The following is a 1,153,433-nucleotide window of genomic DNA, read 5'->3' on the forward strand; positions in this document are numbered from 1 at the left end:
TACTATTAATTTATCAGTGATGAGAAAATTACATTTGACTGTAAAGTGTCTATTTTTCAATGGAATAAGTGCTTGTAACGTCACTACCTTTGATTTGTTTCCAGTGGCCATCTGTATTCTACAATTCTGTAATGGAAACATGCGAATTTTACCTCTTTTCTTTAACTCTCGGAAAAATTCAGTTGACATTAAGTTAGTCTTTGCACCTGTGTCTAGAATTAAGTGTACTTCCATGTCAAATATCGTTGTCTTTATAACTGCCTGTCTGGTACTGCACGCCGCGGAGTTTGAATCCCCACCAGACGTCATGGACGTCGAAGACCCATAGGGGTCTCTGTACCACTGCGCCGTAAGCTGTGGTGGCGCGTGCCTCCTGGCCTGCATTTAGAGTGAGGGCACCACAGAGGAAAACATGGTTGCAGCGGCCAATAGCGGCATCCTCGATCACGTACTTAAGCGCCTGCCTGTTAATCAGCCTGCCAGTCTAACCTCGCGTGCGTCTCAGGACATATCGCCTCAGACAGCGTATTGACTTCCGTGTTTCTATACGAGTGGACATGGTTGTTTTGTTTGGTTCGTGACTCTGTTGTCTGTTCTTGTTGTGTCATAAGGTCCTCCGTTGGTCGCGTCCGTCCTCTCAAGTTGTGTTGTAGTTTGCAGGCCGCTCCACGAGTCCCGCCGCGTTTCTGTCACTACAACCCCGCGACCATTTCGGTCGCCTTTACAACAGCCTGTACCTGATCTAAATACAAGTTTTTCTGAACTTCCTCTTCATGTTGGTATAAATGATCTTTCATGTCACCTTGTTCATCATATCCCACAAAACATGCATTTATATGTGTATTGCCCCCACTCCTCACCTGGTTGGCAGTGTCAGGCCTCACTGCAACTGGTTAGAGTTTTCTGCCAGTGCAGGAGCATTGACCTTGGTGACCAGAGTAATTTCAATTTGTGTTTTGTGTTACGCCAATTCGTGTCACTGGCTGCATGTGACCCATCTTTGTACGAATTCGTGTTGCTGGTTGCAAAATTATAGTTCACACTATTATGTTGTCCAAAGGTTGGCTGCAGCACAGCATGTGGCATTTGATTGTTGCTGACCACTTGCTACTGCATCAGCTGGCTGTTACCACTTACGGATGGCGGATAACCTCTTACTGGCGGACCGTAGTTCGTTTGTTGTTGTAATTGTTTCTGTTGTTCTGATAACTTTGCTTAAATCTTTTGTTGTTCCCATTTCCATTACCACATCAATTCCCTTTTTTTTATGTACTGTATCGGATATGGTTGCCATGCTTTTTGTGTAGTAACATTAATATTTACATGTTGGTTTCCAAAGACTGGTTGAGGTGTTTGTTTATCTGCTGCTTTATGTTGCCGTAGTGCCTCTTCATAGATCAGGTCAATGGAATCCAAAACTGACAAAAAGTACTCAGTCTCATGTTCCAGTGTGGTTACTAATTTTTACCTTACTTGTGACGGAAGTCAGCTATTTAATATCTTCAATACATCCACCTGTGATATGAGATTGGTCCAATATCTGCTCTTATTTAAATACCTTTTGAAATAACCCCACAAGCTTTGTAATCTTACCCTCCCACACATCACTATTAAAATTCTCTGTCTTTGCACAAATTTTGAAGGCTTTGAGAGGTGTAAGATATACACAAGAAAAACTTTTTACTTATTTCCATTACCTTGTCATTGTTGTTGGCTCCAAGACTTGTCTGTGGGTGCATTCTTGCAGCTGAAATTTTGATTTAACATTCTGGGTTCCTGAAGATGAAATAACTGATGAAAGTTTGCCTGTTGCTATGAATATCTTTTTATTTTATCCCATTCTTCTAAATCACACCGACTTTTCAATTTTCACTTCTATCACACCGCAAATTACACTGCTGTTAACAAACTTAGAAAAATGTCTACTTCCATCTGAGGCATATGCACTACTAACTACATTCTGCCATACTCACAATATTCCAAAGAGTTTACAAAGCAAAAGAGTCTACAAACTTTCTTGATATAATATCATTATCTTATAAGTTAATCCAGAAATAAATTTAATACTTAGTGTTAGATTGTGCAATTAATAACATAAATTTGAAGTATGCCAGAAATTTCATAATTTGAAATATTTTTAAAAGAAGAGTGGTTTTAACTGTACATACATATCGATTGTAACACATTAATTTCTTTTTATGCATTTTAGCCTGAAGTATAATATGCTGTGTATGAACTCATATGAAGTTCATTCAGTTAGACAGCTGATATAATGTTCACCTATACAAGAATCGATAGTATACATGGTATAGGTTATTTTTATTAAAAAAATGAGATGTTAGAGTAAGGTGACCCATTATAATACCCCCTCACAAAATTTGGAAAGAGAATGTTTACAATATTTTGTGACAGGCTATAAGGTCTGCCAAACAATGTACAATATGATGCCCAGGATAGCAGATTGATGTATATAAGTATCTTATGCATAACACATATTACAGAGAACATAAGAAAAATATCTACTATACAAGTCATAATCTATGCATATATTAAGATTTGGCATTCAGATTTTCAGATCTGTGGAACTGCAGTTTGAATGTTTATCTAACAGTAGGTGGGTGATGATTGAAATGGTCACTGTAGCAAGTAGATATCTACTAATAACAATATTGCTGGCCCCTGCTTCGATCACAACAGAGGTAGTTTATTCCTACACATTGGTCAGAGGCCTGAAGATGGGATAATAAAGCACCAAAACTGGTTGCCTAATATAATCTCGTTGAAAATTAATGGCTGAAAGGAGTTTAGTTTGACATCCTAGTACTAAGATACTATTCCTAATTTTTACAGTGCAAATTGTGGTTATTGTCCCATTTCAAAACTGCAAAAGGATCCACTCATATAGTCTCACAGCATAATTGTAACAAATTCTAAAGTACATATCTGTCACAGAACACAAAATGGTTCAAATGGCTCTGAGCACTATGGGACTTAACATCTGTGGTCATCAGTCCCCTAGAACTTAGAACTACTTAAACCTAACTAACCTAAGGACATCACACACATCCATGCCCGAGGCAGGATTCGAACCTGCGACCGTAGCGGTCACATGGTTCCAGACTGAAGCACCTAGAATCGCACGGCCACACCGGCCAGCTACAGAACATAACTATATAGTGTATCACAGATTTTACTCTGTCAATAGATAAGACTAAACTTTAAAAATCACATCATCTTACATACTATATTCCAGAAAAACAAAACACAGTTATCTTGTCTTATACATACACAGATAGATTTAAATGCAGTCAATGGATAACACAGAACTCTAGAAACTACGTGTTCTTACATACTGCATTCATGGCAAATAAAACACAATTACATAGTCTTATAAATCTACAGACATAGTGAATATTTTCTTGTAGACTAGGTATCATTATGCATCCATTTTCACATGTCTTGTCCTCTATACTAAATATTAACAATACTTGGCATCTTACATACTTGCTTTGCTTACCAGTAACTCTTATCTTTATAAGTGCAATGGACATTTCCATAAAATTCTTACTATACTGGATCTCATTTCTAAATTGTTCGTATATGTCACAAGTTGGGCTACATGCATCAATCAAACAGTTCCCTTCCCACTGATCAATCTTAATTTTAATGTAAGGACACCCAAAATCTGAATCATCATCTCTGCTATTAGACACTTCATGTAAAAGATCATTTTCAATTTGATCAAATTCTACATCTACACTATTTTTGGAGGGTTCTATCAAATTTACTGGTATTGGTCACTCATGTTGTCAGGTAAACACACTGAATGGGTTCCATAGCACAACTAACATCAATTATTACGGGAGAAACACAAAATTAAATTTCCTACTTAGATCTTCTTTCACTTCATTCCACCAATTTGGATACAAATTTTGACTAACCATAGCTAACTTAGTCCAGAATTCACATTTATCTATGTTATATCAGTTTGGTCCAAAACAAATTTCAAAAAGTTTTCACCTTTATTCTCTAAGCTTACAGATAACTCATCTTCACTGTTTGGATCATTACTCTGCATGACATTAATGAAAAACTGCTTTGACTGGACTGGTATTCCATGACTCTTAGACTCTCACTTACATCATAACAAACATCACTTACCTTACCTGTATTCACAAATAACTCTGAAACTTCATTATTCTTAAAATCCACAAAATCCTGATACTCAACATCATCATCATTATCTTCATTATCATCCTCTTACAAAATTACTTCGTCAGTAACATTGTTAACAACACAATTCTCATCACTATCAAAGTCACACTCCTCACCTACATTCATTTGCAATAAGCTACCAGTCTCAGACTTACCAGCCTCAGTCATTTCACAGCTCTCACTCACATCCACATCAAAAATAGTAGCTAGTAGCTTTATTCATCCATAGATCTCTTTTACTAGGATATGGGACTTGTCAAAGTATTTACAATACACATACATTTACAGATTTCTAGTTAGAGACAATCATTAAATGTACTCGTGGTGTACAATACATTTTTTACAAATAACTTATTAAACAATGTAATGCCACACTGTTCACTCATATCTCACTATCAGTCACTGCACACACTACACACACAATGTTTCATAACACTTCACCCGCTACACACACACACACACACACTGGCGATCTCTGGGCCGTTTTCTGTACCACAACTTCCCATTTCCTATCCCGAAAAACTGAGTCAGCATCCCTCTATAATAAGTGAGATGTTGTGCTCAGAAAGAGGAAGACGTGTTAGTATTGAGCTATGCATAGCTTGGGGGTAAGTTGTTCTAGAAAAGGAAAAACATAGTGTGAAAGTGTGGTGTGAAATGTTGGATGTTTTATAATAATTACTATTACTTATTTGTATAACATTTTTTTTACCAAACCTCTACTATGTTTTATCTAAATAATCCTTCAATGTATAAAATGAATTGCTTAACAGGTACTTTTTAGCTGCCTTTTTAAATAAGTGTATTTTTGCAATTTCTTTAATCTATTTGGTAATTTATTTTGCAGCTTTATTCCTTGGTAGAAAATTCTGTTTTGAGTTTTATGTTTATTTTTTCTTGGTAAATGTAAATTGAGTCTAGCTCTTGTTCCATGGTCATGGACAGAGCTGTTTGTGCAGTAATTACGAATGTTATTTTTGATGTGTACAACTGGCTGGTAAATTATCCACACAGAGAAGTTAAAATCGCCAATGTTTTGAACAGATCCTTACAATGAGCTCAACAACTATTTTTGGTTATTATTTTATTTATTTATTTACACATCAAGTTCTGTAGGGCCAAATTGAGGAGCAAACATCCAAGGTCATGGAATGTGTCAGTACATGAAATTACAACATAAAAGTAATAACAGATAAAAATAAATGTTTATGAACCTGAAAAAAGTCAGGCCACAAGTTTAAGTAAATGCAGTCAACAATACAATAAGACTCAGCTTAATTTTTCAAGGAACTCCTCGACAGAATAGAAGGAGTGACGCATGAGGAAACACTTCAGTTTCGATCTGAAAGCACGTGGATTACTGCTAAGATTTTTGAATCCGAGTGGTAGCTTATTGAAAATGGATGCAGCAGTATACTGCACACCTTTCTGCACAAGAGTTAAGGAAGTCTGATCCAAATGCAGGTTTGATTTCTGCCGAGTATTAACCGAGTGAAAGCAACTTATTCTTGGAAATAAGGTAACATTGTTAACAAGAAATGACAGTAAGGAATATTAATGTTGTGAGGCCAATGTCAGAATACCCAGACCGATGAACAGGAATTGACAAGAGGTTCGTGAACTTACACCACTTATTGCTCGAATTACCCATTTCTGAGCCAAAAATATCCTTTTAGAATAGGAAGAGTTACTTCAGAATACAATACCATATGACATAAGCAAATGAAACAAAGCAAAGTAGACTAATTTTTGTGGCGAATGATCACTCGCTTCTGATACCATTTGAATAGTAAAAATGGCAGTATTAAGTCTTTGAACAAGATCCTGAATGTGAGCTTTCCATGACAGCTTACTATCTATCTGAACACCTAGAAATTTGAACTGTTCAGTTTCACTAATCATATGCCCGTTCTATGAAATTAATATGTCAGGTTTTATTGAATTGTGTGTTAGAAACCATAAAAACTGAGTCTTTCTGTGATTTAGTGTTAGTTTATGTTCTACAAGCCATGAACTTAGGTCATGTACTGCACTATTTGAAACCGAGCCAATGTTGCACACAGCATCCTTTACTACCAAGCTAGTGTCATCAGCAAACAGAAATATTTTAGAGGTACCCGTAATACTAGAGGGCATATCATTTATATAAATAAGGAATGGGAGTGGCCCCAACACTGATTCATGGGGCACCCCCCACTTGGCAGTACCCCACTCAGACCTCACATCACAGCTGTTAGCAACATTGTGAATAATGACCATTTGCTGCCTATTGCTAAAGTAAGAGGTGAACCAACTGACAGCTACCCCCCATATTCCATAATGGTCCAACTTCTGGAGCAATATTTTGTGATCAACACAATCAAATGCCTTAGTTGAATCAAAAAATATGCCAAGCATCTGAAACTTTTTGTTTAACCCATCCAGTACTCACAGAGAAAAGAGAATATACGATTTTAAGTTGTTAAATGACTTCTAAAGCCGAACTGTACATTTGATAGCAAATCATGTGATATAAAATGATCAATTATCCTTACATACACAGCCTTTTCAATAATTTTGCAAACACTGATGGCATACAAATAGGCCTAAAATTATCTACATTATCCCTTTCTCCCTTTTTATAAAGTGGCTTTACTACTGAGTACTTTAATAACTCAGGAAACTGACCATTCCTAAAGGAAAAATTACAAATATGGCTAAATACAAGGCTAACATGTGCAGCACAGTACTTTAATATTCTGATAGACACTCCATCATAACCATGAGAGTCCTTATTCTTCAGTGATTTAATTATTGACTCAATTTCCCTCTTGTCTGTATCACAGAGGAGTATTTCAGACATCAATCTCGGAAAGGCATTTGCCAAGAAATGTATATAATTTCCGGTAGAAACTAAATTTTTATTTAATTCACCAGCAGTGCTGATTGTTAAATACTGTACATATATCTGATTTATCAGTAACAGAAATATTTTTACTGTGAACTGACTTTATATTGTCAACCTTGTGCTGCTGACCAGACACTACCTTCACAACTGCCAATATGGTTTTAATTTTATCCTGTGAATTAGCTATTCTATTTGCATACCACATACTCTTTGCCTTCCTAATAACATTTTTAAGCACCTTACAGTACTGTTTGTAATGGGCTACTGTAGCTTGATTGTGACTACTTCTAACATTTTGATATAATTCCCACTTTGTTCTACATGATACCTTTATCCCTCTAGTCAGTCACCCAAGCTGCCTATTACTGCTAGTACCCCATTTAGAATGTTCTAATGGAAAGCAACTTTCAAAGAGTATGAGAAATGTGTTAAGGAAAGCATTATATTCGTCATCTATGTTATCGCCACTATAAACATTCTGCCACTCTTGTCCCTTGACAAGGTTTAAAAAACTCTCTGTTGCTGTTGGATTAACTATCCTACATAGTTTCTAATTAAATATGACACTTGTTTGAGTACAAAGGCCTTTTACTCTTAAAATTTGTGCATCATGGTCTGAAAGGCCATTCACACTTTTACTAGCAGAATGCCCAACTAGTAATGAAGAATGAATAAAAATATTGTCTAGGCTGTGCCACTGTTCCCCTGCACCCTAGTTGGAAAAAACACAGTCTGCATCAGATCATATGAACTAAATTCATGCCACATCCTTTTTCTTGCATCATCATATACAAAATTAATATTGAAGTCACCACATACAACTAATTTCTGGTACTTCCTACAAAGCGAATCAAGAGCCTCTCCAACTTGAGCAAAAATGCTCTGAAGTCAGAGTTAGGGGATCTATAAACAACAACAATTAGAAGTTTAGTTTCACTAAATTCAACTGCCTCTGGACAACATTCAAATATCTGTTAAGCGCAGTGCAGTGATACATCTATGGACTCAAGCGGAATACTGTTTTTTTACATACATAGCCACTCCCCCACCCCGCAAGGAACTCCTTGAGAAACAGCCAGCTAATTTGTATTGTGGTAAAGGAAGCCTCTGAATTGTCAAATTATTTAAGTGGTGCTCTGAAATACCAACAATTTCAGAGTCAACATCTATAAGCAGTTCACTAACTTTAATACCTCTTATATTTTGATGAAATATGCTAATTCCTTCTCTACTTGCAAACATTACATCCTCAGAAGGTGTGCCCTTAGTTAGAGGGACTTCCTTTAAGCAGGTATACCTATCAGCTGACTTCTGTCTAAAAACAGTGCAGCTCTAACACCAACTACTAAAGGAATTTTTCCATAAGTAACCCCACCACCACCCACTACACTGTCACCTATAAGCTTAGCCAGCCTCCCCTTCCCATACCTATTGAGGTGCAGGCCATGCCTAGTGAAACCTGATCTACTGATAGACCGGGGTATCTGAACCAGGCAACAATTTCGGGGGGAGGGGGCAAACTCATATTCTTGAGGAAAAAAACATTGTTTCAAAAAGCACCTAGCATCCAGTGCACGTCGGTCTATCGATTATTCATATGATTTTGAAACGCACCCCTGCTGGTTTTTGGACATTTTTTAACACATTCTAAGTTCATTTCTGAATGAATTATAAGTTGATTTTTGAATGTGTGCATAGTGTACGTGACATCTCTGCCAGTGGAATCCTCGTCGCATTTAGAAATTAACTTTCCTGCAGACAAAACAGGACGGGCTATACGAGCTGAGCAGAATAAAGCCAAACCGATGAATGCCTACTGCTGCTTGTTTATGTGTATGATTTGGTTTGCAAATGTTCAGTGTTGTTATAATTACTAGCAAAATCCATAGATTCAGACTACCAGAGTGGAAATAAAAGACTAACAGGAATAACAGGTAAGAAAGATTATGTATTATCTTCTTGGTGTATCCAAGAAAGTGAAATTCTGACAGAAAATTTTGGCCAGATCACTACACTAAACAGGGCCAGTTGTAGTTCCTGGTTAGCAGCCACTTAAGTTCCATTCTGGGAGCAGTGCAGAAAAAGCATTGTACAAACACGTAATAACATCTAGCCGGAGAATAATCGCTGGATAACTAAACCGATGGTTGTGGCAGGGTTAGTAAAGTTAACCGGAGAAGGAGTTTTGACAGTGGCAGGAATGGTTACAGAATTAGTGATGACAAGATTGTTTGTTAGAACAAGGAAGGAGAAGAAACGGGGACATCACACAAATTATGGATGAATATGACGATTCCAAATTTATACAGAAATTTCATTCTGCTACTTTTTGGTCTCGTGCATGAGAAACTGGAGCATCTGAATGAAATGTGAAACTATTTTCTAACACAAAGCTTTTTGATTGTAGTAGGCCAGATAGATATTTCATACTGGTACTTCGTGAATTACACTAGTGGCCATTAAAATTGCTACACCACAAAGATGACGTGCTACAGACGCAAAATTTAACCGACAGGAAGAAGATGCTGTGATATGCAAATGATTAGCTTTTCAGAGCATTCACACAAGGTTGACACTGGTGGTAACACCTACAACATGCTGACATGAGCAAAGTTTCCAACCGAATTCTCATACACAAACAGCAGTTAACCAGCATTGCCTGGTGAAACGTTGTTGTGATGCCTCGTGTAAGGAGGAGAAATGCGTACCGTCATGTTTCCGACTTTGATAAAGGTCGGATTGAGCCTATCGCAATTTATCGTATCGCGACATTGCTGCTCACGTTGTTCGAGATCCAATTACTGTTAGCAGAATACGGAATCGGTGGGTTCAGGAGGGTAATACAGAACGCCGTGCTGGATCCCAATGGCCTTGTATCACTAGTAGTTGAGATGACAGGCATCTTATCCACATGGCTGTAACGGATCATGCAGCCACGTCTCGATCCCTGAGTTAACAGATGGGGATGTTTGTAAGACAACAACCATCTGCACAAACAGTTCAATGACATTTGCAGCAGCATGGACTATCAACTTGAAGACCATGGCTTTGGTTACCCTTGACGCTAAAGCACAGACAGGAGCACCTGCGATGGTGTACTCAATGACGAACGTGGTTGCACGAATGGCAAAACGTCATTTTTTCGGATGAATTCAGGTTCTGTTTACAGCATCATGATGGTTGCATCTGTGTTTGGCGTCATCGCGGTGAACGCGCATTGAAAGCGTGTACTCACCATCGCCATACTGGCATATCACCCAGCGTGATGCTATGGGGTGCCATTGGTTACACGTCTCGGTCACCTCTTGTTCGCATTGACGACACTTTGAACAGTAGATGTTACATTTCAAATGTGTTACGACCCGTGGCTCTACCCTTCATTCGATCCCTGCGAAACCCTACATTTCAGCAGGATAGTGCATGACCGCATGTTGCAGGTCCTGTACGGGCCTTTCTGGATACAGAAAATGTTCGACTGCTGCCCTGACCAGCACATTCTCCAGATCTCTCAGCAATCAAAAATGTCTGGTCAATAGTGGCCGAGCAGCTGGCTCATCACAATACGCCATTCGCTACTCTTGATGAACTGTGGTATCATGTTGAAGCTGCATGGGAAGCTGTACCTGTACACGCCATCCAAGCTCTGTTTGACTCAATGCCCAGGCGTATCAAGGCCATTATTACAGCCAGAGGTGGTTTTTCTGGGTACTAATTTCTCATGATCTATGCGCCCAAGTCAGTTCTAGTATAATATATTTGTCCAATGAATACCCGTTTATCATCTGCATTTCTTCTTGGAGTAGCAATTTTAATGGCCAGTAGTGTATATTGTCGTACTATAAAAATGATCATTATTGCCAAAACAGTCTCGCTTACTTGGTGTGTGTTACAATTGCTGCAATATTAGAAAGGCCTATTTTGTTTTATCCAGCACAGTGACAAAATAGACGTAATCAGATCAAGAAACCACTCCAGTCTTAGGTACTATTTGTATTAATGGCTTTCTCAGTATTAGATGAAGACATTTCCATTTTTCATGTAGCAAAATGTTTGACGAACTTTGATGAGGTGATAGTTCTTTCGCAAAAAGGAAAGCACACCATGTAAAGCTGTAGCAAGATTAGAGAGAAAAATCGCTGGGACCTAAGGATTGAAGAAATGTGTACTGTCTTGCCTGTCTCTTGTCTTTACTGGTTTTAGGTACACTATATTTGATTTTATGTCACACAGAAAAGCAAGTTATTAGCCAATAGGCAATAAAGAGTCCAGATTTTCTGAAGAGTTCTTGTTCTCCCAGTTACAAATAATCCCATCCAGTTTTAATTGTGATTTTTTATTTATTTTTTAGAGGGCAGGATGCCAAACGGGCCAACTGGGAGCAGAAGAGGCACTACAGGACATTTTAATTTCCACTGTCCTGAAATAGTTTGATGGCATCCATTACAAAATATACACATTTCAGTTCCACAGAGTGAAATACAGTGACGAGCGGTATAAGACTGTTGTTTGAAGAGGTGTGGCAATGCAGTTCGGCACACTTTAAGACCAAATAAAATGTCTTACATCTCCTCGAAGATATATGTTTTATGTCTCAGACTCTTCAAAAAGGTGTGCACTACAAAATGAACTTTTTTTTTTATGCGCATTGCAGTCTGAGTTCCAGTGGGGGAGGGGGGGGGGGGAGGGCGGGGGGGGGGCGGGGGGGGGGGGTGTCTCCATGTGACCCATGTTTACATTCAGTGATTTTTCTGTTTCCACTTTGTTTATTGCTCTCACCTCAAATGAAAACAAGACAGATTTCTGTGAATTAAAATACATTCACATAATTACAGAAGGTTAAATTATGTTGCTAGTTTCAGACATTGTATTATTTCCACCTTTCTGACAGTCAAGTATTAATTGCCTTGCACAACAAAAAAGTTATTTTTGTCAGTTTGGTAAAGAAATTCTGCTTTTTTTAAAGCTTTCCTGCTGAGGCAGTAAATTTATTTGAAACGAAGTGTTTAATTCCACACTATTGGCTATTTTCAACTGTTCACTGCATTTCAAGTGCATGTTTTCATCTTCTAGAACGTATGGCATTATGCCACAAACATAAGATAATACAGTACTGGTACTCCAAGAAAATTTACGTCCCAAAAACCACACCGAAAGGCTTAAAATCAGGTCGAGGCATATGAATGTACGCTTTAAGGCAAATTATGCATTTTAGCATGGTTCATGAAATTCTGACACTCTTGGAGTATCCTCTGATGTATTATTCCTTTTATGACATAAAGTAAGTAAGATCCTTTAACGTTTTATATGTGCAAACATATGGGCTTCCTATGCCACCGTAGCTGTGCAATCATGGTGACGCCTCTTATCGTTCTCTGGCAACTCCTGAAATGAATCTATTTCTTACAGGTCGTGGGAAAATATTGCAAATTGTGGTTCAAAAAGCATTTTTTTCAAAGTAAATTTCCTTTTATGCAAGATGAACTATACGTGAGAATGTACGATGAATTTCTTAAATCACAGAGCATTTGCTCTCATTTAAAAATCAACTCTTTGATGACGAGCCATTTAGAAGAATTTAGAGCCCAGAAGATCAGAGATTTATGCCACTCCAACTTAAGGCCACGAGTGGCCTACCAGGACCATCTGACCGCCACGTCACCCTCAGTGGAGGATGCGCATAGGAGGGGCGTGGGGTCAGCACATGCTCTCCCGGTCGTTATGATGGTATTCTTGACCGAAGCCGCTACTAATCGGTCAAGTAGCTCCTCAATTGGTACCATGAGGCTGAGTGCACCCCGAAAAATGGCAACAGCGCATGGCAGCCTGGATGGTCACCCATCCAAGTGCCAACCACGCCCGACAGCGCTTTACTTCTGTGATCTCATGGGAACCGGTGTATCCACTGCGGCAAGGCCGTTCCAGAGATTTATGTCGGTATTAAAAATTTTACTGGCATATTTGTGTGATGTATCTTAAAGAGTAACATGCGCTAAACAGATGAACATTATATGTGAAAGCTTAGCTTCTTTTGTAGCTTATTAATCTTCGAGACAAATACTATATGTGAAAGCTTTGCTTTTCTTGTAGCAACACTATGTATATTAACTTAAACCATTAACTTTTCCTGTTGGTGGAATTCGAATTTATATTTTCATAATACCAAAACATGCAGCGTACATCTTGCTGCACATCAAAGATCTTACCAAAACGTGTTTTTTCCCCTGAGTTTCATTTCCTAAATTGTGGAGATAGGTCTGCGCTGGTGTATAAAACCATACCCATTCAAACAATTGATAAGTTTTACATTTACGACAGAAAGTATACTGTCAAAAAAAAAATGATTCAAATGGCTCTGAGCACTATGCAACTTAACTTCTGAGGTCATCAGTCGCCTAGAACTTAGAACTAATGAACCTAACTAACCTAAGGACATCATACACATCCATGCCTGAGGCAGGATTCGAACCTGCGACCGTAGCAGTCGCTCGGTTCCAGACTGTAGCGCCTAGAACTGCACGGCCTCTCTGCCCGGCCAGTATACTGTCACTTAACATGAAAAAAGTGTATTTTCACCCAGGAGAAAATGTATTTTTAGCCAGGAGAAAATGTATTTTTAACTGGGAGACCTGACAATAATCTGGGATTTTTTTTTCCTTGTCTGCGTATACACCCTGTAATAGATTTTTGTGGTTGACTGTATCAAAGGCCTTAGAAAGATCCAAAATATGCCTGTGACACACTCATCTTTGTCAAGAGCGTCAAGTACAACTTTTGTAAATTCTACTATGCCCGATGCCGTATTTTTGCCACTTCAGAAACTGAACTGTGATTTGCTTAAAAGATTGTATTTATTCAGGTAATTCATTACTCTGTCTTTCATAATTGCTTTTACACACATCACCTCGGTTCCAAGAGTTCCAGAACCTATTCAGGAAATTGGAATAGAGATAAACATAAACATCGTTTCCGCCCTTTTTATTGCTCATGAAAACCACACATTGCATGTTGTACCACCATACAGCGAGACCTTCAGAGGTGGTGGTCCAGATTGCTGTACATACCGGTACCTCTAATACCCAGTAACATGTCCACTTGCATTGATGCATGCCTGTATTTGTCATGGCATACTATCCACAAGTTCATCAAGGCACTGTTGGTCCAGATTGTCCACTCCTCAACAGCGGTTCAGCATAGATCCCTCAGTGTGGTTGGTAGGTCACGTCATCCATAATCAGCCCTTTTCAATCTATCCCAGGCATGTTTGATAGGGTTCATATGTCTGGAGAACATGCTGGCCATTCTAGTCGAGCGATGTCATTATCCTGAAGGAAGCCATTTACAAGATGTGCACAATTGTGGTGCGAATTGTCGTCTATGAAGACAAATGCTGCCAATGTGTTTGTACTATCGGTCGGAGGATGGCATTCACATATTGTACAGCCGTTACGGCGCCTTCCATGGCCACCAGCAGCATATGTCGGCCTCACATAATGCCACCCCAAAGCAGCAGGGAACCTCCACCTTGGTGCACTCTCTGGACAGTGTGTCTAAGGCATTCAGCCTGACCGGGTTGCCTCCAAACACGACTCCCATGATTGTCTGACTGAAGGCATATGCGACATTCATCAGTGAAGAGAACATGACGCCAATCCTGAGCGGTCCATTCGGCAAGTTATTGGGCTCATTTGTACCGCACTGTATGGTGTCATGTTTGCAAAGATGGACCTCACCATGGACGTTGGGAGTGAAGTTGCACATCATGCAGTCTGTGGGCACAGTTGGAGTCATAACACAACATCCTGTGGATTCACAAAAAGCATTATTCAACATGGTGGTGTTGCTGTCAGCTTTCCTCTGGGCCATAATCCATAGATAATGATCATCCACTCCAGTAGTAGCCCTTGGGCAGCCTGAGTGATGCATGTCATAGACAGTTCCTGTCTCTCTGTATCTCCTCCATGTCCGAACAACATCACATTGGTTAACTCCGAGACGCCTGGACGCTTCCCTTCTTGAGAGCCCTTCCTGACACAAAGTATCAATGTGGACATGATAAAACCATGGTATTGACTGTCTGGGCATGGTTGAACTACAGACAACACGAGCCATGTACCTCCTTCCTGATGGAATGGCTGGAATTGATTGGCTGTCGGAACCCTCCGTCTAATAGGCGCTGCTCATGTATGGTTGTTTACATCTTTGGGTGGCTTTAGTGACATTTCTGAACGGCCAAAGGGACTGTGTCTGTGATACAATCTCCACAGTCAATGTCTACCTTCAGGGGTTCTGGGAACTGGGATGATGCAAAACTTTTTTTGATGTGTGTGTTATTTTTGAGAATGGTGACAGCAGGGAAATGGGTTGGTAATTTTCTGTGTCCTCCCCGTTACCTTTCATACCCATTTTAACTGCCCTGGAAATGTCCCTGATGTGAAGGATTCATTTATTATATTTGCTAAGGGGCCTTCTATAATCTCTATGAATTGTTCCAGTACACATAGTGGTACTTCATCTAAGCATACTGACTTTTTATTTTTTAGTTTTTGAGCAGTCTTATTGACTTCATTCTCTGCAATTGGAAGTAATGTCATTGTATTTAGTGCAACATTATTTACAGGTACTGTATTTGTTTTGGGGAATTTTTGCTGCATCTTCACTGCAATACTTGAAGAATGCTCGCTTACATAGTGTGCTAACTGTTGTGGATCAGATCAGATACAGTCAGTACCTGTTTTGCATGCATCAGTAACATTGTTTTCTGGCCAAGAGAAGAAATCATTAGTGCACACTACATCAAAATTCTCATACTCTTACATTCTGGTTTGTGATTAGTACCTACATCATTACAATTAAATATAGTATTCCAAAATTTTTGATCAAAACATAAATGAGAAATCTGATGTTCTTTCTCTCCAGCTTCAGATACCTGTGCCACATTATTAATACTGTTATTATTGTCTAAATGCAAGTGTTAATTGGGGGTCCTGTTCTTGTTGTATTTCCTCGACCCAAAACTGTGGACCTTCATTGAGGTGAGCTGATGTTTCTGAATAGTTGCCTCTATGAATGTTTTCCCTGTTATACTGTCCATATTTATCCCCATTGTTCCTATTCTGCTGATGTTCAAAGTTTCTGTCTCTGTCCTGATTGATGTTACCACTACTTCTGTTTCTGTAGTTGTTACCATCTTGATCTCTATCATTTTGGTTATTATGGTACATGTTTCTTTCTACTGCCCTACCTAGACTGTCTACATATCGTAAAATTTGTTCTAGACAATCATCAGGTTCATATACTAAATCCCACTGCAACCTTTCTAGTAATCTCCTTTTCTCCTTTTTAGTGCATCAATTATTGTCATTTCATCAAATGGTCTGTCAAGGTGTGCTAATTTCTTAAGTTGATTCTTACAAAATTCTTTCAGTTTACTGTCCCTGTTCTCATAATTTGGACCATTCAGAAATTCACTTTTAATTCTCCCTTGTTCAGTTTCTGACCAAAATTTATTTAAAAAACTTTTTCAAAACTTTGGTAAGGTTCCCACTGACTTAAATTTAGATTTACCCATGACAGAGCTTCATGTTGAAGATTAACAAATTTAATCTTTTGGTCATCACTCATGCCTGACACAAACTATCTCTACAGTGGTGTAGAAGATCCACTGGATGTAAATTGTCTGATGGAAAACATTTGAGAGGAATGTTGGACCACACGATACCAATGTTTGAATAAAGATTTTTGTGAATTCAATTTTCCTGAACTACTGAAAGTTTGTGATATAAAGTATTTACATTAGTTAGCATTCTGTTTTCAACATTTAAAATTTTTTGATCTAAACTACTGTAGTTCTGTTCCATTCTTTCTGCTATGGCTTTCTGTTCAACCCTGATGTCATCAAAATTCTTCACTTGATGTGCAGATTGGGCCATGAACTCATTTTCCAAAACAATAAATTTATTTTCTAATGCATCAACTTTTCCATTTATACTTTTTAATCCCTCTGACATCCCATTTTTTAGTTCCAAAACCTGATTACTAAGTTGGTCTATTTGGTATTGTATCCTTTCCATTTCATCATTGTTTTCAGACTGTTCTGTTTTTATTTCTGTTAACTGATCATTGGCTGCACTGAATTTGCTATTGTTGTTCATGTTCATTTCCTCTAATTTTAATAAAGTCAACTGCAAAATATCGGTTTTCATTGTTTCTTTGCTTTCTACACTTTCACTTGGTTTAAACATGTCTAGGCTACGTCCTACAGCTTTCACTTCATCAATACTACCCTCATCTCTGTTCATTTTACTAGCAATCACAAGAGCCCACCAAGAAAAATTAATTTCACAAATGGTTTGTACTTATCTTTTCTGATGTCTTTCATATAGTTGTAAAGTTCTGTTTCAATTCATCTGGTCCGTCATTGTTGATATTATCTCGATACTGTTCATACTACTTTGTAGGGCAGTTCTTGGGTCTTCTTTCTTCGAATGATTGGAGTTTTATAGCTGTAATTGACATACATTACTGTTCTTTCTTCTTCTGCAACAAACGAGATTTCATTATCAGTTAACAGACCCCAGCTGAGCCCCCACTTGTAATCTTACCCTCCCACACATCACTATTAAAATTCTCTGTCTTTGCACAAAGTTTGAAAGCTTTGAGAGGTGTAAGGTATACAAAAGAAAAACTTTTTACTTATCTTCATTGTCTTGTCATTGTTGTTGGCTCCAAGTCTTGTCTAGGGGTGCATTCTTGCAGCTGAAATTTTGATTTAACTTTCTGGTTTCCTGAAAACGAAAGAACTGATAAAGCTTTGCCTGTTGCTATGAATATCTTTTTATTTTATCCCATTCTTCTAAATCACATAGACTTTATAATTTTCACTCTATACAGCTGATATAATGTTCACTTATACAAGAATCGATAGTATACATGGTATTGATTATTTCTACAAAAAGAAAGTCATGTTAGAGGAGGGTGATCCATTATAGCTTCCAGGCATGCTATTAAATGGAGGCCGGTTAAAGACTTCACCTCTTAATCTCTCTTGAATGGCTTCCAACCAGTACTTGTCTAAGAAAGCACATTCTAATTGCTCGTAAGAGTCACAATGTTCGCCATTTCAGTGGCCCACAAAAGAATGTCACCTTGGGTGTAACCAACAATAAATCTTATCTTTTGAGCCTCTGTCCAGTTACGAAGTAGTATGTTGTGGAATGCACTGATAGAAACTATCGGGTTCATCCACTTCTCCTCTGTCAAATACGTGGGAAACTGCCTATGTCTAAGCAACTATTCATCAGTGAAGATGGACGTTAAACATGCTGCATTATCTGACATCGTTGTGTTGTTACAAGTGTGCAGAGCACTGTGTGGCAATTGTGTATGTGTTGCAGGTACTGTTGCAGGTAAATTACGAATTTTGCAATCTTCATTTGCACTCACTATTGGGTTTGTGCCAAGATTTGGATAACAACTATGTGCATCTGTCTTGAGCACAGGTAGTTGAATATTAGCAACCTGACCAACTTCATTTGATGATTCAGTTTCCCTTTTCTTTATGACCTCTTCTACCTTGTCTATATATATTTTGCATTCAGATACTACCTTCTGCACTAATTTACTACTTTGATCTAAGGTATCTGCTTCTGCTCTTGTGGTTATATTGTCTAACTTTTTTTTCCAGTCTGATTTCTTTATCTTTTGCCAAATTCAGACTCTAATTCCAAGTTTTCTTCTCTACTGCCAATGGTAAACCTTCATAGTCCTCATGTAACTTGTTGACAACAGTGGTCACTTTCTTTATAGTATTACACATTTGGTTTTTATTTGCTCTTATACTGTTGTTCATGTCTGTGATTTTCTTTAATTCACTTTATACGTGTCCTTGATTATCACTAATTGAACCTACCTTTTTGTTCAAAACGTCAATACTTTCTTTCACATCAGAAATAACCCCATGTTTTAATCATTGTTTCATTTCTTTTAAATTTTCAGATACCTCTGTGTGTAGATTTTCTGTCAGTTCATTGAATTTTTGTGTGGCACTGTTCTGGAAATCTTCCAACACCTGTTTTTGTTCTGTTTTGAAATCTAAAAACCCTTGTGATAAATCATTACATTTTGTGTTCAACTTACTAAGTTGTTGTGTTACTGTACTGAATTTTGTGTTCATGTCATGGAATTTAGTGTTCACAGTTGTCAGTAATAGCTGTAACAGTGCATTGGTGGTACTATTATCGTTGCTATCAGCTGTACTTTCCATGTTAATATTCAGATTCGCGATAACAATTAGTGTCTGTCCTATGTTGTCAAAAAACATTGCTGTTTCATGTCCCTCTGTTTCATTCAGCAGTGATATATTGCTTCGGGAGATCCGTGAAACAGTCTCATCGATAGTCATCATGGTATCATCATAGTTTGTCTGAGTATCTATGCCGTCATTTCTTACATCAGTGATACCTATTCTGATTTATGTCAGCTTTCTGCTAGCTGCGTGGTTGGCACTTTATTTTCATTTATCTGTTCATGCAAAATGGTTCAAATGGCTCTGAGCACTATGGGACTTAACATCTGTGGTCATCAGTCCCCTAGAACTTAGAACTACTTAAACCTAACTAACCTAAGGACATCACACACATCCATGCCCGAGGCAGCATTCGAACCTGCGACCGTAGCAGTCGCGCGGTTCCGGACTGTGCGCCTAGAACCGCTAGACCACCGCGGCCGGCTATCTGTTCATGCAAATGACCATCATCTTGGCCAATTACATCTTCTCTATTATGATCAACAATGGGTAATTTTTGGTCATCCATTTTGATCATGCAATCAGTTACCAAAAAATTAGTAAAAAAATTTATGTAAATAAATCTTGCACCTGAAACCTGCTATTTCCTGTGAAATTGCATTTCAATAAATTCCTGTCAATTTGTCAAAAAGTATTACAACACAAATGATTGATCTTTTTGAAATAATGGATGAGTCAAAGTTTGGTATTATTTTTGACTCCTTTCAGTTAGCAAATTTTCTACTACGGAAATGGTAAGGAGAAAGGAAAGAAAGCTAACTATGACACGAGAGGCACTACTAAGCATAATCATGCAAGGTATACGCAAATTTAATACCTTCTCTGTGTAGTCAAGCAGCTCACCTACATCTCCCGATGGTGGATAATTTGGTCTTTTTAATTCTCTGCTCCTTGTTTTTTATATTAAGCTCCTTGTTTTCATATAATATGGCTTTTCTTGCAATCATATTCATGTTGTTGTTGTTGTGGTCTTCAGTCCTGAGACTGGTTTGATGCAGCTCTCCATGCTACTCTATCCTGTGCAAGCTTCTTCATCTCCCAGTACGTACTGCAGCCTACATCCTTCTGAATCTGCTTAGTGTATTCATCTCTTGGTCTCCCTCTACGATTTTTACCCTCCACTCTGCCCTCCAATACTAAATTGGTGATCCCTTGATGCCTCAGAACATGTACTACCAACCGATCCCTTCTTCTAGTCAAGTTGTGCCACAAACCTCTCTTCTGCCCAATCCTATTCAATACCTCCTCATTATTTATGTGACCTATCCATCTAATCTTCAGCATTCTTCTGTAGCACCACATTTCAAAAGCTTCTATTCTCTTCTTGTCCAAACTATTTATCGTCCATGTTTCACTTCCGTACATGGCTACACTCTGTACAAATACTTTCAGAAACGACTTCCTGACACTTAAATCTATACTTGATGTTAACAAATTTCTCTTCTTCAGAAACGTTTTCCTTGCCATTGCCAGTCTCCATTTTATATCCTCTCTACTTCGACCATCATCAGTTATTTTGCTCCCCAAATAGCAAAACTCCTTTACTACTTTAAGTGTCTCATTTCCTAATCTAATTCCCTCAGCATCACCCAACTTAATTCAACTACATTCCATGATCCTCGTTTTGCTTTTGTTGATGCTCGTCTTATACCCTCCTTTCAAGACACTGTCCATTCCTTTCAACTGCTCTTCCAAGTCCTTTGCTGTCTCTGACAGAATTACAATGTCATCGGCGAACCTCAAAGTTTTTATTTCTTCTCCATGGATTTTAATACCTACTCCGAATTTTTCTTTTGTTTCTTTTACTGCATGCTCAATATACAGATTGAACAACATCGGGGAGAGACTAGAACCCTGTCTGACTCCCTTCCCAACCACTGCTTCCCTTTCATGTCCCTCTACTCTTATAACTGCCATCTGGTTTCTGTACAAATTGTAAATAGCCTTTGGCTCCCTGTATTTTACACCTGCCACCTTCAGAATTTGAAAGAGAGTATTCCAGTCAACATTGTCAAAAGCCTTCTCCAAGTCTACAAATGCTAGAAATGTAGGTTTGCCTTTTCTTAATCTAGCTTCTAAAATAAGTCGTAGGGTCAGTATTGCCTCACGTGTTCCCATATTTCTACGGAATCCAAACAGATCTTCCCCGAGGTCGGCTTCTACCAGATTTTCCATTCGTCTGTAAAGAATTCGCGTTAGTATTTTGCAGCTGTGACTTATTAAACTGATAGTTTGGCAATTTTCACATCTGTCAACGCCTGCTTTCTTTGGAATTGGAATTATTATATTCTTCTTGAAGTCTGAGGGTATTTCGCCTGTCTCATACATTTTGCTCAGCAGATGGTAGAGTTTTGTCAGGACTGGCTCTCCTAAGGCTGTCAGTAGTTCTAATGGAATGTTGTCTTCTCCCGGGGCCTTGTTTCGACTTAGGTCTTTCAGTGCTCTATCAAACTCTTCACGCAGTATGATATCTCCCATTTCATCTTCATCTACATCCTCTTCCATTTCTATAACATTGCCCTCAAGTACATCGCCCTTGTATAGACCCTCTATATACTCCTTCCACCTTTCTGCTTTCCCTTCATTGCTTAGAACTGGGTTTCCATCTGAACTCTTGATATTCATGCAAGTGGTTCTCCTTTCTCCAAAGGTCTCTTTAATTTTCCAGTAGGCAGTATCTATCTTACCCCTCGTTACATTTATCCTTTAGCCATCCCTGTTTAGCCATTTTGAACTTCCTGTCGATCTCATTTTTGAGACGTTTGTATTCCTTTTGGCCTGCTTCATTTACTGCATTTTTATATTTTCTCCTTTCGTCAATTAAATTCAATATTTCTTCTGTCACCCAAGGATTTCTACTACCCCTCGTCTTTTTACCTACTTGATCCTCTGCTGCCTTCACTACTTCATCCCTCAAAGCTAACCATTCTTCTTCTACTGTATTTCTTTCCCCCATTCTTGTCAATTGTTCCCTTATGCTCTCCCTGAAACTCTGTAAAACCTCTGGTTCTTTCAGTTTATCCAGGTCCCATCTCCTTAAATTCCCACCTTTTTGCAGTTTCTTCAGTTTCAATCTGCAGTTCATAACCAATAGATTGTGGTCAGAGTCCACATCTGCCCCTGGAAATGTCTTACAATTTAAAACCTGGTTCCTAAATATCTGTCTTACCATTATATAATCTATCTGAAACCTTTTAGTATCTCCAGGGTTCTTCCATATATACAACCTTCTTTCATGATTCTTGAACCAAGTGTTAGCTATGATTAAGTTGTGCTCTGTGCAAAATTCTATTAGGCGGCTTCCTCTTTCATTTCTTAGCCCCAATCCATGTTCACCTACTACGTTTCCTTCTCTTCCTTTTCCTACTGTCGAATTCCAGTCACCCATGACTATTAAATTTTGGTCTCCCTTCACTATCTGAATAATTTCTTTTATGTCATCATACATTTCTTCAATTTCTTCGTCATCTGCAGAGCTAGTTGACATATAAACTTGTACTACTGTCGTAGGCGTGGTCTTCGTGTCTATCTTGGCCACAATAATGCGTTCACTGTGCTTTTTGTAGTAGCTTACCCACACTCCTATTGCTTTATTCATTATTAAACCTACTCCTGCATTACCCCTATTTGATTTTGTATTTATAACCCTGTATTCACCTGACCAAAAGTCTTGTTCCTCCTGCCACCAAACTCCACTAATTCCCACTATATCCAACTTTAACCTATCCATTTCCCTTTTTAAATTTTCTAACCTACCTGCCCGATTAAGGGATCTGACATTCCACGCTCCGATCCGTAGAACGCCGGTTTTCTTTCTCCTGATAACGACGTCCTCTTGAGTAGTCCCCGCCCGGAGATCCGAATGGGGGACTATTTTACCTCTGGAATATTTTACCCAAGAGGACGCCATCATCATTTAGCCATACAGTAAAGCTGCATGCCCTCAGGAAAAAATTACGGCCGTAGTTTCCCCTTGCTTTCAGCCGTTCGCAGTACCAGCACAGCAAGGCCGTTTTGGTTAGTGTTACAAGTCCAGATCAGTCAATCATCCAGACTGCTGCCCCTGCAACTACTGAAAAGGCTGCTGCCCCTCTTCAGGAACCATACATTTGTCTGCCCTCTCAACAGATACCCCTCCGTTGTGGTTGCACCTACGGTACGGCTATCTGTGTCGCTGAGGCATGCAAGCCTCCCCACACAATAATGACAAAATTTTTGCGTATGTTCTTTTAACATTCACTAGAAAAAGCCTGTTCATCTTTAACTATGACTTCGTCCTGGAAAATTGGTCACCAATTGTGTTAGTCTGTTGGTCAGTTTTGGAATAACCATGCTGAGAGGCAGCCAACAGCTAATACAAAGAGTATGAACTGGTGTGAAATTTGCATAATGAGAGATCATTACTACTTGCAGCACTGGAATTAAAGCATGGATTCTTGTTTAAACTAAATTGATGCCATGAATAGTCTTCCTCATAGCATAAGAAAAACACAATAGAATGTACAAATACTGAAGTCACAAAAATGAATAATGCATATAAGATAATTTTTCTTACTGTGTCCATGGATATTTTTAGAATGTCTGATTTTGCACCAAATTTGGTGCTTAACAAAAAGTCAGTTGTTCGATTACACATATTTATTTAATAGAAGTCACTATTAGGTTGCACTGACATCAATAATTTACCTCTAATTTTCTGTGGTTGCCAATCACACAGTCCATCCACTAAATCTTGATGATTAGCACATATACACACATCAAAAAAAGCTTTCATCACCTCGGTTCTGAGAGTTCCGGAACCTGTACAGAAAATTGGAATAGATATCAACATAAACATCATTTCCACCCTTTTTATTGCTCGTGAAAACCATACACTGAATGTTGTACCACTGACCTTCAAAGGTGGTAGTCTAGATTGCTGTACACACCAGTACATCTAATACTCAGTAGCACATCCTCTTGCATTGATGCATGCCTGTATTCATCGTGGTGTACTATCCACAAGTTTATCAAGGTGCTGTTGGTCCAGATTGTCCCAATCCTCAACTTCAATTCAGCATAATCCCCTCAGAGTGGCTGGTGGGTCATGTCATCCATAAACAGCCCTTTTCAATCTATCCCAGGCATGTTCAGTAGTGTTCATGTCTGGAGAACATGCTGGCCACTCTAGTTGAGCAATGTCAATATCCCGAAGGAAGTCATTCGCAAGATGTGCATGATGGGGGCACGAACTGTCATCCATGAAGATGAATGCCTCGCCAATATGCTGCCGATATGGTTGCACTGCTGGTCAGAGGATGGCATTCACGTATTGCACAGCCAATATCGTGCCTTCCGTGACCATCAGCAGCATACGTTGGCCCCACATAATGCCACCCCAAAATAGCAGGGAACCTCCACCTTGCTGCACTTGCTGGACAGTGTGTCTAAATCATTCAGCCTGACCACATTTCTGAACTGTCAAAGCGACTGTGTCTGGGATATAATATCCACAGTCAATGTCTATCTTCAGGAGTTCTGGGAACCAGGGTGATGCAAAACTTTTTTTGATGTGTGTGTATTTTAAGATGTCTTCCAGTATGGAAGAAATTATTGCCTCTTCTTATAATTGCTGGCAAAAGTCATGCTTATGAACGAATCTTGGAATATTTTTGCATAATAAATAAAAATATTCTTGTGAGTATGATGAGTGTAAATATATGTATTTTCTTGCGCATTTTTATACATACATCACCCCTTACTACACACATTGTTGATGCACAAGTAAAAATTACGTGTCCTTTTTATGTGAGATCTTAAACATAAGTACTCTCAAGTGAGGCTAAAACAAAAGTTGTTAAAAATAATTGAATATTCTCCAGACATTGCTCTTCTGTTACAAAGATAATTTTAAAAGCCTATCTTTGCTGTCTTCTGCAGCAATGTGCAAATTTCTTGTTACTAATGAGGAAAAGAAAACATCATACAAATTAATAATGAGAAAAATAAAAAGGTATGTAACTGGGAGCTAGTTGTTTAGGTTTACACAGAAGCTGTCTCTGCATTGCAGCCACCTACACATTGTCCATGGAATCAGCAATGCTCTGTCCCCAAGGGGGGAAGTGTGTAATGACCCACATAGGCTCTATACCTGAGATCTGGGCACACAACTGTATGGCACGCCACAGAAATTGGCAGATGCTAGAATAGTCAAAGGCTGCCACACATCCTCTCCACAGTGCAGTCTACTGGGCAGCTGACAGCTTATAAAGCTGGGTCTGGCTGATAGAGCGCACTGCAGAGAGAATGTGGACGCACCAGTGAGTGGCAGCCTCTGACGGTTCTAGTATCTGCTTTCTTCTGTGTTGCGCTGTGCAACTGCGCAACTGAATTTCAGGTACAGGGTCTATGTGGGTTGCTGCACACGCTGTAGTTCTCTTGTAGTTACAAGAATTGGATATGATAACACAAATTTCAGATATGTACTTGGTGTGGAAGGGCATCTTAGGCATATTTCGTGAACAGGGGGAAGCAGACAGGAAGGAAAGCTATTACCTTAGTGAAGTTAAGTATGATATGATAAAATATTTGCAAAAAAAAGCAATAGTTTGGAGATTCAATTGTTTAGCCACTGTAGCTGAAACTTTTGTTACCTCTAATGAGAAAGCACTAATGTATAAATCATGAAATAGCTAATCAGTCTACCAAGTAGCTTTGTCGTATCTTATGAATATAGGAAAGAGTAAACAGAGATTAAGAGTGGATATAGAATTATTCTCAATAGAACTTGGGAAGCTACATTTGAAGCAAGTATTTGTCTACAGAAATGGAAAAAAAGTAGAATTCTCTTCAGTAAACACTTAGTACTGCATTTTTGCAAGATTTTTTATATGAGCAGAATGTGACCACTATGATAATAAAGAATAAAGATAAACTCTATAGTCTCATAGCACTGAATAGATCCCTGATGGACAGTCATTAACAACAAGTCTGTCTGGGAAGGTGAAGATTACTTGGAGAAGTGTGTAGAAATGTTATTAATAACATGTGGTTGAATATAGGAGAAATAACATTATAAGATGATTGTTAGATTATGTAATATATCCAAGCTTTGCTACTGAAAGAAACATAGGTAAAAAGGTGTAAAAGAAGGAGTCAGGACAAATAAGTTTGGGATAACTAAGTAAACTCAGTATCTTATAGGGAAAATTTGCCATTAGGATGTATAAAGATAGATGTCAAAGGCTGCGCACATTGGTGAATATTTAAGATGGGGTGCATCCAATTTTAGGTAAGTACTGGAGAGGGAGAAGGATAGGCAAACCAGGGAAGGGATGGTCTAATCCTTGGTCAGGTGAAACCATAGACAGAAAGATCTGAACCGTTTTGTAAAGGGGATTAAAAAAGGGACCCATTGAAAACATAAAAAGGTACTACATAGTATCTGCCCATAGGAGAAGGTGAGAGTGTAGCTCTTACAGAGGTAGGAATCTGTGTACTGAGGGTTAGTCACACTGTTGCAGTGTTCTACAAAATAGTCAAAGGATAATAGACTTACATGGCCACTGTTGATTCTTTGGATTTACATTTCTGCACATGTTTAACTTACCACAGATCTTAGTTTTGAAATTGTGGAGAGAGTTGTTGATTAAGCTGTCAACATGTAACTCCTTATGATAAAGATGAACCTAATGATTTTCTTTCTCAGTAAAGAGAGACTTATACTGATGTGATTAGTGACATGAAAGCAAAGTAAATGCCTTTACTTGTGAGTTAAAAGTAAGATAATAATGATATTGCTGGATCAAACAGTGAAAATATCTGTCATTTTCTTAGCAACAAAAAAGGAAATGATATACATATAAAACAGAGGGATTATAACATGGAGGGAAATCCCGTAAAAACAGAGTAATAAAATGTGAAATGGGGAAATAATTTACTAGATTATAGTATGCATACATACACCAGTATTTGGAGTGAGTGAGTTAAGTGTAAAAGCAGGCTATTAAAGAGACACTCCGTCTTTTATTTATGCAAGCTGAATTACAAGCTAGATATTTTCTAAAATGAAAATGCAAAAGTGAGAGCTAAGCTCTCGTAAATTTGATGGTGATTTTCTGTAATATTTACAGATGTGTAATTAAAGACAAGGTGGGTGATATGTGTAAAGTTGTCTTGGGAAACCAGTTATCCGTTAATTAAGAAAATGGGACTGAAAGAAAAGAAATATGTTTATATATGTTTTATTGCTTAAAGAAATAAAAGCAGGTCAGTCCTAAGTAACTTAAAATGCAGATGATGATAAGAATTGAATGAAAGTTAAAAATGTTGTTATTTGATGAACAACTTTAAATGTTATGAGATGTTTGCATTTAGTCAAGTAAGTTGAGCTTACACTACATTTCTTGCAACAGTACTGGCATCTGTGGTGTAACATGGCAATTCTGTGGAAGAACACTTAGGCTGATGAAAAATGTTAATGGAAACTGGAAATGTTGTTCAGGTAGTTGTTAACATCCCACTGTACATGCTCTGGTTTGCCATATGTGCAGATGGATATATAGGATGGCAGCTCAACACATTGACAAGGCATGAGAAGTAATTGTCTCTCCCTGCTGTGGAATCCATTTATGCATTGGCATCATGGCCTGGCAGTTCCTTGGAAGCCATGGAGCAAAGGGTGTGGGTGAAGATGTCAATGTCCGAACAACTGGAGATCAAAAATGAGAAATTGCATTCTGTTCTGAAAGGTCAAATCAGTACATCAACACATGGTGTGATTTGTTTGGAGCTAGTAGTTAAACCACAATTGTAATAGAAGTTGTACACAGAAACATAGTGTGTAAAATATAGAGAAGTTACCACAAAAAGGTTTACGTCATTTAGTAGCTGAATAGATTGGAACATCCTTACAGCACCTGTCCAACTGCAAAATGTGAAGAAGTAGCACATTGTGGTCCAGTGGCACTGCATAGCAGGTCCACTACAGAAAGTAACTACAAGAGCAGTGACCACAAGATAATGTAATGTAAAAGTTGTTTCATACATCAACAGATCATGCACGGAATAGAGCACAGCGTAACCTAAAGACACACTACCCATCGTAGTGCAGGATGCATATTAGAGATGCTAAAACAAGAGAGCTTTAATAATAATGAGAAGAATTTTTAGGAATTTTGAGGAAACTATTGGAAGAAGACATGATGTTGCCCAGACAACCCAAGATTTTAAGTGAGAGTGTATAAGCAGACACATTCAGTACTGTTTCTGAATTGATCTGAATATTCAAGAAAAAATAAGTTTAATTTAATTGAGGCTGGGGAAGTATTAATTATTACAAAAAGTTGAACAAAAGATGTTAGTTGATCACTGCAGTGGGGTCAACAGTGACTGATATTTGCTTGCTTAAGTAACCTTTGGTATGTGAGTAGAGAAGAATTTTTTCATTGTCATGAAAGAGTTCTGCACAATGATTCCAAGACTACAAGTGACTAGTGATCTCCAAAGCCATCCCTGTAACAGCTGGCCAGCATGACAGCAATGCAGCATCGATTTGCAGTGCAGCCAACAATGCAATGAGCTACAAAGCGGCCCATCACTACGTCACTTTGTTCAGGCATGGTGCATAGGTAGAACTGTGCAGCTATCAATACAATTGTTTAGGTTAAACAACAACAATCTGAATTTTATTTTAGTAATTTATTCTGTTAAGAGTTGTAAAGACACAGTTTGCTGGCTTTGAGTAGTTGAACAAAAGTCTAGCAACATTGTTCAAATATGAAAGAGGATACACTTATTGTCATTAAAGTTGTATGCCAAGGCAATCATTATTAAGTAGTACTGAAATTCAAGGATAAGCATTGTTAGATTTAAAAAGATGAGGGAAGGAGGTAGCTATAAAAGTTGATAAAATCTCTCCTATATAGAAGATCCCTTATTAAAGTTACCTAAGGAGTGGCAGCTTAAGATAAAAAAGTATGACTTAGTCAGAAAGGAAGTTCAAGAATAGTTTACAGAGGTAACGATAAGATACAACAAACAGAGGAATTTTGAAAGTATACAAAATCAAATCTCAGATATGTGAGCCCAAGTAGGGGCATTCGAACAAAGTAGAGAACATGATGAAATAATTTGTGCCTCAAAAATGTTGATGAGCCTTTTCAAGAGTTAGCTGAATAAAAATAATGAGACGAAGGTGAATCCACTAACACTACGACCAAATTCTTTGGGTGAGACTGTACACCACCATAAAGAATTTCAAAGGTTTGTGGGAAAAATGAAATTGGAATTACAAATATCAGAGCAATCTTAAGACATTGTGTCAGTTCAATGGAGCCTATTAAAAAGAATTTAGGTGTTTGAGTGAGCTTACTAAAGTTTATGATGAGTATAGGTACATAAGGAAAAGCCCCAACAAGCTATGACAAAAATTTAAAACCAATGATAATAATTATTAGTGCGGCCGCTGTAAGCGCTGACAAAGATATATTTTGCTGCGCCGGAAGGTGAATAACATATGTTAAAAAATTCATTCAATTTTTTTTGTTAATAGAGAGACTCTGTCTTTAGTTTTCGAGTGGAGAAGATGTATTTCTGTAAGATGTGTGTGGTAGCCATTTGTGTTGTCTGAATAATAATTATTATTTGTGCAAAACCACAAAAGTTTCCTTTCTTCCATGCATCATCTCGATGTCAGCAGCCTGCATTGGTAGAAGGATGAAATCAAACAAGCAATAATTACACTAGAGTATAGAACAGAATACAGAAAGACAATATACAACAAAAAGTTAAAATGAGTTACACATTTTTTTGAAGGGCAACGAGTCCTCTTGAGAACACATCCCAAATCGACAGAGATAGGTAAGTTGAACAAAAAATGACAATTACTACACTCAGGGCCCTATAATATTGCAAAAAATACCTTATCCTGGAGCTTATAGGTTGGTATATGAAAGAACAGGGAGAGACAAAGGTCTCCACCCTCACAAAGAAGACTTAAAAGCTTTTCACGAGTAGTGACACAATGTCACAGCAGTTTTCTTGTCATAAAATATATTTATAAGTAATGTCATAGTTTTATAAGTAAGAAATTTTATTATGTGTAGGCCTATTTTTAAATGAAATGTGTATAAACTCAAGTAATTGTCTTGTTTTGTAAGCAAGGACAAACATTTGTTTGGGAGGAAGTGAAAAAACACAGCTTCACGCGAAGCGAAATACAAACTGGAGCAGCGTACGACTCAGCTGTGCACCCTCAATGATGCATGTTTACGTCTGTACTAGGGAAGAGGAAAGCAGGTGTTGACAGATGTGAAAATTACAGAACTATCAGCTTAATAAGTCACAGCTGCAAAATACTAACGCGACTTCTTTACAGACGAATGGAAAAACTGGTAGAAGCTGACCTTAGGGAAGATCAGTTTGGATTCCGTAGAAATATGGGAACACGTGAGGCAATACTGACCCTACGACTTATTTTAGAAGCTAGATTAAGAAAAGGCAAACCTACGTTCCTAGCATTTGTAGACTCAGAGAAAGCTTTTGACAACGTTAACTGGAATACTCTCTTTCAAATTCTGAAGGTGGCAGGGGTAAAATACAGGGAGCGAAAGGCTATTTACAATTTGTACAGAAACCAGATGGCAGTTATAAGAGTCGAGGGGCATGAAAGGGAAGCAGTGGTTGGGAAAGGAGTGAGACAGGGTTGTAGCCTCTCCCCGATGTTATTCAATCTGTATATTGAGCAAGCAGTAAAGGAAACAAAAGAAAAATTTGGAGTAGGTATTAAAATCCATGGAGAAGAAATAAAAACTTTGAGATTCCCCAATGACATTGTAATTCTGCCAGAGACAGCAAAGGACTTGGAAGAGCAGTTGAACAGAATGGACAGTGTTTTGATAGGAGGATATAAGATGAACATCAACAAAAGCAAAATGAGGATAATGAAATCTAGTCATATTAAGTCGGGTGTTGCTGAGGGAATTAGATTAGGAAATGAGACACTTAAAGTAGTAAAGGAATTTTGCTATTTGCGGAGCAAAATAACTGATAATGGTCGAAATAGAGCGGATATAAAATGTGGACTGGCAATGGCAAGGAAAGCGTTTCTGAAGAAGAGAAATTTGTCAACATCGTTTCTGAAAGTATTCGTATGGAGTGTAGCCATGTATGGAAGTGAAACATGGACGATAAATAGTTTGGACAAGAAGAGAATAGAAGCTTTCGAAATGTGGTGCTACAGAAGAATGCTGAAGATTAGATGGGTAGATCACATAACTAATGAGGAGGTATTGAATAGAATTGGGGAGAAGTGGAGTTTGTGGCACAACTTGATAAGAAGAATGGATCAGTTGGTAGGACATGTTCTGAGGCATCAAGGGATCACAAATTTAGCACTGGAGAGCAGTGTGGAAGATGAAAATCGTAGAGGGAGACCAAGAGATGCATACACTAAGCAGATTCAGAAGGATGTAGATTGCAGTAAGTACTGGGAGATGAAGAAGCTTGCACAGAATAGAGTAGCATGGAGAGCTGCATCAAACCAGTCTCAGGACTGAAGATTAGAACAACAATAGGGAAGAGACATTGACCTTGCGTAAGCGCAACAGGCTAGCTCGCGGCACAACCAAATAGAAACGCTAAGCTGCACAAGTATTAAGACCAATTTCAAAATAAATAATAACACGTAACAACTATATTTACTGTCAGGGAATGAAGGAATATAATAATACATTTATATCAACATGCAAAGTTGCCTCAATACTAAAATATTTACATTGTATCTAGGATTAAAAGAAATCATTCCAGCAAAACATACAGGATGTGTTAGCTAACAAAAGGATAAGATACCATAGGAGATGTCAAAGTAACTTTCTTTGCTGGGGAAATGAATACAATGAATACAAATGCATGTAGATAAATATATAAACAAATAAGAATGAAATATGAAAAAGTCTGCAAACGAATGTGATGACCGAGTATATGCGTGGCCTATGAGCTACTAAACACAATTAGTTTTTAAGTTAGTTATAAATTTTTTTATATTGCAGTGACCAGTGCATCGACATGGCGTGGAAGAAGAGATTTACGACAGGTGTTATAGGTACCAAATGAAAAAACGGGCCACACCTCAAAGAAATGATCTAGTTATTAGTATGTCTATGTGTATATTTTGGTCATCAAGCAAATGAAGAATAAGAATATACATCGTCGCACTGCAACTACAAAACATTTACCCATACCTACTGACTACAAAGTGCACATAAACACGGAGGCATATGACCTCAAATGTGAAAAATCAGCCAGCCAGCTCACGGAAAGGCACAGTAACATCTTATTTCTAAAGTCACCAGTAAAATAGAAAAATATGAACTTTGTTCTTTTCATCAAAATGTGCAGTCACTAACCAGTAAAATAAGAGAAATCCAAGTCCTCTTAGAAAACAAATTAAAAACTGCCTCATTATTGTGTCTCACAGAACATTGGCTTGATGAGGACAAGTTACATATTGTGTCCCTGCCTAACTTTGTGCTAGGTGGTTATTTATGTGGAAAAATTCTTAAACATGATGCCAGTTGTGTATTTGTCAGGAATAATATAAACCTTGTAAATATAAAATTTCCTGTTGAAATAATGAAGGAAAAAGATATAGAGCTATCAGGAGTTGAGGTTGTGGACACTAAACGAGCCGTTATTTGTTTACACAGAGCTACAACTGGTGACATAAATACTTTGCCAAAAAGTGTAGAATATTCAATTAACAGGCTAACACAAGAAACAGGTAAGTTATTCTGTGTGGTGATTTTAATATTGACTTTGCAAAGGACACCGAAGAAAAAAAAATGAATTACTGAATCTCTTACAGACATTTAACATGAAATCCACTGTAGAAACAGCAACTCGTATTACAAAGACTTCATCTGCCACCATTGATCCGATATTTGTAAGTGCAGAAATGAAATGTAAAATAGAAACACTAAACACGGGCTTTGAGGATCACACTGCTCAAAAACTCTCTCTGAGTATAAAAACTGAACTGCAATTTAAACACTGCCTAACTACCACGAGTGGAAAATTCAGTAATGAAAATATAAATCACTTTCTCCGCTACTTAAGCAAAGAAAACTGGAAAGAGATGTATACCGGTAGCTGTGAACACATGGATGTAAAATATAATAACTTTTTCGGTAATTTTTCCTACTATTTTGAATGGTGCTTCCCTCCAACACAGAGGAAAATATTCACAAGGAAAACAAAAAATAAATGGATCACTTCTGGGTTTCTACTATCCTCAAACAAAAAAAGATTGCCCAAACAGCCCACATCACCAGAATTTGATACTTACTACAAAACCTATAAAAAACAAAACACACAAAACTAATGGTAAAAGACATACACACAAAAAAATCCACCAATATGATGAAAGCCATATGGAATATTGTAAGGAAGAAAACTGCAGGAGAACAGGCAGATATCTGTAATATTAACTGCCTAATGGCAAAGTCAGCTGTGATAACTGAGCCTACAAAATTTGCAAATAAAGTTAATTCCTACTTTACACAGATAGCTGAACACTTTAAAAATCACAATTTACAGTGTGCTCCCAGAAATCTATCCAGATGTTGTATAAATAATAAAACTATTTTTCTGTACCCCAGCAATGAAAAGGAAATACTTGTTATAATCAAAGAACTGAAGCCCAAATTATCTGTTGGTGCCGGGCGAAGTGGCCGTGCGGTTAAAGGCGCTGCAGTCTGGAACCGCACGACCGCTATGGTCGCAGGTTCGAATCCTGCCTCGGGCATGGATGTTTGTGATGTCCTTAGGTTAGTTAGGTTTAACTAGTTCTAAGTTCTAGGGGACTAATGACCTCAGCAGTTGAGTCCCATAGTGCTCAGAGCCATTTGAACCATTATCTGTTGGTACTGACAATATCCCTGATTACAACTTGAAGAAATGGGTTCTTTCATAGCCAGGCCACTTGCTGACATCTGTATCTGTTCTCTACCAGAAGGAGTGCTCCCAGAATAACTAAATACAGCAAAAGTTAAACCTCTGTTCAAGAAAGGAATAAAAACAGTGTATAGAAACAGATGAAAAAGCCCCAACAAGCTATGACAAAAATTTAAATGTCATCAATCTCATGTTTTGGCAGTAATGCCCATTCTTCCTGCAGAGCCATTCACAATCTTGGAGAGTTGATGTTGGATGCTGACTTGATGCAAGCTGTCTTTCTAGTGCATCTCAGACATTCTCTATGGGATTCAAAATGGGAGAGCGAGCAGGCCATGCCATGTGTGCAATATCTTCCGTTTCCAAGAAAAATTCAACCACCCATGCTCTACGAGGTCAAGCACTATGATCCATTAGTACAAAGTCTGGGCCCACAGCAACTCATAACAACAGCAAATGAGGTCCCAAGATCTCATCACGATACCTGACAGCAGTTAAACCTTGCCGATTCATGCTTACAATTTCATGAAGAGGGGTTCAAGCAGTAAACATAAGCGCTGCCCATGCTACTACGGATCCTCCTCGATAATCAGCCTCTTTCCACGATGTTTGAATCCTGAAATTGTGTTCCAAGTTCCCTCTAGATGCGAATCCACCAAGAATCTCTCCAGACTAAATCAGGGCTCATCTGTGAAATTAACATTGGCCTACTCTTCAACCGTTCAGGTGGCATATTGATGTCTCCACTCTAGACATTCCCTTCTTTGGAGATGTGTCAGAGATAGATATACAGCAGGTCTCTTGACAATAAAAGCCACTCTACCAAAGCCTTCTGCACCCGTCTGCCTCGATACAACATGTCCAGTGGATGCAAGGTCACATGGTAGTTGCCATGCAATGCTAAGGCAGTACTGTCATGCTTTTAGAGCCAAATAATGGTCCTCTCTTCTGAAGTCACATATGGTCAGCCCTGTCCTGGTCTTCAGGATACAGTTTCGGTCTCTATAAACTGTTGCCACATCTGAGAAACAAGAGAATGTTTCACACTAAGCCATCGGGCCAAATCAGTTCGTGACTGTCTGCTTTGTTTCTTTCTATGGCACTCCCCTGCAGAGAGTCTGGTTGGCATGTTCTCAGTGTCATACAGCACTGTCTGTGACTGTGTAGACAGCAATTGTGGTTGTTGGGCTACCCAGTAAACACTATCTCATTTCATAGGTGCCCTGACGTCACCGTTGGCGTGGTTGTCCGCTGACCGGAATGGCATCTTCCGTGCAGAACATAATTGTACGGACATCTGGTTGACAGCTTGTATGATTACATTGTGAATCAAACACAGGATGAGGAAATAGCAGTTTATTACCTTAATTTTGGACACCAGTGTATATGAGCAAAATCAAAGTTTCATCTCAGTTTAATTAAACAACAATAAAATAAACTTAGATTATATGAGCTAAATCACATTTCATTATATCACTCTGTTGTTACCATACAGTAAAGACCAACTTGAAGTGCTAAACAGTATATTTGCATTAGATACCTACAACTGCTTATTTGATTACTAATTATCTTGTAGATAATTGCCTCATTGTGAGACTGTGCTGCTAGCTCAGAATCTGGCTCATTTTCTGCATGAATTGTAGGTTTTTTCTTACCTAGCTTGCTGTTCACTAACTAGTGCTCAGTTGGATGTATGACAACACAACTTCTTACAGTGTTAAGCTGAAACAACAATGAAGGAATAGGTATGGACTCACAGTTGTAAAATAACAATGGAACAATACAAGACAATTTTATTTCTAAGTGATGCACTTTATACATAGGGGTGCGCGATTGAGGGATAATAAATAAAATGGTGACTGAGGTGGTTGCAACTGGTTTTGTTAAATAGCTTTTTGTATGCTTTTGTAGGTACATAAATCGTTGTTCATATTAGAGTGGAACACAATGCTTCTTTAACTCCAGCATTAATGAGCATTAGTTGGGATCATACATATGTGTACCCACTTTATTTACTGCTATTTTGGATGGACATTTTACTTGTCACATATTGGTTGATTTGAGAAAGGGTGTATCCCAAAACCAGTCACCAACAAAATAAACATCCACTTAAGTTGCAACACTAGCTGTCTCCTTTTGAATCACAATACATGTTATTAACCTGTGATCAGGCACAGAAACCCAACCACTGTGTCTTCCTCTACATATGGTCTTGTGTGTTAGAGAAACATGAGGTTAGCACACCCTTCTTCTAATCACTCATGTTGTCTTTTGAATTGGAACCATTACTTTTCATTCTAACAGCTCCTCAGTTGTTCTTCCCAATATAATTGCACACTATTCAAGGCCACCCATGAAGGAAAAGTTCATAATGTTAGTCAGAATCAAACCAGGATCTTCCATGTGGCAGTCATATGTGCTGATTTCTCAGTGCCGACATTGAACTGTACTTCCTTCATCCACGTTAACATGGCCTTAAAACAAGAGTGGGACCAGATTCAGAGAAAATGTGCCACTTTTGTAGAAAAACAGCACTAATGACTGGCTGCCAAAAGAGGAACAACTGGAGACTGGCTAATAATAAAATGGGGGAAACTTCTTGAACAGGTAGTGATTGCTGATGGGATAAAAAAAATAAAAAGAATGTGCTGCGTTATGACAGATAGGAAGGAAAAGGAAAGATACTAATGGCATATGGCAACAGCAAATATGTACTGGAGGATGAGTTCCTATATCTGAAGCCATAAACGGAACAACTTCTTTGTAATAAGAGGGTACAACAAACATCAATGCACATGAACCATACAAAGGAATTGGATACTGAGTATACATGTATTTTGCAAAAGCAAACTAGCGGTACCTGGGGGTGTGGAGGCAAGGGGAACTGTCTCAAGTACACCATTCTTGAGCATCAAATCCACTGTTTATTATGGGCTGTACCATGAATCTGACAACCAAAAAGTTCTCTGCACATCTCATTAGCAGCAGTGAAGTAGCACATACACTGTGTGCCACTCTTTTAAGACTGTCTGGGATGGAGGGGCTTCACAGTTGGCTTTTGCTACAAAACTTTATCAATCTTGAACACTGAATTTGTTCATTTCCATCTCTTTTAGTTTATTCAAACCTGACTGTGTATACCTCCATCCCATATTCTGCATCTCTTACTGAGCATTTTGGTGCTACTTAAATTCAGTTGTTCTAGTCACACTATGGGCATATGAAAATGCAAGTACAGTGGTGAATTTGGCAATATTTCATGGGGTACTGTGGTTACATGGTTTGAAATATTTATAAAAAAGATTTAGTATCATGTGAAAAAAAAATGTCTCTTAACCTTGGATAATGCACTAAATAAAGATATAGCCACAATTCTCTAGCAATGCTACTCATCAGACTGTCTCTTCTCAAGAAGAAGAAAAAGAAAGTGTTAGCATTTACTGATGCAATACTAATGCCTATAATAAATCCCCTCTAGCACTCTGAATACAGGGTATGATTGGAAAGTTTCAAGAATGGGCTTGTAATTGTACAATGGTGGTACTTACATGCTACTGTGGTGCATCTCCTTCGAAATAGTCCTGTTCTGACTGAACACATTGACTCCAATGGTGTTTCCACTCTTGGAAACATTCTTGGAAAGTTTTTTTCCTGAAGTGTGTTAAGGACGTTCTCTGTATTTGCCTGGATGTCATCAATTGACTCAAATCGCTTCCCTTTCAATGAAAATTTCAGTTTAGGAAACAGGCAGAAGTCCACAGGGGCCAAATCAGGGGAATATGGCACTTGTGAAAGCACAGGAATTTTGAATTTGGTCAAAAATTCAACAATGGAGAAGGCACGATGAGCCGAAGCATTGTCATGGTGTAGCACCCAACTCTTGTATTTCCACAATGCAGGCCTTTTCTTCCACACCTTTTTGTGCAAATGCTCGAGGACACATTTGTAGTATTCCTGGTTAATTGCCTGTCCTCCAGGGATAAATTCATGATGCACAATACCGGTAGAATTGAAAAAAAGTCACCAACATTATATTCACCTTCAACCAACTTTGCCATGCTTTTTTCGGCCGTGGTGAATCTGGCGTCTTCCACTGCGAAGACTGCACTTTGGTTTCAGGATCACATCCATATACCCACAACTCGTCACCTGTAATTACCCTATTTGACAAATCTGGGTCATTTTTAGTCCAGTTAATCAGTTCTTGGCACACTTCAAGTCAGTATTGTCTCCGGTCACTTGACAACATTTTTGGAATGAATTTTGCGGACACTCGACCCATGTTCAGATCTTCAGTTAAAATTGACTGAACTGCATAGAAACTTAAATTAAGTTCATCAGCCATCTCCCTAATTGTAAGTCTACGATGAGAGCGCACTAAGTCATGAACTTTCACAACATTTTCTTTTGTTTTTGAGGTGGAACAATGGCCGGAACAATGGTGGAACAATTCATCTTCAAATGATTCACGGCCATTTTTAAATCTGTTGAAACAAACAAAAACATTTGACTGGCTCATTCAATTATCTCCAAAAGCTGTTTTTAATAGTCCGTAAGTCTCAGTCTTGTGGCCAAGATAGACACAAAGCCCACATCTACCACATTTGTACAAGTTTATATGCCAACTAGCTCCACAGATGACGAAGAGATTGATGAAATGTGACGAGATAAAATAAATTATTCAGATAGTGAAGGGAGACGAAAATTTAATAGTCGTGGGTGACTGGAATTCGATAGTAGGAAAAGGAAGAGAAGTAAATGTAATAGATTAATATGGAATGGGGGTAAGAAATGAAAGAGGAAGTCGCCTTGTAGAATTTTGCACAGAGCCTAACTTAATCACAGCTAACTCTTGGTTCAAGAATCATGAAAGAAGGTTGTATACATGGAAGAGGCCTGGAGCTACTGGAAAGTTTCAGATAGATTACGTTTCAGATAGATTATATAATGGTAAGACACAGATTTTAAATTGTAAGACATTTCCAGGGGCAGATGTGGACTCTTGACAACAATCTATTGGTTATGAACTGTAGATTAAAACTGAATAAACTGCAAAAAGGTGGGAATTTAAGGAGATTGGACCTGGATAAACTGACAGAACCCGAGGTTGTAGAGTGTTTCAGGGAGAGCATTAGGGAAAGATTGACAAGAATGGGGGAAAGAAATACAGTAGAAGAAGAATGGGTAGCTTTGAGAGATGAAATAGTGAAGGCAGCAGAGGATCAAGTAGGTAAAAACACAAAGGACTGCTAGAATTTAATTGATGAAAGGAAAAATATAAAAATGTAGTAAATGAAGCGGGCATAAAGGAATACAAACATATCAAAAATGAGATCGACAGGAAGTGCAAAATGGCTAAGCAGGGATGGCTAGAGGACAAATGTAAGGATGTAGAGGCATATCTCACTAGGGATAAGATAGATACTGCCTACAGGAAAATTAAAGAGAATATCAAGAGCTCAGATAAAAACCAGTACTAAGCAAAGTAGGGAAAGCAGAAAGGTGTAAGGAGTATATAGATGGTCTATACAAGGGCGATGTACTCCAGAGAAATATTATGGAGATAGAAGAAATGGGAGATATGATACAGCGTGAAGAGTTTGACAGAGCACTGGAAGACCAAAGTCGAAACAAGGCCCTGAGAGTGGAGGACATTCCGCTAGAACTACTGATAGCCTTGGGAGAGCCAGCCCTGACAAAGCAATATGTATTGAGACAAGCTAAACACCCTCAGACTTCAAGAATAATATAATAATTCCAATCCCAAAGAAAGCAGGTGTTGACAGCTATGAAAATTGCCGACCTATCAGTTTAATAAGTCACGGCTGCCCAATACTAACACGAATTCTTTACAGATGAATGGAAAAACTTGTAGAAGCCGACCTTGGGGAAGATCAGTTTGGATTCCGTAGAAGTGTTGGAACATGTGAGGCACTACGACCCTACAACTTATCTTAGAAGATAGGTTAAGGAAAGGCAAACCTACATTTCTAGCATTGGTAGACTTAGAGAAAAGTTTTGACAATGTTGACTGGAATACGCTCTTTCAAATTATGAAGGTGGCAGTGGTAAAATACAGGGAGCAAAAGATTATTTACAATCTGTACAGAAACCAGACGGCAGTTATAAGAATCGAGGGGCACGAAAGGGAAGCAGTGGTTGGGAAGGGAGTGAGACAGGGTTGTAGCCTATCCCTGATGTTATTCAATCTGTATATTGAGCAAGCAGTAAAGGAAACAAAAGAAAAGTTCGGAGTAAGTATTAAAATCCATGGAGAAGAAATAAAAACTTTGAGGTTCTCCTATGAGATTGTAATTCTGTCAGAGACAGCAAGGGACTTGGAAGAGCAGTTGAAAGGAATGGACAGTGTCTTGAAAGGAGGGTATAAGATGAACATCAACAAAAGCAAAACGAGGATAGTGGAATGTAGTCGAATTAAGTCGGGTGATGCTGAGGGAATTAGATTAGAAAATGAGACACTTAAAAGTAGAAGATGAGTTTTGCTATTTTGGGAGAAAAATAACTAATGAAGGTCAAAGTAGAGAGGAGGTAAAATGTAGACTGGCAATGGCAAGGAAAGTATTTCTGAAGAAGAGAAATTTGTTAACATCGAGTATAGATGTAAAAGTCAGGAAGTCGTTTCTGGAAGTATTTGTATGGAGTGTAGCAATGTATAAAAGTGAAACATGGACGATAAATAGTTTGGACAAGAAGAGAATAGAAGCTTTTGAAATGTGGTGCTACAGAAGAATGCTGAAGATTAGATGGGTAGGTCACACAACTAATGAGGAGGTATTGAATAAAAATGGGGAGCAGAGAAATTTGTGGAACAACTTGACTAGAAGAATGGATCGGTTGGTAGGACATGTTCTGAGGCATCAAGGGATCACCAATTTAGTATTGGAGGGCAGCGTGGAGGGTAAAAATCGTAGAGGGAGACCAAGAGATGAATACACTAAGCAGATTCAGAAGGCTGTAGGTTGCAGTAGGTACTGGGAGATGAAGAAGCTTGCACAGGATAGAGTAGCATGGAGAGCTGCATCAAACTAGTCTCTGGACTGAAGACCACAACAACAACAAGTCTCAGAATCTGATTTCCCAGTTTTAAAACAAAATTTCACACAAACTCATTGCTCCGAGCATTTTCATGCAGACAGAATCCGGCAACAGGCCCTAACGGACCCGCAGTCAACCAGCTGCCACAATGAAATGAATATAGGAAACAGTTTCCTGTCAGAGTGCGTTCAAGGACAAGGCAATGACTGACTCCCCACCCTCTGTGTACCTGCCTGCCAAACCAGTAAGCAGTAGCAGAGCCATTCTTAAAAATTTCCAATCACACCTCATATATGCAAGAATGTGTATTAACACAGCAAGATTTCTGGAATCAATAAATCAATAGAAACTAAATCAAAATCAGAAACTACAGTCAAGCATAGTTCAGAATATCCATATATTTCTCATCAATTTACGTCAGCTGGGTAAAAGCATGGCAGATGTACTATCTGGTGCACTGTAAACTCAGATTTTAATACCCAGGAAACGCTATTTAATAATGACTACAAAACATGAATTCATACTTAAAAGCTCTTGAGTTGTTCCTGCATTTAAAGCAAAAGCTTCAAAACTCCATTTATTTGAGACAATTTATCTTGCTGAAACATGCTTCATGTATGCTTTCATACGTGCCCGAATCCTTATTAACACTGCTGTAGCGCAGTACTTATTCATCATATTCGATTCCATGGGAATGTTTGTGCACCACGACCGTGATGTAATTCATGACAGAAAGAAAGTCAGCATTGGATGTAATGTCATCCGCCTTTTTCACTGCACTGCAGATTTAGATATCAACGGACAGTGCAGCTATCATCAGTGCATTAAAAGTAGTCATGTAACCTGAATGTAATTATAATGACACATTTTCCAATGTAACTCATGCATGTGCAAGCATTAGTCCAACTAATGCTTGTACATGCCCGAGTTAGAGTGGAGAGTGTGTCATTATAATTATGTAAGCCTACACAACTATTTATAATGCACTGATGATAGTTGCACCATTAGCTGAATTTAAATGTGCAGAGCTGTCCTGCAGTACTTGTTAATAAAACTCTGATCAGATCCAGGGGCTCACCCACCATTGGTCAACCACTATGTTATCCTCTGCTTGTGTCACTTGACATCAGTGTGGGTGTTCAGACTGCAACATTCTCTCACTTAAAGCTGTGAAAAGTGATGTATTGACTTCGAAATTGCTTCAAAGATCCCTTCATTAGGTCACTTTGCCTACAACGGTGAAGCACATCACAACCAGGATTTTTGAAGCGTACATAGGAACTGCTAACTGCAGAAAGGGAACAAGTTTACTTCCACTCATTTTACAGGAGAGAGAAAAAACTGATTTATAGAAAAACTCTAAAGCAAAATTATTCTACATTTTCCTACAGACATGCAGCTGCAAGGTACTTTAGATTATCTAATTTTTATGCACCTTTGTGTTAGCAGCAGCGTAAAAAAATTGTTTTTTGGAACTGGACATGTTCCCTTGTTTACAGTTACCAATGTAAAATATAAATGAAAATCCTTGTATCTGTAGAATGCAAGTTTAGTTTAGATATTTTCCTCACCTTTAACATATTTCAGGCATTATTACATCAACATAAATACACCGACTTAAAAATTCTCCTAAATTTCATCTCTCTCTGTTGTTGGATATGTCAGAATTTCGTTCCAAAACTGCATCTTTTCTTCCAAAGTCCAAATTAATTTATTTTAAAATATAATCCATTTTTAAGATGTTTGTGCATAGTTTGGCTTTGTAGGCAGGTTCCTTGGGAAGTTCAAAGTTCATCCAAGTATTCCTCAAATAAAACTATCAGCTGGCTGGCTATTGATGTTCATCTTACACTGAGCTACCTGTGGTGTATCTTTGTTGAAACTAAATTCATGATACTTTAATAGGGCTAAATAAATTTTTTGCTCTTATGGAACACCTTTTCCATAAGAATCATTACTAAGGCAACTGTTTTCATAGAATTTTGGCCACCAAGTATTCTTTCTATTTTTATAAGAACACTAAATTTATCTTTCTTCTGTGAAGAATCCAATACAAGGTGTATTCAGTTTTCTCCTGATGGTGCCACGACATGTTTCCTGTTTGCAGTAAGCAGTGAATTATAGTTGTTGCTAGAGACACTTTAATGACTGTGGATGAGTTTCATATGTGCGGTAAATGACAGGCTTCCCAAGTTGGATTTCACAAGAAAATGAATTTTAAAAATTCTGGAGATGTTTACTTTCTGCTGTCAGCAACTCGTATACTAACCACAAGAGACAAAATATAAAGGAGACTGTAAAGTACATTTAGCACCTGCTGCCATCTGTTATATAAGAATATCCCATTTTTCCATAGTAGCATAACCAAAACCAGTGTCATCTAGAGTATATCTCTTTAATTGGTTGAGTATTTTTAAGTGGAATATTCTAAATGTACAACATATAAAATCTTTCATACCTCCTGCACTGACCAGCTACAAATTGCTGATCCACAATAAAACAGCATTGTTACAGTTTTAATCTCCACAGCACAAATATTAGTTTCTCCTGTGAGCAACATCACAATTGTTCCTAGACTGTTACAGTTTTGCAAGTTCATTTTGGCACCCAAGGTCTAATCAAATTATAAAAATGGTTAACTTTTAAGCAGTCAAGACTTTGACTTGAATTTAGTCTTTCAAGTGGCATAATACTACTACATTCATGTCATTATACATTCAGGACGTAAGTACGGGGGAGTTGCCTTTGTGAACATGTAACAGTGAAAACCAGGAAATACGAAGTGAGATGGGATGAAAGGCAATTAAATAATGAAGACTGATTATCAACTGTACAAAAGAGTCCACTTTATTTTTTCATAACTTTCTGTTTTGTTCTAGTTTTGCTGCCAAATACAAGTAAGGTGAAACACAAAAATAGTACAAACAGGTCTCTTACTTTCAGGGCTTGAAATAACAATTTATTTAAAGATACTAAGAGTGAAACAAAATAAAAACCCAAACCAAATAAAAAGCTGCAAATAAAGGAAGGACCCATAAAATATAACACAACACAATCTCACATGCAAAGTAAATAAAATCTGGTAGTACTAACATGCAAGTTCAACTCACAACACAAGAATCAAAAGTTTTAAGACACAAGAGTTACAACAAACTGATGCAGAATTGCATCCTGAAAATCTCTCATGTAGTCATACATGTGACATTGCACTAATACAAATGAAATGCCAATCTTTACTCAGTTTGGTTAGCTACAGCCCACAGGCTCAGAGAGAAAGTCATTTTATTCCAACTGAATACAAATGTATCACCATCAAGGAAACTGCTGTCAAATATTCAAACATATCACAACAATCATTTATATATGGCAACTTAGAAAATTAAAAACTGCTTTGTACAAAATGTGTTTAAAACACTTATTTTTCTAAGCTAAAATAAAATATAAACTATAAAAAAGCTCTCCATGTCTTAACTATAGTCACAGGATACTATGAAAAAGAATATTATTTTACAAAAAACACACTAAACAGAAGAAAATGAAGTTATCAATAGACTATCACATTATTACTCAATGCATTAAAATATTCTGTTCACTTCTACAGGGAATATTTAAAATATAACTGGTCAAGAGTGAAATTACTTTCAAATTAAATAATATCAGTAAGTTAAATTCTATTTCTAAAGTATCCATAAAACATACATTAATTAAGTTTAGAATTAATTTAATAAAAATTTACATAAAAGCTCTGCTTTTCACATTTCTGTTTCTTAATTACAGTCACATAAATGGCACAGATTATTTTTAAACTGCTGGTACGAGGCAGCAGGGTAAATTATTTGTCATGCACATATGATGAATTGTGTACAGCGTATAGAGATTTTTTGTACAGAAGCCAGGATCCTCAGAACTTATATTTTGCTGTTTTTCCACTATGAACAAATACTGAATTAAGCATTCTATTTTCATGTCATTTTGAACTTTGATCCCTAGTTCAGAAACCTGCAAACAATAGAAATCAATACAGGATACAACATGACGACTCCAACAAATCAGAAAACTCCTGACAAAATAATTGTGCCAAAATAAATCCTTGTAATATTTTGCAGAGAAAGCATTGGCATAGGTAAAATTCAGTCAACATGAAGAGTACAGAAAAGGCACTTACTCAAGTGCTACACCACAAAGGAATAACTAATCATAGAAATATCTTAATCTTTTTCACACTGTAAAAGTTTACCATTGTGGCATATAGCATATTCTTCTTATTATACATATATTTATCTCATTAAGTACAAACAAGAAACCTCTACTGTGATATGGCAGTTCCAGATATGGCCAAATCCTTCTGGAAATTCAGTGTTATAAATGTTTTAGCCAAACTGCTGAATAGTTGTTTAGTCTTCTCTTGGCACAAGGAAAACATAGAATTTACTCATCCATGTAAACCTATTTACAGCAATGACTTTTTTTTTTTTGCTTTCAATTGTATTAGTGAAAGAGTGCCCTACATCTTCACAGAAGATATTTTTAAAATATATATAAATATGTATGTATAGTATCCACATATATACATACATAGTGATGCTGATTTCATTAACAAGCACATGTTTAAATGCCAGATTGTAGTTAAATACATATAAAAGAAAATATTCTATCCACAGTATGTTCCACTTTCATTTTTAAGTAAACGCACAGCTGCCACCGTGTAAAATACTACATAATTTTACTTCTCACCACGAAAATATTTGACTAAAACAGAGATCAAAAATTGCCACTCGATTTAATTTTCATTTACTGTTTAACTTCATTAGACTTCTTTATATTTCAAATGGTGTAGATATTAACACTAGGGATGCCATGTCGATTGCAACTATATACTTGAGTATATAACTTTTCAATCTGAAAGTGTACACGCCAACTGACAAACTCCTTCCAATAACAAATTTAACTCTCATTTGATCACAATAAAAATATAATCTAGTGGTGTAATTCGAGCTTCAATACCAACTTAGTACTATCACAAACATTCTGTCATCTGGCATCCCTGGCACCGCTGACAAGAGTCCAGAACACTTACTGTGGAGGAGCTGTTTGCCCACCCACAAGGGTCACTTATAACAAAAATAATACTTGATGAAACATTAATGTACAGATGTCAGCGGTTCTAGGCACTGTTGGAAAGTGTTTCTTTCATTTATTCAGTCCTTCACCAGCCTATAGATATGGTGTTGAGCACCATGTTCAGAAGTTGACACCTCAAACACATAAGCTGTACACAGGAGAGTTTCTTGGGTTTCACGATTTGTGACCACCTGGAAAAGAAAAATAGCACATTGTATATATACTGAAAATCTGTAGCACTCATTCATGATAATTTTAATCTCTATCAGACAATTATATAACTTCTAATTTTTTTTTTTTTTTCAGAGTTTGCCTCTTTTAAGAGAAACGTACAATGGAGCAGTTACAATTAAGCTATGTACTCTCAATGTCTGTAGGTGGGACTTACCTGTAGGATAGTGAAATTCTCAAGTACACTGTTCATCATGTACTTTTCAGGCAAGTGTTTCAACTTGTGGATGAAGTTGATCATGTATTCACACATTGGTGAGCGATGAATACGGTACACAAACCGTCCATTTTCGAACCTTGCATATTCTGTTTCAACCTTTTCCACTACTTGTTTACCAAATGAACATACCTTTGTAGAACAAGTAATAGTCATATTTTCATTACTTTCATACCTGCAATAAAAAAATTTTTTCTTAGGAATAGCAATTCTTATTATAAATACAGATGAAGTAACAGTTATTGTCAAATATTTGTGATAGTCAAATACTTGTAGTTTTGTTCACATCATTAGTAAGTGTTGTAAAGAGCATAATAATGTTTTAGTTAGCATATATATGGGTTGCACAACAAAACTGAAACACCATGAAAAATGTATGCGTTAACAGAAATGCAGAGGCTAGCCAAATCTGTAGGTTCCACTGTTGTATTTGGTCACAAACAGCACATGCACAGCACAGTGTCTTCAACATGTTGTGAGGTGTGTAGGATCAAAGGAAGTTTTATTTTAGTTGTCATCCTGGTAGTTCTGTAGTCTTAACCTATTGGTGCAGTAGCTGAATTTACAATGATATCAGTTGAATATTCATAATTAATTATTGTAATACTACTTAACGTGTTTGTTAAAAAATGGTGGAGAGTACCAATGTAGAAATGATGAACTATATTCATGCTTTGAGTGGCAAGGATCATATCTACACTGCTGGTGGACAGCAGTAGCAGACAAAGATCTTACACTGGCAACAGCCAGGCACGAGAAAAAGAACCAAAGCCATATGAAATAATGACTCAATTGGTAAAAGTAACGGTATTGCTGTATTAATGGTTCAACTCTGCAAGTGTTCACAACTGAAATACTGTCTAGTGGTTTCCACTGTGAATCACTGGATGGCTAGTTAGGGAGATCTGGCTACATAATGGAAACAGGGGGCTTGATTAGTTTGTTGGATGATAAAAATATTTCATAGGGAGGGTTGTATGGGATCAAGGGGTGGTTGGAATGCTAAAAAGGTCAGGTAATTAGAGGAGAATGAAACAAGTCACTTAAGAGCTCAAAATGATGTGTTACATCAGGTAAAAAATTACATTTCTAATAAAGAGATAGGAAAACAGATAATTTCAGACACTGAAAATCTATTTACAAAAGTTTAATTCCCCTCTCCCCCTCCCTAATTTCTTAAATCTTGACTTTGCAGCTGCATCACACCACTTCTCTGCCCCATCACGCCACTTCTTCGCCTACAATTATCTCCATAGCTGTAGTGGCTGGTTGTTGTTTCAAATATTTGAGGTCAATGATCTCTCAGATTTTCTCAGCACAACTCATTTATACTGAGCTTCCTAGTGTTCAGCAGAGTCAGTGTTTCCATTTTCAGCACAATATTCAACAACCAGTGCATGCTCTGTAAAACAAAAGAACATCAAAAGCTGCAGAGGATGTTGGGAACTTATCTCTGCTTTAACTAAAGCTCAGCTACAACTAGAGGTGTGAGATCAACAATAGATCACAGTCCAGCTGGTGTCCAAGCAGCAAGTAAACAAATAGCAAAACTCAAAGCATCTGAAGAAGATGGCTAGGTCAGTCGTCAAAATATCATCCAGAAAATGGACACAACAACTCAGCTGATCACCCAGAAGCTCACTATTATTTGAGGGCTGCCTCAAACATATCCTTTGCTGCAGAGTGGCTGTTCTTTTCATCTTCTTCCCTTTCTTGATCATCATCAGACTCTTGCTCAACATTATACTGCTGCAACGCAGGATTGATCATCTGATCATGTTCTAGTTTTTCATTGGCAACAGCAGTAATATCACCTTCTGCTAGCCATTCCGCAATATCAGCAGGCTGGATACGATTTTAATGAGTTTTCAAATCAGTGACCCACAATGTCTGACTCATTATTTTATGGAAGTTCTTGCTCTTAATTTAGGCTAGGGCAAATTTACTTCGGTTTTCTGAAGTTCTCCCAGACTTGAGTAGTGGTGTAAATTATTATGCTGAATCTTTTTATTGCTTCCAAAAGATCACAACATTCTTCTGTTTTCTTGAACAAAGCACTGACGCATTTCCTCCTGTAATATCATTTTAACTGACACCCTGCTCCACTGGTTGGATTGCTGAAGTCATGTGGTGGTGGGGGGAGGGGGGGGGGCTTGTGGCGTTGTCTAGCAATACAACTGCATGGGAGGTAGTTTTTTTTAGTTCAAGTACTTTCACCATCCAAGCACTTTTTTACCATCATAAGAACGGGAAGTGTTGATGTGTGTGTTTTTGAAGGGTCTTGGGTTCTTGAATTTGCTGATTACAAACAACGGCAATTTGCAGTCACCCCTTGCATTGCTACAGGTTGGAATAGTCAGCCTATCCTTTGCTAGTCTTCTTCCTGGGACTGTTCCATTGTCAGAGGCAAGGTTTTTTTTTTTTTTTTTTTTGAAGCAGCATTTTCTAGTTTGGTTCTGTTTCATCCATGTTGTACAAGTGGCTAACTACCAGTTGACTTTCTGAGACTATATTTCAAAATTCCCCCCATGAACCATGGACCTTGCCGTTGGTGGGGAGGCTTGCGTGCCTCAGCGATACAGATGGCCGTACCGTAGGTGCAACCACAACGGAGGGGTATCTGTTGAGAGGCCAGACAAACATGTGGTTCCTGAAGAGGGGCAGCAGCCTTTCAGTAGTTGCAGGGGCAACAGTCTGGATGATTGACTGATATGGCCTTGTAACATTAACCAAAACGGCCTTGCTGTGCTGGTACTGCGAACGCCTGAAAGCAAGGGGAAACTACACCCATAATTTTTCCCGAGGACATGCAGCTTTACTGTATGATTAAATGATGATGGCGTCCTCTCGGGTAAAATATTCCAGAGGTAACATAGTCCCCCAGTCGGATCTCCGGGCGGGAACTACTCAAGAGGACGTCGTTATCAGGAGAAAGAAAACTGGCATTCTACGGATCGGAGCGTGGAATGTCAGATCCCTTAATCGGGCAGGTAGGTTAGAAAATTTAAAAAGGGAAATGGATAGGTTAAAGTTAGATATAGTGGGAATTAGTGAAGTTCGGTGGCAGGAGGAACAAGACTTTTGGTCAGGTGATTACAGGGTTATAAATACAAAATCAAATAGGGGTAATGCAGGAGTAGGTTTAATAATGAATAAAAAAATAGGAGTGCGGGTTAGCTACTACAAACAGCATAGTGAACGCATTATTGTGGCCAAGATAGACACAAGGCCCATGCCTACTACAGTAGTACAAGTTTACATGCCAACTAGCTCTGCAGATGATGAAGAAATTGATGAAATGTATGACGAGATAAAAGAAATTATTCAGGTAGTGAAGGGAGACGAAAATTTAATAGTCATGGGTGACTGGAATTCGTCAGTAGGAAAAGGGAGAGAAGGAAATATAGTAGGTGAATATGGATTGGGGGGAAGAAATGAAAGAGGAAGCCGCCTTGTAGAATTTTGCACAGAGCATAACTTAATCATAGCTAACACTTGGTTCAAGAATCATGAAAGAAGGTTGTATACCTGGAAGAATCCTGGAGATACTAAAAGGTATCAGATAGATTACATAATGGTAAGACAGAGATTTAGGAACCAGGTTTTAAATTGTAAGACATTTCCAGGGGCAGATGTGGATTCTGACCACAATCTAGTGGTTATGAACTGCAGATTGAAACTGAAGAAACTGCAAAAAGGCGGGAATTTAAGGAGATGGGACCTGGCTAAACTGAAAGAACCACAGGTTGTAGAGAGTTTCAGGGAGAGCATAAGGGAACAATTGACAGGAATGGGGGAAAGAAATACAGTAGAAGAAGAATGGGTAGCTCTGAGGGATGAAGTAGTGAAGGCAGCAGAGGATCAAGTAGGTAAAAAGACGAGGGCTAATAGAAATCCTTGGGTAACAGAAGAAATATTGAATTTAATTGATGAAAGGAGAAAATATAAAAATGCAGTAAATGAAGCAGGCAAAAAGAAATACAAACGTCTCAAAAATGAGATTGACAGGAAGTGCAAAATGGCTAAGCAGGGACGGCTAGAGTACAAATGTAAGGATGTAGAGGCTTGTCTCACTAGGGGTAAGATAGATACTGCCTATAGGAAAATTAAAGAGACCTTTGGAGAGAAGAGAACCACTTGTATGAATATCAAGAGCTCAGATGGCAACCCAGTTCGAAGCAAAGAAGGGAAGGCAGAAAGGTGGAAGGAGTATATAGAGGGTTTATACAAGGGCGATGTACTTGAGGACAATATTATGGAAATGGAAGAGGATGTAGATGAAGACGAAATGGGAGAAAAGATACTGCGTGAAGAGTTTGACAGAGCACTGAAAGACCTGAGTCCAAACAAGGCCCCAGGAGTAGACAACATTCCATTAGAACTACTGATGGCCTTGGGAGAGCCAGTCATGACAAAACTCTACCATCTGGTGCGCAAGATGTATGAGACAGGCGAAATACCCACAGACTTCAAGAAGAATATAATAATTCCAATCCCAAAGAAAGCAGGTGTTGACAGATGTGAAAATTACCGAACTATCAGTTTAATAAGTCACAGCTGCAAAATACTAACGCGAATTCTTTACAGACGAATGGAAAAACTGGTAGAAGCGGACCTCGGGGAGGAACAGTTTGGATTCCGTAGAAATGTTGGAACACGTGAGGCAATACTAACCCTACGACTTATCTTAGAAGAAAGATTAAGAAAAGGCAAACCTACGTTCCTAGCATTTGTAGACTCAGAGAAAGCTTTTGACAACGTTAACTGGAATACTCTCTTTCAAATTCTGAAGGTGGCAGGGGTAAAATACAGGGAGCGAAAGGCTATTTACAATTTGTACAGAAACCAGATGGCAGTTATAAGAGTCGAGGGGCATGAAAGGGAAGCAGTGGTTGGGAAAGGAGTGAGACAGGGTTGTAGCCTCTCCCCGATGTTATTCAATCTGTATATTGAGCAAGCAGTAAAGGAAACAAAAGAAAGGTTCGGAGTAGATATTAAAATCCATGGAGAAGAAATAAAAACTTTGAGGTTCGCCGATGACATTGTAATTCTGTCAGAGACAGCAAATTACTTGGAAGAGCAGTTGAACGGAATGGACAGTGTCTTGAAAGGAGGATATAAGATGAACATCAACAAAAGCAAAACGAGGATAATGGAATGTAGTCAAATTAAATCGGGTGATACTGAGGGGATTAGATTAGGAAATGAGACACTTAAAGTAGTAAAGGAGTTTTGCTATTTAGGGAGTAAAATAACTGATGACGGTCGAAGTAGAGAGGATATAAAATGTAGACTGGCAATGGCAAGGAAATCGTTTCTGAAGAAGAGAAATTTGTTAACATCGAGTATAGATTTAAGTGTCAGGAAGTCGTTTCTGAAAGTATTTGTGTGGAGTGTAGCCATGTATGGAAGTGAAACATGGGCGATAACCAGTTTGGACAAGAAGAGAATAGAAGCTTTCGAAATGTGGTGCTACAGAAGAATGCTGAAGATAAGGTGGGTAGATCACGTAACTAATGAGGAGGTATTGAATAGGATTGGGGAGAAGAGAAGTTTGTGGCACAACTTGACTAGAAGAAGGGATCGGTTGGTAGGACATGTTTTGAGGCATCAAGGGATCACAAATTTAGCATTGGAGGGCAGCGTGGAGGGTAAAAATCGTAGAGGGAGACCAAGAGATCAATACACTAAGCAGATTCAGAAGGATGTAGGTTGCAGTAGGTACTGGGAGATGAAGAAGCTTGCACAGGATAGAGTAGCATGGAGAGCTGCATCAAACCAGTCTCAGGACTGAAGACAACAACAACATTTCAAAATTTTCAACAAATTCCCTACTTGTCATCAGAAAATTTTTCACCTGAAATAGCAACTTGCCTAATGCTGTGACAATTTTTCCACAGGTGAAGCCAACTTTCACTTGCTTGGAATACGTCATCTTCGCCACCCAATTTTTGTTGCAACTGAATTGCTGTTTCTTTTATGATGGGGCCTGATAGTGGGATCCCCTTATATCCTTCCTGGCAAAACTGAGTCCCCACAGCATCTTACATGAGCTTGAGTTTTGATTTTTTCAATGCTTTTCTAGTTTTTAAGTTTTTGTACAGAAACCACATATTGATCATACAGTGCTGCCCATAAACTGTCAAGATCTTTCGTGTAACATTACGAAGTAGCCCACTGGAAACAATTATGCAAGTACATCATAGTATAATCATTACCTTAATTTTTTAATGACACAAGTGCCCATTAAATTAGTAAACCATAGTGAAATGTGATTTGCCAACATATTTTCCTGTGGATTTTTTTATCACTGTACTGGGGGATAGATAATTGCTGGCAATTGTTCACTGCCATTAAATTTAGACAGACACGAAAGAATAAAAGAAAGCTTCAGCACATCAACTAAAAATAAAGAAGTTTTGAAGATTAAACTTCCTGGCAGATTAAAACTGTGTGCCGGACCAAGACTCGAACTCGGTCTGGCACACAGTTTTAATCTGCCAGGAAGTTTCATGTCAGTGCACACTCCACTGTAGAGTGAAAATTTCATTCTAGTTTTGAATATTATTTACAAATTAGTAAATTCTCCCCAAAGGTAACTTGAGTCCCAATAAAAACAAAAGAAACCAGTGATGGAATTAATTTAAAGAGAGAAGACTTTTGGAAGTTTATAAAAGAGATTTAAATACAAAGATTTTGATGATATGCTACCAGTTACCAGGATGAAAGAAACAAAGTTCTGAGATGCAATAGTTTATCATTATGACTAGCTTGACAATATTTTCTGAGTAGACTTTCATACAAAATAAAAATAATTGAAGAAGGAAACATTATCCTTACAGGTGATTACCATCTAAAGATCCATTTCATTGCAAAATATCTGAGAAAATAAAATAAATAACAAAAAAATATTTATGTTATACTGAAACAAAAGAGAGAGAAATTGTGTCAATAAAAATTGCATCACTGACTTAGTGTTCAATTATCTCTCATTTGAAATGGTCAACATTAATTCACAATCTAAGGAAAAGCTGTGCCATTATGTATTATAGTGTATTGTAAGTAAAGGAAATTCCTTAAGCAGCAGGTCTGCTCAGGATTGATTAACTTTGAGAGATGGATTGTTATTGGACATTATATTTCATTAGAAAGATACCCAATTACATTTCATGAGATTGATCAAAGGCAAAGTTATAACTACTGTTGAATTAATTTTAATCATTTGTTATTTTAAATAAAGCACATAAGCTACAGGTTGTTTTTTGATGTTGAGTAAAACTAGTTTATGACATGCAGCCAATATATTGTGTCGTATCCTTGTATATCCATACAGATTGCTTACAGCTGTGTGTCATTTTGCAGAATACGAAAGCAGAGGTTGGACAGTACTACGCCGTTCAATAAAACATTTAACTGTAGCAAATGTTGTCTACTCATTATTGAAAAGTTAAACTGTGTACTTGCAACTGGCTAATGGCAGCTGGTACTAAGGCAGTTCATATTCAGTGTTACACATAACTGCTTGTATTCATATGAAATTTAAATAAATTATATAAAAAATAAACTTGTGCAGGATCAGAGTAATATCAAATTTATGAGCAGGCTATATATACATATTTATATTTCTCCATATATGTGCGCATGTCATAAGAGTTGTTTCCTGTAGAGGTTGTGAAGCATCATTCACTACCAATATATAATTCGTGTAAAACAGTACAAGAAGTGTTGACTGCAGCCAAGATTGTATAATTAACCACATTACAAGAAGTGGGGATCCGGAACTGCCAATTCATAAAGTAATGTTTGTTTGAGATGTAATTGCATAGGTACTCCTCCATCAGAAAAGGTCAAAACAATGTCCTGCAATGTTGAGAGAGCATTGTGTCAGATCTAAGCAGATTTGAATGTGGGAAAATTGTTGGTGCTCATATGGTGTGTGCTTCCATAAACATGGGAGTCAGAGTGTTTAATATGGTGCCTCTTGAAACACTATAGATGCATACCACATATAGGAAAGTGGAAAATCATCTGCTAAATCACAACATGAACGAAAGTGTGTCGAGTGATCACGATGGTCAGTCACTGAAGAATATTGTAATAAAAAACAAGAGGGCGACAGCTAGAAAAGTCACTGCAGAATGGAATGTCACACTCACATACTCCTGTAAACACAACAATAATACAAAGGGAGCTCCATAAGCATTGAATGGCAGGGTGAGCTGTAATTCTACACCAATCATCAGTGATGCAAATGCTCTTAGCAGGAAAACATGGTGCAGAAGCCATAAAACATGGACTAAGGAGCTCAGGAAGAACGTCATCTAGTCAGATGAGCCTCGTTTCACCATGTTTCCAATTTTAAACGAGTCTACATTCCAGCAGCGAAACATGGTGGGAGTTCGGTGATGATTTGGCTAGTCATATCGTGTATTTTTTTTGGCCCCACTGTTACTCTACAAGGTCATATAACTGCCAAGGATTATGTGACCATTTTGGCTGATCACATCCATCCCTTAGTACAAAGTCTGTTTTTCATAGTGGTGTTGCTGGGTTCCAAGATGATGGGGCCCCTGTTCACACAGCTTCCACAGTCCAGGACTAGTTGTGTGAGCACCGGGATGAACTGTTGCATTTCCTTTGCCCACCAGTGCCACCAAAACTCAATATTGTTGAGCCTTGTGGTTGTCTTTGGAGAGAAGTGTGTGGGATCACTATCCACCTTTGTTATTGATACCAGAACTTGCCACTGTTTTGCTGAACGAATGGTACAAGGTACCTTTGAACGCCCCTACAGGACCTGTGTTTATCCATTCAGAGACAAGTGTAAGATGTTTCAAATGCTAACCATTTTCTCCACACTGTATTAGGCATGATACAGTGTTGCTCTTGTGGTGTTTCAATTTTTTTGTCCATCCCCTGTATACGTCCAATAACTATTTCATATGGCTACAATATTTTTTTAACAGAAGTAAATCCATATTTTCAAAACTGCAATTGTAGATCTCAAAGGAATGTCCCTAAAAGGAAGCAGAACTCACTGGCTTGTAACTCCATAGAAGGCTCCAGCTTCGTCCTGGATGTTAGTGTTCAGATCTGCCCAGAATTTGACAAGGAAAAATGCATTCTGCGGTCCTTTGTCATAAAGCTCTTTCAAGCCACCTTTCTTCTCAGGAAACTTATCATAAATCTGCCGGACATCAACTGCCTGTGGAATCAAGAAGTATGATTAGTAAAGTAATAAAATATTAAATTAATAATTAAAAAAAGCTTTTGTCTTGGAACAAAATAATATGTCCTGCTATGCACTATGACAAAAATTTGTGTTTTTTATGTGAATATCAGGTATTTCTAATTCAAGAATTGGATCATCACATGAAGTCCTTCATCCTGCCCTGCCTCATTATTTATCACATTAGGAAGTACTAACAATATGGAAAGGATAGATTGCTACTCGCACACAGAGGCAACATCGAATCACAGACATGCACAAAGGAAAGGAAGGCTAGAAATGTTTAAGCTTCTGGACACAGTGTTTCCTCAGTTGTAGAACTCACACACAGTCACACAACAACAATTCTACATCTACATCTACATCTATACTCCGCGAGCCACCTTACGGTGTGTGGCGGAGGGTACTTATTGTACCACTATCTGATCCCCCCTTCCCTGTTCCATTCACGAATTGTGCGTGGGAAGAACGACTGCTTGTAAGTCTCCGTATTTGCTCTAATTTCTCGGATCTTTTCGTTGTGATCATTACGCGAGATATATGTGGGCGGTAGTAATATGTTGCCCATCTCTTCCCGGAATGTGCTCTCTCGTAATTTCGATAATAAACCTCTCCGTATTGCGTAACGCCTTTCTTGAAGTGCCCGCCACTGGAGCTTGTTCAGCATCTCCGTAACGCTCTCGCGCTGACTAAATGTCCCCATGACGAATCGCGCTGCTTTTCGCTGGATCATGTCTATCTCTTCTATTAATCCAACCTGGTAAGGGTCCCATACTGATGAGCAATACTCAAGAATCAGACGAACAAGCGTTTTGTAAGCTACTTCTTTCGTCGATGAGTCACATTTTCTTAGAATTCTTCCTATGAATCTCAACCTGGCGCCTGCTTTTCCCACTATTTGTTTTATGTGATCATTCCACTTCAGATCGCTCCGGATAGTAACTCCTAAGTATTTTACGGTCGTTACCGCTTCCAATGATTTACCACCTATGGCATAATCGTACTGGAATGGATTTCTGCCCCTATGTATGCGCATTATATTACACTTATCTACGTTTAGGGAAAGCTGCCAGCTGTCGCACCATGCATTAATCCTCTGCAGGTCCTCCTGGAGTACGTACGAGTCTTCTGATGTTGCTACTTTCTTGTAGACAACCGTGTCATCTGCAAATAGCCTCACGGAGCTACCGATGTTGTCAACTAAGTCATTTATGTATATTGTAAACAATAAAGGTCCTATCACGCTTCCCTGCGGTACTCCCGAAATTACCTCTACATCTGCAGATTTTGAACCGTTAAGAATGACATGTTGTGTTCTTTCTTCTAGGAAATCCTGAATCCAACCACAAACCTGGTCCGATATTCCGTAAGCTCGTATTTTTTTCACTAAACGTAAGTGCGGAACCGTATCAAATGCCTTCCTGAAGTCCAGGAATACGGCATCAATCTGCTCGCCAGTGTCTACGGCACTGTGAATTTCTTGGGCAAATAGGGCGAGCTGAGTTTCACATGATCTCTGTTTGCGGAATCCATGTTGGTTATGATGAAGGAGATTTGTATTATCTAAGAACGTCATAATACGAGAACACAAAACATGTTCCATTATTCTACAACAGATTGACGTAAGCGAAATAGGCCTATAATTATTCGCATCTGATTTATGACCCTTCTTGAAAATGGGAACGACCTGCGCTTTCTTCCAATCGCTAGGTACTTTACGTTCTTCCAGCGATCTACGATAAATTGCTGATAGAAAGGGGGCAAGTTCTTTAGCATAATCACTGTAGAATCTTAAGGGTATCTTGTCTGGTCCGGATGCTTTTCCGCTACTAAGTGATAGCAGTTGTTTTTCAATTCCGATATCGTTTATTTCAATATTTTCCATTTTGGCGTCCGTGCGAAGGCTGAAGTCAGGGACCGTGTTACGATTTTCCTCAGTGAAACAGTTTCGGAACACTGAATTCAGTATTTCTGCCTTTCTTCGGTCGTCCTCTGTTTCGGTGCCATCGTGGTCAACGAGTGACTGAATAGGGGATTTAGATCCGCTTACCGATTTTACATATGACCAAAACTTTTTAGGGTTCTTGTTTAGATTGTTTGCCAATGTTTTATGTTCGAATTCGTTGAATGCTTCTCTCATTGCTCTCTTTACGCTCTTTTTCGCTTCGTTCAGCTTTTCCTTATCAGCTATGATTCGACTACTCTTAAACCTATGATGAAGCTTTCTTTGTTTCCGTAGTACCTTTCGTACATGATTGTTATACCACGGTGGATCTTTCCCCTCGCTTTGGACCTTAGTCAGTACGAACTTATCTAAGGCGTACTGGACGATGTTTCTGAATTTTTTCCATTTTTGTTCCACATCCTCTTCCTCAGAAATGAACGTTTGATGGTGGTCACTCAGATATTCTGCGATTTGTGCCCTATCACTCTTGTTAAGCAAATATATTTTCCTTCCTTTCTTGGCATTTCTTATTACACTTGTAGTCATTGATGCAACCACTGACTTATGATCACTGATACCCTCTTCTACATTCACGGAGTCGAAAAGTTCCGGTCTATTTGTTGCTATGAGGTCTAAAACGTTAGCTTCACGAGTTGGTTCTCTATCTGCTCGAAGTAATTCTCGGACAAGGCAGTCAGGATAATGTCACAAGAGTCTCTGTCCCTGGCTCCAGTTCTGATTGTGTGACTATCCCATTCTATACCTGGTAGATTGAAGTCTCCCCCTATTACAATAGTATGATCACGAAACTTCTTCACGACGTTCTGCAGGTTCTCTCTGAGGCGCTCAACTACTACGGTTGCTGATGCAGGTGGTCTATAGAAGCATCCGACTATCATATCTGACCCACCTTTGATACTTAACTTAACCCAGATTATTTCACATTCGCATTCGCTAATAACTTCACTGGATATTATTGAATTCTTTACTGCTATAAATACTCCTCCACCATTGGCGTTTATCCTATCCTTGCGGTATATATTCCATTCTGTGTCTAGGATTTCGTTACTGTTCACTTCCGGTTTTAACCAACTTTCCGTTCCTAATACTATATGCGCACTATTTCCTTCAATAAGAGATACTAATTCAGGAACCTTGCCCTGGATACTCCTGCAGTTTACCAATATTACGTTAACTTTTCCTGTTTTTGGTCTCTGAGGACGGACGTTCTTTATCAACGATGATAATGTCCTCTCTGGTAAGCCGTCAGGTATTTTATCGTTTCGCCCAAGGTGGGGTCCCTCTAACCTAAAAAACCCCCGTGTGCACGCCACACGTACTCTGCTACCCTAGTAGCTGCTTCCGGTGTGTAGTGCACAAGCAAATGGCTACTGTCTTCTAAAGCACCTGGAGAGAATAGTGTGTGTGTGTGTGTGTGTGTGTGTGTGTGTTGTTGTTGTTGTTGTTGTTGTTGTTGTGTGAATGTGCGAGAGCTCTACTTCTGAGTAAAGACTTTGTACAAAAGCTTTAACATTTTTAGCATTCCTTTTCTTGGTGCCTGTGTGTGACTCAATGCCTCCTCTACGTAGTGAGTAGCAATCAATCCTCTCCACATTGTTGTTATTCCATCCTAGACTTTCCATTGTTTGATTAGTATGTCAGCACACACTATTTGGTTCAATTCTAGCGTCCGATTCCACTCGTCGGCTTTGAGCAATGACGTCATACCCAAGGCAGAGATGCTACATAGAGGCAACCTATGAAAGCAGCGGATCATACTCATAAACAAACAAATGTAGCATATGATAAAACTACAAACACAGTTCACGTGATTAATTACTTAGCCGCAAATTATACTGACAAGAATTAAAGGTAATGAAAATAAATAAGAACAGAAAAAAGAAGTATACATGTCTAAAATAAATTATTATTGTAATTTATGCAAGTAAGAAAAGCACAGAGCACCATTAAATCCAGTACAGTATAGCGCATAGTGAAGTCATAATATTATGAATCAGCATTAACTTTTAATACTAACTGCTAAATCTAATGGGATGAGTACACAAGTCACAAAAATTGACAAAAAGTGGGGTCTAACAAATACTGAAATCAGCAACTGGAACTGACCTATATAGATTAATTCCAGTTACCGATTCCAACCATTCCACAGTTAGTTTTTTAGATAGTTTTAACAACAAGGCTGTGCATTAAATTGTTTCAGGATTTCTACATATGGTATTACTATCTTCATTACTTACCATGAAAAAGAGGAAAATTTGGAAGCTATACCTACACTAGTTATTAATTTTTTGCAGTAGTTCTGAGATCAATAAGAAATTTAGAAATCCTAGAAAAACATAGTCCACAAATATACAGCAAAAATGTCCAAAATTATGAACCATCAAAAAGTTGGAATCGGGTTCCAGCCATTCAATGATTCATTATTTAGATAGTGTTTTCAGCACATGTGTGTAGTAAAATGTAGGTTAATATGATTTCTGCATTCCTAATGGCTATCTGAACTACTGCAAAACAGTTACTAATATTGGAATCGGTAACTAGAATTGACCTATATAGAAGGCCAGTTCTAGATACCGATTCCAATTTTTGTAATTCACCACAGTAGCTTTAGAGAGCAATTACAAATGTAGAAGTGGTATTACGTTTCTGTGCATATAACTGCAAAAATAATTTACATATGAATCATGGAGCGGTTGGAATCTGTAACTGGAATTTAACTACATAGGTTAATTCTAGCTATCCATTCCAATATTTTATTTTTTGCAGACATTCATTTGTCATGTACTGGCTTTTCTTTTAGAATTTAAAGTGTCAAGTTTCTCCACATTTTATGCTACTGTTTCATGTTTGTTGTCATTCATTTAATTTTCCCCTTTTTCTGATACATGCACCTCCACTTTCCTGCGCTTCTCCCATTAGATTCAATAATTAATGTAAAATTAATGCTTTTTCATAGCACATAACTTAACCCATGCACTTTACTTTTATTCAATCTAAAGGGTCTCTTTGCTTTTCTAGTCGCAGGAATTGCGAGAATACTTCTTACCAGACACGAAATTTTTTAAAAATTCTTGTTCTTATTTTCGTTATCTTCAGTTTGTTTCAGTATAATTCATAACTAAGTAAATAATTGCGTGAATGTGACTGTAATTTTATCATATGCTACATTCGTTTGTTTATGATTGTGATCTGTTGCTTTCATAGATTGCCTATACATAGCATCTTTGCCTTAGGTTTGACATCATTGCTCAAAGCCGATGAGTGGAATCGGATACAAGAATTTATCCCAGTATTTCCCATAGATAATGTTGAAATGAGTGAACCTCCTTGTGCTGATCAATCAGATCCATTAGAACTACTTGTTTCTTTGTCTGCTATGTGTTTAACATTGTGCAGCATTATGTTCAATGGCAGCCATATTGTTTCTACTAAGAATCACAAATCCAGTCATTTGTTTTGTTTTTTTTTTTTAATCACTTCACTTCACATAGATAATGAATGTTACATGTTATATTAGGTAATACTTATTTTGCAGCACCTGATAATTTCTCTGGTTCTCTCTTTCTCTTTTTATGGCCTTTTTTATGTTCATCACACACATGATTGCATGCTCAAGCATAATTTTTACCTGCAACCTGTAGTTAATATCCTGTACAAACAAAAAGACACGAAACCTTGTGCACTCTTAATTACTGTCATCTGCGGGCTTTTCATCCTTCCTTCTAATTGATGGTTCCCATTGGCCATCTTTTCCCCTATTTACACAGTTCTGACATTCATGGAACACACAGTACATCACCTGACTCCACAGCTTAATATGTTACATACAGCTTGTCTGTTGCAAGCAATTCTATGCACCAGTTCACTTGTTCTCATGCCCTTACAGCACTAAAAACTGGAGCCATCATAGAGATCCACACCAGAACCACTGCACATACATTAATCAACTGTCATTCTCTATTTACATCCTGGGGTCTAATTAACAGATCACCCTTTTGTCAACCAAGCAGCTACCTTCATTTCTTTATTTTCTCAAGTGGTTACCCATGAATTGCCTCCATTCTGAAAACTGATTATTGTTCAAGTAGCACAGCAGTTGCAGTTTGTTTTACTTTTTACCTTCCTTTGTTCATGATGTCATGATCTGCTTCTCACCACCTTTCTCTACTGCCTTTAAAATACACCTTTCCTATTTCATTGTCCAAATTTTTCTACACACACGCCCAAAAGAAATTTACATCAGAGATGCAATTTCTCATGGTTATCTGAGGAATGTAATGCAGCAGTGTATAATTTCTACAGTTTCTGTCAACAGTTGTTTTCAATACTTGCTAGGTATGAAAGATTAAATGCTGCATCAAATCTGAGCAGCAGTGGTACATCCTTTATACTGAAATTATTTTCAACTTCCAATATAAACAACTACAAAAATATTGCCAGTAATTTAGAATGGATGGGGAACACACGCACACACGCACACACACACACACACACACACACACACACACACACACACAGACCAGGTATTACCCGCCAAGGTTTCATACTCATCACATACGTAGAACAGAAATCAGTTTTTTCTCATATCAACATCTACTTACCTCTAACAGTGGCACAGAGTAGCTGGCTGATTCACCTATGTGCACAAACAAATGTTTGTGGTACTGAAACAAGAAAAAAAATATTTGTAAGTAAAATAACTCATTAAAGCTGCAGAAATAACAGTATATACAAATAGCTTGTTCTGTCAACAATTTTGCAGTACAAAATTTGTAGTTTGCAGTGCAGGAGCAGTGACAGTCATAAAAACAGTAATGCTAAAATAATACCAGAAGTAAAAGCCCATAAATACATAAACCACAAGATTTAAATAATTTAAGATGAGAAAATAACAACTCACTCAGCAGTAAAAGCACTTTGTCATCAAAAGGAACATAAACGAGATTGAAAACTTCACACTGCAGTCAGCCAGGACTACCGCATTCGCTCAAGTGCTCGTGTGTGTGTGTGTGTGTGTGTGTGTGTGTGTGTGTGTGTGTGTGTGTGCGTGTGTGGGTGGAGTGGGGGGGGGGGGGGGGGGGGGGGGGGGGGGGGGGGGGGGGGGGGGGGGGGGGAGGGGGGGCTATGGAACTTCTGAGGCTTGTGCAAGTGCACTTTAACTACTCAATGCTTCTACTATTCAGCAAGCTGTTACCTTTATCCTTAAATCATTTACATCCTCCTAAGTCTTTTCATTGACATATTTAAATCACAAAATACTCATAACTGCTACCAAGACTATAAAAAAGATTCTCCATTTAAAGACAGGACAAAAAACTTGATAGTAAATAAACTATGATAAAAGGTAAAGGCTGGGACACAAGACTGCTGATACAGCGCAACCCTTCTATCCACCGCGGCACTGGGAGACAGAGGGCTGGGACGTTCCTCAGCCCAACCACCCTTTACCCCTGGGAAAGATCCCAAGTACTCATATTGACATGAGGCTGAGTGGACCTTGAGCCAGTCTGGTGTGACTGGGAATGAGGAAAAATCCCTGCCCATTGCCCATACTTGGTTTGAACTCAGGATCTCCAGGGCCATAGTGCAGTGCTTTAGCCACAAGGCAATTATGGTTCCCAAATAAACTATGAGGAAGGAAAAGTAAGATAGGCATTTCCTTCTCATTCTCTTTGCACTAAAAGTAAATCAATCTATCAAATAATGTTTTATTATTAGTTTCTATATAACAGGGGAAAATCAGTAGCAACTAATCACTCAAGTTGAAGAAAGCTAAATTTATCTGTACATGAAATGTGTTTTTAATTATATGAAGTTTACTGCAACAGCAACTATGCCAAACATCTGTTCTAGAGGACTTAATCTCAGTTTCTAATCGCAGATATAGAGTAGAGAATTTAGGAGAACTTCAAAAAATAGTGTCGAACTCTGATGTCAGTCTGTCTTCAATCTTCACAGTTTAGGTAAGTAAAATCCCAAACACTGACAAAAATAACACCGGTATCTAATCACTTTTATTATATTTCCTGCTTTCCTATTTACTTTTGCCTTTTAAAAGTATTTGTGGTTCCACTGGGGCATGGGACGGAAGACCAAGCTGTTTGGTCCACCCCCCCCCCCCCCCCCCCCAAAAAAAAAAAGAAATAAATAAATCCACTGGCTAGTCCACTGAGGCAGAATATTACTTGAATAAAATTCTGTTAACTACTGTTGGTCAATTTAAACCTTGAGCTCATCACAAAGACAATAACACAGTAATGATAAGATGCATTTTTCTTGGGTACTTATTTACACTCACTTTCATTGGAAGACTGAGTAATTATGTGAATCTACAAGAACAAGTGCCACTTTCATCATTGATTAATTAAATAAATTGATTATGTATCTTTTATAAACAGACTACTGCTTAATGATTGCAGTAAGAACTACACGTGCAAAAACTTACAGTATCGGCATCTTGCTGCTGTTCCATGAAGGCAGAGAATTCAACGAGACGGAGCTTATGCGTTGCAATAGCACGACCTTCCCATGGAGGTGGTGGTGGGGCCTGCAGTGTCATGTCACTAGAGGACACAGCTGTTGCTGGCTTCCCACCATAAGGAGGTTGTGCAAAAGGCTTAACACTGAAAAACAAACAACAATCAGAGTAGTTATATATAGTTTTATTATGATAATAGAATAGTAGAAATGGTCTCTTTAACATAGAAGAGATTTGAACTGTGAATATTCACAATGCAAATTGTAATTAAAAAGAAACAGAAAAATTCTATTTACAGAGAGCAAGCAGATACAAGCTTACAGATAAATACAGGGTTATTATAAATGATTGAAGCGATTTCACAGCTCTACAATAACTTTATTATTTGAGATATTTTCACAATGCTTTGTACACACATACAAAAACTCAAAAAGGTTTTTTAGGCATTCACAAATGTTCGATATGTGCCCCTTTCGTGATTCGGCAGACATCAAGCCGATAATCAAGTTCCTCCCACACTCGGCGCAGCATGACCCCATCAATGAGTTCGAAAGCATCGTTGATGCGAGCTCGCAGTTCTGGCACGTTTCTTGGTAGAGGAAGTTTAAACACACAATCTTTCACGTAACCCCACAGAAAGAAATCGCATGGGGTTAAGTCGGGAGAGCGTGGAGGCCATGACATGAATTGCTGATCATGATCTCCACCATGACCGATCCATCGGTTTTCCAATCTCCTGTTTAAGAAATGCCGAACATCATGATGGAAGTGCGGTGGAGCACCATCCTGTTGAAAGATGAAGTCGGCGCTGTCGGTCTCCAGTTGTGGCATGAGCCAATTTTTCAGCATGTCCAGATACACGTGTCCTGTAACGTTTTTTTCACGGAAGAAAAAGGGGCCGTAAACTTTAAACCATGAGATTGCACAAAACACGTTAACTTTTGGTGAATTGCGAATTTGCTGCACGAATGCGTGAGGATTCTCTACCGCCCAGATTCGCACATTGTGTCTGTTCACTTCACCATTAAGAAAAAATGTTGCTTCATCACTGAAAACAAGTTTCGCACTGAACGCATCCTCTTCCATGAGCTGTTGCAACCGCGCCGAAAATTCAAAGCGTTGGACTTCATCATCGGGTGTCAGGGCTTGTAGCAATTGTAAATGGTAAGGCTTCTGCTTTAGCCTTTTCCGTAAGATTTTCCAAACTGTCGGCTGTGGTACGTTTAGCTCCCTGCTTGCTTTATTCGTCGACTTCCGCGGGCTACACGTGAAACTTGCCCGCACGCGTTCAACCGTTTCTTCGCTCACTGCAATCCGACCCGTTGATTTCCCCTTACAGAGGCATCCAGAAGCTTTAAACTGCGCATCCCATCACTGAATGGAGTTAGCAGTTCGTGGATCTTTGTTGAACTTTGTCCTGAAGTGTCGTTGCATTGTTATGACTGACTGATGTGAGTGCATTTCAAGCACGACATACGCTTTCTCGGCTCCTGCCGCCATTTTGTCTCACTGCGCTCTCGAGCGCTCTGGCGGCAGAAATCTGAAGTGCGGTTTCAGCCGAACAAAACTTTATGAGTTTTTCTACAAATCTGTAGTGTGTCGTGACCATATGTCAATGAATGGAGCTACAGTGAATTTATGAAATCGCTTCAATCTTTGTAATAGCCCTGTATTGAGCTAAAAAGAGTAAATGGTTGAAAGGATTCATATTATGGAGGCAGTCCTCAAGTTTTGGACTTTATCCAAATTTGATAAGGCAAGTTAAACAAGAATTTTTGCCCAAGATTATGGATTTAATTAAAAGAATTCTTACTTCACTCCAGGACAAAGGAGACACAGCCAGACAGACCAAGAGAGTATAACAGTTTGGTGAAAGACAGGAAAGAGATAGAAATGATGAGACTAAGCTAGGACTAATTGAAAAAGTATATCAACTTATACATATGTTCATATCAGCTAGATAACTAGAATTTTATTCCTGCCTATATTTGATTATAGTACTATAGTTTCCTACATATGAGGTGTGATCAAAAAGTAATAGGATCTATAAAACACATGAAATTAAAAAAAAAACCTGTTTTAATTTTTTTATCTTGTTGGTATACATGTTTCTCATATGTGTTTGCATTTTCAGCTGTTTTGAATATTTAGTTTATTGCTGACATTAAAAAATGTTACATGCGTTTTCAAGTGCTCGGCAAATTTTTTCTTTCAAAAAAGGTGGATTTAAGAATTTGCATTAAATTTTGCTAGCAAAATGGAACAAAGTGCAGCATCACATTCGAAATGTTGCCTGTGACTTTCAGCAAATCTGCTATGTGTAAGACAAGAGTTTATGATCGGTATAAAGATGCTGACTGCCCTGGACGCCATAGCACATAATTACTGACAACAGTGTGGAAGAACTGAAGAAAAATGGTTCTGCAAAATCACCATATCACCATCAGGGAGGTTGCTGATGATGGAATATCCTTTGGCTTGTACCAAGTAATTTTTTCAGCTGTTTTGAGCATGTAACGTGTAGTAGCAAAGTTGTTCCGAATTTTTGAATTTCAATGCATAGACATTGCTCAGGAATTGCTGAATGAATCAATAATGACCCAGAACTTCTAAAGAACGTGACAAAACGTGGATAATGGGTATGAATTTGAAACCAAGACCCAATTGTTCCAATGGAAACTGCCATAAGAGTCAAAACCAAAAAAAACTTCGACACGTCCCACGATATGTGAAGGTTTTTCTCATTGTTTCCTTCATTTACAATAGATTAGTGCAACATGAATTCCTACCTTATAGTTGTATGGTAAATAAGGAACACTACCGGGAAGTTATGCACTGTTTGCATGAAGCAACCAGAATTATGGCAAAACCACTCACAATAATGCACCCACCCACACATCAATGCTTGTTCACGATTTTTTGTCAAAAAACGGAACTGCTAAGTTGCCTCAGCCATGGATGCCTGTAACTTCTTTCTATTCTGGAGGCTGACAAAACTATGAAAAGGCATTGTTCTGACATCAATGATGAGATGAAAAAACAGAATTGCTGAAGGAGTTTAACACTGGAAAGTAAAATGAGTTCCAGAAATGCTTCCAAGATTGGGAAAAGCCTTAGCACAAGTGTGTCATACCTGAGGGTGAATTACTTTGAAGCTGACAAAGTTCATGTTGATGAATAAATGAAGATTCTTTGAGAAAACAAAAAATTCAATTACTTTTTGATCACACCTCATATACAGTATTAGTAGCATTACATAAAGTGGATTGGATAATGAAGGAGTTTATTAAATTATAAACAAGAAGGAAGGAAGAAGTAAGAAAACTATGTAAACCTGAAAAACTAAAGAAAGAATCCAAGACCTACATGCCACATATGTATAAGGGACATGTCGATTTCTGGAAGTCCAGGATTATAGGAAAAAAAATAGCTATATGAAATTACAAGTTCAATGAACATACCAGTTTCTGCTCACATTTTATTTTAATGGAACATTTTCTTTTCTTGTTCATATGAAATAATTTAAATTCTGTCTGTGAACTGTTCATCAGTTTTCATCTGCAGGATCATTTTGTATTTCTGAGGCACATATGCCACAAGGCCCAGAGTTCCTGGATAATCGTTACTATTTGTTTGAAAGTCACGGCCATGTAACTACATACAAAGACTTGAAATGTGTTAATTTATCTGAACATGTAACTTAGGTGCAAGAAATAGTTTGGGCAACATGATCTATTCCCTTCTTGGACATAAAAGAAAAACTTAATGGGTTTACAAACAAACTTACTCAACTATATGACAAATATGCTCCCCCAAAAACTGAAAAATTAAGAACGAAACCTGCACGTTGGCTTACTGAAGAACTAAAACAGCTCATAGACCTACATCTACATGTACATATATACTCCACTAGACACAAAGTAGTGTGTGGTGGAGGACATGGCTCACACCAAAGTCATATCCCCCCCCCCCCCTGTTCCACTCGCAGATCGCGCAGGAAAAACGACTGTCTGAACGCCTCAGCACGAGCTCTAATTTCCCTTCTCTTTGAATGGTGATCATTGTGCGATTTGAAAGTTGGTGGTAATAATATATGCTGTACATCCTCAGCAAAGATTGGATTTTGGAATTTAGCGAGCAGCCCCTTCCGTTTAGCATGTCATCTATCTGCAAGTGTTTCCAACTTCAAACTTTCTATGAGATTTGTAACACTCTCATGATGGTTAAATGCACCAGTCACGAATCTTGCCACTCTTGTTTGGACCTTCTCAATTTCTTGAATCAGACCCAACTGGTAAGGGTCCCATAAAGACAAACAATACTCTTAGATCTTGGAGACATTGCACATTCATGTTGACGTCCATCTCACTGGGCTTATTTCCACAACATAGTTCAAATAAAACTAATCAGTAAGTACACCTCCATTTCAACAGCTGTCATCCCTTACACATAAAAAGGTCCCTCCCTCACAGACATGGCATCCATGGCAAACATATCTGCTCCAACATCCATGTCAGTAACTTCAAATATTTCCTCTCCCACATATCTTGTCCACACACAAATCACTCTGGCAGTCTCCCTTCACCCAAAGAGCTACCAACTATTAGTGATCAAATGAAAAATAGGTAGAGTGCTTTGTCTAAGGTGTCTTGATGAGAGAGGGATGTGCACGACCACACAAAGGTGAAGTGAGTTTAAACAACAAAGATGATAGTCACAAAAGCAGTACTTTATAAATGACAAATGGTTCTATGATATGGTGATATGAAATAGGTTTTGAGTTGAAAATTATTATTTTTTTATTATACACTATTGTTGAATATCACTTAAATGAATACAGAGTTCCAAACATGCTACTCACTCTTGTGAAGTTCCTGGCTGAAGACCTGGTTGCCAAAACTGTAGTGGGAAAAAAATTAAGATCATGTTAGAATGAAATAACAAAAAAATAAAGGCAGGAAAAGTAATTGCTTGGTCCACAAGTGTAAATTTGTATGATTAATAACAGAATATAAAAGTACAAAATATAATACTTTCTCATCCATATAGTGTTACCTGAAAACTCCTGTCATGCAAGTGTGCGCGCACACACACACACACACACACACACAAAATCTCTCTCTAAAGATAAGAGTTGAAGACATGGTCTAAAGAAAGAAAAATAACAAGGTGAAAATTATTCCATTCCATCTTTGTGTGTTGGTACAGCAACCTTACTATTGCTACTGTTTAAAAAACACTAGTAGGTTGCACAATGTTCATCACTAACTCAAGAACAATGCGTTTCAGCCACACATGGCATCATCACGTTATGTGAAAATATAAGGGGAGTACTGCATTAATAAATTTGGTGTGGGCCTATCCTGGATTACTATAAAAGCAAAATAAGCCTCCAACACTGATCTAATAAAATTACATAGATAAACTTATTGTCACTCATCTTAAAAACTCAGAAATTTACTGCCAAAAAGCAGCCATCAAAGAAGGAGTTAAAAAAAGTATGCAACCTACAACTATTTTTTGAAATAGCAATAACAAGGTGGACACAAATAATTCAGTGTGGTTAACTGAAGCTACAAAGCATTTCATAACTGAAGGCATTGTATCTTGGTAAAATTCTGGCCACTTTGTAAATACAACAATCCAGATGTTTTCTGCAATTGAAGCATTTCATCATTCATTTGAAAGGGTGGACATTCAATTAACTTTTATTTCTTGTTTTAATTGGCATTTATTCCTTCCTTGTCTCAAGAGGGTGTGAAAGCTTGGTCAATTAATACATTTCCAGATGCCATTTTGTCAGTATTATTGGGAGGACAACAGATCCTGTGTCACATTAGTAAACCAAAACAGTGGATTATATCATTTCTTTTAATAATTTTTATCCATGTACATTCCCATTTTCTCTGCCATTTTCACGCATTTATGGTCAGATAGCACACCAATTTTGACAATGTCAACATAAATATTGAAGAGTAAAAGAGTCTACAAGTGACATATTACTCATACAAGTAATGAGAATAATTTTTTTAAGGTTAGGTTTGGTTGTAGATACTCCAAACCCAATTTTCCTGTATTATTAGCTACAACAAAGAAAACCACCCTGCAGGAAGAAACAGTGTCAAGAACTTCATCTGCCAATGCACATGAACTAAATATGTAATATGAGGGTGGTGAGAGAAGTGAGCAGTGTTTTGATATTACACAGGAATTTATTTGTGCATCTGCTGGCCAATTATATGTAGGATATGTTGTATTCCAAGTTTTTATGTTGCCCACAATTTCTATTATTGTATTAATATATTAAGAATGGTACTCACTGGTGCAGGATAAGACACTGGTGACCCGAGACCCAGGCTTGCCAAACCAGCAGCTGCTGCCTTGTTATGAATAGCTGTCGCTGACACAATTTGTGCACTGGACATGCTGGACATCGTCTGCAGAGCTTTCTCCTTTGCTGCATGGTCCTGTGTGGGAGACTGTAAGATGTCAGGTACTGCGACTGCACGGTTTATCATAAATAATTCCTCTATCCATGTAAAGGAGTTTTATGCACTTGTTTAGTTTTTAATTTATTGCAAGACTTGCCAATCTTACACGATGAAGAGGGATAAAGAATGGTAATACACGAATACAATAAAAATTAAATAATTTACAGACTTGTTATATAATTAAGAAATAAACCATTAATAGTCAACAAGATAAAGCAAATACAGTTGTCAAAAACACCTTTCCACTATCTGAGATATTTGCCCTGTTGCATGTATTCAAGAGGAAACTTAAAGGATTAACACTTTGTTTAAATGGACTTCATTATACCCCGAAGTGATGGAAGTCGTGGGATAGTGATCGCACGTATACAAATGGTGATAATATTGCATACACAAGGTATAAAAGGGCAAAAGGTTTACATTGGTGAAGCTGTCATTTGCACTCAACTGATTTATGTTAAAGGGTTTCTGATGTGATCATGGCTGCACGAAGGAGAGTAAGAGACTTCGAACATGGAATGATAGCTGGAGCTACAGACATGGGACATCATTTTCAGAAATCATTAGGGAATTCAGTATTCCAAGATACACAGTGTCAAGAGTATACCAGCATGCCAAATTTCAGTCATTACCTCTCACCATCAACAATGCACTTAATGACCAAGAGCAGCAGCATTTGTGTACAGTTGTCATTGCTAATAAACAAGCAACACTGTGCAAAATAAGTGCAATCAACATGGGACGTACAACAAACATATCCATTAGGACAGTGCAGCAAAATTTAGCATTCATGGGCTTTGGCAGCAGATGACAATATGAGTGCCTTTGCGAACAGCACAACAATGCTTGCAGTGCCTCTCCTGGGCTCGTGACCATATTGTTTGGACCCTAGACAACAGGAAAATCGTGGTCTGATCAGATGAGCCCCGATTTTAGTTGGTATGAGCTGATGAATGGGTTTGAGTATTGTGCAGACCCCACAAAGCCATGGAACCAAGTTGTCAACAAGGCACAGTGCAAGCTGGCAGTGGTTCTACAGTGGCGCGTGCTGTGTTTACATGGAATGGACTGAGTCTTCTGGTCTGACTGAACCAATCATTGACTGGAAATTGTTATGTACAGCTACTTGGAGACCATTTGCAGCAAACAATGGTGGAATTTTTATGGATGACAATTTACCCTGTCACTGGGGCACAGTTGTTCATGACTGGTTTGAAGAACAATTTGTACAATTCAAGTAAACGATCTGCCCATCCAGATTGCCCAACATGAATTCCACTGAACATTTATGGAACATAATCACAAGATCAGTTCATACACAGGATCCTGCGCCAGCAACACTTTCAAAGGATGGCTAAAGAGGCTGCATGGCTCAATATTTCAGTAGAGCACATCCAATGACTTGACGAGCCCATGCCACATCGAGTTGCTGCACTGTGCCGGGCAAAACGTCTGGTATGATTTTAGGAGGCATCCCATGAATTTTATCACCCCAGTGTAGATGCAGCACTATCAAAGTCTGAAAAGAAATCGGCTAAGGCCTTGTTAAGGAATCCATTTTAAGGTTTGCCTTGGGTAATTTAGAAAATCGACATATATATTTATACAGATTGTATTGATTGAGATTTGAGCCCTACTACTGTTACAGCATATCAGGCAGGAGATATACATTCACTGTGTGTTAAACAAGCCACAGGCAAGACTTAAGTAATTAGGTACAACGGTGTGGTAGTGGGCATGTCATGATTGCAGTTCTTCATGCATAATCAACCAGGGTGTAACAAACACCACCATAAACCTCAATTAATTATGGTTGATAACTCGTCTCATTACAATCTTACATCTGTACCACATAATATGCATTATATGTTTATCAAAATAAGCTAATTTATCTTTTCACTGATTGGTGTTAGTAAGCATACAAAGAATGTATAAACTTTTAACTGTTTAAAAACAGGAAATGTTTGGCAGTAATGTGCAATCCACCTCTGTACCAAAGCTGATGGCCAAAACCAATTCAGGTATATCTGATCATGCATTTATGTTCCCCTCCCAAGATATATCTATTAAAACAGGGTGGTAGCTAGCAAGAGCATGTTTTTATGTAGTATGCTTAATTTATTGGCATAATTTACAGTACTTACAACTTTTAGTTTTGCTTGAATTTCTCTGAGCTTTCTTCTTGCCAGCACTTGTATATGAGAGCTGACCTGCTTGCGAGTTCTTGTCTTGCCTGTCCGAAGTTTTATGTATCTGGCTATTAGCTCGTTGCGACCTGAAAACCAATAGTACGCACACATTAAAAACATAAAAAAAGAAACAGAAACAGGTGTTCAATTTTCAAATAAAAATGCCTTATCAGAAAACTCCACCACATTCACAATAAATGTCATTACCTGTACATCTGCAAAAGTTAAAAATAGAAAAAAAATACATAAAATGCAAGAGATGGGACAAAATAACTTTCCAAAAAAACAGATGTACAATTTACTTATCAGTATCATTAAATTCATTTGGGGCAATTAGTCCTGCAGTAAAGAACTGCTGGAAATTATGTATAAAACAGTGTAACTTCTGCAGCCCCATTTTCGCCCTTAATGACTACTTTTTTGTGCTTTTTACTGAGCTTTGGGTGTGTCAAAATTCTTGAAAATTGCAAGGAAATTTTACTTGGTTGGTTGCTGAAAGATACAAAATTAAAACAGATGGCAAATCAGATTCAGAGTTTCTAATAAAATAAAACTATAACGCCACCACTGTGTATCAAAAGAATGAAAGGCTATGATGAACAAAACGTTTCTCAAAGTCAACTGCTCTAGCAGAAAATAAGAAAAGAACACCTCTACATTTGTGCACTGTACGTGATACTTTCACTGAAGTTGGGTCGTAATTTTGTAGCAACATGTTAATAGCTTTTCTTTTGACCTGTCTGTACATTCACATAACAAAAACAAATCTAAAACGACTTGTACTAACACCAGAGAAATAAGACTCTTAGGAGATAATATGTGGTACACACTTAGTTCCCCTTGACAATCCAGGTGGTTAAGACAAACCTACATCACATGTAATGCATGACAACCTAATGTTGAGTACACTGTCACCTAACATACACGGAGATTATGGTCACAGCCTGGTACAGCAGAGTGAATCCCAGCAGATACAAGAAAAAGCTGTCATCAACCTGAAAATTGGTTTGACCATCCCAGTGATTTACTAAGCACAGTCCTATTGGTGGTGGTACATCACTGTCTCATTCTGACTTTTGAACTGAGTTAAACAGTCAGTTATAAAGGGATTTACCGTTTAATGTGGACTCTGGTCCACAGTGTAACTAGCCACCCATCAACAAACATTAACAGAAGTAAAAGAAATGATAAGTGACACACTAAAATCCTAGAAGTAATTGGGTATCCAAGCCGAGACTTCTAGATCCATCATGACTATCACCATCATGCTCACTGTTGAGTGTCATGACCACACAAATCAAGCGTCTTCATCCTGCATGGGTACCATCTTCTCTTTGAACCTGCTGAGAGTTAGACCAAAGATTATCTTGATTTGATCAATCCACCAGTTCGTTGCTCTTCCCCTCAGTCTCTTGGCCTCGATCTTCCATTCTGTGATTATTTTCTCTAGGTTTTCTCCATCTCTTCTCACAATATAGCCAAAGAACTGGAGAATTTTTTGATTGACACAAGAAGACAAAGGTGCATGGAGATCCTGAGTTGCTCAGTAATGGGCACATTTATTATTCTTTAAGTCCATTTTATGCACAGCATCTTGCACCAGCACCAAAGCTCAAATACATCAATGCACTGAAACTTCCCTGTCAGATTAAAACTGTGTGCCAGACCGAGACTCAAACTCAGGACCTTTGCCTTTCGCGGGCAAGTGCTCTACTGGCAGAAAGCACTTGCCCGCGAAAGGCAAAGGTCTTGAGTTCGAGTCTCGGTCTGGTACACAGTTTTAATCTGCCAGGGAAGTTTCGTATTAGCACACACTCTGCTGCAGAGTGAAAATCTCATTCTGGGGACATTGATGCACTGTTTGCCTCCATGTTTAAGGGACAAATGGCTGACCCCAAGGTAAGTGAAATAATTCAGGACATCTAGTTTCTTTAATCGACCTACGAGTTGAACCTGTACTGCTCAATCAATTATCATGAGTTTGGCCTTGCTGGGATCAAGGTCCAATCCATTAGATAGACTAATGTCCTTAGATCCGTAGTACGACACTTTACCACTGAGCTACACGGTACCGATTGGCATGTCTGAAGCAAGTCCCAGGACCAACCAGGAAGCAGGTCCCAAAACTTCGAATTTGTTGTCACTCCATAAAAACCCTCAACAAAAGCATATTCAGGATTTGAGCTGAAGAGGGGTGGAGGCTACTCACTTCAAGTTTTGCTGTGAAGGAGGAAATAGTTTTTAGATTTCATAACATAATGTTCTTGGTACACTTGGTAACAGTAAATATCAATTACATGTTATGGCTTTTTTCATACTGATACTGAGCTGACATGTTTGTCTACATGGGGGGGGGGGGGGGGGGGGGGGAGAGGATGTGATTTCAGATTGCAAAGATATTTTTTCTGGGGCGGGGGCTACTCTCCCGTACCCCTCACTCTCAACCCTCTCCTTGCGACTGACCTGTCACGTAGACATCGTAAGATCAAATAGGCAGCATTTGTGAAATACAGTCTTTTCCGAAAGAGTCTTGGCTTTATCGTGTCAAGACACGTTTGGTGGACCGCTCACATCTGATAACACCTCTGTAGGTACAGAAACGGTGGTCGACGAACAGTCGCTGCTGCTCCCAACAAACACAAAGGCTGTGTCGCCAAGCAGACATGTCTCGGAAAAAAAAAAAAAACAATTCCTGTGACTAGCGAGGCGAGCGGAAATTGTGTCGGGGTAGCCGGACTAAAAGGCGGATTTTGGCGGGAAGAAAACACTGGGCTCGTTGGTCCGTTGAAGGAAGGGTCTATTAGAAGACAAACGAGGCGCACACGTATGCGGCGACAGCCTTCTGGCGCTGTCCGCTGATGCATGCCGTCGCGAACCGCTCCCCCGATAGCCCGGAGGAAGCGCCAGCATCAGCTCCGACATACAGCAGCGCGACGGCAACTGGCTGAGTGGGAGAAGTTGGAGGACAAAGGCGGAGCGCGGCGACCAACTGGTGGGTGGGGGGGGGGGGGGGGGTTGAGCCTGCATTGACCGCTTGCACGGAAACGCTCGATTAGCGCCGCAAGCGCAAACCCAGCTGCAGAAATGCCGATAAGCGCCCCGTTGCCACCAACCTGACGGCTTACCAACCGATAGTCTCGGTCCGAGAAATTCTACAGGCGCGATCGGTCGTCCGAAACATAGCAGCGCCCTCTTGTTGAAGGCCACACACACGAGCGAAGTATCGTAGCGATCCGTCGCATGCTACATCGCCGGCAATCGGTCGCTCGGCTTGACACACCACGCACGAGCGATTTGCCAAGCAATTTCAATCAATAATATCAATGTCACTGTGTTGAGAAGTTCTCCTATGGAAAACGGACAGCTACGTTTAGAATCAGTTGCAGCTGATTCCCGTATCCTCACGGATACTTGCAAAATATAAAATTAAATCAAACGTATTTATAATTTTTGTTTTGAAACCCTTTCCTAGAGAACGGTTGGTTACTTTGTAGAATATATTGCGTTTTTCACTGCTGCCAAATAGACTGTGTACATATTTACAGTGTACCAATACTATTCGTTTTAAGCTTATTAGTCCTTAATATCTTTATTTTTCTTTTTAGTCTTATAGTTGAACAGCAGGCATTTACAAAATTTATTCGATGTATCTTTTCAGTAGCAGCACTACTGATCACCGCAACTTTTATTATAAATTGTATTATAGAGAGTTACATTATATGAAATGACAGGGGACTTAAGTATAATTGTATAATAAAGTTGCCATGAACATTTAAATTAAAACGTCCTTTCGACATTACAGTAGGTACGTACGTCATTCTATTTAGAAGTTAAAAACTTTAATAAAGCGTAAGACTTCATAAACAATCCAAAACCATAGGATGGAGCCCACTTTACTATGAACTTTCTATCAATTCTACTTCGAAGGCACAAGATCCAAAATGCTAATCACTGCAAAATCGGAAAAATCTGAATATTTCCGACACATTCTTCTGTTTGAGTTCAATAGAAGGGTGGCAGCAGCGTAGACCTTCACAAACATTTGCGCTGTACGTGAGAATAATGCCACTGGACAGAGCACCGCAAGAAAATGGTCTTCTCGTCATAAGGAGGATTGTTTTGACATTAGTGACTCTCCACGTTCAGGAAGCCATTCGGGATTTTATGAACATCTTTTAAACACATTAATCCACATCAGTGAACCCGAGAACTGGAAAATGTGATGAACTGTGACCATTCCAGATTCGACCATCGTGCGACATTTGCATGCAATGGGCAAGGTTCAAAAGTCGGGTGTATGGATACCGCATGCTCTAAGACAAAATCACAAAAATCAGCAGGTGGTCATATGTGCATCTCTGCTTGCTCGTCATCAACTGCCTCGTGAACAACACCGACCATTCCTATCCTGTAATGTTACTGGTGACGTGAAATGGTGTCTTTATGCTAACATAAGGAAAAGAAAGGAATGGAATGGCCGAGCCCAAAAAAATGCTGCAACTCACCGTACAAAGACCTGTGAGCATCCACAAAACATAATGTTATGAATCTGGCGGAACAGCGATGGTGTGGTGTATGTACTACGAATTGCTTCCCCGAACACTGCTGACATTCGTTGTCAACAACTTAGACGTCCTGCAGACGCAGTCCATAAACAACGACCAGGAAGACTGCGTAAAGTGATGCTACGACAACACTCGCCCGCGTTCTGCTACGCTGAGAAAAAAAACGCTGTACAAGAGTTGGGAAGTCATTCCGCAGCTACCTTATTCACCTAATATTGCTTACCCAGATTTTCACCTATTCCGCTTCAAGGAACTTGCTTTCCGGATGAAATTGCACTCCGAACATGGCTGACGAGTTCTTTGCCTCAAAACCACGTGATTTCTACAGTCGCGGAATCTAAGTTACCCCGGCGTTAGCAGACTGTTCTAAACAGTGAGGGAGAATGTATTATTGATGACTGACGTCTCTGTTTTGTGTATCTGTTGTTTATTAACCTTACGGAAAACTGCTACTAACTTAAGCACCAATCCAATGCAAAGAAATAATGTATTCGATCTATCAAAGTGAAAATTGGGGGCGGGGCGGGGGCACCAATCAAAAATACGAGAGTTGGAACTTAAATAGTGGTAACTATTTATTCACAACCGATACAAGAGAGTTACATGTTTGCACCTGTTACTGTCCTTCAAAGAAGTCACCAGCGTTTTGTAGAACCCGTTGCCAGCGATGGGGAAGGCGTAGTATACCGTTACACAGCCTGTTCTGTTGAAGGTGCGAATGGAGCGGTCTACTGCCTGTCGAATCTCTGGAACAGTTGTGAAGAGAATGCCACGAAGTGGTTCCTTCATCTTCGGAATCAAAACAAAGTCACAAGGACTTAAGTCCGGGCAGTATGGAGAATGGTACAGTACTTCCCAGTCCCATCGACCGAACAGAGCAGCCACAGCTTGCGCTGTATGCGCCCGCGCATTGTCGTGGGTTGCGCAGAAAGTGTCGCCGCTTCTTTCGCAAAGCTGGTCGCAGGTGATGCTCCAAAAACGAACAGTAATACTGTGCACTGACGGTCTGCCGTCGAGGAACGTAATGTGTTAGGATAACACCATCTCAGTCGTACACGAGAATCACCATAACTTTAGACCGCTGCATTCGCACCATCAACAGAACAGGCTCTGCTAACGGTATAATACGCCTTCCACATCGCCAACGGGTTCTACACAACCTTGGTGACTACTGTGAAGGGCAGTAACAGGTGCAAACATGTATAACTCTTTTATATCGCCTGTGAATAAATAGTTGCTACTATTTAAGTTCCAACCCTCGTATAAGGGTCGACCAAAAAGTTTCCGTTCGAAGGCCATATTGTCCAGAATTGGTTGTCATTCAGGCAAAATGACTGTGAACCTTGAGGCAAATCATCCCACGGTTGAAGATACGCGTTTGGTAAAACTCCATGTCCTGCTGCGTCAAGGAGCCCGTAGCTGGCTGCTGCACATCTTCGCACCATTCCACATTGGTGGTTTTCGGCAGGTATGCTGCCCCCGTACAATTCTTCATTATCCGATGGATTCTAGTCGTGTTTGTCCCTCGGCAGCTAAGAAAATAACAACAGCACGCTGCCCCTGTTTGGATGCTTTGGTAATAACGCAGCCTTAGTTCACGTTTCCGCATTTACCAAGCGCGTCGGAAAGACACGAGTGCAACACGAATCTCTTGCCTATATGTCAGTTTTTATACAGGTGATCAGAAACAGTCCGAGAAGTCTGCTAGGACGTTGGAGGGTAGGTAGTACTGAGAAATAACTGTTAAGAAAAAAATTCTATACGCTGCCCCGTTTCCGCTTTAACTAGCATTGAAGTTAGACCGTCAGGTCGTCGTGCGCGCAAATTCAAGCAGCCTACCGGAGACAGTGGCGCCAAATGTGTTCTTCGCCTGGTTTCCTCTAAACGAACATCAAAAAAACTTTTGCTCACCTAGCTTACATTTAACACTTCCGAAATAGGCACATTTTAACTGGTGACGTCCACTGAACAAGTGGTAACTCAAGGTCCCACAAACGTCCATGCATTACCGCATTTTAGCGCGTGCGAATGCTTTAATTTGCGCGCGCAACGATATGACTGGCTAACGTCAATTCTAATTAAATCGGAAACGGTGCAATGTATCCAACTTTTTTCCTTTAGAATTATTTCTTAGTCCAATCTACAGTGCAATACCCCTACAATATCTTCAGACTGTTTCTGACGACCCTGTATACCCGCATCGGAGTCGCGCAATGTTGCATAGACGCTGTAGCAACGCCCTCAAACGAAGTGATACGTGACGAGCGAAGCAGACTTATCTGCATCTACGTGATTACTCTGCTGCTCACAATTAGGCGCCTGGCAGAGGGTTCAACGAACCACCTTTAAGCTGTCTCTCTATCGTTCCACTTTCGAACGGTGAGCGGGAAAAACGAGCACTTAATATTTTTCTATGCGAGCCGTGATTTCTGTTATTGTATCGTGATGATCATTTCTCCCTATGTAGGCGAGCGCCAATGGAATGTTTTCGCAATCGGAGGAGAAAACTGGTGACTGAAATTTCATGAGAAGATCCCGTCGCAACGAAAAACGCCTTTGTTTTATGATTGCCACTCCAATTCACGTATCATGTCTGTGACACTATCTCTCCTATTTCGCGATAATACAAAACTAGCTGCCCTTCTTTGTACTTTTTCGATGTCATCCGTTAGTCCCACCTGATGCGGATCCCACACCTCACAGCAATACTCCACAATAGGGCGGACAAGCGTGGGGTAAGCAGTCTCTTAGAAGATCTGTTGCACCTTCAAAGTGTTCTGCCGATGAATCGCAATCTTTGGTTTGCTCTCCCCACAACATTATCTCAATGATCGTTCCAATTTAAGTTATTTGTAATTGTAATCCCTAAGTATTTAGTTGAATTTACAGCCCTCAAATTTGTGTGACTTGACGCGTAATCGAAATTTAGTGGATTTCTTTTAGTACTCATATGAATAACTTCACACTTTTCTATATTCAGGGTCAATTGCCACTTATCGCAGCATACAGATATCTCATCTAAATCATTTTGCAATTCGTTTCGGTCATCTGATGACTTTACAAGCCGGCAAATGACAGCATCATCTGCAAATGATCCAAGAGGGCTAATCAAGTAGTATAACCTCTACCCAAACTATTTCGCAGGAACTATCTAACTCAATTTCCCTACAAGGTAAACACCATCAACTGTATTTAATCTATCCTTTCTGACGCTGGTAGGTTGTTTGAAAAATTTCTGCTTAACTTATTCCCGGCTGTAGCCAGCTTTCCCTCCGTACAACTATTTGATCTTCGGTGCTTTCTATTAGGGCTTGGAGGTCTGGTTCTTTCCCAACACAGATACGACAATTTACAACCACAATACCGATCGTTTCTACAAATACCTTCCTGTGCTTTACCTGCCCCCTTTTAGACGGACGCCCTTTCAGTGATTTCCTGAGACCTAAAAAACCGCCCAGTGCCTTCCACACAGCCCCCGCTACCCGTGTAGCCGCTTCCTGTGTGTAGTGGACTCCTGACCTATTAAGTGGGACCCGGAAACCCACCACCCGATGGCGCAAGTCAAGGGATCTCCAGCCTACACGGTCACAGAACCTCCTGAGCCTCTGATTCAGACCCTCCACTCGGCTCTGCACCAAAGGACAATTCTCGGCTCGGTCGACGATGCTGCACATGGTGAGCTCTGCCTTAATCTCGCAAGCAAGACTGGCAGGCTTTACCATTTCCGCTAGCCGCCCGAACAAGAGAGAATCTCCTCTGATCCAAAGCGAAACACGCCACTGGCACCGACATGGGCCAGCACCTGCAGTTGGCTGCACCCTGTACTCTTCACGGCATCCGGAATGACTCCCCCCCCGTATAGACACGGAGTGCACACTGGATTCCTTCCCCTCCTTGGTAGCCATGTTCCTAAGGGGCCCCATTACGCACTTAACATCGGAGCTCCCAACTACCAGCAAACCCACCCTCTGTGAATGCCCAGACCTTGCAGGCCGAGAAGCTTCCTCTGGAACAGGGCGGACGACAGCATCCAGCTCAGAGACATCGTCAGCCACAGATAAAGCCAGTAACCTGTTCATCAAACGAGCCGGGGAGAACCTACGATCGGCCCCTCGGAAAGTCTTTCGCTGCCTGCCAGACTTTGGAATGATCTCCCACTCTACCATGGGTGGGAGTCAACCTCAGTGCAGGCAGTACCCGGGACGGCCACAGCAGTGGATCTACCGGGAGACACGTGGGTCGTGCTCGACGTCCCTCTCATCCCTGCGTACGTCCCCCCCCCCCCCCCCCCTCTTGGCAGCAGCCTCAAGCTGTGTGACGCAAGCCAACACTGCCTGGATGCCTGGAGCTGTGAGCGAAGGGTCACCAATACAGCTCGCATCTGTACACTTCAATCTCCTCAGCAACGGCGAATCTTCAATTTTCTACATAGCGCAGGGTACACCTACTAATATTATCGATTTTCGTTCCTTCTCCATTCGCATACTGAGCGAGGGAGAAAAAACTGTCTGCCCTAATTTCTCTTACCTTATTCTCACCACAACTACGCGAAATACTATATACAATGGTGGCACCATAATGTTCGCACAGTCTTCCTGGAATACAGTTTATCTAAATTTACCAAACAGGCGAGAGTACCCGCCTTTCTATGCAGAATCCCATTTAAACACCTCGAGCATTTATGTTATAGTTTCATAATGAAATCTTTCAATGTCTGTCATCACGTGTAGTTGATAAAGATTTTTTTTAAAATTAAAAAGATCTTCAAGAATTTTGTATGTTGTCTACCACATTTAAAGATATGAATTTCTGAGTTCAACTGTAATTAAAAAATTAAACCCTATGAATAAAACAGGAATTTAAAGTTCATCTTGACAGTTATTGTTTTTGTAAATTGCTTTTCGGACACGCAAGTATGTGAATTTAGGCAGCTTTCCGAATATTAAAAGGGACGGCAACAACCCAAACAGTTGTCTTTAGAACGTTAATTAAATTTGCTGCAGCATAAAAAGCGCGATGCATGTTCGACAGACAAAGGTGACAGTTCTGCCACTGGCCTGATGAAAACAAAAGTATCTAAATGAAGGCTCTTAACTGTACAGTTCGGCTGAATTAAAATCATTAGTTGTGTCGAGTAATTAACCTGGCTTTGTTATGTTTAGGAAAATTTGATACACGCAATAATTATCGTCGCAGTCCGGAACCTTTATTAAAAATCAGCAAGGCCAGTTATTTCCTTTCAAGCCAGATGGAAAATTCAAGCCCGAAATTAATCACAATGACTCGAAATTGACAAGCGATTCCGGGAACAATGTACTTGCGCAGTAAAACTACAATACTCGCAAGAATTAAGGAAACATGACGCTGTGCAGAACACCAACACCATATTGAAAATAGAGAATTGGAGAAATCGTCAAACGCGGAGCACAGCCTCACGAACAAACATAAAATACTGTTTGATGAAACAAAAATTTTGTCCCATTCCTCCACGTACTGGGATTCTATTTTTAAAGAGGCTCTTGAAATAAGAATGAGCGAGAAGAACTTTAACCGTGATAGCGTGTACTACTGAGCAGTGTATGCAAACGAGCGCTCGATGCAGAGAAGCAGCAGACACATTCCTTCCAAGGTTTACGTTCTAACCGAAGCGGTGATGATGATGATGATGATGATGATGATTGGTCTGTGCGGCGCTCAACTGCGCGGCTATCAGCGCCCGTACAAATTCCCAACCTTTGCTCAGTCCAACTCGCCACATTAATGAATGATGATGAAATGATAAGGACAACAGCGGCGCACACATTGACACCTCTGCGACAGCAGTACGTAATCGCCGACCAATCAGACGCCGTCCACGGGCTATAAAAGGCCACCACAGCAGCAGTGAAGACAAGTCAGTTGCTCTTGACGATGACGATGGAGACCATCGTCGAAAGCTTGAGATTTTATCCCGAACTGACGCGGCAAGAAAACCAAGAATGTTTTACATATGACTTTGGGGGTCTGCCATACTCCATTGAGCAATAATTTAGGACTGGGTATATTACCAAATTTTACCTTTTGTCTTTCACAGACTTAAGTACCCAAGAAAACGTCATTAAATAAAAAGAACTGAAATGTCGAAAACAAAGTAGGAACAATTATTCATCCCGTCATCATGGGTGGTTTTATAACATGTATGCCCTCCGCAAACGTTTATCTCTGCCTGACACCTTCGTGACATGCTCCGTGTAAGTCTAGGGAAGTCACCCTGTGATATCCTTTCCCACTCGAAACGAGAGCCCATAAGAGTTCTTGAAAAGTATGTGGTGGAACAAGAAGACCACGAACACGTCTGTCACGAATGTCCCACATATGCACGAACTTCCCACATCATAGAACCGTGGAAATCTATAGATTTCCTGGACAAAATCTGGCTGGTCTCCGCACAACACCAGCATGGCCATCACCTTCCGTCAGAGCATATCTGCACTCGTCTCGAATAATACGTTTCACCAATGACTAAGTTACCAGTTGGCATGGGAGCATCAGAACTGAAGGCGAGCTACAACATTTTGTCGTGTCAAGAGGGATACTCGAACAGGTCGTCTGGGTCGTAACGTTCTTTCTCGTAGGCCGTTCATTACAGTATAATCGGACACAGCGGTTCCAGTGCCCCTTCTGAGGTCGTCTTGCAGTGCTCTGGCGATATCTGTACGACACAGCAACGCAGAAATGGCGACCCTGTCCAAATCGCATTGTGTACTGACCTGCCTCACTGTAGCGTGTCGACGACCTATGGATGACACATGGACAGGCTTTGGCATCTGCAGCAACGCGACCGAAAGTCCATTCTTTTTGGAACAAACAGATCTTCCTTGCTACTTACACTATATTCAGATGTGCCACTGCTTGTGCTTGGTTGAATACTACAAATGGCAACTGCCAAGTCTGTACCCCACTAGAAAACACTGGGACACCCGTAGTCACTTCTTTCTGAGGTGCCGCCTGACACTGTAATGCATAACACAGCCAACAGATGGGAAATGATTTTAATTGTTGCCTACATTGAAAGCGAAGATCTCAAGTCATGCGATAAGACTACAAAAACTGCCTGTATCAAAATAGATCTAACATACCGGGCGTTGAAATAGTGTTCCCATAATTCTTCTGAACATCCTATTATTTATTGGAAAATTATATATGTAATTCCTAAATAGGTATGCTGACTTTAATACCATTAAGCCAGTATTACCACCACTTTCACCGAAATTAAATAAAACGTATGAATTTATTGAGTACACAGGAAATGCTATCTGTCGTCTGTGCTCCTTTTAAACGGATCATTTATTTCATGCGCTCGTCCGCATATAAAACCACTTTCATTCATTTTCTAAATGACAACATGGTTTCCTAAGTGACTATATTTGTAACCTTCATTTATGTTACTGCAGTTTCGGCTATTAAGCAATTTTTATACGCTTGAAGCCAATTTCCGTCAATGCACAGGTCTGTAAAATTACGAAGTCAGTATTATGTTGCTACCGGAAATGTCTTTGGAAAAAAAGTTACTTGATTACTCCTTGGAAAGTCATCGTTTCTCATAGTGACTGTGTTTTTGTTTTTATTCATTTATTTATTTTGACGTTGTTTAATTCGTACAAGCCTGTGTGTCAACGAAACAATAAACAAAAAGCACTATATTGCTTTTGTTCTCCAGAATTAATTTATTCAGGTTAACCGGTTTTCGGCTTACAAGTCTATCATAAGACTTCAATCCTGAATAAACTAATCCTGTAGAACATAAGCAATATAGTGCTTGCTTCTCATTTATTATTATGTTGTCCTATCAAGAAGCAACTGAAGAATCCGTTACCACGAAATTTGCTTCACTTCAAGCGCTTTAAACGGTCTATCAGCCGAAGCTGCAGGAACGCAAATTAAGGTTAGAAATTTAGCCAATCATCTGGATAACTGCGAAAATGGAACTTGGAAAAAAGAAGAAGAAAAGGAGACGTGTCACGATACAGAAAAAAAATCACAGATTAGCACTGGGAAACTGCGACTGTCAGTATTAGGGTCACCTGCAGACGGAATAGACAACAGGATCACAATGAAAATTCAGAACTTGGCCTTATCCACGAAAAAACCCCAACTGACTGCAAAGACTGCATTAATGAATAAATCATTCAAGATATAGCGAAATTTAGAACTCTGATTCACAAACGCGAATTTGCCGAGAAGCCTACACGACAAAATTCAGAATGGGCAGATGAACGTAAAAATAAACACAATGGGTGAATATATTGGGATGACAAGAAAAAAGGTGCTAAATAGTTTCAAACAATATGCTCCTAAGTTGGGCACATCGAATAAAAAAAAAAAAAATAAGAATGTGTATCATGGGGAAAGTGTCTTAGAAGATTAGTACTCTCTGGTACAAGCGTACGAACATTATTTTCTGAAAAAATTAGACTGCCCTTTTTGGTAGGTGCAAATTAAACAATTTTAACAGCAATTCTCCCGCGATGTGCTTTGTATCATTGTATTATCGAGTCCGACGATAGCAAAGGCTATTACAGTTACATGAATGAAAACGGCTCCTTTCGTACGTGATACTTCGCAATTGTAGACAGACAGACACGCTCCCAGTCACAGTTATTGTGCCGATTTTGGAAAATTAAAATGGCGAAATACATTTAGTTATCAAAACTATTAATACTACATGACCAACCGCTCCACCAAGTTTAATCATTTCAATTTAACATTGATTTACACAATTGGCTGAATAATTACACATGGCACGTTTGGACGCGGAGACCGCTGTGCTTTAAAAACGATGTGTTCCATTGTGTTAATTAACTAATGATAGCGGATAACTGGATAAAGGCGCGTTCCGGTTCGCTGTACGCCAACTGACATCTAACAAACAAAGTAATTACAAAAACGGATCGCATATCGAAATCTCACGCTTCGCTAATTCCAGGCCTCCCGCGGCCCTGAATTCGTTTCTGAAATTTAAACAAACTCTCGGTGTGGCGTAACAGTTACGTAAAAAACTAAAGTGACCAACAAACTGTCATCTATTATATGTTCAGGACTACAAGTAGGATTGCACTTGCTTATCTTTCTTTGTATAATTTGCTTAACGGTTGTACTCAAAAAGATTTCTGAACTCAGTGTCAAGCGGAAGAAACTTCGCAAGAAGACAGAAGTTTTAACGCGATCAACGTAACTCGTCTGTGAGAACAACACCACAAATGAAACTTCACATTTTATACTAAGACATCAGTTGGAGATAAACAGAAGCTATTTAATACAAGTGACGTAGAAGCAGCTTTTATCGAAGCAGTAAAGTGGTAGTTAATTGTTAATACACGGTACAGGTACACGTTCTAAGAGCACCTCACTCTTGTTAATGAATGCCTTTATTCGTTCCACCCACCTGAAAGTGTTTGCAGATGGGATCTGCACAACATAAATAATGACAGAATAAATACGTATAAACCCATTTCAATTCATTAGGCTGACTAGCAAGCATTGAGGCATTAATTCGCCAAGGGAGGTATTAATCCTCTTTGGTTTAGGTAAGACTTATGATTCTGGTCCTTAACTCTCCTTTCAATTCCAGGCACACGAACATTACTTTGCATTTCTTGGGTTTTGGATTATCTAGCGTTTACCGTCGGGAAAGACTACTGAAAAGAATAAAAAATGAAAAGAAGTTAACAGGAAGACCTGATGTCATTGAAATCCGAGAAATTACAATAAAAAAATAAGGCAAGGTCCATTGCTAGATGGTTGTGAAATGATTTAAATAAGCGCCACATTTACTTATTAAATGAAAATTGAAATTAGTGGTACGGTCTTATGGGACTAAACTGCCGAGGTCATCGGTCCCTAAGCTTACGCGCTACTTAATCTAACTTACGCTGAGGACAAAACACACACACACACACACACACACACACACACACACACACACACACACACACACAAAAAACCATCGTTCGAATGATCCTTTAATAATATTGCTTGTCAGTATGGAATCTGCACTGACAGGATTGATGGGAGAAACAGAGAAGATTCAACTAAGAGCAGCGCGTTTCGTTATAGTTCCACTTGCATATAGTAAGCACGAAAGCGTCGCAGAGATGATCCAAAAACTCGAATGACAGACGATGGAGGATAGTCGCGTTCTGCATCACTGGTTTACTGTTAATAGTTCCGAGAAAGTCAACATACCTACGCATACCTCGCGGAAATGTCATGAAGATAAAATCAGAGAGATCTGAGCCGACACGCAGGCTTACCGACAATCGTTCTTCCGTGAACCATTCGTGACTGGAACAGAAACGGGGAAAGTGATGGTGGTACACAAAGTACCCTCCGCTATACACCGCAACATAGCTTGCAGAGTATGGACGTAGATGTAGGCGACACATGATGACGACGACAACAACAATTAAGACGAATGTGGTGACGACGACTTGGAACTACCAAATTTGACGCAATTGGATCGTGGCACATAAACCCTTCAGGTAGGCGGAAAGGGACAGTGGTCTTCAAAGACCACAGTACGCATTCCATCCCCACGGGTTGTTATTCACGTATTAGTAGCAGTAACGAAATAATAGAAATAGAAGGAGAGTCACGTCTTGCACTTGACGTAAGAACATTCACTGATGGAGCCGCTGCATGTGCTACTTATGTTTTCCGCGTCTTATAGCATTCAGTGGCGATTACAGACGCCAGTTCACGGTTTCTGAGCTAGACGAAACAAAATTTATCGCGGTTATTCGAAAAGGTTTCACGCACGTTCCCGAGAGCAGTCCAAACAAGTTCGCAATCAGTGATAGTCGTTTCACGGGCATTGATTCATGTGTGGCTTGCACATTTCGGCAGATCGAAGAAAGCCGAACACCAATTAACGAGAAGACAATGGGAAACAGTGCGTCTGTAGCGTCTTCAGTAGACGAGATACCAGGACGTCCAACTTCTCAAGACTTATCAAAACATGAAACAAACTTTGATACTCAAAATAAATAATATCAGTATTTTGGGAATGCTTTCTTGGAAGTGATATTTTTCCATTTAATTGCGGTTTACTGACGCCAGGTAGAAATTTACTTCCAGAATTAAATGCTTAAGATTTAAAAAATGGCTCAAATGGCTCTGAGCACTATGGGACTCAACTGCTGAGGTCATTAGTCCCCTAGAACTTAGAACTAGTTAAACCTAACTAACCTAAGGACATCACAAACATCCATGCACGAGGCAGGATTCGAACCTGCGACCGTAGCGGTCTTGCGGCTGCAGATTGCAGCGCCTTTAACCGCACGGCCACTTCGGCCGGCTAAGATTTAAAGCAAGCATGCTCGAACTTTGGTGGCCCGCGGGCCTGAATCTTCTCCCGTTCTACCCTACGACGATATTATTGCAATTCGCCTCCCATGACCGTTATCGGAAACGCGCGGTGATATTACAATGAACAAAAACCACATCAATTTTTGGGACTGCCGTATACACCGTGGAAGTCTGAATGGCTTCAACGGCAAGTTTCCTGGCCGTTAGAGCAGCAGAGCACATTCTGGTCGGCTTCAGGCGCACAGGTGCAATAATATTGTGGTCAACTAATGCAGTACTTATTTAAGCTCGGAGGCCGCCTTGTTATGTGATGCGCCAACAGTGCTCCTAGCGGGGCAACGCGCACACAGAAATGGCATTCCTTTCCAAAATTATGCTTGGAAGTACATTCATTTTATGTTCACCCCATCTTCAAATGTTTACATTTACTTACTCGTCATGAACAGTTTCTTTACTTACGACGTTTTACGATAGGCGTCTTAAAAAATTTCCTTTGCAAATTCTGCAGCACCTCCTCCTCCTCTCACCCACGAATTTCTTCCACAAGGTGGACTTGAACCAATCGCGAGGCGGATCAGGCCCGCGGACCGCTGGTTGTCCACCCAGGTTGAAACTACTGTATGTCATAGAGCAGGCCCGACCGAACAGCGCTCCTGCCTAGTACTCTGAATAGTGAAGAGAATAATGAAGCTGCAGCCGACTAATAGGACGCCAAGCAGTTTGCTGAGAGTACTATTTGCATAAAATCAGATTTACGTTCTGCATTTGGAATACTATGGCGTTACATACTTATCGAAAAAAGGGAAAGTTGAAAAGCTGAACTGGAACTGCCTTACGTTTCGTATCATTTAAAGGCCGTGCAAAGCGGTTAATATGCTGCCGCACTATTATGAGCTGGAGAAACATTTATCGGAAAGTCACTACAACACCAGACACGAAGACGGTATGATGCACTTGTCTTCTGACAATCAACAGTAAAAGCTGACTGAGCTGAAGATGGCAGTTAAGGGAAAAAACTTAAGAGGAGAACGTGGCAAGAGCCATAGCCCAATTTTCTAGAAACTCTGCTCAATGGGACAGGGTCAAAATAAACGAAGGCGAGTCTCAGCTTATCCGTAGATACTCGATCGTTTCTGAGAAAATAAAGATTTCGAAGTACTTTACATGCCTTTTAGCGAGTAGCTAGTTCAAGTGGGTAGTGCCGCAGCTTCACACTTTTCGCGCTCCGTGCTAGAAACCCGACCATTTATTTTTTTTCTTTTATCTATGCCCGTGGAAGATTACAACACGAAAGTTGTCCAGTGTATATTCAAACAACGTTGTCGTTATTCGTCTACTAACTGTAAGTCTGGCGAATGAAAAAAAAGAAGCAATAAATAAATGGGAAAATTATTTGAAATTGTTTTTCGTGAAATTTCTTTAATGTTTCTCGATTCAAAATTAACAGCAAGCGCCAGTTTTCAGTTAAGTGATCCGTTACGCGTGTCTGCCGTGAAATTATTGCTAGCGTGAAATCTTCAGCAATGTTAAACATGCTTCTTTCCCGAGGGAGCTTCAACCGAAAAAATGTCACTGTGGCAAAGCTGCCTCCGCTCATGGTGTTCGGAAATCCCTCGTCAATAGCACTCAACACTTCATATGAGTAAAGGAGCTAGCTGTGTTTCACAAGAACGATGTTTTCTAAATCCGTGTTGACAGTGTGTCAATAGACCGTTTTCTTCGAGGTATTTCATAAGGTTCGGACACAATATATGTTCCAAAATCCTTCTGCATATTGACGTTAATTATAAGGGCCTGTAATTTAGTGGATTACTCCTACTACCTTTCTTTAATATTGGTGTGACCTGTGCAACTTTTCAGTCTCTGGGTACGGATCTTTCGTCGAACGGACGGTTGTATATGATTGTTAAGTATGGAACTAATGCATCAGCATACTCTAAATGGAACCTAATTGGTATAGTGTCTGGACCAGAAGACTTGCTTTTATTAAGTGATTCAGGTTGCTTCACTACTCCGAGGATATTTACTTCTACGTTAACTCATGTTGGTAGCAGTTCTTCATTCCAGTTCTGGAATATTTACCTCGTCTTCTTTTGTGAAGGCATTTCGGAAGGCTGTGTTTAGTAACTCTGCTTTGGCAGCACTGTCTTCGATAGTATCTCCATTGCTATCGCGCAGACAAGGCACTGATTGTTTCTTGCCGCTAACATACTTCACATAAGAGCAGAATCTCTTTGGATTTTCTGCCAGGTTTCGAGACAATGTTTCGTGGTGGAAACTGTTATAAGCATCTCGCATTGAAGTGCGCGCTAAATTTCGAACTTCTGTAAAAGATCGCCAAACTTGGGGATTTTGTCTGTTTAAATTTGGCGTGTTTGTTTCGTTGGTTCTGCGACAGTGTTCTGACCCGTTTTGTGTACCAAGGAGGATCAGCTCCGTCGTTTGTTAATTTACGAGTATTTGGTATAAATCTCTCAATTGCTGCCGATACTGTTTCTTTGAATTCAAACCACTTCTGGTCTAAACTTGTGTTATTAATTTGGAAGGAGTGGAGGTAGTCTCTCAGGGAGACGTCAAGAGAATTTTTATCTGCTTTTTTGAACAGGTATATTTTTCGTTTATTTTTGGAGAGTTTTGTAAAGAGTTGAAAGGGCGCTTCCACAAGGACGATGCTATTAATACTGTATTACTGAGATCGTAGACAGCTAACGTTATACCGAGAAATGTAGCCGTCTGCCTGGGTGCTGTTGCTAAACCATTCTTCCATGGGTAATTTTACACATTTCCTCTACTTTACAAACGAACAAAATCATGTTCCCAGAATGAGATTTTCACTCTGCAGCGGAGTGTGCGCTGATGTGAAACTTCCTGGCAGATCAAAACTGTGTGCCGGACCGAGACTGGCGGAAGTAAAGCTGTGAGGAGGGGGCGTGAGTCGTGCTTGGGTAGCTCAGTCGGTAGAGCACTTGCCCGCGGAAGGCAAGGTCCCGAGTTCGAGTCTCGGTCCGGCACACAGTTTTGATCTGCCAGGAAGTTTCAAAATCATGTTATTTGTCAGCTCCCAGATGCAGTGAAGTTTCGTGCCTCTGATTAAAAAAACCTGAATTTGTCGCTTTCTCTTTAGTTATCGTAAATAGTCATCCGAAAGAGGATGAATTTCAAAGAAACTTTCATTAACTTAAGAACAAATCTGAAACGTAAATCATATGGCCATAACTGCTGGAAACATAGAGGGGCAGGTTCAGCCATCTAATTGGATCTTTTTTCTGTTTTCATGCACATTGGTACCTTCCCTTCAAAATGTGCTAGAGCTGCGTCTTAAGCGCATTTGTGGGTGACTGTCCGCAGCTCGTGGTCTTGCGGTAGCGTTCTCGCTTTCCGCGCACGGAGTCCCGGGTTCGATTCCCGGCGGGGTCAGGGATTTTCTCTGCCTCGTGATGACTGGGTGTTGTGTGTTCTTCATCATCATTTCATCATCATTGACTCGCAAGTCGCCGAAGTGGCGTCAACTAAAAAGGACTTGCAATACGGCGGCCGGACTTCCTCGCATTGGTCCTCCCGGTCAACAATGCCATACGTTCATTACTACTGTAATAAAGCGTCGTGTTCCGTTGTTCAATGATGAGAAAAGAGATAGAGGGCAAAACCCAGCGCCGGCACATAGCCTACTCCCGTCGCATAGGGAGTCGCCGGTGCGAAGATGGACGGATCACCAAATGCAGCCACACCTCCTCATGCCATGAGACACTACGCAACGCTTAGGAATTTAAGAAACGACTTTGCCGCAAAGCGTGGTGGTCAGGTGCTTGACACCAAAAACCCTCCTCCTACCTCTCCTACTGCCCAAGCCAAACACTGGCGACAAAGATTTCTTCCTCTACCAGGATTTGGAGCCAATATCTCCGGGTCGATCGCCGTACGCCCCCTACCACAGGGAAGGTACTGAACAGGGTATAGTTTACATTCCGTACTTTCATATTAATTTATTTTTGATTCGCAATGTAACATTCTTTCGCCAAGAGCAGCAAGCAAAGCAGTGTTTATGTTTTTCTTATTTTCAATGTGAAAATGTCTACCTTTCGCCCAAGACATGGATCAGTAACTAGAGAAAACAAACATAGTCAGAAAGTGACACAATCCTGCTGGAAGAGTGTGTGTTAGCATCTGCGGTTGTTTACGTGCATTTTGAGAAATTACAAGAATGCCAATCTCTTTCATTCACCACTACGAAACAATATTAAGGTAGTGACTCAAAGTTACAAATATTGATGCACAGTGTGGACGGAGTTAACGAAAACGTACCTTTAGGCGAATATTCGCTCACTCTGATGAGACACGGACTGCAGACACGTTGCTAGAAAGGTGGTCCACTCTACTCGGGATCCAGCGAGATATGAAACAAGCCCCGTGTAACTAACGAGTTTCGTTTTGCCAGAGAACACCGACGTACAAGAAAAGACTTCACAGTCTCCTTCAAGCGACTAACGCAATTAAAAAACCGCTGGAAATCAAAATAATTTTTAGAAAATTGTGGTCTCACTGCTCCTTGTTGTACGTTTGAAAAAATTTCTCTGACAATATTAACGGAGTATGCGGAGGTTCGACGTTTGGTGCTGCGATTGATCAACAAGGGTAAATGGAACATAATGGGCATAATTAGGCGTAAAGACTTGTTACTGTTTGTTTACCTATGGGGCGTAAAATCACTGAAAACAGTCAGGTCGATTAAATATTTAACAGCATGCGTAAGGAGCGATTTAAAATCGAAAGATCACGTCAAACTAATTGTAACAAAGACAGATGCCAGACAGAGATTCTTTGGTAGACTTCTCACAAAGTATAGTTCACGCACGAAACAGATATATGAATATATATGTGTGGTGACTGTACTTTCAGACATGTTCGAAAGGACAGACACCATTTTTGATCCAGCAGAAATTATGAATACACAAAGGAATTACAACCCTTGGTTGCGAGCGGCCATTTATTGAGCTGAAAATTCGTGCCGGACCGGGATTCGAACCCGGGTCGTTTGCTTACTAGGCAGATGTTCCGACCACTGAGCCATTCAGACGCAGTGGTCATTGCAACTGCACGGACTACTCTCGCTCGCCTCCCGTCAGAACCAAATTCTCAAGTTAACCACGCTTTACAAATGTCAGAGCATCTGCGAAATGCCACGAATAATGAGGATAATGGGCAACGCGGACTCCATTTGTAGTGTGTGGATAAGCTGAGAATTTGGGTGTGACGAGAGGCGATCTAGGGTAGTCCGTGCAGTTGCAATGACTACTGTGTCTGGATGGATCTGTGGTCAGAGCATCTGCCTAGTAAGCAGGAGACCCGGGTTCGAATCGCGGTCTGGCACAATTTTTCAACTTTCCCCATTGATTTCAATCAGTTTCCGCTTGCAGCCAACGTCTGTAATTCATTTGGGTATTAGGTATATGAGCGTATACTTCCGCGGCCAGGGGCTCTTTCAATATTCTTGTGTGTATAAGACCGCGTCATGATATGAAAAAACTACCGTCTTTTCGGCTGCTATTACATTCAGCCTTTACCAATGTGACCGCCAGAAGAATCTTATTAATAAAGAGAACTTAGTTTGCAAAAACCTCTTTCGACCAATGCTTGTTTATCGTCCCCGAGTGTGGAACCCTTGCCGGATGCAATTGATAAAGCTTATAGAGAAGCTCCAAAGGAAAGCAGCGCGTTTCGTCACGTGTTCACTAAGCGCAAAGCGTCCAGAGATGTTCATCCAGCCCCAGTGGTAGACGCTACAGGTTGTGCACCGCGATGTAGTGTACTGTTAGAATTCCGAGAGCGTACGTTTCTGAAACAGTCAACCAACATCTTACACGCTGTACCCTCCACCACAAAATGTTAGGTGGTTTGCGGAATATGGACGTAGATACAATAAGAGGTACGTAAGCAAGAAGGTGCGCAGAGAAAAAACACGCCACAAGAAAAAGGAAGGACAGAAGCAAGACGCGCCTCGTCTCTCCGCGGAAGAACTGTAACGGGCAATAAAGACCTCACGGCACTGGATTATTGCCCGGGGAATGGGCCGAGGAAAGCGGTGAGGAAAAGGGAAGGGAGGAGGGGGCGAGCGAAATCCGACCAGACTCCCCTCACCGGCGCGGCTACCGGATACCTCGGGCGACTGGCACGCCTCTCCCAACAGTTCCAACGACCTGTCAGCGAGAGCAGCTCAGGAGGGACGGCGTATTAACCCTCCGCAACTGTTTACGTCGCAACTGCTTCAGGTGGTGCACTGCACCGGCCGCGGCGAAATATACAGCTGGAGGTTGGCGTGGTAAGCGACGGCGGGCGGCGGGCGAGAAGCTCTGGGCGGGGCGGGGCCTCCCTCAATTTCCGAGGGGAGAGCTGGATCCTCGCCTCGCCTCAGGCTCTGGCTCGGCTCGGCTCTCTTCTTTGTGTGCCGCCGCCACTGCAGTCCTTAGCTCTCCCCCTCCCGCCAGCCTCCACCTCCCCGCCCATCCTGCACCTCAGTAAAGGCCGACCCTCCTGCCCCGCTTCCTTCTTTCATTTTCTTCCGTGCGCTCACTAATTGCACATTCTTCGCATAGTTTCTGTTCAATGCGTATCACCCTGCCGCCGGCGCCAGGAGGGAGGGGTCGAGGTGGGGACGGAATGGCAGAGAGAGTGGGAGAAACTTGGGAGCGCGCGCGCCGAGGGGTAGGAGAAGCCCACGGGGCACGGGAGAGAGGGGGGGGGGAGGGGGGGGGGAAGCGCCACGCTAAGGCGAGGGAGCCCAGCTGCAGTATTAGCGGGACAAGGGGAAGGACGCAGACGGGGCCGTGGGCGTGGGCGTGCCAGCCAGCACGGACAGGACAGCGGAGGAGTGGCGAGGAGGGGGAGCGGTGGAGAGAGGGAACGGAGGCAAAGCGCGGCCAAGGATGGCGGTCGAATGGGGCACGGCGGCGTGGACGCGGCCGCCCTGTCCGTCGTCGCCGCCGACGCCGCCCCTGCAGCGCAGCAGGCGACTTATTTTCGCGAGATCGGACACGCGAGCGGAGAGAGGAAGCGCCGGCGAGTCGAGTCGAGGTGGTCGCTCGACCGGCAAAGTGGACGCCGCCGCCAATTTAAAGGCCGGCCGCCTAACTTCGCTCCGGTCCGATCTTGCTCGTCTGCCCATCCTTCCTTCGCTCTCCCTCTGTTACCGCCGCCGCGCAGCACCCGGCTGTCCGCTGGCCGCCAGTTACGCGAAGAACGGAAGGCCGGCCGACGCAAGCGCCGCCACACACACACACACACACACACACACACACACACACACGCACGGGGCAGGTGGGAGGCATGATGGAGGCGCCCACCCTGACAATATATGAGGTAATCTCGCCTATTTGATGGAATAATATTGAAGCAGAGGCGAGGGGAACGCGTCTCCCTTCTCCCGCCCCACTCCGTCGCCAGCGCAGGCAGTAAACTCGGCAGCTATACGGAATCAATGAAGCGGCAAAGCACCGGCGGGACCTCCTTTAATCCTGCTGGCGCGGCGCGGACCGGTGGAGCAAGCGAGGACGGCTACTACTTCTGCGCCTCCTCTTCTGGACGGGCAGCCAGTGCCAAGTGATGTCTGCAATTTATTCCCGCGTGCCGCCCTCGTACCAACGGCAGAACTACCTCGGCGAAATGGTCAGCGAGATATTTCGTTCTTCGTTTGCTGGAGCTGTGTTGCGGCTTGTTCTGTCCACAGATAAAACGATCCACGCGCGGATCCAACGGGGGTGGGTCATGACTCCCTCACCAAAGAACATTATACTTGCTACCACTCATATTGTACTACATACGACGGCTATTCGGAAAATAAGGAACGATCGGTCATGAAATGGAAACCACAGAGAAAATTCGATGGAGCTTTGCACAGACGGATTGGACAGTGTCTCTAGTACGCCTGTGATAGCGTCACGTCGCTCTTCCCATTTCCGAGCGCACAGTGAGGGCGTAAAATGCCTCCAAAATGTTGTCTCCCGCGAAAGAACGGGTGCCTGCGGTGAGATTTCGCCTGCTTTCATGCAACCCCACAAACTTCACTGTCATACATTTCCTTCGTGATAGTTCTCGGGTGTGCGTCGCAGGGACAATGAGAAGGCTCCTTCAGTGTTTTCGGTGGCAAGTGTTTCATCACCCACCATACTGCCCTGTCTTGGTTCCCTCTCATTTTCATCCCTCCTAAAATGAACTGCTGGCTATGAAGGTAACATTTTGGCACACACAAGGAGATCCAGAGGAGGCTGCCTGCTATGACAAGGGTATTGGGAAGTTACTACAACGCTATGACAGATGTCTTAGTCGGATCGGTGACTATGTCGAGAAGTAGCTGGAAGGTGTAGCTAACTGTTGCAAATAGAACAGTTTTATTTTCGCTGTGGTTCCACTTCGTTACTTTAAATTTTCTTTTGTTGCAAATTGGAGATGGAATGGAAGTGTTTAAGTCGCCTTCGATAGCAAGGAAAAACAATTCAGCAATGGTTTCAAAGGATGCTCCAAGTGGTGTAACTTTGTCGACTGCATGAGAAATGTCTGCGTACCGGGTCTGTGACCAATGGCTGTAAAGGAAACAGTGAACGTCCAAAAAGTGTTCCCACGGAAGACACCATCATAAATGTTCAAGACACAATGCTTAGGAGTCCTGGAAACTCAAGTACGAGATTAGTAATTGAAAACCGGAATCGGTGTCTTACGAATTTTCCACCTCAATGTGGGACAGAAGCCGTACCACATTCGAATACAGGCCCCCATCTGACGCTGATAAAATTGCTCGTGTACGAGCTAACGAAGTGTTATTAGAAATGACGCACCGACGCTAATGTTGAGTTCTTCATGTCGGATAAAACCGGATTTCACGTTAGCGGCAACTTGAATAGGCACAATGCTTTGTGAGCGCCGGCAATTCCCCGAAAACTAAGAGAGCGTAACTCGATCCTCTCCGAAAGTTAACGAATTGTGGGGTGTTTCGGAAGTTAGAGTACCTGATCCATGTATTTTTAATGATCAGACTGTTAGGGGAGATTCATACCTAGACACGTTCCAGAATTTTTTTGTGATAATCTTCCCTTCCGTATTGTAACATCAGGTTACTTCCAGCAAGATGGTGCACCACCACATTATTCCATTGCCTGTATGAAACATTTGCTACACGCTGGACTGGAAGAAGTGTATCTTTGGCGTGGCCACCACAGTAACCAGATTTGACGCCGTATGTTTCTGGCTGTGGGGAATGGTGAAAGAACTCGTATATGTTACAAGACCTGCTGACATTGATGACCTTATAGAACGCGTAACACAAGCTGCCCGCTCTATACCTAAGGAGTATTTGAACAAGCTACAGCTACCTTCATTTGGACTTGTATACATACTGTGCATTTTTATATCAAAGTAAATAAAACAACAAATAATAGTAAAATGAAAATCAATCCCGTGTAAGTGTAACACCTTTTTGGACAACCTGCACTACATACGTTTATATTTTTACATATATCAATTTTCAGGTTTTCCAGATAACATTCCAAAAATAAAAGTAGCATAAAACTAGATGTCTCGAAAACAGCAGAGAATTCTAGAAAATAATTAATAGGCTATATTTTAGCGCAAGTTACTTTTCAGCTGCTCGCCTGAGGCCTAGCCCACATGGATGCGCTTGCTGCAGAGCATTCCTGCGAGGAAAAACCGCCTAGGACGTGTGTGTGTGTGTGTGTGTGTGTGTGTGTGTGTGTGTGTGTGTGTGTTGTTCTTAGCATAAAAAAATGGTTCAAATGGCTCTGAGCACTATGGGACTTAACATCTGTGGTCATCAGTCCCCTAGAACTTAGAACTACTTAAACCTAACTAACCTAAGGACATCACACACATCCATGCCCGACGCAGGATTCGAACCTGCGACCGTAGCGGTCACGCGGTTCCAGACTGTAGCGCCTAGAACCGCACGTCCACACCGGCCGGCTTTCTTAGTATAAGTAAGTTTAAGTAGTGAGTGAGCCTAGGGGCCGATGACTTCAGCAGTTTGGTCCCTTAGGAATTCACACAAATTTGAACATTTGAAAAAGCGCCCGTTCACAAACTGATCTCACCTGCTGCCAATCACAAATCCGATTCTGTTCCTGAACCCACAGGTACAAACAACAAACACCAGAAAGTAAGACAGACAGAAAAGACACTTTCTTGAACGGAGGTGGAAAAGATTTAAAGAAACAGTAGTCACTCCAGTCACACGCTCACATAGCCATATTCTGCAGATTTGTGTTCAATATCTTAGCGCGAAGGGATACACTGAGAAGGTTGTGTGCACATTTCTATTTTACACGGTGTAAATTATGACGTCGCTTAATTTGTGTGACTTCGTTTTTAAATGAATTGCAAAACGCAAGAACTACTCGAATTTCCTAGAAAATGCTTTTAAAATGCTTCATTTTTATCAACTGCAATTTCTTCCAAAGTAATACAAAGCGGTTTACTATGCATTGACGCACACAGGTAGTTGTTCCATGGAAACTTTTTTATGTATTTCCTTGTTAGTAGTATTAAAATACTTTGCATACATAAAAGCAGTGACGGTGAGTTCACGACGTATCTTCCTAGTACTCCCGTGTTCATCGAACGTACCGCTAAAAAATCTAGCAGCACGTCTCTGAAATGCTTCAGTGCTTCCTTTACATCCCATCTGGTTGGGATTTCAAACACACTATTAGTACATAAGAACGGATCGCACTAATGTACTGTAAGCGGTCTCCTTCATGGATCAGCTACACATTCCTAGCCGGCTGCTGTGGCCGAGCGGTTCTAGGCGTTTCAGTCCGGAACCGCGCTGCTGCTACAGTCGCAGGTTCGAATCCTGTCTCGGGCATGGATTTGTGTGATGTCCTTACGTTAGTTACGTTTAAGTAGTTCTAAGTCTAGAGGACTGATGACCTCAGATGTTAAGTCCCATAGTGCTTAGAGCCATTTGAACCATTTTTACACATTCCTAGAATTCTAGAAGAAATAACGCCCAAATATTTAATTGCTGTGATTGTGTCACGCACCACATCACTAATACTGTATTTGAACATTATATGATTGTTTCTCCGATTCATCTGCATAACTTGCGTTTTTCTACATTTAGAGCGAGCTGCGATTCGTCACACCGAAGAGAAATCATGTGTACTCCTAAGGTCAGTAAATGGCGACGCTTTCCCTTAAACTACAGTGTCAGTCGAAGAGTGCTGCTCACTTTATCTGTTAGAACGTCATGTATACGGAGAACAACAGCGGTGCTGTCACAGTGTGAAAAACACGAAATCTGGTGCATACAAATCCTGTTTTCCGGTGGGGCATTTACACTGATAAGCCAAAACATTATGACCACTGCCCACCGCGATGTTGAGTGTCGCCAGGTGGCCTTTCGGGCACATGAATCGGCAACAGAAGTATATAAGCTGAGCAGACCACGGAAGGGGGATCACGCTAGCGAAGGTATGGGCTACAAATGGGGAAATTCACTGAGATAAGCGACTTTGAAAATGGGTAGATTATTATTACGCACAGACTTTGAATGTGTATCTCGAAAATGAATGTGTTCTCGAAAACGCGGAAACTGGTCGAGTGCTCACGTGCTACGGCCTCGAGCGTCGACGGAAAGGAGGAGGAGGACAGTAAAACTACCACTAGGCGCTAAATGGTTGGACGTCCACGACTCTTAACAGAATGTGGGGTTCGGAACTTTGTCTGCTCTGTAAAGCTGGTCGGTCAGTTGGCTGGTTGGTTGATTGATTTGGGGGGAAGGAACCAAACAGCGAGGTCATCGGTCCCATCGGATTAGGGATGGATGGGGAAGGAAGTCGGCCGTGCCCTTTGAAAGGAACCATCCCGGCATTTGCTTGAAGCGATTTAGGGAAATCACGGAAAACCTGAATCTGGATGGCTGGACGCGCGTCGTCCTCCCGAATGAGAGACCAGTGTGGTAACAACTGCGCCACCTCTGTCGGTGCTCTGTAAAGTAAGACAGATGGTAATGTGTGGCATCTCCACAATGCTTGATGTCTTCCCCGACGGTGAGGTCATCTTTCGGAAGTACAACTGTCCCTGTCTCGGAGCCAGAATCGTGCCACAGTGGTTTGAGGAGCATTACTGTGAACTCACGTTGATGTCTCGGCGGCTAAATTCGCCTGACGTAAATTCTATGGAAACCATCTGCGTCGCTATCCGGCGCCAATACCACGTACGCAAATTAGCGGCCCGTTATTTACGCGAATTACATGACTGCGTTGACATCTAATGCCACATACGTCCACAAACCTACCACCAAACTGTTGGATCCCTAATACGCGGAATCAGTTATGTATTCCGCTCCAAGGACGGACAAAAAAGCTGTTAAGCAGGTGGTCGTAATGTGTTGGATCATCAGTGTATTATGTAAAGTGAAGGTGGATTGGCGGGAAGGGAAGGGAAGGGAAGGGAAGAAATTAATTATGTCAGGTGCATCGGGAGTTTATGCGGAATCAGCGGTGACGAATGAAAATGTGAGCCGGACCGAGGTTCGAATCCTGTATCTCCCTACTTACTGGGCAGTTGCGGTAACCACTGCGCCTCCCGGGCTCACTGTTAACCGGGATTGCGTAGACTATCTCAATACGTTCACACCTAGCGCCACCCATTTGCACGAAATGGATTCATTGTCCATCGAGGCATATCAATTACATCGTGTGTGTTATGCAGCGGGAACCTAAAATTAGGAGCATGGAGGACATGGACGCAGACTGTGGACAGGTGGCGCGAGGTGAGGATGGGGGGCGGTTTGGGTGCGTTCCGAGATAACCGCAATTGCGCTGACTAACTCTTGTGTACCGTTGTCGCAGGTGTTAACAGAACTGCCTACTAAGCAGGAGATCCGGGTTCGAAACCCTATCCGGCACACATTTTCACTCGCCGCCGGTGGTTCCGCATAACGTCCCGATGCAGCTGACATTCCGTTTTTTTCTCCTCACTCCACTTTCACTTTACATATTATCATTACCTTTGGTGGTTTCGGCTCTCGAGGGAGCATGCGCTCCCATTCACTAACTGACACTGAGACTGTCCCCAGCAGATTCCAAGTCTCATTAAGGTGGAAGGTGGATACATCCCCATTAAAGTTAGTAACATACCTGCCAACTTTCAAAAACCAAAAGTCGGGAGAGTCAGTTTTAAATATTGGGAGGCATGAGTGACCGAAAACCGCGGCTCATTTTCGGTAAATATAACCTCGAGACAACTGATGTGTCTTTCCCTATTACGTCACAAAGCAGTTTAACGGCTCTAAAAACGCGAACTCTAGAACCACCCAAAACGTAATGGAACGGCAACTACTTACCTATACAGTAGCGAACTGGTGCTTGGTGCACAGAAACACGTAATAGAAAACGGTTACTCTAACATTTATTTTCATTGTAACACTTCGTCCATAAATTTATCATCATCTTATTTTCAACTTTAACTTGGTGCAACGGCCGTACTAAAACTCCCTGTTTTCGGGCGGCTGCCCCGTTTCGAACATTTCATTCCACTAATTTTTACATTTTCTCCACTACCCACTCATGCTGCTTAACTTGAATGGTTGGCTGTCACATGTGTTTATTTACAACCGCATTGCACGATCCCGCATGTTTCTTACTGTCGCACCTGTCAATTTCTGAGCGAACGTATCGATTTACGAGCGCTTCTATTATGTCCTATTTCTGTAAAAAAATTTGCTGAACTCCTTTACAACTTCCTACTACCTCTCTGTATAGTACCCACCATTTATTTCCTTTATAACACTTCGATCACAAGTTTTAATTTCTCACTCAACTTTTTTTACTTGGGCTGTTTTCTATTACGGGTTTCTGTGCGTCACGCTTTAGGTATTATTTTACATATATTTTCATCCATGAATTTCCATTATTGTTGTACAAAATGTTCATTCCATAACCCTTATCTCTAGTCTTTCATGGATTCACATAACAAAATAATAATAATACTCTTAACCAGTCACTCTAAGGATTTATAACGCTTCTAACAACGCCGAATAATAAGTGACTTCCCTTATAGCACAACGACAACACACAAATTTAAGTCCAAACATAGCACAACACTGAGCAATACGATTATACATTTTACAAAATGCGGGTACGAGGAAAAACAACAATCGATATAGATGTCACGCGCGACTTCTTGTTTTCTATGAACTTAGATATGTGTAATGACTGAAAACGACTACTGATTTTCACTCTGCCAGGTGGTTTCATAACAGCGCACACTCCGCTGCAGAGTGAAAATCTCATTCTGGAAACATCCCCCAGGCTGTGGCTAAGCTATGTCTCCGCAATATCCTTTCTATCAGGAGGGCTAGTTCTGCAAGGTTCGCAGAAGAGCTTCTGTAAAGTTTGGAAGGTAGGAGACGAGGTACTGGCAGAAGTAAAGCTGTGAGGACGGGACATGAGTCGTGCTTAGGTAGCTCAGTTGGTAGAGCACTTGCCCGCGAAAGGCAAAGGTCCGGAGTTCGAGTATCGGCCCGGCACACAGTTTTTAATCTGCCAGTAAGTTTCAATTCTATTCTTATACTTTTTCTCTGAGTATTAGTCAAATATAAAGTTTTTCAACTGTCTGTTAAAATAAAACGGGTGGTTGACGCTGTACTCTATATCCTTGTAATTGCGCTAATATTTCCATGTATGCAAGCTTGCTACAAACAGATCTCCAAGTTCTGTATTCAAGTCCTTCGGTACCATTGAAATTTTTCCTTGAAACTATTCCTTTTGTACAAAGTTAACCGTTCCTGGATGCCTTAGCACGACCCTGATTAATCTTTCCTTCTTTCACTTAATCGAGTTTCTTTTTGCACCAAGTTTCCTGTCCACCGAATGCACCACAGTGCAAGTTTTACTTCCAAAACTGCTGTACGTATGACGTTAATTTTCAGGAACGTGCGTTCTTTTTGTCCCTAATCTCTTCATATCACACTTGGATGGGCTCCAGTGCGTTGTATTCTTTCCTAAATACAATTCCATCTGTAACTGCGTATTCCTCAATTTTTATGTTCCCGACGTACGTCTACATGTGCAACCTGCATTTCAAACTTTAGTGTTTGGAAGAGGTTCACAGAACCACTTTCAGATAAGATTGAAGTCCAGTACGTTCGGAGTGCCTATGGTTATCGAGTAGTGAGTGAACTGGTTGTGCCAGTCCGGCTGGAAAATGACGTTCAAGTCTAATGAGCCACCGAGACGCGCTATTCGTCCACGAGACTCAAGAGGGCCATAGACACGAGTTCCCAGGCAGATGCCGTGTTTCTTGACTTCCGCAAGGCGTTTGATACAGTTCCCCACAGTCGTTTAATGAACATACATAAATGACCTTGTGGATGACATCGGAAGTTCACTGAGCTTTTTGCGGACGATGCTGTGGTATATCGAGAGGTTGTAACAATGGAAAATTGTACTGAAATGCAGGAGGATCTGCAGCGAATTGACGCATGGTGCAGGGAATGGCAATTTAATCTCAATGTAGACAAGTGTAATGTGCTGCGAATACATAGAAGGAAAGATCCCTTATCATTTAGCTACAATATAGCAGGTCAGCAACTGGAAGCAGTTAATTCCATAAATTATCTGGGAGTAGGCATTAGGAGTGATTTAAAATGGAATGATCATATAAAGTTGATCGTCGGTAAAGCAGATGCCAGACTGAGTTTCATTGGAAGAATCCTAAGGAAATGCAATCCGAAAACAAAGGAAGTAGGTTACAGCACGCTTGTTCGCCCACTACTTGAATACTGTTCAGCAGTGTGGGATCCGTACCGGAGAGGGTTGATAGAAGAAATAGAGAAGATCCAACGGAGAGCAGCGCGCTTCGTTATAGGATCACTTAGTCATCGCGAAAGCGTTACGGAGATGATAGATAAACTCCAGTGGAAGACTCTGCAGGAGAGGCGCTCAGTAGCTCCGTACGGGCTTTTATTGAAGTTTCGAGAACATACCTTCACCGAGGAGTCAAGCGGTATATTGCTCCCTCCTACGTATATCTCGCGAAGAGACCATGAGGATAAAATCAGAGAGATTAGAGCCCACACAGAGGGATACCGACAATCCTTCTTTCTACGAACAATACGAGACTGTAATAGAAGGGAGAACCGATAGAGGTACTCAAGGTACCCTCCGCCACACACCGTCAGGTGGCTTGCGGAGTATGGATGTAGATTCACCGAATTATTACTCACGAAACGTCAGTGTCGAACGTGTAGCGTCATTTAGCAGCAACAGCGCTCCTCCAAAACGCATCCGCAGCCGCGTTTCAGCAAGTACTCGGCGAGTATACGTGTACAAAAAGTCAGTGTCGCCAGTGGCGGGGACTGCTCGCAGGTGGCCCGGCGGGCGCCTTGTCCGGCGTCGCGGCAGAGCAGGGGCGGGGGACGAACGTGGCAAGGCGGCGGCCGCGAAGGACGGGACGCAGGAAGGAAGCGAGGAGCGTCGTCAATACGGCAGCCGCTGCGCCGCCTGCTGCCGGCCGCCGGCCAGGGTCCGGCTATCGACCGTGTCCGCCGGACCCTGCCCACCCCCGGCCCGCTCTGCCGGACATTCAGCGCCGGCAAGGCGCAAGGCGCCACCCAAGACACTGCGCCACGTGCGCCAGCGCGCCGATGTTCCACTACACCGGTGCCCAGCTGCCACCATTGTGTCTCGACAACTGCCTTCTGCCGTGGCTTAATTTTAGTGGTGAGCGATGGAGGGAGGGGAGGTGTTTCACTAAACCGGCGCCAGAACTATGATGGTAGTTTCATAGGCGCGCTGCACAGCCCCGACAGACATCACGCTAACAATGTGTAACATCGTCTTAATCCTTCATAATGACTTCAGTTCATCGAGGAAGTGTGTCCACAAGTTTCTTTGGCTTAGCCATTCATTGATGATTAGGCCCGTGTCCTGTAGACCTAATAAAGTGCTCTAGTGCGACCCTTACTTGAATACTGCTCGACTGTGTGGGCTCCGCACCAGGTCGGATTAAAAGGAGAGATCGAAGCAATGCCGAGGCGGTAGGTTCGATCAGCAAGCAGGTATTACTGAGGTCTTTATGCAGAATCAGTGACCAGTGAAAATGTGTGACGGATACGGACTCGAACCCAGGCTCTCTCCATTACTATAAGGTAGCGTTAACCACAGCGTCAACCAGGCACATTGTTTATCACAAATGTGCAGATTATCTCGACACGCTCCCTGGCCGATCCACACACTCACCTTGAGATTCATACTGGAGGTCAAATGTGAATATGCATCCGCACTAAAGGTTGTGGATTATTGCCCACAGAGGAGAATCAGTTATATGTCAATGCGTGTTGTCCGATCTTTCGGGCAGGTCCGAATGAACAGACACTTTGGATTCGTAAACGAGGTTCACTGCCTGAGGCCGCGTTGAAAAAATTTACAGAATCGGCGTTAGATGCTGACTGCAGAACGATTGTACCACAGCCAACGTACATTTCGTGTAACGACTACTAAGATGAGACAAATCAGAGCTCATACGGAAGCCTATAGACAGTAGTTTTTACCTCTCTCCATTTGTGAGCGGAATATGAAAGGAAACTACTAGTAGTGGTGCAAAGTGTCCTCCGCCATGTACCATGCGTTGAGTTGTGGAATATTTACTAGTATATGTGCAGATTTAGCTGTAGATGTAGAGGCTGAATGCTCCGTTTCCCCTGGCGTTGGAAAGATGCCCAGACATTTCATATGGGATTAAAATCGGAGTATGTAGCGGGACAGTCGAGCTGCGATGGGTTGCCCGAGTGTTCGATAAACCAGGCACGTGTGCGTGCAGCCACGTGAGCGCAGCCGGCCGCTGTGGCCGAGCGGTTCTAGGCGCTTCAGTCCGGAAACGCGCTACTGCTACGGTCGGAGGTTGGAATCCTGCCTCAGGCATGGAGGTGTGTGCTGTCCCTAGGTTAGTTAGGTTTAAGTAGTTCTAAGTCTAAGAGACTGATGACCTCAGATGTTAAGTCCCATAATATGCGCGGTCACTGCTGTCTTGAAAGCCGAAAGCGTCCACAGCACCCTCAGAAGAAAGGCCAGCTCCTGCTAACCGACAATGCTGAAATAAACGTCCTGGTTTATGAACACGCTAACCTGCGTGAGTGGACCCAAGTCAGGGCCACTTAAAACACCCCCGAAACGTCACAGAACATCATATGGGCTGAACTACGGGCCCCATCGCGACTGGTCATATCCACATTACACGCCTCCAGTCAGCTTGTGTCCAGTTTCTGACGACGTGCAGCCTTGTCTGCCGCTGTGACAAGTGGCCTTTTGCGAGGTACTCGGCTGCATATGTCCATTCTATGCAGTTCCCTTCACAATGTTAGCTCGGAGACTCGTTGCGATGGATCCATATTCACTGAAAGCAGCGTTTCCTATCAGGCTTGGAACTACTTGTCATTGAGGAGACGTCACATTCGTCTTCGTTGCCTCTCGGTTAGAATCTTTCCAACGACCACTGTTCTTTTGCCGTGTTACGTGAATCAAATTCCATGTAGACATGTTGAACAGTCGGTGATGATACATCAACAAATCGGATAACTTTATTAACGGTATGATTAAGGGCACGTCGAAACACGATAGCTCCTTCCCGTGCTTTAAGCCAAAACCAAAACACACAGAGGGGCCGGACGAAGGTATGATTTGAACAGATCCAAGGTGCGACATTCGGATCCTGCAGAAGAAAAATGGAAGAAGGCAGTTTCAACAATAAAACCATTCAGGACACCGAAATGTGGCAAATAACCGGAATTTGAAGCAAAAGTCTTTCCTAAGTGCAAAATAAGAGGAAAGATGAAAGCGTTGGAAATCGCTTGAGTCTCAAGCGTGTCACAGGAGGAATTCCTTGCAAGTATGCGCTGGTGTCGTCAGTTCATGGGTAGAAATGGCCTTGCTCTCCGATGAAGTACTACGCTGGCGCAATGCCAGAAGATTTCTACGAGAAACTTTTAATTTCTAGCGGTACGTCATACAGCTGCGACAGTGTCACTCATACCCTTTTCATCAGACTGGCAATGCTGAAGAAACGCCAGTATTTACTGACGTGGCAAACAATACGGCAGTAGACATAAAAGGGGCAAAAAGTATCTCATTAAGACGAACCAGGTGTGAAGAAAAAATACTAATATCTCTGATGTGAGCTGTCACAGACGATGGGGAAAAGTAAGTCCCTTATGTCATTCCGACGGGAAGAAACTATGCACAAAGAAAACTTTCCTAAGGGCTTAGCAATTCGCTGCCAAGAAAAGGGCTGGATAACAACGCAATAGATTGTTGTCTACTGCTTGTAATCGCAGACCTGTGGCTCTACTGACTAAGAAAGCTGTACTACTCGTTCTGGACGCTTTTAAGGGATATACAAAGGCTGAAGTAAAAGGTCAAATTGCTGCACCTAAGTCAGATGTCGCACTACGGAGGAATAACGTCAAAAGTACAGACCCCTGAAGGACAACCTCCGAAAAATATATTCCGATTGGCTCCCGGAAGAAGACCATACACTTTCAGCATCTGGTAAGATTAAGAAGCCATTAGTCACCCCTCTGTGCGTGTAGATTCCCGATTCTTTATTTTATCACAATCCATCATCACGGGGTTCTAGAAACGCTGCCTATCGAACACGCTGAACGGCAGCGCAGATCAAATACAGTGGGAACACAACGAAGAAAATGATGGCGTGAGAATGATGAAGTGTATATCGGTACTGATAATAATGAGAGCCAATAAGACAAAACATGGTACTGGTAAGTTAGATTCCAATGTGTTGTTTCATATGTTACTACAAAATGTTTACACTGCATACCTACGTCTTACATGTAAGTACAAGTAGACATCTTGTAATTTTTCTCTTCTTAATCAGTGAATGACTGATTTTAGCGCGAAACTGTCCCCCCCCCTCCCACTCCTTTCTCGAAATTAGGCTGCGGATTATATGCGGTGACTGCTTGTTATCGGGTCAGTGTGGTACATCCACTTGAATTTCCTAACAGTGATGATGATGATGATGATGATGATGATGATGATGATGAAGGTCCCACACTCCAAGGATCGTAAGAGACGATGCGGGAGACCCGCACTGCCGACTAGCCAAGGTCCTAGCGGTGGTGGTTTGCCATTGCCTCCCTCCGACCGTAATGAGGATGGATGATGATGATGATGATGATGATGATGATGATGACGCAACAACACCCAGTCATCTCAAGGCAGGAGAAATCCCTGACCCCGGGAATCGAACTAGGGACCCCGCGCGCGGGAAGCGAGAACGCTATCGCAACACCACGAGCAGTACGCAAGTTTTTAGAGGCCATATCCTGAGCTCAGGTCTCCTGGGGATCTACTACAGCAGATTTCACACTTTGCTTTAAAGTGTGTGGTGCTCTTGCGCTTTAATGCGTTCTTTCACTGTATAACTAGTTTTGCCTATATACCCTCTGACACAACCACGCGTTACGATCAAGAACGTTGCACGTCGAAGGTGGCCTCTATTCTCTACTGATTGGAAAAATCTAATCTTTCTGACAATTTTCTAAAAATCTGCACTAATTTGAATGTTTATTCCTATACAGGAGCTGCCAAACTTTTACTCCGACGGAACACTTTGAGAATCCTGGTTGTCTGATGCAACGGCTTTTTTATTTTGAAGGCTAATAAAACTTTAAAAATGAGAAAAACATGTTTTACTCAGTGATTTAAATTTTAAATCATAACTAGTAATACAACTTCGTTTAAGACCCTATCTATGGAAGTGCAATTGTGGACTATGGTCACCGTCTTCAATTCAAAGTTATTTCCACTACTGATATGGAAGGCCCAAGAAGGCAGACTGCTCAGCAATGTTTGCCTCTGAGCTCACGTCAGTGATGGAGCGAAGTCGTGTATAAATATATATTTATGTGCGAAGCTGCCCATATTTTTTCCCAGAATATTGTCAGGGCTTCTGTAGACCAACGAATAGGAATGGGAGACCGGCCCCTCTCTCTATCTCCAAGGTGAAATTGGTTTTCAGATGAAGTCATTTAAGAAATGGATCCTGTGAAGCTGCTCTTCACTGTGTGAATATATCACGAATGTGTCAGGACATGTCGACCAAAATGCTCCATCAAAGTGGCGACAAAGGGGAACCAAAAGCAAAACCTTCAGATTGTCCTTAAAATTCTCCTTTATTTTTAAAAAAGCTCATCGCAAACAAAATTCTATTAGGCCACATCTGGAGCAACGTTACTCACAATGATCTCCATATTATAGAAGTATGCTACCGGGATTTTTGTAAGTAAAGGTTTCGCGTCCAAGTTCATTAGACTGTCAGCCGTGAATATCTTTACCGTGTGTAATATTTCTAAAAACGGCCTTGAATCATACAGAAAAATGATCAGATTATCGACCGAATGCTTCAGTTTCTCAAGTAAATGACTTACTAAAAAGTACGTTGGAGAGTTAACCACGTTCACTTTGACCATTATTGGTTATCACACTGTCGAATCGCTAGTGACGGACTACTTGAAATAAAAACCAGACGCCGTTTTTTGCTACCGGTTAGTATGAAGAGAGTACACTGATGTGGCAAAAGTCATGGGACACCCCCTAATATCGTGTCGGATCTTCTTTTGCTCGGCGTTGTGCAGCAGTTGGACATGGCATGGGCTCAACAAGACGTTGGATGCCGCCTGCAGAAATATTGGACCATATTGCCCCTATAGCCCTACATAATTGCGAAAGTCTTGCCAGTCCAGGATTTGAGCACGAACTGCCTCTCGATTATGCCCCACAAATGTTCGGAGGGATTCATGTTGGCGATCTGGTTGGCCAAATCATTCGCTAGAATTCTCCAGACTGTTCTTCAAACCAATCGCTAACAATTTGGGCCCGATGATATGACATCGTTTTTTGGGAGCATGAAGTCCATGAATGGTTGCAAATGGCTTCCAAGTAGCCGAAAATCCAGAGGAACCCGTTCATTCCATGTAAACACAGCCCACACCATAATGGCGCCGCTATCGGCTTGCACAATGCCTTGATGACAACTTGAGTCCATTGCTTCGTGGGTTCTGCGCCACAATCAAACCCTAGCATCAGCTCTTATCAACTGAAATCGGGACTAATCTGACCAAGCCACGGTATTTATTTTCTAGGGTCCACCCTGCATAGTCACAAGCACAGGAGAGGCCTGTACTGCTGTTAGCCCATATTTCACCGCACTATCCTAAAGGATACGTTCGACGTACGTTCCACACTGATTTCTGCGCAGTTATTTCGTTGTTGCTTGTCTGTTAGCACTAAGAACTCTACTCAAACTCCACTGCTCTCGGTCGTTAAGTGAAACCCGTCGGCCACTGTGTTGTCCGTTGTGAAAGGGAACGCCTGAAATTTGGTATTTTCGACAAACTCTTGACACTGAGGATTTCTGAATATGGAATTCCCTAACAATTTCGGAAATGGAGTGCCCCAAGCATCTATCTTCGACTACTATTCCGCGTTCAGTGTCTGTTAATTCCCGACATGCGGCCGCAATCACGTCAGAAACATTTTTGCACGAATCACCAGAGTTCAAATGAAGGGCCGCCAATGCACCGCTGTTTTATACCTTGCGTACGCGATACTACCGCCATCCGTACACGTACATATCGCTATCCCATGTATTTTGTCACTTCGATGTACATGACTTGGTGGAAACGAGTCGACACAAAGCGTGACTGGAATGAACTTGCGCTGGCGGCTGGCATCGATTGTTTTGAGACCAGCGAGCACGTCGGCCTTGTAACGATGTGCCGTGGCTGGCCTCTCTAACTTGCCTCGTTAACTACCTCGCCTCGGCGCTGCTCTCCGCGCTGTCCCATTTTGTGAGAATGTTCTTTTCTCACTCCGAAATCGTTTCTTCCAGACGGTAAACGCGTTATGTTTGTTCCAGCGGCTTCAAATTCTTACCGGCGTTCTGTATTAACAGTGTCATCTTAGTATCTTTTATACTTCTCAGGCCTTTCAGAAGTTGGGTTGGGTTGTTTGGGAGAAGAGACCAAACAGCGAGGTCATCGGTCTCATTGGATTAGGGAAGGAAGTCGGCCGTGTCCTTTCAAAGGAACCATCCCTGCATTTGCCTCGAGCGATTTAGGGAAATCACGGAAAACCTAAATCAGGATGGCCGGATGCGGGGTTGAACCGTCGTCTTCCCGAATGCGAGTCCAGTGTGCTACCACTGCGCCACCTCGCTCGGTTTTTCGGAAGTAATCAATCGTACATTCACATACATTTGTTGAAGATCAAATTAGATGTGCATTTCTGCCTCCGACAACGAATAATTTTCTCGCACTTTTCGATGGTGACAGTCTATTCATTCATATAAGAGATTAACACTGCATGTTTCAAATTATTATCCTTTTTATTTTAAAAATCATCAGGCGCAATTGTGAAACACCCTAGTACCGGCTGCCAAACTGTATTGTATTCAATGCCTAATCGCTCTGCGCGTGCAGTTGTTGACTGCCTATTCTTCGTTAGGATCAGCACGAGGGTTGACTGAAAAGTAATGCTTCCACCTTCGTTGCTCTTCAACAGTCGGCAGCATTGGTATGCGGCAGGCACTGGCTTATTCTGTAGCCTCTTCTCTACAGCTCCAGTTGGCGGGAAGCCTTAGCACTGAACGGTTGTGTTGTTACAGTGTAAAGTATGGGACCCTGTGCAGACGGTCGGTCAATGCGATTTAAGCAACGTGCAGTCATTGAATTCTTGACAGCAGAAGGTGTCACCCCAAAGGAGATGCTTCAGAGAATGAAAGCAGTTTATAGTGATTATGTGGATGTGAGTACTGTGCGTCGTTGGGAGAGTAAGTTTAAAGATGTTGAGGCGGGAACATCTGACCTGCGTGACAAACAAAGAGTTGGACGTCCTGTGACAGCAACCACCGAGTTTCGAAAGTAAAATGTTGACAGATTGATTCAGGACGATCGTCGTATCACTCAGAGAGAAACTGCAAGCACAATCGGCATTTCACAAGAACGTGTGGGCCACATTATTGCTTTGCTTGGCTACGCTATCGGAAGATCTGTGCACGATGGGTACCCTGGATGCTGACTCCTGAAATGAAAGCGTGACGCATTTCTCCATTCAATTGTGTCAGGAGACGAAACGTGGGTACACCACTACTGGGTACACCACTACGACCGGGAGACGAAATGTCAGTCTATGGAATATCGACAAAGACTCGCCCCAGAAAAAGAAATTCAAGACGCAGCCCTCAGATGGAAAAATCATGGCCACAGTGTTCTGGGACGCATATGGTGTTATCCATGTTGATTTCCTTGATCGTGGAACAACAATAAACTCAGAGCGTTACATCACAACGCTGTGAATTCTGAAACGACGGCTAACAAGGGTCCGAAAGGAAAAGGGAAACGTTTTCCTGCAGCATGACAATGCCAAACGACACACTTCACGTGCCACCACAGCAGAACGTCAGAGACTGAATTTCACCACCGTACGGCATCCTCCCATACAGTCCAGATTTAGCACCGTCTGACTTCCATCTGTTCCCGATAATGAAAGATGATCTACGGGGACATCATTACGCTTCTGATGAAGACGCTGAGAGAACTGTGAGACTGTGGATGCGGAAACAGTGTCGACTTCTTCCGTGAAGGCTTCAGAAAACTTTTTCATCGTTGGCAGAAATGTATCCAATTGGCTGCCGATTATGTGGAAAAGTTAATATTGGTACTTAAAGATCACATTCAAAATAGTAGAGGCGTCTGCTGTGTTAGTACTTAACGAGTATTGATTTGGAATGGTTTTAGATATACTGTATTTTAGCAATTGTATTTCAGGAGGAAGTCGAGCAGGTACTACAACACAAAAATTATTAGTTGTTTATTAAAACTTTAACATGGCAAATACTTAGCTTTAGAAACAATGTCTGAATGAAATTGATGTTGTCTGTGACACTCATAACATCTAGCGCTTCATTACGTAATGGTAGTTTCACATCAGAGTCTAATTGCCTTTGACATGACATAATGTTAAGTATAAGTGTTCTAGTCAGACATATTATGACGATACTGTCGTCGTAAGCGATGAATAGAATTGATCGCTGACAGCACAAGGAAAAACTTGGGACATGTCTACGCCGACGTCTCCGATCTATTACTGCCTTTGGCAGCGACAGTCTTTACTTGTGGTGCGCTCTTGAGGTACCAATTTTTGCATGAGGCCTCGTTCTGCGTGCGACACAATAACTTGACAATTGGTAGTAAGAGAGAACAAATGGCACTGAGGCATCTTGTGCGCTCTTTGTATACTTGGTGACATCTTGCACTTTGCATTTGTTTTCTGAGCAAACCTTTTTACTGGTGGTCTGAACACGTTGTCAGCAGGAATGCAGAAGTATCCTTAAAGTATATGCTGAACACAAAGCCTCTGGGGGAAATGATGTTCATGTCGGAAGTGAAGGACTGTCATAAATGATTTATTCATTTCAGAATTCTATGTTCTGCAAAGTATTACATGTACAAATATGACTGATGAATGAATACATAAACTCACCGAATTTGCATTGTGCCCACGAGTTGGCGTTACGATTGCTGTGCCTTGACCAAATGGCGTTTTTGTGTGTTCGAATATCCAAGATGTTTATCGGTTACATCAGTGCAGTGTGAATTAGGAAGTAATCATGGAAAAGAAGCGCCATGTAAATAGAGAATTTTCCGTTTACACCGACAACTGAGGACGCTAGTTGTCTAGGTAAACAGAAAAGTTGGTACCGATCGACCATGTGTACCAGATGCAACCGTGAATAGGGTAAGAAGATTATGACGAGTACCTCTTACCTTGGTATGTTGCAATTGTAGTTGCTTCCACGATTTACTGCTGATTCCGAGGATTTCTGTGTTTAAAGATCGACATAACTTACAACCATCATAAAAATTTTACCCCTGTCAGACAGGTCGTCTGTCTTGTATGTGCATAGGATGCAAGTAATCTTTTTCTACTTCAGCGTATGCAAAGTGCTTCTTTGTTATCGACATAGGTACGCATACATTTATTGCTTCCTCTCTATATGAAATGGCACTGCTGAATGCTCGATTATCGGTCTCGCAGACAAATATTTCTGTGTAGCTCATGATATACAACTTGATGCCTTTTATCTAAATAGTTCAATGATGTTCAAGTAATCTTCGACTCAGTTCCATGAGTTTGCGACTCCAAGAGGTAAAGTTAGCAGCGACCTCTGGGAAGCTGAGCGAGTGAATTGGCGCGCAACTCGCTATTCGGACAGGCGACGTTTCTACAATCTGCAATCACCTCCTCGCTGGACGGTGGAAGCAGCGCGCTTGGTGCTTAACGACCCGTTACAGGACACGGAACACTTAACTGAGGAAGTGGCAGAATAAATGGACCGCATCCTACGATGACAATGAAATATACGTCCGCAATCATTTCCTGGAACTTCGGAATCACCACCTTCTCTCCTGTCTCACTAAGAACGAAGTTCTCAGATATTTGACGTGTTTCGACTTACCTTCCTTCAGGACAGCGTCAATGAGTTAAAACGACACTCTTGTCTTACAAATATCAGTTCTCTTAGATTAGTCTTTATGACAGCTGAAGACGATCTTGGAAAGGGAAGTCTACCGGAGGTCTCCTAAATAGGGAATCACTGCCGTTCCTCGGAGCCACGAGCACCTCCTGAATGACAAAGCGTCTTTTCACATACGAATGTTTACCTCCCGCCAAACATTTTTAATTGCACAATGTAAATTCTTCACCCTTCAACTCGACACCCATGTTCTTATTTACGAAAGAACAACGACATACACTACACACTGTGACCATCGACCTACTATCAATATAGACCAGTCCAGGCGATAACAGCGTCACCTGGCGAGGAAAGACTGCTACACACACACACACACACACACACACACACACACACACACACACACACGAAGCGAAATGGCCGCTAGGAGCGATATCGAGTGTGGTCTAATAACGGGAATCGCAAATTCACACAATGTGGGCCGATACTGGGCTTATACTTGTTTTTACGAGCTTGTTTTAGTGCAAGTGTTGGCCGTGTGTTTTTTGCCTCACTTGTCTTAATACTAGTACATAAGCACACCGAACAAAGAAATTGCCACACTTTGAGACTTCACGTTAATACCGTGGAACACCGCCCCTAGCCTTCATAATGGCTTCAGTTCAGCCAGGAAGGGAGTAACAAGTTTCTTCAGATATGCCGTATCCAGGCGAAGCGATTACCTGATGAACCAATCAGTCAAATTGAGCGGATGTTGACTCCTCCACTGTTCCAACTGGACCCCAATATTTTGTACAAGATTAATATCGGAAGATTTAACACGCTAATCAAGGTGCGATAGAATGTTTGCGTTACCTTCAAATCAGGAACTATGCAAACTGCCCTGTGAACACGGCTGTTTTCGTCTTTTGAAGACTGATACTCATGAAGGTTTAGAAGAAAAGTTAAAAATGGTTCGAATGGCTCTGAGCACTATGGGACTTAACATCTGTGGCCATCAGTCCCCTAGAACTTAGAACTACTTAAACCTAACTAACCTAAGGACATCACACACATCCATGCCCGAGGCAGGATTCGAACCTGCGACCGTAGCAGTCGCGCGGTTCCGGACTGAGCGCCGAGAGAGGAAAAGTAAGTTAACACTTGGTTGGAATAACTATTCTGGTCCATGAACATGGTGGCCTAGTGAGCAGACCAGACTCTTGGCACGAAAAACATCCCCAACATTCCAGAACCACATCCGGCATGAAATATGCCCTACAAACACTGTAGGTTAACAAGACAATCGGCTATCGGTGCACTCTACGCTTGCATGACATGGCTCGAATAGCGGAAAACGGGCGAGTGGTCGGACCACACTACACGCCTATACCGTCCATTTTGTGTGACGTTTGGTCCAATAAAGATGTGCGGCTTAGATGCAATGGCCGTTTATGGGGTACCCGACTCCAAATATCCATTGCATTCAGTTCCCTTCGCAGTGTTCGTATCGAAACGGGTTGAGAGGAACCTGCACTCACTGACAACAGCAGTTTGGTTTGAAAATAATTCTAATTTACACGGCCTGACACTCGTCTCCAGTCCCTATCGGTGAAGATCTTTTTATGGTCACCGTTCTGACACCGTCATACATGGCTGCAAACGGCAAGCTATTTAGGGTGTAAAAAGAACCACGTAAACACAACATTAGAGCATTAAGATGAGATAAAAAGAAACACTTTTTCTGTGACAAAAATTTTACAAGTGCGCCGTTTCCCCGCCAGAGGTCTATGAAGGTTTTTAACGATAGGGACGTACAGAGTCTGTGTTCAAACTGCCATTTTAGGGGTGTTGTTGAAAATGTCGTTCGTTAACGTTGATGCACGTCTGGCACCTCCGTAGTAATGATTGTCTTAACGCGCTCGAAAGAACCATGTGTTGCATGGGCAACCAGCTCGTGTGGAGTGGCTGTTATGAGGTGTTTACCCTATCGGTTAGGAACATTTTACAGCCACCGATCTGAAGCCGTGTTACACAGCTGCAAATGGTATACTATTCCGTGTAGTTACGTTAGACAGTACGCAGTGACACACCAGCAAATTGGGCAAGTTCAATCACGGTGTGGGCATGAGCGCATCATTCTGTCACGTCTTCGCATCGACCCATATTACTGTGCAACCGACTGTCACAAACACACCACTTCAGTGCAGTGACCTGAATCAGCGTCGACAGGGCACATGCCCGCCTAGGGCGAGTTCTACGCCTTCTACAGCACCACAGAGACCAGTGTGCTCTTTTAAAGGCGGATGACATTATGTAGGACGAGCTTATACTGTTCTTCTGTGTGTTCCTCATACAAAATAAATAAATCAGATATGGGTAAAAAGGATGACTGGGGCCAGAGAAGGCCTCTGACTACAAGCAAAATTTTAATACATACGGGGGGCGTTCAGGAAGCAAAGCAACACCTTTTTTTCTGAAAGCAGGTTGGTTTTATTCAGAGTTCCATCACACTATATTGTATATTACCCACTATTTTGGCTACATAACCCTATTTTTCAACATTATCTCCGTTCAATGCGTCGGCCATACGCCACTACTGGGAGAGCCTGTATACCCGCATGGTACCACGCTACCGGTCGACATCGGAGCCCACGTCTTGCTGCATCTGAAACTTGCTGGCAGATTAAAACTGTGTACCGGACCGAGACTCCAACTCGGGACCTTTGCCTTTCGCGGGCAAGTGCTCTACCAACTGAGCTACCGAAGCTCGACTCACGCCCCGTCCTCACAGCTTTACTTCCGCCAGTACCCCGTCTCCTACTTTCCAAACTTCATAGACGCTCTTTTGCGAACCTTTCAGAACTAGCACTCCCGGAAGAAAGGATATTGCGGAGACATGGCTTAGCCACAGCCTGGGGGATGTTTCCAGAATGAGATTTTCACCCTGCAGCGAAGTGTGCGCTGATGTGAAACTTCCTGGCAGATTAAAACTGTGTGCCAGACCGAGACTCGAACTCGGGACCTTTGCCTTTCGCGGGCAAGTGCTTCTGTGAAGTTTGGAAGGTGGGAGACGAGGTACTGGCAGAATTGAAGCTGTGAGGACGGGTCGTGAGTCGTGCTTGGGTAGTTCTGTTGGTAGAGCACTTGCCCGCGAAAGGCAAAGGTCCCGAGTTCGAATTTCGGTCCGGCACACAGTTTTAATCTGTCAGGAAATCAGCGCACACTCCGCTGCAGAGTGAAAATCTCATTCTGGATACGGTTAAATCGTTTCTTTAATTTCCTGAGTGTAGCACAACACACTTCAGAGCTGATCGTTGCAGCACGAGGGAGGACATCAAACAGAATAACCCGTCCAGAGTACCAGAAGACCGTCGCCATGACTATCAGCTGAAGGTGCGGCTTTGAACTTTTTCTTCGGAGGAGAGATGGTTTGGCAGTATTTCATGGATTGCCGTTTCGTTTTTGGTTCAATGTGATGAATCCATGTTTCACCGCCTGTGACTACGTTCGGCAAAAAATTGTCACGATCAGCATCGTAACGCGCAACCAATTCCGAAGAGACGGACCTTCGTTGCTGTATATGGTCTTCTGTTGGGCGGCGAGGAGCCCAATGCGCACACACGTTTGTGCACTTCAACAGGTGGACGAGTGTGTCACTGCTACCAACAAGACGTCCAGTTTAACAGTGAGATGTTTGATCACGATCCACCGGTCGCCTGGTATGAGAGTGTCCGCACGTTCCAGTATTGCAGGAGCCACAGCTGTGCGCGACCCTTTCTAGAAGATGGCAGACGAGTCGTCGAACGACTCACCATGGTGAACGTAGGCACTCTGCAAGGGCCTGCGAATGTCTGTGATGCTCTTGGTTTTCCGCCAAAAGAATGACAGCTCTCTGCTTGGAACGCACCTCCGTTATAGAAACCTTCTTAAAAGCTACAATAGCGCCGCCACCTATCAGATCTGAGCTGAAGCGGGAATACTGCACAATGTCCGACAACAAATTCCGTATTTTTTCACTCGAAAATGTGTCGCATTACTTATCGAACGGCTCTCGCACAAAGGGTTCGTCTAAAACGGTGGCACTATGGGCTGTAAGTTGCGGAAAATAATGACAAGTGATAGGAGGCAAGCAAAAGCAGGCAGTAGACTGCGACATACCGTACATCTTGCCCTCGTCGGAGAGGATGATTTTGCGGCGTCCGCAGGGCGGGTAGATGGCGAGCGCCTCCTGGAAGCTCTGCTCGATGTCGGGGCTCCAGACGCCCTCCGCGTCCGCCGCCGACAGGTCCTTGTCATCCTGCAACACCGGCAGCTCGTCATCCGCGGCGCACTGCTGCAACGCTTACAAGGACGCGCGTGCGCAGCATTTTGTACATATTGCCAACACTCACCGCAGTACCGACGTCGCAAAACAGCACACCAAGGAACTCTCCTCATCTTCGTGGCCATCAGCCTAATGCCACATGCAAGAAAATTGTTAATGAGTGTGCTGACCAGGAGAATATATGCAAAAAAGGTATCTTTACAGATGAACAATATGCTTTTAGAACAGGACCAAGAGACGCAAAGATTCAAAGCATTATTAAGATCAATATATCGAGAAGAGCAGAGAAGTCCAGGCGAAAGAGTGCTTGAGACATGTCAGGAGACAGGCTGGTGCGGGCAGTATGTGCTATGGGAGACATTTCACCTAGGCTTCCACGAGACCTGTGGTAGTAACTTTCTATGTTCGCCTAGAAAAAGCGTTCGATCGAGTACAATTTTGGTTCTAGGCGCTACAGTCCGGAACCGCGCGACCGCTACGGTCGCAGGTTCGAATACTGCCTCCGGCATAGATGTGTGTGATGTCCTTAGGTTAGTTAGGTTTAAGTAGTTCTAAGTTCTAGGGGACTGATGACCTGAGAAGGTAAGTCCCATAGTGCTCAGAGCCATTTGAGTACAATTTTAGCTAAAGAGAAAGAAGGCTAATTATGAATCTACACAAGAAGCACAGTGTCAAGGTATAAATTGCAAAAGAGATCATGAGTGAAAGCTCCCGGTAGCTGAGTGGTCAGTGCGACTGTCAATCCTAAGGGCCCGGGTTCGATTCCTGGCTGGGTCGGAGATTTTCTCCGCTCAGGGACTGGGTGTTGTGTTGTCCTAATCATCATCATATCATCCCCATCGACGCGCAAGTCGCCGAAGTGGCGTCAAATCGAAAGACTTGCACCAGGCGAGCGGTCTACCCGACGGGAGGCCCTCGTCACACGCCATTACTAATATTATTATCATTATTAGTGAAAGCATAGTAAGCGGATGAATCCTGTCTCTCTTATTTTGTTTAGTATAGGCTGATGAGCCATCGCATTATGTCGACCTATTTAATAGTGTGTTGGTCCACCAGTAGTACACCTGCGACTATGTGTGGCATCATTTCCACCAGTCATGCCGCCGGAGTGGCCGTGCGGTTCTAGGCGCTACAGTCTGGAACCGCGCTGCTGCTACGGTCCCAGGTTCGAATCCTGCCTCGGGCATGGATGTGTGTGATGTCCTTAGGTTAGTTAGGTTTAAGTAGATCTAAGTTCTAGGGGACTGATGACCTCAGAAGTTAAGTCCCATAGTGCTCAGAGTCAGAGCCATCAGTCATGAGTAGGTTTCCAGAGGTACGGTGGTACCAGCAGTCTAAGCACATCTTACGACGGAGCACAAAGTTAGTGAAAGCACAAGTGTTTCGGAGCACACTGTTGAACATGGGGCTACATAGCAGATGACCCCTAAGTGCTCCGATTTTGATCCGACGACATCGTCATTTACGACTGCATTGAGGGCGGGATCGGCCGGCCGTGGATGGCCGAGCGGTTCTAGGCGCTTCAGTCCGAAATCGCGCGACTGTTACGGTCGCAGGTTCGAATCCTGCCTCGGGCATGGGTGTGTGTGACGTCCTTAGGTTAGTTAGGTTTAACTAGTTCTAAGTTCTAGAGGACTAATGACCTCAGAAGTTAAGTCCCATGGTGCTCAGAACCACTTGAGGGCGGGATCATCGAGACTGGATCGTGGATCAATTGAAATGTGTTGCCTGGTGAGATGAAACACGATTCTTGTCACACCACTTCGATGGTCATGTGCGGATAGGTCATCGTCCAGGCGAAAGAGTGCTTGAGACATGTCAGGAGACAGGCTGGTGCGGGCAGTATGTGCTATGGGAGACATTTCACCTAGGCTTCCACGAGACCTGTGGTAGTAACTGAAGGTGATCAAGAACCTCACGTCACCACCTCTTTTCTCCTTGTCGGCCAAATACTGGCAGTCAAAAATTTCCACAGCCAGAATTCGAACAGGCTTGCCTTTCGAGCGCCACCGCACAGTCTCCGAACTTGCAAGCCTACTTAATTTATCAAAAACACTCCATGCCATTTTTACTCTTTTGTTTCTTTCGTTCGCCGTCCGTCGTGTTGGGTCTTCAACTGACATTAAAACTCGTCAACGGTTTCACTTCGTTGTCGATTTATACTATTTTCTTTCCGATATGTTGGCTATAAATTATTTCAGTCTTATTGTAATCGATTTTTAGCGCTACTCTCAAACTTCGTCTATCAAGTTCTTTGATCTATTGTTGAAGCTTTCTAAACACAAAACCAAATTGGTTCACCCAATAAACTGTACCTTTACTTTCTCCGGTACGACTATTGGAACAGATTGTGGGCAAACAAGTAATCGCAGTCGTGTCCAATTAAAGAGTTACGCCAAGCCTTTGAGCCACAATAAATTATTATTATTATTATTATTATTATTATTATTATTATTCTTTCTTTCTCTTCTCAGACGTTATGTCTGGTCAAAAATCGAAAGTGACGCAGATCTTGATCAAGCGTGACTTCCTTCTAACTGTACGGTATATGTTATATTGCATTTAGGAACTTTCGGGTAATTGAACATGTATCAATAATTACGGATTTCTGTAGTTGTATATATAAGTTTGGATGTAGCTGTATTGCATTGATGTACTGGTGGATATTGTGTGGTATGACTCCTGTAGTTGATAGTATAATTGGTATAATGTCAACTTTATCCTGATGCCACATGTCCTTCACTTTCTCAGCCAGTTGGACGTATTTTTCAATTTTTTCTCCTGTTTTCTTTTGTATATTTGTTGTATCGTGTATGGATATTTCGATTAGTTGTGTTAATTTCTTCTTTTTATTGGTGAGTATGATGTCAGGTTTGTTATGTGGTGTTGTTTTATCTGTTATAATGGTTCTGTTCCAGTATAATTTGTATTCATGATTCTCCAGTACATTTTGTGGTGCATACTTGTATGTGGGAATGTGTTGTTTTATAAGTTTATGTTGTAAGGCAAGCTGTTGATGTATTATTTTTGCTACATAGTCATGTCTTCTGGGGTATTCTGTATTTGCTAGTATTGTACACCCGCTTGTGATGTGATCTACTGTTTCTATTTGTTGTTTGCAAAGTCTGCGTTTATCTGTTGTGGTATTGGGATCTTTAATAATATCCTTGCCGTAATATCTGGTGTTTATTGTTTGATCCTGTATTGCAATCATGAATCCTTCCGTCTCACTGTATATATTGCCTTTTCTTAGCCATGTGTTGGATGCGTCTTGATCGATGTGCGGCTGTGTTAGATGATACGGGTGCTTACCATGTAGTGTTTTCTTTTTCCAATTTACTTTCTTCGTATCTGTTGATGTTATGTGATCTAAAGGGTTGTAGAAGTGGTTATGAAATTGCAGTGGTGTAGCCGATGTATTTATATGAGTGATTGCTTTGTGTATTTTGCTAGTTTCTGCTCGTTTTAGAAAGAATTTTCTTAAATTGTCTACCTGTCCATAATGTAGGTTTTTTATGTCGATGAATCCCCTTCCTCCTTCCTTTCTGCTTAATGTGAATCTTTCTGTTGCTGAATGTATATGATGTATTCTATATTTGTGGCATTGTGATCGTGTAAGTGTATTGAGTGCTTCTAGGTCTGTGTTACTCCATTTCACTACTCCAAATGAGTAGGTCAATATTGGTATAGCAAAAGTATTTATAGCTTTTGTCTCGTTTCTTGCTGTCAATTCTGTTTTCAGTATTTTTGTTAGTCGTTGTCTATATTTTTCTTTTAGTTCTTCTTTAATATTTGTATTATCTATTCCTATTTTTTGTCTGTATCCTAGATATTTATAGGCATCTGTTTTTTCCAGCGCTTCTATGCAGTCGTTGGGATTATCCAATATGTAATCTTCCTGTTTAGTGTGTTTCCCCTTGACTATGCTATTTTTCTTACATTTGTCTGTTCCAAAAGCCATATTTATATCACTGCTGAATACTTCTGTTATCTTTAATAATTGGTTGAGTTGTTGATTTGTTGCTGCCAGTAGTTTTAGATCATCCATGTATAGCAAATGTGTGATTTTGTGTGGGTATGTTCCAGTAATATTGTATCCATAATTTGTATTATTTAGCATGTTGGATAGTGGGTTCAGAGCAAGACAGAACCAGAAAGGACTTAATGAGTCTCCTTGGTATATTCCACGCTTAATCTGTATTGACTGTGATGTGATATTATTTGAATTTGTTTGGATATTAAGTGTGGTTTTCCAATTTTTCATTACTATGTTTAGGAACTGTATCAATTTAGGACCTACTTTGTATATTTCCAATATTTGTAGTAACCATTAGTGGGATACACTATCAAAAGATTTTTTGGTAATCAATGTATGCGTAGTGTAGCGACCTTTGTTTAGTTTTAGCTTGATATGTCAGCTCTGCATCTATTTTCAGTTGCTCTTTACATCCCCGTGCTCCTTTGCAACAGACTTTTTGTTCTTCATTTATAATTTTGTTCTGTGTTGTATGTGTCATTAATTATTATTATTATTATTATTATTATTATTATTATTTCCTTCACTTTCTCAGACGTTAAGTCCGGTTAAAAATGGAGTGACGCGGACCTTGATCAAGCGTCACTTCCTTTTAACTGTACGGTATGTGTTATATTGCATTTAGGAACTTTCGGGTAATTGAACATGTATCAATAATTACAGATTTCTGTAGTTGTATATATATATATATATATATATGTTTGGATGTAGCTGTATTGCATTGATGTACTGGTGGATGTTGTGTGGTATGACTCCTGTAGTTGATAGTATAATTGGTATGATGTCAACTTTATCCTGATGCCACATGTCTTTGACTTCCTCAGCCAGTTGGATGCATTTTTCAATTTTTTCTCCTGTTTTCTTTTGTATATTTGTTGTATTATTATTATTATTATTATTATTATTATGTTCCAATAAAACGTACTCCTCCTTCGCTGTCCAAGATTAAGATTCTGAAAACTGTCTGTAGAACTGTTAAGAAATACTTACTGATAATTATAACCAACTGGAGCCTATTCCATTTCCTCATTCCTGATTTCTAAATGAACCTCTCTAAACGTTCACATATTAAAGAATTACTTAACGCACGTCACTGCATCGTTACCGGCTGTACAAGCTGCCTTCAATGGTGAACACAGAATGTTCAAAATGTGTACCTGCCAAACTGATCACTACAACTGAAACGCGGTTAAGCATCCACGCCAAAGTCCGAGTAGAGGACGCAAAAATTATGGTATTCTTCCTCTTCTTTTGTGAGAACTGCGGTAGAGGAGGGGATTGCGGTACGCCTTTAAATGAATATCGGAGATTAAAAATCAATCTTCCATTAATTTAATGGAATTTCAGCTACTCAGGCTTCAAAAAGTGTACCATAAAAGAACACCGTACTCTGGGACAGTGTGAAGTTTCTAAACACTTCATCCAATACTTGCTGTACCTGTGGTGTCGATAGAGATTCTATAGAATTTCTTTTTTGTTTATTCGTTAACTGTTTTTAAAAATAAGTGAAGACTGAGAATTCCTTCAACAATTAGTTGATATCACGTATCTCACACGCAGGTCGTACAGATCTAGTAATTTATAGCACAAAATGCGCACTGTTTGGGACCGTTTTGTATCTAGAACCGAAGAGCAATCCCGTGAACTGCGATTGATCTTGCCTGTATCATGTGATTTCTTTTGCCGGCCGCGGTGGTCTAGCGGTTCTAGGCGCTCAGTCCGGAGCCGCGCGGCTGCTACGGTCGCAGGTTCGAATCCTGCCTCGGGCATGGATGAGTGTGATGTCCTTAGGTTAGTTAGGTTTAAGTAGTTCTAAGTTCTAGGGGACTGATGGCCACAGATGTTAAGTCCCATAGAGCTCAGAGCCATTTTTTGTGATTTCTTTACAATATGGGAAGCATCGGAAGAATTGCTTTTGGCAAACAATTTTGATACATAAAATGTCTGAGCATTAATAACAATATGTTCATCTTCCGAAAGATATGAGAATCTTCAAGACGCAATAATGTTCCCATTTTGTTTAAAAACAGGCACCAATACGAAGAATCAGTTTGACAATGATGGTGGTAAAGGACTTGGAGGATCAGTTAAGCCATCTTCACATGGGATGAGAAAACATTCGTGGACGAAGTAGTTGGTAGTTGTGTGGCTTCACAACATGGGTTTTCAGGTTCGGCAGCATTCTGTAGCGTGACAGACGGAATAACAGACGTCCAGTTTTTGCTTCATGGAGAGGAGTGTGGCAAATCAGATGGCTCCATTGCATGCACTTAAGTCGGTGAATGGCAGTTTTTATTGCGTATTTTTTAGTGTGTGTATACATTTGCTTATTAATGTATTTTGTTTCTTACTTAAAATATACGTTATACAATCAATACAATTAATTATAGACCACATTGGAATGCAGTATTTGTGACTTTTGGGCTATGCTCGAAAAGAACTATATACATTGAAAAAGACTATGGTGAAAATGATATTTTGTAACATTAACTCTTATTTTTAAAGTGCAATCAAAAAGACTAAAATCCCAATTTTCTCGATGGTTCAAATGGCTCTGAGCACTATGGGACTTAACATCTGAGGTCATCAGTCCCCTAGCACTTAGAACTACTTAAACCTAACTAACCTAAGGACATCACATGCATCCCTGCCCGAGACAGGATTCGAACCTGCGACCGTAGCGGTCGGGCGGTTCCAGACTGAAGCGCCTAGAACCGCTCGGCCAATTTCTTCGATGATTGCAATCAATTCTACATTGGAAAAACGCACAGAAACTCCAAAGTTAGGTTCAAACAACAACTCGAAATTATGAAAGTAATTGATCTAAATTTTTCATGCACCTACACAACCAAAAACTCGAAGCAGAAAGAAAAGAAAAAAACAGTCAAAATTTTACATCATCTATGCAAACTAAGGACATATCTATTAAAATCGATAAAGAGTATATTTTCACTTCCTACTCTTAACGCCATCACTGCCCCTATAACAAAGGAAGTTCGATATTGTACAAAGGAAACAATTTCACCAGTAGGTGTCATCAGTGAAAGTACAGCCTAGAACAACTGGCATAACCATTATATGAAAAATGCTTATTAAAACTCACGTATATTTATATTCTAAGGATCTTCATTATTAAAAAGCAGATATATTACAAAGATTCTAGAATTCGTTCGATGTCTGCTACCACGTCTACCCGATAGAGACTCGACACGTTGTAGCAATACACTAGAACCGTTGTGGGCAAAAAGCGACCCGCTAACGGTTTTTGTGCGGCCAGCCAAGACAGAATTTTTACGCAACAATTAATACCTTTTTTTAAATGCAAAACTAATTAATGCATGCAGTCATTTTAAAAGGTGCGGACCTCCGCTAACCTCTGCTTCCACAAAGTGGCCCCCGAACCAAATTATTACCCGCCATTGCTCTAGAATTTGTTGCACATGCCATGTCCTTTACGAGGTACACTGCACTCTCCCAGAACACTTCAGATAGTTACGCTAATTTTCACCTGTATTCCACGGCCACATGCAACTTTCTCATGAATATCCGAGATCATCCTTAGTAAATACAGGCTGAACGCGAACTGCGTCAACAAAATGTCGTAGAATGTTCTGGGATATTTTCTGAGTACTTTCCTACAGCACACCAGTGATCGCCGATAACTTGTTACTTGGTAATAACGTAATTATGATACTCGATTTGTTATCCCAATTAAATTCCGTTCCTCTAAAATACCTTCACATCAGTCAAAAAAACTGTATCACCACTAAAACATACACTACAAAACACAGAGAGTATTACAACACCGTCATCTGTAAAAGTACTGTGATTTGACTCCCTTCGCTTGCGGAAACAGCTCAGCATAGTGTCTCTTTCATTCCGTTCAGTGAACCTACCAATGAAGTGCATATCGGCCAATTCAATGGGAGGTTGAGGGCGAAGAGTAAGGTGGACATTACCAAGAGCGTACCTACGACCGGCAATGGGGAGGAAGAGGGACACTTATATTTTCTTCTAACTGATGCTGTACCGCTACATCTGCCAGTCTGGCAGGGCAGTATGACATCCTGGTTTGTGAAAATATTTTTTCTATCCTTTTTGTATGTCCATGGGGATTACCGTTGTTAACTCTTCCATTCGGACCCGTAACAGCTTTTACATATTTCCACAGTATCCACGAAAGCCTAATGGTTCCTACATGACACCATTGCGTTCTAGATCACTAAAAGGCAGCACCAACAGGTCCGTATGGACACATTAAAAAAAAGTTCCCTAATTAACAAAATATTTGAAGTCATGTTTAATGTGTTGCTAGAAGAAAGTAAAAAATAATATTGTTTTATAACGTAACATTTAGGCTGTAAAGGGTGAATAGCAAATGCTATGAGTGAACAGAACAAGTTTATTCCCAAACAAGGCACACAACGCATACCAACATTAGTACTGCTGTGCCGATATTTTCAGTGTAATACAGGTACAAAGATAAATGGGGACAAGAAATCAAATTAAATGCAGTTTCTTTGTACGAGCTGCTGGAGACTAGGGTGTCTTATACCAAAAACACAGTGTCGGAAAAAAATGCAACACCCTCAAACACCCTAAAGTAATGTTCGGTGACACCACGGTTTAATATGTGCATACTGAGAATTTATAGTGTTTGTGATTCATTTCTCACGGTCATCGGCGATGAGATAGCGCTCAGGACACCTGTCTGTGCACCCTCTGTTTAGACTCTGCACGCAGCAACTGTGCTGAGTTTGGAGGTGAACAGTTTTTGCAACATTCATTCTAGGTTACAACAGAACTAAGATTACTCGTTACTCTGGCCAGACTACCACTGACATCACATCTCTTGTCGTGAAAGAGTCGACTGCAGAGTGGAACGGCGCTCTCTTGTGTTCAGTTACGAGGGAACGTTCTCTCTGCATGCGAGTGATGGACGTACACGTCTACGCTGTAAACCTTGCGAGCGGCCTATTCCAGAATGCATTCGCCACGATACACAGGCTTCATGGCGTGGGGTGGCAATCAGTTCCAATGCGCGGTTACATTTAGTGTTTCGGCAGGGTAAAGTAACCGGTGCCCGCCACACTGTACAGGTTGTTATCCCTGTGCTACTGCCATTTCTACGACTGAAAGGTGAAATGATTTTTCTGCAGGACCTTTTCGTCCATATACTGCTGCTGCGACGGATCGAGCTCTTCACGGTGCACAACTGCTCTGACCAGCAAGATCACCAGATCTCTCGCCAACTGAAAACATGAGAGACGCGGTGAAGTACGAACTTACTCGTTCTCCAAGGCCGGCAAGAACAATTGCCGGAATGCAACAAAAGGCGCAAGATGCTCGGGACAGTGCATCGCAGGATGCTATTCGTCGCCTTTATGATCGTTTGCATGCGGGAACACACTGATGCGTTGCCGCCAGAACCTGTCACGATGCGACTGTTTGGGTAGTATTTCCTCTGACATGTGTGTTTCACTTAGTCTGAGATTGTTATCATATATTCCTACAGTGATGAGCTACCCGTCACATCACTTGTCAATAAAACGACTTTGTCTTTGGGGATGTCGCTTTTTTTCCGATGTACGGAATATCCCTGAACAAACTCCGAAATTCTGTCGGTGAAGTTGGGGTTCACACTGTACATAAACAGACTTGCAGCCGTACAGGGTAACGCACTTCTACAGCACGCGGCGCACAGCAGCTCGCAGGAATATCAAACGAGGCGCTTGAGAAGGCGCAGCATGAAACACGGCAGGTGACGGGGGGCCGAGCTGTGAGTCAGCGCTCACCTTGGGACGCATATAGCCGCTCGCGGCACACCGACATCACAATCAGTCTTGCGCAAAGTGCCGGAAGACGCTGTGCCGTCTAACATTAACCTGTGTTGCTCCCCGGAACCTACGCAGAGCGCTGCTCCACAGAATAAGTATCTAAAACTATCCTGTGACATGATCACCACCAAAACACGCAGGATAACAACGTAATGTCGAGCACCATCGCGAAAATCGTGTATTGGATGGTAGCTCTCTGTAAATGCGGATAAATGAAAGATAACGCTCACACAAAAGAAAAAGAACTCTATAGCATCTGACTGCAAGATTTGCAGTCAACACCATGATAACGTCACATCGTGTAAGTATACAGCGGTAATACTAAGAATCAATATTAAATGGAGCCAGAATGAGATTTTCACTCTACAGCGGAGTGTGCGCTGATATGAAACTTCCTGGGAGATTAAAACTGTGTGCCGGACCGAAACTCGAACCAGGGACCTTTGCCTTTTGCGGGCTAGTGCTCTACCAATTGAGCGACCCAAGCACGACTCACGACCCGTCCTCACAATTTTACTTCCGCGAGTACCTCGTCTCCTACCTTCCAAACTTCACAGAAGCTCTCCTGCGAACCTTGCAGGGCTAGCACTACTGGAAGAAAGGATATTGCGGAGATATGTCCTGCAAGGTTCGCAGGAGAACTTCTGTGAAGTTTGGAAGGTAGGAGAAGAGGTACTGGCGGAAGTAAAATTGTGAGGACGGGTCGTGCTTGGGTAGCTCAGTTGCTAGAGCACTTGCCCGCGAAAGGCAGAGGTACAGAGTTCGAGTCTCGGTCCGGCACACAGTTTTAATCTGCCGGGAAGTTTCAATATGAAATGGAACCATCACGTAAAATCACTGTTAGGAAGGCGTGTGGGAGCCTTTGACTTGCTAGAGGGGATCTGAGGAAGGACAGTTTACCTGGAAAGGATATCGCATAAGGGACCAGCGCGAACAACTCTACAGTAATTTGCCAGTGTTAAAGTCCTTACCAAGTCGGCATGACAACAAAGCATCGAACGAATTCGGAGATCCGCTGGTAGTATCGTAACAGGTCGGCAGAGCGCACACGGAAGTGTAGGAGAAATTCAGAAGGATCGTAAATTTGAATCTCCGGAAGAAAGGCGACGGTGTTCTCGCGAAACACTGTTAGGTAATTTTTGAGAAGCTGTATTCAAAGAAGACTCCGTGGTCATTTTATTGAAACCACCTATTTCGTGTAGGGATCATGAGGAGAAGAGAGCTTAGGACGCATAAACGGACATATAGGCTCAGTGCGTGAATGGAATAGCACAGGAAGTAATACTGATACGAAAGACTTTCGGATTATACCACGTGTCCCTCCTCAAGTGCACTTTCACCACGCGTAGGCAGATAATTGGAATTTCGTTTTAGCAATGTGTTGTTGAGTCCGCTCAAATAAATACGGCTCGTCACCTTTCTCATGCGAGGCTTAGCGTCGAAGAATAGCGTGGATTGCCGGCTAGAGTGGCCGAGCGGTCTTCAGTCTGGAACCGCGCGACCGCTACGGTCGCAGGTTCGAATCCTGCCTCGGGCATGGATGTGTGTTATGTCCTTAGGTTAGTTAGGTTTAAGTAGTTCTAAGCTCTAGGGGACTTATGACCTCAGATGTTAAGTCCCATAGTGCTCAGAGCCATTTGAACCATTTGAAATAGCGTTGATTTGTACCCCGTTACTAACAAAATTATTTTTAAAGGGGTATTTTACGTGTCCATTCGATAGAGCGGTCCCAAGTGAGCCTAGTGCGATATTAGCTTGACCGCTTTGTTTTAACTGGAACATCAGAACAGGATGAATAGCAGCGTCTCGGGCGCCGCCCTGACGGCTACTGCCTTGCAGCAGCGCTGCTCACTACTCAGCGAACTAAACACCTGGGTATCTTCCTCGTCGACGGGGAAAGGCAGCTGAAATTCCGAGCAACAGAAGACAAAAGGCGTTTCCCCCGTGTTACGTTACTCCTGCTGAGCGACAAACCATATTTTGCTCGGTGACTCAATAGGCACGTGCTAGCCTGCACATCCAGTCTGGGGTTTTGCCCTAGTCTTTACTAGCATATTTTCATCTTAGGGTATGATTTGCAAATGAGAAAAATTCCTAGTTGAGCAAAGTTCGAAGTTATGTTGCTGTAAGTCCCACTATTACTGGCTTAGTAAACCAACTCAAAAGTTGGAGGAAAGGCACGGCGTACCACCTCCAATAGGATCGAGCTTGGTAGACGAATGTGGAGTTCGAATAATCCTTCGGGTTTATGAAAGCTTCAGCTGCTGACAGAAAATAGAAAAAGGTAGACGGTTTTCGAATCCAGACGGACTACTTGAATAGCACCTGCTACCCTTCGTACCGGTTTCCGCAGCCGTATAATATACTCCGCAGAACACCTGGGGTGAGAAAGTGGGTCGCGGCTTCTGTGGGACGTAAAAGAATAACAGCAATGGCAATCAATCCTGCGTGTACTAGGAACAGCTAACAGAAGATTTCAAAAAACAAGTTTCCTTGTTTTTATTTGATTCAACGCCGTGAGTGAAGTACGGCTGACGTGAATTTTAAGATGCCGTATTTTTAGCTTAGCGCTGGAATTAGCATGGAGCTTGAGTGAAGTTTGCGCTGTCACTCTCGTATCCGCCGTATTAGAGGTGAAAGTAGACGCAGAACTCCAAGTCAGTTACATTCCACCTACCATTGTGGAAACTTACGATACTAGAGCATGCTTGACCTATTGCCAAATTGGTAGATTCTCGCGGAGTCACGCCGTTACAGCTGCACACACCCATGCCTGAGAATGTAAGAGTGCAGCCGCCTCAAAATAGCGTCCCCACTTCTCTGATTGGCATAATGCCTTCGTCTGAAGCGAACCAGTCGACCGCTGTCCACAGTATCGATGTCGTATGTCACATGGACAGTTTCATTTCTGTGAAGGTACACTGTCTGGTCCGTGGTTTACATCTTTCACAAATGAAAGAGGGAAGACGAACTCATTAACGACGGAACAAAAGCTCGGACGGGAGAAAGAAAGCGATTTACGGAAACTGCAGGAAACCTACATATAGACTTTATAAAATCGTTACAGAAAAGGAACCGCCGGCCAGTGTGGACGAGCGGTTCTAGGCGCTTCAGTGTGGAACCGCGCGACCGCTACGGTCGCAGGTTCGAATCCTGCCTCGGGCATGGATGTAGGTGTTGTCCTAAGGTTAGTTAGGTTTAAGTAGTTCTACGTTCTAAGGGAATGATGACCTCAGATGTCAAGTCCCATAGCGTTCAGAGCCATTTGAACCATTTTTGAACAAATGTAACCTTTAATTGTGTAAAAGGTAAATAACTTACAGAAATGAAATTTTCACTCTGCAGCGGAGTGTGCGCTGATATGAAACTTCCTGGCAGATTAAAACCGTGTGCCGGACAGAGACTCGAACTTCCGAGTTAGAGTCTCGGTCCAGCAACAGTTTTAATCTGAACAGGAAGTTTCAACTTACAGAAATGTTTGATACAGCACTGAAGGCAGTATATCTTCAAGTTTTATTTAAGATGTTCAATGTGGCTACCGTTTGTAAAACGACAAATATCCTACATGTAATCAGTTCCCTGTCAAATACTATGTAAAACAAGTCTTGATGATGGTGACAACTGCTTGTTCCTCCGTTGTAGCTGCTCCTAGACGTTTCCCAAAAGCGGAGGAACAAACTCTGTCTTTAATGTATCCCCATGCACAGAAGTCCACTGGGGTTAAGTAAGATGATTGTGGTGGACAAGATATTCTTCCACCAGGTCTAATTCAAGTCGGCACATTTCTTCGGACATACGCGACAACTTCACTATGATAATGCTGTTTGCTGGAAAATAAATTATGTACTCTTATCCCGGTGTGACGGTGGCATTACCATGTCCAGGTACGATGGGGCAGCTACAATTGACTCAGCAAAAAGAAAGGACTGACAACCTTGTTATAGCTTACAGCGCGAAAAGCGTTTACCTTAGGCGAGTCCCGCACACGTTCGTTACGTGACTTGCACATGTTCGTTACGTGAGCCTTCTGCTCAACCCATATCAGAACATTATGCCGATTCACTTTACCGCAGGTATGGAGGGTGGCTTTGTCACTGAACACAATTTCATTAAGAAAATGATCTTCAATCTGCATTTTTTTAAATATTTCCACGCATAACTCAGCTCGGTTTTCCTTGTCACTTTCTCTTAAAGTCTGCAACAGTTCCAATTTGTAGAGTTTGAATTACAGGTATTTTCGTAATACCTTCCACAATGTAACACCAGATATATTAAATTGTGTTTATTTATCCATTTATTTATTAACATTACAGAGTGATCCACGGTCTTGGTAACAATGATGGGTCGCTTGCTACTAAAAATTAGTAAGAAATTTCATAGACATACCCTTCAACCCTTTCTACAACATCTCTCAGACCTGTTTTCTTGTCTTTTACATAATTACATTGTTAAATAAAAACATGTGGTACATAAAACACTTATTGGAAATGGAAAACAAATTTTACTGCATTCAGTTCCAAGCTGGTATGTCTCGTTGAGTTACCCGGACTACGACTGTAAGACTGCCGAACTTGTTCAATTGTTGCGACAGAGACTGCTGGCCTACCGTGACCCCGGCGTCCCATGTGGTACACAGCCGGTTCGCTGAAACGATTGTACCAATTCCTAACAGTTTGTCTTTGAAGTGGTGGCTTGCGATATTTTGTCCTGATTGTCTGCGAACTGTAGTAGCGGATTTGGATTCATGAAACCATGAACAACACTGTGCCGCTCTGCAGAGTTATACAACTCCATGATGACTGTTGGAATAACTCATTCGCGCATGCAATCTAGTAGGGACGTCGGAAGCCAGTGTTAGGAGAGAATAAAACTTGCAAAACATAACGCGTTCAGTGCTGTATGAAACATTTCTGTAAGCTGTTTGCTCCTTTCACAACTAAAGGTTCCTTTCACATAACTAATTTATAAACACCCTGTATATCTGTATAGCCGGACGGAGATTTAAACCAGCGTCCTCCCCCATCAAAGGAAAGTGCTTCTATTTTTGCTTTGCTAGCAATAGTTTATCGAACAAAATTTCGGAGGCTACTCAGAGATATTTACCAAGTAAATATGGAATAAAGGGCCCCTGGCACCCGATGGTTCGTTCCAAGTAAGAACATTATTATGATTTAATCAGTTTGTTAGACAACTGCGAATGTTCTTGTGCGAAAATATCATCATGATAGGGAAAACGGCGTTAATATGCAATAACCAAACCACACACACCATAAAAAACAGAGTACTGCAAACGGAACCGACTGCATTACGTTCTTGATCAACTTTTTTTCTTTACTTCTTCAAGGCGAAAATCAAAAATTTTTTTCCGTTCCTTTTGTTCACAGTGCCTGAAATTTTAAAGGTAGTAATTTAATTTTCAACACATTCACGTATATTTACAAGGATGTGTTTAAGTTATTAAGTACAAAATATGGTTCAAATGGCTCTAAGCACTATGGGACTTGACTAACATCTGAGGTCATCAGTCGCCTAGACTTAGAACTACTTAAACCTAACTAACCTAAGGACATCACACACATCCATGCCCGAGGTAGGATTCGAACTTGCGACCGAAGCAGCAGCGCGGTTCCGGACTGAAGCGCCTAGAACCGCTCGGTCACAACGGCCGGCTATTAATTACAATATCAGTGTGCTGGTTTAATGGGTTTCAAAACAAAGTGTTAGAGAAAACAGTGCAGTTGATGTAACGATTTATCATCATTCCAAACACTTTCTAATCTAAAAGTGGCTTACATGTATTACAGAAGACTTTGTTGCGCAACAAGGGCTCGGCCGATGTGACAAATGTTGAGTGAGTTAGTATCCGTTTTCTCCTGTTAGCCGTTTTCCCCGGTGTAATACGGTCGCCCCAAGCAACCTTTAAAAACAGATGCAGCACGGCGTTCAAACACGCAGCCCATTATTACAGCAAACAAGATATTTCGCGTTTATTAACTATGAGTCGGATAAAAGTAAAAAGTAAAAAAAAGGTATATACAGCGGAAGAAAACGGATACTAGACTGCTCACAATATTTGTCACACCGGCCAAGTCCTTGTAACACATGTAAGCTTCTCTCTTTTGTGATGAGGAAGTACTCTGTTACATTCAAATGCCTACAGTCGCTTCAGCGCCTTGTCGGGTATAAACGCCATGGATATTAGCCTGACAGCTAATTATTAGGCGTTTCTGGACGTTGCCGCTTTCAGAAATGGTGTGTGTGTGTGTGTGTGTGTGTGTGTGAGAGAGAGAGAGAGAGAGAGAGAGAGAGAGAGAGAGAGCGCACGCTTGTGCGTTTTAGAAAGTTGTTCCACGGCTGCAGATAAAAATAGTCACAAACAAACACGCGGGCAATATACTGTTAACAACTTCGCCAATAAAAACCTGCGACTAATTACTTCCAAGTACAGGCGGCGCAGTTCTAAACCACTCGTACTCTTCATTTCTCACTAATGATCTGATAAATTCTTCGTGACATTTACGTAAACTGAAGACAATGCGAAGATAATTGTCCTCATTTCATCAAATGAGTCTTGTTTTATTGAAGCCACATTCCAAGTTATGTTTCGAACTACATGAGGATACTAATTTAAGCATTTACATTTGCTATTCATAGTCCACAATTATGTGGAGAATGAGACTAAACTCCAAGTTGCGGACAACTTTCTTTAAAAAATTTTCCTACTTTATATTGCACTGATGATAAATATATTGAAGTACATAAATTATATTATTATTATTATTATTTGCTTCAACTTGCCGCAACTCCGCCTTTTAAATTTTATAACAAAGTTACTTTTTTACTTGATAAATCACCATTACTGAAGAAAATATTTTCCTAGTAACACAGATAGAAAACTGGGCGGTAGATAAAAAAGGTTGACTACTCCTATTGTTGACGATAACAAAGACAACTAAACAGTGGAAAGGGAAGTCCGCTACAAAAGCTTTCTTCTGTGGGTTTTCAGATTTTGTAACGCTGTTTCCTGATACGATTTTTTGTGGACGAAGCTTTTTCCTAGATACGAGTCTGTTTTGTGAATTTGACGCAGCTTGAGATGTGCCCCGCTGGAAACATCGGAGGACGGTTGGCAGACGCGTGCAGCGCAGCATCGCTCGCTTCCTGGTCTCGCCATCGCTGCAGACATTAACCAGATCGCGCCCTCAAAACGAGCTGCAGCTGCCTATTAACAGTGTACTCGAACCCACACGTGGAGCCTGTTAGGCTGACAACAGACATCTCACCAATATGCATGCTATCGGACGTTGCTGTCAAAATTCCTACCACCGACGTTTTCCGAGTGTCGGTCAAGTATAGCCACCACCAGGAACCCATTAACACAAATCGCATATACTGCAACGTACTGGAAAAGTCTCTATAAGACCACCTTTACACGGGTGGTTGCGGTACCTCGTCTGTTCAGTATAACGTCAAATCAACACCTTCAGCCGTCTATATTTCCAATTATATTTTATTTTTGCTACCAGTTTTGGCGTTACATTAAGTCATCTTCAGGTCCCCTGACCGACATGTAGTAAGAAAATAATCCCACCTGTTGTACAATCAAAATAAGGGCCAGCATACCGTCACTGGTATCCGTAGACTCCGTTAAACAACGCAATGCCGTCGATCATCGCTGCAGCTCCGTAGATATGTCTGTCCGGAAGCCTGAAGATGGTGTAGTGTAACGACGGAACTGAAAGCAAATATAAAATAAACTTGGGAACATAGATGGCTGAAGGTGTTTTGATTTTGCATTTAAACTAGAGAAAGGCTGTAACATGACATCGGCCTTCCAATCTCCCTGAAAATAATGCAGGTCTGAGCAGTGACATGCTATTCTACAAGCGGAATCCAGAAAGTGAGCTATACGAAATTATGGGAGGCCAAGTAACTTTTTCTGAATGCTACACTACACTTCATAGTGACACACACACAGCACACTATTTCTCAACATACTCATGGAGTCACTGTAAACTACGGTCGGAATGCCCTACCAATCGTTGAATTTCTCGGCAACAGGAATTCGCTCCTTACTCAGGGGGCCATTCGAGAACCGCTGTGAAAACATCAACTCACCGAAGTCTGGAAATGGCATGGTGCAAGGTCTAGACTTTCTTATCAGCATCGCCCAACCTGTTCGGCCTTGTTCAAATTGTTGGTACCATTTCACTACAGGTGGTTACGACACTGCATTTAGTTCCTAAACCGCCACAATTTCACGGTAAATCTGTGTCCAATTTAGACGTTTTGCTCACAGGAATCGTACTTCTCCTCTGGAGTACGTTTCGAGTTGCCACACCATTTAAACAGCATACTATGATGCGCCCTATTATTCGTACCGCAACAGAACTGTGTCAGCAGGAAACCCTGAACAAGTGCCCTCTTCTGACAACGCGCCACTCTTGCTGCGCAATGGTCCTAGCGTATACCTTACTTTCTGAACTCTCTACGTAGCAATGTGAAATTATCTTAGCTAATAAAAACACTGTAGACATCACAATCTTTACTAAAAGTAAGCAAATTTTGCCTACACAAAGGAAATAAATAAATAAAAATAAAATGCCAGCGACACTGTCCGAACGTTCGAATTAATAAATTGAAGTTGAAAAAGAAAGTGTTAAACTGGTTATTAGTTTTATAGTAACTCAATAGGTGGCGCACTTGTTATCATACTAGCGAGCGTAAAAAAGTATTATTTATTCCTATAATGAGTTTTGGGTAGGTGATCAGCGTGGATTGTGATGTACACATTTATCCACAGTGACCGCAAGAAAATATAAAAGGATCTAATGATGGTGTTTCTCAAGACGCGAAAGTAGCAAAGGTTTATTTATCACGGCGACAATTGTTCTCGTGGAATATTGCCCGACAGAAGAATCCCGCCTCTGGAATTAAAGCTTTGAAATTCACGACTGTATTAATTTAAATTAAGATAGTTGGCAGAGTGTAATTCGTAAAGTTAATCAATAAATTTTATCACCAAGGGCTTCTTTACAATCCAATAAAGGGTTTACATAAAGTCTGGGAACACTTTCAATTATTTGTTGCACAAGAACCAAACGTCGTACAGATATCATACATATGTCATTTTGAAGAGAGTCCTGAAAGTTTTTTTTTTTTCTTCTCATGTATACCGCCACAGCATAGTTTGGTAATTTGCCGATGGTCAGCGCTAGTCGCAAACATGGAGAGTTCAGGTGCGGAGCGAACTTTCTGTGTGTTGGAGTTCGACAAAAACAGCTGTTCAACGGATGTTTACAACCAAGTACGGTAAGAAGCCGCCAACAAGGAAGGCCATTTACCACTGGCACAACAAATTCGTTAGGACGGGTTGCTTGTGCCCGACAAAGAGAAGCGGACGTCCCAGTGCGAGGGAAGTGAATGTGGAGCGCGTACGAGAGATATTCATAAGGAGTCCCAAGAGCCCGGTGCGTCGTGCATTCCGTGAGCTCGAAATGAGTCCAATGACAGTGTGGAAAGTCCTGCGACAGAAGCTGTCTATGAAACCACTGAAATTGGAGCTAGTGTAGAAGCTCAATGACGGCGACAAAAACAAGCGTTTGGAGTTTTGTTCGCAGTTGCGGTAATTGAATTAGGATGGGGATGGCATTGTTGATCGCTTAATTTTTAGCAACGAAGTCACGTTTCACACTAATGGGAAAGTGAACAGGCATAATTGTCAAATCTGGGGTGCAAAGCATCCACACGAATGTACTGAATTTGAGCGTGCTTCCCCAAAGGTAAATGTCCTTTGTGCCTAGTCACGTCGAAAACTGTACGGGCCATTCTTCTTCGCCGACAGTACTGTCACTTAAAATTCCTACTTGGACATGTTGCAGCAATGGCTGATACCTCAAATGCAATCGGACTCTCCGTTCATCTTTCAGCAGGATCGGGCTCCGCCCCATTTTCATCGTGAAGTTTGTGGGTACCTGAACACGGAGCTGCCGCATCGATGGATCGGCCGTACTAAAGAAGGCGACAGCTGTTTCATGAAATGGCCTCCCCGGACTGTTTTCTGTGGGGACACATTAAAGATCTGGTGTACGTACCGCCTCTACCACGTGATGTGGAAGAGCTCCGGGAGAGAATACGGGAAGCGACTGCCACAGTCGACGGTACCATGCTGGGACGGGTATGGCAAGAATTCCATTATCGTATTGACGTCTGCCGGGTCACTCATGTTTCGCATATCGAATGCTTGTAAGAAAAAAATACTTTCAGAGTTTCTCTCCAAAATGCAATATGTATGACATCTGTACAATCTTTAGTTCTTGTGTAATAAATAATTGAAAGTGTTATCGAACTTTATATGTGCACCCCGTATTTTAATGCCTAATAATTTCTTGGCGGAAAACCTGCTACAAAGGAAACAAAATACGTGCACCAATCTCTCTTTCCCAAAAAAATGGTTCAAATGGCTCTGAGCACTATGGGACTTAACATCTATTGTCATCAGTCCCCTAGAACTTAGAACTACTTAAACCTAACTAACCTAAGGACATCACACAACACCCAGCCATCACGAGGCAGAGAAAATCCCTGACCCCGCCGGGAATCGAACCCGGGAACCCGGGCGTGGGAAGCGAGAACGCTACCGCACGACCACGAGCTGCAGGCTCTCTTTCCCAATACCGCTTTCGGATTTCCAGTACCTAGCGACACTGTCGTTTTAGGTGCGTAAGGAAATATTGACCCTACTGATACCATCCGTCTGCCTCAACTCGTAATGTCATAAAAACGACTGACACAAACCACTCAACCAAAATCCTATATGCGTAAAACACAGACCATAACAAGAACTACCGTTATTGTTATAGCGTCACATTCGGTGAATAACTAAACTGACACCTAACCAACCAAAACTGGACCACGTGCTTTGCTACGGATCATCAGGTCCCCACAACTAAGATTCTGTCCTCATATTCGTTGGCTTCGGCGCCTTACAAATGACTAAATGGACACCTGCCCAACCTAACCTATACATGGTGCCCCAGGAGGAATGGTCAATATTCAGGGATATGACAGAAACGTCCACTGGAACCACAAAAGTCTATTATACAAGGGTTCTAAAACGCAACCTTAAGAGCTATGAGCACTACTTCATCTTCGATAGCGTAGAACAAAATTCTTCTATTGTAAGCTCTTTGATTTCCATATTTTGGGAAGAGGTAGTATGGGGAAAAACAAGAAAAAAAAAAGCCCGATAAAAATGGCTCTAAAATGCATACCTTAAGAACTAATGAGCACTTGTTCAATAGAAGAGATGTTTTCACAGTAGGGAAGCGGAACAAGTGATCGTGTCTCTTAAGGCATCTATTTCAGAACCCAAGTTAACTAGACTTTTGTTGCTTCGAATTATCGTTTCTGTCATATACCTCAATATTGACCGTTCCTCCTGGGACATCTTGTATATCGTTTACACTTTTATTTAAAAGTGAAGTGGCGCCATATTACGATACTGGACTCAAATCGGGAAGACGGCGGTTAAAATCTCCGTGCACCCAGATTTAGATTTTCTGTTGTTTCCTCAAATGACGAGACGCTTCACTGAAAACATGCAGCCGATTTCCTTCCTCAATTCCCATTTGGGCCCCGTTTCCAATGATCTCACAGTCGCCGAGACATTAAACGTAAATCTTCCTTCTTTTTCCAAAAATTAATACAGACGAGGAATGAATATTTCCAGTGTTCTGTTATCTCTCTGCGCCGGCGTATTATGTCACACGGCACAACACCATTACGTCACGCTGCAAATCCGAAGTTCGGCTTCGGAAGGTTCAATCGATCACACGCATGCGCAGTGAACGTAATCATTGCTGATGTAAAGAAATGCGTTCGAACGGAACTAACACGAAGACATTCAGGACGAATCCTCACGCGGTACCAGTGAACTGTGCCTACCTGTGACAGCGTGAGTTACGGGAAGGCAGAGTCGACCAAATTTCCATCTCGACAGTGGACGACTTAAACAGTTGCTAGTCAATTGCGGCTCGCGACCCAGCGGGCGAGTCCGCAGCGGCGGGAAGTGCTCGGCCGCGGCCGGCAGCACGCACCTTGCACAGGATGCTGTCGAAGACGTCGCCGAATTCGTCCAGGCTGAAGTCGTACATGGCGCGGCCGGGCGCCGAGTGGCGCAGCTCGCGGCGGACCGCAGCGGTGCCCGTGCGCGGCGATAACGCGCAAACGCGCCCGCAAATAAGATAACATTCTTGCGAGGGTCGCGGGGCTCCGCGAGGCCGCACCGCCTCCGCCGAAATCTCAAACATCGCGTTTACACGTGACGCAACCGGCCCGACAGCAAATTCCGACACACACATTTTCGCTATGTTTAGATGTCAGGCCTGAATCGAACTTGTTAGACCGATCGAATATCGATTTTCCGAGCGTCAGCTGTTTTGCACGAATGGAGCCTCTAAATCAGCTGTTGTCAGCCAGATGAAGCGAGGTTATCACAACCTTCGTAACTTTTTTCTAAATAAGTAAGGTACGATTTCAGATGTCAGCGAACTCGTGCAGAGAAAGAGAAAGAGGAGGAGGAGGAGGAGGAGGCAATCACACCACACGGTTCTATTTTGTGTTCCTGTGTCTGATATAGGTAAACGATCTTACACTTGCGTTGGCAGAAGGTGCAATTGTTGTCATTTTTGCAGATGATACAAGTACTAGGTATAGACATGTACTTTTGATTATCACACCGAAAAAAGGTTATGTACACTGCTGGCCATTAAAATTGCTACACCACGAAGATGACGTGCTACAGACGCGAAATTTAACCGAAAGGAAGAAGATGCTGTGATATGCAAATGATTAGCTTTTCAGAGCATTCGCACAAGGTTGGCGCCGGTGGTGACACCTACAACGTGCTGACATGAGGAAAGTTTCCAACCGATTTCTCGTACACAAATAACAGTTGACCGGCGTTGCCTGGTGAAACGTTGTTGTGATGCCTCGTGTAAGGAGGAGAAATGTGTACCATCAAGTTTCCGACGATGATAAAGGACGGATTGTAGCCTATAGCGATTGTGGTTTATCGTATCGCGACATTGCTGCTCGCGTTGGTCGAGATACAATGGCTGTTAGCAGAATATGGAATCGGTGGGTTCAGGAGGATAATACGGAACGCCCTGCTGCATCCCAACGGCCTCGTATCACTAGCAGTCTAGATGACAGGTATCTTATCCGCATGGCTGTAACAGATTGTGCAGCCACGTCTCGATCCCTGAGTCAGCAGATGGGGACGTTTGCAAGACAACAACCATCTGCACACAGTTCGACGACGTTTGCAGCAGCATGGACTATCAGCTCGGAGACCATGGCTGCGGTTACCCTTGACGCTGGATCACAGACAGGAGCGCCTGCGATGGTGTACTCAACGACGAACCTGGGTGCACGAATGGCAAAACTTATTTTTTTAGGAAGAATCTAGGTTCTATTTACAGCATCACGATAGTCGCGTCCGTGTTCGGCGACATCGCGGTGAACGCACATTGAAAGCGTGTATTCGTCATCGCCATACTGGCGTATCACCCGGCGTGATGGTATGGGGTGCCATTGGTTACACGTCTCGGTCATCTCTTGTTCGCATTGACGGCACTTTGAACAGTGGACGTTACATTTCAGATGCGTTACGACCCGTGGCTCTACCCTTCATTCGATCCCTGCGAAACCCTACATTTCAGCAGGATAATGCACGACCGGATGCTGCAGGTCCTGTACGGGCCTTTCTGGCCAGCACATTGTCCAGATCTCTCAACAATTGAAAACGTCTGGTCAATGGTGGTCGAGCAACTAGCTCGTCACAATACGCCAGTCACTACTCTTGAACTGTGGTATCGTGTTGAAGCTGCATGGGCAGCTGTACCTGTACACACCATCCAAGCTATGTTTGACTCAATGCCCAGGCGTATCAAGGCGGTTATTACGGCCAGAGGTGGATGTTCTGGGTACTGATTTCTCAGGATCAATCCACCCAAAATGCAGGAAAATTTAATCATATGTCAGTTCTAGTAAAATATACTTGTCCAATGAATACCTGTTAATCATCTGCATTTCTTCTTGGTGTAGCAATTTTAATGGTCAGTAGTGTCATTACTTTTTTCTTTGTGCGTGGACATATATCTGCAGCGCTGGTGCATACAGAAATTCCCACGTCAAAATGAAATGACGCAGGCGATTGTTATAGTTCAGTATCTTGAGGTAACGCATTTTCGGCGGCACCAGAAATCCTGCAACTGTATCCGCCCAATCTAGATGACTTGATCGGCAAGTTTACATTTGAAATACACTTCAAGACGCGAAAGAATTAAAGAAATTGCTGCCAGTGGGTACTGATTATATCAATGGGAGAAGCTGAAAATTTGTGGCGGCCGGGATTCAACCCTAGTCTCTTGGCTACTGGCAATTAATGTCTTCATTTACTTTGCGTCTTGATTACTAGTGACTACAGGATCAAAATGGTGTCTGTTCTTTCGGCCATCTCCGAAAGTACATACACCACATATATGAAGTACATTTATGCTAAGTAGGACAATACTTCATACTGTAGACAGTGGCACCACGTAAAAACATATTCGCAATTATCTCCCAAACAGATAGTTTGCTGACCCAAGTTTACTGGAACGTTTTTGTTTGTATTATCATATACACCTTTACCCCTGTGCCAGTGTTCACAATTACCTATGATGCACGCCGTAGGGTAGCAATAAAAGTACAAGTGGACACCAGTCAAAGAATAGGCCACAAGCCTGTTCCGACTCGCTGGCTGCTACCTAGAAATGGCTCCTTATGTGGCTTAACATGGCAGAGTTGACTCCGTTCTAGACCTAAGTACCTCAGGATAAATCTAAGCAGGTACCGAGAATCGAACCCGGGTCTTTCCACACCGAATATAGCGCGCCTAACCATTCGGTTACAGATGCAGCCTTTTCAGTAAATATACATTACTTTATCTATCTCCTTGCACTAAATAAACTAAGTTTCTACTCAGTCATACATCGGAAATGCAGAACTTCCTGGGCACCTCAACAATTCTGTATCCTCCTTCAGTCCACACAAAAGCACAATGTTTGTAGCAGTGTTCAAGAAAACGTAGATTTTGGAGGCCATACAAAGGTAGAGTCAGCCACACTACTACGAACTTTGACAGTCCAACGGGTAACTGCCAACTGTTAAAGAAAGTGAATGTTACTTCTCGCGTTACCTCAATTGCACAACTAATTACCTTTTGTACGAAACAACGCATCATGCCAGACTGTAACACACCATGGCTGTCCTCCTTCAGGCGTTGTGCCGATTTCTGCACTGTGTTTATAGTTTTATTTGTTTACCTTATTAATAACTGAGCAAGAACAGAAATACATTCTAGTGTGCGCGATGTACATTATAGTAATACAGTTCGAACTAATTTTCGCAACATATTTTAGCTTCCAAGCAATATCAACGAATGTGTGATGAAGAGTACAGTCTCCAAATTAATGTGAAACTCTAAAAGCTTTTTAAATAAAATAAACTTTATTAACATCCTATAACGTTATTCGTCGTATCTCTATATTTATTTCTCAACACAGTCATCCTGGCGACGAACACATTTCTCCCAACGAGAGACCAGTTTGTCGATACCGTTACTGTAGAATGTTTGACTTTGTTAACGGAGCCACAACCTCTCCTCTGGTCGAACCACTTCATCACTATCGAAGTGAGATCTTCGTAGATACTAAGTTTTGGAAAGAGATGAAAGTCGGATGGGGGCCAAGTTGGAACTTGTGGAGAATGATCGACGACAGTGAACCCAAGGCGTCTGATCGTTGCGGATGTCGCAGGGCTCATGTGTAGTCTGTAATTGGCATGCTGAAGGAGAGTGTGCTCCATGTGTCGACGAACTCTTCGAATTCGAACCTCGATTACAGCGCGTTGTTACTCAATCACCAAAAAAGTTGGGTTACACACCGACATGTCACACGCCACAGTTCGTAGTCTTCTAGCGGCAGAGGGCTCCAAATATGCAGACATGAAGAATAAAGATGTAGAATGTTAACGTCTCGTAAGTCTGTGGGCGTTGACAGGTATATACGAATTGTTCTCTCAAACTTCCTGGAAGATTAAAACTGTGTGCCGTACCGAGACTCGAACTCGGAAGCTTTGCCTTTCGCGGGCAAGTGCTCTACCAACTGAGCTACCCAAGCACGACTCACGCCCCGTCCTCACAGCCTCAAGTGATGCTGTGTCCGGCACACAGTTTTAATCTGCCAGAAGTTTCATATCAGCGCACACTCCGCTGCAGAGTGAAAATCTCATTCTGAATTGTTCTCTGTTCTTGAGATTAGTCACGCCAGTGGTAACTAATTTAAAACACCTGTATCTTCCACTGAATGATGGAGAGAACGCCTGTTTTCAAGAGGTTTCAAACCACAGATTTTCTGACGTACAGTACTAGTTTTATTTAATTAAGGAGCTTCTCGGTAAACTGCTTTTACTTTTTTTTCTCACTTTCCTGAAAAGCACAGTCATATTGGCAAAAGTAGCTGCTATTGGTCAAGGTGAAGAGTAACTAGAAGGCGCAGATGAAGTTTCCCCTTGTCTCACGCTACTACGCTACATATAGTTGAATGTGGGGCAATATGCCTAGGGCGTGAAAAAATACCATTTGCGTATGTCTTCCTCTGAACAGTGCTGTTGCCTGCCGAGAAGTGGTCACACTCTTTGTAATATACGCCATCATTAATGTCCGTCGGTCTGACAGAGCAAGCCTGTTCCGTCATTTTTCAATTAAAGCATTTCTGATTTTCTGCGCAATCAAAAACTGCTTTTGCTTAATCAAAAACTGTTAAGCAATATTTTAAGGATCATTTCAACGACAGCAGCGTCGAATATAGGGACAATTTCCCCCCCCCCCCAAACTCCCACGACTTCAGAATGGTACTGCACAAAACAACAGCGTAATATATAACTATTATTATGCCTCTAGTTAGCTATTTATATATCCAGCTATTTAATCAACACGGCGGAAAACGATATCCTGCAATCTAAATGATGTAAAATAAGACATACATAATATTCTTTTACCTCACATATACGTAGTGTAATACCTTTTTTTCCCAATGTTTCAATAACGTCTTTCGCCCTATAAATGTAGTTCCTTGTTGTTTCTTTTTTTGTGCACCACTGATGTCGACGTGGTGCCCTAACGGGAGAACTGGCCACGCTACTAGTCGGAAAAATTGGCCAACCTGTTTACCCCAATACAAATTTAGTTACTTCAAATATCACGCATAATACTGAAGATCAGGTTGACTTCCATACAGTTTATATGCAAAGCTAGACGGTCCAGTTACATTAATGTGGCCACCGCTTAAGTTCGACGTCGGCGTGCAATAACCACTCACAGACGGCAAATGGCAACACTAGCAGTGGAGGGTGTATAAAGCGTGTTGGGGGGGGGGGGGGGGGGAGCGGAAAACAGTACAGTCGTTATCGTAATGTGGGAAACGGAGCTATTTATCTGATTCCAAAACTGCAAGATCATTGGCTTTCGGGCCTCGGATGGAAGCATTTCCGAAAGGGCTACGTTTGTAAACCGTTCGTATGCCGCCATGGTTAAAGTATACCATCTATGACAAAATGGCGCTGGAGTCGGCATGGTTCTGTATCCCAGTCGATATTTTCCAGAATCTCATTGACTCTCTTTCTGAATGCCTTACGCTGCAGAAGATGGTTGTTCAGGCTTTTGACACGTGGTCATATTGATGTGACTGAAAGCCCCTTAGTCCAGAAGTTTCAACTGAAGCAAACAGTGGCCGTGAATGCCTACACTGTATTTGTAATAGTAATCTGTTCGATGTCTATGTGAGAGCAACGAACAATCATTTTCTTTTTGGCAAGCCACATAATGAAGACGACAAAATGTCAATTTTTCTTGGTGTCCAAGGGGTGGAGATCCGGCTCGTAAGCCCCTTACGTCTGGCTGGGGCATTCTGGCTGCAAGATGCTTTTTCGGAATTTCTTGCATATTAACGGCAGGTGGCGCGACTCGGCTGATAACACGCCAGTCGCGGAAGCCGCAGAGCTGCGTTGTGTAACGACGAACCTGCATTCCTGGGACGCTCTCCTCTTCTCAGAATCCTGAAACTAGTTTGCACTCCGCATTAGGTGCTGCATTTCACTGCGAAGGTTTGCCAACGTCACACATTCCACCTACGCGGCCCATGAAGACGTACATCGGATTCCCAAGAGTTTGCCCCTACGAGGTACTTGTAACCATGATTAAAAAATGGCGAGTAAATGAACTGTACTGCGACAGCACGAACGTCCGAGTAACTTGGGTATTGTCGACAAAAGAAAAACAAGCACACAAGCAGACCTCGCATAGTAACTGCATGAGAGCCCACATCAAGTTCTCAACTCTCGACAACCAAGAGCCCTAACCAAACTATATACTTTTCTAGGCCAGATTAGTTTAAAATTCATTCATCGACACGCTACCAAAAAGAAAAGAAAAAACCATAAATTTACGCTCACGTCTCTAGAATGACGTACCTGCACCACAGGTCACCCTAAGGAAGGTAACAGATCAAGGATATAATCTAGTTTGTCTAAACAGATGCTACTCTATAGTTTTAAAAAAGTGGTGATAGTTTTCAAGACTTTCGGAAGAGCATTTACCATCATCTTCGGAATGATTTTCAATCTGCAGTGGTAATTCCGCTGATTTGAAACTCCCTGGAAGATTCAAACTGTGCGTGGGGTATGAGACTCGAACCCAGAACCTGGAAACAATCCGTTGTGGTGTGGCTAAGCCATTTCTCTGCAAAACCTCTTCTGCCAAGTTTGGAAAGTAGGACCGTGGTACAAGAATAAGCAAAACTGTGAGAGCAGTTCAAAGGTCGTGGCTGGATAGCTCAGTCGGTAGAACATGTCCTCATGAAGGCAAAAGCTTCGGATTCTAGTCCCAGTGTGCCACACAGTTTCAATCTGCCAGGGTGTGTACTTCAATGTGATAATTTTTGTTCCTGCAACTGGGCGGTCATACCGCCGCATCTTCAACAGTTTCAAAGTGAAGTCGAACTACACCGAGCACCGAGCTGTAGAAAGTCACGGGATACTTCCTAATATTGTGTCTGCCCTCCTTTTAAACGGCGTTGTGCAGCAACTCGGCGTGGCATAGACTCAACAAATCGTTGGAAGTCCCCTGTACAAATACAGAGCCATGTTACCTCTACAGGTGCCCATAATAGCGAAATGTTGCCGGTGTAGGATTTTGTGCGCAAACTGAACTCTCGTCTATGTCACATACATGTTCACTGGATTTCACGTCGGGCATCTTGTGGACCTAATCATTCGCTTGAATTGTCCAGAATGTTGTTCTAATCAATCGCGAGCAATTGTGACCCAGTGACACGGCGCATTGTCATCCGTAAATTTCCATCTTTGCTTGGGAACATGAAGCACATGAGTGGCTGCAAACAGTCTCCAAGTAGACCAACATAACCGTTTCCAGTCAATGACCCAGTCCATTCCATGTAAACATGGACCACACCACCATGGAGCCACCACCAGCCTGCACAGTGCCTTGTTGACAATTTGGGTCAATGGCTTCATGGGATCTGGCGCCACACTTCAATCTTACCATCAGCTCTTACCGATGGAAATTGGAACTCACCTGACCAGGGCACCGTTTTCAAGTCGTCTAGGGTCCAGCTGACATTGTCACGAGCCCAGAAAAGGCGCTGCAGGCGATGTCGTGCTGTTAGCAAAGTCACTCGCGTCGCCCAACTGCCGCCACAGCCCAGTAATGGCAAATTTCGCCAGGCTGCCCAAACGGATACGTTCACCATACGCCTCACTCTGATTTCTGTGGTTATTTCAAGCAGTGCTGCTTTTCTGTTATCACTGATTACGCAAATGCCGCAGCTCTCGGTCGTTAAGTGAAGGCCATCGGCCACTGCGTTGTCCCTAGTGACAGATAAGGCCTGAAGTTTGGTATCTGCGTTCAGAGTCTGTTAACTCCCGTCGTGCGGCTATAATAACGTTGGAAACTCTTTCACATAATCACCCGAGTAGAAATAATAGCTCTGCTAATGCACTTCCCCTTGGTGCCTTGAGCATGTGATACTACCGTCATCAGCGTATGTGCATATCGCTTTCCCATGACTTTCGTCACGTGAGTGTTCAGTTAGCGTAATGAATTCACACGACAGGACTGCAGCAGCCTTTGGGTACGTGCCTCCTCTCAGTAAATAATCGTTTCTTGCTTACATCCACGACGCTGATGGACGCGAAACTGCCGATATAGCGGTGAAACTAAACAAAAGTGATTAATAGCCCTGCATTTCGATGCCACGGTAATAAGTAAGTGCGTCACGTAAGGCTGCGTTTGCGAGAAGAAAACTTGTCTTCACAAATCGGGCTGTTTGAGCAAAAACGTCGACAAAACACCTGACCAGTACACGATTCTCTGCTACTTCTTTGCTCAGTCAAAAACTGTTTAGGAATATTTTAGGATCATTTCAACGACAGCAGCATCAAATGTAGGAACAATTTTTTCCCCGACTCCCGCGACTTCAGAAGGGTACTGCACAAAACAATAGCGTAACATAAGTTACTATTATGCATCTACTTAGCTATTTATACATCCAGCTATATAATCAACAAGTCGGAAAACGAAATGCTGAACTCTAAATGAGCAGAATGAAAGACGAAAAATAAAAAAAATTGAAATTACATCTCGTGACAATTATTTTAATATCATGCTTCGGAAACAAGCTACTGAAAAAACTGCACATTATTTAAAAAGTTGCGAATAGATTGGTAGGAGGTGGACCACGACTCCATGACTTCTTTCTTCGTATGTAGCACGACTTCATGAAACCAAAGCAGTGACAGCACATCATTATCCCACGGTGACCAACCGTATAATTTACAATGAAGAACATATAACTTCCTGGTTCAGTCGGTTTTTCTCTTCATTAGTACTTCCCTTTGGGGTTTTTTTTTGCCTTTTTTTCTGTTTCCTTCCTTTTGTTACCCCTCTTTTCCTTACAGTTTCAATTTTTTCGGTAGAGTTTAACCACATGAATATGCATACATCAAAAAAAGTTCAGCATCACCTCGATTCCGAGAGTTCCGGAAACTGTACATAAAACTGGAATACAGATAAACATAATCATTTCCGCCCTTTTTGTTGCCCATCAAAACCACACACTGCATGTTGTGCCACCATACAGCGAGACCTTCAGAGGTGGTGGTCCAGATTGCTGTACACACCCATACCTCTAATACCCAGTAGCACACCCTCTTGCATTGATGCATACCTGTATTCGTCGTGGCATACTATTCACAAGTTTATCAAGGCACCGTTGGTCCAAATTGTCCCACTCCTCAACGGCGATTCGGCGTACATACCTCAGAGTAGTTGGTGGGTCACGTCGTCCATAAACAGCCGTTTTCAATCTATCCCAGGCATATTCGATAGGGTTCGTGTCTTGAGAACATGCTAGCCACTCACGTCGAGCGATGTCGTTATCCTGAAGGAAGTCATTCACAAGATGTGCCCGATGGGGGCGCGAATTGTCCATGAAGACGAATGCCTCGCCAATATGCTGCCGATATGGTTGTACTATTCGTCGGAGGATGGCATTCACGTATCGTACAGCCGTTACAGCGTCTTCCATGACCACCAGTGGCGTACGTCGGCCACACACAATGTCACCCCAAAGCAGCAGGGAACCTCCACCTTGCTGCACTCCCTGGAGAGTCTGTCTAAGGCGTTCAGCCTGACCGGCTGCCCTGACGATTCTCTGGTTGAAGCCATATGCGAAGAAGCCATATGCGGTGAAGAGAACGTGATGCCAATCTTGAGCGGTCCATTCGGCATGTTGTTGGCCCCATCTGCACCGCGCCGCATGGTGTCGTGGTTGCAAAGACGGACCTCGCCGCCATGGACGTCGGGAGTAAAGTAGCGCATATCATGCAGCCTATTGTGTACAGTTTGAGTCGTAACACAACGTCCACTGGCTGCATGAAAAGCGTTATTCAACATGGTGGCGTTTCTATCAGAGTTCCTCCGAGCCATAATCCGTAGGTGGCGGTCATCCACTGCAGCAGTAGCCCTTGGGCGGCCTGAGCGAGGCATGTGATTGACAGTTCCTGTCTCTCTGTATCTCCCCCATGGCCGAACAACATCGCTTTGGTTCACTCCGAGACGCCTGGATGCCTGCCTTGTTGAGAGCCCTTCCCGGCACAAAGTAACAATGCGGACGCGATCGAACCGCGGTATTGATCGTCTAGGCATTGTCGAACTACAGACAACACGAGCCGTGGACCTCCTTCCTGGTAGAATGACTGGAACTGATCGGCTGTCGGACCCCCTCCGTCCAACAGGCGCTGCTCATGCATGGTTGTTTACATCTTTGGGTCGGTTTAGTGACATTTCTGAACAGTCAAAGGAACTGTGCAGTGATACAATATCCATAGTCAACGTCTATCTTCAGGAGTTTTGGGAACCGGGGTGATTCAAAACTTTTTTTAATGTATGTAGTTGCCGCTTTCCTCTTCAAATTCATGGTTTTATCAATGGGAGGGACAGCTGGTATTTCTTCGAAACTTTTAGTCTCTCTTGGCTTAGGAGTCGCTTAGGAGTCGTCAGTTTGGAGATGGTGGGGCTAGACGTTACAACTTTGGTTGGACTGGAGTCCCAAGTTTTAATGGTGAAGTAATCTGACCTGTGCAGATAATTCTGCTGATGTGCCTGGAATCGGTAGGTTTTTTGACGTGCTCTGAAGTGGTGCGTTGGCCTGTGTGTGAGATTCTGCTCTTTCATTTCTTGGCACAGGCATATATTCCGCCAAATAAGCATAATCTGAGACTGCCTTTATCTTCATTGGGATTAGTCCATATACCTTGAAGCTACGTTTAATTGTGCTCCATTCCTTTCACATTAAAACAAGTGGTACATCTCTCCCGACCGTCTGGGAGAAATACACCAGTTGTCCATCTCTTCAGTGGTCCAACTCTACCGGAATTACCCTATATGAGTTGCAGTTCTCCTGTATATATGACTTACAGCAAACACGTTTCATCAGTGCAGTCTCAGATGATGTAAGTATTTTGCAGGTTTTCCACGCAGCTTTAAATGTAATCACAATACGGCAGTTCCAGGAATAAAATCTTGTAAGCGAATGGAGTAAAAAGGAAATGAAGCCATTATATTTCACTTGGAGTTGAAATATTCCTCACAGTCTTTGAAATATCGTATGAATGAAGTACACTAATGTCCTTATTCGAAAATTAAGTTTTATTTATCTGGTACGCTTGAATCAAAGAGTCGCTCAAATATCGTATGTCTTGTTAGGCCACATACTTTACACGTCCCAGTATACAAAAAGTGTCTCGCTCGTATTCAGGCTTCATAACCTGTATAAAAGAAATGGGAAGACTTATGTTAGTGCTCTCTCGAGTGTTTAGTGGCCACTAGCAGGAATTCTGTTCCACAGATGCTTACAAATTTCGAGAGCTGTTGCACGAACGTCGCAAGTCTTTAAGCCAGCAGCTGTGCCAGACCGATGCTATTAATTTGGTGCCCCGTTTTCTCCATCTGAAATAAAATCTTCCAAGAATAGCCGTCCGGCGCGGCGGAAGTGACGTAAGGAGGTCTCGAGTCGTGGGGTGTCAAGTTTCACCGCGACAGCCTCCACTCTCCTCCCTGCAGTATCAGCTCTCGTCGCTGGAGACGCTCTGTCTCCACTGAACGCGTCTCCTTACTTACTTACTTACTTGTACACCTGCAGCTAATGAGAAGCCAGTGCGCGAATAACCCCAGGACTCTGTTTCTCTTTTCCTCCCCTTCGTGGATTAGGTTTTTAAGCCGGTTCCGTCTTCACACATTTCTTCCACTTCTTTTTGCTCATCCGAATGTTTCTGTATGAACACAGAGGAAGCCTCTTACTGTCCGTGCTTTTGCATGTGTTCATATCAGTTATTTCAGTAGGGGAAAATGCCCGATTATCGACTATAGTTCTTAAATTGAAGATTAACAGTAAATTACGAGGGTAATCCCAAAAGTAAGGTGTCCTAATTTTTTATAAGTACATAGACCTGTTTATTTCTACAATGGTTTACATCAGTTTACAGCTTGAACAATTATCTATTTTTCGACATAATCACCATTTCTGTCGATGCAGTTTTGTAGACGCTGTGGCAGTTTTTGTATGCCCATGTCATACCAGCTTGCCGCTATGCTGTTCAGAAAGTTACGAGCCTCTTCTTTCACCTCGTCGTCGGAGCTGAATCGCTGGGACCACAATTAACGCTGACAGGTACTGTGAGACTCTGAAAAAACTCAAATGGCAATTCAGAACCGGAGAAAAGGAATGTTGAGCAAGGGCGTACACATTCTCCATGACAACGCTCGTCCACACATCGCTCGGCAAACCGTTGCTCTCCTGCAACAGTTTCAGAGGAACACAATCACCCACCCACCCACCCTATAGTTCAGACTTGGCGCCCAGTGACTATCACCTGTTCCCTAAGTTAAAAGAACATTTGGCCGGAAAGCGATTCAGCTCCGACGAAGCGATTCAGCTCCGACGACGAGGTGAAAGAAGAGGTTCATAACTTTCTGAACAGCATGGCGGCGAGCTGGTATGACATGGGCATACAAAAACTGCTACAGCGTCTAAAAAAATGCATCGACGGAAATGGTGATTATGTCGAAAAATAGTTAAATGTTCAAGCTGTAAAGTGATGTGAACCATTGTAGAAATAAACAGGTATATGTACTTATAAAAAAAATAGGAGAGCTTACTTTTGGGATTACCCTCGTAGCTACCTTTGAACCATGGAAAATGTGCTACTGGAGAATCTTTAAATACGTCCCTTGCAAAAACTCTTTCGAATATTTTCTCATTCTGTAACAGAAGGACAGTGAACTAAAACATGTAATTTTTATCTCCTGACAATTGGTTTCCTAATTAGGAGTTTAAATAAATGCTAAAGTGTGATGAATTACTAACATAGCCTTTATTCGTCCCACATGTTTGTTTCAGGGAGTGCTGCTTACCTGATTGTTACTCTGCCGACCTACCAGCCGTAGCAAGAAAAATGTTCAGTCTATGTGCTTTTTGATACGGAAGTCAGATTTAAAATCTTCCCAAGAGTGGGAGGAAGACTGGGTTTAACGTCTCGTCTACATGGAGGTCATTACAGACGGAGCGCAAGCTCAGATTGTGTCACGGATGCGGCTGAAATCGGCCCAGCTGTTTCAAAGGAACCATACCGGAATTTGTCTGGAGCTATTTAGGGAAAACCCAAATCTCGATGGCCGGACGCGGGATTGAACCGACGTTCTTCTGAAAGTGAGTCCAGTGTGATAATCACTGCGCCACCTCGCTCGGTAAAATCTTTCAGGTACCCTCGTAGACACCTGCACAATGTCGTAACACCAGCGAAAGCACCCAATGCACTTAATCCAGGTCTCTTTAGAGGTGTCTTTGGTATCTTTCCTGTAGTCCTCGTACTTGCTTCCTTCTTCCATTTAGCCAAGGACTGCTCCAAAGGCTTTTTTCAAGGAGATGACATCAATACTGCAGCTTTACCTGGTTTTGATGAGTAACTTACTTTCCGAAGTCCCTTCGTATTAAGACATCGTCTGCATATAGTGAAATATTTAAGTTTTTCATTCTGATATTTCGATATGTATGCGATTTAATTGCTTCAGTTGTGGATGACGACATTTATATAATGATGAAAAGAGTAAATGATCCTAGGCACCTTTAACATACAACTTTGTGTATTAAAATTTCATCTGTTTTTATTCTTCCTTGCTCTAAAATAAGATTTTCATTCGTTATCAGATATTTAATTTATCAAACCCCTACAATCCTTACCATTACGCATTAGGAACACTAAAGCATATAGTTAAACCACAGGGCTTTTAATTCGCCTCCACAGCAGAATCTAACTTCTGGTGACTGACACAGTGGTGCTCGATATGAGGGTAGTGGATTCGAATTCTAATACAGAAAGACACGGTCGTAATGAAAATTTGGAAGGAAGCCAGTATGACTAACCGTATGTACATAGCTTTGTCGAGAATCAGTAATAAACGTCTTTACGTTATAATGAAATGTACTGACAGATTTAAGCTGTACCGATTCAACAAACAGTTTCAATATGTGGATATATATAGCGTGCACTGTATTTCAAAGTGTAAGAAACATTACGTATGCTTACGATAGTCAAGCAAGGAATTACTACACCTTTCCTTTGAAACAAACAACTAGGCGGTCAACAAATGTTGAAGGTGAACTTTCGATCTGAGTAAGAGGACTGATGTACATGCCATTATTGCAATGTTTTGGAGATGGACAGCGTTGTTACCCGTGGCTTCATGATGTGAGGAGCCATCGGGTATAGCTTCAGGCCATGGTTGGTAGTGGCACAACGGTATGTCACCGACATCCTGCGCCCTCGTGGATTACCTCTTAGGCGAGAGTACCGCGGTGCCATTTTTCAACAGGAGAACCTCCGTCCGCGATAAAATCTTTGTGGGATCAGCTAGGTCGCCAACTCCGTCCCAGTACCAGTGTGCAGGATATCAAAGACCAGTTACAACAGTTGCGGGCCACTTGCATCGGGATAGAATACAACAGCTTTACGACACCCTTATCTGCATCTAGGTCAGCGGGGGGTGCGCTTGTTCTGCCAGAATCTTGGTAAACTTCATTTGATTTTGTTATTACTGAATTAAAATCACATATCCTCTCAATCGGCGAAGTTTCATGTCGTTTCCCTCTCCCCTTCTGAGCTCTTAAGGAGTAGTCAGGCATGTATGTAGAAGCAAACGATAACATCAAAAAGATTTATGTGAATTTGATAATATCTCAACAACAGCCAGGTAAGGCATTTTCTCCTAGTGTAAATATCCACTAAAAATAATAAAGATGATAGTACGGCCGCCGTCGCTAAAGAGAAAAGATGTGGATATTGCTAAACCGTACGCGGCAAAAAAAGAGAGATGGAAGTGTCACATCTTGTAACTTTTAATTATTAGATCTTGAATGTTTGAACAGCATTTGTTAAAGCATGAGCATGCAAGTCACTATATAATGGATCAGTTTATAAGACTATACTTACAATTTAGGGAATTACAACACAGTAATAAAATAACACGGGAATCACAACACAATAATAAAATAACACAATTTATTTATGTACGTAAGAGGGCACAATGTATGCATATATTCCATTTATTTCCAACAGCTCAACGGTCCCATAAACTGCAGTAGTTGCACCCTGTTCAAAATGTGACGAACCTGTAAATACCAATCATCTGAAAATGAGCCTCAGTGAGTCGGAAACTAATTAATGAAACAATAATTTAAAACAACGCAGGATAAAGCGACTGGTTACCGTATTAATTCAAAGCATCCACTAGGACGTGGTCTCTATTCTGTTACAGACGTCACTTTTGTACTTGACGCGATGGAAATCCATGAACTTCCCTCAAAAACTTCTTACATATTATCACAAACTTCCTACATATTTTTATCTATAGAGACTGTGCCCGGCATGCATTGCAAAGCCTCTATTTCCTTGTAAATAGGTAAACAGACACAAAGCAGATGTATATGTCACATACCTTTAACACATTTCACATATATCTGTACAAATGTTTCATCCGTATCTCTAACGAAATTCGTTCTGTAATTTTATCAGAATTCTGAGAAAATTTGTAATTCTGCCAGTAAATGATTGACGTTTTGAGGAGGAGGACAGTTGCTGGCAACTGTCCGATTCTCAGTTGTTTTACACCATGAGAGACTATAGGAGACGTTAAATTTATCTGTGCTATTGAGCCGTCTGGCATGATCTTTGGCCCCAGAACACGATGTAGTCGATGGACCGAACAACGCATATGAGAGACAGGTAGCACCATATAATTACAGAAAAGAAATACCAAAAGGTCGTTTCGTGCGTTTCTACATGCCACCACTTCTCACAATAACCCTTCACCCCTAGTGGTAGTAGGAGTATCATTCTCCCACAGTATTTCTATGCACATAATGTGTATGCAAAGTAGATTGAAATTTCCCCGGACATCAGTTAAGCTTCTGTGTCACTACTTTTTCACCAACCCCTACAGGTGATAGATGATTCTTACCCCCACGGAAACTTTCGCGGCCTTAAGCACAACTCATCAATGTTTTATCGTAATCGGATGAATGGTAAAGGAACGCATAGAAGACAAGCAAAACGAACACACAAATATTATTTTTTTATATTATCGATACAGCATTAAGTCTATTAACCCAGAGAAAGCGACTGAAATTTCCTAAGTCGCTCACGACAAAAGTCAACACTGGTCCTGCGACTAACGCCAATTTCTCTTCCTACCAACTTCTACAAATATCGCTATTTCTGTCGTATGTAAAACAATCTCGATGTTTCTATCGTATGTAAAACAACTTCGATGTTTCTATCGTATGTAAAAAAACTGGTAGACGGTCGTCTAACCAGAAAAAACCCACTTGAAACGCATGAGACTACGCCGATGGGTCAATGTCTAGTGCGACATGTACTGGATTATCTAAAAATGGCAGGCTGCTAGAATCCATCGCTTCGTTCACTCTGACAATGTACCGAAAGTAAAAGGTAGACCCGAACTACATGACTGGAATGCCCCCTGCTTTGATATATGTAGTCCTTGTAAGAGATAGTATGCGCTACCTTTGCTCCGACCTTTGAAATGAGTCAACAGTTTAATGTGAATTACGAACAAAAGTGTAACTTAGAATTACTCAGACGTACAATTCATTCCCAGAAGGGAAGAAGCGACACAGTGATTGCAAATTTGTGTGCATCATGATTTTTTTTTACCCGATATTACGATCGTACAATTTAAATTCCAACATCATCATCGCCGGTTGCTAACTACTATGTGTAGCTGACGTGTTCCTTGTAATAGAGCTGCTGCGTGCTTCGCCTGCACGGCCGACGCACCCGCATTACCGCTGCGTCGAGTGTTGAGGCTATGACGACGATAGGAAGGCGGTTTCCACTGTTCCGCGTCGACTAGTCAATAAGAGCAAAATTTGAGACTATTCCCGCACTTTGGGAACATAGTATTATCACAATACATCTCTTATATTCATTTTATCTGGCCAATCCTGTCGCTTTACTTCAATTCATGTTTTATGATGTACCTCTATCCTGTTCGTAACGCTGTGGCCGTCGCCTTTTAGACAGGTATTCTGAAACAGGTGGGAAAATACATCAACACTGTTATTCAATTTGCAAGGGCAGAGATAAGGCAATGTACAGTTTAGGATCATCAAAATGTACTAACGAAATGGATTAAATTTTAAACCTGTTCACTGGGTCTCGTGGAATGAGGATGTACAATTGTTTTCCGTCCGCCAAATGGGATATTAAACTCGGCGGCCTCCTAGGTGCTATTCGAGAGTAGTGGCCTATGTGCCGGCATCGGGTTTCACCCTCTCCCATCCCTTCATCGGCCCGCAGCTCGTGGTCTTGCGGTAGCCTTCTCGCTTGCTGCGCACGGGGTCCCCGGTTCGATTCCCTGCGGTGTCAGGGATTTTCCCTGTCTCGAGATGACTGGTGTCGTTGTGTTGTCTTCATCATCATTCATCTCCATTACGGTCGGAGTAATGCAACGGCAAACCACCTCCACTACGACCTTGCCTAGTCGGCGGTGCGGGTCTCCCGCATCATTCCCTACGTTCCTTCATTAATAGCGATAGAAACTTACTGGCCGTCATCCAGACCGTCACACAGATACACTTGACGCTTCGGTAACAGGCTGGTAGAAGGCAACAGCACACTACTTCCACTGTGATCTTGTCCAGGACGGCAATGCGCAATTAATGCAACTGACCACAACGTTCGTTTTGTGAGTAAGGCACCGATTTTCATTTAAATGCATAAATAATATACAGGTAGTCCACGAGGTTTCAGAATTTCAGTGGATGTCGTCGACATCTTGCCATATAGAGATGAGTTTTACGCAAGAGATTGCTGGTACACTTTACTGGCTTTATACCTAAAATTGGTGCACATATGCATGCGAACAGTGCTAGTGCACGCGCGCCCTCTGTCGAATTGTGAGACTGCAGTGTTAAAATTCAGTGACTATGATAATAGACTTAATTGTCTTTAGACCTGTCATTTGGGGTAAAATTTTTTGTCAGTGAAGATATTAGAGAAATCGCCAGGATCCACGCTTCGTCAAGTTGAAAGCCGTCATCATGACTAATAACATCTTCTGCCAAACTTACTTCCATGGTTGATTACGTCAGTTCCAGACGGATCTCGATATGGCCAAGATTTCCGTGGCAAAATAATCCAAACAAAGTCCTGTGGGGGTACAATGCTCAGCTATCGGTAACTTACCGGGGTGTGAAAGGTGAGCGTGACGATTATGTCCAGTGCACTTCTCATGACTGTACTGTGAATGTAGAATGTACAATGGACGCTTTGCCACACTGGCGAGCTATTCTGTATACACATAGTATTGAACAGGCATGTCTTTCTCTAACAGAAATAACAAGCTGTACACTGTAACAAGACACAGGAGAGAGGTTCAAATCGCCACACGGCAATCGAGGCTTAGGTTTTCTGTTGTTTCACTCAACTCATTTACCTAAATTTTGGAATGGTAGTTTCATGAAGACCATGGTTAACTTCTTTCCAATTTTTTGTCTGATCCGTAAAGTTGCATCATTTCTAATGACAACTCCAACTCCGAGAGAGTTGGCAGGTGACATCATTTCACCATTTGAAAGGCTGCCAATTGCCACGCCACGAACATAGATTGGTCCCGGCAGTCAGACCTCTTCTGACGAGAATGACCCTCTACCTGGACAAATGTAACATGACCCACGACATAGACAAATGTAACATACTGTGCACGAATAGGCGGATGGAGACGTTACCGTATAATCACATACTCACTGAAAGCAGTCAAATCAATTGAGTATCCTAGTATGTTTACGGAGTGGATCGAACACACAAAACGAATCGCAGGACAGACAGATATGTAGACCACTCATGAGAGAGGTAGTTTACAAAACCCTCACTCGACCGATACTTCAATATTTCTCGTTAGTCTGCCATTCGTACCAAATCGGATCTTATAGAAGGAATAGAGAAGGTCCAAGAAAAGCAGTGTGTTTCCTCACACCGTCATTTGGTAAGCGCGAAAGCGTCATGCAGATGCTCATCAAGCTCCAGTCGCAGACTGTACCAGAGGCGTTGTGCATCACGCTGTGGTTTACTCCTAAATATCCTGGAACGTACGTTGTTAGAAGAGTTAACCAATTCATTGCTTCGTATTACGTAAATCTCGCGAAAAGACCAAAAAATGTGCACTTCTCCTGGAGTGAATCTCGTAAATACACTGGTGAGCCAAAGAAACTGGTACACGCCCCCGCGAGCACGCAGAAGTGCCGCAACACGACGCTGAATGGACTCTACTCCAGGGCTGTCCATAAATCAGCAAGAGCACGAGGGTGTGGAAATCTCTTCTGAACAGCAAGTTGCAAGACATTCCAGTTCTGCTGAATAATGTTCATGTCTCAGGTGGTGGTAGCCACCGGAAGTGTTTAAACTCCGAAAAGCGTTGCTGGAGCCACTCTGCAGCTATTCTGCACGTTTGCGGTGTCGAATTGTCCTGTTGGAATTGCCCAAGTCCGTCGGAATGCACAATGGACATAAATGGATGCAGGTGATCAGACAGGATGCTTACGTACGTGTCATCAGTCAGAGTCGCATCTAGACGTATCAGGGGTCCCATATGACTCCAACTGCACACGCCCCACACCAGTACAGAGCCTCCATCAGCTTGAACAGTCCCCTGCTGACATGCAGGATCCATATCCGTACACGTCCGTCCGCTCGGTACAATTTGAAGCGAGACTCGTCTGACCAGGCAACGTGTTTACTGTCATCAACAGTCCAATGTCGATGTTGACGGGCCCAGGCGAGGCGTAAAGGTTTGTGTCGTCCTGTCATCAAGGGTACACGAGTGAACCTTCGGCTCCGAAAGCCCGTATCGATGTTGTTTCGTTGAATGGTTCGCACGTTGGCACTTGTTGATGGTCCAGCACTGAAATCTGCAGCAGTTTGCAGAAGGGTTGCACTTCTGTAACGCTGAACGAATCTCTTCAGTCGTCGTAGCTCCCGCTCTTGCAGGATTTTTTTCCGACCGCAGGGATGTCTGACATTTGATGTTTTACCGTATTCCTAATATTCGCGGCTCACTCGTGAAATGGTCGTATGGAAAAATTCCCACTTCATCGCTACATCGGAGATGCTGTGTCCCATCGCACGTGCGGCGTGTATAACTCATCGTTCAAACTCACTTAAATCTCGAAACCCGCCATTGTAGCAGCAGTAAGCGATTTTAACAATTTCGCCAGACACTTGTAGTCTTATACAGTCGTTGCCGACCGCAGAGCCGTAGTTTGCCTGTTTAAATATCGCTGTCTTTAAATACGCATGCCTGTACCAGTTTCTACCTGTGAAAGGTAGGTCTAACGCATGATGCGGTTTGGCAGCTTTTAGAACACAGAGCCCGCCGCGGTGGTCTAGCGGTTCTAGGCGCTCAGTCCGGAACCGTGCGACTGCTACAGTCGCAGGTTCGAATCCTGCCTCGGGCATGGATGTGTGTGGTGTCCTTAGGTTAGTTAGGTTTAAGTAGTTCTAAGTTCTAGGGGACTGATGACCACAGATTTTAAGTCCCATAGTGCTCAGAGCCATTTGAACCATTTAGAACACAGATGCCTACGCGAAAAACTCCAGGGATATTAGAAAAGTTAGTTTGGAGGCTTGCCGTGTTGGTGAGACACAAGCTACGGTGTAAATTGACGTGCGTTATGCACCTGCAAGCCAGACTGTTAGCACTGTCCAGGAGTGGGCAGTGAGGATGGGAAGCGCTCGGGCCGTCCGACATTCCAGCGGGGCGCTATCTGGAGCCAGCTGAGAGCCGGATAACGCGGAGAAACGCGGCAGTGAGGGATGCGGCGGCGGCGGCGGCGGCAGCTTCAGACGCTGCACCGGTACCCGCGCTAATGGGCCCGGTCCGGCCGGTCGGCTCCCTGTCCTGGCCTGCCCCGGCCAAAGCAAAAAAACAAAACAAAACCACGACACAGCACACATCCCGCCGCCGGCGGCTGCTGCTGCCGGAGCTACCTGCGGACACGCTGAGGTACCCACTGTCTGCCAGCCAAAAACACACGATGCTCACAGACCGCGATGCGCTACTTTGTTCTGATACACATTGTAATGGGCCTTGCCTCCTAGGAACTGGCGTATGTTAATCGAAATGTCCGATTCCGTATAAATTGGAGCCAGACCTGGGTTATTTTCGTAACTCAATTACATATTTCTCATCTGAAGGTATCTCTGAACGTATCTGATTACAAAAACTATTTTTCTGATAATATATTTGTATTATTCATATCGATCCATTTCGTAAAATCGATCTTGTACCACGAAAATTTGTAATCATGAGTCAAAACTCAAATGATACAGAAACAAATTCAAAGTAAATTTAATATTGTTAGGCAGCAGTTTTCATGCAGACAAAATTTCTGTTCATTTATAATTTTTCGAATTTCATCATCGATACTGAAATCGATTTTATAAAATAACAGGAAGCTTCTATTTCTCATATTGTCAAAATCTGTACCGCTTGTTATTAATCATTAGGGCAATGAATCTTCACGTAAATAATCCTTTTCAGAAAATAATATAAAAATTAAACCCGAAAAAAATTTCAATTAAGACAGTGAAGCTAATACTAATTGGGACTATATCCCGCTCTAGAAGGTACTAGAAGCTATGGAGTAAGCTCCGCGGAAAAAATACCAGTCATGCGTATCAGAAGCGCACCCTGGCCCTTTGAAGAGCTGTACGTGGCACAGAACTGATACCAGCCTGTCGTGTGCCTCTCCACCAGGAAATCATTGCAGCGAAGTACTGAATATGCGTAAGTTGCTAGCAAAACGCCACGTTTTTTTCCCCTTGGGGCACACTCCTAAATGTGATCTTTTTTCCTGGACGCAAAAAAGGAAACATATGAAGCACAAACAATACTTTTTTAACTTATGGAACGGCGATGGGAAACAGCTCTTGGGTAGGAACATCTGAACATAAACATAAGGCATGCAATAAGAGAAACGTGTCACTCTTAAGCGGGAACATAAAAATTTCGCGACACACCTGACATGTTTTCGCGACACACCAATGTGTAGCGACAAGGAGGCGTCGAGTGCACCGAAGGTCCAATGAGGCGTTTTCAAGCAAGACGTGGTTCTGTAACTTTTTGGAGGTGTTCTTCCTACTATGACCTGGGTCCACTCTTTAGGTTACCCTAAACACGAACCAGGAAGTTTATTTCGCCATTGCGAAATGGATTCACATTTTGTGAATCTGGATTTACGTCAATTTTCGCGACTTACGAAAATTCTACCTCGGAGCACGCCTCCAGGACCGATCCAAACTTCCACATGTCACGAAGTCTACGAACATTACGTTCGCACATTTCGTGATTCCTGCACAGAGAGAGAGAGAAATATTTTATCGTCATCTTCGAGTGTCGAGACATGGATACATCACTGATGGTTACAATGTTTCTGTCTGTATCTTCACATTACAATGCTCTTCGGACACACATACATGTACTGTGAAGATATAGGCAACGTATAAGTACACACATTGTAATCATTAATAATGTATCCATGCCTAGGGGAACTAAAATGACGATAACATATTCGTATCTGCCTCTGCAGGAATCTTGAAATGTGCAAGCGTAAGGATAATGGACTCTGTGACATATGGAGGTTTCGATCAGTCCAGGAGGCGTGCCCGGATAGCCGTAGTTATCAAGGGGAACGCTTGCGATAAGTCGGAAATCCGAGTTCTAGTCCCTGCGCGGCACAAATTTTCAGGTGTCGCAAACAGCTGGCACCAATCCAGATTCGCAAAACGCGAATCCATTTCATAATATTTACCACAGGTAAAAACGCCAGAACAGTGTTATATCAAGATACAAACAACGTATAAACACCGACACTGAAACCATCAATAACGTATTTCAACATCGTCGATGATCATGTGTTGCTCTTTCTTGTATATCTCTAAGATGAGTCCGCTGTGAATTCTCCTGTCTTCCAGAATTGTCGAGAACCATGCATATGTCGCTGCTTCGTGAAAGAAATATCGATATTCAAAACAAGATCAAACGAATCTGCATTTCTCTTTCTTCATCCTTATCGTATTCCAGTTACTGCTACCTTTCTAGGGTCCTGGTCGTCGATGGGACGTTAACGCCTCATCCTCCTTCCTTGAATAAGAACACGGGAGTAAAAATGTATATTCTGGTTTTAGAAGAAGAACTGCAACCCAGTAGAAAGACGGGTTCGGGAGCTGGGATGTAAAACAGCTGTGAGAACACGAAGACGCACGTTGTGGCGCAGCAACGAACGCGTATCTGTTACAGCGGAGCGGCGCTTCATCGCCACGGTCGGGCGGTGTCACCTGGTGAGGAGTGCCAGCTCGTGTCTGGCACGGAGCAGCTATCGACTGCCGGCCGCCGCATAGTGGCTGCGAATCGACCACACTGCCTCACCAAGTAGTATCGCGCAACGGAGAAGCCTCTCACAAATAAAAAAGCACGAAACAAACTTTTCTTCCCATATGCTGCGGCCAGCTAGCAGAGGATATTAACACACTGACGAGACAAAACACTGCTGCCTGCAGAACAGAGAAGAATATCAAATCATTCTATGATGATGAGAGCTTCAAATGGGGAAATCCGCTGACAAAGCGACTTATACAAAAGGCAGGTAGTTACGGCAAGCTGTCGGCAACGAGTGTCTCGGAATAGCGAAGATGGTCGGCTAGTAGCGTGTTTCGGACGAGAGCACCTACGGACAGTGGTTTAAGGACGGCGAATCCACGAGTAGCCAAAGCCGGCAGTGTGTTGGACGTCCACGGCTCATCACGAAATGTCTAGATCGGAGGCTTTCCCACTAGGTAAATCAGTTTAGGCGATGATTTTGGCAGATTTGAAGACAGAATACAATGCTGGTGCAGGCACGATTATTTCGGTGCACGTCCTTCAGCGCGCACACTGTCAAACATAGGGCTCCGGAGCAGACATATTCCCGTGTTGACCCAACAACATCGTTAATTACGATTCCAGTGGGCATAGGATCATCGAAATTTATCTGTGAATCAAAGGAAACGTATATTCTGCTCGTGTGAATGGGTTTACATGGGGGCCTGTGGTAGTAATCGAAGGCATAACTACCAGTTGTGGAACACTGTGCACATTACTGCGGACGACCTGTATCCCTTCATGCTTGACCCCCCACCCCTCAATAGTGATGGTATTCTCCAGTAGGATAACCGTCAGTGTCACAAGACCAGAATGAATTCATTCACGTTGAGAGCGGGACGGCCAAGAATTCGGCACTCTCGCCTGCCTGCAAAGTTCCCTCACCACGCCATGCCCAATGCGTGTGACGAAGGGAAAGATGGGGCAACGGTGAATATGCAGCATTTACGAGTGGCACTGTTCAGGACATGGTTTTCGTATTTCAGAATTATCAACAACACAGGGCACAAAACAAATTTTTAGTACTATTTAATTATTTTTGGTGTGCTGAAGACTTAATTTTTATCTTCTGCAACCTGTCGGCATACAGACAGAGGTAGACAATTTCACAGATTTTCGCACTTAGGTTGCCACGTAATCGTGACGTACACTGATAAGCCAGAGCATGATTATCACTGCCCACCGCCACGATGGATGCCGCCCAGTGGCCTTGTGGGCACATGACGCGGTAGCAAAAGTATGTAAGCGGAGCAGACACGGAAGGGGAACACCGTAGCGAAGACATGGGTTGCAAATGGGAAAATCCATTGAGATAAGCGACTTTGACAAAGGGTAGATCACTATTATTATTATTATTATTATTATTATTATTATTATTACGCACAGCCTATGAACTTGCCTCTCTAGAGTGGCGAAGATGGTCAAATTTTCAAGTGCAACTGTCGTGAGCATCTACGGAAAGACGTAGAAGGACAGTGAAACTACCACTAGGCGCTAAATTTTTGGACGTACACGACTCTTCACAGAGCGTGGTATTCGGGCGCTTGGCCGCTCTGTAAAGCAGGATAAACGTTGATCTGCGGGCATCTCTGCCTAAAGAGCACAACGCTGGTGCACGCACAACCGTTTCGTAGCACAACGTTCATCGTACATTGTTGAACATGGAGCTCATCCGCAGACCACACCTACTCGGTCATATGTTTGACCCAACGACATCGCCTTTTACGATTGCAGTGGGCACGGGACCATCGGAATTCGACTGTCGTTCAAGGGGAAAGTGACGGCTCTTCGGTGAGCCACATTTTGGCTACACAAGGTCATCGAAGTAAACGACGGCTCGAAACGTGAAGTGCGCCACGGACGCAGGCTGGTGGGAGCAGTATTATACTATGGGAGACATTCTCCTGCGCTTGCAAGGGACCTGTGGTAGTAATCGAAGACACTCCGACAGCTGTGAACCACCTGCATCCCTTCACGCTTGGTGTTTTCCCTGACGGCGATGTTATCTTTCGGCTGCATAATAGTCTGTCTCGGGGCCAGAATCATGCTACAGTTGTTTGAGGAATTCGCCTGATGTAAATCCAATGGAACTTATCTGGGTGGCTATCGGGCGCCATCGCAGCGTAGGCAAATCAGCGACCCATCTAATACCAAATGCATCCACAAACATACCAAAAAACTACCGAATCGCTGATACGCAGAATCATTGACGTATTTCGTCCCAAAGACAGACAAAGAAGCTAATAAACAGGTGGTCAGAATGTTTTGGCTCATTAGCGCATTTACCTTCACTAACAAAAAAAACAAAAGAGCCTTTCACATTTATATGTTGATCGAATATTTTATTCAGTTTGCTACCTCATTACGGAGACGTGGAAACACTTCTGGAGGAAAACAATGTAGACCTCCTGGACAGTATTAACTTAAAAGAACTTGTATTTGAAACGGAAATTTTATTGCAGATCAGACATTTTCAGCGCACTTGCACAGGGGCGCTTTCAACAGAAACGGCAAACGGTCTCGAAAACATATGTCGTCAGAACGCTTAGAAAACTATCCTTTTTATTCTTTCAAGGCCTCAGTTACTTCTTACATCCAACTTCGCGTTATCTTTAACGGTAGTTAGCTTAGGGACATGGATGGTGTTTTGTCAGCTTTGTCCCTTACACAATGCAAGTTTCTTTTTAAAGGCATCCCAAACAAATCAGAAATAAGTTGTTATCAACTTTGAAATGTCTCATTGTCAGCAGTATGCAATCAAGCCCATTTAAAATGCGACATGTGCAACCCATTGCAGATGTTCTAATTTTCATTCCTGCATTCGTTTTCCTTCATGTATTCCTACATCCGTCGGCCGCTGGTGGCCGAGCGCTTCTGGCGCTACAGTCTGGAACCGCGCGACCGCTACGGTCGCAGGTTCGAATCCTGCCTCGGGCATGGATGCGTGTGTTGTCCTTCAGTTAGTTAGGTTTAAGTAGTTCTAAGTTCTAGGGGACTTATGACCTCAGCAGTTGAGTCCCATAGTGCTCAGAGCCATTTGAACCTGCATCCGTTTTCCTTAATGAATTCGACAACATGGGATTTTAAATAGAAATTTCGTTCCAGGTATGCCCCTTGACTTAATCATTGTACACTCACGTTCAGAAAAAAAAGAAGACCTTGAACGACTGGAGATAGGACGTTCAGATTCACAGGTCATGTAAAGTAGTATGTTCTACGGAAATGATTAGCATTTCAGTCACCTCGGTTCAGCATGTGTCGTGTTGCCTAGAAGGCACAGGGTCCGTCAAAGGCCCTGACAACTTGTTCCATGCGTGATGGCATCGACGCCAATACGGCGCAAATTGCGTCCTGTAGTATAGCCATCCATGCTGCATTCTCCAGGTTAAAAGGTTCATCTGTCATGGTTGGTACAGTCACAGCGCTACATCCGTCGTTTCATCATATCCCACATCCCACACTGCATCCGCCGTTTTGCGACACCTGATAACCTGGCGGGCCAGGACAAAAGGCTGCCATCCTGTGACACCAAGAAGGCACGTGTTAGTGCAACACGATGTGGTCATGCAGTGTCTTGCTGAAAAATCGCGCCTGGGATGTTTTACAGAAAGGGTATGGCTACGGATTGCAGGATGTCATTCAGGTAGCATCTACTGTCATTTGTGGTTGTTTCCCAATAGCACCCCATGCCGCAAGGCGTTAATTTGGCACTGTATGTCTTGTGCGAATGCAGTCAGTGTGATGCCGCTCCCCCTGTCTGCGGCGAACCAAAATGAGGACATTACATTCAAACAAACGAAACCTGATTCGCCTGCAAACACTATCTGATGCCATTCCTGTCCCCAGTGACGACGTTCCATACACCATTGCCGCCTAGTACGTTTCTATAGATTCGTCAAAGGTAGGCGGAGAAATGGACGACGCGCACGTAACTCGTGCCGTAATAAACAGCGACGGACTGTCACCCCTGATAGTGTACGATGTGTTCCACTGTAGCGCCGGAGCCGAGGAGAACGCAGACCTTGCAATGCCACTTGGGTGAGGTGTCGATCTCCTTGGTGAAGGGAGATGGGGGGGGGGGGGGGGGGGAGGGGAGGGGGGAGGCAGGTCTGGGTGGTGCGACCTGACCCCATCTCGTCGTGTTCTACGGCCTTCCGTCAACCATTCTGCACACATCTGTTGCACTACCAAAACACTTCGTCCCACAAGAGCAGCAATTTCCCGGATGGATGCGTCACATACTCTCGAGCCAATAATGCGCCCCTTTCAAACTCACTGATTTGACGATACGGTTCGCGCGTGCGTCTGCTCAAGTCATACTATCCATTACCTTCTGTTTATAGCGGCAGCGATAGCCGCTGGCACATTTTACGGGTATGTGGTGTTGTGCCGCGATATCGATGTTCACCTTGAATCAGCGGGCCGATATCGTTCAAATGCAAAGCATTTCTGGAGAACATACTGATGTACATGCCCTGCGAATATGAAGGTCTGCCTCTACTCTGTTTTTCCTAAACATGAGTGTACTTTGCAGTAGATGTAAAGTCTCCACATACTTTGTACAGTTCCATCGACAACTGGGAACGGCCCTGCCGCAGTGGTTATACCGGATCCCGTGAGATCACCGAAGTTAAGCGCTGTCGGGGTGATGCCAATTGAGGAGCTACTCGACCGCATAGTAGCGGCTTCGGTCAAGAATATCATCATAACGACCGGGAGAGCGGTGTGCTGACCCCACGCCCGCCCTATCCGCATCCTCTACGGAGGATGACACGGCGGTCGGATGGTCCCGGTAGGCCACTCTTGGCCTGAAGACGGAGTGCATCGACAAGTGTTGCAAATGACAGTGCAATAATGCGTGTAACTTCAGAAAATTTACTATTATATCTTCATTTCATCATGTCCTCCATGTCTGCAAATTTAGCACAAAGCGCCTTGACAATTTTTTGCAATCTTTAAATTCTTTCTGCACGGTTTTGTGATATCGATCCTCAGCAAATTTGCGGTACTCGTCGATTATGCAACTTTGTGCAGCATAATATACAGGGTGTTACAAAAAGGTACGGCCAAACTTTCAGGAAACATTCCTCACACACAAAGAAAGAAAATAAGTTACGTGGACATGTGTCCGGAAACGCTTACTTTCCATGTTACAGCTCATTTTATTACTTCCCTTCAAATCACATTAATCATGGAATGGAAACACAGAGCAACAGAACATACCAGCGTGACTTCAAACACTTTGTTACAGGAAATGTTCAAAATGTCCTCCGTTACCGAGGATACATGCAACCACCCTCCGACGCATGGAATCCCTGATGCGCTGATGCAGCCCTGGAGAGTGGCGTATTGTATCACAACCGTCCACAATACGAGCACGAAGAGTCTCTACATTTGGTACCGGGGTTGCGTAGACAAGAGCTTTCAAATGCCCCCATAAATGAAAGTCAAGAGGGTTGAGGTCAGGAGAGCGTGGAGGCCATGGAATTGGTCCGCCTCTACCAATCCATCGGTCACCGAATCTGTTGTTGAGAAGCGTACGAACACTTCGACTGAAATGTGCAGGAGCTCCATCGTGCATGAACCACATGTTGTGTCGTACTTGTAAAGGCACATGTTCTAGCAGCACAGGTAGAGTATCCCGTGAGCGTAGGTGAAAGAACATGGGGCCCTATGAAGACATCACCAACAATGCCTGCCCAAACGTTCACAGAAAATCTGTGTTGATGACGTGTTTGCACAATTGCGTGCGGATTCTCGTCTGCCCACACATGTTGATTGCGAAAATTTACAATTTGATCACGTTGGAATGAAGCCTCATCCGTAAAGAGAACATTTGCACTGAAATGAGGATTGACACATTGTTGGATGAACCATTCGCAGAAGTGTACCCGTGGAGGCCAATCAGCTGCTGATAGCGCCTGCACACGCTGTACATGGTACGGAAACAACTGGTTCTCCCGTAGCACTCTCTATACAGTGACGTGGTCAACATTACCTTGTACAGCGGCAACTTCTCTGACGCTGACATTAGGGTTATCGGCAACTTCTCTGACGCTGACATTAGGGTTATCGTCAACTGCACGAAGAATTGCCTCGTCCATTGCAGGTGTCCTCGCCGTTCTAGGTCTTCCCCAGTCGCGAGTCATAGGCTGGAATGTCCCGTGCTCCCTAAGACGCCGATCAATTGCTTCGAACGTCTTCCTGTCGGGACACCTTCGTTCTGGAAATCTGTCTCGATACAAACCTACCGCGCCACGGCCATTGCCCCGTGCTAATCCATTCATCAAATGGGCATCTGCCAACTCCGCATTTGTAAACATTACACTGACTGCAAAACTACGTTCGCGATGAACACTAACCTGTTGATACTACGTACTGATGTGCTTGATGCTAGTACTGCAGAGCAATGAGTCGCTTGTCAACACAAGCACCGAAGTCAACATTACCTTCCTTCAATTGGGCCAACTGGCGGTGAATCGAGGAAGTGCAGTACATACTGACGAAACTAAAATGAGCTGTAACATGGAAATTAAGCGTTTCCGGACACATGTCCACATAACATCTTTTCTTTATTTGTGTGTGAGGAATGTTTCCTGAAAGTTTGGCCGCACCTTTTTGTAACACCCTGTATACTGAGAACTCCGTTCCCTCTGTTCTGCCATTCCCATTCATTTTTTAACGCTTGTGGCGATATATCGCTAGACACTCTCTTTTTGTGCAAGCAGCCACTGGACCTGCGAACTTCATTTACACCACGAACAAACAGCGAAGGGTAAAAAGCGCCAATGCCAAGGTTCTGCCGAACTCGTGAAAAGTCGTGCCGGCCGAAAAATGCCGCACCGCACTACTAAATGAAATGTGGACAAGTATCGAGTACTTTCGAGAAGTACCGAGACACGCCGACCCTCGACCCGCACATCCGGCTTGCGTGTTGTTTGGCACGCCATGGCCGTCCGTGTTGTAGAAAAACAACTGCAGTTATACTAGTCGAAGGACAAGAAAGGGAAGCAGCCGTTGAGAAGGATTTAGCCTATCCCTGATGAACAGGGTGATTATAATTAAAATTTCACTTCTTGAGACAGTATAAAGTGAAAAATATTTACTGTATGCGTTAGCGTCATGACTTGCCGTTAGGCGTCGGTACTGATACGGCGACGTAGCGTTGAAACACAAGCATCAGTGTGCGCACAGTCGACATCGGTCTGGAAAAGGTGAGCAGGCCTTTACTCGTAAGGCTGTTTTATCAAAACAATAGCAATAGTGCTCCTGCTCTTGGCAAGAATCGATGCCTTAAAGGAATACGGAGATGTTCTCTTGCCACACTGGGTTTGAAGAACATAATTGGGAAATTCAAATTAACAGGTTGATTTCGGAATTGCTCCTGGGAAAAGCCGACGGCCAATTGCGCCACAAATTGTTGAAGAAGTTACTGTTGCCATGGCTGAGAAAACGGACACAATGTGAGATCTTCCAACAGTTCACGAGCTGTGTCGACGATAGATGAACACGGCACGGTCCCCGTTGTTTCGTGCACCAGGTGGGCACTCTATAGTGCCGTCCCACGCTGTCGTGGAAATAGATGGTCGTCACACTGAGCAACATTTTTAACCTGTAACGTAAATACGGTACGCAATTAACATATGTTACCCCAATCACGGGGATATTAAAATATGTTTCTTTCAATGGTTTATTCATTAGTTCTCTTCTGCATGTTCTTCAAAATGTTTCCACAAAGTTTCATTGTTCTATGATCACTCCTTTTCAAAGGGGGCCCTCTGAAGTAGCGAAAATTTTGTTTTAAACACCTTGTAATTCGATCTGTATATTGAGAAGGCCTAAGTACAGAGGAATACAAAGCTGAATGCCAACAGCAATCAAAGGAATTAGGAACAACATGGACGATAAGCAGTTCAGACAAAAAAGAATAGAAGCTTTTGAAAGGGAGTGCTACAGAAGAATGCTTAGGATTAGATGGATGGATTGCAGCATGATTAATGCAGAGGTACCGAATCTAATTGAAGAGAAAAGAAATTTTTGGTACGGCTTAACTAAAAGAAGACATAGGGTGACAGGGCACGGTCTGAGGTATGAAGGAATCGTAAATTTGGTAATGGATGGAAGTGTGAGGGTAAGAATTACAGAGGGAGACCTTGGCGTGAATAAAGTAAACAGGTTCAAATGGAAGTAAATTGCAATAGTTATGCAGAAATGAAGAGGCTTGCACAGGACTGATTAGCGTAGAGAGCTGTATCAAGTCAATCTTCGAACTAAAGATTATAACAACATTGCGTCCATTTTTGTTTTCTTTGCTATGTATCAAGAATTACGACGTTACCAGATAATATGCTTGTATATTGGATTATGCATATTTCCACCTGATGATGAACGATACGAATACGCACTATAATGAGGGTAATAAATAACGCGATCTACGCAATTCTGTGTACAGCTGCCAGGAATTATAGTTATCCTCTTCAAAGACCTTTTATTATATGCAGTAATTACTTGATAGTTGGCGCTTCGCGTCTTCGAACTCTCAATCACTACAATCAACTTAAGACTGCCCGCTGTTGTCAAAGCGTCAGTTCAGTAGTGCAATGCGCACGGCATTCGTTATCTTCGTCAATGCACTTAACTGTTACCGGCCGCAACGGGCATAAAACGTGTTCTGTCCGTGTTAGCACCCGGTTCGCTGATGTCAGAGCCTTATCTGAGGCACAGCTGACAGCTAACGCGGCAACGCTGTATCTCGAAGTGACAAACCTCCTCAAGCAACAAGTATGTAGTTTTATTCACAATGTAGGAGCAGCGCCTTTCTCTCAGCTCCGCAGAAGTGCCGCTGTGGGCGAACAGTATGACATGCGAGCAGCAGGCGGCGGCGGCGGCGGCGGCGGCGCGCATGCGCAGAGCATCTGCGGGGAGAGCCGGTGGCGGGCAGTCATTACCTCGTCGCTTACCTCGTCGCCCACGTCGAGGTTCTTCGAGTCCGAGCCGGAGCCTGCAGTGTCGGCCGGCGGCCCGGAGCTCGTCGGTGTCCACGGCGACGAAATCTTGCCGGCTACCAGCGGACAACCTGCACATACAAATACACACGTCACCTACACAACTGCACCCCGTATCCTCAAGACTGCTGTACTAAGACTTTACTTTACCTTATAAGCACTCTACGAATGTGAGCATATAAATTAATAGTCACTATCACAAGCTGCGACACGGTCGCGAATTAAAATGGTAATCCAGGAAGTCCAGAATAAATTTATTTCCTTCAATGATCACAAAACTTTTTTTATGGCTACAGAAACAACAAACAAATAGAACGCAAGCGCACACTCGGCCAAGAAACAGTACAAATAAAAAAAATTAAAAAATGAAAACCGTTCCTATGCAATTTTATGGCAATACGAGCCAACAAACAGAGAATATGTTAGAACGTGTTATCATACCAGTATGCCTCTTCATATTTTAAGCGCATTTTTCTACATCCACGAAAGTAATAATTTTTCGTTATGGGATGTAGTATTGTTTTAAATGTTATCTGTCTACAAGTTGTATTTCATTTGCTATGTTTTGCTGCAGATCTGAAGATGGCCAATGCTGACTGAAACCGGTGTCTAAGGACCAAACGTTTTGTTTTCACTAAGAGTACATAAATTACAAACAAAAATCACAGTAAAAAGTAAAGTCTTATGGCATGGTTTGTCCGGGAGACCCGCGGGGAGGTTCAGCTGCCAAAGTCTTTTTTTCCATTTCTTCGTGCGTAACGACACCTTTCCTCAGCGAAGGACAAGAGTTCTATCTTCAGTGCATTTGTTGGGTGTAGCTGATTGTAATAGAAGTGTGTATAGTGTAGTATTATACTACTGCTGTAAATAAATACTGCCGTATATATGTATATACAAAAGCCTTTTAGGTGCTTCAAATTTGGTGTTTCTTCTACACGTATGCGAAGTTTCTAACAATTTAGACGGATGGCAGAGCGAGAGTTAACCATAAAAAATGCAAATACACAAGACACTCGTTACAAGCAACGCGCTGTAATTAAATTCTTCATTGTGCAAACCGTGGTGACCATCCATAAACGTTTGTGTGCAGTGTATGGCGTAAAGTGTGTAGTAATGGCGCAGTTGACCGAAGTACTATTGGACGATTTAAAGTGGCACGAAGTGTAGAAACTGAGCTCCATGATTGGCTATGTTTGAGACGTCCTCGCACAGCTACTCCTGATAGGTGAATCGCGCGGATGCTATTATTCGTGAGATCGGCGCATCACAACTCGAAAATTGGCTCCACAGCTACCGGCAAGTGCCTGGGCAATGTTGAGCGCTTGCATAGTCGGCAGTGTGCTCAAGGTGGGTTCCACGGATGATCAAAACAGACCACACGAAAAACCTTTCATCTGCACTGTTGGAGCAGTTTCAGGCTAATGGTGAGGCCTTTCTATCGCGGATCTTTGCAAGTATCGAAACCTGAGCCAGAAGCATAAACGCTACTACAGCAGTGGCACCACCCGCAGGCATCAAAGAAGAAGAAATTGAAGGCAGCTCCCTCTGCTGACAAAGTTATCATAATAGGCTTTTTCGACAGTGTTCGTGTCATTGTCGTGAATGTATTGACAAAAGGGTCAACCCTTAACGCTCTGAACAAACTCAACAACTGCTCTGGATGTGCTCGATTTGACAAGAATCCAAAACGACAAAGCACAGCCACACAGGTGTCTCAGAACCCACAAAAACATCGCTAAATTTAGTTGGACGTCAATGTCTCATCCACCCGATAGTCCACACCTGGTGCTCTCGGCCTTCCAAATGAGTGGGCCACTTAAGAAATCTCTACGTGAGACACGCTTTACAGATGATGAGAGTAATTCACGCCGTGAAAACATGGCTATGAAAACATGACAAACTTTTACCGAAACGGAATACGTGCTCTTATACAAGGCTGACGTAAGGCCATAGAAAGTGCTGGAGGATACATAGAAAAATAGTACATATAAAAGAAATATTGATTGATATTATAGTATCGTCCAGAGATCGGGATGCCACAGCGAAGTCGGCACGCTAATCGATACCACAAGGCATTAGTGAGGGCTCACTGCAATCCGTAACCACATATCGGAGGTACTCCTGAAGATTGCAGACCACACCTCTCTCTCTGCATAGCAGCGCCCTCACACTGAGGTCAATATAGTGTCGAGCATGCAAGAGCTCAGCCCACTTTGAGACCTCATCTTCAGCACTACACATCATCCACTAGGACAGTGTTCGTCGAAGTCTCAGTGGAACATGCAGATGTGTTAATGTTAAACACTGGACTTCAAAAGAACATTTTGTTGTTGTATACATTAAGTGACGCCTTTACATGACCAATGACTGTTTTCTACACTCTCCTGTGACAAAGAACAGTCTCACGTTAAGTACATCTTATTATCAAGTCAGGCTATTGTAGCTGAAAATGAAACATCACCCACAGCACTCCAAGAACCCACAGTTGCGGACAATTTTAGTTTCGTCTGGTCACAACAGGTTTTGTTACAAAATGTAACTCTTAAAAATAGATATGTTCTGAAAAAACACTGTGAATTCTTTAGTGGAAGACCCTTGTACAATGGAAGAACAATGAAGGTGAAACCTGGTATCAGGAGGTAGCCTGCTCCTTTTGCAAAGTATGAACAGTGCTGTCATGGTTATGTGGTTAATATCCCCATTTGACCAACTCATCGACAATAGACTGGCCATCAGAAACTGAATCCCACCATCCCTCCTCCCCTCGGAGGCCAAATGCTAGCAATAACCATTTTCCCCACCACCACGATTCCAACTGGTTACCTCAGAGTGCCATAATCATGCATTAGCAGCCTTGGCTACAGAAATGGATAAATTAATAATTGTACTGCGTCATTTACATTCCACGGGGTAGAATACACAGAGAGTCAGTCACATGACTGTAGGAAAATTACAACTATCGACAGAGTTTCAGCCTAAAGACTGAGCGAGGTGGCGCCATGGTTAGCCCAGTGGACTCCACCCTGATTTAGGTTTTCTGTGATTTCCCTATATCGCTTCAGGCAAATGCCAGGATGGTTCCCGTCAAAAGGCACGGCCAACTTACTTCCCCATCCTTCCCTAATCCGAAAGAACCAATGACCTCGCTGTTTGGACATCTTCCTCCAAATCAAACAACCGACCAACCAATCAGCCTTAAGGATGTCTCAGGCACCTAAATGTTGCCTGGCTGTAACAACTGTGTATACTTTCTCGGTTGCAAGCAGTGTGTATACAGTCGCAGTTACACTTAAAGTAGGTGAACAGTAACTGTACTTATCTGTGTTATCTCATAGTCGACAGCATAAGATTTGAGGTATTATATACGCCTAATTCTATGGATGCTGAGAGAAGCCTGGCACACTTGAGTGACATTAGGTGTTCGACGGCCCAGGTAACTGTACAAAAAGTAAATGTGCATTCAAAATTCATCTTGTAGACAAATTGTTGTTCTAATCTCTCTCATATATATATATATATATATATATATATATATATATATATATATATATATCTCCAGTGATTAATGAGGAGATGAACACACACACACACACACACACACACACACATATACACTCCTGGAAATGGAAAAAAGAACACATTGACACCGGTGTGTCAGACCCACCATACTTGCTCCGGACACTGCGAGAGGGCTGTACAAGCAATGATCACACGCACGGCACAGCGGACACACCAGGAACCGCGGTGTTGGCCGTCGAATGGCGCTAGCTGCGCAGCATTTGTGCACCGCCGCCGTCAGTGTCAGCCAGTTTGCCGTGGCATACGGAGCTCCATCGCAGTCTTTAACACTGGTAGCATGCCGCGACAGCGTGGACGTGAACCGTATGTGCAGTTGACGGACTTTGAGCGAGGGCGTATAGTGGGCATGCGGGAGGCCGGGTGGAAGTACCGCCGAATTGCTCAACACGTGGGGCGTGAGGTCTCCACAGTACATCGATGTTGTCGCCAGTGGTCGGCGGAAGGTGCACGTGCCCGTCGACCTGGGACCGGACCGCAGCGACGCACGGATGCACGCCAAGACCGTAGGATCCTACGCAGTGCCGTAGGGGACCGCACCGCCACTTCCCAGCAAATTAGGGACACTGTTGCTCCTGGGGTATCGGCGAGGACCATTCGCAACCGTCTCCATGAAGCTGGGCTACGGTCCCGCACACCGTTAGGCCGTCTTCCGCTCACGCCCCAACATCGTGCAGCCCGCCTCCAGTGGTGTCGCGACAGGCGTGAATGGAGGGACGAATGGAGACGTGTCGTCTTCAGCGATGAGAGTCGCTTCTGCCTTGGTGCCAATGATGGTCGTATGCGTGTTTGGCGCCGTGCAGGTGAGCGCCACAATCAGGACTGCATACGACCGAGGCACACAGGGCCAACACCCGGCATCATGGTGTGGGGAGCGATCTCCTACACTGGCCGTACACCACTGGTGATCGTTGAGGGGACGGTACATCCAAACCGTCATCGAACCCATCGTTCTACCATTCCTAGACCGGCAAGGGAACTTGCTGTTCCAACAGGACAATGCACGTCTGCATGTATCCCGTGCCACCCAACGTGCTCTAGAAGGTGTAAGTCAACTACCCTGGCCAGCAAGATCTCCGGATCTGTCCCCCATTGAGCATGTTTGGGACTGGGTGAAGCGTCGTCTCACGCGGTCTGCACGTCCAGCACGAACGCTGGTCCAACTGAGGCGCCAGGTAGAAATGGCATGGCAAGCCGTTCCACAGGACTACATCCAGCATCTCTACGATCGTTTCGATGGGAGAATAGCAGCCTGCATTGCTGCGAAAGGTGGATATACACTGTACTAGTGCCGACATTGTGCATGCTCTGTTGCCTGTGTCTATGTGCCTGTGGTTCTGTCAGTGTGATCATGTGATGTATGTGACCCCAGGAATGTGTCAATAAAGTTTCCCCTTCCTGGGACAATGAATTCACGGTGTTCTTATTTCAATTTCCAGGAGTATATATATATATATATATATATATATATATATATATATATATATATATATATATATATATATGTGTGTGTGTGTGTGTGTGTGTGTGTGTGTGTGTGTGTGTTCATCTCCTCATTAATCACTGGATTGATTTAAATCATATTTGCTACACATACTACTTATTGTCTGGAAAGAAGTATTGTAGAGATAAGAACCACCTAGCTCCCATGTGGATTGGGGCCGGGGAGTTAAAAGGGTTGGTAATGCCTGACAACTAGGCTGCTCTGTAAACTGGCATGTTGTGTAGGTAGTACTGGAATGCATTTCATGGGTACACCTGCAGATGGGCATGGATGAGCAGAGAGTCGGGAGAGGAGAAGATGACAGCGAGAAGGGTGAGGATGAGATGGACAAAGAAAAGAAACTGAGGAGTAAGAGATGGAGAAGGGAAGGAGGAGATGGACAGAGAGATGGAGGAACGAGGAGATGGGCACATAGGCAAAGGCAGGGGCAGGAGGAGATGGAAAGAGACAGGGGAAAGGAGGAAACCGACACAGAGAGACAGGAAAGGATAAACACCTGGGCAATGCCAGGGGTTCAGCTACTAGATAAGTATAATTTAGAATACTGGTTTACCTATTGTGGTTCAGCTTGGTATAGAACGGCGATGTCCTAGTGGTTCAATGCAAGAGTAAAACTCTTTAAAAGTGTAGCATGAAAATGTTAGCTGTGCATGTCCAGGTGCCCATAAGTCAGTGGTTCCCAACTTTGGGGTAATTACCCCCTGAGAGGTAAAATGAAATATTCTAAGGAGTGAAAAAAATAATTTGATTTTGTTACGAAACTAAGATTTTTTAAAGAGCATTATTATTATTATTATCACCACCACTATTTCGTAAGACTGTAACATTGATTACTAACTTCCCAGTTCTTACCTCTTTTTTTTCTTTTTTTCAAATACGGACATTAACCTGTGACACAATCTGGTTGAGATTAAAACTTACGAAACGAATGTATGATCATCATGTAACTCGTATAGCCATTTGCTGCACACAAACACTTTACTTTGCGCATGCATCTATGACACGAAAACTGGTAAATATGTATCATGTATGCTTTGATATCTCATCAAAACGCCTTTTCTGAGTAGTAAGACGTTCCCTCAATGGTCCACAAATTGCTTCATCGCTCACTTGGCGAAAGTTAATCCGTCTAATTGACGGCACAACTCAGTGTTGTTGTTATTAGTACTAGTGGTCAGACACAATGCACTGGCAGAATAATGTCTTCCAATTTCTACCAGTTCAGAAGTAAGGAGTCAAGCAATGAAGTAATTTAGGCGCTACAGGCTGGAGCCGAGGGACCGCTACGGTCGCAGGTTCGAATCCTGCCTTGAGCATGGATTTATGTGATGTCCTTAGGTTAGTTAGGTTCAATTAGTTCTAAGTTCTAGGCGACTGATGACCTCAGAAGTTAAGTCCCATAGTGCTCAGAGCCATTTTTGAAGTAATTTAAAAACGTGTAGCGCACTCATTTTAATCATATTACTTTTAAATGAGGGCGTAGAGAATGGCAGAAGCAAGAGTCGTTAGGGAGGGGAGTGGTGCAGAGGAGGCGTATTTTGTAACGATTGTCTACCCTCAATGAACAGTTAGCTTCCTTTTCTGAGGAGTTACATGCAGCGCTAGCGACGCACTCCTAAGCGCTTCATTATTCTATAGCGAAATGTTGTTCCAAATAAGCAGAACCATTAGCTCATTATATAATAGAAGACTTGCAGAAACCATCTTTCGTCATTCCAAAATTAAAGTGATCAAATAAATTTCCATTCTAAAAGCTAGTTATGCGCTAATGTTGACGACATTGGAGGTGGGGGGAAGTAGCTAATATGACTGCACTCAGAGGTGAGAGCCTCTGGAAGGTTGGGAGACCTGGACGTGGCAGGCGCGGTCGGTGGCGTGGCGAACGGTCGCGGAAGCCGCTTGGCGGGCGCGGGCGCGCGCGCAGAGCCGGCCGGGTCGGGGTGGGGCGCGGCGCGGCGCGGGCTCGCAGCTGATTCAGCGGCTGCGCGCCGTGGCGCCAGCAACAGGTCCTCCCCGCGCGAGCGCAGCATCGGGAAGAAAAAAAAAAACCACAGACCGCAGCGCCGTGGGGCGCCGCCTCTCACCTGATCTGTTACACAATACAAATGCACGCCTGCCGCCTCCTATCGCTTTCCGCGCCGTCGAAAGGCTCCAAGTCTTACACTGATCTCAGAGGAAAGTAGCGCAAGCATGCGGCGGTCAAGTCGCGCTCTAACTTCGTTAACCACAATAGGTTTGAGTAAGTCGCGACTGACGGAAATTCGAGTCAGGCCTACATCTGAACTCCGAAAGCCACTTCACTGTGTATGGCGGAGGTACTTTGTGCGCCACTGCCACTTGTCCCTTTTCCTATTGGTCACGACTGTTTCGCGGGAGACCAACTGTTTTGTTTGCGAGCCTCCTTGGGAGCTCTAAACCCACCACATTACCTTCACGGTTTTCGCGAGGTATGCTTGGGAAGAACGTATGTACTGGGTGACTCTTCAAGGAACAAACGCTCTCTGAATTTTAACCCGCTGCCCACAAGATGGAGTGGACAACCACCCGCCTGCCGTATTTCGCTTAATGCGCATGCGCCATGTAGCTCAAGTTTTACCGCAGCTAGTGTATCCTTCTGCCCGTCACGCTCATACTATTGGAGGTCGCTTGTTCCGTGGCACGTACTACCCAGGTGGGATTCGACCCAGTTTTGTTAACGTCACGTCACGTCCTTCCAATCCACCTTGTGAGCAGAGGGTTAGCAATAGACTACACACATCTACTATACCACTCTTGCAGCGTCTGCCACTGCACTTGGCTGGGCATATCTGTGACGCTATCACGCTTACTACATTAAGGAAGGAGGAAGAATAAGGTTTAACGTCCTGTAGACATTGAGGTCATTAGAGATGGAGCACGCATTCCGAATGTTTCATCTTTTCGAAGGAACAATCCCGACAATTGCCTAGAGCGATTTAGGGATATCACGGAAAACCTAAATCAAGATGGCCGAAAGCGGATTTGAACCGTCGTCATTCCAAATGCGACTCCGGTGTGCCAATCATTTTCTTTGTATCTCCTCTACTTCCGCTCTCAATTCTGTGTGGTAAGGACCTCAGACTAACGAGCAGTAGTTAAGTGTTGATCAAACAAGGCCTTTGTAAGCTATCACCTCGATTGGTGGGCTAAATTAAGGAAACGAATAGATTGGGGCAAATGTTTTAAACAACAGGACAAAGGCGCATATACAGGGTTTCAAAAAGGACTTTACAACTTTAAAAATTCATATATATTTATTGAAGGAAGATACAGAGCTGGGTATAGCGTTATTTTGTAGGGAAAAGCATCGTTTTTTTTACCTTCAACCAGGTGTCTCCAAACTACGGCCCTGGGGCCAAAGCCGGCCCGCGAGGGCCGGCGAACCGGTCCGCGTTAGCTGGCCGGACTTCCCCGGTATCCGGCCAGCCAAATATTTGAGGTGGTACCTACACTGCCAACAATTGAGTTTCGAGGCCTCTCGCGACCAATACACCGCGACATTGGCTCTGCTACTCGTTACAAGACAACATAACTGAACTTCTTGTTGCGCCGCTTGAAATAACAATGCGTTGACATACTCTACCTCTGTTACGTCTTGCAGTAACAGTGTTGCTAACAATGATTTTGAGATTTCGTTAACTTTGCAGGACGCTTCCGTGAAGAATGTGCAGTGACATACTTTTTTGTCGGTGAAATTCGCCAGAATAAAATACGCCAGAATTTCGGTCAGGTACGTCCACCAATCAAAATTATGTAATTAAATAAAAATCGTAGTTCGTTTCAGTGCTAGCTATTCCCACAACCTTAGATTTTTGCGATTTCGTTTTTCCTTTAGCCTTACATTAAGGTTATCATGGAGTGCTAGGGTGCTTTAATCCCACTAGGTAGATCTTGGCCCTTATGACTTCGTGGAGGAGTCAATGCGGCCCGCGGACTAAAAAGTTGGGAGACCCCTGCCTTAAACTAAAGATGTTTACATGGCTTCCGTTGGTTAGCCTGCAGATATTCCATCGGAAGTCAATTTCTTCCCAACTCGCAGTAGTATTGCATGTGTAACTTGCTCAGTGGCGGCGTAAATTCTTGCATTAACTTCAGGTAGAAAAGCTGGCACAGGAGCTACAAACAGAATTCCCTTGATGAATCCCCATAAAAAAAAAATATTGAGTGGTGTCAGGTCGTTGGGGGGAGGCTAGCAATTGGCGCCTCACGGCCAATCCATTGACCTGGAAAGCGGTCACTGAGAAAATTCCGGACGTCAACCAGGTAGTGGCGTGGTGCACCATGCTGCATGAAGTAAACATTTCGTTCTTGGTCATCCTTATCGATCTGTGGTATCAAAAAATGTTGTAAAATATCCAGGTAGACTATCCCGTTGACGTTCTCTCGCAGAAAAAAAAGGGGTCGTACACTTTGTTCTTTCTCAATGCACAAAAGTGTTCAGTTTAGGACTATTACGAACATGTTGCAATGGTTGCAATGTTTGATGTGGATTCTCACTGCCCCAAATCCTACATTTAAGAGTGTTAACCTTGTCACTTAAGTGAAAAGTCGACCCGTCAGAAAATATGATTTTGTCCAAGAAATGTTCATCCTCATGTAATCGATTTAACATATCCGCACAGAAGTGCTTGTGAGCAATTTTGTCACTGTCTTTTACTGCTTGTACAATCGTCAATCTGTACGTTTTCAAACGCAAACGGTTTCTCAACACACGCCGAACAGTTGTATGTGGGATTTGCAGTTCGCGAGATGCGTGCCCGTCTATTTCGTAGCGCGGTGGACAAAACGTGTCGTCTTACTTGCTCAACGACGACATCAGATGGGCTCTTGGACGACCTGATGATCTCTCATGCCTTACCGAGCACCCTGTTTCTACAAAAAATTTATGGCACTCATAAATTGTAGGCCTACTAGGAGGATATTTAGTGTTTTTGGTACGCAAATTACGCTGAACAGTTGTCCGACTTCGATTCTTCAAACAAAACACACAGCTAGCACGCTCGGGTCCAGTGAAGGTAGCCATGTTTAACGCAACTGCCGCTAGAGCTCCTAACAGTGCGATTCGGCACGCGAGACAAAAGTGGTTGTATTTCCCAACAAACTGACACTACAACCACCTCTGTAGGTACTATGAATCAATTTATATGAATTTTAAACACTGTAAAGTCCTTTTTGAAACACTCTGTAAATTGTTACTGGCAAAATGAATCAGTTTATTATCAGTAAAAATAAGACACGAGGGCAAATGTTAAGATACTGTAATATTAATTTCAAATAATCATGTTTTTCTCGCCATCAGTTATATTTGTTTGCCCTAGAGTGGGAAAAACAAATAGTCCACTCATCATCAAATAATATGACAAATGTAGTTCAAACAAAGTATCATAATAGAGCAAGTTAAAGCATGAAAAAAATGGCTCTGAGCACTATGGGAGTCAACATCTTAGGTCATAAGTCCCCTAGAACTTAGAACTACTTAAACCTAACTAACCTAAGGACATCACACACATCCATGCCCGAGGCAGGATTCGAACCTGCGACCGTAGCAGTTAAAGCATGAAATAAAGTGAAAACAATGCAGAGTTTCTTCCACTAAACACATCTTTGTTGAGAATACCATGATATAGCTTAGCTTCATAATTTATGTACTTAAGGTGTCATTTCTTTAATTCAAATCTCATAGGTTGCTGGCTTTGTCCGAGCGAAGCAACGGTGGCTCCGGAAATATATGTTTCTTTATTAAAGTATTTGTGGTAGAAGTTTATGATATTGTGTTTTGGTGCTTTCCTTGGCTGCCTATTATACATTAGATTCGTTGTGCAGTAGCAGCCGTTGTGGAGTCAAGATATGAGTGTCTGAAATGGTCGCTGCCACAAAGTGGTGGTTACCAGGACTTCTTCCGTCACTTTCCCATCAACATATACTAGCCTCTAATGTTCTCGAGCTTTTACCAACATTGCTGAATGTTGCCAAATGTTCTAAGAAGTTCCACAGCTTTCTTTTGCGGTCTCGAATATTTATGAATGTCTTGGAACACTCTCGGCGTTCTCAAAATTAAAAAAATGACACCGTGCTTTATTTCAAATTACAGTATTATTGAATACTTAAGTGGATTTAAGAGCACATAGTATTTTTGAGCATGAAATACTAACGTATCAAATACTGATGTACAACGTCATTTTTTTTTACGGCGTTCTCGTATGACTTCGAGTGGTCCGGAATGTTCTCAGAAAAGAAGTTAATATGAAGACTAAGCAAAGCGGGTCTTTTTGAGCCAATGAAAAACAAATTTAAAAGTATATTTTTTTTGTAAGTAATACGAAGAAAATAAGTGCCAATCAAAATTTCAGTCTGGCAAGGATGTGTGCTCAGACAGCCTAACAGTTAAGGCGTCTGCTTGTGACAATCAGAGTCCATTATGAATTTTCATTACTCACGACATATTTATTACATTGGAAATCGGAATTTCTGAGCGTTGCTTCAATGATACCACTTCCTGTAGTTCCATCTTCACTGATCTCGTCCCCATTACGTCAACTCATTTCACGCTATCGAAATTAATTCAAATGGTTCAAATGGCTCTGAGCACTATGGGACTTAACATCTATGGTCATCAGTCCCCTAGAACTTAGAACTACTTAAACCTAACTAACCTAAGGACATCACACAACACCCAGTCATCACGAGGCAGCGAAAATCCCTGACCCCGCCGGGAATCGAACACGGGAACCCGGGCGCGGGAAGCGAGAACGCTACCCCACGACCACGAGCTGAGGACGAAATGAATTCAGTTGAAAGTAATTTCGCTCTATAACTTTGCAGGAAGACGGAATACCGCTTGTACAAAAAGAAGAAAAATTATAAAGACCAGCTGCTATATTTCATGGAAATTTTCTTCGGTAAAAGGCAGATTAATACTCGACTTGATCTATTTGCAGTGGTGTTACGTGATGTACGATAACTGACAAGATGACGATATCTCGCTAGGGATCTTACTTGCAACAATAACACGATTCCTTTTCTATTGTTTTGCTGCCGATAAAACGATGTAACAACCGCCAAAATGGGATCCATAATGAGAATGGCGCCAACTAGAAGCCAGAACACGAAACGAGCCTCTGAGTTTCAAAGAGAAGTTACGTCGAATGGGATTGTTTCTTTAACACAGTTCAGTCCGAATCTCTTCAAGACTCTTTCATACGTGTACCTCCCCTTTCTATTTTAGCGCACTAGAGTCTATTCCAGTCTATTCACTACTACTTCCTCCTCCTCCTCCTCCTCCTCCTCCCACTCTCTGACCTTTCCTTTTCTTATTGCACCCCGTCTGCCCCTTCCTTTTCTTATTGCACCCCCTCTGCGCCTTCTTCCTTTTCCCTTCCCTCTTTTCCTTGCCTTCCTCCCTCAGTTCTGTTGATACTGCCCAATCTTAGTCCCATCCTTTTCCTTTTGTCCTTCCTCTGACCTATTCCTATTGCTCTGTCTCAATTCCTTTTGTTTTCCTTTTGCGCTCGCTCTGCGCCTTCTTTTCTCCTTTTCCACTCACTCTGTCTTTTCCCCCCCTCCACACACTGTCGCATTTCTACCATGCCCTTTCTCAGCCCCTTTTTTTGCCTACCTTTGTCCTTCCCATTTCCTCTCCCTCTACCCATTCTTTCTGCGCTCCCTCTGCCCCTTCCTCTTCCATTTGTCCTTCCTCTGTCGCTTCCTTTTCATTTCACACTCACATTCCCCCTCCTTCTTCCCTTAGTGCTCCCTCTGCCCCTACCTTTTCAATGTGCTCCTTCCTCTATCCCTATCCCCTATGCCCTATCTCAGTCCCCTTTTCTTTTGCCTTCCTCCTGTCATTTGCCCTTCTCTCTTGTCCTCCCTCTGTCGTGCTCTTACTATCATCCCCCTGTCCAGTTCCTATTCCCCTACGTCATTCCCACCCCTATTGCCCTCTCTCTGCCCCATTTCTTTTGCCCTCCCTGTGGCTATTCCTTTTTCCTTGACGCTCCAACGCACCTTTCCTTCTGTCTTCGCCCTGTCCCCTTCCTATTGCCCTTTCTATTTTCTATTTTCTGTTGTAGCAGGCCCCCCACTGAATCAGCGCCTGCGGCGCGATCACCAATTGCTATGTCTTACTTACGATACTGTATTTCTCCTGTGATTGTACGACTGCATCACCTCGGTTCACGGTAACATCCACATCCTACACGGTTCTGACTGCAGCAGTATCCCGAAGCTACAGTTCGCGGTACTGCACGAGTGGCTAGGTGCTAAGTTGGAGGAAGAGCTGTAGCAGCAGTGGAGAGAGGACGAGACGAGACATCGCCGGCGGCGGCGTGGCGCGAGGGTGCTGGCCGTGGGCGGCAGAACAATGGCCGCGCGCCGCCCACCATTGTCTGCCGGAAGGGCGGCCTGGGTCAAGGACTGGCGCAGCCGCAGCCCAGCCACCAGGCCCGCTAACGGGAGCCCAGCCACGCGCCTGCTGCCTACTAATGCGCTACGCCTACTGACCACCACCTCGCCTCGCACCATCCTACTCTTCCGCACTACGAGTAGGCAGATATTTACTACCGGCTGTAATTGAGAAGGTAGTTACGCAAGGGAACTCTCACTTCACGAAAAGTATCTTCTGTACAGTTGGTAGCTGTCTTCAAATCACTTAACTGGCATGAAGGAGGTATACGCACAAACGGGACAACAGATTAAATGCCTAATAATGCAGAGAATACGTAGACATTACGCTGCTTGATATTTTATTTTTGTATATAAGTTTATTTAGGCTTTATTGCCTTCGTCAGTACATCTGCAACCGATCGCATTTATTTAAATTTTACTTAATATACAATTTATAACGGTTTTTTCCCCTGGATATTATAATCACGTCCTGTTGTTGTAGACAGATATGTGTCAACTTTGAGTAAACTATTATTGCTGTTCTTAGTTGTTGTATGTAACATTTTTTCGGTAACATTTCAAAGTTGTTCGATGATTTGATGTTACAAGAATATAATAATACGTTTTCTTATTATTATGACAGTCATACTATATCGTGGGGATAATCCTAAGTGTGTATGTATATTTCAAATTCCTCCAAAATATTCATGACTAGACCTTTTGGGGTTTTGTGCAGAATTTTTAGTGCGTTCTCAATGTTGTCAACGTCGTGTTTTCATTTTTGAGGTGTGTAAAGTACACACATTCCTTGTTATTTGTTCCTCTCGTGTGTTCTCTGAATCTGACGATTGAAAATACTTCTGGACGTTAATACAAAACCCAATGTGTAAAAAAAAAAAAAAAAAAAAGAGAAAACTTTATAAATTACATATTATGTAAAATATAAATCAATGCGATTGCAAATGTACTGATGAAGGCAATACAGTCGAAATACGCTTATATGCAAAAATAAAATACTAAGCAGCCTACTATCTACTAATTCTCTGAATAATGTCCTACTGTGACATAAGATAACATAGTAAAGAAAAATAAATACAGAATATTTAAGTACAGAATATTTAAGTACAGAAATCTTTCGCTCAAGGAACGTGTGCTTCATCTCATTAACCCATGCTGGACCGCAGTTAAGGCAACTAAGGAGTGAATTCCGGCTAAAGTTTTCTCCCAGTTCAAGAAAACCTACAGAAGCGACCCAAACAACTCTCGAAGAATTAGCGTTGTTAACACAGGACATAAAAATCTACAACAGTCTCTTAAATAACAGACGGCGTCCTACCTCCGATACAATTTTATTAGAAGAACAAATAGTTTTTAGACAACGAGGATCCTGCATCGAAGGTATTTTAAGTATAAAACAACTACTAGACACGGGGAAAGAATTTAACTTAATAACGCACATGGTGTTTGCGGCTTATGAAAAGCCTTTGCCAAATTCAATAGACACCTAAAGTGGCAAGTTAAGGGGGGAAAGAGGCTTCCCATTATATCTCATTAACTCTTTATAAAGATGTAAAAATTATAACCGAATACGGAAAAAGATTGTCTATACAATTAATAACAATATGGAGAGTTGGACAAACTCTATTCGGCATCTACGTAGACAAACTAGACAGGGATTGGAAATAAAATAATACCTAGAGCGTAAAGATCCACAAAGAGAAATGTCATAATACTCTACTACAAGCAGATGATCAAATAATAAAGAAATTGAAAATAATCATGAAAGAGCCGTTTATTATATTACTTTGTTGGCTTCTAAATATAACAGGAACATCTCCACTAATAGCACAAAGATCACTGCATTCAAACGAAAATCGCCAATAAATTCTACACTCCTAATAAATAATGTAATACTGGAACACGTAACCCACTTTCAGTATCTCGGTAGTGAAGTATGACGACATTTCGACAGTGAAATTGGGAAATTGATAATGAGATCCTCTGTGGAATAACTGGAAATAGCTAAATAAAAGTTACGAAAGATACACAGATTAAGTTTTACGGAGTCATGGCGGTACCTACAGTACTCTATGGATGTAAAATAGGTGTAACAAGGGGAGATCGCTGCAGATATGAGGACGTTAATAATGAATTGAAAGTATTCATCCTCAAGAAAACAGACCTAACCAGAAACGGATGGTGGGAATCTGTAGATAGATTGCATGAAAATAGACTTCCAACACAAACTGCCGACTATAAACCTAGACGGACAGGGCAGAGAAAAAAATCCACAGAAGACGTGGCTGCACTTGTTGACTGGAACAGGTCAAATCACGAAGGGAGAAATAATGAATGGAGAAGGAGAAGTAGTACTTTAGCGAAGAACTAAGGAAGCGAAGTGTGACAGCAGGATCGCATATTACTTAGAGTAAAACCAACATAACGTACTATCAATATGCCAATAGGAGATAAGATTAAAGGTAAAGTTGTACAAAGACTTGACGATTTTGCGTACTAAACAAGTGGACACAAGCTCACAGAAATTGACAGCAGGGACAAAACTGGCTCCCAGTTAACATGAGAACTGAATGTTGTATTCAGAAGTAAATGCCTATGACCAGTATAAGGAAGGAAAACATTGTTTCAGTCCTCAAACAGTTCTCAAATAGAGGGTTGTCCCGCAAGTACTGGAAATCTGTAGGTTGGGTGTAACAAGAAAGCACGTAAATATAAATAAAAGGAAAGACGAAAGCTGGTGACTCTTACGAAAATACGATGGACCGGGTTTATACAGAGATAAAAATATTGGAAATGAACAAAGGACTTTGTGTGAAGGATTCGACGACGACCTAATGGGAGATGAATTGACGATGTAAGGAAACAATTAGGATAAATTTGGATGCGAAAATCTTAAAGTGTGGAGAATTTTGTAAGAAGCGCGTACGCAGCAGTGGATGACAAATGGTTGACGGTAAAGCGTAGTATATCGCCAAACCCTTCCAGGCGGAACCACTTTATTGGAAAACACTGAAAATATATCTGTCAATGCTACAGCTTCCAATACATTTCATCAGGATAGACACCGTATGAGTGGCAGGACAGCTACATAGGTACACTGTATCCATCGACAAAATCGTCCGCTTTATTCTGTATATACTGAATTAAACACATTTACACAGTCATTAGGCCTTTTTATCCTTGTCTGGAACATATTATTAATCAGCTATATCAAAAATAGATTCAATTCCATGTTTGGCTCTGAGCACTATGGGACTTAACTTCTAAGGTCATCAGTCCCCTAGAACTTAGAACTACTTAAACCTAACTAACCTAAGGACATCACACACATCCATGCCCGAGGCAGGATTCGAACCTGCGACCGTAGCGGTCGCGCGGTTCCAGACTGTAGCGGCTAGAACCGCTCGGCCACTCCGGCCGGCCAATTCCATGTTTGTTTGGCAAATATCGGAACTGAAAAAAATAACCAAGTACCACTCGAGAAAATTAGGACCTAAACTGCTTTAAATCTTCGATAATATCAGTAAAAACATAAGGTATACAACTTCAGACGGTCTACTGAAGATGCCTTTCACATAAAAACAAATCACGTGAGACTTTAAATACGAACGCTGTAGAAAGAAGAAAGCTGTTCTACATATTAAAAATGATATACACTGGTGGGCTAGAAGATTATGAGCACCTGCTTATAGCGTGTTGGTCAGTCTTAAGAATCCAATACAGCAGCGATTCTGCGCGAGATGGATTCGAAAGTACTTGGTAGGTTTCCGGAGATTTGTGGCACCAGATGTACGTATAGCTCCTCACCCAATAATTCCCCTAATTCGCAGCTCGGTGGTTTGCGGACGACAAGCTGGCACCCGACAGTGTTCCATCGGGTTCAAATCAGGTGAATTTGGTGATCAAGGCATCAATGTAAGTTCATTGTCATTCTTCTCGAACCATTGTAGCGCCATTCTGGCCTCGCGACATGGACAGTGAACCTGCTGGTAGGTCGACGTCGAGGAATACATCAAGCATTAAGGGTGTAGGTAAGGTACAGCTGTCATGATGCTTTCGATTACTACTGCATGATCCAGTGAACCCCAGGAACAGTAATGCGACTACCTGTCAAAAGCTGAATAACCATCTTTTGCAACGCGGACCGCTGCGACACGTGTAGGAAGAGAGTCATTGAGGTTCTGGAAGGTACCAACAGGGATATTGACACTTGGAGTCTCTATTGTCACGGCCAACTGCGCTTCGGTTCTCGATTGAGGAACCGTGGAGCGAATAGCCCGATCACCACTGCGAGCTGTGTGACACGTTGCATTGTCCTGCTGATAGACGCCATCGTGTCGAGGAAAAACAAACTGCATGCCAAATGTGGACATGGTCCCCAAGGATAGATGTATATTTGTTTTGATCCACTGTGCCTTTCAGAATGACGAGAGCACTCAAGGAATACATTGTAAACATTCTCAGACCGTAACGCTCCCTTCTCCGGCCTGGAAACTTCTGACGATTGTTGCAGGGTGTTTGCTTCCATACGTTTCATGCCGTACACGCCAACGGCCACCTGTCATCCGAAAAGGCAGCCTGTCGCCACTCAGTGGACGTCCGGTTGCGGTAGTGTCGTGCAAATTTCAGCCTTTGTTGCCGATGAACAGCAGTCAGCTTGGGAGCATGAAAATCGCGCCTGCTCCGAATGCCCATCGACAGCAGCATTCTCAGAAAAGTCCTTGAGGAGACTCCGTTGGTAGTCTCCGAGTTCATCAGAGCGGTCTGTTGCTGAACAATTGCACGTCTATTCGCCCGGACACATCTCCGCAGCCGTCGTCCCCCCTGTCATTTATAGCTCGTGCTGCACCACAGTTGCCTTTGCGCCGCTTTTGAATAGCGCAATTTTGTCATGTGCTGGTAGACTTCAACAACGGCGGCAAGCGAACATCTTACAAACTTATCCGTTTCGGAAATGCTTCCGTCCTTGGCCCGAAAACCACTGATCACTGGACTTCACATAAATATCTCAGTTTCCGCAATATGACAACGACTAAACTTTTTCCACTTCCCTATGACACTCTTTATGTATCCTTCAGTGCTAGTGCCGCCACCTACCGCCTGTGAATGGTTATTGCTCGCTGACGTCAAACACAGGCGGTGGTCACATTAATGTGACTGGATCGTGTACTACTCCCATCGGCCTGCATCAGCTTACTGCGTGGTGCCTGTTTCAAGCAGTCGTTCGCCTGTATGACGGGTTATCCGGACAAGACCATCGGACTGCTGTAGCAAGAAACTCGAGTCATGAGCACAGGCGACACATCTCCGTATATCTCGCGTTAAATCTCCATGATGCCGTGCCCATTCCAATCGAAATTGACCACGTCATTGGGCCATCGTGGAAACACGCAGGCGTCGTCTGCTGTCGAGCCCCATCTTCAACAATGTGCGTTGAACGGAGTGCCGTGAAAGACGGCCCACAACAGCACTGTACTCTGTTTTCAGATCTGACACCACTTGCGGCCTATCCCACTTTACGCAGTGGGCAAGCTTCCCTCCAAATTCTGTGCGAAGACATGCCTACTCGTGGGTTCAGTCACTTTTCGTAGATGTTCACGATTGTAGCAAACTCCGTTTCTGAGATGCTCAGATCTGCCCTCTGTCAAAGTCGCCATGTCAGTTGACTTCCCCACAGGAACCCGTATCGTCGCTAGAATGATTTCCCATTCGCCTCTGCTCTGTTTACACACTATCCTCGCTGCGCCACGTGACCGTACCGCCACCATCTGGCGTTCAGTCTCGCGGCGGATAGTGTTAATGTTTTAGCTCATCAGTGTATTTACAAACCCATATCAATAGACCTCTAAGCTATAGTTGCGTCCCCTTCGTAGCTGAGTGGGTTGGACGTCTAACTGCTGCGCGTTCAGTTCCAGATACTGCCACAGATATTTTCATAGTAAGGCAACTGGAACATTGTGTACTGGCATTCCCGATGACAGAGGAGAAGCTAAGGCGGCACAGCGATTCGAGTTTACAAAGCCGAAACTAACGTCCTAGAGAGAGCTACACTACCCAAACACTCATTCTTCATTGCCACTTAACGATGTCTTCGTTTGAATAGCTTATAGGCAACATTATCTAGGCTTCTGGGTATGATCGTGAAGTTATACCGAAATAAGCATAACAAGTAAACAGCCACTGAATTTGAAAAGGGGAGTGCAATATAATTGCAGTAGGCAACAGCTTACGATTCAGTGCTGATATTTCATACTTGACGAAAGCAATTTCCCATTTGTCGCAATGGGATTCGAACTTGGATTTCCTGCTTTACGCGAGAGGCCGCCTTAACCGTTTCGGTTATCCAGAACGTCTACCATCCAATCCAAATATTCATATGCCGCACATAACGTAGTAGTTCCTCTGTCCATTATTACTCTTCGCATGCAATCCAGCTGTATTCTCGCGACATTACTGAGCATCCCCACTGAGAAATCAATACGCCGTTAGGGGGCATATATTATATAGGTATAGTGTCTGTTCTTTCGGACGTGCACGACTGAAAGGACAAGCACCATTCCTATATGATACGTTCACTTCGAAGGATCGTAATAGCCATATCAGTTTACTGTGCAGTTTCATTGCTAGCTTTCCACAATACGCTGCGTAAAGTAAACATGTCGCACAGAGAACAAAAGCATGTAACAACAAATCAGAGCCGGCCGCTGTGGCCGAGCGGTTATAGGCGCTTCAGTCCGGAAACACGCGACCGTTACGTCGCAGGTTCGAATCATGCCTCGGGCATGGATGTATGTGATGTCCTTAGGTTAGTTGGGTTTAAGTAGTTCTAAGTTCTAGGGGACTGATGATCTCAGCCATTTGAATCAACAAATCAGAACTGTTACGGCGGGTGTTGTGTCGTCCGCAGCTGACTCTTAGAAGGCAACTGGGCACAGACCAATATGACAACAGAGAACAGCAAAGTATGCATGATCGACATCATTCTTTTTGTGTTGTTGTTACGGTAGCTGTACAGTAAACAAATATATGTCAATCACTATGTTATTCTCACCCAAGTATTTGTTACTTTTCTTTTAACGTTCTCTACGTAGTTTAATACTCCACTGACTACGGAACCTTCGTAGGCGTCGGACTCGTTCACATGAACTATCGACAAACAATTAACCTTAGCCGTAAGTAAGGTAGATATGTAGGATATCAGGCACGAGCTTCTCGTGCGAACAACACAATATCAGATCTGGATGACTGGTCAATGGATCGAGCCAAGGTCACCGCATTTCAAGTTACCGCCGACGAGCGGTTAGGTGACTGCGATATTGGCGTTCTCGACTCTCACGTGACAGTCTGAATGAAATCCGCTACCCGTCTGCTCTCGCGTCTGAGACGGTCGCTGAGGCTGATTCGGGAGGGCGGCAGACAGGCAGCGGCACTGCGGGAGATTAACTCGGCCGCTTCCCGGAATGACCGGGGTCAAGGGCTGCTCAGTCAAGTGGGCGACCAAGTTCCCTCCTTGCCCGCTGTCGTTGCTGGGCTGACGGGATTCACTCTCAGTCAACCGGAAAACTGTTTCCAGATTAAACTAGATGGTCTACGACAAACGGAGCTCTTTTCTGGACACTGCATTTGCGCCAAGGCCAGCTTAAAAGCGGAAACGTTGAATTCAATGTCCTGCCAATAGGGTATATTAAACGCACCAGAGATGGAGCACTAAACAATCCGGAGGAGGATTGGGGAGCATCAACAAATATACTCCGCAAGTCACTGTACAGTGCATGGCCGAGGGTAATACGTGTTAATATCGTCCATTTTCTGTCCCCTTCTAGAGTTATGCGAGGGAAGAATGACTGTCTGTATGCCGCTAAGCAAAATATCTAGTATTGTATTGTATTGTATTGTATGTTAACCGGGGGCCTAGAAACGACAGAGAGGCTCCGTCCCCGCCGCAGCCGCAGTGGTCCACAACCCCACGACGACTACCGCAGTCCACTTCACCCCTCTGCCGCCCCACACCGAACCCAGGGTTATTGTGCAGTTCGGCCTCCGGTGGACCCCCCAGGGAACGTCTCACACCAGACGAGTGTAACCCCTATGTTTGCGTGGTAGAGTAATGGTGGTGTACGCGTATGTGGAGAACTTGTTTGTGCAGCAATCGCCGACATAGTGTAGCTGAGGCGGAATAAGGGGAGCCAGCCCGCGTTCGCCTTGGCAGATGGAAAACCGCCTAAAAACCATCCACGGACTGGCCGGCTCACCAGACCCCGACGCAAGTCCGCCGGGCGGATTCATGCCGGGGACCAGGCGCTCCTTCCCGCCCGGAAAGCCGTGTGTTAGACCGCACGGCCAACCGGGCGGGCTTAAAATATATAGTGGTGACAGCATAAGCACCCTACAGTCATCTACAAATAAAGGTTCTCCAATTTACGGAAGAGGATTTTATGGGAACTACGTCGCCTTCCTCTAAGGACTCCCATTACACTAGGGTGACACGTCACGGGATAGCGATACGCACATATACAGATGGCGAAAGTATCGCGTACAAACGATATAAAAGGGCAGCACACTGGCGGAGCTGTCATTTGTACTCATGTGATTCGTGTGAAGTGGGTTTCTGACGTGATTATGGCGGCATAACGGGAATTAACAGACTTTGAACGCCGAATGGTAATTGGTGCTAGACGCATGGCATGTTCCATTTCGGAAATCGTTAGGGAATTCAACATTCCGAGATCCACAGTGTCAAGAGCGTGACGTGCTTACCAAACTACAAGCATTACCTCTCATCATGAACAAAGCAGTGGACGACGGCCTTCACTTAACGTCCGAGAGCAGCGGCAGCAGTGGCGTTTGCGTGGAGTTGTCGGTACTAACAGACAAGCAAAACCGTGAGAATTAACAGCAGAAATGAAGTGGGACATACGAAGAATGTATCCGTTTGGAAAGTGCGGCGAAATCTGGCGTTAATGGGCTATAGCAGCAGACGACCGACTGGAATGGCTTCACTATCGCCTGCAGCGTCTCCCCTGCGCTCGTGACCTCACCGGTTGGACCTAAGAACGACTGAGAAGCCGTGACCTGGTCAGATGAGTACCGATTTCAGTTGGTAAGAACTGATGGTAGGGTTCGAGCAGACCCCACAAAGCCATGGACCCATGTTGCCAACAAGGCACTCTGGAAGCTGACGGTGACTCCATAATGGTGTGGGCTGTGCTTACATGGAACCGAAACGATCATTGACTGGAAACGGTTATGTTCGGCTACTTGGAGACCGTTTAGCCATTCGTGAGCTTCATTTTCCAAACAACGATGGAATTTTTATGGATGACGATGCGCCGTAACACTGGGCCACGATTGTTCGCGATTGGTTTGAAGAACATCCTGGAAACTCGAGCGAATGATTTGGCCATCCAGATCGACCGACATGAACCCCCCATCGAACGTTTATAGTACATAATCAGGAAGTCAATTTACGCCCAAAACCTGTACCGGCAAGAATTTCGTAATTATGAATACAGGCGGCATGGCTCCGTATTTCTGCAAGGAACTTCTAAAGGCTTCTTGAGTCCATGCCGCGTCGATCTGCTGGATTATGCCGGACAAAAGGAGTTCCGACACGATATTGGGAAGTATCCCACGATTTTTGTCACCTCAGTGCAAGTTTCCCGAGAATTTCAGTAACTCTTTCGAATAGGGAATACCGACATGTTAGGATCTTAGCAGTGCGTGTCCGAATTCCTCCCATGCCTGTAGCTATGCCTACTTGATAAGGCTCCAAACAATGGAACCATCTTCTATACGTGGTGTCAATGACGTCTTGTATATGATTTCTTTAAAAGTTCACTGTGCCTTCCCCAAACCCTTCCAACAAATCTATGTCTTCCATTTGGCTTCCCTTCTACTAGTTTTACGGGATCGTCCCAGTTCAGACCGCTTCTTTGTATTACCCTAAACACTTACATCATCTGATGTGCCTCAGATGTTCTTTATTAATCTTCTAATTGGATACTATAGGGTTCTAAAGGTATTATCTTATATATATCCATCTTTAAAGAGAGCTGCCATTCATTTCACTCGGGTGGAAATCAACCGAGGAGTTTTGAATCAAACATCCCTACAAAATATGAAGACATTAAGGGAAACGACAGAAAACCATCACCAGGGTGGCATACTGCCTTGATCGTGGTGACCCGATAGAAATCATATTTAGACTCACATTTTCCTACAGCTATTCCCTTCAGCGCCGCAGCACTCTATCCCAAGCGGGCGTTACATCTGAACTAAGTAGCCTCTTTACATAGGATGACCACAGTATATTTACTAATCGGAGTATATAAGATCATTCCTATATGCTTAAGAAAGTATGGCGGGTCTACCGTCCAATTTAACCCACAGTGCTACTGATTATGCTGGTCTTAAGCCGTTCCATTTTTGATGGCGTCGATGGGACGTTAATCTCTAAAATATTCCATCTTTGCTCTTTCAGGGAGATGCCATTATTACATCGTAAAAGCATCTGAAAAGGTAAATGCAACAATTAAAATAATCCTCGTCAGACTAGTCTCTTATTTACTTCACATTCGGAGGCGCGTATTTGCTCCCGCCGTTAAGTACAAGGGGCAGAGAAACGGGCGGTCCGCATTTGGCTTGGTAAGAACACAGAGTGTAGGAATAATGCTCTGTGGTAAAATGGAAATGTCGTGTGGCTAGGGCCTCCCGTCGGGTAGACCGTTCGCCTGGTGCAGGTCTTTCGATTTGACGCCACTTCGGCGACCTGCGCGTCGATGGGGATGAAATGATGATGATGATTAGGACAACACAACACCCAGTCCCTGAGCGGAGAAAATCTCCGACCCAGCCGGGAATCGAACCCGGGCCCTTAGGATTGACAGTCTGTCACGCTGACCACTCAGCTACCGGGGCTCTGTGGTAAGACAGCGGATGCTGTTACTGATGACGCCTAAGCGACAGAGAAGCGGTCGACTCGAGGATGGTGAGAACGGGAGGGAGGTGGTCCGTCTCCCGTGAAAGCTTTTGGCTGCGGATGCGATCAGGTTCTAGAAACAGGACGAGCGCGAAGCCTGAACGGAAAACTGTTGATGTAGCTACTAATACTTATTATTAGCTGCCCTGCCCATCTTCCAAAGGATGGCCAAACGACTTGTGTGTAGGGATGGGGGTTATCGCTGAAACAACCGGTTTCGGTTACACCGGTTCTTTTCGTCTCCAGTTAAAACTGACTTTCAAAACCGCTCAAAATAACCGTTTTCTGAAATAAACGATTTTCGTGTTTGTTACTTCCAGTAATTAACGTAGACTTCGAACAAAGATTGAAAAGTTCTAATGAAGGTGAAGGAGTAGGAGATCAGGATCGATATCGGATTGAGGCTGAAGCAGGAATATGTCTCATTGACTCCAGCAAAGATTATGAAGGTCAAGGTTCAAATGGTTCAAATGGCTCTGAGCACTATGGGACTTAACTGCTGTGGTCATCAGTCCCCTACAACTTGGAACTACTTAAACCTAACTAACCTAAGGACATCACACACATCCATGCCCGAGGCAGGATTCGAACCTGCGACCGTAGCGGTCACGCGGTTCCAGACTGTAGCCCCTAGAACCGCACGGCCAGTCCGGCCGGCGAAGGTCAAGGAGACGGGCGTGGCAACAAACGAAGTTATATTCTCTTTCAAGGAACACTGTCGGTGTTTTTTCCTTATATGATGTCACAAGTTTGTTGTGCTTCCTCCCGTCTTTAATCTTTTAATGCAAATGGAGCATTGTACTTCACTGCCATCACACTTCATAAAATACTTCCACAAACGAGAGACGATACGATTCTGTAATATTACTGATGCCTGAAGGCGACAGCGAGAAAATACCGTATAGACCAGGTGCGGGAAAGTCTCACACAGTGCAAGTAAACGTGTACCGTCTAACAGATCACGTCACACAGCAATAGTTTCTATAGTAGGCCTTATTTATTGCCAAATTATAGACCTGTTACCTGATGTTTTAAAACATGCCGTACATCTTACAATTTTCGTGTTTCATCTTTTTTGCAGTTTTCTTTTATCTACAGCATTTTACAAAGAATAATACTTTTCAAAATAACATTAATTTAAGGTTGAAGTATAAATAAAATTTTTGTTTTTAGGCCTTATCCAAAATTTCGAATCAATGGGAATTTTACGAACAAACATTACACGCTGTTAAAAAAAAAATTTATTTAAGAACGGAAAATTTTAGCGCTGCTGCTATGGCAAATTGATAGCCCTTTTTTTAACCCAGTTATTAATAAAAATGAAAAAAACCTGTTATAACCGAGATCAAACAAATACCGAAAAATACCGGTTATTTAGAACTAACATGTTGGTTTTTCTCATCCCTACTTGTGTGGCGTAGCGTATTTTGTTTGCGGGTCTCTGCGTAGATCTATGAATAAATTTTAGAGAACAACGTTAGGTAACTGAATATCATCGCTTCCATATAACTTAACGCAATGAAAGCAGCACACGACAGGAAAGTTGACTGGCATTCGGAGTGGTAACTCACAACAATAATGGGAGAACATCTTGATGTAACAATAATTTTTACAGCCAATATGAACTTGCAATGAATTAAGAATGCGAACTGTTATGGCTAATCTGAGGGTAGCTGAACTTGGCAGTCGAAAATAATCTACATCTACATCCACATTTATACTCCGCAAGCCACTCAACGGTGTGTGGCGGAGGGCACTTTACGTGCCATTGTCATTACCTCCCTTTCCTGTTCTAGTCGCGTATGGTTCGTGGGAAGAACGACTGCCGGAAAGCCTTCGTGCGCGCTCTAATCTCTCTAATTTTACATTCGTGATCTCCTCGGGAGGTATAAGTAGGGGGAAGCAATATATTCGATACCTCATCCAGAAACGCACCCTCTTGAAACCTGGCAAGCAAGCTACACCGCGATGCAGAACGCCTCTCTTGCAGAGTCTGCCACTTGAGTTTGGTAAACATCTCCGTAACGCTATCATGGTTGCCAAATAACCCTGTGACGAAACGCGCCGCTCTTCTTTGAATCTTCTCTATCTCCTCCGTCAACCCGATCTGGTACGGATCCCACACTGATGAGCAATACTCAAGAATTGGTCGAACGAGTTTTTTGTAAGCCACCTCCTTTGTTGATCGACTACATTTTCTAAGGACTTTCTCAATGAATCTCAACCTGGTACCTGCCTTACCAACAATTAATTTTATATGATCATTCCACTTCAAATCGTTCCGCACGCATACTCCCAGATATTTTACAGAAGTAACTGCTACCAGTGTTTGTTCCGCTATCATATAATCATACAATAAAGAATCCTCCTTTCTATGTATTCGCAATACATTACATTTGTCTATGTTAAGGGTCAGTTGCCACTCCCTGCACCAAGTGCCTATCCGCTGCAGATCTTACTGCATTTCGCTGCAATTTTCGTATGCTGCAACTTCTCTGTATACTACAGCATCATCCGCGAAAAGCCGCATGGAACTTCCGACACTATCTACTAGGTCATTCATATGTATTGTGAAAAGCAATGGTCCCATAACACTCCCTTGTGGCACGCCAGAGGTTACTTTAACGTCTGTAGACGTCTCTCCATTGATAAGAACATGCTGTGTTCTGTTTGCTAAAAACTCTTCAATCCAGCCACACAGCTGGTCTGATATTCCGTAGGTTCTTACTTTGTTTATCAGGCGACAGTGCGGAACTGTATCGAACGCCTTCCGGAAGTCAAGGAAAATAGCATCTACCTGGGAGCCTGTACCTAATATTTTCTGGGTCTCATGAACAAATAAAGCGAGTTGGGTCTCACACGATCGCTGTTTCCGGAATCCATGTTGATTCCTACAGAGTAGATTCTGGGTTTCCAAAAACGACATGATACGCGAGCAAAAAACATGTTCTAAAATTCTACAACAGATCGACGTCAGAGATATAGGTCTATAGTTTTGCGCATCTGCTCGACGACCCTTCTTGAAGACTGGGACTACCTGTGCTCTTTCCCAATCATTTGGAACCTTCCGTTCCTCTAGAGACTTGCGGTACACGGCTGTTAGAAGGGGGCAAGTTCTTTCGCATACTCTGTGTAGAATCGAATTGGTATCCCGTCAGGTCCAGTGGACTTTCCTCTGTTGGTTAAAAGGCAGTGTGAAAAAACAGGACGCACCCGGGATTCGATATCACAACCTTTCGATTTTATGTTACACGTCCACAGTTAGACCACCAATACCAGACACGATTTAGATAACGCTTCCTACATTCTTTGGGCAGTGCTTCTGTCACGAGTTATGGCGGCTGTTCATTAGGTGGCAGTACCTTCGTTTTCACAACCTAAATTTAATTCATCATAACTCAATTTGTACGAAGTATTTGTTGATTATATACAAAAGCATTCCTCGGGGGATCAGTGTCCAAACTTAATCAAAATCTCTACAGCAGTTCTTGAGATTAGCCTTGCGCATACAAACGGTTGCAAGAGACTTATACAGAGAGAAAAGATAGAGAAGAAGGCAACATGATCGGAAAGCTAAATAAGTACAACGTAAAAATGAATTTTATAAAGTAAATAGCAGTTCATGTAGCCTCTGTAGCTGAGTCGATTGCCATGCGGGAAGGTCCGGGGTCTACTGCCGGTACTACCAGGACTTTCCCTTGGTGGGAGGACTGGAACTGGGCCCACTATGACTCGTGATGTCAACTGAGAAGCTACTTGACTGAACAGTGACGGCTCCAGGTCACTAAAATTGACAACGGTCGGTAAGAGCGGTGTGCTGACGCCACGCCCCTCCATACCGCATTCGATGACTACATTGGCCGAGGGTGACTCGGCGGTCGATCGTACCGATGGGCCCGCCACGGCCTGTGGTCGGATGTTACTTTTTACATTATAAGGCAAGTGCAACTGACATCCGTACATCACTTGCGCTGTAGGATGTAAAATGGCCTACTTCCAACGAAAATCACGCCGCACGGACGTAAATCAGCCGAATCTCTTGATATTAAGAACGCGACACGCGTATTGTTGCTCTGTTATCGTCACCTCAACTCTACGCACATCGGGTAATGAGCGAGCGGCAGAGCAGGCTAGTTATACCAGGGAAACAACAAAGAGAAACTCACAACTGGCACCAAGCTTGATGGTTAGGTTAAAATTTACCTGAAGTTCCAATCGTCATTCATGTAGAAGATACAGTCTTGTGAAATTGGATGAATCTTTTTGGAACACCCTTTCACTGAGTGTGCCACGTCATATTATGGATTCATTAAAAATAAATAAAAACATCTGAACTATTGGTATATAAAACTTCCTGGCACACGGGTTCGAGTCTCGGTCCGGCACACAGTTTTAATCTGCCAGGAAGTTTCATATCAGCGCACACTCCGCTGTAGGGTGAAAATCTCATTCTGGAAATATTGGTATATAATTTGTGTGGTTAAGACACTACTGTTCTCACTCAATCGAAAATATTTCTACGAATTGTCGGATTTCGTTTTACTGGTACATACAATCCCAGAATAAAACATTTTGGGAGAACGAATATATCCTCTATAAAAATCAACATGGATTCCACAAACAAAGATCTTTTGAAACTCAGGTCGATCTGTTTCTCCACGAGATTCCCAACGCTGTAGACGCCGACGCTCAGGTTGATGCCGTGTTCTTTCACTTCACGAAGGCATCTGACACACTCCAGTACAGCAGTTCAGTGAAATAAATAAGAGGTTTTCGAGAATCTGTAAGTATTTGCGACTGCATCAAGACATTCTTGAGGATAGGTTGCAATACGGCACTCTTAACGAACACAAATCTGACCGACGTAAAGATAGTTTCAGGAGTATTCCAAGGAAGTGTGGTAAGTCCGTTACTGTTTACAGTATATATTAGTGATCTAGCACATGACGTCGGAAGCTCCATATGGGTTTTCGCAGTTGGTGCAGTTGTCTACAAGGAGGAGGCAACGCCAGGAGGAGGCAATGCCAGAAGATTGCAACGATTTGCGGGAAGAACTGCAAAGGACTGATGAATGGTGAATGGACGCTGTACGTAAATAAGAGTAACGCAGACACACAGAAGGAGACATCCACTACAACTACATGACTAACTACTGGAAACAGTAACTACCGTAAAATATTTATGAGCAAGCATCCGGGGCGACGGTAAGTAGAATGATGACATAAAACAAATAGTAGGAAAAGCAGTTGTTCGATCGATTCTTTAGTATTGTTCATCAATCTGGGACCCTTATTAGGCAGGGCAGATAGGGTTTGTTGTTGTTGGTTTTGGGGAAGGAGACCAGACAGCGAGGTCATCGGTCTCATCGGATTAGGGAAGAACGGGGAAGGAAGTCGGCCGTGCCCTTTGAAAGGAACCATCCCGGCATTTGCCTGGAGCGATTTAGGGAAATCACGGAAAAGCTAAATCAGGATGGCCGGACGCGGGATTGAACCGTCTTCCTCCCGAATGCGAGTCCAGTGTCTATCACTGCGCCACCTCGCTCGGTGGCAGATAGGGGGAGAGGGAGGGGGAGAGGGACCCAACGAAGAGCGGTGCATCTCGCCGAGAAGCGTCGTACATTGGGGAGAGGTCTACAGTTACCGTCACGTGAATTCTGGATATAGATGTAGAAACAGAAAGTGTGTCTAGTGCCGCAGCTCGTCTTGTCACCTGCGAGTAACTTCGCCTCTGAGCAATGTCCTCTGCTCCCACACTACTAACTTACCACCGTTCGTTACAGTATTGAGTGTTAATTAACGCCACGCCTCTAAACGTGAAATAATATCGCCAGCAGCTCTTCGTTCGCTCACCCCACCCCCTCCTCCGCCAAATCGCACGGCGCTCTCTCTTCCACAACTCTCCCGAATTTTATTAGTTCCTCTCTCTTTCCGCTGGCCGCTGGGACTTCTCAAACTTCTGCTCGCATTAATCTGTCAGGCCAAAATTCCAGTTTCATAATACGTCGCCCCGGCACGGCGGAAAAAAAGAGGGGGCCGCACGAAAAGAAGCCGAACAGCTCGTTATTTAAATTAATTACACCATCGTGTCTTTTAGTGACATCACTTATGACACGGTAAAGGCCCTTATTAAACATCATTACGGCATAATGCCTTTGTAGATGAGCCGGCGCCGGGGTATTAGCGCATTCTTCACCGGCGGCCTCTGCGCGGCTGCAGGCCAAATTGCGAATTTCCCGGGCGCCACCAGCCACGCACGGCGAAGGGCCGGGGAAGAGAGACAAAAAACGAAAGGAAGGAGCGGAAGGAAGGGTGCGAAAAAAAGCGCCGCACTGATATTAAACTTCCACCACTCGCAATGCATATAGTGAAGTTCGTCGACGGAAACAGCTCCTCTTCGGGCAACCTTCTTACTCTGGTTCCGAATAATCGTCCGGAATCACAGCCTACGCAGGTCTTTTACATTTGCGAGCATAGTTGTGATATAACATCGCCTCTCTCGAACAAAACTGGGAGTGAGAGTGTCACTGTGGTATTGGGCCAAGAGTCTTTGTAGCACAAAGGCAAGACTGTACTGTGTCAACGGCTAGCTGACGCTTCAGTTTCCGAAGACTGTTTCATTCTATGATGTATCCCATAAATTATTTCATATGCTTCTTTACGTTTCTAATGCAGCAATACTTTCCGGAACTTCGCTCCAATGGCAGAGCGAGTGGGCGCGCGATTAGAGGTGCCATGTCAGGGATTGCGCAGCCCCTACTGCCGGAGGTTAGAGTCCTCACTCGGGTGTGTGTGTGTGTGGTGTGTGTGTGTGTGTGTTTTCTTAGCATAAATTAGATTAAGTATTGTGTAAGTCTAGGGGCTGATGACCTCAGCAGTTTGGTCCCTTAAGAATTCACACACATTGGAACATTTTTAAACTTCGCTTACGCTATCAGTTCACTAGGTGAAATTTGGAAAAGGAATTCAAGTTCTGAGGTTTACTGATGGCATTGCATTCTGTCAGAGATAACAAATGACTAAGAAAATCTGTTGGAAGGAATAGACCAGTGCTCTGAAAACAAGTTATAAGATGAGAAGATGAATAAAAGTGAGACAAGGGTGATGGATTGTAGTCGAATTAAATCAAATGATATTGGGGGCATTAGATTAGGAAACGAGCAATTGAATGTAGTAAAAGTGTTTTGGTATTTGGGATACGAAATAAATGCCGACGGCCGAAGTAGACAGTTTTGGCTACAGCAAGAAAAAGTTTCCGAAAAAGGATTTTTGAAATATATAATCCTCCGTCATGTTTTTCTGTCGACGTTATGGTTAATCTCAGGCATTATTGCAGAGATTTAGATACGGCTTTCACTAACAGACAGACCGCGCGAAATTAGTCGATTGTAAATTTAAATGTTAGGACGTCTTTTCTGAATGTGATATTAAGAATTGTACATGAAAAAACGAAACAAATATTCAAGCTATAAGTTTTATATTCTACATCTAAGAGAACAATACAACGCTCTGCTAACCCATTACGTACAACATTTAAGAAATAAACTTTTCAAGTTATAAAATGTAGTACACAAAGCCAGCTTGCTATCTAATTTCGTTATAGTATACTTAATTCTATGACTCTACGAACTTCATGATAATGTGCTTAATTCCGTAATAATTTTCTTTTGCATTTTTAAAGTTCAGTTCACGCTCTTTTCATTCATTTTAAGGATCGGTGTCACTGTAACTAACATTTGCACAAATATTACGCGCAAATACCGTAGCATTAGGTTAATCGATGGACTAACAAAAAAACTGAATCCAAGCACTTTTATTCTTTCACAGCTGCAGCTCTACAAGTGGTGCATACATCATTCCTTTTGTACTTTGAGTTTTGCTTCCCCTCAAACACTGATTTCACTGAGCTACAATGGTTAGTGGAGTATTCGATTAACGTTCACGCCGAACCCTATTTCCTGCAATTGCATTATGAAATTAACTACGCTTAATTTCTAGTTCACTCGTAATGCTAAACGGTCTACCGATTTCGCCAATGGTCACATTGTTATTACCATGACTGTGAGCTACGTAGTCTTTCACAGTACTCCATGGAATAGAGAACCGTTTAAGAAGCTTTGGATTATCGACTAGTTTTCTTCAGAAACCTTCTGAAGCGCTTCACGAAGGTCATCAGTTAATTAGTATTACCTTCTCTTGGTCACACAACCCATTTTAGCTTCTCTTTCTTCGCACATTTACGTAGAGATGGATCGTTTGTGTCTAAAATGGACGCAAAACTAAAGAATTCAATAGTAAAGCATTTATTTAAATACAACTATGATAACTAACATCATAAGTATGTTCCATGTTTAATACATTTCCATATAAGCCTCTGACTAATTACTTGAACAACTTACCTTAATGAACTTATATTACAGGATCTGCGCAGCAAACAATGTATTTCCCTGCTCACAACAAACAATGATCTACCTGAATGAGATTTTCACTCTGCAGCGGAGTGTGCGCTGATATGAAACTTCCTGGCAGATTAAAACTGTGTGCCCGACCGAGACTCGAACTCGGGACCTTTGCCTTTCCAGGCAAAGGTCCCGAGTTCGAGTCTCGGTCGGGCACACAGTTTTAATCTGCCAGGAAGTTTAATGATCTACCTGTTCCGCACGCAGCGTTTATTCCCGCCCATAATGTCTTTCCCGTGTTAAGACGTCAGTGCCATCCGTTAAGACGGTTGCAACAGTGTGTATAAGGCCTACCTTACTTAAGGACAAAGAGTAAGTCTTCTATCACACAAAATAAAGTATGGCACGGAGTTAGGTACGTTTACTCTATTTGTCCGGAATATAGTCGTGTACGGAAGTGAAACATGAACTGCAAACAGTTCAGAGAAGAGAATAGAAGCTTTTGAAATGCGGGGCTACAGTGAATTGCTGAATTTGAGAACGAATAACTGATGAAGAGGCACTGAATCGAACAATGGAAAAAATTCCTAGCGAAAAAAAGAAATTTTCGAAACAAATTGATTAAAAAGGAGGATCGTTTGAAAGGAAATATTCTGAAGCATCGAGGAATCCTCAAATTGATGCAACCATCGGCTACGTGTAGTTTATGGTATATTAGTAATGACTAAACACTGGAAATCGATACAACTAGGTATTTCAGAAGTTATGTGAGAATTGACTGGAATAAACTTCACTGCAAACAACGCTTTCAAAAACATGAACACGCGAGGGATGAAAGGAGAGAAGGGGGGGGGGGGGGGGAGAGGCGGGAGGAGAGAGAGAGAGAGAGAGAGAGAGAGAGAGAGAGAGAGAGAGAGAATACGGTAAAAGTGGGAGGACAAAGTGGCGGGGATAGAACTTCCCTCAGTTGGCAAGAGGCGTAAAAGCTATGCTATCATAATATATCCACAATGTTTTCAGTATTGAGGGTTCCTCAGAGTACGCCTGTGCCACAAAAACGTTTGAGCCTCCATCTACATTATCAACCCGTGCGAAGTTCGCCTGGCATCGCGCGGCCGAGCGCTTTGAACTGACGGCGCTTGTATATAGTTCCTGATCTGCTGCGAATACGCACCGGTGAAAAATGAGCGCGGGAACAGGTTTAGGGCTGAGCGAAGGCCGGCGCCTTGACATTTAGCGGTGCACGCGACTGGTTTCCCAACGCCGCGGGCGTCTTCCGCTCCCGGCTGCCCTTAATCCGGGACCGAGTTGTGCAACAAGTCCTACGGGAAAGGTCGCTGCTTCCAGCAGCTAGCCTAGAGCAGTCCGCGGCCGCAACTAGCACAGCGCGTATTACGGAAAGTTTACACAGGCTGCAATGGGCTGGGTGATCTGTATCTTTCAATAGTCTCGTATTTCAATAAGGGTCGCCTATATGCAGACGTAAATCTGTTGTAGAATGCTTCATCTCATTGATTATGTTGTTTTTCGAAAGCAAAAATCTCGAAACTTATTTGTAGGCTCAATAAAAACTACACTGGTTTGTTTGAAAGTTCTCGTGTATACTTTCTTCATTTCCAATTTCCTTAGGAAAAAACCTTTTCTCCTTTTTTCATGTTAAAGGTTAAGAAAATAGTAAATGAATGATCAAACATAGATGCTTCTCACTGTCATAACAAATCTGTTGTTAGAAATAAGTGGAAATTAAAAAAACAAAAACAAAAAAACCTACCGGTAGGGAGGTTCGATCCGAAGACTTCGCGCATGTGAAACTAAGTGCTTACTCACTCCGCTGCGGATTTCGTGAAAACTACTGCCCCTACAAACCTTACAGCAAAGGACGCCTGTATCTTCAAACTCGATTTTCTGAAACACTGTTAAAAATTTCGTCTTGCTGTGTACATCTAGTCGTGCCCTACATATCCTGCCAATGCGAATCAAACTGGCGAGGGGACGTTTGTACTGTCCCCTTATGAGTTATCCAGGCTCGCCTCCATGTCCCTCCCTCAATGCGTTATCACCTCCCCCCCCCCCCCCCCCACACACACACACCTCCTTTCTACTTGAAAACTACTTAGCTCAGATTCTTGAGCATTTGCCCGAGGAAGACAAAGATTTCGGATTCGAGTCCCTATCAAGCACACCGTGTTAGTGTGCCAGGAAGTTACAGACCCGTTCAAAAACCGCTGCAGAGTGAAAATTCATTCGGGTAACAAAAATCTCTTCAACAAACATCAACACTGACTTGACAAGCAGAGACCTTGCGAAACACGGATAGCTCTGTTCGTCCATGAAATTCAGAGCGCCGATGAGAAAGGCGCCCAGGTTGACGCCGTGTTCACTGACTTCCGGAAAGCATTCAGTAGATCAGCCCTGTCGTTTAGTGAACAAAATAAGAGATTATCGAGTGTCGGACCACATATGTGGTTGAATACAGCGCTTCCTAGCAGAGAGAACTTATAACGTTGCAATCAACAAGACGAAACTGACAGATGTAAACATAATTTCAGGCGTGCCCCAAGGAAGCGATATTGACCCATTACTGTTACAGTATTTATAAATGATCTAGTGGATAACATCAGAGGCGCAATGAGTCTATGAAATAAGAAGTAAGAACTTCTGTAGCCTAGATCGCTAATAATAATTTTGGGTTTCGGCAAATCTAAGTTGCCATCGTCGGACATATGAAACTACATCTCAATACAGTATTTGCATAAGATCTGATAATACTAGCGACCTTGGCTGCTTAAGTTTTTACTTCTGTATTTCACATTCCTCAATATCGCCCTCATACTTTAACGATGTCAAGCATATATCATTCGATGTGTCTGTTCACAGACGACGCTGTTCTCTACAGACTTTCTGTCTGTATTTCACTAAACTCCCTCTGCAATTAACCTGTGTGTGTGTGTGTGTGTGTGTGTGTGTGTGTGTGTGTGTGTGTGTGCGCGTGCGTCTTCTTAATGTTCTACCAGTATTGCAATAATTTCATATCCTGGACACACAAAATAAACAATATATCAGTCTGGAACCCCTACCACGTTGCATTTAGAGAAGTATTAGAGAAGATCGAACGACAAGTGGCACGTTTCGTCGTGTGGTCACTCAGTAAGCACAAGAGCGTTGCGGAGATGCTCAACAATATACAGTGGCAGAGAGGCGTTGTGTTCACTGAGAGGTTTTTTGTTGAAATACAGAGGGCGTGTGTTTCAAGAAGAGTCGGCCAACATATTACTGCCCCCACATACCGCATCCCGGCAAGAACAGTGACACAACTCAAATATGTACCTGAGTAAAAACCGGGTTAAAGAATTACATAACAACTTCTCTTGAAATAGTATAAGCTATCTTTTCACTTCAAGTAAGTATTTAAGACAGTTAATTTCATTTTATTCTATACAACAATAATATCGACATGTAGTTCTGTTCTCGTAGTCGATTTTTCTCAAGTATAGAATTTTTCAGTTGATTTACTAATCTTGCCGGGGTGCGATAATGTTTTGCTGCGTGACCAAAACAGAAAAATTGAGCTCATGCGAAGGTTTATCGATATTCGTTCTTCACATGCACCATTCGCAAATAGAACTGGGAAGGGGGAAATAGTACAGGAAAGGTTACACGTGAGTAAATGCTTGCGCCCACAGTCACAGACGATGCCGAAGAAGACTAAGTGGTATCAAATGCAAATCACGTTGAACCACACCAACTCTTGTGTTGTTGATTTTTAATCCCGTGGGGTATTTGCTCTCTCCTGTTCGTCACTGACGGCGTGCGTGTAAGCCAGTGTCAAATGTAATTGCTGCTGCGCATGCGTGTGACCAGTGTAGCAGTAGGGCCCGCGTTTGTTTTGGCGCCGCCGTCTGATGTAAGTTAGTACTGCCGCATTTCAAACGAGTCCGGCTGGACTACTCGTCTACTTTCCTCTGTTTGCATCGACTGCAACGATTACGGCGACAGAGCATTTTGCTCCCAGTAAGTGTCAATACTCGCATCGCACAGTAGTGGGCTGCAAACTTCGTTATTAGGAAACTTTCTTTATTGACGCAAAAATCATATTTCGGGACTTTTCTATTTCGTTCCGTGAAACCACGAAAGCTGTACTGTTAGCTGCAGCGACGAGATCTCGTTTTATCAGCAGATATTCTGCTCTCTTCAGTCAATTTTTTTATTGCAACTTTCTTGCCGAGGGATTTTTGTTGTACACGGTGTACAACAGTTATCAGACTATTATAGATTCGAACTAACTCATTTGCTTGAAATACTTTTAGTGTTTAGTCCATAGATTCATCCTTTGTGGTACCGTTTTGTGAGACAGCTTCTGTGCATGCTCTCGCGTACATGTATTTACGAGATACTCTACCAATTTTCCAATTATTCTGCAGACTGATGCCCATGGTGCACAGGAAATTGTTCACTGCATTTGCATCTTTGTAATGGTGGTCACCTGTAAATAGATATTTCAAGACGCGACACCAGATATTCTGAACGGCCATACTTTCAAGCATCCAACGTAAACTCAAATATAAACAGATTTAATTTTTGAGAAAAGTAATTCTCGATAAAGAGACAGCCGTGCATTCTCGTATATTATGTTACACAATGAAAAATGGGGAACGAGAGACACGTATAAAAAAAAGGAGATGGAACATATCCAAAGACCTCAGGGATTAGTTGATTCCACAATAAAGAGATTACAGCGCAATATTTGGAAAAAGTACTTGGCAGAGGAACTTCTTAACCGAGATCGCTATAAAAAACTTTACTGTAGATAACCGGTTTCGGTGAAACTAAGTTACCATCTTCAGATTTTCATGAAGGTTATTACAAACATCTTGTGCCAGCTACACACAAAATCTTTCCATTGAATTTCCAGATATGTAAACATAGAATGAGAGATACTTTGGTACGTCAACATTAAAATTAGATCACAATTCGCCAAACCATCGTTCCTTTTACGGAGTAAAGTCAAGCGCCGGCACACCAATCCGGAACGATAGAGCAGAGAAAGCTGTGAGAAGGGGTCAGCCAATCGCTCGCTGACCGACCTCCCCTCCAGGATGACGACGCGACAGCAGCGGCCCCTAGGTAAAGAAGACATAAATAAGCACCGCGCTCAACTGGTGGCGGCCCACTTGGATAGCAGCTTCGAGGTTAGCCACTACGATAGCAGTTCAGGAAAGACTTTTGTCGGTTAGAGATCAGGAGTCACTGCAAAGATTGATTATTTCATATGTCGCCCTTTGCTTGCGACACCTCTGTATCTATAATTTTCTTATTGTAATAAAACTCATTAATACGGGTTGGCCGGCCGGGGTGGCCGAGCGGTTCTAGGCGCTTCAGTCTGGAACCGCGCGACCGCTACGGTCGCAGGTTCGAATTCTGCCTCGAGCATGGATCGGGGGCACGTCCTTAGGTTAGTTAGGTTCAAGTAGTTCTGAGTTCTAGGGGACTGATGACCTCAGCAGTTAAGTCCCATAGTGCTCAGAGCCATTTGAATACGGGTTGTTGTTTGTTTGTCTAGCGAACCGAGTAGGCAGGATTCCTAGGCACAACAGTTCCCATAACATACCATGCCAACTTGGGCGCTATAAGACCATCAATAGCCAATGCATGAGACAGTTCGCTTAGGAAGGAGTTGAATATGCTGGCACACAAATCTTTTATCGTAAGTCCAATAATATGAAAAGTCTGACAGGTGGCATAAAACCCTAAAATCATTTCACATGGACAATTTCTTTTTTTCTATTCTGCAGGCGAAGTATTAATTAAAAACAGCTACGTAATATCTGTAGTTAAACAGTAATAAATTCGTTCTTAGTAGATGTAATTCTATGTTGAATTTAGTTTCACGTGATATTCTGACTTAATATTCAAGTGCCTTTATTTTTTTTTTTTTTTTTTTTTTTGCAGTTGTTAACCTTTGCAGAATAAGATCACAATTTAGCCTCAACGCCGCGTGCTGCTCCTCGGACTAGCCCAATTTTGCTCTAAGTATTGCACTGTGTTATTTTCTTTATAGGCACTATATTCAACACCTTATTCACTTTCCGTGCCATTAGTGTACACTTATCTTAATTGTTTTTACACCGTCAAGGGACCGTAGACCTTGTAAGTGACAAATTTCCAACTTGATACTTCTACCCGTTGCTGAGAAAAAAGAGGGTGCCGGCCGGAGTGGCCGAGCGGTTCTAGGCGCTACGGTCGCAGGTTCGAATCCTGCCTCGGGCATGGATGTGTGTGATGTCTTTAGGTTAGTTAGGTTTAAGTAGTTCTAAATTCTAGGGGACTGATGACCTCAGTAGTTAAGTCCCACAGCGCTCACAGCCATTTGAACCATTGAGAAAAAGGGTTCTTAACTGACGGACGAACGGACGGACGGACAGACAGACAGACAGACAGACGAGGATAAATTGATCTTATAAAGTTCTGTTTTCACTGACAGAAGTACGGAACAATAAAAAGTAACAAAATGAGCGTATCGAATGTCGTCCGATAATGAAGCCAATACGGAACATCATTATATTGGGCGAGCCAGTCATTGTCTCGGTAAGATTTAAAAGCGGTCCCAGTGGAACGCTATAATCCTGACAGACGAGCTACGGCCTTGAAATTAAGTGTAGGCTGCAAGCGGAAAAACCAGTGCCCGATAAGCCACTCCACTAGCGTCGCGCTGTGGCACGGATGAGTGAAGGGGCGAAGGGAGGTAGACAGGAGACTGGGAGTGTTTATTAGCGCGCGTGGCGCCGCGCCGCCAGTACAGTTTTAATGCGGCCGCCTTAATCAAGGGCCGCGGTGGCGACCCGCGCTGGGAAGGCTGCTGATTGCGTGCTTAATACCGGCGCCTAATCCTCCACCTGTTCCGCCGCGCCGTAATTAACGCACGCGCCTCGGGAGCGCGCTAGGGAGTCCTGCCGCGCTGCCTCGTTATTGCATCGCGTCTTCTGCGCAGATGAGCACAGTCCTTGAGGCTTCTCTAGAAGCAGCGTCTTAAAACAGGTCCTCACATTATGCTAACAGAAATACAAGGTGAACATTAATAAAACCGACAAACTGCAGGGACGGATTCCTGACTGGAAGTAGACAAGAGGTCCTATGAACATGTGTCCGGAAATGCACTGTTGCCACGTTAGACGGTGCTGACGAACGAAAGCTCATCTGACCCCTTGCTGTGTGTTGCAGGCTGTGACTGACGCACCCTCAATGGTCACGTGCCCGATATTCCGGTATCCATGTCGGAAACAAGACGAGATTGTGTTTGTGTACGGCCAAGCAGATGGAAAAAGTCGAGAGACAGCGCGGCCGTACCATAACAAGTTCTCTCTCTCTCTCTCTCTCTCTCTCTCTCTCTCTCTCTCTCTCTCTCTCTCACACACACACACACACACACACACACACACACACACACACACACACCGACCACATCACACAACACTGCAAGCCCTTTTCTGGCGTTTGTGTGAGTATGGATCCTTTCAGACAAACGAGCATGTAGAAAGGTGGCGGACTATACGTACACTAGATTTGGAGGATCAGATTCCACAGGATATTGAGACGAACCGTAGTACAAGTTGCAGACAAGTGGCCCGCCAACATGGTGTAAGCCAAACGACGATTACGTGTATCTGGCAAGACAACCTCTACTATTCCCATTACATACTACGAGTGCAAGGATAATCAGCAGTGGAATTCCCTCTACGGGAAGGATTTAGTCGATTTTTTTGTACCAGACTATTACAATTATGGGATTTCTGTCATTCTTCTTTACCGACGGAGCAACCTATATCAGAACTGAGATCAATCAGACATCCATGGGCTACAGATAATCCTCGGGGAATGGTTGGGGCGTCTCATCAGTATCGGTTCAGTATCAATGTGTGGGAGGTATTCTTGGCGACCACATACCCTAATAAGCCAAAACATTATGACCACTGCCCACCGTCACGTCGAATGCCGTCTTGTGGCCTTCCAGGCACGTGTCGCGGTAACAAAAGTATGTAAAGCGGAGCAGACACGCGCGGGGCATCACTCTAGCGAAGATATGGGCTGCAAATGAGGAAATCCACTGACATAAGCGACTTTGTCAAAGAGCAGATTATTATTACGCAGAGCCTGTGAACGAATATCTCAAAAACTACGAAGCTGGTCGAATGTTTACGTGCCACTGTTGTGAGAATCTGCAGAAAGAGGTAGAAGACAGTGGAACTATTGATAGGCGCCAAATGGTTGGACGACCACGACTCTTTACAGAATGTGGTGTTCGGAGAATTATCTGTTCTGTAAAGTAGGATAGATCCTGTTCTGTGGCGTCTCTGCCTAAAGAGCACATTGCTGGCGGACGCAGGAGTGTTTCGGAGCACACCGTTCATCGTACATCATTGAGCATGGAGCTCCGCCGCAGACCACCCCTATGTGATCCCATTTCGACCCAGTGATATCGTCAGTTACGAATGTAGTGGGCACGCGACCATCGGGATCCGACCGTCGATCAATGGGAACGTGTCGGCCCTCCGGGCGAATCACATTTTGGCTACACTAGGTTTATGGTCGTCTCCACAAATACCATTCAGCCAGATCGCTGGTCTATCATCAGCGATCGGCTTGTTATCTCTGGCGCGTCCCCGGGCATGAGCATCTTAGCGATTTCGGCTGGGGCGCGCGCGACGGCGAGAGACAGTGGTTGGGAGCGGCCGCTGAGACTGGCGGAGTTGTGGCTCGGGAGTAAGCGTATGCGTGATGTCTGTTACGCTGGGGCTGTTTGCTAATCGTGAAACTCCTGCGGCGGTTCCTGGTTGCCTGGAAGGCATTTCATATAAACTGTGCCAAGCCTCGCAGTGAGAGGGGAGTCCGGAGTTGGTGTTGGCCTAGATGTGTATACAAATTGAGATGCCTGTTTGAGAAGCACGGCGTGGGCCTGTCCGTTGCTTCGTCCTTCTAGCAGCCACCGCTAGCGGATGTTCGGCTGGAATGTCTACAATTTGTGGTGAGCATAGTGTGAACAAGTTCTCGTAGGATGTGCTCCCAGCCTGACTCTGAGCCTGTGTTATTTGTGGGTGCCGACCCCTTGTCTGTTACTGCTTCCGGGTGTCCTGCAAGATTTCACAGCAAAACTGTGTTTTTGTGGTATTCTGTGTTTCTGGCTCAGCCTCCGCCTCAAAGAAGGGGGCGGGGGGTTCGATTGGACATCTTTTGGAATTCCTTAATGCTGTAATTTAAACATATAAAAAAATTGGTCTTTTAGAATAAGCGCCTGTTTCTTTGGGACACTGCAGTTCAAACAGGAGCGGCGTAATGTTAAAGAGTATTTGTTATTCGTCAAATGTAGTGTATTTAATGTCATGCAGTTTTCTGGGGCACGCAGCTGTGTTATTGAGCTCATTTTGAAGTGTTCTGTCGGGTGAATGACTGCTCCCCACTTCAGTGTATTCTTTTGAGTAGTACTGTAGAGTTTCTTGGATATTTGTCAGTGGGGTGTATTGATTCATTTTTTCTCTTTCTTTTGAATTACGGAGAATTGTTTAGTTTATTTGGTTATTGGGTTAACTCGCTCTTCACGCACTAAATCAGCTGATATTGAAATTGTTTTTGTTTTTCTTTTTTTTTTAATTCCTGTTTAATGTCAGACAGATTCAAATGTAGCTTCATTTATGTTATTTGAAATAAATGTGTTGGATTGACCCTAATGAATTATGTGCAATCGAAGTAAGGGGCCCAGTCCTTCATTAGTGCTTAACAGTGGCGTGTGGTTCGGGTAGTGATCCCCGAGCTCGGACCAGCCGTCACCGAGGTAAACGGCGGCTCGAAGGGTGTACTCGCGCCACGGACGCAGGGAGCAGTACAGTGCTATGAGACACATTCTCCTGCGCTTGCATGGGACCTGTGGTAGATAATCGAAGATACGCTGACTTCTGTGAACCACCTGCACCACTTCTTGTTTGACGTCTTCCCCGACGGCGATGTCATCTTTCAGCAGTATAACTTTCCTTGTCCCGGAGCCAGAGCCGTTCTACAGTGATTCGAGGAGCTTTATGGTGAACGCACGCTGACGTCTCGGCAACCAAACTCGCCGATGTAAAAGCTATGGAACCCATCTGGGTAGCTATCGGGCGCCATAACCGCGTACGCAAATCAGTGGTCCGTTATTTACGCGAATTACATGACATCAGCATAGACATCTAATACCAGATACCTCCAGAAACGTACCAACGAATTATCGGATCCCTGGTACGCATATCAGTGATGTATTTCGTTCCAAAGACGGCCAAGAAGCTATTAAGCTGGTGGTCATAATGTTTTGGCCCATAAGTGTACTTGGATCAGTTATTATTCCTCAAAGCCTCAGCGGAGGTACGTACCTAGGCTTCCTGCGGAATATTCTGGCTGGGCTGCTTGAGACTGTGCCTTTGGTAATACGACAGGTAACGTGATTTCTGCGTGACAGAGCACCATTCCACTTCCACATTTCGGTTCGCCAACACCTCAACAACATCTTCCCTGGACGTGGAAGACCTGCAGCATACCCTGCTAGTTCATTGGACTTAAACCCCGTGGGTTTTACGTCTGGGGGCTTCTGAAAGGCATGGTGTGTGCTGAACCCGCTCCTGGTGTACAGACCCTTCAACAGCGTGTTCACGATACCTGTGACACAATCCCGAGAGGGCCGGAACGTGCGAAACAGGGCGGCAAACCATCTTGCGACGTGCGAACGCGTGCATTGCACCCCGTGGAGGCCACTTTGAACGTCATCATGATGTGGATGCGATGCAGCTCTGTACTTTGTTCCGATACGATTTGTTGTCGTTGCAAGCACACTTTCCATTTTCGGCCACGTGCTCATAGGATCTTTCTTCCTCTATTTCCAGTCGGGAATCCGTCTCTCCCTTTCGTCGGTTTTATAAATGTTCACCCTGTACACCGCACCAGAAGTGGGAAAATGAATGTTCGTGTAGAAAAACCAATCTGATACCATCTGTAGTTCTAAAAGGCTCTTCGCATACAGCGCAGCTTCATACAAGGATGTGGCGTCGTTAGAAATCTATTATAAAATGCAGATATACCTGATGATGATCAGCGCCTACTGAGAAGACTGGCAGCTGACTCTGGACATACATAAATATAACTGATGTAGTAACTGACGCTATGCCATTAAGTGTAACAGAAGTGATATCTGGGATTCGTTTAAGTTTTTAGTTTAGTTTTAGTTATGTCATGTTCCGGAGATAATTTTCCCGATTATTTTATCGATACGATGTGGAACAGGTCAGGTTACAAGACACACACACACACACACACTACTAGTGCTAATATTAATATTACTGAAATGGAGTAGAACGAGTTGTCCAAAAGAAATGATTTTAAGCTAGATTTAAAACTTGACCTGCCACCTGCCAGACACTTTATGTTGTTGGGCAAATGAACAAAGATTTTTGTTGCTGAATAATGCACTCCTTTTTGAGCAACTGACAGCTTCAGCTTCAATAACGGATAGGAAACGTAATTTTTCCCTCTGGTGTTGTACGTATGAACATCAGTGTTCTTCGCGAATCGAGATGGATTATTTGTAACAAATTTCACTAGCGAATATATGTACTCTGATGTTGCAGTTAAAATACCTAACTCCTTGAAAAGGCGCCTACATGACGTCCTTGTGCGAACACCACTAATTATTCTCACTGCTCTCTTTTGTGCAATCAATACTTCATGTCTAAGTGCCGAGTTACCCCAGAAAACTATTCCATAAGACATTATTGAGTGGAAATATGCAAAGTACGGTAAGAGGTTGATCTGTTTATTACCAAGACTAGCGATTATAGGAAGAGCGAAAGAAGCTGAACTTAGTTGTTTGAGAAGATCAGTAATATGCTTCTTCCAGTTCAAGTTGTCATCAATGTGAACACCAAAAAATTTGGAGCAATCTACCCTGTTAACTGAGCCCTGTTCATATGCTACATAAATTGTCGGTATGACTCTATTCGGTGTACAGAACTGGATATAGTGCGTTTTTTCAAAATTAAGGAAGAGTCCATTTTATGAAAACCACTCGTGTCATCTGCAAAAAGTACTCGTTCCGCTTGCTGAACGTTAAGTGGGAGGTCATTCACATGAATAAGGAACAGCAGAGGACCTAAAATTGAACCCTGTGGGACTCCCTTTGTGATAACTCACCGTTCACTAGAATTTACCACCCTTCCAACATGAAGTGTTACATGCCTTCTGCTTTTTCTAATTTATATAAACGATTTAGAGACAATCTGGGGTTGCAGGTAATACTGTCGTTTATTGTCTATTTAATTCATCAGAAGATCAAAACCAACTGCAAAATGATTTGTAGATAATTTCTGAACGGTTCAAACAGCAGCAAGATATCTCACAATTAGAATTACGAAGAACTTAAATTGGAACGATCACACAGATAATTTGTGGGGAAGACGAATCAAAGACTGCGTGTTATTAGCACAACACCTAGAAAATGCAAGAAATCTACTGAAGAGACTACCTAAATTAAGGATGTCCGTCCCCTTCTGGAGTGCTATTGCGCGGTATGGAATCCTTACCAGGTAGGATTGACGGAGGATATCGAAAAAAAAAACTGAAAGAAGGGCAGCTCGTTTTGTATTACCGCGAAATATGGGAGAAAGTGTAACGGACAAGATACGCAAGTTGTGATGACAGTCACTGAATGAAAGGTGTCTTTCGACGTGGCGAGAAGTTTTCAAGAAAATTCCATCGCAAACCACCTCCTCTGATGGCAAAAATATTTTGCTATCTCCTACGTACAAAGAGAGAATTGAGCATCGTAATAAAATAACACAAATCAGAGCTCGCACGGAGGAATTTAAACGTTCGTGCTATTAGAAACTATAACGGTAGAGAAATAGTTTGAAAGTGGTTAGATAAACAGTTAGACGTGTACTGCAGAATAATCACATAAATGCAAGTACACGAGAAGGTCCGGCATCGTTTGACTAGGCGAACGGTGCTCATTTACTACAATTACTAACGTCCAAAGAGCATCTACGAATTACCATCCTGTTCGATTTAAACAAACGATGACACAAATGTAACTGACACGAAGGCAGATGTTGGACTCATATGTACTGGAAAGATTGTGAAGAAATGTAATTTACGTACCAAAGAGTTCACTTAAAAGACTCTCCCTGACCAATTCTCGATTCGGAGTCGGAGCCCCTCGCTTCATCCCATTAGCGGGAGAAAGAGAGACTAGATTCAAGGCAGGTTTCGGAATTCGTCATGGGTTCTTTTGTTCATCATGAGAGGGTCACGAAAATGCTCAACAAACTGCCGTGGCGAACGATAACAAGAGAGGTGAGGTGCATCGCGGAGAACCTTGCTGACATAGCCGGCGCCCACATTCCAAAAAACAAGAAACACACATCATCCAACATACACCTCGCAGAATTAGCACCATTTTAGAATAATATAAATTCGGCGCATAGGGAGGGGTACCGACCGTCTTTCTTCCCGCGTGCTCTTCGCGAAAGGAACAGGAAGAGGGGAAGAAAAGAATACTGATACACTATGTTCCCCATCAACACACCACACTATCAGAATTCAGTACGCATACACGAGAAACATTAGCCACCAGGGTAGCTTCCTGGACTCTGGTAGGCGCGGCGGCCCCGGATCGAATCCGCCCGGCGGATTGACGACGAGAGCCGGTATGCCGGCCAGCCTGGATGAGGTTTTTAGGAGGTTTTCCACATCCCGCTAGGTGAATACCGGGCTGGTCCCAACGTTCCGCCTCAGTTACGCAGCTCGCAGACATGTGAACACATTCACACTATTTCCATGGATTTAACTCGACACAGACAGTTGGGGTACACTAATTCCGTCCTGGGGGGTACGGGGTGGCGGCAGGAAGGGCATCCGGCCATTCCTTAACATTAACTTGCCAAATCCGATTAACCATGGCCGACCCTGCGTAACCGCGGGACAAGGCGCAAGCGATAGACAAATACGAGAAACATTATTACGGCAGACCGAATAACTTTCGTTGAACGCTCAACTACACTTCAAAATGACACACACACACACACACACACACACACACACACACACACACACACACACACACACACACACAGAGAGAGAGAGAGAGAGAGAGAGAGAGAGAGAGAGAGAGAGAGAGAGACGACGCTATTTTCCTGCATTGTCACCAAGTCTCTGTAAACAATGGTCGGAAAGTTTTACGAATCGGTCAATTCCTCGACTATGGAAATCTGCGTCTTAGTAACGGAGTCATCCGACAACCGCCGGAAAATCTGCGAATCAGTTCCTCCATTGCCTGGAAATTATCGTCCGTGGTCGATGTCAATGGCCTTCCTTCCTGTCAGCACCTCCCACACTCACTCACATCTGTGCAACTTCGCTCTAACTGTTGCGCTCTTTTCACTAACGCTGGAAGCGACACTCCATTTGGTTCATACGTTACCATAATTTCACGGTGGATCCGCGTGAAATTTGTACATTTTGGTCACAAGAATCGAACTGTCCCGAGTACTTCAACTTTGGATAGTTGCCGCGCCACTTGACTCCCTCATCACGACGGCCATGTTAACCGCAGCACAACTGCCTCTGCAGGAAACCCAGAGCATGTATTCCCTTCTGACAATGCGCCACTCTTGTTGCGCAGTGGTCTTAGCGGTGGACTACATGTGTAGAGTCCTACCTCACTTTTTGAAATCCCCTCGCAGATACAAAATAAATAGCAAAAAGATATTTGCTACATCGTTTTGAGTGCCCCGATCGATTTCGAATCGTTTATTCACCGCCAGACGCACGATTTCTAGAAATGTTAAAAACAGTTTATTTTCCAACCTCACGTTATATAGCATCCACAACACGTTCTGTGTAGGTATGGTACGGTTCATAAACACCGTGGAGGCAGTTAACTATACTGTTTTGTAACGTATCTTCTGTCTTGCTAGGTAAGAACATGATTATTCCGGAATTTTGCGTACTTCCTATTTCCATGCAGCTGGTATGACAGCTTTCCCCACACAATGATTGGAACATTAATTGAACTCTCTCATCATAGTTTAGGAATAAATGTGTGTGCTACAGTATAAAAGATCCGAATATAATACGAGTGTAAAAGAGTCACATAAACTGTTTAAAGACATTTACTCGTATCTTCTGCACAGAAGACCGGTAAGCACATGTAGTATTAATGTTTATTGTTTTTTGCTTTTACTGTTAAATATATTTCATGGGTATTGTCTCAGTATTACCTGAGGTAGTTCTAAGAAGAGTAAGTATGATTAACTTTACTGACTGATAAACAATGAATGAAATAAAAATATTTACATCAAGTTATGTGGGATACCTAAGTTATGAATGCATTTTATCACTTGAATGTTAACTACGGCTATGGCTCTGGCCGTGGGAACTTTCACTAACGTCGAGCTACGGAAAAACTTGCTGTATAACTGTAACTAATTAGCACTAAACCGATAGTGGGGCTAACACTGAACCAGCCACCAGTTTACAATCGTACAGTCGTTGAATTTACCAGCCTATTCTAGCATGGACACAAGAACGTGAATATTATTGATATTTAAAGTTTTGTAACCCTGTAGTTAAAGTATTTATTCACTATTTTTTCGCAAAGCATATATCTAACATAAACCGCCCAGTAGTCTGGTCACGATTACTCGCCGACATGGGTAGTTATTTTGAGAGGGAAGTAGGTATGAGAACAATGATCCTGTTTATAGCGCAATCTCCGATGCCGGCTGTACAAATTCTAACATTTTGGATTTTCATGAACTCCATAACCTCTCCCCCCTCCCAACTATGCCGATGTTTTGGAGGTCGTCTATACTTAAATACACGTAATATTTCGAAAGCCTTTTACATTATTCTTTTTTAACTAAATTCTTATTCGTTTACCGACTAATTCTTTCAATGACACAATCTTCCTTACATATTAGAGATAATGGAAGCACGATTACAACGAGACATCTACGCGATATCTTATCGCCACATTACTCGTAATTTCATAAAGGGTCAGAATATTGTCTAATATTCGTATTTAATGATATCATTCCTACTGCGTGTAGACAAATCTTAATTTAATCATTCGATGATTTACTTTGTGTCGCCATAAAACCAAACGCTGTGCCCACAGCCAAATCTGTAAGACGCGTATTCTACATTCAAAGGGCACTACTGTCTCTCCACCGTTCCTCACTCACTGAGGCATCTAGTTAACCGTTCAGTATTCACCATGTGTGATCCTACGGAAAGCTCTCGACATACTGGAGTCGCTACTCTTGTTGTGTTGGTAACTTTCACTACTTCAAAGACTTTTTAAAAAGGATGCAAATATAGTATGCCAGTAAGCGACATCATTGGTTAGACTGATTAGTCTCAAATTTTTAGTTTTGTATAAAATAATATATTTTAATACTCGTTGTGCTGTAGACAGAAGTAGTATGTCCGAGAGCGGGGTGGCTGAGACGCACTAGTGCCACTTGGGTACCGCTGAGACGACGGTTCGCCTACTGTGGCTCCGGCGCCCAGTGGAGAACGTGTGTGAAGGACGACCAGTACCGACCTGCACTCTGCATGAGGCTCTACACAATCAGCATCCCATGTCTAGCTGCCTGCTGCCGAAACACACACACAGAGAGAGAGAAAGAGAGAGAACGAACACGTTGCGCTTGCAGCATTTTGTTCCGCCAGCAAGGAAGGGCTTCAAACGGATTAAACTGTTCGCAAAGTGACAAACCGATTAACTGGCCGTACGGCCGTACGAACCACTTTTGATTGTTTTGATGCGCCCCGCCATGTGGTACCTTTCCTCTAGCAATCACTTCACCTCAAGAGTAACATGTACATCCAACGTCACCGATTATTTTTGGGTATATTCCATCGCTCTCTCTTTCCGTACAGTTTTATTGTCTCCCTCAAATCCCTGTAGTACCGTAACAATTATTCCGTGATTTTTAACAAACGTCCCATCATCATTCATACAGCTTCCTCCCCTCTTGTTAGTGTTCTACATATATTTTCCTTTCCTTTCCCGATCTGCCGGAGAATCAACTCATTTCTTATCTTACCAGTCCGCTCAATTTTCAAAATCCTTCTTCAGATGTCAAACGCTTGCGGTTTTCATTGTCTTCCGCAGACTCATGCTATTTCTGTCCTTTCGCCTGTTATGGACAGTTTCCCATCCGAGAGCAAGAATCTCTATCCGCTTCTAAGCCCTTTTTTGACGCGGCAGGCGATGGTTTCTTCGAAAGAAACGGCCGATTTCCTTCCCCATCTTTGAAACTACCAACGTCGTGCTCCATCCCTAATGACCTCTCTGTCGACAGGACGTTAAACCCAAATCATCTTTCCTTCCTTGACACGGTCGTTGACAGTATAGAGTTGACTTCTTACACCGGAAATATTCGGCTGATTTTACTCAAAGTGGTTGAGATCGAACTCTGAATCTTTTGATTACTAGTCAAAGATACTTCTCCCTTCACAATTACAGGCTTTTGGAGAATGTTATTGGAGGATTAGGGTTCAACGTACCGTCGACGACGAACCACTAGCGACTGTGCACAGTCTCTCATTGGTGAAGTAAGTCGCCACTGTCCTATTCATAGATGGAGCCGGCACTTGCCTTAATCCGTTTAGGACATCACGTAAAACGTAAGTGTGGATGGCTGTATGGGAATCTGAACCGCCTTTGTCTCGCTTGTCCCCACTGTGCTGACCTCTGTACCACGTTGTCAAGTAAGGTAGACAGCGAACACGCAACACACTTCGTCCGCCTTTGATCCAAGTCTCATTTCCATTCCACATGATTAATACCTTGAGTTATTCATTTACTTTTTTATCGGAAGTTTATCTTTTTTAACAACTCAATATGACGATGTCGTTATTTTTCTTCATGTACAGGCTCAATTTTTTTTTTAACTTTCCAGCAACTATCATCATAGCCATCTGCTATTCAATATTTCCCACGTTAATTCAGTTTGTTCTTTTACTTACATATTATTAGTATTAAAATGTCCGGTTTATTACGCTACGATTAGAATTAGACGTATTTTTTTCGTATTTGTGATCTTCTAGCGCTCATTATTCGTCTCGGACAGATCCGTACCGTGTGTGTGTGTGTGTGTGTGTGTGTGTGTGTGTGTATGTGTTGGAAATGATATGTAACAGCAGTAGCCTATAAGATACAACGAAATCAGTCTGAGGGTGAAGGCATGGCTTGTTGAGAAACACATAGTGGTTGCAGAGAAAGTTAAACTGAGTGAATTATTATTTTTCCTATTTGTGCCTAATTAATCACTCGCAGTCCTGGAAAAGCAACCTTCGAAGTAGTAGAGGGAAGTGCCGTAGACCATGATTGTTACATTATACTTTGAGACTATTTTCTCTGATTTAATATCTTTTCTGATTTTCGTTAGTGTTAATTTGATTATTTTTGGGAGTACAATTATTTCAGTGCCTGCGAGGCACTGGGACGACTACAGGCGTTAGGAAATATGAAATGTGCCTTCACCCACACCGGGCAAGCAACTTTACATTACAATGCCTCTCATATACGGGAATATACAAAATGGGTGTACGAGTGCAGATCGTAGACAAGTGGTTGACGACGCATGAAAGATGGGGGTCTGGCCGTGGAGCGTGCACGGATAACCAAATCGTAGGGCGACCGCTCGCCAGCGGAAATCCGGGTTCGAGAGCAAGTCCGGCACAATTCTCACTGTCGCCATTCCATTGTGCAAGTGATGTTTGCCCACACTTGCAACTTCGAATACATTTCATGTCTTTTTGCGAGTCGTCCGATTTTTGTAACTTTTTTCAAACTCACTATGGTTGTTGAAAATAATTTTTTATAATACCTTTTAATCATAAGAGTAAAATCTACATGCCACATAACATTACAGAGTCAGAATTAGATCCTTTTTAAAATTTATTTTTTTATGTATTTTTTTAAAATTACGAATAGCAAGTAAAGCAACACATTTTTTTTCTGAAAGCAGGTTAGCCGGCCGGAGTGGCCGAGCGGTTCTAGGCGCTACAGTCTGGAACCGTGCGACCGTTACGGTCGCAGGTTCGAATCCTGCCTCGGGCATGGATGTGTGTGATGGTTGGTTGGTTGGTTGTTTCGGGGAAGGAGACCACACAGCAAGGTCATCGGTCTCATCGGATTAGGGAAGGACGGGGAAGGAAGTCGGCCGTGCCCTTTGAAAGGAACCATCCCGGCATTTGCCTGGAGCAATTTAGGGAAATCACGGAAAACCTAAATCAGGATGGCCGGACGCGGGATTGAACCGTCGTCTTCCCGAATGCGAGTCCAGTGTTGTGTGTGATGTCCTTAGGTTAGTTAGGTTTAAGTAGTTCTAAGTTCTAGGGGACTGATGACCTCAGATGTTAAGTCCCATAGTGCTCAGAGCCATTTGAACCATTTTTTTGAAAGCAGGTTACTTTTATTCTGCATTCCAGTACACCATATTATTCCCCATTCTTTTGGCTACAAAACCCTATTTTTCCAACATAATCTCCGTTTTGATTTCATCCATACTGGATGAGAGGTCGTGGTTGTGAATGTCAATGTTAAAAAATATATCTATAAAACACTAAGATTGACGCGTTTCGGAAGTCAAGCTTCCATCATCAGAATAATAAAAAGTAAAAGAACCTGTTAAAATTCGCTAAAATGGAACATGCACCAGGCACAATAAAATTGATAATAAAATTAAAACATCGTGGCTACTTCCCTCGTTGTAGCCGTGTCTTCCAAGGCGCATCTCCACATAGTCGTCAAAATATAAAAAAACTCTAAAATGGTGTCGCCTACGGTGTTCAACATCTAACCACATGGTCCTCTCCTCTATCGTCGTTTTAATTTTATTATCAATTTTATTGTGCCTGGTGCACGTTCCATTTTAGCGAGTTTTAATAGAATCTTTTACTTTTTATTATTCTGTTGATGGAAGCTTGACTTCCGAAACGCGTCAATCTTAGTGTTTTACACTATAAACAAGTGGTTGAGCCGATATATTTTTTAACATAATCTCCGTTCAATGAGACGGCCTTAGCCACCTTACCGAGAGGGCCTGCATGTCCGCGTACTAACACACTAGTGGTCGACGTCGGAGCCAACGTCTTGCTGCATCAATAACCTCCCCAACATCCACGTACTGCTTACCGCGGAGTGCGTCCATAACTTGGCCAGATGCAAGTCAGAAGGGGCGAGGTCCGGGGCTGTAGGGTGTATAGGGAGAACAGTTCAATGAAGCTTTGTGGGGAAGTGTGTCAGCACTACCGACAGAGACGTCCAGTTGAGCCGCAAGGTGTTTGTCTGTGATCAGTCGATCATCTGGAATGAGTATGTCCGCACGTTCCAAGTCTGCGGGGGTCACAGTTGTATGCGGGCGGTTGGCACTCGGGAGATCGGACAGATTTGTCCAACATTGCTGCGATGATGACTGACACCACGCCCCAACGATTCTCCGTGTTTCTGTTTTGTGCCTGGTCTCCGTAGACATTCTGCAAGCGCCTATGGATATCAATGATAGCTCTCTGCTTGGAACGCACCTCCGTTACAGACGCCATTTTGAAATCTACGTGTAGAGCAGCCACATATCGGAACTTCACGAAACTATGGGGGCTGAAGGGAGAATATTCCACCAAGTCCCACAACTAAGTCCGCATTTTTTCGGCCAAAATTGGCTCAGGAAAAAAGTGTGTAGCATAACTTACTGAACGCCCCTCGTATAAACAAAATGGGGATCCAGGTTTCAGATAAATTTCGCTAATAATACTTCATTGAGCGCGTAATGAGTGACCGCTAACACTGCTGAGATAAGTAAACATGTTAGTACGTGACGAATTACTACACGAGTTCTCAATTTCGAGGGAACAGGTGGTCCGCCTCTCAAGCAAGGAAGCTGTGGCGCTGTAAACTGGCGAGATGAGCGGAGTTACTGGCTGTAGCGGGTGCTTTACGCGCAGTCGTCAAAAATAACGACGCTGTACCCAAACAGAGCCCCTTGTGCCGTACGTCGCCTCATTTCCCCCTCTGCTGATGCGTTCCCGTGGGGAGAACCAGCAGCCTTCCACAAGAAGGTCCAACTGGTCACGTTGAATTAGCTGAATGCTTTCAACACATTATATGTTTACGTACGGTAGTTCCACGCTTTGATGAATGTGAATTATGGATCTTATATTCGTCCACTCTCACCATTCATTACATGATGTGACTCGTATTTTCTTTCTTCCAAACAAATCCTGTGCTCGCTGTTGATGAGCACAGTTAGCCGACTGTGGAAAGCATTGTTCGACCGATCCCACGATAAGGAATTCAAGTGAGGCGCATGCAACAACTGACGTGTTAAATAACGCTGAGAGATTAGGAGTTATGTTCATTTTGAGCACAAGATGTGATAGCCAAGGGAAATCTGTAAGCCAACCGCGAATTGTAATATGGACTATTAATTAGTGATGATATAAAGCAGTAATTGCCAATGTGTTGGACCGATTGTTCAGACCATTTAAAAGTGCAGTAAAGACGTTTCTTTATGAAAAAAGTGGACAGTGCTACGGTCAACCGAATATAGTCTATTGACTACCGGAGGCAGGCGATAGTACTCCGCTAGCTTTGCAGTGCGACGAAGTTTCAGTCTACTATGGACCATATTACAACTAAACAAGCCACGTGACAGGAAAGAAAACTACAAGCCAATAGCTCTTTTAAGCTTCTTTTACGAACCGCTGACCCACTGCTGTCACAACGATATCATTAGAGACTGGGTATAGCTTGCTTGTCGGGCGTATAAAGGAGGGAGCTGGAACCGATATTTGCCTGATAAAGAATTCTTTATTCCTATACAATAGCCAAAACATTGCTTCCTCTGACCCCGTGTAAAAGAAGACCAAGTGCGAGTAGGACTCGCGCATTGAGGGCTCCGTACAAAATATATATATATAGGGTGGTCCATTGATCGTGACCGGGCCAAGTATCTTACGAAATAAGCGTCAAACGAAAAAACTACAAAGAACGTAACTCGTCTAGCTTGAAGGGAGAAACCAGATGGCCCTATGGTTGGCCCGCTAGATGGCGCTGCCATAGGCCAAACGGACATCAACTGCGTTTTTTTTTTTTTTTAAATAGGAACCCCCATTTTTATTACATATTCGTGTAGTACGTAAAGAAATATGAATGTTTTAGTTGGACAGCTTTTTTCGCTTTGTGACAGATGGCGCTGTAAGTCACAAACAAATGGATCACAATTTTAGACGAAAAGTTGGTAACAGGTAGGTTTTTTAAATTAAAATACAGAAAGTAGGTACGTTTGAACGTTTTATTTCGGTTGTTCCAATGTGATACATTTACCTTTGTAAACTTATCATTTCTGAGAACGCCTGCTGTTACAACAGGATTACCTGTAAATACCACATTAATGCAATAATGCTCAAAATGATGTCCGTCAATCTCAATGCATTTGGCAATACGTGTAACGACATTCCTCTCAACAGCGAGTAGTTTGCCTTCCGTAATGCTCGCACATGCATTGACAATGCGCTGACGCATGTTGTCAGGCGTTGTCGGTGGATCACGATAGCAAATATCCTTCAACTTTCCCCACAGAAAGAAATCCGGGGAGTCAGATCCGGTGAACGTGCGGGCCATGGTATGGTGCTTCGACGACCAATCCACCTGTCATGAAATATACTATTCAGTACCGCTTCAACCGCACGCGAGCTATGTGCCGAATATCTATCATGTTGGAAGTACATCGCCATTCTGTCATGCAGTGAAACATCTTGCAGTAATATCGGTAGAACATTACGTAGGAAATCAGCATACACTGCACCATTTAGATTGCCATCGATAAAATGGGGGCCAATTATCCTTCCTCCCATAATGCAGCACCATACATTAACCCGCCAAGGTCGCTGATGTTCCACTTGTCGCAGCCTTCGTGGATTTTCCGTTGCCCTATGTGCATATTATGCCGGTTTACGTTACCGCTGTTGGTGATGACGCTTCGTCGCTAAATAGAACGCGTGCAAAAAATCTGTCATCGTCCCGTAATTTCTCTTGTGCATAGAAATATGGTACGGGTGCAATCGATGTTGATGTAGCATTCTCAACACCGATGTTTTTGAAATTCACGATTCTCGCGCAGTTTGTCTGCTACAGATGTGCGGATTCGCCGCGACAGCAGCTAAAACACCTACTTGGGCATCATCAATTGTTGCAGGTCGTGGTTGACGTTTCACATGTGGCTGAACGCTTCCTGTTTCCTTAAATAACGTAACTATCCGTCGAACGGTCCGGACACTTGGATGATGTCGTCCAGGATACCGAGCAGCATACATAGCACACGTCCGTTGGGCATTTTGATCACAATAACCATACATCAACACGATATCGACATTTTCCGCAATTGGTAAACGGTCCATTTTAACACGGGTAATGTAGCACGAAGCAAATACCGTCCGCACTGGCGGAATGTTACGTGATACCACGTACTTATACGTCTGTGACTATTACAGCGCCATCTACCACAAAGCGAAAAAAGTGATCCAACTAAAACATTCATATTTCTTTACGTACTACAAGAATATGTAATAAAAATGGTGATTGCTATTCAAAAAAACGCAGCTGATATCCGTTTGAACTATGGCAGCGCCATCTACTGGGCCGACCATAGCGCCATCTGGTTTCTCCCTTCAAGCTAGGCGAGTTTCGTTCTTTGTAGTTTTTTCGTTTGATGCTTATTTCGTGAGATATTTGGCCCGGTCATTATCAATGAACCACCCTGTATATAGTTCATCTTCCCTGGGAATCGAGAATCTCAACGATTTTTGCCTGTTATCGATATGCTCCCGGGAATTCCAAGGCCGTATCAAAATCTCTACAGTAGTTCCTCAGAGCAGCCCGGACGTACAAAAGGAAGCGTGCAGCGGACTTCAGTTTATGAATGTAGAGAGACAAGATTTAGTGAAACATTTTTATTTATTTTACTAAAATATAACTATAATGTACATTTTATGCATGCAATGTATCAAATGGTAAAAAGACGTTTTTTGTACGATATAATTACAATCAATTTTTTTACTTTACTTGCACTACAAAACTTCGCTTCCTGCCTAGTGTCAAACGGTTACAAGACAACCAGGAAAGTTTTTTAGTGTTATTTGATTAAAAATTACGAAGTCTGCGAAACCTTGGTTCTTGCCAAATTTCATGTTTCGAAGTCAACGGGAAGCACCCTATTGCTTTTAACGAATGAGTTTTCGAATATCGATATACGTGACATAAATGGTCGTATCTTTCGACTGACGTGACTTAGAATCCTATTATTTTTACACCGCCAAGGGACCATAGACCTTAGTATGTGACGTAAATTTGAACTTGATATTCCAAATTGTTCCAAAGAAAAACTGTTCTTAACAGTGGCAGTGGGACAGACAGACAGGCAGACAATAAAGTGAACCTATATTGTTTTCGCTCTTAGAGACCGAAGCACGGAATCCAAAAAACCCGTGCATCTAACATGGTAGATTCCCCTATAGGAAACTGGTACTCCTAAGGATATTGTTTTCACAATTACAATATGTCACTCAGTAAAATTTTAGATTGGCGAATTATTCTCGTTATCTACGACTCGAGAACGATGAAGTCTTTACACATGTGTCGGTCAAAATAAGACAAGACATTCTGAATGCATCCGGGAATCGATGCGTCAAAATCCTGAGTGAGTGTCAGTTTGTGCCACTGTCTGAAAATAAACTTTTCAGTTCAGTGATAGGTTTTAGAGGACTGTATCACGACTTTGATTCTCAGTACAAACCAAATTGAAGGAATAATATTAATATTACAAGCTGGCAATTTTAGCGCCAGAAGCCCCATTTAATTTTGTTTATAGCGCAACAGCCGATTCTGGCTGCCTTGCCTTTGAATTTCAGTATGTATCTCGGATATTTTTGCAGACGGTTTCAACACCAATGTTAACCTACATTGTAGCACTGGACTCGTATTTTCAAGAGCTTTCGATTGCCGTTAAAAAGTGCACGGCTCAATTTAAAGAAAACGTACATACTTCAGTATCCTAGTTGACAGAGGAGCTGAGAGCATTAACCATATCATAAAATTACGCGTCCGTCTACTATCAATTGCAGAAAACCTAGATCCGATATTACTGAGGCCTTTACTAACCATCAAATTGACCATCACTAGTTAGAAGAACTTCTGACATCGGCTGTTAAGCCGTTGGACGCTATTAGCAAACGCTTCCAGTGGAGAAGCGTCAAGCCCCCTTTGGATATTCGCAACGTCTGCGTGCTCAACTTTCTCGCGCAACACAAGATGACTGTTCTACAGCGCTCTTCTTACTCTCCAGACATGGTGCCAGCAAACTACTTTTTGTTACCCCGCCTTAAAGTTGTCCTAAAAGTTTACGCTTCCCAGATGTTTCGTGCGACTATTGTTCTTCGAGCGATTCTCCAAGACGTGTTTTCTGACAGTTTCCACAGCTCTACAGCCAAGGCCATAAGCGTGCTGTAGCTAATGCTGATTACTTTGGAAGTCAGTAAAGGTATTTTGTTTGCAACGCTTGTTTCCTTCACTGCCTGACATAATTCACCGACTTTTCAGACGAGCCATCTACGTAATTCGCAAACCACCACTTGGTTCAAGCGGGAGGGGGGGGGGGGGGGGGGGGTACTACACTGTACTACTGTCAGTCATCTCCCCTGCCATTCCACTCGCAAATGAAGCGTGCAAAGAACGCCTGTCTACATGTTTCCGTATGGGCCTTTATTTTCGAGGTCCTTACGCGAGATGTATGCTGGCGGAATTTGGATTGTTGTGCAGTCTGTCGCCAATGCCGGTTCTCCAAATTTTCTCACTGTACTTCGCAGAAAGAATGTCTTCTTCCCTATAGGGATTCCCATTTGGGTTCACGGAGCACTGATCCAACCTATCGGTCACAAATGTAGCAACGCGTTTCTGAATTGCTTCGATGTCTTTCTTTAATCCGATCCGGTGGGGATCCCAAACACTAGTGCAGTACTCAGGATAGGGTCACATAAATGTTCTGTATGGTGTCTCCTCTACAGAAGAGCTACACTTTCATAGAATTCTTCCAATAAACATAAGTTGATGATTCACCTTCCCTACAACCTTCCTTCCGTGTTCGCTCCATTTCATGTCGCTTGGCAGCGTTACGTCTAGTTGACGTGTCTGTCAAGGAGCGCACCAATAATGCTGTACTCTAACATTACCTGATTGTTTATCCTACTCATCTTCATTAACTTTCATTTTCTCACTTCTAGCGCAAACTTCCATTCATCGCATCACATAAAAATTCTATCCGAATTGTCCTGTATTCTCCTCAACAACGACACACTACCATACAGTATAGTGTTATCACTAAAGAGTAAACATGCTTGCCTAGGCTACTCCTGACGATACCTTTTTCTCTAATGAACACTCGCCATATAGGACAACGTACTGGGTTTCATTACTCTAAAAGTCTTTGAAACACATGCCTGAGAAGCGGCAAACCTACGTTTCTAGCATTTGTAGAGTTAGAGAAAGCTTTTGACAGTGTTGACTGGAATATTCTCTTTCAAATTCTGAAGGTGGCAGGGGTAAAATACAGGGACCGAAGGGCTTCTTACAAATGGTACAGAAACCAGATGGCAGTTATAAGAATCAAGGGGCATGAAAGGAAAGCAGTGGTTGGGAAGGGAGTGAGACAGGGTTGTAGCTTATCCCCAACGTTATTCAATCTATATATTCAGCAAGCAGTAAAGGAAACATAAGAAAAATTCGGAGTAGGTATTAAAACCCATGGAGAAGAAATAAAAACTTTGACGTTCGCCGATGACATTGTAATTCTGTGAGAGAGAGAGAGAGAGAGAGAGAGAGAGAGTGAGTAAAGGACCTGGAAGAAAAAAAAAAAAGGTTCAAATGGCTCTGAGCACTATGGGACTTAACTGCTGTGGTCATTAGTCCCCCAGAAGTTAGAACTACTTAAACCTAACTAACCTAAGGACATCACACACATCCATGCCCGAGGCAGGATTCGAACCTGCGACCGTAGCGGTCGCGCGGTTCCAGACTGTAGCGCCTAGAACCGCTCGACCACTTCGGCCGGCCGGACCTGGAAGAGAAACTGAACGGAATGGACAGTGTCTTGAAAGGAGGATATAAGATGAACATCAACAAAAGCAAAACAAGGATAATGGAATGTAGTCTAATTAAGTCGGGTGATGCTGAGGGAATTAGATTAGGAAATGGGACACTTAAAGTAGTACAGGAGTTTTGCTATTTGGGGAGCAAAATAACTGATGATGGTCGAAGTAGAGAGGATGTAAAATGTATACTGGCAATGGCAAGGAAAGCTTTTCTGAAGAAGAGGAATTTGTGAACATCGAGTATAGATTTAAGTGTCAGGAAGTCGTTTCTGAAAGTATTTGTATGGACTGTAGCCATGTATGGAAGTGAAACGTGGACGATAAATAGTTTAGACAGGAAGAGAATAGAAGCTTTCGAAATGTGGTGCTACAGAAGAATGCTGAAGATTAGATGGGTAGATCACATAACTAATGAGGAGGTATTGAATAGAATTGGAGAGAAGAGAAATGTGTGGCACAACTTGACTAGAAGAAGGAATCGGTTGGTAGGGCATATTCTGAGGCATCAAGGGATCACAAATTTACCATTGGAGGGCAGCGTGGAGGGTAAAAATCGTAGAGGGAGACCAAGAAATGAATACACGAAACAGATTCAGAAGGATGTAGGTTGCAGTAAGTACTGGGAGATGAAGAAGCTTGCACAGGATAGAGTAGCATGGAAAGCTGCATCAAACCAGTCTCTGGACTGGAGACCACAACAACAGCAAACCTGAGAAGCTACTCCGTATGCTAGTATAGAATTTGGTGTGGTCATCATCAAAGCAAAGTCGTTTGTCGTTGCGGCGGGATCTTCTCAGGAGACTTCGATCACCTTTTTGTCCTGCGAATGCGAAAATATTTTGTTGACGCCGACCTGCACTGGGAGAAACGATCATCATAATAATATAAGTGAAATCAGAGCTTGCACGGAAGGGTATAGGTGTTCGTTTTCTCCGCGGGCTGTTCGAGAGTGGAATAACGGAATTATTGGGAAATTTAGTTCGATGAAACCTCTGCCAGGCACTTGAGTGTGATTTGCAGAGCAGCCATATAGATGTAGATCATATAAGGAGATAAAGATCTACAGTGTTCCTTGGAAGAGAAGGCAAATTTGATTGATATACCTACACGGATACACATACATTTTTGTTGACATGCTGTAAACTACGGATAATTACTGAACCCTTAATTTTGCGTTGCTTCAGGGTGAAGAATTGATACCATCGAAAAGTGACGATGCAGGGACGTCATCATCTTGTGATCTTTCGCTCTCACTGTCAACGCGCCGGTCCGCTTCACATACGCCATCTTTCCTGGAGACACAGACCCCGATTTCTGCTACAGCCTCAACCACACATCGATCGTGATCTCGTACTCCTTCACCTTCATTAGAATTTTTCAATCTGTGTTCGAAGTCTACGTTTATTACTGGACAGTATAGTAGTAAAAAACCGAAAATGGTTTTTTCTCAAAATCCGCCTGTTTTGAGCGGTTTTATCGGCCACGTTAAACTGAGGACGAAATGACCCAGTGTAACTGAAAGCCGTCAGTTGCCACGATAACCGCAGTCCCTACACCAGCTCCTCGTCCACGCGCGTTTCACGTCCCGTGAGAGGACGCCTCTAGGTCACTTCCGCACGTGGGCATGCTCGCAGCTAAGTTCCGCGCAGCCTACACAGAGAGCGGGAGCGAGGCAGAAGCTGCAGCTGTGCGGCGTCTTCCACAAGGCACTGCTACCGGCGCGCGCGCGCGCGCACACACACACACACACACTAAAGCGAGCGCGTGCGAGCGCGCGCTCGCGGCCGGTGAAGTTTAATTGGCGCACGGCTGGGTGCTCGCAGGCGGCCGCAACTGGAGATCAACTGCTGCCGGCTGCGACTCGCGCGCCGCGCCAGATTTCAATTTCCGGAGCGCGGCTCACAAAGCGGCCAGCGCCCGCGGCCCGCGGCGCGCTGCCCGCCGCGCAAACGTTTCCACAGCAGCTTCCGCTCGCCTGCGCTCGTTATTAAGCCTTACTTCCCAAACTACACCCCGACCGCTCGCCGCTACTGCCGTCACTACTGTCTTCTGCTGCAAACCGGGGTCATTCGTATTTACTCCGGTAACCCCACACACCACCCGCGATTCGTTAAACAATCTAAGTCCCACGCAGGTATCTTTAGCAGGTTATGTAGACACAGTCTGCACAATGAGTAACGAACAGAGTGAGTAGTAGAGAAGTAATACATTAAAACGTCGTGCTTGCCGCTGGAGTTTTACCACTTGAAAAACCAACATTTAACCCTTTCGTGGTTGACAGAACAAGTATGTCCCACTGAAGTAATACGCAGTTTTGAGCGTTGGAATGTCTCTCTCCTATCAGTTTAATGCTACCACGTAGCGAGGTGCTTTCGGAACATTGAGAAAACTGCTACGCACCACTCGATGGGATATATAGAACATTTTGAGCGATCAAATGGGGAGCCGTATGTTTATAGGTAGGGAGTGCGCCTCTTTCAAGAAAATCTGGCCAGATCACCATGATCGCCATTCCAAGAATGGAATAACTAATTACTTTTCTTGTAAATCAGACATTGTTTTGAAACATTACTAAACACCTCCGTAATTCTGGTTGTTTGTACACAACACGGGTAACTTTATCGACTACAGAAAACACTGGTGAGTGGTACTTCAAACCCATTTTCCAATGTTATGTTCAAAATTTGTGTGCGATATTTCATTGTAAGGAAAAATGGCTCTGAGCACTATGCCTCTTAACATCTGAGGTCATCAGTCGTCTAGAACTTAGAACTACTTAAACCTAACTAACCTAAGGACATCACACACATCCATGCCCGAGGCAGGATCCGAACCTGCGACCGTAGCGACCGCTCGGCTCCAGACTGTAGCGCCTAGAACCGCACGGCCACTGCCGCCGGCTTTCATTGTTAGGAGAATAAATGTGTTTTGGTACTGATATGTAATACTTTTTTCTACAACTTCCATCTCGATTAAAAATTTTACTCTGAACATCATAGGTTCACATGAAAACATGAATTTAGTTAGTTTCGTGGGACACAGTGTCTCCCACTCCCACTTAACTGATTTTTAAAATTGGAAAACTTAAAAAAAAATTTTCCCCCTCATGAACCATGGACCTTCCCGTTGGTGGGGAGGCTTGCGTGCCTCAGCGATACAGATGGCCGTATCGTAGGTGCAATCTCAACGGTGGGGTATCTGTTGAGACGCCAGACAAACGTGTGGTTCCTGAAGAGGGGCAGCAGCCTTTTCAGTAGTTGCAGGGGCAACAGTCTGGATCATTGACTGATCTGGCCTTGTAACATTAACCAAAACGGCCTTGTTGTGCTGGTACTGCGAACGGCTGAAAGCAAGGGGAAACTACAGCCGTAATTTTTCCCGAGGGCATGCAGCTTTACTGTATGATTAAATGATGATAGCGTCCTCTTGGGTAAAATATTCCGGAGGTAAAATAGTCCCCCATTCGGATCTCCGGGCGGAGACTACTCAAGAGGACGTCGTTATCAGGAGAAAGAAAACTGGCGTTCTACGGATCGGAGCGTGGAAAGTCAGATCCCTTAATCGAGCAGGCAGGTTAGAAAATTTAAAAAGGGAAATGGATAGGTTAAAGTTAGATATAGTGGGAATTAGTGAAGTTCGGTGGCAGGAGGAACAAGACTTTTGGTCAGGTGAATACAGGGTTATAAATACAAAATCAAATAGGGGTAATGCAGGAGTAGGTTTAATAATGAATAAAAAAAATAGGAGTGCGGGTAAGCTACTACAAACAGCATAGTGAACGCATTATTGTGGCCAAGATAGACACGAAGCCCACGCCTACTACAGTAGTACAAGTTTATATGCCAACTAGCTCTGCAGATGATGAAGAAATTGATGAAATGTGTGATGAGATAAAAGAAATTATTCAGGTAGTGAAGGGAGACGAAAATTTAATAGTCATGAGTGACTGGAATTCGTCAGTAGGAAAAGGGAGAGAAGGAAGCATAGTAGGTGAATATGGATTGAGGGGAAGAAATGAAAGAGGGAGCCGTCTGGTAGAATTTTGCACAGAGCATAACTTAATCATAGCTAACACTTGGTTTAAGAATCATGAAAGAAGGTTGTATACATGGAAGAACCCTGGAGATACTAAAAGGTATCAGATAGATTATATAATGGTAAGACAGAGATTTAGGAACCAGGTTTTAAATTGTAAGACATTTCCAGGGGCAGATGTGGATTCTGACCACAATCTATTGGTTATGAACTGCAGATTGAAACTGAAGAAACTACAAAAAGGTGCTAATTTAAGGAGATGGGACCTGGATAAACTGAACGAACCAGAGGTTGTAGAGAGCTTCAGGGAGACCATCAGGGAACGATTGACAAGAATGGGGGAAACAAATACAGTAGAAGAAGAATGGGTAGCTCTGAGGGATGAAGTAGTGAAGGCAGCAGACGATCAAGTAGGTAAAAAGACGAGGGCTAATAGAAATCCTTGCGTAACAGAAGAAATATTGAAGTTAATTGATGAAAGGAGAAAATATAAAAATGCAGTAAATGAAGCAGGCAAAAAGGAATACAAACGTCTCAAAAATGAGATCGACAGGAAGTGCAAAATGGCTAAGCAGGGTTGGCTAGAGGACAAATGAAGGGCTGTAGAGGCTTATCTCACTAAGTGTAAGATAGATACTGCCTACAGGAAAATTAAAGAGACCTTTGGAGAGAAGAGAACCACTTGTATGAATATCAAGACCTCAAATGGAAACCCAGTTCTAAGCAAAGAAGGGAAGGCGGAAAGGTCGAAGGAGTATATAGAGGTTTTATACAAGGGCGATGTACTTGAGGACAATATTATGGAAATGGAAGAGGATGTAGATGAAGACGAAATGGGAGATAAGATACTGCGTGAAGAGTTTGACAGAGCACTGAAAGACCTGAGGCGAAACAAGGCCCCGGGAGTAGACAACATTCCATTAGAACTACTGACGGCCTTGGGAGAGCCAGTCATAACAAAACTCTACCATCCGGCGAGCAAGATGTATGAGACAGGCGAAATACCCTCAGACTTCAAGAAGAATATAATAATTCCAATCCCAAAGAAAGCAGGTGTTGACAGATGTGAAAATTACGGAACTATCAGCTTAATAAGCCGCAGCTGTAAAATACTAACGCGAATTCTTTACAGACGTATGGATAAACTGGTAGAAGCGGACCTCGGGGAAGATCAGTATGGATTCCGTAGAAATGTTGGAACACGTGAGGCAATACTTACCTTACGACTTATCTTAGAAGAAAGATTAAGAAAAGGCAAACCTACGTTTCTAGCATTTGTAGACTTAGAGAAAGCTTTTGACAATGTTTACTGGAATACTCTCCCTCAAATTCTGAAGGTTGCAGGGGTAAAATACAGGGAATGAAATGCTGTTTACAATTTGTACAGAAAGCAGTTGCCAATTATAAGAGTCGAGGGGTATGAAAGGGAAGCAGTGGTTGGGAAAGGAGTGAGACAGGGTTGTAGCCTCTCCCCGATGTTATTCAACCTGTATATTGAGCAACCAATAAAGGAAACAAAAGAAAAATTCGGAGTATGTCCATGGAGAAGAAATAAAAACTTTTAGGTTCGCCGATGACATTGTAATTCTGTCAGAGACAGCAAAGGACTTGGAAGAGCAGTTGAACCGAATGGATAGTGTCTTGAAAGGAGAATACAAGATGAACATCCACAAAAGCAAAACGGGGATAATGGAATGTAGTCGAATTAAGTCGGGTGATGCTGAGGGAATTAGATTAGGAAATGAGACACTTAAGGTAGTAAAGGAGTTTTGCTATTTAGGGAGTAAAATAACTGATATCAGGGATCACAAATTTAGCATTGGAGGGCGGCGTGGAGGGTAAAAACCGTAGAGGGAGACCAAGAGATGAATACACTAAGCAGATTCAGAAGGATGTAGGTTCCAGTAAATACTGGGAGATGAAGAAGCTTGCACAGGATAGAGTACCATGGAGAGCTGCATCAAACCAGTCTCAGGACTGAAGACCACAACAACAACAACAAAAATTTTTGTAATGGAAGTGTATTATTTATCACAAAAGAAGACAGTTTTTGACCTTCTGTTTTTCAAATACATGCAAAACAAATTTTAACTGTGAAAGGGTTAATAAGCGATACACTATTTTCCTTTCATTGTTTTGCCGGGCTGTAAACGAGAAAAAGTTTCAAAAAGGTTTGAAATTATGTGTAAAGTTTGTTGGAAGCCGCTAAGTGCTCTCGTTCTCAGATATTGGACGAATATACTCTGAATAATTTGCGCGCCTCGAGTTATGCTTCCTCGAAACATAATGCAATGTTTTCAAGTTCAATCAAAAAATGGTTCTGAGCACTATGGGACTTAACATCTATGGTCATCAGTCCCCTAGAACTTAGAACTACTTAAACCTAACTAACCTAAGGAAAGCACACAACACCCAGTCATCACGAAGCAGACAAATTCCCTGACCCCGCCGGGAATCGAACCCGGGAACCCGGGCGTGGGAAGCGAGAACGCTACCGCACGACCACGAGCTGCGGACCAACTTCAATCCTTGATTTCATTATTAAAATGTTAATGTAAGATTATGCCTCTTTAAATTTTTAATTGAGTCAATAATTGTATAAAATTATGAAAATAATATTTCTGTTCTTCCTGGATGATGATAAACAACAACCTGAAACTAGAACGGCTGACAGTTTTAGCAGATTAGTTCAAATAGCTCTGAGCACTATGGGACTTAACATCTCAGGTCATTAGTCCCCTAGACTTAGAACCACTTAAACCTAACTAACCTATGGACATCACACACATCCATGTCCGAGGCAGGAATCGAACCTGCGACCGTAGCAGCACACATATTCGACTAAGCTTAATCATTAGCCCGAACGGAAGGGAAAGCTGGCAAAGATAAACAAGAATGGGCAGGTCAAAGGACGCCCATGTTCGAACGAGTTCGAGATTTCTCGATGCGCCACAAAACTCGACACAGTATCAAGAGCTGATGGAACAATCACGCGATATTTGACTCGCGCCGCACATGCAAATGATATGCAAGGAAGTACGAACTAGAAACAAGGAGCAACAACTCTTCTAAAAATTTGACTGTTTCTTGACACACAAAAGGACATCACATTAAATCCGACCGCTGCACAAACTCGGCTGTATTTGAACAGTTTGCAATAAATTTTCTCGTACAATATACATTACCATAAGTATTTACGGCGATTTTAAGCAAAGTTATCAGTCTACTTTAAAACTGATGTAAAAAAAAAAAGTACATAGATCTCAACCCAGTATAATATTTTATTTGGCCATTACAGATTTTAACGACTGACCAAGTGGGTTGCAAATGACTATTTCTATCCCTGTTCACAGATAAGAATAACGGGTAAAATAGTTAACATTTTTAATCAGCATGAAAAAAGTAATATCATATATATGAGAAAAAGAAAGGAAATTAAATTCGAATCAAATGCTTAATAAAACAAATATATAAAATTAAAATAACTAATTAACTGCGATCGCGAAGGCAGTACCTTCACCCATCGCGGATATGTTATCAAGGAAAGTCAATACATCGTAGGAAAGCAGATGCTTGAAAATTGGACTGAATCGTAAGTCCGATTTTTTATGTATTCCTTTATTAGTCCCTGTTTTTACAAATGGCTTGGACTGTAGAAGATATCACAGTCAATGTTTGCCAGTTTTTTATCATTAAAATCCACAGTATATTAATTCCGCTAACACACGTCGTGAAGATATTACTAACAGAAGTTGTCAGATCTCGCGGCGATCGAAAGCTCGAGCAGAAGTGTTAGATTTCTCAAGTTGTGACGTAAACTGCTTGAGCAGTTCGAGTCGGGCGTAAGTACTGCACTAAAACAAGGGCTCAGGTGGGGTCTCTTCCACATTATTTTCGAATCGTCGCAGTTACACTGAGACACAGAATGATCTAAAGAGCGGGAGATAATGACGAAACTGAGTGAATAACACTTTGCACTGAATAACTAGGATACATTTCAGTAATTAGCTTCCGCCCCTCAATATCAGTCCATCTTCACAATTCACCAGAGTAAGCTAGTCGGGATTTGTTGGGATACTACTTCCTGAAAAATTTCAATAACTTTGATGTGTTGTAAGAAAGTACGAAGTGGTCTATGGTGTGTGATTGGTAATATGTAGCGATTTTGGAGGTAAGTAATGGGATACTTCCTAATATCACGTCGGATCATAATTTTCAGGGCATAGCGCAGGAACCGCACATGATTCGTTGGAAGTCCCTTGCAGAAATAATGGCCATGCTGTCTCTATAGCCGTCAATAACTGCGAAAGTGTTGCCGGTGTAGGATTTTGTGCACGACTGACCTCTCGATTACGTTCGATAAATATTCGATTGGATTCACATCGCGTGATCTTGGTGGCCAAATCCTTCGCTTGTGATGTCCAGAGGGCTCAAATGGCTCTGAGCACTAAGCGACTTAACTTCTGAGGTCATCAGTCCCCTAGAACTTAGAACTACTTAAACCCAACTAACCTAAGGACATCACACACATCCATGCCCGAGGCAGGATTCGAACCTGCGACCGTAGCGGTCACGCGGTTCCAGACTGAAGCGCCTAGAACCGCACGACCACACCGGCCGGCGGAGTCCAGAATGTTCTTCAATCCAGTCGCGAACAATTGTGGCCCGGTGACATGGTGCATTGTCACCTGCCTGTATAAGGTTTTAATCGTCACTTGTGATTTCTAAAATTCCTAGCCATTTCCGAAACTCTTGATTTCTCATGCTACTCCATTCTTTGTGAGTTAGCTGAAAAATCTAGGTAATGGTATACGTAAAAATAAAAACGCTCTCACGGACAAGATTTTTAATTTCGTTAGTTTTTTAGGGGTGTGCGGAGGGGGACGGTAGGATTGGAGGCGCGAGTTGCCCAAACCCCAACTCTTGAATATGGGCGTGAATGAAGGGATTGTATCCCTCATGATACATCTCACCTCGCTTCACTTCAATGGTTGTAGACTGGACTTTTCCTGTAGAAAGTTTCCCGTTTGTAGTAGAATCATTACGAAATGCATCTTCTTACATGTGATGGAATACTTGTTCATGTACGAGTACTTAGGACGTGCCGCTGTGCTCTCCCATGTTATGAAAATTTCTAAGTGCTTCTCGGCCACAGTTCCCGGCCGTTCCCTCTGGCAGCCTTCCAGGCAGGCCGTCAGGAGCTGGCGTGTGGAGGACCACCCGCGCAGACACGCACGATCGCCAGCGCCAACAAGAGCCAGGCGCACTCCAGTTCGTACGGACACGGCTGTAGCCTCTCTGCGGTCAATGGCCTCCTTCCGCAGCTGTCCATCTCTACAGATTCAGCACTATGTCACCCTCTAACGAACTACGATGCAAGCAACAGCCGCCGTAATCCTCCTGTATTTCTTCATTTCTCAAGCTTTGCCACAGTATACCTGCCAACCTTGAGAAGAGGCTATCAGGAATCACACGGAAAACGTGAATAAGGAGTGGGAGGGGGGAGGGCGTTCGTGTGCCCTTCCCTGAGAAATTTTAAAAATTACTGACTTACGCTAACACTTTAGTGTTTCACAATATTACCTTCTGTATTTGCTACAGAGTACTTAGGCCTAGTTTTGAAGTACTTACCGTCTTAATAAGGCAATTTTTCACTTTGATTTGTTAACAGTTTCCGAAGGAGAGAAAAAATGTAATTCCTTGCAGTTTTGACAAAACAACTAAAAAACTCCTTAGCCGCTGACTCTGTACATACAGTGTTTTTAATTCTAAACAGACGAATAAAACTACCGAACACAGGTAACGCGACAGGCATAACCTTCTAAAGAAGGGCACTAAGTCGGTCGAGGAATTAAATTTGTTTCATTCTGCTGGTTGCTTATTATTTCGTTACACTACAGTTGCTGAGTCGCGCGGAGTGGCCGCGCGGTTTGAGCCGCAATGTCACGAATTGCCATCCCCCTCCCGCTGGAGGTTCGAGTCCTCCCTCGGTCGTGTGTGTGTGTGTGTGTGTGTGTGTGTGTGTGTGTGTGTGTGTGTGTGTGTGTGCGCGCGTGTGTGTGTGCGTGTGCGTGTGTTCTTAGCATAAGTTAGTTTAAGTAGTATGTAAGTCTAGACACCGATGACCTCAGCAGTTTGGTCCCTTAGGAATGTACACACACGCACTACAATTGCTGAAGATGGACAGAATACTAAACAGACAATGTAACACAATTACCGAAAATTTCATAACGGTCTATAATTTACTCACGGCACAACTTTAAAAACATGTAAAGGACACGGTCACTACCATAGCAGCCTCATCGTAGTGTGTATTATTAAGTATGGATAAGTAGGTGAAATCCGCATCTTGTGGCTTCACCTGTTTAGAAAAACGACAACAGCTTACAGTTAAATGCGCTGACCTTCTGACGTCACATTTCGAAAGCAGTTTTAGTTCTATCCTTTAAATTCGATCGTACAGGAGGAAAAGTTTGCGTCGTAACTTAACATAATCTATCCTAGTAAGCATAGGTGACGAAGTCATTCGTATACAGGTTTACTGTGTAAGTAGGAAGAAAAGCACTATTTAGCAGTTTTCACAGGGGAGTCATCATCTTCAAATCTCGTTCTGTGGAAGATTTCCTTCAGTTTACCTCAGAGATGATAATCACAAGATAACAGATAAGGGCTTTAGGGTAAGCGTTTCAATGTTGTGCACCTAAGTTTTGTGATGTCGGTGATGGTTTCCTCACTCATAAGTGGCGCGGGATTGTTATGTAACAAGAGACATCGCGTTTTCGCAGATGTTGTCGAACGCGACACATTCGAGAACTATGTTTTTTAATGGTCTGTTCACTGTTATCCGCTTGTCAGCCACTTTTGTGAGCCAAAATCAAATAGTGAACAAGCTCCAAATTGTTAGGTGTCTGTGCAGTGCTTGGTCTGCCGCTGCGCAGGAGGTCCCTAGTATTGGCGAGCCGACTTCCAGTAGCTCATCTGCTTTTTGTGCTGCGATCAACAGTGTCACCTCCATACACATCCTTCTAACTCTGGAGATTGTTTTTCACTCTTTCTCAACACAGAGCAGATCGGAAGAACGATACGCGCAGCAGCTATCTCGACAGCGTGGCACAACAGCACGAGTTGCGAAAAAAGATTGAATTACATTTGAATACAAGAGGGAAAAATGTTTCTACGACCTCCGTGAATAGCAAAGCTATAGAACAGAAGGTGGAGTGATCCTCGTGGTAAGGATTAGAGATGTTAAGATTTGTCCACACGAAGCCTTTTCTGTAATCGACTTTCACATTTACAACAGTGCAAGAACGCATCACATTTGCACATGCGTAACTTACTCGTTATGAAGGTCGTGCGACGTAGCGCATTGCTAATTAATAGACGGGCAGCTGGCGTCCACATGTGTTACCTTGCTTCAAAACGATTTAAGTGCGATAACTGTTGACCCAGAGAATGCTCGTTGAAACAGATTACTACGGGCGAAGTAAAGCCTTATAGAGCTCCGCTTCTAAATGTTATCTGAATAAAAATTTTGAGATACCTCACTCTATGAACTTGTCTTGTAGTGTAGTAAAAATGGGAAAAAGTTTCCATCATATTACTGCAAAACTGAGGGAAGTCTCGAAGAAGGGAAACAGAGAAGCACCAGCTTAAAAATCTGAAATGTGCATGTGAAAACTGTTGACGAATCTTAATATTTTGGCTAATAATTGAAGAGACTGTCATCTGTCCCTTAAGTATTCCACAGTTTCAGGAATACCGGTAACCAGACTCACTTTCCTCTGAAAAGCGAAACAAATAGCTCAACTGGTATATGAGTTCCCCGTTGCCACGTATTGAAATGTTATTTCCTGTCTTATCACTGCAAAAATTGTATTACGAATAACGATCTCTTGCTTAGACATACAAGTTCTCAGTTACCCAAGCAGAACATCAAAATCTTGCTGTGACACTCGTCTGCATCGAACTGGCAGACGGAGGATCTCTTGGTACGAGAGGATGAACTGACCTGCCCGCTCCACCAACTAAGTCCCATCCAGCATGTATGGGATACGTTGGAGACCACCACCGACCATACAACAGTTCTCATCCGCACTGATGGAATAATGAAACGCCCTACCACAAGAATTCCTTACCAACCTTTTGCCCAGGATGGGGGCAGAGTATGAACTATCGACCGCGCTGATCAGATACCCTATTAAGAACCATGTTCCGCCTCTTGTAATGTCCACGCGACGATCGTAAATCGCGGTGACCCCTCTGTAATTACTGTCTTTGAATAAAAGTATCATTTCTCTTCGTCTCAGTGAGTACTTCTTTGTTACCATACGTACTACACAGTAGCAGTTCTTTCTACGCGTAGCCCACGTTTCATCGAGCTTTGTTACTTGACAGTTAAAAATCGTGTGAAAGTTCCTTTGGTCCTAGAATTTTACACACAAATGTTGTAATATAAAGCTGAAAAGTAGCTAAAGCTGTATATCACCAAGTAATAAAATTGTTTTAAAATTCATTTGTATTTGTTCGATAAAAAAGGTCCTTACTTAAATAACATGCCACATATGTATAAATCCCTTATGAACGTATTGAATCTAATTGTAGTCGCAGACAGTTTATTACGGAGACTTCCCAAAATCAAACTTCCGGGATGTATTTTGCTGACTGCAAGAACTGTCGGGAATTTCTTTTTATTGAAAGGACACAATGCCGAAAAGTAAGTGTCATTTTTAACACAGTCTTTCGCTTAAGCCGCGCTTTGTCACCGTGCCCTCATCGGAAACTAGTAGACTTCCAAACTTTGAAACAAATTACTTCAAAGTCTCCTATTTTCACCAGGATTTACGGTCACATCTACATTTACTATTCGTAAATACGCTTGAATTTTGGGTTCGCACATAGTTGCCTGTGAAGGTAAAATTCCACCTAGGCGGCATGTTGTCACTTGGCGCATACTACACGGCGGCTTGGATGCCAAGTTTCTGTGTAGGACATGAAACCTTTCTGTAAAGTAGTAGTTTGTCCACAAACATGTGTCCGCTGATGCCGCATGCCACAAGCTGCCTCGTTTGTGCTTTGCGCCTCAGTCACTTCTAGTGAGAAACATTAGAATAGCGTATAAGTGTTTGACGCAACAGAGGGAAAAGAAAAAAAAAGAAGAAAACAAAGATGGTACAGAAGACAATTATTTGTTGGACGTCAACAATCTCTCAAGGAATTTTTTAGAAAACTTTCGTGATTTTAGGTACTTATTGGATAAGACCTGGACAAGAACAGAAGGATATGATCTGGACAAGAACAGAAAAACAGACAGAAGCTAACGTGAGACAACAGTCGCTAATGTCAGATTGTTAGTGACTCTGTGATATTTAGGTACAGGTGATAGTTGTCCTTTTTAGATGTGGACGTTCTGGATTTCTGAACCACGTATCTCAAGATTTATCCCAGGTATACGCAGAGCTATACTAGTACCTGTTCAGGGTCTCCTAAAAATAATTAAGAAAATATTTACATTCCGAAATGTTGCAAGTATAGTGTAGGTCATATGAAAACCATTTTCCTCCTTTCTTAAGGGATGTAACACTTTTCTTTGACTGTTAAAAAGTTTTTTAAGAGCGTGATTGAATGCTATACATACATAATTGATTTCCTGATTTACTTCCAAAACATTAACAACGGTATGACTTGGCAAGCCGCCCTAACTTTCCGTTTCCTTATTGATCATACTGCGTTAAGCGAGAAAGGAATGTGGATTACAAGGGGTGTCAGTTTGAGAGCTAAACAGTCAGGAACGTTTTCACAGTGATATGTGTATCTCTGGATTAAGTCTATGAGGGAAATTATTTCATATAACAACATACTATACGTAAGTAAATCTTCCTCAAATATAGTTCCCTTTTACACAGACGGATGAAATGGCAAATTCATTTGGTTACAGACCCATTGATGGAACGAAGAGCTATTGAAAGGCAAAAATAATAAGTTATAAAATATAGTAGAATGTAATTGTTCTTGGATGAATTTATTGGTCATATTCGGTTAGTATATGTAAGTATCCTCTTCAACGAGATAGAAATCATAGTTTGGAGAGAGTATTTATTATTTAACACACGATTCTTGTTATTAGTATTCATGTGACCTGCTCTTGATCTGTTAACTTCTTTTCTCGTGAGCGCCGAGTTAAGAAAACCCAAGGTGACGTGGGATCTGCTGCTGAATCGCCTAACACCATGTTCCCTTGGTCTTACGGTCTATGCCCACTAGCATCGCCCATTCAGTTTTTGTTTGGTTGGCGAGCGTGTTATGAAAGCCACTCTATAGTCGGGGGTTTGTGGGTGAGAAGCGCGTGCTGCTATGTGTGGCCCTGTCGAATTGTCCCGTGTAGCACGCAACAACTGCAGGTTGGCGAGATAAATTCACGCCTTTAAAGCGAGTGCACGTTCGTTGCAGAAAACTGTAGCACGTACCAGATTTGAAAGAGAGAGAAAATGAAAGTAGGAAGCTCAAGCATCAGCGCTGGAAGTGGAGCGCCCCAGGAAGGGGGGGGGGGGGGTGCAGGGGTAAGTGTCAGCGGGTGTGTGGCGAGGCGTCGGCCACCGGACAAGCAGACGGGCTCGGCTGCGACTGCGGCCGTCCCGGGCTTAATTAGACGTCTCCCGGCACGACGGCCGCGCAGCGCCGGACACGTTCGGCTCCAATTTGCGGGGGCGGAGGCGTAGGCGGAGGAGCAGGCTGGCGCCAGTTACCTGTCACCCAGCAGCCCCCAACAACAGGACCGCCCTAATCACCAGCCCGCCTACTGCTCCTGCAACAACGACGACAGGTGCTCTGTGCGGGCCTCGCCTACCAACAGCCCTCTAAGCTCACGCCACTCCGCCGACAACAATGTGCTTACAGTAGCCTAACACGTCTCCCGTCAGCAGTACGACGCACTAGAAACACTTGGTCAACGTTACAAGTCGACCTGCTGGTGAAATAGTTTTTAGACAAAATATACAGGGTCAGTTAAAATACAACCGCGTGTGTGTGTGTGTGTGTGTGTGTGTGTGTGTGTGTGTGTGTGTGTGTGTGTGTTTCGTAATTTTTTTACCTCTAAGGTGCAGAAACGTTGGTCTTTATACTTACTTATATGTTATCGTTCATGATAAAGGAATCTGAATTTTAAATTACTTGGCTATTTGTAGAAAGGCAGCACGCTAAGTCTGAAGTGCCTGTATTCGTGTACCCAAACGTCAATGGGGAAAAAAATAAACAAAGAAAATAATTTTATCTGCTCTTAGATTCCATTCCTAGACGGTGAACTTTCTTTTAAAAAAGAAAAACATTACCCGACCACTTCACTGAAAACGTTTACATCGTTTAACATTCCTTCCCTTGGCTTGCTCTTTTTTTGGTTCAAATGGCTCTGAGCACAATGGGACTTAACATCTGAGGTCATCAGTTCCCTAGAACCTAGAACTACTTACACCTAACTAACCTATGGACATCACACACATCCATGCCCGAGGCAGGATTCGAACCTGCGACCGGAGCAGTCACGCGGTTCCCGATTGAAGCGCCTAGAACCGCTCGGCCACCGCGGCCGGCTGCTCTTTTTTGCCAATATCTTTTAATCTCCAGTAAATGACGTCGTGGTCAAGGCTGGTTAGTTGGTTAAAGGGACTAAACTGCAATGTTATCACTCCCTTTTTCCTTAGTCTCCGATTAAAACCATACCCCAAAAGAATCCTATCGCCTAAAACCCGGGGAAAGAACAAAATGTGTAAAAACTATGTGTGTAACCGCAGTGAAGACGAACACGCAAGTAGCAGGTCTGGAATTGAAAACATTAACTAAAAGGCTAAAGCGGTATAAGGTGTTAAAGCAACATAGCAGCGGGACTGAACTTGCTGATCGCAAGAATAAAGAAAGATGAACCAGCTACACACTAAAATCACCAGACCAAAAAACAAGGCAGCAAGAGACACACAGATGGTGAAAAGACGAACAAGTCGAACAGTCAGCACCACAGGGAGCGAGAAAGAGTTAAAATGCAAGTCGCGTGAGGACCTAGGTGCCCACCCTTAGATTGAGCGATAAAAGAAACCTCTCCATTAAAATTTAAAACTGAATCAGGCATTAAGACGTTGTCACCTAACACCATAGATACTGCCTCGGGAAGGTTAAAAGTCCGCCTCAGGGCGGCAAGATTGGGACTGTCCTACAAGATGTGGACCATTGTCAATAGATAACCGCAGCGACACTAGGGTGGGTTCTTGCGACGGAGGAGATGACCGTGAGTCAGCCAAGTAAGGCTACACATTTGTTGTCTTCTTTATAGTATGTATTTGTGGTAGTCGGAGTGTGTCATTCGGTATTCCAGATCCCGAAAACTTCACATCGTAATACCGATCGGAGATCAGTTTCCGGTGTGCCGATCTCCAGAGTCGGTTTACTGGTAGCCTGTTTGGCCATCATGTCAGCAATTTCATTTCCCTGGATTCCGTCATGACCTGAGGTCCAGATGAAGGCCACCAAACGTTAACGCTGTTGGAGGGCACAAACAGACTCCTAGATGGTCTGCGAAGGTAACACTGGTCGGAAAGTAACACTGGTTGGAAAGTAACACTGGTCGGAAAGTAACACTGGTCGGAAAGTAACACTGGTCGGAAAGTAACACTGGTCGGAAAGTAACACTGGTCGGAAAGTAACACTGGTCGGAAAGTAACACTGGTCGGAAAGTAACACTGGTCGGAAAGTAACACTGGTCGGAAAGTAACACTGGTCGGAAAGTAACACTGGTCGGAAAGTAACACTGGTCGAGAGCTTGTAGGCTGCTTAAGGAGTCTTGACAGACGAGGAAGGACTTGATCTGTAAGTGCAGACTATCTCTGAGCCCTGGAACTCGCCAAGAATAGAGAAAGGCTTCAGGATAAACTGATTCTTTTGGGCCTAACAGTAGGTCCAGAGCACGCTGTGGCCGAGGTATGGACCAAGGAGGTGTACGTAAGTGAACCTGGATGAAAGGTGGTAGAGGGAAAAACTAGAGTTCAGAAAGAAGGGACCGAAATCAGACTGCTGTCGTAATCCCTGGCCTGGGCGCCGTTGTGGGAGATGGATTACCTGGTTTGGGAAGAGCAGGTGGTGAACCACGAACGTGTGCAGCATAATTAAGAAATCGTGTCCAGCCTCCACTAGTCAACTTTTCACGGGGCTAGTTCGCAAGCCGAACTGCAAAGTGGTATATTGGGTCCGGTATCTGCAATGCAGGGCGATGTCGATTTATAAGCCAGACTCCCACAATCAACACGAGACTGTATCAGAACTTTATAGAGCTGTAGAAGAGTAGAGTGATCTGCGCACCATCTTTTGTTACTCACCCAGCGAAGAGTGTTAAGATGCTGCCGGAGCTGTTGCTTAAGTTGACGAATATGGGGAAGCCAAGTTAGCCAGGTGTCTACGATCAGTCCCAAAAAGCCGTAAGTCTCTACTATGTTAAGTAGTTGGACATCGAGCCAAAGTTCTGGATGTGGGTGGACAGTATGATGACTACAGAAGTGCATGATGCAAGCCTTGATGGCTGAAAACGGAAAGCTTTGGTGAGGGCCAATGAGTGCACCTTTTGTACGGCTCTCTGCAGCCGTCATTCAGTAATACCAATACCAGAGGGGCAAAGTGAATGCAAAAATCATCAGCATATAGGGAAGACGATATTGAGGAAGCCACAGCTGCTGCTAGACCATTAATGGCCAGTAAAAAGAGAGGAACACAATACAGAGCCCTGCTGGACCCCATTCACATGGATACAGGGTGAACTGCGGAAAGCACCGACCTGAACCCGGAAAGTATGGAGCGACAAAAACTTCTGTACGAAGTTTGGAAGCTGGCCCCAGAGACCCCGCTCGCGTCATGCAGAGAGGATGTGATGTCTCCATGTTGTGTCATAGGCCTTTTTTAAAGTCAAAAAAGACGGTAATATGGTGTGGACGTCGGGCACAGGCTGTACGGATGGCACACACTAGGCATAACAAATGATCAGTGGTGGAACAGCCTTGGCGTAAACCACCCTGGGATGGAGCCAAAAGGCCCCGAGACTCAAAAAGCCAACACAGCCGCCGGCTCACCATGCATTCGAGCAATTTACACAAAACGCTGGTGAGACTATTGGGGCATTAGCTGACCATCTCTAGGGGGTGCTTCCCAGATTCCAGCACTGGGACGATGACGCTTTCCCGCCACTGCGACTGGAACTCCTCTCGCTCCAGATGTAGTTGACGATGACAAACATGTGACGTTGGTAACCCACTGAGAGATGTTTATGCTTTTGACAATGAATACTGTCTGACCTGGGAACTGTAAGGGGACAATGGGCAAGAGCACAGAGGAATTCCCACTCTCTGAATTGAACAATGTATGGCTCCGGGCGGCGTGCAGTAAAAGTTACGTGCTTTCGCTCAACCCGATGTTTCAAGATACAAAAGGCAGGTTGATAATTCTGAGACGCATTAAGTTCGAGCATAAGGCGCAGCAAAATTTTCGGTGATTTAATCTGGGTCGGTATAGATGTCTCTATTTGTGGACATCCCAGGTACACCTGCAGGGGTCTGGAATCTGTAAAGGCGTTTGGTCAATGTCCAAAGCTGAGGACGTAAAATACATGATCCAATGGTTGAAACATACCATTCCCAGCAGTCCTGGTTCCACCTCTGTATTAGTTGGCGGGCCCGTACAACGAGCTGTTTAAAGGCATTGAGATGCTGCAGCGATGGGTGCCGCTTATGACGTTGGAGAGCTCACCTACGACCTCTTATGGCTTCGGCGATTTCTGGCGACCTCCACGGCACTGTCTTACGCTAGGGGAATCCTGAGCAACAGGGAATTTTAAAGCCAGCAGCAGAAACAATGGTCGCAGTTATGATTTAGACCACCACATCGATATTGCCTTGTGGTGGAGATCCAACAGTGGCAGCAGAAATGAAAAAAAAGCCATTCAGCCTTGTTAAGAGCCCATCTGATCTGGCAGCCAGTGGAGTGACGCTGGAGTAAAGACAGGAATATTGGAGAGTGACCACTAGCACACAGGTAGTCATGAACTCTTCAGTGAATAGATGGTAGAAGGCCAAGGCTGCAGACTGAAAGATCAGTGGCCGAGTAGGTGCCACGTGCTGCACTGAAATGCGTGGGAATACCCGTACTTAAAGATCGAGTTGTGTCAGCAGATTTTCGACACCTTTGCCACGGCCAGTGCTCATGGTAACACCCCACTGAGGGTTATGGACACTGAAATCACCCAGAATGAGAAAAGGTGGGAAGAGTTGAGAAATCACTCCAGCCAATACATTTTGAGGTACTTCACCATCTGGGGGAAGAGAGACATTACACACGGTAAGATCCTGCGTTAAGGACAGCCTCTAAACTCCTATGGAGAGGCACAAACTCGCTATATATAGCCATGGACGTTGATAGACACTCTAGACACTCCACATGACACTCTGTCATACTCAATATGGTTCTTGTAATATCCCTGATAGCCACGAAGGACGGGGATCCACAATGCTGGAAGCCAAGCTTCCTAAAGGGCAATGCAGAAATCAAGTGAAGTGCTTAACAGTTGCTGTAACTCAGCCAGGTGGTGAAAAAAAACTGCATTACCTCTGGGGGATTAAGCTTTCAATGTACTAGGGGACAGTGGGGGGGGGGGGGCGCCATGAAGGGACCGAGGAGGCATTTTATGCCCCAGGGTCGCCTGCTGCCGTAAGTTGAGTGCTTGTAGTGGTTAAGCCTGTTGGTTCTGCAGCTCCGGGGAGATCTAGGTCCTCAGGGGACACTAAGACCTACACATCATCCTCAGAATTGGAGCCTTCCGGAAGTAGTGACGTCAGGGCCAACAGCATCTCTTTCTTCCTTAGAGGCTTCTTTACTTTCTTCTCTCGCTTCTTCTTATGTTTTGCTGGCCAGGAAGGCTTCTCTTAGTTGGTCTCAGGAACCGATGATGATCGTGACCCCTGCGACCGGCAGCTTGTGGCACCTTCAGCCACTGGCTGGTGTCTGGCTTCACGTCAGCAGATACCTTCAGAAGGTAAAGTCCCGAGTAATCCCTTCCTGGCAAGAGAGGCCGGAGAAGGTTGGTTCTTCTCTGGCTGAGGGATGGGGACTGATAACCCGATGGCTGCTGGGGCATAGCTCCTGAAGTAAGTTGGAAAGGAGCAACAGGAGGAGGAGAGCCCCCAAACATCAAGGGGAAGGCGTAGTCTGGCGACCCTTGGGGCCCACTTTAAGAGGCATAGCTGACAGGGATGCTGTTTATAATAAAGGGCAACATCGTATTAGCCATAGGATAACGACGACGTCATGTGTACAGGGTTATCATGGTCGCATTTCTTTTTTGCCTCTGTGTAGGTCAGCCTATCCAGGGTCTCATATTCCTTTGTCTTCTCTCTTTCTGATAAATGGTGCACTCCAGCGAACAGGGGGAATGGTGCTCTCCACAGCCGACACAAGTGGGAGGAGGGGTACAAGGAATGGTCATCAGTGATGGACGTCCGAATTCCCGACATGTGGGTTTGGCGTAACATCGAGGCGACATGCGCCCAAATTTCAAGCATTTGAAACGCCGCATGGGGGGGGGGGGGAAAGGTTCAAATGGTTCAAATGGCTCTGAGCACTATGGGATTTAACTTCTGAGGTCATCAGTCCCCTACAACTTAGAACTACTTAAACCTAACTATCCTAAGGACATCACATCCATCCATCCATGCCCGAGGCAGGATTCGAACCTGCAACCGTAGCGGTCGCGCGGTTCCAGACTGTAGCGCCTAGAACCGCTCGGTCACCCCGGCCGGCTGGGGGGAGGAACATACGGTTTAACGTCACACCGGTATACCATCAACTTGAGCCTTTCAGGCAAAATATCACCCTCAAAGGCCTAGATCAGGGGTCTCCAAACTTAGGCTCGCGGGCCGAAACTGGCCCGCGTTAGCTGGCCGGCCATCCCCGGTATCCGGCCCGCCAAATATTTGAGGTGGTACCTATACTGCCAACAATTGAGTTTCGAGGCCGATCGCGACCAATACACCGCCACATTGTCGGACACAATCACGCAACAGAACTATCAAATACATGCTCTGGCTCTGCTACGGGCTACAAGACTACATAACTAAACTTATTGTTGCGCCGCTTAAAATAACAATGCGTTGACATTCTCTACCTCTTCGTCTTGCAGTAATAGCGTTGCTAAAAATGATTTTGAGATTTCGTTAACTTTGCAGGACGCTTTCGTGAAGAATGTGCACCGACATACTTTTTTGTCGGTGAAATTCGCCAGAATAAAATACGCCAGAATTTCGTTCAGGAACATCCACCAATCAAAATTATGTAATTAAATAAAAATCGTAGTTAGTTTCAGTGTTAGCTATTCACAGAACCTTAGATTTTTGCTATTTCATCTTTCCTTTAGCCTTACATTACGGTGATCATGGAGTGCTAGGGTGCTTTAATCCCACTAGGTAGATCTTGGCCCTTATGACTTCGTGGAGGAGTCAATGTGGCCCGCGGACTAAAAAGTTTGGAGACCCTGGCCTAGATGAAGGCACTGTAGCAACCCTGTTGTCCTTAGGCCCCCTACACTATTCCCGGCGAAGTGTACATCTCGTCGCTGAAGATTGGCACACAACTCGTCATCTAACTGCAAGAGGAGATCTCAAAGGAATATAAGCAATCCGCTGGACCATGTTTAAGATCTTACTGGGGCAGGGGTAGGGGCGGAGGAAAACGAGATATCACCCAGATTGACAGGCAAGCAATGTACAGAGCTGGGCAGGGAACGCTGTTTTTATCAATACTGACCCGTTTTCCATTTTGGACATTCCCTCCACTTCCACGAACTTGCCCTCTAAGTTATCGACAAAAATCAGAGGCTTGATTGTCAAAGGATTCCGTAGCTGTCCTTGCACAAACTAAATATTGCAGGAGAATACGCCTCTCCTTGATCTTTAACGGTATGTTCCTCCCATGGTGTAGATATTGCACCTTCCCTCTCGTAGAGACTGCTGGGGCCGTTCAACCACCAGCGTTGGACAACTTCATCCGCTTCACTGGGGGAGATCTGCCCAGATGCCACTCATTCCGATCAGGGGCTCTCCCCATGGGCGCCAACTGGCAGGACGGCCATTGCCAGGAGTCCCAGTGCCTCAGGTAGACGGACATCATCTACTTGGATATGTCGAGATTGTGTTGTGCAGTGCAGTGCTGTGCTGTGCGATTCCTGTGTTGTCCGTGGGCTACGACCAAAAGGGTACACGGTGACCCCCTCTTCCCCCACAACAGACTGGCTATCAAGCTGGATATTCGATGCAAACGAAGAATCCATTATTATCGTGGGTCAATAGATGACATGGCACAATAGACGTAAATTATGCACTCCGTAAGAGACCCATGCCAAAAATGTATTATGGGTGCAATTACATAATTACATTTCCATTACGATAATAAGTGCAGAAGGTCTCACTGCACAATGGATACACGATGCACCGCGTAAGGCGTCCTTCCCCAAACGGCCCACACTTCTTTAGAATTCTGAAAGGTGAAAGCCAAACCCTAAACTTGGACCAGGCTGAAAAGTACGAGACTCCTTTTAGTTGCCTCTTACGATAGGCGAGAGTACCTCGGGTCTAATGTAGTCCCCAAACCCGCAGGGGGGTGTGGCCAAGGAAAAAAGTAATTAACCGGTGTCTCTAAAATTTATATTCTAAGGTGAGTTACAGAAACAGTAATTGCGGAACATACTGTTTCACACAAGAAGTTGGAGAAAAATATGGAAACACCACAAACACAGCATATTGCCATGCCTAATATGGCGTGGGAAATCCGTCGCATTCAAAACAGCTTTCAGTCTTCTCGGAATGCATAAATAAAATTTAAGCGCTCGTTTTTCCCGCGCGCCGTTCGAGAGTGGAAGGGTAGAGAGACAGCTTGAAGGTGGTTCACTCAACCCTCTGCCAGGCACTTTATTGTGAATGGCAGAGTAATCACGTAGGTGTAGATGAAATACGGGTCCTGTGTCGTTTTCATGGGTAACTTGTAACATTCCTCCTGCAAAATAGTGGAAAGTTGAGGGTTTTTTTTTTTTTTTTTTTTTTTTTTTGTGGTTTTAGGGCGCACAACTTCAACGGTCATTAGCGCCCAGACTACGTGAGGAATGCACCGCGGGTCACAAGTTTAAAACAGCAACGAAACGGAAAACACGATGAAAGACAGACTGACAGGCATACGATTAAAAAAGGAAAACAGCAGAATCAAATGTCCTTTGAGAGGGTTGTCAAATTGATAAAATGAAGAACGCGAGCAGCAGCTCGTGGGTCATCCGCTAAAATGGCTTCTACAGTACACGGCAGGCCAAGATCAAGACGCAGAGTGTTAAAATCTGGACAGACCGTTAAAATATGGCAGACTGTCAGCAATTGCCCACAGGGGCAGAACGGCGCCGGCGCAGCAGTCAGCAGATGGCGATGGCTGAACCGGCAGTGGCCAATTCGTAACCGGGCCAAAATGACCTCCTCCCGCCGAGAAGGGCGTGAGGAGGACGTCCAAGCCACGGGAAGAGGTTTCAGGGCCCGAAGTTTGTTGTCGGTAAGTGCAGCCCAATCGGCATGCCACTGCGATAAAATGCGCCGACAAATTACTCTGCTGCAATCTGACGAAGGGGCACAACAAGATGCTGTCCGAGGCTGGAGGACCGCAGCCTTGGCCGCGGCATCTGCAGCTTCGTTCCCAGGGATACCGACATGGCCAGGAACCCACATAAAGCTAACCGGAGAACCGACGTCCACCAGCTGCTGAAGAGAGCGTTGGATCCGGTGCACGACAGGGTGAACCGGGTACGGATCACTGAGGCTCTGGATAGCGCTCAGGGAATCGGAGCAGATGACATATGCAGAATGTCGGTGGCGGTAGATGTAAAGGACAGCCTGGTAGAGGGCAAAGAGCTCAGCTGTGAAGACCGAACAAAGGCCATGGAGCCGGTATTTGAAACTTTGTGCCCCGACAATAAAGGAACACCCGACCCCGTCATTGGTCTTAGAGCCATCTGTATAAATGAAGGTCACATTCATGAACTTCGAACGAAGTTCGATAAAACGGGAGTGGTAGACTGAACCGGGGGTAACCTCCTTCGCGAGCGAGCAGAGGTCAAGGTGGACGCGAACCTGAGCCTGGAGCCAAGGTGGCGTGTGGCTCTCGCCCACTCGAAAGGTTGCAGGGAGTGAAAAATTAAGGTGTTGAAGGAGGCGACGAAAGCGAACTCCAGGGGGTAGCAGGGCAGAGACATACAACCCGTATTGACTGTCGAGAGAGTCATCAAAAAAGGAACGATAAGACGGGTGGTCGGGCATTGCCAGTAGCCGACAGGCATACCGACAAAGCAGTATATCGCGCCGGTAGGGGAGTGGCAACTCACCAGCGTCAGCATGAAGACTCTCGACGGGACTAGTATAAAACGCTCCGATCGCAAGTCGTAAACCCCGATGTTGTATGGAGCTGAGGCGGCGTAAGATGGATGGCCGTGCAGAGGAGTATACGAAGCTCCCATAATCCAGCTTGGAGCGGACGATCGACCGATATAGACGAAGCAGGACGGTTCGATCCGCTCCCCACGACATACCACTGAGAACACGGAGGACATTTAGAGAACGGGTACAACGGGCAGCCAAATATGACACATGTGGAGACCAACTAAGTTTCCTGTCAAATGTAAGACCTAAAAATTTTGTTGTCTCCACGAATGGGAGAGCAACGGGACCGAGTCGTAAGGACGGTGGGAGAAACTCTTTGTAGCGCCAGAAGTTAATACAGACCGTCTTCTCGGCAGAAAAACGGAAGCCATTGGCGACACTCCAGGAGTAAAGACGGTCAAGAGAACGCTGAAGACAGTGCTCCAGGAAACACGTACGCTGCGCGCTGCAATAGATGGTAAAATCGTCTACGAAAAGGGAGCCTGATACATCAGCTGAGAGGCAATCCATTATTGGAGTGATCGCTATGGCGAAGAGAGCGACGCTCAAAACTGAGCCCTGTGGCACCCCATTCTCCTGGTGAAAGGTGTCTGACAGGACAGAACCCACACGTACCCTGAACTGTCGATCCATTAAAAACGAACGAATAAAAAGAGGGAGGCGACCGCGAAGGCCCCATGTATGCATGGTGCGGAGAATGCCCGCCCTCCAACAGGTGTCGTAAGCCTTCTCCAAATCAAAGAACACAGCCGCGGTCGGGCGCTTCCGCAAGAAGTTATTCATAATGAAGGTCGACAAGGTAACCAGATGGTCGACAGCAGAGCGGCGCCTACGAAATCCACATTGTACATTGGTAAGTAGGCGTCGAGACTCGAGCAGCCAAACCAATCGAGAGTTAACCATTCGCTCCATCACTTTACAGACACAGCTGGTAAGCGAGATGGGTCGATAACTGGAAGGCAAGTGCTTGTCCTTCACCGGCTTAGGAATCGGGACAACAATAGACTCGCGCCAGCATGCGGGAACATGTCCCTCAATCCAGATGCGATTGTAAGTACGAAGAAGAAAACCTTTACCCGCAGGAGAAAGGTTCTTCAGCATCTGAATATGAATAGAATCAGGCCCTGGAGCGGAGGACCGTGATCGGCCAAGTGCGTTTTCGAGTTCCCGCATGGTGAATGGGGCATTATAACTTTCACGATTCGAGGAGCGGAAGTTAGGTGGCCTAGCCTCCTCTGCCTGTTTGCGGGGGAGGAAGGCAGGGTGGTAATGAGCGGAGCTCGAAACCTCGGCGAAAAAGCGCCCGAAGGCATTGGAAAGTTGAGGTAACGATGGTAGAGATGGATAGCTATCACATAGCCTTCACTCCAAAGTACAACACAAAGGCTAAATAATATTGAGATCTGGTGATAGAGGTGGCCAGGAAAGATGCGACAATTCGTGCTCACAAAACCAGGAATGAAGGATGCGAGATGTGTGAACAGGGCACTGCTCATGGAACACCACGGTATGGCTGCCCAATACATCACCGAATCCCAGCCGTTTTTCACTCCTGGAACGCAAACTCGGCCAGAAGTTCGAAACAGTGTGAAACAAAACTCATCCAACCAAATGACTATCTTCCAAATGGATGATTTGCGAATAGGGGGGTTATGGGAGAGGGGTGCCGCCTTGAGGCATGCGATAAGTTCAAAGTGGTTAAGGCAACCGCTTATGAGAGGTCAAGTCTCGGTCCGGCACAAATCTTCAACTTTCGTCATTCCATTTCCACAATGCCCTGTGTGGCTGGCAGTCAGGAATTCCCATCAGTCCCTTCCCTTTCTTTCCCCGTTCTCTGTTTCATATAAATGTATCCACCAGCCGCGTCATCACGAGTGGTGTCTGTTGTGTCGGATATGCCAGACAGGACAGAACCACTCAAATGTGTGTTTTCTGTACCGTCAGCGCCGAAGTGAAGAGGATGCCAACATCCGCCGATCGTTCGCTAAAAGATTAACAGCTAGTGGAACACGTGCGAACACAACACAAGCGAAGGCGGACCGAACAAGACTGAAAGCCGTTTGCTCAAGCAAGCCTAGCGTTTACACCAGAGAGCATACTCGTTCGCTGTTGCACGTTCTGTTCGATGAGAGGGGACGTGACAGCACCTGAAGAAAGCGACCAGTCGTCTAACGAAGAGAACACGGCTAGTGCCATAATCGCAGAAACTTCGCTCGGTGGAAGAGGAGTCAATATAAAGCGACCACTTGTCTCGACTTATCCGTAGATATTCGACAGTTTCTGAGAAAATTTTCGAGGTAGTTTATGTGCCATTTCAGCCGAAATGGTGTCACAAACTGTAGCGTCGCGGTCTCTCGGTTTTGCGCCGTGTGTTCGAAACCCAATTACTGTTTTTATTTTATTTCGTGTATCTACCCATGTCCACAAAAAGTTACTACACGAATGTTTCCTATCAAGCTATGGAATACATGGGCGTTATATTAATTGTAAAATTACAACTAGTTTCGTCAATTTATGTTATACATTTGTTATATAATATTTGTGTGTATTGTATTTTCAGGGTTACAATCTTTTTCCAGTCCTCATGTCCCTAAATTTCGTTCTTAGATCAATTATTATATTTTACTCTTGGGTTTATTCTTCAGAAAGATTTGGTGCATCCTTTGCATGATACCGATTGTAGAAACATTCGAAACACACTAATTTCGAACAGCACGAGCAACGTGCAAAGGCAGGGTTGCCACAGTGACATTTCTTCTTATTTCCCATAGGAAAGAACCGTCATTAACATTGTGAAGATTACACGCGCTGGCAATAATTTCGCGGCAAACCACGTGTAACCGATACTTTTCCAAAAAACAGGCACTTGCACCTGATTATGAGTCAAGATACACTACAGGAATTTGACCTAAAACAATTTCAAATAAATGCCTTTCTTTATTGATTCACCAGACATAAAATTAGTAGACGAATACGAAAAATATTATTTCAATATACAATGAAAAACATCCATGTACTGGTCTTTTACGGACTAGGGTAGATAAATGAAAAACAAAAGCTAACACTAAAATAATTGAGATTCGAACAAGGGACCCAAGACTGTGAAACTGCGACGCTAGCCATTGTGCTACCGCTTCGGTAGAACTACTTATTCGCTAAAACACACAAAGTACCTCAGAAACGGTCGAGTATCTACGGGTAAGCGCAGACAAGTGTTCCCTTACTTTGACGCCTCGTCTACTGAGCGAAGTTTCTGGGAAATCGGGTTACGGTATTTACTATGTTCTCTTCATAAGTAGTGTGTATGAAATGGAAAAAAACTACTAGGCTAACAACCGGAGGCAAACCATTCTTTTGGATACTCGATCTGACATTCACACGGCCCCGAGGCAAGTTCGCTATACCGCGCACCGGTAAAAGGTCGATAGTGGCACGTACTGTGATGGCGCACAGCACTAGGACGGTAACAGAGCGCGCCGTGTTTGTGGGAGTAAACAAAGGGCGTGTAGTGCGGGCCTGTGGGCCAGCGCCGAAGTGGACGCGGCGCGTCGTCAGCTGCAGACCGCCGTATTAGTGCGCGCTAGCCGCATTAATTAAACGCCGGGGACAATGAGTACAGCTCCCCAGCTCCCAGCCCGGCGCGCTCACTAACTACGCTGCAGCCGCCAGAATTTGCATGCGGCGTGAGCGAGGGGCCGCGCCCGTGCCTGCATACACGTGCGTGTGTGCGCGCACGTTCGTACCGGTGCGAGTGCGTTCGCCAGTCGCGGGACTAGGGTAGGGTGGGGGAGGGTAGGGGAAGGGGGTTGCGCGTGCACGCCAGTTACCGACGCGCCCCAGGCGTACAGTCCCCGTCTGAGGGGGCGATATTAAACGCCCGCATTCCAGCTGGGATGGCACAATCATTATACACCAAATTTACAGCTTATATAAAACCGTGGCTAAAGTGGGGAGGCGGTTCGCGAGAGGTCGGTAACGGCGCGTTGCCAGGGGAGCCCAGAGAGCAAGTTGCCGAAATAAATTTCCGCGCCGCACACACGCACCCCGCCAGCTCTCCTCTCCTCTCTCGCGGAGAGCGAAAGCCGCTTCGGCAATATAATCTGCCGCTTTGCGCGGCGACTAATCTGGTGACATTACGACCCATATTCCATAAAACAGCGCTTCGCGCACGCGCCTCTGCCGCGAGTTAAACAGACTATCGGGGGAGCGGCGGCGGCGGTGGAGGAGGCGCCGCCGCCCCTCCTCACGTCCGCCGCCCACGCCACCCCCGCCCCCGCGCGCTGTAATTTAATTTCTAATAACGCGAGCTGGGGCGCCGCGACGCCGCCGCCGCGCATTACGGCCACAGCGCCACGCCGACGCCCCACTTGTTGCGTGCGCTCACCCGTTCCCAGCCCCGAACGCGTCGCGTGGCAACTACGACAGTTCTCTTATCGCTTTCCCTAACAATACATGCGAGACGCACGACGGCATCTCAGATCCTTTGAGCACTTCCCTCGCAGTCAATCCGAGTTAAAATGCCACTGAAATTTCCCGACAGATTATAACTGTGCGGCGGACTGGGATTCGAACCCAGAGCCTTGCCTATAATGGTAGTGTCCTCATCGATTGAGCTGGCCAGTCTATTGTTTCGCTCGTATGCTACAAACTATCGTTTCAACCCTTATTATACTCGAAATTTTCGTTGTGGTGGCTAAACACCAATAGATAAAAAATAATGTTCTCTTCTGGTTTTGCTACAAGCCGATGTGCAATCACTAAAATCAAGTCTTTATATACTGGAAATTCTCTTACACTGAATATTCACGTTCGTAGCTACACTCATCATCGATTGGCATCGATTAGTTTTAAAATCGCGTAAACACGCGATTACTAAATGATAATCTGTGGAATGAATTTAATCTGGGGTCCATCTTCTTTTACAAAATTCTAGAAGGAAGGAAGATTGGGTTTAACGTCGTGTCGACATCGAGATCGTTAGAGACGGAGCAGAAGCTCGGATTAAGTCAAGGATGGGGAAGAAACTCGGCCGCGCCCTTTAAAAGGAACCATCCAGCATTTGCCTAGAGCGAATTACAGAAATCACGGAAAACCTAAATCTACCCGGACGCGAGTGTGAACCGACGCCTACCCGAATGCGAGTCGAGTGTCCTAATCACTACGCCACCTCACTCGGTTTCTACAAAAGTCTGCAGGTTCTCTTTAGAAATACTAAGAAAATGAAAACAGAGCAAAATGACGCTCAATAATGATTTTGTTAAAATTACGAATCGATTCTGTTTCTGAAAGTAGTGAACTGACAGGGAGAGTAACTTTAAATCATTAAGACGACAAACGTTTAAATAACTATTATTATTTCAATAATACTATCAGTTACACAAAGGATGACACCCAAAACAACACAAGAGTCTAAACGGCTCCACTGTCAGAATCAGGTGAAGCTCTAACACAGACAATGTTATCAGTTTTATAGACCAAAAACATAGCTCGTTTGTCGTGGTTTAGTTATATGTATTTTACTTTCTATTATCTCTCTGGGTGTCTTATACCGATTACTGTCTTATGACATTTATATTAGAAAAATGTAAGTTATATATATTTAAAAAATGGGACGCTAGACCAGGCATGCGACTCTCAGATTTTCTCGACGTAAATGATTAATGGCGTAGTGTCTAAAACGACGCGCTTCTTATAATAAATCAACTTTCTACCGCACTTCCAGCTAAATGTGAGATGGGACAAATATTCGATATATATATATATATATATATATATATCAACTTATTTAACGAAACTTAGAGAAAATAAATCTACATTTTTCCGTGTATAAACTTCAAAATTGCAATGATCACATAAAATAGCAATAGTAGTACATGAAATGTGAGGTTTTACTAAATACTGTATTATATGACATTCTTCCCTTACAAATAAACATATCGGGAACCCATTGGTATCAGAAATTACATACGTATTAGACCTGACCACATCTGAAGGTGCTACAGCTTGTGTTATGTGTACACGCTGCCTGGACTCCAACCAGATTGTGAAGTATCGTTGGTCCCGTGCCGCATAATCGTCTGTCTATATTCTTTTCCCTTCTATAATATATCTGTCTTATGAGAACTGGATTCTCTCCATCGTGTCCTATTCTCAGCATCTTCCTTCATGTTTCTGTATGTTCGTTCATTCCTAATGTGGTCCATCATTACAATTCTCTCCCTACCTCTTCCTCTCGTTCTGTGCAGTTTTACCTCTATGATTCTATGTTGCAGACGATTCCTACGCAGTACAAGTACAGGGTTATTACAAATGATTGAAGCGATTTCACAGCTCTACAATAACTTTATTATTTAAGATATTTTCACAATCCTTTGCACACACATACAAAAACTCAAAACGTTTTTTTAGGCATTCAAAAATGTTCGATATGTGTCCCTTTAGTGATTCGGCAGACATCAAGCCGATAACCAAGTTCCTCCCACACTCGGCGCAGCATGTCCCCATCAATGAGTTCGAAAGCATCGTTGATGCGAGCTCGCAGTTCTGGCACGTTTCTTGGTAGAGGAGGTTTAAACCCTGAATCTTTCACATAACCCCACAGAAAGAAATCGCATGGGGTTAAGTCGGGAGAGCGTGGAGGCCATGACATGAATTGCTGATCATGATCTCCACCACGACCGATCCACCGGTTTTCCAATCTCCTGTTTAAGAAATGCCGAACATCATGATGGAAGTGCGGTGGAGCACCATCCTGTTGAAAGATGAAGTCGGCGCTGTCGGTCTCCAGTTGTGGCATGAGCCAATTTTCCAGCATGTCCAGATACACGTGTCCTGTAACGTTTTTTTCGCAGAAGAAAAAGGGGCCGTAAACTTTAAACCGTGAGATTGCACAAAACACGTTAACTTTTAGTGAATTGCGAATTTGCTGCATGAATGCGTGAGGATTCTCTACCGCCCAGATTCGCACATTGTGTCCGTTCACTTCACCATTAAGAAAAAAATGTTGTTTCATCACTGAAAACAAGTTTCGCACTGAACGCATCCTCTTCCATGAGCTGTTGCAACCGCGCCGAAAATTCAAAGCGTTTGACATTGTCATCGGGTGTCTGAGCTTGTAGCAATTGTAAACGGTAAGGCTTCTGCTTTAGCCTTTTCCGTAAGATTTTCCAAACCGTCGGCTGTGGTATGTTTAGCTCCCCGCTTGCTTTATTCGTCGACTTCCGCGGGCTACGTGTGAAACTTGCCCGCACGCGTTCAACTGTTTCTTCGCTCACTGCAGGCCGACCCGTTGATTTCCCCTTACAGAGGCATCCAGAAGCTTTAAACTGCGCATACCATCGCCGAATGGAGTTAGCAGTTGGTGGATCTTTGTTGAACTTCGTCCTGAAGTGTCGTTGCACTGTTATGACTGACTGATGTGAGTGCATTTCAAGCACGACATACGCTTTCTCGGCTCCTGTCGCCATTTTGTCTCACTGCGCTCTCGAGCGCTCTGGCGGCAGAAACCTGAAGTGCGGCTTCAGCCGAACAAAACTTTATGAGTTTTTCTACGTATCTGTAGTGTGTCGTGGCCATATGTCAATGAATGGAGCTACAGTGAATTTATGAAATCGCTTCAATCATTTGTAATAGCCCTGTATACATTCCAGCTAATATTTTTTCCTCTTACTGGTCATTTTCAATAATCATTTTTCCTCTCACATTTTCTTCATTACTTATCCAGTCTCAAGTCTGTCAGTCAACATCACCTTAAGCGTTTTCTCCATGGCCACATTTCAATAGCTTGTAAGTATCTTTCGTCAGTCTACATGATTCAGTTCTGTATAACACTACTTACCACACAAAATGTAGCAAATCTTTTGCGCAGCTCTATCTTTATCTATTTATCTATCTATCTTGCCTGATTCCTGTGTGTATGATACGGGTAATACGAGGTGCGTCCAGAGATGGCATGAGTAGTCTGATAGGAATGAGCGTGCGCAGCATTACATCTACCTTACATCGATACTCTGCAAATCATACTTAAGTGCCTGGCAGAGGGTCCATCTGACCACCTTCACAGTAATTCTCTATCATTCCAGTCTCGAACAGTGCACGGAAAAAATTAACACCTATACCCTTCCGTGCGAGTTCAAACTTCCCTTATTTTATTATGATAATCGTTTCTTCCTATGTACGGTGGCGTCAACAAAATATTTTCGCATTCGCAGGAGAACGATAGTGATTGAAATTTCGTTAGAAGATCCCGCCGCAACGAAACGCCTTTGTTTTAATATATCCACGCCACATCCTGTATCACGTTCGTGACACACTCTCCCCTATTTCTCGATACTACAAAACGTGCTGCTCTTCCTCGGTGTACTCCGTTAATCGTACCTGGTAAGGATCCCAGACCGCGCAGTAGTACACCAAAACAGGACGGACAAGCGTAGTGTAGGCAGTCTCTTTAGTAGCTCAGTTGCACCTTCTAAGTGTTCAGCCAATTAAACAGTCTTTGGCTCGCCTTCCCCACAACATTTTCTATCAGTTCTCTCCAATACTATTTAGTTGAATTTACAGCCTTATATTTGATTGATTTATCGTGCAAGCGAAGTTTAACGGATTCCTTTTAGCACTCATGTTGATGACCTCAAACTTTTCATTAATTAGCGTTAATTGCCAATTTTCGCACCTTAGTGATAGTTTTACGAATCATTTTCCAATTTGTTTTGATCTTTTGATGACTTTACTAGACGATAAACGAGTGTATAATCTGCAAACAACTTAAGACGGCTGCTCAGATTGTCTCCTAAATAGTTTACAGCGGAGGGCCTACAACCTACCTTGAGAAACGGCAGAAATAGCTTCTGTTTGACTCAATGGCTTTCCGTCAATTGCTATGAACTGTGACCCATCTGACAGAAATTAAGTATCCAGTCGCATAACTGAGACGATATTCCAGAAGCACGCAATTTCACTACAAGCCGCTTGTGTGGTACAGTATCAAAAGGCTTCTGGAAATCTAGAAATACGGAATCAATTTGGAGTCCCTTGTCGACAGTACTGAACACTTGGTGTGAGTAAAGAGCTAGCTGTGTTTCGCAAGGCCGATGTTTTCTAAATCCGTGTTGACTGTGTGTCAATAGACCGTTCTCTTTGAGGTAATCAATAATTTTCGAGCGAAACATATGTTCTAAAACCCTGCTGCACATCGACGTTAATGAAATGAGCCTATAATTTAGTGGGCAACTCGTATTGCATTTCTTAGAGAAAAGATATGTGGAAAGAATGCAGCGCATTGACGGCAGTGGCCGGGATACAATGGTTGCTCTGGCCTGGGAGGTCACCGGACCTGACTGTATGTGATTATTTCTTGTGGGTGTTTATAAAAGACTCTGTTTATGTGCCTCCGTTACCAACAAAAATGAATGAACTGAGGCCGCTTAACAGCTGCTGTGGAAGCTGTAACTCAAGGCATGCTCGCTGCAGTGTGGGAACAATTTGAATACCGCATAGACATATGCCGTAAGTCTCAAGGTGGGGTATATTGCCCACCTACGAAAAGATATGAAAAAAATCTTTTTGAGTTCCCCGTTCACCATAAAACAAAATTCAATGTATATATTTATTAGGTTCAGAAATATAGAGGTGCCAAATCGGATGATCCTTTTTCATACACCCTGAACTATGGACAAAATCAGCTTCAAATTCGTGACGTGGAACATTTCCCGCAACTGACGGTAGTTATTTGTCGACCAGACATGACAGACTTCGTTTTAGTAATTGAAATATTTCATAACGAGTTCTCAAAGATATTCCAAGACATTGCACGAATGAAGACTAATTTCGATTCATCTGTCAGATCGTTCTCGCTTTTGAATCTATGTACCTCATTACTTCCAACTTGAGCTGATAGGTGTACCCAGTTCAACCACCTGTTTGTCCAACCCAGGGTCTTACGAGACTTTTATAAAACGATATCGCAAGAACAATAACCTCGACTGCAAAGACAGTTATTTCAGAATGTGATTCAACCCATGTGTGCGAATGTTCTTTCTCTTTTGTTATTCCTGGACTTCAGGAAGGCATTTGATACGGTTCCGCACTTACGTTTAGTGAAAAAAATACGAGCTTACGGAATATCGGACCAGGTTTGTGATTGGATTCAGGATTTCCTAGAACACAACATGTCATTCTTAACGGTTCAAAATCTGCAGATGTAGAGGTAATTTCGGGAGTACCGCAGGGAAGCGTGATAGGACCTTTATTGTTTACAATATACATAAATGACTTAGTTGACAACATCGGTAGCTCCGTGAGGCTATTTGCAGATGACACGGTTGTCTACAAGAAAGTAGCAACATCAGAAGACTCGTACGTACTCCAGGAGGACCTGCAGAGGATTAATGCATGGTGCGACAGCTGGCAGCTTTCCCTAACGTAGATAAATGTAATATAATGCGCATACATAGGGGCAGAAATCCATTCCAGTACGATTATGCCATAGGTGGTAAATCATTGGAAGCGGTAACGACCGTAAAATACTTAGGAGTTACTATCCGGAGCGATCTGAAGTGGAATGATCACATAAAACAAATAGTGGGAAAAGCAGGCGCCAGGTTGAGATTCATAGGAAGAATTCTAAGAAAATGTGACTCATCGACGAAAGAAGTAGCTTACAAAACGCTTGTTCGTCCGATTCTTGAGTATTGCTCATCAGTATGGGACCCTTACCAGGTTGGATTAATAGAAGAGATAGACATGATCCAGCGAAAAGCAGCGCGATTCGTCATGGGGACATTTAGTCAGCGCGAGAGCGTTACGGAGATGCTGAACAAGCTCCAGTGGCGGACACTTCAAGAAAGGCGTTACGCAATACGGAGAGGTTTATTATCGAAATTACGAGAGAGCACATTCCGGGAAGAGATGGGCAACATATTACTACCGCCCACATATATCTCGCGTAATGATCACAACGAAAAGATCCGAGAAATTAGAGCAAATACGGAGACTTACAAGCAGTCGTTCTTCCCACGCACAATTCGTGAATGGAACAGGGAAGGGGGGATCAGATAGTGGTACAATAAGTACCCTCCGCCACACACCGTAAGGTGGCTCGCGGAGTATAGATGTAGATGTAGAAATTGAGAAAATCCCACCGACGTCCGAATTTAACATATTTTAATCTGCATAACTCCTTGTGTTTGTATCACGAACTGCTGGACAAGACGTATTACCAATTTTAAAACCGAAACATACATAAATGTTTAAGCATCACAACTTAATGTTGAATGCCTGTATCTAAAAGTTATTTTGTAATTCTGCTCATCACATTAGCACTATCTAACGTACTTCTTTATTGAAGTAACGAAAGTCACTGCTTCTTAAAAAATAAAAATAAAAAAAGGTTGAAAACAAAGGCATATGATAAAACACTGCTTATAAAAGTCTGCTGCAGTATTCACCTCTAAAAAGAACTAGTTGCAAACACGTTTCCCATGCGTGCATCCCTTGGCATAGAGCCGCCTCACTCACACATCTACTAAAATAGCGCAGTAGTCGTGGAAGCCGGAGCGCTGAGATGAGTCGACTGCCCAAGAGTAGTACATTGCTCCCTTCTACGTATATCTCGCGAACAGACTATGAGGATAAAATCAGAGAGATTAGAGCACGAAGAAAGCAAATGTGGCGCCCATAGAGCACGTTTTTTTCTTTTTTAATTTTTCAGGTCAAGCAACTGTTTCTATCCACAAATTAAAAATATTAGTTTATTTCCTAAAATTTTGTGATGAACGACAACTTTAATGTCCCGAACACACAATTTCACCTTTTCAAGATTCTAACAGTGACACACACAACAATTTAGAGCAGTACGTGGGTTTAAGACATTTGAGCAAAAGTTGCCGAAAGTTGGGAGTATTTTGTCGGCTATGGCGGAAGCTCGAAAACTCAATCTGGAAACGCCCGCGTCGCCTGCAGCCCGACCAGCGACCGATCAAAGAGTCGCATTGCTGTAACATTTCTGTCTTTACAGCCATTATGTTCAACTATAAGAAGCTCTTCTTAGAGCAGTTGAGAAGGCAGCACCGGGAAAATGACGAAATGTGCTGTGAGGTACTAATGACGGATGCAGGATGTCAAATCAAACACCTTTCAGCAGTCTAGTTTCCAAACATTTTATCTGGATACCAGTTTCGGCGACTTACTACATCATCTCCAGGCCCCTGACCAACGTGTAGGAAGATTCCACCTAGGTTCTGGTCAAAAGACGGGCCAGCATTCGAATATTGGTATCTGTATATTTCTGCTTGCTACAGCGATCACTTCAACCATCATCTACTGACAAATGGTTGAAGTGATCAGGCGCCTGAAGATAGCGTAGTAAATCGAAACTGATAACCACATAAAATAAATTTGGAAACTAGACGGCTGAAAGGTGTTTGATTTGACATCCTGTATCGAACAGCCGAGCTCCGCAACCATCTCTGAAAAGATGGACATACAAAGACAGATGGTTTATTCGGTAAGGGTATCGTGAGAAAGACCACCTAAATTGTGGTCCTCCCCCGCAATTGGCTGCTGCGTTTGGAAGTAGCGCGCCAAAAGGTAAACTTCTGTTATTAATATTAGAAAAACTAAACAGTGAATTTACTTGCATTTCATACAAAAGCTTATTTCAATAACAGGCTATCATTCCGTTATTTGGAAAGCATTCATTACCAGCAGAATAATAAACAATTGCTAAACGAAAACGCAGACGAAGCATTTCGGAGATATTCGGATCGCGGCTACTTTGGATGGCGGACGAAGTGGTTCCGTTGTAAGATCAGGACTGGACCGGCTGTCTCGGAGGACAGACATGTTGTCTGCCCCGGTCGGTGTCCGTTTAGACTTAATTAGCAATCTCAGGTTTGTAAATGTAACTGATCGATTGGTAGTTTCGGAGGACAGACATGATATCTGCCGCGGTGGGTATTGGTTAAGAATTTTATTAGTAATCTCTGGTTTTTTCGACATTTCACAGAGAACTGGTGTGATGATAAATACGCAAACACGATAGTCATTATTTTGTTTATTTTCTGTGAAAATGTGAAAAATGGAAATTATTTGTGATTTTTAAAGTGGACTATAATTCTGCAGTTTCCCATATCCTGCTAATAAACAGCAAATGGCATCGCGTTTAAAACAAACAAATTCAAAATTTAACTGTTTTTACAATAGCAGTTCCACACTAACAGTTTATTTACATCCTCAAGATAACGGACTCACGACCTACGTGCTGTTTACTGCGAAGGGGACAACTATAGTTGACCGCAGGTTGGTGAACATACTTCAGAATTTATGCATTCCACCCTGGGCGGTGGAAGCAACTAGCGGTCTCCATGTGCTCCAGTTTCAGTACAAATCAGATCATGGACGCGTCATCTGTGGTAACACAAATGTGGTACTAACATGAACGGAGGAGGAAATTTTCGAGGGAAGGGATTTATCATACAAACAAATCTCTCTCTCTCTATATATCCCTATGTCCCCCCCCTCCCCCCACCCCACACACACACACTTGCCGTACACCACCACTTATATCAAAGTCCGTCTGCTAAGGTCCCGTTTGTCTCTAAACAATCACGATATGAAATCCTGATAATGACCCTGAGAAACTTTCTTTGTTAATGGGTATATCACTACTTAAATTTCATTGTCGATAATGAAAAATAGGTCAAATATTTCGTAGCAGTGATTTGGAAAGTATTTATCCCGTGATCCAAAACATATTCCTTTGTCAAAACACGTGTTTGTGACAAATTAATTACATTCTTGCGGCTGGAGCTACCAATCCCATAATTTTATCACGCACACGCCGCTCTCAATTGCAATTAGAATTTGGTAATTAAATGGTGTCAGAAGAAAATCACAGTAACTCTAAGTCACTAACAGTCATGCCCGCCTCGACATCTGAGTGGTCAGCGCGGCAGAATGCCATGGAAGGGGCCCCCCGGGTTCGATTCCCGGCTGGGTCGGAGATTTTCTCTGCTCGCCGAAATGGCGTGAATTAAAATACTTCAACCAGGCGACTGGTCTATCCGACAGGAGACACTAGGCAGAAGACATTTCATTTCACTAAAAGTCATTCATAAATAAAGTAGTCCAGTTATCGTATAAGTATCTTGTAACTCGTTAACTTAAGGAGTTGATGTTGGACTACTGGTAATTTTTTGAGTGGCAGTGTATTGCGTGCGACGAACGCCCGAGTGCAGTGTGTTAACTGTAAGTTGGCCGTTTACCACCGAGATTGTGGGAATCATTCTAGTGACGGTTGAGGCCGCAAATTAGAAAATGAACTAACATAAACGACTTTGACAAATGGCAGATCGTTATGGCCCGGCGCCCGAGAACAAGCACCTCGGAAACGGCGGAGCTGCTCGGCTGTTTGCGTACTATTGTCGTACTATCTACTGAAACTAATTAACAACATCGTTCATTACTATTGCAGAGTGCACACTGAGCCGTGGTAAAATTGCTGTTTTGAAGAGCGCGCCGCAGCGCGTAGTGTGAAGCAGTCGCTCTCCGTTTCTGGCGGTGGCGCCACTGTGGCAATCGCACCTTTGGTGGCTTCCTCTGGTGGGAAAGGGAAAAGGTTGCCTGTTCACGCGCATTTAAGGGACGCTATGAGCTCGCCAGTCGGTCAGTCTGGGTCTGTTTCTCGTCCACATTTGTTAGGCAGTTAGTGTCTCTCTGTCGTTCGGATCAACCTTTGAAGTCTTGCCACTCCGCCAGTAAGAGAACTCAGCGAGTGGTCGCACGGTCGGGGCTTAGTTCCTGCATCTGAGTCTGCGCGTTAGGCCGCCAGTCTGTCCGAGTTTGCTCAGGCAATGATCATTGGCGGTTGGATAGATCGGTTGGTCGGTCGCGCACTGAGACACAAGATGACTTGTCCGCCTTGAGCGTCGGCGCATGTGAGGTCACCACGTGAGTCCAGTGGGCCGCGGCGTATAGCGAGGGGTAGTGACTTCGCGGTCGACACGAGAGCAACAGGAGTCAACACACGACATCGGTCTGGCCGGTGCAAGCTGCGACGCCGTGAGACGGGAGATCGGCGCGTCTTCCTGCGCCCGTTGAAGCGGCTAGCAGCGGACGGTTCGGGAGAGCTATTTGGGGGTGCTGCGCCAGGTCTTCTCGAGAAATCGCAGTTTATTACAAGTTAAGTGATTGGTGATATGTTGTTTGATTTACTCATGTTAAATTCTACTTGTTTTCTTGGTGAGGTCACCATTCTTCTCGGTTTGCCCACCCGCGGGAAGGTGGTTGTTTATAAATTGTGTGGTCCGTTTTTCCCTTGTGGAGTAGGGGCGGGTTAGAGCAACCTGCGGTTCGGGTTGTTCGGTAATCTCCCTATCAATCTACCGTACGTTAGTAGCTGCCTCTGTCATGTTTGTCGGATTTGGTGTGTTAACGAATTTATTGCTTGGAGTGTAACGGCCTAATACCTGAAATATGTTTTGATCTTTGGAAACTTTGATATTATTGCCTATGATCTTGAGAGGCGGTATCTGTGTGCTGTAGAGCATCTTAACTATTGTTGGCCAACCTTGTAGAATTTTATATAAGATTGCATTTCATGGGCTTTTATTTAAATAATCATTTTAGTATATAAAGTCGCCACCCTTTCATCGTAAGACTTTTCTTAGAAGTTAAAATCAAGTTGCACCTTCGGTGGCAAGGTTAATATTTTTATTGTTAGTGTTTTGTACCATTTCCATCCCTCCTACTGGGGGTGCATAGTTTGTGTGCTTGTATAAATTGTTAAAACTTTTACTTTAATGTAATCTGGTGTGTTGCAGATTTGCACCAGTATAGTCTTTCAGAGGCTGTTTTGAGTGGTCGTAACTACGGCCGTGTCAAAAGGGAGCGGGAAGGTTCTCTGCCCGAAATCTCATACAGTCAAAACTTTTTTCTTTCTGCCTCTGAATAAATTGTAACTTTGATATTTAGAAGGTACTTTCTGACTATAATTTTAAATCTGTTTCTTTTAAAAAATGCTTTTAGGCACTATTAAAGTGAATAAAATTTCCATCTGTTAAAAGGAAATGATTTCATCAGTTACTTCCTGGCAACTACTTCCATGCTTACATAGTGTGATTAAATGTGTTAATGTTCTTGATGAATCACTAGTAAATAAAATAAATTCTTAAGAATATTCTTTGAAAATAAATCACGGTTCACACATCATCGAACTAGACTGTGGGTCAATGAAAATGTGTCGCCTGGTAGGATGAACCTCGTTTATAGGTGTGCCTGTGGACGCCGTCATCCAGGCGAATGGCTGCTCAAAATAGGTAACGCGCCACGGACGCAGGCCGGTGTGGGCAGTATTGTGCCATGGGGGACATTTATTTGGGCTTCAACTTGCGGTAGCAATCGAAGGGACCATGGCAGGTTGGTGGTGGGGGGGAAGGGCCAAATAAGAAGTCACTTCATCCAAGATCGATGGCAGCATTAAAAGTTTTATGGGTGCTTGATATTTTTTTTTGTTTTTTTGTTTTGATGGGTGTAGGGGCGGGGGGTTGCCAAGGAACCAACCACACAACAAGATCAGTCAATCGATCCATGAGTACCACAATAGCTGTGGAGTACGTGAATGCAACTGCGAGTCACCTAAACCCCTTCGTTGTTGATGTCTTGCCGGACAGCGATGGCATTTTCGAGAGAATATCGGCCAGGGTCACAAGGGCGGAATCACGCTACGGTAGTTTGAGGAACACGATAGCGAATTCTCGTTGACGTCTTGGTCACCACCTGAACGTGATGAAACACATCCGGGACGGTTCAGGTGCCACATCCACAAATCGCCTGTCCTCAATTTCCAGGAATTGTGACCTGTGCGTAAACACCTAGTGCCATATACTTACCTAAGCCTTTCAAGCACTTACCGAATTCATGCTTTGCACAATCCATTATATATTGCGTTTGGACCAACACGCTATTAAACACATGGTCACAATGTTTCGGCTCGTCAATGTACGAGTACATCGTCAGGCGTTATAGATTTTTTTCGCTAGATGTAACATGTCTCCGTTGCTACAGTATGATTGCGGATGCTAATGCTGTGTATTACTGTGAAGACGTGCCGCAACATCTGCGAATAACCGGTAATAAAATACGCAACGAGGCGGTGCAAATGGCGACTCCGCTTAGCTGGGAGGGCGGGGAAGATACCGGCTGCGGCCAACTTGTCGGGACCACTCCCGGCGCGGAAGCGCCAGTAAAAAGTTCCTCCACTGGCGCTGGTGCGGGCGGGCCCGCTAGCCTTCACTGCCTCTTAAAAGAAGCTGCGGCCCCGCGGCGGTTAAGCGACGACCCAACAAACAGAGGAGGAGGAGAACAGCTCCACTCTTTACTCTTCCCTGCCAGTCTTGAGGGGGAGGAGCAGGGTGGCGTACGGAGAAGAGTCACTGCGCACAGCCGCCAGCGTCTGCCGTTTCGCTGCTTCCAACGGAGAAATTTCTTGCTGTTGCTGTTATTTAAGATGAGGGGGTACCACAGCGTGGTAATTAGCGTCCGAGCTACGTTAATATGCGCTAGTACTAATTTTAAATTCAATAAAAACTCAAGATACAAGAGAACGAGAGAAAAACTGAAGAAGGATACAGTGGTAAAAAATGCTGAAGATCTCCATATGGGAAGGGTTCGTTCGTTAGAAACAGCTTCGTGGCCAAACTGGGCGTTCCCTCTCAAGTCATTAATACGTCATCCTTAACGAAATGGAACTGTGTAGCCAAAAGTAAGGATGGGAAAAAAAATCCGGTTGAAACATATACTGGTATTTTAGTTCTGAAAAACCGATATTTTTCGGTATTTATTTGGTCTCGGTTATAGCTGTTTTTTTATTTTTTTACTAATGACCGAGTTAAAACCCGAAGTATCAGTTACCCATAGCAGCAATTCTAAAAAAAAATTTGTTGTTAAATAAATCTTTTTAAAAAAGGGATAATTTTAACTCATAAAATTTGCATTGATTTGAAATATTGCGTTATTGTACAAAATGGGAGAATGGATCAATGTTATTTTAATAATAATGCCGACACAAACCAGCAAAAAACACATGGCATAAAATTGGTACACCATTGCTCAAAGAATAATGTTCGTGATGCCTTGTCATGGCTTAAGGTACACGTGTACTTTCAGTATGCAAGACTTGCCCCCCTCTGGTCTAGAGGGTAATTTCTGGCTGTCGTCGCTGGACATCCGCTTTATTGCAGAATGGCACGATCCGCAGTCTGGAAATATTTTTACGAAGTGGCGTAGCAATAAAGCACAATGCGTCATTTGATTTAAAAGACTAAAGATTTGTTTGCCATTTCTGTGAAATAATGAAAGAAATTATGGTAACAGTAATAAATTTAAAAAGTAACAGGTTTGTTTATAAATAACTCATCTGCTACCATTCTCGATTTTCTTTATTTTTCGCACGACGCGTTTCGGGAAAAGATTCCATTTTTAAGTGCGTTTTTTGTGTTTGTTATGCCATTTCTATGTGATGTTGTCGATGTGTGAGAGTCTGCTTCATTTCGTTCACTTTACTGCAATATATAAGAAAACACGCAATTTTTAGTTGGTTGTCGATCTTTTTGTGAAGTTAGTGGCGAAATTTAGAAGAATTTGTACTTAGTTTCTTTATCGTCCATTTGTGACTTTTGGTTTATATAAAATGTTTTCGTTGTTTAAAATTGTACAAGTTGTGTGTGATGTTCAGTGTGTGCGAGACTCTGCACAAATGGACCCTAAGGGAACTGAAAGTACAAATTCTTCAAAATGTCGCCACTAACTTCACAATAAGATCTACAACCAACTAAAAATCGCGTGTTTTCTTATATACTGCAGTAAAGTCAACGAAATGAAGCAGACACTCACACATCGACAACATCAAGCAGAAATGGCATAACAAACACAAAAAACGCACTTGAAAGTGGGAATCATTTCCCGAAACGCGTCGTGCGAAAAATAAAATAAAGAAAATCGTGACTGCTAGCAGATGAGTTATTTATAAATAAACCTCTTCTTACTGGTAAAACAAGCACTTGCCATGTCATTGTCTATTAAGTAAATTGTAAGATCAGCAGTACTGAAAATGTTGGACTTCAAACATTTACTCTGCTGCACTTTTTCTAGCACACACGTTGGTTCAACAAATGGCACACTAAAACTTTAAGTGTCTGTTTGGCGTAAAAGGGATAAGAAGAGACCAAAATCTCAAGTGATGTACGTACGTATTCCGCTGTGGTGCTGGTTACGTATTTTTTGTTCAATAAAATACAATACATTTAATGAGGCGGATGGCTGAATTTCATCTACATTAACAGTTTCACAAAGGGGGACAATGAAATTAAAGAATGTTCCGCAATACTATCGCCGTATGACTGCACAATATCGCCTATTCTAGAATGCGAAAATAAATCCAACGTTGTTCCAATTCCACAGACCACCAGCGTAAATATATTCAGAAGACCTACGAACCATCTACAACTCACAATATGGTTATTCGATACCTACAGGACCTTCTGCATCTCCTTTCCAATTGTTAAAGACTGTCTTTCTGCGAACGCAAAGCACTTCAGGCTTCAAGGCGATCCTATATCACAAATAAAAAAAGCTGTTGCTGGGTTAGATTTTATCGAATAATATTCAAGTTCTAAATATTATTCGCATTACAGTAATAAAAAAAATATGTGCACGGACAACCAAATGGTAAGGCGACCGCTCGCGATAAGCAGGAAATCCGGGTTCGAGGCCCGGTCCGGCACAACTTTTCGCTGTCGCCACTCCATTCTACAGCTGATGGTAGTCATTATTCGCAATTGCGAATTCATCTAACGTGTTACAATTGACAACTCACTGGGATAGTCAGTCAAAATACTGCGGAGTAGATTTGACATTCTCCTTTCTCAGGGAAAACGTTATCTCACTTACTAAAGGGTGGGCTCATCCAAGAAATTACGGATATGTACTTACAAATAGCGTTTATAATCAAGTTATGAGTTAAATAAACATTAAAGAGAATTTTTATTGAGCGTACCAGGTTTCGTAATATGGATACCGTACTTATACATTTGTACATATGCATATATCTTTGTACGCGTGTTTCATAATTACAAAGGTGTTTTCACTAATACAAGGAAGTGGAGTTATTTCTATATTACACTAGTCAGTCACTTCATTTCTTGTTTTAGTTTCTAACAGAAAATTGGCAAAATGGATACGAGGGCGACGCCAGGTTTGGTTCAAATGGCTCTGAGCACTATGGGAGTTAACTTCTGAGGTCATCAGTCCCCTAGAACTTAGAGCTACTTAAACTTAACTAACCCAAGGACATCACACACATCCATGCCCGAGGCAGGATTCGAACCTGCGACCGTAGCGGTCGTGCGGTTCCAAACTGTAGCGCCTAGAACCGCTCGGTCACCACGGCCGGCGCGCCAGGTTTGTCAGTTAGCAAAACTCATATACTACTTATAGCGTCTCACTATTTGGGCTGAGAAATAACTGACGGTGGGCAAAGTAAAGAGGCTAGAAAATGCAGATCACTTTCAGAAAGAAAAGCATTGACGAAAGAGAGAAAGTTGTTAATAATTTAAGTGATAGGACGTCTTTTCTTAATGTATTTATCTGGTGTGTAGATTTGTTTGGAAGTGAAACACGGATGATAAGTATTTCAGACAAGTAGAAAACAGAAGCTTTTGAAATGTGGTGTTATAGAAGAATAGATGGGTAGGTTGGAAAACTGATTAGGAGGAACTGAATCGAACTTTGAGAGAAACGATACTTACGGCACAATGTGACTAAAAGAAGCCATGAGTTATAAGAACACATCTTGAGGCATTAAGAAATAGTTTATTTGGTAATAGAGGGATGTTTGGCGTAGAGAAAAATTTTGGATACAGTAAACACGTTTCAATCGATATAGATTGCAGTAATTATGAAGGGATGAAGAGGCCTGCGCAGGACAGACTAGGATGGTGAGGTGCATTAAACCAAAACCACTGTCCAGACTGAATACAACAAGTAAACAAACCAGTTTCAGGGTCGGAGGTAGCAAGGGCATACCAGTCCAATCTAGTAAATCATTAACGTGTTTAAACCAACCTTCGGCTTGAGGACAGCTTTGCTAAACCAATGGCAAGTACCTGAAGATGGACACGTGCACTTCCGCTGCAAGCGAAATTCAGCTTGGGACGTCGCCAGGATGTGCGCTGGGGTTTCCCCGATGGAGAGAACCGGTCTGCTCGGCGCGTTACGTCACTCAGTGGCTGGCCCAGTTCGTCGGTCTCGGGGTTCAATAGCCGCTCCAGCAAGATCACCCTCTGCCGAGCTTCCCGACTAGCCGGCTATAAAGGATACGGAGGACGAAAGGGGAGAGACACACCGAAGTTCTACTTCGGTCACTCTGCAGTACTGCCACGACTTCACACGCAAAACGGTTGAAATTCTTCTCCATTTTCGCAGAAATTCTCGCTAGTCTCATCGATAACAATGTCGTTGGAGATAGCGAAGGTTCCATCACTTAAACAAGGATGAGGAAATGTTTTCCTAGCAATTATTCCGTCATTAGCTCGAAAGATGCATTGTTACTGCGGAAGATTTGAGTCAAGCAGAAGTTTCACAATTTAATAAGATGGCGTAAGAACTAAGCATCAATGGCGTAACGATGGTATTGGCGCCCGGAACGTAGTTCGACTATGCCCCCCCTCCCTCCCTCCCTCCCTCCCTCCCTCCTCTGCCTACCATCCATCTCGGTCTGCCGAAAACTAAGTATTTTTGGTGTGACCCTCATTGCTGCTTGGCCTGTTTGTTACTTAATTGGCACCAACATGACTATACGTTGAAGTAAAAGCCCTCATTTTCAATAACTGTATTTTTATGAGACACAAACTGAAAACATGGAAAACGCAGTCCAGAGTCGCAATTATTGCATCAATGACGCAACTTCTTTTTTACTGTTTCACTGTCGATTATCGCAAAGGTGTAAAAACACACCAACGAAAACAAAACATGCTTTACACACTTTCAAGGCCAGATGGCGTAACGAGAGTGGTTCCAGCTAGTAATCGCCCTTCGTAATTTTTTTCGCCCGTTACAAACATGCGTCTCCACGGAAACGGCGCACAGGCAGTCATACCCTAGTTACGCCTTTACTCAGTACATATTACACAACACCAGTTACAGCGGAAACGGGTGCATAGTGAAATAATAATGTTAGAAACGAATGAAGAAATCAGTTTTGCGAGGTGTGGGCTGCAAGTATCCTGCGTGCTAAGCTGAACAAGCAACCTCATGCTTCTACATTCATCGCGCGAGGAGACCATGAATGTAATATCAGAAATTCCAGCCCATACGAAAACTTAGCCACAATTGTTATCCCCGAGCAAAATTTCCGACTGGAACAGGAACGGGGAGCAGGAGTCGGAGTGTACCGACAGTAATACACAAGCATTTGGTACCATTTAAGATACCGGGTAGCCACTCGATAAATTAAAGATTGTCTGGTCAATGCTTCAGCTGGACCAATGAGAGAGCCCAAAATACCAAGGAATGACACTCGACTGATCTCTTACGTACATGAAGCTGTTTAAAATCTACTCCAACGACGCTGCGTTACCATCTGACAGCAGTAGCTCCACCTTGTGTTTGAAGAAAAATAGCCGCGAACAAAAAGGAAAAAAAAGTAGAGAAGGGGGTAAATCTACCATTATATGGACATGAAATGCACGAGCAAAGACTGACATCCAGAAAGAGCTTTCTCAGATCAGACGTCCTCACAACCACAGATGAAGTAGCCACATCAGAACTGGGGAAAAATAAGGACTTCTTCAGTTTAGAAAAAGAGTATCTGAATCTCTGCCCCTTGGTTATGACAAGGAATGGCTGACAGGGAAGACCCGAATAGAATGGAATCAGGAGTGGGCAAATCCACAGTTATACTGGAAAGATGGGGCCACAACAAAGAAGACAATTGCAAGCGCCATTTTGGAAAGGTTTATACAGTTAAATATAAGCTTCAGTGCTGACGGCATCCAAACTCCTGCACGGAAGATTACTTGTACCAGACCTTGAGTAATGCACTAGAAGTGCCCAAGTTTCGGTCAAATTTTATACAATGTAATGTTTTTAATATTGTAAAGTGTATGTTTCTAACAGGAGAATAATAAAAATATAATATAGTTGTAGATGTAAACACAAAGTCTGATTTATAATACACCCTTGCCCTGACCATTTGCAAACCTTCACACATAGTCTGTTTACTTTCGAGCAGTAGTGAAAACAATTGTGAGTGTCCCGTAGATGAAGGATAAAGAAAGGAACCCTCTTCTGTCGTTCCTTGTTGTTATCTGCTGTATACAGATATACAAAATACACTCTCTAGTTTCTTTTTTTTTCATATTGGTTACCACTGTGGCTGGTATCATAGTACCACGCAAGTCCCAACGTAAGTTTGGCCGGTGTCCAGATGGGAGGAATGAAAATTTAACACAATCATTTGCAATGCTTCCAGAATGAGAGATTCACTCTGCGGAGGAGTGGGCGCTGATATGAAACTTCCTTGTTGATTAAAACCATGTGCAAAACCGAGTCTCTAAATCGTGACCTTTGCCTTTCGCGGGCAAGTATTGAGATTGGGTAGCTCAGTTGGTAGAGCACTTGCCCGCGAAAAACAAAGGTCCCGAGTTCGAGTCTCGGTCCGGCACACAATTTTAATCTTCCAGGAAATTTAATATGCGATGCTTGAACTTCGTAATGTACAGGGGTTGGACAAAACTATGGAAACACCGCGACGCTTACATGCTTGAACATAAAAGCAGATGCTAACAAAGCCAGCAGGTCGCGTTGTTGTATTTGACCACGAATGGCATTTGTGTAACGTTCTCAATACGTTGCAAGTGTCAGTCGTTGTCACAACAATGTTTTGTGTAGTTCTGAATGTATTACGTCGGAGCTAAGTGAATTCGGATTTGGATACATTGTTGGTTGCTCGTATGGTCGATGCTTCCACAACCAAAGTAACCGAAGTGTTCGCTTTATCAAGAGCCAACGTATCGATGATATATACCGAACACGGAAAAACATCAGTCACAATGTGGATGAAAATGTGTTTTGAGTGATCGTGACAGACTGTCAATGAAGAGTATTATGACGAGAAATAAGGGGACGATGGCTACAAAAGTCACTGTAAAACACAATGTCGTACTCATTAACCCTTCTGGCCTAGTTTGTGCCCCTTGAGTGAAACGTAGTAGGGATTCGGTGGTGGTTTGGGCAGCCATAGTCTGACTTATCGTGGTATTTCATGGGCCCCATGGTTACTCTGCAAGGTCACTCTACTAGCTAGGATTGTGTTAACATTTTGGTTCCTCAGGTCTATCCCATAGTACGTTGTCTGTTTCCCAGTGGTGATGTGTTCCGAGACGACAGGGCCCCTGTTCACACAGCTCACACCATCCACGACTCGTCTTCTGAGCACGTGGACGAGTTGCCACAACTCCCCTGGCCACCACAGTCAGCAGATCTCAATATTACTGATCCTTTGCAGTCTGCTTTGGAGAGAAGGATGCATGACCGCTATCCACTTCCATAATCATTACCTCAGCTTGCCACTATTTTGCAGAAAGAATGGTATAAAATTCCCCTTAAAACCCTACAGGACCTGTCTTTATCCATTCCGAGACGACTGGAAGCTGTTTTAAATGCCAACAGATTTCCTACACCGTATTAGGCATGATAATGAGTTGTGTTTTTACTTGTTGTAGGTGGGATTCACATCATGGAAAACTTTTTAAAGGACATCATCTTTACCCCAGTGACTGTTGTAAGTTTTTATTAAACACTATTGCAATTTCGGCCTTAGGCCATTATCAAGTGCTGATATTACGGCTTAAAGCAGTCACTGGCGTAAAGATCATGTCCTTCAACTTCGTTGTGTTTTTGTTGTTTCCATTCTTTTTGCCCAACCCCTTAAGTGTTGCACTTTTCACACATTCCGCTGGCCATGGCATCAGTGCTATACTTTTATGCGTCAACGATTACTTAAAGTTGTATGATTATTTTAAGTCTACGCTAGTGGCCGCGTTTTAGAATTCATAAATCTGGCATCAAATTGGAGCATAATATCTGCTGGAAATACACTCTTGTTTCCATAAATGTTTTGGTCGCAGTTTATGGATACGTGACAGCTTAACACGTTCTACAGCAATGATTCTTCATATTGTCAGGAAAGTAACACGTAAAGTCATCAAGCGCCCATCGTGATCACTTTAAAATCACCTGCTAGCGAAAGGCAAGGTTCCGAGTTCGAAACCTAGTGCAACACAGAGTTTTCATATAAAAGATATTTGACAGTACAGGACTCGTGATTAAAAGCACACATTACAACACACCAGGCAAGTGGGAATGTCCTGTCTCTACAAGTATTTAGCTCCAAATTTAAGAGGGCAGTGAGCTGAAGCACCATCATCTAATACATTATTACCCTTTGTAAAACAAAAGGCACGTCTTCCATCCGTGTAGGCCAGGGTAATCCGTGCCCGGTGTGGCTACGCTGTGAGTCGTCGTGGAAGAACAACTGGCTCCACTAGGCGTTCGCCAACAATCCTCGGGCACACATTGAGGCTAAACCGGCGCTGATGGTTCGCTGCCACCAAACCATGGTGATTCTCCGTAGCCTACAGGTGGGTGTTATGGAAGCTGCGAATAGGATGGATGACAAAGATCCCAGCACTGTGACGACCTGTGCGACGAACCAGTGACAACACCGTCGCCGCGGAGGCAAGTCCGTAGGAAATAAGTGCTGCGCACATTATATGTGCCACAATGTGGCAGTTGTGGAGAACTTTCCACACGGTCGTCTGCTTTGCGCCATGCTGGGTGGCCACACGCCAATTGGTTGTACCTTCATATGACCTATTTTGCTATTATCCTCTCATTGATCTTTGCCTGCAATTTGATCCTATTAAGCAAAATAACTTAATGTACGTCGCAAGCCACCTTACAGTGTGTGGCGGAGGGTACTTCTGGTAGGACGATCGTTTTCCACATTCTCTATTCCTTTCGCGAATGGCGCGTGGGAAGAATGTTTGTCAATAAACCTCGGTAAAAGCTGTAATTTATCAGAGTTTCTCGCTGTGGCCATTTCCCGAGATGCCTGCGGGAGTAAGTAATATTTTGAACGCACGTATTCCAAAAATAAATTTCACCGTGGTACACAACGTCCCTCTTGCAGCGTCTGCGACAGTAATTTGGCGAGCGTCTTCAAAATGCTCTCGCGCCAACTAGAGGATCCCTTGACAAATCGGTCTATTCTTGTCTCTCTCTTCTATTAATCCAATCTTTGGAGAGTTCCAGATTGATGAGCGACACTCAGGAATTGATCGAACAAGTGTTTGCAAGTCTCTTGTTTCGTGGACGAATTACACTTCCTTAATATTCTTCCAACGAATCAACCTGGAATCTATTTTCTTACAATTTATTTCATGTGGTCAGTCTACTTTAAGGCACGGTGGAATGAATATGACTGGAGGAGAAACTCAACTTTTTTCATGCAATTCTTTGTATAAAGCGGTGCCAGATGAAGTTACGAATGTTAATTTTATGAATACTGTAAATCGTCCCTATGTCCTCCTCCAGGAAGTTTTCTGCCGGCGTTCCCCGATGGACAGAGGCAGATGCCCAGAAAGCTTAATTGTGAGCAGAGCGAATTCCTGATGCTTCCGGTACAGATCCTTCGGAATGCGACGGTTGCGCGCAGATAGAATCTGGGCGCGCAGCTGCCTGGCGTTTGAATGCCCAACCAGCCAGCTGTCGACGTTGCCAACACCGGATTGGTCGGCGGCCACTGTAATGCGCTGAGGGGGAGAGAGGCATGTACGTAGGTGCTGCTCCATTCCACGACTCCGCCGTGCTGTCACACAGAATAATGCCAGCAAGCTAGGTGCAGAACTGCATTCGCTACACCACGCGAATCTATGCCGCAGTAAGCAGGATGCCGAGACAAGGCATTTGCTTAGTTAAAGACATTTAATCCACTACGTGAAGCTGTTGCATAAGCAATATTAACATCCTATCAAACACGAAAAAAAACAAAAAACTGCAGGATATATCACGGGTTCTAGATTTACTCCACAAAAACATGCCTGAAGTATTGCGAAAATACAAGTATCAAAAATACTTTATGTGCATGAAACTGAGTTAGTTACAGTTTCTGACATTTGGCGGTTGAACCTACTGATACCATACGTCGGGTTGGAGCCTCAACGTAATGATGTGACGTACGACGTTACACCTGCAGGAACATCGCGGATGCAGTACGAAATGAGAGGGGCGAGAAGCCCCAGAATACTTTACTGCAATGACATGCCGCCGCGAAAGCCTTCATTTGCATAACTAAAATTCTTGTTGCTACGTGCATTTTAAGCATATTGGATATCGATGAGTTGTTTATATGTCTGTCATTTTGATGACTTCATGGATCACAGTAGGTAAGTGGTACCGGTAGGTTCAATATTTCTCAATTGACACCTGGAGATTTAACAGAGTTATTAGCCCTGCGTTATGTAGCCATCATGTAAATCTCACTGTCACTTCTCTGATTAGTTTCAAGTCAGAAGTACTGATCCGCACTACCCCGTCTGTCTCCAGAATAATTTCCCTTTTCTTGACTTCCTATGCGCCTTACCTGTCCGCCGAACTTCGCCTCTTTTTCACGCTTTCTTCTACAGGGTGTTTCACAATTCCTATCACGATCTTCTAGGGGTTGTAGAGGGAACTTAGTAGATCAACTTTTGATAATGAATCCATGGCCAGAGCTGTACGGTTTGGACATAAAATAAATTTGAAGACCGCGTGCCTTTCAAATCTCCCGCTTTCATGGCACGCACACACCTCTGGCCTGTGTGCTCTACAGGAGCTGCTCCACATGGCGACCCTACAGTCCGTTGACCAAGATGTATCTGCGATGCATACTTTCTCCTTCCTACGCATACTTTCTCGCAGAAGTTGTTGTAGTTGGAAGAGAATGGTATATGATGGACTGAGGCGATCCGGAAAATGTGCAGCTCTACCATTACGTACGTACCCGCGAGGCGGTAGATCTTAAATTTCAATTTTCAAACTCATTTTACATCCAAATAGTGTATATCCGGACCCCCTGACCAAAACCCTCTCTACAAAATCCCCTCTACAGCTCCTACGAGTCTGTAATAGGACTTTTAAAACCCAATGTGTACCAAATTTTACAGTTGACCGCACGTTTTCTCATGTCTTGTTTCCACGATACCGTATAAACAGCGGGTTGTTATTGAGTATTCTCTTACTGCCGAGCGGCAGAGAGAGTCAGTTAGTTATGTTATGACACTGAGAACCTAGTCATTCCCTCGTTTGAACATCCGAGGAGATATATAGTGCGGCGTCGGTATGTAACTAAGGCCACCCACGCACGTGAAGCAGTGTAGTGCTGTGTACCCAGGGATTGACACAATACGTCCCAAATTGAGGAGCAGCAGACAGTACAATCTGCCACAGTGAAATGGCTGAAGTTCCTGCGGAAGCAGATGTCAGCTGTTACCGCAGAGCACCACACACACTTAAGCGCAGAGAGGAATTTCGGTTTCTGGTTGGTTCAAATGGCTCTGAGCACTATGGGACTCAACTTCTGAGGTCATCAGTCCCCTAGAACTTAGAACAACTTAAACCTAAGTAACCTAAGGACATCACACACATCCATGTCCGAGGCAGGATTCGAACCTGCGACCGTAGCGGTCTCGCGGCTCCAGACTGTAGCGCCTAGAACCGCACGGCCACTCCGGCCGGCAATTTCGGTTTCTCCTGAAAAGTTTCTCTCTTAGAGTCACTACAGCGGACACAGTAGCACTAAGACAGCAGAGTATAAATTCCGGATTATCAACTTTTACTTGTTACCTATGGTAGTTGAAAGTTTAATCTCATAATCGCGAATAGATGCATAAAAGAATTTTTGTCTCCATAGTAGTGAAGGCTATTCCGGGGGAGTGTACTGCATCATCGATCAGTCGATGAAGGCCAATGAAATACTGACTTTCGCATCGCCACGTAAGTGCCCTGTCTAAAGAAAAAATAGACTATTTTGTTGATCAATCTGTCACTTCAGTTTGCATTCCACACCCATTTCACATTCTCTACAGCCGCTAAATGAATCACTTATCACTTCGATATTTGCACCACAATTCAAACTCTGTGGCTAAGGAAGTGCAGAAAGGATAAGAGATCATGCATTTTTGGAAAAACGGGTAAAATCACCGGTATTGTGTGAGAGGAAAGATTAAACGTCATAATGAATACATAATTATACATGATGGAGAAATCAATAAATGCTCTAGTGGTAATAAAATGTACTTATGTGCTTTTTTCCTACTTCCCTTTAATTTTTCCTCCTTTTTCCAGCAACACACACAAGACAATACATTAATTTGATCCATCCCTCTTGCGGGACTGACACACAAAATTTTTTGCGTTCTTTATTTTACAATGTAGGTATCGTAGTAAGCGACATCACGCACAAAGCTAAATTTTTTTAGCCTTTTGATTTGTTTTTAAATACTGCTTGTGGCAGCATGGTTGGACTAGTTTTTCTTTGGTTGATCCCTTGTTTATGCGACTATTTATTTTTCGGTACTCTAATGAGATACTGCTTACTCTGAACGTCTGTATTTCTCGAATTACTGGTTGTACCGACATAACCTTTACGTCACCAAACTGTTTCCCAACGTTATTTTGGCCCTTCCACTGTGCGCCGTTTAAATGAGTGGCAGTGCTCCGGAGCGTCTATATTTCACTAAATGTGCCAATGCTGTACGGAATACTGAAGTAACTAACCAATGCAAGAAACGTACATCAACAGAATCTTCGTACACCACAGCATGCTGCGCTGTGCTGCACTGCAACGCAGAAAACTGATTGCTGGTGTGCCCGAACAGCACGTAACGCGTTCTTCCGGGAAAGGCTACCTAATCCACCCGCAATGCTTCTCGATTTTCAGTTTACAGACAGATTGCAGTTGTAGCTTGCAAGTTATGAGAGAGAGACGTTTGTTCATAGGCTTCATCTGTCGAACTGCCACTCTCCTATACCGCAAGGTGGTCGTTCAAAACACCCACCACCGTTGTTCCCTTTCCTATTGCGGTTCCTGCCCAGCTACGGGCCAAGTTAGAGAGATATGGGCGCACATCCATGTGACGACAGAGCGAACACGTGCACGCGTCGAACGTTCACTGCAGTCAGTCGTGCTGAAAACGGTGAAATGGAGGCTTCAGAAGGAGAGCAAAGGGGCGCAGTGCGTTTGCGGACTGTGGAAGGAGTGCGGGGGACTAGTGTCCGTTGCAAAGGTGCCACGAGCGATACATGCAAAGACGGCTGTCGTTGGCCAATGACACAAGATCTGGAACCTCAATCGACACTACCGATGCCATTGTCCAGCAGGTGGATGCCCTCATTATGGAAGAAAGACGAGCTAAAATGTCAACCGTTGCTCCACGGGTCAAATTGAGTGTCTGCATTATTATTGACGTGGGGTGCTCTCCGTAAATTTTCCGATGATTTGTCTTCCCCGCACTCCTTCCGTCGTCAGGAAACGCAGTAGACCCATTTCCTCTTATTCTAAAGCCTCCATTTCTGTTTTCAGTACTACTGAGCTCAGAAGGCAGTCGACCCGTGCACGTCCTCGCTCTGGGCGGATGTGCCTGTGTCCCTCTAGCGGCAAGTTTTGAGCCTCAGCGCTCTTACAGGGACCACACTTTCAATGAAATTACCATCTCTTAATCGGTTTTCATTCTACAGCCTCCGGCTCCTATCTTTCTGAATGCTCCTTACGGACTGTGCGCACTCTAGTATGTAGTTCTACACAGCCCAGTCACGTTAATGTGGCCACCGCCTACGTTCGACGTCAATGTGCAGTAACATCTTACAGACGACAGCACTAGCAGTGGAGGATATATAAAGCATGTTCAGGGGAAAGCAGAAACCAGTGCAGTCGGTGCCGCAACGCGGGAGCGGAGCGATGTATCTGACGTCCAAAAGGGCATGATCGTTGGGTTTCGGGCCACGGGTGGAAGCATCTTCGAAATGGCTAAGTTTGAAAACTGTTCGCGTGCTGCCGAAGTTAAGGTAGCCCGTGCGTGGCAAAATGGCGCTATCCAAAACCAACACCGAGGCAACTGCGGCACACCACGGGTCACAGATGTCAGGGGTGAAACACGGCTACGGAGAAGAAAGTCAGGCGAAGACGTAGCACTGTTCACCAACTGATCGCCCAGATGAACCAAGGGGCTCCCAACAATGTCATCAGCAAACACTGATGAGTACGGGTCTGCGTAGCAGGCGCCTGGTTCATGCAGACGTGATGACTGTTGTTCGCCGGCGAGGCTGGAATTTGCACGCCAGTCCCGCAACCGGACGTCCACTGAGTGGCGACAGGTGGCCTTCCCAAATTAATCACATTCCCTGGGTGCTTCATCCGAGGCAACGGCCTTGCCGCAGTGGATACACCGGTCCCCGTCGGATCACCGAAGTTAAGCGCTGTCGGACGTGGCCGGCACTTGGATGGGTGACCATCCGGGCCGCCATGTGCTGTTGCCATTTTTTTCGGGGTGCACTCAGCCTCGTGATGCCAACTGATGAGCTACTCGACCGAATAGTAGCGGCTCCGGTATATTATAAAAAAAACCACACATCACAACGACCGGGAGAACGGTGTGCTGACCACACGCCACTCCTATCCGCATCCTCATTGAGGATGACACGGCCATCGGATGGTCCCGATGGGCCACTTGTTGCCTGAAGACGAAATGCTATGCTTCATCCGACAAATGGCCGTTGGCGTGTCCGGCGCTGCAACAATCGTCGGAAGGATGGAGTGTTATGGTCGACGGAATGTTTTCGTGACATTCCCTGGGTGATCTCGTCATTCTGGAACGCACAATGCATCAACACAAGTATGAATATATCCTTGCGAACAATGTCCACCACTACATGAATTTTATTTCTTCTTCGGTACGATGGCATCTACCAGCAAGACAATGCAACGCGTCACGCAGATCGCAGTGCACGTGTGTGGTTCGAAGAGAACAAGTATGAGTTAACCGTGTTGCCCTGACCACCAAACCTCCCGCAATCAAATCCAATCGACAATCTGTGAGACCACCTCGGTCTGTCTGTCCGCGCCGTGGATCCTCAATTGAGAAACCTTGCGCAGATGGTCACGACACTGGAGTCGGCACGGCTCCACGTCCCTGTAGAGTACCGTGCAGCACCTCACTGACTCTCTTCCTGCACGTCAAAACGTGTTTATTCAGGCTTTTATCAGGTTGACACTGTAACGTGATCGTTAGAAGAACTGTCTACTATATAAACTGTTGTCTTTTTGCATTTATGTTCGTGTCTTTGAATTACACAAACACTACTGGCCATTAGAACTGCTACACCACGAAGATGACGTGCTACAGACGCGAAATTTAACCGACAAGTAGAAGATGCTGTGATATGCAAATGATTAGCTTTTCAGAGCATTCACACAAGGTTGGCGCCGGTGGCGACTCCTACAACGTGCTGACATGAGGAAAGTTTCCAACCGATTTCTCATACACAAATGGCAGTTGACCGGCGTTGCCTGGTGAAACGTTGTTGTGATGCCTCGTGTAAGGAGGAGAAATGCGTACCATCACGATTCCGACTTTGATAAAAGTCGGATTGTAGCCTATCGCGATTGCGCTTTATCGTATCGCGTCATTGCTGCTCGCGTTGGTTGAGATCCAATGACTGTTAGCAGAATATGCAATTGGTGGGTTCAGGAGGGTAATACGGAACGCCGTGCTGGATCCCAACGGCCTCGCAACGCTAGCAGTCTAGATGACAGGCATCTTATCCACATGGCTGTAACGGATCGTGCAGCGACGTCTCGATCCCTGAATCAACAGATGGGGACGTTTGCAAGACAACAATCATCTGCACGAACAGTTCGACGACGTTTGCAGCAGCATGGACTATCAGCTCTGAGACCGTGGCTGCGGTTAACCTTGACGCTGCATCACAGACAGGAGCGCCTGCGATGGTGTACTCAACGACTAACCTGGGTGCACGAATGGGAAAAACGTTATTTTTTCGGATGAATCCAGGTTCTATTTACAGCATCACGATGGTCGCGTCCGTGTTCGGCGACATCGCGGTGAACGCACATTGGATGCGTGTATTCGTCATCTCCATACTGGCGTGTCACCCGGCGTGATGGTATGGGGTGCCATTGGTTATACGAATCGGTCACCTCTTTTCGCATTGACGGCACTTTGAACGGTGGACGTTACATTTCAGATGTGTTACGACCCGTGGCTCGACCCTTCATTCGATCCATGAGAAACCCTACATTTCAGCAGGATAATGCACGACCGCGTGTTGCAGGTCCTGTACGGGCCTTTCTGAATACAGAAAATGTTCGACTGCTGCCCTGGCCAGCACATTCTCCATATCTCTCACCAATTGAAAACGTCTGGTCAATGATGCCGAGCAACTGGCTCGTCACAATACGCCAGTCACTACTCTTGATGAACTGTGGTATCGCGTTGAAGCTGCATGGGCAGCTGTACCTGTACACGCCATCCAAACTCTGTTTGACTCAATGCCCAGGCGTATCAAGGCCGTTATTACGGCCAGAGGTGGTTGTTCTGGGAACTGATTTCTCAGGATATATGCACCCAAATTGCGTGAAAATGTAATCACATGTCAGTTCTAGTACAATATATTTGTCCAATGAATACCCGTTTATCATCTGCATTTCTTCTTGGTGTAGCAATGTTAATGGCCAGTAGCGTATATACGAAGAGGTCGGCGGAAGAAAGTGGTAATTCTCGGTTTCATATGGATTAGGCTGACAACGTAACGTAGTATGCATTCGAATGCACCAGTAGCAGGTAACAGCTAACTGCGCATGTATCTCTGGAAAGAACCGTCTGTAACAAACGGATTTGTATCAAGTTATTTTATCATTGAATTTAACTGTGCATATAGAACGTAATAATTCAAAATTCGCTGTTGTGGGGTAGTGCTGTCTTCCGTCGACCTCTGCAAATGTAACATGAAGTCAACGCTGACCGCTTCATTTTAACTTTTCGCAACATTTTACGGTGCCCTAACACAGGTTCGCTTCTTCGACAGGTACCGCCGTTCAGTCCGCTTTGCAGAGGGTGAATCGTGTGCAAAACTAAACACCACACGCATCACATCAGCACGTGTCGCTTGTGGGGAGGTCGATGGATGGGCGGCGAACAGGTGTGTGGCTAATGGGTGGCCTTTAAGCCGCGCTGAATATTTCAGGGCCTCGGACCCGCTGCGGTAATGAAGAGCCAGCTTAGCGGCGCCAGCAGCTTATGCGGCTGCTCATCAATAGAGCAGCACCTCTCACGCCCCGGCCCGTCTATAAAACATCAGCCCTCTGCTGACCAGCCGACACGCCGCGGTGCGGTGGACAGTCGCTCACTCGTAACGCTGGATCCGACGGAAAAAAAACCCGCTAGCGTAAACCCGGCTACACAACCGCATGCTGGACAGTCGTGCATTACTGAGCGTTTTGTGCAAGCACGCGCAAATCCCTCTCGTCTCCATACAGTCCAAGCATTAGTTTGTGCTTCGAATATGATGCTCTCTGACGATGACTATTTGCTACCGCTTTTGACCCAGTCTTCAGTTCCAGTGATCAAGCGTTCACATATATTTACACTGTGAGCAATTCTCCGGGGCTCTTCAGCTCAAGAGTAACTGCAAAACTTATTACTAATTCATCATCTGAATACTCGAATAAGTCGAAATCGGTTTAATGCACAGTAAAAATAAAATACAAAACAAGACTGATGAGAGAAAAATGAATAAAGAAATGTGATATGCTGTGCAAAAACTGATTGACAGAATGAAAAACGTATTATGACAGTAAGTTATTCTGTCAGGCACTGAAAATAGATATAATCACTTTATGATCAAGGGAGAAACACTTTGAAATAACGATTACTTGCGCCACCTTCAATCAGAAAGCGAAATACAATAATGAGGGGAGTTGTTAACAAGACAGGAAATCTGCAATTTCTCGCATGCCGAAGACTTCAAGTACGCATCAACACTTATCTGTAATGAGCTGTGGTTCCTTATCTCTTCCTGCCTCCGCCTCCCTCCCTCCCTCCCCCCTCCCACATTAATACCTATTTTTTGTTTCTTTTTGTCTCCTGCGATTGATTCTGGAAGAATTCATCTTTTTAAAACGACATGTAAAATTTTTAGTGAGAGACCAAGGTTTCACTACAATAAGGAGGTTTAAATGGATGTGTTTTGCACGCACACAAACACGCGTGTGTGTGTGTGTGTGTGTGTGTGTGTGTGTGTGTGTGTGTGTGTGCGCGCGCGCGCGCGTGTGTCAAACGCACTAGCACGCGTGCCCCTGGCTAAAATGTTCATGAATTTGTCATCAATATCAAGACGCAATACAATCACCATCTTAATTTCCAGGCTGCACATAGTCAAAATGTAATGCTTCTCTAACATTTGTGTCTGATGACAAGCCTGTAGTGGCTCGAAAACTGGTTAACGGTACAATAAATCGCATCAAACTCAAGAAGAGAATGGTATCATACCTACATCAATCGCCAATTTAAATCACAGTTGCAGTTTGTCATCCACAATGGACGTAATATACTGCTTCCCTTCCACGCTCATATCAAAATCCGAATAGCGTCGAAATCGCTCGCTGCTTCCATGACTACAATTTGTCATTGCCGGACTGTTCATTTGCTACAAGGACGCAACAATTCAAAGAACATAGCTTCATTTTCCGGGGTAAAAGCGGAATATAGCTCTGGAGGTTGAGATCCATACCACGTCAGACTGCAGAGTAAATATGACCTTTACAAAGGGCAGTGAGAGTTGTCACACGCTTGTTTGAGAGAGTGTAACACAAATTACCCAATATTCGAAGTAAGACAACAAACTTTATCTCGCAGAAACTAACGTCAAAAATTGTAACATCTTCCTGGGGCGGGGTTTACGAACATCATTTTTCTACCAATCGGTCGCTTAGACAATATATTTGATTGAGCTAATAAAAACAAAGCGCACAGAGCTATTCAGTCAGTGATTCCACAACTCCGACCGTGAACGTCAAGGGGAGTAATGATGTGTGTGGTGCAATTAACTTACCCTCTTCAACACACTTTACAGGATTTCGCTGAGAACTGATGTAGAGGGCAAAGCAAGTCTTCTTACAAGCTGTGAACAAATGCCAAACACAGATGTTTTTAAAGGAATTTGAGAGGTGAATCTGAAATAGATGTGTAGCAAACGTGTTAACCCGGTACAAACCTGGAAAAAGCGAAGGCCTTCACAAGAATATCAAGATAACTTAAAAGACAGGTGTAAAATAAAGAGCCGAAGACGCTATATTACGGTACTTCTGGATACCCAAACTGTACACGAACACGTAACATAGTGTTGTCCACACTTTCTCTTCATCGCGTGGGCTGGGAAGCGACGACAAAGCACGTTAGACTTGAAGAGGTAGCACTTCCAACCTTCAATCTCTCTCTGTCGCCACGGGCAGCAGCTACCGTTACTTAACGGATTTCCTTCCGACTCCCAATAACAGCAGGTACTGCCGGTGCTTGCTACTATAACAAAGGAGCTGTACAGCCGCCCGAAAGAAGACACTTCTTTTTAGCAGTTTACATGGCTTTAGCTAACGTTAGTCATACAGCCAGCATTAATTACAGTGGAACAAGGTTTATGTGCTTGTAATGACTTTCAGTCTGAAGAAGGCAGGAAGATTAGGGTTTAGCGTGCCGTCAACGACGAAGTCGTTAGAAAGTGAGTATATACTCAACGGGGAAAGGATATGGAAGAAAACAGGTCATGTCATTTTAATGAGTAGCATCCCAGCAGCTGTTTTATTAGATTTGGTAGAAAAACCCACATCAGGATAGGAGGACAGTATTTTTAATCTTTTTCCCCCCCGAAGCTAGATTAATGTGTTACCACTGCGCCACCTTTCCCCGTAACGAATTCGGAGAATGGTTTGATGAAGACAGTGGCAAGTCATTTCAGCTGCAACCAACATCTACTAGATCTGGAGTATCCGGAGACTCCAATGCAACATAGAACTGACCACTAGATGCCACGCGAGCCGGACAGACCAGTATAAAAGTAGATGTGAAGTACTGTGTTGCCAGAAGAGAAGCAATAATAGCAGAATGGATCAGTCAGGAGATGGCACTGACTTCAAAATGTGGACTAAGTACCTGAGCAACAAACCCATCGCGGACATTTCGACCCTCCTACTGCTGGCGAAGGAACAACCAGAGCTAAACAAAGAACAGGCAGACCTTATATATTGATGAATAGGGACCATCGAACACTGCGACGGGTGGTTGTAAATAAAGCTCATGTAACCGGTGGAATTAATCACTCGAGAGTTAGAAATTGCTACGAGCACTACGGCTAGCACAAAGACTGTGCGCAGGGAGTTAAAAAGAATGCAGTACAACGTTCGAGTAGCTCCTCATAAACCACAGATTTCTGTTGCCAATGTTATGCGACGCTTGAGGTGGTGTACAGAGGGAAAGCACTGGACAGTGAACGAATAGAAACGATTGATTTGGAGCGACGAGTCACGCTCTACCCTAAAGCAATACGATGGAAGGGTTAGGGTTTGGCAAATGCCGAAAGAACGTTACCTTCCAACATGTGCGGTGCAGCAGTGAAGTGCAAATGAGGAGGCTTTGCGATATGGGAGTGTTTTACGTGATTAGGTTGTGGTCCTCTTACGCCCATTAAGCAAACGCTAAATGCTGAAGGATGTGAACTTTTTATATTTTTTTTATTTACGGCATTGTAGAGGAATCGAGACTGATAATGTCCACGATACGACAATTTCACTAGCACCTAAGTGGTTCGGAAAAGAAGTATAGCCCCTTTGATGATGAGTCTTTAAGAAACAGTGGGTGAATATACCATTAGGCAGTAGATATTAAAGGGAGAATTATGCAGAGACGTTGAAGTAACGCTTGGTGTGATCCAGAGGAGTGTAATAGAGGCGTTGTTTTTTGAGGATAACTTCCTTTCTTGAGGATCATCAGCCTTCTGACTGTTGATGTCGCCGCCACGAATTCCTCTCGTGCCAACATCGTCACCTCAGAGACGCACTTGCACCCAAAGTCCTCATTATTTTTTAGATACACCCCCACTTCTGCCTTCCTCTCCAAATTCCAACCTTTACCGTTCCCTCGGCTAACATGGAATTTATTTCTTGCTGCCTTACCACATATCCTATCATCCGGTCCCTTCTTCGAGTTGCCGGCCGAAGTGGCCGTGCGGTTAAAGGCGCTGCAGTCTGGAACCGCAAGACCGCTACGGTCGCAGGTTCGAATCCTGCCTCGGGCATGGATATTTGTGATGTCCTTAGGTTAGTTAGGTTTAACTAGTTCTAAGTTCTAGGGGACTAATGACCTCAGCAGTTGAGTCCCAAAGTGCTCAGAGCCATTTGAACCTTCTTCGTGTTGATGTTTTCCGCGTGCTTCTCCCCCACCTGATTTTCCGAAGAAACCTCTTTTCTTATCAGTCCATCTAATTTTCAACGTTCTTCTATAACACCACATCTCAAACGCTTCATTTCTCTTCTTTTCCGCTTTCTTCGAAGTCCATCATTGACTTCCGTTCAATGTTGTGCTACAAACATATAATCTCAGTCTTTATTGTACGTGTTGTACATAAACGAATAAGCGGATAGCTTCAGTTACAATATGAGGCCTTTTGCAAATGATGCAGTTATCTGTGAGGCAATGCTATACGGTAAATTTTTTTTCCAGCGACGAGGACGTTCACACACTGGCTGTCGAATGGTTCCGTGACAAAGGAACGGATTTCTATCGTCGAGGAATTGAACGCTTGTTGTTTACAGAGACTTATTGATTACATTGACAAACAGTATCATGTACCAGTGTCAATTTTTAAATGTTTGCAGATTTCAATAAAAGTTGCTTGATCAGCCACAATAATGTGCAACTTCCTTTCTGAAGTGCTGTTACAACATGCTGTGACGTAGCCAATGGCCAGACATGTTTAGGTTCTTATTGAAGATTAGTGGACAGTCGAGACTGGAATAGCTGCTACACAGTTTTGTGAGCATTGACTGAAATTAACTTCCTAGTGAAAATCAATGTGCTCACTGAACGTCCGCGGCCATTACATGGGAAATATATAACAGAAATCATGGTAAATCTTAAACGGCGGACACCTGAAGAAATCGTACATCTTGCGACAATCGTGATTCAGGCCAGAAACCATAAATTTTCAGTCTCCAACGTATCTATTCTGTTGACATCGCGCAGATAAAATTAAGCAAATCATAGCTTGAACACCGACTTATAAGCCGTCATTCTCACTACGCTCCATCCGCGAATAGTAAAGAAAGAAACAGTAACGTATGGTGCAATAAAAAGTATTCTCTGCCACATACTTTTCACTCATCCGCAGAGGATAAATGCTGTAAGTCAAACATTAGGTTATTTTGCTACCTTGTGAGCAAGAACATCTGCTAAAAAACTGGCTTTCTAGGGATACAGCGAGCGCAAAGTGGCGGCAATTCTCCCCACAAGGGCCCATGAAGTTCGTTTCCTCCATGCCCGTCAGGCATTAACTTGTGAAGGCAGATTTACAAAGCACACAGAGTATTCTCGAGGCTGCCGCGGTCGCGCCTGCGCTGAGAGCAATCCCAGTGTCTACGCAGCAGTGCCGGCTACACACACACACACACACACACACACACACACACACACACACACTTCTAGACAAAACACTGGGAAAGGCGCCGCCGCTTACCTAGGTGGTCCATGGACTCCTTGCCCACCTCCGCGTACATAGCACAACGCCCTGAAACCACGCACAACACATTTCAGTGCCTCTGCCATCATTTCTCTCTACAAAGGGTACGCTACGATACATGCGAGGGTCATATCTCTGGGGACAGCAAACACATGCAGTCTAACCGTCACGACGCTACTACAAGGCGTCAAAAATCTACTACACATGACAATAGTGAAACGACAAATGCATGCACAAACCATTCATTTACACTGCTACAGTAATGCTAAAGGCATGTACTCGAGTGCTTCGAGACTTCCTATAACCAAACAGGTGGCCGGAAGGAAACTTTTGTGTAGCTGATATTAAAAATTAAATAAAGAAAGTAAATTTTCAGATAAATTATTTCCTACGCATTCTTCAGGACACCAGCGTGTTCATGCTTGAATTCCCATGGTAGGCATAGATCACAAGACGTGAAAACTTGTGCAAAAAACCACACTGTCTGTTCCTTTTGGTTAGCACTGTTAAATACGAGGAGATTGTAACATCGTGACAGACAATCGCATCTACCAGTGAAAGGCAGGGTTTCCGGCATCGAGACCCGGTCTGCCACATATGTCGGATCTGCCAGAAAATTTCAAAAGAAACACACACTCCGCTGCAGAGTTAAAATTCATTCTGTAATATGAGATCGAATGCGTAAACCAGAAATTTAATGTAAAAATTAATGTTGAAAACGTACTAACACGCTGACATAGAAGGAGAAACAATATATCAGTACGTATGAGGAGGCAGTCAAATGAAAACCGAACACCCGCCACATTGGGGCCACGAAAGAGGAATGGATCGTCTTGTCTCCTAGTGACTTACATGTCTTAACCCGCGTGGTGATTGTCTTTTAATGGAACCATTTCATGGTCCCGCTTTCATTTGACTGCCCCTTGTACATAGTAACTTCCGACGCTTATAACTAAATAACCGATCACTTACAACGGCGTGTGCATTAACTGCATCAATGAATTTTATTTTTGAAAATTATCAGGTTCCATACCGTATTGTTTCTTCTGGACGTAAATTTCACATATTACGATCACGGGAAAGGGCGAAAAATTTGATTACAAAGAAAAAGCGCATACCTTTACCAGAAATGCGTGTTCAATGAGAGTAAAACGACATCGTTAAAATTTAGCAAACATTGCTTGGTTTACAACAAGTAAAGGAACTGAATGACTCGGCGTGAATATTTTACTACTACTTTACCCGGTAACTATTATGCGATTAAATCAAAGGTAGATTTCATGTGGTATTTTGTCATTTTACACTGACAACTGTCAGATCTGTTAAGCAATTTTGCCTCCTCCTTGGTCAAAATAGATAAATAGCGATGGCACGGTAACAGGCGAGAGGAGTTTATTGTTCCAGTATTTCACTTCATAGGATTTAAATCAACAGTATGTGGGCTGCAATGGGAGCAGAGGCACATGATCACCAGGTTGCCAGCACGTACAGAATCACGACAGTGTAAACCGAATGAAGGGATTCTGTGGAAGGTACTACCGACCACGCGGGCAACGACCCAAGGAGCGGACGAGAAATGTAATGCATAGCGAACTAACGAATACAACGTTATACCGTTCACGATCTGCTTCAGTGGCATCACTGTTGTGACTGGAAAAGTACTGATGAGGACAGCATCATCCATTAACTATTGGATTGCCATTAGAAGCCGGCCCTTTCCTTCTTTCTTCGAACAGTTATGTGGTTGCGCCACGATGCTCGCTGTCCGTTTACACAGAGCTGCTACTTCTCAAGTTACAGCGGCCGACTATAATTTACTGGAAACATGTAACATGAGCAGACTCTTCATCGCATCGCTAGAACTTGCATTTGGCGGCAGGTCTATTCATAATCGGAGAGGCAATGTATCAGACTGTCTACATAACTGCACTAAGCTTTGTTTACACAATAGCAAACTTAGCTGCGAACTGTTTTTGTGTAGAATATTACGCACGGGTTTAATACTTCTATAGGGATGAGATACATATTTTCGAGGACAAATGGTAACGCATTCATCGTCACAATATCCAACTGTCCGAGAATAATTAACTACAGGAAGTCGACAGCATGCGGCAATAGAATCGCGTCAAGCAAAACAAAAGTAACTGTTACGCTTCAAAGAGGGTTTTCCTTCTTTACGCGCACTACCTATACGTTGAACTCATTTACACAATTCTGCTTGAGCCAAAGCAAATAGCACACATAACTCATGGACATTATCTAACGGGACATCGTTTAGAATTCCATATTCAGAGTGACCTCCTACCTTTCAGCCAAATCGCTTTGAGCTTTACAACGGACACAGTTCGCTGACGGAAATTTTCGAGGACTTTGGCTGAATCTGTTAACACAGCTTCCTCCAAAGAGTATTGTGATGTGTGGTTTTGGTACAGACACGACGGGTTGCTGAAGTAACCACGCAGATCTGAAGATGATCCAGGGAGATCGAAACTAGTCTTCCTGTAAAAAAAAGTGCAACCGGAACTTAAATTAAATGATGTATTAAAATTGTTTTAAACAAAAGCTTCTTCTTTTCAATCCATCGTTCCTGAGCTAATTTTATTTTCTTAATAGCACATTAACATCGGTGCGTGCTATTAAGGACAGAAAATGTAGCCACTGACGATGGTGAAACTTCCCCGAAACATGCATAGATGTAAAGGAGAAAACTGTGGCACACTGTTCGTTTGTGAACTGTTTTACGCTCTTTGAACTAATGTGACATATTTTGATTTACCTGTGTGTCTTGTAGTTTAAATTCTTAAATTGTTGTGTGTTGTGTATTTACTAGGCACTGTACCCCGTTTTAGTAACTGTGTAGTGTAGAGTTGTGCCGTCCCTAGTATGGACAAGGACTATGATTGCTGTATTCGGATGGGAGCTGAATTGGTGACCCCTCTCTCACAGCTCCAGGTTGTGCTGGTTTTGGTCACACAGCTGGAAGCTGGAAGGATCACTGTGTCTATGTGTATAAAGGAGGGGAGGCGAACTTGGAAGATCCAAGATACGCCCCGCACGTTCTTCTTTCCCCTGACCAGTCCATCATTGCCTGCATAGAGGTTGACCCCTCCCACATAGTCAAGTGATATGCATTGAAAGACTTTCGTCTGACAAATAGGTTTCAGGAGCTATCTGTGGCTAATGAAGTTCCTGAGCCAGATACAGTCGCTTGTCCTGTTATCGGCAGAAGCCTCTCGGCCAGAAAGATCCGGACATTTACACAGTGGGATCACTGGTAGTTAGGAGCTCCAATACTAGACGCGTAACGCGCGCCCCTTAGGGAGTCCAGTGTGCGCTTTGTATGCATAAGGGGGAGAGTCATCCCAGACGTGAAACGGGTTTTTCCGGATGCCATGAAGAGCACAGGGTGCTGGCCAACTGCACGTGGTGGCTAACGTCGGTACTAATGACACGTGTCGTTTGGATCTGAAGTGATTCTCTCTGGTTTCCGGCAGCTATCGGAAGTGGTATAGACTATATCAGTCTTGCTTGCGAGATGAAGACAAAGCTCACAATATGTAGCATCGTCGACAGGACCGATTGCGGATCTCTAGTATAGAGCAGAATGGAGGGTCTTAATCAGATGCTCAGGCGGTTCTGCAACTGTGGAGGCTGCAGTGTAGAGGGTCTTGAGAAAATACAAAAAGGGCTTCAGTCTCAAATGGTGCAGTGCAAAACAGGACGAGAGCAGATATAGGAACAATCGGTACTAGAGGTCGTAGCTTTGTTAGAAAGAACCAGAGCTCCGAGAGCTAACAGAAAGCAAGGAAGCTCAAGTAGTTTGTAGGGACCGAAAGCTGGCTAAGGCCGGAGATAAGTAGATCCGAAGTTTTTATGAACGTACAACGGTGTTCAAAAAGGATAGATTAAACACAGTTGGTGGAGGAGTATTTGATGCCATTAGAAGTACATATTTTGATTTACCTGTGTGTCTTGTAGTTTAAATTCTTAAATTGTTGTGTGTTGTGTATTTACTAGGCACTGTACCCCGTTTTTAGTAACTGTGTAGTGTAGAGTTGTGCCGTCCCTAGTATCTTTACACTGTAGTGAAATTAAAGTAGACAGTTCCTGAGCGTTAGAAAAGGCACAACCGGAATAAATTATTGGTTCCTTTTGCTGACCCACAACTGAACTACAAACCCATATCAATGACATCTATTTGCAGTGGGACTTTGGAGCAAATACCATTATGAACTACCTCGAAGAATACTATCTATTAACACACAGCAGGCATGCTTCCTCAAAATCGACTTCCAGTCACACTGTGTGCCTAAGTATCGTCTCAGCTGTGCGACTGGATCCGTAATTTCATGTTAGAAAGGCCACAGTTTGTCGAAATTAACGGAAAGTCATCGCGTAGAACAGAAGTGATTACTGGCGTTCCCCGACCGTTCCTAGTTTACACAAACATTTAAGAGAGTGTGTCTGAGTAGTTCTCTCTGGTTGTTTGCAGGCAATGCTGTCATTTGTAAGGTCGTCGAAAGGGTAAAAACAATTGCGAAATGATTTAGATAAGATATCCCTATGGTGCAGTAAGCGGCAACTGACTCTAAATAATGGAAAGTGCGAAGCCATCTACAAGAGTAAGGAGCCCGTTAAATTTAGGTTGCACGCTAAATTACAAAAAAATCTGAATGGTGACAGGTCAATTAAATACCTAGGGATTACTTTACGAACGACTTAAACTGGAACGATCACATATATATTGTTGTGGGGAAGGCGAACCCAACATTGCACTTTACTGGCAGAATATTTAGAATATGCGACAGGTTTACTAGAGAGAGGGCTCCCGGGTTCGATTCCCGGCGGGGTCAGGGATTTTCTCTGCCTCGTGATGACTGGGTGTTGTGTGATGTCCTTAGGTTAGTTAGGTTTAAGTAGTTCTAAGTTCTAGGGTACTGATGACCATAGATGTTAAGTCCCACAGTGCTCAGAGCCAGAGAGAGTGCCTGCACTGCGCTTGTCTGTCCTCTTGCACTGTATGGTGTACTTTCCCTTACGTTAGGTTAGGTTCGCAGTGATAAGACAGAGAAATAAGAGCTCACACTGTAAGATTCAAGTACTCGTTTAACCCATGTGCTATTCGAGAGCGTTAAGGTGAAGTATTGGTCAAAGTTGTTCTGTGAACCCTCTGCCAGGCACTTAGGTGTGATCTGCAGAATAATCATGTGGATGTAAACAATTTCGTCATTTATGTGCTCACTGCTAGTTTTGGCGCCGATGCCACATTTTCAAGCTCCTTATGTTCGCTGGAGCCAGCTTGAAGATAGGGCTACGTACCATATACGAGTGATGACCGGATAATCAAATAACGTAGTTGTGGAACAGTTACTTCCGAACGACAACACTGGTTCCCTCCCGATCACCGAAGATAAGCAACATTGGGCCTGACTAATACTTGGAAGGGGAAAAATCGGGTGCAGTTGGCTTTCAGAATACAGAAGTCGCCGAAGTGGCGTCCAACTGAAAGACATGCACCAGGCCTTAGTGTGACACGACTTAAAGGTAGACATCGACATTAATTCCTTCTGTATCTCCAACTCACAACTGCTTCTTGTTACAATTTTTTTTTTTTTTTTTTGTTCCAACGCTGATCAGTCGGCCGAAGTGGCCGGCCGGTTAAAGGCGCTGCAGTCTGGAACCGCAAGGCCGCTACGGTCGCAGGTTCGAATCCTGCCTCGGGCATGGATGTTTGTGATGTCCTTAGGTTAGTTAGGTTTAACTAGTTCTAAGTTCTAGGGGACTAATGACCTCAGCAGTTGAGTCCCATAGTGCTCAGAGCCATTTGAACCATCCAACGCTGATCAAAAGCAATATCCGAGTAATAAGCCGATTCTCAGGTAGTTGCTAAGAGCAACAATCTGGCAGTGTAACTACCCATGAGCTCAGCACAAGATCAAATGAAGGGTTCCCGACATTAGTTCGGAACGGGGAAAAAAACTGGAACACCGCAAATCTCGACAGGAAACGAAAATAGATGATTACAGTTGCCATGTCTGTAATGCGGAATCCGAGCTTTCGTTACAAAGACTACAGACTGCAGGAGTCCCACAATTGAGGGCAGAGCTATTTAGCAATCTGCATAATCCTTGAATTTGTAAGTGCCCTCTCCCGAAGAATAATGGGCAACAAACAACTAATTCTTGACGTGAGCATCGTTCCAGAAATGGCCGACGAGCACGCGAAACGCATTTGCATTAAATTTTAAGAAAAAAGGGGCGAAATGGGGGGGGGGGGGGAGGGGGGAGAAGCAGAGTGTCTGTCCCTAGCCGGGGCGATGCGCTCCCGGCTCAGAAGCCGCGGGCTATCACGGAAGCCACTGCTGCGGAAACGGCAGCACGTCTCCAGGTCTCTGTGTGAGCGTATGCCGCCGGACACCAGCTAATAACCAAAGCCTGTTGTTCCTGTCAACGGGAACGTATTTCAAATTGACCTGTCGCTCTCTTCATTAACAATTCCGAGTCGTTTTGGCTCATATACATCTGTCCCGTAAACAAGCGTGCGATGTGTTGCGGAGGGTAGGGGTGTACGATCCCCTTTCCTCTCTCCCCTACACACGAATGGTACGCGAAACCAAAGACTGTCGATATTCCTCCGCATGTGCCCGAAATTCTCTAACCTTAGCGTAGTGAAATACTGACGAGAAATGGCGATTTTAATGAAAAATTCTGCAAAGGTTCTTTGCCTGCATTAGTAAATATCGTTACACCTCAAGAACTATTTACTAGGGCTGTTCAATAAAGAATGATCACACTTTTTTACGGTCATAATATGTCGCGTTAAAATTTAATCTTATGATATTCTGTTATCTTAATGTGCTACAAATACGTCGTAGTAGTTTCATTGTTGGGACTCCTGGTTACCGCCTGTGAGGGGTACGCAAGGTCAGACATGTTGGGTTGGTTTGGGAAGGAGACCAGACAGCGAGGTCATCGGTCTCATCGGATTAGGGAAGGATGGGGAAGGAAGTCGGCCGTGCCCTTTCAAAGGAACCATCCCGGCATTTGCCTGGAGCGATTTAGGGAAATCACAGAAAACCTAAATCAGGATGGCCGGACGCGGGATTGAACCGTCGTCCTCCCGAATGCGAGTCCAGTGTCTAACCACTGCGCCACCTCGCTCGGTGCATGTTCAGTATCGCCTACCGCTGCAATGGAGGTAACACGCGAGGAATAACATGCTGCTTTGAAATTCTGCTTTCGCCCCAACGAATCTTCAGCTGAGGCCTATACAATGTTACAGGAGGCCTATGGAGAGTCTGTTCCCTTCCCTACAGCACAGCTCGAAGGTGGTTTAAAATGTTTTAAGTGGGGAGACAATCAGTTTCAAAGGAAGGTGGACCCGGTGCTCGTAACTGCTCTTACGGAAGAATTGTACACTGTAATTGTATAGTTTATATTTTATTTATTGGGTATTTCTATTTTATATATTGTATATATGCATCAGGGTGATACTACCACCCCCCCTCTCTCCCTCTCTCTCTCTCTCTCTCTCTCTCTCTCTCTCTCTCTCTCTCTCTCGTGAAATGCCCAGAATACTGGGTTCTCTTCACGGATTAACTCACGCAGCTTACCGCGTTGTCTGCTTTCACGGTAGATAACTGCGTTTCTTCTGAAGACATCTTTGTGTTGCGACATTTATGGGGAGACCCCACAGTGCTGTTCATTACTACGAATGGGTCCACAAATTCTGTAAAGAAAGCATTCTACAGGGTGTTGGGAAATTCCAGTTACAAACTTCCAGGACTTATAGAGGGGAGTGAGTCCACAATATTTTGAGTACGAACATATATCCGGAATCGTACAGTTTCCGTTCCACGACGGTTTCGACTTAGACGCTTAACTCATCTACTTTTGCCTCAGGAATTGAATGAGGCGTGAAGCAGTACAATCATTAGGTAACATTTCGAAATGAAACGTAACGAAATATCTGCCACTTAAGCACATTTGTTTGGATTAACGCATAACACTACGTGTTTACATTACTCCAAAGCAAAAAGAACCCAGTATCTGTACGTACAGTAGAGCGACTCGATGTGGCGACCACCAACGTTGTTACAGACACTGTACCTATGAAGCATGTTCTGGTATACACTCTCCGTTCTACCAGCTGTCCCTTCAATTTCTAGTGCAGCGACCAGAACTCTTCACATCACATCTTCCTCTTTTTACAAACAACTCCACAAAAAGTAATCCACAGGAATTGAATCTGGCGGTCCAATATATTTTGTGGGCAGTATGCAGGACCAGATAGCTTGAGTGGAAGGAGGTATGAGACATACGAATTGAAACCATCATAGAACGGGAACTATTAAAACAACGAAATGTGTTACGGTGTGAAGACACTCATAACTGAACAACCGAAATTGTTTCCGTGGTACGCTAAACTCAAGTTTCAACCGAAGCACAGAAATCACACACCACGGAAAACACACACCACGCCACCTCGTCCAAGCTCTTTACCATGCTTTGGTGTGTGTGTGTGTGTGTGTGTGTGTGTGTGTGTTTTTCTTCATTCTCTTGTAGCCTCCGTTAATTTATCGGCCAGCAACCTTTATAGCTAATTACAGTAATTTCTTCTGAACATCGGCTCTTGAAAGAGACAATTTCTCATCGACCAGCTTCTCTCTTTCCACCATATAACAGCGTCAGCAGGCAAACCAGCCGTCACCGGCAGCCAACAGTGATGCGAGCCGTCGAGGCAACTTCAGACTGCTGTGGGAAGTGGCACTCGGCGTGCAGCGCGTGACATGTTTTCCTGTTGAACGTTCAAAAACGATCCCGCTCGTTCATACGGAACGTACGCGGTGACACGATCGCATGTGATCGCAGCGAGTCCCAGCGGCACTTGACGTGCGAATTACACACATTTTGAAGTGGACGGCTTAAAACCCGGGTTCTCAAACTTTTCCTCTCACGGGACACCTTTGAGTATCCCGGTACTCTGATGGAAGACCTTGTTTATCTTGGAGGTTAATAAAATTTCAGAAAAAATGAGAAAAACTTGTTTCATTCAATGATTACTTCAATTTCAAATCTCAACTAATGCCACAGAAATCATAATAAAATTTTAAAAATGCCTAAAGCTTGGGAAGCTCTGACTTTAAAACTGACCTTTCACTTTGTCTGAGACACGAGTAGAAACCACGCGTGACAATCTACAATTTTAATGTTGTAAAGGCACTGTGTTTCTTATTCGCATCCATCGACACACATAGACCATGAAGCATCCTGGCAGCCATGTTGCTCTCTCTGCACTGAAACGAGATGCGATCTGCATTGTTTACTTTCTACTGCGAGTTCAGAATATACGTAACATGCTTGATATTGCTCTGCACGTTCAAAGAGACTCCGCAACGTACGTTTTAGAGACCAGTCACGTAAAACGTTGACGTTTGAATTCGGCCCGTGCGAAGAGCGCTTTAGGGCGAAACTTGCTGCTCGTGACACGGTCTTAACGCTCGGTCGGCCAGGGAACGGGACTGACCTGCGGGGACGCGCTGCACGCGCCAGCCTGCGCCCGCGCCGGCGACGTCACGGGTGCAGCGGGTAATTTTACGCGGCTGCGGCGCCGCCCGGCCGCGGTAACTGCAGCCACGCGGCCGCACTGAGTCAACACGCCAGGTAAGCCGTGACGTCACCGCAGTGCCACGTTGCCGCGTCGGCGGGGCGCCTGAATGGCGGCAGCGGCGGAGGCGCGCCTGGCAAAAATGCGATCGCTGCTCAGCCCGGCCCGGTCCGCCACCTGTTGCCCGGCGGCTGTGCCGGCTGGCCGTTCGCAGCCTCCGCGTTCGGAACACAGACCACCGAACAGAACTTGCCGTCTGCGGCCTAGTTTCCACGTTCTGGCTAATTTGAACTTGACTGAAAGACACGCTCGTAAATTCTATAGCAGCTATCGGAGACATAATACAGGGAGCAAGGAAAGGTTACTACAAAATGTGCAGAAACCGGACTGCAGTTCTTCTAAGGCCCGATTGTATAAACGTTGCTGACTGGAGGTCAATTCTGACGTTAGTTCAGAAACTGAACTCTCTTCAGATCTCTGCTCTACTGTACAGCACTAAACTTGGATCCACCAAAGGATGTTCAGTGTTGATTTAAGTTAGCAAGGAACACGCTTGGCAACAGCGCTAAAATCGGCTATCGATACGATCATAGCGCTTCGAACGTAGACATTAATCATACAGCGTAAGTAGAGAGTATTTAGCAGACTGGAGTGGCCGTGCGGTTCTAGGCGCTACAGTCTGGAACCCCGAGACCGCTACGGTCGCAGGTTCGAATCCTGCCTCGGACATGGATGTGTGTGATGTCCTTAGGTTAGTTAGGTTTAAGTAGTTGTAAGTTCTAGGGGACTGATGACCTCAGAAGTTGAGTCCCATAGTGCTCAGAGCCATTTGAACAGAGTATTTATTATCAAAGGTATCGTATTATAAAGATGAAAGAAAGTAAATAGAAAAAGGACCGATCTTCAAGATTCTCCCCATACAAAAACGATTTATTGATGGAAATCTTACTGAGCCAATATACACACAAAATAGCATGCATAAAAACTGGTAGATTTACTACGGCCAAAAAGGAAAATGCGTAACAATTTTTTTCGTAAATACACTGTGAATAAATTCTGCACACATTACATTGTGATTCGCGTTAGCTTCATTTTCTGTTGGTTCTGGTATTTCTTTGTAGGCAGATTTTCATCCCAAAGTGATGTGCGATGCTTTGAATACATTTTAATACATTATAATTAGGCAAAACATCTGAGATTACTTGTAGGTTTAGCGAAAACCACCTGTGAGCATGTTAAATATCTCCGAACTTTTGCCACAACAAGATATTATTCGGATGTGGCTGTTTGATAAAAAAACACGGTGGATTTTCCTGGTGTCGTTTTACTGCAAAGGCGTTTTGATTAATTTTTTCTTCAAGTCACGCAATGCAGGCCGATACCTTGCGTACAGCTCTGTAAGCTCTCGGTGCGACTGTTTCAAATAAATTACCAACCATCATCTGAAACATTCCGTACCATAAAATTTTGAAACTGGTTTCTTTAATTTGGTTTCAGCAGATACATACTCTCTCAAGCTTAATTGTAACGGCTGTACTGTTCAGTATTTTTGTCCAAGAACAACCTCAGCTTAAATGATTTATCATTTAATTTAGAAAATTCGTTCGGTCTTTGTCGTCCTCAGCAGATATATCGCAATACTCAGATAGCTGTGAAGTAAACGTACGTACAGAAACAAGTACACTTGCTTATTAAATACAATAGATTACACTAAACAAATTACAATCTGTATCGCTTTAATGTAAAAACAATTGAATTTAGAGTTGAATACAATACTGCTCTATTTAATAAGTTTCAGGCTCAAAAGTTTAGGAAAAGTTCAATATACTTCTGATTTCTTGTGTGCCATTTATCAAATAAAATAAGCACCACTAATTTGAAAAAATCAAACACAAGCTCATTAACAAAATTGTTACGAAGAATTTGATGCAGTTAATTATCTTTAGGAAAAGTAAAGATAGATGATATCGTCGGGGCCTGGAATATGTCCGATTGGTATTTACCGCCGATGGATTAACTGAAATTTTCTTCTAAGTCTTCTGGAACATTGCAGAAACGTTAACTTGCTTTCGGATTGAGCTCTATTTTTAACAGTAATTATTGTTATGATGAGCAGTTTCATAACTTCAGAAGCGTTGGATACTCAGCATATTTTACAAATGTGTTTAAGGCTTCTGAAGCCTTATTTTAATAAATGTGAGCTGTGAACATTTCTTTTTCGTCATTCTCATTTTGTGGTACCTGCTGTGAGATGAAAACTCTTCGCAATATCATATCTCAGTCAACTATTTTTCAACAGCTGAATTTCTGACAATGTCGATCCATTCGCCAATTTCTGCTACTGAAAACGCACCCAGTTCATTAGTCGATACAGATCTTTTCACTAGTACAATTTTAGAGTAATCAGTATCGTCTGATCATCATTTAAATCGCTTTGAATCTCGGGTTCTTCAGCCAGTTTAGGTTATGGTTTTCTCCGGGCCCTGTGCAAAGTTGTAGTTTTCATAGGTCCAAGTAACTGCAGCCATGAAAATGCCGGCTTCAATGTTAAAACTGCACTTTAACTCCCTGTATTCTGAGCTTAGCAGATTTTTCACAAACATTCCGCTGTACCAGCACTTCAAATTCTGCATCGCCCCTTGGTGCATAGGTATAGGCCTCACAGTGGCAGGAAGATGTGTGCGAAAAGTATTACCTGAAACGAACTCCGATTCTGGAGGATGAGTAGAGCGGGCTTTTTTTGACATCTGGAACGAAATCGTAAAAGAACCAGTATTTGAACAACTCTGCTTTCATCCAGGCATTAGTCTGTTCACTGTAAGTAAACGGCATGTGCGTGTCAGTTTCTAGACGTCTAGGTTTTTGTGTTTCACAATCACAAAAAATGGCAGTTTATGATCGCCTGAAGCATTTCCATAGACAAAGACAGTTGTTCTGCCTTTATTCTTTTTCAACTCCTTTGCGCTGAACCCGTCACCTTCTGCTAGGGTAGAATTTCGCAAACACTGCCGTAATAGGCCAATCTCATCAGCGCCGAACAAAAAATGTGGGAAAATTTTTACGGTAAGAATAGCAGCCGAGTTTTGGTATTTGGATAGCAAAATAACTGGCAGTGGCCATCGTAAATAACAAGGAAAGGACGGAAAATAGAAATTTGTCAACACCGAATATAAGCGTGTTAAGAACTATTCACTGAAGTATTTGTCTGGAGTGCATCCTTATGTAGATTATAAGCGGTACAGGCAAGACGAGAACAGAGGCTTTTGAACTGTGGTTGCTACAGAAGAGTGCTGAAGATTAGATGAAGCGAACGGATAACTAATTAAGAGGTACTGAATGGAATCTGGGTGAACTGGAACAGCAGTGATTAAGAAGTACGATATGATGGAATGTTCTTTTATGGCTGTCCGAAGGATCATTGCATCGTAATCCTTAGTAAAAGAGGCACTGCAATTTCGTATTTATTCGCCAATACCAGGCCCTCGACTTTCAATAAATACATGCCTTTGGATGCGATCCATCTCCAGAGGAACTTTTCATCGTAAATCGGAATAACACAGGCACTGCTCTATCTTATTTATCTACTGATATCGGGTAAGCGACTTTCAAGTAAAATGTCTCAACTGTACGAGGATATACATAATGTATGTACGAGTTAGTTGGATATGGACCACGACATATGGAAGTTTGGGCCAGGCTGTGATTTTTGCACGGTTACAGGAAGCGGTTTAGGCGACCGCTCGCTTAAAGCAGGAAATCCGGCTTCGAGTCCCGGTCAGGCACAACTTTTCGCTGTCGTCGCTCCAATATACAGCCGATGGTGGTTCGTACTCTCAATTGCGAATACATTTCCTGAGAATACAAATGTATGGTACAACTTGAATAAGAGAACGTACACGTTGACAAGATTAATAATTAGGCTTCTAGGAACAGTTACAATATAATAACGGAAAGTGATTTCGGGGGAAGGAGGATATACAAATTTCTGAGGTAGACCAAGCCTTGGTTACATTATGCACGTATAAATGGATGTAGGATGCAATTATAAAGGTCGCTCCCCGAGACAGAGCAGCACGGAGAACGGAACCAGTCTTCGAACTTGAAGCAACGTCGACAACAGAAAGTGCAGCACGTGGCCACAGATTTCTGGCTGTTAGCTGTCTATATACCATGCACTCTGATCAGTCTGCTCAGACTATTATCAGATTCCTGTATATGCATCGTTTCAGTCGATACCAGTTAATAAATCGTTCGTTCCAATAAACGTAGCTGCAGAAGCATAATTTCATGTTAAGGCATTTATTGATCAAGTTGCGCACCCGAAACGTGGGCTGTCGATCAAGAAAGTTAATCAGTTGCTGACACAAACACCTTCATTCACTTGAAGATATAGTCGTAAATTTCACATAAACAGAAAATGTCTAAGATGTCGCTAAAGGCATCTAGGCCTGGATCTCTCACCGATATTCAGTGTAATGAAAATATTGAAATTACTGTGAAGGACGTGGAACGTAATATAAATGCTATAGCTGATAGGGAAGTCGGTAATATAAGCAAGTGCCGTTCAGAGAACACAGTACCGCTAAACTGCAGGAAAGCGCAGTGCGTACAGTCTCTAATATGCTTTTAAATTGAATTTTACTGTCCCGAGATGATCAAAAAGTGATGTGGCCATCTTGGAAGTAACACGATCAATATCTTGAGCGAGCGGAAACTAACCACTGCTATCTCCACTATTAGAATGATCTTCACGTCTCTGTCAATGAAACGGGAAGGCTTGCTTAGCTTTTTTTCTACCGCTCTTATATTTCGTATGATGTTATATTTTCAGACAACTCTGAGCATTCAGCAACAATATTCTTCGCCCACAAAAGGGCTGCCAGACTCATGTAAGGTTTGAGTTCGCGAACTTTGTGTAGGTTGTTGTTTACGTGTTTCGAAATCCTATTTCTGCGGTCCCTGTACATTTGTAATTGGCAGTATACGCTCATTCATTAGAAACTGCAACATTCTTTCTGGGAACACTAAACGGAAAAGCGATCAACGCTTCTGTAACACTTCGTTAGTATTGTACAGAGAGGAGTGCATTTTTCAGAATATTTTGTTTTCAATAGGCTTCCAGCAGAACTGAAAAAAGTTGCGCCCAAATATTCAAAAACAAGTTTCTATTCTGTGCAGGAAGTTCTTTAATTATTTGAAAAGTTTCCTGTAAAATGAGTCATTTATCCGTAAACTCCCATATTTTTTGTATATTAATTCGTTAATTCTTTTGCTTATCAATTTTGTAATCAGTAATGCGTAAACTGTGTAGAAGCTAGTTCCACGACCAAGTTATTTTCGGTTGGACAGTTCCTCAGATCCTAATAAACAAATAAATAAATAACTGAAACCTTTCCATTTTATGAATATTTTTCCTTCCTTGAGGCAACTTAATAATTCCGTCAATTGCATGATCGTATGGCGAACTTTATAAACCAACTTCAAGAGAAATTAAATGCTCAGTAAATCGGTCGGGCGTTTGAATGAGTTAGTTACATTGCCTGCCCTGTAGATAACCCTTGTCCTTCTGCTTTAGATTCTGCGAATATCTGTGGTACATGGTGTTTTTTTTCCTCGTATCATATGTTTAAATACATCTCAATACATTGTTAGCCTCTGATATATGTGCGACATGGTGAACTAACTCACGAACTAAAGCCCATTTTACAATGGCGTCTTTCTTGTCAAAATAGACTAATCGAAGTGTGTCTCTTAAGCGCCCGCGTGAATGTCAGCATCCAACCACGACGGGTATGTTTATGACGTCAATGATCGAGAGGCCGAGTATGGGGCATTTCTGAGTACACTTCTCCCCGCGCATGCGCACAAACGGAGAATTATAGCGACGTTTGTTAAGAACGGAAGTTAGGATTTTATGCTTTCATTTCCTCTTTATCTTTATTATGTTGTTTACTTTGTTTTTGTCACACGCTGAATAGTCAAGGTCGTGGTATTTTTTCGTATCAGTGTTTCCCCGCAAGAGACGAAATATTTTAAGCACAGGCGTATTTACGTTTTACAGAGGAAAAACCTATGCTATGCGTAGATAAGAAAGTAAATCGGTAAACGTGTTTTAATGATAATTATTTCAACAGCGAAAAACTAGAATTAATCGGCGAAAAAAATAATTTTTGTTGTCATTTGGCACTTAAGAAGATACAAAGGATAAAGCAAAGAGGCGCTATTTACCGGTTTCAAGATACTGTTCGATGCGTTTGTCAGTGTATATGTACTCGAGAAAGTAAATGTAAATGTTCTGAAATGTCTGGATGACACTTTCCCTATTCTTTCAGTTCTCAGGAGCGTAGAGAACTTACCACACCATCTTTGTCAAGAATTTCCATCATGAATTCTGCTTTCGTCATTAATAAACGCTACTGTCATTGCTTGTTCCTACATTTTGTTACTGTATTTCGATGTTTTCGAAAAAGGAATAGTTTCTCATAACCTCACTTTCGCCGTTCAGTTGTAAAACCAGCTCTCACAACAGAAGCAACTTTGGCGCTAACGTGTAGACGAAAATGACCACTCGACACAGACGAGACCCAGGACATGAATAAAACGCCACGGGCGCTGCAGTAGACTCACTCGTCCGAAGTAGTCAACTGACACAAGAAAGTTGATCTGAAAAGGGGCTGAGTCGCAAACTTTATGGTGGCCCTTTCGCAGAGGACGCTGAGTGCGAAAGTTTGTGATCGGCTCATGGAACATTGACTGCCGGTTGAAGCCCCGCCTCCTCCTCCTCCTCCTCCCCCCCCCCCCCTGCCGGCACAGGGAGCCAGACTATAAACACGAACATGAAATGGTTTAATGTGTTGCACAAGTGCCAAAGACGGTGGCGAGGCGCTAGAATGACCAGATACAGCATCTTCGCTCATTTTCCTCGATGATAGCAACAACAACCACTAAACACAACACCTGAATGAATTAACACTGTTTTCACAATGGCTGCTTTACTAATGCAGCGCATAATATTGCTACGTAGATAAGGTTGGCAACCATCGTCAGCATCCCGCAGCGGCCCGAAGTTCGTAGAGTATCACTGATCAGAAAAGGGTCACCTCAAAATAGGCGATTACTAGTGTAGTCCACAGTTATTACCTCGTTGCTTTTCATGGAGCCTAGAATTTTACATTTTCCTGTTCATTTCCGCCAATAACCAAGGTCTCTATATGACTCATTACAACGTACCCTGATTACGGCAATTTCATCAGTTTTGTACCTTCACAAAATTGTTTGGCACAAGCAACATTTTTTTTAACGTTGCTGTAAATGTTTAATTACAAGCACGTTACGGTTGCATCTAAATTAGAGCTTCCTTAGGAGGGACCATTAGCGAAAGTCTTTCAAAAATGTATGTTTGGTAACAGTAGACCTATGAGAATCGCGAAAATGCTAAGCTAAAGAAGTCATCAACCGGAAGGTTAGTTTGAAGGTCTCGTTGTTTTACTGAGCTTAGTCTATTGAGATGGTATGCTTCTGCTTTTAATGACTTCTTAACTGACTTATTTAGTTAATTACAATGGAACCTGAAGTGGACTCCAAGCCATGGGGCGATTTATTATTTTTCACAATAACAAGTCCATGTTAGCGGTCGAAGATGTGATCCGTGACAGTAATAACCCTTGCATCGATTTGGGCCCGAACCTCTGTCCTTTAGATTTCTAGTGTGGCACCACTGAGCCACAAAGCTACACCTGTGACGCGTGAGCTGAGATACCTCGTCGACGCCTTGTTTACGCAACGTACGACACGTTTAGGGAGAAAATAATGCTTCAGTAGCAGCATTCCAACGCCCCTAAGAAGTCCCAACTGATAAATTACAATGCCCCGACAAGGTCGTTTTACAGGAGCGTGCCTTGTAACAAAGGAACGCGGCTGGCAACCAAGTAAATACATCGAGTAAGAGAAGAGTCCTGTATTAGCACATGTGATTTCTGGACTTACCATATGTTGATCCGCTGGCACCGAGGCGAGGTGCTGGGAGAAACCAGCAACACGTGTGATTACTTGGGGTGGAGTTGCACGGAGAAGCCCTCCCTGTACCCGTCAGCAGATGTCGGTTTGAGCACTTTCAGATGCGATGCTTTTCTCCATACCATAAAACCCAACGGGAGTTCGTCGGCAGTACTGAATAGACAACAGTCGATCAGAATTATCCTGACATGTCCCAACAGTGTTGCCGTGCTGCATCAACGTACTGCCTGACGATGTCCCGAGGAGACACTGGCGGATATGCTGTCACCGAAGGCTGCGTCATGCGTGCGCAGGTATCGAATACTTGTATGATTTCATTGCAGATCTTCTAGACGCTGACTCGGGTCTAGGTGACACACAACTTGGCAAATTTGGGCGGCGCCTGTGTCCGATAATAACATCAGAATAACTATGTAAATACACTAATGTTGCTCCAACTAGAAGTAAAAACCTACAGCTTTCTGCCGAATTAGTTACGAATCCAGCTATGTTTTAAGATGCACGAACTCGAGACATATTTGCAATTGGAGAGTGTACTAGAACCGAACGCATTGAAACGGCTATTTATTTTTAAAACATAGGTACGATGTTTCGTGTCAAAGAAGACATCATGATTCCTTAAGATGCGGCTTCGCCCCTACGCCGGTACGAACTCACTCTCGGATCACAAAGCTGTTGAGAGACACTCTTGTATGGGCTCAACAAGTCCAATGGCTCTGTTGCTTCCTAGCGTCAAATCTGCCACTGCGTTAGTCTAATAAGGGAAGTACGGCACACAGAGGAACATTACGGTCCACAAGAGAAATTTAACGCCGCAACTTTTGGTGTCGTCCACCCACCCGCGCAAGACAGTCCAGGAAACGAAACGTGGGCGCAGCTGCGTAAAGCCGAGAGGTGAGGCAGTGGTTTTGAAAGCGTGACTGCCCGGCCGGGGGCGCTGAATGGCTTCCTTTGCAGATGGCGGCGGCGGCGGGCGGCGGGCGGCGGCGTTGCCGCTTCGCCAGACGACGGCCAGACTGCGTCTCGGCCAGCGGCCAGCAGAGGGTCCGTTACTGCAGGCCGGGCCGCGAGCCGCCTCCCAGCTCGCCAACGGCATACACGGCACATTCGGCGCAGCGCTCATTGCTATTCCAGTGTGTATGCAAGATGGTCCAAACCATCAGGAGTCAAGATTATACAGACCGTAGAAGATCCTGAACTATGTTGAGATGACAACCACTTTCATTTCAGAACCACGGTCATGAAGTCGGTATTGATTATGGTATTCACTTTTTTTCCCAATAAGAATATAATAATTCCAATCCCAAAGAAAGCAGGCGTTGACATATGTGAAAATTACAGAACTATTAGCTTAATAAGTCACGGCTGCAAAATACTAACACGAATTCATTACAGACGAATGGAAAAACTAGTAGAAGCCGACCTCGGTGAAGATCAGTTTGGATTCCGTAGAAATACTGGATCACGTGAGGCAATACTGATCCTACGAGTTATCTTAGAAGCTAGATTAAGGAAAGGCAAACCTACATTTCTAGCATTTGTAGATTTACAGAAAGCTTTTGACAATGTTGACTGGAATACTCTCTTTCAAATTCTGAAAGTGGCAGGGGCAAAATACATGGTGCGAAAGGTCATTTACAATTTGTACAGAAACCAGATGGAAGTATAAGAGTCGAGGGACATGAAAGGGAAGCAGCGGTTGGGAAGGGAGTGAGACTGGGTTGTAGCCTCTCTCCGATGTTATTCAATCTGTATATTGAGCAAGCAGTAAAGGAAACAAAAGAAAGGTTCGGAGTAGGTATTAAAATCCATGGAGAAGAAATAAAATCTTTGAGGTTCGCCGATGACATTGTAATTCTGTCAGAGACAGCAAATTACTTGGAAGAGCAGTTGAACGGAATGGACAGTGTCTTGAAAGGAGGCTATAAGATGAACATCAACAAAAGCAAAACGAGGATAATGGAATGTAGTCGAGTTAACTCGGGTGATGCTGAGGGAATTAGATTAGGAAATGAGACACTTAAAGTAGTAAAGGAGTTTTGCTATTTGGGGAGCAAAATAACTGATGATGGTCCAAGTAGAAAGGATATAAAATGTAGACTGGCAATGGCAAGGAAAGAGTTTCTGAAGAAGAGAAATTTGTTAACAGCGAGTATAGGTTTAAGTGTCAGGAAGTCGTTTCTGAAAGTATTTGTACGGAGTGTAGCCATGTATGGAAGTGAAACATGGACGATAAATAGTTTGGACAAGAAGAGAATAGAAGCTTTCGAAATGTGGTGCTACAGAAGAATGCTGAAGATTAGATGGGTATATCATATAACTAATGAGGAGGTATTGAATAGGATTGGGGAGAAGAGAAGTTTGTGGCACAACTTGACTAGAAGAAGGGATCGGTTGGTAGGACATGTTCTGAGGCATCAAGGGATCACCAATTTAGTACTGGAGGGCCGCGTGGAGGGTAGAAATCGTAAAGGGAGACCAAGAGATGAATACACTAAGCAGATTCAGAAGGATGTAGGTTGCAGTAAGTACTGGGAGATGAAAAAGCTTGCACAGGATAGAGTAGCATGGAGAGCTGCATCAAACCAGTCTGAGGACTGAAGACAACAACAACAACATTCACTTTTTACATTGTTGAACCATTTTGTGACGTACACCTGTTATTTATTTCACAGACAGGTCTGTGGCATAGTGCAGAAACGTTAGCTTTACTTAAAGCACTGAAAGGATGGTTACGCTTCTGTACATTTATGTGCAAAATACACCTACTGCTTATCTAGGCGAATACATGGTAGTACAGAACTAAGAAGCCACAACAATATATCTCTATATCTTTGAAGCAACTCTTGCCATATGGCCAGAAATTTTGTGAAAGAAAACATCTTTGGACTATGAGACTTATTTCAGTTTTGTAACACTGAAACACGCATCGTGGAAAAAAAAGAAATGGAAATTTGTGGTAAGTTCTAAGGGACCAAACTGCTGAGGCCATCGGTCCCTAAGCTTACGCACTACCTAAGCTAACTTAAACTAACATACGCTAAGGACAACAAACGCACGCACACACACACACACACACACACACACACACACACACTCACTCCGACGGGGTGACCCGCGCTGACCGTGACAATGCGCCCAAGACCGCGCGGCTCTCGCGTTGTGACATACAGGTGGAGTTCATTAAAGCAGTGTATAACAAATACGATCGCCCGGGTAAGTAGTAAATACAGCTTACACCTACTCATAGAAAAGTATATAAATCCTTTCAATGCTTTAAATAATGCTAACATTCTTCCACCACAACAAGACGGCACACACATTCTTCTCATCAAAGCGCTGCCTGCCAAACAGGCAACACATGTGTACACAAAGAAACTGATCTACATAAATGTACCATACCCCACCCGATGGTGATGGCATTACCATCGAAACGCTTAGTGGTGGTCACATAGGTATAAAAGCTACTGAAGGAGTGTACCAGTCACTGTATGTTTCTAATCAGCGGCAGCCTTTAACAAGCAGTCTATTATGGGCGACATGACAAATTAATCGCCGGAAACGCTTCTACACGAGACAGGCTTAGCCAAATTACTTTGCGCTCCTTGCAGTGGAACTCCGTTCTACTGGCCGCTGTATTTTATACTGTCATGCTGTAATTCTTTTGAAAGTGAGACAGGTCGTGTTTGGTTCTGAAACGTAAGCATATAGTGACTTTCTTTCCGAATCATGCCTGACGTGTGTCCAGCGTGTAAATGCATGCATCGAATCAATAAGATTACGAATATTCTTAGTTTCTTCGGATTCCAGATTTGACCCCTGTAAGTCTATTTCAAATTCAAATGACTATCACCCACATGACACTTATAATTCAAATACAATCTAATTACCAGTACTTCTAGGACACCTCTGATCCCTTCGTTTCTGAAAGTTGTGGAGTACACATATTACCAACAGATCTTTGTTTTTTATTGTATTCATATTTTGTGCATAGAAAAGGATTTAGCAAGACATCTGAAGAAATCAAACTGAATTTAGCAAACCGTTTTCTCTGCTAGTTAACGTTACGGAACTGATGCCTAGGACTCTATTGTCACTGCTGAGAGACGAAGTCTATTAGTCTTCGGTCGCTATAACCATGGATAGTTACATTTATTACTAAAATTGCTGTACATTATCAGTTGGATGCTATTTCTTCGTTTCTTAACACAGTCTCTAGTTATATCATATCCCTTTCCTCTGACGATATAAAAGATGGAAGATGATTTTTCATTACTCTCTTGGCCCACGAATCATAGTTCCAGGTGATACGATGTATTAACTCTACAAATGTACTCCTAGGTTCACTTTGACACTATACGTTTTGTTTCTTAATTGAACATGCAAGAAAACAAATACAGTACTGAGTGAAATCTAGTAGAGGATGTTGGTACCAATCGCGGATCTTCGAGGTTGGGAGCATATTCCCCACCCCCTCTAAAAAAAGTAAAAGCACTGCACTAACCGCTGTTGCAAACAAAATATTATGATTATATTAAAACATTTTATACGTTTTATTCTTATTACAAATAAAATCAGGGGCACAGTAATGCAGTATTTGTATTTGTGGCCGGGGGGTGGAAAAGAAAGAGATGTGAAGAGAAAAGGAGATGGATAGAAAAGAGAGAGAGAGTAAAAGACTGTGACCCCCAGAATCGAACAATGGACCTGCGCCTGGGTCTTACGACGGTTTATGGCCATGTGTTTCTGTTAATATCATAGCAACACCTACTGCAGATTCTTTTGACCCTAGTGTGTATGTTCTGCACCTTCCCAGCAACATTGTGTTCCGCTGTGAATACGGTGTGTGTAAATTACGTTTTAAAAACTGACAATGGTATACAGGCACCATTAGTACACGAACTCGGAAGTGAAAGTGGGTTAAATGATTTTCTTGGTGAAACCGGTTCAGAGATTGTGCCACTGCAGAAGCTGTTGATTACTGGAAGCGAGGTCTCTCGAGGAATCTTCAGACATTCAGACAGAAAGCACGGATGAGTGTGTAGTCTAAGACAACAATTATCATCATCGAACAACAAAACACCAGGATAGAATATCCGAAAAGCCGAACGGATGCACAGGAGAGATTTCGCGATATGCTAATTAAAAAAACAATAATCATTGCCGCGGACAGAAACTTGCCATAAACTGAGCGTTCAAACCGGAAAAAGCTTGGCAAGGTTATCTACAAACGATTGCTCGCACAGTTGACTCTGACGAGATGATGTCGGAGAAAATTTATCACCAAGCGTTACTCAACGTGCATGGGAAACACACACTTCGATGAATATTGTTTTTTAAGCACTGGTGGGCCTGCAGTTGAACCCCCTAACATTTAGGGTATTCCGGATTTGCTTTACGTGATCTTAATCTACAAAATAATGATGCACACTGAAAGCTGCAAGGTAACTCATCCAGGTCTCAATCACCTTCGACAGCCTGTTAACACATCAAAACCAAAGCATTGACATCAAGACAGAACTCTCCTTCGGAAACCTACAAGTAGAACGTCGTTCAATTCCTCAAACACTGATGGCAACTATTCTAGCTCTCGGCTGGAGAATACGTCGAAACCGTATGCATGATCTTGTGAGGATAGCCGACGTTCGCCGAAAGAGAATTTGCAGATTAATCACAGGCTGATTGTAACCAACCCAGCACACGAGCTACTTTCCCTTCCACGTATAGGTACATTTGAAATACGACGTGTGATTGCTACATTTACAGGTACGTGTATACTCGCCTCACTTGCTGATCCACGAAAATTGACCTCAATCACCTCAGCTAAAGTCTTCGAATAGTTTACAATACTATCAAACACCACTTAATAAAGATGAAGAGATAATCATGCAGAATCAGAAACCTCATATTTTCCAACTATTCAGAATGTACAGACATTGTAAAAAGACTGTCAGGTCATTAAGAATCTTAGGCTATATGGAGACTGCTGCAAAAGCTGCGAATAGACATCGGGACATACTGAAGAAGTGAAGAATCCTGGATTTTGGGCGATTCAGCTACAGATTCCACACTATCTTTCATTTCTCAACTCGCCAGTCTCAAGAAAAGATACTGTTGCTATTAATAGATCAAGAGCACATCAAATACTAATAAAACAATACATTTGTTAAAATTGATATTTTCTTCAAGCGGTGATTCTTACCTCGTTGAAGAGAACATTTTTGCTACCGCGTACTTTTAGAATATGTACAGTCATCCAAGAACCATTGTACTGTATAGAATTTTCAAAATTGTATTTTTCTCTTTCTCTTGGTTAAAACGAATAGTTGGCTGCCAAGTGTATTTGCCGTTTCACCCGTCTTTGTAAAAGATAACTTAAAATGTTATCTATATACAATTTAGTATGTAATACATTATGATTTACATTTTGTCATGAAATAAGACAGAAGTCCTATTTGTGTCACATGCGACGTCGTCGTCGTCGTCGTCGTAGTAGCAGTAGTAGTAGTAGCAGCAGCTTTATTCATATGTACATCTCTTTTTACAGGATATAGGACATGTCAAAGTATTTATAAGTTTAGACCAGTTTAAAATAAGCTAATTCATATACACATACATTTACAGACTTCTAGTTAGAAACAATCATTACATTTACTCCTGGTATACAATACTTTTTTTTTTTACAAATAATTTAATAACTAATTTAATGCCATGATGTTCACGCATATCTCACTATCAGTCACTGCACATACTATACACACATTGTTTGATAACACTTCACTCATTACACACACACACACACACACACACACACACACACACACACACACACACACACACACAGAGAGAGAGAGAGAGAGAGAGAGAGAGAGAGAGAGAGAGAGAGAGAGAGGGAGGGGGGAGGGCATTTTCTGTACCACAACTTCCCATTTGCTATCCTGAAAAACTGAGTCAGCATCCCTCTATAATGTGTGAGATGTTGAGCTCAGAGGGAGGAAGAGGTGTTAGTATTGTGCAATGCATAGCTTGGGTAAGTTTTTCTATAAAATGAAAAAAAGAAGGAAAAAACTTAGTTTGAAGGTGTTATGTAGTATGTTGGATGTTTTATAATCATTATTATTATTATTATTTATTTGTATAACTTTTTTTACCAAACCTCTACTCTGTTTTAGTACTGCATAACAGGTACTTTTTATTTGCCTTTTTAAATAAGCGTATTTTTGCAATTCCTTTTATCTCTTTTAGTAATTTATCGTACAGTTTTAATCCTTGGAAGAAAATGCTGTTTTCAGTTTTATGTTTATTTTTTCTTGGCAAATGTAAGTTGAGTCTAGCACTTGTTCCATGGTAATGGACACAACGGTTTGTGCTTTAATTACCACATTTTTATCTGTACAACTGACCGCTAAATGTATTCACACAGAGCAGTTAAAATTCCCAGGCTTTTGAACAGATCTTTACAATGAGCTCGACTACCATTATTGATGGTTCTTATGGCTCTTTTTTGTAGTTTGAAAATTGTTCATATTTTGTGCATTTGTTCCCCAAAAAAGAATGCCATAGCTAAGAATTGAGTGTACATATGAATAGTATGTAACTAAAAGACAGTACATGTTACACACTGATGACAGGATTCTAAGGGCATAACATGCTGATGACATTCTGTTTACAAGTACGTTTGTGTATTCACACCACTTCAACTGAGAATCAATAGTCATTCATTCCTAGAAATTTGTAACTGTATCTGCTGAAACGGCTTTGCCTGAAACCAATAATAATAAAAAAAAAAAAAAACAGATTTAACGGCCAAAATAAATACTTATATTTTTTGATGAGTATATGAAGGGAAAAGAACTGCAGCACGTCCGTTTTACTTTTTTCAAAAATTAATGATGCGGCTATTAAGGAGGGAAAAATTGTCGGGCTCGCACTTAACTGTGGGTGTCGGCTTTGAAGCTCGTGCTGCCCAGCGGCGAGTTAAATTGCAATTTTTCGCGACGCTAAGCGTGAATGTTCACAAGCGAATTAGCCGTGGCTCCCCCAACACGAGCGCATATTGCCCGGATTCCTCCCTTAGCAAATTTTCCCATCTCCGTCCATAATGATCAAACTTCGGAAATGTACGTGGCAGACGGAAACAGGTTAAAACCACGGAAGAATAGAAAATTGTGATTTGACCTCCTGTCGACACGAGGTCGTTAGAGTTGGGTCTCAAGCTCCGACTGAGCAAGAATGGGGAAGGAAATCACCCGTGTCGCTTTAAAGAAACCAACCAGGTGTTCTCTTCATCCATACAGAGAAATCCTAAATCTCGATGGTTGCACGGAAATTTGAACACCGCACCCCCAATTCGAATCAGCATCTTGACTACTATTCCGCCTTGCTCCTTTTAGATTCAAACTAGTCTGGCTTCTTGTAGCCTCTGCGTGAAACATGCCAACTTTTTAATTTCCAAAGTACCCTAACGCCTCATGGCAGTATTGTGTTGGCGTACCTACTGTTGCTATTCAGGCACGAACCCAGGGTTCGGTTCTCAGAGGATATGGGGGGAAGGGGGCTAAGGACGTGCTTTTTATTACTCGGGCGTGTCATTTAATAATCCCCCCACTCCCTCCCGCCCTCCCCCCCCCCTACGCACACACTCTTAGCACACACCAGTTGCACAATGTTTTAAAAAGGACAATAAAATATAACAAATGTTTTAATATAATAATAATAATGATAATTTGTTTAAATCAGTGTTTAGTACATCGTTTTACAGTAATGTCCAAGAAACTATAACTTATTGAGAAAATTATAGCATCTGAAATGCGTTCTTCCATAAAACTGAGAAGTACATGTACCATGCAATTAATTCAAGAGCTATAATACCAACAATCACAACACTGACTGTGTCATAATTTAACATGATATAAAAACGAAGAGTGCACACATAATTATCAGTATTTCACTAACCAACACATTATGAACGCAAGTCTACGTATTATGGCTATGAGGGGAATGCGGTTTCTCTCTACTGTTTTCCGACTACGTTTGTGAAATAAGGTTTCGGCAAAATACGTAAACACTAAAACTACAACACGCTACCATGTCTAATACGGTGTAGGAACCCGTTGGCATTCGAAACAGCTTCCAGTCGTCTCTGACTAGGCGAACACAACTCCTGTACGGTTTATCAAGGGAACCTTATATCATTTGTTCTTCCTGAAAATAGTGGCAAGTTCTGGTTTCGATGATGGAGCCACACAGGGATCAGAAAAGAGTTAGCGACACTGGTGGTTACAGCAGGAGACAATTCATCCTCTTGTACAAAAAAGCAGTCCCGGACGATGCGTGCTGTGTGAACAAGGGCACTGTCGTCTCGGAACACGGCATGCGCACTGGGAAACAAACATTTTACCATGGGGAGGGGGGGGGGGGGGGGGGGTGACATGATCAACGAAAGTGGTCACAGTGTCTTTGGTACTGATGACCAAGCAGAATTACCAAGGGGCGCATGGGACACAATGGTAAGCCTGACCAAATCACCACCGAACCCCCGCCACGTTTCACTACTTAAAAGCAAATTCGGCCATAAGTTGGAGACACTGTGAAATACGTCATCCGAGTGAATTACTTAGCTCCATACGCCAGGTTTTATGGCTTCGGCACCATGTCTTCTTATTACAGGCATTTTCGTCACTTATTAGTGGTTTTAGAATTTCATCTCGCCCTGCAATTTTCTACTCATGAGTTCCCTTCGTGTTGTCTTAGTAATGACAAGGTTCGCAAGGGCGACTTTCAGTTATGTGGGGACTTTTGCAGCTGTCTTCCTCTCATTTTTCGTCAGCCACGATCCTCTTCAATGACCGTCCATCAAGTTCACTTAACACACTTGTGTCCGCATTGTGAATTAGTGGATGATCATGTTTTTCCGCTTTCCCTCTGTGTTGCATGAACGTTCGATACGGTGCCTATTGAAACAACAAATACTTCGACTATTTTGGTTACAGAAGCCCCACCATGCGAGCACCAACAATCTGCCAACGTGCGAATCCACATAACCCCGACATAATACACTTACCAGTAAACAGAACACTGTTCTGAGCACGACGGACACTTGCAAGAATTGAAGACATTGCGCAGATGTCGTTCGTGGCGAAATATTACATAGTATCGCAGTTTGCAGGCTTGGCTAGCATCTGCATTTCACGCTCAAGCACGCATTTCTTGAACTGTTCCCATATTTTTGTAGAAACTTTTTTTAAGATCTTCCTCTCCCATATTCCCTTGCTCAGCTTACTAAGGTTTGCCAGTTGTACCCGTGGACTCACGAAAGTTGTCAGATTTGTAGTTGACAGCAGGTACGGCCACACTGTGAACGTGCGTCTTTTAACTGACTGAAAAGTTAGTGGTCAGGCTGGAATCTCACTCATACGGGCATGCCATTACACAAGCGAATGGAAACTTCCCGTGTTAATCACAGGGAGAATTTTTTCTAGACTACCTTGGCATTTTACAGACGCTTTAGTTCTCATGCTAGTTGATTCTCCGGTATTTAGCTGTGAAATCATTTACGTAAAAATATAAATCTTTGGCTCCGCGACTGTAGTTGTATTGTAAATTAATCGCTCCAGTACCATTCTCACAAATTTTTTAGGTTAGTTTGGGTGCCCTTCCTAGGTGTAGACTCTGCTGTAGCATTACCACCACAGCTCGCGGCCTTTTTATTGTTGTCGAGGAATTTTGACCTGTAGCGGGGTGACATAACGATGTGTCCTCCGCCCTACAGCATCAAGAGTGTATGCTGCCAATTCTTAAATTGCACTCTCTTGATACTAGTTTTCAAACAGAATTTCAGAGGTCGGCGATTTCAAGTCCAACGCAACTACATAGTCACATTCTGTTCAAAACTCGACGTCAGGTTTCGCGAAAAATTCGTTGCCAACCGACCGCTACGTTATCCCCTGCAAAAAGCCGTTAATAGATGTGTCTGACTAAGGGCACGTTGTTAGCGTAGTACTGTTTCCAGGCTATTAGTATTGGCTTTACCAGGCGAGATAAAATACTATTTCTTCAAGTACCTGATAAACTGTTCTCCTAGCGAAGAAAAAGGCTGTACAGGGAATTGAACCCAGATCAAAGAGTCAGAACCACATGCTACGAAGATAGACAGAACACTGACGCCACCCACACAGTAATGTGTCGCTACAGCTGTGCAAATCCCAACAGCTAATCATCACGGGATGGATTATTATCGAAGTCTTTCTTACGTGAGCCCAGGTAGGTCTTTCTGGAGGTAACGAGATGGTGGCTTTTCAGTTTTGAGTTGTCATTTAACTCCAAAACCGATGTATTCCAAGGGAATTTTCGGTCTCAGGGCATCGTAAGGAACCTTTAACTCCTCTCTTCATACCACAGTAAAAGGACTGGCCATTTGGTACAAATAACAAGTAATAATCAGAATGAAATTTTCACTCTGCCGAACCTTTGCCGGACAAGTGCTCAACCAAACCACGTCTCGTGACCCACCTTCGCAGCTTTACTTCCGCCGGTACTTCATTTCCTAATTTCCAAACAACACAGAAGTTCCCCAGAGAAACTTGCAGAACCAGCACTTCTGGAAAAAAGGATGTTGCGGAGACATGGCTTAGCCACAGCCTGTGGGATGTTTTCAGAATGAAATTTTCACTCTGCAGCGGAGCGTGCGCTAATGTGAAACTTCTTAGCAGATTTAAACTGAGTGCCGGGGCGGGACTCAAACTCGGGATCTTTACCTTTAGCTGGCAACTGAGCTACACATGCACGACTCACGACCCGTCCTCACATATTACTTCCGATATTACCTCATCTCCCACTTTCCAAACTTCATAGAGGTTCTCCTGCGAAACTTGCAGAACTAGCGCAAGTGTTGAGTGTGCCGAGTTTTTGACGTCACAGCGCGGAATAGCACGTTGGGGAGTCTTTCCGAAAGTGCACAGCAATATCTAGCATGTCAGACATTCTGAACGTGCGTCTGAACGTCGAATAATGAAACGGCAGAATGCCATTTAGATCACATGCAAACCACCTTCTTCCAGCATAGACTTGCGTGGCGTTATATTGGCATTCAGTTGAAGCTTATAATATCCCTTTCTGGGCACTAGCAAATTGAGAATCTCTCGAAGACCTGTCGTTAAATGTATGATTCGCTGTAATATCATATTCGATGTAAAACAATTATTGTAAACTGCGTCTTATGACAGCATACCATTTGATGGCAACGTCACGTTGACGATGCGCATCAAAAATGCACTGTCCTTCGTACAATTACTTATAATTACCTTTCAGTTAGCTACGATTAAAGCTTTTAGGAGATGGTAACACGCTAGGATTGGCTTCCAAACATTTGTGGCCGATTTAGAGCAGTGAGTGGCGTTATTGATTCGTAACGAGAAGTGTGATATGGTGGTGGTTCGCATTTTTAATAGGTTCTGATACTTTCTTATTAGTTTAGTGTAAGTATATGCTATAATATTCAACGTTATGTAATTGTAAGTGCACTCTTTTTGAGGAGTGAGTTTGTTCGACTGGTTTAATCTACAGGATTTGTTGCACTACTTGTAGTGAGATGTTTTGCCCCTTTTTAAGTTTCGTAATTCACATGTTGTAAAGACTCTACTACTGAAGAGGACCAGTGATCAGGTACGAATGACTTTATGGTTTTATAAAAAAGTGAGAATGATGAAATAATTTTTATTTTATGTAGAGAACTATTGTAAATTTGTATCGCACTTTTTGTAATGGAACTTTTATGAGCCGATGCCCTTATAGACTGGACATGGTACTTTACTTTTTGTCTTGAAACATATCCATGGATATTGAAGTTTTTATTTATGTATACTACAAACCGAACAAGGTGACGAGCATATGGACAATGGAGGAAATTTGAGCTTAAATAGAGCTTACGTCGGAATTTTACGAGCACCCATTTCGTAAAACATTGTGATTTACAAACTATAAACATCCCACAACTGGCGCTGGAGCAAGTTGCGATGCGTATACCACGCTGCGATACACGTACCGTACGCACAAGTCGCATCGTTTCTGAGCGCTGAACAACACGTTCAATTAGGCACGCTCAACGTTGACGTTCGAAACCACGGTCCGTGTGCCGACGCCGTTCTCCGCAACCTGGAAGATGTTTCCAAAATGAAATTTTCACTCTGCGGCGGACTATGCGCAGATGTGGTTCTATTCGTGTGTTTCACAATGGATGATTCACACTGGACGTCGTTCAACCGTCAAGGGAAGGAGCGGCACTGTGAAACAGTGGAGAGTCCATATCAGATTTAAGGTCCATACAACGTCTCATCGCTTAGCCTGCTTCTGTGAAAACGAGGTTACGAGAGACTGACTCTGCTACAGAAGTTGTCATGTAGTTGCAGCATTGCGGAACTAACAATGACAGTACGGTTTATCAGTGGACAAACTAAAATTCATGAACGATGTCACGACGAAGATAAATTTTACGCACTGTTGGGAGTAGGAAATATGTATCTAAATGGCTCTGAGCGCTATGGGACTTAACATCTGTGGTCATCTGTCCCCTAGAACTTACAACAACTTAAACCTAACCTAAGGACATCACACACATCCATGCCCGAGGCAGGATTCGAACCTGCGACCGTAGCAGCCGCGTGGTTCCGGATTGAGCGCCTAGAACCGCTAGACCACCGCGGCCGGCGAAATATGTATCTGATTGCTGCATAAGTCCGTAGCGTTTTTGTTTTGCAATGGGTATATTTATCGATTGTCATTTTTTATTTGTAGTTCACTGTTACTATTTCAACTTACATATTGTCATTTGGAGATAGTGAATGGAACTGTGGACGGTAGAAACTGCACTGCCAAGTGGAGAAAGCTGAACATTTTCGACATGTTCCTCTGTCTTTCAATAGAGGGGAGACAGGAGCAGAGACACCCAGAAACATTTGCACCGTTTATGTGGATAACGCCATTGAACAGAGCGTGGCAACAATATGGTTCTAGTTTCAACAAAGATAATTTTGACATTAGTGACTCCACGTCCAGACAGGCCTACCCGTTTGATGATGAACGTTCAAACGCATTAATCCACAATAACACACGTCATTGTAGTCAAGAACCGACAAATGTGATGAACTGTGATCATTCCACCATCGTGCGACATTCGCATGCGATGGGGACGGTTAAAAAATCGGTGTATGAGTACCGTATGCTCTAAGTCAGTATCACAAAATCAGTGGGAGGTCATATACGCATGTCTGCTTGCTCGTAATCAATTGGCTCGTGGACAACACCGACCATTTTTATCCTGTATCATTACTAGTGACAAGAAATGGTGTCTGTATGCTAACACAATGAAGAGAAAGGAATGAGCGAGCCCAACTCCCCGTACAAAGCCCTGCGCACATCCACAAAAGATGTTAAGCACCTGGTGAAACAGCGACAGTGTGGTGTGCTGCGAGTTGCTTCCCCGAGGTGTAAGCATACTGTCAACAACTGAGACGTCTTGCAGACGCAACCAAAGAACAATGACTAGGAAGATGCGTGAATTGATGCTACTGCACGATAGCGTCTGTCCGTATTCTGCTAGGTTATCAAAAAACACAATACTGGAGCTGGGTTAGAAAATCATTGTCCTCCTATCTTATTCACTTGATCTTGCGCCCTCAGATATTCACCTTTTCCCCTATCAAGGCCGGCCGGAGTGGCCGTGCGGTTCTGGGCGCTACTGTCTGGAGCCGGGCGACCGCTACGGTCGCAGGTTCGAATCATGCCTCGGGCATGGATGTGTGTGATGTCCTTAGGTTAGTTAGGTTTAAGTAGCTCTAAGTTCTAGGCGACTGATAACCTCAGAAGTTAAGTCGCATAGTGCTCAGAGCCATTTGAACCCTGTCTATCGAACAACGTTCGAAGGTGCCAAAGGATAAATTATTATTGATGACTAAAGTCTCCGTTATGTGTATTTGCTATTTTTGAATCATATTCCTGCTGGGTTTATTAAACTTGCGGAAAAATGCTACGAACTCATACATCAACCTAATGCCTGCAAAAAAATCGAAGTATAAAAAAAAATGGTTCAAATGGCCCTAAGCGCTATGGGACTTAACATCTGAGGTCATCAGTCCCCTAGAACTTACAACTACTTAAACCTAACCTAAGGACATCACACACATACATGCCCGAGGCAGGATTCGAACCTGCGACCGTAGCAAAAGTGCGGTTCCGGACTGAAGCGCCAAGTACCGCTCGGCCACAGCGGCTGGTAAATCTAAGTATATTCACAACGCAGTACGCAGCACCGTTTTACCTTATGATTTGCGTCTAGTTTTCATTCCAACAGATAAAAAAGATAAAAACCTGTATTTTTCCCTAAAAAGCTGAGTATCTGCTCTCAAACATTTTCCATGTATCTGGCCTCTTGTGGAAAGAGAGACAACGGAAACAAAAATCCAGGTCATCGTGGAACATTTGCACAATGTCACGAAAACAACGCAAAATAATGAGATAAACGTTAAGACGCAAAAGCCTCGAAATCGACTACTATAACACGAGTGAGAGCGTCGAAAATTGCCGAACTTCGATGGCGACACCGTTCTCCCTAAAAACGTCGACGTCAAAACTTTCTTTCCGAGAAATCTTGACTCTGACAGGACGTTACGTTGGGTTCCGCTCCATAGACAGCCTGCGTGCATGCCGCGATTGTATATGTTGAACGTTCCGTTCCGTTAAGTGAAGTGTGAAGTGTGAACTGACCTAAAATCTGCAAAACGTCGTAGTTTTACAGAAACATCAAGAGATTCGCAACCTGAGCTAGGACAAAGTCCGCAGTCAGCAGCTTTTTCGTCGGACACACTGTGGAGGAGAGAAGACTAGACAAATGGACGATGCGGCCAGTAGGGGCAGAATGAAATGGAGAGTGGGTGCGCTCTAGCGCGCCCGTACGCGGGCGCAGACGCGGCCGTAGCGGCAACACCGCCGCGCCGTCTACCTGGCCGCTGGAGGCTGGAACAGGTTCCGGCGGCCAGGTTCTCACGGCGGCAGCCAACGCCGCCGCCGCCGCCCGCGGCGCCACGCCTTCCGCACTGTCGTCAACACGCACCACACGCTGCCGCAAACCCAAACACCTTTTCAAACATCTCGCACGCTCCCCCACCACTTACCACTTACTCAGTTACTTGCAGTACAATTAATTCCACTAGTAATGATTGCAAATTCTCCTTATTCATTACTGTATCCCCGGGCTGGCAAATATGAAAAGTCCTTGCAAACCATTCTCTCCATTGCTACTTGGTCGAAACTTGATATGTAGAGATCCGTCAGCTGTGTGAAGACACAGTAATTCTAAAGGACTTGCAATACGGCGGCCGAACTTCCCCGCTTGGGTCCTACCGGCCAACAATGCCATACGATCATTTCATTTCATTAGTCGGTGCTAATATTGCTGTTTAAAAAAATGGCGACCGTGAACAGTACCATATAACGTCTTTAAGTTTTCGACGTAACTAGCACGAAACAAACTCATTTTTACATTCAAAAGTTGTTTGTGCTGTTTTAACTCTTCTCCTTGAGTCGAATACGGTCAATCACAGAACATTTTAATTTTTTCGCTCTGGTGTTTTCGTTTCGGACTGAAGATTCTTCCGTGTTTCCTCCCTATTTCTCGAAAACCCTTGAAGTTTCTTCATTTTTGTTGTGAATTTTGTCTCGGTTTTGAACGTGTTCTTCAATTATGTCCAACTTTTCAAAGCGTTTTTGAGTATCTTTGAACCAGACTTTTTGAGTACCTTTGAACCATGATTTTTATTAATGTAATTGAAATTTTCAGTTAATCTATTTTTCTCCATTCTTTTCACATGTAGAAATAAACTGTGTCTGAGAGCTTGGAAATCTTTTGACAGAGTTCGTTGTTGCTACCACGACGAAGAAGAAACTTTTTACAACAACCAGGTGCAGACATCAAAAATCGAACGTGAAAAGACGTCTGGTGATCAAATCGGCACCGGTGCAGCTTTGCATAAATAACATTATTAACAGTGGATGTTTGCAGTTCCCGTCTCTCTCTCTCTCTCTCTCTCTCTCTCTCTCTCTCTCTCTCTCTTTGTAAGAATTAGGCTAAAGTCTCTTCTAGTTTGCACATTTCCTTTTCCATTATCTTACGTGTAGTAAGGATAACAGCATAAGTTGTATTTACTGTTTTATTCATACGCAACCAGCTTAGGTGTTACAAAATTTTACATCAACACTCTGCCGTCGTATGACTCAACCCTAAGAAAACTCGAGAGGAAAAAAATCAGTTTTTAAATTCTGAAGATTTCCGAGCACTGTTAAGTGTTAACACATTTTCAACAATTAACAAGATTCACTGGTAGGTGGTGGCGTAGCATATAAGATTTAGTCACAACTCTTTCTGGCTTCTCGCAATCAGTAATTTACTTGTAAATTCTATATTTATCATAAAAAGGGAAAGTTGTTTACCATATATTGAATTTTAAGATATTAATAAAAGTAGCAGTTTTGTTACTAATATCTAGTCATATGAAAATGTGAGAATTCACGATAAATTAAAATCTGGTATAAATGTGTGAAAAATCAAATAGAAAAAATGCCTTTTTACTTTTAGAGATGGATGTGTGTTTTTGACGCATACAGTTTCATTATTTCGCGTGTCTGTATAATATTTCAATTTATTTTCATGAGATTAGTAATTAAAATTAAATTTTTTTATTTAGTTAATTATTAAACACGTTTAAAATGCTTAATTATCATTTTCGTGATTTAATATATACATATAGCATTACATAAAAGTAACAAAATTTTGATACTAACGAGTTTCGAACCAGGGACTTCGTGACGAGACTAGCATTAAGCAACCCACAAATCTTGTCAATTGGCGGAAATTTTTTATGCTCACAGTCTGCTGGTACACTGAAGAGCGAGTGAAAAGTCATCACTCTCCTTACCCAACTACATAGAGCATAGTCCGGATAATTTACGCTCCATTTTAAGCAAAAGGTAGTTTTCCATACTTCTCAATATCTATGCCGTCATATCTCCTGAACTGTGTCGTAAAAAGACATCATTTTGGAGGTCCTTTCAGTGATTTACGTGGACGCTGTCTGGGAAGCGTATTGCGAATATACGAGTAGTTAGCAGTAACAAAGTTATAAATTAAAACGTTTCGCCTCTGACATTTAAGTTTTACTGCATGAACAGTGAAAATGTACCAAGCGACAAACTTTTTTCCTCTCATGACTTCGTGGGCGAGGGGCAGCGAGAAAAAGTCTCGTACAAGTTTGAAGGTATGTATTAAGTTCGTTTGTTCGTCGCTAAGTGCTCTCGCTCTCAAGTACTGGATGAATATATTCCTGATATTTGCGCACCGTTGATTACGCAGCCTCAAGACATGCAGTTTCTAACGGTAGCATTTGTCGTATTCTGTTAAGGCTTTAATATAAAATTATACCTCTTAATTAGTAGATTATGATAGCATGTGAAATTTTTTAATTCGGTAAAAATATTGAAACTGTAATTTTCGTTGCCACTGGAAGCCGATAGCGAGGTAACCTGCAAATGGTACCGTGTTTCGGGGCAGTAACTTGGTAATATATGAGGGCTATTTCCCCCCTCCCAGGTCTGCTTAACCACGAAATGGAAACCACCTGGAAAAAAATATATATATATATTTGCGATATTTAGTTACATCTTCCAGCTACTTCTCTACATTGTTCCCTCCAAATTTGACGTCCGTCGTAGCGTTATAATAACGTCGTCGGAAAAGGCAGCCGCATGTGCTTTCCGCCAGTTCTCCGTTTCGTCTGCAGCTATGCCAAAATGCTGCGCTCAAGGCCAGCTAATCATGCGAGCAATAGATGAAAACAGAGGGAGCCAAGTCCGTTTGCGTGATGGGTGAGTAAATACTTCCCATCCCAAACGCTTGCAGGAGCGCCATTTTTGCAGCTGCAGTGTGCGGCCGAGCACTGTCACGCAGGACGATACCTGACAACAACCCTCTTGGCTTGTTCTAAATTGCCCTCCGTAAACGATTTCCTCACATCGCCTAGTCCACTCACTGATCATCGTCGGTTGACACTCGCTTCCTTCCCTCACCCACATACATCACGAACATCTGTACGTCTTGCTCGAAGCATGAAGAAACCGAATGGCAAGGTGCGCTTCTCACTTCGCTGGAGATAACATTATGCTAGGCACTTTTACTTGGTCACTGTGCGCTCACAACTGAAAAGGGCGACGTGACACTATCAATGGGCGTGCTGGAGACACAAATCTGCGCGAAGATTCCTCGGAATTCCGCTGTACTTATAATTTCTCGATCGATGAGGCCTCGGAACTGGCCTTAGAATGTAGGTATAAAGAAAATCGAAGATGGCCAAGTCCGTGTTGTTTGCAGTGACCAGACATCTTGTTGTTGTGGTCTTCACTCCTGAGACTGGTTTCATGCAGCTCTCCATGCTACTCTATCCTGTGCAAGCTTTTTCATCTCCCAGTACCTACTGCAGCCTACATCCTTCTGAATCTGCTTAGTGTATTCATCTCTTGGTCTCCCTCTACGATTTTTACCGTCCACGCTGCCCTCCAATACTAAATTGGTGATCCCTCGATGTCTAAGAACATGTCCTACCAACCGATCCCTTCTTCTAGTCAAGCTGTGCCACAAGCTCCTCTTCTCCCCAATTCTATTCAATACCTCCTCATTAGTTATGTGATCTACCCATCTAATCTTCTGCATTCTTCTGTAGCGCCACATTTCGAAAGCTTCTATTCTTTTCGTGTTTAAACTATTCATCGTCCACATTTCACTTCCATACATGGCTACACTCCATACAAATACTTTCAGAAACGACTTCCTAACACTTAAATCTATACTCGATGTTAACAAATTTCTCTTCTTCAGAAACGCTTTCCTTGCCACTGCCAGTCTACATTTTATATCCTCTCTACTTGGACCATCATCAGTTATTTTGCTCCACAAATAGCAAAACTCCTTTACTACTTTAAGTGTCTCATTTCCTAATCTAGTTCCCCCAGCATCACCCGACTTAATTCAACTACATTCCATTATCCTCGTTTTGCTTTTGTTGATGTTCATCTTATAGCCTCCTTTCAAGACACTGTCCATTCCGTTCAACTGCTCTTCCAAGTAATTTGCTGTCTCTGACAGAATTACAATGTCATCGGCGAACCTCAAAGTTTTTATTTCTTCTCCATGGATTTTAATACCTACTCCGAACCTTTCTTTTGTTTCCTTTACTGCTTGCTCAATATACAGATTGAATAACATCGGGGATAAGCTATAACCCTGTCTCACTCCATTCCCAACCACTGCTTCACTTTCATGTCCCTCCACTCTTATAACTGCCATCTGGTTTCTGTACAAATTATAAATAGCCTTTCGCTCCCTGTATTTTACCCCTGCCACCTTCAGAATTTGAAAGAGAGTATTCCAGTCAACATTGTCGAAAGCTTTCTCTAAGTCTACAAATGCTAGAAACGTAGTTTTGCCTTTCCTTAATCTAGCTTCTAAGATAAGTCGTAGGGTCAGTACTGCCTCACGTGTTCCAACATTTCTACGGAATCCAAACTGATCTTCTCCGAGGTCGGCTTCTATCAGTTTTTCCATTCGTCTGTCCAGACATGTAACGACTCAATTACAATTCTTGCCTTGATCCGCAGCTGCCAGACGCTCGGGACACAGCAGTTTACCGCGGGCGTCCTGCTGCCTCACCGCGGCACGCGCACAAATCACAGACTCGACTCACAACAAAGCTCCCACCGCCACACGCCGCCCCCCTGCCAGACCGGCGCACACCGCCAGCCCGCCCCTCAACCGCGCTTTGTTCTGCATACTATTCGTTTACACGGCACACGCCATTTAATCCTTACTGCCTCTAGCTATCTGGAGCTGTAGGCACCGAATTGTTCAGAACTATACACGGCGCATACGAAATAAGATTTTCTCAGTTACGAATGCGGTGTCTAAATACTATACTTCCACACGTGCGGATTTCTACGGGAAGTCTGTATTATACTGACGGCGTAGAGTACCGTGGCCGCTGGGGTTAACTTACCCAAAAACTGGTAAGAGTCCAGTGTGGTTATAATGGAACTTCCGCTACTTGAGAAGGTCCCCGTGAAATACGAGTGATCGTAGAACAATGAAACTTTGTGGAAACATTTGCAAGGACACGTGCAAAAGAAATTACGGATAAACCACTGAAAGACACAAATTTTAATTTTCACATGAGGGGATAACATTTATTAACTGCGTACCATCATGTTTGCGTTTCAGGATGCAAACGTTGCTCAAAGTGACGACTGTCTCCATCTACGACAGCCTAGAACAGCACTAGAGCTTGATCTATTACTGCTCGAAACAACGGTGGACCATAGAACGTTCAGCTGTCGTGTCACAGCTCGTGCACTGCTTTAAGATCATACATTGCTCTAAGAACATACCCATGGCAACAGTAACTACAACTATTTGCGCCGCAATTGGTAGTCAGCATCTCCCAGTAGCAATTCCCAAATCGCTAGTTAATTTGAACTTCGGAATCATGTCCTCCAACCACGATACGGAAGGACGACATCTCGGTGTTTATTGAACGCGTCGATACCCGAGAAGATCAGCAGCACTATAGCTGCAGTATTGATAAAACAGCTTTAAGAGTAAAGCCCTGCTCAACTTGTCCAGAACAGTATTGACTGCAACTGCAATGGATAGCGATGCTTGTGTTTCTACCCTAAGTCGCCGCACCAGTACCGGCGACTACCGCCAAGTCATGAGACTAACACTACTAACAACAAACATCCCGCCGCACACAGTCTGAATCCACTGGCTCCAGTAGCTGACTTTTTCTAATTAAATTAAATGTAGTGATGCATTTGTCGTTGGAAAATTCCAGGGGATGCGTTCAGCCACCAAGTGGAAAGCGTGTTCTTCCTCCTTTCCTTGGTGGATGTGTGAGAGTTGTGTTATATGTGTGTTTAAAGACTGCAGGTGAGCATAATAGATGCATGTATAGTGTAGTGTTATGTTTGTATCGTATAACAACGACGATGTGGTGATGATGATGATGATGATGATGATGATGAGAGAAGAGCGTTGAAACCGGAGACGGTATGTAAGCTACTCTTAACGAACAGCGTCACAAGGTGATCGAAGGACGGATCACTACCAAGTGTCGAACCTCATGAGGGGAGAGGACGAAGGGTTGGGCTTCCCTTGGTTACTACTAATATTGCGAAATCGAAAATAACATGCTGATCCCACGCAGACACGGATACGGCCAGGGTCAAGAAGAATTTAATTAGCTAGGAGATCGACCATCAGTGAAGATAAAAGTAAAAAATGAGTTTAATTTACTTTGCACGCTCTCGTCATGACGTGCGAAGACCTGCTACTTGTCTTGGCAGAAGTCTAACAAGAGTTTTCACATATCGGTGTACTCAGCGACACATTCATTCAGGCTCCTCAATCACCCCAGTGTGTGTGTGTGTGTGTGTGTGTGTGTGTGTGTGTGTGTGTGTGTGTGTGTGTGTGCGCGTGTGTGTGTATATGTAAGGTGGGGACCCTTTCCCGTCTACTCAGTAATGGACGCTTGTCTGTCAGCCGGTAAGCTCCATTTATTCTTTGCTAGCGACCAGTGTCGGCTTCGAGTGTTACACTAAGCACCTACGGTCGAACGACTATTTTTACAAACCTTCCTTGTGAGTTAGTCTATTAGTGAACAGCATATCAAAATCCTTACAGTAGTTCCTGAGATTAACCGTATCATACAGACAAAACTGCGCGCTGGACTTTAATTTATAGTAGGTATACACGGAGAGAAAGGTAAAAGTTTTTGAAAATACGAGGGCAGTTCAATAAGTAATGCAACACATTTTTTTTCTCGGCCAATTTTGGTTGAATATTTTCTTGTGGAATATTTTCAAACATTCCCGCTTCGTCTCGTAAAGTTTCATTGACTTCCGACAGGTGGCAGCGCTGTACGGAGCTGTTAAAATGGCGTCTAACGGATGTGCGTTGCAAACAACGGGCAGTGATCGAGTTTCTTTTGGCGGAAAACCAGGGCATCTCAGATATTCATAGGCGCTTGCAGAATGTCTACGGCGATCTGGCAGTGGACAAAAGCACGGTGAGTCGTTGGGCAAAGCGTGTATCATCATCGCCGCAAGGTCAAGCAAGACTGTCTGATCTCCCGCGTGCGGGTCGGCCGTGCACAGCTGTGACTCCTGCAATGGCGGAGCGTGCGAACACACTCGTTCGAGATGATCGACGGATCACCATCAAACCACTCAGTGCTCAACTTGACATCTCTGTTGGTAGTGCTGTCACAATTGTTCACCAGTTGGGATATTCAAAGGTTTGTTCCCGCTGGGTCCCTCGTTGTCTAACCGAACACCATAAAGAGCAAAGGAGAACCATCTGTGCGGAATTGCTTGCTCGTCATGTGGCTGAGGGTGACAATTTCTTGTCAAAGATTGTTACAGGCGATGAAACATGGGTTCATCACTTCGAACCTGAAACAATGGAGTGGCGCCACACCCACTCCCCTACCAAGAAAAAGTTTAAAGCCATACCCTCAGCCGGTAAAGTCATGGTTACCGTCTTCTGGGACGCTGAAGGGGTTATTCTGTTCGATGTCCTTCCCCATGGTCAAACGATCAACTCTGTAAGTGTATTGTGCTACTCTTCAGAAATTGAAGAAACGACTTCAGCGTGTTCGTAGGCACAAAAATCTGAACGAACTTCTCCTTCTGCATGACAACGCAAGACCTCACACAAGTCTTCGCACCCGAGAGGAGCTCACAAAACTTCAGTGGACTGTTCTTCCTCATGCACACTACAGCCCCGATCTCGCATCGTCGGATTTCCATATGTTTGGCCCAATGAAGGACGCAATCCGTGGGAGGCACTACGCGGATGATGAAGAAGTTATTGATGCAGTACGACGTTGGCTCCGACATCGACCAGTGGAATGGTACCGTGCAGGCATACAGGCCCTCATTTCAAGGTGGCGTAAGGCCGTAGCATTGAATGGAGATTACGTTGAAAAATAGTGTTGTGTAGCTAAAAGATTGGGGAATAACCTGGTGTATTTCAATGCTGAATAAAACAACCCCTGTTTCAGAAAAAAATGTGTTGCAGTACTTATTGAACTGCCCTCGTAAAATACTGCGAAAAATATTTGGACCAATTTATGAGGGAGGAGGATGGCGAAGAAGAAAGACCAGGGTGTTCAGGGAGTTGTACAATTAACCAGATGTAGTTTCAGAAGCCAAGATGACTAAGACGTGCCGGCCACGTATATAGATCTTTACTGAGAGAAGTCTCCGACAGTAAATCGGAAGGACGAAACCTCTAGGCAGGCCGAAAATGAGAAGGAGAGACAAGGTTGCCAACGATCTCCAGGTACTGGAAGCAAGAAAAGAAAACCGACTGCTGTTTGTGGGGCCAGGAGAGTAAGTAAGTAAGTATAGATATCTAATGTGCATACCATATTGCCGGCCGGGGTGGCCAAGGGGTTCTAGGCGCTTCAGTTTGGAACCGCGCGACCGTTACGGTCGCAGGTTCGAACCCTGCCTCGGGCATGGATGTGTGTGATGTCCTTAGGTTAGTTAGGTTTAAGTAGTTCTAAGTTCTAGGGGACCGATGACCTCAGAAGTTAAGTCCCATAGTGCTCAGGGCCATTTTGCATACCATATTGCAACCGTGACTGAAATTAGCGATTTATGAATACGCAAATAGTCTTTTTTTTTAATTGATACGATTTATTTTGATTTCCTCGTCTTGGTCATTTTGCAAGATGTGTGAGAAAGTAATTTACAGTTCGACTCTACGTGGATTGTACGCTCTAGGAATCTTAACAGTACACCACCTCGTCATGCATACTGCCTCTCTTGCAGTGTTTTCCATTTGAATTTGTTGCTCATTCCCTTAAAGCTCTCGCACTTACTAAACGAATTTGTGACGTAACACGCTGCTCTTCTTTGGTGGATCTTCTCTAGTCGTCTTGTAATCTTCTCTAGTAATCTTACCTGGTAAGATTTCGGAATGACGAACAGTATTCGTGGATCAGTCGAACGAGTGCTTTGTAAGCCACCTCTTTCGAGGAGTGTTACGTTTACTTAGGGCTGATCCACTGAATCTCAGTCCCTTCCTCTCCTGCTACTCGTTTATAGGGTCACTCGAGTTTACATCGCTTCGGACAGTTATTCCCTGATATTTTATGGTTGTTAGTTTCCAGTCATTTATCTTAAAAAAATACTGGTGTTGCAGATAGCTGCATTGAGGCATGTCAACGGATAACCTTTTGATCAAAGCAGACGGATTTTATTCTTGATATTGTTTCCAGATAATTTGAAAGGATATCCTATGAAAATTCTGATAATGAATAGATCGGAAAATCAAAAATAAAAGCAGGTATGCGGCATACAAAAGTTTGAAAAGTATGTCGTATTTTTACAACTATCTCGCTACAGTATATCGCTTTAACGTAGGCCTCATTTTGTGTGTGGTGTGTGTGTGTGTGTGTGTGTGTGTGTGTGTGTGTGTGTGTGTGAGAGAGAGAGAGAGAGAGAGAGAGAGAGAGAGGCTTTCCTATATATTATTGTTATAGGCACAACAAACTGCTCAGATCTCTTTCGTACCGGGAGATTGGTAATGGGTGATGTGTACTTTAAGCAAGCTTAGCACAAAGCATAAGGAACACGGAAATGACAGGTAAAGGATACCTGAAGTATATGGTGATTGGTGATGTAACGCAGAACACACGCTTTTCTCTCTGGCGCAGAAAGTTTTTATTTTCCGTTCAGGCTACGGGCGAGAACAGCCGGTTCCTGAACGGCTGGGTGTATAGCACGCGGCGCTGACTCAGTAAGCGGCTTGCGACACACGTGGCCACGGCCACTGCTGCAAACTGACCTAGCTTCACAAGTGACGCTTGTACAGACTTCATTTCGTGGCTCTGCGTCGTTGCGGTCCACAACCTACAAGAAACTGTACTCACCATTATCCAGAAATAGACTACTTTGGAAGTTTTCAAAACGGGGATAGCGATCGGTCTAACATAGTCCTCTTAAGACTGTCGCGCGTTTTTAACCACTCAGTAGCATGCAAAGAGCCATGTCTGGAAGGGTTTCGGCACGACAGGCCAGTAAGATAATGAGAGACTCACTCGTCAAATGTGATGCAATTATATGACGTATATCCAGGACAAAGTGTCGTCATTTACTCATGTTTAGTTTGTTGTCCAACTGGTCTACAGCTATACACACCTATCACACATTATCGATGTTGAATTAAACTGGTGGGCAAAACGTAAGGACGAAACTAACTTCCGCATTGTGTGTCACTGCCCAAGAACGCATCTCGATGATACTTCGACCACACATGAAAAGAACTGCTACTGTATAGTACAGTACAGTAGGTAACTGTAATATCCAATAAGACGAACGGAAATGACACTATTATTCAAAGACAATAATTAAACTGAAGTCACTATGATTTATTATGGCCCTCTGGATACTAAATGAAGGCGTGGCATAGGTCTTAATACGGTGCGTGATCACGAAGGACAGCAATGCATGCTCCGCAACGTGCTCACATGCAGGCTACAAGGTTGGTAAGGAGCTCTTGTGATGGGACCTCCCATTCCTCCACCAGCTCGGTACACAACTACTGGATGTCGTTGGCGCCTGTGAACGATCTGCAATACGTCTTCCACACTTGCCACATGGGATTAAGATGGGGCAACGAGCAAGCTAGTCCATTCGCCGAATATCTTCACGTTCCAAGATATTCTCCACCTGCGCTGTTCTATGAAGTCGTGGCGCGTTAACATCCATAAAAAGGAAGTCATGATCGAATGCATCCCTGAAAAGACGCACAGGGGACGGGGTACAGTGTCACAATAACGCTGATTGGTGAACGTACCGTGTTCGATGATTTGGATGTCAGTACGCCCATCCAACTTTATGCCTCCATACACCATAACACATAGATGACCAAAACGATCATGTTTGGCAATGCTCCCGGGTGGATTCTGCGTTCCCACTTTTCGCGATATGACGGTGCATCCAGAAGCACTACTCAGACAATCTGCTCTCGTCTGAGAAGAGCACGCCACCTCAATCGTCGCTGGTCCAGTCCCTATTCCCTTGGCAGTACCACAAACGATGCCGCAGATACGCGAATGTCAACGGAACACAGCGATCTGAACTGGTCGTCGGGCAAAGACACTACCTCCACATGCTGACGACACCCCACTGTGTAACATGTGCTTGCGTGTACTGCAGTCCTGTTAAATGTGGTTGCAATTGTGCCTGCTGTTTGACATAGGTATCTTCTCGCCTGTTTCACAATATAGCTGATGTAGTTGCCCGTGGTCGACCACATACTTCCGTCGGGCAGCGGTACCTGTGGATAGGAACGCTCTCGCGCATATGAAACAATGCTGTTAGCAAAACCAAACTCCGGCCTAAACCTGTCACATTTTATCCTCATTCCAGTTTATCGATGACTCTTCCCCGAGCGAAGTCGTCCACGTTGCACCGTAATTGCGCGCTGACTGGCACACACTGTCTTTCCCTATTCCTTCAACTGCCTCGTGTTGCGGTGACAGCCCCATGTGAGACTGTAGTTATGCTGTCATCTCACGCGACGTCCAAATTTCTGTGCGCTGCTGGGAGACGTCTTGCATCGTGCTGCTGCCCTTTCAGTAATTCTCACCGAATACTTAGTATGTTATGTTACTGTTATATTTTTCCATTTTCACATTATTTCTAACGATGAAGTAATGATTCAATCACGACTACGGGGCAGACAGAAAAACTTGCGCGATTAGTTAACAACGCTTTACCGCGGCGCTAGACCGATGGCCATAACATGGTGCAGATACAACCCACAAAATGGGGCCGACGGCTGACGTCACTAACACAACGAAGACATTTACAACATGAAATCTAAATCTGACAAACCAACAACCCCCCCCCCTTTCCCTGCCCCACTGCAATCCGACTTTTAAGGTCGTCAGTGTTCCTGTTATTAATGCCTTTAAACTAGACCAAAGTGCAATAATGTGGGTTTTGACCATGGACGTAAATGTAACTGGTCTGCGCAACGTATTTAAAAAATTGGTGGCTAGAAAGCTAAACTTTACCTTCCAACTTAATCTAAACCTCAAGCTATGCCACGTCCAACCTCTCACCGTGACCTTGTATAGTACAGAACACAATTCACAACACAGTCAATGGATCGTCATCTCAAATATACCTCTGTCGGTTAAGTAAACAATATTACCTAAGCACCAAGATCAAGAAATAAATAACATATTACAAACAAACCAAACAATCGTCATTTACAACTGAATCATTTACAACTGAATCACATATATCGTCATTCTTCGCAGAATATATCAGTGTCTCGCGTTGTCCACTACATCCAAGAACTTTTTAGTTGCCCACAAGATAAAAATTTCTCTACTACTTGCAACAGGGCAATCGTCTATTTCAATTATCCCGCGGAAGGTACACAAATAAGATAATGAACAGTAAACTTAAGGAAATCGCCTATCAGCAAATTTTATGCCTTTTATGGAATTACTTATAGTTCGTCTTGTAATTATAACACGCTGGTGGATTCTTAATGCATCGTCTCTTTCCTGAAATTTTCCATGATTTCTTACACGAGTTAAGAGACTGTATGTATAACTAAAAGGAGGAGGAATCCTTGCTGACAAGCAGACGTGTTCTGAAAGACGCTTCGCAAAATGCCCCTTCAATTCAATTCTCTCATTCCTCCCCGAGGCTCCAAAAGTGCATACTTCATTTGGGTTTAAATTTTGTAATTACAGTTAACATAGATCACGCTGATATTGACACATTCGCGCCGTTATCCCTCGTCCCACACAACGGAAGTCTTCGAACACAGCAAAGAGTTCAAAAAATGGTTCCAATGGCTCTGAGCACTATGGGACTTAACATCTGAGGTCGTCCGCAGCTCGTGGTCGCGCGGTAGCGTTGTCGCTTCCCGGCGGGGTTAGGGATTTTTCTCTGCCTCGTGATGACTGGGTGTTGTGTGATGTCCTTAGGTTAGTTAGGTTTAAGTAGTTCTAAGTTCTAGGGGACTGATGACCATAGATGTTAAGTCCCATAGTGCTCAGAGCCATTTGAACCATCTGAGGTCATCAGTCCCCTAGAACTTAGAACTACTTAAACCTAACTAACCTAAGGACATCACACACATCCATGTCCGAGGCAGGATTCGAACCTGCGACCGTAGCACTCGCGCGATTCTGGACTGACGCGCCTAAAACCGCTCGGCCATCGCGGCCGGCAGCAAAGAGTTCACCCTACACAAAATGGCTATTATGACACTTTTATCTCGTCAGCAGCAAAACACACTTATTGGCAATTTTAATGAAAAACAGTATTAAGCAGGGAATACACTGCTATTTAAATTAGTTGCTTTTATCCACAGTCCGGGGAGTAAATTCTTCGCAATAACAATGTCCTGTTTGTACACTCAAAGCCGAATCGTCTGTGGTTCCTGCTGCAGTTCGAACTTCACTGTTGACAATTTTGGAGAAATATGTAACAGTCGCGTAGTTACGGCGTTTGCAGTTATTGGCTGTTTTCGCGACGCCGCCAAATTAAAAACAGCGAACACGACCAATTAAGTGTTAGTCTGTCGGAACTGACTAATAAGGCCCGACGACAGAATTGTTGTCAATGTCATATGCAGGCAGTCCGACAAGCTATCCGTCAAGAATATCAGTGAAAAATTGTTTGCAAAGCTAACATAGCGAAGTAGTAAAGAAACAATGCAGAGAGCTTCGTGCTACTTCGCAGGAACAAAGACACCTCGTTGACTATGGGGCTTGTAACGTCGGCTTCAATGTCAAGGACTGCTAATGGTTGTGTTAGCAGACCGGAATCCATCCTACGAGCAAGTTCAGTTATTGCGTAACCCGTCAGCAAGACAGAGTGGTGCATATGTAATTTACTAGAGTTAAGGACAAACGTTACGCTTCCTCACGATGCTCTCTTGAGTTACGGAATTAGGCACTGTTGCTGATTCATCCGTCGCAAGCGCCTCGTGGCTGTCTTCGATATGAAAACGCCATATATCGAACTGTTCTCATACGTAAAATTGGCGCATTATTAATAATTACGTTCAAAGCTCCACAATACTGCAATAATTATAACACATACAAGTTTCGATTGAACATCATAAGAAATTGACGACTGTCAACGCATACAGCAACACATTTTCGGACATTTCTACATGGGATGACAATATAGTACACTGCTGCTGGCCTGTCACATGAGCTACCTGCAAGAAACGGCAAACAACTATCGTAGGGGAAAAGATGATCTTCCAGTACAGTAGCAACGATCTTTCCTCATTCGTCCCAGCTCAGCTTACACTCGTACTTTCTCTTTATGGCATCAGGTACCCGCAATGCAACCACGCGCGATTCTACTTGTGTCTCGGGTTGGATTCCCGACCACGTCGGAGATTTTCTCCGCTCGAGTAGTGGGTGTTCGTGTGGTCTTAATCATTTCATCTCATCTTCACCAACGCACAATCGCTGGACTGTCGTCAAAAAGAATGATTTGCACCAGCCGGCCGTACACCCCAGATGGGGTCTCCCGAACAATAACGCCACATGATAATTGCATTTCTATATCGCGGCGGGCAATGATCATGTTTCGGCTCATCAATGTATAAACCGCAAACCACTGTACGGTGCCTGGTGGAGGGTACTTCGACCCTCGACCCAATATCAACATTTTCTGTGCTTCCTGATCTCACACTGAGTAAAGAAAAAGACTGCATAAGTGCCTTTTTACGTACCCTAATCTCTCTGACCAGGAATCCTAGGCGAGATATATGGTAGCGGCAGAGAAATTGTGAAATACTGTTCCTTGAACACAGCTTCTTTAAATTTATCCAACAATTTTTGAAACTGAAAACCGTGTTTTGACTACAATTGATTTATTTATTTTATGATCAGTTTCGATCTTAAGATCATCAGATGAGTCTGTCTTTCTAAACTACTAGTACCGAGCGAGGTGCTGCAGCGGTTAGTACACCGGACTAGTATTTGGGAGGACGATGGTTAAAATCCCCCTCCCAGATTTAAGTTTTCCCTGATTTCCCTAAATCGCTCCAGGCAAACGCCTTTGGAAAGGGCTCGGCCCATTTTGCTCGCCATCCTTTCATAGTCCGAGCCTGTGCTCAGTCTCTACTGACCTCTCTGTCGACGGTACGTTAAACTCTCCCTCCATTCTGTTCTAAATTAGCAAACGAAACATTAAAGAAGTTGTAAACAAGATAGGCACTGTCTGAAGATGTAGTGTATCTTGGTTACAAGTTTTTTTTTAAATGTTTTGTTTACGATTAAGAAGGAGAGACGTATCTGACGATGATCTCCTAGATCGAAATCAGTTATAAAATAAAGAAAACAAAATTGCGATCAAAGACTGTTTTCAGTTCCACAAATTTTGAACACCGGGTCGCTGTATACCTTGATGTGATGTCATACTTCATCATAATCTAACAGTGTTTCGCGAGGACTACTTTGTCTTTCCTTCCGTTTATGCAACCCGAGCATATTTGTTCCCCTTCTGTATGAATTCTATCGACTTGTAATCCGAACAGCGCCCTTCTAAATTCATTGGATGTCTGCTGTGAATATATTTTTTTGTTAGGAATTTAATACTTCGGCTGTTTGGGAGATGTACTCAGGTACATCGTCACACTAATACACGAGAAATAGAATGGAAGGTTTGGAACCGTTCATTGACTTGGTTTATGACTAGAACTTGCTAGCACAGAGATCTGACTACAGGATCTGATTATGCTCTAGAATCGGCTACAGGCTACGCTAGAGTGGTGCGGTCGCTTTGCAGAGCCCTGGGAGCGCCTGCTCTGCTCAAGATGCTGTGCGCGGTTGGCCGCCCTCGACTAAAGCAAACCGAGGCAATCTAACCAGCCAGCAAATCAGCGTCTGCTGGAACCAACGGCATTTTCGCTTAGCCTAAGTGAAAGGGAGTTACGATTGACTGTAGCGGTCAGGAACCCAAGCTCTAGGAGTGCACTATTCGCTGACAAAATTTTCCCTCCCATATTAGGTTTAGACGACTTCGAAAATGACAGAGTCCAGGAGGGCGACTGCTCTTCAAGTGATGGCACCACAAAGGTGAACAGTAAAGGAAAGAAGTAAGATTCCTGCGTAGTTACGTTATTGCACCACCAACCGAAATAATTAAATACAGCATCAGTTGAAAGGAGAATAATGAAATGTATCGAGTCAGATAATTAGTAGTAGCTATTGCAGAGTTGTCGGTTGTGGTGTTGGACACAAATACGAAATGGGCAAAAGTAGTACACCACCACCACCACCACCACCACCACCACCACCACCACCACCCCCCACAACACACAACACACAACACACAACACACAACACACAACACACACACACACACACACACTGATCAGCCAGAACTTTATGACCACCTACACATTCGCCGGTATGACCACGTTTGGCACGGATAACCACGGCGACGTGTCGTGGCACGGAAGCAATGAGGCATTGGTAAGTCGCTGAAGGGAGCTGGCACCACATCTGCACACACAAGTCACCTAATTCCCATAAATTCCGGGGAGGGGAACGATGACCTCTGGCCCTACACTTCACAGATGTGTTCGATCGGGTTCACATCTGGAGAGCCGGGAGGCCAGCACATTAACTGGAACTCGCCACTGTGTTCCTCGAACGACTCCATCACACTCCGAGCCTTGTGACATGGTCTAGGATCTTGCTGGAAAATGCCACTGCCATCGGGAAACATGATCGTCATGAAGGACATGGCTTGCAACCAGTATAGAACACTTCTTGGCCACCATGGTGCCCTGTACGAGCTCCACTGGACTCAAGGATGCCAATGTGAATGTTCCCCACAGAATAATGGAGCCGCCGCCAGATCGTCTCCGGCCCGCAGTACAGGTTTCAAGCTGCTGTTCCCCTAGAAGACGACAGATCCGCGCCCTCCCATTGGCGTAATGAAGAAGGTATCGGGATTCATTAGACCTTGCAACGCTCTGCCACAGCGCCAACGTCCACTGCTGATGGTCACGCGCCCATTTCAGTAGCAGTTGCCGATGTCGCGGTGTTGACACTGGCACATGCATCGGTCGTTGGCTGCGAGCGCCATCGTTGGGAATGTTCCGTGCACTTTGTATTCAAGACGCTCTTGAACTCTGCCCAGCATTAAAGTCTGATATTAGTTCCGCCACAGATCGCCGCCTGTCCTGTTTTACCAACCTGCGCAGACTACGACGTCAGACATCTCTAATGAGGGCTGGCCGCCCCACCCCACGACGTCTGGACGTGGTTTCACCTTCATTTCGCCACGTGTCAGAGAGACCCGACAGGTCGTGCACTTTCAGAAATTCTCTTCCCGTACCTCCAGGACTTCATAATCTGCCCTCGGTCAAACTTAGACAGACAGATTGTTCGCCTTCCCCATTCTACACATGGACAGCACGACCACTGATAATATGTGCACCATACGTGTGTCTGACTAGTAGTCATTCCTCGCCAGGTAACGATGCTACCGCCTGGACGGGTTTATATCTATAGTACGTCGGTGATCATAATGTTCTGGCTGACCAGTGAACAGAGTGCGCGTTTGAAAAGTTCGGTGAATGGTCTCAGAAAATAATGAAAAAAGAACTACAAACGCCGGGTGGAGTGGCCGAGCGGTTCTAGACGCTACAGTCTGCAACCGCGCGACCGCTACGGTCGCAGGTTCGAATCCTGCCTCGGGCATGGATGTGTGTGACGTCCTTAGGTTAGTTAGGTTTAAGTAGTTCTAAGTTCTAGGGGACTGATGACATCAGAAGTTAAGTCCCATAGTGCTCAGAGCCATTTTTTTTTTAACTACAAACAAAATATCTATGCTGGCCTGCAAAACAATCACAATCAGCTACAACACACTTCTGACTTCCGTTGTAAAGCTGTTTGAGACTGTTAATAAACGCATCTTGTTGAATCGCTAGCAGCACCGTGATCACACGTCGTTGGATATCCGCAAATGAGACTTGGTGCTACCAGTATGATCCGGAGATCAAGCGACAGCCAATGACATGATGTTAATCGTCATCGACACCAAGTGCTTGATCCATCATGAATTTCTACCCGACTGAGGCGGGGATCGCGATGGACACCATGCCACTGACAACAATGATCTCGGGATCGTATTGGCAGCACCAGGTCTCAGGTCTCATTTCCCGTAATGATGCGGATATCCAACAACGCATGACCACGGGGCTTCGAGCAATTCCACAAGAAATGAATAATATGAGTATGGCATTACTGGCCGGGGGTCCCCTCGACCAGGCGTTTCATTTGACGCCACTTCCGCGTTGGTGGTGGTGGTGGTGGTGGTGGTGATGATGATGGTGATGATGGTTATGAAGGAAAAAAAAAAAAACACAGCCAGTCCTGAGCGGAGAAAATTCGCAAACCGGGCACGAATCGAATCCCGGACCCCGTGATCGAGAGTCAACAGCGCTAACCATAAGACCACGTGCAGCTGGCGAGTTCACAAGAAACATTTGCTGACAGTTTAAAACAGCTTTACAGGTGATGTCAAAAGTGTGTTGTAATTACTGATGGCTACTTAGAAGGTCACTAGCGGGATTTTGTTTGTAACTCTTGTTTCCTTTATTTTCTGTGACGATTCGCCGAATTTTTTCAGAGGGTCCTTATATTTTCTTAATCAAACACATATTTTAGGAGACTATACTTTCTGCCCAGAAAGAAGTCACTCGATAGCAAGTTATAAAATGTGAAGAAAATAAAACAAAAAAACTTGACGAAGTAATTCCGAATAGAAAGTCTGAGACTGAAGGGTTCCGGCATATGAAATCAAGCCTCTCAACCGACTACCAAGGACCGAGAAACGATGAAACGCTATACAGAGAGAATGAAGGACATACGCACACGAAAATGTAAACACGGTAGCAAATCGATTCAAACGCGATCCAAGGAAGTCCCTCGCCCCCCCCCCCCCCCTCCCGAAAAAAAAAGAGTTTGTGAAAATTGCAACACCAAGTTGACAATATGTGATTACATTGAAATCTAATACAGAGACTACGGACATGACAATACACAAGTAATTAGAATTACAGAACTGTGCTTCCTCTTTGACCGCGAGAAATCAGTACAGTGTGAAACCGTGATGCGTTGCAATCACAGCTTTTAGAAGTAGTGGCATGGAATAAAGGAGGGCTTGGATGCGATGCTTTGGAACACATTGTCACGCGGTTTGTCTGCGCGCCCTCAAAACATTGACAGTGGTTGCAGGACGAAAACGAACAAGTTGCCGACCGACAATATGCCAGACATGTTCCAAGGGTGACGTATCGGGCGAAAGTAAAGGCCAGGAAAGCTGTGGTATCCGTCGTTCTTCAACGAAGGCTTGCACATTCCTCGCCACATGTCGCTCGACATTGTCCTGGTGAAATATCGCATGGGAAGCTGTCTGCAGGAGGGGCAGTGCTTCGCGTTTGAAGATGTGCTTTGCTGCTGTGCATAACAGGCTAGATCGCGTGTTACAGCCAGTGGCGTCCCAAATCATCACACCTGGCGGTTGTCAGCTGTGCGGCTCAACAATGCTGTCTGCCCAAATAAAGTTCTTTAAACCGAGTTTACAAAAATGTTACGTAATTACTGGCCTGTAGTTTGCGATTGCGGAGTTGGTGGCCGGCAGAATCCCAGATGCTCCACGTCGCGTTCAGATCAGTCGGTTTTGGTGACCAAGATACACTACGTGATCAAAAGTATCTGGACACCTGGCTGAAAAGGACACAAGTTCGTGGTGCCCTCCATCGGTAATCCTGGATCTACCACGTACGCGCTCCCGTCATGCTGAACTGGGACCCGTCCAAAAACACTACATATAGCTACTCAGCACGCCTGTAATGGCAACCACGTGCCCACAGCAGTGAGACGCGTTGCGACTTTCTGGACAATGGAATCTGACGCAATGACATGTGTGCCACCAGCCCACTCCTCAGTAGAAGACTTCGAACCGTCGACGCAGACGTGTTCACAACCGTTGCAGTGGTCCAACGTACGATAAACCCGTTTGCCGGAGACCAGTCAATCTGCCCCGATCGAACTCAATCAGGTGCAGCAATTGGGTCCTTTGGCGTCGACGAGGCATCTCGGTATTTGCTTGCACGTTTACACTTCGTTTGACAGCACTGCATCGACTGAGTGTGGCGTCAAAATGACCATCTGGGCACACGAAAGAGGAAGCTGCTGCGTCTATATGCACACCACCTCTCTGAAATCGTGATCAGTTATTATAGATCCCCTGTTCTCCACTTCCTCAGATTCTGAAGTGATTTGTGCCATTCCTTCTGGGGGAGTTAATTTGACAAAGATTCGGGATACCAGTTACGTGCGGCTTCGGAGGATGAGACGTATGCAATTTGTCATATTGATATCTCCTCAAGCAGTTTTTATATTGCTGATAACACCTGTTTATGTACCTAAACGCGGCCGGGGTGGCCAAGCGGTTAAAGGCGCTACAGTCTGGAACCGCGCGACCGCTACGGTCGCAGGTTCGAATCCTGCCTCGGGCATGGATGTGTGTGATGTCTTTAGGTTAGTTAGGTTTAAGTAGTTCTAAGTTCTGGGGGACTGATGACCTTAGAAGTTAAGTCCCATAGTGCTCAGAGCCATTTTGTACCTAAACGCAATCTTTTGTAGAAAATGCTGGGAAACAAAGCATGAGGGGATTTCTTTGTCGAAGGTCGTTTTAATGTGAGTATAGGTATACGTGACGCCCCTGTGTTTAAGCGCGGGCGTGCCGCGGCGCCGCCAAGACACTACACGTCCACTCCCTAGTACTTCTAAAGACACCTTTACACCGCAGCGCATCCGTAGACAATTCATCAGTGTTTATCATCATTCGACTGCATTTGTGAACACGTGTTTACGCTAAAGGGAACGAAAGAAAACACGATATAACGAACATAGCCTATGAACGCTGCGCCTCTTTTTTTATTATTAGTAACCGGCACACATGGTGCAACACTGTGATCATAACTACATCTCCTATGTAAAACATGATATTCAGAGGGGATTATTTTACTAGGCGAGAGCGCTGTTTTTGATGAAATAAGTAAAATGCCGTAGGGAAGGAGGAATCTAGGTGATCCGGTTTGTGAATTGCGTGGAGGTAGTACACTTCACACACAACTGCAGTTCCAGGCTTCCTTAGCATTAAGACCAAATCTTTGCACGTATGTCAGCTGACGCTTTCCGCTGGCTTCACATCACAACTGAGGACAAAATTATTAACGACGACACAACATGTAACCTGATAAAATGCTATTATCAACCGGACAAATTTACGACGAGGCACATTTCGCTTTTCAATAATGCGAAATATAAGTTAGTTTCTGTAGTCTGGAGCGATATATACGAGGAACGTCTAGGATTTTTCGAAGCACATATAAAGAAGATAACATCAATAAAATATTACTAACGAAATGTGAAATACACATAGGCATACGACGTATCAAATAGGCTACTCGATAAAATCTGCTATATAGTTTGTTACAAGGCAGACAGATTGATTATTTTTCCATCAAAAATCTGTAACTTAACAGTGACATATCAGCCATGTGATTACAGATACCATGATCGCAAGCAACGAGAATGGCAAGGTCTTTCGTATATCTTCAATTTTTATCAGCGTAATATATCTATTTTCGCACCTCTTTACTTTCATCGAAATTTATTGTGCTGATTATTTTTAATAAAAAGGATTACAAAGCTTGTACTTATTCACTCCGTTTCCCCCTCATCCAAGCATCTAATGAACTGTTTCGTTTCTCTCACGTCCCCAGTAAGAACATTGAGTGCTTCGACAATTTTCTGCCAATCATATTTCCTTTCCTTTGTCATTTGTGCTGTGGATGTCTTGTATTCCATGAAGATGATTACACTCTCTTCGGGCAGCTCCATCGCTCACGCCTCATTTCAACAACAACGAAAGAAGACAAGATAACAGACGAGAGTTTTTTGTACGGCTCGCGCCGAAGCGGAGAGTACACCACCTTCCTTTCATGGTTCGCGGGAAGACCGACAAACTGCAGAATGCGAGCTACCACTAACGGATGCGAACCGAATAAAGCAGAAAGCCGTTTGCTCATGCATGAAAAATGTTCACACCGGACACAATTCTCTTTCGTGGTTGCACGTACGCTTGTCTTCGCTTCGATGTTAAGTGGGCTGAAGTGTAAGGCGCATTCGGGCACAGTTCGCCCAGAACAACTTTCTTACCATACAGTAAAGTCCTGAGGATGTGATGTTTATTTGCACAGCAGACTGTCTGGGCGTGCTTCCTTCTTGATTGTGAAAGAAGAAACGAAGTATTCCTTCAAACTCAAGATGGATGAATACAAGGATTACTCAGCAAAGCTAACTGAAGACCTGCCAGGGTGGGAGCACCTCCATGTTGATGCCTGAGACACAGAGATGGAGATAGCAATAGAATACAATCCAGTATTCTTACGAATAGAACACTGTAACACGATACATGTCAATACGCCGATGCCGTGCACAGCACAGCAATTAAACACTAATCGGCACTTGTTCACGACTGTCTTCGCACACTGTTAATGTGACAATGTTTAACTACAGTGCAATGTGAATTACACCACATTTCGTATGAATAAGCAACTGGTTGGTTTAAATATGGTCTTTCGTAAATATCTAGTATAGCATACCTCTTATGAAAGTAAGTTTTCTAGCTCGCACGTGATGACTTGTTTATTCTATCACTTTTTTTTAACCAAATCCCATTCTCAATCTTTGTTCCGGAGTGTCCTTGCTATTCTTGTTGAAGTCCACTTCTAAGCGACAAAATCTGTGAAGTTTTCGTGAATTTTATTTTGGTTTCTATTGTTCATAGCGTCAGTGAAATTGCTGCCTTATAAGCCGTATTCAATATGAAACATTCTGCTCGGCATATCGTCCCTCCTGCAATTGTTTGGAAACTAATAATAATTAATATTTTGCTTGCGCGTTTTATCACATTTTCCGTCAGTATTGTCACTACTGCTTCCCTCTCATAGTCGATAAAGCCGTCACGACTGCCCGCGGAAACAATTTTCCGCGACCGCTTTTCATGTTTGGACTGCAAGAAAACAACATGCACTAGTTTGGACTGGAATATGGCTGTACCTAGTTACCATGACCAATTTCGTTCGTACTACGTCGGGGTCTACGGTTCAGTTTGTCGCGTAATATACTGTTACTCATGTCATCGCGTCGTCGACGTTTTCAGTCCACTTGAACCTGCTTACTGTAGTCTACCACTAGCCTCCAACCTCCCCCCCCCCCCCCCACCCCCACCCCCTGCCAACCCCACTCCAATTTTTATCCTCAACATTTCTCTCAGTTACCAAACTAGCTATTCCTTCATGGGTCCGAATGTGTCCTATCAAGTCGAAGTTTGCCACGAAGTTCCCGTTCTTCTGTTTCTACATATGAATGATGATGTTTGTTCACATTTCGCACCAGCTGCGTAAGAGTGGCGCTAGCAGTGCCACTATGAGAATGCAAATCAACTTTTCTTTTAATACATGCTGTAACGGTCGTAAGTGTTAGTTACCTTCGAGATTAGAGGTGAAGAGTTGTCAGTCAACAATGCCTTTAGGGCGACAAAGAACATTATAAACGTCTCACGAGTTTGAACGAGGTCGTGTAATATGGCTATGATAAGCTGAACGTTCCTTCTGCAATATTGTAAAAAGAAAAGAAGGAATGCAGCCATTATCCATTATTGCTGGCAGCGGTGATCACGAGTATGTACGGTCGCAAGAAGACCTTTCTCCGGATGGTTCAAAAATGACTCTGAGCACTATGAGACTTAACATCTGAGGTCATCAGTCCCCTAGAACTTAGAACTACTTAAACCTAACTAACCTAAGGACATCACACACATCCATGCCCACGGCAGGATTCTAACCTGCGACCGTAGCGGTCGCGCGGTTCCAGACTGAAGCGCCTAGAACCGCTCGGCCATACTGGCCGGCGTGCTTCGGATGGCCACGAGGCGTTACCGAGAGGGAAGAACGCAAATGTTCGGTGTATGTCTCTGACATATCATACTGCATCTGCAACAGTTAGCACCACAGTGACAACGAACTGTTACAAATCGATTACTTCAAGGATAAGCTCCAAGCAAGACGCCCACTGACCCCAAACCACAGTCATTTGCGACTTCAGTGGTGTCAAGGTAGAGCTCATTGAAGGGCAGGATAGAGGTTTCTGTGTTTTCTGACGAAAGCTGGTTCTGCCTCGGTGCCAGCGATGGCCGCGTGTTGGTTAGAAGGACGCCAGTTAAGGCCTGCAACCAACCTGTCTGCGTCCTAGACAAACTAGACCTACACCCGGAGTTATGGTCTGGGGTGCGATTTCCTATGACAGGAGTAGTACTCTCACGCAACCTGACTGCAAATTTGTACTTAAATCTGGTGATTCGACTTCTGTGCAGCACAGCCAAGGGCTGTTTTCGAGCAGGGCAACGCTCGCTCACATACCGCTGTTACACAGTGTGTTAACATGTTGCCTTGGCCTTCGCGACCACCAGATCTGTCGCCAGTTATGGGACATCATCGGAGGATAACTGCAGCGCCATCCACAAACAGCATTAACCGTCACTGTATTGGCCGACAAAGTGCAACAGACATGAAACTCCATCCCACAAACTGACATCCAGCACATGTACAGCCCAATACACGCACGTCTGCGGCTTGCATTCAACATTCTGGCGGTTACACCGGCTATTAATGTACAATCATTTCACAGTTGCAATGGCTCATCATGTGTTCTCGCCAATTTAATCACTTAAATATGTTACCTAGACACATGTATTCACGAAATTTCATTACTCTGCATTAATTATTTTTTGGTGCTGCGTTTTTTTTCGTCAGTGAATATAACATTTTTGGGAATCTTTCAGATGACAATATGACCTTAATGACCTGTACACTTTTGCAGCCCGTAAGGGTCAACGTATTAATTTGAAGAATGTATCGAGGCCGTGTACTCATGTAAAAGCAAAATTATTTTTCAGGAATGCTTTACTTGCTACGGTCCGTAATCATCTCGGAAGATAAGTAGTAGGTTTCCATTCGGTGTAGGGCAGCAGAATACTCTCGTACTGCATAGTATCATTTGCCAAAAGTCTCTGTTCGACTTATCGAGCCGATGATGCATTATGGGTCTCACAACTAATTACATACCGTGAATAACTACACGCTCCTAGTGTAGTACTCGACGTCTCGCTGCTTATCAGCTGATGTACGATAAGTGACTGACGGACGATGTTGTTGCACTTAACTCTTCTTCGACCATCGGAACAGTGACTTGTGTGGCGTATGTGTAGTGAATGGAGGTTCACGTCTTCCACCAGGGACTATTCTGCACTAACAATGCATCACGAGACGCACGGTACTGAAGTGGGAGGAAAAGATTGCTGGCAGCGTCGGTGAGATATGTAGGGAGAACGGCGCGGTGTCCGCTAGCGGCCATGCCACGCCGTGGGGTGGCGTTGTCGTCATAGCCGGATTCCACGCATAACAGAGCGGGGCGCAGGGAAGGGTGGCGGGCTAGGGCGCGTTCTATTGATTTAGAGCAGATGTCGTGCCCCCTCCCCCCTCACGCACACGCGTGCCGTGCACACTGCGAGCACGCCCGCGGTCGTGCTGGAGAGATGGGTGGTCGCAGCTGCGGCACCTCACCTTCCTGGCCTCTTTCCTTGCGCTCGTCGCTTCCAGCTATGAGGGGCAGTCAAATGAAAGCCGAACACCATCGAATGGTTCCATTCAAAAGTAATCACCACAATCGTTAAGACAATCACCTCAATGGGAGACGAGATGATCAATTTTGAGTTTTATGTCTTGCAATGGCCGGCCGGGGTGGCCGAGCGGTTCTAGGCGCTACAATCGGGAACCGAGCGACCGCTACGGTCGCAAGTTCGAATCCTTTCTCGGGCATGGATGTGTGTGATGTCCTTATGTTAGTTAGGTTTAAGTAGTTCTAAGTTCTAGGGGTATGATGACCTCAGAGCCATTTGAACCATTTTGTCTTGCAATGTATGTTAATGACAAACTCAATCACTTGAAAATGTCATAAAAGGCCGAAACCTGGGTCGTAATTAAATAAACAACAATACAGTCAAAGAGCGGTGTGTTCATATATATATTCGTAGAATGCCGTCAGCCGCTGACGGATCCACAACCGCAGCAGCTCTTGCGCCTCCTCGTTCGACTGAAACCGACGTACACGCACGTCTTTCTTCAGGTCGCCAAAGATGTGAAATCACACGGTGAAAGATCCGGGTTGTACGGAGGATGCTGCAGTTATTTCCCAACCAAATCCCTGAAGCGTAGCCTTCCGTCTGATTGGCAGTGTGGGGACGAGTTTTATCGTGCAACAGGATGATCCCGGCCGACAGCATCCCGAAAGCCCGAGAGCAAAAGACAAAGCCACCAATAGTGGAAACATCCCACATCTAACTCGCCGAAAAAAAAAAATCAGATTTCTTCACACAACTTCCGGTAGGTTCATGACGATCTCCTCCTTCGATTGCAGGGGCCCTCTGCTGTCGAGCGTTGGGCCATAATCAATGTGCAAAAGTTATGAAAACACTTTGCACAAAGTTCGAAGCGGGATAAAGTCCAAGCGCATGGGAATTCTGTCTGGCGTAACCACCCGGTTATACGATAACGCACGCCCCCACAATGCCAATAGGACGACGGCTACGTTGCAGCAGTTTGGTTGGGAAACACTCCAACATCCTCCGTACAGCCGGTATCTTTCACCATGTGACTTCCTCATCTTTCGCGACGTGATGAAAGACACGCGCGGACGTAAGTTTCAGTCGGAGGAGGAAGTGCACAAGTGGATGTGGATACGTCAGCGGCCGACTACCTTCTACGAAACAAGAATTGATCGTGTCGTCTCCCAGTGGGATAAATGTCTCAAACCGTGTGGTGATTATTTTTGAATGAGACCATTCCATGGTGCTACTGTGGCGGGTGTTCGGTTTTCATCTGACAGCCACCTGTATGTTTAAGCAGTTGTCTCTAAGGGCTGGTTCACACCAGGTCGACGAGTGGCGAGTGACTTAATAACAGAACGTGACTGGACAGCATTGTTTGATCACGTAGTTTAGTTAAATGGTTCACAGGACCCGATCCAGTAATTTGGGTAGTGTTCAATTAAATAGCTAACCACCACCTTATCTCTCCAACGAACAGGTGTGAACGTCTGTTTAGCAGACTGCATTAGCTGTCGTGCTCGTCCTGGTCCCACTTCCGAACTTTGTGTTTCTGGCTGGTCGGCGGTGGGGTTTGCGGTAGTGACGATACGACTGACATGTTCGAAAGTGTTTACGAGGGACGGGAGTGCTTGTGAAATGTTCCCTGTGCTCGGAAGGCCCTTTTCCTTGTGTGCGTCACTTCAAATCTGTGTTACCTAGCGACTACAACCGTTACCCGCTTCGTGTTGCAGTTTGTCTATCTAATGGCTTCCACGAGCATAAAAATGTGATATTCAGTATTTCATATAATTGTTGACCAAATTTAAAAATTTAACGTGCTGTTATAATCTGATCAATAAGCGACATAATCTTACGTTACGCGTTTAACATAATAAGACACGTGTTAAAGTTAGAAAGAGTGTGTGTGTGTATTTCCTGAGGCAGCGTAACTTATGGCGCGCAAAAAAGCCCTGCTATATTTATCTATTACCGACTTTCAACAAACTTAACATCCAATTTCAAATCATCCCGTCCCCTATTCTCGGTAACATCCCCCCCCCCTCCTCCTCCTCCTCAATGACCAAATAATGAAAAGAATAAAATTTATCGTTTGATACATTTTCCTGTTCATATGGTGAAACCTCAGCGTCACGCGATATGTTTTATTCTTTACTACTATTATCCGTTTATACCACTGAATGTACATGCAAAATTATATCACTGTCCGATACATATTTCAGGAGACATGACGTTATATTAATTGAGCTGCGCTCTAAACTATCTTTTTCTCGAAACGAAGACCAAATTATCGAGATTATACTCATCCTGTTTGATAATGAGTGCACTTAGTGACTTCCAACAAGATTTAAACACTGTCAAACAGTCTCTAAACTTCTTCACTAGTCTCTGGCTGAATAATTTGAAATTAATAGAATCACCGTAATTAGAGTTTTACGTCTTCAGCCACAAAGATCTCTCACATGCTTAACGTCAAATATTTATCACATTAACTATTAGTTAACTGGGAAGTGATTCAGTAACTAAACCTATTTGGGCAATTAGTTTAGTAGAATGATTTGGCGGATCCGATCCAATAAGGGACACAGGGTCGATTAAACAGCTTCTCTCAACTCGACTACTCACTCACCAGTGGACAAATGCGAGTATCATTTGTTTAGTAGAGGGCATTACTAGTCCGTCTTCGTTCCGTTGTCTTTCTTCCGTCACGACTCTTGTGCATCGACAATAAGGCTTATTGCAGGGACGATGATACTGTCGCATTTACACTGCTCAGGTGCAGCAGGACTGAAATGTTTCATACACTAAAGTAAGACAGCCGCAATCGATGACTTGCAAACGCTGAGGCGAATCCTGGGGTTCCGAGTGAAGGAAAGTAAACAGAAAATTAAGTATCAGGTCAGTCAGTATATGGCAAGATGCTGTACCTATATAATGGTGAGAGAAATCGATGTGAATTACATAGTTTGTAAAAGAAATTACATACTTTATAGATGTTCTACCTGAATCCCCGCGGTCACACAGACAACATTTAACCTAATAATGCATTTTAAGCCATATATTCTGAATGAAGTACACGTGCCGAAACTGACGCGAGAGAATTATAAATGCACATTTTCAATTTTGGAATTGTTTTCGGCAAAGGAAGCACGTACACAGTGTCCTTCAGATAAACCCATAAAGAGATATCCATAGGTATCAACTCCGGAATCACCGCACTTCCTCAAGGATCGCATTCTTTTAGTTTTCTTTTACGTCCTCTTACCGATCTATCGCTATGAATTAAATGGTAATAGCTGTTTGTAATGGCTTTAATCATTTTGAAATACGCCGTATTTTTTATTTTATTTTTAAAACTGTACTACGACGAGCTTCACAAGTGAACACAGAAACAACTGACTTCCTTAGCACAAAGCGGCGTGCCAGGGTTCTTAGACTGCACCCAGGAAGAGGAACGTAAAACACTGCCGGACTTGTTTCCGCATGAAAGGCTTCACATAGATTATTTCCGATACTCTGTGTTTTACATCGCGGTACTTCCAATAGAAAATTGAATAGACTTCTTAATATTAGCAGTGTGCTTACGTATTCTTTCTGGGTTTCAAATGCGGCTTCTTTACGGATTCTCTATGCAAATCTTATTTACATGGCTCTCAGCACTATGGGACAACTTCTGAGGTCATCAGTCCCCTAGAACTTAGAACTACTTAAACCTAACTAACCTAAGGACATCACACACATCCATGCCCGAGGCAGGATTCGAATCTGCGACCGTAGCGGTCGCGCGGTTCCAGACTGTAGCGCCTAGAACCGCTCGGCCACCCCTGCCGGCTCTTATTTATATGTTTTATTTCTTTCTACGATAGTCGTTGCTGCAAGATGAGCTGCTTGCTTCGCCTTTCGCTCATTTTGCAGTGAACACTCAACACCAGTCGACACTTAGACCCCCTCCCTCCCCAAACTTTCTGCAAACACACGCCCGCCCACTTGTCGCTTTCTCGTGCAGTAGAGCCGCCAAAGAACTCGTCACTCGACAATTACTCGTCTGTTGAGAAGTAGCCTTTATCCAGATGATCCCCTTTCCGTGAACGTTCACGAAATGGGAACCAGACTACAATAACAGAGACTTGGTAAGTACTACAAGGTGAAACAATGTGAACAAACCGTCGAGTTACCTCCTTCAGATGCTGTTTTCACTATTTAATATTCCAAAGGACATATTCGTGCCTTTTCTAGCTTCACGTCCACCCGCCTTTTCGCCATGACGCGTCTGTAGTATTTATTTTTCTATTCCACGATCACTGGATAACTCGGATTTGGCGTTCGTGCTATGATTGAAAGGGGGGCCGTATTTCGATCTTTCGTGGTGGAACAGATTATTTCGGCTTTGTCTAGAGTTGAGAGAGAGAGAGAGAGAGAGAGAGAGAGAGAGAGAGAGAGTTGGCGGTGTTTGCTGGACCGGCGCAGAGCAGTGAATGGCGAGCTCGAGCAGCGGGCTAGCCCGGTGAGTCAGCACCGGCCGCCCACACACGGCCGCTGCCTGCCGCTTTCTCCTGCCGCCGCCGCTGCGCCGCGCTGTTGCGAAACACGACACGCTGCGGAACCGCAGGCACTGACAAACGCCCGCCGCCGACGCCGAACGCGCTGCCATTACTTGTACTTCGCTAGCACGCACGTTCTACAAGACAGCCGAGATAACAACGACGCGAGCCAACACCATCACCTATTGCGTGATACGCTCAAGGTCAGTTCGAGAACATCCCCCCCCCCTCCCTCCTCCACACATTTCCAGTAAGCGACATATCATTTGGCTTTCCTCGAGCTCTTGGTAAGACGTTTCAAAATAAATCTAAAGTTAGTGACGATAAGAGTGTTTTTTTTTCTTTAAAATAACTACTACACAACAGGCATTTCTGTGTAACAGAAATGAACACGAAATCTTATTACAGTGCTAGCTATTAGGAGAAGGAACAATCCTTTTCCATTTTATTTCTGAGGTCTTCAAAAACCTTAAGAGAATAATGCATTATATATACAGGATGGATCACAATTAACAGTAAAAACCCACAGTGTGAAATCATATAACAGAAGCAAAAACGTTCCAGTAAACAAGGATCCCCAAAGAAGCCATTTGTTAGATTACGGCCACAGTGTGGTTACGATCCGCTGCCTATTTCAGTATAAAATACTGTCGAATGCATATGTGTTGGGAAAGAAAACTTTTAGATTAAATACCCATATAACAGGACTTAAATGTGACACGTGGCCTATCTTACCTTGCTCAGTTCAGAGGAAAGTGACACGGGGGCCATACTGGAAGTAAAGAGCCACAGTTTAAAAAATTTTAATGTTTGTAAAGCATCTTAATCTACATATTGTCTTCGCTGTTCAACATAATCTCCTTTTCTTTGCACACATTTTTCCTATCCTTCCACAATTTTCAAAGTAACTTTACGATACAGGGTGTCCACGTTACACATATAACAATATAAAGTTTAATACTTTAGAAGTAACTGACATATTTCTACAAGAATGGTAACTTAAAATGTTTTTTGCATATCTAACACACCTTGATATGGGCACCATTAGTGTCTCAACAGGTATCTAATTCGGGAGGACATCGGTTCAAACCCGCGTCCGGCCATCCAGGTTTAGGTTTTCCGTGATTTCCCTAAATCGCTTCAGGCAAATGCCAGGGTGGTTCCTTTGAAAGGACACGGCCGACTTCCTTCCCCATCCTTCCCTATTCCAATGGGACCGATGACCACAGTGTTTAGTCCCCTCCACCGACGCAACCAACCAACCACTTCTCTCCAAGTGTTTTGCAGCACGGCAGGTGTAACATTTGCGACAGCTGCAAGAATACGATGGCGCACATCTGCTGGATCGGTACACTTGATTCTTGATAAACCCCAACAGAAAAAAATGAAGTGGCGCAATGTCCAAGCTTTTCCATTTTTGTCCCAATTGACCCCGCAAATGCTTTTCGTCGTGGTCTGTCCTCAGGCTCGATTTTGTGACGTGGCTGCGGTTTACATTCCCTAGGCGCAACCTTTCTATGGACGACATCGTGTACTGTCGAACGAGGTAACTGTAACTGCCTACTTCCTTGTCGGATTGGCTTACTAGGGCTGGGCTGGAACGACGTACGGGTTACGTCAATAGTAGCCTCTGGAACTGTGTGCTTGGTGGGGTGGCCCGACAACCAAAGCAATTCCCAGTTTCCCGAAGCCGCCTCTACAATTTCTTGATTGTTATCTAAGTGGGAACATCGTCAGTTGGTCGCAATCCATATTTATGCCGAAAACGACGTTGTACCACTGTAACAGACTCAGCTCCGCGAGAGAAAGCACACAGAACACCTTCTTCTCTGGAGTCCACGTGGCTACTGTCGCGCGTTCACGTGAACAATGTGGTAACGCGCTTGCGCACGCGGTACTAACTGCCGTAAAAGAACAGAGAAAACATTTTGAGTTACCATAACTGTAGAAACAAACCGCCAGTAAATATTTCAACAACGTCTCCAATGATTACATTTTATGCTTTTGTATGTATACCTTGGACATCCTGTGGAACTCCGTTCCATCTTTCAGAAGACACTGACGCACTGCTTGCCGAACATCCTCCACTTTTCGTACTTAGCAGAACCGAAAAGATGGCAGTCGTGTAGTCAGAATAGTAGGGAGGGTGTGGAAGAGTTTCTCATCCAAATATCTTGATCATCTCGACAGTGAATCAAGCATAGTGAGGATGCGCATTATCCTGCTGCACAATCAACTTCTTCCTATGACGTTTTTCCGCGTCGCGATGGAGCTTCAGGAGTGTCTGGATACTGCGGGTAGCATTTATGGTTTGTCCAAGTTCAAGAAAATCAGTTATAATGCAACACTACACATCCCAAAGGACAGTGCCCATAGCTCTCCCAGCAGATGGCAGTCTTCGCTTTCTTCTTCGATGGCTAATCCAAGCGGTGTCATTCCATACTACGGCGATTCGTTTCAGGATGATGATAATGGAACCAGCTTTTCTCGACTTTATTTTGCAATACTCACTACAACCCATCGCCTTCATTTCGAAATCTCTGATGAAGATTTTGGGTAACTCCTCTGAAGTTTGTGGCCAACGGTCAATAAACGTGGGACCCAATGTGCACAAACTGTTTGATGACGCAAGCTTTGAATCTTTTCTTGCTCTGCATTGTGTCCTACTGGAAGTTCTGCAGCGATTTCACCCACTGTAACACGCTTGTCTTCTGTAATGAACTCATCAACTCTCTCCTTGTTGTACTCCGTGGAAACAGTTCCAAGGCGACCGCTACGAGACTTGTATCGTATTTACAGCTTTGAAATGTTTCATCTAAACTGCTGGTGCATGCAGACATCTCCACAGACACCTTGCCGTCCGAGATGAATTTCAGCAGCACCTTTTCGCTCTTTGGCAAGGACTTCAGTGACAGAACGCTGCCTAAACAAAACAATGACGTTGGCTGTTTTGGAATTACTGCTGTGGTCACATCACACTAATGACGCCACAGTCTGGAAACACATGGTTTTAAGTGTACGGATTACGACACTGCAGTGGTTTTGGTTACGTTGTTACACATGGAACTTGAACCACGGATTGCTCGCCGAGTTTTAGAACGTCCGTCGTATATGCATGATGAGGTACAGAAACACTTCCCTGCTCATATAAGATGACACCTAACGCGCCCCAATATGGCCCAAGATAGACATGTTAGAGACAACCTGTATCTCGATCTCCACGGTCACCTGACCCCAATCCCTTCTTTTTCTTGGGTCATGTCAGAAGTGAAATGCACAGCACTCCCACTGATGCGATTGAATAAATTAAGTAGGGAATTGTACAGTCTAGTCAAGATGTACGAGATGACTTGACGGCGTTTGAAATAATTCTTACTCACTGGAGAGAGAATACAGTACTGCCTAAATTTGGTTCTAATTAGATGGGGACTTAATCGGAAAAAGTTACATTCTAAATACCACACTTTTATACTGAAAAGCAGAATTTGATATTGAAGTTAGAGGCGTCTCGTAACCACACAATCCCAGTTATCTCCAAACAGGCTCCCGTTTGCAGACCCGTATTTACTGCGACGTTTCTGCTTCTATCGGATACTTTCATCCGTGCCAGTTACTAATTATGAGATGGCGCTTCTCGCAGCTTCGCGCCCCAAGCGGCCACTTGCCGCTGCGGTCTTAAAATCACCTCTTGAAACGCCATTTGGCTTAGATACAGTATTTGTCATTTTCAGTTTTGCAGTTACGTCCTTCCGCAAGGGCCGGATCAAAGATTTGGGAGGAGGGCGAGGGGAGGCTTTATATTTTTACACAAGTCAATTTACAAATATTTGGCTAACTTTCGGAGAATGAAGTAGCATGAGAAAATGGCTAGGACTTCCAGAAAATTCGAAGTTAGTTCAACACGGAGTCCTTTTGAGTTTCTTGTCCTTGTGGATGGGCTTGCGGCCACATCTGTTGTAGAAAACATTCGCCAGATAAATGAGCGCATTCGCCGGCAACAAATCCAACACAGCTGAAGGGTGTGTAGCAACCTCTCCTCCCAAGTTACTGTCGCTGATTACTGTGAATGCTACATTTCGGCAAAAGAGATTCTTTGTTGCGGTTTGCCTCAATTTAAAACCGCATTTAACGAATGACCTGTATCCCTTCGCACTCCATCAACGCTATTTTTGCGATTTACAACCGTAGATGTGAACTGCGACTAGTCGCAAGAAATAACTAGCAACTTGGCAAGTATATCAGATTATTTGCCAACACCTATTCCTGTCCAAGTGAACTGTGTCAATGCAACCAAGTAATACGTTCTAGCCTGTATGGGCTGTTACTTGTCGGGACCTAAGGTTAACGTGTCAGTAACCCGACTCGTTAATATTTGCAAACGATTCTTCCTCAGTTGTTACGTAATACACGAAAGCTGCGCTAGTCAAAAAAATTTCATCTCAACAAAACATTCAGTAGTAAGTATTTTTACATTTGTTTTTCGTTTGGCATTAATTTTGTATTAATGGAGGGAGTGTGAAAATATTAATAGTGTGACGTTTAAACATAAATTGCCACACAGTACAGTAAGAGTTCGTGTATAGAATACGGATTTTAACCTCTTTGTTACGTTCACAAGTATCTGAACTACATTTTCAGTCACTCTTTATAGCGATAATTCAAAATATCATTGACAGCTAGTGTCCGACAGTAGGTCGATTTTTGGCCGAAGACGAAGGTTTAATAGCCCCATGAAATTCCGTTCAAGATTGGCAAAATGTGAATACAACACTGATTTTTTAAAAATAACAATTTAACGAGATGATTAAAATTATCGGGCAACTTGTCATAAATAACAACGCTCTGAAATAAAGCCAATTACAATATTTATTTACTGAAAAATGTACAAGAACAATTACAATTGGAAAACACACAATAATAGGCAAATGATTCAATAATTACCACAAGCGTTTTGATATCTATCAATGAAAAAGAAATAATAAAATTCAACAGTTTTATGTTGTAAGCTAAAAATAATAATTTGTCCACATTTTCACCAATCAAGTTAGATCGCCTGTCCCCACAGATCTGTTCCGCTGCGATGGACAACTGTTCACTAGGAACACTAGTAGGAGAAGCTGATAAATATGTAAGTGCAATTGGCATAGATAAGTATGTGGAGTAGAAGCCCAATATTCATAAATTTCAGCATTCCTCAGAAGCAAAAGTTCTTTTAAAAAACATGTTAAATGTTCTTCAAAAGGCGGATAGTGATGTTCCAAACCCAACTCGTTACCACTTGTGACACGTAATGCAAGTTTATCATGTGAATCCCATAAAACATTTTTTGAGGATGGATTTTTGATATCTGCATCTGACGTTGAACAGGAAGGTCTAGGCTCATCAACATCTACGTCCATGAGAGCTATTTGACTTGACCGAGACTCATTCCGTCGCAGAAATGATAATATTTCAGTCTTCATGTTTTCCGTTTCATCGCCAGTCAAATGCTTCGTTTTGAAAAGGGGCCTATTAGAGTTGCAATCAACAAATGCGGAGCATTTCTTGTGTAAGAAGATCTCCTGTTAATAGACGCGCACAACTGGGTCTTGGGCAGTTTTACGTTTTCAGGATCTTCACTTTTTGTGGCCAATTTTGAATCAAACATGACGATCAATGGCATTATTAAAGATACTGATAAGGAGACGCTTGATGTATCAGGTGTTGCTTGATTGAGGCACTTAAGTACCGTTACACAGTAACTTACCTGTATCCATTCTTCTGCAGTTGGGACTATTATCCCACCGCGTTTCTTCCATGTATAAACTGATAGCAGTATTTTGTTCAACGAGTCTTTCCAACATTAAATGAGTGCTGTTCCAGTGGGTTTCGACATCAAGAATCAAAATGTGTTTGGGTAAGTTGCATGTTTCTTGAAACTTGTTTAAATATCTGGTAGCTTGCTCACTCCTTTTAAAACGTCCTACAATTTTGCAACATTTTTTATTATGTCCATTACAGGAGAGTCTTTACATATAACATCGTGAATAACTAGCTGTAGCATATGAGCAACGCAACCCGTATAAGCAAATTTTCCACAGCACATGGCTGCTTGCATATTAAAAGCATTGTCGCGATAACCATGTGAATTTTATTTGTTAAAATTCAGCAATAATTTGGTTAAGTTTCTCTTAAATACGCTGCCCTATGTGATCTTGTTCCAAGACGCTGGCTGTCAGTATAACTTTTTCCCTCTTGGGGCCTTTAATGAAGTGGGCTGGCAACTCAGCAATGATCATATCTTTGCTCGATTACCCCATGTGCTAGTGGTAAAGCTGGCCCATTCAGCCTTTCTAAATGTAGTACGACTTTTCCTTTTACTTTTTCGTACGTCGCTGGCACTAAAGTCGTTCTACTTATCAGACATTTTCCTGTATCTGGGGCAGTCAAAATTGGGCCTACGAAATGCACCTCCTTCAACGAAGTTGTATGGCAGCATGTCTACGATAATGAGATACATAATACTTTTATCGGTTGCCAACGATAGCAGATGATTATCAGCCCACGGTGGAGTTACTTTTCTCGCAATTATATCCGGTAAAGTAGATTGCTTGACTGCCTTTCTTGTTTTGCGAAGAGCTGAATGTCTTTTTTTTAATCAAACACTGGTGTTTTTCATTTGTCTTAAAATAAGTTTCCCTTTCCTTTTTATGCAGTTTTGAAAAATTATTTTTAATATTCGTAATGATCTGTTTTTTGTGTAAGATACTACTAAGAGAGAGTGATTTACTACATACTTTACTATTCACCTGTTACTATCCTTCAAAGTAGTCACCAGCGTTGTGTAGAACCCGTTGGCTTTGTGGAAGGCGTAGTATAGCGTTAGCAGAGCCTGTTCTGTTGATGGTGCGAATGGAGCGGTCTAAAGTTATGGTGATTCTCGTGTACTACTGTACTGGTGTTATCCTAACACATCACGTTCCTCCACGGCAGACCGTCAATGCACGGTATTACTGTTCGTTTTTGGAGCACAACCTGCGACCAGCTTTGCGAAAGAGCGGCGACACTTTCTGCGCAACCCACCCATCATATTGCACGACAATGTGCTGGCGCACACAGCGCAAGCTGTGGCTGCTCTGTTAGATCGAGGGGTCTGGGAAGTACTGTACCATCCACCATACTCCCCGGCTTTGATTTGATTCCGAAGATGAATGAACCACTTCGTGGCATTCGCTTCAGAACTGTTCCAGAGATCCGACAGGCAGCAGACCGCTCCATTCGCACCATCAACATAACAGGCTCTGCTAACGGTATACTACGCCTTCCACATCGCTAGCAACGGGTTCTACACAACGCTGGTGACTACCTTGAAGGACAGGAACAGGTGCAAACATGTACCTCTTCTGTATCGGTTTTGAATAAATAGTTCACTATCACACCGGAAGCAGTGGAATGTTTAGAGTTTGGAAATCTCCCGTACAGACGTATGACACAAGTGACACCCAATCACCTGACCACGTTCGAAGTCCGTGAGTTCCACGGAGTGCCACATTCTGGGCTCTCACGATGTCTAATGACAACTGAGGTCGCTGATATGGAGTACCCGGCAGTAGGTGGCAGCTAAATGCACCTAAAATGAAAAACGTATCCTTTTGGGGGTGTCCCGATACTTTTGATCACATAGTACTTTTGGTCACATAGTACATCGCACGCTTATAAACCTAACGAATATACCTTGTGAAGTTTTTCTATAGATCCCTGAGCTGAGGAGGAAGCGTGGTCAGGGGTAGGCCGCCGTGTATCAAGAGAATGGCTTCCTCGTAGGAGTGCCAACTTGCCAACACGCGCGCCGTTTGCCCTTCGAAGTCCTCGTTTGCTGCGGTGTAAAAAACACCAACAGGTCTCGTGAAAGCGTTAACCATACGCTGTAGTACACATTTATATCAATGGATATGAAACACAGAAAAATGTGGTCATTATAGTGTCGCATCCTCCAAATAGCGATCTCTGGCAGCAGGGCCTATAGCTATAGATCATTACGGATTCTGAGGACGAACTGCGAGAGAACTCGGGGAGCTCAGGGAACCAGAAAAACTTTACAAGTTATAGTGACACTTGTCTCTGAAACCGTAACATTAAGAATATATATTAAAAATAAATAACGCTTGAAGTACTATAGGAAGTAAAAAAGATGAAATGACCGTATGGCACTGTCAGCCGGGAGGCCACATGCGGGGAAGTTCGGCCGCCAAGTGCAAGTCTTCTTTCAGTCGACGTCACATTGGGCGATTTCAGTGCCGGTAAAGAGGATGAAATGATGATGAGGACAACACAACGCCCAGTCCACGAGCGGAGAAAATCTCCAACCTGGCCGGGAATCGATCCCGGGGCCCGCTGAATGGGAGGCAAGCACGTTACCACCCAGTTAAGCAGGCGGACTATTGAGAAGTAAATAACTTAATAAATGTTAAATGATAATTAAATGGACACCCTACCTGCAATGAGGCGTTGATATACTTCATTGGGGACATGTTGAAAATGTGTGCCCCGACCGGGACTCGAACCCGGGATCTCCTGCTTACATTTTCAACATGTCCCCAATGAAGTATATCAACGCCTCATTGCAGCTAGGGTGTCCATTTAACTATCGTTTCACTACTAGCAAAGTTACATGGTCATCAACGGTAACTATTCTTTCGGGAACAGATACTACCGTCACATATAGTTAATAAATATTGTAAAAACACTTAGATTTATTGGTTTTTATGAGCTTTTACAGACTCAATGTTCTCTTCTCGGTCAGATAAAAATTTTCGCAATCGTAGGATAAAACACAAAAGTAGATAATCTAGTTCGCTAACGAACTTTTATGTACCGGAGATGGCGGCCGAGACGGAACACAGTGTACTGCAGTCCGCGCCGTGTATGTGAAAGCTTCGCGGCTGCTGCAATAAATTGTCTGGTGTCCACCGCGCATGCGCAGTTCTAATAGTTCAGTTTCGGCACTTCCTAGAAACCTTTGGTTTCGGCCAAAACTTCGGCATATTTTGGCTGAAGCCGAAGGTGGGATTTTTTGCCGAAGGTCGCCGAAGCCGAATCTTCGGTAGGACACTATCGACAGCAGAACTGGAGACGTTGCCACAGCGTCTTTGGACAGTCTTCGTCAGAAAGAAGGTTAGTTTCTAAGATTGTTTATTGCCAAATGTAAAACTTCCCCCCTCTCAATGGCTTTCCATCGGAAATAGTAGCAGCTGTACGTTATAAATTATACTGCTAGTAATTTGTAACAGTAGAACGATTCAATTATCCTCATAATTTTCCACACGCTTTTCCACTGGCTGCTCACATGCAGAAGAGAGAATCGTGAAGATTCAAGGCTAACCTTTAAGAACTCGCAGCTTGGAAGTTCACGTAAGTATCGGAATTGGAACAGTGTATCGATACAATGCGACTTATACAGCCAACTGCTCGTGAAAAGTTTATTCAAACCTTTATCTAGGTTTCGAGAGCTATATATCTGTCTTCCTCAGAATATATATTGATCATTTTATTGCTGACTAAGCCCTATGACCTCGTTTCTCTTTTCACGCAATACGTGAGACGTGTTATTACTTTTTTCTGAGGAAGCAGGTTTATATCTGTCGAAATTTAGGTGAAGGTTTGAATAAACTTTTGACCTGAAACTGATTGGCTGTATGATTTTCATTGTATCCATAATTCCACAGTTGCTGACAGCTGCTATGTTCAAGATTCTGAACAGTGTATCACTGAAATCATTATGTGATTTGAAAGGGATGATAAATAACTGTGAAACACACTCTGAGAGAATAACGAGAATTCCATTTTCCCTTGTTTAAGCCGTCCCATACCTCATCATTTTCAGCCGTGTAGTTACCGAGTTACTGATACAGACTTGCTAGGGTGTAATATTGGTACTACGAAATGAGCAGTGCATACCACCCAATGGCAGTCACCTCGCAACACCGGCCGATCCACCAGCATCCAGCCGGGGTGAAAACTAGTTACGGACGAAAAGAACCGTTTCGTTTCGAGCCAGCAGACATTTCGTAGCTCAAGTTCTTTAATTTTTCTTCTTTTCCTTGTTTGGTGTGTGGTGCGGTGACTTCAACTCGAACATCACTTCACACCTATCCGTTGGCAATGAAGCAACAACCAATATCGGAAACACCGCGCTCTCCAGCAGACTTCACATAGCTAGAAGCCACGCTGAAAACCGGAGTGTGTGCATTTGTCGGACGCTCCTTAAAGAAAATAATCAGCGGAACGTTAATAGAGGCTCTGATCTTCACGTCAAGTATACCGTTTATTAAGCACGTACAGGTACATAGGTTGGAGCGACAAATCACAGGTGACTGAGTAAGCTTTGTGAGAAAGGGAAAGACCACCCAATACCACCGCAATAAGAACAAAATAAAAGAAAGACTGACTTCCATACGTATGCAGTAATGACTGAAAGTAGCAGCGTTCAACCCATAGACATAACCAGCATTACCGGTACTGTGTTCACAGTCATATACTAACTGAAATACAGATAACGGTGAATGGACTCCTCAGTTATAAACCGTGTAAATTTTGATGTGTAAGTTGTGAGAGTTTGTTGCTGTTATGGCTGTGTACATGAACTGTTCAATTTTCAGATGAGTGCTTTTCAAATGCAGTAGGCTGTTTTCCTGAAGTTTAATTTCTGAAAGTTATGCTAAAGCGACGTACTAACCACAGATGTAAGCAAATTATTATTAAAATCGTACGCATGTGGTGCTCATTAAAGCTGTGGACCGTAACAAATTGTGACATGCACCTCCCAGAACCAAACTCTACATCCACGCCTACCTTCCGGCTCAAACAATACAATACACCGGCAACAGTACCAGGAAAGAAAATAAAAGCCATGAGAGGGTTGTACCACAGAAAGAATTAAGACAGAGAGAACGTACGAAGTAGTAATGAAGGAAGTGGTAGAGCACAAACCGAAGCCTAGAATCATACATGACTACAGCAAAGGTAGATGTCGCTTACAGGAAAATCTGAGAAAAACATAGCAGGAAAAGAGAAGCGACGGTCAGACATAAAGAGCTAAAAAGAGAAACCAATACCAAGGAAAATGGGAAGGCTGGATGGTGGAAGGAATGTTGAGAAGGAAAGAAATGAGAAAGCACTTATGGAACGGGAAGTGGATTAACATGAAATGGGTGAGATGAGAAGCTCACTGAAAGACCCAAGTAGAATTCGGGATCTGGAGTTGACGGCATTCCCCCAAAATTACCAAGATCCTTGGGAAAGTCAGCATGGAAAGATATTTCACTTATTATACGTCATGCATGAGTTAGGCGAAATATCTTCGGGCTTCAAGACGATTTTAACCGTTCCAATGCCAAAAAAGGTGTGAATATTACTGATCTATCAGAGTAGTAAGTAATTGTTTCAGAATACCTTCAAAAATTGTTTACAGATGAATGGAACGACTGGTTGAGCTGACCTCCGGGGGAAGATCAGTTTCAGTCCCGGAGAAATACTGAAGCACGCGAAGCAGTACTGATTCTAGAAGACAGACTGAAGAAAAGTCCACATTCAGACATTTGTAGAGTCAAAAAAAGGTTTTCGAAATGCTGACTGGAACATTCTCGTTGAAATACTTAAGGCAGCAGAGAGAAAACATAGGAAGTGAAAAGTTGTCTACAGCTTGTACAGAAAATAGCTTCAAGCTGTAAGAGTCGAGGACAGGAAAGGTAGCAGTAGCTGAGAAGGAATGAGATAGGGTTGTAGCTAATTCGCATGTTTTTCCATCTGTAATCTGAACCAACTTTATAGCAAATCAGAAGTAAAAATTTTGAGACGACAACGGTCTTGGAAGTTTAGCTGGACAGAATGGACAGTACCTTGAAAAGAGGTCATGAGAACAGAAAAAAGAAGTCAACATCGAATTACGAGTAAATTTTAGGGAGAGGAAATATTTTTCTGGAAGAATTTGTGTGGAGTGAAACTTTTAAGAAAGTGATATGTGGACAGTAAGTGATAAAGGCAAGAGAATAGAAGCTTTTGAAACATGTTGCTACAGAAGAATGCCTAAGATTGGAAAGAGTATATCGGACAACTAATTAGATGGTACTGAATCGTATTTGGGAGAATATAACTTTGTGGCCCTATTTGAATAAATATGGGCTAGATTCATAGTATTCGTCAATTTTGTAATGATGGTAAGGTGTATAGAAAGGGGGGGGGAGGGGGTAAGAATTGTAGAGGAAGACTGAGCGATGAATACAGCAAGGAGATAAACAGGATGTAGGGCGCAGTAATGAGGCATATATGAAGAGACTTGCAGATTAGTGTGAAGAATTGCTTCCAACTAGCCTTCCGACAGATGACGTCTCATTCTTTCTACGGTCGGACGTGAAGTTTAAGCAACGTCACCGTGAAAGCAGACCGCCCCTGTTAAAGAGGCCACATTGCAGAAAGTATATACCGTTATATCTTAATCCACAAGCTAGACGTAGTGTCTGGCGCAGCGAATGCAGGAAACGGGAGAGGGGGGGGGGGGGGGGGGGCAGTTACCAGTTTCATCCGGCCGCGTCTCATTCCAAACGACAATGCTGCGTGGGAAGAGCGAATGTTGACTCGACTCTGTATAAGCGCCAACCTAATTTCACCGCAGTTGCCAGTACGTAAGATGTATGTGGGGGCTATCGGCATCGAGCATAGGCTCATGGCGACTTGCTTGAAGCGTCTCCCATTGAGCACAAGGGACAGTGTTGTGCTGACTAACCAAACAATCCCGTGACTGACTGCGTAACTGTTCACTAAATCAATCTCCCCCCCCCCCCCCCCGTCTCTCTCTCTCTCTCTCTCTCTCTCTCTCTCTCTCTCTCTCTCTCTCTGTCTGAAGATCCGTACTAACACGTGTATGACAAAGAATAAATAAGACCACTATATTTTAAACTAGTTTTCAGGGAATTACATTTTCTTAGAAAAGCTCCAATGTCTCTCAGTCTGGAACCAGCCTCCCCACTAAACTTACTGATAAAGTCGTTTGAAGAGACAGTAAGAGAAATAAAAGGATTATCTTGATGAGAGTTTTCAACACGGACAGACAATATGCTTGACAAAGTTCAGTAAGGAGATAGCAGAAGTCGCCGGAAGTGAGCAGGGGTTGGAACTTCATGAAATGGAACGCTTGCTGATGAGCATAATATGAAAGAAAGCAAACAAAGATGTAAAAATTTTGTCACATTTCTGTAGAACAGATTTAGATGGAAGAGGTAAAAACATTTTGTAGTAAGATCTGCGTAATGCATCATCATTGACAGCGGTGTACTAGTCAATCCTGTACAGCTCTTAAGACAGATTTAAGTCACTTTTGCAGAATAGAATGATTGCTGGACAAAACTCTGAAACTTTCTCCTAAAGAAGAAAATCACATTGAGAGATTTATCTGATAACTGAAAAATCAGTTTCGATTGACTGATATTTTATATAAGACCGACTTGGGAAAGAATGAGTTCGATGCGCGATCGGCGCAGTGCGCACGCGCGTCTTTTCCGAGCACGCTTTGCACGCGTCTAGATGTCATTTGCAGCCGTATCGTCTATGTGCTGAGCTGTAGCAGTTTATAACGTCTCAGGAAGTTGAAACGTCCACCGACTGTAATTCGATTCTCGAGTGCAAGAATACTGGCAGCAGCGGAATTTCACAGACTATGAGACTTTGGCGCCTCACACGACTTCCGAGTCCAGGCAGCAGTCAAATGGAGTGGCGGCGCACATTTTCGCCAACCAGAGCGAAGGACATACAGAAAATTTCAGTGCGAAAGGTCATACAAACTGCCTATTCGTACAGGAAATCGATTTTGCTCGTGGATTTAATGCCGAAAGGCAAAACAGTCAAATCTGATGCGTATAGTGTGAAATGGCTCTGAGCACCTTGGGACTTAACATCTGAGGTCATCAGTCCCCTAGACTGGTTTGGTTGGGGTTGGGATGTTTTGGGGAGGAGACCAGACAGCGAGGTCAACGGTCTCATCAGATTAGGGAAGGACGGGGAAGGAAGTCGGCCGTGCCCTTTCGAAGGAACCATCCCGGCATTTGCTTGGAGCGATTTAGGGAAATCACGGAAAACCTAAGTTAGGATGGCCGGACACGGAATTGAACCGTCGTCCTCTCAAATGCGAGTCCAGTGTGCTAACCACTGCGCCACCTCGCTCGGTGTCAGTCCCCTAGAACTTAGAACTACTTAAACCTAACTAACATAAGGGCATCACACGCATCCATGCCCGAGGCAGGATTCGAACCTGCGACGTAGCGGTCGCGCGGTTCCAGACTGAAACGCCTAGAACCTCTTGGCCACACCGGCCGGCGTACTGTGAGAGCCTGGAGAAACTCCGGCCCGTGTCCTATTGCTCCATCACAATGCAAGGCCACTACATGTTTCTGATCACCTCTTTTCGATGGGAACAACTGGATCATCCACTTGACTGTGCAGATCTTTCAACTTGTGATTTTTCACATGTTTCGGTAATTCAAACAGTTTCTCGATGGTCAACTGTTTAATACCGACAAAGGAATTAAAACTGCAGCAGTCATGGGGTTTGGTCTCAAAAGTACAAGATTTCTTTTAGTCTGAATTCAAAAATTTGTTCAGAGGTGTAACAAAAGTTTGAACAATGAAAATTACGTAGATACACAGATACGTGGACAAAAATAAATTTTAATGGTATTTACAGTATTTTCTTCTTATTATAAATGGAGGTTACTTAAAAAATGCCACTAGTATTTGTGTCAGAAGACAGCAAGCACCCTCTTAATACTATTCTGATAACAATCGAGCTGCGAAAAGCCGCTGAAGTAAACTGAAGAGGAAAGGTTAAAACGCAGACCCTGGTGACAGTACTCAAGTGGAAGTTTTGGCAGTTTTTAAGGACTGTCATCGACTAGTAACCGCCTCGGCGCCACCACAATGTCGGATTCCCCCCGCCGTACCGCAGGAGTGCGTGCTGCTTGGGTCTGCGGCCAGACTGGATCCGGCCAGCGACGGCGCTGGAACGTCGGTAATTCCAAGAATGCGCCCACCGCCGTACGGAAATATTCGGCGCACACACGGCCAATACAATTCCGTGGTTTTCCCAAACTGCTGCAGCGGAAATTGACTGCCGAAGCGCTGCCGCAACGAGCCGGCCGGACCTGTTGCGTTTGCCTCGTGCGGCTAAGACTCGGGACGTCGCCCGTGGCGCTCCGAGCAGCCGAGCTGGACGTAGCTTCTGGAAGTGGTCAAGAGAGAGTTTGCTGCAATGCCTCCTCCCTCCCACCCTCTCTGCAAAGCAAGAATTTTAGGACTGGTAAGCAATGGAAGAATAAATCCACGGCGTGCAGGTGAGAAGTGGACGACAGGAATGCGACAAGTATTCGCGTGTGCATTGTAACAACGTCTACATCAGAACAGTAGGCACAATTCTAAAAGCATTATTGTTAATGCAATTATGTCGACATGTGTAACTTACTGCCGGCCGCGGTGGTCTCGCGGTTCTAGGAGCGCAGTCCGGAACCGTGCGACTGCTACGGCCGCAGGTTCGAATCCTCCCTCGGGCATGGATGTGTGTGATGTCCTTAGGTTGGTTAGGTTTAAGTAGTTCTAAGTTCTAGGGGACTGATGACCACAGCAGTTGAGTCCCATAGTGCTCAGAGCCATTTTTTGTAACTTACTTATTTACATGAAACTAACGTAAATATAACATCAAACCCTTTCCTGTACCGGTATTTCCGCATTAGCAACGGTCACATTCCTCACTGTTTGTAGCAAAAGTAGCAAAATACCTTTTTTCCATGTGAAATTTCATCATTTTTTCACTTGTTACTGGCTGCATTTGTTGCTATAGGTACACTTTTCTTCCTAAGTAAGAGAGATTCTTCGATGAATTTTTCATCGCATACGAACAGTAGCTACAGGTGTATGAAACTCTAGAATTTTCCAAATCTATTAAAAAAACTGTGGAGAAAATTGAAATAATTAACTATAAAACTTGAATTTTTTCTAAACATGAAGTTTAAATGTAATAGTTCATTCATTTTTTCATAAATTATATAACTTATAGAGTTTCATACACCTGTAACTGTGGTTTGTATGCTGTGCAAAGGTCATTGAAGAATCTCTCTTACTTAGGAAGAAAAGTGTACCTATAGCAACAAATGCAGCCAGTAGTAAGTGAAAAATGATGAAATTTCACATGTAAAAAAATGTGTTTTGTTACGTTTTTGAGCCTCCACTGCTATGAGCATGAATCCTGAATCCTTCCTGGTCATGCTGTTAAAGTTTTATAAATTTATTTGTAAAAGTATAGACAGTGGAAATTAAAATGTCCTGTGGTGCCTCTCCTGCTCCAAGTCGGCCCGTTTGACGTCCTACCCCCCTTAAAACAATGGAGCTTTCCCGTCTGTCTCTTGCTTGCAATGAGAATTTTATGTCTGTATGCACTTTTCACATGATTATTCATCGGCACTGACGCAGCTAAAAAAATTGGGCAATTCGTGTAAAATGTGTAAACAGGCAACACATCCCTCCGTAAACGAGGAACAGATGATAGAACAACTTTACAGACCAGTCTGAAGTGAATAAAATGCTAAATGTACGTTGGAGAACGAAACTCAATTTCTATAGTTGCATCCTCTGTTGGTATTACGAACAAATTACCCGCAGTCTCGAGAACGCCACCATTAAACCACATTTAGAATATCACTAATTTCGAGAGCTCAACTCATTTTCAAATGCAACAACAGTCACTTGTGAAACCGTCTGAAAATGAGAGTTCAACTCTCAAAACAATTTACATCCTACACAAGTGATTTACGAGAAGCATGCAGGAGAGAAATATTTCATCGCACGAACAGAAGATTAAACCATAAACTTGTTGAGACTAAATAAATCCGGTCGACAAAGGTGATGCGGGTTATTGGGTTTATTCGCCATCATTGTGAAACGAGTTCTCCTATCAGAAATGATAAAATAAACCGAAAATCGCAGTTTAATTTTTCTCTAACAGCAAGAGATACGTAATTCTTGTACCAGGTTTAGGAAGAATGTAATACCGACCGACCTTGCCTTCGTCAACTGCCGGAGGCTGAATCTAAACGAACGTAGAAAATAAAACATGTCTTCAAGTTTTATTTGTGGCAGTTCAGATGCACCGCCTGAGTGATGCCAAGTTTATGGGTTTCACCATTTCGTAAGTGGCAGGGGTTGCCACGACTATATTTACGGAGCTCAGGAAAGACGACGCTGTTTTTTCAAATTATTTCGTTCGATGTATGTACTCACTTATGTCATTTACTGACATAAATGACTTTCAAATAACGAAGAACGTACGGAACCTGTAATTAGACACAGAAGCAAGACGTAACTCTTCAATAGGGAACGTATCTTTAGCTACGAACATTGTACGTAAATAAACAGCTGAATTTCAAATTCCGCTAACTATGCTGCGGTCAATAAGAGCTCATGTGATCTGGTAACACACAACACTGTTGGGCCGCAAATGCCACTGGTGGCCCTGCCTCACATGAGACGCGTGTGAACTGATAAAACAACTACTGAAAGAACGCGAGGTGACGAGTGTGGCGTTTACCGTATCTCTTTGACCCTTGTATGAAATGTTGTCGAGCGTCTTTGCAAGACAGTGCTGCTTACTTCCCATTCAAATACGATCACAATTGTCACGAGTCTCAATTGATTTCGTTACAGTCATCATTAAAAGACCTTCGCAGAATGCGGGAGGGAACCAGGTTCTCCATCTTTTAATCGGACTCACTTAAGACTAGCTACGGACGTGGAACGAAGAAAAATGCAAGAGTGCTTTTTTTTAATCCTAAAATGTAACAAAATAAAAACTACATATACAATGAAACCAGTTATTGAGCTTCAACTCTTCAACTAGGATGCCTTTTGGCGGACAGTTTGACCATTTAGTCCAGCATGAAAATAACTATGTCGAAATTTCCAGAATTCTTTTAAATTTTACCACATTTAGTGCACTCGCTAAAAAGAAATACTTCTAGGAGCTGTGGTGCGTACCATCGTCTGCGTAAGCCTATTTTCTGAGGAGCGCATCATTTGAACTTGACACACACACACACTGCTTACAAACTATACTACAGATTTTACCGGTACTTAGTGTCTCCTGGCTTACAGAAATAATAAATTTAGAACACTTATAGAAATTTCGGCGTCGTCGTCGTCCTGCGAGCAATGCTGCTGGGCTAAAAACCAAGAATGTCACCTAATGATGCAGCAAAGTCTCCAAATCTCATGTTAATTGAGGAATTAAAGGCTTGCAAGGGTAATTCCCTATCGCAACCCCCTCAGATTTAGTGGTGAAATGGCCCAGTGGATAGCTCGCCAAAAACTGATCACAGATCCAGCATGAAGACAAGAAAAAGGTGTACTGAACTGGCTAAACAGAAACAGTGAACGGTCCAAGCTCAAGACGTGCAACTTCGAGCGACTTGAAATAACTACGGCGTCGTGGTTGTGTGGTCACAGTGCAAAGCGGTAGATCTGTGTTCAAATATCCTCGTGCTCTTTTTTTTCCTCTCCTCACAAGTTTATGAACTTCCGTCCGGTCTTTGATATGTCCCTTCTTCTGTAAACTATGCATTAGTTATCCATTATAGAATGCGAGTCATGTGGTAAAGTAAGTGAATGCGATGAGTAATGAGAGCAGGCGAGATGTCACATTGACCTCTCACAGAATGAAAACGACAAATAAACGGGTGAGAACTATGTTACAACGAAGGAACATTAGAGTAAAATTTCCAAAACGGAACCCAAGCGGCAGAACATTGTGGAATAGATAGGAGGTACGTACGTCTGATACTCTTCGTTACACGTCGCTGTTGCAAACGGACGTTACACTACGATGCAGACACAAATTTGAATACAGTGAACAGAGACGTCTATGAGTAGACGGAAAGTTCATAATTTTGTGAAGAAAAAAAGTGGGGCATAAGGAAAATTGGAACTCGGATCTCCCTCTTTGCTGTCCAACAGCGTAGCCAAAGGACCACGACACCACGATCATTCGACGTCGCTCGATGTTACACATGTTGATCTTGGACCGTTCACTGTTTCTATTTTGTTCCATTTTTCCACAGTTCGGTAGATGTAGGTTCTGTTTTCATGCTTGATCTGTGTTCAGACTGTGACGGACTATCTAATGGGCCATCTTACCACCACATCTGAGGTGGGTACCAGTTAAGTCGATTCTGTGCGTTTATTTCTAACTTAAAAACATACAGTCGTGCAAGCCACCCAAAAACAAATATTTTCTACAGTAAAAATCTTTTTCGTCGAAGGGGACTGAATTACACGTGTAATGAACTAAATTACATTAGAAGATGTAATATGAGCTGTTCAAATACCGTTATTTCCATTTTTCACCGAAGACAGTTTTCAGGCATTTCTGTTGTCTCTGTACTGAAATTTTCGGAAACAGTCATACAGTGGAAACCACTCATGATCTCGCTTTAAGAAAATCACAGGTTAAACGCAAACACTCCGACCATTCCTCAGGCCTGTGAGATTCAAACACAGACATTTTCCTCAGCCAGTAGGCACCAGCAAAGTAGACCATGCGACACAGCTTTCCGGCAGCTCGTTTTCATGCGCTCAAGTTTGCCACGATCTGCTTCATACTAATCGTATTTGTTTTTGTGTAGAAAAGATTTGATGGATGTTACAATTCATCCAGCTACACCAGAAAGAAGAAGAAACAGAGGCGCCATTATCCAAGAGCTGAATTAAGGTTATGGAGGTTAGCTGAAGTCGCTACTGGTAAGTGATTGCAGCTAGAATTGTTTACTTTTGCTGCCTTGTTGTTCTTGAACAAGTTCTTTTCATTGTATTGCAGATGACGACAGGTACCAGGAAAAAACTGCAAGTGATCGCAGAATATGTATAATATTTTCGTGCCGCAAAATTAACTGTATACATAATGTGATTTGTTATTCGCAGATTAAACGCACAATAACGTTCCCTTGCGGATGGCAAGCTACACAATAATGTACAGAAGGCCGTAAGAAATTAACATTCTACACAATGATTTAATAAGCACAATAGCTATAAAATATTTTTAGACCTCATCCTCGTCAAAATAATTATTTCTTATAACATCCTAGTATTTTATAGAACTGAACAAAAGTACCCACTGGTTGTGGTACAAACGTGCTATAAGCTTTCCTCTTCGTGGCTACCCGCTTTCACATAAGTAAACACCGAGCCAAATAAAACAACTACCAGGGAACAATCGAGGCGCCACAACAACAATATTATTTGGATTCTCTCTCTCTTTCAGTTGCAACGTTTACATGAGATGAGTCCGCTGTCGTGTTTATCTTTTCAGGCCTGGAGCGGTTCGCTAGAACGGTCAAATATTGATTTTTCGTTCATCAGCTGTTTTGCACAAATGACCACTAGAAATCAACTGTCCTGGCTACTGATTTTGATAACACAATGCCTTTTTCTCTTCGTACTGCCACTTCTCCTTTACTGCACAAAAGGGCACTATGTCCAGATTAGCGGAATACTTTTGAAAACTAGACGTAACCTTGCACCCCAAGCACGTTTCAAAACCGGTTGTCTGTTTACATTGAAGCGGAAACCTATATTGGAAAAGAAGTCTGGCAGCTAGAATTGCATTTCCAGAATCGATGTTTAACTGTTTAGGTGACGAACCAGAAGCGGTATTGGCAAATCGGTTTACGAAATCTGGTTTTGGGAGCCCCATGTAAATTTAGTTGATATGTCCAAGTTTGTGAGAGTTATGCGAAATGGCACTTGTGCGGAAGTGGAATGGGTTGACATTTCTGCGGAGCCCAATCCACATCTCGTAGTTTCTTCCTTTCACATTTTTCGGCTTCGCCAACTCACAACCAAACTGCCACTTTCCAACCAAACCTAGACCTCGGGCTAACTACACTGCTGGCCACCGTAAATGCAACACCAAGAGAGACAAGAAGTAGCACAACAAGATTTATTTTGTAGATAACATGTTGACCAAGTATCAAATGATTACGTTTACAGACGTCTGTGACACGTGGTTCCTGCCAGAATCAGTAGCCAGAGTAGCCGCCATTGTTGGAGATCACCGCTGCCACACGTCTCGGCATTGAGTCAAAGAGACGTTGGATGTGTTCCTGGGGTACAGCAGCCCAAGCAGCTTCCACACGTTGCCAAAGATCATCTGGTGTGGCAGCTGGGGATGTAATCTGGGTCACTCGTTGAGCAACCATGGACCACAGGTTTTCCATCGGCGAAAGATCCGGAGAGTGAGCCGGCCAGGGAAGCAATTCAATCTGGTTATTGACGAAGAACCTTTGGACAATGCGTGCCACGTGTGGTCGCCAATTATCCTGTTGAAATATGGCTGTGGCCGAGCCCTGAAGGTAAGGAAGGACAACTGGCTCCAGCACCTCGGATATGTAGCGCCGGCTATTTAAAGTACCGGCAATGCGTACTAGACGCGTGCGAGACTAATATCCAATACCGCCCCATACCATAATACCCGGTGCAAGACCAGTGTGGCGGTGCATAATGCAGCTGTCCAGCATCCTCTCTCCACGGTGTCTCCACACTCGAATCCGACCATCGTGGTGCTGCAGACAGAAGCGTGCCTCGTCAGTAAAGACAACGTCATTCCATTCTGCCGTCCACATCCGTCTGTCATCACACCATTGGCGACGGAGACGTCTGTGGTTCTGCGTCAATGGTAGACGAAGCAATGGACGTCTTGCGGACAGACCACTCTGCTGTAAACGGCGTCGAATGGTACGCGCAGACACTGGATGATGCGTTACAGACGCAATGTGCTGGGCTATTGTTCGGGATGTCACTGAGCGATCCGTCACTGCCATGCGCACAATTTGCCTATCAGCACGTGCAGTGGTGCACCGAGGTGAATGCGATCGACCACGTAGGTCCGTAGTACCCTCCTGCATCCAACGGTCACATATCCGCATTACAGTTGTTTGGTTTCGTCCAACACGACTAGCGATTTCTCTGTATGATAGTCCACAATCTCGGTAAGCCACTATCCTTCCTCTGTCGAACTCGGATACTTGATCAAAAGATGTTCGCTGTTGTCTACGAGGCATAACTGATCGTTTTGTGAAACAACTACAAGGTAAACACACGTGCCGAACGTACACTCGTCGAAATCGCCAAGCCTTAAATGGCGCTATGAGGTGGCGCTACAGGCGCGCGTGATGTGCGTCTGCGCTGAAATTCTAATCAGTTGCATATCTCATCGTTGCAAACCCATGGTGTAAAATTCACTTGAATCGGATGCTTCCTTCAGGGTGTTGCATTTACGGAGGCTAGCAGTGTACATCTTAGTCTGTCAATCCAACCAAGCTTTTTGGGGTCACATTTCAACCCAGCTTAAACCTTTGGATAACTACTGGTCAAATTGTCACCTCAACCAAGATTTTTGCTGTCAGATTTGATGGCTTCAAGAACTCAAATCGAAAGTGTCACATTTCAATCTAACCTACACCTCAGGCTAAATACAGATCACCACGAACAGGTTGCTGTCGTATGCGCTGGCTTCGACAACTCGCATCCAGGCTATATGACATTCCAACCTAAACTAGACCTTGAACTTGTTACAGATCAGTGTCTCCACGACCAGGCTTTTAGCTGTCATGTTCGTTGGTTTCTACATCTCGCATCCAGACTGTCACATCCCAACGTAATCTACAGACCGGTCTGTCACCACAACTCGGCTTATTGCTTTCACATTCGTTGGCTTTGTCAACTCACAACCAAACGGTCACATTCCAAGCTAACCTTCACTTCGGTCTAAGCTACAGGTTTAGTCTGCCATCACAACAGGCTTTTTGGCGTCATATTCGTTGGCTTCACGAACTCACTTCTATAATGTCACATTCTAACAGAACCTAGACCTCGGCCTATGATACAGATCAGTTTTTCACCACAACCAGATATTTTGTTAGTACATTCGTTGGCTTTCCAGGAAGAATCCCAGGCTTCGCAGAAATGTCTGTCCGCAGAAGTGCCACTCCACACAAGTGGTCCTGACCCAATACAGACGGCCCACAAATGCCAGTCTGTAGATTTTGAACCAGTAACTTCATTTGTCCGGTAGATCGCGAGAAAATACCCTTTTTAAAGCGAACCCTGCACTTTCTTTCAGCCGTCCAAGGGTAGCAATGTAATCCGGATGAATGGCAGCAGAGGTATCAAAACGTCGAGCACTGAAGCAGTTTCAAGAGGAATATGACACTGCCTAACGACTCAGATTTCACCACAATGGCAACGACCACGAAAGCCTGCGGTATGTGCTGAAACAAGTGTGTGCACTCAAGAGAACAAATGTATACACTGTTTAATTGCTTACAACTTCAAAATTAAAAACCAGGGACCTCTCATTTCTATAGCAGTGTAACTTGAAGTTATTGAAATAAGCGCCATTTTTAATGGAATAATCCCAGCATGTGTTGGGATAATGGAATAATCCCACCTAATGTGCATGGTTTCTGTCGATGAATGACTTCCTGTACTGTTGCCCACTGGTAACAGTCTAGAGGCCGTAAGTCTGGAGAATGTGGTGGATAGTCGACACCACCTCTTCAGCAGCCTATCCATCATGCGGTTAGATCTTCGTTGAGGTACTCCATGACAATTACGGTAGCGGGTGGGCACGTCCTAGTTAAAAGAAAACCTTTCGTCCCGAAGTCAAGATGGCGGGAAGAATGGACGTATAAAGGTTCTCTAGCAACGTCTCACTAGTAACTTTACTGCCAAAGAACGGCCCAATCAACTCCGATAATATACATCAACTTGGTGGTTCATTTCGGTCTCTTATAAGACCACCGTCAGACCATTTTTAGTCTGTACACAAAGAGCATTACATGTTGTAAGTTGCCGAGGAATTAATACAATCGTAGAAGTAAAATAACATAAAATAAATTGGCGTGGTGTGGTGTGGATTGCTGTCAAAAGGTGTGTGGAACATTGCTTTCGCTATAACAGTACGAGCGACGGAAGTCGACTCAACAGTTTTACAGACGCCTCTTTAGAGCGGCCTGCTGCTTGTCACTGGTTCCTGCTGTCACCACGGGTACACCAGTCATTGCCGGCCGGTGTGGCCGTGCTGTTCTAGGCGCTTTAGTTTGGAACCGCGTGACCGCTACGGTCGCAGGTTCGAATCCTGCCTCGGGCATGAATGTGTATGATGTCCTTAGGTTAGTTAGGTTTAAGTAGTTCTAAGTTCTAGGGGACTGATGATCACAGATGTTAAGTCCCATAGTGCTCAGAGCCATTTTTGAACACCAGTCATTTATTTTATTTTATTTTACTTCTATGCTTGCATTCCTTCCTCGACAACTTACAATATGTTGTAGTGTTGTTTAAAAGGTAAAAAGGTTGTCTGATGATGTGCTTGTAAAGAGAACGAAACGGATCAGCAAATGATGTACAAGATAAACATTAATAAAACCGACAAATTGCAGGGACTGATTCCTGACTGTAAATGAAGTAAAAAAGGTTCTATGAACATGTGTCCGGAAATGCATCGTTGACAAGTAGATGACGCAGACGAATGGTAGTCCCTCTGACCACGTGCCGTGAGTTCCTTGTACGTTGCAGGCTGCGTGATCGACGCAGATTAGTGATGTAGGATACACAGAATCATATTTTGGCTTACACCGTCTTGGCGGGCCACTTAACCGAGCTTGTACTAGGGTTCGTCTCAGTATCCTGTAGAACCCGGACCTCGAGATTACAGTATACGCACAGTCCTTCGCATTCCTGTACGTTAGTCTGTCTGAAAGGACCCATGATCACATCAACATCCGTAAAGGGCTTGAAATGTGTTGTCGGTGATGTTGGTAGCTGTGAAGGTACTTGTTTTGGTATATCCGTGCTGCGTCTAGCCGTTTCCGTCTGCTTGGTCGTACACATACACCATCTCGGCTTGTTTCCGACATGAATATCGGACCATTCTACATCTTACAGTAGCTGCGTCAGTCATACGGCCTGCAGCACACAAGAAACACACGCACTTGATCAGAGAAACGGTCATTCGTCAACGCCGTCTACCGTGAGAACGATGCACTTCCGGACACATATTCATGGACTATTTTTTGTTCCGTTTCCAGTCAAGGCTCCGTCCCTACAGCTTGTCGGTTTTATTAATGTTCGTCCTGTATATACAACTACATGCGATCTAGACTGTTTTCTTCAAATTATTTTAATATAATTTTATCGATCGCTATGATATCCTCAGGACACCGATCCAACAAGTTCTTAACCCCATTAAGATGACTCATCGCAGACATCCACAACCAGAACTATTAAATATTATGAAACCAAAAATCAGGCGTTTCCGTCAGTTAATTTGTAAGTTATGGTCAGTTACAGAGCTTTTGGCCACTATGTAACTATTCGAAACTGTGAGAGACGAGAATATTTAACGGAGCGTGAGCAGAGCAGAGAAGGCAGTAGTTGCGAGGCTGAGTGGGAAGAGCCAGTGGCAGGGAGGGGGGAGGAGCGGCCGGTGGAGGGAGCGCCGGCCAGCACGTGCGCGCCTACTCACAGGCGCAGGTGGGGGCAGCGGCGGCGGCGGCGGCGGCGGCGGCGGCCGGGGCGTCGCGGCGGCAGCAGCGGTGCAGCGCGGCGCCCGCTCCCGCGCCCGCGCCCGTCATCACTGCGCGCCGCGCCCGGCCGCGCCACGCCGCTGGCGCCGCCACACGCACGCTCGCACACGCACACACGGACGCCCGCACGCGTGCGCTCCGCGCCGCCCCGCGCCGCTGTCGCCCTAGCGACGCGTGCAGCGCGGCGCGGCGTACTCCGAACGCCGTGCCTCACCTTTACCACGGCTCGTACTGGACGTCGGGAACGGTGTTCTATTCGTAAAGCTCGTGCTTGGAAACGGAAAGGTTCGCGGGATTCTAACTTCTCCGTCTGCTTTTACCCCAACAGCTCGCTCTGTTCCTCCAGAGCGCTCAGATTGATACCGCGTCCTTCGACTTCAGGAAGGCATTTGACATCGACCTGCACTGCCATTTACTGAAAAAAAAAAAAAAATACGAGCTTACCGATTATCGGACCACATTTGCAAGTGGATTTACGGACAAAATCGACAGATGTAACGGTAATTTCCGGAGTATCTCTGACAGCCTTGGGACAGCCAGTTCTGACAAAACTCTACCATCTGGTGAGCAAAATGTACGAGACAAGCGAAATACCCTCAGACTTCAAGAAGAATATAATAATTCCAATCCCAAAGAAAGCAGGTGTTGACAGATGTGAAAATTACCGAACTATCAGTATAATAAGTCACGGCTGCAAAATACTAACGCGAATTCTTTACAGACGAATGGAAAAGCTGGTAGAAGCCGACATCGTGGAAGATCAGTTTGAATTCCGTAGAAATGTTGGAACACGTGAGGCAATACTGACCCTACGACTTATCTTAGAAGAAAGATTAAGAAAAGGCAAACCTACGTTTCTAGCATTTGTAGACTTAAAGAAAGCTTTTGACAATGCTGACTGGAATACTCTCTTTCAAATTCTGAAGGTGGCAGGTGTAAAATACAGGGAGCGATAGGCTATTTACAATTTGTACAGAAACCAGATGGCACTTATAAGAGTCGAGGGGCATGAAAGGGAAGCAGTGGTTGGGAAGGGAGTGAGACAGGGTTGTAACTTCTCCCCGATGTTATTCAATCTGTATATTGAGCAAGCAGTGAAGGAAACAAAACAAAAGTTCCCAGTAAGTATTAAAATCCATGGAGAAGAAATAAAAACTTTTGAGGTTAGCTGATGACATTGTAATTCTGTCAGAGACTGCAAAGCACTTGGAAGAGCAGTCGAAAGGAATGGACAGTGTCTTGAAAGAAGAATATAAGATGAACATCAACAAAAACAAAACGAGGATAATGGAATGTAGTCGAATTAACTCGGGTGATGCTGAGGGAATTAGATCAGGAAATGAGACACTTAAGGTAGTAAAGGAGTTTTGCTATTTAGGGAGTAAAATAACCGATGATGGTCGAAGTAGAGAAGATATAAAATGTAGACTGGCAATGGCAAGGAAAGCGTTTCTGAAGAAGAGAAATTTGTTAACATCGAGTATAGATTTGTGTCAGGAAGTCGTTTCTGAAAGTATTTGTATGGAGTGTAGCCATGTATGGAAGTGAAACATGGACGATAACTAGTTTCGACAAGAAGAGAATAGAAGCTTTCGAAATGTGGTGCTACAGAATAATGTTGAAGATTAGGTGGGTAGATCACGTAACTGATGAGGAGGTATTGAATAGTATTGGGGAGAAGAGGAGTTTGTGGCACAACTTGACTAGAAGAAGGGACCGGTTGGTAGGACATGTTCTGAGGCATCAAAGGATCACCAATTTCGTATTTGAGGGCAGCGTGAAGGATAAAAATCGTAGAGAGAGACCAAGAGATGAATACACTAAGCAGATTCAGAAAGATGTAGGCTGCAGTACGTACGGGGAGATGAAGCAGCTTGCACAGGATAGACTAGCATGGGGAGCTGCATCAAACCAGACTCAGGACTGAAGACCACAACAACAACAACAACTACTACTACTACTACTACTACTCAGGGAAGTATGATAGGACCGTTACTGTTTACAATGGATATACGGAAATGATCTAGCAGAAAGCGTCGGAAGCTCTGTAAGACTGTTAGCAGATGATGCGGTTGTGTGTAACAAAGTAGCAACGCCACGACACAGTATCGATTTGCAAACTGATCTACTGAAGATTGATGAAATCTGCAGTCCCTGGCAGTTGATCATGAACGTAAATAAATGTAACATATTGCGTATACGTAGGAAAAGAAATCGACTACTGTCAACTACGCTATTGATCATAAGTTCTTGAGAACAGCAAACACCCTAAAATGCGGAGGAGTAACTATCCTGTACGACGGCATGTGGAATGATCACATAAAACAAACAGTAGAAATAGCAGGCGGCAGTCTCAATTCATAGGAAGACTCTTAAGGAAATGTAACTCATCCACGAAAAAAGTGGTTCGCAAGCCGCTTGTACGACCGTTTCTTGAGTACTGTTCATCGATCTGGGACCCTTACCAGATAAGAGACACAGACGAGAGAAAGAATATCCAACAGAAGAGCAGCGCGTTCTCCACGGGATCGTTTAGCCGTCGCGAAAGCGTTACAGCGAAGCTCAACAGACTCCACTGGCAGACGTTGCAAGAGAGGCGTTATGCATTACGGACAGTACCGAAATTTCGAGAGTGGACCTTCTGAGGTGAGTCGAACAACATATTACTTCCACCCCGATACATCTTGCGAAATGACCACGATGAAAAAATTTGAGAAATTAGAGGTAGTACAGAGGGTTACCTACTATCATTCTTCCCACATGCCATCAGCGAGTGGAACAGGGAAATGGGGTGGGGCGGATGAACAGCTAGTGGTACTAGAGGTTCCCTCCGCCACATACCTTTAGATGACTTGCGAAATATTGATGTAATGTAGAAGCTATGCCAGGAATGACCCGTGGTTCGGATTCCCCTTCCCCGGTAGGATTACTGGGGTAGGTGGGGGACACGTCACCGGCATGGAGTCCAATTGAAAGACACTCCAGGCGGTTGAAAATCCCTCCTTACAGACTCGCACAGTCAATCATGTCACGCGACTGTATGTTGGCAAACGTAAACTCCGTCCACAGGTCTTTGAGGGTCGATCAGAACCAACAGACCGCCGTGTCATCCTATGCCAGTGGCGTCATTGGATGTAGTATGGAAGGATGTGGGGGGTCAAGCGCACCGATCTTCTGGCCGTTGTCAATTTTCGAGATCTGGAGGCGCTACTACTCGTCAAATAGCTTATTAATTGACATCACGATGCTCAGTGCACTCCTTCCAGTTCTTCCATTACGATAAAAATCCCTGGCAGTATAGAGAATCGAACGCGAGCCCTCCACATGGCAGTCAGCCACATTGACCACTCTCCTTTGGAAACCGAGGTAATTCTTTGATGGACAGGAAACTCGTTTACTTTGACAGAATGGTACAACATAATTTACCCAAAGTAATGTTCTTTTGCACCTACAATCTTCTCCCACGTTTCGGGTGCCAAATGGACTACAGGAGATACAAAAAGAGATTCTTTTGAGGTGATCCAATCATGAAGACATAATATAGAGCAAATGTTTTGGGTAATATCTTTCTTCACTTAGAGACACTCATTCTTAATTTACTGAGTTGGTAGATATGCACAACGCACAGGGCCTACGCTCTGAAGCCTCATAGGTGCATAACCAATAATAAACAGATACCTAGCGTCAGTGAACTTTTTCTCTCAAACAACAGTTTTCCATTTGTCACCACTAGACGTCTGATACAAAAGTTTTTTTGGAAGAAGTGGATCCCCTCTTCGCCGGAATTGGCACATGGTGACCATCACAAAAAGTTCTGTCGTCTCTGCAATATGGTTAGTAATTAAAACCTAGGAGTTCCAGAACGCGGGTCTATGGTGTTGCCCCTACGTCTGGGTATGATTACCCACTAATACGAGCCTATCTGGCGATAGTAATGGACAGAAACATATGAAGGGATAGCAATTTTAGGGAAGACGGAAGAATATGCCATGGTAAACGCTGTGGGGAAAACAGACTTTGAAATATCCTGTATGTAAACTGAACGTGGCAATAAGCATGGACTGCGAAAACAACGATCATGCGAAGCCTAACCGCTGTTTTTCGCACATAACATCCTGAAAGCCACAGATCAAGGAAATGAGGCGGATGCAGTATTCCTCGACTTCAGAGAAGTCTTTGACTCACAGCATCGCACTTGTGCGTAACACAGAAAGTACGATCGTAAGGTGGATCAAATGATACTTGTGACTAGGCTTAGGATTTCTCGTTAAGGAGGCCACAGTCTGTTAACTTGTATGGAGAGTCATCGACGGATATAATCTAACTCCAGGTATGAAGTGTATTGGCGCCATTGCTGTGTACGTAGTAAATTAATGGCCTTGCCGACAATATTAACAGTAGCCTCAGACGTTACATAGATGATGCAGTTAGCTGTTATTATGTACAGCCTGAAAAAAGCTCTACAAGTATTAAATCGATCTTGTTAACATTTGAAAAATAGTGTAAAGCAACTTGCATTAAATATTCAGAATTGTGAAACTGCATTTTACATAACACAGTATCTCACTCACCAAATGCTCTTGGTGTGAAACATAAATATGTGGCAGGAAGGGAACCTCCACCACCAAAAGTTGTTGCTGTTACAGAGGTAGTTTGTTTGCACGCAGCAACTACACACCCCGGTCACAGGACTAAACAGGGTTAGGAAAAATCTATGGCAAAGATATATGGTAACATCAAAACACAACTTATTAATACAAATGTTAAATTACTTAGAAGATGCTGTGTGGCGGTTCAGTGGTACTTATACTGACCCATCGGTGAACTCTGGTCTAGTCCTGAATATAGATGAACAATAGCTACAATCACTTTTAGATGGTCCAGTGACTCTTTTTGCCAGCGACTACAAATACGGTCATTGATGTACGTTTGATACTGTGCGGATACTCTCTTCAGCGGAGCTGCGCGTCAGCTTATATCGGCGTTTGGCGGGTGGAGTCCACTTGAAAACTATTTGTGTGACGCCACACGAGTACATAAAACATTCCTTGCTTCGTGCGCCCTCTGCTGGAGGCTAGCCTTAATTCAGTAGCACCTGAGTCCCAGGCAACTCGGCATATAGCTGTGTTCCGCATCTTTTGGAGGACACAGTTATCAATGCGTCACAATCGGAATCAGTCAATTAATACAAATGTAGGTAAGTAACAATTTGCTGGGACACGGAAATAAAGGTGGCAGACTTCGGTTCATCGGCATGGTACCGGGAAAATGGAGCCGATCTACAAAGAAGACTGCTTACAAATCACGTATACGTTCCATGTACGAATATTGCTCAGATACCAAATAGCGCTAACTGGGGAGACTGAACGTATACGAAGGAGGATGGCACAAATGGACAATTGTAGTTCGAGGCATGGGGGCCACGGAAATGTTGGAAAACAGGATTCGCAGAGTTTGTAGATAGACGCCCATTATCCAACGAAAGCCTATTTACAAGGTCTTAAGAACCATTATCAAACGAAAAATCTACAAATACACTTCAACCCGTTACTTATCGCTACCACAGGAACCACAAAGACGTGTAATAGAGAGAACAGAAGCATTTAAGCGGTCACTATTCTTGCGCTCCAGAAGAGATTGGAAGATAACATTTGGTACTATGTTAAATACCCTCTGGCATGTACTCAAAGCGTAATTTATAGGCTATGCATGCAGATGTTACAGTGAGTCTCATGGCGAGGGCATGTTCGCCACCGTCAAATGGTTGGTGTGCTCGTTCGCACTATAAGACAACGTCAACATAACGTCTCGTCGCTCATTCCAATACTGAATACTGAAAGCCTTACAAGAAGCCGGAATACTGTATCAGCATTAAGGAATTCGCAATAGACGTGGAGTTCATTAATGTGCCAAGCTAAACACAAAATGACTGCTCTTCACAAAGTTCATATTGCATTTAGTTTGCATGGCAGGCAATCTTCCGTTACTGTTTTATTGACAAAGCATCGTCAGTGATTGTTCCGCAAAAATATCAGATGTAATACGTTTCTACAGTTTGATACTTAAATATTAAAAATAGTTCTTGCTTTATGAATGTGTAAACTTTACTTACGGTGTTCGTTACTACTAGTTACACATTCTGAAGTTGGCAGCTTTTTCTCTCGCCGATACAAGACTTCTTGTTGAACGACATGCTTTTGAACACCGTGAGCTGTACTTCAAATGTATTAATTTGCCAGACCCGTGTTCGGGCATACAGCCGATCAACAATGGCACATACTGTGCATGCCTGTATCGAACTACGTGTCCGTCAAGTAAGAAAAATCTTTATAAAGGTTAAAAATTGTGTAGATATCTGCGGTTCACAGACCAGTCTTAAGGTAGCTGTAACATGTACTCACGATGGTCCGTGTAGTGCGGAGATCCACATAATTTTTAACCATTATAAAGATCTTATATACACACATCAAAGAAAGTTTTGCATCACCTCGGTTCCGAGAGTTCCGGAACCTGTACATAAAATTGGAATACAGATCAACAAAAACATAATTTCCGCCCTTTTTATTGCTCATGAAAACCACACACTGCATGTTGTATCACCATACAGCGAGACCTTCAGAGATAGTGGTCCAGATTGCTGTACACACCGGTACGTCTAATATCCAGTAGCACATCCCCTTGCACTGATGCATGCCTGTATTCGTCGTGGCATACTATCCCCAAGTTCATCAAGGTACTGTTGGTCCAGATTGTTCCACTCCTCAACGGCGATTCGGTGTATATCCCTCAGAGTGGTTGGTGGGCCACGTCGTCCATAAACAGCCCTTTTCTATCTATCCCAGACATGTTCGATAAATTTCATATCTGGAGAACATGCTAGCCACTCGAGTCGAGCGATGTCGTTACCTTGAAGGAAGTCATTCACAAGATGTTAACGATGGGGGGCGCAAATTGCCGTCCATAAAGACGAATGCCTCGCCAATATGCTGCCGATATGGTTGCACTATCAGTCGGAGGGTGGCATTCACGTATCGTACAGCCGTTACGGCGTCTTCTATGACCACCAGCGGCGTACTTTGGCCCTACAAAATACCATCCCAAATCAGCAATGAACCTTCACCTTGCTGCACTTGTTGGACAGTGTGTCTAAAGCGCTCAGTGTGACCGGGTTGCCTCCAAACACGTCTCCGACGATTGTCTGATTGAAAGCATATGCGACACTCATCGGTGAAGAGAACGTGATGCCAATCCTGAGCAGTCCATTCGGCATGCTGTTGGGCCCATCTGTACCGCGCTGCTTGGAGGAGGAGGAGGAGGAGGAGATTAGTGTTTAACGTCCCGTCGACAACGAGGTCATTAGAGACGGAGCGCAAGCTCGGGTGAGGGAAGGTTGGGGAAGGAAATCGGCCATGCCCTTTTAAAGGAACCATCCCGGCATTTGCCTGAAGCTATTTAGGGAAATCACGGAAAACCTAAATCAGGATGGCCGGAGACGGGATTGAACCGTCGTCCTCCCGAATGCGAGTCCGCGCTGCTTGGTGTCGTGGTTGCAAAGATGGACCTCGCCATGGATATCGGTAGTGAAGTTGCGCATATCACGCAGCCTATTGCGCACAGTTTGAGTCGTAACACGACGTCCTGTGGCTGCACGAAAAGCATTATTCAACATGGTGGCTTCGCTGTCAGGGTTCCTCCGAGCCATAATCCGTAGGTAGTGGTCATTCACTGCAGTAGTAGCCCTTGGGCGGCCTGAACGAGCCATGTTATCGACAGTTCCTGTCTCTCTGTATCTCCTCCATGTCCGAACAACATCGCTTTGGTTCACTCCGAGACGCCTGGACACTTCCCGTGTTGAGAGCCCTCCCTGGCACAAAGTAACAATGCGGACGCGATCGAACCGCGGTATTGACCATCTAGGCATGGTTGAACTACAGACAACACGAGCCGTGTACCTCTTTCCTGGTGGAATGACTGCAACTGATCGGCTGTCGGACTCCCTCCGTCTAATAGGCGCTGCTCATGCATGGTTGTTTACATCTTTGGGCCGGTTTAGTAGCATCTCTGAACAGTCAAAGGGACTGTGTCTGTGATACAATATCCACAGTCAATTTCAGGAGCTCTGGGAACCGGGGTGATGCAAATGATGTGTGTACTTGACGAACAAGTAGTTTGATGTAGGCGTGGACACCTCTGATGATAGGCTATATGAAAAACTGTCTGGCAAATAATTACTTTGAAGTGCCACTCATGATGTTCAACTATATCTTCCTCTGCTTCTTAGCGTTAATCCCATGTTTAATATGGCGTCTCTGTAGTCAAGTTTTGACAGATTTTCTTTACGTTTGCAGCCTGATACCCCTCTTGTCTCTGCTGTTGTTGAACAAGTTACCGTTTATCAAATACACACAAGCTGCTGAGCACTCAACATACAAGACTTTCCTTCGTTGCTGGCAGAAGTCGTGGTTGGAAAGCCTTGGTTGCACTTTCACCCTTTGAGTTTTGGGGGAGGGTCGAAGAGACAGCACCCACTTCCGTAAGGTGGCTTGCGGAGGACAGATTTAGAAGTAGATGACGTCGAAATTGGTAGTCGCAGCGTCGGACGGTACCTACTGCATCGAACTGTTTTCACTTTCTCGAGGTTCTTTGGATACTGACACGACGCAGGCACGGTCTGCTGGATAAACAAGCCATTAGACGTGGCAGCAATGGCTTGTCCCTTCTACTTTTTTTCTCGAGACGGATGAGACTGCATCGAGGTTCATTAAGGAGGCGGGCCTTCGGAAATAGCTGTCGGTGCTCCAGAGGCAGAAATAGAGCGGACGGCTGACTGAGCACCGGAGAACAGAGACCGCTAGGTCTTCACCAACGGCGATCCTCCGAAAAAGCACTCTGCGTCAATACTGAGAACTGTCATACAAGACGTCTTTACACAAAGAGGTGATGTCTGACGACCTTTATGAGGCATGTCCGGGAAGTAAGCAGCATTTAACAACAAACTCATAAAAACATTATTTTCAGAAAAGAGCTTTTCTTAAACTATTTTCTACATAGTTGCCACCATAGTTCAAACATCTTTTCCCCGAGTAACAGGCATCTACAAGCAACTAGCGACGAGATTAATAATCACCTATTGTGTAAGGTGTTCAGTGTTACCGCCCAAACACTGTGCAACCGAGCATATGGAATCTGCGTGTCTCTGTCTCTCTCTCTCTCTCTCTCTCTATATATATATATATGTAGTGTGTTTGTAGGGAGGGGCCTCTGATCACAAAATAAACACAAGAATACGATGCAATTGAGTGCTGAATGCCTTCCAGGAAAACTACGATGCCGAAATTGTTATAGTCTTGTGTATATATGTTGCATGTTCGCATATTCTCCGTAAGCGTTACGCACTTGAGGTTCACAGTTCCACTGTGCCAAAGATATATGACGTGATAATCATGTTTATGACCATCTCAATATCGCTAGTTTTCATATTTGGAGAGAGATGAACAAGAAGGGAAACGTAAAAACATTGACGGTAAGGTGACGGTAAAAAGCGCGTTTTATTGCCACAACGCCCGATTGTGCTTCAATCGTTAACATATTCCAAACACTGCGTTTTAAGTCTCTATACATCTTGGTCACTAAGTGTACACTACAACTACTCATTTCTCCAACTAGACAAGGAACGGCTGTTACCGACCACGGAAGACTACGGGAATAAGATTCAATAAGCAGCGTCAGATGGTATCATGACTACTTGTTCTTAAGATGTGTTCCTTCGCAAGCTAGTTTTTCACCACTTGACGACAGAGATTTCTAAGACATCGTGAGTTCTGAAATAACACGGAACATCGCAAATAGTTAAAGGCAGGAGGGATCCCGCAACACCATATGCACATACAGTGTGATTGAAGAACTTGCGTACAAATTGAAGGAGCTGATAGAGGAGTCGAAATATTACAGGTTTGGAACAAAAAATTATGGTCTTGCAAGTGGTTCTATACCTCTGATGGCTCTGGAGTCTCAGGAACAACAAGAACACTCAATGCTCGCGCGGCTTAAATGCAGAAAAGGTTGCGTACAGTTTACATAACATGTTGTACATTAGAAAAGCTGTTCAAAATTGCGACCACCACTTTCAACACACAGGTAAAATCTTTGTAAAAAATTCTGGTGCGCTCTAGTAAGTACACCATGCATCGCACGAAACTCACCAGACGTTGCAAGCATTCTGGCCACAAGTGTTTCATCGTCGGGAATTGGTGATACATACACAAGGCATCTGACATGTCGCCCCGCCAACCCCCCCCCCCCCCCAAAAAAAAAAGAGACACTCGTGAGGTGTCAGGCAGACAGGGATAGAGGCGGCCATTCTAATGGACCTCTCCTTTCGATTCAACTTCTGGGGTATGTGGCGTACGTCACGTTCTTGCAAAGAAAAGTAATCCCTTCAATATTTGTGGGCGAACTTTTGAATCCTCCTGTATATGATGTGAGCATATTGCAAATGAAGGACCTATAGGTCTCGTAGTAGCCGGCACGCTAGCTCGGCGGAATGGATCAGCGATCAGCGCGCTGGCCACTATCTGGAGAGAGAGAGAGAGAGAGAGAGAGAGAGAGAGAGAGAGAGAGAGAGAGAGAGAGAGAAATCTCATCGGTGGAATTTGAAAGATGTCATGCGACATCGGCAGAGCACCTTTGACGAACAGCACAGGTACACAAGTGGAAAGCGAAAAAGAGAAGCGTAAAGCGCGTGCCCGGAACCGAGTTCCGGTCGCACCGCCGAAGTTTTCAGAGTGCCTTTAATCTAGCTTTCACCTCTCAGTAATGTGAGGAGTCACCAGACACGACACGTTGTTCGAATTTCAGTTAAACTGTAGGTCCCATTTCCCCAGTTTCATAACAAAAAAAATTGTTCAGTTTCATAAGTGGGATAGTTAGGGACACGCAAGTAGCCGAAACGGCTACTTGCACCCTGCCATTGAGCCACACGAAATTAATACGCTTCAAGTGCTCCTTAGATGGCCTGTGATCAATTCACTCAGTAGCAGAGGGCGGGGACCGAGAAAACACAAGCAGACAGAATTATTAATTCGGATTCTGTACGAGACAGAGAGAGAGAGAGAAAGAGAAAGAGAGAGAGAGAGAGAGAGAGAAAGAGAGAGAGAGAGAGTTTTGGCAAAATCATATGCCACCAGCTGTGCAATTTTATGTTTATTTTCTACCGGTTTCGATTGTTACAATCGTCTTCAAGGAGAGAAACATTGTCCACCAATAGATCAGCCACACATTTCCGTCATATATGAGCCACGCAGATGTAGAGCACACATAATTGTCAGTGCTTGGCACAATTATTATGGACTACTTTAATATATGGACTGTGTTAAAACAGATTATTATGACAATTATGTGTGTTCTACATTTGTATGGCTCATAGATGACGGAAATATTTTGTTGAGCCATTGATGTACAGTGTTTCTCTCTTTGAAGATCATTGTTACAATCATAACCGGTACAGAATAACACGAAAATTTTCCAAATTATTCAACAGCTGTCGACAATCAGCTAGGAAAAGCTCTGGAGACAGAAATGGCTAGAAACATAAGTGACTACAGATCTATGGTTGAAAGGATAGTTCGGGTTTGTTGCCTCGTCGACGGCAAGGTCATTGGAGACCAAGCGCGTCCTCGGACTGACGAAGGTTGGGGAAGGAAGTCGGTCGGGTGCTTTCCAAAGAAACCATCCCGGAATTTTCCTTAAGTGATTTAGGGAAAGCAAGGAAAACCATATCTAGACGACGCAACGCGGATCTGAATCACCGTCTTTCCGAATGCGTGTCCAGTGTGTTATGTGCATACCTCAGATGTAAGATCTGGTGTCTAGTATTGAAGCGCGTGTCTCGAAACCAAGAGGTCCCGGGGTCGACTCCCACCAAACATACTCTGCAAAACACTGTGAAGTGCACGGCAGCTAGCACCTGGCATTGTTCGACATGTTCGAATTTCTTACTGTTCCAACCGTGTGGAGAGCAGGAAAATTGACTTTAAATAGTTCTGTTCATGCTGTGATTAGCCTACGGGGCTGATACGTAGGAGGTTACAGAATATCTAGAAATTCTATGGGATCCATACGTAGGCAGTTAAACAATATCTCCAAATTCTTCACTTAATACTAGTTCTTAAAATTCTGTATGTACCCTTTCTCGGGATAGCTGGCGTCTGTCTTCAAACGTTTGTCAGTTTAGTATTTCCGAGAGTCGGACAAACCTGCAACCATTCTCGTTGCCCTTCTTTGTACATTTTCAATATCCCTTGTTAGTGCTATTTGTTATGGGCCCCATGCACTGAGCATTATTCTAGGATGGTAGCGCGAGTGCTTCGTGAGCAGTCTCCTTTGTAGACCCGGTATCCTTCCAATGACCAGAAGTCTGCGCCACCTGCCTTAGCAACGAATGAGCCTCTGCAATCATTACACCGACATATTTGGAAGGGCTGACTGATTCCAATTGTGACTCACTGGTTGTGTTGTCATAGGATACTACATTCCTGCATTTTGTCAAGAGTATAGCTTTATATTTCTGAACATTTAAAACAAGTTGCTAATCATTGAACTACCTTAAAATCATTTCGGTCGGTCTCACAGAGCCCGTCGGAATAGACACTGTGTTATATATTGAGGTTAAAATGTCATTAAAAAGTCTAAGATGCTTCTACAGGTCGTTGCAGTTTCCAAAGCGAGGATAGTGGTAATATGAGTGGGAAACTTGTTAGTTTCCACTACACAGCGAATTGCTGATAGTGGAACGATTCACACGAAAGGAAATGATGATTTGTATCGCCTTCTGCTGTTGAACTGTGCTCGCAGCAGATATTCATCATCACTTTTAAATAATTTGACGTGTGACTGGTGATTATAATTTACAGTAGATGCACTGTAATACTATCGCACGGACTGATGTAATCCGCTGTGTATGTTACTTCTGCCCCTCTATACGTTTATTGGTAAAGGTGAATGTAATTCTCCTATAAGACGTTGTAGTCATCCATCTGGTTACCAGTAATTACGATCGCAAAGAGTATGCAGGGCGGTCAGAAACAATCTGAACAGCTTGTAAGGGTATTGCAGTTTACGTTGCGCTGAAAAACAATTGTTAAGAAAAAAAATCGATACATTGTGCCGATTCCGAGTTAATTAGCACTGATGTTAGCCAATTTGGGCACTGCGGGCGCAAATTCAAGCGGCCCGCGCGTCCCATGCCCAAGTTTTCTATAGTTGTCTTGCTCGGATTTAGGGAACCACACGAAGAAAACATTTGTCGACGCCGTCTCTGGCGGGCCGGTTGTGTTTGCGCGCCCAACGGCCTCATTTGCTAACTTCAATGGTAATTAACTCGTGAACGGCACTGCAAACCGAATTTTTTTTTTTTTTGAGACTATTTCTCAGCACAACCTACCCAACATACTGTTAAAAGCTTTTCAAACTGTTTGTGGACACCCTGTATAGACTGCTAGAAGTTTTATGAGTCCTTTGTGATAATATAGACCTCACTAACTAAGCGTTTGCATTTACTTCTCTTATGTAGGATATTTGAAATCGGATAAAAGTGAGTATTTACCTCCTTCTAGGTACTGAAACTTGAGTTAGTTTAATACGTGCACCAACAGCAACAATAACCAATGCGGGTACTAGATGTCACTGGTAGTCACATCGATTATAATAGGTTGTACAACGTAAGACATGCGTACATCAGCATTTCCAAAATTATTTCTCTTCCTCTCTTTGATAAATACAATGAATACATCAGAATGCACTCTGGTATTTTATCTAGTTTTCCCGTTAGAATCGCTTCTAATAATACTATATACTCTTATGTCAATGGCGGAAGTACCTTTAAACATAAGATGTAAGAAAGATTTTATACAACTGATAATTATGTCACGTTCACCTGTATGTGTGTTAACTGACGTACGCTTGACGAACATCTGTAGCTACATGACGAGTGTAATGCAGACAAATCACATACAGGATGAGCCAGAACTCCACTGAGAGACTTACAGAGGTGGAAGTATACACCAAACAAGAAAAAGTGTCCAGAATACATGGGCTCTAAAATGCATACCTTCAGAGCTGTGAGCATTTGTTCGTATTCGTTACTGTGAAGCATCTCTTCTTCTAAACAAGTGTCCGCCCCCGGTAGCTGAGTGGTCAGCGGGACAGACTGTCAATCCAAAGGACCCGGGTTCGATTCCCGGCTGGGTGTTGTGTTGTCCCAATCATCATCATTTCATCCCCATCGACGCGCAAGTCGCCGAAGTGGCGTCAAATCGAAAGACTTGCACCAGGCGAACGGTCTACCCGACGGGAGGCCCTCGTCACACGACATTTCATTTCATTTCTAAACAAGCGCTCATAGCTCTTATGGTATGCATTTTAGAGCCCATTTTCCTTGATCTTTGTTCAGTATTTTGGTCCATACAACCACCTCTGTAAGTTTTTCGGAGTTATGGTTCACCTTGCATATGCTCTGTGTCGCAGAGGTACCTGAAGATGAGGCAATATTGTCTTGAAATCTATAGTATATAATTATATGAGATATATTGAAAACACAGTTGCAAAGCAACTGACTTTCATTAGAATAAAAAGAGGAGAGGTGACAGAGAATTTTTCCCTGACGGAAAGGTATCCAATTGATGGACGCTGTCTAACTGTCTCCAATCCCGAAACCGCAATCTTCTAGGCGGCGCAAGTTGCACGTTACAGCAATGGTGCCCCTCTGCTGCCCTGCTTTTCCAACTTTTCTCTCCATGCGTTTTATACTGGCCAGTCCCATTAATGTGACCAACTGTCAAAAGGCACCTTTTGTAGTGCGTACCGCTGCGAGACGTGCAGGGAGAGTCCACGAGGCTCTGGAAGGTACCGACAGGAATGCTGAGCCATCCCGACTCCAGTGCCGTTGCCAGCTGCGCTAGGGTGAGGATTCGCTTCGCGAATAACCCGAACTAGGTGGTCTCACAGATTCTCCACTGGAGATATGAAAGATCAAAAAGCTGTGGCTCGTTTTTGTATATACCTAAGACAACTGAAAAGTTTTCCTTTAAGGCGCCACAAAGCTATATAATGGCTAAAAAAACAAAAAAAACATATAGAAACATTGGAAATACCCAAAATTTTGATTCCGTAACCCTTATTTGTAGTTTGGCCCAACTAATTGCTGTTAGGTTGGGATGTTTTTTAGCATTAGAAAAAAAAGTGTGATTGCCGTAAAACAGCATTCACCATACTGTTTTGTGACACACATGAAAACTGTAAAAATAAGCTTGCCAACTGGTTTCCTCGACTCAATAATGCACGGAAACTGTTCCGAAAATTGTTTTAAGAAGACGGAGTTATATTTTTTGGCTATGTTTAAAAACAAAGCCCCGGATCAAAACACTACGACAATATGCATCAACACACGTCCAAACAGAACACTGTGCACTACCGAGGTTATTACATGTGCACTACGGGACACGGGTACATCTTCGACAAAATGCGCGGGAAAGAGGAAAAATAACTATCGATATATAAATCGCGCGCGACTTCCTGATTTCTATAACCTTCGATACGTATCGGTTAAGGTCGACTAATACGCAACGAATTCCGAGGAAAAAAAAAAAACAACCTGAAATGGCGGGTTTTCAAAACAAATATCGTAAGTTTGACGATAATTAGTAAAAATCGGGAGAAATGCTGGAATAATCGGGAGGCGGGAGAAAAATTGGAAAATCGGGAGCCTCGCGCCTAAATCGGGAGAGTTGGCAGGTATGCCTTATGGAGCATGAAGCTTGATTCATCTGAAAACGCCACCTGTTGCCACTCAGTGGAAGGCCAGTTTTGGTAGTGACGTGCAAGTTGCGGCCTTCGTCGTCAATGAACAGCAGTCAGCATGGGTTATGAACCAGACGCCTGCTGCGGCGGCCCATACGCAGCAACGTTAAGGAGACACTGTTGGTCTCCCCTTGGTTCATCTGGATGATCAGTTGCTCTAGATGGGCGTCGTTTCGCCCGTGCGCGTGTCCGCAGCAGTCGTTTACTCCTGTAATGTAAGACCGTGGTGCACCGCAGTTGCCTCGGCGCCAGTTTGGGCATGCACAGTATACTTTAATCATAGTGGCCCGCAAACAGTTTACAACTTTTGCCGTTTCGGAAATGCTTCCACCTTTGGACCGAAAGCCAATGATCATGCCCTTTTCGACGTCAATTAAATCGCTCCATTTCCTCATTACGGCAACGACTGCATTGTGTTGCGCGTTCCCCGGCGTGCTTTATATCTAACTTCAACTGACAGTGCTGCGAACTGGTGTCTGTGATTGGTATTATACGTTGTAGTCGAACATAGGCAGTGGTCGCATTAATTTGACTGGACCGTGTATTACGTCACGTGAAGTCACAGAACTGTCGGATATGTTGAATTCGGGGATAAATAGGATTAAGGGTCCGGTGCGCTTTGCGTCATTTCAAGAGGGATAGGAGCGATGGTATACAGAAAAGTTCAACTTTCATTCCGTTGTAATTGAACCGCTTTCCCTACTGTATTCGTGAGATGGCGATGTGGTCCCTTGTAATTGCTGGGGCTTTGAGAGTCGACAGTAGAAGTAGGAAGCCATATTTCATCAGTAGACTGTGCAGCCCGAGCGCCCTGACGAAATGTAGATACTGCATGATGGCCGCTGCCTTTGTAATTTATTAATGTTCAGTGCTCAATTTTTGTAGAGGATGTGGACGTTGCGCGAAGCTTGTAGCTGAAATAAAGTAAATTCGAAATGCTGGTTCGTTCGGTGAACAAAGTAGTAAGGAAGCGTTCCTTTTAACTGGCAATTACTATTCAGCAGTGCGCTTTGTTTTTCAGTAGAGAAACGATGACTGTCCGCAGAAGCTATTTCAGGTCAGGTAATTTCTCAACAATTAAGAGCTCCGGACTTAGGAATTCTACATACGACTGTCTTTTTACATTCATTTCTCAACAGTCTTGAAACCGACTATTCAGAAACCTCTGCCTTGAGTAATATTCATCGAGAGCCTTGTCTTAAGTAGACAAATACTTTATGGAACTAACACCAGCTCAAACTCCATCATGACGACGACCACATGCAGTTTTAAGACTGTTTTCATCACTTCAATAGTATCTGATTTGTACATAGAGGAATAGTTGCGAAACCAGAGAGAATGAAACGTCCCTGTAAGTTAAGATATGCATCTTTTACAATCAATTTCGGTTCCGTAGTCTACGGGCGGTTTCCACAGTGATCACTGATCTACTTACGTATTTCTCCGTCTCATCAAAGGAACTGACACTACATTGGTGACGTTAGTATACGATTATAATCTACTCACTCCGTTTCGTGTGCACAAAATGACTGTTTCGTTTCAATGCAACTGTTGCTCCTCCATGAGCCACTTACTTTATTTACTGAATCTTTTATCCTCACAAAATTACGGTCATGAAGCACACACACACTTCTTAGCAAACAGTTTTCTCATTTTTCACTGCATTCGTTGCAATATGCCTATTATAGGAGATACCAAATCTGATATGAAATCAATACTTGCAAGTAATTATGACAAAAATAGTATAAAAAGTAACAATTTTAACAGAAGAAAGTTTCATTTCTGCTATGAAATATGGAATAATAAACACTAATTACAGCAGCTATATTTAAAACCAGGGAAGCAGCAACGAAGAAGGAATTTCATAATTTTATATAAGGAGTGCTCAAATCAAAAGATACGAAACGTCATTACAATCAAAACGATTGAAATTTACACACGTTTCCATATGCCGCCTGCGGTAACGTAGTGACAAAATCTAGGGGCGTCAAACTAGCGTCCGGCGTGGTTGTGCGCATGTCACCAACATAAAAAAAATTACGATGTACCCTCAGGAGGCAACCTGATGCTCGCAGACGTCCCAGATCCGATCCAAGGTTTGGGCTCGCTACAAACTATCGCAATGTGAAACCACTTCAACTCTAACGAAGAACTGAAGGCCACCGTGGAGGACTGGTTCCTGTCACAGCCACAGGAATTCTGGGAACAGGGAATCCCTTGGCTCGAGAAGCAATGGAATAGTTGTGCTCAATTGTCTAATGATTACTTTTGAATAAACACTCCAGTTATACCCTCAGTATTGTTTCGTACCTTTTCTTTTGAACATCCCTATTATATGAGCAGAGTAGTACACTAAATAAGTGCAGGCCAAGCTGAGATGGCCGCCAGACGCGCACAAGTCCAAAATATGTATACAAGATGTATCATAATTAGTAGCGAAAACTGAGACGGATCGCGGTTACGAACCGCCACTGACTTCAGTGTCCAATATTGTCCTAATTGCTATGAATGATGCTTATCTGAACAAGAAATACTATACTACTTCAGCAAATTAGGTGTTACAATTCGTTTTCCACATGTCATGGCTCAAATGGCTCTGAGCACTATGGGACTTAACATCTGAGGTCATCAATGCCCTAGAACTTAGAACTACTTAAACCTAACTAACCTAAGGACATCACACACATCCATGCCCGAAGCAGGATTCGAACCTGCAACCGTAGCGGTCGCGCGGTTCCAGACTGAAGCGGTTAGAACCGCTCGGCCACCGCGGCCGGCCCACATGTCATCCTGCCTTCACTTTAATTACAGAACATCTTGTATTTGTTTATACATTTTCAACTGCCCTTATGGCAAATTTTGTGATTTATAACAACTTACTGGTGAATTTTTATCACATGTAACATCCAACTAAATGCAGCTAAATTATGTCTTACGTTTAACGTGACATTATAAAATCAGATTTTTTTTGTATTCCATCCTACTTTTTCCGATGCAGTGTCGAATAAATTGTACATTATAGAATTAAAAAGTTCCATTATCAAACCAAAAAAAAAATTCAATCTTTCATTATCATTACTCACTTTAATAGCTAGCAAATCTTTTATTCAAGGTACGATACTACAACAGGTCTAATTTTTTCTGCTTCCACGGAAAGCTTTTAGAGACTTCAGCAATTACCTTAAACGGAAGTTGTATTTTCTTTTCATATTTAGCATTGGAAAAAGATTAAGTACTTTATTTCTGTTGCAGAGTATTGTTTATGTGATACTCATTTTAAAAGGTAAATAAACCTTTTCACGATCAGAAAATTCCGAGTTATTTTCAAAGGTCTTACTAAACGCCCCAGGGAAGGAAAGAAGGAACACACAGTTTAACCCCATCGATGTCGAGGTCATTAGAGACGCAGCACAACCTTAAAATGTTTTAAGGATGGGGAAGGAAATCGGTCGTAGCCTTTCAAAGGAACCATCTCGGCATTTCCTTGGAGCGATTTAGGAAAGTCGCGGAATAGTTAAATCTACGTGGCTGGTCACAGATTTGAATCCTCATTCTTCCGAATGCGAGTCCAGTGTGTTAACCACTGCGCCATCTCGCTCGGTCGCAAGGAAATGCAACTGATGTCTGAGGAGGAGGGGGAGAGGTTGGTTGGGGCTGCCAAATAATATTTCGCTTGTGTGGACAAATATTTTCGAACCAGGCCTGGGTAAATGAGAACTTGTCTACAATTACGATAAATGATCTGTAATATAAGATACTGATGTTTCCGCGTATTGAACCGCCAACGAAGCGGACACTGCGATAATTGAACCCGCCTCGGCGAAACCATCCTAACTGGGCGTATGAAGCACCGCCGTGGTGAAACAAACGGTTGTTGCAGATGAAATGCACACAAACATTCATTGCCAGTGCTGTCTTCACTGCTCGTAACTTGCTGGCGGTGGGCGTGTTTAGTTTGCTTGAACTATCAGTTGACACCCACGACGGCGCAGCGGTTGAGAACTGGGAAGCGGCGCCGAGCGCAGGCGTCGCGTCGTTCCGGGAAGCAAAGCGATGCCGCCACCCGCTAATGAGCCGCTTCCGCCGCCGCCAGAGGCGCTGCGTGCGCTCTGCCGTCACAATGGCGCCGCGCTGCAGCTGCGTCAGACGGCGCGCGCGGCGCTGCCGGAATCGCTTGTGGTGGGCCCATTTGGAGCAATATCACAACTTCTTCGTCGCCTGTGAGGGAGTTGCTCGAGCGTTGGCCCTTACATTTCGCTATTATCTGATTTCTTGTAATTCCATCATTAAACCTAGTGCTTTACCACTGTTTACTACGTGCTGGCTGTTTAACTCTGCTCCGTTCCCCTTATCAACAGACAGATCTTGGCAATTGTGAAGGAAGTCGATTGTGCAGCGGGCACTAACCACCACAGTGTGAACAGTAACGAGTTAAATTAGAAAGCTCTGCGTAACGTCTCATGGTAGGAGGAGAAATAATGTCGGTCGTGATCCGCAGACCGATGGGTGTCGTAAAACAGTGCACTGCCACCAAAGAGCCAACGACTGGCTAACATGCAAGAAGACAATGTAATATTGCGCACGTATCTACCAGTTTACATGGCCGTTACTGTAAGCAAATGGAATATGGTCGCTTATCGCAAGTCTTACACGGATTTTAAGCTCGGCAATCACATTCAGGTTTTACCACCACTCGTCATGTCCAGCAGAACGCTGGATTCAAAGTGCAAGGAACACTTAAAAAGCAAAATCCGTTCTTTTGGAAAAGAAGGTCATGCCACCAATCAGGGAAAACTTTTCTTTGTTCAATGACGCCATACGTAATTGTACATTCAGACAGCTGTGTACTGACTTTCCATTACTACACCGTAACATTTAGTGAATCGACTAATATTTTACCTTCATTGCATTGAGTTTGTACGCAAATTAGTAAAATGCATTCTAAAAGCGCGTATAACCACGAACAGTCGCCGTGCAAGACGGTCTTACCTAAATGCTAACAGTTGTAACACCACGTGCTATATGAAGAAATGGTGAGATATTTTTGTCCGTTCCCTCGAACTATACAGAGCAGAAATATCACTAAAGTAAATTTTAACCGTCAAAAGTACTTTTCCATCTCACGTCACCAAATCAATTTTACATTCAATTCAAACAAGCAAGGAATCAAATTTTTTTCTCCTTTCCGTTCAGCGGCTGAAGGTAAAAAATTTAACCAGGTAGCAGTTGGCTAGCAGAAAATAAATTAAGATTGTGAAATGGAATACTGAGTTAAAATCATTCGGAAAGGTCGGTCAGTTTTCGTAACAATACCATACATTGTAACTATTTCGACTAGTGCTTTGCAAATTACATGTAACTACGACTATTTTTAAAATAAGTATATCTAAGCGCATCGCAATAATATTTTTCAGTTGAAAGCAAAAGGATGATCCATTTTGCTTCTTATGTCAGGATTTCGACGGAGGCAGGGGAAAAGCGCGATATTTTTCTATACATCAGAATAACCTAAACCTTGAATTCTATAACACCGTGCAACGAAAAGCGTCGGAAAAAGGAAAAGTATCAAGATACTTTCTATGGTGACTGTGTAGGAGTGAACTTTGGATGATCCCTCCACTTGATTTTAATGTACATTAACACGATGAGTGTTGTTTGCTCCGTAAGAAAGGCACTAGCATGATAAAGCAGTCTTTGCTTTTCACATTTCTTCGATATCACTTTGATTAGTGTTGCTTCATACGATTACACTCTTACACAGAACAGGTCCGAGTTTTTAAGAGACGCTTACATCAATATTCGCAATTGCACACTTAGCAGAAAGAAACAGGAAGAAAACATACAGTGTCAGCTGTTATATACACTACTGAGGTCAATAGGTCAAAACATGCCAAACAGAAAGGAACTAACGTGTCTTTAAGAAAAGAGTTATCCACAACGTGAAATAGTAAATAAACATCAAAGCTGCGGTGGCATGCTAATTCACGTAACATTTTCTCCAAGAAAACGAGACCAGAAGGAAATAACATTCATTTACAGGAGTTCTAGTGCAATGTTTTACTTACAAATCATGCCCGATACAACGCCATCAAAACAGCTAGGACACTCACCTGCAACAAAAAAAACCTTGTGTCAAATGCATATACATTTCGAAGGGGAAGGAGCTACATAATAAACACCTTCACTCTGCAGCGAAAGGTTCTGAAACTCGTCAGTTTTAATCTTACAGGAAGTTTCAAAAGAAACCCAATTCTCGTACTAACATAAAGGATGCACATGAAGTCCGGGAACACTTTCAATTATTTATTGCACAAGAACTAAACATTGTACAGATGTCATACACATTGCATTTTGAAGAAAAACTCAGTTTTTTTTAACAAACATTCAATATGCGAACCATGAGTGACCCGGCAGACTTCAATACGGTAATCGAATTCTTGCCATACTCGTCCTAGCATGGCATCGTCGACTGTGGCAGTCGCTTCCCGTATCCTCTCCCGGAGCTCTGCCACAACACGTGGTAGAGGCGGTACGTACACCAGATCTTTAATGTGTCCCCACAGAAAACAGTCACACGGTGTGAGATCTGGTGATCGGGAAGGCCATTTCATGAAACAACTGTCCCCTTGTGTAGCACGGCCGATCCATTGATGCGGCAGCTCCGTGTTCAGGTACCCACGAACTTCACGATGAAAATGGGGTGGAGCCCCAGCCTGCTGACAGATGAACGGAGAGTCCGATTGCATTTGAGGCATCAGCCACTGCTGCAACATGTCCAAGTAGGAATATTCAGTGACAGTACTGTCGGCGAAGAAGAATGGCCCGTACAGTTTTCGACGTGACTACGCACAAAAGACATTTACCTTTGGGGAAGCACGCTCAAATTCAGTGCATTCTTGTGGATGCTTTCTACCCCAGATTCGACAATTATGCCTGTTCACTTTCCCATTAGTGTGAAAAGTGGCTTCGTCGCTAAAAATTAAGCGATCAGCAATACCATACCCATCATAATTCAATTGCTGCAACTGCGAACAAAACTCAACACGCTTGTCTTTGTCGCCGTCATTGAGCTTCTGCACTAGCTCCAATTTCAATGGTTTCATAGACAACTTCTGTCGCACAGGACTATCCACACTGTCACTGGAGAATTTTCGAGTTCACGGGATGCACGACACACCGATTTCTTTGGACTCCTTATGACTGTCTCCCGTACGTACTCCACATTCACACACACACACACACACACACACACACACACACACACACACTGGGACGTCCGTTTCTCTTTGCCGGGCACAAGCAACCCGTCGTAACGAATTTGTTGTGCCAGTGGTAAACGGCCTTCCTTGTTGGTGGCTTCTTGTCGTACTTGGTTCCAAACATCCGTTGAACAGCTGTAGCACACTTGATTTTGTTGAACTCCAACACACAGAAAGCTCGCTCCGCACCTGAACTCCCCACGTTTACGACTAGCGCTGACTATCGGCAAATTACCAAACTACGCTGTGGTGGTATACATGAATAAAAATTTTCAGTGTTCCTCTTCAAAATGACATATCTATGATATCTGTACAATGTCTGGTTCTTGTGCAATAAATAATTCAAAGTCTTGCCCGACTTTAGGTACACCCTGTACTTACAGACTCAGTCAACTGTGTATAATGCCGGCGCTACTGACCCAGTCACAACTAACGTGAAGTTTAAATCAGGCGCGAAAATGTGGTAACGATCAAACCCCCCCCCCTCCCCCCCCCCCCCCCAAACCCCGCACGCGGACGCACACACAAAGAAATACTAACTTTTTAAAAGCATTAATATTTTTTACAGTTAAGATTCGAAAAATAAAGTAGCACACAAAGTTTCTCAAAAATGGCATGGAATTCTAGAAAAGATACAAGCTGCGTTTAAAACGGAATACTTCTTAGCTCTTTGTCCATGGCTACCTAGATGGATGCGTTTGCCGCCTGACTGACTGTAAGAACCATTCCGACCAGGACAACGAGCACGTTCCCAGACTGACCGTACCTGCAGCCAACAACATATTCGACACGGTTCAGAAAATTTTTTTTTGGGGAAGGCGGTATGGGAGAAGCTGGGAAGAAAGCAGGAAGATTCAGCACATCCTCCCCTCCTCCAGAACTCGAACCTGGATCGGCGTCTGGCTTCATACAAACTATTCCCGATTAGATTAGATTAGATTAGATTAGTACTTGTTCCATATATCATGAATACGACACTTCGTAATGATGTGGAACGTGTCAGGTTAATAAAAGGTGTCTATACAAGATATTACATTACACAAAATATTATATGACAATTTTGTGTGTGTGTGTGTGGGGGGGGGGGGGGGGGCGGAATTACCCACTTACTATACTTTTGATGCTATTAGGTAAGTGACCAAAGACTTTTGAGGCAGCATAATTTACCCCCTTCTGAGCCAAAGTTAGATTTAACCTTGAGTAGTGAAGATCATCCTTTTTCCTAATGTTGTAGCCATGTGCACTGCTATTACTTTAGAATTCGTTCGGATTGTTAATAACAAATTTCGTAAGTGAATATATATATTTTGTGAGGCTACAGTGACGATCTCCAGTTCTTTAAATAAGTGTCTGTAGGATGATCTTGGATGAGCTCCAGAAATTATTCTTATTACACGCTTTTCTGCAATGACTGTTCGACTGCTATACTTTTGACTAGGAGAACAGTGATGCGCGCTACCCAAGCGTTGCTTCGTCTTACTGCAACGAAACACACGTCTCTTCACAACACTGACCCCTGTTAAGCACTGCAGTAAGCTATTATTCATTTTCTACACTGTTTCCATGGCGACTAACCACAGCGGTGAAAAACACTCTTTCACCTCGCAAACAGTGGAAACCCATCACTGTACGATTACGCTATTGGCGATAAATCAATGGAAACAGTAGCAACAATATAATTAGGAGTAATCATCCGGAGAGACCCTAAGTGGAAAAATGACACGAAACTAGCAAGTGTCAGCCCGAGTTTCTCTGAAAGAATCACATGAAGAAATGTATAGGCCAATAGAATGAAAACGAGACAGATGGAGAGAAAGTACGCAAACTATTTATTGTTTCAAAAGTAATCGCCATAGGTGTTAATACATCTATCGCACTATACGACAAGACGGCCAATGCCTTCAATCGAAAATGTTTGATGTTTTGTAAAGAACCGAGATTGAACCCAGGAGAGCAGCTCTTTGTCCAAAGCGAATCTACGGTCAAGCATCACTCTTCAGAGATCCTAAAATATCGAAATCGCATGAGGAGTGATCGCGAGTGTATAGAGGAGGCGCAAGGGCTTCCCAGTGAAACTTCTGCAGCCAACTCTAAACAATCTCGCAATATGTGGGCGGGCAACGGCAAATATTTCTCCGTGAGGGGAATAACCGTCTTGTCTCACAGTGAGAAGAATGTATTGACGGTTATGAAGATTAATTTTTAAATAAAAAACAGTTTCTTTACTTTTTCCATCTCTCTCTTTTTCATTTAATTTGCCCTTTGCAATTAATTCACGAAAGAAGTGGCTTACGACGATTTTGGACCATGTATCGTGTTTGAACATTATGAGTTACCTCGAAGAGAACGGTCTACTGACACACGGTCAACATGGATTTAGAAAACTTCGCTCTTGCTAAACACAGCTAGCTCTTTACTCACACGAAGTGCCGAGGGCTATCGAGAAGGGATTTCAAATTGATTCCGTATCTCTAGATTTCCAGAAGCCTTTTCACATTATCTCACAAGCGGCTTATAAACAAATTGCGTCTTTATAGAATATCGTCTCTGTTATACGACGGGATTCGTGATTCCATATTTCCTAATAATTGACGGAAAGTCATGGAGTAAAACAGAAATGATTTCTGGCGTTCCGCAAGGTAGTGTTATAGGCCGTCTGCTGTTCCTTATATTATACGATTTACGAGACGATCTGAACAGTCGTCTTAGGTTGTTTATCGCCTACTAAAGTCATCAGAATATTTAGAAAAGGTATCTGCACAGTTTTAAAATCAGCAATTGACCTTAAGTAAATGAAAGTGTGAGGTCATGCACATGAGCGCTAAAAGAAATCCATTAAACTTCGATTACACGCTAAATCAATCAAATCTACAGGCCGTAAATTCATCTAAATACATAGGAGTACATTGCAAACAAAGTAAAATGGAAAGAAAATGTTGTGGGGAAGGCGTACCACAGACTGCGATTTACTGGCAGAACCCTTAGAAACTGCAACAGATCTACAAAAAAGACTGCCGACACTACGCTTGTCGATCATCTTTTGGAGTACTGCTGCGCGGTGTGCGATCCTTACCAGATATGATTAACGGAGAACATCGAGAAGGTCCAAAGAAGAGCAGCACGTTTTTTGTAATCGAGAAATCTGGGAGAGAGTATCACGCATATGATACAGGATTTGGGGTGGATATCATTAAAACAATGGCGTTTCTTGTTGCGGTGGTATCGTCTCACGAAATTTCTATCACCAACTTTCACCTCTGGATGCAACAATATTTTGTTGACGTCGACCTACGCAGGGAGAAAAGATCATCAGAGTAAAATAAGGGAAATTCGAGCTCGCACGTAAAGATATAGGTGTTCGTGTTTTCCGCCCGCTGTTCGAGAGCAGAATAATGGGGAATTATTGTGAAGGGAAATCGATGAATCTTCTGCCAGGCACTTACGTGTGATTTGTAGAGTATCCATGTAGATGTAGATACAGAACTACGGGTTCGTTTAATATGTGCGAGAGGATTACAGACACGCTCATCAAATTCCAGCAGAAAACGCTACAGGATATGGTTTTGCCGCCACGAAGTCATCCAAGACACTAATTCTTCACTCATACATACATTTCGCAAAACGAACACACGATAAAACTGAAACCTTAGGGAGACTTACCAACTGTCATTGTTCTCGTACACCATACGAGAATGTAACAGAGAAGAGTGAGGGGGAGGGGGGGGGGAGTGTTCTGATACCAGAGGTAAGAAGTAACTTCCGCCGAACACCGCGAGATGTATTGTGACATATAGGTGCAGAGCAGTTGTGAAACTTGGCCACTTCAAAAGTAACACCACCTCCTACTAACAGCCTAAAATAAACGATAACCGATTTTAGCAATCCACACAAATCTTTCGTTCCCTTTGGCTGCGATCGTCTCGCCAAAATACGTACAGCTAACTTAGGAGTGCCTTAAAACACTTATATAACGTAGACCAAGTTGGGTGGCTGGTCACGAGGTTACTAGGTCACGTGGAGAAGACTAGTCGAACGTTAACTAAGAAGTTTGCTTGACCGGAAGACGCCGGCTCTAAGAATTCCAAAGAGTGTTAAGTGGAGGAAGACACGCCGGGGTTTCCGGTGCTTGGCGGACAGAGGAAAGGCGACTATTCTGGGGACGCCGGCGCTGGTAATTTATCGCGCACAGCCGCGAGTTACGAGATTAGCCGGCGACGCTGCCTGGCTGGAGACGAGGACTGCGTCCACGCCCCACACTGCTGCTGGGGCCATGTTGTACGAGTAGTGCAATATTTTACGCTTTCCACCACGTATAACGTGTCATATCACACTATCTGAACGAAAGAGACGGAAGGAAGATAAGGCTTTCACGTCCCGCCGACGAGGTCATTATTTTGGAAAGGGGAAAGACGGAGAAAAACCGGTGGTGCCCTTTGAAACAAATAGCAGGCGATTCAAAAAGACAGAACAGATTTGAACTGTTTATTACAGGCAAAATATAAAAGATAGTAACACACTGCAAATGTCACCTGATAAGGTTGCGCTGTTGTTTGTAGCAACATAGCGACTACACCACAACAGGAATAATTGTGTCTGCTGGAATTTGCGCGAATTCATTCCACTGGTCAAGTGCAACGTGCGTTCCGCTGTCGATTCAGCAAGAACCCTCCTCTGCACAAGCAGACATATGATTGGCATACAAAATTCTTGCATGTGTAAAGCGAAAAAACACAGTCGGGCTCGCACGTCTGATGAAAATATCGAGTGTATTCGAGATGCGTTCACACGGAACCAGCCTTACAAGTTGCAGTTATTGCAGCATCTGCGTCCCCGTGACCATAACAAGAGGATTTTTCATTTCAGTTCTCCAGGATATTGCAAAGGACACTTTTTCCGAACGACTCATCTTTTTGGAAGAATCGACATTTCATCTATCGGGTAAAATAAACGGCCATAATGTAAGAACTTGGGAGTCACAACGTCCTGGCGTCGTCGTCGAACATGAGAGAGATTAACTTTAACCGAACCTTTCTCTTTTGCAAAGGAAACTGTGACAGGAATGTCATACCAGAACGGTTTGAAAAATTGATTGTTTCCTTAAGTTCACGCGAAGATTTCAATGATTTCATTCTTAATCATGAAGGCGCTCTACCTCACTTTCACCTTGACGTGTGGCTTTATCTTAACGCCACCATCCCACGGCGTTACAGTGGTTAGCACACTGGACGCGCATTCGCGAGGACGACGGTTCAATCCCGTCTCCGGCCATCCTGATTTAGGTTTCCCGTGATTTCCCTAAATCGCTTCAGGCAAATGCCGGGATGGTTCCTTTGAAAGGGCACGGCCGATTTCCTTCCCCATCCTTCCCTCACCCGAGCTTGCGCTCCGTCTCTAATGACCTCGTTGTCGACGGGACGTTAAACACTAATATTCTCCTTCTCCCATGGCGTTATCTTAACACAGCCATCCCACAGAGTTAGATTTGAAGAGGTGGACAACAAGGTATTGTTCATTGTTTTTGGTATCGCAGGTCACCAGACCTCATAACTTGCGATGTTGTTTGTTTTTGGGGGGGAGGGGGGAGGCGGAGGGCACATAAGAGTGTCGTTGTCTGCTCTCCAACAGCTGAGAAATCGAATTGCTGAAGCTGTCGATTCAGTGAACAGGGACCTGTTGGTGTTTGTGGAACGAAATGGACTAGTGCTTCAATTTTTCTCGAGCAACGGATGGTGCTCATCTTGTGTATAAGGCGCAGTGTCTGAGCGAACACGAAAGTCTGAACCTTCCTCTATCCAGTGACATATCTTTCATACTTTGTTTGTAATAATTGAAATTGTTTTTGTTCGTGGATCACCCTGTATATTGCTTCCTTCTACGTATAGCTTGCGAAAAAACCATGAAGATACGTTTAGAGAGATTCGAGCCCACTCGGAGGCTTACCGCAACAGTTCTTCCCACGAACCATACGCGACAGGAACAGGAAAGAGGGGGGGATCTGACAATGGTGAAGTACCCTCCACCACACGCCGCAAGGTGGCTTGCGGATTATAGATGTTGACGTAGAAAGAACTCATCCTGGCATTCGTCTTAAGTGGTTTAGGGAAATCTCGGAAAACCTAATACGCCGTCGTCACACGAGACGCGTTGCTCAGCGCGAAGCACACCTGGTGTCCGCCGTGGCTGCTGCACAGTCTGAAACGGCCCGCTGCATCTCACGGAACGTGCTCCTCAACGTTATTTGCGTTATTAGCGATCGAACAGCGAATAATGCTGTACAACAGTCTGACATTCATACTAGTATAAATTTTCGTTAACTCCACTGAATCTTCATCTCAACTGAATCTTCATCTCAACTGAATCTTCATCTCAACTGAATCTTCATCTCAACTGAATCTTCATCTCAACTGAGGTTTTGAATTTAATGTAGTTAAAGTATAAAGTCTGTGTTAGTTTGTGCATCCATAAATCCATATTCTCGATATCACATGGACTATCATCGCTCTGAAATAAAGTCCTTCGACAAACAGATTTCAAGATTCTAGTTCGTTTCTTAATTTCATTTGAACGAAAGAGGAGAACTTTTCTAAGCTGCTCACTATCACTGAAAGAGAGATTTACGCTCAAGATACAAACATATGGCAGTTCATTAAAAACAGGAGGTATGGTGTTTATATTTTACACAAAGTTTCATAACAGCAAGAACTTGTAGTGTGTAGCTTATGTTTACTTTTTGACATAGACTGGCTGTTACTTTAAGATTTCTGGCCACTAGGGAAACATTACAGTCGTTCTCCTTCGCAACAAGAACTGCAACAACTATACTATATATAATTAAAAAAATCGATTACTGCCGGTAATACTTCCATTAGAGTAGCAAGAGAGACCCAAAATATTTTAGAAAACAAAACATGAAAGAAATGGAAGTGGGTAGACGCGAATCTGCTACCTTCCGATTCACAGGTCGAGAAGCAACCAGCCGTGCTACGCCTACAACACAGCAGCTGGACTTCCGTATATGGGGTACAGTATCCGAAAAAATGTGTGTATAGCTGTCATTATTTGATATTGAACTATGACAGTTTGTATCAAAATGTCGCCCTCCTGATAGATAATTATCGTGTTGTAGCACAGCAACGGTATGTTTTCGTAGCACAACAATCATCGACTACATGTAGTTTTGTCTCTCTCTAGTACAACAAATTGTAGCTACAGTGACGCGTTTTAGAGAGATCCTCAATTTACTGATGCTTTGAAGCATTTTATATTCATACCATATACTTTATGAAAAGAAAACCCACCAAATACGTAGTTTAACTCAACACAATACGTGGCACCTCAGTTCTGATTCAGCGGTAAAAACGATGTCACATATCACTGGCCATGTTCCTCTCCACGAGGCAAAAACCTGTCTCGGCTGTCTTCATTTCGCGCCCCGCTGTGTCGTGGAACACGCAATTCCACGCTGTGACATCACCAGCTCCTCGTCTCGTATGGGGGTCGGCTTAAATCTGAGTGGCCAGACGAGGATTTAATCCGCCGTCCTCCCGAATGCGAGTCCACGGTCTTACCAAAGCGCCATCTCGCTCGGTCACCCACTTCTAGGTACATTGCCTTTATTAGGCTCATTTTTCACACTGATCCACTTCAGTTTTTTGATTGTGTACTTTACTGCATTTTCCGTATCGATACGGCGGCCGCCAAAATCTGTAATTCGTTGGTCTTGAGACACTTGTTTGAAACCAGTGTAAGCAGCCACGTGTAGAGAACGAGCGAGCGCGCAAGCCGGCCGGCCGCAGGGCCGGAAATTCCCCGGGGCCTGGCAGACCGATTCTTCGAAAGCAGCCAAGGCCGAACACGGCTGGGGCCGCCTCATCGCAACTGCACCAGGCACAGGCGCCTGCCGGCTGGGAACTGAGTACTGGGAAGCTTGACACTTACTCGGCGCCTTCCAGTCCCCCCAACCAAGTCAGTGCGCGCGCTCCGAACTACAAGCCGTACTTCAGCGAATGCAGTCTGCCCATCCTCATCACAAACCGATGAAACTGGATAGCAGCTCGAGTAACCAGTAAAAATTGTAACATATTATTTCCTGACAGCGCCTGTGATTCGCTAAACCAGGTTTCCGATATCTTGGAGATTATTGGGCGGTCTTTCCATAATCCTTCTAAATGCACTGTGGCCAAAACATATCTGTGTGCAGGGCTGTACCGATATCATGGTGAGATATACTGCCAAGGTCACAGGCATTGACGGAGCGCAAAAATTGACCGCCTGCGAGAAGAAGTGTTTCGCTGGCCTCGGCCCCCGACTGTAAGCGCACACTGGAGTCATTTCGTTCAATTGGCACTGCTATCTAACAGGCGATCACTAACATTAATAATGTGTTCAGGAACGTAAAATTATCGTACATACCAAAAAATTATAGTACATAAACTAAACTTTTTAATTTGCAAATCAAAATAATAGACTGACCGGAAAAATAAAAAAAAGAACTGCTCTATCGGCGCTACGCTTGCTTTCTTCATGCTTTATTCACTATATTATTGATTAACATCTTCTATCCACAACGCTACTGTGAGTATACAAAAGCCCTGCCTGTGATTGTTATTTACAAGTGCCGAAGGCTCTTAACTGCTGGTCTGTAAGTACCTTTCATTTACGAGGGCACGTTGAAAAGTAATGGCTCCTAATTTTTTAATGTGAAATGTTTTAAAACTTTCCAAATAAAACAAACCTTACTAGCACACTATAGTTTATTTCTACACATTTGCAGCCTTCTACCGCTACAGGGTTCCGAATTGTAGCGTGTAACATGGCGATGTGTAATACAACTATGTCGGTGTGTGAGAAACATCGAAAAGTTCGCCCACACACGGAGCACCCTCTCCTTCAACATGACAACGCCACACAACGCACGATCGCTGCGAAACTTACAACAATCTGACGCCTTCGGTTCACTGTCATCGATCATTCTCCATACTATCTCTACTTGGCCCCACCCGATTTCCATCTGTTTAAAAACTTACCGAACACCTTCGAGGACTACATTCTGATAGTGATTAAGCGGTGCAAGCATCCCATCGGATTACGAAAGGATGGGGAAGGAACTCGGCCGTCCCCTTTCAAAGGAACCATCCAGGCATTTGCCTGAAGCCATTGAGGGAAATCTCAAATCAGGATGGCCGGGCGCGGGTTTGAACCGTCGTCCTCCCGAATGCGAGTACATTGTGCTAACCACCAAGTCACCTCGCTCTATAGTGTGACTGTTGAGAAATACATATATGAACATCAGGCATTATAACCAATACCGACGCGCATTCGAAAGAGCCTCAAATATTTGAAACAACAGATATTCACAAGACATACGTTATAACACAAAACCCATCAAATACAAGCTTTAACTAAAACGATGAAATCCAATATTGTGTCTTCTCGGAACTCGATATGGCCATGAGAGTCGATAGACATCCCAAACGGTCGAAACCGGGAATGTTCGCATCGAGGCCTACGAGACGACAGGCCGCGGCGCGTACGTCACGAAGGTAGGCCGAGCTCGCTCGCTCGCTCGCTCGCTCGTTCTTTCGCTCGCTCAGCTCAGCAGGAAAACTGCGTTTCTACAGCTGTTAACTCGTAACTGGGTCTATATGTAGAAAAGACAATTGCATCTTCTACTGGAATCCACCATTATGGAATGTTACTGTTATTAGTGCTACAATCATAGAAAGTTCATGCGCCTACTAATGATTTGTTGCAGCTGTACTGGTGTACAACAAAATCAAAATCATTTCAAAATGATTTGATATGAACAGAGACTACCATCTAACGAATATCTCGAGAACCAAGTATCTGTTGTTTGAACTAAAATATCAGAGACTGCGTTGGCATTAGTCTACGCAGATAGAATACTTTCCCTGTACTGAAACTTTTTTTCCCTAAAATTACCCCAGTTTCCGTTTCCTCTAAAGTACCACTATAAAATATTTTTCCCCAAAATGTCGAGGAAAAAACCAATATGGAATCGCTGAGTCCGCTCTTGCTGTTACTACGCTGCAATTTTGTAGCATCTGAAGTACCAAAACGGTAATGACCGCGGAAAAGCCTTCTGATGTTCGCGCGGCAGGTACATATAATCTGCAGCCGCGAGATCGACTCCAGTCCGCCACCAGCAATGCCAGCCACTCGCGCTTGCGAAACAGAAAAATTATCAAACCAACGTCGCTCTAAGAACTCGAGACAGAAGCCAGCAGGCAATTTGTCAAGATCCGCAATATCCACGAGCGGGTGATTTGTTTAATCGAAAGCTTCCGACTCTTCAAGATTTCTGCGGTTGACGGAAGCAAGACTTAAGTCGTCGTCTTTTTATGGCGCTTTTGCCCCGCATCAGCGCTGAATCTGCATGGGTAGTTACGGATTTTTAGAGGTGAGTTTAAGGATGGCCGGATGCCCCTCTTGCAACCATCTCGTTACACCCAGGGATGGAATGTGCGCCCCCACTGTTGGTGCAAGGTGTGATTTATGTGAAAGTGAACGAAAGTTTTCTAAATGTTTTCCGAATCGTGTGACTGAGGCGAGACTCGAGTACCAGCCCGATATTCACTTAGTGGAATGTAAGAAACCGCCTAAAAACCAAAATAAAAAGTGAAATAGGAAACAAATCTCACATCATTTCGTCTGACTTTATTTACTTTCAGGAAACGTCTTACATGAGTGGCCAATATCTCATCTTGTAAAATACGAAATTGATTTTCGTGCCAATTATAACAGAGCTATCGATACAGAGCAGCTAGGTGAAAAAATGGCAACTAAAAGAGCCAATGAATATAAACACGTTTTCCAGTTTGGACATCTTTAAGAGTTTACTCAAAGCATGCATTAAGACATGCTTATCCAAACACAGAAATAGCTTTGAGAATATTTATAACAATTGTAGTCACTGCAGGCTCTTTTGAGCGTAGTTTCAGCAAACAAGCAAGCGAGTGTGAGAGAAAGCAAGCTTTCCAGCCACTCGCGCTTGCGAAACAGAAAAATTATCAAACCAACGTCGCTCTAAGACACGATCAATGAGTGTTTCATTCAAAACATGGAAATTCAAATTAAAGCAATAATAAAAACACAATTCCTGGAAAGCGGTATTTTCTCAAATAATAATTACAAGCCTTTTTCTTTTATTTATAGTTAATTATTTACACAGGCTTAACAATTTATGACGTACAAATAAAATCTGTTTTTATTATACATCATCATATTAACGCCAGTGAACAGTAGCTGCCAAAAACAGTAAGACAGACTTTTTTTTAGAAACTTTATACGATGTTTAATTTGCTTACCACGATGGTGTATTTATTTTGTTTTATGCGATTCATTTCACCAATATAGCTGATTTAAATAATATTTTTCAAAAAATGCCTTATTTTTATTAAATCGGCTTACAAAATTATAGAATGAGATAAATTTGTGTAGAAGACATTCCAGAAATGTAGCTTTTTGGTGCGTGGCGTAGAGGGGTGGGGTGAAGGGGTGCGCATCACCACCTCGGTACAGCTGTGTGACTGTCTTTAAGCTGAAGACCTCAATACTAAAGCCGTACAGGACGACTGAGAATCAGTACCCCATCTAGCAGTGTAGTGCAGTGTGCTGTGATTTACGGTCTTTCTGTTCATCTGTGTTTGTTGCACAATATTAGTTGCTAATTTCTTTGTTCCGTATATGATACCTACAAACGCTCCAACCGATCGATCGAACAATTTCATGTGCAGTCTATATACGTCCCGATCGATTTCAGTCAGCGATTATAGCGCCTCCCTGTTCCTAGAGATATTTGGAGTGTTTTGTTTCAGACGTCAGTCGGAAAGTTAGCGCAACAGCGCTACACATGGCACAATTTGTTGGTGAAGTGGCGGGGGATTCGACAGTGGCGGTCACACACGACTGAACACCAGACAAAAAAGTTGGTCGGACGGTTGGCCAAAATGCCTATTACGTCCAATTGGTCGGTCATCGGTCAGTCCGTCGGTCGGCTGCTGCAGATGTAGGGCGCCATAGAGATAACGCATGTAGTGGTAAGCTAACACTCCCTGGGGGTGCACTGCACTCCATTGCCACCGATTCAAAAGGCACACCAGTCTAAGTGTCGGTCTAATACTGTGAAACAGTCACTATATATAGGTGCTACATGTAACGCAGGTTGGTAGACAGAGCAAAAACTCGCGAGCTATTTGGCACAAAGGTCGACATGCTTTGGAGCTTACAAAGTGATATTTCGTGAACAACGACGTTGGTTCTCAGAGGAAGACAGAACTGAAAATGCGTTTCGTTGTGAAGGCGTGGAATTTTGTTGCTCATTTCCCGGTTTCTCTCGACGTGTGTGTGTGTGTGTGTGTGTGTGTGTGTGTGTGTGTGTGTGTGTGTGTGTGTGTACAAACTTATAGCAGGGCATGGGGGCCATTAGTTAGGTGGAGTTGATGTTTGATAAAAGATACGGACGTCAATAAATTCCATATCGTTTTTGCAGAAACTTCAAGTGTAGCATTTCTGTATGTCTACTAACCAATCATCACGCATGTGACTGGATGTTTATCAATATGTTCCTAAACGCCATGCATAGTGTCTGCGCAGAATAATGTGGCCAGTAGATGCACATTTGGGAGGGCACACGTGGGGGCGACAGGCAGTGGTGGGGGTATGAGCAGGCGCTGTAGGGGAAATGTTGAGCGTTGGAAGGGAAGTGCCATTCTAAACTGAAGCTCACAGTTTTTGTAAATACCAAGTGGAGCCCCGCTGTGGCCACATTTGCATGGTGACCATTTAGGAAGATCTGTCTCCTCTGCTTTAGTTAGTATGCAAATAGAATTACGCTGAAAACGCAGCGATTTACTTTCGCCCGGCTTGTCAGTGAAGCCTCATGAGTCATGAAATTTGAGGGAAACCTACATCTCTCTTCTTGGCATCTTAAAATTGGCTTCTTTTCCCAAAACACAGAACTCTGAAACAGTTGTTTATTAAGCGAGGCACTGAGGAAGATTGCCATTAGCTTGTCAAAAATCACATCATCGGCCCAAAACTAACGTATAGTGTCTTCACTTACATTGTTCCAAAAATCACAGCATTTCTTGTTTTAACACCTATCGATGGTCCTTGAAAATTACGTTCTTTCATCGAAAAAGTCTGTTGTTAGTGTCTTGCGGCTTGCCACTGATGTGCTTTATATATGACCAGAATCTCTTTGGGTTTTCTGCCAAATTCCGAGACAGAGATTCGTTGTGAAGATCATTAAAAGCATCTCGCATTGAAGTACGGGCTACATTTCGAGCTTCTGCAAAACTCCTACAAGCTTGAGGTTTTTGCGTTCTTTTAAATTTGACGAGCATTTTTCGTTGCTTCTGCAACAGCGATCTGACCAGTTTTGTGTACCATGGAGGATCAGTACCATCACTTTTTAATTTATGTGGTATATATCTCTCAATAGCCGACGATACTATCTCTTTGAAATCATACCACATCTTTCCTACGCTTACATGATCAGAGCGGAAGGAGTGGAGACTGTATCTTAAGAAGACGTTAAGAGCTTTTTATCAGCTTTTTTAAATAGATGTAGTTTGCGTTTCTTTTTGATGGTTGAGGGTGTTACGGTATTCAGTCTAGCAGCAACTGCCTTGTGGTCGCTAATCCCTGTAACCGTCACGATACTCTCTATTTGTCCAGGATTATTTGATGCTAAGAGGTCAGGTATGCTTTCGCAACCACTTACGTTTCGAATGGGCTCAAAATAATTTTCTGAGAAAGCATTCTGTACGATTTCGGATGACGTTTTATGCCTGCCACTTTAAACGTATAATTTTTCCAATATATCGAGGGTAGATTGAAGTCACCACCGGCTATAATTGTATGAGTGGTGTAGGCTACCTATTTGAAATGATACTAAAGTTTTCTTTGAGCTGTTCAGTAACTTTATCTTCTGAGTCGGGGGAGTGGGGGGGGTGGGGGTGGGGGTGGGGGGGTTAAACGACCCAATTAATAGTTTAGTCCGATTATCAAGTTTAACTTTTACCCATACTATTTCGAAGATACTATCTACTTCTATAGCCGGTCGTGGTGGCCGTGCGGTTCTAGGCGCTTCAGTCCGGAACCGCGCGACTGCTACGGTCGCAGGTTCGAATCCTGCCTCGGTCATGGATGTGTGTGATGTCCTTAGGTTAGTTAGGTTTAAGTAGTTCTAAGTTCTAGGGGACTGATGACCTCAGATGTTAAGTCCCATAGTGCTCACAGCCATATCTACTTCTATATCACTACAAGGTAAACTACTTCTGACCGACAGTAATAAACACTCCACCAACTGTATTTAATCTATCCTTTTGAACACTGTTAGGTCGCTTGAAAAAAATTACGCTGAACTTATTTCTGGCTTTAGCCAGCTTCCCGTACCAATAACTATTTGAGCTTCAGTTCTCTGTATTAGGGCATGGAGCTCTGGTCCTTTCCCAACACAGCTAAGAGAATATACAACCAAAATACCGATCGTTTCTACAACTATCTTACCTGCCCCCTTTTAGGCGGACGCCCTTTCTGTGGTTTCCTGAGACCCTCTAACCTAAAAAAACCGCCCAGTCCCTTCCACACAGCCCCCGCTACCCGTGTAGCCGCTTCATGTGTGTAGTGGACTCCTGACCTATTAAGTGGAACCCGGAAACCCACCACCAGATGGCGCAAGTGAAGAAGTCTGCAGCCTACACATACACAGAACCTCCTGGGGCTCTGATTCAGACCCTCCACTCGGCTGTGCACCCAAGGACAACTGTCAGTTCTATCGACGAAGCTGCAGATGGTGAGTACCTTAATCTCGCAAGCAAGACCGGAAGTCTTTACCATTTCCGCTAGCCGCCCGAAACCAGAGAAAATCTCTTCCGATCCAAAGCAACACACGTCATTGGTACCGACATGGGCCACCACCTGCAGCTGACTGCACCCTGTACTCTTCACGGCATCCGGAAGTACCCTTTCCACATCCGGAATGACTTCCCCCGGTATGCACACGGGGTGTACACTGGATTCCTTCCCCCTCCTTGGCAGCCATGTTCCTAAGTGACCCCACTACGTGCCTAACGTTGGAGCTCCCAACTACCAGCAAACTGACCCTCTGTGAATGCCCAGACCTTGCGGGCCGAGAAGCTTCCTCTAAAACAGGGCGGACGACTGCATCCGGCTCAGAGACTTTGTCAGCCACAGACAACGTCTGAAACCTGTTCGTCAACCGAACTGGGGAGACCCTACGATTGGCCCCTCGGAAAGTCTTTCACCGCCTGACTTTGGAATGGTCTCTCACTCGACCACGGGTGAATTGTCAGCCTCAATGTAGGCAGTACACGGGGCGGCCACAGTAGTGAGGGGACACGTGGGACGTGCTCGACGTCCCTCGCGTCCCTGCGTCCGACCGCCCACAGTGATGCCCCTTGGCAGCAGCCTCAAGCTGTGTGACGGAAGCCAGCATCGCCTGGGGCTGTGAGCTAAAGTTGCTAACTCAGCTCGCATCTGCTCACGGAAGTCACAGTTCCTAATCATTACTAAAGTCGCTTCTGTTTGAAGCTCGTACAAAGATGTAACAAACGAACGGTGTACTGGCCTTATTAGGAGCAGGAACTCGAGGTGCTCGCTCACTGACTGTCTAATCGACACTTATAGTTGACTTTCTCGCGCATTCTTTTTGTGCTTCGTTGCCCTTTTCGGTACTCGTCAACGATACTATCTCAATTTATTTGAATGCAGAGAAAATCATAGTACCTCAGGGAGCGCGTGTGTGTGTGTGTGTGTGTGTGTGTGTGTGTGTGTGTGTGTGTTTGTGTGTGTGTGTGTGTGTGTGAGAGAGAGAGAGAGAGAGAGAGAGAGAGAGAGAGAGAGACCGACCGTTGCGGTTGTGACGAACTGTTGTCCATATGAATATAGCTCGTGTTGATAGTGCACAAATTAGAATGTGAGCCAATATGTCATCTTCATAATCTTCAGCATCCCACATGCTATGTGTTCCTCAGAATAGTTTCGCGTTAAACCTCATGGTTACATATCTGGTGGTGCTTATTAAGAGCATATCGTTGAGCAGTAACGAAACTCTAGCGTACTGTTGCGTTTATTTCAGAGTAGAGCCTTGATTGGATGCGCAGAGCAGCCACAAATAACCGCAGCCCGTCACCTCCGAAATTAAAAGCACGGATTGTGCCACGAGTAAGCGCCTCTTGGAACTGACAACGACACATGTAACTCGAGCGCTCTCTGCAGACCGGAGTATTTTTGTTACTCCATTATAAGTAAGTGTCAACAGCAGAGGAAAGCACATAAAAAAATACGGCTTAGTAAACGATTAAGACCTTAATTCCTCCTACACCAGCGTGTTAGGGAAAACAGCAGTTTTCATTCTTCGCAGTAGTTTCAGATTTAAATATTGTCTGAAGAAACTTTAAGGAATGATACCGTACAGGAGTTCGTTCATCATTTACACGAAATTTGGAACAGTCCTTTTTTTCCCTATCGGTCTGCTTATGGCAGCCTCAAGAACAAAGCGTTCCACGACATACGATTTTATTGTATACAGGAGCTGCTGAGACAGGAGTTAAACAATAACGACACTTCTAAATTCTGTTGAAACGGCTTTTGAGGCCAGAAACAAATGGATCAAAATGTTGAAGTTTTCTTTAAAGCTGCACTTTATTATCGTTGTAGTGTTCACCAAATGCTCTTGGCGTCCAACAAAAGTATGACATGAATTCCTACCACCCTAAGTAATTAGTTATGGAGGTGGCTTGCTTGCACGTAGCAACTAAATAGCCTCGTCAGAAGGCCAAGTAAATTGTGGCGAACTACGACAAAACTGAACACAACATAAATTTTTAACAATTTCCAATAATTTATAGATAGACAAATCACGCTACTTAAAAAGTATTAAGCTGGCGCACTGGAGTGTTGTTAAATGTTCTCTTGCGCAGATCAATCTTTGAACAGTGGACTAGTCCTGAATCCAGTGGACGATGATTTAAGTTCGGAACTTCTGGGCGGCGTCTATAGACAGGATCCTGATGCAGTGTTGCGGCACTGTTGATTCTCCGAATACTGTCGCTGATCCGACAAAGGAGCCGTGTTGAAGCTTATATTTGCGTTTGGTCGATGAATGTCCACTTCGGAATTACTTTAGTGACGTATGGCGAAAACAAAACGTAGTCTTTGTTGCGTGAACGTTATAAGGTATCAGACCAGAACTATTTTGCGTCTCTTTGGAGCCCAGCCTTGCGCTGTGGTGACGCCTCTGTGTATGGGTCTCTTTCGTGTCTTCTGGCGGACACAACAACAATACAGCAGAGTACAAGTTAAATATTGATCGCTGAAAATTACTGGAGAAGGGGGACCTTTGGAATGGGGGTCCAGGGGACTGTATCGGGGGGGTGGGGGGGGGGAGGGGGGGCACTGGGCGGATGTATATGTGCGTGTTTTTAACTCCGCAATGTAAATGAATGAGGACATTGACACTATTCCAAGAAACCGTCGATGAGGGACACTAAGCTCGGTACGTTCTTGGCACTTCTCGAAAGGATAAGGTACGCACAGCCACTTCGTTTTCACCCTGTAACTTCTTTCCCACCTTGAACAGTAACAAGAACGTGGCACTAACTAACATTGCATACTCTTTAAAACTGTTTACCGGCCCTGCAATCGAACCCAGAGAAGTGCCATTCGCGGGCAGTGCTCTTACTGACCGAGCTATCCAGATAAAACTCCCTCAGTTCCACTTCACCTGTACCACGTCTCCTACTTCCTTAACACAGCTGCTCTCTTGTAGCTACACGATGCTGGGCCAGCATACTGCGTAGATGCGGCTTAGCCACAGCCTTGCGGGTCGTTTCCAAAAATGATGGAAGTTTAACCTACTGTCGACGTCGAGGGCGATAGACAGGGAGCACAAGCTCGGACTGGGATCTATAGAGAATATGCCAACTCATAGTGGCACACATCATTTACAAGTGGGATATTCGTATTTAAAAAGGCGATTATCTATTGGCTTCACTGATGGTACTCACAACTGAGTGCGTGGACAGGAACGCTCAAAACCGTACGAAAATGTGCTTTGAATATTAATCGCTCATTCCAAAAACTATAGTATGAGCCATTCACACGCATAGCTGCACGTCCTATCGCGAGTGACGTATTCAAGCTCCAAGAGACGAACTTTGGTAAGGTGACGAAATAAAATATCGAGGTAACGGAACTGAAAGCATACATATTTCAAGGTCTTAACGTACACTGTGTACTTCTTTAGGCAATGTAAGCTCTACATGCGCAGGATCATTGATTTTGTAAGACAACGACGTGCAAAAGCACAAGGAAAGTTACAAGATGGTCATTCCATAATGAGACTTCACTCTGTATTTTTCGGACTAAATTACAAGCCAATGTTAGAATGTGCTTGACAAAAGGCATGTTATGATGACACTGGCATAGCATGTCATCATTTTCAAATGTCGATACTGGACAGCTTGAATGCAGAAGTGACTTTAATGTGAAAAAGAGGTTTTACTCAGATACTGTTCTTCCACTTTGCTTTGACCACTTCACTGAAATTCCACACCTACACTTTGAAGACTGAATAGCTGTGCAACGTTATCGGGACAGTAGAAACAGTTTCTTGTAATCATCTTAAGAAAACAAACATACAAGGACTATTCGGAAAGTAGGGTCCGATCGTGCGCGAAATGGTATCCGTAACGCAAGTTCGATAAAGCTTCGCACAGATGTATTTGACAATGTCTCTAGTATGCCCGTCGATCGCGTCACATCGCTCTTTTCAGTTCTGAGCGCAAAGTGAACATCTAAAAATGCTTAGAAAACATTGTCTCCCGCGGAGTATGAGAGCCTGGTGAGAGATTTAACCTGATTTCAAGCAACCCACATAACTCAACAGTCGTGTCTTTCCTTCATGACAATTCTCGGACGCACTCTGCAGGGGCAATGATGCTCCTGCAACGTTTTCGGTGGGAAGTGTTTGGTCACCCACAGTACAGCCCGTAATTGGCTGCCCCTGACTTTCACGTGGACCGCTGGCTATTACTACGAGTACAACATTTTGGCACAGACAACAAGCTATAGACCAGCGTACAGAATTAGTGGAACACACAAGCGGCTGCCTTGTATGACGAAGGTATTCAAAAGTTAGTACAATGCTACGACAGATGTCCCGTCACCAAAGATCCTCTCTTTGACCTCGAATAGGTGATCTCATGGTGAAGCGCGCAGTTTTTCATGAAAATGTATCACTAATTTTGGGTTGAGCAACATTTAATCTATATGCACATTTTTGTGCAATTCTGAGCGACGAGGTCATGTGCTTCCCTTGGTAGAATCTTAAAGTGTATATTATCAAATGTAAGTGCTGCCTACCGCTGACTACCACAACATAATGCACTGAAATAAAGAGAAACTGGAATCAAAACATTTACGACATACAAGATCATTCTGTAACTAGCCGAAAATGGTAAAACAGAGCGTTTACAGTTTTATGTCTCGCCGATACAGAGATGATTAATGACGGAGCTCATATGAAGAAAGAGGAGATATAGTGCTGATGGTTATGGCTTGAGGATTTTTTGGTAGGGAGGATGCAGTATGTTGTTATGGTTCAAATGGCTCTGAGCACTATGGGACTTAATTACTGAGGTCATCAGTCCCCTAGAACTTAGAACTACTTAAACCTAACTAACCTAAGGACATCACACACATCCATGCCCGAGGCAGGATTCGAACCTGCAACCGTAGCGGTCACGCGGTTCCAAACTGACGCGCTTAGAACCGCACGGCCACACCGGCCGGCTGTTATGGATGCAAAAGTAACTACGGGGGTGCTCCAAGGAAGTGTGTTCGGACCCTTGCTGTTCGTGTTCTATATTAATGATCTTGCGTACAATACTGACAGCAGTGTCAAACTTTTTGCAGATGCAGTTATTTATAAAGAAGTATTGCCCGAAAGAAGCTGCATAAATATTCAGTCACATCTTGATACGATTTCACGTTGGTTCAAAGATCGGCAACTTACTTTAAATATTCAGAAATTTAAAATTGTGCACTTCACAAGACGAAAAAACGTAATATCCTATAACATCAATGAATCCCCGTCGCAATCAAACAGCTAGCAAAAATACCTCGGTGTAACACTTTGCAGGGATATGAAATGGAATGGTCACATAGGCTTATTGTGGTGGGTAAAGCGGGTGGTAGAGATCCGTTTACTGGCAGAATACAAGGGAACGCAATCAACCTACAAAGCAGGATGTTCACAAGTCACTCGTGCACCTCAGAATACTGAACATGTGCGTGGGACACGTATCACATAGTACTAACAGCGCATAAGATTGTATACAGAGAAAGGCAGCTCACTAATTGTCACAGGTTTGTCTGACCCGTGAAAGAGTGCCTCAGAAAGCTGAACGAACTGAAATGGCACAAACTCGAAGATAAAAGCAAACAATCTAAAAAAACCTACTTAAAAAGTTTCAAAAACCAGCTTTACATGCTGAATGTAGAAATATACTACAATCCCCCATGTATCGCTCCGGCGGTATCCCGTGAGCACTAGATCAATTAAATAGGGCACAGAGGCGTTTAAACAGTCATTCTTCCCACCCTCCTTACGTGAATAGAACAGGAATGGGCCCTAATAACTAGTACAGTTCGAAGAATTCTCTGCCACGCACTTCCGTGGATTGCAAAGTTTGGATGTCGCTGTAGATCTGTGGTAATGGGTGTCATCAGATTTTTGAGGCAAGCAATTCTGGTGTAACTTCATTATAATGATGTTGACTACAGTAGCAAATCAAAAACACAAATAGACTAAGTCATCTTCGAACAAGAAGTGTCCGGAACAAAATGCTGGATCGTACGCTTATCACGGAAAATAATGGCTTTCCATCTTACGTTCCCTGTACGACCCCCCTTCTTTTGCGCGCGTTCCTGTTAGGTGATAGACGCGTTTACGTGTGAAATCAATTTCAGACACTAAGCTCTAATGAAAGCCACGTGATTTATGTCAGACGTGAGTCATCGAGAAAGTAATGCCGCAGCAGAAATATCAGGAGCGGCCTTTCACCGAGTTTGGCTGGAAATAGACTCTATTGACGTCATGTGCAGAATTAGAGATTTGAATGGTCTCCATTGAGAGTCAGCCTGAATCAGCTGTCTGTCCGTTTCTTCGTGCGGCGTTGTACCTCAGTATGAACCAGTTCCTTGGTTTCACGAATGACCGGTTTGATGAAATTACAACGGTCTCATTTGTGAATCGCAGTCTTTGATCCGGTCTCTAGGAGCAAACAAAGTGAGAACACGCGACATTCACCGTCAAGCTGGAGAGGTTCGTGCCGACAATCTATTTGCAGCGAGAGTCCAAGTTTCAAGTCAAGGAGACAGAACACCCGAGATGAAAGATGAATAGGATTTCTGTGAGCCTTATCGGTCAAGCTGACTGGTGTCGTTGAAATCATGGAGACCGATCAGCGCTTCTTGTTTCACCACTCATATTTTACGAATCATATCCACGAAGTAGTTCCAGAACAGATGAATACGGGAAAAGGCGGGTCTAACTCAGACTTTCTTTGGGTGTGAACCTCAATCTAGTTACACACTGTGACATAATTTGAGAACCTTACTGGACTGAACTGAATTTATTATTACAGTAAAAACTTCTACGAAGCATACTACTAGTAATATGGTATATCCACTACGTGATCAAAAGTATCCGGACACCCCCAAAAACCTACGTTTTTCATATTAGGTGAATTGTGCTGCGAGCTTCTGCCATGTACTTAATATCAGCGACCTCAGTAGTCACTAGACATCATTAGAGAGCAGAATGGGGCGCTCCGCAGAACTTACGGACTTCGAACGCGGTCAGGTGACTGGATGTCACTTGTGTCATACGTCTGTATGCGAGATTTCCACTGCAAGTACCATGACAGTTAGGCAGGAGATGAAAAAACTTTGATGTCATGGTCGAGCGGCTGCTCATAATCCACACATCACGTCGGTAAATGCCAAACGATGTCTCGCTCGTTGTAAGGAGCGTAAACTTAGGACGACTGAACAGTAGAAAAACGTTGTGTGGAGTGACTAATCACGGTACACAATGTGGCGATCCGATGGCAGGGTGTGGGTATGCGAATGCCCGTTGAACGTTATATGCCGGCGTGTGTAGTGCCAACAATAAAATTCGGAGGAGGAGGTGGGTGGTGTGGTCATTTTTTTCAGGGAGGGGGCTTGCACCCCTTGTTGTTTTGCGTGGCACTAACACAGCACATGCCTACATTGATGTTTTAAACACCTTCTTGCTTCCCATTGTTGAAGAGCAATTCGGGGATGGCGATTGCATCTTTCAACACGATCGAGCACCTGTTCATAATGCACGGCCTGTGGCGGAGTGGTTACACGACAATATAATCCCTGTAATGGACTGGGCTGCACCAAGTCCTAACCTGAATCCTAAAGAACACCTCTGAGATGTTTTGGAATGCCGACTTCGCGCCAGGCCTCACCGACAGACATCGATACCTCTCCTCAGTGCACCACTCCGTGAAGAATGGGTTGCCATTCCCCAAGAAACCTCCCAGCGCTTGATTGAAGGTATGCGTGCGAGAGTGGAAGCTGTCATCAAGGCGAAGGGTGGGCCAACACCATGTAGAATTCCAGCATTACCGATTGAGAACACCACGAACTTTTACGTCAGTTTCAGCCAGGTGTCCTGATACTTTTGATCGCAGCGTGTAGCTTAGAACTGTCTGCTTTAGAGCTTTTGCATGCAATGTTTTTCTAATTATATAATTAAATTTTCAGTAAAATGTGACTTCCTGTAAGTTGTCTGCTTAGTGTGTGCCGACCTCTTATCTACTGGTCCTCAGAAAGAGACCCTTCTTGGTCCACAGATTTTCAACATGGCTTCAACATGTTGCGTGTTTCTGATACTTGTAAGTTAATACCGCTAAGAAAAATATTATTAAAAATTAAGTAAGTAAATTCAAGTACACCAAAAAAATCAATAATGGTGCTACTAGTAAACGACTACTATCTTGCCCGTGTTGGAAACCAGGAGACCGGCAGCCATGCATATGTGGACCTCTTTACATTTCTTCGGGTCCTGCACGTAACAGTCCATGAGCCCGAAAGTTATTTTCAACATCACAGTGCTTTACTAAGCATGGTCTCACTGGAGGTGGCATGCCATTTTATTTTAACGTTGTTAATTTTTACCGACTTGAGGCAAGAGCTTTTACACGTTACTATCATCTTTTATTACTGCGTTCCACCAAGTGATATTGGTATTCCTCTTCATCTACGGGCTTAGAGAGAACAAGCACCCATCTTCATGTTCAGTGCAACAGTTTTTTCCCCACTACAGTCTATCCATTATCATACCATAGTCAGCTGTCCACAAACATTGAATGTTCTCGTATCCACACTGAAATAGTCACGCCATGTTTTACTGCAGAACATCGGCTAAAGTCAGCACGCCAGTGACAAGCAGGCAATACAGGTCTTTCAACCGCCGCTCGGGATGACCCCACAGCATATAGCGCCTGCTCGATATATCATTGTTCCGTCGACTGGCACAATTTTAGCACTCCATATGCACTACTATACCTTGTCCGTCTTCTAGAGCCATAGGTCATCGACCTTCAACCAATGAACCTAACACAGAAGAAAACGTTCGTAAAACAGTTTAGAAATTGATCGCCTTCACTTACAAATTTTTCACTCGGAACGACGTCAAATATTCTCATAAGAATCATGATTTCTAATTCTTCCAAATTGTCCATCTTCCTTCCTTTGTGCTCCAAATTTAAAACGGTTATATCTTCTTCGCTATTTTTGAATCGCTGTCCCGTCACATGCTTTTGTTTGTACACAATCACTAGTAGCAATTCGCAAAGCGGTATGCATCTCTGTGCTCAATGTATCTTTTTAAGAATGTCTTTCCATCCTTCCCCATGTATCTGTCTTCACAATCCGAAGATTTTATTTCATATATCCCACACTTGAACACGTTATTCCTCTTCAACCCTAACGTCATGCCGAACTGATGTAACGGGATTGTTACTACGAAAAGCTACTTTGACATACGAGGTGTGTGAGAAACGTAATGAGACTGATAACACTGCGATAAATCTGGCAACGCTGTTTTGGTCTAATTGTGTAGACCGGTGTGTTCATCCCTTCCAGATGCTCGGTCCGAGTAACAGCTCCGTATAGTCATCACGTGATTTTTAAGAGCGCTGATTTGCTTATTTGACAGTAGACCTATCGGGCATAAAGAATTTGTTCCTTTGGGACAAACTGTCAACCAAACGTTTTACTAAGATATCCTTGAAAGGCTTCCGAAAAGGGTGAATCGAGTGAGAACGGAAATTGCAGGCAAGTGAATGCAGCGTCATTACAATGCCTCACGTCAAACGGATACTTCCATCACGTGATTTTTGGCCTCAAAAGGCATTCCTGTTGTTCCGTAGCCCCCTCCTATTCACCCGATCTGAGTCCTTGATTTTTTTCTTTTCCAGAATCGAAAACTGTCTTAAAAGGACGTCATTTTGGAACTGGAGAACATTCAAAAGAATGTGATCGACACGTTAAAGGCCCTACCAGCTGAAGCGTTTCAGCGCTGCTACCACGTCTGGGAACATCGACTCCGTCGTCATGTAACTGCCGAAGGGACTACTTTGAAGGGGGATATCATTGGTGACTGAAAAAAATAAAAACTTCGGTAGATACAAAATCGGTCTTGTTACTTTTCTCACACACCTTGTAGAGGGTGAAACACTTTTTGTGAAATTTTTCCGTACTACAGCACAATCACAACCACCACCTCCTAGTCAGCCCTCTCTTTTCTTTCCTTTTTCGCGCATCGATCGTTCTACAACACCCTTCCCGTACCCATTCTCTTTCACTATTTTCCTGGTTATATTTATGTATCTCTCCCGAAACTTGTAGTTAAAAAGAGAGAAAGATATCACGCGATCGACCACAGTAGTTACAAATTTTGTCCTTGCCTTCCTCCTACCTTTGAACTGACACACTCAGTTGCAGATACACACACACACACACACACACACACACACACACACACACACACACACACACACACAGTTTAACGTGTGCCCCCGAACTACACTGAAATTCCACATTTTTCACACCAACAAACACTGTAAGACGTGATAGGCGACAGATGAAAACCCTAGGATTGACCACAGTCCTTTGGAACCATACTGTAGCACTTTACCAATGTTCAATCAAGCCACACTGTTTGAATGTATCCTCTAAAAATATGTTAAGGCTTAAATATATCTAAAGTGTTGGCCTTCTTTTTCTCTTTAACTTACGTTTCCCAAACCAAGCTAAATTCCAACAAATTGTGTGTGTTGCAAAAGGGTTCTCAGTTGCCAATAACTGGGATGGCGTTTCGAGATCCGGCGTTCTGCTGATAACAAAGGATAATCCCTTCCAAATCTTGGGAGGAACTAGGCGAATGAACTATTTTTAATTTTTCTACTATCCCAGACAGCAAAAAATATATGGTAATTTTGCTAAATGAGGACAAGCAGCAGGAAACGAAAAAAAATTGTCGTATGGCCACATGGGCGAAAATGCATGGTGTTTATGGAACAGGCTGTTTATTTACAGTACAATGCAGTACAAGACATGATATGAAGAGACAATCGTTAGACAAGGAGTTAGACGTGGCCCCACCGGGCCACTAAGCACGCGCAAACACGACGCAGTAGCGACTGACGCTCACATTCAAACATGCAATCCTGCAATCGAATGGCGTCAGCACGATCGTGTTGTTCCAATGTCTGCACGTTCATGATGGGCTCCAAATGCATGACTTCTTTCAGGTGCCCCACTAGTACTAGTCTGGCGACCAGGTGGTCCACGCAACAGGAGCACTTCATCTGCTCCTTCGGCCAGGGTAGAAGTTGTCGAGATGTCTCCTCACAAAAAAAAAAAAAAAACATTACTCTTCGTACAATCAAAGGCACGTCTTCCAGCAGAGGAGGCTGGGCCTCCCCGCAGGAAGTGCAGATATGCCTCGCCTGTGAGACGTTGTGGAAGGGTGACTGGTCCCCTGAGGTGGTCGCCAACAATCCCCAGCCACACAGTGAAGCTAAATCCGGTGCTGATGGTTCGCTGCTACCATATCATACGAATTCTCCGAAGCCCACAATCGGATGTTGTGAGGGTTGACCATACCACTCCTTGCAAAGGCAGCCTCATCTCTGAATAGGATGGATGACTGAAACCGCAGCACCTTGGTGGTCTGTGTGACGAACCGGTGACAAAACCGTCACCGAGCACGAAAGTCCGTAGTTAATAAGATCTGCGCATGTTGAAGTGATACGGATAATGGCAGTTATGGAGAATGTTGCATACGGTCGTCTGGCTTACCCCGTGCTGGCAGGCCAGCTGCCTGGTGCTGTTGCTAGGGGCATACCCTAGAGTGCTCAACACTTGTTCCCCCAAACCATGTGTATGTACCGGCCGCACCCGCCTTTCGTGGTTACCCATTCCACTAAAGGAGCCCTTCTCAATATATCGAGTTAATACACTAGTGCTGACAGAATATTCTCATTTGCCTCGTGTGTTCTCATGTGCGCTACCAATCACTGAAACCTACACTGTCAAAGATCTTTCATTTCCACCTTCCAGTGGGTGCTCCCCTCTTGGAACGCATCCGCGGCCATATATCCATATGAGCTTTTTCGCACCACATCCTAACAGGAATCGTTTACTGCAGGTTGCCCCTCTTGAGCATCATCATCCTAGAGTTTGTGTCACGGAGGGGGGGGGGGGGGGGGGTAGGGGCGCTGACCGCGCCAGTGGGCTGCGTCCTTGCGTGTTGTGAGTTACACATCCTACTTGCAGTATCCAAAGACAGAGTTTTTTGCCCGAGTCTGAAGAGTATTGGTGGATCTTTTCGTAATCTCCCTAGTTAGACTGTGGTCTGGGGCCGAAATTCTTGACCTACTAAGTGGCTTAAGGTCTTTTGATTTCCCCATGTCGGCTGTTGTTTTCCAGCACCAGCTAGGAAGAAGCTTCTGAGAGGTCCTGGTAGGAAACTGCGCTTTGTGGGGTAATTCTATTAGTGTGAGCAGAAAGGTTGTAGGAGTCATGACTTCTGAACGGGGCGAGGGGGGGGGGGGGGGGGGGGGGCAGGCAGAGGCCGTGATTTGAATTGCATTTCTGAAGTAGCTGGTCAGTACTCCTTTGTAATCAACATCGTTAGTTTTTCAATACAGAAAACATAAGCGAAATTCCAGTACGCAGGGTAGAATTCTCTTTAATCTTTTACGTTTATCTACGCTAGTGTTGCGGTTTCATAAACGTGGCCGTGCTGAGTAAGCATAGGACTTAATAGAATCATGACCCAGTAACTAGCTCGAAGTGGATGGATAAAACATATAGTTGACTAAGTAAACGCAGCCATTAAGTTCTATTTGAATATGTGGGAACTGGATTTTCTTTTTTTTTTTTTTTTTTTTTTTTTTGGGGGGGGGGGGGGATAATCTTCGTCAACTGACTTACAACTGTATTTCTGTATAGCTGTTACGGAGATTACTAGCGAAAGTTGCTGGTAGCCAGTTGACAGTGGTTTACGAACTACTGGCGGTGAACATTTTCCATTAACGTAGTCGGTTATAAGAATCATCCTGAGTGTAGTTACATTAAGTCCGGGGCTTTTATTATTGACTTTCAGTAGCGAAAAGTTGAAGTCTGTCTCGCGAGTGAAAGCGAGGCCGGCGGTGTGTGTGTGTGTGTGTGTGTGTGTGTGTGTGTGTGTGGCCGTGCCGGCTGTGGATCCAGAGCAATCGGAAACCCCTTTTGTCTCCGTCTGTCTCCCTCTAAATGCTCTGCGGAGAAACGCAGACGCCGATGGGCTTACGATTGCAGGTAAACTTACAAGTTTGACTCATCGCTAATTTGGAGGCGTTCCTCGGCTGCGGCGCTCTGTAATCCTCTTAAGAGCTGAGCGTAGATTTATAGCAGACTGGCCGCCGGGTTAGATATCTAACACGCGCAACTGCGGCTATCGGAAGAAGCCCTCCCCGTCTGCCTTACCGCATTAAATCACGGCTGCACAATACCATGTTTAAAGTCTGTTGGTTCCACTGGGAGTGTCTGCATATGACAACCACAAAGCAGCGTTCCTGTGAAATTAATACTGGTGATGGAAGAGTTGTTTCTCGGATAGAAATGGGGATGCGAGTTTAGTGCCCTTCGACTGTTCTCATCCCACAAAAGTAAAACTGCCACTTATATCGGTACTTTACCAGTCACATGGGATGTGCTATGATACTGTTTCGAATGTAGCTGCAAACCAGCTAAACACAGCCGCCACAATAGAGTCCGCTGTGAGTGTAGCCTGGGATATGATCTTCCATATTTTCAGCGAAATAAAATAGAGTTGTGGCAGAAATATTTTCTGTGGTACGTAAGGTTTGGATGTGCATACTGGCAGCAAAAGGTGCGAAAGTGTATATTAACTTTCAGTTTGGTTTAGTTGTAACGGGACTGTAAGCGGACACGTTCTTATTAATAAAACATATTGCAGTGTAGACATTACTGTTCTCAATTTTTTTTTCGGCAACTTTTAGGAAACTACGTATAGTCATGAATCGAAATGTAGACTTTTTAAAGACCATATTATTGTCTTGAACATAATACGTTAAATATGTAGCACATATACTGCGAAATTTTTCTATGCTAAAGGATACCTCCAGGTTTCGATCATTCTGACTAAAGGAGATTCAAAAGTCTCTACTTTGTATGTGTAAAATTAGCGGCGTTCTCGCACTAACATATTTCATTACAGATTATAATAATACAGTAATGTATTTGGAGACTACCACGCAGTAATCAGAATGAATTTAATGTACAGGATGATTTCGTGATGTTACAAACTTTCAGGGATGATGGATAAATGTATTAGTCTTGCTAGTAGACCTAGATGCGAAAAGACCGAGTCGAAAGTTATACGCCAAAATCGCTCTGTTATCTATGACAGTAGAATACCGGTACAGTTGTAGCTAAGACTGTAGGATAAATTGGAATATGTAAAGAGTAGTGCAGAAGTCACTGAAGACAGGACTACGATCAGAAATACGATGTTGAAGGGATTCGGGATGGAAACTAACGAATTGGAAAGATAACGAAAGAAATTGCATAGCAGGAAGTATGTTGGATAAAATGGATGTGCGCGCGATACGGAGAAACGACAATTCGAAAGAAGGCAGAATACAGCACAGAAAACTGAACATAGTTCATAGCTAACTGACCAGAATGGAGAGGACTGGATGAAGAAATAATGTGGGGAAAAGAAGAATCGGAAAATAAAGGAAAGGGAACAGAACAGTGAAACTTTAAACAAGAAGTAAGGAAAATAAGCAAATAAGCAGTCTTCAATAAACATGAGAAAACGACAGTATGTATAGAAGAGAAGAACTTTTGGATGGATTATGTGGAAGAGTTCCGGTGTACAGAGTGGCTCTGAAAGATGAAGGGAAAGAATGGAGAAGACCGATACCCAAGGATATTGAAATGGGAACTGAAGCAAGCAATTCGTAAGTTCAGGGAAAAGAAAGCAATGCACTGTGGCAGAATATCATCTAAGGCACTGAAAGTAATTGGTCCAAATTCAATAGAAAGATTGACTGAGGTAGTAAACACAATTTATGACACAAGCATTTGGTCTGCTTATAACCATTCTAGTACCTTTACCTAGAAAGCGAAACGCAAAAGAACGCGGAGACTATACGACAGTTAGTGTTATCAATCATGTTACAAATGATATGACAAGAGTCATAATAAGGAGAACTGAGAAAGAAAGTGAGATGCTGTAAGTTATCTAAAAATGAAACTTCCTGGCAGATTAAAACTGTGCGCCGGACCGAGACTCGAACTCGGGACCTTTGCCTTTCGCGGGCAAGTGCTCTACCAACTGAGCTACCCAAGCACGACTCACGCCCCGTCCTCACAGCTTTACTTCCGCCAGTACCTCGCCTCCTACCTTCCAAGCTTTACAGAAGCTCTCCTGCGAACTTTGCAGAACCAGCACTCCTGTCTGAAAATGATTGGAGAAAAGATGAGAGAAATAAACAAGGAAATGTGTATTTGTTTTATCGACTGAGAAAAGGCGTTAGAGTCAACTGGAGAATACTGCTGAGAATTTTGAAGGTTACTGGTATAAACTAGAATGGTAAAACTTTAATAAATCAATTGAAATGCGGAGATGAAAAAGATTAGCATCGGTACGGGTGAAAGGCGACGATGCTCACTGTACCAGCAGTTCACCATAATAAATGGAGAAGAACTGATACGTAAGGCCACAGAAGAAGCAAGAGGCACTGTAATTGGAGAAAAGAAAATACTATAAAAATGCGCGCATGATCAAGCAGTGCTGACGGAATCAGAAGAGAAGCTGCAGCAGATGCTGAAGAGTAATACCAGAAGGGTCAAGGAGTATGGAACGAAGATAAATACAGGAAATACAAAAGAGAGAACAAGCGGGAAGGAAGCTCCAATCAGCATGTTTTCAGGCGGAAAAAGGTAGAACATGCAAAATCATCTCTGTAGCTGGGACGTTTAACGAGATGGAATGAAAGCTGCACAGAAGAAATAAGGAGGAGGATATCTACGAGTAGGGGAAAGACAACATTCGAAAAGGTGAAGCAGTTAGTAACTTCTTGAAGATTTCCAATGTAGACGAGATCAAAATTTGCAAAATCTTTTGTCTGGAGTGTAGTGTTCTGCAGCACTGAAGCATTCCAAGTTAAAAAGGAGAAAGATATTCACAAAGTTTTTGAAGTGTGCCTGCGGAGAGGAATGCTTAAGGTTAAATCGACTAACAAGAAGAAATAGTGAAGTAAAGAGGAAAAGAAAGAAGATTATTGGAGGTGATCACAAAGAGGAAACATCTTGTCTAGGACATATACTGCGTAGGAATTGTCTGCAACAAAGAATTAGAGAGAGAAAATTGGAAGGAATGAGAGGAAGAGGTAGCAAGAACATAGAAATGATAATCGACATTAGAGGACGACGAACATACAAACAGATGAAGTAAGATAATCAGAATACGACACGACGGGGAGCCTCCAGTTGAAACCAGCCATAAGACGGAGTAGAAGGATCGGGGCATGTGGTCTCATGTGACTTGTTACGGAGTAACTGCGTTTTGTCTGATTTCTTGCCCCCAGTCATTTCCGTATCTGTATTGCACTGAAAATATCCGCCCAACTGTGCAAATTTCGACAGCAAACACGGTGTGTCTTGTTTGGAAACAAACTTGTTCCATTCACTCACGTTCCTTGCTTTTGGCAACAGTAATGTTCACGTTCCTCTTCTGTGTCAAGGTTGCATTCGTTACTTATCGAGCTTGTTTTTCCAGGCAGTATTAGTTGTGTGTTGCTTCCTGCTACGTATAACTCACGAAAAGGCCATGCAGGTAAGATTTAAAGAGATTCGAGCTCACAGAGATGCCTGCCAAAAATAATTCATCCCGCGGACCACTTGGGACTGCAACAAAAATGGGGAAAAGTGACAGCGATAGACGCGGTCAATCCACAACATCAGGTGTCTTGTGGAGTGTATATGTAGGCAGTGATGCGCATCAATATGGATGAGTTTACTGACGAACAGTTGCAATGCAACAGAACAGAACAGCAGCACAACGACGCTACACTGAGCTGTTTCCGCAGCGATGGCAACCACATCACAGTACTTTTGCAGACGAGGGTTGTTGCAACATCTTGTGCTTTGTGTAGTATGCTTTTGTGGTCACTTATTACACATGTTTTCATTATTGTGAACGTATTGTCACAGAAGCAAAGATAATGGGTGTGGGCATGGGGGACCAAATAACCTACATTTACATTATTACACTGTGACAATCCACCGGTAACCACGGATCCGTTACATCAAAATAGTCAGGAAATAAGCCCGAATATATGCAAAAATTGTCAGTGGAGTTTTGATTCATTCCACGAACACGTAAGTATGGACTGCCCACGAAAATCAAATGGTTCAAATGGTTCTGAGCACTATGGGACTTAACATCTGAGGTCATCAGTCCTCTAGAACTTAGAACTACTTAAACCTAACCAACCTAAGGACATCACATACATCCATGCCCGAGGCAGGATTCGAACCTGCGACCGTAGCGGTGGTGCGGTTCCGGACTGAAGTGCCTAGAACCGCTCGGCTACACCGGCAGGCGACGAAAATCCTCGTCTGAAACTTGTTAACTCATAAGATGGAACTTTAGTTCAAAATACGTGCAGGTAAACAGAAAACTGAGACAGACACATCAAACGCTCTTTTATTCATAGAACATAAGCCTTTCATTGTTTGTGTCTGTCAAGTGCAACAATTGCGAACTTGTTAAAACATATTCAACTAAAAGACACCAGTGTGTGTATGCAGTCTGGAATTATGCTGCGAACACTTTCAATCATGTGTGCGAGAATCTGTGGAGGAATGGTAGTCCATTCTTCCTCAACAGCCAAAGTCAGAGAAGGTAGTGCCGTTGGAAGCTGGTGTAGTTCAAACTCATTCCAAACGTTTTTCGATTCTGGTCGCGACACTCATCGGCCAGTCAATATCAGGAGTGCTATTCTGCACAAACCCTTGCTTCAAATTCTCCTTTGTGACAGGATGCATTGTCATGGCGATACAAACTATCGTCGCTCCGAACTACTACTATACTGCACGCAGCAGACAATGCCGTTAAATATGTTCATATTCTTCCGCATTAGTATTTTCTTAAGTTTATATCAAATGGACCACAGTATAACCGCGACACGACCACACTGTAAAATCACTTGTGTACTTCACTGATGGCAGGTATCGTCCCACAGGCATTCCCTTGTAGCGGACTGCCACAGGGTACAGGGTGGTTCACCATTTCAAATCACTCGTTTCCAGTTACGCACTGTCCAGTGTCGTCGCTCTCTAATATTGCTCCTCACACCAACTAAAGCGTCGCGTTGTACCCCATTCAACTACCTACGCACAGTCATTGTACAAGCTCGACAGCTGGTAGCACCCTTGAAATCATGACTCATTCAGTCCCCTGATTTCATGAGATTTTTACTACCACCCTCCGCATTCTCGTCAGTACATGAGGTCTGCCTTGTCTTGGTTTACCTGTGGTGGTTCTTCGCGCTTCGACTTCACAACTGCATTACTGTCTGCCGACTTGGGTAGCTTTAGAAGGGTTGAAAGGTCCCTGATGCATTTGTTATTCAGTTGACATCCAATTACTAGTTCACGTTCGAAGTTACTCAGCTCTCCTGCACGATCCAGTCTGCTGTTCCTGCTTGACGAGGTAATACTCCCCGCCTCCTTTTATACTGGAAGGTCTGCCTCTCTTAGTAGTAAGCTTAGCATTACTAAGAAGTGTCAGGATACTTTTCATATCATAGTGTATTGTTTACTAACCATATGTATTAGAGATCCTGAAAATAATAAAACATAGCAAAATAAATATACGTATTTCCTGCGCAGTTCATAACACGATGGTGTGCTTATCGAAGAAAAAACATGGAATAAAGTAACAAGCTTGGCGTGAAGAGTGTAATTACGACATGGCAAAAAAGTATATCGTTGCAAACTTCGCTTTTAACGACGGCTCCATAAATTGGAAGTGCAGAACGTACGATGCTCCCCTCAACATTTGGCGTTAAAACGCGTCGGCAGCAGAGGATGCGTAATGTGCAGCGGGAGCGAGGGCCGCAGCCCGCTATATTACAGAGGGAGCCGTAACGCGACTAATGAAAACGTCGCGCACGTCCGCCGGCCGCGGGCAACCGCCTGACCGCCCCATATCACCGCCAGCAAATAAAACACCACTTCAAAGAATAGCGCGGCCGCATGCAGCCTCTAATAACTACGACAACGGCGTACGAGGTTTCCACGAATCTGCTGGCGCGATACACTGGATCTGATGAAAATATTTATTTAGTTTTTTCCATTTACACGGGAAAACTTTATTTACAGCATTGACGCATGTACACAAAAACTGTGCTACCAATACTCCAGAATATTCACTAGCAGATTTCAACTATCCCGTAAATTGTATGCCTTATAAATTTTTTCTTCAAGCTTTGTGGTGGCTGTTTCTTTGACGAAGCACCCATACGTGCTGGAAGCAGTGTTTGCAATGAGTAAGACACTACTGCTGGATCACTCACCCACTATGTTTATTAGTTTAATTACTTGTTTAGAACTGACGAACAGAACGTCTTGAGACCTAAACTAGTGCAATGAGATACCGTTTGAAACTTCCTGGCAGATTAAAACTGTGTGCCCGACCGAGACTCGAACTCGGGACCTTTGCCTTTGGTAGAGCACTTGCCCGCGAAAGGCAAAGGTCCCGAGTTCGAGTCTCGGTCGGGCACACAGTTTTAATCTGCCAGGAAGTTTCATATCAGCGCATACTCCGCTGCAGAGTGAAAATCTCATTCTGGAAACATCCCCCAGGCTGTGGCTAAGCCATGTCTCTGCAATATCCTTTCTTTCAGGAGTGCTAGTTCTGCCAGGTTCGCAGGAGAGCTTCTGTAAAGTTTGGAAGGTAGGAGACGAGGTACTGGCAGAAGTAAAGCTGTGAGTACCGGGCGTGAGTCGTGCTTCGGTAGCTCAGTTGGTAGAGCACTTGCCCGCGAAAGGCAAAGGTCCCGAGTTCGAGTCTCGGTCGGGCACACAGTTTTAATCTGCCAGGAAGTTTCATATCAGCGCATACTCCGCTGCAGAGTGAAAATCTCATTCTAGATACCGTTTGTTCGAAACGGTGAAGCTGTAACAGTAACAGCGGATTTTATGCTACTTTGTCGAAAACAGACATTTTAAGACCGCAGCTATGTACAAAATACAGGCTGACTCTTGCAAGGAAAGAAATAGCAAACAGCCACTATTGATAATGCCATTTATTTACATAAATAGCGGCTTTATCGGTTTCGAACCAACAGATTCATCTTAGGACGGTTGTTCACGTCTAGAAACACATTTGACCGTTATTGTTGTGGTCTCCAATTCGAAGACATGTTTGATCAGCTCTCTACCCTACTCCTGTGCGAGCCGCGTCTTCTCCGAATAACTACTGCAACCTACATCTTTCTCAGTCTACTTACTGTTTTGATCTCTTTGTCACCCTCCACAATTTTTACCCCCACACTTTTCTCCAATACAAAACAGATGATCCCTCGATGCCTTAGGTGTCCTATCAACCGATCACTTCTTCTAGTCAAGTTGGACCAAAAATTTCTTATCTCCCCAATTTCATTCAGTACCTTCTTTGCCCATCTATTTATCTAAATAAACAGCATTATCGTTACTGGCTGGTTATTGTTTTTTTTTTTCTTGCAAGAACCAGGCTGTACAACCTCAAACTTTACTGTGCTTCAGGTTAAGTAATCTCTGAGCTCTTGGCTTCTTTCTCTAAAACCCTGTAACTACATTATAAATCGCCAAAACGCAAGTCCGTAATTTTGCACACGTCATGTTTCTCACGTTTACTTGTAATCTCCCTTGTTACGTAAGCACCAGTTTCTACTTCCTCCATGGCGGAATTTCTTCTATTTTTGATTGTTTCCATCTTAAAGATCTTCACTGAATTTCTGACGTGGGAAGCACACAACCAACGGGTCACCGTGTTTGCTCATCTTTCGCACGATTGTAACGCAAACTTAGATGAAATAAATGCTGGTCTAGTACAATAAATTTCTCGGAAAAATTTAGATTCACACTTTTACGAGCCCGTTTAGTAACATATGACAGCGTCAGACTAGGATTCAGCCCATAATGAATTCGAATGTCGACTTTTTTTTCCTAATCTTCCAAAAAACACGTGTGCCACCACGACGAATTATTTTTCTTCTGGACGGAATATAATAATCATAATCGTAATAGTAGTACATTCGAGGCAAGATATAGTAAGGAATCACGATGAAATGAAGATTTATCTATTGATGCATTCATGAACGTATCGCAGTGAAATACTATACCTGCCTTTAATAAGGTACACAGTATTTGTATTGTTTTTGGATCGCAAATGGGAAGCTGCTGCGTCCCCTATGCGTGAAATGGGTCCAGACTGCCTCCTTTCCTACCTTGGTTGCAGCTTGCTTCATTTCCACAGCAGAAGTGATGGGCTTGTTAGTACTTAACCGCTCTGATCGCTCGTTTTTTTCTGTAGACTCCAACGACACATTTACTATGTTTTTGTAACACAGCCGTTACCAGGATCATCAACGGCGACTGAAGAACAGTCATAAAAGTGAAGCTTAGGAAAAAACTAAATCACGAGGCTCTCGTAAAACTTCGATCCTCGATTTCTCGGAAAAGCCTGAGAATCGCAATGTGCTACAGCATCGCCTGTTACATCTGCACTACAATCTTGTCCACTTCTCCATTGCCACTACTGCCACGTGCTACGCCGACAACAGATGCCGTACTACCGACGTCAGTGGTTCCTAACCTGCGAGAACGACAAGAAAAAGTGATGCTCTGTCGGTGTGTGTTTTCCTTGGGAATGTAGAAACGAAATGTCATCTAAAATCATGGTTGTGTACAAAATACAGGTTGATTCTTGAAAAGAAGAAAACAGCGACCAGTCACTGTTAATAATGCTATTTATTTACACGAATAACGCCTTTACCCGTTTTGAAATTACAGGTTCATCTTCAAACGGCTGTTCACGTTTAGATTACATTTTCTACTGTTTTCATTATTTGTCGGCTATTTTTTTTTCCGTCTTGTGGCGAACGTTCGTTCCTTGGGGTGGTCACATCGTCGAAATTCCTACGTCACTATGTTGCACAGTTGACCGCTTGTGTTCAGAATATAGTAACAAAAACTTTGCAAAAATATTTTTTTACACATAAACATGAACAGAGTGCAGAGGAACGCATGCACATAGTGTAGAGCATAACATGGGAGACTGTATGCTATTCTAGTCTTTGGGATCTAAACACCTGGACGTGAAGGTGTTAAGTGGTGTAGCGTTTATTGCCTTGGTCTGTGCGCCAGACAAACTTCCAGAAAAAATGGTTAAATTTCGGTACATAACTTCACTGGCACCTAATAAATGTTAGTAAAACGTATAAAGTTCCTTATTTTCCACATTATGTGTTACATTAATTAATTAGAGCTAGGAGCATGACGAAAGATCTTAATTACAAGATATATGTCCAGTAAAACTAATATCACTAATAATTTATGCTAATACAAACGTTGCATATATTATTGCAACATGATTTAGCAAATTATTGATGACATAACATCTCAGTAATACAGTCAGCGCTAGAAACTATCAGTGTTCAAGAAAACTCTGTTATTAAATAAACAATAACATAAAATATTGTATAACATGTATTTGTCTACGCTGCTCTCATTTTAAGTTAGCTGACAGCTTTACAGCTTAAATAAGTTCATTCCATTTATGTGGTGTCCAGTGCTGAAATTACAAACTTCGCATTATTTTACAGCATCTCTCTCGTCTTCAGGAATGTAAGCGAAATTATCTAAGAACTTTTTCTAATTAAGTCTGTTTTCTCCCCTTTTTTTCATCGAAAAAGATTATCTAGTATCATAAACTTTTTGATTTCTGATACTTTGTGTTTAGTTTCCATCAAATCAACTGTAAAAGTCGCCGTACCGCTATCAGTTAGTCTTACATTTTCTTTAAGCCTGGTAGTAAATGCTTGCGCGTCTGACCAACAGAACTTTTCGCATGTCTCGTAGCCATCTACTGTATACAAACCGGAAACGGAAAACGGTGAGGCTTTAATATTATTATGCCGACTGTTCCGCTTCTATAATATTAATAGCGAGGAAACTAATCCCTATTTTAGTTCCGCATAAAACAACCATGCGAAAGGCGTCGTCAGTAGTTGATAATATGCCGTGTTCGCATCGACCATCACTTCATAATTATACTGTGCAGATGGAGGTGATGTTTTAATTTTAACTACTGACGACACCTTTGGCACAATTGTTTTATGCATCTCCACTTCAGGATGTCATTTTAGTGTATTTTTGCTTCTGATGAAGGTATATTTAGATATACCGCGAAACCGTGGTCAAGGATTTCAATAAATCTTTGTCCTGCAACTGTCTGGCTGTTACCATTTACCGTGAAGATTTTCAACAATTGCTGCTTCAGCTATGTTTAAAATTTTGATATTTTTTAAATGTTTATTTTATTTATTGATTTAATACTGTAGGTCACACGCAATACTGTGCTTTTCATTTATAGTTTTTGGTTACACATTTTCATCATCATTCTTGATTCGAACCCATTTTAATTGCCTTATTTTGTAGGACATATTGAATTTTAGTTTATTAATGCAGTACTGCGCCATTATAGCCTTGAGCGATTTCCGGTAGCATTCATTGACGGTTTGGCCATCAAAACTCTGCCAACGAATTGTACCTGAAAACAGCGTAGGGTCGAAATAGTGTAATGCCGCACAACCAAACTAAATTTCAACAGCTGAAGGCGACATGGAATTATTTAAGAAATCAATGGTAACTATAGCCATGAGTCGAAATAAACCATCCGCACTCAGAGCAGATGTCCAACATCAACGGCGTTCTTTTCTATTGCTTAGATTCGTTGTGCGCTCCAAGATCAGACCATTACTCACGAGTGCAATTAGATTTTAGCTAGTACCCCATCCTCACCCCCCTTCACTCCATCAACACCAACATTAGCGCCCAAATAAACTAAAGGACGAAAGACAATCTTCTTTGAAGATTTATTTTGAAAATTACGAAAGACATCTAATTTTTGGGGCGTTAATAAATCACTAGCTAATGAGTCAGTGAAACAATTAATGAAAAGCCGTTCCAGTTGTTAGTAAGAAGTTGAGTCCACGTCTGGCTTCGGCTTCTACATTTTCAACTGGGCCTGATACTGTGCTACAGAGAATCAGTGTCAAATGGTCATTTGACCTTGCTTCTCAGCCCAAGTGAAGCGGCTTTTCGTTAACTGCACATACAGATGCGGAAACTAATGATAATGGAGAAACTAATGATAATGAGCCACTTGGTACTTCATTTTATAGAATGATGAAGCAAATCCCATTGCATCGCGAGAGCTAACTACAACTCCCCCTCAGAAAAGTAGACTAAGTATCCGCACTGAAAACAAGCACTTGTTACAAAACGTGTTTCCTCTCCGCTACTCCTTCCTCCAGCTACAATTGCTTCACCCACACTCTGTACCAGCATTTCAAACCAATCTCGTTAAAGTGTCTACATTATAGTTATTGTTTGTAAATCACTTGATTGCTTGACTTCTTATTTCTACTTTGGCAGAAATTGGAAGACATCAGATTCCCAAGGTTTTGTGTGTGACCGCTGCCAATGATTATGATGACCACACTGTGCAGGCCATACAGCAATGTAGTTATATAGTTACTATAGTGCTGCGTTGAATTAGTTGGCCGCCTCGTTACATGACGCGACAGCAGCGCTCGGAGCGCATGAAGTCATAACTATGGCATCTATGACGTTAATATTCATGGGGTAACGAGCTGATATGAACGGTAGTCCTTTGCTGACACGCCACGCCAACAAATTATGCCTCAAAATATGCGTTTTTGAGAGTACATTCACACGTTCACATCTATTTATGAGTCATGAGCACTGTGTTTTTAATTACGACGATTTACAACAGCGTTTTAAAAAGTGCCCTTGAAAAATTTTGCAAATTAGTAAAGAAACAATGTTTACGACGCGTAAATAAATGTAAATCTCTGAAAATGGGATGCCAGGCGTCTCGAATTGTCACAATGGCAAAAACAGCGTCTAGAAAAGCAACCGTTTGCAGCTAATTATTACAACTTGCCTTCAGTTTAAACAGTTGCAGTGTTCTTATACATTCACCATTGGCAAGAATTATTTACTAATGTTAGTACGAGAAAGACCAAAAAAACAAAATACAGCAATGAGACAAGCAATCCAAGTCTACAAGCAATTAGGAGTTCAAAAATGGTTCAAATGGCTCTCAGCACTATGGGACTTAACTTCTGAGGTCATGAGTCCCCTAGAACTTAGAACTACTTAAACCTAACTAACCTAAGGACATCACACACATCCCTGCCCGAGGCAGGATTCGAACCTGCGACCGTAGCGGTCGCACGGTTCCAGACTGTAGCGCCTAGATCCGCTCGGCCACTACGGCCGGCGCCTAGTCGCAATGATAAACTGTAGCCTTGAAAAACACGGTTACACGCAGTTTTGTGCGAAGTTTATCCATAGTCGATATCTGTGATTATGATCGTCTCATATATGACGCTGAATTGCGTCTTGTGCGGTACTATCGAGCAGTGTTTCGTTAGTCCTGTGTATGACACGAGTGTGTCTCATTAGCATCGTTTTATTTGTGTGCGTGTGGTTACCATCTCTGATGAAATACGAAACAAAAGTACCAGATCCAAGATTGGAGGTCCAGGCATATCAAGAAAGGATGCCTGACGAGGAGTTGGAAATTAACTGAGCGATTGTATTGGTACCAGAATGAGATTTTCACTCTGCAGCGGAGTGTGCGCTGATATGAAACTTCCTGGCAGATTAAAACTGTGTGCCCGACCGAGACTCGAACTCGGGACCTTTGCCTTTCGGGGGCAAGTGCTCTACCATTTTTTTTAAAAATTCATTTTGTTCGATATTGTTCGTTGCGTTTGGTCTGGGCGGACGTCACAAGACATCCGTTCAAGTTCATCGTTGATTCCTTGACTCAGTTTTTTTATTACAGAGAGCACGCAGCCCTCTGACCGAACACGCTGAGCTACCGTGGCGGCGGCACTTGAACCAAGGACCTCTAGTTCCACCATTTTGTTCGCTTTTGTTCGTTGCGTCTTACAACGTCCGTTAAGTTCGTTGTTGACCGATTAACTCCGTTTTTTTTATTACAGAGGGCACGTTACCCTATGACCGAACACGCTGAGCTACCGTGCCGGCAAAGTTGATGTTGTCAGGGGCTATAGGGGCTATCTTGACGACGCTAGTAATGGTTCAAATGGCTCTGAGCACTATGGGACTTGCATCTACGGTCATCAGTCCGCTAGAACTTAGGATTACTTAAACCTAACTAACCTAAGGACATCACACAACACCCAGTCATCACGAGGCAGAGAAAATTCCTGACCCCGCCGGGAATCGAACCCGGGAACCCGGGCGTGGGAAGCGAGAACGCTACCGCACGACCACGAGCTGCGGACACCATCTGAGCTACCGAAGCACAACTCACGCCCGGTCCTCACAGCTTTACTTCTGCCAGTATCTCGTCTCCTACCTTCCAAACTTTACAGAAGTTTCATATCAGCGCACACTCCGCTGCAGAGTGAAAATCTCATTCTGGAAACATCCCCCAGGCTGTGGCTAAGCCCTGTCTCTACAACTGTATTGGTAGTTTGACAACGGCGAACGGTTCGTGGGTGACGTTTAGCCCTCTGATTGGTGGAAACCAGCTCCAACGTGTTTAGCGTAAACTACCAAGTAATTTTAAGCAAACTCTAGGTAGCGCAGCATCCGTTGCCGGCGTGGCAGTGACACTGGCAGTGGAGAAGTGGGCCAGCCAGGCGGGTAAGCGTCCTGGCCCCCCGCAGGCGCACAATGGGTCGGGCCCGCTGGGCGTGGCGTGGCCTGGCCGAGCCGCAGCCGAAATAGCCACAGCGTGCGGTAAGGCGGCTGCGGCGGCTCACCGGGAAACCCCAGCGTGGCGTCGCGTCACGCCCTAGGTCAGACAGCCACCGCAACAGCGCCAGCCGTGCACCACAACCACACCGTACCTCTCTCTCGCCGTCGCGTTCATCTGAAGACGCGTATTAGTATTTTCGTAACATATAAATTCCATATCTGCGACTGAATAAAAGCCTTTTCTTTTTAAATGTACTAAGTGCATCCTCCCATGCGTTGCTTAGGCTTAGTCCGGTTGAATGGAAAATTACTAAATATATGTGGGAAGTCTTCTACTCCTTCAACCTCTCTCTGTCGATCACCTTCTGCCCCTTCCATATTCTCCTCTAATCTATCTCCTTCTGTACCCCCCCCCCCCCCGCCTCCCGCCATCTGTCCATCGCCAACACTCGTCTCTCTCTGCTCATTTTCTCCTCCCCAAACTCACAATCTCCTCTCTTCCTTGAGCCATTTTTATTGTTTTTACAAATGTAGATCCTATAGCAGTATTCTACTCACAAGCTGATAAGCCGTAAATAAAACTTTTCTGTTTCCTATAATATATTTTTATGTATTACATACAGGGTGTCGGGAAATCCCAACTTCTAAGACCTGTACAAGGGAGTGAGTACATAATACTTTGATCCGGAACTCGGGTCCGTCAAAACGTGTTTGCTAGGTAGGTATGCAATACGGTAGTTATGGTGGGAGGTGGTTACGTCGGATCGGCTGACGTCATTTGACGTCCGTCCTACCTCTCTGCCCTGGTTCGAGTCTCATTCATGTGTCTACGAGTGTTAGAGCGACATGAATCAGTACACGTTTGCAGCATACACCGACATAGTGCTTCTGAATGGCAAAGCCCACTGTAATGAGAGAGATGCTTGTCGCCTTTATCAATATCGTCGTCCACAGCGTCGGACTCCATTCTATAACCTTTGCGCCACTATCACACGCAACGGCTTCGGGGAAGGGGTACCTTCACTGCGACTGTGGTGTTCAAAGGAGATTCGGCACATCAAAATTGGAAGAGGCCGTATTGTAAACAACAGTGTTTGTGACACACTGATATATTTCCTTTATGTTTCTTTCTTTATTAATGAGTGGAACTATAGAACAAGGGATGTAATGGGTGAAGCCTAATAAATTACTTGTAAAAGATGTTTTGAAATGGTTGTAGCACGAAAACGGTACGTTTCCGGACACAGGTTCCAATTCAAAATATTATCTACTCTCGCCCCTCTACAAGTCCTTGAAGTACATAAGGGGAATTTCCGAACACCCTGCATATTAAATACATGTAGCTTATGAGTATCCAAACGTGTATCACAGTAACATGTAAAAGTCTGAAGTTAATTGGTCGGGTAATATTTAGATTTTTGGTAACACCCTTTTATGTATTATACATATGAAAAAATATGTAGCCCATGCCTATCTGAATTTTCATTGGAACACAATGTAAAATTTTAAGCAAATGCATCAACGTCTTGAGGTTTTTGTTAACAATGTTTCCCTTTATATATAACGTATATATTTATGTATTATCTATATTAAAATGTATAGCGTATGTCCGACCGAATGTTCATTAAAGTACTGTGTAAAAATTAAAATTAAATCCGTCAAGATCGTTTCGATATTTTTGGTAATGACGTTTCCCGTTTATGTAACATACATTTTCTTACGTATCACATATATTAAAAATTGGTACATACAAACACGGGCGTACCTGAATGCAAGGTTATGCCAAAATTTCAACTCAATTGTTCAAATGTGTGTGAAATCTTATGGGACTTAACTGCTAAGGTCATCAGTCCCTAAGCTTACACACTTCTTAACCTAAATTATCCTACGGACAAACACACACACCCATGCCGGAGGAAGGACTCAAACCTCCGCCGGGACCAGCCGCACAGTCCATGACTACAGCGCCTCAGACCGCTCGGCTAATCCCGTGCGGCAAATTTCATCTCAGTCGACCGAATACATTTCGAGTTTTGCGAGCACAAACATATGAAGACTGAGTGTTTATACATAAAGAGTTCAGCCTCAGGTCCCATAACATGTATCACAGTAACCATGTAACGTATTAAAATCAGATGACGACTTGTTAGTAAGTCGAAACAGTGATTCGTGTACCATTACTCTAAAAGTTTGTCCGACAATACGAGCAGACAAGAGAGCCAACTCAACAAGGTAACAGTTTAGACCTCCTAACAACAAACAAGACTTGAACTTAAGGAATCAGTTGACGTAGCAATGATAAATCGTCCAAGGACTTCGAAAGTAAAATTTTGTCAATCGATCTGACATAAACCCTAAGAGGTTTCTGTTCTATGCAAAAACAGTAAATAGTTCGAAATCATCTATTCAGTCACTCAGTGGACACACAGGAACCGAAACGGAAAATAACAGAGAAAGACAGTAATACGGTCCCTCCTTTCAATCATCGTATGAACGTCGAAATGGCAAATATTGAGATAACCGATCGCGAATGGAAATGCGACTACAATGGTTTGGTAGTGAAAAGACGTCAGAATCAGACCTGTAAGATTATACAAATATTTTTCGAAAAAACTTTTCCTCCCTTCTAGCAGCAGTTTATCGTAGATCTCTGGAGCTACGAGAGTATAGAATCATAGGCCTATATCGCTGACGCCACGCTGTTGTGATTTACACGACATGTTTTATGCTCAAGAATTATATTATTTTTGGAGGACGAAAATCTCTTCTACAAAACTCAACATGAATTCCGCAAATAGAGATCTTGCGAAGCTGCTCGCTCCGTTCCTCAATGATATCCATAGCGCTGTAGATAATGGGGCTCAGGCTGCTGGTGTGTTCCTTGACTTGGGGAAGGCATTTGACACCGTCCCCGATTACCGTTCACGATCAGATCTGCCACTGGATTCAAGATTTCCTTTGCAGAAAGAGCTCAACACGTCACTCTTAACGGAACAAAATCGGCTGATGTAATTTCCGGAGTACCTCAAGGAAATGTGATAATACAGTTAGTGTTTACAACGTATATAAACTAAAAATGGTTCAAATGGCTCTGAGCGCTATGGGACTTAACATCTGTGGTCATCAGTCCCCTAGAACGTAGAACTACTTAAACCGAACTAACCTAAGGACATCACACACATCCATGCCAGAGGCAGGATTCGAAACTGCGACCGTAGCGGTCAAGCGGTTCCAAACTGAAGCGCCTAGAACCGCACGGCCACACCGGCCGGGGGTATATAAACTCTTCACGACTGTTTGCAGATGGTGCGGTTGTCTGTAACAAAGCAGCAACGCCAGAATACAGCACTGATTTCCACAATGACCTACAGGGTTGATGAATGTTGCAGGCTCTGGCAGTTGAACCTGGGGTAGGGCTCAGCTAGAGGCACTAAAAGTACCCTCCGCCCCACACCGTCAGGTGGCTTGCGGAGTACTAATGTAGATGTAGCTGTATGCTCAGTTAACAGTCGTTGTTTTACTGTAGAAGCACATTCAGTGGCGATTGCGTGTACCACACGAGCGCACGAAGTCGATACAGCTTGTAGGCATGTCAATCTGGCACCGACGCTGCAGCCTGAAAACGGACATTGGCCCACTTACAACATTATAAAAATGTGACGGCCGATGGTTACCTATGACTTGTCTGCTCGTGTTGCACGTGGCCAAATGGTATTTTCCTCTTACAGTGCCCCGTGCCCCTCGACGCTCCGACAGCGCCCAACGCTAGGACAGACAATAGTATTCCTTTTAATGTATATCACGATGGAACTGAGCTTGGATGTTCTGTACACTACATTATTTCCTATTCTTGACTTTTCCAAGTAAATTCAATACATGTATTTTTTTTAAAAACCACACTTATTTAGTCCGCCTGAGACACACAGTAAAGTTACGCTTTTAAATGCTCGTAGGTGATAGCGCGAAGCATTATGTGAGAAACATGCGTAAAGTTGTCAAGAGTAAGGAAGGCCGGGACTAAAAAAGGCGAATCTTAAGTTAGGGGACAAGCTTGAAGAGGTGAATCCCTAGAGCAAAAGGTACATAAATATATGGGGAAATCGACTGAATTTGCAACAAAGCAATTAGCAAAAATGGCTCCGAGCACTATGGGACTTAACATCTATGGTCATCAGTCCCCTAGAACTTAGAACTACTTAAACCTAACTAACCTAAGGACAGCACACAACACCCAGTCATCACGAAAGCAATTAGCACATTGACACATCGCATTACTCATTACATAGTATTAATTTACTATTATTTACTAATTTATTAACTATCATTGCTCTATGATCCAATCTCGACCATCTCGTGCCCGCTGCAGTAATAACAGATATCGCTGGGTCAACGTGGGAACACGCTGGGTCAACATGGGAACACGGAGGGGCGTCTGTAGGAGCGATTCAACAATGTACGCTGACAGTGAGGTCCAAAACATGGCGCTTGCATCAACATTGTAGCCTGTCGTTCGATAGCTGCCTATCCTGCCGAACTGGGCAGGCAGGCCTCCGACGTTCACGTTCTATAACGAGGCGCGAGCGTCCAATACCTTGTCGCATAGTCGTGACTTCATCATCCTTCAACCACTTTCCACAGATGCTCATGACAGTAGCATGCGTTCAGCGGACCAGCTTCGGCGTTTCCGAGAAGTTTGTTCCCAGGCGCCGGGCCATAACGATGTGCCCTCTGTCAAAGTCGGTTATGTCAGTGAATTTTCACGGAACAATACCCCATTTGTCTCTGCTGCGATTAAATACATTTCACGTGACCGCAACGCCACCAGGCGGCATTCAATCTCTTGGCGAAATTTGAACCAGAGCTGGGGACTTAAATCGAAAAGTCTAAATTTCAAATACACATATATTATGACAATATTTCATGCTGAAGTCGGTGGGGGCTTGTAACCATGAATTCGCAATTATCTTGCAAGCGGCTTTTTTTTTTTTTTTTTTTTGGACGCATGTTTATTCGAGACTCGTTGGTTCTTTCATCGTATACTTCGTGGCAGTTAATGATTATTATTGCCGTGTATATACTCGAAAAATTTTATAGATAAATAATTTAAATCTTACGTGGGTCACAGTCAGTGCCAATTTAACTTGGTACTGTAACCAGCAATCGAGCCGTGGACTACAGCATTAAAAGCGTGAGCGCTACTCTTCAGCTGCGGAGGGTGATTATTGTATTTACAATTTGAGGAAAATAAGTTAAAGACCAGGAAAAGGCAAGTATTGTCTGAGAAAAGGGGATGGAGGGGGGGGGGGGGGGGGACATCGCTTGCGTGGAGAAATGTTATCGAATCGGCCCTCATCACGCCGCTATGCCCCTGAAACGCACGCGAGCGACTTTTCAATGTGGGCACTGCAGATGGGTGTAGCCGGCTAGGCTACCTGTTGCCGTTGCCGGCGCGACGCCTGTTATATTTGTGCGTCTGCTGGCTGGCGCTCAAAATATCGGTCTTTCCAACGGCGGATGCCCCCACTCCTTGTTCTTTCCTGTCCTGTCCTGTCCGCCGTGACGCTGGCAAACTCTCGGAGAATGTGTTTCCACCCCTTAACAGCATGACTTACTGACTGGGTGCATATGGTAGTGCATTTTTTAAACGTAACCGCTACGGCGGTCTCGTACGAAGAAATAGTGGAGGATACCTTGTACCACTTTGTAGTAACTCCCGTTCCTGCTCTATTCGCAAATGAAGAGGGGGAGAAAGACTGTCCATAGGGCTTGACATGATCCCTAATTTCTTTTTCCTTGCCCTCGGGATCTTATGCGAAATGTTCGTTGGTGACAGTGGGATCGTTCTGCACTCAGCATCAGATCCAGGTTCTCTAAATTTTCTCAATAGTGTTTCGCAGAAAGAAAGTCATTTTCCCTCCACGGGTTCCCATTTGAATTCGCGGAGCATCCCCGTAATACTTGCGTGTTGATCGAACCTACCAGTAACAAATCTAGCAGTACACCTTGGAGCTGATTCGATGTCTTCCTTTATCGCGACCTGACGGGGATCCCAAACACTAACAGTACTCAAGAATTGGTCGCACAACTGTTCTCTTTACATACTAGTTACAGTGTCCCAGAATTCTCCCATTAAACTGAAGTTGGCCACTTGCTTTCTCTACAGCCAACCATATGCGCCCATTCCATTTCATATCGCTTTGCAACGTTGCGCATAGGTATTTCATTAACGTGACTGTGTGAAGCAGGGTACCACTAATACTCTATGTGAACATCACAGAATTGTTTTTCCTACTAAGCTACATTAATTTACATCTTCTCACTTTTAGAGAAAGCTACTATACATCATAAGAAATAGAAATTCCGTGGCAGTCAACTGCATCATCCTGTAGTAACTTTAAGACAACACATTCCCGTAAACTACAGCGTCGTCGGCTCACCCTATCCCAGTCTTCCGTCACATCGGCACAAACTTGGCTGTGCTCAGACTCAGTGTCTTAGCGATCTTTTTCTGGAGCAGCGCTGTAGACTCGCACTTACGAATACATATTTGTATTTGTACTGTTTTATATTGTAATTCAAGCCAACGGCTTCTAAAAGTTTGACGTAGCACAGTATTGCATGATCGAACGCAAAGCGATGACACAAAACTGACTAAATGACGTGATGTGAAATTTGAAACGTACATGTAACCCTTGTCTGTAGCGTTCGTGTAAACCTGAATATATTAAGATTTTCTTGAAAAAGAAATAAATGAGTGAAAGAAAATAGAAATAACTACAAATTCACCATACCGCGGAGATGCTGAGTCGCGACAGTCACAACAAAAAGATTCTCACAACTTTCCTTCTCTGACTGTTACATTCCAACCTGGATTTTCCATTGTTAGAAATAATTGAATATATATATAGTTTGTGTGTGTGTGTGTGTGTGTGTGTGTGTGTGTGTGTGTGTGTGTGTGTGTGTGTGTGTGTGTGTGTAAAAGATCTAGTTTTGGGTTTTAAGAAATTTACTTGCAAAGAGAGAAAAATTAAACCTTTGAGATGTTTTCCGATGAGGTTATTATTCTGTCGAAGACGGGTAAGTCCTTGGAAGACGAGGCAACTCTAAGATAATTAGGAAATGAGACACTGAAGGTAGTTCACAAATTTTTGTCCGAGCAGCAAAATAACTTATGATGGCCGAAGTGTAGCGTATATAAAAACTAATATAAATTTGAACCTTCTGAAGTCTTTTGTCAAAGTATTCATCTGGCGTGTATGCTTGCGCAGAACTGAAACGTGGACGATATTTGAGACAAGAAGAGAATAGAAATATTCAATCATGGTGCCACATCAAGAATGCCGTGCAGATCGGATAACTTACGAGTGAGGAGGTACTGAAAAGCTCCGCTCAGAAAAGAAATTTGTGGCACAACTTAACTAAAAGAAGGCATCGTTAGATAGGACCAATATTGATGCATCAAGGAATGGTAGATTTGGGAATTCGGGCGGGGGGGGGGGGGGGGGGGGATATGGGGTGAGAAGGCTACAAATTGTAGTGGTAGCCAAGTGATGGAAACAGCGAGACAAACTGATGAGGGATGTAGTACATATCCAGAGATGAAGAGGGTTGCACAGGCCAGACTAGCGCGGAAAGCTGCACCCCCAATCTTCGGACTGAACACGACGACGACGACGAACCGTATTGCTATGTTAGATAAAGATCGAAGCTTGCAATATTTTAGAGGACAACGCGCAAGCGTGTTGTTTACTCGATTGCGATATTACGGCTGAGGCAACTTTCCTCTGTGCAACTTCGCGTATCTGTTGCGGACAGCGTTTGCCATCTTCGGCGGGGTCACGTCGGCGAAGCAACTATAAAAAAAGCGTTCGCGTTCGGGATTTGCGGCGCGTCTTGAGCATACCGGGGCGCCGTTTGCGTCCGCGGGGAATGCTGGTGAGTTTCCTTTGCGGGAACAGCCGCATTGCTGGTCCCGTCCCATCATTATATGCCGGCGGGACGGAATGTCCGTACAGGCCGGCGCGAAATCTGTTAGCTCGCTGCAGCTAAATTACCAAGCGGCTCACGCGGGACCCTTCCATTCTGCCCTCCGACAGGAATGTGAGCATTATGCGAGTGCGCTCCGTTGTTAAGATGCCGGCAAAGAAATACGTCGGACTTCTTCGGCTGTCTTCCTTTTCGGGCAATATCAAACTGTTACCTAACACTAGATGTAGGAGATTTCCAAATATAAGGGGCAGTCAAATGAAAGCTAAACACTCGTGCCAACGGGACCATGGCGTCGTTCCATTCAAACGTAATCTCCACCTGTGTTACGATATTTATCCCCGTGGGAGACAAGACGATCGATTCCTATTTCGTAGAGGGCGGCCGGCCGCTGATGGATCCACGGACGCATCCCCCTCTTGTACCTCATCGTCTGACTGAAAAGGGAGTCCACGCATGTCTTCCTTCAGGTCGCTACAGACGTGAAAAATCACAAAGCGAAAGATCCTGGCTGACGCTAGATGTTGCAGTGTTTCCCAATCAAATCGCTGAAGCGCAGCCTTCGTCCGACTGACAACGTTGGGGCGGCAGCAGGATGATTCCTCCCGACAGCATTCATGGGCGTTTCGACTTTATGGCGCGTCGCAGTTTCTGCAAAGTGTCTTCATAGCGCTGCACAATGATTGTATATCCAGCTGTGTGTTAACCAACCGAATGTTGTGCCTGAGCAGGGGTGCTGTGCACTTACTGCTGTCTCATGGTTTCAATGTTTTCTGTTTGCTTAAGCCAGTATTATGACGCGCAGTTTCTTTTCTGACATCGGCAAGTCAGCTATGGCATTTTTTTGGTTAAATAGCACGTATGACATGATAATTTGTTACAATATTTGTCCACTGTGAAGATAATCAATGACAAAACCGGTTGCGAATGCAATATATTACAACAGCACAGTGTTTACCACGCACTTCTCCAAGTCCTTCATAATAGTAATTACATACTGAGCACCTTTAGGAAACTTTAACCTCCTCATTAAAAAAATCCGAAAGCTCTGCTGTCGCATCTCACACTAAAAATCACTAGAAAAGAGTGGTTACTGGTGATTTTAATGCTGATTTATTGAAAAGCTCTGTCAGTGAACAATTATTGCAAATCACGAACACTGTAATTCAATTTAATTCTCACTGTGAAATTTGCAACTAGAGTATGTAAATTCTCTGAAACTTCTATTGATAATATCTTTGTAGACAAATCTAAGGAAAACAAGTCATATAAGAAAACCAATAGTAAATGGGCTATCTGATCACGACATGCAGCGTCATCTGGTAAATGTAAAAACTTGTCAAGATATAAAATCTATTACATCTGAGTACACGAGGGTAATATCAGTGAAAAATTGAGAATTAAGGAGACTGCTCACAGACATGAACTGGATAGTTGTTTACAGTACCTCTGACTCAAATGAAAAATTCGAAGCATTCATTCATTCAATCATAAAGTTACTTCCTCTTTTGAAAACTGTTTTCCCCTAAAGGTAACTCAAACCAAACAGAAGTCTAAAAATGAACCATGGATTACACAACGAAGAAAGTTATCATGTAGACAAAAAGGAAACTGTATCTACTTTCTAGGGACAGCTCTGTTGTTAGCACTGTAATGTATTAAAAGAATACTGCAAAATACTTAACCAAGTAATCCAGACATCTAAGCAGATTTATTATTAGAAGAAGATAATTACATCGTGCAACAAAATAAAAACTATATGGGATATAGTGAAGACAGAGACAGATTGGCCGGGAGGGAAGAGGAACAGATAGCTCTAAAAACAAATGTGACATTGGTAAAAAGTGCATGTAGTGTTGAAAAACTCTTAAACAAGTACTGTGTTTCTGTTACTGATAGCTGGGGGTTATCAGGTTCAGTAAACAGTGCAATGAAATATCTGAGATCAGTACCTATAAATAACTTCAGTTAAATTGAAGTAACACACACTTGTCCCAAAGTAGCAGCAATCATCATAAAAACCTCAAAACCAAAGTTTTCTAGTAGTTATGATAACGTATCGACGAGATTACTCAACAACTGCTCATGTTCAATCTTGAGTTATTTCTGTAATCAATCTGTATTAGCGCAACATTTCCACATTGGTTAGAATATGCTGGGATGGATAAAGAGATAACGTTGAACTATCATCCAATTTTACTTTTGCCGGCTTTTTCAAAAATATTCGAAAATATTAAGTACAAGCGTCTTTTTAAGCATTTGACTGCAAATAATATAAAGTGCAAGTTACAGTCTGGGTTCCTTTAGGGTTCCGACATAGAGAAGGCTTTTTACATGTACAGTGAGATTGTATTTAATTCATTAGATAACAAATTACGGGCTATTGGCATTATCTGTGACCTGTCAAAAGCCTGTGTGAATAGCAGCAACGTCTTAAGAATATTACGGTTGTCACTGGTAGTGCTGCCATATGGTTCGAGTCTTACCTTACAAATAGGAAACAAAGGGTGTCGTAATGAGTCCTCGTCTGATTGGAAATTAATTACATGTTGTGATCCTCGAGGTTCCATCTTGCGTCCCTTGGTTTTTCTTGTGTACATTAATTACCTCTCGCCTATTACATTCCCAGATGCTAAGTTTGTTTTGTTTGCAGATGATACAAATATTGCACTAAATAGCAAGTAAAATAATGATTTAGAAATGGCTGCTAATTAAATTTTCACTTATATTGATAAATGGATTACAGCTAATTCACTGTCCTTATACTTTGAAAAGACTTACTATATGTAGTTCAGGACCGGCAAGAGATTTCCTTCCATCATGTGTTTAACATATGAGGACATCCAGAGGGAAGGGGTTGACAGTGTTAAATTTCTGGGATTAAAACCCGATAGTAAATACAGTTGGGAAGGCTATACCACAGAACTGCTAAAGCTCCTAAACAAATCTGTATTTGCAAAGCGAATGATGTCAGATACAGCAGAAGTTTTGGAGTGCAAAATCGTGTAGAAACATATTCAAGGAAATGGGCATTCTAGCCACTGCTTCTCAGTATATTTTTTCCTCAATGAAATTTGTTGCAAATAAAATGTCTCTATTTCCAATCAATACCTCAATACATAATCATTATATTAATACGTGGAATATGAAAAATCTACATAAAGATCTAAAATCACGTATCTTGGTCCAAAACAGGATCCAATATTCAGGAACACACAATTTCAATTAATTGCCAGCAATCATTAGAAACTTGGTTTCAGATAAAAGCACAGTTTAAACAAATTTTGAAAGACTTTTTGGTACGCAACTCCTCCTACTACATAGATGACTATCTTAACAGGGACTGCTAGACCAACTTCAGTAAAAATTTCTGTTAAATCTCCGTTTTGACAGTACTTGGTCACAACAGACAAGATTAGGTATATTGTTCACATATTTTGTCACTCTCCTGACAACTGATCAGGGAAGTGAAGATTATATTCAAATGTTCTATGTTATACTTTCTGACATGTTCCACATCCACGAGAATCATCTCATTTTTGGGTCTACACACCGAAAACTAAATCTAATATAAAACGAATTCCTTTGGAAAAACGTGTGTCTTCTGCACAGAAAAGGAAACTTCATACCTCCACGACCAGTACCTTCAAAAGTGTGAAAAAAATCTAGTTTATTCTCAACAAAATCTTTCGAGCACAATCTCTACCACTGCCCATCAGCAGAAGTGTCATTGCCATAACGTTCTTCCACCGTTAGTATGTCATTGCCATAACGTTCTTCCACCGTTAGTACCGAGGCTGGTGATATCACTCCAACACCCGATAATAGTGGGATGACGTCAACCAATCTACTTCAATTTCCTCTATCAACAAGCCGGAGGAACTACATGCATTAGCAATTAACCACAGCTTTGATTGAGGCGAATGCATAAACCATTTAGTGTAGGAGTAAGTCAGTTATTAAAAAACCTACGTGCTCTAAACTCATCTCATGATTTCAGAAATGACACTGATGACAAAAAACTATAAAATAGCGTTTTTCAAAAACTTGGCTAGGAAAGTACTTATGGATAGTTTTGAAATCTTTTCAAACAGTTGTTAAATTGAGAAATTTGTGGTGATTTGTGATAAAAAGGCTCACCAAAAATTCATACCCTTTCATGAATTGCTCGAGGCCTTGAAAAGAGCAGTTGGTGTCTCGAATCTACTAGTAAGGCCAGACGTTTTTGTGAGTCCTTGGAAATGAGAGAAAGAAAAACGTGATCGAACAATTCGATATCGGGATCACAGAGCTTGTAAATGCCAACAGAAAAAGAACTAAAATCAATTCTTCCTACTTTAATATTTTGTGGCACTCATGACATATCCATTAGGAAAATGTATTCTAGTAAAAGAAATTTTTAAGACTCACTTTTTTTCAGACAAGGTGCGGGCTAGAAGGTGTTCGATGATCATTTACAAAATGATAGTGGAGAAGTAAAATGCATCACACTGAGTTCAAAACAATTTAATAAGTACATGTGGTTCTGTGTTACAAAATTCGTTCCAATGACTCTGAGTCCCCTAGAACTTAGAACTACTTAAAACTAACTAACCTAAGGACATCTCACACATCCATGCCAGAGGCAGGATTCGAACCTGCGACCGTAGCAATCACGTGGTTCCGGACTGAAGCGCCTAGAACAGCTCAGCCACCGCTGCCGGCTTGTGTGTTACAACACCAGATTGCTGATTAACTAAAAAGATCACTAGCAATTTCATTATTGGTCCACAAAACGGCTGAAAGAACACCTGTCGGTGGTGTACGATTTGTAGATGAGAAGTTGAGCGGTACAGTAAAAGGGGAATTTTTAGGGTTTGCAGAGCTAACTACATTAGATGAATTTCGTCATCTATTTTAATATTGGTTGAAAATTTGGGCCTTAATACGAATAGGTTGATTGGCTTGGGCTTTGATGGCTGTGATAATGACAAGCTATGAAACTGGAGTGCCGGCTAGGATTAGCAAAACGTATCCTCAGCTGCTTATTCACATTGTACATCGTTCACAGTGAACTTAGTTATCCATTACCTTAATACAGTCAAGAAGATTCGTGAACAGTGAAAGAAGTTATTAGGTTGTCTGGAGAATGTGTATTGCTTAGGAAGATAACAACTAACTTTCCAATGTTCTGTGAAACTAGGTGGTCACAAAAACATATAGCAATGAGCCCATTCAAAGAAAACTACTTCATAAAGGATGGTCTTCAACGCCTTGCAGATAACTGTGAAAATAAGCCACTACATCACCTGTTAGCCAACTAATAACCCAACATCATTAACCACATTAATTATTTATCTACATATAATATCAAAATATTCTTATCAATAGTGAAAGAACTCCAGTATACTGATATTATCTCCATTCACGCACTCAGTCTACAGATACGTCAACAATGAACTGCTAGTCTATTTTCAAAAGCAGAGAGAAAGCAATTACGAATTCAAAAACATTTTCGACGCAGTAAAATAAGGTTACAAGAAACATAACACTGATATACAAATTCCAAGATTGGTTAGGAGGCAGATCCACATATGCAATGTGAACGTCCAGTGGTCACTCACTGCCCAAAGCCTATTTCAAAGTGAAATCTACATACAGTCCATACATGGCGTCTATAAAACGTGACTTATCATAAGATTTGGAAAATATGAATACATACCTTTCAGACGTGGAATTCTTCACCCAAATGTAATGAAAAAGGAGAAGAAGAAGAAGAAGATTTCGTGAGAGAAGCTAGGTTGTGGTGTGGCGTCTGGACAAATAAAAAGTGTCTGGAAAAACAGGATATACTTGCAGAAACTATGTTTTACCCAGCAGCAAGGAGATTCCTCATATTCTATCAACCCGTACTTTCCGCAACTTGCGCCGTAGATCGTTCCTCCAACACACACCGACAAGGAACCTTCGTCAGGCTTGTGCACCCACAAGAAAAAGAGTGAAAAATCCTGGTTTCGAGGACAAAGTGATTGTCTTGTTCGGCATGAAGAAAAGAACTTTCAGTTGCTTTTTCAGAAACATACTAGAGTAAAATTCATAAACGAATCTACAAATAATAATTTACCTACAGTTTTGCTTTTTAGATCAGTAACAGCGTAAAGTCTTATGACTTGTGCTTTTCTGTATTTGAAGTAGAAGGACTTTCTCCTGCAGCTGTTTTTCTAAATATAAAATGTTTCAGTAAGGTACTAAAAATAACATGTTCTCATTCTTTGTAGAGTTTGAGTACAATGGCGTAGTAATTTAGCAGAAGGACAAAGTTATTAACAGGGTAGGAACTGGAACTTTTTTTATGGCTACTAGTAAGTCGCCATTCGGCTTCCAAAATATTAAAAATACTCCATACTACCCTGCATTACCGTCCCCCAACTATCGTATCTGCGCCCTTGGTCGGGAGGACATAGTTTCACCTATAGTGAACATCGGAGAAGAAAACAGAACGTATCATGACATCTACGTAGAAAAATAATGAACAACTCATCAACGAGGCGGATACAGGAATGATATCCGATTACGTGAAAATAGCACTCGTGTACTCACTAATAGCTAGTCGGTAATAGCAATACTTTACATTTGCTTAATTTTTTTCCGAGACAGGGCGCTATACTACTAACAAATCATATTGGACGATATTGAGTGTGTTTCTAGTGAGGCTGAAAGATGCCTGCATTATTACATTCGTCACTTACTTAAACGTGTGACAAAGAAATGAGTTCAATAGCATTCAGAGCATACACTCTTGCCTGTACGGGTTTAAATTTCAGTACGTTATATTGACAATGTTCTTTCAAATATATATTCTAGTTTATTTTGGTGTTTAAATTACGCAAGAAATGTTAACGGAACTTCGGAAGCAACACCAACAATGGATTTGGGGGATAGGGTGGTATTTGTTGTAATGACGCAGTGAGAAGTGAAGGCGAAGACTGAGATTTGTCGTAGAATCTTAGACTTGTTTGCTGGTACGTACTTTCGGAAATTCGATATCTTTATGAATAATTGAGTTTGGTAGACAACAAGGAACGTCAGCTGCAATTCGAAGAAATTTGTTCTGAATGATTTGTACCTTCTGAAAGTTGGTATTCACTGCTAGAGACCAAATTTCGGAGTCGCAGCTGATAGCAGGGAGTAGGAAAATTTGTATACACGGATTTTGTTCTAATGGTGAGGGAATGACTTTGATGAGCGGTACATCTGATACAGGAGAAGAGTAACTTCGTTGCAGATTTTTTCGATGTGATGTTCAAAAGTATGTTTGGAGTGGAAATCGAGGTCTACGTATCTGATGTTAGATTTCCATGTTAGGACGGTTCCTCCTGAGGTCATATCTACATCTTCAGGTATTCTTTAGTTGGCAGACGTCACCACTTGAGTTTTGGAAAAACTGATCGTAATTGTCCACAGAAGAGGCCAGTGCTGAATATTTTCGAGGTTGCAGATTTCGAACATTAAACTTGTAGTTCAAACTACTACCGTATATAGCGACATCATCCGCAAAAAGAGAGAGTTGTTGTCCTGGTTGTTGCGGTCCCATGACACAGACTTGTGTTACCCCGGCCTCTACTGATCTTGGCTGACTGCTGGATTTTTTCTATTGGCACAAAAGGAATAGAGAATTTTGATGAGATGCCGAGAACAGTCGAGTTGAAGATTTTTATACACTATGTGATCAAAAGTATCCGGACACCCCGCTGAAAATGGCTTACAAGTTCGTGGCGCCCTCCATCGGTAATGCAGGAATTCAGTATAATGTTGGCCCACCCTTAGCCTTTATGACAGCTTCCACTCTCGCAGTCATATGATCAATCAGGTGCTGGAAGGTTTCTAGGGGAATGGCAACCCATTCTTCATGGAGTGCTGCACTAAGGAGAGGTATCGATGTTGGTCGGTGAGGCCTGGCACGAAGTCGACGTTCCAAAACATCCCAAAGGTGTTCTATAGGATTCAGCTCAGGACTCTGTGCAGGCCAGTCCATTACAGGAATGTTATTGTCGTGTAACCACTCGCCACAGATCATGCATTATGAACAGGTGCTTAAAACATCAATGTAGGCCTGTGCTGTGATAGTGGCACGCAAAAGAACAAGGGATGCAAGCCCCCTCCATGAAAAACACGACCACACCATAACACCATCGCCGCCGAATTTTACTGCTGGCACTACACACGCTGGCAGATGACGTTCACCGGGCATTCCCTATACCCACACCCTGCCATCGGATCGTCGTATTGTGTACCGTGATTCGTCATTCCACACAACGTTTCTCCACGGTTCAATCGTCGAATATTTACACTCCTTACACCAAGCGAGGAGTCGTTGGCATTTACCGGCGTTATGTGTGGTTTATGAGCAGCCGCTCGACCTTGAAATCCAAGTTTTCTCACCTCCCACCTAACTGCCATAGTACTTACAGTGGATCCTGATGCAGTTTGTAATTCGTGTGTGATGGTCTGGATAGACGTCTGCCTATTACACATTATACCCTCTTCAACTACGCTTTTGTGCTGTACGTGTCCCTTCCCGTTTCCATTTCACTATCACATCGGAAACAGTGGACTTAGGGATGTTTAGGAGTGTGTAAATCTCACCCACAGATGTATGACACAAGTGACTGATCACGTTCTAAGTCCGTGAGTTCTGAGGAGCGCCCCATTCTGCTCTTTCACGATGTCTGATGACTACTGAGGTAGCTGATATGGAGTAGCTAGCAGTAGGTGGTAACACAATGCACCTTATATGACAAACTTATGTTTTTGGGGGTGTCCGGATACTTTTGATCACATAGTGTACTTACTCAGCGCTCCAGAGCAGAGGTATACAAAACACGTAACGTGCAGGTAATGCGGGTACGACCGCAGCTGACTAAAGCTGCTAGAAAAACTACCATAGTCGATGCTTCTTTGTGATGTTTTCAGTAGCCTTCGGTAGTTATACAACTCTGTGTATGAGTATGGCATTTGTTTGTTTTCAGTCCCTACTTCAATTGTAATCTAAGCGCGCACACATCCACAGAAACGCAGGTATTTTAGTTTTATTTAGTTAGTTCGTGAACAGCTTGCGGTTGTGAAATTTTTCTTTTTATTCGGAAAAAGTGAAACAGAAACTCTTGAAATGTTAAAAACTGCGCACAAGGACTCAAGAGTTCGAGTAGTTTTCCCGTTTCGAAACTGGTGAAATGTCAATGTATGACAAACCTCGTTCTCGTCGTCCTTGCACGGCTGGAACACGTGAAAATATTGAAAACGTTCATGGAATCATCAACGAACATCGACGATGGATCACTGAAGAAATTGGGGACCTGTCGGAAGTGATTTCGTTTACAGTGCAATGAAATGTGACCGAAGATTTGGGACTAAAACAGGTGGCTACCAAATTCGTGCCAAGACAGAAGACAGCTGAACAAAAACGATGTCGCCTGGAAGCATGCTGTGTTGTGAAAGAACAGTCCCGAAATGGTCCAAACTTTATTTCAAAAATTACCACAGGTGACTAAACTTTGTGCTACGCTTACGATCCTGAATCAAATCAAGAAATCAAGCTAGTACAAAACTAAGTTAGCCTCGCCCCAAGAAAGCTCGTCAGTTGAAATCAGATGGATAGAGCGTCTGCCAAGTAAGCAGGAGATCCCGGGTTTAAGTCCCGGTCGGGGCACACATTTTCCGCTGTCCCCATCAAGGTATGTCAACAACACCTGTCGGCAGCTGAGGGTTTCAATTAATTATCATTTATTCTAGAGAAGACGCACGGTCATCAATGGTATCTGTTCTTTCGAGAACAGTTGCTATCTTCATATATTTCTACTCGGAAATTTTGAAAAGATTGCGCAACAGTGTGCGGAGGAAGCGGCCTGATTTGGGGCAGTCGGGTGACTGGTTTTTCCATTGTGACAATGCCCCTGCTGTCACAGTCCTGTCTGTAGGACGATCCTTGACCAAAAATGATATTACCCCTGTCTTCTCTCTCCCCCCCCCCCCCCCCCCCCTCATCCCATTCTCACCGGCCTCGCCCCAGGTGAATTTTCTTTTGTTTCGTAGAATGAAAGAGGCATAAAATCATTTTGCTGATGTCGCTAAGGTGAAGAAATAAACTGACGGAGGCGCTGTTAAGCATCACAATTTCAACAATGTTTTGAAAAAATGGAATAAGAGATTAAACACTTGTATTTTTGTAAGTGGCGAGTAACTTGAAGAGACATGAAGGTTTGTGGTTAAAATGTGAATAAATAAGTTCGGTTCCTTTTGGGTATCCCTCGTACAGATTTATCATACAACACTATAAAGCTCAAGTTCCTCAACAAAAAGTAAAATAAAAAACCGCAAAAAATACAAACATCGCTTCAATACTTCGTCTAACTTATATACAATATGTTCATGTTATTAATAAACAACTTTCGCATTTATCAATAATATTAGGAATCTCTTGCCTTTAACTATGAGGAACTTCTCCTGATTAGAAAACAAGAACAATCATCATATATTTATATGTATTATGTTTGTGAATGTAAACTTTACTTGCATCAAAAGTAAATGGTTAGGTTACATTAAAGCGCAGAAATTGTGAACGGGCGATCTGTGATGATAAATTAGAGACATCGCTGACGATAACTTTTATCCTCGATAACCGGTTTCGGTAATAAATGTTACCATCTTCAGTTCTCGACAGATGAGAATAATGCAAAAACCTGTCTGTCCAGATCTGAAGATGGTAACATTTATTACCGAAACCGGTTATCGAGGATAAATGTTATTACTAGCGATCTTGACAAAGAAGTTTACCTTCTTTAATGAACTACCTTTTACTACTTACAAAATGCAATTTATATTCTGCAAGGATGTAAAATACACAATAGACTAACATGGAATGATCTGCAGTTCTAATTATTTGCTAAACAGAGAAACAAACAAACAAAGCGAAAAGAAGCCATCGGCTCCCAGTTTGTATTGTACACATTTATTTATGTTTCTTTCCTTACCAATGCTACCGGTAATCCTATCATTTATTATATCATTTATGTAGTGGGTCTTAGTTTTGGTAGAGCGCAAGTCTACTCATACGGGAAATGATTCCCACGTTATTGATCCAGGTTCAGTTCCAGGTGTTCCATTGCCCACAATATTCAGGCACCAAGTCGCTGGAAACCGTGAAGGGAGAAGCACAAGTCCTTAAGGCAAACTTATCGTGTTGAGAGGGTTGTGTATTATCTGGGTCGTCACCGTTTCGACCTGGTTCGATTTCTTCATACTTACAGTTGTTGAAGGCCAGTGCCCAGAAAATTTCCCAACGGAGTACGACGCAATAATAATAATAATAATAATAATAATAATAATAATAATAGTGAAAAATCGCTGTTAAGTGTAATCACTTTTAAGTGTAAAATATTTGTACCAGACTAATATTATCGCCAATAGTTTAGTGCGTATTAACTGGTTCGAATCTCGCTTAGTACAACTTCGTTATTTTATTTTTAATCTTATTATCAAATGGAAATGTTAATTAGGAAAGTACGGTATTCTGAAATAATAGCAACTTGTTTTTAATTACTAATCACATGAAAATCATATGTTATGCAGACATACAAACTGCAACAACATTAAACATCAACATCAAATAAAAAACTGTATGCATCAATAAAACTGACGTCTCTAGAAAACAAAATAAATGAAATACATTGTACGCGTCAATAATATTGTTGCCAGAACAAATTAAATGAAGTAAATTGTATGCATCAGTAACATTATTGTCACTACAAACAAAGAGGTGTTTTATCTTCTGTTTAATACTTCACATTTTTGGCAAAAATTTTAATTTATTGTGAATACTGGCATGTGCATCCAATCAATAATTAAAAATAAAAATGTGTCTTTCTCAAAAATTATTAGTTAATTATCATTTCCCTTTGATAAAAAGAAACAGAATTAAATAAAGCAAAAGAAATATACAGAGGAAATTCGAGCCAACGACTTCTACGCTACACACACTCATTTATTACTCTATATGTATACATATTGTCACATAAAATAGTCATACATCAGTACTCTGGTAGTGAACTTTTATAAAGAACTCTAACACTGAACTGACCCTTATCACAGTTTAAGAAAATCCATTACAAATTGTTAACTAACCTGTGCATAATCATGTCTTCTATCCTGGCTGCTGTAGAGACCCCAATTTTACTGAAGAAGACGGCCAACAACATCGCACTCGGCCCTAACAATAATATGTTTTGCACTACATCAAACTGCATGTAGTCACCACTAAAGGTAAACCTTTAGGTTTTGTTTTATATTGCTTACTTCAGTAGTCCGATGTGTTCTTGAAGGCAACGTCTACCTTAAAACAGCACGTGCCATCAGAGTGTATTTTACATGAAAGTTCTGTGTTGGGATATCTTTCCCTGTAATTTTTTGTTTGCGACAACTCGAAGATGCGTTGTGAGTTATACCAAGTAGTCTTCCCTACTTTTATTTTCTACTGGTAGCATGTACTCTGTCGTATGGCACCTTAGTTTGCGGCACTTTTTCCGCTTTAAGATAAGGTTCAGCGTCTGGGTTTAAGAAGTCTGTCGGCGTTATCGCAGTTGGTGACGTTCTGAAAATGCTTGTTAGCTTTCGTCGTGCAACAGCCCGTATTTGTTTGTCGGTTTCGCACATTGTTATTAGTTTCTGGTATACCTCTCTTATTTTCGACATTATTTTAATGTAACTATATTCTATTAAGAAATATTTTAGTTGTAGAGTAGTTGGGGATATGTTTTAGTTGACTGGTGGATTGAAATTCAAGGGGGCTATTTAACCCAATGGCAGTTATAAGAGTCGAGGGGTATGAAAGGGTAGCAGTGGTTGGGAAGGGAGTGAGACAGGGTTGTAGCCTCTCCCCGATGTTGTTCAATCTGTATATTGAGCAAGCAGTAAAGGAAACAAAAGAAAAATTCGGAGTAGGTATTAAAATTCATGGAGAAGAAATAAAAACTTTGAGGTTCGCTGATGACATTGTAATTATGTCAGAGACAGCAAAGGACTTGGAAGAGCAGTTGAACGGAATGGACGGCGTCTTGAAAGGAGGATATAAGATGAACATCAACAAAAGCAAAACGAGAATAATGGAATGTAGTCGAATTAAGTCGGGTGATGGTGAGGGAATTAGATTAGGAGATGAGACACTTAAAGTAGTAGATGAGTTTTGCTATTTGAGGAGCAAAATAACTGATGATGGTCGTAATAGAGAGGATATAAAATGTGGACTGGCAATGGCAAGCAAAGCGTTTCTGAAGAAGAGAAATTTGTTAACATCGAGTATAGATTTAAGTGTCAGGAAGTCGTTTCTGAAAGTATTTGTATGGAGTGTAGCCATGTATGGAAGTGAAACAAGGACGATAAATAGTTTGGACAAGAAGAGAATAGAAGCTTTCGAAATGTGTTGCTACAGAAGAATGCTGAAGATTATATGGGTAGATCACATAATTAATGAGGACGTATTGAATAGAATTGGGGAGAAGAGGAGTTTGTGGCACAACTTGACAAGAAGAAAGGACCGGTTGGTAGAACATGTTCTGAGGCATCAAGGGATCACCAATTTAGTATTGGAGGGCAGCGTGGAGGGTAGAAATCGTAGAGGGAGACCAAGAGATGAATACACTAAGCAGATTGAGAAGGATGTAGGTTGCGGTAGGTACTGGGAGATGAAGAAGCTTGCACAGAATAGAGTAGCATGGAGAGCTGCATCAAACCAGTCTCGGGACTGAAGACCAGAACAACAACAATTTAACCCAGTATATGTATTGTTAAACTATTAGGGCGTTTCTTTCACATTTTGTGTTGTTCACATATAATGATTTTGATTTGTTAATGACGTCCAAGGGATTGGGCCCACGAGTGTCAGTGCGACATACTTTAAAAATATGAACTCGACTCACGAAACCGCCTAATGCCGACGTTGTTCTTTTGGTTCGGCTGTTATATTAATAAGTGGCATATGTTTTATAATTAACAACGGTTGGAAATTCTGTAACTTTCACATGTTTTTTTTTTTTAGAATTGCGTCGTCCTGCTTTAGGACATTGAAGCGCTGATATCTGTAAGCGAAAAAGCTCTTCCTGGCGTACTGTTTATGATAACGCCGGCAAGCCTTGGACCGGAGCTCGAAAATTAATACATGATTCAGCTAATGCGACGTCTTATCACAGCTGCCTAATATGGGTGCTTTATCGACGTGCTAAGGCTGGGCAGTTATTTGCAGAGATGCGCCGGAGCAACCATTCCCGCCTGTGTCGAATCTTACAACTCGGGTGCAACGGGCTGCGTCGGCGAGGCCCCGTCTCTAGTTATTTATACGAGGGACGGAAAGGGCGCACCGCCACATTTATAGAAACCGTCAGACGCGGTGCAGCTTTGTGAAGATCAATACGCTCATTTACTTTGACGCGTCCATCTGCACACAGAGGTGCTAAACTACAAGAGGAAGAAGAACAACTCTTTGCACCTTCCGCCTGACACATTTCCGCCCATGCTACATAGGTTGATGTGGCGCTAAACGGAACATGGAAAGTAATCATCGGCTGTCTGAAAGAAAGTTGCACAGATCTCGCACATGGCTGGAATAATCGCTCCAAAGACAATTCGCCGGTAGGTAATTGCCTACAAGGAGAGAACAAAGTCCTACATATCCGTACTACATCAACGTTATACGGCATTCGACTGGCTACGCACAGGCTGAAATCACAAAATTGGTTCCTCCGAGGAACCGAGGACTACCAATACCAAATTCAGGCCAAAGCGGAGGTGTTGTCAACTTCAAAAGACCATCACTGGATGCTACCAGGAAAACTATCTCCTTACCGTCTCGAAAATAGCGTCTGGAAATTCTTTTAACAAAATGCGGACGGGCAAAAGATCCAAATCACACGTCCTAAAATAGGGATATCCCTATTGCATACCGTGTGCATTTGTGGTGAGGTCCGATCAAACCACAACATCTATTCCTGCCCCGATTGCGTCACCAACAATTCCTCATTTCAACAATTCCGAGCGCAACTGACGTCTGCCGCTTCCAGGTTAATCTAGCCTAATTGATCTGTCCTCTTTTGTACATCTTTACTTGACTCTGCTGTGGCAAAGCTAGGGATCGTTGGGGTTAAACCTCCAACATCGCAGGGGAATTCGGTAACAATGAAGTGACCTTGACTCCCACACTTATCAGGAGAGTTTTCACGTAGAATAGTTCAACTATGCACAATGTTCTTCAACTGGTGAAACAGGGTGTTTAAATTGTCGACAGCCAACTAATGCATGGTTAAGGTGGTCTTCTCCACATTCAGAGCAGCAGTGAGCGTCGTTATAATTGAGGCGAGCCACAGCCGCATTGAACTTTGGTGGCAAGGTACGTTTGGAACATCACTGTGTGGCTAGGACGAGGGGATAAAGCTTACTATAGGACCGGGAGGTGCTCGAAATATTCTGTTTATTGTCCCCAGTTCCAGTCATAGAACGTTTCTCCCACACATGCGACGTATCATTTAGCGCTCCACAAGCGAGATTAAACTTACTTATCAACAAAAATTATAATAAAATGTTATACACGATCCATCTACATTGAAGTGATCACTGCATATGTTCGACGTCAACATGCAATACTCACAGCCGGCAGATGGAAGCATTACTCGCGCGTCGAAGGGACGCGAAAAACCGAGCTATTTATTTGATGTGCAAAAGGGCATGATCACTGGCTTTCCAGTCAAGGATGAAGCATTTCATAAACGGCTAAGTTCGTAAACTGTTCGCATGTCGACGTGGTTAAAGTGTACTGTGCAAGGAAAAATGCGCTATCCGAAAACGGTGCTGAGGCAAATATTGTGACAGGGTTGAACGAGGGCTGCGGGGATGTGTTAAGGGCAAACAGACGTGCAACTGTTGAGCAACTGATAGAGGGGCTACCAACAGAAAACGCTGGTGCGTATGGGCCTCCGCAGCAGGCGTCTGGTTCGTGCATCATGCTGACTTCTGCTCATCGGCGACCAAGGCTGGAATTTGCACGCCATTACAACTGGACGTCCCCTGAATGGAGACAGGTACTCTTTTCAGATGAATGAAAATTGGTCATTGATGTGAACCGCGTGATACGCAAACACCCTGCAACAATCGTCGGAACGGTCCAGGCAAGAGGGAGCGAGCTAATGGACTGGAGAATGTTTTCATGGCATTCCCTGGGCGTCCTCGTCATTCTGAGAGTCACAGTTTGTTTTTCTTGGCACGATGGCATCTACAGCAGGACAATGTGAAGTGCCACAGAGCTTGCAGTGTACGCGGGTGGTTCGAAGAGCGCCAGGATGAGTTTACCGTACTCCCCTGGTCATCAAAGTCCCCGGATTTAAACCCAATCGAGAACCTGTGAGGCCACATTGATCGGGCTGCTCGTGCCATAGATACTCAACCGAGAAACCTAGATCAGCTGGCCACGGCAGTGGAGTCGGCGTGTCTCCACATCCGTGCCGGTACCTTCCAGAATCTCACTGACGCTCTTCCTGTACGGCTCACAGCAGTCCGCGCGGCAGAAGGTGGCCATTCAGGCTTTTGACGAGTGCTCACAATGTGGCTGGACAGTGTATACTCAGGGCGAATCACAATCAATAATGAAAACTGGAATGTAGTGAAAATGTATGGAAAAAAAAGCAAAAAAGTTCGAACAAACATACTTCCGCCAACAAGCCGCTGCAGAGAAAATTGTGAATGTGTAGTTACGAGCCGCCACTGAGTTCGGCAAGAAATATTGTCGTACTTGTTACAAATGTATATGAAATGTAAACTTTTCCATTAAGTCCCTATCTTGGGATCACATTTCGCCCCTGGCTTAAACTACCTCGCACAATGAGGCAGATGCATATCTTGCTGCTGATATAAGACGACGTTTAGCGTGCTAATATGGCCCGAAATTTGTAGGTCGAGCACAGCCTGTACCTTGGCATCCAAGGTCACATGACCCCAATTCTCTGTATTTTCCGTCTGGGGTCACCTCAAAAGTGAAGTGTATAGAACTTGCGTTGATACCATTCAAAAACTGGAGCAGCTATGGCACAGTCTTACGATGGTGTGGGAGAGTTTGAAAGAATTCGTAACTCACTGATGAGACGAGTGCACTGTAGCCTGCAAGTGTGAGGACGACACATGGAACATCACCCCTAACAGGCATGAGTGAATATTAACACGTAACGTGCTGTAGTAGTATTTTATGTCTTATTAAGGTACGCTTTGGATGACTTTCGCGTCCAATTAGATGGAGATTTAATCGGAAAGTTTAAATTTCGAATGCATTTGTACTAGCTAGAACACTATTTCATAATGAAGTCAGAGGCGGCTCACAACCACACATCCGCAACTATCTCACAAACAGCTCGTTTACAGTTCGATTTTGTGTCTGCATCGATACTCTGCAGTCCAGCTTAGGGCGCGTGGAGGAGGGTACCCCGTACCACTACTAGTCATATCCCTTCCTATTCAACTCGTAAATAGAATGAGGGAAAAACGACTAGTCGTTATGTCTCCGTATGAGACCTGATTTATCGCTATCTTATCTTCGTGTTCCTTACGCGCAATGCATGGTGGAGGCAACAGAACCGTTCTGCAGTGAGCTTCAAATGTCGGTTCTCTAAATTTTCCCAATAGTGTTCCTCGAAAAGAACGTCGCTTTCTCTCCGGCGATTCTCATTTGAGTTCACGAAGCATCTCCGTAACACTTGAATGTTGTTCGCACCAACCAGTAACAAATCTAGCAGACCGTCTCTGAATTGCTTCGATGTCTTCCTTTAATCCTACCTGGTATCGACCCAAACACTGTAGCAGTATTCAAGAATAGGTCGCACTAGTGTCCTATATGCGATCTCCTTCACAGGTGAACCTCACTTTCCTAGAATTCCCCCGATAAACCGAAGCCGAATATTGCATTTCCTACCACAATCCTACATGCACGTTCCAAGTCATATCGCTTTGCAATGTTATGCCCAGTTATTTAAACGAGCCCCCCCCCCCCCCACCCAAAGCCTCCGCTTGTGTTGCTCAGGCCCTAAACCGGCCCTCTTTGTTCCATTGGTTTCCTAGTTATTCCTCCAAAATCGCATCCAAATCTAAATACGGTTCCTTGTCATATTCACAGCTCCCTGTAATAATCACGTCCTTTGCTACACCGTCTCGCTTTGTTTGCCTCGAAAGATGCAGTGGCCGTTAACCCAATTAAAATTAATTTCGTTGTTGTTCTGATGTAAACGTTCAGTCATCGAAACAGTGTTTTTCTAGGCATACTTCAGTCCCGCTAGCGAGGCTGTTAATTCTGCTGTCATGATGGTTGATCGGGGGATAGTTTGTAGTTTCCCCAGCTATACAGGATGGTGTCGACACTGTGCAACCGGTAACTAGGGGGGCTAGTTGGTCGGACGAATATGATTTCAATGAACGACAAGCCTTGAAGAGTTAGAAAGGAATAGAAGAGCACGGAACCACCGGAGGATAAAGGACATTTGATAGGCTGAGTATCTACATCAACATACTTACTCCACAAGCCACCATACGGTGCATGGCCGAGGGTACCTTGTACCAGTACCAGTCATATCCCTTCCTCTTCCATTCGAAAATGGAGAGAGGGCAAAGCGACCGTCAATGATGTCTCCATACGACCCCTAATTTCTCTTCTTTTGCTCTCAGAGTCCTTACGCGAAATGTACATTGGCGGCCGTGGGATTGTTACGCTGTCAGCCGCAATGTCAGTTCTCTAGATTTTCTCATAGTGTTTCGCGAAAAGAACGTCGTCTTCCCTCCTAGGATTCCCGTCTGAGTTCACGAACGTTCTCCGTAATACTCGGGTGTTGATCGAACATACCGTCTAACATATGCAACACCATGTCTCTCAACTGCTTCTATGTCTTCCTTTAAGCTGACCTGATGGATATCCCAAACAATCGAGCAGTACTGAAGAATAGGTCGTACTAGTGTTCTTTACGCGTTCTCCGTTTTAGATGAGCTACACTTCCCTAGAATTCTTAAAAAACGAAGCAGACTATTCCCCTTCCCTAATACCGACTTTATGAGTTCGTTTCGCTCGTTTCATTTCATGTTGCTCTGCAACGTTGCGCCTGCATATTTAATCAACGTGACTGTGTCAAGCAGTACACCCATAATACTGTATTTCAACATTACAGGATTCTGTTTCTCACTCATCTGCATTAAATTGTATTTTATCGCACCAAACAGAAATTCTGCCTACGTCATCCTAAATCCTCCAGTACAATCAACGTTATAAAGCTTTACGTTCGCTTAATGCGCACCATCCGTTACTCTTCGTGAATGTTGTTTCAGTGGCAACCACTTTCAAGTGAACTAGTCAGTTCGCTGGCTGCTACAGCCGCACGTTCGCTCCCCGCGGGAGAAACTGCAACGTAGCTTCCGGGAGAGCGATTAGAAGGGCAACGCGCCTGCTGCACCATTTCACCATGACAGAACAACACGACCGCTCGCAAAAACGTGCTTCTGCGCTGCTTCACAGCCGCCTGGAAATCTGCACAAAAGAAACGGGCTACAGAAAATTTAACGTTCCGGCGGGTGACTAGGTTTCACGCTCTACATCAATAGGCAACCTCTCTGGTGCGCCACCATCCACGACTTTATTAATGGAAGTAATTCACTACGGAACGTCCCGCTACTACGGCTGAACACCACCCGGCGCCTGGAAGTCTAGGCTCACAAAAAAGAAACGCTGGAAAGCCACTTTCGTAGCCATCTGTTAGATGAAGACAAAAGAGCAGTACAATATTAAAGAAAGACAAATGGAGCGAGGAAGAACGTAGGTGAGCCAGTGAAAGACAGGGGGGAGAGGCGGAACGCTGCAGAGCCGACGACAAATGCCAGTGGTGACGCGGCCCCGTAGTTAGCTGACTCACAGCAGCCGAGTCACCTGACGCAAGAAGGCTGCAGGCCTTTACAGTAAACAGAACTTGGGGACTTACAGAGGCACAAAAACAGTAACAGATTGGCGTTAGAACGAGATTAGACCTAAAGGAATCCCGCAATTGCGCTGAATATGGCAGATGTGAAATCAGACTAGATACAAGAGTAGAGTAATACTGCCGACCAATCTTCAGAATCCAGAATGAATCGCTCACTTTGCAGCAAACTGTGCGTTTCTTTGACAGTTCCTGACAGTTTAAAATCGTGTACAGCTTCGGATCATTCGCGATCATTTCTCTTGCATACTAAACGATTCGGTCAGAAAGTCTCTTCCTCTCTGTGAACTTCACATAAGCTGTCCAGCTTACCTTACAAGGGAACCTCCCCATCGCACCCCCCTCAGATTTCGTTATAAGTTGGCACAGTGGATAGACGTTGAAAAACTGACACACATCAATCGAGAAAACAGGAAGAGGTTGTGTGGAACTATGAAAAAATAAGCAAAATATAGAAACTGAGTAGTCTATGCGCAAGATAGGCAACATCAAGGACAGTTTGAGCATAGGAGCGCCGTGGTCCCGTGGTTAGCGTGAGCAGCTGCGGGACGATAGGTCCTTGGTTCCAGTCTTCCCTCGAGTTAAAAGTTTAATTTTTTATTTTCAGTTTATGTGACAAACTCTTATGCTCCCATCAGTTTTTTGGAGTGATTATCACATCCACAAGAAAACCTAAATCGGGCAAGGTAGAAGAATCTTTTTACCCATTCGCCAAGTGTGCAAGTTAGGTGGATCGACCATATTCCTGTCATGTGACGCAAATGCCGTCACCAGAGTCGTATAGAATATATCAGACGTGTTTTCCTGTGGAGGAATCGGCTGACCTATGACCTAGCGATCAAATGTTTTCGGTTCCCATTGGAGAGGCACGTCCTTTCGTCTACTAATCGTACGGTTTTGCGGTGCGGTCGCAAAACAGACACTAAACTTATTACAGCGAACAGAGACGTCAACGAACGAACGGACAGATCACGACTTCGCGAAAATAAAGAAAGTAAACTTTTCACTCGAGGGAAGACTTGAACCAAGGACCTCTCGTTCCGCAGCTGCTCGCGCTAACCACGGGACCACGGCGCTCCTATGCTCAAACTATCCTTGATGTTGCCTATGTTGCGCATAGACTGCTCAGTTTCTATATTTTGCTTATTTTTTCATAGTTCCACACAACTTCTTCCTGTTTTCTCGATTGATGTGTGTTCAGTTTTTCAAGGCCTATCCACTGTGCCAACTTATAACTAAATCTGAGGGGAGGTGCGATGGGGAGGTTCCCTTGTTAGTAAACTACCTCTCGTTTCTCCGGGGAGTTTTAATCTGTCAAGTAGTTTCCATTTCCGACTAGTCACTGCCGCCGACGACGACGACACAGCTCTGGGACTATGCACTACGAACAAGAATCGTATACTGGACTGAATCACGGCATGCACTTCACACTGACGGCACTGCCTACATTTTCAATACCCAAACGATCTATCAGATACGATCAGAAGAATTATCAGATTCATCGCTGATGTTGCTGCTTACAGGAAAGTATCGTGAGGAAATGCACAAAGACTTTGATGTATTTCCATTTGGTGTAAATGACTGTAATCCCTTTTAAACGTGGAGACAGACGGTGTACCAGGAGGAATGGTCAATATTCAGTGATATGACGGGAACGATCATTCGAAGCACAAAATTCCAGTAAAGATGGGCTCCAGAGTGCATGCCTTAAGAGGTATGAGCATTTGTTGAGTGCCGGCTGCGGTGGCCGTGCGGTTCTAGGTACCTCAGTCCGGAACCGCGCGACTGCTACGGTTGCAGGTTCGAATCCTGCCTCGGGCATGGATGTGTGTGATGTCCTTAGGTTAGTTAGGTTTAAGTAGTTGTAAGTTCTAGGGGACTGATGACCTCAGATGTTAAGTCCCATAGTGCTCAGAGCCATTTGAACCATTTTTGAACTTGTCGAGCAGAACAGATATCTTTCACAGTAGCGCAGAAGAACAAGTGCTCACGTTCGTAAGGTATGCATTTTAGAGCCCATGTTTACTGGAGTTATTTTCTTGTTTTGGTGAATACTACTACCTCTCAAAACATGGAAAGCAAAGAGCTTGCTATAGAGGAGATTTGTCCTAAACCAATTCAAATCGAACTTTGTAACATATATCGCTTGCTCCAGGCAACAATCGCTGTGGAGGTAAGAATCATCCACTATCATAGTTCAGGAGATATGATGTCATAAACAATGAGATGCGTGAGAAACTGCCGCATTGTGTATGACGTTTAAAATTATTACTCCTTTGCTACCAACTCCATTAGCTACTTATTCCGCATACAGTATCCACTTATGCCGCTGAACGTACCTACGTAAACGTATGTACGTCACATAGTTCAATAGATATGACGTCCTTAACATTGAGATGTGTAAAAAAATGCCGCATCATGCATAAAGTATTAAGATATTTATTCTTTACTGCTGAGAGACTTATAGAGCCGAGTCAGCTTAGGGAAATTCCTGACAGCTGGTAGGACTTTTGACAGCTTTCAAATGCGAAGCGCAAATGGCTCTAGGCGAAAACAATTGTCGTCTGTAGAGCTAAGAAAACGCGTTGCCATAGAGACACTACAAAATCGAGTTGTAGACAAGCGAAGTAGCTGCGCTCAGTGTACAGAAACTGTTTCAGAATTTCAAAGGTGTTTTCGTGAATACATGGAAATGATTTTTTTTCCATATTGCACTACAAACACGGTTCATTTTTGCTTTCGTTTCTAATAGATAACTGGCAAAATGAATAACCGGGCAATGTCGGGTTTGTAATTTGGTTGAAGATACAGTGCTCATAGCTTCGACGGTATGCATTTAGAGCCCATGTTTATTAGACTTAGTTTCGAATGATTGTTCCTGTCATATCCCTGAATATTCACCACTCCTCCTGTATATAATTCCAGTCCCATACAAAGAAAAAGAAAGCGAGAGTATCCCGTAACAAGATAAGTGGTGATCGTCGACAGTACATGACACTGTATAAATATTTAATGGTAACATTAAGATGCGGTGTTAAACGAAACGATCACATGAAATCAGTATTAGAGAATGCGAACTAGAGACATTCATTTGTTGGAAGGGTCCTAGGAGTGAGCAGCGCATCTGCAAAACAAATCGCATACAACACGCTAGCGGCATCAATTACAGAGTATTGCTCCAGTGTTTGGAGTCCTTATCGAATAAGCATGACAAAAGACATCGAGGTACGCAGTTGGTATAGTAACAGATCAGTATGTCCTATACGAGAGTGTAACAAATATCCTCGAGTAATTTAAATGGGGATTTCTGGAATAAAAGCCACTAATTCCTGCGGAACACTGTCGACTAATATTACAGATCCTGTATTCGAAGAAGGCTGCGCAAAATCATTCTGCTCCCATCATCGTGTAACTCGTCTGGGATTAGAACAGGTTAAAGAGAGATTACGGCGTACGCAGAGTCATGCAGTCATTTTTCTCCTCAACATATTGGGCGTAACACATAATATGCACATACTCCTATACGTGGCACGTAAACATGCAAATATTGTTGGTTTTTCTTCTCCGTGTGTAACCGTCTCCCCACAAACACGTCAAAAGCTTTACAGCCTGGTAGTTCGTGCACCACTGAGTAGACTACGCCTATCAGTGTATCCACGCATCCACACTGCAACACATGACCGGCTACCCAGAGGAAAATACGCATTAATGGCTTGATCTTGCCACATGTACCTGGAGGTATTACCCAACCTAAAAACATACGGCTCGTAAAAGCTACAACTGTTAGTCCGCAAATGACCTAAATACTGATGTAATGTTGCTCAGTACACCGTCCTCAGTCACCAATAGAAATATCTGCAATTATACCCCTTACACCCTATACAAATGCAATAGAGTAGACAACCGCTAATATTGGTATGAAAGAATTACTCTCAGGTACGCATGATGTAGTGACTTGTGAAGAAAAGACATGCAATATCAAAAAGATAATGGCATTAGGATGATTATTTTGAGATTGGTCTGGAGCTCAGACAAGAATATCCTCCCACACCAACCACGTGCCTGTACACTGTTTGTTTACATACAAAGCACCACCATTAAATTCTTTAGCTTTTGCTTAATGTGGAGTTTTAGGACGCTGATACTGAATCGGTACATAAAATATAAATCTAATTGAGGTTGCTGCGTTACGATGAACTAAAAGCAAAATATATTACTGATTCTTATCACAAGTATGCGACTGTCCCACCAACACACTCGGGTGACGTCTTCGACATCCGCTGGTATTCCGGAAAACATCCCGTCATTTCCAATGTGCAAATGCAATGGGAGAGCTCTGCGGAGGGAAACTTAAACCCATAGTGGACGGTACTAAGCCGACTAAAAGTCATAATACGGCATATGCAGAAAGACAGGGCGTCCCCCCCCCCCCCCCCCCACACATACATACATACATACATACATACATACATACACCGTAAACAACTAGCACCGTACACTACCAAAGAAGACCAACATCTGATGCCATCGATGGTAAATACTAATTACCAGTGAGTGAGCAAGCAGCATTCCCTGTGTCCGAAGGCTTCCAAGCAGAATATAGACTACATCTACATCTGTATTTATTAGGCCACTTGATAAGTTAATTGCTGTTTCCTTAATAACAATATCCCAATATGAAATGTAATTATAGTTGCGAACACGAACAACCGTCAGCTCTATAACGGAATGACGACAATGACATTTTCTGCCGGACCGGAACTCTAACCCGGATTTCTCGCTTTACGACAAGTTTGGGTCTGGTCGTGAGTTGTGCAAAGCGGTTAAGGTGTCGCTCGCGTAAAGCCGATACAAAATTTCATTGTCGTCATTCCCTTATACAGCTGATGGTTACAAATACATTTCATGATTTCGTAACGGCTGTAATCGCCGCAGTGGCTGTTCTTTTGGACATGCCTGATGTCTGAAGCAACACTGCATCGTTCTTCTTAACATAGGCACTGCAATATAGTAATATCCCAATACTTTGAAGGGCACACCAGAATATCTATAGCCTACTGTTATATTCCACAGGATGACCGGAAACAAGGTAAAGTTCTGCAACTGCGCTCTGTCATTGTATTGTTGCCTTGAAAATGACGGCGTTCACCTTTCGAAATATCGAAGGTTGTCGAAGAAGTCCCCAGGTTGCATCTCCGTTAGATTATTGAACATTTTATACGCGAAAGAAATTCAAATTCCACATACAATTGTACCGAAACTAAATAATAAAATCACTATGAAGTTCCAATGCAACACTAACTCACAATGATAAATTAATGACCACTACAGTTAAAGTCTCAAGGTAGGAACAACTTTACATTCATTTAAACACCGGTAATCTTGGTATTCTGTGGTCGTATGTTTTCTTTTGATGGGGAAGGACCAGGCTACCAGGCTGTAGAAACCGCAGCCACTAACCACACACTCTTGTTTTTCAAATCTGTTAGTGTTTAACTTACCACCGCAAGGAAATATCCGTGGACACGGATCGCAATACCAGCTAGGCTCAAATGGAAGAAAACTAAGCCCTTAATGGAAACAGCCTAGACGTATCGCGAATTGAATTACAGAAACAAGAAGTTCATAGTGTGAACAGCAACAGGACGTTAGCTTTCTTCTCACGAAGATGACATTATTCTAAACCTTTGCGCCAAGTCAGGAACTTAACGGTAACTGCGCTAGTCCTACTTTCGGGCGGTTACGAAACACTTCGTGCTGTGAGTAATACTGGACATCATTCGCATGGTCGCACAGGACGCTAATAGCGCCTCTACAAAAAGAATGGAAAATGGCGCTCCCATCCATTTTGAAAATTATTTAGACACTGAGGCGCACCCCTAATTACAGGAAACACAAGTGCAAACAAACACGACAAATGTTTACGTCACAAGTGCCAAGGCGCAAAGCGAGATCAAACAGATGATTATTTACGTTCCGCCGACAGAGAAGCATGAGCCGAACATGCTGCAGGCAGTGAAGCACCTGCCGCCTTGTATGCTAAAGCAAGAGCACATCCATTATTCCAAGTCCGCACAGAGCTACGCTAAATAAAATTATGGTGCTTGTGGCAAAAACCAATTAGAAGTATCAGCAAAGGAATACAGTAGCATCTGCGAAGAAAATCCGTCACCTACGAGGAGAAGAAATAAAAACTTGGAGGTTCGCCGATGACAATGTAATTCTATCAGAGAGAGCAAAGGACTTGGAAGAGCAGTTGAATGGAATGGACAGTGTCTTGAAAGGAGGATATAAGATGAACATCAACAAAAGCAAAACGAGGATAATGGAATGTAGTGGAATTAATTTGGGTGATGGGTGATGCTGAGGGAATTGGATTAGGAAATGAGACACTTACAAGTAGTAAAGGAGTTTTGCTATTTGGGGTGCAAAATACCTGATGATGGTCGAAGTAGAGAAAATATAAAATGTAGGCTGGCAATGGCAAGGAAAGCGTTTCTGAAGAAGAGAAATTTGTTAACATCGAGTATAGTCGAGTGTCAGGAAGTCGTTTCTGAAAGTACTTGTATGGAGTGTAGCCATGTATGGAAGTGAAACATGGACGATAAATAGTTTGAACAAGAAGAGAATAGAAGCTTTTGAAATGTGGTGCTACAGAAGAATGCTGAAGATTAGATGGGTAGATCACATAACTAATGATGAAGTATTGAATAGAATTGGGGAGGAGTCTGTGGCACAACTTGACAAAAAGAAGGGACCCGTTAGTAGGACATGGTCTTAGGCATCAAGGGATCACTAATTTAGCATTGGAGGGCAGCGTGGAGGGTAAAAATCGCAGAGGGAGACCAAGACATGAATACACTAAGCAGATTCAGAAGGATGTAGGTTGCAGTAGGTACTGGGAGATAAAGAAGCTTGCACAGGATAGAGTAGCATGGAGAGCTGCATCAAACCAGTCCCAGGACTGAAGGCCACAACAACAACAACAACAACAACAACAACATGTAAAATAGTTTAAGAGTGTTAATTCCTTTCAAACGAGCAGTTGAGCGAATATACAGTAGACTGGCTAATCCTGCCATTCCTTGTACATATGGATGCCAGATTATTGACTGTGTCTGAAATGTAGTGTAAACGCATACAGATTGTATTTTATAAGTCCAAAGATATCTACATTCATTTTGATAGGAAACTTAGTCCTTTAGTGTGAACATATACTACAGTGAACATGAAATACGCTCCTAAAATTTTAGTTGTCGCAATGATGATACATACATACAGCACTATTCTTTATAACAGAATGGCTTTACGAGCTTACATCGGTACTGATGTTTCTGATTGTTGCACAATGTACTCCAGGAAAATGTCTGCAGCTTCAACACCGGCAGTAAGAGATCTCTTCATGTTCTCTCCTCGCATGTCTTCTTCGTCACTTTCGCCGTAACTTTCCTGTACACTTTTGATTCTCTTTTCGTCTCAGAGTTTGGTCATACATAGTTAGTCCTCCAACACTGTACTCATCAACAATGACTTTCTGCGAAGAATCTCAGTTCAATTATCCCTAATTACGAGTTTCTGCTTGAGGTCTAGCATAACGTGCTTCCGTTTGGAAGCCATGATACTGAACCGTAAAGAAAGCCACAACTTCAAACATGTGTAGCATTATTTAACATCGTAATTAACTAACAACATCGCTGCACACGAGAATTGGTTACTGTGTGCGTCATTACTGCTTGAATGACTTAAGGCTGGATGTGGGCCGGATTACTGGGAGGCCGGGCTATCGACGGCCCGATTAGCGAGAGTTCGGTGCAGTTACTTCGTTCCGCAACTACGCCTATTCGTACGCGATTATTATCAGTATGAATAAAGGAAAGCCAACTCGAATTCTAAAAGGAAATAAGTGTACACTTTTTTAAAGTAAGCTTCCTGTAATTTCCTTCCTAAGGTTTATGCAAAAAATGAGAAACCAAAACCTAGATAGCCGGACATCGGACTGAGCCCTGGTCTTCGCGAATGCGGGTGCAGCTTCTTAATCAATGCGCCACAGTGATCGGTATTCAAACATGTGAGCGTGCGTCAGTTGGTACAGTACATCTCTTAGCACTGTGATTGTGAACACAGGTCTGCAGACTGTGGCTGTGCGAGAGAGTAGACGAGATAAACGCCGTTTCTTTCAGAATTTTCCGCCTACATCGGTAAAGTCAGTATTTCTGTCATTTTTCCCTTAGTGGAGTGCCTTTCACTTTATGTCTTGCTCAGGTTTGCCAGTTTCTCCTGTGGACTCAAAAACCGTGACCGATTCGTTGTTCATAGCAGAATGTATCATCAGCTTTTACCTGGCTGGAAAGCTCACTGAAGCCGGTCAGTGTGAAAGCTCATCCATATAGGCTAGAAATTGGAAAGGGTCCTGTCTTAAAGATAGCAATTTTCTGGAATTCCTTGCCATTTTAGACTGTTTTCAGGCTACAACATTTCCCAAAAATTATTATTAAACTTGAAATTGATATATGTAAAAATGTAAACGCCTAAGGGGGTGGGAGTGGACACGAAGCCTTAAGCCCTCCCCCCCCCCCCCCCTTTCCCGCCCACCCGCTAAATCCCGCCTTCCGAACGGCGTCTGTCCACACGTGACACATTAACAAAGCGTTCCATATTTCCGTCACCTGTACAGTTACTGTGTACGCTGTAGTGCCAGATTTACTTACTGGCATGGGAAGTAGTGGGCCGTGCCATATATTCCAACGAAAAAGTGTTAGTAGCCAGTGCAGCTAGTAGCACTTCGCGCAGCACGCCTTTGCTGCTCCCGTTGCACCCGCAAAGCTACTGGAAAAGTATCGCCCAAACGCGTCACGGTGCTCTAGCTATTGCTATGTTTTAATTTGTTGATAAAACCTCTGTGCGTTTGCAAGTTGGTAACCACATGTGCGGTGTTGTGTCACCGATACAGACCACGTAGTGCGGCAAATCGATTGCAGTGTCGCGTCGCGTGTGGTGAAGCGGCCATTGTCAAGGTCGTCCCTTTCCACCCGCGGCATTCGGCGGAGCGGTGCGTTTCTACTCTGTCCGCTGCGCTTCCGGCCTTTGTTTCTCCGCACTCACCTACTGCGGCTACAAACTAAGCTCAGTATCTGCCGTTAATGCATTTTCTAAAATATCCACAAATCTACATCCACATACATACTCCACAACTTTGTGGGGGAGAGTGTTTTTATGTACCACTGTCAACCCCTTTACCTTTTCCAGTCGTGAAAGAGGCGCGGGAAGAGTGACTGTCAGTACTAGGCCGAATCACTCTAATTTTTCAGGAATGGTCTTCATACGAAGCAATGTGCTGTGTGACGTACCAATATGTAATCATTCTCTAAGAACCACTTTTGAAAGCCTGTATAGATACTGTAAAGAGATGTCCATGGGATCTGTTCCCCCGCACTATGCATAAGGTAACTGGCGTACTGCGGTTCGTATGTGAAGAGACAGGTTTAACTTCTGTCTGTTTCAGTATGTCAATTGAAATAAAACTTCACACACGCCGTCAGATACAGTATCAGTAGTTTCCCATTCCAGTTTTTAACTGATAATTTAACAGTAGTTGAGGTACAGAAGTTACTTAAAACTTGTAATTTTTCTATACTTTATTAAAATAGCAAATTACGCAAATATTCTTCTTGTTAACGTATTGGCTGTTAGATTTAGTCTCGGGATCTTTGGCCCAGTTTTGTTTAATGATTCTTTCTGACGTTTCGCCAGCACGAATGCCTGGCATTGTCGGAGATTTACCCTCCAGTGACGCCACGTCGTCGGCTAGCTCGTTAAAAACACAAGTTTGGATTGGGTATGGATAGAAGAAGAAAATGAGTCGTACACTTCTCCCAGGATCCGCTCCAGCAGTCGCCTTAATCGATTTAGGAATACTCGAATATGAGCCACAGAGCTTAACCACTGAACCACATCGCTCTATGAAGCTATTGCAAAGTAGAAGCAGAAGCACACAGAACGTAGAATAGAAGATTTCAGCCGGACTTTAACAACGAATCTCGTAGACCGTACGCCGTAGCAAGTCGATTCTCAACAGACTACCAATAGACTAAAATAGAAAGAGTCACACCTGTAGAGCAGTACATCAGGAACAAGAAGAGAGAGAAGAAACACTATGAATGAATAGTGCAACCTCCAAGCGAGTAGAACACGGCCTTCTCCAATTTGTCGTCACGATGTAGCAGGCGGCTACCTCACATTTCCCTCTTACGGCCATCAGATACTCACCTGAAACAAAAACAAATAACCCAATCACAAACAAGACGTGGGATCAAGAACCAGGCAATTCTTGATAATCCATATTTTTACAGGGTTAAAAGAAAACCAGTTTGATAACACACTACGTGTATCATTAAGTATTGTTCCAAATGTACATTTATACCATTGTACTACGCACGCCACTGTACAGTGCAAGGCGGAGGCTCCATTGTGTCATTGATAGTCAGTCCCCTCCTTGGTCCATTCAAAAATACGATACTGCTGAGTATGCGAAAGAATATGCCCTTCTTCTACCAGCAGTGTACCGTGGGTCGCTGGAGAGGCGAAGCTTTCCTGACGACTGGAAGAAAGCATAGGTCATTCCTGTTTTTGATGAGGGTAGTCAGACGCACAAAACCATAGGCCAACATCTCTCACATTGGTCAGATGTATTCTACGTTCCATTTTATTGTCCTTGATGGCAATCCATCCTGGGCTTACATTTCAGCAAGACAATGCCCGCCTGCACAAGACACGAGTTTCTACTGTTTGCCAAGCCCTATCTTGGCCAGCACGGTCGCCGGACCTCTCCTCGGATCAGAACGTTTGGAGCATTGTGGACAGCGCCCTCCAACCAGCTCGGCACCTTGAAGATCTAAAGCGCCAATTGGACAGAATTTGGTACGATATCCCCGAGAGATACACAACAGCTCTATCAATCAAACTGCTTTCCTACGGGCCAGAGGTAGAGCAACGTGTTATTGACTGGCTCAGTTTGTGAAGCTCTTTCTTTTTGAATCACCCAGATTTTTCTGAAAACGTAATCATTTGTTCGCCTATACATGTACACCATATCAAACGATTTCCGTTCCATTCGGATAATTCTTTCGTGGTGCATTTTTTTTTCTTTTTCTTACAGTGTACTACTTCCTTCCTCATGTGTCGCCGGCCGGTGTGGCCGAGCGATTCTAGGCGCTTCAGTCTGGAACCGCGTGACCGCTACGGCCGCAGGTTCGAATCCTGGCTCGGGCATGGATGTGTGTGATGTCCTTAGGTTAGTTAGGTTTAATTAGTTCTAAGTTCTAGGAGACTGATCACCTCAGCTGTTAAGTCCCATAGTGCTCAGAGCCATTTGAACCATTTTGAACCTCATGTGTCTCGCTAAGTGGCGACGACCAGGACATCGAAGAAATTACCTCACACGGAAGTTTGTAGACATTTGATTGCTCCACGCACCATTTGCGAATGGAACAGAGACGGGGGAAAATGACAGGGGTATATGAAGTACCCTCCGCCACACACCCTACGGTGTCTTGCGGAGTATACATGTACGTGTGGAAGTACATTGTGCTAGCTCGCTCTATGAAAGAATCTGCATTAAACTGAAGTGGTCCAGGAAAATATCGGGTAGTCTCAATGCGTATCCGCGATTCGATGCTCCTCGCTCCAGCGCCTTAACAATGCGTCACGACGTCTTTCCGGAAACGTTAGACCACGGGCGAGTAGCTGGCTGGTCCAGTGTGAGAGCTGCCGCAATCCCAAATTGTCTCTTCAGTTTGCGAGCCAGATAAAGAGACTTATTACTTAGCGCTGTGGTGTGCCGCGCGGTGAGGACTGCAGATATGGGATTAAGAGGGAGCGGCCGGCGGCCTGGCCAAGTATGCGCGGAATGCGCTCCCCCGCCACTTTGTAATTAACTTGGGAGGAGGGCGCCCACCCACCCCGTCCTCTGACCCTCGACCTCCGTGTACCTGCGGCGTGCGCCACCGAAACCTGCAGTCGTCTTTCTGCTAAAACTACACTCTCTAAGGAACATGCTACTCTACTCGCACAATCCCAAGATTCATCCGTTATAGCGTTCTGAGACAAGCCGTACTTCACTCTCGAAGAAATTCAATATACCTCAACGGCGGACACACTGTCTTTCTCCTCTCGTCATTCGAAACCTAACCTATAGGCAGATCAGTCAATAAGCGCCAGAGTGTAAATCCAAAGGTCTCAGGTTCGATCACCGGTTGATTCTAGGATATTGCTTTTTCACCTCTGGGAATTACCTGTTAATGTAATGTAGTGTGTGTGAGAAAGGGGGGGGGGGGCTTAAGGAGCGGTCAACGACATGGTTGTGTCATTATGAAAATTAGTAGAAACGAATGTGGTAAAGATTCGGAACTGTGATAAAAGAGGAGGGAATCTCTTACAAAGCTGCACTCATTCTCTCCCGGTCTCACCCCATGGTCATCCGCACGTGCGTTAAAATGGTCAGAGGTTCTAAAACTGTCAGGTAACTCACAAACAAGACAAAGACTAAATCAAAAATATTACACAGGGATAAGTGACTTACTGATCACTCATAAAAAACGTGGTTGCGCCAGCTTCGATAACACATTAAACATTTCTCTCTAAAATTTTATGGAACGAGTTGGGCATTTCACAGAAAGTCGTACCACAGTCGCGTCATTGTCAGTTAAAATAGAGGACAAATCTGTTGGTAAATTAGCTGCAGCCCTCGTGTGTGAAAATGAAATACTCAGGTAACACGTAGTTCAATGTAATCTGTCCGCCACATGCATTACACATTAGAGGGTCCCCCTGACATATCAAGAAGCCATGCGTCATAGGGCTGTGTTGTATGCGAAGACTAGAGTAAAGAGAACCCCATTTCGTCTGCGTGGCTGGAAGGATGGGCGACATGGCCGAGTTGTTGACTTTACGAGACGGAGCTCACTGTCAATTACTTCCAGCCATGGGGAGTTCATGTTAAACAGTAGGTCATTCCATAACTGGCTGGGCAAGCCACTTCTAACATCAGAGGATACCAAGAACGTACCAGTTCATGACATCCTTTCCTGTTCCATTCACGTAAAGTGCGTGAGAAGAATACGATTTGCTAAGCTTCCGTATGAGCTTTCATTTATCAGATTCTCTCGTCGCGATCATCTTACGAGACGTATGCGGGAGTAACGTAAGCTGTACCTATCAACAGTAACCCTTTCCGTGACGCCTGACACCTTTCCTGCAGCATCTGCCACTGGACTTTGAGGAGCACTTCCGTAAAGCTTACTACACGAAATTACGTAACTGGCAAGTGTCTCAGGCCGACGAGCAGTTCTGAAGAATCGGTCGGATGAGTTTTTGAAAGCCATTTCTTTCGTAGATCAATTACATTTCCTCCAATGAATCTCAGCCTTGCATTCGGCTCCCCCCCCCCCCCCCCCCACAACTAACTTTATTAGACCATTCCACTTTACGTCGTTCCGTATAGATACTCCCTGACATTTCACTATTATTGTTCCCACGCGCGCTACCATGACAACTGTTAATGTAGAGTCTTCCGACGTGGTCGGTCGCGAATTCCCGGTCGGAGAAAGTCCGAGTAAGTAGTGTACTGAACATTATGATCGCTGTGGCATTTCAATCCACTGTGCTTTATGTGCTCCAGCCAACCAATCACAAAATATTATTAATGATAAAACAATCATCACTGAGAAGGAGAAGGGTAATTATCAACGAAATGAGGCAATGTGCTTGGAGCCGCGCGGGGTAGCCGCGCGGGGTAGCCGCGCCCGGCATGTGTGTGTGTGTGTGTGTGTGTGTGTGTGTGTGTGTGTGTGTGTGTTTTGTCCTTAGCGCAAATTAGTTCAAGTTAGATCTAGCAATGTGTAAGTCTCAGAAGTTTTGTCCCATAGGAACTTACCACAAATTTCTAATATGCTAGGAGACTTGCAACTGGCGACCGTGACAGGCGCATGCGCAGTAGCGACACTATGTGCATCATCAAGATCATCATCATCATCATCATCATCATACACTAACAGCCTCATGGAGCTTCCGACGTTATCCGCAAGACCATTTATGTATACTGGGAGCAGTAATGGGCATATAATACTTCCTTTGTGTACTCCCAAAGTCACAGCTGACGATCTCGCCCCATTAAGAACGCCGTGTAGTGTTCTATCTGCTAGATAGGCATTTGGTCCTCCACTGTTTTATAAATTTGAGAGATCGGGTGATGTCACTATAAGATGATCACCCTAGCGAAGCAGGTTGAAAATTCTTGTAATTTTGTGCACTGCGATAAACTCTCCTGTTTTCAATATTCATATTTCTTGCTACTGGGACGTCTACTTGAAATGATTCCAAGATGTCGCGCTGATTGTGTAACGGATTCATTGGCATTCCCTTGTCTACCACATGTGTCTTTACGTTTGCGTAATAATAAGTAACTTTATTTTAGATACTTAACTCGAGATGCAGTCGACTGAGTGGCTAAAGCAATTCAGTCAACATATACAGCGGCACAAACAACAAATTGTGGAGGTAAGTAAAGAAAAGTAATCCATTGATAACAGTTGTGACAAACTAATAACCTTTTTTAACGTGAAAAATGAACTAGAAGCTTCTACCGCAAATGAATTCCTTTCTCACTTCAAACCATGTCGCTCCAGTCTTGTTGTTTGGTTTTTCCTCGTGCTCAACTTGCCACCTGCAGATTTTGAACCTTACGATTTCACGTTTCTGATCATCATTTGGAGTAATTCTTGTCAATTTTAGATGAATTTTGATCTATGTGGTGTCACCACCAGACACCACACTTGCTAGGTGGTAGCCTTTAAATCGGCCGCGGTCCGTTAGTATACGCCGGACCCGCGTGTCGCCACTATCAGTGATTGCAGACCGAGCGCCGCCACACGGCAGGTCTAGTCTAGAGAGACTCCCTAGCACTCGCCCCAGTTGTACAGCCGACTTTGCTAGCGATGGTTCACTGACTTCATACGCTCTCATTTGCAGAGACGACAGTTTAGCCTAGGCTTCAGCTACGTCATTTGCTACGACCTAGCAAGGCGCCATATTCAGTTACTACGAATGTATTCTGAACAGATAATATTGTGAATCGTGTACCGTCAAGAGCGACGTTCATCATTAATGGATTAAAGTTAAGTATCAAACTAATTACGTCCGCTTTCTGAATTCTAATTCCTTGTCACGTTCCAGACCTCACGTCAGTATAGTTCTTCCCTCCTCACGCCAGATTGCGTGAGCTAAAACGCATGCATTTCGGCCTCCTCTAGTAACACGGTGTTGGCTCTTCAGCCAACACTACAATCTCACCAAATCATTCCCTCATGTCCGTTTTGGCTTTGTTCCTATTGTCAAAAAGTTAGCTATTTGTTTTGTAAATCTGTCTGGTTACGTTTTTTTAATATTTCCAAGGAATCTTAACCTGCGTTTTCTAATGTCAATAAGGGATATTTATGTACTGTTACTTTCCTGATTGCTTCCGAGAAGGCATTCTTCTTTAAAGGTTTTGGGCCCATAATTTTCTTACGCTTTTCCGTTCCTTTTTCTGAATGTTTTCAATGTGTTTTCCTGTTAAAAATAGGTTTTCTGATGCATAGAGCAATTCTGGGTTAGTTACTGTATTGTAGTGTCCTAATTTTGTATACTTCGTGATATTTCTCTTGCTCTAGATATTTTGGGGAAGTCGGTATGCCCTTTTCATTTTCCTGAACAGTTGCACTTGAGACATTTAAATTATGGAACTCGTTTAATTTGCCATATTTCTTCTCGATGAATTTTGATAGGTCTTTGCTGCAGGTCATATACAACATGTCTTTTTCAAAAGACAGGCGTTTCTGTAGCATCTTTCAAGAGTTCAATCTGAATTTGAGCTGATGAAATGTCGCGAGTTAATACTGCTAAATCGTCTGCAAACGGTAGGCAGTCTATAGGGAACTTGCCTGATTGACTAAGTTCGAGCAGGCCTCAGAAGGCCCAATAGTACCGACCGACCGCCGTGTAATTCTCTGCCGACAGGGGCCACTAGGTGCGGCTATGGAGTGGCATGTGGTCAGCAAACCACTCTCCCAGTCGTCGTCAGTTTTCGTGACCGGAGCCACTACTTCTGTCAGGTAGCTCTTCAACTCTTCGCACAAGGACTCTCCCGTTTGCCAACAGCGCTCGATGGATTTGGACGGAAGCCCATCCAAGTGTTAGCCAAGACCAACAGCGCTTAACTTCGGTTATCTGGCGGGAAGCGGTGTTACCACTGCAGCAAGGCCGTTGGCACAGATAACTTGCCACCACTTAAAATTACTGGTTGGTCAATTTTTAGGACTGATTTCTGTGTACGACATTCTTGTATCACTTTTTCAAAGACACAGTTGAGAAGTAATGGAGACAGCGCATTTCCTTGTCTTACTCCCGTTTTGATTTCGAAAGGATCTGAGAACTCTCCCATAAATTTAACCTTGGACGTTCTATCTGTTAGTGTCCGTTTTATGATTGCAAGTGTTTTCAGTTCTAGACCCTGTTCTTTCAGTATCCGGAAAAATTATTCATCGTCATCTGAATTATAGACTTTTTCCAAATCAAGAAAAATGTGCACACTAAATTGGTACTACAAGTACTGTGATGTCTAAGAATTAGCTTTAGGTTCAAGATTTGATCTGTGCACAAACGGTCTCGTCTGAATCTTTCCTGATAGCCTCCAGTTTTTGGTTCATGCTGTTTCTGTGCTCTATCGAGAAGACAGACAGAATTTTGTAAGCAACTGTTGTTAATGAGATTCCCCTGTAGCTATTTACATCTGTTCCGTCTTCCTTCTTGGGTAATGCGTAAATTAACCCATTTTTTTCAATCTCCTGGAATTTTTGCTGTTTGCCAAATGTCTTTCATGACCTTGGCTTATTATTTTATGGTGCCTGAGTGTGCTGGTTTGAGCATTTCTTCTATGATTCGATATTTATAATAGTAGTTGTTATTGTTGTCGGTGGTGGTGTTGGTTGTGTCTTTAGTCTGGAAACCGGCAGCTAAACTATCTTGTTCAAAGATATACATCCATATGACCGTGCTCACGTTATTTCCGTTTTGATGGCTCTACTATTTTTACCTTCCACATCTCCCTCCATCATCAACATAACTGTTCCTTTATGTCTCAGGATATGTCCTATTAAATCTATCCTACATTTTATTGCAGTTGAGCGACGAACCACTTCATGTCATTTACGTAAGCACCCATAGAAGATACAATACATATCATTTTCGCGTAGTACAATGTGCAGTCTTTTAGAGAAGTTTCCAAAAACAGCACTACTTTCGAATTTTATTGCGCACAATCTGCTTCCGTACGTTTAACTCCGTCCGCAAATAAACTGCCCTTCATTAAATGTCCAATCTGAGGCTTCGAGTGTATGGTCCATAAAGAAACAACAGAAATACATTTTCGAACTTTTCTTGTACTGAGGACTTTTATGTACAACAGGGCAGACTTTTATCTCCTACTTCTGTAATTCAAGTACATATTTAATTCTACCAATGGATCTATTGCACCATCTTTATTCAGGCTTTGAAATACTTTAAAGTCTTCATTGAGAAGTGGAACCCATGCAGTACTGTATCGCGTGCGTGAGTAACTAGAATATTACTTGAAGCTGAAGTGTGAGGTTAACCTAAGACTGTAAGTGGCACATTTGTTACGCATGTTACTCAAACTTAGCCGGAGAAATTGAACAATGAATTGTACACTCGTATTCGTTGTAGTTGGTTAACGGTGAGAAGAGTTACTTATATTTCATATTGACCTGTCATATTGTTTCAGTGGTAGATATGGCAAGCACAGTGTGAGGAAACAACCGTCATTGCACTTAAAACACAAGGAAACATTACAGTTATAGGTAGCTTTATATGGCAGATATGCTTGTTACCCTCAGGAAATTTTATGGTTCCTCGTTGATCCGTAATTGCTGTGACATGGCCTTTGCAAAAACTCGGTACACTTTTTACAAAGGTTGAGTGTGGTGTCGCTCTACGCTGTTTGTGTAATCTACGGATGTATTATTCCCTCGATTCGCGGTTGAGACAACCCGGGAAGCACATAAAGAGGATTTAGGCAGCGAGCGAGGCCATTTTCCAGTTTTCATAGCCCGCTTTATGGCTTGCTCTTATCCAAAAGATCTCGCAGTGAAGTTAGTTTCTCTTCACCCTTTTCCTAGCCCTTAATCTACTACTCTGAGAGTGTGAAAGATCTACGTCTACGCGGGAAGTAAATTACTCTTATCGGAGACACGACTGTCTTTTTACCAACTAACCGCTCAAGTCATTTATGTAAAGAGGGCTGTATCCGTGAGACAGATAATTCGGATAGTGACTCCAACATAACAGGGTATTTCAAAAGAGAATTGACGTGACTAAAAGTGATTTAGAAAAAAAAAAATACGCAATAAGATAAGGCGATGTCCATCCTGTCATCCTAAATGTAACTACCAGTACAACTTTCCCCGTTACTTTAAAGCCGCTCGATGTCATCTACATCTACATCTACATCCATACTCCGCAAGCCACCTGACGGTGTGTGGCGGAGGGTACCTTGAGTACCTCTATCGGTTCTCCCTTCCATTCCAGTCTCGTATTGTTCGTGGAAAGAAGGATTGGCGGTATGCCTCTGTGTGGCCTCTAATCTCTCTGCTTTTATCCTCATGGTCTCTTCGCGAGATATACGTAGGAGGGAGCAATATACTGCTTGACTCTTCGGTGAAGGTATGCTCTCGAAACTTCAACAAAACCCCGTACCGAGCTACTGAGCGTCTCTCCTACAAAGTCTTCCACTGGAGTTTATCTATTATCTCCGTAACGCTTTCGCGATTACTAAATGATCCTGTAACGAAGCGCGCTGCTCTCCGTTGGATCTTCTCTATCTCTTCTATCAACCCTATCTGGTACGGATCCCACACTGCTGAGCAGTATTCAAGCTCAAAATGGTTCAAATGGCTCTGAGCACTATGGGACTCAACTGCTGAGGTCATTAGTCCCCTAGAACTTAGAACTAGTTAAACCTAAATAACCTAAGGACATCACAAACATCCATGCCCGAGGCAGGATTCGAACCTGCGACCGTAGCGGTCTTGCGGTTCCAGACTGCAGCGCCTTTAACCGCACGGCCACTTCGGCCGGCAGTATTCAAGCAATGGGCGAACAAGCGTACTGTAACCTACTTCCTTTGTTTTCGGATTGCATTTCCTTATGATTCTTCCAATGAATCTCAGTCTAGCATCTGCTTTACCGACGATTAACTTTATATGATCATTCCATTTTAAATCACTCCTAATGCGAACTCCCAGATATTTTATGGAATTAACTGCTTCCAGTTGCTGACCTATTTTGTAGCTAAATGATAAGGGATCTATCTTTCTATGTATTCGCAGCACATTACACTTGTCTACATTGAGATTCAATTGCCATTCCCTGTACCATGCGTCAATTGGCTGCAGATCCTCCTGCATTTCAGTACAATTTTCCATTGTTACAACCTCTCCATATACCACAGCATCATCCGCAAAAAGCCTTAGTGAACTTCCGATGTCATCCACAAGGTCATTTATGTATATTGTGAATAGCAACGGTCCTATGACAGTCCCCTGCGGCACACCTGAAATCACTCTTACTTCGGAAGACTTCTCTCCATTGAGAATGACATGCTGCGTTCTGTTATCTAGGAACTCTTCAATCCAATCACACAATTGGTCTGATAGCCCATATCATAACATACGGAATCATATCTCTGTTGGCTTTCGACTCCTGTTTTTTCTTTTCTTATATTCTTAACTAGTCTTGGTCCACTTTCTGTTCTGTCACATCAACTCCTCCACCCAAGAAAGGCGGCTAGTGCACGTTAGTGATGTGGCACTTGCCCAGGAGGTAGCTGATTTACATCTTGGTGGTGGAAGGCATTTTCATAAGCAGGATTGACCTGGTACGAAGAAGGGTGGTGGTGGTGGTGGTGGTGGTGATGTCAAGTTCCTAATCGCCGCACTGTTTTTCAGTGTCTCGGAACAAACCACGAACATCTCTCGTATCTTACGTCAGTCAGTGGTCTTCGAACTGCGGCCTGCCGCCAGCGACCCTGCCGTTCTCAGCCGTTTTTTTATAGTAATACGCGTCTAGCAACTAACGGCCGAATCCTAAAACGTCAAAAAAACGTTAAGAGCTTCTTAGAAGTGTAATTTTCCTGCTCAGTAACAAAGAAAAATATTAACAAAAACAGTAATATTGTAACATGGGGTTAATTTTAATTGTCGTTGGTGAATTCGGGCGTGAGATAAGTAATGTTGACCGCTTACCTCGGAGGCAAAGGGGTAAGTAGAGCGGCAACTACAGGGTTAACGGATGTAATGTTTTACTGTCTGTCTTCCAAAACTGACAACTCAACTCAAGAACGTGTGCTACGCCTACCAATAAGTTGCTGTGGCGCACATTTTAACACGGATGTAACATGGACTCGTGGCTGCGCATGACTGACGTGATCACCTTCAGATGCGGCACGAATTTGTGGCACGGAATACGAAACTGAGTTAAGGCTATTGTAATACAACGCAGTGAGTAGAAGAAAAATGACATTCGAAAATTAGTAAACAATTTTGATCGTGTCTGATATTGCATATTGAATTTAAGTAGAAGTATAGATGTTAATCAATTAATCATCCGCTCACGCAGACAACACACCACCACTTCGTCAGGCAATTACTACTGTCACATCTTTAGCGTCACTGAGGGTGGAAGTCATCTGAAACAGCGAACAGGCACAAAGTGCTCCGAATGGTGCCGACTTTCACCGATCAGTTCCTTGGAGATCGGCGGCCAACTTACTGCGCCCTTACTATAGCTAGTCAGTTGGGGGCTCATAAGACACCGGACTAATTAATGTAGGTTACCAGTTAATAATAAGATTGGTACATATGGGGTCCGAGGAGGTGCCGCCCCACTGAGTAAGTACTGGCGCCTGAGAAAAAAAGTTTGACGACCAGTGTCTTACAGACAAGCTCGACGAATTCCTTGGTCGTTCGGGAGTAGTAACATACACTATGTGATCAAAAGTATCCGGACACCCCCAAAAACATATGTTTTCATATTAGGTGCATTATGCGGCCACGTATTGTCAGGTACTCCACATCAGCGACCTCAATAGACATTAGATTTCGTGAGAGAACAGAATGGGGCGCTCCGCGGAACTCACGGACTTCGAACGTGGTCAGGTGATTGGTGTCACTTGTGTCATATGTCTGTACGCGAGATTTCCACACTCCTGAACTTCCCTAGGTCCATTGTTTCCGATGAGATAGTGAAGTGGAAACGTGAAGGGACACGTACAGAACGAAAGCGTAAAGGCTGACCTCGTTTGTTGACTGACAGAGACCGCCAACAATTGAAGAGGGTCGTAATGTGTAAAAGGCAGACATCTATCAAGACCACCACACAGGAATTCCAAACTGCATCATGATTCACTGCAAGTACTATGACAGTTAGGTGGGAGGTGAGAAAACTTGGATGTCATGGTCGAGCGGCTGATCATAAGCAACACACCACGCCAGTAAATGGCAAACGACGCCTCGCTTGGTGTAAGGAGCGTAAGCATTGGACGTTTGAACAGTGGAAAAACGTTGTGTGGAGTGACGAATCACGGTACACAATGTGGCGATCCGATGGCAGTGTGCGTTTGGCGAATGCCCGGTGTGAATGTCATCTGCCAGCATGTGTAGTGCCAACATTAAAATTTGGAGGCGGTGGTGGTATGGTGTGGTCGTGTTTTTCACGGTGGGGGAGCTTGCACCCCTTGTTGTTTTCTGTGGCACTATCACAGCACAGGCCTACACTGATGTTAAGCACCTTCTTGCTTCCCACTATTGAAGAGTAATTCGGGGATGGCGACTGCTTCTTTCAACACGATCGACCACCTGTTCATAATGCACGGTCTGTGGCGGAGTGGTTACACGACAATAACGTCCATGTAATGGACTGGCCTGCACAGAGTCCTGACCTGAATCCTATAGAACACCTTTGGGATATTTTGGAAGGCCGACTTCATGCCAGGCCTCACCGACCAACATCGATCCACTCTTCAGTGCATCACTCCGTGAAGAACGGGCTGCCACTCGCCAAGAAACCTTCCACCGCGTGATTGAACGTATGCTTGCGAAAGTGGAACCTGTCATCAAGGCCATATTGAATTCCAGCATTACCGATTCAGGGTGCCACCACCTTGCAAGTCACTTTCTGCCAGGTGTCCGGACACTTTTGATCATATAGTGTACGTACCAGCATCCAGTGTCATTATCTTCCTTCATTTCCGCAATCATCTTAGATAGTTCATTCTATAGAGCACTTTTCTGTGAAAGGCAAAGGTCCCAGGGTCGAGTGCCGATCCGGCACACAGTTTCAATCTGCCACGAAGCTTCAGACTAGGGCGCACTCTGCTACAGAGTGAAAATTCATTTGGAAATTACCTATATAAGAAACACACACACACACACACACACACACACACACACACACACACACACACACACACACACACACACACACAAATGACCAGACCCATTATTCCTTCCATGGGTCTACAGTGCCTCCCTACGCAGAATGGATAATCGTTACCGAGTAACTTTTACAGAGCGCAGATACTGGCAATTTTGTCGCTCTGCAGGTTCATTCACCAACGAACTGTACCATTTAATTTTCATCGTTTCAGTTATGAAACATCCCGGGTATAGAAGTAGAAATACCAATTCACGATTTCCATTCTTCTTTATTTTATTTAAAACGAATGACCCACCTTTGAGTTCTTCAGACTTTTCTTTCTTTCTTCTGCTATGTTAAAAGTAAGACGTCTATTTTGTTACTCTTAAATTAGTTGTAAATGATCACGATAATTGTGACATACGAATTGATATTCGTCAGATAATCCTGGATCCATAATTATCTCCACAATCACATTCTAATTTACAGCAATTCATTTCCACTGTGAAGCAAACGTTCGGTGATATTATGATTAAGCGCCATCCGCGTACTAGTACATATAATCAACTTCTGACTGCTGAATTCCTCTTTAATTAGATCATTAATTACTTCATTTATTTTAGAATATGCATCACGATTTGTTTTAAATAAGAAGTCAGATATTTCTTGCTGCGCACTTCGACATATTTCAGTGTACTGTGCTATAATTTCACACGGTCGCACATCACCCAACTTATTGCTATCCAACAGCGAATTCTGCGCCAGCATTCACCTCATCGCAACACAAAAGGGACAGTAATACGTGCTGAACAGCTACAGTGGGATTTTTACCTGAAACATCTCATTTTAAGGTTATTCAGATTCATTTCCACTCCAGCTGCAGCTCTTGTAATATATCCCGTCATAGAGCAGCTAGTATTATATCTTGGCACCATGATTTATTTGACTACGGGATTTTTACAAAACCCATACAAAGCCCATTCTCAGCCTTCCTTATTTAGACGTAAAGGCATCGAATATCGCGCTGACAACATTTTACTGAGTGTCACTTCAACCTTAATCTCTTCGCTGCTGATAGAATGTCATTTCGTAAAAATACGTATGTAGTAGTAGTGCAAACAGAAGAAACCTTTAGTGCCACTATTACCATCTACACCTTGTAAATGTATTTTAGGCGGACATGGCTAAGAAGTTAGTATCACTCAGAATTCTTATCATTGATTGTTCGCTTCGCTCACCAGGAAATTACTTCCGCCCAACGTTGGATCAGATCATAGTGAATAATATTGGGTAGACTAAATTGTACAATATGTCGTCAATTCTCGTACAAAGCAATCTGTACTTGTCTGAAAATCAATGTGTCACTCTATGATAACTTTACGAACATTTGTTTGAAGTCTGCCAGTTACAAAAATCTGTGACCGGCAACTTACGCAAATGCAGACCACGACGAACTTCGGGTCATCATGATCCCCTATATAACATTTCAATGTTCGCTGAATGGTCAGTTCCACATAGAAATATCTTCATTAAACAAAACTGGTAAATAGAAACCTGTACCGGCTCACATAGCATTTTGGGTTTGATCAGTTATTAGTTACAGTCAGTAACCTTTGTCCTTTTGGAATTAATGTTAAACCAAATTTGCTTCTGCCTCAGCGATCGACGTCACTAAATTACAGCGACTATCAGCGCGTAATTGTACAAAATTAGAATCGCTTGTGTTTAAGTTCGAAAATGTAAGCGCAGGGTCAGCAATTCCTCGAAACGTCGCGTTGTGGATTCACCCTGCCAATAAAACAAGATTACTCAGACAAGGCACTAGGATGGGAACTGATCAAATTTAGCGTTTCTCGGGAATTACGGCTTCTATTTTAATTTCAATATCTGTACCAATTTAGAAGTTTGTAAGTACGTTCATTACAGTAAACCTTAACTATTAGTTTCATATTTGCTATGTCCCACATCATAGTTGGATGAACGAAAGACCTTGCAGAAAATGTGGTTTGCTCACAATATCGCCAAGCTTATTGCGTGTTATTAAATAATTTTATTACACAATATCAGCTTGAAGCTGATCAGCGAAACGTGTCGCATCAGCATGGAGCGAGTCGGGAAATTGAATGAAGACTCATCTGCTGTTGCTACGAGGAACAAACAAGCCCTTTATTCTTTTCTTTTCTCTGTGTAAAAATATCACATTTAATGCCTCTGTTTCTACAGTGTCAGAAACGAAACACAAAAATATTAACAGAAGACCATTTAGTACATTATCCTCCAGACAGTAGGTATCCGTTATCCTTAGAAGGGGACAGGTGACGAATAATAAAACGTAGACGATTAAATTTTCACATTTTAATTATGAAATCACTGTTACAGAATCAGTATTTTTAACGTTGCTCTAGCTGAAACATTTGATTGCTGGTGAATTCTAAACGACGCTGCGTTCACTTGTCGCGTAACAATATACAGGCTGGTTGTAACTAAACTTTCATATTTGAGGCACTGTGGACGGGAAACTATTTACCGTACGGGTAACCAAATTTATAGGAATGATGTTCAGACCGTGTGCTGCAGGAGTTTCCTTGCTGGTAGTTTTAGTGTCATCACATGCCGAAGATCACGTCACGATCGACTCCACCAAGTTTCATTGCCCTACGTTCACTCGTTTTGGGTGGTGAGCAATATGTGATTTGGAGGCGAGGGACTGTCTTGTTAGAACACTGTTTCGATAAAACTCTGCAAAGACTTCGCATATCTAAAAGTATTCGTAATCAACTAATACAACACCTCAACGCAGGATTCTCCAAAAGTGGAACAGCCTGTCAAGTATAATAGACGGGGTAGAATAAAAGCGCGTATACAAAATTTCAGAGTGTGTACAGTAGATAAAACGAAATATTTTATGAGATAAAAGTATAGCAGGTACACTTTTTCGCAGCTAGGAGCCCATGAAGGTTTTGATGCCAGTGATGTTCGAAGACTAAGTTCAAATCCTGTGTGGTGATGAGTGTCTGAGCGATGTTGCTGACCTCTGGACTTATTTTTTAAGAAAGGTGAAGCCTTTGGTGTACGACACACTGATGGACACTCCAGAAAAGCTCGTTGCCAATTCGGCCGAAGCTCCAGCAATTATTCGTGGGATACCAGGTTTTCAGCGTGTTATAGTTAGTGCGTCAAGCGCTTTATCGACGCACTTAATATAGGCTGTGACAAATGGGAGGAGTTCGCTGAAGACCGTAGAAGATGGTGGAACATGGTCAGGGACGACAGCAAGTTCCACGACGGCATCTGGCTCAACAACTTAGGTGTTTAACGATCGTGTAGACCCCAAGACATACCGTCTCTGAACGTCACTAGCATAAAACCTTCATTGATTCCTTCCAGGGAAACGGTGCATCTACGACATTTTTGTCACATAGGAAAGTGTTTCTCCTTGTCTCTTTTAAAAAGTCTAAATCTCTGTGTAAGTAGCTCTTTTACACCCGGTGTGACAGCGTTTCCTCATGACACACCTGTTGGCCAGTACTTTCCCACTAAAAAAACACAACTTACCGTGATTTCACAATTCTCGTGGTAAGTGCTTGAACACATCATTAGAACAAACCTTGCGTAGCATCAGTGAGTAAATCAAACTATCCAAAAGTTCTGCCTGGGTCGTATTAGCACACAAAAAACACAATCATTTACGTAAGCTGAGAGTGTACTTATGAAATACTTTTCTTTCCCAATAAAATCGTTGTACATGTGCAAAACGTCATTAGCTAACTGTATACTCCAAAATTCACCTTTCATTGTTCTTTGGAGTGTGCGCTGTTTTGAAACTGCCCGACAGATTAAAACCGGGACTCGAACCGGGAACGATACCTCGTTGGCAAAGTAGGAGTGAGGAAGTAGCAGTAGGTAAGCTGAGAGCGCGGGACTTAAGTCGGACGTGGATAGATAGTAATTCAAGTCGTGGGGAATAAAATATGTGCTCCTGTGATTCCTACGTGATCTGACAATATTATTCAGCAGTAAACAATTCGCTTGACATGAACGGCAACTGGTAAATGTCAGAAGCTAAAATCCGGAGCTAAGCTTCGTCAAATACCTCGCTGTCTAGCACTGTACACCCGAACTCCAGACAGAATAAGGTACCGGGTGATATTCAGAGAAAGTACGTACAAATTTCTTCTGATTACTGACTTTAACTAGAACTGATATTTTCATTCTTCTATGAGAAATTAAAAAATTAATGGATAATAAGCTTCAGTACATTACAGTCGCACATATGAAGAGGTGCAACATTGTCAAATTTTGCAGATCAGTGCGCACTAATCATTAACGTATTTTATGTATTGAGTGCCACATTTTTACCTTGTTCAAATTGTTATGTCCTAGTCTTTGTACTGCTTTGACGCTACCCTCCATTTTCTTCCTCTCATCTTTTCGTATCTACCTAGCTACTAAACCATATCCTGTGTATCAGTGACCGTCAAACCGTCGATCGCGAATTGCTAGCAGCACGCAGAGGCATTTTAGGTGGATCGCCGTAAGCTCTTGTTGGCTAATCTGGATTGCTCCACTCAGACCGCTCTCACAACTGCTTGGTTCTCCTGCGCAGCTATCACTGTCAGCCTCACAGGCGATTTTATATGCGTGAGCTTGTGCACGTTATCAGAATGAAATTTTCACTCTGCAGCGGAGTGTGCGCTGATATGAAACTTCCTGGCAGATTAAAACTGTGTGCCGGACCGAGACTCGAACTCGGGATCTTTGCCTTTCGCGGGAAAGTCCGGCACACAGTTTTAATTGTGCACGGTACGTTTGTCGTGTGCGTATCATCAGACGTCTGCTGAACCTGGATAGTTTGATTTACTCACTGATACTACGCAAGGTTTGTTCTAATGATGACGTGTTCAAGCAAAAACATTTACCACTTACATCCGAAATGGGAGACTGATTATTTCTGTACCAGGTAAAGGACAAAAGTATGAGTTTACTGTGATATGGACGCGTATCAGTTGGGGAGAAAGGGAACGTCGAACGCCACTTTAAAACAGTTCATCCATGGATTGTAAAGTGTTTGCCACAGTACTCTGCTCTAAGGAAATAAAAAGTAAGGCAGCTAAAATGTAAACTTAATGCTCAACAGCAAACTTCTTTAGTGCTTATAGATAAGAATAAAGCAGCAACTGAGACGTCTTTCAGATTTTCAACTATTTTTGCACAGAACAAACACCGAACGAGCACGGTGAATTAATCAAAACTGCATTTTAGAGGCTCCAGATTAATTATCTGAGAATTTCAAAAATAAAACTGAGATGTCTGCCATTAAATCTGTACAGTTTTCTGCAAACACAGTAATGAGGAAGATTGAGTTATGAGTATTGATGTTACTTCACAGCTTACCCCTAGCAATAACAACGCATTTGCCACGCGTTGTAGCCGTGCGGTCTTAGGCGCCTGGCACGGTTCGCGCGGCTCCCTCCGTCGGAGGTTCGAGTCCTCCTCCGGACATGGGTGTGTGTGTTGTCCTTAGCGTAAGATAGTTTAAGTTAGGTTAAGTAGTGTGTAAGACTAGGGACCGATGACCTCAGCAGTTTGGTTCCATAGTAACTTACGACAGTTTTCCAAAAATTCACCAACGCATTTTCCTTAACTTGCACTAACAGGGGGGGGAGTAGTTTATGGCCACACTAAGAAAAACTAAAATTCGTTAATTGTTGTTGACTTATATTAATAACTTACTTTTTGAAGAGGTACTGATGTGCAGGTACAGTGCAGAACCTTAAAATTTCGTTTAGTACATTCTTAGCAGATGGCCTCAACAAAAAAAAATTTAATTCAAATTTCGTTACTTCTTGATTTTTACCTACAACATGCCTTTAATATTGACTATGAGATTCATCGGGAAAAGTGACATCTAGTACTAAGGCTTAAATTTTTTGGTTCAGTTTAATTTAAAAAATTAAAACATTTTAGAATATGATACAAGGATTCATTAAAAACAATTTTTTCAGGTTATTAAAATATAAAAAACTGACTAGATCACAATATTTCTGAAAGGTGGGCATGAAGTACCTCCCCCCCCCCCCCCCATGCCCTCCCTCCTGGTTTTCGAGGATTTAAACTGTCTTTGATCGCTGCAACTATTATTCCCAACAACATGTAGACAGGATTGCTGTCGTTGATATCGGTACAGCTCAACCCGCCTTTTTTGCAAGAATGGCTTTTCATGGTTTAGAAGTAAGAGAGGAGTTGGTGAAGATTATACCATCGAGAGGGCTCACTATATTTCGATTAAAATTACTTTGTGACTGACAGGTCACCGTGGTGGGGAAGCAGCGTTGCCAGGCAAGCCAGCCCCTCTTCGCAAGGAGCACCATGTACCTATAAAACAAGCGACAGAGATACCACGTGGCGCTTGGGAAAGAACCGATTCGATGGCGGCAGTCCCCTACCACTCGTCTCGCTGAAATATCAATCACGAAGTAATTTTAATCCGAGTATCCAGGGCAACACATATTTTAGCACTTAAAAGATCTCTGAAAACATTTCCTTAAAGAAACTGGTAGGTTTAGCAACTGATGGAGCACCTGCTACGGTAGATGCAGAGATTCATAGCCTTGTGTCGTAAGGACAACAGCTTTCGGAAATTTCTGTCTTACCATTGCGTAATACACGGGCTGTCACTGTGTGGAAGTTTTTAATTACGAACAATGCCATGAAAATAGTCAAAAGTAGTTAAACAAAGTCACAGCACATGCAATTCAGAGACAATTGTTAAGAGCACGGAGTCACGAATTAGACTGCTAATACGGTGGTAGACTTCGGTTTATTGGCGCAGTGCTGGGGAAGTGCAATCAATCTACAAAGGAGACTGCTTACAAATCACTTGTGCGACCCATTCAGAATATTGCTGAAGTATGTGGGGTCCATACCAAATAGGACAAACGTGGGATATTGAAAGTGTCCAGAGAAGGGCAGCGCGAATGCTCATGGCTTTGTTTGTCCTGTGGGAAAGTGTTATAGAGATGCTGAAGAAACTGAACTGGCAGACGTAAACCATCCCGAGAAAACCACCTAACAAATTTCAAGAACCGTCTTCAAATGATGATTCTACGAATACGCTACAAACCTCTATGAATCGCTCACATAGGGATCATGAAGACAAGATTAAATAATTACCGCATGCGCAGAGGCATTCAAACACTCGTGCTACATGTGCTCCGTACGTGAATGGAACGGGAATAAAACTTAATGACCGGTACAATGGGACATACCCTCTGCCATGCACTTCACGGTGGTTTGCATGTACATCTCCTGCTTTATATAGAAGTTTATAGAATTAGATGAGTCAGAGTTTTACAACGTTTTAAAGAGTTGCTTCCGGCTTTAGTAGAATTTTTGGAAGAGCGAGACGAATCCTTTTAAGAGCCGGTTTGGGTGCAAGATTTTGCTTTTCTCGCGAATATCACCGAAAAGTGAAATATCCGTAACTTGCAGTTTCAAAGTAAGGGTAAAGATACTGACGGAAGCATTTCAGGCGTTACGCCATTCTCAAAAAAGCTGGAACTGTGGGAAAAAAATTTCATTACTTAGCCTCTTTGAAACATACCCTTGAGAAGCAAGGGTCTTCAATGCCTCCTTACTAAACCAAACAATAGAGGTCAATTCAACAAACGTACCAGGATTTCTGTAGCATTTCCATTGTTGTGCAGGTTGTCAAACAGTCTTTTAGAGAGATTGATGCCGAAGATTTGTCTCCTTGTGTCTTGACGTATTTTTATTATAAAGAAGACAATGCTGCAGTGGAGTTGCAACTGATTGATTTTCAAAACGATGTTCAACTCTACATGTATGAGAGGTTCCTTTTTCAGTATGAAAAGAAAACTTGGGCAACTGCATTCGTATGGCAGCCAATAACTACTTTCTCAACATTAAAAATGTTGACAAAAAAGCATAACATCCTTATCGTTAAAGTTAATAAATCTGATAAATAACCCAGTATGATGCCCTGGACGACTCGTGTCCTTCAGAGACAAGTGTACCGTCCGGAGTCCCCCACGATAGTGTGATAGGACCGAGCTGCTCTTCTCTACGTAAATGATCTGACTGACTGTGAGAGTAGCAATTTACGACTGTTTGCTGATGACGCTGAATTCGTTCTCTGGTACATTTTCCTTTCTTGAAACCAAACTATCCGGCCAATAGGACTGCAATTTTTCATTCATTTCGCCTATATTTTATTTTGGTCAGCAGTTAACAATCGTGATTTGCTAGACTAATAGTCCGATAGCTTTCACATTTATCTGCACGTGCCTTCTTGTGTAATGCTACACTATCGCTTTTCAGGAAATCTGATGAAGATATCCCACTCATAGATAACGGACGTAAGTGGCAGTGCCCGTCTACGAAACTCTGGGGAGCTTTTAATGGATACGACTGCTATGTGATAAAAGCAGGAGATAACAACATTAAAGCCCACTGATCCAGCTGAGTGTGCTCGAGCTGCAATAGAGACGGAAAACATGGATCCAGTGTTACATGTCGCCACCCACATTTCGAGAATTACACTGGCAAAAGGACAGTGCGTTAAACAACCACGGCATAGCAGTCGTGATACGATTTCAGTTTAGGATCGTAAGCCAGAAAGCGGTGTTTGTGAAAGATCGAGGACTGAATAATCTTCAGCAAAACTTTTAAAGACACTCGTGTTATGACAATGAGATTATTAGAGATGAGCACCAGTTCGAATTGGGAAAGAATATCAGTCCGTGCTCTTTCAAAAAAGATTGTCTAGAGCGCCTAACGAAAACAGTATTAAATCTGGATGGCTGCAAAAGATTCGAAGCGCTATCCTCCCGATTACAAGTCGCGTCTTCCGCGCGCGCGGTGTGTGTTCTCTCTCTCTCTCTCTCTCTCTCTCTCTCTCTCACACACACACACACACTTTAATTCGTATTTGATTACTGGTAGGCAGAAATACGTCGCACAATCTGCTACAAAAGGTAAAGCTTTCATCAACCGTAAAGTTGATATGAACGCCACAAACCATTACTACGCATGGTCCTATTGCAATTGTTACGCAGTTGCCTTCCTCCGACCTTTGAACTAATTCACCCACCCAGTTACGAGGAGGTTCGATCCACGGTGCAATTCGGCATTTCTCACTTTAACAGACATTACTGGAGGTGAAATAAGTGAAACGTGACAAAAATACCAAAACTGTCCGCCGATCGAGCTGAGACATCTGTATTCGTAGTATGACGCAGTACCAATGAGCCACAGAGCCACAAACACTCGTAATTAAATACCTAGCTCGATAAAAATGAGGAAAGGAATCCCCGGCTTGTACGTAGACTTGGAAGGGTATAGGGGAAACAAAAGAATATCTTATGTATTCAGTTGCTGATTCTGGCCAAACTGGGGCCTTGGAGGCCTCTCACATGAAATCAATTTGCAGTTTAGACATACATCCTTCTACATAGTAATTACATGCAATATAAGAGAGTAGAAGCGATTTATAATATAATATGTTTTTAAGTTATAACACAAAATCGAAATGTAGAAGTAGTGAGAGGAAGGAACATAAGAAGGGAGGTGGAATATAGGCAAGAAATTATAACGGGACTAAGATTTTGGGTAAAAACACTGAGAACACAGACTGCAGTACAAATCTGACTGAATATGACAGTCTAAAACCACGATCCTCCCTAATACGACTTACGTGCTAGTGATCCCCGCCCCCCCTCCCCCCTCCTCACCACAACAAACTTACCTCAGTAGAATCTTTCTGCTTGCACTCCACGAACTTAAAAAGGAAGGAAGCCTAGGGTTTATTGTGTCCCATCGACAACAACGTCAACAGAGACGGACCGCAAGCTCGGATAGGTGAAGGAATCAATGCATTAGGCGATTCGCCTTATCTGTCTATGGCAGTGGTTCCACACTTTCTTCTTCCTACTGGCTCTACAGCTCTTGATGATTCTAGGCCTGCTCTAGAACATCAGTCCATTCGTCACTGTCCACTGTCTTGTGTCTCTGTCCTCTGACACCAATAAGTTTTAGATCTTCTTGTACGTCGTCGAAATCCTGGCACTCCTCTATTTCTTCGTCACACTGGGTTTTGTATCTGCGCCAAATTTTTGGGTTTTCATGCTCCATGGATGTTGTGTAATGTCTTTCGTTCAAAACCTCCCATTAGCTCTTCACACAGTGTCCAGGTTTCTGAGCCACATGTTAATACTGCACGTATTAGCTTCATGCAGTTGACACTATTCTCCTGGACAGATTTCTGGAGTGACGGTATGAAGCAAGCCCATAGTAGCATTTATTAGCTACACGGATACGCCGCTTTATTTCTACACTAATATCGTTCACAGATACTACTTATGTTCCCAGACAGGCAATTCACTAACTGGTACGATTTGCACCTGGTCAATTTCTAGCATTGTATTTAATTCTGATCGTGTTTTTCACATGTTTGGTTTTATTGCTGTTCACTTCCAGTCGCATTTCTATTTCTACTGCTACAATTGCCCTATGTGTTTCGTCAGCAGCTAGTTCTGTTGGAATAATATCCACATATCTCCATAGGCCGGCACCTGCATTCTGTTGCGTTTTGTGCCAGTTGCGTTGATATGAGCTGACCGTAGTACCGTCTCTAGCTGTATGTTAAGAAGCGTTCATGAGAGTGCGTCCCCTAATCTCAGTCCGCAGTTGGTTTCAAAATTTAGTGTTAAATTTCATTGTATCCGTACTTCACATACTACTTGTCTCGTAGACAAACGTTGTTGTTGTTGTTGTTGTCTTCAGTCCTGAGACTGGTTTGATGCAGCTCTCCATGCTAATCTATCCTGTGCAAGCTCATTCATCTCCCAGTACCTACTGCAACCTACATCCTTCTGAATGAGGTCCGCCCCGGTAGCTGAGTGGTCAGCGTGACGGACTGTCAATCCTAAGGGCCCGGGTTCGATTCCCGGCTGGGTCGGAGATTTTTCTCCGCTCAGGGACTGGGTGTTGTGTTGTCCTAATCATCATCATTTCATCCCCATCGACGCGCAGGTCGCCGAAGTGGCGTCAAATTGAAAGACCTGCACCAGGCGAACGGTCTACCCGACGGGAGGCCCTAGCCACACGACATTTCCATTTTTTTCCATCCTTCTGAATCTGCTTAGTGTATTCATCTCTTGGTCTCCCTCTACGATTTTTACCCTCCACGCTGCCCTCCAATGCTAAATTTGTGATCCCTTGGTGCCTCAGGAGATGTCCTACCAACCGATCCCTTCTTCTAGTCAAGTTGTGCCACAAACTTCTCTTCTCCCGAATCCTATTCAATACCTTCTCATTAGTTACGTGATCTACCCACCTAATCTTCAACATTCTTCTGTAGTACCACATTTCGAAAGCTTCTATTCTCTTCTTGTGTAAACTATTTATCGATCATGTTTCACTTCCATACATGGCTGCACTCCATACAAATACTTTCAGAAACGACTTCCTGACACATAAATCTATACTCGATGTTAACAAATTTCTCTTCTTCAGAAACGCTTTCCTTGCCATTGCCAGTCTACATTTTATATCCTCTCTACGTCGACAATCATCAGTTATTTTGCTCCCAAAATAGCAAGACTCCTTTACTACTTTAAGTGTCTCATTTCCTAATCTAATTCCCTCAGCATCAGACAAACGTATGAGACGTATTAAATGTTGTGTGATGCCGAGTTCATTCATGGCTTCAGTAAGCTTATTTCTTTTTATGGTTTCATACACTGCTTCACAATCATCAAGTACATGATGTGTTCCATTTATTTTCATTGTCTGCTTCAGAGTGGATACTTGGTCAACAGTTGATTTGCCAGATCTACAGCTTACCCGATATCTCCCAACTGCTTTTCTGCAAATGGTTTTATATAGGTTCAAAGAAGGTAGGAGAATATTTTATTAACTGTGTTCAATATTATTATTCACCTACAGTTTGTACATTCCAGGAGGACCCCTTTGTCCGCAGCTCGTGGTCGTGCAGTAGCGTTCTCGCTTCCCGCGCCCGTGTTCGATTCCCGGCGGGGTCTGGGATTTTCTCTGCCTCGTGATGTCTGGGTGTTGTGTGATGTCCTTAGGTTAGTTAGGTTTAAGTAGTTCTAAGTTCTAGGGGACTGATGACGGACCATAGATGTTAAGTCCCATAGTGCTCAGAGCCATTTGAACCATTTTTGAAGACCCTTTTCTTATGTATAGCACATATTACTCTCATATTCCAGTCAGTTTGTATGACTTTTTGCGTCCATATTTGGGGTGTACCGCGTGGATGCATTTAACTCGATGTCCTCACCACACTTAAAAGCCTCAACTTGTCACTGCCAGGAGACTTATTGTTGGCTATTTTCTCTATCGTTAGCCGTGAGTCTTGCATCCTATTTTCCTCTTCTTCCACCAGTTGGTGTTAAGTTAGTTCCCACGTAGTTAACCCCTGAGGATAAAAATTAAATTTTCTGCAGGGTGAAAACAAAATTGTTGAATCGTGTTTCGGTCATGAGAACTATATTATTTTTTCAGAATCATTACCATTATCACTAATTCTTAAGACTGTATGTAGTACTGACTACTAAGTTACTAACAATTTCTTTTTCAAATACACACAATCTGGTGGTGGTTACAGCTTGTGAAATACCCGCTACACACACAGTTAGTACTTACGATCATGGATCTACGATAGTAAAACTGAAACACATACATCACATATGCTTTAAATATCTCTTGAAAATCCCCGCAACACAACAAAAATTGCTTAATTATTTACTTCACAACAACAAATGAAAGAACTGACAGTTCGTCTCGACCGTAGGTATCTAATGCCTACTATACTACTGTAGGGTATTCACATCATCATCATCATCATCATCATTACTACTATTATTGTGATTGACAATGACCAGACACAAAACATTTGTAGTTTTATGTCTTTCAGTTTCTGCCAGTTCAGAAGTATCGAGTCCAGCAGTCCAGCAATCAACTGATTTGCAAATAGTAAGTATAGTGAAAGCATTTTAATCTGGTTGATTTTAAGTGATGGCACAGGTGGTGGGTGAAGCAAGTATCATTATGGAGAGAAGTGGTGTGGAGGAAGCATGCTCTGTAACGAGCATCATGCTTCAATGTGGAAAGTTAGCTTTTCTGAGGAGGCGTTGACAGTATCACCCGAGGCGCACTGAGAATTGCTTCATCATTCTATACAAAAACAGGTTGTTAGAAGCAGTACCAATTGTATTACTGACTCATTAGCTCGTGGTTTAACAAAACTCTACAAAAACTAGTTATCATTTAGTTTTCATCATTTTGATAATTTGAAAGTAGAAGTTTTCAAAGTAAATTTTCTTGTGCTTTCCTAATTTAATCGCTAATGTTGATGACTGGCGGGACGGGGACGATATTTGATTGCACTCATACGCAACAGTCTCTGAAAGGTTGGGAACCACTAATCCAAATTAGGGTGGCCGCATGGGTATTTGAGCTGCCGTTCTCCCGAATGCGCACCCAACTTATGACCACTACATAACCTCGCTCGGCACTAAAATATTTTGACACGAAGAGTGGTTATATTTTTGCTACGCACGATTAGTATTTGTTTTATTTCAAGGTAGACACACGCCGGATTCACATCCAACAACGACCCTAGACCACACTAGATAGGATAAAAAGTCGCCTCCTTTGGTCTGTGCTTGTGTATTTTTGTTGAGCCGGCTCGATGAGAGCGCTATGGACTCGCTAACGGACACTGACTTAGGCCCGCCGCTGCCGCTCGGCGCCAGCCGGAAGCGTCTATCGCCGGCGCCCGGGTGTGTCAACAGGGTCGACCTTGCCGCCTCGACTCCCCGCGCTCTAGCTACAGAGAGTTCCAATTTCAGGAGCCTGTGTACCTATGCACTTTATTTTACAGGCCCGCCTTGATCGTAAAAACTTTTACACTTCACTACTACCGGTTTCGGCTACTGCCATTTTCACACCATAAAATATTCTGATGTAGTATTAACGTCAAATTAGACATGTAGGTACATAGTAAGTAGCACATTATCTGCAGTGGCAGTAGCCGAAACCGGTAATTGTGAAGTGTAAAACTTTGTGTGTCCAAGACGGACCTGCAAAATAAAGTGCCAAAAGATGATCACGGACTCATTTTCGGACTATATCTTCAATTGGTACACCTATGCATTTCTACATCTACATGGATACTGAGCAAATCACATTTAAGTGCCAGGCAGAGGGTTCATCGAACCACCTTAACAATTCTCTATTATTCCAATCTTGTATAGCGCGCGGAAAGAATGAACACCTATATCTTTCCGTACGAGATCTGATTTCCCTTATTTAATCGTGGTATTGGGGGGAAAGGGTGGTGATTGGAATTTCGTGAGAAGATTCTGTCGCAACGAAAAATGTCTTTCTTTTAATGATTTCCAGCCCAAATCCTGTATAATTTCTGTGACACTCTCTCCCATATTTCGCGATAATACAAAACGTGCTGCCATTCTTTGAACTTTTTAGATGTTCTCCGTCAGTCCTACCTGGTAAGGATCCCACACCGCGTAGCAGTATTCTAAAAGAGGACGGACAAGCGTAGTGTAGGCAGTCTCTTTAGTAGGTATGTTACATTTTCTAAGTGTCCTGCCAATAAAACGCAGTCTTTGGTTAGCCTTCCCCACAACATTTTCTATGTGTTCTCTCCAATTGAAGTTGTTCGTAATTGTAATACCCAGGTATTTAGTTGAATTTATGGCTCTTAGATTAGACTGATTTATCGTGTAACCGAAGTTTAAAGAGTTCCTTTTCACACTCATGTGGATGACCTCACACTTTTCGTTATTTAAAGTCAACTGCCACTTTTCGCACCATTCAGATATTTTTTCTAAATCGTTTTGCAGTTTGTTTTGATCTTCTGATGACTTTATTAGTCGATAAACGACAACCTCATCTGCAAACAACCGAAGACGGCTGCTCAGGTTGCCTCCCAAATCGTTTATATAGATAAGGAACAACAAGGTGCCTATTACAATACCTTGGGGAACGCCTGAAATCACTTCTGTTTTACTCGATGACTTACCGTCAATTACTACGTACTGCGACCTCTCTGACAGGAAATCGCAAATCCAGTCACATAACTGAGACGATGTTCCACAAGCACGCAATTTTACTACGAGCCGCTTGTGTGGTACAGTGTCAAAAGCCTTCTGGAAATCCAGGAATACGGAATCGATCTGAAATACCTTGTCAATAGCACTCAACTCTTCATGTGAATAAAGAGCTAGTTGTCTTTCACAGCCGGCCTTTGTGGCCGTGCGGTTCTAAGCGCGTCAGTTTGGAACCGCGTGACCGCTACGGTCGCAGGTTCGAATCCTGCCTCGGGCATGGATGTGTGTGATGTCCTTAGGTTAGTTAGGTTTAAGTAGTTCTAAGTTCTAGGGGACTGATGACCTCAGTAGTTAAGTCCCACAGTGCTCAGAGCCATTTTTTTTGTCTTTCACAGGAATGATGTTTTCTAAATCCATGTTGACTGTGTGTCAATAGACCGTTTCCTTGGGGAGGTAATTCATAATGTTCGAAGACAATGTATGTTCTAAAATCCTGCTGCATATCGACCTTAACGATATGGGCCTGTAATTTAGTGGATTACTCCTACTACCTTGCTTGAATATTGGTATTGGCATTTGGCGCATACCTCATTCTTACACGTTGACACATTGCTGGGTCGTTATGCATCTGGCTGAATGTGGAATAGACCACTGAAAGTCGCCAGTTTGCGTAGCATTTAGATTTATTTATGAAACCCATTTTTGCACTCTTATCTATATGCTGTAAGACAGGCATGTCAGTAAACTTTGTTCTCAGGAGTATCAGAAATAGATTGAACATTTTCCCGTTCCCCGGCTGCGACATAATTCAGTGAAACCGGCATCAGGGGAGTCCACCGACGACCGATAACGGATGATCTTTTCCAAATAGTAGACCACAAAGTGTACAGTGTCACTGCAACCGATCACAAAGCCCGGAAGTATAGACTTCGGGCGACGGGCGGTGGAATTCAAACCAGTTTGTTTTCTTCGGTTGAATCGGCCGACGTTCCCAGAAGCGGAACATGGATTGTCAGAAATTTTTAAGTTACAAGAAAGGAGGAGTTTGCCGTAACATGAGAAATGAGAAAGATAAGAATAGGGATATTTATGGGAATCTATGGTCTGAAATCGCTATATTACTGGAAACCACAAGTTTCGAACAATTTAAAAATTTAATAATAATTAATTTAACGTTAACTTATATTACACCATGCATGTTATCTGGCTGTGTAGCTATTTCAGTCCAATGTTTGTGTTTCAAGCAACATGTCACCTGCAACAGGCGAAAATCTGTATCAGAAATTTTAGGCTTTGATTTGAATCTCAAATAATTGTGTGTTCAAGTGAGAAAGGTGGCTGCTGGAAACAATAAATGTGATAAAATGCTTTCATTGCCAATATCTTTTTTAAATCATTTTTAAATTTTACAATCTGCTGAAGCAGCCAGCTCCGCAGCTCAACAGTGTAGACCGGGACCACACAACGTCAGAAGTGTTTCCACTAAGGTTATTTTTGCCATACGGGCATGAAGCAGTGGTCTAAAGCGCATTTCTCTGCCAAATGTTTCGTCTTCCAATGCTACAGACCTCATCAGCCGCTCTGACGATTCAGATAATAGTCAAAATCTCAAACAAGCTCAGTAGGCCGAACTTTTATGCGTCCCACACAACGGTCGATTCGCGACGTCATCAGACCACTACCAAAGATTCCCTCAAGCAGCTCCTTTAACACACGCCAGCGCAACTACGCGATCACCGAAGACGCAAATACCGGCAGTAAAAGCCTGAATCGTATGTAACGTCTAAGGCGCAACTACGCGATCACCGAGGACGTAAATACAGGCAATAAAAGCCTGAATCGTATGTTACGTCTAAGGCGTAAAATAATTTATAGGTCACAGAAATTTCACTTATTAGGCACCACAGGAACTTCAGTTTTTTCGGTGTGTACTTCCCACCCACGGTGATTTCTCTAAAGGTTTTCAGTTATTCACAGATGTACAATATATGTTCAACCGAAAGCCAGACAATCACCGGATGTGACGTGTACACATACTTGCGAGCAACTCTTAATCTATCGTCAGTGTCAGCCAGTTTGCCGTGGCATACGGAGCTCCATCGCAGTCTTTAACACTGGTAGCATGCCGCGACAGCGTGGACGTGAACCGTATGTGCAGTTGACGGACTTTGAGCGAGGGCGTATAGTGGGCATGCGGGAGGCCGGGTGGACGTACCGCCGAATTGCTCAACACGTGGGGCGTGAGGTCTCCACAGTACATCGATGTTGTCGCCAGTGGTCGGCGGAAGGTGCACGTGCCCGTCGACCTGGGACCGGACCGCAGCGACGCACGGATGCACGCCAAGACCGTAGGATCCTACGCAGTGCCGTAGGGGACCGCACCGCCACTTCCCAGCAAATTAGGGACACTGTTGCTCCTGGGGTATCGGCAAGGACCATTCGCAACCGTCTCCATGAAGCTGGGCTACGGTCCCGCACACCGCTAGGCCGTCTTCCGCTCACGCCCCAACATCGTGCAGCCCGCCTCCAGTGGTGTCGCGACAGGTGTGAATGGAGGGACGAATGGACACGTGTCGTCTTGAGCGATGAGAGTCGCTTCTGCCTTGGTGCCAATGATGGTCGTATGCGTGTTTGGCGCCGTGCAGGTGAGCGCCACAATCAGGACTGCATACGACCGAGGCACACAGGGCCAACACCCGGCATCATGGTGTGGGGAGCGATCTCCAACACTGGCCGTACACCACTGATGATCGTCGAGGGGACACTGAATAGTGCACGGTACATCCAAACCGTCATCGAACCCATCGTTCTACCATTCCTAGACCGGCAAGGGAACTTGCTGTTCCAACAGGACAATGCACGTCCGCATGCATCCCGTGCCACCCAACGTGCTCTAGAAGGTGTAAGTCAACTACCCTGGCCAGCAAGATCTCCGGATCTGTCCCCCATTGAGCATGTTTGGGACTGGATGAAGCGTCGTCTCACGCGGTCTGCACGTCCAGCACGAACGCTGGTCCAACTGAGGCGCCAGGTGGAAATGGCATGGCAAGTCGTTCCACAGGACTACATCCAGCATCTCTACGATCGTCTCCATGGGAGAATAGCAGCCTGCATTGCTGCGAAAGGTGGATATACACTGTACTAGTGCCGACATTGTGCATGCTCTGTTGCCTGTGTCTATGTGCCTGTGGTTCTGTCAGTGTGATCATGTGATGTATCTGACCCCAGGAATGTGTCAATAAAGTTTCCCCTTCCTGGGACAATGAATTCACGGTGTTCTTATTTCAATTTCCAGGAGTGTATTACTAAAACTATATATGTACACAGGGCGATTCTTATTAACGCTTACAATATCCTTGAGCGACGTAAATGACGCTGTAACAAGTAATTTGAGACACATGGGGCCGCAAATGCCAGGAAATACCCCAAAAGTGGACGACGAATGTTAAACATGTGACATCACCAGGTGACGTGCCCTCGCCGCACATATATTGACTGGACTTGTGGATCCTATCCAAGGATGTAGCGCTACACATTCCTCCGCCAGGCTGCTCTGTTTTCGAATACCTTTTCTAAATTTGGTTTGTTGCAAACGTAAAAGTTAGAAACTTCTTGTCCTCACGGTGTTTCTTGCCTTTTGTCCTCCTTTTTTGTTTACAGACATTTAGTACAGAAAACGTAGGTCATTTACTGGTGAAGACGCAGTTCGGAAGTTTATACTCATTCACTTGCTACGCAGAACGGAAATTTTTTGTTGTACTGTACTTTGCAATGAACAAGGAGACCGTGTAACCGGTAAATAAAACAACTAATACTTCCTCAGCGCAAACAACTTACCGTCTAACGCAATGCAAAAAATAAAAAAACTTCATGCCAGACGTAAGACCGAACCCTGCGCCCCACGCGCTAAAATCGTGCACGTGGGCCTGGAGCCACACTGACGTGACTACTTGAGTTGGGGTGATCAAGTGCGACAGACCGACAGGCTCCACCGATGCACGCGCGGCGAGGTACATCTGATGAAGTCACATTATCAACATTTGTCATCCACTTTTGGGGTATTTACCGACATCTGCGGCACCATACGTCTTATATTACATTCTTTGTTCAAATGGCTGAAATGGCTCTGAGCACTATGGGACTTAACATCTGAGGTCATCAATCCCCTAGACTTAGAACTACTTAAACCTAACTAACCTAAGGACATCACACACATCCATGCCCGAGGCAGGATTCGAACCTGCGACCGGAGCATAAGCGCGGTTCCGGACTGAAGCGCCTAGAACCACTCGGCCACAGCGGCCGGCTCATTATTTGTCTGAGCATCATCTACAAGTCGTTTCAGAGGTTTTAAAACGTTAATAAGAACCACAAAAAATGTTTATCTGAATAGAAATAATGTATTTGTCGTCGTCGTCGTCGCCGTCGTCGTGTTGTTCTTGATAAGGTAGATGAGTTTAAATGTTGTTGCAAGCTGGACTGGAATACGTCGGTGCAGCACATTGGCTAGCCTTCGCGTGGTGTTCGTCAACCGCTGATGGACAACCGGATTTGGAGTTTCACCCAACATACCATTCACAAACTAGTATTCAGTATCGTAATTCGTTGCTACGGAGTTCTTCAACGACCTACGACCTGTTTTCCCATCATTTCCTCTTCCTGTACAAATTTACGTTTACACTCTCCTGTCAATAAGTTGCCTGGCTGGTCTTTGATCCCTTACAGATATTACTGGACTTTCACTGTTCCCCCTTTACTTCCCTACACAAATGTGTAGCGCATGCCGTCTTTGGAAGCCGTGTAAGTGTGTCTGTGTGGTTCGTAACTGACGTGTAACCTTGTATGGAAGAGAACGTGGGCGATAAACAGTTCTGAAAACAAGAGAATAGAAGCTTCTGAAGTGGGGTTTCCAAGAGGTCGCTCAGGATTGAATGGGTGGTTCGAATAACCAATGATGAGGTACTGAATCGAATTTGGGAAAAAAGAAAAATTATGGAAAAGGGATTGGTTGACAGGAAACATCCTGAGGCATTACGAAACTGTTAATTTAGTAAATGGAAGAAGTGTGAGGGAGGGGGATGAACACTGTGGAGGGACACCAAGGCTTGGCTACTATAAGCGCATTTATATCGAATAGCTACATAGAGAGGAAGAGGCCTGCGTAGGTGGACTATCGTGCAAACTGCAGCAAACTAGTCTCCGGACGAAGACGAAGAAGAAGAAGGGGTGGTGGTGCGACCTGCTTCGCCCTGATCAGTACGGTAGGTGCATCCAGCAATGACATTTCGGTGACCCCAATAGTCACATCACCTGTCGAAAATAGCTATGTATTTGGAGAAGTAAATATTACACAGACTTTAATAATAATAACAACAATAATAACAAAATCTGTTGGAAGTGCGATAAAGTACCAGACAGTTTCGCGGCGATCTCTGTCAGATTTTAAACCGTACCGTTCCTAATCTATTTCGACTTCGTGTTTCCTGACGCCTCTCACTAACCAAGCACCAGTGCTTGCTGCGTTGTGGAAAGTAGATGACCTGCGCTAATTAAATTTTCCGGCATACCTCAATCACCAGTTTATCGTTTGGTCAAATTTCTCAACAATGCGTCTCGTCATTCAACTCCTTTCAGTTCCAGATTTGCTTATCAGCGGCCAGAGATGGTAAAGTCCTGCAAAAGCTGACTCTGTTGTCTATGGGAGTTACTAGCCGTCCTGGAACGTGATTATGTACCTATTACTACGTCTGTACTACTACTGCAATCTGTTTATTTGTCTATACACTTCGGAGGCTTGTACCTCCATAATCAAGTAGATTTATTTATACTGCCATATGTCTATATGAATTTAAATAAATATACTGGATATTAAAAAAAGACTGTCTGCTGCCAGACTGTACCACCACCTACTCAGAAAATCCCACGTAAAAATAGTCTATTTTTGTTAATTTAAATAAATCGATCAAACAATGGGCTTAGAACACTCCCACAAATGTAACAGAAAGACAAATAAAAAGAAGCTGTATGCAGTCCTTGTATGACGATACAGAATACGTAACTTATGAATTTTTAAAATGTCCACGATATGGTTGTGTTATATCGGATTTTCACTGTTTCTAAGACAGTATCATACAAAGAAATTAAGTTTAACGAATGAAGTAAAAAAAAGAACATGCATTATGACGTTTCGAGGCAGCGATATTGCTAGAAATAAGACTGATCTTGGCGACAGAATAACCACTGGGATACTGTGAGGATTTTCATCCTCCATTCCAAATTTTAGGGAAGTGCTCCTGGATATCGTTCCCGACGTACGAGAGTATGGAGGTAACAGAGAATGGTTTAGCCACAACTGTAGTGAAACTTGCTGACCGGTTAAAACATCTTGATACGTATTACACTACCAAGTACGCGATGGCTTACGACAAGAAACTGTTTAGCACTGCCACCTATCGTACGAGACCAAAAAGTAAAGACAGAAGTAATGGCGCAACCGCACACCTTTCTTCTGTCAGCAACAGTAAAAACTAATAAAGTAGCAAGTAATTAAAATCAACATGCCTTCTCAAATGCTCCCTACTTGCGATTCAGGAAGTACGCCGCGGACATCGCGATGCAGTGGGTAACGCAGTGAATTCTTAAGTAAGGTGCGGTCAAACCTTGGCCGGTTACACTAGTTAACTCTTTTGCTGTTTTTCCTGCGGGCGAATCATTTGCTTCATGAAACCCATGAGTGATTCCTCTCGTTTTCCTTATCCGACTGAGCGTTCGCTACGTTTCTAATTAATTTATGTCGATGGGACATTCGAGTCCTGTCATACGCGCCTGAAACCACGATTTCTGCCCTCACACCAACTCAATTACTAGCCAATTTATTCATCAAGGGAACTGTGAATTGCTAGATTAAGTTTATTTTGTCTCTTTGGCTTCCGTACATTACAGGACTCAGATATAATGAAATAAATGAAGCAGCCGAAACTAGATTTACGCTTTGCCTCAACCCGTTTGTAATACGCAGATATTTTCACCATTCCTTTTCATACACCATTCACCATGGTAAAGATGGCCTCTGTAATTTAGTTACGTAAAACACGTCTGTACGCTATGTCGGAACATAAATGTAACCGTGTCATTCCACTGCCATCATTTTCCTCTAAGCGTGACACTTTAAAGTGAATTGCGAACCAATGAGCTTCCTAATAGATTGAATAAAGAAAATAAATAGCACGGTGCTAGATTATATGTCCGTAGTCCGCGAGCCATATGCGGCCCTTACAGTGTGGCTTTTCCACAAAATACGCAGTGCAAATGAACCATTGTGGCCCGTGGACAGAGGTCGATTTTCCAGCTGAGAGAGAGTATTTTGACGAAGTGGCATTAAAGAGGGTGTTGGAGACTCAGACTACGTGCATTCGCTGCCACCTGCATCGTTTTGCGATTATATCTTCGGAACTGTGCCTGGTAATAGGGCGCATGATATAGTTTTTAACGTGGCGAAGTTGACGGAAAGTGAAGCAGTTGGGATCCCTTGAAGTGTATGGAATAGTTTCTCGTGAATGGTGGAAAAAAGAGCGTGAAATATGGCGAAGGAGGAAGAAATTTATTTTTGAATGACCCAACAAGAAATCAGCCTGGATGCAATTTAATATTAATTCTCAGCCGGGAATTTGTGAAACACGATTTTAGCGACAAAGAAATGTAAGCTTGTGCAGTAACAAATGGTAGTTCTTCTAGATGTGACTGGATTACTTATTTCAATTTATAGATAGTTAGACGGTGTGTCATCATCTATAGGCGAGTTCTCTGAAGCGAAGATAGTGTCTGCTGTTCATTCGTTATGTTTGACCGAACGATCACTTTCAGGCAGGTAGTTATCAACAGTAAATTGAAAAGTAGTCTTATTGCTCAGAACCTGACTTATCCAAACGATCCAAGGAGATGCAGAGATATTGTTCACGTTACTTTTTACAGTCACTGTCATCATTTCATTTCTATCAATAAAGAATATTCCCGAACTAGTTAACACACTGGGCTCGCATTCGCGAAGACGACGGTTCAAACCCGCGTCCGGCCAGCATGATGTACGTTTTCTGTGATTTCCCTAAATCGCTTCAGGCAAATGCCTGGATGGTTCCTTTGAAAGAGCACGGCCGATTTCCTTCCTTCTCCATCCTTTTCTAATTCGATGGAACCGATGACCGCGCTGTTTGGTCCCCTCCCCCCAAACTAACCAAAGAGGGCATCTCAACTCTAACTACGACTTTTTTAAGTAAAATTTAGGGGGAGTTGTGGAATGAAAGATAACATAGTGTCGATTACTGAAGAGGCTATGTTGAGACGGGATAAAGGAAAGGAGAGAGACACAACAAGTATATAAGACGAGTGTTGACGGGACAGTTTAAGGGGGTCGACCTCAATCTACGTACCACATCCAGATAAAGGATGTTTTTAGCAAAGGCCAGCTTATGACTGACCTAATTAAGTAAATAATGATCTATCTACCCGTATAGTTCAAGTTTTAAAAAATTCGCTCTCGAAAGATATTTCAGTCGTTGAGCTGTCGATATTTTGCTCTTTTGCCGAATAAGTTTGCCGACCACTGATTTAGTCGAAGCCACAGAAGTTGTGTCATTACACTTAGCGATAAGAACACCGAAGAAAACTAAATTATCAGGACGTTCAATTTTTTCGGACAGTCTGTGTTTTAGAACCACAAGGCGTGCGCTAGAAGGCATTTAGAACACGTTGGGAAGGGGTTGAAGTGGGAAGTGGGGGGGAGAGGGAAGAGGTGAACAAATCTAGACCAAGTAGGTGAGGCGCACCGAGGAAGATAAAGCACGTGCCCCGAGACGTTTCCCTCCAACTGCAGGTCTGCCCGACACACACAGCATGCTCATCGCTACCTCAAGGCTCTAAAAGTCGTCACGAGAGGTTTACGGTCGATTCACAATGGATGTCACGGAACGGAATGTCAGAACATTCCAACTTACTACAGAAAATATGTTGATGATGCAAACATGTTTTTTGATGTTACGAACAATGAAATAATGCATTGGCAGCAAACTTCGGAAAAATACACAAAAATATTATAAATTCACAGTGAAGCGCGAAATGAATTACAGCATGAATTTTCTTGACCTTAAGATGTGTAACATAAACCATAAACACCACTTTCGTATCTACAGGAAGCCTAGCACCACAGATGTCAGACTGATAACTCATCACATCATCCTAGTCAACACAAAATAGCGTATTTCAGAGCCATGGTGCACCGCATGCAAAACATTCTTACGACCAATAATGACCAACAAAACGAAATCAATGTAATTAAAATAATCGCCTATAATAAGGGCTATGATTCTGCATTTATGACAAACTCCACAACAAATTAAAAGAACCACACACAGAATAGTAATCTCCATAACATTCACTGCAACACAGCTCAATCTTGAATAGAAAAGCCAAACCCAAATATACTGTGATCTCACTCATGGCAAGTAGCAAACCTATTTAAAAATATGAATATTAAGCGCCGCTCCTCTACTAATAACAAAGTATAACAAAAAGCAAAGCAATATAAATCCTTCCACTTCTGCCTAAAATCAGTCAGGAGTATAAAAGCTCAAATGTGATTGATTCATTCCCAAAGCCCTACACTGCTCAAACAGGTAAAACTTTTGAGATATGATACAAATAACACCTTCATGCTTTACTTCTTGGCAACATTGGTTAACACGAAGAAACGAAATATCGATATAATATGACCACAAACACACCGAAGACAACAAAATATGCCCACTCTTGATGTGTACTTCTTTAGGGAATATAAGCTCTACATGAGAAGGAGCGTTGGTTTTTTAACAATATGAACTGAAAACCTCACCACAAGACTTCACTCTGTGCCACACAATCTAGTTTCTGTAGAGAAGTGCAAGCCCATGGTATGTTACACTTGGCAGAAGGCTAGTTGTGACACTGACATACCAATCTCATCATCTGAAAAAGTTATTAGTGTGGCGTTTTATATTGGGCTGCTTGTACACAGAAGTGATGCTGAAAGTGAAAAAGTGGGTTTAGTCAAATGTGGGTATTGTTCTGTTCCACTTTGCGTTAACCATTTCAGTGAAATCCCACATCTCCGCTTTGAAGACTGAAAAGCTATGCAACACTGTCACGTCAGTAGGGAAAGTTTGTCGTTCACATAGCGTAATTACATTAAGCAGAGGGAAATATATCAGTAAGTCACAACATGGAGATTTGTTTCTGGTCTTATTAATTTCTTGTTTCTACGTGTTACCAAAGTTCAAATGCGAATGCCTCATAGCATCGTTTCTGCGATGAGCGACGCATATTCTAAGCAAATTTGCCTAAAGTTCTAAGCGTTCGAAGTCACGCACTTTCCTTGTTAGTAGATAAATGGGCCACTATGAATCTATTAGAATAAATAGAGATAAAAAACATATCATGACCACATCCTCTAATGTATCTGTCCGAATTTAAAATAATAGTAATATATGCCTCCTTTTTCTGAAGTTCCACGTCTTTGTGCTTAATCAAATATCACGACACCTTAGACGCTCATGAACCTTGCGAGGACTCTGTTTTCATCTGGTCGAGGTATTCTACGTTGTTGCCCTACGAATTTGTATATTAACAGTGAGTGTCCGCATAAACATAAAGATCAACGTAAATATTATTCATTCGAGGACTACGATAAAAACAAGTGTTCCATTCTAAAAAAATGGCTCTGAGCACTATGCGACTTAACTTCTGAAGTCATCAGTCGCCTAGAACTACTTAAACCTAACTAACCTAAGGACATCACACACATCCATGCCCGAGGCAGGATTCGTACCTGCGACCGTAGCGGTCACGCGGTTCCAGACTGAAGCGCCTAGAACCGCACGGCCACAACGGCCGGCTGTTCCATTCTAAATGAGCTTGTCGCAGAATCATCATCGTCATACTTTTGACACTACAATTCTTCGTTTATCGCACGGCAACTTGTCTTTAAACCAACTTCCACGCCGGCCGAAGTGGCCGTGCGGTTAAAGGCGCTGCAGTCTGGAACCGCAAGACCGCTACGGTCGCAGGTTCGAATCCTGCCTCGGGCATGGATGTTTGTGATGTCCTTAGGTTAGTTAGGTTTAACTTGTTCTAAGTTCTAGGGGACTAATGACCTCAGCAGTTGTGTCCCATAGTGCTCAGAGCCATTTGAACCAACTTCCACGTGTTTTTATCAAAACATTAAGCCGTCTGAAGATGAATGTATCAATTTGAAGCCGGCACGGTTTTTTAATATAGTAAGACAAAACTACATTACGGCTGGTTGCTGCAATCAGTACCACGTAACAACGGCGGTGTTCTAGTAATGTCGTTATTTGAAAAATACTTCCACAATGCATTTGAAATGCCAACATTCACACAGACCGGCAACGGAATAGAACGTCACCATCAAGTAGCCAATTGTCAGGAAGAAACTTTAACGTTGACGCATGCGAGATGGTAGCGACGTCTGCAAAGTAAGCATAACGTATTCTCGTCGCGCTGCTCAATATTTTATTGCAGTGGGCTTTGTACACTGCGAATCGTTATTTTACTGCTTGCTTTGTTTTCAGGACTCATTGCGAAAGCTGCGAGGGAATTTCAGTTCCTTATGAACGTTCTCACACAAAAATGTTTTATTGCAACTGACCAAAGAATACGCCTCCTCCGTGCCTAAACAAGAACGTAAATAGACATACAATGTTTTCCAAATGAAAATTGTTTTAACAGTGAAAAAGTGAGCACTACTTAAGGACAGAAGTGTAGTTTTTGTCGTTAGTTGATAAATATAAAGAAAACAAAACGTAAAGGATAAGTAAAGTGAAAAGACGCTATTCTCACGTTTCCTAAACATTGTTTGATATATATACTGTATTTTCTCGACTAAACACGTGTTTATTCTTTTAAATGTGAGACTTAATGACACTTATGAAGAAACAAACCGAGACGATCGAACATCAGACGGCAAAAAATGTTCTGAAGGGAAAGACTGATCTGCAAAATGTACATTTCTACAAACAGAATTCGCTTCGCAAGTACACATAAAGAAAACAGTTTAAACATAACGATTAATTCACACCCTACAAACAAACTGGAAACAATTGTTCTGCCGTATTTCTCTCTGTAATTACACTTCTACATTTAGGCACATGCACTTGCCCGCAGTTTAAGGCAGTCATTTTACTATTTTTGACGGTATACGGCTATCCGCGACCAGCTGTAAACGCAATGCCTTGTACGCAAGCAAATTACTGCTGGAAACGGCTGCCCGAACATGACGGATCGGTGACAGAGCGAACGTTCCTTGTTAAAAGTACATCCTGTTTACCTCGCGGCCTCCACGCCGTATCTCTCCTTTAACTCGAGTGGTGTATCCAGAAAAGATACCGTATCAATGTCAATAATCAAAAGATACCAGATATTTGACGCAACATCTAATCGGTGTGAATCGACCTCGCACGGAATGCTGGTGAACTGGGCTACGGGGCGGAGGGCACGAACGTAGGCCTCACACGCGAGAGCCTCAGTTCCAGGTTACAAAAGTACATTTTTCTGCGTGCTTCAAACAGACTGTGTGTTCCAATATTTGCTTTTCAGCCGCGTTCGTAATCTCTGTCTGCAACGTGTTAAGGTATGCATTTAGAAATCGCAGCAGTGGAATTTGAAATAAAGGTCCACTGTCCTTCATTAATTAATGAATGGGAGAGATATTGAAACTCTCAGTATGTAGATCTAAACAGACTATATGCAAGGCAACATAATTATAACTAAAATAATCGTTTTTGAAAAAATTTGAACTTGCTGGCTCGTGTACGGTTGAGGTTCAAATTATTCACATACAACTGCAATCGTTTCGTATATTACAATGAATCTTCTCGTGCGCGGTAACACCTGAAGTCACTGTGCGCATTTTAAAAGCAGCACTGTGCAAAAATATGACTATGTACCAGGTGTCGAAGTATGAAACAGGAATTAACATAAACATGGAGCTATCCGTCAGTGTAGTGCCCATGAGAGCGCGTCTGCAGCGCCATCTGCTTCCTGTAACGGATGAGGACGAATGTCAACACACAGCAATCCAAGTTCCATACATCGGTATCGGTTTCAAACCCATAAACATGTCGAGTTTTGTGCCTACGAACTACGATTTGCGGACAGCATTGGTTTTCTGATATCATTTCAAGAAAACTGTTGCAGAATCGCATAGAATGCTTGTCGAAGCTTTCGGAGAACATGCTCTTGGGAAAACACAGTGTTTCAAGTGGTTCAAAAAATTCGAAAATGTTGATTTTAACGTGAGAAACGACGAACACGAGGAACCACCGAAAAATTTCGAAGACAGCGAATAGGAGGCCTTATTGGATGAAGATGGTACTCAAATCAACAGGAACAACTGAATGTGAGGTAGACAGCCGTTCTCTTCGCTTGAAAGCTATGCGAAAGGTGCAGAAAGTGGGAAAATGGTTCCGCATGAACTGAATGAAAGACAGCACGCAAATCCAAAGACCACTTGTGAAATGCTACTCGTCAAAAAAAGTCCTTTCGCCATCGAATGGTGACAGGTGATGAAAAATTGATATACACTACTGGCCATTAAAATTGCTACATCACGAATATGACATGGTACAGACGCGAAATTTAACCGACAGGAAGAAGATGCTGTGATATGCAAATGATTAGCTTTTCAGAGAATTCACTCAAGGTTGGCGCCGGTGGCGACACCTACAACGTGCTGACATTAGGAAAGTTTCCAACCGATTTCTAATACACAAACAGCAGTTGACCGGCGTTGCCTGGTGAAACGTTGCTTTGATGCCTCGTGTAAGGAGGAGAAAGGCGTACCATCACGTTTCCGACTTTGATAAAGGTCCGATTGTAGCCTATCGCGATTGCGGTTTATCGTATCACGATATTGCTGCTCGCGTTGGTCGAGATCCAATGACTGTTAGCAGAATATGGAATCTGTGTGTTCAGGAGGTAATACGGAACGCCGTGCCGGATCCCAACGGCCTCGTATCACTAGCAGTTGGGATGACAGGCATCTTATCCGCATGGCTATAACGGATCGTGCAGCCACGTCTCGATCCCTGAATCAACAGATGGGGACGTTTGGAAGACAACAACCATCTGCACGAACAGTTCGACGACGTTTGCAGCAGCTTGGACTATCAGCTCGGAGACCATGCTGCGGTTACCCTTGACGCTGCATCACAGACAGGAGCGCCTGCGATGGTGTACTCAACGACGAAACTGGGTGCACGAATGGCAAAAAGTCATTTTTTCGGATTAATCCAGGTTCTATTTACAGCATCACGATGGTCGCATCCGTGTTTGGCGACATCGCGGTGAACGCACATTGGAAGCGTGTGTTCGTCATCGCCATACTGGCGTATCACCCGGCGTGATGGTATGGGGTGCCATTGGTTACACGTCTCGGTCACCTCTTGTTCGCACTGACGGCACTTTGAACAGTGGACGTTACATTTCACATGTGTTACGACCCGTGGCTCTACCCTTCATTCGATCCGTGCGAACCCCTACATTTCAGCAGGATAATGCACGACCGCATGTTGCAGGTCCTGTACGGGCCTTTCTGGATACAGAAAATGTTCGACTGTTGCCCTGGCCAGCATATTCTCCAGATCTCTCACCAATTGAAAACGTCTGGTCAACGGTGGCCGAGCAACTGGCTCGTCACAATACGCCAGTCACTACTCTTGATGAACTGTGGTATCGTGTTGAAGCTGCATGGGTAGCTGTACCTGTACACGTCATCCAAGCTCTGTTTGACTCAATACCCAGGCGTATCAAGGCCGTTATTACGGTTAGAGGTGGTTGTTCTGGGTACTGATTTCTCAAAATCTATGCACCCAAATTGCGTGAAAATGTAATCACATGTCAGTTCTAGTATAATATATTTGTCCAATGAATACCCGTTTATCATCTGCATTTCTTCTGGGTTAGCAATTTTAATGGTCAGTAGTGTATTTTGAGAATTCTAAGCGTCGTCAATCATTGGTGAATCCAGGCAGACCATCGACATCCACTGCAAGACCAAATCGCTTTGGAAAGAAAACAACGCTCTGTGTTTGGTAGGATCAGAAGGGTGTCATCTATCACGAGCTGCTAAAACCTGGTAAAACCGTTAGCACTGATCGCTACCGACAGGAAACGCATCAGTTTCAAACAACAGACGTGTGATTATTGCAACCAAATTCCGATTTCTTACTTCTACACCTGGTAAATATATATGAGGCACTGAGAGCCGTAAGGGCGCAAAGCAGAGACGCGAAGGTTTGAGGAAAATTTATGTCTGTGAAAATCAAAATTTGATTTTTCACATTCTCTGGCTTAGGCTTTTGATAAAAATTTTATGTTCACTTCAGAAATGAAATATGGTAGTTTTTGTAACTCCATGTCTTCCATGTTTGATCTAGTGGATTTTTTAAGTCATTGTGTTTCAAGGTTGATATTTGTCTTCCTTTGTAATTGGGCACTGGATTTTGCAAGGCATGTACAAACTGTGGTCTCCCTTGATATGATTTCAAGAAATGGTAGCCTCCAATGACTCCAATGGAGAGCAACTACTTTAAACAAAAGTTACAGGCAATCAATTGGAAACTACATCGTTGCAAAATTTCTAAAATGTAGTCAGTAAGCGTTCGCACCGTAATGAAAACATGCGCTTTGGTCCCATATGGAAGTGGATGAGACAGCTCTTCGAAAATGTTCAGATACACAGTTATAAATGGAGAGTAGTGGTCTAAAAACGTTTACAAAAACGTGGGTTATGGTGAGTAACATAGATTATGTAGATTTTACGAATGGATATGTATGCAGAGAAGATAGGAATCATCAAAATCGTTATTTACTAGACCCGCCCGTGCCTGCTTCCATGACACGGGGAGACGCGGCAGCTCCGGATCGAAACTGCCTGGCGGATCAACGACGAGAACCGGACGTGCCGGCCAGCCAGGATGGAGTTTCTCCTACATCCGACTAGGTGAATACCGCACAGGTACCCACGTCCCACCTCCGATAGACACTTCGTGAACATTTAGAAAACGTTCTCACGCTTTCTCGCGTGTTAACACAAGACGTAAACAAATAGGGTACACAAATTCCATTCCGGAGGGAAGTAGTGGCACCAGGCAGTGCAGTCGCTCACCCATTACCACTAAATCTGCCAAATCCGATACAACACGCCGACCTCGTGGAGACACGGGGCAAGGCTAAGAAGATGACGAGTCGAGATTTCCTTCACAATCACCTGACTTGATTTGAATACGTTCCATTACCTTCTTTTACTTTTGTTGATGTTTATCTGATAACTAATTTTCAAAACACTAGCCATTTCCTTCAACTGCTAATCCCGGTCATTTGCCATCTCTGGAAGAATAACTATGTCCGCGGCACACTTCGAAGTCCTTATTTCTTCCACCTGAACTTTGTGATTTCTTCCCCAAGTTTCTCCTTTCTTTTCTTCACAGCTTTTTTAGTACACTGAGAAAAAGCTACAACCCTGCCTGGCTGCCTTCTCAACTAGTGCTTCCCTTTTATTCCCTTCAGGTCATAAAACTGTAGTGTGGTTTCTGTACACGATTAAAATAATTTTCGTTTCCCATATTTTATTCCTACTACCATAAGAATTTCAAAGAGTGTAGCAGAATTAACAGAGTCAGAAGTTCCCTCTAAATGTACAAATGCTGTAACTGTGGGTTTGCCTATGTTCGGCCTATCTTGTATACGTCATAATATTAGGTTTGCGCATAAGTTCGCAGCGTTTTTGTTTTACATGTTTGTATTCCGGGGTTGCTATGAGTTTCCTTATTGACTGCCATTTTCCATTTGTAATTTACTCGTATTGTTGCTGTCTCAGTTAATATATTGTCACTTTCTTGGTTGGTTGGTTGGTTGGTTGGCTGGCTGATGCAGGGGAGGGGGACCAAACATCGACATAATCGGTCCCATCAGATTGGGGAAGGAAGTCGGCCGTGCACTTTTTCAGGAACCATCCCGGCACTTACCTCAAGCGATTTAGGGAAATCACGGAAAACCTAAATCGGTCGGATGGCCGGACGAGGGTTTGAACAGTCGTCCTTCCGAAAGCGAGCCCAGTGTGCTATCCACCTCGCTCGGGTGGCACTTTGTCAATTGCAAATAGTGAGTATAGCTGTGCGCGCTAGAAAATATGCGCCACGCGGAAAAATCTGAACACTTCCGACGTATTCTTCTGTTTGAGTTCAGTAGAGGGACGACTGTAGCGGAGGCAGTCAGAAACATTTGCAACGTGTATGGGGATAATTCCACTGCACAGAGCACGGCAAGAAAACTGGTCTCTCGTTCTGACACTAGTGACTCTTCACATTCAGGAAGACCTTCGAGGTTTGGTGAAGGTCTTTTAAACGCATTAATTCGCAGCGATCCACCTCAGTGCACTGGACAACTGGCAAATGTGATGAACTGTGATCGTTCCTCAATCATGCGACATCTGCATACGGTGGGGAAGGTTCACAACTCGGCTGTATGGGTACCACATGCTCGAAGACAAAATTACAGAAATCAGAGGATGGTCACACTTGCATCTCTCCTTGCTCGTGGACAATACAGACCTTTCCCATCCTGTATCATTACTGGTCACGTGAAATAGTATCTTTGTGCTCACACAGCGCGCATCTACGAATGATAATTTTATGTATCTGGTGGTGTACTACAAATTGTTTTCCCCAGGTGTAACATCACTGCTGACATTTATTGTCAATAATTGAGAATTCTTGCCGACGCAGTCCACGAACAAGGATCAGGAAGACTGTGTAAAGTGATGTTGCTCCACGATAACGCCAGTCTGAAATCTGCTAGACTGACAAAAAACACTGTAAAGGAGTTAGGTTGGGAAGTCATTCCGCACCCGCCTTATTCACCTGATCTTGCTACCTCCGATTTTCACCTTTTCCGCTCTATATCGAACAACCTTCAAGAAACTTGCTTTTCGAATGAAAATGCGCTCCGAACACGGATCGACGAGTTCTTCGCCTCAGAACCAGTGGGAGAATCGAAAAATTATCCCAGCGTTGGCAGATCGTTGTAAATAGTGGATGAGAACATATTACTGATAACTGAAGTCTCTGTTATGTTTACCTATTGTGTTTATTCAACTTCGGAAGAAACGCTACGAACTTGTCCATTAACCCAATAGTTCAATAAGTTTGTAATGAACTATGCAAAATTGGAAATCGCTTCGCTCATCGGCTACAAGCATGCAAGACGTGGTGGCGTGGGCTCCGAACTTCAATGGGTGGCAGCATTCGGCAAACGAATGCGCGTACACGAAGGGCCCTACGACGATGCTTTTGCACGGTGACCCCCGCGTGTGAGAAGCAGGCACAAAGGCGGCGCTACATTCACTAGACCTGTCGTGGGCGAGGGTCGGCAGTGCCGCACTGGCTTACCGCCTTGCTGGGGTCCATTCAGCGCCGCGCCGCAAAAAGGCACACACCGACCTTGGCCATCTCCGCTGGCAGCTGAGAGGTCTCTCCGCGTCGCCCCCCCTCCCCCCCCTTCCCCATACTGCCAATGGACTGCGATACTGACTACAGCAGTAAAGGATGTCATTCTCCACTACTGGGGCGGGATTCATCTGCGGAGACCAGACTAATCCATCCATTCAATGCTTGCTGGAGCACCTGGAACCATTCCAGAAGATTTTAGTGATGTGAGTTATATTCCCAACAAATCAACCGCCAGGTACCTTGCAGTCTCATACAGCCCCTTGAAGAGCGAGCTACGTAAGGTCCACATGATAAAACACTGAAGGAATTTTCGATGAAGTTGACAGACACGTTCGATAATGGTGGGCCAATGAAACTCCCAAACATCTGAGCCACGTTAAACCTACACGACGTCTCACTCGGTTGACGTATTCGTTTCAGCTGCTGACTGAACGAACGAATTTAAGTGGCTGGTGCAAGTTTTTCTGGAACTAACGCCATTCGGACCGCTTGCGTCTCGGTGTAACTGTTTTTTTTTTTATAGGTGATTAATTAATAATAATTCTGTAAGATCCTCTTACTATGCAAACAACTAATCTTTTTAGCGAGGGACAGTGAAAGACAAACAAACATTAGGCAATCTTTTGTCAGCGGTCTTCTGACTAGTATGATGCGGCTCGCGCGAATTCCTCTCCTGTGTATACTCTGCATCTCAGAGTAGCAATTTCAGCCTACGTCTTCAATTATTTGCTGGATGTATTGCAGTCTCTGTCTTCCTCTATAGTTTTTACCCTCTACAGCTCCATCTAGTACCATGGAAGCTATTCCATGATGTCTTAAGAGATGTCTCAGCTTCCTATCTCTTCTTTTTGTCCGTATTTTTCATATATTCCTTACCTCACCGATTCTACGGAAAACGTCCTCATTCTTTACTTCATTAGTCCACCTAATTTTCAACATTCTTCTGTAGCATCACATATCAAATGCTCCGATTCTCTTCTCTTCCGGTTTTACCACAGTCCGTGTTTCATTACCATACAATGCCTTGCGCCACAGTACATATTCAGAAATTTCTTCCTCACATTAAGGCCTTTGTTTGATATTAGCAGACTTCTCTTGGGCACGAACGCCCTTTTTGGCAAGCGCTAGTCTGTTTTTTAAGTAGTCCTTACTCCACACGTCACGGCTTACTTTGCTACCTATGTAGCAGAATTCCTTATCATCATCTATTCCGTCATCACCAATCCTCATATTAAGTTTCTCGCTGTCCTCATTTCTGCTACTGCTTATTAGTTTCGTCTCGATTTGTTCTCAGTCCGTATTCTGTGTTCTTTAGACTTCACTCCATTCAGCAAGCCCTTGAACGAAAATTGGTGCTAAAAATGAGATGGGGATACTTTTCTTCTGAAAAATGTCTCATGAAATATTCCAAATGTCTCATGAGATATTCCTAGCTAAATGAGATCTTTTGGTATAACCACCAGAAAAATTCACAAAAAGACTTCACAAAGGACTCATCAATCAACAGTTTTCTGATTTGTGGTCTGATAAACGTACTTCTTTCAACCTACCCTCACTGATTTGGGGGAAAACGTCTTTCAAATAACAAAGTCTCACCTTGTTTATAAAGAGACTTTCCATTCGTGATCAGACCTAACTTAATATGAAGCGGAGACTGTACGACTTAACTTGCACATCTAATGGTTTGTTCTCAACATTTTCCTTTCTTGCAGTATTAATTTACCTTATGAGCCATTCACTGACATTGTAGATTTTTTTTACATTGTCGTGGTTTTGATGTTTCACTCACAAACAAGGGTATTTAGTGAAACCACCTGTAAACCTGCAAGTGGTTCAACAACTTTTAAATCCCATAATATCAAAGAGTCAAGATCTTTGCATCTGATCGTCCTTAGCAGCAGGACGATGCTTTCATATGCTTCCTTCTTGTCCTCTGAATGAACGGAAGGTACTTATGAAAGAGTATTGGCATTATCCGACAGTGGAGCTTTTAAGCTCCGTTTAGGCGAGTTAATAATGTGTCACTAGTATTGAAGGATTTGTTGGACACGCAAATCTTGTGTCAAACTATCTAAACATGTGCATACCGAATTTGAATTTTTAATTTGTGAGTTTACAGACAAGCCATTAATTCTCGAATGAGATTTTCACTCTGCAGCGGAGTGTGCGCTGATATGAAACTTCCTGGCAGATTAAAACTGTGTGCCCGACCGAGACTCGAACTCGGGACCTTTGCCTTTCGCGGGCAAGTGCTCTACCAACTGAGCTACCGAAGCACGACTCACGCCCGGTACTCACAGCTTTACTTCTGCCAGTACCTCGTCTCCTACCTTCCAAACTTTACAGAAGCTCTTCTGCGAACCTTGCAGAACTAGCACTCCTGAAAGAAAGGATACTGCGGAGACATGGCTTAGCCACAGCCTGGGGGATGTTTCCAGAATGAGATTTTCACTCTGCAGCGGAGTGTGCGCTGATATGAAACTTCCTGGCAGATTAAAACTGTGTGCCCGACCGAGACTCGAACTCGGGACCTTTGCCTTTCGCGGGCAAAGAGCACTTGCCCGCGAAAGGCAAAGGTCCCGAGTTCGAGTCTCGGTCGGGCACACAGTTTTAATCTGCCAGGAAGTTTCATTAATTCTCGTCCTAAACGTTGTTCCTCGAACTGCAGGTACCATTACATTAATCTAGAACCTGAACTTCAGCTCTTGTTTTTTTTTTTTTTAAGTTCAATCGCAAGCCGAATCATTTAGTTCCCTCTGGATATGATCTGAATGAAAGTTGCTTGTGTTTCAGGGATGAACTCGTCCTCTGGCGAAGTATCTGATTAACTTCCCTCGGACATTTCTAGGAGCCCCCATTTTGTTCTCGAAGAAGCACGCTTTCATCAAGAGGTAAAGGTTTCTGTTTTGGACACAACGGAAAACGTAATATAATAGTGTGCAAAACCTAAGGACAAAGGCAACTTTCTCACGAAGGGTCACTGCCAAGTAAAACTTTGAACTGCTACAATGTAATGCAGAACGTAACTGAAAGACATACGCAAATACACTAATACTAATGAACCTTTTACTCAAAAACAGTAACTACACTGCAATCACCGCGACTCATGATAGTCCCCTAGACATTACAAATGGCGGGGCATGGTTTTTAATAGCGTGTGTTATCACTGCGAAGAGCAATGCATGCTCTGCATCGTACTCCCATGCCGGCCACAAAGTTGGTAAGGAGTTCTTGAGGTGGGGGCGTTCCACTCCTCCCCCAGCGGGACTGACAACTGCTAGACGGTCATTGGTGTGTATAGACGTGCTGCAATACATCTCCCCAATGCATCCCACTGCGCTCGACGACTTTTCAATCGGGGGAATGGGGCAGGTCTGTCCATTCGCCGAATGTTCTATCATTCCACGAGCTGCTCCACCTACACTATTCAATATGGTTGCGCATTAACATCCATAAAAATGAAGTCATGCACCGCTGGAAAGACGCACATGAAGAAGGAGTACAGTGTTGTTTAAACAACATTGACTGGTGAGTGTATCTTGTTTTAATATTTTGAGGTCAGTGCGCTTATGCAATGTTATGCTCTCCACACCTGGAACACCAAAACAGTCACATTCCACAACGTTCCAGTGTACCATATCTGGTTTCCGGAGAATGACGTACAATATCCATGGCCACACATTTTTTTAACGAGTAAAGAATTACCAAAAATCAACTTAAAATATTAAAAAAATACGTATTGTCCACAATAGCCATAACTTTTCGTGACAGCACATTTCTAAGAGTATATGTTGATTCTACAAACAAAAATACGCTGTAATTGTTAGATCATCCGCCAGACACAAAATAGTTGTTGGCCAGTATAATGCGAGGGCACTGTCTTAACACACTCTTTCCTATATCTCACAGTCCACTAAGGGCAATCGAACAGCAAATTGCGATAACTGTATTTCAAGAACTACTGCAGGTTACTTACATGCCGCAGCAGCTACATTTCTAGCGGGTTAGGCCAATTACTCACCTGTAACAAAAACGAAAACTTCGTTACCAATAAAACAGATATCTAGTTAATTTATTAATCCATTAAGGCTAAAATGATGCCTTCATAGAGAAGCTCTAGTTATACAGGAAGTAGTATAGGGTAGTGTTAGACATAAGTGATGTAGCGACGCATTGGAGCGTGTGCTCCTTCAGTTTAGCTGATGGCTCACACGGTAATAGCAAAAAGAGGGCGGTACCATCTGCTGCCGACTGCGTGGTGGGTTCTTCACTGCAACGACCCTCCTGTGCAGTACGGACAAACCACGTCTGGAATGTGTTCACTGTCGCTTGCGCGGTCTACAGCTCCATCATTGGTAATGTTGTTAAAGAGAGGGACCCAAGATAATTTCTGCTATTGACTAACAAAAGAATCTACGGTGATCCGTAACTTCTCAAACCCAATCTTTGCTCTTATAATTATATTCATCTCTAAGGCATTTAAGTCTCTTCTTTATCCACGATAATGACTGAAGCAGAAGAAATTAATTAAAATTTGTCCTGCGGCCGGGACGTTCCCATTACGTCCAACGCTGGGGTGCTATTCCAATGCCGGAGAGCCCTGGCAGTAGTGACAATGTAAGAGAAAATAAGCGGAAGATATGAAGTTTATGTTGGGGAGGGCACTCAACTTGGGTAGTTGGTGCAGCAATGTTCACCATAGTGCTTTGGTGCTGTAATGGTTAGCATTTCTGCCTAGCAAGAAAGAAGACCCGGCCGCAGCACAAATTTTAATTAATTTCTTCTGCTTCGATGCCAGTCCTTGATGGTATCATCGAAAGCGATCTGCGAGGCCTTACCAGATCTTTACTAAAACTGTTGAGAGCTCACAGTTTTATGGCTGCGATGTCTGTATATGCACAGTTATTCACCACAACTGTAGGAAACAGGCAAAAAGTCAAATCACTACTGATTTCATTAATATTTTTGTCCGTAAATCACTTTAATAGGAACCTAGAAACAAATATAAAGAGATTCGAAAAACGGGCAACAATATTATTCCGCTTCCCTTAATGTGACATAAGGCAATTACGAAGGAAAAACAACGATTTTCTCAGTTTTGCAGTTCCACAGATTCTCAACGGGATCGCCATCACGATGCCATTCTGAAATCTAAATGTGAAAATATCTACGTAGCGAATTTATATGAAAAAAGGAGATCATTAACAATTCGATACACAGCTAGGCGACGTATGTGTAAAACAATGAACTGAGCAATTTTTTTTTCTCTAAAAGATGTATCATTATGTCTTCATTTCACACAACTTCCAGCAAAAATTTTTTCTCTAAAAAATCGCACTGTCATTTGGTCTTCATTTCACACTACGTCGAACATCACTTCTTACTTATATCTGTCCCTCATGAGTAGGCGAATGTTTAGTGCAATTATTTTAACATTTGTGCTAAACAATTCCGACCTGCCATGGAGGTAGGCACTACAATGTATCCTAACGCCGAACTACGTGCGTAAGAACGTTCCAATACGATTATGTAGTGTATTTAAATGTGTCATTCATTGCCACAAACTGAAGCCGCAGTCCCAATGATGCTACCGTAACATGTCATGTGACCTGAAGTAACTGACTGAAAAGAGAATGTCAGCCGCTCTTTTTTCTTTTTGTTTCCTTCAGAGAACACTTACGCTCTTTGAAGAACTTATTCGTGAATCTTAACGCGCAGCGAGACATGGAGACCTGATTCTGACCCGTATAGAACCCGCGCGGAGGAATAACCATCGATGGTTTGGTACACCGCCCAGCCGAGTGTGGTTTTGAGGTGAAGCAAACACTCCTTCTCAGAAAATATGATACACAAACAGAATAAAGTTTACATGCTTCACAGACAGATAGGGCACGCGACTTCCCTCCCTTGGGCTGACTGACGACTGCGGCGACATGAAGGCTGTTCGTTGATCACTAACGAGGAGAATACAGCAAGTACCATTGACCGATTTCCCAGAAACTTCGCTCAGAGGAAGAGGGGTCGAAATAAGCGAACAAGTGCCTCGGCTCATCTGTAGATACTCAACCGTTTCTGAGAAAACGACCATCAAATTTTTCGACTTAGTTTAGATGCCTTTTAGCGCACGTTAATCTCAGGCGAAATGGTGGCAAAGTGTGGCACCTCGCTTCTGCGTCCCGTGTTCGAAACCCGATTATTATTCTCATTTTTGTTCCTCATTCATCTACCCATGTCCGTAGAAGACTGCTACACGAAAGTTTTCCAATATATATTGGAATAATGTTGTCTCTATTCGTGTACTAACTGTACGTTTGGCGAATGAATTTAAGAAACGAAAAAGGAACAATAAATAAATGAGGACATTACTTTGAATGGTTTTCGGTAAAATTCGTGTAGCGTATCTTGATTCATAATCAATTGGAAGCGCCAGTTTTCGGTAAAGTGATGATTTGCTGCGAAATTATTCCCAACCTGTGAAATCATCAGCAATATTTACGACGTTTCTTCCCGAATGAAATTCACAAGAAGAAACGTCACTGTGGCAAACCTGCCTTCGCGCGATGCCCTTGGTGTTCGAAATTTCTACGGTCGGTATCATCCAGAAGAATAGATCAAATTTTCCTGAATAATAAACATAAGAATAAAATACAAGAATTAATATAAGAATGAAATACAAGAATATGAGAATTTAAAAAAAAGATTATAACTCTGAAAATACCATACAAACATTCTCGTATATTATATAATGTACAATATGTGTGACACTTATTGTGAAACCCAACTGTAATATTACAATTGATGCAACGCTCTTCTATTCCCTAATAAGAAATGGTTATGTAGAGATAAATGAAAAATAATATGAAATATAATAAATAAAAACAATAACCGGCTTTCGAATACGAGGTAAAGAAATGAAAGGTGGCGAAGCTACCCTCGGCGCTGCTATTTCGACTGAGATTATCCCGCGCTGAAAGGCATCTAAAATCCATCGATAACTTTAAACGTCGTTTTCTCTGTAACGGTCGTCTACGGATAAGCCGAGGCACGTGTTCGCTTGTTTTGATTCCTCTTCCACTGAGCGAAGTTTCTGCGAAATTGGGTTGACACTTGCCGTGTTCTCTTTTTAAGTGAATATAAAAGGCATTTGCCAAACTATGAATCAGCGGACCCCGTACGATGTAACGAGAGAGAGAGAGAGAGAGAGAGAGAGAGAGAGAGAGAGAGAGAGGAGTGGGGGGACGGGACGACGACATCCAAGTCAGCTGCGTAATGCACAACACCGTTCACGTAACTGTACAAGGATATGGGATTGAATTTGGCTGTGTTAGTGTTGGAGTAGGCACAACAGGACTTTCCACGCTGCCGTTTCGGACTTACTTAGTAGTCTTCCAATACACTTTCGGTATCTTCTTTCCTCTTGACTAGATTTTTGTGACGATTCTACACACTGTCCCTCAGGGTAGGTACTTTAACGGCTGTGGCTGATTTCAATGGTTGATCTCCGATGTATAGTCAAAACAGCGCTTCTTTCTAATAATTTGCATACATTACTGTTGAGGCTCAAGGATCACACTTTACATTACGTTCTGATAATCTGAGCATCTTCTAACGTTCCATAAGAGTTTTCCAATAACAAATTCCTCTGTATACAAGAGTGTCGTTTGCAAAAACCTCAGGGGAGCTAATAATGGTCATTTAAATATATCGCATACAGTAATGGTCCTACCCCGCTTCATTGATGTACGTCGGACGCTATCACGTACGAAGAACGACCTGTGTCGTTAGAAGACAAAAGCGAGCTCGTTTAATAATTTTATAAATAAAGTAAAGTATACTCTTCAGATCTACGACGCGCACCAGTTGTTGATAGTGATAACGAACATCCATATTCCTTTCTCAATATTTTACTCTAAGATCTTGGTTAAACCAAAGCAATAAAACTGTCATTTGGACTAAGTTTTGTTTATGAGACTTCTGGAAGTCCCCGTTCCCTCCCTCCGTTCAGAACGACAGACCGAGTTCCGTCATCTAAGATGTCGTACATATTCCGATATTACGCATAAAACTGGGTGACAGCGCATAGCAGGCTTGTCGGAAGTCAAGAAACGTGGCACAAACCTGAGCTCCGGTATTTACAACCCCGTTATCTCTTAAGACGTAAACGGAGACAGCAAGATTTCACACCCGCAGTACATGCTCGCAAAATACATGGTGCCTCAAGAAGATTCATCCGGCTTTACAAGACTATGTCTTCCACATGAATGAAGACAGAACCATGAGGTGCGTTTTAACTTAGGCATATAGGACTACAAAATAATTGTTTTATAAGGACCATCCTATACATTTAGGATCCAAGATTTCATTCAACTATCACATATGGTCGATGTGGCTTCCATCGAACGCAAGGCCAACATCCAGACGATGGCCAAACGTGTTCCATAATTTTGCGAACTTGTCTGATGTTACCGCATTCGCTGCTGTTGCTATAAGATGTCGCAATTTACCCATGTTACTGGAAGTGGAGGCAGAAACCTTCAACGTCCGTTCCACGTTGAGGCTCTGTATCAGTATTACTAAAAGGGCTAGAACGGTCACACCGTCGTCCTACTCATGTTGCAGGTTGCCTCTTATGGCTTCCAGGGGTAACAAGAATGTAATTTTCAATATTTGATACTCTTACAACGCGTGAACCTCAGCCAACTGCGAGGAATATGGCTACACACACACACACACACACACACACACACACACACACACACACACTTTTCCTACATGTAGTAGTTAGTTAACCGCAAATACTGTCGGACGAGGACATGACACTGGCGATTAGGGACAAAGACAAATGAGAGGCAATGAACAGAACTGCTGATGTTTCTCAGGTGTTGTATAGCACAGACAGACACGTCCATATCACAGACTCGAACAACAGACACTAAGTGCACAGGAGGGTGAACCGCGGGAGGACCAAGCACTCACACGCACCAACACACCTGCTAGCACCAAAAACGAACACACACACACACACACACACACACCCACGAAACCGCGCGCGTCACGATAACTTAATTATATCTATGTACTGACTATTAGCGCTACAGTTGACCATTTTAGTTTAATTAGGTATAATGTCAGCAACATCGTAAGTTAACTTTGTAACTGGAGCGATCCAGGATTGCACGGCTCAACGATTTTCCGAGGCTTTCAAGGCTTTAGTCTTCAGTAGACACATCACCATTCGCTTTAGTTATATCGTTCCTATCACCTTTTCTTTACACCTTCTGATGAACTATGAAATTATGTAACCTCAATTTCCTTTTTTTCAGTTTATTAGTAACTTATGCAATTATATCCTTACCCGTACTGTAAACTGTAATTCCAGGTGTTGTAAATATTATCAAAAAGAAGATATAATACCCAGAAAAAAGACGGGAAGCTGGTGCGCGTTCAGAAAAAAAAGACGGGAAAATGTTCGCCTTCGCGTGGCTGAAGACGAGCAAAATCGAGGGCAACCGAAAGCTCCCCAAGTTTGCTACTGCTCACAATGACTAAGACAGCAAACCTTTGGGTATATCATAATGAAAATAGTTTTAAAAAATAAGCGACCAGCCATATCACCAAAGGCGGCTATTCAACCTCCTGGTTTAATGAAAAGATAAATAAAAAAAATCACAATTATTGATCGTATTTAATACTTTTAGACGCTATCATAACCTGTTCATTAAGAGGTGTAATCTTAGTTGCAGGTTAAACATAATAAGACAACTATTAAAGTCAGAAACTGTGTGAATGTGTGTGTGTGTGTGTGTGTGTGTGTGTGTGTGTGTGTGTGTGTGTGTGTGTGTGTGTGTGTGAATGAGAGCAGTTTGTGACTTTCAGCTAATTTCACATATGATTTGAAACGTGTACTCGTATTTTCATTATTTTCACAAAATAATGAAAGGAAAAGAAGTTGATCGCTTACTACATTTTCGCTGTCCATGCAGTAAAACTTCAGAATCAAGTCTGACATTTCAGTATATTATTTGTTCACTACCATATTCGCAACTCATTTTTCTGACGGTATCCACATATACTAATGAATGTACCTGGAACATTTGCTCATTCTAAGACATATACTTCACGAGATATGACTTCATGAACATTGAGATGCGTGAAAAAGTAGTTTTTCTTAAATTTACCGAGATTACGCTGTCTTCAAGTATCTAACAACACTGAAGATCGTGTGGGGAGTCCTACCTACATTTTCAGCTCCTACCTGCTGAAAATGAAATTTTCTGCGTATTCTCGAAATGGGCAAAGTCAGATCTGTAACATATCCATGTGCCCGATTCCTTTCATTGAATTTTCTGCAAAATGAACAGGCTGCAAATCTTTTCTCAGAAAAAACAAAACTATCAACTGCTCGACTGCGGTATGTTGTTACTGAGTCCCCTATATTCTTACGTTGTGGCGATTCACTTTTTCACCTAAATGGAACGTCGCCTCGTCATTGAACATTAAACACCGAAAGAATTTTTTGTCTTTCATCTTACACGCTGAAAATGAACTTTTATAACTTTACAGATTCTTGTTTACCACCCTCATGATAGGCTTGTAGCACCTTAATACTAATTTATTTGAAACACAACCGTCCTCGTAAAACATGGCAGACAGACTCGGCTGGCACGACGCGTATACTTCCGTGGACTACCTGCTGAGTCCCTGAATGCTCTCTACGTCTTTACAGAGCACCTACAGGCGACCTGCGGATTTCTCCTTTCAGAAGAAAATGTCTAGTTTGTCGACATTGGCGACCAGGAGATACGCGATCTGTTGTAATTTCATTTACGTTAGGGACTGAAAACCCATGGAGTCAAGATCGCACATGGAATCTTCTTTATTTGATTGATTACTAGTTTCGGCTAACAATCTAGCCATCATAAAACATCCTTGATTAGTTTGGTGCCATTACGGCTCCACACATCGTTAAAATCTTTCTTAAAAAGACAACATCCATATATCACATAATTAAAAATAGCTTTTCATCCAGTGTAATTGAACGATGGTCACAAAACAAAGGCTTTATGTAGTTACAAGTTAGTTACTAACACAATCAGTACATACATCATTTCGTAAAAGTGATCATACAGTGAAGGAAAAAAGATCGAAACACCAAGAAGTAGTTATGAAACATAAACGAAAGTTGGTAAGCCGGCCGCGGTGGTCGTGCGGTTCTAGGCGCTCCAGTCCGGAGCCGCGCTGCTGCTACGGTCGCAGGTTCGAATCCTGCCTCGGGCATGGATGTGTGTGATGTCCTTAGGTTAGTTAGGTTTAAGTAGTTCTAAGTCTAGGGGACTGATGACCACAGCAGTTGAGTCCCATAGTGCTCAGAGCCATTTGAACCATTTGAAAGTTGGTAGATGTGTTGCTACATCTGAAAGACGATGCCTGTCCAGATTTCGCACCGGCCGCATAGCAGTGGCGCTAGAAGCATCATCACTGTGAGGAAGCAAATCTGTTTGCTTTAAATACACCCTGTAACAGTTGTGATTAGACGTGGTGATTTGACGTTAGTCAAGAATGCCTTTAAGACGACAAAGACGCCATTATCAACATCTCTCTGAGTATGAACGAGCACGTGTTCTAGTGCTACGAGAAACAGGATGTTCCTTCTGCGATACTCATGAAAGACTCGGCAGGAATGTAGCCACTGTAAATGACTGCTGGCAGCGATGGTCACGAGAATGTACGGTCGCAAGAAGACAATGATCTGGACGACCACGTGGCACTATCGAAAGGGAAGACCATCATTTTCGGCGTTTGGCTCTGGAGCATCGTACTGCACCTGTAGCAGCAATCTGAGCAGCAGCTGGCACCACAGGGACACAAATAACTGTTACAAATCGGTTACTTCTAGGACAGCTCCGAGCCAGACGCTCTGTAGTGTGCATTCCACTGACACCAAACGACCGCCAGTTCCGACTTCAGTGGTGTCAAGCGGGAGCTGATTGGAGGGCAGGGAGAAGGTCTGTTGTATTTTCTGATCAAAACTGGCTCTGCCCTAGTGCCAGTGATGGCTGTGTGTTGGTTAAGAGGAGGCCAGCTGAGGGGCTGTAAACAACCTGTCTGCGTGCCAGACATACTGGACCTAAACCTGGGGTTACGGTGTGGGATGATATTTCGTATGACAGAATGTGCACTCTCGTGGTTATTCCACGCAGCCTTACTGCAAATTGCTACGTCCGCCTGGTGATTCGTCCTGTTGTGCTGCTATCATTGGCAGCGTTCCAGGCGGTGTTCTCCAACAGAATAACGCTCGCTCGCATACCGCTGTTGTGACATGCTCTACAGAATATCGACATGTTGCTTTGGCCTCCAATGTTGCTTTGGCACATGCGGTACACCATCGGACGACAACTACAGCGTCATCCGCAAACGAGAAATTAACCATCGCTGTATTGATGGACTAATCCAACAGGTATGGAACTCCATCCCACAAACTGACATTGGCACTTACCCAACACAATGCATGCACATTTGCCTGCTTACATTCAAAATTCTGACGGTTACACCAGTTATGTTCCAGCATTTCATATTTGCAATAGCTTATCTCTCTGTTACGTTAACCTGACATCTTGCAATGTTAATCACTAAAATATATTACCTACACAAATGCATTCCTGAAATTTCAGTACTCTAATTATTTTTTGGTGTTGCGATATTTTTTTCCGTCAGTGCAGATGTGTTCTAGACGCTTCAGTCTGGAACCGCGCGACTGCTATGGTCGCAGGTTCGAATTGTGCCTCGGGCATGGATGTGTGTGATGTCATTAGGTTAGTTAGGTTTAAGTAGTTCTATGTCTAGGGGACTGATGACCTCAAAAGTTAAGTCCCACAGTGCTCAGAGCCATTTGAACCAATTTTTATTTTTTATTTTTTTGCAGATGTGTTTCTGTGACGTGGTACATGTAAAATGTAATCAGCTGCCATGCTGTTCACATCACAGCAACATATGGGTGATCTCTGTTACGAAATGATGTAAAAATTGATGGTGTCAGTTACTAAGTTGTAACGGCATAACGCCGTAGTTTTATGATCATTACTCAATTACACTGGTCATGAAGGACGAAAAGCTTCTTTTAATTGCCATATAATATATGGACGCAGTCTTGAATTCATGGATTTTCTTCCGCAAAAAAAAAAAAAAGGCAGCTTATGTCTTGAAATTGTTCGTACCATAGTCGAAAGCTTTAGAGCTGCAAAAGCTGCAGTGCTATACCCACGACGGAAATCACGCTGTACAATTCTGAGTGAGTTGCACCTGCTGAAACCAAGACCACAGAACTCCTTTTGCTGTTGTGTTATCGCCGTATCGACCCTACACACAATGGGTAGTGAGCAAGCCAGCGAGCTAGCCGCACAAGGCAGACATCTACAGGCGATCACATGAACCACCAAGTTACAACTGTTGCTAATGTAAATTTTTAGTTTCGATTTGTAAGTCAAAATCTATGCTGAGTTTCTATCTTCACTCAAGTCAAAGATACAGTCTTATGAAATCGGATGAACCTTTACGATTCTGTTTTGGAACACCCTGTATGTTCTACAACCCTGCAACAAAGTGTTGTTCAGTGTACGTGCCTAACTTCGGCCCGCGCTCTCCGACAAGCGTGTAAAATAAAATCCAAATAAGCCACTGGCGCGAAGGCGACATTTCGAAATGCAGATGTGAGGCGTGGCGAGTCGAGGCGGAGCTCATGAATACGGCCTTGCACCAGGATGGAGCGTAATCGTGTTTTGAAGTGATCACACGGCCAGTTAACCCCGGCGACGCGCTAAATGGATGATGGCAGCCACGTGCAGCTGGCCGCCGCCGCTGCACCTGCTGCATGGCACTGCGCCCATTATCTTCACTAATTCTGTCCCAACAGCCAGCGGCTTCGCAAACGTCACGTGGCAGTCGCCTCCAATCTACCTACGCCACTCCACAGCCAACTCCCTCATGAATGAACGCGCAAAACCAATACGTTTTAACAATTACAAATAAAAACTTTAAGGTTCGCCGATGACATTGTAATTCTGTCAGAGACAGCAAAGGACTTGGAAGAGCAGTTGAACGGAATGGATAGTGTCTTGAAAGGAGGATATAAGATGAACATCAACAAAAGCAAAACGAGGATAATGAAATGCAGTCGAGTTAACTCGGGTGATGCTGAGGGAATTAGATTAGGAAATGAGACACTTAAAGTAGTAAATGAGTTTTGCTATTTGGGGAGCAAAATAACTGATGATGGTCAAGTAGAGAAGATATAAAATGTAGACTGGCAGTGGTAAGGAAAGCGTTTCTGAAGAAGAGAAATTTGTTAACATCGAGTATTGATTTAAGTGTCAGGAAGTCGTTTCTTAAAGTATTTGTACGGAGTGTAGCCATGTATGGAAGTGAAACACCGACGAAAAATACTTTAGACAAGAAGAGAATAGAAGCTTTCGAAATGTGGTGCTACAGAAGAATATTGAAGATTAGATGGGTAGATCACATAACTAATGAGGTATTGAATAGAATTGGGGAGGAGTTTGTGGCATAACTTGACTAGAAGAAGGGATCGGTTGGTAGGGCGTGTTCTGAGGCATCAAGGGATCACCAATTTAGTACTGGAGGGCAGCGTGGAGGGTAAAAATCATAGAGGGAGACCAAGAGATCAATACACTAAGCAGATTCAGATGGATGTAGGCTGCAGTAGGTACTGGGAGATGATGAAGATTGCACAGGATAGAGTAGCATGGAGAGCTGCATCATACCAGTCTCAGGACGGCAGACCACAACAACGACAACAACATGTTCCTGGACAATACGTTCGTAAGAGGAAAATCGGGGCTTAATTTACGAGGGCATGGTAAGTGTCATTAGAAGGAAAGAAGCGTAAGATTTAACGTCTCAACGGCGACTGGTGTTTAGAGACTGAGCACACGCTCCAGCAGCGTAACTGAAGGGGCCTGCACATGTTCAATATCCACTGAGGTATATACAGATGGCGGTGTTGTCGGGGCAGAGCATTGGCGGAGCTGTCATTGGTACTCAGTTGATTCATGTGAAAAGGTTTCTGACGTGGTTATGTCTGCAAAACTGAAATTAACAGACTTTGAACGCGGAGTGGTAGTTGGAGATAGACGCTTGGGGCATCCGTTTCAAAAATCCTTAGTGAATTGAATATTCCGAAATCCACGGTGTCAATAGAATGCGAGAATACCAAATTTCAGGCATTACCTATCACCACGGACTACTCAGCGACCGATGGTCTTCATTTAACGACCGAGAGCAGCGGCGTTTGCAGTACGACGACCGCACCCGTTAGTACACTGTGCGGTGAAATGTGGAGTTAATAATTGGCTATGGCAGCAGACGACGGACGCGAGTGCCTTTCCTAACAGCTCGACAACGCCGACATCGCCTCTTCTGGGCTCGTGACCAGTTCAGTTGCACCCTAGACTAACAGTTGAACCCTAGACGACTGGAAAACAGTGGCCTCGTCAGATAAGTTCCAATTTCAGTAGATGAGAGCTGAAGGCAGGGTTCAAGTGTGGCGCAGATCCCACGAAGCCATGGACCCACGTTGTCAACAAGGCACTGTGCAAGTTGGTGGTGGCTCCATAACGGTGTGGGCTCTGTTTACGTGGAACGGACTGGTTCCTCTGCGTGTTCGGCTTATTGGAGACCGTTTGCAGCCAAACAATGATGCAATTCTTATGGATGACACTGCGCTAAGTCACCGAGCCGCAGTTGTTCGCAACTCTTTGGAAGAACACTCTGGACAATTCGAGCGAATGATTTGACCAATCAGATCACCCGACATCAACCCTATCGAAATTTCGATTATGTTTCATAAAGGTGAGTTCGTGCATAAAATCCTGCACCGGCAATACATCCGCAATTATGGACGGCTATAGAGGCAGTGTTGCTCAGTATTTCTGCAGGGGTCTTCCAGCGAGTTGTTGAGTCCACGCCACGTCGAGTTGCTGGGAGAAAGGAGGTCCGACACGATGATAGGAGGCATCCCAGAACTTTAGTCACCTCAGTGTATATTAACAACACTAGTCTATCCAACCCTCAATATCCAGGGTTTGTGAAAAAGTGCCATATTTTCCTAGAGGACGTACTATTGTTCAAAACTGTAAGAAAATTTCTTATTATGGTACGTCCGGAAACCAATACCCTTTTGGGTCAGTCAGTACTCTCATTCCCGTCTGTCTGCTTTGCATTAGTAGACACTTCAGGCAGATACTCACACATTCTTCAATCCTTCTTCGCAATCAATCACACAATATTTCGAACACACCTGGCTCCATTCGCGTTGCGTCACTTGCACTGGTCATACGCACATTTTCAATGGGTAGGGAATATACGAATGCATTTAAATGTTCCCATAACTAAAAATCCAACGGACTCGGGCCCAGTGGACCGGGATCCCACGCTACCCGCCTCCCTCGACCAATCCATTGTCATGAAATGTAACGGTCAGGCACAGTCAGACGATCCGGAGAAAATTTGGTGGTGCCCCGTAGTGCATAAATCACAGTCGTAGTCTTTCTGCGACGGTAACGTTCTTCAAAAGCGCTGGTAGTTTGTCGAACAGAAATCAGTGATACATAGCACTTGTTAATCTGTCTAGTTAAGTGTACGGCACTGTGAGTCTGCCCCAAAAATTTCTACCCTTACACGTTAATACTGAAGCAATCCCCAATCCTCAGCTCTACGATTGCTCGAGGATTTGCCCACAAGTGCGTATTGTGGTAATTTACTATGCCATCTCTTGTGAATACTGTCTACACCGTTATATACTACACATTACTTGTCACAGTGAAAAAGGCTCATATCACAAGAGGTATTGGTTTCCGAACATATCATTATAACAAATTTTCTTCTACTTTTGACCAATACAACCTCCTGTAGAACTATTTGACACTTTTTTTAAAAACATCATTTACTGAAGCGACACACACACTGTCACCAATGTTGTCAGCTGAAGACCCGATTTTACAAGGTCAAGGTATTTAATACCCAAAAGAAAGCGTGTGCCGACATTATAATAGCTATACATGACACGAAAAGAGACACCGAAAAAGAGGAAGTCAGTCAGAGAATGACAAAAAGCGACCTGCAGCATGTCAAGAAATCAGAGCCACGGACCCGAAAGATTTCGTAAACTATTTTTAGCTTAGTCTTGCAGCACAGAACAAATTATTAACGTTGATACGACATAAAATAGAGAACCAAAATACATTATGAGAGACACAATTGGAGTCGACGAGAGATTATGAGTAACTTTGAGATTTCTGGCGACAGGCAGGTCGTGCGAGTACTTTACATGTAAGAACGTAAGCGTAACTAAAGCGGCCAGCACAAGTTCAATATTGATCGACAATACTAGTTTGCAAAATTAGCAAAATTGTTATGGAAGGCTGTGAAACAATCACACCTTCACTGCAAGGATACATCCAGTTAATTGACTTTTTTTAACGTTTTCTGATAATTTGGAGAGGCTGACATGCATTTCGCAGACCGTTCACAAGTCACTGCGTATACGATGTTGTGCTGGAAAGTAATGCCTTCCAACTTTTCGATGTGAAAACTCTTGACGCTTTTGAAAAAAAAACGTTATTAACGTTCTACATCTTCATTCTTCAGCATAGTCATCCTGGCGACGATCATCTTTCTATTAGCGAGTAACTAGTTTGTTGATACCGTTACTGTAGAATGTTTTGACTTTTGTTGACGGAGCCAGAACCTCACATCTGCTTGCACCGCTTAGTCAGTATCAAAATGAAGTCTTCGGAGGTTTTTAAGTTTTGAAAATAGACCAAAATTGGATGGGACCAAGTCGGAGCTACATGGAGGATGGTCGATGTCAGTGGACCCAAGGCGTCGGATTGTTGCAGACGTCGCAGCGCTCGTGCGCGATTGGCACTGTCGTGCTGAAGGTGAGCGCGCCCCATGTGTGAGGGTTTCCTGCGGTTACAAACTCTATTACAGACGCTGTTTCTCACGCACCGACATAGTTACGTTACACACCACCATGTTATACAGTACAATTTGGAGCCCTCTAGCGGCATAGGGTTGCAACTTGCGTCATCGAAGCGGCGAAGTCGACCCAGTAATAGATTATGTATTTCATGTAATACCTCAACCGATGCTGAGGACAGAATAAAATGTTCAGAGGCATTCAGCACGCCCTCGTATACCACATATTTTTCGGACTAGAATAGCTCTTTCAAACTGATGTGTAATTTAATAAGCTGATACAATGTTTTAAAATTAATGAAGAAGGTAATGCCATTGTGAAATGTCCATTGACTGTCCTAAGGTGACACAGGAAATGACTACCCCTGCATAGGCTTATTAAACCTGTTTCGTGTTAGAAGGGTACTTGAAAAACTGAATCTGAGGTACCGGTGTGATATGCACAAACACGAAATGAAAACATAAACAGCAACACCTGAATGCAAAACAATTCTCTACCTCCATACGTGCTGGCAATACTGAATATTGGGGTGGGGTGGGGAGGGGACATCAATTCTGCAGTATTACTAGCACTGACAATATTACATCAATATGTGCCCTCAAATTGTCAATATAGTGAGGTTTTACAATATTACTCAAAATGTGCGGGCCTCTTAATGTATGCCAGCCAGAGCGCAAAGATTGCGTCGTCTTTCATCCCAACATGCGCATTCATGTTATCCAATAATGCCTGTTACATGTTTTTTGGGCTGTATCGGGCTGTTAGATCTTAGCAGCGCGTCTTTGAATTCGTTCGATATCTGCTGTCACGCCTACTTCATAAGAAATCCAAACACGCGAACAATATTTTAGAACTGGTCGCACGAGTCTTGTGCTCTATTTCCTTTGCAGGTACTCGTCCCAAGAAGAATATTGATACTTACGTAATCGTCCCATTTCATATCGCTTCTTACAATAAAGTGCACCACCATCGATTCCAGGTTAACCAGGGTAATGTAGGCATTTAACCCTATTCAACGCAGAATTCTGGTGCACCGAACTCGATGAATTTTGAACGAGGGAGTTGACCGTGGTTAAATCTGACCATGGCTTACGCAGAGTTTTCGACAGACGGCTCCGTCCGAACAGGCCTCGGTAGGCCCAACGGTACCGACCGACCGCAGTGTCATCCCCATCCGATAGACTTCACTGGATGCGGATATGGAGGGGAATGTAGTCAAACAAACTCTTCCGGCTGATGTCAGTTTTTGTGAGCAGAGCCACTACTTTTCAATGAAGTAGCTGCTGAACTGACCTCTGACCTCAGAGTGCACCCCGCTTGCCAGCAGCGCTCGACAGACTAGGTCGGTCACCTATCCAAGTGCTAGCCAAGCCCGACAACGTTTAACTTCTGTCATTTAACGAGAACGGGTGTTGCCACTGCGACAAGGTTCAAATGGTTCAAATGGCTCTGAGCACTATGGGACTTAACAGCTAAGGTCATCAGTCCCCTAGAACTTAGAACTAATTAAACCTAACTAACCTAAGGACATCACACACATCCATGCCCGAGGCAGGATTCGAACCTGCGACCGTAGCGGTCTCGCGGTTCCAGACTGACGCGCCTAGAACCGCACGGCCACACAGGCCGGCACTGCGACAAGGCCGTTGGGTTTCGAGAAATGACCAGATAACGATATTAAGATGGTGGCACGATTCGATGTACTGATAGTCAGCCAGGCTCAAGGCATTGTATACCGTAGCGTATACCTAATATAAACACAAAGTTTATTAACATATGAATGAAACTTACCAGGAGCAGCATAAATCGTGCCTCCGCATGTGGCCACGTTGCCTGTTTTTCTCTAACAAGGGGGCCAGATGACAATCGGATTATTGTAATTTTTTATACTTATGGTAAGTAAATTTCAAAACGCAAATATACCTCTCCCAAAGCAGTTCGATGTAACTCTCAAAAATTAACGAGAAGAACTTTTTTCGACAAGCAGCGTGGCTATATGACAGGGTGCTTGCTCGATACGTGGGGGGATTGTTCTGGTTCGATTACAGGTAGATTCACATTTTTAAACGAAAGGGCATGTTCTATGAGCTTTTACGTAAATCATAGAACAGAAGAAGACAGAAAATATTTATTTTTTAGTTTTTAAACTGTCCAATCTTGACGAAAAATCTTTGTAAGAAATCGGTAACTAAGAGTTTTTTTTGCAATGAAAACTGAATTTTTGCGTGCAGTATATAGTTGTAAACACTGTAGGAATATATAAACTGCTGCATACCGTAAAGGAGACGCGTTAAATTGCAGACAGACACAATTAGCAGACACTTATACAAAGCTTTCGGCCACATCCTTCATCAGCAAAATGGAAACACGCACCATTCATACATGCAAGTAAGGACACCTCCCGCACACATGACCGCTAACTCCAACAACTACGGCAGGAATGAATGGCGTGGGTTTCTCTTTCACTGATGAAAGTGGTGGCCGACAGCTTTATGTAAAGTGTGTTGTAATCGTGCCTGTCTAGACTTAAAGTACCTTTACGGTAAGTAGCAATCCATCTTTCCCTACGTTGTTGATATCCCTACCTGAAGTTTCGTTGTTTGTATATAGTTATAAATAAGAAGAGCCTTTTCACAAAAATGACTATTAGATGTGCTATTTGACATATTTGGTGAGTTTGATATTTAAACGACGTAGGATTTCGAACTGAGTGCAAAAAAATCGCAGAAAGTATGACCGAAACGAGAAACTACATTTCTTCTTGTATACTGCAGCCATCAGTCCTTGCGTTCGCACTGAAAAATTCGTAAAGTATATCCATCTCATACTTCGAAAAATTTGGTTAGGTTCCTTTCTTTTACACTTCGCCAATAAAGAAACAAACGGACTAGCAGCAAGGTATAAACATGCATACTGTTGAAAGTGAGAGCCTGTGACAATAACATCCCTAGCCAGCGATTGTCTATAAAAATTTTTTCATATCGGCGGCTACGTGCAAATTCATATCGGCTGCTACGTGCAGATTCACATCTCTATTAACATCTTTGCAACCAGGGCGCCTTCCACGGAGTTAGCCGCACTCAAATGCACGGTGGACTGAGGACGGTTTGCCGACCTCCAATTAACTTGGTGCACCGCACAGACATTCTAAACACGGTTTTCTTTTAACCACGATCACTGTATCTTGGTTATCTTGTTTTCTAACCAAGTTTGGTGCACTTGGCCACTTCATTAGTGCCACGGTGTGACTTGCTCAAGATGCTCGCCATTAATCTTGCAATGGGATACTGTACCGTTCTCCCTCTTTGTTATAGGCATGAACAAAGTACAGCACCCGGAGCTGGTCTATGTGAGTCCCGAATTCGACGAGAGGAGCGCGCTCCAGAATGGACGAACGTCCTCGGGGCATTATTTGGCGCCGGCAGATTAACCGCAGCGAAAGCCCGGCGCCTGTGAAACGCTGCCAAGCAAACCGCTCGTTTGTTTACCCTGCCGTCACTAATGGCGCAAGTGGGAAAACAAACGCAGTGCAGTGAAAGCCCGCCTCTAGTACAACAGTGTTCTCAGAATAAAACGCGCCAGCCGCGCGGCGCGTTATAAGGTCGCAAAAAAGGATTAAAATGCCCGCCCCTACTTGGAGATCGTTCGGAACGAGCGTAAATGTCAGCAGGAGTGCAGTCATTTCCGGCTTTAAAAACAAACTGCGTGTTGCCAGCGGGTAGAAGTGGGATGGGGGCGGGTGGAAGGCAAAACGGAAAAGAGGAGAGGAAGGCGGCGCGGCGAAAGCAAACTAGCTGGGCGAGATGAATAGAGGTTGCGGGATACTCGGCAGGTTAGCGGCTGCTTAGTGGCAAATCACGACAGCTGGCGGCTGCGTTCGGCTGAAATAATTGTCCGGAATCTTCTGCTGTTCTCGGCGGAAACCGTTCTACAAATCATAGCGACCTGAGACGACAGTTTCAAATGCAAACTTCAGATTAAGCCGTGCAACAGTGAAAATGTGAATTGTTTTTAACTAACTAATTCTCACCAATTCCACTGAGCTGACAATGAATATTAGAAAGAAAATGGGAATTTTTTGTTTTACAAAGGTTTCATCCAAAAAGTAAAATAGAACGAATTCATCACTTGAATTTCCAGCTGTTTCTGAAATCAGTTTTACGTGACAGCTGTTGCAGCACATTCAGAAAAAACACAGCCATTTTATATTTTAGGTGTATACGAGATCTGTTCAAAAAATTCCGGAACATTCGTAATTTCGCGCCAATGGTGCGTTGGAGCGAAATGTGGTTGGTATCCCTGAAGGCACCTCTGTGTAAAGTATAATTGTCGGAAGCTTCGTTTTGTATGTCTGTTAGATACTATTCAGTGCTGTACCGAGTACAACGTTGTGTCGCACAGTTTGAGCATTTCGAGATGGCAGAATTAGAGGAGCAACGCGTCTGCATTATATTTTGCGTGAAACTCAAGAAAACGTTAACAGAGACATACCAAATGATACAGGAAGCCCACAGTGTTGACCACTTAATCAATACTCTGTGTTATGAATTGCTGCCACGGTTTAAAAATAGCCGGACGGAAGTTAAAGATGACCTGGAGCTCTTCGACGCTTGCCGACGACGCTGATTTCAGGAATGTTAACAAAATTGTGTGTGCCAATCGAAGACAGACTGTCAGAGAGATTTCAGAAGAACGTTACGTTTCAGTTGGACCATGTCATGAAATCCTGACGCAGCAACTTGGAAAGCATGGTGTTGCCGCACATTCATACCTGTTGGTGCGTGATATTGCACAAAAAACGAAATCAGTCTGCTGCCTCATCCTCCGTACTCTCCAGACGCGGCCCCTGCGGACAATTTTTTTTAATTTACAATGTTGGAAACCCCGTTGAAAGGGCGAAAATTTCCAACGTTAGACGAAAAAAAAAATCGCAGGCGACACTTCGCGCGGCCCAGCAAGCGCCGTATCAAGACTGTTCCCGGTAGTGGAAACGGTGTTAGGAACGGTGTATCAACTGTGGAAGGGAGTATTTCGAAGGGGATCATGCACAATAAATAAAATATAAGCGCAGAACAATTCTTTGGATAAAGTTCCGGAATTTTCTGAACCGACCTCATACAATCACAGGGTGGTTATAATTAAACTTTCGCTACTTGAGCCAGTGTAGATGGAAAACTACTGACTGTACGCGTACCAAACTATATAGGAATGATGTTCAGGTTGTGTGCTGCAGGGCCGGCCGCTGTGGCCGAGCGGTTCTAGGCGCTTCAGTCCGGAACCACGCTGCTGCTGCTACGGTCGCAGGTTCGAATCCTGCCTCGGGCATGGATGTGTGTGATGTCCTTAGGTTAGTTAGGTTTAAGTAGTTCTAAGTTCTAGGGGACTGAAGACCTCAGATGTTAAGTCCCATAGTGCTCAGAGCCATTTGAACCATTTTTTGCGCTGCAGGAGTCAGTAGTGTTAGTGTGATGAGTGGTCGTTAGGCGACGCTACTGGTACGGCGACGGAAGGTTGAAACACAAGCAGCAGATAGTCAATATCGGTCTGGTCAAGATGAGTAGGGCTCTACTCGTAAAGCTGTTTTATCGAAACAACAGCAAATGTATGCTGCTCTTCGCGAGTATCGGCGCAGGAAAGGAATACAGAGAGATCCACTTTCTGTACATGGGTAGAAGAATATGACTCGAGAATTAACTGGCGATATGGGAATTGTTTCGGGGAGAGGCCGACGGCCAATTGCGCCACGAATTGTTGAAGTTACTGTTGCCAGGCAGAGAATGCTGGACGCAATGTGCGATCTTCAAGCAGTGCACAAGCTGTGTCACGACAGCTGAATATTCCATGATCCACTGTTCGAAAAGTGATGCGAGCAACAGTGAAATGTTATCTCTAGTGCAGTCCCAGGCTTTCGTGGTTGCAGATGGTTGCCACACTGAGCAATTTTTGTTCCTGGAACTACACATGGTACGCAATTAGCGAATGTTATACACTCATTTAGAATTTAAAACCTGTTTCTTTCTAAGGTTAATTTGTTATTTCTCTTCTGCATGACCTTACAACTGTTCGCGCAAAGTTTCATTGTCCTAAGGTCACTCGACCCTCTCAAGTAGCACAAATTACACGCTAGAAGAAAGGGGGAAAAGAGTGAGATTGCAATGTCAAAAAAATGCGCTCTCCAGGATTGCGACCTTGTCAAAGTCACACGCAAAACGGCGTCACATCCACTCACAGACCTACAAATTCTGTATTCCTGATGGCATAATAATGTGACAAATTGGAGTAACGAGCATAGCCTTGGTACAGTCCTTAATTCTATCTGTCACGTTGGTGACAATGGATCCCCACCGATCGGCAAAGTTAAGCAACGTTAAGCCTGGCTAGTACTTGTATGGGTGCCCGTTCGGGAAAAATTGGGTGCTATTGTAAGTAGGCTGTTTATGTTTTCTTATTGGCAACGTTACGTAGCGCTCTGTATGAAAATCACTGGCTGTGCTGTGTGCAGTCTGTGGCCAGTTTGCATTGTTGTCTGCCATTGTAGTGTGGGGCAGCGGCAGCTGGATGTTAACAGCGCGTAGTGTTGCGCAGTTGGATGTGAGCCGCCAGCAGTGGTGGACGTGGGGAGAAAGATGGCGGAGTTTTGAAATTTGTAAGACTGGATGTCATGAACTGCTATATATATTATGACTATTAAGGTAAATACATTGTTTGTTCTCTATTAAAATTTTTCTTTTGCTAACTATGCCTATCAGTAGTTAGTGCCTTCCGTAGTTTGAATCTTTTATTTAGCTGGCAGTAGTGGCGCTTGCTGTATTGCAGTAGTTCGAGTAACGAAGATTTTTGGTGAGGTAAGTGATTTGTGAAACGTATAGGTTAATGTTAGTCAGGGCCATTCTTTTGTAGGGATTTTTGAAAGTCAGATTGCGTTGCGCTAAAAAATATTGTGAGTCAGTTTAAGGACAGTCATGTATAATTGTTCTAAGGGGAAGTTTCACTATTGGTTTTCAGGGCACGCAAGTCGCCGAAGTGGCGTCCAATTAAAAGACTTACACCAAGCCGTAGTGACAAACGTCATTTATTTATTTAATTGGATGGTTTTGAGAAGTTCCCCCCCCCCCCCCCCCACCACCATATTCGCCTGGCCTAGGGTAGGAAGGGATAAAGCTCCGCGTGGGGTGAGAACAGAGTTTTTGCATTGAGTGCCATCGATTCAGGAACTGACAAGCAGGTGGCAGGTCTGCCTTGTTCTAATTTATTGTTCGTCGAAGTTCGTCCCGGCTGTTCGCTCCAGAGACGAGAAAATGAGGTAAGTCCGACACTTACTACTTACATGTAAGTTTTATGTTTCACTAGAGTCTTGTATAATGTAGGGTTTGAACAGACGTATCAACTCGTTGACATTACGGTATTTAAGCTTCACTTTCGTGTCGAAATAATTGTTCCAGTTGGTTCCCAAAATCAGTAATGTCGTATTTATCAGAAAATGACGAAATGGGGCAAATCCCCGCAAGTGTTTTGCGGTAAATCCCGCAGCTCCAACAGTATGACAACAGTTCTTCAATGCCAACCCCTGCATAAGATGATATTAAACCCACACCGTGGGAGCTATCACAACTGAAAATGTAACTCTGCTGTCTAAAAATAAAGATTTTGGGGAAACTTCCTGTAAAGCATTGAAATCTGAGCTATCATCGATATGCAGTAAAGAACGAATGGAAGAAGGATGCACGGGGAGGAGAATCCTGCTACTGAGAAGGAAAGATGAGCCAAAGAAAGGCAAGATTTCATTACATGACTGCTAAAAAAAAAAAGAAAAAAAGAAAATGGAGCAAAATACACCAAACAGTCAGCTGATTACAATTCAGAGTCAGATTAAGACTTACCTCATCATGACAGCAGCTCACATAGAGATTTCGTATTACAACATGGCGAAGAAGTGTCAGGAGGAGGAGGAGAGGAGCCTGGGACTCATAAGACCTAACTAAGATCATTATTTGCTAGTTGCGTCGATAGCTTAGCCTCAGTAAATGATCTCTTTTAGGTTACACTACTTTCTTTGAGAAGAAAGTATTTTTGTACAATTACTTTTAAGCATGATGTTCAAATTTAGGAGACATTTCAGTTCAATATTGTGTTGAATAACTTGACAATACTACAATGTTATTCTATGGGTTTTTATTATGCAGTCATTCATCTTTATCCATGTTTACCTCAAATGGGGCAAAGACCCGCACTATGGGGCTTAACGGCAATTCTTGTTTTAGCTAAATTGTAAATTCCTCTACAGTTAATAATCAGACAGAGCTGCAATCTGGATGGGTTAAGGTAACAATTCAACCTACGACTTCAATTTGAAATCGAGGGAAAATATTAGGCTTTACCACCACCTACATTACACTGTACCTAACGTAACCAAACAAATGTAGCTTTCAAAACTAATTTCGTTCGACTCCTGCTGTGCCACTCAACATTAAAAATGTATCATAGAAGCGATGCAATTAGTTCATTAACGTGAAGAGATGTGAAAAGTTTTATAAGCAAATGGTGTTACAGGATGACTTCAAAGTTAAATAAGCTTCTTAACTTTATTCCCTGTTCCTGCACTTCGACGGGTATTACATTGAGTTGTCAGAAGTCATGGGATAGCTCCTAATATCATTTCGGGGGTCCTTTTGCCCGGCATAGTGCAGTAATTCGATGAGGCACGGACTCAGCAGGTCGTTTGAAGTCCCCTGCAGAAATACTGAGACATTGCCGCCCATAATTCCTAAGGTCTTGCCGGTGCAGTATTTTGTGCACGAACTCACCTCTCGATTATGTCTCATAAATGTTCGATGGGATTCATGTCTGGATGACCAAACCATTCGCTCGAATTGTTCACAATGTTCTTCAAACCAACCGCGAACAACTGTGACCTGGTGACATAGCGCATTGCCATCCACAAAAATTCCATCGTTGCCTGAGAACATGAAGTCCATGAATGGCTACAAATCGTTTCCAAGTAGCCGAACATAACCATTTCAGTCAATGATCCATGTAAACACAGCCCACACTATTATGGAGCCACCACCAATTTGCACAGTGCCGTCTTGACAAATGGGGTCCAGGGCTTGGTGGGGGTTTGCGCCACACTGGAACCCTACCATCAGCTGTTACGAACTGTAACAGCGACTGACCTAACCAGGCCATGCTCCTAGCTTCAAGTATCATTTCCCGTTCAAAGTCTTAATTCCATCGCGCGGCCATAATCACATCGGAAACCGTTTCACATTGATCACCCGAGTACACAGGACAGCTCCGCTAAATGCACTGCCCTTTTATATCTTGTATACGCATTATTACCGCCTTTTGTATATCGCTATCCCGTGACTTTTGTCACTTCAGTATAATGCGGCATTTTTGAAACATTCTGACTTTTCTCCTATTTCAGATTTTCAGTTTTGCAGTTTCACCCAAAATAATGGGAATATTAGTAAATTTTTTGTTAGCGTTTTCTAACTTTGTAAATACAGCACTGGCCATTAAAATTGCTATATCACGAAGATGACGTGCTACAGACGTATCGCGACTTTGCTGCTCGCGTTGGTCGAGATCCAATGACTGTTAGCAGACTATGGAATCGATGGGTTCAGGAGGGTAATACGGAACGCCGTGCTGGATCCCAACGGCCTCGTAGCACTAGCAGTCGAGATGACAGGCATCTTATCCGCATGGCTGTAACGGATCCTGCAGCCACGTCTCGATCACTGTGTCAACAGATGGGGACGTTTGCAAGACAACAACCACCTGCACGAACAGTTCGACGACGTTTGCAGCAGCATGGACTATCAGCTCAGAGACCACGGCTGCGGCTACCCTTGACGCTGCATCACAGACAGGAGCGCCTGCGATGGTGTACTCAACGACGAACCTGGGTGCACGAATGGCAAAACGTCATATTTTCGGATGAATACAGGTTTCGTTTACAGCATCATGATGATCGCATCCGTGTTTGGCTTGGCGACTTCGCGGTGAACGCACATTGGAAGCGTCTATTCGTCAACGCCATACTGGCGTATCACCCGGCGTGATGACATGTCTCCGTTACCTCTTGTTCCCATTGACGCCACTTTGAACAGTGGACGTTACATTTCAGATGTGTTACGACCCGTGACTCTACCCTTCATTCGATCTCTGCGAAACCCTACATTTCAGCAGGATAATGCACGACCGCATGTTGCAGGTCCTGTACGGCCCTTTCTGGATACAGAAAATGTTCGACTGCTGCCCTGGCCAGCACATTCTCCAGATCTCTCACCAACTGAAAACATCTGGTCAATGGTGGCCGAGCAACTGGCTCGTCACGATACACCAGTCACTACTCTTGATGAACTGTGGTATCGTGTTGAAGCTGCATGGGCAGGTGTACCTGTACACGCCATCCAAGCTCTGTTTGACTCAATGCCTAGGCGTATCAAGGCCGTTTTTACGGCCAGAGGTGGTGGTTCAAGGGTACTGGTTTCTCAGGATCTATGCACCCAAATTGCGTGAAAATGTAATCACATGTCAGTTCTAGTACAATACATTTGTCCAATGAATATCCGTTTATCATCTGTATTTCTTCTTGGTGTAGCAATTTTAATGGCCAGTATTGTAACTTTTTGGATAAACTGGGTTTAACGATATGAGTTTGAAAATTTAGATCGCTGATTGAAAAAGGTGACACCTACATTCACATTAATAACACAAAAAGATGTACTTTGTATGTACTAATTAAGCATTATTATTGCTTAGGTACCAAAGTAACTACATTCAAAACACTCAGATAACTCCCAGTATCTTGAGATGAAATGTGTTTGTGTAGTTCTTGTCAGGTTTAGTTCACGACACGTTTTCAAACTCATCGAATCAATCTCCAATACTTCCCCCTCTTGGAAAAATTTCTGCAGACGGCCAGAGGGTGAGGGATGCGAGCGCTGGTCCTGCGGCGTGCCCACGCACCACGTGTTGTGGAGGCTGCTATTCGTTGACGATGCGACGCGTGGGTTTCCATTGTGTGCCAGAAGAATGGGCAGCCTGTCTCGCGGCGTGTCACGTCGCCTTCCGTAGCGGCGCGCAGCTACCTGCCAGCACAGGACCGAAAGCACGCTTCCCTCTTGTAAAGTCCACAACTAAAGGGTTCCGTACGGACCGTCCCTTTCACTTACGTCCATCACTGTCATCACTACAACGCCTAGCGTACGATTTTTCTAGTCCGCAGGTAGCGTTGTCCTCGATTCGTTTAACACTCGTTTACCGCTTCGTCTTATAACCAACAAACGTAGCTACGCGGTGGGTGAAGGCCTTCACCTAAGGACAGATAGCAGCGGCGTTAGCAGATAATTGTCAGTGCTAACTGACAAGCAACACTGCCTGAAATAACGGCAGAAATCAATGTGGAACGTACGAACGAACGAATCCGGCAGGACTGTGCGGCGAAATTTGGATTTAATGGGCTATAGCAGCAGACGACCGACACGAGCTCCCTTGATAACAGCACGGCATCGCCTGTAGCGATTCTTCCAGGCTCGTGACCGTATCGCTTGGAGCCTACACGACTGGGTTTCAATTGGTAAGAGCTGACGTTAGTTTTGGAATGTGGCGCGAAGCCATGGACCCAGGATGTCAACGAGGCACGGTGCAAGCTGGTGGCGGCTCCATAATGGCGTGGGCCGTGTTTACAGGGAAAGGAGTGGGTCCTCTGCATTAACTGTGCCGTTAGTAACTGGAAATGGTTGTGTTCGGCTACTTGGAGACAATTTGTAGCCATTCATGGACACCATATTCTCAAATGACAATGACAATGGGATTTTTATGGATGAAAATACGCCAACTGGGCTACAACTGTTCGCGATTGCTTTGAATAAAATAAAATTCTGAACAATTCGAGAGAATGATTTGGCCATCCAGATCGAACGTTTATGGGACATAATCTAGAGGTCAGTTCGTGCACAAAATCCTGGACCGGCAACATTTTCGCAATTATGGACGACTGTAGAGACAGTATGGATTAGTATCTCTGCTTGGGACCTCCAGCGACTTGCTGAGTCCATGCTACGTCGACCTGCTGCATTTCGCCGGGAAAAAAAAAGGTCCGACACGTTATTAGGAGGTATCCTGTGACTTCTGCCATCTTAGTGTATTTTGTGCGACTCTCCTCATTTCTAACTACTGCATCCTGTTTCTATCTGACCCTTCTTACTGTGCTCAAATTTTTGTTAGCCGCTATAATTTTTGCGCCCGTCACCAAATTGAAGATTCCTTGATATCTCACAAAAAAAGTTTCACGAACTGATCCCTACTTGACAAATTTATTTTCTTCCAATCCGAATCAGTACCTCTTTACTAGTTACTCGAAAGAGCCATCTAATCTTCGGCACTCTTTTGTAGCCTCATATTTCAACAGCCTCTACTCTTTTCTTGTCTTCACAATTGATCGGCCCTATTTCACAGCAATACAGGGCTACATCTCACCCAAGTGATTTCAAAGATGGCTTTCTAACACTTCAGTTACGTTAGATCTCTACAAATAAATGTAAAAAATGTCAACAAATTTCTTTTCTTCAGAAAAGCATTTTTTGACATTGCCAGTCTGGATGTTACACCCTCTTGACTTCTGCCATCTTCGGTTATTTGGCAACACGAATAATAAAATTCGTTTACTACTTTCAGCGTGTAATTTCATAGTATTCTGTTCACACGAACTTCCAAGTTAAAATATGTCTAATGCAGTTACTTTTTTATTTAAAAGACCTGAAATGGTCAAGTTTATGGAGTTCCTCGGCTCAATGTTTAATGTAAAATTAATTCGTCTTCATCAAATTTTGTTACGAGGAATACCAGATTCGATTGATAAGGAAATTATCTTCATTTCTACGACAGACAGAAAAAAAATGTTCCTAAACTGTTCTAACTACATACAGTATGTACCGCATATAGAAACTGCCGGTCAAAATACGTTTATAATCTAGTTACATTATGTTCTGCCCATTTTTGTAAACGCCAGGGACTTCAGGAAGTAAGTCACACATGTCGTCGTAAGCTAAGGCCATCCCGCAACTACAACAGCGCGTTGTCAGAAGAAAGTACAATTCTGCTGCGGTACTAATAACAGGTGCATCGAACAGTGCGACTGGAATAAAGCGGTGACTAGAAACGTACTCCAAAGTTGAAGTACGCAGGACAGTAAGATTTGGGTGGGCAAAACGTCTAAATTTAAGGCAGGTGAATCGTGAAATTCAGGCGGTATATGGACCAAATGCAATGTCACGTCCAGTCGTAGTGAAATGGTGCCAACAATTTGACGTAGGCTGAATAAACATGGATGATGCCGATCGGGAAGTTCTGATCTCGCACCATGCGATTTCCATCTTTTCGACAAGCCGAAAGTACTTCTGGGGGGGGGGGGGGGAGGAGGAGAGACTTTTTAACGATAAAGACGTTCACACAGAGGTTGTGTAATGGCTCCGTGGCCTACGAACGGGTTTCTATTGTCGAGGAATTGAAAAATTGGTACAACGTTCCGACCGCTGTTTAGAGACATTTGATGACTATATTGAAAAATACTGAAACATATCTGCGTCAGTATAGAGTATAGCGCAGCACTCAATAAAAGTTACTTTGTCTGCCACTACAACGTGCTACTTACTTTTTGAAGTCTCTTCGTATAGTACGTATTGTACGTAGTTACAATAGTTCACGAACAATTCTTTTTATTATCTGTTGTAGATCTGACGATGACTGCCTGGACAATCGAAACCGGTCATCTTTGGATTAATTTACGATCGAGAAAAACAAGTTTTATTTATCACTTCTGGAGATGCTTAAAGGAATCTAGGAATTACACGTTTGGTTTTCGCCACTGATGTACGCGAGAGTTTGAGGTGCATAGGTCAGACATGTTCTCAGCAAGAAAAGGAATCGGCTGTATTTAGATAGCACTTATAAAAGGAACCGGAGTGCAAGTTAGCACTTTTCACATACACAAATCACTGTCAGATATGGAACTGAATCGAACGACCTTCTAGCGAACCGCCTATAATTCAACTTTTGTTTGTTGTGGTCTTCAGTCCTGAGACTGGTCTGATGCAGCTCTCCATGCTACTCTATCCTGTGCAAGTTTCTTCATCTCCAAGTACCTACTGCAACCTACATCCTTCTGAATCTGCTTAGTATATTCATCTCTTGGTCTCCCTCTACGATTTTGACTCTCCACGCTGCCCTCCAATGCTAAATTTGTGATCCCTTGATGCCTCAGAACATGTCCTACCAACCGGTCCCTTCTTCTCGTCAAGTTGTGCCACAAACTCCTCTTCTCCCCAATTCTATTCAATACCTCCTCATTAGTTATATGATCTACCCATCTAATCTTCAGCATTCTTCTGTAGCACCACATTTCGAAAGCTTCTATTCTCTTCCTGTCCAAACTATTTATCGTCCATGTTTCACTTCCATACATGGCTACACTCCATATAAATACTTTCAGAAACGACTTCCTGACACTTAAATCTATACTCGATGTTAACAAATTTCTCTTCTTCAGAAACGCTTTCCTTGCCATTGCCAGTCTACATCTTATATCCTCTCTACTTCGACCATCATCAGTTATTTTGCTCCCCAAATAGCAAAACTCCTTTACTACTTTAAGTGTCTCATTTCCTAATCTAATTCCCTCAGCATCACCCGACTTAATTCGACTACATTCCATTATCCTCGTTTTGCTTTTATTGATGTTCAGCTTATATCCTCCTTTCAAGTCAATGTCCATTCCATTCAACTGCTCTTCCAAGTCCTTTGCTGTCTCTGACAGAATTACAATGTCATCGGCGAACTTCGAAGTTTTTATTTCTTCTCCATGGATTTTAATACCTACTCCGAATTTTTCTTTTGTTTCCTTTACTGCTTGCTCAATATACAAATTGAATAACATGGGGGAGAGCTACAACCCTGTCTCACTCCCTTCCCAACCACTGCTTCTCTTTCATGTCTCTCGACTCTTATAACTGCTATCTGGTTTCTGTACAAATTGTAAATAGCCTTTCGCTCCCTGTATTTTACCCCTGCCACCTTTAGAATTTGGATGAGAGTATTCCAGTCAACATTGTCAAAAGCTTTCTCTAAGTCCACAATTCAACTTATGTAGCTACTATTTCTCATACAAAAAGAATACATTACAAATATTCTGTTTCTTTGGGATATTCTTGCCTACTCATAAGCACCTTGCTAAGAAGAAAGAGAATGAATAAATTTTGTTTTTTATCTATTACTATCAGAGAAACAAGGCGTTGCCCAGGCATTTATTTGCAGCTTTACTTCCACGCCCTTACCCACGCACCATCTGGCTTTGTGCTTACTGTTTACAACGTCATATCTCCAGGACTGTATGTTGTACAATAATATATCTTTTTTAGGTACATGCAGCAGGCTTTGTACATACTGTTCGCAAAATGTGCCATGAACACAGTTACTAGTAGAGAAGTAATAAATTATGTCATGCCTCATGCGGTACTTTAACTGCCTGAAGAGCGGAATAGTAGTAAGCGATAAACTATTTCCCTTCATCATTTTGTAGGGAGTTGTTAGCGAGAAAAAATTTAGGAAAATTTTGAAATTGTGTGTAAGGCTTGTTGCAAGGCGCTGAATGCTCTCATTCTCAAATACTGGGTGAATAAAGTCTAGGAATTGACGCGTTGCGAGACGCTTCTCTTTCACTCCCACCCTTTGGATAGGTAGGTGGGTCTTACTTCCACAGTGACTGTTGCCTGACAGCAAGGTATGTATGTACAAGGTTTGGTTGAAATCTGTCCAGTGGTTTAGCAGGAGATGTGGAACGAACCGCCCCCCCCCCCCCCATAAACACACACGTGTTTTTATGTATGTATGCAGGGATGCTTACTCACGATCGTACTTGGAATGGGGCCGAAATAACTTTGCAAGCGTGGAAGTGGAAGCGACGAACTTTCAATGTGGTGTAACTGCTCTCAGGCCATAAATTCTTTGAGAACTGTAGTGCGCAACCACTCGGTATAGGCGGATACGAGGATGGTACAGGATGTTGCTCCTGTTGGGAACCAGCTCACATGGAAATTCGGAGCATAACGTTACAGGTGAAGTAACTAAAGAGGTCTGCAAGGAGTACGTAATGTGTCACGTTGTGCTGAGCTTCTACATGCTCTTACATGGACATGAGGCACCCGATCTCGCACTAGTGGTTGGAAGACAGGTCATGCCTGAAAGGGTCTAAAAGCTGCTACTGCCAAAATCAAGGATCCGACTGCGACATTCTTTCCTTCAGTCTCACACACCTGACGCAGGAACTGAACACACTTATGTACCGGTCACGGCACTGTATGCCGACATTCTCTTTGTCGTGAGGATTTTAAATTAAAGTGTTTTACGGATAGATATAAACGCTACTCGACTGTATGGTATGCTTTATTACACGAGTCGTATTTCAGCCTTAGGCAATTACCAAGTTGTCAAAAATGATCTGACTTCTGTGGATGTATCTTCTGTTTATATAACGACTTTATTTAACCGAGGATATATACTTTAACGATGACTTGTGTTTCATAAAAGTCTGTTTTGGTGTACTCGGGATGTTTATGTACGCAGACAAGGCTCAATCGGAAACTGACAGGAAGATCGGGTACTTCCGCCTAGCGAGACTCATTACGTGTAAGTAAATTTCCAAGAAAAATGAAGTAAGTGAATTTCATCCGGAGTGGGGTTTGCTAGTACCCCATCGGGCGACTCCCCAGGTGGCGGATAGGGGAAAGCTCTCCAGATGTGAAGGGTAATGGGGAAATAAAATACCCGGGGTGGACCAAAACTAGCACGGGCAGAAGAGGCTGACCAAGCCGTGCTGAAGGCAACTCTCCTAGGGGTAGAGCACCCCATGATCAAGACTCCTGGTCCTCCAGATTGGGGACTGTGCTGAGGGCTACCAATCCACTCGTGTAAAAATGCTGACCTGTCAGGATACTCAATGCTTGCCTCGGAAACAGGACACAATATAATGCAACAAAAGTTGGCAAAGCTACAAGGAAATCTCTTTCGGTTCTTAAAATATCAGAAGTCTATACTCCCCTTAAGTCCCCAAATACTAATAAATGAACTACAGAAATACATGGTACAATTGGCAGCTCTCCAAGAAGTAAGATGGCAAGGAACTGGCTAACTGACAATAGGAGACGGGACTATAATGTACGGAGATTGCGGTCAATGCCATGAATATGGAATGGATTCTACATTCATAAATCAGTAAATGACTCAATAAAGGAGTTCAGACTCAGTGATTAGATATTATGTTTCTAAATGCACATGCATCCACAGAAGATAAGCATAATGATATGAAAGAAGAATTCTACAGTCAATCGGATCACGCGTACAATTTAATAAGTAGGCTTAATGTAAAAGTAATGTTAGACGATTTTAATGCCAAAGTACGAAAGAAGAAAATTTGCAAACCAACCATTGACAATTTCAGCTTATATGAAAAAAGTTCGGAAAATAACAAATGATCTCACGCTAAGCAGCACAAAATTTCAACAAAAACACGTTCACTTACGGACATGGATATCACCAGATGGAGAAGTAGTAAATCAGACTGACCATGCGGCTATCCAAAGAAGTTCCAGAACAGCATTAAAGATACTAGAACCTTTAGGGGCGTCAATTGTGACACAGACCATATGTTAATCATATCAAAAATGAAAATAAAATTAAAAAGAAAACTGACTGGAAATAGAGCGCAAATTACGAGATGTAACTTAGGAAATTTGGCTGAAGAGTGTACAACGGAAAACTTTACCAAAGAAATGGAAAGAAATCTAACAAATACTAGACTGTCAAACAGGGAACAACAAGATGTTGAAAGCACGTGAGACAGCTGAAGAACAGTATTCTGGAAGTATCTTCCAAAGTTATAGGAAAAAGAAAACGAACTAACAAAATTTGGTTTAACAAAAAGCGCCAAGAAAAATAAGAAAATAAATACGAGAAAAGTGTGGATTACAGAAAGAAGCAATATGACACTGAAGGGAAGATATTACAAAGTCCGCCAGGAAACACAACGAACCCTAAGACGAGAGAAAAGGGAATACTACAAATAAATGGTTCAACTGGCTTTGAGCACTATCGGACTTAACATCTGAGGTCATCAGTCCCCTAGAACTTAGAACTACTTAAACCTGACTAACCTACGGACATCACACACATCCAAGCCCGAGGCAGGATTCGAACCTGCGACCGTAGCACTCGCGCGGTTCCAGACTCAAGCGAATAGAACCACTCGGCCAAAACGGCCGGCCGGAAATACTACAACAATGTGATAAAAGCAGAAGATGATTTTAAGCACCACAAAGCAAGTCAGATGTATCAAAATATTTTAAAAAACTTTGGGTAAATTTACTAAAAGAGAACAGTTTATAAACGATCAGCATGGGAAAATACTGACCACCAAGAGTGACATACAAAAGAGATGGAAGACATACTTTTCACAATTACTCAATTGCAATGATCCACCGTCTTACTTTAAATTTGAAGAACCTGATATAGTCGATGTACAGGTTACCATCCCATCAGTAAATGGAATACAACAAGCCATAAAGAAATTAAAGAATAACAAGGCTTGTGGTGAAAGCAACATATAAGCTGAGTTATTAATGAATGGAGGACTACAACTGGAAGTAGAACTACAATCTTTAATAGAAACCATTTGGAAGACAGAAACCAAACCTGCAGACTGGAAAGCCGCAATAATACGCCCCATATTTAAGAAGAATGTTCCCTTGTGTGCAACAACTAAAGAGGAATAGCTTTACTGGACGTTAATTATAAACTCCTATCGACGTGCCTATTAAACAAACTGATACCAGTTACTGAAGAATTAATTGGTGACTACCAATTAGGTTTCCGCAGAAGTATATCCACATTAGATCATCTTTTCACTCTAAGACAGATAACTGAAAAGACGTGGGAATTCAATTTAGATGTACACACATTATTTGTAGATTTCAAAAAGGCCTATGATAGCATAGACCGACAGACACTTCTAAATATAATGAGGGAATCTGAAATACCATCAAAGGTAATCCGATTAATTAAAATCTGTACAGATGAAACTCTATCTCATATCAAGACACCTGTGGAAGAAACAGGAAATTTTAAGGTGTTCACTGGGATGATACAAGGAGACGCCATTTCACCTATTTTAACCTCGTCTGTAAAACTAATCCACAAGGGATCCAAATGCAGAGATGAACATTACAAGACTTGCCTAGCAGATGATGTAGCACTATTAAGTGGTTCCAAAAGAGAATTGATCAAAATGATGCAAAATTATTACAAAATTGCTGAGAAAGCAGGATTAAATGTTAATGCAGAAAAGACAGGATATCTGGTCATAAGTAAGAAAAACCAAGGTGATGCACCTTTGCTTGTAGATGGATTTACTTTCAAAACAGTTGACCACTTCAAAGTACTTGGGAAGTCTGTTTAGTAACAATAATGGAATGGATATAGGAGTAGATGCCCGACTAGCAACAGCGAACAAAACACACTATGGTTTTATCAAAATCTTACGAATGAGACCACTTAGTACTACCTTCAAAATCAGCTTGTATCAGTCCACCATTCTACCAGTAACATTATACGGACGTGAAGTACTATTACTTAGAAAGAAAGATGAAGAAAAAATATTTGAAAGAAAAATTGTAAGAAAAATTTCTGGTCCAGTATTGATGAAGATAAAATGGGACGGAGGATAAGAAAAAGTTGAAGTAAGAGAGTTGTACAAACACCGTAACACTGTAGATGTGCTAAAGAAGAGAAGGTTGAACTGGGCAGGCCATATAGCAAGAATGACAGAAAACAGACTACCTAAAATAGCATTCCGAAGGACAACAGAGGGAACGAGAAGAGGAGGAAAACCCAGAAATACGTGGAGAGATAACATCCGGGAGGACTCATCTAGGATGAACACGAATACTGAATGGACAAACAGTGCACTCAACAGAAGGAAATGGTAAAGGCTTGTAGAGCAGGCGTATGGTTGATAGGGCCCTTGTCACTCGTAAACAAAATAAAAATGTGATTTTCACTGTTCAGGCAACCGCTTTCGACGTTCGAACCACGTCATCTTCAGGCTTGTCGCATGACGAACACGAAGTACCACTCGTACATGTACATGACAGGGCACCAATATTCGTATCTGGTTCCGTAGTTCGGATATCTAGGAACCAGATACGAATATTGGTTCAAAATGGTTCAAATGGCTCTGAGCACTATGAGACTTAATATCTGAGGTCATCAGTCCCCTAGAACTTAGAACTACTTAAATCTAACGAACCTAAGGACATCGCACACATCCATGCCCGCGGCAGGATTCGAACCTGCGACAGTAGCAGCCGCGCGGTTCTGGACTGCGGCGCCTAGAACCGCTTGGCCACCGCGGCCGACTATGAATATTGGTGCCTTGTCTTATACATGCACGAGTGGCACTTGGTGTCATTCATGCGACAGGCCTGAAGATGTGATTCGAAAATCGAAACTGGTTGCCTAATAAAAAAGACTAAAAATAACGGCTGCTTGTACAGCTGAGCCCAGCATGGAGTTTATTACGAGGGTGAGTCAGATGAAAACCTTAAATATTTTTTAAAATATTATTTATTGTGCAGAAGTGGTACAAAGCTGTATCACTTTTCAACATAATCTCCCCCACGCTCAATGCAAGTCCTCCAGCGCTTACAAAGTGCATAAATTCCTTTAGAAAAAAATTCTTTTGGTAGTCTGCGCAACCACTCATGCATCGCGTGGAGTACCTCTTCATCAGAACGGAACTTCTTTCCTCCCATTGCTTTTTTGAGTGGTCCAGACACATGGAAAGCACTTGGGGCAAGGTCTGGTGAGTATGGTGGATGAGGAAGACACTCAAAATCCAGCTCTGTGATTGTTGCAACTGTTCTACGGGCAGTGTGGGGCCTTGCATTGTCATGTTGCTACAGGACACCTGCTGACAGCAATCCACGTCGCTTTTATTTGATTGCAGGCCGCAAATGATTTTTTAGGAGGTATGTGTATGATGCACTGGTGACAGTGGTCCCTCTGGGCATGTAATGCTCCAAAATGACGCCTTTTTCATCCAAAAAGAGAGTCACCATAACCTTCCTGATGATGGTTTTGTTCGAAACTTCTTTGGTTTTGGTGATGAGGAATGTCGCCATTCCTTGCTCGCTCTCTTCGTTTCCGGTTGGTGGAAGGGAACCCAGTTTTCGTCCCCAGTAACGATTCTTGCAAGGAAGCCATCACCTTCTCGTTCAAAGCGCCGAAGAAGTTCTTCACAAGCATGTCGTTCTCTCATTTCAGGAGTCAGCTGCGGTGGCACCCATCTTGCAGACACTTTTGTGAAACTGGAACACATCACGCACAATGTGGTGTGCTGACCCATGACTAATCTGTAAACATGCTGCAATGCCATTCAGTGTCAGTCGGCGGTGTTCCTTCATTATGGCTTAACTGCTGCAGTGTTCTGTGGAGTCACAACTGACCTGGACGAGGTACATCTTCCACTGAAGTCACACCATTTGCGGACTTCCTACTCCATTAGTAGACTTGCTGCTGTGACAAACATGCATCATCGTACTGAACCTTCATTCGTCGATGAATTTCAATAGGTTTCACTACGCAAAAACCGAACAACAGAACGCTGTTCTTCCCTGGTGCAAGTGGGGTGGCCACTTTATACTGATACTGCGACGGTATGCGTGCATCTGCACTATGCTGCCACCTACAGGCCATTCTGCACGCTGTTTGTAGCACGTTTACCAACTTACAGGATAACGGCGCGAAATTTCGATTTGTTATTACAAATTTAAGGTTTTCATTTGACTCGCCCTCGTATATCTGGTTTTGTTCCTTAGGTATTAAAATTAATATGGAATGAAAAACGAAACTCTATATTTGAATACGAAGATGCGTTTGTCGCAAATAGAAGGATCTTGTTGTTCCGAGACGACGTTGTTGGCTGTTTTCTTTATGTGAAGACTACAATAAAGTTTGTATTTCAGTGTTCTGGTCTGTCATTTCAGGAAGGCAAATTTAAGCATCACAATCGACGGTAGAAAATACAAAGAATATATAAAGTAGGTCAGTGGCTCAGGTTGCAGTGACAGCAACTGGTAGCATCGTCTGTCGGTAGGTTTGGGAAGTAACCGCAGGCATCGTTGCGTGACGCAGAGGGAACCCGACAGAGCCACGTCGCGTGTCGACCTGGCACGTGTCCGATGGGCAGACAGCCGATTGTGCACGTGTCGCCGGAGGTCAATAGCGCGGCGTGACAGGAACACGACAGGCCAGCCGAACACAGCGATCGAAGTCGCTGCGCTTATTCCTTTGGGGCCGCAGCCTCGGCTTTGTACCTCTTATTGTTAATGGACGCATTTATTCAATAACGAGGGCAATCTCTTACTTCTCGCCTCAGCTGATGAAGGAAAACCACCGAAAATGAAATGAAATGATCGTGTGGCACTGTTGGCCGGGAGGCCCCATCCGGGTAAGTCTTATTTCAGTCGACGCAGCATTGGGCGACTTGCGCGCCGGTGATAAGGATGAAATGATGATGAGCATAACACAACACCCAGTCCAAGAGCGGAGAAAATCTACAAACCGGCAGGGAACCGAACCCGGGCGCGCTGCATGGGAATCAAGTACGTTACCACTGAGCTAAGCAGACGGACACCACCGGAAACAAACGACGATGGGCTGACTAGGACTAGCAGCAGGGCCGCAGAAACACTGAGCACCAGGATAACTGGCGATGGTCGAAATAGAAGAGGTAGAAAATGCAGGGAGGGAAGCGTTTCTGAAAAAGAGAGACAGTTTAACAGCTAATATAAATTAAGTGCTTGGAAGTATTTGTATTTAGTGTACCTTTATGTGGAAGTGAAACTTACGCAATAAGCTCTACAGATGAGAAGACAACAACGGAAGTTTGTGAAACATTACATGCGTATACTGAAAAACTGATGAAGAGGTACTGAAACGAATTGAAGAGAGGAGGGTTCTTTCTACAAAACTTGACTAAAATGAGGGATCGTTTGGTAGGATACAATCTGTGGTAATGGGAGGGGGTGTGGCGAGAGAAACTGTAGAGGTGGAGGGAGACCAAGGCTTCACTACAATGAGCAGGTTGAAGTTGACTGCAATAGTTACGAATAGAAAAAGACAGTGAAAATGACTGAAGTTTAATGTTTCGTCGCAGACAGAGAGACTTGCACAGGATGCACTAGAGCGGAGAATTGCATAAAACCAGTTTTAGGACGGGAGACGACACCACTGTGCCGTGTCGATGTGCACCAACATCCTTATCGAAGTTGCAAATTTTATTGTTTATATACAGGGTTATTACAAATGATTGAAGCGATTTCACAGCTCTACAATAACTTTATTATTTGAGATATTTTCACAATGCTTTGCACACACATACAAAAACTCAAGAAGTTTTTTTAGGCATTCACAAATGTTCGATATGTGCCCCTTTAGTGATTCGGCAGACATCAAGCCGATAATCAAGTTCCTCCCACAGTCGGCGCAGCATGTCCCCATCAATGAGTTCGAAAGCATCGTTGATGCGAGCTCGCAGTTCTGGCACGTTTCTTGGTAGAGGAGGTTTAAACACTGAATCTTTCACATAACCCCACAGAAAGAAATCGCATGGGGTTAAGTCGGGAGAGCGTGGAGGCCATGACATGAATTGCTGATCATGATCTCCACCACGACCGATCCATCGCTTTTCCAATCTCCTGTTTAAGAAATGCCGAACATCATGATGGAAGTGCGGTGGAGCACCATCCTGTTGAAAGATGAAGTCGGCGCTGTCGGTCTCCAGTTGTGGCATGAGCCAATTTTCCGCGGGCTGCGCGTGAAACTTGCCCGCACGCGTTCAACCGTTTCTTCGCTCACTGCAGGCCGACCCGTTGATTTCCCCTTACAGAGGCATCCAGAAGCTTTAAACTGCGCATACCATCACCGAATGGAGTTAGCAGTTGGTGGATCTTTGTTGAACTTAGTCCTGAAGTGTCGTTGCACTGTTATGACTGACTGATGTGAGTGCATTTCAAGCACGACATACGCTTTCTCGGCTCCTGTAGCCATTTTGTCTCACTGCGCTCTCGAGCGCTCTGACGGCAGAAACCTGAAGTGCGGCTTCAGCCGAACAAAACTTTATGAGTTTTTCTACGTATCTGTAGTGTGCCGTGACCATATGTCAATGAATGGAGCTACAGTGAATTTATGAAATCGCTTCAATCATTTGTAATAGCCCTGTATATGCAGACAGAAGTGACAAACGAAAATTTGTATCAATGCCTGGATTGAACTTGGTTCCCTGCTCACTAGGCAGATTCGCTAACCACCAAGCCATTGTAACACAACTGCACTGGCTACCTGAGCATGCCTCCCTCCTCAGTTCCTCTCCCAACTCAGCTCATTTGGTAGATCGCCCTATTCGATAACAGCATTGCAGAGGCTCTCCAACTGTATTTGAGTACCACCTCAGCATCGAAATCCAAGCATAGGTATTTTTAATCAAATAAAGCTTTATCGTTCCAGAGACCTTCTGAAGTTTCATACATAGATGATGCATATAAGCCGACTGAAGCGAAAAAAGAAAATTTGTACTAAGGCCGGGATTCAATCTCAGGTCTCCTGCTCCCTAGACAGATGCGTTAACCACTACGCTACCACGGCACAGTGGACCTGCACAAATGTACCGCTGAATAGCTGAGGCGCTATTTCAATGTAGTTGGAGAGCCTCTGTAATGCTGTTCCAGTTTAGGGGAATACCAATTGGGCGGAGAATCTGAATCGAGAAAGGAGGCGTGCTAGGGTAGTCAGTGTAATTGTGCAAAGCCACGGTGTCAGGGTGGCGTAGTGGTTAGTGCATCTGCCTAGTGAGCAGAAAGCGCGGTTTCCAATCCCGGCCTTGATACAAATTTTCAATTGTTACTTCAGTCTACATATATACAACACAGATGTTTCAAACTTAAAAAGGTCCCTGGAACCACATACTTTCGTTTGCTTAAAAATTTTGCTTCACTTTAACTGTTTGCAGGACTACTTCACACAAGGCTCGTACAGGGTTGGATGGAAATATCGAAAAACCTGAGAAAAGCATGCTTGAACATAAAAAAGTACATCCCAGGCAAGCCTGCAGGTAGCTCTGTGACGGATGAGTCACATTAATTTGATTATCGCCAATGTTCGAAGTCAACATGCAATAACCACTCACAGAGGGCAAGTGGCAGCACAAACAGTGGAGGGAGGTGGGAAATAGTGCAGTACTGTCGTAATGCGCAATTGAAGTAAGTTATCTGACGTCTTAAAGGGCATGGTAATTCGCTTTCGGACCAACGGTGGAAGCCTTACCCAAACGGCCAAGTCTGTAAACTGTTCGCGAGCCGCAGTGGTTAAAGTATGCCGTGCGTGGCAAAATGGCGCTATCCAAAACAGGTGCCGTGGCAAATGTGGTGCACGACGGGCCATAGATGAAACGGATGAACGGCACCAACGAAGATGTGTACGGGCGAATAGACGTGCAACTGTTGAGCAACTGACCCCCCCCCCCCCCCCAGATGAACCGAGGGGCTACCAAATGCGTCTCCTTAGCCCTGTGGTGCATGGCGTCCACAACAGTGGACAGCTGTTAATGGTCGCTTCTTTGGCATTTTCATTCAGTCCTGAGGCTGCAAATGCACACAGTTCACTGCAGTGGGCACTCCATACTGGTGTTGTGTCCTGCATGCATTTGAAGCCTCATGACTGACTGAAAACGCCAGAGAATTGACCACTTTAAGTTGTCCACTGCAGCAAAATTCATGCACCACAGGGTTAATGACGCTGAGCGAACGCTGCTGCGTATGCCCCTTCGCAGAAGGCGTCTGGTTCATGCAACCATGGTGACTGCTGCTATCGGTGGCGTAGGCTGGAAGTTGCACGCCATCACCGCAAATGCACATCTACTGAGTGGCGGCCGGTGGCCTTTTCATATGAATCATGTTTTATTTTCCATCAGACATATGGTATTTTGCGTGTGTGGCGTGAAAAGTCTAAAAGCAAACGCCCTGCGTCGGAAGGCCCCACACCATAGGACGAAGGGACTGTTATGGTCTTGGTGATCTCATCATTCTGCAAGGCACAATGGATCAACACAAGCGTCCATCTGTCCTAGGGACCATTCCCACCCCTACATGCCGTTAGTTTCGGCATGATGGCATCTACCAGCACGATAAAGCAACGTATCTTACAGATCGCAGTGAACGCGCTTGATTCGAAGAGCTTCAGGATAAGTTTACTGTAATCCTCTGGCCACCAAACTTACCAGATTAAAATCCAATCGAGAATTTGTGGGACGACGCCGATCGGGCTGTCCCGCCATGGATCCTCAACCGAGAAACCAAGCGCAGCTCGCCACAGCACTTGAGTCTCATGGCTCCACATCCCCGTTGGTACCTTTCAAAACCTCATTGATTCTCTTCATGCACGTCTCGCGGCGGTCCGCGCTGTAAAGCGTGGGTATTCAGGCTTCTGACAGGTGGTCACACTGTTGTGACAATTGTGTACTTGGCCACAAACGGAACCAGTGGAATGTCCTCAACACGTTGCATGTATCGGTCGTTGTCAGAACAGTGTTCTGTGTATTTATGAGTACTTTATGTCGGCGCTAAGTGAACTGGAAAGCGGGCAAGTTGTTGGTGCTCGTATGGTGGGTATCGCCGTAACGGAGTCGAAGTGTTCGGTTTTTCGGAGATTTATACCGCATGCATGGAAAAACGGTTAAACATCACAATGCGGATAAAAGTATGTGGTGAGTGATCGTAACAGACAGTCATTGCAGAAGAGTGTGACCAAAAATAGGGGACGACAGCTGCGAAAGTCACTACAGAACTGAATGTTGCACTCTGCAACCCTGTCAGTACCAAAACAAAACGAAGAGGGCTCTCCATAAGCTGGGTATTACAGGGAAAGCTGGACTTCCAAAACCGCCTGCGTATGATTCAGATGCCCCTAACGGGAAAACGTGGTGCCGAAACCATAAGACCTGGACTATGGAACAATGGAAGTTAGTTATTTGGTCGGACGAGCCTTGTTGCACTCTGGTTATAGCTTGTGTCCAAGTTTATGTTCCAAGAAAAAAACATGGCGGGAACTCGGTGAGGATATGAGCGGCCATATCGTGATATTATATGGGCCCCATGATTAGTCTGCAGGATGGCATTACTGCCAAGCATTATTTGACCATTTTGGCTGATAAGGTCATCCCATGGTACAATATCTGTTCCCCAATTGGTGAAGCTGTATTCCAGGACGACAGGGCCACTGTCCACAGAGCTCGGATAGTGCAGGACTGGTTGTGGAAGCACGAGGGTAAACTGGTGCGTGTCCCCTGGCCGTCACCACATCTTAATATTATTGATCCTTTTTGGTTTATTTTCGGAGGAAGGATGCCTGATCGCTATCAACCTCTATCAGTCTTACCTGAGCTTGCTGCTATTTTGCACGAAGAATGGTGTAAATTCCCTCGAAAACAATACGCGAGCTGTATGTATCCATTCCAAGACGATTAAATGCTATTTTGAATGTAAACGTGTCTCCTACACCGTAGTAGCCATGGTAATGTGTTGTTTTTGATGATTTCATGTTTTTGTCCACCGCCTATATCTTTTGGCCGTAACATTCAAACACTTTGTTCAATATGAATAGTCACTCTACTGTATAATTCGGGTGCCGTATTTCGGAAAGACAGCTGCCTTCGTAGTCGGAAAGACAGCTGCCTTCGTAGTCAAAGAACAATGACACTGTCTTGTAAAGCTGGATATTCAATTTTAAACGCTCCATTAATATGTATGCTCTCTATATTTCTGTTACTGTATTACATGACGGTTCTTCTACACGCGTGTACTTCCTTTGCTTCTTTCTTTCTTCGCTTTACTCATTCAAGAAGTGTGTTATAAGTTTGTACTTGGCTAGATGGTTTCTCACTTCTTATCCTCCCAAAATTTTGTCAAGCATTCACTGTGGTTTTGCTTCCGTTCTACTGACCATTCCTTGTCAGTTTCCATTTTAAGATTTCCCGCGAATCTGTTGTTCTTTATTAGTGTCCCTTAAGCTACAGTGTATGTTATGATTTCTTCTGTGGTGTTCATGTCTTGTGAATCTTCCCTAATTTCTTCTAACCACCTGATTTTGATCTCCTATAAATTAATAACTTTTATTAGCCTTTGGGTGAGAGTTCTATGGTCCATTCTATTAATTATGAAAAATGTTTGTTTAGTACTTTGTCTTATTTGAATGACCTGTTACTCACACATTGGAGAAATGCCCTGGACTTGAAGAAATCCATTTTACGCCAAATACCAAATCTACTTACAGTTAAATGTAATATTTTGACCGCCAAACTATGTCTCCGCCGACCCGCAATTAAAAGGCGTGCATAAAGTACGGCAATTACGCAAGCGCCTGCGCGCCTCAGCTGGAATAACATTTTTTAGAGATGGCACTAAGAACATGATAGAGGGCGGTCATGTGGGGATAACCTGGGCGCATGCCTTTCCTACAAGAATCTTTTACCAGGTCATCACTTTCCTCCATCATCTTGCCTATACTGAACACCACCTTTATGCTGCACTTCCTAGTGTTTTACCATCGAGATTTTTCTTTATTTTAAAATGGATCATCTATGGCGACTTGCTACTAATTCGAATCAGAGAACGATACCGTTTGCGTGATCTGAGGCCAGAGTACAAATCGTTAAAATGAACTGTAAAGGTCGTTTTCGTGCCTCTATTGGTGCCCACAACTTATTATGCACAGATGAAATGTTGTAACTAGTCTACCGAAAACCACAGAGAAAGCCGCCAACGTAACTTGCGCGAGACTCGAGCAGCCCAGCTGGGAAGATAGAGGACAGCCGAGAAAGTGAGTGCAGCGCAGCCAGTAGCGGACGCCAATCGTTTCCCGTTAGCGGCAGCGGCAGCAGCAGCTAAGAGAGCTGATTTACGAGCAAGCCGGAGCAACCAGTCGCGGCAGCAACAGCGGAGAAATGGAGAGGGGCAGCTTTTTGCTCTCTGCTCGCTGGCTCGCCTCAACTTGGCCTCGGCGCTCGCCGTCTGCTTCGGCAGTACGTCGAAAACCACACACACACACATACACACACACAGTCACAGTGACGCTGCAGTGTCATCTCACTCTTGCCAACCAGGACACACATCCCCTTGTCTTTACTTATTAGATGGTTAAAGAAGGTTTACTTTGAGCGAAACAAGTTAATGAAACGTTCGTTGTCGTTATTGTTGTCGTCGTCGTCATCTCTGCGAAGACATCTGCGATTCTCCACGTTGGTCTGCGTTATGCATGGCTTTTCATACCTGTAATGTTACTGCAGCCCACACCCATATGGGCCTACTTATTGTAATCAAGCCTTGGTCTTCCTCTAGAACTCCCCCCCCCCCCCTCCATTTACCTTCATTACCAAGTTGACAATCCCTCAATGACTCGAGATATGTCCTATCAAACTATACCTTCTTTCAGTCACACGCGATGAATTTATTTTATCACCCAATGGACTGGCAACTGTAACATTACGCATAAAGAAACAAAGAGATCCACTATTTTTCGGCTACTCAATTAGTGACAAGTCACTAGAAACAATAACTATGGTAAAATAAGTACCATCTTCACCGACCTGAACTGGGAAGACTACATGAAATAAATTGTAAGAAAGGGAGATGCCAGACTGAGATCCACTGGGAGGATCTTAAGGAATGTAATACTTCCACGGCGAAAGTGGCTTACAAAACACTTCTACGACCATTCTCAAGAATTTCTCTTCGAATTAAAGGAAGACATAAAGAAGATCTTACGAGGAGTGGTGTATTCAATCAAGGGATCATTTAGTCGGCGGCAAAAAGTCACGGAGACGCACAACAAACTTCAGTGGCAAACGGTACAAAAGAGGTATTGCGCATTACCACATGTCTCGATAAATGACCATTATGAGAAAATTGGAGAAATTAGAGCTCATACGGAGATTTATCAATAGTCGTTCTTACCACGTACCATTCTTCCCTGCAATAGAGAAGGAAGGACAAGACAATGGTATTTATACATTCTGCCACACACTGAAACGTGACTTGCATTATGTATCTGGCGATATGTACCTCTAGATTAGGTACCACCTCATCAGTTACCTAATCCACTGATCTGATCTTGAGCATTCTTCAGTAGCTCCACAAAACACAAACTAGCCTATTCTTGAATCTGTTTTTTATCGACCACGTTTCACTTCCATAAAGGGCTGTATTCCAAACAATACTTTCAGCGATCTTCCTGACTGTTTTATATTCGATGTTAAATACACTGATCTGCGAAACTTTAGGACGAAAGCTACTTCGCCTGACGTTCCATCGCCAAGAAACATAGCCCGATGAAACTCTGGCCCTAAACAGAAACAACAGTTCCAGTATACTACAGAAAGTAACTGAAAGAAATACGCGATCATAGTCCAGTGAACTTTCAGAAAAAAAGCCTGTACCTTGCAAAAGGTGGGGTAGAAGTATTTATTTTTTTAACTCGTTCATATTGTTGGAAAGGCTAGAAAACCATGTTTTGCCAACAAAATTTCGCTTGGTAAAACTTTCTGCAGTCAAAAAACTTCGAAAATTTCGGACTTTTTTCAGTTTTTTCAAAATATCTCAGTTTCATTTGTTCCTATCGCTTTGACGTCTATTTTCTTTTTTAAAGAGCACAAAATTCTCTACAGATTTGATTCTTACCATTTTTTCTACTCCCAGTATTTAAGGTGCTGCAGCGCGTCAAAAAATAACAATTTTTCAAATTTCGAGCAAAGAATAGTTGGTGACAATTTCCACGATGTAAAGCTCCGTAGAAAAGATAAAGTTGTGACTCTCCTTTCTGCGTTCAATTCTGTAAAAGCTGGGAGCACTAAAATTACTCCTGTTGATCCTTTAACTCTTTTCCAAAGGATTTGTTTAATGAAACAAAGTGAAGAAGAGTTAAAAGCCTTTCTGAAATATGAACTTCCTCCTTACCCAATGTCCCTATTCTCAGAGAAAGGCATACGAAAAGGAACAAAATCTTCATTCCACAATACCTTCGTTCCAGTGGAAGATGTGAAGTCAGGTGGACCGAGTAAATTTTTTGTCATTGATGGAGGGTACCTTATCCACAAACTGACTTGAACTCGAAATGTTTGCTTCAAGTCGATAGCCCAAAGCAATTCAATAGCCCAAAGCTATGTTTCTTACCTGCAACGTCATTTTGGATCTCAATTTGCTACTGTATTTGATGGGTATCCATGAGAGGGAGACAAATGTAGCACAAAGAGTGCTGAGAGGATTCGTAGGTCCAAACAACATTCTTCGGTTGACGTTGTGGTTGAATCAGAGATGGTGAACCAAGTCCTTCAGGACAAGTTCTTGTACAACGAACGAAACAAGATGCGTTTGATCACACTTCCTGAAAAGGAATTTCTGGAGTGTAGCATTGAAGTGCACCAGGCACAAGAAGATGCTGACGTTATAATTGTAACATCTGCCATTTCAAGAACCAAAGATTTTGGAAGTGTTGTCATTGTAGGAGAAGATGTTGACCTGCTTGTGCTCATGACCGGTTTGGGGCAAGGCATTGAAAACTTATTTTTCTTAAAGCCAGGATAAGGAAATGCAGAAGACAAGTGGTTTTCCACTGTATCTTACAAGTCTGACAGTGAATATATTCAGTTCACTCACGCCTTTTAGCGGATGTGATACAACATCCGCTTTTTTTCGTCAAGGAAAAATTAAGTGCTGCAATATTGTTGCGAAAAATGAACACCTAACCTCAGCGCTTTGCACGTTCAATAAACCACATGCTACCCGTGAAGAAATAATAACTGCAGGAGAACAGGTTACTATCGCATTGTATAGTGGAGGTGGCAGCAGTTCCCACACACTAGACCATTTGCGGTACCAGCTATTTGCCAAGTCTGCCACAAAAAGGAAACTGAATCTTGCACGGTTGCCACCTACACAAGATGCTGCACAACATCATTCGTTTCGGACTTGCCAACAAGTCCAAAGTTGGATGGGAAACTGGGAACCTCCTGAGAAATGGGGCTGGAATCACAGTGACCACGGTCCAATACCCGTTATAATGAGTCAAGATCCAGCACCTGAAGCACTTCTTCACATTGTTTCATGCTCATGCAAGCTGAACTGTGGCGGAGCGTGCTCCTGCAGAAAAGTGGGTTTGAAATGTTCTCCAATTTGCAAGAAATGTATTGCGGTCAACTGTGAAAACGTGCCAAAATTTTTACATGAAGACAGTGAAGAAGATGTTATGGAGGATGTTGAGGAAACAGCTGACGAAACCAACGAACTTGCTGAGGCTGACTCGCTGTTTAAAGAAGAGGTCAATCTGGGATCAATTCTATGTACAGACCCTGAATCCGTAACTCAAGGTATTTCTGGTGACACTGAGGAACATGGCCCATCAAAACGTTGAAAGTGATGCTCATATCTGTCTCAAGTGCGCTTAAGTGCAATATTACAAGTATTACACACCCAGAACTGTCAACATTTTTTAGTAACTGACAATGCATTTTAATTGTAATAAAGCTACTTATTTTTAATGTCAATTTTGTGGCTTTTATACACAAAAATAATTACCTACCTAATTAGGTTGCCTATTGCAGCTAATAATAGTTCAGTTTCCTGAGACAATTTATTTTGTGTGTGTGTGTGTGTGTGTGTGTGTGTGTGTGTGTGTGTGTGTGTGTGTGTCTTAATGATGTATTTTTATATTTATAGTTTTACAAATACCAGGGCTGAGGTGGCCCATAGTGAACTTCAGGTAGTGATGTAAAAATCACAATAGTTGGGTGCCCAGCAATCCTCATGTTGCATACAGAGAAATTGAATACCTGAAAGAGAGATGGTAAATTCCAACTTATAACATGATGTATAATGTATTTATACTACACAAACAGAAACTGAAAAAATAGTGTTCCAAAATAAGGTATCTTGCCACTATGCTCAAAATTTGAAAAATTGGTATTTTTTGAGGAGCTGTAGCGTCTTAGATATTGGGAGTAGAAAAAAAGGGCAAGAATCAGATTTGTAGAGAATTTTGTGCTCTTTAAAAAAGAAAATAGACGTTAAAGTGATAGGAGCAAATGAAACAGATATTTTGAAAAAACTGAAAAAAGTCCGAAATTTTCGGTTTTTTGACTGCAGAAAGTTTTCCCAAGTGAAATTTTGTTGGCAAAACTCGGTTTTCTAATCTTTCCAACCATATGAACGAGTTGAAAAAATAAACTCTTCTACCCCACCTTTTGCAAGGTATATGTACTATTTGACTGGAGCAATCAGACGAACGGCAATGACTGTGTTATTCAACCACAATGTAACATACCTACTAAGGAAACTGCCTTCACTACGCTTGTCCGTCCTCTTTTAGAATACTGCTGCGCGGTGTGGGATCTTTCCCAGATAGGACTGGCGGATTACATCGAGAAAGTTCAAAGAAAGGCAGCACGTTCTGTATTATCGCGAAATATGGGAGAGAGTGTCACAGAAATGATACAGGATTTGGGCTGGACATCATTAAAAGAAAGGCGTTTTTCGTTACGATGGAATCTTCTCACGAAATTCCAATCACCAAATTTCTCCTCCGAATGCGAAAATATTTTGCTGACAACGACCTACATAGGGCGGAACGATCACCAGCGATAAAATAAGGGAAATTAGAGCTTCTACCGAAAGATATAGGTGTTCATTCTTTCCGTGCGCTATACGAGATTGGAATAATAGAGAATTGTGAAGGTCGTTCGATGATCCCGCTGCCAGACACTTAAATGTCATTTGCAGAGTACCCATGTAGATTTAGAAGTACATTGAAATCATCGCGATATATGGGTAGGCAGCGTGCTGCATGGACGTACTGAATTTTTGAACAGCAAACTGACAGTCAATGTCATTGTAACACTGTACTCCTTCCCCATGTTCGTCTTTTCACGGGCGCATTTTGATTTCATTTTCACGCATGACAGTGCGCGATCGCACAGAACTGCGCATGTGGAACAGCTCCAGCACCTAGGGGATATTCGGCGAATTAACTGGCCTGCTCGTTCCCAGACTTAAATGCCATCGAGTACAGTGAGGTGCAGTGGGGGGAGATATTGCAGCACGTCCAAATGCAGCAACCATTATCCAGCAGTTGTCAACCACACTGGTGGAGGAGTGGACGCCTTACCCCAGTTCCTAAGCGATCTTGTGCGAGCACGTTGCAGAGCGTTCATGGCGTCCCGTGGTGGTCACAAAACCTATCACGAACTATGTCACGCCTTTTGTACTGTTCAGGGGACCATCATCATGAGTCGCGTTGACTTCAATTAATCTTTGCCTCTGAGTAAAAATGCCGTTTCTGTCTAATGGGGTATTTCTTTGGGTTGGATTCTGTAGTAAACTGTAGCAATTGTTTTTAAGTATGGTGCAAGTTTCATCGAGATATGAAACTTGGCAGTGACAGATGCTACAATATAGCAGGTCAGCAACTGGAAGCAGTTAATCCCATAAATTATCTGGAAGTAGGCATTAGGAGTGATTTAAAATGGAATGACCACTAAAATTAATCATTGGTAAAGCAGATGCCAGACAGATTCATTGGAAGAATCCTAGGGAAATGCAATCCGAAAATGAAGTAGGTTACAGTACACTTGTTCGCCCACTGCTTGAATACTGCTCACCAGTGTGGGATCCGTACCAGATAGGGTTGATAGAAGAGATAGAGGACATCCAACAGAGAGCAGCGCGCTTCTTTGCAGGATCATTTAGTCATCGCGAAAGCGTTAAGGAGATGATAGATAAACTCCACTGGAAGACTCTGCAAGAGAGACGCTCAGTAGCTCGTACGGGTTTTTGTTGAAGTTTCGAGAACATACCTTCACCGAGGAGTCAAGCAGTATATTGCGCCCTCGTACGTATATCTCGCGAAGAGACCATGAGGATAAAATCAGAGCGATTAGAGCCCCACAGAGGCGTACCGACAATCTTTCTTTCCACGAACAATACGAGACTGGAATAGGAGGTAAAGCCGATTGAGGTACTCAAAAGTACCCTCCGCCACACACCGTCAGGTGGCTTGCGGAGTATGGATGTAGATGAAATTGGTCTAAATGTATTTTTTTTATTTGTAATTCTTTGCCACATCATTTTCATAATTGTATTGGCTTTTTATTTGCTGTTATTTGTCCACCTATGACTTTTCGTCTGGAATCTGCCTGTGTCGTCTACAAAGTGTCAACCAGGACTACTCACTGGCTGGTAACGCGGCAGCTCTTTTACTCAGGGTGAGGGTAGTTTCATGTAACCAATGATAGCAAGAAATTAGTTTGCTTTTACCGCTGAACTGACCTTTTGCTGTCTTGTTTGCTCGAGAGGTTAGCTTTAATAGCCGTGAACAAAGTGATCAGGATTTTAGTTCTGCCACAGATTGCTGACCACCGCTTTCTCTGACACGTTATACATTAAGAAGTAGTTGTTAGCTTAGGAAATGGGTATAAAAAATTCAGACTACAAAACGCGTCTCCTACCGCAGTTCAGTCATTGGTCACTTAAAATCATCTGTCGGTAGATGTAGATGATGTGAAAATTGATTTCGTCCTTTACATTTTGCATACTAGTCGCCTTTCCATCGACGCGCAGGTCGCCGAAGTGGCGTCAAATCGAAAGACCTGCACCAGGCGAACGGTCTACCCGACGTGAGGCCCTAGCCACACGACATTTCCATTTTATTTCCTAACCTAATGCGCTCACCATAACCTTACTTAGCTGAAGCTGGCTGTAAGTAGTCACGAGACCAATTTATTCGCCGCTATCGTCGGGTCTTCACCTCGCTTTGCCGTAGTGAGACGAACGTGTTAAGCCATTGTATCCGTATCTGTTCACGAGGCGAATTGTAATCCGAGTCCTACAGATTTAGGCAAGCTTCAAGGAATAATACCAACAGGTGTTTGTGCCTACACGCACAAAAATACACTGGCGGAAGAAAATGCAACACCCTCGAGATCTGCCCGTGCACAAACTGTTTTGACTCTGCGGGCAGAAACTACGTCGAGTTTACAAATGGAAAGTGTTTTGTTCTAGGGTACAACGAAGTCCCACCAGCGAGTATGTCCCTCTGTTGAGTAGCTACAACATTTGACCACTGTTGCATTGTGGGCCTGCGAGAAACTGTTTGGGCGCATTGACTGATTGCTACGTATGTTGGGCACAATGTATCGGAGTGTCTGCTTTCAACAGTGGATTGTGGAACGTTCTCACACCCGTAGACTAGGTTCTGGATGTCAACGTAGTACAGACGCACATCTAAAAATGGTTCAAATGGCTCTGAGCACTATGTGACTTAACAGCTGAGGTCATCAGTCCCCTAGAACTTAGAACTGCTCAAACCTAACTAACCTAAGGGCATCACACACATCCATGCCCGAGGCAGGATTCGAACCTGCGACCGTAGCGGTCGCGCAGTTCCAGACTGAAGCGCCTAGAACCGTTCGTCCACTCCGGCCGGCACGCACGTCTAAATCGACGCATTGTGCGAGCAGTGGTGGCAGACACATCATCATCGAGAGACGAAACCTAGCCACAGGCTGCACCTGCTGTGTCACCAGGGACCATTGGGAACCGTTTACTTGCACCAGGACAAAGAACACGTGTGAATCTGGCCCGACTACCAGTGACACTACGACACCGCCAAACATGGCTACTATGGTATAATGAAGAGTTGACTGGAGAATGGGATGGCGCTCTGTTGCCTTCAATGATTAGGGTAGGTTCTGTCTGTATGCGGGTGATGGACGCATCTGCGTATGGTGTAGACCTGGTGCACTGCTTACCCGAGAGTGGATCAGCCCACAACACACAGGTCCCGTCCCAGACCAGGCTTCTTGGTTTGAGGAGGCATCAGAACTCGTGCTTAGGTTTAGTCTATCTGCAGCATAAAGTAACCAGCGCCCATCATACTGCACAGGCTGTTATCGCTGTGCTACTGTCCTTTCTTGGACAATACACATCCAGAGACAGCTGCCGCGACGCAGTCTGTTCTTCACGGTGAATAGCAACTGCTTCGGCCAGAAGGATTACAGTATCTCTCGTCGACTGAACACGTATGGGACACGATGATGCGGGAACTTGGTCGTTCCCCAGACCCTGTATCAACGATTGCCAAATAATAACAAAAGGCGCAAGATGCTTGCGACAATCCATCGCAGGACGGCATTCGGCATCTTTATGACCGTTTTCATGCGAGAATATACGCCTGCATTGCCCCAAGAGGGGTGTACACTGTGTATTGATGCGAGTGGACAGCCTTTACTGTAATGTGTATGTTTCACTTTTGAGTGAATTTATCAAATAACCCTACATCTCACTTGTCAATAAAATTACTTTGAAGTTAATGCATTTTTCAGTGGTGTATGTTACAATGCGTTGCAGCATATAACAAATACGGGACCTCTCCATTCCACAGTGCGATCCGTATAAATCTGATCTACTTTAATGCGTCTTAACATTTGAACCTATAATGAGAAACATTTGGAATTTTGGTAGATGATAGTACAGAATCGGGAGATTACAAACACACACACACACACACACACACACACACACACACACACACACCTCTGAGTTGTGCAGTTATTCTTGTACTCTATTCTCGTACACTCCCACAAGAAAAGATCCACGGAAGTTACGTCAGATGATCGGAGAGGCCACAAATTAAGATTATTCAGTCACCAAAGAAACTGGTTCCAGCTCCTCCATAAATGTTTTGAAGATGCCCGTATAAACCGATTGTCTACTGTCGTATCAAACAAAATAGGACCAACAATCCTCGAAACTGACACCGTCCGCCACACTCCAACTTTTCCATAATGCAGTGGTGTTTTGTGGATGATTATTGGGTTTTTCACACCAGCCCAGTATCTGCTGTTCTGTGTGTTTATGTAACCTGACGGGTGGAACTCTGCCTCATACTTAAACCAAATTATGGAAAGACTGCCTGGACGTGGAATAAGAAACCTCTGAAACCATCGACAGTAATGCATTCTTTTCATGATCTGTTTCTCGCAATGCCTGCATCACGTGCACTGCTGATTTTTTCGCAGCTCCCTGACATGTGCCATACGAAATGCTTGTCTCCTCGTTCAGTCGACCCAGTGATTTTCTTGGAGAGTTCTCCATGCGTCTTCGAACGTTATCAATAAACTCTGCACTCAGTGATGGTCTATATTTACCACCGAGTCCGCCCCCGGTAGCTGAGTGGTCAGCACGACAGAATGTCAATCCTAAGGGCGCGGGTTCGATTCCCGGCTGGGTCGGAGATTTTCTCCGCTCAGGGACTGTGTGTTGTGCTGTCATCATCATCATCATCATCATCATCATCATCATCATCTCCATCGACGCGCAAGTCGCCAAAGTGGCGTCAAATCGAAAGACTTGCACCCGGCGAACGGTCTACCCGACGGGAGGCCCTAGTCACACAACATCTACATTCTTCTAATAATTTCCGGGTATGCAGCCGGATCCCGTCATTCTGCCACGAAATATCGTGGCAGAATGTCGACGGGATCAGGCTGCATACCCGGAAATTATTAGAAGAAGAAATACGCCGGGAAAATTTCAGAAGTAACATCTACATTATTTACCACCGTCATTGTTTAGTGCGCCGGTTGTCTCCAGCTTCCTTAAAATCGATAAGATTTGATGGTACATAGCACACACTGAATCTCTCCGTTGTGTAGTGACCAAAGAGTTTGTCTTCCAATATGCTTTCAGAATAAAAGCCCGCGCTGGAAGTGTGTACTGCGTGTTTCTGCCAGCTAAAGACTGAACGAATCTCTAATTTTCTCGTTATCGTCCCGTGGCCCGAACTACACACTCACTGACTTCACGAACCGCGCCAGACGAGGCCACGAATGAACACGATCGGAGCAAGCGCGGCATTATACCACATGCGTAGAAACAACTTGCGAACAACGGGCGGTACTTCTGATTCTCCCAGAGCTACTGACTTCATTACTTCCCCGTTTCTATGAGCTTACGGAGAGAAATTTTACCCATTGAAGCAATTCAGGTTTATACGGATCGCCCTGTAGACTACAGGGCTGGCGGCTGCGCTAAACCAGAACCAGATGCGTCCAGCGACGAGGAGAGTTTTCCCGCTGGCAAGACAGCGCACGGTCCGATGCCACGCCTGAACTGCCGCAAAGAGCAGCAGCGTCAAAGGGGACGTCCGCGGCCAGCCCGGAGTAGCCAAAAAGATGCAGGCGTACAGCCAGAAACAATTTGGCCGCTGCGCGCCGCCTCGCGTAAACAAAAGCGCCGGTCTGTTTGGCGTGGCGCGTTCGTCTGCTCATTTTCCGGTCACGGGGCACGGCGCGGGGCTCGCCTCCGACTATTGTCGTGGGCGCGCCTTTTCTCAGCCGCTGCTCCGCCGGAAGAGTCTCTCTCTCTCACAGACCGCGCTGCTTCGTGATCGCACCTGTCCTCGCACAAAGGTAAGAGTGCTCGCCGGGCTCTGCGCCACAAAGAACGGACAGGAAGAGCCTGTTACAAGCACCGTGGCGCTTTTCGTAAAAAGAAAAGCCTTATTGTTCTACAAATGGCCTGACTGCTCACTATCCGGCGCGAGCAGCGAAACTCGGCAATGGCCAGAGTGAAGACGAGGCTCAATAACACACTCTTGTGAGCGCGCTTGTTTTTATTGGAGGGAGGGAGGGAGGGAGCGCGCGCGCAGAGAGAGAGAGAGAGAGAGAGAGAGAGAGAGAGAGAGAGAGCTCTACCAAGTTATTATGTCTGCTCTAACAGTGTAGCACTGAAACAATTCAAAGGAAACATAGTCCAAAGACGGAGAAGGTAGCTTACAAAACCCTCGTGAAGTACAGGGCTATTACAAATGATTGAAGCGATTTCATAAATTCACTGTAGCTCCATTCATTGACATATGGTCACGGCACACTACAGATACGTAGAAAAACTCAAAGTTTTGTTCGGCTGAAGCCGCACTTCAGGTTTCTGCCGCCAGAGCGCTCGAGAGCGCAGTGAGACAAAATGGCGACAGGAGCCGAGAAAGCGCATGTCGTACTTGAAATGCACTCACATCAGTCAGTCATAACAGTGCAACGACACTTCAGGACGAAGTTCAACAAAGATCCACCAACTGCTAACTCCGCAGTTTAAAGCTTCTGGATGCCTCTGTAAGGGGAAATCAACGGGTCGGCCTGCAGTGAGCGAAGAAACGGTTGAACGCGTGCGGGCAAGTTTCACGCGTAGCCCGCGGAAGTCGACGAATAAAGCAAGCAGGGAGCTAAACGTACCACAGCCGACGGTTTGGAAAATCTTACGGACAAGGCTAAAGCAGAAGCCTTACCGTTTACAATTGCTACAAGCCCTGACACCCGATGACAATGTCAAACGCTTTGAATTTTCGGCGCGGTTGCAACAGCTCATGGAAGAGGATGCGTTCAGTGTAAAACTTGTTTTCAGTGATGAAGCAACATTTTTTCTTAATGGTGAAGTGAACATACACAATGTGCGAATCTGGGCGGTAGAGAATCCTCACGCATTCGTGCAGCAAATTCGCAACTCACCAAAAGTTAACTTGTTTTGTGCAATCTCACGGTTTAAAGTTTACGGTCCCTTTTTCTTCTGCGAAAAAAACGTTACAGGACACTTGTATCTGGACATGCTGGAAAATTGGCTCATGCCACAACTGGAGACCGACAGCGCCGACTTCATCTTTCAACAGGATGGTGCTCCACCGCACTTCCATCATGATGTTCGGCATTTCTTAAACAGGAGATTGGAAAACCGATGGATCGGTAGTGGTGGCGATCATGATCAGCGATTCATGTCATGGCCTCTACGCTCTCCCGACTCAACCCCATGCGATTTCTTTCTGTGGGGTTATGTGAAAGATTCAGTGTTTAAACCTCCTCTACCAAGAAACGTGCAAGAACTGCGAGCTTGCATCAACGATGCTTTCGAACTCATTGATGGGGACATGCTGCGCCGAGTGTGGGAGAAACTTGATTATCGGCTTGATGTCTGCCGAATCACTAAAGGGGCACATATCGAACATTTTTGAATGCCTAAAAAAACTTTGAGTTTTTGTATGTGTGTGCAAAGCATTGTGAAAATATCTCAAATAATAAAGTTATTGTAGAGCTGTCAAATCGCTTCAATCATTTGTAATAACCCTGTAATAACCGAGTGCTGTTCCTCTGTCTGGGACCCTTAACCAGCCAGTATTGACGGACGAGATTAAGAATAACGAATTGCAGTACATTTCGTCATCAGTTTATTGTATTGGAGTGCAAGTAATAAGATGGGTGCCTAGGCTGACAAGATCCAAAGAACAGCAGCACATTTTGTCATTGCTTTATTATAGTGGTCAGCACGTAATAATGCGGCCGCCTGATGCGTTCTGTGCTGAGAGGGACGGACCATACTTAGCGGCGGCGTTGAGTGTGCTGGAAGTCCCTGTCCCATGCCACGCACTCCAGCTGATGCCTAGTCTGGTAACTGGCAACATTGTAGTAACAGACACTTCGTCCCACTGTTTTCTCTTATAAAGCTCCCTAAAAAGTTATCTTCGGGAAACAACCGACGTCGCTTTCCGTAATGAATACTTCAGAAGCTAAGTATCTCCACTGCACCTAATATGAGAACCAACGCTGAATATTCTACGCGCACACCGCAGCCAAACGCGTTCGAATGACGCTATTGGCTGCAGTACATTGTCCCTTGCCATTGCTCACCGCCCGATTACGTGCATACCACTAAAGTAACAGCGGAAATGTCATGAAGACGCTCATCAAACCGCAGAGGCTGACGCTAAAAGAGGAGCATTGAGCTCCACATTGTGATTTACTGTTAAAATTCCTAGAGCACACGTTGCTACAAGTGTCAACCTACATATTGCTTCCTCCTAAATAAAACGTAAAGCTGTTATCAATCCAATGTTTGGTTTGATCACCATGGTGCTTTACTAGGAATGATCCTGTTGCTCTCCTCCAACCTTTGTGTAAACCTACTCAGCCGATTACAGTGGACGTACTGTTTACGTGGGTTACGAACCAAGGTGCCACTCGGCATATTTCACATTAACTTTGCCAGGGATGAAAGACTGGAAAGTAACAGATAAAAATCCTAGGTCAGACCTAATATTGAACCGGAGATCTTTGAATCCGTAATCTGGCACATTCTACTGAAAACCAGGCACACCCCTTCATGTATCTCACAAAAAGGCCATGAAGGTAAAAATTAGAAAGACTTGGCGCTCATATCAACAGCCGTTCTTCCGGCACGAAGTACCCTCGGCTACGCATCGTAAAGGTGTGCTTGCAGAGTATCGCCATAGAAGAAAGACGTTAAGTCTGCATAGGAAAGGGAAGGCAATCGGGTATAGTCTTATTTGAGGAAACTTCTCGGCATTTATCTCAATCTAGAACATAGTAGTACAGCACCTTAGTGACTGCTCCACCTCCATCACTGAGTTGCTCGCCGCCAGTTAATATAACTTCACAGCGAAGCATTTGGAATAACATACAATACATATTTTAAGTAGATGTGAAACATATGAACGGAGGCAGTCAATCTTTGATCACTAGAACTAATGGTATCTCGTAGAGCCAGTCATGTCAGCCCTGAGACTCATAAGCACAACGTCGCCTTGTTGCTTACTGATAGCCACGAGGTGCAAGGGGGCGAAGACAGCGATAGACATCTGAAGCATGAAGACTGCGAGTTTCCTCCGTGCTTGAAGAGGTCGAGAGGCTCGTTGACAGCAGTGGCATTTGTCGCAATGCTGTGATGACGGAGGAGGATAGTCTACTGGACATACGTCAAAATAGTTCTGGTTGGAATGATTTAGAGCTAATTTGATTTTATTAAGAATTTGAGTCGTTTAATGTCTGATGAACAACGTGCCCAGGTCAATGTTATCGAATTTTCCTGAAGTTTTTTTTTCCACTCTTACAATAATTGGAAATTAGAGTGCCTTATTTTCACATCTCATAGTATCAGAACGAGGGCACGCTAAAATTATAAAAGCTGATGCATTTCTTCCGCTCGTCTTCTTATTTAAGTAGTTCCGACTTCACACAAAAATTAAAGAGAGTGCAATTACGGACGAAGGATAGGGAATATCGTCATAGTCGCGTTACAAAACTGGAAACCGGAACGTAATATAAATGTTGAGTACGGATTTAATAAAAGTGTTCACTTTTCATTTCATCGAAAACACTAAACAATGTTTATTTACTGTCCACAAAGTTTCGGCTTCGGACCATAATGTTGCTAATCATCAAAATATTTTCATCTCTGTTTTTCTCGGCTCCCTTTGGTTCCGAAAAATTTGCTTCATTGTGTTAAAAAGGTTACACAACGTTAGGACTTGTATTCGACAGAACGAATGTCTATTAAGACTACTCTTAATGTCAGACAGTGGCTGAAAAAGATATTTATGGTTCTGTGGGATACATTCAAGTGCCAATGGGAGGAATACGAAGCGCTACTCGTGTATCACATCGTAGGTACAGGGCCTGTTCACTATAATTAAATGTCTTCAGAAATTGACTATCGTAGACAAAAATTTTCTTTCTAGGCACATGTTCAATATTACGGCTATCTTGTTAAACAACGAAGCGTAAGCAAGATCGCGAGAAAATGCGAAGACGAAAATAATATTAAGATGAAATAATGAATTCATTGAACATGTACGTGACACGCATGCAGTTTTCCTTACAGGCCATTCGTTATCACACTTCGCCTATTTCCCTTCCGATATGAACACGTTCCAGTCGCCTCGATCGTGGGCGCTTGTGATCAAGCTACAAGCTCCTCGTCATCCCATTCCCCACCAGATGCAAGGTTGCGAGTAACGAGTGAGCTTGATGTACTTCTAAGTGCTGACTGCCTCTAGTATCCCGCTCGAGCTGGATGCTGTATAGTCACGGCAACGTATCTGTTGAGAAAATTGAGTTCTCTCTTTTGTCAATGAGCAACAGCTGGATCCAGTGACTGCAGTGGACTGTGTTACGTAGTTACAACCGTTTCCTACTCACAAATTTCGTGATAAAATTTCTCATTTCTCCAACACGATTTCACTACTCTGAAGAGATAGAACTATTTCGTATAAAACGGAAACTAAGGGTCTATTTCCACTTACGTTTCTGTATCTAAGGCATACGTACACTATTCGTGGAAGATCTATGACAGCCCACAAGGTTCTCCGAGCCGAAACTTCGGTTATCTGCTTTGAGATTTGTTAACACATTTGTTGAATAATGTGCACCTCAATATTACTCGCAAGTATCCTGTGGACACGTAAATACGCAAAAAAATGCTCATTCATTGCTGGCCCTTCACGACTAAACGCAGGCACTAAAAAGGGGACAAACAGGTGCTTGGAAGAGAATTTACTGAAATTTTTCATGAATTTAATGTTATTCCCATATACCCTACTGGAGGGCCTCTAGCTTTGTTCGGGAATAATGGGTGGAAACAACAATGATAAAGATTGAGTCAAATCTCTACAGCCCACTGGTCAAGATGACAGCCAGCGGTAGTCCGGACCCGGACTCAAACCTGCGATCTTTGCCTATCGCGAGCAATTGGTCTACCAACCGAGTTAACCAAGCACGACTCACGACTCGCCGTCCTCACAGTTTTCCTTCCGCCTTCCTGCATTCAAAACTCCGCAGAAGTTCTCCCGCATATCTTGTGGGACTAGCACTTATGGAAGATCGATTCCAGATTCGAAGTCCGGCAGGGCATACAGTTTTAATCCCCAGGAAGTTTCAGATCACCGTGAAAATTCTTTCTAGTTCGTTGAGGAATTGAGTGGGATTCGGATCTCTGATTCCCGTGTGAGAAGAGACGGATGCAATGGCTAAACACCTTCATCTCACTTGTTCATATACAGGGTGATTCATAATTCCTATTACAAATTCCTACGGCTTGTATAGGGGACTTAGTAGGTGAAGTTTTGATCAGGAACCCATGTACGGAAATGTATCGTTTAGATGTAAAATACGTTTGAGGATCGGATCACTTTCAAATCTCCCGCTTCACGCCACGCGCACAGCGTAAAGCATGAGCTCTGACCTATGAGCTGTAGAAGCAAATGGCATGGGCAATGTTTGGAGTACATGTCCTCGGTATCTCTTCGAAGTCGAGAGTGCGGTGCGTCCGTTGAGCACCACGGCCAACCATGCAAGTTTCGAACGTACAAATATCTTGCAGCCGTTGTCGTAGTCGGACGAAGGTGTTATGTGATGTCATAAGTACAACGAATGACGACGTCGCTCTCTTCTCAGCTTGTGTGCGAACCGTGAAGTGGGAAATTTGAAAGTGATCCAATCTTCAACTTGTTTTATATCCAAACGGTACGTTTCCGGACATAGGTTCGTTATAAAAACACCATCGACTAATTCACCTCTGCAACCACTATAAGCAGGTAGAACTCTGAATCATCCTGTAAAGAAACAAGACATGACGTCATATACTGAAGTAACAGCAGCAGGTCGACGAAGCATGGACTCTACAAGTTGTTGCAAAGTCTTCTGCAGAAATACTGAGCCATACTAACTCTATAGTGTTGACGGTGTAGGATTTTGTACACGAACTGATCTATCCATCATGTCCCATAGATGTTCGACAGGATTCATGTTGAGCGATCAGACCAGATGACCCAGTCCATCCCTCGTAAACATTATGGAGCCACCGCCAGCTTGCACGATGCCTTGTTGACTACCTGAGTCCATGGCTTCGTGGGGTCGCACCACACTCCAACAGAAATCGGGACTCATCTGACCAGGCCACGGTTTTGCTGTCGTGTTGGGTCCAACCGATGTGGTTACGAGCCCAGGAGAGCCACTTTGAAAGTGATATCGTGCTGCTAGCAAACGCACTGACGCCAAATTTCGCCCCAGTGCCGAAACGGATACATTCGTCCTACGTCCCACATTGGCTTCTGCGGTTATTTCATGCAGCGTCGCTTGTCTTTTAGCACTGACAACTCTACGCTGCTCTCGGTCGTTATGTGAAGCCGTCGGCCACGGCGTGGTCCATGCCGAGAAGTGATACCCGAAATTTGGTAATCTCGGCACTTTCTTGATATGATATGGGAATACTAAACTCTTCGACGACTTCCGAAATGGAATGTCTCTTGCGTCTAGCTCCAACTGCCATTCCGTCGTGCGGCCGTAATAAAGTCGGAAACCTTTTCACATGAATCACCAGAGTAGAAATGACAGCTCCGCCAATGCACAGCCCTGTTATACCTTGTGTACGCGAATCCACGGCCATCGGTATACCTGCATACTCTAATCCTTAACATTTGTCACCTCCTTGTAATTATTAAAATGTGATTATTTTCAGACGCTGTCAAAGACGCCTTTGAACATGCATAGCACTATACACATGGCTTGCGGTCTTTCCATGGATGCGTGTAATCACAATTGACAGCAGAACAGGTAGGTAACAGAGGCTAAGCACAGCAGCTGAGGAGACGCTACGCAGCTCGCAGCCACCTGCACGCTCTCGGCTGTGTTCGACACGGTTCGTCCGTCCTCGGTCGCGGGTGCAGCCAGTTCAGCTGGAACACGACGGACACGGGCCGGCGGCCTTAATTACACATTGCCCTCCTCCACTGCGTCCTCCCCTGCGCTTGCTTGTGTGCTCTCTCTCTCTCTCTCTCTCTCTCTCTCTCTCTCTCTCTCTCTCCCCCCCCCCCCTCTCCCTCCGCACCATGGGCGCACGATAAATTACTCTACCGCCGAGATTAACCGCTCGCTCATAACGTGAACGACCGAAGCGTTTTTGCCGCCGCCTCGTAAAGAGTACAGCAAAACATCGCAACTTCCGGCAGGAACTGAAACAAGTCGCTACCTCGATATTTTTTTCCCCTCTTTTTCCCCAAGCGTTAGTGGAGTGGGGCAATTTTCTTCCCACAGTCCTCTTCCGCTGCGGTATAATGGCAATGCTGACCGAACCCCATTTCCTCACGCTGTACTACAGATTAACTTGTATTTGCATACAGTTCAAACGCGTACCTATCAGTTTGAAGCAGTAGTCCACTGACCAAGGAGGCTGCTTACAAAAGGCTGGTTCATGTAAGATCTAAAGAAGGGCGGCTCGTGAAGTCATTTGTTTGTTCAGAAAGCGCGCGGGCGCTACGAATCAACACCAGCTGCACCAGGGCGCTTTACGAATGAGCTCATTACATTCCAGCTCCAGACACTACAAGAGAGGCGTTGTCAGCTTTACTGGCATAATCACGACAGCACTCGCTCCGAAATGAGCCAGGTAACGTATTACTCCGCCTCACATACATCTCTAGCGATGACCACGACAGGTATACCAGAGTAATTAAATCTCATATGGATCCTTACAAACACTCGCTTGCCAACCAAAACTCTTTTTTTTACTCGCAATGCTCGTTAATGGGACAAGGAGAGGGGGGGGGGGGAGCAGAGGGAGGTAATGATTGTGGTACAACACGGATCGTCAAGGTGGCTTGTGGAGGAGGATTGTAGCTGTAGCAAGAGAGTTTTATCATTAACTTAAGTGGGAGCCACACTCTTCTAAGACAGGCGCGAGGTATGAATAGAAAGCATTGTCGTGGATGAAGCTATTGTGACGGAAAACCGTTATTGTGTGAAGTAAATAGCGATATTTAATAAGGGTACTAGTAAAGTTTTGCAATACAGCTCTATTTATTTAATTTTTTCGAAGGAAAATTCCGCCACCTCTGCATCCTCCGAAACCAATCCCTAAACCACTTTCTCCCAAATTTCTGTAGGGAGTAAGGCACACTCTTTGTCCAAAGCTCTCTGGAGATCCTGATCACTTGAAAACTGCACTCCTTTCAGTTTCATTTTCACAAGTGGGAACAGTGCAAAGTCACAAGGAGCAACGTCTGCACTGTAAGGAGGGTGCTCAAGAAGTTTGTCGTGTACCCCGAAAATATTCGGTGCATGCTTTGGCACGGTGAGCTGTAGCGTTGTCGTGATAGAACCAAGTGTCCATTCTTGATTTCGCTTGCAGGTTCTTCAAAGATTGGATGACTTTGAGCAAGCACTGCTCGGAGTACCACTTAGCTGGACTGTCTTCTGCGTGTCAAAATTTTTTGTGTCGTTTCGTTGTCACTGTAGGCTTGTACCATGGGAGGCAAGGAGAGGACATTGCTTGGTGGCTAATATACTCTCCATAACACAAACTGCACTCATGTATTAACAGGGTTCTTTATTCATAAAAACAAGAAGTTATGTAAGATAGTCCAGGTGTTGTGGTACAAGTTCTTCTGTAAAGGTCCACATTTGCCTCACAGTTGGGGAAATACACATCCCCCTATGCACACTGCTCTGGTCGCTAGGTACTGACTCTGAGCTAGAGGCTGAACTAACTGCAACTGCGACTCCCAATTGGCTGCGACTGATGACGCGACTCGTTGATTCACTGGCTGGCTGGCTGGCTGGCTGGGCCCTCCGGTCAGTGGCGGCAATCTAAATACTGGCGGCCGAGAGGGCGTTGGCGGTACATTTCTTGTGAGTCTGTCTTTGGCCGCTATCGATCGTCTCACAACCTCTTTACTGCCTGTTGTGCTGGCACCAGCTTCCGTCAGCACAAAAACAACACGCTTTACAGTTCCACTATCTGAGAAAAACAGCTATAATTTTGTTCTTAACTGTTCAGAACTTTCTGACAGCTACAGTTGTGTCGTGACCTTCAAAGATCCAAACTTTGCTTTGAGTTTTAGTCGGCACATCATAATAGCACAGCCAAGTCTCTTCATCCGTCACAATATTGTTTACATACTGAGATTGTCCTTCAGAAAACTACTTTAACATCTCCCAGCACCAAGCCACATGTCAAGTCCTGTCATCTGCTCTTCCGTCAGTCTAAGAGGCACCCAGAGCCAACAAAGTTTCTTTATTGCAAATGATCATGCAGTACTGAATGAATTGATGCTGCAATTAGCCCTAAGGTATCCTGCATCATCTTATAGGTCGCTCGCCTGTCTTTGTTTAGCATTTTCCTCACAGCATCAATGTTTTCCTTCGTAACTGATGATCGTGGCCTTCCCGTCCTCTCAGCGTCCTCAAGAGTGAAATTTTCTCTTTGGAATTCTCTGTACCATATGAATGTAGTTGTACAACGTTTACACACAACACCGAATGCAAGAGTCATTTCCTCAAAGCACTGGTCTATATTTAAATCACGCCCGAAGTTGTACCGCAAAACTGCCCGAATCTCACTTCATGACCACGGTGCTGTAGCAAGCAAGCATTTAAAACTAACCCTGCTTGTGGACGACTGCACCCACAGATTTGGCACAGCGGTTACAATCGAAGTATGAAGTATTCTCAGAACACACAGCAACAATCAACCTCCTGCTACTTATTGTTGCGTCGTATTGCAAAACTTTCCTAGAACTCTTTGTACTAAGCTTCGGCACTTCACAATATATAAAATATTACTATATGCCCTTTGAGTACCACTAATTTCTGCCTGAAACCACTATTTCATTCATTTCTGTTCTGTATTACCAGTGCCTTTCGCATGAAACCAACGATGCTACAGCAAGACAGAGGCATGTATTAGTATATTGACGTACTTAAGGCTGCGATGCACTGCAGCAGTCACTTGCAGCGTCCAAAGCAACAGTCGGCACGGAGTCGTGCTACGTGACTGTAGAGATGTGAAAAGTACTTTTTTCTTAGTGACCATATTAGGGGATCAATAACTGTAAAAGTAAGTATATCTGAAGTCTTCGTAACTTAAATTCAGTTTGTACTACTGCGGTTGTTAGTGGTTTCGAAATAAAACCTATGGGACACCATGTACTATTGCTATAAATTTTATTCCCAATTTTTGGCTGTTATTTAGAACTGTAATCCTTTTCAACATTTTGAGTTGACGGAAGTTTCGAAAAGTGGGGCTGTATATAGCGTTTGAAAACACTATGACCCAGTAGTTCCAAAGTGAAACCATCCTCTTAAAAGAACGAACCGTTTACGTTTGCAAATTTCTTCTTGTCTTTGTGGCTTATTACGACAATAAAGTGTAATCTTGTGAAAAATTCTGCGTTAATACTGCAAAGTGAAACTTACTCCTTAAAACATTAATTCAGTGTAATATAACACCCTGTGCTCATGGGCACAAAAAGTGGCAATCTCTGCACATAATGGAACTGAAGTTTTTAAAGCCAGTGTTATTCTTGAAGTTGCAGGTTCTATTATCACTTCCCACAGGTGATGGTATACACATTTGTTCCATTAACTTGGGGTATCGACGGGGAGACCGATAGATATCACATTGAATGGATATCACAGTGAACCCCACCTATGACGAAGTGCTCGTACTTGAAAACATGTATTCCACGATCCATGCCAACTACATCAATACTTCACACAATAGTGATGTTTAAACCTCATTTCTTCTATCCTGATTTCGATATTCCGCTGACTTCCCAAATAGCTTCAGGTGAATGTGCGGATGTAACAACAGAAAAAACTATGGGTCTCGTGTTTTTTTAAATAGCGCAGTCGACGAAACTTTACACCTGAACGCCTCTTCAAAATAATATATTTTTCAGCCTTGTGAGTGGAAACTAGAGTAGCGTAACACTTTTCAGTCGCGAAGACAAAGAGAAAATTTGTCGTTTTGGCTCATATCAATGCTTGACACGAATGAATATTTGTTTTCATTAGGTCGCTGGATGTCGTGATATTGAATGGGTTTCGTACAAACAGATATTCTGGTTCAAAATGGTTAAAATGCCTAAGCACAATGGGACTTAATATCTGAGGTCATCAGTCCCCTAGACTAAGAACTACTTAAACTTAACTAACCTAAGAAAATCACACACATCCATGCCCGAGGCAGGATTCGAGCCCGCGACCGCAGCAGCCGCGTGGTTCTGGACTGAAGCGCCCAGAGCCGCTCGGCCACCGTGGCTGGCAGATATTCTGGCTTCATAACATAGTTTTTTACTTTAATTTCTAACTGTCCCAGGTGATCTACACGACGATGTCCCAAAATTGCTAATCCACCTGAATTTGCCTCAGGTGATCTACATGAAGACGTTCCGAAACTGCTTAATCCACGGGGCCACTCTGCAGCTGCGCCAGGGAAGCCGCAACAATGGTCGCCGTTCTGACAGTCCATCAGTCTGCGATGCTCCAGACGTCGTCACACTGCCCATGTGGATACGTGTTTTGCTGCGAAAAAGCTCATTTACTGGCAAAAGGTATGGGACGCAGGTGTACGGTCCTGCACGACCGAGCGAACAATATCTCCAATCTTCTCGGGCGCTAGTCGCGCAGGCTCCGAGATCCTAGTGTTTTATATGGCCTTCCTGAATCTATTGAATCCATATTCACAAGACAGTCGTGGGATACCGACCAATGCGGGCAGCAGTATCGCAGAACGATAAATCGCAGTCTCGACAAATTACAATTTTACGACTGTCCATTTCTGACACGTTATGGTGGACGATTCCCTTCTTATACGAGGCACAATATAATATTCTCACAAACAGGCAACACTGAATAAGAAACGCGCTGAGCAATCTTTCCTTATACAAAAACCGTAAATAGCGTTACTCACACATACTTTTTGCTGTTGCGCTGAAATGCTAACCATTTTCATATCCAAGCGTGTAGAACCATTCACCACAATTTGACGTTTGTTATATGCACCCTTTATGATGTTGCAATTTTAATGGCCACTAGCGTATTTAAGGATGAAAAACAAACAGGATTGTTCCATTAATATTTGTTACCTGATGCTAGCCTAACCTCCATATATAAAAGTCAATGTCCCGACAGACTGACTTATCACCGCCCAGCTCAAACCACTAAGGATAGATACTTGAAATTTGCAAAGGGTGTTGATCCTACCCTGTAGGCGTTGTTTAAGGAGGAGTTTTTCGAAATTCCACCCCCCAGGAGGTGAAACAGGGTATGAAAGGTTTTTGAAAAGGAAAGTTGGTATTTGGCTTTTCTCGATCAGAAATACAGAACTTTCAGCATTTTTGGAAATTTAACCCCTATGCGATGAAATGGTAGATGAGAACTTTTTCTCAAAATAACTCATTATTAAAAAAGCTACTAAAGCATTTTTAAAGCTACAGCTCTCAAAACTGGTATTTGGCTTCCCACATAGGAATGAATAAAGTACTTGTTTCACTGCTTTTTTGAAAATTCAACCCCTAAGGGGGTAATAGTTTCTCAGTCAGAAATTAAGAAATTTTTGGATATTCAACCACTGAGAGGATAAAACAGTGGGTGAAAGTCTTTTTTTGAAAATAAATCATTATTAAAGAACTATTTAAACCGGAGACAACTTACGCAGCTGAAACCAACTTAAAAACAACTAATACAGCAGAAATTGACAAAATACTAAAGATAGAAAGAAGAATAATTACGACATGCATAAATAAACAACATCAAGTAAGTGGGCATTAGAGAATTAGCTTCAAATGAAACAGTGCACCAGAAAAGAGAGCCAGTAATGAGCACAATCAGGAAGAAGCGTATCTCATTCTTTGGACATCTGATGAGAATATCAGAAAATAGAATTAGTAAAGGAAAATTAGAAAAACTGTGGAATAGTGAGAACAATATTAAATGGATCACAGAAATTAAGGAAGATATAAGAGATCTCCAAATTACAATTGACGACTTAAAAAACAAACCAGAGAAAAATACTGCAATACACACAAACCACGTTACAAAGGAAGATCAATAAAACGGCTACAGAGAGAGTGATCTCAGACGGAGAAATAAAGAAAATATCTGGAAAAATGAAGTATTGAGCAGACAGAAGAACAAAAAACACTTTATATACGAACAAATTATAACAATCCCTGTATAACTACAGCATAACTGAATTTCTTAATGAATTATTATTGAACTGCATTGTATTACCGAAAAACATCAACTTATATAAACCTTTGTACAACTGACTAGAGAGATCCAATGAAGGCCATAAAACAAAAAAAATACAGAGCAACTAAAGCATTTTTAAAGCTACACCTATGAAAACTGTATTTGACTTCTCGGTTAGAAATAAAAGAATACATATTTGAGTGTTTTTCGAAATTCAACCCTTAAGGGGTCAAATAGTTGACGAAAATTTTTAAGAAAATATTTCGTTACATTACAAAAAGTTTTAAAGCTAAATCTATGAAAATTGTTACTTCACTTCTCGGTTGGATATAAGTAGCTGTGTGTTATGGAATGAGAACTCCTATGGAAATACTGTATCACCATAACATCACAAAAGGCGCAATTAAAAAAAATCTTTGACCCCAGCTATCAGAATGGCTTTTTGATCATAAGTGCATACGGAAAAGACGATGCTTCCATGGCCTTAATTAGCGTGAATGCTTTAGGAGGAGTTGCAATTCGTGAACAACATAAAAGTTCAATTAAAGAAAAGAAAAAAAAATCGCTGCAGACCATATAGTCTACGCGAGCGAAGCAGCGGGCGCTGTTAGTAAACAATTATTAGTGAAACAAAACTTTATGTATATCACACTTACATGTGAACTCGTTCTACCAAGAAGTGGTGGGAGATTTCATTAAGATGGAATTATCTTATGTTTGCGGGAAGCGAGACAAGCGGTCACTGACGCTACGTGGGCAGCACGGAACTTCCCGGAAAATGCAAACCACGGGTGGCTGACTGGTGCGGCAGGGTTGATAGGAGTGGAAATCGATCGTCCGCTCGCCATAATTACTGCCGGCCACCGCAGTTATGCGACAGTGCAGCATGTTGTGCTACTACCGTACTTCATACAAAGCACTGTTTCTCTGAACATTTTAACCACAATGTACAAATATCTAACAGAAAAGGACACTGAATCCATATCAAACCTACGGGCGGCGTTAACCCTCCTTTGAGCTTTGAATTTCCTCCACAGCAATTTAGCTGCGTGTCGAGTTGATTTCCCCCATATTCACTGTGTGCGAAAAACTTTACGAGAGTACGTTCATCAGAATACCCTAGTGCACCGCTACATGAGCAAATGAGCTTAATGGCACAGTCAACAAATAAATTGCGATAATCCGTTTTCCGCATTTAAAGAAGTGCAACGCTGCAACAATCCATGCCCTGTTGGTGGTAGTGTACGGGAACGAAGCACATTCATATTATACAACGGTTAGGTGCCGCAGACGTTTCCACTGTGTTGAAGCAAGTGTGAATGACGAGGAACTGCTTGTAACAACTTCAGCCTTACGATATCGTTCAAAGCACTAAAACAGAAATAAATCCGACACTCGTCTACATGGAGAGGAACAGAATTGGAATTCTGACAATGGCGTGGGAAGCTCCGCCAGATAGCTGGTGCTTCGGCTGAAGTGAAGGAGCATAGCGTTTCCAGTCCAATGATCTGGAACAACTTTAGTAGTTCGTGCACCGGCAGATCGTGTCGATAATTACAGTCAGCTTAATGAGAGAAACTGGGGCAAGCACAGTGCACCGCCAGTAGGTCCACGTGGACAAAATGAGTGCCTCGACCAACAGCTGCTGTCTTCCGTATTTCTAGGTCAGCGAGACTGAATCAAAATCGCTGTCTGACTGCCAAGAGAAAGTGGATCACGGAAATAATGCAGCCTGGTACAATAACCAATGTTTTTGTGTCGCTGGCGTAACGAAGTTCATCGTTAGTTACGGCAGTAGCTGCTAAGGCGTATTCATATTGCTAAGATGACATACATGTCCGTAATTTATTGCTGCCACTCTTCTTTGATGTCAACACGCTATCGCCGTTTCTATCAACACTGTCCCATTTGAAGCCAAGTTACACCGTGTAAGAACTTTGTCAAATTTCTTTTATAAAATACATTTTATAAAATCTCTGCTGGTGTAGTGCGACAGTTTTATCACATATTTTATGAAAGTTAAAGAATGTAGTCCTCGCTTTTATAAAAGGCTTGTCAAAGAACTTCGACAGTGTAATGTGGGTTTTACTGAGTTGGCACAGTGGTTTAGTAGCGGAATTGCTTCGTGAAGAATGGGATTAAGATCTCCGTCTGGCCACTCATATTGAAGTTTCTCGTAATTTATTTCCCTAAATCTGTTAACGGTAAATGATAGGATAGTTCCTTTGCGACGCAAACGGCTTTTTTCGTTGAGAACCCTTGACCAATATGAGCTTCCGTTTCGTCTTTAATAATCTCGTTATCGATCAGACTATCTTTCCTAAAAATGACAAGCGGACAATTGGAAACGAAGCACAAGCTCAGTTGCACAAGGATGGGAGAGAAAGTTGATCGCCACGTGTTGGAAGAAATTATCACAGCTATTACCCGAAATGTTTTAGGAAAACTGAGGGAAAAATGAGATGGCCTGATGGATATTTCAGTCCTATTTCTCACAGCTATAATGCGAGTATATTGCCAATGCGTTACCTTGCTGGTTAAAGCTGTTCTTCCGCTAAAGGTAATTCCAACACAGTGGTAGAATATGCGCACCCTCAATGGTTGCATCTCATAATAGTACTCTCAAAGTAATGACACAGAAGGGTTTTCAAGAACGGCTTAAAAACGTTAGGCACACTCTTCCGTGGCTTGTATCACCATACCACTTAATATATCCCGATCACAACAATAGGAATGAAGTGGCCACTTGGTACCAAACAAGCATCCCGCCGCTGTCCTCACCTCCATCGGCTAGCCCGAGGGACGCCCGGAGTGCATATCTGCTCCCAAGTCGCCACTGCATTCCTACTCATAACAAAAAAACGTCTTTTTTTAAAAAAATAAATTCGCCTGTACAGCACTAAAAGTAACATAAATAATAACTACGCACAAATTCTTATCATCCCCACGGATAACATTTTCAAAGGCGTCAATTATTTAAATTGTTTATTATGTTTTACTGGTTTAGTGGCTCCGTGGTAACTGACTAGACTATGGATCCAAAGGTTTCTGTTCTGATTCCCGGCCAGTACGAGGATCTTTATCCGTCACTAATATCTTGTTTCACCTCTGGCAGTATTAGTTGACGCGAAAGATGTCGAGCTCCACCGTGGTCTGGAGTCCACGCTGAGCTGTATGTTCCCCCAGAATTGGCTGGGTACGCTAGTTCAATGTCGTGTATGACCGATTACAACTCTTAATCAAAGTTTCTTATTATGATGTGTTTTACAGAGTAAATATGGGTAACTTACTGCTATCTATATAAGGTGACATTGATATTTTGAGATAGAAATTCAACTCTGAAAGAAATTTCCGCACCTCGCATACAGATTTCGAGTTGTCTGCTGCACTCAAAACAGATACGCATTTATATTTTACTTTTTTTTTGGGGGGGGGGGGGGGGGGGCGGCACAGCTGTTTAACAAAGTTGTCAATCTCGACACAGTTGAAATTTTAGACGTAGTCCATTACACTGCAACGGAAGATAGCTGAATCGCTTATCACGTATTATGTCTCACATGTAATTTGAGGCGCAACGGTAATGATTGAATCGAAGGAAGGAGTCATTTTACATACGCTACTGCGCACTCCGAGTGGTTAGCTGGTGTCTAGCAGTCCAGAAGCTGTTTAGCCACCTCGGCGGATCGATTGCGTCGGCACGCGATAGTCGAGGTCACCAGAGCAGCACAAAGCGACCTACTCCGGCACATTAACACAGAAATGACACTCAAAATCCTCGCTGTAAAGTGATTCTACCCTTGTAGGCTCTTTGCTTCGTAGTCCTACAAATAGAAGAGTCCCCTAGACTGATTCTCCTCGCGCTCGATGGAATTCGTAAATCGAACGACGTCTAATCTTGTTTCTCCTCCCCCCCCCCTTTTCTTACGCAGATACCCTTCTTTGATATAAGTACGAGGAAAATTACAGTTACCACAATGCACAATGTCTCATGTACTTACACATCAAGTTTGTAGAATTTTAGGCAGAGACTGCCGTCCGTGGGCAATATCTTTACCGACAGAGGTATCGAAGCAATTGTCATGCCCGATTACTTCAGTTTCCCAGTACTTCGCAACACCGTACACTCCATGGAAAATTTTCTCCATTCTTGAGTAGACTTATAACGTCAGGAGAAACGATAACACGGATAATGGTTTGGATACAGACCTAAGTTCGTTCGTTCCAGAATCAATCATAGCGATAGCAGGGGCGCGAACAGTGCGCTGAAACATCGTTATTATTACAAGGGTGTGATGAACCGAACTCTAGCCCAGCTTATTCTTTCTCCATTGTTGTGTTAGTTCAGCATGGCATGCGGAAGTCGAAACGCAGCCCGACTCTCAGTTTTAATCCACCAGGTACTTCGATTACAGCATACACACTGTTGGACAGCGATTCGTTCTGGATCACGAATTTTAACTATTGCCGCCCATAAACAAACTTATTGCGCACATCATGTTAAACATTTATTATAAATTATTCATCAGCAACATAAAATTCTGCGTTATGCATCCCGCAACTTATTGTAATATTTCTGACTTAGTCAGCCATCATATTAGGCTCCAAGAAGCTGTTCCCAGAGCAGTGGAGATGCAAGAAGTATATAGATGACGAAATGTGGTGTGAGGTACCTGTGACAGATGTTAGATTCGGTACCATTCCCGTGAGAAAGACCGCCTGCATAATGCTACTGGTCTGTGATTGACTGCTGTGTTCGGTGCAAGAGCGCCAAAACGTTAAAGTATAGTTGTTATTATTATTAGCTAAACTACTCATTGGAATGACTTCACTTTTTCATATTAATATATCTCAAGAGCTGACTATCAGTCATTTTAGAATGATTAAAATACAATTTAAATCAAAAACAAAAGACTGAAAAAATTGCAGACGAAGCACTTCGGAAGCGTTCGGGTCACGCCTTTTCTGGTATGGCGCGCGAAGTGTTTCGGGCTGCTCGTCACTCTGGATTAGGCAGTCGAGAAGAACAGACATGTCGTCTGTGGCAGGATGTGTTTGCCAGTATTCAGTATTAAAAGGTTCACTCCGTTAGTCATGAGGCACAGACAAGTGCCACAAATAGTGTAAAGATACATGTTCGTAAACATTGTATTTGATCATGTACTTTGCTGTATCAGAAGGTGTTGTATTAATATCATGTGGTCTTCTCGTGTGGCTATATTAAAATACGCGAGTGGCATCCCAAAGAAGTGATACATCATTTCAGAACAGAACCTCGCTAGAAGTCAGTTTCAGCCTCAAGATACAGAATCTACGGCCTGCGTGCTGTTTTCTGCGCTGGGAACATCAACTTGAAGACAGCAGGTTAGTGAACTATAACAGAACCTTCGTATTCCACACAGTGCAGTGGAAACAACTAGGCGCCTCAAGTGTACTGCACGCACAGAACAAATGTGCTCAGTGACACGTCATCTGCAGTAATGCAGAGGAGTAACGGAGGATGATCGTTATAAACACCAACAATCAATTCATTCTTCCTTTCTTGCCGTATTACCACTTAACACTTTTTGAAAAGCTTATTTCAACTGCCCAGAAAGCATAAGAACACTGTCATCAACGAAACGTTGGATTATCATTTTATCCCTTGTAGTTTCACTTTCAGTTCTCAAACTGTCTCGTCACATATTTTAGTACGATATTAGTAAAATATAACCCTAGCGTTATGCCCCTCTCAACTGAATCCCTCTCTTCGCGAAATCTTTAACATCCAAAAAGAATGAATTAAATAACTACACCACAGGTGATGCTTAGAGCAATGTACGACCAATTAGTGAATAAGGAAGGGAAGGCAGGAAGGAAGATCATAGTTGAACATCCCGTCACGACAGGTTCACTGGAGCGTAAGCTAAGTCTAAAGAAGAATAGGCTAAGAAATTAGTTATACCTTTCAAAGGAACGCTCCCGGAATTCGTCTTAGGCGATTTAAGGACTTCAATCAGGATGGCTGGAAGGAAATTTGAACAGAATTTATCCCGAACATTAGTACAGTGTCGCTTAAAATAGGATTAAGTGAAGAACAGGTTGGCGATAGCGGTGAGTGTAGACACTTCTGCCAACCGTTCGTTCGCCCTCTGACGTGGTTGGGCAATTGGTACGCAAGTTTTGCATACGCTTCCATTGTTCACAAACCACCAACACGTAACACTGGAATGAGTAAGTGAACACTGACGCTCGATTCCCGGCGGGTTCAGGGATTTTCTCTGCCTCGTGATGACTGAGTGTTGTGTGTTCTTCATCATCATTGACTCGCAAGTCGCCGAACTTCCCCACATGGGGCCTCCCGGCCAACAATGCCATACGATCATTTCATTTTATTTTTGTACATTAATTATGTTTCTGCCTTACTTAGCAGCTATTTGTACGTTTCTTGTGCATTCATTTATTCCAATTGTAACACTTAATGGCCTAAGGCTGAAATCTGGACCTATAATAAAGCATTTCATGCAGTAAAATGGCGGTTATACCTTTCCGTAAGTTTTATTTGAATATGGCTCAACACGAAGGAAAAATAGGAACTCAGCAATTTTCACAGTCGATGGTCTGTTTTAAATAATTCGTCACTGCACTTCGAGGCGTACTGCAGACTGGTCGAGGAAAGATTACTGTGCGCCGGTCGGACGCCGGTGTCCTAGCGACTGCGCCGCGCGGAGAGAGAGCAGTGATTGTTTGGTAATGGCGCCGGCGCCGGCTAATGGAGCAGAGGCGCGTATTAACGTGATCGGCAGAGCGGCAGAGGCATCGCCAGCGTTTCATAGTAATACCTTTCGCTGCTCGCCGCCGCTCTAAATGAACACCGGTCGATCGGCTATGGAAACATTGATGTTAGTTAACTGGCCTCTGTAACCGGCTCTAATTAAAATGACTATTTCACAAACAGAAGCAGTAATTATGAGCCCGATATTGGATTGTGCAGCGGAAGCGCTAGCCTTTCATGCGCCGCTCAAAGCGGCGGCTCCTCTCGGCCGGCCGGCTGCACGTCCCGCTCATTTCGCTGACCTACCCCCTCCCCCCCTCCGTCGCCCCTTCTCTCTCTCCTCTCTGCTCCGCTCCCCGTTTTGTTTTCGCCACCGCCCCCGGCCTTGCTTTCCTCTTTATCTCCACTTTAAAATGCACAATAGAAGAAATTAATGACGAAATTCGCTCCTCTTGAAGGAGTGTAATTAGTACTCTGTGTCCTCGCGGGCGGCGCGTCTGGTGGGGGTGTTTCGCCGGAGTTGTCAGCTCCCTCTCTCTCTCTGAAACTCTTCCCAGCGCTTTTGAGAGGGTCGTCGCGCTAGTTTCTCTCTACGCTGCCCTTTCACAGCACTCTTGGACAGTGAGCCAGAAAACTTCCCAAAGCTCGCCCGTTCCTAATAGTCCACATGCCACTGAGCATTTGCGTCTCACACTCTGAAAGGATGTTGTATTCTTTCATCTGTTGTAACGGTCCTTTCCTCTCTTTTTCGGAGCTTCCTTAGCGCCGCTGTAAGTCCCCGTCGCGGCGCAGCCAGAATCCAGTCTGTGTAAATAGTCTGATCTCTTCACGGTCCCTCTGGGAGCGATACGTAGGAGGATGAAGAATAATCTACAGGTGATTTTTTTTAAATCGGCCGTGCCAGTGTGGATAGACCTGTTACCCTCGGATCACCGAAGTTAAGAATCCTCAGGCACTGTTGGCACTCGAATGGGTGACCGCGCGGGCAGCCATGCGCTGTTGACCTACTGGGGTGCACTCACAAGGGAACATACAAACTTCCCCTCACAGATTCGATTCATATCGACAGGCTGCGTAGGGCACGACTAGGACTTCACTTCAACGTATTTAAATAGCAAGACTCAACTCTCAACAGTTTTCGAAAAAATCTAGTTTGAACATTTTACGTGTGCTTACGTACTTCGCAAGCGCAAGATCTGTGGATCGAATCTCGAATCTAGTGCTTTTTTTTATTTCAACCCCATGTAATTCTAATAACAGATATGCGTGGTCGCCCCGCGAAATTGTGTGGTGACCAAACACCGCTTACGAATGTAACCCAAGTTTCTTTAGCAATGGACACGCAGAAAAATCCATGCACACGCAAAGATCCGGCGTTCATTGTAAGCGCTGTATGTCGCAGTAATTATTGTTCTCCCTGTTTCTATGATCAGTGTCTTCCCGATTCGTACAGTCCTCCACAGGTTACACACGATACTTGCCGCATATGTAGATAAAATAATATACATAAAATGGGTATACTGATTTGATTTAAAGTTCTTGCACATCCATCTTTTTCCAATTTCATTAAGAATTTTTTCTCCTTTTTTCAGGATAAAGATTATCAAAATAACAAAGGAATCATTCAATAAAGACAGTGTGCACAGTCACAACAATTACGTGGGAAGAAAAAAGTGCAAGCAGGGATATTCGATCCACGGACATCGCACGCCTGACACTAACCGCTTAACACGCTCGGCTGCGGACCTCTTGAGTACTAGCGACAACACAAAATATATAAATACGTGTAACATTTTCAAACTCTGTTTTCTTGGAAACGGTTGAGAGTATGTCTTCCTGTTCACTTAAGTTGAAATTTTAGTCGTGCCCTACGTAACCCGTCAATACGAATCAAATAGGTGAGCCTCTTTACGCCAAACGAGAGGCTGCTTTACGAGTACTAATGGTTTCAGGTCGCGCAAACTGACAGCATACGGGAGAGCGGTGTGGTTACTCCACGCCACTACATATTCGCTACCGATGACTCCACTCAGCTGAGAAGGACGCAGCGGTCAGTGTGTACCGTTGGGCCCTCCGAGGTCTGATCGGGCGGCGTGATTTTCTTAAGTAAGGAGGAAACGATCCGAGGCACACCAACTTGAAAGTGGAGAGAAAAGATTTTTGGCAGTGTAGGTTTCAATGAATGACGGCACACACGACAACACAGGCAACTGGGAACGTTCTGTCTGCACTAGTGTTTAGTGGTTTGGTAGCAGTGAACCATCGGCACTGGTTCAGGCTCTATGTCGGGACAGATGGTGTCGAGATGCGGAAGTGAGCTGGAACGCCATTATATAGTAGCCACAATACGCTTCGAACAACCAAAGGCATACCTTCTAGCAGGGCAGGCAGGGCCACCCATAAGAAGTGCAAATATGATTCGCCTTGAAGGCGAAGTAGAAGGATGACTGGTTGCAGAAGGGGGTCGCCAAAAATCCGAGGCTGAAACGGTGCTCATGTTCCACTACCACCATACCATTGAAACTAGTACAGACTGAACTGAACGTTAGCGCTTGCCTGATGCTTTCAATCACTGAAACCTACACTGCCGAAGATCTTTTATCGCCACATTCAATTGAGTGTACCTCCCTTGGAACGCATTTCCGGCCGTACGACCGTAAGACGTTTAGCTTCTTATCCTCTCAGAGATCGTTTCCTGCAGCTTGTCGCCACTTAGCAAATTATCCTGTCGATCCCTAATTCTTGAAACTAGGTAAGTCAGCTTTCGCGGCATAAATGCCTGCCAATATGGGTGCTCCAGCATTTTCTTGACGCTCTCCTGTGTGACAACAAACTTGTGGTCATTCGTGCCACGCTTCTTTGTGAACCTACATTCTTCCCTTTTAGTCCAAGCTAGTCAGAGTGCCACATATTTACGCGATATTCCAAGACGGGAAACGCAAGTCATTTTTTAGCAGTCTCGTTTCTATATGGGCCGCATTGTCACAGTATTCTGGCAATAAACTTTCCGTGAGCGTAAGTCATCATTCCGTTCCATACCTCTACAAACTGTTACATCCAGTTATTTGAACGAGTCGACTAATTCCAATAATGACTATAGTTGGAAAAACGAACGATGGCGTTCGATTTAGGCTTGTTCTGCGCATCGACTTCACGTATTCACCGACAACCATTCAACGTGCAGTTGTGTTCTCAGCCGTCTACTGTGGATGTCGTAATCAATGAGATTATTTAACGTGATCGTAGAGAGTTATTTAGTGAATTTTTATTCCATTTGTAGCGAACTGTCCCAGCTGATGGTGGTGGTAAGCGACAAATTCTGCACAAGCATGCGAAAGACATAACTTGCAGTATACACGCTTTTTTCAAGCGCAGAGCCCGCGTATGCGCTTACCGCGGCCGCCGCTTGGAATTGGCAACAATGCAATCCCATCCGTGTCACGAGCTGCGCGAACCGCCATCGTTCGTGGGTTAGATTATAATGTTGCAGTCATAGGATACAACTTTTCAGTGTTTCGGCGACGTTGGAGAAGCTGGCTAGAAACCTGTCCGTACTGCCTTGTAGTCTCGGCTTTTCTTCTAGTCTTTTACCAAAGATTCGTAACGTCACAGCGTATCGCCTTTCTTCGGATAATAATAATAATAATAATAACAATAATAATAATAATAATAAATAAAAGACATTTTTACGCATCAATAATGATATGAAATTCGCAGAAATCAATCTAGATGCTCAAACCTGCGACATCTTCAGATAAAGTTCGCGAATGTTAAGGTGACTAGGAGGAAAAACCAAAGAAGAAGGCTGGAGCAAAATACTCTGAAGAAAGAAAGGAAGCCCAGAGGGAGAAAATGAAAAAAATGTCAGCACAAAGCAAGGCAAACGCCCAAGTTTTAAGCACTTTGAGTGGTCCTAATGAGACTATTCGCATATAATATGACATGCCTCGCTCAGGCTGCCCAAGGGCTACTACTGCAGTGGATGATCGCTACCTATGAATTATGGCTCGGAGGAACCCTGACAGCAACGCCACCATGTTCAATAATGCTTTTCGTGCAGCGACAGAACGTCGTGTTACGACTCAGACTGTGTGCAATAGGCTGCATGATGCGCAGCTTCAATCCCGACGTCCATCTTTGCACCACGACACCATGCAGCGCGGTACAGATGGGTGCAACAACATGCCGAATGGACCGCTCAGGATTGGCATCACGTTCTCTTCAACGATGAGTGTCGCATATGCCTTCAACCAGAGAATCGTCGGAGACGTGTTTCGAGGCACCTTAAACACACTGTCCAGCGAGTGCAGCACGGTGGAGGTTACATGCTGTTTTGGGGTGGCATTATGTTCGGCCGACGTACGCCGCTGGTGGTCATGGAAGCCGTAACGGCTGTACGATACGTAACTGCCATCCTCCAACCGATAGAGCAACCATATTGGCGAGACATTCGTCTTCATGGATGACAATTGGCGCCCCCATCGTGCAAATCTCGTGAATGACTTCCTTCAGGATAACGACATTGCTCGACTAGAGTGGCCTGCATGTTCTCCAGACATGAACCCCATCGAACATGGCTGGGATAAATTAGAAAAGGCTGTTTATGGACGACGTGACTCACTAACCACTCTGAGGGATCTACGCTGAATCGCCGTTTTGGAGTGGGACAATCTGGACCAACAGTGCCTTGATGAACTTGTGGATAGTATGCCACGACGAATATAGGCATGCATCAATGCAAGAGGACGTGCTACAGGGTAGCAGAGGTACCGGTATGTACAACAATCTGGACCACCACCTATGAAGGTCTCACTGTATGATAGTACAACATGCAATGTGTGGTTTTCACGAGCAATAAAAAGTGCGGAAATGATGTTTATGTTGATCTCCATTCCAATTTTCTGTACAGGTCCCGGACTCTCAGAACCGAGGTGATGAAAAACTTTTTTGATGTATATAATAATAATAATAATAATAATAATAATAATAATAACCGTTATCATCAGAGCGGTACACAGTGAAGAAATAAATGTTTTCTTATCGATTCATTCATGTTTGTATCGTACTACACCTGTTTGAAGTAGTAATTCTTTTTTTTCTGCCATGGTTACGAAGGGATTTGGCATGGTTAGTTCAAGACAAGAGATTCACACACCGCGGCTGCGGGTGGCGCGCGCTTTGCCATTGATCCGATGACGGCCCGCCCCTTACTGTTCTTGTATTATTAATTTTTTTAATTATCTTTCATTCCCTCCTGGAAAGGAGAGGGCGCTTGCAGAGCTTCGTTCTTTTGAGCCACGCCAGTCCAACTGCCACTGGGCAGTGGTATCCCAGTTCGGAATACAACTTGTCTCTCGCCACGATAATTTTTAACCTGCTCACTTGCGCAACAGTGTAGTGCAAGCAACAAAAGCTGCTCGTAGGCCTTCAGGGAAAATGTCATTTAGTCGTCAGTGGTTCGTTTATTCTGCAGTACATACCTCGCATTACTGAGCTTCATCAGTCTCCGCATTAGTTGGCTGGTGCGAAGCTTCACGGACACCACTTGAAGGTCTAAAATTAAGCTTACATTGGGCAAGGAAGCACCGAAGAGGAAGCTCAAATTACGGGACGAGAAGTGAAAGTTTCAGGATAGATGGACCGAAAAATATTTTTTTGTGCAATCACTTAATATCAGTACCTTATTTGCGAAAGTGTTGTTGCTGTCCCAACCCAAAGATATAAAACTTAAGGAGACACTAATAAAGTCTGAATTTTCTGAATTGCCAGCAGAACTGCATGAACAGTAATACTTTTCCTTGAAACGATAATTGGCATGTCAGCAATCGATGTTAAAAAACACCTCGAAGACTCAATCTGCGGCAGAAATGTATTTCGTCTTACAGCAAAACGTTGTCGGCCATGTACGGATGGAAACTTCCTAACAAATTATGTATATGCCTTTTTCTCCCAAGCAGCCCTTACGTAGTAGTCACAGTGAGGTACGCGACCCACAGTACTAGCATGTAGGTACACCCTTGGTTAAAGGGGTGGTCGGATGCCCTTACTGTCACCATCTGTCAACCCCAGCGATGGGATGTGTGTACCCCAACTGTCTGCATGGGTTGTACGGGAGAGGAAGTTTTCTAAATGTTTGCGAATCGTGTAATTGAGACGGGACTTGGGTACCAGCCTGGCACTTACCTCGTGGGGTGTGGAAAACTACCTAAAAACCACAGCCAGGCGGTTGGTCGGCTCCACCCACCACCGCCGTTATTCGATTCGAGGCAGGCGCACCTCTCCGTTGCGGAAGTGGCGCTATAGCACCCTTCAAACAGCGTACAATGTAATTACATTGCTTTTGGAGCATCAATACAAAATAACTGTGTCTCCTACCCGCAGAAAAAGTCAGGGCTGCCTGCTTTCCAATCCGAGGTGTTGTCGACCTGTGACGGCTGTACCAGGTTTCCTGTACAGCTCAGAGACATGGATGACAGTTATGTCCGCAGTCAACTGGTACACACGGATATCACCAGAGGGCACCACCATCCAGCAGTCTTAACGTCTGGCGCCACTCAGTTCCGGTCTGTCGCCATCTAGATGGCGCTCATAAACTGGAACCAATTTATGCTCCGGCTACGATACCCGCCCCCCATGAGCCATGGACCTTGCCGTTGGCGGGAAGGCTTGCGTGCCTCAGCGATACAGATAGCCGTACCGTAGGTGCAACCACAATGGAGGGGTATCTGTTGAGAGGCCAGACAAACGCGTGGTTCCTGAAGAGGGGCAGCAGCCTTTTCAGTAGCTGCAGGGGCAACGATCTGGATGATTGACTGATCTGGCCTTGTAACACTAACCAAAACGGCCTTGCTGTGCTGGTACTGCGAACGGCTGAAAGCAAGGGGAAACTACAGCCGTAATTTTTCCCGAGGGCATGCAGCTTCACTGTATGGTTAAATGATGATGGCGTCCTCTTGGGTAAAATATTCCGGAGGCAAAATAGTTCCCCATTCGGATCTCCGGGCGGGGACTACTCAAGAGGACATTGTTATCAGGAGAAAGAAAACTGGCGTTCTACGGATCGGAGCGTGGAATGTCAGATCCCTTAATCGGGCAGGTAGGTTAGAAAATTTGAAAAGGGAAATGGATAGGTTAAAGTTAGATATATTGGGAATTAGTCAAGTTCGGTGGCAGGAGGAACAAGACTTTTGGTCAGGCGAATACAGGGTTATAAATACAAAATCAAATAGTGGTAATGCAGGAGTAGGTTTAATAATGAATAAAAAAATAGGAGTGCGGGTATGCTACTACAAACAGCAGAGTGAACGCATCATTGTGGCCAAGATAGACACGAAGCCCACGCCTACCACAGTAGTACAAGTTTATATGCCAACTAGCTCTGCAGATGACGAAGAAATTGAAGAAATGTTTGATGAAATAAAAGAAATTATTCAAATAGTGAAGGGAGACGAAAATTTAATAGTCATGGGTGATTGGAATTCGGTAGTAGGAAAAGGGAGAGAAGGAAACGTAGTAGGTGAATATGGATTGGGGGGGGGGGGGGGGGGGGGGAAGAAATGAAAGAGGAAGCCGCCTGGTAGAATTTTGCACAGAGCATAAATTAATCATAACTAACACTTGGTTCAAGAATCATAAAAGAAGGTTGTATACATGGAAGAACCCTGGAGATACTAAAAGGTATCAGATAGATTATATAATGGTAAGACAGAGATTTAGGAACCAGGTTTTAAATTGTAAGACATTTCCAGGGGCAGATGTGGACACTGACCACAATCTATTGGTTATGAGCTGTAGATTAAAACTGAAGAAACTGCAAAAAGGTGGGAATTTAAGGAGATGGGACCTGGATAAACTGAAAGAACCAGAGGTTGTACAGTGTTTCAAGGAGAGCATAAGACAACAATTGACAGGAATGGGGGAAAGAAATACAGTAGAAGAAGAATGGGTAGCTTTGAGGGATGAAGTAGTGAAGGCAGCAGAGGATAAAGTAGGTAAAAAGACGAGGGCTGCTAGAAATCCTTGGGTAACAGAAGATATATTGAACTTCATTGATGAAAGGAGAAAATATAAAAATGCAGTAATTGAAGCAGTCAAAAAGGAATACAAACGTCTCAAAAATGAGATCGACAGATAGATACTGCCTACAGGAAAATTAAAGAGACCTTTGGAGAAAAGAGAACCACTTGTATGAATATCAAGAGCTCAGATGGAAACCCAGTTCTAAGCAAAGAAGGGAAAGCAGAAAGGTGGAAGGAGTATATAGAGGGTCTATACAAGGGCGATGTACTTGAGGACAATATTATGGAAATGGAAGAGGATGTAGATGAAGATGAAATGGGAGATATGATACAGAGTACTGAAAGACCTGAGTCGAAACAAGACCCCGGGAGTAGACAACATTCCATTAGAACTACTGACAGCCTTGGGAGAGCCAGTCCTGACAAAACTCTACCATCTGGTGAGCAAGATGTATGAGACAAGCGAAATACCCTCAGACTTCAAGAAGAATATAATAATTCCAATCCCAAAGAAAGCACGTGTTGACAGATGTGAAAATTACCGAACTATCAGTTTAATAAGTCACGGCTGCAAAATACTAACGCGAATTCTGTACAGACGAATGGAAAAACTAGTAGAAGCCGACTTTGGGGAAGATCAGTTTGGATTCCGTAGAAATATTGGAACACGTGAGGCAATACTGACCCTACGACTTATCTTAGAAGCTAGATTAAGGAAAAGCAAACCTACGTTTCTAGCATTTGTAGACCTGGAGAAAGCTTTTGACAATGTTGACTGGGATACTCTCTTTCAAATTCTGAAGGTGGCAGGGATAAAACACAGGGAGCGAAAGGCTATTTACAATTTGTACAGAAACCAGATGGCAGTTACAAGAGTCGAGAGACATGAAAGGGAAGCAGTGGTTGGGAAGAGAGTGAGACAGGGTTGCAGCCTCTCCCCGATGTTATTCAATCTGTATTGAGCAAGCAGTAAAGGAAACGAAAGAAAAGTTCGGAGTAGGTATTAAAATCCATGGAGCAGAAATAAAAACTTTGAGGTTTGCCGATGGCATTGTAATTCTGTCAGAGGCAGCAAACGACTTGGAAGAGCAGTTGAACGGAATGGATAGTGTCTTGAAAGGAGGATATAAGATGAACATCAACTAAAGCAAAACGAGGATAATGGAATATAGTAGAATTAAGTCGGGTGATGCTGAGGGAATTAGATTGGGAAATGAGACACTTAAAGTAGTAAAGGAGTTTTGCTATTTGGGGAGCAAAATAACTGATGATGGTCGAAGTAGAGAGGATATAAAATGTAGACTGGCAATGGCAAGGAAAGCGTTTCGGAAGAAGAGAAATTTGTTTACATCGAGTATAGATTTGTGTGTCTGGAAGTCGTTTCTGAAAGTATTTGTATGGAGTGTAGCCATGTATGGAAGTGAAACATGTACGATAAATAGTTTGGACAAGAAGAGAATAGAAGCTTTTGAAATGTGGTGCTACAGAAGAATGCTGAAGATTAGATGGGTAGATCACAAACTAATGAGGAGGTATAGAATAGGATTGGGGAGAAGAGAAATTTGTGGCACAACTTGACTAGAAGAAGGGATCGGTTGGTAGGACATGTTCTGAGGCATCAAGGGATCACCAATTTAGTATTGCAGGGCAGCGTGGAGGGTAAAAATCGTAGAGGGAGACCAAGAGATGAATACACTAAGCAGATTCAGAAGGATGTAGGTTGCAGTAGTTACTGGGAGATGAAGAAGCTTGCACAGGATAGAGTAGCATGGAGAGCTGCATCAAACCAGTCTCAGGACTGAAGACCACAACAACAACAACATCATGATACTTTCATACTGTCCGCTCCATACCCTTGTAGTTATGTCAGCCGCCACAGAGGCCACTGATATCTGGAACTACTTTCCACTTCCGCAAAACTGAGCGCAGATGGACATCATTCCTCCAGTCGCAGATAAGTACAGAGGGACACCACACACTTGCTAGCTCCAGTTCGCCCAGTTATGGTTAATGTGTTCCAGCTCTTATTCAGTTCTACCCAACGCAGATCATCCACTGCCGACGTTAGACTGTGATCGCCGGAGTCCTGAGTGTCTAACTGATATTCAAATCAGAGCCAGACATACGAACTGTTAGAGCCAGCACTTTAGAATGAACCTCTGCAGATTATATAGTTCTCTTTCAGTGTGTTAGGATAGATTAGCATGAATGTCTTTTTGACTACAGAGTCGCGCATCATACAACAATCTGAGTATTTCATTATATGCACTGTTCATGTTTATTACCTGTTTCATTATGTTGCCTAAATTGTTTTACAAACAGGGTGAGTCAAGAGGAAAGGTACATGCTTCGAGAGGTGATAGTAGTAGTGATTATGAACAAGAAACGTTACATGAACACACGTCCTGCTCTCAACAGTTTCCAAGGAAACTAATGAAAACAACGAGGAACACGACAAATGAAGGTGATAGTAATGAAACATTGTAATCTAATGTTTTTGTAATCTATTGTTTTGTGTAATTGTGTACATTTCCTAACGAAATATGTCCAAGAAGTTTGTCAACAGCATTTTTCAGCTCTTACGGAAACCTGCTGTGTTGCTGGTAGGGAAAGCTGTATAATGGTGGTGGGAGGTGGGGGAGTTGTTGCGGAAAATAGAGGAGGGAGATATGAGTTACTTGTATGTATGAGACGGGTGCGGTACAGTCCAGAAGGGAAGAGAGAGACCACGATGCGAAGAAACAAAAGACGAAAAGGACAGCGGGGAAAAAGAAGACGAGGCCGACGGAAGAAGGAGACAAATCTGGCCGGACAGGGGACGTAATGACGCGCGCGAGAGGCCACGCTTCGATTCATCGAGTAATGGTCCACGAGAATCGAAGTCGCGGGCCCTTTGTGAAGGACGAGGCTGGGGGCTTGAGAAATCACCTGTCGCGCTTTGATGAAGACGGGGGACTCCCTCCGTTAATAGCGGAAGACTCGCGGCTAATGTGGCCGAAACAAGCGCACAACGCTCGCCAAAAAAGCCGGCAGACACCAGTCTTTCCAAGCAATGAACTTATTCTCTACTTTACGCTTAGTTCCCTCGAGGTGTCGTTGATCTATCTTAATACCTGGTACATTTCAGGGGCTAATGCAGTGACTTACTGTACCTATATTACTAAACGGCAAAAACGGTACAAGGTGCACAATGGATGATGTCTAAGAACTTCCAGGGGCAACAAAGATTTAATTTTCAGTATTTCTTACATTTACTGGCCTAATTTAAAAGAATGAAATACTGTCCTACTCTTTAAGAAGTAATTACGACAGTCATTTTGAAAGTAATATCCGAAGCGGCGTAGCTAATCGAATGTTGCGCGAATATTGAAACGCGCATGCGAACTGACCCCCGGCATGCCTTAATCGTCGAAAGACGCCATTTGTTTTGGTACTGTCGCTGTGTACTGTTACAGAGCCAGTTCAAAATGTTTAAAACAAGTCCCCCGATTGTGCAATACGGTCAGTGATTGGATTTTTGATAGCAAGGAACGTTGCAGCAGCGGAAATTCATCGACAGGTAAGTGAAGTATACGGGCTTAATGAGATGATAGGCAGCTAAGTAGGTGACGGCTTTCAAGGGCGGCCGGGAAAAATGTCCATCATGAACCGCGTTGAGGGCAGCCATCAGTGATCTCAAATGATTTGGTCAAAGCCGAAGATGAAAAGGTTCACAGAGACTGACGATATGCCTCGTGATGACTGGGTGTTGTGTGATGTCCTTAGGTTAGTTAGGTTTAAGTAGTTCTAAGTTCTAGGGGACTGATGACCATAGCTTCTAAGTCCCATAGAGCTCAGAGCCATTTTTTTTATACTGACGATTTAAAATTCCAATTTTAGCACTGGAATTTCTGAATGTGGGTACAACAACTTTGCACAAAATTTTCTCTGGGTCTTTTCACATGACTCCAAACCCTAAACGTCAGTCAATAGAATGATGTAGCATGACATCACCAGTCAAAGTCATTGCCAAGCAGACAATGTCAACGCGCGAGGTTATGGCAATCGTGTTTTATAAGTCATGGAGTGTTGTTAGTGGAGGTTATGGAGCAAGGGATAACAAATGCAATCGCTTACTGCGCTACCCTGCAGGAATTTTGTTGCTGTATGACAACGCCAGATCTCATACCGCCATTCACAGCCAGAATATGATCAGTCTTTTTTTGTGGGAATAGATTTTCAATACACCGTACCAAGCTATTTTCACTTGTTCCGCTACCTAAATGAGTATCTCGGCGACAAGCGCTTCGCAACAGATGACGAGGTGAAAGAAGCACTTGAAGACCGGTTATCCCCAAAGGCGGCGGACATCAATGACTTGGGGATACAAAAGCTTGTAAAACGTTATGACAAATGGTTAAATATGTAGAAAAATAAATAACCGGTTTTTGAAAAATCTGTGGTAGTTTCTGTTTTCTAAGAAATCTGACCCTACTTTCCGAATAATAACCATATGTTAAATGTTAAACACAATGAGCCAAGTAACAAAATTGGAAATTTTGTTTACTTCTTGGGGTAGCGTAACTCGGGGAGCACAGATCACCCAGACTAAATTCATCCAGTAAATTGAGAATGAGAGCACTTAGCGACATCCAACGACCTTTACACGTAATTCCAACCTTTTCGGAACTTTTTTTCGCTGACACCCTCACAAAATAATGAAACAACTACTACATTACTACATTTTCGCTTACTATATTTTCGCTCTTCATGCAGTACAATTTCGACATCAGGCCTGACGTTTCAGTTTATTACTTCTTTACTACTAACTGTATTCGCAACCTATTTTAGAGAGAGTATCCGCATACACCACTAAACGTAGCTCCAAAATGGTATCATTGTACGACATACAGTATGGGAGAAATTTTTTACATGGGAGTTCGATTCTTTAAAAAAAAATGGGAGTACGAGAGGGTTAACTGGTTGTTTCTATTTGCTTAGAAAACAACTAAAATCTTGTTAATACGCCACAAACGCACATCGGGCAAAAAATTAGTCACAACCAGTAGACATGGCGCTCGTAGCGTGTAACACTACCTCTGGTCCTCATAATCACTTCAATCCAGTGATTTTTTTCATGAACGCCATATCCAGACGAGGCCATATACTGCCGATTTTATCCCGCAGAGTTACCGAACTGCTTGAGTGATGACTTTTTTTGCTTCTTCCATAGTCTGATACACACCCAGAAATTTTCTGTGGGATTAAAATCGGGTGTTTCAGCAGGCCTATTGTGGTGTGACAAGGCAATCTGAGCGTTCAGTCACACACGGAACGTATACTTGCCTCCTTGTGGACGAGGCTGTCATCCTGGAATATGAGAGTGTCCATAGCACGCAAATCGTGAACACGCAGGACAAAACGTGGTCACGGAGGATATTAAAATAATCATCCTGGTTCATGTTCACGGCACTCTGAATGCCTGGCTCCAAGTCATAGTATGGAAACCCGTCGAAAACATCTCAGAACAGCCTTCGACTTGAATTACACGCTCCGCACACTAGCCTTAACGCCCCCTCCTCGCCTGTACTACAGGGTGTATACGACCCGGAACAACCGGGAGATCCGGGAAAAACCAGGGAATTTTTTCATCCGGGAGAAAACCGGGATAAACCCAGGAATTTTTCGGAATTCCGGGAATTTTTCATTGTTTTAGTTTTCAGTTAAGTTTTTGTGATTTTGATGGGTAAGAACCAATACTCTAACAGAGGATATTACTGTATCCTGCTTCTGCAGAATAATACTGCAGCAACAAAACATGAACGAGAGAAAAAAAACGAAAATAAAACTTAAGTCGCAAAGGAAATACGCCATATACAACAATAAAACACAGTGCTCATACAAGCGTTTGCCAACTGCAAAGCGTGTCAAAGGCTTTGGGAAGACTATGCAGTGCTTCCTAGCAACAAATTGTCTCCGATGAGCGTGACGGGACCACTGTTTACTTTAGATTCGTTTGAGCAGTTGCGGGCGGGTTCTTGTGCATGTGCAGTCGAGTCGCGTATGAGAAGTACCTTCTCCCGCTTCTAGCTACAGACGTGTGGTAGGGCGCCACTATCTAATATTGCCTCGGTTCGGAAATATCGGCGACCCGGGGCTGATCCACAGAGCAGTGAGTTTTAGTGGCTAGTCTCAACGTGGCCCGTGTTTACGTTTAGTGATTTTGCAGTTTCCTCTTTATTTATTGCTCTCACATTAAATGAAAACAAAACGGATATCTATGGCCGTGAGCTATCAAATGAATAAAGATACGTTCGCATAATTACGGAAGGCTAAAATATGTTAGTAGTTTCAGGTTTTATCTCCACCTTTATGACAGTCAAGCATTAATCGCCTTGCAGAACAATGAAGTTATTTTTGTCGGTTTGCTAAAGAAATTTGGCTCTTATTAATCTTTCCCGCTGGGGCAGTCAATTTAATTGAAACGAAGTGTTTAATTCCATACTATGGGCTAGTTTCAACTGTTCGCTGCATTTCAAAGTGCATGTTTTCATCTTCTAGCACGTATGGCATTATGCCATAATAAAGAACCAAACATGAGATAATACAGTACCGGTACTCAAGAAATTTTACATCCGAATCTGGACATACGAATGTGCACTTTAAGCCGAATTACGCATTTTAATATGGTTCACGAAATTCCGATGTTCTTGGAGTATTCTCTGATGTCTTGTTTCTTTTATGACATAGTGTAACATCATCTAATGTTTTACACTTACGAACATACGGGTTTCCTGCAGCATCGTAGCTGCACAAGCGCGGTGACGCCTGTTTCTGGCGCTGTCTGGCAACTACTGAAACGAACCTATTTCTAACAGGCCACGGGAAAATATTGCGAATGATTGTTTGAAAAGCGTTACTTTCAAAGTAAATTTCCTTTTATGCAAGATGAATTATGTGCGAAAATGTACAATGAATTTCTTAAATCACAGAGCGTTTGACTCTCATTTAAGAAACAAGTTCTTGATGACGTATATTTAGAAAAATTTCGAACTCAGAAGATCAGACATTTATGTCTTTATTAAAAATTTTACTGACACATTTGTGCGATGTACCGTGTAAGACGCGCATAAAAATCAACATTATATGTGAAAGCTTAGCTTCTCTTGCAGCTTATTAATCTTCGAGACCAATATTGTATAAAGCTTTGCTGTTCTTGTAGTAACGTGGTGTATATTAATTTAAACCATTAACTTTTCCTATTTGTGTGTACGCGCTACTTAACAGTGATATTGCTATTGGCTGACTACATCACGTATCCTAAGCTAAAACATCCGCTGTCATCGGCTGGTGAGATCACGTGACGAGCTATGACTGGCTACAAAAGCGCATTGCAATCTTTATTTCAATGCTTCGGAAAGTAACATGCGGCGTTAGGTGGAATTTAAATTTACACTTTCGTAACACGAAAATATGCAGCGTACATGTTGCTGCACATCAAAGATCTTTCCAAAACGGTTTTTTAAAAATATATAGTGTGTTTGGTTTTCTAAAGGTCCGGGAAGTCCTACACGGATGTATAAAACCATAACCATTCAAAGGACTGATAAGTTTTACAGTTCCGAGGAAAAGTATACTGTCACTTAACACGGAAAAAGTGCATTTTCACCCGGGAGAAAGTGTAATTTTAACTGGGAAATCCGAGAAAAACCCGGGATTTTTTTTTTCTTGTCCGCGTATACACCCTGTACTACTGCTGCTACTACTACTATTACTACTACTACTACTACTACTCACACTAGTTTTATGTTTTAATTCGTTTCAAAGCAACAAAAAGCCAAATGCGACTCATGAGATTTTTCAAAGTGCCTTTAGAACGTGTAAACGGTGGTTAGAAATTCTCGTCCAACATTCAATAACCCTTGTAAACTTTCACTGATGAAGGAAAGGAAAGGTAATACTCATGACTGATCGTTGGTATATAGGACTAAAAGAAGTTGGATCAAGCGAAACAAAGGAAAGTCGATTTATGTACGCGCGTGGTTTGATCAGTTTGGTATATTTCCATGAGAGAATGGAACATTTTTTCGCACCTTCATGGTTGGTAAGCTTGATTATTGCATGGATCACATAAATAATTTCAACGACATACAGTGTACACTTCATGTTGACACCCGTCTGGCCGGCCGGGGTGGTCGAGCGGTTCTAGGCGCTACAGTCTGGAACCGCGCGACCGCTACAGTCGCAGGTTCGAATCCTGCCCTGGGCATGGGTGTGTGTGATGTCCTTAGGTTAGTTAGGTCAGAGTAGTTCTAGGGGACTGATGACCTCAGAAGTTAAGTCCCATAGTGCTTAGAGCCATTTTTTGAACACCCGTCTGATTTGGCGAGTGTGGCGACTGCGATTGAAAATGGAGAAAACCGACTTTCGTGCTGTCATTAAACATTTCCATTTGAAGAGTAGGACTGGAGCACAAATTGAAACAGAACTGGGTGAAGTTCACGCGGACTCTCCACAATTATTGAAGACCATTTTTGGATTAATGAGTTCAAGCTTCGTCGGTCAAGCACCAAAGATGAAGCACACTCCGGTCGTCCAACTGAGTTCACCACAAAGTGGTGACAAAACCCATTATATCGTAATACAAGACCGGTGAATAAAAATTCGTGAGATTGCTAAGACTTCAGGCATCTCAGCTGAGCGAGTGCAGTAAGTCCTGCACGGAGAATTATCTTTGAAAAAGTTGCATGCGAGGTGGATGCCGTGATTGCTCGAAGTCGACCAAAAGGGCATCCAGCACAACAGTTCAACACAACAGCTGGCTGTTAATGAAACTTGGGTCCATCATTACACAACAGAATCAATATGGCAGTCAAAAGAATGGACAAAGGCTGGTGAAAGTAAAATCCATTTTGTCAGCTGGTAAGGTGATGGTCACTGTTTTGTGGGATTCCCAAGAAATAACCCTCACTGATTACTTGAAAAAAGGCATAACCATGACTGGAACCTACTATGCTTAATTATTGGATCGTTTGAAACTTGTGTTGGTTGGAAAACGACCAAGGTAGGCATGTACTCTTTTACCAGGATAATACAGCATCCCACACATCAGCGATAATAATGGCGAAAGTGCATAAATTTGGCTTTGAATTGATTCCTCATCCAAACTTTTCACCAGACTTGGGCCCAAGTGACTTCTTCCTGTTCCCTAACGTGAAACTTGGGCTTGCTGGGAAGAGACTTTCATCAGAGGAGGACGTGATAGTTGCAGTCAACGAGTATTTTTCTGCGTCTCACAGATGAAAAAGCTCGAGGATCTCTGGAACAAATGTATAATTCCTTAAAGACAAATGTGTGAAATTTTACGGGACTTAACTGCTAAGGTCATCAGTCCCTAAGCTTACACACTACTTAACCTAAATTATCCGAAGGACAAACACACACACCCATGCCCGAGGGAGGACTCGAACCTCCGCCGGGACCAGCCGCACAAATTCCTCAAAGGAGACTATGTCGGGAAGTAAGGTGGATTGTTAACGAAACATTCTCCTGGCTTTTTTTACCAGGTTTATCAAACCACCCTTATGTGTAAAAGATGAACAGCAGATGGGCACACATACGTCTTGCCACTGACGGACGAATCATCCTATCCGACCAAAGGTTTGGGGTCTTGTGGAGGTGGTATCTGTAAGCACCGGCGCAGCTGAATACAATAACGGGCCCATTCCGTATTTCGGCAGAGGTTAACTGTGCACCAGACAAGGGCGATGCTGGAGAAGCAGTGACAAAGGCCGCTTCCCGGACCAAACAGGTGCACCTGGTGTGTACAAAGCACTCCAGCCGGCGTGTCTTTTTAGGGCAGCTCAGATCGGCTGCTAGCCCGCGGGTCAGCTCACACCAACAGCCGGTACGGCACGCTATTCCCGCACAGCACACCCCAAGCAGCAGTTGTTGGCCTTGCAGTGTCGTACAAAAAATGACATTCGGTTACGTTCTCTGTGTAGAATATGGAAGGCCTGGAGACCTGAGTGCAAACACTCCCTTGTCGTATTATAGAAGCACAAAAGAACTATAGCCATATATATTCTGCACCATGAAAGGTCCTGGAAAGCATCTGACACAGAGACACACGGCTGACACAACGAAGGTCCGATCGTACATGAGTAGCTTAAAGACTTTTTAAGTAGTACGTTGTCCCGCATGGTGACTGTTCATCGGAGATCCCATGTGTCGCCCAGGAGGGCCCCAGGCAACTATGATGTTACTGCTCTTGTTATCTATATATCTATATACATAATACAGTGGCCGACTAATAGCTCATCTTCAAAGGAGACTGCGTACCGAATGCTTGTGCGATCTATTCATGAATGCTGATAGTGTTTGGACCCCCCCCCCCCCCCCCCCCCAAGGTCGGGTTAATGGAAAACGTCGAAGCATTTCGGAGATGTGTTAGTAGAGTTGTTACCGGCATGTTCGGTAACACATGAGTATTAAGGAACTACTCCGTGAATTAAAATGGGAATCACTGGAGGGAAGAAGGTATGCTTTTCGCGAAACACTGTTGAGAAAGTTTGGAGAAACGGCGTTTGGGACAGGTTGCAAAACGATCCTACTACTACGAAAATACACCTTGTGTAAACAGCGCCAAGATATATCGGCTTGAACGGAAGCGTATATACACTTTTTCTGCTTCGCTTCATTTGCAAGTGGAAAATGACAGGGAATTACTAATAATGGTACAAAGTACCCCCCACCACGCTCCGTATGGTAGCTTGCAAAGTACATACACTATCTGACCCCAAAAAGATACGTTTTTCACATTAGGTGATTTGTGCTGCCACCTACTGCCAGGTGCTCCACATCAGCGACCTCAGTAGTCATTAGACATTGTGAGAGCATAATGGGCGCTCCGCGGAACTCGCGGACTTCGGACGTGGTCAGGTGATTGGTGTCACTTGTGTCATACGTCTGTACGCGAGATTTCCACACTCGTAAACATCCGAGGTCCACTGTCTCCGATATGATAGCGAAGTGGAAACTTGAAGGGACACGTACAGCACAGGAGCGAAGAGGCGACCTCGTCTGTTGACTTACAGATATCGCCGACAGTTGAAAAGGGTCGTAATGTGTAATGGACATCTATACAGACCATCACACAGGAATTCCAAACTGAATCAGGATCCACTGCAAGTACTATGACGGTTAGGCAGGAGGTGATAAAACTTTGATTTCATGGTCGAGTGCCTGCTCATAAGCCGCACACCGAGCCAGTAAATGCTCGCTTGGTGTAAGGAGCGTTAACATTGGACGATTGAACAGTGGAAAAACGTTGTGTGGAGTGACGAATCACGGTACAAAATGTGACGATCCGATGGTAGGGTGTGGGAATGACGAATGCCCGGTGAACGTCATTTACCAGCGTGTGTAGTGCCAATAGTAAAATTTGGAGGCGGTAGTGTTATGGTGCGATCGTGCTTTTCATGGAGGGGGCAGTCCGCCCCGGTAGCTGAGTGGTCAGCGTGACAGATTGTCAATCCTAAGGGCCCGGGTTCGTTTCCCGGCTGGGTCGGAGATTTTCTCCGCTCAGGGACTGGGTGTTGTGTTGTCCTAATCATCATCATTTCATCCCCATCGACGCGCAGGTCGCCGAAGTGGCGTCAAATCGAAAGATCTGCACCAGGCGAACGGTCTACCCGACGGGAGGCCCTAGCCACACGACATTTCATTTCATTTCATGGAGGGGGCTTGCACCCCTTGTTGTTTGCGTGGCACTATCGCAGCACAGCCCTACACTGACGTTTTAAGCACCTTCTTGGTTCACCCTTTTGAAGATCAATTCGGGGATGGCGATTACATCTTTCAACACAATCGAGCACCTGTTCACAATGCACGGCCTGTGGCGGAGTGATTACAGGACAGTAACATATCTGTAATGGACTGGCCTGCACTGAGTCTGACCTGAATCCTATAGAACACCTGTGGGATGTTTTGGAACGCCGACTTCGTGCCAGGCCTCACCGACCGACATCGATACCTCTCCTCAGTGCAGCATTCCGTGAAGATTGGGCTGCCATTCCCCAAGAAACCTCCAGCACCTGATTGAACGTATGCCTGCGAGAGTGGAAGCCGTCATCAAGGCTAAGAGTGGGCCAACACCATATTGAATTCCAGCATTATCGATGGAGGGGGGCCATGAACTTTTTCAGCCAGATGTCCGGATACTTTTGATCACATAGTGTATGTAGATCACTGTTTATTCCTGTGGACCGATGATCATCGTAGTGTCAATAAAATGAACTACTATACCCTTAATTTTTACCGCTTTTGCAACACGGTGATGAGAACGAAGATACATATTTTCTACAGGTACTAATTTTTTTTAACAGTGCGACTGCATTTTATGGTTTTCTGTGTTTCATGGTTCACCAAGTGATTCGACCGAGCGAAGTCCATCCGATTCAAATCGCGAACGATCCGCGGAACTGGCCGTTAGATGAATGCGAAGGGCGACTCCTCAATCCAAAGTTGACTTCTGACGGCTGCGATATTGTTGTATATCGATGTTGAATTGTTAAAACAATTATTACTTTCTCTGTACTTAAGATCCATTATTTTTAGCAAACGTGAAATTGATATTTGCGTGTACACACGTACCACAGATTGGGATACAAGAGCAGAGCGTACGTGTTTTAAGTTTGAAAGAAATATCAAAGTAACACACTGGCAGTGAGAGCAAAAAAGAGCGCTGCAGTTAACAAGCATGCCGAAGTTCCAAATCGATCCTGGAAAAAAGTGGAAATTGAATCTTTCAGTCAAAGTGAAGAATGCATTACAGGATGGCCAATGGATTCCGAATAATCACTACCAAAAATCACTTCTTTGGCTATAGAGTTACTCTTTCGAAGCGAAAAAGCCTGAGGGTAAAGCAGCTGCAGTTATTTAAATACGAACTTTTATATCCAAGGACACAAGGATATGATTAACAATTTTTAATGAGATCAGAGAAGACATAATGCGGATTACAGCTCAAGGCAGCTCAATAATGTTATTTAATACCATTAATAGATGAGTGAGGATCAAACACTGATATCAAATGTCACTGACTCCACGAAGCAAAGCAGTAAGAGGCTGCGCTAGCCCCAATGCTCCATGGGATGCTGAATTTAAATACATCAATTGAGGACATCGTCCCCTTGAAAAAGCAGTGCACCGCAGATACAAAGCACACGAGACTTCTGTAGCTTCCAGCAACAGGTAATTACTGCAAAAGGGCGGCTGGTATTTCAAGGAGGGAACAGCTATCTTTTTTTCATAATTTCACTTCCCTGTCCTCATGCCTCCCCCCCCCCCCCCTCCCCCTACACGACCAACCTGAAATATTCTCTGAGACATTGATAAACAGACTCGTATCTTTAGCATTTCATGTAACGAAGAAGGTGTTTTTAACTGCTGTCTCAACTCCGAAGGTTACTAGCACCAGATTACACACTTGGCCAAAGGTAGCGAGAATGCCTTACCATCTCGTATGAGTACATGACGTAACCTGAACCGAATGAACTGCACGAAGTTCAATAATGGATTTACCAAAAGATCTGCACATACCTCAGTCCACCGAAAATCTCAAGCACAGTCTAAATGAAGTACTTTTATTGTAATGGCAGAATAAGCCATCTTCGTGTAAAATTTACGTTCGGTACGTACAGTGTGCGAAGTTCAAATGGCCTTATGCACCTTTCCTTGCTAAGCCTAATACAATAAAATTTTAATACAGAAAGAAAAACTCAGCGCATTGTAAGAGATGGTAAGTATTAATTCGAATATTCTCCTTAATGACTAGTTTTTATTTCGTTCCGTCGAAGTTTTAAAACCAGTCATCTCATGAAATTGTTTTTGCGCTTTGCGCTGTAAACTCAGATGTATGGCTATCACCCGCACCAGCTGATGTTATTCTGAACTGTCCGGACAAAGACTTTTTAGACCCCAGAAGACATAACGCTGACGTGTTATCACCACCTCTAGCCCTCACAAATGGCCTCAATTCGGCCAGGAAGACACTCCCCAAGTTTCTTTAGGTGTGACATCTCCAGCTGAAGCCACTCACTGATGATCAGATCCCGCACAGATAACCAAAGTCGTGACTCGTCGGACCAGTCCACCCCTCCAGTCAGATACTGGCAAATTTCTGCGTTGTTTGGCCTACTGAAGACGTGAGGGTCCCTTTTGCTAGGGACCCGACTCCAAAATTCCATTGCATGCAGTTCCCTTCGCAATATCCGTTCGATAACCGGTAGAGATGGACCCGCATTCACTGTTACCAACAATTTCTGTCGGGTTTGAAACCGATTGTCACAGACAAGATGGGACACTCGTCACCGTATCTGTCTGTTAGGGACTGTTCGTGTCCACCGCTTTTATGCCGTTTTACATAGTTGCCAATGGTACACCGTTCCTTGTCCGCACTCTGGACAGTTGTTCATACACCTACAAATCTGTCAGCTTCGTTCGCGGTGCGGTCATGAGCACGCCCGGAACACGACACTCCATTCTGTCATGACTTCGTACCGACCCCCTCCTGCGCTGATACCGTTCACCCGACTAGTACAAACACAACACTTCACTGTCATGGAGAGTCACATGACTGCCAATTCTGTATCATCTACAGCGTTCCAAAGTGACGAATGTGCAATTTTAAGCGGACGATTAATATTTTGACGGTTGGCTTACACGACTCCAATTCCTTGCAGCACCGAACATACGTTCCATATCAACAGACTTATTGGTTGATTAGACCTGTCGACATAATTATGATAAGGAAGTCTGGGTGAAATACTGTCTAAATAGAAGAAGTATTTTTTCACGTATCACAGACAGTTACCTTTTTCACTTATCATAGGCAGCCACTGCTCAATGTGCATATCTCTCACGTGGTCATCAACTACTCACCTGAAACACAAAACAAATAACCCAATCACATACATGAAATTGAAGGCAACTTAAAAAAGGTCATAGTACATTATAATTTACAATGTTAAAAACAGATTTAAATGTGTTGTCAAGAAACATTTTTTTTTTCCAAAATATAACAAGGTTGCAGACTGGTTATTACCATCAGTTACAAGTTTCTCGTAGCATTCATGCGTCCCGTGGAGGACACATCGGTCATTCGTGAAAGACTAAAGGAACTTTGATCCTCTACGTAATTGTGAAGTCTGTCAAGGCTATATAAACATTGATGTTATCGATATTCCCTTGTAAAATTGGCTTGTTCTTCTGAAAATAAAGACTTTGTAGTCCTACTCGCAAATTAAAATTCACCCAAAGTTTCTACCTTCATTAATGTGTGAAACTGGATGAACCTTTCCGGAACAAACCGACTGATGATGCATATCCTTACTGTAAAATTTACCAGAGACATAGTATTATTGGATTATGTCAATTTTAATGCTTCACAGTATGTGATGAGAGTGGCACGCCTAGCAGACCAATACGTATATATTTAGTCGCCCGTAAAATGATAGAATTACCGAAACTTGTCGTAATCAGTAAATCCGTATTTAAATGTTAAGACGAATCAGTCCCAAGAACAGACTCACCATCATCACTGTCGGAATCACTTTAAAACACTGGCACCTTACGCATCTCCACAGGTCTAATCTTATCACTGTCACTCGAATCCTCCTCCAGAGTCATTCAACAGACACCCGGCTCTTCGTTTTCTAGGAACATCTAAATAATCATCGCCAAAAAGCTCCTGAATTATTTCAGATTCGTTCAGTTCCTTCTGTTTTATGAATAGGGACATCTCTAAAAGCAGGAGCACCGTCAAGACGAAAAAAGTACTATTTAATATATAAAAATACAATCAAAATGCTAAATAAGCGAAATAGGGCAATCAAGTTTGATACATTGGCTACTGGTGTAAAGACCTAAATAGACAAAGCAGTTAAAATACGTCACAGCAGATGGCATCCATAGAGAACGCATAGGAAACGCGAGATATCTCGAGGCACGTCCGTAGCGGATGGCGCGCGAAACACGAGTAAACTCGGGATCCGTCCGCAAGGTGTTAAGTATGTGGAAGATAATGAGCACCACTTACACAAAAACATATCATAACGTGAAGATATGTGTGTCCATATAGATGTGGTTTTCGTAAGTATGCTACGCAAGAATATCTTCAAGCAGCTATGATGATACGTCTACAGCTATAGTCTGTAAGGTACCTTAAGGTGCGTGGCGTAGGGTAATTTGTGTACCACGGTCATTTTCCACTCTCCTGTTCCAGTCACGAGTAGTTCCCGGGACGACGATTGTCGGTAAGCCTCCGTGTGGGTTCGAATCTCCAACATTGTCTTTCCGCGAGATGTACGCTGGTGGAAGCAATGTATTTGTTTGCCGATCTAGGAACATACGCTCTCGAAACTGTAACAATAATCCACACCGTGATGCAGATTGCCCCTCTTGCAGCGTCTGCCATTGCAGTTGGTTGATCATCTCTGTAATGCTTTCGTGGTTACTAAATGAACCTATAATGAAATGCACCGCTCTTTTTCGGATTTTCTCTATTTCTTCTATCAGTCCGATCTGGCACAGAGCCCACACTGACGAGCAACATTCACGTTTTGGTCGAATGAGTATTTTGTATGCTACTTCCTTTGTTGATGGACTAAATTTCCTGAGGACTCTCCCAATGAATGTCAGCAGCCCAAGTCTACAAAAGTTTGAAAACTTGTCGCAGGTCTCATGAGAGCAAACACAAATTTCCGCAAAATCGTACGCGAAAGGGAAGGTGATGGATATTTTAAACGGGAGCAGGGGAGACACTTTTATAAACGGTAATATATTTGTAATTAATCGTCACAACAAAACACGAACAGCGAGTAAAAGGGAGCCGAATGCAAAATATGCAAATATTTGAACGGCAAAGCTGTGTATATTTCGACGCGTTATTAAAATTGAGTAACTGCAAAAAAACAACGAGAAAAAAGTGCGCAAAAAGCAAGCGTTACAGTCACCGGCTGATGTTTTAATTATTCGGGACGGGTGGCCGCGGCGTGGGGCGGTGAGGGAGGGGTCGCCGAGCAGCGCTGCCGCGCCGGCGGAAACAAAAGCGCTGCGCCGGCAGGCTTCGGCTTTTTACGGCGTCTTCGGCCCGCCTTAAGTAAATTTGATTAAGAAGAGAGCTCTGCAGCCCGAAATCCCTCCGCCGGTCGGCACGATCGAGCGGAGACGCTTTGATGTCGAGTGTTCGTAAGAAGTGTAATTATATAAGGCCGTCTCCTTAACGGCGCGGATGCGCACGCTACCGCCAGTAACGAAATTTATGGCAAAGGCAGAGGGGGACGAGATGCGTGCCTTCACTTCTTCGGGGGCACAGAGGGCGCCTATCGGATTGTGCGGAAAGACATTCTGGTACGCTGAGAGCTTCATAGGAGGAGCCGCTGTTCAGCAAGTGGCTATGTTCCTATCTTATTCGTCAATATACTTTATGCTTCGCAATTTTCCGACGTAAGGTGCCCACAAACATTACTGCAGGCTTGAAACGTATGAATATACAAGCGTACTTGACGGCTTTTTTGTACATGCGTTTTAACCATTCAAGAGGCTCGTCTTAAGGCTTGAACGATTTTCTATTATTCAAGCTTGCACAAGCGCCTATGCTTTAGCGTGTGTACCAAATTTGTCCATGCTTGTACAAGCAAAGTTATTTTCGTAGCGGCAGCACGCCAAGGGATCTTATACCAGTCGTAATCCACTCGACGGTTATATGTAATCACGTACTACGGCAGTTTATGGAGCAAAAATGAAAGGAGGGTTATGACAGACTTAAGTGTGATGCAGATATGATATGCCGCTGTCCATCAGCTGACAATAAAAAAGACGGCGTCTCTAAGAAGTCTAAATCTTTCAGAAAATCACAGCCTTAAAACAAATTGTAATAGAAAGGTGAAACAATGGAGAAGAGTTGGAAGCACGCGACGCCATTTTAGTTCCATTCTGTGGTGAAAAATCACAATATTGCTGTCTATCTTTATTCTTCTATTACAGCTTCTCTCATAGCTATATCTCGCCTTTCAATGTAGCAAGGAGTTACGAGTGACATAATTAGTACTCTCGCGGATTTATCTTTAATTCACTAAAGTAACGCGGGAGATAGCTATTAGTTTTGTTAGCCACTCTCAAGATCAAATATCACGTTTCCTCTTTCGCCCCCTCGCCCCCTTTTTTTTCCAAGTTCAAACGTGTCTGAAGTCAAAGAACTGTAGGTCAGATTGAACAAGCAAGCTCGAGTTGTGTGGGTCGAAGTCGATTGATGAAAGTTTGCGCAAAATGCTAGGACAAGCGTCAAGCTTGTAGTCAACTGTGTGAGCACCTTCAGAAAGGAACAATGTTATTTTTACTAGGAATTGCACACGCAATGCACGACCAATGAATCGTAGAGGTTATGATAAAGAAATAACTGCATGATCACGAGTTTATATCCTGCTATGGGAACAAACAAAATTTAACCTGCAAGTCGGCAGACAGCGTGAGATTTCGATATAGTTGAATATAATTTAAGACTTCTCGCAGATGGCGAGTTTGTGAAGTTAAAAATTTTGTGAAGTTAAAAATTTGTCAGACATAGACAAAAATTTTCACGGAGCATAGATTAATTAATCTGAACTTAACAGACAGAAATGAGAAATTATTTACGTCGTCAAATATAAAAATGTGGTCCATTTAGACTACAGGTTAGGTTGCACTAGGGCAGTAAATGATTTACTGGCTCCACTAAACGAAAAGTAGATGAGCATGCGTTCACACACGGTTTATTACGTGGCCAAGTGTCGGCTGCGGTGGGTTGTCCACTTAAATATGATTCGGAGACCGAAGAGTGAATCAAGCAATTCATCTTGCAGCAAAGCTTATCCTGGATGCTGATTAAAAATGAAAAGAAAATGGGTACCAAAATAAATTACTCTAAGAGATTTGCGTGTAGCATATAATGGGACATTTCGCACTCCACAAGCATTCTTGTTCTAAGTAAAATAATGACAGAATAAGCTGGAAAAAAGTTTCGGTCGTGATCCATGGAAAGGAGGGAAGTAAAACATCTGCGTGGTGAGCAATTGTTAAAAGCTACTGACTGGTTCTACAAAGAGAGCCTAGAAACGTTAACAAAACGAACAATAATTCGGATATCACAGTTTTACCCTCTTTTACAGTAAGGTTCAAATAACAAGTTATTTAGTGAAGGCATGGTTCCACAGAGAACGAGAGATAATCTTCTGCGACTACATCCATTATGGCCTAAATTATTTGCCATTGGAGACTGCAGTCCCGGCCACGCCAGCTGCTAGTGTCTGAGGCGTCTTTGCTGTTCCAGTTCGGACCGACTGCAACATGGCAAGTGCGTCTGTTGGCTCCTGTTGTCACCTGCCTATTCCCGAAATGGGTTCCTCTGAGAGAACAAGATTAGTCAAACAGAGGCGACTTGCAAACGCCGCTCTCGCTAAAGACAGTGTCAGTATTAAGATGTGTTAAGCAAACTGACGCGAATTCAGATTGATTTTAAGTTATCTCACGGTCGGCTGGAAACTGAAGACGAATTTTCGTTATCATTGTAAGGGCAGCTTGAAATTAGAGGATTCCTGCGACCCCATTGCATCCACTATCAAGAGTTTAAAGAAGAGGCACGTTCAGCTACCACAGCCTATAGAATCGAATCAGTCAGTACCTGCTAGCAACTTACATAACTTCTTAAGTGGTCGTCCTACAGAGATGCTATTTTGAGTTTCATTATGAATAACAAATCAACTGAAGACGTACAAAACTTTAATTACCTGAATTTACTTCGCGAGGCGAAGCAAGGGATCTACTAAAACATGTGCTTGTCACATCTGGAAATCTATCGATTGCTTGGAGACTTATTATGTAGAGGTATGACAATCTAAAAATAGCTGCAGCCAGACATGCAGAGGCTTTGCTGGCTTTACCTGCAGTCGACCTTGGCTCAGACACCGATTACAGGCATGTGTTTAACCATCTGAAGGCCTTAAGCCTTAACCCTGACGTCCTACTACACGAAGTCATTCTTTTTGAAGCAATTCTGGCTGGTTTCCGTGGTAGGTAAAATGTGGGAGTCCACATTCACCACTCTAAATCATCTTATGAACTGTTTGGAAACAAAATGTCAAGCTCTCGGATTGGTCCAGTTCAGGAACAGCACTTAAGATGATCTGCAAGGCGTTTACAACGCCGTAAGTTAAATGAAGCGTGTGAGAAAGCCGCACCTGGCTTACACTGATAGAAAAGAAAATTGAAAATTTTGTAACCTACATCACTCTCTCGCCAAATGCAAGGGATTTCAAGCCATAAGTATTAAGCGAAAGGCTCCAGCTTGCATGATCTGTAATGGAAGGCACAATACATTGCTCCACAAATCAACTGACGCAAGGTGTAGTCAGACTGATGACTCCAGAAGGCCACTCCTAGACAGAGTGAGCCAATGATACTTTATATCCAAGGTCATGGCACAGAAACAAACAAAATAAGAAAACAGCCATTCCCAGTGTAGCTTTGTCACTTCTGTGTCATAAACTTGTAGGGTCGAGATGTCTTCCAAGTTTAATGATTCTCGCATTATAAACACTTATGCTGTTGTGGACGATGTTAAAAGTGAGTTAACGAAGTGCGTAGACGCAACAGGTTGGAACATTCGGTCTGTAAGCCTGTCAAAACTGATATGATTCTAACTCAGATATTTCCTTCTATATCGTAAGTATGGAAAGACTAGTGTCAAATCATTTCACACTGATTAGCCCAAAATCTGACTGTATTTTTGTCCGGTAGAATCCCTTCAACTGCACGAAAGGCTGTGTGCAAGCAAAATAAATCGTGTGAGGCACACATTCCGCGACATACAGCTCGTTATGGAAACCTGAGACTTCTACGCCAGTTTGGTGGATCAAATTGCTCTGGACGACTACAGAACATCTCAAATTTAAGGGAGAATCCTCTTTGTGCCTATCCTGAACCCTCTATCCTTGAGATTCCCGCCAATAGGTTGCACAGGTACAAAAGCTGCATCACTCCTTTTGGAAGAGGTGGTCCACTGAGTATCTACAATAGCTCATGGCAACGCAACAAATGGACATCGGAAGCAGCACGGTAAAGAAGGATAACTTGCCTACACTGGTGTGGAGGCTAAGTGTCGTCGAGCAAACTATTTATACCCTTTACAGCAACAAGACATAACACACAATGTCAGCTTGGGACGCTGTAAATATTTTTATGTGGACTGACTGACTGTTGCAGTCTTAATTCTTAACTGTCATATTGCATGCAAGAACATTTTTTCTTACTTTTTGTGTCTCAAATGTCAGTACATTTCATGTCCCTTATGCAGTGTGACAGTGATATATTTTTTATGTCTTGTATTTTAGTAGCTTGCAAGTATCATATGCAGTGTGCCAATAGTACCTTCTAGTTTCGGTGTATCCGAAATGTTGGAGTATTTCATCTGTATATGCCCTGATACATTGTCTAGTAATATTCGGTCGTTCTATTGGTTTCTTTGTTTGGAACCGACATTTTCATTTGATACTTGTCAAATTTATGTTCATGGGAAGTGGGAGTAGGACCTATGTTGAGTGCCATAACTCACTTTGCCACTCCACTCTAGTGGCAGGGCAGCGAGTCCTCTCGTACTGTGTGCTCAAAACTTAAATATACCAATGTAAAATCAGAGGCCTGCGTGTGAACTGCGAACATACTTGTTACAAAGCATGCTTCCTCTGCACCACTCCTCTCCTTAGCATACTTCCTTCATCTACACCCTGCATCCCTATTTACTGTAAAATCAACCAAGTTGAAATTTGTGCATTATACTTAAATCTTTGTAAATCACTAGATTGCTGCAACCCTTAATGCTGAACTGAGAGAAATTGAAAGACTTCAGGCTGCCAATGCTTTGTGTCTGATCACCACCACCACCACCACCACCACCACCACTACTACTACTACTACTACTACTACTACTACTACTACTACTACTACTACTAATAATAATAATAATAATAATAACAGTGTATAGCCTCGACCATATCGTGTCACGCATTAAGGGTTGTATTTCAAACAAAATTTAATTACCGGTAATTTACGCAATCAGTATTACACAGTTACATGATAGTGATAATAGCAATGATCTTTTAAAAGTAATTTAGTTTCGTAACCAAAATACAATTGAATCCTTTTGTTTTTACTCTTCAGAAAATTTCATTTTACCCCTCAGGGGGTAATTAGCCCCGGCTTGGGAAATACTGCATTACATCGTCCTCTCAGTCGTTTCATTACCTCTAGGAATCCAGCAAGAAACCTCCTTGGTCCGTCTCCCTTTCATTCGCTTGGTTACACGACCCTCTAAAATCCATTTCAACGTTAAGACAGTCGTACTTACGTCCTATATTCCAATCATTCACCACTTGTTTGTTTCCCCAAGTTCCACCGTAGTCTGGTTTCCTACACGTATCTCTCTACTGCTCTCTGACATTTGTCATTTGGAGACAGTGCCAAGTGCAGAAATCGGAACATTTCCGACATATTTTTCTGCGTCAGTATTGGGGGCTGACAGCAGAGGAGACAGCCACAAACATTAGCGCTCTGTGTATAGGATAATGCTACTGGATAGAGAAAAAGCAAGAAAATGGTTTTCTCGTTTTTAAGGAGGATCTTCTGAGATTAATGAGTCTCCATGTTCAGGAAGACCTTCGGAGTTTGACGATGATAGTTTAAACGCATCAATCCACAATAATCCACGTCAGAGTACTCGAGAACTGGCAAATGTGAGCAACTGTTATCATTCCACGATCGTGCGACATTTGGATACAACAGGGAAGGTTCAAGAATCAGGTCAATGGGTACTGCAAAAATCAGCGGGTGACATCCATGCCTGCTCATCATCAATTGGCTGGTGAACAATATCGACCATTCCTACCCTGTATCGTTACTGATGACGAGAGAGGGTGTCTTTATGCTAGCATAAGGAAAGGAAAACGAAGGAATGGTTGAGACCACACAAAACAGTAACTTCCCATACAAACATTTGCGCACGTCCACAAAAAATAATGTTACGCATCTGATGGAACAGCTACGATATGATATACTACAAATTGCTTCGCCGAGGTGGTTAACCACTGCTGAAATTTGTCAACAACTGAGACGTCTTGTGGACTCAGTCTAAGAACGAAGACCAGGAAGACTACCAGTCAACGACAACGCCCGCCCATATTCTGCTAGAGTGACAAAAAACACTGTACAGGAGATGAGAAGTCATTCCGCACCCAGCTTATTCACCTAACCTCCTGGGCTCAGATTTTCACCTTTTCTGCTCTGTATTGAATATCCTCCAAGGAACTTACTTTCCGCATGAAAATGCGCTCCCAACACGGCTCGACGAGTTCATCGCCTCAAAACCACGTGATTTTCAAAGTCAAGGAACCGAAAAGTTACCCCAGCGTTGGCAGACAGTTGTAATAGTGAAGGAGAATATATTATTAACTGAAGTCTCTGTTATGTGTATCTGTTCTGTTTATTAAACTTATGGGAAAAATGCAACAAACTTATGCACCAACCCAATATTTACCAACTATCACGGTAAGTACATCGAGACGGTAAGGAAGAAAATCAGTAGTGAGAAAGTAGAAATACTGTACAAGCGCCACTTCGTAGAAACGTGCAGATGGTGCCCGCGGCCAAGTTGGGGAGATTTAGAGGGTGAGCGTACCTGCTGAAAGCTGGCGAGGCGTGGGCCGGTGCCAAGAGGCGTGGGCGGGGAGGCCGTGGCGCCAGACGCGCCCACGCGCCGCCGTAAATCAGCCGTCGTACAATGCTGTCTGCCCGCCTGACTCACCTCCCCGGAGTAATAGCCCACTGCGGCGCTAGTTTTGGCTAGCCGCGGGCGAGTACCACCCACTGGCGGCTTTCACGACAGTTACTGTACTCTGATCACGTTAAATGTGACACTGAAGTCAGCACTGCGCTCTGCATGCATCTGCGACTGGATTCACCCTCCCACAAAACGTATAACACTTCCGGCGGAACACAGGAGTGGAATATTGTAGCAGCTGGACTCAAATCAATGCCATAATCTTCTCAAGACGTCAATGGAAGAACAAAACGCTCTCTTCATCTGTATCAGGTGTACCGCAGGGGAGTGTCGTAGGACCGTTGCTATTCACAATATACATAAATGACCTTTTGGATGACATCGGAAGTTCACTGAGACTTTTTGCGGGTGATGCTGTGGTATATAGAGCGGTTGTAACAATGGAAAATTGTACTGAAATGCAGGAGGATCTGCAGCGGATTGGCGCATGGTGCAGGGAATGCCAATTGACTCTCAATGTAGACAAATGTAATGTGCTGCGAATACATAGAAAGAAAGATCCCTTATCATTTAGCTACAAAATAGCAGGTCAGCAACTGGAAGCAGTTAATTCCATAAATTATCTGGGAGTACGCATTAGGAGTGATTTAAAATGGAATGATCATATAAAGTTGATCGTCGGTAAAGCAGATGCCAGACTGAGATTCATTGGAAGAATCCTAAGGAAATGCAATCCGAAAACAAAGGAAGTAGGTTACAGCACGCTTGTTCGCCCACTGCTTGAATACTGCTCAGCAGTGTGGGATCCGTACCAGATAGGGTTGATAGAAGAGAGAGAGAAGATCCAACGGAGAGCAGCGCGCTTCGTTATAGGATCATTTAGTAATCACGAAAGCGTTACGAAGATGATAGATAAACTCCAGTGGAAGACTCTGCAGGAGAGGCGCTCAGTAGCTCGGTACGGGCTTTTGTTAAAGTTTCGAGAACATACCTTCACCGAAGAGTCAAGCAGTATATTGCTCCCTCTTATGTATATCTCGCGAAGAGAGCATAGGGATAAAATCAGAGAGATTAGAGCTCACACAGAGGCATACCGACAATCCTCCTTTCCACAGACTTTACGAGACTGGAATAGAAGGGAGAACCGATAGAGGTACTCAAGGTACTCTCCGCCACACACCGTCAGGTGGCTTGCGGAGTATGGATGTGGATGTAGATGTAGATGTACACTGTGCAACAGAACTAAAGGACCACTTTTTCGAAAACCCCATAGTGATTTCTTATTAGGACGCAGAAGTTTGAAACTTAGTTCAAAGGTGCTGTAACCTTCCGCTGTAATGATACAAATACGTGGGGCCCTGTGACGTCACCCTCGCGCGCAGCGACTCTTCAGACAGCAAATTGTCGACATGTGCCGAAGAAAAGGCCAGGGGTCAGGAGATCATGTGAGGTTAAGATGGGTTAGTGAGGCCACATTGACGCCACATTTCACCACAACTCTGCCCAACGCCAACGTGGATGTTTCACACAATGGGAAGGTAGTCGGAGCCGTTTTACCAACATTTCATCCCTTCTTTTGAAGCCTCTACGATGGAAGTCAGAACTGCGACTCCCAGTGTTGAAATCACACGATTTTCTAATGAAAGAGGAAAATAGTTCAGACACACCATCCATCAGAATCATCACAAGGAAGACTGAGTGAGTGGCATCAAGTGCATAATTAAATCACTCCTTCCCTTGAGGCGTTGATTCCCATACATTATGCGGTCGAAAACAACAGTTCACAGTGCAGTGAGCAACAGGACGAGGTTCTCGACAATTTTTGACTGCTAACACCCACAGACCCTTCAACACCTCCCTACAGACATCGTGGGTCAGCAACTCCATTGAACGTGATCGACCCCTTTGGAGTGCAGGGCGACCGCAATTTTTGCTCTGGTGTACAATGTGGAACCATAAGAGATCGTTCAAAACCATTCGCCGAAATTTGAACGCGACAGTTTTTGAACGTGGGCTGCGACATTGACACACACGTGAAAAAAACGGCAAAAGGGCTCCTCTAAGACCTCCCAATTCCTCGATACCCTCAGTGCGACGCACCCACGTTTGCTGAGCACTAAAAACATATATGTACAGAGAAAACCCGTGAGGAAAGTCCTACTCGCCTGCACGTAGGCAACCACTTGACACCTCTCTGTTCTGGCGTGCCTACTAGCAGCCAGCCAGGACTCTCTCACAGGTCTGCTCTGTGCAGGTACATTTTTGAAATTCTCAAGAAATGTGGGCGGCTTGCACAGACATTATTACCGAACTGGGGGTCTTAAGGGACCTTTTGCCGTTTTATTCACAAATAAATGTCGCATCCCTCTGCGATCACGCCACAGGAAAACGAAAAACAGTAGGGCAGAAAAAGCACCTCCTGCTGCTTCGGATTGCGTTCAATTTTTGTCGAATGGTTTTGAACGGTCTCTAGTGGTTGCCTCCTATACACCAGAGCAAAAACAGTAGTCGCGCTTTACTCCAATAGGTGGCGATCACGTTCAGTACGGCTGCTAGCCCACCCAAGTCCTCAGAGAAGGGTTGAAGCGTCTGTGGCGTTTCAGCAGTGTCAAAGATTGTCAAGAAAGTCGTCCTGTTGCTCATCGCACTGAAAACTGTAGTTTTCGACCGCAAACTGCATCAGAATCAACGCCTCAAGGGAAAGACCCGTTTCATTGAAGCCCTGTATGCCACCCACTGAGGCCTTTTCGCGTCAGTTCTAAGTGGTGGTGTGTCTCAGACGATTTCTGCAACCACACGTAAGAAAACCGCGAGGTTTCAGCGCTGGACGTCGCGGTTCTTACTTCCATCAACGCGGCGTCACAAAAGCGGTAAAATGTAGGTAAGAGGTGGTGCGATAACCCTCCCGTCATGTGGTACGTGCACGGTAGCATTGGGCAGAATTGTGGTGGAATAAAGTCAGGACCGCGTGCACGCCTGAAAAGTGCAGTGTCACAGTAACGCTGACCGGTGAGTGGGCCACGTTCAAAAATATCGATGAGAGTAGCCCAAGCAACATTATGCCTTGGCACATCTCAACAACTCGACCACCTAAACAATCACGTTAGGCAATGTTCCTGGATGAATTGTGTGTTCCCAAACGGTGCCGCCGACGCGTTGTTTTCAACGGAACACTACACACTGGTCGTCGTGCAAAGACCCCCCCCCCCCCCCCTTGCAGTCGAGTCGGCGTGCCACTGCGGAGCGTGAGATTGTGTGCCTTGCGGTCCTGTTCAATGTGGTTGCAATTGCACCCACTGCTTGACGTGGGTCACTTATTGCCTGTTGCACAATATAGCGATCTTCTGCTATTGTTGTTGACCGTGTTCCACTACCTCCTCTCCTAAAGGCGGCAGTCCTTGGGATTCTGAACGCTCCCATGCGCGTGAATCAACGCTGTGAGAAATACCAAACTGCTTCGCTACTTTTGTTACACCACGTCCTCCTTCCCGTGTCACGATAATTCTGCTCCGTGACAAGTATTCCAAATGATGTCTCCGCACCGTGTTGCAATGAAGAACATCAACACAGGGCAATGTAATTGCTCTCTGATTGACGCACACAGTCTTTTCCAGTTCCTCCAAATGCCACGTGCTGCTGGACCAGCCACATTTGGCGCTACAGTCACGCTGACCTCACGCCGCGTAACGTCCAGCTTTCTGTGCATGACTGGGAAACCTATGGCAATATGCTCTCCCACTTTCATTCATGTCCACCGAGTTGTAAATATCTTACGGTTCTTTATCTATCTCGTCCTTAGTTTTACAGAGCAGTGTATACAGAACAACAAAATATCACTCAGGACAGTTTAATGTCGGGCCAGACAACGAATGACCGATCAAAACGGACCGAAGAAACGGTATTTGCGTATTTGTGTCTCAATACGGAAACCGGAGCAATTCACAAGCTTCTCTCTGAAACGAACTGCTTTCCGGCCGAACTTCTAGCACAAGAGTGGCACTCGGATATGAATTTCATATCAACGATATTCCTACAACAACAGATTCATGGATCGTCCTCTAACAACTAGAACGTCAATTTTGGAACCTGAAAACGAACTCTTCCATGTACTGTGAACACCTTCCCAGTTGGAAGTTGCCCAGTCGTCAACGGTTTTATAAATGTTCAATTGCTTGAGCAGTTGTTTGCTGACGTACTGATTAGACATCGGACTATTTGTAGACAGCAATTTCTGGCAATTTACTCGTACATGTATCACTATAATAACTTCCACAACTGAGTATCAATGTGGCATGTCCTCTTAATCTGCTACTGGCATTCTTCAATAGGACTCAACGAGCATACTACAACAAAAAGTGATACTGAAATTAAAATGCAGACCATCTCTCTTTTCAGTACAAACTCAGAGTTGAGAGACGCCATATTGGATTTCAGCGTAAGCCCATTTTTGGTTGATTTTATATTATAACTTACGTCCTTTCAATATACTGTATGCCATTTCGAAGCACCAGAATAATGAGGATTTCCCGAAACGAGTCACGATTTGTTGTAATACACTCCTGGAAATTGAAATAAGAACACCGTGAATTCATTGTCCCAGGAAGGGGAAACTTTATTGACACATTCCTGGGGTCAGATACATCACATGATCACACTGACAGAACCACAGGCACATAGACACAGGCAACAGAGCATGCACAATGTCGGCACTAGTACAGTGTATATCCACCTTTCGCAGCAATGCAGGCTGCTATTCTCCCATGGAGACGATCGTAGAGATGCTGGATGTAGTCCTGTGGAACGGCTTGCCATGCCATTTCCACCTGGCGCCTCAGTTGGACCAGCGTTCGTGCTGGACGTGCAGACCGCGTGAGACGACGCTTCATCCAGTCCCAAACATGCTCAATGGGGGACAGATCCGGAGATCTTGCTGGCCAGGGTAGTTGACTTACACCTTCTAGAGCACGTTAGGTGGCACGGGATACATGCGGACGTGCATTGTCCTGTTGGAACAGCAAGTTCCCTTGCCGGTCTAGGAATGGTAGAACGATGGGTTCGATTACGGTTTGGATGTACCGTGCACTATTCAGTGTCCCCTCGACGATCACCAGTGGTGTACGGCCAGTGTAGGAGATCGCTCCCCACACCATGATGCCGGGTGTTGGCCCTGTGGGCCTCGGTCGTATGCAGTCCTGATTGTGGCGCTCACCTGCACGGCGCCAAACACGCATACGACCATCATTGGCACCAAGGCAGAAGCGACTCTCATCGCTGAAGACGACACGTCTCCATTCGTCCCTCCATTCACGCCTGTCGCGACACCACTGGAGGCGGGCTGCACGATGTTGGGGCGTGAGCGGAAGACGGCCTAACGGTGTGCGGGACCGTAGCCCAGCTTCATGGAGACGGTTGCGAATGGTCCTCGCCGATACCCCAGGAGCAACAGTGTCCCTAATTTGCTGGGAAGTGGCGGTGCGGTCCCCTACTGCACTGCGTAGGATCCTACGGTCTTGGCGTGCATCCGTGCGTCGCTGCGGTCCGGGCCGGGCCCAGATCGACGGGCACGTGCACCTTCCGCCGACCACTGGCGACAACATCGATGTACTGTGGAGACCTCACGCCCCACGTGTTGAGCAATTCGGCGGTACGTCCACCCGGCCTCCCGCATGCCCACTATACGCCCTCGCTCAAAGTCCGTCAACTGCACATACGGTTCACGTCCACGCTGTCGCGGCATGCTACCAGTGTTAAAGACTGCGATGGAGCTCCGTATGCCACGGCAAACTGGCTGACACTGACGGCGGCGGCGCACAAATGCTGCGCAGCTAGCGCCATTCGACGGCCAACACCGCGGTTCCTGGTGTGTCCGCTGTGCCGTGCGTGTGATCATTGCTTGTACAGCCCTCTCGCAGTGTCCGGAGCAAGTATGGTGGGTCTGACACACCGGTGTCAATGTGTTCTTTTTTCCATTTCCAGGAGTGTAGAATGACAGGAAAATATCATATTGGTGATTAAAGAATTTTCATGTTACACAGTATACCACTGGCCACATATTTGCTTTGAGGCAGCTGATAGAAAAATTCTACGAGTTCAGTCGGGAACTACATCTCATCTTCACCGATTTTCGGCAAGATTATGACAGCACTGACCGCGTCACATTATGGGAAACGTTAGAGGAACTTCGCATCTCATCGAAATACATACGTCTAACTGCAGCTTGAACTCCCAGTCAACTTCTAAAGTACGGTTTGGCAAACAACTATCACCACCTTTCACTATCCAAAATGGATTGAGACAAAGAAATCCATTGGCACCAATATTATTCAACTTGGCACCGGAAAAAGTAAGGCGTGACACTTGCCGAACCAGAGAAATGGAGATGGTGCGAGCGGACACAATTCTGACATTTGCTGACGATGTTGTGATCCTTGGCGACACTCTAAAGCAAATGTGTGCTGATACTTCCAGATTCCTCCAAAATGCAAAGGAAACTGGGCTGAAGGTGAACGAGGACGAAACTAAACATAAATATCTTAGAATATCACGTTGTTGAGTTCTCCCTCCTTCCATTATTGTAGACGGGCATACCTTCGAACGAGATGTGTTCCAATAGGCCTACCTGGGCTCAATATCAACCAAGAAAAGTGAAGTGACGAAAGAAGTACATCAACGCGTAACAAGTGCTACTCGCGTGGTTTTTTTTTTTGTTTTTGTCTGAACAATCTTTTAAAATCTCGTCTGATATCTCAGAAGAACAAAGTCCATCTGTTCACGACACAGGTGAGGCCAGTACTTTTATACGGTTGTGAAACTTGGGCGACATCAGCAACGTCAGAAGACTCAATATGTGCGTTTGAAAGAAAGGTACTTCGGAAGATCTATGGACCCGTCTACAATAACATGGGAGGTAAATGGAAAAGCAGAAAGGAAGAAGACCTGTACCAGAGGTTTGGAAAGCCACACATTGGACGAATATTGGAACAGAGGCAACTACAATGGTTTGGCCACATCTTACGAGCGGACGGATCCCTTGCTGAGAGAGTCCTCCACTCTCAACCCAAGGGAAAACGCCCGAGAGGACGCCCAAGAACGCGATGCAAGGATCGAGTGACGACGATCCTTCAAGAAGTGGAACCGGCAGCCTTGGAGGATGATGCTAGAGACCGGAAAAGATGGAGTGTCATCTGCAACAAATACCTCCTCTCTTGTGATTGACAGACATACCTTTTACTCGGGTTTTTGTAGTTGTAATGTTTTTTCCTACTGTTCTTCTGCTGTAGGCCTCTAAGCCCAGTTAATGCAATAAATGCTGATGATAGTTGCTGTATAGAAAATTATGCCGTTTCAAAGCATCGGCACACTGAAGATCCATCAAAAACGTGTTGTCCCTCGTACGATTTACTACAAGGGGAAATTAAAAACTTCCCGTTCGACAGCCGTAGAGTCCAGAATCGGTATGCCAATCAGGCAAAATCACAGTGACCACTGAGGCAATCAAACCACCGACGTACTAGGCTGAAGATATCCGTTCAATGAAACACCGTGTCCTGCTGCGTGAAGATGACCTGCATTACGACATTTGCGATATCGGGAAGCGAGTTGTTATGAAGGAGCCGCACCCCTTGTCGCAATTTTCCAGGGCGGTGGTTTTCGACATACATGCTGTCCTCACACATGTGCTTCATTCTTCGATGGATTTCTATAAAGCTGTTTTCCTTCGGCAGCCAAGAAAAAAGTAACAGCACTTTGGTCCTGTTTCGAAGCATGTGGTAATAACGTCGCCGTACTTCACGTTTCCGAATTTACCGCACGCACGTCGGAAAGACACGAATGTCACATCAATCCCTTGCCTACGCGCCGGTGATTATACACCAGCATCGGACTTGCGCTACGTTGCATATACGCTGCCGGAACACCCTCAAACGGAAACTTTTTGATCGCTCCTTATATAATTAAATGTCAGTGAATAGCGAGTAACATATCGACTATTAAAGCCTTCAGGTGAGGGTAAGATATAAAACACAGTCCTACATTTCGGGAAATCAGATAAGCGTAACGAATAAGAGGCTGAGTTAGGAAGTGGTTTGTGTGGGGGTTTTACCTGGTTCCCATCTCGACTTCTCTCACCTTTTGCCTGATCAACGTCATTAAGTTCGCGTACCGCGTCGTGAGGTGACGCGACGGCAACGATCCTAGCGCATAGAGTCAAAACTATAACGCCCGTGACAATGCTTTTGCGGTAATGCAACGATTTCATTAGCAATCCTCCCCCGACACGCCACGCCAGCAAATTACCTTTATGCCTCAAAACACGTTTTTGTTGGTACATTCATTTTATGTTTACCTGAGCTTCAAATGTTTACAATTATGCGCTTCTTTACTTACTACGTTTTACAAAAGCTATCTTGAAAACCACCTTTGCAAAATTCTGCAACGCCGGCATGTTGAAATGTCATCATGGAAAAATAAATACCAATAAAAGCAACTGATTGTAGCAGATTCGTTGTAAATTACCTTCCAGGCCAAATTGAAATCAATCACGGGCTGTATCCGGCACGTGGGGGCGCCGGTTGTCCACTCGTGTTCTAAGCATTCTCCTCTAGATAGAGACAGTAATCACGTACGCGTAACCTTAAAGTTTTACTAAAAAGTGAGAACATGAAATAAGTTTTATCTAAGGCGGAAAACTATTGTATATTTGTAACGGAAGTTCTGGAAGCTGATGGCCTTACTGGCTGGACGTGGAAGATTCCTTTTTGTGTTATAAGGTGTTAATGGATTTTATTTACGTGCACTGTAGACAGAACATCAAGACTAACGTAGGGACAACAGAGAAAATGTGTGTTCTAATAGAGCTAATATAGGAATTGAAGCCCATCCATTTCGTAAACAAACTATGTGATCTGCAAGCCAGATACAACCGACGACTGCTCCTGGAGAGCGCTGCGATCCGTATACTACGTTAAGGCACACGTACACTATGCACAAGCCGTGCCGTTTCTGAGCGTTCAGCACCACAGTGGAGATAAAGGCAGCGAGTTTCAGGTTGGATGTCACGGCCCCTTGTGACGACGGCTTCAGCGACCTCGGCAAGGAGGAGAGTTACCTCCGGATGAGCAGATTTCGAGTTAGTAACTGTGGTGGGCGGCCTGTGGTTTTGGGATGGCGCGTCCAGTGAGGACGTGTGCGCTGGCTGCCATGCAAATGGCGTGCGGCGGGCGGGCAGCGCTGCGCGAGGCGCTAGCCGTACTCCCGTTGCTAACTGTACCGTGAGTCACGACCAGTTCCGGGGCACTGTTTCTCAACTTGGACGCCGTGCCTCCCGGTAGCCACGCAGACACCGTCAGCGCTGCCGCCCGCCACCTCTTCCCAGACGACACACGCTGGCTGGACGGCTCTCCACTACTCGGCTGCTACTGCCGAAATCGTGCTGCATCGAGTACAGTCAGTGCCGGTGGCGGTGGCGTCAGTAGTTGAGTTATCGCATCTGGCAGTGAGAATCACCGATCAACACACACTTAACGATTCGGCGCCTCACTCTGTAAAAACGGGATGCTTATGCAAAAACTTTAAGCTTGTTAGTCAATGCCATCAAAAGATACGGCCATTAAGACACATATTTAGATACCCGAAAACTGACTCGTCAAAACCTATAGCGTATTTCCCGTTGACCTAGAATTATGAAATATGGCAAAAAGCGAAGTTCCACTGTACAAGTAAAGGGAAAAATCTGAAAATTGTTGAATTTTAATTAAATCAAAATACGTTTTTGCCATTAGAACATACATTGCATTCATCATCCGTAAAAAGTGTAATAGGCGAACATTACTGTATGCAAACATGTTTCAATACATAAATAAAAAATGGCTCTGAGCACTATGCGACTTAACTTCAGAGGTCATCAGTCGCCTAGAACTTAGAACTACTTAAACCTATCTACTTAAACCTATCTAACCCGGTTCTGGCGCTGCAGTCCGGAACCGCGGGACCGCTACGGTCGCAGGTTCGAATCCTGCCTCGGGCATGGGTGTGTGTGATGTCCTTAGGTTAGTTAGGTTTAAGTAGTTCTAAGTTCTAGGGGACTTATGACCTAAGATGTTGAGTCCCATAGTGCTCAGAGCCATTTGAACCTATCTAACCTAAGGACATCACACACATCCATGCCCCAGGCAGGATTCGGACCTGCGACCGTAGCGGTCGCTCGGCTCCAGACTGTAACTCCTAGAACCGCACGGCCACTCTGGCCGGCATAAATAAAAACTACAGGGTGTTTCAAAATGAATATACGAGTTTTAAGACTTTGTTGCATACATTCATCTTACAATTACAAATAATATACCAAATTAAAGAGCAACTCAAAGAGTTTTTCCTAAGAGTGTTCTAAGTGAGCACCATTCGTCACACATCGAATCGATAGGCGAGTTCTTCCCAAACTTTGATGAGTGTGTCTGGAGTAATTGTTGCGACAACGCAGTTTCTAAAGTCAGGTAGTTCAGTTGGTAGCTGAGGCACATAAACGTGATTCTTTATAAACACTCAAAGGTAAAAATCGCATGGTGTCAGAGTGTGAGTGAACGCGGAGGTCATGAAAAACAAGCTCTTGACATCCGGCCCCTTGCGCCAATCCAGCGGTCGAGTACAACGTCGTTTAACCAATCGCTTATTGAGTTACGTCAGTGAGGCGGTGCACTATCTTGCTGACAAATGCAGTTATGTGGTTCAGCTTTTTCCAGCTGAGAATGACCCATAATTCTAGCGCATCAATAGAAGAAACACCACTTACAGTTGATTCACCGGAAAAGAAACGCCGGTAAACTTTCCGCCGGGATATGACACAAAAAACATTCAATTTAGGGGTCTCTCTTGCCGGTGTACCACCTAGTTGGGATTTGCTGACCCCCAGAAGCGCACATTGTGTGTGTTCATATTTCCACTTAGGTGAAATCTCGATTTATCACTGAAAATGACGTTACCCAGAAAATCTTCGTCATACGGCACCATTTCGTTTGCAAAATTGGCGTGTAAACCGGAGTCTGTAGGTTTCAGAACTTGTAACAGCTGTAAACAATAAGGATGTAGTTGTAAGTGCCTCCTTAAAAGTCGCCACACAGAAGTCTCTGGAACTGCTAATTGGCTCAAATGGCTCTGAGCACTATGGGACTTAACTTCTGTGGTCATTAGTCCCCTAGAACTTAGAACTACTTAAACCTAACTAACCTCACACACATCCATGCCCGAGGCAGGATTCGAACCTGCGACCGTAGCAGTCGCGCGGTTCCGGACGGAGCGCCTTAACCGCGAGACCACCGCGGCCGGCGACCTGCTAATTCACGACTAGCCTTCCGAACTGATTTCTTGGAGCTACGCGCGAAAGACTCACTCGTTCAACATGTACTTCAGTCACTCGAATCGAAACAAAACTGTTTGGGTTGCTCTTACATTTGTTGTACTATTTATAATTGTAAGTTGAATGTAATAAATGCTACACAGCCTTAAAACACGTATATTCATTTTGAAACACCCTGTATTTTATTAAATAATCTTCATCTACGTATACAAACGAAGTCCCCTGCTCGCATTTTTGTTGTTCTGAGCTAGTCTGAGGAACTACTGTACAGATTTTGATACTGCCTTTGAAATCACGGGGACGATAACTTGCCATCTGAAAGCAAGCAAAAACCTTCGAGATATTCGATTACCAGTAATTAAGTTTCCACGGAACCCTCAGTACGAGAATACTACTCTCACTTGGCCAGTTTTTTCAAATCTATAGTCCGATTTAAAGTTGTTGGCATTTGACAGCTGACGGTCTGGACTGCTGCTGCAAGCAATAAGTTTACACCAACGGCAGCTTTGCACTATCGGCTCCCACTGTGTTGTCGCTTTTGCAGCGCAATGCATCGTGCCTCCACCCCCCAAGTTCTCACACCTCTGTCACGTTGAACGATTCTCTTCAGTCGTCGTTGATCCCGTTCTTGCAGGATTTTTTCCTGCTGCGTTGTACGGGAAAATCCTCACTTCATCGCTGCCTCGGGGATGCTGTGTCCCATCGCTCGTGCGCTTACCATAACACCACGTTGAAACTCACTTAAATCTTGATAACCTGCCATTGTAGCAGCAGTGACCGATCTAACAACTGCGCCAGACGCTTGACGTCTTACATAGGCGTTGCCGACCGCAGCGCGGTGTTCGTATCTCTGTATTTGAATACGCGTACCTATACCAGTTTCTTTGGCGCTTCAGTGTAATATGCAAGGAAGCAGCAACGTCCGCATTTACAGGACGAGTTTAAAGAGTCCCTTTTATTTTCGCGTGCTATTTTTGCGCACTCTGTCGTTAAAATTTACAACGATTTAGTTCCGGTACGAATTACCATAAAGTTAACCAATGTGCAGTGTAAAACTAAATAAGCTACTGTGAGACAGTAAGGGTTTTGTTATTCATTTCTCTAGTAGTGATCTTGTGGTGGTAAAGAACATTTTAAGGATTAAATGGGTAATTGGAGAACTACAAGGGGCGTTCAATAAGTAATGCAATACATTTTTCTCTCGGCGAGTTTCGGTTGAAAAATGCAGAATTCGTTGTGGGACACAGTGGAATATTTCCGCTTCAGCCCGTATTGTTTCATAAAGTTCCTGTTGGTGGCGGCGCTGTACGTAGCTTTCGAAATGGCGTCTGTAAAGGAGGTGCGTTGCAGTCAGCTGTCATTCATAAGCGCTTGCAGAATGTCTACGGAGATCTGGCAGTGAAGAAAAGCACGGCGAGTCCTTGGGCGACGCGTTTGTAATCATCGCGTAAACCTATCGTATCTCCGGCAAGCCGGCCGCACACGGCTGTGACTCCTACAGTCGTGGAAGTGCAGATACTCTTATTCGAGGTGACAGATGATTCACAAACACCTCGCAGTACAACTGGACTTCCTTGCTGGTAGTGCTGAAACATCCGAGAGGAGCTCACAAAACTTCATTGGACTGTTCTTGCTCATCCACCCTAAAGCCCGAATCTCGCACCTTCCGACTTTCATCCGTTTGTCCAAGTGAAGGATGCGCTCTGCGAGAAGCAGTACGTGGATGATGGGAGGCTATTGATGGAGCAGAGCGTTGGTTCAGACGTCGACCAGTGGAGTGGTACCATGTGGACATACAGGCCTCCTCAGTAAGGTGGCGTAATGCCATCGCATTGAGGGGAGATTATGTTAAAAAAATAGGGTTTTGTAGCAAAAGAGTAGTGAATAATATGGTTTATTCGAATCATGAATAAAACCAACATGCTTTTAGATAAAATATGTTGCATTACTTATTGAACACCCGTCGCAATAAGAAGGTACTGACTCCTATAGAAGAGGAAAGCAATTGGGCACAACCTGACTAAATGAAGGTGTTCATTGATAAGAAGCATCCAGAGTCACCAAGGGATAGCCCGTTTGGCTATGGACGGAGAAATGGATGGTAACAGTAGTAGACGAACACCATGGTTTGACTTCAGTAAGCAGATGCAAGAGGATAAAGCTTGCAGTAGTTCTGCAGGGATAGACAGTCCTGCACAGGTTCGATTAGCGTAAATAGCTACATCAAACTAACCTTCAGACTGAAGACCACAACATCGTCTTGAATTTTCGTCAGCTAAAATTCGCTGTTCCTTTTTTGATGTGGATTTGTGTGACAACTCTTAGGATGACGTCATAGGTGTTCTTCCTTGGTGTTTCAAATAATTAATTTGAACCTTCCTTTCGTGATAAAAATAGTTATTTTGAATTCATTTCGATACCAATAAACATTCTTGCAACAGTAGTGAGAAGCACGAATATTTCAATGCAATATGAATGCAGAATTACATTTATTTTTATTCAGTGTAAACAACAAACATTTTGTAATATGTGTAGTGACCCAAATCTGATTAATCGTGCGTACATTTGTTATCTTGGCACAGACAAATGTGAAGAGGGATGTTGGAAATCGCCTAATGTAAATAATACCTAATGGTTAGTGATAATTAAACTTCGGGAATATTATTAGAAAACTATGAAACAGAAAATGTTCGATTTATTTCGTTTCGTGCGTACTGATAAAAAAAAAGAGCCACTACACATCATTTTGTATCCAATTACAGGCTATTAAACTGTCATGTTCTGTTTGCAATCAGCTGCAAATCGACAGTACATTTCCATATCACTTTGTTTGTCTTTTGGGTGGCTTGAATAATTGAAAAGATTCAGCAGGTACATGCACACTGTTTTCTTAAATTTGTAGTCTTGCTGACGATACTGTTATTTTCTTATGAAATAACATGTTCTTTTCTTGTTTGAAACTTTTTGTGCATGTCGAAACGGGCCAGTTTACCAAAGATCGTAAGTCATTAAATTTAAGAACGGATGAGGGAATATGATTAAGTGTACTATTTCGGTTTTGTCAGAAAGGATCAAATAGACTGCCGCGCGGGATTAGCCGAGCGGTCTTAGGCGCTGCAGTCATGGACTGTGCGGCTGATCCCGGCGGAGGTTCGAGTCCTCCCTCGGGCATGGCTGTGTGTGTTTATCCTTAGGATATTTTAGGTTACGTAGTGTGTAATCTTAGGGACTGATGACCTTAGCAGTTAAGTCCCATAAGATTTCTCACACATTTGAACATAAAATAGACTACAGGGATTTTGTCATATTGTGTAAATAGAAAATGGCAACCAGTGTTTCGTTGCAGAAGGTTCTTATGAGAATAATACAGAATTTCTGTTTGATCGCCTTCCTGTAGCATTAAAATAAATGTCAGTAGTTTATATCATCTTTAGTCATGCGCCAACGAATACTTTCAACAAAAATTCTAGTTATGAACGTACACCTATAATTGTGTTGTTCTAGATCTGCGTTGATCATCCTATCGTTCCCACGTAATAACACGTCAATCCCTTGGTAGACTAAATTTCCTTAGACTATAACTCCTGTACAAGTGAGGCCTTTTCAAGCCAGAAACACACCAGTAAGTAGGTACGAAAGGATTGTGTAGATTGAGGAAAGCTAATCGTTTCTCAAGAAACAAGCTTCTGGCGTTCCTGGTACGAAGTAGGCATGTGACGTAGAAGTTAGAAGAAACCGGGGCAGATGTGACTGCAAAGCAGAGCAATACGTGGACGAGCTCGTTCAGAGCTTGGAAGCCCGTGTGAGAATCACCGACTTTCTCCGCCTGTCTCTCTCCTAATTACCTCAAGCCCATCAGATAACAGCACCTTCTCTGTGCCTACACTTCGCATGCTGCGTCATGTTGAGCGCAAATCACATTTCATTGCTGCTTACTTTCCATACCCTATGTTAATGCTGCACATGCTTTCCTTTTGGTTCTCGTGAACAGAGTTCTCGATTCTATCCATGTCCGCAGCTCGTGGTTTAGTGGCTAGCGTTGCTACCTTTGGATCACGGGGTCCCGAGTTCGATTGCCGGCCGGGTTAGGCATTGTCTCGGCGCGCGGACTGGGTGTGTGTTGTCAACAACATCATCATCATCCATGAAAGTGGCTGTGTAAAAATTGGACTGTGTAAAAAAACTGGGACTTGGTACGGGCGCCGAAGACCGCGCAGTTGAGCGCCAGACAAACCAGACATCATCATCATCATCATCATCATCGATTCTGTCCATCTGTGGGATTTCATGTCAACTGTTGCGCTTCTAAAGGCAATTTTTAAAATATGTTTTGTTTACAATATTATCCAAACTTAACTCTAAAACGAGAAGACACAAAAAGTTTGTTAGGCGAGGGTATTATATTTCTGTTATTTCAAGTCCCTTGTCGCCTGTATCAGTTGAACGGAACAGTGATGTCCTGGAACGAGGTAATATAATAAAAATTAAACCAAGGGTAATGGATTGTAGTTTAATTGAATTCGGTGATGCTGAGTGTCAACAGGAAAAGCGACGCTGGAAATAGTAGACAAGTTTTGCTATTTTGGCAGTAAATTGCCTAATAGAGGCAGACGAAAAGAGGATATAAAATTCAGACTGGCAATAGCAAGAAAAGCTTTTTCTGAAAGAAATAACTGTGTTACTATCGAATTTAATTTTCAACGTCGGGGAAGCCTCTACTGAAAGCATTAATGTGGTATCGGGAATGTGGATGATAAAAACAGTACAGGTAAGGAGAGAATAGAAACTCTTGAAATGTGGTGCTGCAGAGGAATACTGAGATCAGTTGGATATATTGACTAAAGAATGGAGATACTCAATCGAATTACAGAGAAAAGGGCTTTGTGGCAGAACTTGGGTAAAAGAGGTGGTGGGATAAAAGAGCACATCTGACGCACCAAGGAGTAGTTAATTTGTCAATTATGAAAATTGTAGAGCGATGGTAGTGGCTTTCTGTAGTCTGATTTTAAACTAGATGTCCTCCGATGTTTAAGGTTCGAAGTTGCGGCGTTGTCAGCCGCCATAGTGCTCCGCTCCCTGCAGCGATAGAAAATAGCTTTAAAGGTCCGATCTCCTAAAAAAGTTATTAAATATCAGTTCTTAATTTAGGTAGGGCAGGACTTGTCCACTCTTTAGAGACGAGTGTAATTTTTTCCGTCTGGAAACAGCTTCAAACTTAGCATGTCGTACCTCGAAACTCATTTTGCTCGGTAAAATGCTTTATTTCTCTCTCTTCCCCTTATTGTTGTTTTTTTTATATTTGTTACTAAACTACCTCGCTCGGCAAAATATCTTTCCTAAGTCCCGTATCGTAATGTGTTCACAAGAGCCTCGAGAAACGGCGTTTTTGTATAGTTTTCACTGTATTTAACTCGTAACAAGTCTGAAATTTAAAGTTTCTGTCCAGAACAAAGATCACGTAAACATTCTGAAACTGTCTTCTGGCGTTGCTACTTTCTGCGAACAGTGTACATTGTAAACAGTAACCGCCGAATCACATTTAACTGAGGTGCAGATTTCAAGTCTAGGCCATCAACAAGTGTCAGCGTGAGAACCAGTCAAAGCAACATCATCGACATGGGCTTTCAGAACCGAAGACCCCCTCGAGTACCCTTGATGATTGCACGACAAAAAGCCTGGGCCCGTCAACACCGACATTCGACTGCTGATGACTAGAAATTTATGCTGCCCGGTCGGACGAGTCTCGTTTCAAATTGTATCTAGCGGCTGGACGTGTACGGATATGGAGATAACCTCATGAATCCATGGACTCTGCATGTCGGCAGGGACTGTTAAAGCTGGTGCAGGCTCTGTAATGGTGTGGGGAGTGTGTAGTTGGAGCGATATGGTACCCCTACTTCGTTTAGATACGACTCTGACAGGTGACACGTACGTAAGTATCCTGTCTGATTACCCGCGTCCATTCATGTCTATTGTGCATTCCGACGGACTTGGGCAATTCCAGCAGGACAATGCGACACCCCACACGTCCAGAATTGCTACAGAGTAGCTCCAAGAACACTCTTCGAAGTTTAAACACATCCGTTGGCCACCAAACTCCCCAGACATGAACATTACTGAGCATATCTGGGAAGCGTTGCAACGTGTTGTTCAGAATAGACCTCCACCCCCGTACTCTTACGGATTTATGGATAGACCCCAATATTCATGGTGTCAATTCACTCCAGCACTACTTTAGACATTATTCGAGTCCATGCCAAGTCGTGTTGCAGCACTTCTGCATGTTCGCAGTGGCCCTACTGTTAGCCAGGTGTAGCAGTTCATTTGGCTCTTCATTGTACAGCATGTGATTAAAAGTATCCGGACACCCACAAAAAAATGTTTTTCATATTAGGTGCATTGTGCAGCAACCTACTCCATATCAGCGACCTCAGTAGTCACTACACATCGTGAGAGAGGAGAATGGGGCGCTCCGCGGAACTCACGGACTCGATTGGGTGTCACTTGTGTCATATGTCCGTACGCAAGATTTCCACACTGCCAGGCATCCCTAGGTCCACTGTTTCCGATGTGATAGTGAAGTGGAAACGTGAAGGGACACGCACAGCAAAAAAGTGCACAGGCCGACCTCGACCTCGTCTATTAACTGACAGATTCCATCGACAGTTGAAGAGGGTCGTAATGTGTAATAGGCAGACGTCTATCCAGATCATCACACAGGAATTCCAAACTGCATCAGAATCCACTGCAAGTACTATAACAGTTAGACGCGAGGTGAGAAAACTTGGATTTCATGGTCGAGCGGCTGCCCATAAACCACACATCGCGCCGGTAAATCCCAAACGACGCATCGCTTGGTATAAGGATCGTAAACATTGGACGATTGAACAGTGAAAAAACGTTGTGTGTAGAGTGACGAATCACGGTACACAATGTGGCGATTCGATGGCAGGGTGTGGATATGGCGAAGTCCCGGTGAACGTCATCTGCCAGCGTGTGGAATGTCAACAGTAAAATTCGGAGGCGGTGGTGGTGGTGTGGTGTGATCGTGTTTTTCATAGAGGGGGCTTGCACCCCTTGTTGTTTTGCGTGGACTGTCACAGCAAAGGCCTACATTGATGTTTTAAGCACCTTCTTGCTTCCCACTGTTGAAGAGCAATTCGGGGTGGCGAATGTATCTTTCAACACGATCGAGCACCTGTTCATATTGCACGGCCTGTGGCGGAGTGGTTACATGACAATAACACCCCTGTAATGGACTGGCCTGAACCCTATGGAACACCTTTGTGATGTTTTGGAACGCCGACTTCGTGCCAGGCCTCACCGACCGACATCGATACATCTCCTCTGTGTAGCACTCCATGAAGAATGGGATTCCCCAAGAGACCTTCCAGCATCTGCCTGATCGTATTCCTGCGAGAGTGGAAGTTGTCATCAAGGCTAATGGTGGGCCAACACCATATTGAATTCCAGCTTTATCGATGGAGGGCGCCACGAAGTTGTAAGTCATTTACAGCCAGGTATCCGGATACTTTTGATCACATAATAAACATTCAAATGTATAGTGGACCCTGTAAATATAGGAAATAATGTTGGTTGTTCGATGCTGTAGCTTTTTACAACTCTCTGACCAACGTTTACACATATTTAACAGAAATCAAAACGAAAAGAAAGTCTCGGCCACCTCCTCTCCACACACACAAGCCTATCCTCCTCATGCAATTAATGTACACACCAAATACGTTTGTTCCTGTTACGCCCTGGGCGATTATTTGCTTTACTGTATTTACTGTACGCTATGGTTGATTCTAAGAAAACCTGTGAAGCTAATGATTGGACGTTCCTTCCTTTTACCACAATGTTTCACCTCCTATCCAGAGGAAGTCCGTGAATCGGCATAGTGCGTGAAGCAACTAATTCTGAATGCGGAAAATTATATATATATATATATATATATATATATATATATATATATATATATATATATGCGGGCACTCTGTGCAGGGATTGGTAGCTGAAAACCTCGTCTGATAGATACTGCAGGACTGTTCCACAATCTGGGTCGATTAACGGATACGACTGATCGAAAAAATTGAGAACATTCATATGGGAGCAGCGCATTTCGTCACAGCTTTGCTTACTAAGAGTGATAACGCCAGTATATAAGGTACCATCCACCACGCACTGTTATGCGTAAAAGTAAAAGCAGAAACGTTGTTTCGAAGCGCACAATAGCCAATAAAACTGAGTGAGTGGGTAAAGGTCACGGAAAAGGTTGTCGCGCTTGAAGACATACCGTGAATAATGCTCGAATGTTGCGGCGAATGGCGCGAATATACACAACGATACCTGAGGTCCAGTTAATGATTGATGGGTAGTGAATAAGCTAACCTATTTTGAACGTGGAATGATAATGCTGCAAGATGCATGGGTCACAGCATATTGGAGTACTCTGGAGTACAGAAAATAACCAAACATAGCAGTAGTGTGCCTGTTCAACAACCGGTGCCCCCCCCCCCCTTTCATCCTCTCGCTCTAGTTGTACAACGTAGGATAACATTATTTTATCTCGTCTTCATACGCAAACAACTATATTCACTAAGACACTGAAGAACACCGCCATTTTATGCTGTAAGCGTGCTCATCAGTGCTTAACGCGTCCTGTCACGGGACCTGAAAACGCGCGTGGACGAGAGGCTGATGACGTTTACAGCGTAGAGTTCCACATTTCGTCACATTTTTGTCTCGTGCAAAGGAACGTGGCCAATGAGATGCGATATCGTTTCACGTTACAAGCAGAACACAGGAGCCGCCACATAATAGTGCGTTAAACATTGTATTTGGTGGATTTTATTTCTCATGGAGTACGTGAAATGCATATAAGTTGTTTCAGAGCATCAGCAAATTGGGGGTCTCCCGAAATCGCGTCGTTTTAGCTACTTTTACAATAATAAAATGACGAAAAACTACATATGAGAAAATAAAGGTTTCCTATATTTCTTTTTAGTGTTACAATTTTTGTGTTACAAAAGTATACCGTTTCGATGCTATGGCGCAATGATGATCTATCAAAAGCGATTCTTTCTGGCACAGTTTACATAGTAAATACCAAATAATGACATACGTGGATACAGTCTTTCGACAGTGTATACCATATATGGGGGCCCAGTTGCTTTATCGAAGCAGTAGCACAGTTGGCAGGGTCGTGAGTTCAGAGTTCCGAAGAGACAAGTAGCAGGTTCGCGTCCACCTTCCTTCTCTCTCTCTCTCTCTCTCTCTCTCTCTCTCTCTCTCTCACACACACACACACACACACACACACACACTTTTCGTTTTCTACAGGATTCAGGGTCTTATCTATTCTTTTAATAGAAATAATGTGTTATGAATAAAGTATTAGCTGAAATTCTTTATGAGAAAGGCCAACGACTGGAATGTTCCCCTAGTGGCCAGAAATCTTAACGTAACTCGTAGTCTACGTCCGACAGTAAACTCAAGTTGCACACTGGAAATTTTTACTGTTACGAGACTTCCTGTACAATAAATGTACCCATCTCTGGGTTATGGACTGACTCAGATTCGTGTCTTGTCTGTAAATAACCTTTTCCAGGATGGTGAGCAGTTTCGAAAAAATCACCTCTCTTCCGTTCAAATGAAATTATGAAACGAATATCGATCTTGAAATCTGCGTTTTGAAGTACGTTATTTCAGAGTGTTGGTAGTCTCTGCAACGTCGAGAATATGAATGATATACATGCGCAATGTGACATCGTACACTATACCTTAACTATATTCAATTTAAAACCGAAAGTGGGATGAAAATTCAACTGAATTAACGAATAACTTCTGCTACTGTCCAGTTAAGATTATCTGATAGATGACTTCTGTCACCTGCTGCTACAGTGCTGTCACAACGGCTGCCGCTACGTTGCTGGCGACACACAAACAACGAGGATCACTTCACATATGCTATTAATGTATAACGCGGAGCAACTCTGGAAGCGGCCATCTCGAAGTATGACGGAAATGCGAGATGCTTTGTCGACAGCTAATTTTAAGTGACCAATGACTGAACTGCGGACCCATATTCATATGAACTTTTTGTAACGTTTGCTGTCAAGAATAAATCCGTAAGGTTTGTGACATGTTTCTGAATACCCTGTGTACGGCACGAAAACGGTATAACAGATTTTTTTAAAAGTTTATTTGCAGTTTCTTCAGTTTGAGGAGTACCGAACAGCGGCATTTCTTGCTGGTTATGTTTTCGACGTCTAGCAAGATTTTCTCTGTCGTTCTGACTTCCCCTCTACTTTAGATTATTAATTTTCAGCGTCACACTAACAGTAATGCGAGTAGAAATATATTTTGGGTTCTAGCTTATTTTCTAACTCGTTGCATACGTTTGACTATCACTTGAAGATTTTATTTCAGAATATTAACTAAAGAAGTTGGCATCTACATCAATACTCCGCAAGCCACTTGACGGTGTGTGATGGAAGGTACTCTGGTACCACTGACTGATTTATTCCTCCCCCCCCCCCCCTGCCTGGTGCCTCTACTCCCAGAAACCCACACACACACCCTTACCTCCCTGTTCCATTCGCGAATGGCTCGTGGGAAGAATGAACTTGCGAATGGCTCGTGGGAAAAATGACTGTCGGTAAGCCTCTATACTAGCTCTAATATTTCGAAATTTTTCACCGTGGTCATTTCGCGAGACTTATGTAGGAGAAAGTAACATGTTCTCCGACTCTTCTTGGGAAGTACTCTCTCGAAGTTCCAACAGTAAACGCCTCCGTGACGCACACTGCCTCTCTTGTAACGTCTGGCAGTGGTGTTTGATGAGCATCTCTAAAGCTCACGCGCCGTCTGAAGGATCCCGTGACGAAACGGGCCGCTCTTCAGTCCTATCCGATACGGGAACCAGGTTGATGAACAACAGTCGCGAAGTGTCCAACAAGAGCCTTGTAATCCAGATCTTTCAAGGATGAGTAACAATTCCTTAAGATTCTTACTATGCATCTTAGTCTGACATCGGTTTTCCTACTATTTGTTTTATGTGGTCATTCCACGTAAGGTCACTCTAGATAGTTATTCCTTGATATTTTACGGTACGTACTGTTTACAGCAGTTTGTCATCAATAGTGTAGTTGTACAGTAGTGGATTTCTTTTCCTATGTACGCGCAATATGTTACATTTAGATACGTTCAGGGTAAACTACCAGAGCCTGCACCATTAATCAATCCTCTGAAGGTCATTCTGCAAATCGTTAGTGTCTTCTGGCGTTGCTACTTTCTTATAGACAACTTCTGCGAATAGCTTATGTATATTGTGAACAGTAACGGTCGAATCACATTTACCTGAGGTGCTCCGGAAATTACCTTTACAACTGTCTATTTTGTTCCGTTAAGACAGATTTGTTGAGGTCTATCTGCAAGTCAGTCTTCAGTCCAGTCGCAAATCTGGTCCTATACTCGGTAAGTTCATATTTTTTTCACTACACGGCTGTGTGAGACGGTGCCAAATGCCCTCCTCAAAACAAGAGGATGTACTTTGCATATACTATTAGAAAGTGCTTATCTTTTAGGTACCACAATAATTTACCTTCCAAAATATATTAAGTGGACAACTAACAATTATTTAATGTATAATACATTTAACACACTTAGTCAAATTTAGTTCTTGGGGCACAATGTGGCTTTAAATTTAGCGAATGCAAGTGGCAGTTTCAGAATGCTGCCTCCTCTTCGATAAATTCATGCGAACGCCGCACAAAACAACTACAAGCGTTTGACGGACTGACGTAACGTCGTCTTCGAAAAACCATACGGGGCGATCAACGCTCTGGTGCGAGTCAGATCGCCGTCCATTGCAGTGCGGGGCGTCAGCAATCCATGTGTTCTATGACTGCACACGGAGACAAGTGTACCGCATAGGCTTCAAAACTAAAGATCGTACGTCACTTTCGTTGCCTTCTCATCGCTTCAGGGCCTTCCGTATAAAACCAGCAACTTCGCCACCACCAATTCTTTAAACAATGAGGCTCTCGTGTAAAAACAGTTTCGTTCTAAGAAAAACTAATTTTCCATGAATCTGAATGTTTATGCCGTCGTATCTCCTTAACTATGTGTCGTACAATGATATAACTGTGCATTATTATTGTCGTATATGTGAATACTGTCTGCATGATTTTTTCCTTCCACTATTTTGTGCAAGTTTTCAGCGAGAAAAAGATTCGAATAAGTTTAAAATTATGCATAAAGTTTGTTCGACGTCCCTAACTGTTCATATTTTCAAATACTCGATGAATATGGTGTGGGTAGTTTGCGAGCGTTGAGTTACGATGCCTCAAATCATACGCACAATTTCTAACTTCAATACCTGTCTTACTTTACTAAATCTATAATGTAAGACTACACCTCTTAATTGGTAGACTATGATAGCATTTAAAATTCTGAATTCGGTCAAATATTGAAAATTAAGTTTTTCTTCCCTTTTTACGCATTTAAATATGCAACCTGTAGCTCTGAACGTGCCCCGGGTTACTCGTTTAGTGCAACACCAGTGAACCCCTTAGTCTTGAAAGAATCTAACTCACATGTATAAAACAGCTTTAAACGTCTTATTACTTTACAAATTAATTAATGTGTTTATAATTTGACTGAGTATGTAAGTTAAAACATGTTTAGTAAAGGTTTGAAAACATGCTTAAAGTTTCTTGGTAGTCACTAAGTGCTCTCATTATCAAACACTGGATGAAGAGAGTCTGCGAAATTGCGCTATCCTTTAAGCAAAAGCTAGCTTTCATACATCTCAATGTTTACGACATCGTACCTCCAAAACTGTGTGTCATACAATGACAATTTTGCAGGTAAATTCATTGATACATGTGTTGCGAATAGAGTTAGTAGTAAAGAAGTGATAAATTAAAATGTAATGCCTGATGTTGAAGTTTGACAGCGTGAACAGCGACAATGTAGTATCCAAATACTGGATGAATGAAAATCAGGCATTTGCGCGCCCTTCAGTTACGTTGCCTCGAGACACACAGTTTCCAACTGTAATACTTGCTTACTGTGTTAAACCTTTAACATAAGATTATACACTACTGACCATTAAAATTGCTACACCAAGAAGAAATGCAGATGATAAACGGGTATTCATTAGACAAATATATTATACTAGAACTGACATGTGATTACATTTTCACGCAATTTGGGTGCGTAGATCCTGAGAAATCAGTACCCAGAACAACCACCTCTGGCCGTAATAACGGCCTTGATACGCCTGGGCATTGAGTCAAACAGAGCTTGGATGGCATGTACAGGTACAGCTGCCTATGCAACTTCAACACGATACCACAGTTCATCAAGAGTAGTGACTGGCGTATTGTGACGAGCCAGTTGCTCGGCCACCATTGACCAGACGTTTTCAATTTGTGAGAGATCTGGAGAATGTGCTGACCAGGGCAGCAGTCGAACATTTTCTGTATCCAGAAAGGCCCGTACAGGTCCTGCAACATGCGGTCTTGCATTATCCTGCTGAAATGTAGGGTTTCGCAGGGATCGAATGAAGGGTCGAGCCACGGGTCGTAACACATCTGAAATGTAACATCCACTGTTCAAAGTGCCGTCAATGCGAACAAGAGGTGACCGTGACGTGTAACCAATGGTACCCCATACGATCACGCCGGGTGATATGCCAGTACGGCGATGTCGAATACACGCTTCCAACGTGCCTTCACCGCGACGTGGCCAAACACGGATGCGACCATCATGATGCTGTACACAGAACCTGGATTCATCCGAAAAAATGACGTTCTGCCATTCGTGCACCCAGGTTCGTTGTTGAGTACACCATCGCAGGCGCTCCTGTCTGCGATGCAGCGTTAAGGGTAACCGCAGCCATGGTCTACGAGCTGATAGTCCAAGCTGCTGCAAACGTCGTCGAACTGTTCGTGCAGATGGTAGTTGTCTTGCAAACGTCCCCATCTGTTGACTCAGGGATCGAGACGTGGCTGCACGATCCGTTATAGCCATGCGGATAAGATGCCTGACATCTCGACTGCTAGTGATACGAGGCCGTTGGGCTCCAGCACGGCGTTCCGTATTACCCTCCTGAACCCACCGATTCCATATTCTGCTAATTCATTGGATTTCGACCGACGCGAGCAGCAATGTCGCGATACGATAAACCGCAATCGGGATAGGCTACAATCCGACCTTTATCAAAGTCGGAAACGTGATGGTACGCATTTCTCGTCCTTACAGGAGACATCACAACAACGTTTCACTAGGCAATGCCGGTCAACTGCTGTTTGTGTATGAGAAATCGGTTGGAAACTTACCTCATGTCAGCACGTTGTAGGTATCGCCACCGGCGCCAACCTTGTGTGAATGCTCTGAAAAGGTAATCATTTGCGTATCACGGCATCTTCTTTCTGTCGGTTAAATTTCAGGTCTGTAGCACGTCATCCTCGTGGTGTAGCAATTTTAATGGCCAGTAGCGTAAATTAAATGAGTATATTATTTAAATTCTGTAAATAACCGTATGAAGTACTGAAAATCATATTTTTGTTCCCCCTGTAGTCCTTCAGATAGGCCACTTGCAACTGTGAACGTGCACAGGTTTAACCGTTTAGTACAGTAGTATAGAAACGCTACTATAGGAAAGTAGACGAGTTATATTTCAATTTTAGATTCGTAAAGTTGCGTCGTTTGCCACGAACTGTCACAGACCTGACTGCAGCAAACTAGGCTGCGAGTGGCTTAATATTTATGGGAAGCGACGTAAAGGGTAGTGGGGACGACGGAGGCGGCAAGTTATCTGGGGGTCCTCACGCTGACAGACGTGTACCAGGCCCACGAGTGCGCGCAGCCGCAAATCAGAGCGGCGTCCGCAACTGCACAGCACTACGACGCGCCGCTCCCAAGACGTAATTACAAGTAAATCTCCACTGCGGACCTGCGCAACCCGCGACACAGTCCAATTATGTTAAGTCATTTGGCGCGCGCCCATTATCTGCGCCACGGTCTAATTACGCGTGGCTGGACCGCGAGGAGGGAGCTTCCGCGGGCATTCCCAGGGAAAGTGCGCCACCTAGAGTTACGTTACGTTACGCCGCGCGCGCCCAGCCACTCTCCGTTTCCGGCGCAGGCAGCCGTGGAGCCGGCGCAGTCATTGTCTGAGCTAACAGCGTTTCTCCCCGTCTTGTGAAGAAAGTGAGACGCTGGCATGGGTGCCTCCGAGGCGAGGCGCGGAGGCGGGCACAAAATATTCCGCTAGGAATGAATACGTCGTGACTAATTAAATTTTGTGCCAGACCGGGACTCGAACACGGATTTCCACTTTCACGAGCAGTCGTCTCAATAGTTAAGACTTACGGAGCACGCCTCTACACACAAAAATTCATTGTCATTGGTGTTGCCCTCTCTCACGAACGCTACTACTAGACGTTCTCTTATGGAGTATGTGGGAACAGTACAGTTGGAGAAACGAAGTCGGTGGAGCACGACATTCATTACACTGTGGGTTCAACATTTCTGACCTGCTTTCGCAGTTATTTCTTCTTATGGCATCTTAACGGATTTTTTCCCCAACTACACTGCCTGACAAAAAATGTGAAGCACTCAGTATGGTTCAAAATGTTCAAATGGCTCTGAGCACTATGGGACTTAACTTCTGAGGTCATCAGTCCCCTAGAACTTAGAACTACTTAAACCTAACTAAGCTAAGGACATCACACACATCCATGCCCGAGGCAGGATTCGAACCTGCGACCTTAGCGGTCGCGCGGTTCCAGACTGTAGCGCCCCGGCAGGCGAAGCACTCACAAGACATGATCGGATGCCAATACACGTACACAATATCGGCAGGTGTGTAAATGATTACGAGTTGCAATTCTCTGTGATAGGTACAACGGCCACCAGACTGCGTTAGTGTTGTTCGTGTTTAGTGTTGTTACCAGGTCTGGTAGAGAATATAAGGGATTTAATACCTTCAGATGTTGAGTGACCACCATGAAAAAACAAGGAGATACCATGTACTTGTCAGACTGTGTTGTCAACACTGGACAGAATTTGGTAGTGGGGGCTTTATTGTTGAAGACAGATGGTCGAATTCTGCAATATCCAGATTTGCGGGGAATGCCGGTGTGACAGTGGCCCGATGATGGACTGCGTGAGAACGTGTGGGCAAGCATATTGGTTGTCATGTTTCCGAACGACCACGTCTGTCCGTCACAAGAGAGAATCGCCGTATTGTTCACCAAGTACGTAGCTATCCCTCCACATATTTACCTGCCATCCGGGACCAAGCATTGGACTCCCTACAACATTCTTTGTGATGCCGTACCACTGATCGGAGACTAGCAGCAGCCGCACTAGGGAAGTACCGTTTCTTGCGTGGACTGCCGTCAGATTGCGACGATTTGTGACTTAGGAGAACTGCAGCCAAACGGCCGTCAAAACAATGGACAAAGGCTGGTGAACGTGCACCGAAAGAGGCAGAAAAGATGATGGCCCTATTTTGTTAGGATTCCCAGAGTACTCAAAGATTACTTGGAAAAAGAAAGAACCATAACTGAACGCTATTACGCTTCATTGTAGGATCGTTTGAAACGTGTGTTGGCCGAAAAAAACAACTAAGGTTTGCACGCAAAAAAGGGCTCGTTCATTACGATAACGCACCGTCCCACACATCAGCAATAACAAATGCAAACGTGCGTTAACTGGCCTCTGAGCCGGTTCCTCATCTATCCCACTCACCAGACTTGACCCCAAGCGACTTCTTCCCGTTCTCTAACTTGGAACTTCGGTTTGCTAGGAAGAAATTCTCATCAAATTAACAAATGACAGTTGCAGTCAACGAGCATTTTGCACAGTACGACAAAATCTATTTTTCCGATGGTATGAATTAGCTGAAGACTGTATATGTCCCTCAAAGGAGACTATGTCGAGAAGTAAGGTGAGTTGTTTCCGAAACAAACACTTTTTCTCGCTTTTTTTACTAGACCTATTGAACCACCCTTGTAGTTATCACGGTCGTGGCGAGTTGGTGAATTGCAACAAGGTGTGCAGGAAGGGTAATGCGGCGGCGCAGAACGCCACATCGTAACATAGGCACTTTGGGATATTAACAGGATACGGGAAATGCGGTCAATGTTCGTCAACTCAAGGTAGCCACACCGCGCTACTATTCTCTCTGAATTAACCGTTAACCTACATATGGCTGAGCTATGTTGGTAGTGCAAACTGGTGAAAGCGAGGAGCAATTACATCCGTTATATTTCATGAAGACATGCAGCTCCACTGCATAGCTTAATGATAGGACCCTGCTCGGTAAAATAATCCGGAGATGAAATAGTTGCGCATTCAGATCTCCAGGCGGGGACTACTCGGGAGGAAGTCGTCAGGAGAAACAATACAGGCGTTCTACGGATCGGAGCGTGGGATGTGACATGCATACGCTCGCCCAGAACAGACCAGTGTGGAGAGCTGCATCAAACCAGACTTGTTGTCGTCGACAAGTGTAGTAGTTGCATAGAGATGGAAAAAAAAACTATGCGATGGAAAAGTTGGAGCGCAGCATAAAACCAATCAAAAACTCTGATGACTGGAAAGAGAGTCCATGTCGCGGTTCCGGACGCGGAGAAGAATCGATGCTTCGTGGTATCGACTTCTTTCATCTCTATATAAACGGTTTTTACTCGACACTTTTCAAGTGATATTTTCTCTCATGCCAGTAGTTTATACCATGTATAGTATCGAAATATCCTGGTAATGATTATTACATTTTTATTATTTACACAAATTTATGGACGTGTGACTCAGTACCAACAGTTTCTACAACTGAACGCGCGAGCACCAACAGGTCAACTACTGAACGAGCGATGTGCCCGCGAGCCTCAGAGTTAGTGACCATACGAAAACACTTCGCCAATTTTGACAACGTTTCGACCGCAGTTTGTTCTTTTGGAAGCCTCTTGTCCTCACAATTACACTTATCTGTTTTTGTGCGGGTTTTTAAAACAGTTTAAGTGCACGACTTACTGAATCAGAAGACAGAATGGCGCTTATCAAAAGTGGCTAGTCATTTACGGCAAAGAGAAGAAAGATTTTACTCCCCTAGTTGTGTAAGCTGGTCGACGGGTGCCTGACAATTCCTGCGACATCAGTGACCCCAAGAGAGTTTCTTTTAAAAGGCAGGCAGCATGTCGTTTAAGTCACGTCACAGACCATCAGGGAAACGACTGGATAAAACAATGTGTTGGAGTAACTGTACGGCGGAAGAACGAAAAATTTACATAATGTTTATGAACCGGTCCGCAGTCGTGCTGCCGATAGTTAACGTTGGTAAGCGGGCCGGGACGGAGACGTGTCACCGCGCTATGCCTTGTGCCTTGGCTTCAGTTTGAAAGCTTTCCTTTTCAGTAGATAAAACTGCATAAGCACGCACAGTGGATAGATAACTGGCTCATAAAACCTATTTTTAGATGCTCTACACAGCTGTATTTTGAAAACAAAATTCATGTCCATACTGTTATAAACGCAAGCGTAACGCAGGCCTTAAGCGACCGTCGTTGGCGTTCAGTGACGGCCTACAGCCGGTTGCTTTCGCAACTACACAGTCATTGTTGAGTGCAGTGTTTTAATGATTCAATTTCGTGAGCTTAATTTTTAATTAATTTTGCAAAGGTTTTATGCAATAATTTTTGAATTCAAACTTCGCTTCCTCTGGGTGGTCTGTTTAAGCGCCATACACTATCGAGCCCGAGCGTGTATTCCTGCGGTCCTTTTCTGATTAATTCTGTTTTTCTTTACATCTGCTTGCGCTTTGCGTTCAGTAATTCTGCTGCGCTTTGATTAATTGAACTAAGTAAATAGTCTGAGTAGAGTAATGTAATCAAAGCACACTGTATAAGGTGCTTCTAAAGATTAAATTAAAGCGACTACAGCTTAAATTAGTTAATTTCCTTCTCGGTACTATTCAGTTGTTTTTCTGGTAAAAAAATTGTAATCTGTAATGAAAACTTGCTTGATTTGCCGCTTGTACAACACTGCTTAAAACGAGTGAAAATAGACTGTCACAGATAAATTACTAAGACAGAGATGGACCGACTGGATCCAATAGAAAGTGTGTAATCTTTTTATCTAAGTAAGTAGCGATGCCACAGTGTATCGACCATTTTGTTTCGATACTTTTATGAATACAATACTTTTATATGGTACTACATGAGTGAAGTATCGATCCTTTTCGTTCGATGTCGTATTTCCAGTGCGGTTAGTATAAGGGACAGTCAAATGAAAACAAAGTGGAAAAAAGTAAACTTTATTATTTCAAAAGCGATCGCCATAACAGTTAATACGCTTATCCCACTGTGACACAAAATAATCGATACCTTCTAGAAAAAATGTTTGGAGTTGCCTTTGAAACATGATTGTGCCCAGGCGTGCAGCCCCTCGTCCGAATCAGATCGACGGCCACCAATGTCTTTCTTCGGGGCTCCAAAATTACGGAGAGATTGGGACTATATGAAGAACCTTGGCGATACGTGTGCACGCGTTTTGTTGGCAGGTTGTTTCGATTGCGCCGCGGAAGTTTTGCTGGGAAGTCCTTACACGCTCTCCGTAGCATTCCAGTGTCTCCCCACGCCATTTCTATATTTTTGGTGCGTCGAAGAAAGCCATTTGTGACCGTCTATTTGCTTCGGACGAAGAGACGCACGCCTGGGTACAATCATGGTTCTCTAGACAACCGCAAACATTTATTCGTGAGAACACTGACGTCTTTTCTCACAAAGGGATAAATGTAGTAACAGTTATAGAGCTGACTTTTGAAATAATAAACATTTCACTTAATTTTTTCCTCACCTGTTTCGTTTCCGTCTGACTACCCCTCATATTTACAAGATTTTTAACATATGCAAAGAACACATTCAACCTATTTGCCACTAAGCACAAGTGGTGTGTGTAAAAGGATGTGCAGAGCGTCCACGACACCAGCGGTAGCCAGGGCTTTGGGCACCTGAAGCCGTTCAGAGGCGAAGCAGACCAGCAGAGCGAGGAGAGGGCTAGGGCGCCGGCGCGGAGTGCGACGGGAATACCGCGGCCGCCCCGCCGCTATTGCGATGGCGAAAGCAATAAAGTGACCACTGTGACAAGCCCGGGGAGCCTGCCAGCGCGGCGACGAAGGAAGGAAGCGAGGAAGGAAGCGGCCGCCGCGGAGGAAGCGAGGGCGAGGCGGCCGGCCGAGGGGTATCGATCAGCCGGAAGGCCGCTCACAGCTCGCTCCACAGATTGCCAGCTACGGCACGATTCGCCAACGCCGTCCTATGGGCACCAGCTCATTTACAGCGCGTGACATACACCATTTACTCGATGTAAGACAATCAGTAAGTTCGCCGTGCAGGTACCAATTATGTCCATTTTGATTAAAATACACTATCTGAGCAAAAGCATCTGGACACACACCCCTATGTAATGTGGAATTGATCACTTCATGTATCTTGCGGGCCTGGTGGCATAAAGGAAGCGGTGAGTAAGTAAAAGAATCCGGCGGGCAGGCCATGTAGCCCGTATGCTACAATAGAGACGCGCGAAGAAAGCATTTAAGGAGAAACTAAACACCAGACGCCACATACGACGACCGAAGCAGAGCTTGATGGACGACCTGGCGAAGGACCAGGCAGCCCTGGATGTCTAAGACAACTGGAGGATACGAGCACAAAACCGAAAGGATTGGAGGCAGTTTGTGGAAGCAGTGCGAGTTCTACGGGGCCTATGACCGCTGGATATGTATGTAGAATCCGTCGGTCAGGAGGGCTGGTTGTGGAAGTGGGCTTCGGGTGTCAGCTGCGGAAGAGATCCATTAGCGAGCTTTCAACATCTCTTAAGCTGCCCAAGTCGACTGTTGATGATGATATTGTGAAACGGAAATGTGAAGGAGCAGCCAACCTAAACCAAGACAAGGCAGACGTCTTGTGATGACGGATAAAACTGATGAAATAGTTCCAAAGCGCCACCAGCAGTCCGCTAATACAATGAATGTGCACAGGGGATTACAAAGAATGAGGTAAAATGGCCGAGCAGCTCCTCGTGGGCCACACATTTCTGTAGTCGGTGGTTGGTGACGCTTGAGGTGGTGTACAGAGCGGCACCACTGGACAGTGGATGACTGGAAACGACTGATTTGGAACGATGAATCACGCTATATCCTGTGCCAATTGGATGGAACAGTATGGGTTGTCCGAATGTCTGGAGAACGTTATCTGCCATCACATGTAGTTTGATTGGTTGGTGCATTAGGGCGCGAAACTGCGAAGGTCATAAGCGCCCGTCTTATAACGCAAGAAAAAACAAGAGCTAATAAAAAAAAAAAAAAAAAAAAACAGGCGAAAAACGCAAAAACCCAATCATGCGACTTTAACAAAAAAATGGTTCAAATGGCTCTGAGCACTATGGGACTCAACTGCTGAGGTCATTAGTCCCCTAGAACTTAGAACTAGTTAAACCTAACTAACCTAAGGACATCACAAACATCCATGCCCGAGGCAGGATTCGAACCTGCGACCGTAGCGGTCTTGCGGTTCCAGACTGCAGCGCCTTTAACCGCACGGCCACTTCGGCCGGCCGACTTTAACAGAGGAGCAGCTAAGGACAAGAGTGTCCCTAGGGAAAATTTCTCAAAACATCGTGATACCGCGGAGGTCCCCGCGCGGTGGATCAAATTTGCTTCGTCTTGCCGCTGCGGCGAATAAAAAGTAAGACGCGACTGACGAAACGCGTGTAATCGGTTAAAACATCTGACAAAGTAAACCGCAAACTTAGACGTAAACAGTTAAAAATTGGTGATCAGATCAGAAAGTGGCGAACCGTCAAGTGGTGAGAGCAGTAGGCACAGAGTGGGGCAGGGTCGCCCCACTAAATAAATGGCTGTGAGTACAACGACAGTGTTCTATACGCAGCCGGGCTAGAATGATAGATGATCAGGACCGAGCGGAAGACGACCATGCTACTGAAAGAGGTTTTATGTCCCGGAGTTTGTTCCCCTGGAGTAAAGACCATTGTGCGCTCCAAAGTAATGCTACATACCGACAGACAGAGGGAACAGAATGCATCACTCACACGAGGCCTGCCACTTCGAGGACGATCTTCAACGCTGCCTGTTTCGTTAAGCTTTGCATACCATCGCTTTATTGATTTAACGTCAGGAGGGCTGAGTCCATAAGAAGCCCGAAACTTACGCTGAACACTGATGGCGATTTCGTTACGTGAAACCAAAGCACACATTGCGCTTTCTCCTGCTTAGACGGCATTTAGCCAGCAACTAACGTGACCTAACAGACCGCGTCGGTGTTGTGGAGCACTAGCGCCATCTATTGGTCACAACAACTAGTAACACTAACCTATGCAACGGCATCAAATGTAACTTATTATGTCAAACGGTTATTCTATTATAAATTTTTATAATCAGGGCAAGACTTTGTGCTCACCCTGTATATACCAGGTCTGAAGTTACGAATAGTGCGAAACGTCATTAATATTTAGGTTCTAGCTAACCGGCGAGAGAAAAAGTGGTAATATGGTTTCATCGTTTTGCTACAATAAGCAATAAATATCGCCACAACAATATCAGAATAGTGACCATTAAGGGACATACGTCGCTTTCACGGCTACTAATGTGACTTCGAAAGGCAGACCCTGGACTTGGTACTTCGTAAATCTAAGGTGTAGTACAACAATGACGACGCCACCGTCGTCGTACGGAGTCATGGTGAGGAACCGCTCAGAGCTTCCTAAGACATTCGACCAGTCTCCAGGTCGACATAAAATTGACTATGGAGGTAGAAAAGAATCAACAGGTAGCCTTTCTGGATGTAAAGGTGAGTGCATGGGCCACGGTGTGTATCGCAAATTACACACACCGACTGATACCTGTACAAACTGTAAAATCAGCACCCGAGCTAGGAACGACGAATAATTAATGTGCTCGGAAGACATACGAACAAGGTGAGATGTATCACCTTGTCTGCTTTCTAAGGACCAAGGCTTTGGCGAAGTGACACGCTGGAAGGAGAAATATCGGGTACGGCCTTTCTGCCATACATCCCGACGGCAGTGGGCAGAAGCGGCCGTGTATTGTGCAAAACGGCGTATTAACTATTTAAAAACCAACCAGAAGGTCAAAAAGTGTCTCGGATCGGGAAAGGACCAAACGGACTAACCCCCAACGTCGGGAATATACCACAAACCGTGAACATGTGGGAAGTCAATGTTGGAATGACTGGGCGATCCATCAATGAACGGTATTGTAGGATGAGACAGGTGGAGAAATAGGCCATGGCGGAGGACGGGCTGTGTGAATTCGACTTCATAATAAAATTTGCCGACACGGGTGTTCTCGCAGTGGAGAAGTTATCACGTCCACTTTATCATGGAAGCTTTAGAAATTTACAAACATGACAACAGTGTCAACAAGAAAGAAGAAAGCCTCACTCAAGGTAAACAGATCCTCGATTTGATGCTACAGCGAACTACCGTTGCAAATAGCAAGAGGAGAACCGCGGCGGTAATGACCAGGGAAAAGCTCTTGGGCACGACAGATGTATACACCGTCCAGTCACATTAATGTGACCACCTTTACAAAAGAATAACCACCTTTGGCAGCGCGGACCGTTGCACGACGTACATGAAGAGAATCACTGAGGTTCTCGGTACAGAGTCCACTGCGCGTACAGCCCTAACGTGGTGGTGCTACAGATTCTCCATTGGGTTTGCATGCGAGGAGTTTGGTGGCCAGCGGAGTATGGTAAACTCATCTTGGTGCTCTTCGAACCACGGACGTGCACTGCAAGTTGTATGACACATTTTCCTGCTAGTTCATGTCATCGTTCCAAGGAAACACAAGCTGCATGTAGGGATGGACATGGTCCCCACGGAAAGATGGACACTTGTGTTGACCCAGTGTGCCTTTCAGAATGACGAGATCGCCGAAGGAATGCCACAGAAACCTTCCCAGACCATAGCGCTCCCTCTTTGTTCGCTTTCATACTTTTCACGCCATACACGCCAATGCCCATCTGTCCGACGGAGCAAAAAACGTGATTCATCTGAAAAGGACACCTTTCGCCACTGGCGCGCAACTTCCAGCCTTCGTCGTCGATGAATAGCATAGGTGCATGAACCAGATGCCTGCTGCAGTGCTCCATACGCAGCAACTTTCGCTCAACGGTCGCCGAGGAGACACTGTTGGTAGTCCATCGGTTCCTCTGCGCGGTCAGCTGCACGTCTACTCGCCCGTACACAGTACACACCTCCGCAGCCACCGTTCATCGCTGCCACCCATGGCCCGTGGTGCCTCGTCGCCGGTTTTGGATATCGCCGTTGTGCCATGCACAGCATACTTTAACCAGAGCGGCACGTGAACTGTTTACAATCTTAGCCGTTTCAGAAAAGCTTCCATCCTTGTCCCGAAAGCCAATTATTACGCCTCTTTTGGACATCAGATAAATCGCTTCGATTCCGCATCACGCCAACAACTACACTATTTTCCGCGTGTCCCCCCCCCCCCCCCCCCCCCGACATGCTTTAAATACCTTCCACAGCCGGTGCTGCCACCTGCCGTCTATGACTGATTACTGCACGTTGACGTCGGACGCAGGCAGTGGCCATATTAATCTGACTGGGCCTGGTATTGTCTACGGCCGGAGCTTCACGCAAGACCGCAGCAGTGGAGGGTGAACCTTTAACAATCCCAGCCACTCGTGGTGGTGAAACGCCAGCAAAATCTTTGAACAAATGTTGGTCGAAGATACAGAGACAGAAGCCAACAGACAATACGTCTTAGTTTCATGCTACACGTTAATTCGTCGGATGGTAGTGGCGAAATTTGGAAACTGATATATGGAAAAATGTAAACACTTCTAAGTGTTTTCAAATGTTATCAGTTGATTTCGTGGTGGTAGAATTTCTAAGACTTCCACTTGCTCATTGCCGGTTTCAAGCCACCTAGCGACTCAACATTAGATAATATATTTCTTAGTAATTGGTCACAGCACTGTGGAAGGCGTTGCGTACAGCTATTTGATTCCACAAGATTACATTCGGTGCACAAATCTTTTTAGAAAAGATTGTTTATATCTGACAGTTATATTAAATGAACAACCCCACACACGCATTGCCACAGAAAACAATTACCTCGTGGTTTACGAGATATGAATAATACAAGGTGGGGAAAATAAAACTGGCCCGGAAAATATTTCACGCACCTTGAGACAGGCAATCCAATACCTAGGGCGGATGATAAGTCGGGTTGCCTTTCTTCTTCGGCCTCTAGATATCCAGTCGTGGAAATAGGCCTCTTCTACAGATTTCTATGTCTATCTTTGGTGGCCGGTCTGAATCCAGTTTTGGCCTGCATGTCGTTGTATGTCATCTCTGCGTCTCATTAGAGGACATGCGACACTTCTCTTTGACTCCCTCTGGTGCCACTGCATCAGTGTTTGGCTGTATTTGAAGTTTTTCCTTGCCATATGTCCTGTTCAACGCCACTTCAGTCCGCTATCCTTACGTTACGGTCATCCATTTTTCCCCGTAACTCTTCGTTCTTGATCCTGTCTCTCCGACTCATTCGAAGCATGGCTCTTTCTGTTGCCCTTTGACAGACTCAGAGTCTGTTAGCGCTGCTTATTGTGTCGTTCTTTCGAGCACATATTTTATCACTACCAGAATACATGTGTCAAAATTTCATTTTTAAATTTATAGGGATAGTCGGTTTACGGAGAATGGAAACAAATTTCCGATGATATGCAGGTGAGAAGAGTTCGCCGCGTGATCTCTGCTGTCTGGTCATCTTTTCCAAGATGTATTTTACTTCCCAGATAAATGTATTTATTACTTCCAAAGCATGGCTTATGATGACAGTAATTTTGATTGGGCATCGTGGCTTTGATCTTCTGAACGTTGATTTTGACGCCTTTAGCTTGGGAAGGATGTTTCAATCCTGCGATGATCGTTGACAGTTCATTTGTGTCGCTGAAAGGGGGATGTTACCATCTGCAAAGCGAAGTTAGTTGAGACATTTTCCACCTATAATGATACCTTTTCGTTCCCACGATAGCCGTATGAACGAATCCTCCACACCCAAGCATAATAACTTACGTATGATTGACTCCTTGCCTGGCACCTCTTCTCACGGCAGTCTTTTGATTTATCCAATCTTTGTTTAGTTTCACATGTAGAGTGGCATTCCCGTACATGCATCCGATTAAATTAGTACATCTCGTGAATGCGTGCTCTGTTCATCGCCGTTAGTACTGCCCAGGTTTCGACCGTGTCGAACGCCTTCAGATAATTCTATCTTAAGGTGAATGAAAGATTTTACGGGCAGTTTCATTTTGTTCATCCTGTGCAGTAACTTCCTGTAAACACGTTTTCTAAAGTGAATTTTGCACTAGGAATAATTCTTTGTAATGAAATAACTGCAGAACAGCCGCAACGCTATGAACTACTACTAATATCTTTACCATGCGATGGTGACACACAAGGTGACTTTTAAATGGGAAAAAAATGTTCTGTTATCATGAAAGGCGACTGGTTGCAGTCATTTCTTATCACAGTCGCAGTTTTGCACGTCCATAATGAGTGCAAGTTCTACAAACGCTTTTACTATTGTTTTTGCCCTCATCCTTTTCTATTCTTTGTTCCATGACTATCTGCCTTTTTTATTTTAGTACCCTCCAGTCCTCTCCTTCCTGCTCCTCCTCCCCATCATTTCTCTCCCCTTTAACCCTTCGTTATCTTTTTCATCACTAAACTGCTCCCCTGCGGAAACGGCGCCAATAGCATGTTCCATGGCGATCATTCTCTGGTTAAGCTACTGCTTCGAAGGAATCAAAAGAATCTAAAACTGAAGTGCGGTGAAACCAGCGGCGATTACGAAAGGTAAGGCTCACATTGGGACACAGTGGAGAAAGGGCAAGCATGGGCAGGGCAGCACAGCGAAGGTTTTCTGTGACTCACAGGTGTAAATACAACAACGCAAATTGAGGCGCACGACCCAGCATGACTGCACAACGCCTGCTTGCGCTTCGCCGTGCAGTACCCGAAGCAGTTCAAATGGTTCAAATGGCTCTGAGCACTATGCGACTTAACTTCTGAGGTCATCAGTCGCCGAGAACTTAGAACTAATTAAACCTAACCAACCTAAGGACATCACACACATCCATGCCCGAGGCAGGATTCGAACCTGCGACAGCAGCGGTCACGCGATTCCAGACTGAAGCGCCTTTAACCGCACGTCCACACCGGCCGGCACCCGAAGCAGTTCACTGCGCGAGCGGCACGCGCGCTACCGTGGGGAGGTGTGTCTGAACGACGTTAGTGAAGGTTAAGGTAATGGAATATTAATGGTTACTGGAATGTTACATTTCAAACTAAGTATTCTGCCGAATGCTGACATTTCCTCATTAACGAAGCACCGATACTGTAAAGAAAAACCAAAGGAAATGCAGACACTTTGTTTCCAAGCTTATACATCATTCCATTGTGCAGTGTGAACAGAGGGCAAAGGACATAGCGATTCAGTGCAAAAGACTGCAGACTCAAAATTTGCCAATAACACACACTACATTTCTTCATGTCGATGTATCAAGCAACATTTCATCCGAGGTAAAATGTCTGAATGGATTCGCAAACTGAGGCATCGCTCCTAGGAACTCGCAATCCTCCCGCTCAAGAACTCGAACCACTTCGGAATTACTACGTACGGGGACTGATGACCATAGATGTTAAGTCCCATAGTGCTCAGAGCCATTTGAACCATTTGAATTACTACGTAACAAGTGCTTCAAATCCACGGTACGTCCTTTGACACTTCTTCATAACTCAACAAACATGCCTTCGAGTTCAAAATGTTCAAATGTGTGTGAAATCTTATGGGACTTAACTGCTAAGGTCATCAGTCCCTAAGCTTACACACTACTTAACCTAAACTATCCTAAGGACAAACACGCACACCCATGCCCGAGGGAGGACTCGAACCTCCGCAGGGACCAGCCGCACAGTCCATGACTGAAGCGCCTTAGACCGCTCGGCGAATCCTGCGCGGCTGCCTTCAAGTACAACTGCTTCATCTTACGCTCAATTCATGTACAGTAACAACAATTTCCGCAATTAAGTTTCCAACGTACCTCACTGCCGCTTAGGCCTTTAATTTGTAAGAGATTTCCGTAAAACTCACCTCAAGCACTCAACGAGCTTTTCTTCAATTGCAGTTGATTTTTGGACATTACACCCTACAGAAAATACGGATTTCCGCACAATCTCGTGAACCTGGTGGAAATGACTCCAGTCTAAACGGAAATAAAACGTGAACTGTTTACGAGAAAACGCTTGAAGTCAAAGCGAAGTCGCCACGAGTATTTCTCTTGTTCATGTATCCACTGCTCCATTCTGATTTGTTCCATTTTTCAGTGTTAGATAACAACAACAGATTCCGACACTGAATTACGATTCATGATTTCACCGATACCTTCACAAGGAAGGACTGCACGCTGGATCAACAAGGAAAGATGCGCGACAATGACTAAACTGTGTGCGCACACACTGTGCCGCAAAGTATTTCATTCGCTTTGCTGCCCTGCCCTGCGCTGGCCTACGAGACGGCTGTGGCATAATCCCGTCCGTGCCAACCCTACGCCAGCAGCAGCAGCAGCAGCAGCCGCCGCCCCTGCAGACAGGCAACCCGCGCGGAAGCGCCGACGTGGAGGCAGTGAGCCGTGCCTCTTGCACCTCAGTTTCGCCGCCGCAGAAGCGACTGTTGCCCGTAATTAGCAAACTTCTGCTCCCGCACGCTGCCACGGATCGCTCGTCGGCCGCAGAGCCAAGTGACCATTAATATCCCGAACTCTGCCGCTACCAGTCCACTGCGACGTTCGCCTGATGCGACAACATGTGTCCGGAAAACTTCGTCTCTAACTATACTCCACAAGCCAAATTATCGTGTATAGCGGACGATATTTCTGGTACCGACGCTGCAGGCACGGGAGGAACAATTTTCGGTAAATCTCCGCGTAAGCTGGAATCTATCAGATTTTCCCTTCGCAGTCCATTCACGATTTGTGCGTGAGAGAAAGTAACATGTTGTCCGATTTTTCTTGAAACATATGGAATTGTAATTTTAACAATTAAGCCTCTCCGTGATGCACAACGCCTATTCGGTAGCGTCCGCTACAGGAGTTTGTTGAGCGTCAATGCTCTCGCGCCTATTGAGAATCTGTGACGAAATGCACCGCTCATCGCAGTACCTTCTCCGTCTCTTCCGTTAACCACAAAATATCCTCCTTTATAACATTAGTCAACGTTCTAACTATCTAACAAAACAATAAACGCAATTCAAACATCGCGGCCGACAACTGTAAACAAAACAGCGAAACGAATGACGGCGAATAATTTACTTGTAATGTAAATGTGCAGCGGAAACTCTGTGCAAGCTGCAGCACTGAAATGACAATCAGAATTCGAAAATGAGTATGAAAAAACTGAAGTAAACGCCGTTATAAGTCTACAACACCTTCTACTAATAGCATATAACACCTGTTTTCCTAAACAAAAACTAACATTTTCTGTCTATATACGTCGTTTGAACAAAAAACAAACAACAATTCATTTAGAATCCAAATACTGATCAAGTACATCTTGTAGCAATGGTCAGCGTCAAATCGGTCAACCACCAGGTTTTCTGCCGGAATATAAATACATTAGAGGTTTAAAAAAAATTCAATACAGTCGTTTTAACACCGATATGTTGCAGATGACATGCTATATTCGTCTACCGGAGGGGGAAGCACAAGGTAACAAAAGTTAAAGCCCAACTGACATTCCTAATCCACAAATAATTTTGAGTGTGCATTTTTCAAAAGTAGAAAAAACATCACTGAAAATGGCACAATTGAGGTTAAATATATTTGCGGAATAAAACGAAATTTTTTCTTGCAAGAAGGCAGTTGCTTTAAAATCTGATATTAATCCCACGAGCTACGAATCCCAGACTAAGAAGCGGTACTGAATATCGTTAAACCGATTTGCTTTTAAGCCACTTCCTTAATGGATGAATTAGAATTCCTTACGATTCTTCCTATAAATCTCAACCTACAACCACCTTTACGGAATCAGTTAGGTTCCTGCGACGAATTTTACGGATAGTGCAGTGTTCAGCACATACATAAATTGCACACGTTCGCTGTAGCATTGAAGTGCTGATGTTCTTCAGATTAATTCAAATCACAAGCTCTTATTACAGTCGGAAAATGGGGAGGATCAGTCGGCCACATTATTAACAGACATTTCGTCGTGGGCTGATCATGACTGTGGAGTCTGACTTACGGATACTTTTATTAGTAACATCCCGTCTTTAGTTACAATACGTAACTTTTCTGTTTAGTTTAACGTGTTTCGTAGCTACAACTCCAATTTTTCCAAGAGTTACACTGACTTTTTGGACGTGGCATATGCTTCAATTGATGATGTATTCGATACTAAGTTTTACGTTTCGTTATCAAATCTTCGCATTCTGTAATGTTGAAAAACCTTCCACTTTTGCACTTGTGCCTCATACGATGTTTACTATACGGGTTAAATTACACAATTTAGTTAGAAATTGAAGTATGCATCTTAGCAACAAACGTAATATTTTGTGCTTAACTGCCACTCTTATGAGTTACTGTATTTTATTTTATATGTTTATGAAAAGGAAAATACGTTTGCTACTTTAATACACCCCTGAATGACAAATTTTATTTCAGTTTCGTAGTACTGACAAACACATTACATCATTTTAGGTGCATGTGTAAGTTTGCATCAAAGCAAAAGATGAAACTCACGGTAAATTAGTTGTAGAACGAGCGATGACGAGATACTCTCAACTCGACAGTGTGGCTAAAAAAGCAGACACAGGCGCGAGTCCTAACAGAAGGCTCACGCCACAGGAAGATCGCAGGATTGTTCGACGGCTTTAGCGAATAGATGGATGACATGTGAAATTTGGGCAGAAGTTACAGGATTTGTGTCACCACGAACGATGGAAACTCATTACTGGAATTGGCGTTTATATGGTAACAGATATGCAACTAGTCGCTCTTTTACGATTTATTCAGCCAAGAACATGTTTTCGAGTCACTGTAGGCTCATCTTCAGATGGAGGTGTTACAGAAGTGTTACCAAGTGTAGCTACATGCAGTGCTGGTGAGTGCACTGCCTTGTGGTATTCAGATCAGGTTGTTTCTTATAACATGCAATATTAAACTACGTAAACATATAAACACAGTACGTAGCTACACTTGGTTTTACACTTTGTGCACGTAGCTTAATAATGCACGTTATAAGAAGCAATCTGATCTGAATACCACAAGGCAGGGCACTCACCAGCATTGCATCTAGCTACACTTGGTCGACAAGATGTTTCTGTAACACCTACATCTGAAGATGAGCCTGTATGGCTCGAAAACATGTCCATGGTTGAATAAATCGTAAAAAAGGCGACTGGTTGCATATTTATTACCAGATAAACGCCAATTTAAATCACAGTCGCAGTTCGTCATCCACAATGGATATACTGAAATTACTCTCGTTACTGGAAGCTGGGCTGAGATCTCGCATATCCCTACGAGGTCTTTATCGCTGACACCGTATCACAGTGACAGGTATTGTGTAGAACCACACTCAATTGGGACGTTGAGTGGAATTCTGGTACTCCGTGCTAAATCTCGCTTCTGTCTGTGTGGGTAAGACTGACGCCTACGACACCGTAGACTACTTGGAGAAAGGCCAGAGCAAGCAGTGATTGTCGAGACCCATTCCTCTCCAACTCCAGATATCGATCACTGTTTGGGGAGGTACTGGGTATGACACCAGGGCTGATGTGGTAACTGTTGGGGGGGATGCTCGCAAGTATTTGGCAATCACACTCTTCATGGCCGCAGTACCAAACAGCATAATTTTGCAGGGAATAATGCTATTTCCCACACTGTAGTTCACACTACAAACGACTTTAAGGAATGTACGAATCACTGACAGCCCCGATTTATCACCTACAGCGTACGATTGGGACTCAATAGGAAGACGCAATTTAATACCAGTCTACAGCCAGCAATGTGCTTCAGGCATGGCAAGGAATTCCTCAAAATGACATTCAGAAGCTGTTTGCTTCCGTAGCACTACGAATTCCGCTGAATAATACAGCGTGAATACTTGTTCCCATCAGAGCAAAATCCTTGTTGTCCCACGCTCTAAAACCTTTTTCCAATAGCAGGAACCCGACTCTGCAATGATTTACCTCACTATGTGAGTGTACTGAATGACATATCCAGCATCAAAAGAAATTTAATGACGTACATACAAAAACAATGACAGCGGTCATCCTCATTGTTCCTCTTATCCTATTACAATTAACCTTCTTTGTAACCAGGTCTTCTTCATTTTCTAAGGCACTCAACTGATTGAGACTACCTAAATTTTTCCCCCCAGATCTCGCTCATATTTACGCATAAACATTTCGCATCTAATGTTACATTATTATTATTTCTTTACTTTCTCAGACGTTAAGTCTGGTTAAAAATGGAAAGTGACGCGGACCTTGATCCAGCGTCACTTCCTTTTAACTGTACGGTATATGTTATATTGCATTTAGGAACTTTCGGGTAATTGAACATGTATCAATAATTACAGATTTCTGTAGTTGTATACATAAGTTTGGATGTAGCTGTATTGCATTGATGTACTGGTGGATATTGTGTGGTATGACTCCTGTAGTTGATAGTCTAATTGGTATAATGTCAACTTTATCCTGATGCCACATGTCCTTGACTTCCTCAGCCTGTTGGATGTATTTTTCAAGTTTTTCTCCTGTTTTCTTTTGTATATTTGTTGTATTGGGCATGGATATTTCGATTAGTTGTGTTAATTTCTTCTTTTTATTGGTGAGTATGATGTCAGGTTTGTTATGTGTTGTTTTATCTGTTATAATGGTTCTGTTCCAGTATAATTTGTATTCATCATTCTCCAGTACATTTTGTGGTGCATACTTGTATGTGGGAACGTGTTGTTTTATAAGTTTATGTTGTAAGGCAAGCTGTTGATGTATTATTTTTGCTACATTGTCATGTCTTCTGGGGTATTCTGTATTTGCTAGTATTGTACATCCGCTCGTGATGTGATCTACTGTTTCTATTTGTTGTTTGTAAAGTCTGCATTTATCTGTTGTGGTATTGGGATCTTTAATAATGTGCTTGCTGTAATATCTGGTGTTTATTGTTTGATCCTGTATTGCAATCATGAATCCTTCCGTCTCACTGTATATATTGCCTTTTCTTACCCATGTGTTGGATGCGTCTTGATCGATGTGTGGCTGTGTTAGATGATACGGGTGCTTGCCATGTAGTGCCTTCCCCTTCCAATTTACTTTCTTCGTATCTGTTGATGTTATGTGATCTAAAGGGTTGTAGAAGTGGTTATGAAATTGCAGTGGTGTAGCCGATGTATTTATATGAGTGATTGCTTTGTGTATTTTGCTAGTTTCTGCTCGTTCTAGAAAGAATTTTCTTAAATTGTCTACCTGTCCATAATGTAGGTTTTTTATGTCGATGAATCCCCTTCCTCCGTCCTTTCTGCTTAATGGGAATCTTTCTGTTGCTGAATGTATGTGATGTATTCTATATTTGTGGCATTGTGAACGTGTAAGTGTATTTAGTGCTTCTAGGCCTGTGTTACTCCATTTCACTTCTCCAAATGAGTAGGTCAATATTGGTATAGCATAAGTATTTATAGCTTTTGTCTTGTTTCTTGCTGTCAATTCTGTTTTCAGTATTTTTGTTAGTCTTTGTCTATATTTTTCTTTTAGTTCTTCTTTAATATTTGTATTATCTATTCCTATTTTTTGTCTGTATCCTAGGTATTTATAGGCATTGTTTTTTCCATCGCTTCTATGGAGTCACTGTGGTTATTCAATATGTAATCTTCTTGTTTAGTGTGTTTTCCCTTGACTATGCTATTTTTCTTACATTTGTCTGTTCCAAAAGCCATATTTATATCATTGCTGAATACTTCTGTTATCTTTAGTAATTGGTTGAGTTGTTGATTGGTTGCTGCCAGTAGTTTTAGATCATCCATGCATACCAGATGTGTGATTTTGTGTGGGTATGTTCCAGTAATATTATATCCATAATTTGTATTATTTAGCATGTTGGATAGTGGGTTCAGAGCAAGACAGAACCAGAAAGGACTTAATGAGTTTCCTTGGTATATTCCACGCTTAATCTGCATTGGCTGTGACGTGATATTATCTGAATTTGTTTGGATATTAAATGTGGTTTTCCAATTTTTCATTACTATGTTTAGAAACTGTATCAATTTAGGATCTACTTTGTATATTTCCAATATCTGTAGTAACCATGTGTGGGGTACACTATCAAAAGCTTTTTGGTAATCAATGTATGCGTAGTGTAGCAACCTTTGTTTAGTTCTAGCTTGATATGTCACCTCTGCATCTATTATCAGTTGCTCTTTACATCCTCGTGCTCCTTTGCATCAGCCTTTTTGTTCTTCATTTATAATTTTGTTCTGTGTTGTATGTGTCATTAATTTCTGTGTAATGAATGAAGTTAATATTTTGTAGATTGTTGGTAGGCATGTTATGGGGCGATATTTAGCTGGGTTTGCTGTGTCTGCTTGATCTTTAGGTTGCAGATAAGTTATTCCATGTGTAAGTGTATCAGGGAATATTTATGGGTCTGCAGTGTAACTGTTAAATAATTTAGTTAGATGTGAATGTGCTGAGGTGAACTTCTTTAGCCAGAAATTTGCTATTTTATCATTTCCAGGGGCTTTCCAATTGTGAGTAGAATTAATTGCTCGAGTGACTTCATGTTGCAAAATTATCACTTCAGGCATTTGTGGTATCATCTTGTATGAGTCGGTTTCTGCTTGTATCCACCGTGCATGCCTGTTATGTTGTACCGGGTTTGACCATATGTTGCTCCAGAAGTGTTCCATGTCTGTTATGTTTGGTGGATTGTCTATTTTTATGTGTGTGTTATCTATTGTTTGGTAAAATTTCTTTTGGTTTGTGTTGAATGTTTGGTTTTGTTTCCTTCTATTTTCACTTTTTTTGTATCTTCTAAGTCGTTTGGCCAATGCTTGTAATTTCTGCTTCTTTTCATCTAATTGCTCTATTGCTTCTTGTTGTGAGATTTTACCTAACCTTTTTCGTTTTTTGTCTGATATTTCATTTCTTATAAATTGTGTTAGCTGTCCGATGTCTTTTCTCAGTTTTTCTATTCTGATCTGTAGCCTGTGTTGCCATGCTGGTTTTGTGGGTTATTATTATTATTATTATTATTATTACTATTATTAACATTGAACACCGCAAATGAGTTGACTATGCTGGATTTCGTATTTTACCACTAGCCTTGATACATCCCAAGCGTCTAGGACTGTGCGATATTTCGATGGCTAATTTGTGCAGATCCCAAAAAGTGCCTTTTTGTAGTTGGCAAACGGATATTTTAACAATGCCTACGGATTTGAAAGGCCCACTCAAGATGTACTGCCGAGAAACACTGGGGCCATTTTCACTAGTTTACGCCAGAATCGCTTTGGTTAAAATTTTCAAGTAGTCGTATCTGACAAATTTTTTAAAGTTGTTTCTCGTCTATTGTATCACCTGGCATGGCAATGTCAATGATCCACACTTTCCTTTTCTACATGTCTGAGATGTCTGATGTACTGTGTTCCTGCACTCCAGCTGTCTGAAGTCCCACAGTAATATGGCATGCTCGTTTCCGACAACTTTTATGCCTTGTGGTCCAATCAGTTCTTTGTCACCGGTAGATGGTAATTTCGGCATAGGTTCAAGTGGATCATTCGCGCCCCATCATTGTCCCTCTGCTTGTAATTAGTCTGAGCAATCTTTTTGCAACAGTTCAGAATTTATTGACTTGCTCATTTTACGTGGAATTATTACAACTAGGACGGTTTAAGTAACAAGCTATCACTTCGTTAACAATATTCTCCAAGAACCAAACGAAATATTATACAGGTGTTCGGTACTGTTGTTAACAGTGGGAAGAACGGATCTTTGGGCTCTGTAGGCTCTTCCAAGACAGTTTTCAGACAACGCCGATATTATGGTACGTACAAACTTCTGTATCCACTTGTGTCATACATCATCTGTGACCCATTACTACTTTTTTTTTTTTCTTCATCGTCATGCCCAGCCAAGGAGCGCAACTGAACTTATTTCGCTTATGTGCTTCCTTTCTTCTTCCACCAAAATCTCTTCATCGTTTTACTGTAGATTTTCTTACGTTCTGTTTAGCTTTAAACCGATGCTTTTCAGTTAAAGCTTTGAATGCAGTTATGTCTTACGGAATTTTGTAACGCCTCCTTGCTGAAGATCTTTTACAGTTTCAAGTATCCAATTGTTTTTATATTTCATTGAGATAGCAAGGTAGAGAACCCTTTGGACAGCCAATTACTGTTATTCCTGAGAATACGCACATAAATTTACGATCTTTCTATCCTGAAAATGTCCGAGATTTTCTCCAGATTTTGATGTAACTCATTAGACTTCCTTCTCATCCAGGTTCCCTCAAGACAATCCAGACCAAAAATTTTCCTTAGTATTTTACTTTCTTCTTTTTCTACGTTTTTACTTAATTATCCATCTCCACTCTTTACAGTCTTTGATGCATATGACGTTTCGTGTTTGACTATTGCGATGTTACGCGATACTGACATTTTACTGTAATGCTTCCATGTAATTCTATAGCCTTTTTGTAAATAAACGATTCTCTCTCTGTTTGCTTCGCGATCTAATCCAAAAGGGTAGAACGATTTTTCCCAGATATTTAAACATGGGTGCGTGAGATATTTTGTCAAACCGTGTAAATATCTGCTGTCCATCCAAGTATTAACACACGTAGTTCTCAGTCATAACTGTTATGCGCACTGTCATTAGATCGATTCACTCCAATCTTGTTTCAAATCGTTTTAATTCTATTAACACCATTTTATTACTATTCACCAAAATACGGAATGTGTACAACACTGATCCGATGTACGAGAGGGCCAGTAGACCCTAATTTCAACAGGTTAAATACAACTACTGGAGTGTATTTGATGACCGAAACTTTCGAATGCAACGAAGGTTTAAATAACTTAACATACGCCATGTAATGAACATCCACACGACGATTGCTAAATATAGGTCTGGTGCTTCATTGTGTAACACTCTCCATTGCCGCCAGTGTAGAGAGGCGAAAGTAAACAAACTCGTAGCGAACGAGCAGTAAAGTTCGCCAACAGGAACAAATGCTAGGGAAAAAGAAGAAGAAATCTGAGGCAGAGACAGCGCGAATCGCGGCGCCGCCTGCCTCGTTCCTCGCGAGGTGACGAGACGGCTGGTGTCTGCGCTCGACGCGCTGGCTTCCGCGGCGCTACTACGCCTCCGTAAGAAGCGACATCCTGTCGCTTAAACGCTCATAAATTTCCCGCGCGCGGATATTGGAGGTTATTAGGGCGCGGCAGCATATTAAAGTTGTTTAGAGAGAGCGCAGCGTTCCTAGAAACTCGCCTGGCTCCCAGCTTCCCCCTGCGCCGCCGCCACCGCCAGACTTAATAACTGCGCTTCGGCGCGAGGTGACGGCGATAAATTCGCCCGCGCTGGCGCGGCCCGACAGCCGGTAAACAGGCGCGCCAACTTGGCGGCCCGCAAAATTGCGCGGCCACGGCTCGCCTCACCCCCCCCCCCTCCCCCCGCCCCCACGCGTGATTAATTCAGCTCCGCGGAATCAGGACGATTGCGCTCCCACTCCCTGCTGGCTTCAAGGCGGCACATTTACCCAGCTTGCAGTTACACCGCGAGATACAGAAAAAGTATCGATACTTTATGTGCTCGAGTTCTTTCGTCTCATTACAGACAATTTTTTGGCTCTATATTTTTCCACTGATATTTTTACTCACATCAATACTTTACCAGTAAACCCTGCACTACAGATATTTCCAAGAAAATTCCCGTGTATGAAACAGCTTCAAATGTCTGATTACACATGACTTAGTATGTTGAACACTTGACGTTAAGCTTCATTATTTTATTGTGCCTTTGTCGGCAGGGTCGGCATGGTTATTAACGGATGTCGCATGGTGAATCGATGGGGTGGCCGGATTCCCTTCCTGTCGCCACCCCGTTACCACCCAGGACAGATATGTACACTACCGGTCATTAATTTCAATACACGCAATAAATGACATCTAGTTCTCTGTAGATAAAGTCTAATACAGTGGGTACGTTTGAGGAAGCAAAGGAATAGTATACCAGTTGTACACATGTCATGATTTTTGTTCGTGGTCATCGAGATATAATAGTATCCAACAAACAATTTTGTGTACATAAACGTTATGTACCTATCTGATACGTTTGTTCACTTTATTTGCCTGTGTTGTTCCCTGTAGTGATGTGATGTCCGTAGAGAACGGCAAGCATTACTACGGTACATAACATGTGGTTCCTGCACGTCAGTTCCTTCGTGACACTGAAGTGTGCACATGGCTAGTATGGCTCCACAAGTGGAAGGAAAACGTGCTGAAATCGTAACACGTAGCCACGCAGGTTCATCTGTTTGCCAAATTGCGTAACTGTGCAGTGTGTCTATAGGGGAAGTGCAATACACCCGTCAAGGGGAAGTGCAATACACCCGTCACCGCCAGAAGGCAACAGGTAGCAATATGGACATACCACGACCAGGACGACGTAGTATAGCAACCAAAAGCGATGATAAATATACCAGAATTGCTAGTAAGAGAAACACCGCCACAAGTTCGTGCAGAATTGGTAGAAATAAGCACGACAACAATATCTGTTGCAACAGTAAAAAGGAGACTGGCTGAAGCCGGTCTGAAAGGATGCCTCAAAGCAAGAAAACCCCTTCTGAGGTCCATAAATAAACAGGAGAGACTTGAATGGGCTAGAAAACATCGTAATTGGACGCCGGCAGGGTGGACGAAGGCGTTGTACACCAATGAATCGAAGTTCGAGATTTTTGTAACCAGAAGGAGAATACTTGTTCGCCGATTTCTAGGGGAACGGATAGCCCAGCAGTGTGTTCTACCTACAGTTAAACACGGTGGATGTTGTATTATGGTTTGGGGATGTTTTGCCGGAGATACAGCTGGCGACATTGTGAAAATAGAAGGATGTATGCATCAGAAGCACTACCACCGCATAAGCCGGCCGCGGTGGTCTAGCGGCTCAGGCGCTCAGTCCGGAACCGCGCGACTGCTACGGTCGCAGGTTCGAATCCTGCCTCGGGCATGGATGTGTGTGATGTCCTTAGGTTAGTTAGGTTTAACTAGTTCTAAGTTCTAGGGGACTAATGACCTCAGAAGTTGAGTCCCATAGTGCTCAGAGCCATTTTTTGAACCACCGCATACTTCAGTATCGTGCAATACAAAGTGGACTGCGCTTAATAGGGAAAGGGTTCACCTTACAACAGGATAATGACCCAAAACATCTGTCGGCATACTCTACGAACTACATTGCATCACAGGAAAAACAGAAAGTACTGAATGATATGGTATGGCCGTCCCAAAGCCCTGACTGTAATCCCACTGAAATGGTCTGGAAAGAAGCGGACAGACGTATCAGGGAAGTTAATACATCCAACAAGGACACATCTCTGGAATATTGTTAAGGACGTGTGGAATCCTATAAGTTCATGATACATACAAAAACTGATTGACCGCATGCCTCGAGTTTGTGAGGCAGGCATCAAATCCAGAGGAGGATACTTTGATGAAACTAAAATATGATGATTGTGATTGTATTATATGTGTGGAAGTTAATATAATGATATTTTGCGTGCGTGCGAGCGACAGTGATTGCACGGAAACATTCAATAGAAGTAAAAACCTAGCTGACAAACAAAAGCTGAACGAAGCGAAAATGAGCGTAAGGAGAGCAATGAGAGAAGCGTTCAATGATTTCGAAAGTAAGACTTTGTCAACCGACCTGAGTAAAAACTCTAAGAGATTTTGGTCGTATGTAAAATCAGTAAGTGGGTAAAAATCATCTCTTCATTCTCTCAGCGACCACACCGGCACAGAAACAGAAGATAACAGCGAGGAGGCCGAAATACTGAATTCGGTCTTCCGACGTTGTTTCACCGCAGAAGATCGTAACACTGCCCCTCCTTTCGGTCGTCGTGCGAACGTCGAAATGGCAGATAGTGAGATAACCGATCGCGGAATTGAAAAGCAGCTACAATCGCTTAGTAGTGGAAAGGCTCCACGACCAGATGAGATACCCATAAGATTCTATAAAGATTATGCGAAAGAACTTTCTCCCCTTCTACCAGTAATTTATCGTAGATCACTTGAGCAACGAAAGGTGCCTAACAACTGGAAAAATGTGCAGGTCATTCCCGTTTTTAAGAGCGTAAACAGATCCACACAATTACAGACCTATATCGTTGGCGTCAATCCATTGTAGAATTATGGAACATGTTTTATACTCAAGAATTATGACGTTCTTGGGAAATGAACAGCTCTCCTATAAAAATCAACATGGATTCCGCAAACAGAGATCCTGCAAAACTAAGTTCGCTCTGTTCCTCCTTGAGATCCACAGCGCAGCGGACGACGGCGCGGAGCTCAGGCTGATGCCGTATTCCTTGATTTCATTAAGGCATTTGACACCGTCCCGCATTGCCGTTTAATGGAAAAAATACGAGATTACGGAGTATCGGAGCAGACCTGCGATTTGATTCAAGACTTTGTTGCAGATAGAACGCGACACGTAGTTCTTAAGGGAACTAAATCGACAGATGTAAAGGTAATATCCGGAGTACCACAGGGAAGTGTGATAGGACCGTTGCTGTTTGTATATATATTTGTTTGTACCGAAGTAGCAACGCCAGAAGAGAATTTGCAGAACGACTTGCAGAGAATTGATGAACGGTGCAGACTCTGGTAGTTGACCCTGAACGTAAATAAATGTAACACATTGCGCATACCTAGGAAAAGAAATCCACTACTGTACAGCTACACTATCGATGACAAACAGCTGGAGACAGCCTCTGCCGAAAAATATCTAGGCGGCGTAACTGTCCAGAGAGACCTTAAGTGGAATGACCATATAAAATAGAAAATAGGAAAAGCAGACAAAAGACGAAGATACATAGGAAGAATCCACGAAGGAAGTGGCTTATAAGGCGCTTGTTCGCCCGACTCTTGAGTATTGTTCATCTATCTGGGATCCCTGTCAGGTAGGGCTGGTAGAGGAGATAGAAGAAGATCCAACGAAGAGCGGCGCGTTTCGTCACGGGACCGTTTAGCTGGCGAGAGAGCGTTAAGGAGATGCTAAACAAACTCCACTGGCAGACGTTACATGAGAGACGGTGTGCATCAAGGCGAGATTTACTATTGAAATTTCGGGACAGCACTTTTCAGGAGGAGTCCAACAACATATTACTTCCCCCCACATACATCTCGTGTATTGACCATGAGGAGAAAATTCGAGAAATTAAAGCCAATACGGAGGCTTACCGACAATCATTCTTCCCATGCACTATTCGCGAGTAGAACAGGGTTGGAGGGATCAGATAGTGGCACCCGAAAGTACCCTCCGCCACACACAATTAGGTGGCTTGCGGAGTGTGATGTAGATACGCGACGCTTAAACAACTTTGGTAGCATTTCGCTCGCTCTCTGTTCACTTGGAATCCCCTGTTTTCATGATTCTGCCAACTTGTTTGTTCTTGGAGTATTGTAAAATATACTTTATGTGCAAGAATTACTGGATCAGCAAACGGAATGGCACCAACCAAAAGTGAAACGTGGCAGTATTTTGATAAACTGGACAATAACGAAGTGAGGTCACACATCTGTTTCAAAAATTTGAAGACTTCGGGAAATAGTGCAGACATGAAAATGCATTAAGAAAACACTCCACAACAACAAGGACAAATTATTTGCTTAACAATAAGAGAGTGTATGGAACGCCACATATTTATCAGTACAAAAGCCATTCAATAAAAAGAAAAGAGCTGGACTGAAGAGCCAGCAACCAAAATGTGTCAAAAAATTAAGCAGTCCGTGGGTATAAACAAGCCCTCACGCGCAAAAACGAGGCGACAAAGTTTTTAAAAAAAGGCATTCTAAACTAGGCTTTTGTGAGAGAATGAACCATCAGAATTAAACCAGCCAGTGGGCTCATGCAGACGAAAACGTCGATGAATACAAACGACAGTGGGGATAAATGTTTTGAGAGTGTGCGAAGACACAAACCTATCAATGTTAAATTCCTGTTTCTTTGGCGTAAACAAGACGGTTCGCTTTGTCTGATACTGTATGAAACTCGGTGGGTATGCTTTCGGGAGAAACGTCTACTCGCAAATGGAGCGCGAGAAAAACGACTATTTACATGCTTCCCTATGAGCCCTCATTTCTCCTAGTTTGTCTTCGCGCGATATGGCCGAGTCTCTAAAATTTGTTTACAGTGTTTCGTGATTATAATGACTTCTTCGCCCCAGTGATTCTCATTGAGTTCACGGAGCACTTTCGTAATATTCGCGTGCTTTGAGTTGCTTCGACTGTCTCCCTTTAACATGACCTGACAGAGATCCAAAACTCTCTAGCAGTACAGAGGGATAGATAGCACAAGTTTTCTGTACTCGGTCTCCTTAAAAAATGGTCTACTTCCGCAGAATTCTCCCAGTATACCGAAATGGACCATTCACGTTCAGTACAACCGACTTAACGTACTCATGCAATTTTATACCGCTTTTCAACTTTATGCCTATATATTCCATCAGTAGGGCTAAGTATTGTTATTACAATAAATTTTAAATATGTTGATGAATTCTCAACAGGTGTTCTGATATCTTCCCCGCAGTGTATTTGTAGCTGTTATACCGTCACGCAGAAGACAAGTACTCTAAAGAATACGAGAACAGCTCACTGAGTGGACAAACTGACGACGTCCATAACATGGTATCCCTCTGCCTTGTGATGACTGGGTGTTGTGTGATGTCCTTAGGTTAGTTAGGTTTAAGTAGTTCTAAGTTCTAGGGGACTAATGACCATAGATGTTAAGTCCCATAGTGCTCAGAGCCATTTGAACCATTTTTTGGTATCTCTCGAATTGATGGAAAAGTCGCGGACATCGGCCTCAGAAGCGAATAAAACTGCGTAATGATGTTTCGGTACACAATGCTGCTCACTATAGTTTCAAAGACAACAGGGCTCACTATTCGACGACGCGATACGCCACACCACACTTAATTGTTCTGACAGTACAAGGCTTTTTTTTATGAAACACATGTGCATTTTCGGTTAACCAAAGTGTTAAGTTTTGGAAATTCGCATGTCCACAACGGTGAAACCACACTCAGAGCCGAAAACACGGTCCAGTTCTGCGACTCCGTGGCCGTCAACATCTGACCGAAACTACACTCCTGGAAATTGAAATAAGAACACCGTGAATTCATTGTCCCAGGAAGGGGAAACTTTATTGACACATTCCTGGGGTCAGATACATCACATGATCACACTGACAGAACCACAGGCACATAGACACAGGCAACAGAGCATGCACAATGTCGGCACTAGTACAGTGTATATCCACCTTTCGCAGCAATGCAGGCTGCTATTCTCCCATGGAGACGATCGTAGAGATGCTGGATGTAGTCCTGTGGAACGGCTTGCCATGCCATTTCCACATGGCGCCTCAGTTGGACCAGCGTTCGTGCTGGACGTGCAGACCGCGTGAGACGACGCTTCATCCAGTCCCAAACATGCTCAATGGGGGACAGATCCGGAGATCTTGCTGGCCAGGGTAGTTGACTTACACCTTCTAGAGCACGTTGGGTGGCACGGGATACATGCGGACGTGCATTGTCCTGTTGGAACAGCAAGTTCCCTTGCCGGTCTAGGAATGGTAGAACGATGGGTTCGATGACGGTTTGGATGTACCGTGCACTATTCAGTGTCCCCTCGAGGATCACCAGTGGTGTACGGCCAGTGTAGGAGATCGCTCCCCACACCATGATGCCGGGTGTTGGCCCTGTGTGCCTCGGTCGTATGCAGTCCTGATTGTGGCGCTCACCTGCACGGCGCCAAACACGCATACGACCATCATTGGCACCAAGGCAGAAGCGACTCTCATCGCTGAAGACGACACGTCTCCATTCGTCCCTCCATTCACGCCTGTCGCGACACCACTGGAGGCGGGCTGCACGATGTTGGGGCGTGAGCGGAAGACGGCCTAACGGTGTGCAGGACCGTAGCCCAGCTTCATGGAGACGGTTGCGAATGGTCCTCGCCGATACCCCAGGAGCAACAGTGTCCCTAATTTGCTGGGAAGTGGCGGTGCGGTCCCCTACGGCACTGCGTAGGATCCTACGGTCTTGGCGTGCATCCGTGCGTCGCTGCGGTCCGGTCCCAGGTCGACGGGCACGTGCACCTTCCGCCGACCACTGACGACAACATCGATGTACTGTGGAGACCTCACGCCCCACGTGTTGAGCAATTCGGCGGTACGTCCACCCGGCCTCCCGCATGCCCACTATACGCCCTCGCTCAAAGTCCGTCAACTGCACATACGGTTCACGTCCACGCTGTCGCGGCATGCTACCAGTGTTAAAGACTGCGATGGAGTTCCGTATGCCACGGCAAACTGGCTGACACTGACGGCGGCGGTGCACAAATGCTGCGCAGCTAGCGCCATTCGACGGCCAACACCGCGGTTCCTGGTGTGTCCGCTGTGCCGTGCGTGTGATCATTGCTTGTACAGCCCTCTCGCAGTGTCCGGAGCAAGTATGGTGGGTCTGACACACCGGTGTCAATGTGTTCTTTTTTCCATTTCCAGGAGTGTATGTACGGCACGATTGACGCTTTTCTCCATCCGGCGCCTTGCAATTCCTGCACAGTACAATGGCAGCTTGAGAAGTTCGCGGAATCACGACCAGATGTCAGCGCTACCACCACCCGTGATAATAGGTCATCCTTTATGAATAAACACGTGACGCGTCACTAGAGATCTATGGTGCGGGCGTCTTTCTGTTGTTTCATGTAGTGATTTGTAAAGATGGAAACAAAAATGTGATTCGAGCAGCTATCAAGTGCAAAGAAAGGTGTGAAAGCAAAGAAATTCATGTCGTTTTTCAGAATACACTCGGGTACTCAGCTCCGTCATATTCAACTGTTCATATTCAACTGTTCCCGATTGGACAAACGAGTTTAAATTTGGTCGAGAACGATTTGAAGATAACCCGAGACAAAATGAGCTACCACTGCAGAAATTATTGCTTAGGTGTATAAAATATTCGCCGGCCGCTGTGACCGAGCGGTTCTAGGCGCTTCAGTCCGGAACCGCGCTGCTGCTACGGTCGCAGGTTCGAATCCTGCCTCTGGCATGGATGTGTGTGATGTCCTTAGGTTAGTTAGGTTTAAGTAGTTCTAAGTCTAGGGGACTGATGACCTCAGATGTTAAGTCACATAATGCTTAGAGCCATTTGAACCATATAAAATGTTCGTGAAGGATCGCCGACTTAAAGTGCGATAAATTGCTGGAGCTGTACTAATGTCATCTAAACGGAAATATCACATTTTAACAGTGATTCGGATACGAAAAAATTATCTGCTAGATGGGAGTCGCGACTCTTAACGTAGCATGAGAAACACATCAGAATGGAAATGTCCAAATAATGTTTGACCCGCTTTCTGAGCAGTGATCTATATATATTTGCGCCGGTCAGAGACGAAACTTGGGTCGACTACTACATCCGAGAGACAAGACAGTCAAAGCAGTGGAAAAATGTTAATTCACCACCAAAGAAAGCAACGGCAGTACACCCAGACAAAGGTCATAGCGTGAAAGGGCTCTTGCTGATAGATTATCTTTCCACTTGTCAAACAATTACGGGGAAACACTGCGCTAATCTTCTGTACCAGCTACAGGAAAAAAATATGCAAAAAAAGTACAAGTTTGGGAAGGATGAAAGTCATCTTTCATCCACACAGTGCGCACACACACGCAATTAGTGTTACTATGACAAAACACATTAGGTAAGATTCGAATTGTTGCCACATCCGCTTTATTCGCCTGATTTGGCTCTATCAGACGTCAATCTCTTTCCCATTTTCCTCGGCTGGCGGAGAATCTCTCCAAACAGTGAGCTCCAGCCCAAGCTGACGGGTATTTTGCAGGCCTGGAGAAATCTGTTTTCCTACATCTATTGTCTGCAAACCACAGTGTAGTGCATGGCAGATGGTACGTTCCATTGTGCCAGTTATTGGGTTTTCTTCCCATTCCATTCACGTACAGAGCGCGGGAAGAATGACTGAATACCTCTGCGCCTGCACGTATTATTCTAATCTTTTTGTGCAGATGGCTTTCTCGAATTTTTTGAAAAGATTGTAGCCTCACACTCCTCGCGTCAGAGTGGCTAAGCGTTCCTATCCCGATTCTCTTCTTGTTTGCAGCTGATCCGCATTCCAGGAAATAAGCAATTAATCTCGTTATTACTGAACTGTTCGGCAATGCGATGTCTGGATCTTTCGCACAAAATGCGTCTACAATATGTGCATACAAACAGCTGGCAAAATAATCTTGATCATTGAAAAGTCACTGCTCTTTGGAAAACGACAGTTTACCAAGTAATGAACTGCGCAATACTACAGACGTCACGTGACCTGCAGCCGTTACCTTGGCGTCGTCATTTGTCATCGATAATACCTGTAGTGCTAACCTGCAGTGGTAGATCGAACGAATGCAGCACAACTATTATTTACAGATATTTATTTTCCTTGCGTGACTTTTCTTTCGCAATGTATTACAAGGTATGTTCTGAAAGTAAGTGTATGACGATACCGGGCTGTGTTTGTTTTTTGAGGGTTGGCGACACTGTGTAGTAGAAAGGGTGAGGGGATACCCGCTGCCCAGAGTGAGCATCGCAAGAACATGGCAGTACATGAACTCATGTTGTAGTGTACAGTTCTGCAAAAGATGTCGCTAAGAATCCCACCGTGTGCGAGCCACTTATTGTGGTCCGCTTCCTATTCGCGGACGGAATAAGATATAACGAAATTTTTTCTCGAATCAAAACAGTCTACGTCGGAGATGTTCTGAACAGAATGGTGTGTTTCCTAACGAATAGAGAAGAGGAATACTTTCCATTTTGACTGATGAGCTGAAGCAAAAAATCGAGGAAATTTTTCGTGAAGAGCGCCTATTGACAGTGGGTGAAATTTTTGCGAGGTTTCTACAACTCTCCAGAACTGTCTTATACGAGACACACAAACGCTGGGACACCGGAAACTGCGTGCAACATTGGTTCCAAAAGAGCAGCGAGAACAGCGTAAAAAATATCAGGTAAAGAGCGCCCGCCAGTTTCTTGTACGACTTTAATTGGAAGGTGAGGATTTTCTGAACACCGTTGTGATTGAAAATGAAACGTGGATGGCTCATTACACGCCTGCGACAAAAACACAGTTGTCATAGCTGGCAGCACACCAAATGCCCACCCGCCAAAACATTCGAAACCACAATTTCGGGCAAAGAATCATGGCCTCAGTGTTTTGGGACCTAAAAGGCATCATTTAGGTCGTATATCTGCCTAAGGGGAATCCCACCAGAGTAGCCGAAAGCGCTAATGCGCTGCTTCCTGGACTAGGGTAGGCGCGCCGGCCCCAGATCGAATCCGCCCGGTGGATTACCGACGAGGGCCGGTATGCTGGCCAGCGGTTTTTAGGCGGTTTTCCACATCCCGCTAGGTGAATACCGGGTTGGTCCCCAAGTTCCGCCTCAGTTACATGACTCACAGACATTTGCAAACGTTCGCACTATTTCATGACTTACACTAGACACAGACAGCTGGGGTACGCTACTTCCATCCCGGGGGGTTCGGGGTGGCGGCTGGAAGGGCATCCGGCCACCCTCTGTAATTAACACTGCCAAATCCGTCACAACAAAGCCGACCCCGCGTTGTAATGGGACAAAGGCCTGAGAAAGAAAGAAAGAAAGAAATCTGCCTAAGGGGAATCCCCATCAATGCATAACAATAGTATGCCTGAGTCTCTAAAAAATCTCAATAGGAGCATTCAAAACATGAGGAGGAGAATGCCGACGAGAGAAGTGTGCTTGTAATGAGGCAAAGCCCATCCTCACTCAGCTTTAGCCACCAAATCACTTTTGGACTTATCTGGTATCCCCTGACTTGGTGCTTCATCATCTTTTCACCTCTCAGAAGGCATACATGGGTGTAATTAAATTTTATACCGACCAGCAAACGCAGAAGGAGGCTCTGAAGTGGGGGGAAGGAGCTAGCGGGAGAATTCTTCGAACAGGCGCAGCACATGCATTGGACAGGATGAAGATTATGTGGAATACAAATTGGCCAGATGCAAGTACACCACACACTCTGAGTGTTCCGTACAAACATATGTATATAGACAGTTCACCCATCCTGGGGGCCAGATTGATACAGGCAAGACATCGGTGCCGGAAATTGCAAGACTGTCGAGAATGTTTTAAGTTTGAAGTCGGATTACAAATGACAAAAGAAATATTTTTGTGTGATATACAATAACAATTTTCGGATTTTTTCCTTTGCTTGTACTGTGAAACGTTCCTTCTTACCAAATTTCATGATTCTATATTAACAGAGAGCAGTCTATTGATTTTAATGAGTGAGCTTGCGAGTTTCAAAATGTGTGACAAATGGCCGTACCTTCGATGGAAATGATTTAGAGGCTTACCTTTTTTACAGTACCAAGGGACAATAGACTTTACTATGTCCCATAAATATCAATTTCATACGTCGACCGGTTCCGGAGAAAAGGTGCCTTAACAGACGGATCGACAGGCAGTCGGATAACAAATGATAAAAAATTTTTTTACCTTGATACAAAGCCAAAATTTTCGGATTTTTTCCTATGCTTGTACTATGAAACCTTGCTTCTTTCCGGATTTCATGATTCTAGGTTAACAGGAAGTGAGGTTCAAATGGGGTAGTGATGTGTAAAATACGATTTCGCATACGCGAAGGTCACTTCCACTCAAGTCCGTCTCTCACTTCCAAACTGGCGTACTGCGGGAACCTGACCAACCTAGTAGAGGGCTGGGTACCCAACCCCAGTGGGAAACAGAGGTAGGGCAGACGAAAGCAGGAGAAATGGTCCTTCGCAGAACAAAGATTTGAGCTATGAGCTGATAACCCATACCCGGAAGTAAATGTTATTGCGAAAGCTCAAGGAAAAACAGCCGGAGGAAACCTACGGCTTTAGCGACTGAGGTGCGGAACTAACAAATAGTCAACAAGTATATCAACAGTAGCTTGTAATTTTTTCAAAAATACTTTTCCTAAAAAATATAAAAATCTAGTACACTTACTTTCTGAACACACCTCGTACATGGTTTACACTGAGGTGACAAAAATCATGGCGTAACGGTATGCACACATACAGATGGCAGTAGTATCGCGTACGCAAGGTGTAAAACGGCAGTGCATTGGGGGAGCTGCCATTTCAGCTTACTCAGACGGTTTACGTGAAAATTTTTCTGGCGTGATTATGACGGCACAATAGGAATTTACAGACTTTGAACACAGAATGGTACTAGTGCTACAGGCATGTGACATTCTGTTTCGGAAATCGTAAGGGAATTACATATTCAGTGATCCACGGTGTCAAGAGTGTGCCGAGAATATCAGATTTCCGGCATTACGTCCCACCAGGGACAACGTAGTGTCCGACGATCTTCACTTAACAACTGAGAGCAGCGGCGTTTGCGTGCAGTAGTCAGTGCGTGAAACAACAACAAAAGTAAATGTGAGACGTACGCTGAACGTATCCATTAGAACAGTGCGGCGAAATTTGGCGTTAATGGGCTGTGGCAGCAGACTACCGAGGCGAGTGCCTTTGCTAACAACAGGACATCGGCTGTAGCGCCTGTCCTGGGATCGTGACCATCTCAGTTGAACTATGGACGACTGTAAAACCGTGGCCTGGTCAGATGAGTCCCGATATCAGTTGGTAAGAGCTGATGGTAAATTTCGAGTGTCGCGCAGACCCCAGGAAGCCTTCGACTCAAGTTGTCAACAAGGCACTGTGCATGCTTGTGGTGCCTCCAGAATGGTGTGAGCTGTGTTGACATGGAACGGACTGGATCATCTGGTCCATCCGAATCGATCATGGACTGGAATGGTTATGTTCGGCTACCTGAGACAATTTGCAGCCACTCACGGACTTCATATTCACAAACAACGATGTCACGTCACCGGGCTACAATTGATCGCGACTGGTCTGAAGAACATTGTGGACAATTCGATCGAATGATTTCAGCACCCAGATCAGCCGATATGAATCCCATCGAACATGTATGTGGCGTAATGGAGTGGTCAGTTTGTGCACAAAATCCAGCACCGGCAACACTTCCGCAATTATGAACGGCTATAGGGGACCTGCAGCAGACCTCCAACGACATGTTGATTCCATGTATCGGTCGTTGGAACCATACCGTAAAAGAACCTGTGGAGTGAGCATTCGGATGCGCTGAACGAGCATTCTGTCCTCAACACGTCCTACAGCTCAAGTCACGTGATTGTGGGACGAAGCGTTTTAGCTCGTATAGCACGTAGCGTATTTTCAATGTAATTACTTCGGTGTTAAATAGTAGAGCACCTTCAGAATCACCGTGGAACAACGTATACCCGTTTCACAAACATATTAACAATTTGATGCCAATTAGTGAAGTTGGCTTAATGATGTAATGAGTAATGATATTGCGCCTTTTTGGTACAGTATTCTAGCTCAGATTCCACTTTATTGACCTAAAAATTACTCCATTTCATTGTATCAGGCTGCTACAGCAACCAGTTTCAAATTATTTCAGAATAAAAACGATTTGATCATAATATGCGCAGTAGACTGTACTCATTCCACAGATAAGCATACTCGATGGTTGGAACGGTGGTAACGGTCAGCGAACGAAAGAAACGCTTCACGGCACAAGCAGTCGGGCATTAACTCTATTCGCACACGAGTTCCTTGACCCACATAGCCGGTGTTAACTGTGAACAAAACATTGCTACGTGTGGATGAGTGTGTGGGTAAGAGGGTGGGGTGGGGTGGAGACAGGTGGCGCAGTGGTTAGCACACTGGACTCGTATTCGGGAGGACGACGGTTCAAACCCGTCTCCAGCCATCCGGATTTAGGTTTTCTGATTTCCGTAAGTGCTGGGATAGTTCCTTGGAAAGGGGAAGTCCGGTTTCCTTCCCAAATCCGAGCTGATGCTCCGTCTCTAATGACCACGCTGTCGACGGGACGTTAAACACCAATCTCTTCCTCCTCCACGCCACGTCGAGTTGCTGCACTGCGCCGGACAAAAGAAGGTCCGACACGATATTGTGAGGCATCCTGTGACTTCCGTCACCTCAGTGTATGCACTGAACGGGAGGCGGTTTCCTGGAAAAATGGTCAATAAATGTATCAAGAATATCCTACAATTTTTCAGATATAGTTTTTGCTGAAGTCTAGTACAGTTACTTTCTGAACATGCCTAGTTATGGTTTATAACCTCACGTTCATCGTTCAACACCGACCTTTGCAAAGGAACTTTATGTTGACGTTGGTTTACGTCCAGTGTGAATCGTCGTTAATAGTAACGTAGAGCAGAATGGTGACGTTTAGTCCAGAAGTGACGGGGAGAGTGCCGGTGGCGGGGTGCATTAGCAGAGTGTATTGTTTTTAATCAGGGCGGCCGGTGCGGCCGCGGCGGCATCGCCGGTATCGGCCGTGGCGGCGGCGGCAGCGGCGGCACAGTAGCGGCGTGCCTGCGGCCGCGTGTATCGCTCGGCCGCTGCCGATGGAATGTGAGGAAATTGCCGGCGGGCCGGCCGGCCGGCGCAGCGGGGGCGGGCGGTCATTCCGCAAATACCCGCGGCCGCCCCGCCCCCACACCCGCCCCCGCCGCGGCGCTTCATTAGGGGGTGCGCGCGCGCGCCGCCCGCTGCGCTGCGGGACGCGCCCGGCCCGCGTTTACATTGTTAAATAACAGCCGCTCACCCCCCCCCCCCCCCTTCCCCTAAAAAAAACCGGTAACACCGCTGGCCGCCGTGCCGGACCCGCGCAACCGCCAAATCAAATCATTGCGAGCACACAAGGACGCAAAGCGGGCGCCGACGAGCGTATACGCGATAGCACGCGCGCGTGTGGACAGGAGCCGTGTTAGGAGAGTAGGCGTGTCGGCAGGCCGCTACTAGCACGGCCCTTCCCGAACGCCACGTAAATCCAGAGAGAGAGAGAGAGAGAGAGAGAGAGAGAGAGAGAGAGAGAGGCGGGAGAGGGGTGCACAGAGAGCCCGCCCTGTACACAAGGCCCGAAGAGTTACAACGCGCGATTTAATTAAAATAGAGAAAACAATGGCACAGGTTTTTGAGCAGCAGTGGGCTGGGGCACGTAATGAAATACCGCGAGTGTTGGCTCCCCTGCCCCGCTTCTGCTGTGAAACTTGTTTTACAGGTCCCCGCTTTTGCGCCGGACCGCCGGACGGGGTCGAGCCGCGCTTATTTTTCCTGCCCCACTCCTGTCTCCCCAACCCCCACCCTCTTACCCACACACTCATCCACACGTAACAATCTTTTGTTCACAGTTAACACCGGCTATGTGGGTCAAGGAACTCGTGTGCGAATAGAGTTAGTGCTCGACTGCTTGTGCCGTGGAGCGTTTTTTTCGTTCGCTGACCGTTACCACCATTCCAACCAGCGAGTATGCGTATCTATGGAATGAGTACAGTCTACTGCGCATATTACGATCAACTCGTTTTTATTCTCAAATAATTCGAAACTGGTTGCTGTAGCACCCTGATCCAATGAAATAGATTAATTTTTATGTCAATAAAGCCGAATCTGAGCTAGAATACTGTGCCAAAAAAGCGCAATATCATTGCTCATTACATCTTTAAGCCAAATTCACTTCCTGACATCAAATTGTTAATATGTTTGTGAAACGGGTATACGTTGTTCCACGGTGCTTCTGAAGGTGCTCTACGTTTTAACAGCGAAATAATAACATTCAAAATATGCTACGCGCTATACGGGCTAAAACGCTTCGTCCCCACAACCACGTGACTTGAGCTGTAGGACGTGTTGAGGACAGAATGCTCGTTCAGCGCATCCGAATGCTCACTCCACAGTTATTTATACCATATGGTTCCAACGAACGATATATGCAGAGAGGTGGCACCCACCGCGAATCAAACTGAAGAACCCTTCGTCATATTTTACGTTGTCAAAACAAAGACATATGGGTATTTATTTATAGTTTAATTAGCTGACAAACTCAGCGTTGTCCGGGTATTCATTTTGCCAATTTTCTACTAGGAAACATAGTGTGAAAAATACAAGCTCTCTAAAATGTTTATCTCACAACTTGGTTGTAAAAATATTTCTAGTTACATTTCCAGGAGCAATGATGAATAAATTCTTGGTTGGACCCCCTTGAGCAAGCGACAAAGCTGTCCATGAGATAAAAATGGATACGTCAAATCCACGCCGCAGCATTTAATACTGTGACTTGGTAATTGTGAACGTGAGTAACGTCACGTAACAGACATGTATGGCAGCAGTACAGAAGGAATCAATGTCGAGTAGAGTTCTCTGGTCACAATAAGAGTGAGATATAAATATAGCAAGGGACGAGAAAAATAGTTCAAATGGCTCTGAGCACTATGGGACTTAACATCTGAGGTCATCAGTTGCCTAAAACTTAGAACTACTTAAACCTAACTAACCTAAGAACATCACACACATCCATGTCCGAGGCAGGATTCGAACCTGCGACCGTAGCGGTCGCGCGGTTCCAGACTGAAGCGCCGAGAACCGCTCGGCCACAGAGGCCGGCGGACGAGAAAAGCGTGGTTATTGTTAACAATGTGGCAGATACTTGTCCTGTGTTTGACAGAAGAAAAACTGGGTTATACCAAGCAGGGAAGCTGCGCTGATGGTAACAGGCTACACCGGTATCTCCTCTTGAATGTAGGGTGTGGTAGGGTAGAAGTAGACAATGGATGAAGTAATGAGACATCATACAACCGTTAATGTTTAGCAGTTAAATCCAAATGGCTTAGTGTAATTCTTCAGGCTTTCTCGGCAGTATGTTGACATCTTCGGCTGTAAGGTGTTCTGCCGGATGTCAGCGTCGTACACATGTATTTCCGCATCATGACGCGTCTTCATCAGCTGCTAACAATTTCAGATAGTCTCGTAGTCAACGAGACACATTGTCAAAATATTGTGCACGGGCGACGCTGATATCCAGCAAAACAACTGACAACTCGAGATGTCAACAAATGGCTTAATATTTAAATGCCAGACTACAAGGCCAAAATCTTGCGTGTTCGATCCCGAAAAGGTATCAGGGTTCTTTTTGTCATCTGTCATTTCCTCCTCTAGCAATGATTTGGATGCATGGATTACTAAATATAAAATGCCAAATAAACAAGTGAAAATAGTTTGATCCAAAACAAGTCTCAGTACAGAGTCGACTGTCGCCAGTGCTGGATAAGACAGTACTCCGGCGACCAATCTGTATTACTGCATTAAGGTAAGTCGTCGTTTAACCTTGTTATCAAAAAATCTCAAAATGTTATCGATCGATTTACTTAATTTTTATCGTCTATCACGTGACGACAGGCAGTACTTCCAAAACAGTCGGCATCGATTTCTCGTTCCCACCACGTGCCGTCATTAAATTTGTTGTTAAAGAGGGGAAAAGTTCTGCTGAAATTCATCTCGTCTCAGAATTCAATGTACGTATAGAGACGTCTGCATAGGCGCCAGCAATATTAAGAGATGGGTGAATCATTTCGAAGACAGAAACACGAGTACCCATGATAAGCCTAGAACCGATAGCCCTCGATATGCCTCCAAGGAACTCAACAAAGAAAGATTCGAATAGATTTTCTTGAACCTGAACCTACTACACATGCTGCCCGCTACACACACACACACACACACACACACACACACACACACACACACTCTTCTCATGCTCTGTAGTGCATTGCACGATAAACGCCCAGAAGAAGTAGTTCATCTTGCAATACGACAATGTGCGTCGTCACACTGCTCGTGTCACTGCGAAGAAGAACAAGACATTCTCTCTGCCGTCCAAACTAGGCACCCACCGACTACCATCTTTTCGGGTCTGTTAAGTAACAGGTGCGAGATCAACGCTACGTGACGGTGGAGGATGTTTGGCAAGCAACGTGTCACTGTCTTCGGGTAGCTGAGAAGGAGTTCTGTCTTAAGTGTATTTTACACCAAGTGTGCAAAGAAATGGAGAGCGTATTGAAAAGTAAAAAAGAAGTATTTTGATGAAAATTATATACTTGGTTTGTCTAAAAAATAAATATTAAAAATTTTTAAAGTTGTTGCTCATTGGAAATTTGTGGTAAGTTCTACGGGACCACTGCTGAGGTCATCGGTTCCTAAGCTTTCACTCTACTTAATCTAACTTAAAGTAACTTACGCTAAGTACAACATTTCCATTTTTGCACAGTATTTCGATGATCATATTCAGGTACTGCGAGTTTTGCTGTAGTGTGTACTCGCTGCCTGGACCCCAACCAGACAGGAAAAGCACAGAACCTGAGGAAGTCGACTGGGTCACTCCTCGAAATACTGTGCAAAAATGTAAACGGCTGTGTGCCCGGAAGCACATCGTTAATCAGCTATAACGAGAAAATCTGAGAGCTCACAAAAATTTTTATAGATTAAACAGTATCAAATGAGAGGAAGTACTCAAGTGTAAACGGTATTTTTACATCTACACTCATTCGTGAGCGACTGAGTTATGAAGTAAAACATATGGGAGCCAGGGTTGGCAGAAATGAAGCTGTGAGGACGGGTCATGCGTCACACCTGCATAGCTCAGTAGGTAAGAACAATGCCTGCGAAACAAAAGTTTCGCTGTTCGGTAAATACTTAAGCTGGTGGGAAGTTTCGAAACAGCGCACGCTACTCCGCACATTGAATGATTAATTCCTTGTTTGGTTACACTTCCAAAGAATGTATTGGAACTTAACTAAGTTACAAGAGCACAGTTTTTCTCTCAATTAAAAATGAACGACATCGCGATGAACCGGGATACATAACGCTTCATTCTATTGAGTTTGTAACTTGAAAGACTGTGTGTTTATCACTATAACAAGCTAGGAAAAAATACAAAAATTATAAGACAAAAGGATGTTCCTATCAAAGCTACTGAATTAACATGTTCTTATCGCGTGGTAGTGATAAAAGTTATGTGATGGAAATAAACTAGATTGTAAGGCGGAAAGGACACCATAACTTTATGTGCTACACAGGATGATAAGTTTTATGCAACCTGCAACAGCTTGAAATACCACGCATAAGATTTTCATATTCTCTTGCTCCCTACCTATTAGTCTCTCAGGAAAAAATGAAACAGGACCTCTTTGTTGGAAATTTAATGTTTCTTGAATAACTCGAAAACCGTGGCCTCTAGCGAAAACGTATCCCAGTACAAAATTTAATTGCATTATATTTCCTACAAAAAGGTTCTGTTTAATTTTCTGTAGTAGTAGTAGTCGCAGCAGCAGCATGCACGTAACGAGCGAAATAACATGAAAATCTCTCACGTGGTTTTTGAAGGCACTGCAGGTTGCATAAAACCTATAGCTAGGAGCAGCTGCACCACTGTGCATTTAAAGTTAACTGGCTTGTGTTAATGCAACAGCGGAAAGCACACATAAATGGATTTTATGACCGTGCAATTACACAACGTAACATTTTTAACAGAGCAGTGGTAAGAAGTCAAACTGTCATAATAGTGACCGAGCGAGGTGGCGCAGTGGTAAGCACACTCGACTCGCATTCGGGAAGGCGACGGTACAAACCCGCGTCCGACCATCCAGATTTAGGTTTTCTGTGATTTCCCCAAATCGCTTCTGGCAGATATCGGGATGGTTCCTCTCAAAGGGGAAGGCCGACTTCCTTTCCCATCCTTCCCAAATCCAATAGGACTGATGACCTCGCTGTTTGACCCTCCCCCAAATCAACCAACCATAACAGAGCGTGGTGTCGATTCCGTCGGACGTGTCCGACACATTCCTCACACACAAAGAAAGAAAATGTGTTATGTGGACATGTGTCCGGAAACGCTTACTTTCCATGTTAGAGCTCATTTTATTACTTCTCTTCAAATCACTTTAATCATGGAACGGAAACATACAGCAACAGAACGTACCAGCGTGACCTCAAACACTTTGTTACAGGAAATGTTCAAAACGTCCTCCGTTAGCGAGGATACATGCATCCACCCTCCGTCTCATGGAATCCCTGATGCGCTGATGCAGCCCTGGAGAATGGCGTATTGTATCACAGCCGTCCACAATACGAGCACGAAGAGTCTCTACATTTGGTACCGGGTTGGCGTAGACTAGAGCTTTCAAATGCCCCCATAAATGAAAGTCAAGAGGGTTGAGGTCAGGAGAGCGTGGAGGCCATGGAATTGGTCCGCCTCTACCATTCCATCGGTCACCGAATCTGTTGTTGAGGAGCGTACGAACACTTCGACTGAAATGTGCAGGAGCTCCATCGTGCATGAACCACATGTTGTGTCGTACTCGTAAAGGCACATGTTCTAGCAGCAGAGGTAGAGTATCCCGTATGAAATCATGGCGGTGAATCAAGGAAGTACAGTACATACTGACGAAACTAAAATGAGCTCTAACATGGAAATTAAGTGTTTCCGGACACATGTCCACATAACATCTTTTCTTCATTTGTGTGTGAGGAATGTTTCCTGAAAGTTTGGCCGTACCTTTTTGTAACACCCTGTATATATGTATATATAGGCTTGTCAGCCAAACATGATTCCTTCAGGGCGCGTTGCATGACAGACTTCGTTTCCTCTCGCATGAATAGAGGTCGCGCTGCGAGCGAGAGGTACGTGGACAGGAACGCTGCATCTGCGTATGAGAAGGTGGGAATTTGGGACGATCGGGAAGCGTGTCCGAATGGCCGAGACGATTCAGGCAACCGTTCTAGAGAAGTGGAGCATTTCGGTAGGATTTCCGGACCGGCACAAGTTTTCATCTCGAATCACGGATTAATGTCAGCGCCATAATGCGGTCTGACCGCTGTCGGAAAATTTCACTGAAAATAATTTTAGCTGTAACTATGTAGGTCACATTACAAATCATATATTGAAAAAATATGAAAAAAAAAAACAGTATCGACTTATCGGAAGTTCACCCGGCACAACTGCAATGTCAGTGAGGTAGTTCAGCCTACTACCTCTGGCGCTTGGTTAGCCGACGATCCACGGATACTCACCTGTAACAAAGAAAAGATAGTTACCATCGTGAAAGTCATTGAGGTTACCGTTCCACTTCCTTCAGAAAGTGGAAGTAGCATAATAGACAACTAACTTGCAACTACCTCTACAAAATAAATATTTCGGTCTTTTGTCGACGAAGCAAAAATTGGATGGACAACGCCAAAAATTTTGTCTACGTTCATGGAAGATTTCGCGCACGTTAATAATAGTTGGTTCTCACGCCCGATGAAGTGTTGCGTGCCCTCAACATGGGACAAGCTGAGAATTCTATAACTTTAATTTACAATGCATAATCGACTAACACCTGATAACGTTGTTTAAAGAACGACAGAATGCACACCGTGAGAGCTCAGACTCTTCCTTCTAAATACCTGACAATGATCTGCAACGTAACCCACTCCGTACATCAATATGTTGTCCCTCCACTTCTGGGAAACAAGGGACACGTTCTGGTCAGTGAAAAAACTGCCCTATCTTCTAATCTGTCCTCCATGGCCTAATTATTGGTAGTGGCTTGGACGTCACATTACGAAGCCCAGTTAATAATCATTAGGGATTTACGTTCAGGTTACTTGTCTATAGTCTTCTGCAGTCCACCTAATCAGTTCCAGCTGATTTTCTAATTAGCCCTTTTGTCGTAACTATGATGTTTTCCAACCGAACGACGTTATTACGCGTGACAGTCTCTATTAAACAGAACACACAATAAATTAGTAAAGAAATTACCAATGACCTGTCAGAGGACTGTATCTCCAAACATCAGGAGCAGATAAAATATGCTTCCATAATATGGCACTACTAATCTCTGAATCGGCTAATAATATCAGATAAAACAAACTGACAATAAGTTACAAAGATAACGAAAAATATGTCAATTCCGTAGCAATGCGGCATCAGAAGCTGATGGAACGCAGTGTATTACGTGGTATAAACGAATATCTGAATAACAGTACTTCGTAGCTGCGGTTGTCTAGGCTGATTAGGGCAATCACGAGAGTGAGTAGTGCTCATTTGGGGAGTAAGAGGGGGAAGCACAGGAGAGAGGGGAGGGAAGGAAGGAGAGAGAGGGAAGGAAGGAGAGAGAGGGAAGGAAGGAGAGAGAGAGCTATGAAGCAGATACATTTCCTAAGCACTTATTCGAAATTAGCAGTTTTATATCACGCGGGTAGCAATACATCCAACAGAGATGAATATCTGCTACCAGACGATCTGTTACACGTTTCAAACACGTTGAGTGTCTGTACCAAAATATTTTTAATTTTATAACTACTGTCTCTTACAGTGTAACGATTATGTCTCGGCATACTGGAGTTCATCGATCCGTCAACATTGACGATACGTGCAGAAGGAAAGAAGGAAGTAACCTTTTCATCGACAACGAGGACATTAGGGACGAAGCCCAAGCTCGAATTAAAACGGGAAAAAGTAGAAATCCTAGTTGGAGTTACGCCTTGGTGCAAATCTTCAACTTCCAGGACTTAATCATAAATGCTGAAGTTTAATAGTGAAAATGATTGGCCAGTATCCATCGTTTACTGCGGAAAAATAGCGATATCGTGGCATTAATTACTGTTACTCCATTTTCCAGCAATGACTTACAGCTTCAAGAACCTTTACAATAATAGAATCGGGTCGTGGTTGCAGTGACTAGCATACCAGTTCTCATCGTAGGTCAAAGTCGAGAGGCGATGTCCCACTTTATTTCAACGCTTCTCTCTCTCTCTCTCTCTCTCTCTCTCTCCCTCCCCCCCCCCCCTCATATATATATGCCCACCTGGCAGTCAACAGTACAATGTTAAGAGCTCCAATGTTAGTAACTCGAAAGCAAGTGTTGTTATACATTTCATGATCTTCCCATCCAAAATGCATGCATATGTACGTAGGCGCCTACAAGAAACAGTGTACATCCATGTTACGATGATTGTATGTTACTGGCTTTTACGCAACTGTGAAGATATTCTCACAGTAACTGGTCTAACAACCTGAATAAATTATAGTTACTGAAAACCTACAAAATTTTGTCACTGCAGGTCGGGCTCACCCCGTATAATTGGTAGTTTACAATCATTTCGTACATAAAACATCCCGAAATTTCGGAAAAATTTAATATAGCATTAGTACGCAGTAATCAATGCATTTTGACACTTGTGCAATAGATAACCCTGTCGTCAATTGAACTGCATGGGAAAATTTGTCAATACTGGAGTCGCAGATTTATGTAGAGAGGAATGAAAAGACAATGGAGTGTACTGGAAATACAAGAAAAACTGATGAGTGTCAGCTGCTGTGAGCTATGTGAAACAGGAAACTATGCGCCTTTTCCACAATATTTTCTGAAAACGAAGTTGTTGGAGTTTTGTTTTTGAACGAGGCAGCAACGACGACTTTGTACTGATGAGTAACGTACGCCTGCTGGTGTGGTTACGTATGCTGCGAGATAAACAAGGCTCTATCGAGACTTTCCGCGACAACCTCTACATTAAGAGCGGGAGTCCTTATGCTGCCATACAAGAAGACATAGTCATAATAGCGCCAGACACGCTTTCCGCATTGACGCTAAGAACCACATGACCAACTATTACATCTTTATCACATAGGAGAGCGGAAGGCGTAATTACTTTGTCGTAATAAGATTGCAGCACGTGTGAATACTTTGACGTAAAGGCAATAAAATAGTCGGCACACTTGCGAAGCAGGCACTTCTCTGTACAAAGAAATACGAGTAGGTTCCACACGCAGGCGATATAGTTCGGTGACTCATTACACAGTAATTGCATTCCAACGGATCCCCATTTATTTATGCATCAATACTGTGTTGAAAATACCTGCACAACTTTGGAAACAAGAAGTTGTTCCATTCACGCATGGTACTTGCTGTTGAGAACAGCAACGCCCACTTTACTCTTCGCCCTCTAACTTGCATTCAATACCGCTCGGTACTGTCTCGGGTTTGCGTCGCCGGCAGTGTTAATTGTAAGTATGCTACTGCATGTTATATTCAAAAGAAACATTTTGGGTCTTCCCCACCTTCAGAAAGAACCACACCAAACGGAAATCGGTCCGATAATCCCATTATGGACGTGATACGGTTCACGAGCGTAGGCCTGTCAAAGAAACTATCGAATCCAGTATCCCTCCTCCGTTTTTAATCATTAAAGTTTCGTCAGCATCTCCATCGTTTGCAACAGCTGCTTCATCCATGTGCGAGTCTGGCACAGATGACAACTACCATGTTAACATAAACAGATCTCTAATATCATAAGTAACAGCTCATTTCCTACACGGCGAAGAGGTTGTTAATAACAAATGGAGCAGTGAGATACAGAAACACATCCTGATTCTTAGTACACTCAGTTACATTGAAATATCATGTGTTTATAGACTAACTTACAAAACCATCTGTAGTACGTTGCAGCTCCAAAGATACCACATCTCCTTTGGTTGCATCAGGTGCATTACTTTCTTAATGTTCTTCTAAACTTAATACGAAGAACGAGTTCAAGTTAGTAATGTCTGAAGCGTTTCCTGCAGGTATATAGGGCGTGAAGTGTATAGTGACGTGCACTTCGATGACTAAAGTGTTATTATCGACTGTTTGCCGTCTAATAAACTTATCATAGCTTACGAAAATGCCTAAAGATGGAATGAGAAAGTAGTGTTTTTCGGCTGAGTGGTCTTTTGTCAAGAAAGAACGTACGGATCAGGAAGCTTTGTGTGAGATTTGCAGTTGTTTCATCCTAGTAACTCACAGAGGTCAGGCATCACGTTTCTACGAAGAATCATACAAATAGATTCCTGGTAGCATCGACATCAAAGCCTATTTCTACGTTCATGATTAAAGAATATACCCACGAAGAACTGATCGTTGCTACTGCAGAACGAAGAAGTATCATCAGTGCTTCAGTTCTCGTGACTCTACCGCGAAACTGAATGTCGCAATGTATCCTGAAAGCACGGTTACAGCAAAGTAATCTACAGTCAGAACCAAAGCTATAGCGGTTGTTAAAAATATTCTCGCACCACACTCCGTGTCCGAATGCATGCAACAATTGCACATTTTACGGCACAGGCACCGAACCATATGGCTGAAAAAATGTTTACTTTAGCTGTTGAATAACAAAACATCGGAGATAACAGCAAAGTCTGTCTAGACGCTTTAAGAGAACTGCAAATTCCATTAGCTAAATTAATCGGTTTTTGTGGCGACAATACCAACTTTGGAGGGCTTCACTGATGCAGCCAGCGGAATTTACACTCCTGGAAATGGAAAAAAGAACACATTGACACCGGTGTGTCAGACCCACCATACTTGCTCCGGACACTGCGAGAGGGCTGTACAAGCAATGATCACACGCACGGCACAGCGGACACACCAGGAACCGCGGTGTTGGCCGTCGAATGGCGCTAGCTGCGCAGCATTTGTGCACCGCCGCCGTCAGTGTCAGCCAGTTTGCCGTGGCATACGGAGCTCCATCGCAGTCTTTAACACTGGTAGCATGCCGCGACAGCGTGGACGTGAACCGTATGTGCAGTTGACGGACTTTGAGCGAGGGCGTATAGTGGGCATGCGGGAGGCCGGGTGGACGTACCGCCGAATTGCTCAACACGTGGGGCGTGAGGTCTCCACAGTACATCGATGTTGTCGCCAGTGGTCGGCGGAAAGTGCACGTGCCCGTCGACCTGGGACCGGACCGCAGCGACGCACGGATGCACGCCAAGACCGTAGGATCCTACGCAGTGCCGTAGGGGACCGCACCGCCACTTCCCAGCAAATTAGGGACACTGTTGCTCTTGGGGTATCGGCGAGGACCATTCGCAACCGTCTCCATGAAGCTGGGCTACGGTCCCGCACACCGTTAGGCCGTCTTCCGCTCACGCCCCAACATCGTGCAGCCCGCCTCCAGTGGTGTCGCGACAGGCGTGAATGGAGGGACGAATGGAGACGTGTCGTCTTCAGCGATGAGAGTCGCTTCTGCCTTGGTGCCAATGATGGTCGTATGCGTGTTTGGCGCCGTGCAGGTGAGCGCCACAATCAGGACTGCATACGACCGAGGCACACAGGGCCAACACCCGGCATTATGGTGTGGGGAGCGATCTCCTACACTACCGTACACCACTGGTGATCGTCGAGGGGACACTGAATAGTGCACGGTACATGCAAACCGTCATCGAACCCATCGTTCTACCATTCCTAGACCGGCAAGGGAACTTGCTGTTACAACAGGACAATGCACGTCCGCATGTATCCCGTGCCACCCAACGTGCTCTAGAAGGTGTAAGTCAACTACCCTGGCCAGCAAGATCTCCGGATCTGTCCCCCATTGAGCATGTTTGGGACTGGATGAAGCGTCGTCTCACGCGGTCTGCACGTCCAGCACGAACGCTGGTCCAACTGAGGCGCCAGGTGGAAATGGCATGGCAAGCCGTTCCACAGGACTACATCCAGCATCTCTACGATCGTCTCCATGGGAGAATAGCAGCCTGCATTGCTGCGAAAGGTGGATATACACTGTACTAGTGCCGACATTGTGCATGCTCTGTTGCCTGTGTCTATGTGCCTGTGGTTCTGTCAGTGTGATCATGTGATGTATCTGACCCCAGGAATGTGTCAATAAAGTTTCCCCTTCCTGGGACAATGAATTCACGGTGTTCTTATTTCAATTTCCAGGAGTGTATTTCACCAAATTAAACATGAACTAGGAAAAATTGTTGAAGGAATTTGATGCCCTGCCCATGTTCTCCACAACAGTATATCATGCGCTGCTAGAGCCTTAAACTGTCGACATTGAAACAACTGTCGACATTGAAACAACTGTCGACATTGAAACAACTGTCGTAAAAATATTTAATTGCTTTTCAATATACACGGTCATGAGACAGAAGTTGAAAGAATTATGCTTATATGTTGATGTCAATCATTAGACTCTTCTCTCTCGCTCGAAAAAAGAGGTAGATTCGTTAATTCCCGCAGCTGAGAGAATTCTTAAGCTTTGGATTCCATTAAAACAATTTTTTGACCTAAAACAACTTTAGGTCTCTCAGTACTCCGATTGGTGAAACTTACTTCACGTTTCTGCTGTCAAATATGGCTCTGTTTGAAAAAAAAGTAAAAAGCACGGAGTAGAATAAAGTCTCGATAATTACAATAAGAAGTATCCAGATTGGATTGTGATTGTAAACACTATTGTATTGTGACTAAAATGGTGTGATGATTTCAGGTGACAACTGTCTTCAAGAATACTCTTACACTATGTGATCAAAAGTATCGAGACAACCCCAAAAACACACGTTTTTCATATTAGGTGCATTTTGCTGCCAGCTACTCCACTTCAGCGCTCTCAGTAGTCATTAGACATCGTGAGAGAGCAGAATGGGGCGCTCCGAGGAACCAACGGACTTCGAACGTGGTCAGGTGATGGGTTAGTGCCATACGTCTGTAAGCGAGATATCCAAACTGCTGAACATCCCTACGTCCACTGTTGCAGATGTGATAGTGAAGTGGAAAAGGGACACGTACAGCATAAAAGTGTACAGGCTGTTGACAGTGTAATAGGCAGATCTCTATCCCGACCATCACACAGGAATTCTAAACTGCATCAGGATCCACTGCAAGTACTACGACAGTTACGCGGGAGGTGAGAAACCTTGGATTTCATGGTCGAGCGGCTGCTCGTAAGCCACGCATCACGCCGGTAAATGCCGAACGATGCCTCGGTTGACGTAAGGAGCTTAAACATTGGACGATTGAACAGTGGAAAAACATTGTGAGGAATGTCGAATCACAGTACACAATGTGGCGATCTGTGGCAATCCGGCGGCAGGGTGTGGGTATGGTGAACGCCCAGTGAAAGTCATCTGCCAGCGTGTGTAGTGCCGATAGCAAAATTAGGTGGCGGTGGTGTTATGGTGTGGTCGTGTTTTTCATGGAGGGACCTTGCACTCCTTGTTGTTTTGTGTGGCACTACCGCAGCACTGGCCTTCATAGATGTTTGCAGCACCTTCTTGCTTCCCACTGTCGAAGAGAAATTCCCAAGAAACCTACCAGCACCCGATTGAACGTACGCCAGCGAGAGTGGAGGCTATCATCAAGGCTAAGGGTGGGCCAACGCCATAATTAATTCCAGCACTACCGATTGAGGGTGCCACGAACTTGTAAGTAATTTTCAGCCAGGTGTCTGGGTAGTTATGATCTCTCTCTCTCTCTCTCTCTCTCTCTCTCTCACACACACACTCACTATATATTATATATATATATATATAATGTTTAGTAACTAAGCGTGACCCGATAGAATGGAAGTCTAAACACTCCGTGGAAGAAAGGTGGATTTACTTTCTTAAGGGAATGGAAAATCCTGAACGCAAATGCCAGCTGCCAAAATTACGGAAGTATTTGTTTTTTTATTTTCGCAGACCGCTGTGGAAAGAGTATTTTCACGCCCAGTTGACTTATGAAAGAAATCGACTGCTGCCAAGAACTGTGAAATCAATCTTGCTGTGCCAGTTTAACAACAAGCTGACTTGCATGCAGTCTTATAAAAACGTAAAAGGGAAAAAAGTGTTGCTGAAAAAGGTGAAATCTTCCGAAAAAAATGTGGTGTGCCAACTACTTCTGCCGCAACGAGTTCCATGTAATTCTGTTTATATATATATATATATATATATATATATATATATATATATATATATTACTTCGTTTCTACATCCCCCATCTCAGATTGTCCCGACGACATCCCAGCTAGCTATAGGAACCATTATCACAAGGCATATAGGTCCTGACATTACAACGAATTTAGTGCATAGATGTCCTCCCAGAAAGGTTGCGTAAGGCCATCACACTGAATGGAGATCATTCTGCAAAATAGGGTTTTGTAGCCAGAAGAGTTGGGAATAATATGGTGTATCGGAAGCCTGAATAAAACCACTCCTTTCAGAAAAAAATGTGTTGCAATACTTATTGTATGACCCCCGCATCCGTAAGAAGTAATTACCCCCAGGTTGGGAACCATTGCACTAGACCAGCAGGCCCGACTGGCTCGGCGAGGTTCGAAGCGCACTGTTGTGCTGACCCTCAGCCAGCGCTGCGGGAGGGGAAGGCAGGGGTGGGGCAGGTAGGGGAGGGCGCGGGCTAATCACCGTAGCGCGGACACGCCGACCGCAGGGCCGCACTAATTTCCTGCGCCGCCGCTCCGGGTCGAAACCGCAGCGGCGCTGTCCGCGCCACGCCAGCGCCGGCGGGTCGTCTCCCCACAGGGCGGCGCGACCCTGGCCTCGGCTCTGCTCGCCTCGCCTCGAGCTGGCGCGATTCCGCCACGCCGCGCCGCGCCGCGCGCCGCTCTCGTTCTTGTGAAGTCGCGGGTCGGGCGCAGGTCTCGGGCCGGCGGCGCGCCCCACTGCGCTCACTTTGACTCCCGCTTTCGGCGCGGCGCTCCTTTCCGCGCCCCGGCGGCCGGAACAAACGAAAAAAAGGACAAAGGTGAAACGGAGCAGCAGTCGGTGCGGTGTGGCGCGGACGAGTGATTGGCCGGCCGGGCGCCCTTTAAACCGCGCCGCGCTGCGCTTCTGGAGTAGGCGGTGCGGCGCCTTGGCTATTATTAGAGGCGGCGGCGGCCAGTGGGCACGGGCTGGCAGCGCTCCACTACTCTCATTCAAGTGTAAATGGCAGCGTAAACAAAGGGCGGCGGCTGCGAGTATAAATATCTAATGCGGCCCGGCCGCCGTCGCATTTTGTTAAGCGGCCCGTCCTCCCCGGGCTGACTCGCATCGTCGCTCCCCCGTCATTATTACGCGCAGCCAGATTCGGCAAAGCATTATTTCACTCTCATCGCCGTGTAATTCGACTGCGCCCCCACGAGCTCTGCGAGGAACTTTGATTCAATTTGCCGAATGTAGTCACGCAGTTTTGACTCACTTAGGACGAAGGTCTTTGAACTAATCTTAAATAAAAGCTTGAACCAAACACTAATAATTCAAAAAACTTGTGATCGAAGTACCCTAGTATACTGTCGACTGTTTAGAAAACGTCATGAAGGAATTATGTCCTCTTAACAAATAGGTATGGCCAAACTATGAGGAGACATTCCACTCACGTGGAGGAAGGAAATACACAAAAAAAGACGACGACATATCTTGAAGGGAAGGACTTATCCGAATGCGAAGGATATTGGTAGATGCGATATACACGTACAAATGAACAAATGATAACGATTTCAGAAAAAAATTGGATGATTTATTCAAAAGAAAATGCTTTACAAATTGAGCAAGTCTATAACTCGTTGGTTCACCTCTGACTCCGATGCAAGCAGTTATTCGGCTTGGCATCTTTGATAGAGCTATTGTACGTCCTCCTACGGACTATCGTGCGAAATTCTGTCCACTTGGCACGTTAGATCGTCAAAATCCCGATATAATTGAAGCGCCCTCCCTATAATGCTTCAAACATCTCAAATAGAGAGAGATCCGCTGGCGTATTGTTGTGCTGCAACGGGATCGAGGATGACAGCCAAACGGGACCTGGTATTGAAAGAAATTGCACCACAGACCATCACAACTGGTTTTCGGGGAGTATAGTGGCCGACAGTGAGGTTGGTACCCCACCGTTGCCCATTGCATCTCCAGACACCGCCTCGACCTTCGCATCTCATGGACTGTACTACGATTGTCTTCAGTGAGGAGTCCCACTTCGAACTCAGCACTGGTGACCAGCGAAGATGTGTCTGGAGGTACCCCAGACAGAAGTGGAATACCAACCTCACTGTCGCCCACCATGTGCCTCAACCATCAGGGTCTGCAGTGCCATTTCATTTCATTTCTTAGCAGGACCCCTTTGGTTGTCATCTACTGCGCCTTTACAGCACAGCAGTACGTCGACCATATTCTACACCCCGTTTCGTTTCCCTTCGTGCAAGCCATCCTGGGCTTACATTTCAGCAAGATAATGCCCTCCCGCACACGTTGAGACTTTCTACTGCTTGCCTTCGAGCTTGCCAGACCCTAACTTGGCCAGGAAGATCGCCGGATCTCCTCCAAATTGAGAATGTTTGGAGCATTATGGGCAGGTCCTTCCAACCAGCTCGGTACGTTTACGATCTAACGTGCCAATTGGACAGAATTTTGCACGATAGCCCTCAGGAGGGCATTCAACAATGCCAAACCGAACAACTGCTTGCGTAAGGGTCAGAGGTGGACCGACGCGTTATTGAGTGCTGAATTTGTGAAGCTCATTCTCTTCAATATATCATCCACTTTTTCTGAAACTGTAGTCATTTGTTTGTCTGTACATGTACGTCACATCTAGCGATTTCCGCACCACTAGGATAATTCCTTTGTGGTGTCGCTTTTTTCGTCTTAGAGTGTATGTTATATGGACGTGAGTCTACAAACTTTTATTTCCTTGTTAATGTTAAGTTTCTACAACTCTTCAACACATTAACCATCTACTCTGAAACGAAGCCTCATCCGTGAACAGCAAATTTGCAGTGCAATGAGGGTTGACACAGCGTTGAATAAACCATCCGCGAAAGTGTACCCCCTGCAGGAAAATCAGCTGATGGTAGTTCCCGCAAACGCTGTACATCGTACGGATATAAAAGATTCTCATGTAGCAATCTCCATTCATGTGATCAACATTACTTGTGGCACCCAATTGTCTCACCCTGCCAAAAGGGTTGTCGTCAACTGCACAAGAAGTTACGTGCAGTTGAGGTGTCCTCGTCCACTTAAATATCCCATGCTCTGTAAGACGTGGTTCTGTCGGGGCACGGTCGTTCTGGAAATCTCTCCCGATACGACGTTGAGCGTCTCGGCCATTACTCGTACCATCTGCCAATCGTACAGAGAAGGGGCATCTGCCAACTCCGTATTAAGCACACTTCCATTGCACTGCTCAGGAAATCAAGTTGGTGACGAACACTAAGCAGCTGATACTACGTGCTTGACGACAGTAGAGCGATGATTTTAGTCGCATGCCAACACAAGCAGTAAAGCGATTCACTAGTCAACATTGTCTTCGTTCACGGGAACAACAAACACTGGCGGTGAATATAACAACTTACAGCACAGTCTACCCAAATGTAACCAAGACGGTTATATCACGTGATGCTGGTACGTTCCGTTTCTCTGTGTTTCCTATGATTAATTTTATCATGAAGAAAAGCAGAAAATGAGCTGTAACACTGAAGTCAAACGATTCCGCTGGCATATCCGTACACACATTATTTCTCTACGTGCGAGGAATGTTTTCTGAAAGTTTGTCCGTATCTCTTTGTTACACCCTGTAGTACATCGGTAGTCGGGACGATGCCGGTTCAAATCCCCGTCAGTCATCAGACATTTGGGTTTCACATGATTTCGCTAAATGGCTCAAGCAAATGTTTGACGGTTCCTCTGAAAGGGCACAAGCGATTTCCTTCCACATATTTTCCCAGCCCGAGCCTGTGTTCCGTCTGCAATGACCTCTTCATTTACGGACACTGAGCCACAGTAGTCCTTTTTCTCTTTTGACTGAATTCACTTCTTCTGTTCACGGCTAATAGGGTGGTACTATCATAAGCGTTCTTTGAAGAGGCTGACAATTAGCGATGGGCGCAAGTATTAGCCTCTGAGCAGATATCGTGATAGATTTCTCTTGCCGACTTCAACGTCTCGCAATAGTCGTGAAGTACTGAAAACCAGTCTGAGTTAACTGAACATTTTCTCATATTTGCTGAAAACAGAGATAGAGACTTTACATGCACTAGCGAAGAAAGCATTGGATGGCTACTTATTGCACTCTTCGTTCTGAAGCGCTTTATCCGAGAGGAAAGCAAGGGTGGCCGTCGGCTTTAGGACCAAGAAAAGCAGTATTCTCAAATAGAGAAATGTAAGTATCAATGAATAAACTAATGGCACTATTATCAAAACAGGGAGTCAGAAACATCACTGATGTTAGGGGTCAATATGGTCTTCGCTTACGCCTGAAGGCCAAACCAAATTCTACATTTGAATGGACAATCAATGAAATGAACTAGCGGTGTAGCCTTAACGATGTGTCTTTTTTTTACGAATCCCATGGCATCAAGAGCTTCAAAGCCGATTGACAGTATCTGCACCTAAATTCTCATCGGGTTAGAATGCTCGTGTTCGCTAGAAATTACGCTATAGTGTTTCGTCGCCCGGTACCGCCTCAAAGAAGTAACACTTCCTACATCACAAGACAGACTTAAGTATCAGTGCTCTCAGAGCAAACAAATATTCCCCAACAACTGCTAAAATTACAGAAGACCATGACTAATTTGGAAAAACTTTTCAACGTCACGCAACCACGTTGAATGAACTCTTGCTCGATTTGTAATAAATTGATCTTAGGAAATCAGGCATGGCTATCCTCCATGAGAGGGGTGGGATCTCTCTACAATATAATGGGTCTTACCACGCAGAGAGAGTGGTCGTAAATCATTGGAAAAATTAGCTCAAGACTTCGAAGTACTTTCATAGCCCCCATACTGAACATCTGTTGTATCAGCTCGATCATTATATTCGCTGTGTGAATCGCTCGCCACGCACCACTGGAACGAAACCAGTAAGTGGTAGTGGTGGTGGTGGTGGTGGTGGTGGTGGGGAGGTAGGAACGGAGGGAGAACAACGAGCAAAGCGATCCTTGTCGCTTTAGCTGACGCAGCTGGTAGAAGCAAACTTTCTGCTTCTTGTTCAGACACACAAATTTAGCGCTTATGGACGTTGTGTGCATAACTTATGATTATTAAGGGTACTCGGTTTATGATTCTTTATGGATAGTCGTTATTATCGTTATTATGTGAACCGATAAATCGAAATTGTTTCCTGCCTGCTAATTACTTATGTACGGCAGACACGTTTTATTCAAATACGAATGCAAGAAAATTGTTATTGGAGTTTGCAAGTCAGGAATTAACAACTAGCAATAATGAAAACCTAGAATAAAAAAACATTTTTTCGCAAGAAATCGGTGAAAGCGTGAAGTACACCCTGAAATGACAAGAAAAGGACACACTGAACTGTGAAGAAGAACCAACCAGTTCCACTGGGACACAAATGTGTAAAAGACTATGAGAAGTCTGAAGTGGAAAGAAAGAACTTAAGAAACCTACAGTAACTTATGGTCCAAGAAATTGTTTCTAACCTAATAATAACTAAAACCTACCACGTGAAAGTGTGTTAAGAATTATTCATCACATACCCAACATACAGTCTACGGGAACAGCTTTTGCTAGACACAAAATGCTCGCTGGAGTTTCCCACCCACACTGGGTATCGTTTTGTATTGGTTATGCCCCTGCAAGGCGGCAAGGCGGATTACTCTGCGTCATGTGTATGGCATGCGTGTTGCCTATAATCCAGCCATCTCCTACGAGTGGAAAGGGGTAAGCCGAACCAATTAAATTTCTGCTCGCTTATAACTTATCTTCCCCACTTAGACACACCCACTTTTAAGGTGTTCTTATTGAGACCACCCTATAAATAATTTACTGAGGTCAGTGGGATGCAGCAGAAGTGGATGGTAAAAATCTCGTCGTCCCTGGGCTGGACGCCTAGAGTCCTCGCGAATCGTCAGCGAACATTTTACCTCTAACAAATGTCATTCCCCATCACGTAATCTATCAGCGCTAGACATCTGACGGGAAGAATTTGAAATACACTGTGTAGAAATAGTAACAAACAAAATATCTATTACTATGTAGCCTATTGTAGATAGTTCTGAAACAAGAGACGCCAAACGCGTCTGGTAAACAAACTAACAACCTTTTTGCAGAGACCGGATTTCAAATTCCACGAAAATACCAACAGCCAAAACTTAGTTTGTAAGAACCTGCGTTTCAACTGGTAAATCATGCTCTGTCACTCTAAGTGACAAAGTGTCTTTCCTCTGACACCACACTGGATGTAATGCCATCATCATCATGAATCAAACATGCGATTTATTAAGTGTTATTATCAGCTTAGCACGGTGATGCTTTCCTTTCACGTAATACTCACAAAGTAACTGTCCGCCTGCTTCTGGCATAGCGTTATCACGCCCGAATGACCCAGGTCTCTACCGTGAAGCGGCGTAACGCCTAAGAAGACTAAGTAACAATCAATTTACAGGTGCGCGCCGCGCACTTCCTTTCGCGGGCAAACAAGCGCGCTTCTGGACATTACGCCAAAATAAATACGTTGATATCCATAAAAATGGCGATGTGCCGCAGAGCAGCCCTTCCTGCAAAATGTATCTCTTTTTTAACACAAAAAGGTAACTTTTTTCCGTCGGCCGAGCGCAAAGCAGCAGCCGAGTGGCGCGCAGCGCAGCGCGTCCGCTCTAGAGCTTATGAAGCTCATCGATTCGCGTTTTAATTCAACCCCAGACTTGCCAATTTCCAATATCACCGCATCAAACAAAAGCGCGCATTTCCCCCTCCCCCGCAACACGGGCGCCGGTCGCGAGCGCGCTTCCACTCGCAACCGATACCTGCGCGCAAATGAGTCTTCTGTGTAAAATTGAATTTCTGTTTTCACGCTGAGCACAATTTTGTGTGACACCAAAAGATCTCCCCGCCCCTGCACATACACACACCGGCGCCGGTCGCTACACGCTAGCCAGCCAGCACGATGAAAAGCATTCCATTTACAGACGCGAGAGAGCTTTTGATACCTAATGAAGTACACTTGAATCGGAACCCTCGCTCGCGCCGAACGCTGATGCGTTTTCTTTGAAATACCACACACGCGAGGGCGACACTGAAATCCCTTCAATAGAGCGGGCCCAAACGTGGCAGCCGTATTCAGATTATAAAGCCTGAGGTTATCTCCGACAACGGTACCGCGCCACACCGCTCGCGCCATTTATTTGTCGTTCACTATCCCATCCTCCGGCTCTTACCCTTTTTTCCCTCTCCTTTTTTTTAAAAAATCATTTTTCGACGAACGTGCGAGGTGACATACAGGAACACATCAACAAACGAACTGTAAAACTCTGTGAAAGGTATTGTAGCGCTCACAAAGCACACCGTTCGCGCGCGCCCGGTAAAAATAGACAGAAAAAAAGGGGGCGAGAGCCGGATTCTGGTTTAATTCGACACGTAAATAAAGGTTACAGAACAAACCGATATTTTCCGCGCGAGTCGCAACGGAGCTACGCAGATTTTGACCAATTGCGTCACGGCCGCTGATTATACGCCACTTGCCGGCGTCCCTTTTAACTCGGCCCCTGACGAGCCGACGCTGACACGGGGGAAAAGGACAGAGCCACTGGAGCAAAGTCGCCAAAATTTTTACGTTTCATGCGAGCACAATGCTCGGACAGCCCTTTGACAAAGGGGCGTAAAAATTCTCCTCCACAGAATCGCAGAGGTGTGAAAAAATGGTAAGCGAACGTAGTTTTTACGACTGTTGCGCAAGGGGAAAAAATGCATGTGTCCCGCTTAGCTCCACCGAACCGTGCCGTCAGACCAGACCTCTAAGTTTCCACAAAGTAAAATATCAACTTTAGTGAAGTACAAAATACGCTGACTGCCGAAAACACACTGCTCTGTAAAACATAAGAACGAGATAGATAAAGTAACGTAACACATTAACAACTCGGCGGAAATGCTTGGAAGCACGGGAGCACGTCGTCCGAGGTCTACTAGTCGTGCACAGAAAGCTGACCGTCACATGGGATGGGGTCAAGCCGTGTGAGGAAAGTAATGAGACTCATTTTTTTTATCTACCGAAGTTATTTTTTCAAAGAACATTATTGTCTCCTTCAAAGTAGTTCCCCTCGGCAGGAATGTATCGGTGGAGCTGTTGTTCCCTGTCTTAGTAGCAGCGCTGATGAGTCTTCAACTGGTAGAGCCTTTAACACGTCGGTCAGATTCTTTTGAATGCTATCCAGAGTCCAAAAATTACGCGTTTGACGACTTTTTCGATTTTGGGAAAAGGAAAAAGTCACAAGCGCTCAGGTCAGGTGACAGGAATGTCTTCTGAGATCAAAAATTCCGTGATGGGGCGTCGTCATGAAGCCGCATCCACGTGTCTGCAATATCCGGTCTCACTTGATTCACCCTTTTCCTGAGCCTTTCAATGATATATTTGTGAAGCACATAGTTGACGGTTTGTTCTGGAGGAAGTAGTTCTTTATGCTCGATACCCCTACTGTCTAGGCAGCAAACCAGCATTGCTTTGATATCTCCCTGAGCGACATTATCTTCAACGTGTTCTCGGTCTTACAAAAATTGAATTGTGCCAGTGAAAAATTGTGCTAAGAGATGTTCCGCTTCGCCCTTTTTCAACGTTTCAAAGGTCACACTAGCTGATTCTCTAAGTTTAACACAACATTTGTGACACAACGTTGCTCTAAATTCCGCAGTTTCATTTTCTTAACACACAACAAAAACACAACTTCACTGATGCCTTTCTCAAAAATCGCGTGATGGCTACGCTTACAGTGGTGTCAATCCCATTACTTTTCCAACACACCTCGCATAGCGCCAGATGTGGTTAGCCCAGCAACACAAGACAGCTGAGGAAACGGGAGAAAGGGAGTGTTTGTCAATTAGTGAGCATTTACGGTGCACTGTGCTGGTCGTGTTCGTTGCAGCAAGGCACAAGCACAACATGTGGATGACTTCACACGGGAAAGATTCACCGGGTAACAGGAAGTTTGACGAGTGTAGCTCACGAGTTTCCTATTGCTCACAGCGTTGTTTCGCGTATAAGGGGGCATTCCGAATCTCAGGTACTGCTGCTCTAAGAATAGGAGGTGGTCCACTACAATAGCAGATGACCGCCACACTGTACAACAAGCGAGAAGAGACTCACGTCAACAGTGGGTGCAATTGCAACCACATTTCACTGGACTGCACGGCCTGAGTCTCACGCTCCACAATGGCACGGCGACTGTGTGATCCTTTTACTCGACGACCAGTACGTTGTGGTCCGTTGACAACCACGTATCAGCGGCACAGTTTGCGACAGTAGCAAGAGGACAGGGTCTGGACTGCGTGGGGTCGCGTGCTCTTCTTGGACGAGAGCAGATTCGGTCTGAGTTGTTATCCCTCATATGACAGATAATGCATCCAGCAACATTATCAAACCTGATCGTTCAGGCGGTTTCAGGTGTAATGTTGTGTCGTGGCATAATGTTATATGGGCGTACTCACCTCCAAATCATTGAACACAGTGGACTCACCGGTCAAAGTAGTTGTGACACTGTACTCCTTCCCTTTGTGCATCTTTTTAGGGATGCATTCGGCGCTGACGACCGCATCGAACAGTGCAGGTGGAAGAGTTCTTGGAACGAGAAGAAACTCGGCGAATGCACTGGCCTTCCTGTTCCCCCAACTTAAATCCCATGGAGCACGCGTGGGTTGCGTCGGGGAGACATACTGCAGCACGTCCTCATATACCACCGATCATCCAACAGTTAACAAGCACGCTCGTGCAGGGATGTAGCGCCCTACCACAAGAGCTCTCCACCAAGCTTATGGCCGGCATGGGAGCACTGCAGTCCGTTGTGATCACACACCCTATTAAGAAAAATGACCCGCCTTTTGTAACGTCCACAAGACCATCACGAATCGCGCTGACTTCAGTGTCATTAATGTCTTTGACCGAGAGTGTCATTTCTGTTAGCCTGTGTATTTCTTTCAGTTACCTTCTACAGTTGCAGTTCTTTCAATGTATACTCCAAGTTCCATCGGACTATGCTACTTGATAATAACACATCATCTGGTAGGTACTTTCGTCCTTAAGTTTTGCACACCAGTGTATGTATTCCAATGAAATTGTTTATTTCCATCTACATCTCTTAACGCCTAACAAGTATTTTCATCATTCTTCGTGGTTTCTAGCAAACCTGTGCTATAGACTTTCCCCGTTCTAGACGGAATCTATATCTGCACAACGAACCCGAACTCCAACAAAATTTCGGAGGTTGTTCTGGAATATTTTTTAAATATTTTCGTACAACACGCCCGTGTCACCTATAGCTCGTAAGAGAGTAATGATGTAATTATGATTTATTCGATTCGTTACTTCTGTACCGTTTTTTCTCTGAAAATTCTTTCAGACCAGTGAAAGCCTGTCATATGCTGTCACCAAACCGTACAACACAAAACACAGTAGTGGAACAATTTTGGTATGCGAAAATTCTGCGATGTGATTGTTGTTGCAACGGGATCAGCTCGTAGTGTCAATTAAGGACAACATAGTAGGGAAGGCGAATGGTCGAATTCTGTCTATTGGAAAATTTTTAGGAAGATGTAGCTGATCTACAAAGGAGAGCGCACATATAACAAACAGTGCGACCCATTCTTGAATACTCTTCGAGTGTCTGGGATGCCCACAACATCAGATTTACGATTTGTTTCGGGTACTTTCAATCAACACAAGAGCATTACGGAGATGCTTCGTGAACTCAAATGGGAATCCTTGAAGAGAAGGCGACGCTATTTTCGCGAAACACTGTTGAGAAAATTTAGATAACCGGCATTTGAAAGTGACTATAGAACGATTCTACCGCTACCAATGAACATTTCGCGTAAGGGCAACCTAGACGAGAGAAATTGGGGTTAGTACTGACGCATGTAGATAGTTGTTTTTCCCTCGCTCTATTTGCGAGTGGAACAGGAAAGGAAATGATTAGTTGTGGTACTAGGTACCACACACCATGCAACACACCATGGAACACACTGTGGCTGGAGGATTATGTATGTAGATGCAGAACCCATACACGAAGTGCAAATTATGACTATTCATGAGTAAACTATCTTCAGAACAACGGTCACGCGTCTTGGACACCCACGGCCCCAGACATTGACACTTAAGATATTTGCAGGTGGGAATGGTTGAAAGGCGAAGAATGCACAGAAAAACTAAACACAAGAGGCGAATCGGTCCTTCGGAATATGAATAGTGCTGCTCTCATAAAAGAATGCCAAGACAATCTCAGGAAAGGTAACAGTGCTGTTGTCAAGAGAATTCGAAAGTGCATCGAGTTCATCTTGTTTCTTTGCTTAACACCTGTGTGTGTTTTTCTTGTGACAGAATGAAGGCTTTCACGATCGGATATCACTGCTGCTGATTAAGGTTTCGGGGTACAAGATCGTCCTCCATGAAACTCTTCTGTTCCTAATGTTTCGTCCAGAGCTGCGCCGTGCATCTTCAGAGGCGTTGCTCCTCCGCAGAGTCGTGAGTCGGCAAGACTCAACGGAGGACCAACGCCTCTGAAGATGTCCAGCGTTGTTCTGGACGTAACTTTAGGAACAGAAGTGTTTCGTGAACCATGACCTTATACCTCGACAGGTTTACAAGCAGCAATGTTTTTCTTGTGTTCCATTCTGACGGCTGTAGATCTTTAACACTTAAATGCCCGAATAAATTTCATCATGGAAGAAAAAAATAATCAAAGATTAAATCGCTCTAAAAATACCCGAAACACTCAGGAGATGACAGCACAGATCATACGCAGTGCGAAATATATTTTATAAATCCCGGAAGTGTGATGACGTTTAACAAGTTTCTACGCCAGAGGAACAGTTAATGCGGCAATGTTACGGAAGTTCCTCCATTGTACCGTTTCACATATCTCGTTAAAAGTTCATGATTGTGTACGTATCATTTCAGGCAACTGTATTTTTTAATTATAGCTGAATCCGAGATACTTTCACATGGTTCTTCAGTATGCAGCTGATATGGAACAAAACTTACAATTTGAAACACAGTGCTTTTTACTTGTCTTCAAAGGGCCAACATGCAGCCATACCCACAAGCAATGTACAGCTGTACAGGTGATCACTTCTATGTGGCCAGGTCGATCTGCTGAACTGTCTTTGTTGAACACACAATGTATACATATCTTGCAAATTAAGTCGCTCTACATAGAAACTGTGAAAATGATATATGCAACACTGAACTAATGACTAAGTACACCGTAGCAAATGGTTCCATTGTAGTGCGCGACCAAGCCTTTTCTACTCGGTTAAACCTTGGGTAGTAACTGGATAGCCTGCCAGGCAATACGTGTCACGGAAAGCGCAGTGTTTACTAGTGCTAGATTCTAACATTGAGAAAGCCATGAACACAGTAGTAGAGACGGTCAAGATGAATTAGACATGGAATTGTGAGTATTGTTATGATGCCCCGAAGGCCCCCTCCCAAAATAATAAGAATAACAATAATGATCTCATGTTTTGTAGATCAAACAACAATAAACAACCGTTTGGGAGAGATGCGTCAGCGATATCGGGCTGCATCACCGTTCTCAGACTTTGCTTGCTCACGAAACTGCAGCGGGGAGGAAGGCGGGATAGCAGTGACGTAACAGCGCCGTCTTCAGTTGTGAAGTATGCAACCCGCAACATTGTTAGCGTAATCGCTTTCGAGATCTAAAAACGGTTCAAATGGCTCTGAGCACTATGGGACTTAACTTCTGAGGTTATCAGTCCCCTAGAACTTAGAACTACTTAAACCTAACTAACCTAAGGACATCACACACACCCATGCCCGAGGCAGGACTCGAACCTGCGACCGTATCGGTCGCGCGATTCCAGACTGTAGCGCCTAGAACCTCTCGGTTACCCCGGACGGCTTTCTAGATCTCTAGCGTGTGATGGTTATACTTTCGTTAATACTAAACTGCTACCATTGCACAATTTGACGTTCACTTAGATTTCGGTGGTACATAGGATGTAATCATTGACCATACTGCAATGTTCAGCAGTGCTGTACAGCTGAAGTGGCATCCTTTCAGTTCACTGAAGTATTGTCTGAATACATAATACAGGGTGTTTATAAATGAATATCGGGGTTTTAACGCTTTATAATATTTATTACATTAAACTTACACTTATAAATGAATGTCAAATGAACGAGCTACTCAAGCAGTTTTACCAAGCATCTTACAAATGTTCAATGCGAGCACCATTTGTCACACGCCACACACAAAGCCCATAGCCGCGCGCTGGATATGCCCCAAAGGGCCCAATGACAGGGCTTGCTTTGCATGGCCTCCACGTTCACCCGACCTAACGCCATGCGGTTTTTTCCTTTGAGGCTTCATCAAGGATCGTGTGTACGTGCCTCCGCTACCAGCAGACATCCCTGAATTAAGAAACCGGATTGAAGCAGCTGTTGCTACAATCACTGAACACACACTTCGCAATGTTTGGGAAGAAATCGGCTATGGACTTCGTGTGCGTCGTGTGACAAATGGTACTCCCACTGAACATTTATAAGGTTGTTGGTAAAACTGTGAGTTGCTCTTTCATTTGACATATCATTTGTAACTAACTTTAATATAATAAATATTATAAAGCGTTAAAACAACGATATTCATTTATAAACACCCTGTATACTTGTGAACTTACGGAATGCGATTTGAAACTCGCTCTACTGTACAAGTAGTTAGCACTTCCTGCTACGAACTGTTGCAGTGCGGTCAATGATTACATCCTGTGTACCACTGAAATGTAAGTGAACGTCCAACTTTTTTTGTGGGGTTTAAGGGCGCTCAACTACTGAGGTCATTAGCGCCCAGTCACTGTTATTAGAGCACATGGAATCTAGTAAAACTCAAGGGGAGGGGGGGACACCAGAAAGACCTAACAAAGATGTAGATAAAATAGGTTAGATGTCTTTGGACAAGCCAGTCAAAGTTATAAAACGCAGAACACGAGCAGCTGCTCGAGCGTCATCAGCTAAAATATCCGGTAAAGTAGATGGCAGGGACAGGACAACACGAGATTGACTAAAGCGGGGACACGACAATAAAACATGGCGCACTGTTAATGCCTGACCACAAGGGCACTGCGGGGCTGGGTCACCGGAGAGCAGGTAGCGGTGGCTAAACCGGCAATGCCCAATTCGCAACCTGGTCAGAAGGACCTCCTCTCGCCGAGATGGTCGGGAGGAGGTTGTCCAAGCAGTTGGGAGCGGTTTTACTGCCCGGAGCTTGTTTCCTTGGAGGGATGACCAAGCATCCCACCACAACGACACAAGCCTCTTACAAACATCCCCACGAACGCCAGATGACGGGACACAATGGGAGGCTGGCCGAGGCAGGAGGACTGCAGCCTTGGCTGCAGCATCCGCAGCCTCATTCCCAGGCACTCCTACATGTCCGGGAACAAACAGAAAGCTGGCAGGAGAACCATTATCAGCGAAAGAATGGGGGGACTGCTGTATCCGTTGAACCAAGGGATGGACCGGATAGGGAGCTCCAAGGCTCTGAAGAGCACTGAGTGAGTCAGAGCAGAGTACATACGATGAATGGCGGTGGCGGCGGGCATACTGAACGGCCTGCTGGAGAGCAAAAAGCTCGGCCGTAAAGCTGGAACATTGGTCGAGGACCCGGTATTTAAAGGTGGCGGCCCCGACGACAAAGGCACAGCCGACACCATCGTCAGTTTTGGAGCCATCGGTGTAAATAAAGGTGTGACCGGCAAGTCGAGCACGAAGTTCGACAAACCGTGAGCAATACACTGCAGCCGGAGTACCCTCCTTCGGGAGTGAGCTGAGGTCGAGATAAATATGAACCGGAGCCTGGAGCCAAGGTGGTGTCGGGCTCTCACCCTCTCTGAAGGTGGTAGGGAGGGCAAAATCCAACTGTCGAAGCAGGCGACGGAAGCGGACTCCGGGGGGGGGGGGGGGGGGGGGGCAGCAGGGCAGACACATACAACCCGTACTGACGGTCGACAGAATCGGCGAAGAAGGACTGGTAAGAGGGGTGGTCGGGCATAAACAACAGCCTGCAGGCATACCGACACAGCAGTACGTCGCGCCGGAAGGTCAATGGTAATTCGGCAGCTTCAGCATAAAGACTCGCGACGGGACTAGTGTAGAAGGCTCTCCGGTCGCAAGACGTAACCCCCGATGGTGGATGGAGTTGAGACGGCGTAAGAGGGATGGCCGAGCAGACGAGTAGACGAAGCTCCCATAATCCAGCTTCGATCGGACTATGGACCGATACAAGCGAAGCAGGACAGTGCGATCGGCTCTCCAAGATGAACCACTAAGAACTATGAGGACATTAAGGGAACGTGTACAACGGGCCGCCAAATAAGAGACATGCGGAGACCAACACAGTTTCCTGTCCAACGTGAGCCCTAGAAACTTAGTTGTTTCCACGAATGGGAGAACAACGGGACCGAGATGTAAGGATGGCGGAAGGAACGCTTTATATCGCCAAAAGTTGATACAAACCGTCTTCTCTTCAGAGGACCGGAAGCCATTTGCCACGCTCCATGAGTATAGGCTGTCTAGACAACGCTGAAGGCAGCGCTCCAGGAGGCATGTTCTCTGGGCACTGCAGTAGACCGCGAAGTCATCGACAAAGAGAGCCTGAGACATTAGGTGGAATGCAATCCATAATTGAATTGATCGCGATGGCAAAAAGGGCTACGCTCAAGACGGAGCCCTGAGGCACTCCGTTCTCCTGGAGGAAGACGTCGGACAATATGGAACCCACACGTACCCTAAACTTTCGATCCGTTAAAAAGGAATCAATGAAATGGGGCAGGCGACAGCGTAGGCCCCACCTGTGCATAGTGGGGAGGATACCTCCTCTCCAACAGGTATCATACGCCTTCTCCAAATCGAAGAACACGGCTACCATTTGGCGCCTTCGCAAAAAGTAGTTGTTGATGAATGTCGACAAGGTCACAAGGTGGTCAACAGCGGAGCGGCGGCGACGAAAGCCGCATTGGACATTGGTAAGTAGCCGTCGAGATTCAAGAATCCAAACTAACCGAGCATGAACCATACGCTCCATCACCTTACAGACACAGCTTGTAAGAGAAATGGGGCGGTAACTAGAAGGAAGGTGTCTATCCTTCCCGGGTTTGGGTATAGGAACAACGACGGCGTCAGGCCAACGCATGGGGACCTGACCTTCGGTCCAGACGCGATTGTAGGTACGAAGAAGGAAGCTTTTGCCCGCCGGAGAATGGTGTGCCAGCATCTGAACGTGAATGGCATCTGGCCCCGGAGCAGAGGACCGGGACAGTGCAAGCGCACGTTCGAGTTCCCGCATAGTAAAGAGGGCATTATAAGTTTCCAGATTCAGCGAGTGGAAGGAAGGTCGCCGAGCCTCTTCTGCCTCTTTCCTGGGAAGGAAGGCAAGGTGGTAATGGGCGGAGCTTGAAACCTCCGCGAAAAACCGGCCGAAGGCGTTGGAGACAGCCACAGGATCAACGAGGACCTCATTACCTGAGGTCAGGCCAGGTACCGAGGAGTGGGCCTTAACGCCCGACAGCCGGCGCAGGCCACCCCATACGACAGAAGAGGGAGTAAAACTGTTAAAGGAGCTGGTGAAAGCAAAGTCTGAGTACGGTGATGCAACGATCACTTCCTATTCGTTGAACGTTCTCTCTTACTGAAGTGTGAGGGGCTTAAGGCTAGTCACGACTTAGTACGGAAGTTGAGACAAACGATCTTGCGCTTGTGAAGTAGCAATAACAAGGCAAAATCACCAATTGTCGGGATTAGACGGAGTTTAACGAAGCTGTCTTTTTGAGACAGAGAAGGGTGTAGAAAGAAAAGTAAGTGATACATTGTATACTGTTGCAACAGTGCTGCATATGTGGAAGACCGACGCCTGCAAAATGATCGATGCTGTCGTCTACGCCTTCAGATGGAAAATATAAAAATTTCGTCCCATGCAAACAAAACGCTTGTATTCCTGCTATTCCACCAGCATAAAGAAACCCATGAGCTCCGTCAAACGAAAACTGGGCACAGAGCACTGATACTGTTACGCCCCTGCAACCGAAAAGCGCACTATTCCTGTATTCTTTTGGTCACGGCAACTAGCATTTATGGGCTAACAGCGAGTTGTGTAGCTTCTCGTTCATTTCTGTAAGTTTTTCGAACACTGCCGTAAATTTATTTTAGTAATTAATCAACCTTTAGAGAATGCACTTCACCCACGTGTCATGTTTTTTTGTACTGTCATCGCAGACTCGGCAACGCGTCAAAAGTGTGTGTATGTCAACATAATTGTTTGACATTCCCTGAACAGAGTTTAAATATTAAATTCCCATTATCTGCTACTCGATCGCTCATTGTATTGGTACAATCGCGAAGTTGTGCAGTCGCTCTCCTTTCAGGTGGGTCGAGTTCACTTGTACGCGACAACACATTCAAGCGGCAAGTTTTCATTTCAACCGGCAGCACCGGGGACTCGCAAGGTGAGTTTCCGAGTACGTGCGGACGCAAGTTCGGAGTCTACGTCACAGGACTCGGTGGCGATTTTCAAGCGAGTGTATGTAGCTCATTTCTGATTTCCATTCCACACAACTTCCAATTCGTAATGCGACGTAGATGAGTCTAGGCAACATAGTGCCTATTCTAGTAGAACAGGACCAACATCACCACAAACGCGTTTACAATGCTATCCGGAAAAGCAACGCCTTACTTGTCTCCGCGGAAGAAAACTACGTAGCCCTCATGTAGACAAAGAGTGAAGTCGAGGTCCGCAGCAGTCTGTCACTGCGTGCTGTACAGGCGACGCAGGTCGGATCCAATGAGCTTTTTCAGAAAAAAATGCATAGGTGAAAGTAGTGTATCACGTCGTTAAGGTTGTTCCCTGGTATTCCGAAGGACCAGCATTTACTTAGAGGATTTTCTATTTCACTTCAACTACTGGGCTTTTTTTGTGGCCTCTTCATTGTGATGCGTAGAACAACAACGCCTTATTTCGGTTCACGGCCGCTTCTCTGGACCACTGAATTACATCAGTAGAAATTACTACCGAATAAGTTTCCCATAACCCACTGATTTATCAGTATTTCGAATTTCAAAATAATTCTTTGTTGTATTCACTTTGGCATATTTAAGCAGTCAGACTTGAGTACAGACGAGCGGGGCGGCGCAGTGGTAGACACTTGACTTTTATTCGGGTTGACTGCAGTTCAAATCCCTGTTCACACCAGAAACGAAGAAGCAATCGGAGGTGATGTTGAAAACTAGCTGCCGTGCACCACAAAAACAACGTCGATTTCACCTATCGAAAACACACGCAAACAGGCGACATCTTACTGACTACAGTGCAAAGTGTAACACAATAATTGTCAAATACTTTACTACAAGTGTCCCAGAAGAGGGTAACAACGGCGTAACTGAAAAAAATAAATGAGTCAATTCATCTATTCAAAACATTTTCTGAAATGGAATTCTTAAATGGGAAACAGAAGGTTTTTGTTTCTAATCGGTGAAACTCCTGCTTTGTGTACAAGTTTGTCGCCCTCTGATTTGTACCTAGCGCAACATGTAAAGAAATTCACGTTTTTGGTCCAATTACCACTTAAGGCTCAAACAAATGGCTATTTTGAAAACCTTCGAAGACTGCTCTTCAGGTCTGAACGTCTGTTGCAAAACGTTAGGCTAAGTGCTTGAGCCAAAGATGGAACAAAGTAAAAAAAGTGATTTTATCCATTTCTGCCAGTGTTTCTCCCATGGCTGTGCTACTTTCGTAAAATAAAGAACAACCGCCTGCAGCCACAATTGTGATTTTATTTCAATGCACGATGCATTTCGAGCCCTGAAGGCTCATCTTCAGATGCTTTGACAGTCTACATTGATCAGTGTACATTGATTATTTTACCGGATTTAAGTTAATTACGGTTCTGGTAAAATTACAATGGCATACTACAAAGTGGACACATTGTGGGTATAAGTTTACAAAACTAGTACAAATTGAAAAATGGCTTACTGTTTCCAGAGGTAGGTACATGGTTTTTGAAGCTCAGTATGAGTAAACATGTTTGTGTACATGTGTGCATTTTTCGTTCTACAGCGCATTTTGTAAAGACAAGTCACAACGAGTCAATGAATTTCAAATGGAAAGATGTTGCATTTCCACAAATACACATACGGTGTTATTTCAAAGGAGAAACAAAGCTGTTATGTTATTAGTTATACAGGATGTCATTTACAAAACAAATATTTATGAATATGTAAATGTGGATTACGTTACCAAATGGTTGCAGTATTAAATATTTGTTTCTTTAGAAAAAAAAAACTTTTAAAATTACTGGAAAAACATTGGTTGCCAAACTCCGTCTGTTCACTCAGTACGTTTCCAGAATAATTTACTTTGTGTAATATTATTTCGAGTTGTTCTAGTAGATCAGTTTTTACCATGGGTTCCTCTGTGTAGTACAGGTGGGCTGTTCTGGATGTCACGGATGACTATGAGTATTAAGGCACATGTGGTCCGCTATTGTGGATTTGTCAAAGTGGGCAAGTGTAAAAGAATCAGTGCGGTTTCTTATATCGTATGTGGCAAGTTTTTCCATTTTGACTACGCTGAATGCAGGGCAGCTGTTACATTTTAATTTATAGATTCCACGTTCAGATACGTGCAGGAGTTTGTTTATTTAATCGTATGGCTAGGGCCCCCCGTAGGGCAGGCCGTTTGCCGGTCTTTCAATTTGACGCCACTTCGGCGACCTGCAGTCGATGAGGATGACAGGATTATGATGACAGCACAACACCCAGTCCCTGGGCGGAGAAAATTCCCCAACCCAGCCGGGAATCGAACCTGGGCCCAGAGGACTGACAATCCGTCACGCTCACCATTCAGCTACAGGGGGGCGGACTAGTGGAGTCAAATAACGCACTAGCCACCCGGAGTGACAATTGTTTGGTTGCTACAAGGCCGTCCACTGCCAAAATTAATGTTATTCGAATTACAATGATCGGTCGCAATAGCTGTTATGGTGTGAACTGCAAGACCCTTTTCTTTTAGCGTTCTACAGCTGCACAAGTTTGGCTGTATAACTACGTTCAAACGTATCGTACAACACGCGAAACAGGCGTTTTTCGGGTTATACGATACCACTGAAAATGGGTACAGAGGCGAACAATCTAAGAGACAAAAGATATTCCGAAGTAAATGACGATAGTGTGGAATATTATTTAAAAAAATACGGTTTCCAAAATTTGAGGACCATCAGTAATAGATTTGACCGCTGAAGGTTAGGTTCCGGGTTGGAGTTCCGGTCGGGCAAACGCTTTTATCTAACAGGCAGTTTCATATTTACATTACCTGTAGTTTCCAGAAACTGAGTGTTTTACATCTTATAAGCTTTTTGGGCTATTCGTTAGGCAAGGAAGCTGATATTTTCAAAATGAAAAACATAGTACAATATGTAGGCAAGAAAACACATTTGCAAAATAAAAAACATAGAAATACAATACGAAGGCTTTGGTAATATCTGCATCCAACATCTGTAGCCAGCTGAGTGCAGAATGTGTACAGTCTACACAATCTGATCGAAAGTATCCGGACACCTATTAGTAGGTATTAATACGGGGAGTGTCCAACCTTCGCCTTTATGACGGCTTGAAGTGTGGCAGAACCTTCTGAATGACGTTTCTGAAAGTCAGTGGAGGAATAGGTGCCCATTCTTCCTCAGGTACCAAATGGTTCAAATGGCTCTGAGCACTATGGGACTCAACTGCTAAGGTCATTAGTCCCCTAGAACTTAGAACTAGTTAAACCTAACTAACCTAAGGACACCACAAACATCCATGCCCGAGGCAGGATTCGAACCTGCGACCGTAGCGGTCTTGCGGTTCCAGACTGCAGCGCCTTTAACCGCACGGCCACTTTGGCCGGCATCCTCAGGTACCGAAAGCAGAAAATGTACTGATGTTGGACGATGGAGTCTGGAATGGTCTACGTTCTAACTTACCCCAAAGGTGTTCCATTGATATCAAGTTGGAATTTTGGGCAGGTGAGTACATTTCAGAAATGTTACTGTCCACAAACCATTGAGTCACAGATGTTTTACGATAGGGGTGGACTCTGATGCTGATGCAGTCATCGTGTCCGAACAATTCCTTTACTGTACCCAATAAACAATGCTGTAAAATGTGTTATTTCCTTCAGCATTTAGTGTTTTCTTAAACGCAATAGGGGGACCACGCCCTAACTACGAAAAACACCGCCATAATCTAAAATCACCAGCTCCTTACTTCTCTGTTGGTACTACATATACTGGCAGATAATGTCCTCCGGAAATTTACGGAACCTAAACCATTCCATCGCAGAGCCACAGGGTATAGCGTGATTCAGCACTACAAATCACTCGTTTCTAATTATCCATTGTCTAGTGGCATTGCACTTCACACTACGTCAAGCGTCGCTTACCACTGACTATAGAAATGTGTGGCCTATGTGGAGCTGCTCGATCGTTGTTCACTATTTTTAACTTCCTAACGACTGTCATGGTTGCTAGCTGGACTGGCTGTCGCAAATCCAAAACTCACGAATGATTCCTTCCACTGATTTATACGATTTTTTTACAATCACTCTTCGCAATGTTTCACGGTCCCCTGTTCGTCTTTACATAGTTTTGGTTTAGGTATGGTTGTTTCTATGTGTTTCCACTTCACAACCACATCACCAGCTGTCGTCATGAGTAGCTTGAGAAGCGATGAAATATCCCTTTCGGATCTGTTATTCAGGAGACATCCAGTGACTACTCCCCTGAGGTCTCCTGAGCAAGCCATTCTGCCGTTATTGGTTGTCTACACAAGACTGCCTTTGCTTCTTGTCTCGTGACAAATGGTTCAAATGGCTCTGAGCACTATGGGACTTCACATCAGAGGTAATCAGTCCCCTAGACTTAGAACTACTTAAACCTAACTAACCTAAGGACATCACACACACCCATGCCTGAGGCAGGATTCGAACCTGCGACCGTAGCAGCAGCGCGGTTCCGGACTGAAGCGCCTAGAACCGCTCGGCCACAGCGGCCGGCCTCTCTTAACATCCTGTGGTCAATACCGCATATCACAGGAGTGTCCGGATACCTTCGATCAGATAGTGTTATTTTTCTATGCTTTTCGAAATCTCGTTACCTTATTTTTACAGATGTTTTGGGCTTATTGGAAAGGCAGGAAAACAGATAATTGTAAAATAAGAAACTCAGAAGTATTAGGGTTGGAACGTAAGTTCGTAGCATTTTTCCGTAAGTTTAATAAACACAACAGATACACGTAACAGAGACTTTAGTCATCAATAATATATTCTCCTTCATTATTTATAACAATCTGCCAAAGCTGCGATAACGTTTGGATTTCGCGACTCTAGAAACCACGAGGTTCTGAGCCATGTTCGGAGTGCATTTTCATCCGAAAAGGATGTTTCTGCAAGGTTGTCCCATAGAGCGGAAAAAATAAAAATGTGGGGGTACAAGATCCGGTGAATAAAGTGGGCGTGTCATGACTTCCCAATCCAACTCCTGTATAGAGGTTTTTTTTTTTTTTTTTTTTTTTTTTTTTTTTTTGGTCAGTCTAGCAAAATGCGAAGATTAGATTAGATTAGTACTTGTTCCATAGATCATGAACACGACACTTCGTAATGATGTGGAACGTGTCAGGTTAATAAAACGTGTCTATACAAGATATTACATTAGACAAAATATTACATGACACTCAATAATATTTTTTTTGTGGAGGTTGGGAAATTGCCCACTTACTATATTCAAAAATTCATCTAATGAGTAGAAGGAGTTGCCATTAAGAAATTCTTTTAATTTCCTTTTAAATGCTATATGGCTATCTGTCAGACTTTTGATGCTATTAGGTAAGTGACCAAAGACTTTTGTGGCCGCATAATTTACCCACTTCTGAGCCAAAGTTAGATTTAACCTTGAGTAGTGAAGATCATCCTTTCTCCTAGTGTTGTAGCCATGTACACTGCTATTACTTTTGAATTCGTTCGGATTGTTAATAACAAATTTCATAAGTGAATATATATATTGTGAGGCTACAGTGAAGATTTCTAGCTCTTTAAATAAGTGTCTGCAGGATGATCTTGGATGAGCTCCAGCAATTATTCTGATTACACGCTTTTGTGCGTTATCGTGGAATAGCATCACTTCACGCAGTATTCGTGATCGTTGTTCTCGGATTGTGTCTGCAATACGTCTCAATTACCGACAATAAATGTCAGAAGTGATGGTTAAACCTTGGGGAAGAAATTCTTAGTACACCACACCGTCGCTGTTTCACAAGATGCTCAGAATTATCTTTCGTGGATGCGTGCAGGTATTCATACAGGGAGTTGCAGCATTGTTTGAGCTTCACCATTCCTTTCTTTTACTTGTGTTAGCATAAAGACGCCATTTCTCGTCAGCAGTAATGATACAGGATAGGAATGGTCGGTGTTGTTCTCTAGCCAACTGATGACGAGGAAGGAGAGATGCACATATGGCCACCCGCTGATTTCTGTGATTTTGGCTTACAGCATGCTGTACCTATACACCCGATTTTTGAACCTTATCCATCGCCTGTATATGCAGCACGATAGAGAAATGATCACAGTTTATCACATTTGTCATGTTTTGAGTACAGTGACGCGGATAATTGTGGATTGCCGCGCGGAGTGGTGATGCTGTTAGAGGCGCCATGTTACTGACTGCGCGGCTCCTCCCGCCGGAGGTTCGAGTCCTCCCTCGGCCAAGGGTGTCTGTGTTGTTCTTAGCATAAGTTAGTTTAGGTAGTGTGTAAGCCTAGGGACCGATGACTTCTGCAGTTTGGTCCCTTAAGAACTCACACATTTGAACTTTTTTTATCATCATTGTGGATTAATGCATTTAAAAGATCTTCTTCAAACCCTGAAGGTTTTCCTGATTGTGGGGTGCCCCTAATGTCAGAACTAGCCTCTTTGTAACGAGAAAACCATTTTCTTGTCGAGAATTTTGTGCCTGGCTGCACGTTCAGAGTCCGTGAATAGTTACAATTAAAAGAGAAACAGCCTGCCCTCGGTCACTAATTTTTAACGAATTAACCGGGTTTCGACACTGCTAGGAGTGTCTTCCTCAGAATTTAAACCAAAGAATTGTCTATAACAAGGTCACAGAATTATCACTAAAAACGTGTGATACATGTTATAAGTACGGAATTATCGTGAAAGACTGGCAGTACTTATATGTCGTTTATAAAATAATAAATATGCCAAAAGGGCATTAGTCACAAAGAAATTTAAGATAAAAAAACTGATGGCGAGCCACTAAGGGCTGCTCGTTACTTGCGTGGTGCAGGTTGTAAACGGATTAAAGTAACGAGCAGCTCTTAGTGGCTCCCATCAGCTATTTATCTTAAATTTCTTTGTGACCAATGCCCTTTTGACATTTATTTTATAAATGACGTAAGTACTGCCAGTCTTTCACGATAATTCCGTACTTATAATTTGTATCATACGTTTTTAGTGATAATTCTGTTACCATGTTATAGACCATTCTTTGATTTGAATTCTGAGGAATACACTCCTAGCAGTGCCGAAACCCGGTTAATTCGTTAAAAATTAGTGACTGAGGGCTGTTTTTTTTTTTTTTTTAATTGTTTCTTGTCGAGTTTTATCGTCACTCATGGCACAAATGTTTCTGGCCGCCTCCGCTGCTGTCACCCTTCTAATTAACTGAAACGGAAGAATATTTTGGGAATGTTCCGATTTCTCCAGTGCCACTCCATTTTTTAACATTCACAGATCCACTCACCATCTCCAAAAGACGAAATGACAATATGTGAAATCAAATAACAGTGAACTGCAAACAACAACAAAAAAAAATGATACTCGATAAATATACCCATAGGAACCGGAGTACCAACATGAAAAAAAAAACGCTACGAACTTACGCACCAACCTAACACAATCCGGAGCTTTCCATGCTATCCGCGAGTTCCCATTCGTACATTTGGCGGTTAATCTGTTAAGTACAGTACACACAATTTCTTCGTCACATCGAAAACCCTTCAGTTTTAGATCGAGGTGCATGCTACGACAGCTTCTTCGAAAAGGAGACGGCTGACTTGTTTCCAATATCCTCGGGCTTCCGCTCCGTCTGTAACGACATCGCGGTCGGCGGTTCGCTAAGCCCTAACCTTCGTTTTGTTCGTGAAACAATGACAATGGAGACACGTGGTGGGACAGGTAGAGGCAGCGGGTGGGCACCTGCAGCGGACGCGATCTGTGCTCATTAGGGCGTGCGGCGCCAGCCACACGCGACGTCACACCAGACAGCGACAGACGGACGAGGCGGCGGCGGCGGCTGGGGCGCCCACACGCTCCCGTAGCCAGCGCAGCCCGCTAATGAGCTGACGTCAGCCGCGGCGAGCCTCTATTTCTATCCTGTCGCGGCCCTCTCCCCGCCCGTCACACACACACACACACACACACACGCGCGCGCGCGCGATAGATAGAGAGAGAGAGAGAGAGAGAGAGTACTAACGCTGGCGCGGAGACATACGGCTGTCAAGCGGTGTTTCCTCCTCTGCCGCTGCCCCCACCTATCCGCTCGGGTTAACTTTATCCTGCTTTCCAGCCAGCAGCCACTTGTGTGACTGCCTCTTCCCCCGGTCTTTCGTCGCCTTCGTTTTGCCCCAGACGAAGCGGCCGGTGCCGCCTGACAGCAGTGTCGAAACAAAACGGCCGGTGGCAGAAGCGACTGCTGGCGTTGAGACGGGGCTTAGCGGCGTGAAGAGCGACTTCTATCTAGCGACGTCTGTTTGCTAAAATCGCTTGCAGTATGTTTACAGTCCTGCGTGTAATACTCCCTGGGCACAACTACCGAAATAACGACCCGAGTACGAAAACTATCCATTCTTCCAGGTCACAGGGAGGCATTTCACTATTCAACCGAACATATTTACGCAACATAAGACTGTATTCAATAAGTAATTCAACACTTCTTTCCTCGGGCGATTTCGATTGAAAAAATGAATTTGTTGTGGGACTTCATGGAAAATTCCCGCTTCGTCCCCTAAAGCTTCATGACGTTGCGGTAAGTGCCGGTGATATACGTAGCCTCCAGAACGGCTTCTGTAACGAAGACGTTCCAAGTAGAGAGGTGTCATTGAATTTCTTTTGGCTGAAAAACCAGAGCATCGCAGATATTTATAGGCGCTTGCAGAATGTCTGCGGAGATCTGGCACTGAACAAAAGCACGCTGAATCGTTGGGCGAGGGATCTTTCATCATCGCAACAAGGTCGCACGAACCTGTCCGATCTCGCGCATGCCGGCCGGCCGCACACAGCCGCGACTCCAGCAAAGTTGGAAAGTGTCGACACACTCACTGATTTGATCCGTCGATCATCTAGTAACACCTGGCTGCTCAACTGAAGTCCCTGTTGGTAGTGCTGACATTCTCGTCCAACAGTTGGAGTACTCGAGGGTGTATGCCCGCTCGGTTCCTCGCCGCCTAGCAGGAGACCATAAAGGGCAACCAAGTCCCAACTGCGGAGAACTGCTCGAGCGTTACGAGGATGATCGTGACAATTTTGGTCTACCATTGCTACAGGTGCTAAAGCATGGGTTTATCACTTCGAATCGGAAACAAAACGGCAACCCATGGAGTGGTGCCATACCATCTTTCCTCTCAAGAAACAGTTCAAAGCTGCATCCTCAGCCGGTAAAGGCAAGGTGACGGTGTTCTGGGACTCTGGTGTCAATCCTCACAGTGCAACGATCGACTCTGAAGTGTATTGTGCTACCCTCAGGAGACTGAACAAACGACTTCAGCATGTCAATTGCCAAAGAAGGCAAAAGTACTACTACTACTACTACTACTACTCCTCCTCCTCCTCCTCCCCCCCCCCCCCCTCTGTGACAACGCAAGGCTTCTCACAATACGTCACTGGACTGTTGTTCCTCATTTAGGACCTCCGGATTTCCAACTGTTTGTCCCAATGAAGGATGCACTCAGCAGGAAACAGTACGTGGACGATGGGGAGGTTATTGGTGCAGCAAGACGTTGGCTTCGATGTTGACCAGTAGAGTGGTACCAAATGGGCGTACAGGTCCTCCCATTAGCAAAGCATAAGGCAAGTGTGTGGAATAATATGAGATTGGAACCCTGGAAGGAAACAAAAGAAAAAAGAACACCAACCCGCTTTCAGAGAGAGAGAAAAAAAAACGTGATGCATTACTTACTGAATACCTATCCTAGATTTGTTCGAACGTATGTACGCTGATAGTAGAGAAATAACCCGACAGTGTTTGATTACGAGATTAGTGCTGAACATCTTGACCACATGACGACCTTTTCCTCCTCCTCCTCTTCCAAGTATAAGCATTTACTAATTAAGTTCTCTTTTCAGTGATTCCATTGTGCGTGGTTAATTACTAAGAAGTAGACTACTCTCAATTACAGCAGCCTAAGTAAACTTTTTTGAATGCTAAAACACTCTTCAAAGTGATGCAGATGCACGACTATCTTTCGACATACTCAACTATATGTAAACAATGGTCGGAACGTTCTTTCACGCGTTCGATTCCTCGACGACAGAACTCCAATCCTTAGCCACGAAGCGATTCGGGAACTGCTGTGTAAACCCTCAGGTGTTCTTTCAGCTTGCCTAAGACATGGAAATTACTTGGCGCAAGATATGGACTTCCCGATCGGCACCATCCACGTTTGTGCCGCCTTGGTCAAAATGGTGGCACCATTTCACCAAGGCTGGGCGCGACATTGCATTTGGACCGTATACCGCCTGAACTTCATGGTCAATCTATAAACAGTTTAGCCGTTTTTCCCACTGTCGCGCATACTTCAACTTTGCAGTGCATATCCGGCTGTCGTGCTATTTTACTCTCACAGCGTGATGCATCTGTCATCCGTACCGCGGTAGAACTGAGTCTGCAGGAAATCCGGAACATGCAGTCTCTTCAGACAATGCGCCACTCTTTTTGCACAACTGTCTTAGTGTGGGGTCGATTTGTGCAACTTATATTTTGAAGTCCCTTCCTACTCAATCTCTCCACCTCTTTCTTGGCCTACCTATTGATCTCTTCCATATTGGCCGATAATTCATTACTATTCCAGAAACCCTATTTTTGTTGTGACATGTGCTCTCCATTTATTTCCATACTCCTCGATATGTTCATTTACGCTTTTTAAAGTCCTAGTCCTTGTCTGATTGTTGAGCTCTTAGTCTTATCAGATAATCTATAGCTAGTTGATATAATTCAAAATCTGATTTCCGCACGTCAAATTCTAAAACGTATGTACGTGTAACACTAGACCCGGAATGAGTTGGAACTTGGGACTACTATGTAAAATCAGTGTAGGGGACGGCGAATGGAATATTTACATTTAATACATGAATGTATTCGCAGTTGCGAATAAAAACAACCATCAGCTGTACAAGGGAATGACGATAATGAAAATTTGTACCGGACTGGGCCTCGAACCCAGATTTCCCGCCCTACGCGAGCGACCGCCTTAACTGTTCTGGCTATACGTGTACGACTCACGGCCAGACCCGAACTTCCGTATGTTGTCTACCATGTGTTTACGGAGACATTGTAAGTCGCTTGACCGGTATTGGTGGACAAGTATGATATTGCGCATTAAAGAAGGAACACTGCATCGTACTTCAGAACAACACAGGCACTTCAACATCGTAAATTGCTACTTTATCTTTGTGAAGGGGGCTTTAATACATATATATAAGGTTTTTATCTGAGCAACATTGGAAGGTCTGATTAACACAGCCAAATAAATGGAAATGAGAATCGTCGCTCGTAATGAGAACCAAGTAATCAGTTTTTATTCAAGCATTTGTTCCGAAAATGGTATACGTTACGCGCGACCGTGGCCTTTTTAGTGAAAAACCACGATTATTTTTGTAAGGGTGAAAGTGTGCGCTATGATGACGTATGCACCTTACGCGGCGATCATAGCGAGGCACGGGAGAAGTGTGTTTAAGGGATGGCTCTCAAGTCCACGACCTGCCGTACTCGCTCAACATTTCTGTTGTTTTAACTGCCTGTTGACCTTCGTTTCAAAGCGTAACCTATTTATCTGTAGTTTTTCACCCGTGACAATCTGTTACTGAATGGAATGTGACCTTTTCGGCTCATGGTAAAGTGCAGGTGGATTTGACACAGTGTTGCAACGCAACGATGACCAGTAAGGAAAATCTTTTTCACTACAAAAACCCGGTGCTTATATGACAACTCCAAGGCTTTTTAAATAGCATCGCACAGACAATTGTGCGCACCTGTGCAATAATGAGAACGCTACGTTATGTACCTAATTTGTTATTTATTAAAAACAGTCAGATACTTCGGTCGCAACCTGCACACCTCGAGGCTACTTGTGTTAACCAGCGCAATTTACAATTTTCTCTCTCTGTTTTAGATAGATGTACATATGCAAGTTTTCTGGAGCACGCTGCGAGTTTCTAATCATTCGTGTGCTGTTTCCGAATTCGTGGGTGATCCTATTACGTAAGCGTGGGTGATGAATTACGAATCCAACTTTACATATTAGTGCGTGACAAACGGATGGCCTGGCTAGGACGGGCATTTAGGGCTAAGCACTCAGCACTTAGTGTCAAGGGAAACAAATTTCCCAGAATAACAGAAACAGCGGCGGGTCCGGGAAGCCACGTGGGCAGCTGGCTGGAATATATAGCGGCCGCGGCGGATGTCGGCTGACAACGGCGGGCGCATCGCCAGCTACACATAAACTGGTCCCCAGACGATGCACCCGACCAACTTCACCAGGGTGTCTGGGTGTTCAGACGTAAAACAGTCGCATTTTACCGTAAAGGAAATTGAAAACGATTAAACAGGGCCCTAAATCTTACTACGACGGCCACAGATAGAGATTTTCAAAAGCAGTTTTTTCATACAACAGCAACAGAGAGAAGGTCCCAGATAAGAATTTTCATTTTCCACTCTACTGCATGCAAGGCGGCTTCTTCCGAAATCAATATAGACTACAAACGCGTGGTGAATGCCTTGCGGGTTGCACTGGAGACAGGTGAATCCTCAACAGTTTCGCGTTTCCTTCATACTCTTGCAGTTAAGAAGACGACACCCCAGTCTGCCGTTGGTATGTGACACCAGCAACGCAACGCAATGAACCGCTCTGTGGAATCGAGCACTAACGAAAGAGTCATGAAAGCAACAAAACGATGAATATATTACGTCTGCGAGCAACCTATACACTACCTGACCAAAAGTGTTTGGATACCTATTAGTGGACATTAATATGGGTTGTCTGTACGCCCGTTCCTTAAGACGGCTTCAACTCTGCTGACGACATTTTCAATGAGGTGTCTGAATGTCTGTGGAAGAAAGGCAGCCCATTCTTCCTGAAGAGCCGAAACCAGAGAAGGTACTGATGGTAGACGCTAGGGTCAGGAGCGAACTGGACTTCCATCTCATTCCAAAAGGTGTTTCAATGGGTTCACGTCGAAACTCTGGTTAGGCCAATCCATTTCACCAAAGTAACTGTTCACAAACCATTGTCTTGCCAATGCTGCTTTATGACAAGGCGCATTACCACGCTGATACTATCAATCATCATCTCTGAACTGTTCCCCTACTCTCCGCAGCATGCAATGTGTAAAATTTGTTCATACCCTTTCCCATTTAGCGTTTTTTAAACAACAGAGTATCCTACCCTAACCACGAAAGCAGCCCCGTACTGTAACATCACTTCCTCTGGACTTCACTGTTGACATAGCACATTATGGCAGGTGCCGTTCTCCAGGAATTCACCAAATCAAAATCTTTCTACGGAACTGCCACAGGGTATAGCGTGATTCATCACTCGTTTCTAGTACTCCACTGTCCACTGGCACCCTGTTTACACCATCTGAAGTGTCGCTGAACACTGACTACAGTAATGCGTGATTTATGAGGAGCAGCTCTATCATTTTATCCCATTCTTTGTAATTCCCTACGTAGAGTGACTGTGCTAGCTCAACTGGTCGCAGCACTTCCGGAATCACGGCTGATTCCTTTCGATGACCTAACACAATGTTAGACAGCCCCTGACCGTCGTTACATGAGGTCTGGCTGGTCTTGGTTTAGCTGCGGTTGTTGCTTCGCGTTTCCACTTCACTATTATATCACCAATACTTGACTTTGGCAGCTTGGGAAGGGTAGAAATGTTCCTTGTGGCTCCCTGCCTCCGTTTATACTGGAGGGTCCACCTTCCGTGACATGTTAAGGTCATTTCCGCATTACATAAGTGTTTTCAGATAATTTAGTTCAGATACTTGTTCAAACTCATAAACCACTAAGTTACCAAAAAAATAGTGGAGCAGTCAATAGCTTGAGGAATTACTAAGGTAAAAAAAATCAAGGAGCACATCTCTAAGATTTAAGCTCATTTTACACTTGTGTGAAAGATATTATAGCAATACTCTAACTTCTGTCAGCGGCTTTATACTCTCAATACACTCTACCCATTGTTAAAGCTGTAAGTGGTCACAGTACAGCGTTTGATTACACTTAACTACATTAGACTCAAATGAACCAATTATTAACCGTTCATCATAGCAATGGACATAAAATGGAAGTTGCGATAACCATTGTGAAGGTAAGGAAGTTTACTTGCTACATTAATAAGGAAAACAGTTTAACTAAAACAAGAATTTTTTTTTGAGCGTTAAACGGCAAATGTAAACCAGTTGCTTATGTGGTGTCTCAAAGTCCGCCAATGGCGCTCCCAACGGACTGCCTTAGACCTTCAGTCAATGGTTTTTCTTTCCTGCCGCACATTTTAATTTCACAGGAATTTCACTTACACAAGGTTTTCTGTGGATCACGTTGAAGAAAGAGAAAAGAGTAGGGTTCGAATGTTACATAAGCAATTAAGATCAGTGATTATCACCTGGGTGACGTTAAATTCATCAGTGAAGCAAATGGCGATATAAACATAAGCCGTACACACGCACATTTCATGTCATTTCATCATATGGGTCTGTGCACTTCAAGTAAATTGTATGTTTATTCAGCGTAAGCTTGAGTAATAAAACTGAGTGATGTACACGCCGGCTTTATAATTAAAAGTTTTACTACTTGAGTGGGCCCACATGAAAAAACAAGTGATCTTAACACAATGAAACGTTCTGGCAACATTTGTAAGGGCGTGCGGAAGAGAAATGACGAATAAACCATTGAGATAAACACTTTTTAATTTCTACAAGCGAGGGTAACATTTGTTAACTGAGTACCATTCTTACATCCCACGTTACAAACGTTGCTCAATATGACAACCACCTGTATCCTCCGCAGCCTGGAACGGCACTAAAGGTAACGCTACTGTTGCCCAAAACGATTGAAGATCGTGCACTGCGTCCAGCGTTCTCGGTCGTAGCAACAGTGACTTCTTGAACAACTTGTGCCCCGCCGGAGTGACCGTGCGGTTCTAGGCGCTACAGGCTGGAACCGAGCGACCGTTACGGTCGCAGGTTCGAATCCTGCCTCGGGCATGTGTGTGATGTCCTTAGGTTAGTTAGGTTTAATTAGTTCTAAGTTCTAGGCGACTGATGACCTCATAAGTCGCATAGTGCTCAGAGCCATTTTTTTTTTTTTACAACTTGGGGCGAAATTGGCGGTCGGCCTCTCCAAGGAGCAATTCCCATATTGCCAGTTAATTCGAACTTCCGAATCACGTCCTCCAAGGCCGATACGGAATGAGAACCTATCTTTATCCCTTTAATGCGTCGATATTCGCGAACAATAGCAGCGCTATTACTTTCTGCAATTGTAACGCATAGTGATGCTTATGTTTGAAACCTACGTCTCGTATCTGTGCCAGCGCCTAACGACAATCATGACAGTAACAGGAATAACAACGCAAATCCTGCAAGCACACAGTCTAAAATCATTCCCATAAAGTTGGCTATCTATACACCTAAATAGTTTTTCGTATTCACAGTGTCAAGTAACGAAAGTACAATTATAACCACCCCGTAGATAAACATAGTTCTTTTAAAGGATCTTGAAATTCTAACACTCATATCCAGTACGTTTATATCTTGATGGTTCCGGATGCTGATAATGAAAATCAGTTTCAGCTGAAGCGTGATTTGCACAACCATAGCACAAGACGCAAAAAATTTTCATGCAAAGTTTGCCTGCTAGTCTAGAGCTCAGAATGGAATCATAGACTACGATGTGAATGTAGTCAGCAAGTTCTCATTTAACAAAGCAAGAAACTGAGAACCCGACCCTTTTCAAAAGAAAATATACAAACTTCATGAGCCAGTCTTTCTACAATTATCTAACAGTATAGGTTCAGGGATTAAAATTCCTGTTAGCTAGGTTGTAGTAACATTGTACAGCAGCATAAGAAGAAGTAGGATATTTTGAAATGCAGGGCACGACAGTATTTTTGTTTGAAAAACAGCGAAGTAATCAAATATAAAGTTACTAACAGAAGACGAACAGCCATTATTTTAGTGTAACTGAAGAGACAGAAGCTTATTCCTGTCAACACCTTTGCTAGAAACTTATCAGCTTCAATTTTGCTGGCATAATGACAAACAGCTTTCAGCAGTATACTGAGTTTACTGATAATACACACAGATTACTGTGATTATTGGCTCATCTGTTATTGTATAACCTGAGTCGCTCCTCAGCTTGAGGATTCTCTCACCTGACTGGATCTACGTAATGCGTTGAATGAATGTATTAAATAGTCCATTCATTACTCTTACGTCCAAGCGGTGTACAGTATCTGTAAATTTCATTTAGATCTGTGATCTGAACTACATTTAGGATACCTCAACTACTCTATCTACACAAGCACGCGCCAATCGATTGAATGGAAGTATCTTAACTCTGCGGGATATAATCTGCAGAGCTTTCGGTTCGTAGGTGTTGTCGGGGAGTAGCGAGGTGCGGAGGGGAGGGGAGGGGCGCGAGAATGGAAGGCGAGCGGAGGGGTGAGGCGGGGGTCCCCAGAAGCCAGAACTGTGCTGGCCCGGTTCCAGGGCCGCCAACAATGGCTGGCTGAATCACCGCGCGACGGTACGGCTCCTCGCGCCCGTAATCCGATTTGTAAAACCATTCCGCGAATTAACGCCGGCGGCGCCGCGCAGCCGCCTGCCTGGACGACCGTGAGGGATGAGAGTGGCGCTGCTGTCGCAGCACGCGTATACAGGCAGCATCCGGCTCCCGGAGCTCTATTGTCGCACACTTAACCGGTAGACAAGCAAAGCAATTCCCTTCAGTCAATACAAAGTTATGCTCAATCGCGTGAAAAAATTCATACACTCACTACACATAAATCACTTGTTTCTGGGTCATCCAAGTTCTGAACGGTGTAATGTGGCGCGCCACAGTTCCCTGTCCTGTATATAATATATCTTTAAAAAATCTCTATTTCTCCCACTTTTATCCAGTTACCAGAGGCTCCTCAGCTAGCTGTCCTCTAAAATATATAAACATGATTACAGGATGATCAAAAATGCAGGCAACGCTATGACGACAAATTTACGTTAATTTTGGGCGCAATAATTAACAAATGCGAGCGCGCTTCTGACCTGGCCCTTATCGATACGACGCTGCAGGGTAAGAGAGAATGAGCAAAAATTTCTGTTCTTCGTGTTTCGTCCGTCGTAAATGAAAATGACTCTGCAGCGAAAAAATAATAAATATACATAAAACTACATACAACCACGTAACTAAATGGACTGCTTTGTTTCGCGTCCAGAGGAGAAATGATATTATATATGCCAATCTCTTCAGCTGAAAGTATAGTCTACAGCCACGGTTTACTTATTTATTTATTTATACGCCAAGTTCCGTAGGGCCAAATTGAGGAGCAAATCTCCAAGGTCATGGAACGTATCAGTACATGAAATCACAACATAAAAGTAATAAAAGATAAAAATAAATGTTTATGAACCTGAAAAAAGTCAAGCCATAAGTTTAAGTACACGCAATCAAGAATACAACAAGAATCAACTTAATTTTTCAAGGACCACCTCGACAGAATAGAGGGAGTGACGCATGAGGAAACTCTTCAGTTTCGATTTGAAAGCGTGTGGATTACTGCTAAGATTTTTGAATTCGAGTGGTAGCTTCTTGAAAATGGATGCAGCAGTATACTGCACACATTTCTGCACAACGAGTTAGGAAGTCCGATCCAAATGCAGGTCTGATTTCTGCCGAGTATTAACTGAGTGAAAGTTGTTTATTCTTGAGAACAAGCTAATATTGTTGACAAGAAATGACTGTAAGGAACATATATATTGAGAGGCCAATGTGAAAATACCCAGACTAGTGAACAGATGTCGACATGACACCACTTATTGCCCGAACCGCCCACTTCTGAGCCAAAAATATCCTTTCAGAATTGGAAGAGTTACCCCAAAATATAATACCATACGACATAAGCGAATAAAAATAAGCGAAGTAGACTAATTTTCGCGTCGAACGATCACTCACTTCAGATACCTTTCGAATAGTAAAAATGGCAGCTTTAAGTCTTTGAACAAGATCTTGAACGTGGGCTTTCCACGACAGTTTACTATCTATCTGAACACCCAGAAATTTTAACTGTTCAGTTTCACGAATCATATCCCTATTCTGTGAAATTAAAACGTCAGGTTTTGTTGATTTGTGTGTTAGAAACTTTAAAAACTGTGTCTTACTGTGTTTTAGCGTTAGTTTATTTCCTACAAGCCATGCACTTAAGTCATGAACTGCACTGTTTGAAACCGAGACAATGTTGCACAAAACATCCTCTACTACCAAGCTAGTGTCATCAGCGATGGGAAATATTTTAGAGTTACCCGTAATACTAGATGGCATATCACTTATATAAAAAAAGGTCTGTTGTTAAAGTAAGAGGTGAACCAACTGTGAGCTACTCCCTGTATTCCGCAGTAGTCCAACTTCTGGAGCAATATTTTGTGATCAACACACTCAAGCGCCTTATTTAAATCAAAAAATATGCCTAGCGTTCGAAACCTTTTGTTTAACCCATCCAGTACATCACTGAGAAAAGAGAATATAGCATTTTCAGTTGTTAAACGACTTCTAAACCTGAACTGTGCATTTGATAGCAAAGTATGTGATATAAATTGATCAATTATCCTTACATATACAGCCTTTTCAATAACTTTAGCAAACACTGGTGGCATAGAAACAGTCTAAAATTGTCTACATTATCCCTCTCTCCCATTTTATAAAACGGCTGTACTACTGAGTACTTTAACCGTTCAGAAAAGTGGCCATTCCTAAAGGAAAAATTACAAATATGGCTAAATACAGGGCTAACATGTGCAGCACAGTACTTTAATATTCTGCTAGGCACTCCATCATATCCATGAGAATCCTTAGTTTTCAGTGATATAATTATTAACTCAATTTCCCCCTTGTCTGTATCACAGAGGAATATTTCAGACATCAATCTCGGAAAGGCATTTCCCAAGAGTGTTATATGATTCCCTGTAGAAGCTAAATTTTTATTTAATTCTCCAGCAATGCTCAGAAAATGATCGTTAAATGCTGTACATATTCATCAGTAACAAACATTTTTACTACTAACTGATTTTATATCTTCGGCCTTGGGCGGCAGACCAGACACTTCCTTCACAACTGACATACGGTTTTAATTTTATCCTGCAACTTCGCTATTCTATTTGCATACCACATACTCTTTGCCTTCCTAATAACGTTTGAAGCACCTTACAGAACTGTTTGTAATGGGTTACTGTAGCTTGATTTTGACTACTTCTAACATTTTGATGTAATTCCCGCTTTTTTCTACATGATATCCTTATCCTACTAGTCAGCCACCCGAGCTGCCTTTTGCTGCTAGAACCCCGTTTAGAACGTTCTAATGGAAAGCAACTCTCAAAGACCATGAGAAATGTGTTAAGGAAAGCATTATATTTGTCATCTGTTTTCGGCACTATAAACGCCCTGCCACTCTTGTTCCTTAACGAGGTTTAAAAAACTCTCTATTGCTGTTGGATTAACTTTCCTACATAGTTTGTAATTAAATATGACATTGGTTTGAGTACAAAAGCCTTTTAGTGTTAAAATCTGTGCATCATGGTCTGAAAGGCCATTCACCCTTTTACTAACAGAATGAAGACTGAATAAAAATATTGTCTATGGCTGCGCTGTTGTTCCCCTGCACCCTAGTTGGAAAAAAAAGTCTGCATCAGATCAAATGAATTTAGGTGGTCTATCAACATCCTTTTCCTTGCACCATCATATTCAAAATTTACATTGAAGTCACCACATATAACTAATTTCTGGTACTTCCTCTAAAGTGAATCAAGAACCCCCTCTAGCTTGAGCAGAAATGCATTTAAATATCTGTGGACTACTGTTTTTTTTTCGTACATAGCCACTCCCCCACCCCGCAAGGAACTGCTTAAAAAACAGCCAGCTAATCTGTATCCTGGTAAAGGAAGCCTTTGAATTGTCCAATTATTTAAGTGGTGCTCCGATACACCAATAATTTCAGAGTCAACATGTATAGGCAGTTCACTAACTTTATCTCTAATACCTCTTATATTTTGATGAAATATGCTAATTCCTTCTGTACTTGGAAACATGACGTCTTCTGAAGATGAGCCCTTAGTTAGAGGGACATCCTTTAAGCAGGTCTACCTATCAGCTGACTTAAATCTAAAAAAGGTGCACACCAACTACTACAGGAATTTTTCCATAAGTGATCCCACCACCATCCACTACACTGTTAGCTATAAGCTTTGGCACAACTATTGAGGTGCAGGCCAAGCCTAGTGAAACCCGATCTACTGATAGACTCAACTGACACCACTGAAATGTGAGCCATGCCCTCTGCAATCAGTACCTTCTACAGCTCGTGTTCAATTATTTATAGTTTCTATTAAAGCATCCGTCTTCTAAAATTGTTCGCCTCTTTGCCCCCACCCCCCACCCTCTAGTGCCACGGAAGTTAATTCCCAGATTCTTAAGACATGTCATATCATTGTCCCTTCTATTTAGCGTCTTACGAATATTTCTTTCGTCCCCGGTTCTACAAAAGATCTCCTAATTTCTTATCTCGTCTGCATACGGTCCATCTCTTACTATCATAACAGTAAACACAGCAAGTGAGATCGCTAGGCTAGATTCCGCATTTTATTACTAGTCGCACACTTCCCAAGCTTCTAGATAGGACTGCGTGATGTTTCGTTGGGTAATAAGCGCAGATTTAAAGTACAGAGGATTTCGTGGTTTGCACATGGATTTATCAATGCCAATGGTTTTCAGGCGCCCACTAAGATCTTCTCAAATTCCAAGAACCAGTGGGACCAGACTCACTGGTCTATACAGTATACGATGTAGTTCGATCTTCAAGTTTTCGTATATGGCAATTTTTTTTTCCTTCGGTGATAAGCAACGGTTCGGCTATTATTATTATTATTATTATTATTATTATTATTATTAGTCACAATGACACATTACTGCAAAATGAATGATGATAAACCACTCTGCTCTGCTCTGCTTCTCAAAAATAACTTTCAAGTAGCATTCGTCGTAATTTTTCCAAATCATGTTGAATATTGTCAAGATATCGTTTAGACGAATGCTGTAGATGGGTAGATCACATAACTAATGAGGAGGTATTGAATAGAATTGGAGAGAAGAGAAATTTGTGGCACAACTTGACTAGAAGAAGGGATCGGTTGGTAGGACATGTTCTGAGACATCGAGGGATCACCAATTTAGTATTGGAGGGCAGCGTGGAGGGTAAAAATCGTAGAGGGAGACCAAGAGATGAATACACAAAACAGATTCAGAAGGATGTAGGTTGCAGTAGGTATTGGGAGATGATGAAGCTTGCACAGGATAGAGTAGCATGGAGAGCTGCATCAAACCAGTCTCTGGACTGAAGACCCCCCTCTACACACACACACACACACACACACACACACACACACACACATTTGGTCCAAGAGGTCGTCTTCCTGTGGCAAGCTGTTCTATCACACTCCTGATGGCCCAATTTGGTAGGGCTAAAATGACCTGTCCATTGCAATATTTTTGTTTTAAATTTTGCTGCTGTATCTGGTAAAATTAACATCATTACTTAATATTCCCCAATAAAAATTATTTTTGTCTTTTATGTCTGCAATTATCTTCTTTAATATGTTGCTTTCTAATTTCCTTAACGTTCCTAACGTGCGAGATCAAATAATATCCTCTTCTACAGCATTTGAAGCAAGACAGTCTACGGACTACCAGCTTTTCTTCTTTTCTCCCTTATACAGTCAAGAGCACAATTCACCTGATTATGTTGGAAAACCGGCAAATGTTGCAAATGAATGACAAAATACGTCTTCCATCATTAACGCTGTCCGATTTACTGCCACAAACGCAAACAAAGTCTGATTTGCCGTTTAGCACAGAGGACGGAAAAAAACGGAACACTGCAGTAGTTACTATGGTCCTCTTCCTCCCTGCCAGTTTTTTCCCCATGGAACTTTATGGAATGCAATGTTTTGGTCCAACGCTGCCGTAAATCTCGAGGGTCCTTGCACAAGCTATTATAGCTGGTGTGATATGAGGCGCCTAGGGTAAAGTGGATTTATGTAGATGCCGAAGCATTGTGACCCCTGCGATACTGAAGGCGCCTGGAGGGCTTGTGGACACGTGGCGCTGTAAGCAAGTATATAACGGAACCTGAAACAAATGGGAAACCATTGTAGCGGAGACACGTGAAATCTACTGCCGTAAGTGACATTGGCGAAGGGCAGCTTGTTATGGTCCGGTACCTGAGAACGAGCACTTCAGAAACGACGAAGCTGGTCCGCTGTCTATGGAAAGTGGCTGATGGGCGGAAAACCACGAGTAGTCGACAAGGTGTTGGACGTCCGCGCAACGTGGAGGTCGCGGATAGCTCGCTCTGTAAAGTAGGACAGGCGGCGAGTTGTGGCAGATCTGACAACACATTGTGCGGACAAGAGAGTTTCGGAACATGGGGCTCTGCAGAGGACAACATAGTGTTTGCATGTTGATCCAACGACACCGTCAGTGACGATTGGAATGGGCACGGGATCATCGAGATTGGACAGAGGATCAATGGAAACGTGTCGCCTGATCTCTGTTGACTCAAGGTTCTTGTTACATCAGCGCGATGGTCTTGTGCGAATACGCCATCATCCAGGCGAACGGTTGCTCGAAAAATTCACCGCGCCACAGTCGCATGCCGTTTGGTTCAGCATTATGCTACGGGGGATATTCACCTGGCCTTCCATGGTAACTGAAGGCACGATGACAGCTGTGTTCCACGTGATCGTTATTACGGACCAACAGCATCGTTTCATGTTTGACATTTTCTCTGACGGCGGGCGTCTTCCAGCGGGATGACTGTCCGTTACGATCTCGAGGAGCGTGATAGTGAACCCAAACTGATAGTTTTACAATCAAATTCGCTTGTTACGAATCTGGTGGAACACAACTGGAACGCTATCGGAAGCCACCTCCGCGCCCACAAACCATCTGCCCGTAATTTACGCCAACTGTGCGTCCTGTGCATGTAGACAAGTGGTGCTACATACTTCCGAAAACCCATCAAGGACTTGTCGAATTCATGTCACGCAGAATCGCTGCTGTACTGCGTTTCAAAGGTGGGTCAATTCAACTACTCAACAATTCGTCATACTGTTATGGCTCTTCAGTCGATGTCTGCCGCAAAAATCTCGAGATATAACGTGATCTATACTTCGCTTCTGATTGCCTTACGAAGTTGTAAGTGAAGGACGGAGATCACAACGCACAATATCATTTCTTTCAGACAACAATTTATTTGAACACGTCTCTGAATCACCATCAGAGTACAGATGCAAGCAAAAGGCTATAAAGATCTGTCCTCTTAATTACAGTTAATTCAACTTAAATTATACAGTTTCTCCAACTGGCGCGTCAACAGATGGACTGACAATATTAATCTTAAACCGAGCCATTTATGATAAACTCTCCAACGGTATGGAAGTTACAAATTACCATATTTGAGTAATTTTACGGAAACTGGATGAGAGATGACAGACTTCCACGTCAAATGCTGTGCAGTGAAGTGAGCTTAGGTAAAAAGGGCGCGGGTTGCCCATGTTAAACGCTATAAGAATCAGTATAAGACAAATCTAAAAACCTTGAACAACGATAACATCGATCCGAGTAACTGGTCCACCACAGCAGAAGACCGCAGTCGCTGGCGCTCAACTACCTCAAATACTCTTCAGAACTTTGAGCGGGAACGTCGAAGACTGGAGAATGACAAACGCCAGGGTAAACTCCTCCAGGCTCAGCCACATCCTCCACCTATCATTTGTAATTTCTGTGGTTGCATGTTCGATGCTAGGATTGGACTAGTAAATCATCACAAAGACATTTCCACGCCTGAACCGTGACAAAGGATATGTCAGGAGAGAAATGAAAACTCGGATACGAGTATCAGCCGACGACGACGACGGGAAATGGTCGAGGCTGATTCCGGAAAACTGTGTTAATGGTGTATCAGGGGATTCGGCAACCGAAAATTAAGTTCAAGAAGAGTCAGTACGGATAGAAACACCGCACTGTGTGCAGTTTTTTCGTAGGTGTTACTATATAACTGATCTTTATTGCTACAACCATCAGACATGTACGGCCTTCAGTTTCATATTGTCACTTAGTCATTGCACATAACAAGGCATCAACCAGACAGTGGAAATGGAATCAGGAACACAGCATAAATACGGAACGAAGTTGTAAGCTTCCGTGGAACAATTTCAGTGAAAAATAAATAAATAAATCTGCTCATTACTGTTTTGAGCCTGTATGTATGGAGTTAAACATCTTGCCATACGTTCCGTGGGTCGAAATTCGATTTCTCAGTATGTGTCATCCTCCCCCGTCACCCCGATCGAACGTAAGTAATCTCGGCATAAACCATTATAAGCACTACACTGCCAGTCTCTCTTACGTCAACTTTATCAGCCGTCCCCGATAAGACTGGAAGCTTCTCCCGATAGCGCGATACGCTTCAAATATCTGACCAGGCCATCTTACAGTGGCATAGCGTTATCTGGAGACACAGAATTACCTCAGTTATCAAGAAAGACGACTTCCCTACACCAGTTCAACTGGATGCGGCGACCTAAGTATGCGTCAGCAAGGCTGAAAAACCATCTTCTCGTGGTATTTCCGTACCTGGCGTAGTAGATGTAACCTATCTTCCCTAAACTGATTAAACGAAAAACAAAGTGAATAATTTTAAGAATTTTGTTCAGGTGGGTACATTCCCTGACCGCTGTAACAGAAACTTAGCATACCATATCCAACAGCGCCACTTTCTTGTTGTTACTTCGTTATTTTATGATACACGTGACTTATTTTGCATTTCCTAACTGGTGTGAGATACACTGGCTTGTTATTAATTATATATAAAAGAAACAGCTTTGTGTCTCAATACACCCGAGCGTGTGCTGCTTTAAAAGACAATACTGTTAGAAATATAAGTAGCCTACTCCGAGTAATGAATGCATCTGAAAAGAAGTGATTGCGGCTGCTTCCATATTCTACCATTCTAAGTGACTTTTCAGATGTCACTTTCGAAAGCGAATGATGTATTGTTAAATGGACAAAGTGGGATGTGGCAGAATGCCGGACGCGATCGGGCACATGAAATGCTGACAGTAGACCGTCGTTACTGATATTGCATGTATGATAGAGAGAAATCGATGAATTTCCTTGCAGATCATAGCCACTGCCTTCTATTGAGCAGTTGGTACGTTCGCAGCCGAGCCATTTCTCGCGCACTTTTGTACTTCGACCAAGGAGAAAAAAATCGCAATATATAACGATGAGTTCACACTGTTGATTACATTCTTACACGAAAGTTCGCCCCCAGAACGACGGCAAGGCGTAATGTGTGCCGACCCATTTATTCCACTCTGTGACATTCCTGTTCGTGTGCATGGACGTGGGAATTTTACGATGAGTGTTAATTCCCGAAGCAAATTGTTCTCACGCTGGCAGAGGCACCATTATGGAGCAACTTTTTCTTTCGTTGTTTGGTCTTCGTACAATGGCTTTAACTCTTTGGAGTAACATTTCGAAACCTAAAAATACTGGACAATTTAACATTTTCCAAGACGTAGCATACTTTCGTAAAAGACTTTTTTGGAAGTGAAAATACCCAACATTAGGTTTCAGAAAGTGACTGTTTCCCGACAGTTTTAATGAAACCTGAATGAATGAAACTGACTGATCAGTACAAGTCTTATTTAAAAGCACTCACAACAGAGTCTGTTAACAACCAGAGCATACTGCTTCATATACACCTGTATTGCAACTATGTGGACAGTTACAAGTGCACGTAGTGCTGAAAGCTTGGATTGTTTCGTAATGATAACAGCAGTCCTGACAAATGATTTTCTGTGCTTTCCCGATAATTAAAGACAATACGCTGTAAAATTTTTAATTATTAAAGACAATACGCTGCAAAATACTAACACGAATTAAAGACGAATCGAAAAACTGGTATAAGCCGACCTCGGGGAAGATCAGTTTGGATTACGTAGAAATGTTGGAACACGTGAGGCAATTCTGACCCTACGACTTATCTTAGAAAATAGATTAAGGAAAGGCAAACCTACGTTTCTAGCATTTGTAGACTTAGAGAAAGCTTTTGACAATGTTGACTGGAATACTCTCTTTCAAGTTCTGAAGGTGACAGGGGTAAAATACAGGGAGCGAAAGGCTATTTACAATTTGTACAGAAACCCGATGGCAGTTGTAAGAGTCGAGGGGCAAGATAGGGAAGCAGCGGTTGGGAAGGGAGTGAGACAGGGTTATAGCCTGTCCCCGACGTTATTCAATATGTATATTGAGCAAGCAGTAAAGGAAACAAAAGAAAAGTTCGGAGTAGGTATTAAAATCCATGGAGAAGAAATAAAAACTTTGAAGTTCGCCGATGACATTGTAATTCTGTCAGAGACAGCAAAGGACCTGGAAGAGCAGTTGAACGGAATGGACAGTGTCTTGAAAGGAGGATGTAAGATGAACATAAAAAAAAGCAAAACGAGGATAATGGAATGCAGTCGAATTAAATTGTGTGATGCTGAGGGAATTAGATTAGGAAATGAGACGCTTAAAGTAGTAAACGAGTTTTGCTATTTGGGGAGCAAAATACCTGATGATGATCGAAGTAGAGAGGATATGAAATGTAGACTGGCAATGGCAAGGAAAACGTTTCTGAAGAAGAGAAATTTGTTAACATCGAGTATAGATTGAAGTGTCAGGAAGTCGTTTCTGAAAGTATTTGTACGGAGTGTAGCCATGTATGGGAGTGAAACGTGGACGATAAACAGTTTGGACAAGAAGAGAATAGAAGCTTTCGAACTGTGGTGCTACAGAAGAATGCTGAAGATTAGATGGGTAGATCACATAACTAATGAGGAGGTATTGAATAGTATTGGGGGGGAAGAGAAATTTGTGGCACAACTTGACGAGAAGAAGGGATCGGTTGGTAGGGCACGTTCTGAGCCATCAAAGGATCGCCAATTTAGTATTGGCAGGCAACATGGAGGGAGACCAAAAGATGAATACACTAAGCAGATTCAGAAGGATGTAGGTTGCAGATTCAGAAGGATGTAGGTTGCAGATTCAGAAGGATGTAGGTTGCAGATTCAGAAGGATGTAGGTTGCAGTAGGTACTGGGAGATGATGAATCTTGCACACGATAGAGTAGTAGCATGGAGAGCTCCATCAAACCAGTCTCTGAACTGAAGACCACAACAACATGCTGTAAACGTAGTTCAGTTTCTTCCATTCGATTATACTTCCTCCAATGTACTCTTTTTTCATTCTAGAATGTTAATAAGTGACTAGTATTAGGATACAGAGGACGAAAACACGCTTAAAATTTATTTTGAGATAAACACGCATTTGTTTGAACAGTTTCTCGATGCCTGAAAATTTAAGTGCTTTTTGTGCTTTTCTGTTTAATACCTATTTCATAATTCTAGATAGTATTAGTCCTCCCGAGATTCGTACACTGACTGTCCCTTCTTCCTTTACTGTTGCTCTTATGTAGAAATGTGGCCCAATGAAAAGCGTGAAACATCTGAAACTGCTATTGCGTCGATATGAAACGAGACAAGATTCCGGCGCCATCGACTTCTGCAACTGTCCAACGAACTGTGACAGATATTCCTTGGGGACTTCACGAAGAGTACGTCGAATAATGAACTAAGATAAGTTCTGGCAAAGTTATTTCCGATGAAACCATTATTTACAAAAATTAAAAATCAGTTTTTGATAATACGAGTTGTCGTTATTTATAAAAGTTTGAAAATTGTATTATACAAATTAAGTATCATATTACGTGAAGTTTGCTATATATCCTAAAACGTGTCACTCAGACGTGCATTTTCCGTGATACTCGGGATAAGCAAGTTCTGTTCAGGAAATTTCTATCACTAACTTTCTTCTCCGAACCCCAGAATATTTTGTTGACTGTCATCTACACAGAAAGAAATGATCACCATGATAAAATAACAATGGTTCAAATGGCTCTGAGCACTATGGGACGTAACAGCTGAGGTCATCAGTCCCCTAGAACTTAGAACTACTTAAACCTAACTAAACTAAGAACATCACACACATCCATGCCCGAGGCAGGATTCGAACCTGCGACCGTAGCGGTCGCGCGGTTCCAGACTGAAGCGCCTAGAACCGCTCGGCCACACCGGCCAGCGATAAAATACGAGAAATCATTTTTACCATGTGCAAAGATACGGCAATTCAATTGTCTGAAAATGATATTAAGTAACCTTTGTCGACCACTTTGGTGTGAATTGCAGTACACCGCACACATACTGTGCGGCAAACAGTAACACTTGCATCAGTTTTACTTCGAGTTTGTGGGAGCTTTGCAGCGCACGTACTTGGCGCAGTCACTGGGAAAGCCACGTCTCAGCTGAGACACTGTCTACGTGTGGTTGTATCTCTTACATCGCGCTGTCTCCTGGCGCGGAGAATGCTATCCATTTACGATCAAAGGATGCGGTCAAAACCGGAATGCCCTCGGCGCAGCTAGAGGTATTTTCAGCTGCTTCCACCCGTCGTTATTTTCTAACGAGCCGTGGCCGAACCTTCTTAACGTGATGAAAGACCCCTCTATTTGCGTTTCCCCCATGACTGTTCCTGAGTAGTTCCTGTGAGATTGCAAAACTGTTTTGTTGTACTCTAGAGTAAGTGTTCTATTATTACTATTCTTTGAACTATCTCTATTTGTAGGAGTCTATTTCCGCGGTAATTTTTCCGATCTCTAGATTGTCCAAAATAATTTACATTTTAGAAATATTAGCTGGGGAAGTTTAGTTTTAGCTATGCACATGTAATTTTCTGACCTGTCAAATCCATAAGATGCACTATCGTTTCAAAGCAACTCAATATCATCAGTTTTCTTCTACAAAATTTAGTGACTTGAGTCTTCGTAACAGTAATGTTTCATTGTAAATCATTACACTTTTATTTGCGCTGCCGTACCAAGCTACTTTTTCTCGCATACTTTTTGACCTAGTGTAAAAGACCTGTCCTCACGACAGCACGTAAGCACACCACCTCATTTACTGCTGCAGACGTTCTGTAATGCAAGTAGCTGATCACGTAGTGCAGTATCTTTTTTATGCGAGATTTGCTGTGCCTTGGAATTGCGTTTCGGCGTGCGTACCCTTTCGATTAACTCTATTAAATTTTTATTGCTTATTCTCTCAATTCTTCACTGGCTTCAGGAAATTTTAATATGTTGTGCACAGTATTAATCACAACAGCGATCGGAAGACATCAACGTCAAACTGAATCGATAGGATGCAATTTGAAAGTTAATAAAAGTTTCTTGTAACACCTATCCCGCTCCGCTTCCATCGTCCTGATTAAGCCACGACTATCGTAGAATCGATGGGCTTAATTATTCACATCACAAACAAAAATGCAAATAGTTTTATTTATTTCAGTCACAACGTTTATACCAAAAATCTGCTGTTGCGTTTAAGTTATGTATGTTACACCTAATGACAAACCTCTGGATGAATTAGACTTTTTCCTCTTGCGTAATTTCTCCAATTCAATCTTTCCGTCACAAGTATTTTACTTCTGCGTTCCGTTCAACTAAATTGATTCTCAATATTTTGCTGATATTGCACAGTACTTTCACGATCATGTTAAAAAGAAAAAGTGACGTTATAAAGAATTCAGTTACTCAATTTTCTCATCATTTTCAAGTCAACCGTAAATGAACTGTTCTTAGCTACTGCAAAGGCGCTTCATTTATGACCAATTATCTTGGTGCATGAAAGAGTGTGTCTGAAACGTAGCCTTATAAGGAAACGAAAAATCGATGACAAACAGTTCAGATGCGTAGAGAATAGAAGCGTTCGAAATGTCATTGGGGGATCGGGTAAATTATTAAGAGGTACTGAAGGGAATTGGACAGACAAGAAATTTATGGCACAACGTAACTGAACGAAGGGACAGATGATGAATTATGTCACATCATGAAGAAAAACAGAATATTCCAACTTGGTAATGGAGGAAGAATGTGTGTGTGTGTGTGTGTGTGTGTGTGTGTGAGCGCGCGGTGTGCGGCGGGGGGGAATTACAGAGGGAGACGAACGCTTGACTACAGTAAACAGCCCAAATGGATGTAGATCGCGAATTATGAACTCAACTTGTTTCCAGACAGGAAACCAAAACATCGCCTAGCTTGACAATCAACTTATTGTGTTAAAATATTTTTTCTAAAATGTTAGTATTTTTTATTTTCCATACAGGTGATGATGTAGATCATATCGTAATTGTAAGAGAAATAGTTGTACGTCAAACTACAAGTACGTCAATACAACAGAAAAGTGACACCTCATCTCAAAATGTTCGGCGTCAAAAAAGCTAGAGTTTCGAGGTTAGGTGTCGTCGAGTGGAAGTGCTGCAAAGTATTTGACGCCGATACGAGCAGATGCTGAGTACGCGAAGCTGGGACAGAACGAAGATACGGGACGGATCGAAGCCGTCCTTCGCTATTGGTCAGTGGGCTCATGCTGGCTACTATCTCCGGCCAGAGTTACGTAATGTGCTCAGGCGAGCGCTATCTCCCCGACTGGACGTTCCAAGGTCACGGCGAAACGGCTAAGCTCACGGCTAGAATGGGTGGCCCGCCCTGCGACAGAGAAGCAGCGAAAATGTACAAGGAACAGACTGCATCCTGGGTTCCGGCTCCGCCAGTCAAGTACTGTATCCAGCAAATGAAATGCTCCAACTCGACGTTGCATGCACTCAACTAGCCGTTGGCAGCACCATGCACAAATATTGAGCTATGCTGCCTCTATGGTTGTCCATAACTGCGAAAGTGTTGCCAGTGCAGGATTTTGTACGCGAACTGATCTCTCGATTATGTCCTATAAACGTTCGATTAGATTCGTGTCGGGAGATGTCGATGGCTAAATAATTAGCCCGAACTGTCTAGAATGTTCTTAAAACCAATTACTAACAATTGTGGCCTGTGACATGTTTGGGAAAATGAAATCCATGAATGGCTGCAAATGGTCTCCCAATAGCCGAACATAACGATTCCAGTCAATGATAGGTTCAGTTGGACCAGAGGACCCAGTCCATACCCTGAAACACAGCCCACCCCACTATGGAACCACTACCAGCTTGCACGGTGCCTTGTTTACGAGTTGGGTCCTAGGCTTCCTGGGGTCTGCGCCACACAGTAACCTATCATCAGCTCTTACCAACTCAAATCGGGACTAATCTGACCACGCCATGGTTTTTCAGTCGTCTGGTATACAACCGATATCGTCAGGAGTCCAGGAGAGGCGCTGTAGGCGATGTCGTGCTGTTTGGAAAGGCACTGGCGTCGATTGTCTGCATTGCCCAATACGCCAAATTTCGCTGCACTGTCCTAACGGATACGTTCGTCGTACTCCCATATTGATTTGCGATTATTTCACGCATTGCTGCTTGTCTGTTAGCTCTGAGAAATCTACGGAAACGCCGCTGCGCTCGGTCGTTAAGTGAAGGCCTTCGCCGTCGGCCACTGCGTTATCCGTGGTGACAGGTAATGCCTGAAATGTGGTATTCTCGGCACTCTCTTGACACTATGGGCCTTGGAACACTGAATTATCTGAGAATCTCCGAAATGGAATGCCCCATTATAGCTCCAACTACGATTTCGCGTACATTTGACAACATTTCTGCCATCTTTGAAGCATTTTAAGTCCATGGGTACCTGTATCTTTAACCTATTTCTGTGTCAAAGTTAGATTCTGAAGGGGTAATGCATATTATTTTTCCTTCTAGTGTTGTAATTGGTAATACGTTTTGTTATTCTCAAACTAAGCTGAATTGTTGGTAAATTTCATAAGTGAATGAATGTATTGAGAGGCTGTCGTTCATGTTCCCTACTTCTCGAAGAGATGCCTGCAAGATTTACATGTGTGAACTCCAACCACAATTATTATTACTTTCTTTTGTGCAATGAATACATTTGCCTATGTGAGGAGTTACAACTGAATATTATCAGATTCTGGGGAATGAAAATACACAAAGTTGTTTATTTACTTACTTCTAAATCCCAGAAGTTAACATTTATTCTTATGACAGATGTAGCCGAACCTAAACGTTTCAGCAGGTCTATTATATGGTCGTTACACTTTTTAGTTTTCAGAAATATACAAACTTTCTGCCCTATTTGTTATTTCTTGTTTGTATACTAGGTTAAGAGGCAGCAGGATATTTCTGACACACCAAAATTGGATGACCTGTGTTTATTCAAAGTTTAAAGCTAGCCCATTTGGACAAAACCTGTTCACAAAAAACATTTACTTTTCTCTCTGTTTGCTCGACTTCGAAACACTGCTTGCTTAATCTGTAAACAGGACGAATTCTGTCGCATGATTCAAATAAAACGGCACATCATCAACATAAACCAAGAACAGTAGTGAGGCACTGATGGAATCCTGCGGGTATCGCGTTGTAATTTACGCCCTTGCTGATGATTTGCCCTGTCCCTCTTTGTATTACGTAAACATTCTGTTTCTTAAATAAGAGCTAAAGCACATGCGTGCCGAACTATGTATTTATTCCATAACTTGGAAGCAAGCTAAAAGTAGTAGTGACGGAAAAGCATAGTAAGCTGGTCTTGGATATCGACACTCAAGTAAATAGATGTTTATGCTGGAGAAAATCAGCTCTATCTTCAGGACGTGAGATTATAAAGTTCGTGTGTAATTCGATTTCGGAGCGGAACGTGGGTGCGTCGTGCAAGTGTTGGGATTTCGTTTATTTCTCGAGTCCTGTTCACATCGCGACTCAGAATTATTCAGCAACTGAGTCCACACAATGCGGAAACAGCAGTGTTAACATTTATTAAAGAACTGAGAGGGACACCGGGTCAGCTTTTCAGAATTTGGCTACCTGCTAGAGTTTCTGACGTAAGCACAGTCGATACAGAGAGTAATGTTTTAATGAATAAACTATTAAATTTCGAAGTCATGACTTGTGTCGGACAGCTCATTTGATGTAACCAATTCCAGCTACATTCATTTATTTACACTGCAGTTAACAAGTCTACGAAGAGCTTTTATTTCTTTAAAAATACTGTAACAGTTTTGCAGCGGTGTGCGACGATTTCTAGACGACAACACGTGTGTCAAAATTCGATTCTGGTAAAACCGATAGTGCATTTATGTTCCTCTCCAAAAATACGTTTATCTAAACAAGGTGATAGCTAGCAACTTACCTTTTTCAGTCAGTTTAATAATGAAAATGTATCTCTTAACAGCCAAATTTTTTCTGTATAAAATTCTGCCTTTTGATTTAGTAACCAGCTCGTTACAGTGCCCTGTCTTTCTTCACAGCATTAGGCTTCAAGCTGCTGTTTCGTGCACACAGTGAGGGGATATAGCTGAGAACCAAGTCCACGTCGTGGTGTGCACGTTAAAATATGTCCTATTTGATTTGGCGTAGCTGTTCTTGAGTTTGCGAGCAGAATACAACTGAGTACTGTTGTGCAAAAGGCGATACCGGTATTCTACTGTTTTTTTTTACAAAAAAATAAAAACAAAAAATGGAAAACATAACCTTTCTGACTGGAGTTCGGTAGGCTTCCTTGTTTGGCGAGACGATACTTCGTACCATTGACTGCTGTTTTCTTTCTCTATTTCGCGTCAAAATGAAAGTTTTAATCCACTGAATTTTGTTGGTACCTTAGAGCAGGCGAATCGTACGAAGAACTCATTTTACTCCGTAACAACCAGTTAGAAGCTCAGTTTTGTCGAATGCAATTTTTGAAACGTAGTTTCTCTTCTCTGTGAGCTGTGTAACTGTGTCAGCAAGAACAAATTTTTAGAGGTAGGTACAAAAGGATTCCCACATCGCTCTCCCGTCCAATCACACCGGATCTCGTGGTAACGGTGTTCATCTTAGCTAACGAGCACTATCTCGTTTACCTGAAACTAGTCGGGAAGAAGGTAAACTGCGAGGCCTGCCCTTTGTGATTCTGTTGTTGCCATTCTTGGAACGTTTCTCACGTATCTTTCCTTTATGAGTTCGAAAGAAAACAGTTCGCTTGAAGGTTAACTGTGGTCAGCCAAAGGGAGCACACTACATACAGTAGCACAGTGTAGCCTTCCGTGATGTTTTATTAAATACATTCTTTTCAGACTTACTTAAAGGTAGGAGTTATTAAGAAATGTTTAGTAACCGGTATGACACTCGTAAATATGAGTAAACGGTCTCTGTAAACCGATACCACCGTTTTATGCGCTACAGTTGCGTCACACGAATTATAGCTTTCCTTCGAGGGCTTACTTCTTGGAAAACAAGAAAGCGATAACGTTGCGTCAGAACGCCATAAAGCGAACATTCAGCTTGCCAACGTCCCACCAAAATGCCATCAATTTTGATAAATGACGATAAAGGCAGGTTCTTTCATGTACGTTGCTTATCTAAAAACACGAAGAGATAAACAGATGCATACAACGACGGCGTTGTATGGCACAGGGAACAGTGTCACCGACATGAAAGTGCTTGTTAAGTAGCTTTCATTTGAAAACGGCGACAACAATATTTTTTATTTCACTTTCCGTTCTCTTCTAAGCTGTGCCACCGACACAATGCATAAATACGAACGCGAGAAAGCGCTTTTGAGGGCCGCGTGCCATCCCCACGAAGACCCACTTTCTCCCCTATCCACCACCCTCGGGAATCACTGTGTACACAAACTGTCAGCGTCAAGTGTAGATCCAAGCGTCTACATCTACATCCATACTCCGCAAGCCACGTGACGGTGTGTGCCGGAGGGTACCTTGAGTACCTCTATCGGTTCTCCCTTCTATTCCAGTCTCGTATTGTTCGTGGAAAGAAGGATTGGCGGTATGCCTCTGTGTGGCCTCTAATCTCTCTGATTTTATCCTCATAGTCTCTTCGCGAGATACACGTAGGAGGGAGCCATATACTGCTTGACTCTTCGGTGAAGGTAGTTCTCGAAACTTCAACAAAAGCCCGTACCGAGCTACTGAGCGTCTCTCCTGCAGAGTCTTCCACTGGAGTTTATCTATCATCTCCGTAACGCTTTCGCGATTACTAAATGATCCCGTAACGAAGCGCGCTGCTCTCTGTTGGATCTTTTCTATCTCTTCTACCAACCCTATCTGGTACGGATCCCACACTGATGAGCAGTATTCAAGCAGTGGGCGAACAAGTGTACTGTAACCTACTTACTTTGTTTTCGGATTGCATTTCCTTAGGATTCTTCCAATGAATCTCAGTCTGGCATCCGCTTTACCGACAATCAACTTTGTATGATCATTTCATTTTAAATCACTCCTAATACATACTCCCAGATAATTCACAGAATTAACTGCTTCCAGTTGTTGACCTGCTATATTGTAGCTAAATGATAAAGGATATTTCTTCCTATGCATTCGCAGCACATTACACTTGTCTACATTGAGATTCAATTGCCATTCCCTGCACCATGCGTCAGTTCGTTGCAGATCCTCCTGCATTTCCGTACAATTTTCCATTGTTACAACCCCTTCATATACGATAGCATCAGCCGCAAAAAGCCTAGTGAACTTCCGATGTTATCCACACGGTCATTTACGTGCATTGTGAATAGCAACGGTCCTACGACACTCCCCTGCGGCACACCTGAAATCACTCTTACTTCGGAAGACTTGTTTCCATTGAGAATGACATGCTGCATTCTGTTATCTAGGAACTCTTCAATCCAAGCACACAATTGGTCTGATAGTCCATATGCTCTTACTTTGTTCATTAAACGACTGTGGGGCATTGTATCGAACGCCTTGCGGAAGTCAAGAAACACGGCATCTACCTGTGAACCCGTGTCTATGGCCCTCTGAGTCTCGTGGACGAACAGCGCGAGCTGGGTTTCACACGATCGTCTTTTTCGGAACCCATGCTGATTCCTACAGAGTAGATTTCTTGTCTCCAGAAAAGTCATTATACTCGAACATAATACGTGTTCCAAAATTCTACAACTGATCGACGTTAGAGATATAGGTCTATAGTTCTGCACATCTGTTCGACGTCCCTTCTTGAAAACGGGGATGACCTGTGCCCTTTTCCAATCCTTTGGAACGCTACGCTCTTCTTGGGACCTACGGTACACCGCTGCAAGAAGGGGGGCATGGTAATCTTTATTTTCTAAATGTTTACGTAGCGTGTATCTGAAGCGGACGTTGATATCAGCCATGTATATTCCTTGCTGGAAGTGGTAAACCGCCTAGAATCGCACCCAGGCTGGCCTGTTCACTAGACGTCGTCGTTAATTCGCGAGGCGGATTCCATCCGAGTCTCTCGCCTTCCCTAACCCAGAAGCATACACTTTAGCGCGCTCTCGGTTATGCCGGCGAGTGTCGCATATATTTGTGTACATCATATTCTAATTCGTTATGATCTTCTCGTGTCTTAACTAGAGGGTAAACGACTGCATCTTCTGCGAACTATCTAAGAGTGACACAATATTGTCACCTATTGATTTGATTACCTTCCTCAAACCGGTACTGAATTAATATGTCTGTCTCTGTATCGAGACAGAATTCAGAGGGACCTAAAGTGGTATGACCACATAAAATAAATAGTGCATAAAGCAGATGCACAGACAGATTTACACGAAGAATTTTAAGGGAACAACTAGCTTATAAGGCGCTTGTTCGACCGATTCTTGAGCTTTGTTCAAGAATCTGTGATCCTTACCAGGTACACTTAGTGTAAGAGAGAAAATCCCACGGAGAGGGGCGCGTTTCGTCACGGGATCGTTTAGTCGGCGCGAGAGCGTTACAGAAATGATCAACAAGACTACAGTGACGGACACCACAAGAGAGGCATTGTGTATCATGGAGAAGTTTACTACTGATATTTCGAGAGAGTGCTTTGCGGGAAGATGCGCACAACCTATTAGCTCCTGATATCTACATCTCCTGAAATGACCACAATGGAAAAATTCGAGATGAGTTAATACAGAGGCTTACCGACAATCATCCTTCCCACGCGCCATTCGCGAGTGGAAAAGGGAAGGGGGAGGGGGGGGGGCATGGAGTGGTACCCGTAAGAACCCTCCGCTACACAGAGTTAGGTGGCTTGGCTTGCGGAATAGTGATGTACACTGAGATGATAAAAATCATGGGATACCTCTTAATATGGTGTCGGACCTCCTTTTTTCCTGGCGTAGACTCAGCATGTCGTTTGAAGCCCCTGCAGAAATACTGAGCCATGCAGCCTCTATAGCTGCCCATAAAGTGTAGCCGGTGCACGAACTGACCTCTCGGTTATGTCCCACAAATGTTCGATGGAATTCATGTCCGACCACCTGGGTGATCAAGTCATTCGCTCGAATTGTAAAGAATGATCTTCAAACCAATTGCGAACTATTGTGATCCAGTGCCATGGTGCAGTGTAATCCATAAAAATTCCATCGTTGTTTGGGAACATGAAGTGCGTGAACGGCTGCGAACAGTCCACTTCCCGTCAACAATCGGTTCACTTAGACCAGAGGACGCAGTCCATCCCATATACGAGGGGGGACCCAAAAGTAACCGGAATCCTAATGCTGCACATCTTGTACTTGTAGTAGCAGGTTGCGCCGCCAGAGAGTTGTAGTAGGAGCTCTGCTGAGTCATTCTGCCACACGGCGTCACCCAACAGTGAGAAGTGTGGTTTCTTTGGTAGTTCTTTGAGTGTGCGCACAGTGCTGACGTGACACGAGGAAATGGCTGGTTCTTACGAATAACGCGCGGCAGTGAAGTTTTGTTTCTTGCTCGGCAAGAACGCAACAGAAACTGTTGCGATGATTCAGACAGCCAACAAAGACCATGCTCTTAGTAAAACGCAAGTGTACGAATGGTTTTCTCGGTTTAAAAAGGGAGAAATGGTGGTTGAAGATCAGCCCCATTCCGGTCGACCTTCAACTGCTCGAAGCGAAGACAACAACGCCAAAATCCGTGATCTCGTCAGTGAAGATCGACGCAGGACAATCGACCAACTCGAGAACTTGTCCGGGTTGTCCTGGAGCTCAATTCAGCGCATCTTGACCATCGATTTGGGGATGCGAAGAGTGGCAGCAAAATTCGTGCCGAAGCCTCTTACTGGAGATCAAAGGGATCATTGCGTTCAAGCCAGTCTCAAAGATGATCCCCATTTTTTCAACAAAATCATTACAGGTGATGAGTCATGGTGCTATGGGTACGATCCAGAAAGTAAACAACAGTCATCACAATGGAGGTCACCTGACTCACCTCGACGAAAAAAAGCTCGGCAAGTGAAATCGAATGTGAAAACGATGTTGATCTGTTTTTTTGACATCAAAGGGATCGTACACACTGAATTTGTCCCTGAAAACCAGACAGTAAACCAACGATTCTATTTGGGGGTTATGAAACAGCTTCGCAGAAGTTTGTCGCGAAAACGTCCGGCTTTGTGGGATTCTGGCGTGTGGTTCCTGCATCACGACAACCCTCCCGCGCACACGGCTCTCAGCGTTCGCCAGTTTTTGGCCTCAACGAAGACTACCACCTTGACCCACACGCCCTATTCGCCGGAGTTAGCACCCTCGGACTTCTTCCTGAGGATGAAAAGAAAACTTGAGAGGGAAGCGTTTTGCGGACGTGGAAGACGTAAAACGCAATGTCATGAAAGTGCTAGCAGGTATCAAAGAGGACGAATTTAAAAGGTGCTTCGAACACTGGAATGAACATTTGGACAAGTGTATTAATGCTAATGGAGAGTACTTCGAAGGAGATAAAGGTTGTACTTGAAAACAATAAAGTATATGCTTTCTAGAAAGAAATTCCAGTTACTTTTGGGTCCCCCTTCGTAAAAACAGTTTACACCACCATGGAGCCGCCACCAGCTTGCACAGTGCCTTGTTGACAACTTGAGTCCATGGCTTCGCGGGGTCTGCGCCACACTCGAACCTTACCATCAGCTCTTACCAAAGGAAATCGAGATTCATTTGATCAGGCCACGGTTTTCCAGTCGTCTAGGGCCCAACCGATATGCTCACGAGCCCAGGAGAGGCGCTGCAGACGATGTCGTGCTTTAAGAAAAGCACTCTCGTCGGTCGTCTGCTGCCATGGTCCATTACGCTGAATTTCGCCTCACTCTCATACCGGATACGTTCGCCGAACGTCCCACTCTACGGTTATTTCACGCACTGTTGCTTTTCTGTTAGCACTGACGATTCTACGCAAACGCCACTGCTCTCGATCGTTAAGTGAAGGCTGTTGGTGAGAGGTAACGTCTAAAATTTTCGGCATACTCTTGACACTGTGGATCGCGGGATGACAATTTCCTAACGATATCAGAAATGGAATGTCCCATGCTTCTAGCTCCAACTACCACTGCGCGTTCGAAGACTTAACTCCTGTCGTGCGGCCTTAATAACGTCGGAAAAGGTTTTCACATGAATTATCCGAGTACAAATGACAGCTCCGTCAAACAAATGCTCTTTTATACCTCGTATACGCGATACTAGCGGCATCTGTATATTTGCATATCGCTATCCCACGACTTATCGCCTCGAGTGTAGAATGTGATGTTTGCGAAATTTTACCTTTCTTCCTGGGAGGGGCGGAAGGGAGGGAGCGCCACCTTGCCCTGACCCTGCAGCAAGAATCGGCGGAGTGGCGCCTAAATACGCACAGCCAGGTAGTGGGACGCCGCGCACTTTGAACCCAGAGCCGTGGCGTGGCTCTGGCGCGCGGCGCTTATCGCATAGCACACAGCGCTGCAGCCCGCGTAATGCCCTCGCGACACGCGCCGGCCGCCGGCCATTAAGATTTACTGCAGCCAAACAATGACACTGCTAAACACGCATTGCAGCGCGCGGCGCGCATTGTCCCGCCTAATCTGAAATCAATATGATTAATGGCCCGGTCGTAAAACCCGCCCCCCTCCTCGCCTCTGCCGGTCAAGCTTATTAGAGGTCAAACAATGGACTGATGGAGATAATGACTCCAATGGTATTTTGATGCCAATTTACATTGTTGCAGGTCAGGATAATTAATTTAAGGTAATATTAGCGGCCGGCCGCGGCGGTGCCCCGTTTTCTCTGCGGACGGACAATGGCGGCGCCGGAGATTAGCGTAATGCGTCACCATTATTGGTGGCGGGCAAATGCAGCGGTCCGCTATCATTACTGCATAATAACGCTGTCACCGGCGCTGCTGCTTCCTACAACAGGTGCCACAATGCCGGCTTCTTCCAGCTCCGCAGTCGCCGCATCGCGCACCAGTGCCGCTTCCTGCAAGACCGTCCTGCGCGTAACCAACAAACTAGGTGCACGGGAAACTATCGACATGTACGAGGTAGGATCCAAAAGTTTCCGGCCTCACTACATTTTTAATGTTGTAAAAATAAAACGGTGATGCTATTTTTCAACGTAATCACCCATTATTTCAATACACTCTACACATCTGTGAATTAACAAATCTGTGATTTTCAAAAGTAATCTGATTCTTTATCCACAAAGTGTCTCATTAGAGCAGCTTTCACTTCATCATCATCATCATCAAATTTCCTTCCTCAAAGCTCTTTCTTCAGATTGGAGAAGTGATATAATAAGTTGGGGCTAGATCTGGACCATAGGGTGAGGGGGGGGGTCAGTCTCCTGGAAGCCTCACTCCTTTACTCCAGCTTTCGCAACTGCCCCCCCCCCCCCTCCTGTGCACTGGCGCACTGTCATAGAGAAGGCGAACATCATGTGACATTTCCCTCGCCTCCTTAGTTTGACTGAGTCGCGTAATTTGTGCAGAAGTAAATCGATGTATTGTGCGTTCACAGTGGTACTCCTTTCTTTTAAATCAACTAAGACACTTGCTCCGCAATCCCAGGTCATGGTTGCCACGATCTCCTTTGTGGACTTAGTGACCTTCGACTTTTTGGTGGAGCTTCACTTCTTTTTCGCCATTCATTCTTTTGGACACAGGATCATAATAAGAATAATAGTTTCATTCCCTGTAACAATGGATTCCGGTATATTCCTTTCTGGATGCCAAGGCCCAACTCCAAAAACTTTGTGCTGCTCCTGTACTGCCGAGACAAGTCTGGGCACTTATCTTGCACTGAACTTTTTCACGTGCAAGTGATCGTACATGATTCGGAGAACGGTTGTTTTAGGTAACACTAACCTCCCTGCAATTTTCTTGAGTTTCAACCGCCTGTCACTCAGAACTTCACTTTCAACAATAACGATAGTTCCCTCAGTCACCACCTCAACAGGTCGACCAACACATCTGCAATGCTCTGTCTGCCTGGACGAAACTGTTTAGACCATTCCTTGAGTGTGGAGTATGAAGGGGAAGCTTCACCATAAACACCATCCAAGCAGACTGATTTCAGCTGGTTCAAGCCCTCCTTTCGTCAGCAACTTTTATCACTGCATGATACTCGATTTCATCCTTCGCAGCACCGCAGTACGCAACGTCTTACTCAAACTATTGTCACCATTCGACTGACGCTAGTCGCGGGCTGCAATTCGTGTGCACATCTACTGACAATGTCGCTAGCTTCCCCCCGAAAGCATTCAACCTTTGCGCTCGTATCCAATGTCAGGCCGGAAACTTATGGAACCTATCCTATACCTTCACTCGTATCACTGCTTTATAGCACGTATCGCGTCCAATGATCTGTAGTACTAAACAACTATGACAGTGCACATCCCAGTTGGAGTTTACCAGCGACAAAATCTGCTCCTACAGCTAGCACTACAGCAGCGAACCACCAGATGGAGATTCTTCTCTTGAAACGATATAATGGCTTCTGGAGTCGTCATTAGACATTAGCGCACAGTAAACAAAAGAAAAACGATGGACTGGCGCCTTTTTCGAACCTGCTCTGGCTGATCAAAATGGGAATGAGTTATTATGGTGCCTCACTTGTGCTACCAATGTTAGCTTATGCTTCAGACGTTTAGAGCAATCGGAAGGCATGGAAGTTTTATTCCTCCAGTTGTGTAACCTACTAGCCAATGAGCACGTCACAGTTCCAGTGTCATCGATGCCCTCCCATCTTTGTGTAAGTTATGACTGGACGAAACATTGTTTTTAAGTAACCGTACAGAGGAAGAATTTGAAGTTTATGTAAGTTTTGGTTTATACACTTTTGGGCACAAATCAGCTGTTTTTCTCATAGTCTGTTCTGTAATTTCATATCTCAACTGTCACATTAAAAAAATAGTAACAGCTACTGAAAATAAAAACGCTGATTAATTTAACACTTGTATTATAGTAGTTAAAACGTGTGAAAATCTGTACACTCTCCTCCGCCGTTCAGTCCTGAAGTTGGTTTACAGCAGTACGCCATTCCCCTCTTCAGTCTACCTTCCCCTTCATTTCCGCGAGCATTCATAATCTTGGTCGTCCCGGCGATTCCTTTCCACAATAGCTCCTTCTGCTATTATTCCGATGATGCTGTGTTTTAAAATGTGACCTACGAGTTTCTCTCTACTTGTTTGGATGTGCTTCCACGGAGTTCTAGTGTCTTTCTCTCTTCTCAGCACCTCTTAATTGGTGGCTGTCTCCCCACCCGATATTCATCACCCTTCTGTAGCACCAAATCTGCAAGGCTTCTAGCCGTCTTCTTCCTTGTTTTCCTGTTGTCCAACTTTCACACTAGAAACAAATGCTTTCATGATCTGGTTCCTTATTTTCAGACCGATGTTCTTGATGGTAAGTTCTTTCCCAAACAAAATGCAATTCTGGCCTTCTGCATTATTTCTTTCAGGCTTCTACCACCCGTTGTGAACCTGCTTCCCAAATAGGTCACTTCCTCTATCGCTTTTAATTCCTCTTCCAATTCTTTTTCTTTAAGTTCATATTATTCTTCAGTACTGCATACAATCACTTTAGTCTTTCGTTTGTTTCTTCTCATACCACACTGATTACCGATAAATACTTCGCACTGTGCTGACGATCTTCCCTATGTATACTTTCATATCCGTGAGCACAGCAGTGTCATCTGCGTAATGCAGCATGTCTATTTTCTGCCTATTAATTTTGATGCCCATCTTAGTAGTTTCGTGAACTTTATCTATAGCCTCCTGGCTGTAAGCACTGAAGATAAGAGGGAAGAGAGCACATCGTTGTCTCATGCCTTTTCTCCCGACTACTGTACCCCTACTAAAACCACAGTAACAATATCCTAAGTGAAAGTTCCACAAAGCAGTATTTTACTTCGAGGACAATCCAAAAGAAAACCGACAGGCGGCGTTTTATTCCCTTTACTACTTGCTTATTAATCATGTGCTTTCAAGCCACAGCTCCCTTTCAAGTGGGTTAGAGTACGGCCTGCATCATAAACTATGAGCTAATACTCCAGAAAATATTCAACAGCTTTGAAAATAGTCACATTCATATGATTTACAAAAAAACATTGGACCTGCGGATCTCAATCGTCTCCTTTGACCCACGAGATCACCAAAATTGTGAACATAAAACATGCCTCACAACAATATTTTTACCACAATATCGCCAACTCAAAACTAATTTATCACCTTTCAACCTAACCACAGGCTATGTCACTATAACTAAGATCCCGTATTCACATCCGTTGGCTTCTCTAACAACAGAACTGTCATCTTTCAAACAAATCTAGATCTGTGGATACGCTACAAATCGATTTGTCACCACGTCCACAATTCCAGAACACAACATAGAATAAAAACAAACGTGGTCAGTGCCCTGGACCGAAGGGCGGATGGAGATTAGGCATTACGATAATCTATTAGAGACGGAGCAAAAGCGGGATTGAGGAAGGAAAGCGGCCGTTCCCTTTCGAAAGAACCATCTCAGCATTCGCCTTATGCGATGAATCAAAGAAAAAAATTTCGGAGTGATAAATATATATTTAACCCGCTGTCCTCCCGAACGCAAGTGAAGTGTGTTACCACAGCGCCGTCTCTCTCGTTGTTCGTGTTCTATTCTATGTCTATATAGGCATGTTTTACGATATACTCCTGTTCATCATCGTGTTGTGCTCACAGTCTATGTCCGGTATCCGCAGCTTCAACCGACCCGAATCTGCTATTAAATTATGTGTGTGAAATACGTGTATCGGAAGCATTACCACTACTGTAGTGTCAAAAACTTGCTCACATCTGGAAGGACAACTCCATCACTTTCAGGGCAAAGCTCACCCTCGTCCTAACTCTGATCTTTGCTATTGCGAACTACGCAGCAGAAATTTGGACGTTGGAGACGGCATATCATCGTAGAATTTAGGCTCTGGAAATGAGGTGCTATAGAAAATTGCTTGTAATACCATGGACAGCACTTCGAACTAATGAATCCGTCCTGAGGCAGCTCAGGATCAGAAGAAAACTATCGACTCTCGTTAATGAAAATCAGTTGAAATATTTTTGTCACAAATCCAGAAGGCAAGAGGCAATGGAAGAACAATAAGAGGGAAAAATCGACAGCCGAAGACCTAGAGGACGTGCACCATTGTGGTGGATGGACGAGATTAAGAGTGGATGGGCTTGCAGCAAGCAAGTCACCATGATCAAGATAGCTTCGTGGAGGCAGGTCGTCATAGGGCTTACCACGTGATGCCACTACACCGTTGCGTAGGGTTAGAGAACACACACACACACAGAGAGAGAGAGAGAGAGAGAGAGAGAGAGAGAGAGAGAGAGAGAGAGGGAGACTAAATTTTTTATGACGTGAAACTTTGCGTCAATTGTACGAAATGAAGGTGCCCTAAGAAATCACTCACTGACACACCGTGGATAAACAGGATCCGAAGAAAAACGATGTTAACTCAGTACATTATGAGCTATAGCACTAATAAATTCCAATTCTACGACATGTGACTTATTTACTTAGTGACCTTCTGTGAACAGCTAGTAAGGCGTGTTAAATATCTCTTCAGACAAAAACATTAATACATTTTCTACGCCTCAACGTGGGCGTTTGTCCACGGTGATCTTTAGCAGGGCAGGTTACAGAGATACGCCAACAGACCGACTTCTGAGTCATTTGTTTCTATTATGAAATTACGTAATTCTTACGAAGTGACGAAATAGTATTTACCACGAAGAGGTGGAAATTCAATTGCTGCATACATTTTAAATGTTTCGTCGGTCGCTCTGAGAGTAGGTCGTAGAGCGAATAGTTCTCTTCGCCGCACGATATCCTCAGCACGAAAAAGTCTCCTACACCAAAAGATGTGTGTCACGTGCGGCCATCAAGTCCTGCAGTTCGACGCAAACGCGGCAGTCCTGTATGGATCTGTTATGAACAGCAGGATATGACTAATTCCGTGTAAAGTTTCGGTTTTTGCGCGAAATTTTATTTCTTGAGTACCGGCTGTTCATTTATCTGTGCTGATTATTAGGCTTTTTTAGTCTCTACTATTCTTATTTTGTGAACTTGCAATTCACTCGCTCGCCCACTCACTCAATGTCAGAGAAAATGTGTATGGACATTATAGCAGTGGCGGGATGAACCATTAGTATACATAATGGAATGTTCTAAAAGTGGTAACTTATTTAAGAAAACTATGTAATTCATATAATAATTTGTATTGGTTAATGCCTAATGTGTGTCAATGCCGGCAATGGTGGGAGCGTGCTTTCTTAAATTCGGTAGTATAATAGAATTACTCGGCATAACCATAATTTTAAGAATCCAGGAAATATCACGGGAAGCGCAAAACGAGAAAGTCTGAAAGAACATTTAACAGGATGTCCAGAATAAAGACAACGCCTAGAAACCCCTTAAAAGCTGTGTCAGTAGAGAAGAGTTGCGGAATTTACCAACAGTGCGACAACACTTGAAAGAACATACATACGTCGGCTGCTGATATACGTTAACTGCCAACTAATACTTCGTTAATCACTACTCATGCTTACGTAACGGCCATTCCCGCACTTCCTTAAGCGCAGGCGCGGTGGGCGTGCTACTGCGGCATGTTCTATCGTTTCGTTCACGGCGAAGGAAGAAGAACACAGTAGGATTTCAAGTCCCGTCGACGACGAGCTCTTTAGAGGAGGAACCAAGAGCTGATTGTGAAAAGATGCTGAAGAAAAACTGGCCCAGTTCTTTTGAAAAGAAACGTCCATGCATTTGCCGAAAGTGATTTATTTCGTCTCTGATGCTGCTCACCACAGCTTCCTCTCCTGGGCCATCTTAGAGTAGCACATCCACAAAATATCCTCAATTATTTGTTGCATGTATTCCAACCTCCGTCTTTCCCTACAGTTTTAACCACCAACTGCTCACTCAGGTACAATGGATGTTATACCCTGGTGTTTCAATACATACCTTACCACCCCGTCTCATCCGCTTCTTTTTGGAGAACTTCCTCATTACTTATTAGTCCATCTAACTTCCGACGTCCTTCTTTATCATCGCAACTCGAACGTTTCGATTCTTTTCTTTCCAGCTTTCTCGTTACTTCGTCCGTCATATGTTACTTTGGTTTCAAGGCGGCAGAATTCGTTCACTTTGTTTATTTCGTGGTCCCCAATTTTATTGCCTAATTTCTCAATAGCCTCTTTCTGCTACTCCTCTTTGCTTTCCTATTTCTTCGGTTTACTCAGTACTCATACTCTGTGGTCACTAGATTATTAATTCCATTCAATGTGTTCAGTATTTCTTCCTCGCTTTCACTGAGGATAGCAATGAGACTCAGAGAAATGCAATTCTACAGGGGAGATTTGAATTCCAGTCCTCTCGAATGAATGTTCAGCTTCTGACCACTGTACTACCTCGTGCGGTACGGCAAAATGGAATTTGATTGTAATGCGAACATGAAATAAACCTTTACTGTTGTCTGAGTGCAGCGTCAGACATTACTGCTTTTAAGCTCATAGTGATCTCCCCGACTGTTTGACAAAGAAAGACGGTACGATCGTGATAATCACGCAGCAGCGAAATGTTATAAATGTTGCGGTGCCTTTTGAAAATCTAAACGAAGCGTTACCCAAAGCTTCGAAGGATTTGCATATTGCACCCAAACAATCAGCAGGGCAAACTCCCGCCACTCGGCGCCTCTAGCTGTCTTTTCACTTCCAGTCTACCGCTGGGCACCAATGTACGTACATCATTTTGAACGCCGTAACTGATTTCTTCACATCATATTTTAGTATGTGCGCGAATTTCAACATGGCTGACTCGAAGGAACAAATGATATGCAATAAGCTTGTGCTTTAAGTTACGCAAAACTGCAGATGAAACCTAGCGCATGTTTAGGAGGCTTTTGGTGGGCAAGCTTTGAACCAAGCATGAACATCAGAGTAGTTTAAGCGATTTAAAGATGGCCGAGAGACTTTGGGGATGACGACAAATGGACCGACGCTCATCATGCACCTCTCCGGGAACGATCGTAGAAGTACATGAAGTAATCTACAATGACAGTAGGCAGACAAACCACGCAGTTTGTGAAATCCCTGGAATTTCACATGAGCCATGTCAACGCATTGTAGCTGTTGAATTGAACACGAGTTGAACTGCAGCGAAGTTCATTTGTCGTCTTTTGAACGCTGACCAAAGACACAGCACTGTTCAAGTGCGCACTGATCTGCAAGCAACGGTTCGAGAAGATCCACATTTGCAGTCCAGAGTTGGAACTGCCGATGAATCGTGAGTGTACCGTTATTATCCTGAAACAATACAGACGTCTTCGCAGTGGAAAACACCATCTCCGCGATCCAAAAAAAGTGCTCTATGACTATTTTTTTACATTCTCAGAGCTGTCCATCAGTAATTTCTTTCATATGATCATCGGGATATCACTGGGACATTCTACTGCAATGTTCTGAAGAGACTGGGCGAAAATTTTAAACGCGCACGGTCTGAGAAATTGGAGAACAACGACTGGTTGCTGCATCATGACAATGCACCTGCACACACTTCGATCACTGTGAAGGTTTCCTCGGCAAAAACCATCGTGACAAGCGTAAGCGGCTACTCTGAAGATGACGATGGAAATTAAAATGTACAGTAAGTTTTCTGATTTTTTGTGTGTGTACATTCTCGGAAATTTTGGATAGCGCCTCGCATACGGAATACGTAGGCCCCTGTACCGTCTATGGTTAAGTGTGAACAGCACACCACAACACTGTAGGCCATGCTTACTTAGTCTACTCGCAGATGGTGCGCCGCAAGAGCCCGAACTCTGTAATGTCCAATCAACCGAGACACTGTCGGTATCCATTCATTGGGTGAGGACAAATTTGGCGGCCCCTTTGTTCACACTCCAGATGCATAGGCTTTGTGACAACACCGGGTTTCAGTTTCTTCCTTCTTTAATCATCAAAAACAAATGCGGCAGTACACTACACACACTGTTAGGCACCTAAACCTAACACACACATTTACGTCCAAACTTTCACAATCCACAAAGGAAAGGTGCCATTGTGCATAAAGGAAGAAACTTTTTATTTATGCGCCTGGTACTGCCCCTCGGGGTCTCCTAATTACATAATACTTATTTCATCAAATACTCCTGTATTGGACGAAGATTTGCTCATGATGCAGTATTTTTGTAAACAATTATAATGTCTGAACCACATAAGAGAATTTAGTATGTGCCTGCTGTTACAGGACCTTTGTCCTCTTTTATCATCACATGAATACTGAATGCTAAACTTCTTTAAACAGGAGTGGAATTCACAGTTTTAGAATGTTTTGTTACCACTGCAACACTACTCAAGAGAGAGTTTCTATGCTCACCAAGGCGTCAGAGGGTTTCCCAGACGCCAAGGAAAACTTACAGCAGTAGTACTTCTGCTCCTGTTTTCTCTCCTCCTTTTCCCTTCCAAGGAAATTTTGGGCGTATGACGGTCACAACTCACATCATTCCCATCTTTTTCTAGGTCTTCCAATAAACCTTCGACCTACTGGCTTGTAGTTGTAAACTAACTTTGTTGTTCTGTATTTCCTAACACGTACAGGAGACGCTAACAGAAAACAGGGGGTGGGACTAAGAAGGAATATGCGAATGATGATGAAAGGACGATGGTAATTTCCGATGGAGAGGAAATTTTCACCTCACAAGTAGCATAAAAACATTGTGATCAGTTAAGTAGAGTTGTATCGGCTGATACGAACCTACGTAATTGTAATTTAACTTACTATAAATACTTCTGTTATTAATAGCAGTATGGTATTGTCATTCACAAACTGTAATGACTGCTCAAGGAATGGGCAATAAATCACAATTACAATTTTGTGTGTTTCTTATTAGATGTACAGATGTGTGTTAAATGACAATTGGGATGGTCTGATAACTTGCGTGTGTAAAATGCTTTGAAGATAATGAATGGAGGGTTTAGGGATTAGTGAATACGTCAATACCCACGGGAACAAATTACTCTGAAGATCAATAACTGACTACGTGATAAAATAGACTGTTTACATAGGGCTTGAGTCTATGACAGGGCCCCGAATGTGGATCAAAGCATTACTTACTGGTTTCAAGAACCTACTTTCCCTTCAGACGGAAAGAAGTAGCAGGTGAAGAGTTGTCAAGTGTTGAGTCTTAGGAGGTCCAGTATAATCTGTTAAGTTTTCAGCAGAATTCAACACGCTTCCCCTATGAACTGGCGCCCAAGGTATCTCGTATGAAGGATGATACTGCACAGAATATGTAACAATCAGTTAAAGCAAAGATGCACGAGTCGGCCTTTGAAGCTCCGGGGGAGAAAACAAAATTGGCAAGAGGAGGCCTAAGTGAAAGGCTGAGTACTTGGCTTGGTGAAGATCGTAAGACATATGGAGCTAAACAAAAGGAATCACAACGAGTCATTATTAAACCTAAAAACGAGGCGAGGCAGAAAGTTGGAGTTGATACACAAGAAACTCTGGTGGTACTTGAGCACGCACAGAATGGAAGATACCGAAGGACATAAAATTTGGAAATTAAGAGTGTTGGGATTACTCTAAGAACCACTGCATAGTAGATATAGCATTACGAAATCATGCTCGCGGAGAACAGAAAGGAATTCATACAAAGAACTTTAAATCTGACGGTGGAAGACGAGCATTCATTCATGTACGCGACTGATAACCTCGCAAGAAATTTGCTAAACTGTGAAGCGCATAAAAATGGGAAATCACAGGGTCTGAGTGGAACAAACATAGACTTAATAAACGCAGCTCAAAGGTTGAGTACGATATCTTGGACCAGTTGTATGGTAAGTACACTCCTGGAAATTGAAATAGGAACACCGTGAATTCATTGTCCCAGGAAGGGGAAACTTTATTGACACATTCCTGGGGTCAGATACATCACATGATCACACTGACAGAACCACAGGCACATAGACTCAGGCAACAGAGCATGCACAATGTCGGCACTAGTACAGTGTATATCCACCTTTCGCAGCAATGCAGGCTGCTATTCTCCCATGGAGACGATCGTAGAGATGCTGGATGTAGTCCTGTGGAACGACTTGCCATGCCATTTCCACCTGGCGCCTCAGTTGGACCAGCGTTCGTGCTGGACGTGCAGACCGCGTGAGACGACGTTTCATCCAGTCCCAAACATACTCAATGGGGGACAGATCCGGAGATCTTGCTGGCCAGGGTAGTTGACTTACACCTTCTAGAGCACGTTGGGTGGCACGGGATACATGCGGACGTGCATTGTCCTGTTGGAACAGCAAGTTCCCTTGCCGGTCTAGGAATGGTAGAACGATGGGTTCGATGACGGTTTGGATGTACCGTGCACTATTCAGTGTCCCCTCGACGATCACCAGTGGTGTACGGCCAGTGTAGGAGATCGCTCCCCACACCATGATGCCGGGTGTTGGCCCTGTGTGCCTCGGTCGTATGCAGTCCTGATTGTGGCGCTCACCTGCACGGCGCCAAACACGCATACGACCATCATTGGCACCAAGGCAGAAGCGACTCTCATCGCTGAAGACGACACGTCTCCATTCGTCCCTCCATTCACGCCTGTCGCGACACCACTGGAGGCGGGCTGCACGATGTTGGAGCGTGAGCGGAAGACGGCCTAACGGTGTGCGGGACCGTAGCCCAGCTTCATGGAGACGGTTGCGAATGGTCCTCGCCGATACCCCAGGAGCAACAGTGTCCCTAATTTTCTGGGAAGTGGCGGTGCGGCCCCCTACGGCACTGCGTAGGATCCTACGGTCTTGGTGTGCATCCATGCGTCGCTGCGGTCCGGTCCCAGGTCGACGGGCACGTGCACCTTCCGCCGACCACTGGCGACAACATCGATGTACTGTGGAGACCTCACGCCCCACGTGTTGAGCAATTCGGCGGTACGTCCACCCGGCCTCCCGCATGCCCACTATACGCCCTCGCTCAAAGTCCGTCAACTGCACATACGGTTCACGTCCACGCTGTCGCGGCATGCTACCAGTGTTAAAGACTGCGATGGAGCTCCGTATGCCACGGCAAACTGGCTGACACTGACGGCGGCGGTGCACAAATGCTGCGCAGCTAGCGCCATTCGACGGCCAACACCGCGGTTCCTGGTGTGTCCGCTGTGGCGTGCGTGTGATCATTGCTTGTACAGCCCTCTCGCAGTGTCCGGAGCAAGTATGGTGGGTCTGACACACCGGTGTCAATGTGTTCTTTTTTCCATTTCCAGGAGTGTATTTGGAAGGCGAACGGGTGCCAAATTCTTATTACCTCCGACTGTAAGAAAGGGAATAAGCAGGACTGTGAAAATTACCCGGGCGCAAGTGTGGTGCCATCAGGGATTATAAGGGAAAATCTTAAGAGAAAGAATAGAGAGGCTATAATGTCTGAAGAACAGAATGGGTTCAGACCAGGGCGCTCGTGTAGTGATGGAATATTCACATTACAGAATCTAACGGAGAAGAGAATTGCCAGAGAGAAGTCTTTGTGGAATTGCACCACAAAACTGTCTGTGGACAAGTATAAAAGTGGCGTGTTAGCCACTTACATCAAAGTAGGTAAGATACCATAGATATAAGACGTCTAAAATTGTATGGACATCTAGAAAGGATGGACGATAGAAAGTGTGGCCGGTGGACACCAGTTGAAAGAAGAAAGCATGAGCAACCTAGGAGCAGATTTGGGGGGAGGGGGGGGGGCGAGATGTCCGGGATGTGATGGATGCCAGAGGACTATAAATAGGCCACGGGCACGATCGGAGGAAGTGGAATGTGGGAAGCGAGGAGCAGCACCAGCCGTAGAATACTCGCAATATGGCGCAAAAAATTAAGAAAAAAATATTTATCGTATTATGTAGAGAATTTTCAATGTACCAAGTGAATTGTATGAGCTGCTGCTCTACATTGGAGTGAAGGTTTTATGATTGCAGTAAATAAAAATATCATGATCCCTCCACTTCCACCTGCCATCTTTTATAATTTATTTTAAAACTTTCAAGCTCTTCTCCGACTTACAGTCCTTTTACGTAAACGGTACATTCTGGTAGAAGCAGCACCCAGCGGAGGGAAAGTAGTTTTACAGACCAGAAGGATTGGAATGGCAAAGTGATTTTGTCACTGTGCCACTTCCTGTTCAGGCTTAGCCCAATGAAATGCGCAGTTTTGGGCGCAAACACTCAATCACCGGCTACTACAGAATGTAAACGCAAGAGGCTAAACCGCGGGTCGCGTTACCTGGCGGAAGGACAATGCAGAGCAGTTACCATGAGGTACCCCACAAATCCACAGGCAGAGAACAGCTCAAGCTATACATCCTGGTTCTGTATCGTGGACTGCTACAGCCGAGAGCGACTTAACTTACCAACGAGTTTCGATTTAATCTTAAGAGTTGATTTGCATGAGTTCTCTTGTTTCTATGCCTAGTGCTTTCCTTTTATTACATTCTTTCAGCTATTCTCGGCTCGTGAAAAATGATACTTCCCTACCTACGATAAGAATGCTTCTATACAGAAATGAACTCTCGGCGCTTGATGTACATCACATGCATCCATCAAGATTGCATCTAACGATCAACAGAAATCGTGTAAGGAAAAAGGAAAGTACATGATACACAAGCTCGAAATTCTTTAATATTCTGTAAATTGGTGCAATTTGTGATGCGAGGATAGTGGCGACATTTGTGTGAAATTCATGTTCCCGTTCCTTAGTCTCCAATATAAAGCTACTTGTTGACCCATAGAATATACATACGCAAAGACTATGTATTTTCAATCGTCCTCTTATTCTGAGCCGCACGAAGAAGCGCACATGCAGTGTGTTCCATGTAACTTTGTGATCCGAAAGAACTACGTAAATTTTGAAGTGACAAATGGTTCAGATAGAGGTTATATTTAGCGCTAAAGGTCCTATCTGCTATGATACCGAAAATCACTTGAATGACATATTCCTCAGTTCATTGGTCTCTGGAGTCCTCGTAAAAAGGAGTACGGCGTTTTTGCGTTAGACTAACTTATCTGTGTGGGATACTCCACTGTCGTAACTATTTTTTAGGTCTGACAAGAAATTGTAGAGTGAAAATACATGAAGTATAGATATGTTTCTGGTGTTGATACGACCGTTAAAATGGCGCACCGACAGAAAATTCACGCCACTCTCCACAGAAATTAGAGCTACCGAAGCAAGTGATAATCTCGACTCCAGAGCAGGTGGCAACTATCTTTATCACAAATGTAAGTTTATGGCCAGAGAAACACTTTTTCTGGTGTATTGTAAAAGGGTGGGAGGGGAAACTAGAGACAGGGTGGTAAGGTAAGGAGAGAGACAGAGTGTTAAGTAGATAGAATGTGCAGGTTGAGATATGAGAAAATTGGGTGCAGGAAGGCGAGAAGAAATTGGGAGGAAGATAGGGAAAGACAGTAGGATCGACGGACAGAGAGGAAATGGGATAAAGATGAGGGGCAAAGGGGGACGAAGATGAGGGGCAAAGGGGGACGAAGATGAGGGGCAAAGGGGGACGAAGATGAGGGGCAAAGGGGGACGAAGATGAGGGGCAAAGGGGGACGAAGATGAGGGGCAAAGGGGGACGAAGATGAGGGGCAAAGGGGGAGGAAGGAAGGAAGGAAGGACACACACACACACACACACACACACACACACACACACACACACACACACAAAACCGAAAGAGAGAGAATTGTGGGTGAAAGAATGACAATTTATGCTATAAAAAAACACTGACCATAATGTAGCGACGGCAAAATGAGTAATTTGCTTGCAAACAGGTTAAGTGTGGTGTCACCGCCAGACACCACACTTGCTAGGTGGTAGCCTTTAAATCGGCCGCGGTCGCCACTATCAGTGATTGCAGACCGAGCGCCGCCACACGGCAGGTCTAGAGAGACTTCCTAGCACTCGCCCCAGTTGTACAGCCGACTTTGCTAGCGATGGTTCACTGACAAAATACGTTCTCATTTGCCGAGACGATAGTTAGCATAGCCTCCAGCTACGTCATTTGCTACGACCTAGCAAGGCGCCATTATCAGTTGCTATTGATATTGTAAATAATGTACAGACAAGAGCTACGTTCAACATTAATGGATTAAAGTATTCCACCAGCTACATCCTTTTTTCTAGTCTAACTTCCTTGTCCTGGTCCAGACCTCACGCCAGCCGGCGTGAGCTAAAACGCATGCCTTTCGGCTTCCTCTCACAGTGGGTTGGCTGTCTTGCCAATCCACAACATAAAGCATGCAATGCTTCTCTATTCGCACAGGAGTGAGGCCGACGAGAGGAAGGCGTGAGGCTGAGATCGCCGCCCTTTATTGATTTTCTCCCCTTTAAGCACCGCGCAGCGCTAAAGGATGGCTTAAGGAGTACCGGGAAGGGCACTCTGCCAGACGTCGCGCTAGGGTTGGCAGCCCTGCCAACCGGGTGGAGCGAGGAGCGGGCAGGGGTGGCTATGCAAATGTAACGACGCAGGGGAGGCGACGGAAAGAACGGCGCGAATCCCACCGAGATTAGCACAAATTTCATTCACGATTTACACACAAATGACTTTAGGGCGGCGGCGCGTCTGACGGGCCGCAGACAGACGCGCAGAGAGAGCTACTTGTTGCGCCAGGACTGCGACTCGCTGGCTCCACCACTAAGCCCGCGCAATTGTTAGCACGTATTCCACAAATTACTTTGAAACCAACCTGTCGGCTCAATTTTAAACTGTCACCCCGTTCCAGAACGACTCAAACAGGACTCATTCTCATCGTTATACAATTTAATTTTTTGCTTTGTTAATTTCTTGCAGTATGGGTACGTACCCCGCATGAACTGTTTAAAAGACCTCATTATCAGCTTACGGCTGTAGAAATTTTTATTCTGCTATTGAAATGTGAAGTAACGTCATTATTAAAAATCTAGTAACCTATAAGACATAGTATCCGGATGGCAGTAGTAAGAACACGACGATATGCTAACATGCACGTTCTTATAAATATTCGACGCCGTGTCACAAGCACACGTGTAAGTAACGGTACCCTTGCAAGGTTGTGTTCTACTTTGTACCCTGTTCATAAATCGTAGGTACTTATGTTGCATGTGATGCTATGGAGCTGCAATAGTATAATAAAAATTTCTACAGTAATGAGCGAAAATGTCTTTCTTTTAGCTTTGTATTACGTCAAACACATTACTTTCCCTAGTTTATAAGAGAATACGCTAACGAGCCAACACAATGTGATCGTCTGCTTAGTAGCTTGTTGGTCTCCCCCTCTGCAAGGCAATACAACAGCGCTTCCGTGTGGCAAAGATTCCTATGTCTTTGGTAGATTTGGTATGTAGTACCACAAGTCCACGCTCAGATCATGCAATTCCAGTGGATTACGGGCTCGTGATCGGGCGCAGTGTGTCCCAGATGTGTTTCATCAATTGTGTGTCACCCGTGTTTCATCAATTGTGTGTCAATCGAAGTTCGTAGCCAAGCCATCAGCGTGAGTTCACTATCATGCTCCACATACCACGATCCTATCCTTGTGACATGGATAGTTATCCTGCAGGAAGATGCCATCGCAGTCGGGGAAGACATCAAACACGATCGGATGCAGGTCGTCCACAGTAATGTGCGCAGTGTTCCACAACTTCATGGTGCCTTCGATTACTATAACAGGCCCAGTGAAAGCCCAAGTGAATGCCTTACAGCATAATACTGTCCCGACCAGCCTGCGTCGCAGCGGGTTCCATGTTCCGTGCAGCCGCTCCCCTGGACGACGGCGTATCCGTGCTTGACTGCCGACCTGGTGTAACAAGAAACTTACCTCATCCGATCAGGCGATACGTTCTCACTGATCCACGACCCAATCTCAATATCACTGGGTCAAAATGGGAACGCACAGGGGTTGTCTGTTGCGAAGTCCCATGTTCAACTATATGCGCTGAACAGTGTGCTCCGAAACACCTGTGTCGGCACTAGCTATATCATCAAATCAGCCATAGATACCCACATTTCCTGCTTTACACAACAGATAAACCTCACATCTCAAGGTTCTGCGATGAGGCGTGGCCGCAAAAACACGTTGTCGCCTACTCGTGGTTTCATCGTCATTCAACCACTTCCATGTCTTCACACCAGTAGCACGCAAGCAACCGACCAGCTTCGCCCTTTCCGGGATGCTCGGCTCCCAGACAACGGGCCACAGCAATCTGTTTGGCAAAATCGTTTATGTCACTGCATTTCCACATACGCAGCACGTAACGTCACTGCAGTGATTTCCCAGTCGTCTCTGCTCCACGTATATACTTTGTACGCCAGATGGTGCGTTTTGGCAAAGTAACGCGGGAAGCAGTCTCGCGGGCGCAGTAGTCTTGATGTTTTGGCTCCTCAGTGCGTATTGCTACAGCACTGTAATAGCAGAGTAAATACGTCCACAACCATAATAGAAAAATGCCATCTTTTGTATTTCTATTATGCAAAATTTTTTTGAACGGCATTTGGGGTATCAAACATACATTACCTAATTCATAAGGAAATATTTACACAATGTGGATTAAAACGTGCCCATGCATTAAGATTCCTGTGAGATAAAATTCGCCACAATTCCAAAATCTGTTAATTTCTAAAAAGGCAGAATAACCCGGTTTCAGGGCCTTTGTCCCATCTTCAGGTGTATCTGCAAAGTTTTAAATCACACATTGATAATATAAAAAAGCTAAACAGAACCAACAGGAATTGCTTACGACAAAGCCTACAATATATTAAAACGTGAGTCCACAAATGATGCATAAATGAGGTTACAGTAAGTGGTAACCATTGTCCTCCTACACCGGTCCTCCTCTGCGAAAGGCTTTCTGGTAGGCCTACGATCGAAGAGCATATTTCGTTTCAATGCCACGTACCAGGAATGCACTATTTTAACATACACCGATCAGCCGAAAACATTGTGACCACTGCCCACCGCGACGTTGGATGCCGCCTGGTGGCGTTGCGAGCACGTGACGTGGTAACCCAAGTATGTAAGCGGAGCAGACACGGCCGGGGGTCACCCTGGCGAAGACATGGCCTGTAAATGGGGAAAGCCATTGACATAAGCGACTTTGACAAAGGTCAGGTCATTGCTACGCAGAGCTTGTAAACGAGTACCTCGAAAACGGCGAAGCTGGTCAAGTGTTCACGTGCTACTGACGTAAGTATCTATGGAAAGAGGTAGGACATGAAACTACCATTAGGTGCTAAATGATTGGACATCCACGACGTCCTACGACGGACGTAGGCCTCTGGGAGCACTATTATGCTGTGGGAGACATTCCCCTGCGCTTGCATGGGACTTGCGGTGGTAAGCGATGACATGCTCACAACTTCCAACCACCTGAATCCTTTCATGCTTGTCTTCTAAACGGCGATGTCATCTTTCAGTGTGGCCGTGTCTCCGAGCCAGAACCGTGCTACAGTGGTCTGAGGGGCATTATCGTGAAATCACGTTGATGTCTCGTCGACCAGATTCGCCAGATGGAAATGCTATGGAACCCATCTGGGTCACTATCGGGAGTCATCACCGCGTAGGTAAATCAGCGGTCCGTTATTTACGCGAATTACGAAACCTGTGCGTAGACATCTAATGCCACGTATCTCCACAAATCTACCAACAACCCATCGCATCCCTGATACACAGAATCAGGGACGTATTTCGTTCCGAAGATGGACAAAGAAGCTATTAAGCATAATGTTTTGTCTCATCAGTGTATTTTAACATATATTGACCTTAGGTATGCATAATTTATGGAAACTCATTTTAATGCACGATTATCTTTTTTTTTGTTCTGTTTGGCTTTTCTTATGTTAATAATGTAGATAGGTACTGTTCTTCAATTAATATTTTGCAGATGCGCCTGAAGATGGGACAAAGGTCCTGAAACAGAGTTTTGTTTTCCTTTTTAGAAATAAATATACAATTTAGGGGGTTTTATCACTGACGATGACTAACCGATGTGGACGTACCGTCAAGAAAAACGTGATTCCTGAGATATTCTGTGCCAACAGCAACAGTTGAACGAAGAGTGTCTGAACAGTCAGCCAAAACCTCGCTTTTGTCACGGCAGCGGCGCTGTTGAGGCAAACGAGTTGCACTCGGAAGAACGGGAATCAAACGGGGCCGGCAGTTCTCATGCGGGCTCTCCGTGGATTCCGTACATTACTCGTTGCTATTCCTTCTCCTATCCTTGACCATCAGCATTACTGCTCGCACTAGTGACCTCGTTGACGACGTTCAAAATTCAAACATTTATTTTTAACAATTAACTGATAAAAGCTAGTAAATATAACGCATTAGTGAGAGGCTGGAACAGAATTACGTGTGTGGGAAATGTGGAAAATAACGTAATATGGAGCACACGTTTGCTTCGAAATGAAAGATTCACTATGAATACGTGTGGAAGAACAACACTGCTCAACATACTTCTACAAGCCATGGCAAAGTCTTATTGATGTTCCCGTTGCAGCTACTGTGAGAGGGTGATACACTCATCAAAACGAGCAGATGGACAGAACAGACAGCATAAGTGGCGGAACAACCCAAGAAGAAAAGTCAATGTAATCACTTCTGTCAGAAGAATGATGATTTACACCGGGCACCACACTACACGAATTAATGAAAACCGCTATCACTCTCTACACAGGCTGAACAAAATGTTAGTAACGGATTTTCCTACTGACAATATGTGGCTATTGAGGCTTCCGGTACAGTCTAACCAGACGAAGTGTTTATGCCTCGAAACTAGAGCGCAAATGTTCAGTTTCAGTTTTCTGCTTCTGTGAGATACGGAGATGTCTTTCCATGTAAACGAAAATTTTTGTAATTACTAAAGTCTTCTAATGTGTTAAACGTATCTCACGCCTTCACAGTTATTTTTGCTTCATTATCAGCAATACGCGCTTGGGAGAAGCGCTCAATCTTCAGAGGCCTTGCTACCGTACACTGTCCTCTCATACTAATGTGACCATCTGTGAAAAGCCGGAATAACCATTTTTTGCAGGGCGGACAGCTGCGAGACGTGCAGTAGGAGAGTCGTTAAGGTTCTGAAAGGTACAGACAAAGATGTGTAGCCATATCTACTCCAGTGCCGTGGGCAGCTACGTTAAATTTCTCGTTTGAGAATCCGTAGCGCGAGCAGCCCGATCGAGATGGCCCCATAACATGTCGACTGGGATGAAATCTCGGAAGTCCATGGCCAGAGGACTACGGGAAACTCATCCACCAGGATGAACCACGCACGTACACTGTCAGTTGTGTGACACGTTGCATTTTCCTGTTGATACATGTCGTAGCGCCTAGGAAAAACAAACTGCATGAAGGGGTGGACATTATCCCCAGGGATGGGTTCATACTTGTGTTGATCCCTTGTGCCTTCTAATGATAAGATCACATAGGGAATACCGAGGAAACATTCCCCAGACGGTAACGCTTCCTCCTCCGGTCTGGCGCCTTCCGACGACTATTGCAGGGTATCTGCTTTCAGTAAGATGGCGTATAAAACGTGATTCATCTGAAAGGTCACCTGTCGCCACGCAGTGGATGTCCAGTAGCGGTACTGCCGTGCAAATCCATCCTTCGTCACCCATGAACAGCTACCAGTAACAGTGTATCAACCAGACGCTCACTGGGGGAGGCCCATACGCAGCAGCGTTCGCTGAACGGTCGGTGACCAGACACTGCTGGTAGTCCCCTGGTCCATCCGGGCGGTCAGTTGCTCAATGGTTCCACTTCTATTCGTCCGTACACATCCCCGCAGCAGTCGTTCATCCCTGTCATCTATGGCCCGTGCTGCACCACAGCTATCTCGGTGTCAGTTTTGGATTGTGCCATTTTGCCACGCGCGGTATACTTTAACGACGGTCGCACGCTAAAAGTTTACAAAACTTTGTCGTTTGCTCCCACCCTTGGCCCGAAAGCTAATGATCATGCCCTTTTGGATGTTGGATAAATTGTACCGTTTCCGTAATACATCAACGACAGCACTGTTGTATGCATCCCTCTCATATAATGCTGCCACCTGCTGTCATCGAGTGGTTATTGCACGCTGACGTCGGATATAGGTGGTGGTAACAATATGACTGGACCGTATAAAACGTAAATAACAGAGCTCTTTCTGTTAACTTGCTTCACTCTTAGTCATGCAAATTCGTTCTCGAGTCGACACTGTTCGCAAAAATGAAATAAAAAATACCGTACTGTTAGTACGTCTATTTACTAAAGAGGAGATAGAAATGGGCATGCAAAGGCCTTGTTGCTCTTTGAAGACGGCCACGGCTCCGACGAGATAAACTTGCACATTCGTGCGTGCACTGTATCTTATCTCCACATAAAGCAGTCAAGAATTGTATTCACGTATCTGTACCATGTACGTAAAAAGTTATCACTATGCCAACTGATATACAAACACCTTTGCGTGCTACTCTGTATCGATGAAGAAAAAGCAACGTAGTTTTCATGCTTGTAAGAGTTCATCCGCTGCAAGAGTGAACATGATTCGAATGAACAGTTACTAAACAGTGAGAATTCGTATCGAAACGACGTGGCAACACAGCAGCATAGACCAATATCGTAGAAACCCGGCTTTTGCAGAATCCTAGAGAATACGAATATAGGAGCCAACATGTTGAACGCTCTTAGAGGGGAAGCATCTCAAGAAATCAGAATGGATCCAGGAAACACCACTTATTTGAAACACAGTTGGCTTTGTGTGTAGACTGCAAAATGCTGAATAGGTCGCAGAGGTAAAAGTCGTTAAATGGGAGCAAGCAGACTTAATAATTCATATATTGCGCGTGTCTGACATTGCTATCAGCTCATATTCTGGAACATCACGTGCACAGGGACATAAAAATTACATGTTGTTGTGGTACCGAACACAAGCAGTTTGTTAACACTACAACAGGTAACTTTCATGTCCATGTGCAACATGATATTCCAGGATATCTGATTATGGCAATGACCGAAATCGTAATATTGGAATGTTGAAGTCTGCTTGCTTCCATTTAACGACTTTTCCCCTCTGCGTGCAGGTGACAAATTTTCAACATGGCCACATAACTCTTTCGTGAATTTTTTGTCACAGCTATGTGACAGCTCGCTTTATTCTTAGAAAACAAGTAGGAACAGTACATGCAGGTAAACAGGCAGATACTGTCTTCCTAAATTTCCGACAGGCATTCGACAGTTTACCACATCGTCGACTGTTATAGTACATACCATCATACGCCCTATTGTCGCAGATACGCCACTGGGTCTATGAATACGGTATTTGACTAACGGAATCCAACGTTATGGAAGAAGACGAAGGAAGTACATTAAAGCGCCAAAGAAACTGTTATAGACATAATTATTTAACTATAGAGATATGTAAACAGGCGGAATACGATTCTGCGTCGGCAACGGCTATATAAGACAACGATTATCTGTGGCAGTTGCTAGATCGGTTACTGCTGCTACAATGGCAGGTTATGAAGGTTAAAGTGAGTTTGAACGTGGTGTTATAGTCGGCACACAAACGATGGGACACAGCATCTCAAACGTAGCGACGAAGTGGGCATTTTTCCAGTAGGACCATTTCACGAGTGTACCGTGAATTTCTGGAATCCGGTGTAACATCAAATACCCGACATCGCTGCGGTCGGAAAAAGATCCTGCAAGAACGGGACCAACGACGACTGAAGAGAATCATTTAACGTGACAGAAGTGCAACCCTTCCGCAAATTGCTGCAGATTTCAATGCTGGGCCATCAGCAAGTGTCAGCGTGCAAACCATTCAACGAAACACCATCGATATGAGCTTTCGGAGCCGAAATTCCACACGCGTACCGTTGGTGACTGCACGACACAAAGCTTTACGCTTCCTCTGGGCCCTTCGAAAGCGACAGTGGACTGTTGGTGATAACATGTTGCCTAGTCGGACGAGACTCGTTTCAAGTTGTATGGAGCGGATAGACGTGTACGGTATGGAGACAGTCTCATGAATCCATGAACCTTTCTTGTCAGTAGGGGAGTGTTAAAGCTGGCGGAGGCTCTGTAATGGTGTGTGGCGTGTGCAGTTGGAGCGGTGTGGGACCCCTGATACGTCTAGCTACGACTCTGTTAACTAACACCTACGTAAGCATCCATTCTTGTCCATTGTGAATTCCGACGGACTTGGGCAGTTCCAGCAGGACAATGCGACTCCCCACATGTCCAGAATCGCTACAGAGTGGCTCCAGGAACACACTTCTGAGCTTGGACACTTCCGCTGGCCACCCAACTCCCAAGACATGAACATTATTGAGCATATCTGGGATACCTTGCAACGTGCTGTTCAGAAGAGATCTCCACCCCCCCCGTACTCTTACGGATTTATGGACAGCCCTGCAGGATTCATGGCGTCAGTTCCCTCCAGCACTACTTCACACATTAGTCGAGTCCACGCCTCGTCGTGTTGCGGTACTTCTGCGTGCTCGCTGGGATCCTACACGATATTAGGCGGGTGTACCAGTTTCTTTGACTCTTCAGTGTAAAATAGGGTGTCTCACTGGAAAGCGTTAGACAAATCTCTAATGTTGTCGATATGTCAACGATCTATATTACGAAACAGCTTACCCGATTCGTCGTTTATGAAACAAGGTTCCAGTTGTACGCTGCCTGCCTAAATGCTTTCAAGGGCAACAAATATTTGGTTTTCCATATTTCATATAGTTACTGTTCGAATTTAAAAATTTTGAATGCGTCATAATCTACTCCTTCCGAGGGACAACCTAATGCAAAAAGTTCAACAGTACGCTAGTATTACAGTCAGGAACTGTGTATGTCTTGAGGTATCGTAATTCACGGTGCGCATATACCAGGACTTCAATCATCCAGTATTTGAGAAAGAGCTCAGCGATTTCCGACAAACTTTAAGCATAACTTCAAACCTTCTCCAAGGTTTTTCTTGCTTACATTCTTAACGTCGAATGTTTAACACGTTAACTTATTTGTAAGATAATCTTACGTTTGTAGCCGTTTTATACATGGGACTTCGATTCTTTAAAGAACTAGGAGTTTAGCACCTAAAATCGCTAATATTGGTATACTAAGTAATAATTAAACTGGACAGTTTTGAAAGAGACAATATGAAATATTAATTTTATTATTGGTATATTTTTTCTTAATAACTGAATTTACCATATTTCTGCAAAGTTTTAAATCCAATTATTTCAGAAAATTATTGTTTGGTTTGACACTATACACGTGAAACACTGAAATGCACTTTTAGATTGCTATCGAAGAGGTGTTGTGATCGTAAAAAACAATCTCGATAAATGGCGCTGAGTGCAATAAATTGCGGCGAGTGCTGCATAAGCAATAACCTCAAAAGGAGCATTAATTTTACACAGATTTCGAGAGACAAGACGACTGACAATGATGGGACACGACCCGCGTCGAGCATAAGGTAAATGTAAATGTCGCTCTGGTGCCCCCGGCTAGCCGGCTGCGAGAGCCATCCATTGTGAGAAGGCGGCGGTCCACGCACGTCCGGAGTGTTTTTGTAAAGGGGCCGGACCAAGGCCAGCCTGCGCCACGGGCAACTGGCAACTGTTTCTTGCCAGGCACTCGTCCCAGTCGCTGCCGCCGCGCGTGTCATCACCTCACCTAATGAGCACCACCCGCTAAAACCTACACCCCGTTTGTTTTCTACGCGAATCCAACGACGATAAGCTCTTTGGAGTTACCAAATGTCGACACCGACTTGCATGACATCTGCAACTTGCCCAAAACTGCCCTTACCGCCAGTACTCTGCAGCTACTAATCCCAGATCTGTGATATTCTCTTGTCGCTCCCTGCAATGCATAGCACTGTAGGAATGTAAAGCCAAATAACCTGATGCCATTTTTATTAGAGAAGGATAATGAAAAAGTGTTATTCATTGCCGGAAAAAATACTACAGATCAAGGACAAGATCATTTTATAGACAAGTTCATCACCATAAGTCTGTATCATAAACTCCGACCAAATGAAACACACGTCACAGTTAAGCGTGGCCAAACAGGCCCATCAATACAAACTGTACTCCTCCATCCCCCTCCGCCGTCCCCTCTGGCGACAACGTAGGCGTGTATTCTCGCATGCAAATGATCATAAGGGTGTCAAATGGCGTTCTGCAATCGGATGTCCCAAGAAACTTGTGCTTGAAGTTTTAATCTGGCAAATGGTTCTTGTAGGTAGGGGAGAACAAGTAAGTTCTCGTTTCATGATGTACGATACGTGTTCAACTGGTGAGAGATCTGGTGCGCTTGCAGCAGTTGTACACCACGAAGAGCACTTTGCGTCGCAGGACCCGTATCTGGACGAGCACTGTCCTGCTGAAAAAGCACGTCACCTTCCTGTCGAAGAATTAGCAGTAGACAAACTGCCTATTGGCTTCTGTCTCGGGTTCTTCGGCCAATAGGCAGTTTGTCAACAAGTAGCCACGAAAGCAGTAGCATGGGGATAGTAGCCTATGTGATGTAGCGGGCACTGGCTAATTTGTCCTGCAGCAACATCAAATATGACGAGAGGTGCAACAGTGACCACCCGCAACAAGAAGCCTGGTATGGGACGTGTGTGTCGTGGGCGAATGCGGTTTGGAATAGGCAACTCACCAGATCTACGCCGCACACGCTTATCTATCACTCGCATACAGACAGAAACCACTCTCATCACTGAAGACAACACAGCACGATTCTACTCTCCAGTCAACTCTTTCACGACACCAGTGCAGCCATGCTTGGCGGTCTCGTCATATCGGTGGCAGCCTGGCCAGGGGCTTACGTGATCTTAATCCTGCTGCAAGCAAGTGGTCCCCATTGGTCCCTGCTGACACAGCACGTGCAACGTATAACCAGATTCCCTGGATGATCACCGGTCGGCCACCGCTACTCGTACAATGTGTCGATCTGAATGTGTGTATTACGTGAATGTCTACAACCTGGTCTACGGGTCACGGAGTGTTCACAGACCACTGTAGAAAGGCAGCGACAAACCAACGATACATTGTGCCCAACACGTGCAGCAATCCGTCCATACGTCCATTCAGCTTCCCGTAGCTCTGCAATGCATCCCTGCTAAAATTTCTCAAGCTGTTCAACAGGAATGCGTACTCGTTGGTGGGACATTGTTGTATCCTAGAATGAAAATTGCAATCACTGTTTACCTTTAAACTCAGCACAGTTATTGCGTGTTGGAACAAAACAGAGGGTGTACAGATAGTCTTTACGAGCGCCATCTGCTCGCCGATGACCGTGCCAAATATATTACTAACATTACAACCCCTCGGTATGCACATCGTATACCATGGCGCGACTACACACAGGCCTTGTTCCATATTTTTCTCCGGCAGTGTAGAAACGGAAGTGTACAAGTTGTTTCACTATTATAGGTATAAACGAAAGAGGCGATTGATAGAGTTGCTGGATGTCCTCCGGATGGATATCGTGTCAAATTCTGTGCAATAGGCGTGATATATGGTCAAAAAACCGAGATGGCTTGAGGGCCCTGCCCATAATGCTCCGAATGTTCTCAATTGTGGAGAGATCCGATGACTTTGCTGATCAAAGTAGGATTTGACGAGCGAAGAGAAGCAATAGAAGCTCTCGGCGTGTGCGGGCAGGCAGTATCTTGCTGAAATTTAAGCCTAGGATGGTCTGCCGTGAAGAGCAACAAAACGATGCAGATTATCATCGACGTACAGCTGTGTTGTAACAGTGCCACGGGTGATAAACGGTCCGGCTATCAAAAGAAATGGCACTTTACAAAATTACACCTGGTTGTAGGGCCGTGTGGCAGGCGACACTCAGGCTGGAATCCCAGCGCTGTCCGGGGCATCTCCAGAACATCTTCGCCTGGAACCTCATTGACTGGAGTAGAATCGTCTTCAGTGATGAGTCCCGCCTCGAACTGAGCCCCGATGGCCAGCGAAGACGTATCTGGAGATGACCCGGACAGTGGTGAGATACCAACCTGATTGTCGCCCGCCATACGGCTCGACAACCAGGAGTGATGGTCTGGGTCACCACTTCATTTCATAGCATGACCCCTTCGGTTGTCATCCGCGATAACCTTACAGCACAGCGGTACTTCGCCGATATTCTACGGCCTGCCTTGCTTTTCATGGCAAGCCTTGTGGGGCTTACCCTTCGGCACGATAATGCCCGCCCACACAGGCGAGAGTTTCTACTACCGAGCGCATCGCTGCCGCATCTCTTCCCTATTGAGAATGGTTGGAGTGTTATGGCAGGGTCTTCCAACCATCTCGCGATCTACAAAGACAACTGGACAGAATTTACGATGATATCCCTCAGGAGAGCATCCAACAACTCTGCCAATCAATGCCAAGCCGAACAACTGTATGTAACTTGCACAATTTGTGAAGCTCTTTCACTGGTATTAACCATCCATTTTTGTTTGTCTGTGCATTTACATCACATCTTCAGATTTCCGGCCCATTTGGGTAATTTATTCGCAGTGCATCTTTTTTATCTTATAGTTCTCAAGTGGACATCAATCCGTCAAACGCGGATACAAGCAGACACACGTCTTCCCTCACTCAGCATCATCACAGTATCATCAACAGGATCGAACAGTATCAGCAGTATCTCAGAACAGCATTACGACCGCGTCTATAGTCGCCGCCAAGAAGTAACTCTGGACGTACTGCAAATCACCGGACTTACTGCGCACTGGATTCTGGACTAGATCAGAGTTGTAGTTCAGTGCATGTTAACCTTGAACTACTGCCTTGCGCTATAGTTACGCTGCAGTGAAGTAATGTTATGTTTCGTTAATAAATTATTGTAAATAACTGCTAATCTGTATTGTCACAATTAGCAGTAGATGTTGCCAAACTGCGTCTGACCCTGGGACGAGGCTTTTTGCTACGTGCAAGCAAGCCACTTCAAAACAGCTAATTCTAATTATTATAACAAATATTATATTTGAAATTATCAATCGTTCAACGATCACACGCATAAGTTTTCCTGAAAATGAATACCTGTCGTGATTTGGGATGTCCCTTATGTCTACAATCGGACGCTTCGACGTGCAGGGTTCGATTCCCGGCGGGGTCAGGGATTTTCTCTGCCTTGTGATGACTGGGTGTTGTGTGATGTCCTTAGGTTAGTTAGGTTTAAGTGGTTCTAAGTTCTAGGGGACTGATGACCACAGATGTTAAGTCCCATAGTGCTCAGAGCCATTTCGACGTGCAGGCAAAGAGCCGGCCCACTCACCCATTTCACTCGTGTGGCGGTGAGACCTTGCTAATGTATGAAGAACGAATAGTGTACGTGCCATTTTTTCAAAAATCACAAAATTTAATTTTTTACTGCAAAAATGGAGGTGCTCCCTATTCCTCGTCTACTGTGGATGATGAATGTCATGAACATTCAGTGCATAATGGAGTTGCAGAATGTCAGTTACAAGACGCGTTCGTTTACTGTGATCGGTCTTCAAGAAGCGGACCTTCTTTATACAGAATCAGTAGCAACAATTTCTGCAGAGCCAGTGGCGATAACAGAAAAACTTTATCCGTCTATCGTCAAAATGTCAGGACAACATATAACTGACTATGCTTTCATTCATTCTGACGAAGTAGAGGAAGGCCTATTCCGCGAAGCTGAGGATTTTTCCGATGAGGCACATAAAGAGCCAGCCGAAAGAAAGCCGGATACATTGCGTTGGAGACAAAAATTAAAATAGCGAGACTGTCAAGTGTGCACACCGTGGGGTATCTAAAATGTCTACAAATTTCATGAAATTCCCGTGTCTTTTTTATTTTCTTTTACCTATAACGTGTCATATGTAAAATAAAGTGACCAGTGTTGAAAAGACGCATAAAAAGAGACGAGCGGGACGCGATCCAGCGACCCGTCAGTAACGGAGCTTCAACGCTTATTATCTGACCGCCGCCACCTGGTGCTCAGTTCAAATGGTTCTGAGCACTATGGGACTCAACTGCTGAGGTCATTAGTCCCCTAGAACTGAGAACTAGTTAAACCTAACTAACCTAAGGACATCACAAACATCCATGCCCGAGGCAGGATTCGAACCTGCGACCGTAGCGGTCTTGCGGTTCCAGACTGCAGCGCCTTTAACCACACGGCCACTTCGGCCGGCCCTGGTGCTCAGTGTCGCAATGCACCGGTATGTATTCGACGCGTAGAGCTTCTCTCACGATTTACTCGAAATTGTGTAATCAGTACGCCCTTCTACTAGCACATTTTGTTGTAACGGACTATTAAAAGCGCACGTTTGAAGTAAATCCGTCATCCTAACACTGAGGCCTCTCCTTGTAAGTTAATCAGCAAGAGGCACTGTTGCGTTCGCAATAAGCACGCAACGATGTTCCAGAGCCATCCTTACTGGCTCATGGATTATCTTGCCTGGCACACGATGAAGCGCACACCTTAGTGATACGGCCACATCTGCAAATGTCCAGTTGCTCGAAGCGTGGGCCGTAAGTAAGGTCGAGAGCAAGACCGATAGGGGAAGGGGAGGGAGGGAGGGAGGGAGAGAGAGAGAGAGAGAGAGAGAGAGAGAGAGAGAGAGAGAGAGAGAGAGAGAGAGAGAGAGGGGGGGGGGGAGGGGGAAGGGGGGTACCGTGTACTGAGTACGCACAGTTACGATTCCGCGTCTTCGACCGCGAAATAAAAGATGACTAAAGAGGCGGCAGCATCGCAGAGTGTGGAGGAAGATGAGGGGGCGGCAACGTATGATAGATCGTAGTGTTGCTCAATCGGGAGGGGGAGGGAGGGGGGAGGCTGGCGCGCCGGTAGCCGGCAAAAAACGCGACAACGGCAGCGGCGGCGGCTGCAGCCGGTCGAGCATAGCTGGCATAGCGGTGCCACGGACAATGGCGGCGATGCTTCACCGCGAGGCGCTTTGTATCTACGCCGACCCGACATCCAGTCCAGCCCCATCTCAGGCAACAGCCGGTTCCTCCTCACTTCATCCACACCTCCGGCCACAGCACATGAACCTGTGACCTCACAACGTTAAGTAGACAATAAGGTGAACTAGGTCACATGTTCGTCTTTAATCAGCTTTCTATTGTCTATGTGCCAGGCTGTTCCAGTTGCAGCGAACGATATTAATTTTAACTTCTTACTTCATGCGCAGTCCAGCTGCTCTGTCACTATCATTTCGGCCGAAAGTATGTACTGCGAGAACGTGAACAAACACTACAGATTTAATCATAATTCCGGAAACGATCTAGAAGTTCGCTACGAGTAAACCACTTGACGGATCGCTATTAGTATTACGGCAATGCACAAGAAATACTTTTCTGGTTCATCGCAAAGCTCGGCGAAGCAAACGATGCAACACTATATGGCTGCGAAGACTCCTCAACTGACCGTGGCAGCCTTCATAGGAATGAAATGGCTGATTCTGCGAAAGAAGCTATTACTAAGGACAGCAGGGAGTGCCTTACCATTCCGTACCCTAGTTACATGATCTAGTGGGTTGGTGCACAAGCTCGTAGAGTTTTTCCATAAGGTTGATAAACACAAAAGATTTATATAATGGAGACTTTAGCCATCAATAATACAGGGTGATTCAAAAAGAATACCACAACTTTAAAAATGTGTATTTAATGAAAGAAACATAATATAACCTTCTGTTATACATCATTACAAAGAGTATTTAAAAAGGTTTTTTTTTTCACTCAAAAACAAGTCCAGAGATGTTCAATATGGCCCCCTCCAGACACTCGAGCAATATCAACCCGATACTCCAACATTTGATTGCAAGGGCATAGGTCAACCGATTCCTCCACAGGAACACACGTCTGATATATTCTAAACGACACTGGTGACGGCATGTGCGTCACATGACAGGAATATGTTGTCGACCCACCTAACTTGTACACTTAAAGGTGAATGGGTAAAAAGATTCTTCTACCTTGCCCAATTTAGGTTTTCTTGTGGATGTGATAATCACTCCCAAAAAAGTGTGAAAACATAAGAGTTTGTCACATAAACTGCAACAAATGAATGCAACAGTTTCACAGTCGCACAGTTTCGTCTGTGCTCTGTAAAAACATATGTTTTTAACGTTTTCAATTTTTTCCGTATGTAGACCGTCAAATCCTGCATATGTCCAAGCAAATCTGAACATGTCCTGGAGTTTTGGAGAGCGAAATTGATTATATGTGAGTGGCTGAACTTTGATAATTGTCTGAAAATAAAAAATTATAATTTTCTCCCGAGGGAAGACTTGAACCAAGGACCTATCGTTCCTCAGCTGCACACGCTAACCACGGGAACACGGCGCTCACGGGTTTACAGCCACCTAGATGTTGCCTATCTTACACATGGACTACTCAGTTTGTAAATTTTGCTTATTTTTTCATAGTTCCACACAACTTCTTCCTGTTTTCTCGATTGATCTGCGTTCAGTTTTTCAAGGCCTATCCACTGTACCAACTTATAACTAATTCTGAGGGGGGTGCGATGGGGAGGTTCCCTTGTCAGAAGAATATGTCGGAAATGTTCCGACTTCTCCACTTGGCACTCCATTGTCTAGCATTCACTACTGCATTCACCGTCTCCAAATGACAAGATGACAATATGTAAACTCAAATAGCAACAACGGAACTACAAATAAAAAATGACAATCGGTAAATAAACCCATAGCAACCGCAATGCTTACACGCAATACAAAATGCTACGAACTTATGCACCAACCTAATGATTCAAGAAGTACTGTTAACAGAAAAACTCTAGGGCTACCAGAGGACATCCCAGCGATGTAGTTCACTCTCGTGAACCAGCATTCAACCGATGGATTAAACGAATCATTCTACGAAATTTTAACGTAACAATGGCACGCCTTAAATTCATCATTGAAAAACATTTAAGTCCAATTTGGGGCGTAGGAACCTTAATGTGAGTGTGGAGAACAAGAGAAATTTAACCAACTGATGTTCGCCTGGCAGCGACGGAAATATGAAACGGACATTCTAAATCTTAACTAACTGAATTTGTGAGACAGGGATCCTCATGGTATCACAACGCTTCTGTCTACTGCTAAGTCAGAATCTTACTTCCTTACTGCAATCTGTGATCTATTCCTATCAAGCACATAAGAACAACAAAATTATGATCTGTAAAGCGAGGGCATACGCGTGTGGGAATACGCAAATGGGGAACAGTGAGATCATGGGGCGATGTTCTGAATACATCTACATCTACATTGATACTCCGCAAGCCACCCAACGGTGTGTGGCGGAGGGCACTTTACGTGCCACTGTCATTACCTCCCTTTCCTGTTCCAGTCGCGTATAGTTCGCGGGAAGAACGACTGTCTGAAAGCCTCCGTGTGCGCTCTAATCTCTCTAATTTTACATTCGTGATCTCCTCGGGAAGTATAAGTAGGGGGAAGCAATATATTCGATACCTCATCCAGAAACGCACCCTCTCGAAACCTGGCGAGCAAGCTACACCGCGATGCAGAGCGCCTCTCTTGCAGAGTCTGCCACTTGAGTTTATTAAACATCTCCGTAACGCTATCACGGTTACCAAATAACCCAGTGACGAAACGCGCCGCTCTTCTTTGGATCTTCTCTATCTCCTCCGTCAACCCGACCTGGTACGGATCCCACACTGATGAGCAATACTCACGTATAGGTCGAACGAGTGTTTTGTAAGCCACCTCCTTTGTTGATGGACTACATTTTCTAAGCGCTCTCCCAATGAATCTCAACCTGGTACCCGCCTTACCAACAATTAGTTTTATATGATCATTCCACTTCAAATCGTTCCGTACGCATACTCCCAGATATTTTACAGAAGTAACTGCTACCGGTGTTTGTTCCGCTATCATATAATCATACAATAAAGGATCCTTCTTTCTATGTATTCGCAATACATTACATTTGTCTGTGTTAAGGGTCAGTTGCCACTCCCTGCACCAAGTGCCTATCCGCTGCAGATCTTCCTGTATTTCGCTACAATTTTCTAATGCAGCAACTTCTCTGTATACTACAGCATCATCCGCGAAAAGCCGCATGGAACTTCCGACACTATCTACTAAGTCATTTATATATATTGTGAAAAGCAATGGTCCCATAACACTCCCCTGTGGCACGCCAGAGGTTACTTTAACGTCTGTAGACGTCTCTCCATTGATAACAACATGCTGTGTTCTGTTTGCTAAAAACTCTTCAATCCAGCCACACAGCTGGTCTGATATTCCGTAGGCTCTTACTTTGTTTATCAGGCGACAGTGCGGAACTGTATCGAACGCCTTCCGGAAGTCAAGAAAAATAGCATCTACCTGGGAGCCTGTATCTAATATTTTCTGGGTCTCATGAACAAATAAGGCGAGTTGGGTCTCACACGATCGCTGTTTCCGGAATCCATGTTGATTCCTACATAGTAGATTCTGGGTTTCCAGAAATGACATGATACGCGAGCAAAAAACATGTTCTAAAATTCTACAAGAGATCGACGTAAGAGATATAGGTCTATAGTTTTGCGCATCTGCTCGACGACCCTTCTTGAAGACTGGGACTATCTGTGCTCTTTTCCAATCATTTGGAACCCTCCGTTCCTCTAGAGACTTGCGGTACACGGCTGCAAACAGAAATGGTAATTCTGTGAGAGATGACTATAGGATTGACAAATCATTAAAAAGGAAGCCTCGAATGGAGTACAATTAATGGGAAAGCGTGTGTATAGTTTTCTGAAATACGCAATAATTCCTGCCTCTGTAACTGGGCAGGGACGATTTCAGAGAGTGAGAAACTATAAAATTAGTATTATTTATCGTCCAATCACCGGAGAAAGAAAGAAGGAAGGAATATTACGGTCAAACGTGCTGCCAACCGCGAAGTCATTTGACAGGGAGCGCAAGCTCTGATTGGGAAATAAATCGGCCGTGTAATTTCTACGGAATCATCACGGTCTACTTGACTGGTTGGGTGGGGGGCGGCTGAACGCACAAAGCAGCGAATTCCTCAATGTCTCGGTCAAGAGATGTCCATCTCGAGTTACAGTAGCGGCGTCAACCACAAATTTGATCGAACCATGATCGTATGTAGGGACATTCATAGCATTCACTTTAGGTGGTCTACGGAAATCTAGATGGTCATTCGGCGATTTCAATCGTCGTTCTCTCGAATACGAGTGCAATATCTTACGAATGCACCATCTTGCTCGATCATACCCTTGGAGGTTATTTACGCTGTGATCTATTGAACATGATATGCACAGAGAAGATACTATATGGAGACTAGTGGTCATTTCACTCTAGCATAGATGTTACATCTGTGATTGCTGGTAGACTTCCGCCGTGTTCTACTTGACAAGAAATCCTCAATTCAGTCCAAAAGACACTATTTAGAAACTATCCGTAAGTCAACAAGATGGACTTCACTGGTTAACACTGGTCCATAATTATTAGATTATTATCTGAGACCCGCGAATGAGGTACCATAACCTGCACTTTCGTAACATTTGAGAAGACAGTCTACCTCAGAACAATTCTGAAATCATGTTCTAGCTCCTTGTCCTAGTTATCGTGACCACAAAACACAGGAATCAGAAATTACAAGAGGAGGAGGAGGAGGAGGAGGAGATCACTGTTTAACGTCCCGTCGACAACGAGGTCATTAGAGACGGAGCACAAGCTCGGATTAGGGAAGTTTGGGGAAGGAAATCGGCCGTGTCCTTTCAAAGGAATCATCCCGGCATTTGCCTGAAGCGATTTAGGGAAATCACGGAAAACCTATATCAGGATGGCCGGCCGCGGGATTGAACCGTCGTCCTCCCGAATGCGAGTCCAGTGTGCTAACCACTGCGCCAGAAATTACAAGAGTACAGCTCTAACGTAACATGGGGCCTATAGCGTTTTCCTTCACGAAGACTGGCAGCACAATTGGTATGAGTAACAAATGTTTTTCAGCGCACAATAGTAGCATCTGACTAAACGCACACTAATGAGCTAAGACATCATGCCCACTGCGAGAATGAGTGAAGCCCGGTGGCGTTGCGTACACGTAGCACGGTAAGGAAAGTCTATAAGAGAAACAGAAACTAATCAGGAATCATTCTGAAGACGATAGGTAACGCAAATGAGGAAATCCACTGACATATGCAACTTCGACAAGGAGTAGACTTATGATCCGGAGCCTGGCTACAAGTATCTCATGAACGGAAAAGTTGGTCGGCTGTTCGCGTGTACCGTCGTGAGTATCTATGAGAAGTGACTGAAGAACGGTGAAACCGTAGGCGACAAGTTTCTGAACGTCCAAGCCTCATCACAGAATGTGGAGGTAGGAGTCTCGCCAGTTCTGTATAGCAGGATAGGCATATCTGACGACGGGGCACAATATTTGTGTAGGGACAACTGTTTCGGTACATACCGTAGAGCGCTCATTATGAACATGGGACTCCGCAAAAGATGGGCCCTGCGTGTTCCCATGTTGACCCAACGACATCGTCCATTATGGTTGTATTGAGAACGGGATTATCGAGACTGGACCGTGGTCAATGTAGCCGTGTCGCCTTGGCGGATGAATCACGTTTCTGTGACACCATTTGATGCTCGTGGACATTCACCTGGGCATCCAGGCGACCTGTACTAGTTATCAAAGACGCCATGACTGCTGTGGACTATTTGAACACTATGCTCGATATCTTCCCCAGAGGCGATGGCATCTTCCAGCTGGATAATTGCCGGTGCCGCAAGGCCAGAATCGTGATACAGTGGTTTGAGGAGCATGATAGTGATTCAGGTTGTCTTTACCACCAAATTCACTTGGTTTAAACGCGATGGAACAGATCTGGAACGCTATCTGCCGCCAGTTCCGCGCCCACAAACCACAGCCCCTAACTAACGGAAGTTGTGTGACATAATCGTAGACATCTGGTGTCATATCTCCCCAGAAAACTGTGGATGACTTGTCGAATTCATGCCTCACAGAATCGCTACTGTATCGGGTTCCAAGGTGTTCGTAATGTTTCGGCTCATCAGTGTATATAATCCTGTATAACACAAGTTCCTTCTAGAAAAAATATATATGAACAAATGTGCCTCGCTGCTGGACAATTTATGACTAGTCTCGTATAAATGCAACGTACCTGAACTGAATTTTTACGAACGTTATTTTAGTCTTCAAAATAAGGCCGTCCTAAAATTGGCTTAAGCGCACTCTGAATATTGAACAAAATACGGTATTAATGGCACCAGAACCCTCATCATCCATGTTGTAGCTATCCAGAGTACGATAGTAAAACGCCTCTGCCATTTGTGACGCATAATTTAATGTAAATTAAATACAAAGGCGGCTGTTACAGGGAGTGGGACGACATCCTGATCCACGCAAGTCAGCCGGCATCGTCGGAGGCTTTAGGAATGCTGGCAGCTGCGCTGCTGTGGAATGTCGGTGCGTTCAAAGACGTGGCTTCCCTGTGAACAACGGACCATGAGACTTTTTTGCGGAGGGAAAAATAACTTGTTGTACATGGCAAAGCCTCTGCACTGCCATTCGCCAGTTTCCTCCTTGTTTTTCTTTTTTTAAGTTTGCTGTTAACGCCGTAGTAACCTAACGTTACCGAGTCTGTTGACAGCACGTGCAGATTGTGTCTAGGCTGGAAGCCTTCCCAAACACAATAGCTTTTTTTGCGGAAAACTTTCCGCCCGTCTACTCTATTTTCAAAAGAGTTTTTACTGTGTACATTTTGAATTCGCAGTTTAATCATCTGGACTTCAGGTGTTACGCAAGGACCTTCACTGCGACTTCAACTCACCAGAAAGCACGTTCGTAATTGCAGTTGCTGAAATTGTAGTGAAACGAACAGAATTGCAGCAGATTTTTGTTAATATTTATAGTATATCAGCGAATTTTGGTGTTGTTCTTTCTGGCTTGACATCGCAACGAGGGTTCTTACACAACATCTTAAGTCCTGACGAAGTGTACATTTACATAGTAAAAACCCAATTGAAAATGTACTAGACTTATTTTATTATTAAGCTTTCCAATTATTCCACAGTCTCGTTTTTGCCAGGCACAGCCACTACAACTATTATTAAATTTTATTTGGCTTTCAACTGCATCGACATTCCACGATGACGTCTGTTATTAATTTACCTTTATGTAAGATTGGGAAACTATAGAGGGAGCTGTGTGCGACAGACAAATGATGGGAATCAATGGAATCAGTCAAAAATTTGCACAGAGGAGAGTGGAAGAACCCAGGAAACAATGGTGAGGCAAGTACGTAAGTAATTTCTCTTTCGCAAGCCACGGTTTCGAATAACATTCGCAAAACGCCAATTTACTAAAAAAGGCGCATTACTAGATTTTAACTTTGAGGCGCAGCTAAACAATGGAAGATCTAGCACATGCTATCGAATTCGTTCGAAGTTACATTTACTAGCTAAAATACTAAAATGCCCTTAGACTGAAGCTTGAGGGCAAGTTAACAAGGCACCTCCATCCATTTAAAAGACGCCAAAACAGACACACTACTAGCTAGCTGAACATATGTATTACATAGTTCCCAACGCAGTACGCCTACAACGATTTGATACTATCCAATCCGTCCTATGCAAAGTCGGCCTGGATTTCAGCTCCCAAATATATTATCATTGTTTATCAATTTACCTGGAAGCCCAGACGGGTGTTTTAATCGCGCTTCTGTTGAATTCGAGTCCTGTACATTACGCACTTTCCTCTGTACGTTTCTTGGGCTATCTTTAGCTGTGTAACTACTCGTTATTTATCCTCTCTAATAAAGGGTGTCTCAAACGTTACTAGTCAAAATTAAACAGGTTTTAGAGACCCTAAACAGAGTACTTTCAGATAAGGAATCAGTGGTGGGAAACTGGTATGTCAGTTGTTGCTGGGTGGTATGTGTTTGTCAACTGTTAGGTTTTCTTCACAGACGTTGGTGGCGCTGCTTCTAAAACCCTTGCGCGATAGTCTGTGACGTGTACAAAGTTTTTTTTTTCCTGTGGGGTTACACGGGGTTGTTAAGGGCATCCACCAGAAAGTGACTGGTAGCGAGAGACCTGTTCATCTTGTCTCACTGCACAAAATAAATGATGGCAGTGGTAGTTCTACGCGACATTGTGGTTCATGTACTGAGAGTGGTGGTCGTTATTTTGTGCAGCTGCTATCAACTTATGCTGTTTCTATGAAGTGTAAGTTGTTCGTGTCAGTGAGAAACTACGAAATTCCCACCACTGTTTCCGTGTCTCAAAATACTCAACATTTCTGTAATTCCTGTCGCAGGGACTGGAGCATCATGTACATGGAGTTCTGATACCCCGCAAGTGCTGCTGGTTTAGACAAACACAATATCATTCTGCATCATCTAATACTGACTAGATGCTTGATCACTGTTGCTGTGTTTGCGTCATTATTCAATGGTGGTATGATTTAACGGCCTTAGAAGGTTTTTACTATAAAATTATTTTACAACAATTCACTAAGGATTAACCGCTAAGAAGCTTTACCTTCTACTTGGCTAGGCTGCCACATTGCTCAGTAATGAAGGCGAATGCATCCTAACACCTCCGAGAAGCGTCGAAATCTGAAACACTAGTTTCATTGCTACTTCCATCGTCGGCTAAAGGAGGGAAGAGATCCGCTCTGAAACTACGTCAGTAAATACTTCCAGGCAGGAAAATGGACATTCTTACAATGTTCTGAAAACAACAGATTTCACTTAGGGTGCCCTGCCACTGGAGCACAAAGCCACGTGCCACTGCAATGGCATTTAGAAAGAGTGGCGAATATTAACTCTATCTCGATTCCACTTGCCGCAGCTTTTTATACACCGTCTGCACCCCTCTGAGGCGTACATGGAACGTACGACGATTTTAGTATGTACCAAATAATAACGAATTCCAAGCTGAATTACAGAAGAAAAGGTGGAATGTTATTAAAGACAGAAATTCTATACGATTCAAATTCACATCGGTTTTCTGTACATCTGTAGTGGGAATAATAAGGAGAAGTCGTAAACGGTTAGATCGACTTTTTGAAACCTTGTCTATGCTTATGCAGGTTGAGATCCCAGGTATCACATAATGCAGCCATTCCCCCTGATTTGCTAGTAACTGACGAAAAAAATTCACGTGTGGCAATAGCGTTAAATAGCCACATCAAATAGCGTGGTTGTGTGGTGTAATGTATAGGACGATAACTTCTTATGCAGGGGGTTGTGAACTCGAGTCTAGTCCATTGTCGCTTTTTTAATTTTTAAGTCTTTATCGAAATGACTTTGATCATCATTTTCATTCAATTAATTGATTTAAATGTATTTTTTTATTTCCATTGCTTTGTCGCACCATTTTAATCTTACTGTATTATCCACTTCTTAATTTGCTCTCATTTTTCTTCCTATCACTCTTTTTCCACTTGAAATCTTTGTTCATATGTTTTTAAATAATTTTATGTATTAATTTCGATTTAATTTATATTATTTTATCACCGTGTTTTTCTTCCAAGTTATTGCATTTATTATATCTGTTTCTAACTTTGTTTGAATTTCGTTGTACTTATGTTTTAAATGTTTGTATGACGATTACCATACAAAAAGTGCTTATCTAGAAACTAAAAACACATTTTTCGCACCACTGCACTGTCAACATACATAGATTATTTGGTCTTTTATTTTTTCACTGACAGATCGGAATTTTCAAATAACTGAATATTACAATAATAAAAAATAATTGAATATTATAATGGATAAATATAATTCATATTGACAAGAACTCCGATTGGGAAAAGAATGATATTAAGGAAAAAGGAAGCAAATGAAAAACGTTCGTACGGTGATTAATGTGACAAAGGAATAGAAATAAAAATTACGTTTAAACCAATTAATTGAATAAAAGTAATGATCCACGTCATTTCGATAAAGATTTAAAAATTTTAAAAAATGGACTGTACCTGGCGTTATTCAAACACTCAACCTCCTGCGTATGAAACTATTATCCTATCCATTACACCTCGCAACCAGACTATGTAACTCGACTTTCTTAAGGATATTGAGCCTTATGTAAAATTCCGAAGTTTTTTCGGCAATTTCTCGCAAACAAAGGCCCACCAGGGTGAATGGTTGCAGGGTGCGGTACCTGGGATCTTAACATACATCACCCTGTATTTGGTTTCAAAACGTAGATCCCACCGCTGGGGACCTCTCCTTGTAAGGCATACTCAAGTTCCTACAATCACAGCAGTGTTCTTTACTCGCGCACGACGTTAGCCTTCAATCGTTTAATACAGATCCACGTACAGAAAACACGTCAATTTTCCTGTGGTCATTAGCTAGCCAAGTCTTGGACAGAATTTTTGCTTAAAAGCGGCAGATGCTCACTAGAACTCAAAAGTTACGTTCAAATACAGAACCAGGTATGCATTATTTTAGAAATCTACAGACGCAGCGACGTCAATGATTCCGCCAATATGCATATATTTGACATATGCGAATCATCTCTTTCACCCTCATGTTTTACTTTCGCGCAAACTGTACGAATCAATGGTAGTTAAGATCCTATTCACCGAGACAGAACGAAGTCAGATCGTGATATCAGTACCACAACTTTTGTCGAAGAAATGACCTCTCTTTCATTTCCTGAAATTTTGTGAGTGAATTATTATAAATTAGTAAACAAACGCTATGATGATTTTTTCCCCCCATAGCGAACAGAAATTTAATTTCACAGGATGATAATATGTGAGAATTTGTAAAATGTGAAATTATTGTATAGTGCACGTCATTTCCAAAGCAGCAGAGATGAGATAAAACATGCAAGGCACACTATTAAAACCATTCATGCTGCTAACGAAATGAAGTTTATTTTTGGTAGAATGTAGGTGTGCGCTTCTAACGCAGCTACAAAAGCCGGAACTCCATAATACGACTCTGTGTACTTATGTAACACTTAACCGATGTTATGAAAACCCATCACAACAAAATGCTACCTTCCCTCGTCAGGTCGTTAAAGCTAGTGCTATTTTTTAATAGACAAACGAAACGAAAAAGTGTGCTGCGTGTTGTGTGATGAGAGTGTACTTGGGTGCATTGGGACAGGACTTAATCAAAACTTTGACCCAACCTTTACATTTAAAAGTGAACAGACGTGAAAGTAAATATATGTGGAGAGAAATGAACACAGACGGTTTATGAATTTCAAGCGTCGATTAGAAAGCCATCCCCCTTACTTACCAAACGCAAGCAATGGGGAGAGAGATGCGTGGATATTATGCGCCCTAAGTCCTATTACTGTCTGTGCAATTAGTAAGATTTTAAGGTATTTGTTACTAGCAGGAACCCTCCCACTGCTTTAGGAATCATGATAAAAGAATGGCTGAAACTCGAATAAGCTATCCATCCATCCTTGGGAATGTGATATCTGCACCTTAGTGTGGTGAAGTTATAGTACGCCAATTAACTTTTAACTAAAAGGCAAAATAATATTACAATCGTGCTTAACGTAGAGAGACAGGGTGGCCTTCTAGAAACTCCGCGCCAACCTGTTGACATCGCAGAACCTGTAAGTCTACATGGCACAATCTACCACGATAAGCGCAGCTTGAAAGTGAAATTGATACCAGCTGTCTTTCAAAGCAATGATGCTGTGCCCCATTAGCAGTCGCAGTGCTCGTTCCAGCTATATTCGCATTCTCAATGTATGCAGCAAGCACGGATAACTGAAGCACGGATTCGTATCTACAAATGATTTTTCGCCGCTAAACAACACAAAGCAATCCAAACTTGGCATTTTTTAATTGTTACGTAAATTACTTTTACACCGCGTCTCATTAATTATGTATGTACTAACGACTCCTAAACGTTAGAGAGAAATCGGGGCACTGTGTGTGGATTAAATAAAAATAAATAAAGATAGAAACCTTATTGCTAAGTCAAGCGTTCCCACATCATATTTTTGCTAGGACACTTTTTCACATAGACTGTCAGCAGTCATGAGTTACTATAGCCGCAGCACGAAATCATTGTCACAATAAATGGAACACGTCTACACTTTCTTCGAAACTAATATGTTTTAGAACTGTTTTTCCCACTTATCAGACACAACGTGCTTAGTCGACAAATGAACATTACACTGTTTGTTTTATTTTTGAAATATGTAATTTTCATGCAAGCGATTAACATAGATCTTTTGCTTATATTCACCTTTTTTATCATTATGTTAGGATATGGGAGATCTCAAATGGTTCAAATGGCTCTGAGCACTATGGGACTTAACTTCTGAGGTCATCAGTCCCCTAGAACTTAGAACTACTTAAACCTAACTAACCTGAGGACATCACACACATCCATGCCCGAGGCAGGATTCGAACCTGCGACCGTAGCGGTCGCGCGGTTCCAGACTGTACCGCCTAGAACCGCTCGGCCACCCCGGCTGGCTGGGAGATCTCATATAGCCGTTAAATTTCACTTTTATAGAAATAACCATCTTTGGTAACAAAGCATTTGAAATTACGTTTTTTCCTTAGGGTTCTTTACTCCTTCCTCATTTACATCGTTTCCCATTTTTGTAAATTCATGCAACCGACAAAAGATAAATAGTTTTAATGGAAAACTTAATAATGAAGTCAGTATACTGTAATTTAGAGGAGTGACCGTCACTTTGAAAGTGGCAGTGATCAATAGCCTGAAAAGATGTAAAAAGGAGAACAGTGTGTAAGTAAAACTAATACTTTCGATCACAGACTTACGATTTTTACATACCGTACAGTAATTTCAATAGTATACTTTATCCGCCAACATACGTTTCGAAGCGTAGATTTACCTTTACGGCTACAGCTTAAGATAAAGGTGTGCTTCGAAAATTACACTGGCGAATAAAATATGCTGTTGAAAAGAGAATATAAGAACTTTATAATAAAGTTTTCCATTAGATTCACTTGATCGGTTTTGACGGGAATAGCCTCTATGCCTATCAAGAGGGTGAAGGAAGTTAATTAAATTAAAATATTCCGTTCGAATCATTACACACGGAAACAACGATGTTTGCATTTATTATGAAGACTTGTAAATACGACTGTTTGCCTATAATAACAGAATGGGTCAGACGCAGAGTCCAGTCACTTCGAACGCGGACTCGTCATTGAAAGTCAACTGTGTAACAAATCCGTGAGGGACGTCTGAACCTTCTTAAGCTGCCCAAGTCGACTGTTGGTGATGTGATCGTGTAGTGGATGCATGAAGGAACAACCACAGTTAAACAAAGACCAGGCAGATGCCGAGTACTAACGAACAGGAAACCGTCAAGCATCGCTGAGTTTAGTAAAAATCGCATAAAATCGGCTCCATGACGACTGTGCACAGGGGTACAATGCTCGAGCAACTCCTTGTAAGCCACGCTTTTCTGTAGTCAGTGCTAAACGACGCTGGAGGCGTCGTGAAGAGTGACGGTGGATGATTGGACACAAGTGACTTGGAGTGATGAAATCACACTATACCGTGTGACAATCCGATGCAACGGTTTGGGTTTGGCGAATGCGTGGAGAACGTTATCTGCCACCGTGTGTAGCGCCATCAGTGAAGTACGGATAAGGTGGTGTTACGTATGCGAGTGGTATTCTTGGTTATTGTGTAATCCCCTTTTTGTGCTTAAGGAAATGCTGAATGAAGCAGTTAATTCCATAAATTATCTGGGAGTAGGTATTAGGAGTGATTTAAAATGGAATGATCAACTTTATATGATCGTCGGTAAAGCAGATGCCAGACTGAGATTCATTGCAAGAAACCTAAGCAAATGCAATCCGAAAACAAAGGAAGTAGGTTACAGTACGCTTGTTCGCCCACTGCTTGAATACTGCTCAGCAGTGTGGGATCCGTACCAGATAGGGTTGATAGAAGAGAGAGAGAGAGAGAGAGAAGATCCAACAGAGAGCAGCGCGCTTCATTACAGGATCATTTAGTAATCGCGAAAGCGTTACGGAGATGATAGATACACTCCGGTGGAAGACTCTACAGGAGAGACTCCCAGAAGCTCGGTACGGGCTTTTGTTGAAGCTTCGAGAACATACCTTCACCGAGGCGTCAAGCAGTATATTGCTCTCTCCTACGTATATCTCGCGAAGAGACCATGAGGATAAAATCAGAGAGATCAGAGCCCACACAGAGGCATACCGACAATCTTTCTTTCCACGAACAATACGAGACTGGAGTAGAAGGGAGAACCGATAGAGGTACTCAAGATACCCTCCGCCACACACCGTCAGGTGGCTTGCGGAGTATGGATGTAGATGTAGGTATGAACACATTTTACAGCATCGTGTGCTGCATACAATAGGCGAACAGTTCGAAGACGATAATTGTTTGTATCGGTATAACAATGCACGTTGTCATAAATCAGTGTTTACGAGGCGGTGGTTTGTCAACAGTACCATTCCTGAAATGAATGGACCTGCCTTAGTCCCGACCTGAACCCAAAGGAACACCATAGGGATGAGTTGAAAGGTAGAATTCGGACTACATCCCGGCGTCCAGCAACACTACCTTCTCTTGTTTCGGCTTTTGAGGAAGAATTGGCTGCCATTCTTCCGCACACATTCAAACACCTGACTGGAAGTGCCCTCAGCAGAGCTGGATACTTTTGATCAGACAGTGTACGTCTCTCGATGATGGTCCACACCTACTAAGAATTCTTCCAATGAAAACAGTAACTGCTGAAAATGGAGGTAGAAGACAAACTGCGGAATTGAGGTTTTTTAGAAGAGCACTTGGCTACAGACTATCTGATACGATAAGGAATATATCACACAGGAAGAAGTGGGTATTAAAAGCAAAATGAACAGATCCCGGGGTGTTAAAATAATGGAGAGATCATGTCACAAGAATGAAAACATAACCCTTAAAATAACAATGAAATGTCAAAAAATAGGTAAACCAAGAAAGAGCTGTAGAGATCCAACAGAAACAAACCACAAACAAAAGAGGCACTGAACAAGAGGTGATTAACGGGCAAAGCATTAACAGTTGAAGGGAAAGAAGAGGAAGAAATGAAGTATCTCAGTCTGGTTTCTGCTTTACGTAGTATGACTTTTATATAGTCTTTACACGTTAAATCGCACAGAACGCATGCCCCATTGATATTTAAAACGTAGAAAGATTTAAGTCTCATCGACGGCGACTTCATTAGAGGGGACCACAGAGACGGATGAGGAATGGAAATCTGACGTGTCCTTTTCAAAAGAACCAGTCATTGATCCCTATCAGGTCGGATTTGTTACTGGTAGGTTTGATCATCACGCGAGTGTTAGGAAATGAGGAAAGGAGGTGTACTTTTCGTGAATCGCTACTGAGGAAATTTAGAGAACCAGCATTTGAGGCTGACTGCAGTACAATTTTACTGCCGCCAACTTACATTTCGCGGAAAGACCACAAAGATAAGAGAGATTAGGGCTCGTACAGAGGCATATAGGCAGTCATTTTTCCCTCGTTCTGTCAGGGAGTGGAACAGGGAGATAAGATGCTAGTTGTGGTACGAGGTACCCTCTGCCACGCACCGTATGGTGGATTGCGGAGTATGTATGTAGATGTAGAAACTTAAGCGATTTATGGAAACCAAGGAAAACCTAAGTCGGGATGGCCGAACGAGGAATAGGGCCCATGGCCCATATCCTCCTGAAAGCAAGTCCAATGTCTTAATACTGTGAACTACGCTCGGTCCCCGATATTTAATAAAGATGACTATGCGACTTCTCTATGTACATTATCTGATCAAAAGACAACTGTTAGTGGACACTAAATTGGGGTGTAACCACCTTTCGCCTTTATGACGGGTTTAAATCTGCTGGGAACACTTTAGTGCGGTCTCTGAATGTCTGTGAAGGAATTTCACCCCATTCTTCTTCAAATGCCAAATCAAGAGAGGGTTGTGTTGTTGGCGCTGGGGTATGGACCTAATCCGACCTTCCAAAACCATTGCCTTACAGTAATTATGAAAGGGTACATTTTCATATTGATACGAACAATTATCGTCTCCGATATGTTCCTCTACTTTATACTGTTCACAGTGATGTTCATATCTTTGTGCACTTACCTTTTCTTAACCACAAAAAGACAATCACACTTGAATCACGAAAAACACTTTTATACCGTAACACCACGGCCTCCGCTCTTCACCGATGGCACTACACATGGTGCCACGAAGTTCTCCACGCATTCGCCAAAACTAAACTTTTCTATACGATTTCCAGAGGGTATAGTGTGAGTCATCCATTGTTTAGTGGCGTCGCCTTCCACTGCCTCAAGCGTCGCTTACCACTGACTACAGAAAAGTGTGGCTTATAAGGAGTTGCTGGAGTATTGTAGTCCCATTCAACTTCCTATGCACAGACACTGAGGTACTTGGCCAGGTGGTTAACACACTGGAACCCACGAGTGGTTCTTTCTGCTGATTTTACGCAATTTTTTACAACCACCCTACACATGCTCCAAAGATCACTGTCCGTTAGTACCTGGTGTCTATCTGATTTTGGTTTAGATGTGGTTGTTCCTTCACTTTTCTCCTTCACAGTCACATCACCAACAGTCGACCTGGGCAAGTTTAGAAGGGTTCAAATGTCCCTCATGGATTTATTACTTAGGTGACATCCAACGAGAGGCCCACGTTGGAAGTCACTGAGCTCTGCTGACCGACCCAATATGGAGTTACTGCTTCTCTACTGGCAGCACAGTACATCCCATCCTCTCTTCTACTGGCATGTCTGCCTTTATTGGCATCTTGTGGCCAATTCCAGATTACGTACGGTTGTCCGGCTGAGACAGAGTATGCTGTGAACAATAATAATCTTAGAGAACTCCCTTGGTACGAAGGCAATGGTTTAACGTCCCATCAAAGACGTCGTCATTAGAGATAGACCAAACGCTCGGTTTAAGAAAGGATGACGCCGAAATCGGCCGTGTGCTTCTCAAAGGAACAATTCCGGGATTTGCCTTAAGCGACTTAGACAAACCACAGAAAATCGAAATCTGGATGATAAGACAGCGGTCTGAATCTCCGTCGTCCCGAAAGCGAATGCAGTGTCTTACCAGTACGCCACCTCGCTCGGTAATCCTACGCAGGGTACACCTGAAGCTACTGCGTGGCGCAGTAACCATTAGTCCGCCTCCCCTCTGAATGCGAATTCAGTATTTCGACTTCTGAAAAAGTAAACAGCTACAACAGCTAACAATTTTATGCAATAATCGATTGTTAGCATTCTTCTGACAGCATTTCGGTTTATTTCTTCGGTGAAGCTGGACGTTTCTCTTTGCGTTCTGTAAAATGACTCTCTCGATAGAAGAAAGAATTAAAATTATGGAAGCATATGTGAAATCAGGTTCGATTCAGGAAACTCGCGAAATTTTCGGGGTCAAGTATCCGGATAGAGAACTAACAGCAAAGAGAGCAGTACAGCGAATGTATAAAAACTGGAGCACCTACGGATCTGTGCAAAATGTAGAACGAAAAAGAATTCCTCGAGTTCGCACACCAGAAGTTACTGCAGATATTCGCCGACGAATTATTCACAGCCCAAAGAAGTCTACACGTAAATTGGCCCAATGGCCACAAGTAAGTAGGAGAAGTTGCGAGCGGATATTGGAAAGTCTTAATCTGACGCTACATCGTGTGACTGTTTTACAGCAATTACGGGAGGATGACAGTCGGATACGTGTAGATTACTGCACGTGGCTTTTGCTACACCCTTCCCATTAAATCTTGAGTTATGAAGCAGGATCTCATGTTTCCGGTCACGTGAATTCACTGAACACGAGGTCCCGGGCAACGGAGAACCCGAACATTGTATGTCAGCAAACACTCCATGATGAAAAAAATCTGCGTTTGTTACTGTATAACAGGGACGCGTATCATTGGACCGATATTTTTTGACACTACCCGGAACACGGTTGCATATAACGGAATTTTTTATACATTTTGTGTTCAACTCACTGAATATGAAAGACAATACCGCTTCTTCCAGCGAGATTGGGCAACATGGCACACGTCCAAGGCAGTGGTCCGCAAACTCATTAATAAAGAAAGCCAAATGTCAATAGTACAACGATCGAAATTTCTTTTGGGAGCCATTCTTTTAGGCTTAAACTACGTAGTAGATACATTGTTGTTCACTAAGCTGGCCTTTGGTAAATACGTCCTCAACCTGCGTTCATCCTTTCTGTATGTACAAACCATCTCGTTCGTTAGTTCTGCTTAGTGAACGCTCTTCTCAAGCATAAAAGCTTTAATTTCTGGTAATAAGGAAACGAAACGTTAAAAATTATCTCACAAGCCTAAATTCGAAAGATTATCCGCTCTCCACTTGAAGGTATTTTCATAAGCAGCAAAAATTCTGCATATGACAGAATGCAATTACACTTACACCCCTGTCCTACGTCCATTCTTCAAAATAGACTCGCCCAGGCCGAAAACCGATTCTGCAGACGAACCATAACTTTTAAATCATACTGTATTGTACACGCACGTCGTAGTTTCTGGAAGAGCCACACTGGAGTAGCCAAAGAGTCGCATGTGAATCGCGAGCCGTGGCTTGTCGGAGGTATCCCTAATGTCTTCACCGAGGAACGAATTGTCAGGTAAAACTTAACGGTCATCACGTTCGCCAGATCTAACAACATGCAATTTTTTTCCATGTGGGGTCACTTGAAGAGCAATGTCTATGAAAAACCCCCACACAATACGGGAACTGAAAGATATCAGCCGTGAGGTTGCCACCATCGATATCCGAACTTTACGCCCGTTGTATCTGAATATGTTTAGACGTGCACAGCCGTGTATTGATGTTGCCGGGGGTACCTTTCAACATCGTTTACGTTCAAAATGTTCAAATGTGTGTGAAATCTTATGGGACTTAACTGCTAAGGTCATCAGTCCCTAAGCTTACACACTACTTAACCTAGATTATCTTAAGGACAAACACACACACCCATGCCCGAGGGAGGACTCGAACCTCCGCCGGGATCAGCCGCACAGTCCATGACTGCGGCGCCTTAGACCGCTCGGCTAATCCTCAACATCTTTCATAAACGTATTTTTCACTCTACATAAATGATTAGTCTATGGTCAGCTCTTCGTTTCTGTACTTTCACTGCATTTCCTTTATACTCGCTCGGGCTACTTTAGTCTGCCCCACCCTGTACTTTAAGGTCTGAAGACTTAGTCTCCGTTAAGAACGACATGCTGTGTTTATGCTAGGAAGCCTTCAAGCCAGTCACAAAGCTGTCTTATATTCCTTACATTCACAATGTGTTCATGAAGTGATAGTGCGGAACTGTGCCTGAAGCCTAGGAACATGGCATCGATAAAAAAATACATATGCAGGAGTAGTACTCCGTGGTTGCTTTGTGGTTGGGTGGTTGGTTGGTTTGGGGAAGGAGACCAGACAGCGAGGTCATCGGTCTCATCGGATTAGGGAAGGACGGGGAAGGAAGTCGGCCGTGCCCTTTGAAAGGAACCATCCCGGCATTTGCCTGGAGCGATTTAGGGAAATCACGGAAAACCTAAATCAGGATGGCCGGACGCGGGATTGAACCGTCGTCCTCCCGAATGCGAGTCCAGTGTCTAACCGCTGCGCCACCTCGCTCGGTGGTTGCTTTGTGTTTCTCCGGACTCTCAAAGTGCGAGACACCTTCCATAGTTTGGTGTATTTCCCCGTTAGACAATGTTGTTGTGAACCACACGTTTCCGCGGCGCCGGACGCAGACCTGCAGTGAAGCGTAAAGCCTGCTGCAGCCTCGGACCGTTAGTGCTATGGCAGAGCCTCCTGCCAACCGAGTCGACGAACTCTGCCGCTCGCTGACCAAGCGCGCCACGCTCGGCTTCGCTTTTCCGTTTACGCACGCTCCGCACGCACTTTCTCTCGCTGGAGGCCATTAACGTCTCTACTCGAGGAACGGGGCATTAAAATGGGCTGCAGTGACTACCGCCGACCGAGGTCCTTACACACAGATGTTGGGAACGTCGCTGAATACATGAAACTGTGTCAGGGTACTAAAGGTTCTAAGAAATCTAGTGTTAACAAACTACCTACAGATGGACGCAAAGGTAGAAACCGACCTCGGGGAAGAACAGTTTATCTTCCAGAAAAATGCAGGAGCATGCGAGTCAATACTGAACTTCCGACTTATCTTAGAAGATAGCAAATGTGACTCAAGGTAGTAGATTGTTTCGCTTTTTGTGCAGCAAATTAACTGAGAATGTCAGAAGAAAACAGGATATAAAATCTAACTTGAAATAGCAAGGAAATGTTTCCTGGAAAATATGTTAACCTTGAATATAAATTTAAAGGTTAAGAACTCTCAAAGCATTTGACTGGATTGTAGTTTTATATGGAAGTGAAACGTGGACGATGAACAATTCAGAAAGGAGGGAGAAAAATGCTTTTGAAACGTGCTGGTATACACCTATATGGATAGAGTAATGACAAGGTATTGAACTGATTAAGAGAGAAAAAAAAAAACGTGTTTCACGGCAAACTTGACTAAAAGAACAGGTAAGTCGATAGGACGAAATTAAACGTATCAATAGGGCACGTCCTGAGATTTCAAGGAACAGAATTTGATAATAGTAGTAACTGTGGATGGGAATGGAGGGGAGTAAAACAGATTCAAGTGGTTGTCGAATTCAGCAGTTATGAGATAAAAGCCCTGGCGTAGTATTAGACAAGCACGGAGAACTGATCCATTCTTTGATCTGAAATAATATAACAACTACAGCCACCTACGAAACCGTGGTTAATTTTTGGGCGAATAAACGAGCTGCAATTTATAACAATCACGTAGAGTAAGACACACATACGGTTAACCACTTCGTTCGTGTCTTAGTGGAAGATTCAAAATATTTTCTTTATTGAGCTTAGAGGAAGACAGTTTTCCGTCATCAGCGAGTCACTGAGTAGAACAATCAAGAGACATACGACAAAGAAGGTAAAACCTTAGAGAAGCCAAGCCAATGACGAACTTGAAATGACATAAGCGTCTCAGGATGGCCTAACCTTCAATATAATGGTACTGAAAGGAAGCCCGAATGAATATTTACTCCGTAACACCTATTTGGTTCACTAATCTAGACATAATGCTAAGATATCTCTGCCTCCCGCAGAGATCTCAGTAGGTGCACTTCCGCGAAACATTTTACTTGCATTGTTACGAAAATAAAATTCTAAAAAATAAAAAAAACTGGAACTACACTGAAGAGGCTTGCCCACACACATCTGCAGTTTGTCGCAGGACTTATACGATGTGATATAGTTATCAAACTTAACCACTGTTCTACATCGAGCGTCACATTGTAAAATGTAGCTATTTTAATACTGAATTTCCACATATCATCATCGTCATCGTACATCTTGTACTCTCTATTCAAAGAAAAGCATGATTAACATAATCAAAATCTGCATGTGCGAAGGGCGTATTTACTTCTTCCAATCTAATCCTATGGCACGCAGTGAAATCTATAGGCCAGCAAACAATGGTCTATCAGCAAAACGGCCGAGAGTCAAGTATTTCTTTTCGTGCGGTCCATTTATTACAGAGATTTACCTGGATAGGCAGATCACAGATGAACAACGCAACATACCCAGTTGTTACTTGTTTATGGTGATTTGTGACAGGTACTGTATGTGTTTGCCTACCCCGCTACTGTAACTTCTCTTTATTCACGCATCGTTCACCTTAATTATCGGTTGGAGAGGTGGCAAAACTGTACGCGATGTAAGTTTCCACAAACTGCTGAAACCAGTCGCCTTTTGTTTCAGTCTTCAATTTTTATTTTCCATTACCGGTTTCGAATTGCATAGTGATTCAATCATTGGATGGTACATATTTACTGCATGTAAGCAGCATTGTGGGGTCGCGTAGCTGTTGCAAACTGTATAAACGAAACATGTAAGCACTGAATGTGGCGAGAATTCATATTACGAGATCGATTTACTTACATTTCTTACAGTTATTAGTATCTGTTGGTTTGGTCTTGGTGCACACACTCCATGTTCTTCAGTGGTTAACTTTACACCACTTCAATTTAGCCACAGGTATTAACTTCTACGTGCTTTACAAATCGTAAAGAAACCAAAGAACACGATTTAAGTTATGTTCTAAGAGTTTGTAGTCTACACTGCAAAAAATACGTTGTTTTTCCAAGACAATGTGTGCATCAAGAACAAACCAACAGATACTAACAACTGTAAGTAATGCAACTAAATCGATGTCAATGTGAATAATTGTCACCACATTCAGTGCTCACATGTTTCGTTTATACATACTGCCACAGCTACACGACTCCCACAATTGCAAAAATGCAACAAATATGTACCATCTGAAGATGAATCGCTAGGCGATTCGAAATTGGTAATGGAAAATAAAAATTGATGAATAAAACAAAGGCGCCAGTGATTGCAGTAACTTGTGCAAACCTTTATTCACGACAGTCGCAGTGTTCCACATCGATAATGGATGGTACTCAATGTCGGTGACAAGGAATAGGTGTTCCTAAATTCCGCCAAAAAACTAACGACAATGTGATTTCATGGTATATGCATTAATGTGTTTAATGGGCGAGGCAAAAATTAAGAGATACTTGAGGATTTCACGAATTACACGTTGTTAACAGTTTCAACAGCAGCTCTCGTTATCGAGGACACCGGGTATATTTTTACGTTGCTATGTTATACACAAATGAAAGCACATAGAACACGGGTTCTGCATTACTTTCGAATCTATTACTTAATATCTGATAACTTAATATCTCATTTTGTTGGATATGAAATGACAGAAAGCTTGAAGCTCCCCCCCCCCCCCCCAAAAAAATCCCCCTCTCAATGTGACTCATTGATGGAAATACTCCCTGCGCATGGAAGAAGTCATTTCCCTTATTTAACAGTAGGTCGCCGATAACAGGCCATATGGACTAGTACGAAAATCTAAAAGGACAAGAGTATACCATCTACAAATATACCACATCCGTAGCGTTCAAACCAACTTTTATCCTAGTAACCGACACATGAGATCGTTAGTAGATGACTTTAAAGAAGTAAGAGTGACTCCTGCTCTGTCCGCACAGCAATATTTAAGAGTTTGTAGTATTCAAGTAAGAAAAGGACGACGTTTGGCATCTATACAACACAATATTAAGATGAAGATGCAAGAAATACTAGTAGCAATGATTCCGCACAGCAAATTGGTTTTAAAAGAATAAAGAAGCAGCTGCTGACATACATAAACCTTGACATCAAAAAAGATTAAGCCTGCAAAACACGGAAAATGGGTAAGACAGCAATGAAACAAAGAGAAGCCGTTGAAATGATGTGTTAAATGAGGTGACTGATATCTGATGGACTGACAAGTAAGGAATTAAGACGTCATGCAATAGGTAACCGAGAAAAAATGTGTAATAAAGAATGTGATGAAACGAAGAGAGAGAACAGTTGGGGACGTATTACGGCATATGTCGTTTCTGAAAACGTAGCTGAAGGGATGGTGGAGGGAAAGACTCACAGGGACAAACCTAGATATGAATACATGAGGCTGGTAAATGATGCTGCAGGATGCAGCAGTTATATTCAAATGAAGATAAGAGTAGATAGCAATCAACAAATGAACTGCATAAACCATCGTAAGAGCTTATGACCGAAACAACAACAACGACGACAACGACAACACCAACATCGCTTTTGATAGCTGGGACAAGATAAAAAAAACTAGCAATTATACGGTATATTGTCATCACTCAAAACAGAGGCCGAACCTTATACTGCCCTGATGTGCAAACTGGATACACTCTTTCAAAATGTGGCGTACTGCAGCCGGAAGCACCACAAACGCTGTGTGGTGTCTCCTTCAAGTGAAGTGGTTTAAGTGACTCCGCAGCAACACTGTTGTACACGCCGCCATTACTCATTATGTAAGGAACAACCAAGAAGCGTGCTGAAACACCACCCTTTAGCTCATTATCACAACAATATATTATCTCTATTGACACACAAATAATGTGAAGCTTCATTCCGTCCTACAGGGGAAAAACTACGCATTAAACGCCTTTCCGATAAAGACTGCCATGTACGCTTTCAGCTCTTCCACTCTTCTAGTTTACTTGTACCTGTTTTGTTCTTTATTATTTTATACTGTTATATTTCCACCAGCATAAGCTCAATTCATGTACCCACCTACAGCTACACATGGTTATCCATGTCTTCCGCGCAGGCTAATAAATAACACTTTATCCGTAACTTTTTATTATCCCTATTTCGTGTACAGCATATTGTCAACGTATAGGCGTACCTTCAGTTTGCAATGTTCATTTGGTCCATAATCGAAGCTTGTCAATATTTTATTCTTTAGTTTAATGAAGTCTCATGCCGAACACCGCGATGTGTAATATCGAGCACACACATACCAAGTGCCCCTAAATACTATATGTTTGGGTGTACAACAAACTAAAACGCACACATTAGAGAAATTAATTTGTTGTGGGCACAAAGATACAAATGTTATGAAACATAACGATTTTTCCGTTTCGTTCAAATTTCCGTTATTTTTGCCAGCATCACGACCCTACGGTCTGGCTGCACACGGGTCCATAAAGTAATGTTTCCGAAATACTTCTATCTGATGAGCCTGCAGTGGCTTTAAAACTAGTTAATGGTACGATACATCTTAACCAAATCCGAAAAGCAACTTGTTGTATATCATCCGTACAAAATCCACCAAAACAGCTTAAGTTCTTGCGTCGCTCATATAAACACCAGACATAGAAAACGGTAAAAGTTTATAAAGCTACGCCAAGGGCAAGGCGACCGAAATACAGCTCGCTACATTTAAAACGATGTTTTTTTTATTAATATGACTCATTTCTGCCTTTTTAAGCTTTTATGTGGAAAAACAAATTTAGAAACGAGTAGCACGTCCTCTGTTCGCCTGACGAAGCTATTTAATGCAGAAGACAAAGGAGTCCGAACTGCGGTCATTTTCCGCTATTGGTGGGCAGCAGAAAGGGAGAGAATTACTTGAAAGGTAATAGCAGCGACTATATTACGAGCTCATTTCAGATAGAAAACACACACACACACACACACACACACACACACACACACACACACACAAACCTTTAGGCATTTTATTCAAACACCCAGAAAAGCGGTATCAGGGGCGGTAAGAAATCGAAAAGTAGTACATAACAGTTCGCTATTTACAAGTTCCGTCGGGATGTAATTGAACTTTAGAGCTCAGTAACTGACACGGGGCGGAACAAAGAAGTAATCTATGTTAATATTGTTTTGTAGTTGAAGCTTTTTCTTGGTTAACATGAGACAACAACTTACATAAAACCATGGCTCATCACAATTGCTTCCTCTGGAATACACAGCAGGTATCAAGCCGAGTCCTTAATTTTCAAGAGGCACAAATGACATTTATCGAGTAGTTCGCCCCCTCTTGGATGACGTATTATATACTGATATATAAACCACTCATGCTCCGCATTATTAATTTTATATTTCGTTGTGATCAGCTTTTCGCGTTCTAGGCCATCTTTAGATAATCGAAGACAGCTTCTGTCTGTACACAGATCGTTATTTCCAAAGATATGTGACCACTTTACGACCACACGTCCGAAAAACACACACTTCAATGCTTGAATTTTGTTTGAGTACAAAGCAAGGAATGTTCCAGAAAGTTTTCATCGAACTACGGCATGGTGGCCTGGAATATTTTAATATTTGTGACATCCCTGCCCCAGTGTTTACGTCAATCAGAGGTTTTGGGATTTATATTCATACTTCTAAGAGTAGAGTTTGAAACATTCAATATATCATAACGGATTATTTCTTGTTCTGCATCCATATAAAACTGAAGCATTGCAATAACTGTTTTAATTGACATAAACGTTGAAAAATTTAAGCACAAACTTCGCGTCCTTCTGTGATCCTAGGTTTCTGCTCAGTGAACACGTGAAAATTTGATTGGGGACTATTAATGCACCAAAGGTAGTACTACTTCCTCATATTATAAAGCTAAGCAACAAACATGTTTTGCTTTAGTTTACACGCGAGACGGGGACACACAAATGTGTCACAGTATATATGATGAATACTACATTTCCGTTGCGTTCAAACGCATATGAATAATTACTTTTGGAACTTTTCTCACCATTACAGATGGGGGCACCCATTCGGGTCTAATAAGCATGGAAAAAGAATTCGTTACAAAGATGAGGATAATTCGCCCCAGTCAAAACAGTAAACCTCAGTATCCGTTGTTACACAGGCGCCACAATGCGCGACTGAAGGAAGCTGATTTGTAACACTGTAGTGCAGACTGGGCAGTGTAATATGCTGCAAAGCAACAGTACCCTCGCTAGTGGGGTCGCATCAGGTCGTCTTAAAGTTGCCCATGGTATCGCTGCAACACGCACAGCAGGAGAGCACGCCGTGTCAGCCTGCAAACAAAACATGCCCTCCTCCAGCTGCAGACGAATTTGAATGTCACATTTCTTTATTAGAGAAAATGGGGCACGACGAAATACATCGAGGGGACCGACATCACCTGTAGTTTATGCTTTTTCGGATAAACGTTTATGGCCTGGGGGCAATCAACTACCAACTTTAAAAACAATTTTCATGTAATGAATGGTAAACCTTATAAACGTTCAAATAATTTTGCGACATCAATTGGTGGGTTACAACTACAGTTTTTTACTTTGTGCGCTGTGCTTCGGTGTCGTAGTTTCGTGCTACAGACCCCTTGCTACAGTTCGAACCAATGGAGACTTCATTTTACTGCTATTACAATTTATCGAAGAAGGCACCAACGTTTGTTTTAAAAACCGGACAAGTGCGAGTGAGGGTCGCGCCCTGTGAGTACCGTAGAAAATTAATTTAGACAATGTCTATCTGCAGGTTCTGATAACAGTTGCATCTTTTGACTGAACTGACTTAGAAGCTTAAATTTTTTACACCGCTCAGAGATGGTAGACCTTAGTGTTTGACACAAATTTCAACTCAATAAGTCTACCCTTTTTCTGAGATAATGGAGTCGTAGCGGATGGGCCCACGGACGGACAGCCACCAAAGTGAAGTGTCCCGTTTTTACCGGCTGAGGAACGGAAACCCAAAACATGATCAGTAAACGAGAAACTTTTGGTGCAAGACAACTTGTAAACAATGCACGATCGCTGAACATCCAAGCACATCTGAATGTTCCGCACTCCGCAGAAGTTCATCTAACCATGCGAGACACACTTATGTTCAGGGTGATTACTACTGGTAACGATTGTTACAACCTGTATTCACGCCTCAACGTATGTTTACACTGCCACGAAAACTGTATATCGCCGAAGATATAGCCTGACAATCCTGTCAAGCAACATGGTGTTCACACGAATAGCAGCCACATGTACGACATCAGCAGCCACTGATGCCTGGCAATATATTTCCGGGCCAGAAGTTTTTACACGGGGCCACACTACTGCCACAAAATGAACGATCGGGAGCTGGTGGAACTGAGTTCGGCTCTCCTGCTTTTATAACACACAAAGAACAGCGCTGCGAAGAGCAAGTACAGCGCTGCAAAGGGCAAGAACAGCGCTGCAAAGGGCAAGAACAGCGCTGCAAAGGGCAAGAACAGCGCTGCAAAGGGCAAGAACAGCGCTGCAAAGGGCAAGAACAGCGCTGCAAAGGGCAAGAACAGCGCTGCAAAGGGCAAGAACAGCGCTGCAAAGGGCAAGAACAGCGCTGCAAAGGGCAAGAACAGCGCTGCAAAGGGCAAGAACAGCGCTGCAAAGGGCAAGAACAGCGCTGCAAAGGGCAAGAACAGCGCTGCAAAGGGCAAGAACAGCGCTGCAAAGGGCAAGAACAGCGCTGCAAAGGGCAAGAACAGCGCTGCAAAGGGCAAGAACAGCGCTGCAAAGGGCAAGAACAGCGCTGCGAAGAACAAAACAAAGAACAAGAGAAAACGAAACTGTGTCCTTTTTTTTTAAGTACCGGAACACAAAATACGCCAGAAAATTTAACTCTGTGGTCTAATGCAGGCTACATACGTCTTCCAAACTTTTGCCAGAATGTCGAAATAGAATTCACAATATCTTGTGCAAAGAAATGGTCCAGTAATTGCCGAAAAAGATATAAATACAGAGGAGTCCAGAAAAATGTACACCCTCTTTGATAGTTAATATTTCTGGAACAAAATGACATGTCGTTGCAAAGTTGGGCGGTAGCATAGTCCATTGTTTTTTCAGCAGATCTTGGCGTGCGTTTTTCAGCAGATGTCAGTGCAGCTATAGATGAAGTAAGACAGTCGTTTGCGCAAAGCAAGGCCGTACTGAAGTGGTAATGGAATTTCGAAAATATGGAGGTACAACGGCAGTGGCGTAATGTGTACGGAACTCAGCCACCAAAACATGCAACAATTTATCGTATTCGGGATAAATTTGAAGCCGATGGTACTGTTCAGCACGTTCATGAGGAAAGGTCTCGCCGACCAAAAAAAAAAAAAAAAAAAAAAAAAAAATCAACAAATACTGCTTCCGCCGCTGCTGTGTTCTAACATTTTATTACGTCACTTCAAAAATGTTTGAAGCAGGGTGCACATGAAAGTGAGGTAAGCCCATCACGCGTACGACGAATTCTGAAGGCTGCAAAGTGGAAAGCATACATTCCACGCTATGAAAGTAGACGACCCGGATTGAAGGATGGAGTACGGCGAGTGGTTTGAAGGGAAGCTTCGTGAGGAAGAATGGTTTGCAGGGATAGTTATCTGGTCTGAGGTGGCGCAATTTAAACTGAACGGTACTGTAAACCGCTAAAGTTGCATGTACTGGGCACCTGAAAATCCTTGAGTTCATGTGGACAAACATGGTGTTAATAAATGGTGTGATCTGTCATTGCGAGGTTTAATTGGCCTAGTCTTCTTTGAACATACCGTAACTGGTGAGGTGTCTCTTCATATGTTGCAAAACATACATTTTACCTCCATCGGAGAGGTGTTTGGAAATGCAAGATTTTTCCTACAACAAGATGGCGCTCCGCCTCCTTACCACAGAGATGACAGAGCCTACTTGGATGAAATTCTACCTGGACGATGGTTAGGTCGAAGAGAAGCTGTTGAGTACCGACCACGGTCTACAGACCTTACAACTCTTGGCTTCTACCCATGCGAGACCTTGAAAAATGAAGTTTATCAACAGAAGCCTTCTACACTGAATGAGCTACGAGAAACCAAAGAGGCGGTCTGTGCGGCTATTACACCGGCAAGTGACGGCCGTAGTTCGTTCAACAGTTCAGCGGCATCGACGTTGTTTGGTTGCTAATGGAGTTCACTTTGAATACAAAATAACCTCTCCCCCCCCCCCCCCCCTCCCCCGGGCAAAAATGGAAACTTTATGCCATTTAGTTCCGTTAATATTGGCTTCTACATTTTTCTGGACCCCTCTATATGAGTGTGTACCTACAGCAAGGTTGGCGATCACTCTCCTGTTTGCAGCTACTGGTGATTCGCACAGAAGTTTAATGTATCTCTTTAAAGTGCGCTATTCGTCAATAAGCTTCTAAGTACTAAAAGCATGCAACGTTTCGGCAGAAGTAATGAAGGGTTTCTTTAAGTAAGTTCGAAATAACAATATAATATTTATTTATATTTTATTTTTGTTCACCACTGTTTGCACTGTCAATTCCTGCTTTAAGAATGTATCGAGACAGTATTGGATTCGTGGCATCAAATACAATTATGCAAACCATATAGATGAAAAGCCAGCTGCGCCTCCTTCTTCCAAAACAATCTGAAGGACACTGCAGATTTACACATGCTTGTGGAACGTGCTCGGATCGTTTAACAACGGAGCTTGGGTTCGGAAAGCCAGATAGTTACACTGGAGTGCCATTAATGAAGTGTAGTTTTTATCTGCAAAAAATAATTGTTGCATCTTTCTTTAGACAACGGTACTGCGTAGTGCGTGACTGCCGAGTATCGATCATTAGAGAGTTTCACAACCTGCTGCTTTTTCTTTGCTTATAACATATTCTCAGATTCGGAAACGAGATTTTGGTTCGAAGAAAATCGGCTTTTTATAATTCAAACCGAGATGCATTTTGAAATCGACAAATTACTTTAGTTCTAGGGGCATTGCTGCTCCAGCAACGCTGAAGACTGAAGCAGACCCGATGCAAAGTACGGTGATTGTGTTCAACAGCGCTATTTGAGAAACGATCTCTCTTATTAACAATAAGTAAAATTCCAGGATAAGGCTGTGTTATGGAATATATATTTGTAAAAATATGAACTGTAAAGAAATGGGATACTTCACGAGTTGGGTCACTATTAATCCAGAATTTTATAAGTTCCAAAAACATTAATTCAGCATCTTGGTTAAAAACAGCTATTGTCGGGTAACAGCATTAAGGGAAGCGCTGTCATATTAACAGCTATAATTAGTGGGGTGCGGGTAGGGAGAGAATGACAAGAAATGAATAAAAATTTTTGCCGAGCGGTTCTATGCGCTACAGCTTGGAAACGCGCGACCCCTACGGTCGCAGTTAGAATCCTTCCTCGGGCATGGATGTGTGTGATGTCCTTAGGTTGGTTAGGTTTAAGTAGTTCTAAGTTCTTGGGGCCTGATGACTTCAGAAGTTAAGTACCACAATGCTCAGAGCCATTTGAACCATTTTTTTAATAGAAATTTGTTGTGCCATTTTAAAAGTAAATGAACGAATAAAGCAGGTCCTTATTATACGATATCATTAGGCGTATGACATGGCTGAAGGATTTCAGTGAGTTATTAGGCATGGAGGGTGTGGTGTTTTTTTATTTATTTTTTTTACGACTTCTATAAACTACCGCATGAAACTAATAAAACTCAACTTTTCGACATCACATAAACTCTTTGAGTCTGTCAAGCCACGGAAGGGAGCGTTACAGTTACTTTTATGGTTTAATTTGAATTGCTGGCACATGCAGAGTATAACATTAGTGACAATGAGGCGAACCATCTGTGAGAATTTCTACACATCATGTAAGGGTGGCTCTACGTATTTTGGCACCTAGACTATTACTGTTTTTTTTGCTCATCCCTACTCCCAATACTCATGTATATTCGTCTCCTCCCCCCCTCCATCCATCCAAAAACTAAATAAAACGCTACTCTATTTGTAATAACATTTCCTTAATATAATATAACAATTGTAATGACCCATCAATTGGTTTGGTAACCATATTGAAGTACAACAGCTGCTTTTTCATGAACGTTATTCCGTCTCTATGCCACCAAACACCATTTCCGTAACGAGACGTGAATTTTGTCTAAAGCAATCTGAAGATAATTCAAGGTTCTTTTAAGGGCTGTATCCCATGCGACATGGCATGCAGTGGATTGTTAATCAGCCTGAAAAAAAAAATCCAGTTTTCTGTTGGATTTGAATCCGTCAGCTTCGGCGCAAGAGTTCGACGCCCTAACCACTCGTTCACCAAAGTATGTTAAAATAATACAATTACTACTTAAGCTTACAGGAACTGAGAGGATAGAAAATTCTAAGTTGAATTTGAAGCAACAACAAAATCACTTTTAACATGCATACAACACTTCACATATACATGGAATTTGCACGTTTCCTAGATTTGTTAGCAATGCCCTAGGTGGTTGACGTCTGAGAGTAATGCTTTTACATTCAGCTGGACAGGAGGAAAAAATCACAAATAACATCAACGAATTAAAAACAATTTATGAAGTGTTTTTAGATTTCCGCCCAGAATTAAACCGATCCCCCTCCAGCTTTCGGCATCCTTGGCGATTGCGTAGCACGTCTATACAGTGCGTATATTCCTTACTCTATTCCATGTTCACCTATCAAGAAATGAGACATGGGTCAGATCGAAAGATACCCTGACCGTGTTCAGCTGCTCCGCAACCTACCGGTTCGACCTTTTCTAACATTACCGACACGAACAACACATATGTAGTGACTACGCAGATTACGTAAGAACTGCATCACACGGACATCCGTCAGTGTTACCTTTGTCATTGTCAACAACTTTGATTTACACAGAGTACTTATTTCACCCATGACGTAGATACTATGCCAACCTCTACTTAATAATAATTATTACCATTATTTAGTGCGAGGTACAGTATGAATTACAGACGCATGCGACAAACCATATTAACAAAAATTATATTGTGTAACAACCTTCGCATCTTTTAAATATCTTCTACAAATCTGCGAATATAAACTGTACTGTTCTGTTATTTAGTGGCTTAGGACACAGTTCAAATTTTTCCACTGTACAAAATAATCTGTGCGCGCACACACACACACACACACACACACACAAAAGAGCGCGCGCGCCGATTAGTTCCTCATATTTTTTCATTTGTTTTTCACGTTAAGACGTTCTTCGCAAACGGCAGTTGCTATAAATCATATTACAGTGCAGTTCACACAGAGAAATGTAATGATAACGAAAACCAAAATTGTTTGCAGGCTTCATTGTTTCAGACTGGCTGACAATGAGTTTTGGAACGAAGCGAATTAAGTTTATATTCCCACCGTGCTGTTGTTTCTACCCTCGCGAATGACAGAAAGTGCCTTTATCATTTACAATAGCAGTACTTTGTCGGGTAAGAGGCAACTGGCATTTTCGCTCAAATGATATAGCGTCGAATAAAGTCAGCAGTTGTTAATACTCGTTTTAAGTTCATGAAATGAGTGTCGCTCGTTAATGTTTCCTAGAACGGTACAGCATTTCGCGGACAAATGAGTTTATACTGGCGCTAAACGACTACTAGTATCAAAAAGCAAACACTGGGGTTGCGAACGTCCGTCGACAAATCGAGCCACGCCTAGCGTTTTGACACACAACGCGCAACCTGTGAAGTAACCGGGAGCAGAAAACAAAGCGCGCTGTAAGTTGCGTGGGAGGGGAGGGGGACTCGACCCGGCATCATGCAGCCATGCTGTTCTGTTTGTTACACTATGTTTCAGCTTTGCCCCCTCCCAAAATAACTTGTGCTGGCGCTTGCTTACATCTAAAGATAACTTGGGTGAGCAAGCGTTGTGCTGCTTGCCAAAGTCTCTCAAGCGCTGTTACACGAAAAGGCAAAGCTTTCTAAAGATCATTTGACGATCTAAAACAGTAATAGCAAAGCAATACTGACAAATCTATTTTTATAGTCTTTAGCAATTCTAGTCGAGAGTCCTTAAGTTGCTTTGATCCTGATAAAAGGTAAACGCATAAATTGCTCAACGGGTTCTGAAAGCGTCAAAGAATCAAGAATATCCGTCTAATTGCTGTACGCACGTACTAGTATTTGTTACCGTATGGTGACAGATTTCAAAAGATTAATATTTTTGGGTAAAGATGAAGAATGACTTAAGATTACGAAAGGTTGAATGAGAGGAAAATTCCGCTTAATAATAAAAAAGGAAAAATACAATTACACTGAGGTATTCGCTATCAAAAATAATAGATTTCGAAATGTCAACAAAACACATGATTTACATAAGCCATGTACAGTAGCTCACTTATGTCAAAAATTGGAGGAAAATGCACACAAGGTAACAGAATGTACGAAAACAAGCTAGTCAACACTTCGATCACATCTCAGATCATTACATTCTATTCAAAGCCCTCAATGATAGCTTAGCATTATCAAAAACACGGTTCCAAACAATTCTATGGACGTAAATAAACAAACAACGAAGATGAACACAATACTGCATGTTATGTCACTGAAAATATACTCCGTTTACAACCAAAAAACTTTCACGAATCAGAGAAAAACATTTTTCATAATTTTAGTAGTAATTACTATTGTTTCAGCGAACGGCAATTTACGCATAAATGAAAACAAAGCGATCGCTGCATACTAAACGTGTATTCTAAGTATCAATATATTATATGATGTAAATGATACTTGCTTGTTTATTCGTTGGCTGAATCCAGCTGGTTTACATACACTTAGCTCGTTCCTGACACATATCATAATTCGTAAGAAAAATTAATTAACCTTGTTGAACGTTACGAGGCTCAGTACAACACCACGGTAACATGTATACTGACTACATCACATAAATACATTATAAAACGCCTGCGACGACGATCGGTGATAGAGCGCGTTTTCTTGCATCAGCAGCCGAACTGCTAGAAATTTTCTTCCTTACGTTTCTCACTTCTCTCCTATTAACCACACTTAACACTGCTTACAGTACGATCAATACACACCAAAACAGCACACGATATTTTGAGTAAGTCATCTAGTTACACCACAAATGTGCGTTTTGCCGCGGCGCACCGTACACTCTATCTCACTGTCGCCGGAAGTTTGTAGTGGCAAACATGACAAGTATGTAAAGTATTGGAGGAATCGCGATCACATTGCTAGCATTCTGGCTCGTATTTCTACATATACACTGCATGTACTGTATTAAAACGATGTAAACGTATAAATTACTTACCAGAGGGAAAGTTCCACACCTCCTCGGCGAGTTTGCTTGAAATTAGGACGGTATTTGGTCCGTAAATATGAAGAGTAAGTCTGATTTTGGTATGCCAAGAATGGCACAAAGAATCCAGACAACGCACAGGACTAGTGCGCAGCCAGTCTGCGCATATGGTGTCACAGGCGGCTTGTTGGAGAATCTGTAGTTTGATCCAACGCTTGCTCGCCCTCGCTCCCCACCACTTTGTGACGTAGCATTACGTCAGAGACAAAGGTGAAACGTTTGCTTTACGTATTGGTAGCCACTTCATTGCACCGACAAGCTGCAGTAGCGCACGGGAAGAACCGCTGTGAAACTTCATAGCGTAACTGTTACCTCCTGAGCTCATATTTTAGAAATAGTGCCTATAATAATTCACACACATGACTAAACGAGAATCGCACACAATTTGCCTTTCTTTTAAATATCGTCTGATGACTTGTCGCAGTTCGTCAGTTTGTATTTCGTTTCACACCGCATAGCACTTTTACGATGTAACAAAAGTGTTAAAAACCATTGCCGTATTAGCAGACACATTGTGCGTTTCATTTTAAGTACGAGATTAACCCTAGGACACCAATGGAGGAAGATTTTACATCGAAAGTTTACTACACCACATTTTATTCATAGGAAGTCTTAATTTGTAGCTTACGCATTAGTTAATTATATTTATTAGATCTCCAGTGGTATGTTACATATAAAATGAAGTACAAAATGTCCTGTTTTGTACCACACTGCAATCTTAAATTTTACGAGGGTTTATCAATCTAGAGTTAAGAATATATTCAGCGAAACAAACATTAAAAAAAAAAAGGCAATTTGAACCTTCTCATTTCATATATATGTTTGTCTAAATGCAGTGACTTGAGTAGATCTGAGACTTAACAGAAGACTTACTTCCGCTTCGTACAATATTTTATTTGCCGAAATTCTCTGTCAACTGTGAAGTATTTCCATTACAAAAAAAAAAGTCCTTAAAAAATAAATGTTCTGTGAGAGTGGCGAAGGAAATCAGCCGTGTCCTTTACAAAGAAACTAGCCAGGCATTTATCTTAACGGATTTAAGGACACAATGGAAACCCTAATCTTTGTCTAATCAGAGCACGAAACAAAAATTTCGAGAATCCTGCCACTTACAGCATTAGACGTCTTAATCCCCTCCTCTTATGTGTCACATGAAAATTATTGCCAGGACCCTAATTTCCAGCTTATCATAATCAGTCGCGTAAACTTTATTCTTACTACTACTTTTTTGTACATAAAATTAACTAAAGCACATAATGAAATTCACGAGTTCCTAAAAATTATCTGCAAATTGCATTTGCATTCAAATCAGTAACCTTCATGCACACATCAAAGCGAAAAAAAATGATAATGAACAGAAGCCATGCAGAACAATGTAATTCAATTCACGTGGTTATATGCCATGACATACATAAATATCTCGAGAGTACATGGAGTCCATCAGTGTCCATATTTGTCGTTGCAGAATTTGTGTTGTAGCTTGATTCCCAGTGAAGTGTTACACACTTTCTATTGAATTGCGGTCTTCAACATATTCTATCATCAAAATTGCATTTGTTGCATTGTTATTTCTTCGCATGCTCCACCTTAATATCGCTCTAGTCTCTCGATGGAACGCAGTAACTCTTAAGGATAAAGCAGTTACAAAGTTACCGTATAGCTTCACAGTAGATTCATTCTTTTGTTTTGGAAAGTACATCACATACGGAGGAGTAAGTTACACTGTAGTGATGCATCTTCAGTCTCTTTTTTTCTGAGAAAGTCTGCCTTACGACATTTTTGAATCTATATATCGCTTTACCCTTTCCTAGTAAAACGGTGAGTTATAGTACCAGACAAATCATGTTCGAGGCAGAAACTGATCTCTCATTCCTCTGAATACTGCGTATCATTATGTGTTACAATATTATTTACTACGCTGTAACAGCTGGTCTTTATATCAGTTGTTAACGCTTTGTTACTAATATTATTCCATATATTTTCCCAATATTTAGGCGCATTCCTTACCTTCATTCTGTTTTTCCTCCAACTCCTTTTTGTTATTTCACGACAAAATACTCTTTAGCTACTCTTTTCATGTAGCTAATTTTAACCAGGCAAGTTCTTAGATGTTTCAACTTTAAATTTATTGAAGATATACTTACTCTTATAAATCTCTTGTTTCTGCTATTTAAAATAATAATACTGTCATACTTCCTGAATGGTCTTGGATATTTGCTCGAGTCTTCTTGAAGACTTCTGTAGCTTTGCGTTGAATGTCTATTAGCCTCTCACAAGAAGAGCTGACCAACTTCTTTTGCGATATTAAATGCAATTCTCAACGGTATGGGCAAACATCTTCCAAGGTACAGTGTTTCTAAAGGGATAACACAAATTATAAAGCTGAACTTACGGTACAGATTTCTGTTTCTGTTCTCTTTCGTTACGCCTCTGCCTTGTTTTGGGCATATCTAAGATTTACTGCAGCTATTTCCGGTGGCCATTCATAAATCCTTTCTCCTTGTGATTTATGTTGGCCTACAGACTATGTTCATTCTATAGTCTTACTTTCTGAAACATTCAAATTAAGAAGTAGAGCAATGACTCAATCGCACACATACAGTGACATGGATGATTAGTGACCTTGAAGAATTCCCCTAAGAATTTCGATACCTCGTATCTAGTGTCCACTGACGATTTTTCGAGGTTTGATCTCTATTAGCATACTTTTTTGAAATTTGAGGAATCGCTCACCACACCCTAGTTTTCCATTGCTTCAACAATGTAATAATTGTCATTGACTCGACAAGTGCCTTAACCCATAGAACGACGCATCTTTAACTTTGGACGCTTCGAAAATGGAAGCGAATCAGTTTGCTGACAATGGTTTTGAGGATAATTCGCCAGTACAGAGCTGTTTGGTTACTTTCTGCAACACCTTTCACTACCGTGGTCAAATGGGTTTCCATCTCTTGCGCAACGCTTCTATAATCAGAGTTCCACAAATTTAGAGGTTGCATTTAATTCACATTCTTTGTTCCTCTTTGTTCAGGCATTAGCAATACTATTTTAGAAGTTTTGTTGGATAGTTGTGCCAGAAGAACGAACCGAACATGGATTTCCTACTTCCATCGGCGGTCAGGTTAATCTTCCGACTAGCCTTTCATGCCAAATTGAGAGGCTCACATTCTTTTGGGCCTGGAATAAATTTTCACGTGCTTCTTTCGACGCGGTAAGTGGTGTCATTCACGGAATTCAAATTTCTAATTTTATCCAAATTTATTTTTATATAAATCACTTCTGTGAAATACTAATATCGGTAATCTACTCCAGAACTGAACGACTGGTAGACACGCACGTATGGGAAGATCAGTTTGGGTTTCGGAGAAATGTGGGAACACATGAGGCCATACTAACCCTAAAGCTTACCTTAGAAAATGGCCTGATGCACAATAAACTGACATTTATAACATTTGTAACGATGCAAGAAGCTACTGGCTATGTGGATTGGAATAAATTCTAAAATTAGAAGGTATTAAGTAATGGCAACGAAAGATTATCGACAGCTTTTATAGAAACTAGATAGCAGTAAGAGTCGAAGACATGAAAGGGGGGCAGTAATTGATAAGAATTACACTGTTGCAGCTTATCCCCTTTGTTATTAATATAAGAGGTAGAGAACACCAAAACAAAAATATTTCGATGATGAACTTAAGGTCCCTGAAATCAGCTTTTAATGTTAGGAAACGTTTTGTTAGTGGTGCTGACGTTAAGCTGTTGTTTCGGTGTCACTGACTGGTAATGTGTACTGACATTAGAAATTGCTCTGTGTACAGATTGTTAGCTCTCGGGTCTGCTTGGTAGCACACCGATTCATAGGCAAGCGTCAACAGCGATTCGGTGTTAAGGTGTGGGCCGGTATTCTTGGTGACAGGTTGACTGGATCGTACTTTCTTCCATTCCGCGTCTGCAGACAGAGAGATCGCATCTTCGTGGAACGTATGTTGCCAGAACTGCTGGAGGATTTACCTCAATGTCAGACAAAGGATGCACTTCCAGCTCACTTCAGCCGCGCTGTGAGGAATCGGTGGATCGGCCGAGGTGTCCCTGTGGCCTGGCCTCTCAGGTCACCTCACCTCACGAGTCTGGATTTCTTTCTCTGGGGACACATGAAGCACCTGGTGAATCAAACCACTATGTCGTCTCTAAGTCTGCCGTTGCTGCTGGTACCATCGAACGGACACGGCAATCAATGGTCCGACGATGTAGTGCGTGCATACGAACCAATGTCGCGCATTCGAGCAGGCCCTCTGACTTCCACTGCTGAAGTTAGCAGTCTAGACTAACTTCTGTTTAAATTGTTCCTAATAATATAAATTACTCTCAGCGATCATACGTTCAATAACTAAATATGTGCGTTTTGATGTTCTCTTCCTTCTGCATTATACTGAACGAGCAGTTTCGGAACACCCTGTAAAGAGCTAGCAATAAAGTAGATCGAGGACTAATTCACAAAGGAAATTAGAAAACTTAAAATTCGTCGATGACATTGTAGCACTGTTGTCGGAATAGATGTATCTTTGAGAGAGATCGTAAGATGAATATCGACAAAGGTATAACAAGCGCAACGCTGTGTAGCCGAAGTAGGGGTACATTTGCGAATGTCATAACACAATAATAGTAAACAAAACATACTACTAAACTTTTCAAGGTATGTTTTGTTGGCAGTAAACAAAATTAGCATTTTTTACACTAATTAGCACGGTAAAATAACAACTGTACAAGCAGTAAACAATTTAAAATTTCAACCTGTAGCGCAATAAAATACAAGGGTCACTCCAAAAGAAATGCACACTATTTTTTTTAAATCCATCTTTTATTCTACATGTTTGAAAGATTTACAGTGTGTAGATACATCCTTTAGGAACAATATTTTCATTTCTCCACATAATTTAAATCCCTCTCAACTGCCTTACGCCATCTTGGAACCAGCGCCTGTACATCCGTACGGTAAAATTCTGGACCAACCTGTTGGAGCCACTGTTTGGCAGTGTGCACAAGGGAGTCGTCATCTTCAAACCTTGTTCCACGAAGAGAGTCTTTCAGTTTTCCAAAGAGATGATAGTCACATGGAGCCAGGCCAGGACTGTAAGGAAAGTGTTTCAGTGTTGTTCATCTGAGTTTTGTGATCGCTTCCATGGTTTTTTGACTGACATGTGGCCGTGCATTGTCGTGCAACAGCAAAACATCCTGCTTTTGCCGATGTGGTCGAACACGACTCAGTCGAGCTTGAAGTTTCTTCAGTGTCGCCACATATGCATCAGAATTTATTGTGGTTTCACTTGGCATGATGTCCACAAGCAAGAGTCCTTCGGAATCGAAAAACACCGTAGTCATAACTTTTCCAGCAGAAGGTGTGGTTTTGAATTTTTCTTGAGTGAATTTGCATGATGCCACCCCATTGATTGCCTCTTCGTCTCTGCCATGGAGCCATGTTTCATCACCTGTCACAATTCTTCCAAGAAATTCATCTCCACCATTCCCGTACTGTTCCAAAAGTTCGCTGCATACCGTTTTTCTTGTTTCTTTGTGAGCCACTGTCAACATCCTGGGAACCTACCTGGCACAAACCTTTTTTAACGCCAACACTTTCAGTATTCTGCAAACACTTCCTTCCCCTATCCCAACGTAGCGTGACAATTCATCATTGTAATGCGTCTGTCAGCAGTCAATAATTCGTTAACTCTCTGCACATTGTCTGGAACGTGTCCAAGAACGAGGCCTGCCGCTGCGAGGACAATCCTCAACATTGCCGTGCCCGCTTTCATCACGTAACCTGCTTGCCCACAGACTAATTGTACTGCGATCGACAGCAGCATCTCCTTACACATTTTTCAACCTCTTGTGGATGTTTCCCCACTGTCTCGTTTTCACAGCACAGGAATTCTATGACAGCACGTTGCTTCTGACAAACGTCAAGTGTAACAGCCATCTTGAAGACATGCTGTGACGGCGCCACTCATGGGAACATGTTGATCTAAGTTTGAAAACTAGCGGGAAGGATGTATCTACACACTGTAAAACTTTCACACATGCAGAATGAAAACTGTATTTTTACAAAAATAGTGTCCATTTCTTTTGGAGTGACCCTCGTACGTAGAAGTTTTGAATGCTAATGAAAGGCCTATCCATCATATTACCCGAGTTGCAATTTATGCACACAAAGAGTAATGTGTTTCTTGTGGCACAACCAACGTGAGACCAACTTCAAGGCACGGGCCCATTATTGATTTCCTTTGGATCGGTTGTATCGTTTAAAGCAAAAATACAAAGGCAATTTTCATCCTCCTCCTCGTCACACACTTTCAATGGGACGTTGGTTGAGACGGGAGTGCTTGCTAACAGTCTAGTTTGCGAGAGGAGTTTCGAGAGGAAGGAGGAGATACATGGTGACAGCCGACATAAAGGGAAGCGAAAATTATGCGGACGTGAAGAGGATGGCAGAAGGCAGGAGAGCACGGCGAGTCACTATGTAAAAACCTATCTTTCGGCACAACGCTAATGATGACATAATACGTAAGACTATCTAAATTTTTCCTTGTCCTGTTTTAATAGCTTCTTGCACATGTATGTCCCTGCTCTCATGGAACTAATTCTTTCTATTTGAGATTCATTAGGTACAGACAGCTTCGAAGACGAAAGAAAAAGCGATCGAACAACCAGTAAAATTGTCCTGTTCCGCACTTTGACACCAACAACCGCTCGGTGGGCACATAGCTGCTCTAGAAGCGTGGTAAATGCAGTGTCTGCAGACGGGAATAACAAAGCCTGCTACTTTCGGAAGGAGTTCCAAAGTTGCAGAGATTACATGTACTTGGCGACGCGTATCCTGACAAATACTTTTGATACGATCGATTTTACCAAGTACTAATTCGTTTCATATTCTGTGTAATTTTGGTTGATATATTTTGAATTGTGTACTGGTAGGCTTTGTAAACATAATGAAAAGACAAAAATAAAATGTTTCGTTACTTTCGTATATGCTTAATCTATGTAACCTAACTAACGAGACACCGTTCCTGACATCCGCTGCTGTTTGAGATTTTACTGTACGTCATAACTTTTAATCGTTCATCTAATATATAGCTCTCTTCAGATTGTAGTTTTACAGGAAGGACGTACGCTTCAAAGGGCGCTTGCTGCTGCATGTGCTTCCGATTGTTTGAATAGTCTACGTTTATGTAAGGACGTCAACGGTCTGAATTTTCTGACACTACGCTTGTTCAAGGTTGTAGTGACTTATTTTCCTTTGTCATCGGTCTAATAAATAATCATTTCCACTTTTATCTCTCGAATGTGGATTTCGTTCGTTTTTCTCCTCGAGGGACACACTGAATTATTTTCTCTAAACTCGAAATTTTACTGAACATTGATTTGAAATGTGCAAGTATAAGTCTATTGTATCCTCAACAGCTGCCATGCTGCAAGTTCGCAGCAGGGCCGGATGCAGAGGTGTAGAGGTCCTTAATCATTTTTAACAGGTTAATTTTTGTTTAGAGTGTTTCAATAATTTATTAGAAGAGAATAATAAAATAACAAAATAAAATACAAGAAATAAATCAAATAAAGATGTGACGTTAACGAATGTAACCTTGAGAGCTATTTTCGACGAAAAATTGATGATTTTGCTGAAATCCAGCTGCCGGAGTAAACCATTCTCATTGCTGAGTAGGGATACCTTTGATAGGCGGTTTTGCTTCACAGCAGTTCCCTGTCTATTTCTTATAATTTTCAGTTTTGAAAGTGAGGGCTTCCAGTGCATTTCGAGACCATCAAAACAAAGGACATTCTCAGTGTAATTTCATTTTTTGCGAAGGTCACTCTGAAATTAAGATTGTCAATAATTTGTTATAACAGTTCTTTAGATTGATCTTTTTGATTCAAATGGCTCTGAGCACTATGGGATTTAACATCTGAGGTCATCAGTCCCCTAGAACTTAGAACTACTTAAACCTAACCAACCAAAGGACATCACACACAGCCATGCCCGGGGGAGGAGTCGAACCTGCGACCGTAGCAGTCGCGCGGTTCCGGACTGAAGCGCCTAAAACCGCTCGGCCACAGTGGCCGGCTGATCTTTTTGGTATTCCTTTTTGTATTAATGTATCAACGATACAAATTGAACCAACTCATTACCAAGACTAGGTTCTATGTCGTCTTTGTAAACTTCAGCCAAATATTATGCGGCATGGCTTTTTATCCATTTTCAGCAACCGTAGTGGTATATAATGCAATAATAAGCAAAAAGTTGTATAAAAAAATTTAATTTCTTTGCGGGTTCTTCTTCAGAAGACTATTCAGGAAAATTCGCCACAAGTAAGTAGAATTCAGTTAAGAACATTAAAATTAGGGATTAAAGTATAAAAATTTTAAAACTTTAAAGATACGTGGTACAAACACCTATTGCATTATTAGCGAGTGTCAACAGTGATGTGCATACAGCAAAATGTCATGGTCCTTAAAAATATACACGAGCACTAAGTAATATAATAAAACATCTTTGATGATTACATGTGGTTCATAGTGTCTGCACAAAATTATTACAAAGAAGAGAAACAACAAGTGCAGACATCATGCCACAACAGGAGCTAATGAGCTAATAATATGCCTATCTAGAAGCTGGTCCCAGAGTGGGGGTGAATGTACGATAAAATAATAAATTAACTATAGTTGTCATAAACAAAACTGTAAGTGGATGTAAACAGCGTAGTAAATCATTCAAAAATCTAGTGATAAATAAGTTAATACGATGAGAATTTCCGCTATCGATGGGAAATTTGGGAACTAATCTACGTACAGCTGTAGCCTGGCCAGTAGCAAGCTTGTAAGGAACCTGCTAAAAACTTCTGTAACTTCTGACGCAAGTGGAGAGATTACTCTCGATCATTTGCTATTATTAAGTATCGGAAAGTAACTGTAGAGGGAAAGAAGTGTGAGCATAATTATATAGTAATGAAACAACTAGTACTGGAATAGATGCAGGTCCCAAGTACGTGTCGTGATAGAATTGTATCCAACGACTTTAATACAAACTGTACGGTACGATACGGTACAGTAAGTTTTTGAACATGTCTATGAACTGGTTAAAGCGTGGCAGCAGGAAATACTCCCGCGCATGAGATGCATCAAGGGGCGAGAAGCAATAACTGGAGTACATGGAGAAATAATTCGAAGTCATTAGCTAAAACGAAGACTCAAAATTAACTATAGGAGAAAGGAAACGTAGGCATCGTTGTATACTTCTGATACAGTGAATAACTACTGTACTTCAGTAATACGTGGCATGTCCTAAATATGTTTCCTGAAGTTAATGTAAGTAGCGACATTTTATTTTTAGAAGCGTGGCTTTTTGCTGTATGCATTTTATTGTTGACACTCACAAAAAATGCGATAGGTGTAAGTATGTACCCCATTTTATCTTTAAAATTTTTAAAATTTCGCCCCTAGCTTTAATATTCTTCTCTGACTTCTACTTACTTGTGGGGTGTTTTCCTGTTCAGCCTTCTGGCGGAGGGCACTAAGTGCCCGAAACCGATAAGGAAATTAAATTTCTTTTATGCAACTGGTTGCTTATTATTTCATTATATTCTGCGGCAGTATGCGAATTTGCAGCATCCATCTCCTGTAAACTATTCAGACATCCAAATCTAGCACGGGTAGCATCGTAAGCATCTTATGCCTGCAGTCTTTCAGTAAGAGTAACAGATAGCTGATCGATCACTGGGATGAAATCTGATGCGTTAAATATCTCTCTTGGTGACAGATGAACGTAACCTCTTACGCTTTCATATAACCGAGCTGATTCAACTTCACATTTCTTGTTCTGGTGTGTGACTTCCTCAGGTCAGTATTTGGTAATCCTTTAGCAGCTGCTGCTGCTGCTGCTGCTGCTGCTGCTGCTTCTTCTTCTTTGTCAAACTCGTCTCTTTCGGATTCAACAAATGATTTCAATGATTCCAGTGCATGCTTGGCAGATTCTTGAATCATTTTCGGGTCCTGCAACATATTTATTTGTAGCACTGAATCGCTACAATATGTCGTTCCAAAAAAAGACAAATAGGGCGGTTTCGAGGCCACTCATCTTTTCCGAAAGATACGTTACTCCAATTATAACGATGCCTTTTCGATCATTATTAGAAGATATGCTTGTCAGGGTTTCTTAGATTTCTGAATAACCGTCGAAAAGTGACTTTCGTAGCTTCACCTCGACAAGACTACAGTATCACTAACTTTTTTTTTTCCGCGATAATTTTACAGGGAGAATTCGGTATCGTTGTGTACTTGTTGTGAAGAACGTATGTAAATTCTGAACCAAATCGAAGAGATGATGGGCAAGAGTTAGCAGTTGCCTTTCCAACTAATTTAAGAGAATGATCACAGCATGGGACAAACATCGATGTAAGATTTGTTTCCAAAATCAAAGGTTACACCCCTCTGTATTTGTCACTCATGTTTGCGGTATCATCATATGATTGACCGCTGCAATCCAGTCCACAATACGGCTGGTGTTTGGTAAAAAGGTCAGGAAACTTTCCTTTGGCATCGATCCTTCATAATATCTAACAACTATTGTCAGTTGATCGATACAAGATTCGTCGGGAATGGAGTCCATTGACACCGAATAATACTTAATATTTTTAATTCTCGATATTATTTCATCGTAGAGTTTATAACCCACGGAACTAATAGGTCATTAGGTATCGTAGACGGAAAGTAACTGACATGGCTACTCATGTGGTTCAAATGGGACTTAACATCTGATATCAGTCCCTTAGAACTACTTACACCTAACTAACCTCAGGACATCACACACATCCATGCCCGAGGCAGGATTCGAACCTGCGACGGTAGCAGCAGCGCGGTTCCCGACTGAAGCGCCTAGAACCTCTCGGCCACAGCGGCCTGCCGACGTTGCCACTCCCTCTGTGCCTTTCTGTGCATGCCTTTCACAATTGGGTTGCGAAAGGGGGTTCATATTCGTGTAACAATTCTACAATACCGAGGAAATGCCCAATTCTCGGTGAACCAGTCATTTCATCGTCACCTCGGAAAGCTAATCCCCATTCAGAAATGAATTTAATAGTTGTTGTTGTGGTCTTCAGTCCTTAGACTGGTTTGATGCAGCTCTCCATGCTACTCTATCCTGTGCAAGCTGCTTCATCTCCCAGTACGCACTGCAGCCTACATCCTTCTGAATCTGCTTAGTGTATTCATCTCTTGGTCTCCCTTTACGATTTTTACACTCCACGCTGCCCTCCAATACTAAATTGGTGATTCCTTGATGCCTCAGAACATGTCCTACCAACCGGTCCCTTCTTCTAGTCAAGTTGTGCCACAAATTTCTCTTCCCCCCCAATACTATTCAATACCTCCTCATTAGTTATGTGATCTACCCATCTAATCTTCAGCATTCGTCTGTAGCACCACATTTCGAAAGCTTCTATTCTCTTCTTGTCCAAACCATTTATCGTCCATGTTTCGCTTCCATACATGGCTACACTCCATACAAATACTTTCAGAAACGACTTCCTGACGTTTAAATCTATACTCGATGTAAACAAATTCCTCTTCTTCAGAAACGCTTTCCTTGCCATTGCCAGTCCACATTTTATATCCTCTCTATTACGACCATCATCAGTTATTTTGCTCCTCAAATAGCAAACCTCATCTACTACTTTAAGTGTCTCATCTCCTAATCTAATTCCCTCAGCATCACCCAACTTAATTCTACTACATTCCATTATCCTCGTTTTGCTTTTGTTGATGTTCATCTTATATCCTCCTTTCAAGACACTGTCCATTCCGTTCAACTGCTCTTCCAAGTCCTTTGCTGTCTCTGACAGAATTACAATGTCATCGGCGAACCTCAAAGTTTTTACTTCTCCATGAATTTTAATACCTACTCCGAATTTTTCTTTTGTTTCCTTTACTGCTTGCTCAATATACAGATTGAATAACATCGGGGAAAGGCTACAACCCTGTCTCACTCCCTTCCCAACCACTGCTTCCCTTTCATACCCCTCGACTCTCATAACTGCTATCTGCTTTCTGTACAAATTGTAAACAGACTTTACTCCCTGTATTTTACCCCTGCAACCTTCAGAATTTGAAACAGAGTATTCCAGTAAACATTGTTAAAAGCTTTCTCTAAGTCTACAAATGCTAGAAACGTAGGTTTGCCTTTCCTTAATCTTTCTTCTAAGATAAGTCGTAAGGTCAGTATTGTCTCATGTGTTCCAACATTTCTACGGAATCCAAACTGATCTTCCCCGAGGTCGGCTTCTACCAAGTTTTTCGATTCGTCTGTAAAGAATTCGTGGTAGTATTTTGCAGCTGTGACTTATTAATCTGATAGTTCGGTAATTTTCACATCTGTCAACACCTGCTTTCTTTGGGATTGGAATTATTATTTCTTTTTGAAGTCTGAGGGTATTTCGCCTGTCTCATACATTTTGCTCACCAGATGGTGGAGGTTTGTCAGGACTGGCTCTCCCAAGGCCGTCAGTAGTTCTAATGAAATGTTGTCTACTCCCGGGCCCTTGTTTCAATTCAGGTCTTCCAGTGCTCTGTCAAATTCTTCACGCAGTATCTTATCTCCCATTTCATCATCTACATCCTCTTCCATTTCCATAATATTGTCCTCAAGTACCTCGCTCTTGTATAGATCCTCTATATACTCCTTCCACCTTTCTGCTTTGCCTTCTTCGCTTAGGACTGTGTTTCATTCTGAGCTCTTGATATTCATAGAAGTTGTTCTCTTTTCTCCAAAGGTATCTTTAATTTTCCTGTAGGCAGTATCTATCTCACCCCTAGTGAGATAAGCCTCTACATCCTTACATTTGTCCTCTAGCCTTGCCTGCTTAGCCATTTTGCACTTCCCGTTGATCTTATTTCTGAGACGTTTGTATTCTTTTTCCCTGCTTCACTTACTGCATTTTTATGTTTTCTCCTTTCATCAATTAAATTCAATATTTCTTCTGTCACCGAAGGATTTCTACTAGCCCTCGTCTTTTTACCTACTTGATCCTCTGCTGCCTTCACTACTTCGTCCCTCAAAGCTACCCAGTCTCCTTTTAGTGTATTTCTTTCCCCCATTCTTCTCAATTGTTCCCTTATGCTGACCCTGAAACTCTGTACAACCTCTGGTTTAGTCAGTTTATCCAGGTCCCATCTCCTTAAATTACCACCTTTTTGCAGTTTCTTCAGTTTTAATCTACAGTTCATAACCAATAGATTGTGGTCTGAGTCCACATCTGCCACTGGAAATGTCTTACAATTTAAAACCTGGTTCCTAAATCTCTGTCTTACCTTTATATAATCTATCTGAAACCTGTCAGAATTTAATAGTAGTAACGACAATTGGTTGGTAGGTCATGTTCTGAGGCATCAAGGGATCACCAATTTAGTATTGGAAGGCAGCGTGGAGGGAAAAAAATCGTAGAGGGAGACCAAAGAGATGAATATACTAAGCAGATTCAGAGGGATGAAGGCTGCAGTACGTACTGGGAGATGAAGCAGCTTGCACGGGATAGAGTAGCATGGAGAGACGCATCAAACCAGTCTCTGGACTGAAGACAACAACAACAACAACAACAACAACAACAACAACAACAACAACAACGACAACGACAATTCTGATGACTGTTTGCAGATATTGGGTTTGTTGTGCCTCTTGTCTCGCCAATTCTTGATCTATACCGTCCTGTGACTTTTCCCTGTCAGTCGTTACTGATTCATAGTCTTTCAAATCTCATGCTCGTATAGACGATCAGATGCAGGCTTCCTGTCGCAAAAGCCTTTTCCACTTAATTCCGTGTTTTGAGTGGATATTAACTTACGTGCATAGCAATATACACTAACCGCAGTTGGAGAAAAACAAAGCCAAAATCGGTTGACGGTCTCTTGATTCTGAACTCGACGTGCGAACATATTCTCTGAACATTTCCGAACAATGTTTGAATTATTTCGCAACAGATCTAGTAGAACTGAACTCTGCAAAGATACTTCATCACAATTTTGAAAGTCTGTGGAACCTTTCCCCTGCCAATAGTTAATCATTTCTTCTGTAATACCGTTAGTCAAAAGGTCGTATCATTATTGAATCCACTAAATTCTGCTTTCTCTGAATTCTGATTACAAGTTTTCGACAATTCTGTGGTATTGCCTGATGCAACAGCTGGACTATCTTGAATAATATCCACCAAATCTCTATCTACTGTCGAATCTCCTATTGTATTTTTAGGATGTTTCGAAACTTCTTGTTTGGTTGTGATAAAACATTGACGAATTTTTGGGTTTTTGGCTAAAGAGCCTCCAATTTTCTTCTCTCGTTCTGCTTCAGTTTTCTTGTCTGGGGACCATTAGAGAACACTCGAGAAGTTTTGTGACGATCACACAAGTTTCCACTATAAAAGAAAGTTTCAATCTCAACCGTTGACAAAACATGCAATTGCAAAAGGAAAGCCCTCTACGAATAAGGAAACACATTTACAACTAACTGTTAAATGAAAAAGTTATTGAAGCGAATTTCATACTAATATAATAATCAGCCAAGTAGCTGTAGTATTAATGCAGTGGAGTAGGCAAAATGAACTAATATGTGTCTCTCATGATTTTGAATATTGTATGGTATCATTCGAAAATTTGAGGGTTGTGGGGGACCCCTCTCTTGCGGAGGCCTCGGAGCTGTGGCTCCTGATGCCCTGTCCTAAATCCGGCCGTGTTCCCAAGTAATTTATTTTCATTGCGTCGATGTGTGATGGCCAGATTTGTCTACTTTAAAAGTCGCATTTTCCTGAAGTACAACGCTGTACCTTAAAATGGAGGAATGAATCATGGACTACATATGCAGCAATACTTTCATTTAAACTTAAAGAGTATAAGTTTATACCATCACACTACTGATCTTCAGGTTGTTTCTATAAACCTACTGTTACAATATTACAAGATCAACACGAAAGAAATGGTTTAGCTAATGATTCTGTCGATGTGTAACGAACTATATACACTGCCCGATCAGAATTATGAGGGTGTCCCTACGTAATGCGGGATTGACAACCAGGTGTCACGACAGGCGGACCCGCTAATATAAAAGGAGGCATGGAGTAGTGTGTTGTCAGTACAGACGCAGGAGAGGTCAGTCACTTCGAATGACACTAGTCATTAGATGTCACCTGAGTAACAGATCCTTTCGGTACATTTCAACCCTTCGAGAGCTCTCGAAGTCGACTGTCGGTGATGTCATTGTGTAGTGGAACCGCGAAGGAACAAGCACAGCTGGACCATGACCAGGTAACCTCGACTATTGCGGAGGGGTGGTTGTAAAAGAAATAGCACGAAATCAGCAGTAGGAATCACTCTTTAGTTCCAACGCGCTACCAGCAGTGCAGCTAGCGCTGTGACTGTGCGTAGGAAGTGAAGAAGAATGGAGTACAACGGTTGCGCAGCTCCTCGTAAGCTTCAGTGGTCAGTACTGCTGCAAACGAGTCATGTGGAGTTATGAATCACACTAATCTGCTGCAATTCGACGGAAGAGACTGGTTTGACGAATCCCTGGAGAACGTTACCTGCGAACAGTGCATTATGGAACCCGTTGTGTTATGGTGTGAGCGTTAGGGTGTGCTCCCCTTATTGCGCTTAATTAAATTCGGAATGTTGAAGGATACGAACGTGAAGAAACTTACTGGCAGATTAAAACTGTGTGCCGGGCCGAGACTCGAACTCGGGACCTTTGCCTTTCGCGGGCAAGTGCTCTACCATCTGAGCTACCCAAGCACGACTCACGCCCTACACTCACAGCTTTACATCTGCCAGTACCTCGTCTCCTACCTTCCAAACTTCACAGAAGCTCTCCTGCGAACCTTGCAGAACTAGCACTCCTGGAAGAAAGGATATTGCGGAGACATGGCTTAGCCACAGCCTGGGGGATGTTTCCAGAATGAGATTTTCACTCTGCAGCGGAGTGTGCGCTGATATGAAACTTCCAGGTCCCGAGTTCGAGTCTCGCTCCGGCGCACAGTTTTAATCTGCCAGGATGTTTCATATCAGCGCACACTCCGCTGCAAAGTGAAAATCTCATTCTGGATACGAACGTATTTTGTACCACTGTATACTGTGTACAGTAGAGGAACAGTTCGGAGACGATCACGATTTGTATCAACATGACAATGCAACCTGTCATAAAGCAGTATCTGTGAAGCAATGTTTTATGGGCATTAGTATTTGTGAAATGGATAGGCTCTCTCAGAGTTCCGACCTGTCCCAATGGAACACGTTTGGGATGAGTTAGAATGTCGATTTCGCTCCACGCCCCAACATTTAGACCAATACCACCTCTGGAGTCAGCTCCTGAGGAAGAATAGCCTAGCGTTCTTCTAGACTTCAGGGTCATGATTGGAAGCGTTCGCGGCAGAGTTGGTGCCGTAATAAAGGCGAAAGGTGGACACAACCCACATTAATTTCCACTAATAGGACTCCGGATATTTTGGATGGGATAGTGTTAATAAGAAGAACCTGATTGGTGGGTGAATTTCAGAATTTCTTTAGAAATAAGCATGAATATATTAAAGAATCAATAATTCTTGGCAGCGACTCGAAGAGCACATGAGTAATGCAAAGGAAAAGTAAACAAAAGCTTGGATACCATTAACAGCTACGATGTTTTTTCATACTTTGCATTTTTGAGAATTTTTACACCAAATTATCTCACCACGTAGCCACATTAACGGCGGCGGCCATCTGGACAAAGACAACATCACGTGTACGTTCGTCTGAAATTACTTCGTCACCAATTGGTAGTACCTTGCACCAGTCCGTTCCACTTCCTCAGGTTTTGCAGCACGTGGTTCAATTGTCAGAAAGCCTGCATTTCTACGTGGCTAAGAGGACAGCTTCTCTCCAAGATCTACAAGTTCTGGATGACTGGTAAACTTAAGGCTCCTTATTTGGTTGTAATATTGGTCTGTTCAGTAACATTTTGGAACTATCGCACGTAACCTTTTTGGGCAATATTTTAGCCTGCGACAGACAGTTTTATTTCTAATCACCAGAATTGTAATTTCCACCCCAGAGATATTTTACGTGGAAAATTTCGTGACAAGTGACGAGGCACGCAACAAAAAATTTCGAACTTTTTGTGCAATAATTTTGCATCACACGCTGTAGTCCGCATAGTACGTCTCCAACATTTCCGCAAAATCTGTACTAATCTCAGCAACTTGCTGTTTGTGTAGATGACGAAGGAAACGTTACGAAACACCATTAGAAGATGTCAGAGGATATATCAATTTTTGATATTCATTTATAAGCACGATATTGTACATTTGAAAATGACTACACAGTTGGAAATGCCACTGTGTTGAGCGGAAATTAACTGTCAAAGGCAAAAGTCTTTTCAGGTTAGAAAATGCTACAAGAGTATGAACTCATCGAAAGATAATTACTACAGTAACAAAAGCAGGAAAGGTGACGTATAACTCTGTGCGTCAATAACTGGTGTGTGGCTGTGGTCACATGCTACTTGGCTGGTAGAAGAAGAACGTGGCATACGAGAGAAGCAAGTTCGTATCAGGTACGCCTAAGTTTTCCTAAATCAAATGTATGAACACAGAGTACTTGAAATTATCCTCACAACGCTAGGGAATGGGGAAGCTGTTTGGTGTCGGATTCAGGTTGTTCGAAAAGTGAAGCCTAGTGCGACGTTAACTAACGTTTTGCGGCTGAGTACTTGTTCGTAACAGCATCCCACACGAACAAACCAGTGGCGACTTTACCTAATGTTTCTCACACTTTAGGTAACTGGGCTATGAACTGCTCTATTTAAAAAGAATAGCTCGATGTTGTCATGGGGTCGAGCCGCGCACGTCTTCTTTCATGCTCAGCTACTAACTCGCTGCAAATAATCTGTAGCTGTGATCCTGCAAGCAAATACTCTGTGCATTGGCTAGAACTGCGATTAAATTAAATACACAGGAATGTAAAAGAAATGGATAATTTTAAAGAAAGGGTTCTATTCTAACACCCTTAACTGATATAGACGATAGATATGTTGAATAATGTTTATTCAAGAATTTACATCTCAAGCGGGAAGTGGTCCTACTATATACAGTTAAAATACAAACAGAAAATAACCTTATCAAGTGCGATAAAGTTGTATTGAGATTTTTATGGCAGTGGCAGCAGAATCCCCAAGGTAAATAGTTATCCAAGGTTCACTAAAACTAAGAATTTCGTGATCGCAACACACGGCTTAGTCACCAGCTCAAAATAGTTCAGACTTAAATATTATGATTTACAAATTAACGTGAGTGAGGTAACAGGCAGAAACTCCTACTCTATTCTCAGTTCTTTGATGCAGTCGGAAAAAGGAGTATCGTAGCGGCCGTTCACTGCCCAGAATCTATCATCCACTCAACCGAAAAACGTAATATATCACGGGCAATTTTGCCTTGTTCAAGAATCAATGCAAAAGTGTGTAGAATCGCTCCTTTGAGCGTCACTCGAAAAGTGTTCCTCTCTACTCGAACCTGTGGTGTCCCACCACTGTCTAGCTACCAGTGGCTGAAGGTCATCCCTACAGAAAACGCATCGTTATTATGTTCTACATCCACAGACTCAACCACTCCCACATTAAAATGTATTACAACAATATTTAAATCAATGTTATAAGCATTTGGTAACATTCAGATCCAGTCTTGCACCAGTGCGCTCAGTTTAAATGAAAACAGAGTGTCTTTAAATGTTATTTAAGCTATTACTTAGGCCCGCCTAACAGAAGCGTCTTTTTGGTTCTCTTTTCAATAGTGGTGTCAGCTAACACAGGCAACTGAGCACTTTTATATTTCCGCAGTTTATTAAGAGCGATTGTAATCAACATTCAGACAAAGTTATTGGCAAAATAGAAAAATATTCCTTAAATAATTACAGACGTACAACAAGATTCATTTATTGTGTTACTAGGAAGAATATGATATTCTGACAAACATTTGAAAAATGCAAAGATATGAAAAAACTTAATAAATCTAGAAATAAAATAGATAAAGTTCATAGTTTTCAGGAACGATAGCTATAGTGCAATGCTTTAGATTAATGTGAAAATATTTAGTCACTGTAAAATATTTACTTCTGTAGTTCTAAAGATACTGAAAATATTGTTATGTCATTGGATACGCCTCATATTTCTGAGATCATTGATGTACTCAGATTTGCTTTATTACGCAAATGTGTTTTAGAGTCGAATTTCTAGGAGTTGTAACTTAGCCATTTTCCAGAATGTCTCGAAGTCCGCCATTGCTGGTGCATTCTGCTAAGCGAGCGACCACTGCCTAATCTCCTCTTTTTAGATTTTTTCTCGTTTCCGACCACACTGCTCGTTTTCGAGCCTGACTGCCTCGTTCCCATCGCATATCTGGACCGACCGTGGCGCCCCCTCCCCCCTGAGGCTGAATAGTTTCACAAACAAGTTCACCTCACGTCGTGGCAATTCTAGGCGGCCGATTAGCTCGCCTACATACGCGTCACGTTACACAAATCAGTGTAGAATGGCTACAAAAGGAAGGCCAATCTGGCAGATCCTCTGAACAAACAGTGGTAAACAAAATCCAAGAAAGGAAATCAAGGATTTAACAACCTATCAACGACGAGGTCGTCACAAAATAGTCTTGGACTGGGCAAGAAATATGTCATACCTTTTCAAAGGAACCATCCTGGCGTTACATGGTGTAAGGATATCACCAGTTCACCGAGTCTGGATGACAGGAATGTGAACCCACTCCTTACGGATCGTGTTTAGTGGATACTCAGACCATGCTCAGCAAAAGCAATTGCATTTGTAGATATTCACAAGAACATCTGAAACTCGGAAAGCATTTTGCATGCCTTTTCATCAATAATTAGAACATATTTTATCATTCTGAGGCTGACAACACGGAAAAGCGGTATAAAAATGTTATTGATACCATAAAACACAATGACTGGCAGTAAGGTGACCGGTGTAATTTGCGCATCTATTAGCCTCGTGACGGATTCTGATGAATTATGAATGCTTCTGGGGTGCATGTGAATGTGCAGAGCAGTGGACTTGAGACAGAGCAACACGAAACGCTTCCGCCAAGTACGTCTGCGACCGGTGGACGGGATCGCGGCCTAAGTAGAGTTAGAATCTCGGAAGTGAGGTCGGCCTGTGCGCCACACGAGGCGCAAGCATTGTCCTCCCACACGACTGCTTGCGACTGGGGTCCAGAAATGGTTCAAATGGCTCTGAGCACTATGGGATTTAACTTCTGAGGTCATCAGTCCCCTAGAACTTAGAACTACTTAAATCTAACTAACCTAAGGACATCACAAACATCCATACCCGAGGGACGATTCGAGCCTGCGACCGTAGCGGTCGCGCGGTTCTAGACTGTAGCGCCTAGAGCCGCTCGGCCATCCCGCCCGGCGGCTGAGGTCCAGCCAAGGTCAGTACGGCGCCATGAGCGGGAGTCGGGGGGCGCCTTCCCATGTTTCCTTGCTCCTTTTGAAGATTAGGACTTGCTGCTTGTAGAAACCGCAGGCCACTGGAAACTCTAGCCTCGTAGCGGTCTCCTCTGAATTTCTCGAACCCAGTTTGCAAGGCAATGAACATTGACGGGAGAAGGTGCGGTTGGCGTACACATATGGGACCTTAGATCGCTGCTTTGAAAGTGAATGCTTTTGGTAATAGGGGAAGGTTTCATGATGTCACTTGAGGCTGGAAGAGACGCGCCCGTTTTTGGTGGGATTCTCTCTTTGAGGAAATCCTCTTGAACGGGTCGCAGTGGTTCGTAATTCTGCGACTGGCGACTGGCACCTTTTGGCGGCAAGAAATACGCACTTGGCGGCAGGTTGCGAAAGTGTCCGGTTCGACTCGGCAGAGCAGTGCGGTAGAACCTGTCATCTCGGGCGTCCCGCAAAAGTGCGAAGGAGCCAGCACGTCTGTAGCGCATACCTCGTTGCAGATCAGTCATACTTACGGTGAGCATTATTCGCAGCACCGGCGGAGTGTTTCGATTTGCTTTCACACTTCTGCTATCCCGAACGATCGCCTGTCTCATCTCCTTTTGCGCTGGTAATGAATGTGTGGACATCTGGGCTTTAGTCACAAACTTCCAGTCACAGTTCCGATCGAGAATTACAGGATTAAATAGTTGTCAGATGTCGTGAACATACAGTTAATTCTTAAGAGGGCAAGAAGAGATTTGACAGAAGAGTGTCACTGCCTTCCATTTAATATTCATGCAAATTTAGATAGCTATAATTCTCACAGGTTTTTGATTATTCATTTTCCGTGTTGATCCCGTAATTGTGTTCATGAGTATATGGCAGTATTGAATTTAATCAATATTTTCGTTCGATCCCTTCAGTTACTTTAAGTGGTAGGCTTGTAATGTGTGTCCAGGAAGATATCAGCAATCAGGTCAAAAGCATAACAAACGTAATACTGCAGTATGATAGCGTTAGTCAGAGTGAGATACTTATTTTGCAATTTCTCCACTTTAAGAGCCATGCATGGGGCAGTAATTTGTGCTTTATCCATTAACTTTGCGCACAAACATTTAGAGCTTAGCTCTTAAAGAGGTGGGCTGCCTGTAGTTAGTTTTGGAGGGTTAAAGGAAATTCTACACATTTTCGAAGGTGACAGACTGTCACGTGCGATCTATTCTATAGTGCTGTTCGAGTGTTTGGAGATTAGGGCACAGACAAAAACTTACATAGTCATTTTTCCCTCTCAGTACGCCAGTGGAATAGGAAAGAAAGTCTATGACACTGGTACGAAGTACCCTCTGCTAAGCAGTGTACAGTCTTGCAGAATGTATACATAACGAGTGTGTGTCATCGTGAGGATTCCCTCTCTAGACCTATCGTTGCGTTCGCTGATGTCCGCGTATGATACATAGTTGTTCGTCGGAAACTAGTGGGAATGAGAACGCAAGACGGAGTGACAGAACTAAATCTGAAGCAGCACATAGATCATGACTTAGCGAAATGCATAGCAGCATTATGCAGCAACGATGCAGTATTGTCTCCTTAAGAACAAGCTGACAGAGATATTGCATATCAGTGCAACAAGTACCTATATGACAAATGTCAGGCAAAACAGATTCTGCATGGAAGACAGAAACAGCACACTAACGATGTAATTCTGTTGACTGCGAAAATCTTAAGAGTGTGGAGCAGAGGCTAATACGCCTATTTTATTGAAGCCAACAAAAACAACGTGTATTCAACACACACAAGCATACTATTGCGTCATATCGACTGATTTAATTGTGCTGCTCTCTCCGCATCAGAGTAACGTATGACTTAAGATCCTGGGAATGCTATCTTTTATTTCCTGGAGACAAATGAAAATTTAAAATATTTTTAGGTTTTGCCCCTCACTGACTTAAACTGGTTGACAAGGCAGTTATTGCAGTGAGAAATGGATTAGTCAGGGAAAGATGAGTGAGGAACTGGCTGCGTGGTCGTTGCAGAAAGCGCCCCAGCATTTTGCTAGGATAACAAGTAATTCGTTTACGATATTCTAAATTTTTATCAACCCAATTGCCAGCTTTCGAGCTGAGGCAGGCTCATCATCCAATAGTATAGTGTAGTGTAATGTATTAATTCAGTCACCCAAGGATCATTTTATAGTGACATAAGATTTGTGTGTGGAAGTTTTCTGGGCCTAATGAGTGTTCAGAGTTCCTGAATTACAACCTGATGACGTCGACATCGAGCCACGATATTTCGGCTGACAACCACTCAGTCAGCTTCAGGTGAGTTTCACATTTATCTGAAGAGGGCTGAATGGTTGTGGGCCGAAATTCGTTGCAAGATGTCGACGTTATCCACCTGAAACCTCGTGGGATACAGGATTTGCCAGCGTTAATAAAAGTAAGGACGTAAGTCATACATATAGTCATACAGATAAACACGGTCTTTATGAGAGGACAGCTTGTCTGCATGGCCTTGAAGGAAGTATGAGGTATCGAATATATTGCTTCCCCCTACTTATACCTCCCGAGGAGATCACGAATGTAAAATTAGAGAGATTAGAGCGCGCACGGAGGCTTTCAGACAGTCGTTCTTCCCGCGAACCATACGCGACTGGAACAGGAAAGGGAGGTAATGACAGTGGCACGTAAAATGCCCTCCGCCACACACCTTTGGGTGGCTTGCGGAGTATAACTGTAGATGTAGAAGTATACAGAGGCAATTGCCTGAAGTGATTTAAGGAAACCACAGTAAACCGAAATCAAATTGGCCGGACAGAGGATGAGCTTCAATTTTTTGTTATTTTCTTACAATGAACTGGGCTGCTACTTTTAGTTATATTTTCATGGCCCTTTAAAATATGTATTTGGTCCTCAGAAAAGAATCACATTGCTATAAGCCGAGTGTACATGGGAACAGTAGGTAACCGCAAGACACTGGCTATTAAAAACTAATGATAGGTTCCCTAAGGACAGAATATATGACATTTTCTGGGTCAGCTTCATCGTGTGTTCATTGTATGTCAATTGACAATGACAAAAACTGGGTTTGGTACACAGTCTACACATTTATTATTTGTTTTTAGTGTAATGGTTTTCCCCTTTAGGCTGAAATTATGCTATTTGTTTTCCTGATGTCCCGTGTCTGAAGAATGGACACTGGCACTGATCACACAAATAAGAAGAAAGGAAGTAAAAGTAATCCGATGACTTGCAAATCCATATCATTTACATCAATTTGTAGTAGGATTTTGGAACAAGCTGTATTCCAACGTTATGAAATACCTCGAGGAAACCGATTATCAACACATAACCAGCACGGTTTCAAAAAATAATAAACCTGTGAAACACAATTGGCTTTTTATTCACACGAAATAATGGTGCTACGACAGGAAATCAAGTTGATTCTATATTTCTAGGTTTCCAGCAGGTTTTGACACTGCCTCTCACAAGCAGCTTCTAATCCGTGGTAACAGACGGGAAATTATGTTGTTGTTGTTGTTGTCGTCGTCTTCAGTCCTGAGACTGGTTTGATGCAGCTCTCCATGCTACTCTATCCTGTGCAAGCTTCTTCATCTCCCAGTACCTACTGCAACCTACATCCTTCTGAATCTGCTTAGTGTATTCATCTCTTGGTTTCCCTCTACGATTTTTACCCTCCATGCTGCCCTCCAATGCTAAATTTGTGATCCCTTGATGCCTCAAAACATGCCCTACCAACCGATCCCTTCTTCTAGTCAAGTTGTGCCACAAACTTCTCTTCTCCCCAATCCTGTTCAATACCTCCTCATGTATTGAAACCGAACTTACCTCTGTGGTTCCCCGAGGAAGCGTTACAGGTCTCTGCTGTTCTTAACCTGCTAAACCGAATTACCAAAGAGCCTGAACAGCACTCTTAGATTTTATGCATAACATACCGTTGTTTACCATCCAACAAAGTAATCATTAATCAAAACAAAATTAAGAATTATTTAGACAACATATCTACAATGTGCGAAAAGAGCTAACCGACCCTAAATAATAGAAAGTGTCAGGTTCTCCAGATAAGAACTAAAAATTTCAGTGGAGTTTGTTACGTGACAAATCACAGGAAGTTAAAGGTTGTCGATTCAGCTCCATACCTAGTGATTAAACTTACAATTAACTTAAATTGGAACCATCACATAGGTGATAACTGTGGTGGTGGTGGCAAAGTGAACCGAAGACTGTTTTATTGGCAGTACAGTTAGAAGTCAGCAATAAATTAGCTAAAGAAACTCACTACACTGCTCCCTTCTCTGCTGGAGTGTTGCTGCGCTGTGTGTGATCCTTACCGGATACAACCGATGGAGGACATCCTAAAAGTTTAGTGTGTTTTGTATTGTCGCGATTTAGGGGAGAGTGTCATGAATATGATAAGCGAGTCGAGATGGCAATCATTAAAACAAAGGCGTTCTGTGTTACGGCGAGAGCTTTTCAGGAAAACAGTCACACACTTTGTCCTCGAAATTCCTGAACATAGGGTGACTCAAAAGTCCGTTAACATTTGAAAATTCAATACCTCACGGAATAATGTAGGTAGCGAGGTAAAAATTGACACACATGCTTGAAATGAATTTTCTGAAAGCAAAAAGTGCACAAAATGACCAACAGACAGCGCTTCATGTGATACAAAAGCAATATTTAGCACAATTGATTTTTAGCAAACACGATGTTCTTTATAATAAATGCTCAACTTGTTGGTCATCATTCTTCAACAATACCTGTAGTCGAGGGACAATATCGTGAACAGCAAGGTACTTTGCATATCAGTAGGTATGGTGAGAAATTGCCGTCTGATGATGTCTTAGCATCCCCAACGAAGTTGGACGATCGCAGTAAACTTTTGACTTCAGGTAACCCAACAGTCAATAATCACACGACCTGGGGACCTGGAAGGCCAAGCATGACGGACGTAGCGGCTCAGCATGCAATCGTCACCAACCGACGCGTGCAAGAGATGTTTCACAGTGTAGCAATATGGGGTGAAGCACCATCGCGCAGAAAAGTCAGTGGGGTCACAGTCGTATTTAAAGATTTACCCCCTTTCATTAAGCATCAAGTACGTGTATTATAAATAATAGGTTTCTAATTACTGACAATTTATCGTCTGTGAAAGGCAGCGATACGTGAATTGCGTAATTAATATTCTGTGTGAATCACAAAAATTTAGTGTCTATCAAATGATTATAAATACAGTAGTCCAATGCAAAACAACTCCCTTGCGATTAGATCTCTCTTGCAACTATATTAGGCCTCTCCAGGAATTACGTCTTTCTTGAACACTGTCGCTGAGCTGTCTAATGTCTTAATTGCGACTGTCGATGGAATACTCATTAACAGTACAAAAAATATGTTTTGCGTTACGACTACGTCATTTGAGGAACCTCTTTCATTTTAGACGAAAGGAAAAGATAATTTCATCCAGTGAAAGCAATATAATTAAATACGGAAGCATTGCATTTGGTTCGCTAGTATTCCGAAAGCCATTCTGTGTGTAATTAGTATTTGCTTATTACATTCATTAGAACCGGATATCATTTATTTTTTCTAGAAGTCAACTTTTCTGAGTGCAGTAATTAAACAAGGAAACCATTTCTTTTCACGGTCAGTGAAGCACCAAACGATTTGTTTCCAAGCTCAATGTGGGCCGTAGCCATTCTGCATTTCGAAGTAAATGAAAGTTAACAATGACTTTTACGAAACGATTAAGTCAAAGATGTAGCTTGACCCCAGTTTTATAATATGTTACCGACAAATACAGTGTTCCAATAAATAATTTCATGTAACAGTTAATACTTATGATTACCACATTCAGAGTATAAAGTCATCACAGTCGGTAATGATGTAAGTCGTACCTTCCAGCAGGCGCTTATCATTCGGGCTAGAGATGACTAAGCCCCCTCTCAGTACGTCTCATTTTGTACACGATTCTCATGTGGCCTCACTGACGAATTGCTGTCCAGCACCAGTTGTTGGCCAGTTTTTGTACTCCTCTTTGATTTCAATAAAACCCCATACCGTTCCAGGCATGTATGTCAATTTTTACCTCTCTACATACAATATACCGTAAGTCACTGCACTTTAAAACGTTAACTCTCTCTCTCTCTCTCAAACACAAACACACACACACACACACACACACACACACACACACACACACACACACACACACACACACACAGAGAGAGAGAGAGAGAGAGAGAGAGAGAGAGAGAGAGAGAGAGAGAGAGAGCAGGTAACAGGGTAATTGAAAGTTTTGAAGCATTATACAGCAACAGCAATTTTCACCAAACTATCCGCTACTTTAATCACACTCTGAGTGACCAACAGCTACAAATGATAAATTTTCCCAGGGTGATTTAGTAGTGCCACGGAGAACCTCAACCAGCGTGCTCGCGACAGGGAATCAACCATTGTCAACCGAATATGTATTCAATGTCCAACCATAATGTTTCCCTCAGTGGCTACCACAAAAAAATAATAGTCACGAATACATGGCGTGAAGTCTTTACGCAACAATGAGAAAGAGTTGAAACATAATTAATCGAACATTAGGCTAGGAACGCATCACTGAGTTTTCGACTGGACGACTTGATTTGTTGACAATGGAAATCAGCGTGCATTGAACTGTTTTTAAAATCAGTTGAGTATTGTTCGCGTGCATAACTGATTTGTGGATCGCTCGGATGTGAAACATGGACAATGAAGGAGATTCTTAAAATGACGTAGTCTTAATGCGAAACATTTTATACTGTTAATGAATGTTACATCTAGACACGCAAATACGACTCGCATTAAATAGTACGCTCAGCGACAGCAATCAAGAAAGATCTAATTCCTGGGATGACCTAACTCCAGCAGAGATCTAATCGTAAGGGATTTTTTTTTTAACTTGGTCTATTGTATTTACAATCACTGGACAGAAATTATGCGATAGGTGTGACATTGTTCATCAGACGGAATGACCGAGTAAGGAGCGAAGATTTCTACTATAACTCAAGGTATGATGCACATAAAGGAAACGGAGAACACTGGTATTAATAGACGAGTGATGTTGAAACCTTTAGTTAGAGAGATGGAGGACGGAAAGCGACGGAGGAACATGTCTAGATATTAGTATGTGACGCAAATTGTCATTTTGTGGGACGGAGAAGCTAACGCTAGAATCTAAACGACAGCAGACAAACGAAATGAATGAAGAGTTGCCTCAGACAAAGCTTAGGGTTGATGAACGAAAAAGAGATTTTGACACGTGAATAAGGGCTTGCGCTCTGATGACAAAATTGAGACAAGAAACGGCGGGTAAAATATTAATTACATCTCAGACAAGTGAAAGGTCAGTTCACGGTCAGTCTTGCGAAAAACTGAGATCGTTCCCGTCGAAAATTTCGGACTACCGAGAATTTCTGGTAACAGCTTTGATTCATTACTTGAAATTATCTGAGCTATTACGTATCAACATGCCCCTCGTGATAGTACTTTAATACTAAAAGGCTTTTAGTTATGTGTGTTGTTGTTGCTGTTGTTCAGTACGAAGATTTGTTTCATACAAATTTTCCACACTAGTCTATCCTGTGTAAGCCCTTTCATCTCTGCACAACTACCGCAACCTACATTCATATGAACCTGTTTACTGTAATCATCTCTTGGTCTCCCTCTGCAATTGTTGCTCGCATGGAAGTGGACAGTGATTGGCTGTGGAAGATTTTGAGGACGGACGAAGTCCACTTCCATCTGACAGGATATGTCAATACACAGAATTGTCGAACGTGGGCAACGGAAAATCCACACGCAAATCAACCAGTCCCACTAAATCCTGAACAGGTCAATGTGTGGTGCGGTTTTATGGCATCATTTATCATAGATCCATATTTTTTCGAAGAGGGAGGTGCTTCCGGTCCTGTTACGTGTACCGTCACTGATAAGCGCTGTGTCTTTTGCGCAACACGTCATTTTAGCTCTCCAACAACGTGGATGTGTGGATGGGATCATTTTTATGCAATGTGGCGCACTTTCGCACATTACAAATCCAGTTAGGCAGCTGCTGAAGCGTCATTTCGGGAATGCTTGAATTATCAGCCGCCATTTCCCTACAGCCTGGCCGTCCCGCTCACTTGATCTTAATCCGTGTGACTTCTGGCTATGGGGCTACCTGAAAGGTGTTGTGTTCAATGTTTCTATTGCAAACTTAGCTACATTGAAGGCACACATTGCGCAACACAATCTGAACGTGACCCCAAACGCTTCGATCAGTTGTGGAACATGCTCTTCCTCGATTTCAACTTGTTGCAGAGAACGGTGGACAGCATGTTGAACATGTTTTGCCCCAGTCCACGGAAATTAATAATCCGATTTGATTTTGATAGATGCTTTTATGCGGTTTTTGGTCTCAGGATAATTAAAAACCGATGTGAGAGATGCATTTAATGACGTTTTTGGTCTCAGGACAATTAAAAACGGATTTTTCTCATCCGATGTGGTATGACCTTGCCGTGTTGTATGGGCTTAAGTAACAAACAGTATCACAACTGTACACCAATGCACACTGAGTAATACAGTTTGTTAACATCAAACGTACACCTTAGGCATTGGTGTATGATTCATTTGCCATTTGCAGTCGACCACTATTAAATTCTGATGCTTACAGCACCATCTATTGCTACATTTTGCAACTATTTATTTTTCTTCTGCCATACGCTTTCCCCCTTCTCCGATAATATTCCGTTGCAATGTGACATTCTGACCTGTGGTGTTATTTCTACAGCTGTTTGAAAGTTAAACTGTAATTATAATCACCCTGTAGTTTTCCGCCAGAGCTCTTGATATTCATACAGCTGCTTCACTTTCTCGAAAGCCCCTTTAATTTTTCAATAGGCAGTATCTATGTTTCTCGTAGTTACACTTTCTTCATTACATTTTCATTTATCTTAGGCCATTTTGCACTTTCTGTGAGTCATTTTTAGACTTCTGTACGCCCTTTCGCTTGCTTCATTTGCTGCATGTTCCCTTTATCAATTAAATGTACTATTTCTTGTGATAGCCAAAGAATTTCCACGAGGCCTTTTTAACTATTTGCCCTCTCCTGTCTTCACTATTTTATTTCTCAGAGCTATCCATTCGTCTTCTGTTGTATTCCCTTCCCGTGTTGCAGTCAATCGTTGCCTAATGGCCCCTTTGAAACTCTCAACAATCTCAGGTTCTTTCAGTTTATCTAAATCCCACCTCCTTAATTTCTTACCTTTTTGCAGTTTCTTCATTTTCAGTTTACAGTCCATAACCAATAAACTGTGATCAGAGCCCACATCTGCTCCTGGTCCAGGACTGTCATCACTGTATAATCATTGCGATATGTTTCAGTGTCTTGAGGTCTCTTTCTTGCACACAGTCAACTCTCATTATTCTGAAACCAAGTATTAGCGGTGATTGAAACAGACTGTGCGAAATTCTACCAGGCGGACTCCTCTTTCACTTCTTTCCCCCAATCCATATTCTCCTGTTATTTTTCCTTCAATTCTTCTTCCTACTACTCAGTTCTTTTGCCATTGCAATTCTTTTCCTAATTTCTGTTGAGCAATACATATCATCCATGATTACACTTCTTAAGTAATTGAAGTTATTCACTTGCTCTATTTCCTCTCCCCCTATATTCATACGGCATTTTCTCCCCTTTCCTCTAATTACCATGCTTTTCGTTTTCTTCTTGTTACTCTTCATTCCATATTCTTCTAATTTTGTGTTTTTAGATCATCTCACATTTGTTCCATATCTCTTGCACACTATGCATCGCAACCATTTCGTCTGCAAATCTTATGCACTCATCTCTCCGACCCCCTATACAGGCTCCTCTCCTTCCATCAAAACTTTCACTAATAATTCCCTCCAGATATACAGGGTGTTACATAAAGGTACGGCCAAACTTTCAGGAAACATTCCTCACACACAAAGAAAATATGTTATATGGACATGTGTCCGGAAACGCTTACTTCCCATGTTAGAGCTCATTTTGTTACTTCTCTTCAGATCACATTAATCATGGAATGGAAACACACAGCAACAGAACGTACCAGCGTGACTTCAAACACTTTGTTAGAGGAAATGTTCGAAATGTCCTCCGTTAGCGAGGATACATGCATCCACCCTCCGTCGCATGGAATCCCTGATGCGCTGATGCAGCCCTGGAGAATGGCGTATTGTATCACAGCCGCCCACAATACGAGCACGAAGAGAGTCTACATTTGGTACCGGGGTTGCGTAGACAAGAGCTTTCAAATGCCCCCATAAATGAAAGTCAAGAGGGTTGAGGTCAGGAGAGCGTGGAGGCCATGGAATTGGTCCGCCTCTACCAATCCATCGGTCACCGAATCTCTTGTTGAGAAGCGTACAAACACTTCGACTGAAATGTGCAGCAGCTCCATCGTGCATGAACCACATGTTGTGTCGTACTTGTAAAGGCACATGTTCTAGCAGTACAGGTAGTATTCCGTATGAAATCATGATAACGTGCTCCATTGACAGTAGGTGGAAGAACTAAAATGAGCTCTAACATGGAAATTAAGCGTTTCCGGACACATGTCCACATAACATCTTTTCTTTATTTGTGTGTGAGGAATGTTTCCTGAAAGTTTGGCCGTACCTTTTTGTAACACCCTGTATACTGAAGTGTTGGTGGTGAGCAAAAGAAGGATTCAAGAGGAAACAGAAATTACTTTCTGGGCCAATAACCAAGAACTGAGGAAAATACTTGCCAAAAGTTACTTGTGGAGCGTTGCACTATACGGTGCAGGGACCTGGACATTGAGGAAGGAAGATGAAAGAAGATTGGAGGCACTAGAGATTTGGATATGGAGAAGAATGGAAAAAGTGAAATGGGAAGACCGAGTAAGGAATGAAGAAGTATTAAGAAGAGTTGGAGAAGAAAGAAACACGCTGAAAGTTATCAGAAAGAGAAAACGGAACTGGATTGGACTGTTTGAGGAGGGACTGTTTATTGAAGGAAGAAATAGAAGGAATGGTGGAGGGAAAAAGGGGAAGAGGAAAAAGAAGATATCAAATGATGGACAATATAAAAGGAGAAATATATTAAGAAATGAAAAGACTGGCTATGGACAGACAAAAGTGGAAGAGGCTTAACCCATGAAAAGACCTGCCTTAAGGCAGAATACCGTACTACTACTACTACTACTACTACTACTCAGTTCAAGTCTCCCATCACAAATTTTCATCTCCCTTAACTGTCTGAATAATTTATTTTATATCATACATTCTTTCAAGCTCTTCATCATCTGCGAAACTAGTTAACATGTGAACTTTTATTACTGTGCTAGGTATTGGCTTCACGTCTATCTTGGCTACAACAATGCGTTCACTATGCTTACCCGCATTTTTTCTTATTCACTTTTACACCTACTCCTGGATTACCACTACCTGATATATTTATAACCCTGTACTCACCGGACCAGCAGTCATGTTCATCAGATACCAAACTTTACTCATTATTGCTGTACCTTACTTCTACGAATCAACTTGCCTTTTTAAATTCTGTAACTTATCGATTAAATGATCTAAAATTCCACGCTCTGGCTCGCAGAATGTCAGTTGTATTTTTGGTGGATGATGACGTCTCCTCCTGAGTAATCTCCGTCTGGATATCAGACACGACTATTTTACCTCGTAATATTTTATCCAGGAGTATGCCATTACTTTACCACACAGCAAAACTGCATGCTGCAGTTTCGCCCTGCTTTGAGGCGTTCGTAGTACCAGCACAGCAAGACCATGTTAGCTGATGTTGCAAGATCAGTTAATTATTCAGAATGTGGCTCCTGCCACTACCGCAAAGGCTCTGCCCCTCTTCAGGATCCACAAGTTGGTTTGGCCCCTACACAGATACCCCTCCATTGTGGTTGTACCTACGGTATGGCTACCTGTATCGCTTAGGCACGCAAGCCACTCCCAATCATCTACATACTGCTTCACACGGAGTGCATCCTTCATCGGGCCCAACAGATACTCTTCAGGCGGCGACTATTCCAGCGGGTACACACCTTTGAGTGCCCCAACTGGTGGATGAGTGTCAACACTACCGACAGAGACGCCCAGTTGTGCAGCGAGTCCAGCTGAGCAGCGAGCTGTTTGTGATCAATCGATCACATCGAATGAATGTCCGCACATTCCAGCAGTCACAACAATGTGCGGCCGGCCGGCACGCTGGAGATAGAACAGGTTTGCGCTACATTGTTGCGACGATGACAGAAGGCTCGCCCAACGACTTAACTTGCTTCTGTTCACTGCCAGTTCACCGTAGAGATTCTGCAGTTGCCTGTGAAAATCTGAAATGCTCTGGTTTTCCGCCAAAAGAAACTCAATTACAGCTCTCTGCTTGGAACGCACCTCCGTTACGGACGCCATTTTGAAGGCTACATATGTTGCCGCCACCTAAGGGAACACCATGCAACTACAGGGGCTGAAGCGGCAATATTGTACGGTGCCTCACAAGAAATTCAGCGTTTTTTCAACCGAAATTGGCGGGAAAAATGTGTATTGGATTACTTATTGAACGCCCCTTGCTGAACTACTACATAAAACGAATTGAAGAAAAGCAGGTGGCCAAATTCAGTGGGAGAGGCTTACGGAAATATAATTCACCTACGAAAGACGTAGTTTACAAAACACCTGTTAGACCGATTCTTGAAGATTGCCCATCAGTTTAGGACTGCAAGTATTTTAGATTAATGAAAGACAGAAAGAGGAAATCCAACGGAGCGCGGCGCGTTTCGCCACGTGATGTTTAGTCGGTGCGAGAGCGTTAACGAAGATACTCAACAAACTCGAGTGGCCCCGTTGTCAGATCTGCTACGTATCGCCGCCTATCCTGCCTGGAGTGGACTTTTCTCAGACTTACACGTTGTGTGATGAGGCGTGGACGTCCAGTACCTTGCAGTCTACTATTTCCTTCAGCCGTTTTCCACACATGCTTACCACAATAACACGCGAAAAGCCGTGCCCGCGGAGCTCCACTTTTTCCCGAGATAATCATTCTTCTCAGCCGTCGATTTACATATCATATGAAGAGGAAGTATTGTCACTGCCATCTGGTTGATTGTCCGTTTACACCAGCCGACTCCATAGAGTATGTTGAAATGTATCTGTGTAGTATTCTGCAATATAGCATGATCCAAGGAACAGAAATACTAAAACCATATTGCGAGTGCTATTTTAATTACACTGGAAAGTTAAATAACTATTGGCATTACACGCATTACCACGTTCCGCCTTAAGTTGACTATAAGAATGATACGTTTGCTGACCATTTGACAGAAACAAATCAAGAGTAAATAAGAACAATTTATCAATATGATACATGCAGAGCGTCCAAATTGAAGTTCCAGTTTCAAAACGCTGTAGAAAGCGAGCCACTGCTCAGTATGACCAAATTTCAATAGTATATATGGATACAGGAGAAAACGTCACGGAACAAAAATAGTCTAACGAAACTTTGACCAACAGATGGCGCTGTATGCGTCAGAATATGCGTACTAACGGACATGCGGCACACGGGCGTGACTGTGCGTGTGCGCATGCGCGCGTATGTGGGGGGTGGGGGAATCTTATCGCGGAACGTGCTGTTTCTCGTTTTCAGCTTGGGGCAGGAAACAGTGAACAGCATATTGAACATGTCTTGCGCCAATATCACGAAAACTGTAACCGATGTCATTTTGATAAAGTAGTTTTTGGCCCAAGGACAATTAAAAACGTATGTCATTTCAATCTCTTTGCGGTTTTTGGCCTCATTTCAATCAAAACCCGACTTTTCCCATCCGATGTGGCAATACCTTGCGATTTGGATGGGCTTACCTAACTGTTCCGCAACTGATGACTGCCAAACTTGTGCAGTAGTGATGCGGATGGTGTAATGTACAACTCAAACCATAGTTGTCTTATTGCTATTTTTGTGTTATTTGCAGCCGACCGTATTTACGTTAAGACGCTTACAGCACCGTCTACTGGTAAAATTTGGGCTAATTCTTTTTTGCTCCATTACTGCGCAAAATGAAAAATCAAATACTCTTTATTTGGACTGTGTCCAATGTTTTATTACATAACGTATGGTCGTACAAGAGTCGAGTGGTAAGTGTCGTAGAAACATGGAAAACAATGTTCATAGCATACAAATGCTGAAACTTTAGTTTAGCCACTGTACCACTGCAGTAAGAACGGGATAGAACTGATCTGCAGCCACGTAATGGGATTCGTCACGAGAAATAACACGACATCTAAGCTTTCAGACGTACTGGAACTCGGGCACCAAGTTTTGTCACACGCCACTGCCGAACGCCGGCGGGATGCGGAACAACACGTCATGAAAGAAGAGGAAAAAATGTGGCGCTTGAAAAGTTTCCTGGATTCTGTTGTTGATCGACTTCGTGTCAACGTAGATGACAGTTCCGGTACTGAAACTTATTTCTCGGGTTAGGATACAGATTACCAGACGAATGACTAAGTAATACCTTCAGTGACTTCAGCATTTAACTACAGGGTAAAACCTATGCAATACGGTTTTGCGTAACACATAGACTGATCAGAAAAATTACCTGGTGTTCAAGTTCGGAATTTTCATCACTTTTTTAATAACAGTACTATGTTAGCTAAGAACGAGAGCCTATTATGCTTTCCGTGTCGTACCCTAAGAAACGTACGGTATTGCTGGAGTTCAGCCGATTATTATTTCATTCTCTTTAAAAATTAAATGAAATTCGAAGCCATATTGTTTCTCTGCTCGTCCCATTTACGCCGTAACTGCATCTGTTCACACACTGCAAATTGGTTGGGACAGGTGCCTAGCTGGTGCTGTTCTAGTCTTAGTTAAATGAAAAAGCTGTTGCTCGGTATTATCGCTCAGCTGATGTGCGCGCACTGCATAGCAGAAAATGCATCCTTATTATCGTACTTGACTGCACTGGATACAGATTGACTTCCGTACCACGTGAGACGAGGTCCAAGGAGAATCAAGTACACGCTTAAGAATACATTGTGTACTGTTTATATCAGGTTTCTTCTTATTATGAACACAGTATAGTTGTGACCATCCATAAAACAAAAACATTTGCAAACTGCTCCTCTGCTGCCTCTGGAACAAGGTAACTTGCACTCTACGCACAGTTCAAAGCCCTGCTGCTTTTAAAGACGCAGCAAAAGCACTGCCTTCTGTCAGCCTCATGACGTTTCCCTTAATTATAATGTACATGACCAGTTTCCCTCTGCCAAACAGCAAAGCAAAGGCTCCCATTTTCTCTCAGCTAAGTGTCTTTTTTCCTTCACTTCTCAGTCATCACTTCATGTTTTATCACATTCCTCTTCTCTACCTCTTTCCACCCATTCTTTCTAGTCTAGTACTGCCAGCCCTCATAGTGAATATACATGCCTGTAATTTGTCTTTATTGTTGTACTTAAAATGAAAGAACGTTATTTGCTTCTACATAGCTTAAGTCATAATAATTTCTAACTGTTAGATTCTATATTAGGTCTAACTTATAACATGCTTATGGTAATTAATGTAAAACAAAGAATGCCGGGTTGTTTGTTAGGGAGCGCTTGATAGCCGTAATCTTGTCTGATTAAATGACTTAATAAATAAAAAATTCATGTCACTACTTCAACTATCTCAAACACACACACACACACACACACACACACACACACACACACACACACACACACACCTCTGTAGATTTTTTTATTCGCACAATCACGCTTTGGTAATATACTGAATTCGGGGAAATGGAGAAGCGGGGCTACTGTTACTCTGTCCGGTTTTAAGCAAAAATTCACAAAGCCTGCTGATGTCTGGATACGGAGCTGGCCACTTTCAAAATGCATCTCATGTAAACTGGGAAAAGAATGTGTGCATCCGGCTATAATGACCGACAGTGATAGTTTATTACAGCAGAAATTTCCTTTGACAAGTGCATGAACTGCATTGGTCTATTTGCATGAATGTAAAGCCCACGTCAACATCTGACAGAGGGAATAAATTTCTAAAACTGCTCAGTAGTTCTTTTCATTTGACTCCATATTTGCAAAACTGCAGAGCTTAAATTACTATCTTTATGATATATACAATGTAATAACTAAGAATAATTTGAAAATTTTGTATCTCAACAGATTCTACTGCAGTTGGTCATCCCTAGTTATGTAACGTCTAACTACAACATTTGTACTCCACAAACCACTGCGAAGTGCGTGGCAGAGGATCGTCCCCTTGTACCAGGTTTCTACTCGTCCCTCTCCCGTATGGAGCGTCGGAGGAATTACTGTTAAATTAACGAAAACCCGATCCAGTTGCTAATTAGATTATTATTAAGTCCACGACCGCTTTCGGCCTTTAGATCAGTGCTTTTCAAGTGGATATGAAATGCCGTTGTTAATTCATAACATTACGGACATAAATATTTGACGTAACAGGAGATCAGAAACAAAGCTAAGATATGTACCGTTTAAGTACAGAGAAAATAAATGTAGAGAAAAAAATGTAAAGTAGCAGTGTCAAATGATGAAAAAGTAAAAGAACGTTTTAAAAGTTACGTGCACAATGACATTGTGAGAAAAGTGAGAGTATCATGATTATCGAAACTGCAATTTTATGCATTAACAGTACTGGCATGCTTTAGCTTTAAAAAGAATTGTTTTCTGACACGTTCGGAATTCCAAACTGCATACCTCTCTGATAAAAGTCGAAGTATTTTTTTAGAACTAATATAAGTGTAAATTAGTTGCTGTGGGCGGCCCTCAAAGCAGAGTGTTCAGCTACGTCCTCTGCCGTATAAAAGTTAAAATATAGGGACTGTAGACGGCGCTCCGTCGAAATTTGTACGTGGTGTACAGGTGTGTCTAATTGTCCGAAGACTCTCCAAGTATAAAGAGATATACAGTTATTGTGGATCACAGTTAGGTAATCAATGGCACAGATTCTGCCTTTTTTTTGGCTACGCAAAAACAAGTTTACTGGTTGCTCTGCAAATAGGCCACCCAGGAATTGTTGAATATAAATGCTTTACAAGCTGCAGTCAATACAATTATTTTTTGGAGAACTCATGATTTGTCAATGAGACGAAAAGAAAAAGATGACAGTGTATTTCAAGATTTGCTTGAACTAAAAATTTATTCTGGTGATTAAATTTTGAGCAAACGCAAAAACGGATATAAAAATGCTCAATATACGTCTCCGGAAATACAAAATTAAATTTTAAACATAGCTGGAGACCTACACAGAGAAAAACTCGTCGATAATGTCAAAGCTGAAAGGGTTTTGTTGAGTCAGAAAAAAATGGGTCTCTGACGGATCGCTGCTGAAATTAATGGATTCATCAATGATGTTAACAAATGCGTGGGACGGGGATATAATGGATGTTCGAGGATGGCGGAAAAAGATGGCGCTGTCCAAAAAATACTGAAACATAGAATTTATATTTTCACAGTGGCTGCCATAAATTGAACTTTAGAGTCAACGACATAAATAATGTTCGTGAGACCCACAACTGCATTCGAACTTTAAAACATACAGTATTTTTTTTCAGGGAATCAGTTTTGCACCAAAAATATGCACCGAAAATACCATTCCTGTGTGAAACGATGTGGTCTCATAAATACAAACGTATTTCGATGTTTAAGAAGCGTGCTGTCGAAATTGTGGAAGATTTGGATAAGCTTTCTCAGGAAGAAAATTTTGGGACAAGAAAACTAGCTTTCCATTTGTTATCCGCAATGGACAAACAATATTCATAATAGCTTTATGTATTATAGAGGAGGACAATGCCCTGCTGCAAGCAGTCGCAAACACATTACGACTTAAAATCCTGGACGTAATTAAGTGTGCAGAGCACATCCAAACCAAACGACTGCAGTAGCAGAACACATGCGTTCTGCCAAAGAAGAGAGTCAATAGTTATTAACATCGCTCCGAACTCAGAGCTACGTCTTCCACGGACAGCAAGCTGCTAACATTATAGGAAAAACCATCCAGATATTCGTTACACAAGTATTTTCATCGCTCGCTCTAGGGCGCTATTTAGATTCGTTTTCATCCGCATAGAAGATGAGGTTTGGGAAAGACCATCACCAGCATCTGCTCAGACCATCACCAGCGTCTGCTCTTTCACTGTTATATTCTGGTCAGATAAACATTGCACCTCCAAAATTTTATAAGTCTATCGATAAAGTATCAGAATTTTATGAACTAGAATGGGCCACATCAGAAGAGTATTGCGGCAAAGCAGTTTCTACCCCACTTTCCATTGTTGCCAGATGTATCCAAGATGGCGGTGAGTAGACTTGGCAACAGTGCATTACATAATCCAAGATGACAGCTGTGACGTCATCCAAGATGGCGGATTTTGTCAGGAAGATAGGTCAATTGGGCAACCTCCACTAATCTAACCCCCCTCCACTCCCCCAGAAGAATGGCACGAAGTTCAAATTCCAACAGGATAATGCATCACACCATGGTTAATTCTACTAACCTAAGAAAATCAGGGGAAGATAGGTCACTTGGGCTACATCCACTAACTTAAGTCATCCGACTGCCACCTCTTCCTAGGAACTGGCGCCAAGTTTGAATTTTGGCGGAAAGATAGGTCAATTGAGGTTATCTCTACCAACCTAGGAAAATGGCGGGAAAGAAAGAGCAGCTGGGCTACTGACACTAACCTAAGTCACCCAATCGCCACCTCTTCCTAGGCATTGGCTGGGGAGAGGACTCGATCTGTGCTTGACTTTATTATTTAAACAATTAGAGGCGCTACCACCATCCCATGTGGTTGCCAAGGGGTCCTGACTCCCGAACTGACTTAGCACACAGTACCACCACCAGAGGTCATCCCTCCCGTGACATGATCCAAGGTGGTGGTGGGGGGGGGGGGGGAAACAGTTTGGTCACCATGGGGTCTGGACTCCAAATGACCTAGTACACAGTACCACCGCCAGAGGGGTCTCTCATCCGTGACGTAATCCAAGATGGCGACAAACAGTGTGTTCACCATGAGATCCAGGTCTAATACACAGTACTACCACCAGAGAGTGCTTCGATCCAATATGGTGGTCTGGAGGGGAAAATGGCGCGAAAATGACTCAGCTGGAGAGTAAGGAAGGAGTGTACTTTATTTTCGAACAATTTATTTTCGAACAATTTATTTTCGAACAATTTATTTTCGAACAATTTATTTTCGAACAATTTATTTTCGAACAATTTATTTTCGAACAATTTATTTTCGAACAATTTATTTTCGAACAATTTATTTTCGAACAATTTATTTTCGAACAATTTATTTTCGAACAATTTATTTTCGAACAATTTATTTTCGAACACCATTCTGGAACAATTCATTTTCGAACAAGTTATTTTGGAACAATTTATTTTGGGATGGACTATATCACACTGACAGAAAACACACGCTCTGACATACTTGGGGTTATGGCACACACCCCATAGACCTGTAAACTCCTAAATAACACACTGCAGACACACAAGCAAATCCTCAAATACAGAAATAATTTCAGTACAGACATGCAAACCATTCCTAAATAATGCAATACACAGATGAGCAGACACGAAATCAACTCGTAAACTGTCCAAATAGCACACAGCACAGCCTACAGACCTGCTCGCAAAATAATGCAACAGACATGCAATCAACGCCCGTAAGCACCGTCTGCCACCCCCTGCCCACAAGACCACACAGGAGGCTACAGGCAACCCCTGTGAAGCGACGCAGCCGTCAGCTGTCAAACCATGCATAGGTGCCCGTTGGGGTCCCACAAGAATGAGGAGGCTACATCCCTTTCATACTGGGTACCTGAGAAATTCCTCTCGAAATACGTGTTCACCCAGGCATCATTGCTGACACGACCAGACAGGAGCGAAGACGCCACTGCCAGATGCAAGCCAGTGCGACCCATCACTCTCTAACTGCTGCTGTCTACAGTGACCAGGTGAAAGTTGCTTCTATTTTCGTGTGTTATATTGACGTCACAGGTCACTCCAAGGCGCGCTAACACCAGTCTCATATGTAAGACGCCTCTGGGCAGCATGTGTGTTTACCGTTGATGACAGTGTAGCACAGTGTGCATTGTTGCTAGCTGGACATGCGAGCTGCATCTAACAGAGCTTAACTGCCCAGTGTGACTGACACAATGCCACGAAGTGCGAGCGTGTAGGTACAAACCACCGGAAACACATCTAACAAGCTTCTCACTCATATACTGATGCCATGTGGCTATGTAACATCAGAACCAAGTCGACCTCTAGGAAATTGTATAGTATCCCAGAAATAGTTAACGCTCGCTTTCTAGAGATCTCTGCTTGAATGCACGTGAATTTATGTCGTAACAGAAACTGTTTACGAAAATCGCGCAGAATAACATCGAATGCAGTCTTCCTCTCAGTCCTAATGCAGTACCCCGCCCATCACGTGTTACCCTTCCTGCTTTCAACACACACAAAAACGTTCCCTCCGCTACGTAGAGACTCCTATATCCCATCACAAAAGAATGTCTTGTGAATGAATCGAGCATTATGATTGGCTCTTGTCGAATTTACCCTCCAAATTACTGAAGCACCATCTGCCTTTTCTTTCTTTCTGCAGATGAGACTTTCAGTGGGAAAAAAAACTATTTTACACAGACAGGCATATCGCATCGACAATTAAACCCTGCAAAGTGCCCCTACATATCATCAAATAAGGGAAGACTCTTACTCAATCACACTGCTCTCCCACTAAGGACAGGAGCTTTAATATTAGAGCATGAAACCAAACTCCAACCCAGCAATATATCACCGCATACCATATCGGTGAAGTTAACATACAAAATCGCCCTTTTTACATCATTTGTATGTATACTGCGAAGACAGACACCACTGTATATACTCCCCGCAGAACTAGATACCCCCCTGCGAGGTTGGTGGTCATCCACCCCTGACGGGGGACCAGAGCGCCCTCAGTGGATCGAAGTCACTCTCAGAACTGTTCTACAAATTTGGGCCATTCCCCTCAGCACAAACGCGTTAATGTTTCTGGCCCGGACCTACTAGCTTGCTTGTTTTTTCCTACACACACCTCCAGACTCTGGTATTACAAGAAAACATGTATTTTTACATGGTTTGCACACAGCAGTAGCCTACCAATCGCTTGCGCAACATAATTCTGGAGATATAGACTGGAAATTATTTCTCTACAAACCTGAAACTTTAGTGCTTATCCCATCTGTGAAGACCTTTACGTGATACCTCGAAACAAATACAGGAAAGTGCTTCCACTCGCAAATATCCATGTCGGTGATGTAGCAGATTCCAAATCATCCCTATAATTTACACTGTTAACTAAGGTGTTTCTAGAGAACCGGCAAACATGTCTTCCACATGCTAGCTGCACACGCCACAATCGATCTTCTCTCAACCAAATAAAGGCGCGAAATGTGCAGAAGCAGTCAACCGAACAATTTACATGGGAGGGAATAACGGTCCAGGGCAAATACACCTCCATATTCAATCGCCTCAAATTTCCACGCAATCACGAAAGCTATCCAACACATACTTAGTTCGCTATTCGATAGTCTAGAGGACAACACATTAATTCATCTACATTCCTACACTCCAACAGGCTTCTCCATTGTGACAGCTCCTACCATTAACGGGAAACGTGAATCATCCCCGCACAGGCCACCGGCGCTGCAGGCCGAGCACGCACAGGTAGAATCAATCATCCTAAGAAATCGGTCACATATATATATTTTATCCCTGTACTTACAACTAAATTTTACAATTGCGGTCTCAGTTGAACGACATTCGACAATGAGCGAAGTATCGTAAATACACCCTGTTGATGGCTGTGGCTCTGGAAATAGAAATATCTGTTCCATTCTTTTGACTTGACATACTCTTCCCTTTGCTATCACAGTATTCGACGTCAAGTCCATACCTTCCTTCCGAAAGGACAGTCATTTCCTTTGCGTATGTCAGAACACAAACACATACGTTGTAAGTCTGATGCTCAAGGTGAACCTATCACGCACCCCCTACTACTAAATGTAATACTTCGTTAATAACTGATTACCTACGACACAAAATAATACTGAGAGAAAATCAGCGATGGGTGGACATGTCTCTTAAGTTTTTGTTGAGAGTGATTCCACTGTGTCTTAGAAAGAGCCGTAAACGTCTCATGTTAAAAAACCCTATCGCAACAACTACTGTATGTTATTGTCTTGGTTCTACAGGTACACACAAGTATCCAAGTTAAAAGCTATACTGGCTTTATAAATCGAGGTATGGCATTACCTACGAATGACGTGGTTTTTCAGGACACATACTGAGACGGTGATCGTAGGAGCGTATATTATCAGACCAGCAGTCAGGTTACACGTAACCCACATGATGCGAACTCTTCATAAAATCGCTCAATTTTGAAAGTGTTTCGGCTAATGAACATGGTATGAAACCGCTATCTGCAACTCCCTCACGCTGCTAGATATTTCTCTTGTATGTGTAATGTATTCTGTCTCGAACCCATGTCAAAGGTTCTGCGCTATATCCACTGAGTTATAGGCAATGACAGGTTGAGAAGGATCACAAACAGTAGTAGTTGGTGTTCTGATTGAGCTCATAAGAAATTTACACTAACTTTTCAGATTTCTAGTGTTACGCTATCTGCTAGAAATGATGTCTATGATTTGGAATCAAGTTTTTTCATTCAAGCACATACCTGCATTGGATTACAGCCACTAGTGAATCATATTTATGGCACTCTCATATCTCCAAACGAGACACCTTTCTCGAACCTGTCTGCTACAGTAAAATTCCAACATGGTTTTAGTCAGTCCCTGCACATCCTGCAACTGCTCCCATTTCTGCAGCTTTGCGCATGTGATTGCTCCAATTTAAGTAAGAACTGAGCAGAAGTCAGAGAAAGCCATATCCAGCACCTTGTGCAACCTGTCTAGAAACAGAACGACCTGAGTTAATGCAACTGGGCCGTGTTTTGACCATTCTGCGGAAATGTGCGCATTTTAGTGCGTCTCCAAACTAGATACCGATACTACAATCCGAAGCAGATCCACGTCCATACACATCTATCGCCCCACCTGCTATCATCGTTATTCTGTACCATCCAACAGAGAAAAACTACGAAGTATAAAAGTTCCAATAACTTCATCCGATATAGAACTCGCCTAGGCGCCGTTGCTTTCGCGATGACGCATAGCTGCGATCTGGGCCTGGCGCAGTGAGAAAGTTGTTGCGATGCTTCCCAGAATAGAACTCCTAACGGGACACCCCGTCCGTCATCGAATTTACCTGTCAAACTGCAGCAGCAGCAGCAGCAGCAGCCGCCGCTGCTGCTGCTGCCGCCGCCACCGATGCGGGACGATCGTATTAAATAAACATCTTTTAATCCATTGCAGACGTCGGTTTAAGGTTTCATCACCCGTACTGTAGGATGATGACCGTATCCCACAGACTATACTGTAAGTCGCAAGAGACTCTCCCTGTGACCCTATGCCATTGTTTGAAACGTTCTTTTCTATCACGCTTTGTACACTGCCATACATTTTGTTTTTCTGCCACGACTGAGGTCTGTGTCAGGTCCTAAGCTGACATTAAGACGCTCTGGTCCACGGCCTCTCGCTAGACAGCACACAATGTAAATCATATTGTCACTGTGGCTACCATAACACGCCACAATCACTGGACGAATTTCAATAAAGAAGTTACAACACAAGCAAACTGGAGGAGTTTTGCGGCGTTGTGGATGGTTTCCAAACTACAGTCCGAAAGTGATTCACAAGCTCTACATGTAAACTCATTTGTCATAGTCATGGAATAGCTGACGACTAAGTTCCGTTTTGACTGATTCATCATACTGCAGTCATGTGCACGATCACTGTTTCAGTGCTATCAACCCCAGGAGGTGGTGTTCATCCATCAAAACACTTTCTCCAACTCAAACAAGTGACGTCAGTCAATCATTATGTGGTAACCAACAGCGTGCCTGTGGACAGATGGGATGGAAAAGACACCATCGATGTACTCTAACAATAAGCATCATAGTTGATATAGTGCGAACAATTTTGGCAATTTTAGAGTAATTTCAACACCGGCCAATAATGCGACAGCATGTCTCCCAATTTCAGTACCATAGCTAAATCATTCCTTCTCCACTTTGCGAGTATCATTGCGAATGTGGATAGATGACTGTGCAGTACGTCCATTCATTGTTAATTCTCGAACATATACACCATCAAAGTGTATCAGACAGCGCTCTAATATTTATAACACCATGAGCATAGTGCTAAATTTACGATCTATCTCTCTGCGTATGGGAGTCACAGAGCATTCTCGCTGTCTGAGGGAAAAATTAGTGCGTGAAAGACCAGTCTCACACTGACATTGACCAAACAGCCCTGCAGCAGCGTTACCGATTTAATATGCAACCGAGAAGAAGTAGGGCACTACACTCCACGTCTCGTGGATGTAAGCAGCTTGCCGAGTCCTCACCCATCCAAGTGCACAAGATTTCTCGAGATGCGCCCATGTCGAGGAGGTTAGCACTCTTTATCGATGTATAGTATCAGGTTTCAAAGAGTCGTGATGTAGTAGATGGTTAAGAAGAACAAAAACCGGATGATTTTTATGCACGATGGAGCTCCAGACGCACGGAGTTTGAAGCATTTTTACGTAAATCAAACAATCAATTTTAAAGTATTATTCCAGAGTCTAGGATCAGGACCTGGAAGGTACTGGTAAGAGAGAAAATACACGCATGCAATCCTAAGGCTACAACGTTCAGCGCTTACAACGGGCTATAATGTTAGATCCTTACGTTTCCGACCTATCAGTCGTATGGAATGTAGCGCTGTTAATATTCCAATGTAAGAAATATATTTCAAGCGGATGGCATACATCCTTCTTCCCGGTTTCTCTACGATAAACTATGTTATCGAACAGTAAAACGAAAAAACTACTTCGGTAAAACATTTGCTCTTCGTGATACGAGCACAATATAGCTTTCCGGAAACTTATAGCGTCCACTTCTCACATCCGATCACGGTTCAGAAATTACACGATGCCTGCATCAGCCCTATACAAAATGATCATTAGTAACGGGGGGATACCTCTTACAGGGAAACAGATAAACGCATAGCAGCAGCGTCCGACATGTGAAAATTACGTCATTCACCCACTAACTCTGTAAGCACCACATCTGTCAGGCAAATGTATACAAGGGGATTGCAGTACCTCACAAGCACCCATCGCTAACTTCGTTATGAAGCTGAAGTCTCGATTTTACACCCAAGATGCGACCGGGGGATGGAGTACATCGCATAAATAATAATTCGTTTAGAGGCAAGTGTCACGTTTCATCACACATGAGATGGAAGTCCTCTGATGACCGAAAGGTTTACCGCTAACGATCGCAAGTAGACAGTGCTTTAAATCACGTACCTAACACGTGGCTGTATACGAGTCGAACGCAGGTTATGCCATGTCACTGATGCATCTTGAGAGAACAGTGGAAAAATTGACCTACAGCAACTTCTCCCTCTCTAGAATGCATCATCAGTCAACCATTAAATTGTACCTTGTTACAGATCCATCTCAATCGATCATCCCGTCCACTCTCAGTTATCCTTTAACGCAGATGTAAGTACGTTTAGAGGCGGATGGTTCTCTGTCTTCCAGAAAAGCGTCAAATATCATAGTCAACTCGCGTTTATCACTGGTACTTCAACAGACATACAGTATAATGCTACCTCAACGGAGAAAAAATTGACTGCTTCCCTGATTCTCTTCGCTTCCATGTTTTCTCGAATTCCTATTGTTGTCGCATACTTGTCCCCATGTACAAATTGTTCTGCGCGAACCAGAAGATAAGCAAGTACTTCAATTTCCCCGCATTTCGGTGTATATTCTGTCATTTTCTACCTATTCCCGTCATTTTTCGCAATTCTATCGGGTTTGAACCGTCGTCCTCACGACTGCGAGTCCAGTGTGCTAACCACCGCGCCACCTCGCTCGGTGAACGTTGGGGAATTGCAACGCAGTACAGTACGGATTTGTTGTGTCGGAGGCCGTCTTTTCATTATTTGTCCGATCACTAAGTTTAGGATTTACATGGAGCATTCCACCACTGACTCCTTAATTAAATCATAAATCCAGTCAAATGACCCCGATGAATCACGATTTTGTAGGTAAAAATTTCGCAGGAAGTGAAAGAAACGACAAGAGAAAATTACTAATGCTATGAATTTCTGGCCTATTTACCCATGGAGCCACCAAGTCGCACCGACTGCATAAAACCAAGCACCATAACATGACATAACACTCAGTTTTCACCTAACTCAACATACAACTTGAGCTACGCTTCAGGTCCGTCTAATCAAACCAACATACCGTAATAGACAAACAAATTTTTTTGTGGTTTTCTTTTTTCTCCCTCTCTGGTTGAGCACGTATGATATCACACGATGATTATTACATTATGGGAGACAATTACGCTTCTGGTATCGGGAACTACATACTACCGGGTACGAATACATTTATGCTGTGTGTCTTTATGTACTAACTATTTCGTAGAATTCCATCTCCACTTGACTTATAAAGGTTAGCGAACACCAAGATCCAAGATACGTCCCCCTCATCAGTGCCATATCCACTAGACCTATAAATATCTAGTACAAAACAGGACAAAAATGTTAAGAACCATTAAATGACCACATTCAAGATCTTTTGACAGATGAGCCTATGTTTCAAAAAGCATCAAATCTTCCTTAACTGTATATATCCTCACCAGAGAAACCGTATTAATCTAATTATAGTATTCATGATTTCCCTCTTGCTCTGAACTTGTTCCAGAGAGAAGGGAATCGGCGTGACGAATTTAAGTAATGCTACGAACTTGCTCTGCAGCGACAATAATTGCTCTTAACTAATTTTCCTCGCAATTAGATACAAATGAAACAAAACCAACCACAAAATGGTAAGATCGTTGTAACACACACACACACACACACACACACACACACACACACACACACACACACACACACAATAACTGAACGACATAGGCCTACTGTAAACCCAGTCATCTACAGCTAAAATATACAAACAAAAACCTCGCGGACACCACCTATGGACGTCAGCTTCAACTGTTTCATTCTTTATCTGCAATCATCTTCATCGGCTAGTATCCTGATGAAGTATTAACTTTCAAAGAAATATTAAGTGATAATTTAGAAATCAATAGTTTATTTTTGTTTAGTTTGGTTTCAATGAAACTACAAGCAATAGCAGCCTTTTTGTAGCATCTAAAAAAAGTGATAAACGCAATCAGATAAAATAACTCCGTAAGCAATGATAGAGGAGCGATAGGTTTTTATTTGCTACCAGAACAAACACGAAGGCAGAATAATCTCAATAAAGGTAGGCTTTAATTATGCTACATGAGTGCGCTGTAGCAACAGAAAGTCCCAGCTCTTAGGACAGTTTCTTCCTAAAAGGGATTACATTTTCAATGTGGCTTGGGAGCCTGAAAACCCGACCTGCCAATTTTCACAAGCACGTGTTCCATACTTTAACTATTTGGCATACAAAACAAGCAAAATACTTTATGTTCAATGTTACTTATAATAGAAGTAAAAAATCAAAGTAATAAGGCAGAGCAGCTAATGATAACAGGGCATGACTTAACTGCACTATATAGAATCTGTGCGATTGCAGCCAATCGCCCGACCCCATTAATTGCATTCTTCGAATAGTTCAAAACTATCTTGAAATTTAAGAATTTCAGTGTTCGCCATTCTTCGACATCTTTTCTAACCACATGCGTACTTTCACTTCTCAAGATCGGTTATATCCCTACAACCACGGATCCCATTTCAGTTGCAGTATATTGTAGTCTGAAGAGATTTAACATTTGCTTGAATTCTTACCTTATTGGACGCATGTTCCGAAGTTGTTATTTCCTAGAAGAGTACCACAAAATCTGAAGGAAAGAAGAATGAAAGCGCAGGAATAAAGTTCCCGGAAGTTCTTTTGTTTGTTCAGCGCCAGAGAAACAATATTTCACGTTGAACTGTGCAGTGCGTTATCTCTGGCTGGCTACTACTTGCCTAGACATCTGCAATGTTACCATTCTTTCCTGTCAAAGATCTGTATCTTTTAAGGCCTATGAAGCTCAATACTATCTAAACTGGAGGGACTACTACATATAGCAAAGCCGTGACGCGTGACGTCACAGTCGCCATGTTAAACCAGAGCAAGGTGACAAACTATTCTGAGACACAGAAAAAAATACTATTACCATTTATGTACACCATATAACGCTGTGTGTTTTCAGTTTATAGTTCATTTTTAGCTGTTGCCTTGTATCTTCTAACCCTTCCCGGCGAGATCAATTTCGCAATTATTCTGTAGTGTTTACATACGTAATTTCTGTATTGCCGCTAAGGCTACTAACAAAATATGGTTCTCAAAAATCTTACCTCTGTGCAACTGTGTTTTTGCTTCCACTTTCCACATTTTATTTCCCGAACGTCGAAACTATATAGCGATACAAAACATTGACATGAAAAATTTCTTATTATAGTTATCTCATCGGATATGTTGCGATCGTTCACACAATAACATATTTGATGCAAAATGCATTTCTCTCTACACTTAACGAAAAAAGGTCTGTAGATATCATTAGGCAACAAAACCGCTAAACCATTGCTTTGTTGCCTAGTTTCAGCTGCTATCAGGGGAAAATCTTTAACGTTTATATGAATAACTTTACGGGTTGTTACATTAACAATTTAAAGGCCAGAATTTTGGTAAAGGAAAGATGTGGTCAAATTAATACCATAGAAACATCAAATTATAATTTTTATTTATTGTTTTGCTCATCGAATACAGGTATATGCACTATGTGATCGAAAGCATCCGGACACGCCCAAAAACATACGTTTTTCGTATTAGGTGCATTGTGCTCCCACCTTCTGCCAGGTACTCCATATTAGCGACTTCAGTAGTCGTTAGACATTGCGAGAGAGCAGAATAGGCCGCTTCGCGGTACTGACGGACTTCGAACGTGGTCAGGTGATTGGGTGTCACTTGTGTCATACGTCTGTACGCGAGGTTTCCACACTCCTAAATATCCCTAAGTCCACTGTTTCCGATGTGATGGTGAAGTGGAAACGTGAAGGGACACGTACAGGACCTCGGGCATGGATGTGTGTAATGTCCTTAGGTTAGTTAGGTTTAATTAGTTCTAAGTTCTAGGCGACTGATGACCTCAGAAGTTAAGTCGCATAGTGCTAGAGCCATTTGAACCATTTTTGAACACGTACAGGACAAATGCGTACAGGCCGACCTCGTCTATTGACTGACAGAGACCACTGACAGTTGAAGAGGGCCGTAACGTGTAATAGGCAGACATTTATCCAGACTATCACACAGGAATTCCAAACTGCATCAGGATCCACTGCAAGTATTATGACAGTTAGGCAGGAGGTAAGAAAACTTGGGTTTCATGGTCGAGAGGCTGGTCATAAGCCACACATCATGCCGGTAAATGCCAAACGACGCCTCGCTTGGTGTAAGGTGCCTAAACATTGAACGATTGAACAGTGGAAAAACGTCGTGTGGAGTGATGAATCACGGTACACAGTGTGGCGATCCGATGGCAGTGTGGGCGTATGGCGAATGCCCGGTGAACGTCATCTGCCAGCGTGTGTAGTGCTAACAGTAAAATTCGGAAGCGGTGGTGTTATAGTGTGGCCGTGTTTTTCATGGAGTAGGCTTACACCCTTTGTCGTTTTGCGTGGCACTATCCATTACAGGTCTACATTGATGTTTTAAGCACCTTCTTGCTTCCTACTGTTGAAGAGTAATTCGGGGATGACGACTGCATCTTTCAGCACGATTGAGCACCTGTTCATAATGCACGGCCTGTGGCGGAGTGGTTACGCGACAATAACATCCCTGTAATGGACTGGCCTACACAGAATCCCGACCTGAATCCTATAGAACACCTTTGGGGTGTTTTGGAATGCCGACTTCGTACCAGGCCTCACCGACGGACATCGATACCTCTCCTCAGTACAGCATTCCGTGACGTGAAGAATGGGCTGCCATTCCCCAAGAAACCTTCCAGCACCTTGTTGAACGTATACCTGTCATCACGGCTAAGGGTGGGCCAGCACCAAACTGAATTCCAGCATTACCGATGGAGGGCGCCACGAACTTGTAAGTAATTTTCAGCTAGATGTCCGGATTCTTTTGATCACATAGTGTATTCACATGAAATATACTGGCAACTGTTATTAGCTTCCTCAACCTCTGCCTCTTGCTAGAATGGTTACCCTGTGCAGCAGGTGTTCCTTTTTTGTGTGCACCTTTAATCTAATCTGAAGGTACAAAGTAGCAGTAAGTTGTATTTACTGTGACTCATGCATGTCTTCTCATTCAGTGCCAGAGACTAGCTTTGCCTAACACATGGGCTTGTTCACCAAAGAGACAACAAACAGAATTAGTAAGCTTGTCATAAAAATGGTTTGAATTTAAAGAAAATCTCACTAGAGCAGAACGAAAACCTTTTTCTGTACGCTGCACCATTTTAAATCCTGTTACAGATGGGTGTAGCGAACAACCTCTGTCCACGTCATAGTAAAGGCAGATGGATTTGCCACACGAGTCTGGCAGTAAGTGTGATCATTTGTGCATATTTAGGGAACAGTAATAAGTTCGTTGTCTCACAACATATCCCGATATATAATAAATATTGTTATCCTGGTATTCACTGAGTAGTCTTGAATCAGGAATCTCAAAGTAACTAGTATCTTCACTGTCATCAGTAAACTATCACTTTGCTTCTTATGGCAGATGACTTCACTAACACTGGAAGTTCACTTTCTCAGTGTCATGTACATTACTCTTGTCACTTGCAGTAGACTGGAACTGTAATGTCGTGGGATTACTGTTCGAACCAAACCTAGATACGATGCAAGATAAAGAGAGATGATCTAGTGATAGATTGTATGTAAAAAATACTGTAGAGGTTCAGTATCCCGAAAGAAAAACTCCTGGGAGAGGCTTCTAAGACAGTTTATGAACATGAAAAATCCCAGCACAGATGTTTTTCGTGGATGTACTTGTGGGCACATACCATCAATCCTTATCACTGAAGGAAGTTTTCTGCATGACAAAGAAATTCAGTCCAATAATTTACATTTTCAGTTCTCAATGGTTGTTTACAGTCCTTAGCATGAACATTCCTGGAGTTGCACACATCAAACAGTTTATCACTATTTCTGATGAATTCTAGTGGCAGAGGCGTACTGAAAACCTGGGTGCTGGGAAAACACTAGAAATCAATGCAACAGCAACACTGGAGCCCATTGTCTGGGCTGCTAAAGAGGCAGAAATTCACATGTGGACCAGAGAATGAATTGGCATATTTTAAAGATTCACACTCTTGCAGATAATGTAATTTCAAAATTAAGTCTGACTTCACATCTCCAGCTTCACAGTTAATAATTCGCCTTTCAGCTTATGTTTTGAGATCTAATTTCAGCATAAGGCATGGATCAAGAATCGCATGGACATTACTGTCATTGGCAGGATGCTTGAAGTAAAGGGCAACATTTTCCAGATTCAGTGAGCACCCAAGATTCATCAGTGTCTGAATGTTGTCAGCAGCACCATCACACGTCACTGACCTCAAAATAACACCTACAGAACAGAGTTTCAGTATATAAACTCACAGCTTCAGTCATTACATCTGATGACAGTTTATTCACAAAGAAGTATACAACTGAGCACTTAAACTTTTTCGTACATGACACTATCTGAAAAACTAAAGCTTCATTAGCCAGTTCTGCAGCTAAACCCACAATGTTGCCCAAATCAACACAGCCTGCATACACTTTTTTGTTGCTGTTCCACACAATCTGCTTCTTAATTGACATACTATAAAAACAAGTGCACGAACTTTAAGACATCGTTTGTCACTAGTATTATGTTGTAGATAGTTTAAAACCTCTTCTAGATAGCCAGGTTTACAATTTACTGATGACGCCTAACCTAAAGAATACTGGGGTGGGGAAAAAGAAACATGGAGCTTACAAATCAATATGCCTTAGGGGAATAGAAATGCAGAATGAGGGCAAATTGTTTGGTTAGTTCACTGTATCGCCTGGATTGTTTATTTGCACCACTATATTTCCATTGCGTAACGATTAAGTCTAAAGGTAAGCCACTAAAATGTTCCCACCATCGTTTCTACCTTTTTTCACACCGCTTCAGTTTCAACTGCAATCGTCTCTTTTTTCCCCTGAGGACCACAAGTCCGTGAGACACATCAGTCTGAGCACTTGCACCGCGCTTCTCATGATGGCCTTCGGATACACACAAAATGTATTTGTCGTTTGGCTCTCGTTTATACCCTGAAAGAAAATTAAAAGAATCCGTCAGCAACAATTATGAACTACTAGATATTTAGAAAGATACATTAACAGCAATGTGTATCCTTGTTGCTAATTAAATACATGGTTTTACCTCAGAAATTGATGGTTTATCCGAACAAGTTGCCTTCTCCGATTGATTTCCACTTGCAAATAACTTGGAAAACTGTATAAACTCGGTATAGCGTCATCCTTCAGCAGCCGTCTCCCAGCTCCTGGTCGAAACATGTAGCTTTCTTTTGTAAAATGAGAGCTACAAATGACGCTGTGTTTCGATGGAGTCCTGTATTTTCTTCGTATTGCATGCACCCATTTCTTTAAAATTTATGGACGAGGGAGAAAAACTGAAAAGATTTTAGACATCTTTTTACAGTATTTGAATTTCTCGAATACTATTTTCTTTACCATATATGAAAGCATATGTAACATATGGGGAATTTAATACACTCCCTGTTATCCATCGATTAATGCATCTCTACGCAATACAGCTCTTGACCATATTTGATAAAGATTCAAAAGGTCGCAAGCAGAAAAACAAGAAGTACTACTGCCCCGTTACAATAGGGCGACTCCACCAAAGAACTTCACAGTTTTCTAGGCATACACTCCCTTTAATAGTGTCTCCAGTTTAGTATTGAGCTCGCTCAGGACGTTAGACGCCATCTGTTACCAGGTCACGCCATCTGTTTGTAACACGAGTCACTGTGAAAAATTAAGTTGCAGGCAGAGATAGCACTAATATAAAGAAGGAATACAAATCCAAAAACATTGAAGCGATTACAAAACTAGAACAAAAAAACTGTTTGTACATCAGTTTGAAGTGTAGTGTGACTTGGACATCGACAAGCTTATTGGAAATTTGATTCTATTTTGTTATACATACTGTCACGAAAAACAACACTATGAGACAACAGAAATCCATAAATTAGGAGCTATGTAAGTCAAAGCTTTAAATGCGTATTTCATGAAGTCAAGTATCGTAAACGATGCAGGCACTTCACTCTTAAAGTTGAAATTGTTTGCTGGAACATGTCAGCACTGATAACGAGACAAGCAGAAACCGATGTTAACAAGTGCAACGGTATCTACTTCTCAGTCTAGAACGAAATAAATATTTGCGTAGCTGGTGACACATTACCTACAAACATCCACGTTGCCACTAATTATCGTACGACTACGTACTGTAATGTGACACTGTTTTCCTCTCGACAGGATATTCACTGTCAAGCTTTCAGGAACACTATCTCTCCATTTGGGTATTGATTTTGGTCTGTTTTGACAACGTACAAAGTGACAAATAATGCATTTTGGAAGTTTATATTTTCCGTGGCCATTTGCAGGAGCAGAATCACAAGAAAGATTCTAAATCCATAACTTACAAGAAGGAAATATTTGCTTTGGTTATGAAGGCGTCTGCAAATGAAGTACGTATTTCAGGATTGTGTTGATCTGATAGTTCTCTGCGCCAGACATCGTTGAAGGAAACTGCATATCGTTCACAGGCAGAATCAATCCTTAATGACTTGCAGACTAACGGAAACACTTTTGCCTACCTAAAATGTGGCGACCGATGCCAATGATGCGAACAAGTAAAATGAACACTGCACACACGGCGTTCGGTGTAATTTGGCTCTCAATCAAATTATCAACTTTCACCTCGGGGTACGCTGCAGATCAGCATTTCACTCCAACCAAATTAACACAATTCAGCCGAACACCAGTTTCACCATACACATTTGAACGACTCAACTGCGATGTTACGAATCTGCAGGCACGCTGTAGCTGTATGCTCACAGTAGTATTACATTCTGCTTGTTTAGAGATCACTGCTGGGGATGTCTGATGTTTATATATAGGACTAAACGTATTGCACTAATTCATGGAGGTATGTTTCGTCTTTGTAACTAAGTGAAAGGCAGTTTGTTTATGCCATATGCGTTTCGCTTCCTTTATTTACGAAGCATCGTCAGTGGCGATTTCCAATGTTGTTAGTTTATGTACGTAATCCTGGAGATGTGTTTACTCTGTCTCTGTGTTCCAGATCACTGATTTTCATCGTTTTCTTATCCACATTTATTGCTGCACTTCACTTGCACTTCTCACTGTGTGTATATGTTTAGAATGTGTATTCCATTAACATCAGAGCATTTGTAGGCCTACTTAATGAATGTCGCAAATTACACAAATTAGAAAGCTGAGATGTGGGTATAGCCTTAAAGCAGTGGTTCCCAACCTTTCATACCACTATCCATGAATGCAATGAAATATTAGCTAGTAACCTATACCCCGCCGCTGCCGCCTGTCCCCCCCCCCCCCCCAAAAAAAAAAAATTCTTCCACCACCCCAGCATCCCCAAACTTAGTCTACTTAATGCTGAAAGATGAATGGTATTTAGCTTTTGTAGGTGTTTTATTAATGAGGCACTTAATACGGCTTATGTTTAACAACCCTTTTTTATATTGGAATAGTTCCCAGTCAGAGCAGGTCATAAATCAAGCTCCAAATCCATTCAGTTCCTCGTTTCTATTTTCATTGCAATCTTTCTTCAAAAATCTATTTTCGCATCTACAAATCTCAAATGCCCCATTTCTTTTTCATGTGTTGTGTTCGGGTAAAATATATACAGGGTGGTCAGAAAGTCCGAAAAGCTTTTAAGGGTGCCGCAGGTTAGGTTGCGCTGAGAAACAATTGTTAAGAAAAAAATCTGATACGTTGCGGCGTTTCCGAGTTAGTTAGCATTGAAGTTCTGCAATCAGGCCGTTGCGCGCGTAGATTCAAGCTGCCCGCGAGATACAATTAGCGTCAGTTGTTCTTACAGCGTAGATGGTAGAATGCGAGGTTGCTCCGCCTTTGGATCGGGTTCAATCTTTACTACTGACCCACTCTAATTTTTGAATCGCTACCTTGTTCAGTTTTAAGAAACCAAACGGATAACACGTTTGGCGATTGTTTGTGGCGGGCCGCTCAAATTAACACGCGCAACGCCCCGATTGGCTAACTTCAATGCTACTTCCTGGCAGATTAAAACTGTGTGCCGGACCGAGACTCGAACTCTGGACCTTGAGTAGCTCAGATGGTAGAGCACTTGCCAGCGAAAGGCAAAGATCCCGAGTTCGAGTCTCGGTCCGGCACGCAGTTTTAATATGCCAGGAAGTTTCATAACAGCGCACACTCCGCTGCAGAGTGAAAATCTCATTCTGGAACTTCAATGTTAATTAACTCCAACCTACACTACAACATCCTTTCATGCTTTTTAGACTGTTTGTGACGTCCATTTTAACTAATACGTTGAAATATCTCTAACTACACACCGAATAAAAAAAAGACTTATAATTCCAATTTGTGTCGGAGGGAACCATTGAGTAGTATGTCGTAAATTACGATTGTGTAAATATTTCTATTCCTCAGATTACAGCGCCATCTGTGCCGAAACGATGAAAATGCTTCAAACAAAACGTATGTTATTTTGCCGTAGAATCGTAATCTGCAATTAACAAAAAAAGGGCATTCCCATAGAAGATTTCAAATTTGCCCCTTGCCACCCATTCACAGGGTGGGGTGGAAGGGGGCCGGGGAGGGGGTTGGTGTTGAGTGTGGTATATTGGAAATTCCCCTACGAGACAAACAAATTTGAATTATAACTTTTTTTGATCCGATGTGTAGTTTTGGAGATATTTCAATTTCAGTTAAAGTAAGCGCGCGCGCGCAAATCTTCCTCAGATAAGAAAGCTAACTATATGCAGTGGCGGGCAGTGGGGAGGGTGAGAAGACACTTCTTGCGAAACATGATTCCTCACTGTACTTCTCTCCCCAGCGACACTTAACTTGTACAGTAGATCCCCACTTAAACTCGACTTACTTAAAACGTGCGCTACTTGTTGTTTGTAAATCACGTGATTGGTGGTCTCCTTACTTCTGAACCGGGAGATATCGCAAGACATCGGGGCTGTTGACGTTATGTATCTGACCACTATAATAATAGTAATAATAATAATAATAATAATAAACCCCGTGGAGGCCCGGGGAAAGAATAGGCCTCCGGTATGTTCTGCCAGTCGTAAAAGGCGACGAAAAGAACAAACTACCAATAGGGCTAACCCCCCTTTTAGTGTGATTAGTTGGTTCAGGACAGAACTAAAGAAGCCTCGGACAAGCGACGTCATGGTCGGGGACGACGCTTGAACCCTATGCCCGCCCACAATGGTAACGACACTGCTAGCCAACTGGAAAATGATTTAAATCCAAATAGAGGTGTTTTGCAGGATATGCTTCCTGCGACCACTCTAGAAGGAAAACAAAGACAGAGGATGAGATAGTAAGATGAAGTTAATCGACACCTCATGTTCTGTTATTACCAAGCAACAAACCTAGGAACCAACACAACTGGATACCGATCACAAGTATACACAACATTTATTACCAGATACCCAGAATTAAAATTTTTAACAGAACAACGACTAGCTGATCAGATCCGTGTAATAACCAAAAATAACAGGATACCCCAGTCAGAATTAGAAAACATCAAACAACAAGTACAACAGATACTGGAACAAAATAATGTGCAATCAGAAGAAGAAGAAGAAAATACAGTAATGGACTCAAACATCCCAGAGCAAACAAACAAAGAACAACACGCATCAATTAAACAGTCAGAGGAAAACGAAATCTTAAGACAGCCACCAGAACAAGCACAAATAGAACACGAAGTGACACACATGTTAGATATAGAAGAAAAATTTCAGCTGACATATATAGAATACAAAGACACAAATACAGACATTAGACCATTCTTGCATAGACCGCCAAATAACCCACAAGTCGAAACAACAATAAAAACTATCAACACAATCATACACAACAAAATAAATGAAAACAACTATTGAAGAGTTACAACTATTGGTTTATATAGGAGCACTCACTACACTAAATATACACACTAGGCAGAGATCAGAACCAACCAATACACACAGAAGAAACCCACAAAACCAGCATGGCAACACAGGCTACAGATCAGAATAGAAAAACTGAGGAAAGACATCGGACAGCTGACACAATTTATAAGAAATGAAATGTCAGAAAAAAAAGGAAAAGGTTAGGTAAAATCTCACAACAAGAAGTGATAGAGCAGTTAGATGAAAAGCAGAAATTACAAGCATTGGCCAAACGACTTAGAAGATACAAAAAAAGTGAAAATAGAAGGAAACAAAACCAAACCTTCAACACAAACCAAAAGAGATTTTACCAGACAATAGATAACACACACATTAAAATAGACAATCCACCAAACATAACAGACATGGAACACTTCTGGAGCAACATATGGTCAAACCCGGTACAACATAACAGGCATGCACCGTGGATACAAGCAGAAACAGACACATACAAGATGATACCACAAACGCCTGAAGTGATAATTTTGCAACATGAAGTCACCCAAGCAATTAATTCTACTCACAATTGGAAAGCCCCTGGAAAAGATAAAATAGCAAATTTCTGGCTAAAGAAGTTCACCTCAACACATTCACATCTAACTAAATTATTTAACAGTTACATTGCAGACCCATACACATTCTCTGATACACTTACACATGGAATAACTTATCTGAAACCTAAAGATCGAGCAGACACAGCAAACCCAGCTAAATATCGCCCCCATAACATGCCTACCAACAATATACAAAATATTAACTTCAGTCATTACCCAGAAATTAATGACACATACAACACAGAACAAAATTATAAATGAAGAACAAAAAGGCTGTTGCAAAGGAGCACGAGGGTGTAAAGAGCAACTGATAATAGATGCAGAGGTGACATATCAAGCTAAAACTAAACAAAGGTCGCTACACTACGCATACATTGATTACCAAAAAGCTTTTGATAGTGTACCCCACTAATGGTTACTACGAATATTGGAAATATACAAAGTAGATCCTAAATTGATACAGTTCCTAAACATAGTAATGAAAAATTGGAAAACCACACTTAATATCCAAACAAATTCAAATAATATCACATCACAGCCAATACAGATTATGCATGGAATATACCAAGGAGACTCATTAAGTCCTTTCTGGTTCTGTCTTGCTCTGAACCCACTATCCAACATGCTAAACAATACAAATTATGGATACAATATTACTGGAACATACCCACACAAAATCACACATCTGCTATACATGGATGATCTAAAACTACTGGCAGCAACCAAACAACAACTCAACCAATTACTAAAGATAACAGAAGTATTCAGCAATGATATAAATATGGCTTTTGGAACAGACAAATGTAAGAAAAATAGCATAGTCAAGGGAAAACACACTTAACAAGAAGATTACATATTGGATAACCACAGCGACTCCATAGAAGCGATGGAAAAAAACAGATGCCTATAAGTATCTAGGATACAGACAAAAAATAGGAATAGATAATACAAATATTAAAGAAGAACTAAAAGAAAAATATAGACAAAGACTAACAAAAATACTGAAAATAGAATTGACAGCAAGAAACAAGACAAAAGCTATAAATACTTATGCTATACCAACTCATTTGGAGTAGTGAAATGGAGTAACACAAACCTAGAAGCACTCAATACACTTACACTATCACAATGCCACAAATATAGAATACATCACATACATTCAGCAACAGAAAGATTCACATTAAGCAGAAAGGAAGGAGGAAGGGGATTTATCGACATAAAAAACCTGCATTATGGACAGGTAGACAATTTAAGAAAATTTTTTATAGAACGAGCAGAAACTAGCAAAATACACAAAGCAATCACTCATATAAATACATCGGCTACACCACTGCAATTTCATAACCACCGTTACAACCCTTTAGATCACGTAACATCAACAGATACGAAGAAAGTAAATTGGAAAAAGAAAACACTACATGGCAAGCACCCGTATCATCTAACAGCCACACATCGATCAAGACGCATCCAACACACGGCTAAGAAAAGGCAATATATACAGTGAGACGGAAGGATTCATGACTGCAATACAGGATCAAACAATAAACACCAGATATTACAGCAAGCATATTATTAAAGATCCCAATACCACAACAGATAAATGCAGACTTTGCAAACAACAAATAGAAACAGTAGATCACATCACAAGCGGATGTACAATATTAGCAAATACAGAATACCCTAGAAGACATGACAATGTAGCAAAAATAATTCACCAACTTGCCATACAATATAAACTAATAAAACAACACGTTCCCACATACAAGTATGCACCACAAAATGTACTGGAGAATGATGAATACAAATTATACTGGAACAGAACCATTATAACAGATAAAACAACACCACATAACAAACCTGACATCATACTCACCAATAAAAAGAAGAAATTAACACAACTAATCGAAATATCCATACACAATACAACAAATATACAGAAAAAAACAGGAGAAAAAATTGAAAAATACATCCAACTGGCTGAGGAAGTCAAGGACATGTGGCATCAGGATAAAGTTGACATTATACCAATTATACTATCAACTACAGGAGTCATACCACACAATATCCACCAGTACATCAACGCAATACAGCAACATCCAAACGTATATATACACAACTACAGAAATCTGTAATTATTGATACATGTTCAATTACCCGGAAGTTCCTAAATGCAATGTAACACATGCCGTACAGTTGAAAGGAAGTCACGCTTGATCAAGGTCCGCCTCACTTTCCGTAACGTCTGAGGAAGGAAAGAAATAAAAATAATAAAGCATCGTAGCCCTCATGCAGTTATTGTCATATCGTGCTATAACTCAGTTCGTTTATCTGTAATGTGAGTAATGAAGGAATTTCTCGTCTATTGCACGAACTAACAACAACATGGAGAAGACATTTCCATGAGGTATTTAGTGTTTGTACGTCTTTTGCTGTCAGCGTTGTATGCAACAAAGCACAAAATTTAACTTCCACCTTAGGATGCCACGCGTTTCTGTTTTTCTTTTATGTTTGAGTCATCAGTCTTCTGACTGGTTTGATGCGGCAAGCCACGAGTTCCTCTCCTGTGCCACCCTTTTCATTTCTGAGTAGCACTAGCAACTTACGTTTTCAGTTATTTGCTGAATGTATTGCAATCTCTGTCTTCCTCGACAGTTTTTATTCTCGACAGCTTCCTCTAGTACCATGGAAGTTATTCCTTAATGTCTTAACAGATGTCCTACCATCTTCTCCCTCGTCCTTTTCAGTGTTTTCCACACAGTCCTTTTCTCGCCTATTCTGTGGCGAACCATCTCACTCGTTACTTTATCAGTGCACCTGATTTTCAATACTCTTCTGCAGCACCACCTTTCAAATCCTTCGATTTTCTTCTGTTCCTGTTTACCCACAGTCCACGTTTCGCTACCATACAAAGCTGTGTTTCAAACGAACATTCCCAGAAATTTCTTCCTCAAATTAAGATCTACATTTGATTCTAGTAAACTATTGGCCAGGAATGCCATTTTTGTCAGTACTACTAAACTTTTTATGTCGTCCTTGCTCTGTCCATAATCAGTTATTTTGCTGCCTAGGTACCAAAATTCCTGAACTTCATCAACCACATTAATGCCAGCAATTGAGAAAAAAAACCATTGCTAACTGATTTAACCATTATTAGTCTTACAAAATTGTGATAATACCAGTAATTATTTAAAAATAATGTACTGTCATGACATCAAAGCCTTATGGGTTTTATCCCTCAGCGGTGATTACCCCAGTTTGGGAACCAGTGCCGTAACGCTGTAATGCGAAACACCATTCCCCACAGTCCCAAAAATTATTTCACGAAAACCTCTTATTAGTCCTTCGTTTCACTATTTCACGTGCAGTTCTAACTGTTTTGACATTTTCCACCTCAAAATTTAGATGCACAGCGGACAATAGACAGTATAAAATACTGGATGGCAGGACATGTTAAGAATTTATAGATTCTCGTTCTAAAATCTCCTATATTTTCATGTTATGGAATATTCTGTTTTGAAGAGTGAATACATTAATATCAACTTACTTTTAAATGCGTTTATTTATAATTATTACATACAGTCTGATGTAAATGACTGATTATCATCACACAACACCAAGTCACCATGTGTGTCTCACTTCCGCACAGCCTGGTTGTTGTATGCTGTAAAACAGCAGCTGAATCACTTAAGAGTATTTCATGCAAAATTGTTAATTCCTTTTCACAATAAAACAGAAAAAACAACAAATTATTAGCCAGTCAATTAGTCATTATGTGTGAAATCTTCTGAAATAATTTATCTTCACTTAAGCACAAAAATACTTCACATTTTTCACACAATGCCTATGATACCATCTTGATGCGTATCTTGTATCGTTCTTTTGTTTCCTTCCACATAGGTCAATGATAATACTTGTCCTTTTGGCAATCTACAACTGGTAGAATTGATGTCGCAGTCCTCTTTTTCTTCTTTCCTCCCTTTTGTCTTTCCTTGCCAGTACTAAACCACCCGCAATTTCTACTTGGAATGTGCGTAGTGGAATGTGTAGTTCTTGAAGAAACTTGCAATCCTTATGATATTGACTAAAGCAATTGTAATTGTGTGCCAGAACATGTATAAATACAATTTACTTGATTTTATGTGGTATTTGTATAGTGATTATAGTTTGGTCATCAGATCAATACCACCAATACAGGTGTTGTAAGCTGGGATAACATCTCGTTTTAGGACTTGCACATATTCTCTTTGTGATTTGTTCCACCTGTGTCTTATCCTCGGGCTCAACACCAACAAAAGATGACAGCAGAGTAACAAGTTTGTTGTACCATCTCAGTACAATGAATATCCTATGTGGTCTACTAGACTTGTTATTGCTCCTTGTCCTTCAGCCTTCATGTCTTTTTGTTGAGGTCACAATCTTCCATTGGAACAGAAACGTCTATTCAACAGGTACTGGACAAGTATACCACTCGTAAAAAAGCTGTCGTCATACACCTTGAAATTGTGGTTTTGTGACAACGTATCTTAATTTTACGACCACTTCATATGTGAGCCCTTTCCCTGCTTTTCTCTTCCTTTTTCCATTTTCTCCTGCTACGCCATGATAAATGTCAGTCATGTGAGTAGCCAGAAGCTCCTGCTCTACCCCATATTTTAATCCCCGCCTTATAGGTTTTTCTTTGCATAAACTGTTTGAAGTGCTTCTGCCTTTAAAAGCAATCATTACCTCATCCACACAGTGGCGTTCTGGAACTTCTTTCAAACATTTTTTTCTGAATTGATTCAGCCATGTTCCAGTTTTCCAGATTTATCATTAGTTTTAGTTTCATCAGTTACTAATATTTTCGAAGTTGAGGACGCTAAACTGTTTTTCATATCTATTTCGTGCCGTAACGTTACAAAGCAACTGTGTGGGCCATGTGGGTCTCCCACTAGCAGCGAATGCTAAACCTTTCAGCAAGTCCCATTCTCAGGTACATGCCTGAAATTTGTTCCAGTTCCGACTTGCTTGTGTTCACTTTTGCTCCGGTCTTTCGTACGCTGTACTGATTTCAGTGGTCTACCAAGTTGTGAAGCACGTCATCCATCATCAGAGTTCTGAAATGTTCCAGAGGAGTCACTAGTCCAGCAAGAACTGATACAGGAAGAGGAACAAATGGCTCAATGACTGGATCAAAATCTCCCTTCTTCCACAGTAGTCGATGAAACTTTTCTGCAACATTGTCGTCTCGCTTTATGGACTCATCTTCAGCTAAACAATCTTCAGGATCGTTTACAGCAGAAAAAGGAATATTAGGCGATACTTGTTCACATCTTGGATAGTTTCTTGTAGTAACTGCAACTGTTTCGTCAGAATCATCATCATCATCATCATCTTCTAAGTACAAGTCTTCTGTTTTACTTACATCAGGCTCGTCTCGTCCAGAATATAAAGTATATCTTCGATGGATAGCTACAAAAGCGATGGACTATCATTGTTACTTTAACTTTATCACGAGTTCCATTGTTTCATGAAATGAAATAATTTTGGATTCATCCACAACTGTATTACCCATTGCCGTACGTAACATGTTTGTAACACGCATTTTCAACCCCTATTACAGCACACTATAGAATTGTTTTTCCGTTCTCAAACAATATTTTATTTGTGGAATTGTAACATAAAATATATTAAAATATTCCGAAAAATTGCAGTAATATGAGGACAATGAATGTAACAATGTTACCTGGCGTGACATAGCTGTTCAGAGCAGCGGTCGGTTGACGAAACTACCTTGGTGCGCTTTGTCCGCATCAGTGATTCATATTAATGCCACCAGAGATTACTCGGGGCGCTTTAACTGATATGTCACGCTATGAATTAAGCAGAAAGGACGCAAATAGTAGCCCTTCAGCATTTCAGACCCAGTGTGACACACGTGTCACGCAGGGCACTACAGGATTAAAGAAAGGTCAATCAAAAATTTTTCATCAGTTCTACTTTTACAACCAACCCAATGTCTCAGTATGTAAAATCCACCTACTTATCTCTGGTGATAAGATTTGTCAGTCTGTCGCTAGTAAGACACACTCGTACCTTTTTCGACCGCGGAAAAAAATCTCAACACCATGAAGCTGTGAGATAAACGAAGGCGGTAGGCGTGTTTTTTACTTCTGAAAGATAATGTGTATTCCAATTTCGCACTACTCGCATAAGAGTGACGCTAGTAGCGCCACTATGAGGATGCAAATCAAATTTGCTTTATACAGACGCTGTAATGGTTGTGAGCGTTACTTACCTTAAAGAAACAGGACGTGGTGAGTGGCTGCCAGTCAAAAGTGCCTCTAAGGCGACCAACACGCCATTATCAACGCCTCAATGAGTCTTAACGAGTTTGTGAAGTACGGCTACGAAAGTTGGATGTTCCTTCTGCGATATTGCAGAAAGACTTGGCAGGAATGAAGCCACATGACTGCTGGCAACAGTCGTCACGGGAACGTACGGTCACAAGAAGACCGGGTTCCGGACGGGCACGTGGCACTAACGAAAGGGAAGACCATCGTGTTCGGCTTATGGCTCTGGTTCACCGTACTGTATCTGCAACAGCAATATAAGCAGCAGGTGGCACCACAGTGACAACGAACTGTTACAAATCGGTTACTTCGAGGACAGCTCCGAGACAGACACCATGTAGCGTGCATTCCACTGACCCCAAGCCACCGCCAATTACGACTTCAGTATTGTCAAAGTGAGAGCTCAGTGGAAGGCATGGTGGAGGTCTATTGTGTTTTCTGACGAAAGCTGGTTCTGCTCGGTGCCAGTGGTGGCCTTGTGTTGGTTAGGAGGCGGCCAGTTGGGGGGCCTGCAGCCAAACTGTCTGCATGCTAGACACACTTCACTTACACCTCGAGTTATCGTCTGGAGCGAGATTTCGTATGGCAGCAGGAGCACACTCGTGGTTATCTCGCGCAAATTGACTGCAAATCTGTATGCCAATCTGGTGATTCGACCTGATGTGCTGCCATTCATGACCAGCATTCCAGTGGGTGTTTTCCAACACGATAACGTTCGCCCACATACCGCTATTGTAACCCAACATACTCTATGGAGTGTCGACGTGTTGTTGTTTTGTTGTTGCTGCAGCAGCAGCAGCAGCAGCAGCAGCAGCAGCAGCAGATTATTATTATTTCTTTCTTGTCTCAGACGTTATGTCTGGTTAAAAATGGAAGGTGACGCGGACTCCTGTAGTTGATAGTATAATTGGCATAATGTTAACTTTATCCTGATGCCACATGTCCTTGACTTCCTCAGTCAGTTGGATGTATTTTTCAATTTTTTCTCCTGTTTTCTATATTTGTTGTATTGGGTATGGATATTTCGATTAGTTGTGTTAATTTCTTCTTTTTATTGGTGAGTATGATGTCAGGTTTGTTATGTGGTGTTGTTTTATCTGTTATAATGGTTCTGTTCCAGTATAATTTGTATTCATCATTCTCCAGTACATTTTGTGTTGCATACTTGTATGTGGGAACGTGTTGTTTTATAAGTTTATGTTGTAAGGCAAGCTGTTGATTTATTATTTTTGCTACATTGTCATGTCTTCTGGGGTATTCTGTATTTGCTAGTATTGTACATCCGCTTGTGATGTGATCTACTGTTTCTATTTGTTGTTTGCAAAGTTTGCATTTATCTGTTGTGGTATTGGGATCTTTAATAATATGCTTGCTGTAATATCTGGTGTTTATTGTTTGATCCTGTATTGCAATCATGAATCCTTCCGGCTCACTGCATATATTGCCTTTTCTTATCCATGTGTTGGATGCATCTTGATCGATGTGTGGCTGTGTTAGATGATACGGGTGCTTGCCATGTAGTGTTTTCTTTTTCCAATTTACTTTCTTCGTATCTGTTGATGTTATGTGATCTAAAGGGTTGTAGAAGTGGTTATGAAATTGCAGTGGTGTAGCCGATGTATTTATATGAGTGATTGTGTATTTTGCTAGTTTCTGCTCGTTCTATAAATAATTTTCTTAAATTGTCTACCTGTCCATAATGTAGGTTTTTTATGTCGATAAATCCCCTTCCTCCTTCCTTTCTGCTTAATGTGAATCTTTCAGTTACTGAATGTATGTGATGTATTCTATATTTGTGGCATTGTGATAGTGTAAGTGTATTGAGTGCTTCTAGGTTTGTGTTACTCCATTTCACTACTCCAAATGAGTTGGTATAGCATAAGTATTTATAGCTTTTGTCTTGTTTCTTGCTGTCAATTCTGTTTTCAGTATTTTTGTTAGTCTTCGTCTATATTTTTCTTTTAGTTCTTCTTTAATATTTGTATTATCTATTCCTATTTTTTGTCTGTATCCTAGATATTTATAGGCATCTGTTTTTTCCATCGCTTCTATGCAGTCACTGTGGTCATCCAATATGTAATCTTCTTGTTTAGTGTGTTTTCCCTTGACTATGCTATTTTTCTTACATTTCTCTGTTCCAAAAGCCATATTTATATCATTGCTGAACACTTCTGTTATCTTTAGTAATTAGTTGAGTTGTTGATTTGTTGCTGCCAGTAGTTTTAGATCATCCATGTATAGCAGATGTGTGATTTTGTGTGGGTATGTTCCAGTAATGTTGTATCCATAATTTGTATTATTTAGCATGTTGGATAGTGGGTTCAGAGCAAGGCAGAACCAGAAAGGACTTAATGAGTCTCCTTGGTATATTCCATGCTTAATCTGTATTGGCTGTGATGTGATATTATTTGAATTTGTTTGGATATTAAGTGTGGTTTTCCAATTTTTCATTACTATGTTTAGGAACTGTATCAATTTAGGATCTACTTTGTATATTTCCAATATTTGTAGTAACCATGAGTGGGGTACACTATCAAAAGCTTTTTGGTAATCAATGTATGCGTAGTGTAGCGACCTTTGTTTAGTTTTAGCTTGATATGTCACCTCTGCATCTATTATCAGTTGCTCTTTACATCCTCGTGCTCCTTTGCAACAGCCTTTTGTTCTTCATTTATAATTTTGTTCTGTGTTGTATGTGTCATTAATTTCTGTGTAATGACTGAAATTAGTATTTTGTATATTGTTGGTAGGCATGTTATGGGGCGATATTTAGCTGGGTTTGCTGTGTCCGCTTGATCTTTAGGTTGCAGATAAGTTATTCCATGTGTAAGTGTATCAGGGAATGTGTATGGGTCTGCAATGTAACTGTAAAATAATGTAGTTAGATGTGAGTGTGTTGAGGTGAACTTCTTTAGCCAGAAATTTGCTATTTTATCTTTTCCAGGGGCTTTCCAATTGTGAGTAGAATTAATTGCTTGGGTGACTTCATGTTGCAAAATTATCACTTCAGGCGTTTGTGGTATCATCTTGTATGTGTCTGTTTCTGCTTGTATCCACGGTGCATGCCTGTTATGTTGTACCGGGTTTGACCATATGTTGCTCCAGAAGTGTTCCATGTCTTCTATGTTTGGTGGATTGTCTATTTTAATGTGTGTTATCTATTGTCTGGTAAAATTTCTTTTGGTTTGTGTTGAATGTTTGGTTTTGTTTCCTTCTATTTTCATTATTTTTGTATCTTGTAAGTCTTTTGGCCAATGCTTGTAATTTCTGCTTCTTTTCATCTAATTGCTCTATCACTTCTTGTTGTGAGATTTTACCTAACCTTTTTCGTTTTTTTCTGACATTTAATTTCTTATAAATTGTGTTAGCTGTCCGATGTCTTTTCTCAGTCTTTGTATCCTGATCTGTAGCCTGTGTTGCCATGCTGGTTTTGTGGGTTTCTTCTGTGTGTTGGTTGGTTCTGATTGCCTAGTGTGTATATTTAGTGTAGTGAGTGCTCCTATATAAACCAGTAGTTGTAACTCTTCCATAGTTGTGTTTTCATTTATTTTGTTGTGTATGATTGTGTTGATAGTTTTTATTGTTGTTTCGACTTGTGGGTTATTTGGCGGTCTATGCAAGAATGGTCTAATGTCTGTATTTGTGGCTTTGTATTCTATATATGTCAGCTGAAATTTTTCTTCTATATCTAACATGTGTGTCACTTCGTGTTCTATTTGTGCTTGTTCTGGTGGCTGCCTTAAGATATTGTTTTCCTCTGATTGTGTAATTGATGCATGTTGTTCTTTGTTTGTTTGCTCTGGGATGTTTGAGTCCATTACTGTATTTTCTTCTTCTTCTGATTGCACATTATTTTGTTCCAGTATTTGTTGTACGTGTTGTTTGATGTTTTCTAATTCTGACTGGGGTATCCTGTTATTTTTGATTATTACACGGATCTGATCAGCTAGTCGTTGTTCTGTTAAAAATTTTAATTCTGGGTATCTGGTAATAAATGCTGTGTATACTTGTGATCTGTATCCAGTTGTGTTGGTTCCTAGGTTTGTTGCTTGGTAATAACAGAACATGAGGTGTCGATTAACTTCATCTGACCATCTCATCCTCTGTCTTTGTTTTCCTTCTAGGGTGGTTGCAGGAAGCATATCCTGCAGAACACCTCTATTTGGATTTGAATCATTTTCCAGTTGGCTAGCAGTGTTGTTACCATTGTGGGCAGGCATAGGGTTCAAGCGTCGTCTCCGACCATGACGGCGCTTGTCAGAGGCTTCTTTAGTTCTGTCCTGAACCAAGTAATCGCACTAAAAGGGGGGTTAGCCTTATTAGTGGTTTGTTCTTTTCGTCGCCTTTTACGACCGGCAGAACATACCGGAGGCCTATTCTTTTCCCGGGCCTCCACAGGGATTATTATTATTATTATTGTTATTATTATTATTTCTTTTCTCAGACGTTATGTCGGGTCAAAAATGGAAAGTGGCGCGGACCTTGATCAAGCGTGACTTCCTTTTAACTGTACGGTATATGTTACATTGCATTTAGGAACTTTCGGGTAATTGAACAAGTATCAATTATTACAGATTTCTGTAGTTGTATATATAAGTTTGGATGTAGCTGTATTGCATTGATGTACTGGTGGATATTGTGTGGTATGACTCCTGTAGTTGATAGTATAATTGGCATAATGTTAACTTTATCCTGATGCCACATGTCCTTGACTTCCTCAGTCAGTTGGATGTATTTTTCAATTTTTTCTCCTGTTTTCTTTTCTACATTTGTTGTATTGGGTATGGATATTTCGATTAGTTGTGTTAATTTCTTCTTTTTATTGGTGAGTATGATGTCAGGTTTGTTATGTGGTGTTGTTTTATCTGTTATAATGGTTCTGTTCCAGTATAATTTGTATTCATCATTCTCCAGTACATTTTGTGTTGCATACTTGTATGTGGGAACATGTTGTTTTATAAGTTTATGTTGTAAGGCAAGCTGTTAATGTATTATTTTAGCTACATTGTCATGTCTTCTGGGGTATTCTGTATTTGCTAGTATTGTACATCCGCTTGTGATGTGATCTACTGTTTCTATTTGTTGTTTGCAAAGTCTGCATTTATCTGTTGTGGTATTGGGATCTTTAATAATATGCTTGCTGTAATATCTGGTGTTTATTGTTTGATCCTGTATTGCAATCATGAATCCTTCCGTCTCACTGTATATATTGCCTTTTCTTAGCCATGTGTTGGACGAGTCTTGATCGATGTGTGGCTGTGTTAAATGATACGGGTGCTTGCCATGTAGTGTTTTCCTTTTCCAATTTACTTTCTTCGTATCTGTTGACGTTATGTGATCTAAAGGGTTGTATAAGTGGTTATGAAATTGCAGTGGTGTAGCCAATGTATTTAGATGAGTAATTGCTTTGTGTATTTTGCTAGTGTCTGCTCATTCTAGAAAGAATTTTCTTAAATTGTCTACCTGTCCATAACGTAGGTTTTTTATGTCGATAAATCCCCTTCCTCCCTCCTTTCTGCTTAATGTGAATCTTTCAGTTGCTGAATGTATGTGATGTATTCTATATTTGTGGCATTGTGATAGTGTAAGTGTATTGAGTGCTTCTAGGTCTGTGTTACTCCATTTCACTACTCCAAATGAGTTGGTATAGCACAAGTATTTATAGATTTTGTCTTGTTTCTTGCTGTCAATTCTGTTTTTTTAGTATTTTTGTTAGTCTTTGTCTATATTTTTCTTTTAGTTATTATTATTATTATTATTATTATTATTGTTATTATTAAGGGTTTATTATTATTATTGGTTTAAGGGACTAAACTACTGGGTCTTCAGTCCCTCCTTATCATGAAACACGTAAAAAGGTAAAAAGAAAAGGGAACTTCGCTGCTCAAACTATGTAAGCAAGTCAAAGAGTTTAGAGGGGCATGACAGCAATTGTACAATAGGAAAGAGAGAACCAGACAGCATCTTCCAGAAGGGGATCTAAAGGCATAAGAAGGTGAGAGAGGATGAAAGTAATGTGCGATCGCTTGGTCGGTACCCGCCACAGGGGGAGGCTCTCGTCCCCACAACCACCCGTAACGCTTGAAGTGGAAGAGTATTAGAGGTAAGATAAAATCCGCTCTCCCTTAGGAAAAGCAAAACTTTGGTAGTGGCTGTCACGTCATTGCAAGCATCTGAGGTAGTGAGGCAGGCAAACACTCAACAAGACAGTGCGGCATCGTCAGTAGCCTACGCCAGCTGCAGTGAGGAGGATCCTCCCGATGCAGAAACAACTCCTGGGTGAGTCTTGTCTGGCCGATGAGTAGTCGGCACAACACAATGGCATCTTTCTGAGAGGCCTGGAAAAATGTACAGTACGCTACACCTTAGTGGCCTCTTTAATCGCTCTCAACTTGTTTTGGGTAGTAGTAGCCTGCCATTCCAATTCCCAGAGCCTCAGAATATTGCGTGAAAGTTGTAACCTTGTCGACAAGTCACCTTTGGGTGCTTGATCACCAGATCTGTCTCCAATCGAGCACATGTGGGACATCCACAAACAGCACCAACCGTCGCTGTATTAACCGACATGGAACTCTTCCCCACAAACTAACATCTGGCACTTTATACAACACTATGCATATACGTTTGTCTGCTTAAATTCAACATTCTGGGGGTTACACCAGTTATATTTCATATTTGCAATGGCTTATTTCTCTCTTACATTAACCTGTCATCGTGCAATGTTAATCACTTAAATAAGTAACCTAGACAAATGTATTCCCGAAATTTCATTACTGTACATTAATTATCTTTTGGTGTTGCGATTGTTTTCCCTAAATGTAGGAACGTTGCTGGTTAGAATCTGAAACAACCTTTATCTACAGTCTGTTTTATTTCATTCTAGTTTTCCTTTATCAATACCGTTAACAGAAAATGTTGAAAGCCATGTGAAGGAAGCTACTGAGAAATCAAAATGTTGGCACAGGAAAACATGTGCGCTGCTCACAGGACTCCCAGGTAAAGAAATTGCGATATGACACTTTATTGCATGCGACAGCTACAATGCGTATGTTATGACAAACGTGTCCATGCTGTGGACCGCCTCCTTAGCCGAAAATTGTCACGTCACATCTGCACAGAAGTCCTGACGAAAAATGACGAAGAAACGTATTGACAGGACGAGGCGGAAGCTCCTGGGTTGGATTCCAAATACCACCTCGCATTTTTCTGAGGTAGTGAGGTCTGGAACGGAGTCCACTCGGCCTTCTGAAGCTGCTTGAATAAAGAAGCAGCGACGTAATCAGGATTCATGTTCTGGTAACTGTGGCTGGAGGGATTGGTGACATACTGATCTCGTGTCCCAGTACCATAGACCGCTCCTCATACTGCCCTGTGGGCAGCAGGCGGCCATTTGGAACAGGCGTAAGCTCTAAGCCGTGAGTAGCATCCAGGCCGTAGAATGTCTTAGTGAGAGAGGTACCCAGCACACTTACAGCAAGACACCAACGTCAGCCTCTGCACTCATACATACACTAGGACTTCATTTTTTATGTAGGACATATCGCCCCAGAATTAAATTAAAAATGAATCTCGCCCCTCGTTCTGACGAATGTCGCCTGGTATTTGGTTGCAAAGTTCCTGACTCGACAGGGGGGTTATTAACAGAACGGCTTTTTCTACGTGAAGAATGGAAAGTATATAAAATACAAAAGGCCGAAGAACTAAATTGAAGGCATGTGTTTAATAACCAGATACGTCCACTTTTGACCGAAAACAAGACTACTACCATTGTATAGTTTGAAAATTACTCTTTCGTGTGGTGCAAGAAGACCTGCCTTCAGAACCAATTGAAAATAACAAAGGCAATGGACTTGTCGACGTCAAGTGTTTGGACACAAGAAACAAACATGTCCAGGGCTTGCTTTGTCATTGCAGTGAAACTTTGGCATGTCAAATACAGCCAAGAAGTTCACTGTGGTTGATGTTACGCAAGATATATTTTTGGACTTCTTATTCCTCCAAAAACTGTTTCGGTCTAACATTAAGAATGCTGGTGATTGGAAGTTTACTGTTTGAAACTGCAGGTGTTTTGGAACTCCACTGCACACAAGCATGTAGTTCGCCATATTGCATCATTATCGTAATTTATCTATCGGATTAATCAAAGGGACAATTACGTTAGCTGCTAGTCGGCGTTGATTAAATTACAGAGGAAAGTTGAAAACTTGTGTCTGACCGGGACTCGAACCTAGATTTTTCTGTTTCTCCCAAATGTTCTCCTCGACTGCCTCTGCTAGCCAGACACGGTCCCTGACCGACCCAAATATCCAGCGTCTTTTTCTTGGCTTTGTTTTAGGGCGCAAATAGAGCTGCGATCATAAGCGCCCAAGTCATAACCTTAGACCATAAATAAGTTAAAAGCGACTATACATTAAGCCCAATCAACGTAAGGTAGGTAGATAGGTTGGCTTAAAGGGGGGAAGGTACCAAACTGCTTTGTCATCGGTCCCTTGTTCTGTCAAAACGTCCGCCCCGATAGCTGAGTGGTCAGCGTGACGGATTGCCGTCCTACAGGCCCAGATTCGATTCCCGGCTGGGTGGGGGATTTTCTCCCCATCCGGCGTGCAGGTCGCCCAATGTGGCGTCGAATGTAATAAGACCTGCCCTGTAAGGGGCCTCCCGGCCAATGACGCCAAACGCTCATTTCCATTTTTTCTGTTAAAACAATTCCACAAGTGAAAGAATAAAACGAGAGACTTACAGCACAATACCAAAAGGAAGGAAAAACCACAAGAACGAAAGAAAGGCAACAATACGTACAAGGAACAAAAGAGGACAACCAAAACGACAGACAAACGCAAGAAACAGAAGAGATTAAAACTAGAAAGCAGATTCCGTGGCTGGCCGTCCATGAGAATAAAAAGGAAAAGCCAGCCACTTTGCGACACGTTAAAACCTCCAACCTAAAAGCAGTAGGTGAGATAAAACAGAGGGACAAACGACAAGCGCTAAAACGTACGTAGAAGGGTAATCCCCCCTCCCCTTCATCCATAAAACGTAAAACTAGATCAGCAGATAAGACGTTCTCTGCTAAAATTAGCTGTAAAAAGTCCAGTAAACGAAGATCATGACGCAGTGCAGCTAAAGAAGGACCGCTTAACAGTATATGGGCCATCGTCAACCGCGCATAGCACCGGCACTGAGGTGGGTCTTCACGGCGCAGGAGGTAGCCGTTAGTCGCCCAAGCGTGGCCAATGCGGAGCCGACACAGAACCACAGAGTCCCTGCGAGAGGTCCGCATGGAGGACTTGCGCACGTTCGTAGACTCATTAATGACACACAATTTGTTGGGCGTACTGAAGTTACGCCATTCCGTTTTCCAAATTCGAAAAGCCTGGCGGCGTAGTAACGAACGCAGGTCAGTACCAGAGATGCCAATCTCCAGAAGCGGTTTCCGCGTAGCCTGTTTGGCCAGCCTGTCAGCAAATTGGTTGCCTGGGATTCCAACGTGTCGCGGTGTCCAATCAAACACCACTGAACGACCGGACCCTTCCAGGGCATGGACTCCTGGATGGTCGCTACCAAAGGATGGCGAGGGTAGCACTGGTCGATAGCTCGGAGGCTGCTCAGGGAGACAGTACACAGAAGGAACGACTCCCCAGGGCATGAACGGTTGTGCTCAAGGGCACGAGATATAGACACAAGCTCTGCAGTGAAAACACTGCAGCCATCGGGCAAGGAATGCTCTTCAGTATGTCCTCCATGGAGATACGCAAAGCCGATGTGACTATCAGCCATCGAGCCGTCAGTGTAAACCACTTCATGGCCTCAGTACACGTCAAGAATCGAGATGAAGTGACAGCAAAGAGCTACAGGATTAGTTGAGTCTTTAGGCCCATGCAAAAGGTCCAAACAAAAGGCCTATGTATACACTACAGAGGTGTACGCGAATGGACCTCGAGTATAGATGGTAAAGGCAAGGACTCCAGTTCAGATAGAAGGGGTCGGACGCCAACTGCAATTGTAAGCCCTGACCTGGGCCGCCGATGCGGGAGATGAATCGCTGTCGTTGGGAAAAGGAGACAGTAATTCGGATGCGCAGGTGAGCTACGAATGTGTGCAACATAACTGGCGAGCAGTTGCGCACACCTGACCTGCAATGGAGGAACTCCAGCGTCCACAAGGACGGTGGTCACCCGACTCGTCCTAAGAGCTCCTGTTACTAGTCGAACGCCACAGTTGTGCACTGGGTCGAGTAAACGCAGAGCTGAGGGCGCCGACGAACCATGAACCAGACTCCCATAGTCAAGGTGGGATTGAACAAGGGCTCTGTATAGCTGCAGCAGCGTCGAGCAACCTGCACCCCAGTTGGTGTTGCTCAGGCAGCGGAGGGCATTGAAGCGCTGCCAGCACTTCTGCTTAAGCTGACGAAGATGAGGAAGACAAGTCAATGTGGCGTCGAAAACCAGTCCTAAAAATCGATACGTCTCCAGTACAGTGAGAGGATCGTCAGTAAGGTGAAGTTCTGATTCTGGATGAACGGTACGACGCCAACAGAAGTGCATAACACACGACATTGCGGCCGAAAACTGAAAGCCGTGGGATGGAGACCACGACTGCGCATGGCTCCCTGTAAGCGCCGCTCAGCAACACCAGTACTGGTGGAGCAGTATGAAATGCAGACGTTGTCTCTATACAGAGAAGGTAAGACGGACGGCCCTACAGCTTCTGCTAGACCGTTAACGGCCACTAAAAATAGAGATACACTCAATACAGAGCCCTGCAGGACCACATTCTCCTGGATATGGAGGGAACTATGGGAGGCACCAACTTGGACATGGAAAGTACGAAGCGACAGGTAATTCTGGATAAAAATCGGGAGTGGGCCTCGGATATCTCACTTGTATAATGTGCCGAGGATATGATGTCGCCAGATGGTGTCATACGCTTCTCGTAAATCAAAAAAGACGGCAACAAGGTGTTGGTGTCTGGAAAAGGCTGTTCGGATGGTAGACTCGAGGGTCACAAGATTATCAGTGGTAGAGGGACCCAGGCGGTAGCCGCCCTGGCAAGAAGCCAGCTGGCCACGTGACTCCGGGACCCGACCCAACCCAACCGCCAACACACCATACATTCCAGCAGCTCACAAAGAACGTTAGTGAGGGTGATAGCCATCCACATCAAGCGGTTTTTTTCCGGGTTTGGATACTGGTATGATAGTGCTCTCCCGCCAGTGCGGCGGAAAGACGCCAACACACCAGATACTGTTGAAAATCATGAGGAGATGCCGCTTGTAATCAGACGAGAGACGTTTAATCATCTGACTGTGGATCCGACCGGGCCAAGGAGCTGTGTCGGGGCAACGTGGAAGGGTACTGAGGAGCTCCCACTATGTAAATGGGGCGTTATAGGGTTCACTGTGGCGTGTAGTGAGCGAGAGGACGTTCTCTTCCATCCGCAGTTTGAGAGTGCGAAAGGCTGGGGGGTAATTCCCCAATGCAGAGCCACGAGCACAGTGCTCAGCAAAGTGCTCGGCAATCGCATTTGCGTCGGTAGATAGCACGCCATTTACCGTAACACCAGGAACATTTGTTGGGGGTCTGGTACTCAAAAACTAGGTTGATCTTTGTCCAGACTTGGGAAGGTGTCGTATGGCACCCAATGGTCGACACGTACCTCTCCCAACACTCCTGTTTCCGTGTTTTGATCAGCTGGCGAATGCGGGCACGGAGCCGTTTAAAGGCTATTAGGTGCTCTAGGGAAAAGTGCCGCTTATGCCGCTGCAGAGCTCATCGACGCTCCTTAATTGCCTCAGCGACTTCCAGCGACCATCAAGGGACTGTCTTTGGGAGAGGACACACTAAAGAACGAGGGATAGCGTTCTCCACCGCAGAAATGGTCGTTTTAGTTACCTGCTCAACGACCACACCGATGTTACCATGTAGGGAGGGGGGATTCAACAGTGACAGCAGAGGTGAGTGTTTCACAGTCTGCCTTGTTTCAAGCCCATGTGGGCAGGCTTTCGTGGGCCTGACGCAGGGGCAGTGACAGGAAGATGGGTAAGTGGTCACCACCACACAGATCGTCATGTGATCTCCAGTGGATAGATGGGGTAGGTCTGGGCTGGAAACCGAGAGATCAATGGCCGAATATGTGCCATGTGGCACACTGAAATGTGTGGCGGCCCCAGTGATTTAGAAGGCAGAAGTTGGGTTGTGACAGTAAATTTTCGACATCTCTGCCTCGGCCAGTAAGAACTGTGCCACCCCACAAGAGGATATGAGCGTTAAAATTTCCCGAAAGTAGGAAATGCTTAGGGAGTTGATATATCAGTGCATCCAATTCGTTCAGGGGTACTGCACCATCTGGAGAAAGATATATGGAGACAGGTATTTCCTGTGTTGTCATATCCTGACAGCCAGAGCTTCCAGAGTGGTTTGAAGGGGCGCAGGTTCACTGCATACTAAGTTCAGAACATAGACGCAAACTCCACCTGACACACTATTACAGTTGCTACAGTTCCTGTAATATCCCTCATAGCCACAGAGGGCAAGGGTTCGCATTGCTGGGAACCAGGTTCCCTGGAGGGCAATGCAGAAAGCAGGTGTAAAGCTTAACAGTTGCCATAGCTCATCCAGGTGGTGGAAAAAGCCGCAGCAATTCCACTGGAGGATGACGTTATCGTGAGGCTGGGAAGGCATGAAGCACGCAATTAGGCAGGTTATGCATCAGGGTCACCTGGTGCCTCTGACTATTTGTAGCCATTTCTACAGTGGATGAGGCATCAGTGAGATCCAGACCTGCAGGAAATGCTAAGATCTCCACTGCATCCTCAGATGTAGACTTGATAGGAAATGGTGGTGTTGGGGACACCAGAGGGTCCTGTTTCTTAGCAGAATACTTTTTGCTTGCTCTCTCGCTTCTCTTTAAGGGCTTGCTGGGAAGATTACTCCAATGCAGCTTCAGGCACGGAGGAAGACCGTGACCAGCAAGGGATGAATTAGTCCGCTTCATTGCAGGGCATCCGCTCTGGTGCCACCCACTACGACCAGGGGCTCTACCCACGGGCACCACCCAGCTACAGCAAAGACCAACTGGCTTGATGGCCATTGCTGGGAGTTCTGATGCCCCCAGAAGACAGGCATCTACTCCTTGGCATACATGGGAAGTTTACAGCTCAGGCATCAGCAGTGCAATCCCTGTGTTGTCAGGGGGGTTATCACTAAATGGGTACATGAAAGCCCCACCATAACGGACTGGCTACTGTGTTGGATATTGGGTGCAGAGAAATCCAATATTGTCATGGGGGCAAAAGAGGACAGGAGACAATGGAAGAAGATGACATACCCTGGAAACTGTCCTCTCTCAAAGTTGAATCACAGGTGGAGCTGCAAAGCCATGACAAGTGATTCAGGAGATCGAATCTGAAGACACTATGGATAACTCATGCATAACATAAGGCGACCTTCCCCCTATGTACGGCACTTCTGTAGCATTTTGAAAGTGGCAGGTCGAATGGGACCTGAACTCAAAGAGCCGAAAAGTATGAGACTCCATTTGGTCACCTCTTACAACAGGCCTATTCTAATCCCCAGATCCGCAGGGGGAAATGTGGGAAGGGTAGGTCGCCATGTCATGTTGTAAGCTTTTCGTAATTCAAAAAAGAGGGCAACAAGGTGTTGGCGCCTGGAAAAGGCTGTTCAGATAGTAGACTCAACAGACACAAGATTATCAGAGGTAGAGCCACCCTGGTGGAAACTACCGTGGCATGGAGCTAGTGGGCCACATGACTCGAGGACCAAAGACAACCGCCAGTTCACCATACGTTCTAGCAGCTTGCAAAGAACGTTGGTGAGGCTGATGGGCCGATGGGCCGATAGCTATCCACATCAAACGGGTTTTTACCTGGTTTGAGCAAGGGAATGGTGGTGCTCTCCTGCTATTGCGATGGAAAGTCGCCATCGTACCAGATCTGGATGGACGAGGCATTGTCGCTTGTAGTCAGACGAGAGATGTTTGATCATCTGACTGTGGATCCGATCGGGTCCAGGAGATGTGTCGGAGTAATGTGCAAGGGCGCTGAGGAGCTCCCACTCTGTAAATGAGGCATTATATGGTTCACTGTGACGTGTAGTGAACGAGAGAACTTTCCTCTCCACCCGTCATTTGAGGGTGCGAAAGGCTGGGGGGTAGTTCTCCAATGCAGAGGCAAGAGCATAGTGCTCAGCAATCGCGTTTGCGTCGGTAGAGAGCACGTCATTGATGTTAATGCCAGGGACACATGTTGGGCTCTAACCTTTGTCCAGACTGGAAGAAGTGTCGAGACATACAACACACCTGTTTCCATCTTTTTATAATCCGGCGAACGCGGGCGCAGAGCCATTTAAAGGCTATTAAGTGCTCTAGGGAAGGGTGCCACTTATGTCGCTGTAGAGCTCGCCGACGCTCTTTAATTGCCTCAGCGACTTACGACGAGCACTAAGGTACTGACTTTCGCTGGGGGCACCCTAAAGAACGAGGGATCGCGTTTTCCGTCGCAGAAAATATCGTTATAGTGACCTGCTCAATCACAATATCGATGGCAACACGTGGGGGAGATTCAACAGTGACAGCAGAGGTGAAGGCTACCCAGTCTGCCTTGTTTGAAGCCTTTCTGGGTAGGCGACCTTTGGTATGGCGCTGGGGGAGTGACAGGAAGATGGGGAAATACCACACAGGTCGTGATGTGTTCTCCAGTGGATGGATGGGAGGAGTCTTGTGCTGCAAATTGATAAATCAATGGCCGAGTAACTACCATGAGCGACACTGAAAAGCATGGTGGCCACAGTATTTAAGAGACAGAGGTCGAGTTGGGACAGTAAATTTAGATATCTGTGCCTTGACCAGTAAGCATGGTGCCACCTCACAAGTGGTTTTGGGCGCTACAATCTCCCAAAAGTAGGAAAGGTTTAGGGAGTTTATCAGTGCAACCAGTACATTCAGGGGTACCGCACCGTCTGGAGGGAGATATACATTGCAGACAGTTATTTCCTGCGTCTTCCGTATCCTCACAGCCACAGCATCAAGAGGAGTTCACTACATACCGAGTTCAGGACATGAATGCAAACTCCACCTGACACACTATTATATTCACTATGGTTCTTGTAACATCCCCTGTAGCTGCGAAGGGCAGGAGTCCACATTGCCGGGAACCAGGTTTCATGGAAGGAAATGGAGGATGACATGATCGTGAGACTGGGAGACTGGGAAGGTATGAAACACTCACTCAATGAGGTAGTCTACATCTCAGGGTCACCTGCTGCCACCGACTTATTTCTTGAACAGGCTATATCCATTGTGAAACTTCTGTAAAGTTTGGAAGGTAGGAGACAAGGGACAGGCAGAAGTAAAGCTGTGGGTGACAGTCATGCTTGGGTAGCTCAGTTGGTATAGCACTTGCCTGTGAAAGGCAAAGGTCCCAATTTCGAGTCTCGGTCCGGCACACAATTTTAATCTGCCAGGAAGTTTCATATCAGCACACACTTCGCTACAGAGTGAAAATCTCATTCTGGATATATCCATTGTGTCTGAAGGTCTGGCTAGATCTAGGTCCTCAGCAGATGCCAGAATCTTCACCTCATCCTCAGATGCAGAGCTTGTAGGCAGCAGTGGTGTGGGTGCCACCACTTTTCCGTTGGTCATGGGATTCCTCTTCCTGGATTTCTCTCACTGATCATTGGGTTTCTCTGGCTGGGAGGGCTTCACTGATTCAGTCTGCAGGACTGAAGATGATCGTGAAGCCCTACGACCAGCTGCTTTTGGGCACTTCAGCCACTGGTGGGTGTCATCTTTCCCACTAGCAGATACCTGGGAAGAGAGTGACCCAAGGAAACTCTTCCTAGCGAGAGGAGCTGAAGAATACTTACACTTCTGCAGCTGAGAAGACTGTTGTCATCGATGGTTGGGGGGACAGTGCTTCCGAAAAAGTTGGTGCAGGAGCAACAGGGAGGGAAGTGCCCCCACTGTAAAGGGTGCAGGTGTAGCCTTCCAGCTCTGAAAGCCTTCTGGAACTCGTGAAACTGATGGGGCTACAACTGTTCTCACAGTGGTGGCATAAGATGTCACAGCCACAGGATGCAGGCACTCAAATTTTCTCTTGGCTTCAGTGTAAGTCAGTCGGTCCAGGGTCTTGTATTCCACGATTTTCCTTTCTCGCTGTAAAATCTTGCAGTCTGGTGAGCACGGTGAATGATACTCTCCGCAGTTGACACAGATGGGAGGTGAGACACATGGAGTATTGGGATGTGATGAACATCCACAATCTCGACAGGTGGGGCTGGAAGTATAGTGGGAAGACATATGGCCGAACTTCCAGCACTTAAAGCACCGCATTGGGGGAGTGATCCATGACTTGACATTACAGCCATAGGCCATCACCTTAACCTTCTCAGGTAATGTGTTACGCTCTAAGGCCACGATGAAGGCAGCAGTGGATACCTGATTATCTCTCGGTCCGCGAAGGATGCACCGGATGAAATGAACCCCTCGTCGCTCTAAGTTGGCGTGCAGTTCGTCGTCAGACTGCAAAAGAAGGTGCTGTGGAATATAATACCCTTGACTACATTTAAGCTCTTATGAGGTGTGATGGTAATGGAAACATCTCCCAGCTTGTCACAAGCACGTAATGCCTGTGATTGGGCGGAGGATGCCGTTTTTATCAGGTCTGACCCTAACTGCATTTTGGACAAGCCCTCCACTCCCCAAACTTGTCCTCTAAATGCTCTAAAAAAACTGAGGCTTCAACGAGATGAAAGAGTCCCCATCAGCTCTCTTACATACGAGGTACTGGGACGAATAAGGTTCGCTACCATCCTTAGCCTGATGTTCCTCCCATGGTGCAGCCAGGGAGGGGAATGATTTAGGATGATACTTCGTTGCATTGTACTGAGACTTGGAACACTTAGAGACTGCAGGCGTTTGGTCACCAGCAAGTGATGACATAGTACGCTTCATTGCTCATCATCCACCCTGATGCCACCCACTCTGAACAGGGGCCCTTCCCACAGGCGCCACCCAGCTACAACAAAGACCACCTAGCAGGATGACCATTGCTGGGAGTTCTGATGCCCCAGGCTGACGGCCTTCTAGTCCTTGGCATCTGTGGGGAGTTAATGGTGCAGGCATCTGCAGAGCGACCCCTGTGTAGTCAGGTGGCTATAACCAACAGGGTACATGGCGGCCCCACCACAACTGACTGGCTACTGTACTGGATGAGGTGCAAAGAATTACCTGGTCCTCGTTGATGCAGAAAACGACATTGCATAGTGGGTAGAGGAGAACGCACCCAGGAAGGTGTCCTCGCTCAAGAGATGGAAGATGAGCGGGACTGCAATGCCACAACGTCAAAGTGGGATAAAGATCTGAATGTACAATGGACACAATGCACCATGTAAAGTCGCCATTCCCCAGTTGCCTCGCTCTTCGGGAAAATGTTGAAAAATCTAGGTCAAACCCTACAGGGGGCCATCACATAAAGACTGAAAGGTGTGAGACTCCTTTTAGTCACCTCTTACGACAGGCAGGAATATCTCGGGCCTATTCTAACCCCCGGGCTTGCAGGAGTGGCGTACTAGTCAGGAAACGGATAACACGCTCAAGCCTATGTTAGAGAGAGCAGACCACTCGAGACGGTCAAGCTGGGCAGTGCAGAACGAGTGGTCCAATTGGGAATGTGTGTGCGTGGAGTCTGAAAAGAGTGTGGATATTTCAGTGTTAAGACAGTTGAGGTTGAAATGATTGAAAAGGTCAGCCAAAATGGAACCTCTCAGACAGGTTCACGAAGAGCCACGAAGGGGATGCTGAGCATTAACGTTGCCGAACATCAAAAAGGGGTGAGAGAGGTGCCCTGGCGGCAGTGAATGACACACTGCAGAGAGAGAAGCTGAAACGAGAAAGGGAAATGCGGCCTGTAACAGGTTGCAGCCGGGTGTTCAGTGAGATGGTTTGCGTAAGGACGTCATCCCGGATGAGCAGCATGACTCCCGCATGATATCCAATGTTGCCCGTGGGGGGGATATTGAAGCGGACTACATGCCTCCCACAAGGGCACCATCGGACCTGTTAATCACGAATTTTGATGAGTCTTGGGTATGTTGTAGAGGAACGTGTCCTGATTGCCTGGCTATCAGCTATTCATGAGCCATACCCTAGCTTCCGAGAAAATTGATGTTGAAGTTTTATACATTCCTTCTATACCCATAACGTTCGTTTTATTTGGACCCAGCGAGAGCTGGGCAACCGCTAAGTTCGCGGCTATTTCGCTGAGGGAATAGTAAATGCCATGCAAAATTAATCAAAAATAGTCATTTTCGCTGTAGTAATTTCATTAGTATATCAATCATTACAGGAACTTTCTTCATATCCGTATTACGTTTGTGGTTCGTAGTTAAAATGCCAAATATATGGATAACGTTCGCATGATTCGTGGATTGGGCAGACTGATCAGACGCTGTACGACCAAATCTTTGTAGCTGAAAGAAAAGAAAGGACCTGCATCGTACAAATTATCTCACCCAAATGTTTTCCACTTTGCCAGACCTGTGATGTTTATTTTTACAGGCAGGTTAAAATTTTTCACGGAAGAAATAAAATGGTCTATCTTGCTGAAGACTGATGGAGAAATTGCTTCCAGGGAGTAGTTCGTAAAAATCGTTGTTTAGTACTGCATCTATTTAGCGCATCTGCTTTCATAGGAATGATCAAACATGCGTATCGAAATTCTTAGAATGAACACTCATTCTGAATTTAAACGAATCATGTTTTCCGCCATCGCTTCTGAAAAATCCGTTTACAAACAATGCATTAGTTTTAATTGAACGTGCACCGTATTCCACAAATTTGTGTTTCGGTTGCTTCTACGACAAGTACAATCTGGAATTCCGTTCTAGCCCAGCAAGTGACAGCGATTCTGCAATCTATTCAACAAACGAAGTACACGTTTAAGGGAGGTTTGCTATAACGATTGACTTATTAATGAAATTACTACGGTGAAATTTACTGTTTTTGAATAATTTTCCATGATATATGTTTTACGTATATTATATAATTTAATTATATTCTAAACGAGCAAACTGAAAAAATTATACGTTGGCTGGATTTGTACCTGTTTCGTGAGTGTGGGAGTTGTGAACCTTCGCCGCTGCGTTGCCTTGGCTTGGTAGGGACATTATGAACGTTACACGGGTACAGAAGGTACGCATAGAACTTCAACATCGATTTTCTGGAAAACTCGGGGTTGGTTGGTTGGTTGGTTGGTTGGTTGGTTTGTGGGATTAAAGGGACCAGACTGCAACGGTCATCGGTCCCTTGTTCCAAAACTTAAAAACATTCACACAGAGTAAAAAAACGGATAATAGAGACTACAGACAACACAGGACAAGAAAAACGCAGACAAAGAACAGACATAACAAATTAAAATCACACGGAGTTTGGCAGTGGTTGGCCGACCATAGAATAAAAAAGGAAAAGTCAACCACCGAGAACACATTAAAAACTCAGTTTAAAACCGTAGGCCAAAGGCCAGAATCAACACAAAACAATAAAATAAAACAAACACTCATATTAAATGATAAAAACCCCTGCCCGAATAAAACGTAAAACTAAGCCAGCCATAGCAGGGTCATCAGTTAAAAGGGCAGGGAGCGTATCAGACAGCGCAAATGTCCGCCTGACCACAGCTAAAAGGGGGCAGGCCAACAAAATGTGGGCCACTGTCACAGCCGCCCCACAGCGACACAGAGGAGGGTCCTCCCGATGCAGTAAGTAACTGTGTGTCAGCCGGGAGTGGCCAATGCGGAGCCGACAAAGGACGACTGAGTCCCTGCGGTTGGCTCGCATGGATGACCGCCATACAGTCGTCGTCTCCTTAATGGCACGGAGTTTATTGGGCGTGATCCGATCGCGCCATTCAGCGTCCCAAAGCGCAAAAACTTTTCGGCGGAGGACCGCTCGCAAATCAGTCCTGGGAGGCCAACATCCAGAGATGGTTGCCTGGTGGCCTCTTTCACCAGGCGGTCAACATGTTCATTGCCCGGGATACCGACATGACCGGGGGTCCACACAAAGACCACAGAGCGGCCGCAACGGGCAAGACTATGCAGGGACTCCTGGATAGCCATCACCAGACAAGAACGAGGGAAATACTGGTCGAGAGCTCATAAACCGCTCAGGGAATCGCTACAGATCACGAAGGACTCACCTGAGCAGGAGCGGATATACTCTAGGGCTCGAAAGATGGCGACCAGCTCAGCCGTGTAAACGCTGCAGCCAGCCGGCAAGGAACGTTGTTCGGAATGGTCCCCTAGAGTTAGTGCATAACCGACGCAACCAGCAACCATCGAACCCTGATACGTGGCCAGGATGGAATAAAAGCGGCGGCGGAAGGCCTCTGGAGGGACTGAGTCCTTCGGGCCCTGTGCCAAGTCGAGCCGAAGGCAAGGGCGAGGATCACACCATGGGGGTGTACGCAAAGTGGCCCGAAAAGGAGGTGGAACAGTGAAAAACCTAAGCCCAGAGAGAAGCTCTTTGATGCGGACCACGATCGTCCAACCTGACCGGGGCCGACGTTCTGGCAGATGGACGACCGATCGCGGGAACAGGAGACGATAGTTTGGACGCCCGGGCAAGCTAAAAACATGGGCAGCATAAGCGGCCAGTAAATTTTGGCGCCTGAACCGCAATGGAGGGACACCTGCCTCCAAAAGTATGCTGTCCACTGGGCTGGTCCGGAAAGCACTAGTGGCAAGGCGTATTCCACTGTGTAGGATTGGGTCCAGTACCCGCAGCACAGATGGGGATGCTGAGCCATAAGCCAGGCTCCCATAATCCAGACGAGACTGGATTAACGCCTGGTAGAGCCATAACAGGGTAGATCGGTCGGTTCCCCATTGGGTGTGGCTCAAGCATCTCAGAGCATTTAGATGCCGCCAACACGCCTGTTTAAGCTGCCGGATATGAGGCAGCCAAGTCAGCCGGGCATCATAAACTACACCCAAAACCTGTGGGTCTCCACCACAGCAAGGAGTTCGTCGGCAAGATAAAGCCGCGGCTCAGGATGGACTGTTCGGCGCCGGCAGAAATGCATAACGCGGGCCTTGGCAGCAGAAAACTGAAAACCATGCGCTACAGCCCAAGACTGCGCCTTGCAGATAGCGCCCTGTAGCTGACGTTCAACAGCTGCAATGCCAGTAGAGCGGTAGTAAAGGCAGAAGTCGTCAGCATACAGGGAAGCGGAGACAGAATTTCCCACCGCCGCAGCGAGCCCGTTTATTGCGATTAAAAACAGGCAGACAATGAGGACAGATCCCTGTGGTACCCCGTTCTCCTGGACTCGGGAGGAACTATGGGAGGCCGCGACTTGCACGCGGAAGGTACGATACGACAGAAAATTTCGGATAAAGATCGGTAGAGGGCCCCGAAGACCCCATCCATGAAGCGTAGAAAGTATGTGATGACGCCATGTCGTATCGTACGCTTTCCGCATGTCGAAAAAGACAGCGACCAGGTGCTGACGGGGGGCAAAGGCAGTACGGATGGCCGACTCCAGACTCATCAGATTGTCGGTAGTGTAGCGGCCTTTACGGAATCCACCCTGAGACGGAGCCAGAAGGCCCCCGAGACTCCAGTACCCAATTCAAGCGCCTGCTCACCATCCGTTCGAGAAGCTTGCAAAGAACGTTGGTGAGGCTAATGGGGCGGTAGCTGTCCACCTCCAAAGGGCTCTTGGCCAGTTTCAAAACGGGGATGACAATGCTTTCCCGCCATTGCGACGGAAACTCACCCTCGACCCAGAGACGGTTGTAAAGGTCGAGGAGGCGTCGCTTGTAGTCCACTGAAAAGTGTTTCAGCATCTGACAGTGGATGCGATCTGGCCTAGGAGCGGTATCAGGGCAGCGTTGTAGGATTCGGAATGGTGGGTGCGAAAAGAAAGGCTCCGACGTTCCATCCGCTATTTAATGGAGCGGAAGGCCAGGGGGTAATTGGAAGAAGCGCAACTCAGAGCTCTGCCAAGCGGTTGGCAATTTCGTCGGAGTCTGTACAAACTGCTCCATTCAGTGAGAGCGCAGGGACGCTGACAGGGGTCCGATAGCCATAGAGGCGTCGGATCTTGGCCCAGACCTGCGATGGAGAGACATGGAGGCAAATGGTGGACACATACCGCTCCCAGCACTCCTGCTTGCGTTGGCGGATAAGGCGGTGTGCCCGCACACGCAGACGTTTGAAGGTAATGAGGTGTTCAATGCAGAGATGTCGCTTGTGACGCTGGAGCGCCCGCCGGCGATCTTTAATCGCTTCAGCGATCTCGGGCGACCACCAAGGCACAGTCCACCGCCGAGGGGACCCAGAAGAACTGGGAATGGAAGATTCGGCGGCAGTAACGATGCCCGTGGTGACCAACTGAACCACCGCATCAATGCCATCATTAGAGAGAGGCTCAATAGCGGCAATGGAGGAAAACAAGTCCCAGTCAGCCTTATTCATGGCCCACCTGCAAGGGCGCCCAGAAGACTGACGCTGTGGCAGTGACAGAAAGATCAGAAAGTGGTCACTACCACACATGTCGTCATGCACCCTCCATTGGACAGATCGTAAGAGGCTAGGGCTGCAGATCGAAAGGTCAATGGCGGAGTACGTGCCATGCGCCACACTGAAGTGTGTGTGAAGGAACCATCATTGAACAGCGAAAGATCGAGCTGTGCCAATAAATGCTCAATGGTGGCGCCTCGACCTGTCGCCACTGACCCGCCCCACAGAGGGTTATGGGCGTTGAAGTCGCCCAGTAATAAGAAAGGTGGCGGCAATTGGGCTATCAGCACAGCCAAGACATGCTGTGCGACATCACCATCCGGTGGAAGGTAAAGACTGCAGACTGTAACAGCCTGTGGCGTCCACACCCGAACAGCGACAGCCTCTAAAGCTGTTTGTAGAGGGATAGACTCGCTGTGAAGAGAGTTAAGGACATATATGCAGACGCCACCAGACACCCTTTCATAAGCTGCCCGGTTCTTATAGTAACCCCGATAGCCACAGTGGGCGGGGGTTCGCATTGCTGGAAACAAAGTTTCCTGAAGAGCAATACAGAAGAAAGGGTGAAGGCTGATAAGTTGTCGAAGCTCAGCTAGATGGTGGAAGAAACCGCTGCAGTTCCACTGGAGGATGGAATTGTCCATGGCTGAGAAAGGCGTGACAGGACTGGAAAGGCAGATTACGCTTCTGGGTCACCCGCTGCCTCCGATGGAGCACCCGTGCAAGTGCTATCCATTGCGTCTGAGGGACCGGCGAGATCGAGGTCCTCAGCGGACGCAAGAATCTCCACCGCATCCTCAGACGCAGAGCTTGTAGGTAGCGGTGGAGTAGGTGCCACTGCACGTGCCTTGGTCTTACGGGTCTTCAATGTCGTTTTCTCTCGCTGTTCCTTTGGTTGTCGTTGAGAGGGCTTATTGGAGTCAGTCTCCGGGACTGAAGATGATCGCGAAGCTCGACGACTAGCGACCTGTGGCTTCTTCAACCACTGGTTGGTGTCTGCTGTGCCGCTGGTAGGAACCTGAGAAGGGAGTGACCCAAGGGATCCCTTCCGAGCGAGAGAAGCCGAAGAAGACTTACGCTTCTCCGGCTTAGAAGTGGGGACTGGTGTCCCTGGTGGTTTAGGGGGTGCTGCTCCCGAAGTAGATGGTGTGGGAGCAACAGCGAGAGAAGGGGCCCCCATCGTCAAAGGGGCAGGTGAGGTCCTCTGACTCTGAGAGCTGACAGTTGGTGGTGCAGCTAAAGGAGCTGGAGCAGGAGTGACAGCTGAGGCATAAGATGCCATTATGCGCACGGGATGTAGCTGTTCAAATTTCTGCTTAGCCTCAGTGTAAGTCAGTCGGTCCAGGGTCTTACATTCTATGATTTTGCGTTCTTTCTGTAAGATCCTGCAGTCTGGCGAGCAAAGTGAATGAGGCTCTCCACAGTTGACACAGATGGGAGGCGGAGCACATGGAGTATCGGGATGAGATGGGCGTCTGCTATCTCCACATGTGAGGCTGGAAGTGCAGCGGGAAGACATATGGCCGAACTTCCAGCACTTACAACACCGCATCGGTGGAGGGATATAGGGCTTGACGTCACAACGGTAGACCATCACCTTGACCTTCTCCGGTAATGTATCACCCTCGAAGGCCAAGATGAAGGCACCGGTAGCAACCTCATTGTCCCTCGGAGCCCGATGAACACGCCGGACAAAATGAACACCTCTACGCTCTAAGTTGGCGCGCAGCTCGTCATCAGACTGCAAAAGTAGGTCCCTGTGGAAAATAGCACCCTGGACCATATTTAAACTCTGATGTGGTGTGATGGTAACGTTAACATCCCCCAACTTGTCACAAGCAAGTAACCTGCGTGACTGGGCGGAGGATGCCGTTTTTACCAAAACTGACCCAGAGCGCAATTTGGACAAGCCCTCCACCTCCCCAAACTTGTCCTCTAAATGCTCTACAAAGAACTGAGGCTTCATGGAGACAAAGGATTCCCCATCAGCTCTGGCACAGACGAGATACCGGGGCGAATACGTGTCACTGTCATTCATTGCCTTTCGTTCCTCCCATGGTGTGGCCAGGGATGGGAACGATTTGGGGTCATAAACGTTACCTTTAAAATGAGCCCTCGAACGCTTAGAGAATGCTGGTGGCTGGCCACCGGCAAGAGATGATGTGCCACGCTTCATTGCGTGTCATCCACCCTGATGCCACCTACTCCGACCAAGGGCCCTCCCCATGGGTGCCATCCAGCCACACCAAGGGCCACCTGGCAGGATGGCCATTGCCCGGAGTCCTGATGCCCCAGGGAGATGGGCATACATGGGGAGTAAACGGCGCAGGCATCTGTAGAGCGATCCCTGTGTTGTCAGGGGGCTACGACCAAGAGGGTACATGGCGGCCCCACCACAACGGATTGGCTACCGTGCTGGATCTTAGGTGCAAAAATATATGAGGTCGTCGTCGCAGCGAGAAGCAGCACTGCACAGTGCAGCGTGGAAATCGCACCCATGGACGTATCCTCGCCCAAGAGATGGAAAACGAGCTGGACACCATTGCAACGACGAGAAAGCCGGGTAAAGGTCTCAATGCACGACAGATACAGTGCACCATGTAAGGCGCCCTTCTCCAATTGGCTCGCTCTTCGGAACAATTTAGAAAGATGGAGGTCAAACACGAGAGGGGACCATCACATAAGGCCGAAACATTTGAGACTCCTTTTAGTCGCCTCTTACGACAAGCAGGAATACCGCGGGCATATTCTAACCCCCGAACCCGCAGGGGGCGGAAAACTCGGGGCAGTTGTATGAAAAGGCGCTAGCGAGATACTCAGGACAGGATCCTGTGGGACAGGGAAATATTCGGGAAATGTTCTCGAAAACTTGCATCTAATGCTCTGAAGTGTCCTGAAAGTGTTTTGTGCACTTCAGCAAAGTTTTTCACCTGAAGAATCTATGAAGTCCTTGAGCAATGCCACTCATGAATAGTTATTGTTTTATACACGTACTGTCCACAGTTGCAGCTTCTTAAAGACATTAACATTTCTTCCAAGCCGGTCTAAGTCAAATTTGTAAAGATAGACCACTTATCGCAATCAAAATCATACAGTTTCTCGCTTGGAAAAGAATGTTGCTTGTCTAAAAGAAACAAGCAGCTCAAAGAAACGACATAGTTCTCTCTTGATAACCGACGCACTTCAATATGTAAGAAAAGTAGTGTGTGTGTTCACTCTCAATTTCTTCACACAAAATTGTGAAAAGACAGGAATTTAGAGAACTTGATTTGATGAAATTAGTAAGTTTTGTACCTTCATACAGAACACATTTCAAATCCTCAGGCATTTTTCTCGCTGTTAAAGCTTCGCTGTGTATGAAGCAATGAGAACACTGTACATCCGGTGCTGAAAGTTTCACTCGAGCCATTAGACCTGTCTTCAAATTTGTAAAAGCGCGTACTCTAAGTAGCGATAGCTGTACATTTATACCACTTAATATCGTTGTTTATCACGAACTTATTAAGTGCACAAAACATATCTTTTGCCGTTGTTCGAAAAATCTCCGTACAGAACCAAAGCTCCTCACAGATTTGCTCTTTACATCAAAACGGATGAAAACCAAGAGATTTGCTTTTCCATCTATGTCTGTACTTTCATTAAGTTGTAGGGAATAAAGTCAGTTACCTTGAATTTTTGAAATTAATTGTTCTTTCACACTGAAAGAGACATTGTCAATTCCTCTTTCAACTGTATCGTTGGAGAGGGTACTTGAGTTTATTTCCTTAGCAGCTGTATCACCATAATTTCACATACAACTTTCGCAGCTGGTAGGATTAAATTCTCCGCAACTGTGTGGACTTACCCTGATTTAGCAGTTAGCAATGAAATGACGCTGGAGTAGCTTTCGCATTAGTATTACCAACCACTGCAGTCTTTGACATTACACTTTTACTGCGTTTCATCTTCCTGAGTTTGCTTATAAAAAAATAAAAATCTATCAACTTACCAACGTGTGCCATATTTCGTCTCCAAATTTCTTCGAAGATTAACAGGCTTCATGCTTTCGTTGATCAGTACTTCATAATACAAGACACTGCGGCTGCTGGCTATCATCACTGCCCATGTGTGTAAATCCATAATGAAGGTAATCGTCACAACACGTGCATAATTTTCTTTCCTTTAAGTTCACTTTTAGTAGCTTGTGAACATGAAGGCTCCCTTTCAGAAGCATTATTTGACTTCACATCACCAATAGCATATCGTTTCACTGCAGGCGTTCGCCACCATCGATCGATTACGAAGTTAGCAAATATTGCGACACAAAACGTGTTGAGCAACTCGGGAAACGTATGACTGATGACAAATCAATGTATATACATCTGCTGTTTATGCCTCTCCACTTGCTCGGCATATGTCATGCCATGAACATGTGACATCTATGACAGTCTTTAATACCTTTTTCTCCAGCAAACTTTTTCCGTCGTATATTGTTTGATGGAATGTTGAAGAGGAAAACATGGCTAAAGCCATTCGTTGAGGCTGGGGGTGTGGGTGGTGACGTCGTAGTTAAATTTCATTAGAGTTAAACCGACAAAGAAAATGCGCGTGTTAAGGCTTATTATCGTACCTAGCTTCGAAAGCACTATGGGATTAAAACTGTGAAGTGGCGATAAAAACTTGAAACGGTGAAGGGTAGTTAAATCGTGTTTCTCTTATCACGTGATCTTTCTACTGAAGAAAAAAGAACATTAGTGTAATTCCCAAATTTTTTAGTTTTTTTTAAATTTTTAATTGCTCACTCATTGAAAATTAAAGAAGCAGAAAATTTTTGCTTCACCAATAATAAAACCGCAGTACAATATTGTTTTTTCAGAGTTGTTCTTGCCTTTGCTGGAAAGGAAAAGCTTAAAAACCAATGTTGTGTGCATGTCATTTTGACATTTTTAATCTTGTCATAAAATGATTGAATCAAAGCAACTTCTTTATTTCTCTGTTGAGATCTATCTTCCAAGTCAATTTTTCATTAAATGCACTGAATCTGAGACAATAGTTACGCGCTGTGGCGAATTAGGAACATATTTTAGAAATCCCAGAATAGAGGGCGGATGTTCGTTAGCAGAGGAATGAGTAATATTTACTACTTTAAAAAATAAAAATAAAGAAGCTGGAATTGGTGGGACCTGTACGCAACTTGGTGAAATCCATGAAATTCAGAGACATTGTGCAGTTGCTGTACAAATGCTTTCGAAAAAGAAGGAATTTCTCTAACTTGTAGTCATAACAGTTGATAGGCTTCAGGGCAGATATATTGTAAAGCAGGAGAGGATTTAAATTTACAAACGTAGTTACAATTTCTATTTGGTTTATCAACTGATAGAAATACTTCTTGCATAACAGCTGTGTGTTCTATTTTATCACAATACATTTCAATTTTTAGGCGTCGCGAACCGCCTGGTTAGGTCCCGCTCTAAACATACATAAGTATGTGGACTGCTGCCTTGTGTCTCCTACCGGAGTCTCCCTTTCCACCGTTGTATGCTGTCCTGCTCTGAACACAATCCGCACCACATACATAATCTATTTAACGGATTCGCAATTGCAAACGCGGGCAATTACCTGTAGAATGGAATGACAATGAAACTTTGTGCCAGACCGGGATTCGAACCCAGATTTCGCGCTTATAGAGATATTTTACTTTGAAGTCGCATGCCCGGTGTAGGCGGATAAATACGATATTGCAGTGCCTGTGATATTCTGAATTACGATGCAAAGTTCCTTTAACATGCATCCTACAGCCGATGGTTGTCCATAGTCGCAACTGTGCATATATGTAATGTATTTCATAACGGCTGTAATCAACTTTGCAAAATGGCTCTAAGCACTATGGGACTGAACATTCTCAGCTTATCGCTCCCCTACAACTTAGAACCACTTAAACCTAACTAACCTAAGGACATCACACACATCCATGCCCGAGGCATGATTCGAACCTGCGACGTAGCGGTCGCGCGGTTCCAGACTGAAGCGCCTAGAACCGCTCGGCCACAACGGCCTGCGTCAACTTTGCATCATAATTCAGAGTGACACAGGCACTGCAATATCGTACGTACATAATCCTGCGATGAAAAAGGGTGCGCCGACTTTGGCCAATGAGGCAATTGTCAAAGCGTTGTCTATTCTCCCTTCAAAGAATCGGTGTTTGAAGTTCTCCGATTAGCCGGCTTCCCGCCTAAGTAATTAAATTTTTCTTTTAGTCCGCCAACCCATTGCCTTGCTGCGCATAAAATTTTCAGACCATCAGCTATTGGCCTCCCACTCCAATATATTTAAGAATGCCCAGTATGAACATCTTTTGGTGGAAGAATTCCTCATATCTCGGGGGGCTGTCATCTGACAACTCGCTTTCGTCGTAAAACAGAGTACTCAGTAAATCAGTAAATGAAGCCTAGTAGCGTTTCTTCCTTCGTGAGGAGAGAATTCTGCTCAAACTGCTTCTCTCTCCACCGGCCTTCAGAGAACTCAGTGGGCTGAGTATAAGGTTGTCTAAGGAAGTGTGCTCTGACCAACCTCGGCCTGGTTGTACGACGGCATTTTATTTGTTTGGAGCGAGTCTCGCAATTAATCATTCTTATCGTTTCAGCCGGACCCTAGCTGCGTGCACTGTCCGCCTACGGCCCATGAAAAAAATTTGCGGAGCCACCGGCACGGCGGCTACCAGAACACTTGGCCCCTCCTGCCGGCAGGGTTCTTAGCTGGCAGCCCCTGTTCTTCACAAAGTATCTCTGCAGAGATACAGGTCTGCAGCTCCTGTTGTGACATCCACTGATTCCCCAACTAAGGCTCACAAGCGAAGCTGATTATTCCACGTACAGATATTCCCAATCAGAATAGTTACTGTTTATAGATAGAAAAATATGTCTTTACCCTTAGAATCACATATCGTTACTGTAATGAGCAAGAAGCTTAAATCGATCGGCAGAAACAAGACTGTAATTATGATCAATGCGACTCACGGAATGAAACGAGATCGGTCGGACTGGAAACTGGCTCCTCTCATAGTGTACCGTATTGACCCGAAAATAGGCTGAACTTCACCATCGAAAAGTCAGGGTGCCTTGTCTTTTTATACATAATTAAGCTTATCTGCAAAAATAAAAGTAGTGTGTAACCGATACTGGTGAAAGACGTTTTATTACGCAAAAATGCAAACTCTTACCGGTGTTTTATTGGCGTTAACATTGTGCAGGTCTGTCACTATTGTTTCATTAGCTTATAATTGTCTTTGTTGGGTACTGGTAAGAAAGCCTTATTTATGACGACATCAACGACCATTTTGAACCGAAAGAATCATCAAGCTAAGCAATTCGGCGCGGTTACGACGCGAGCTTCAAACTTACAGTTGTACTTTATACCAAAACCACAACCAACAGAAGACCAGAAGGAAGTACGGACTGGACGAATGTAACATGCGACGTTGGGTTTCTTCAGAAGAAAAATGGAATAAGGCAGTTTCAATGAGAAAATCTCAGGGAACCGAAAAGTGGTAAGTAGTTGGAACTCGAAGCTAAGGTTCTTTCCTATGTGCAAGATAAGAGGAGAAATATCCAGCTGAAAGCCTTGGAAATCGCATAAGTCTTAAACATGTCACAACAAGAATTTCATGTGAGGATTGGTTGGTGTTCTCCGTTTATGCGGAGACATGGCCTTGCTCAGCAACGATGTACTACACTAGCGCACAGCAGATTTCGGGTAGAAGCCGGTCAATTTCCAGCGTCACGTCAGTGGTTCCGAAAGTGTCACTCATACCCTCTTCATCAGACTGGCAATGTTGACGAAACGCCATTTTTTTTTTTTTTTACATGCCAAGCAACACGACAGAAGACATGATAGGGGCAAAAAGTATCTCAATCGGAAGAACTGGGAATTGAAAAAATAAAATAACTGTGATATTAGTTGTTTCACCATAACGGAGGGGTATCTGTGAGGCCAGACAAACGTGTGGTTCCTGAAGAGGGGTAGCAGCCTTTTCAGTAGTTGCAGGGGCAACAGTCTGGATGATTGACTACTGATCTGGCCTTGTAACACTAACCAAAATGGCCTTGCTGTTCTGGTACTGCCAACGGCTGAAAGCAAGGGGAAACTACAGCCGTAATTTTTCCCGAGGGCATGCAGCTTTACTGTATGGTTAAATGATGATGGCGTCCTCTTGGGTAAAATATTCCGGAGGTAAAACAGTCCCCCATTCGGATCTCCGGGCGGGGGTCTACTCAAGAGGACATTGTTATCAGGAGAAAGAAAACTGGCGTTCTACGGATCGGAGCGTGGAATGTCAGATCTCTTAATCGGGCAGGTAGGTTAGAAAATTTAAAAAGGGAAATGGATAGGTTAAAGTTAGATATAGTAGGAATTAGAGAAGTTCGGTGGCAGGAGGAACAAGACTTTTGGTCAGGCTAATATAGGGTTATAAATACAAAGTCAAATAGCGGTAATGCAGCAGTCGGTTTAATAATGAATAAAAAATAGGAGTGCGGGTTAACTACTACAAACAGCATAGTGAACGCCTTATTGTGGTCAAGATAGATACGAAGCCCACGCCGACTACAGTAGTACAAGTTTATATGTCAACCAGCTCTGCAGATGAAGAAATTGAAGAAATGCATGATGAGATAAAAGAAATTATTCAGGTAGTGAAGGGAGGCGAAAATTTAATAGTCACGGGTGACTGGAATTCGGTAGTAGGAAAAGGGAGAGAAGGAAACGCCGCCTGGTAGAATTTTGCACAGAGCACAACTTAATCATGGCTAACACTTGGTTCAAGAATTATAAAAGAAGGTTGTATACATGGAAGAAGCCTGGAGATACTGACAGGTTTCAGATAGATTATATAATGGTAAGACAAAGATTTGGGAACCAGGTTTTAAATTGTAAGACATTTCCAGGGGCAGATGTGGACTCTGACCACAATCTATTGGTTAGGAACTGTAGATTAAAACTGAAGAAACTGCGAAAAGGTGGGAATTTAAGGAGATGGGACCTGGATAAACTGAAAGAACCAGAGGTTGTACAGAGTTTCAGGGAGAACATAAGGGAACAATTGACAGGAATGGGGGAAAGAAGTACAGTAGAAGAAGAATGGGTAGCTTTGAGGAATGAAATAGTAAAGGCAGCAGAGGATCAAATAGGTAAAAAGACGAGGGCTACTAGAAACCCTTGAGTAACAGAATAAATAGTGAATTTAATTGATGAAAGGAGAAAATATAAAAATGTAGTAAACGAAACAGGCAAAAAGGAATACAAACGTCTCATAAATGATATCGACAGGCAGTGCAAAATGGCTAAGCAGGGATGGCTAGAGGACAAATGTAAGGATGTAGAGACTTATCTCACTAGGGGTAAGATAGATACTGCCTACAGGAAAATTAAAGAGACCTTTGGAGAAAGGAGAACCACTTGCATGAATATCAAGAGCTTTGATGGAAACCCAGTTCTAAGCAAAGAAGGGAAAGCAGAAAGGTGGAAGGAGTATATATACAAGGGCGGTGTACTTGAGGACAATATTATGGAAATGGAAAAGGATGAAGATAAAATGGGAGATATGATACTGCGTGAAGAGTTTGACAGAGCACTGAAAGACCTGAGTCGAAATAAGGCCCCCGGAGTAAACATTCCATTACAACTACTGACAGCCTTGGGAGAGCCAGTCCCGACAAAACTCTACCATCTGGTGAGCAATATGTATGAGACAGGCGAAATACCCTCAGACTTCATGAAGAATATAATAATTAAAATCCCAAAGAACGCAGGTGTTGACAGACGTGAAAATTACCGAACTATCTTTTTAATAAGTCACAGCTGCAAAATACTAACGCGAATTCTTTACAGGCGAATGGAAAAACTGACAGAAGCCGACCTCGGGAAAGATCAGTTTGGATTCCGTAGAAATGTTGGAACACGTGAGGCAATACTGACCCTACGACTTATCTTAGAAAAGAGGTTAAGAAAAGGCAAACCAACGTTTCTAGCATTTGTAGACTCAAAGAAAGCTTTTGATATTGTTGATTGGAATACTCTCTTTCAAATTCTGAAGGTGGCAGGGGTAAAATACAGGGAGCGAAAGGTTATTTACAATTTGTAAAGAAAGCAGATGGCAGTTATGAGAGTCGAGGGGTATGAAAGGGAAGCAGTGGTTGGGAAGGGAGTGAGACAGGGTTGTAGCCTATCCCCAATGTTATTCAATTTGTATATTGAGCAAGCAGTAAAGGAGACAAAAGAAAAATTTGGAGTAGGAATTAAAATCCATGGAGAAGGAATAAAAACTTTGAGGTTCACCGGTGACATTGTAATTGTCAGAGACAGCAAAGGACTTGGAAGAGCAGTTGAACGGAATGGACAGTGTCTTGAAAGGATATAAGATGAACAACAATAGCAAAACGAGGATGATGGAATGTAGTCGAATTAAGTCGGGTGATGCTGATGGAATTAGATTAGGAAATGAGACACTTCAAGTAGTAAAGGAGTTTTGCTATTTGGGGAGCAAAATAACTGATGATGGCCGAAGTAGAGAGGATGTTGTAGGGTGTAGCCATGTATGGAAGTGAAACGAGGACGATAAATAGTTTAGACAAGAAGAGAATAGAAGCTTTCCAAAAGTGGTGCTACAGAAGAATGCTGAAGATTAGATGGGTTGATCACATAACTAATGAGGAGGTATTGAATAGAATTGGGGAGAAGAGGAGCTTGTGGCACAACTTGACTAGAAGTGATCGGTTGGTAGGACATGTTCTGAGACATCGAGGGATCACCAATTTAGCATTGGAGGGCAGCGTGGAGGGCAAAAATCGTAGAGGGAGACCAAGAGATGAATACACTAAGCAGATTCAGAAGCATGTAGGCTGCAGTAGGTACTGGGAGATGAAGGAGCTTTCACAGGATAGAGTAGCATGGAAAGCTGCATCAAACCAGTCTCTGGACTGAAGACCACAACAATAACAACAACGACAACAACGACAACAACAACAACAGCCGAGAGGGGAGTTACTCCCTTACGTCATTCTCAAGAGAAACATTATGCCCAATGGAAACCTTCCCGTAGGCTTACTGATTCGGTGCCAAGAAAAGGGCTGGATGCGAAAGCAACTGATGGTTCACTGTTTGACTACTGTTTGGAATCGCAGACATGGGGCACTCCTTGCCGAGGTAGCAGGTGGTGGCTCGTGTCGGCACCAATGCCGTGTGTCACTATGGATTGGAAGAGATTCTCTCTGCTTTCCGGCGGCTATCTGAGTTGGTGAAGACTGTCTTGCTAGCGAGCTGAAGGCAGAGCTGACCATCTGCAGCATCGTCGACAGGACAGATTGCGGACTTTTGGTACAGAGTCGAGTGGAGGGTCTGAATCAGAGGCGCAAACGGTTCTGCGACCGTGTAGGCTGCAGATTCCTCGACTTGCGCCCTAGGGTGGTGGGGTTTCAGGTTCCGCTAAATAGGCCAGGTGTCCACTACACACAGGAGGCGGCTACACTGGTATCAGCGGCTGTGTGGCGTGGCATGGGCGGTTTTTTTAATTTTTTTTAGGTTACTCAGTCTCGGGAAAGATCAGAAACAGCTCCAGTCTCAAAGGGTGCAGGGCAAAGAAACGAGGAGAATCGACCAAGCAAGAGTCGGTATAGTAGTTGTCGATTGTCGTAGCTGTGTTGGAAAAAGACCAGAGCTTCAAGCGTTGATAGCACTGAAGCTGAAATCGTTATAGGAACAGAAAACTGGCTGAAGACGAAGATAAATTCTGCGGAAATTTTTACAAAGGCGCAAACCGTGTTCAGAAAGGATAGGTTAAATAAAGTAGGTGGTGGTGTGTGTGTCTGTTGATAGTAGCTTATCTTGTAGTGAAGTTGAAATAGATAGTTCCTGCGAATTACTATGGGTGGAGGTTATATTCAACAGCCGTATCAAAATAATAATTGGCTCCTTCTACCGACCCCCCAACTCAGATGATATAGTAGTTGAACGGTTCAAAGAAAACTTTAATCTCATTACAGGGCTATTACAAATGATTGAAGCGATTTCATAAATTCACTGTAGCTCCATTCATTGACATATGTTCACGACACACTACAGATACGTAGAAAAACTCAGTTTTGTTCGGCTGAAGCCGCACTTCAGGTTTCTGCAGCCAGAGCGCTCGAGAGCGCAGTGAGACAAAATGGCGACAGGAGCCGAGAAAGTGAATGTCGTGCTTGAAATGCACTCACATCAGTCAGTCATAACAGTGCAACGACACTTCAGGACTAAGTTCAACAAAGATCCACCAACTGCTAACTCCATTCGGCGATGGTATGCGCAGTTTAAAGCTTCTGGATGCCTCTGTAAGGGGAAATCAACGGGTCGGCCTGCAGTGAGCGAAGAAACGGTTGAACGCGTGCGGGCAAGTTTCACGCGTAGCCCGCGGAAGTCGACGAATAAAGCAAGCAGGGAGCTAAACGTACCACAGCCGACGGTTTGGAAAATCTTACGGAAAAGGCTAAAGCAGAAGCCTTACCGTTTACAATTGCTACAAGCCCTGACACCCGATGACAAAGTCAAACGCTTTGAATTTTCGGCGCGGTTGCAACAGCTCATGGAAGGGGATGTCTTCAGTGCGAAACATGTTTTCAGTGATGAAGCAACATTTTTTCTTAATGGTGAAGTGAATAGACACAATGTGCGAATCTGGGCGGTAGAGAATCCTCACGCATTCGTGCAGCAAATTCACAATTCACCAAAAGCTAACGTGTATTGTGCAATCTCACGGTTTAAAGTTTACGGCCCCTTTTTCTTCTGCGAAAAAAACGTTACAGGACACGTGTATCTGGACATGCTGGAAAATTGGCTAATGCCACTGAAACACGTATGTTCTGTAGCAGCGATGGCGAGGCATGACAGAATCTCTGACCAGAGAGTTATTTATCGTTGCTAGTCTGCGCTTGACCGCGCGAGAGTTCAGTTGCATGTAGGGAGTCGGTAGTAGCAGTTGCTAGTTGCACTCAGTCAGTGCTAGTAGCGCGCGAGAGACAGTCGGAGTTGTGTGAGGAGTCGGCGGGCGTCGACATGGCCCTCTGGTCAAAAGATTCAGGACGAGGTATATTTTTTTAATAAGGTAATGAAGCAGCATTGCGCACATGTGATAATGTAATGTATATTTATTGTAATTAATTTGTCCAAGAATCGCCCCAATAATGATTTTGTTTTCAAAGCATTTGAATTGAATTGAAAGAAAGTTTCCCATGCATTTCCTTAAAGAAAAGTTTTACTTAAATTCAAAACTGCACAGGGCCTAAGATCGACATTTCGGTCTATTTGCGTTTTCATTGTCACTGAGATTTCATTATCATTGAATTGACTTACATTTTTGTGGGCAGCTTACACTTGGCTCAGATTGCTATTTATCATTTAATTGTCTTTGTCCATAAATTATTTTTATTGCTGGGAGGTTACACTTAGCTCGATGTCTATTCTCATTTAAAAATTATCTTTCATTTTTGCTAGAAAGTTACACTTGGGTCTATTCCCATTAACATTTAAATATTGTCATTCGAAATTTTGCGGGGAGGTTACACTTGGCGACATCCAGTCCAGGATCGCATTTCGTTGAGAATCTTCTGACAAGTAGTCAGATATTTGCTTCTATTTACTTAATATAATTAGCATTTGGCGCAACGCTTTTACTAATTTTATGACTTTCTTTCCTCAGATCATCGGCAATTCGTTGCTCTGTTGTATTTTTATTTGTTGCTTTTTGCATTGTGCTTATTTCATGTGTGAATAATTGTGACTATAGTAAAAATGCCGTGAAAGACTATGAATAGTGTATCGCGAGGTATAATGAATGAAATTACTGACTTAAGCAACTTCACCGTAGTGCTTGTGACGCGCAATGTAATGATGACAATCTTGCGTTCACTGACAATCAGTGCGTTCCAACCACCAATAATGATGTAGATCTTAATGATGAACAAGCGAACTTAATTGTGTCCTCTGTTAATTTGACGACAATTGATGACGCGGGGAGCTCTATTGGAATGAGCGCTGCCCAGCTTAACGCACCCGGTTTGAAAAATTCAAGTGAGGAACAGACAAATTTGTCTAATGAAAATGAACAGGATACACAAAATAGGACGGATTTATTTAATTCCGAAATAGTGACCGACAGTGTACATTTGACTGGCAAACAATTTTGTAAATTACAGAAAGACCAAATGGTCACACAGAACGCGACAATCGCAGGTACGGCACTAAGCAGCACAGAGAATAGAAATGCGAATTTTGATTTGGAACAAATTATGGCAAGATTGCTACAACAACAATTTAGTTAACAGAACAAAAAAATTTGATAAAATTAATGAAGTTAGTGAAAAATTAGACAACAATGACGAAAATCTCAAACAACTTAGTGAACAGGTCAGACAACAGAATGAAAAACTAGACAATAATAATGAAGATCTCAAACAACTTAGTGAGCAGAACAAACAGCTTAATGAAAAATTAGACAACAATTCCAGGCAGCTTAGTGAACAAATTAAAGTCATTCCCGCGCAGTGTCATGACACTAAGGTACAGTTACGCGAGGAAATTGAGGCTTGTTCAAAGAAAAGTAGCGAAGAAATTAGATCTGTTGCTCAAGAATTAAGGGATATGCAAACAGTTACAACAGAAACACTTAGAGAAGAAATTAGCTCAGTCGGTAAACAATGCTCTGAAAAGGCTACACAATTACGCGACGAGTTTAAAGCAATGACAGCAGAACTTTCGCGTACAATGGACGCAAAGATAGACGCGAAATTCGACCAACAGAACTCTCAAATTGACGAACGTTTTAATCTTCACATACAAAACAGTGATACGCGTTTCCGCAAATTTATTCAGGATCAAAATAAAGTAAAACGTCAAGTCATGGAAACAATCACTGCTCAGAGACAAGAAGACAAACGTAAAATGTTTGCGAAAACAAAAACATACGTAGACAACAATATTGCTACAGTGTCCGCAAAATTAATACCATCGAACAGTTGAACACGGAATTACGTGATGAAATTTCTGATCTTAAATCAAAAACAGATACACACACAGTAGATATTCAAACAGTGACAGACAGATTCGAACAATTAGAACTAACACAGGATTCCGATGTCAAAGCTGACATTAAAAAATTGAACAAAACCACACGTAAATTACAAAAGCAGATTAATACTTCTGACACTAAGACGGATGATCAGGTAAAAATACTGACTGAAAAATGTGATGAATTGGCCAGTCGTATTGATGTTATTGAAAGTAATAATGACAAATCAGATGATACTGCACCGATTTCGTTTAACCAAACACCAGAATTTCAAAATTTACAGCAGACAATTAATGAGATAGATTCATCTAATAACACATTGCGTAGAAAATTGTGAAGTTTACAGCAAGAGATAACTGAGATGAAAAATGTTTCAGTTAATAACACATCACAGCAGACGCCACTTTTCGAACATTTGTCAGACTCACGCAGTGCGTATAATTTGGGTAATCTACAGAGAGTACGGGACTTAGATTTCGAACAGACACAGACAAATAGATTCTCTTACAATACTGAACCTGTTCCATCATACAGAGACGATAATTTTGATTACAAACATTTTCTGTCAGTGAGAAAATTTAAAGTGTTTAAGAATGACAGAACACAGATTCATCCGCTAGATTGGATACAACAGTTTAGCTTCGCTTTTCCACCGACTTGGCCTGTTATGCATAAACTTGAATTTATTTGCAGTTTTTTGGAAGGGGAACCGGCAACTCGTATGAGACCGATCGCGAGGCAATGCTATTCAGTAGAAGAGTTTCAGAATGCTTTTCTATCAGCGTATTGGTCGAAGACGACACAGCGCGGAATCAAAGATCAATTAATTAGTTTACCAAATTATGAGAACTCCAATTTTTCCACTGTCTCGCAATTTTTTGAGTACATGGCCCAACAAAACCAGTACCTAAGTGAAGCATACAGTGAATCTGCACTGATACAATTATGCATTTCTAAATTACCAAGGTCATTAAGAGTGTCACTTCTAATGGGTCAGCAGAAGGAAAACATTTCAGCATTCAGAGATCTGTTGCAGCTTTTAGAAGTGCAGCAATCAGATTATTCCTTCGTAAACAAAAATTTTTCGTATAACAACCAAGACCAACAAACATATAGCAATTACGATCAGCCACGAAATTTCAATGGTAAAAGTAACAGACGCTTTAGGAATGACAACCACCAAAACTTTAATAACAAACAAAATTCCAATTATCAATACCGTCAAAGGTTTCAGCAACAGGAACCACATTTTAGTAACAATAGACGTTTTCCACCACAACAGCATGAAAGCCAGCCGGTTAGCATACCTAACCAACAATGTAGTGCACAAGGTCAACCTAACTTTAATGTTTCGCCGCGTGGACGTATAGTCCCTGGTCCAACAAGTAGTAACGCACGGCAGCGAAGGAACAACTACGTACAGAAAACGCAGTATTTTAATTCCTGTCGCAATGCACCGTATAGGAATGACTATCACGACCGACGTAAAAACAATGAGCACAATTATCAGCGTACGTATAATGACAGTCGGTCCTACCAGCAGCAAAATGATCAGTAACAACATATTCTGATGAATGAACCCGACAGTAGGTATCATCCAGAGCGTAATACGTCTGGAGGAAATAATAGAACAGTTCAAATAGTCGAAATGCCACAGAGTCGTCCTGACAATAACAACACGTCAGATAGAATTTGACTAGATACAGTACAGATCGCATCTTGCAGTAAAACAAGCACTACTTTAGACACGCAGAATATTGTTCACGAAAATGTAATTACTTTTGACGATATCAGAGACACTCTTTTACAGGAAAGACCAGTTGTTCAGAAAATTATTTCACATCCTGTCATCGAAATTAAAATAGGTTAATCGAAATTTTCAGCAGTAATCGATTCCGGATCACTTATGTCAGTTATAAATGAGGAGACTTATAACGAGTGTAACAAAGAGAATACCTATCCCACATTACCATTAGGCAAAACGAAAGTAAAAGCAGCAGTATCGAGTAAAGGTGTAGACGTTAAATTACAGACGCATTTATCATTTTGTATTGCAGGTCACACATTTCACTCAAATCTTTGGATTGTTCCTTTATTGACAAAAGACGTTATTTTAGGTACGAATTTTCTCGTACAACACGACGCAGTGGTTGATTTTCAAAATTCCTATTTAATGTAGAAGGATGAAAATGTGCAATTGGCTTTAGAGTTTCAGCATTCTTTATCTGCGGAAGAACAAACAATCGTACAGAGGTCATTTCCGCAACACGTAACATAGACTGTAATTCCACATTGTTCACATATACGTACGTACATAACTATAATACTCCAGACGAAGCTGACTACGACGTAATACAGATGATTTCTGATAAAGTTAAACAAAGCAGTGCTAATACAGACAACGAACGCACGCAACTACGCAAAATTCTTTTACAGCAAGCTCCAGTTTTTGACAACATTCCTGGTACTATGTCCGGTTTTATGTATGAATTTCAAGTTAAACAGCACGACACATTTAAAGCCAAGCATTATCCCATTCCATATATCCACAGAGAACAAGTTAAGAAAGAATTGCAGGATATGCTTAACCAAGGAATTATAGAACCAGCAGTTAGTCCGTACATAAACCCGCTACATATTGTTAAGAAAAAAGACGGCTCACTTCGCCTCGTACTTGATTCACGTCACATCAATGACATAATTATTAATGAAACAGATCGACCACAGACATTAGAAGAACTACTACAGAAATTTCACGGTACAGCTATTTATTCCACATTAGATTTGAAATCGGGATTTTGGCAAATTCAACTTCATCCGAATTGCAGAAAGTACATAGCTTTTCTCTGTTTTGGTGACTTATCAATTTTGTAAATTACCGGTCGGCTTAACTATTTCCTCTACAGCTTTTATTCGCTGTTTGAACATAATACTTCCGACAGAACTTAAAGACAGAATTACGACGTATGTAGACGACATTCTTATTGCAGAAGCTAACTGGTGTGAACACAATATGATTCTTGAACGACTGTTACAAACTTTTCGTGCACAAGGACTCACAGTTAACCTCAGTAAATCGCACTTTGGCAAAACTTCCATAAAATTTCTTGGACACGTAATTTCAGCAGAAGGCATTGTGCCTGATCCAGAAAAACTTCAAGCTCTACGTGACATTACTGTTCCTACGACAAACAAACAATTACGCAGCTTTTTGGGCTTAATTAACTTTTTTCGCAAATTTATTTATCACTCTGCTTTAGACACACCTTGATTATGCCAATTAACAGGTAAAAACACTATTTGGTCATGGGATAAGCAAGCACATTCTGAATTCGTGAACCTGAAACATGCTTTGTTGAATGCTCCACTTTTATCGCACCCAGATCTTACCAGAAATTTTTCCATTGCCACCGACAGTTCCAACACCGCTTTAGGCGTACACATTTTTCAGGAAATTGAAGAAGATGGCTCTACAGTAATTAAAAACATCGCATTTGCAAGCCGCATTCTGTCACCTGCTGAACGAAATTATTCCGTTACAGAACTGGAAACATGTGTTGTATGGGCTTTTACGAGATTTCGGCACTTTCTTTATGGCAGACATACCACCGTCTACACAGACCACAGAGCGCTACAATTTTTACTTTCGGCTAAATTCACTCCCGACAGATTAAGCAGATGGAAACTTTATTTACAGGAATTTAATTTTACAATTGTTCACATTCCCGGCACACAAAATGTTATAACAGACGCACTATCGCGTTCTCTCAGCAACAATCAGCAAGACGTAGCAACCAACTTCTGCAAAGCAAATTTCAGCGTCATGTACATTCAGCAAGTTGCATTTGAAAATTTTATTTCATCGTCATTACAGGACATAGCAAAAGAGCAAAGTAAAGACAATGCGTGGAAAGAAATTAAACACCTTTGGCAAGATAAGAATAATGTTACGATTAGAAACCATTACACTGTACGCAATGACATTCTGTTTCGCCGCTCTCATCCTGACAGCAACAATTGGTTATTATGCATTCCTGACGAACTGGTTAACAAATTAATCTGGTATACTCATTTAAGTTATGCACATTACGGAGCCAGAAAATGTTTTCTTATACTGAGACAGAACTGTTATTTTGCCAACATGGAGAAACGTATACGACGAGTTTTAGCGTCATGTAAAATTTGCCAGAAAGCTAAGTCTGACACAACTTCACATATTCCTCCATTATATCCCATTGTACCTATTAAATTAAGACATATGGCCGCAGTAGACATTTATGGTCCAATTCCGAGAACTAACAGAGGTTTTTGCTACACATCTTTGTCGCTGTTGAACTCGCTTCAAAATTTGTTACTTTCACTCCGTTACGCAAAGCTACTGCTAAAACTGTTTCAAGAGCATTTGTAAAACATTTTCTATTTCATGTAGGGCATGTGTTGAGAGCAATTTCCGATAATGGATCACAATTTCGTTCTGCTATATGGACACGCATGTTACGAGCTAGAAACGTTTCTCCGATCTATATAGCCAGGTACCATGCTTCCTCGAACCCTTGTGAATGATTAATGAAAGAAATTGGTAAACTGTGTAGAATATACTGCCACAAAAGACATATTGATTGGGACACACACATATTCTCCTTCCAAGATGTAATTAATTCCATACCAAATGAATCCACTATGCTATCTACGTCTGTTATACTGAAAAATGCTGAACCACAAAAAACAAAATTAAAGAATTAGTACACTTTCCTACATCTCGTCGATTACGACACCATGAAATAATTAACATTGCGCTAAACAACATCAAACGTGCCGCAGAGCGCCGAAGAAGACAGCAAAAACAGGTTTGTACACGCCGTGTCTTTCACATTGGACAGAAGATATTAGTACGTACACACTATTTATCCAGCAGAATGGAAGGTAAGTGCAGTAAATTTGAATTTCTATACGCAGGTCCATATCGGATTCGCAGCATTCCTCACCCCAATGTTGTTCACGTCGAAACTTTGAGAACCAGGAAAAGTAAGGGCAACCACCATGTGTCGAACATTAAACCCTTTATTGAATGAAACCACTTTATGATTTAACATGCTATGATGCCGTTTACTAATTTTTATGACCACTTATGCAATTATATTCACATGATTGATTATTGACGATGATCGTATTTTTTCTTGGCAGGTGCCCGGCAAGGTAAGGTTAGCAGGTTGCTTTTCTTGTCGTTACACATCAGCCCGTGCATATTTTTCCAGACAAACTTACGTATTTTATGAATAATTATGCAACTCTATGTAGTGACGTATTAATTTTATCAAATTCTATCTCCAATAAAGTCTTTAATTCTCGCCTCTATTAACTACACTACATACAAGCTGAACACAACGAACGTCACATTTTGTCTTTCTTATGTATGTACGATTGTTTTCATGTTTTGTTTGTATGCACTGTGAAATAGTTAAGGTATAACACACACCAGTTGACTTTGACATTTTTTGCCCTATGATATCTCAACATCGTGACTGTTTTACATTTTTTTTTTTTTTTGCTGCTGCTGCATTGTGACATTCTCTATACATTTTTGCGTTTGAACAATGTCTATGCTTTTGACATATTACGTTTTCTGTCATGTTATGCTGTATGCTTAATTATGTCACCATAAACCAGTCATTATTTAGTGGGTATATGATGTAAATGCAAGACAATCTTTGTTCATCATTTTCAGAAAGAAATAACGTGTAAAGGAAATAAATTAAACAGAAATGGGAATTTCAACTGCGGAATGATCGAAAGAAGATGCAAACCTTATGAGGAAGAGTAAATGGATCAGAATTAACAAGCATTAACAAGAATATACTATACATCGTAGAATAGCAGTCTTAACTAATTTTTTCTTTCAGAATACAAGGCGATTGATGCAGGCTGTCAGACAGAACTACACATCTTAGTTTTAGCGATGAAATATGCTAGAGATAAGGAATAGTTGTGTAATGAGTAATGAAGTGATTTTTTGCAGATGTAAATGAATGCTGATGAAGAGTAATGATGAAGAATATGCTACTATAAATAATGAAGTTTTTTTTACAGGTGATGATAATAATGAAGTTATGATAATATGGATAATGAAGTTTTTTCTTTACAGATGAGGATGATGTTGAAGTTTATGTATTTATGCTATGTAGTTATTTAAGTATTTGTTGCAGTTTGTTTTGACAGTATGTTTTATATCGTATGGTATGATGACAAAGTTTTGGAAAGCACAGCTATGGAACACATTTTTTATACACATTTCACTACCTGTTAATTCGAAGTTCACTACTTTTCAGCATAGTATGCATTTGTTCTTTCAGCTCAATAATCCATTTTATATTTTTTTTAGGAGAAGCTTTTCATGATACTTACTAAACCTGTTACTTATTAAACCTGTACTAGTATTTGCATTTTTTTTACCCAGTTGTGTCTATCATTTATAAATGTAATCACATATACTTCCTTGTTTCATAACCTTGCTACAGCTGACTCATGACAAATGACGTCACACATTTTTCATTTTACAGGAACAACCCAGAAGCAATATTTTTTCTCTTCTTTCTTTTTCTCTTTTCTTTTTCTCTTCTTTCTTTTTCTCTTCTTTCTTTTTCTCTTCTTTCTTTTTCTCTTCTTTCTTTTTCTCTTCTTTCTTTTTCTCTTCTTTCTTTTTCTCTTCTTTCTTTTTCTCTTCTTTCTTTTTCTCTTCTTTCTTTTTCTCTTCTTTCTTTTTCTCTTCTTTCTTTTTCTCTTCTTTCTTTTTCTCTTCTTTCTTTTTCTCTTCTTTCTTTTTCTCTTCTTTCTTTTTCTCTTCTTTCTTTTTCTCTTCTTTCTTTTTCTCTTCTTTCTTTTTCTCTTCTTTCTTTTTCTCTTCTTTCTTTTTCTCTTCTTTCTTTTTCTCTTCTTTCTTTTTCTCTTCTTTCTTTTTCTCTTCTTGCTGTCCCTTATAATTACCCAAAGCAATGCATTGCTAACAAAAAAAATAAATGTATCACCAGTTCCAAATAATGCTACCCATTTAAGAGAGTTCTGAATAATACTGAATGATGAACAATGTTTTGTACTATGCAATACTTGCTGGCCAATGAGTGCCAATAATTAGTGTAACTAAATGAATTATGTTAATACTATGCCATTCATTAGCTCCTGTTTTCAACGATGACTTTTGATGTTTTGTAACAGGCCAATGACTGCCAATAATTAAAAATGTTGTACTATTCAATATTTGCTGGCCAATGAGTGCCAATAATTAGTATAACTCAATGAATGATGTTAATGCTATGCCAATAATTGACTCTCCTTTTCAATGATGACTTCTGATAATCAGTCAATTTTATGAACATTATTCTGTAATACTAAATACAAGGTACAGAAATGTTCAATAACTGGGCTATGAATGCCGCAAACTACTACTGTAATTCTCAAGGAAGACTACTATGTGACAAAGTCCTTCACCTTCTGAGCTAACTACCCTGAATTACCGCAATATCCATTTGTCCTGTCCATCCTCATGATCATGAAGCATTATATTTGGTTTTTGCACTAATTCTACGTTGGTGTGCCTTGTAAGAGCGTGGTGTTGACACGACATGCTGTCCACCGTGAGCGATGAAGACGTTATTATGGTCCCACTGTTTGGTGTACCTGATGTACTGCCAAAATGATAACAGGGAATATTACTACGACATTTCAGTGTCTTGGATACGCTGATAAATAGTTCTGGGAAAAGAACTGCAAATTGTCTCACTTGGTGTTGTATTTCTGTGGAAAGATATGGACTTTCACTGCAGCTGTGTGCAACCTAAAGAGCTACAACCATGATGCAATCCTTCCCTTTCCTATCCTAATTCTTGTAACATAGTAAAAAAAAAAATTTTTGCTAACATGACTTGTATTCATGACCTATACATTTTTTGATTTGATGATATGTTCTAAACTACAGTACATGTGCACTTATGTGATGTGTTAATATGTTTTCTACTGAACTTCAGTGCCTGTGCACTTTTCTCATTTTTCAATATGATTTGTACTCATTCTGTATACATTTTGTGATTTCCTGATATGTTCAATACTTCAATGCGTATGCACTTATGTCATTTGTTAGTCATTGTATATACATTTCCTCATTTGCTGATATGTTCTGAACTGCAGTGCATGTGCACTCATGTCACTTGTTACTGAGTGAAACCTCCCCGCAAAATTTCGAATGACAATATTTAAATGTTAATGGGAATAGACCCAAGTGTAACTTTCTAGCAAAAATGAAAGATAATTTTTAAATGAGAATAGGCATCGAGCTAAGTGTAACCTCCCAGCAATAAAAATAATTTTTGTACAAAGACAATTAAATGATAAATAGCAATCTCAGCCAAATGTAAGCTGCCCACAAAAATGTAAGTCAATTCAATGATAATGAAATCTCAGTGACAATGAAAACGCAAATAGACCGAAATGTCGATCTTAGGCCCTGTGCAGTTTTGAATTTAAGTAAAACTTTTCTTTAAGGAAATGCATGGAAAACTCTCTTTCAGTTCAAATGATTGTTTTCTTAAAAAATTGCTTTGAAAACAAAATTATTGGGGCGATTCTTGGACAAATTAATTACAATAAATATACATTACATTATCACATGTGCGCAATGCTGCTTCATTACCTTATTAAAAAAATATACCTCGTCCTGAATCTTTTGACCAGAGGGCCATGTCGACGCCCGCCGACTCCTCACACAACTCCGACTGTCTCTCGCGCGCTACTAGCACTGACTGAGTGCAACTAGCAACTGCTACTACCGACTCCCTACATGCAACTGAACTCTCGCGCGGTCAAGCGCAGACTAGCAACGATAAATAACTCTCTGGTCAGAGATTCTGTCATGCCTCGCCATCGCTGCTACAGAACATACGTGTTTCACCACAACGGAGGACCGACAGCGCCGACTTCATCTTTCAACAGGATGGTGCTCCACCGCACTTCCATCATGATGTTCGGCATTTTTTAAACAGGAGATTGGAAAACCGATGGATCGGTCGTGGTGGAGATCATGATCAGCAATTCATGTCATGGCCTTGACGCTCTCCCGACTTAACCCCATGCGATTTCTTTCTGTGGGGTTACGTGAAAGATTGTGTTCAAACCTCCTCTACCAAGAAACGTTCCAGAACTGCGAGCTCGCATCAACGATGCTTTCGAACTCATTGATGGGGACATGCTGCGCCGAGTGTGGGAGGAACTTTATTATCGGCTTGATGTCTGCCGAATCACTAAAGGGGCACATATCGAACATTTGTGAATGCCCAAAAAAACTTTTTGAGTTTTTGTATGTGTGTGCAAAGTATTGTGAAAATATCTCAAATAATAAAGTTATTGTAGAGCTGTCAAATCGCTTCAATCATTTGTAATAACCCTGTACAAATAAGTACCTCACTCATACAGTTATAGTTGACGGAGACTTCAATCTACCCTCCATTTGTTGATGAAAATACATGTTCAAAGCCGGTGGTAGACAGGAAATATCTTCCGAAATTGTACTAAATACTTTCTCTGAGAATTACTTTGATCAATTAGTTTAAGAGCCCACACGAATTGTAAATGGTTGCGAAAACACATTTGACCTCTTAGCCACAAATAATCCTTATCTAATAGAGAGCGTTTTGACGAATATAGAGATTATTGAACCCAAGGTCATTGAAGCGAGGCTCAAAACCATATCAACGAAAACCACTAAAAATAAACGCAAAATGTATCTATTTAAAACAGCAGATAAAAATTCTGCTTGATGTCTTCCTAAGAGAGAGTCTCCATCCCTTCCAAGCTAATTATGTAAGTGTAGACCAGAAATGGATCAAATTCAAAGATACAGTATCGACAGCAGTAGATAGATTCATACTGCATAAGTTAATAAGAGACGGGACTGATCCACCATTGTACACAAAACACGTCGTAATACTGTTGCAGAAGCAACGAAAACAAGCATGCCAAATTCAGAAGAACGCAAAATCCCAAGACGCTAAGTTTCACGGAAGCTCGAAATTTAGTGGGGACGTGAATGCGATATGCTTTTAATAGTTTCCACAATGAAACATTCTCAAAATATGGTAGAAAACCCAAAGAGATTCTGGTCTTATTTAAAGTACACCAGCGGAAAAAAAGTCAGTACCGCACTGCGCGATAGCAATGAAAATGTTACCGATGATGGTGTCACTAAAGCGGAGTTACTAAATACAGTTTTCCCTAATTCCTTCACGAAAGAAGACGAAGTAAATATTCCAGAATTCGAAACCAGAACAGCTGTTAGCATGAGTGACATAAAAGATATCTTAGGTGTTGCGAAACACATCAAGTAAAGGCAAGTCTTCCGGTCCAGATTGTATACCAATCAGGTTACTTTCAGAGTATGCACACACAATAGCGCCTTTCTTAGCTATCATATACAACCACTCACTTGACGAAAGGTCTGTTTCTGAAGACTGGAAAGTAGCACAGGTCACACCAATATTCACGAAAGGAAATAGAAGTAACCCATTGAATTACAGACCCACATCACTGACCCCAATTGCAGTAGGATTTTGGAGCATATACTGTATTCGAATAATGTGAATAGCCTTGAAGAAAATGACTTAATGATACATAGCCAACACGGATTCAGAAAATCTCGTTGTGGCGCAATGCAGCTAGCTCTTTATTCCCATGAAGTAATCAGTGCTGTCGACAAGAGATCTCAGATCGATTCCATGTTCCTAGATTTCTAGAAGGCCTTTGATACCTTTCCTCACAAGCGACTATTGATCAAATTTGGTGCACATGGATTATAGTCTCAGTTGTGTGACTGGATTCGTGATTTGCTCTCAGAGAGGTCACAGTTCGTGGTGATAGACGGTAAATCATTGAGTAGAATAGATGCGATATCTAGCGTTCCGCAAGGTAGTGTCATAGGCCCTCTGTTGTTCCTGATTTACATAAATGATCTAGGTGAATCTGAGCAGCCCCCTTAGATTGTTTGCAGATGCCTCTAATTTACCGTCTAATAAAATCATCAGAAGATCAATTCCAATTACATCTAGAGAGAATTTCTATATGGTGCGAAAAGTGGCAATTAGCATTAAAGAAAAGTGCGAGGTCATCCACATGAGTACTACAAGAAATCCGATAAATTTTGGGTATACGACAAATCGCACAGATCTAAGGGCTGTCAATTCGACTAAATATCTAGGAATTACAGTTACAAGCAACTTAAACTGGAAAGACCACATAGATAATATAGTGGGGAAGGAGAAAGACTGCGCTTTGTTGGCAGAACACTTAGAAGATGCGACAAACCCACTAGAGAGACAGCCTACATTACACTTGTCCGTCCTCTGCCGGAATATTGCCGCGCGGTATGGGATCCTTACCGGGTAGAATTGACGGAGGGCATCGAAAAAGTCCAAAGAAGGGCAGCTCGTTTCGTGTTATCGCGCAATAGGGGTGAGAGTGTCACTGATATGCTACGCGAGTCGGGGTGTCAGTCACTGAAACAAAGGCGGTTTTCTATGCGGCGAGATCTATTTACAAAATTTCTATCACCAACTTTCTCTTCCGAATGCGAAAATATTTTGTTGACACTCACCTACGTAGGGAGAAATGATCATAACAATAAGAGAAATCAGAACTCGAACAGATAGGTTTAGCTGTTCCTTTTTCCCACGCGCCATCCGAGAGTGGAATGCTAGAGAAATAGTATGAAAATGGTTCGATGAACCCTCTGCCAGGCACTTAAGTGTGAATTGCAGAGCAACCATGTAGATGTAGATGGCCAGGCTAGTATTAAGTGGTTTTAAGGAACATATATTTGCTGAAGTAAAATAACCTCGCTGCACAAAAGACAGATCTTGTCGTAACACCTGGAGGAATGACTTCAAAACTACAGATACTAGATGTGGCCATAAACCGTTCGAGGACAACCTTCGAAAAAATGCATTCAGATTGGCTCCTGCAAAGAGACCATGTCCTTACAAGGTCTGATAAGATTTAACACTGATTTACACATCAAAACATACAAACAGAAGCACAAGATGGCTGCTTAAATAAAAAACGAAACATCAAACAAATGCATCAGACCATTTCAGTGCGTTCCTTCTATGCTAGCAACAACTGAGCAGCCACCCATGGAGTAGATCTTTGGCCAAAGAGGGCTGCGCTATACGATTATTGGAACATCTATAGGAAGAAAGTAAACGATATGTTGATATTAAATAAATGCATCGGAACAGAAAGCTTTTTATTCTGAGATGCAACAGATACATCAGGATTGTCAAAATGCATGCCGAATTGAGTATTGATAGGGAACAGGAAGCCATCAACGTAAGTCATGAGAACACATTGAAAAATAGGAAGTCCTGAGAAACGATGAGACTTCATTGAGACAAGCCGAACACAACCATAAAACTGGTACAGCTTCGATATTCCAAGATCCTTCGGATTAGGCCAGACAAGCATAAACACCAAATTAGGTGACAACTATTATACGGCCCTGACAAATTTATCTTTAAAATGAAAACATTCCTGCAACTCCACCTGACAAACTGAGGTTGGAATCGCCGCAGGCAATAAAGAAAGTATTGTCTCTTAAGGGATAATTGGGACATAACATTTCAGTCATGAGAGAAGTTATGATACATTCAAAAAAAATTGGTTCAAATGGCTCTGAGCACTATGGGACTTAATTGCTGCGGTCATCAGTCCCCTAGAACTTAGAACTACTTAAACCTAACCTAAGGACATCACAAACATCCATGCCCGATTCAGGATTCGAACCTGCGAACGTAGCGGTCGCGCGGTTCCAGACTGTAGCGCCTAGAACCGTTCGGACATCTGAGGACATCAAGTCCCCTAGAACTTAGAAATACTTAAACCTAACTAAACTAAGGACATCCATGCCCGAGGCAGGATCCGAACCTGCGACCGTAGCAGTCGCGCGGTTCCGGACTGAAGCGCCTAGAACCGCTCGGCTACCGAGGCCGGCTATGATACATTCAGTGCATTGGTTACAATGCAAAAGTCTTCAATCATGTCACTAGCGAATACAGATATATGTGGATCTTTAACGGTAAAGTAAATACTAAATTTATGACGACATGCAATCACGCGTATGCTGAATAACAAAGTATCGCGACATCTGTTAGAATTTGAGGGTTAAGAACTGTAATTATCTTGTTTATTCCTCCCTTCAGAAACGTTATAAACTTGTAATGTCAGGCCACAGTGGAAAAACATAGACCTTTTTTAGCGGGCGCAAATATAATTAAGGAATTCGCAATGTTGAAAAAATAAAAAGTTTGCCTCAAGATATTCGTTAATTAGATTAAGGTTTCGTTCCATAGACTCAAAAATGATGTGGGAGACAATATAACAAAAAAAAAAAACAATATTATACTCACTACTTTGATCATTTGTCAGGAGATTGACAAAATATGTGAATACATTACAGTAAACTAATATTTACAGGGTACACTGGCAGAATAAAACGTAGTTATGCACGTCTAATAAATTTATCATACACAAAATACCTAATCTTGACTTTTGTGACTAAGTGCTGTCAAAACCGATATCTAATAGACATCTCTACTTAAACAGTTCTTCTACAGAGTAGGAGTATTTGCCTATCAAAAAGTCTTTGAAACTCCGTTTAAACTGTGCTTTATCTGTAACCAAGTTTTTTGATGGTTTCTGACAATTTATTCAAAGGAAATACGGAAGCGTCCGATCCCACCCGTCTGCTTTGACCCATGACGTCACAAATATGGCGGAAACAAAAACACACACACTTTCCACAAGAAGCCTAATGAGACTAACGGGACAAGCGCGGGAAATGGGGTGTTTTGGGTGGGGGGCAAACTAAATATAAACAAATTTAGACGCCTTGCGTAGCTACAACGTGCAAGTGAAGACAGACATGTATGAATACCCACCCACCTCCCCAGGGGTCGTAACCCCTGCAACCCATAGAAGATAAAGATGCTTCAGTAGCTGATTAGTGTTTTTTCCTTTTAAAAAAAAATCTCACGGGATAGAACGAACAGATCAGAAAGATAAATATAATAAACTAAAACAGAAATTCGAGGAAACAGATAATTAAAATAAGTAATAAGTGTTTTTAAATTTAAAAAAAAATCTCACGAGATAGAACGAACAGACCAGAAAAGTAAATAAAACAGAACTGGAGACAGCCACACTCAAACCAAACTCCGCGCCGTCTTGACGTCACACACAACACCCTTACGTCACGGGTCAAAGCCGACGCGTGGGATCGGACGCTTCTGTCGACCCTATTCAAAATGTGCTCCTGAATGTTGGACCCATTTTGGACCAAAGTAAGAGATTTTAAGTCTTTATGTAGATTGTTCTTATTCCTAGTACTGGTATAATGTACTGCGCTATAGGTTAGAAATAGAGATATATTACTTGCAACAAATTTCATTAAGGAATAAAAATACTGCAAAAGCAGTGGTTAAAATACCGAGTCCCTTGAACAGGTTTCTGCATGATCTTGAATTTACACCACAAATGAGTCTTTTTACGCACTTTTGCATGATAAAAGTTTTTGCTCGGTTTGGCGAGTTACCCAGGAATATGATCCCATATGATAGAATGAAAGTAAGCAAAATATGAAAGGTCTTTTTTTATATTTATGCCTACATCTGACATTCTTACTGCAAATACAGACTTGTTTAGACGCTTCAGCAGTTCTGTTGTACGCCCTTCCCAAGTTAATTTATTATCGTTGTAATCCCAGAAATTTAACACTGTCAGCCTCTTCGATCTGCATGTCTTCATATATCATACACATGCTGAAAGGAAATCTCTTACAGGTTCTGAAGTGCATGTAACAGGTCTTTTTCAAAGTATAATGACAGTCTTCGTCAACTCTGAAATAAATATTCATTTTCCAACGTAGTCTGGCAACACAATCTCAAAAAAGGTGCCATCCGTGACGTCTATGGTCAATACAAAATGACAGAAACACGATCTTCAATAATGCACCCAACATAGGTGTTTTAGACTGATCAGATAAGAGAAAGTTTTATATTATAGACGTAATATAAAATTATTAAAAACTGTCATGAAATTGTAAAACGTGAATGTATTTACCTTCCTGACTAGTCGGCAAGATATATGTGGACGCCTGATGAGTTCCCTCATGTGTGTATAAATTCTTGCCCATCGTGAATCGTCAGCTGCTCCCGAAGTTGCACAGCAGAGTCCGTTTGATTATCTTCAACTTTTAAATACCTATTCATAGAAACGTCCAACTTCAACAAACGCAATGTTACATAAACATAACCAATGATTTCAACACTTTTAATAGGAACCCATACATCTTTTTAATAGGAAATGTTTCGAGGCATTTCTGTTACATCGATTCTCCACTGTACTATCATTAACCCTAGATTACTCAACTTTCATAAAATTTAAGATTACGGTAGGGCAGTAAACAGTGCATTTTGTATTTCATTTCTTGTGTAACGTCCCACTGGAAATCTAATAATTGCAAATAACTAATGCATAACCTATAAATTGTGACTTTCTTTGAACAGATTTGGAGTAGTTCAATTTACAATTCTTAGGGATAATTTAACATTCCCCCTTCCCCTTTACTGCGCTAGGGTTAGTCTTCTCCAATAGCGGCACAATTAAGGAAATGTAAGAAAATATCTGGTATCAGTTATTTTGTAAATAAACAAAACACTGTATGGCGATACAACTCGATTACTTTTTCTGTAGCGTATGTAGAAATAGTCACACAGTAACAGTTCCCATAGTTGTTGTTGTTAATAATAATAATAATAATAATAATCTAAAATATGCAGTATCAGTTTGGAGACTACATAATGACGTAAGAAACGAATAACCATAAGGCGTTAAACTGTGACACAAACCTGCTCAGCTCAAGCCACAACCGCCAACTGCCACGTCACACCACCTTTCGCGAACACATCGGCAGTGATTTGTTTCCACCCCTCTCTGCAGTGAGTCTAAAAGACCCTGCACACGCACCAACCAACCGACCGACCGACAGACGGACGGACGGGCTGTCGACCCCCGCCCCTTGCCGTCCCACCCAATCTTTTTAACAAATTGGCCGCGTGTAGCGGTGTTGTTCCAACCTCCCGACGGAAGTTCGTATTTTGTCATTGCGCGCCCTGTTAAATACTGTTCTCATATACGTGACAAAGTATGAAACTGACGAAACTTTAAGGTCAGTGTTTCTGGATAAATTTAAAGACTGCAGACGTTTGTGGGATACGTCGTGTGAGGAGTATAGCAATATAGATCCAAGAAATGGAACACTTCTCTCATTCTCTTATTTACCGATTCCGTAATGTTTTCGTGTGGCAAATAGATGGCATAAAAGTTCGTCGACATTCAGTATTCCTGTTGTTAGGTTTTATTTCCGATACTTAAACGGAAATGAAATCTAAAAACTAAAATATCAATATTCAGTAGCGTTAATTCATAAAATATCCTCACTACATTGTTATAAGTGTTAAGAAACTCCAGCCTATATCCAAGACCTCTGCTATGAAGACGAAAGAGTGGGATTCTTTATTACAGATCTAACAGTTGATAAATGATTCATTTCTGATGTATCTGCTGTTGTATTTATTAGATTATGTTTGCCACCACTTTCTTCTTCAAATTTTAAATGAGTTTCTTAAAGTTACAGGTCGTCTTTTATGCTACATACATAAATAACGTTTAGGTGAACGTGTTTTGTTTTATTTATTTCCCTTTACCATAATGTATTTCCTCAGTCAACTATAAACTACGCTTAGGCTTCAAGAATCATTTTAGTTAATAATTGAGGAGCGACGGAACAAAACCCGATATATCCACTTTTACTGTATTCGCGTGTTTGAGCTGTAGGGGGTAATAATACATGCTGCCACAAAAAAATTTTCAGCACAACGCGACATCAAGTGTTTTATGGTGTGTTTCTTCTTTTTATAGCTTGTGGAGCCATTTCGAGATCACTATTTGTTCAAAAATGGTTCAAATGGTTCTGAGCACTATGGGACTTAATATCTGTGGTCATAAGTCCCCTAGAACTTAGAACTACTTAAACCTAACTAACCTAAGGACATCACACACATCCATGCCCGAGGCAGGATTCGAACCTGCGACCGTAGCAGTCGCGCGGTTCCGGACTGCGCGCCTAGAACCGCTAGACCACCGCGGCCGGCACTATTTCTTACTTTCTGTATTAACAGCAAATGCGGATTTATCGGTTTTTGTTCCGGCGCTCCTCAATTGTGAGGATACAGCAGCACTGAACGTGGCGTCTTCTTAGCTTATGCCAGTCGTTGGAAATCATAATGAAACTAACAACCACTCCTAAAGCTCACAGCCTCCCTCTTGACAGCATTCTTTTTCCATTAAGAAATGGTTGATGATGTTCTGCAGCTCCGAAATAGGTGATTCATCCATTCTTAGATAATCACGAAAATCATCGGGTTCCAGCTGCTCAAGTAACAGAACATGGGCGAATTTCTTTCATTAGCCACTTCTTTAACCACAGCTTTCTCTCTGCTGTTTTTGGCCTTGTTACCTCTAAAACAGCAAGGTAAACCCTTGTTTCCGTGTAAAACCAAGCGAGATCCCGTAGAACAAACACAATGAAAAACAAATGACATCAACAGGGCGGCGCTGTAATCGCAAAGTTTAGTCTGTCGGGACGTGTTGTAGGCTGCCACGAAACTGGTCGCGGTCGGCCGGTTGGCGAATAAATTGGTGAGTGTTTAGGGGCCTTAACATGGGCTTTGCGCGTACTCATCATCACCACTTTTGGTACAGATTTGTGGTATATGCAGGGCATGACCAGAAATAAAAGTAATAAGAAGCTGGAGTTCCAGGTAGCTACAGATTTGAAAAAAGAAAAGCATTTTTAGCGCGGGTCGGGCGGGGAATGAGCCATTTACTACCGTAGTTTCCAGGCAGCGGTCGGCGCAGTGGAAAGAGTACAGAACTGTAATCCGAGGGCCACTTGTTCGAGTCGCTGATCGATGATTTTTTATATCCAGTTTTTACTTTACACTGCGAATGAACTGAAATAATGTTCAATATATTGTTTTTGTTAATATTTTCTTAAGAGGCATGAAAAGGAAAGACAAAGAAAAATTTGGGATTGCAAAATATTTCCAGGAAGGAATTGTAAAGGATACATACGAAGTTGATGTATAAAATTAGATAATTTCATTTTGCTGGGTTGATGTACGTCGCAAAAACAGGGAAAACTAACTTTCTCGGGATCTTGCACTCATTATAAATGCACATTCTTACAATTACATTATCGCTTTAAAGTTTCCGTAAGAAAGCAGACTTGGTTTGTATTGGTAAGAAGCTCTCGCTTATCGCAAAATTTGGCAGCAAACCATGCATAACGCATCATTTCGCCAAATATTGATGAGCGTAGCTTGTGATCTACAACGGGAAGTTTATTGATACAGTGTTCTCGGGATATGGTTTCTTTTGCCTGTCTCTGTGAGATAACAGCAGTTTTGAAGTTTTTTGATCGAGTTAACTACCTGAAGATAAAGACAGACTTTGCTGGGTTGCACAACCGGAGTGCAATTGAGGGGGCTTCTTAATCTTGAAAAATCTCATCGTATAATTCATGGGTTTGTTTGATCCCGTCACGAGTCAATCAATAGAATAAATCTGCTCTGCTGCGCGCAGGGCTTCATCAGATCAGTCAAAAAAATTTTGTATTAGTGTGTTGTATATTTCCCAGATTCTGATGGACTGATGAGGACGTTCCTATATTTTGTCGCGAACTCAGCCTCTATTTTTTTAATCATCGGTCGAAAATTTTCCTTTGCATTCCTTTTCATGCCTTTTATGCAAATACTGCCTGATAAACAAGGAATTTCTCGGGTATTCATTTCGCCAACTGTCTATTAGAAACCAAAAAAACTGTTTTTATAGTGTAATATCGAAAACACTTGATTTACATGTATTTGTGAAAACACCTTTGAGATTATGAAACAGTTTCTGCTTTGCGTGTTTACAACGCGACTTTGTACATGTCTGTATGGCAACGCCTCTTCATAGCTCCTACTATCGTTTGCGCTTCGCAATTTTGACCCGACTGTAGGAGTGCCTTAGTTGCAAAGAATACACCTAAATTTTTTCACGCATCCCAATGTTTATGACGTCACATCTCTTGTGTGTCGTACACTCTTTGACATAAAACTCGACCGGCGGCCGGACGCTGCAGAGGCTAAGTCCGCGCCGATCGCGACATGGGACATATAAACTGGCCAACTCGCCTTCCATTTACAAAAAAATGGTTCAAATGGCTCTGAGCACTATGGGACTCAACTGCTGTGGTCATTAGTCCCCTAGAACTTAGAACTAGTTAAACCTAACTAACCTAAGGACATCACAAACATCCACGCCCGAGGCAGGATTCGAACCTGCGACCGTAGCGGTCTTGCGGTTCCAGACTGCAGCGCCTTTAACCGCACGGCCACTTCGGCCGGCTTCCATTTACAGATGCAACACACTAACGAGCAGCTGACCCAAGAGTAATTCACGGTCATGGTCCGAAATGAGCAGCTCTCTGCTACTGTGGCATAGTCTGTACTACATTTTTGATTCCGCAGCACCAGTTTGACTGGTAACACTGTTAAATCAACAGGAGTAGTTGCAGAGTTGTGCCAGCGTATCTGCCCTCCTATTGACATCTTCATGTATCTCACTTCTCCTGAAGCGTTGATCACGAGGTGCCGAAGTAAATGAGTATTCTGCATGACGTAACATTCATTATTCCCTTCTTTCATAGCAACTCTTCATGTGCATCGATACCAAATAGGGATGTGAAAACTCTTGCTTGTGAATGACAATAATAATCGTAACAAGAGTTTTTAGCAAACAGAACACAGCATGTTTTTATCAATGGAGAGACATCTACAGCCCGCAGCTCGTGGTCGTGCGGTAGCGTTCTCGCTTCCCACGCCCGGGTTCCCGGGTTCGATTCCCGGCGGGGTCAGGGATTTTCTCTGCCTCGTGATGGCTGGGTGTTGTGTGCTGTCCTTAGGTTAGTTAGGTTTAAGTAGTTCTAAGTTCTAGGGACTGATGACCACAGATGTTAAGTCCCATAGTGCTCAGAGCCATTTGAACCAAGACATCTACAGACGTTAAAGTAACCTCTGGCGTGCCACAGGGGAGTGTTATGGGACCATTGCTTTTCACAATATATATAAATGACCTAGCAGATAGTGTCGGAAGTCCCATGCGGCTTTTCGCGGATGATGCTGTAATATACAGAGAAGTTGCAGCATTAGAAAATTGTAGCGAAATGCAGGAAGATCTGCAGTGGATAGGCACTTGGTGCAGGGAGTGGCAACTGACCCTTAACATAGACAAATGTAATGTATTGCGAATACATAGAAAGAAGGATCCTTTATTGTATGATTATATGATAGCGGAACAAACACTGGTAGCAGTTACTTCTGTAAAATATCTGGAAGTATGCGTGCGGAACGATTTGAAGTGGAATGATCATATAAAATTAATTGTTGGTAAGGCGGGTACCAGGTTAAGACTCATTGGGAGAGCCCTTAGAAAATGTAGTCCATCAACAAAGGAGGTGGCTTACAAAACACTCGTTCGACCTATACTTGAGTATTGCTCATCAGTGTGGGATCCGTACCAGATCGGGTTGACGGAGGAGATAGAGAAGATCCAAAGAAGAGCGGCGCGTTTCGTCACAGGGTTATTTGGTAACCGTGATAGCGTTACGGACATGTTTAACAAACTCAAGTGGCAGACTCGGCAAGAGAGGCGCTCTGCATCGCGGTGTAGCTTGCTCGCCAGGTTTCGAGAGGGTGCGTTTCTGGATGAAGTATGGAATATATTGCTTCCTCCTACTTATACCTCCCGAGGAGATCACGAGTGTAAAATTAGAGAGATTAGAGCGCGCACGGAGGCTTTCAGACAGTCGTTCTTCCCGCGAGTCATACGCGACTGGAACAGGACAGGGAGGTAATGACAGTGGCATGTAAAGTGCCCTCCGCCACACATCGTTGGGTGGCTTGCGGAGTATAAATGTAGATGTAGATGAACAAGAACAAGCAAGTAATGAATGAAGTTTATTGCAATGGAGAACGAGAATAGCTGTGAAAATAGAAATCTATAAAAATAGGCTGATCGTTGAGCTGGCACAATGCAAATATCTTCTTAGCATTTTGTTACTGAATTTAGTTCTGGATGTTTGCAGAGAAAAAGGAAAATTCGCTACTTCTCGATGGTGTAATATAATGTGAACCAGCAACTACCTTTTTCTTAGAACACGACTCAAGCAAGTCCCCAAGCAGCTACCAAAGTACTGATGCATTCTGCTCCCTGACATTGTTCTGATGACGGTTAATGTAGATAGTTCTGATTATGAAATACAAAACATATTGCAGGTTAGTTCCTAGGGTCGTATTATTAAATTTGCGTTGTAGATGGCACTTGAACATGACGACTAACCAGATGACTCATCAACATAAAAAGACAATATTGTGACAATTTAGCAGGATTACTCAGCATGAATTCTGAAATTGGGTGACTGACCGCAAAGGTGCTAAACGTCGTCAAGAATATACGAAGTCTCAATCGCACTAATAATATGAAGATCGTCTTCGACAGCTCGCCACTTTCACATTGCTATCTCCACCCCACTCCTGACAGCCCTCGGTGGAGCTGCACTAAGTTGCCGATGTAATTGAAGGCCTTCACACCGACAACAGACCACAGATTGAAAAATACAAGCGAATTCTCTTGCAGCGTAAGCTTATTTTAACTAAACCTCAAATGATTGTCCTATTCAAAAAAGTAAAATGTTACACACTTTTGACGTCAAACGGACATTATCTACGCTCTGTCTTGTGTCCTACTCATCTATATTATCAGGTGTACTGTCAAAATGATTAGATATAATGGTTGCTAATGTAAAGCGTTGATACCAGATGGTGGGTTCACAACAATATTGATGCAAAAATAAAACACAAGTTCGCAAAAGTGCAGTTGTGCATTTTCGTACGTTTTCACCTCCAGATCTACCACAAATAATGCATACTAACAAACGTGGTCATTGTCACTGTAATTTTTGCCCTCTTATTTCAGACCGAGTTGATGAACAAAGTAAAATTCGTGACTCTCATAGATGCTTCGAATCTGTTCAGTTATTTTATCAGTAATTTTGATGTAACTGAAGATTAGTGAGGTCTACAATCATGGCAACTCCTGCCAGTTTGCTAGAACACACATGTGACAGGTAGCATCTAATTTAAAATTTACCGAAAGGAACTGATAAGACACATCTTTTGCAGCAAACCTGGCACTGCTTTCGGAGGCAACTACCGTTTTATAAAGTCACTACTTTACAACTATGATGTCAAGGAATTCCTGCATAAACTCACTCATTGCCATAATCGCGGCTGCAGTAGATAACTGATAACTCACAATGTGAAGGATGAGACAAGGGATAGATTCTGCATGAAATGACCTTGTACTCACAAAATATTACTAACTCAATAAGATATCATCAGAGGGAATATTCACAGTATTTGATACAGGTGACAAGAAAATGTCAGGCGAATTTAGCAGGATAAATCAGTCCCACAGCTGCAAATTATTGTTATGCCAACAGGGTTCCCAAATGATGTCTACAACGTTGCAGTCTGGACCACGCTGACAGCACGAAGAACGTGGTTTCGTAGCCTGAATATTTCATGATAGGATCCAGACATCCAATCTACCGCGAGAGAGTCTGCTCTCCAAATTTTAGATATGTGGTGTGGCCATGTGCCTACAATTTAGTAATAACCCTCTGACTGTTATTCCCATTTATGTGATTCGGATGACGAGAAAGCTCTACCATGGGTTATCTATATGTCTACTGAAAGCAAGCGACATAACATAATAGCAGGAAGCCTGTCATATACTTCCAGATAAGGTTTCCTGAGCGTCAGATATATATGATATTAGCATCCTTACCCCATCAAAAAGGATTTCTTGTCATTGAATTTTATATACATTTTACTACTGAAGGCCTCAGGTTTCTTGCTTCCCACATAGCAAACAATGGCTACTAGTCTCGCTGTCGCATGTCATAAGCTAATTCCTTCAGTATCGTCTGGTTTAACTTCGACTACAGTTCGTTATCCTTAAACATATGCCTTTACTTCAAAAACTACAAGTATCATCTCTAGGTAATGTTCACTGCGGGATTACTCAAGAAGCTTTTCGAATAGAAGGGAAAATCGTTTAGCGGATGAGAATTTTATTTCGTGGTACACCTCATAACGAAAGAAACAAAGTAACAGTAAGAGCAGCAGGCTCATCATATCGAGCGTGGGCACCGGCAACACAGCGCCCTGAATTTGGCCATATTCCTCCGAATTTACTTCCTGATAGCCCAAAGGCGCTGTACTTCAAAAATATCAGCCTATTCGCACGGGAATTACTATCCACATGTAATTGCTAGAATATCTTGCTACGTCGGGTATCAGACGCTCGATCTGAGCTGTTGATTTTTATTGAACAAACCTGCTGTGTTTAGGAAATTGATCAGAGCAACTGGATGAGTTTATTATTTTGGTATAATGTATGAAATTCCATACTGTGAAAAAATTCGACAACTTCATTGGCTGTGTAGTCTAAGCTACAGGTTTATAAATTATTCGGAGGATTCCACATTGCAAAATCCTTTGCTGATAGCTGTTGACAACAACGTACATTGACAAGGGGAGGGTGCTGGGACGGGGATCAGAATATAGTTTAAGGCGTTAGTTATAAGACGCAGGTAGGACTTCTTTCAGAATATGCCGTCCTCCTATGCTTTGGTAATGATGAGGTGGGGTGTAAGTTGTTCAATACAGTGCAGCATTCTGTTGAACTGTTGGACTCTGTTGCTTGGTTGTAAAGCTAATATGCTTCGCTTATTCAAAACGATTGCTAGCCTTCACTATACAATTCTCTTTTCTATCTTTCCACTGACAAAGATGTATAGAAGAAACAAATCTGTTTTATAGCGAGATATTCTCTACGGACTTTACACGTGCTCGTTCGCTCAATGTGTTGCATTTACTGATGGAGATCGTGGCCGCTGACGTCGCCTCTTCACACCTCGTGTCAACGCGGTCCCGCGCTCGGAGTAAACGCCTACAGTTGAGATAAACAGCTGATTTCATGAATGTTAGTGAAATAAGTCATCCCTTCATATTAGTGAGAACTAAAAACCACTACGAGTACGTATCTTTATGTAATGCTCATTGCTCAAGAACAATTCGTGTATGCAGCGTTGCTGTTATGACTAAGATCATAAAATTTGTAAATCGTAACCCAATTCATACATTTGCATGCGCTTACGGAATATTAAACATGAAAACAATTTGTTTCTTTGTCATATAATTTTTATCGAGGCAATGCAGGCAGTTGTCAGCTGATATCAAAATTGAATGTAAAGGAGGAATAAAGAAAAAGATTTACGAGAAACAAATCTCGTGAACAACTGTGTACTATCTTGGAAATGTGCTGATGCGGCTATCTCACAATTTCAAAGCAAGAGAAAACCATCCTGTCCACTTTCCGAGGACGATATTTCCTGACAGAAATTACGCTAGGGTGGACGGCTTCAGGTTGAGACACCAGGAACCACAAACTACGTCACCGGTACGTTCACTCTCCGATTGCTATCCCCGTCATCAGGCACTTCCCATGTCAGGGAGGATGACAGAAACGAGCGCGAACGACCTGGGATTAGGTGATACAGACCTCGCCTCTCCTGTTTGACAGATGTGTTATCATTCACTCATGCCAGGAGGCGAGGAAATACACTTACGAAACGTTGAACATATTTTACTTTTACATGTGGACATTACTGCGCAATTATATTCTAAGTTTCGAGAAGTGACCTGGAGAAAAAGAGTGTATACCTTGGGGATATGTTATAGTTCATGATTGTAATGTTAGTAAAGTACTGTAAAGTATATTTTATCTTATGCTTAACTTTAAAAGAAAAATCAGCCAAGGCATTCAACAGTGAAAAGTACAGCATGCCTCCAAGAAACATATGAATGTCGTACAATTTTAATAAAAGGAAATATAGATAGGTTTGTTGGGGCAGGCCTATTAGGGAACAAAATAAGAATGACTAAATCAGTTACAGGTTTGTATGTGCTGCTAGTCAAAAGAGAACAAATGAACCGATAAAGAAATAATTCCTTCATTGATGTAGGAATGGTTCGGAATGGAAGGTATAATTTTACTATTATAAAAACCTGGCCTGGACTTAGTTGATTGGTACCAATTTTTGAATACATTAGAGCCCAATAACAAATACAAATGGAATAAAATAGGAATATAAAGTCTGGAAATGAGTATGGACGTCCTTTGTCTACATATCTGCTTCGAATACAGGGTATTAAAAACAAGTAATCCACATTTCGAGAGCTGATAGAATGGACAGAAACAAGACAAACATACCCACTAAACAAGAGAAATGAGTCTGAAATCAATATCTTAAGAGCAATGAGCACTTTTTCACTTTTACTACTGTGAAACACATGTGTTGTTCTACTTCAAACACTTCTCTTGTACTGAAGAAGTGCGTGTAGCTCCTACAATATGCAGGTTGTCTTCTTTTAGTCCATACTACCGACTCGCAAAGTATGGAATACCACTTTCCTTAACACCGTGTATATATATATATATATATATATATATATATATATATATATATATATATATATATATATATATTTTACAGAAGCAATACAAGCAACGGAACAGGAAATATTAACAGTTAAATTCAACTGTGAAAAGATACGCTGCATCACATTTGTTAACAATTTCATAATAGTTCCAGATTTAGACAGAATGAACAACATTTTGCAGGTATTATCCGAAAATCTAGAAAAGAATAACACTGGAATGTGAGAACAACAACAAATGGTAATGGCAATGAGAAAAAGTAATAAACATACTAACGCAGCAATAAAAACTGATGGCATTAAAAGTACAGCATTTCAGGACCAGAATGAGAGAGAAATAGATGCCTAAGAAGAGTAAAGCGAAGAACAGCGATAGCAAACCATTTATGTTTACGAATAATATTCTTTGAAGTAAACTTACATTTGATAGAAATATAGAAAAAGACTGCAAAATGGATGATGTGGAGTATTCTTTTCTTTGGAAGTGGAAGATTGGATCTGAAAAAATAAAGTATGGCCCGCCTACAGGTCACAGGATACTGAATGTAGCGGAAAATGACCAAAACAAGGCAGAAGGAGATAGAACCGAATCGCAGAGTCGTATAAGAATTAACTGTGGAGAGAAGCCTAAGAAGAGAAAATGTAATGGCTGGAAGCGTTGTCCTCGTGGGCGATACACCAAACGCTAAAAATATTTGCGTGTTAATGCAAATATTCACAAATTCAAGGGTCACATTTATTTATCAGATGAGGGATGGACTACTAAAATCATGATATAGGGAACTGTTTATACACTCCTGGAAATGGAAAAAAGAACACATTGACACCGGTGTGTCAGACCCACCATACTTGCTCCGGACACTGCGAGAGGGCTGTACAAGCAATGATCACACGCACGGCACAGCGGACACACCAGGAACCGCGGTGTTGGCCGTCGAATGGCGCTAGCTGCGCAGCATTTGTGCACCGCCGCCGTCAGTGTCAGCCAGTTTGCCGTGGCATACGGAGCTCCATCGCAGTCTTTAACACTGGTAGCATGCCGCGACAGCGTGGACGTGAACCGTATGTGCAGTTGACGGACTTTGAGCGAGGGCGTATAGTGGGCATGCGGGAGGCCGGGTGGACGTACCGCCGAATTGCTCAACACGTGGGGCGTGAGGTCTCCACAGTACATCGATGTTGTCGCCAGTGGTCGGCGGAAGGTGCACGTGCCCGTCGACCTGGGACCGGACCGCAGCGACGCACGGATGCACGCCAAGACCGTAGGATCCTACGCAGTGCCGTAGGGGACCGCACCGCCACTTCCCAGCAAATTAGGGACACTGTTGCTCCTGGGGTATCGGCGAGGACCATTCGCAACCGTCTCCATGAAGCTGGGCTACGGTCCCGCACACCGTTAGGCCGTCTTCCGCTCACGCCCCAACATCGTGCAGCCCGCCTCCAGTGGTGTCGCGACAGGCATGAATGGAGGGACGAATGGAGACGTGTCGTCTTCAGCGATGAGAGTCGCTTCTGCCTTGGTGCCAATGATGGTCGTATGCGTGTTTGGCGCCGTGCAGGTGAGCGCCACAATCAGGACTGCATACGACAGAGGCACACAGGGCCAACACCCGGCATCATGGTGTGGGGTGCGATCTCCTACACTGGCCGTACACCACTGGTGATCGTCGAGGGGACAATGAATAGTGCACGGTACATCCGAACCGTCATCGAACCCATCGTTCTACCATTCCTAGACCGGCAAGGGAACTTGCTGTTCCAACAGGACAATGCACGTCCGCATGTATCCCGTGCCACCCAACGTGCTCTAGAAGGTGTAAGTCAACTACCCTGGCCAGCAAGATCTCCGGATCTGTCCCCCATTGAGCATGTTTGGGACTGGATGAAGCGTCGTCTTACGCGGTCTGCACGTCCAGCACGAACGCTGGTCCAACTGAGGCGCCAGGTGGAAATGGCATGGCAAGCCGTTCCACAGGACTACGTCCAGCATCTCTACGATCGTCTCCATGGGAGAATAGCAGCCTGCATTGCTGCGAAAGGTGGATATACACTGTACTAGTGCCGACATTGTGCATGCTCTGTTGCCTGTGTCTATGTGCCTGTGGTTCTGTCAGTGTGATCATGTGATGTATCTGACCCCAGGAATGTGTCAATAAAGTTTCCCCTTCCTGGGACAATGAATTCACGGTGTTCTTATTTCAATTTCCAGGAGTGTATTTATTATTTTGTGCCTACTACAAATGTAAGGTCACTAACAGCATAAACTGATAACTTCATGGAGAAAATTTCGTGTCTCACTTGAACAGGGGCGTCGCTACAGGAAGAAAATATTTTATCATCCGAAAAGATTACTCTACTCCAGTCAAAGTCGATGTATTCTGCTGAAAAAGCCATGCGGTCAGGCCTGTGATAATTAGTTAATTGCTGCTTTATAACAGCTCTCCGACAATACAATCCGACGTCTTTCAGTCTCCTCGTAACAGTCTTCCGCTGCCGGGAAACTGAGATAGCTCTTTCAGGGCACGGCTACTGAGGAATGGATTAGCACGTATATTCGCCAAAACACGTTGATCATCTGCTGCGGTAGACACACGAAGCCGTCCACTTCCTCTTTTCCGCCCTATATAGCCCCTTTCCTTGTATCCTTTCTTGCCGGTACTCCACACTGTTCTCCAGGTTCTGATGAGCAATAGCTGCCATGCTCAATCATTGCAATCAAACGCACCCAGGTCTCTCGATTCCACTGCGACTGCATTGCGACAATTGCCCTTGTGACGCTACTACGCGTTTTATAAAGACAACCATTTACAACTCAGTGGAGAAAGGAAGACTGACAAAATAAAAGAATGTCTTCTTTCAGTTATCTGTCACACACAAATATAAACTTCGTTAAAATGCTTTGTCAAGGTTCACTATTAAGAAACAAACGACAGTCATTAGGCAGGATATTAAACGAAGGCTTTGTTTGATACACTTATGCTGATGCTGTCAGAGTAAATTATGCCAGTGGATAAAAAACGGTTTAGTTTGGAGACCTAACCCTCGACGGGGAGGGGCACAGCGGTCTGCATCATGAATTCCAAGCAAATACACAAAAAACAACTCAGGAAGGGTTCGAACAACTACCTTCATGCAGAGACATGCATTTGGAATCTGTTCATCGTTTAGGGTCCATACAAGAGGATAACATCACGGAAACAATGATCAGGCTACTTAGTATATAACAGAGCATACACATTTCAAGGAGGAAACGTGTGAAGACACAGACTTCCTCGTTGTCCATCTTTCGTGTTACCGAAAGTAATATCCCGCTTTACTTCTTCTTAAATCTCAAATGAAATGAATTCCATGTGGAATAGAATATTTCTTGACTGCGTCTATTCTTGCTCCCATCCCTACTAACATATTTATTAAGACTCGTGGTAATCATGACATTCTATATGTATGCTGAAAAAGATTGCACGTGGACACATTCGACATCGAGGTGCAACGTGTTTGATATCTTACATTACATTCAATTAAAATAAGCTTTCGATGTATTTTTACTTCGTTTGTATTTTGAGATGATTATGAACGTTACGGAAAATTATCTCACATGCTTTGTGCTGAATGAGAAACACTGAATCATCCGTTTTGCTTTCCCTGCGTTGTAATGATATAGTGTCGGCGTCAACAGCCTTCTTCCACGCCGGAGCTGAAACTTAATTCATTTTGGATTAATGATAATTGAATGCCTCAAATGTCTACATAGCCCACAAGGCAACGTCAGAAACTATCGGGGGAGAACGCCGCATAAAAACCAAACGTGCGCCCGCGCCTCCCCTCTGAAGAACCGTATCGGACAATCACGACAAGCATTTCGCTGAAGAGCTGCCTCGTAAGAGAGCTGAGAATTGGCAGCGTCGTAGCAAGTATTTGTCAACACTGTGATAGTGCATTTGCTTCTGGGTGTAGCCCGGCATTACGTCGCTAAATTCACTTGGAATTCGCTTTTCACATCGAAGACTCATACGATATAATCCACTGTAAGATGAGACACTTAGAAAGTATATTTAATTTCTGGACTCCAAGAACGGCATTCCTCACATAAGTAACACCTGTTTGTGTGTTTAATGTTGCGTTTTGAGGCTCAGGCAATATCGCAATGACTATAGTCCGGCTGTTGCCGCCAGTGTGTCGTTAGCGCAGCGATTCCCTTAAGCGTTGCGATGCTGGTGCTATAAGAGATGGAAGTTCCAATCTCGGTGAAGGCCGCTGAACACGACGTTTTATTTTCCATTTTAGCTAATGGAGTTTCAAACTGCTAAATCTGAAGAATGCCTTTACACATCAATCTTCTTGCAATTTCGACTTAGTAAATTATGTTAATATCATGAATGTCTGTTTTGCAAATGCCAAGGTGCTTCACTGTAAAATAGTTTCCGAAAAGATTCAAACCTACTGTCAACGATTCGAATTTGAGCTTTGTTCGTCATATAGGCCTAACATGTCAGCAGGTTGTTTATGAAGTGACCATGTAGATAAATATAGTTCCTCTCTTCCAAATTTTGCAATTGCATTTAACTGTAGACGTCTGCTGACACCGGCGTTAGCAATTCCTTTCCATTCTATGAAACCTCAAAATCCATAACTGTTTCTGGTTTAAATCTGATGACCTTAACTATCACTTCAGATCAACGTTAAATACTTTCTGAATCCATACATGGAACTCCAAATGTGCAGTGTTCCTGCACTGCTACAGAGCATGCATTGCAAGGTATTCACACAGTTTATCGCATAGACTTACCATAAGGAATGAAACAAAAACTGTAATACGCTTTACACCACAGACGGTCACTCTGGCTTGACGAAAACATCCGCATATTGGCCAAAAGTTGCACAAATAATGGACTTTGAAAGGAAAAGAAAGAGGTATGAAGCATTTATAAATTCATCGAATGTAGTGAGGTGGTTTAATTTCGTCCAAGTCTGTCAAAGTAATTTCGGACCATACGCAGCTCTTGCCAATAAATGTAATACAGTCATGGACTGTGCGGCTGGTCCCGGCGGAGGTTCGAGTCCTCCCTCGGGCATGGGTGTGTGTGTTCGTCCTTAGGATAATTTAGTTTAAGTACTGTGTAAGCTTAGGGACCGATGACCTTAGCAGTTAAGTCCCTAAGATTTCACACACATTTGAACATTTTTGAATGTAATACAGTACCCATCTACTAACCAGGGCGTCGGTCTACATTGCTTTCGAGCGTGAATGGAAATCGTAGAAATCTTCTATCGAGCAACATTTAATAATAATAAAGCGTTTTAAATTATCAAAAGCGATGAGCGGAAGCAGGTGCTTTCGATAAAGAACGGGGTAGTGCTGCGCCGTTGCTGTCGCCACGGCCGCTACCAGTAGCCAGCAAATAGATCCCGGAGCTTTGCGGCATGTGATGTCCAGAGGAAGACACTCTGCAAGAAATCTGCCGCAAAATGGTTACTGGATAAAAGTTTGTTATCGGTGTGATAGAAAGTGAAATAGACTGAATCTGCATTACCATTACATTCGTGTCTTCAGCGTTCAGTTGGAAGAGGCTATAAATTTTTTTTTGCGCCGGCTAGTTTCGATCCACGGACATAGTAGACAGAAACAACGCACGGTACCGCTATACCAGGGGCGTAAACAGCGTATGGTTTCTCTTATATGGGACAAGACTTCCTCCAGGAAGTCGCACAGTCTACAGTGTTGCCAGATTGTGCAGACCGCCGGACTTAAAGAATTAGCGAGGTGGCCAGTTTATTTGTCCCATGTCACGATCGGCGCGGACTTAGCCTCTGCAGCGGCCGGCCGCCGGTCGAGTTTTATGTCAAAGAGTGTACAGCGATACTGTATATTTGTGTAGGTACATTCTGCGGCGTATGTGGATACTGTCTGCGAAATATGTTGCGCATAGAGTTGATAGCAAAAATGTAATAAATAAATGACCACTGTTTCAAATTATTTACTGTGCAAGTAATGTAAAAATTTAAAATTAAAAAAAAAAACCTGCTGCACATGGACTCGACACCACGACCCTCGTATTATGGTTCGTTTAATTTTCGGGCGGACGTCCCATGACGCTTGTTCAAGTTCATCGTCGTTCCATTAACTCAGTTTTTGTTTTATTACAGAAGACGGCTTACCCTCTGACCGAACACGCACGCTCAGCTGCCGTGCCGTCGTCCGGTGCGGCAAAAGCTGCTTCGATGTTACGGTAACATAAATGGCCCATGTTCGGCCTGACAAGTGCAAAAAATGCTATTCTTCCCAAATGCTTTCCCATCTGGAACCGCTACCTCTGTCACTTTTATTTCTGGCCAAATCCTGCGTATACCACAAATTTGGGGGATATCGGTAACGACGAGTAGGCGCAATTCCCTTGTAAGTAACTCTGGGAAATCAATAATGTCAGCGAAAACGGCTGGTTGCACCGTATCTTTCTTCATCTCTCTCTTTCTGTGTCCGTGTAACCCGGCGTTAGCTCACAATATATCGGCTATTTGTTCACCTACATTTGCATCTACATACATACTGCTCATGTCTCCACACGGTGCGTGGTAGAGGGTACCTTTTACCACTGTGAGCCGGCCATTGTGGCCGAGCAGTTCTAGGCGCTTCAGTCCGGAACCGCGCTGCTGCTACGGTCGCAGGTTCGAATCCTGCCTCGGGCATGGATGTGTGTGATGTCCTTAGGTTAGTTAGGTTTAAGTAGTTCTATGTCTAGGGGACTGATGACCTCAGATCCATTTTTTTTTACCGCTGTTACTCTTTCCCTTTGCTGTTCCTCAAATGGAGAGGAGGAAAACGACTGTCTCTTTGTCTCCGTAATAGCCCTAATTTCTGTTATTAGTCTTTGCGGTCATTACATGAGATGTACGTCGGTGGCAGTAAAACCGCCCTGCAGAGTGTCGCTAATGCCGGCACTCTGAACTTTCTCGATATATTTTCGCGAAAAGAATGTCTCTTCCCTTCAGAGATTTCCGTATAAGTTCAGGGAGCGTCGCCGTAACACTCGCGTAACACCACAGTTGGAAAATCTAGCAGTACATCTCTGAACTGCTTCCGTGTCTTCCTTTAATCAGACTTGGTGGAGATCCCAAACACTCGAGCAACACTTAGGAACGGGTGGCACATGCGTTCTGTACGCGGTCTCCTTTACGAATGAGCTGCCTTTTCCTAGAACGTTCGCAATAAACTGAAGACGACCATTCGCCTTCTACATCCGACCTTACGTCCTCATTTTGTTTCAGATCGCTTTGCAACTTCTCGTCGAGGTAAGTAAACGACGTGACTGTACCAAGCAGCACACAACTAATACTGCATTCGTGTATTACAAGATCGTTTATGTATATAGGGAACAAGAGCGGTGTTATCACACTTCCCCTGTGACAATAAAAAAAAAAAATGTTCACATGTGTGTGGAATATTATGGGACTTAACTGCTAAGGTCATCAGTCCCTAAGCTTACACACTACTTAACCTAAATTATCCTAAGGACAAACACACACAACCATGCCCGAGCGAGGACTCGAACCTCCGCCGGGACCAGCCGCACAGTCCATGACTGCAGCGCCTGAGACCGCTCGGCTAATCCGGCGCGGCCCTGTGACAATCCTTGACGATATCCTGGCTCTGATGCTCCATCTGAGCACTACCCACCTCTGTAGCCGAGTACGTAGATTACTAATCTTGATTTAACTTTATTTCAACAGTTATGCACAACAAAGTAATTTTATAATAATAGAGTTACCTTGTACAGATTCAGTAACAAGTTATGTGAAAAAAACATTTACACATGCTTGTGTAATGGCACGCGACTAAGAGATGGCCAGTTAGAATCCTAGTGGTGGAAGAAGTTTTCATCGCCAGCATTTGGCCAATATTGGAAAGAGAAGTGACGGCGTGTAGTTCCTGATTACCAGACTCGAAGCCAAAGTTGTGGTTTGAATCTCAAATTTCCTCGTACATAGGAGCGTGGAGCTCGGCGGATCACTTCGTTTCCAGCTTCCCTTTCTATCTCTCTCACCATTATCGACAACACAGCACTAGAAATCCGCACGTACTCATAACAGTCACCTACATTCAACATTTACATTTACAACGCAATCAATCGGCGTTCTCGAATGGCTTCATCGTCAGAATACTGTCTGCGACTATCAGGGATAAATTTTTGGTGGGGCGCACAGTATGTTAACATTCATATGCTCTTTTAGTTCACTAATTTATTGTATACTCTGGGGAACTATGTCAGAATGATAGGTACCGTCCCAAAGGTGATTATAGTTAGAATATCTTGGCGATCTGCCACTACTGTCTTTGGTCACCTCACGGATGCTGTTCATCTTGCAGACAAGACTAACTTATACTCGTCTTTTAAAACTGAACACATGTTTCACATAATTAATTTTGGCATCTTCAGTTGTCTAAAAAAGAAATGAAGAAAACTGTTTTATTTTTCGGTAGTAGAGTTGGCTAATAAGGACAGACTTCTACAAAAAGATAACACTAAGGCTATTTACGTTATGTACACTTTATAATAGAGATGCACATAACTTTGTGTAGCTGTAGGTTCTCCTGTGGCACTGATTTACATACACTGAAGAGCCAAAGAAATTGGTACACCAGCCTAATATCGTGTAGGGCCCCCGCGAGCACGCAGAAGTGCCGCAACACGACGTGGCTTGGAGTCGACTATGTCTGAAGTTGTGCTGGAGGGAACTGACACCATGCATCCTGCAGGGCGGTCCACAAATCCGTAAGACTACGAGAGCGTGGAGGTCTCTTCTGTAAAGCACATTGAAAGGCATCGTAGGTATGCTCAGTAATGTTCATGTCTGGGAAGTTGGTGGCCAGCGGAAGTGTTTAAACTCAGAAACTCCAGTGTTCCTAGAGCCACTGTGTAGCAATTCTGGACGTGTGGGGCGTCTCATTCTCCTGCAGGAATTTCTCAAGTCCACTGGAAGGCACAATGGACATGAATGGATGCAGGTGATCAGACAGGATACTTACGTACGCGTCACCTGTCAGAGTCGTATCTAGGCGTATTACGGATCCCATATCACCCCAACTGCACATGCCCCACACCATTACAGAGTCTCCACCAGTTTGAACAGTCCCCTGCTGACATGCAGGGTCCATGTATTCATGAGGTTGTCTCCATACCCGGACACGTCCATCCGCTCGATACAATTTGAAACGAAACTCGTCCGACCAGGCAACATATTTGAAGTCATCAACAGTATAATGTCGGTGTTGACGGACCCAGGCGAGGTGTAAGGCATCGTGTCGTGCAATCATCAAGGGTACACGAGTGGGCCTTCGGGTCCGAAAGCCCATATCGATGATGTTTCGTTGAATGGCTCGCACGCTGACGTTTGTCTATGGCCCAGCATTGAAATCTGCAGCAGTTTGCGAAAGGGTTGCACTTCTTTCACGTTGAACGATTCTCTTTAGTCGTCGCTGGTCCCGTTCTTGCAGGATTTTTTTCCGGCCGCAGCGATGTCGGAGATTTGATATTTTAACGGATTTCTGATATTCATTGTATACTCGTGAAATTGTCGTACGGGAAAATCCCCCTTCATCGCTATCTCGGAGATGCTGTGTCCCATCGCTCGTGCACCGACTGTAACACCTCGTTCAAACTCACTTAAATCTTGATAACCTGCCGTTGTAGCACCAGTAACCGATCTAACAACTGTGCCAGACACTTGTTGTCTTATGTAGGCGTTGCCTACAGCAGCCCCGTATTACAAATCTCTGCATTTGAATACGCATGCCTGTAACAGTTTCTTTAGCGCTTCAGTGTATAACGGTGGAGGGCATGTACGGTGTTGTTCGCGGTTTCATGAATCCAAATCCGCTATTAGAGTTTAGAGACAATTCAGGACTAAAAACCGCAAGCCACTATCTCTGAGAAAAACTGTTACTAATTGGTACAATACTTTCACCGAAACTGGCTGGGTCCGCCAGAAGTCTGTGAGACAGCAGTTGAACAAGTTCGGCAGTCTTACATTAGTTGTCCGGGTAAGTCAACGAGATGTGCCAGCTTAGAGTTGAATATGCCTAGTGTTACATAGTGGAAGGTTTTACGGAAACGCCTGTCATTCAGACGGTACAAATTTTAGCTGCTGAAGCTTTGAGAGAAAGTGAAAAAGAAAATCGAGCTGAGTTTTGTGTAACAATTTTTAACAAAATGCAGCTTGAAGATGATTTTTTAATGAAATTGTGTTCCATGACGAAGACACCATACACATCTGCCGTAAAGTGAATCAGCGTAAGGTTCGGATATGGGGTGAGTAGAAACCACGTCACTTAATCAAACACGTACGGGAGTCGCCTGAGGTAAATGTTTTTTGCGTCGTAAGCTGTAAGAAGATTTATGGTTCTTTCTATTTTGCCGAGTTAGCTATAACTGGCGCATTCGAGCCTGGATATGCTTGAACAGTAGCTAATGCCTCAATTACAACAGTATGTGGACACAGAATTTATTTTCCAGCAATAAGGCGCGCCACCACATCATCGTTGTGAAGTTGTCGCGTATCTACATCATACTCCGCAAGCCACCTAATGATGTGTGGCGGAGGGTGCTTTTTTGTACCACTAACTGAGCCCACCAACCCTGTTCCACTCGCGAATAGCGCCTGCGAAGAATGATTGTCGGTAAGCCTCTGTACTGGTTCTAATTTCTCGAATTTGGTCCTCATGGTCATTTCGCGAGACGTATGTGGGTGGATATACTATGTTGTCTGACACTTCCCGGAAAATGATCTTCCGAAATTTCAATAGTAAATCTCTCCGTGAAGCACAACTCCTTTCTTTTAACGTCTGCCAGTGACGAAACGAGCCACTCTTCGTTTATCTTCTCTATCTCTTCTACCATCCCTATCCGTTAGGGATGCCAGAGAGATTAACAGTACTCAACAATCGGTCGAACAAGCTCCTTGTAAGCCACTTCCTTCGTGGATGAGTTACATTTCCTTAAAATTCTTCCTACGAATCTGAATCTGAAATTTGCTTTTCCCGCTATTTGTTCCATGTGGTCATTCCAATTAAGGTCGCTCCGGATTGTTACTTCTAAATGTTTTACGGCAGATGCTGTTTCCATCGGTTTGTCATCAGTAGTGTAGCTACACAGTAGTGGATTTCTCTTCCTGTGTATGCGCAATATGTTACAGTTATTTACGTTCAGGGTCAGCTACCAGAGCCTGCACCATTCATCAATTCTCTGGAGGTCATTCTGCAAATCGTTACTATTTTATGGCGTTGCTACTTCGTTATAGACAACCGCATCATCTGCGAACAGCCTTGGGGAGCATCCGACGCCGTCTAATAAATCGCCGGCCCGAGTGGCCGAGCTGTTCTAGGCGCTACAGTCTGGAACCGCGCGACCGCTACGGTTCGAATTCTGCCTCGGGCATGGATGTGTGTGATGTCCTTAGGTTAGTTAGTTTAAGTAGTTCTAAGTTCTAGGGGACTGATGACCAGGGGAACACGGAGAGCCATTTGAACCATTTTCTAATAAATCATTTATATATACTATACTGTAAACAGTAACGGTCCTATCACATTTCCTTAGGGTACACCGGAAATTACATATACATCTGTCGATTTTGTTCCGTTAAGAGGGACGTGTTGAGTTCCGTCTGCAAGGAAGTCTTGAATCCAGTCGCAAGTCTGCTCCGATACTCGATAAGCTCGAATTTTTTCACTAAACAGCATTGCGGGACGGTGTCAGATGCCTTCCTGAAGTCAAGGAACACGGCGTCAATGTGAGCGCCATTGTCTACGCCCTACGGCACTGTGGATCTCATGGAGGGACGAAGCGAGCTGAGTTCCGCAGGATCTCTGTTTGCGGAATCCATGTTGATTTTTATACAGAAGGTTTTCCTTCTCCAAAAACGTCGTAATTCTTGAGCATAAAAGATGTTCCATAATTCTACAACACATTGATGCCAACGTTATAGATCTATAATTGTGTGCACCTGTCCTAAGGCCCTTCTTAAAAACGGGAATGACCTGCGCTTTGTTCCACCCGCTAGGTACCCTTCCTTGCTCAAACGATCTACGATAAATTATTGCTGGAAGGGCAGCACGTTCTTTCGCATAATCTTCGTAGAATCTTATAGGTATCTCATCCGGTCCTGACGCCTTTCCACTACTTAGCGATTGTAGTTGTTTTACTATTCCGCGATCGGTTATCTCAGTATCTGCCATACTGACGTTCGTATGACGATTGGAAGGAGGAACCGTATTATGAGCTTCCGCGGTGAAACAATTTTGGAAGACCGAATTCAGTATTTCGGTCTTCTCTCTGTTATCTGCCGTTTCGGTGCCAGCATGATCACTGAGTGAGTAAGTAGATGATTTTGAGCCACTTACTGATTTTACATACGACCAAAACCTCTTACGGCTTTTTCCTTAGAGCGGTTGACAAAGTTTTACTTTCAAAGTCATTGAACGCTTCTCTGATTGCTCTCCTTATGCTTATTTTCGCTTCATTCAAGCTTTTGTTTGGCAGCTAGGTTTTTACTTCACTTGAATCTCTTTGTTTATGTAGCAGTTTTCTAAGACGGCTATTAAACCACGGCGGGTCTTTCCCGTTCCTTAACAAGTTAGTCGGAACATATTTGTCTAGGGAATATTGCACGATTCCTTTGAATTTCATGCATTCGTTTTCCACGTGTTCATCCTCATCACCGAATATTTGACGCTGACTGCTCAGATACCCTGAAATTTGTATTCCGTCACTCTGGATAAGCAAAAATATTTTCCTACTTTTCTTAACATTGTTTGTCAGACCCGTTCTTATAGATGTTATCACAGCCTTATGATCACTGATACCTTCCTCTACGTTAATTGATTCGATAAATTTAAGTCTTTTTGTTGCCAGGAGGTCTAAGACGTTACCCTCGCGAGCTGGTTCTCTAACTACATGCTGAAAGTAATTTTCGGACAATGTCACACGAATCCCTCTCTCCGACACCAGTTTAATATGGTGGCAGTCCCAAACTATACCTAGCAAGTTGAAGTCACGCCCTGTTATAACGGTATGATCGGGAAAATTATTAACGATATTCTGCAAGTTCTATCTGAAGCGCTCTACCATTACAGGTCCCGACCCCTGGCGGTCTATAAAAGCATCCGATTACCATTTTTGATCGATCTTTGATATTTAACTTCACCCAGATTAATTCACAATCGGAATGTGTGGTAACCTCGCTAGATTTTATCGAATTCTTTACTGCAATAAACAAGCCGCCGTCATCGGCGACTAACCTATCCTTACAACAAATATTCCAATGTGAACTTAGGATTTCGTTGTCATTAACGTCGGGTTTCAACGAACATTTTGTTTCTAATACCATCTACGCATTACAACCTTCAGTAAGCGGATACTAATTCGGAGAACCTTTTCTATCTCTGATCTGCGACGACGTACGTTTTGTGAGAACATTGTGGCTAATTTATCAGGCAAATCATCTTCGAGCGCAAGGGAGGGTTTCTCTAACGTAAAAAAGCCCCGTGTGCTCGCCACACGTACTCCGCTACCCTAGTAGGCGCTTCCTGCGTGTAACGCACGCCTGACCTATTAAGGGGAACTCTGCAGTTCTGCACCCGATAGTGGAGGTCGAAAATTCGCTTTCGATACCGTCGCAGATTCGTCTGAGCCTCCCGTTTAGAACTTCCACTCTGCTCAAACCAGACGACTGCGATAAATCCTGAGTACTATGCTGCGAATAGACAGCTTAGCGGCTGCGATGCTAGTTGCGATTACCAAATCAGCCATTCGCCGAAAGGAGCGGAGGTGGCCTCAGAACCCAAGCGGCAGGTGTCATTCGTGCCGACATGTGCCACTATATGAAAAAAGGGAGGAAGGTTTATCTGTTTAGCAAGAGTAATAGAAGACAGATTTCAGACTACCTAACAAATCAAAACGAAAATTTCTGTTCCGACACTGACAATGTTGAGTGTTAATGGAAAAAGTTCAAGGTAATCGTAAAATGCGCTTTAGACAGGTACGTGCCGAGTAAAACTGTGAGGGGCGGGAAAAACCCCCCGTGGTTCAACAACAAAGTTAGGAAACTACTGCAAAAGCAAAGAGAGCTTCACTCCAAGTTTAAACGCAGCCAAAACCTCTCAGACAAACAGAAGCTAAACGATGTCAAAGCTAGCGTAAGGAGGGCTATGCGTGTAGCGTTCAGTGAATTCGAAAGTAAAATTCTATGTACCGACTTGACAGAAAATCCTAGGAAGTTCTGGTCTTACGTTAAATCAGTAAGTGGCTCGAAACAGCATATCCAGAAACTCCGGGATGATGATGGCATTGAAACAGAGGATGACACGCGTAAAGCTGAAATACTAAACACCTTTTTCCAAAGCTGTTTCACAGAGGAAGACCGCACTGCCGTTCCTTCTCTAAATCCTCGCACAAACAAAAAATGGCTGACATCGAAATAAGTGTCCAAGGAATAGAAAAGCATCTGGAATCACTCAACAGAGGAAAGTCCACTGGACCTGACGGGATACCAATTCGATTCTACACAGAGTACGCTAAAGAACTTGCCCCCTTCTAACAGCCGTGTACCGCAAGTCTCTAGAGGAAAAGAGCACAGGTAGTCCCAATCTTCAAGAAGGGTCGTCGAGCTGATGCGCAAAACTATAGACCTATATCTCTGACGTCGATCTGTTGTAGAATTTTAGAACATGTTTTTTGCTCGATTATCATGTCGTTCTTGGAAACCCAGAATCTACTCTGTAGGAATCGACATGGATTCCGGAAACAGCGATCGTGTGAGACCAAACTCGCTTTATTTGTTCATGAGACCCAGAAAATATTAGATACAGGCTCCCAGGTAGATGCTATTTTCCTTGACTTCCGGAAGGCGTTCGATACAGTTCCGCACTGTCGCCTAATAAACAAAGTAAGAGCCTACGGAATATCAGACCAGCTGTGTGGCTTAGCAAACAGAACACAGCATGTTGTTATCAATAGAGTGACGTCTACAGACGTTAAAGTAACCTCTGGCGTGTCACAGGGGAGTGTTATGGGACCATTGCTTTTCATAATCTACGTAAATGACCTAGTAGATAGTGTCGGAAGTTCCATGCGGCTTTTGGCGGATGATGCTGTAGTATACAGAGAAGTTGCGTCATTAGAAAATTGTAGCGATATGCAGGAAGTTCTGCAGCGGATAGGCACTTGGTGCAGGGAGTGGCAACTGACCCTTAACATAGACAAATGTAATGTATTGCGAATACATAGAAAGAAGGATCCTTTATTGTATGATTATACGATAGCGGAACAAACATTGATAGCAGTTACTTCTGTAAAATATCTGGGAGTATGCGTGCGGAACGATTTGAAGTGGAATGATCATATAAAATTAATTATTGGTAAGGCGGGCACCAGGTTGAGATTCATTGGGAGAGTCCTTAGAAAATGTAGTCCATCAACAAAGGAGGTGGCTTACAAAACACTCGCTCGACCTATACTTGAGTATTGCTCATCAGTGTGGGATCCGTACCAGATCGGGTTGACGGATGAGATAGAGAAGATCCAAAGAAGAGCGGCGCGTTTCGTCACAGCGTTATTTGGTAACCGTGATAGCGTTACGGAGATGTTTAGCAAACACAAGCGGCAGACTCTGCAAGAGAGGCGCTGTGCATCGCGGTGTAGCTTGCTCGCCAGGTTTCGAGAGGGTGCGTTTCTGGATGAGGAATCGAATATATTGCTTCCCTCTACTTATACCTCCCGAGGAGATCACGAATGTAAAATTAGAGAGATTCGAGGGCGCACGGAGGCTTTCAGACGGTCGTTCTTCTTGCGAATCGTACGTGACTGGAACAGAAAAGGGAGGTAATGACAGTGGCACGTAAAGTGCCCTCCGCCACACACCTTTGGGTGGCTTGCGGAGTATAAATGTAGATGAATGTAGATGTAGATGCAGCCGGTTGCACGCAGTGCGCGCGACCGCCGCCGACAGGGTCTTTTCCACATCACGGACGAGAGTTCCAGGCAAACATACAGAGTGCATACCAGCATTCTTTCCCGCCTTGCCTGCTATTTCCCTGAGGGGTTCCATCACCCCCCCCCCCCCCCCTTACATTGGAGCTCCCGATGATAAGCATACTCACTCTCTGCACTTGTTCGAACTATGCAGGAAAATTGGACGCTGGCCCAACAGGAGAGCCATCTCATGCTGGCTCAGAGTTATCATCAACAATCGGTAGCACCTCGAACATGTGCCAAGGCGTAGGGAGTCTTCCGTGCGACCTGCTTCCTCTTTCGCCTTCCGCGAAGTGACAAACCAACCCGCCACTGTCTGCCACCCACTCTGGAGTGAGGATGGACTGGTCAGATGTTTCATATCAGAAGATGGAGTTACACCCGGGTCACCAGAGGATTCCAATGGCACCAAAGGTGTCGCGGGGCTTGTCTCCAGCGCTCCGCTGTCTCCACAACTTTGAGCATTAGCCAGAACCAAGTCGACAGTAGCCAACGCTGTTTCCAGCAGTTTACGGACGGAAGCCAATTCTCCTCGTGTGCGCTCACAAGAAGCACAGTCCATAGCCATTTCGTAATGTTTGAAAATAGATATAAGATCTCAAATGGCGCTACTGAGTTTCTGATGTACGCAAAATATGTCGAGGAGAATAACGAAGCACTAAAAACTGTTCTTCAAATTTCTCAGTATTGTAAGATGTCGTGGTCTCCTGACCTTCATTGCTTATATATTCCGCCCTCAAAATCATATTCCGCACATCAAGCAGCTTCATTAGAAACCAAACTCGATAAGATAAAGTCAATGTTGTATGAATTCATATAAACGATACGCAAATAACAAGTGCGCACCGGGGTTGAGATACTCGAGGCTGGCGTACACACACACATTCAAGACACGATGGTCACAAGAGCTTTTAGTTTAGGAGAGCGGACCGCACGCCGAGAGGCCGGTCCCTTTAGAGGACGATTCAGCCTATCTACATCGGACGGTGACCACCCATGGAGTGGACAGCGTTTGCCCGAGTGAAAGGGGAGAATGACCCCGTGTTCGGCGTAGAAGCAAATTCCGCTACATTGTGGGAGTGCGCAGCCTACGCATTCTTTAAAAACATAGAACGCAGTTTCAGAGGTTTTCACAGGAAGACAGCAAACGCCAAACGCCGATGCTACAGACTTCCGGATTGGTCGCCTTAAACGAAACTTCATTCTCCCGTTTTAGAAGAGCAATGCTGATTGGCAGATGATATTCCTGATGCCTTGAGCTGAAGGAGTAATGGAAGAGACTGAAAGATATACCCCTTCACGTCTGGCGTGGAGAGGAGCCGTTCCATTGTCACGTAACGAGAGCGTGTGCACTCATATGTGTACTCAAAAAGCGAGGAACAAGTCTCTCCTCAGTACTTCACTGGGAGAGCACCTCTGTCGAGAGCGAATCGGAGTGCGACTCTGCATTGAGTCCTTGTGATTAAGCGTTCTTCACTGTGTTGGCTGCCACACTTATTGTGCAGTGTGAACGGACAGAGTTATAGTTAAACGCCTGCGAGCGAATTTTTGAATGGCATCGCGGTGGACTGGTTATCTGACCAGTGTACCACGCCAATAGTTAGACTAGGGGCGAATAGGATTCCTTGACTTCATCAAGGTGTAGGGAGAGTTTGATTGGCAAAGGTCAATCCAGATAGAACGAGAGTTATCTTATCTGTGAGCAGCGAGCGGCGCAGACAGCAGTCACCGCAGCTTACGGTATTGTGCACTACAGCTCTTGCGAGCCCAATATTTCCTCCACAACAATACACTTCACTGCATTTCACATGCAGCAGCCTCGACCATACCTAGCAACATTCTAATGGATAATTATTGAAGTTGAGTAGGCGCGGCTCTCAGCCATTCTGCCAAGTCAATAACAATCTTAAACTTTGTATAGAAATTTCATTAGCGAACCCTATCCTTGAGAGGTAACTTCACATTCCAAAAAGAACCCAGAAATAACTTGTTCAGTTCATAACTAAAAGTGCCATTGTGATTTATCAGAATTTTTGCAAAATAAATAATAATTTTCTTTAGTTTCATGTTTTTCTTACACTAACTAGCACTTCTCCAGTACCCAAGTATCTCACTAGTTACATAAGAAATTTTTGTGAATTTTTGTGTCATTTCCTTACAGCAGACGACTCCAGAAGATATTTATTGATGAAAGTTTTTCAGGCATTTCTCTTTAGAACATTAGGAGCGTCTCTCTGACTTCTGTAGTAGTGTGGGGATGGAAATTGCATCTTGCAGGAGCCACAGGGTAAAGGGTACATCTCAGATTAATCCATTGTGCAGAATGACAGAATAGCACCCACACGCTCACAGTATGTCCTGAGACGACAAGCTCAAAACCGAAATAAATTTGTCTGCTGAAGTGGATGTATCTACAGTTACATCTTACTAGAAACTCTGCTTACCCGAAAGTTAGTGCACGAGATAAGTATCCAAACTAGAATGCGCTGATATAAACTACACGCATCAAAAAAAGTTTTGCATCACCCCTGTTCCCTGAACTCCTGAAGATAGACGTTGACTGTGGATATTGTATCACAGACACAGTCCCTTTGACTGCTCAGAGATGTCACTAAACCCTCCGATAGATGTAAACAACCATGCATGAGCAGTGCCTAGTAAACGGATGGGTCCGACAGCCGATCTGCTCCAGTCATTCCACCAGGAGGGACGAACACAGTTCGTGTTGTCTGTAGTTCAACAATGCCTAGACGATCAATACCGCGGTTCGAATGCGTCCGCATTGTTACTTTGTGCCAGAAAGGGCTCTCAACAAAGGAACTGTCCAGACGTCTCGGAGTGAACGAAAGCGATGTTGTTCGGACATGGAGGAGATACAGAGAGACAGGAACTGCCGATGACATGCCTCACTCAGGTCGCCCAAGGGCTGCTACTGCAGTGGATGACCGCTACCTACGGATTATGGCTGGAAGGAACCCTGACGGCAGCTCCATCATGGTGAATAATGCTTTTCGTGGAGCCACAGGACAGTGTTACGACTCAAATTGTGCGCAATAGGTTGCATGATGCGCAACTTCACTCCCGATGTCCACGGCGAGGTCCATCTTTGCAACCACGATACCATGCAGCGTGGTACAGATGGGCCCAACAACATGCCAAATGGACTGCTCAGGATTGGCATCACGTTCTCTTCACCGATGAGTGTCGCATATGTCAGCAGCCAGACAATCGTTGGAGATGTGTTTGGAGGCAACCTGGTCAGGCTGAATGCCTTAGACGCATTTTCCAGCGAATGCAGAAAGGTGGAGGTTCCCTGCTGTTTTGGGGTGGCATTATGTGGGGCCGACGTACGCTGCAAGTGGTCATGCAAGGCCATCCTCTGACCGATAGTGCAACCATATTGGCAGCATATTGGCGAGGCATTCGTCTTCATGGACGACAATTTGCACTCCCCATCGTGCAGATTTTGTGAATGACTTCCTTCAGGATAACGATATCGCCCGACCAGAGTGGCCAGCATGTTCTCCAGACATGAACCCTATAGAACATGCCTGGGATGGATTGAAAAGGGCTGTTTATGGATAACGTGACCCACCAACCACTCTGATGGATCTAAGCCGAATCGCCGTTGAGGAGTGGGACAATCAGGACCAATTGTGCCTTGATGAACTTGTGGATGGTATGCCACGACGAATACAGGCGTGCATTAATGCAAGATGACGTGCTACTGGGTATAAGAGGTACCGGTGTGTACAGCAGTCTGGACAACCACCTCTGAAGGTCTCTCTGTATGATGGTACAACATGCAATGTGTGGTCTTCATGAGCAATAAAAAGGGAGGAAATGACGTTTATGTTGATCTCTATTCCAATTTTCTGTATAGGTTTCGGAAACGAGGTGATGGAAAACTTTTTTTGATGTGTATATAAGCACAATTTTTGTCTTTTGAGTGCACTTGGAACAGGGACTCCAAAAGACATCACAAAATTGGTGGTTGTGGGCAAACCATTAAAAAAAACATATTCTCGCTGATTTTTTATAGAGATTTTTGAGATCTATATTGTAGTATGACACCAAATTATGTACTACGTATTGATTAGTTAACTTTCATTGCATCGTATGTAACAATGACTATTATCAAATTATAACTGTAATAAAATTAATTTCGTATATATATATATATATATATATATATATATGTGTGTGTGTGTGTGTGTGTGTGTGTGTGTGTGTCTGTGTGTGTCTTTATTTTATCCTTGTGCTTTCCGTCTCCCCCCCCCTTCCCGAAAAAAATTTTGTAACCATCCCCGATCCCTGTGCATGTGGATACTTGTCTTGCTGCAAACAGACCCATTTCCTGCTTCAAGATACGTGACGTGGATGTGCGATCATGCCCACCTGATCGAAAATATATACCCCCATCGTCTATGGCGTGAATCGCGTGGGCCTGCTGAGAACCTGTATGTCTTTGAGTATGGCTCTCTTGAGCCTTTCGGTTCCATGTCAGTGAGCTCAGTATTATTAACTGGAGAGATTACTCCACCAAGGCTATCCGTGATGCAGTACATCACAGCGGCCATGATAGGTGGGGGACAGTTGACAAATCATTCTACTAAACCGGGAAATGACATTACAGTTTACAAATGAAATGGCACAATTTCAAAGACTATGCTGGTGTTACACAGACTTGGTTTTGTGTACATAGACTGAAGCGGAGTGTGAAAATTTGTACCAAGGCAGGGAATCGAACCCACGTCTCCTGCTTACTAGGCAGGGGTGCTCGCCACTAGGCCACCTTGGCGCAACAGTTCGCACAGTGCACTGCTTACCCTGGCATGCCGCCTCCTCGATCGAAATTCTGACCACCGCTCCAGTCTACTTTAAATTCCACCTTACACATGAATAGTTTACTGGTATTATCTAACACTAGGTTTAGTTTGCAGTTCAATGAAAGAATCGCTCAAAAGTCGCAAGCACAAACACTGCTAACAACTCAAACTGCCCCTCGACAACGTTGTGTATCCGCCAAACAGATTCCTGAAAGAAAAAGATTCCTTTGAGCAGTCTCTCCAGTTTAGTACTGAGCTTACTGTTCCATAGTCATTGCATTCCGAATGGCGCGAACAGGAATATCACAGATCGATAAACCGCAGTTGCGATAGTCCACGATCCTGCCGCTTTCGACTTCCGACAGTCGTTGGTAAATTTTTCTCCTTCATATACGAGGAGTAACAGTCAACACTAAAATATGATCTATGAATCAGACACTCGCTGCACATTCTTTCGCCGTATACAGAACCAGCGAACCGGTTAATGCTTCGCAAATACTAAAGACGTATGGGAGTTGGATATATGTCCTATGTCGTTCTACCCTATCTCTCTCCGTTCATCTCCTCCTCCCCCTATCTCTGCCCATCTCCTCCCCCCCCCCCCTCATCTGTCTCCACCTCCTCCTTATCTCTCTTTCTGCCCATCCCTCCCCCCCCCCCCCCCCCCCCCCCCCGTTTCTCTGTCCATTTCCTGTTACCCCTCTCTCTGACTTGAGCCTTGTTTATTGTTATTATTAACGAAACCTCGATTGGGGACTGAAGTCGCTTAAAATGAGTGGGTAATCTCGTTCGGATTATTGGTGTATGGGATGCGAGAAATCTCTCCTGGGAATGGATCTGTGAAGATAGTAGCGTAAACGACACTGTTTCGCATAGTTGTAATATGCAACTTGGATTACATAGTTTCGGACGATTTAGATTCTGTAGTAGTATTCTAACCATAAGCCGACGAGCCATAAATACGACTTTCCTGTTTTCTGTTAAAACATATTGAGAGGAAGAAAAAGAAACAATACATAGTAGTTTACAAATTTTTTTAAAAATTGTATAGAAGAAGAAAGAATATATAAGGGAGAAACTTCGTCTAATATTTTAGTGCGCCTCTCTCGCAGTTAAAACTGGCTGCGAGAAAGAAACCGAAATTGCATTGTTTTCAGGACAACATAGCAGTGCATTTTCGTTCTCACCGTCGTTTTTAACAGAAAACTTGTACGTTGTCGTTCAAGAAATTTGTCACTGTCTGAATGTTTATTAGACCATCGTTTAAAGTATTGAGTATTGAAGTACTGGTAAGTAGGTTAAAAAATTTCGAGATTTTTGCTGAAAACTTTTTTCATGTGTGTGTGTGTGTGTGTGTGTTACAAGTATATATTAAAATTATGTAGCCATATGTCCGTCCAAATGTTTATTGTAGTAACGTATGTGTGGCCTATGTCCGTCCCAACGTTCATTAGCGTTTCGTGCAAAAATGTGAAATAAATCACTCAAGAACTTTCGACATTGCTGCTAAAACATTTCCCCTTTGTGTATATATACGATATATATTAAAAATATGTTGCCTATGCCGAGTGAAAGCTTATTAGAATATCGTGAAAAAAGTAAATCAGCCACGAACTTTTCGAGATGTTTGGTTACAGCATTAAACTACGACTTGTCTTTAAATAGTGATGTAGATGTAGATGCTTTCACTGAAACCTACGTCACGGTGTTGTGCTGAAATGTTAATGATTTGTATAACCAAGCATGTTGTACACTTCACGCCAATTTGACATTTGTTGCATACCGCCTTCATGTTGCTGCAATTTTAATGATCCACAGTATACTCACAATTAATAAAAAATAATTCCTTACTCCCTTTTGCCCTCTACTAAAAAATTAGCTGAGGAGTCCCTGTTTTGTTTGTTTGGTACAGAGAAACGTGTATATATATTGATTTGTCTGTCTGTACGAGAACATCTGCTGTAGAAGGCACGGGCAAATCCCAGACGCAAATTCCTGTTCCACTTTCTTTTGTTTGGCGAACGGCTCAGTCAATAATTAGCGTCAAAGTTTTTGGTAATTGGAAACCGTCTGCAGCCGGCACAGAAAGCCACATGTGATTCTCAGAAGGAGTACACGCAACGCTCACGTACAAGAAAAAGTATACAGCTGCTGGCCAACCGTAAGAAGGCATCATGTTCGCAGAGTTACTTTTCTCTTCTGCGCGGCACAATACTGAAACTATTTGTACATTTTTCGACAAACGTGATTCGTTTAGGCAAAAAAGCTCCACATTTTTATAATGGGTTCATTTTACTAATGATTTATTAGTTTTGCTTTCGTAGAACATGCTTTTCAACTGCAGAAAAGTAGCAATAGGTACGTAAATATTAATTTGTATTAGGAGTGGTACATAGCTGTTCGATTCCTTTCAGCGTTACCAGTAGATCTTTTGATTTACTATATACATCGGAAAGTAACCATGTACACCGGTTAGCCAAAGCATTATGATCACTGCCCAACGTAAGATTAAATATCACCCTCTGTCACTGTGAGTATGTGCCCCAGTGGGAAAGTCTACGGGGTGGTGAGAAACAGTCTGAATAGCTTGTAGGGATGTTGCAGGGAAGTTCTGCTGAGAAATAATTGTTAAGAAAAAAGTTCGATACATTGCACCGTTTCTGAGTTATTTACACTATTGGCCATTAAAATTGCTACACCAAGAAGAAACGCAGATGATAAACGGGGATTCATTGGACAAATATATTATACTAGAACTGACATGTGATTACATTTTCACGCAATTTGGGTGCATAGATCCTGAGAAATCAGTACCCAGAACAACCACCTCTGGCCGTAATAACGGCCTAGATACGCCTGGGCATTGAGTCAAACAGGGTTTGGATGGCGTGTACAGGCACAGCTGCCCATGCAGCTTCAACACGATACCACAGTTCATCAAGAGTGGTGACTGGCGTATTGTGACGAGCCAATTGCTCGGCCACCATTGACCAGACGTTTTCAATTGGTGAGAGATCTGGAGAATGTGCTGGCCAGCCGACCTGGGTGGACGAGCGGTTCTAGGCGCTACAATCTGGAACCGCGCGACCGCTACGGTCGCAGGTTCGAATCCTGCTTCGGGCATGGGTGTGTGTGATGTCCTTAGGTTAGTTAGGTTTAAGTAGTTCTAAGTTCTAGGGAACTGATGACCTCAGAAGTTAAGTCCCTTAGTGCTCAGAGCCATTTGAACCATTTGCATTTGAATGTGCTGGCCAGGGCAGCAGTCGAACATTTTCTGTATCCAGAAAGGCCCGTACAGGACCTGCAACATGCGGTCGTCCATTATCCTGCTGAAATGTAGGGTTTCACAGGGATCGAATGAAGGGTAGAGCCACGGGTCGTAACACATCTGAAATGTGACGTCCACTGTTCAGAGTGCCGTCAATGCGAACAAGAGGTGACCGAGACGTGTAACCAATGGCACCCCATACCATCACGCCGAATGATACGCCAGTACGGCGATGACGAATACACGCTTCCAATGTGCGTTCACCGCGATGTCGCCAAACACGGATGCGACCATCACGATGCTGTAAACAAAACCTGGATTCATCCGAAAAAATGACGTTTTGCCATTCGTGCACCCAGGTTCGTCGTTGAGTACACCATCGCAGGCGCTCCTGTCTGTGATGCAGCGTCAAGGGTAACCGCAGCCATGGTCTCCGAGCTGATAGTCCATGCTGCTGCAAATGTCGTCGAACTGTTCGTGCAGATGGTTGTTGTCTTGCAAACGGCCCCATCTGTTGACTCAGGGATCGAGACGTGGCTGCACGATCCGTTACAGGCATGCTGATAAGATGCCTGTCATCTCGACTGCTAGTGATACGAGGCCGTTGGGATCCAGCACGGCGTTCCGTATTACACTCCTGAACCCACCGATTCCATATTCTGCTAACAGTCATTGGATCTCGACCAACGCGAGCAGCAATGTTGCGAGACGATAAACCGCAATCGCGATAGGCTACAATCCGACCTTTATCAAAGTCGGAAACGTGATAGTACGCATTTCTTCTCCTTACACGAGTCATCACAACAACGTTTCACAAGGCAACGCCAGTCAGTTGCTGTTTGTGTATGAGAATTCGGTAGGAAACTTTCCTCATGTCATCAAGTTGTAAGTGTCGCCATCGGCGCCAACCTTGTGTGAATGCTCTGAAAAGCTAATGATTTGCATATCACAGCATCTTCTTCCTGACGGTTAAATTTCGCGTCTGTAGCACGGCATCTTCGTGGTGTAGCCATTTTAATGGCCAGTAGTGTAGCATTGGAGTTAGCCGGTCAGATCGTCACGCGCGTAAATTCAAATAGCCCGCCAGAGACAGTGTCGCCAAACTTGTTCTTTGTTTAGTTTTCTCAAACCGAACCCCACCTTTCGTTATTTTATCATTTCCGAAGAAGGCACATTAACTGGCAATGAGCATTTCCAAATGTGGTAACCCACGGACCCACAGAAGTCAGTGCGTTACCACTTCTTAGCTCGTGCAAGTGCCTGAATTTGCTGAATAACTCGGAAACAGTAAAACGCTTCTAATTTTGTTCTTAACATTTGTTTCTCAGCACAACCACCAATGCAACGGCCTTACAAGCTTTGCAGACTGTTTCTGACCAACCTGTATAAGATGACCAGAGACGAACGCGGAATCGCTGTAGTGATGTTGCGGGTTACAAATGGGGAAATCGAATGGCATAAGCGATTTAACAAAGGACAAATTGTTACAGCTCGGCGCCTGGGAACAAACATTTTGGAAACGGCGGACCTGGTTGGCTCTTCGCGTGTTACGGTCGTGTTCGTGTGGTTGAGGGCTGTGAAACCACAAGCAGGCGACAAGGTGCTAGACGTCCGCCCTTCATCATACAACGTAGACGTTGGAGCCTTGGCTGCTCTGTAAAGTAGGAGAGGTGGCGATCTGTGGTAGCCCTGACGATAGGGTACAATGCTGGTGAAGTCATAATTATTGTGGAGCACACCATTCATACCAGATTGTTGAAACATAGGGCGAAGCAGCAGACGACCCCTTCTTGTTACCATGTCAACCCAATGTCATGGTCAGCTACGATTGTAGTTGGCACGGGATCATCGAGATTGAACTATGGATCGATGGAAAGGTGAGCTGATACGTAGGGTTAGTTTTCGGACACAGTATGTAACTGATGACGTCATTGTAATTTACGATCTTGTTCTTGACCCTGATAACAAGCACAAGATCGGGTAATTGGGCTCATATATAATTACGCTCTCTCTCCGTATCGACCTTCCCTCTCTTTCCCCCTCTCCTCCTCAAGAAACTGGTGGCCAGTGGTTCTTGAGTATTGTGGCACGGAACTGAGAGATTTTTGGCGTTGAGACCTCTCTCTTCATACTGTCAATGCAAGTGGGACTTGTCCGCCAACGTTGCCAGCATCAGCAGCCTAAATTCGCAGTGTTGCAAAACAACGTTTTTATTTCAGATGAGCAGCGGCCGGTAAGCATTTACAGATTTCTATTTGTCAAATAGTGATATTGGCAAGCAGCCACTAAGTATTTGTCAAATATATTTGCCAAAATTGATATGCTTGCTGTTATAATGTATTTGAGAAGTTATTTTATTCTGACTACCATTTTGGGGATTGCAGTATGCCATTCTGAGGCCCCATCTGCACTCCACGTGTACATTCAGATGTAGCGCCATTGGTATTCTGGAGCCATCAGTGTCTGGATATCGTGAATTCACATCCACTTCATCTATACATCTGGATGCCTCCAGTATGCCAATATCGATACATGAAGTGCATATGGGGCCTGAAGATAGCACAATGAAATCCCGAAACTGGTAGTCAAAATAAAATAAAAAAAACTTCTCAATGACTTCTCAAACAGCTGTTTGGCTATCTTCCTTGATAAATATTTGATTCATATCTGTCGAGTGCTGGAGCGTAGCACGTGCGCCGTCTTGTGATCGTCTTGCGACTTGATACCATAGTTCCTTCTGCCCCTCTTCTTGTTTTCGTCTCTTCAGATCATTGGTCAAGCGATAGTTGCATTGAGTGATTCAGTTGATGTTCTTAGTTCTACTGTCATTTCCTGTGGATAATCGTTCACATATTCACAAGCTAGGTCTTGTACATCTCTTTCAATATACCTAAATGGAGTAAAAGGTAAGTGCGGTTTATCATACCCTTACATAAAGATGAGTTAGCATCTGTATGCCCGCCGGCCGGGGTGGCCAAGCGGTTAAAGGCGCTACAGTCTGGAACCGCGTGACCACTACGGTCGCAGGTTCGAATCCTGCCTCGGGCATGGATGTGTGTGATGTCCTTAGGTTAGTTAGGTTTAAGTAGTTCTAAGTTCTAGGGGACTGATGACCTTAGAAGATAAGTCCCATAGTGCTCAGAGCCATTTGAACCATCTGTATGCCCGTTTGTCACTGAGCGTCTGAGATTCGCAGCACAAGAAAAGATCTAAATTGTTATGTTGTTATAATTTCCTAACGTAATGTACAGAATTATTCTACACAAAATTGAATTATTATTGTCCCTTCAGACAAGCACAACATCTTTGCCTCACCGGAATTCGAAACTGGCCTCAGCCCAGACGAATGATCAGATACCAGACGCTTAGGCCACTGTTCCACCGGGGCAGCTAATGAAAGTTGTACAATTCTCAAAACAAAATGCAAAAAGGTGTCATTTATTTTTTTAATCTTTAGAATTTGGATGCTGAAAGGATGAGGTTGTTTCCTCACTCTAAAAAATAATTCAATTAAATCACAAACCAAATAACACCACAATTATCCTGTTGATTTAGTTTGATGGTTCGGGCTGTCTCCCATGAGTATAGCATAATTTCTGAATTGAAGGCAAAATAGTTCCACGCCTTTATTAACCCATTTTCTTGCAATTAAATAAAATAAGTAATTTGTGACATATCGGGTTGCACTGGTATGTTCAGTTGAGTTCTAATTTATAATGTTCAGCATATTCTTCCTGTTTTTGGGAAATATCAAAAATTAAGGACAAAAAATAAGAAATTGAGGACGTCTGTTATCTTCAATCAGTTTTCAATGAACTGAGAACAAGGTATGAAAATTGAGAACTGTCCTCAGAAAATGAGGGCGTCTAGTCTCCTTAGTTTCATGATTAAAAGTATAATAGGAGATCTGCAGTGCTGTGCCGTTGGTCGTTGGCGGTGGTGGAGGGGCGGGATATCGGGGAGACCTACGGTAATGAAAAAGAGAGGACGTCATTTTTCAGTTCTCGTCTAGGGCAGCAAAACAACTAGCAACGGCCATGGACCCGTTATCATTACTTACCAGGCATGGAGACGAAGAAAAAGTGGGTTCAGTTCTCGGAAGAAGAAGTGAGCACATCAGTTCACATACTAAACGACCAGAATCGTACTGCATAAAGAGATGCACGAAATGGAATACGCTGGCTTCAAGCAGCTGTTGATCAGGTACACTTTGAATGGTGTATAGCAGAAACTTCTAAAATCATCTCTTCTGTCTTCGAATAAGACGTTATGTATGAAGAAAATTTATCTAGCAAAGCTCAAAAAATTGATGTCGGGAATATCTAAATAAATGTAAATGCCTTTTTATAAAAATTTTGTTTATTGCACAACTGTTGCAATAATATTTGCACATACACCGTGTGGCTAATGCGCTGGGAATATGCTGAACGTAAAGGAGATTTTCGTGTGAGGCAGTCTCCCTCCTTCCTGCGGACAGCTTGCACACAAAATACTGCAATTGGGCTAGGCGTTTTCAATTGGATTGCAATTACAACCAAATTTAGAATGTTGATCGGAAGAGCACTTGGCCAAAAATGTAGCCATCTTGGATCTTTAGAGTTTAAAAGGAGACTTGATAGCTTCAACCGATCAGTTTTCTGTGGTAGGTGAAAGAGTCAACATGGATTCCTCCAAAGTTCTCACTATCCCTCAGCTACTAGCGAGGAAGACGAGATGAACTGACGATCTATTCGGTTTCTGGTTATTACTAGGGAACTGGGACAATGGTGTTACTGACGTTGGTAACATAAATTACAAAGGAAATGGCACGCTCCTTACCAAGAATTTAAATATTCTTACATCCATCACAGAAGCATTTTGCAATAACATTATGGTAAAAAATGTTCAAATGTGTGTGAAATCTTACGGGACTTAACTGCTAAGGTCATCAGTCCCTAAGCTTACACACTACTTAACCTAAATTACCCTAAGGACAAACTCACACACGCCCGAGGGAGGACTCGAACTTCCGCCGGGACCAGCCGCACAGTCCATGACTGCAGCGCCTCAGACCGCTCGGCTAATCAGTCGCGGCTAACATCATGGTAACTAACCTCTAAGTGGACTGTCAACAACAATTACAGAAAATGCTATCTGTGACGTCAAAGAATTAAAGAAGGAGATGTGTGGCTCTATCAGCCACGTAGTAAATCAGGTTACCCCCCATTCAGAGGCTGTTGCACGCAGCGACCGTTATTTTGATTTGTCAATAATAGATTCTAGCTATCAGTCGTCAGCCCATGAACTGTGTACAAAGCCAGACCAACAGACATTACATGCATTGACCAAAAAAAAAGGATAGTGCATTAAGAATGGCTAGTTGCTAGCCGAAATCTAGATCCAAAGGACGACTGATAGCTTGTATCTATTATTTACGTAGTAAATTCTCGAGGTTCGTCAGTGTGAGACGTAGCATCAAGACGTAGCTACCTTTTCTCCTGCATGAGAACGACAGTGTGACAACAAGAGGAATACTGGGGAAAAATCGGCAAGGAAGCACTGGACACCATTTCGAGAACACATCTTGTGGCTGTACCATACATGAGGATGGTTTGATTTCCTTGATAGAACGCAACACTTTGTTGTGCCTTTATGGTTGCTAATCTTGAATGTTTCAAGGAGCGTAGAAAGAATTTCAACAATGTACAGTGTACAGTTCATTGTTGACAGCCGTCTGAATTGGTCAGTATGTCGACTGCGATTGAAAACGGAGAAAACCCATGTGAAGGGTTGGACTGCTGCACAATCAAAAATAAAATTCGATTTACACGGACTCTGCACCAACAATGAAGACCATTTACTTTTGGATTAATGGATTTAAACGCGGTCGGACAAGCACTGAAGAGTAAACGCGCTTCGGCCGTCCAGTTGACGCCACGATCAAGGAAATCATTGACAAAATCTATGATATGGTAATGCAAGTCCGTCGATTAAAAATTCAGAGATTGTTGAGACTACAGGCAACTCAACTGAACGAGTGCGTAATATCCTGCCGGAGAATTAGCTATGAAGAAGTTCTGGGCGAGGTTGGTGCTGCGATTACTCACAGCAAACCAAAAGCTCATCCATCACCACATTTCAACACAATGTCTGGTAATGTTTAATCGCAATCCGCAAGGCTTTTTGCGCCGATTTGTGATTGTCGTTGAAACATGAATCCATCATTGCACACCAGAGTCAAAACGACGGTCAAGACCGTGGACAAAGGCTGGTGAAAGCGCACTGGAGAAGACAAAGACTATTTTGTCAGCGGTAGGATGATGGCCACTGTTTTTTGGGATTACCAAGGCATAATCCTTAGGAATTATTTGTAAAACACAACTGTACCCTTTTACGCTTCATTGTTGTAGCTTTTGAAACTTGTGTTGGCTGACAGCAGGCCGAGGTTGGTATGCAAAGAAATCACCAGGATAATGTGCCATCCCGCACATCAGCGATAACGATGGAAAAAGTGCATGAATTAGGATTTTAATTGCTTCTTCATTCACCCTATTCATCAGATTTAAGCGCAAGGGATTTCTTCCTGTTCTCTAACTTGCAACTTTGGCTTGCTGGGAAGAAATTTTCATCAAATGAGGAAGTGATAGTTGCAGTCAACGAGTATTTTCTAGAGTTTAAAAATGTGTGTGACATCGGATGGGACTTAACTGCTAAGGTCATCAGTCCCTAAGCTTACACACTACTTAAACTAAATTATCCTAAGGACAAACATACACAGCCATGCCCGAGGGAGGACTCGAACCTCCGCCGGGATCAGCCGCACAGTCCATGACGGCAGCGCCTTAGACAGCTCGGCTAATCCCGCGCGGCTTCTAGAGTTTGACAGAACCTATTTTACATATGGGGTGAAAATGGTGGAGGATCGTTGAACCAAATGTACAATCCTCAAAGGAGAGTTTGGTGAGAAGTGAAGAGAGCTGTTTGCGAAACAAGAATTTTTTCTCGCTTTTTTATCAGAGTTATCAAACCACCCTCGTAAAATAGAATTAGTCATGTTAAAATGGAAGTTCTAGTGGAAGACCTGCCTTGAAATTCCAGCAGCTTTGTGCAGACGACTGTTACCTTTTGGATTTGGACATAATTTAGTATCTTGCCGGAATTTTAATAAAACTGAGATGTCTGACAACCTAATATCAAACTACAACTTCTACATTGGAAGGAAATTACAATATATACATAATATATGGACACCAAATCAACCGGAAAATTTCCATTCAAGAACAGCATGGAGATATCTCACAGGTCACTTATTTCAAGTAGTTAGCAGAAGCCATCCAACCCACGGGACTGAAGATGATCTACAATACGGAAAGGATAGTCAAACTGCAAAGGGTATACGAACTGACATGGAATCACTACAGCAAAAGAACAGTATCTTGTAATGCAACACTGTTGTTTTACCATAATCCTTGGACGTGGCAAAAACCATGGTTATTACACGAGTGACGAAAGTTCATGACACAGATAAACAAGAGCGCAAAATTCTTACAAAAATCTACAACGCTGTTCTACGAGATGGAACTTGGGCCAGACGACCTACAAAGAAACTCTACGACACACAGACAACGTCGCAGATGAATTTGGGAACGACACCTACAGTTCTTCGGACACCTATGTAGGATAGATGAAAAGAGACTCACAAAGAAAATTTTTGACATTGTTAATGTAAGCAAATTAAAGACCAATTGGAAAAAGAAACAAAGAAGACCTGCAACAACTGAAAATCAGAAAAAGAAGATGAGGACAGAAAAAATTCAGAATCAAAATCTAAAACAAGAAACTTGAACAAGTCTCAATGAAAGAAACAATAAGGAAAAAATGGGCACACGAAAGGAAGAAAAAACACAGTGAATTAATGAAGAGGTTTTGGGAAGAAAAGAAAAGAAGAAAAGGTAGCAAAACTGTGATTGGTTCAAGTTCACGCGCTTTCCAAAAGAAAAATAATCGAGATTAATAATAATAACATATAATTAATTTATGTGTCAAATCAGAAGCCCAATTGTGAACAAAGATACCGTAACTGCCTTATAGAGTTTGTAACATCTACGTGGAGACTCTGCCAATCACGCTTAAGTACCTGGCAGAGGGTTCATAGAACTACTTCACAATAATTCCCTATTATTCCAATGTCGAACAGCGCACAGAAAAAACAAACACCTATATCTTTCCATGCGAGCTCTGATTTCCCTTACTTTATTACTATGAAGGTCTGCGTCAACAAAATATTTTCGCATTCGTAGGAGAAAGTCGGTGATTGAAATTTCATGTGAAGATTCCGCAGCAACGAAAAACGCCTCTTTGTTTTAATGATATCCTCACCAAATCCTGTATCATGTCAGTAACACTGTCTCCCCTATTTCGCGATATACAAAACGTGCTGCTCTTCTTTAAACTTTCTCAATGCACTCCGTTAATCCTATCAGGCAAGTATCCCACACCACGAAGCAGTGCTCCAAAAGAGGACGAACAAGCGTAGTGTAGGCATTCTCTTTAGTAGACCTGTTACATTTTTTACGTGTTCTACCAATAAAACGCAGTCTTTGGTTTGCCGCTCCCACAACATTTTCTGTGTGTTCTTTTCAATTTAAGTCGTTCGTAATTGTAATTCCTGGGTATCTACACACATAAAAAGAAAGAAAAAAAGAAAAAAAATGCATCACCTCGGTTCCGAGAGTTCCGGAACCTGTACAGAAAATTGGATTAGGGATCAACATAAACATCATTTCCACCCTTTTTATTGCTCATGAAGAGCTGGCCGATGTGGCCGAGCGGTTTTAGGCGCTACAGTCTGGAACCGCGCGGCCACTACGGTCGTAGGTTCGAATCCTGCCTCGGGCATGGATGTGTGTGGTATCCTTAGGTTAGTTAGGTTTAAGTAGTTCTAAGTTCTAGGGGGCTGATGACCTCAGAAGTTAAGTCCCATAGTGCTCAGAGAAGAGCAAAAACAAGAAAACACATTAACATAGCACTGACAATAATATCTAGTTAATTGCAAGCGCAGCTGCGAAATACTTGGTGCAAATCTACATGCATGCCACAACTGTTGTACTGTACAACAATGAAAAACTACAACTACAAAGGAAATTCTCTCTACAATTACGCGCTACCAATAAACAATAGCTACACTAATTACACAAACTACAGGAAAAAATCAGAAGATTCCAGTGAGGTATCCTCGGCTAAGGGTGGGCATATGAAACGACCCCTTAGAAAAATTTATGAATTACTGTGCTGGTAAACCTCTTACGTTATTTGATTTTCAAACAGCTGAGCAAAAGTAAATGTACTCAGACATTTCTCTCTTTACTTATTCAACAATCCCTACAAAAGAATGGCCGTGACTAACAATAACCTATACCTTTCATGAATCACTTACCTCACAAAAATCTTCGTTACTCGAACTACTGCAATACAGCTAGCTAGCGCCAATGCTGCCAGCTAAATAAAAGATTCTAACTACTGAAGGCACTAACTACTGGTAGGCATAGTTAGCAAATGAAAGATTTTGATAGAGAACAAACAATATATTTACCTTAATAGTGTTCGAAAGTCATAATATATATATCAGTTCATGACATCCAGTCTTACAAATGTACTGTCTCTGATGGACACACGTCCAGATAGTCCGCTCTCAAAACTCCGCCATCTCTCCCCCCACATCCAACACTGCTGGCGGCTCAGCTCCAACTGCGCAACGCTAGGCGCTGTTCGCATCCAACTGCCCAACACTACAATAGCGAATATTCCAACAATGCCAAGCAGCCACAGATTGCACACAGGACAGTCAGTGATTTTCATACAGAGCGCTACATGGCGCTACCAACATAAAAACCTAAACAGCCTACTTACACTTTTAGCAGATTTCACACTTTTCATTATTTAGGGTCAATTGCCAGTTTTCTGGCAATACAGATATCTTTTCTAAATTGTTTTGCAATGTGTTTTGATCTTCGGATGACTTTACACGACGATAGACGACAGTCTTGTCTGCAGACAACCTACGACGGCTGCTCAGGTTGTCTCCTAAGTCGTTTATATAGATAAGGAATAGCAGAAGGCCTGTACCAGTACCTTGGGGAACGCTAGAAATCACTTCTGTATTAGTCGATGACTTTCCCTCAGTTACTACGAACTGTGACCTCTCTGACAGGATATCAGGAATTCAATGACGTGACTGAGACGGTATTCCATAAGCACGCAATTTCACTAGAAGCCGTTTGTATGGTACAGTGCCAAAAGCATCCTAGAAATCTAGAAATACAGAATCAATTTGAAATTCCTTGTCAGTAGCACTCAACACTTCGTATGTGTGAAGAGGTAATTGTGTTTTACAAGAACGATGTTGACTGTGTGTTAATGGACCGTTCTCTTCGAGGTAATTCATAATGTTCGATCACAATGAATGTTCCAAAATCCTGCTGCATATCGACGTTAATGATACGGGCCTGTAGTTTAGTGGGTTAGTCCTACTTTATTCCTTAAATACTAGTGTGAACTGTGCGACTTTCCAGTCTTTGGGTACGGATCTTTCGTCGAGCGATTGATAAGTATGGAGCTGTTGTATCAGCATGCTCTGAAAGGACCCTAATTGGTATACAGTCTGGACCGGGAGACTCGCTTTTATGAACTGATTTAAGTTACTTCACTGCTCCTTGGATACCTACTTCTAATAACTCATTTTGGCAGCTGTTCTTGATTCGAATTCTGGGATATTTACTTCGTCTTCTTTGGTGAAGAAATTTCGGAAGATTGTGTTTAGTAACTCTGCTTTGGCAACACTGTCGTCGATAATACTCCCATTGCTATCGCGCAGAGAAGGCATTGCTTGTGTCTTGCCACTAGCATACTTTACATACGACCTGGATCTCTTTGGATTATCTGCCAGTTTTCGAGACAAAGCTTCGTTGTGGTAACTATTTATCGTATTTAAGACCCTGCTGAATTTCGAGATTCTGTAAAAGATCGCGTATCTTGAAGATTTTGCGTTCGTTTAAATATGACGCGCTTTTTTCGTTGTTTCTGCAGCGGTGTTGTAACCCGTTTTGTGTACCAGTGGGAACAGATGCGACGTTTGTTAATTCTTTTGGTATAATGCTCTCAATTGCTGTCAAAACCATTTTTTTAATTCAATCCACATCTGGTTTACGCTTACATTGTTAATTTGTTAGGAGTGGAGATTGTCTCTCAGGAAGGTGTCAAGTGAATTTTTATCTCCTTTTTGAATAGGTATATTTTTCGTTATTTTTGGAGAATTTGGGGGTTACAATACTCAATCGCGCTACGACAACCCTGTGTTCACTCATCCCTGTATCCGTTTTGGTGCTCGTTATTAGCTCAGGATTGTTTTTTGCTAAGAGGTCAAGTGTGTTTTCACAGTCGTTTACTATTCGCATGGGTTCATGAACTAACTGCTGGAAATAATTTTCAAGGAATATGTTTAGCACAATTTCGGATGATGTTTTATGAATTTAAACATGTATTTTTGCTAACATATCGAGGGTAAATTAAACTCACCACCAATTGTAATAGTACCTAGACATCCGACTACGAGAAACTCTTACAGCCTTTTTGACTAAAGAACATGGTATTACCAGACTGGAGGCTACAATATATGGATCGTGTGTTTGACCATATGAAAGACTATTTAAGTGCTTTAAACTCCAACAAACAGTATTTACAATGTGCCTCACTGTACTCCATGCTGATCACATCCATGTTAGCTACGAATAACTCATAGAACAGCTGTTTTGTGGTGTTTAATAATGTTCTGCATGTTGTATATTGGGGTAATAAGAATACCCGAAAATTTACTGATATAAAAGTAAACCTACCAGACTCTCAAGATTGAGGAAAGCTGATGAATTATTTTCTGTCTGCATATAGTTTTAATTATTTTCCTGTAAAGTAAATAGAGATTCTTAACACAGGCTCCAAAAAAGACTACGTAAGTATCAAAGAGAAGTGCTATTTTCAAGGAGGAGAAACATATTTCTAGCAAGCCAGAACATTGTTCTCCACAGTACCATCAGATCTAGATATTTGTGAGTTGGGATTGGTTCTCACAAATAAAATTATGCAACAAGAATTCAGAAAAGAACCAGTGTATCGAACAGATTGAAACTATTCTCCGTTAAAGAATTTACTCGTTTAGGTGCCGTTAACGTGCTGTTATGCAACAAGTCTTCAGAAAAAGAACCTGTGTGTCGAACAGACAGAAAACTGTAAATAGAATAGATCGAAGCCAAGAAACGAAAACTGGAGTATGTAGTGAAAAGACGAATATACACTGCTACTGGAAAAAGAAGAAGCCATTGCAGATGTACAGGCAAGAGTAACATATTACTTTAAACACAGAGTATGGAGAATTCTGGATACAAGTGGAGAATATAAGATATCAGCATTTACTGTAAATAACGGTGGTAAGTGGCCATATGGTGGAGTACTGGCCAAAAATGATAGAATCGAGAACATTTACTACATTAAAGGATACACAAAAAATCTGTTTATAAAGCTGAATTCCCATCTGGATCTGCCTAAAAAGTATGATTACATTGTTTCTAAATGTTGTGGACTGGATGTTGTGCACCTAGTAAAAGAGCAACAGTTTGAGCATTTTAAAGCTGATTGAGTAACAGTATTTAATGGCAGTTTGTTTATATAAATTGTAAAGTTACAGTTCTATGTGGAAATTCCACAAGAATGTGGAGCTGATGATTTGCCAATGTACACCCAGTGCGTTGCGAAGTGTTTTAACAATAGTGTTTTGCAAGAAATGGCCATACCTTCTTTGTACTTGTCAAATTACTGGCTGGGAAAGGAAACATATGATTCAGATGTGGACTTAAATTATAGATTAAAAATTAAGCTGGATGTTATTAGAACTGCACCAAACAAAAATAAAGAGTTGTTTTCTGTGTGTAAATGTACATGCAAAAATTAATAAACGTTTTGCATATGAATATTTGTTTCCGTATTCTATACCCTGTCAAAAATCCCAAAGAAGTCTCCTATTTACAGTGATATATGTGTGTGTCTTTTCGATGGGTGAGGGGTGACCTTGAAAAGTAGTTGAAACAGGGCCCCATGCTTCTGAGAGGAGAAGGCTTTAGAAAGGATGTCACTAAATATTTTTTATCGTTCTCTTCTAACGTGGTAAATGTAACATCTCGTTTGGAAAAGTTCTCATAATCCTTGCATGTGATGGTTTACTTTTACAGGAACTCCGTTAGGTAATTTGTTTAAGTATCATACGTTTGCGATACGGTGCACGAAAATAATATTCGACATATACAGGAAGAGTCACTAACTATTGCTACCAAGAATAACTCCGAAAGTATGATAGGAGCTGAAAAGTCTGTGGGACAAAAGTTGTGTGGGACAACGGGGGCTATAATATGACGTTGGTTTTTTGTTGCAAGGTGGGGTCGCTTCAGAGATATGAAGGTCAATTTTGTCTTCTTGAATGGGATGCTATAGTTCGGTACTTGTTTTCTAATAGTGGCAATCGAGAAGGATTCAATGATGTGTAGCAGTAAGGTCTTTGAAGGTCAACGAAGGCCACAAAGGCGGCGTGAACGTTCATTTACAGAAGTGATGACCATTGGTATCAATGCCAGTGCTGCAATCTTCTTATCGTGGATTGAGTGGTATTCCTTATCACTTCGGCACTTACCGAATCACATGCTCTGACAATTCTTTCTCGTATATCTTCAGTTGGAACGTCTTTATAAGCAATGTCTTTTACGAATCCCTACAAGAAAAAATCCAGAGGCGTCAAGTCTGGCGAACCAACCGGCCACGACACGTCTCCTCCGCGTCCAGTCCAACGATTTGGGAATTGTCTCTGCAACTCATTTCTAGCCATCAGCGAAAAATGTGCCGTACACCCATCGTGTTGATACCACGTTCTGTTCCTTGTTCCTAAAGGTATTTCTTCCAATAAAAGACCTAATGTTTCTTGCACAAATGTTGTGTACTTCCTACCATTAAGATTTCCTTCAATGAAATAGAAGCCTATAATTCTGTCCCCAGAATCCCACACCATACATTCACTGAACACGGTTTTTGGTGTGCAACTTGCCACAACTAACATGGATTTTCAGTTGCCCAATAATGCATGTAATGTAAATTAACATTTCCATGGTTCGTGAATGTAGCCTCGTCAGTAAATAAAATCAAATTAATGAAAGCATCATCCCTCTGAATCTTAAGTTGATCCCATTGGCAGAATCCAATGCGACGCATACGATCCGTACCAGTTAATTCATGGTGGAGGCTGATACAGCAAGGATGATATTTATGGCGATGCAGAACACGAACAACACTACTCTGGCTCATGTCAGATTCCATTGCGATTTGACGCAAACTGACACAAGAACCTCGAACCACATTGGTAAGAGTACCAATTTCCGTTTCCTCATTAGTAACTTTCCTTTGTCGGATGTTTCCGATCCGTTAAAGATCCAGTTTTTCTCAATTTACCATACACATATTTAAATGTACGACGTGTAGGGTGAGTACGTTGAGGATATCTTTTAGCGTATAAGTCTCTAGCTGTCACCGAATGTCGTTAGCATTCACCGTAAATGAGAAGCAAATCGACTTGTTCTTCGAAAGAATACATCATTTACATTCGCTTGATTCGACGATACTAGTTTTACCGTTCCTATTAGTGTTGCACTGCGAAACAGTCGAATGGTGTTTACATGTCAATGGCACATTAGATGGATACGCCGTATTCGGCGAATATTTACTGTTTGCACGATATACGAGAGAGAATTGTCAGAGCATGTGCTTCGATAAGTGCCGAAGTGATAAGGAATACCACTCAATCCACAGTAAGAAGATTGCAGCACTACATTGATACCAATGGTCATCACTTCGAACACCTTCTGTAAATTGACGTTCATGCCACTTTTTTGACATTCAAAGATCTTACTGTTACGCATCATTGGATTCGTCTCAATAGCCACTATCAGAAAATAAGTACCAAACTATAGCATCCCATTAAAAAAAGTTGACTTTCATATCTCTGACATGGCCCCACCTAGCAACAAAAACCGTCATATTATCGCCCCGTTGTCCCACAAACTTTTCAGGTATTATCATTCTTTCGGAGTTATTCTAGGTGGCAATAGTTAGTGACTCACCGTGTATTAACCCAAACTGGTAGACAAAAAAAAACCGACAACATAATGCAGGACTAGGTATCAATAGTTTCAATCAACAGTCGGACAACGCTCTTTTCACGAAAACACTATTTGAGAAATGACATTTGTGTCAACATTTATTTCGTGTAACATACGTGAAATCAGGGATCGATAGAGGTTTTCCTCTCTAGCACTGTTCCTGTGAGTGGCACAGGGTACCGTACTGAGCGTGTGCCTTAGGAAGAGAGACGTCATATTCGTGTGATCCTTTTATAAGCAGCGATCTAGAGTTCGGACAACCATTTAAAAAATCACGATGAATCTGTGACTAATATTTGTTCGGCAATATACGAGGGCTATTCGGAAAGTAAGGAACGATAGGTCACGAAAAGCAAACCACAGTGAAAATGAAAACTGTTTTATTTGCAACGGTTAGCTACACCTGCCAGCTACTTCTCTACACAGTCGCCCCTCCGACTTATAGACATCTGTCGTAGCGCTGTACCAACTTTTCAATTCCCTCGTTATAGAAGACAGCCGCCAGTGCTTTTCGACAATTTTCTACTCTAGACTGCAGCTCGTTCTCTGTGCCAAAATATTGTCTTCGTAGCCAGCGGTTAATTTGAGCAGAAATGGTGTAGAACAAACTGCATGACAGTTATGTTATGTGGATTGCATAGCTTCTGGCGAAATCTTTCGCCAGGTCCTCATACTTGGCGGGAGGCGTTAATTTGCAGCCATCTTTACGTTCTCACTGTGAGCTCAGAACTGAAAAGAGCGACATGATGCGATCGATGGGCGTACTGAACACAGTGCCCAGCACATCTGTGCAAAGCTCCATCAGATTCTCCCTGCATTTTCCATTTCGCGACCGATCGTTCCTTACTTTCCGAATAACCCTCATACATATGTAAGCACTGGACTGTCATAAAATAGACTTCTATTGAAGTAGTTCATGCTATAATTAAGTCCACTTCCATTAATAAAACCGGCCAAGTGCCTCAGACTGCCGATCATTTCTTGAAGTTTCTAACTCCCCCACCCCCCATTCTTCAAGAGCTGAATAGGTGACATACGTCAAATACTTATCTGTAACCTGAAAATGTGAGAGTGGAAAGAAATATGAAGCGAGTAATAAATACAAAGCTCCTTTTTTAAGAAAATTATTTATTGATAACCCCACTTAAAAGCGTTCTACATTTTCTGAAGCAAACATGTAACTTCTGCTGTTGTTGACACCTAACATATGCTTGATTCTTCGAATTGAGGGATGTTGAATTCATCGAGATCGCGCATCGATGATCCCTTTGAAGATGAAAAGTGCGGCAGAACCGACTAAGCAGTTTCTATCGATTATCGCTGGGGCTGTGGTGGGATAGGCAGTTGCACGTGGTCTGCCTTTGTGCAGTCGTTGCCGATTTCAGTAGCCAACATCGTCTGGACCGGTGCACAGCGTGGTTTTGCCGTTCGCGCTTATTATGAAAGCAACAGATCTGTGATCGCTACGCCGGCCGGTGTGACCGAGCGGTTCTAGGCGCTTCAGTCTGGAACCGCGCGACCGCTACGGTCGCAGGTTCGAATCCTGCCTTGGGCATGGATGTGTGTGATGTCCTTAGGTTAGTTAGGTTTAAGTAGTTCTAAGTTCTAGGGGACTGATGACCTCAGATGTTAAGTTCCATAGTGCTCAGAGCCATTTGAACCATTTTTGTGATCGCTACACAACGAACTTTTCGACGACAGTTCAACATTCCACGCAACAATGCCATTCCTAATGCAAACACAATTCGGTCCTGGGTTCGGCAGTTGGCGGAAATTGGTAGTACACTAAGAATAGATACACACGGCCGAGGCAGATCCATCAGAACACCAGAAAATGTGCAGCGGGTGAGAACAGCAGTTCAACAATCGCCGTAAAGTTCTGCTCGACGAAATACTGTTGCACTGGGGATTTCAGACCGCAGTTTGAGAAGGGTTCTGCAATGCGATTTGAAGTTCCATAATGATTGCTCAGGAATTGCGCCCAGCAAACTGGGCCAGCCGTCAAAAATCTGTGTGAGCAAATGCTTGCTTAGATATCTCCGAATGCAACTTTCTTCTGTAGTGAAGAGGGACATTTTCATCTTAGTGGGTGCGTGAATAAGCAGAACTTACGCTACTGGGCTGAAAATAACCCCCGAATTATTCATGAAAGACCGCAACATCTCCTAAAGTGACAGTGTGGTGTGCCATATCACAATTTGGCGTGGTAGGCCCTTACTTTTTTGAGGAGGTAGGAGTGACTGTGACAGTGACTTTCACACGTTATATTTCAATGTTGCAAAATTTTCTGCAACCCATAGTGGACGATACTGTTGAAGAACATGGACCGGGGGGCTTGTGGTTCCAACAGGATGGAGCTACTGACCACACAACTCGAATTTCACTTGATGTTTTGAGAGGAATGTTTCGGCTACGCCTCGTCTCTTTGAGGGGTGATGTCGGGTGGCCTGCACAGTCACCAGATTTCAGCATTTGTGACTACTTTCTTTGGGGATATTTGAAGTAAATATTTTCAAAAGTAGCCCTCACACTCTACGAGAGTCTGAAAGGGTACAGTACCGCCCGACATTGAAAATAGGTACAACATACTTCATTATTCTTGTCTGAACAACATATTTTTTCTAATAATAACTCAATTTCAATTAATACAGCGAAGCCGGATACCAGTGTGGGAAAGAATGACAATTTATTTATTTAATTGGTCACATGTGCACTCTCACAAAATAAATCCCTACATCCAGTTTGGTGAGATCTATGAAATGAATGAATGTATGGTCGTCTGCTAACTGCAGATAGTGAATGTGAATATATGATCATCTTTGAGACGATCCTTTGACCACCTTTGGTGGAACCACAAGGGATAAAAACTTACCGGAGCTTTGAGCGCCTGAAATGTGGCTGACCAATACGGTAGCATGGTCTTCCCCCACCTGGGCAGAGGTGCGAGAGGACCTGAAGAACGGCCATGTTTCAGGTCTCTGCCACTGGATCTTGTGCTGTTAAGACCTGCCTTGGGTGTGCTCCGTAAAGACAAAAGAGTGGAGACATGGTATGCATGTGGAATATTTAAGAGTAGTTTGAAATAATAATTTCTCTATTTCAGGAACTTTTGTGGGGAGAATTAAATGTCAGGCAGGTAATATTAATGGGATCGTAGTAATCTTCGGAAGTGACCAACGGTCACAATGAAACCACGTGTAGCAATAAGTTGAAATACTTCCGTGTGCTTAAGTTAAGCTGAATTACTAGCGTGTGTACTATAAGTTGAAATATTTAAGAAATAGCGTGTGCAGGACTTGAAATTAGAGGCGAGTACTTCCACGTGGTGAGTACTGTGTGAGTCTCAATCTGTGTATGAGACAAAGGATAAAGAGAAGTACTCGTCCATGGTATCAGTTGAGGACTCGTGTGTGTGATGAATATGTTCTTAATATTACTTTGCGTGATATGTTTCCGTGTGACGCTTGATTCAAACTATAATACTCTGAGAGAGAAGCAAGGTGAGTCAGCCGTCTATCCAGCAACGCCACTTGGCTTGCATTGCACAAGAAGACGTGCATATATCTCCAGAGTTCATAGTAGGAAAGGAGAATTACGAAGTGGGGCAGTGTCGTGTGAAACTGGGATAAATGCTAATTGAAGTGGGAAAGCTGAAAGTGATAGTGTTGTGACTATTTATTGTATTGTATTCCATGTTGTAGTGTGGTGTATGTCATGTAATTTGGGTATGTGTGGTTTGCATGGGAGAGTAGCAAGGTAGTTTCAAAAGATTAGTGGGTTATGCTTGTTCCTTCTGTACCGCTCGATCTGGAGGAAAGTTTCGTGATGATGATTGTGAGAGTCGAAGTGTGAGATATAATAATAGATCCACCATCCTATCCAGAAAGTGCACTGTAGCATTAAATAATTACGAGACCATAAGGTAGAGAATCACCAATGTAAAGCCATGCCCACTGGGCGGAATTTCTCATGTGTTATTGTTGTAGGTTATAGAATTTGTGTGTTTAGGTTATAGAATTTAGCGGAATAAATAAGATAGTGAAAAGAAAAAGATTGGTGGACTTTTCCTTCGAATTGTATGTTGTCATGATGTCCTGAATTTATAATGTGTGCGCCATTCATATTCAGTGCGGTGGCCACGTGTTGATAAAAGCCGTTAAATAAAAGACAAAAAGAAAATGTGGTATTGCCAGTGCGTAGTGAACAGTCAGAGTTCTGTAAATTACTGATAGTCAGATGTGCCTTTCCGTTGCGTGTTATTCATACAGGAGGATAATTTGTAACTTAATTGAGAGTACGAGAGTTCATATTACTCGATAAATAAGAATGAATCCACTCGCTTGGCAGACCACTCATCTTGCAGGTCTGACTGCTTGATGCCACAGTATAAGCAAGGCATGTGGGTGCCTCTCATAATTTCGACCCTGCCAGGATATTTTGCCAGGATATTCTGCTGTTAGGGTTAGCTGTTAAGATTTTTTTTATGGAATGTATTGTGATAGCGCTAAGAAGTAAAATTTTTTTGTTTGCAATTTCTTTCTGGATTGATGAGGATCTTTTTTTTATGTAATCGCGTGCTACGTCATCTAAGATTGGAAGATCGTTGTATAATTTTTTTTGCGTAGTGTCCGTAGTAACTAGGTCACAGTCGAAGAGTGTAGTCACCATGGAGAATAGTGATTCGGGCGTCAACGTAGCAGTGCGGCAGGAAGCAGCTGTCGACCATGGGTTAATGAGCGAGAACAGCAAACACTCGGAAGGGGCTGAATTGTTCAGCGGACCATGGCTAGGTGATCCTTTATGCGGCGGGCTTTGTCTGGAAACGGGGGCTTTTCCCGACGACGCAGGCAAGCCGGGACTAGGTCAGGTATACAGTGAAAGTGAAGCTACCCTTGGCGAAGCTACGGTTTCTCAGGCGAACGAGGTGAGCGCACCGAAAGTAGCAAATGACAATGTGCTACTGCAGTTTTTACAGAGGATGGATAGAGATAATAAGGAGAGAGATAGGGAGAATAAGGAAAGATTGGAAGTGATGGATAGCGAGACTAAGGAAAGATTGGAGGCAAATAAGGAAAGATTGGAAGCGATGTATAGAGATAATAAGGAAAGATTGGAGGCAATGGATAAGGGAAATAAAGAGGCAATGAGGAAGCTACACACAGTTATCGATGAGTGTCTGTCCGCAGTTAATATTCGGTTAGATGAGGGGGAGAAGAATCTGGATGCGGTGAAGCAAGTATGTGATGCCGTGAAAGAAAAAGCCAATAATTTGGAGGTACGAATAAGTGCAATAGAGAGCGATATTACAGAACGTAGGGACGTGTTGCCGGATGAACAAATCAAAGAGATAGTGGAGGACTTACTTGCAGATAAACAAGGGGCATTAGACAGCGTGGAAGCTCAAGTCACCCGGCAGGAAGTGGCGCTAAATAAACACAGGGATGAAGTTGCGGAGGTAGTGGTCAGAATGAATACGATTAGCGCAGATGTAGAAAATATCAGTATAAGAGGCGAAACAGGCTCTGACAGTACGCAGCGAGAGGTTTATGCCGACCAGGAGGAGATACAATCACTATTACAGTTTAAAGAGGCACAATTAGAAACAAATAGGAAAAATAGGGAAGAACTAGCACAGTTGCGATTAGCGTGCAGTAGCGAAGGTGACACACCACCAGGTAGATTGCAGAGGGAAAGTGAGATAAATTGAAAAAGCGAAAATAGGCAGAAAGAGGAAGACGAATTCAGAGAGTTAGAAGAATGATTGTGTCGGATAAAACAGGTGGCAAACCCAACTGGGTATAGTCCAAGGCTGTCTCAATTTCAAGATTCATTACCTTCATCGTGGGGACTGCTCCTCAAAATGAAGATTGTGTGTAACCATTTGAGGGACGAGGCTAAAGCGAAAATGCAGGAAGTTATTAAAGACTGTAGTAGCTATTTAAATGAATTCTGGTCGAAAAGTATTCAGGACCAGGTTAAGCAAAGCATTTTGATGATGCCAAATTGTAACGAAGGTGGTACAAGAGATCCAGTGTCGTGCTATCAGGAAATGCTGAGACGAAATAGGTATTTGGATGTGCCATACGAAACTGGGGAGCTCATTAGGATCTGTATAACGAAGTTGCCAGTGAAATTGCGCAGAGATATAGCGATAGCAGGCAGAGGCGTAGACGATTCTGCGTCATTTCAGCACTTGTTACAAGAATTGGGCAATGAGAGCAACATCTTGAACAGAGACACGACTCATAGGTCAGATGGTGTCGATGATAGGAACGGCAGAAACTACCAGAATGACAGGAGAGCATGGAATCCTGGCATTTCTTTCTTGTTGTAATAGATTGATTGATAGGAGAAACTAATCCAACATATCAGCCCTTAGCATCTCGCTTTAAAACACATGCCGCTGGCACTGAAAATTGTCTGTGAAGCAGACATACTCTACTGATATGTAGGAATGCAAATACCATACTTCTGATCAGAGAATAAAACACCAGTAATGGAATCTGTTAGGCTGGTCTCTCAGAGCAAAATTTGCAAATTTTTATTTCGAACACTAAAGTAAAAGGACTGTTTCCTCAAAACAAACCAGTTGCTAAAAATGTTATGTAATAATGCCAATGAGTCCAGTTTAATTAGTGCGATTTGACTATTGCAGGTACTTAGCACGTAATGTAAAAAGTCAACATTGTGATTTGTATGGAATAGGGTACGTTTATACTGCTGTTACAGGTAACATCAGTAATGTGATCGAAGTTTTTAAATCAGATGCCATCTGATCTATAGTATGTCATTGTCGTGGTGACAGTTATAATGAGGTGCTGCGTATGGTTGTTCAGAATCTGGTGTTAGGGAAAGAGGCCACTAGCGCCAAAGTATCTAACACTTGGGCTGTCCCATCTCTCCCAGCTTGTATACTCTCTGCACACATTTAATTTTCATGTAAGCTCAGATTCCTAACCAGCAAATTCTTTACTGTGTATAGTGGACCATTCAGAGTGAGGCGGATTGTCCAGGAAAATGCTGTACTGATTGAGACGATCAAGGGAAAACAATCTCGTGGGCTTCATCACATTTCTAACATCAAATTATGGAAAAGTTAAGGATAGATCGAAAGTAGGCAATTTATGGTAGAAAGTCAGTGTATTTATTTGTGGTGTGTAACGTTGTGCAGGGTCAAATCGAACATAACAATTTTCAGGCGGGATGTCAGTAAGTATGACGGAATAGATTGGCCGAATGAGTCATGAACAGGAGTCGACAGAGTGGTGTATGTACGTATTTTTTGTCATATAAATAAGGAGCAAGCAGAAACGACGTGATGATTAATGAGTGGATAAAGATGGTAGATAGAGAGAAAAACGACGTGATAAATAATAGGGGATAGAGGTGATATTTAAGGAGAGAAGCGACGTGAAGCAGTGTGATTAATAAAGAGAGATTCGACGTGATGAAACAGTGGTAAATGAAGATGAGTAGAATTAATAATGTGGAGATGTCTTAGATATATGTTACAGAGTGGCCTGTGTATGCTGCAATCGAGATTGATGCGAATGGCGAAGGAAGACCAGGAAATGATGGAGTAATCGACGGACGGAGAGTCGAAATACGAATGAAGAGATGAGGACAACTGCACAACGTGAAAGGACATAAAGGGAGTATGAGATCCAGATGGTGAACGTTGTGGAATACTGACGTAAGACGTAATATAAGTGTAAATCTAATTCTTACCATAACATTTGCTATATGAAAAAAATAATTTTTGTTGTTGTTGTTGTTGAAGCCTGGTACAAGTATAACTAATCAAAACGGTACCAAGAATGTGTACAGTTATTTTTCAGGATGAATAATTTGTGTATTTTTTGTTCTTAGATGAAATGTCGCAATTCTAAGTTGATATTTAGCAGGATGAATAATCGGTAAAGTGAATGCAGAGGTAAGCCGATGGAGAGAGGTGCCAGAGTGAAAGGGCGAATTCGGAGACTGGAAAGCTATCTCCGAAACAGCTTCATGTGTTATGCGGTTGAGTATAAGGGAGCAAAGGTATGGTATGTTGTCGTGAGTGTGGTGGTGTTAAGGTTAGCTGACTTCTAGACCTGTTATGTTAGTGTATTAATGGGTTGAATGAGAAGGAAAATGTGATGTCTGGTGAGTGAGAGTCGTAGAGTAGTGTGATCAATGCGCACTCTCCTGTAAAGAGGATGCTACCGATCCGTAACTAAAACATTATTGTATTTTATTGTTTGATTGGGATGAACCTCAATGGCAGGTCAGGATCTGATATGTGGATGGTACATACATGTCCTAGAAATGCTGTTATACATAATAAAATGTAAAATATATAAAGAGATACTAATTTCAGTCTGTCACAAGCACAAAGGTGCATTGTATGTTGTAGATTTAGAGTCATCAGTTTCTAAAATGTTTATTGTGTTAGGATGTTAAAGTAGTTTAATATTTAATAACATGTGGTAGGTAATTGTGAGCTGTGTAGATTATTTATTATTTTTTTGTTAGAACACTTTCAAGGGGTATTAATTTCAGTCTGTCACAAGCACAAAGGTTCACTGTATATTGTAGTTTTAGAATCAACAGGTTCTAATGTTTTCACTGTGATAGTATGTTATAATAGTCTACTATTTGATATTGTAATTATGAGCTGTATAGATTGTTTCTTATTCTTTTTTTTTTTTTTTTTGACACTTTCATGTTTTGTATGAGGGACGACAGGTACAATCAATAGCACAAGTGTGGTTTGTATATAGAAAAGAGATAAATGTTGATGTTGTATGTGTAGAAAACTAGGGTGTATGATTTTATGTTTTTTAGAACAAAGATTCTTTTATTACCAATGTATCTAATAGATGATACATGTAATCAATGAGTATTTAAATACTGTAAGAATATCCTTTTGTCTGTAATGTTGCGAGATGCACGGAAGGGTCTGACTGATTGGGTGTCGTAGCGCTGAGGTGCTCATGTAGAACGCGCCCGTACCTGCATAAGAAGGCGGGAGGCCGAGCTGACGTCGCCATGGGAGAGGCGACAGAACCGCGGCACTCCCCACTCCACTGCCGGTCGGGGTACACCCCACGCGCCCGCTATAGCAGGTCAACGGCCTGGGGCGACACGCACGTACCACTGGCCATTCATAAGTTCCGCCACCCTTACGACTGGGGAAAGTATCCCACGGAGGCAGCAGCGGATGGTTTCTTCTGCTCAGCGGCTCGTGCGGCGGCGCCACAGCAGAATGAACGATGCGCGGCAGAGTCCCGCGGGCATTTTTTACCAGCAACTATTAACTAGTACTGGACTGTGGAGCCGTGAAACAAGACGACTGCTCGTATGTCTCCATAAGCTGGAAAGTGAAGGACTGGTGTTCCCACGTTGTGAGTGGTGGAAAAGATTTTGTCTTTAGCAGACAGGACGATTGTTTTGTTTTGTCTTGACCACTGAATGGTGGGATCCATAAACATTTGGCAGTGACTTGTTAAGTGTGCTTTGTGAATTGCATGTGGGACGCTTGGTATACTTAAAGAGGACAGTTGTCGTTTGGTGACTAATTATTGTATGAATGCAAGAAACTAAAGTGGGACATTGACATTTGCATTTGTAGTAGGAGACATTTCTTTAATTGGTGTGGGAATAAGTGCTGTTTGTTGGAACTTACGACTTTTAATTACACCATGAACTGAAAGGACAGAACCGTGGGTAATAGTAGTTGTAGGGCCATTTCTGGACGACCAGATTCGTGTGGATGGTACTCTGACAGTGACTATGACATTTGTGTTTAATGTGAGATACAGTTTACTGTTCAGTGTGTGTTCAAAATGCCGATTTGAGTGACTTAAAGACTTTCGTCCGGGTAACCATGGGAGAGCTTTGACACCGAGACAGTGTTTCTGGGGACCCTGTCAGCAACTTTTTTGACCCCAAGAAAATCACAGAATGAAATGATTCTGTGTGACTCGCAAGATAGGGAATAATGTATTTGTACTTGTAATTGAGTAATTTTTTTATATGTTTCATTCCTGAAGGGACAGCAAGAGTAATTGTATTTCATTAACATTTGTTTTTAGAATAGTTTTCTTTTTGTTCTGGGTTATCAAGTTCACGTAGCATGTTTATTAGAATATTTGGTACAATGATGCTTTAATTATTAGCCAGTGGCGTAATACTAACGTAGCGGCTCTTGTTGCATTGGTCAGTAAGGTTGTCACAGGGGACAAGAGTTTGCATTGCACAACAAATATCGGAATTAACTGATGCATTTTGATGTCGTGGACAGTAATGATCTTGTTGGTGTGTTGACTGAAGCCACTTATTTTCATTATCACAGTGGTGATATTTCACATTAAAGTGTAACGAAGGCTAGTCGAAATGCAAGTTCTTGTCGTCTAAATGTGTAACAACAGAGAAATGAGCAGTAGAGTAAGATACGAGAGCTACTGGTGGATTGAAGCACTTATTGCTAACTATTTACTGCGTGTATTGATCAAAGTTGATGGACTGACTAGCTCAGCAGCAGGTATTTGTACTGGTGAACAAGAATAAGGTTAAACTCACAGCCGAGTAGTGGTGGCAATTGCTTAAGTGATGATAGTTAATGAGATATGACATGATGTCTTAGGTTGACTATATTACGTAACCAGTATCTAACTTGTGGTATATTTCATTGTTTTTCTTCTCAGTTTTATTTCTCTGTAGGTTTGATGTATATTTTAGAGTACTGATATGGAGCCTGACTTCTACGTGTAACTAGTGTTCGCAATTTTTTTCTTTTGTTGATTTTGTTTTGTATTTAGACATTGCCGTGTAAGGATTATTACAACGCAATTTATGAATGTCAGATTACTTGTTCTGTGTTTGGATGGTAGGCTATTTAGAATTTCATGAGTACAATTAGTATTTTTTTTATTTGTCATAGAATTAGTGAAGTTTGGATTACTCATAAAAATAACGAAGATCCCAGTAACTAAGCAAATTTTTATCTCAACATTATTTTTTATTTGTATGATGTAATGTTTTATTTGTCATGTGGATTGTTGTAAATTTGTATGTGTATGTTACTCCGGATTGTGCAGAGTACAGTAATGCAACAACTGTGTCAATAATTTGATGAAGTAACAGCATTTGGTCGTCTATTTGAGGTCACGAGGGGCTAAGGTCTCCTCCTGGTTATTTTGATGACTTGCTACGTTTGTTCTAATACAGTTTTCTTAAAAAAATGTTCGGAACTACCCTCGCATTGCAAGGATAGTACTGTGCCATTTTTTTCTGCATGGGTAGCCGACATTGAAAATAGGTACAACATACTTCATTATTCTTGTCTGAACAACATATTTTTTCTAATAATAACTCAATTTCAATTAATACAGCGAAGCCGGATACCAGTGTGGGAAATAATGACAATTTATTTATTTAATTGATCACATGTGCACTCCCACAAAATAAATCCCTACATCCAGTTTGGTGAGATCTGTGAAATGAATGAATGTATGGTCGTCTGCTAACCGCAGATAGTGAATGTGAATATATGATCATCTTTGAGACGATCCTTTGGCCACCTTTGGTGGAACCAAAGAGATAAAAACTTACCGGAGCTTTGAGCGCCTGAAATGTGGCTGACCAATACGGTAGCATGGTCTTCCCCCACCTGGGCAGAGGTGCGAGAGGACCTGAAGAATGGCCATGTTTCAGGACTCTGCCACTGGATCTTGTGCTGTTAAGACCTGCCTTGGGTGTGCTCCGTAAAGACAAAAGAGTGGAGACATGGTATGCATGTCGAATATTTAAGAGTAGTTTGAAATAATAGTTTCTCTATTCCAGGAACTTTTGTGGGGAGAATTAAATGTCAGGCAGGTAATATTAGTGGGATCGTAGTAATCTTCGGAAGTGACCAATGGTCACAATGAAACCACGTGTAGCAATAAGTTGAAATACTTCCGTGTGCTTAAGTTAAGCTGAATTACTAGCGTGTGTACTATAAGTTGAAATATTTAAGAAATAGCGTGTGCAGGACTTGAAATTAGAGGCGAGTACTTCCACGTGGTGAGTACTGTGTGAGTCTCAATCTGTGTATGAGACAAAGGATAAAGAGAAGTACTCGTCCATGGTATCAGTTGAGGACTCGTGTGTGTGATGAATATGTTCTTAATATTACTTTGCGTGATATGTTTCCGTGTGACGCTTGATTCAAACTATAATACTCTGAGAGAGAAGCAAGGTGAGTCAGCCGTCTATCCAGCAATGCCACTTGGCTTGCATTGCACAGGAAGACGTGCATATATCTCCAGAGTTCATAGTAGGAAAGGAGAATTACGAAGTGTGGCAGTGTCGTGTGAAACTGGGATAAATGCTAATTGAAGTGGGAAAGCTGAAAGTGATAGTGTTGTGACTATTTATTGTATTTTATTCCATGTTGTAGTGTGGTGTATGTCATGTAATTTGGGTATGTGTGGTTTGGATGGGAGAGTAGCAAGGTAGTTTCAAAAGATTAGTGGGTTATGCTTGTTCCTTCTGTACCGCTCGATCTGGAGGAAAGTTTCGTGATGATGATTGTGAGAGTCGAAGTGTGAGATATAATAAAAGATCCACCATCCTATCCAGAAAGTGCACTGTAGCATTAAATAATTACGAGACCATAAGGTAGAGAATCACCAATGTAAAGCCATGCCCACTGGGCGGAATTTCTCATGTGTTATTGTTGTAGGTTATAGAATTTGTGTGTTTAGGTTATAGAATTTATCGGAATAAATAAGATAGTGAAAAGAAAAAGATTGGTGGACTTTTCCTTCGAATTGTATGTTGTCATGATGTCCCGAATTTATAATGTGTGCTCCATTCATATTCAGTGCGGTGGCCACGTGTTGATAAAAGCCATTAAATAAAAGACAAAAAGAAAGTGTGGTATTGCCAGTGCGTAGTGAACAGACAGAGTTCTGTAAATTACTGATAGTCAGGTGTGCGTTTCTGTTGCTTATTAGTCATACAAGAGGATAATTTGTAACTTAATTGAGAGTACGAGAGTTCATATTACTCGATAAATAAGAATGAATCCACTCGCTTGGCAGACCACTCATCTTGCGGGCCTGACTGCTTGATGCCACAGTATGAGCAAGGCATGTGGGTGCCTCTCAAGTCAAAAGAGCGGATTTTTGACGAAGTGAATGCCATACACCGCAATATATATGCAAGAGCTGCTCTAAACGTTAGGGATCGTCTACAACAATGTATTGATGCTAACAGCCGCCATCTTGAGGACATTATTTTCAAAACTAAATGAATGTAAAGTGGTATATTGTACTAATTTAGAAAATTAAGACAGTTTTTCTCTATACGTCCATATTTACTTCTCATTGCTCCTTAAAATTTCTTAGTCGGTTCTGCCGCACCCTGTATTACACAGCCAAGAAACTGTTTGACTGCTTTTGACGTAAACTATGCTGTCTCTATGGTCATAGATTGGATGTGATGTCAATTTTCATGTGACGCTCCCACCGTGTCCCACTGTTTTCTCTGAAAATGAAATGATCGTATGGCCTTGTTAGCCGGGAGACACCTTCCGGGGAAGTTCGGCCGTCGAGTTGCAAGTCTTACTTCAGGTGACGCCACACTGGGTGACTTGCTTGTCGGTGATGATGAGATGGTGATGAGAACAACACAACACCAGGTCTACGGGCGGAGAAAATCCCCAACACGGCCGGGAATCGAACCGGGGACCGCTGCATGGTAGGCAAACACGTTATCACTTTTTTTTTTTTTTACTTCGTTTTGTTCGTTGCACTCGTTCGCCGCGGCTGTCCCATGACGCCCGTTCAAGTTCATCGTTGATCCGTTCACTCAGCTTTTTTATTATTATTATCATTACAAGGGCAGATAACCCTCTGACCGAACACATCGAGCTACCGTGCTTGCGTTTCAGCTAAGCAGGCGGACAGTATGCCATGCAATTATGCAATTATTCGACGACTCTTAGGACACTGTAATGATCGAACCATGAAAGCTGACAGAAAAAAAGAAAAATCACCCAAGTATGAATATTAGCTGTAAGCCGTGTAACTTAGGTAGCGGCGCACAGTGAAAGCGGCTTTCGTCAGTCTAATAAGAGGTCATACGCCCTGAGAAACTATTGATTTCACGCTCACTGATTGCAAATTGGAGGTAAAAAGCACGCAGTCACGTATCATCAGTATGACTGCGAAACAGCTATTCTGCAAAACAAGAGAGGACAGGTCATCGAAGATGTTCTATAACGTTCCCTACGTCTCGGAGCTTCCGTGACGGCGCGCGAAGTAAGGATGGAAAAACCAACCGGTTAAACCAGATACCATTATTTTATTTCTCAATAACCGATGTTATTCGATATTTGTTTGCTCTCTGTTATAACATGTGTTTTTATTTTTTGCAAATAACCATTAAGAAACCGAAATGTCAATTAGTCGTAGCAGCTCTTGTGATGCCATGACTAATAACGATATATATATATATATATATATATATATATATATTCTTTCTTTTACTACCGTGTGTTTCATAAATATATTTCTGACGAGGTAGAATATTTTTCATTTGGTTATATAGTGTGTAACATGAAGTGTGTGTGACTATGTTGACTGTGCTACTTCTATACGAGTTCCTTATGTAAAGACTTGGATTTTTTTCTGATGATCTTTCAGATAGTTTTATTAAATGTATTGTGCGGAACGGAATGCAATAAGCAGAAGTGTTGTAAGAACTGTGGAGTGAGAGAGGTATCGATAGTTGCTGGGTCGAACAGTGTGGCAGAAAGTCGCGGATGGCGCGTGAGCGTGGCAGTACGAAAGCAAGTTGTGTGTGTTGTAATGGTGTGTGTTTAAAGCGATATTAATGCAAGACTTTCGTGCGCTAGACACCGTTTGAAACTTGACTTTATGATGGACATTCTAAACGGACTTTGTATTCCGCGTACGCTGTTGGTTTTTGTAGAACGATGCTTGTGGCAGTGACAATGCACTCGTGAACAGACAGTTTTGTTGTCGGTTTAGAATTGAACTGCATTACATAAACTGTGAATTTAATATTGCTCATTTTCTTGACAACGAAATATGACGTGTGCTAAAACACTAACTGTCAATGTGGAAACAGTTGTAAGTAGGCTGGTTAGGCTTTTTTATTGGCAACGCCAACTCTGTATGAAAATCACTGGCTGTGCTGTGTGCAGTCTGTGGCTGCTTTGCATTGTTGTAATACTCGCCATTGTAGTGTTGGGCAGCGGCAGCTGGATGTGAACAGCGCGTAGCGTTGCGCAGTTGGAGGTGAGCCGCCAGCAGTGGTGGATGTGGGGAGAGAGATGGCGGAGGTTTGTAATTTGTCATGAACTGCTATATTTATATATGATGACATCAAGGTAAATACATTGTTTGTTCTCTATTAATATCTTTAATTTGCTAACTATCCCTATCAGTAGTTAGTGCCTTCCATAGTTTGAATCTTTTATTTAGCTGGCAGTAGTGGCGCTCGCTGTATTGCAGTAGCTTGAGCAGCGAAGATTTTTGTGAGGTAAGTGATTTGTGAAAGGTATAGTTTAATGTTAGTCAGGGCCATTCTTTTGTAGGGAATTTTGAAAGTCAGATTGCGTTGCGCTAACAAAATATTGTGCGTCAGTTTAAGGACAGTCGTGTATAATTTGTTAAAAAGGGGACGTTTCATATGTCGACCCTTAGCCGAGGATTCCTCACTGGAATCTTCTGATTTTTTTCTTGTAGTTTGTGTAATTAGTGTTGATTTTGTTTATTGCTAGCGTGTAATTATAGAGAGAATTTCCTTTGTAGTTGTAGTTTTTCATTGTTGTGCAGTAAAACAGTCGTGGCATGCATGTAGATTTGCAGCAAGTATTTCGCAGCTGCAATTAACTAGATATTATTTTCAGTGCTATGTTAATGTGTTCTCTTATTTTTGATCTTCAAATTGTGTTTTTCTGTGTTGTCGTGTGAAATACTGTGACAATAATGGCGTGTGAAAAGCGTAATACTAGGCTCCATAGTAAACTGAGAAATGACAGCGAAAATGAAAGCAGTATGTTAGCGCCACCGAGTAATGAATTAACTGATGTTCAAAGTAGTAATTTGGTAATTGTGCATAGGGAAATGGAGCGGGCGGCAAACAATGGCGTGGACAGTGAAACAATTAGTGAAGAGGGAAGCATTATCGATCGATCGGTCGGCAACAGCTCGCCTCAGGAATCCGAAATGACAGGACACAATTTTGCAAATACTGTAGATTCAGGTTTTGCGTCCTCACCGTTTTCCCAAATGAGTCAAGACACATTTTCCGCTTGTCAAAATGTGAATGTTGCCGGTGCAAATTCACTGCCGAAAAGCACAGAGGAACAGATTCCAGACACTAATGCATTGTTATTACAATTAATGCAACAAATGGGACAAAATCTTCAAAAGTTAGACACAATGGAACAAAATCAGAGACAAACACAGCAAAAGCTTCAGAAGTTAGACACAATGGAACAACACCAGAGACAAACACAGCAACAGTTAGACGCAATGGGACAAAATCTTCAAAGGTTAGACACCACACTTGAACAAACACGTGAAGATTTAACTAGTGAGTTACATAACATTGATTCGAAATGTCAAAAAGTCTGTAATGACGTAAAAACACAAATTTGTGACCATTTTCAACCCATTTTTTCGCGGCATGCAAATGTATTACAGAATCACGAAGCAGCCATAAAAGAACTGCAAACCATTGTTCATGAAAATCACGACACCTTGCAAGCAAAAATTGACTCAGTTGCATCTACCGATTCGGTTACGCAACTTGCGAAAACTCAGGAAAACTTAAAGGACACAGTAGATACTCTGAAACTTGGTTCAGAAAAACATACAGAGGAAATAATTTCACTATCGGATAAAGTAGCCGAACTTTCAGATCAGTTCACTAACCTATCTACAAAGGTAGATGATGATCTGAATAACACAACACCTGTAGCCTTCACTGACACTGAAGAGTATGTAGAAATTAGAAAATTCAAACAAAATCAAAATCAAATAAATACACAGTACAAAAGAGAAATCCGAGAAGTGCAAGATCAGTTGGCACAAGTAGTACAAGAATTACGTATTTCAGAGGACACTCGCGCCCCAATACGGGAAGAGGGACATAGAAATACGGAACAGCCACAAAATAATAACACAGCGCATTTCGGAAATTATGAAAGAAATTGGCAATGTGCACCGAATTTTGAGATTGATCAGCCGACACGACCTAACAATGACCGACATGCGACTCGCCGACATGATGATTTTGACTATAAGCTGTTCATTACTACACGTAAATTCAAAACATTTAAGAATTCCGGCAACGACATTCATCCACAAGCGTGGCTCCATCAATTCTCTCATTGTTTTCCTCCCAATTGGTCATTGGAGCACAGGTTAGAATTTATGTGTGGCTATTTAGAGAACGAACCAGCTGTAAGAATGCGATCGGTCATTCACGATTGTCACAGTGAAGGAGAATATTACCATGCCTTCCTCTCAGCATATTGGTCTCAAGCTACACAAGACCGAGTAAAACATGGCATCATAATGATGAAACATTTCGAACAATCTGAATTCTCCAGTCTTGTGAAATATTTTGAAGACATGTTGCACAAGAATCAGTACCTGACAAACCCATACAGCCCCTCAGAACTCATCCGCATTTGCTTAATCAAATTACCTGAACATTTACGACATATTATTTTAGCAGGACGTTGCAAAGAAGACATTGAGGCTTTTCAGGGACTGTTACAAGAACTGGAAATTGATACAGACAGTCGCGGGATGCGAAAACAGGAAAACAATCACTACAGGTCACATCCGTCACAATTCCGTGACGACAGAAACAATAACTGGACACGACAGGTCTATTCTTACAACGCAAATCGGGACCAAAATAGACACCACCCGTACGACAACCGTTGGCAGAGTAGTAATAATTACAGGGAAAGATCACCTCTCCGCGGTAGTGACTATCACAGAGACAATCAGAGAAACAGACAATATGGGAACCAAAATAATTATTATTATGGGAGACAGAATAACTTTAGACGCAACGGTCCAGCGCGCAGTTACGATTCAGGGAGAAATTCTCCACCACTTAACCGACAAGAAAGAAACTACAGGAACTACCGACATGACGACAGACGATGTGATCATAACGACAGACCTGAATTGCATCAGAACTGGCGGGACTTAAACAGGGCAGGGCCCTCTCGTCACAGTGAATTTGTAGAAGTTAGGTCTCCAAATCCCAATAACGACGCGCGCCAACAAAGAGACAATAGGCAATGACTCACACCGCTGGCAGCCACAAAACGTTCTTATGACACTAACGACGCAGCTGCCGTAGCTAGTAATTACGTAAAAATGGAAGATATTAGGGACATCTTACTCCAAGAACACGACATAAAACATAACAACATTGCATATCCTGTGATTCGCATTACAGTAAATGACGTAAAATTTACGGCAGTACTTGACTCTGGCAGTCCCATTTCAGTAATCAGTGAAACAGCCTTTAGCAAATGCAACAAATCGAACAATTGCCCCACACTTCCGTTACGTAAGATTAAATTACAAGGTGCAATCTTTGGAAAAAGTGTAGATGTACGCCAACAAACCAACTTAGAACTCTTTTGTCAAAGCCACAGCTTCGCTATGAACTTTTTCATTGTTCCATTATTGTCGACGGAAATTATATTGGGAGTAGACTTTTTGAATGAATACAAAGCAATCTTAAACTTTCACGATGCTGAAATAACTTTAGAAAAAGAAGGTAAGTCAGTAGCTTTGAAATTTGAAGATTGGCTCTCAAACCATGACGAAGAAATTAATCGGCTTTACCTCCTGTTAGACAACAGTTCGGAATTTTCGACGAAACTTGACGCTAACAATCATTCTGCAAGTACTGACAGGAATGATATCGACGGCGCATTTGACACTAATAAGTTAATTCAGAATAAAATTCAAACAATTGAGAATTGTAATGACACTGATAGGCAGGACCTTTTTGAGATTTTACAAGCACATTCCACAGTTTTTACTCACAAAACAGGAACAATCAAGGGATTTCAATACCAATTTCGTGTTCGTGAGCATACTAAATTTTGTGTTAGACCATATGTAATTCCAGCACATTATAGGGACCGTGTTAGAACAGAAATACAATCTATGCTCGACGAGGGCATTATTGAGCGTGCAGTAAGCTCATACAACAATCCATTACATGTTGTTGAGAAGAAAAATGGATCGATCAGGCTTGTCTTAGATTCGAGACAAATCAATACGATCATTATTCCTGAAACAGACAGGCCGCAAACGTTGGAAGAACTTCTTCAAAATTTTAATGGTGTAAAAGTGTTGTCTTCCACTGATCTCAGATCCAGCTTTTATCAGATCGAACTTCATCCAGAATGTAGAAAATACACAGCTTTCCTTTGTTTCGGCGTTTGTTATCAGTTTCGGAAACTTCCCTTTAGTTTGAACATTTCTTCAGCAGCATTCATTCGCGGGCTAAATTCCATATTACCTGAGTTCTCAAAACGTCACATCACCTTATATGTGGACGATATTCTAATAGCCCGAAGCTTCATGGGAACTACATAATCGCATCCTCAACAGTTTGTTACGTATTTTTGCAGAATCTGGAATTACAGTTAACTTGGAAAAGTCTGAATTCGGTAGGTCAACGGTGAGGTTTTTGGGACATATTATTTCTTCTGAAGGCATTCAGCCGGATCCTGAAAAGTTAGAAGCAATCAGAGCCATTCCAGTTCCATCCACAAAAAGACAAGTCCGCAGTTTTCTAGGTCTCGTAAATTTTTACCGTCGTTTTCTGAATATGCAAATTCTTGTTACACCAAAACTTTGTTCTCTCACTGGAAAAAATACTATTTGGAACTGGGACGAACAAGCACAGTTGGAATTCAATTCTTTGAAAGAATCGCTACTTAACGCGCCAATACTAGCTCATCCAGATCTGTCACAAGATTTCTGCCTTAGCACGGATTCTTCTAAAGTCGGTCTTGGTGCCCATTTATTTCAAGAAGCCACAGAAAATGACACTACTGTTCAGAAAACCATTGCTTTTGCTAGCAGAATGCTAACCAAATCTGAAAAAAATTATTCCGTTACTGAATTAGAAGCTTTAGCTATCGTTTGGGCATTTAACAAATTCCGTTTCTTTCTTTCTGGTAAGCACGTAAAAGTATACAGTGATCATCGTGCATTACAATTTCTTATGTCTTCAAAATTAAATCATGACAGGTTAAAACGTTGGGCATTGTTTCTGCAAGAATTCCGCTTCACAATAGTCTACATTCCCGGCAAGGAGAACATTGTTGCGGACGCACTGTCCCGTGCACCGGCTGGGCTTGAGAAAAGTAGCAAAGAAGGCAACCTCGAGAAAAATTTCAGTATTCTTTACATTCAGAAAGTCGCCTTTGAAAACTTCATCGCCACATCTTTAAAGGACATTGCTCATGAACAAGATAAAGATCCGATTTGGAAAGACATCAAGAGCAAATGGCATGAAAAGACACACACTCAGATTCGGCATTATTATCTGGTTAGAAACAACATACTGTTCAAACGCTGCACTGTTGATGACAAGCTATGGGTACTTTGCATTCCTGACGATTTTGTTAATAAGCTCATTTGGTACATTCATTTCAGCTATGCACATTTTGGCCCACGAAAATGTTATCATATTCTTCGAACGACTTGTTATTTTAACAATATGGAAAAGAGAATTCGAAGAGTCTTGTCTATTTGTAAACTTTGTCCAAAGGCGAAACCATCTACTGTCTCACATCGTGCTCCGTTATTTCCTATTATTCCTTCTAAATTAAAAGAATTTGCGGCTGTTGATCTCTTGGGACCGCTTGTCAGAACATCTAATGGATTTTCGTACGTTCTAGTCGCTGTTGAGCTTACTTCAAAATTTGTTTCTTTCACACCATTACGTAAAGCCACTGGACGGTCTGTATCCAACGCCTTTGTTAAAAATTTCTTACGTGAAGTTGGACACGTTAGTAAAGTCATTTCAGATAACGGACCGCAATTCAGATCTGCTGTTTGGTCACGCATGCTTCGCAACCATAAAATCAAACCTGTTTTTATTTCATTGTACTCACCACATTGTAACCCGTCTGAACGGATTATGAAAGAAATCAATAAGCTTTGCAGACTTTATTGTCACAGAAAGCATCAGCATTGGGACAGATATTTACACTTATTTCAAAATGTGCTGAATGAAATGCCTCATGATTCCACTGCTTTACCACCCACTCTTGTACTAAAGAATGAAGAACCACCGAACAGAATCAGAGAGCTTGTACCTTTCCCGAATACACATAAACTTCGACACAAAGACATAATTGATTTGGCTCTTAAAAATATAAAATCTGCAGCAGACAAAAGGAGAAAACTACACGGTAAAGCAAATGCAAAGAAATTGTATATTGGTCAGAAAGTTCTCATTAAAGCTCATTCATTGTCACATAAGAAGAAACACTTGAGTCACAAATTCTTTCTAGTTTACAATGGACCTTACAGAATCCGATGTATACCACATGATAATTGCGTTGAAGTTGAAACTCTGCGTACTAGGAAGAGTTAAGGTTTACACCACATTTCACATGTAAAACCGTTTATTGAAAGATAATCTGCTTTTTAACTTTGTCTTTGCCATATAACTTTTCCCTTTACATTACTAGTATGCTGTGTTAGACTTAAGAAACTGCTAACATACAACAATGTTTGAAGTTAAATATCCAGTCTAGAACCTAGGGAACATTTTTAAACAGAAATTACGAATGCATTGTTATAGTGAACAGACGACACAGTGTTGTATTTGTACATTCTTGCTTGTTAGTGGCACGATTACGTAACGACTATCAGGCTTACATACTGAGGACACATACTGGTACTGCTAATGAGATTTTAATGCAACATTTTGGTTTACTTGAAAATATATTCTGGATTGAAAGTACTTTCTGTGAGATACCAGATGACACAGTGGTTAGTTTATGTGACAGCTACACGATTTTATCACGACGCTACTAATAAGTGACAATTTACAATGTTGCTTTTGCGGTGTATCTGTTTTATATCTGCACAGTTTTTCTGAATTATTCTGGAAAGTAAAACAGGTTTTAGTAGTAACTTTTGTGGTATAGCTACAATGAGACTGCCTTTTCCATAGCACAACAATACATTACAGCACAGTAATTTCTTCATCACGGCAATAAGCGTAATAACTACGATATCTATACACAAAGCATTTCACTTTTGTTTATCATGAGGTAAGTACATTGACTTCTGCAGAACTTAGCTTTCGGAGGACGATAACTACGACACTTCCACAGAGATTATGTTGCAACAAGACGCACATTTAGCGCTACAGTACACGTATTTGAGTGATTAATTTTGTACTTAAAACATTTATTTTTAAAGATTTTTGAATTACAAAGAAAGTTTTCCGTGATACATTTCATTCCATTGCTGTAATCTGTAACACCTGAGGGTATAATTACATTAATCCTCAGGGGGGTACACGCTTACTTTGTGTACCATGTGTGTGGCAACCACAAGGAACCCTAGCTAATATGGTATTTGCTTATACAACTTTACACATCGGTACCATATTTCTCTAACACACAAATTACACAGCTATCTGATTATTTGACAGAGAAACAAACATTCTTTTCACTACATCAGTGACAGATGTTTACGCAATTACACAGTTGGATAACTTCACACTTATGAAACTGTATTTTGTCTGTACTTTGTAAACTGTTCATATTTTTTCGGAATCATTGTGATACTATGAGAGCTTTGAATGATGTATTTGGTAAGGGAGCATGATTTTAAAGTACGTTTGAGGTAGATGACACTATTGAAATGAGCAGAGAATTTTTTATAGGTTTTGAAATTATTGCAGAAAGCTACGATGTTTTTGAGATTTGACTGAGGTGTTATGATGTTATTTTTACGACGACAATGTGTATTATGCTGTTGAGGTATGTTTATGATCAATAAGCTGATGCTATATGAGGAATTTGGTTATGCTATGTATTTATTATGATGAAATATTGAAGCGTCGTCGCAAGATTGACGTGTCGACGAATATATATATGTGTAATAAGGTAAGGAGTAATGAATAGTGATTAGGGTCTCTGACTTATGGAAAAGGATGTTGGAAACCAAGAATCATACTTTAGAATTATGAAATGTGTGTACATGTGTGAATCATGTGTGAATGTATCACAATGCCACTGAAATTTTTTTTGGACACTGTTATATTCGTAGGATTTTGTTTCTACACATTTGCAACGTAAATTCTCGACCTGTGAAATTTTGTATATGTGACTGTCACTGTAGCGGAAACTGCTGTCGTAAATATTTCCGTAAGAAAGTTAAGTGACCACCTGCACGTAATGCGTCGCGGGCACCCACCTGGGCAACAGCCGCCCGAAAAAAAGCCATTAGCCTTTCAGCGGCACAGGTAGAAAAAAAGGGGGGGCCATTATCCTCGCTATTGACATTTCCTTGTCGAAAGCATACTGTGGAGCTTGTAATTTATGATATTTACTGAAATGCTTATGAATTGATGGGAAATATTCTTACATCTGCAAACCTGATAATGACAAGTGTCTTTCTACGAGAGTTGAGAGCTACTGACTTACGAAATGCCACATAGCTATTGAATGATGTTTTTATGCTTTGGTTTGCGTAATTGCTTATTTCATTTGACATCTGTTTTCCAGCTGTGTTGCAGCATTGGTTTCATAAAATAAATTTAATTGCATTTGCTAATGTGAACACTTTTGGTCAACAGATCTATTAAATAATAATTTTGTGATCCATATTCTTCAAAAAAGGTGCACTTGGAAAGGAAAGAACAATAAGAAGGGACTAGTAACAGTAACTGCACACATAATATTCTTTTCAAGTACATGGTAATATTTCTTTTACAATAAGTTGTTGTGGTGCACCACTTTAATTACTTAGACATTAAGATGTGATTATACATTTCCCTTATCTGCATTGTTATCTTTAATGTACTATTTTTCCTGCTTGAGCTATGTCATGTTTAGATATAAGCTGCTGTTTGCCAGCCATAGTGTTACTGAATTTGACTTTGTGTTACTCTGCTAAGCCAGTTTTACTACTCATTTATTTTTCCTGTTGCTGCACATTGGCTCATATTAGTTGTAATGTTGCATTGCTTGGTAATTTAGATTTACTGTAGCTTGCTTTGCAAATTTCCATTTTTTTGTCATTGCTGTTTGTGTTAATTGTTTTGTGCTGCTGCATTGCCTCGTCCCTTAGTTTAGCATCTGAGCTCAGTAGATTTAAGTTAGCTTAAGAGGGGGTAGCCTATAAGAGAATGAGTTGCGATGAATTTGAAGAAATGCACTGAGAGGCTGTACGAGAAAAGTACAGAAAGCAGGTATAGATAGGACTTTTGGAAATAATGAAGAACGAAGGGAGATCTCCGAGAAGTAAAGAAAGTTTTGTTTGCAAAATACTGCAGTAAAACAAACCCTGTCCTTTCCTTGTATTATTCCGCTATATGTTTGTGTACCCTTGGGTATTTATGTTTTTCCTGTATTTATATGTTTATCTGATAAGACTTATATTGTAGAATTTTTCTAATACTAAGCTACATTCACTATGATGAGGAATACTGTTATCCTCGAATATAATTGGCATTAATAATATGTTATTTACTTTGTAAATATGCTTAGACATTATTTATTCTGGTTCGTTGCTCACATGTGAAGGTGATGTTTCAAAAGTTCTTGTGATCTTTATGTATTTACTTATGTCATAATTCCTGTAACACTGATGTATACGTCTATTTCTATTCTTTTGTAAAGCCCCTATTATCTACAAATGTTATCTGTATTATTATGTTTCAATGATGTTTTCTGTATCTTTGTAATTGTATTCTCATGTTATAAAATTGTACTTGACACCAGTTCATCAAATTAAGTAATTTGTGAGTTACATTTCACTGCACACGTTTCTGTTGGTCATAGTGTATGGACAATATGTGAGAAGTTGGGACTGTTAGTGTTTGCACGTGTGTTACTAATTCAGCAAGGGACTGGATAACAGCATTGCTGGTTCTAAGGACAATTCCAAAAACTTTGTGAGTGCACAAGTGGTGGTTTATGGACTTGCTATATTCTCCGCAAGACTCTTCGATGGTGAATGTGCACCTGCACAATCGCAACAGATGGCTGCTGGACATTTCTACAAGGACTACAGTGGGTCTGCACCTCTGGTGGCCCACCAATACCATTATCTCTACAAGGACTACAGTGGGTCTGCATCTTTGATGGCCCACCAATACCATTAGTTCTACTAGGACTACAGTGGGTCTACACCTTTGCTGACTCACCAGTACCATTATTTCTGCAAGGACTGCAGTGGGTCTGCGCCTCTGATGGCCCACTAATACCGTAATCTCTACCAGGACTGCAGTGGGTCTACTCTGTGATGACCTACCTACCAATGTTCTTCAAAACGTCGAATGACTCTGCTGTGGGTTTGCTATGTTGTGGCCCATTACCTGTCAGCATGTCAAGAGTCAGCACTGTCTTTCCGATGGAAGGACACTACTTCTTCAAGACTGCATGGAAATCCACTACTTCTGTGTGCATTCTCTTTTACTGTTCAGACTTTGAAAAAAAAAAAAAAAGAAAAACACTGTAATTTTACTGTGATGAATCAGGACTGTCTTTATAGACTGTGAGAAAACTTTAGCTTTTGACCAACATTGTATCAATAAGTGTGTGCATTTGATTTATTTGTTATTGTAATTATGAAAAATTTTTTCAAATCTGTATTGGCCACTGCCCAATCCAATTTGTAAAATTTTTTGTGGGGAGCATGGGGGCTATGTAAGTAGGCTGGTTAGGTTTTTTTATTGGTAACGCCAACTCTGTATGAAAATCACTGGCTGTGCTGTGTGCAGTCTGTGGCTGCTTTGCATTGTTGTAATACTCGCCATTGTAGTGTTGGGCAGCGGCAGCTGGATGTGAACAGCGCGTAGCGTTGCGCAGTTGGAGGTGAGCCGCCAGCAGTGGTGGATGTGGGGAGAGAGATGGCGGAGGTTTGTAATTTGTCATGAACTGCTATATTTATATATGATGACATCAAGGTAAATACATTGTTTGTTCTCTATTAATATCTTTAATTTGCTAACTATCCCTATCAGTAGTTAGTGCCTTCCATAGGTTGAATCTTTTATTTAGCTGGCAGTAGTGGCGCTCGCTGTATTGCAGTAGCTTGAGCAGCGAAGATTTTTGTGAGGTAAGTGATTTGTGAAAGGTATAGTTTAATGTTAGTCAGGGCCATTCTTTTGTAGGGAATTTTGAATGTCAGATTGCGTTGCGCTAACAAAATATTGTGTGTCAGTTTAAGCACAGTCGTGTATAATTTGTTAAAAAGGGGACGTTTCACAGTGAACTGTGTTGCTACGTAAGTGCCTGTTTTCGCTGGAACAGTGTTATCGTGGGCGGTGAATATTAAAAGCAGATGGACTGTCTAACTTCTCAATTGGCAAATTATAACAAATGGAACGTTAATTTAAACACGGCGTGTGGACTGTGCCAAACTGTCATGTGTGAAAGTTGCAGTTGAACTATTACGACCCTCAGGTGCTGCATAAACAATTACTTTTTTCCGGCCTACGACAAATGGATGCTACGCAATTTATTACCACTGCCAGCCGAAACAGGATGTAAGGAAAAGAGGATATATTAACGCCAAGGACACGACTGGATGAACTCAAAGGATTCATATCAACCACTTCAAACTTCTTCTACCGCCGCCGCCACATCACGCCGACCCAGAACAGATAAGACTCAAAACCATTCCTCTCTTCGAGGAACTCGCAATTGTAACCAATTTAATTTCTTTCTGATTTGTAACAGACTATCTCTTCATATTTCTCTTCGCAAATAAAAGTGGAGTATTTGTAAAGACTGCTCGCCTTCAGTGATTGTTGACCTCATCACTTACAACAGTTATCGCCATCATTTTGTTTATTTTTGCTTTTCAGTGTATTTGTATTAGTCGTTGCATGCGTTGTATGTGTCTTTTGGAAGGGTGTGCTCGACGTGTATATACAGTCGTTTAGGCAGGAGAATTTATGTGTTGTACTGTGAAATGTGGCCAGAAGTGTAAGTTGAAGCATCCGCCACTGAAGTTATTTACACCGACCAATTACAAAGAAGTAGCTTATTCGCCATTGGTTCAAGTTAGGGTATTAGAGGGAACTAGGAATCTACCATCTGTCAATGTACGCGATCTTTGTTTATGTCACTTAATGTCATATTTCCATCCATTCATGTTTAAATGCCAATTTATCTCGGTTTAAGTGTTACTGGTAAGCAAAATTACAGTATATTGCGTCCTTATTTGTCAAATTAACTTCTCAGTGTTTTGCTGTTTTCACTATCAAAGAATTTTATTATCAGAATTTTAACAGGACTGGGAAACTTCTCATAGTAGATAGGCTTGCTTTTGAAGTTTCCGGAAGTAAACGGGTTCTTGGGGTTCATGGTCATAGTAAATCTCTAGGAACCGTTTTCTTCACACAGTGCTAAAATGTTTCATTTTTAAATAAGCCTTTTTTTTAAAGAACGAGCACTTCTGATTCTTAAAATTTACCTTGCTCTGAAATACTATGTTGATATAGAAAATGGGGAAACCGATCAGTACTATTTTAATAAGAATGCCGACAGAACCTAGCAACAAAACACGTGGCACGAACATTGGTAAGGCATTGCTGAGACAATAGTGTTCCTGTTACCCCTGGTGTGGCCTACTAGATGGTTGTGTGTACATGCAGTGTGCAGACGTGTTCGGCCATCCAAATTTAAGTTTCCCATGATTTCCCTAAGTCGCTCCAGGCAAATGCCGATTGGTTCCTTTTAAAGAGCACGGCCGATTTCTTTTCCTATCCTTAACACATTCTGTGCTTGTGCTCCGTCACTAATGACCTAGATATCGAAGAGACGTTAAACCCAATCTTCGTTTTTTTCAAAAACGATAGGAGCCACAACACACCTTTATCTGCTTGTAGCCCTTAATTGGAAAACATGTCATGGGAAAATCACCTGCCGTTATACCACCACAGTAGATACTGATCCCAAGCCAGCTAGAAGGATTGAAGAAAGAGCAATCCATCACCTCCCAGGCTGAACAAATTCTCCCCCCCCCCCTCCTAGATTCCGTGATACCGGAAACTGCCAGTGGCGTCCACAACAGCCGAGAATGCGGCACCAGAGGTGGCTGGGGATGACATATTACTGTGTAATAGATTACACTGCCTCACAAAGGAGGTGAAGCTCCCAGAACACATGACCGGATGTCGATGTAACTTCGTACACGTATATACTATTGACAGGTATGTAAATGATTAGAGTTGCAATTCTCTGTCACAAACACGAGTAGAATGGCCACCAGAGCGTCCTCGCGTGAGTGTTGTTCGTGTTTAGTTTTGTTACCAGCCCTTGCAGGGTATGTAAGAGGTGTGAAGAACGTAAGATGTTATGGGTCTCCATTTGGCCAGTTGGTCAAATCGTACAAAATCCAGATTTTTGGGCCATTAGAATGTAACAGTGGTCCAGTGTTGGACAGCATGGGAACGTGAGGGCAACCATTCTCATTGTCAAGGTCCCAGTCGAGCGTGTCTGTCATCTGACAACAAGGAATAGACCGCACTATTGGTCGGAGGCTAGCAGCAGCCGGATTAGGACGTTATTGTCCCATATGCAGACTGTTATTGATAACACAACGCTTGCATGGAATGGTGCTGTGAGTGGAAAGCATGGACTGCTGATGAACGGCATTGCATTCTGATCAGCAATGAATCCAGTACTGTACTACCCCGGATGATCGTCGTTGGTAAGTGTGGTGGTGACCTGGGGAGAGATCCCATTCTCCCAAAGTTCTGATAAGGCACAGCTGTGTCACTCCTGGCGTCATGGCTTGGGAAGTCAATGGGTAAGACTTCGGCTCACAGATGTAGTGAGTGAGTGAACTCTGGCAGAACAACGGCACCTCACGTACGTCCTGCATCCTCATGTGTTACCTCTCATATGACAGTGACGTGGTTCCATTTTTCAACAGGGCGGGTATCTATTGAGTGATGTTATAACTCTGCATCTACATCGATACTCCGCAGTCCACCTTACGACGCAAGGCGGAGATCAACCCCTACCACCACTAGTCATTTCCTTTCCTGTTCCACTCGCAAACAGAAAGAGGGAAAAACGACTGTCTGTATGGCTTTGTCTCTGTGATCCTTTCACACACTATATGTTGGAAGAAACAGGATCGTTCTGCAGTCAGCTTCAAATGCCAATTCTCTAAATTTTCTCAATAGCGTTCCTCGAAAAGGACGTCGCCTTCGATCCAGGGATTCCCATTTGAGATCCTAAAGTACGAGGGTCACTCCATCTTCTATTCTACATTGTGTAGATATATCGTTTAGGAACAATATTTTCATTTCTCCACATAATTTCCATCCCTCTCAACTGCCTTACGCCATATAGGAACCAGCGCCTGTATACCTGCATAGTAAAATTCTGGACCAACCTGTTGGAGCCACTGTTTGGCAGCGTGCACAAGGGAGTCATCATCTTCAAACCTTGTTCCACGAAGAGAGTCTTTCAGTTTCCCAAAGAGATGATGGTCACATGGAGCCAGGTGAAGACTGTAAGGCGGGTGTTTCAGTGTTGTCCATTCGAGTTTTGTGATCGCTTCCATGGTTTTTTGGCTGACATGTGGCCATGCATTGTCGTGCAACAGTAAAACATTCTGCTTTTGCCGATGTGGTCGAACACACTCAGTCGAGCTTGAAGTTTCTTCAGTGTCGTCACATATGCATCAGAATTTATGGTGGTTCCACTTGGCTTGATGTCCACAAGCAAGAGTCCTTCGGAATCGAAAAACACCGTAGCTATAACTTTTCCAGCAGAAGGTGTGGTTTTGATTTTTTTTGTTGGGTAAATTTGCATGATGCCACTCCATTGATTGCCTCTTCACCTCTGGTGAAAAATGATGGAGCCACGTTTCATCACCTGTCACAATTCTTCCAAGAAATTCATCTCCGCCATTCTCGTACTGTTCCAAAAGTTCGCTGCATACCGTTTTTCTTGTTTCTTTGGGAGCCACTGTCAATATCCTCGGAACCCACCTGGCACAAACCTTTTTTAACGACAACACTTTCAGTATTCTGCAAAACACTTCCTTCCCCTATCCCAACGTAGCGTGACAATTCGTTCACTGTGATGCGTCTGTCAGCAATCACCAATTCGTTAACTCTCTGCACATTGTCTGGAGTGTGTGCAGTACGAGGCCTGCCGCTGCGAGGACAATCCTCAATATTGCTGTGCCCGCTCTCATCGCGTAATCTCCTTGCCCACCGACTAACTGTACTGCGATCGACAGCAGCATCTCCATACACCTTTTTGAACCACCTGTGGGTGTTTCCCACTGTCTCGTTTTCACAGCACAGGAATTCTCTGACAGCACGTTGCTTCTGACGAACGTCAAGTGTAGCAGCCATCTTGGAGACATGCCGTGGCGCTGCCACTAAGTTTGAAAAGAAGTGGGAAGGATGTATCTACACACTGTAAAACTTTTACACATGCAGAATGAAAACTGTATTTTTACAAAAATACTGTGCATTTCTTTTGGAGTGACCCTCGTATTTTCGCAACACTTGCTTGCTGTTCGAACCTATCAGCAACAAATCTAGCAGCTCGCTTCTTAACTGCTACGATGTCTTCCTTTAATCCGACCTGGTACGGATCCCCAACACTCGAGCAGAACTCAAGATTAGTTCGCACCAGCGTCCTGTACGCGGCCTCCTTTACAGGTGAACTACACTTTCCTAGAATTCTCTCAATAAAACGAAGTCGACAATTCGTCCTCACATGCCCGTTCCATTCCATTTCACTTTGCAACGTTACTCCCAGGTATTTAAACGACATGACTCTCTCAAGCAGGACACTACTAATATCTGCATTAGCTTATATTCTTCAACATTTACAGCTAGCTGCCATTCAACACGCCAACTAGAAATTTTGTCTAAGTCGTCTTGTATCCTCCAATAGTCACTCAATTTCGGCACTCTACGGTACACCAAAATATCATCATTTATGTACGTAGAGAATAACGTCGGCCCTACCACACTTCCCTGGGGCACTCCTGACGATGGCTTTGTCTCTGATGAACATTCACCGGCGAGGACAACATTGGGTTCTATAATTTAAGCAGCCTTTGAGCCACTCATATATCTGCGAACCTATGCCACATGCTCATACCTTCTTTAACAGCCTGAAATGGTGCATCGCTTCAAAGTCCTTCAGGAAATCTAGAAATATGATTTTTCCTGTTGCCCTTCATCCAGAGTTCGCAGTACATCATCTGAGATAAGGGCAAGCGGACTTTCGTACGAGCAATGCTTTCTAAGACCATGCGGGTTCGCGGACATAAGCTTCTGTCTCAAGAGAATCATACTCGAACTGAGAACATGTTCAAGAAATCTGCAGCAAAAAGATGTCAGGGATATTAGTCTTTAATTTTGGGGGTCCGTTCTTTTGTCCTTCTCATACACAGGAGTCACTTGTGCTTCTTTCGAGTCGCTTGGTACTTTGCCCTGGACGAGAGATTCACGATAAATGCTAGCTAGGTAGAGAACCAATGCCGTAGAATAGGACCGCACAAGGTGCATGCACCGGTGCATCGCACAGTGCAGAGTGCAGAAGACGGCTGCGTTATGTTGACGACGGTGCAGACCCCCCACCCCCACTCCTCGGCTTTGCGCGACAGCGCTGCCTCTCACTTCCTTAGCTTGTGCCGCTCGCGCCGCCTGTCTCGACCTGTTTCAAAGCTTTTACCCTGTTGTCTTCGTCATTGCCAAATACTAATGTACACTAGGTGGAGAGCTTAGTTTGGTGTACCGCTACAAAAGAGATTTATATAATAACTGTAATGGTAACAATTTTAAATTTGGTTTCAACACAAATGTATCTTCCTATGTGCTCTTTATTTTATTTGCAATTATGCTACTAAGATCTGGAACAAGAGATTGGCTGACAGCAATTCTGAGAGAATTTTTTAAATTACAATTAGAAATACTCGCACGCAATCTAGTTTTTGTACAAGACAAAACAGAAAAAAACATTTCACATACACAACTGGAACCAAACATAGAAATAATCTTCGCTGCTTCTCTGTGTAACTTGGGAAATTCTTCCTTCGGCAAATTCTGGTAGAATTGGAGCAAACCTTTTGTACTGTAAGACACATCCTTTCGGTGAACATCGCTTTGCAAATCAATCAGTTCGAAATGTAAATCTGAAGTCGCACTTTCAATATCCATCGAAAAAGGTTTCACAAAAACATCGAGAATTGGCTGCAGGTATGTAATTTCCCGAAACAATAACAAAGCCAATGTTAATAAATGAAAGTAATGTAAGCCGTTGTTTCGAAGTACTAGAATGCGATAGATTTTAATAAACATGTAATGTGTACTATTGGTTTTAATGTAATGTTACTCTTGCATATGTAACGCAATCTCCTTTATTTAGCTGTATGTCATATACCGGCACATTACCTGGAGTCGGTCGTTAAACGCATTTTCAAGGGATTGTAGCATCTCGACGTATTTTTCAAAGCGCGCTCCTTCCTGCACACATGCTGTCAAACAAAAACATAGTACCGTTTTGATTAGAGCGGTTATAAAAATCAGGCTGTTTTAACAAAGGTACAATTTATATATTGTTTACTTAGTCAGGAAAGTGTTCTGTATTTTTCTCTGAAAGGTTGTTTTTGAGGAGCTTCAGTTTATACTGGAAAGCGTTTATTTTGCTGATCATATCGTTGATGAGATTGTTTTCTTTTTGGAGTTTCAGATTTAAATCATTTAGGAGAGCTTTAATGTCTGCTAAAAATCCTAAATCAGCTACCCATTCAGGGTCATGAAAAAGTGGCTCCGGATGTCCTTTGCTCTCCAAAAACTGAGCCACAGTGACGCGCAGTCGAAAAATTTGGGAAATCACTTTCCCTTTGCTCAGCCAGCGCACCTCAGCGTGGTAGGGAATATCTGGATACTCCTCTTCAAAGGAAATCAAAAATTCTTTGAATTGACGAAGAGTGAGTCCATGAGAACGAATGTAGTTCACGATACGCACCACTACCTTCATCACATCTTGAAGACCGATAACTTTCGCACAAAGAGCCTCTTGGTGCGCAAAACAATGAACGGAAGGTAAATTCGGCATATTAAGTTTTTTCCGCAGTAGGCCAATAAACCCTTTTGCTTTACCGCACATTGCTGGTGCCCCGTCTGTGGTTACGGAAAACGGCTTTTCCCAAGGGAGTCCTATTCCTTCAGCTGCCATTTCAACAGCTGCTAAAATATCCGCCCCTGTAACAGTGTCCTTCAACGAAATCATATCCAGGAGCTCTTCCGTTACATGTAGGTCGTCGTCCACGCCACGCAAAAATATTGCTTACTGAGCCGTGTCGTTAATATCCGTGGACTCATCAAGTGCGATGGAGTACGCTAGGAAGTTTTCAATTTTGGCTGCCAGTTGTTCATGCAAATTCTCAGCAATGTCGTTGATTCTCCGATGTATTGTCATTCTGGAAAGTGGTATTCTGCTGTACGCGGGAGCTAATGTGGGATTCATTGTCTCTACTACGTCCAACATAATGTCTTTTTATTAAAGGCCCGTCCATAAATGGCCTCCCAGTTCTTGCTAAACGTAGAGCAACTTTGTAAGTAGCTCTGAGAGTCCTTTCGCAACATCCCTCATCTTCTTCACCCTAAAGTAGAGAAAAAACGACATGTTAGAAATAATTTATGCGAAAACGAAAACTAAGGAATCTAAACAAATGTAATTTCGTTTCGCATGGCTCTGAGCACTATGGGACTTAACATCTATGGTCATCAGTCCCCTAGAAATTAGAACTACTTAAACCTAACTGACCTAAGGACATCACACAACACCCAGTTATCACGAGGCAGAGAAAATCCCTGACCCCGCCGGGAATTCGTTTCGCATGACCTTTAACCAAAATATACATGCTAAAGCACTTGCAACAAACCTCGTTTGTAGATACAGAATTCACTTCTGCAAGAGTTTGCAACTTCCGTAATTCTTCCTCTCTGACATTCCCTGTTATATCACTATACTTTTCTGAATGCAATTTGCTGTAATGCCTTTCAATAGACGATTTTCTGACACACGTAATTAGTGTACCGCAGATTAGACATTTGGCTTTATCGTCATAACGCACAAAAAAGTAGGAGAGTTCCCATTCCGGTTTAAATTGACTTTCGGCAATTTTCCCTTTTTTTGGAGCAGATGGTTCCATGATTCCGGTAATTATCTTGCGCTTACGTATTCCATTGTTGACTAAGCCGTCTGGCAGCGCATTCGGCAGCGCACAGCGTCGGCCTCACCTAGCAAGCCGAGTTGAGGCGAAGTATGCCGAGTTGAACCGGTGCACTGTGCAGGCACTCGCTGCACCTCGCTTTGCACGCGTGCGGTTTTCCGTGTTTGTGCGGCCCTGCCGTAGAGTATACTCTGAGAAACCGGGTTGGGATTCCATCTGGACATGGTGACTTTTTTGTTCACTTAGTTGTTTCCAAATGCTTCAATTGTTTCCCTACACCAGGGATGCTTATTACCATGTCGTTCGTATGAGAGACTGTTCAATGGTCAAACGACTGTTTGTACGATTCTCTTGCGTGAACGATTTTTGGAAAGTGAAATTTAAAAACTTCGGCTTTCGTTTTACTATCTTCAACTGCCACACCAGACTGGTCAAAAAGTGACTGGATGGAAGCCTTAGACTCACGTAGATCCAATTTTACATAGGACCAGGATATTGTCGGGTTTCCTGTGAGAACTGTTGCTAACGTATGACGATGGTATTAGTTGTGTGATTCGCGCATTGATCTTTTCACGGACTCACGAATATCTACTAACCTTTGCTTGTCGTCATTTCCGCGTGCTCTTTTGAATAGAAATTGCAACAGCCTTTGCTTCCTCAGTATTTTACGAATCTCGTCATTAAACCGTGGTGGGTCTTTTCCGCTGTTAATCCGCTTACTAGGTACAGTCTTAGACATAAAAACTGACCGCCGGCCGGCCGCCACAGAGACTAAGTCCGAGTCATTCACTTAAGGTGGCCAATAAAACTGGCCGCCCCTGACGACTCCAAGTCCGGCCACCTGCACAATCTGGCAACACTGTAAGATGGGGAAGTGTTACGAGGAAGTGTTCTCTACTTCCGAGCTGATATTGATGGAGTGAGCCCGTGGTCTTGCGGTAATCGTCGTGCGTTCTGAACTTAGAGTCGCAGGTTCGCGTCCAACTGTTTTTTTTTTTTCCACATTTCGGTCTAAAGTTATGAGTCTGGTTGAACATCGAAGACAATTCGCTTAACATTCTACCCACCCGCAATAACAAGTGTTCCAGAAACAATTCCGCAGTACAGCTCGTGGCTGCGTCGCGATCATAACAGCTTACGCTCGAGCGTTTCTTCGCGCTGCAGCGGCTACCGGCCACCGGCCAGACGCCACCCGCCGCCTGAAATCCGGCACCGCCCATGTGAAGGCGGCGCCACGCTGTCAGTATATGTATCAATGCCATTTTCGAATTTGAAGTCCTAGTTATCATCTTGCAGTTAAGCATTGGATTTTGCATACTTGTAAATCATGAACTACAGTTAAGCATTATAAAAATGAGTCGCAAGTGGAAAAGGTGTAACATCTGCAACACAACGTTTACTTTTGGTATAACAGAGGGGTGAATGTAGAGGAGGCAGCTAGAAAGATTTGAACTGTGTCTGGAGCGAGTGCTTTTGGGAAAAATACGCCAGAAAAAGATATTCTTGTTTCAACAAAGATCGTTCTGGCATGAATGATTTTCCCCATTAAGGAAGTCTCGACGACTGATATATGTGACAGATTACCATTTTACCATCATGCGATATTTGCATTCAACAGGCAATGTTCAGAAGTCTGGTGTAGGAGTACTGCATGCTCTAATTCGAAACAACCAAAATCAACGGAGTGACTATTATTGAACGTCATCACGTCGCTCATTGAGCATTCCTATGCAGTACTGTTACTGTTATGATGCCTTTATCGTTAACTTCCTAAGAAGAAATGAAAGGCTGAGCCCCACCAAAAGACGTAGACTACAGCAAAGAGTAGTCTGAACATAATATTTCACATCTGATAGCTCCAAAAGTGTGTTTTGGACTACGAATTCTGCCCCAAGGGTTGTGTGCAACACAGCTGTAATTTATTGTCAACAACTGAGACACTTTTCGGTCGCAGTGTAAGAAAATCGAGAAACAAAACTTCATCACCTATGCTACTGCATGATGACTCACTCTGTTGATATGAGAAACAAAACTATCCAGGAAATTGATAGGAAAGTCGTCTCTCAGGCACTTGTATTGATAGGGAAGTCCTCTCTCAAGCACTTGTTCCTCTCGTCATGTATTAGTAAAATTTTACCTTTCCCGCTCTTGATAGATCAACCGTCAAGGCAATTCATTTCTAGACGAAAATACTCTTAAAACTACACTGGTTTAATGACATCGTTAGAACCAGTAGGCTTCTACGGGTGTAGAATTTGTAAACAACTTTAGGATTGTCAGTTTGTTTTAGATACCGTGAAAGAAAGTACAGCTGCTGATTATTTTCTCTTTGATGATTACTGTTCCGATTCGGAAACTAATGGAAAATGCAAATAAAATATTCACTGTACTAATACAAATTAAATTCAGCTTACGACAGAAACTTCACGACGGCAGTCTGTCTTAATAAAGCATTAAGTATCTGTAAGAGGATTGATCCTATTGTAACAGGAATTAGGATATTACCGAATTTTGACTTCGAAGAGATCTGTATTTACTTCATTTCCTGTATCATTCGCAAGTATTACGAAAATGTGGCATTTCAACGATAAAATTATGTATTCACAACAAAAAATATCTCGCCAGAAAACAAAAGTGGCATTATGAAACTGGCAGTACCGTAAGGTTTTCTCTCTGACAGTAAGGGTTACTGTAAGTACCAAGACGAATTTTGCCCGAGCGTTATCTTACGATTCCCTTACTGAGTTTGTATCTGCCTGCTTGTAGCTCTACTACAAAAGAATTAAAAATCTGGCTTTCATCGAGCCTCGAAAGACGAACGAAAGCAGCTTGCACCTGGTAGCTAAGCATGTTACCTGGAAACTGGTTTTCTCCTAAAGTTGGAAGACATCCTTTTGTGGTTGAATTGTTGGCAAATGTCAGTCAGACGTGCGCCGTTGGTCTAAGCGTTTCGGTATGTTGAATTTGTACCAATGATTTTTCTACAGGCTTTTTCTGTTCCAAATAGAGTGTTGAAGTCTCCCATTAGTATTTTCACGTCATCTTGGTGAATTTTGCTCATAGTATTTTCGAGTGTGCTCCAGAATTTTTCGACATTTTTGGTGTTTTTCTTATTTTCCATGTTGGTGGGGGCATGTGCATTGACGAGTGTATATTTTTTACTGGGGCTCTGAATGAGCATTGTCATAAGTCGATTGTTGATGGGTGTGCTTTCTTTGACAGAGATGATGATAGATCTGTGTTCGAGAAAAGCAGTACCAAAGATTGGTACGCCTTTCGCTACCTTTTGTTGTATTTTGCTCTTGAAGATGCAATGGTTTCCGTAAGGCAAGGTTTCATTGTCAGTTAGTCGTGGTTCGTGAAGAGCAAGGATGAGAATTTTTTGTTGGTCGATTTCTTTTGTGAGATTATTTAGTATTCGTGCTTGGATCAATGTATCGATGTTTAGTTTTCAAATGCATGGTCTCTGCTTGTAGGGAAATTTACCAGAGATCTTCGATATTCTCTGCCGTGCTAACCTGCACTCCCCAGAATCCGAAAATCCAACTGCCGCCTGTCGACAGCCGGGTTGTGTACCACCCGGGGTAAAGGTGTCTTTGATTGCACAGTTCATGTTTGCTTGTGTTTCGTTGGTTTGGCTTGACTGATACCAGGACCGGACAGGACCAGAGGGTGTTGAAGCCTTTGGAAGAAATATTTTCAGCCGAGCTCATTGAGCTAACAGACGGTGACCAGAGTAGCGGTGATTTTCACTCAGACGTGCGTGGATTTTGAGTTCAATGAATTGAGTAGCCGTTCAGGATTGTGTTAGTATTTGCTTCACCCCAAGTATTGGATTTATCTCGGTACCACCAATATGGGGGAGGGTTTCCCCTATCGGCCCCACAGGATTTTTTTTATTATTGTTATTATTATTGTCATTATGTCATCAGCAAATCCGATATGGTGCAACTTCCAACCACTGAAATAGATGTGCATTGATCGATTCAGTATTTCCATCACATAAGTATGGGTTATAATTACTTTACATTGCTGCTAGTAGACATATTTCTCACTTTTTCTTAGGCTGTTGCTACCTGTTACTCCATCATAGGAATAGTTTCAATATATACGTTCAAATTATCCGATTTCTGTAATTTCATTTCGATACCAGATCGTTCTAATCGGATTCAGCCAGTCAGGCTTAATGTGGATATCCGAATACGACTCTCATCATTTGATAGACTGGGTAAACCATATTCTTAATCGGACGGTTGAATCTAGATCACTTATTTAGGACAGGGCCTGAATTCTTAAACACTGTGGAAAATAATAATACAATGTGCTTATTACTAATATGTTATTTAAATATAAATATATGAACGAATGACATAACAGTTTATTTACACGATAAGAGCCCCATCCATCATAGCAGAGCAGTGCGAGATTGGTTTCAGGGCCAAGAGAGGATAAAGCTGTTGCCGTTTATTCCACGATCACCGAACATCAACCAGATAGACAATATGTGGGCAGAGGTAACAAGGTCATTGCCATGTGGACCTACAAATGCAAGCGACCTTTGGACAAATATAGAAAACGTATGGTGGGAAGTAAACCATCACGCTACACTATCGATGACTTAATGAAATCAATGCCCCTACGCCTTCGAGAAATCTTACGTAATAATCGTGGGTGGGTTGGTTACTAAAAGTATACTCGTCCACAAAACCCATGTGGACAATTATCTGATAGTCGGTCAAGCTTCGATTTGTCGCAGCTCTTTAGATACAAGTCCATTTACTTTCAGCATCCTCCTTACAATTCTTGCAATGCAAGATAATTGAAAAATCTCATCCACTCGACGCCAACTGAGGAATTGACTGGTGCATGTGTTGTTCAACATACAGTAGTTGTCACCCTCACTGGAATCAATGACTGTTGTGTGTGTGTGTGTTTCGTGTTCACGCTCAATCTGAATCAATACTATTAACATTAGAGAGACAACCAACAATAAATATTGCATCAAATATGACTGTACAGTATTTTAATGCGGTGGGAAGCTACAAACTGAATTTTTACCCAACCCACGACCTGCATATTACGTTAAGTAAGATGTATTAACTCCATAGTATGGTTAGCAGAGACAGTGCGCTCTTGTTGTCGAGGCTTGCGACAAGTGCAGCGATTAGCAGTGCCCAATGCCGCCGCGATTTGCTTATGTTGGCTGAGCGTGGACACTGCAGCAGACGATTCGCCATAAACAGAAAGAAATCACCTTGGCTCTGACTGCAGTGAGCGGATATCACTGCCTGCGTGTTCTTATAGTAACCAACGTGAGACTCTACTCACAGGTGCCATGGAGTAATTGCAACGGGTATCATGTCATTAGTCATCAGAATATTAACCAGTGATGAAATGTCCACTCCATTTGAATCCAAAGAAAATAGGAACCTTGTCACAAAGGAATGTGAGGTGATATCAAAATTTATCCAACATACAAAAATTAACTGCAGGGCTTTCATGTATACAGTAGTGGCACACAAGGAAATATTATGTCTTGGAAGCGTATATTTCATTTCCTCTTCCCATATTAACGCCCTTGTTTTAGTATGAAATGAGAAAAGAAACACGAAAAACTAAAGTTCCTGAGAAGCATATCTGTCATTTCCTCTTCTCGTATCATAACTTTTGTTTTACTATGAAGTAAAAAAAATAAACAGTTTAAGGTTGTGGAGCATAATATGACACTAGATTCTTATCGTAGGCGCTATCGGAAACGCAAAAAGCAGGGAGCTGTCCATTCTTTTGTCCAACAGTCTGTCTCCTTTCATGCATTACTCCCGCTAGGAGATTCTTATTTAAGGACTTGTGGGCATCAAGTTCTTCAGCAGAACAAGCCTTATGTTATTGTGCTAATTACGGTATGTAAAAAATGCAACAAAGACGATTTCCCCTACAGCAGTGGGGATATTTGCAAATATCTGTATTCAGCAATGACTGCCAGCTGCCACAACACATCACAGAATCCATGCGGCAGGCAACACAACTGTGCGTGCACTTCAGACTTCATTCAGTAAGACGTCAGGAGATGGATGGAAACGTCAAATTAATGTCACTTTCCGAGTCGTATCAAACCAAAATGAGGTGTTATTAAGGTTGTTGAGCGTTCTAGCAATTACACTTTTATAATTCCCATATGAGTATTCCGTTAGCCATAAGAACCCGTTAGTGTGAAACTATCGGGAACTGCATTAATGTCAAACTGCAAGAACTTGAGACAATACGCGGACTCTTCTCTTCGCTGGGTGACTTATACTTTTATTTAGGATTCTCTTCGTCCTAGGCGTAATGCAAATGGAACATCAGAGGCGCTTTCCGCTATTCTTGACAAACACCAGCAACTTGTAATCACTGCGAGTTACAACTGCGTGATGATATGGCTCAGGTTGTCAGTAGTTGTGGTGGTGTTATGCTCTCAAACTGATTACAGTAACGTTAATGTTGGCACACATAATTTAGCCCTGACTATCCATTTAAGTAAAGATAGTGGTGTGGCGTCGTCGCTTCTCTTTATTTGGCCTCAGCTTGAGTAAGCCGATTTAACGAAATAGTGCCGGCCGTTGTGGCCGTGCGATTAAAGGCGCTTCAGTCTGGAACCGCGTGACAGCTACGGTCGCAGGTTCGAATCCTGCCTCTGGCATGGATGGGTGTGATGTCCTTAGGTTAGTTAGGTTTAATTAGTTCTAAGTTCTAGGCGACTGATGACCTTAGAAGTTAAGTCGCATAGCGCTCAGAGCCATTTGAACCATTTTTGAACGAACATAGTACTCCATTCGTGGGCTGCTAGTGATACATTATGTCTAAAGAGATCATCGTGCGGGTATTACATTAATTCTGCAATGAATTGCTTAAAAAATATTACCCTCAGCCATGCAGCTGGAATGGCTCATTACACAAGTACTCTATGTTGCACTTGGTTAAGTGATCAGTTCGCTGCAATCCTGCGTCTACTGTTTGTAAATACTTGTATACTTCAAAAATGGTTCAAATGGCTCTGAGCGCTATGGGACTTAACGTATGAGGTCATCAGTCCGCTAGAAGTTAGAACTACTTAAACCTAACTAACCTAAGGACATCAGACACATCCATTCCCGATACAGGATTCGACCCTGCGATCGTAGCGGTCGCGCGGTTCCAGACTGTAGCGCCTAGAACCGCATGGCCACGCCGGCCGGCATACTTGTATACTGACCATTCGTTATTTGACTAAATATGAACTACAATCTGATTCGAATAAATATGACATGGGTTAGCGCCGGCACAAAGCAATCACTAACGGCTGGATGTCGATGAAGTCCCATTACACTGATGGCAAGACAAAAGTTCGCAAATCGCCTCTATTGCCTCAAAAAACAATTGCATCTTAAATATCGAAGGACCGACGTCCACATTGTCACAGCGCGTTGAAATACAGCTAAGACGGCAGATGAATGTTTGTGACTGACTGGGCTTCGAACCTGGACTTCCTGCTTACTAGACAGACATGCTGATCACTGCACTATTATTTTTTTAAAAAAAGTTTGAGAAGACTTTCAGCACCAGGTAGGCGGAGGCAAAGAGGGCAGGGGTCGAAGATCCGAGGCCTGGCCTCAATGCCTCCCCCATACCTGTCACTGAGCAGCTGTATTGTTCCCATGTATTCCGTGTTTGCACCCTTATATACCTTTGAATTGTGGCACAAAATTGAAGTAGTAATTAAGGTAAATTTAAATTACAGATTGCCGCCTCCAATGGCGTGCGTTCCTTGTAGAACATAACTTATAACAGTGAAAAGGGTGAGGGAAAAATGCATAACAAACATTCATTCAGAAATATATTCACAATTTAAGTTATTTTGCACTGGATGCATATGAGGTCTGTAAGGAAGCCATATTTTTCAACAAATGATAAAAATTTCGGAGCCGGAGTGGTTTTGCCAAATTATAACAGTTCTGATTTTAAAACCAACGTAAAAGAGTATTCCAGGAATAAAAAAAAGTGAAAGAATAGTATTCTGCTTCTAATAAAATAAACTGTGTACCTCTTCGTAGCCCATATAAAACAATAATAAAAAGATTTGAAACCATTCCTTATATTTGATATTCTTCTTCAGCGTAAAATGTTCTTCTGCAATATAAACATGTACTCTTCTAAGTTCTGTATGTTGCGACGTAAAACACAAACTGTCCCAGAAGCCACGAGTAACTGTATTCTTTGCCGACGGGTAACATTTCCAGTCGGGTTGTAAAGCTTCAGTTATCGGTATATGACTTTCTGCGGTTCTGTTGATAGTGCTAATTTCTTCCTAGTCCAGTTCCAAATTCTGATTCTATTTTCACATAAGGAGATGTGCGCTACAGTTTCTACAAGCCGACATTTGTCGCAGTATGGAGATGGTCTCAATTTTATTTTCCACAACCGTTCCGCTGAGGGTATGGTTTCGTTTACAACGTCGCACCATACGGCACTGACTCTAGTTGGTAGAATTTTACTGTCGATATTTTTCCAGACGTTCATCCAGTTTTTTGTAGATTAATTTACCGGAATTGGTTTGTGAAGACGATGTCTGCTAATATAATCATAGACGGTTCTAGTTTTGGTTTGTGCTGGTGGAAGTCTTATACAGCTCCAATCGCTATAGTACAGGGCTATTACAAATGATTGAAACGATTTCATAAATTCACTGTAGCTCCATTCATTGACATATGGTCACGACACACTACAGATACGTAGAAAAACTCATAAACTTTGTTCGGATGAAGCCGCACTTCAGGTTTCTGCCGCCAGAGCGCTCGAGAGCGCAGTGAGACAAAATGGCGACAGGAGCCGAGAAATCGTATGTCGTGCTTGAAATGCACTCACATCAGTCAGTCATAACAGTGCAACGACACTTCAGGACGAAGTTCAACAAAGATCCACCAACTGCTAACTCCATTCGGCGATGGTATGCGCAGTTTAAAGATTCTGGATGCCTCACGGTTTAAAGTTTACGCCCCCTTTTTCTTCTGCGAAAAAAACGTGTAAGTAGGCTGTTTATGTTTTCTCTATGTAAGTAGGCTGTTTATGTTTTCTTATTGGCAACGTTACGTAGCGCTCAATATGAAAATCACTGGCTGTGCTGTGTGCAGTCTGTGGCTGCTTTGCATTGTTGTAATACTCGACATTGTAGTGTTAGGCAGCTGGCTGTGAACAGCGCGTAGCGTTGCGCAGTTGGAGGTGAGCCGCCAGCAGTGGTGGATGTGGGGAGAGAGATGGCGGAGTTTTGAAATTTTTCATGAACTGCTATATTTATATATGATGATATCAAGGTAAATACATTGTTTGTTCTCTATTAATATCTTTCATTTGCTAACTATCCCTATCAGTAGTTAGTGCCTTCCATAGTTTGAATCTTTTATTTAGCTGGCAGTAGTGGCGCTCGCTGTATTGCAGTAGCTTTAGCAGCGAAGATTTTTGTGAGGTAAGTGATTTGTGAAAGGTATAGTTTAATGTTAGTCAGGGCCATTCTTTTGTAGGATTTTTGAAAGTCAGATTGCGTTGCGCTAAAAAAAAAAAAATATTGTGTGTCAGGTTAAGCACAGTCTTGTATAAATTCTTCAAAGGGGACGTTTCATATGTCGACCCTTAGCCGAGGATACCTCACTGGAATCTTCTGATTTTTTTTTTCTTGTAGTTTGTGTAATTAGTGTAGCTATTGCTTATTGCTAGCGCGTAATTATACAGAGAATTTCCTTTGTAGTTGTAGTTTTTCATTGTTGTACAGCAAAACAGTTGTGGCATGCATGTAGATTTGCACCAAGTATTTCGCAGCTGCGCTGGCAATTAAGTAGACATTATTTCCATTGCTATGTTATTTTATTTTGCTCTTCAAATTGCGCTTTTCTGTGTTATCGTGTGAAATACTGTGACAATAATGGCGTGTGAAAAACGTAATACTAGGCTCCAAAGTAAACTGAGAAATGACAGTGAAGACGAAAGCAGGGTGTTAGCGCCGCAGAGTAATGAATTAACTAATGTTCAAAGTAGTAATTTGGTAATTGCGCATAGGGAAATGGAGCGGGCGGCAAACAATGGTGTAAACAGTGAAACAGGTAGTGAACAGGGAAGCGTTATCGATCGATTGGTCGGCAACAGCTCGCCTCAGGAATCGGAAATGACAGAACACAATATTGCAAATACTGCAGACTCAGGTTTTGGGTTCTCACCGTTTTCTCAAATGAGTCAAGACACATTTTCCACTTGTCAAAATGTGAATGTTGCCGGTGCAACGCCACTGCCGAAAAGCACTGAGGAACATGTTTCAGACACCAGTGCATTGTTATTACAATTAATGCAACAAATGGGACAAAAGCTTGAAAAGTTAGACACAATGGAACAACATCAGAGACAAACACAGCAACAGTTAGACACAGTGGAACAAAATCTTAAAAAGTTAGACTCATTGGAACAAACACTTGAACAAACACGTGAAGATTTAACTACTGAGTTACATAACATTGAATCGAAATGTCAAAAAGTCTATAATGACGTAAAAACACAAATTTGTGAGCATTTTCAATGTATTTTTTCGCGGCATGAAAATGCATTACAGAATCACGAAGCAGCCATAAAAGAACTGCAAATTATTGTTCATGAAAATCATGAGACCTTGCAAGCTAAATTTGACTCAGTTGCATCTACCGATTCGGTTACGCAACTTGCAAAAACTCAGGAAAACTTTAAGGACACAGTAGATACTCTGAAACTTGGTTCAGAAAAACACACTGAGGAAATAAGCACACTATCGGAGAAAGTAGCCGAACTTTCGGATCAGGTCACTAACTTATCTACAAAGGTAGATGATGATCTGAATGACACAAGACCCGTAGCCTTCACTGACACAGAAGAGTATGAACAAATAAGAAAATTCAAACAAAATCAGAATCAAATTAATACACAACACCAAAGAGAAATCCGGGAAGTACAAGATCAGCTGACACAGGTAATACAAGAATTACGTATTTCAGAGGACACTGGCGCTCCAACACGGGAAGAGGGACTTAGAAACACGGAAAAGCCGCAAAATAATAACACAGGGCATTTCGGAAGTTATGAAAGAAATTGGCAATGTGCACCGAATTTTGAGATGGAACGGCCGACACGACCTAACAATGACCGATATGCGACTCGCTGACATGATGATTTTGACTATAAGCTGTTCATTACTACACGTAAATTCAAAACATTTAAGAATTCAGGCAACGACATTCATCCACAAGCATGGCTCCATCAATTCTCTCATTGTTTTCCTCCCAACTGGTCGTTGGAACACAGATTAGAATTTATGTGTGGCTACTTAGAGAATGAACCAGCTGTAAGAATGCGATCGGTAATTCACGATTGCCACAGTGAAGGAGAATTTTACCATGCCTTCCTCTCAGCATATTGGTCTCAAGCCACACAAGATCGAGTAAAACATGGTATCATAATGACGAAAAATTTCGAACAATCTGAATTCTCCAGTCTTGTGAAATATTTTGAAGACATGTTGCACAAGAATCAGTACCTGTCAAACCCATACAGCCCCTCAGAACTCATCCGCATTTGCTTAATCAAATTACCTGAACATTTACGGCATATTATTTTAGCAGGACGTTGCAAAGACGACATTGAAGCTTTTCAGGGACTCCTACAAGAATTAGAAATTGACACAGACAGTCGCCGGATGCGAAAACAGGAATACAACAATTACAGGTCACATCAGTCGCAATTCCGCAATGAAAGAAGCAATAACTGGACACGACAAGCCTATTCTTACAACGTAAATCGTGACCAAAACAGACACCACCCATATGACAACCACTGGTAGAGTAATAGTTACAGAGAAAGATCGCATTTCCGTAGTAATGAATATGACAGAGATTACCATAGAAACAGACAATATGGGAACAAAAACGATTATTATCAAGGGAGACAGAATAACTCCAGACGCAACGGTCCAGCGCGCAGTTACGATTCAGGGAGAAATTCTCCACCACTTAACCGACAAGAAAGACTCTACAGGAACTACCGACATGACGACAGACGATGTGACCGTAACGACAGACCTGAATTGCATCAGAACTGGCGGGATTCAAACAGAGCAGGGCCCTCTCGTCACGGTGAATTTGTAGAAGTTAGGTCTCCAAATCCCAATAACGACACGCGCCAACAAAGAGACAATAGGCAATGACTCGCACAGCAGGCAGCCGCGTGCGCCCGCTGGCTCCGAGAAAAATAACATAAGACGCTAGCCTTGAGAAAAATTTTAGCATTCTTTACCGATGTATACAACATGATAATTCTTTGAAGTTGAAACTCTGTGCACTAGGAAGAGTAAAGGTTTACACCACATTTCACATGTAAAACCGTTTATTGAAAGATAATCTGCTTTTTAACTTTGTCTTTGCCATATAACTTTTCACTTCACATTTCTAGTATGCTTTGTCAGACTTAAGAAACTGTTAACATGCAACATTGTTTGAAGTTAAATATCCAGTCTAGAACCTAGGGAACATTTTTAAACAGAAATTACGAATGCATTGTTATAGTGAACAGACGACACAGTGTTGTATTTGTACATTCTTGCTTGTTAGTTGCACGATTACGTAACGACTATCAGGCTTACATACTTAGGACACATACTGGTACTGCTAATGAGATTTTGGTTTACTTGAAAATACATTCTGGGTTTAATGTACTTTCTGTGAGATACCAGACGACACAGTGGTTAGTTTATGTGACAGTTACACGATTTTATCACGACGCTACTAATGAGTGACAATTTACAATGTTGCTTTTATAGTGTTTCTGTTTTATTTCTGCACAGTTTTTCTGTTTTGTTCTGCAAAGTAAAACATGTTTTAGTAGTAACTTTTGTGGTATAGCTACAATGAGATTGCCTTTTCCGTAGCACAACAATACGTTACAGCACAGTACTTTCTTCATCATGGCAATAAGCGTAATAACTAAGATATATATACATAAAGCATTTCACTTTTGTTTATCATCAGGTAAGTACATTGACTTCTGCAGAACTTAGCTTTCGGAGGACGATAAGTACGACACTTCCACAGAATTATCTTACAGCAAGACGCACATTTAGCGCTACAGGACACGCATTTGAGTGATTAATTTTGTACTTAAAACATTTATTTTTAAAGATATTTGAAGTACAATGATACAAAGGTTTTCAGTGATACATTTCATTTCATTGCTGTAATCTGTAACACCTGAGGGTATAATTACATTAATCCTCAGGGGGGTACACGCTTACTTTGTGTACCAAGTGTTTGGCAACCACAAGGAACCCTAGCTAATATGGTATTTTGCTTATACAACTTTACACATCGGTACCATATTTCTCTAAAACACAGAATTACACAGCTATCTGATCATTTAACAGAGAGATAAACATTTTTTTACTACATCAGTGACACATGTTTACGCAATACACAGTTGGGTAACTTCACACTTATGAAACTGTATTTTGTCTGTACTTTGTAAACTGTTCATATTTTTTTCGGAACCATTGTGATACTATGAGAGCTTTGAATGATGTATTTGGTATGGATTCATGATTTTTAAAGTACGTTTGAGGCAGATGACACTTTTGACATGAGCAGAGAATTTTTTTAATTATTGGAGGAAGCTACGACGATTTTGAGATTTGACTGAGGTGTTATGATGTTATTTTTACGACGACGATGTGTATTATGCTGCTGAGGTATGTTTATGATTAATAGGCTGAGGCTATATGAGTTATTTGATTATGCTTCATATTTATAATGACGAAATATTGACGAGTGTCGATGGATACATATATGTGTAATAAGGTAAGGAGTAATGAATAGTGGGTAGGGACTCTTGACTTGTGAAACAGGATGTTGGAAACCAAGAATCGTACTTTAAAAGTTATGAAATGTGTGTATATGAGTGAATGTATCACAATGCTGGCGAAAAGTTTTTGGACACTGTTATATCAATAGCATTTTGTTTCTACAGATTTGTAACGCAAATTCTCGACCTGTGAAATTTTTATGTGAGACTGTCAGTGTAGCGGAAACTGGTGTCGTAAATATTTCCGTAAGAAAGTTAAGTGACCACCTGCACGTAATGCGTTGTGGGCACGCAGCTGTGTCAAACACCTGGAGAACAAGCCATTAGGGTGTGCCTTTCCGGAAGCACAGGTAGAAAAAAAAAAGGAAAAAAGGCAGGCCTTTATCCTCGCCATTGACATTCCTTTAGAGAAAATATTGCAAATGCAACACCCTCATTACTTCCATTAACCTTGCTATTGACATTCCTTTGTAGAAAGCATCGCAAATATTACACGCTCATTACCTGAAAACATATGATTACTCGTACTTTGTGCTAATTACTGCAATGCTTATGAATTGATGGGAAATATTCGTACATCTGCACACCTGATTATGACAAGTGTCTTTCTATGAGAGTTGAGAGCTACTGACTTATGAAATGTCACATGACTATTGAATTATATTTTTATGCTTTGCTTTTCGTAGTTGCTTATTTCACTTGATATCTGGTTTCCAGCTGTGTTGCAGCATTGCTTTTATAAAATGAAATGCATTTGCTAATGTGAACACTTTCTGTCAACAGATCTATTAAATTATTATTTTATGATCCACATTCTTTAAAAAAGGAGCACTTGGAAAGGAAAGAACAATAAGAAGGAACTAGTAACAGTAACACATAATTTTCTTTTCAAGTACATGGTAATATTTCTTTTCACAATCAGTTGTTGTGGTGCACCACTTTAATTACATAGACATTAAGATGTGAATATACATTTCCCTTATCTGCATTGTTGTTTTTACTGTAATATTTTTTCTGCTTGAGCTATGTCATGTTTAGGTATAAGCTGCTGTTTGCCAGGCATAGTGCTACTGAACTTTAATTTGGGTTACTCTGCTAAGCCAGTTTTACTACTCACTTATTTTTATTGTTGCTGCACATTGGCTTATATTAGTTGTAATGTTGAATTGCTTGGTAATTTAGATTTACTGTAGCTGGCTTTGCAATTTTCCAATTTTTTGGTCATTGCTGTTTGTGTTACTTATTTTGTGCTGCTGGATTGCCTCGTTCCTTAGTTTAGCATCTAAGCTCAGTAGATTTAAGTTAGCTTAAGAGGGGGGGTAGCCTCTAAGAGAATGAGTTTCGATGAATTGGAAGAAATGCATAGAGAAGTTATACAAAAAAAAAGTACAGAAAACAGGTTTAGGTAGGATTTTCTTGGAAATAAATGTTGAGGTAAGAAATGTGTGAACATATAAATACAGAAAGCATGCTTAGATAGAATTTTTTTGGTGGAAACAAAGGATGAAATAAGAGGAAAGATATATGAAGTTTTGGGTTGGACTGCAGTACCACATGTTACACTGAAAACGAACCCTGTCCTTTCCTATTGGTGTTATCCCACTATATGTTTGTGTACCCTTGTGTATTTGTTTTCTTCCTGTCTCTGTGTAGTTTCATAGAATTTTTTCTTCTTTTAATATTAAGCTACATTCACTATGATGAGGAATACTGCTATCCTCGAATATAATTGGCATTAATAATATGTTATTTACTTTGTAAAGATGTTTAGACATTATTTATTCTGTTTTGTGTTAATGCTCATGTGTGAAGTTGATGTTTCGAAAGTTACTCTGATCTTTTATGTATGCACTTATGTCATAATTCCTGTAACACTGATGTATATGTTATTTCGATTCTTTTGTAAAGCCCATATTACTACAAATGTTATCTGTATTATTATGTTTTTAATGATGTATTTTGTACCTTTGTTATTGTATTCCTTCTGTTATAAAATTGTAATTGTCACCAGTTCATAATATTATTAACTTGTTAGTTACATTTCACTGCACACGTTTCTGTTGGTCATAGTAAATGGACAATATGTGAGAAGTTGGGACTGTTAGTGTTTGCACGTGTGTTAATAATTCAGCAAGGGACTGGATAACAGCATTGCTGGCTCTAAGGACAATTCCAAAAACTTTGTGAGTGCACAAGTGGTGGTTTATGGACTTGCTATATTCTCCGCAAGACTCTTCGATGGTGAATGTGCACCTGCACAATCGCAACAGATGGCTGCTGGCCATCTCTACAAGGACTACAGTGGGTCTGCACCTTTGATGACCCACCAATACCATTATCTCTACAAGGACTACAGTGGGTCTACACCTTTGCTGACTCACCAATACCATTATTTCTACAAGGACTGCAGTGGGTCTGCACCTCTGGTGGCCCACCAATACCATACTCTCTACCAGGACTACAGTGGGTCTACTCTGTGTTGACCTAACTACCAATATTCTTCAAAACGTCGAATGACTCTGCTGTGGGTTTGCTCTGTTGTGGCCCATTATCTGTCAGCATGTCAAGAGTCAGCACTGTCTTTCCGTTGGAAGGACAACGCTACTTCTTCAAGACTGCATGGAAATCCACTACTTCTGTGTGCAATTTCTTTTACTAATGAGACTTTGTGAAAAAAAACTGTAATTACTATTATGATGAATGATTAGGACTATCTTTATGGACTGTGAGAAAATTTTAGCTTTTGACCAACATTGTATCAATAAGTGTGTGCATTTGATTTCTTTGTTATTGTAATTATGAAAAATTTTATCACATCATTATTGGCCACTGCCCAAAAAAAATTTGTAAAATTTTTTGTGGGGAGCATGGGGGCTATGTAAGTAGGCTGTTTATGTTTTCTCTATGTAAGTAGGCTGTTTATGTTTTCTTATTGGCAACGTTACGTAGCGCTCAATATGAAAATCACTGGCTGTGCTGTGTGCAGTCTGTGGCTGCTTTGCATTGTTGTAATACTCGACATTGTAGTGTTAGGCAGCTGGCTGTGAACAGCCAAGGTAAATACATTGTTTGTTCTCTATTAATATCTTTCATTTGCTAACTATCCCTATCAGTAGTTAGTGCCTTCCATAGTTTGAATCTTTTATTTAGCTGGCAGTAGTGGCGCTAGCTGTATTGCAGTAGCTTGAGCAGCGAAGATTTTTGTGAGGTAAGTGATTTGTGAAAGGTATAGTTTAATGTTAGTCAGGGCCATTCTTTTGTAGGATTTTTGAAAGTCAGATTGCGTTGCGCTAAAAAAAAAATATTGTGTGTCAGGTTAAGTACAGTCTTGTATAAATTGTTCAAAGGGGACGTTTCATAAACGTTACAGGACACGTGTATCTGGACATGCTGGAAAATTGGCGCATGCCACAACTGGAGACCGACAGCGCCGACTTCATCTTTCAACAGGATGGTGCTCCAGCGCACTTCCATCATGATGTTCGGCATTTCTTAAACAGGAGACTGGAAAACCGATGGATCGGTCGTGGTGGAGATCATGATCAGCAATTCATGTCATGGCCTCCACGCTCTCCCGATTTAACCCCATGCGATTTCTTTTTGTGGGGTTATGTGAAAGATTCAGTGTTTAAACCTCCTCTACCGAGAAACGTGCCAGAACTGCGAGCTCGCATCTACGATGCTTTCGAGTGCTGCGCCGAGTGTGGGAGGAACTTGATCATCGGCTTGATGTCTGCCGAATCACTAAAGGGGCACATATCGAACATTTGTGAATGCCTAAAAAAACTTTTTGAGTTTTTGTATGTGTGTGCAAAGCATTGTGAAAATATCTCAAATAATAAAGTTATTGTAGAGCTGTGAAATCGCTTCAATCATTTGTAATAACCCTGTACTTTCGGACGTAATCTAGGCTGACATGCTACATTAACAGGAGCGTTCCTATCCCCAGGATCTAACGAGAGGAACAGAAGTTTCGTGATGCCTGTCTTAGTGGCATGTATTTGTTTAAAAGCACGTCTTTAATTCCAAGTCCTCCGTTATGCCTCTGCAAAGTCGCCGTGTGGAGGGATACTTTGAAGATATTTTGTATCCACACATACCAAGAGGCTACAGCTAATATTTAATGTGCAGTAACCTGCAGTACCGGTAAGACTGCTGCGACATGATATATTTTGCTAAGTATGTATGTATTTATAAAGTGAACTTTCTGCAGTCAGTCTAAAAATCGAATGTCATGGTCCTTCAACAAGCTTCCGATGACATTAAGTTTCCGCTCCCAATTGCTCGTGGCCATGCTCTTGCGATTCGCCCTTAACCTCAAGCCGAGTTGGAATCTCTCTACAGTTACATCTAACCAGTGCGCACCTGTTGCACTATTGTAAGAACCGAAATGCAGGTTCATTTGGCTACAAGAATGCGTATGTTCCTCCACCATGACGGGGCTCCTGCACATTCTAGGCGTCAGGTGACACATTATCCAAACCTAACATTTCCCGGTAGGTGGATCATTAGATATGGGCACTTTTCTTGGCCTTCAAGGTCCTCAGACCTTATCTCTTTGGATTTTTGCCTCCGAGGAAGGTTAAAGGCGAAGTCTAGAAATAAAAAGTAAACCCAAGAGCCGATTTGATCGTTCGGGTTATGAATAGTGCAGCCCTCATAAAAGAACGCAAAGACGATCTCATTAGAGCTACACGTGGTGTTATCAAGAGAAGTCAAATGTGCATTGAAGTTGGTTGGTGAATTTTTGAAAATCAACTTTGAATGTCCTCATTTGCCTTTGCTTTGAGTTTGTTAGCGTTACGTACTAACAGCTGTATCTCTGTACTCAATAAAAAGTGGACGCATTTATATGGGATTTTTTTCGTCTGTACTACCACCTGCTAAAATATGTACTATTCCTCCTTAAACACACTGTATATGTATATATGTGTGGTGTCTGTTATTTAGGACATGTCCGAAAGAAAATGCTTCATGGCATTCTGCAACGACCTTCGATCTAGTTGCAGGGGCTGATACAGATTTCAGAGCTGCTTGGGTGTCTGAATAAAAGTAGATGCTACGATTTTTGTAGGGTCTACTCTAATTTTCCTCCGTGCACATGCTGACAGAAAAAAACGTGTAATACTATGGCCATCTTCCCTAAAGAGATTCTAGGTAGTACACCACATCTGGTACTTTCATCTGTTTTCAACCTGTCAGTAAACCACGGTGTTGTGGTTCGTTTTTCCACTGCTCCCTTCTCCCAACTGTTACATGGCAAAGTTTATTGAAACAGCTAGAAGTTATTGTGTAGTTAGTCAGCATTTCCCCAGCCATCGCCTTACTAATGTGGGATTCCGTATATTCTAACTATATCCAGGTATTTCCACTTTTTAGCCTTTATGTCCCTGCCGCTGCCTCCATTTTAAGCCACAGGTCTAAGGCGGGCATGTCTAGCATAATATCCATTCCAAGAGTGGATGTCCTGCTAATTCCATCTGTTTATGAAAGCAGGCCAGTCTCTGCACTTTGCCAGACTCCCTACCAGCCACCTTCTGCTCGACTTTGTTCATATTATAGGCCAATAAATTATCATTGGTTTTTTTGGAGGGATGTATATCCAGTATGTACTGGATTTAGACCTCATTTACCCTACAGCAGCTTGTAGTGCTTATAAGAATATCTTTCGCAATGGAAAATACTCTTTATGTGAGGTGTTCATAATAGTTTTCCATCCAGGGCTATCTCTAGATACACTACAACCCTCTCTAAAGTTTCATCGAGAAACATAATTTTTCAATATGTGTGCTGGACATGCTTCCCCATAAATAATACTACACCAGTTTTCGTGGGGCTCGTCTTTAAATACTTTTTCACAATGTTCAGTGCACATAGGTTTAACAGTACTAGCAAATTTTCTAAGTCGTTCTGTGAATAGATCGTCTACTTATTCTTTTCAAGAGTAGTCTCCCGCATTCAGCTCATCTATGAGTTCATTCACCACTAGGTTCTTCATCTCTAACCATTTACTCGAAGGTCGTATTACTCGACACCCAGGAAGATACAGAGAGCATCCAGAAAGGATAGTGCTTTTTCCACGTTCCCAACAAGTTGGTCAAATGTTACTTCACGTGATTTGCTTCGCAAGTATTATGAAAATGTGGCAGTTCATAGATAAAATTATGTACTCACAACAACAAAAAATATGTCGGCAGAAAACAAAAACGTGGCATTATGAATTTGGCAGTACCTCAAGGATTTTCGCTTTGACACTAAGGGTTACTAAAAGAAGCAAGACGAGTTTTGCTAGAGCGTTGTCTTACGATTCCCTCATTGAATTTGTATCTGCCTGCTTGTAGCTCCGCTACAAAACAATTAAAAATCTGGCTTTCGGCGAGGCTCGACAGGCGAACAGAGGCAGCATGCACCTGACAGGCAAGCACGTTACCTACGAGCTAGCTTTTTTTTTCTTTTTTTTATCATTTTTTTGCCAAACTCAAATTTCTTTTTCCTTTAAGAACAAATTGTGAGGAATAAATAAGGAAAAGTTTTTTTTCAAAAGAAAACAAAGACTCCAATTATACTGGTTTCTCCTTCCAGTAAACAAAAATGAGTCTCCTTCGTCTTGTTGGCGAAGAAGCGATCTTTTGGAACAAAAAAAAAGTTTCTCAAAGCCAAAATCAAATTTCTTTTTCCTTTAAGAACAAATTATGAGGAATAAATAAGGAAAAGTTTTTTTTTAGAAAAAAGTCGTCGTGCGACTTGTAGTTAAAGTCCAGTTCTTACAGGAGCTGCTGAAGTGTATCCGCCTACAGCATGCCAGCTCGTCCAAACGTGTCTTCTCATGGCGTAGGCGTGGCTGTCATGCGCATTAAAATAGAACAACGGCGTCAGATGAAAATTTGTGCCTGACCAGGTTTGAACCCGGATTCGTAGTGTCTTTTCTTTCGGACATTCCTGAAGGAACAGACACCAGACATATATCCATATACAGGGGCATTTTTTCTGCAATTTGTCTGTACCACCACCTCCTACAATATTTACTATTCCTCCTCAAACATCCTAGCGGGAATACAGTGTGGCCGCGAGCGAATGGAATAATGACCGCGAGGGGGGGGGGGGGGGGGGGGGGGGGGGAAGGGGGGGGGTACCGCGCATGTGGTATGCGGCAAAGATGGGAATTCACGTCTGACGAGGGGCGTGTGTAGATAGGTGCTGAAGAGAGGTTGGCTGCTGTGTCCCGACAGTGCCCACCGTCAGAAGTTCGAGTCCTCCCTCCGGCATGGGTGTGTGTGTTGTCCATAGCGTAAGTTACTTTAAGTTAGTATAGTAGTGTGTAAGCCTAGAGACCGATGACCTAAGCAGCTTGGTCTCATTACTTCTTACAACGAATTTACAAAATTTTATATCCAAAATACTGCATCTCGGTTCTTACAATAGTGCAATAGGTGCGCACTGGTTCGCTGCAACTGAAGAGAGACTCCAACTTGAGTTGTGGTTAAGGGCATAACAACTTAAATTGTGAATATATTTCTGAATGGGATCACCAATTTAGTATTGGAGGGCAGCGTGGAGGGTAAAAATCGTAGAGGGAGACCTAGAGATGAATACACTAAGCAGATTCAGAAGGATGTGGGTTGCAGTAGGTACTGGGAGATGAAAAGACTTGCACAGGATAGATTAGCATGGAGGGCTGCATCAAACCAGTCTCAGGACTGAAGACCACAACAACAACATTTCTGAATGAATGTTTGTTATGCATTTTTCCGTCACCCTTTTCACTGTTATAAGTTATGTTCTACAAGGAACGCACGCCATTGGAGGCGGCAATCTGTAATTTATTTTACCTTAATTACTACTTCAATTTTGTTCCACAATTTAAAGGTATATAAAGGTGCAAACACGGAATACATGGGAATAATACAGCTGCTCAGTGACAGGTATGGGGGAGGCATTGAGGCCAGGCCTCGGATCTTCGACCCCTGCCCTCTTTGCCTCCGCCTACCTGGTGCTGAAAGTCTTCTCAAACTTTTTTTAAAAAAATAATAGTGCAGTGATCAGCATGTCTGTCTAGTAAGCAGGAAGTCCAGGTTCGAAGCCCAGTCGGTCACAAACATTCATCTGCCGTCTTAGCTGTATTTCAACGCGCTGTGACAGTGTGGACGTCGGTCCTTCGATATTTAAGATGCAATTGTTTTTTGAGGCAATAGAGGCGATTTGCGAACTTTTGTCTTGCCATCAGTGTAACGGGACTTCAACGGCATCCAGCCGTTAGTGATTGCTTTGTGCCGGCGCTAACCCATGTCATATTTATGCGAATCAGATTGTAGTTCATATTTAGTCAAATAACGAATGGTCAGTATACAAGTATGCCGGCCGGCGTGGCCATGCGGTTCTAGGCGCTACAGTCTGGAATCCTGTATCGGGCATGGATGTGTCTGATGTCCTTAGGTTAGTTAGGTTTAACTAGTTCTAACTTCTAGCGGACTGATGACTTCATACGTTAAGTCCCATAGCGCTTAGAGCCATTTGAACCATTTTTGAAGTATACAAGTATTTACAAACAGTAGACGCAGGATTGCAGCGAACTGATCACTTAACCAAGTGCAACATAGAGTACCTGTATAATGAGTCATTTCAGCTGTATAGCTGAGGGTAATATTTTTTAAGCAATTCATTGCAGAATTAATGTAATACCCGCACGATGATCTCTGTAGTCATACTGTATCATTAGCAGCCCGTGAATGGAGTACTATGTTCGTTCAAAAATGGTTCAAATGGCTCTGAGCACTATGCGACTTAACTTCTGAGGTCATCAGTCGCCTAGAACTTAGAACTAATTAAACCTAACTAACCTAAGGACATCACACACATCCATGCCCGAGGCGACCGTAGCTGTCACGCGGTTCCAGACTGAAGCGCCTTTAACCGCACGGCCACAACGGCCGGCACTATGTTCGTTAAATCGGCTTACTCAAGCTGAGGCCAAATAAAGAGAAGCGACGACGCCACAACACTATCAATACTTAAATGGGTAGTCAGGGCTAAATTATGTGTGCCACCACTAACGTTACTGTAATCAGTTTGAGAGCATAACACCACCACAACTACTGACAACCTGACCAATATCATCACGCAGTTGTAACTCGCAGTGATTACAAGTTTCTGATGTCTGTCAAGAATAACGGAAGGCGCCTCTGAAGTTCTAATTGCATTACGCCTAGGACGGAGAGAATCCTAAATAACAGTAAAAGGTCACCCAGCGAAGAGAAGAGTCCACGTATTGTCTCAAGTTCTTGCAGTTTGATATTAATGCAGTTCCCGATAGTTTCACACTAACGGGTTCTTTTGGCTATCGGAATACTCATATGGGAATTATAAAAGTGTAATTGCTAGAACGCTCAACCTTAATAACACCTCATTCTGGTTTGAATACGACTCGGAAAGTGACATTAATTTGACGTTTCCATCCACCTCCTGACGTCTTACTGAATGAAGTCTTAAGTGCACGCACAGTTGTGTTGCCTGCCGCATGGATTCCGTGATGTGTTGTGGCAGCTGGCAGTCATTGCTGAATACTGATATTTGCAAATATCCCCACTGCTGTAGGGGAAATCGTCTTTGTTGCATTTTTTACATACCGTAATTAGCACAATAACATAAGGCTTGCTCTGCTGAAGAACTTGATGCCCACAAGTCCTTAAATAAGAATCTCCTAGCGGGAGTAATGCATGAAAGGAGACAGACCGTTGGACAAAAGAATGGACAGCTCCCTGCTTTTTGCGTTTCCGATAGCGCCTACGATAAGAATCTGGTGTCATATTATGCTTCACAACCTTAAACTGTTTATTTTTTTACTTCATACTAAAACTAAAGTTATGATACGGGAAGAGGAAATGACTGATATGCTTCTCAGGAACTTTAGTTTTTCGTGTTTATTTTCTCATTTCATACTAAAACAAGGGCGTTAATATGGGAAGAGGAAATGAAATATACGCTTCCAAGACATAATATTTCCTTGTGTGCTACTACTGTATACATGAAAGCCCTGCAGTTAATTTTTGTATGTTGGATAAATTTTGATATCACCTCACATTCCTTTGTGACAAGGTTCCTATTTTCTTGGGACTCAAATGGAGTGGACATTTCATCACTGGTTAATATTCTGATGACTAATGACATGATATCCGTTGCAATTACTCCATGGCACCTGTGAGTAGAGTCTCACGTTGGTTACTATAGGAACACGCAGGCAGTGATATCCGCTCACTGCAGTCAGAGCCAAGGTGATTTCTTTCTGTTTATGGCGAATCGTCTGCTGCAGTGTCCACGCCCAGCCAACATAAACAAATCGCGGCGGCATTGGGCACTGCTAATCGCTGCACTTGTCGCGAGCCTCGACAACAAGAGCGCACTGTCTCTGCTAACCATACTATGGAGTTAATACATCTTACTTAACGTAATATGCAGGTCGTGGGTTGGGTAAAAATTCAGTTTGGAACTTCCCATCGCATTAAAATACTTTACAGTCATATGTGATGCAATATTTATTGTTGGTTGTCTCTCTAATGTTAATAGTATTGATTCAGATTGTGCGTGAAAACGAAACACACACACACAACAGTCATTGATTCCAGTAAGGGTGACAACTACTGTGTGTTGAACAACAGATGCACCAGTCAATTCCTCAGTTGGCGTCGAGTAGATGAGATTTTTCAATTATCTTGCATTGCAAGAATTGTAAGGAGGATACTGAAAGTAAATGGACTTGTATCTAAAGAGCCGCGACAAATCGAAGCTTGACCGACTATCAGATAATTGTGCACATGGGTTTTGTGGACGAGTATACTTTTAGTAACCAACCCACCCACGATCATTACGTAAGATTTCTCGAAGGCGTAGGGGCATTGATTTCATTAAGTCGTCGATAGTGTAGCGTGATGGTTTACTTCCCACCATACGTTTTCTATATTCGTCCAAAGGTCGCTTGCATTTGTAGGTCCACATGGCAATGACCTTGTTACCTCTGCCCACATATTGTCTATCTGGTTGATGTTCGGTGATCGTGGAACAAACGGCAACAGCTTTATCCTCTCTTGGCCCTGAAACCAATCTCGCACTGCTCTGCTATGATGGATGGGGCTCTGCTCCTGTAAATGAACTGTTATCTCGTTCGTTCATATATTTATATTTAAATAAAATATTAGTAATAAGTACATTGAATTATTATTTTCCACAGTGCTTAAGAATTCAGGCCCTGTCCTAAATACGTGACCTAGATTCAACAGTCCGATTAAGAATATGGTTTACCCAGTCTATCAAATGATGAGAGTCGTGTTCGGATACCCACATTAAGCCTGACTGGCTGAATCCGATTAGAACGATCTGGTATCAAAATGAAATTACAGAAAACGGATAATTTGAACGTCTGTATTGCAACAATGCTGCGCACATAAATTCCTATGATGGAGTAACAGGTAGCAATTGCCCAGGAAAAAGTGAGATATATGTCTAACGCAGCAATGTAACGTAATTATAACCCATATTTATGTGATGAAAATACTGAGTCGAACAATGCACATCCATTTCAGTGGTGGGAAGATGCACCATATCGGATTTGCTGATGACATAATGACAATAATAATAATAATCCCGTGGAGCCGATAGGGAAAACCCTCCCCCATATGGGTGGTACTGAGGAAATCAAATACTTGGGGTGAACCAAACACTAACTCAATCCTCAACGACTACTCAATCCGTTGAACTCAAAATCCACGCACGTCTGAGTGAAACCCACCGCTACTCTGGTCACCATCTGTTAGCTCAATGAGCTCGGCTGAAAATATTTTCTTCCAAAGGCTTCAACACCCTCTGGTCCTGTTCGGTCCTGGAATCACCCAGGCCAAACCAACGAAACACAAGCAAACATGAACTGTGCAAGCAAAGTCAACTTTACCCCAGGTGGTACATAACCCGGCTGTCGGCAGGCGGCAGTTGGATTTTCGGATTCTGAGGAGTCCAGGTTAGCACGGCAGAGAATATTGAAGGTCTCTTGTACACTTCCCTACAAGCAGAAAACATGCATTTGAAAACTATACGCCGCGCGGGATTAGCCGAGCGCTCTGTGGCGCGGCAGTCATGGACTGTGCGGCTGGTCCCGGCGGAGGTTCGAGTCCACCCTCGGGCATGGGTTTGTGTGTCTTTGTCCTTAGGATAATTTAGGTTAAGTAGTGTGTAAGCTTAGGGACTGATGATGACCTTAGCAGTTATGTCGCATAAGATTTCACACACATAAGAACTTTTTTTTTATATAACTAAACATCGGTACATTAATCCAAATACGAAAACTAAATTATCTCACATCATAAATCGACCGACAAAAAATTCTCATCATTGCTCTTCAAGAACCACGACTAACTGACTATGAAACCTTGCGTTACCGAAACCATTGCATCTTCAACAGCAAAATGCAACAAAAGGTAGAGAAAGGGGTACCAACCTTTAGCATGGCATTTCTTGAACACAGATCTATTATCAAGTCTGTCAAAGAAAGTACAATCATCAACAATCGACTTATGACAATGCTCATTCAGAGCCGCAGTAAAAAATATACACTCATCAATGCACATGCCCCCACCAACATCAAAAATAAGAAAAACACCAAAAATGTCGAAAAATTCTGGAACACACTCGAAAATACTATGAGCAAAATTCACCAAGATCACGTGAAAATGCTAATGAGAGACTTCAATTCTATATTTGGGACAGAAAAAACCTGTAGAAAAATCATTGGTACAAATTCTACACACCGAAACCCTTAGACCAACGGCACACGCCTGACTGACATTTGCCAACAATTCAACCACAAAAGTATGTCTTCTCACTTTAGGAAAATACCATTTCTCAGGTAACATGCTTGGCTACCAGGTGCAAGCTGCTGTCGTTCGCCTTTCTAGATCCGCTGAAAGCCAGAATTTTAATTCTTTTGTAGTAGAGCTACAAGCAGGCAGATACAAACTCAATAAGGGAATCGTAAGACAGCGCTCGAGCAAGATTCGTCTTGGTACTTACAGTAACTCTTACTGTCAGAGCGAATCCTTACGGTACTGCCAATTTCATAATGCCACTTTTGTTTTCTGCCGAGATATTTTTTGTTGTTATGAATACATAATTTTGTCGTTGAAATGCCACATATTCATAATACTTGCGAATGATACAGGAAATGAATTAAATACAGATCTTTTCGAAGTCAAAAGTCGGTAATATCCTACTAATTCCTGTTAAAATAGGATCAATCGTCCTACAGACACTTAATGCTTTATTAAGACAGGCTGCCGTCGTGATGTTTTTGTAGTAAACTGAATTTAATTTGTATTAGTAAAGTGAATATTTTATTTGCATTTTCCATTAGTTTACTAAAGGCAACAGTAATCATCAAAGAGAAATTAATCAGTAGCTGAATTTTCTTTCACGATATCTAAAACAATCTGACAAGGCTACAGTTGTTTACAAATCCTATGCCTGTAGAAACCTACTTGTTTTAACGATGTAATTAAACCATAGTAGTTTTAAGAGCATTTGTCTAGAAATGAATTGCCTTGACGGTTGATCGATCAAGAGCGGGAAAGGTAAAATTTTACGAATATATGAGGAGAGGGGCAAGTGCTTGAGAGAGGACTTCCCTAACAATAAAAGTGTCTGAGAGAAGACTTTCCTATCAATCTCCTGGATAGTTTTGTTTCTCATGTCAACAGAGTGAGTCATCATGCAGTAGCACAGGTTATGTAGTTTTGTTGCTCGACTTTCTTATACTGCGACCGAAAGGTGTCTCAGTTGTTGACTACAAATTCCAGCTATGTTGCACACACCCCTTTGGGCAGAATTCGTAGTCCGAAACACACTTTTGGAGCTATCAAATGTAAAATATTATGTTCAGACTACTCTTTGCTGTAGTCTACGTCTTTTGGTGGGGCTCAGTCTTTCATTTCTTCTTAGGAAGTTAACGATAAAGGCATCATAACACGTCACCAGTAACAGTACTGCATAGGAATGCTCAATGAGCGACGTGATGACGTTCAATAATAGTCACTCCGTTGATTTTTGTTGTTTCGAATTAGAGCATGCAGTACTCCTACACCAGACTTCTGAACGTTGCCTGTTGAATGCAAATATCGCATGATGGTAAAATGGTAATCTGTCACATATATCAGTCGTCGAGAATTCCTTAATGGGGAAAATCATTCATGCCAGAACGATCTTTGTTGAAACAAGAATATCTTTTTCTGGCGCATTTTTCCCAAAAGCACTCGCTCCACACACAGTTCAAATCTTTCTAGCTGCCTCCTCTACATTCACCCCTCTGTTATACCAAAAGTAAACGTTGTGCTGCAGATGTTACACCTTTTCCACTTGCGACTCAATTTTACAATGCTTAACTGTAGTTCATGATTTACAAGTATGCAAAATCCAATGCTTAACTGCAAGATGATAACTAGGACTTCAAATTCGAAAATGGCATTGATACTTACACTGACAGCGTGGCGCCGCCTTCACATGGGCGGCGCCGGATTCCAGGTGGCGTGTGGCGTCTGGCCGGTGGCCAGTAGCCGCTGCAGCGCGAGGAAACGCTCGAGCGTAAGGTGTTATGATCGCGACGCAGCCACGAGCTGTACTGTGGAATTGTTTCTGGAACACTTGTTATTGCGGGTGGGTAGAATGTTAAGCGAATTGTCTTCGATGTTCAACCAGACTCATAACTTTAGACCGAAATGTGGAAAAAAAAAAACAGTTGGACGCGAACCTGCGACTCTAAATTTAGAACGCACGACGATTACCGCAAGACCACGGGCTCACTCCATCAATATCAGCTCGGAAGTAGAGAACACTTCGTCGTAACACTTCCCCATCTTACAGTGTTGCCAGATTGTGCAGGTGGCCGGACTTAGAGTTGTCAGGGGCGGTCAGTTTTATTGGCCACCTTAAGGGGCTCCGGAAAGGCTCAAAATCATGAAAAGTTCAATTTTTACTTTTATGCGTTTTCTGAATCTGCAGATTATTACCTTTTAATAGATATATAATTTATTCAATTCCGAAGACTACAACTATTTTTAAATTTTTTTTGAAATGTGTTCTACATGGGCGTGACCCACTGTGGCGCTGTTAAACTGCTGTCAAATGGTGTTATTATTAACGTCCGTGTTCATCAGCCACATTTTAGTGATGTGAGATAAAGAATGTGTTGTGGCTAACCTGTAATGGTTCAATATATATCGCTGGTGTGATTGTCGATTGTTTCATGTTTATTTACTCTGTCGTTATCTCGAAAATATTCGTAATTAATTCTGTTTCTTGAATCTCTGTTTTGTTGAAGTATAATAATGAGTAAAAGTAAAGTTATTAGAAATCCTCTGAAGGCTTTTAAGAAAAGGAGAAATGTTAGAAAGCCAAAGGTATGTGTTATTACTGTAAACAATAAAGACGATAACCAAGTGAGTGAACCTAACCTCTCAAGTACACCTGCCCATAGCAGTCAAAGTGGGAAAGAAAATACTTCACAGAAGAAGCTTGGTTCAATGAGTGAAAACTATGAGTGTTTTATGGGCGAATCGGATGTGAATGAAATATTTGATATGTCGGTTCTCAAAGGAATTTTTCAAACTGTGTAAGATGTATTCATTGTAGTGAAGTTGGTCTGGAACTCTCCATAATAAAGCACGTAGGACTTGCTAGTGAAATACAACTGAAATGTGATAAGTGTTCATACATGACCACCTTTTGGAACAGTGTTGCAGTAACTGCAACTGAATAAAATGGTAGCAAAATCTACGAACACAACAACGAGCGATGCTTGCTTTAGACAAGGAACGCCTTCGGGCTGCAGACGGGGCTGTAAAGAGTCTAGAAATACAAGCAAGAGTAAACAGGAGGAGGAACAAGAGGAAGGTGGAGGAGGAGTTTGTAGAGGATGAAGATAATCCATCCTATGGACCTGGAATGCACTAAAAAGTTAATCCAATCTTTGTCGCTCGATTCCCAAAACTTTTATTGTCTCATCCTAATTATATGTTTTCTAAGGATCTTCCAAACATATTTGTTTCACACTTTCAGTAAATGTTACACAGTACCTTCTGCATAATTTAACACAGCCTTTTTCCAAAAAACTGTATATTTTTGAATATATAAATAAAAAATTGCAAAAAAATGTTGTGAATTTTCATTACAATTAAAAAAAAATCATCTTTAATAACTGAACTAAAATTTTGTGAAATCCCTGTGTTAAGTTGTAGCCCATATTCCAATAAATAATCTGTAAAAAGTTCAACTTCCTACCTCAAATACTTTGTGAGGAAAGATGTAATTTATAAGCGTTATTTTAACATTGCAAGTATAGGGCGTTCCGGAGCCCCTTAAGTGAACGACTCGGACTTAGTCTCTGTGGCGGCCGGCCGGCGGTCAGTTTTTATGTCTAAGACTGTACATAATTCTCCAGACCATGACTTACAATCTGCTAAATTTTGCCCATGATACCTCTACGTTCATCGAGCTGGAACTAAGTGATGTAAGTCAGTGTCTAAGTGAGATGCTAACAATTGCTTATATGCTCTTTTTAGCAGAAAGAGCAGAAGTTGCGGTTATCCTGTGGACAACAAAATTTCTGTATCTGTCCCCAGTAGAACATTTGTGGGACCAGTCCGGGTGTCATCTCCATCTCAGTGCCAGTATGCAAGCAAGATATCAATGACCAGTTACAACTGTTGTATACCAGAAGAATCATAAGATCTGCTGAACTGAATGAATAGTCTAATGAGTACAGAATATGGACTGAGAGTTAATCGAAGAAAGACAAAGATAATGTGATGTAGTGGGAATGAGAAAAGAGAGAAACTTAACATCAGGATTGGTGGTCACGAAGTACATGAAGTCAAGGAATTCTGCTACCTAGGCAGTAAAATAACCAGTGACGAACCGAGCAAGGAGGACATCAAAAACAGACTAGCAATGGCAAAAAGGGCATTCCTGGCCAAGAGATGTCTATTAATATCAAATATCGGATTTAATTTGAGGAAGAAATTTCTGAGAATATATGTCTGGAGTATAGCATTGTGTGGTAGTGAAACATGGACTGTGGGAAAACTGGAACAGAGGAGAATCGTAGCATTTGAGATGTGGTGCAACAGACGAATGTTGAAAATTATGTGGACTGATAAGGTAAGGAATGAGGAGGTTCTGTGCAGAATTGAAGAGGAAAGGAATATGTGGAAAACACTGATAAGGAGAAAGGACAGGATGATAGGACATCTGTTAAGACATGAGGGAATGACTTCCATGGTACTAGAGGGAGCTGTAGATGGCAAAAACTGTAGAGGAAGACAGAGATTGGAATACATCCAGCAAATAATTGAGCACGTAGGTTGCAAGTGCTACTCTGAAGTGAAGAGGTTAGCAAAGGAGAGGAATTCGTGGCGGGCCGCATCAAACCAGTCAGAAGACTGATGATGAAAAAAAAAAAAAAAAAGTCAGCTCGCCTCAGGAGACGATAAAATGGCTTTATGACTGCCTTTCCGACCGCATCGGCGCATGCATCCAGCCCATGGATTCCGTGTGACGTCATACTGATAAGGGCTCATACTGCCAAGTTCAGTGTATATTTGACTCGATATTGTAATCACTGAAATAGTATCACGTAACTACTCAGCTCGTGAAGTTTAATTTCATTTCATCCTCCCCTTCTGGGTGCTTCCCTTTTCTTGTTAGGTAGTTTATTTCATGCTGATTTGAAAAACTGGACAAGGAACCTAGCTGCCAGTCGTTTTTAATAAACTGCTGGCCATTAAAATTGCTACACCACGAAGATGACGTGCTACAGAGGCGAAATTTAACCGACAGGAAGGAGCTGCTGTGATATGCAAATGATTAGCTTTTCAGAGCATTCACACAAGGTTGGCGCCGGTGGCCACACCTACAACTTGATGACATGAGGAAAGTTTCAAACAGATTTCTCATACGCAAACAGCAGTTGACCGGCGTTGCCTGGTGAAACGTTGTTGTGATGCCTCGTGTAAGGAGGAGAAATGCGTAACATCACGTTTACGACTTTGATAAAGGTCGGATTGTAGCCTATCGCGATTGCGGTTTATCGTATCGCGACATTGCTGCTCGCGTTGGTCGAGATCCAAAGACTGTTAGCAGAATATGTAATCGGTGGGTTCAGGAGGGTAATACGGAACGCCGTGCTGGATCCCAATGGCCTCCTATCACTAGCAGTCGAGATGACAGGCATCCTATCAGGATGGCTGTAACGGATCGTGCAGCCACGTCTCGATCCTTGAGTCAACAGATGGGGACGTTTGCAAGACAACAACCATCTGCACGAACAGTTCGACAACGTTTGCACCAGCATGGACTATCAGCTCGGAGACCATGGCTGCGGTTACCCTTGACGCTGCATCACAGACAGGAGCGCCTGCGATGGCGTACTCAACGACGAAACTGGGTGCACGAATGGCAAAACGTCATTTTTTCGGATGAATCCAGGTTCTGTTTACAGCATCACGATGGTCGCATCCGTGTTTGGCGACATCGCGGTGAACGCACATTGGAAGCGTGTATTCGTCATCGCCATACTGGCATATCACCCGGCGTGACGGTATGGGGTGCCATCGGTTATACGTCTCGGTTACCTCTTGTTCGCATTGACGGCACTTCGAACAGTGGACGTTACATTTCAGATGTACGACCCGTGGCTCTACCCTTCATTCGATCCCTGCGAAACCCTACATTTCAGCAGGATAATGCACGACCGCATGTTGCAGGTCCTGTACGGGCCTTTCTGGATACAGAAAATGTTCGACTGCTGCCCTGGCCAGCACATTCTCCAGATCTCTCACCAATTGAAAACGTCTGGTCAATGGTGGCCGAGCAACTGGCTCGTCACAATACGGTAGTCACTACTCTTGATGAACTGTGGTATCGTGTTGAAGCTGCATGAGCAGCTGTAGCTGCACACGCCATCCAAGCTCTGTTTGACTCAAAGCCCAGGCGTATCAAGGCAGTTATTACGGCCAGAGGTGATTGTTCTAGGTACTGATTTCTCAGGATCTACGCACCCAAATTGCGTGAAAATGTAATCACATGTCAGTTCTAGTATAATATATTTGTCCAATGAATACCAGTTTATCATCTGCATTTCTTCTTGGTGTAGCAATTTTAATTGCCAGTAGTGTAAATTTGCAGTCATTTATCAGAGGAGAGAGAATGACCAGGTAAACAAGTAAAAAAAGGACTACTGGAAGAAAGAAAATGCCTCAGATTAAGGTAAACACTGCTGTCCTACGGCTAGTGAGAACTGTGGGAAGTCATATACAGGGAGTTTGGGGAGGATAGGTCAATATTTTACACAGCGATAGTATAAGTAATTATGAACAATAAATGTTATATGAACAAAGATTCCCAAATGCTTCGTTATGGAGGTATGGGTATTAAAAGGAACTTTAATTCTGCAAAACTGATGTCCACAACGTGAACGTATACGCAATACAACTGAACCATTACGTGATTTTCTTGAAACTATGTTACAGAGAATTACAGTTACGTTACACATTTTTACATAATATTTATTTACTTTTCGTTTAGTACATAATGCATTACAACATGCATGCTACATGTATTCAGTCGAAAAAGACATACTACTTTTTTTTACAAATGGCTTTAACATTTATACGTACAATTGTTATAGAGTTCACAGAACAGGTTCGAATATCCCACCGTTAACGTCAATGCGCTTTTGCGTTCTAGTGATAACATGTTGTGTGGCTTATTCAATTGCCTGTGGTTGATTCCTAAACAGTTCAGCAACGTCCATGATGCGACGAAGCAATTCATCTTGTGTGTTTACCTTCATTTTGTGCACCTCTGATTTCATCCAACCCAATAAACAGAAATCTAAAGGTGTAAGGTCAGGTGATATTTGAGGCCAGTTAATAGCACCGCCACGGCCAATCCAGCCATTAGGGTAGGTGCGGTTGAGATGGTCCGTCACACGTAACGTAACATGTGGAGGGGCAATGTTACGTTGAAAGTACATTCCAGTTCTCTTGGCTAAAGGGACGTCTTCCAACAGCTCCACAAATGAATTTTCCAAACAATGCAGGTACCTCCCTCCCTATAATCGCAGATTGATAATAAATGGACCTATCAAAAACATTATTGATCATACTGCACCAAACATTTATGGCAAAACGAATTTGGAAATTGCTATCCACTGAAGGGCATGTATTTTCCCTTTGATCATCGATGATTATTACGTGTGTTTATTCCATGTTGTGAAAACTGGGCTTCGTCAGTGAATAGTATGTATGGAAGCAAATGACTATTCTCAATTACCTAACGACAGAATTGAAGCCGTTGGGTATTGTCGCCAACGTGGAGGTTTTGGACAAGCGGTATGTGAAGTGGATACAAGTTTTCCGCATGTAATAGTTCCCAAATATGTGTCTGTGGGACATTCATAAGCAGGAACATTCTTCGAATGCACGTACCGGGCCTTCGCTCAATACTTGTGATAATATCTTCCTGTTCTTGCAAAGTTTGTTGACGAGCAGGCTCGGACGAAAAATGTTTACTTGGAACAGAGCCTGTTGCACGCAAAGTGACGAACACTTTGGAAAACACCCTGCGATCAGATGATTGTCGAGTCGGAAAGCGCCTGTGGTATTTTTATCTTGCAGCGGTAGCACTACCGTCGCAGAAGCCATAAAATACACCATATCTGCGTATTCCTCATTACTGTAGACGTGTGGCATTGTTAGCAGCGCTTCTACGAACGCAGTTACACAGCTAACCGATCCGTCGCCCGTATACTACACAATGCGGCTTACACAACTGCGCAAACAATGGGTGAGTGTACTACGTACTACGTACGTGACATGACCATAATACGTGGTAGGTTGCGTAGCAAGAAACATGGCATGTACCCGTGCATTGTTTGCAAGGAAATTACGTTACAGTCCAGTTTTATTGCACATACGTTCACGTTGCGCGCATCAATTTTGCAGAATTAAGGTTCCTTTCAGTACCCATACCTCCCTAACGAAGCATTTGCGGACCTATGTTCGTACAACATTTATTGTTCAGAATTACTTGTACTGTCACTGTTTAAAATATTGACCTTTCCTCTCCAAACACCCCGTATATGGATAAAAAAATTAACTTAGCCATAGGTCACATCAATTCCTCTAGACTATTTATCAGCCTAAGAAGTCTGTTCAAGAAGCAGTTGTGATCTGAGGATGTGAAAAAGCCAAATGGATGCTGACGTATGGATTGATTATGTGTGACTCATGATGAAACAGTTCATATTTTTGCTTAATTTATATTTCTTAAGAGTGATTCTTTTACCTACTCGTATAGCGTACCGTGCTGACTGTGAGCCAGGAATGTGAGCCAGACCAGGGGAGAATTCGGATGACCTATCACTGACTGTGCCTGATGCAACGGCAAGCCTGTGGTTCTTAGGCGGCTTCCCTCGCTCATTTAAACAAATGTTGGGCTGGTCCCAAATTTCCACCCCTCAGAAAATACGATAAAAAATGAACACGATCATAAAAGAAGTTTGCACAAGTCACAGACAGGCACCACCCACTACTTCCCTGCTTTAATTAACTGGCGGCTGCTGTTACAGGAAGGCCATCTGGCCACTAAGCTAAATCCTGTGTATAGGAGATCCCGTACTAAAATGGATTAAGATTAAGTAAAAGAAAAATAAGTGATTTTGTTCTGTATTGGGAATCTTTCTGTTTTTGATTTCGTAATTGTGAGGGTTATATTACATTGAGGTGGCACTAATGTACCGCTTCCTGTACTCGGATAGGCGCGCCGGCCCCGGATCGAATCCGCCTGGCGGATTAACGACGAGGACTGGTGTGCCTCCCAGCCTGGATGTGGTTTTTAGGTGGTTTTCCACATCCAACTAAGTGAATACTGGCTGGTCCCCATGTCCCACCTCAGTTACACGACTCGCAGACATTTGAAAACGTTCGCACTCTTCCATTTCTTACACTAGACACAGACAGCTGGGGTACAGTACTTCCATCCCAGGGGGTACAGGGTGGTGACAGAAAGGGCATCTGGCCACCCACTGCACTAACATTACCAAGTCCATAGTAACAGGGCCGAACCCGCATTGAAGTGGGACAAAGGCCCAAAGGAAATGATGATATATTACAATGAGGTGAAAGTCATGGGATACTCCCAAATATCGTGTCGGATCTTCCTTTGCCGAGCATAGTGCAGCAGTTCGACATGATATGGACTCAACTATTCGTTGGAGGTCCCCTGCAGAAATAGTGAGCTATATTGTCTCTATAGCCACCCGTAATTGTGAAAGTGTTGTCACGGCAGGATTTAGTGCACGACTGACCTGTCGCTAATGCCCCATAAATGTTCGGTGGGATTCATGTCGGGCGATCTGGGTGGCCAAATAATTCGCTCGAATTGTCCAAAAAGTTCTTCAAACCAAACGTGAACAATTTTGGCCTGGCTATGTAGTGCATTGTCATCCATAAAAATTCCATCATTTATTCGGGAGCATGAAGTCAATGGAAGACTGTAAATAGTCTCCAAGTAGCCGAACATAACCGTTTCCGATCAAAGGTCACTTCAGTTTCTCCATAGAACTCAGTCCATTCCATGCAAACTGCCCACACCATTAGGTAGCCACCACCAACTTTCACAAAGCCTTGTTGAAAACTTAGGTCCCTTCCTACAAGGGGTCTGCGCAAGACTCGAACCGTACCATCAACTCTTACCACCTGAAGTATTTGACCAGACCATATTTTTCTAGTCGCACGATCCAACCGATGTGGTCACGAGCCCAGGAGAGGCACTGCAGGCGATGTCGTGCTGTTAGCAAAGGCACTCGCGTCAGTTGTCTGCTGCCGTAGCTCATTGTCGTTAAATTTCGCCGCAGTGTCCTAACGGATATGTTCGTCGTACATCCCTCATTCAATTCTTGCTTGTCTGTTAGCACTGACAACTCTCCTCAAACGTCGCTGTTCTTGGTCGTTAAGTGAAGATCGTCTGCCACTATCTTGTTCTTGGTGAGAGGTATTACCTGAAACTTGGTATTCTTGGCAAAATCGTGACATTGTATATCTTGGAATATTGAGATCCTTAACGATTTCCGAAATCATATCGGAAATCTTGTCATTTGAATCACCTGAGTACAAATGACAGCTCCGTCAATTCATTGCCCTTTTATACATAATGCGCCATCTGCATATGCGCATATCGCTATCCCATGACTTTTGTCACTTCAGTGTGTTTGTATAAGTAGTGAGGGTGTATAATGTATTTTTTATTGACAGGAGAAGGTAGCAGGATATGACATTTCTGTGTAATGACTAATGGGATGCAGGAGGCTGGGGATAGTGTTTGTATTCGTCACGTGAATGTTAAATTTTTTGCTGCCATAAAGAACAGATTATACAGTAATTACAGTTGACATATATGTGTGTATCATTGTTACATTCTTTATGGTTCTGGCAGTTTTAATGAATAAACTGTGTTTATTTGTAATTAATTGTGATAAGTTACAATAGATTTCCTTTGTGCTTGTGGTCAAATGTGTACTAGTTATTGGGCTATGTCTAAACTAAACTAAACTCCTCCCGAACAGGCCATGAAGACCCACCGGTACTGACTGGCCGCCGTGTCATCCTCAGCTTGTTGGCGTCACTGGATGCGGATACGGAGGGACATGTGGTCAGCACACCGCTCTCCCGGCCGTATGTCAGTTTACGAGACCGGAATTGGACTATATCACCACTTGCGTTATTCTTAAGATCACAAACATTGAACTGAGCATTCCGTTTAATGAATTCGCGATTTTTATATTGTTTCGGAAGGATTCAACATTTTTTTAATCGGTCGTTTCTTTGAACTATAGCAACTTCTTTTCAATCCTGTTAATGTGAATTTGAACGATAATGTGATGTGTGAGTTAGTTGCAGGCTGGACGCTAGATTGTACTGGTATCTGAAGAAAATTGGAGCTGCCTTCAGGTGCAGCAATCAAGGTCACTTAGGAGGTTTGGTTTTGGTGCTTTGTAATAAGGCAACAGACTATAGAATGTTATGCAGTCACACTCGGAGCTGAAGCAGTACGATGACTGAAAACTGTTCTTCTGAAGATTTGTTTTTAGTATCTGAATTGGAACCTTGTATCATTGAATTACTTTTTTAAATTAAATCCTTGTTCCTGAGACACTACTTTTCAAAACTAAACAGAAGTTCTCATAATTACCCTTGCATTGGTCTCAGTCACAGATATATGAAGGCAATTGTACAGGAACATATGAATGCAATTTTCTGTAGGAAGTGTGAACACCTTTTTGTTTAAAACACAGTTTAGGTACCGTTATTATTTGCGAGAGTTGTTCAATGTTTACTTTGCTGAACAGCACACCAAAAAGGCCACATAACAAAAGAGCTGGTGTGCAGTTAGCATTAACCAGGTGGAATGACATTTCAGGACTGATTTCTACATACTTGTACCATTAATATGTAGTTTTGCTTTGAAGTTTTAGCACATAAGGCCTCCAACAGATCAGTACCACAAGTGACCCCTGTATTATCTGAACAGCTGTTCACATTTTCGCTATGTGTTTGCAGTTAACATTGTAAGTTGGCTGTATACGATTTTTTTATTGGTAACGCCACGTAGCGCTCTGTATGAAAATCACTGGCTGCGCTGTGTGCAGTCTGTTGCTGGTTTGCATTGTTGTTTGCTATTGTAGTGTTGGGCAGTTGGCTGTTAACAGCGCGTAGCGTTGCGCAGTTGGAGGTGAGCCGCCAGCAGTGGTGGATGTGGGGAGAGAGATGGCGGAGTTTTGAGGGCGGATGATCTGGACGTGTGTCCATCAGAAACAGTACATTTGTAAGAAAGGATGTCATGAATTGGTATATGTATTATGACTTTTGAACACCATTAAGGTAAATACAAATGGATGTCATGAACTGCTATATATATATATATATATATATATATATATATATATATATATATATATATATATAATGACTTTTGAACACTATTAAGGTAAATACATTGTTTGTTCTCTATCACAAAATCTTTCATTTGCTAACTATGCCTATCAGTAGTTAGTGCCTTCAGTAGCTTGAATCTTTTATTTAGCTGGCAGTAGTCGCGCTCGCTATATTGCAGTAGTTCGAGTAACGAAGATTTTTGTGAGGTAAGTGATTTGTGAAAGGTATAGGGCCATTCTTTTGTAGGGATTATTGAAAGTCAGATTGCTTTGCGCTAAAAATATTGTGTGTCAGTTTAGTGTTGATTAGAATAAGTAAAGAGAGTAATGTCTGAGTACGTTCAGTTTTGCTCAGCTTTTTGAAAAGCAAATAATGTAAGAGGTTTATCAGCACAGTCATTCATTAATTTTTCTAAGAGGACGTTTCATATGTCGACCCTTAGCCGATGATACCTCACTGGAATCTTCTGATTTTTTCTTGTAGTTTCTGTAATTAGTGTAGCTACTGTTTATTGCTAGCGCGTGATTATAGAGAGAATTTCCTTTGTAGTTGTAGTTTTTCAATGTTGTACAGTAAAACAGTTGTGGCATGCATGTAGATTTGCACCAAGTATTTCGCAGCTGCGCTTGCAATTAACGAGATATTATTTGCAATGCTGTGTTAATGTGTTTTTTTTATTTTGCTCTTCAAATTGTGCTTTTCTGTTTTATCGTGTGAAATATTGCGACAATGATGGCGTGTGAAAAACGTAATACTAGGCTCCAAAGTAAACTGAGAAATGACAGTGAAGACGAAAGCAGTGTGTTAGCGCCACCGAGTAATGAATTAACTAATGTTCAAAGTAGTAATTTGGTAATTGTGCATAGGGAAATGGAGCGGGCGACAAATAATGGTGTAGACAGTGAAACAATTAGTGAACAGGGAAGCATTATCTATCGATCGGTCGGCAACAGCTCGCCTCAGGAATCCGAAATGACAGGACACAATCTTGCAAATACTGTAGATTCAGGTTTTGCGTCCTCATCGTTTTCTCAAATAAGTCAAGACACATTTTCTGCTTTTCAGAATGCGAATATTGCCGTTTCAAATGCACTGCCGAATAGCACTAAGGAACATGTTTCAGACACCAGTGCATTGTTATTACAGTTAATGCAACAAATGGTACAAAGCCTACAAAAGTTAGACACAACGCTTGAACAAAATCAGAAACAAATGGGACAAAATCTTCAAAAGTTAGACACAATGGAACAAAATCTTCAAAAGTTAGACACAATGGAACAGAATCTTCAAAAGTTAGACACCACGCTTGAACAAACACGTGAAGATTAAACTACTGAGTTACATAAAATCGAATCGAAATGTCAAAAAGTCTGTAATGACGTAAAAACACAAATTTGTGAGCATTTCCAACCTATTTTTTCGCGTCGTGAACATGCATTACAGAATCACGAAGGAGCCATAAAGGAACTGCAAACTATTGTTCATCAATATCACGACACCTTGCAAGCTAAAATTGACTCAGTTGCATCTACCGATTCGGTTACGCAACTTGCAAAAACTCAGGAAAACGTAAAGGACACAGTACATACGATTTCAACACAAATGGACACTCTGAAACTTGGTTCAGGAAAACACACTGAGGAAATAAGTACACTATCAGAGCGAGTAGCCGAACTTTCGGGTCAGTTCACTAACTTATCTGCAAAGGTAGATGATGACCTGAATGACACAAGACCTGTAGCTTTCACTGACACAGAAGAGTATGAACAAATTAAGAAATTCAAACAAAATCAGAATCAAATTAATACGCAACACAAAAGAGAAATCCGGGAAGTACAAGATCAGTTGGCACAAGTAATACAAGAATTACATATTTCAGAGGACACTCGCGCTCCAACACGGCTTCGAGGGACTTAGGAATACGGAAAAGCCGCAAAATATTTCATAATTTCGGAAATTATGAAAGAAATTGGCAAGGTGCATCGAATTTTGAGATGGAACCGCCGACACGACGTAACAATGACCGATATGCGACTCGCCGACACGATGATTTTGACTATAAGCTCTTCATTACTACACGTAAATTCAAAACATTTAAGAATTCTGGCAACGACATTCATCCACAAGCGTGGCTCCATCAATTCTCTCATTGTTTTCCTCCCAACTGGTCATTAGAGCACAGATTAGAATTTATGTGTGGCTACTTAGAGAATGAACCAGCTGTAAGCGTGCGAACGGTAATTCACGATTGTCACAGTGAAGGAGAAATCTATCATACCTTCCTCTCAGCGTATTGGTCTCAAGCTACACAAGGCCGAGTAAAACATAGCATCATAAATATGAAACATTTCGAACAATCTGAATTTTCCAGTCTTGTGAAATATTTTGAAGACATGTTGCACAAGAATCACTACCTGTCAAACCCTTACAGCCCCTCAGTACTCATCCGCATTTGCTTAATCAAACTGCCTGAACATTTACGGTATATTATTTTGGCAGGACGTTGCAAAGACGACATTGAAGCTTTTCAGGGAGTGTTACAAGAATTGGAAATTTACACTGACAATCGCGGGACGCGAAAACAGGAACACAACAATTACAGATCACATCCGTCACAATTCTGCGATGAAATAGCGGAAAGGTCGGGGAAGAAGGCCAGTGTTCACTCTGTCTGCTTGCCGGGGGGTCTCATCCGAGATGTGGAGGAGGCCCTACCGGCGGCGATAGAGAGCACTGGGTGCACCCGACTGCAAATTGTTGCTCATGTCGGCACCAGTGACGCCTGAGGTCATACTCAGTTCGTACAGGCGGTTGACGGAATTGGTGAAGGCGGAAAGCCTCGCTCGCGGGGTGGAATCAGAGCTAACTATTTGTAGTATCGTTCCCAGAAACGATCGCGGTCCTCTGGTTTGGAGCCGAATGGAAGGCTTAAACCAGAGGCTCAGACGATTCTGCGGAGATCTGGGGTGCAAATTTCTCGACCCTTCGCTATCGGGTGGAGAAATGTAGGGTCCCCCTGAATAGGTCAGGCGTGCATTACACGCCGGAAGTGGCTACAAGGGTAGTGGAGTACGTGTGGAGTGCACATGGGGGTTTTTTAGGTTAGAGAATTCCGTCCCTAGGCCCGACAAGACGCCTCCTGAGACGCGGCAAGGTAGGAGTAGGCAAAATGCAACAGGGAATAACAATATTATTGTGCTAATAGTAAACTGCAGGAGCGTCTATAGAAAGGTCCCAGAACTGCTCTCATTAATAAACGGTCACAACGCCCATATAGTACTAGGGACAGAAAGTTGGCCGAAACCAGACGTAAACAGTAATGAAATCCTAAACTCAGATTGGAATGTATACCGCAGAGACAGGCTGGACAGTGAAGGGGGAGGCGTGTTTATAGCGATAAGAAGTGCAATAGTATCGAAGGAAGTTGACGGAGATCCAAAATGTGAAATGATTTGGGTGAAGGTCACGGTTAAAGCAGGCTCAGACATGGTAGTTGGATGTCTCTATAGGGCCCCTGGCTCAGCAGCTGTTGTGGCTGAGCACCTGAAGGATAATTTGGAAAATATTTCGAGTAGATTTCCCCACCATGTTATAGTTCTGGGTGGAGATATTAATTTGCCGGATATAGACTGGGAGACTCAAACGTTCATAACGGGTGGCAGGGACAAAGAATCCAGTGACCTTTTTTTTAGTGCTTTATCTGAAAACTACCTTGAGCAGTTAAACAGAGAACCGACTCGTGGCGATAACATATTAGACCTTCTGCTGACAAACAGACCCGAACTATTTGAAACAGTTAACGCAGAACAGGGAATCAGCGATTATAAAGCGGTTACGGCATCGATGATTTCAGCTGCAAATAGAAATATTAAAAAGGGTAGAAAGATTTTTCTGTTTAGAAAAAGTGACAAAAAGCAGATTTCAGAGTACCTGATGGCTCAACACAAAAGTTTTCTCTCAAGTACAGATAGTGTTGAGGATCAGTGGACAAAGTTCAAAACCATCGTACATTATGCGTTAGATGAGTATGTGCCAAGCAAGATCGTAAGAGATGGAAAAGAGTCACCGTGGTACAACAACCGAGTTAGAAAACTGCTGCGGAAGCAAAGGGAACTTCACAGCAAACATAAACACAGCCAAAGCCTTGCAGACAAACAAAAATTACGCGAAGCGAAATGTAGTGTGAGGAGGGCTATGCGAAAGGCGTTCAATGAATTCGAAAGTAAAGTTCTATGTACTGACTTGGCAGAAAATCCTAAGAAATTTTGGTCTGATGTCAAAGCGGTAGGTGGATCAAATCAAAATGTCCAGACACTCTGTGACCAAAATGGTACTGAAACAGAGGATGACAGACTAAAGGCCGAAATACTAAATGTCTTTTTCCAAAGTTGTTTCACAGAGAAAGACTGCACTGTAGTTCCTTCTCTAGATTGTCGCACAGCTGACAAAATGGTAGATATCGAAATAGACAACAGAGGGATTGAGAAACAATTAAAATCGCTCAAAAGAGGAAAGGGCTCTGGACCTGATGGGATACCAGTTCGATTTTACACAGAGTACGCGAAGGAACTTGCCCCCCTTCTTCCAGTGGTGTACCGTAGGTCTCTAGAAGAGCGTAGTGTTCCAAAGGATTGGAAAAGGGCACAGGTCATCCCCGTTTTCAAGAACGGACGTCGAACAGACACCACCCGTATGACAACCGTTGGCAGAGTAGTAATAATTACAGGGAAAGATCACCTGTCTGCGATAATAATTATCACAGAGACAATGAGAGAAACAGACAATATGGGAACCAAAATAATTACTATCAAGGGAGACAGAATAACGTCAGACGCAAGGTCCACCGCGCAGTTACGATTCCGGGAGAAATTCTCCACCACATGACCGACAAAAAAGAAACTATGTAAACTACCGACAAAACGACAGACCTGAATTTCATCAGAACTGGCGGGATTCAAACAGGGCAGGGCCCTCTCGACAATGTGAATTTGTAGAAGTTAGGTCTCCTAATCCCAATAACGACGCACGCCAACAAAGAGACAGACAATGACTCGCACCGCAGGCAGCCACGTGCGCCGGCTGGCTCAGAGAAAAATAACATAGACACTAACCTTGAGAAAAATTCCAGTATTCTTTACCGACGTATACCGCATGATAATTGCATTCAAATTCAAACTCTGAGTACTATGAAGAGTAAATGATTGCACCACACTTCACATGTAAAACCGCTTATTGAGAGATAATCTGCTTTTTAACTTAGTCTTTGCTATAAAATTTTTCACTTCAGTTACTAGTACTCTTTGTCACACTTAGAAACTGTTAACATGCAACTATGTTCTAAAGTTAACTGGTCAGTCAAGAACCTAGGGAACTTATTTAGACAATTAATTACAAATGCATTGTTATAGTGGACAGAGGACACAGTCTTACTGTGTGTGTGTACATTCTTGCTTGTTAGTTGCACGATTACGTAATGACTATAAGGTTTACATACTTAGAACATATACATGTACTGCTAATGAAATTTTAATGCAACATTTTGGTTTACTTGAAAATACATTCTATATTTAAAATACTTTCTGAGAGATACCAGATGACACAGTGGTTAGTTTATATGACAGCTACATGATTATACCACGACGCTACTAATATGTGACACAATTTACATTGTTGCTTTGCGGTGTATCTGTTTTATATCTGCACAGTTTTTCTGTATTATTCTGGAAAGTAAAACATGTTTCAGTAGTAACTTTGTGGTATAGCTACAATGAGACAGCCTTTTATGTAGCACAACAATACGTTACAGCACAGTACTTCATCACGGCAATAAGCGTAATAACTATGATACCTATAGGGAAAGCATTTCACTTTTGTTTATTATGAGGTAAGTACTTTGACTTCTACATAACTTTGCTTATGGACGACGATTATAACGACACTTAGCACATTTTCTACCCTCAAGTAATGACAGAGATTATCTTACAACAGGGCGCACAGTTTAGAGCTACAGTACACGTATTTGAGTGATTAATTTTGTACTTAAAGCATTTATTTTTAAATATTTTTGAATTACAAAGATACTAAGGTTTTCTGTGATACATTTCATTCCATTTCTGTAATCTGTAACACCTGAGGGTATAATTACATTAATCCTCAGGGGGGTACACGCTTACTTTGTGTACCACAAATTTGGCAAGCACAAGGAGCCCTAGCTAATATGGTATTTACTTATACAACTTTACACATCGGTACCATATTTCTCAAACACAGAATTACACAGGTATCTGATTATTTAACAGAGAAACAAACATTTTTTTACTACATCAGTGACAGATATTTATGTAACTACTTATGAAATTGTATTTTGTGAACAGTTCATATTTTTTTGGAACCATTGTGATAGTATGAGAGCTTTGAATGTCGTATTTGATATGGGATCATGATTTTTAAAGTACGTTTGAGGTAGATGACACTATTGAAATGAGCAGAGAATTTTTTTAGGTTTTGAAATTATTCCAGAAGGCTATGACGTTTTTGAGTTTTGACTGAGGTGTTATGATGTTATTATTACGACAACGATGTGTATTATGCTGCTGAGGTATGTTTATGATCAATAAACTGATGCTATATGAGGAATTTGATTATGCTACGTATCTGTTATGATGAAACATTGAAGAAGTGTCGACGAATATGTATATGTGTAATAAGGTAAGGAATAATGAGAAGTGGTTAGGGACTCTGACTTGTGAAAAAGGATGTTGGAAACCAAGAATCGTACTTTAAGAGTTATGAAATGTGTGTAAATGCGTGAATGTATTACAATGCCGGCGAAAATTTTTTTGACTCAGTTATATTTATAAGATTTTGTTTCTACAGATTTGTAACGCAAATATTTCGAGCTGTGAAATTTTATTTGTATCTAACTGTCACTGTAGTGGAAACTGATGTCGTAAATATTTCAGTAAGGAAGGTAGGTCACCTTGATGTAATGCACTGTAAGCACCCAGCTGCGTGACAGTCGCCTGGAAAAAAGCCATTAGTGTGTGCCTTTCAGAGGCACAGGTGGAGAAAAAAGAGGCCATTATCCTCGCTATTGACATTTCCTTGTAGAAAGCATCGCAAATACGACATGCCAAAACTTGAAAACATATGATTACACTGTGGAGCTCTTAATTTATGATATTTACTGAAATGCCTAATGAAATGATGAGAAACATTTTTACATCTATTGTCTTTCTAGTTGAGAGATTTTTTACTGACTTTGGAGACGCCATTTGCCTAGTGAATGACGTTTCACACATTGCTTTGTATATATTTGCTCATTTCGTTTAATATCTAGTTTCTAGCTGCACTGCAGCATTGGTTAAAATAAAATTTAATAGCTGTACTAATATAGATATTTTATGCCTACATATCCAGTAAATAATAATTTAATGATCTACTTCCAAAAAAACGAGGGAGCACAAAAAGACATTTCCACTTCACAGGAATTGCATACATAATTTTTGTCAGTGACTCGGTAACTTGTCTGCTAGAGTAAGTTAAAGTGATGCATCACTCTAGTGTTAAGATGTGACATAGGTATTAGACATGGCCATCTTTAGTGTAATATTTTTTCTGCTTGAGCTTTGTCATGTTTAGATATAAGTTATTGCATTTGCTGCTGCTGTTTGCCAGGCATAGTGCTACTGAATTTAACTTTGTATTACTCTGTTAAGCCAGTTTTACTACTGATTTATTTTTCTTGTTGCTGCACATGAGCTCATATTAGTTATAATGTTGCATTTACTTTGCTAATTTATATTTATTGCTGCTAACTTTGCCAATTTTCATTTTTTTGTCATTGCTGTTTGTGTTAATTGTTTTGTGCTGCTACATTGCCCTGTCCCTTAGTTTATGCATCTGAGCTCAATAGATTTAAGTTAGCTTAAGATGGGGTAGGCTATATAAGAGAACGAGTTGTAATGAATTGGAAGAAATGTATTGAGAAGCTATAAGAAAATTGTTTGGCCAAAAAAGTATTTTGAAAGAGGATACGAACAAAAAAGTAGGGTTTAGGGACAACAGGTTTAAGTAGGATTTTATTGGAAATAAATGATGAGGTGAGATAATGGAAAATAAATAATGAGGTAAGAAATATGTGAACATATAAATACAGAAAGCATGCTTGGATAGGAATTTTTTTGGTGGAAACAAATGTTGAAATAAGAGGAAAGGTCTATGGAATGAAGTTTTGGGTTGGACTGCAGTACCAAATGTCACGCTGAAAAGAAACCCTGTCCTGTCCTTTTGTGTTATTCCACTATGTGTCTGTGTACCTTGTGAATTTGTGTTCTTCCTGTCTTTATGTGTTTAGCTGATAAGAGTTATGTTGTAGAATTTTTTCTAATAATATGTTATTTACTTTGTAAAGATGCTTAGACATTATTTATTCTGTTTTGTTGCTCATGTGTGAAGTTGATGTTTCGAAAGCTATTCTGATCTTTTACGTATTTACTTATATCATAATTCCTGTAACACTGATGTATATGTTATTTCGATTCTTCTGTAAAGCCTGTATTACTACAAATGTTATCTGTATTGTTATGTTGTTTAATGATGTATTTTGTGCCTTTGTTTTGTATTCTCATGTTGTAAAATTGTAACTGACACCATTTTATCAAATTAAGTAAATTATAAGCATTCATTTCACTGCACACATTTCTGTTGGTCATAGTATATGCACGATATGTGAAAAATAAGAGGACTGTTAGTGTTTGCACGTGTGTTAATAATTCAGCAAGGGACTGGATAAAAGCATTGCTGGTTCTAAGGACATTTCAAAAAAAATTTTTGTGAGTGCACAAGTGGTGGTTCATGGACTTGCTGTATTGTCTACAAGACTCTTTGATGGTGATTGTGCACCTGCACAGTCACAACGGATGGCTCCTAGCCATCTCTACAAGGACTACAGTGGGTCTACACCTTTGATGACTCACCAATACCATTATTTCTACGAGGACTGCAGTGGGTCTGCACTTCTGGTGGCCCACCAATACCGTAATCTCTAACAGGACTACAGTGGTCTGCTCTGTGATGAGGGGACGTTTCAACAGTAGTTCCCATGCGTGCCACAGTAACTGTTTTTAAAATTAACTTGTGATTTTATTCGTATTAAATTTTGGAGGATGTAAAATAACCAGTAGCTGATATGCTCCTATTTAGCCACAGACATTCTCTAAGTTCTAATACGAAAGTGAATGTACAATTTGTGATACACAGTGTGATGCCACAAAGTGGATGCCATTCTGTTTTTATTTTACCATGAGGGTAAAATGCCATGTAACTAAGGAAAGTGAGACTTTAGTACATTTGTAACCGCAACATATCAGTATCAAGTATTTAAAATCATTTACCCGTTGCTATTTTTGAAACAATAGTGTAACTTAATAAGTTGGAAATTTGTACCAGAAATTGTCTCGAATCCAGATAGCGTGATTTGTGCGAGCAGTCGCCTTAACCATTAGGGTATCTGAGCATTCCTGTAGTCTTGCCTCAGACTTTCACGGTTATGACGTTTCCATCTACTTCATCCTCACCAATCCATTTATTTCACTATATTTAACTGAATTAATAAACTGATAACTGTCAAATCATGGTCACCAATCATCATAGTTTAAAAATGGTCATTAAATTAATTGTTATTACAAATGGTTATGACGTTTCCATCTACTTCATCCTCACCAATCCATTTATTTCACTATATTTAACTGAATTAATAAACTGATAACTGTCAAATCATGGTCACCAATCATCATAGTTTAAAAATGGTCATTAAATTAATTTTTATTACAAAAAATCATCGTAAACGATGACACTGTGAATGCTGTCAGTATCATTTCATGATTCATAGCGAAACACAAAGTTAACGTTTGTCTTACTCATTTTTCTTCGGCATATTACTCAGAAAACAACTTGCACATATTGAAACGATGTCTAGATTTACAGCCTCCATTCGTCTCGCAATTGGTAGTGCATGAGTGGGGCCACTTAACGCACTGGATGTGGAAGAGCAGTGTGTAGCTTTTGCTGGCGTATTGCTATTGTGATCAACATCGATCCAAAAAAAATGGAGTGTGGTTTACATTGATTGTTGCCCTTGTTTACATCGACAGAGTAAAACCCTAAAGAAACGTGGCAACCAGACTTTTTTTGGAGTTACTGTGTTGTCGTTCTTGTCTTCGTTGTGTACAATACATTTCCATGCAACCTACCTGGCTTGTCTTATAAAGTTTGATTTTACCCATTAGAAACGGTTGGTTAAAGCTTACGATAATAAAAACAAATGGGTTTGTTTGTAAAATGAAGTTTTCTGCTGCTGCATGACTTTATTTATATTTCCCATGGTACGTTTCCACAAATGGTTCCTATCTTCAACTGCTTTTTTTAGGTGTTTTTGGTGTTCTAAGATGAGTCATTCCATGTCAAGGGTCCCAGCTCAACCTTCTTAAATTTTGATGAGTACCTGAGGGCCCTACTTGAACTTATGCAAAGTTTCAGGCTCACTTTTAACTTGATTGAAGTGCTAGGGCCATTTTCGTGAAGATCACTTTTACAGAGACCGTAAAGTCTTGAAGAAATCGTCAAGTTTGGTATTCCACTGTTCCTAATCTAAAAGAGCTAGACTCTTGCTTCTGGGTAAGGTGGTACAACTTTGTGTGCTCTACACACAAATGTTGCAAGTAGAGTTCAGAAAGTTTGGCATAATCTCAGTTCAAAGTGGGCAACAAATCATGTCGCGAGAAATTTGCCCCATAGTTTAACGAGGCATAAGTAGTGGAGAAAGTGCGCTGTGGGCCTGGTCTTTTGCCAAACTACTGTCTGTCTGGGTGTTTAGTATATCACAAATTTTGGCCTGACTTGTGTGTTTAATTACTGTGCTACCATCCTGTAAATTTGCTAAAAAACATGAATGTATCAAAATATACCCGTATTCAAAGTCATGTGTCTCAAAATGGACACCTACCACATTACATTCATTAACACCATTCAACAGAGCACATTTCATTCTATTAGAAAAACTTATTTTTCATTTTGGTGTTTCTTTGGGTAAGGTGCAAAACATTCGCCTATACTATTGACTTTTTTGGTAATTCGGAAAATCCTTGCATTTGTCCATGGTGGCTATACCACTACCAATCTCAAGACTGGTCACCCCATCGCCAAGGGCCACGCCCGATAGCCATGCAAGGTCAGTCATGGGTGGGTTTCTTTACTGCAGGTTCCCAAGCCTGAAAGTGGGTGTGTAGCAGGTTCCCAAGCCGGAATGCGAATATCTAGCAGGTTCCCAAGTCTGAATGTGGGTATCTAGCAGGTTCCCAAGCCTTTTTTGGGTCTCTCTGTGGTTCCCAAGCCTTAATACAGAATTCTTCAATTGTTAAATGTTTTAAATTTTTTGCTGATGGCCAAAACTATTGCTTCCGGCAAAGTTTGTTGCTGCCCCATCATTGAAGCAGCTAGGACTGGTATGACTGCAGTTATCTGTTGTTCTTGGATCCAGCATGTCTCTTCTAGTAGGCCAATGAAATGATTGAGCAGCTCCATGAGGATGCATGAAATTAATCAAGGCATCTTTTTCTTCACATGAAACTTCACAGATATTTCCTAGCCACCATTTTCCGACATAAACGCAAGCAACATACTGGCCAGGCTGTAGTTCATTAATGGCAACATGTTTAGTAGCAACTTTAGCATGTCGGTTAACACGTGTTATAAAGGACAATGTATCATTTGATATTCTGTGAATCTTAAGTCGCTTTTCATCAACTGGCACAAAATGGTGATGGTCTCTTGTACCAGACACTGTACATCCATCCTCAAAACGTTTCTCTTGATCAATTTTTGCATCTTCAATAATATCTTTTTTAATATGAATAAATTCAGTGCCACGAACTTTTTTTTTTTTTGCTATATTCAAACAGATCAGTTGGTGTTAAGATTTGGTTGTCAATTGTGCGTTGAAGGCTGCTAAACGCTTAACTGTGCCCCCAATTCCGTCACATGGTGGTATCCCATGGTTTGTTCTGAAAAAATTCCATTCTGTATTAGTGCCAAAATCTTTTTGATAATGGCAAAGATTTAGGAAGCTCTTAAAATTTTTGTACTGTGCTGCAGAACCGTCACTAAAATAATGAATATGCTTAATTTCTTTAAAAATGCACATAAGGAATATGATTAAGTACGTTAAAAACACATGCATTGCAACTGTGTCATGTCGGAGGCAGTCATTGATTATGCAGTAGCTGACACATTTTAGGTCTTCATTACCTTTGTAGTAAATGACAAATGGATGTATTGTAGCTTGACTATTTTCCCAATGGAATCCCTGCATTGCATCTTGGACAATCAGGAAGTAACTTTCTGCGAAATCCATTAATATAATCAATTCTCGTGATTTGAGACCTTAGTGAACTGCAAATGCTTACTCTGATGCTTTGCAATGTAGTGATGAGTAGATAGGTCAAACAGTTTTGCAACTAATAGTTCAATGAATTCTTCAACTGTCATTTCTCTGGTTTCAAGTGTATCTCTATCAGTATTAGTCCATTTGTAAGTAGGCTGTTTATGTTTTCTTGTTGGCAACGTTACGTAGCGCTCTGTATGAAAATCACAGGCTGTGCTGTGTGCAGTCTGTGGCTAGTTTGCATTGTTGTCTGCCATTGTAGTGTTGGGCAGCGGCAGCTGGATGTGAACAGCGCGTAGCGTTGCGCAGTTGGAGGTGAGCCGCCAGCAGTGGTGGATGTGGGGAGAGAAATGGCGGAGTTTTGAAATTTGTAAAAATGGATGTTATACTGCTGTATATATTATGACTTTTGATGACTATTAAGGTAAATACATTGTTTGTTCTCTATTAAAATCTTTCATTTGCTAACTATGCCTATCAGTAGTTAGTGCCTTCCGTAGTTTGAATCTTTTATTTAGCTGGCAGTAGTGGCGCTCGCTGTATTGCAGTAACGAAGATTTTTGTGAGGTAAGTGATTTGTGAAAGGTACAGGTTAATGTTAGTAAGGGCCATTCTTTTGTAGGGATTTCTGAAAGTGATTGCGTTGCACTAAAAAAATATTGTGTGTCAGTTTAAGCACAGTCGTGTATAATTTTTCTAAGGGGACGTTTCATATGGCGACCCTGTCAGGATACCTCACTGGAATCTTCTGATTTTTTTCTTGTAGTTTGTGTAATTAGTGTAGCTATTGTTTATGGCTAGCACGTAATTGTAGAGAGAATCTCCTTTATAGTTGCAGCCTTTCATTGTTGTACAGTAAAACAGTTGTGGCATGCATGTAGATTTGCACCAAGTATTTCGCTGCTGCGCTTGCAATTAACGAGATATTATTTTCAGTGCTATGTTAATGTGTTCTCTTATTGTTGCTTTTCAAATTGTGTTTTTCTGTGTTATCGTGTTAAATATTGTGACAATAATGGCGTGTGAAAAACGTAATACTAGGCTCCAAAGTAAACTGAGAAAAGACAGTGAAGACGAAAGCAGTGTGTTAGCGCCACCGAGTAATGAATTAACTAATGTTCGAAGTAGTAATTTGGTAATTGTGCATAGGGAAATGGAGCGGGCGGCAAATAATGGTGTAGACAGTGAAACAGGTAGTGAACAGGGAAGCATTATCGATCGATCGGTCGGCAACAGCTCGCCTCAGGAATCTGAAATGACAGAACACAATACTGCAAATACTGTAGACTTAGATTTTGGGTCCTCACCGTTTTCTCAAATAAGTCAAGACACATTTTCTGCTTGTCAAAATGTGAATGTTGCCGGTGAAAACGCACTGCAAAAAAGCATAGAGAAACAGATTCCAAACACTAATACATTATTATTGCAATTAATGCAACAAATGGAACAAAATCAGAGACAAATGGGACAAAATCTTCAAAAGTTAGACACAATGGAACAAAATCTTCAAAAGTTAGACACAATGGAACAACACTAGAGACAAACACAGCAACAGTTAGACACAATGGAACAAAATCTTCAAAAGTTAGACACAGTGGAACAAAATCTTAAAAAGTTAGACACAATGGAACAAAATCTTTAAAAGTTAGACACCACACTTCAACAAACACGTGAAGATTTAACTACTGAGTTACATAACATTGAATCGAAATGTCAAAAAGTCTGTAATGACATAAAAACACAAATTTGTGAGCATTTTCAACCAATTTTTTCGCGGCATGAAAATGCATTCATCATCATCATCAGTTATCTGCTATATTAGCAGGTCCTTTGCCTCTCCATTTTCTGCGATCCATTGCTTCCTTCTTAAGGCTGCTGTATGTTGTACCGTCCATCATGTCATCCAGTATCTGGAATCTCTTCCTTCCTCGCTTTCTTTTCCCTTCTACATAACCTTCTAAAACTGTTTTTATCAGTCCGTCATTCTTTCTTAATATATGACCAGTCCAATTTCTTTTTCTTCTCTTTATTACATCTAGTAACTGCCTTTTCTCTCCCACTCTTCTCAGTACCTCTTCATTTTTTACTCTGGCCATCCAACTTATTCCTTCCATCTTCCGCCATGTCCAGATCTCAAAAGCCTCCAGCCTTTCTCTGTCTTTTTTCCTCATAGTCCATGTTTCAGCGCCATATAGGAGAACACTCCATGCAAGACATTTTATGAGTCTCTTTCTGAGTTCTCTGTCCATACCGCTGCAGAAGATTCTCCTTTTCTTATAAAACGCCTCTTTTGCTTTACAGAATCTCGAAGCAGCCATAAAAGAACTGCAAATCATTGTTCATGAAAATCATGAGACCTTGTGGGCTAAAATTGACTCAGTTGCATCTACCGATTTGGTTACGCAACTTGCAAAAACTCAGGAAAACTAGAAGGACACAGTAGATTCGATTTCAACACAAATGGACACTCTGAAACTTGGTTCAGAAAAACACACTGAGGAAATGTGTTCACTATCGGAGAAAGTAGCCGAACTTTCGGATCAGGTCACTAACTTATCTACAAAGGTAGATGATGATCTGAATGACACAAAACCTGTAGCCTTCACTGACACAGAAGAGTATGAACAAATTAGAAAATTCAAACAAAATCAAAATCAAATCAATACACAGTACAAAAGGGAAATCCAGGAAGTACAAGATCAGTTGACGCAGTGTAAGTTCTCGTGATGCATCACTCTAGTGTTAAGATGTGACATAGGTATTAGACACGGCCATTTTTAGTGTAATATTTTTTCTGCTTGAGCTATGTCATGTTTAGATATAAGTTATTTCATTTGCTGCTGCTGTTTGCCAGACATAGTGTTACTGAATTTGACTTTGTGTTACTCTTCTAAGCCAGTTTACTACTGATTTATTTTTCTTGTTTGCTGCACATTGCCTTATATTAGTTGTAATATTGCAATTGCTTTGCTAATTTCTATAATGCTGCTTGCTTCGCAACTCTGCATTTTTTTAATTGCTGTTTGCGTTAATTGTTTTGTGCTGCTGCATTGCCTCATCCCTTAGTTTAGCATCTGAGCTCAGTAGATTTGAGTTAGCTTAAGAGGGGTAGACTATATAAGAAACTGACTATGGAGAATAGGTAAAGAATGCATTGCGAAGTTATATGAAAAAGATTTGGGCCAAAATGAGTATTGTACAATGAGAAATAATTATTTTGTAAGAAATATGAACAGAATACAGGAAGGAGGTATATATAGGACTTTTTGGGAATAATGATGAATGAAGGGAGATCTCCAAGAAGCAAAGAAAGTTTTGTTTGCAAAATACTGCAGTAAAACGAACCCTGTCCTTTCCTGTGTTATCCCACTAAGTGTTTGTGTACTCTTGTGTATTTATGCTTTTCCTGTCTTTATGTGTTTAACTGATGAGAGCTATGTTGTAGAATTTTTCTGATAATATGTTATTTTCTTTGTAAAGATGTGTAGACATTATTTATTCTGTTCTGTTTTAATGCTCATGTGTGAAGTTGATGTTTCGAAAGTTATTCAGACCTTTTATATATGTACTTATGTCATAATTCCTGTAACACTGATGTATATGTTATTTCTATTCTTTTGTAAAGCCCATATTACTACAAATGTTATCTGTATTGTTATGTTCTTTAATGATGTATTTTGTACCTTTGTGATTGTATTTTTATGTTATAAAATTGTAATTGACACCAGTTCATCAAATTAAGTAACTTGTAAGTTACATTTCACTGCACACGTTTCTGTTGGTCATAGTATATGGACAATATGTGAGAAGTAGGGACTGATAGTTTTTGCACGTGTGTTAATAATTCAGCAAGGGACTGGTCAACAGCATTGCTGGTTCTAAGGACAATTCCAAAAAACTTTGTGAGTGCACAAGTGGTGGTTTATGGACTTGCTATATTCTCCGCAAGACTCTTCGATGGTGAATGTGCACCTGCACAGTCGCAACAGATGGCTGCTGGATGTCTCTACATGGACTACAGTGGGTCTGCATCTTTGATGACCCACCAATACCATTATTTCTACATGGACTACAGTGGGTCTGCATCTTTGATGGCCCACCAATACCATTATTTCTACAAGGTCTGCAGTGGGTCTACTCTGTGATGACCTACCTACCAATATTCTTCAAAACGTCGAATGACTCTGCTGTGGGTTTCCTCAGTTGTGGCCCATTACCTGTCTGCACGTCGAGAGTCAGCACTGTCTTTCCGTTGGAAGAACAACACTACTTCTTCAAGACTGCATGGAAATCCACTACTTCCGCGTGCATTTTCTTTTACTGCTCAGACTTTGAGAAAAACACTGCAATGTTACTGTGATGAATGATCAGGACTGTCTTTATGGACTGTGAGAAAATTTTAGCTTTTGACCAACATTGTATCAATAAGTGTGTGCCTTTGATTTCTTTGTTATTGTAATTATGAAAAATTTTATCAAATCATTATTGGCCACTGCCCAAAACAATTTGTAAAATTTTTTGTGGGGAGCATGGGGGCTACATACGTAGGCTGTTTATGTTTTCTTGTTGGCAACGTTACGTAGCGCTCTGTATGAAAATCACAGGCTGTGCTGTGTGCAGTCTGTGGCTAGTTTGCATTGTTGTCTGCCATTGTAGTGTTGGGCAGCGGCAACTGGATGTGAACAGCGCGTAGCGTTGCGCAGTTGGAGGTGAGCCGCCAGCAGTGGCGGATGTGGGGAGAGAAATGGCAGGAGTTTTGAAATTTGTAAAAATGGATGTCATGAACTGCTGTATATATTACGACTTTTGATGACTATTAAGGTAAATACATTGTTTGTTCTCTATTAAAATCTTTCATTTGCTAACTATGCCTATCAGTAGTTAGTGCCTTCCGTAGTTTGAATCTTTTATTTAGCTGGCAGTAGTGGCACTCGCTGTATTGCAGTAGCTTGAGTAACGAAGATTTTTGTGAGGTAAGTGATTTGTGAAAGGTACAGGTTAATGTTAGTAAGGGCCATTCTTTTGTAGGGATTTCTGAAAGTGATTGCGTTGCGCTAAAAAAAATATTGTGTCTCAGTTTAAGCACAGTCGTGTATAATTTTTCTAAGGGGACGTTTCACATTGTTTGAACTTAATTGTATCCTCAGGATCAATATCTGCAAAAGCGCTTTCCGAATATTCATTTAGAGCTTCTGTTCCTGGACATACTTCACAGCGATGAAGCATGCAATCCTCTGTTTCCAAACTACAGACAATTTTGCTCAGTAAAATTTTGTAAACTTCTTTTGTTGGGCTATGCGCCAACATTAGTTTCACATTTTGATGTATTGTGCAGACACAAAGTGTATGTGAACTCGCTGTGCCTACAGTCACACACCACTTTGGCCTTAATTCACAAAATTTGGAAAATCCAATTTTCAGTCCATTTTTATTGCGGTACACAACAAACATTTCTTTTAAGTTGCTCAGTAATAAGTATTTCTGTTTTTTAACCTTTTCTCCATCTATCCGAAAAGTAATACAGTCCATTTTTCCTGGAGAAGTCCGACTAAACTCTTCATCTCAAAAATGTTTTATGACCCTTGCCTTCACATCCTCGGAAAGCTTTTCCCCACATTTACCTTTGAGCTGTGCCAATATTCTCTGTTCAGCTTTTAACTTTCTAGCCTTCCTTACCATTCTTTCTGAAACACAAAATACTTCCATAGTCTTTTTGATAGACCAGCTTTGGGGAACTAAGGTCAAAATTTGAGTTTTCACGTTATTATTTGATATATGTAATTTTTCTTTCAATTCTTGGATCAGCTCAATGTAATCTGTGCAAGTCAAGCATTGCTTGGTTGTGGAAGGTTGCTCCAATTAACTGGGATCAAGTTCCCCCACTTGTACAATTTCCTTAATAATTGCACCTTCAGCTTGATATATTTTGCGCTTTGCATATCCTTTTGCATCCCTTGCACCAATTCATAGAAATTTAATGATGATATTCCAAAAGATGTTAAGCTTGTATTCAAATTGTGACCAACATTAGTCTCATCATCTTCATCTGACTGATATGTAGCGTCCATTTGTGAATATTTCAGTGTATCAAATTCTTTTCTACAGGAAGGGCACATTTTTTGGCCTGGTTTAATCTCAGACATGGTCATCCTTTTTACTAGGTCAGCTGTTTCTTTGTTGAGTGAGCGTAAGCTTTTTCGCGCAGTGTGGTTTTTCTTGGCAAATGGGTTCCAGCGTGATCTTTGCAAAAATGCAAATCTTTTTAGGAGTAAAGCTTCATGATAGAAGTTTAGTTGAGTATTTTCAGTAGAGTGTAAACCACTCTGTCTAGTAAGTAATTCTTGTTCTTCTAAGGAAAGTTGCTTTACAGCTTTCAGTCCTTTTAAGGCACTGTATCTCGTTAAATGGCATCGGGAATCAGTATTTCCAAAGCTGAATACATTAACTTGATGTTGTTCTTCCATTTTAGCAACAACTTGATATGCTTCAGACACTAAAATCAAATTGTCGAGTCCTAAATAAAGAAAAGAAATAAAATTAAAAAGCATTCAGCTTCCCAAAAATTATGTGGCCGTCTCTAGTACAGTTAAATGGTTAAATTTAGCAATGAACCTGTCACAAACAGGTTTAAAATCACCGAATAAACAGCAACATGAAGTTTTAAACAATGAAGACACAATCAACAAACTTCCAAATTTTAGACGACATTTTTGCACCTTACCCAAAGAGACACCAAAATGAAAATAAGTTTTCTAAAAGAATGAAATGTGCTCTGTTGAATGGTGTTAATGAATGTAATGTGGTAGGTGTCCATTTTGAGATACATGCCTTTGAACAGGGGTATATTTTGATACATTCATGTTTTTTAGCAAATTTACAGGATGGTAGCACAATAATTAAACACACAAGCCAGGCCAAAATTTGTGATATACTAAACACCCAGACAGACAGTAGTTTGGCAAAAGACCAGGTCCATAGCGCACTTTCTCGACTACTTATGCCTCGTTAAACTATGGGGCAAATTTCTCGCGACATGATTTGTTACCCACTTTGAACTGATATTATGCCAAATGCATTGCTTTCTGAACTCTACTTGCAACATTTGTGTGTAGAGCAGACAAAGTTGTACAACTATACCCAGAAGCAAGAGTCTAGCTCTTTTACATTAGGAACACTGGAATGCCAAACTTGACGATTTCTTTTCGGTCTCTGTAAAAGTGGTCTTCACTAAAATGGCTCTAGCACCTCAACCAAGTTACAGGTGAGCCTGAAACTTTGCATAAGTTCATGTTGGGCCCTCAGGTACATCCTGTACGAATTTCATCAAAATTGAAGATGGTCGAGCTGGGAGCCCAATGACACTTCTCATGCAATGACCCAGATGTTTTTGGTGTTCTAAGGTGTTTGGCTGCGAAGTATACTGACGAAGGGGTGTTACACAGTGAAGCTAGAGTCCCATATTTATGAACTTTTTTGGAGGTATTCGTCATATAACAGGCATTCGGAACTGATATCCATCATCACCCTCTGTACGAGTTGTGATCCGCAAAGGCAATGTACTCTCCCATTGTACCATGGAAGCAAACAGCCTCTGGACAACATCGTAAGAGCTTTGTCGCCATATCAGGAACAATGCTGTATCTGTGCATAAATATTGCTGACTGAAGACCGAGATGAAATCTAGGGAGTCTCTGTTTCGTATGACCTTTCAGTAGGTCGTCTATAGACATACTGACGTATCTTACCACCGCAAAGAGAAGCGAGACATTGCTGAACACCACAGAATATCGCTCAGTATCCCGCTTGACTCTGGTTCCACGCCGTGCAGGTCTCTCTTGTGTAGCATGGTGTCGGCGGCAAACGGCGCATGACAAACGTTATCTCAAACCGGCTCGCTGTGGTCTGTCCCTGACTTTTTGGTGGCACTGCCTGGTAACCTCTACTTGAATTACAACTGCTGAAACCAGTAGAAACCGTGTCTGTTCTCCTTGGCACAGTGTTGTCCATCTAAGTCACCACTCGTTCGGTTCGCGCTAAACCAACTTGATACGTAACTGTATGCTGAGATGGGAAAGCCAAGTGAAGCTTAAATGTGTATTTCTGTTTGTATTGAGAATCGCCTGTGGAAACAATGTGAATGGGAGGCAGTGTCAATCTTGAACAAAACATTCAATATAAAAAAGTAAACCCTGAGATAACTGAATTAATACTCAAAATCATTCAACATAGTTGCTCCTCAGAGGAATAACTTGTGGAATACATATGTTTGTGCCTCTTGCATGAGTATAAATATATTTGAATAAACAAGAAAATGTAACTACACTACTGGCCATTAAAATTGCTACACCATGAAGATGACGTGCTACAGACGCGAAATCTAACCGACAGGAAGAAGATGCTGTGATGTGCAAATGATTAGCTTTTCAGAGCATTCACGCCAGGTTGGCGCCGGTGGTGACACTTACATCGTGCTGACATGAGGACAGTTTCCAACCGACTTCTCATACACAAACAGCAGTTGACCGGCGTTGCCTGGTGAAAAGTTGTTGTGATGCCGCGTGTAAGGATGAGAAATGCTTACCATCACGTTTCCGGCTTTGATAAAGGTCGGATTGTAGCCTATCGCGATTGCGGTTCATCGTATCGCGACACTGATGCTCGCGTTGGTCGAGATCCAATGACTGTTAGCAGAATATGGAATAGGTGGGTTCAGGAGGGTAATACGGAACGCCGTGCTGGATCCCAACGGCCTCGTATCACTAGCAGTCGAGGTGACAGGCATCTTATCCCCATGGCTGTAACAGATCGTGCAGCCACGTCTCAATCCCTGAGTCAAAAAATGAGGACGGTTGCAAGACAACAATCATCTGCACGAACAATTCGACGACATTTGCAGCAGCATGGCCTATCAGCTCGGAGACCATGGCTGCGGTTACCCTTGACGCTGCATCACAGACAGGAGCGCCTGCGATGGTGTACTCAAGGACGAACCTCGGTGCACGAATGGCAAAACGTCATTTTTTCGGATGAATCAAGGTTCTGTTTGCAGCATCATGATGGTCGCACTCGTGTTTGGCGACATCGCGGTGAACGCACATTGGAAGCGTATATTCGTCATCGCCATGCTGGCGTATCACCCGGCGTGATGGTATGGGGTGCCATTAGGTTACTCGTCTCGGTCACCTCTTGTTCGCGTTGACGGCACTTCGAACAGTGGACGTTACATTTCAGATGTGTTACGACCCGTGGCTCTACCCTTCGTTCGATCCCTGCGAAACCCTACATTTCAGTAGGTTAATGCACGACCGCATGTTGCAGGTCCTGTACGGGCCTTTCTGGATACAGGAAATGTTCGACTGCAGCCCTGGCCAGCACATTCTCCAGATCTTTCACCAATTGAAAACGTCTGGTGAATGGTGGCCGAGCAACTGGCTCGTCACAATACGCTAGTCACTACTCTTGATGAACTGTGTGGTATCGTGTTGAAGCTGCATAAGCAGCTGTACCTGTACACGCTATCCAAGCTCTGTTTGACTGAATGCCCAGGAGTATCAAGGCGCTATTACGGCCAGAGGTGGTTGTTCTGGGTACTGATTTCTCAGGATCTATGCACCCAAACTGCGCGAAAATGTAATCACATGCCAGTTCTAGTATAATATATTTGTCCAATGAATACCCGTTTATTATCTGCATTTCTTCTTCGTGTAGCAATTTTAATAGCCAGTAGTGTATTATTGTTAAGTAGATTCAAGTTCACTGTAGACTTTATATACACAAGAACTGAAATTGATTGCACACCCACTTTGTGGAGCAGAGTTACCTGTAGAATGTAACTACAGTCCCATAAGACAATGTGCGTGCTGATACTGTACACTGCGACTGGTGCTCAACAGCTCCTAAGTGCAATACGATAATTACAACGGATCTTGGTTTGCGGAAGCATCGCCTGTCATAGACTTATTACACTGCACGAACACATTCACTCCTTGTAGCTGGAAGATTACACATATACAGGGAGTGGACAGAAAAAACGAAACACCGAAAACACAACATTTTACTGTGCCTAATACGGCGCAGGGAAACTGTTTCCATTGCAAACAGATTTCAGTCGTGTCCGAATGAATAAATACCGGTCCTGCGTGATTTTCAAGGAAGAATACTGTTCTTCCTGCAAAATATACACTCCTTTTTCTCTTGCTCTATGGCCATTCACACATGGAACTACAACAACTATACGGAGTTGGTTGGAAATCTAAATCGCTGACTGGATGCCGTCTGAATCGCAACGCAGTTCCACGAACAGAGCTACTATGAAACGACAGAAATTGCAATAAAGGTCCTCGTGCGTGTAGGGCAGAGGGTAATGTTTGATACTACGCCTGAACATCTTTTTGTTGCACCGTATCTCGAGTGCAGAAGTGTGACCCCCCCTGCACGCCCACCCCCAATCCACCGCATTCCCAACACCGCCCACACGTCGGCTTTCCCAGGACCTTTCCCCTCACCGCACTCGCAGTGCATTACGCCATTCATCGGCCACTCGTCTCCCACTAGAGTAAAAAAATGAAATAAGCAAGACGGACTAAAAAATATTTCAAATACTTTGGTAACACTAAATGCAATCTTAACCATTTTTCCCATATCTACTGTATCTGTACATGAAACTGCCAATCGTCCTTGCATCATCACACGTAACAGATGCTGCACACTACTCGAGGTACATTTTGGTGAAATACAGCTGTTTCTTATGAGACTCTGTATTTAATACGTTAGGCAATCTTTTCACGTTCATATTAAAAAAATAATAAAAAAAATTAATTACAACCTTGAACAATATCACAATTGATCTAAATTCTCGTCTTACTGAAGTGATTATACAAATGCAGGATTTCGGGAACGATATAAGGGTCCTTGGTGATTTTTATTTTATTTATTTGTTTGAGCATTACAGCATGGCTTGAGGCATGTTTCCTCGCCTAACGATGCTGGATACATCATCAGAGGGCATAAAGATTCCGATAGTAGTTTCAAACTCAGCAAGCCGAACTGTTTATTTGTCGACCATGCATACAGGGTAGAAAGAGTAGAGATAGCACATACGTCAAATAGGTCTAAACATTTAGTAAAACACTTATCAAAACCAAAATACATTAATATAGGAGTTCCACAAGGTAGCATATTCGGACCAATACTATTCATGATATACATGAATGACTTTCCCTGTGGTGTTACTCATGATGAAAACATTCTATTCGCTGATGACAGCAATATTATAGTCACTGAGAAAAGAAGAGAACTCCTTGCAGAGAAAGCAAATGAAACTCTCTAGGAAGTTTATGATTGGTCAATAAGCAATAAAGTGACATTGAACATAAAACTAATGCCATGAATTTCAGTTTGAAGAGGAAAAATTATTATTTTAAATTAAATGTAGATGGCACCTCTATAGATTGTGTAACAAATGCAAAATTTCTAGGTATGAATATTGATTCTCAGTTGAAGTGATTTGAACACAAATAGGTTCTTGCCAACAGAATGTCATCAGCATGTTATGCACTTAGAATCCTATCATCAGTGTGTAACATACAGTGTCTTTTAGTTACATATTATTCATATGTACACTCAGTTCTTAGCTACGGCATTCTTTTTTGGGGAACAAACGCACAAAGTATGAACACAGTTTTCAAACTCCAGAAAAGAACCATAAGAATAATAACCAAAAATTATAGTCGAACTCACTGTTAAGATCCGTTCAAAACACTGGGGATTTTAACTGTTCCATGTGAATACATTTACCAGTCAGTTGTACACATAAAAAATAACGCTGGTAATTACTGCACAAACAGATCTGTCCATGACCATGAAACAAGAGATAGACTCAACTTACATTTAACAAGAAAAAATAAACATAAAACTCAAAACAGCATTTTCTACCAAGAAATAAAACTGTACAATAAATTACCAAAAGAGATTACAGAAATTGAAAAAATACACTTATTTAAAAAGACAGCTGAAAGGTACCTGTTATGCAATACATTTTATACTTTGAAGGATTATTTAGATAAAACAGAGTAGGGATTTGATTAAAAAATGTTATACAAGTAAATAATGATAATGATTATAAAACATCCAACATTTCACATAACACCTTCACTTTATTTTTTTTTTCCTTTCTAGAAATACTTACCCCCAAGCTATGCATAGCACAATACTAACACCTCTTCCTCTTTCTGAGCTCAACATCTCACTCATTATGGAGGTGTCGTCACTCAGTTTTTCAGGATAGCAAATGGGAAATTATGGTACAGAAAATGGACCAGAGATCACCAATGTGTGTGTGTGTGTGTGTGTGTGTGTGTGTGTTTGTGTGTGTAGTGAGTGAAGTGTTACGAAACAATGTGTGTATAGTGTGCGCAGTGACTGATAGTGAGATATGAGTGAACCATGTGGCATTACATTGTTTAATAAGTTATTTGTAAAAAAAGTAATGTTTACCAGGAGTAAATCTAATGATTGCCTCTAACTAGAAGTCTGTAAACATATGTGTAGCTTATTTTAAATTGGTCTAAACTTGTAAATACTTTGACATGTTTACATCCTTGTCAAAGAGACCCTCGGATGAATAAAGCTACTACTACTACTACATATCCGTACAAAGTTCGGGACGTGACGCCATCATACCGCTGCTCAAGGTCACGGAGTCGCACCGACGAGCGTTGTAGAGGCAGGACGGCCAGAATAGAGAGAGTACAACCAGGGAGAGATGAGATGATACGAACAATAATCTTCTGCACACCAGAAGGTCAGACGGCCAGTCATCCTGCACAGCTGCGCTTACATTTTAAGGTCGATCAGGGTGGGGAGGATGTTACGAAATGAGATGCTTGCTACGAGTGAACGAGTATCTATTTATTCTTTGAGGGAATATCTCTGACTTAGTTCTGTGACGAGAAATAAAGTAAATGGGGAACAGCTGGCACTGTTTGCTCTAATTAGCATTAAGAAGCACAGCTTCTTTCATTTCAGTCCTTTTTCTTTTCTGTTTACGTTGTTTTCGTGCTTTTGAAGGATTTAGACAAGCTCGGTACCTTAGTGAGAAAGAAAGGAAAATAGCGCCAACTATTCCCGACGACAAGCGCAGTAACATGCGTCAGCGCGACTCCACGAGCTTAAACACTTCGGCTTGCTGAGTTTGTTTAAGTTTGAAATGCTATCTGAGTCTTTGTAGCGTCTGATGAAGTCTCCAGCATTAGGAGACGAAGCGTTAGACATGGAAACCTGTCTCGGACCAAGGCTTAATTTCCATATAGCAATAATTACTTAAAGGGGTTCTCCTCATTCTTGTCTATGCAAAATCGTCGATTATTTACAACAACCAATATTTCGTGCTCTTCTTTTTCACACATACATTTATCCACCTACATCTATATCTGCATGATTACTCTGCAGTTAACAAGCAAATGGCCGGCAGAGTGTTCACTGAATCACCTTCAAGCTACTTCTCTACCGCCCCACTCCTGAACAGTGCCCGGGAGAAACGAACATTTAAATCTTGCTATGCGAGCTTTGATTTCTCTTATTTTATTATGATGATCATTCCTCCCTTAGTGGGCGGGTGCCAACAAAATATTTTCATACGCTGAGGGGTAAGTTGGTGATCAAAATTTCACGAGAAGATCCTGCCGCAATGGAAAGCACCTTTGTTATAATGATTGCCATTCCAAATCAGATATCATATCCGTGGCACTCTCTCCCCTCTTTTGCGATAACACAAAACGAACTGCCCTTCTTTGAACTTTTCCAGTGTCCTCCGCCAGTCCTATTTGATGCGGATCCCACACCGCACAGCGATACATCTTTATCTGTGCTCCACAAATCACTGTAAACTGCGTGGCTTGAGATACTTTTTTATCATACATCAAAATCCGTTCCTGTTTCAATCACTATTCCATGCACTACTTCTGCGACTTTGAGTGAGCCTACATATTGTACGGGACAGTTATGTAGGTGTCTGAAGATTTGTGATTTATGCAATAAAATGTATGGACCTTGTAGTTTTCCTAGCACGTTCTTGACAAACGAACTGCGTCTCGCTTCGTGTTCTGCCAGTTAAGATTTTTGCCTTTTCTGTCATACACTCACCAGTCAAATAAGCCCCAGATCATTCACGCTATCCCATTCATATTGATAATACTGTCAAACCAGACAACCATGGTTGTCGTATCATAGAACGAAAGTATCAGAAAAAAATGTCTTTAGCTTGGGAACGAAGAACTCAGTTGTAGCAACAACCGTAGTTTCTGTTGATATCAGGACAGCTGTGCAACCGTCAAGGTAGCACTGCTATATATCTTGTATACCAAGAATTTTTATAATATTTGCACTTAACATTGCACAACATTAGATGCGCTGGAAACGGAAGAGAAATGTCATTAGAAAATGTAAGTGAAAAATTTAAGCGCCTCATTTGTAAGATCTCGTCACAGGCTTGTCTGAACTGAAATAAGGCTGATAGGAATCGGATGCAGGCACAGATGCAGGGTTGGGTTCCAATGAAAGGGGGGGAATGTTCACAGCTTCTTATTTTACCCTCCCACTCTCCCCCAAATATAATCTGTGTCACTCTCACTTTTAACATACCACAGTTGCTTAGGAGTTAACAATAGTAACATTAAAAATGTGGAATGTTTGAATATAATAATAATAATAATAATAATAATAATAATAATAATAATAAAATAGTAAGTTGCTTACATTAATGCTTCGTACATCGCTTTAGCACAACTTACAAGAATAATAATTTACACGATATAAAATCGAAATGTGCGCTCACCATGAAACGTCCCCTTTGAACAATTATACATGACTGTGCTTAACTTGACACACAATATTTTTAGCGCAACGCAATCTGACTATCAAAGATCCCTGCAAAAGAATGGCCCTGAGTAACATTAAACTATACCTTTCAGAAATCACTTACCTCACAAAAATCTTCATTACTCGAACTACTGCAATACAGCGAGCGCCACTACTGCCAGCTAAATAAAAGATTCAAACTACGGAAGGCACTAACTACTGATAGGGATAGTTAGCAAATGAAAGATATTAATAGAGAACAAACAATGTATTTACCTTAATAGTAATAATATATATAGCAGTTCATGACAAATTACAAAACTCCGCCATCTCTCTCCCCACATCCACCACTGCTGGCAGCTCACCTCCAACTGCGCAACGCTACACGCTGTTCACAGCCAGCTGCCTAACACTACAATGGCGAGTATTACAACAATGCAAAGCAGCCACAGACTGCACACAGCACAACCAGTGATTTTCATACAGAGGTGGCGTTACCAATAAAAAAACCTAAACAGCCTACTTACATAGCCCCCATGCTCCCCACAAAAAATTTTACAAATTGTTTTGGGCAGTGGCCAATAATGATTTGATAAAATTTTTCTTAATTACAATAACAAAGATATCAAATGCACACACTTATTGATACAATGTTGGTCAAAAGCTAAAATTTTCTCACAGTCCCATAAAGACAGTCCTGATCATTCATCACAGTAAAATTACAGTGTTTTTTTTCTCAAAGTCTGAGTAGTAAAAGAGAATGCACACGGAAGTAGTGGATTTCCATGCCATCTTGAAGAAGTAGTGTTGCCCTTCCAACGGAAAGACAGTGCTGACTCTTGACATGCACACAGGTAATGGGCCACAACAGAGCAAACCCACAGCAGAGTCAGTCGAAATTTTGAAGGATATTGGTAGGTAGGCCATCACAGAGCAGACCCACTATAGTCTTGGTATAGAGTATGGTATTGGTGGGCCACCAAAGGTGCAGACCCACTGCAGTCCTTGTAGAAATAATGGTATTGATGGATCATCAGAGGTGTAGACCCACTGTAATCCTTGTAGAGATGGCCAGCAGCCATCTGTTGTGACTGTGCAGGTTCACAATCACCATTGAAGAGTCTTGCAGATAATATAGCAAGTCCATAACGACCACTTGTGCACTCACAAAGTGTTTGGAATTGTCCTTAGAACCAGCAATGCTGTTATCCAGTCCCTTGCTGAATTATTAACACATGTGCAAACACTAACAGTCCCTACTTCTCACATATTGTCCATAAACTACGACCAACAGAAATGTGTGCAGTGAAATGTAACTTACAAGTTACTTAATCTGATGAACTGGTGTCCATTACAATTTTATAACATAAGAATACAATTACAAAGATACAGAATACATCATTAAAGAACATAACAATACAGATAACATTTGTAGTAATAGGGGCTTTCCAAAAGAATAGAAATAAACATATACATCAGTGTTACAGGAATTATGACATAAGTAAATACATAAAAGATCAGAATAACTTTTGAAACATCACTTTCACATATGAGCAACAAAACAGAATAAATAATGTGTCAACATCTTTACAAAGTAAATAACATAGTATTAGAAAAATTCTACAACATAGCTCTCATCAGCTAAACACATAAAGACAGGAAAAAACACAAATACACAAGGGTACACAGACATATAGAGGGATGACACAAAAGGAAACGACAGGGTTTGTTTTACTGCAGTATTTTGCAAACAAAACTTTCTTTACTTCTTGGAGATCTCCCTTCATTCATCATTATTCCCAAAAAGTCCTATCTATACCTGCTTTCTGTATTCTATTCATATTTCTTTCAAAATAATTATTTGGTTGGTTGGTTGGTTGGTTTGGGGAAGGAGACCAGACAGCGTGGTCATCGGTCTCATCGGATTAGGGAAGGATTGGGAAGGAAGTCGGCCGTGCCCTTTCAGAGGAACCATCCCGGCATTTGCCTGGAGTGATTTAGGGAAATCACGGAAAACCTAAATCAGGATGGCCGGACGCGGGATTGAACCGTCGTCCTCCCGAATGCGAGTCCAGTGTCTAACCACTGCGCCACCCCGCTCGGTAAAATAATTATTTCTCAGTGCACAATACTCATTTTTGCCAAATCTGTTTCTTATAGCTTCTCAATGCATTTCTTCCAATTCATCATAGTTAGTTTCTTATATAGTCTACCCCCTCTTAAGCTAACTTAAATCTACTGAGCTCAGATGCTAAACTAAGGGACGAGGCAATGCAGCAGCACAAAACAATTAACACAAACAGCAATGACAAAAAAAAAAGTATGGAAAATTGCAAAGCAAGCTACAGTAAATCTAAATTACCAAGCAATGCAACATTACAACTAATATGAGCCAATGTGCAGCAACAAGGAAAAAAAATCAGTAGTAAAACTAGCTTAACAGAGTAATACAAAGTGACATTCAGTAGCACTATGCATGGCAAACAGCAGCAGCAAATGCTATAATTAATACCTAAGCATGGCAAAGATCAAGCAGAAAAAATATTACACTAAAGACAACAATGCAGATAAGGGAAATGTCTATTCACATCTTAATATCTATATCATTAAAGTGATGCACCACAACTTTTTCTACAAAATAAATTAGCAAGTACTTGAAAAGAAAATTATGCATGCAGTTCCTGTGAAGGTAAATGTATTTTTGTGCTCCCTCATTTGTTTGGAAAAAATTATTATTTACTCGATCTGTAGACAGAAAATATTTATATTAGCACATCTATAAAATTTTATTTTAACCATTGCTGCAGTGCCGCTAGAAACTAGATATTAAACAAAATGAGCAATCTCTCAACTAGAAAGACAATGGATGTAAAATGTTTCTCATCATTTCATTAGGCATTTTAGTAAATATCATAAATTAAGAGCTCCACAGTGTAATCATATGTTTTCAAGTTCGAGCGTGTCGTATTTGCGATGCTTTCTACAAAGGAATGTCAATAGCGAGGATAATGGCCTCTTTTGTCAGATGTCTACCTCTCAGCTGGGCGCCCAAAACGCATTACGCCAAGGTCACTTACCTTTCTTGCTGAAATATTTACGACGGCAGTTTCCACTACAGTGGCAGTCTCATATAAAAATATTTCACAGGTCAAGAATTTGGGTTACAAATCTGTAGAAACAAAATCCTATTGATATAACAGTGTCCAAAAAATTTTCGTCGGCATTGTAATACATTCACGCATTTACATACATTTCATAACTCTTAAAGTACGATTCATGGTTTCCACCATCCTTTTTCACAAGTCAGAGTCCCTAACCACTACTCATTATTCCTTACCTTATTCGTCGACACTTCTTCAATATTTCATCATAACAGATACGTAGCATCATCAAATAACTCATATAGCATCAGCTTACTGATCATAAACATACCGCAAGAGCATAATACACATAGTCATCGTAATAATAACATCATAAAACCTCAGCCAAATCTCAAAATCGTCGTAGCTTCCTCCAATAATCACAAAACCTAAAAAAAAATTCTCTGCTCAAGTCAAAAGTGTCATCTGCCTCAAACGTACTTTAAAAATGATGATCCCATACCAAATACATCATTCAAAGCTCTCGTAGTATCACAATGGTTCCAAAAAATATGAACAGTTTACAAAGTACAGACAAAATACAGTTTCATAAGTGTGAAGTTACCCAACTGTGTAATTGCGTAAACATCTGTCACTGACTTAGTAAAAAGAATGTTTGTTTCTCTGTCAAATAATCAGATAGCTGTGTAATTCTGTGTTAGAGAAATATGTTACCAATGTGTAAATTTGTATAAGCAAATACCATATTAGCTAGGGCTCCTTGTGCTTGCCAAACACATGGTACACAAAGTAAGCGTGTACCCCCCTGAGGATCAGATAACATTTGTATCATTGTACTTCAAATATCTTTAAAAATAAATGATTTAAGTACAAAATTAATCACTCAAATACGTGTCCTGTAGCGCTAAATGTGCGTCTTGCTGTAAGATAATCTCTGTGGAAGTGTCATAGTTATTGTCCTCCGAAAGCTAAGTTCTGCAGGAGTCAATGTACTTACCTCATGATAAACAAAAGTGAAATGCTTTTCGTATAGATATCTTAGTTATTACGCTTATTGTTGTGATGAAGAAATTACTGTGCTGTAACGTATTGTTGTGCTACGGAAAAGGCTGTCTCATTGTAGCTATACCACAGAAGTTACTACTAAAACATGTTTTACTTTCCAGAATAATACAGAAAAACTGTGCAGATATGAAACAGAAGCACTGCAAAAGCAACATTGTAAATTGTCACTCATTAGTAGCGTTGTGATAAAATCGTGTAGCTGTCACATAAACTAACCGCTATGTCATCTGGTATCTCACTGAAAGTACTTTAAATCCAGAAAGTATTTTCAAGTAAACCAAAATGTTGAATTAAAATCTCATTAGCAGTACTGGTAAATGTTCTAAGTATGTGAGCCTTATAGTCGTTACGTAATCATGCAACTACCAAACAAGAATGTACACACACAATAACACTGTGACATCTGTTCACTATAACAATGCATTCGTAATTTCTGTTTAAATAAGTTCTCTTGGTTCTTGATTGGATATTTAACTTCAAACATTGTTGCATGGTAACAGTTTCTAAGTCTGACAATGCATACTAGAAATGTGAAGAGAAGAGTTTTATGGCAAAGACAAAGTTAAAAAGCAGATTATCTCCCAATAAATGGTTTTACAAGTGAAATGTCGTGTAACCCTTTGCTCTTCCTAGTACACAGAGTTTCAACTTTAACGCAATTATCATGTGGTATACGTCGGTAAAGAAAACTGGAATTTTTCTCAAGGTTAGCGTCTATGTTACTTTTCCCTGAGCCAGCGGCCGCACGTGGTTGCCTGCGGTGCGAGTCATTGTCTGTTTCTTTGCTGGCGCGCGTCGTTACTGGGATTAGGAGACCTAACTTCTACAAATTCCCCTTGCCGAGAGGGCCCAGCCCTGTTAGAATCCCCCCAGTTCTGATGAAATTCACGTCTGTCGTTATGATTATATCGTCTGTCGTCATATCGGTAGTTCCTGTAGTTTCTTTCTTGTCGGTTAAGTGGTGGAGAATTTCTTCCTGAATTATCACTGCACGGTGGACTGTTGCGTCTGAAGTTATTCTGTCTCCCGTGATAATAATAGTTCTGGTTGCCAAATTGTCTGTTTCTATGATTGTCTATGTCATATTCATTACTACGGAAATGCGATCTTTCTCTGTAACTATTACTCTGCTAGTGGTTGTCATACGGGTGGTGTCTGTTTTGGTCACGATTTGTGTTGTGAGAATAGCCTTGTCGTGTCCAGTTATTATTTCTTTCATCGCGGAATTGCGACGGATGTGACCTGTAATTGTTGTGTTCGTGTTTTCGCGTTCCGCGATTGTCAGTGTCAATTTCTAATTCTTGTAAGAGTCCCTGAAAAGCTTCAATGTCGTCTTTGCAACGTCCTGCCAAAATAATGTGTCGTAAATGTTCAGGTAATTTGATTAAGCAAATGCAGATGAGTTCTGAGGGGCTGTATGGGTTTGAAAGATACTGATTCTTAGGCAACATGTCTTCAAAATATTTCACAAGACTGGAAAATTCAGATTGTTCAAAGTGTTTCATCATCATGATGGTATGTTTTACTCGGTCTTGTGTAGCTTGAGACCAATATGCTGAGAGGAAGGCATGGTAAAATTCTCCTTCACTGTGACAATCGTGAATGACCGATCGCATTCTTACAGCTGGTTCATTCTCTAAATAGCCATACATAAATTCTAACCTGTGCTCCAATGACCAGTTGGGAGGAAAACAATGAGAAAATTGATGAAGCCATGCTTGTGGATGAATGTCGTTGTCAGAATTCTTAAATGTTTTGAATTTACGTGTAGTAATGAACAGCTTATAGTGAAAATCATCATGTCGGCGAGTCGCATGTCGGTCATTGTTACGTCGTTTCGGCGGCTCCATCTCAAAATTCGGTGTACCTTGCCAATTTCTTTCATAATTTCCGAAGTGCCCTGTGTTATTATTTTGTGGCTGTTCCGTATTTCTATGTCCCTCTTCCCGTATTGGAGCGCGAGTGTCCTCTGAAATACGTAATTCTTGTATTACCTGTGTCAGCTGATCTTGTACTTCCCGGATTTCTCTTTGGTGTTGCGTATTAATTTGATTCAGATCTTGTTTCAGTTTCCTAATTTGTTCGCACTGTTCTGTGTCATTAAAGACTACCGGTTTTGTGTCATTCAGATTATCATCTACCTTCGTAGATAAATTATTTAGCTGATCCGAAAGTTCAACTACTTTCTCTGATAATGAACTAATTTCCTCCATGTGTCTTTCTGAACCAATTTTCAGAGTATCTATTCTGTCCTTTAAGTTTTCTTGAGTTTTTGCAAGTTGCGTAACCGAATCGGTAGATGCAACAGAGTCAATTTTAGCTTGCAGGGTCTCATGATTTTGATGAACAATAGTTTACAGTTCTTTTATGGCTGCTTCGTGATTCTGTAATGCATTTTCATGCCGCGAAAAAATAGGTTGAAAATGCTCACAAATTTGTGTTTTACGTCATTACAGACTTTTTGACATTTCGATTCAATGTTATGTAACTCAGTAGTTAAATCTTCACGTGTTTGTTCAAGTGTGGTGTCTAACTTTTGAAGCTTTTGCTGTGTTTGTCTCTGATTTTGTTCCATTGTGTCTAACTTTTGCTGTGTTTGTCTCTGATTTTGTTCCATTGTGTCTAACTTTTGAAGATTTTGTTCTATTGTGTCTAACTTTTGAAGCTTTTGCTGTGTTTGTCTCTGATTTTGTTCCATTGTGTCTAACTTTTGAAGCTTTTGTCCCATTTGTTGCATTAACTATAATAACAATGCACTGGTGTCTAAAACATGTTCCTCAGTGCTATTCGGCAATGCATTTGAACCGGCAATATTCGCAGTTTGAAAAGCAGAAAATGTGTCTTGACTTATTTGAGAAAAGGGTGAGGACGCAAAACCTGAATCTACAGTATTTGCAAGATTGTGTCCTGTCATTTCGGATTCCTGAGGCAAGCTGTTGCCGACCGATCGATCGATAATGCTTCCTTGTTCACTAATTGTTTCACTGTCTACACCATTATTTGCCGCCCGCTCCATTTCCCTATGCACAATTATCAAATTACTACTTTGAACATTAGTTAATTCATTACTCGGTGGCGCTAACACACTGCTTTCGTCTTCACTGTTATTTCTCAGTTTACTTTGGAGCCTAGTATTACGTTTTTCACACGCCATTATTGTCACAATATTTCACACGACAACACAGAAAAACACAATTTGAAGAGCAAAAATAAGAGAACACATTAACATAGCACTGAAAATAATATCTCGTTAATTGCAAGCGCAGCTGCGAAATACTTGGTGCAAATCTACATGCATGCCAAAACTGTTTTACTGTACAACAATGAAAGACTGCAACTACAAAGGAGATTCTCTCTACAATTACGCGCTACCAATAAACAAAATCTACGCTAATTACACAAACTACAAGGAAAAAATCAGAAGATTGCAGTGAGGTATCCTCGGCTAAGGGTCGACATATGAAACGTCCCCTTTGAACAATTATACATGACTGTGCTTAACCTGACACACAATATTTTTAGCGCAACGCAATCTGACCATCAAAGATCCCTGCAAAAGAATGGCCCTGAGTAACATTAAACTATACCTTTCAGAAATCACTTACCTCACAAAAATCTTCATTACTCGAACTACTGCAATACAGCGAGCGCCACTACTGCCAGCTAAATAAAAGATTCAAACTACGGAAGGCACTAACTACTGATAGGGATAGTTAGCAAATGAAAGATATTAATAGAGAACAAACAATGTATTTACCTTAATAGTCATAATATATATAGCAGTTCATGACAAATTACAAAACTCCGCCATCTCTCTCCCCACATCCATCACTGCTGGCGGCTCACCTCCAACTGCGCAACGCTACGCGCTGTTCACAGCCAGCTGCCTAACACTACAATGGCGAGTATTACAACAACGCAAAGCAGCCACAGACTGCACACAGCACAGCCAGTGATTTTCATACAGAGGTGGCGTTACCAATTAAAAAACCTAAACAGCCTACTTACAACCATTACCGTTAGTCCACATAGTAGTACAATTGTCGTTACAGGTCCACAGATTACAGCAATGCGCGTCTGTGTATGAGAGGAATGTTGTATCTTTCAATAATTTTCACTTGCAATCAGGAATGTCAGTGTTCTGTTGTTTTTTTTCCAGACGTGCGAGGGTCTTTCCCTGTGTACATTACTCTACTCAATTTTCTGTGAACTGTGGTTCTAACTGTGGACTGAAGAACCGTTTTTGACTAGCATGGGGACCCTGTGGTTGGGCGCCTCTACCAAATGAGAAGTTCTCTGCTGCCGGTCATCCGCGTGGGCTCATCATCAAGCGAACAACTGAAAAGTATCCTATGTTAAACAAAGCTTGTAATTTTCTAGAGTTCCTTGACATTAATGAACTGTTTTTCATAATACTTTATTTGCCGAAAATTATCTAAGTTGGAAATTGATTTACGTAAATATACAAACAATTTTAGTTAATTGTTCTTTGGGTGGGGGTGGGGTATTCCATGACTACCATCTACATCTACGTCTACATCCATACTCCGCAAGCCACCTGGCGGTGTATGGCGGAGGGTTCTTTGAGTACCTCTATCGGTTCTCCCTTCTATTCCACTCTCGTATTGTTCGTGGAAAGAAAGATTGTCGGTATGCTTCTGTGTGGGCTCTAATCTCTCTGATTTTATCCTCACTGGCTCTTCGCGAGATATACGTAGGAGGTAGCAATATACTGCTTGACTCCTTGGTGAAGGTATGTTCTCGAAACTTCAACAAGAGATCGTACCGAGCTACTGAGCGTCTCTCCTGCAGAGTCTTCCACTGGAGTTTATCTATCATCTCCGTAATGCTTTCGCGAGTACGAAATGATCCTGCAACGAAGCGCCCTGCTCTCAACACTATCTGGTACGGATCCCACACTGGTGAGCAATATTCAAGTAGTGGGCGAACAAGTGTACTGTAACCTACTTCATTTGTTTTCGGATTGCATTTCCATAGGATTCTTCCAATGAATCTCAGTCTGGCATCTGCTTTTCTGATGGTGAACTTTATATGATCATTCCATTTTAAATCACTCCCCGATAATTTATGGAATTAACTGCATGCAGTTGCTGACCTGCTATATTGTAGCTAAATGATAAGGAATCTTTCTTTCTATGTATTCGCAGCACATTACACTTGCCTACATTGAGATTCAATTGCCATTCCCTGCACCATGCGTCAATTAGTTGCAGATCCTCCTTTATTTCAGTACAATTTTCCATTGTTATAACCTCTCGATATACCACAGCATCATCCTCAAAAAGCCTCAGTGAACTTCCGATGTTATCCACAAGGTCATTTATGTATATTGTGAATAGCAACTGTCCAACACTCCCCTGCGGCGCACCTGAAATCACTCTTACTTCAGAAGACTTTTCTCCACTGTACACGGTCTAGAACTACTAAGAAAGAATAAACATAAAACTCAAAAGAGGATTTTCTGCGAAGAAATAAAATTGTATATTAAGTTGTCCCGCAGTTGAAAAGCATCTGTGAAGCAATTTGTTCTCTACGGTGAAGAATTACTTAGATACTTTGGAGCAGGCGTTTGGTAAACTATGCAACACAAATAAATATAATAAAGATAGTAAAATATCCATCAATTCACATAAAACTTACACGCTATGTTTCCCCCCCCTTTTTTTTTTGTTTGGAAAAAACACTCCCAAAACTATTGAATCCAAAATACTAACACCGTATTCTCTTTCTGCGATTACTCATCATTATACCTGGATGCTAACTCAGGTTTCCTGGTTAGCAAATGGGAAGTTGTTGCATGCAAAACAGAACGCAAACATCGTCGCTACATCAGCTGACAGTGTATTTATTATATAATTATTATGAAACAATGTGTGTTAAGTGTGTATACAGTGTGCAGTGGGAGTGAGAGATGAATGAACAGTGTTGAACTAGCTTTTTACATTATCAAATATCCTCTTTGCAAAACAGTACTGTACACTAGTGATAAACCGAATGAGGTAGCACCGCTTTAAACAGATTGGTCTTGTATTAGGGAGGGTGAATGCTCCAGCCCTCATCCGGCCACCCTGTTTTAGGTTTCCTGCGGTTTTCCTAAGTTATTTCAGGCAAAAACTGCAATGGTTGTCATTACAAGTTCACGGCCGACTATCTGTCCTTGTCAACTAGACTTGTAATCATGTAAATGCCTGTACATATGAATTACGTTATTTTTGTTGTTCTTAAGGCGTAATACCATGACATAACCAATATCCTTGTAAAAGTGACGTATTAGAAGAAAAATACTACTAGAAGAATACAGAAGACCTTTGACACCGTTCCTCACAAGCGACTTCTAATCAAATTGCGGGCCCATGGAACATCGCCCAAGTTGTGCGACTGGACTCGTGATATTGTGTCAGAAAGATTACAGTAACTGACGAAAGTCATCGAGTAAAACAGAAGTGATATCCAGCTTTTCCCATGTAGTGTTATAGGCCCTCTGCTGTTCCTGACCTACATAAACGACCAACCCTCTTAAATTGTTTGCAGATGATGCTGTGATTTACCAATTTGTAAAGTCATCAGATAATCAGAATCAACTGCCAAATCTTTTAGACACTATATCTGTATGGAGCGAAAAGTGATAATTGACTCTAAATAATGAATAGTGTGAATCCATCCACATGAGTTCTGAAAGAAGTTCGCTAAACTTCGGTTACATGATAAATCACACAAATCTAAAGGCTGTAAATTCAACTAAATACTTAGAGAACACAACTACGAGTAGCTTATGTTGTGGGGAAAGCAAACTAAAGACTGCGATTTATTGGCAGAACAGTTAGAAAGTGGAACAGGTCTACTAAAGAGACTGCATACACTACATTTGAAGGGCTTAGTTCAATAGTGGTACAAGTCCATTACCTCCCCTTTTCTGTCTATAATGCTTCTGAAATTAATGGTTCAAACAAACAGAAAGAAAGGTTCATCTGTAGCAAGAAGCCATATGCTTGCATATTTCTGGTATCTCAACTGCAGATTTTTAACAGCTCATTTAACTTTAGGACTCTGTATCTGAGAATGAACAAAAATGTGGACTTGTACCACTATTGAAATAAGCCCTTCATTTGTACCCCCTCTTCTGGAGTATCGCAGTGCAGTGTGGGATGCGCCTCGGATGGGACTCACGGAGGACATCGAAAAAGTTCAAAGAAGGGCAGCTCGTTTTGTATCATCGCGAAACAGGTATGAGTGTGCCACGGACATGGTACATGATTGGGATGGCAATTTTTAAAACAAAGGCGTTTTTGTTGCGGCAGGATCTTCTCGTAATATTTAAATCACCAGCTATCTGCTCTGATTGTGAAAATATTTTGTCCGTGCTCTCCTACATACGGAGATCATCACTATTAGTTTTCTGCCCTAGGGTAGGTCCTCGCATGTAGCTCTCCATGCGCTCCTGCCATTTGCTGCACTCTTCGCTTTCTCTTAATTGTTTCATATTCTTATACTATCCACAATCTGGTATCTTCTGCGTTCTCTTCTTCTTCTGCCATTCACCGCTCCCTTGCCCGCCCCCGCTAGCTGAGTGGTTCCGGCGTGGTGGCTCAGCGTGTTCGGTCAGAGAGCTGGTTGGCTTCTGTAATAAAAAACTGAGTGGAAGGATCAACAAACGAACTTTAAAGGATTTTATGTGACGTCCGCAACGACCAAACAAGCAGCAGTGGACACAGGAAGATCCCAGCAGAGGGATGGAAACGTCGATCATTTTAGAAGAAATATGACGCGGCCTAATAACCCAGAAGATTTTAACTTCAGTGACAACAGCCACGAAAGCCTGCAGACTTACATAAAACAAAAAAAAGCAGAAAAAAATGTGGTCAGCACGACTGCCAATCCTTAGGGCCCGGGTTCGATTCCCGGCTAGGTCGGAGATTTTCTCCGCTCAGGGACTGGCTTTTGTGTTGCTATAATCATCGTCATTTCATCCCCATCGACGCGCAAGTCGCCGAAGTGGCGTCAAATCGAAAGACTTGCACCACCACCATATCATAGGTCTACTCGACGGAAGGCCCTAGTCACACGACATTTTTTACCGTTCCCTTCTTAGCATCCATCAGCAAAAAGTCTCTTCTCATCCAGTGTCCACGCCAATTTTGTTTCCTCTTTGTGATTACCTTTAAAATTTCTCTCGTTTCCCCCAGTCTTCTCAACACCTCGTTTCTCGCTCTGTCTACTCATTTATCCCTTCCATTCTCCTCCAAATCCCCAGGTGCTTCTATTCTTCTTTCTTCCTCTTTCCTCTGTGTCCATGTTTCAGCTTCGTATAATGCCACGCTCCATATAAAGCAATTCGCTAGCCTCTTCCTTATCTCTCTGTCCATGCACCCACATAGAAGCCTCCTCTTTTTATTAATTGCCTTCTTGGCAATTATTTATTTATTTATTTATTTATTTATGCATTTATTTTACCTGGCAAGATTAGGGCCTTCAGGCCCTCTCTTACACCTAACCAGGCATACTCAGATTCAACAAATTTCAGTGTCTACAGAAAATTAGGACATATAACATGTTATACAGTATTAATGTTAATACTGCACTATAGTGCTTTCATCTCTTTACTACATCTTACGTCATCCGTAATTATACTACCCAAATATTTGAAAGCGCTAACTCGTTCTATATCTACCTGTCCTAATGCTATAGTTGTTATTACATTTGTTGCACTTATCACCGTACATTTTATCTTTTTCTTATTAATTCTCATCCAGAATTACTCACAGGTCTTATTTAATTCTTTTAACATTCCAATCACAGTTTTTTCTCTCTCTGCCAACACCACCATATCATCTGCAAATCGAATACAATCTGTCCTCCTACCACCAACCGGTACTCCTCTTTTTCGTTTCAAACTTTTATGAATAATCATTTTAATTGAATCAACTGTGGGTTCTTGGTGAAACATTGTAAATTAACTAAACAAACACTGTTTTATCTTTATTTCACATTTTATTATTAATATTATTGAACAATCTAGGTTTCAGGTTATAAGCCCAGTTTCAAGTACATTACTGATTCCCAAAGATGATAATGCACAGATAAATACGACGACAAGGCAAGGATAATCTCAACTTCTTAAGGTATCGAACAATAGCTTAATGTAGAGTTACATCAACGGCCATTTTAACAAATTACATACATTATTACACATTCACCAATTGAAATGAAACGTCGTATGGCTAGGGCCTCCCGTTGAGTAGACCGTTCGCGGGGTGCAATTCTTTTCAGTTGACGCCACTTCGGCGACTTGCGCGTCGATTCGGATGAGACGATGATGATGAAGACAACACAACACCCAGTCCCTGAGTGCAGAAAATCTTCGACCCAGCCCGGAATCGAATCCGGTCCCCTTGGCATGACAATCCGTCGCACTGACCACTCAGCCATCGGAGCGGACATTCACCAATTATACCACAGAGTTATGCCTCAGCCAAGATATTTTTAACTACGATGGACTGGGGCCCAAAGTTTTGCTTCTATCCTGGGGTGCGATCTCATCTAAAAGAGGTGAATAATTGAATTGGGTTTGCTCGTTTAATAATAGGTGTCCGCCTGCTTAGCTGGGTGGTAACGTGCTTGCCTCCCATGCACTGGCCCGGATTCGATTCCCGTCCGGGTTGGAGATTTTCTCCGCACGGGGACTGGGTGTTGTGTTGTTCCCCCTGATCATTTCATCCTCATCATCGGCCACAAGTCGCCCAATGTGGCGCCGACTGAAATAAGACTTGCACTTGGCGGCCGAACTGGAATGGAACCTCCCGGCCAACAATGCCATACGCTCATTTCATATAAAAGGTGTGGGGATATACCCAGCTTTTTTTTTAATTTCTAAAATTTCTGATTGGTCGAGTTTGGCTCCCTTTTCCTCTGTGTGCATGACTTGGACAGCTACTGTGTATTTGTGATTGTTGTTCAGGCAATGTTCTGCAAAGGCTGAATCAGCTTCTGTGGTGTTCCTTAAGCCTGGCACAGATTGACCTCCCCGTCTATCCAATGTACCAAGACTGACACTCACGGTATATGATTTATAAACCCTGCTTTTCGTGATAGCTGGTTGTTTGTCTTTCGCATTGAACAAGAAACTACTTATTGTCTGAGGGATATAGAGAAACACAGAGAAACCCTTTGCCTTCAAGATGGTACTGGTGCTATTTGATGTTTTCCCTATAAAAGCTAATCTGCACCCTTTCTTTTCCTGTTTGTCAGTGTTTTTCATTGAGGACAGTAGGGACGTGGCTTGCTTCTTCATCTTTTTATCTAAAATTTTATCAATGATATAGGGATCAGATTCATTATTTGTGGCTATTGTTTTCATTGCGTTAAGTGCCTGGTCAAAGTCTTCTTGTGACATAGGGATAGAAAGGAAACGGTGGATCATGTGATGCAATGCTGCATGTTTGTAGGTTGTAGGATGCTGGGAGGAATCCGGGATGAAAGTGTCAGTGAAGGAATCTTTTCGGCAAATTTTAAATTTATGGTTACTGTCTTCTATCTTTAAGCTAATGTCTAGGAAATTTATGTTGGGGACCCCCAACTCCATGCTGACATTTATGTTCGTGTGCCACTGGTTCATATTTTCCACAATTTTATGGAATTCTCTACTGAAACCTTTCCACATACAAAGAATGTCATCTACATATCTGTACCAATACACAACATGTTTTGCCAGTGGTTCTCTCTTCAGGAAATCAGTCTCCCACTTGTCCATTAACACTTCTGCCAGTAAGAGGGATAAAGGTGAGACCATTGCCAGACCATCTGCTTGTTGATAATAGCTCCCTTGAAAGCAGAAATAATTTTGATTTAAACAACATTCCATTGTACTAACAAGTTATCGTTGCCTTTTCATCATGTTTATCTCTGCACCATCATCTTTGGGAATCATAATGTAATTGATAATGGGCTTATGACCCGAAACCTAGGTTGTGCAATAACATAACAATAAATTGTGAAACAAAGTTAAAAAACAGTGTTTGTTTAGTTAATTTTATAAATAATGTGCTGCAAATGTACATGGTGACAATTATCAAACTATATGAAATAAAAAACGTCGTATCTTCTGAACGGTTTGCGTTAGGACGTTCAAGCTGCACAGTTGGCCGCGGGGCATGATGGGAATTAGTATGCGCGTGATGGTTTGGTTTAACGACGAAGCCCACTTTCATTTGGATAGGTTCGTCAATACGCAAAACTGGCGCATTTGGGGGACTGAAAATCCGCATTTCGCGATCGAGAAGTTGCATGGGGGCTTAATTATTTATGATGAAAATATTTTTAGTAGCTGCAAGTCCGATTACGCTGTTTCGTAAACGGTTGGCCCTGACTAGTATTATTACGCTATCTGACTGCAAAGAACAACAACAAAGAATGAAATGAAATTTTCGTTAACACAATTAATTAATTATGTTATATCCTAGCCAGTAATGCCACCCGAGCCCGCTGCCAAAAGGTTGGCAGCATCAAAGTCCGGACGCCGTCCGCATAAGCAGCGCCAGCGAGACAGGAAATCGCCGCAAGTCTGCGCGCGCCACCGCTGGCTTCTGGGTTCTTAAGCGCTGGAGTCGCGAGCGCTAGGACAGTTCTGTATTCGCCGCTCAGTTGTATACTCGCCACCGAATTGTGTACTTGCTAGTCAGTTGTGTGTTCATCGCAGCAGAGTTGTTGTTTGTCGTCAGCCGACGCTGACCTAGCCGCTCCGACTCGAACTAGACAGATTTCTGTAGACACGGAGTTCACTACTGTGTTTCTGTATCTTCGTAATAAAGATAAGTACCGACTTTTATTTAATCAGAGTGTTTGGGTTTTCATCTTTCTGTTCACTGTTCCAGCGGACCGGTCGGCCCGCTATTAAAAGTGTGGCGGTGACTTCGTAAGCCGTTTCTACAGCGAATTGTTTGTCGCTACGAACACCGCCACAAAAAATTAAGTCCCCAGCAACTATAAAACCTACAAAACCAAAGCACAAGTATAACTGTTCTGTGTGTGGAAGTATGACTCAATGTACACATCTGGCACGGTTCTTCTTCAATAAGACAAGAAATTTCAAATACCATTTATACTGAAGTGATAAAAAAATAGAAATACTATAATTGCTCAAGAAAACCAGGATTACACTCTAATACAAGAACACAAGCCAGATGCTTTGTTGACTGAACCTGTGATGACGCATTATTTAGGACATTGAAATAATGAGAAAAAAAAGAAAAGTAGTTTGTTACCTTAATTTATATTGATGAAAAGCACTCTAAACATTACAATCTCTCCACTCCGACTCGCTAGCACTGCCTACTAGCACATCTCAACAAACACTCTACTACGAGCTCTCCCCAAGAACTGACTACCACGAGTCCTCGACAGGCACTGACTTCTACGAGTTCTTAACAAGCACTGTGGAGGCGGCTGAATAATACTCTTTGGCGCAAACTCTGGCGCAGTGGCTCAGTGTAGCCACCTTTCAAAGTCTCTTTACCCTCCATGAGTGACTGTGTGGTGCGCAATGTCCAGTCACGGGGTGATCAGGGCGATATTCCTTGATGGCACGCAGACTACCGAACGGTACGTGAACGTTTTGGAAGATGATTTCATCTACATTATCCAAAGTGAACCCGATTTAGACAAGATGTGTTCCATGCTAGGCGGAGTTCGACCCCATGATGTCTTCGAGGAGCACTTTGGGGAACGCATTTTGGATCTGGGGTGCCCAGAAGCCAGTGGCATGGGCCTCGATTCGGTGCCATGTACTACAGATCTGAACACATGCGACTCCTTTTTGTGGGGCTATATTAAGACATGGTTGTACAGCAATAACCCCAATACCATTGCTGAGCTAAAAACTGACATACAGGAGATCATCGACAGCATCGATGTTCGACATTTTAGCGGGTCATACAGAAGTTATAGCTAACACTTGGTTCTAGAATCATGAAAGAAGGTTGTATACATGGAAGAACCCTGGAGATACTAAAAGGTTTCAGATAGATTATATAATGGTAAGACAGATATTTAGGAACCAGGTTTTAAATTGTAAGACATTTCCAGGGGCAGATGTGGACTCTGACCACAATCTATTGGTTATGAACTGTAGATTAAAACTGAAGAAACTGCAAAAAGGTGGGAATTTAAGGAGATGGGACCTGGATAAACTGAAAGAACCAGAGGTTGTACAGAGATTCAGGGAGAGCATAAGGGAACAATTGACAGGAATGGGGGAAAGAAATACAGTGAGAGAAGAATGGGTAGCTTTGAAGAATGAAATAGTGAAGGCAGCAGGGGATCAAGTAGGTAAAAAGACGAGGGCTAGTAGAAATCCTTGGGTAACAGAAGAAATATTGAATTTAATTGATGAAAGGAGAAAATACAAAAATACAGTAAGTGAAGCAGGCAAAAAGGAATACAAACGTCTCAAAAATGAGATCGACAGGAAGTGCAAAATGGCTAAGCAGGAATGGCTAGAGGACAAATGTAAGGATGTAGAGGCTTATCTCACTAGGGGTAAGATAGATACTGCCTACAGGAAAATTAAAGAGACCTTTGGAGATAAGAGTACCACTTGTATGAACATCGAGAGCTCAGATGGAAACCCAGTTCTAAGCAAAGAAGGGAAAGCAGAAAGGTGCTAGGAGTATATAGAGGGTCTATACAAGGGCGATGTACTTGAGGACAATATTATGGAAATGGAAGAGGATGTAGATGAAGATGAAATAGGAGATATGATACTGCGTGAAGAGATTGACAGAGCACTGAAAAACCTAAGCCGAAACAATGCCCCGGGAGTAGACAACATTCCATTAGAACTACTGACGGCCTTGGGAGAGACAGTCCTGACAAAACTCTACTATCTGGTGAGCAAGATGTATGAGACAGGCGAAATTGCCTCAGACTTCAAGAAGAATACAATAATTCCGATCCCAAAGAAAGCAGGTGTTGACAGATGTGAAAATTACCGAACTATCAGTTTAATAAGTCACAGCTGCAAAATACTAACGCGAATTCTTTACAGACGAATGGAAAAACTGGTAGAAGCCGACCTCGGGGAAGATCAGTTTGGATTCCGTAGAAATGTTGGAATACGTGAGGCAATACTGACCCTACGACTTATCTGAGAAGAAAGATTAAGGAAAGGCAAACCTACGTTTCTAGCATTTGTAGACTTAGAGAAAGCTTTTGACAATGTTGACTGGAATACCCTCTTTCAAATTCTGAAGGTGGCAGGGGTAAAATACAGGGAGCGAAAGGCTATTTACAATTTGTACAGAAAAACCAGATGGTAATGAAAGGGAAGCAGTGGTTGGGAAGGGAGTAAGACAGGGTTGTAGCCTCTCCCCGATGTTATTCAATCTTTATATTGACAAGCAGTAAAGGAAACAAAAGGAAAGTTCGGAATAGGTATTAAAATCCATGGAGAAGAAATAAAAACTTTGAGGTTCGCCGATGACATTGTAATTCTGTCAGAGACAGCAAAGGGCTTGGAAGAGCAGTTGAACGGAATGGATAGTGTCTTGAAATGAGGATATAAGATGAACATCAACAAAAGCGAAACGAGGTTAATGGAATGTAGTCGAATTAAGTCGGGTGATGCTGAGGGAATTAGATTAGGAAATGAGACACTTAAAGTAATAAAGGAGTTTTGCTATTTGGGGAGCAAAATAACTGATGATGGTCGAAGTAGAGAAGATATAAAATGTAGACTGGCAATGGCAAGGAAAGCTTCTCTGAAGAAGAGAAATTTGTTAACATCGAGTATAGATTTAAGTGTCAGGAAGTCGTTCCTGAAAGTATTCGTATGGAAGTGAAACGTGAACGATAAATAGTTTGGACAAGAAGAGAATAGAAGCTTTCGAAATGTGGTGCTACAGAAGAATGCTGAAGATTAGATGGGTAGATCACATAACTAATGAGGAGGTATTGAATAGAATTGGGGAGAAGTGTTTGTGGCACAAATTGTCAAGAAGAAGGGATCGGTTGGTAGGACATGTTCTGAGGCAGCAAGGGATCACCAATTTAGTATTGGAGGGCAGCGTGGAGGGTAAAAATCGTAGAGGGAGACCAAGAGATGAGTACACTAAGCAGATTCAGAAGGCTGCAGTAGGTACTGGGAGATGATGAAGCTTGCACAGGATAGAGTAGGATGGAGAGCTGCATCAAACCAGTCTCAGGACTGAAGACCACAACAACAACAACATACAGATGTTCCCTACTCGTCTGTGGCACAACATTGCCAATCATGGCAGGCATATCGAACACGTCATAACTTAAATCCGAGTATCTGTAATGACGTTTACATGTTGAATAAAGTGTGTGCACGCCGTAGTTTGTAACTTGGTTCAAATGGCTCTAAGCACTATGGGACTTAACATCTGAGGTCATCAGTCCCCTAGACTTAGAGGTACTTAAACCTAACTAACCTAAAGACATCACACGCATCCAAGCCCGAGGCAGGATTCGAACCTGCAACCGTAGCAGCAGCGCGGTTCCGGACTGAAGCGCCTAGAACCGCTCGGTCACAGCGGCTGGTAGCTTGTAACTAATCTACGGTTTTTTTCATATAGTTCAGTAATTGACATGCTGCATGTTAAACAATTGTGCTTTCCTCCGTCATCTCAATCCCAATCTGTAGGTTTCTTTTCTGTTGTAGGTACAGGTTTTTAATCAGCCTTCTATCCCTTCAGTCGACACCATTCTTCCTTAGAACGATAATTTAATCCACTGTACTGTATAAAAGGGTTTCTCTAAGTCAATGGAAACAGTGCAAGCTCCTCTTCCTCTTTCAAAGTATCTGTCACCTATACTTCTCAGTAGTCCAATACCATCTCTTGCACATTCCCCTTTTGTAAATCCATAATATTCCTCTGCAAACCATCTCTTACACATTCTCGTTTTGTAAATCCATACTGTTCGCCTGCAATACTTTTTTCAAGTATTCCGCTAAGTCTTGTATTTATTACGCGTAGTGGAGCTTTTTATGCATGAGAAATCAATCTTATGGTTGTAAACGAAGAGAGAAATGATCGTCATAATAAACTAAGAGAAATCAGAGTTCGCGCAGAAAGATTTTAGTGCTCGTTTTTCCCACTCGCCGTCAGAGAGTGTAACGATAGAGAAATAGCTTGATGGCGGTTCGATGAACCCTCTGCCAGGCACTTAATTGTGAACTGCAGAGTAATTATGGAGACGTAGACGTAGGATGTACTGCCACTACATGAGGCTCTTAAACTCTCCCACCCGCCGCACCCTCCCTCCCACCCCACCCTTAGATATGTGTTTTGTCGGTCGGCGGCACCTTTAGGGAGTTCCTCTGTCGGCGGCGAAGAAGCGATCGCGCGACACACAGAGAAATGAGCGGGCGTGCTGCGGGCAGAGCAACGGCCGCGAGGAATGTGCGAGGCTGGCCGCATGAGTCAGGTCAGGCCGACGCAGCGCCTCGGAAGTGGACAAAGGACGGCGACACGGACCTGCCGCCGCACGCCACCCACCATCCCGCCTCCTCCACCGTCTGGAGAGCGGTAATGGGGTCAGGACACACACGGTCCATCTGGCTCATGCCGCCTCTCACTGAAGCAGCAGGCCGACTAGTGACAACAACAATGACGAACAAAGTTCGGGGTTTAACGTCCTGTCTACAACAAGGTAATTAGAGACAGACCATACATTAAGGGGACAAGCTCGGAGGAAATCGGCCGTTTCATTTCAAGGGACCCATTCAATCGCACTCATCGTAAGCGATTTAGGGAAATCGAGCAAAACAAGGCGGGATCGGGATTTGAACCTCCTTTGTAGAGCAGTGGTGCCTGCGGGCCGCATTCGGCCCGAATCACGTATTCGTGCGGCCCGCGGTTTTCCAACCGTATCTATACACATAAAAATTGACTGCCGTATATATGAAATATCGTCACCTGATCACGGATTGACCGATTTGGCTTATTTCTTTTTTGTTGTGTTCGTAATTGCAGGGCAAAGTTTGTATCGAAGAAAATTTTTGGAAAATCCACCGGAAAAGTCGGAAACTTTGATCATATTTTTGAATGAAAATCGCAATGAAAGACATGTGACGGTGCGTTTGATAGTTCTATTGTTACATATTTTCATAACAAATAAAACTGTGGCGTTCAGTCTGATAGTTCTGCTGTCGCATGTTTTCACAACAACAAAGTCAAAATTAAATATTGACATACTGCGGAAAAGAATACAACTGAAAGCTATTTTCCAGTGCGTTATCGGTGGTGATCTTTGAGATGTTGTAAGACCGAACTGATGGTAGCTCGTCGTAATGTGATGTGTTGCAAACGTTCAACTGATTTCAGTTCGTGGTTTAGGTCTTTGGGAAAAAAAGTGCCTCTATTGAGGCTCGTGATACTGCGCGGCGTAAGCCAACTACATAATCGTCGATCAGTGAGACTTGAAGAAGAGCGTAGACAGCGTATGAAGGCAAATCGAATGAGCGCAATCCATTATGACTCCGGGTTAATAAATTCGTGATCTTACTGACTGTTTTGTTTCAATTTACTAAAATTCACGGAAAGATTCATTTGGATGAGTCCTTTGCCGACCAACTACACTACTGGGCATTAAAATTGCAACACCACGAAGATGACGTGCTACAGACGCGAAATTTAATCGACAGGAAGAAGATGCTGTGATATGCAAATGATTAGCTTTTCAGAGAACTCACTCAAGGTTGGCGCCGGTGGCGACACCTACAACGTGCTGACATGAGGAAAGTTCCCAACCGATTTCTCATACACAAACAGCAGTTGACCGGCGTTGCCTGGTGAAACGTTGTTGTGATGCCTCGTGTAAGGAGGAGAAATGCGTACCATCACGTTTCCGACTTTGATAAAGGTCGGATTGTAGGCTGTCGCGATTGCGGTTTATCGTATCGCGACATTGCTGCTCACGTTGGTCGAGATCCAATGACTATTAGCAGAATATGGAATCGGTGGGTTCAGGAGAATAATATGGTACGCCGTGCTGGATCCCAACGGCCTCGTATCAATAGCAGTCGAGATGACAGGCATCTTATCCACATGGCCGTAACAGATCATGCAGCCATGTCTCGATCCCTGAGTCAACAGATGGGGACGTTTGCAAGACAACAACCATCTGCACGAACAGTTCGACGACGTTTGCAGCAGCACGGACTATCAGCTCGGAGACCATGGCTGCGGTTACCCTTGACGCTGCATCACAGACATGAGCGCCTGCGATGGTATATTCAACGACTAACCTGGGTGCACGAATGGCAAAACGTCATTTTTTCGGATGAATCCAGGTTCTGTTTACAGCATCATGATGGTCGCATCCGTGTTTGGCGACATCGCGGTGAACGCACATTGGAAGCGTGTATTCGTCATCGCCATACTGGCGTATCACCCGGCGTGATGGTATGGGGTGCCATTGGTTACACGTCTCTGTCACCTCTTGTTCGCATTGACGGCACTTTGAACAGTGGACGTTACATTTCAGATGAGTTACGACCCGTGGCTCTACCCTTCATTCGATCCCTGCGAAACCCTACATTTCAGCAGGATAATGCACGACCGCGTGTTGCAGGTCGTGTACGGTCCTTCCAAGATACAGAAAATGTTCGACTGCAGCCCTGGCCAGCACATTCTCCAGATCTCTCACCAGTTTAAAACGTCTGGTGAATGGTGGCCGAGCAACTGGCTTGTCACAATACGCTAGTCACTACTCTTGATGAACTGTGGTATCGTGTTGAAGCTGCATGGGCAGCTGTATCTGTACACGCCATCCAAGCTCTGTTTGACTCAATGCCCAGGCGTATCAAGGCCGTTATTATGGCCAGAGCTGGTTGTTCTGGGTACTGATTTCTCAGGATCTATGCACCCAAATTGCGTGAAAATGTAACCACGTGTCAGTTCTAGTATAATATTTTTGTCCAGTGAATACCCGTTTATCATCTGCGTTTCTTCTTGGTGTAGCAATCTTAATGGCCAGTAGTGTATAAAAATTAACTGCCGTATATATGAAAGATTGTCACCTCATTACGGATTTACCGATTTGGCAGATTTTTTTTTTTTTTTGGTTGTGTTCGTAATTGCCAGGACAAAGTTTGTATCAAAGAAAATTTTTGGAAAATCCACCGGAAAAGAAGGAAATTTTGATGGTATTTTTGAATGAAAATTGCAATGAAAGAAATGTGACGGTCCGTTTGATAGTTCTATTGTGACATTTCATAACAAATAAGACTGTGAAGTTCAGCCTGACAGTTCTGCTGTCGCATGTTTTCGCAACAACAGCGAAGTCCGAATTAAATATTGACATACTGCGGAAAAGAATACAACTGAAAGCGATGTTCCAGTGCGTTATCGGTGGTGATCTTTGACGTGTTGTAAGACCGAACTGATGGTAGCTCGTCGTAATGTGGTGTGTTGCAAACATTCAATTTATTTCAGTTCCTAGTTTATGTCTTTGGGAAAAAAATGCCTCCAGTGGGACTCGTAATACCGTGCGGCGAACGCGCGTCGTAAGCCAACTACATAATCGTCGATCAGTGAGACTTGACCAAGAGCGTAGACAGCGTATGAAGGCAAATCGAATGAGAATTTTTCAAGCGCAATCCATTATGACTCCGGGTTAATAAATTCGTGAACTTACAGACTGTTTTGTTTCAATTTACTAAATTTCACGGAAAGATTCATTTGGATGAGTCCTTTGCCGACCAACTAAATGTGTGACTGTCAGACAACGCACAGCCATTTAGAATGATAATAAATAACGTCAGAGAGAGAGGGGAGGATGTGATGGACGGAGAAAGCCGAGATAATGAATATAAAAAAGGGAAAGGGGTATATTGATAGAGATGTAGACATTCATGCAGTGAACACCTTCTATTAAACCGCCTGCGAGAAAAAATATGCTAAGCTGTGCTGTGAAAATGTGTGCTTTTGTTTTCCTTTCAGTAGCAATTTTAACAGAAAAGAGGAAATTTGTGTTTATAGCTAACCTTATAATCCCACCGTTCGTAGATTAAAGGTACTATCGTCACAGTTCGAGCAGCTGGAAAGGTCTCTCTCATACCTCGTGTACTAATGAGTCCAACCAATCTACCCATTCATTTTGAATTCCAATCGAGGTTCCATTTAGAATGATAGTAAATAACGTCAGAGAGAGGGCGGAGAATGTCATGGACGGAGAAAGGGCGAGGAAATGAATATAAAGGGATAGGTGAATATTGATACAGTGATGAGGGAAATGGATAGAGGGAGTGTGTGACAAGAGATGTGTAGGAAGAGGGGGAGAAGGTGATAGATATGTATAGGGTGGAGGAGGAGGAGGAGGAGGAGGAGGAGATGGAAAAGGGGAAGGGAGAGGAGGAGATTAGAACGTATATCAAATTCCCATACACATTTACCCGGATTCGCTAGTTTTACAATATCCGTCTAGCAACCAATAGCTGAGTCGAAACACATCAACCATCATTGAGCGCGTCCTAAATGTAGTTTTCCTGCTCAGTGATAAACAAAAATACTCAGAGAGGTAGTAATATTTTAAGATATGCTTAATTTTAATTTTATTGGCGAATTCGACCGTGAGTTAGGTAAAGTCGGGTGCTTACCGCAGAGGCAGAGGGCTAATTAGCGGCCACTCTGGGTTTAGAGGATGTGAAGTGGGGACAACTCAAGGGAGTGTGCGACTCGTGCCGATCAGCTGCTATGGCACAGATTTCAAGCCGAAGTAACATGGTTTTATGAATGCGCGTTACAGAGACGGCCATCTGCAAAATGCGGTTCATATTTTTAGAAAGAAATATGAAATTACACTCCTGGAAATTGAAATAAGAACACCGTGAATTCATTGTCCCAGGAAGGGGAAACTTTATTGACACATTCCTGGGGTCAGATACATCACATGATCACACTGACAGAACCACAGGCACATAGACACAGGCAACAGAGCATGCACAATGTCGGCACTAGTACAGTGTATATCCACCTTTCACAGCAATGCAGGCTGCTATTCTCCCATGGAGACGATCGTAGAGATGCTGGATGTAGTCCTGTGGAACGGCTTGCCATGCCATTTCCACCTGGCGCCTCAGTTGGACCAGCGTTCGTGCTGGACGTGCAGACCGCGTGAGACGACGCTTCATCCAGTCCCAAACATGCTCAATGGGGGACAGATCCGGAGATCTTGCTGGCCAGGGTAGTTGACTTGCACCTTCTAGAGCACGTTGAGTGGCACGGGATACATGCGGACGTGCATTGTCCTGTTGGAACAGCAAGTTCCCTTGCCGGTCTAGGAATGGTAGAACAATGGGTTCGATGACGGTTTGGATGTACCGTGTACTATTCAGTGTCCCCTCGACGATCACCAGTGGTGTACGGCCAGTGTAGGAGATCGCTCCCCACACCATGATGCCGGGTGTTGGCCCTGTGTGCCTCGGTCGTATGCAGTCCTGATTGTGGCGCTCACCTGCACGGCGCCAAACACGCATACGACCATCATTGGCACCAAGGCAGAAGCGACTCTCATCGCTGAAGACGACACGTCTCCATTCGTCCCTCCATTCACGCCTGTCGCGACACCACTGGAGGCGGGCTGCACGATGTTGGGGCGTGAGCGGAAGACGGCCTAACGGTGTGCGGGACCGTAGCCCAGCTTCATGGAGACGGTTGCGAATGGTCCTCGCCGATACCCCAGGAGCAACAGTGTCCCTAATTTGCTGGGAAGTGGCGGTGCGGTCCCCTACGGCACTGCGTAGGATCCTACGGTCTTGGCGTGCATCCGTGCGTCGCTGCGGTCCGGTCCTAGGTCGACGGGCACGTGCACCTTCCGCCGACCACTGGCGACAACATCGATGTACTGTGGAGACCTCACGCCCCACGTGTTGAGCAATTCGGCGGTACGTCCACCCGGCCTCCCGCATGCCCACTATACGCCCTCGCTCAAAGTCCGTCAACTGCACATACGGTTCACGTCCACGCTGTCGCGGCATGCTACCAGTGTTAAAGACTGCGATGGAGCTCCGTATGCCACGGCAAACTGGCTGACACTGACGGCGGCGGTGCACAAATGCTGCGCAGCTAGCGCCATTCGACGGCCAACACCGCGGTTCCTGGTGTGTCCGCTGTGCCGTGCGTGTGATCATTGCTTGTACAGCCCTCTCGCAGTGTCCGGAGCAAGTATGGTGGGTCTGACACACCGGTGTCAATGTGTTCTTTTTTCCATTTCCAGGAGTGTAAATTAAGACTGTTGTAGCACAACGCAAAGAGTAGGGGAAAAATGATGTGCGAAACATTTATTGAGAACTTTAATTATTTCTCGCTGATTGTTGGGCACAAAATACATGTTATTTTAAGAGAATCGTATAAATTGATTTACTGAAAGCTGTGTCATCGGCAGCAACAACCTTTCCTCACTTTCCTGAGGCTAAATGGATTCTGCGATAAAAATAAGTTGAGTATCTTTTGGAGGTGATTCACTCATGGCGCCAGTTTTCGGGATTGTTAAAAGATGTGAAGTATTACTCAGAAAGAATGGACCTAAACAAACGGTAATCGGAAGGGGCGATGGCGGGTGGGGTACAACATCCCATCGAAGTCCCTTCGAGGTTGCCTGGTCGTATGCGTGTTTGGCGCCGTGCAGGTGAGCGCCACAATCAGGACTGCATACGACCGAGGCACACAGGGCCAACACCCGGCATCATGGTGTGGGGAGCGATCTCCTACACTGGCCGTACACCACTGGTGATCGTCGAGGGGACACTGAATAGTGCACGGTACATCCAAACCGTCATCGAACCCATCGTTCTACCATTCCTAGACCGGCAAGGGAACTTGCTGTTCCAACAGGACAATGCACGTCCGCATGTATCCCGTGCCACCCAACGTGCTCTAGAAGGTGTAAGTCAACTACCCTGGCCAGCAAGATCTCCGGATCTGTCCCCCATTGAGCATGTTTGGGACTGGATGAAGCGTCGTCTCACGCGGTCTGCACGTCCAGCACGAACGCTGGTCCAACTGAGGCGCCAGGTGGAAATGGCATGGCAAGCCGTTCCACAGGACTACATCCAGCATCTCTACGATCGCCTCCATGGGAGAATAGCAGCCTGCATTGCTGCGAAAGGTGGATATACACTGTACTAGTGCCGACATTGTGCATGCTCTGTTGCCTGTGTCTATGTGCCTGTGGTTCTGTCAGTGTGATCATGTGATGTATCTGACCCCAGGAATGTGTCAATAAAGTTTCCCCTTCCTGGGACAATGAATTCACGGTGTTCTGATGTCAATTTCCAGGAGTGTATAAACTATGTTAATGTTATGAAAGAATGTTACGAAAACCAGTAAAGAAGGTAATCAGAGCTTTTCAGTTGTGGTGTTACTAAAGGAAATTGAAAATTTAGTGGGCTGATAAGAAGTTTGATGGTTCCCCGCGGTATCGGTGAAGAAAGGAATATGTGGTAAATGCTAAAGCCGCTGGTCGGAGTGGCTGAGCGGTTCTAGGGGCTACAGTCTGGAACCGAGCGACCGCTACGGTCGCAGGTTCGATCCTGCCTCGGGCATGGATGTGTGTGATGTCCTTAGGTTTGTTAGGTTTAATTAGTTCTAAGTTCTAGGCGACTGACGACCTCAGAAGTTAAGTCGCATAGTGCTCAGAGCCATTTTTTTTTTTTTTTTTTTTTGTGCAAAAGCCGTTGTCACACAGACTGTGCCAAATTTCCGACGCCATAGCGCCGAAAAAGCCTGTTGGGGAGACTTCACAGACGTGTCGAGCGATATCAAACATGACAGAACGTGCGTTTGAACATAGACCGATGAGATGGAAGAATGCCGCCCACGTCACATTTGTGTCATCTTCTTTCGGTACAAAGTCGGGAGACGCCGTGCTGACTTTCGGTACAGAGTCGGGAGACGCCGTGTAGGCTTTCCGTTGAAGTCCATATTTGGTTGGTTTTATATCATAACTTATGTCCTGTGAATATATGCCGTTTCAAAGCATCAGCAAACGGATCTCTTGAAAACAGTCTTTTATTGGTAAGATCTGTTGAGATGAAATGACGAGAAACTTCACATTGATGGTTAAAGAATTTTCGGGTTGTATAAAAGTATGCCGTTTCAAGACAAAGCCACGATGAAGATTCATCAGAAACACGTTTTGCTAGGTACGATTTGTTGTAATTAAATGTCATTTAATAATCTGCGATTAAAGCCCTCAGAAGATGGTAATATAGAAGACCGCTGGTTACAGAACTGCAGGGTAGGGTAATGAATAGAAGTGCAGAATTGCAAAGTGATGTGAGGTGTGTTGCAGGTTCGCGCCTCATTACACTAGCATTTTTTTATCACCTCCGTATTTTCTAATAGATTCTGAGACTTTCTTATTAATTTAATACAAGAATATTCTACAATATTCGAGCCGTCCGGGGTGGCCGAGCGGTTCTAGGCGCTACAGTCTGGAACTGCGCAACCGCTACAGTCGCAGGTTCGAATCCTGCCTCGGGCATGGATGTGTGTGATGTCCTTAGGTTAGTTAGGTTTAAGTAGTTCTAAGTTCTAGGGGAGTGATGACCTCAGAAGTAAAGTCCCATAGTGCTCAGAGCCATTTGAACCATTTTTAGTTTTTTACAATATTCGATGTTATGTAAATATTAGATTGGAGCATAAGTTCGTAGCGTTTTATTTTGCATGTTGTTATTCCGGTTGCTATGGGTTTATTTAACGATTATCATTTTTTATTTGTAGTTCACTGTTACTATTTGAGTTCACATGTTGTCATTTTGTCATTTGGACGTAGTGAGTGGAGCGACTTAACCAGAAGAAGGGACAGCTTATAGGGCAGCAAGGAACAGTTTCCATGGCACTAGAGGAAGCTGTAGAGGGCGAAAATTGTGTGGGAGCCAGAAATAGAGATACGCACAAGTAGTTGGTGCTAGTAACTGAGGACGTTTTGTCATTTTGTCATTTAGACATAGTGAGTGGAGCGACTTAACCAGAAGAAGGGACAGCTTATAGGACAGCAAGGAACAGTTTCTATGGCACTAGAGGAAGCTGTAGAGGACGAAAATTGTGTGGGAGCTAGAAATAGAGATACGCACAAGTAGTTAGTGCCAGTAACAGAGGACGTTGAGTGTGTTTCCTTGAGATGAAACATCCGGCAGAAGATAGGAAATTGTGGTCATTCAGAAGACTGAGATGAAAAAAAGGTGAGATTTCCAGAGTGCCGTACAAGATGAAGGAAGCGGACGGAAGAATTTTTGTAAATGACCTTTTACTTCGGTGAATTACACTGCCTGACCACAAAAGTGAAGCTCCCCAGAGAGGAGGAGGAGTCGAAATGAGCTTCACTGGTTGAGAAGTTACGTGATATTATTTCAGTGATTGCAATATCGAGTAAAATGTACAACGAACTTGGGAGTATGAGCCCACTTATCTGTACGAAGTTGCACAGTGTCTGGCCTGGATGGATGTACTGATTCGGTTGTGAGGAGTGTCATAAAACTGTTGTAGCCTCTCCTGGGGCAACCTGACCAGCAGCTTTTGTAGTTGGTCCTTGATTTCCTGGATACCGGCGCTGATGCACGAGCTGGTCCCACGCATGTTCTACTGGGGAGAGGTCTGGAGATCTTGCTGCCCAGAGGAGTTCCTCAACACCGACCAGACAGTTCACAGAGACAGGGGCCGTGTGTGGACGAGAATTGTTCTGTTGAAAAATGGTACTGTGATACTGTAGCGTGAGAGGTAAGACATGAAGACTCAAGACGTCCGTGACATACTGTTGTGCCATCAGGGTTTCCTCAATCGCTGCCAACAGAGACCTGAAGTCTTACCTGACCGCTCCACACACCCTGACGCCAGGACCAACATCGCTGTACCTCGGGAGAATGAGACTTACCGCAGGTCATCGCCATTCATCACTAAACACGATGCGACGCCATTCATCAGCAGTCCAACGGTGCTCTTCATGGCACTACTCCAAACACAGACATTCCTTTGCGGTATTAACGGCAACCTAAGGTTGGAACAATAATTCCGTAATCCGGCTCTTAGTCCGTGACCAATGGTGAGTCTTGATACAAAATGTTGAAGGGATTACATTCCTTGTTCCCGAATAGCAGGCACAAACGTGAAGCGGTTACGTATGATGTGCTTGGTGCGCCCTACGGTAGCCCCCCCCCCCCCCGGCCCCCCTTGCGGTCGTCAGAAGTGGTCGACTGGATGCTTGACGCCTATGGCTGCCATCACGTCCCATGCAGTCCACCAACGGGCCACTGCCACACCCGAATGCTCCACAGATATGAATATTGCACGATTCAACCAGCAGGCCACATGAAGCCTACAACGAGGGCCATTTCAAACGCTTTTAGATGTGGATAGTGCTGTCTCGCACGAGTATGCAGTATCTCCATGTCTTTTACAGTAATGGATCAATGTCTTATGCTGATTGGACCCCTTAATACCTTATCACGCCCGGTAACAAAACTAACCACGACCAACACTAAAATGTGCGTGAAATCTTATGTGACTTAACTGCTAAGGTCATCAGTCCCTTAGCTTACACACTACTTAACCTAAATTATCCTAAGGACAAAAACACACACCCATGCCCGAGGGAGGACTCGAACCTCCGCCGGGACCAGCCGCACGGTCCATGACTGCAGCACCTGAGACCGCTCGGCTAATCCCGCGCGGCTCGACCAACACTAATTCACTCTGATGGCCGTTCTACTTGTCACAGAGAATTGAAATTCTAATCTTTTACATGACTACCTACTGATGTTGGGTGCGTGGACGAAGTTACACTGGCGTCCGACCATGTCTTCTGAAGGTTTCACTTTTTTTTGTCAGACAGCGTACATTTCCTTATGATTCTTCCAGTTAATAGCTTATCAGTCTGTTATCTGACTTCTTCTTAGATCGTTCGGATGGATACTCTACTTGGCGATTGTCTCTGACTGCATTGCTTGACCGAGCTAGGTGGCTCAAAAGTAAATTCACATTCAGGAGAATAGCGGGTTAAATTTCCGTGTGTCCATGTATTATTTATTCCGTGATTCCCTGTATCACTCAAGGATAATGCTGGGATAGACACTATGAAAGATCAGGAGTCCCTTTCTTTACTCCCTGTCGAGCTTGTGATGCGTCTCTATAACTTCCTTTAGATGGGCTTTATACACAATCTTCCTTTTTTTAAAAGCTTCTCTGGCAGAGGCGTAAGCTAACATTATCGGGTGCCAATCCCTCTTTACACACGTTGAATTAACTTTAGTCATATTGAGAAGCCCTTGCTAGTTTCTACACCAATGCCGGCCAGGTTTTTATGTTTCCTATATGGTATTTGGAGAGGCCGAGCCGGATGACCCAGCGCTTAAGTCACTGGAATCATGTTGTAGAGGGGCGTGGTTCAAATCAGCACTGGTCTTTCTCATTTGTATTTCCCGTAGTTTATTTAGGTCACAGTAGGCAAATACCATTATGACGTCTTTAAAAATGCTATGGCATCCATCCTCAACCTAATGAATCAGAACTAGTGCATCATCTCGAATGCCCTCGCAGCAGTCAAGGCATTTAGCTCTAACATTACTTTCTGCTTGCAGGTATAAAGTTTCCGTTGTACGTTTTCTCATATATTTTACTGGAAGGGGTAGTTATTACTTAAAAAAGAGCGACTGATGTTGCTTTTCCCTGTATCAAAGGTCTAGTAACGCAGGCAAACACATGAGATAATGACGAAGTCATTAGAGATGGAACTCAAGATCGGCTACGACAAGGATGAGGAAGGAAATTAGTCATGTCCATTTCAAAAGAACAACCCTGACAATCCCATTAACCGACTCCCAATCAGTGAAAACTCAGTAACTCTAAATCTTGATTACCGGTAGGTCAGCGAAGTCCAAAATGCGAATATTGCGTGCTAATCACTTGCAACTGACACTTTTCAGAAGCTTTAGGGTCCTCATCAGTCGTTAATAAAACAATTTGCTCTTGGCTTTTTCTCCGAGCGCACGAATCCAGAGATAATAGTACTACAGATGTTCTGGTGTTGCACGTAAAATTCAGATACTTCGTTATTTTTTAGAAAAACTACTGTCTTACCGTTATGCTGTGCGGAAGGTTATCCTGTTATGACAAATAATTAATTCCGTGTGTGCACGGAGTGTAAGTCACGCAACTAAATTTTTTGCTAATTTTTACTATCGGATTTTTAAATACATAGTTTCGCTCACATGATGCGGACGGTCTTTATTTTTGATTTGTAACAAATTTATTCCCCCCCCCCCCCCCGAACCATATAGACCTTGCCGTTTGTGGGGAGGCTTGCGTGCCTCAGCGATACAGATAGCCGTACCGTAGGTGCAACTACGACGGAGGGGTATCTGTTGAGAGGCCAGACAAACGAGTGGTTCCTGCCTGAAGAGGGGCAGCAGCCTTTTCAGTAGTTGCAGGGGCAACAGTATGGATGATTGACTGATCTGGCCTTGTAACACTAACCAAAATGGCATTGCTGTTCTGGTATTGCGAACGGCTGAAAGCAAGGGGAAACTACGGCCGTAATTTTTCCCGAGGGCATGCAGCTTTACTGTATGGTTAAATGATGATGGCGTCCTCTTGGGTAAAATATTCCGGAGCTAAAATAGTCCCCCATTCGGATCTCCGGGCGGGGACTACTCAGGAGGACGTCGTTATCAGGAGAAAGAAAACTGGCGTTCTACGGATCGGAGCGTGGAATGTCAGATCCCTTAATCGGGCGGGTAGGTTAGAAAATTTAAAAAGGGAAATGGATGAATAAAGTTGGATATAGTGGGAATTAGTGAAGTTCGGTGGCAGGAGGAACAAGACTTGTGGTCAGGTGAATACAGGGTTATAAATACAAAATCAAATAGGGGTAATGCAGGAGTAGCTTTAATAATGAATAGGAAAATCGGAGTGCGGGTAAGCTACTAAAAACAGCATAGTGAACGCGTTATTGTGGCCAAGATAGACACGAAGCCCACGCCTACTACAGTAGTACAAGTTTATATGCCAACTTGCTCTGCAGATGATGAAGAAATTGATGAAATGTATGATGAGATAAAAGAAATTATTCAGGTAGTGAAGGGAGACGAAAATTTAATAGTCATGGGTGACTGGAATTCGACAGTAGGAAAAGGAAGAGAAAGAAACGTAGTAGGTAATTATGGATTGGGGTTAAGAAATGAAAGGGGAAGCCTTTTCTAAATTTTCTAACCTACCTGCCCGATTAAGAGATCTGACATTCCACGCTCCGATCCGTAGAACGCCAGTTTTCTTTCTCCTGATAACGACTTCCTCCTGAGTAGTCCCCGCCCGGAGATCTGAATGGGGAACTATTTTGCACAGAGCATAACTTAATCATAGCTAACACTTGGTTCAAGAATCCTGAAAGAAGGTTGTATACATGGATGAACCCTGGAGATACTAGAAGGTATCAGATAGATTATATAATAGAAAAACAGAGATTTAGGAACCAGGTTTTAAATTTTAAGACATTTCCAGGGGCTGATGTGGACTCTGAACACAATCTATCGGTTATGAACTGTAGATTAAAATTGGAGAAACTGCAAAAAGGTGGCAATTTAACTTGATTGGACCTGGATAAACTGACTAAACCAGAGGTTGTACAGAGTTTCAGGGAGAGCATAAGGGAACAATTGACAGGAATGGGGCAAAGAAATACAGTAGAAGAAGAATGGGTAGCTTTGAGGGAAGTAGTGAAGGCAGCAGAGAATCAAGTAGGTAAAAAGACGAGGGCTAGTAGAAATCCTTGGGTAACAGAAGAAATATTGAATTTAATTGATGAAAGGAGAAAATATAAAAACACAGTAAATGAAGCAGGCAAAAAGGAATACAAACGTCTCAAAAATGAGATCGACAGGAAGTGCAAAATGGCTAAGCAGGGATGGCTAGAGGACAAATGTAAGGATGTAGAGGCTTATCTCACTAGGGGTAAGATAGATACTGCCTACAGGAAAATTAGAGAGACCTTTGGAGAAAAGAGAGCCACTTGTATGAATATCATTCTAAGCAAAGAAGGGAAAGCAGAAAGGTGGAAGAAGTATATAGAGGGTCTATACAAGGGCGATGTACTTGAGGACAATATTATGTAAATGGAAGAGGATGTAGATGAAGATGAAATGGGAGATACGATACTGCGTGCAGCGTTTGACAGAGCCCTGAAAGACCTGAGTCGAAACAATGCCCCGGGAGTAGACAACATTCCATTGGAACTACTGACGGCCTTGGGAGAGCCAGTCCTGACAAAACTCTACCATCTGGTGAGCAAGATGTATGAGACAGGCAAAATACCCTCAGACTTCAAGAAGAATATAATAATTCCAACCCCAAAGAAAGCAGGTGTTGACAGATGTGAAAATTACCGAACTATCCGTTTAATAAGTCACAGCTGCAATGTATTAACACGAATTCTTTACAGACGAATGGAAAAACTGGTAGAAGCCGACCTCGGCGAAGATCAGGTTGGACTACGCAGAAATGTTGGAACACGTGAGGCAATACTGACCCTACGACTTATCTTAGAAAATAGATTAAGAAAAGGCAAACCTACGTTTCTAGCATTTGTAGACTTAGAGAAAGCTTTTGACAATGTTGACTGGAATACTCTCTTTCAAATTCTGAAGGTGAAAGGCGTAAAATACAGGGAGCGAAAGGCTATTTACAATTTGTACAGAAACCAGATGGCAGTTATAAGAGTCGAGGGACATGAGAGAGAAGCAGTGGTTGGGAAGGCAGTGAGACAGGGTTGTAGCCTCTCCCCAATGTTATTCAATCTGTATATTGAGCAAACAGTAAAGGAAACAAAAGAAAAATTCGGAGTAGGTATTAAAATCCATGGAGAAGACATAGAAACTTTAAGGTTCGCCGATGGAATTGTAATTCTGTCAGAGACAGCAAAGGACTTGGAGGAGCAGTTGAACGGAATGGACAGTGTCTTGAAAGGAGGATATAAGATGAACACCAACAAAAGCAAAACGAGGATAATGGAATGTAGTCGAGTTAACTCGGGTGATGCTGAGGGAATTAGATTAGGAAATGAGACACTTAAAGTAGTAAAGGAGTTTTGTTACTAGGGGAGCAAAATAACTGATGATGTTCGAAGTAGAGAGGATATAAAATGTAGACTGGCAATGGCAAGGAAAGCTTCTCTGAAGGAGAGAAATTTGTTAACATCGAGTATAGATTTAAGTGTCAGGAAGTCGTTTCTGAAAGTATTTGTATGGAATGTAGCCATGTATGGAAGTGAAACATGGACGACAAATAGTTTGGACAAGAAGAGAATAGAAGCTTTCGAAATGTGGTGCAACAGAAGAATGCTGAAGATTAGATGGGTGGATCACATAACTAATGAGGAGGTACTGAATAGAATTGGGGAGAAGAGGAGTTTGTGGCACAACTTGACTAGAAGAAGGGACCGGTTGGTAGGACATGTTCTGAGGCATCAAGGGATCACCAATTTAGTATTGGAGGGCAGCATGGAGGGTAAAAATCATAGAGGGAGACCAAGAGATGAATACACTAAGCAGATTCAGAAGGATGTAGGCTGCAGCACGTACTGGGAGATGAAGCAGCTTGCACAGGATTGAGTAGGATGGAGAGCTGCATCAAACCAGTCTCAGGACTGAAGATTACTACAACAACAACAACAAATTTACTAACTGAAGGCTTCTGTCTTAGTGCAAAACTCACGGAAGGTAAAGCCTCTGTCTCTATATACAACAAAAAAGGAAATCTGAGAAAAATTGTATGTGATTGCGTTACACTGTTTCTGTCCGAATGACTTTGACGGATATAGTGCAGTAATTTAATTAAAATATAGCTTGGGATCACATAATTTGGCTCAAGACTTCTAATTTGACTCGTCTTTCCTCAGTTTTTTGTTTTGCACTTTTCGTGTTACACTCGAAGCATTAGTAATGATTTTACAAATACTCCGGATTGTCTTGCAGCAACTGCGCCGATTATTTATGTCAGTGATAAATTTTCTTATATACATATTAGTTTTGGCCTAAACTACAGGTAACAATGACTTTAGCATAACCAAAATTAAAAATATTTATTTCAGATAAGATTAGAGAATACTGTTTTTAGAACAATAAGGAATTATTATTTATTTATCCTTGTCAACAATACACAGGTCGTGATGTTTCCTGAACACTGCTGCACGTTTGTGATGAAATCTATTTGTCAACTTCCTAAGATGTAGCTGCGTAGAAATTTCAGACGAAAGTAAAATAAACTTCTCTACGCCTACTCTGCCACTGTGCTGAACTATCTTTCAGCTACCCCGAAAACATAAGTCCCACTTCTGGCACTGGCCCTAGCTTGCCTACGTTTCAACTAATTATACCAAAATATATATCATTTCCATGTTCAGTGAACCATAATTACTTTATTGGCCTACAAAAAACATTATCGATTCACTAAGAACAGATTTAAAAGAGAAATGTACTTCTTTTGTACATTACTAGAGAACAAACGTCTGACTGAAATCACCCCCAAATGGGAATTGATAACAAACTAATAGCGCTGTACCGATCAATACTGTGTTAACAGTAAGAATCAACCGGTGTCGACGAATTTTTACAGGGCTCCGACGTGTTTGCTCTTAGTCTCCGGCAACAGACGCAACACATTTCCTACGTATTTGCCGGTCTGTTATTCGGCCGCTGCTGGCTCTGCACCCCGCAGGAGTGCCCGGTGTATGCATCATGAATCTATGAACACATTAAAGAGGAACTTGTAACATATGATTACCTGTATTGATCTCTTGGTTCTGTACGAATTCTACTTCGTGTCCGCCCCTCTGAATATCATGTCTTACTTGAAATCGCACAGCCGCTCGCTAAGAAATATTGATAAAATGATATCCACCCCGCGGTCCGCGGGTCGCATGTGTCCCAACATAAGTATCAATGCGGCCCAAGGAGTCAAAAAGTCAATAAAATTCCGTTTATGTAAAGTTGTGATAAATTGAACTATAATACTAAAGACGGGATGAAATACGCAGACATACAATTCGATTTGATGCAACAACTTAAAACTTGATTTCACGATTTCCGAAAATATTGAAACCTTCCCGTCTCTTCTATATCTCTTTTGTTACGCAACCTTCCCTTCTACAATAGCCTATGAAACCTTCCCTTAGGATTTCTATCTCTTGCTTAATAGTAACAAATGAAATCTTCCCTTAAAATTAATTCTCTTTCTCAATCTTCGCGTAGAAATTTAAATGCTGCTTATTAAAAGTGATTTTCTGATTATTTCGACGAAACATAGAATGTGTCGTCGTCGTGGCCCTCAGTCGTTACCTGCAACAACCCAAAACTGTTCCTTACCTTTTTTCCTGTTACTGGTTCGCCATCTGACTGCTACATCGAACTGCGATATGAATATACTTACTCTGTTTTACTGTACTTTATTAGCTGCTGGTGGGCTGTCATAATAAGTGGCTGTATTTATTACCAAAGCTGACGTTATTCTTTAATAGCAAAGCTGACGTTATTCTTTAATTAATTTGACTGACATTACGTAATTCATAGTTAAACTTTTTCTTGACAACAATAAAATTTTGCAAAGTTTTACGTTGCTGGTTTTAGAGATGGATTATAATCAGTAATGCAACATTGCTGGAAAAATTAATTATATTCTGAATGAAATGATTTTACAAACGTTCAAATGGGACTTACTTTTTACAATAATCTTACAACTAGCATTGCGCAAACATACCTTCAGTAATTTTAAATTTCTCAAAAAAATAATTCAATAATATTAGTTCCTCTTATGACAATAGTTAGCTGATGTCTCTGTACATCCGTTTATAATCTCTTGTAAATCATAGCTGGTGGCTGGCGGGCACACCGCTCCTCTCAACCTCTCGCTTCAGACCTGCTACCGACTCACTTCACATCTCGCTTACTACTGACTTCCTACGAACGCTAAAGTGCGGTCTCTCCCGCCAACAATGCTTTCTGGTGCAGACAATCCCTGCTACCATTACAAAATGTATGAATGCGCGGTCTTTCCCGCTCTTTTCTTAAAATGTATCCATACGCGGTCTCTCCCACCCTCTTTAAAATTATATCAATGTGCGGTCTCTCCTGCCAACAATGCTTTGGTGCAGACATTCCCCGCTCCCACAATTATTTCCAACATGACAAATATTAATTGTTCCTACTTAATCCTATTAATAGAATATAAACATCTTTCATAAATTGTGGTTTGACAATAGACAATAGAAATATACACGTCTTACAACATAATGAAAATTTTTGTGTTAATAGGACACCTTTTACAAATCACGTAGATATGTTGCCAAAAGATTTTCAGATAGAATACATACAGTTGCAGTCTAGCATCCAGGCAATGGAAAAATCTGATCATGATTGTTTGTTTACTGTCCATAAACAGATAGCCCTTGCTGCACGCCGGCCGAGGTGGCCGAGCGGTTCTAGGCGCTTCAGTGTGGAACCGCGCGGCCGCTACGGTCGCAGGTTCGAATCCTGCCTCGGGCATGGATGTGTGTGATGTCCTTAGGTTAGTTAGGTTTA

The 1,153,433-nt window shown here is 42.9% G+C and overlaps 3 protein-coding genes, 1 non-coding gene and 1 pseudogene across 12 annotated transcripts; 2 read left to right on the forward strand and 3 right to left on the reverse strand.

The window, feature by feature from the left end:
* Nucleotides 1–44,214: 44,214 nt before the first annotated feature.
* Nucleotides 44,215–846,529, reverse strand: LOC126412101 (transcriptional enhancer factor TEF-1). 9 transcript variants are annotated; one of them, XM_050081523.1, is made up of 13 exons: nucleotides 846,373–846,499; nucleotides 491,815–491,972; nucleotides 299,161–299,211; nucleotides 174,596–174,723; nucleotides 119,929–120,067; nucleotides 73,271–73,401; nucleotides 70,956–71,114; nucleotides 69,497–69,534; nucleotides 64,603–64,780; nucleotides 62,759–62,821; nucleotides 56,001–56,167; nucleotides 46,903–47,137; nucleotides 44,215–46,705 (listed from the first exon to the last, which is right to left on the reverse strand). In XM_050081523.1, exons 2-13 carry the CDS (start codon nucleotides 491,828–491,830, stop codon nucleotides 46,592–46,594), a joined length of 1,419 nt encoding a protein of 472 aa, XP_049937480.1. In that variant the 5' UTR covers nucleotides 491,831–491,972; nucleotides 846,373–846,499; the 3' UTR covers nucleotides 44,215–46,591. The 9 variants fall into 9 exon arrangements, with proteins under 9 accessions (XP_049937480.1, XP_049937484.1, XP_049937485.1 ...); XM_050081527.1 differs by lacking the exon at nucleotides 491,815–491,972 and having other exon boundaries at nucleotides 846,373–846,529; XM_050081528.1 differs by lacking the exons at nucleotides 491,815–491,972; nucleotides 846,373–846,499 and adding an exon at nucleotides 845,836–846,238.
* LOC126413392 (5S ribosomal RNA) lies at nucleotides 290,778–290,895 on the forward strand (annotated as a pseudogene).
* Trnas-cga (transfer RNA serine (anticodon CGA)) lies at nucleotides 441,944–442,018 on the reverse strand. The gene has a single exon. It is a non-coding gene; the product is annotated as a tRNA-Ser (tRNA).
* On the forward strand, nucleotides 792,201–845,787 carry LOC126412922 (autotransporter adhesin BpaC-like). Its single transcript, XM_050082811.1, has 3 exons — nucleotides 792,201–792,398; nucleotides 839,466–839,838; nucleotides 845,738–845,787. Exons 1-3 carry the CDS (start codon nucleotides 792,201–792,203, stop codon nucleotides 845,785–845,787), a joined length of 621 nt encoding a protein of 206 aa, XP_049938768.1.
* Nucleotides 846,530–856,298: 9,769 nt separating the features above from the next.
* On the reverse strand, nucleotides 856,299–964,095 carry LOC126412924 (uncharacterized). Its single transcript, XM_050082812.1, has 3 exons — nucleotides 964,045–964,095; nucleotides 955,456–955,888; nucleotides 856,299–856,384 (listed from the first exon to the last, which is right to left on the reverse strand). Exons 1-3 carry the CDS (start codon nucleotides 964,093–964,095, stop codon nucleotides 856,299–856,301), a joined length of 570 nt encoding a protein of 189 aa, XP_049938769.1.
* Between the last annotated feature and the right edge of the window lie 189,338 nt (nucleotides 964,096–1,153,433).

This window comes from Schistocerca serialis, chromosome 7 (genome assembly GCF_023864345.2).
Source record: "Schistocerca serialis cubense isolate TAMUIC-IGC-003099 chromosome 7, iqSchSeri2.2, whole genome shotgun sequence".
NCBI classification, from domain to species: domain Eukaryota; kingdom Metazoa; phylum Arthropoda; class Insecta; order Orthoptera; family Acrididae; genus Schistocerca; species Schistocerca serialis.

Bases quoted from the DNA above. Each gene is read 5' to 3' on its own strand.
- LOC126412101 (XM_050081522.1), bottom strand. From the start codon at position 638,581: ATGCACATTGAGCAGTGGCTGCCTATGATAAGTGAAAAAG. The intron at 62,822-64,602 runs GTAAGTTTTTGC...TTCTTGTTTCAG, and splicing joins AGCAGCAAGATGCCGATACT to TACCACAAACATTTGTTTGT. The intron at 46,706-46,902 runs GTAAGTCCCACC...TTTCTTTTCCAG, and splicing joins AGAATTTCACTATCCTACAG to GTGGTCACAAATCGTGAAAC.
- LOC126412922 (XM_050082811.1), top strand. From the start codon at position 792,201: ATGCACGAGTCGGCCTTTGAAGCTCCGGGGGAGAAAACAAAATTGGCA. The intron at 792,399-839,465 runs GTACTTGAGCAC...TAACACACAAAG, and splicing joins ATACACAAGAAACTCTGGTG to AACAGCGCTGCGAAGAGCAA. The intron at 839,839-845,737 runs GCAAGAACAGCG...CTATTGTTTCAG, and splicing joins CAAGAACAGCGCTGCAAAGG to CGAACGGCAATTTACGCATA.
- LOC126412924 (XM_050082812.1), bottom strand. From the start codon at position 964,095: ATGAGGGAACTCATCAGGCGTCCACATATATCTTGCCGACTAGTCAGG. The intron at 955,889-964,044 runs GTAAATACATTC...TTTTTTTGTTAG, and splicing joins CTTGCCGACTAGTCAGGAAG to CAATGCATTGCTTTGGGTAA. The intron at 856,385-955,455 runs GTTGTTCCTGTA...TGAATCCGAAAG, and splicing joins AGAAAAAATATTGCTTCTGG to AGACGAGTTTGACAAAGAAG.